At 48.1% G+C, this 1,010,338-nt stretch overlaps 372 protein-coding genes and 1 non-coding gene across 373 annotated transcripts; 197 read left to right on the top strand and 176 right to left on the bottom strand.

Moving 5' to 3' along the window:
- Positions 1-1,175: 1,175 nt before the first annotated feature.
- On the top strand, positions 1,176-5,637 carry POJ06DRAFT_6384 (P-loop containing nucleoside triphosphate hydrolase protein). The gene is made up of 2 exons (XM_056191308.1): positions 1,176-2,552; positions 2,599-5,637. The coding sequence occupies exons 1-2, from the start codon at positions 1,338-1,340 to the stop codon at positions 5,500-5,502; spliced, it is 4,119 nt and encodes a 1,372-aa protein (XP_056047196.1). The 5' UTR covers positions 1,176-1,337; the 3' UTR covers positions 5,503-5,637.
- A 552-nt stretch (positions 5,638-6,189) lies between these two features.
- POJ06DRAFT_6379 (P-loop containing nucleoside triphosphate hydrolase protein) lies at positions 6,190-10,742 on the bottom strand. Its single transcript, XM_056191307.1, has 3 exons — positions 9,886-10,742; positions 7,092-9,831; positions 6,190-7,036 (listed from the first exon to the last, which is right to left on the bottom strand). Exons 1-3 carry the CDS (start codon positions 10,645-10,647, stop codon positions 6,405-6,407), a joined length of 4,134 nt encoding a protein of 1,377 aa, XP_056047195.1. The 5' UTR covers positions 10,648-10,742; the 3' UTR covers positions 6,190-6,404.
- Positions 10,743-13,154: 2,412 nt separating this feature from the next.
- Positions 13,155-13,619, top strand: POJ06DRAFT_264574 (uncharacterized protein; the record flags this gene model as incomplete). The annotated part of the gene is made up of 1 exon (XM_056189015.1): positions 13,155-13,619. The coding sequence occupies one exon, from the start codon at positions 13,155-13,157 to the stop codon at positions 13,617-13,619; it is 465 nt and encodes a 154-aa protein (XP_056047194.1).
- Positions 13,620-14,381: 762 nt separating this feature from the next.
- On the bottom strand, positions 14,382-15,471 carry POJ06DRAFT_242698 (ribosomal protein L32e). The gene is made up of 2 exons (XM_056186252.1): positions 15,241-15,471; positions 14,382-15,101 (listed from the first exon to the last, which is right to left on the bottom strand). Exons 1-2 carry the CDS (start codon positions 15,375-15,377, stop codon positions 14,843-14,845), a joined length of 396 nt encoding a protein of 131 aa, XP_056047193.1. The 5' UTR covers positions 15,378-15,471; the 3' UTR covers positions 14,382-14,842.
- Positions 15,472-15,937: 466 nt separating this feature from the next.
- POJ06DRAFT_6330 (uncharacterized protein) lies at positions 15,938-18,216 on the top strand. The gene has a single exon (XM_056191304.1). It carries the CDS (start codon positions 16,046-16,048, stop codon positions 18,161-18,163), a length of 2,118 nt encoding a protein of 705 aa, XP_056047192.1. The 5' UTR covers positions 15,938-16,045; the 3' UTR covers positions 18,164-18,216.
- On the bottom strand, positions 18,022-19,317 carry POJ06DRAFT_6336 (uncharacterized protein). The gene has a single exon (XM_056191306.1). It carries the CDS (start codon positions 19,271-19,273, stop codon positions 18,269-18,271), a length of 1,005 nt encoding a protein of 334 aa, XP_056047191.1. The 5' UTR covers positions 19,274-19,317; the 3' UTR covers positions 18,022-18,268.
- Positions 19,318-20,198: 881 nt separating this feature from the next.
- On the top strand, positions 20,199-21,334 carry POJ06DRAFT_204521 (Alpha/Beta hydrolase protein). The gene is made up of 3 exons (XM_056185342.1): positions 20,199-20,350; positions 20,420-20,518; positions 20,597-21,334. Exons 1-3 carry the CDS (start codon positions 20,305-20,307, stop codon positions 21,166-21,168), a joined length of 717 nt encoding a protein of 238 aa, XP_056047190.1. The 5' UTR covers positions 20,199-20,304; the 3' UTR covers positions 21,169-21,334.
- Positions 21,335-22,518: 1,184 nt separating this feature from the next.
- POJ06DRAFT_293545 (class I glutamine amidotransferase-like protein) lies at positions 22,519-23,756 on the bottom strand. Its single transcript, XM_056190441.1, has 2 exons — positions 23,292-23,756; positions 22,519-23,237 (listed from the first exon to the last, which is right to left on the bottom strand). Exons 1-2 carry the CDS (start codon positions 23,560-23,562, stop codon positions 22,699-22,701), a joined length of 810 nt encoding a protein of 269 aa, XP_056047189.1. The 5' UTR covers positions 23,563-23,756; the 3' UTR covers positions 22,519-22,698.
- Positions 23,757-23,862: 106 nt separating this feature from the next.
- On the top strand, positions 23,863-25,210 carry POJ06DRAFT_6299 (uncharacterized protein). Its single transcript, XM_056191302.1, has one exon. It carries the CDS (start codon positions 23,971-23,973, stop codon positions 25,204-25,206), a length of 1,236 nt encoding a protein of 411 aa, XP_056047188.1. The 5' UTR covers positions 23,863-23,970; the 3' UTR covers positions 25,207-25,210.
- A 318-nt stretch (positions 25,211-25,528) lies between these two features.
- Positions 25,529-32,210, bottom strand: POJ06DRAFT_6297 (transcription factor/nuclear export subunit protein 2-domain-containing protein). Its single transcript, XM_056191299.1, has 3 exons — positions 30,136-32,210; positions 29,150-30,087; positions 25,529-29,099 (listed from the first exon to the last, which is right to left on the bottom strand). Exons 1-3 carry the CDS (start codon positions 32,045-32,047, stop codon positions 25,683-25,685), a joined length of 6,267 nt encoding a protein of 2,088 aa, XP_056047187.1. The 5' UTR covers positions 32,048-32,210; the 3' UTR covers positions 25,529-25,682.
- Positions 32,211-32,531: 321 nt separating this feature from the next.
- POJ06DRAFT_242688 (uncharacterized protein) lies at positions 32,532-34,897 on the top strand. Its single transcript, XM_056186251.1, has 3 exons — positions 32,532-32,867; positions 32,929-33,002; positions 33,056-34,897. Exons 1-3 carry the CDS (start codon positions 32,778-32,780, stop codon positions 34,878-34,880), a joined length of 1,989 nt encoding a protein of 662 aa, XP_056047186.1. The 5' UTR covers positions 32,532-32,777; the 3' UTR covers positions 34,881-34,897.
- Positions 34,898-35,445, bottom strand: POJ06DRAFT_242686 (uncharacterized protein). The gene has a single exon (XM_056186250.1). The coding sequence runs from the start codon at positions 35,291-35,293 to the stop codon at positions 35,012-35,014; it is 282 nt and encodes a 93-aa protein (XP_056047185.1). The 5' UTR covers positions 35,294-35,445; the 3' UTR covers positions 34,898-35,011.
- Positions 35,446-36,571, top strand: POJ06DRAFT_272410 (uncharacterized protein). The gene is made up of 2 exons (XM_056189562.1): positions 35,446-35,587; positions 35,633-36,571. Exons 1-2 carry the CDS (start codon positions 35,564-35,566, stop codon positions 36,527-36,529), a joined length of 921 nt encoding a protein of 306 aa, XP_056047184.1. The 5' UTR covers positions 35,446-35,563; the 3' UTR covers positions 36,530-36,571.
- POJ06DRAFT_242683 (S-adenosyl-L-methionine-dependent methyltransferase) lies at positions 36,572-37,729 on the bottom strand. Its single transcript, XM_056186249.1, has one exon. The coding sequence runs from the start codon at positions 37,527-37,529 to the stop codon at positions 36,666-36,668; it is 864 nt and encodes a 287-aa protein (XP_056047183.1). The 5' UTR covers positions 37,530-37,729; the 3' UTR covers positions 36,572-36,665.
- A 157-nt stretch (positions 37,730-37,886) lies between these two features.
- POJ06DRAFT_279438 (histidine phosphatase superfamily) lies at positions 37,887-39,706 on the bottom strand (the record flags this gene model as incomplete). Its single annotated transcript, XM_056189815.1, has 2 exons — positions 37,887-38,965; positions 39,019-39,706. The coding sequence occupies 2 exons, from the start codon at positions 39,704-39,706 to the stop codon at positions 37,887-37,889; spliced, it is 1,767 nt and encodes a 588-aa protein (XP_056047182.1).
- Positions 39,707-40,607: 901 nt separating this feature from the next.
- Positions 40,608-41,712, bottom strand: POJ06DRAFT_279437 (mitochondrial carrier domain-containing protein; the record flags this gene model as incomplete). The annotated part of the gene is made up of 3 exons (XM_056189814.1): positions 40,608-41,408; positions 41,460-41,516; positions 41,566-41,712. 3 exons carry the CDS (start codon positions 41,710-41,712, stop codon positions 40,608-40,610), a joined length of 1,005 nt encoding a protein of 334 aa, XP_056047181.1.
- Positions 41,713-42,060: 348 nt separating this feature from the next.
- On the top strand, positions 42,061-43,088 carry POJ06DRAFT_6247 (translation initiation factor SUI1). The gene is made up of 4 exons (XM_056191291.1): positions 42,061-42,192; positions 42,246-42,290; positions 42,345-42,432; positions 42,487-43,088. Exons 1-4 carry the CDS (start codon positions 42,172-42,174, stop codon positions 42,903-42,905), a joined length of 573 nt encoding a protein of 190 aa, XP_056047180.1. The 5' UTR covers positions 42,061-42,171; the 3' UTR covers positions 42,906-43,088.
- A 183-nt stretch (positions 43,089-43,271) lies between these two features.
- On the bottom strand, positions 43,272-47,419 carry POJ06DRAFT_191816 (P-loop containing nucleoside triphosphate hydrolase protein; the record flags this gene model as incomplete). The annotated part of the gene is made up of 3 exons (XM_056184862.1): positions 43,272-44,632; positions 44,684-47,060; positions 47,111-47,419. 3 exons carry the CDS (start codon positions 47,417-47,419, stop codon positions 43,272-43,274), a joined length of 4,047 nt encoding a protein of 1,348 aa, XP_056047179.1.
- Positions 47,420-48,440: 1,021 nt separating this feature from the next.
- POJ06DRAFT_272405 (uncharacterized protein) lies at positions 48,441-49,734 on the bottom strand (the record flags this gene model as incomplete). The annotated part of the gene is made up of 3 exons (XM_056189561.1): positions 48,441-48,662; positions 48,718-49,330; positions 49,385-49,734. The coding sequence occupies 3 exons, from the start codon at positions 49,732-49,734 to the stop codon at positions 48,441-48,443; spliced, it is 1,185 nt and encodes a 394-aa protein (XP_056047178.1).
- A 933-nt stretch (positions 49,735-50,667) lies between these two features.
- On the bottom strand, positions 50,668-51,613 carry POJ06DRAFT_264557 (uncharacterized protein; the record flags this gene model as incomplete). Its single annotated transcript, XM_056189013.1, has 3 exons — positions 50,668-50,886; positions 50,947-51,397; positions 51,468-51,613. 3 exons carry the CDS (start codon positions 51,611-51,613, stop codon positions 50,668-50,670), a joined length of 816 nt encoding a protein of 271 aa, XP_056047177.1.
- A 1,028-nt stretch (positions 51,614-52,641) lies between these two features.
- POJ06DRAFT_242672 (uncharacterized protein) lies at positions 52,642-54,255 on the top strand. Its single transcript, XM_056186248.1, has one exon. It carries the CDS (start codon positions 52,677-52,679, stop codon positions 54,090-54,092), a length of 1,416 nt encoding a protein of 471 aa, XP_056047176.1. The 5' UTR covers positions 52,642-52,676; the 3' UTR covers positions 54,093-54,255.
- Positions 54,256-55,001: 746 nt separating this feature from the next.
- Positions 55,002-57,276, bottom strand: POJ06DRAFT_6219 (major facilitator superfamily domain-containing protein). The gene is made up of 3 exons (XM_056191286.1): positions 56,539-57,276; positions 55,547-56,478; positions 55,002-55,492 (listed from the first exon to the last, which is right to left on the bottom strand). Exons 1-3 carry the CDS (start codon positions 56,787-56,789, stop codon positions 55,155-55,157), a joined length of 1,521 nt encoding a protein of 506 aa, XP_056047175.1. The 5' UTR covers positions 56,790-57,276; the 3' UTR covers positions 55,002-55,154.
- Positions 57,277-60,451: 3,175 nt separating this feature from the next.
- On the top strand, positions 60,452-63,904 carry POJ06DRAFT_6207 (OPT oligopeptide transporter protein-domain-containing protein). The gene is made up of 3 exons (XM_056191285.1): positions 60,452-60,717; positions 60,773-61,657; positions 61,722-63,904. The coding sequence occupies exons 2-3, from the start codon at positions 60,782-60,784 to the stop codon at positions 63,411-63,413; spliced, it is 2,568 nt and encodes an 855-aa protein (XP_056047174.1). The 5' UTR covers positions 60,452-60,717; positions 60,773-60,781; the 3' UTR covers positions 63,414-63,904.
- A 350-nt stretch (positions 63,905-64,254) lies between these two features.
- Positions 64,255-65,738, bottom strand: POJ06DRAFT_6200 (uncharacterized protein). Its single transcript, XM_056191284.1, has 3 exons — positions 64,860-65,738; positions 64,584-64,811; positions 64,255-64,531 (listed from the first exon to the last, which is right to left on the bottom strand). Exons 1-3 carry the CDS (start codon positions 65,650-65,652, stop codon positions 64,479-64,481), a joined length of 1,074 nt encoding a protein of 357 aa, XP_056047173.1. The 5' UTR covers positions 65,653-65,738; the 3' UTR covers positions 64,255-64,478.
- A 611-nt stretch (positions 65,739-66,349) lies between these two features.
- POJ06DRAFT_293535 (fad binding domain protein) lies at positions 66,350-68,798 on the bottom strand. The gene is made up of 3 exons (XM_056190440.1): positions 68,209-68,798; positions 66,999-68,151; positions 66,350-66,938 (listed from the first exon to the last, which is right to left on the bottom strand). Exons 1-3 carry the CDS (start codon positions 68,335-68,337, stop codon positions 66,805-66,807), a joined length of 1,416 nt encoding a protein of 471 aa, XP_056047172.1. The 5' UTR covers positions 68,338-68,798; the 3' UTR covers positions 66,350-66,804.
- A 459-nt stretch (positions 68,799-69,257) lies between these two features.
- On the bottom strand, positions 69,258-69,833 carry POJ06DRAFT_298168 (uncharacterized protein; the record flags this gene model as incomplete). The annotated part of the gene is made up of 2 exons (XM_056190646.1): positions 69,539-69,833; positions 69,258-69,476 (listed from the first exon to the last, which is right to left on the bottom strand). The coding sequence occupies exons 1-2, from the start codon at positions 69,683-69,685 to the stop codon at positions 69,258-69,260; spliced, it is 366 nt and encodes a 121-aa protein (XP_056047171.1). The 5' UTR covers positions 69,686-69,833.
- A 36-nt stretch (positions 69,834-69,869) lies between these two features.
- On the bottom strand, positions 69,870-70,266 carry POJ06DRAFT_242663 (uncharacterized protein). The gene is made up of 3 exons (XM_056186247.1): positions 70,242-70,266; positions 70,081-70,173; positions 69,870-70,021 (listed from the first exon to the last, which is right to left on the bottom strand). Exons 2-3 carry the CDS (start codon positions 70,160-70,162, stop codon positions 69,879-69,881), a joined length of 225 nt encoding a protein of 74 aa, XP_056047170.1. The 5' UTR covers positions 70,163-70,173; positions 70,242-70,266; the 3' UTR covers positions 69,870-69,878.
- On the top strand, positions 70,183-70,934 carry POJ06DRAFT_242662 (uncharacterized protein). The gene is made up of 2 exons (XM_056186246.1): positions 70,183-70,787; positions 70,849-70,934. The coding sequence occupies exon 1, from the start codon at positions 70,384-70,386 to the stop codon at positions 70,657-70,659; it is 276 nt and encodes a 91-aa protein (XP_056047169.1). The 5' UTR covers positions 70,183-70,383; the 3' UTR covers positions 70,660-70,787; positions 70,849-70,934.
- Positions 70,935-71,636: 702 nt separating this feature from the next.
- POJ06DRAFT_242660 (uncharacterized protein) lies at positions 71,637-72,759 on the bottom strand. Its single transcript, XM_056186245.1, has 3 exons — positions 72,571-72,759; positions 72,119-72,521; positions 71,637-72,092 (listed from the first exon to the last, which is right to left on the bottom strand). The coding sequence occupies exons 1-3, from the start codon at positions 72,706-72,708 to the stop codon at positions 71,809-71,811; spliced, it is 825 nt and encodes a 274-aa protein (XP_056047168.1). The 5' UTR covers positions 72,709-72,759; the 3' UTR covers positions 71,637-71,808.
- Positions 72,760-75,419: 2,660 nt separating this feature from the next.
- On the top strand, positions 75,420-76,352 carry POJ06DRAFT_298165 (uncharacterized protein; the record flags this gene model as incomplete). Its single annotated transcript, XM_056190645.1, has 2 exons — positions 75,420-75,593; positions 75,619-76,352. The coding sequence occupies 2 exons, from the start codon at positions 75,420-75,422 to the stop codon at positions 76,309-76,311; spliced, it is 867 nt and encodes a 288-aa protein (XP_056047167.1). The 3' UTR covers positions 76,312-76,352.
- Positions 76,353-81,934: 5,582 nt separating this feature from the next.
- Positions 81,935-83,761, top strand: POJ06DRAFT_234703 (glutaminase; the record flags this gene model as incomplete). The annotated part of the gene is made up of 7 exons (XM_056185800.1): positions 81,935-82,104; positions 82,173-82,329; positions 82,432-82,887; positions 82,937-83,034; positions 83,088-83,398; positions 83,485-83,623; positions 83,677-83,761. 7 exons carry the CDS (start codon positions 81,935-81,937, stop codon positions 83,759-83,761), a joined length of 1,416 nt encoding a protein of 471 aa, XP_056047166.1.
- A 3,297-nt stretch (positions 83,762-87,058) lies between these two features.
- On the bottom strand, positions 87,059-87,859 carry POJ06DRAFT_234702 (uncharacterized protein; the record flags this gene model as incomplete). The annotated part of the gene is made up of 1 exon (XM_056185799.1): positions 87,059-87,859. The coding sequence occupies one exon, from the start codon at positions 87,857-87,859 to the stop codon at positions 87,059-87,061; it is 801 nt and encodes a 266-aa protein (XP_056047165.1).
- A 1,544-nt stretch (positions 87,860-89,403) lies between these two features.
- On the bottom strand, positions 89,404-90,159 carry POJ06DRAFT_264545 (CoA-transferase family III domain-containing protein; the record flags this gene model as incomplete). Its single annotated transcript, XM_056189012.1, has 2 exons — positions 89,404-89,928; positions 90,010-90,159. 2 exons carry the CDS (start codon positions 90,157-90,159, stop codon positions 89,404-89,406), a joined length of 675 nt encoding a protein of 224 aa, XP_056047164.1.
- Positions 90,160-91,936: 1,777 nt separating this feature from the next.
- POJ06DRAFT_293534 (uncharacterized protein) lies at positions 91,937-92,768 on the bottom strand (the record flags this gene model as incomplete). The annotated part of the gene is made up of 3 exons (XM_056190439.1): positions 92,225-92,768; positions 92,017-92,204; positions 91,937-91,957 (listed from the first exon to the last, which is right to left on the bottom strand). The coding sequence occupies exons 1-3, from the start codon at positions 92,490-92,492 to the stop codon at positions 91,937-91,939; spliced, it is 477 nt and encodes a 158-aa protein (XP_056047163.1). The 5' UTR covers positions 92,493-92,768.
- A 591-nt stretch (positions 92,769-93,359) lies between these two features.
- POJ06DRAFT_293533 (major facilitator superfamily domain-containing protein) lies at positions 93,360-95,155 on the top strand (the record flags this gene model as incomplete). The annotated part of the gene is made up of 3 exons (XM_056190438.1): positions 93,360-93,380; positions 93,441-94,229; positions 94,282-95,155. The coding sequence occupies 3 exons, from the start codon at positions 93,360-93,362 to the stop codon at positions 94,810-94,812; spliced, it is 1,341 nt and encodes a 446-aa protein (XP_056047162.1). The 3' UTR covers positions 94,813-95,155.
- Positions 95,156-98,233: 3,078 nt separating this feature from the next.
- POJ06DRAFT_217241 (uncharacterized protein) lies at positions 98,234-100,343 on the bottom strand (the record flags this gene model as incomplete). The annotated part of the gene is made up of 6 exons (XM_056185554.1): positions 98,234-98,777; positions 98,886-99,302; positions 99,356-99,790; positions 99,847-100,077; positions 100,129-100,235; positions 100,284-100,343. 6 exons carry the CDS (start codon positions 100,341-100,343, stop codon positions 98,234-98,236), a joined length of 1,794 nt encoding a protein of 597 aa, XP_056047161.1.
- Positions 100,344-101,235: 892 nt separating this feature from the next.
- POJ06DRAFT_177605 (uncharacterized protein) lies at positions 101,236-101,430 on the bottom strand (the record flags this gene model as incomplete). The annotated part of the gene is made up of 1 exon (XM_056184732.1): positions 101,236-101,430. A coding segment is annotated over one exon (195 nt), but the record flags the coding sequence as incomplete, so codon positions are not given.
- A 942-nt stretch (positions 101,431-102,372) lies between these two features.
- On the bottom strand, positions 102,373-102,711 carry POJ06DRAFT_185320 (uncharacterized protein; the record flags this gene model as incomplete). The annotated part of the gene is made up of 1 exon (XM_056184768.1): positions 102,373-102,711. A coding segment is annotated over one exon (339 nt), but the record flags the coding sequence as incomplete, so codon positions are not given.
- POJ06DRAFT_217233 (uncharacterized protein) lies at positions 102,665-103,405 on the bottom strand. Its single transcript, XM_056185553.1, has 2 exons — positions 102,908-103,405; positions 102,665-102,860 (listed from the first exon to the last, which is right to left on the bottom strand). The coding sequence occupies exons 1-2, from the start codon at positions 103,154-103,156 to the stop codon at positions 102,819-102,821; spliced, it is 291 nt and encodes a 96-aa protein (XP_056047158.1). The 5' UTR covers positions 103,157-103,405; the 3' UTR covers positions 102,665-102,818.
- A 2,780-nt stretch (positions 103,406-106,185) lies between these two features.
- On the bottom strand, positions 106,186-107,621 carry POJ06DRAFT_242639 (uncharacterized protein; the record flags this gene model as incomplete). Its single annotated transcript, XM_056186244.1, has 1 exon — positions 106,186-107,621. A coding segment is annotated over exon 1 (1,349 nt), but the record flags the coding sequence as incomplete, so codon positions are not given.
- Positions 107,622-108,587: 966 nt separating this feature from the next.
- On the top strand, positions 108,588-110,040 carry POJ06DRAFT_6105 (uncharacterized protein). Its single transcript, XM_056191275.1, has 3 exons — positions 108,588-108,869; positions 108,936-109,168; positions 109,222-110,040. The coding sequence occupies exons 1-3, from the start codon at positions 108,697-108,699 to the stop codon at positions 109,776-109,778; spliced, it is 963 nt and encodes a 320-aa protein (XP_056047156.1). The 5' UTR covers positions 108,588-108,696; the 3' UTR covers positions 109,779-110,040.
- Positions 110,041-111,300: 1,260 nt separating this feature from the next.
- POJ06DRAFT_284718 (putative pantothenate transporter) lies at positions 111,301-113,233 on the top strand (the record flags this gene model as incomplete). The annotated part of the gene is made up of 6 exons (XM_056190179.1): positions 111,301-111,519; positions 111,575-111,777; positions 111,833-112,089; positions 112,158-112,355; positions 112,415-112,769; positions 112,843-113,233. The coding sequence occupies 6 exons, from the start codon at positions 111,301-111,303 to the stop codon at positions 113,117-113,119; spliced, it is 1,509 nt and encodes a 502-aa protein (XP_056047155.1). The 3' UTR covers positions 113,120-113,233.
- A 1,155-nt stretch (positions 113,234-114,388) lies between these two features.
- Positions 114,389-114,918, bottom strand: POJ06DRAFT_264536 (uncharacterized protein; the record flags this gene model as incomplete). The annotated part of the gene is made up of 3 exons (XM_056189011.1): positions 114,389-114,439; positions 114,501-114,683; positions 114,748-114,918. 3 exons carry the CDS (start codon positions 114,916-114,918, stop codon positions 114,389-114,391), a joined length of 405 nt encoding a protein of 134 aa, XP_056047154.1.
- Positions 114,919-115,175: 257 nt separating this feature from the next.
- Positions 115,176-116,269, top strand: POJ06DRAFT_272390 (Alpha/Beta hydrolase protein; the record flags this gene model as incomplete). Its single annotated transcript, XM_056189560.1, has 1 exon — positions 115,176-116,269. The coding sequence occupies exon 1, from the start codon at positions 115,367-115,369 to the stop codon at positions 116,267-116,269; it is 903 nt and encodes a 300-aa protein (XP_056047153.1). The 5' UTR covers positions 115,176-115,366.
- A 5,855-nt stretch (positions 116,270-122,124) lies between these two features.
- On the bottom strand, positions 122,125-123,303 carry POJ06DRAFT_217226 (uncharacterized protein; the record flags this gene model as incomplete). The annotated part of the gene is made up of 1 exon (XM_056185552.1): positions 122,125-123,303. One exon carries the CDS (start codon positions 123,301-123,303, stop codon positions 122,125-122,127), a length of 1,179 nt encoding a protein of 392 aa, XP_056047152.1.
- A 1,271-nt stretch (positions 123,304-124,574) lies between these two features.
- Positions 124,575-126,721, top strand: POJ06DRAFT_272387 (uncharacterized protein; the record flags this gene model as incomplete). The annotated part of the gene is made up of 2 exons (XM_056189559.1): positions 124,575-125,645; positions 125,693-126,721. Exons 1-2 carry the CDS (start codon positions 124,611-124,613, stop codon positions 126,719-126,721), a joined length of 2,064 nt encoding a protein of 687 aa, XP_056047151.1. The 5' UTR covers positions 124,575-124,610.
- An 807-nt stretch (positions 126,722-127,528) lies between these two features.
- On the bottom strand, positions 127,529-128,459 carry POJ06DRAFT_272386 (uncharacterized protein; the record flags this gene model as incomplete). The annotated part of the gene is made up of 3 exons (XM_056189558.1): positions 128,155-128,459; positions 127,790-128,102; positions 127,529-127,728 (listed from the first exon to the last, which is right to left on the bottom strand). The coding sequence occupies exons 1-3, from the start codon at positions 128,227-128,229 to the stop codon at positions 127,529-127,531; spliced, it is 588 nt and encodes a 195-aa protein (XP_056047150.1). The 5' UTR covers positions 128,230-128,459.
- Positions 128,460-128,492: 33 nt separating this feature from the next.
- On the top strand, positions 128,493-131,158 carry POJ06DRAFT_293524 (uncharacterized protein). The gene is made up of 5 exons (XM_056190437.1): positions 128,493-128,737; positions 128,798-128,904; positions 128,954-129,193; positions 129,255-129,680; positions 129,738-131,158. The coding sequence occupies exons 1-5, from the start codon at positions 128,627-128,629 to the stop codon at positions 130,708-130,710; spliced, it is 1,857 nt and encodes a 618-aa protein (XP_056047149.1). The 5' UTR covers positions 128,493-128,626; the 3' UTR covers positions 130,711-131,158.
- Positions 131,075-132,622, top strand: POJ06DRAFT_6033 (uncharacterized protein). The gene is made up of 2 exons (XM_056191260.1): positions 131,075-131,683; positions 131,773-132,622. The coding sequence occupies exons 1-2, from the start codon at positions 131,313-131,315 to the stop codon at positions 132,191-132,193; spliced, it is 792 nt and encodes a 263-aa protein (XP_056047148.1). The 5' UTR covers positions 131,075-131,312; the 3' UTR covers positions 132,194-132,622.
- A 7,139-nt stretch (positions 132,623-139,761) lies between these two features.
- Positions 139,762-140,164, top strand: POJ06DRAFT_298151 (uncharacterized protein; the record flags this gene model as incomplete). The annotated part of the gene is made up of 1 exon (XM_056190644.1): positions 139,762-140,164. Exon 1 carries the CDS (start codon positions 139,802-139,804, stop codon positions 140,162-140,164), a length of 363 nt encoding a protein of 120 aa, XP_056047147.1. The 5' UTR covers positions 139,762-139,801.
- A 1,450-nt stretch (positions 140,165-141,614) lies between these two features.
- Positions 141,615-143,031, bottom strand: POJ06DRAFT_242605 (uncharacterized protein). The gene has a single exon (XM_056186243.1). The coding sequence runs from the start codon at positions 142,804-142,806 to the stop codon at positions 141,799-141,801; it is 1,008 nt and encodes a 335-aa protein (XP_056047146.1). The 5' UTR covers positions 142,807-143,031; the 3' UTR covers positions 141,615-141,798.
- A 602-nt stretch (positions 143,032-143,633) lies between these two features.
- POJ06DRAFT_234683 (uncharacterized protein) lies at positions 143,634-144,256 on the bottom strand (the record flags this gene model as incomplete). Its single annotated transcript, XM_056185798.1, has 3 exons — positions 143,634-144,006; positions 144,055-144,188; positions 144,221-144,256. 3 exons carry the CDS (start codon positions 144,254-144,256, stop codon positions 143,634-143,636), a joined length of 543 nt encoding a protein of 180 aa, XP_056047145.1.
- Positions 144,257-145,288: 1,032 nt separating this feature from the next.
- POJ06DRAFT_284686 (uncharacterized protein) lies at positions 145,289-147,032 on the top strand (the record flags this gene model as incomplete). The annotated part of the gene is made up of 1 exon (XM_056190178.1): positions 145,289-147,032. Exon 1 carries the CDS (start codon positions 145,671-145,673, stop codon positions 147,030-147,032), a length of 1,362 nt encoding a protein of 453 aa, XP_056047144.1. The 5' UTR covers positions 145,289-145,670.
- A 1,951-nt stretch (positions 147,033-148,983) lies between these two features.
- POJ06DRAFT_204455 (uncharacterized protein) lies at positions 148,984-149,407 on the top strand. The gene has a single exon (XM_056185341.1). The coding sequence runs from the start codon at positions 149,048-149,050 to the stop codon at positions 149,201-149,203; it is 156 nt and encodes a 51-aa protein (XP_056047143.1). The 5' UTR covers positions 148,984-149,047; the 3' UTR covers positions 149,204-149,407.
- An 84-nt stretch (positions 149,408-149,491) lies between these two features.
- Positions 149,492-149,800, bottom strand: POJ06DRAFT_182847 (uncharacterized protein; the record flags this gene model as incomplete). The annotated part of the gene is made up of 1 exon (XM_056184756.1): positions 149,492-149,800. A coding segment is annotated over one exon (309 nt), but the record flags the coding sequence as incomplete, so codon positions are not given.
- A 2,596-nt stretch (positions 149,801-152,396) lies between these two features.
- On the bottom strand, positions 152,397-152,744 carry POJ06DRAFT_176068 (uncharacterized protein; the record flags this gene model as incomplete). Its single annotated transcript, XM_056184725.1, has 2 exons — positions 152,397-152,622; positions 152,686-152,744. Coding segments are annotated over 2 exons (285 nt in total), but the record flags the coding sequence as incomplete, so codon positions are not given.
- A 432-nt stretch (positions 152,745-153,176) lies between these two features.
- Positions 153,177-154,039, bottom strand: POJ06DRAFT_284672 (uncharacterized protein; the record flags this gene model as incomplete). Its single annotated transcript, XM_056190177.1, has 3 exons — positions 153,980-154,039; positions 153,687-153,913; positions 153,177-153,631 (listed from the first exon to the last, which is right to left on the bottom strand). Exons 1-3 carry the CDS (start codon positions 154,009-154,011, stop codon positions 153,177-153,179), a joined length of 714 nt encoding a protein of 237 aa, XP_056047140.1. The 5' UTR covers positions 154,012-154,039.
- An 8,396-nt stretch (positions 154,040-162,435) lies between these two features.
- Positions 162,436-163,015, top strand: POJ06DRAFT_190964 (uncharacterized protein; the record flags this gene model as incomplete). The annotated part of the gene is made up of 2 exons (XM_056184823.1): positions 162,436-162,531; positions 162,587-163,015. 2 exons carry the CDS (start codon positions 162,436-162,438, stop codon positions 163,013-163,015), a joined length of 525 nt encoding a protein of 174 aa, XP_056047139.1.
- Positions 163,016-163,878: 863 nt separating this feature from the next.
- On the top strand, positions 163,879-164,274 carry POJ06DRAFT_284662 (uncharacterized protein; the record flags this gene model as incomplete). The annotated part of the gene is made up of 1 exon (XM_056190176.1): positions 163,879-164,274. Exon 1 carries the CDS (start codon positions 163,894-163,896, stop codon positions 164,272-164,274), a length of 381 nt encoding a protein of 126 aa, XP_056047138.1. The 5' UTR covers positions 163,879-163,893.
- Positions 164,275-165,282: 1,008 nt separating this feature from the next.
- POJ06DRAFT_284661 (uncharacterized protein) lies at positions 165,283-166,964 on the top strand (the record flags this gene model as incomplete). Its single annotated transcript, XM_056190175.1, has 6 exons — positions 165,283-165,358; positions 165,450-165,582; positions 165,632-165,787; positions 165,840-165,888; positions 165,938-166,353; positions 166,391-166,964. The coding sequence occupies 6 exons, from the start codon at positions 165,283-165,285 to the stop codon at positions 166,962-166,964; spliced, it is 1,404 nt and encodes a 467-aa protein (XP_056047137.1).
- A 2,080-nt stretch (positions 166,965-169,044) lies between these two features.
- Positions 169,045-173,805, top strand: POJ06DRAFT_204452 (uncharacterized protein; the record flags this gene model as incomplete). Its single annotated transcript, XM_056185340.1, has 5 exons — positions 169,045-169,087; positions 169,146-169,297; positions 169,353-172,274; positions 172,328-172,391; positions 172,459-173,805. 5 exons carry the CDS (start codon positions 169,045-169,047, stop codon positions 173,769-173,771), a joined length of 4,494 nt encoding a protein of 1,497 aa, XP_056047136.1. The 3' UTR covers positions 173,772-173,805.
- Positions 173,806-174,625: 820 nt separating this feature from the next.
- On the bottom strand, positions 174,626-176,856 carry POJ06DRAFT_204448 (uncharacterized protein). The gene is made up of 2 exons (XM_056185339.1): positions 176,494-176,856; positions 174,626-176,434 (listed from the first exon to the last, which is right to left on the bottom strand). Exons 1-2 carry the CDS (start codon positions 176,670-176,672, stop codon positions 175,015-175,017), a joined length of 1,599 nt encoding a protein of 532 aa, XP_056047135.1. The 5' UTR covers positions 176,673-176,856; the 3' UTR covers positions 174,626-175,014.
- Positions 176,857-177,019: 163 nt separating this feature from the next.
- POJ06DRAFT_242594 (RTA1 like protein-domain-containing protein) lies at positions 177,020-178,247 on the top strand. The gene is made up of 3 exons (XM_056186242.1): positions 177,020-177,151; positions 177,217-177,839; positions 177,897-178,247. The coding sequence occupies exons 1-3, from the start codon at positions 177,133-177,135 to the stop codon at positions 178,173-178,175; spliced, it is 921 nt and encodes a 306-aa protein (XP_056047134.1). The 5' UTR covers positions 177,020-177,132; the 3' UTR covers positions 178,176-178,247.
- Positions 178,248-178,379: 132 nt separating this feature from the next.
- POJ06DRAFT_293519 (OPT oligopeptide transporter protein-domain-containing protein) lies at positions 178,380-180,362 on the bottom strand (the record flags this gene model as incomplete). The annotated part of the gene is made up of 2 exons (XM_056190436.1): positions 178,380-178,432; positions 179,663-180,362. The coding sequence occupies 2 exons, from the start codon at positions 180,360-180,362 to the stop codon at positions 178,380-178,382; spliced, it is 753 nt and encodes a 250-aa protein (XP_056047133.1).
- A 3,795-nt stretch (positions 180,363-184,157) lies between these two features.
- Positions 184,158-185,690, top strand: POJ06DRAFT_293518 (NADP-dependent alcohol dehydrogenase C 2; the record flags this gene model as incomplete). Its single annotated transcript, XM_056190435.1, has 4 exons — positions 184,158-184,289; positions 184,357-184,863; positions 184,920-185,349; positions 185,408-185,690. The coding sequence occupies exons 2-4, from the start codon at positions 184,527-184,529 to the stop codon at positions 185,688-185,690; spliced, it is 1,050 nt and encodes a 349-aa protein (XP_056047132.1). The 5' UTR covers positions 184,158-184,289; positions 184,357-184,526.
- Positions 185,691-186,572: 882 nt separating this feature from the next.
- Positions 186,573-186,773, top strand: POJ06DRAFT_180275 (uncharacterized protein; the record flags this gene model as incomplete). The annotated part of the gene is made up of 1 exon (XM_056184743.1): positions 186,573-186,773. A coding segment is annotated over one exon (201 nt), but the record flags the coding sequence as incomplete, so codon positions are not given.
- Positions 186,774-188,524: 1,751 nt separating this feature from the next.
- POJ06DRAFT_190731 (uncharacterized protein) lies at positions 188,525-188,940 on the top strand (the record flags this gene model as incomplete). The annotated part of the gene is made up of 2 exons (XM_056184814.1): positions 188,525-188,602; positions 188,659-188,940. The coding sequence occupies 2 exons, from the start codon at positions 188,525-188,527 to the stop codon at positions 188,938-188,940; spliced, it is 360 nt and encodes a 119-aa protein (XP_056047130.1).
- Positions 188,941-189,417: 477 nt separating this feature from the next.
- POJ06DRAFT_293517 (uncharacterized protein) lies at positions 189,418-189,970 on the bottom strand (the record flags this gene model as incomplete). The annotated part of the gene is made up of 2 exons (XM_056190434.1): positions 189,747-189,970; positions 189,418-189,715 (listed from the first exon to the last, which is right to left on the bottom strand). The coding sequence occupies exons 1-2, from the start codon at positions 189,854-189,856 to the stop codon at positions 189,418-189,420; spliced, it is 408 nt and encodes a 135-aa protein (XP_056047129.1). The 5' UTR covers positions 189,857-189,970.
- Positions 189,971-191,316: 1,346 nt separating this feature from the next.
- On the top strand, positions 191,317-192,740 carry POJ06DRAFT_242587 (uncharacterized protein). The gene is made up of 2 exons (XM_056186241.1): positions 191,317-192,475; positions 192,541-192,740. Exons 1-2 carry the CDS (start codon positions 191,573-191,575, stop codon positions 192,544-192,546), a joined length of 909 nt encoding a protein of 302 aa, XP_056047128.1. The 5' UTR covers positions 191,317-191,572; the 3' UTR covers positions 192,547-192,740.
- Positions 192,741-198,751: 6,011 nt separating this feature from the next.
- Positions 198,752-199,914, top strand: POJ06DRAFT_5876 (uncharacterized protein). The gene has a single exon (XM_056191238.1). It carries the CDS (start codon positions 198,995-198,997, stop codon positions 199,742-199,744), a length of 750 nt encoding a protein of 249 aa, XP_056047127.1. The 5' UTR covers positions 198,752-198,994; the 3' UTR covers positions 199,745-199,914.
- Positions 199,915-204,480: 4,566 nt separating this feature from the next.
- Positions 204,481-205,663, bottom strand: POJ06DRAFT_242575 (Alpha/Beta hydrolase protein). Its single transcript, XM_056186240.1, has one exon. The coding sequence runs from the start codon at positions 205,416-205,418 to the stop codon at positions 204,555-204,557; it is 864 nt and encodes a 287-aa protein (XP_056047126.1). The 5' UTR covers positions 205,419-205,663; the 3' UTR covers positions 204,481-204,554.
- A 272-nt stretch (positions 205,664-205,935) lies between these two features.
- On the top strand, positions 205,936-206,710 carry POJ06DRAFT_242573 (uncharacterized protein; the record flags this gene model as incomplete). The annotated part of the gene is given in 2 exon segments (XM_056186239.1): positions 205,936-206,170; positions 206,182-206,710. Coding segments are annotated over 2 exon segments (361 nt in total), but the record flags the coding sequence as incomplete, so codon positions are not given.
- Positions 206,711-207,529: 819 nt separating this feature from the next.
- POJ06DRAFT_284608 (major facilitator superfamily domain-containing protein) lies at positions 207,530-209,415 on the top strand (the record flags this gene model as incomplete). Its single annotated transcript, XM_056190174.1, has 2 exons — positions 207,530-208,136; positions 208,159-209,415. 2 exons carry the CDS (start codon positions 207,530-207,532, stop codon positions 209,343-209,345), a joined length of 1,794 nt encoding a protein of 597 aa, XP_056047124.1. The 3' UTR covers positions 209,346-209,415.
- A 1,859-nt stretch (positions 209,416-211,274) lies between these two features.
- POJ06DRAFT_284605 (uncharacterized protein) lies at positions 211,275-212,577 on the top strand (the record flags this gene model as incomplete). The annotated part of the gene is made up of 5 exons (XM_056190173.1): positions 211,275-211,308; positions 211,461-211,699; positions 211,801-211,877; positions 211,907-212,010; positions 212,054-212,577. 5 exons carry the CDS (start codon positions 211,275-211,277, stop codon positions 212,575-212,577), a joined length of 978 nt encoding a protein of 325 aa, XP_056047123.1.
- A 1,689-nt stretch (positions 212,578-214,266) lies between these two features.
- POJ06DRAFT_298136 (uncharacterized protein) lies at positions 214,267-216,485 on the bottom strand. The gene is made up of 3 exons (XM_056190643.1): positions 216,057-216,485; positions 215,811-216,000; positions 214,267-215,748 (listed from the first exon to the last, which is right to left on the bottom strand). The coding sequence occupies exons 1-3, from the start codon at positions 216,277-216,279 to the stop codon at positions 214,497-214,499; spliced, it is 1,665 nt and encodes a 554-aa protein (XP_056047122.1). The 5' UTR covers positions 216,280-216,485; the 3' UTR covers positions 214,267-214,496.
- A 1,016-nt stretch (positions 216,486-217,501) lies between these two features.
- On the top strand, positions 217,502-218,532 carry POJ06DRAFT_284594 (uncharacterized protein; the record flags this gene model as incomplete). The annotated part of the gene is given in 5 exon segments (XM_056190172.1): positions 217,502-217,619; positions 217,639-217,940; positions 217,972-218,262; positions 218,315-218,348; positions 218,381-218,532. 5 exon segments carry the CDS (start codon positions 217,502-217,504, stop codon positions 218,530-218,532), a joined length of 897 nt encoding a protein of 298 aa, XP_056047121.1.
- A 1,701-nt stretch (positions 218,533-220,233) lies between these two features.
- Positions 220,234-220,542, top strand: POJ06DRAFT_234660 (uncharacterized protein; the record flags this gene model as incomplete). Its single annotated transcript, XM_056185797.1, has 1 exon — positions 220,234-220,542. One exon carries the CDS (start codon positions 220,234-220,236, stop codon positions 220,540-220,542), a length of 309 nt encoding a protein of 102 aa, XP_056047120.1.
- Positions 220,543-220,829: 287 nt separating this feature from the next.
- Positions 220,830-221,905, bottom strand: POJ06DRAFT_279400 (uncharacterized protein; the record flags this gene model as incomplete). The annotated part of the gene is made up of 5 exons (XM_056189813.1): positions 220,830-221,063; positions 221,118-221,200; positions 221,222-221,249; positions 221,331-221,730; positions 221,781-221,905. 5 exons carry the CDS (start codon positions 221,903-221,905, stop codon positions 220,830-220,832), a joined length of 870 nt encoding a protein of 289 aa, XP_056047119.1.
- Positions 221,906-222,119: 214 nt separating this feature from the next.
- On the top strand, positions 222,120-222,798 carry POJ06DRAFT_284593 (Alpha/Beta hydrolase protein; the record flags this gene model as incomplete). The annotated part of the gene is made up of 3 exons (XM_056190171.1): positions 222,120-222,132; positions 222,197-222,654; positions 222,712-222,798. 3 exons carry the CDS (start codon positions 222,120-222,122, stop codon positions 222,796-222,798), a joined length of 558 nt encoding a protein of 185 aa, XP_056047118.1.
- A 2,460-nt stretch (positions 222,799-225,258) lies between these two features.
- POJ06DRAFT_181311 (uncharacterized protein) lies at positions 225,259-225,720 on the bottom strand (the record flags this gene model as incomplete). The annotated part of the gene is made up of 1 exon (XM_056184750.1): positions 225,259-225,720. A coding segment is annotated over one exon (462 nt), but the record flags the coding sequence as incomplete, so codon positions are not given.
- Positions 225,721-225,884: 164 nt separating this feature from the next.
- Positions 225,885-226,537, bottom strand: POJ06DRAFT_190892 (uncharacterized protein; the record flags this gene model as incomplete). The annotated part of the gene is made up of 2 exons (XM_056184820.1): positions 225,885-226,313; positions 226,367-226,537. 2 exons carry the CDS (start codon positions 226,535-226,537, stop codon positions 225,885-225,887), a joined length of 600 nt encoding a protein of 199 aa, XP_056047116.1.
- Positions 226,538-227,307: 770 nt separating this feature from the next.
- Positions 227,308-228,079, bottom strand: POJ06DRAFT_234656 (uncharacterized protein; the record flags this gene model as incomplete). The annotated part of the gene is made up of 3 exons (XM_056185796.1): positions 227,308-227,397; positions 227,443-227,952; positions 228,005-228,079. The coding sequence occupies 3 exons, from the start codon at positions 228,077-228,079 to the stop codon at positions 227,308-227,310; spliced, it is 675 nt and encodes a 224-aa protein (XP_056047115.1).
- A 2,494-nt stretch (positions 228,080-230,573) lies between these two features.
- Positions 230,574-232,368, top strand: POJ06DRAFT_284591 (uncharacterized protein; the record flags this gene model as incomplete). The annotated part of the gene is made up of 3 exons (XM_056190170.1): positions 230,574-231,137; positions 231,180-231,556; positions 231,651-232,368. The coding sequence occupies 3 exons, from the start codon at positions 230,574-230,576 to the stop codon at positions 232,366-232,368; spliced, it is 1,659 nt and encodes a 552-aa protein (XP_056047114.1).
- Positions 232,369-234,543: 2,175 nt separating this feature from the next.
- Positions 234,544-235,399, bottom strand: POJ06DRAFT_264490 (uncharacterized protein; the record flags this gene model as incomplete). The annotated part of the gene is made up of 2 exons (XM_056189010.1): positions 234,544-234,857; positions 234,955-235,399. 2 exons carry the CDS (start codon positions 235,397-235,399, stop codon positions 234,544-234,546), a joined length of 759 nt encoding a protein of 252 aa, XP_056047113.1.
- A 203-nt stretch (positions 235,400-235,602) lies between these two features.
- POJ06DRAFT_242548 (uncharacterized protein) lies at positions 235,603-236,025 on the top strand (the record flags this gene model as incomplete). The annotated part of the gene is made up of 1 exon (XM_056186238.1): positions 235,603-236,025. A coding segment is annotated over exon 1 (383 nt), but the record flags the coding sequence as incomplete, so codon positions are not given.
- Positions 236,026-240,913: 4,888 nt separating this feature from the next.
- POJ06DRAFT_298132 (uncharacterized protein) lies at positions 240,914-242,674 on the bottom strand (the record flags this gene model as incomplete). Its single annotated transcript, XM_056190642.1, has 3 exons — positions 241,957-242,674; positions 241,735-241,856; positions 240,914-241,682 (listed from the first exon to the last, which is right to left on the bottom strand). The coding sequence occupies exons 1-3, from the start codon at positions 242,647-242,649 to the stop codon at positions 240,914-240,916; spliced, it is 1,584 nt and encodes a 527-aa protein (XP_056047111.1). The 5' UTR covers positions 242,650-242,674.
- A 656-nt stretch (positions 242,675-243,330) lies between these two features.
- POJ06DRAFT_284580 (uncharacterized protein) lies at positions 243,331-244,786 on the top strand (the record flags this gene model as incomplete). The annotated part of the gene is made up of 5 exons (XM_056190169.1): positions 243,331-243,994; positions 244,042-244,113; positions 244,142-244,181; positions 244,246-244,427; positions 244,463-244,786. The coding sequence occupies exons 1-5, from the start codon at positions 243,821-243,823 to the stop codon at positions 244,784-244,786; spliced, it is 792 nt and encodes a 263-aa protein (XP_056047110.1). The 5' UTR covers positions 243,331-243,820.
- A 3,850-nt stretch (positions 244,787-248,636) lies between these two features.
- POJ06DRAFT_176502 (HNH endonuclease-domain-containing protein) lies at positions 248,637-249,248 on the bottom strand (the record flags this gene model as incomplete). Its single annotated transcript, XM_056184730.1, has 1 exon — positions 248,637-249,248. A coding segment is annotated over one exon (612 nt), but the record flags the coding sequence as incomplete, so codon positions are not given.
- A 1,594-nt stretch (positions 249,249-250,842) lies between these two features.
- POJ06DRAFT_191059 (uncharacterized protein) lies at positions 250,843-251,308 on the bottom strand (the record flags this gene model as incomplete). Its single annotated transcript, XM_056184827.1, has 2 exons — positions 250,843-251,111; positions 251,173-251,308. The coding sequence occupies 2 exons, from the start codon at positions 251,306-251,308 to the stop codon at positions 250,843-250,845; spliced, it is 405 nt and encodes a 134-aa protein (XP_056047108.1).
- A 3,370-nt stretch (positions 251,309-254,678) lies between these two features.
- On the bottom strand, positions 254,679-256,297 carry POJ06DRAFT_217176 (major facilitator superfamily domain-containing protein; the record flags this gene model as incomplete). Its single annotated transcript, XM_056185551.1, has 4 exons — positions 254,679-254,988; positions 255,043-255,653; positions 255,718-256,032; positions 256,109-256,297. 4 exons carry the CDS (start codon positions 256,295-256,297, stop codon positions 254,679-254,681), a joined length of 1,425 nt encoding a protein of 474 aa, XP_056047107.1.
- Positions 256,298-257,655: 1,358 nt separating this feature from the next.
- POJ06DRAFT_293511 (uncharacterized protein) lies at positions 257,656-258,857 on the top strand (the record flags this gene model as incomplete). Its single annotated transcript, XM_056190433.1, has 4 exons — positions 257,656-257,904; positions 258,014-258,488; positions 258,514-258,715; positions 258,818-258,857. The coding sequence occupies exons 1-4, from the start codon at positions 257,737-257,739 to the stop codon at positions 258,855-258,857; spliced, it is 885 nt and encodes a 294-aa protein (XP_056047106.1). The 5' UTR covers positions 257,656-257,736.
- Positions 258,858-261,803: 2,946 nt separating this feature from the next.
- Positions 261,804-263,478, bottom strand: POJ06DRAFT_293510 (Quino protein alcohol dehydrogenase-like protein; the record flags this gene model as incomplete). Its single annotated transcript, XM_056190432.1, has 1 exon — positions 261,804-263,478. One exon carries the CDS (start codon positions 263,476-263,478, stop codon positions 261,838-261,840), a length of 1,641 nt encoding a protein of 546 aa, XP_056047105.1. The 3' UTR covers positions 261,804-261,837.
- A 2,253-nt stretch (positions 263,479-265,731) lies between these two features.
- On the bottom strand, positions 265,732-267,520 carry POJ06DRAFT_284564 (multicopper oxidase-domain-containing protein; the record flags this gene model as incomplete). Its single annotated transcript, XM_056190168.1, has 2 exons — positions 265,732-267,029; positions 267,130-267,520. 2 exons carry the CDS (start codon positions 267,518-267,520, stop codon positions 265,732-265,734), a joined length of 1,689 nt encoding a protein of 562 aa, XP_056047104.1.
- A 1,401-nt stretch (positions 267,521-268,921) lies between these two features.
- POJ06DRAFT_242533 (Mss4-like protein) lies at positions 268,922-269,886 on the top strand. Its single transcript, XM_056186237.1, has 2 exons — positions 268,922-269,277; positions 269,340-269,886. Exons 1-2 carry the CDS (start codon positions 268,957-268,959, stop codon positions 269,733-269,735), a joined length of 717 nt encoding a protein of 238 aa, XP_056047103.1. The 5' UTR covers positions 268,922-268,956; the 3' UTR covers positions 269,736-269,886.
- A 2,135-nt stretch (positions 269,887-272,021) lies between these two features.
- Positions 272,022-273,871, bottom strand: POJ06DRAFT_5659 (uncharacterized protein). The gene is made up of 3 exons (XM_056191221.1): positions 273,500-273,871; positions 273,115-273,429; positions 272,022-273,032 (listed from the first exon to the last, which is right to left on the bottom strand). Exons 1-3 carry the CDS (start codon positions 273,590-273,592, stop codon positions 272,247-272,249), a joined length of 1,194 nt encoding a protein of 397 aa, XP_056047102.1. The 5' UTR covers positions 273,593-273,871; the 3' UTR covers positions 272,022-272,246.
- A 280-nt stretch (positions 273,872-274,151) lies between these two features.
- Positions 274,152-275,069, top strand: POJ06DRAFT_190404 (uncharacterized protein; the record flags this gene model as incomplete). Its single annotated transcript, XM_056184796.1, has 1 exon — positions 274,152-275,069. One exon carries the CDS (start codon positions 274,152-274,154, stop codon positions 275,067-275,069), a length of 918 nt encoding a protein of 305 aa, XP_056047101.1.
- A 1,647-nt stretch (positions 275,070-276,716) lies between these two features.
- Positions 276,717-277,460, bottom strand: POJ06DRAFT_298125 (uncharacterized protein; the record flags this gene model as incomplete). The annotated part of the gene is made up of 3 exons (XM_056190641.1): positions 277,115-277,460; positions 276,839-277,066; positions 276,717-276,770 (listed from the first exon to the last, which is right to left on the bottom strand). Exons 1-3 carry the CDS (start codon positions 277,244-277,246, stop codon positions 276,717-276,719), a joined length of 414 nt encoding a protein of 137 aa, XP_056047100.1. The 5' UTR covers positions 277,247-277,460.
- Positions 277,461-280,139: 2,679 nt separating this feature from the next.
- Positions 280,140-288,026, bottom strand: POJ06DRAFT_242527 (uncharacterized protein). The gene is made up of 8 exons (XM_056186236.1): positions 287,916-288,026; positions 287,666-287,866; positions 287,484-287,616; positions 286,915-287,440; positions 286,275-286,869; positions 283,228-286,188; positions 281,110-283,184; positions 280,140-281,058 (listed from the first exon to the last, which is right to left on the bottom strand). Exons 1-8 carry the CDS (start codon positions 287,992-287,994, stop codon positions 280,216-280,218), a joined length of 7,413 nt encoding a protein of 2,470 aa, XP_056047099.1. The 5' UTR covers positions 287,995-288,026; the 3' UTR covers positions 280,140-280,215.
- Positions 288,027-288,032: 6 nt separating this feature from the next.
- On the bottom strand, positions 288,033-288,466 carry POJ06DRAFT_242525 (uncharacterized protein). The gene has a single exon (XM_056186235.1). It carries the CDS (start codon positions 288,337-288,339, stop codon positions 288,070-288,072), a length of 270 nt encoding a protein of 89 aa, XP_056047098.1. The 5' UTR covers positions 288,340-288,466; the 3' UTR covers positions 288,033-288,069.
- A 47-nt stretch (positions 288,467-288,513) lies between these two features.
- Positions 288,514-289,860, top strand: POJ06DRAFT_204405 (serine hydrolase FSH). Its single transcript, XM_056185338.1, has 4 exons — positions 288,514-288,773; positions 288,825-288,843; positions 288,936-289,090; positions 289,136-289,860. Exons 1-4 carry the CDS (start codon positions 288,723-288,725, stop codon positions 289,571-289,573), a joined length of 663 nt encoding a protein of 220 aa, XP_056047097.1. The 5' UTR covers positions 288,514-288,722; the 3' UTR covers positions 289,574-289,860.
- On the bottom strand, positions 289,861-290,630 carry POJ06DRAFT_242521 (uncharacterized protein). The gene is made up of 2 exons (XM_056186234.1): positions 290,566-290,630; positions 289,861-290,504 (listed from the first exon to the last, which is right to left on the bottom strand). Exon 2 carries the CDS (start codon positions 290,479-290,481, stop codon positions 290,059-290,061), a length of 423 nt encoding a protein of 140 aa, XP_056047096.1. The 5' UTR covers positions 290,482-290,504; positions 290,566-290,630; the 3' UTR covers positions 289,861-290,058.
- A 2,435-nt stretch (positions 290,631-293,065) lies between these two features.
- POJ06DRAFT_279388 (uncharacterized protein) lies at positions 293,066-293,714 on the top strand (the record flags this gene model as incomplete). The annotated part of the gene is made up of 3 exons (XM_056189812.1): positions 293,066-293,206; positions 293,269-293,534; positions 293,600-293,714. The coding sequence occupies 3 exons, from the start codon at positions 293,066-293,068 to the stop codon at positions 293,712-293,714; spliced, it is 522 nt and encodes a 173-aa protein (XP_056047095.1).
- Positions 293,715-296,382: 2,668 nt separating this feature from the next.
- POJ06DRAFT_217157 (pyridoxal phosphate-dependent transferase) lies at positions 296,383-298,990 on the top strand (the record flags this gene model as incomplete). The annotated part of the gene is made up of 2 exons (XM_056185550.1): positions 296,383-296,446; positions 296,503-298,990. The coding sequence occupies 2 exons, from the start codon at positions 296,383-296,385 to the stop codon at positions 298,896-298,898; spliced, it is 2,460 nt and encodes an 819-aa protein (XP_056047094.1). The 3' UTR covers positions 298,899-298,990.
- Positions 298,991-299,087: 97 nt separating this feature from the next.
- POJ06DRAFT_284551 (uncharacterized protein) lies at positions 299,088-300,481 on the bottom strand. The gene is made up of 7 exons (XM_056190167.1): positions 300,066-300,481; positions 299,830-299,981; positions 299,717-299,782; positions 299,623-299,685; positions 299,486-299,549; positions 299,312-299,463; positions 299,088-299,266 (listed from the first exon to the last, which is right to left on the bottom strand). Exons 1-7 carry the CDS (start codon positions 300,242-300,244, stop codon positions 299,163-299,165), a joined length of 780 nt encoding a protein of 259 aa, XP_056047093.1. The 5' UTR covers positions 300,245-300,481; the 3' UTR covers positions 299,088-299,162.
- POJ06DRAFT_242516 (uncharacterized protein) lies at positions 300,237-301,230 on the bottom strand. The gene has a single exon (XM_056186233.1). It carries the CDS (start codon positions 300,901-300,903, stop codon positions 300,577-300,579), a length of 327 nt encoding a protein of 108 aa, XP_056047092.1. The 5' UTR covers positions 300,904-301,230; the 3' UTR covers positions 300,237-300,576.
- A 951-nt stretch (positions 301,231-302,181) lies between these two features.
- On the bottom strand, positions 302,182-303,433 carry POJ06DRAFT_284539 (uncharacterized protein; the record flags this gene model as incomplete). The annotated part of the gene is made up of 3 exons (XM_056190166.1): positions 302,844-303,433; positions 302,414-302,787; positions 302,182-302,393 (listed from the first exon to the last, which is right to left on the bottom strand). The coding sequence occupies exons 1-3, from the start codon at positions 303,218-303,220 to the stop codon at positions 302,182-302,184; spliced, it is 963 nt and encodes a 320-aa protein (XP_056047091.1). The 5' UTR covers positions 303,221-303,433.
- A 10-nt stretch (positions 303,434-303,443) lies between these two features.
- POJ06DRAFT_242512 (kinase-like domain-containing protein) lies at positions 303,444-304,984 on the bottom strand. Its single transcript, XM_056186232.1, has one exon. The coding sequence runs from the start codon at positions 304,845-304,847 to the stop codon at positions 303,714-303,716; it is 1,134 nt and encodes a 377-aa protein (XP_056047090.1). The 5' UTR covers positions 304,848-304,984; the 3' UTR covers positions 303,444-303,713.
- Positions 304,985-306,298: 1,314 nt separating this feature from the next.
- On the top strand, positions 306,299-308,699 carry POJ06DRAFT_5538 (major facilitator superfamily domain, general substrate transporter). Its single transcript, XM_056191203.1, has 9 exons — positions 306,299-306,685; positions 306,740-306,816; positions 306,871-306,922; positions 306,981-307,155; positions 307,211-307,234; positions 307,287-307,358; positions 307,433-307,936; positions 307,993-308,153; positions 308,210-308,699. The coding sequence occupies exons 1-9, from the start codon at positions 306,428-306,430 to the stop codon at positions 308,579-308,581; spliced, it is 1,695 nt and encodes a 564-aa protein (XP_056047089.1). The 5' UTR covers positions 306,299-306,427; the 3' UTR covers positions 308,582-308,699.
- A 390-nt stretch (positions 308,700-309,089) lies between these two features.
- POJ06DRAFT_284529 (uncharacterized protein) lies at positions 309,090-309,669 on the top strand (the record flags this gene model as incomplete). Its single annotated transcript, XM_056190164.1, has 2 exons — positions 309,090-309,122; positions 309,205-309,669. 2 exons carry the CDS (start codon positions 309,090-309,092, stop codon positions 309,532-309,534), a joined length of 363 nt encoding a protein of 120 aa, XP_056047088.1. The 3' UTR covers positions 309,535-309,669.
- Positions 309,670-310,949: 1,280 nt separating this feature from the next.
- POJ06DRAFT_264466 (uncharacterized protein) lies at positions 310,950-312,672 on the top strand (the record flags this gene model as incomplete). Its single annotated transcript, XM_056189009.1, has 4 exons — positions 310,950-311,452; positions 311,510-311,719; positions 311,777-312,036; positions 312,098-312,672. 4 exons carry the CDS (start codon positions 310,950-310,952, stop codon positions 312,670-312,672), a joined length of 1,548 nt encoding a protein of 515 aa, XP_056047087.1.
- Positions 312,673-314,120: 1,448 nt separating this feature from the next.
- On the top strand, positions 314,121-315,397 carry POJ06DRAFT_242505 (SDR family oxidoreductase). Its single transcript, XM_056186231.1, has one exon. The coding sequence runs from the start codon at positions 314,225-314,227 to the stop codon at positions 315,122-315,124; it is 900 nt and encodes a 299-aa protein (XP_056047086.1). The 5' UTR covers positions 314,121-314,224; the 3' UTR covers positions 315,125-315,397.
- A 217-nt stretch (positions 315,398-315,614) lies between these two features.
- POJ06DRAFT_217144 (uncharacterized protein) lies at positions 315,615-317,500 on the top strand (the record flags this gene model as incomplete). Its single annotated transcript, XM_056185549.1, has 1 exon — positions 315,615-317,500. One exon carries the CDS (start codon positions 315,615-315,617, stop codon positions 317,358-317,360), a length of 1,746 nt encoding a protein of 581 aa, XP_056047085.1. The 3' UTR covers positions 317,361-317,500.
- A 2,390-nt stretch (positions 317,501-319,890) lies between these two features.
- Positions 319,891-321,031, top strand: POJ06DRAFT_293495 (NADP-dependent oxidoreductase domain-containing protein; the record flags this gene model as incomplete). Its single annotated transcript, XM_056190431.1, has 3 exons — positions 319,891-320,284; positions 320,308-320,565; positions 320,631-321,031. The coding sequence occupies 3 exons, from the start codon at positions 319,891-319,893 to the stop codon at positions 321,029-321,031; spliced, it is 1,053 nt and encodes a 350-aa protein (XP_056047084.1).
- A 1,411-nt stretch (positions 321,032-322,442) lies between these two features.
- On the bottom strand, positions 322,443-325,398 carry POJ06DRAFT_204384 (glycosyl hydrolase family 3 N terminal domain-containing protein). Its single transcript, XM_056185337.1, has 5 exons — positions 325,218-325,398; positions 324,944-325,063; positions 324,549-324,893; positions 323,712-324,501; positions 322,443-323,655 (listed from the first exon to the last, which is right to left on the bottom strand). Exons 1-5 carry the CDS (start codon positions 325,339-325,341, stop codon positions 322,620-322,622), a joined length of 2,415 nt encoding a protein of 804 aa, XP_056047083.1. The 5' UTR covers positions 325,342-325,398; the 3' UTR covers positions 322,443-322,619.
- Positions 325,399-329,025: 3,627 nt separating this feature from the next.
- On the top strand, positions 329,026-329,391 carry POJ06DRAFT_264461 (uncharacterized protein; the record flags this gene model as incomplete). Its single annotated transcript, XM_056189008.1, has 3 exons — positions 329,026-329,050; positions 329,098-329,200; positions 329,250-329,391. The coding sequence occupies 3 exons, from the start codon at positions 329,026-329,028 to the stop codon at positions 329,389-329,391; spliced, it is 270 nt and encodes an 89-aa protein (XP_056047082.1).
- A 1,841-nt stretch (positions 329,392-331,232) lies between these two features.
- POJ06DRAFT_279373 (uncharacterized protein) lies at positions 331,233-332,038 on the bottom strand (the record flags this gene model as incomplete). The annotated part of the gene is made up of 3 exons (XM_056189809.1): positions 331,233-331,338; positions 331,361-331,896; positions 331,946-332,038. 3 exons carry the CDS (start codon positions 332,036-332,038, stop codon positions 331,233-331,235), a joined length of 735 nt encoding a protein of 244 aa, XP_056047081.1.
- Positions 332,039-333,368: 1,330 nt separating this feature from the next.
- Positions 333,369-334,513, top strand: POJ06DRAFT_293493 (uncharacterized protein; the record flags this gene model as incomplete). The annotated part of the gene is made up of 5 exons (XM_056190430.1): positions 333,369-333,470; positions 333,497-333,631; positions 333,810-333,942; positions 334,001-334,209; positions 334,286-334,513. Exons 1-5 carry the CDS (start codon positions 333,438-333,440, stop codon positions 334,511-334,513), a joined length of 738 nt encoding a protein of 245 aa, XP_056047080.1. The 5' UTR covers positions 333,369-333,437.
- Positions 334,514-335,400: 887 nt separating this feature from the next.
- On the bottom strand, positions 335,401-336,446 carry POJ06DRAFT_279381 (uncharacterized protein; the record flags this gene model as incomplete). Its single annotated transcript, XM_056189811.1, is given in 7 exon segments — positions 335,401-335,536; positions 335,575-335,576; positions 335,596-335,631; positions 335,683-335,733; positions 335,763-336,119; positions 336,165-336,293; positions 336,345-336,446. 7 exon segments carry the CDS (start codon positions 336,444-336,446, stop codon positions 335,401-335,403), a joined length of 813 nt encoding a protein of 270 aa, XP_056047079.1.
- Positions 336,447-337,587: 1,141 nt separating this feature from the next.
- Positions 337,588-338,707, bottom strand: POJ06DRAFT_242496 (uncharacterized protein). The gene has a single exon (XM_056186230.1). The coding sequence runs from the start codon at positions 338,503-338,505 to the stop codon at positions 337,756-337,758; it is 750 nt and encodes a 249-aa protein (XP_056047078.1). The 5' UTR covers positions 338,506-338,707; the 3' UTR covers positions 337,588-337,755.
- A 2,134-nt stretch (positions 338,708-340,841) lies between these two features.
- Positions 340,842-342,649, bottom strand: POJ06DRAFT_298109 (MFS general substrate transporter; the record flags this gene model as incomplete). The annotated part of the gene is made up of 1 exon (XM_056190640.1): positions 340,842-342,649. The coding sequence occupies one exon, from the start codon at positions 342,647-342,649 to the stop codon at positions 341,030-341,032; it is 1,620 nt and encodes a 539-aa protein (XP_056047077.1). The 3' UTR covers positions 340,842-341,029.
- A 3,722-nt stretch (positions 342,650-346,371) lies between these two features.
- On the top strand, positions 346,372-348,190 carry POJ06DRAFT_293488 (putative oxidoreductase; the record flags this gene model as incomplete). The annotated part of the gene is made up of 7 exons (XM_056190429.1): positions 346,372-346,384; positions 347,030-347,073; positions 347,162-347,234; positions 347,260-347,444; positions 347,535-347,774; positions 347,832-347,994; positions 348,057-348,190. The coding sequence occupies 7 exons, from the start codon at positions 346,372-346,374 to the stop codon at positions 348,188-348,190; spliced, it is 852 nt and encodes a 283-aa protein (XP_056047076.1).
- Positions 348,191-349,237: 1,047 nt separating this feature from the next.
- Positions 349,238-350,646, top strand: POJ06DRAFT_217134 (Isochorismatase-like protein; the record flags this gene model as incomplete). The annotated part of the gene is made up of 5 exons (XM_056185548.1): positions 349,238-349,717; positions 349,770-349,804; positions 349,856-350,003; positions 350,103-350,267; positions 350,336-350,646. Exons 1-5 carry the CDS (start codon positions 349,654-349,656, stop codon positions 350,644-350,646), a joined length of 723 nt encoding a protein of 240 aa, XP_056047075.1. The 5' UTR covers positions 349,238-349,653.
- Positions 350,647-351,240: 594 nt separating this feature from the next.
- On the bottom strand, positions 351,241-352,163 carry POJ06DRAFT_5424 (major facilitator superfamily domain-containing protein). The gene is made up of 3 exons (XM_056191186.1): positions 351,910-352,163; positions 351,761-351,863; positions 351,241-351,699 (listed from the first exon to the last, which is right to left on the bottom strand). Exons 1-3 carry the CDS (start codon positions 352,075-352,077, stop codon positions 351,380-351,382), a joined length of 591 nt encoding a protein of 196 aa, XP_056047074.1. The 5' UTR covers positions 352,078-352,163; the 3' UTR covers positions 351,241-351,379.
- Positions 352,164-354,213: 2,050 nt separating this feature from the next.
- On the bottom strand, positions 354,214-355,827 carry POJ06DRAFT_242484 (uncharacterized protein). Its single transcript, XM_056186229.1, has one exon. It carries the CDS (start codon positions 355,707-355,709, stop codon positions 354,633-354,635), a length of 1,077 nt encoding a protein of 358 aa, XP_056047073.1. The 5' UTR covers positions 355,710-355,827; the 3' UTR covers positions 354,214-354,632.
- Positions 355,828-356,727: 900 nt separating this feature from the next.
- Positions 356,728-358,194, bottom strand: POJ06DRAFT_264450 (major facilitator superfamily domain-containing protein; the record flags this gene model as incomplete). The annotated part of the gene is made up of 1 exon (XM_056189007.1): positions 356,728-358,194. One exon carries the CDS (start codon positions 358,192-358,194, stop codon positions 356,728-356,730), a length of 1,467 nt encoding a protein of 488 aa, XP_056047072.1.
- Positions 358,195-361,042: 2,848 nt separating this feature from the next.
- POJ06DRAFT_5324 (phosphatidylethanolamine-binding protein) lies at positions 361,043-362,131 on the top strand. Its single transcript, XM_056191175.1, has 2 exons — positions 361,043-361,517; positions 361,598-362,131. Exons 1-2 carry the CDS (start codon positions 361,397-361,399, stop codon positions 362,011-362,013), a joined length of 537 nt encoding a protein of 178 aa, XP_056047071.1. The 5' UTR covers positions 361,043-361,396; the 3' UTR covers positions 362,014-362,131.
- A 9-nt stretch (positions 362,132-362,140) lies between these two features.
- POJ06DRAFT_264448 (uncharacterized protein) lies at positions 362,141-362,377 on the bottom strand (the record flags this gene model as incomplete). Its single annotated transcript, XM_056189006.1, has 1 exon — positions 362,141-362,377. One exon carries the CDS (start codon positions 362,375-362,377, stop codon positions 362,141-362,143), a length of 237 nt encoding a protein of 78 aa, XP_056047070.1.
- Positions 362,378-363,290: 913 nt separating this feature from the next.
- POJ06DRAFT_5395 (6-phosphogluconate dehydrogenase) lies at positions 363,291-364,974 on the top strand. Its single transcript, XM_056191180.1, has 4 exons — positions 363,291-363,591; positions 363,644-363,814; positions 363,903-364,069; positions 364,136-364,974. Exons 2-4 carry the CDS (start codon positions 363,697-363,699, stop codon positions 364,865-364,867), a joined length of 1,017 nt encoding a protein of 338 aa, XP_056047069.1. The 5' UTR covers positions 363,291-363,591; positions 363,644-363,696; the 3' UTR covers positions 364,868-364,974.
- A 2,577-nt stretch (positions 364,975-367,551) lies between these two features.
- POJ06DRAFT_242461 (uncharacterized protein) lies at positions 367,552-368,374 on the top strand. The gene has a single exon (XM_056186228.1). The coding sequence runs from the start codon at positions 367,695-367,697 to the stop codon at positions 368,226-368,228; it is 534 nt and encodes a 177-aa protein (XP_056047068.1). The 5' UTR covers positions 367,552-367,694; the 3' UTR covers positions 368,229-368,374.
- Positions 368,375-369,150: 776 nt separating this feature from the next.
- POJ06DRAFT_284469 (uncharacterized protein) lies at positions 369,151-370,180 on the top strand (the record flags this gene model as incomplete). The annotated part of the gene is made up of 3 exons (XM_056190163.1): positions 369,151-369,272; positions 369,381-369,446; positions 369,502-370,180. The coding sequence occupies 3 exons, from the start codon at positions 369,151-369,153 to the stop codon at positions 369,806-369,808; spliced, it is 495 nt and encodes a 164-aa protein (XP_056047067.1). The 3' UTR covers positions 369,809-370,180.
- A 6,974-nt stretch (positions 370,181-377,154) lies between these two features.
- POJ06DRAFT_242454 (uncharacterized protein) lies at positions 377,155-377,447 on the bottom strand. Its single transcript, XM_056186227.1, has one exon. It carries the CDS (start codon positions 377,430-377,432, stop codon positions 377,238-377,240), a length of 195 nt encoding a protein of 64 aa, XP_056047066.1. The 5' UTR covers positions 377,433-377,447; the 3' UTR covers positions 377,155-377,237.
- A 6,288-nt stretch (positions 377,448-383,735) lies between these two features.
- POJ06DRAFT_242450 (uncharacterized protein) lies at positions 383,736-384,453 on the bottom strand. The gene is given in 2 exon segments (XM_056186226.1): positions 383,736-383,780; positions 383,799-384,453. The coding sequence occupies 1 exon segment, from the start codon at positions 384,280-384,282 to the stop codon at positions 383,926-383,928; it is 357 nt and encodes a 118-aa protein (XP_056047065.1). The 5' UTR covers positions 384,283-384,453; the 3' UTR covers positions 383,736-383,780; positions 383,799-383,925.
- A 778-nt stretch (positions 384,454-385,231) lies between these two features.
- POJ06DRAFT_242448 (uncharacterized protein) lies at positions 385,232-387,176 on the bottom strand. The gene is made up of 2 exons (XM_056186225.1): positions 386,915-387,176; positions 385,232-386,801 (listed from the first exon to the last, which is right to left on the bottom strand). Exons 1-2 carry the CDS (start codon positions 386,981-386,983, stop codon positions 385,605-385,607), a joined length of 1,266 nt encoding a protein of 421 aa, XP_056047064.1. The 5' UTR covers positions 386,984-387,176; the 3' UTR covers positions 385,232-385,604.
- A 1,419-nt stretch (positions 387,177-388,595) lies between these two features.
- POJ06DRAFT_242443 (RTA1 like protein-domain-containing protein) lies at positions 388,596-390,257 on the top strand. Its single transcript, XM_056186224.1, has 3 exons — positions 388,596-389,018; positions 389,081-389,329; positions 389,386-390,257. The coding sequence occupies exons 1-3, from the start codon at positions 388,847-388,849 to the stop codon at positions 389,838-389,840; spliced, it is 876 nt and encodes a 291-aa protein (XP_056047063.1). The 5' UTR covers positions 388,596-388,846; the 3' UTR covers positions 389,841-390,257.
- Positions 390,258-392,778: 2,521 nt separating this feature from the next.
- On the top strand, positions 392,779-396,414 carry POJ06DRAFT_279357 (uncharacterized protein; the record flags this gene model as incomplete). The annotated part of the gene is made up of 3 exons (XM_056189808.1): positions 392,779-393,064; positions 393,118-393,625; positions 394,467-396,414. 3 exons carry the CDS (start codon positions 392,779-392,781, stop codon positions 396,412-396,414), a joined length of 2,742 nt encoding a protein of 913 aa, XP_056047062.1.
- Positions 396,415-398,690: 2,276 nt separating this feature from the next.
- On the top strand, positions 398,691-400,803 carry POJ06DRAFT_242438 (histidine phosphatase superfamily). The gene is made up of 5 exons (XM_056186223.1): positions 398,691-399,245; positions 399,316-399,526; positions 399,588-399,604; positions 399,658-400,159; positions 400,216-400,803. Exons 1-5 carry the CDS (start codon positions 399,096-399,098, stop codon positions 400,416-400,418), a joined length of 1,083 nt encoding a protein of 360 aa, XP_056047061.1. The 5' UTR covers positions 398,691-399,095; the 3' UTR covers positions 400,419-400,803.
- Positions 400,804-400,812: 9 nt separating this feature from the next.
- Positions 400,813-401,308, top strand: POJ06DRAFT_5130 (uncharacterized protein). The gene has a single exon (XM_056191142.1). It carries the CDS (start codon positions 400,893-400,895, stop codon positions 401,184-401,186), a length of 294 nt encoding a protein of 97 aa, XP_056047060.1. The 5' UTR covers positions 400,813-400,892; the 3' UTR covers positions 401,187-401,308.
- A 2,244-nt stretch (positions 401,309-403,552) lies between these two features.
- Positions 403,553-403,941, top strand: POJ06DRAFT_191801 (uncharacterized protein; the record flags this gene model as incomplete). The annotated part of the gene is made up of 2 exons (XM_056184861.1): positions 403,553-403,641; positions 403,701-403,941. Coding segments are annotated over 2 exons (330 nt in total), but the record flags the coding sequence as incomplete, so codon positions are not given.
- A 1,197-nt stretch (positions 403,942-405,138) lies between these two features.
- Positions 405,139-406,269, top strand: POJ06DRAFT_5103 (uncharacterized protein). Its single transcript, XM_056191136.1, has 4 exons — positions 405,139-405,326; positions 405,378-405,589; positions 405,636-405,914; positions 405,965-406,269. The coding sequence occupies exons 1-4, from the start codon at positions 405,287-405,289 to the stop codon at positions 406,160-406,162; spliced, it is 729 nt and encodes a 242-aa protein (XP_056047058.1). The 5' UTR covers positions 405,139-405,286; the 3' UTR covers positions 406,163-406,269.
- Positions 406,270-407,714: 1,445 nt separating this feature from the next.
- Positions 407,715-408,850, bottom strand: POJ06DRAFT_298094 (uncharacterized protein). Its single transcript, XM_056190639.1, has 4 exons — positions 408,558-408,850; positions 408,367-408,412; positions 408,190-408,260; positions 407,715-408,125 (listed from the first exon to the last, which is right to left on the bottom strand). Exons 1-4 carry the CDS (start codon positions 408,718-408,720, stop codon positions 407,758-407,760), a joined length of 648 nt encoding a protein of 215 aa, XP_056047057.1. The 5' UTR covers positions 408,721-408,850; the 3' UTR covers positions 407,715-407,757.
- Positions 408,851-409,343: 493 nt separating this feature from the next.
- On the bottom strand, positions 409,344-410,621 carry POJ06DRAFT_5068 (S-adenosyl-L-methionine-dependent methyltransferase). The gene is made up of 3 exons (XM_056191134.1): positions 410,606-410,621; positions 410,385-410,445; positions 409,344-410,310 (listed from the first exon to the last, which is right to left on the bottom strand). Exon 3 carries the CDS (start codon positions 410,283-410,285, stop codon positions 409,404-409,406), a length of 882 nt encoding a protein of 293 aa, XP_056047056.1. The 5' UTR covers positions 410,286-410,310; positions 410,385-410,445; positions 410,606-410,621; the 3' UTR covers positions 409,344-409,403.
- Positions 410,622-411,359: 738 nt separating this feature from the next.
- On the top strand, positions 411,360-413,600 carry POJ06DRAFT_5062 (major facilitator superfamily domain-containing protein). The gene is made up of 3 exons (XM_056191132.1): positions 411,360-412,832; positions 412,885-413,247; positions 413,317-413,600. The coding sequence occupies exons 1-3, from the start codon at positions 411,704-411,706 to the stop codon at positions 413,466-413,468; spliced, it is 1,644 nt and encodes a 547-aa protein (XP_056047055.1). The 5' UTR covers positions 411,360-411,703; the 3' UTR covers positions 413,469-413,600.
- A 696-nt stretch (positions 413,601-414,296) lies between these two features.
- On the bottom strand, positions 414,297-416,010 carry POJ06DRAFT_5057 (uncharacterized protein). The gene has a single exon (XM_056191131.1). It carries the CDS (start codon positions 415,919-415,921, stop codon positions 414,677-414,679), a length of 1,245 nt encoding a protein of 414 aa, XP_056047054.1. The 5' UTR covers positions 415,922-416,010; the 3' UTR covers positions 414,297-414,676.
- Positions 416,011-416,405: 395 nt separating this feature from the next.
- POJ06DRAFT_242416 (uncharacterized protein) lies at positions 416,406-417,649 on the top strand. The gene has a single exon (XM_056186222.1). It carries the CDS (start codon positions 416,742-416,744, stop codon positions 417,567-417,569), a length of 828 nt encoding a protein of 275 aa, XP_056047053.1. The 5' UTR covers positions 416,406-416,741; the 3' UTR covers positions 417,570-417,649.
- Positions 417,650-425,059: 7,410 nt separating this feature from the next.
- Positions 425,060-426,700, top strand: POJ06DRAFT_217096 (uncharacterized protein; the record flags this gene model as incomplete). Its single annotated transcript, XM_056185547.1, has 1 exon — positions 425,060-426,700. Exon 1 carries the CDS (start codon positions 425,504-425,506, stop codon positions 426,698-426,700), a length of 1,197 nt encoding a protein of 398 aa, XP_056047052.1. The 5' UTR covers positions 425,060-425,503.
- A 6,901-nt stretch (positions 426,701-433,601) lies between these two features.
- POJ06DRAFT_293472 (uncharacterized protein) lies at positions 433,602-434,429 on the bottom strand (the record flags this gene model as incomplete). The annotated part of the gene is made up of 3 exons (XM_056190428.1): positions 433,977-434,429; positions 433,719-433,954; positions 433,602-433,643 (listed from the first exon to the last, which is right to left on the bottom strand). The coding sequence occupies exons 1-3, from the start codon at positions 434,212-434,214 to the stop codon at positions 433,602-433,604; spliced, it is 516 nt and encodes a 171-aa protein (XP_056047051.1). The 5' UTR covers positions 434,215-434,429.
- A 1,107-nt stretch (positions 434,430-435,536) lies between these two features.
- Positions 435,537-436,676, top strand: POJ06DRAFT_242397 (uncharacterized protein; the record flags this gene model as incomplete). Its single annotated transcript, XM_056186221.1, is given in 4 exon segments — positions 435,537-435,725; positions 435,775-436,456; positions 436,467-436,540; positions 436,553-436,676. Coding segments are annotated over 2 exon segments (829 nt in total), but the record flags the coding sequence as incomplete, so codon positions are not given.
- Positions 436,677-439,484: 2,808 nt separating this feature from the next.
- Positions 439,485-440,955, bottom strand: POJ06DRAFT_279349 (uncharacterized protein; the record flags this gene model as incomplete). The annotated part of the gene is made up of 7 exons (XM_056189807.1): positions 439,485-439,907; positions 439,951-440,003; positions 440,084-440,380; positions 440,405-440,605; positions 440,646-440,664; positions 440,686-440,817; positions 440,878-440,955. The coding sequence occupies 7 exons, from the start codon at positions 440,953-440,955 to the stop codon at positions 439,485-439,487; spliced, it is 1,203 nt and encodes a 400-aa protein (XP_056047049.1).
- Positions 440,956-441,506: 551 nt separating this feature from the next.
- Positions 441,507-442,605, top strand: POJ06DRAFT_298087 (uncharacterized protein; the record flags this gene model as incomplete). Its single annotated transcript, XM_056190638.1, has 2 exons — positions 441,507-441,679; positions 441,734-442,605. Exons 1-2 carry the CDS (start codon positions 441,592-441,594, stop codon positions 442,603-442,605), a joined length of 960 nt encoding a protein of 319 aa, XP_056047048.1. The 5' UTR covers positions 441,507-441,591.
- A 536-nt stretch (positions 442,606-443,141) lies between these two features.
- POJ06DRAFT_279348 (uncharacterized protein) lies at positions 443,142-444,329 on the bottom strand (the record flags this gene model as incomplete). The annotated part of the gene is made up of 5 exons (XM_056189806.1): positions 443,142-443,248; positions 443,317-443,410; positions 443,481-443,549; positions 443,604-444,197; positions 444,252-444,329. 5 exons carry the CDS (start codon positions 444,327-444,329, stop codon positions 443,142-443,144), a joined length of 942 nt encoding a protein of 313 aa, XP_056047047.1.
- Positions 444,330-446,331: 2,002 nt separating this feature from the next.
- POJ06DRAFT_284436 (uncharacterized protein) lies at positions 446,332-447,330 on the top strand (the record flags this gene model as incomplete). The annotated part of the gene is made up of 3 exons (XM_056190162.1): positions 446,332-446,573; positions 446,629-446,867; positions 446,918-447,330. The coding sequence occupies 3 exons, from the start codon at positions 446,332-446,334 to the stop codon at positions 447,175-447,177; spliced, it is 741 nt and encodes a 246-aa protein (XP_056047046.1). The 3' UTR covers positions 447,178-447,330.
- Positions 447,331-449,208: 1,878 nt separating this feature from the next.
- On the bottom strand, positions 449,209-451,028 carry POJ06DRAFT_284430 (uncharacterized protein; the record flags this gene model as incomplete). The annotated part of the gene is made up of 5 exons (XM_056190161.1): positions 450,861-451,028; positions 450,702-450,812; positions 450,403-450,536; positions 450,307-450,352; positions 449,209-450,285 (listed from the first exon to the last, which is right to left on the bottom strand). Exons 1-5 carry the CDS (start codon positions 450,912-450,914, stop codon positions 449,209-449,211), a joined length of 1,422 nt encoding a protein of 473 aa, XP_056047045.1. The 5' UTR covers positions 450,915-451,028.
- A 427-nt stretch (positions 451,029-451,455) lies between these two features.
- Positions 451,456-452,641, top strand: POJ06DRAFT_293468 (fad binding protein; the record flags this gene model as incomplete). The annotated part of the gene is made up of 2 exons (XM_056190427.1): positions 451,456-452,089; positions 452,115-452,641. The coding sequence occupies 2 exons, from the start codon at positions 451,456-451,458 to the stop codon at positions 452,639-452,641; spliced, it is 1,161 nt and encodes a 386-aa protein (XP_056047044.1).
- A 998-nt stretch (positions 452,642-453,639) lies between these two features.
- Positions 453,640-454,488, top strand: POJ06DRAFT_4742 (uncharacterized protein). Its single transcript, XM_056191095.1, has one exon. It carries the CDS (start codon positions 453,902-453,904, stop codon positions 454,361-454,363), a length of 462 nt encoding a protein of 153 aa, XP_056047043.1. The 5' UTR covers positions 453,640-453,901; the 3' UTR covers positions 454,364-454,488.
- A 735-nt stretch (positions 454,489-455,223) lies between these two features.
- Positions 455,224-456,406, top strand: POJ06DRAFT_284428 (uncharacterized protein; the record flags this gene model as incomplete). Its single annotated transcript, XM_056190160.1, has 4 exons — positions 455,224-455,342; positions 455,396-455,478; positions 455,513-456,012; positions 456,070-456,406. The coding sequence occupies 4 exons, from the start codon at positions 455,224-455,226 to the stop codon at positions 456,322-456,324; spliced, it is 957 nt and encodes a 318-aa protein (XP_056047042.1). The 3' UTR covers positions 456,325-456,406.
- POJ06DRAFT_284426 (uncharacterized protein) lies at positions 456,407-456,927 on the bottom strand (the record flags this gene model as incomplete). Its single annotated transcript, XM_056190159.1, has 3 exons — positions 456,407-456,701; positions 456,756-456,774; positions 456,822-456,927. The coding sequence occupies 3 exons, from the start codon at positions 456,925-456,927 to the stop codon at positions 456,488-456,490; spliced, it is 339 nt and encodes a 112-aa protein (XP_056047041.1). The 3' UTR covers positions 456,407-456,487.
- Positions 456,928-458,434: 1,507 nt separating this feature from the next.
- POJ06DRAFT_242350 (HNH endonuclease-domain-containing protein) lies at positions 458,435-459,980 on the top strand. Its single transcript, XM_056186220.1, has 3 exons — positions 458,435-458,536; positions 458,644-458,972; positions 459,026-459,980. The coding sequence occupies exons 2-3, from the start codon at positions 458,726-458,728 to the stop codon at positions 459,667-459,669; spliced, it is 891 nt and encodes a 296-aa protein (XP_056047040.1). The 5' UTR covers positions 458,435-458,536; positions 458,644-458,725; the 3' UTR covers positions 459,670-459,980.
- POJ06DRAFT_242348 (permease for cytosine/purines, uracil, thiamine, allantoin-domain-containing protein) lies at positions 459,838-462,269 on the bottom strand. The gene is made up of 2 exons (XM_056186219.1): positions 461,927-462,269; positions 459,838-461,861 (listed from the first exon to the last, which is right to left on the bottom strand). The coding sequence occupies exons 1-2, from the start codon at positions 462,045-462,047 to the stop codon at positions 460,315-460,317; spliced, it is 1,668 nt and encodes a 555-aa protein (XP_056047039.1). The 5' UTR covers positions 462,048-462,269; the 3' UTR covers positions 459,838-460,314.
- A 278-nt stretch (positions 462,270-462,547) lies between these two features.
- On the bottom strand, positions 462,548-464,888 carry POJ06DRAFT_242346 (permease for cytosine/purines, uracil, thiamine, allantoin-domain-containing protein). Its single transcript, XM_056186218.1, has 2 exons — positions 464,495-464,888; positions 462,548-464,438 (listed from the first exon to the last, which is right to left on the bottom strand). Exons 1-2 carry the CDS (start codon positions 464,622-464,624, stop codon positions 462,898-462,900), a joined length of 1,671 nt encoding a protein of 556 aa, XP_056047038.1. The 5' UTR covers positions 464,625-464,888; the 3' UTR covers positions 462,548-462,897.
- Positions 464,889-465,207: 319 nt separating this feature from the next.
- POJ06DRAFT_242343 (uncharacterized protein) lies at positions 465,208-465,617 on the top strand. Its single transcript, XM_056186217.1, has one exon. It carries the CDS (start codon positions 465,394-465,396, stop codon positions 465,604-465,606), a length of 213 nt encoding a protein of 70 aa, XP_056047037.1. The 5' UTR covers positions 465,208-465,393; the 3' UTR covers positions 465,607-465,617.
- Positions 465,618-466,656: 1,039 nt separating this feature from the next.
- Positions 466,657-467,040, top strand: POJ06DRAFT_234589 (uncharacterized protein; the record flags this gene model as incomplete). Its single annotated transcript, XM_056185795.1, has 1 exon — positions 466,657-467,040. The coding sequence occupies one exon, from the start codon at positions 466,657-466,659 to the stop codon at positions 467,038-467,040; it is 384 nt and encodes a 127-aa protein (XP_056047036.1).
- Positions 467,041-468,386: 1,346 nt separating this feature from the next.
- Positions 468,387-469,101, bottom strand: POJ06DRAFT_279342 (uncharacterized protein; the record flags this gene model as incomplete). The annotated part of the gene is made up of 2 exons (XM_056189805.1): positions 468,387-468,608; positions 468,664-469,101. 2 exons carry the CDS (start codon positions 469,099-469,101, stop codon positions 468,387-468,389), a joined length of 660 nt encoding a protein of 219 aa, XP_056047035.1.
- A 712-nt stretch (positions 469,102-469,813) lies between these two features.
- On the bottom strand, positions 469,814-471,544 carry POJ06DRAFT_242339 (permease for cytosine/purines, uracil, thiamine, allantoin-domain-containing protein; the record flags this gene model as incomplete). The annotated part of the gene is made up of 2 exons (XM_056186216.1): positions 469,814-471,467; positions 471,522-471,544. The coding sequence occupies 2 exons, from the start codon at positions 471,542-471,544 to the stop codon at positions 469,814-469,816; spliced, it is 1,677 nt and encodes a 558-aa protein (XP_056047034.1).
- A 2,808-nt stretch (positions 471,545-474,352) lies between these two features.
- Positions 474,353-475,092, bottom strand: POJ06DRAFT_242331 (uncharacterized protein). Its single transcript, XM_056186215.1, has one exon. It carries the CDS (start codon positions 475,007-475,009, stop codon positions 474,458-474,460), a length of 552 nt encoding a protein of 183 aa, XP_056047033.1. The 5' UTR covers positions 475,010-475,092; the 3' UTR covers positions 474,353-474,457.
- Positions 475,093-477,542: 2,450 nt separating this feature from the next.
- On the top strand, positions 477,543-479,313 carry POJ06DRAFT_279339 (major facilitator superfamily domain-containing protein; the record flags this gene model as incomplete). Its single annotated transcript, XM_056189804.1, has 4 exons — positions 477,543-477,730; positions 477,783-477,867; positions 477,920-478,102; positions 478,153-479,313. 4 exons carry the CDS (start codon positions 477,543-477,545, stop codon positions 479,311-479,313), a joined length of 1,617 nt encoding a protein of 538 aa, XP_056047032.1.
- Positions 479,314-479,481: 168 nt separating this feature from the next.
- Positions 479,482-480,648, bottom strand: POJ06DRAFT_4534 (uncharacterized protein). The gene has a single exon (XM_056191061.1). It carries the CDS (start codon positions 480,279-480,281, stop codon positions 479,649-479,651), a length of 633 nt encoding a protein of 210 aa, XP_056047031.1. The 5' UTR covers positions 480,282-480,648; the 3' UTR covers positions 479,482-479,648.
- A 1,191-nt stretch (positions 480,649-481,839) lies between these two features.
- POJ06DRAFT_4529 (major facilitator superfamily domain-containing protein) lies at positions 481,840-483,961 on the top strand. The gene is made up of 4 exons (XM_056191059.1): positions 481,840-482,232; positions 482,282-482,549; positions 482,608-483,053; positions 483,110-483,961. The coding sequence occupies exons 1-4, from the start codon at positions 481,991-481,993 to the stop codon at positions 483,816-483,818; spliced, it is 1,665 nt and encodes a 554-aa protein (XP_056047030.1). The 5' UTR covers positions 481,840-481,990; the 3' UTR covers positions 483,819-483,961.
- Positions 483,962-486,787: 2,826 nt separating this feature from the next.
- Positions 486,788-489,062, top strand: POJ06DRAFT_272293 (permease for cytosine/purines, uracil, thiamine, allantoin-domain-containing protein). The gene is made up of 3 exons (XM_056189557.1): positions 486,788-487,189; positions 487,247-487,591; positions 487,646-489,062. The coding sequence occupies exons 1-3, from the start codon at positions 487,030-487,032 to the stop codon at positions 488,836-488,838; spliced, it is 1,698 nt and encodes a 565-aa protein (XP_056047029.1). The 5' UTR covers positions 486,788-487,029; the 3' UTR covers positions 488,839-489,062.
- Positions 489,063-492,909: 3,847 nt separating this feature from the next.
- POJ06DRAFT_242316 (Glucanosyltransferase-domain-containing protein) lies at positions 492,910-494,923 on the top strand. The gene is made up of 4 exons (XM_056186214.1): positions 492,910-493,092; positions 493,170-493,211; positions 493,329-493,420; positions 493,488-494,923. The coding sequence occupies exons 1-4, from the start codon at positions 493,005-493,007 to the stop codon at positions 494,688-494,690; spliced, it is 1,425 nt and encodes a 474-aa protein (XP_056047028.1). The 5' UTR covers positions 492,910-493,004; the 3' UTR covers positions 494,691-494,923.
- Positions 494,924-494,961: 38 nt separating this feature from the next.
- On the top strand, positions 494,962-496,734 carry POJ06DRAFT_242314 (P-loop containing nucleoside triphosphate hydrolase protein). The gene is made up of 8 exons (XM_056186213.1): positions 494,962-495,137; positions 495,195-495,202; positions 495,258-495,326; positions 495,376-495,625; positions 495,677-495,757; positions 495,807-495,838; positions 495,894-496,305; positions 496,361-496,734. The coding sequence occupies exons 1-8, from the start codon at positions 495,079-495,081 to the stop codon at positions 496,689-496,691; spliced, it is 1,242 nt and encodes a 413-aa protein (XP_056047027.1). The 5' UTR covers positions 494,962-495,078; the 3' UTR covers positions 496,692-496,734.
- A 29-nt stretch (positions 496,735-496,763) lies between these two features.
- POJ06DRAFT_4428 (P-loop containing nucleoside triphosphate hydrolase protein) lies at positions 496,764-499,112 on the bottom strand. The gene is made up of 3 exons (XM_056191039.1): positions 498,165-499,112; positions 498,024-498,116; positions 496,764-497,973 (listed from the first exon to the last, which is right to left on the bottom strand). Exons 1-3 carry the CDS (start codon positions 498,911-498,913, stop codon positions 496,902-496,904), a joined length of 1,914 nt encoding a protein of 637 aa, XP_056047026.1. The 5' UTR covers positions 498,914-499,112; the 3' UTR covers positions 496,764-496,901.
- A 147-nt stretch (positions 499,113-499,259) lies between these two features.
- POJ06DRAFT_242303 (uncharacterized protein) lies at positions 499,260-502,275 on the top strand. Its single transcript, XM_056186212.1, has 10 exons — positions 499,260-499,404; positions 499,506-499,532; positions 499,588-499,772; positions 499,842-499,986; positions 500,037-500,180; positions 500,232-500,285; positions 500,330-500,410; positions 500,460-501,683; positions 501,732-501,837; positions 501,892-502,275. The coding sequence occupies exons 1-10, from the start codon at positions 499,351-499,353 to the stop codon at positions 501,948-501,950; spliced, it is 2,079 nt and encodes a 692-aa protein (XP_056047025.1). The 5' UTR covers positions 499,260-499,350; the 3' UTR covers positions 501,951-502,275.
- Positions 502,276-502,382: 107 nt separating this feature from the next.
- POJ06DRAFT_4259 (kinase-like domain-containing protein) lies at positions 502,383-504,127 on the top strand. The gene is made up of 6 exons (XM_056191013.1): positions 502,383-502,636; positions 502,717-502,743; positions 502,801-503,005; positions 503,068-503,524; positions 503,579-503,804; positions 503,856-504,127. Exons 1-6 carry the CDS (start codon positions 502,515-502,517, stop codon positions 504,001-504,003), a joined length of 1,185 nt encoding a protein of 394 aa, XP_056047024.1. The 5' UTR covers positions 502,383-502,514; the 3' UTR covers positions 504,004-504,127.
- On the top strand, positions 503,807-505,330 carry POJ06DRAFT_4294 (S-adenosyl-L-methionine-dependent methyltransferase). Its single transcript, XM_056191017.1, has one exon. It carries the CDS (start codon positions 504,252-504,254, stop codon positions 505,302-505,304), a length of 1,053 nt encoding a protein of 350 aa, XP_056047023.1. The 5' UTR covers positions 503,807-504,251; the 3' UTR covers positions 505,305-505,330.
- POJ06DRAFT_242295 (Alpha/Beta hydrolase protein) lies at positions 505,292-506,378 on the bottom strand. The gene is made up of 2 exons (XM_056186211.1): positions 506,013-506,378; positions 505,292-505,959 (listed from the first exon to the last, which is right to left on the bottom strand). Exons 1-2 carry the CDS (start codon positions 506,290-506,292, stop codon positions 505,358-505,360), a joined length of 882 nt encoding a protein of 293 aa, XP_056047022.1. The 5' UTR covers positions 506,293-506,378; the 3' UTR covers positions 505,292-505,357.
- A 696-nt stretch (positions 506,379-507,074) lies between these two features.
- POJ06DRAFT_4183 (mitochondrial ribosomal protein L37-domain-containing protein) lies at positions 507,075-508,128 on the top strand. The gene is made up of 2 exons (XM_056190999.1): positions 507,075-507,538; positions 507,600-508,128. Exons 1-2 carry the CDS (start codon positions 507,532-507,534, stop codon positions 507,848-507,850), a joined length of 258 nt encoding a protein of 85 aa, XP_056047021.1. The 5' UTR covers positions 507,075-507,531; the 3' UTR covers positions 507,851-508,128.
- A 2,381-nt stretch (positions 508,129-510,509) lies between these two features.
- Positions 510,510-512,980, bottom strand: POJ06DRAFT_279328 (uncharacterized protein; the record flags this gene model as incomplete). The annotated part of the gene is given in 14 exon segments (XM_056189803.1): positions 510,510-510,559; positions 510,580-510,731; positions 510,811-511,124; positions 511,231-511,368; positions 511,408-511,454; positions 511,482-511,525; positions 511,663-511,857; positions 511,881-512,184; positions 512,214-512,273; positions 512,345-512,371; positions 512,398-512,608; positions 512,628-512,744; positions 512,822-512,845; positions 512,873-512,980. The coding sequence occupies 14 exon segments, from the start codon at positions 512,978-512,980 to the stop codon at positions 510,510-510,512; spliced, it is 1,791 nt and encodes a 596-aa protein (XP_056047020.1).
- A 5,197-nt stretch (positions 512,981-518,177) lies between these two features.
- POJ06DRAFT_242279 (uncharacterized protein) lies at positions 518,178-518,415 on the top strand (the record flags this gene model as incomplete). Its single annotated transcript, XM_056186210.1, has 1 exon — positions 518,178-518,415. Exon 1 carries the CDS (start codon positions 518,250-518,252, stop codon positions 518,412-518,414), a length of 165 nt encoding a protein of 54 aa, XP_056047019.1. The 5' UTR covers positions 518,178-518,249.
- Positions 518,416-520,150: 1,735 nt separating this feature from the next.
- On the bottom strand, positions 520,151-520,738 carry POJ06DRAFT_279327 (uncharacterized protein; the record flags this gene model as incomplete). Its single annotated transcript, XM_056189802.1, has 4 exons — positions 520,151-520,211; positions 520,232-520,363; positions 520,460-520,596; positions 520,640-520,738. 4 exons carry the CDS (start codon positions 520,736-520,738, stop codon positions 520,151-520,153), a joined length of 429 nt encoding a protein of 142 aa, XP_056047018.1.
- A 6,554-nt stretch (positions 520,739-527,292) lies between these two features.
- On the bottom strand, positions 527,293-527,857 carry POJ06DRAFT_242274 (uncharacterized protein). Its single transcript, XM_056186209.1, has one exon. The coding sequence runs from the start codon at positions 527,782-527,784 to the stop codon at positions 527,509-527,511; it is 276 nt and encodes a 91-aa protein (XP_056047017.1). The 5' UTR covers positions 527,785-527,857; the 3' UTR covers positions 527,293-527,508.
- A 177-nt stretch (positions 527,858-528,034) lies between these two features.
- On the bottom strand, positions 528,035-530,116 carry POJ06DRAFT_242271 (aldehyde dehydrogenase domain-containing protein). Its single transcript, XM_056186208.1, has 5 exons — positions 529,861-530,116; positions 529,604-529,808; positions 529,376-529,551; positions 529,107-529,305; positions 528,035-529,057 (listed from the first exon to the last, which is right to left on the bottom strand). Exons 1-5 carry the CDS (start codon positions 530,109-530,111, stop codon positions 528,293-528,295), a joined length of 1,596 nt encoding a protein of 531 aa, XP_056047016.1. The 5' UTR covers positions 530,112-530,116; the 3' UTR covers positions 528,035-528,292.
- Positions 530,117-530,283: 167 nt separating this feature from the next.
- POJ06DRAFT_190651 (Ribulose-phosphate 3-epimerase-like protein) lies at positions 530,284-531,224 on the top strand (the record flags this gene model as incomplete). The annotated part of the gene is made up of 6 exons (XM_056184810.1): positions 530,284-530,320; positions 530,374-530,561; positions 530,629-530,825; positions 530,874-530,928; positions 530,980-531,097; positions 531,148-531,224. The coding sequence occupies 6 exons, from the start codon at positions 530,284-530,286 to the stop codon at positions 531,222-531,224; spliced, it is 672 nt and encodes a 223-aa protein (XP_056047015.1).
- A 947-nt stretch (positions 531,225-532,171) lies between these two features.
- Positions 532,172-533,864, bottom strand: POJ06DRAFT_242265 (ADP-ribosylation factor family-domain-containing protein). Its single transcript, XM_056186207.1, has 7 exons — positions 533,504-533,864; positions 533,398-533,447; positions 533,310-533,338; positions 533,222-533,259; positions 533,140-533,170; positions 533,014-533,086; positions 532,172-532,960 (listed from the first exon to the last, which is right to left on the bottom strand). Exons 2-7 carry the CDS (start codon positions 533,422-533,424, stop codon positions 532,610-532,612), a joined length of 549 nt encoding a protein of 182 aa, XP_056047014.1. The 5' UTR covers positions 533,425-533,447; positions 533,504-533,864; the 3' UTR covers positions 532,172-532,609.
- Positions 533,845-533,943, bottom strand: POJ06DRAFT_t1. The gene has a single exon. It is a non-coding gene; the product is annotated as a tRNA-Ser (tRNA).
- Positions 533,944-534,845: 902 nt separating this feature from the next.
- POJ06DRAFT_204280 (uncharacterized protein) lies at positions 534,846-539,550 on the bottom strand. The gene is made up of 6 exons (XM_056185336.1): positions 539,287-539,550; positions 539,113-539,221; positions 537,437-539,066; positions 536,096-537,087; positions 535,866-536,050; positions 534,846-535,814 (listed from the first exon to the last, which is right to left on the bottom strand). Exons 1-6 carry the CDS (start codon positions 539,410-539,412, stop codon positions 534,903-534,905), a joined length of 3,954 nt encoding a protein of 1,317 aa, XP_056047013.1. The 5' UTR covers positions 539,413-539,550; the 3' UTR covers positions 534,846-534,902.
- A 161-nt stretch (positions 539,551-539,711) lies between these two features.
- POJ06DRAFT_242251 (uncharacterized protein) lies at positions 539,712-543,717 on the bottom strand. Its single transcript, XM_056186206.1, has 3 exons — positions 543,627-543,717; positions 543,210-543,561; positions 539,712-543,152 (listed from the first exon to the last, which is right to left on the bottom strand). Coding segments are annotated over exons 1-3 (3,657 nt in total). The 5' UTR covers positions 543,629-543,717; the 3' UTR covers positions 539,712-539,849.
- A 654-nt stretch (positions 543,718-544,371) lies between these two features.
- On the top strand, positions 544,372-545,674 carry POJ06DRAFT_279322 (uncharacterized protein; the record flags this gene model as incomplete). The annotated part of the gene is made up of 7 exons (XM_056189801.1): positions 544,372-544,464; positions 544,512-544,747; positions 544,798-544,844; positions 544,873-544,961; positions 545,018-545,086; positions 545,134-545,409; positions 545,468-545,674. 7 exons carry the CDS (start codon positions 544,372-544,374, stop codon positions 545,672-545,674), a joined length of 1,017 nt encoding a protein of 338 aa, XP_056047011.1.
- Positions 545,675-547,340: 1,666 nt separating this feature from the next.
- POJ06DRAFT_242244 (aspartic peptidase domain-containing protein) lies at positions 547,341-549,150 on the bottom strand. The gene is made up of 3 exons (XM_056186205.1): positions 548,759-549,150; positions 547,856-548,696; positions 547,341-547,735 (listed from the first exon to the last, which is right to left on the bottom strand). Exons 1-3 carry the CDS (start codon positions 549,058-549,060, stop codon positions 547,700-547,702), a joined length of 1,179 nt encoding a protein of 392 aa, XP_056047010.1. The 5' UTR covers positions 549,061-549,150; the 3' UTR covers positions 547,341-547,699.
- Positions 549,151-552,820: 3,670 nt separating this feature from the next.
- On the bottom strand, positions 552,821-554,938 carry POJ06DRAFT_272273 (cytidylyltransferase family-domain-containing protein). The gene is made up of 4 exons (XM_056189556.1): positions 554,426-554,938; positions 554,008-554,359; positions 553,607-553,953; positions 552,821-553,557 (listed from the first exon to the last, which is right to left on the bottom strand). The coding sequence occupies exons 1-4, from the start codon at positions 554,570-554,572 to the stop codon at positions 553,069-553,071; spliced, it is 1,335 nt and encodes a 444-aa protein (XP_056047009.1). The 5' UTR covers positions 554,573-554,938; the 3' UTR covers positions 552,821-553,068.
- Positions 554,939-556,198: 1,260 nt separating this feature from the next.
- POJ06DRAFT_234562 (armadillo-type protein) lies at positions 556,199-559,882 on the bottom strand (the record flags this gene model as incomplete). The annotated part of the gene is made up of 4 exons (XM_056185794.1): positions 556,199-558,787; positions 558,846-559,690; positions 559,738-559,819; positions 559,874-559,882. The coding sequence occupies 4 exons, from the start codon at positions 559,880-559,882 to the stop codon at positions 556,199-556,201; spliced, it is 3,525 nt and encodes a 1,174-aa protein (XP_056047008.1).
- A 1,363-nt stretch (positions 559,883-561,245) lies between these two features.
- On the bottom strand, positions 561,246-562,505 carry POJ06DRAFT_264383 (uncharacterized protein; the record flags this gene model as incomplete). Its single annotated transcript, XM_056189005.1, has 1 exon — positions 561,246-562,505. The coding sequence occupies one exon, from the start codon at positions 562,503-562,505 to the stop codon at positions 561,246-561,248; it is 1,260 nt and encodes a 419-aa protein (XP_056047007.1).
- A 1,067-nt stretch (positions 562,506-563,572) lies between these two features.
- On the top strand, positions 563,573-564,625 carry POJ06DRAFT_242234 (uncharacterized protein). Its single transcript, XM_056186204.1, has 2 exons — positions 563,573-564,235; positions 564,287-564,625. Exons 1-2 carry the CDS (start codon positions 563,682-563,684, stop codon positions 564,420-564,422), a joined length of 690 nt encoding a protein of 229 aa, XP_056047006.1. The 5' UTR covers positions 563,573-563,681; the 3' UTR covers positions 564,423-564,625.
- Positions 564,626-565,377: 752 nt separating this feature from the next.
- POJ06DRAFT_264381 (uncharacterized protein) lies at positions 565,378-566,627 on the bottom strand (the record flags this gene model as incomplete). The annotated part of the gene is made up of 2 exons (XM_056189004.1): positions 565,378-566,542; positions 566,620-566,627. 2 exons carry the CDS (start codon positions 566,625-566,627, stop codon positions 565,378-565,380), a joined length of 1,173 nt encoding a protein of 390 aa, XP_056047005.1.
- Positions 566,628-567,862: 1,235 nt separating this feature from the next.
- On the top strand, positions 567,863-568,422 carry POJ06DRAFT_264380 (uncharacterized protein; the record flags this gene model as incomplete). The annotated part of the gene is made up of 2 exons (XM_056189003.1): positions 567,863-567,921; positions 568,041-568,422. The coding sequence occupies 2 exons, from the start codon at positions 567,863-567,865 to the stop codon at positions 568,420-568,422; spliced, it is 441 nt and encodes a 146-aa protein (XP_056047004.1).
- Positions 568,423-569,733: 1,311 nt separating this feature from the next.
- POJ06DRAFT_190968 (uncharacterized protein) lies at positions 569,734-570,839 on the top strand (the record flags this gene model as incomplete). Its single annotated transcript, XM_056184824.1, has 3 exons — positions 569,734-569,858; positions 569,930-570,542; positions 570,597-570,839. The coding sequence occupies 3 exons, from the start codon at positions 569,734-569,736 to the stop codon at positions 570,837-570,839; spliced, it is 981 nt and encodes a 326-aa protein (XP_056047003.1).
- A 1,331-nt stretch (positions 570,840-572,170) lies between these two features.
- On the top strand, positions 572,171-572,431 carry POJ06DRAFT_264378 (uncharacterized protein; the record flags this gene model as incomplete). Its single annotated transcript, XM_056189002.1, has 1 exon — positions 572,171-572,431. The coding sequence occupies one exon, from the start codon at positions 572,171-572,173 to the stop codon at positions 572,429-572,431; it is 261 nt and encodes an 86-aa protein (XP_056047002.1).
- A 434-nt stretch (positions 572,432-572,865) lies between these two features.
- POJ06DRAFT_242220 (ribosomal protein L37e-domain-containing protein) lies at positions 572,866-573,865 on the bottom strand. The gene is made up of 5 exons (XM_056186203.1): positions 573,785-573,865; positions 573,604-573,658; positions 573,491-573,536; positions 573,406-573,436; positions 572,866-573,341 (listed from the first exon to the last, which is right to left on the bottom strand). The coding sequence occupies exons 1-5, from the start codon at positions 573,789-573,791 to the stop codon at positions 573,208-573,210; spliced, it is 273 nt and encodes a 90-aa protein (XP_056047001.1). The 5' UTR covers positions 573,792-573,865; the 3' UTR covers positions 572,866-573,207.
- A 657-nt stretch (positions 573,866-574,522) lies between these two features.
- POJ06DRAFT_3330 (uncharacterized protein) lies at positions 574,523-576,166 on the top strand. Its single transcript, XM_056190886.1, has one exon. It carries the CDS (start codon positions 574,671-574,673, stop codon positions 576,093-576,095), a length of 1,425 nt encoding a protein of 474 aa, XP_056047000.1. The 5' UTR covers positions 574,523-574,670; the 3' UTR covers positions 576,096-576,166.
- A 726-nt stretch (positions 576,167-576,892) lies between these two features.
- POJ06DRAFT_298043 (uncharacterized protein) lies at positions 576,893-578,140 on the top strand (the record flags this gene model as incomplete). The annotated part of the gene is made up of 5 exons (XM_056190637.1): positions 576,893-577,014; positions 577,042-577,191; positions 577,245-577,335; positions 577,389-577,871; positions 577,892-578,140. 5 exons carry the CDS (start codon positions 576,893-576,895, stop codon positions 578,138-578,140), a joined length of 1,095 nt encoding a protein of 364 aa, XP_056046999.1.
- POJ06DRAFT_3326 (uncharacterized protein) lies at positions 578,115-580,187 on the bottom strand. Its single transcript, XM_056190884.1, has 2 exons — positions 579,706-580,187; positions 578,115-579,655 (listed from the first exon to the last, which is right to left on the bottom strand). The coding sequence occupies exons 1-2, from the start codon at positions 579,983-579,985 to the stop codon at positions 578,472-578,474; spliced, it is 1,464 nt and encodes a 487-aa protein (XP_056046998.1). The 5' UTR covers positions 579,986-580,187; the 3' UTR covers positions 578,115-578,471.
- Positions 580,188-580,734: 547 nt separating this feature from the next.
- Positions 580,735-582,496, top strand: POJ06DRAFT_3297 (uncharacterized protein). The gene is made up of 5 exons (XM_056190878.1): position 580,735; positions 580,804-580,930; positions 581,018-581,081; positions 581,131-581,181; positions 581,238-582,496. Exons 2-5 carry the CDS (start codon positions 580,886-580,888, stop codon positions 582,257-582,259), a joined length of 1,182 nt encoding a protein of 393 aa, XP_056046997.1. The 5' UTR covers position 580,735; positions 580,804-580,885; the 3' UTR covers positions 582,260-582,496.
- A 465-nt stretch (positions 582,497-582,961) lies between these two features.
- Positions 582,962-583,664, top strand: POJ06DRAFT_3284 (uncharacterized protein). The gene is made up of 2 exons (XM_056190874.1): positions 582,962-583,065; positions 583,121-583,664. Exon 2 carries the CDS (start codon positions 583,172-583,174, stop codon positions 583,529-583,531), a length of 360 nt encoding a protein of 119 aa, XP_056046996.1. The 5' UTR covers positions 582,962-583,065; positions 583,121-583,171; the 3' UTR covers positions 583,532-583,664.
- Positions 583,665-584,893, bottom strand: POJ06DRAFT_3281 (uncharacterized protein). The gene is made up of 3 exons (XM_056190871.1): positions 584,613-584,893; positions 584,455-584,554; positions 583,665-584,399 (listed from the first exon to the last, which is right to left on the bottom strand). The coding sequence occupies exons 1-3, from the start codon at positions 584,613-584,615 to the stop codon at positions 583,798-583,800; spliced, it is 705 nt and encodes a 234-aa protein (XP_056046995.1). The 5' UTR covers positions 584,616-584,893; the 3' UTR covers positions 583,665-583,797.
- Positions 584,894-584,972: 79 nt separating this feature from the next.
- Positions 584,973-586,297, top strand: POJ06DRAFT_242206 (uncharacterized protein). Its single transcript, XM_056186202.1, has 3 exons — positions 584,973-585,200; positions 585,255-585,569; positions 585,623-586,297. Exons 1-3 carry the CDS (start codon positions 585,126-585,128, stop codon positions 586,244-586,246), a joined length of 1,014 nt encoding a protein of 337 aa, XP_056046994.1. The 5' UTR covers positions 584,973-585,125; the 3' UTR covers positions 586,247-586,297.
- Positions 586,298-586,377: 80 nt separating this feature from the next.
- POJ06DRAFT_3119 (thiamine pyrophosphokinase) lies at positions 586,378-587,614 on the top strand. The gene is made up of 3 exons (XM_056190854.1): positions 586,378-586,667; positions 586,727-586,803; positions 586,856-587,614. The coding sequence occupies exons 1-3, from the start codon at positions 586,508-586,510 to the stop codon at positions 587,411-587,413; spliced, it is 795 nt and encodes a 264-aa protein (XP_056046993.1). The 5' UTR covers positions 586,378-586,507; the 3' UTR covers positions 587,414-587,614.
- A 1-nt stretch (position 587,615) lies between these two features.
- POJ06DRAFT_3120 (uncharacterized protein) lies at positions 587,616-588,385 on the top strand. Its single transcript, XM_056190855.1, has 2 exons — positions 587,616-588,047; positions 588,100-588,385. The coding sequence occupies exons 1-2, from the start codon at positions 587,739-587,741 to the stop codon at positions 588,262-588,264; spliced, it is 474 nt and encodes a 157-aa protein (XP_056046992.1). The 5' UTR covers positions 587,616-587,738; the 3' UTR covers positions 588,265-588,385.
- Positions 588,386-589,710: 1,325 nt separating this feature from the next.
- On the top strand, positions 589,711-590,563 carry POJ06DRAFT_279306 (uncharacterized protein; the record flags this gene model as incomplete). Its single annotated transcript, XM_056189800.1, has 3 exons — positions 589,711-589,882; positions 589,936-590,370; positions 590,412-590,563. 3 exons carry the CDS (start codon positions 589,711-589,713, stop codon positions 590,561-590,563), a joined length of 759 nt encoding a protein of 252 aa, XP_056046991.1.
- Positions 590,564-595,436: 4,873 nt separating this feature from the next.
- Positions 595,437-596,425, top strand: POJ06DRAFT_242186 (uncharacterized protein). Its single transcript, XM_056186201.1, has one exon. It carries the CDS (start codon positions 595,508-595,510, stop codon positions 596,300-596,302), a length of 795 nt encoding a protein of 264 aa, XP_056046990.1. The 5' UTR covers positions 595,437-595,507; the 3' UTR covers positions 596,303-596,425.
- An 86-nt stretch (positions 596,426-596,511) lies between these two features.
- On the top strand, positions 596,512-597,595 carry POJ06DRAFT_264366 (uncharacterized protein; the record flags this gene model as incomplete). The annotated part of the gene is made up of 2 exons (XM_056189001.1): positions 596,512-596,637; positions 596,687-597,595. 2 exons carry the CDS (start codon positions 596,512-596,514, stop codon positions 597,593-597,595), a joined length of 1,035 nt encoding a protein of 344 aa, XP_056046989.1.
- A 1,368-nt stretch (positions 597,596-598,963) lies between these two features.
- POJ06DRAFT_242182 (Alpha/beta knot methyltransferase) lies at positions 598,964-600,154 on the bottom strand. Its single transcript, XM_056186200.1, has 2 exons — positions 599,687-600,154; positions 598,964-599,625 (listed from the first exon to the last, which is right to left on the bottom strand). Exons 1-2 carry the CDS (start codon positions 599,957-599,959, stop codon positions 599,149-599,151), a joined length of 750 nt encoding a protein of 249 aa, XP_056046988.1. The 5' UTR covers positions 599,960-600,154; the 3' UTR covers positions 598,964-599,148.
- Positions 600,155-600,307: 153 nt separating this feature from the next.
- POJ06DRAFT_3055 (uncharacterized protein) lies at positions 600,308-603,174 on the top strand. The gene is made up of 5 exons (XM_056190843.1): positions 600,308-600,833; positions 600,888-601,520; positions 601,570-601,809; positions 601,860-602,593; positions 602,643-603,174. The coding sequence occupies exons 1-5, from the start codon at positions 600,441-600,443 to the stop codon at positions 602,935-602,937; spliced, it is 2,295 nt and encodes a 764-aa protein (XP_056046987.1). The 5' UTR covers positions 600,308-600,440; the 3' UTR covers positions 602,938-603,174.
- A 1,444-nt stretch (positions 603,175-604,618) lies between these two features.
- On the bottom strand, positions 604,619-606,195 carry POJ06DRAFT_3033 (uncharacterized protein). Its single transcript, XM_056190799.1, has 2 exons — positions 605,864-606,195; positions 604,619-605,773 (listed from the first exon to the last, which is right to left on the bottom strand). The coding sequence occupies exons 1-2, from the start codon at positions 606,032-606,034 to the stop codon at positions 604,742-604,744; spliced, it is 1,203 nt and encodes a 400-aa protein (XP_056046986.1). The 5' UTR covers positions 606,035-606,195; the 3' UTR covers positions 604,619-604,741.
- Positions 606,183-607,737, top strand: POJ06DRAFT_216991 (NADP-dependent oxidoreductase domain-containing protein). The gene is made up of 3 exons (XM_056185545.1): positions 606,183-606,355; positions 606,409-607,298; positions 607,345-607,737. Exons 1-3 carry the CDS (start codon positions 606,287-606,289, stop codon positions 607,379-607,381), a joined length of 996 nt encoding a protein of 331 aa, XP_056046985.1. The 5' UTR covers positions 606,183-606,286; the 3' UTR covers positions 607,382-607,737.
- Positions 607,738-607,872: 135 nt separating this feature from the next.
- On the top strand, positions 607,873-609,888 carry POJ06DRAFT_279299 (uncharacterized protein; the record flags this gene model as incomplete). The annotated part of the gene is made up of 9 exons (XM_056189799.1): positions 607,873-607,994; positions 608,097-608,263; positions 608,285-608,570; positions 608,612-608,789; positions 608,818-608,950; positions 609,090-609,227; positions 609,251-609,543; positions 609,648-609,714; positions 609,740-609,888. 9 exons carry the CDS (start codon positions 607,873-607,875, stop codon positions 609,886-609,888), a joined length of 1,533 nt encoding a protein of 510 aa, XP_056046984.1.
- Positions 609,889-610,396: 508 nt separating this feature from the next.
- On the bottom strand, positions 610,397-612,146 carry POJ06DRAFT_2912 (nucleotide-diphospho-sugar transferase). Its single transcript, XM_056190361.1, has 2 exons — positions 611,557-612,146; positions 610,397-611,502 (listed from the first exon to the last, which is right to left on the bottom strand). Exons 1-2 carry the CDS (start codon positions 612,060-612,062, stop codon positions 610,836-610,838), a joined length of 1,173 nt encoding a protein of 390 aa, XP_056046983.1. The 5' UTR covers positions 612,063-612,146; the 3' UTR covers positions 610,397-610,835.
- Positions 612,147-614,465: 2,319 nt separating this feature from the next.
- On the bottom strand, positions 614,466-615,741 carry POJ06DRAFT_242169 (uncharacterized protein). The gene has a single exon (XM_056186199.1). The coding sequence runs from the start codon at positions 615,521-615,523 to the stop codon at positions 614,540-614,542; it is 984 nt and encodes a 327-aa protein (XP_056046982.1). The 5' UTR covers positions 615,524-615,741; the 3' UTR covers positions 614,466-614,539.
- Positions 615,742-616,738: 997 nt separating this feature from the next.
- POJ06DRAFT_2941 (fungal-specific transcription factor domain-containing protein) lies at positions 616,739-619,417 on the bottom strand. The gene is made up of 2 exons (XM_056190456.1): positions 618,913-619,417; positions 616,739-618,854 (listed from the first exon to the last, which is right to left on the bottom strand). Exons 1-2 carry the CDS (start codon positions 619,202-619,204, stop codon positions 617,080-617,082), a joined length of 2,067 nt encoding a protein of 688 aa, XP_056046981.1. The 5' UTR covers positions 619,205-619,417; the 3' UTR covers positions 616,739-617,079.
- Positions 619,418-620,233: 816 nt separating this feature from the next.
- On the top strand, positions 620,234-621,850 carry POJ06DRAFT_2833 (Alpha/Beta hydrolase protein). Its single transcript, XM_056190097.1, has 7 exons — positions 620,234-620,404; positions 620,463-620,511; positions 620,560-620,801; positions 620,855-620,947; positions 621,001-621,276; positions 621,338-621,428; positions 621,479-621,850. Exons 1-7 carry the CDS (start codon positions 620,342-620,344, stop codon positions 621,577-621,579), a joined length of 915 nt encoding a protein of 304 aa, XP_056046980.1. The 5' UTR covers positions 620,234-620,341; the 3' UTR covers positions 621,580-621,850.
- On the bottom strand, positions 621,471-624,144 carry POJ06DRAFT_2851 (docking domain of Afi1 for Arf3 in vesicle trafficking-domain-containing protein). The gene is made up of 9 exons (XM_056190190.1): positions 624,075-624,144; positions 623,892-624,017; positions 623,629-623,838; positions 623,512-623,572; positions 623,095-623,466; positions 622,752-623,044; positions 622,199-622,697; positions 621,864-622,142; positions 621,471-621,794 (listed from the first exon to the last, which is right to left on the bottom strand). Exons 1-9 carry the CDS (start codon positions 624,113-624,115, stop codon positions 621,660-621,662), a joined length of 2,016 nt encoding a protein of 671 aa, XP_056046979.1. The 5' UTR covers positions 624,116-624,144; the 3' UTR covers positions 621,471-621,659.
- A 37-nt stretch (positions 624,145-624,181) lies between these two features.
- On the bottom strand, positions 624,182-626,221 carry POJ06DRAFT_2788 (Alpha/Beta hydrolase protein). Its single transcript, XM_056189768.1, has 8 exons — positions 626,167-626,221; positions 625,717-625,853; positions 625,614-625,662; positions 625,325-625,566; positions 625,179-625,271; positions 624,849-625,124; positions 624,712-624,802; positions 624,182-624,659 (listed from the first exon to the last, which is right to left on the bottom strand). Exons 2-8 carry the CDS (start codon positions 625,777-625,779, stop codon positions 624,562-624,564), a joined length of 912 nt encoding a protein of 303 aa, XP_056046978.1. The 5' UTR covers positions 625,780-625,853; positions 626,167-626,221; the 3' UTR covers positions 624,182-624,561.
- Positions 626,222-629,155: 2,934 nt separating this feature from the next.
- Positions 629,156-631,394, top strand: POJ06DRAFT_234532 (Hsp90 protein-domain-containing protein; the record flags this gene model as incomplete). Its single annotated transcript, XM_056185793.1, has 3 exons — positions 629,156-629,177; positions 629,203-629,315; positions 629,370-631,394. The coding sequence occupies 3 exons, from the start codon at positions 629,156-629,158 to the stop codon at positions 631,392-631,394; spliced, it is 2,160 nt and encodes a 719-aa protein (XP_056046977.1).
- A 2,139-nt stretch (positions 631,395-633,533) lies between these two features.
- Positions 633,534-633,812, bottom strand: POJ06DRAFT_284349 (uncharacterized protein; the record flags this gene model as incomplete). Its single annotated transcript, XM_056190158.1, has 2 exons — positions 633,598-633,812; positions 633,534-633,544 (listed from the first exon to the last, which is right to left on the bottom strand). Exons 1-2 carry the CDS (start codon positions 633,803-633,805, stop codon positions 633,534-633,536), a joined length of 219 nt encoding a protein of 72 aa, XP_056046976.1. The 5' UTR covers positions 633,806-633,812.
- Positions 633,813-634,102: 290 nt separating this feature from the next.
- POJ06DRAFT_264350 (uncharacterized protein) lies at positions 634,103-634,315 on the top strand (the record flags this gene model as incomplete). The annotated part of the gene is made up of 1 exon (XM_056189000.1): positions 634,103-634,315. One exon carries the CDS (start codon positions 634,103-634,105, stop codon positions 634,313-634,315), a length of 213 nt encoding a protein of 70 aa, XP_056046975.1.
- A 1,006-nt stretch (positions 634,316-635,321) lies between these two features.
- POJ06DRAFT_242135 (uncharacterized protein) lies at positions 635,322-636,261 on the top strand (the record flags this gene model as incomplete). Its single annotated transcript, XM_056186198.1, has 1 exon — positions 635,322-636,261. A coding segment is annotated over exon 1 (386 nt), but the record flags the coding sequence as incomplete, so codon positions are not given.
- A 92-nt stretch (positions 636,262-636,353) lies between these two features.
- Positions 636,354-638,448, bottom strand: POJ06DRAFT_242133 (GDP dissociation inhibitor). The gene is made up of 7 exons (XM_056186197.1): positions 638,325-638,448; positions 638,250-638,255; positions 638,085-638,169; positions 638,001-638,028; positions 637,827-637,949; positions 637,315-637,757; positions 636,354-637,256 (listed from the first exon to the last, which is right to left on the bottom strand). The coding sequence occupies exons 1-7, from the start codon at positions 638,353-638,355 to the stop codon at positions 636,635-636,637; spliced, it is 1,338 nt and encodes a 445-aa protein (XP_056046973.1). The 5' UTR covers positions 638,356-638,448; the 3' UTR covers positions 636,354-636,634.
- Positions 638,449-639,201: 753 nt separating this feature from the next.
- On the top strand, positions 639,202-640,523 carry POJ06DRAFT_2505 (P-loop containing nucleoside triphosphate hydrolase protein). Its single transcript, XM_056187303.1, has 5 exons — positions 639,202-639,464; positions 639,523-639,553; positions 639,618-639,659; positions 639,741-640,117; positions 640,181-640,523. The coding sequence occupies exons 1-5, from the start codon at positions 639,412-639,414 to the stop codon at positions 640,377-640,379; spliced, it is 702 nt and encodes a 233-aa protein (XP_056046972.1). The 5' UTR covers positions 639,202-639,411; the 3' UTR covers positions 640,380-640,523.
- A 143-nt stretch (positions 640,524-640,666) lies between these two features.
- POJ06DRAFT_191678 (uncharacterized protein) lies at positions 640,667-641,936 on the bottom strand (the record flags this gene model as incomplete). The annotated part of the gene is made up of 3 exons (XM_056184854.1): positions 640,667-641,054; positions 641,109-641,841; positions 641,897-641,936. 3 exons carry the CDS (start codon positions 641,934-641,936, stop codon positions 640,667-640,669), a joined length of 1,161 nt encoding a protein of 386 aa, XP_056046971.1.
- Positions 641,937-642,395: 459 nt separating this feature from the next.
- POJ06DRAFT_242120 (uncharacterized protein) lies at positions 642,396-644,216 on the top strand. Its single transcript, XM_056186196.1, has 4 exons — positions 642,396-642,691; positions 642,754-643,524; positions 643,583-643,971; positions 644,028-644,216. Exons 1-4 carry the CDS (start codon positions 642,535-642,537, stop codon positions 644,088-644,090), a joined length of 1,380 nt encoding a protein of 459 aa, XP_056046970.1. The 5' UTR covers positions 642,396-642,534; the 3' UTR covers positions 644,091-644,216.
- Positions 644,217-647,333, bottom strand: POJ06DRAFT_242114 (uncharacterized protein). Its single transcript, XM_056186195.1, has 6 exons — positions 647,080-647,333; positions 646,834-646,931; positions 646,219-646,764; positions 644,663-646,168; positions 644,398-644,614; positions 644,217-644,336 (listed from the first exon to the last, which is right to left on the bottom strand). Exons 1-5 carry the CDS (start codon positions 647,132-647,134, stop codon positions 644,480-644,482), a joined length of 2,340 nt encoding a protein of 779 aa, XP_056046969.1. The 5' UTR covers positions 647,135-647,333; the 3' UTR covers positions 644,217-644,336; positions 644,398-644,479.
- Positions 647,334-647,734: 401 nt separating this feature from the next.
- POJ06DRAFT_2449 (armadillo-type protein) lies at positions 647,735-651,215 on the bottom strand. Its single transcript, XM_056186564.1, has 9 exons — positions 650,931-651,215; positions 650,800-650,882; positions 650,693-650,749; positions 650,513-650,631; positions 650,094-650,459; positions 649,767-650,041; positions 648,503-649,714; positions 648,102-648,447; positions 647,735-648,043 (listed from the first exon to the last, which is right to left on the bottom strand). Exons 1-9 carry the CDS (start codon positions 651,000-651,002, stop codon positions 647,913-647,915), a joined length of 2,661 nt encoding a protein of 886 aa, XP_056046968.1. The 5' UTR covers positions 651,003-651,215; the 3' UTR covers positions 647,735-647,912.
- Positions 651,216-651,319: 104 nt separating this feature from the next.
- Positions 651,320-655,790, bottom strand: POJ06DRAFT_216952 (uncharacterized protein). Its single transcript, XM_056185544.1, has 6 exons — positions 655,561-655,790; positions 655,436-655,497; positions 654,846-655,368; positions 654,415-654,796; positions 651,916-654,366; positions 651,320-651,857 (listed from the first exon to the last, which is right to left on the bottom strand). Exons 1-6 carry the CDS (start codon positions 655,656-655,658, stop codon positions 651,486-651,488), a joined length of 3,888 nt encoding a protein of 1,295 aa, XP_056046967.1. The 5' UTR covers positions 655,659-655,790; the 3' UTR covers positions 651,320-651,485.
- A 228-nt stretch (positions 655,791-656,018) lies between these two features.
- On the top strand, positions 656,019-659,049 carry POJ06DRAFT_298015 (kinase-like domain-containing protein). The gene is made up of 6 exons (XM_056190636.1): positions 656,019-656,417; positions 656,465-656,569; positions 656,625-657,061; positions 657,122-657,181; positions 657,235-657,329; positions 657,384-659,049. The coding sequence occupies exons 1-6, from the start codon at positions 656,142-656,144 to the stop codon at positions 658,799-658,801; spliced, it is 2,391 nt and encodes a 796-aa protein (XP_056046966.1). The 5' UTR covers positions 656,019-656,141; the 3' UTR covers positions 658,802-659,049.
- Positions 659,050-661,454, bottom strand: POJ06DRAFT_272236 (uncharacterized protein). The gene is made up of 4 exons (XM_056189555.1): positions 661,234-661,454; positions 661,122-661,181; positions 660,980-661,063; positions 659,050-660,798 (listed from the first exon to the last, which is right to left on the bottom strand). Exons 1-4 carry the CDS (start codon positions 661,270-661,272, stop codon positions 659,119-659,121), a joined length of 1,863 nt encoding a protein of 620 aa, XP_056046965.1. The 5' UTR covers positions 661,273-661,454; the 3' UTR covers positions 659,050-659,118.
- A 408-nt stretch (positions 661,455-661,862) lies between these two features.
- Positions 661,863-663,359, bottom strand: POJ06DRAFT_242103 (uncharacterized protein). The gene is made up of 3 exons (XM_056186194.1): positions 663,160-663,359; positions 662,893-663,105; positions 661,863-662,837 (listed from the first exon to the last, which is right to left on the bottom strand). Exons 1-3 carry the CDS (start codon positions 663,199-663,201, stop codon positions 661,992-661,994), a joined length of 1,101 nt encoding a protein of 366 aa, XP_056046964.1. The 5' UTR covers positions 663,202-663,359; the 3' UTR covers positions 661,863-661,991.
- Positions 663,360-664,334: 975 nt separating this feature from the next.
- POJ06DRAFT_279281 (glycoside hydrolase superfamily) lies at positions 664,335-666,606 on the bottom strand (the record flags this gene model as incomplete). The annotated part of the gene is made up of 5 exons (XM_056189798.1): positions 664,335-664,942; positions 664,993-665,039; positions 665,093-666,242; positions 666,294-666,393; positions 666,448-666,606. The coding sequence occupies 5 exons, from the start codon at positions 666,604-666,606 to the stop codon at positions 664,335-664,337; spliced, it is 2,064 nt and encodes a 687-aa protein (XP_056046963.1).
- Positions 666,607-668,312: 1,706 nt separating this feature from the next.
- On the top strand, positions 668,313-670,653 carry POJ06DRAFT_264337 (uncharacterized protein; the record flags this gene model as incomplete). Its single annotated transcript, XM_056188999.1, has 2 exons — positions 668,313-668,317; positions 668,373-670,653. The coding sequence occupies 2 exons, from the start codon at positions 668,313-668,315 to the stop codon at positions 670,651-670,653; spliced, it is 2,286 nt and encodes a 761-aa protein (XP_056046962.1).
- A 302-nt stretch (positions 670,654-670,955) lies between these two features.
- Positions 670,956-671,784, bottom strand: POJ06DRAFT_264336 (uncharacterized protein; the record flags this gene model as incomplete). Its single annotated transcript, XM_056188998.1, has 2 exons — positions 670,956-671,546; positions 671,602-671,784. The coding sequence occupies 2 exons, from the start codon at positions 671,782-671,784 to the stop codon at positions 670,956-670,958; spliced, it is 774 nt and encodes a 257-aa protein (XP_056046961.1).
- A 1,908-nt stretch (positions 671,785-673,692) lies between these two features.
- On the bottom strand, positions 673,693-674,671 carry POJ06DRAFT_190921 (uncharacterized protein; the record flags this gene model as incomplete). The annotated part of the gene is made up of 2 exons (XM_056184822.1): positions 673,693-674,335; positions 674,388-674,671. The coding sequence occupies 2 exons, from the start codon at positions 674,669-674,671 to the stop codon at positions 673,693-673,695; spliced, it is 927 nt and encodes a 308-aa protein (XP_056046960.1).
- Positions 674,672-675,860: 1,189 nt separating this feature from the next.
- Positions 675,861-676,926, bottom strand: POJ06DRAFT_234516 (uncharacterized protein; the record flags this gene model as incomplete). Its single annotated transcript, XM_056185792.1, has 3 exons — positions 675,861-676,091; positions 676,149-676,749; positions 676,802-676,926. The coding sequence occupies 3 exons, from the start codon at positions 676,924-676,926 to the stop codon at positions 675,861-675,863; spliced, it is 957 nt and encodes a 318-aa protein (XP_056046959.1).
- Positions 676,927-677,938: 1,012 nt separating this feature from the next.
- Positions 677,939-678,993, top strand: POJ06DRAFT_2242 (uncharacterized protein). The gene is made up of 3 exons (XM_056185687.1): positions 677,939-678,440; positions 678,495-678,588; positions 678,653-678,993. Exons 1-3 carry the CDS (start codon positions 678,181-678,183, stop codon positions 678,827-678,829), a joined length of 531 nt encoding a protein of 176 aa, XP_056046958.1. The 5' UTR covers positions 677,939-678,180; the 3' UTR covers positions 678,830-678,993.
- A 27-nt stretch (positions 678,994-679,020) lies between these two features.
- POJ06DRAFT_2240 (aspartyl protease-domain-containing protein) lies at positions 679,021-680,054 on the top strand. The gene is made up of 3 exons (XM_056185686.1): positions 679,021-679,075; positions 679,126-679,375; positions 679,431-680,054. Exons 2-3 carry the CDS (start codon positions 679,210-679,212, stop codon positions 679,859-679,861), a joined length of 597 nt encoding a protein of 198 aa, XP_056046957.1. The 5' UTR covers positions 679,021-679,075; positions 679,126-679,209; the 3' UTR covers positions 679,862-680,054.
- A 136-nt stretch (positions 680,055-680,190) lies between these two features.
- Positions 680,191-681,368, top strand: POJ06DRAFT_242076 (uncharacterized protein). Its single transcript, XM_056186193.1, has 2 exons — positions 680,191-680,421; positions 680,481-681,368. The coding sequence occupies exons 1-2, from the start codon at positions 680,263-680,265 to the stop codon at positions 681,342-681,344; spliced, it is 1,023 nt and encodes a 340-aa protein (XP_056046956.1). The 5' UTR covers positions 680,191-680,262; the 3' UTR covers positions 681,345-681,368.
- A 74-nt stretch (positions 681,369-681,442) lies between these two features.
- Positions 681,443-683,396, bottom strand: POJ06DRAFT_2174 (kinase-like domain-containing protein). The gene is made up of 6 exons (XM_056185556.1): positions 683,330-683,396; positions 682,945-683,283; positions 682,754-682,888; positions 682,666-682,695; positions 682,552-682,616; positions 681,443-682,498 (listed from the first exon to the last, which is right to left on the bottom strand). The coding sequence occupies exons 2-6, from the start codon at positions 683,179-683,181 to the stop codon at positions 681,541-681,543; spliced, it is 1,425 nt and encodes a 474-aa protein (XP_056046955.1). The 5' UTR covers positions 683,182-683,283; positions 683,330-683,396; the 3' UTR covers positions 681,443-681,540.
- A 360-nt stretch (positions 683,397-683,756) lies between these two features.
- Positions 683,757-685,201, top strand: POJ06DRAFT_242073 (Per1-like protein). The gene has a single exon (XM_056186192.1). It carries the CDS (start codon positions 683,983-683,985, stop codon positions 684,976-684,978), a length of 996 nt encoding a protein of 331 aa, XP_056046954.1. The 5' UTR covers positions 683,757-683,982; the 3' UTR covers positions 684,979-685,201.
- A 70-nt stretch (positions 685,202-685,271) lies between these two features.
- On the top strand, positions 685,272-686,312 carry POJ06DRAFT_242071 (uncharacterized protein). The gene is made up of 3 exons (XM_056186191.1): positions 685,272-685,564; positions 685,620-685,895; positions 685,954-686,312. Exons 1-3 carry the CDS (start codon positions 685,488-685,490, stop codon positions 686,051-686,053), a joined length of 453 nt encoding a protein of 150 aa, XP_056046953.1. The 5' UTR covers positions 685,272-685,487; the 3' UTR covers positions 686,054-686,312.
- A 192-nt stretch (positions 686,313-686,504) lies between these two features.
- On the top strand, positions 686,505-688,979 carry POJ06DRAFT_242066 (P-loop containing nucleoside triphosphate hydrolase protein). The gene is made up of 4 exons (XM_056186190.1): positions 686,505-686,808; positions 687,170-687,224; positions 687,285-687,485; positions 687,534-688,979. The coding sequence occupies exons 1-4, from the start codon at positions 686,660-686,662 to the stop codon at positions 688,677-688,679; spliced, it is 1,551 nt and encodes a 516-aa protein (XP_056046952.1). The 5' UTR covers positions 686,505-686,659; the 3' UTR covers positions 688,680-688,979.
- Positions 688,980-689,047: 68 nt separating this feature from the next.
- On the top strand, positions 689,048-691,135 carry POJ06DRAFT_242063 (P-loop containing nucleoside triphosphate hydrolase protein). The gene is made up of 4 exons (XM_056186189.1): positions 689,048-689,587; positions 689,639-689,961; positions 690,021-690,203; positions 690,265-691,135. The coding sequence occupies exons 1-4, from the start codon at positions 689,101-689,103 to the stop codon at positions 690,895-690,897; spliced, it is 1,626 nt and encodes a 541-aa protein (XP_056046951.1). The 5' UTR covers positions 689,048-689,100; the 3' UTR covers positions 690,898-691,135.
- POJ06DRAFT_242062 (uncharacterized protein) lies at positions 691,136-692,198 on the bottom strand. Its single transcript, XM_056186188.1, has one exon. It carries the CDS (start codon positions 692,074-692,076, stop codon positions 691,474-691,476), a length of 603 nt encoding a protein of 200 aa, XP_056046950.1. The 5' UTR covers positions 692,077-692,198; the 3' UTR covers positions 691,136-691,473.
- Positions 692,199-693,391: 1,193 nt separating this feature from the next.
- On the bottom strand, positions 693,392-695,473 carry POJ06DRAFT_190430 (uncharacterized protein; the record flags this gene model as incomplete). The annotated part of the gene is made up of 1 exon (XM_056184797.1): positions 693,392-695,473. The coding sequence occupies one exon, from the start codon at positions 695,471-695,473 to the stop codon at positions 693,392-693,394; it is 2,082 nt and encodes a 693-aa protein (XP_056046949.1).
- A 2,942-nt stretch (positions 695,474-698,415) lies between these two features.
- Positions 698,416-700,162, top strand: POJ06DRAFT_279271 (major facilitator superfamily domain-containing protein; the record flags this gene model as incomplete). Its single annotated transcript, XM_056189797.1, has 4 exons — positions 698,416-698,471; positions 698,522-698,991; positions 699,051-699,363; positions 699,415-700,162. 4 exons carry the CDS (start codon positions 698,416-698,418, stop codon positions 700,160-700,162), a joined length of 1,587 nt encoding a protein of 528 aa, XP_056046948.1.
- A 608-nt stretch (positions 700,163-700,770) lies between these two features.
- On the top strand, positions 700,771-702,228 carry POJ06DRAFT_293399 (uncharacterized protein; the record flags this gene model as incomplete). The annotated part of the gene is made up of 5 exons (XM_056190426.1): positions 700,771-701,365; positions 701,406-701,455; positions 701,504-701,609; positions 701,639-702,066; positions 702,131-702,228. The coding sequence occupies exons 1-5, from the start codon at positions 701,217-701,219 to the stop codon at positions 702,226-702,228; spliced, it is 831 nt and encodes a 276-aa protein (XP_056046947.1). The 5' UTR covers positions 700,771-701,216.
- A 6,626-nt stretch (positions 702,229-708,854) lies between these two features.
- On the bottom strand, positions 708,855-709,575 carry POJ06DRAFT_242048 (uncharacterized protein). The gene has a single exon (XM_056186187.1). It carries the CDS (start codon positions 709,333-709,335, stop codon positions 709,063-709,065), a length of 273 nt encoding a protein of 90 aa, XP_056046946.1. The 5' UTR covers positions 709,336-709,575; the 3' UTR covers positions 708,855-709,062.
- Positions 709,576-712,498: 2,923 nt separating this feature from the next.
- On the top strand, positions 712,499-713,473 carry POJ06DRAFT_190611 (kinase-like domain-containing protein; the record flags this gene model as incomplete). The annotated part of the gene is made up of 3 exons (XM_056184809.1): positions 712,499-712,594; positions 712,643-713,250; positions 713,338-713,473. The coding sequence occupies 3 exons, from the start codon at positions 712,499-712,501 to the stop codon at positions 713,471-713,473; spliced, it is 840 nt and encodes a 279-aa protein (XP_056046945.1).
- A 132-nt stretch (positions 713,474-713,605) lies between these two features.
- Positions 713,606-715,127, bottom strand: POJ06DRAFT_242042 (uncharacterized protein). Its single transcript, XM_056186186.1, has 2 exons — positions 714,030-715,127; positions 713,606-713,982 (listed from the first exon to the last, which is right to left on the bottom strand). The coding sequence occupies exon 1, from the start codon at positions 714,780-714,782 to the stop codon at positions 714,078-714,080; it is 705 nt and encodes a 234-aa protein (XP_056046944.1). The 5' UTR covers positions 714,783-715,127; the 3' UTR covers positions 713,606-713,982; positions 714,030-714,077.
- Positions 715,128-716,988: 1,861 nt separating this feature from the next.
- On the top strand, positions 716,989-720,076 carry POJ06DRAFT_191111 (SNF2 family N-terminal domain-containing protein; the record flags this gene model as incomplete). The annotated part of the gene is made up of 2 exons (XM_056184830.1): positions 716,989-718,921; positions 718,968-720,076. The coding sequence occupies 2 exons, from the start codon at positions 716,989-716,991 to the stop codon at positions 720,074-720,076; spliced, it is 3,042 nt and encodes a 1,013-aa protein (XP_056046943.1).
- Positions 720,077-720,208: 132 nt separating this feature from the next.
- On the bottom strand, positions 720,209-721,272 carry POJ06DRAFT_191251 (NADP-dependent oxidoreductase domain-containing protein; the record flags this gene model as incomplete). The annotated part of the gene is made up of 2 exons (XM_056184837.1): positions 720,209-721,156; positions 721,204-721,272. The coding sequence occupies 2 exons, from the start codon at positions 721,270-721,272 to the stop codon at positions 720,209-720,211; spliced, it is 1,017 nt and encodes a 338-aa protein (XP_056046942.1).
- Positions 721,273-726,992: 5,720 nt separating this feature from the next.
- Positions 726,993-728,827, bottom strand: POJ06DRAFT_216896 (mitochondrial carrier domain-containing protein). Its single transcript, XM_056185543.1, has 2 exons — positions 728,393-728,827; positions 726,993-728,338 (listed from the first exon to the last, which is right to left on the bottom strand). The coding sequence occupies exons 1-2, from the start codon at positions 728,739-728,741 to the stop codon at positions 727,356-727,358; spliced, it is 1,332 nt and encodes a 443-aa protein (XP_056046941.1). The 5' UTR covers positions 728,742-728,827; the 3' UTR covers positions 726,993-727,355.
- A 173-nt stretch (positions 728,828-729,000) lies between these two features.
- POJ06DRAFT_293393 (SBF-like CPA transporter family-domain-containing protein) lies at positions 729,001-731,043 on the bottom strand. Its single transcript, XM_056190425.1, has 2 exons — positions 730,284-731,043; positions 729,001-730,227 (listed from the first exon to the last, which is right to left on the bottom strand). Exons 1-2 carry the CDS (start codon positions 730,771-730,773, stop codon positions 729,371-729,373), a joined length of 1,347 nt encoding a protein of 448 aa, XP_056046940.1. The 5' UTR covers positions 730,774-731,043; the 3' UTR covers positions 729,001-729,370.
- A 1,689-nt stretch (positions 731,044-732,732) lies between these two features.
- POJ06DRAFT_293392 (kinase-like domain-containing protein) lies at positions 732,733-733,813 on the bottom strand (the record flags this gene model as incomplete). The annotated part of the gene is made up of 5 exons (XM_056190424.1): positions 732,733-732,824; positions 732,872-733,109; positions 733,166-733,263; positions 733,315-733,476; positions 733,621-733,813. 5 exons carry the CDS (start codon positions 733,811-733,813, stop codon positions 732,733-732,735), a joined length of 783 nt encoding a protein of 260 aa, XP_056046939.1.
- An 839-nt stretch (positions 733,814-734,652) lies between these two features.
- Positions 734,653-737,879, top strand: POJ06DRAFT_242026 (fungal-specific transcription factor domain-containing protein). The gene is made up of 3 exons (XM_056186185.1): positions 734,653-735,612; positions 735,662-735,993; positions 736,042-737,879. The coding sequence occupies exons 1-3, from the start codon at positions 734,775-734,777 to the stop codon at positions 737,689-737,691; spliced, it is 2,820 nt and encodes a 939-aa protein (XP_056046938.1). The 5' UTR covers positions 734,653-734,774; the 3' UTR covers positions 737,692-737,879.
- Positions 737,880-741,246: 3,367 nt separating this feature from the next.
- POJ06DRAFT_242021 (uncharacterized protein) lies at positions 741,247-743,029 on the top strand. The gene has a single exon (XM_056186184.1). It carries the CDS (start codon positions 741,338-741,340, stop codon positions 742,832-742,834), a length of 1,497 nt encoding a protein of 498 aa, XP_056046937.1. The 5' UTR covers positions 741,247-741,337; the 3' UTR covers positions 742,835-743,029.
- A 112-nt stretch (positions 743,030-743,141) lies between these two features.
- Positions 743,142-744,735, top strand: POJ06DRAFT_242020 (WD40-repeat-containing domain protein). Its single transcript, XM_056186183.1, has 4 exons — positions 743,142-743,286; positions 743,345-743,495; positions 743,551-744,457; positions 744,512-744,735. The coding sequence occupies exons 1-4, from the start codon at positions 743,217-743,219 to the stop codon at positions 744,677-744,679; spliced, it is 1,296 nt and encodes a 431-aa protein (XP_056046936.1). The 5' UTR covers positions 743,142-743,216; the 3' UTR covers positions 744,680-744,735.
- On the bottom strand, positions 744,736-745,824 carry POJ06DRAFT_242015 (Maf-like protein-domain-containing protein). Its single transcript, XM_056186182.1, has 3 exons — positions 745,406-745,824; positions 745,307-745,357; positions 744,736-745,237 (listed from the first exon to the last, which is right to left on the bottom strand). The coding sequence occupies exons 1-3, from the start codon at positions 745,712-745,714 to the stop codon at positions 744,779-744,781; spliced, it is 819 nt and encodes a 272-aa protein (XP_056046935.1). The 5' UTR covers positions 745,715-745,824; the 3' UTR covers positions 744,736-744,778.
- POJ06DRAFT_242014 (uncharacterized protein) lies at positions 745,824-746,712 on the bottom strand. The gene has a single exon (XM_056186181.1). It carries the CDS (start codon positions 746,552-746,554, stop codon positions 745,955-745,957), a length of 600 nt encoding a protein of 199 aa, XP_056046934.1. The 5' UTR covers positions 746,555-746,712; the 3' UTR covers positions 745,824-745,954.
- Positions 746,713-748,303: 1,591 nt separating this feature from the next.
- On the top strand, positions 748,304-749,788 carry POJ06DRAFT_242012 (uncharacterized protein). The gene is made up of 3 exons (XM_056186180.1): positions 748,304-748,816; positions 748,877-749,357; positions 749,414-749,788. The coding sequence occupies exons 1-3, from the start codon at positions 748,467-748,469 to the stop codon at positions 749,627-749,629; spliced, it is 1,047 nt and encodes a 348-aa protein (XP_056046933.1). The 5' UTR covers positions 748,304-748,466; the 3' UTR covers positions 749,630-749,788.
- Positions 749,789-749,933: 145 nt separating this feature from the next.
- On the top strand, positions 749,934-753,028 carry POJ06DRAFT_242009 (Lon protease C-terminal proteolytic domain-containing protein). The gene is made up of 5 exons (XM_056186179.1): positions 749,934-750,497; positions 750,553-750,884; positions 750,936-751,027; positions 751,074-752,784; positions 752,842-753,028. The coding sequence occupies exons 1-5, from the start codon at positions 750,026-750,028 to the stop codon at positions 752,890-752,892; spliced, it is 2,658 nt and encodes an 885-aa protein (XP_056046932.1). The 5' UTR covers positions 749,934-750,025; the 3' UTR covers positions 752,893-753,028.
- Positions 753,029-753,164: 136 nt separating this feature from the next.
- On the top strand, positions 753,165-753,782 carry POJ06DRAFT_191317 (uncharacterized protein; the record flags this gene model as incomplete). Its single annotated transcript, XM_056184839.1, has 1 exon — positions 753,165-753,782. The coding sequence occupies one exon, from the start codon at positions 753,165-753,167 to the stop codon at positions 753,780-753,782; it is 618 nt and encodes a 205-aa protein (XP_056046931.1).
- Positions 753,783-753,953: 171 nt separating this feature from the next.
- POJ06DRAFT_264308 (uncharacterized protein) lies at positions 753,954-754,673 on the bottom strand (the record flags this gene model as incomplete). The annotated part of the gene is made up of 2 exons (XM_056188997.1): positions 753,954-754,610; positions 754,638-754,673. The coding sequence occupies 2 exons, from the start codon at positions 754,671-754,673 to the stop codon at positions 753,954-753,956; spliced, it is 693 nt and encodes a 230-aa protein (XP_056046930.1).
- A 902-nt stretch (positions 754,674-755,575) lies between these two features.
- On the bottom strand, positions 755,576-756,617 carry POJ06DRAFT_1733 (uncharacterized protein). The gene has a single exon (XM_056184717.1). The coding sequence runs from the start codon at positions 756,516-756,518 to the stop codon at positions 755,814-755,816; it is 705 nt and encodes a 234-aa protein (XP_056046929.1). The 5' UTR covers positions 756,519-756,617; the 3' UTR covers positions 755,576-755,813.
- A 682-nt stretch (positions 756,618-757,299) lies between these two features.
- POJ06DRAFT_241999 (uncharacterized protein) lies at positions 757,300-763,467 on the bottom strand. Its single transcript, XM_056186178.1, has 7 exons — positions 763,230-763,467; positions 763,105-763,137; positions 762,905-763,030; positions 762,747-762,819; positions 762,601-762,671; positions 758,094-762,531; positions 757,300-758,040 (listed from the first exon to the last, which is right to left on the bottom strand). The coding sequence occupies exons 1-7, from the start codon at positions 763,281-763,283 to the stop codon at positions 757,595-757,597; spliced, it is 5,241 nt and encodes a 1,746-aa protein (XP_056046928.1). The 5' UTR covers positions 763,284-763,467; the 3' UTR covers positions 757,300-757,594.
- Positions 763,468-763,935: 468 nt separating this feature from the next.
- Positions 763,936-764,826, bottom strand: POJ06DRAFT_1673 (histone-fold-containing protein). Its single transcript, XM_056184711.1, has 2 exons — positions 764,535-764,826; positions 763,936-764,455 (listed from the first exon to the last, which is right to left on the bottom strand). Exons 1-2 carry the CDS (start codon positions 764,616-764,618, stop codon positions 764,144-764,146), a joined length of 396 nt encoding a protein of 131 aa, XP_056046927.1. The 5' UTR covers positions 764,619-764,826; the 3' UTR covers positions 763,936-764,143.
- Positions 764,827-765,043: 217 nt separating this feature from the next.
- On the top strand, positions 765,044-767,223 carry POJ06DRAFT_241990 (Catenin-beta-like protein). Its single transcript, XM_056186177.1, has 3 exons — positions 765,044-765,075; positions 765,134-765,194; positions 765,254-767,223. Exons 1-3 carry the CDS (start codon positions 765,049-765,051, stop codon positions 767,170-767,172), a joined length of 2,007 nt encoding a protein of 668 aa, XP_056046926.1. The 5' UTR covers positions 765,044-765,048; the 3' UTR covers positions 767,173-767,223.
- Positions 767,224-768,421, bottom strand: POJ06DRAFT_241989 (uncharacterized protein). Its single transcript, XM_056186176.1, has one exon. It carries the CDS (start codon positions 768,336-768,338, stop codon positions 767,247-767,249), a length of 1,092 nt encoding a protein of 363 aa, XP_056046925.1. The 5' UTR covers positions 768,339-768,421; the 3' UTR covers positions 767,224-767,246.
- Positions 768,422-768,449: 28 nt separating this feature from the next.
- POJ06DRAFT_241988 (PP-loop family-domain-containing protein) lies at positions 768,450-770,551 on the top strand. The gene is made up of 3 exons (XM_056186175.1): positions 768,450-768,864; positions 768,916-769,406; positions 769,466-770,551. Exons 1-3 carry the CDS (start codon positions 768,738-768,740, stop codon positions 770,534-770,536), a joined length of 1,689 nt encoding a protein of 562 aa, XP_056046924.1. The 5' UTR covers positions 768,450-768,737; the 3' UTR covers positions 770,537-770,551.
- On the bottom strand, positions 770,552-772,377 carry POJ06DRAFT_241986 (nitrogen permease regulator 2). The gene is made up of 3 exons (XM_056186174.1): positions 771,987-772,377; positions 771,289-771,899; positions 770,552-771,238 (listed from the first exon to the last, which is right to left on the bottom strand). The coding sequence occupies exons 1-3, from the start codon at positions 772,000-772,002 to the stop codon at positions 770,663-770,665; spliced, it is 1,203 nt and encodes a 400-aa protein (XP_056046923.1). The 5' UTR covers positions 772,003-772,377; the 3' UTR covers positions 770,552-770,662.
- Positions 772,378-772,457: 80 nt separating this feature from the next.
- Positions 772,458-776,184, bottom strand: POJ06DRAFT_241983 (armadillo-type protein). The gene is made up of 4 exons (XM_056186173.1): positions 775,862-776,184; positions 775,576-775,789; positions 773,171-775,519; positions 772,458-773,120 (listed from the first exon to the last, which is right to left on the bottom strand). The coding sequence occupies exons 1-4, from the start codon at positions 776,042-776,044 to the stop codon at positions 772,684-772,686; spliced, it is 3,183 nt and encodes a 1,060-aa protein (XP_056046922.1). The 5' UTR covers positions 776,045-776,184; the 3' UTR covers positions 772,458-772,683.
- Positions 776,185-778,957, bottom strand: POJ06DRAFT_272196 (uncharacterized protein). Its single transcript, XM_056189554.1, has 4 exons — positions 778,546-778,957; positions 777,603-778,476; positions 777,459-777,553; positions 776,185-777,402 (listed from the first exon to the last, which is right to left on the bottom strand). Exons 1-4 carry the CDS (start codon positions 778,723-778,725, stop codon positions 776,500-776,502), a joined length of 2,052 nt encoding a protein of 683 aa, XP_056046921.1. The 5' UTR covers positions 778,726-778,957; the 3' UTR covers positions 776,185-776,499.
- Positions 778,958-779,298: 341 nt separating this feature from the next.
- On the top strand, positions 779,299-779,867 carry POJ06DRAFT_264298 (ribosomal protein S26e; the record flags this gene model as incomplete). The annotated part of the gene is made up of 4 exons (XM_056188995.1): positions 779,299-779,394; positions 779,456-779,504; positions 779,574-779,743; positions 779,817-779,867. The coding sequence occupies 4 exons, from the start codon at positions 779,299-779,301 to the stop codon at positions 779,865-779,867; spliced, it is 366 nt and encodes a 121-aa protein (XP_056046920.1).
- Positions 779,868-780,212: 345 nt separating this feature from the next.
- POJ06DRAFT_234482 (uncharacterized protein) lies at positions 780,213-781,134 on the bottom strand (the record flags this gene model as incomplete). Its single annotated transcript, XM_056185791.1, has 3 exons — positions 780,213-780,462; positions 780,527-780,876; positions 780,922-781,134. 3 exons carry the CDS (start codon positions 781,132-781,134, stop codon positions 780,213-780,215), a joined length of 813 nt encoding a protein of 270 aa, XP_056046919.1.
- A 111-nt stretch (positions 781,135-781,245) lies between these two features.
- POJ06DRAFT_1515 (uncharacterized protein) lies at positions 781,246-782,832 on the top strand. The gene is made up of 2 exons (XM_056184673.1): positions 781,246-781,820; positions 781,867-782,832. Exons 1-2 carry the CDS (start codon positions 781,306-781,308, stop codon positions 782,729-782,731), a joined length of 1,380 nt encoding a protein of 459 aa, XP_056046918.1. The 5' UTR covers positions 781,246-781,305; the 3' UTR covers positions 782,732-782,832.
- Positions 782,833-783,186: 354 nt separating this feature from the next.
- POJ06DRAFT_1461 (uncharacterized protein) lies at positions 783,187-783,985 on the top strand. Its single transcript, XM_056184594.1, has one exon. It carries the CDS (start codon positions 783,408-783,410, stop codon positions 783,879-783,881), a length of 474 nt encoding a protein of 157 aa, XP_056046917.1. The 5' UTR covers positions 783,187-783,407; the 3' UTR covers positions 783,882-783,985.
- A 1,848-nt stretch (positions 783,986-785,833) lies between these two features.
- Positions 785,834-787,267, bottom strand: POJ06DRAFT_1458 (HNH endonuclease-domain-containing protein). Its single transcript, XM_056184591.1, has 2 exons — positions 786,855-787,267; positions 785,834-786,804 (listed from the first exon to the last, which is right to left on the bottom strand). Exons 1-2 carry the CDS (start codon positions 787,099-787,101, stop codon positions 786,143-786,145), a joined length of 909 nt encoding a protein of 302 aa, XP_056046916.1. The 5' UTR covers positions 787,102-787,267; the 3' UTR covers positions 785,834-786,142.
- A 1,339-nt stretch (positions 787,268-788,606) lies between these two features.
- On the top strand, positions 788,607-788,978 carry POJ06DRAFT_234478 (uncharacterized protein; the record flags this gene model as incomplete). Its single annotated transcript, XM_056185790.1, has 1 exon — positions 788,607-788,978. One exon carries the CDS (start codon positions 788,607-788,609, stop codon positions 788,976-788,978), a length of 372 nt encoding a protein of 123 aa, XP_056046915.1.
- An 808-nt stretch (positions 788,979-789,786) lies between these two features.
- Positions 789,787-791,192, bottom strand: POJ06DRAFT_241964 (uncharacterized protein). Its single transcript, XM_056186172.1, has 3 exons — positions 790,748-791,192; positions 790,100-790,688; positions 789,787-790,037 (listed from the first exon to the last, which is right to left on the bottom strand). Exons 1-3 carry the CDS (start codon positions 790,942-790,944, stop codon positions 789,828-789,830), a joined length of 996 nt encoding a protein of 331 aa, XP_056046914.1. The 5' UTR covers positions 790,945-791,192; the 3' UTR covers positions 789,787-789,827.
- Positions 791,193-791,455: 263 nt separating this feature from the next.
- Positions 791,456-792,422, top strand: POJ06DRAFT_241962 (uncharacterized protein). Its single transcript, XM_056186171.1, has 2 exons — positions 791,456-791,753; positions 791,794-792,422. The coding sequence occupies exons 1-2, from the start codon at positions 791,516-791,518 to the stop codon at positions 792,168-792,170; spliced, it is 615 nt and encodes a 204-aa protein (XP_056046913.1). The 5' UTR covers positions 791,456-791,515; the 3' UTR covers positions 792,171-792,422.
- Positions 792,231-793,068, top strand: POJ06DRAFT_264291 (uncharacterized protein; the record flags this gene model as incomplete). The annotated part of the gene is made up of 2 exons (XM_056188994.1): positions 792,231-792,386; positions 792,991-793,068. The coding sequence occupies 2 exons, from the start codon at positions 792,231-792,233 to the stop codon at positions 793,066-793,068; spliced, it is 234 nt and encodes a 77-aa protein (XP_056046912.1).
- Positions 793,069-795,673: 2,605 nt separating this feature from the next.
- On the top strand, positions 795,674-797,648 carry POJ06DRAFT_1422 (fatty acid desaturase-domain-containing protein). The gene is made up of 2 exons (XM_056184531.1): positions 795,674-795,988; positions 796,047-797,648. The coding sequence occupies exons 1-2, from the start codon at positions 795,810-795,812 to the stop codon at positions 797,545-797,547; spliced, it is 1,680 nt and encodes a 559-aa protein (XP_056046911.1). The 5' UTR covers positions 795,674-795,809; the 3' UTR covers positions 797,548-797,648.
- Positions 797,649-798,948: 1,300 nt separating this feature from the next.
- Positions 798,949-800,355, top strand: POJ06DRAFT_186075 (beta-lactamase-like protein; the record flags this gene model as incomplete). The annotated part of the gene is made up of 5 exons (XM_056184772.1): positions 798,949-799,083; positions 799,138-799,254; positions 799,303-799,377; positions 799,428-799,646; positions 799,699-800,355. Coding segments are annotated over 5 exons (1,203 nt in total), but the record flags the coding sequence as incomplete, so codon positions are not given.
- Positions 800,356-800,922: 567 nt separating this feature from the next.
- Positions 800,923-802,541, bottom strand: POJ06DRAFT_1413 (uncharacterized protein). Its single transcript, XM_056184516.1, has 4 exons — positions 802,025-802,541; positions 801,625-801,962; positions 801,194-801,566; positions 800,923-801,138 (listed from the first exon to the last, which is right to left on the bottom strand). The coding sequence occupies exons 1-4, from the start codon at positions 802,140-802,142 to the stop codon at positions 800,951-800,953; spliced, it is 1,017 nt and encodes a 338-aa protein (XP_056046909.1). The 5' UTR covers positions 802,143-802,541; the 3' UTR covers positions 800,923-800,950.
- Positions 802,542-803,316: 775 nt separating this feature from the next.
- POJ06DRAFT_279242 (uncharacterized protein) lies at positions 803,317-805,296 on the top strand (the record flags this gene model as incomplete). Its single annotated transcript, XM_056189796.1, has 2 exons — positions 803,317-803,493; positions 803,548-805,296. 2 exons carry the CDS (start codon positions 803,317-803,319, stop codon positions 805,294-805,296), a joined length of 1,926 nt encoding a protein of 641 aa, XP_056046908.1.
- Positions 805,297-805,584: 288 nt separating this feature from the next.
- Positions 805,585-807,428, bottom strand: POJ06DRAFT_191495 (Dak1 domain-containing protein; the record flags this gene model as incomplete). The annotated part of the gene is made up of 3 exons (XM_056184849.1): positions 805,585-806,189; positions 806,244-807,269; positions 807,323-807,428. 3 exons carry the CDS (start codon positions 807,426-807,428, stop codon positions 805,585-805,587), a joined length of 1,737 nt encoding a protein of 578 aa, XP_056046907.1.
- An 868-nt stretch (positions 807,429-808,296) lies between these two features.
- POJ06DRAFT_191470 (uncharacterized protein) lies at positions 808,297-809,256 on the bottom strand (the record flags this gene model as incomplete). The annotated part of the gene is made up of 4 exons (XM_056184846.1): positions 808,297-808,676; positions 808,734-809,055; positions 809,110-809,139; positions 809,197-809,256. 4 exons carry the CDS (start codon positions 809,254-809,256, stop codon positions 808,297-808,299), a joined length of 792 nt encoding a protein of 263 aa, XP_056046906.1.
- A 1,067-nt stretch (positions 809,257-810,323) lies between these two features.
- Positions 810,324-812,526, bottom strand: POJ06DRAFT_241933 (uncharacterized protein). The gene is made up of 2 exons (XM_056186170.1): positions 812,312-812,526; positions 810,324-812,262 (listed from the first exon to the last, which is right to left on the bottom strand). Exons 1-2 carry the CDS (start codon positions 812,329-812,331, stop codon positions 810,612-810,614), a joined length of 1,671 nt encoding a protein of 556 aa, XP_056046905.1. The 5' UTR covers positions 812,332-812,526; the 3' UTR covers positions 810,324-810,611.
- A 568-nt stretch (positions 812,527-813,094) lies between these two features.
- On the top strand, positions 813,095-815,117 carry POJ06DRAFT_272183 (uncharacterized protein). Its single transcript, XM_056189553.1, has 2 exons — positions 813,095-813,979; positions 814,034-815,117. The coding sequence occupies exons 1-2, from the start codon at positions 813,225-813,227 to the stop codon at positions 814,665-814,667; spliced, it is 1,389 nt and encodes a 462-aa protein (XP_056046904.1). The 5' UTR covers positions 813,095-813,224; the 3' UTR covers positions 814,668-815,117.
- A 188-nt stretch (positions 815,118-815,305) lies between these two features.
- Positions 815,306-818,529, top strand: POJ06DRAFT_241929 (uncharacterized protein). Its single transcript, XM_056186169.1, has 3 exons — positions 815,306-815,673; positions 815,731-817,589; positions 817,637-818,529. The coding sequence occupies exons 1-3, from the start codon at positions 815,493-815,495 to the stop codon at positions 818,282-818,284; spliced, it is 2,688 nt and encodes an 895-aa protein (XP_056046903.1). The 5' UTR covers positions 815,306-815,492; the 3' UTR covers positions 818,285-818,529.
- An 84-nt stretch (positions 818,530-818,613) lies between these two features.
- Positions 818,614-820,792, top strand: POJ06DRAFT_241926 (P-loop containing nucleoside triphosphate hydrolase protein). Its single transcript, XM_056186168.1, has 6 exons — positions 818,614-819,097; positions 819,215-819,377; positions 819,431-819,495; positions 819,549-820,053; positions 820,108-820,239; positions 820,295-820,792. Exons 1-6 carry the CDS (start codon positions 818,962-818,964, stop codon positions 820,602-820,604), a joined length of 1,311 nt encoding a protein of 436 aa, XP_056046902.1. The 5' UTR covers positions 818,614-818,961; the 3' UTR covers positions 820,605-820,792.
- A 261-nt stretch (positions 820,793-821,053) lies between these two features.
- Positions 821,054-821,367, top strand: POJ06DRAFT_264279 (cytochrome b-c1 complex subunit 10; the record flags this gene model as incomplete). Its single annotated transcript, XM_056188993.1, has 2 exons — positions 821,054-821,118; positions 821,211-821,367. The coding sequence occupies 2 exons, from the start codon at positions 821,054-821,056 to the stop codon at positions 821,365-821,367; spliced, it is 222 nt and encodes a 73-aa protein (XP_056046901.1).
- Positions 821,368-822,843: 1,476 nt separating this feature from the next.
- POJ06DRAFT_241920 (uncharacterized protein) lies at positions 822,844-826,334 on the top strand. Its single transcript, XM_056186167.1, has 2 exons — positions 822,844-825,718; positions 825,766-826,334. Exons 1-2 carry the CDS (start codon positions 823,268-823,270, stop codon positions 825,865-825,867), a joined length of 2,553 nt encoding a protein of 850 aa, XP_056046900.1. The 5' UTR covers positions 822,844-823,267; the 3' UTR covers positions 825,868-826,334.
- Positions 826,335-826,376: 42 nt separating this feature from the next.
- Positions 826,377-828,392, top strand: POJ06DRAFT_241918 (uncharacterized protein). Its single transcript, XM_056186166.1, has 3 exons — positions 826,377-828,010; positions 828,062-828,114; positions 828,166-828,392. The coding sequence occupies exons 1-3, from the start codon at positions 826,453-826,455 to the stop codon at positions 828,235-828,237; spliced, it is 1,683 nt and encodes a 560-aa protein (XP_056046899.1). The 5' UTR covers positions 826,377-826,452; the 3' UTR covers positions 828,238-828,392.
- A 236-nt stretch (positions 828,393-828,628) lies between these two features.
- Positions 828,629-829,754, top strand: POJ06DRAFT_241911 (uncharacterized protein; the record flags this gene model as incomplete). The annotated part of the gene is made up of 5 exons (XM_056186165.1): positions 828,629-828,783; positions 828,840-829,040; positions 829,100-829,512; positions 829,545-829,688; positions 829,723-829,754. 5 exons carry the CDS (start codon positions 828,629-828,631, stop codon positions 829,752-829,754), a joined length of 945 nt encoding a protein of 314 aa, XP_056046898.1.
- A 1,064-nt stretch (positions 829,755-830,818) lies between these two features.
- POJ06DRAFT_241900 (uncharacterized protein) lies at positions 830,819-832,655 on the bottom strand. Its single transcript, XM_056186164.1, has 3 exons — positions 832,205-832,655; positions 831,557-832,145; positions 830,819-831,497 (listed from the first exon to the last, which is right to left on the bottom strand). Exons 1-3 carry the CDS (start codon positions 832,615-832,617, stop codon positions 831,288-831,290), a joined length of 1,212 nt encoding a protein of 403 aa, XP_056046897.1. The 5' UTR covers positions 832,618-832,655; the 3' UTR covers positions 830,819-831,287.
- A 759-nt stretch (positions 832,656-833,414) lies between these two features.
- Positions 833,415-834,466, top strand: POJ06DRAFT_191410 (uncharacterized protein; the record flags this gene model as incomplete). The annotated part of the gene is made up of 2 exons (XM_056184844.1): positions 833,415-833,540; positions 833,591-834,466. The coding sequence occupies 2 exons, from the start codon at positions 833,415-833,417 to the stop codon at positions 834,464-834,466; spliced, it is 1,002 nt and encodes a 333-aa protein (XP_056046896.1).
- Positions 834,467-836,007: 1,541 nt separating this feature from the next.
- On the top strand, positions 836,008-836,777 carry POJ06DRAFT_1113 (uncharacterized protein). Its single transcript, XM_056184074.1, has 2 exons — positions 836,008-836,424; positions 836,481-836,777. The coding sequence occupies exons 1-2, from the start codon at positions 836,219-836,221 to the stop codon at positions 836,662-836,664; spliced, it is 390 nt and encodes a 129-aa protein (XP_056046895.1). The 5' UTR covers positions 836,008-836,218; the 3' UTR covers positions 836,665-836,777.
- A 1,798-nt stretch (positions 836,778-838,575) lies between these two features.
- Positions 838,576-840,280, top strand: POJ06DRAFT_264272 (fungal-specific transcription factor domain-containing protein; the record flags this gene model as incomplete). The annotated part of the gene is made up of 5 exons (XM_056188992.1): positions 838,576-838,662; positions 838,731-838,986; positions 839,042-839,316; positions 839,366-839,487; positions 839,545-840,280. The coding sequence occupies 5 exons, from the start codon at positions 838,576-838,578 to the stop codon at positions 840,278-840,280; spliced, it is 1,476 nt and encodes a 491-aa protein (XP_056046894.1).
- Positions 840,281-841,340: 1,060 nt separating this feature from the next.
- On the bottom strand, positions 841,341-842,269 carry POJ06DRAFT_241889 (uncharacterized protein). The gene has a single exon (XM_056186163.1). It carries the CDS (start codon positions 842,074-842,076, stop codon positions 841,534-841,536), a length of 543 nt encoding a protein of 180 aa, XP_056046893.1. The 5' UTR covers positions 842,077-842,269; the 3' UTR covers positions 841,341-841,533.
- A 126-nt stretch (positions 842,270-842,395) lies between these two features.
- Positions 842,396-843,421, top strand: POJ06DRAFT_293363 (putative FMN-binding domain-containing protein; the record flags this gene model as incomplete). Its single annotated transcript, XM_056190423.1, has 6 exons — positions 842,396-842,601; positions 842,648-842,763; positions 842,868-843,028; positions 843,049-843,223; positions 843,245-843,306; positions 843,368-843,421. The coding sequence occupies exons 1-6, from the start codon at positions 842,588-842,590 to the stop codon at positions 843,419-843,421; spliced, it is 582 nt and encodes a 193-aa protein (XP_056046892.1). The 5' UTR covers positions 842,396-842,587.
- Positions 843,422-846,400: 2,979 nt separating this feature from the next.
- On the top strand, positions 846,401-846,761 carry POJ06DRAFT_241885 (uncharacterized protein; the record flags this gene model as incomplete). The annotated part of the gene is made up of 1 exon (XM_056186162.1): positions 846,401-846,761. A coding segment is annotated over exon 1 (229 nt), but the record flags the coding sequence as incomplete, so codon positions are not given.
- Positions 846,762-848,101: 1,340 nt separating this feature from the next.
- On the top strand, positions 848,102-849,278 carry POJ06DRAFT_284239 (uncharacterized protein; the record flags this gene model as incomplete). Its single annotated transcript, XM_056190157.1, has 3 exons — positions 848,102-848,355; positions 848,433-848,623; positions 848,772-849,278. 3 exons carry the CDS (start codon positions 848,102-848,104, stop codon positions 849,011-849,013), a joined length of 687 nt encoding a protein of 228 aa, XP_056046890.1. The 3' UTR covers positions 849,014-849,278.
- On the bottom strand, positions 848,948-849,601 carry POJ06DRAFT_241880 (uncharacterized protein). Its single transcript, XM_056186161.1, has one exon. The coding sequence runs from the start codon at positions 849,521-849,523 to the stop codon at positions 849,287-849,289; it is 237 nt and encodes a 78-aa protein (XP_056046889.1). The 5' UTR covers positions 849,524-849,601; the 3' UTR covers positions 848,948-849,286.
- A 1,312-nt stretch (positions 849,602-850,913) lies between these two features.
- On the top strand, positions 850,914-852,293 carry POJ06DRAFT_190445 (sterol regulatory element-binding protein ECM22; the record flags this gene model as incomplete). Its single annotated transcript, XM_056184798.1, has 1 exon — positions 850,914-852,293. The coding sequence occupies one exon, from the start codon at positions 850,914-850,916 to the stop codon at positions 852,291-852,293; it is 1,380 nt and encodes a 459-aa protein (XP_056046888.1).
- A 1,000-nt stretch (positions 852,294-853,293) lies between these two features.
- Positions 853,294-854,216, top strand: POJ06DRAFT_279230 (uncharacterized protein; the record flags this gene model as incomplete). Its single annotated transcript, XM_056189795.1, has 2 exons — positions 853,294-853,426; positions 853,450-854,216. 2 exons carry the CDS (start codon positions 853,294-853,296, stop codon positions 854,214-854,216), a joined length of 900 nt encoding a protein of 299 aa, XP_056046887.1.
- Positions 854,217-854,343: 127 nt separating this feature from the next.
- POJ06DRAFT_975 (uncharacterized protein) lies at positions 854,344-855,056 on the bottom strand. The gene has a single exon (XM_056191838.1). It carries the CDS (start codon positions 854,885-854,887, stop codon positions 854,471-854,473), a length of 417 nt encoding a protein of 138 aa, XP_056046886.1. The 5' UTR covers positions 854,888-855,056; the 3' UTR covers positions 854,344-854,470.
- A 1,697-nt stretch (positions 855,057-856,753) lies between these two features.
- POJ06DRAFT_264265 (S-adenosyl-L-methionine-dependent methyltransferase) lies at positions 856,754-857,629 on the top strand (the record flags this gene model as incomplete). Its single annotated transcript, XM_056188991.1, has 1 exon — positions 856,754-857,629. The coding sequence occupies one exon, from the start codon at positions 856,754-856,756 to the stop codon at positions 857,627-857,629; it is 876 nt and encodes a 291-aa protein (XP_056046885.1).
- A 1,314-nt stretch (positions 857,630-858,943) lies between these two features.
- Positions 858,944-860,318, top strand: POJ06DRAFT_284235 (uncharacterized protein; the record flags this gene model as incomplete). Its single annotated transcript, XM_056190156.1, has 3 exons — positions 858,944-859,143; positions 859,203-859,791; positions 859,854-860,318. The coding sequence occupies 3 exons, from the start codon at positions 858,944-858,946 to the stop codon at positions 860,061-860,063; spliced, it is 999 nt and encodes a 332-aa protein (XP_056046884.1). The 3' UTR covers positions 860,064-860,318.
- Positions 860,319-861,049: 731 nt separating this feature from the next.
- POJ06DRAFT_241866 (uncharacterized protein) lies at positions 861,050-862,017 on the bottom strand. The gene has a single exon (XM_056186160.1). It carries the CDS (start codon positions 861,711-861,713, stop codon positions 861,303-861,305), a length of 411 nt encoding a protein of 136 aa, XP_056046883.1. The 5' UTR covers positions 861,714-862,017; the 3' UTR covers positions 861,050-861,302.
- Positions 862,018-862,529: 512 nt separating this feature from the next.
- Positions 862,530-863,637, top strand: POJ06DRAFT_272164 (uncharacterized protein; the record flags this gene model as incomplete). The annotated part of the gene is made up of 3 exons (XM_056189552.1): positions 862,530-862,717; positions 862,777-863,365; positions 863,428-863,637. 3 exons carry the CDS (start codon positions 862,530-862,532, stop codon positions 863,635-863,637), a joined length of 987 nt encoding a protein of 328 aa, XP_056046882.1.
- A 1,345-nt stretch (positions 863,638-864,982) lies between these two features.
- Positions 864,983-866,434, bottom strand: POJ06DRAFT_931 (uncharacterized protein). The gene has a single exon (XM_056191768.1). The coding sequence runs from the start codon at positions 866,174-866,176 to the stop codon at positions 865,109-865,111; it is 1,068 nt and encodes a 355-aa protein (XP_056046881.1). The 5' UTR covers positions 866,177-866,434; the 3' UTR covers positions 864,983-865,108.
- A 5-nt stretch (positions 866,435-866,439) lies between these two features.
- POJ06DRAFT_927 (galactose-1-phosphate uridyl transferase) lies at positions 866,440-867,916 on the top strand. The gene is made up of 3 exons (XM_056191760.1): positions 866,440-866,627; positions 866,687-867,144; positions 867,202-867,916. Exons 1-3 carry the CDS (start codon positions 866,562-866,564, stop codon positions 867,749-867,751), a joined length of 1,074 nt encoding a protein of 357 aa, XP_056046880.1. The 5' UTR covers positions 866,440-866,561; the 3' UTR covers positions 867,752-867,916.
- POJ06DRAFT_923 (ribosomal protein S5 domain 2-type protein) lies at positions 867,909-869,917 on the bottom strand. The gene is made up of 2 exons (XM_056191756.1): positions 868,602-869,917; positions 867,909-868,548 (listed from the first exon to the last, which is right to left on the bottom strand). Exons 1-2 carry the CDS (start codon positions 869,818-869,820, stop codon positions 868,082-868,084), a joined length of 1,686 nt encoding a protein of 561 aa, XP_056046879.1. The 5' UTR covers positions 869,821-869,917; the 3' UTR covers positions 867,909-868,081.
- A 219-nt stretch (positions 869,918-870,136) lies between these two features.
- Positions 870,137-872,095, top strand: POJ06DRAFT_241853 (fungal-specific transcription factor domain-containing protein). Its single transcript, XM_056186159.1, has 2 exons — positions 870,137-870,400; positions 870,454-872,095. The coding sequence occupies exons 1-2, from the start codon at positions 870,201-870,203 to the stop codon at positions 872,015-872,017; spliced, it is 1,764 nt and encodes a 587-aa protein (XP_056046878.1). The 5' UTR covers positions 870,137-870,200; the 3' UTR covers positions 872,018-872,095.
- POJ06DRAFT_241851 (ribosomal protein S5 domain 2-type protein) lies at positions 872,093-874,092 on the top strand. The gene has a single exon (XM_056186158.1). It carries the CDS (start codon positions 872,446-872,448, stop codon positions 874,060-874,062), a length of 1,617 nt encoding a protein of 538 aa, XP_056046877.1. The 5' UTR covers positions 872,093-872,445; the 3' UTR covers positions 874,063-874,092.
- Positions 874,093-874,286: 194 nt separating this feature from the next.
- Positions 874,287-875,192, bottom strand: POJ06DRAFT_264256 (aromatic alcohol reductase; the record flags this gene model as incomplete). Its single annotated transcript, XM_056188990.1, has 1 exon — positions 874,287-875,192. One exon carries the CDS (start codon positions 875,190-875,192, stop codon positions 874,287-874,289), a length of 906 nt encoding a protein of 301 aa, XP_056046876.1.
- Positions 875,193-878,576: 3,384 nt separating this feature from the next.
- Positions 878,577-880,136, bottom strand: POJ06DRAFT_293353 (uncharacterized protein). Its single transcript, XM_056190422.1, has 3 exons — positions 879,781-880,136; positions 879,116-879,728; positions 878,577-879,060 (listed from the first exon to the last, which is right to left on the bottom strand). Exons 1-3 carry the CDS (start codon positions 879,924-879,926, stop codon positions 878,848-878,850), a joined length of 972 nt encoding a protein of 323 aa, XP_056046875.1. The 5' UTR covers positions 879,927-880,136; the 3' UTR covers positions 878,577-878,847.
- A 3,387-nt stretch (positions 880,137-883,523) lies between these two features.
- POJ06DRAFT_284223 (OPT oligopeptide transporter protein-domain-containing protein) lies at positions 883,524-886,369 on the top strand. Its single transcript, XM_056190155.1, has 2 exons — positions 883,524-883,589; positions 883,644-886,369. The coding sequence occupies exon 2, from the start codon at positions 883,644-883,646 to the stop codon at positions 886,233-886,235; it is 2,592 nt and encodes an 863-aa protein (XP_056046874.1). The 5' UTR covers positions 883,524-883,589; the 3' UTR covers positions 886,236-886,369.
- Positions 886,370-886,854: 485 nt separating this feature from the next.
- POJ06DRAFT_241840 (catalytic protein) lies at positions 886,855-888,778 on the top strand. The gene is made up of 3 exons (XM_056186157.1): positions 886,855-886,915; positions 886,996-888,249; positions 888,310-888,778. Exons 2-3 carry the CDS (start codon positions 887,343-887,345, stop codon positions 888,624-888,626), a joined length of 1,224 nt encoding a protein of 407 aa, XP_056046873.1. The 5' UTR covers positions 886,855-886,915; positions 886,996-887,342; the 3' UTR covers positions 888,627-888,778.
- Positions 888,779-894,587: 5,809 nt separating this feature from the next.
- Positions 894,588-895,075, top strand: POJ06DRAFT_234442 (uncharacterized protein; the record flags this gene model as incomplete). The annotated part of the gene is made up of 2 exons (XM_056185789.1): positions 894,588-894,705; positions 894,792-895,075. The coding sequence occupies 2 exons, from the start codon at positions 894,588-894,590 to the stop codon at positions 895,073-895,075; spliced, it is 402 nt and encodes a 133-aa protein (XP_056046872.1).
- A 1,650-nt stretch (positions 895,076-896,725) lies between these two features.
- POJ06DRAFT_241829 (uncharacterized protein) lies at positions 896,726-897,234 on the top strand. The gene has a single exon (XM_056186156.1). It carries the CDS (start codon positions 896,797-896,799, stop codon positions 897,064-897,066), a length of 270 nt encoding a protein of 89 aa, XP_056046871.1. The 5' UTR covers positions 896,726-896,796; the 3' UTR covers positions 897,067-897,234.
- POJ06DRAFT_293350 (uncharacterized protein) lies at positions 897,235-898,754 on the bottom strand. The gene is made up of 4 exons (XM_056190421.1): positions 898,428-898,754; positions 897,689-898,393; positions 897,598-897,653; positions 897,235-897,540 (listed from the first exon to the last, which is right to left on the bottom strand). Exons 1-4 carry the CDS (start codon positions 898,506-898,508, stop codon positions 897,417-897,419), a joined length of 966 nt encoding a protein of 321 aa, XP_056046870.1. The 5' UTR covers positions 898,509-898,754; the 3' UTR covers positions 897,235-897,416.
- Positions 898,755-899,043: 289 nt separating this feature from the next.
- Positions 899,044-900,580, top strand: POJ06DRAFT_279217 (uncharacterized protein; the record flags this gene model as incomplete). The annotated part of the gene is made up of 5 exons (XM_056189794.1): positions 899,044-899,330; positions 899,353-899,381; positions 899,427-899,913; positions 899,966-900,173; positions 900,239-900,580. The coding sequence occupies 5 exons, from the start codon at positions 899,044-899,046 to the stop codon at positions 900,578-900,580; spliced, it is 1,353 nt and encodes a 450-aa protein (XP_056046869.1).
- Positions 900,581-902,142: 1,562 nt separating this feature from the next.
- On the bottom strand, positions 902,143-902,580 carry POJ06DRAFT_272152 (uncharacterized protein; the record flags this gene model as incomplete). Its single annotated transcript, XM_056189551.1, has 2 exons — positions 902,143-902,265; positions 902,320-902,580. The coding sequence occupies 2 exons, from the start codon at positions 902,578-902,580 to the stop codon at positions 902,143-902,145; spliced, it is 384 nt and encodes a 127-aa protein (XP_056046868.1).
- Positions 902,581-906,590: 4,010 nt separating this feature from the next.
- POJ06DRAFT_646 (uncharacterized protein) lies at positions 906,591-907,389 on the top strand. The gene is made up of 2 exons (XM_056191323.1): positions 906,591-906,941; positions 906,997-907,389. The coding sequence occupies exons 1-2, from the start codon at positions 906,690-906,692 to the stop codon at positions 907,213-907,215; spliced, it is 471 nt and encodes a 156-aa protein (XP_056046867.1). The 5' UTR covers positions 906,591-906,689; the 3' UTR covers positions 907,216-907,389.
- A 485-nt stretch (positions 907,390-907,874) lies between these two features.
- Positions 907,875-909,256, bottom strand: POJ06DRAFT_175531 (cation efflux family-domain-containing protein; the record flags this gene model as incomplete). Its single annotated transcript, XM_056184723.1, has 3 exons — positions 907,875-907,901; positions 907,960-908,174; positions 908,266-909,256. Coding segments are annotated over 3 exons (1,233 nt in total), but the record flags the coding sequence as incomplete, so codon positions are not given.
- Positions 909,257-911,513: 2,257 nt separating this feature from the next.
- Positions 911,514-912,560, bottom strand: POJ06DRAFT_190692 (uncharacterized protein; the record flags this gene model as incomplete). The annotated part of the gene is made up of 2 exons (XM_056184812.1): positions 911,514-912,283; positions 912,374-912,560. The coding sequence occupies 2 exons, from the start codon at positions 912,558-912,560 to the stop codon at positions 911,514-911,516; spliced, it is 957 nt and encodes a 318-aa protein (XP_056046865.1).
- A 3,113-nt stretch (positions 912,561-915,673) lies between these two features.
- POJ06DRAFT_525 (major facilitator superfamily domain-containing protein) lies at positions 915,674-917,791 on the top strand. The gene is made up of 2 exons (XM_056191168.1): positions 915,674-916,424; positions 916,484-917,791. Exons 1-2 carry the CDS (start codon positions 915,955-915,957, stop codon positions 917,664-917,666), a joined length of 1,653 nt encoding a protein of 550 aa, XP_056046864.1. The 5' UTR covers positions 915,674-915,954; the 3' UTR covers positions 917,667-917,791.
- A 538-nt stretch (positions 917,792-918,329) lies between these two features.
- Positions 918,330-922,117, bottom strand: POJ06DRAFT_520 (uncharacterized protein). The gene is made up of 2 exons (XM_056191159.1): positions 918,626-922,117; positions 918,330-918,573 (listed from the first exon to the last, which is right to left on the bottom strand). The coding sequence occupies exons 1-2, from the start codon at positions 921,917-921,919 to the stop codon at positions 918,469-918,471; spliced, it is 3,399 nt and encodes a 1,132-aa protein (XP_056046863.1). The 5' UTR covers positions 921,920-922,117; the 3' UTR covers positions 918,330-918,468.
- Positions 922,118-922,316: 199 nt separating this feature from the next.
- POJ06DRAFT_279212 (glycoside hydrolase superfamily) lies at positions 922,317-924,916 on the bottom strand (the record flags this gene model as incomplete). The annotated part of the gene is made up of 4 exons (XM_056189793.1): positions 922,317-923,420; positions 923,465-923,711; positions 923,759-924,427; positions 924,477-924,916. 4 exons carry the CDS (start codon positions 924,914-924,916, stop codon positions 922,317-922,319), a joined length of 2,460 nt encoding a protein of 819 aa, XP_056046862.1.
- A 215-nt stretch (positions 924,917-925,131) lies between these two features.
- POJ06DRAFT_272144 (uncharacterized protein) lies at positions 925,132-925,763 on the bottom strand (the record flags this gene model as incomplete). Its single annotated transcript, XM_056189550.1, has 1 exon — positions 925,132-925,763. One exon carries the CDS (start codon positions 925,761-925,763, stop codon positions 925,320-925,322), a length of 444 nt encoding a protein of 147 aa, XP_056046861.1. The 3' UTR covers positions 925,132-925,319.
- Positions 925,764-927,531: 1,768 nt separating this feature from the next.
- Positions 927,532-928,065, top strand: POJ06DRAFT_234434 (uncharacterized protein; the record flags this gene model as incomplete). The annotated part of the gene is made up of 1 exon (XM_056185788.1): positions 927,532-928,065. One exon carries the CDS (start codon positions 927,532-927,534, stop codon positions 928,063-928,065), a length of 534 nt encoding a protein of 177 aa, XP_056046860.1.
- Positions 928,066-928,238: 173 nt separating this feature from the next.
- POJ06DRAFT_495 (uncharacterized protein) lies at positions 928,239-929,933 on the top strand. The gene has a single exon (XM_056191124.1). The coding sequence runs from the start codon at positions 928,411-928,413 to the stop codon at positions 929,860-929,862; it is 1,452 nt and encodes a 483-aa protein (XP_056046859.1). The 5' UTR covers positions 928,239-928,410; the 3' UTR covers positions 929,863-929,933.
- Positions 929,934-930,118: 185 nt separating this feature from the next.
- On the top strand, positions 930,119-931,683 carry POJ06DRAFT_241791 (general substrate transporter). Its single transcript, XM_056186155.1, has one exon. The coding sequence runs from the start codon at positions 930,228-930,230 to the stop codon at positions 931,308-931,310; it is 1,083 nt and encodes a 360-aa protein (XP_056046858.1). The 5' UTR covers positions 930,119-930,227; the 3' UTR covers positions 931,311-931,683.
- Positions 931,684-932,477: 794 nt separating this feature from the next.
- POJ06DRAFT_264236 (uncharacterized protein) lies at positions 932,478-933,620 on the top strand (the record flags this gene model as incomplete). The annotated part of the gene is made up of 3 exons (XM_056188988.1): positions 932,478-932,753; positions 932,800-932,918; positions 932,975-933,620. 3 exons carry the CDS (start codon positions 932,478-932,480, stop codon positions 933,618-933,620), a joined length of 1,041 nt encoding a protein of 346 aa, XP_056046857.1.
- A 1,222-nt stretch (positions 933,621-934,842) lies between these two features.
- Positions 934,843-936,331, top strand: POJ06DRAFT_264235 (uncharacterized protein; the record flags this gene model as incomplete). Its single annotated transcript, XM_056188987.1, has 3 exons — positions 934,843-934,903; positions 934,957-935,227; positions 935,287-936,331. The coding sequence occupies 3 exons, from the start codon at positions 934,843-934,845 to the stop codon at positions 936,329-936,331; spliced, it is 1,377 nt and encodes a 458-aa protein (XP_056046856.1).
- Positions 936,332-936,473: 142 nt separating this feature from the next.
- On the top strand, positions 936,474-936,674 carry POJ06DRAFT_191155 (uncharacterized protein; the record flags this gene model as incomplete). The annotated part of the gene is made up of 1 exon (XM_056184831.1): positions 936,474-936,674. The coding sequence occupies one exon, from the start codon at positions 936,474-936,476 to the stop codon at positions 936,672-936,674; it is 201 nt and encodes a 66-aa protein (XP_056046855.1).
- Positions 936,675-938,390: 1,716 nt separating this feature from the next.
- On the top strand, positions 938,391-938,723 carry POJ06DRAFT_188279 (uncharacterized protein; the record flags this gene model as incomplete). The annotated part of the gene is made up of 1 exon (XM_056184786.1): positions 938,391-938,723. A coding segment is annotated over one exon (333 nt), but the record flags the coding sequence as incomplete, so codon positions are not given.
- A 15-nt stretch (positions 938,724-938,738) lies between these two features.
- Positions 938,739-939,293, top strand: POJ06DRAFT_234429 (uncharacterized protein; the record flags this gene model as incomplete). Its single annotated transcript, XM_056185787.1, has 1 exon — positions 938,739-939,293. The coding sequence occupies one exon, from the start codon at positions 938,739-938,741 to the stop codon at positions 939,291-939,293; it is 555 nt and encodes a 184-aa protein (XP_056046853.1).
- A 1,124-nt stretch (positions 939,294-940,417) lies between these two features.
- On the top strand, positions 940,418-941,790 carry POJ06DRAFT_438 (S-adenosyl-L-methionine-dependent methyltransferase). The gene is made up of 3 exons (XM_056191027.1): positions 940,418-940,493; positions 940,565-940,592; positions 940,642-941,790. Exons 2-3 carry the CDS (start codon positions 940,577-940,579, stop codon positions 941,487-941,489), a joined length of 864 nt encoding a protein of 287 aa, XP_056046852.1. The 5' UTR covers positions 940,418-940,493; positions 940,565-940,576; the 3' UTR covers positions 941,490-941,790.
- Positions 941,791-942,456: 666 nt separating this feature from the next.
- Positions 942,457-943,674, top strand: POJ06DRAFT_454 (uncharacterized protein). The gene has a single exon (XM_056191063.1). It carries the CDS (start codon positions 942,819-942,821, stop codon positions 943,584-943,586), a length of 768 nt encoding a protein of 255 aa, XP_056046851.1. The 5' UTR covers positions 942,457-942,818; the 3' UTR covers positions 943,587-943,674.
- Positions 943,675-944,109: 435 nt separating this feature from the next.
- POJ06DRAFT_241773 (uncharacterized protein) lies at positions 944,110-944,800 on the bottom strand. The gene has a single exon (XM_056186154.1). It carries the CDS (start codon positions 944,359-944,361, stop codon positions 944,137-944,139), a length of 225 nt encoding a protein of 74 aa, XP_056046850.1. The 5' UTR covers positions 944,362-944,800; the 3' UTR covers positions 944,110-944,136.
- Positions 944,110-945,592, bottom strand: POJ06DRAFT_272136 (uncharacterized protein; the record flags this gene model as incomplete). The annotated part of the gene is made up of 3 exons (XM_056189549.1): positions 944,110-944,720; positions 944,818-945,401; positions 945,456-945,592. 3 exons carry the CDS (start codon positions 945,590-945,592, stop codon positions 944,497-944,499), a joined length of 945 nt encoding a protein of 314 aa, XP_056046849.1. The 3' UTR covers positions 944,110-944,496.
- A 1,129-nt stretch (positions 945,593-946,721) lies between these two features.
- POJ06DRAFT_385 (OPT oligopeptide transporter protein-domain-containing protein) lies at positions 946,722-949,975 on the bottom strand. Its single transcript, XM_056190959.1, has 2 exons — positions 949,797-949,975; positions 946,722-949,737 (listed from the first exon to the last, which is right to left on the bottom strand). Exon 2 carries the CDS (start codon positions 949,726-949,728, stop codon positions 947,158-947,160), a length of 2,571 nt encoding a protein of 856 aa, XP_056046848.1. The 5' UTR covers positions 949,729-949,737; positions 949,797-949,975; the 3' UTR covers positions 946,722-947,157.
- Positions 949,976-953,703: 3,728 nt separating this feature from the next.
- On the top strand, positions 953,704-955,275 carry POJ06DRAFT_292 (RTA1 like protein-domain-containing protein). Its single transcript, XM_056190376.1, has 7 exons — positions 953,704-953,773; positions 953,836-954,055; positions 954,108-954,177; positions 954,226-954,294; positions 954,350-954,444; positions 954,499-954,841; positions 954,898-955,275. The coding sequence occupies exons 2-7, from the start codon at positions 953,851-953,853 to the stop codon at positions 955,073-955,075; spliced, it is 960 nt and encodes a 319-aa protein (XP_056046847.1). The 5' UTR covers positions 953,704-953,773; positions 953,836-953,850; the 3' UTR covers positions 955,076-955,275.
- An 86-nt stretch (positions 955,276-955,361) lies between these two features.
- Positions 955,362-956,963, bottom strand: POJ06DRAFT_347 (uncharacterized protein). The gene has a single exon (XM_056190909.1). It carries the CDS (start codon positions 956,475-956,477, stop codon positions 955,476-955,478), a length of 1,002 nt encoding a protein of 333 aa, XP_056046846.1. The 5' UTR covers positions 956,478-956,963; the 3' UTR covers positions 955,362-955,475.
- POJ06DRAFT_284183 (uncharacterized protein) lies at positions 956,525-957,865 on the bottom strand (the record flags this gene model as incomplete). Its single annotated transcript, XM_056190154.1, has 4 exons — positions 957,509-957,865; positions 957,343-957,449; positions 957,027-957,284; positions 956,525-956,972 (listed from the first exon to the last, which is right to left on the bottom strand). The coding sequence occupies exons 1-4, from the start codon at positions 957,587-957,589 to the stop codon at positions 956,525-956,527; spliced, it is 894 nt and encodes a 297-aa protein (XP_056046845.1). The 5' UTR covers positions 957,590-957,865.
- Positions 957,866-958,400: 535 nt separating this feature from the next.
- POJ06DRAFT_272132 (fungal-specific transcription factor domain-containing protein) lies at positions 958,401-961,502 on the bottom strand. The gene is made up of 3 exons (XM_056189548.1): positions 960,784-961,502; positions 960,340-960,720; positions 958,401-960,269 (listed from the first exon to the last, which is right to left on the bottom strand). Exons 1-3 carry the CDS (start codon positions 961,414-961,416, stop codon positions 958,581-958,583), a joined length of 2,703 nt encoding a protein of 900 aa, XP_056046844.1. The 5' UTR covers positions 961,417-961,502; the 3' UTR covers positions 958,401-958,580.
- A 1,189-nt stretch (positions 961,503-962,691) lies between these two features.
- POJ06DRAFT_191334 (alpha/beta-hydrolase) lies at positions 962,692-963,594 on the bottom strand (the record flags this gene model as incomplete). The annotated part of the gene is made up of 2 exons (XM_056184841.1): positions 962,692-963,510; positions 963,565-963,594. 2 exons carry the CDS (start codon positions 963,592-963,594, stop codon positions 962,692-962,694), a joined length of 849 nt encoding a protein of 282 aa, XP_056046843.1.
- Positions 963,595-964,467: 873 nt separating this feature from the next.
- POJ06DRAFT_264225 (uncharacterized protein) lies at positions 964,468-965,058 on the top strand (the record flags this gene model as incomplete). Its single annotated transcript, XM_056188986.1, has 3 exons — positions 964,468-964,611; positions 964,677-964,925; positions 964,981-965,058. The coding sequence occupies 3 exons, from the start codon at positions 964,468-964,470 to the stop codon at positions 965,056-965,058; spliced, it is 471 nt and encodes a 156-aa protein (XP_056046842.1).
- Positions 965,059-965,315: 257 nt separating this feature from the next.
- Positions 965,316-966,993, top strand: POJ06DRAFT_173 (uncharacterized protein). Its single transcript, XM_056184716.1, has 4 exons — positions 965,316-966,028; positions 966,082-966,134; positions 966,192-966,656; positions 966,714-966,993. Exons 1-4 carry the CDS (start codon positions 965,519-965,521, stop codon positions 966,808-966,810), a joined length of 1,125 nt encoding a protein of 374 aa, XP_056046841.1. The 5' UTR covers positions 965,316-965,518; the 3' UTR covers positions 966,811-966,993.
- A 2,180-nt stretch (positions 966,994-969,173) lies between these two features.
- Positions 969,174-970,764, bottom strand: POJ06DRAFT_279201 (major facilitator superfamily domain-containing protein; the record flags this gene model as incomplete). Its single annotated transcript, XM_056189792.1, has 3 exons — positions 969,174-970,331; positions 970,538-970,597; positions 970,624-970,764. The coding sequence occupies 3 exons, from the start codon at positions 970,762-970,764 to the stop codon at positions 969,174-969,176; spliced, it is 1,359 nt and encodes a 452-aa protein (XP_056046840.1).
- Positions 970,765-973,911: 3,147 nt separating this feature from the next.
- Positions 973,912-975,316, bottom strand: POJ06DRAFT_241740 (uncharacterized protein). Its single transcript, XM_056186153.1, has 5 exons — positions 975,155-975,316; positions 974,743-975,106; positions 974,646-974,722; positions 974,499-974,593; positions 973,912-974,453 (listed from the first exon to the last, which is right to left on the bottom strand). Exons 1-5 carry the CDS (start codon positions 975,171-975,173, stop codon positions 974,292-974,294), a joined length of 717 nt encoding a protein of 238 aa, XP_056046839.1. The 5' UTR covers positions 975,174-975,316; the 3' UTR covers positions 973,912-974,291.
- A 557-nt stretch (positions 975,317-975,873) lies between these two features.
- Positions 975,874-977,269, top strand: POJ06DRAFT_216770 (D-isomer specific 2-hydroxyacid dehydrogenase). The gene is made up of 2 exons (XM_056185542.1): positions 975,874-976,962; positions 977,017-977,269. Exons 1-2 carry the CDS (start codon positions 976,149-976,151, stop codon positions 977,199-977,201), a joined length of 999 nt encoding a protein of 332 aa, XP_056046838.1. The 5' UTR covers positions 975,874-976,148; the 3' UTR covers positions 977,202-977,269.
- Positions 977,270-979,182: 1,913 nt separating this feature from the next.
- Positions 979,183-979,885, top strand: POJ06DRAFT_241737 (transketolase). The gene has a single exon (XM_056186152.1). The coding sequence runs from the start codon at positions 979,432-979,434 to the stop codon at positions 979,759-979,761; it is 330 nt and encodes a 109-aa protein (XP_056046837.1). The 5' UTR covers positions 979,183-979,431; the 3' UTR covers positions 979,762-979,885.
- Positions 979,886-979,935: 50 nt separating this feature from the next.
- POJ06DRAFT_241736 (uncharacterized protein) lies at positions 979,936-980,333 on the top strand. The gene has a single exon (XM_056186151.1). It carries the CDS (start codon positions 980,040-980,042, stop codon positions 980,259-980,261), a length of 222 nt encoding a protein of 73 aa, XP_056046836.1. The 5' UTR covers positions 979,936-980,039; the 3' UTR covers positions 980,262-980,333.
- Positions 980,334-982,574: 2,241 nt separating this feature from the next.
- POJ06DRAFT_88 (uncharacterized protein) lies at positions 982,575-983,782 on the top strand. The gene is made up of 3 exons (XM_056191695.1): positions 982,575-983,391; positions 983,550-983,725; positions 983,778-983,782. Exons 1-2 carry the CDS (start codon positions 982,710-982,712, stop codon positions 983,594-983,596), a joined length of 729 nt encoding a protein of 242 aa, XP_056046835.1. The 5' UTR covers positions 982,575-982,709; the 3' UTR covers positions 983,597-983,725; positions 983,778-983,782.
- On the top strand, positions 983,565-985,663 carry POJ06DRAFT_97 (UbiD decarboxylyase family). Its single transcript, XM_056191831.1, has 3 exons — positions 983,565-983,725; positions 983,778-984,581; positions 984,664-985,663. Exons 2-3 carry the CDS (start codon positions 983,916-983,918, stop codon positions 985,528-985,530), a joined length of 1,533 nt encoding a protein of 510 aa, XP_056046834.1. The 5' UTR covers positions 983,565-983,725; positions 983,778-983,915; the 3' UTR covers positions 985,531-985,663.
- A 3,302-nt stretch (positions 985,664-988,965) lies between these two features.
- POJ06DRAFT_76 (Rhodanese-like domain-containing protein) lies at positions 988,966-990,122 on the top strand. Its single transcript, XM_056191516.1, has 3 exons — positions 988,966-989,389; positions 989,439-989,553; positions 989,622-990,122. The coding sequence occupies exons 1-3, from the start codon at positions 989,210-989,212 to the stop codon at positions 989,798-989,800; spliced, it is 474 nt and encodes a 157-aa protein (XP_056046833.1). The 5' UTR covers positions 988,966-989,209; the 3' UTR covers positions 989,801-990,122.
- Positions 990,123-990,487: 365 nt separating this feature from the next.
- Positions 990,488-991,548, bottom strand: POJ06DRAFT_279196 (flavoprotein-like protein; the record flags this gene model as incomplete). The annotated part of the gene is made up of 4 exons (XM_056189791.1): positions 990,488-990,623; positions 990,647-990,932; positions 990,992-991,194; positions 991,250-991,548. The coding sequence occupies 4 exons, from the start codon at positions 991,546-991,548 to the stop codon at positions 990,488-990,490; spliced, it is 924 nt and encodes a 307-aa protein (XP_056046832.1).
- Positions 991,549-992,294: 746 nt separating this feature from the next.
- Positions 992,295-993,514, bottom strand: POJ06DRAFT_241729 (uncharacterized protein). Its single transcript, XM_056186150.1, has one exon. The coding sequence runs from the start codon at positions 993,238-993,240 to the stop codon at positions 992,587-992,589; it is 654 nt and encodes a 217-aa protein (XP_056046831.1). The 5' UTR covers positions 993,241-993,514; the 3' UTR covers positions 992,295-992,586.
- Positions 993,515-994,392: 878 nt separating this feature from the next.
- Positions 994,393-995,622, bottom strand: POJ06DRAFT_241728 (uncharacterized protein). The gene has a single exon (XM_056186149.1). The coding sequence runs from the start codon at positions 995,555-995,557 to the stop codon at positions 994,763-994,765; it is 795 nt and encodes a 264-aa protein (XP_056046830.1). The 5' UTR covers positions 995,558-995,622; the 3' UTR covers positions 994,393-994,762.
- A 207-nt stretch (positions 995,623-995,829) lies between these two features.
- POJ06DRAFT_241726 (amino acid transporter-like protein) lies at positions 995,830-997,950 on the top strand. The gene is made up of 4 exons (XM_056186148.1): positions 995,830-996,083; positions 996,138-996,396; positions 996,452-997,388; positions 997,445-997,950. Exons 1-4 carry the CDS (start codon positions 995,935-995,937, stop codon positions 997,759-997,761), a joined length of 1,662 nt encoding a protein of 553 aa, XP_056046829.1. The 5' UTR covers positions 995,830-995,934; the 3' UTR covers positions 997,762-997,950.
- Positions 997,951-998,829: 879 nt separating this feature from the next.
- POJ06DRAFT_297910 (uncharacterized protein) lies at positions 998,830-999,741 on the top strand. Its single transcript, XM_056190635.1, has one exon. It carries the CDS (start codon positions 998,836-998,838, stop codon positions 999,283-999,285), a length of 450 nt encoding a protein of 149 aa, XP_056046828.1. The 5' UTR covers positions 998,830-998,835; the 3' UTR covers positions 999,286-999,741.
- Positions 999,742-1,000,745: 1,004 nt separating this feature from the next.
- POJ06DRAFT_279192 (uncharacterized protein) lies at positions 1,000,746-1,001,300 on the top strand (the record flags this gene model as incomplete). The annotated part of the gene is made up of 3 exons (XM_056189790.1): positions 1,000,746-1,000,922; positions 1,000,976-1,001,088; positions 1,001,111-1,001,300. 3 exons carry the CDS (start codon positions 1,000,746-1,000,748, stop codon positions 1,001,298-1,001,300), a joined length of 480 nt encoding a protein of 159 aa, XP_056046827.1.
- Positions 1,001,251-1,002,236, top strand: POJ06DRAFT_241718 (uncharacterized protein). The gene has a single exon (XM_056186147.1). It carries the CDS (start codon positions 1,001,401-1,001,403, stop codon positions 1,002,091-1,002,093), a length of 693 nt encoding a protein of 230 aa, XP_056046826.1. The 5' UTR covers positions 1,001,251-1,001,400; the 3' UTR covers positions 1,002,094-1,002,236.
- A 5,167-nt stretch (positions 1,002,237-1,007,403) lies between these two features.
- Positions 1,007,404-1,009,866, top strand: POJ06DRAFT_9 (uncharacterized protein). Its single transcript, XM_056191731.1, has 4 exons — positions 1,007,404-1,007,875; positions 1,007,937-1,008,753; positions 1,008,821-1,009,237; positions 1,009,561-1,009,866. Exons 1-4 carry the CDS (start codon positions 1,007,527-1,007,529, stop codon positions 1,009,622-1,009,624), a joined length of 1,647 nt encoding a protein of 548 aa, XP_056046825.1. The 5' UTR covers positions 1,007,404-1,007,526; the 3' UTR covers positions 1,009,625-1,009,866.
- The last annotated feature ends 472 nt before the right edge of the window (positions 1,009,867-1,010,338 follow it).

The following is a 1,010,338-nucleotide window of genomic DNA, read 5'->3' as shown; positions in this document are numbered from 1 at the left end:
TCTGCGGAATATGAAAGTTACAAACACCGATGCCTATGGCAAAGCGCTCGCTGCTTTGATTGCACAATAATATCTGTAACTTGCCAGCTGCTGATTAATTTTTAAGGTTGGAGACACCTGTGATAAACGAGACTAGTGGCCTAGAGTCAATATAAGACTGTCTAAGCACTTGCCGACTTGATGCAGAGTTTCAACAATTGAGCTTAATCCAAAGCTGATCTCGAATAGCTTCGTATTTCCGGTTAGAGCAGAATCAATGCTAACTCTACGCGAGATGAACTCTGTTCGCGACCCGCACCAATCACTTTGAAGGGCGCATCATGCTCCGTACATGACAACACTCCAAGACCAGAGCAAAAATTGCGCAGGATCGCACCTGCATCCAAATTGCTCAAATCATTAGCGCCGCACGCGTCTTCATTCATAGGAACCAGAATTAGCGACTAGGTAGTAATAGGGTACGACTTGTTAAGTCAATATTGTGGGAGATATCGCTGTACCTTCGACAACTGTACTCAGCCCCGGATTCAGAGCCATGTTTAGCACTAAACCGTACCCATATCGTGCTGTAAGCCCGAACTGTGGTCGAAACGATTGGGCGGGACCGAAGTGGACAAGCTTAACTTGCTTGAAGATTTGTAATTCGTCGCATGAAGAGCGCAATTCTGAGAGGTAGACTGAGACAGTTTATGTTACTGTAGTGCATCATACACCTAGAGGACTGGATAGGCTTACCCAGATGATTATTCGACATATACAGCACGCTGATGTGGAGAAGCGTTTACCTGATTGAGCTCCCGATACATATGGCCCGTGCAGCTATGAGGAATTTGTGCCTTGGTTAGGACTAGCGCAGTAGCAGAGAACGGGCTGCACTGTCAAGACTCAAGTGTCGTTTCGACCCCCAATATCTCCAGATTTGTGCCATCTATACGTGGCCGCAGTCGACGAGAAGCGAGGGAGCGAATACGACTGGTTGTATTCGGACCTTAATCGCACAGCTTTACTTTGGCGTGCGTTGGGCGAGCCCAGGGGTTGAAATTTCGAGACTCGGTTTGTGCCAGTTCACGCGTGCGGCGCAATTCCGCGCGCGATAAGGTCGGAAGAAGTAACATCGAACCGACTGGTAATTTAATTGTCACCCTCTGGATAACATTGCCGGGGCATATTATGCTGTCGGCTCCATTTCGACATCTCATTATCTGCCAGCGCATGCTCAGGTCCAAGGACTCTTTCCGACTGGCATTTTTCGCTACGTAGCTGCCAGACTGCTCCATACTGTGAGGGCCCCTCGTAATGCGAGTTATGAGTCTCTAACGGCTGTCAGGACGCATGAAATGCCCAGCTCGCCCATGAACGACGAAAAGACTCCTTTGCAGAGCGACATTGTCTCCGATGGAGCCGTGGGCGCAATTTCGTCCAACTCAAGCAGCAGGAGGTCCTTCTTCTCTTTCCGCCGTCGCACACAGTCTTACAGCGGATCCGCGAAGTCCTACGCTGCCGTCGACCGACCTGCGTATAGCGATGAGTTCACTAGCTTGCCCGAGAATGAAGCAAAGGTTCTTCGCGACCAGGTCGCGGTTCCAGCTGCTGCAACATCCTATTTCACACTCTATCGATATGCGAATAAGAGAGATCGTTTTATATTGCTCATCGGTGTTGTCAGCGCCCTATTAGAGGGTGTTTTAAAGCCACTCATGTCTCTATTGTTCGGCAGCGTTAGTGAGGCGTTCACGAATTACGATCCACGAGGCGCTACGTACAGCTCCACACCGTCATACGCGAAGGATACCCTGTATAATATCACATATTCAGGCAATTACAACGGCACTGATGAACACACGCTGTATGACGGCTTGTCGCAGCAGGATTACTATGACACGATCAGTAGGCTTTCGTTGTACTTGGTTTTTCTCGGTATTGCGGATATTGTACTCTCTCACATCAAGACATTCATCTTCATTGATCGGGGTGAAGTCTTGTCGGCTCGGATCCGCGAGCATTATCTCGCAGCGACATTGAAGCAAAACATTGGATATTTCGATAAGGTAGGATCAGGAGAGATTACGTCTCGTATCACAAGCGACACAGTTCTCGTCCAAGAAGCTATTTCCGAGAAAATTTCGTTCATTATCGCAAACTCCTCCACTTTTTTTGTCGCCCTGGTCATCGCGTTCACACAGTCTTATATACTCACATTCATTATGTTGTCAATTCTGGTCTCGATTATCGTCTCTACCGGTATCGCGTCTGCCTATATGGTCAAGTGTCTCAAAAAGTCGCAGGACGGTTACGCTGTCGGTGGTACACTGGCGGAAGAGGTTATTGGCAGCGTTCGTAATGTCCAGGCGTTTGGCATTCAAGAGATTATGGTTCACGCGTACGACAACTTTTTGAAAGTCAGCGAATACTGGGGTATCTGGGCTGGCATTGCCACAGGTCTAATGAATGGCTCGATGTACTTGTGTTCGTTTTCTACAGATGCGCTGGCATATTGGCAGGGGGTGAGATTGTACTCTGAGTACCAGGCCACCCTGGGAAATATCATCACGGTATGTTGTTCGTGACATTCCTGAAGATCTTGGCTGACTTCAGTAGATTATCTTTGCCGTCTTCCAAGGCGCATATGCGTTTGCTCAGATCTCGCCCTACCTCTCTAGCATTACAACCGGTATGGCCGCCGCGTCTAAGATCTTCGCAACCATTGATCGCGTATCTGCCATCGACTCGAGCAACGAGACGGGCATCAAACTCAACGAAGTCGAAGGCAACATTGAGTTTGCGAAAGTCAAGTTCATCTATCCCTCCCGTCCCAATGTGACCGTGCTGAACGATTTTAGCCTCAGCATTCCGGCGGGCAAGACAGTTGCGCTCGTCGGGTCGTCCGGATCAGGAAAGTCCACAATTGTCAGTCTGATCGAACGGTTCTACAATCCAGTATGCGGCGATGTGCTACTGGACGGACATAACATCAGGGACTTGAACATTCGATGGCTCCGGCAGAAGATCGCTGTTGTCCAACAGGAACCGACTTTATTTGCTTGCTCGATTTACGAGAATATCGCACACGGTCTTGTCGGTTCTGAATACGAATGCAGTTCGCCGATCGAGAAGCGTGCATTGATTATTGAAGCATGCAAGCAGGCAAATGCGTGGACGTTCATCGAGAAGTTACCGGAAGGTCTTGACACCAGCGTCGGTGAACGCGGATTCTTGATGTCTGGCGGACAGAAGCAGCGTATTGCAATTGCAAGAGCTATCGTTTCAAACCCCAAAATTTTGCTACTCGATGAGGCTACCTCGGCTCTTGATACCAAGTCCGAGGGCATTGTCCAGGAAGCTCTTGACCGCGCGTCTAAGAACCGTACCACCATCGTTATTGCGCATAGACTCTCAACTGTCAAGGATGCAGATTGTATTGTTGTCATGAGACGTGGCCATATTCTCGAAATGGGCACTCATAATGACTTGCTGGCCAAGAATGGTGAATATTGCGAACTCGTCAAGGCGCAGCAGATCGAGACTTTGAAAGAGAACGAGAAGAAGCAGCTCGAGACGGCCAACAAAAGTCGGCCTGACGATAGTGACACCGAGGAAGGGTTTAACGAGAAAATGATTGAGTTGTCCGATTATCAGCACGAGCGTGCATTGGATCTTGCCCGTACAATGACCAGAAAGTCCATGGGGACTCTCTCACGTGCGTCGGACATTGAGGTGCAGGATGATAACGTGCCGTCGTTTTCCGAGGCTCTCAAGTTTATTTACGACTTGTCTCGTCCGGAAATGTCCTACAATGTCATTGGCTTGATCGCTTGTTTTTTCAACGGTATGGGTTATCCGGCACTCGGTCTCCTCTGGGGTACAAACTTACAGGCGTTTGGTGATATAATGGATAGGTATGAGCTGCGCGTCTACATTTCTCGCATGGCTGGTTTCCTGTTCCTTCTCGCATGTAGCCTTGGTATTTCAAATACTGTCACTGGTGCAGCATTCGGGCACTCCTCGTCGCTTCTTGTTCGTCGCATTCGAAGATTGTCATTCAGCCAGATGCTTCGTCAGGAGGTTGCATTCTTTGATCGTGACGAGAATACCGTTGGATCGCTCACCGGTACTCTCTCGCGTGACGCTCAGGCGGTTGAGGGTCTCGGCGGCATTACTCTTGGCAAGTTTATCGACGCTTTTGTCACTGTTATTGGCAGCAGTATTGTTTCAATTGCACTTGCGTGGAAACTCGGGCTCGTTGTCACATGCGGTGTTCCTGTCTTGATGGGAAGTGGGTTCTACCGATTTTACCTGCTCACTGAGTTTGAATCCCGAGTGAAGAAGGAAAACGAGCGTACTTCGACTTACGCGTGCGAAGCAACTTCAGCTATTCGCACCGTTGTGGCCCTCACGCGTGAGTCCGACGTATGGGAGACATATCACAGTAACTTGAACGAAATCATTCGACGCAACAGGCCAGCTAGTATGCGTTCAGCCTTTTTCTACGGCTTGACCCAGGCTCAAGTCTTCTTCATCATGGCGCTCGCTACCTGGTACGGCGGCCAGCTTCTCGGAACTGGGGAGTACAACTTATTCCAATTTTACCTCGTCTTCCTCTCCATAATCTTCGGTGCCGAAACTGCCGGCGTTGTGTTCTCATTCGCGCCGGATGTAGGCAAGGCTGTACAAGCTGCCAAGAACATCAAGATGCTCCTGGAACGCGTTCCCGACATTGATCCTTGGTCTGAGGAAGGCAAGGTCCCGCAGAATGTCAGGGGAGATATCGAGTTCCGCGATGTCCATTTCAGGTACCCGACACGTCCCGAGGTACCAGTTCTTCGTGGCTTGAACTTGAAGATTCAAAACGGACAGTATGTTGCGCTCGTCGGCGCCTCTGGATGCGGAAAATCGACGACAATTAGCCTGATTGAGGAGTTTTATCGACCAAATGCGGGTGCAGTCTTGCTCGATGGACAAGATATCTCGGAACTCAACATAAACGCGTACCGCGAACAGATCGCGCTCGTGTCGCAGGAGCCGACATTATATGCCGGGTCGATCAAGTACAACGTCCAGTTAGGAAGTCCTACAGCCGTCACGGACGACCAAGTCATCGATGTGTGCAAACAGGCTAACATCCACGACTTTGTCATGTCACTTCCGGATGGCTACGATACTCTCTGTGGATCGAAAGGAGCCTTGTTGTCCGGTGGTCAGAAACAGCGTATCGCGATCGCTCGTGCACTCATTAGAAAGCCAAAAATCTTACTCCTTGACGAAGCGACGTCGGCCCTAGATTCTGAATCCGAAAAGGTCGTCCAGACTGCCCTCGACGCCGCCGCACAAGGTCGGACAACAATTGCTGTCGCACACAGATTATCAACCATTCAGAACGCAGATGTTATTTACGTATTCGAAGCGGGTCGTGTTTGCGAGGCAGGCAAGCATCAAGACCTATTGGCTAAGAATGGAAGATATTACGAGTTGGTTCATTTGCAAGCCTTGGAGGAGAGCAGTTAGAATGTTTCCAATTGTTTATATTTTGTGGGTATTGTATTTAAATGGCATCTTAACCAAATGACCATCTATGGATGTGGAGGATGTATTTTCACACAATAGGGTATATAACAAGATAGAGGTTCTCCTTTAGTAAGTTGGTGGTAATTTAGATCTTCATGGTAGATCACGTTATTTTTTGTATTTTTTGGTCGATACTGCTCAATCTGCTAGACCGGCCTTATGTTATATTGAATGTTTGGGATTTAAAATGTATAGTAGAATATATATGAATTAGTAGTGAGATGTGTCTTTGCTTATTTTGTGGCTCAGGTGTTGAAGGAGAAACGACAAGCCAATAAATAATGGAGAATCATGGGCAAGCAAGATTTCACGAGAACTGTCAACTTGACCAATTTGACTTGGACAGACAGCGGAGTGTGATTCAAATACCATGAAGAAGGAAAGGCTAGAGAAGTAAAGTGAAGATGACCCATGGGTATCGTCGAGGCAAGTGAAGTTGAAACATATAAGAACAGATTTTTGTCGTGATTACGTAAACGTCCTTCTTATCTCCCTTCCAGAAGCACAATTGACACCAATAATACCTGTATCTAATGTAATCTATGATATATCAAAAAAGAAATAGCCAATTGAATCCCAATTAAGAAAAAGAAGTTCGTGTATCTACATAAAGAAATATCTATCATAGAAGACAACACAAAATGCAATCAAGAAAGATTGTCAAGACCGCAGGAAAGAAAGCATTGTACATAATAAAAATTTAAGGATAGTCAAATAGGCCGCGTTGCAAATATACCCCCCGTATTCAAATATCCCCCCCGTATTTTCAAATCTCTATAACCTATGAACCTCATACACCTATGTACCAAGATATTGATAAGAAAATTTAAAGTGTAGCCGACCTACGAGGTCGCTTCCAAAGCTTGCATTTGGACCAGCTCATAATATTTCGACTTGTTCGCCAATAACTCCTGGTGTGTGCCTGACTCGAGAACTTTTCCGTTCTCAAACACAAAAATGACGTCCGCCTTCTGAATTGTTGACAGTCGGTGAGCGACAGCGATGGTGGTTCGGCCCTTAGCGGCAGCATCGAGAGCGGCCTGAACGACCTTCTCAGACTCAGAGTCGAGCGCCGACGTGGCCTCATCGAGAAGCAAGATCTTCGGCTCTCTGATAAGCGCACGAGCTATCGCAATACGCTGCTTCTGACCACCAGACAACAAAGCGCCCTTGGATCCGCATAGGGTATCGTAGCCATCCGGAAGCGACACAATAAAGTCGTGGATATTGGCCTGCTTGCAAACAATATAGATCTGCTCGTCGGTGACAGGCTCTGAGCTGCCAAGCTGAATGTTCTCTTTGATTGTCCCGGCGTACAGAGTAGGCTCCTGTGATACAAGAGCGATCTGCTTGCGATACTCATTAATGTTAAATAGTGAGATGTCCTTGCCGTCGAGCATGATCTTGCCCGCCAGAGGGCTGTAGAACGACTCTAAAAGACCAATAGTGGTCGACTTGCCGCAACCAGAGGAGCCTAAAGTGTATCAGTGAGTCGGAACGGCGTTAACATATATCCAGATGATGCATACCGACAAGTGCGACGTACTGGCCAGGCTTGATGCTCAAGTTCAAACCCCGGAGAACAGGGACCTGCGGGCGGGTAGGATACCTGAAATGGACGTTCTTGAACTCAACCTCGCCTCTTACACTCTGTGGAATATCACCATCATCACTCCAGGTGTCAATCTGAGGTTTGAGATCTAACAACTGCTTGATGTTCTGACTTGCTTGAAACGCCTTACCCATATCCGAAGCGAATGAGAACATGATACCAGCGGATTGGGAACCGAAAACGACAGCCATGAAAGTGACATAGAACTGGAACAAGTCGTATTCGCGAACCTTGAGGAAGCGAGCACCGTACCAGAAGGTAAGTGCCATGATGAGATATACCATCCCCTGAGCGATGCCGTACAAGAGAGCTGAGTAGTGTACAGTAACACGGCCCTTCTCAATTTCACGCTGGAGATCCGCATGGTAATGCTGCATGACGTCCTCCTCGCGGGTGAGCGCGGCAACGGTTCGAATAGCCGCTGTTGCCTCGCACGCGTATGAGGCTGTGCCTTCGCTGGACTGCTGAGCCTTACGCTGGAACTGAGCAAGAATATAAAACCTGTAGAAGCCAGCCGACAACAAGAGTGGCACGCAGGCCGTAGTAACAAGGCCAAGATTCCAAGCAATGATGAGAGCGAGTGTTACAGACGAGACGACAATCATCGTCGACGACAGGAGCTGTCCAAGAGTGGTTCCTGACAGACCATCGACAGCCTGAGCGTCGCGAGACAGCGTACTGGTAAGGGAGCCCGTGGTGTTCTCGTCGCGGTCGAAAAAGCTAATGTCCTGCCGAAGCATCTGGCGGAAAGTCATAAGACGAATACGGCGCACCAGCTTCTGCCCCGCAAAAGCAAACAAGCTAAGCGAGATGACAGACGACAAGAATGCGACCACGGAAAGCATGAAAAATAACCCCGCGAAGTAATCAATCTCACGGAGCATAAACTCGGTGTCCTGTGGGTACGACCGGAGAGCCTCGATGCATCGTGCGTAAAAGAGACCAAGTGCCGGATAACTGAGTCCAAGAATTCCAGAAAAGAACGCACCCACGATATTGAAATGGTTCTCCGGACCAGACAATTTGATAAGGAAACCAATTGTCTCAAAAAAGCCGTACTTAGACGATGCACTCTCCTCAAGACCGGAATCAGCAGACAGCGCAACAGTTGAGTCAGACTTCCCAGTCTTGGTCTTCGAGAGACCGAGAAGCGCATCTGTGTCCTTGCCATACAATGTGTCGTCCGACTTTTCGAGAGAAGCCTTCTCGTCAAGAATTGAAGACGCTCCATCACTATCGCTGGATGAACCAGCAGAGTAAGAGTTTTTCTGCAAGGCCCCAATCATCTCCTCTTTCTGCTTGTGAATGTGCTGAGCCTCAACAAGTCCGTAGTATTCACCCTGCTTCGCAAGTAACTCATTGTGCGTACCCACCTCCAGAATAGCACCCTTCCGCATGACAACAATGCAATCAGCGTCCTTGATAGTGGACAGTCTGTGCGCAATAACAATAGTGGTACGGTTCTTAGAAGCGCGATCAAGAGCTTCTTGGACGACGCCCTCAGACTTGGTGTCAAGTGCTGAAGTGGCCTCATCGAGCAACAAAATCTTCGGATTTCCGACAATAGCGCGAGCTATTGCGATTCTCTGCTTCTGACCGCCAGACATCAAAAAACCACGCTCGCCAACGTTCGTATCAAGTCCTTCCGGAAGAGTATCAATGAAAGTCATGGCATTAGCTTGCTTGCACGCCTCAATAACCATGCCAAGTTTCTCCGCTGGTGAGACATTCTCATATGGAGTTCCGATAAGGCCATGAGCAACGTTCTCAAAAATTGAACAGCTAAATAAGGTAGGTTCCTGTGAGACGAGAGCAACCTTAGATCGAAGCCATTTGATGTTAATACCATTAAGGTCGACGCCATCGAGAAAAATTTGACCAGCGAGAGGCAAGTAGAATCGCTCAAGCAGACCAACGATGGTGGACTTTCCGGATCCAGAGGCACCGACAAGTGCAACCGTTTTTCCAGCGGGAATCTTAAGGCTAAAGTGGTCGAGAACTGTGACGTTGGGTCGGGATGGGTAGATAAACTTGACGTCCCGTAGCTCAATATCACCGCGGACAGTCTCTGGTCGCATGCCAGTCTCTAGAGACGAGTCTATCACGGAAACGCGATCAATTGTCTGGAAAATTTTGGAAGCGGCAGCCATACCGTTGGTAATGCTGCGCACATGAGGAGAAATGTTGCTTATTGCGTATGTTCCCTGAACCATAGCCATGAGAATAGTGATCACCGACGAGATCGTCAGCTCATCACGAGCAAGGAACCTGGATCCTTGCCAGAACGCAAGCGAGTCGTTGGCAAATACACCAAGCCACATGGTACCAGACATGGCACCGGCGGCGATACCAGCTCGCAACGCCCACTTCTGCGAGATGGTAAGAAACTTGTCGTACTTCAAAGCGAGGCGGTCCTGGATGCCAAATGCCTGCACGTTTCGCACGCTGGACAAGACCTCTTCCGCAAGAGTACCACCAGTGGAGACACCGCCGAGTGCAAGTTTATAATACTTGGTCATCTTTCCGGACGAAATGAAGAATGTGGTGAGAATGAAGACTGCGACGGACATCATGATGAACGTAAGCTTATATGACAAAGCGAAACCAAGAGCAAAGGCTGCAAAAAATGTCGTGACATTCGATACAATGAAGCCAACCTACAGAAGCTGTTAGATCGGTCTCTTACTCTAGGACATTTCATGAGAACCAGCCTTTTCGGATATCGCATCCTGAATCAACAATGTGTCTGAAGAGATACGAGTAGTGATCTCTCCAGAACCAAGCTTATCAAAGTATCCAATATTCTGCTTGAGGGTCGCTCTCAGATAATTCTCTCGAATTCTAGACGACAAAACCTCTCCACGACCAATAAAAATGGACATCTGAATGTACGACAAAATCATATCTGCGATACCTATCGCAAGGAAGAAGAGTGCAAAGGTGTTAACACGTCGCTGGAACTCATCCGGAGAGATGTACATTTGCATAAACTCAGAGTTGTTCTCATAATATCCCTCCGTTCGGTTGAGTCCATAGTCTGTCTCAGTGCCATTGTAGATGGTGTCGTTGAACATAGGATATGTACCATTGAAGTACATATCGGTGTAAGTGCCATTGTAATACATTCCATAGTTGAACGGATCAAACCGGTAGTAATCAGTGAAAGTCTGGGTAATATAACCAAACACAAGCGTCATAAGTGGCTTAGCGGTACCTTCCAAAATACCAGCAATGATGGCGATTAAATACAGGAATTTGTCTGAAGCTGTCGCAAATCTGAACATTTGGAAAAATCCGCTGGTAACATCGGGCACAAGTACTTGCTCTCGCAGAATCCTTGCCTCGCTTGGTGGTAATGACGAGAATTCATCAGCATACTTCGGAACATCTATCGCTGTCGAAGACTTTTCGGAACCCAATAAAGGGGTTGTCTGCGTGTTGACAACACCCACATCTTTCTCTTCGTTGCCCATTATTGGCCGTCACTATGAAGACTGGCGAAGAATGACAATAGGAATGGGGAAGGAAGGGAGCGAGTCGAAAAAAAGAAAGACAAGGAATGCCCGCCGGGGCATACTGTTTAGTCACAGGCGCTTGGCCGCAGTTGGCCGCAGTTGGGTGAGTCGGAGAAGTGCATGAGTCGCCATGCAAGGTAATAGATAGCTCATCTGTAAACCTTGATAACGCAATAGGAGTACCTGCCCATCACCATCTTCCGCTCCAGATCAACGCAGGTCCAAAAGCCCACCGGTCCCCAAAAGACAGTTAGCCTTGATCCATTCGGTCCAACATAACTCACTGCTCTGGAAGTCGCGAGATTTTTCACTGTGGGCATACGGTTAATAAGCTCGCAATACAGTCGATTTTGTTATCGTTATCAGTGTAGAGAAACGCGTTACCCCAACCGGAAACCCTTAACCATGAACGTAACCAGTAGGAACTTTATCCAAATAGGAGACCGAGTAAACTTGACAATGAACGCTATCCTTTGAAGAAATCCTCACAATCGAAGATTGCATTCGGTAAAGTTATTTACAGAAGATCGCTAAACTTATTCCCTTTCTGATATCGATAGATCACTTCATTGATCATCTCCGACAGTATATACAATGTCACACGGACCTAACACCATTGCCAGCAGTACAAGGGGCTGAAGGTGCAAACCGAACCAATGCCGCCGTTGAGGATGTACATACATGCCGCAACTTCAAGAAAATACGACAATGCGCGACTGATCGAAATGCCGATGTCAAGGCACTCATGAGAGACCGACAGAAAGACCCATCTCCATCAATGAAGGGACAAGAATAGCTTTATTTGTAATAATACCAGATCATGGTGAAGATATCCCATAAACGGTGCAGCTGTGAGGGCTATGGCTATACTGTATTAGGCAATTACCACGTAACTAGTGTAAACAAGGAATGAAAGTATCCAAGGGAACGTTTTACACAAATAGAAGCGCATAGCTATATAGCTCTAAGCAATATACTGCTATTATTAGTCAATAAAATACTCTTCCCGGGACTGGTGGGCATGCTGGAGTTGCGGATACCTGATTAGATCCGTAGTCCCTGAGAATCGGAGCTAGAGAAGATGTTGCAGTTTCAAGGTGTTGTCGCCAATCGTTTACATCCCCGCCAAACATCTGACGGAGTACCTGTCACTATCAATATAATGGCCACGACAAGTACACTAACATTCAGTGATAGCATCTGGGTTGCGGCGCCCAGCACTTGTACCATTTGTTCAGATCTCCCGAGCCAATGTGTGCACTGGGTATTCATGACTTTCTCACTTCGTTACAGACCCGATATTGTCGCACATCTGATAGCAGTTGACTGCAGCGGATACTTCCGGCTTCATTGAGAAACCGTAGCCAGTAGATGGCAAGCGCTTAAACTCAGAGCGAAAAGAGAGAGGCTTCTGGCGTGCTCGTAAGCCTTAGGAGCCATTGTCGATGGTTATGGTTCTCTGCGGTGACAGATACATAGTTGTAAAACTGAACCGGCAAAGCATGCTTCATGTAGTGCATCAGCAGATCTCTCTGCTGTTCCGGTGGTTTCATCGAGGCGCTGTGTTGAGCTTGATTTAATGTTATCGAAGTCTCTTCGTTAGGTGCACTATTCCAACGAAAAGGCACACCCTGAAGGTCACCCCTGATAGTCTCCGACATGACTGTAGGGAAGACCCCTGCTGGTCCATTGGGTAGATCCGGGAAGGTCAGAAAAGTAGAATCACGAAGCCGAAGTGTCCGCGTCGAAGGCAGGACTGGTGCGGTAGACCGGATAGAGCCGAGCGGTCAGGTCGGACAGTTGCCTGACGCACAGCTCTGTGTCATCGACGCGGGGAGGAGACAACTTGGGCAGGCTATCGACTCCGTGTGGAGGCTCTATGGTGGACGGTGCGGAGACGCTAGCCGGCGGTGTGCTGAGTTGAGCGTATGGCGGCATCGTATCGCCCGCAGAGCCAGGCTCATCGGCGGGTTCGGTACTATCTTATAGCTGAGCGATCGGTTACGGTCGGCCGCACAGTAAGATTTGGAGAAGGATTCGGAGACGATGAACAAGCCCTGCTGGAGCTCCGGCTTGCGTAGGGGCTCAGGGGCTCTGACAGTTACTGGATTCGCGCGAGACGGGTCCCTAATCGGGCAGTCGCTATGTTGCTCGGTTTATCTCCGCCAAACGGGCCGAGAGGCCGCAGTCAATGGGTCCGCGGAATAGCTTAGGAATCTAAGAAATATACTCGGAGATAAATTAGACCCGGCTAAACCCGAAAGAGGGTGCGACTACTGGGGCAATGAAAGTGGGCTGAGAGTTTCGCTACGATGGTGATATTGGATAGATGGGATATACTTGACGTCAACACATTGCTATCCTCAATGTGATATATATCAGTACTATGGGCAGCATGTTGACCGACTGCGCTCAGCAATCAATCAACCAAAACTTCAAATTTCCAGCCGACTGACGTCTCCACTATGGCACTTCCAAGCGCTCTTCCTTCCCTCAGCGTCCGCGAGGCCATTACCGATGCACTCTACCGCTGCGTCATTGGACTGGACACCGCCGACGTCGCTCTCTTTGATTCAGCCTTCACTCAGGACGCTAGCTTCGATCTTAACGGTGATGTCATGGATGGCTTGAACGCTATTCACACTGGATGTTACGACTTTATTGCAACGCTAGACACCACCCACTTTATTACCAACGTTCGCGTGGACGTCAACGACGAGGAATCCAAGGCATCCATGACCGCCTCTGCACTAGCTCAGCATTACCGTCATAAACAAGGAAGAGAGCCTGGCGCTACACGTCTTATGACAGGCAGTTTGTACTTCCTTGACTGCGTTAAGGATGGTAAAGACGGACTGTGGAAGATCAAGCATTTCAAACTCGAGTCTATCTGGACTGAGGGTGACTGGGGGGTTATGACCGAGAAATGAGCTCCTTTTGATGCATGGTGGTGCATTTTTTCGTAGGTTGACGATACTATGAAAGGAGACTTGCACTGTCGCCAATTGAAGCATGTATTCTCAAGACACAATCGAGAGACCACTCGAGAGCATGTGAGGTAAAGCTAAGCTATACGCAGCGAAGTGCGGTACGAGGTCAATGGAAGCAAAATAGGAACTTGCGATTTGAGCATTAGCTGAGATAATCTCGCTGAACCATTACTAAGCCTATGTAGTAAGTCTCGCAAGCGTAGCTCTTCCGAGTCGGCTGACCGTTCCGCAATTAGGCTACAACGTGGATCATCATCTAAATTGCGTTGAACATATAATACTAGTCGATCTAGGGCCAATGAAGCGATTTCTAAGATTCAAGGTAGCTCACCCATGGCAAAGACAGATTGGTTATATATCTGTGCCCTGACTTCATGAAATCATACGATTCACGTCAAGGACCTTAGAGCAAATGACTCAGCGTTTAGAGTCCTGAACACCCGAATAATTGTGCCGGAAAACTCCTTCAATCTATAGGTTGTCTGTGGAGGTATGATTCAAATGAATAGCTGTGACAACTCGCCCATATAAATACATATTTTTTAAGGATATCAGGATGAATGTATCGGGGAAAAATTTAAAATGTTAAAGCAACAGTTTAGTAGGCCGTCAATTTTTCGTGACAGCAAATGGCGTTTACGACGGTTCTGCTGGTACTTCATGTAACCATCAGCCTTGGCCGTCTCTGACAGCTGCCTACCACACTGATCTATCGCCAGAGCACAGCTATTATGTAAGTCCTGCAAAATATGCACCAATGTACTATAAAGCACTTGCACCTTCCGGTGATGGCATACAGCAGAAGATAGCAGATGGGCAGGCAGAAATCTTACGCCAAACTTATACTCATCGCTAAATGACACTTCACCTGCTATCATAATGACCATTGTACATCATCATCAACCGCACAGACATGTGCTATCCGACCAACATCGCAGTTATACACCAAACGCGACAAATGTGACTGCCAGATGCTGAATCCAACGCTGTAGATGCGACCTCATAAGTGTTTATTTTGTGCCAATATAAGTACATGTAGACGTCTCCCATCGCTTGTGCTTTTATAATTAAACAATCCCATATTCGCAAACCGTAACACAAATGCCGACAAGTCTCTCTACCCTTTGTTTTTTTACACACATCCGTACTATCACCATGACTGTTTAACCCTCGAGTCTCAGCTTAGCCGTGGGGTTAGTGACCTTGACACCGAGCTGCTTAGCTTTCTCCAGAATGGTGATTCTCTTGCGGGAGGACACATTGTGGGCGATCTCAGCCGCGTAGGTCTTTGAGTGCATGAGCAAAAGCTCAACATCAGCAATGTTACGGACAACGAAAGCCTTATGACCAGAGGGCATCAAATGGCGAGTCTTCTTGTTGGATCCGTATCCAATCTTAGGCATGGCAGAGGTACCCTTAAACCTATTCAAATATTAGTATATTCTGTAAACCATATCAACAAGATTCAGCATATAATCACTCTCGCTGAATCCAATTTGCCTCCTCTCATTTGTTTAATTCGGAGGATCGCAAATCTCTTTTAGTATAACAAAATACTTACCGACGTCGGATACGGGAGTCAATACCCTTGGGTTTCCGCCACGACTCCTTGACGCCGATAACACGATCGGACTGCCATCTCTTAAACTTGGTGGTCTTCTTCTTGACGATCTTCGGGTGAGGAGCAGCTGGAGCCATTGTTGTTGATAATTGCCGTCGAAGGGTGCTGCTGAGATGATAGACGACACTGAAGATCTGTTGAGACAGCCTACAAGCTGTGGGTGATGTGTTAGACCTTGCCCAAGATCTGTGCGGCGTGACTGTGATTTTGATTGTGGGAGATGCTTAAATGCAGGTGTAGGGTTGAGCCCTAATTGTTTAGCCCTAACCCTGACTATTAGTGCTACAGTACTCTCCCGGAAGTTCCTCAAAAAACTCCAGTGGGGCAATCAGCAAAACCGAAGCAAAATCTTATTAAACAATTGATCTACCGATCCGGTGGTTTCATGCTCAGCATATCTAGTTTTCTAGCAAGGTGTATTCGACTTATACTGGAGTTACTATTGCGAAGTCTAAATCTCGTCACGATGACAGAAGAAACAAACTCAGCCGCCAAATCTTAATGGTGTAACCGCAGAAGCCGCGCAAGTCGTGCATTGACAGTCGCTGACGTCATCTTCGTGCTCCCCAGTTCTGGGGCATTCCCAGTGATTCCAGAAGTCCCCTGACCCAGCATCGCGCCCAGTTAAGGCTCCACGCTCTCAGCTCTCCCACAGCTCGATTCCTATAAGTACACCCTGATTGACTGCTTCCCTCACAATCAAGAACCGTCAATTATACCTTGATAATCATTCGCCTTCAGCGTCATGGAACGCGTATACTACGTCCAGAGTCCGGCTCAACGACAGTCACCGACAGCGGCGATTGCTGTTCATCGTGCCCACCTATCTCATTACATATCGCAGCTGTCTGCTCTTGAGCGAGAGCAGCAACGATTGGCACTTGAGCAGCAGCTTTTGGCTCGTCAACAGGCGCAGCTAGCCGCGAAGCGGGACCAGTTGACGTATCTGATTGCAGAGGAGCAGGATCTAGTCCTGCGTGCGATTCAACAGCAGCAACAGAAGCAGCGCGAAGAAGAGGAAGCTGCACTGGCCGCGGCTCTGGCGGAACGTGAGGCATTGGTCGCTAGACGACAGAGGTTGCGCTATGCAGTTTATCGAAAGCAACAAGAGGAAAAGGCTCTAGAGGATGCGGAGATCGAACGCGTGCTACAGCTTGTCCAGCAACAGGCTCAACGGTCGGAGACGACTTCCCCTAGGCAATCCGGTGCATTTGCACAAATAAAGCAACAACAGCAAGATCATGCTACGCCGTATTGGTCAGACTTGGAGCAAGAGGAGACAGGCGTGAGACCCGGATCGATCTCGGCATTTTTGAGACAACAGGGAATAAAACCGCACGGTCTTTACTCCCCTTATGCAACTCTGCACTCTAGCCGGAAGCGCGGATCAAGACGGGGTGGACAGCAATCGACAGCAGCACCAATTCCCAGGCTGCTGGCCCAAGAGCAAGCCAAGGCTACCAGTTCTAAGCTTGTTCCAGATGTTAACTACGCGTCCGCTCAAGGTTTCCTGTCTGCGCTCTTCGGTGGTCTTGAGCACACCCAGTCTGAGGCTCAAGAACGAGGACCGAAACCAACACAATCGGAGCTGGACAAATCACCTATGAACCAGTTTTCCGAAGATGAATTGGCAAGGATTTTGTTTGGCAGCGAAGAGTCGGCCGATATCCCCGCTTCAGTCCCTGAAGTTTACGAGCCACCTGCACGTCAGGAGTCGACGTCGCGTCCACCGTTTCACTACACACTTTCACGATCGTCTATTCCTCGCACTACTTCCCAGCAATCATTTGTGATATCGTCCGCTTTAGAAATTGTTGGCAATCAGATCGGGGCTCTTCGTGAGAGAGTTACGAAAGCAGCATCCCGCATTGATACTATTCCAACTGATCTCCCGGAGTCCAAGCGTCGTCAAGCGTTTCTTGATGTTCAGGTTGAACTCGAACGGTGTTACTCAGATCTCGATGACATCATTATTTCACCAGCAGAGGGCGAAGAAGACAACGATGAGACGAAAGAACAACGTCAGCAGCTACGCCTACAGAAGCATGCTGTTACCACACTTGCTGTTGATGCCGCAGATCGAATTGATAAGATTTTATCCCCTGCGAGCCCATCGGATTCAGAGACAGAAGAGGAGGAGTATGAAATTGTGCACACACTACCGGCCGGGATGGCTGGGGGGGATATTCCCATTGTTAAAGGAGCGAATATTCTAAAAGGGTCCGAGATTTCATCACCATTTAATCAAGCAGACCTTGGCACAAGCAGTTCATCATCGAGTGAGTCCACGTCAGTGTTTGGGTCTGAGATGCCAACTCCCGAGTCTCAAACAAAGAAGTCAGCGCCTGCTCCTGCAAAGATCAATGATGATGGTGAATTTTATATGTTGGAGAAGCCATCCGCAGAGGAATCGTCAGTCATACTCGAGGATGTGGTTGAGGAGAGAGACGAGACGTTGTATCAGGAAGAGATGAACCAAATCAAGGTGTATCTAACACCCGTTCCTAATGTGCCTGCAAACTCATTTGTTTCATCTACAGGGATGAGCACTCCGTCCACCCGCGACGAGGATGATTCTTCGGTGATTGTTACTGCGTCTACTCCGGTGATTCATGATGATGCTGCGGATGAGATTTTTGTACCAGAGAGCGGAGACAAGTCGGGCCAAGTCGTATTAGAGAAAAATACAGGTCAAGAGAAGGAGGAGTTTTTGGATTCCGAAGAGAAGGGTGAAGAAAAGATTAGCCTTAGTGCGAAGGATGGTCGAAAGTCCGTGGTGGATAAGGTGAAAAGCGAGGCACGGTCTAGGTCACCGAGTCCGTTACGACATGTTGTATTGGAAGATGTGCCAGACGATGAGTAACAGAAGTAAATGACGACCTCTTCTGTTGGGAATTGGCCAGTGCATTGTTGTTTACGTCAGTGCATTGTTTTTTACGTATATGGATTCCATTTAATTGTAACAATTCTACCATCGATTCTTCACCTTCTGAGCCTTCACATCCTGGACCCAGTTGGCCAAGAACCAACCACCTATCAGGCCCCCTAAATGACCGGCGTGATCAATGCCACCACGCTTCCCCATATACCCTCGCACTATTCCAAATACACTCCATGCAGCTGTACCAAAGGTTGCGGTTTCCATAGTCATTCTAATGAATGGCAGTCCCAGCATGCTGACCTCGAGGTCCGGTCGCATCGTACTGAGGAATGACAGCATACCCATACAAACCGCTGAGGCACCGAGTGTTGGCAGATGCGTCCGCTGAAGCAGTAAACTGCTTATCGGTCCGGTAGATCCGCAGACTGCGTAGAGTAAAAAGATGGCGTGGGGACCGTATACCATCTCAATGAATGATCCAAGGTTGTACATGGCGTACGCGTTCATGAAAATATGCATTCCGTCTCTATGTGAGAACGCAGACAGGAAAATACTGCTTGCCGGTGACGCTGGTGATGAAATCTGACGCGTTCTTGTCATGAGATCGAGCCGAAGGTACCCGTGTTGTACAAGGAACGGCGCAAGACCTGGAACAGTTCGCTTGAGGACGAAGAGAGCTACATTTGTAGCGGCCAGTGTTACAGTCACAGGAGATGGCGATGAGGCCATCAGATTTCGTAAGTATTCGTTCTTCCCCGCATAACTATGTCCCCATTCCGAGACGAAGAGGAAACCGGTGGACAATACTGCCGAGGCTGCCACAAATCGTACTATAAAGCCCGGATAGGAATAGAATGGGTTGCGGGTCTGAGAAACAAACGAATCTCTACGCGCGAGGTAATCCTTCGTGTAGTCGTACAGGTAGCTATCATCTGGGTTTGGCCCGTTGCTGGTGAAGAAATTGCGCCTGGGTGTATGCGAGAATGGCAAAGTACGGATATTCTGGCGCGTTATGGATCCCGGCAAACGGCGAAATAAGATCGAAGATGGTGACAGGCATGTTCCCTGACTAAGTCGCCATGACAGGACCATAATGCTCTGTTGCCTGCGAGCTCTCCGCGATGCCAGGAACGTCTTTAGTGTTTACACGGCACGTACGATTTCAGAATATAATGGGGAGGTTACTACTTTTTCATTCAATACGGATCAATGTAACTGGCCCGCACATTCGTAACCAAGATACTCACAGTTGTCCCACTAATTTAGTTATTTAGTTCTTACATCTTGAATAACTTAAGTCAATGAGAGAATTATCATTGAAGTTCGATCCGCGTAGGCAAGATTAAGTGTGACACAAGTATGCTACAATAACACAGGTCTGATGACCGCATGTTGTCGGGGTTATCATAACTGTCGTATACTGCAAAAATGACATGATATACAGTTGATGATTACCATTTCTCAAAATGGAACAAAATTGCTCTATCGTGGTCATTGCCCGCTCAAAGCCATATATAAAGCAGGAATCAAGTCCGTACTCCTACTGGTGCTACGCTACAAAATATACCGACCATCGTACCTCTTAGATACATTCAGATGTCGGATATTTCTTCAGTTAGTTGGGGGGCTGAGGACTTCTATCATTCGACCAAATAGCTAAAATTAGACTAGAGCTATCCTGAAATGCCGAGCTGTCCGAGATCAACAGCCTCTCTTTGAATATCAGCAGTACTTAAGAATACATCTAGCAGAAATAGTCCCTGACACACCCGCTTTGCTTCCGCTGTCCCGTTACATTTTCACAGAAGTAGTCCGTATCGCTTTCGTAGTGGCCCGTGCTACACAATAAATTGGGAATAGTGGAGAGTTTCGAATTGAATGGAAGCCATTACATATCGCAATAAATTTCCTCGAGCATTCGTCATTGTTGAGGATTTAGTGCCGCCGTGTGGGTGCTTTGATGCGGTTGCCAAGACTGTGGCAGGCTAGTGTAGAGCAGGAGCCAATTTTTTGACGTCAGGCAGACGATGATTTAAGGCAGCGATACGGATTCTCAGACAGATCCATCACACATATTCCATCTACCATTGAACCATTGCAAATTATCAAATCCAGGGCTAATAATGTCCTCCGAAGCTTGCGATACTATTCCTATTCCTCAATTTACTCGTAAGTTTACAAATTTATGTTTCCGTGATGTTGAAATTCGACCGCAGAACTAATTACCATGTCTACCAGCGGATTACACCGCTCAAGGTGAATACGAATTTGTGGACAATCGAAAAGTCTATGTTGTGGGAAACCCGAACGCTTCTTATGCTCTAGTCTGCATTTACGGTACAACTGCTTTGTTTATTTAATTTTGTGAAATTGAGGAGAATGGAGGAGAAGGGAGATAAGCTAACGCTTGACTAGATGTATTCGGTTTTCACAAAAACACATTCCAAGGTTGCGACTATCTTGCCACTGGCACCGAAGATGCTCCACTGGTTGTAATGCCTGACTTCTTCAACGGTGACGTTGTCCCTTTCGGCGACCCTGAAGCCAGAAAGGTATGGTCGGAGAAGAACGCGTACCAGAACCACGTTCCGTACCTGCAGACTGTTCTCAATTGGATCAAGGAAAGGTACCCATCAATTAAAGTTACGGGCCTTTATGGCTTCTGCTGGGGTGGAAAGTTCTCCATTGCATGTGCAAGGATGGATATGGTCAAGGCGGTCGCGTTGATCCATCCCTCCCGACTTGTCGAGTCCGATGCCGACGGCATTGAGGACGTTCCAGTTTTGATTATCGCATCTAAGAATGAGACAGTGGAGAGTCTCTCTGGATTGGTCTCAAAGTTGAAAAAAGTCGAGTATGTGCGTATGGATGATGTGTCCCACGGATGGTGCGCCGCTCGCGGCGATTGGGGCGATGCTTTGCAGAAGCAGAGAGCGGAGGAAGCGATGAGAAAGACCAATGAGTTCTTTCACAAAACGTTGCTTTGATTCCCCTTTTGCTCTGACATTCTTTTCTATCACTAATGTTACATGGTATTGGGTTGATCGTGACGTCATGACGAGGTTTGGTATTGATAACCAAAGATTTATAACCGGAATTGAAGTGTTTGTTCCATATTGAATCATTGAATTCTTGATTAGCATGATATTGCCCTTATTGTAATGTCCTCAGTTCCCCGTTATCTTGGGGATTAACACCACATAATGCGCGAGTTGAAGGCACAGGGGTCAAAACTGTCTACGAAATCCCTCAAATTCGCTTCGATCTCCTCATACAGATTATAAGTCTACGGTAGTTCTGTTGCTCGAATCAACTCGCGATTGGCACTGCGTTCGTCACCTAACATCCGTCCTGTGGGACGCTGGCAACGAGATCCCAGCAGGACCACACATCGCGACAGCTTAGCATCCTCCGTTCAAACGAAACCGTCGGCTGCGGAACCGTAGTCAGGTCGAGACAGCCAATTTGAATACGGCCACTCCAGAGCAATCATCAGGAGGGGGGATGGCTCGAAGCACAAATGCAGCGGCGCAGCTTAGACTCGCTCCGTTTGATAGTCCTTGCTCGGATCCAACTCGGCTAGCATCTTGGCGTTCCGTAAGGGAGCTGAGCGTGGGGTTTTCTGTGACGCTAACTGGATTAATGGGGACTAAGTAGACATTTCCAGCAGAGAATATATTCACGCTGTCTGTCTGAAATATTCGGGCGGCTGTCTTCTGATGATGACGCTCAATTCCGGTGGTATTTAGGCATTCATTTTCTCGAGTGCGCTGGCGGCCGATAAGGACCGCCGGTCTCTGCTACCACCGGGTTCATTGGCGTAGATCGGCTGTGCGGCAGTATTATGTTTTGCGACTCGGGTTCGTTGGTCGCTGGCGGCAAGACGAGAGATTTGAAGGTTTAGGGCGACTGGGCTGTATACATAGGCTCGAGTTGAGCCTGCTTAACCAAACTATTTCTTCGGTTATTTCTCGCTTACAGATTGAAATACATGTGAGGGGATAGTGAACTAAATTTATTCTATATAAGCCAGCATGTACATGTGAATAAAAAGAGAAGAAATTTTGTAACAGTGAAGATTTTTATAATTTCCGACGATTGCTTTCGACTATTTACCCATTAGACGATCACTCAAACGTGTTTAAATACTTGTCAAAATGGAGTATATGCAACTGCCGGGTTTCGCTAGTCGAGAAACTTTAACTCTAAGGTTTATGATACCAGATATGGCGGCTGGTTGCGGGTTGGGGTTTGACACAGGAGGGCGCCACACGGGGATTGATCAGGAGCCAATAAACCACTTTGTTGCTTGTTATATAATATGAGGCATACACATTGTCGTAAATCGTTTTTCTTCTTATCCCTGCTTCTCTACGTAAAACTTTCGTCATTGCCCAAGTTAGACTGAGGTGATTTGCTGTCTATTACACCATTCCAATGCTAATTCTAAACCGCACAACTCCATATATCAGATATGTACATGGTTAGTCCCAAATCAGCGAAGCAAATTTTGTACATTATACCATGCCATTCAAAAAACGCACAATGGCTTTACCAACGTCACCACCATGGTTCTTAACTGAGACTCTATTCAGTGCATCCTTGCCCTCAGCTTCGCTTATCTTTCCGCCTAGGATTTGTCTCTCGACTAAACTTCTCGCGACATCCTCATTAAATTCGGGATGTCCCTGAAGTGTCAATACTTTGCCTTTCTCGTAAAGGCCCTGGACAGGCGATCGCTCTGACGAGGCAAAGACATGCATTCCTGGAGGCGGCACAACCACATGATCTCGGTGCATCTGCTGTAGCCGCAGTTCTCCTTCCGCGCCAGCTTCGGGAAATAACTCCGCACCTTGCCCGGCCGCGTCTAGTGGCAACTTTGTAACACTGACCTCCCATCCTTCAGAATTCTCCTCCACAATGCCACCGAGAGCGCGAGCAATTACTTGATGACCAAAACAGATACCGACAAGGCGAGCACTTGAAGAGGCGTGAACGCGAATAATGTACTGCATGAGCTGTAGAATCCATGGATCGTTGTCGAACGCGTTTGCTCCTAAAATCGTTAGCCTAGGTCACACGTAGCGACAGTTACCAACTAATATCATACGTGATCCAGTCAGGAGGATACCGTCAAAGTCGTCCGGCTCTGGGTAGAATCCTTTAACAACATCAAATGTCACAATGTCGAGAGTAACTTTCTCAGCTCGTTCTTCAGCCTCAGTCGTACCGTTTGTGAATAGTCGTTTGAATAAGTCAGCAAACGTGCCACAAACAGTCACTAATTCGGGATCTGTCTCAAGTATTGCCAGCCGCAGCTTTTTGAATGAGGGTGGGACCGCACTGTAGAGCGGTGCTTGTGGCGAGATTGATGGAGGCATTTGGATTGAAGCTGCAATCGTATTAACTGATAAGCTGACCCTCTTGTCAGGCTTTGCCTGTTTCCAAGTACCACGTCACTAATTACCCGCGTTGGTAACTCAGTATTCCAGAATATGATACAGCTCAGGGGATTTGTACTGTGATAACCCTGTGTGCTATGCTTTGGCCTGGTTTCCTACCTATCAGCTTCGGGATAAGGCCAATGAACTTGACCAGATTAGAACGGCTTATTGACTCTGTGGGTTAGGGCTGGCTAGGCGTCACAACCATCGTCATAGTCGTTCCAACCACGAGATTGTAGGGAGTGGAAGCTATATGTGTGCTCACGCCCACTCTGATAATTCGAAATCAGAGTACATCGACTACGCTTTTGTACATTAATAAGAGCGAGAACATTGGGAATATCAATGATCCCTTTGGGTTGCCGCCAGATTCTCCGGCCGCGGTGTGGAGCGTCGGTACCAGGTGCTCATTCTCTGCTCTCGGCATCGCGATATCTAAGCAGCGGCCCGATCGTGAACCACGTCAAAATATACAGTAATAACATCTTACATAACGAGAATGCTGCTGCTACTGGCTCTTCGTCATCAAAGTTGGAGTCGCGGTATCCAAGTTTTTTGGGCGTACCGCCATCATATCCATCTCCCGACGACTCCATTTTGAAACGCCAACAACGCGTGTTGAGGAGTACGAAACGAGCAAGAGCGATTACGGTAGAGCTCTTAGGTACGAATTCTTCAGTCGATGACGGGAGCTATGCGAATGGATCTAAAAAGCCGCTAGCTCTCAGCGCAAAATTGGCCTCGGTTGCATTACTGTATGCTGGATTGGTCGGCGGAGCCGGCATCTTACTCTTGCATTTATTTCAAAAACAGGACGTTGCGGTAGATGGTGGAGGGGCAAGAAAACAGCATCACATATATCCCGTTTCAATTACCGTCATTTCGATATCAGCTGTACTATTTGCGGCTAAAGTGCTGATCCCTTCTCTCCGTCCTGCATTAGTCAAGTATGGCTACATCAACCTCCCAATCTTTGCCTTAGTTGGAGGTAAATCAACGCGTATATCACCGCATATGTCACTTATTGTGTCGCACTTTTCGCAGAGGAGTTTTGCTACCTTGCTGACTTCGACGTTGATGTTTGCATTGTTTGCCGGCGAAGCAGAATATCTCGTGAATCCGACGGCACTGACGTTGGCACTGATCAGCGGAGTTAGTGTATCCTGTTTCTCAGCGTGCTTTTTGCCACTGATGTTAGGCGGGAAAACCATGACGATTTTGTCGCCCGTATCAGGCTCGTACGCGTTGGCTTGTGCAGCTCTAGGATTTATTTCGACGTTTGAAGACGCCGGTGATATCCCGCGTGTCTTCTTTTACCTTTTGCTAGCCGGTTCGGCTTTTCGTGTGATTGCCAAATCCAAAGCTACAACCAGCAAGCGGCAGTGTTGTAGTGCGGCCTTTTTCCTTGGTGGCTTACTTGGTGGGCGCCTTGTAGGCATGACTCCAAATGCAATTCTATTTGTTACGGACCTTTGGAACGAAAGAAGCGGGACCGTTGAAATGGAGAGTTTGGGAGGGGAAAGATGGAAGATTAATAGACGTCAGTTTTGGGGAATGCATACCACTGACGGCGACTCCTGAGCTCGTCCATTACGCTAATCGTTCTCTTTCTGTTGGTGTTAGGATTATGGATACTTCCACTGGGGTTGCATTGGGATCACTTTGGTACGGTAGGTTGGCGCTTATGGCTTGTGCCGGTACTTCCCTTAATTTGTTAGACTTAGTAGTTGGTTGAGTGATTGACTGCATGTCGTCAGAACACTGACACTCGTAAAGTTTTGCAACTTATCGTGTTTTTCGTAAATTCTTCGCATTTTACACACAAACTAATAAGCGTCGCAGACTACTAGTATGCTTAGTCTTTAAAATACACATAAGTTACTGTACAATCACGAATACATTAATATTATCTAAACGTACACGAAAACAGAATTTGACTTTATAAACGAAGTAATTTGAGGAGCAATGACCGCTATGATACAGATGCAATATTTACTAATCTGCCGTACGTTAATAAACTTCCAGGAAATATCAAGAATTTCAAGATAGCTAACCATTTACTCGTCAGTCCGTCTACGTTTCTCATCAGACCATTTTTCGGAAGAATCATCCACCCTGTCGTGCTTGCGAGTTATGTCACGGTCGTGTCGGCTTTCTCGGTCACGCTGTCGCTCAGATGATTCTTTTGACTTATCACCTTCGGAAACTTCCTTCCCTCGCTTTTCGTCACGTTCCCTACGTCTTCGTTCACGGTCTTTGTCTCTCTCTTTGTCACGCTCTCGGTCTCTATCACGATGCCTGTCTCGGTCATGTGATTTCTCTTTGTCTCGTTCCTTGCGGTTTTTGTCCCGATATTTCTCCTTCTCTCTATCTTTGCTCTCTCCCTCACGTGAGCTATGGTACCTACTGCTTCTATGTTCGTGTCGATGCTCTCGCTCCGATCTCTCAGTTCGATGCTTATGGCGATGCGAAGCATCGTCGCTGCGCACAGATCGCTTGTCTTTGTCATCACCATCACGACCATTGTCTTTGTCTTTATCACGTCGTCGTTCATGTTCACTTTCACGATCCTTGTCACGATCCCGACCCTTTTCTCTATCTCTATCTCTGTCGCGATGCCGTTCTCGTTCGGTATACTTGTCAGCCGATTCTGAGGACGGGGCAGCTTGAGAAGATAATTCCATAGATGACGCAGATGGAGTTTCGTGGGGTCGAGAATGTTGTTCGCTAGACGGTGTGGGCGCATTAGACCCACGCGGAGTCGGCTCATGCAGAGGATTTAAAGACATAGGAGAAGCTGTTGCCTTTGATACCAGTTCAACTCCAGCCTGGCTACGAGGGGGCGAGGAGTGAGGAGTCAATGGCGTGCTGTCGGAGGCTGGAAGGGACTGTAGCCGTGAGGCAAAACCTGGCTCTCGTCGCTCAGATGTGACTGGTCGTTGAAGCCCCAATCCATCCTGTCCAAATTTTTGTGTAGATGACTGCGCAACATTCGGAGAACCTAGAGGTTGCCGATACTGCCGGGTTGACTGTGGTCGCTCACTTCGCTGTGGGAATCGATCCTGCTGGCCTGGAGTGACGTCGGATGTACTTGATGATGTTTGATTCATGGTTCCAGGAGGGACTCCGAGTCGCCCTTCACGGGAATTGCCGCGAGCCAAGCGCCCATCGCGTGAACCAGCATTGAGAATAGTATATTGGACCTGCTGTAGCCCCGGATTTGGCACATCAATCGGCCGTGATCCATTGAAAAATCGACCTTGGTCGCGAGACATTCTCATTTCCTGCGGTGGCGTATAATTCAGAGGCATCTGCTGCGGTGGCAGAGGTACGCGTGATTGCGTCGTCGGAATTGCGTTCGGTCCATGAGCTGGTGGGGAAATACCACGAGCGAGTCCTCTAATCTGATTTGGACCGGTTAGGACCGGCTGTTGGACCCCAGCCTGTGTCCGCACACCCCAGTCCTGCATACCACGTGAAGGCAATTCACGAGAAGAAGCATCTCCCCCGCTTAAAACGATATTATTGTTCTGATCGCGGTCGTGCATTGCTCGAGGTCCACGAGGAATACCAGATTCACGACCTTGAATGCTGAACTGACTCTGAGGTTGGATCATAGAGGGTGCATCTTGAGGCAGCGCTATTGGCCGTGATGGCTGTTCAACTGATTGTGCCACGTCTTCTGGAGGCGGTTGCGACGATGAAAGTGTACCAAGACGCGAGGCAAACGATGGCACGTTTTCTTGCGCTGGTACTTGACGCTCGCGCTGACGCTGATCATGATAGTCCTTGCTGGGCTCGCGAACCCGATTTCTATCTCTTTCCCTCTCACGATTACGATCTCGGTCGCGGTCGCGGTCACCACCACGTTCATTATCTCTGTCTTTATCCCTAGTACGATCCCGCCTCCAATCTTCACGTCTCGATCTATCGTCACGGTCTTGCTTATCGTCTTTAACTGACGCATACGACTCACCACCAACACTGTCACTCGGCTTAACATCCGATCCCAGTGCAATGCTACCTGACTCCTCCAGAGGAAAAGTTGGGACAAATGGCGTCGCCTCGGCTCTCAATGACCTCGACGATTCTTCTAGTGCTTCAGACCGATGATTTACAGCTGACGTGGCAAGATCCAGGGTGCTTTTATCTGCTGTGAACTCCTCGGAAGGAGGCGGCTTCCTCAAATTTGCAGCCACTGCGGGAGCTTCAGGAGCTTGGGCCTCCTTCGCATTCTTTTCAACTTCCTCCCGCGCCTTCCTTTCAGCTTCTTCCTTCGCCTTCGCTTCAGCTTCCTCCTTCGCCTTCTTCTCAGCTTCCTCTTTGGCCTTCTTCTCAGCCTGATCCTTGCGCTCCTCCTCGGTGAACCTAAACAGGCTAGAATCAACCCAATTTGTCGACTGCCTCTTCATAATACCGAACAACGTCGTTGCAGCTAGCTTCAAATCATCCCGTTCTTCTTGTTTCGACATCGTTTCAACTCTCTCCAAAATACTCCTTCCAAATTGAAGAACCTTTGGAAACACCCGCGACATATTTTTGAGAATAATGATCGCATTACGGCGGTGCATGTAATCCTGACTTTCCAGACACGCGATAAGAATTGCACGAAGCTTGTGATGCCATTTGTAAATAATCTTCCGAGTTTCCGAATAGGTGAGAAGGTGGTACTCTGTAGTTTCTTTGTCGAGATCCCCAGAAGCGTCCACATCATGGTGTTCATAGGACCGACTGAAACCGAGCAGGAACTTCACTTTTCCATCAACTTCGCGGCGACCAACGCAGTCGCGTTCGTATATTTTCTTATCTGCGTGCCAGCTAGCCAATTCGGCGAATATATCGTTCATAAATCGCCCCAAATTCTCTGCTTCTCCTGGCGTACATGACACAATAGTTGCGAAAATGCTTTCACTAAAGAGTCGATCTAGCAATGTAGAAGTCGAGAAATTATACGCGCTCATGGAGTGCATAATTTTGATGAACTTTGCACAAAATGTAGCATCAACAGGTGAGAACAATGCACGAGGAAGGATGCAAGTCGAGAGGAATACGTCACTAGCGGGCGGCAGATAGTCACGTATTAATATAGAACCATTATCTTCCATTGCATGTATTGATCTGAACCAGTGATCTTTTTCGATTCGAAGACGATGTCGGGTGTGTTCATAATGCACTAGTTGTTCGCTATATTCTTCATTCAGCTTGGTGACAATCTTGAGTAGCTCCTCCCGTTCCTGTTGGCGTTTGCGGAACCCTTGAGATGACTTGTCGGATTTGTCGGCATCTATCTGCCGGATCGCCTCTCGAAGACGTCCTTGTTCGCTCTTGTAGCGCTCACCAGGAATTTGGATATCGTACAGAGAAAGCTGCCAAAAGGTGACGAAGAGCCCCTTAGTGATATATTTCCACGGTCGCGAAATTGTCTGAGGATTAAGATTTTCCATAATGTCCTCCAATAAGGGATTCCAAATTTCCTACGACAGTTGGTACTAACTAACGTCAATTTTACGAAAAGTCAACTCACCTCATTTTGTTGGTCTTCTGCCTCCAAGACCTGTTCAGCCCCAATGTCCGTAATCACCTTAATATTTGATTCGTTCTGAGAGTCATCGGCATCCGGCTTTCCATCACTATCCTCAATCTCGCCACTGGATCCTTCGTTGACTTCCATATCGTTACCATCCAAAATCGTACAAACAACCTTACCATCGTCCGCGTCGACCATGTCAACATCCGGAATTGCGTTGACAGCTTCTTCTACGTTCGTAGCTATACCCACGGTCTCTTCCTTTATTCTCAGTTCTTCCTTCTGCCGCTCACGTCGGGCAATTCGCTCCTTCCACTTCATGTCATCATACTCCCTAATCTCCATTCCTAGTTTCTCACGCCACATCGAAAACGCAACAACTGGATCAATACCAAAATTATTACAAAGAGTTGGAATATCAAGCATAAGATCTTCAAAATTTGCCTTGGATGTCACACCATCTTCTGTACCATCAAAAAGCAAAAATGTATTCAATAGCTCAATATACTGACTCAGAATAATAGCCAAGTCATCATACCGCGCACCCAAAATTTTTGTATGAGCGTGGTATTCCGGTATCGTGAAAATGGCTGTTTTGTACTGTTGCGCCAGCAGGATGAATAACTCTGACACAAGATTCAAATTCATCAGACTTGAGAGAAGGCGCGTACCGGTCTTTCGCGAAATATGCCGTTTGTCTCCGAGAGAGACCAATACTTCAGATCGTATCCTGCGGCCGCCACTGAGTCCGTCCAGCTGAGTGTCAGTGAGATTGGTCATGGGCACTATCCCGGCCATCTGTTGGACCAGTTCCTGTAACAGTAAGATGTCTGATGAATTGGATTTATGTAGTTGGCGTTGTAGGTACTGTAGAAGTGGCGTGGGATTCATCATGGCGTATTCTTTGCATAACTTGGCTGTGAATGAAGCGAGTGCTAGATTTGTGAGCAAAGTTGATTTCAGCATATATAGAATAAACTTACATTGTAACCACTGGCGTTCCGTCACACCATCCACCTGGACTGTGCCTCTACCAGACGTAAGATGCATCATAATGACAAACGGCAGTGCGTCCCATCCAATAGCTGTGAAATATCGTGCAGCCTCAACAACGAGCCCACTCAAATTGTCATAGCTTTCAACCTGGCTAACCAGCACCATCAACGACGTAATCGGATTTGCTATTGACACTCGTGCAAGCTGTCGCATCATCTCGCGCGTATTGGTCTTCGATAATCGTTTCAAAATGTTCTTGGTCTCCTTCTCGGCCTTGGAAGCCGCTACGCGCAGTTCGGGCAGATTTTTGAGGAGGACTGTATACCATTCGCCGTAGACCGAATATCGTACTGGATACTCATAATGTAACAGCAATCCAGCTACTTCGTGCATAACACCGGGATTCGGATCGAACAGAGAAATTGCCGGGAGTAAGTATGTGCGAAAATATTGCAGCCAAAAGTCAGCGTCGAATTTTGGTTCCACATCCGGTAAATCCTTCGTCTTCTCATACTCGTTCAAAAAATGATTAACGATGCGGCATAATTTTGTGAAAAGAATGGAGTCTCGGCTGATGTAGGATCCTGAGTACTTAACAAGCAAATCCGAATAATAGACGAGATCGTCGACAGTCTCGATCTGCTTGATTCCGACGGACCATGAATCGTAGAAAAATCGATACGTTGTGTCAGCTCTTTCAGATCGCTTTAACGGACTCAATACGCGTCTAGTTGAAGCTGGCTTGGGCGAGACAAGCGAAAGCTGGCGGGCATGCTCAGCCGGCAATTTCTTCACATTATCTGTAGAACTAATCACAGGCTTAAATGTTCGAATAGATTCATAAAAAGGAGTGATTATGTGGGAAATGATGATATTCATCACGTCTGCAACGTCGGGGAATGCTGCCGCGAGGAATGGGAACTTTGACAAGATGAACAAAGCCGGCCATATAGCACCAACAGCCAACAGTGATGATACCAGCTGAGCTTTCTGAACAGGAAGATCGTTCGTTTTCTCCTGTCTCTCTTCTTTTTCGGGTACCGGCTTGTCGCGATTGCGATCGTTCGCAGGAGTTGTATCGTCTGCTAATGGCGCCGCAAGTGCCAACGCAGATGCTGTCGCCATGTATGCTGTCTCCTCCAGATTCTTTTTCCATCTCTCTTTTTCGGCCAACATATCCTCGTCTGGCGGTGCAACATGGGGGTAGATATCTGCCAAGCAAATAAATCCTTCTTTGACCAACACTGCAATCAGCATGATTAGATTATCTGGGACAGGCTCGCTAGCTGTCACGTAAGACTGCAATTTAAATCCAAGTAGGGATGCTGCCAGTGCGTTTCCACCGACGTTGATCTCCTCTATACTGTTCGCGATTGCGGGTGTGCGTGGCCACCATGGCGAACTTTTCAACAATGCGAGGAAAAAAGGACAATTGGCAACCATATTCACTGCGAAGACGTCGAGAAATATGTCTAGGGCTCGATTTGGATCGAGATCAAAGTACCCGATTATCGAGACAATATTGCGAGAAGTGCTGTTGACCAAAGACATGCTGTGTGGAACGTATGACGCGCTGTGTACTTCCACCACTAGCTTTGCGTATCCTTCCGATGCTTCTCGGAGAAGGTTAAAACGCTTCTGCTTGTATAGTACAGAAGTATTTGCACGAATAACAAGGCGACCGAACATCTGATTCTCGAGGCCGGCTGCTACAAGGACTTGCGGTTCCAGCCGCAATTTAAACAATGACTTATCGACCCTTATACCTCTTAGAATTGTGCCGAGTGCAGACGAGAACTCAAATCCCGATAGAACGTCGACGAGATGCGAATCAAGCTCGGCGGAGGTTGCACCCTCGATACTTAAGATCTTGTTGAGAATTGTGAGCGTACTGTCCATTTTTGTTCTCTCCACGATCGCAGAGAGCACGGTTTCGTACAGAAATATCGACAACGTTGATGAGTCAGGCGCTGCTATCAGTGTTCTTACCAGATCGAGACTGTGCCCATGTGTTAGCAGACAACAGTCAACATAGCACCCGTAGCACTCACATTTGATCTACGTCGCCATCCAACCTGCCAGCAAGTTCGTCACTGAAAACAGTCCAGTTCTCGCTCATCAATCTTACACTCTCCATCGAATCATTGATTTCTTTTGTCTCTGCGGGCACCGGCGTATCAAGTCGGGTAGCTGGCGGCGAGACGCTACTGGATACTGGCGTCTCCATGCTCGCACGTGTGCGAGCAATTGCAGACACGTCGTCCAATCCGCGCTTGCGCTTCAGCGACACTATATCAGCCATTGAACACGCAAGGAGGAATCGCAAATGCGATTATTGTCGGTGGTCGACTGACTCCCAAATTGGCGGTTAAGTTGCAGACCTGGACAAGCATCGTGGACTGATCAAAATTTAGTGGCACGTGATCTAACTTTGTACAATATGTAAGGTGTTGGTGCCCTGAGCCGCACTGAGCAACAGCCAGTCCCCGCTGTGTGGGTAACCAATAAATTGAGCAGCGACTTCTAGGGAACAAAAATTGAAAGAGCAATATATGAATGCTGGGGCCTATATATTGCGTATGCTTGGTCTTGACATCTCTACCTCGGATTCTACGAAACGAGCGCGAACATGGAGATGTTTGTGTTCCCTGCGAATGACGATGGATATCGAAAGCGAAAGAAATCATTCAAGGCATGCGAGCAATGTAAAAAGGGTCGCGTACGTCGTGTTCTGTTTATCAATTCGATTTTAGGGCTGTAGTGTTTACGATTGAATGTAGCGGCGGTGTCAGGCGTCGTCCAAAGTTTCCAATGGCCAATGTGCAAAATGTCATCGCGACAACCTTCCGTGCAGGTAACTAACTACCAATCGCACTTGAATAATAGTTCCATAGTTAACAGAAATAGTCTCATGACAGAGCCAGCGGCAACGAGTCCCGATGCTGCATCCACAGCAAGTAACAGCACCTCGATGCCCTCACTAACCCCTCCAAATATACCTGCATCAGCACCGTCGCCCGGGATAATTCCGCATTCGATTTCCAGTGCCATGTCGGATTTGCCAATAACGACAGTAATTACAGCCAGTTCTTCGCTATCCACACCACCAATCTTGTCACTACAATCTCAACCGCAGCAGTCTCCGTCAGGTCTCCCCCAACTTCCTCCAGTGTCTATGGCGACCAGCACAAGAACAAGTATAAGCGCGGTGATGAATCCGTCGGACGCAGAGATTAAGCCACCAGCAGAAGCGGTTCCTGCAGACCCAGAAACCACGTCTGCACTCCAACGCCGGTTCATTTCTAATCTCGATCCAACTTCTGATCTCGTCATGTCTGGTGATCCTGACAACGACCGTGTAGGGATTTTTGTATCCGAGCGGGGTCTGCAAAATAGTACTAGGAGACATATTGTTGTGCCACCGGCGTTGAATTCACAGTTGTTGACGTACTTGAATACATTACGTGCGTTCGAGTTTCCAGGTGAGACAGAGCGTGCAGGGTTGCTGGATATTTACTTTAAATATATCAACAGTGCGTTGCCCATTGTGGACCGTCAGTTGTTTATGAATCAGTATGCTAAGGGTGAGCATTCGACTACGCTGCTACATGCAATAATCCTTGCTGCGTGCCGTCATTTTGAGGCAGGTGCGTTTCTTCAGGGCCTTAAACCGCGGACATTTGCAGCAACAACACACCGCAAAGTTCAGGCGCTTCTATACGCTGAGTTGGAGCAGGATCCGTTGACTTTGGTCCGCATATATGCATTATTGTCTATGCACTCAGAAGGGCCTGAAGGGCTCGATCAAGGAGCAAAGGATCTGGCAATCGCATTCCACTACGCGCACACACTTGGACTCCATCTTCGACGTGAAGTGGCAGGCTCCTCGTCCGCAGACGTCACGCTGGTGCCAAAGTTGTGGCAGAGTCTGTGGTGTCTGGACCGCATGTCGACGTGTGTGAATGGTCGGCCGATGAACTCGCATCCTCGTGATGTGGGACTGGAGGCGGCCGACAAGTCTGTCGAAGTCTGCGCCGTTCTTGCACGGCTGACAGATGCGTGCCGAGAAATCGATTGGATGATTGATTTGTATCGACCAAATGGACCTCAAATCTTTCCTGATATCGTGCTGTCGAGTTTTAGGCAGGATGATCCCCTGCCGCGATTAGTTCATTGCGTGTCAGTCATCCTATCTTACAAGCGTGTGTACAGCCTAACAGGCGCGTCACCGGAGACAGTGATTCAGGCACTTCTATCGGCCGCACTGGAAATTTTATCGATCCTAGAGACCTCTAGGGACATCACCCCCCTCCCGGTCATCCCCTACTCGGCTTCGCTGACATTGACAGTGTTTTTGCGACTGTACCCTGCACATGAAGCGCGGACTGGTTGGCGACGAAGTTGTCAGCTCCTAGATACGTTAGGGAGGTATTGGTGGATTGCTGATGCCATGTCGAGTATGGGCCGCACCGTTTTCCGCAAGCTCGAAGACGATTACAAGGCGATATCTGACCAGCTGGATCTGGAGAACCGGATTTCGGATATCTTCTCGGGCGATGGAATGACATCGAGTAGTGTACTGGACCAAGCATCACTGTTTGGTGAATTGGATAAAGATGTCGTGGATTATTGGTTTCCCAACATGGGATTGTTTGAGCAATTTTATGGATCGGCGATAAACGAGGTCACGGAGCCTGTGCAGGGTTATCAGGTGCAGGGAATGCGGATGTAAGATATCGGTTTTGGATGTGTATTATCTTTGATTAAATGGAGTTGAACGGTATTTCGAGTCTGATGTGTGCACAATTTGTTTAGAAACATTTCCAAAAGCTCCAAGAAAAATGGCCTCTTCCTGACGAATGCTTAGTTTCGAGCCAATTCATTGACACGATGATCAATTCTGACAATGACGCTTTCAACAAATCGCTCAGCCTCGTCGACCGACATTTCGAGGTAGACCCCGAGTCCGACGTCCACGTAGATGTTCGCACCTGGCGCGACTTTCGCCTGTGCCCAATATTCCTTGATACCGTCTTGAATCGGAGCTAGGATTTTCGTTGGCTTGTCGGCGCTAGTTGACCGATGCAGTTTTGTGGTTGAGATATAGCGTGCCAGAGCGTCGCTATGGACGTTAGAGCTGGTCATGAACTGCCCGTCAAATAGAACATATGAGAGGCATACTATTCTGAACCCATCCGGCGTATCTCGTCTACGTATCGAGGGCGAGCAGCAGCAATTGCCAGCGAGGAGGAAAATGGTGGCCAAGACTGTGATGTGGTCATGATGTGCATACAGCTTTACTACAAAAAGTAGGATGAAAACGTCTGCGGCTATCAAGCAAGACCTGAAACTCCCAACCGCTGTCGTCATCGCCTTCGCAAGCTCGTGCTCGAGTCTACTGTCTCCGAATTGACAATGGAAGAATCTGATCTACAAAAAGTATGTTGGTTATTATTATTGAGAATTTTTATCTAACAATGGAAGGCGCATCGTGAAGCCTCAGAAGCCGATAAGGCGATCCTGTCCGGTCGTCCGAAAGATGCCGTTACATTATACACGTCCGCAGCATCCCACTTTTCATCCGCAAGCTCTTCGACGCAGGACCCCGAGGCTCTCAAAATGCTCGAGATACTACACACAAAGTACGCGACGCTGGCGAGTCAGCTGCAGACAAATCTGACGAATAACCCGGCAATGTTCAAGACTCAGCGGTCACCACAGGCGTCGGTGCAGGCGTCTTCAAGTTCGCTTGCAAACACGCTGGCATCTGCGCGCGGAATCCCCGTCAATGAGATCGACGGGCATTACGTGAATATCAAAAGGCGCGGATCAGCGCCGGTGGAGGAGGACCCGTTCATGAAGTACAATGCGCTGTTGGAGACAGGGCTGAACAAGTTGCAGCAGTCGTTGACCAAAACGGTCGCAGCATTTCACAAAATCAGGCGGCAGAGCCAGGGGTTCAAGCAAGGTGAAGAATCTTACAACAATTCGTTTGATTCGTATTATGTCGTACCGGACGAGAGCCGGCGGTTTGATAGCGAAGAAGGGGCCGGAACATTGGTGGCAGAGGTTGCGAGCAGTCTGGCAGCGTGTGAGAGCACGATGAAACGGCAAAAGGACGTCATAAGGACGAGTCTGGGGAAGCTCAGGCAGGAGGTCAAGACGAGGGAGAGCAGGCGAGTGCGGGAGCTCGAGAGCGAGATCGAGCGGCTCGTAGCCGAGAACGAGAAACTCAAGATATCGAATGGCAGACTGCGCAGTCGGTGGGAGGGACTTAAAGAGAGCGCTCGAAAACGGCGGGACACGAGTACCGTCGGGCAGACAGGAACAATTGCAGAGGAAGAGGAGCCCGATGAAGAGGATACGAAGCGATCTACATGAATAATGTACAATTCAGGGCAATGGAAAATGGCGTTCCGGTTTAGGTCTGTTGTAACGATATATTAAGTTGTACCCGATACTCTACAAAAGAACAAACAAACCCAAAACGCCTTGATCAATATACTATTTACACGACTCAGTCCATTTTCTTCGCCACTACATACCAGATCTCGCCGGCCGGCTTGCGTTTTTGGTCCAGATATGCGCCTAGTTGAGCCATATATGGTTTTGAATCATAGCCCTTTGTCTCGCAAAATCGCCTGGTTATCTTCTCGACACCCTCCATCGTGCATGACAACATGAGACCACCGATCCTGCTCTGTTCGGGGTCCTCAGGCCAGTCGCCGTACGCAAACGGATACATTTTCTCATGAGTGACAGTCAGACCGGCCGCGCGACAGTAGTCGCCCAGCTTGGAGGCCACAACAATGGAGATGTTTGCCTGGCCGAGAGATGTGTCGACGAGCTCACGGAGAAGACTAGTGTCGTCATCACCAACCAGCAGCGGCGGTGCGGTAGTCTCGATCATGTGGATTTCGCCAGTATTGGGTTTGACGAGCCGCTTGAGCTCCAAGATGTATCGTAGCCAGTTTGTGATGCCGAGGAAAAGGAATCGCGAGTGGATGATGTCGTACGTACTGTCCGCAAATGGCATCGGATGGTCATTTGCGTCGGCGACCACAAAGTCGACGTTGGCAGGCTTGAACTTAGCCGGAACGTCGAAAATGTCGAATCCGGTTACGGTCGACTCCGGCAGCGCGAAGCCAATCTCGCTCGCCCAAGTGCCGGAACCGGAGCCGCAATCAAGAATTTTGAGTCTGGTATGTATGTCGAAGTGGCCGATGGCGGGCAGAAAGCGGCCACCGAGGATCTGGCTGACAACAGAGTGCTGGAACTCGAGACGCTCGATCTCGTCAGGAGTGGGAAGTATCGGATACGGCGACCGCAAGGCGAGCTCAGTGACGAGCGACGCGTCGTCGGCGGCATCTTCCAGCGTCATTGACAGTGTTTCTTTGCACGGGCTTCCTGCGCAAGCAAGGAAGTCAGGCTCCTCTGTCAGTCGCGACAAGTCGCGCACATGAGGGCGGACTCTTCCTTGCTGATATACGCAGTACGCGATGCGGCCATGTAGGTGTGGCGCATGCCGCCACAGAGGAAGTTCCGTTAAGCGAAGTGCGTGTGGCGCACCTCGGCTAGCGAACGTCTAGGTATCGTTGTTTCACGAGTACAGTTTGCGCTGAGATCCTCAAAAATACTCTATATTCTTCCAATGTCACTGTATACATAACAAGTATTTAATATCAACACCAACCGCAACAAAAGAACGAAAATTCACTCAAGCTCTAATCTATTCACTTTAATTCTCCTCCGCATCCTCCCAGCCCACGGGAATGCCGAAGCACACGTTATCGTAGTCAACCTTCGATGTCGCCGTCCGCAGGGCTTCAATGAATACGCTCTCCGGGCAGAAACCAGTCTCAGTAGTCGGACAGTCGCCGACACCGGAGAGCGGCAGCACTCGGCCATTTAGCTTCAGACGAACCTGCGTCTCAGAGAATTCAGGACAGTCAATGAGCTCAACATAAAGCCGAGCACCGAACGGGGTCAGTCGCGACGCAACAAACAGACGTGGCTGGAGCAATGTGTCGGGTGGCAACGTACCAAACGGGAGTCCGAGTGCCGTCAGAATGGAGATGATGACCGAGTCGTGCGTCATATCCAAGTAGAACGGCTGATCGAGGGGGAACGTCTCCTCATTGCCAGTAATTGTCACATTTATCGAGGCGTATGGCTCTGTCAGAAGCCGCTTCTCTAATCGGCCAAGTACCTCCATCAGCCAGCCGACACCCTCGGCAGGGCCGACGGCTGCTCCGAGAGAGGCATCCCCCCAGAACTCGAGCCCCCCTGCGTATTCGTATCCATACCACTCCTTCTCAGTGAAAAGCTCGCAGAAGCGCGAATAGCCGTACGCCGCCGTTTCATACGCACACATGGCTTGCACGCTGTAGCAATCCAGCGTGGTCAGATTCGCAGTCGGCAGCAGCTTGTTAAGTCTAGCGGTAGCGTCTGCGAGATAGACATCGACCCACTGATGATAGAGGCGCGAGCCAGTTGTGTACTTCTTCGAGTTCGAGTTCGGGCAGGAATAGTACGATGCAAGAGTGTTGTTGATTCCTTGAGCCTCCTGCATCACGACCAACTTGTAGAGCTCATCATCGTCCACTGGCGAGTTATCCTCACCAGAATAGATACCGAAGAATCCGGCAGCCCATGCGCGAGCAGAGGTATGAATTCGCGACTGGTCGGTAGTACGCAAGACGGGAATGTGACGGGCACTGCCGTTCGGGTACACATTCAGACTTGGGTGCCAGAACATTTCGCCCTTTTCCGTGGCATTGTACAACAATCGGCCGTGAGTCTCCCAGAACATCGAACCTGCTCGCCTTGTCAGTGAGAATTCCCATACCACCAAACTCAGGTGGACTAACCAGACGTAAACTCGGTGGCCACGCCTGAAGCAAGCAGCAGCTCGGAACCGAGGGTCAAGTTCCATGTCGAAATCCATGAAAGCTCCGGCGCTGGCTTCTCCGTCATTGCAGAAATCTTGTCGGCCAGTACAGACAACTTGCCCAGAGCACCGCCAGTCGGGTATCGCTCAGCGTGTCGGTGCAAAACATGGACCTGCTTAAATCTGCACTGGTCGTCAGGTAGGCCGTAGGAACCTTTGCCCGCATTCTCGGCGATACCTGCCCACTGCTTTCCGCTGTCGTAGTACGGCGAGAGCGAGGCCCACGATTGCTTCATGTTGAATCCGGACGCATAGGATATGCCGGTTGGCGCCACAATGGGAGAAGAGTCTCGCGATGGGTTCGACGAAATCGACGAGATGAAAAAGAACAGGATCAGTAACACGACAGCGGGGACGACCAACAAGATAATCAGCTTCTTGAGCGCTGGCTCAGTGCCTGCCCGAACACGGCGGAATCGTGTAGGTGCCGTCTCTGCTGGCGCAAGCGTTTCTGCGGCAGCCGCCTCGAGGTCAATGCCGGAGTCGGTGGTGGTGGAAGTTGTTCGTGTCGACGGAGCGGTGGACTGTGTGTCCAGCGACGCCCGCCCTTGAGCAGGTCGGTCGTCATGCAAAAGCGGGTCGTAGACGGCGCTCGTGTTCGAAGCCATTGCGACTAAGCTGCTGCTTCTCGCTGGTTGGTGCCGAGGTGAGTCTTTAAAACTCGACGGAGTCGGTATCGACGATTGTGCGTTCAAAACGCTACCCTTACCCCGCGCTGTAACTGGGCACACGTTGAGGAATCTATGCCTTAACGATGCCCGATAATTGCAACTGTGGCCTAAGTGTAATTGCATTTGGAGCCAAAATGTGGCAACCTCCTCTGCACATACACATGCCCCTGATGCGCCTTGGTTTGTCGCTGGCATATGCGGCTCGACAGCAGCTCGTTTGAAGCTGTAAATGAGATGCAGATGACGATTCCAGCCGTATATGCCGCGAAACCAAAGTGACCTTAAGTCCGCGCGTATCTTAACGGGCCTCGTTCCACAGCCGCATCCGGAACTCAAGATTCCGGACTAGTGCCTTCTAAATGGGTACTGACTTCAAACTGAGAGATATCTAAAGTATAGACTCTACCGCGCGCCCGAGCTCTTGTGTCTTACGCACTTTCCAGCGTAGCGGAGAGGGTGGCCTTATGCTGTTTAGCTATCTCCAGGCAGTTTTGCTCTAGACCTTCACATTCATTTACTATCACTAGCGATCTCGTCCGACATGCCTCAGCAATCAAGCATGACCGTCAATTATGGTATACCGTTGGCGTCTGCTATCTGTTACTGTCCGGACAACGACAGACGATTAAATCAATTGAACGACGCAGATGCGCGTTTATCTATGAAAATATGTTCGTAATGTATCCATGAATCACTCTAAGTCCTTCCCAAACCCCGTTTTGTTGGCATATGATACAAAAACCCACAATTTTATCCCGGCAATGCATTTTGGTAATCCTCTATTACCCTACAAGCTCCCAAGAACCCGAAACCCCACGAACGCCGACAAAGTCAATATCTATAGATCGAGTGACTTCAAATACTCATACGTCAAAAATATAATCGCACTCGACGGAGCGGCGCGCATGACCGTCATACCGCATCCTCGATATAGAGCTCTGATCCCACCAGAACGATACATGTCTCTAGCGACAGTCCAAAAGCCTCGACCTGAGTCCACCCCGTCAGCGGCGAGAATCGACTCTGTTTGCATGCGACTTTTTACACTGTCGGCAGGAAAGAGTGAAAGATTATATGAGATGCCGGCCACTGCACCGGCGGCCATGGACTCCACAAGCGTGTTGCTAGATGCCGGTGATCCATCTGATGACATTCGCCGTCGACGAATTAGGCTGCTGACATATTCGTATGCACCAAACCACGCCGCGGAGCCACCCGTCTCGCGAAAAAGCGTGCCGAGTTGTCCACGCCAGAATCCAAGAATTCCACCCTCTCTATAGACCTGAGATATAAGAGCAAACGCGCCAGCTGGTCTAGTCGGTGAAACTGACATCGCAATGTATCTCTGCGTGTGCGGCATAGGCGATGACGACCTAGATGTGGTCACATTTGTCATGATGCCGCTTCTAGAGGAAGCTGTGGCCAATGTTGGCAACGTGTGGCTGCGCTCGCTGCCGTCATAAAGTACGAGATTCTGTACTTGCATTTTGCACTTGATAAGCTCAATTGGAGTGAGTATGAAGGAAGTAAATGTGCCACTCAGTGCACCGCAGACCAGCAGTGCCGGCATTGGTAGAGCATCCGTCTTGCCAAGGTAAGGAAAGAAAAGCGATCTCATGGTGTTCTGCGTTGTGCGATACTGAATCGCGTTAGATCTTCGCTAATATATTTGTAAATCAACCTCACTTACGCTTAGAAAGAGAAACGCATTTTCAGCGGCAGCACCGACCATCGGTGATGAGAGTCCCTAGGTGATTATTAGAATGTAGACCATCTCTCGTAAGGAATATGCATACCCTGTAGAAGCCTCGGACGCCTTCCTTATGCCACGTCTGACGAAAGCAGTCAAGCGGTCCACTGAATTTAAGCGGCGCTCCGTCGGGTTGCGACTGCAACCGAACCTTGACCGTGTCGAACGGATACTCAAACAGCTTGCCTGCCATGCCGGCAGCCTGCAAGGGTGGTGAGTTCTGCACCACCATTCGAACAATACATACACTTACCGAGCCAAAGGAAAATTCCTTAGCCGAATCCAGTAACGACGTCGAGGCTGTGTCGGTCATCAAAGGATACACTGCTATTGTCGAACCGTGTCCGTGGTGAAGATATTTTACCTTGGGAGTTAAGATGACGAGTCGAAGACTCGAGTTGTACAGCGTCATTCGCGCCCCAGCATACATGCTACGGCAATATTAAACACGCAAATGTTATCGTGGGTTTGACAGCTCTAGATTACTAGATCAACTCGGCGATCAATTTACGTGAGAGAGAACTCAAGCACAGTTCGACGATCAGCTTGAAATAAGGTCAAGCTTTCTTCCAACTACATCACAACGTGCAGTTTTATTGCTCCCACTCTCTATTGGATTGCACTTTGTGTATTATTAATATCGCCGAACGGAATGGCTGAGGAAGGATCAAAAGTGAGCGATTAGTCTCATACTGTTGCGTAATTCTGCGGCTAACTTCACTAAAGTCACTCTCGGTCATATATTGCGGTGTCTGCACGTTTCCCCCTGAGGTAAGCTCTGTAGCTGGTCATCGAGATCTCATATACACATTTTGACGTCGCTAGTATTGCGAGTTCGGCGGCACTCTGCAGAAGTGCAAAGATTGGCTCAAAGACGAGCACCCGAGCGTATTTGAACAACTATATTCGGAAGGTACAGTGATGGTCTCACTTCAATGATACAACTGAAATCTGACTTTCCGGACAGATGCGTTAGCAAAGGCTGCAGAAGGTCTCTCACTTGAGAAACAAGAGAAAATCGAACGCGAGATCCAGAAGTTACAAGCGAAGGAAGCGAACAGAGCAGAAAAGGAGCTTCAAAAGAAGTTAGCGTCCAAGGTCGTTGTTAAGCGGGTCGAACGCTCAAAGCGGAAGCATGTTATTGTGGTTTCTGGCTTGGAAGTGTTTGGAATCGATCCGAAGAAGCTAGCGAAAACGTTTGCAAGTAAGTTTGCGACAGGAGCCTCAGTGACTAAGAATGTCGAGGGTAAAGACGAGATTGTGATCCAGGGCGATGTCGGTGACGAGGTGGAGGAATATGTTAGTACTCTATTAGAGGAGAAAGGCTTGGACAGCGTTAAGGTAGAGCGGACGGAAGACAAGCCTAAGAAAAAGTCACAATCATGAGCGCATGAGTGAATGATAGATATAAACCGTCTTTCCGGACCAGACCACTATAATTCAATTTGCAATCAATTGATTTCAGTCGAATAGATAAAATTGAATAATGACCTCAATCGCGACTATCGAACTTCCGGTGGATTCTCGCTCTATCTAACGAAATTTATTATCTATGTCTTTAAGGCGGACCAACAAACGCCAAATACTAAGTATATGTCTGAAAGAATGCAGGAAAAGAATGACAAGCAAGAGAACGACAAAAGCGGAAATAAGTCTGCCAAATTAGTTAATTTTACAGTCTTACTTTCAATACATCTATCCAAACCAAGACAAAAACGCCAACACAATTTCTTTATAATGCAATTTAATCCGTTACGCATTCTTTTCTAACGCTTGGAGCTTGACGAGCTCGTAGTATCTGCCCTTTATCGCCATCAATTCATTGTGGTTGCCAGCTTCGACGACCACGCCACCCTCAAACACGTAGATAGTGTCCGCTTTTTGGATGCTACTTAAACGATGTGCGACGGCAATAGTAGTGCGTCCTTTCGCGGCAGCGTCAAGAGCAGCCTGCACAACCTTTTCGGATTCGTTGTCAAGCGCAGAAGTCGCCTCGTCGAGAAGAAGGATCTTCGGGTCACGGATGAGAGCACGAGCGATGGCAACTCGCTGCTTTTGCCCTCCAGAAAGCAAGGTGCCTTTTGATCCACACAGAGTATCATATCCGTCCGGAAGAGACATGATAAAATCGTGGATGTTGGCCTGCTTGCACACGGCAACGATCTGCTCGTCAGTAACAGGCTCCAATGCACCCAATTGAATATTTTCTCGGATTGAACCGGAGTAGAGGATTGGCTCTTGCTGCACGAGCGCGATGTGGCTTCTGTAAGCGTTGACGTTGAACTTTGAGATATCTTGACCGTCGAGAAGAACCTGGCCTGCTAGCGGTCGGTAGAATGATTCGATGAGGCCGATAGTTGTCGACTTTCCACAGCCAGATGCACCAACCAGAGCGACATACTGACCCTTCTTGATTGTCAGGTTGAGACCACGAAGGACTGGAACTTGCATGCGAGTCGGGTAACGGAAGTGGACATCACGAAATTCAACGTTGCCCTCCACATCCTGGGGAATTTCGCCCTCCTTGGACCATACGTCGATTTGCGGCTGAAGGTCGTAAAGAGCCTTGACATTGGCGGTCGCCTGGTAAGCCTTGCCCATGTCGGGTGCAAAAGAGAATATAATTCCGGCTGCCTGCCCGCCATAAACAACGGACATAAATGTCACATAGAACTGGAAGAGAGAGTATTCCCGCGTCTTCAAGAATTGTGAACCAAACCAGAACGCGAGTGCCATGATCAAGTAGATCATGCCCTGCGCGAGACCGTATAAGAAGGCAGACGCATTGCTCTGCTTGCGCGATTTTCGAATCTGTCCATCGAGTGTAGAGTGGTAATGATCAATAACGTCGTTTTCCCGTGTGAGTGAGACGACGGTTCTAATTGCAGAGGTCGCTTCGCAGGCGTATGTAGCGGACACTTGGTGAGACTGCTTTGCTTGCTCCTGAAACAAAGTGAGCACGTAGAACCGGTAAAACCCGGCACCAATTAGAATTGGAACGCAGGCACCGCACACTAGAGCTAACTGCCAAGCGACAATGAGTGAGAGAATTATGCTGGAAATGACGATCATGACCGAGTTCATAATCTGTCCGAATGTAGCCCCAGATAATCCTACGGCTATTAGTTTTGTTTCGGATCCATGTCAACAACACAGCAGCATACCTTCAACAGCTTGAGCATCGCGTGAGAGAGTAGATGTGAGGGCACCGATCGAATTCTCGTCCCTGTCAAAGAAGGCGATATCTTGGCGCATGATCTGCATGAACGTGCCAATGCGGATTCGTCGTACCAGTTTCTGACCAGCATAAGCGAAAATACCGAGCGCACAAATAGATGCGATCAGCTCCACGGAGGCCAACATGAAGAACAAACCAGCAAACACATTAATCTCGCGCAACATGTAGTCGTAATCTGGAATGGCCTGGAAAGCTTGAACGCATCGTCCGTAGAACAAACCAAGCGAGGGATAACCGAGACCCTGGATAGTCGAAAAAAAGGTACCAATGAGATTTAATCTATTCTCCTCCTGCGAGAGAGTGAGAATGAACTTGACGAGCTCCCACGCAGTATACTTTCGAGCTTGTTCCTCGATTTCTCCGGCAAACACACTAGCGCTAGTGTTGATTGGCGCGAGAGTGTTTGCTGTCTTAACTTGAGAAAGGTCGTTCATGGCAATGACTTTTTCTTCAAGGGCCATCTCAACATTGTCTTCGACGTAGGCTCTCTCACGGTCAGCTCTGGCCTCTTCTTCCGCAGCTTCGATGGTTTGTGCCTTAACAAGCCCATAATAGTCCCCCTGCTTGGCAATTAACTCGTCGTGAGTACCCTGCTCCATGATCTCTCCACGACGCATAACTACAATATTGTCTGCATCTTTGATTGTAGATAGACGATGGGCAATGACCACGGTAGTCCGATTCTTGGATGCCCGATCGAGAGCATCTTGGACAACACCTTCGGACTTCGTATCGAGTGCAGAGGTTGCCTCATCGAGAAGGAGAATGCGAGGATTGCCCACAATGGCTCGGGCAATGGCAATACGCTGCTTTTGACCGCCAGAGAGCAAAAAGCCCCGTTCGCCCACGTTGGTGAAAAGACCTTCAGGGAGTGTGTCGATGAAAACCATAGCGTTGGCCTGCTTGCATGCTTCAGTGACAAGCTCACGCTTTTCAGTCAGAGATGCAGTCTCATACTTTGTGCCGATTAAGCCGTGCGCGACATTCTCAAAGATCGAGCACCCAAATAGCGTAGGTTCCTGAGAGACAAGCGCGATCTGCTGACGCAACCACTTGACGTTTAAGTCTGTAATGTCCACCCCGTCGATCAGAACCTGGCCCGCAAGTGGAGAATAGAATCGCTCCAGTAAACCGACGATCGTGGACTTTCCCGAGCCGGATGCACCGACCAGCGCAATAGTCTTACCAGCGGGAATCTTCAAACTATAATCGTGAAGGACGGTGACGGCTGGCCGAGAAGGATAGATGAATCGGACGTGACGTAACTCAATATCGCCCTTAAGGTCTTCGATCTTGCGACCCGCAGTGGAGTAGGTGTCGATAGCGGACACACGGTCGATCGTTGTGAAAATCTTGTTCGCAGCCGCCATGCCTGTAGTAACACTGCGGATATGCGGCGTTATATTCGTAATCGCAAAGGTCCCTTCGACCATAGCGGCCAAGACCGTAATAATCTGACCCACAGTGATTTCGTTGCGCGCGAGAAGATGAGCACCTTGCCAGAAGCCAAGAGCATCGTCAGAGTATACACCAAGCCACATGATACCGGTAACCGCACCGACGGCGATACCTGCGCGTAGAGCCCAGTGCTCGCTGATGTCGAGGTAAACAGAATACTTCTCAGCAAGTCGGTCCTGCATCTGGAAGGCATGAACGTTGCGAATGGACGATAGAACCTCTTCGGCAACAGAACCACCGGCCGACGAGCCCTCCAATGACAGTCTGAAATACCTGGTCATGCGGCCCGAAGTGTAAATGAACGCGACCCCGATAAAGATGGCAATTGACATCATCATGAGAGTAAGCTTGTAGTTAAAGCTGAAACCGACTATGAATGCCGTCACGAGCGTCGAGATGTTTTCGGTAATGTAGCCAAGCTTTTCAGACATGCCTTCTTGGATCAAGATGGTGTCGGAAGAAATGCGGGTGGTGATCTCACCGGAGCCAAGTTTGTCGAAGTAACCGATGTTCTGGCGCAAGATCGCGGCAAGATAGTTTTCTTTGATCCGGGATGACAACACCTCTCCGCGATCAATGAACAGGAAGGTCGCACTGTAGGAGAGCACAAAATCGGCGATGCCCAAGTACACGAAAAAGAGTGCAAGGTAGTTGACACGGCGCTGGAAGTCGTCAGGTGAAATGTATTCAAATCCGTCGAAGTAGTCAGTTGAACTGTATGCGGTGGAATTGTAAATAGACGAATTATAGGCGGAGAAGTGACTGTGCTCGTCATAAGTCGAATTGTTCATATCAAACCCTCGGAAATAATTCGTAAACGTCTCCGTAATAGCACCAAACACCAGCTGCCACAATTAGCTCTTGAACGGTATTCAAATTCGTGAGAAGAGCATACCGGCATGAGGGCTTTGACGGCACCCTCCATGATAGCTAGCACAAAAGCAAGGCCAATGAGTACACGATCAGATGCGGTGGCGTACCGAAACACCGAAAAGAGGTTTGTCTTAACGGGCGGAATAACGACTTGTTCGCGCAGGATCTTTGCATCTTCTGATGCCAAATTTGAGAATTCATCTTTATGGGTTGGAACGTCGACAATAGCGCTGCTGGCGCTGGACAAGAGTGGAGTAGTCGCCGATGGCTTACCGGACGAGTCGCTGAGTGAAGACTTCTCGTCCCAGCTCGTCTCTGCTGCGTCACCCATTGTGCCTGATCTCAGAAGTACCGATAAAATGGAGACCAGAGAGGGGCGGCAGCGTAGGGGGTAAAATGGCGAAGAGGCGTACAGGAAGCGTGGAGTTGGAATAGCGACTAGGCGCAAAGCGCTTGCAGAGACGAGCCCAAGCCAATTAGGGCAGCAAGGAAATGGGATGGTTCAGGTCGTGGCCCACACTCACGACGGTACAAGTATACAGTAACAAATTTACAAGTTACTTGTAGTATACCAAATAGTGGAGATGACGTGTTTGTATTAAATTGTTGTATGGGACCGGCGCAACTGCTACAGGATCGGTCGGCTCAGCATGCCCAGCCCGACTCCCATGCATGTTCTGGCGATTGGCGCGTGTCTAGCTGATAAGGGTCTCTTAAAATGCCACATTACTTGGCCGAATAGCGGGATAATATAGGTGCATGTTGTATCTAGACATCTAACTGCTGCCTATCTTCAGTGAAGACCGGTGGCCAGACACGACTGCCGCCGGCCCTCGGTGCTTTTCTTCAATTTAGAGTTTAAAGATAGGTTGTTACCCGGCGCGACCGTCAAGTCTTATCGGACAGTTTCACTAGCGATTATTGAGGATTATTGAGACTGACATTTGTTGGCAGAAATCGATAGTCCATACATATTCTCTGGATCGTAAAGCATATGAAGCGAATGACAGATTCACCAGGATCCAGGCGGGAGTCAACTCGAGAGGATTGACTGTGGTCCGATTGGACAAATTGCAGCCGGACGAACGCTAAAAGCAAATTTTCAGCTCGGTCACCTCGACGATGCGCTTCGAGATGTCGCAGTAGTAGTAGACGTTAGTAATTATGAACTAATAGCATGAATTTGCAACAAAGGATTTGTCTAAGTCTCCATGAGGCCGCAGTCACAGCTTACATCTCACTGTGGACACTCTTGTAGATCGTCTATTATCTCGACATTGGTTCAGATCCTAATGTATTGAGGGGAAAAATATGTGGAAGTAGAGAGCAGAACACGGAATATAAAAATACTTTTAGGCAATAATCTCGGTGGCATTCTCGAACCGATCAACAGCGGTGTCGATCATTGCACACCGGACAATATCCATAAAATCGTCAGAACTAAAAAAGTCGACGACAACATTAACTGCAGCATAAAAGCCTATTGACTCCCGGGGTATCAATTCTCCCAGTCGTATGTCACCAACTGACTGCGGGATGCTTGAGCTATTGTCTCTACCATCTTCTATGAGAACCTATCACTTGTATTAGCAATTCTCATTTCACCGATTAGAACAACGCGAGCCTTACGTATTTCATTCTCAACACAGCGTCCGCCTCATCAGAGTCCGGGTTCTTTCTCACGACCTCAATGAACCCCTCACATAGTTTGTCCAACCAGGTGTGCCCTTGAAACACCAATGGGCCGAACTGAGAGTGATCCTGCGACTCACAATACAAGCGCATTTGTTCAACGCGCTCTTCCAGCTGGTGCGACTTTAGACGAATGCACTTTTGTGGCGCAGAGTAACGTGTCTCCTCATTGAAGGCAAGCAAAAGAACCACCTTGCATTTTTTTCCGAAGATCCACTTCCGCGCCTTCTCCAGCAAAGAATCGTGTGTCTGAGAGACGCCAACTTCGACCACGACCTTAAAGTCAAGCGATCGTTTTGTGCGGAAGAAGATGATCCCATCGGGCTCCATGTAGTACCTTGACCGGCTGTTGTTGACCAACGTCCGCGGGCTATTGCTAGAGCCCAGCTTTTGGCCCTGGGGCAAACGGATCCCTTCAGTTTGCATGAGGGATTCCACGCGGTCGTAAAGTCTCTTGAGAATAGCGCAGGACGTGTCCTCATGTAGCCTAGTCGGAACCGTCACGACGGTGACAACCTGACGTGTCCAATCATAAAAGAGTCGGGGATACCTATATTAAGCATGAGTTACTCCGGTCTCCCTCTCACATTTGTGCATTGCATACGAGTCATCCTCAACGTCCTTGCCAAATTCAGCCTTGAGTCGATCATACGAAGACGAGCTAATCTCGAATTCGTGCTCGTTGTCAGGCTCGTTCTCCAAGATAAGTTTGCGGATGTGTAGATATCGGATCTCCTCATCACTAGTCATTGATACGACACTGGAAGAAGCCTGTCCGCCTGAAGATTCCGTCTTAGATGGCCTAGATACGGCAGTAGGAGTAAGCTGCTCAACCTGTCCTCCATGGCTGCGTCCATGAGACGCTGTATTTGAAGTGACAGCAGATGAGTTGCGACGGTGCACGCGATACGTTCCTGTGTAAGATCGGCGCGTCTCGCCGACGTAGGTCGCCATTTGATCAGAGGTGATAGGGGTATGCTCAGTACAGTCTTCACAGGTTGCACAGTGTTCAGTTTCAGTGTTCAGATGTTGGACATTAGAGAAGATATCTTCAGCAAAGCAGGCAAAGAGCAGGTTCGAGGTCGACCGATGGTTAGTGAACATTATTGATCCGGCCGGCCCAGCAAGATGTAAACAGCGCATCGGAGCACCGCACCAAAGTTAGCACGCCTAAACCACAGAGTACATATTAAGAGGAAAATTGTGAATCCTTGATTTACCTCAACCATCGCTATTCTGCCTTGCATTAGTTGTCATTGAGGCATCGACAGTAGAGCAAGCCGAAATTGCCACGCGCACCAATCCGCCGACGTCGTCACAGGCCACGAAGATCCTTCACCGCTGAAACGACTGCGCATTTGTCAACTTAGACGAACATTATATGACCACTACTAATTTACGGCGGTGAGATACTTCGTTGTTAGTCATTATCGCGCCGGATATACAATGGACGGTCTTGCGGGTACGCGATCTAGACTCCGATTTACCCACTGATCGCACTGGAAAGGGTTCTTACTGTTCCGGAGGGTCTTCATCAACCTTGCAAGGTGACTATTTAGAGCATTTGGTGGCATTAGAACACAGGTACATTTTAAATTCTGCGACAAACAACGCATGGGGGACTGGATCGTCAAGTAGGTGCACATATTGATGTCGACATATATGTAGATTAGTGAACAGACACAGAGGATAAATACCCGCTAAACGAGTAATCTCGGGGCTTCTCTCGAACCGATCCACAGCGATATCGATCATTGCGCACCAGACAACAATATCAATAAAATCGTCGGACTAAAAACATCGACAAGAAAAGCTGCGGCATCAGTGCCTGGTGATAGGATAAATATATGAAAGAAACAAGTGTAGAACAACAGAATCCAGCATGCACTAAGTAATTTTTACCGCATTTTTGAACCGTTCCACGGCGGTTTTGACTACTGCACGGCGGACAATATCCATAAAATACTCGGAATTAAAAAAATCTATGACAATACCAGCTGCAGCATCACTGCCCAGTGACTCGTCGGTCATCAATTCGGCCAGTCGAATATCACCAACTGAGCGCGGGACGCTAGAGCTTATATCTCTACCATTATCTATGAGAACCTATTGTACTCCTGTTAGTATTCTGGTTAGGTTAACCGATTGGAACAAAGCGTGCCTTACATATTTCATAGTCCGCAGAGCCTCCGTGCCATCGGAGTCGGGGTCCTTACGTACGACCTCAATGAACCCCTCAGAAACTTCGTCCAACCAGGTGCGCTCTCCGAATTCTAGGGGGCCAAATCTGGAGAACAATGGCGACAGCCACTGCCGTCGCATACTTACAACCTGATCATCTCTCTGGCGCGAGGTTAACGAAATGCGCTTGTGCGGGGCAGAATAACTTTCTTTCTCGAAAAATGCAAGCAAGACAACGATCCCGCATTCCTTATCATATAACCATTTCCTGGCCTTATCCAGCAGACTGTCATATGTTTGGGAGACGCCAACTTCCACAACGACTTTGTATTTCTCCCCGTCCACCGTTTCAAAATATATGACTCCATCTGGCTCCATGATATACTTTGAGCGGCCGTTGTTTATCAACGTCGTCGGGCTCATGCAATGGCCCAGACTTTGGCCCGGGGCGAAACGAAACTTAGCATGAGTTACTCCGGTCTCCCTCTCACATTTGCATTGCATACGAGTCATCCTCAACGTCCTTGCCAAATTCATCCTTGAGTCGATCATACGAAGACGAGCTAATATCAAATTCGTACTCGTTGTCAGGATCGTTTGCCAAGATAAGTTTGCGGATGTGTAGATATCGGATCTCCTCATCACTAGTCATTGATACGACACTGGAAGAAGCCTGTCCGCCTGGAGATCCCGTCTTAGATGGCCTAGAGACGGCAGTAGGAGTAAGCTGCTCAACCTGTACTCCATGGTTGCGTCCATGAGACGCTGTATTGAAGTGACAGCAGATGAGTTGCGACGGTGCACGCGATACGTTCCTGCGTAAGATCGGCGCGTCTCGCCGTCGTAGGTCGCCATTTGATCAGACGTGATAGGGGTATGCTCAGTATAGTCTTCACAGTTTGCACAGTGTTCAGTTTCAGTGTTCAGAGGTTGGACATTAGAGAAGATATCTTCAGCAAAGCAGGCAAGAGCAGGTTCGATGTCGACGGTGGTTGACTGGACATTATGATCCCGGCCGGCCCAGTAAGATGTAAACAGCGCATCAGAGCATCGCATCAAAGTTAGCACGCCTAAACCACAGAGCACATATTAAGAGGAAATTGTGAATCCTTGATTTACCTCCTATTCTTGCCTACATTAATTGTCAGTTGGGGCATCGACCGCACGGCATGCCAAAATCTCACGTGCAAGTCGCCATCCGGTGGACATCACGCCTGACGAAGATCCTTCAGCGATGCGTCGACTGAGCCTTTGTGACCTTGAATATTATTCAAGACCATTAGATCACTACTTATTTATTACGCTCAGCAATTGTGTATATCAAATATACAGATAATGATGTCTGATTGTACCCATTCATATGCTACAGGTCCCTCCAACCGAGCTTATTGAATAAACTCTACGCTAACGCATCTTGATCTGGATCTGGATCGTGGCAACAAGACGCAGGTCGCAGAGGTTGTCACCATCCAGCTCCCTGAAGTAGGCATGGTAACAATCGGGAAGGTACTTGGCCCAAGTCCAGCCCTGCCTTCATCCGATGATTTCCACAGCCTTGCGGTTGGGAGCAGAAATCCGGTGGCCGGGTCGTCAAGTAAAGGTTAGGGTAAATCTAAGGTGCAGCCATCGCGGCAACAAACAAACCTGGGGGATCTTCGGTGCCTGAATTAGCTGCATGACCTTCCATTTCCCCCGACTTTTCACCTCTCGATCCAATGTTGCCCCGGTCATCACCGGCACGCATACTTGTCGCATTCGTGCTGTCGTTTGTGTTTCTCTGCTTTTTAGTCGGGTATTTGTATATCTCCTCCGACAGCACTCCTGGCACCGATCCGACTTGCGGCAACACCACCACATCTTCAACAACTACCTCCGCAGCTGGCCCAATTGACCAAAATAAGATAGACGGCACTCGTCCACCCCGCGAATGCATTGATCCCTTCCGCATACCAGGCTACCTTTACCTCCCTTCGGAACCCAGCGCCGTGGATGACACACGCTGGGTACCGTTTTACCCTTCATTCCGAGACGCACTCGACCCGACCGAAGCGGTCTATCCTCGCCCTACCGATGCGGGTGATCTTCTCCTCAAAGACAGTAGCGTTGAACCCGAATTCTTTGCCCTCGCCCCAACTCAGTGGACCAAGAAGCTTGCATTCTACTACAATGTTCTTACCGAGCTCGAAGCCCGCGAGGGGCGCGACACGAAAGTCCTAAACGCTGACGAGGAATCTATCCTGGAGGAAATGAAATGGATCCAGCACCGCCGTGTTCTCACTATCGGGGACTCTGTCGACCGCTTCATGGTGATAGATTTCTGCGAAGAATTCCCAAACGCAACCTTCGTGGAGGAAGGCGGACGGCCGAAGGAACAGAGAACTACAGCGTCATGTCACATCCCCCTTGTCAACCTGACAATCGTGCAGTGGCATTTGCCGTCGACGTTTACCTACCGACCCAGTTGGTGGTGGATACAAGACATGCCTCTTGTAGCTTTTGAGGAACGGCTCGAGGCAATTTACCGCACGTCCTTGCCACGGGTACTAGGGTGGGGAGGAGAACGGCCAGACCTAATCCTTTTTCAGACTGGATTCTGGGACGAACGGGCTTTTAGGGAAGCAGAGCATGCTGAGGTAGAGAAGTCATTGCCCGAGGACAAGAAGACTAAAATATGGTGGAATTCGAATTCACAGCTGAAGTGGAGCGAACTGAGGTTTGTTGCTGCGAGGGTGAAGAAGTTGGTCGGCATGCTGAGGCAGGAGTTTGGTGAACATACGCCTTTTATGTATCGCGCGCTGTCGACGAAAAGGGATGGTAAGGAGCAAGACCTGGGTTTGATCTCGGTGGACAGGATGATGCGGGCGCTCATGGCGCAATTAGACGTCGAGGTCTTTGAGTGGGGAAAGCTTGTGTATGGATACGTTAGTGAGTATCAAGACGAACTACATATCAAGCGGGGACGGTTGTCTTGGCTTTGGGCGGATATGGTCACCAGCTATCTATTCCGCGGTGCAGGCGGTGTCGAAGTCGAAGGGATGGTGACAGTAAAGCCAACAAACGATACATGGTTCAATGTCGATAAGAACTGGGCCGTATGCCATCGATGGCTGATATCATGGGAGGGACGGTAATCTGTTGCGATTGGTATTGTTTCGCAATTCTTACCTAGGGCATCGTCGTTGGATTTACGCTTGGGGGTTTGTATAGAACTTTTGGTCATAGAGTTATATAGAATATCTTTTATTAGATTGATTGCAACCCGTAATGTTGCAAAGTATACTGTGAAAATAGTGTAATTGATTTCTACTTGAAATTACTACCTACTTAGTCAATGATTGGTGTTATGGGGCGCATTGTCAGGACTCCATGCCTTTGTCACACTTTGGCCCGCCAGTGTAGTTAGTACCTGTGAACGGCCTACAAAATCGGTTCCGTCAGCGATTTTCACTTAGTAGTGGTCCGCAATGGTCCAGTCAACACTACAAATCTGTTTTGACGGTGCCGAGATCCGAGTCGACCCATTAGTGCAGTATATTGAAGCCGCGTGTGAAAACGGTTGTTCATGAAACCACTGAGCAACGCTTCCATGCAAACCGACCACGCTACCGCATCACATGTTTATCGATAACGGATCTATTATTTGCCGCGCTGGTGATTTAATTATATCGATGCCAGAAGTTTCGGGTCCAACAATAGTAGGTAGTCAGTCACAAACCATCCGGAACGAAGTTCAGGGGTAAAGAGTTTCAGTCAAAGGAGCGAATAGCAACAAAAAAAGCTTCAAGCTCTAACGTTCCAGCAGATCGTCGTCCAGTACAAAGTGGAAAATCAGTTTGGCAGACTCCAAACGAGAGAGCGAAAATACGGGCCAAAATAGGCATGTAAAAACTGCTGTGGACTCTCGGGGACCCATTAGATCCTGCGACAATGTCAACTTCAGTCTTTTTGTGCTGTGGCTCTTTACTCTGCCCATACGATATTCGTAGCTCATTGACAGTAGCTGTGGCGCGCACGCAGCTGGTTATGTTTTGTCGACGAGACGAAGACGGCTCACAATATCCATGATATATTATCAAATTAAAATTTGACGATTTCTATTGGGAAACTAGGCGCAATACAGTGACATTGCTGCGTTTAAACAGCACGCACGTCTTGGTTTTCAGGATTTGAACTTCTTATTCTCAACCCCTTCTCTATTCAGATGAATTGCGCTTCTCTTCCTGCCGGATTTTGCCGTCCATAATCATCTCGCTGCCCAGCATAATTTCTGTCGCTTTCTGCTTTTTCTTCTCGTCCCAGATGGTCATCATTTTGATCCAGACCAAGAAAACGAGTTGAAGGCTGCCAGTAATTGCTGTCCAGATGTAACCCCGCTTAAATCGTGGCGCTTGTTCGGCGGGAAAAACAACAATGTTTGTACCCGTTTTGATTGCATTTCCCAGACAGTTCATACTTCCTGTCAGGAACGCTCGTTCTTCCAGGTCCGAGATGGTAAGAATACTAGCCCAAGTCATCAATAGTGATTGGAGAACTAGACGAAAGGTTAGCGGCTAGCAGCTTTAATTGGCACATTAAGCAGCATTACCTAGAATGGAACCACCCATAAACCACGCAAAGAATTTGGCGCCGAGCGGAACATACCAACCAACAAGAATATATGCCGTGATGCAATACATAGACGTTGCAAGGAAAGCTGGCAAGAAAGGGTTACGTGTTTTATCGGTATACCATGACGCTGCCAGTGTGGTGACAACACTGATCGCATTAGTGACTGTCGGCAGATTGTTGATCTGAGGGACCGAGAATTCGTTCTTGTAGTACTTCAGATACAAAGACATCGATGTGGACAACCTTTGTTCACTCTGGTCCAAAAATGCCCACGACGCGACAAACAGATACCATTTCCAGCCGGATAGGCCCTGTTTGACAACCGCGAACGAAAGTGTCTTCCTAGGCGCCGCGCCTATACCTACTCGCTCTCTACTCAACGCTATTTCGTCCTTCGTTAGTAACAAGCTTCGGCTCGTAGCAGGAGTATCCGGAATAGCAATGAATCCATATAAAGCAATCGGGAATGTTATGATTGAGCAAATGATGAAGAGCCACCTCCACCCTTCTAGTCCGTTCACGCCGTTGAGTCCGTTATATGCTGCAGTCTGCAAATATCCGGAAAACATCTGACCCAAAGGACTTGATACCGCATAAAATCCCAGTCGACGAGACATTTCAGGCTTTTTGTACCAAGAACCAATAATGAAGATTGATCCAGTGTATGAAATAGCACCAAAAAAACCCACCAAAAATCGGTAAGCGTACATAGTATCGATATTTTTCGCAAATGCACTCAACAGAGTGAAGATACCCCAAAGGGTTTCGCAAGTGGGCATCAAAAGACTGGGCCTGACTCGGGTCATTAACATTGTTCCAGGAATCATAAAAACACAGTAAGGGATCTGATTGACAATAGTCAACATGTTCAAATCATTCCCACCCAAATTTAAATCTTCCTTCATTCCACTGCGGCCAGGATCTTAGTACTGAATTCTGAAGCATTACCATTCCGACTTTCTAACATACCTGACATAAGCATTGGTGAGGTTCTGCAAGTCTAGACTTAAACTGAAGGACGACAAGCACGTAAAGGTGAGAATCATTGTGTCCAGTTTAAATAAGAGCAACTTCTCAGATTTTGGCATTCCCTTCTCATACCATCTAAAACCCTCCTTGAAATTCTCCACAAACGACTGCTTCTTGGCACCTTCGAAATACACGTCGGTCATAGCCTCAGCAGAGACTTCGGCTGGCGCTTTGTCTTGCACCTCTGGCATGGCGATATGTTACAGCTGAATGAAACAGGCTTGGAAACGGTAGACACAGATGAAGACGAAATAGCAAATGTCCAATGACAGGACATCACCCATTTATATGTAAGCTCCATTACTCTCGGACAGTGGCGACAACTATAGCACTCGAAAGCCATTGTGGAATTGATGTCGCTTGACAGGCCGGACATCCCTTCAGAATTACTAGATGACCGGCTTGCCGGAGAATCTAAGCTCAACGCGGCTAGATCGAGCCGCAGCCACTCAAGTTAGTTGTCCATTTTTGAATGTCCATTCTTTTGGTTGCTATTGCATGGTCTCAAATTATATCAAATTTTGAAACACTTGTGGAACCGAACGACGGGTGGTATCGCTTGAACTTTATCGGGAAGAGCAAAGTTTGACTCAGTACGTCCGACGCCGCAAAAGCAGCTTATCTTCGCGGATTGTCGCGTTGGTTAAACCTAATAGGCAGATAACTCAAAAAGGCTGATCTGAACAATCAAGGTCGTTCAAATTATGTATAGTGCATCGGATTCGAGATACTGACAGCATGACAGTGCAGCTCCGCGCAGGCTCATCATACGACATTACGGGACGGGGTTGTCGGTCCGACGCACGCCCAGAAAAGCTTGGTATTGCAAACCCAAGCCACGCTTGTCGACGGTCATTTCCCAACCGTCGTCTTTACTTAAGTGATACCAGGGCCAACAGGCTGAGAGCCAATGACCATAGACCAGTCATGCCCACGGAAGAATCCCGTCCGGCAACTTAATTCAGCAGTCAGATAATATCAACCGTGCCCGTACGTTACGAATTTAGTGTAGATTATGTGAGCCATTGCGCATGGTTTTTCATGAGTTCGGCTAATACGCAGGGTCGCCGTCAGTCAGTGAGCGCTGCGGTACTTGCGCCGTAGGGATGAAAACAGTTCAATCTGCCGCCGAAGGCTTCCGGTTTGCCACTCAAAGACCGAATGATTAGCCATCGGGCATCTGAATAACAATGACTCGGTCCGCAGCACTGTATGCAGTAGCCGTTGCAGGTCTTGCCCCATTGGGATGCGGCGAACGTTACACGCATATAAGTTCTATTCTTGCGTCAGTTAATAATTTCTTTTTAGACGCTTAAACCGTTGCACATAATAACCATTCTCGGAAAAGTCATGTACTATATAATTTGGCCAATGTGAACTTTTTCGTACAATGGGCAGATCACATCTTCTGTGAAAGCGATTCAACTTCACACCAAAGTCTCCATTACCACAGGGCCGTCGGGAGCACCATCTGATAACAGCCTGTTCCTTGGCCAATGTCTCTGTCCGTTGTAGAATCGCAGTCATCATAAAAGTAAATGGGTTCGAGCTGGGACATCTTAAATTGATTAAACTCGGCGGGCAGAACAGGTCTAGTAGCAGTCCTCTTCTAGCCAAATGGCAGACATCGCGAGTGTATTCCATGTTCTGCCCCCGTCTAGATTGACCAGAAATTGTGCCCGGTGGCTTGTCGTAGCAAAACTGCTGCCTTACTGCCGAGTCTGGTAGCCCGCTCCATCGTAACTCAAGTTCATCTTGACAGATATGCAGATATTTCATGTGCCCCTTGTGGTAAAAGACCAATTTTCGGTGCCCTGTCTCATACAACTAACCATCTATATCACTAGAATTTATATCCGTCCAGTTTGAGTCAATGTCGTGAGAGACAATGAGTAACAATCAGGTGGCCGGCACCGACGACGTCACATGCCGGTAAGTTAATACCGAGTGACTGAGCCGGCGCCTTATCAGTGCATTAACATGTTCCTGGTGGACGTTATAGAAAGCGCGAAGCAAGACCGATAAGCAGAATTCAATTTAAGCCGGGTAACGTAACCCTAACTCTGTATTCGTATAGTAACGGCAATATCCGAATACCAATTTTGGAGCTAAAAAAATTCGCGTTTTGTGGGACCGAATACTTTCAACAAAGCGAGGATAATGGCTATCGGTGCGCGATTGATACCCTGACGGACCTGTCCGTGTAGTTAACGTGACAGCACCTGAGAGGGACGACGCTGTAATTGCGGCGTACGTATACTTGCTAGCGCACTTTCGGCGACGGTCTTTCTGTAGAATTGTGTTGCTGTATTCTTGCTTCTGCAGAAACCTAAATTCCACTGCTCCTAAGATGATCTACACGGTTTGTTGCCCATCCAACGAAGACGAAGTCATCAATTTAGTGCGCGGCGTTGTTTGGCGCTGGAGGTTGGCACCCTATGCGCGCCTTGTCTGAGCGGGCACATACCCAATTCAACTCCTATTATAGACTTGGTCTCTAGTCGAACTTGAGAACCGACAACCCTACGCCGTTGAACACAAGTCTCGTTAGGGCTTATCCTCTTTGTCACTCAAGGAATGGAAAGAATCCGTGATCTTTAGCGGATGTTTGTAAGCCGTGAGAAGAACCGAAACGCTGCGGCGGAGGTCTCGTGTATCTTGGAAGTCCCGACTGACCGGTCATCTCTGCGGCTTGGATGAGAAAAACCTACAGAGAAGTTCATATCGGACTGAACACCCGAACAATTGAATAAAAAAGACAGGTACCATGCTATTGCTCGTGAAATCTTTCGTAATTTCACCAATTGTATTGTTACTGAGGGTCGTAATGCAAATAAGGGTAGATTGTCCTTCCAAGAGCAAATGCCATGTGAGATAATGACAAGTCAGCATCGGCGTGATAAGAGACTGCACCAGATTCCACAGTGGCGCCACCGAGGCCAGCCACTTGGTCGTTAAGCCCTATGAGAGATTCTGACCCCAGCCAATTTGGGAGACTTGGGAGACAGCGTAGATTTAAACTTGCTACCACTAAACTCGAAACTGCGTTCGACAATAGTGCTAGCCTTAAGCAACTCTCCTGAAGACGCCGCGGAGCGAAGAGGGATGCGCAGATAGTTGCAAGAACCGCAAGATAAAGTCCTGATAACGACACCGTTCTATAGTGTGGCCCTAGCAGATACACGGGCCATACCCGAGGCCATATATGACCACTGAACGTCGGGTATTAACCGCTTCGCATTTAAAGTTTTCCGTATCTTTAGGCCGGAGCCGCGCAAATTGCGTCACGTCGGAAAGACTCATGGGACAAAAGACCATTCCCATTTGGAAGTAGCGCTGCAAAAATGGATATGCATAAGTTATTTGCTGACTAGTGGACTGGCATTAAGTGTCCTCCTCAGGACTGAATGGTAGGCGTCACATGGAAGACAAACGTTCTTGGGCTCGGGTTGGAACTGGAGCATTTCGCGCCACTGCTGTTTATCACGGTTGGCCCCGCAATGTTGACCTATAGTGCCCAAGCTACTGCAGACGGAAGATATCGCTCGGCCTGCGCACTGTGTTCAGTCTTGCGTTGATTCGAGTTTGTTATCTGGCTTAAGTTTCTCATTCCCTTTGTACAATGCATCGACCTTGTCGTCCACTTTTGGCATCGTGATTGTTTAGTACAACTCTGCTTGTTCCTTTCTTGTCAATGACCGCAATATCGAAATCGTTATGGCCGGACATAATGCTAGCTTGCATATGACTCCAGTGTGGCCACGGTCTAGTTCGTTCTTACTACAACCCGCTCCGCTGGTCTTGGCGTCAAAGTCGAGATACTGAACCTAATTCAGGGGTTTGTCGGCTGTGATGTCTTGGCCGGTTTACCTCAAGAAATATATCTTATATCTTACTCTTCTTATCGGCCATGCCAAGTGTTCTGGCGTCTTCACCCGGCTCGCTGTGCTGTGGGTCTCGATAACATGGCAATGAACTTCTCGCTATGACTATGTATAGCCTCTCAAGCCCGCTGGTTGGCGTACCATCGCTCCCCACGGTCCGCTCTCGATCACGGGAGTTCTCTTGGATTGGTTTTCAGAGGCTCATTTCTTACCGTTTTCCGGGGCATCAATTTAGGTATGCCACGCCTTGGCCACTTGGTATAGTTGCTTATGTTAACATGTTTTTCGAGGCCCTCACAATGGACTACAGCGAAAAGGTTGACGAGAAGAAGGCTGCCGCTATAGTCGACGTGCAGGCAAGCGAATCTCTCAGCGATGGCATCAGCGAGACAGGACGTGCAAAGATCATTGAGCGGATCAAAGTGATGAACAAAGTCAATCACTCGACCGATATCGACCCGCTTGCTGACTCCGGTTCTGCGTTTATTTACGAGAAAGTTATGGATATTACTATGGAAGAGGCTCTCGGGATTCTACGTAAGGCACATAGTGAGCACTACGACGACGTCAATTTCCCCAACGAGACACTTTTCAAGATCGAATCGATCCTTGATGGTCCAGAGTCGTATGGTCAGGATATAGACACCTACGAACTAGATGCCAAACTGGAAGCCGCAGTTATACAATTCCACTCGCCCTATCCTGAGGTCCGTGCAGTTACAGACCCTTTTGATGATCCTTCGATCCCTGTTGAGACTATCCGAGCTTACATCCTTGGCGCTATCTGGGTAGCAATTGGTAGTTTCGTCAATGAGTTTTTTTACGAGCGCCAGCCACGACTTACCCTTCAGTCGACCGTTCTTCAACTGTTTTTGTTTCCTTGTGGAAAATTGACACAGTTGTTACCGGACTGGGGATTCACTTTGTTTGGAACCCGTTACAGCACGAATCCGGGTCCATGGACTCACAAGGAACAGATGCTGGCAACCATCATGGTGAATGTTGGCTCTCAGATGTCTAACTTCATGTCATTTACCGTCGCCATGCGACACGAGATGTTCTTTCATCTCGAATGGGTTGATTTTGGATTTGTGTTCCTTATGAATTTTGCGAGTTTATTCTTCGGCTATGGCCTTGCCGGTCTGGCTCGTAAGCTCGCTATATTCCCCGTCAAGGTATGTTCGGAAGTGACAAAGCAGTTTTTCCAAACGTTGTTCCCAACTCTTACCCTGACTCAAGGCTATGTTCCCAACCGTCTTGCCCACTCTTGCACTTAACCGAGCATTGCTGCTCAAGGAGACGAAGACTTCGATTAATGGTTGGACAATTACTCGGCAAAAGCTGTTCTTTTTGACATTTGTGGCGTCGTTTTTGTACTTCTTCATTCCGAACTACCTTTTCAAGGCTCTTAGTACGTTCAACTGGATGACTTGGATCGCACCTAAGAACGTTACGTTGGCCCTTGTCACTGGGTCCTTTTTAGGAATGGGTGTCAATCCCATTCCCACGTTCGATTGGGCGGTCATTAACTATGCCACTGTGCTTGTCATCCCATATTTTGCGTTTATTAACAAGTTCATTGGAGTTATTCTTAGCGGCATCGTGGTTATGATCTTGTACTGGACAAATCATAAATTCACCGCATATCTTCCAATCAACGCCAACACAATTTATGACAGTACCGGCAAGACCTACAATCTGTCCAAGATTGTTATTGATGGCAAGTTTAACGAACAAGCGTATCTTTCATACTCGGCGCCTTACATGTCAGCTGGTCACATTATCGGTACTGGTGGTCTATGGGCACTCTACACATGCGCATTTATGTATGTTGTGATCACTGAGTATAAGCTTCTCGGCACCACGATGAAGTTGTTCTGGAAGGCCATTCGACATCCTCGACGGAGCGCTCTGGCAGAGTTCGATGATCCGCACTCACGCATGATGTCAAAATATCCTGAAGTCCCAGATTGGTGGTTCCTTGCAATTTTCATTATCGGAATGGCTACTGCCTTGATTGCTTTGCTTGCATGGCCAACGACGGTTCCAGTTTGGACCGTTATTATGATTTTCCTTTTCAATATCGCGATGTATATCCCCACGGTAATCATATACTCTATGACGGGCTATGCGATGGGATTTGGCGCATTCTCAGTTATTCTTGCTGGCTATATGGATCCCGGCAACGCGGTGACGAACATGATGGTGCGCATGTGGGGCTACAATATTGACGAACAAGCGGAGAGTTTCATCGCCGATCAGAAGATTGCGCATTACGCCAAACTTCCGCAACGAGCAGTATTTCGAGCCCAGATAATTGCGACATTAATTCAATGTTTCGGGACAATTGGTGCTGTCGAGGCGTTGTTCAGTACAGTGAAGAACTTTTGTAGCACGACGCAGGTAGACAAGTTCGTCTGCCAATTTCCGCGGACAGTCTATTCGGATGCTATTATGTTTGGTATCATTAACCCAGATAGAGTGCTCACAACACTGTACCCAGCGCTGAAGCACTGCTTCTACATTGGCCCTCTGATTGCCATTCCATTTGGTATCCTGAAGCTCAAATATCCTCTCAAGATGAAAACGATCCATCCGGCGCTTCTTGTGTCCGGTGCGGCATTCTGGGGATCGACCTACAACTACACCTACTATGTAGGCGGCTTCTACATGGCGACCGCCTTTATGTTCTACATCAGAAGAAGGTACACGGCATGGTGGACTAAGTATAACTACATTCTGGCTTCGGGACTGTCGGCCGGCGTTGCATTTTCTGGCATTGTCATTTTCTTGGGATTGCAGTACACGCAGACGAGTCTCTCCTGGTGGGGAAATAACGTATACGCGGCCGGTGTCGACTATGCAAGGACCGCGTCACTGAAGGAGATTCCGCCGGAAGGATTTGGCCTAAAACCCGGCGAGTTCCATTGATTGAAGTCTCATATGCAGTGCGCATGCATGTTTTAGTCTCGCATGTATTGTTTGTATTTATCGATGTTGTCAACCTGAAACATTTTCTTCCCGCTTCATCTGAAATGCCGCGCTTTGTCTCCTTATATGTTGACCGCAAAAGCACTTTCACTATAGTATTATTGTATCCCTTGATTGCAGGTACTTTCTCAAGATGCCGCCGAAGAAACTGCTTAGCTGCACCGCAAACTTCCTTCGTTGACTGTGGTTCCATCCCTAATGATGTCTACTCTATCAACGATTCTTGATCCTTTCTCCTAAGATAAAGCTCCAATTATTGCAAGACAAGATACCACAACGCTTTAGCCGACTCTGCAAATGTTGAAAGAGACTGAGAGGCTGGAAATTAGGCAGAGGACTGCCGAATGATACTTGGTATTCCGACATTTAGCGGTTACAGCTGCCGATATGTGGCGTTCGAGTCAATTCTTATTTGCACGCTTCCACTTTGGCGGGAACCAACTCTATTGTTTAGCGCAGTGCGCAGGACCTAACCTACTCACATGCTCCCATATCAAGGAGAGTTGCTGGATCAAGGATTGTGTGACAGATGCCCATTATAGTTCCGCTGACCATTGATGGTCTGGTCGCCAGTATGAAGGGAAGGGCAGTAACACCACAAAAAACACGCGCCTAACACCACGCACCTAACAAACGCGATATATGATATTGAAAGGACTGTGAATTATGTAGACGGGCCACGACTGGAATAAACTGTCCTGATCACTAAGCTCAAAAGCTTATGTTCTCCACCGCGAGAACCCACAAACCACCGGACAGGATTCGGTTACTTTGTAGTGCCAGCAATGCCCTCACAGGAAGAACCTCGTGAGAATTTTATTTCACACTCACTTACATGTCTACTTAGTTGTCGACTCTTAACTTGCTGCTTGAAGGTGGAGTCCCGAGGTCATGTACAGTCTCGCAAAGCTTGAAAACTAAATGAGATCTCCTGTGACGGTGAGGAAAAAAAATCCTGCGATGGGCTGCACGATAGAGGGTCCTTTAACTAGAAATGGCAATCGCTCAGAGAGCATTGACCTGCTCAGATTCCTGGTGCAGGGCACTCTTTCGAAAAGCTTAGAGAACAAAATTAGCCCTTGTTTGCAATATATGTGGAGCTGCTCTTACCAGTGGGAAGCAATGCCGAAGCATACATCACCATTGTTATCGGCATAAGATCTTCTGGCGTTAGCGCTCCGATATTCTTCTCCCACATGGCCATGATCTGTGGCACACGAGCGAGAAGATACTCGTTATGTCCATAACATTGTATTCCCATCAAGGCACCAAATTCTCGAAATGCCAGACGATGCCCCAACGCTCTCTCGGTATACCTCACCTCGCTAAAGATTCGACCTAACAACAATTAGATTATTACTCCTTATGTAAAATGAGAAATCGCACTTAGTGATCTGAGGCAACTCTGAGCCATATCCTGCGCCCAGGCCTCTGTCCTTGCACACCAAGGAACCATCCAGAGAGCCATACCAAGGTCTAACGTATCACTGGATTCGAACTGTGCTCTCCTCAAGTTCATCAATCTTTTGTAGTCGGATATCTCTTCATCAAGGGTAGGACCTTCGTTCGCTGTTGCTTGAAGCAAACGAAAGATGATATAGCCAGTGTCTGCGTCCAAATGTCCTTGACTAGCAACTAAAGGCCTCGACATATCGGTGGAAATCTTCCAAACCATGTGAGGATTTGAAGTCGCCCGATGGAGGAAAAAGTGAGGGTGGATTGCCTTAGCTAGCGCTATTGCTTGGTCGTTGTAAGCTCGATCTTCTGCAGCTACAGATAAACGATTGAGAGCAAACATCCAGAGAGTAAGGTAATGATGATATTGACCGTCTCCATCTGGTCCTTCGGCATCAGTCTTCCCAATCCGCAGTCCTCCACCGAGAGGATTCTGATCTGTCGCTCCTGGGAGTCGAGATGTGCCATCGCGAGTCCATCCTAGGACGTCATGCACGGTCTGCGTAAGACGTTTGGCGAGAACCAAAAATCTGCCCTGGTCGGTCTCTTTGTATAGAGTAAGAAAGTTGAGAACACCAAAAGCGTCAGTCCATAGGTAACGGCCACGGTGTCCACCAGAATTTGGCGGCGGGGTCCAGTCGGTGGCATTTTCCATTCCGATGCGGTCGAAAGATCCGTAGACTTTCTGCAACGCCATGCGAAATTTATCTAGTCGAGTGGCCATTGAAGTGTTACGTTCCAATTTGAACAGGATTTTCTGATATACCCCTGAGTGTCATCAATGAAGTAAATTGGGCAGATTCGGACGACACTATATCGACATGTGTAGGTTGAACGTTTTGTATATGTCACTGATCATGTGATATTTTACGTATATCCACTTCTGCCACAACACGCGAAAGTCAATGGCGATAACTGTTAAAACGTCCCCCTCATGCGCCCCGACGCTGCAGTAAGATCGGTTGATCAAACTTCACCGTTCGACTCACAATATCGCAGTAATGGCGTGATACTCGGGTAAGAGGTAGGGCTGGACACGATATGGCCAGAGGAAAATTCCTGGCGATAAGTTAGGCGAAAAGATATGCGATATTGAAGTTGAATATCGTATCGTATCGCCGAGATTCCGCTTGATTCTCATCACGGTAAATAAAGGGCGTTGGGATGGAAAGACTAAGTAATTACTCAATTAAGTGCACGCCAAAAGTCCCCAGCAAAGATATTCTGTGAGTTACAGAGATTATATTCAATAATTTCTGCCGAACCCTCCTTGCCAAACCCTAACCCCAACTTTAATGGCGTTACACTAGTCTCGGTACTTATTCCTGCGTATTATCGCCAAGTGGACGATAAATAGGCGATAATATCGCCAGACTTTTCTGGCCGGCGATACGATATGCGATATGGGCAAAACCCGGCGATATCGTATCGTGTCCAGCCCTAGTAAGAGGTTCAATGAGAGTGAGAGTGCGATTAACATGTTTTGGTTGGTGTAGATATTCAGATACCCAGTTATTGATCCAATACTCAGTTGCCAAATTGTGGGACATACGGTTGCTGCAGGAGCGGAGCGTAGTATTTACATGAGTCCAGGGTTAGCTAATCGGGATGAATAAGACGCCACGGATTCAACTCTAATGCCGCGAATAAATATTAGATTAGAGTGTCATAGTAGGAAGTTTAAGACACTCCCAGCATTCATCTCCGGGCCAAGTAAGGGTTCTTCGAAGTCTGCAATCTTGTGATATTTCTCATACAGAGATCTACAACTAATTCGAGAACATCCGGCGAAGAAGTGCCACAAAAGAGTGAGATGTCATCACGCCTGAAACAACGACTGACGTCCGAGTTGCCTGCCTAGTCTCTTAGCCCAGACCTAAGTTGATACCGCTGTTGGCTGAAGCAAATTGTGCCACTTGCTGAACACATTGCCCGGGTCATATTTCGTCTTGAGCATCCGAAGCTTTTCGGAGTTCTGTCCAAACATATCCTGGATCGGTACATGGACGTCTATAACGACGAAATAGTTAATTAATACCGCACCTGAAGAAGAAGGCTGAGCATGCTTACTTGAAAAATCGGCGTAATTGGCATATTTTCCCACATCTTTTGGATTACCCTTACCAGCTTCACTTTGGATCCGATTTGCCATCTTCTTTATCGATGCCCGTAACTCACCGTCGCAGGCCGAGTCGGACCATTTCGGTGCCAGTACCGCATTATAGTACTCTCCTCTGTTTGCATAGGCCATCGCGGACGGACTAACTTGGCGAACCTTGTCACGGCCAATGTATTCAAACAAGATCACCGATTCTCCAGATCCGGGTATCTTCTGAGTTAGCTCCACAAAGTCATTAAATAGGCTCCGCACAAATGTTGCATCTAACGGCGCAAAAAAAGTTGCGGCATGTAAAGCTCTGCGGTCTCCGGGCGCCACGAGAGGATTTAGCATGCCGTTAACCATAGAGTAAGGCATTTCAGTGGTTGTATTCATGATCGGCTCCAGTGATAACAGCGGGGCAAAAACTCTCAAGGCGTCAGTCGCTACGCCGTCATAAAACACGGCGGTTACAATGGCAGGTTCTGTCGCAGACGGTGGTGTCGAGAATCCAAACTCTATAGCACTCTCTCCCTTCGTAGTCGCCTCAATGTGGTTAGCAAACTGAACAACAGCCTCAATCTTATCAGGAGAAAATGCGAGCACACCAGCCCAGACGGGGTTTGGCTGTTCATAAAGCTGGTACACGAATTCTACCACAACACCGAAATTCTGACCAGCGCCTCTCACCGCCCAGAATAGTTCTGAGTTCTCTGCCTCCGAAGCTGTAGCAATACTCCCATCTGCAAGTACGAGCTTGACACTGAGCAAATTGTCAACAACTTGCCCGTACTTGCCAGTAAGCCATCCGTGGCCGCCGCCAAGAGTAAGACCACCAATACCAGTGTTGTTCACTGTTCCACCAACGGTAGCAAGACCGTGAGTTTCCGCGGCAACATCAACGTCCAGCCAGAGTGCTCCTCCTTGAGCTGTAGCCGTTTTGTTGTTCGAATCCACAGTCACACATCGCATTGGTGAGAGATCGATGACTATTCCACCATCGATGGACGAGGAACCTGCAGCCGAGTGACCTCCTCCGCAGACTGCAATCTTAATCGAGTTTGCCTGAGCAAATAGAACCGTCCTGGAGATATCCTCGGCCGACCCAGCGAGGACCACCGCACCCTGTAAAGATTTCCGTCAACCCAACGTGCTATATGACCGTGAATCAAGAGAACATACGGCTTGCTTTATGGCACAGTCACTCCAGCGCTTGAGACGTTCAGCATATCCTTCTGAGTGAGGCGTTAGGACTTTTGAATCAGTCAACTGATTGCTCAAGTCGCTAATCAAGTTTGGATCGATGACCATTCCGATAAATTCTTTTTTTCTGTTAGGGGAATATTGAGACAAGAAGGTCGATGCAGTAGCGAATGGGGTGTGACAGACAGCGTCGTATTTACATCTTATTCGGTTCCTCCTAATACGCACCACGTGAGACTCCTGTAGCTATTCGGGCGACGAATGACTGAATGACCCCGCCGCGAAATTGTCCTGTTCACATGTACTGCAGCCCATCGTGATACAATATGATAGTAGCAAGTCTAATGCGAATTGGCTTCGGCACCTCGCTTCGCTGCCAGAATTCAAGGGCTAACTTCTGAGCGCTAGTACGAGCCAGAAATATGTGACATTTAAATCCGTCGCGTGATTATGGTCGCCGAGCATCGACACTCATTTTTTTTGCATAGCGTTCACATGATTAGTTGATCTACCCGCTGAGTCCTTGTCCGACACCGCAAAATTCTTTTGGCCAAGAAATCTTGTGTGCTATCTGCCCCGGAGTGACGATCGACACGTGCAAATGGTGGGCGCAGCACGCCCAAGGTGCACCCTGACTCCAAATATAAGCTTTAGGCGCAGGCTAATTGGCATAAGTCTTCTTGACGTTGCGGTTTGCCATTTGTGACTTGTCGCTGTTATATTCACATATTAACTTAGTTAACTAAAAATAATAATCGTTCATTCTCGATCCAGCCATGCGGCTCTCTTCCTGACTCGACAATTGTTCGCACATCGCCCTCAGCTGTTCCACTCTGCGCTGGTTTCAGCGCCCTGGTCTCAAGCACTGGAAGAGATTTTAGAAGCATTCGGTCATCATTCCAATAGTAATCTATTAGCTATTCTTGATTATTACAAATTATCACTAGCCTTGATCAATCTCACATGAAGTACTACTAACGTGAAACCAATCAATCGGCGGCGCGTGAACTCTGAACCCGGCCCTTTTATCATAATCCCAATTTGCCGAAGAGGAATCTTTCAAACCGGCATTGTGCGGCCAGCTCGATGTCACGCCTCAGTCCCTCTAGAAATCTGGCGCCGTCAAAATGCACAGTTCTATCCTCGATGTTGGCGGCTTCCCATGCATCATGCGGATAAAATTCACTTATCCTAAGTCCAAGAGTGACAGGGAGATCATTAAGGCAGAATCCTCTTTGGATCAGGTACTAAACATAGCTTAATGTGAGCAGATTGGTGTCAATAAAATCAATGTGATTAAACTACTCACAAATCTATCGCATGAATCACGTCGCCAGACTTCAATGAATGCTTCATTCAGCTTACCGGCCCACGTGTGACCTCTGCACCGAAGCGGTCCATAGAAGCCTTGTTGGATGTTCAGTTGGGTAACTTCGTCGTGATGTCTTTCATTCATATTTGGTCATTACTAGGTTGATATCTGGATATGACGGATACGGATAAGCGCATTTTTTCTGGATATGGATACGGATACGGATAACTATACGTTGCCTGGATACGGATACGGATATAGATAATGAAAATTCTTATCCGTGCCGATCCCTATGCCCAATTCTTCCCCGGCACTCGGTTCATCCGCACCTTTGCCTTCACGGCCATGTTCCGAGCCAGCAACGTACTTTGGTTTTGTGAATGCATTGCTCTGGGTGCTGTTCACCAACCTCACGTTCTCTATTCAATGATACCCGGTGGGGAAGTGCTACAAAGTCTCTCCCACCCGGCTGCAAAAGAAGTAATGAACGAGTTAGCAGTGACCATGATTGGTGGGCGACTGACTCGTACTTCAATCAGGATTAAATAGGCATCGAACAAATGAGAGAAGCGGTGAGCTTAAAATCGACGCGAACACAATTTTGATCGCAATCATCAACATCGCCGTCTTCGGTAAGTGGAACCCACATGATGGTCTTTTCCCAGAGGTCGGTGACAGATGTTTATATAGGTGGTGAAAGCTCAACTCTTGCACGCTCTCCCGTTAAATAATTGTGTAGATCATTGGGGCGCCATCATTCTTCCCTACGGTGTGGGACTGGATCGAGAGATGTTTGATCCAATCACTGCGTCCAAAATCTTCATTCTCTCTCGCAACATGATATGAATGCAACACTCGAGTCGTTTATTGATCCTGCGAACCTGCCAAATAAATATGGTGGGGAACTGGACTTTGAATTTGGTCAAATGCCGGTCCTGGATCCGGCGGTGAAGAATGCACTCACATGGGAAGGGTCATACGAAGATTCATGGGCCTATATACTAGACAGACAAGGGCGATTACATCGAGGCAACGGCCGTCGGCGCCATGGACGATCAGGAGAGGCGGGAAAAATTCTGCACCGCCCGAAAGAGAGTGACGGGAAGTTTGAGGAATGAGAAGGTGGATGACGACACGCTCAAAGCCGTCGCTACCACTTCCTCGGAAATCTCAGCAAAACCAGTAGAACCGAATGGTGTCAAATCTAGCGAATGTCCCATCGTCCCACATGGAGCCGGTCTCATTGGTCAGTGTACCCACATGATTATCTAAAGATTTCACTGGAAGTCGACTGACGCAGATAAAAGTCACAGAATTGAATTCGGAAAGTCACGTTGCAAGGCTTACGAGGCTAACTACCTATTTGATTGTCTTAGAATACAATTTGAAGCGCTCATATCCACCTCTCAATTTTCAAAATGGTCAAGCGGATATGACCGCGCACAAAACTACCCTAAACCAACACAATAATGGTATTATACAATAATTTCAACGTAGCCCCCAAAACCATCAAGACGACAGAATGAATACGAATGACTGGGCCACGCGAGCGAACACGCAGTTCTGGCAAACAGCCAGTTTTCGGCGGAAAATTCCGATTTCGCTCAAGTAAATAGGCAAATAGTGACGTTGACGTACCGGGTCAATTGTCCAACAGGCAGCCAGGGACGGCACACCTGTCGCTCGAACGAGGGCTCTGTCTGCTTGATGTACAAGACGCTTATGGAATCTGCCGCTTCAAAATTGAGATTGACTGCTTACCTGATATTCGTACGAATAAAACTTGGGATATTCGTGAATTATTCATTCTTCGTAGGGTTCCTCCGTAAGCTTAATAAATCCCTTTACTATTAAAAAGTCTGTCTACTGGCGCCCCCGATACCGGTATAGGTAAGTAATTCTTGCAGCCTTCCTGATTCCACTTCTCAAAATCGTTACAAGCTATGTCTAGGCGTAGAACCCCTAGGAGGGTCCATGGTTTCGCCCTAGCCTGCGCATATCTAATATCGTCTCGGCAAATTTACGAATAATTACGAACGGAATACAAATAAGACCTCGGAAACCCATAGTCGGACACGAATATGAGTTGCGCAAAAGTTGAAGACAAATAGCAAGCACCTATTTATTATTGCCATTTTGAAAAGAGGATCATGATGTTCTAGTGTCGATAGTAATAATCGGAAACTGGATGGGCGGTTCAGGTATACGATTACAGGGTTATTGCAATAACACCCTCATTGCGTGTGAATTAAAATTGTTACAGACCACTAGGAATCTATCTGAGAGTTACTACGAACTCTCAGAACACCTTTACGAGCTTCCTGCAGTTTGTTGCTGCAACCATCATCACCAGGAGAAGATTCATTTGGGTCAACAGCCTGCACCCTCTTCAACGCCATTCTAAGAGCAAATGCTGAGATTCGTGCAGCGGATGCCACATCTTCCACGATGCCATCATCATAATCTTCCTCATCTTGCAATACTTTGTTGATAACTTCACCAGCCCCGCTGGCATGAAGCACGTTACCGATGCTAAATGAATGTTGCACAGCTCTCCATCAGGTAAATCAATTGCACGACCCTGGGGTCCCAGTCCGAATATGACCTCTTCGCCGTCTTGGCAATGGCTGATAAAGGGGCCGCGAGCTTTCCTTGGGTTCACTTTGCGTAACCAGTACTGCCCATTCAAGTATTCAATCCCAATAAAGAATTGATCGAATTTTAGGCGGGTGTCATGATCTGTGCAGAATATATTACTGGGGCCGTTTATGCCATTCCTTCCGAGAATAGCTTCCATGTTAGTACCAGCAAACATCGACAATAATGTTTGCATGGTCGAATACTTGGACAGCATGAATGGCATTATATGAGCAGCTTCAAGTTTCGTAGCTCTGTCGGGATAAGAGTCTCGTATATCTTCCGGTGCAGATTCGTCAATTGCCCTGCCAACTGGTGATACGGAACCATCCCTAGCAAGTATCTAGTATTCTTATAGTCAGCTGAATCTCGAGAAGGAGTTACATACTCACCCGAAACCGGACATTTGAGTCCCTGGATGAATTTGACTTGCGCGTTGACGATGAAGATTTCATTTTTGCCGAAATCGGCCCGTAGCGTCTTATTGAAAAGAGCAAGTCCTCAAAGACCTTGGTTGCCCATTCCAACATTATTCTCATTAGTTCCTTTGACTGCGAGAATTGGACGGCTGCATCCCGCCATGTGACACCATCAGTCGGGGCAATTCGACCCGACGAGCTGGTGATGTCAAACAGCGACGGTTCACCCTCAGCGACTAAGAACTTTGACAGCTTGCTGACTCGACTGCGAAGGAAGACAGTTTCATGCCATAAATTGTCTGCTATTGAATTGGGGCTGCGACCATGATTCAAGAGTGCCAAAGTAAGGCGTCGGGCGTCATACTGTTGATTACCTGCATGAATCAGAACGTCCTCGTTTTCCGGCAACAAGTCGCAAATAAGCCGGAGAGCATCCAACAAGGACTTGAAGTCCATGATAACTTCATGATTCTTGCAAGAGAAGAACGAAGCTAAACTAAATTATAAGGAAAGTTACGTAGCGGTTGACGAAATTAAGACAACTTGGTTCGTTCTGGATTACATTTCGATGGACGGGAAACAATTAGCGGTAAACAACAGTAACATAACTTGTGGACAGGTCGAGCTCGACCTGAGAGGGCTAGGGTAATGCGCCGTGAGAAGGGTGAGCTGTGAGTCAAGGGCAAGGGCTGAAAGCAAGCGTACTTGCGTCATTCTCGCGCTCATATATTTCTGCCGATAGCCACTCACTGATCGGCACCTGTAATTCTTACACACCAAATTCTTTCAGAACTCATCTGTTGAATTCAATATGCACACATTGTTACGACAGCGTACTTCGTCGCCAGTTTCAAGTATAAATTACTATTACTATCGCTCTTTGTGTTGAATTTCGCAACGACAGTGCTTAGATAGTCGGCCAAGGAGAGGTCAATATGACGCGGACCAACCGCGTGTGCCATTCTATATCCTAGACCTGTTCTTTGATCATGGCAGTGCCTGGACGAAGCTATCGGCTGGACAACCACCAATAACCAGAGGAAACAAAACGAATACCATAATACCAAGTGAACTGGAGAGAAAAACCTGCTGGAAAGCGGCTCCGGTGCGGCTGTAAAGGACGCGTTGAACGCAAACTTTTGGCCTATTATTGTGGGTTCCTTTTGCGGACTGATCCAGAAATGTAAAGTATTCACCAATTGTCTGTAACTACAGATAATACATCATAGCATAATGCCAAATAATCCAGGGTTTAATCTCTGAGCGCCCCTTAAGATGGTAGTTCGGTTATAAAATTTGTGCAGCTTCATGCGAACAAATGTATATTTTGCAATGAGATTGGACTAATTTTATATTCTTATCTTGAGTCCGGCATTGTTAGTGAGGCCTGGTACCTAAATAGGGTAGGGACTCGCGCGAAGCTCGCATAGCGAACATATGTGTGGTAGAAGTACGACTTTCGAGGCCTCGCACCCATTAAACATTGTGGGAGTGCCGCACTTTTGCAGGGCTAGGGTGGAAGCCTGAACAAAAGCTCACGCTCTTGAGGGGTGTGCAAAAGTGGCTCGGTCAGCGCGAATAAGCAAAATCCTTTAGTTCTGTTGACGATATTCGACCGATTATCGGTGTCGGATACGATATCGGCCGATCTCCCGACGGCGAATACGAATATCGAATATTATTCAAAGCATTCTTCGACCGTCAAATCGATATGTTTGACATATCGTCAGTTAGATCCAAATAAAAATTCTAGTCCAACTGACCACAGACGCACCCTCAACCCTCAAACCCTCAAATCATCAGAGATACGTGATGGCCTAGAAACCCTCAACAAGTTTGTGACCAAGATGCTGCAAATCTTGCAGGATTTCTTCGAGACTGTAGCCCTTTACAACTGATGATAGCCCTTTGTTGGTTGGCCACGATGTATTCCTCTAAGTTAATTAGTGCAGGGCAGAGACCGGAAAGTGCGCCTTTACCCTTAACTTCAAGGATGTGGGCAAGGGTTCTTCATAACTCGACACACTGGTCAACTTCTAATTGGGCCTGTACCGCGCATGCCTGCAACTTTAACTTGCTGTCTTTTATGTATGTACTAAGTAGCCTACGTCGGCTTGTTTCGCCATCAACGGATGCGCAAACAAATGCACCCACAGGTAATAAGGTTAGCGTGACGAAACAACCCTAGCCTTAGCTGCACGTAAAGTGGAACCGAGGTGGGAGAACAATCACGCCGGAACCTTAATACGCAGTGGCTACTGTAATTTCAATTTCAGGGGTGATAACAGTTCAATGACGTCAATGACAAAGGCCAGTGCCAGCGTACCCTAAATTTTACTCGCCCATTCGGTATTATATACTCGTCGTTGTTTACTACACCTCTTATACCCGCCGTGTCACGTAATCCACATCCTTTTCCAAGTTCCTCTTAATAATAATTTCATCGACTACCATCGGCCACTGACCTTCGGTTATTATTATTACAGTGTCATGGATTTCAGACCGTTGTTGGATGCTCTTAGGATACTTTGCAATTTTCTACCAGAGGATGGTGAGTTCGAGGTTCCGGCCGCCAACCACCAATATAATTGTCGGCGGCTTACTTTTGCACTATGGGTCGCAACCCCAGTTCAATTGCAGACGACTTATGGAATAATATTGTCCACCTTCGCGGTCGAGTCCACAGATTGTCAACGTTCATAGTCGCTGAGGGTCCGGGGGCATCGCTGCTTGACGTCACGAGCTCGCTAGGTAGAATTTCCCCGGCGAGTGGATTAAAGTGGCGGAGGGCTGCATTCGAGTTGTCGCAATCAGAGGAACTAATGAGGATAATGCGGGAGTGGGCAACCAATAGTTTCGAGAGACTGCTGCTCCCGATGAGACTCTACTCGCAAATTCCTGAATCTGTGAAATCTTCGTCGTCATCACGTAAGTCAAAGTTGTCCAGGGATTCAGATGTCAAGGATATAGCGAGTACTCTATTTTCCGTTATGGAGGTCCACTGACAATCGTAATGCATAGATACTTGCCAGGGATGGCGAGATATCGCCCGTTGGCAGAGCAGTTGACAAATCTGCACCGCGTCATATTCGCCAGACTGCTCCTGAAAGACTTGTGCGACTTCAAGCTGCCCATATTATGCCATTCAAGCTGGCCAAATATTCGGCCATGCAATCGTTATTGTCTATGTTTGCCGGTACCAGCGTGGAGGCGATTCTAAGGGACAGAAGCATGAACAGCCCCAGTAACATATTCTGCACAGATCTCATTACTCACCAGTCATTCGATTTATTCGTTATTAGGGTCGAGTACTTGAATGGACGGTACAGGTTACGCAAAATAGTCCCAGAAGACGCAGACGAGGGTCCCTTTATGAGTCATTGCCGAGATGGCGACCAATTTATTTTTGGAACCGGGCCTCAGGGCAATGCAGTCGATTTACCTGATGGAGAGTTGTTCAACATTCATTTAGCAATCGCCAGGGTGCTTCATGCGAGCGGGGCAGGCGAAGTTATCAGCAATATCTTGCAAGATGAAGAGAAGTACAACAACGGGATTGTGGAGGATGAGGCTTCGGCTGCAAGAATATCAGCATTTGCTATCAGAGTGGCTCTACTGAGAATGCAGTCTGGTGACTCTATAGATTCGGCGTCTCAAGACGAGTGGGGGTTGACAGCGCTACTAAACAACAGGAACGTGGCAAGGGCATACTGAGGGTTTCCACAAACTCACAGGTAGACGGTCAGTAATATGGTCGAGCAATATTTTAGTCTGCTCAATGAAGGTATAATCTTTTGAACCGGTCATAGGTTTTGTTGGCAATCTCATCTTGCCGAGTCGTATTTTGGCAAGTTCCAAATAACCCTGTCTACGCCGCTGGATAATATTTTGTGCCAGTGAAAACCTGCTGGTGACCACTCTCTGTGCAACTATGATACTGTCAAGATTTCAACTGTTGGATCTTATGGACGCAGATGGCGATAAAGCGTTGTCAACTGGTATATGCAATGTTTAGAAATTAAGATAGACGTAAGTGGACAAAATTAGGATTAGACGGTTCATAGTAACTACAGTTTCACCCAAAAACCGACCGTTAAGAACTTTAATACAAACCCTAACACGGGACATCAAAGTGTAAGCCACGCAAAAATTCCACGGTCACCTGTCTGGTCGACGAAGGCAATCGAAGAGTAAAGGCTGATAGCGAAAATATGAGAGCTTTCTGTGCACCGGATGTGACAGCGGATCTGTTATCCAATGCTAAGCATCGTACGCAACGTCAGCGGAAGTGGATTAACAGTACAGACTCCTGTGAGGCCATCGCTGAAGGCAGTTGAACGTAGTCAAGAATGTCGGAGGTAATTTGACTGTAACATGTCATATAGTCTCGCCGTGCGTCACATCGATAGCGTGCAAAGATAGATTGCGGCAGCTTCGAGCTGTTCCACAAATGAACAGACGGCCAGCGGAGTGAACCCAAACGAATTTCACGAGCTTCCCTTTAACATTCTTCAACGCTCCCGGAACGCACTAGCTGCATGTAATTCCCTGAATCAGTAAAACTCAATAAAATTAGGCCTCGAGTAAGGAATAGCATATTCTAGTACGGACAAATCACCAAGAGAAGAGCTCACCAAAGGAGGACTCTAATGTACATCGATAAATATATCCATGGCGTCCAAAAGGTTATGAGTAATGTGGCTGTAACGAGTCGTTGTTGGGCCCGATAGGTTTTATGCAAAGCGAAACAGGATCCACCAGGGGCCGCCGGAGGCAAGCGTTTTCATTGCATCCCAGCCATCACTCCGGCGTCTCCACTGATTTCCCAGCTACTCACTCACCCACATAACATCTTCGATGATCGGCTCCAGACATGCTCCCTACCATATCTCGGAACCTACCATATCTCGGAACGTATTCCCTTCGACCACAGATTTGTCAACCACGATTATAGTTTCATCCGACATGTCTGCAAAACTGACCGTCGGCATGCAGTTCAGAACAACAGAGGAAGCTCAGCGTACCGTGGAACAATACGCTCGCACTCGGGGATTTGCCGTCGTCAAACATAGTCGGCGCAGTTCGCCATACAGAATGAAAGTTTGTGCAAATGTAATGGACACTATAGGAGCACCAGAGGGTTGCCAGGAAGTGTGGGCCAGGTCATGGAAGGAATGACACGGCAGAGAGAAGGCAGATCTGGGAAACTGGGTTGCAAGTGGATGGTCGCGTTCAGACTTGCAAGGAAGCAAGGATACTGGGAGATATGCGCAACTAGTCTGGTCCATACTCATAGCATGAACACGCACAATGGACTCAGCTTTCACGACAATCGTCTAAACGTCTCTGCACCGACTCAAGCCAACGTCGATAATGTGCTGCAGGAGATTCTCAGGAGCCCATTCAGACCACTCCAGAAGTCGGAAATGATTCATCGGTCCCTGAGAATCACCTTGCTGCCTAGCGACGTCGTCAACCCTAGTCACTCAGCTAATATTTCCAAGTCGTCTTCAGTTATGAAGCTGTTGCAGGAACTTCCTGAAAGAGGGTATAGTTATTCTCTTCTAATAGACGCAAACACAGTACTTGGCATATTCATTGTTGGTCGAACCGTGATTCCAGAATCAAGACGGATGGAACAACTGCTATTTGTCGACGCACATACAAGACCAATGATCGCAAACTGCCATTGGTCAACATTATCGGGGTAAACAGTAATGGTTCAACATTTCGCATTGCTCTCTGTCACCTTGTAAGAGAGTCAGAATTGTATTATGGCTGGATGTGGGATATGCTGAGTATGTTATATGACTTCATCCACAATAACTGTTGCTAACTGTGTTGGCTAGACGAATTCGTTTTTGATGAAAACGACAAGCCCGCTACGATCCTTATGGACTGTGATCTGGCTGTCGTGAATACAGCAAAGCAGAAGATGCCGTCGGCGCAGATTCAGATTTGCAGGTGGCATATCTGGCGAAATATCGAAAAGAAAGCGGCAAATTCGTCTCTAGCTGAAGATCAACTAGCTCAATATATGAACGACGTCAGGAAGCTGACGTTCTCGAAAACGGAAGCCGAGTTACAGGAAATTATCGACAAGATGTCTTCCACCAGGCGACTGCATGTCTTACCTCGAAGAACAATGGCTACATTCGTTGGAAGGTGAGATGAAAATGTGCTGGCATGAGCAGTATATTGAGCACAACGTGAACTTCGGATATAGTACAACGTCTGCGGTCGAAGCATCACACCATGCTCTGAAGTCAGGTATGCTATCAGCGCCGGCTACATTGCATTCATCGGCTCTCCGGTTGCTAGAACACGATTCCTGGAGCCAGAAGTTAAAGGACATATCAAAGTCAAGGGAGAGCTTCAGGATACCCCTTTCCATTCATCGAACAATTGAGCTTCGCCACTTACTCACACGCGTCAGTGTTGCAGCTTTGCGAATTATCGAGAAAGAAATATGCAAACTTGCTGAAGGATCTGGCCTAGACACAACATGTAATTGCGCAGCAAAGCAACGATTTCTTCTACCGTGCCGCCACGAAATAGCGTTGGGGTGTCCCATTCTCCTGGGTACCATTCACGTTCGCTGGCGAATAGATCTACCAAGCACGACCGACGATCTTTGCAGGTAATGGGAACCTTGCAGTAGCGAAGAACTCGAAGCATTATTCGATCCGCCAAGAGATGCACCGCGCAAAGGACGGCCAAGAAAGAGTTAGACCCTATCTTATTGCCATTATTAGTGAAGTTAGTATTCGTTTTGTTGTTCTATTCTCTTTTGTTGCTGTTCTATTTCTCCGTCAAGTTGCTGGCATCTTATTATGATCGGCCGTACACCACTCCAAAAATTCTTTTCTTTCCCCTTTTGTATGTAATGGTATTGTTGATCAAAATACCGTCGAACTTTCATATTGCCTGATTATCAGCCCAGGAAACGTTATTCGAGCGTTACCCTTATTATTATCCCTCGCGTTGCGCTCCAGAATCCATTTCGTACTGTCGCTGTCTGCAGACCCTGGATAAGGTTTTGCAGTATAGTAAAAATGTTGGCGAGCACAACAGAGCATTTGCGTACAGGTAAATCGATTGGGCTCGTTTCTGCGGGGGAGTCGTTGGCCCGCTATGCAACTTAGCAAGCAAACAGCCAGTGAAGGGAATGCAATGAATAAAGGTGGTGTCAATTCAAACCAAGGGCTCCTTGTGAAAATAAGGCGTAAATGATTACGACAGATTCTAGAAATGTACATGGGTGTGGCGATTCTGGAAATGTACGTGGGGTGCCGTGATGCTACATAGCAAGCAGCATTCATTCTTGGGAACGAACAATAACAAGTCATCGGTCGCTGATCTCCCACTGTCATAACTACTGCAGATTATCCAATGCTACTTGCTTTGCGATAACAACCATGAATCTTAATTAGAAGATTCCATTACACTATCGGACCAGGCGTTGAATTAGTCATTCCTACATCTTCACTCCTCAGAGCCTTTGCAGCCACAACCGGAGTTCCTTCGACAAACTCTTCAATCTGTGAAACGGACATCGTACACCCTACTTCAGTTAAAAGTCATGCCTCTGATTTTGAAGAGGAATGTGGATAGTGAATGCCTATTTCAGATCAGGCTATGCTACTTGTAGTCGCCTGGAGTAACGAACTCGGTTGACAGTTTATGTTGCTCTTGGTGCAGACGAGAGGAGTGACAACTTGTCCTCATACTTGAGCCTGCACAGCGTCGATATTCTTTCATTTCATGCTTTTTGTCTTAAGCTAATAGGTCTGGTTAGATAACATTTAGTGGAACCTCCCGCCCAATTCGGGAATGCTCCCGGCCTGGCTATCGGAACTACTAGCACTTTAAAGCCACTTTTCTCGGAAATCTGGGGGCTGACATCAACATGCCGACCACAATAGCGCAAAGGGGTTTCACAGATCCAGCAACTGATTTGGGGGAACATTGATGAGTGCGATCTTGGACTTCTCTCCCTCGATGAACTCACTATCTTTTGGTGCGGCAGTGCAGTGTCATCGAATCACAAGACAGTGTTGGAGCCGATGTTTAATCCGGTCGTCCACAGTCGGCTAATATTCATTTGGCCGTGTACCAGTACATGGTGTTGGAGCGGGGTATAATTGTCCTCCGATGAATACAATAGTACCCTTGCCTGATGAAAGCCATGACTTCGTTGCGGTAAAAAAATTCAAAGGCGCAATTAGAATACCCCAACGAGCGTTAAAGATCATGGTATCACAATATATGAGTCATTTTGTGTACAAACGAGTTCTGGAGTGGTCCAGATGCAGCAACTAGAAATTGGAATAGAAAAAAATGTGAACAGCTCCAATTTTCGCGCACAAAACAGTCTTGTTGGAGTATATTTACATAGTTTATTTGACTACCATACACCGGTCTCAATACAAACTGACAAATAGCTGGTGTAAACTAGTGGATAATTATTGTTTAAAGGATGTCGATCTCTCAATTTGCATGACCACTGTGCGAGTTAGCAATGAGGTTATGCCAACCTATAAGACTCTGACATGAATAGTCGAACGTAGAACGGCTAAAATAATTCAAGATGCTGCTCGTGTAAAATATTATCTCCATCTCATAGAATTGATATAATTGGATTGTTCATCCTTATCTGTGATCCTTCACTCATCCGCAGCTATCATCATTGGTTATATGACCATAGTAGATAGTGCAATCAGTTTCCATTAGAATCTGACGAATCCGAGTGATCTTTAGGAAGCCATTTACAGAGATTCATCGAAAGTGATTGCGAGGAAGAGATATCTCGCAGAAGTCGACTTTGATGTGGGTGTGGGCGATACTGACCCGTTGCGAAGGACGAGCAGAGCAATCTCAGACTTAAGACTAATGTTCTAACCTTATGTTTTTCGAATTAGTGTGAACGTAATTTTCTCCGCGGCGAATGGGGCCGATCAGAAAAAAATCGCAGAACACAAGTTTGGGATCCAGGATCAGGTTTTGTGTAATTCAGAGACTGCACGGTATGTCTGAGCACTAACAACTTTTGCCCCTGAAGAGTCGAGTGCGACATGAGCTCACCCATACAAACTCTAGAGTCGACTTTCATACTGCGCTAATATATTGTCTCATGCAGTGCACACATACCATCCACCCCTCTTAGAGGCTGCAGTTGTATCAGCTGCTCATCAGTTGATCCAGCTACAAGGATACGAAGTTAGCGCCCTGGCAGTTATAAACTGAGGTGTTTGTGTGAGGAACGGGAACACCTCTCGCGTCGTCGCAATTAGAAAAGAAATTTTTTATTCTGCATGTCATTCCTTACGGGGTCAACATGATACCATTTTTCATTGTTTCTCTGCTCTTGTCGTTGTTGCCCGCTATTCAGGGCTCGACCTTCTCGCCAGCCCGTCCACTGGCGCAGCCGTTGGCCGTTACGTCGCCTTATCTGAGCGCCAGGCAACAGGCCGGCGGCGATGGCGATAACGGCGGTTTTGCTCGCTGGTCAATGCCCAACCTTCTGGGCGCATGTTTTATCCTGACCTTCAAAAGATCTCGAGACGAAGTTATAGTGGCCAAATCCTTGGATCGACTGGTCTTATTAACGTGGATGGCACCACTTACGCCTGGATGGGAGCTCCGCTTTATGTCCTCACTGTAGACCAGATTTCCTACACCTACACAAGTACCTCCAGTGCCTACGTTCTGTCTGTGAACGGCGCTGTGGAGGTGACTGCCACTTTCTTGTCGCCAATCACCCCTGATGACTTCAGCCGTCCCTAACCCTACCCTGTTAACGGTGTTGTTTCCCTGCCTCCTGTGTGGACTCAGTACTTCGTTGACGAGGTCTCCGCCCTTTATTTCTTCCACAACGACTACGACACCGCCAGCGCATTGTCTGCTTCTCTCGATTCCCAAGTTCAGTCGGATGCCACTGGTATGAGTGATGATTATGCTACCCTCGCCTTGTTGTCCCTCAGACAAGCCTTCGGCGGTACTCAGCTTGTTGGTACAAACAGCACGTACGTGTTCTTGAAGGAGATATCCTCCGACGGCAATGTCAACACCGTCGCCGTTATTTTTCCTGCTCACCCCGCATTCTTGTACACAAACCCGACCTATGTGAAGCTGCTGTTGGCTCCTCTATTTGAGAACCAGGAGGCCGGCCTGTACCCGAACAAGTGGTCGATGCATGATCTCGGCAGCCACTACCCCAACGGCACCGGTCACCCTGATGGAAACGACGAGCAGATGCCTCTTGAGGAGTGCGGTAACAATGGTAATCATGTCTTTGGCTTACTACGCGGCCTCCAATGACACCGACTTCCTGACCCAGCACTACAAGCTTGTCGATCAATGGACCCAATTTTTGGTCGCTGAGGCCCTTTACTCTGCCAATCAGATATCTACCGATGACTTTGCCGGTTCTTTAGCGTACGTCTTCTCTTTTTGTTCCCCTTTTGGAAAAATAGACTAACATTGTCTAGTAACCAAACCAACCTCGCCCTCAAGGGAGTGATTGGTATCAAGGCCATGTCTGTTATTGCTAATGTGACTGCTAATTCTGCCGATGCCGCCAACTACAGCTCCATTGCCAACAGCTACATCAGCCAGTGGCAGAACCTTGGTTTCAGCACTGTGGCAAACCCACCCCACGCCACTCTGTCCTATGGCTCTAACAACACCTGGGGCCTTTTGTACAACCTCCTCGGCGATAAGATGCTGAACTTAGGTCTTGTCCCAGACTCAGTGTACGAAATAGAGACTGCCTTCTACGCTACCGTCAACGCCCGGTACGGTGTTCCATAGGATACTCGCCACTCCTAGACCAAGAGTATGTTTTTCACCTTCACAACTATGACATTCTGTGCTTACTTTGTACAGGCGACTGGGAAAGCTGGATTGCATCTGTCTCTACCAATACCACCTTTCGGGACATGGTCTACAGCGATCTGGCGAACTGGATCAACACCACTCCAACTAACATGGCCGAGACGGACTTGTACGACATTGTCACTGGAAAGTACGTATTTCTTTCTCATACTTTGGAGAGTTACCCGATAACCATTGCAATAGCTACCCCGGTATTACCTTCATCAACCGTCCCGTGATGGGTGGTGTTTTTGCTCAGCTTGTTGTTGGAATGGGTCTTTCCGCTTAAGTAGGACAAATAGTCTAAATGTATTTAAGTGTATATATGGAGGTGGACTTCTATTCTGTCGTTCTCGCGTGCTGTGGAGCCGTCCGTTCGGGGTGGTAGGCTTTGAGAGTAGCCGGGTGAGGCATAGCAAGGAGAGAGGCGTGTCAAAATCTCCGACAAATTGCTCACCGCGATCTGATACAACTACAGCTGGAAAACCATGATAGGCGTAGAAAATCTTGATGAATTTTCATGCGATACATTCGAGCCTCAATATTTTCACAGGGTTCGATGATCGCATCCTTCCCGGACCGGTCGATAATTACCATCAGAGTCAAACCCTGAACTCCATGCTAATCTCCCGCCACTTTCGGTCCAGGATGCGGAGCGGTTTCAGTGAGCCTTGGCGCCGGTCGTGCCAGATCTGGTTCGCGCCACACTTATCACAGTTACGAGAGAACCGACGTACATGAGACGACATTTTTGGGGCCAGAACCATTGGCGGGTCATGGCCGGGGTGACCTGTGATAAGAGAGTCGTGGGGCTTCTGGATGAGCCGTGTACGTGGGGTTTTGAATAGGGGATCCACCGTCGCGAAATGGAGTTGTCCCTGATCATCATTCTCGCACTCAGAGATAGAAATTTTTACCTGTAACCGCGAGGGTAATCTCAGTGCGTCTTTCTGGACTGCTTCGCGGAGCTCCTTCAGGATTTCGTAGTGGAATTCGGCATGGGCCCAAACCTCGGGAAAGGGAGTGAACATGCATCAAGAATGGACAGAAAGTGTGGGGCACATCAGCAAATACACGACACCCACGAACAGCATTAACAATCCATTGCTCGGGTTCTCAAAAGCCTCCGTTTTAGAGAGCTCATCTGCCTGTGGCTAAGGCGAGAATCGGCCGCGTCTTTTGGTAGCCGAAGAGATGATGCATCGGAACAAACATTTTGCGCGCCGGGCCGTTAGGAGATGGCAAAGGTGAACCGCTTGAGCAGATGAGATCATCGCAATTGTCGTTCGGTCAGGCGACGTTGCGCGGTGAAGTACTCAAGATTTCGGTGGTCGGCGACGATTCTAAACTGAAGTAAGCTGATGAGTTCCTTTTCCCATACTTCCAAAACTAGTCTCTGTAACTAATGAAAAACGTTTCACAACGAACAAATAAAAGCATGGAGATTACAAAGCAAGCAAAACCAAGGACTCAAGGGGCAAGTCTGACGTCCTTGACGTTTCGGCGGTTTGCCCACCCCCGATGACCCAGCGGTTGCTGAGCGAATACAAGATCCTCAGGAGCCGTTGCCGATACCGGTACGATACTTTTATCGGTGTGCTCCTGACATTTCCCCCTTCTCAGTGACTCGCCTGTAAGTAAGAGTCCAGGTTGGCCGGCTTAGATCGCGGGTAGCTCTGATGAAAATCTTGGACCAACTCCGTACAATGTTTTAGATGCGCCAGAGGTTCCCAGGTCTTGGCGTTCCATCCTAACCACGTCGCGAAATATTCGCCGCCGTGTTTGGTCCGACGACTATTAACCATTTCATCGACTTCGTATTCCAGTGCCGAATCAATCTCGATGGGGGGGGGGGGTGGCGGTGGCTGGCGGTGGCTCAGGTCCGAGGGGGGGAAGTCGAACTCCACGTATTTCGTTAATAGGGAAATGTGGATACATGGTGGATTTGCATGCAAGGTAGGCAGCAGATCCAACGATACGCCGCATTACTTATACGCTCGGTGACAGGAAAAGGGTAAGGTACCAAATAAGTTGCATGACCCTGATCGATAGTCGGGTAATACCGCCCTGCGTTAGGCTATAAGATTCCTAGGTGACTATGACACTCATGAGATCTTGGCATAGACTAAGGTTGCCAAGGGAGGCGGCAATGTTAGGGCACGTGCCAAACTTCAACACAATCTCTGCTGGGTAACGTCGAAGGGTGACCCCGATCGGATAGCTGGTCTGATAACGGGACGAGCCATGTGCACATGTGCTCAGTGTGCTACCAACGCCCTGGACCGAAATCCGCGTGTTTGAACACGAAGATGATCTACGCGACGCGCAATGGGGCCGTCGAGTGGATGATCGGGGACCATGCAGTTTGATATCGTGGATATGGGCGGTTTCTCGCCGATTTTTTGTTCGTATGGGACAGCTTTGTGTTGAAAGATTCGGGAACACTAGGAGGAGGCGAGGGACTGCCGGGTAAAACGGGGAGGGGCAAACTCTATTTGTATGCTGTTATCCAAGGTTAACTCTATCTGGCAGACCGCTGCACGCCGAGCTGCCCTGCACCTGTACGCCTCTTAAACGGCCGATAAATGCGTTTTGTGGCCCACGCTTGCATAATCAGGCTGCAGGGCACGGGCGCCGCATGTGCACAGCCTAGGGGCAACCCCGGCTCTGATATCGTCGTGTTTCAATTAAGTGTATAGGAAGCGCGAATTTTGTGAACGCTTGCGCTTATCAGAAATAAGTCGCTTAGAATCAGGCTGCTCAAGCGGGCATTATTTGCTGAAACCCTGAATTCCATCACCGGTAGTACTGGGTTTGGACATTTCACTATGTCAGCCATCAGTGGCCACGCAATTGAATAATTTAACTGATCGATTGCGAAGTACTGCTCAGACAAAGTACGCATGAGATCATGAGACACAGATAATATTCCGCTAAGTCGGTGCAGGTTAGCAAAGCTACGGGTTACAGCGACAAAGGATACATAACTCCACTCTAGTTTCTTTGACGCGTCTCCAGACGCGCGACTTCGATCAGGGATTTTTTTATCAAAATCAGCACGACCTTACTTCAGTCTTTGAATTTTAATATTTATTAGGATTTTACAGCATTGCTCCTCGATCAAAGCGTTGCCAATGCAGGGAACGGTACGAAGCGGATGCGGAGGAGCGTACAGTAGTTGGGAATGAAATAGATGTGGAAGATATAACACGATTGACGAGAATGCGATAATCAACAAATCGAAGATAATTCTCTTCGGTACCCTGTGAGTGCAATCCATTGAGCGCGTCTGGGCAATGCATAAGGCGATTTGCAAGGCGTGCCTGGCGTTTCATTGAGGCATACCCTAGGGAGCTCGATGCAAAGATGGCGCAGTTCGCAGTCGAAATTGTAAGTCACAGCGAAGGCTGCCAGAAGAGCTAAATTTGGAGAACTAAATGACATTGTATTGTATGTACTGTAGGCATCTTAAACTCTACTCGACCAAGAGCGCAGACAGTGCCATAGGGTTAGGGTCACGAAATTGTCGCGACTAAACTTTCCGCACCAAGTAGGCTTCCGTTATGTACATCTATATGCAACCCCATCAGTCGGTATACATGTTGGCTTCAATAGGGATGCTACAGTCGGGAGGTTCACGTTGGTTCACATAGTCGTCAATCCAGGGACCTTCACCCCGACCAGTCCACCATTCAGGGCCTCCGGGAGGTCCACAGTAGTAGTTGACTGTTCTGTCAGAGTCACCAACACATTGCTCAACACCATGTTGGACAACATTGATGCCTCTTCCTGCGATGCTGCCAATTTGATTTGCGTTAGGCGCATAGACAATAGCAGTTCCTGCGTCACTAGTGCTAGTACCCGCACAAGCGCATTCCAACACCTCCGTCACATCCACAGTAAACGCTGTGATAGCCTGGTAGAATAGGACACAGATGTCTCCAGTCTCAGCAGCAACGCCATTGCACGGGAAAGAATTCGAAACTGAGTAGGTTTCGCTCTCCGAGATTCCGAACCCAACGGATGAGAACGGAGAGTTTACGCCTAGAGACAGGCTCCAACCAAGAGTGGTTGCGAACCCGGTCCCTGTGGACGCGCCTGAGGTGTCACAGGCCACAAGCGTTCCACCCTTCTGGGTAATAACAAAGTTCTGATGTGGGTTTCCGTCTCCCACCAATGAATAGGAGTAGGATGGTGTGCATCCACCACAGACGATGTCTATAGTGTCCGTGTTATTAATGATGGTACCATCAGATCTCACTTTGATGGATTTCATGTCCATGAAATCCTCTGCGGTGATATCAATCGCTATAGGAAATGGTGATCCCACTGAAGCTAGTGCCAACAGCGAGCACAGTACCACAGGGAGATTGCCCAGTAACTTCATGGTGCCCAAGGTACCAGATAGTATGCGTAGAGGAAAATCTGTGGGATGCAAAGGCAGCTGTATGTGAGAAGCGAGCGTGAGCGTGGATGGAGACGACGAATAGGAAGTGAAAACCGGAAGGCAGACTGACTATGATCTCAATCACGACTAGTCTGACGACCATTCAAGTCTATATATATACGAACAACTCCTCCACCCGAGGTGACAACGACTCAGAATTCCTGCACTCGCCCACCAATCAGAACAAAGCAAAGACAAGATCAGGCTCATGACCTCGTGAAGTGGGGAAACAAGGAAAAGCCGCTAGCCAGATCATAACAGGAAAAAGGACATTGGCCAGACTTCCACCCACCTAACTCAAGGATTGACCAATCTCTAGTGACCAGTGACATAAACGGAGAAACTGTCTCGGATAGGCACAGAGAAAGAAAACCCACCGCACTGGTAGTGAAGACAGATCTACCGATGACAAAATCAATCTTTCACCCCCCCCCCCCCCCCCCCCCCCCCCTCTTAGGCTGCACTGCCAGTGAAACCGTCACTGACTCATCTGCAAGGGACGTCTGAGATCTTCAAAACGGACCCTAGTGTGACTGTGGCTAGGCGAGACTAACTAAATATGGCTAGGCAAGACGAGGCAAGACTAGACAAGGCACGGGGATATAAGGCTTGGAACTGGAGACTAGGAACTAGGAACTGGGAATTTGGAGCTTGGACTTGAACTTGAACTTCAACACAAGACTTTCTACTTGGTCCGAGGAGGAGCACAAACCCCTCCTTATATGCCGCGGGCCTTGTCTGCCACTTATATCTACAGGGCAGGACGCCGGAAGACGAAGCATGCGCGAAGAATACGGAGACAAATATTAACGAGAGCGACGACAAGTACGAAGGAGCGACGACAACAAGACAAAGCAAAGAGAGACGAAGACAATACTAGAGGAGCGACGACCACAACGAAAGACTGACAGTGACGTACAGACCATCCAACGAGCGTAGCTAGGCCTATCATGTAAGGAATAATATAACGAGTGATCAAAAAGCCGTACGCAACCGGGTAGCCTTCTGGGTACAAGCTACTTCTGCTGTGCGCATTGGTTGTGCACCCTACCTCGGTGACCAGCAATTGCACAGGTTTCAGCCGACGCTAGCCCGCTTCAAGTATGCGGAAATTAATCTTCAGATATATTACTCCGAGCGCCACATCCAGCCGCACATGAAGCGGCTGAAGCGGCTGATTTTGGAGACTTCGCTCCGGGCTAGACCCCTGCACCCCTGAGCTTAGCGCTCAGCAAACCTACCACATCGGAACTGCAGTGCGAGTAACCACGGTTCTGGCTCACCTGCATACGTTTCACCATGGCCGAGTTCACACGAGACCCGTGTTGCTGTAGTATACACAGTCCTGCTGGGCGAATATAATTTACTCTATAAATAAGTTAACCATTCGCATGTGAGAGCTTTAGAGCAGCGTTCCCCTAGTATTGTAAGCTGCCGGTCAGGGGGCTGAACAGGGATCGACAGGATCGACAGGATCGACAGTTTCACTTGGTGCCGGAAGACCGGATTTTTATCCCTACCCTTTGGAAATGGTCAGGGTTATCAGCGGCGACAAGAGCTCTCTGCACGCGGTAGGAGCCGCCGTGCCACGCACGATCCCGAAGAGCCATCAGCGCCCCCAAGGATCCGACAAGGCCAGTCGTCATGTCCGAGAGGGGAAGAGGAGGAAGGACGCTTGTGCCGTCTGTGTGACCGAGAGAGCGTCCAGTCACATATGATCTTCCCGAGGCGGCGTCTCCGATTTGCTGCCAGCCTGGCCGCTCGTAGAATGGGCCGTCCGGGCCGTAGGCGTTCTCTAACTTCTCTTCGACGATGCCTTTGCCGCGCTTGCCGGCCATTTCGAGGAGATCGGTTAGCCCGAGGCCTTTTCTGGCGACGGCGCCTGGGCGGAAACCCTGAACGAAGACGTCAGCGTCCTGGATGAGCGAGTGCAGCAGTGCTAGGTCCTCGTCTTTTCTGATGTCTAGGTCGATGGTTCGGACTTCTGCGTTTAGGGTAAGTTGGAGGATCTGGTTAGGGTAGTCTTTAGCTTGTTAGCCGAAAAAAAGGGAGGAGAACGAGGGGGTGAGAGGTGAAACGAAATGACATACATTGATGTCAGGAAGAGAACTGCAATTAACACGGATAACATCAGCTCCAAACGCGGCCAGCATAGTCCCAATAACCGGACCAGCAATGACTCGCACCATTTCCACCACCTTGATGCCCGCCAAGGGACGTTTATCCGAAAGAGCAGGCATGGGTACCGGAGCTGTAGGGGACAGCATATGACTCCCGCGAGTAATTGACAAGCGGGTGGCATTCCAATCTCTTGCCTATGATGGTCTGGCTCCATCCATCCGGAGTATAACAAATCGCTACTCATCAGCTGTTCCGGACATATCGAGCCGCTTCGGTCATAGATAAGGTTTAAAGTTTCAGGGTTATATATGGTCATATATGGTCATATCATCAGAGGCCATATCAAATCATATCATACGGGTTCGTCCAAACTCGTATCATACCATATGAACGAACCCGTATGATATGATATCATATATGGTAATATGTATTACCATATGGCTCATACTACTTCACACACTTACTTCAAGGCGACGACGCGAACGGGATCGCGGGCCTTCGTCAGAGTCGCCTTCACTATCTGTGCCGGTATTCAGCGCATGATTAAGACGCTTCGCTCGAGGGGGACGCTGTTGTGTATTCTGAGATTCAGAACTTGAGTCCATATTACTTTGGAACGACAATGATCTTGATCCATATGAATTTCGGCCTTTTCGCCGTCTTATATATTACAGACTTCTCATTCACTATACTGTAGAAGGAAGTAATTTTACATCGCTCAAAATCCTGAACCGTTACTACTTATTCTAGCTTATTTCCAAGCAGTTCAACCAATCACAGGATTGGGATCCAACCTATGACGAATCAAAGCCGAGAAAGGATCACTGGGGTGCATATGCAAGGTCCACTTTTGGACCAAGTGCGATAGGTAAGGGGCAGGCAATAGAAATCCACAACCGAGACCAAATCTCCGGATATCGTCATTTGAAAATGGCAAAAACCGAGCAAAACAGAACGGAAGGGAATACATATACAGGATCCAGGTTTGTGACCGCAGCGATAGGTAAGGGGGTGCGAATATTAAGTTTATATCTACCACCGATACCCCTTCCGCGGATCCGGTTACTCGATACAGCGGCTCAGAAGCTGAGCTGCGAATGCCACTACATTCTTCGAAAAAACGATTGCGTAGACTTAGTTGCTCATTATGACGATCTATTTAGGGCACAGCAGAAAGATTAAACACCTTCTCTTATAATAATGAGCTCAGTATCTTCATTTATGTGTTTTATGAGTAATTGTAATTTATAGTAAACGGATATCCACGGATATCCACGGATATTATCCACGGATATTATCCACGGATATTATCCACGGATATGACTAATCAAGATTGCTTAATCCGTATCCGTATCCGTATCCGCATAACGTCTATCCGTATCCGAAATTTTTTACGGATATCCGCGGCTATATCCGTTATCCGTGTATCCGTGCCGATCCCTATTTCAAAGAATGGTAGTTATGAATGCAAGGGCTCGCACGGTATCGAACAATCTGTACTCGACCGACAAGAGGTTATTCTAGCACTGGCGTACATGCTCACTTGTAGTGGGATACCTTAAAAGTGCCCCAAGGTTTTTCGCGCTAAGAAATTTTAAAATCAGGCGAAGCCCTTTTTGGGTTAGAGGCAGTTTTTCATGATGTTCTGCTCAATATGCCAGCGACAGAGCTAGTTGAACGACGTTGGGAACACCCCGGCCACGGATGTCATGAGTGCCTTATGTGCGGCTGCAATTACAACGGCCGGGCATGTTTCCGTGAAAACGATTTCCTCTGTCACAATTGTTAGCTTCACCTCGCGCTCCTACACTCTCTGCTTACTCAATTGTCGCAAAACCCAGATATACGAATCGGGTTTCTCGTTCGTGACGAAGCATAATGCTATCCTTATTGTCTTCATGCTACTGTCAATAGTGACTAACGTTGACAAGAGGTAAGCGGAATCTGTTCGTTTTATACGTCGCATCGATAACTACCATTTGTCCGAATAGGCGGGCAGCTTGGACGTCTTCAGGAGAGCAGAAGAATAGAGCATCAAGTGCATTCTCAGAAGTCAATTTCAGGCGGTATATATAGGCATTTGCCTCGAGTCTCAGTATGAACTTTGCAGTTGACGACTCATCAGTCTTCGTATAATCGTACGTGCGATTAGACACGTCCTTGCCTACCAAGTGCAAATCGAACGTTTATTGAGAAACCCAGCAATTGTTGTACGTGACGCGGAAGTGTTCCTCGCCAAATCAACCATCACTTCTTTGGCCGCAGGCGTCAACGGCCGATTTTCAGGATAGGCGAATGGATTAATACCTTCCAGCTGATGCCCCTTATGCTCACCTCTCAGCTCTGTGACGATCCACGCATCGTTAAGCTGCTTTTTAAAACGAAACCTCCATGGACATTCACTGAACTTCGTTCTTGCGTCTTTTAGACGGATCAAGCCATTGTCGCCCATAACACCCTTCTCCAAGGGAAGCTTTCCTGGGTCGTATTTATTGGCACATTTACAAACGAGCAATAGTGTCTTCTGTTTGTTGCTGACGTGACCATTTTAACCGCAAAATTGTGCTGGACTGCGTACTGTTGGATGTAATCTCTAGCATGATTATCAGTGTCCAGTACCATGCCTACATATAAATTATATGTGTCATTGGCAATTGCTGTAGTATGATCCATTATAGGTGCAGTGTAGACTAGGATTTCAGAATGGAAATATGTCGTCAGTTTCGAACGCGAACGCGTCTCGTTTAACGCGTGTGTTTAAGTTGGAACAAATTGGGACGCGGGTTAGGGCAAATCGGTACGGTGGGATACAAACGCCATCGACAAAACAGGCTTAGCGGGTGTTCCGTCCAGAAACTCCCATTTTTAAACATCTATATCTTAGCCACGCTAGCAGTTCTTACCTAAAATTTTAATTTTTATAAATAATGGACTATAAATCATTGTCAAGCCTCTTTTTTTAGAGATAATCTTATTAATTACCCAGGTATCTTAAATTACGGCACCCATGTTTAAAAATCGCTACTTTGTATGGAATTTCGACCGATCGGCACGCTTGGGCGATCGGTTGGCTTGCCGATCACGTTAAAGCATTGGAAATTAGTAACTTTTGAAGAATACATTTTGGCGTTGACGCCATAATAGTAGCAAGCTAAGCAAAGGAAGATGGTCTAGATAACGGGAAGCTGAGATATAATGCCGTTTTTCTTCTCTGCAACATAGAGAGTTGAGTTTCCAGGAGCAGTTGCAAAATAAAGGAAGTTACGCATTGTTCTTCCAGAGAGCCGACATTGCGGGACTCCCGGCTGTGCAGCGACAAATGCAGTTTCTTCAAACCAAGGTGAAACTGCTGTTCCATCTGCCTTCGTTATCTGCATTTCCAGATACAAACATTTGACAGCTTCTGATTGTCTGCCAGAGCATTGCTCAACCCCAAGTCGAACTTCAGTACCCGCGTCCGAGCATAATTCGTGGCATTTCAGTCGCATCATCAGTGGGCTTATTCGTTGGAGCTGTGTTCTGGGGAATGGGTGCCGATATCATTGGCCGTCGTCTTGCATTCAACTCGTCTTTGTTTATCTGCGCAATCTTTGTTATTATCGCCGGCGCCATGCCCAGCTATATCTCCTTTGCTGCAATGGTCGCTATCTACAGTGCCGGCTCCGGGGGTAATTACATTCTCGACGCAACAACTTTCCTCGAGTTCTTGCCAAGGCAGAAGGCGTTCCTTACGACAATCATGGCAGTATGGTGGGGCGTTGGATACACCATAACTGGGCTTCTCGCCTGGGGCTTCATGAGTAACTTCTCGTGTGATAGTGTGGCCACATGCACGTATGCCAACAACAAAGGCTGGCGTTATCTACACTACACCGCCGGCTCTCTCGTCGTCGTCTGTGCGATTCTTCGCATCACAGTTGTCAAGATGGAGCATACGCCAAAATGGCTTCTGACTCAGGGACGTGACAGAGAACTGGTGGAGGTTTTGAACAAAATTGCCGATCGCTATGGCCGCACACATCAGCTTACGCTCGAGCAGCTTGAAGGCGCCGGCCAGGTGCGGGCCGTGGAGAAAGGCGCTAAGCACTCTTCGAGAAGAATTTTCAAGCACATTCTTGGACTATTCGAAACCAAAAAACTTGCTTACTCGACAATCCTGCTGTTCTTTTTATGGATCCTGATAGGCATTGTACGACTTCACTTCATCAGCGTCTGCGGCGTGATTGGCTAATTGATCACAGGCGAACCCTCTATATGGAGTTTTCCGTCCATACTATTTGAAGACACGCGGCTACAAACCGGGACAGATCGCGTCTAATTACATCACATGGCGCAACTATGCCATCGGCAACATATGTGGATTGGTCGGTCCCTTTCTTGCCTGGCCGCTGCTAGACGCCAAATACATCGGCCGTCGGGGCACGCTTGCCATTGGCGCTCTTTTGACGATGATATTCCTCTTCGCCTATACGCAAGTTAAGACACCAAACCAGAATTTCGCCGTGTCGTGTGTTATCAGTGCAGTAGAGAACATCTTCTTCGGTGGTCTGTACGGCATCACCCCAGAATTGTTGCCGACTGCTTCGCGAGGAACTGGATACGGGCTAGCGGTAGCAATTAACAGAATCTGCAATATCATGGCGTCTCTCATCGGAAGCTACGCAAATGTCCAGACGACAGCGCCGTTGTTTATCTGCGCATCGTTCTTTGGTGGCATGGCTATCGTGTCCATGCTACTTCCCTTTGAACCAAGCGGGCGCGGCTCGGCTTGATGAATGTTCCGGAACCTCCATTAGTAGTTAGTATAGAGTTATAAGATTCGCACGTTCAGCTTTGATGACATTCTTGTGGAAAGGTATATTATCCATATCCGCATCCGACATATTCTCTACCTGTATCCTATGGGAAGGGAAGTGTAGTCCTAGGTACACCCCACGTGTCAACTGATAATTAGCAGTGTTTCATCTTCTTCGCTTAGCCCTATCATCGGTCACGCCCGTGCCACGTGTCGATAAGGACTTTCTTTGTTTCAGTGTTCTTTTCTTTATCTATATATAGCTAGCAGAGCACTTTGTACTTCAATTAGTTTTGATCTAGCATCTCTTTCCATCCACCGGAATCACGTGATCTTTCCGGTCAAGACCACGAGAGTCAGTGAAGCTAAGGGTTAGCCGATCCGCTCCGTGTCCGTGTGCTTGTTGTAAATAGATGGAATCGATGGAAATGGATGCACTGGCCTGCTATTACTTAATACCTAGATTATAGGGGGTTCGCGTTTTAATAGCTGGACCCCAGGGTTTCGGCTACGAGTGCAGCACGGGTAATTATTGCTTCTGTGCAAGCAAACACTCGTACTATAGAACCCCAAAACATATGACCGTTATTTCCTGTCAAAATGGAAGTAGCCACTCGCATACAATGCAAAGACACATTAAAATTTGTCACAAAATGCTAACTACATGATAAACAAGCGTTTCTTATATATCCATCGGCATCGCATCCCCTGGTTCATCCCCGTCGTTGCCCTGCTTCACTCCCGTCCGTAGCTCTTGAGTGGCTGGTCCTTGTGACAATCCCCCTCCTTTGTAGACTGACGTCCTCGACAGTAATGACTCGGTTCCATCCGTAGGATAGGTAAGTTAGATAGCATCCCTACGTTGCAGTTATGGGTTAATCATGTCCTCGGGTGCAAGTGAGTGTTCGCAAAAACAATCTTTCGCGTCGAATCAAAGAAGACGGATTCAAAATGATTGGCCCTTTTTCGCGTTGTGCTCGTCTTAAAAATCATGCATTAAATGCGAAGATCCCGATTGTCGTGGTGAATGTGTTCGAAATAATTCGAAGTGCGTCGAGTCGAATCCATCATTCCGATAGTGAATGGCGTCGTCTAGTGGCAGCTCAAAGTAAACTTGACGAACAGGAAGAGCTTGTTATGTCAAAACTTCTTTGTTTGCGAAAAGAGCAAAAGTTGCTTAAAAGGCGCACGGGTGATTTCATAGCGAGAGATATAAAGAAATGGAAGAGTTAGAGGGTCTAGAACAGGAGAATAAGGAAGAGCAGAAACGGCTCGCGAAAGAAGAGGAGAAGACGCAGAATCTGGAGACCGAACAGCTGGTGGCTGCTGCCCTTGAATTTCCTTCTGAGTCCTCTGATCGCGATACTTCGAACTTCTCTTGGGTCGATGAACTAGTCGATGATAATCTCGAATCTTTTCTGGGCAATGCAAATGATTAACTGGTTCCGAGGTGTCGTCTTCAGGTCCGTATCCTTTCCATCTGACAAGATAAAGAGTCTTCCTTGTTCCAACTTTCTTTTCAGAAGTCGTTCCACTTCGTACTCGTCATCGTTAGCTTCTTCATTTTTGTTCTCTGGGTTTTCCGTTGTTTCAGGTAATGAGACATGGAACACTGGGAACACCCGCATTCCCTTCGGTAGTTTGAGCTCATAATTGTCGTTGGCGAGTTTCTTCTTGACTGTAAATGGTCCATATTTCACTGCGTCAAACTTGTTGCTTGGTCTCATGCTTTTTATATTGAAATGTTTCTGTCCTGGTTTTCGTCGCAATAAGTAAACTCTCTCCCCCACTTTGCATCCTCGCACCTTTGATCATAACAGCGCTTCATGCGCAGTTCTGCCCACATAATATACTTAGACATATTTGTTTGCATCAGCTGAAGGCTGGTTACCTGTAGCATGGCTTCATCTGATCGTCCTTCGATGGTAACTTCGTCCCAACTCATCCTTGGATGTCTTCCTACATTTGCAACGTGCGGGACTTGTTTCGGGCGTTGTTCAACGCAAATTGGGTCATGGGTAACAATTCAACCCAATTGTCTTGGTTCCAATCAAGATAAGGTCGAAGATATTGTTCAACGAGCTAGAATAAATCTTTCAGTCTGTCTATCGGTCTGCTGATGATTTGCAGTCGATAACTGGTGAGTCATTCCACATGCTGTCGCAATCGTTTGGCAATATTTGAATTTAAATAATTTGTCTCGATCTGAAATTATTTCTGTGGGTAAACCTGTCCATGCAAATACTTCTCGGAACATGATTATCGCGCATTGTTGTGCTGTAAGATCTTTTTGCGTTGGTCGTAGAATAACATACTTCGTGACCCGGTCAACAATTGTTTCAGTATAGTTGATCCGAATAATTGTATCTTTGGATACTGGTAATCCTTGTATAAAGTCAACTGTGATCTTGTCCCATGCTTGTCTCGGTAGGTCTGGAATCTGCATTTTTCCATACGGTTGGTGGTTTATTGACTTGTTTCGATTACAATCTTCGCATCGTCGGATGTACTCTTCCACATGTTTTCGCATTCGTGGAAAATAGTACGGGTGTTGTATTCTTTTCATGGTTCGCTCGACGCCTTGGTATCCTTGCTTTTGTGGATTATGGTGTATGCGTATGATTTCGGTACATCATTGTTGATGGTACTAGGATTGACCCTTGCCACATAGCAATCCAATTTTGCTGAGTAGCATTGCCGTCTTTTTATCATCGTAATATTATGATTTCAGAGTAAATAACACTCCTTTAAACTAATAATGTCTGTCAGTCATGAATGTATTCATTAATTCTTACAAGGGCCTGTCCTTTCCAAGGTTCTATCTGTGCCAACAGTCGCGCCAAAAACTCCAAAATTGGCATTTATGACACACTCTAGCAGGTAAAACTGAAATACTGATTTACTGATGTGAACAACCCTCCCAAAAAAAGGGTTCAGTTAATAATATTACGATTTAACGTACATCACAAGCGAGCTGCGAACCTCAAAACACCATAGTAAATGCGTAAGTTACTGAATTACATCTTTCTATGTCAACAACTATGTCGATTTTGAGGTGAAAACTTGAACTCCTACCGTAGAAATGGCATTCCTGATGTATTACTGCGCTGTATAATCACTGGTATGACTCATATATATATTTATCGTTCAACGTCTAAACTAGAGTGTATTTTAGGGTAACATAACGAAATATTGTTTTAAAAGAGCTTAAATTTTTTGTGTACTATTATTTACACTCAGAAAAGCCCATATATTAAATATTTAATCAATAAGCTGCCATGGTCGTTAAAATATTGGGGATAAAGTTTAGCATTTACTATGGTATTTTGAGATGCGCAGGTCACTTGTGATGTACGTTAAATCGTAATATTATTAACGCCCCTCGCCTAGCAAACTACCTAAGATAAATGATTTGGTCCCGAATTTGAATCCCACATGGGCCATAAAATGTGGTCAAAGGCAGCACAGCGCTCACTGAGCATTTCCGGGGAGCCTATCATGGCATCCACACTTATATTACTGTTTAACGAAACTCCTGACTGCTGCATTTCGGGCAGTTGCTTGCTATAACTTGCGTACCCGCTATCAAATCTCCGACGCGCGCTATGTATTAGATCCCATTCAATGCTCGTACCCATTCGAGATCTAATAAGTAAGGTTGGTTGTTGTTGGTGTTGTTCCGATGCTGATGAAGAAGGCCACTTTAACTTGCCAATATATTCGACAATGTCGCAAATTCTGTTGTAGTGATCCCCCTCGGCAATCGAAAGAGACGAAAGTAGATTCCAAGCTCGACTTATCGCATTGTCCGCTTCTGTGTCATCAACGTTAAAATTCCATCTTCTCGTGAGCTGTAATAATACAAAAGTGGCCAAAATAATATTGGAAACGTCTGAAGAAGTCAAAAAGTGCATTGAATTCGATGCTGCTGCTGCTGATGTGCTGGATAGTCCTAATAAATGTAGGTCATCATCATGAGTCGTCAAATTGGTCGCCTCGGTTGGGCATGAAATTTCTATCAGCCGCAGAGCTGCCCCATGACACTTGGACATATACGACAAGAAAGATATCCGCGAAGAGCAAGTCGTCAAGCTCCTCGTCCTGTTTATGGCTCTGTCTTCCGTTCGACAGTCCACCATGCTATCAGATCGGAGAAATGCATATGAATAAAGTCTAAGCTTGGTACCAAGAAAGCTCCGTTCCACCCCACTCGTCCAGGTTGACTTGTGTTTCATTTCGAATTGCTCAATATCCAAGTCAGCGGCTTGGATTACAGGTAGTGGGTCAGATGTGAGTCCGTCTGCAGTAGCGACATTTTGGCCTAGCAATTCCGAAAACGTGGCTTCCTTGTGTGCTAATTCCAATAGATGGCGGAATGTAGGATTGCAAAAGTCGTCATTGTTTAAAGCTTGCATAACTGCGTGGTCTGACCTGATCGTGGCGGGGACACCGAGTCTGGCGCTGATGCTACATTCGGGTATTAGCAATTGACCATATGATAAACGATGGGGTAAGTAGACTTTTGGTTTACGATGAAGCAAGCCAGCCATGTATTTCTCATCGACACGAGCAATTCGTCGTCAAAAGCTGCCCCCTGCACAAATTCATTGAGATGATCTGGTCGATGAAGGCCCAGATGCTGTGCTTTGTGTGTAGCTATGCCGCAGTATGTCCAGGAAGGGTCATCAGCGACCGCCCCGAAGGGCATTGGCCAGACGCACAGCAGTAAATACGCTTGCACGAGAGACAGCGAAGGGGTTTCTCGGACAGCACTCTCCATAGCCAGACGTCTAATCGGCCAGATGAGACTTTGCCGGAATTCCGTACATCCTTGGACGGACTTTGACGCGACGGCGACCACTGCCCAAAATAGTAGGCGAGAGAAACCACATCCTTGCAGCACTCTTTCCTTGGGAGGTAAAAATTGAAATCTGGGATGGTAATATCGGTAATATCTACCACAAGTAAGCACGGTGGTCCGACACAGTAGAAGCGTTTGAACAGAGCGTACTCGTCTAAGATGTTAATAAATAGGTCCCTAGAGACCACGGTCTGCTCTAAGATTTCAACGTCCGAGATTGGCGATGGGCTCGTATCAGTAGAAGACGGACGGCGTGCATTCTGCTCCTCGATCGCCACTGACGGTGTATCCACAGGGTCTTTTACACGATTCACGCTCGTCGATGAGTCCCGTAAATTATTTCGGAGCATATGTATTTCTCGCTCCAGCTCATCTAGACGGCTACAACTGTCAACAAACGTCCCTGGTCGATGATGTGCTGTTGCGGCCTACTCTCTTCTTACAGTCCTTCTGTAAGACGGATTGATGGAACAGTCACGGCCAGACTTGTGGCATCGCGAACACGGGGCTGGGAATCTGTCTCCCGAATCACATCGAAGCTAAGAGCATGAGTTTCAGTTTGCCGAGTCCTTCTTGATTATGCCTACCTTCATTTGTCGGCAGTGCACGCACGCCACTCCTTTGTGTCTCTTGGCTGGCGGGTTCATTGTGCAGATGGTGGTCGAGTAAGAAATGAATCCTATAAAATACAAATCAATGAACAACCACTGGGATTTATTTTATTGAAGAGGGAGGCGATGACGCGAACAAGCGGGGTAAGTAAGCCCTTTTCCTTGGGCTGCGCGCTTCGATGATGTAACAAGCACATCCCCTTATTTAGGTATGGTGCATCGACCCAACAACGAGAAAAGTACCGCTCATTTTCAACAATTTCTATCCACAACACAACACCATCATCTATCAACTCGAAATATATATCAAACTGTTTGTAAGAGTATCATCTCAAATTTGTCACTTATTTTATTCCGCTAAATAAAAGTTCGAACGTGATCGCTGGTACTATTTGGTAGGTAATGACTCACTCAACTATGGTAAACACCAGCGGATGAGTACGCCGCTAAACCTCCTAAAAGAGTATAGCGCTGTTAACGCGTCGACGTCGTGTTAATGTTTAAATCCATTCAACCGAACATCAAAGTACAACCCGTAAGGATTAGTAGTAAATATGGCCCCTCGCTCAAAACGCTCTAGAATTAATTAAATATCTTCCTCGGCTCTCACATTTACGCAGTCAGTTTTAAAATTACGCACATGGTTAGGGTACCCGAAATTATCTCCGGAAGGGTTGGTGTTTCAGTTTTTTGGTGGATTCACCATATGGTGCATCCACCTAAGAACTAAAAACCCTAACCCATTTGGCCATAATTTCTGTCTAACCCTAACCCTAATTACAGGCTAGTAATTTTGAGAATAGATTGCGTAAATGTCAGGCCAAGCATAAAATTAAACAATATAGCGCATTGAAGCTCCATGTTTCTCTATAATAAATTAAATAACTAACACAGCAAAATACCACGGTCCAAAAACAATTTTGTAAATCTACTCTGAATCCAGTGACGCTGGCAATCTTCGGTGGGATTTATATTTCTTTGCCGCGAAGATTGCAGTCTTCCCATCTACATCGCGGGCATAAGCCTCTATGTGCCTCCACGCAGATCTTGCAAACTTCCTCACCCGTCCAATCGGCATCTCATCTAGAATCCTGGGGACGCGCACTTTTAGCTGACCATATGAGTAGTCGCACTCTGCTCTGGCCTGGCGTTTGGCATTTCCCCAAACACGCTCAATATAATTGCATTCGCAATGAAATTTGGGGTACATTTCAGACAAATGACCCGAGGCGCGGACACAAAGTTCAAGTCGCGAAGGCTGCGAGCGGAAGTCAGGCTGCTGTGCGAGAAAATGAGTTGCACAACAAACTTCCGGCTGCATCTGTTTAATATCGCTGGCTTTCTTTTTGCATCTGAAGATCATGCCATCTCTCCAAAGCCCTCTCTCCTTCAGTATTGTCTTCATACCTTTTTGTTGTCCAGCTTTCGCATGATCACTGGGATAAATAATTGGCTGACAGATAGTGTTACCATCTTGCTCATAGTATCCATTGACTATTGGTGAGCTATTAACCTTAGCATTCAATGTCAGTTTCGACGTGACGAGAGCATCATTTGGGAGTGCCTGATGGTTAGACGACTGATCGAAGCAAAATAGTCCAACGCATCCAGGGTGTAATTTCTCGAATATGTCAATTGCGGATTCAAGCTGTTCCACCATATGTTCCGATTTGCAGTACCCATCTCGATTTTTTCCAGGTTCGAGAATCACTCGAGAGGTCTCCTGTTCGAAACGCAGCGGGCCATGACACGCGCAATAGAAGTCAGAGACCATCAAGCCAAGTCCTTGACCTTTCTTCTTAATAACTGATTCACCCCTTTGGGTCTAGGTAACGGCATTGTCATCATTGCTGTTAAAATAACACTCATCATGGGTGATGAGTACAATCTCTCTAGCACCGGCTGCACGAACAGGCTCGATCACAATGTTACCGTCTGTCCCATCATATTCCTTCATCTGCGATCGATATGCCATCATTCTCTTTGCCCACTGTTGCCGATATTGGACGACATCATGCCTCTCATGACCGTCAAAGTAGATGTCTTTAGTGTGACGACCTAGTGAGAACACCCACTTGCGGAGATAGCCCGTAACCGTGGTCAAAGATATATTAATTCTTTCAAATCTACCACTGTATTCTGGATAGACTGTGTTTTCATAGAAGGCCTTCAGCGCTGTTGCAGTTCTCTGGTTTGTCGGTGTGTTTCGGAAGTATTCAATACATTTGCGCTTAATGTCTTCATCATCGAGAGCAGTTCGAAGCTTCTTGTGCTGGCCACGTCCGTCTGGTGACCCTAATGATCCAGTCTCTTCAAAGAGTTTTCCCCATGCACGAACGACGCTTGCCATGTATGGACCTCTGTTTCCTAAAGCTAATCTGGCGATGTTTAGAGACGCTTCCATTTTCTTTTTGCCTTTCAATAGATCTTGGTAGTAGAATAATAGTATCCTGAGTTGGTTCATCTCCGTTTTTGACGCATTTCCTTTCATGCGCGACTCAACTTTAGCCACTAACTCATGGAGGGAATGTTTGATTGGTTCATCGATCGGGCCTGTGGGTGTTAGCACATTGAAGAGTATTCACTCTGGGATAAAGTACCTTGATATTCTGCTGGCTGGGATTAACATCACTATCAACTGTAAAGTTGTAATTTGATAACGAGGCCATGCGAACCTTCGTCTTAAATTTCGCCTTCCATCTTCGTAAACTTCTTTCGGATCCTCCAGGACGGGTCGAATACTTGAGCTTCTTGTCGGCTTCCGAAAAATAGGACAAGCGTTCCAGTGCATCCATTTTCTCAGATATCACGCTATCGTTCCAATGAACTTCTTCCGCTTCAACACGCATGTCTTCCTCAACAACATAATCTTTGTCAAAGAACGTGTCGTCACTGTCATCATCGACGCCTAAGTCCGTTGGGCCAATAATGCATCGCGAGTCTCAACTTGGGTCGTTTCGTTATCGGATTGTTGCTGATCAATTGCTCCAATGCGGAATCTCTTTCTCGCATTCTCTTGATTAATTCTAGAACGTTTTGACCGAGGCGCCATATTTACTGCTAATTTCTACGAGCTATTCTTGATGTTCGGTTCTCTCAACAGACAGGCGATGATCGCGTAATGTGTTTAACGCGACCGCGACAGTTAACGCGACCTCGTAAAACCGGCGCTATACTGGTTTAGGAATGTGAAGTTCCTAAGCTAGAATAGCTGTTTAGGGTTTTAGGGTTTTGGCAAGCGTACCCATCGGCCAAAAGTTGGTAGTTACAATAGTTAAGGGACCCGGTACCCACCAAAATAGTACTAGCGATCACGTTCGAAAAATTTTATTTAAGGAAATAAAATAAGCGACAATCTTGGGATGGCAGCCTTACCAACAGTTTAATATACATTCCCAGTTGATAAATGACGATTTGTTGTTGTGGATAGAAATTGTGCGAAAAGGGCTGTACTTTTTTTGGTTCTTGGGTGGATGCACCATACGAGCTAACGTGATCGGCAAGCAAGTGGATCGTCCCAGCAAGCGGATCGCTTCCTATCCGCCATCTGCCATATTTTTACGTATAGCAGCTAAGAACGCAACATTATATAGCATTATCAAATTATAAATTTAATATAAATTATTTTTAGCAACATAACATATATCAGAGCTATTTTTAGTTGTATTTCAGAGCTTGCGTGGCTTGTTCTTAGCTGACGTATTCAACACAATAGTGTCTCGGTCCCCTCCCTCGACCCTGTCTTGCTGGCTAGGTGTGCGCCGCCGACCCTTTACCCCGGTTAATATTGTGCTGGGATTTCCTTTTTCTTCTTTTTCTGTTGCACAGTCTCCTGCAGTCGTGCAATTTCATCATTTAAAATGGCTGTCTGGTATAGTGCCACTTCGGCGCACTTCTAGACTTGGTTTATCGCCATCTCTGTTGAACTTCCGGGACTTACGCTGCGACGTCCCAAATATTTTTTAATTTGTCCGCCTGACGCTGCAATTGGATTATTGTCTTCGGAGTTTCAGGCACCCATGTCTCTTGGGATTGTGGTTGACTGCTCTGCGGAGTGGGTGTGTGAAGAATCAGAGACAAGCTACATAATACCTTACCTGGATCATAAGGAACTAACCCTGTCGCTCTAAATCCGCTTTTAATGTTTGGAGGAGATAGTGCCTCTTCTCGCGCGGTTTTATAAAGCCGCAAAAAATCAACCTTATCAACGTGATTGGTACCAGCCCTTGTCATATCCTCTACCTGACGACCGTAAGCTCGCTTGAGTGGCGCAAAACACCCGACGTCAAGGGGCTGCAGCAGGTGTGAGGAATGAGGAGGCATGTATAAAGGAACAATAGAGTGTTCCATACAATATCGATCGAACTCTGGTGTACTATGGCTGCAATGACCGTCTAAAACTAACAGCCGGTATCTTCCTTTCGTGCGATCGCGAGTATTTTTGTCAAAAACGTCTTTCAGCCATTGAAGACCAAGCTCGTTTGTAGTCCACCCATTAGAGCTCACTGCAATTGACCAATCATCTGGGATGTCAGTAAACCATGGCGACTGGAAGACCTTCCCTGGAAAGATAACCATTGGTGGAAGTCGCCAGCCAGAAGCGTTCACCGCTTCGACAACGGTGACCCATTCACGATTCCCCTGGCTGTGTCAGAAATGGTCTCCCTTCTCTTGCCGCAGATGTAACAATCTTTGCGGTTCCGATCACACCCATCTGGAATCCAGTTTCGTCAAAATTGTACACGTCTTCGTCAGCGATCCCGAACTCCTGAACTGTCTCTCGAACAAGATTGAACCATTTCGTAATGATTTCAGGATCTTCGCTTTTCGCTCGTTGATGGTCATATCGTCGAGAGTACTTTGATTTCAATTCCGGATGTCTATTTATAAAGTTGCGCACCCATTTCTCTCCGACTTTAACGGGTTCCTCTGAAGTAGACTCCGCCCGTTTGGCTAGAAGCAAGTCAGCCATCTTTCGAACGTCGGCCACCCTTGGAGGAAGCCCACGCCTGTCCATTGAGAGGACCCATTCTAGAAGCACGGCTTCTTCCGTCTGAGTGAGCTTTCGCGTTCCTGCGATAGAATCGGCCTTACACGGGCGCCCCTGGAGTCGACGGTGAAGAGTAGAGTAAGGCACGCCATACAGGCGCGAAGCGGCTTTAATACTGGAAATTTTCCCTTTTTTATAGGCATCCGCTGCGAGCGAAATTCTTCCTTCTTTATTTTCATCAGGTTGAGACATTGTTGTGATGTTTTATCAATTTGAATTACAATAGGGGTAAATTGATGAATAGCCGATCCGCTTGCTGGGACGATCCACTTGCTTGCCGATCACGTTATATGAAAAGGTACCAAAGGATTAACATCAAACGGCCGCACCAAACGATGTTTAAACAAAAAGGCAATCAACACACAAATAAGCCGACAAAACATATAACATCAAATCAACTATAAACTATAAGCACAAGAGGCCAATGCCGCCAAAGATATTAACGTTGGTCGGTTGTATTTCTCACATGGAGCAGATAGCCGGATCAAAGTAGATATATGACGAGAGTGGTTTTGCTGACCATGTGCTGATATTTCGGCGGTCATTTGGAAACACGTATGGAATACTATCTGTTATGCTGCCAACGATGGGGGCGTCAGCCGGACTGTTCTTGTCATATGACCAGATTATGTGGCATGCGACAACTTGGGTTTTATTACAAGACACCGATACCGCTAGGCTAATGAAATGCTCAATCAGTTGGCCCATCAATTCAACGACATTTCCGATTACCCCCACACGGTTCATTCCCACCGCAATATTAAGTCTAGTTCATAATTAACCATGTATGTCTGTCAGATATGTATTCATGTTTGGGGCTGCAGCAGGTCTGAATTGGGTTTCGGAATTTGCAGATACATCAATGGCGCATGCTGTGCATTCCCGTGCGTATCCGTTTCGCCAAAACTTGCACTGACAGTCGGTCGTTTGATTGTCGCCTTGTATGCTAGGGCAGGTTCCCACCACATACTGACGAGCACCTCCTCTAACGGGATGCGGTATAAGTGCGATATAGTCTCGGCTGTCAAGACGTTTGATTTTTTGACTTGGTTGTAGATTTGTTGGTTAGGGAACATGATGTCGAATGTGAGCTCATACGGTCCTGCATTTTTGCTTCGAAGCACACTGGCTAGCGACGCAAGGTAGATGAATCCAGGCGATGGAGATTGCCCTAGCAAATTTGAGCTCGGAAATTCTGGAAACGTTCCATTGTGTACTCCATTGGTAGTCTTTGTCTCAGTCTTCAAACGGATCGTAGGAGATTTACGACCAGGAGCGGTGTTTCTACCAATGACACTATCAACCGTTATTGTGAAAAGAGAGGTTGGGTCTGAAACTGGCATAATATGGTAGATGCAAAATTCCGAGTACGGTCCTAGCGGGATATCGAAAGGCGAGAAGGGCATAGCAAAGTTACCTGCCGTTGCGATTTGATGAGGATACGGACCGTGTAGACACCAGATTCTTGCCATATTTGCGACATGGGTCGCCTGTTCTTGTGTCTCTGCCCATGCTTCTCCGACGACGCAAAGTTCCTTGGATGTGGGATTTGGATCAGGTTCCAAAGACTTCATAATACCGTTTTTGCCGTAAACGTGTGTCTCAAATTTGAAAGGAAACGTTATGGAATCCTTGAGACGTCTTTTGCCGCGTTCAAGAAAGTCGTCTAGTTGAGAGGCCAGAATCGGGTCACGGAACCCGCCAATGAATGCACTTCGATAGCCTCTGGCCCTCGCAGCTTCAAGCTTGATTGTATATTGGGTCTCTGGAGTAAATACGGATCCTCGAACGCGAACAGTCCGCTGGTCGGGGAGCTCCTGGTAGGTAGCTTTGGTCAAGTTCAAAGCTCCACCGGGGCCTAGCAAGAGGTCCGGACGACTCTTCTCGTAGAGTGTGTGGGCAGCGACTGAATTCTTTGTGCACCTGGCCGCTTCGTCCAAAGGTCTTATGTCAAAGCTATCTCTCCTGACAATGGCCAATGCTTCCTTGCTCTTTGGCTTTGCGCATAATGCACCACACTCCATGATCTTCCCCATGTGATAGGCAATCCCCAGATCACTGAAGCCTTTCCACATGCAGAACGCCGCGTAAGGTGATGGGTCGTATGATCTGCCGCCAATAATAATATCGAAGTTAGGGTGCTCATTCATGGCTTTTAAGTATGGCTCTAGGCCCATCTGTGCGACGATTCGAGAGGCGTCGTCGATGTCTTCGCGCTGCAGTTCTGGAACAGCAGGTGTACAAGGAGTCACTAAGCCACGCTCAAAGTTTTCTCTGACTATATCCTTGTCTACTTCAGCATATATACGGACAATTTCCATAGACCGGTATCCTTCACGCTCGATGCATGCCTCAATGATGTTGAATAATAAATCAACATGGGAATTAGCACCATCTCCACCTGCTGATCCTGTTTAAGAGTCAACACAAGTCCACTGCCAACGTATATATCAATACTGATGGAAATTGGCTCTCCCTACCAATAAGCAACGGCACCTTGTGAGAATGGCATGCTGCAACCAGGATACTCAGGTCACGCTCATACGACTGGCGAGAGACAGTTGTGGTACCTAGAGCGAGCTTTGATGGCCCACTGTCTGTTGAGCCACTGTCCAGAATGACTGCGTCGACGCCATCCTCGACTGCAGCCCAGAATAACGATTCGCTGAAGCCGTATCCCAGCATGCCAATTGGTGTCAGGATTTTCAGATCGTCTGTCATCTTTGCAATCAATTGAAAGTGCGTGCGATTTATGTCTGACTGAAGGAAAGATATTTATTGTCCAAAATCAATGAATGACGACGTATCAATTCAATTACTAGGTGGGATGTATTTGAGTACATAACATACGGCAATCATGAACATCCATGGTTAATTATATATCTTCTATAAAAGCAAACGCCGAGGCTTCCGAGGTCGGCTAACCGAATGCGGCCCGATCGCCAACTTAGGCTTCTTCATTCTATGCTGACAGTGTTGGATCAAATGTTGTGAAGCATCACAAGCAAGGGAGGGGCTCCCGACATCGGCTCGAAACCGAATGCGGCCCGATCGCCGACATAGGTTCAGGGTTCTCTGACCTCCGACTTCGAGAATGGATTGGTTACTGTGTGTAAATTAAATTGTTATTGAATCGTCAGTTCCACACCTCATTTGGCCTCCCCACGTTCGATTCGATTGGAAACTCTATTGGAAGGACGTTAGGAGCAGCTATCCATTATTGTCTGACTGCGACACTCTTGTACGGAAGTATTTGCTGTATCCTCTTTTGTATTGATACCTCTCGGCTGCATCTCCTGACAATTTCCAGTTTCAACCGCCTGATTAAAGAATTGTATCATGTCCACTCGTCCCGCATTCGAAGCTCTTCCTTTGAAGGAAGACCACCCCCCTTATTCCGCCTGGGGTTTGTACGGTGAACATGATGAGCTAGGGTCTCTGAACTTGTTAACACAGGAGACTGTGCTTGCCGCCACTTCAGAGATTGAAACAGGAACTAGCATCAGCCTGAAGTATGCATCAATATCCCCGTTCGTCGTGACGTGCACTGCATTTTAACCTCTCTCTCTCCCTCTTAGCCTTCCGCTGAACGTTCCAATTGCACCAATGAACCCAGACAGAGGGGCTTTTAAGCATCGCTTTATTGTGAAACCATTTTCAAACGACGACGAAGTGGTTGTCAATACGCAGAGCTCCAGTCAATGGGATGGCCTGAGACATTTGCCATATCAAGCAAGTAAGACGTTCTACGGCGGTTTCACTCAAGACGACATCAGCGGTCCGGCACCAACGACTCGCGGAGGAGTACATAGTTCGTGTGAAATGACCCACCAAGAATGGATGGCGGTAGCTGACTGATTATAGACCTCGCGCGAAAAGCAATAGCTGGCAGAGGGGTGCTTCTAGATTTTCGGTCTTGGGCAAACAATCACGGGATTCACTATGACGCCTTCAGCACGTATCGTATAACTCTGGACCAGCTGTTGAAGTGCGCAGAGGAGCAGGGCACTGAGTTTAGGGTTGGCGACATCCTTCTCATTCGGTCCGGTTGGGTCGAAGATTACTATCGTCGATCCGATGAGGAAAGGCTTGCCTTGCGGGGTAGAGCCGAACGAACCTTTGCGGGTGTTGAAAACTCGCTTGAGATCGCCAAATGGCACTGGGAGACTGGATTTGCCGCTGTCGCTGGCGATACCAACGCTTATGAGGCCTGGCCCCCTGAGCGATCAAGCTCCTTGAAGCATGCTTTGCATGAAGTATTCTTGTCCGGATGGGGTATGCCGATCGGGGAATTATGGAATATGGAAGAATTGGCCGCCGAGTGCAAGCGTAGACAGAAATGGTCATTCTTTTTGACCAGTCAACCTTTGGATATCCCTGGTGGAGTTGCCAGCCCGTGCAATGCCATGGCAGTGTTTTAGAAGATGCATTAATGCAATGTGCTGGCAGTGATTTAGAAGATTACCTAGGTAGCTAGAAAATTTAAAAGATCTTGGTGCTCTCCAATGTTTTTCGTCCTACATACGTACTTACTTTGTCGCAGAATTCAGGGCACTGGCGAAGTGGAAACCTAGTATGTCATGACATATTTCTGGCGTTCGTGACCACAGGGATGAAGACCAAGATCGTGTGACGTGTTCTGTACTGTATACCACTAACGCGGATCGAAAGTAGCTTCCGGCTCCGGCCGGCCTTAATTGGCCGTGACGCATCAAGAGAGCCGGCAAGTTTGGAACTCGATGCGTCGATATTTTGATATTTTGATCAGATCTTATTGAGGTATTGTTGGAAACACTACTTGTTGACTTGTATTTTTCCACCTAGGTCTTTGCCCGTCTATATATACACTTTTCATATAACTCGAGAGATGCATCGTGCTAAACTCTAATTTGCACCTTAAAGGCGTTTTCGCCTGCATCCTCATTTAACTCTAATCTTATCCGGCGTTTTAGCCTGCACCCTAATTTAACTCTAATGGGTGTTCCGCATATCTCGCCACCACCAACCCAAGGCCGTCGTTTACTCAACCCTTACGGCGTTTGTTCTAACAGGTATGGTGCATGCACGTTAGACCCGACAATGTACCTGGCAACAATCAAAACATAATACCGCCACCACATGTAGGAATATCGAACTACAATTAAAATATATTGTAGATAGCCTTTGTATATAAAGTGTTCAGTATTTATTTCATGTGATATTGCAAATTGGGAAAATGGTGGTATAATGAAATTTGCAGGTACATTGGACCTTAACTATGAGACCATGAACTTATGGCCGCTACATGCTTAAAACGGAATCCTGTGCAATTGTATGACAGGGTTTCTCACGCCAAATGCAACACGTCGAAAACATAAATGCATACGCGTAATTATTAAACAAACAATAACATCATATCTTTGTGGCCCATCCCAACTAAAGTCCACAAAGCACTCTCTAAATTGCTTTGTTATATCTTGTTCTCGTTGAGTTCTAGACGACGGTTTACACATGTATGTATAACTCAAAAAATATATAAATATATATACATGAGCTTTCACCCCATAAATTAGATTCCGTAAATTATTTTTCGAAAATTATGTCGGATAGGGGTAGGGATAACCCTACTTGTCGGGACGGACTAACGTGCATGCACCATATCTAGGACGGACCGACTTCGCAAGGTGCCGACTCGCTGCCGACTCGCTGCCGACTCGCTGCCGACTCGCTGCCGACTCGCTGCCGACTCGCTGCCGACTCGCTACCCCTGACTCAGATCCCCGCATGGCAGAGCCAGGGCCGCAGGATGTCTACCAGGGATGCAGATCCCAGTATCAATCAATGCGGGGCCCCACAATGTCAAAATGCTATTAATACGAATAAGTAAATAGTTTTCGGCCCCTCTCAAAGATAGTTGAAATTGAGTTGCTCACAGAAAGAAGGTAGTCTCTCTTGACCGCAAACATGGATACTCCTAAAGAAAAGCCGGACGATGCAAGGATTGAGGATACCGAACGTGCAATTAAGACAAGATGCGTGTCAGTGTCCGAAAATAATGGCCTTGGTATGCATGAAATGGCAGTACTCACTCCTGAAGAAATCAAAGCCGAGAAACGATATGTCCTTAAGCTTGACCTTATCGTCTTACCGCTCATAGCGGTCATGTACTTTCTAGCTACACTAGTAAGTCGTTGCACATTCCCATACGACTTGACTGTATTTTCTGACTGTGTCCAAGGACCGTGGAGATATTAGTAACGCAGCCATTGCAGGAATGGATGCTGAATTACACATAAACCCCAAGAAGCTGAGCCAATGCGTTGCCTTCTTTTTCATTGGATACATTGTCTGCCAAATTCCTGGCAATATTTTGATGCGAGCTATTGGCCCGAACGTCCAGCTAGGCGGTGCAATGATCGGATGGGGACTGGCAACTACTGTGTAAGACTGTTGTTGCACATTGTTGGCGTGTCTAAAGCTAACCGGCTGTAATTAGGATGTGCGAAGCTAAGAACTGGCAGGCGATCGCTGGCCTTCGGGTGCTGATTGGTGCCATTGAGGCGTTCTTACAAGCCGGTCCATTATACCTAACGTTGTGGTATCGAAGAGAAGAACTTGCAACTCGGGGAGCCATCTTTTTTTCGATGATGGCGGTCGCAGGTAGCATGAATGGCTTGATCGCGTACGGTGTTGAGCATAATCTGAATGGCGTTCACGGTTGGGGAGCTTGGAGATGGATCTTTCTCATCGAAGGTGAGCGCGGGCATATATATATCGAAACTTACTACTATTGGACTTGAATTCTTATATCGGACTCATAGGAATTATGTCGGTGGGCATGGGCTTCGTTGTCTTGGCACTGCTTCCTGCCACACCCGAGACCGCCGGATGGGTATTTACAAAGAAAGAAAAGGAGATCGGCATGCGCAGGTCTAGAGAAGCCTTCAACATACCTCATACGAAGATCCAACCGAAACAGTTGATTGCTGTGATTAAAGATCCCAAAGTGTGGTTTTATGGTATGAATCTGCAAGAGACCTTATAACCCTAGGTAAATTTGGCTAACGTGATGATTAAGCCTTTGTATATTCATGCACGAATATCAGCGGGGCGTGCTTCTCCAGCTTCTTGCCCATAATCATCAGGCTGCTCGGATACTCGACACTGAAGACACAACTACTGACAATCCCTGTCTATGTTGTGACTGGAGTATTCACTATTATTGTGTGCACATGTTCAGACAGATTCCGAAAACGAGGCATCTTCCTGATCGGGTCATTTTTGCTGGCGGCGGTAGGTTGGTTGTTACTCATCGTCAGTTCCTCCAGGAATCTATCTTTCGGCGGTACATTCTTGGTTGGAATGGGATCGTACCCGTCTGTAGTGCTGATCCAGAGTTGGATGAATTCCAATGTCATTGGATTTACGAAAAGGTATGAAACGTGATTCTCTCCCAGTGGCATATATATTATTTCCTTGTGAAAAATATGCTGACCCCAAGAACAGAGCAGGATCGCTGGCCTTTATTATGATCTTCGGACAAAGTTTTGCGCTCCTCGGTGCGGAAATTTTTAATGATGCCCCGAAATATTACAGGGGTAAAGGGCTCTCGCTTGGTAGTTTGGTTGTTGGCGCTCTTGCTACGATTCTGTTAATGTTCTACTTAAGATATGCGAATGATCGGAAGAGGCGGAATCAAGACAGCGAGGAGGCATCTAAGAAGAGAGCTTTAGGTATGGAGGAGATATGTGACGACCACCCGGACTTCATGTTCTGGTACTAACCTCGCTGTCTCGTACTTATGATATCGACGCGTCGTTGGCCTGATAGTAATTAAGGTGTTTGAGATTGAGATTGATTATATAGTTTCGGTATAGGGCAGGATGGAAGCCAAAAAAAATCAACTATGCTATGAAAATGGACATTAGTTCGTATGGCCAGTTGTTAGGGATTGGCAGTCGGTCAACCTTAGGCTTATGTCAATATATTTTAGAATATCAACTATGTCGGAGAAGTGGGTATAAACCCTTATATACACTTCTCCGGTGTCTAAATTCACAACAAAAGACTTTTAGCCACGGACTAAACCGGGCGTACGAAAAATGCAAACGAGTAACTATCCATGAAATCGTATCGGAAAAAAACGAAAAGGAACACGAAAAGAGAATCGGAAGTTCACGTAGGCTAGCGGGAAGCATCGGAGCAAGTCGGCAGCGCGGTGGCAAACAGCGAGAAAAGATTTCGGGAGGCGCTGACTCTATGTTGACTGCGGCTCACCGTTGTGCGGCTCAGTAATGCTGTATGGTGCCTAAAGGTTAGTCCCGACAATTAGGATTACCCTAACCCTAACACATATTTTTCGCATCAGGGTTAGGGATTTATTAATATGGACGAGAATGAATGCAGAACCAAAAAATGCTACACAAAGTCGATTAGACAAGCAAAACAACGCGAACATGGCCGAACATTACAAAAACAATGCAACGTCCACAACCCAACCAGACAAAACTACAGCCTTGACTCTTGAGTCTTCCTCAGACAAGCTCGAAGCTCGAAGCTCTCTGGAAGTCTGCGATGAGACTTATAATACTTCTTAACTGTCAGAAATCTTATGGTAAAGATGAAATATTGTTTCGATTGCTAGAAAACTACCAAATAAAAAGTAGTATCGACAAAGAAAGAGAAGGGACGAAGGCAGGGAGACGAGAACATAAAAGGTGGCGGCGGCCGGGTGGCTGCTGCACGGTAAGATAAGACACAAGATAAGGGAGTCGTCACCCCCCTGACATTAACTGCGAACATCGCCGCCCTCCCATCAAGATCCTCTGTATATGATACGCATGTTTAAGACTCCTCTTCCGACTTCCGTTGTTATCTACTGAACCTGAAACCCTGAAACCGAACCCAGAACATCTATAGACTACGACCACAGTTACCACCCCACTAAACGCGTGCATGGTTTACCGCGTTTAACGATTCCATTAGGCTAATGAATTTCCTTAGGGTCCAGGATAAAGCTACCCCCCCTACCCCCTTCCCCCCCCCTTTCGGGTTACGCTCGCCTTTGTTGTGTGGCGACGGTGGACGCAGTGACTGCACCCCACTAGTTTCAAACATAATTAGACAATAATCTTAATTGTGCGAGAGAATACTTAGGTTCTCACAGCAATCATGGCTCCTGCAAACTGTCTCGCCGGCCCAATCTGCTTGAGCAAGAGCGTGCCCGGTAGCTGAAAAACGACATAGGCTACCAATAGCACAGTTGCCGCATTCGAATAGTCTCGAGGGGAGAGTTCCAGCTCATCTGAGAGTCCCGCGACTTGGGCGTTGGCGAGGTCTGATCTTCCCTGCAATTTGCAACCCCGGATCAGCATGTAGTAGTCTAGGATCATGGCATGATCATAGGCGTACCATTGAGGCAAAGAAGTAGACAATCGATATGATTGGTAGAATAAAAAGGTCCAGCTTCCATTTTAGTCGAGAATGTATTGTCAAGGATACGTCATCGGAGTGTAGCTCTACGTGGGTAAATTCAGCTTGGGTCTCGTCGGCCACTTTGGCGTCGGTACTATTCGGCGGCATCATGAGCTAGCTACTGTCGTTTCTTCGTAACGATTTTGGTGTCTAAATGGTATGGTTGGGATTGTGTGTCGGCATTTCCATCTTTATAAGAAGCGATAGAGGATTCGATGTGCACCTTGGTGGATGCCTACTATCTAGTAGCTAGGTGCAAGTCGGGGTTAGAGACCCGCAATGAGCAAGCGAACTTCGGCATAGGAAGCGGAGGAAAGCAATTCGTCAAGCCTCACTTCGCCTCCGCAGATCGACGCTGGTGGAGCAGAAGAAAAACGCATGAGGCATTGAACATTCGCGTCGGGGTAATCGCTGGGGGGCCGAATTGAATTTCGGCAAGCGAAGCGAACTTCGCTTCCACCGCCAATCTCATACCTGCAAAGTATATATTCCGCCAGACTTCTGGCGACGGTCATGGCAGTGGCCCCGAAACCTTCACTGCGGCCTAAGCGCTAAGATGGATACGCCTTTGTCGACGAGTGATGTCCCGAAACAATTCCTCAAGGCCTGTTCGATGGTCGGCCATGTTCCCCTGAAGGCCTTGACCTGCGATCCACGCGTTTCCTACGCGCTCTACATACCTCCGACCCGATACGATGCCGATCCCAACCCGACGAAGCTCCCCCTGCTCGTCTGGGTTCATGGCACAGGCAGGAAATGGAATACGCTCTACGAAGATGACATGTTGTCTTTTGCCGATCGGATGCCATGTGCGATTCTCGCCCCGCTGTTTCCTGCCGGTCTGAGTGGTCCAAATGATTTGGATTCGTACAAAATGCTGCACTCATCCTCGCTTCGATCTGATCAGGCAATGCTGGGAATCCTTGATGAGGTTGCAGCTCGCTGGCCCGGGATTCGGACAGACAAATTTTTCGTTATGGGTTTCTCTGGCGGTGGCCAATTCGCTCAAAGGTTTCTCTACCTCTATCCTGAACGGCTAGCTGCTATCAGCGTGGGAGCGCCGGGAAGGGTAACCGCGTTGGATTTTTCGAAAGATTGGCCGGCAGGTGTTGCCAACACGAAGACATTGTTCGATCGAGAAGTGGTTCCTGACAACATCCGCAAAGTCGCGATTCAGTTGGTGGTTGGCTCGGAGGACAATAAGGTGCACGGGGGCGAAGCATTCTGGAGTTGGCTAGAGAATTTCCAAAAGGAGAGAGTAGAGAAGCAATCAGAGACTAGCGGGCTATCTCGCATGGAGAATGGACGATTGCAAACCCTGGAAGAGCTTCATAGATCATGGAGAACCGATGAAATCGACAGCCAACTGAACATAGTCTCAGGCATCGCACACGAAGCAGGGAAGGCGCGCCCTTATATGTTACGTTTTCTTGAGCCGTTGATTCAAGCTGACATCTAAAATAAATAATGAAATTTGAGAATAACCCGGAGAACATACCATATAAGAACTAGTCTATGTAAAAAGTGTAGAAAATTGTCTAGTTGAGATCACCATTAGTGCCAAGACTGGCCCACTGACCATAACATCATATCAAGCGCGTCGGACCTTGGCGTCGATTAATAATCGTCAACTTGACGACTTATTGGATGCATTTCAGAAAGTAATGAATTGATAGTAATTAATGAGCGTGTGTTCTAATTTACATAGGAAATTGATCAGAATTTATAGGCAAATCCTCAGTAATCTGATCCAGTAGAATAATTCCAAACAATCAGGGGTAATCACCGATTTACTGAGACATTCAGTACAACTTCCACGTACCTCAATTCCTCAAATGGATAGCGATAGCGATAGCGAGATCATCCGTCACGCAGCAGTACTCTCTGCCATATGCGCAGTACCAGAGCGCCTTGAAAAGACACCCGTCTCTACTCCAATCCGCTTGCTGAGTCAAGAATATATCGACGACCTCCTTCACTGTGAGCCCGAACAACGTATATACCGGGTCCTTCAAACCCTGGCTACTGACATTCTATGCTTTGCGGGACTGGTGCTTGGTGCATACACAACTCCGGAGCTCTAAAACACAGAAAGTTATCTATTGAAGAGAAGCTCGTCATGTTCCTTTGGACCATGAATGAAGGCGCTTCCAATAGAGTTGTACAGGAGATGTTCTCGCATTCTGGGGAGACTGTTAGCCGGTGCTTCCATGAAGTACTGGACGCTCTCCTTCAATTATATAAGGAGACTGTCCGACTACCTAAGGAATCGACTCCACTAGCATCTCGAATTCCCTATAGGAAAATTTGTGAGCTCACTCTAACAATCTACGACAGAGAGGCACTTGCTGAGAGTTTGCTCTGGCAATTTATCAGAGGCACTCGCATTTTGACGCAGCATCCTGACAGAGCGATGCACTTGCTGCGCACCGAGTCTCTATAATGTAGTGACTATTACGCTCTAGGTGAGAGAGTAACTGTGAGCACAGGTACTCCTACAATATCACACAGCCCCTGTCAGGAATCTTATGGTAAAGATGAAATATTGTTTCGATTGCTAGAAAAACACCAAATAAAAAGTAGTATCGACAAAGAAAGAGAAGAAAGGACGAAGGCAGGGAGACGAGAACATAAAAGGTTGCGGCGGCCGGGTGGCTGCTGCACGGTAAGATAAGACACAAGATAAGGGAGTCGTCACCCCCCCGACAGCCCCTCTTGCAAGTGCCTCTCATATACCGTACAACCTTCACTGACAGGTTATAGTAAAATAAGTCGCACAATATCATATACATCCCTATGCTGCAGACCAGGTATTTAGATGCCTACAGGTACGTGGTATTGTGTACTCCACAAAGCCATTCATTATTACTAAGATTGGCAATTTATTGTTCGTATTGTTCGTATTGTTCATCAAGAAGCAACGCATTATGATGGCCAAGTTTCGTCGGTGAATGAAAGCGAGATTTGAACACGATAACACAGAGAAGAACACAAAGAGTATAAGTACAATCACGAGGTCCAGGAGACAGTCAGGCAATAAAATGCAAATCTTCAGCAACCATATCGCGGTTGGGGTCACAGTCAATGTAACACCGTAGAAGTGTTGAAAGATGTCAGGAGAGGTGTCAATAGAAGAAAATATAGAGAGTAATTTTGGTTCTGACACTGAAGCCTGCCCTTCTACTAGACAGCCCAGCGGGGCTTTATTATACCTTCACAATTCACAAGTATATCCCATCACACGCAAGGTGTTCGAAACACTACTTCTTGACTTCTCTTTTCCATCTGGGTCTTTGTCCGTCTATATATACACTTTTCATATAACTCGAGAGATGCATCGTGCTAACTCTAATGTGCACCTTAACGGCGTTTTCGCCTGCATCATCATTTAACTCTAATCTTATCCGGCGTTTTAGCCTGCACCCTAATTTAACTCTAATGGGTGTTCCGCATATCTCGCCACCAACCAACCCAAGGCGGTCGTTTACTCGACCCTTACGGCGTTTGTTCTGACACACCCCCCCAGCTGCAGCCGATTCCATGCAAGGCCAAGCTGCGAACTCCCTATTCCAAGTCACTCTCTTCGTCCGGCTGAATCTTAGGCCGGTGAGCGCTCTCAGGGTCGTTCCGCAATTCTTGTAGCCTTTTCTCGTCTAGCCGTGCTGCGATATCCACCGATCCGAGTTGGCCTGCGAACTTTTGAAACGCAGTTTGAACCAACACTTTCGTTAGCCCGTCGGCTATCAGGTCTTCAGATGGTGTGTATACGACCTCAATTCCTTTGTTGAACACCTCCTGCCTTAGCCAGTGATTGTGAATATCCACATGGCGCAGTCTGGTCTGCAGTCGGGTTATCTCTTCAGTGACCAGCCGAATCGTCTGGGCGTTGTCACATTGGATTTTGACCTTATTGTTGTCGAGAATAACACCGAGTGCTTTTATCAGGCGGGAAACAAAAATCCCTTCTTTGGCTGCCTGTGCCAGGGCGAGAAGTTCTGCTTCTGTGGTTGAAGTAGTGACCGTTGCCTGCTTGTTGGCGCGCCAGCCGATGACTCCGCCAAAGAGTTTCATCACATAAGCTTGAGAACTCTTCCGGTCGAGGGTATTGTCGGCAAAAGAGGCGTCGCTCGCGACAAGAAAGTCATCTTCTCCACCAAGTTGCAGCGCCAATGACTTTGTGTTCAGCAGGTAGTCCAAAACCTGATCAGCTGCTTCATGATGTTCGGGTGAAGGATTCATGTTGAAACGCGAGAGTCTTGATGTCGCGAAAGAAATGTCGGGTCGGGTGATGACGGCAGCATAGAGAATAGAACCGTTCTTCCGTTGATACCTCTGTATCGACATTTTTGAGGCTGTGCCTTTGAAAGGAAGAAGTTCTTCTCTTTTCATCGGGGATGTGTGGTGCCTTTTCCCGGTTGAATTGGAGAGATTGGCGATCTTTTCGATATATGCGGATTGGGAAAGCCAGATTAATCTTCTTGGCCTGTCACGTATGACCTGTATTCCCAGAAACCACTCCACAGGTCCTCCACCGGAAAGCTGATACTTCTTTTGGATTTGATTGACCAATGACTGTGCTGTCTCTTCTTTTTCCTTTCGGTATGCGAGTACTATGTCATCAACATAAAAGAACAGAAGTATCCCGTCGTGAGCAAAGCAACACGGTTCTTGGGGAATTGGTTCAAAACCCAGCTTTCTAAGTGTACCGGTGAGCTCTTTCTGCCATAGCAGTGGTGACTTCCGCAGTCCATATAGCGCCTTCTGGAGCTTCAGAATTTTTCCTGGTTTGCGATACCCCATGGGCATTCTCATGAACACATCCTCCTCAAGCTCAGCATTCACAAATGCGTTCACCGCATCGTATTGGATAAGCTCTAGGTCGAAACGTGCCGCAATTGCCATCAGGATTCGGAATGATCTTGCTGCGAGAGTAGCTGCGTAAGTGCTCTCGTTAATGGACCTTATCTGTTGGTCTCCTCTGACAACGAGGCGTGCTTTGCACTTCAGAAATTTGCCATGTTTGTTGAACTTGTATACATAGACCCACATGCAGTCAAGTATCTGCTTACCCTTGGCTAGAGGGTCCTTCTTATCGATCTCTATCCATGAGCACATGTGATCGTGGCTCTTGAGATGGTCGACCTCCGCCTGCTTGAACAATTCTCCCATCACGTGAGATTTCAGCTCTTCATGCCGGCTTGGAGGCGGTCCGAGATCTCGCCTATAGACTCCTTCTTGGGTCATCAATCGGCGTTGCATTATGGCCCTTCTCTCAGTCAGAGTCTTCCGCTGAGTTTGGGCCCTGTTCACTAAGCGGCCTGCGTTGAACGCTGCCTGCCATATATTTTCGGTCCTGACGCTACACGGTGAAATCCTCGGCTGTTCATCTTTTCCATCTGTGATGGTCGCTACCAACAGGGCTGCAGGCGGTGAGGTCGGAGGTGTTGGATATGGTTCAAAACTTTCGGTCGTATAGGGAAGATCTCTTTCTACCTCCGGTTCGGTCGTATAGAGAGGATCTCTCTCTACCTCCGGTTCGGTCGTATAGATAAGAGCTTTCTCTACCTCCGTTCTTTCGTCCATTCCAGTTCCCTCTTCCTCAAGCGCAACTGCGGGATATGGTTCAAACCTTCCGGTCGTATAGAGAGGATCTCTCTCTACCTCCGTATGTTCGTCCATCCCATTTTCCTCTCTGATCAAGGATAACTCCTCCTCCTCGGGGTGTGCGCTCGTCTGAGTGATCACCCCTTCTTGGAGGTCAGAGTCCCGATCTGGGATTGCCGCTTGTCGTAGCAGTTCTGCGAGTTCTTCGAGGTTCACGTGGCGAAGTGCGTCTGTCAATTCCTGGGTTTGTCCCGGAAAAACTTCTTCTTCATTGAAAATCACATCTCTAGTTGAAATGACTCTATTCTCCACCGGGTTCCAGATTCGGTAGATATTTGTTGAGTCGTAACCAACAAGATATCCGATCCAGGCCTTGGGAGAGAGTCTGTCAAGTCGGTTGCTCTTTTTCTGAGCTTCGGTGGTCATCGCAAATGCTTTGCATCCATACACTTTTAGATGTGCTTGATCAGGGTTCTTCTCACCTGTCAATATGCCATCTCTTTGACTGAAGAAGGTATGAAATTTCGCGTATGGTGACTTCCAGTGATGACTGTATCTTGGAGTCCTGTTATAAAGGTAGACGGCTGCACGAGTGATTTCTGGCCAGAGCGACGTCGGGAGTCGGGAACTTGTTCGCATTGCGCGACTTTTCTCCTTGATTACACCCCCCGAGCGCTCGGCGCCTCCGTTTTGTGCTTGTGTGTAAGGGGCCGAGGGCTCTACCTTTATTGACTGTTCTTCGAGATAGGCGCGTACCTTAGGCTTGACTGTGGTTATCTCATTGTCGCATTCAATCGCTACAGGCTTGACTTGATGTCGACGCTCGAGAATCCCGAAGAGAACCTTAATTGCTGCGATGATAGTCTCGGTCCTCCTGTCAGACAAATAGAAGTCCCAAATTAAGCCTGACCATCTATCGGTCACGAGCATCATGCTCTTAAAGCTATTATAGCTTTCTTCGAAGTCATGGAAGTCAATTGCGAGCCGGCGACCTGGACCCTCATCAATGTGTCTTTCGGTCCTGCGGATTTGTCGTTTGAGTTTTGAAAGTCCACAAGCATTACATTCCACAGTAGTCACGCCTTTGATTCTGGCGCCCTGCGAGCAATTAACTAGATGCTCCAAGGCCTGTGGTCCAGGATGTCCAAGACGAAGGTGCCATCTCATTGAGTCTGCCTTGCTTGGTTTGCGTGCTGTCCAGGTATTGAACTTGTTCCGTCTGGTGTGGAATGCTGCCGATGACATAGATTCAGGAATATCTTCCAAGACAAATTGGTCGTGCCGGTCGACAAGTTGGCATATGATCGAATTGTCTGCCCGTCTGAGGTAGTTGTGCCCGGGTCGGTTGTCCCACCACCATCCTTTCTTTCTAAGTAAACGGAGCGATACCAGATTGCATGCGAAGTTTGCACAAAATGCCACGTCACGGAGTCTGAGAATACATTTTCCGTGCGGTCCTTGTGTCTGGATATCAACATCTCCATAGCCATGGATTGGTACTTGGCGTTCTCCAGCCCAAACACAATCTCCTGACGATGCAGGTCGGAAATTGAGGAAACGACGAATTTCGTTGAATATGTGTATCGTGGTCCCAGAATCGAGGATTGCGGAGTTCTTGAGAGGATACTGAGCGATGGAGAAAGACCCTTTGTCATTGACTATCAGGAAACTTGAACCAGTTGGGCTGCATTTCCCAATAGCCCGAGTGAGTCAGTCATCCTTATTCTTCGACTCGTTCTTTTTGATCTTAGCCACTTCTTTGATTAAGTCTTGGTCTGTCTTCAGAGCCTGTTCGACCTTCTGTTGAATTTCATCATTCTTCCTCCACCAGCTCTGAGCATGCTCAGGAAAGACATAGAAGCACCGAGAGAGTGGATGCGGCTGCCCACAAGCTTGGCATTTTGCCCCGCGTGACGGTCCTTCAGCGGCCGTCCGCTTCCGCTTACCGGGGCTCACCTTGCCCAATCTTCCTCTACCTTGTGGCTCATCGTCAGGCCGGGCTGAGGTGTCCCCCAGTCCTCGGTCGTCCAGGCTCTCCTCTGAGAGTCCCGAAAAGGTAGGTCCGAAGGCTCCTCTAGCAATTCTCCCATTCGAGCCTTTGCTTGATTTGCTTCTTCGCCTCATCTCCTCACGAAGGTCATTAGCAATGGTGCGGAATGAAAGGGTTTCCTCTCTTATCTCGACTTTCGCCGAGACCCCGTAGGCGGTAACCCACGAGTCCATTCCTGGGATGTCTTTCAGAGCCACGGAGAGGTCTTCAAACCAGACGTGAACGTCTGTCGCATCAGCCACTCCCTTTTTCTTGGCATGACTCATTGCCTTCTCCCACTGGTTAACCCAGGCCTCAAAATCTTTGGGAGGTTTGATTAATGGCCTAATGGCCGCCCGGTATTCTTCCCTGGCTCTTGATTTGGTAACCTGGTCGGACTGACCACACTGCTCCTTGAGGTTGGAGTACCAGGTTGTGATCGTTTCGACCGGCTCACAGGCACTTTCAAGGTAGTGTTGGGAGACGGTCTCCATCACCCACACTCTCAGCTTCTCAACGCCGCTTTCTTGATCTTTGTAGCGTTTGTGCTGGTGAGTGTACACCGCCCATGCCGTGTTAAAGGCAAGCCCATTTCTATCGACTGCCTGGGGCTCGGAGGTGTCTCCGACCGTGATGGTAGAGGCCGAAGATCCTGCTCGAGTTTGATGAGGTCTCCTGAAGTCCGAGGGGCTTGGCGCTTCCGGCTCGGTCAGAAATGCTTTCGCCTGATCCGGGTCAATGTTTTGCCAGAGGTGGCTTGCCATCGCTCGAATTTGGAAAGCTCGGTTCCAGGCTTCCCAGTCGTTGGGGCCAGTCAGACGAATCTTCTCGGTGGACGTTTCGTTGGTCGTAATAGACATTGTTGGTTCTGTTTGAGATCCTTGAATAGGGGTAATAGGGGTCGGCGTAGTGTTTAAATTTCTGTTTAGCACTAAGAGCGAATGAGACTCTTAATTGTTCGAAACACTACTTCTTGACTTCTCTTTTCCATCTGGGTCTTTGCCCGTCTATATATACACTTTTCATATAACTCGAGAGATGCATCGTGCTAACTCTAATGTGCACCTTAACGGCGTTTTCGCCTGCATCATCATTTAACTCTAATCTTATCCGGCGTTTTAGCCTGCACCCTAATTTAACTCTAATGGGTGTTCCGCATATCTCGCCACCAACCAACCCAAGGCGGTCGTTTACTCGACCCTTACGGCGTTTGTTCTGACACAAGGCTATCACATACAAGATTATTGTTGGAGAATAGAGTTTCACGCCAGTCGCTCGACCGGTGTGCGGCTCATAAGGTTAGGGTCTTGACGCCTCGAGACACTTCTCGAGGCATCTGGTCGACTCTTTGAGGTTCTGCTCTGAGTCATCAGTGTAGACGTTTTGTTCTTTTGCATTCTTTTGTGTTCGCTTGTATTCTTTGTTGTTCTATAGACGAACCGGCTCCGTAGTATATAAGGAGCTCATGTCGCCGGTTCTGTAGCTAGTTCTTCAAGAGTGATAGATACAATATAGTATACTCCAGTGTACTTGCACACTTAGTGACTTTTGCTCCGCTCGAGATCAGTCCACATGGATATGGTGCCTAAAGGTTAGTCCCGACAATCGTACCATGCCCATCACCACTTTGGAATGACACCACCACTCTTTGAAATATAGTACTCAAATTAAAATAATCTGCTGACTAGGTACACAAACGTAGATAGCGGTACTCTCTTGTTTCCAAATTGAAAACTGACGGAATGTTACTTCAATGAAAAACGTGGGTACATTGGTCCTTAACTATGGGAGATGGAAAATTATGGCGGCGGTATATTACCCTGCCTTTAAGGTTTAGTTACCCTAATTTTCTTAATTGGGCTAGCTAATGTCTTTATAGGGAAGTTCACTAGCCTAATTGAGGAATCGTTAAACGCGTCAACGAAAACGCCTGCTGTCGGATGGTAGCTGTGATCGTAGTCTGTAGATTGTTCTGCAAGAACAAACTGATTGGATGTGATTTCTCTAGAACCCTGGTTTGAGGGCTTCGATTATCGGATTCCAAGTATAAATAGATGTAATCGTAGCAGTGAAGGACGCCATTCTGGCGGTAATGAAATAGACCTTGCAATTGTTCGCGACCAAACCGGATCAATAATCAGCACGAATATCAATATATGCACTCGCCATGGCTCGCCCGAGTAAGAAATCTGTACAGCGGTCTGTCAATGGAAGGAAGAATGTTCTGAAGAGATTTGATAAAGTCAGCCAGGCCGCGCAGAGTATCCGTGGTGATCAAGATATCGAAGAGCTCGAAGTCGTCGAAGTCTGCCTACCTCAGTCCGAAATCGATAATTCTTTGAAGCGCTTGTCTTTTTGTCCAGAAGCTGATAAGGGCTTGAAATATACAACCCGGCCTGGGGGATCTGAACGGTCGATGCAAAGGTTCAAAGCGAAATTTCGGAACGAAGACCCGTCCATAAAACCATTGACGGCTTTCAATTTTACAAGGAGTGAGGCCGCAGCTGCATCTTCGTCGTATGAAAACTTGAAGCAGAAAAATCAGGATCATGACCGACGTCATGCTGCAGAAGAGGAGATCCTGAATGATCGGAACGGTAATGTGAATGGAGAAAGCGATGGAGAGACCGCAATGACATCTGAGGAATGCGACGAGTCAGATCACGCCATGGAGTCTTCTGTCAACATTCGCGCGCTCTTAGAGAGGATCGAGATTCGCCTTCAGCGACGCAAGCAAATGCCAGCAGACGAGGCTTTACAGCTTGCGGTCCTCAAGCATTACTTCATGGACCGGCTCGCAGGAAAAGCAAAGATGAAAGCTTCCATGGACGCAGCGTTCTACAATTTCGACAAAGGCCCATACATGTCTCGTGTTATCAGAGGATGGGCCAGTTTGTATGAACACACTGAGTCTTTGCCGCCTCTTAGCAAGCGTGGCAAGCACACGAAATGGCGATCAGCGTTGGATGATGAGGACGTTCGCGAGCAGTGTCTAGCTTACTTTCGAAGTCTCCCTCCAAATGCTCGCTCTGCGGCGAAGCTTAAGGCGTATTACGAGCAAGTGGTCTATCCCGAGGTGACTGGCTCGATTAATAAAGCTTCCGTATCGCTTCCGACCATCACGCGCTACCTGAAGTTGTGGGGATTCACACTAAAGACGCACACTAAGGACATCTATTATGATGGCCATGAGCGCCCTGATGTTGTTGAATACCGGAAACGTTGGGCTTGATGAATTACAGGGAAAAGATGAGGGAATACGACGGCGAAGACTGCTCTGAAGTTGTGCTGCCCGACCTCGGTGACGGCGAGCAAGAAATTGTGTTGGTGACGCACGATGAATGCTACTTCAACAGTAACGACGACGTCAGCGTAACTTGGACCGAAAGGGGGGAGTCCATTATTAAGAAGAAGGGCCAAGGTAGAGGTCTTATGGTATCTGACTTCTACTGCGCCTGCCATGGATCCCTTCAATTTGAAGGACAATCCGCTCGTGAGGTAATCGAGCCGGGCAAGAATCGGGACGGCTTCTGGGTTTCGGATGACATGGTCCAACAGCTTGGCAAGGCCATGGAAATTTTTGAGCAGTCGCACCCAGGATGTGTAGGTCTGTTTTGCTTCGACCAAAGCAGCAACCACCAGGCGCTTCCCTCAGATGCGCTCACTGTCGCAAAACTTACCTTGAACGACAAGAAGATGAAGGAGTATATAAAGCCCGAATACTTCGAGCTCGAGGGTCAGCATTATAGTCAGGATATATGCTACCCTGATGGCCACGCACGACATGGATGGCAGAAGGGAATGCGGACGATCCTTCAAGAGCGAGGACTCTGGACTGACGGTCTCCTTCGTCTTTGTTCGCGGAAGTCAGCCGAGATTGACCTCTCTCAGCCGACACAATGTTGCGCCACGCACCTGTTGTCACGGCGGCCCGACTTTCTGTCGCAGCCGTCACGGCTCGAGATCGCTGTCACGTCGCGTGGCCACTTGTTCTCGATGTATCCGAAATTTCACTGCGAATGCAACTTCATCGAGCGGGTCTGGGGCTACGCGAAGAGGCAAACGCGAGCGGAGTGCGACTATTCCTTCGCGGCGTTAAGAGAAAGGGTTCCGCGCAATTTGTCAGAGGTCCCAGTGAATCGTGTCCGCCACTTCGCTCGTTTAGCCTGGCGCTACATCCATGCGTACACAAAGGATTTGGATGGCAGGGCAGCAACGTTTGCAGTTAAGCAGTATAAGTCTCATCGCAGACTTCCAGACAGCTTCGAGCTTGTCTGAGAGATACCTGTAGCATTTGTCCGGCCCCGTGGAGATGGGTGATCGCTTTGTAATATGTTCGGTTATTGTGCGCTTTGTTTTTGTTTGTCTATTTTGGCTTTGCAAATAATTTGTCCGGTAACTTACCCGTTCTCACATAATAATTAAATCCCTAACCCTAAGCCAAAATATGGCGGCAGGTTTAGGGTTAACCCTAATTGTCGGGACTAACCTCTTAGGCACCATACCGCCAAAGTGTTCGTTGACAACGTCCAGACACTGTTGTCGGCCATACCAGACAGTGTTCGCCAACAATTATTACATATTCAGCTTGCATAACATCACGCTGTCACTATCACACGCCCCAACCCAAGCTTTGTCTGACAGTGTGATATCGACCACGTGGAACCTGCTACACGCGTTGGGACATTATTACTTTACACATGGAGGGTTACTGCATCTCTGGTGCGTTGTTACAGTCAACCCAATTGCGATCTAGAATATACTCACTTTGGATAAATGTGTTGCTTATAATGCCAACAGCACAGTCAATGTCTGTGACATCAATGCAAACTAGGCAGCTGTCCCGACTTCTCAGCTTTTGAACGCGGCCGTAGAAGTCATCAGAGTGTTGCACATCCTGGAAAACATCTAGCAAAGCAAGGTTATGCTCACGTATTTGATCATGGAACGAAAATATGCGAGCAACCTCTCCGAAGAAACGCTCATTGTTAATGTTTGACAATACACGTACTGGCGACATCTTGACTTGGGCCCAGTAGTCGCGCATTTGCCGGAGACGATATCCTCGCTGTTGGCTTTGTATTTTCAGAAATGTGCTGCCTTCTGCTGTAATCGATTGACCATATCTAGCGATACCTTCTCCTCCTGGTGCTGCGGAAGTAGCTCTGTACCAATAGCTACCTCCAGCCACCGATCTCTCTTCTCATCAGATTTAAGCCTAGTAAATATACGGGCTTTGCTTTCAGATTCGAGGACATTAATTGCGTCAACAAACGCCTCGGTGTCTAGCCTAGTCTCATAGTCCCTATATAGGAGATCAATTGCAATCTCCTGTATCGGCCTCACGAGAGCGGCGAAGTTCGCTGACCATACTCGCAACAGCTTGGCCAATATCAACCTTCTGCTTTTTTCGTGGCCTCTTTTCATCCTCATCGTCAGACTCGTTGCGATCAGACTGATATCGAGAGGACGTTGCACGTTGGATGGTAGGACTAACTTGTGAATTGGCTTGAGCGGGGTCAATATTCGGCACGGCGGGGCTATTGGAATATACTGATAATGCCCCTTGTCCTGTTGCTTGGGCACCATCAAGGACCTCTCCAAGAATGTCCCGGAAGTGGAGAACATTATTCTTATGGCATCGAATATTTTTATAGGTCTATATCTTTAGCAAACTATCTGTATAGTTTTCCGGTTGGGTAGATACCAACCTTGGCTAGACCATTCCAAACATTCTTATCGGCCTGGAACAACTCTTCTTGTTCGTCCCATCCAAAGCCTGACATTCCTGCCAAAATCTTCCAGTTCTTCCGTAGACTCTTCTCACGGCTTCAAGAGCCAGAGCCCATACATCTGCCTTGAACCCACCCCCATCGGTTTGTTTGCCGAGTTGGAAGTGCTCATATAGTGTTTCCAGAAGTGCCTCGTGCATCTCATCGGACCCCAAACTATTTTTGTGCGGCTGAGGGAACCTAACCCAGAAAATTTCACGTGACAAAGAAGTGAAAAATTATGGTGTCCCTCATCGAATAATAAGTGGGAGATAAGTGGGAATTAAATGGGAAATAGGTGAGTAATCCAAACACACCCTAACTTAGTGACTCGACACGTCATTCACTGATCAGCATTCCTCTTTCACCAACAGCCACCCACAAGCTGCATAACGACCCTGACCGATGATCCATGGCTCCAAGTGCCGCTCACACAATGGAGAGAAGCACGCGAGCACAAGGTCAAGGAAAAGCGCCCTTTAAGCGTACATCAATGGCGTGTACGGCGTGTCGACAAGTCAAGGTGCGGCTGCCCATGGCCCATAATGGTTGGATACGAGAAGCTTACATTCCCTGCGCCTAGCTGAGATGCGATGCCATGAATTGCTTTCCGGCGCCCTGCACTCGATGTACGAAGCAGAAAACCAAATGCAAGTTCGACCCTAAGTTCAAACGGCGGCCTGTTCGCGGGTAGGGATTACGAATCTTGCTTCTGTCTGCATTTCGCTGATCCTGCCAGGTCACTAGAGAAAGTTACGAAGGAAAACGAAAGGCTGCGAAGTCAAGTTCATGAAGCGGAAATGACACCTTCCCATTCACCTAGAGATGCGTCCTTGACAGCAGGTTCTGCAGATAATGCGGCTTCAAATACCCAACAGAAAGCCTCGGTCATCGAGAAAATGACCTCGCAATTACCCACTCCCAGGGAAATCGAAGGTGTTTGCCTTGGCGAAGCTACAATTCTTGCCCTTTTTGAGCAGTAAGTTCCGGTTCTTGCATCATTATCTGTCCAGGATACGGAAGACTGACGCTTTCATAAGCTTCGCCGCTCACTATCTGCATCATCTGCCGATCCTCGACCTCACAAAGTCAATCGACATGATATGGAGCGACAGTCAACTTTTATTTTGGACAATTGTCGTAACAGCAGCCAGCAAGCACCCCCTGCATTCGAGCTACTTTGGACCTCTTCAGATACCATTCAAACATCTTCTCTCGGGATATCTAGTCAGCTCTATTCGCTGCATATATACAGTCCAGGCTCTGTTGGTTTTATGTCTTTGGCCGTTCCCGGTCGCCAACCAGCTGGACGACCCGAGCTGGGAGTACATCGGAATGGCTATTGCAGCCAATTTGAAACTGACATCCGATGACTGCCAAACGAACTGGCCCGGGTCGAATCCCCTGTTCATCGACGAGAGTGTGCGACAAAAGACTTGGCTGGGCTGTTTTGCAGTGAGCACCGAGTAAGCTTCCCATACTCGATTCATATATCTGCTGAGTAGATTGCTGATAATCTTCAGAATTTCTGCAGCCCTTGCGCTACCGCCTCCTATGGGCATGGTTGCGCAGATTATGCCCAAAATTAGACATGCAGTTCAATCTAGCTTGCCCAGGGAGTTCTCAGCCCTTCTCGATATCCAGGAATATACAACTCGGGCAGCCACACTGCTCAACAATCCGTCGGCGATCCCGGCCCAGGGATCTTTAATTGAGCTGCTGGAAAGGGATCTAGCATCAATAGAAGCTCGCATGCCAGATCAAGGCCACCCAAAAATTCAGCTCGGATGTCTTGCAGCTCGCCTTCGTTTGTATGCTCTGCCAGTGCTATCTCAATTATCATTGAACGGGCAAAAGCGAAAATCAAGCAGCATGTTAAAGGCCCTCTATATGGGATTCCATACGGCAATCGAAATCACGAACATTTTTGGCGACTCATCGATTGTGAGTGAAGACATGTCCCCAATTTCTACCGAACAGACAATGGACGTCTACTTTCCAAAGCATTACTTCAAAATCTTTATCATGGCCGGCATGTATTTCATCAATATTCTGGCTATTGATAGCGAAATATCTGCGGAAGACAAAAGTCTTGCGCGGAATTACATCAAGAAGGTCTACGAGACACTTGTGAGCTGGTCGCGGGAACCCAGAGACGAAGCGGCACGCGGTGCGAGAGTGATTGACCTGCTCTCTCGCCACGTCCAAGCATCCGATTTGTCGTCGGAGCTACAGGAATCGGCCCATCCAACTCCTCCAATAAGCATAATTACTAGTGGAATGCGGATGGCCCGTCGATTACGTAACAAGCTATGCTCTTCCCCCTCGCAACCTACTGAACCGAGTGCCGCTTGCGTACCCGAGCAGTCAGAGTTTCCGACCGGCCTTGAATCAAACATGTTTGAGGATGATATACTAGAATGGAATACCTGGCTGGCAAACCTGGATAGTATTCTCGCAAACCCCGCAGCAATGACAGGTTTCGGAGCTGATTAGACGGCTGTGACGGTGGCTAGGCTAGGCTAACTAAATCTGGCTAGTCAGGATGGGGCAAGACATGAGATATATATTGCTAAAGAACTTGGAGCTTGGAACACTGAACTAAGAACACAAGGAACACAAGACTGAAACTTTCTACTTGGCCTGGGAAAGAGGACAAACCTCCCCTTATTTGTCCTAGGCCTCGCCTGCCCTAACATGTACTGGGCAAGCTGGGGAATGGCGAAGCAAGAGCGAACAATACGAATACAAACATGGGAGAGAGCGACAAGAGAAAGCAACGTAGGACAAGACAATCCCAAGGGAACGATGACAATCCTAGCCTGTAGGCGGAAATGACAAAAACAAGTGAAAGCATATATCACATATCAGTCATCTGCAAGTACCCTATCCCCTAGTGCCTGATCATGCGCCGTAGCAACGGCGAAGTCTCGTGTCGGAGCGAACTTCGCTTACCAGGCCGAAACTTGGCTACGCCTTTGCCAGCAGCGTTTTTAATAGTATGAATCATGTACGAGGAAATAAACGCAATAAATATCGAGGCAGCAACTGTACATTCGTTGTGAAGTCTACCAGCGCATTCGACGTTCGCGACCGCTATGTCCTTAAATCTCGACCAGATGACAACACGTGGGCCACTATGCCACATTGTCACCCCGATCGGCATGCTGGGTTACGGCTTCAGCGCCCCAGATCTGGAGAAAGGTCTTGAAATAGCTTTGCAATCGGGCTCACCGACCGCGATTATTCTCGATTCTGGGTCGACTGATTCAGGTCCTGCAAAGTTGGCCTTGGGGTCAATGACCTGTCCTCGGTCGGCCTACAAACGAGATTTACGACAGTTGATTAGCGCCGTTAAGCAATACCGCGTTCTGCTGCTTATCAGCTCTGCTGGTGGAGATGGGAGTGATGCGCATGTCAGGGAGTTTCTTGATATTGTCCGGGAGATTCTGGAGGCGCCCGATCAAAGGTGAGCACTTTTATATTTCTTCTCCAATAGGGAAGAGCTTCTCTGCTTCGTGCTTTTGCTTCATCAAGCTAACTTGTCGATTTCTAAAGTGATTGCAGATCCCTGAAAATGATCGCAATCTACAGCGGAGCTCGCCATGAACTACTCCTCGAAAAGCTGGCAGCCGGAAAGATCGCTGGGTGCGGTCCATGTGTCCCCGAATTCACCGAACAAGACATCAAGCAGTCCCCCTGCATCGTCGGACAGATTGGTCCCGAGCCCTTCGTGCAAGCCATGAACGCCCATCCTGACTTCGACATCCTCATCGCCGGAAGAGCATACGACCCGAGCCCCTATGTCGCATTCTGCGCCTTCAATGCACTCCGCGAGTCGACCGGCGATTTCTCTAGTGTAAGGCCGGGTTACATCCCACGTGACACGGAGGATCATTTATCCGGTCGAGACGGGGGACATTGGACCGGAGAGGCTCAGATGGCATATGTATATAGAGGAGAGCCTCTACAGGCCTAGAAAGGACAGTGATTAGCTGTCCTATTCCCTGTAGTAGAGAATAGCCCCAATCAGACCCATCCTCCCCTTGCCAATCACGCCTACACAACCTACCCCTTACAGTCTAATCACTCTCAACCAGTGAGGCCCGATTCCGAAAACGATGCCTCCCCGAACACGCAACGCACGTAAGACACACAGTGCACCAGCCTCCCAGCCAATGGACACCATAGCGGTGGCCGCGAATCCGGAGCCCAGCTCCGAAGAAGTCGAATCGACGCTGGGTTCGTGTAATGAACGATCATGAGATAATAAACCAAGTTAGGGATTGGCTAATCAAAATATGACACGACAAGTCGTTTTCTGACGACGTGACTCATTTTTTTTGCATAATTTAAAGTTGTGTGGGTTTTGTTGTGAGTTGGTTGTGAGTTGCGATCTTGCGCTCGTTTAAGTTCTTTCTGCACCGCAACCAAGTACACGTTAGGTTAGCTTTGTCATTTTTTTATTGTGATATGTGATATGTCTTTTGTCTTGTATTTGCAACTGTACACGATCTGTTTTCGTCTTTGCTTGCGTTTCTTTTCTTACTTGCGTTCTTGGATGACATGTACATAAAAGGCGGTGGTCATCGTTGTTTTAATGTAACACGTATAACGTGTTGGAAAAATAGAACGGGAGTGGCTACACGTATAACGTGTTGGAAAAATAGAACGGCAATGGCTACAATAGCAGAATAGGAGAATGGAAATACTAAGATTGGCGGGATACTGAAGCCTGAGGTTTCTTACCTCCTGCTCCTCTATTCACTATATATCACATTTAACCATTAACCCATATTCTCATGACTGTGTGATTCCGTGATGGTGCGTGTGGAAAATGGGAATGAGTGGAAGATATGACGCTGGACTAGGAGTGAACTATGGGAGGGGAGCCGAGACTCTGATCTCAATGACGACCAGTCTCACGACTATTCAGGTCTATATATACACGAACAACACCTCCACCCGAGGTGGTGACTACAGGACAACTAACTCAGAACTCCCCCGCTCGCCCACCAAAGCCGCTGAATGAACTAGCTTCATTCAGCCATCTCAGACCACAGCAGACTCAAGATCAGAGCTCATGACCTCGAAAAGCGGGGAAACGCGGCAAAGCCGGCAACTAGATCAGAAACGGCAAGCAGAGATTGGCCAGACCTCCACCCACCTGACTCAAGGATCAACCAATCTCCAGTGACCAGATGACGCGGAAGAGAGCGGGTGTCAGGATTAAGGAGGCTTGTGTCGCTCGTTTCCCGGTACGAGGACAAAGGCGTCACCCTCAGCCCAAGCGCGGCGTGTGCAACAATAAGCTTTGTAAACAACGTAGGGTAACAACCCCGAAGTCTTCGTTATGCGATCAGTATGCAGTCATTTCGACATATGCATCTACGCGTTTCCGATAACAGTAATTACATGTGCTCATCCATTCGTTTACGTCTTTGTTATGTGTTCATTATGTGATCATTATTCTGTTTATGTCTGTTGGTTCATGCATTGATGACATTGACATTCTTTATGCATGAACCATGTACATGATGTGATGAACAGGATGGGGATAAAAGTAACCCATCTGTCTTCCTTGGTCGCCAGATAATAATATTCTAAAACACTATCTATTTGTTTTCCCACAGTCGCCTAGTAGTGGTCTATCCTTGTTGTGACATTATATTATTATCTCTGTGTTTACCGCGTCTTTGTAGACACATAAAACCTTTGCCAAGGGTCACGTGTCACTTGATTTTGGGAAAATGACAGAACCGAACGATATATCGTCTGAGACGATTACGACCATGCTTGGACAGTTCAAGGCAGTGATGAATCAACAGAACGAAGCGATTAACACGCAGAGGCTCGAACAGAAAGACCAATTAGACCGTCAGCAGCAAGAGATTCAACAACTACAGCAAATGATAGTAAACACTTCGGCAAGTAGCCAAACTGCGAAAAATACGGATACACTGGTGAAAGCTAAGGTTCGAGAGCCAGAGCCTTTCTCTTCCGGTCCAGATCAGGTGGAAACATTTCTTTCTCAATTTCGTACCTATCTTGAACTGACGGGGATCCTGTAACGTGCGGTTGCACTAAAAGGGTTCAGGGAGGGATCACTATAGCGTAGCTAGAAGAAGTATGCAAGTTGGGGGGGGGGAATGTCTATTCGACTGAAGTCTGCCTCTGTAATGGACCCGATGAGCATCAGCCGCTTCGCGTGAGCCGCAGTGTCGTAACCGCTGCGCCTCACCAGGCGCGTTTGCTGCTATGTTTAGTTTTGGTCTTGTTTCTATGTTTAGTTTTGGTCTTGTTTCTATGTTTAGTTTTGGTCTTGCTCCTATGTTTAGTTTTGTTCTATAGTTAGTTTGTCTATTTTTAGTTCTGGTCGAGTATATAAGGAGGGGTTTGTCCTCTAAGACCAAGTCAAGGAACAAGTCTTGTATTCTTGTATCAATAAGAATAGTTCCAGTCCAGTCTAGTCTAGTCCAGTCCAGTCCAGTCCAGTGTGTTATACTTTAGTCCAGCTCCAGTCCAGCCCAGCGTCGTTACACTACTTGTTCCTTCGTACATATCATGTCCGAGTCAATGCCCGAAGCTCAGTCTTATTTCTTCGCGAGAAAGGCCAAAGCAGCCGACCCTCAGTTCTTCCACGGCGATCGCAAGAAGTTGAGAGAGTTTTTCGCCCAAGTGGCGATAAAGTTTGCCACCAATCCCGAGCTCTTCCCTAATGAGGAATCAAAAGTGGGATACGCAACGTCCTACTTACGTGGACATGCGTTCTCGCTATACGCATCAATGATGCCCGATGGCGTCATGCCATTTTCAACTTTCAGTGACTTAAGACAGTTTCTGGAAAGCGCGTTCGGTGACCCCGATGCCCGCACGACTGCGGAGCACGAGCTGCGCAGGTTACGCCAAGGCGACCGACCGTGTACACATTACTTCGCCGACTTCACCAGAATCATGGCAACCTTGCAGTTCGATGAGGCCTCGAAGATATACGAATTCAGAAATGGTCTCCGTGATGAGGTTCGCGATCTCTTGATCGGCCGAGATATCCCCAGTGACTATAATGCTTTCGTTCGTCTATGCATATCGTTAGATAGCGCCTGGCTGGCACGCCAACAGGAGAAGAAGCTGCGCCAACCCCAGGGACCTAAAGTCAACCAGCAACTGCCCAGATCTAAGGACTCCTCTAGCCATCAGACACACCAAAGCTCTCCGTTGTCGCAATCAACGACTCAGCCTCCAGCCTCATCGTCTTCGACTGTCGGATATTCTCCTATGGACCTGGATTCTATCCAAATTCAAAACGGGCATCTCACGCAAGCCGAGAAGAACCGCCGACGCCAAGAAGGCTTGTGTCTCTATTGTGGTCAACCGGGTCACTTCGCAAACGGATGTCCAACTAAGAACAAGCCAAAGTCCCATCGTCAGCCTCTTCAGATTCAGTCTGCCGCGTTGACAATCGATGAACCCGCGAACACCTCTGTTCTCTACTCTCTGTCCCCGTCGGGAAACGATCAAGCTCGTGCCTAAGCGGCTCCCGCTCGAGCTATATATCATCAGCCGCCATCTCTACCATTGCCTCTGTTGCCGACGAAGCCGAGGACCCTCGACCAGTCCTGAGCGCTCAAGTGAACTTCGGCAATGAGTCTGTTCCAGCCCAGGTATTGTTGGATTCTGGCTCAGCTACGGAATTTATATCCGAGGCATTTGTTCAGGAACACAATATTCCAACCCGACCTAAGAATCGCCCGATATTGGCCAGAGTCGCGGATGGTCGCGAAATCTTGAACGGTATGATTGATCGTGAAGTCGAAATCGGTCTTGCCATCGGTGACCATCAGGAACGTCTGATTCTCAATGTCACATCGCTTGGACAGCACCAGATAATCCTCGGGGCTCCGTGGCTCACTCGACATCATCCCCCAACCATTGATTGGAAGGGGCGCAGGATCGTCGAATGGTCGCAATATTGCTATGAACATTGTCTAGACATGTCCTCCAATTCGGATTCGGACTCGGATTCCAGTGAAAGCTCTCTGTCTGAACTTGAGGACGAATTCCCCAGTCCCGACTCCTCTGATATCCTCGATACTCCAGCAATGGACGCCGCTATCGCAGCCATCACCGCCGTACCCTCCTCTGAGCACTTGCCCTCAACATCTGAGCAAACTACCGCACTACCTCCTGAGTTTGCAGATTTCATCGACGTTTTTAGCAAAGCAGCTGCGAATCAGTTACCTCCTTCTCGTGTCCATGATCATGCCATAGAATTACTTCCTGGAACTTCACCACCATTTTCCAAGACTTACAGCATGTCCCAGCCCGAGTTGCTGGCCCTCAAGGAGTACATCGACGAAAACCTTGCAAAAGGCTTCATCCGCCGATCCACTTCCCCCGCTGGCGCTCCCGTCCTCTTTGTGAAGAAAAAGGATGGCTCTCTCCGTCTCTGTGTGGATTACAGAGGACTGAATGCCATTACCATTCCCAATCGTTGTCCCTTGCCGCTCATCTCCGAAACGCTGGATCGTTTCATTGGTGCTACTTATTTCTCTAAGCTCGATCTCCGCGGTGCTTACCACCTGGTCCGAATTCGCGCAGGGGACGAATGGAAAACTGCGTTCCGAACTCGATATGGCCATTATGAGTACCTCGTCATGCCGTTTGGTTTGACCAATGCTCCGGCTACGTTTCAGCAATTAATCAATGATGTACTTGGACCATTTCTCGATGTCTACGTCGTCGTTTACCTCGATGATATCCTTATTTTCAGCGCGTCTCGTGAGGAACATGTCGAACATGTCCGTTCTGTCTTGTCTGCTCTTCGGTCAGCTCAGCTCTATGCAAAGTTAGAGAAATGCACCTTCTTTACAGACTCCACCGTTTTCCTTGGTTATATTGTCTCGACCTCCGGTATTCAAATGGACCCCGCCAAAATTCAGACTATCCTCGACTGGCCACAGCCACAGTGCACTCGCGACGTGCAGTCCTTTTTGGGCTTCGCTAACTTCTACCGTCGTTTTATCCGCAATTATTCCAAGCTCGCCGCTCCTCTATTTCGACTCGTTAACGGTGATTTCCTGTGGAATAATGAATGTCAACAAGTTTTTGACTCCCTGCGTTCAGCCTTCACATCGGCCCCTATCCTTGTTCATTTTGACCCTTCTCGTCCCTGCATCGTGGAAACCGACGCTTCCGATTTTGTCGTCGCTGCTATACTGTCCCAGCGTGATGATAATAACGTTCTGCATCCCGTTGCGTTTTATTCCTCCAAGATGTCCTCCGCCGAGCGCAACTACGACATCCACGATAAAGAGTTGCTCGCTGTCGTCAAAGCCTTTACCGAATGGCGTCATTATCTTGAAGGATCTCTTCATCGAGTTCTGGTACTTACTGATCATCGAAATCTGGAATACTTCATGACGAAACGTACATTGAACCGTCGCCAAGCGCGTTGGGCTGAGTTTCTCTCTCGCTTCCAGTTCCAAATTTCTTTCCGTCCTGGTCAACAGGGTGTCAAACCCGACGCCTTGACAAGGCGCTCTGGAGATCGCCCTCCGGGAGGGACCGACCGTCAAGCACAAACTGTGCTGCACCCACATGTCTTCCTAGCTCCGGTGACAATAGTTCCCCAGGATCCTGATTTCCTCAAGCGCATCAAGGACGCGTTACACAAAGATCCAGAAGCAACCGAGATAATGCAGCTATTACGTTCGGATCGTCAGTCGTCGGATAGGTTTTCCTTAGCCGATTATGAAATTAACTCCGACGGACTGTTAATGTTCCAAGGCCTGATTTATGTCCCGAACGAGACCGAGTTGCAGTTGTCAATCCTGAAGGCGTACCACGACCACCCAACGGCAGGTCACCCCGGCCGAGCGAAAACTTTCGAATTGATTTCCAGATACTATTATTGGCCGGCTATGCGACGTTTCGTTATCAGATATGTGGCCAATTGCGCAATGTGCTCACGAATCAAACCAGTCAGACACGCTCCTTTTGGACACTTGCAGTCCCTCGAAGTACCGTACAGACCATGGAGTGATCTCTCTCTTGATTTCATTGTGGGCCTTCCCGAATCCGAGAATTATAATTCTATCCTCGTCGTGGTAGATCGAATGTCAAAGATGGCTCATTTTATCGGGACACGCGACACCGTTAATGCCGAAGGATTAGCTCGCCTATTTCGTGATAATATTTGGCGATTACACGGCCTTCCCAGTTCGCTCGTTTCCGATCGAGGAACAGTTTTTACATCGCAATGGTGGCGTGCCTTGTGCAGAATGCTTCACATCAGTCAGGGTCTCAGCACGGCATTTCATCCACAGTCGGATGGACAAACCGAACGCACCAACTCGACATTGGAGACTTACCTCAGAGCATATGTCAATTATCAGCAAGATGATTGGGCATTTTGGTTGGCAGTCGCCGAATTCTGTTACAATAACCATCAGTCCGCGTCCACAACCGTATCACCTTTTTATTTCAACTATGCTTACCACCCTCGTCTGGATTTTCAGACTCCTATACCCGCTAATGCGGAAGTTACGCCACATCGGACCTCTAGATTTGTCAAACGTTTACAACAGCTTCATGATTATCTCCGCGCGGAAATTCTCTTTGCCCAGGACAGTCAAGCGGAACAGTACAATAAGCGACACCGTCCGGCTCCCAATTTTCAAGTCGGCCAAGAAGTCTGGCTTCTGCGTCGCCATATTCGAACGAACCGACCTTCGGCTAAGCTCGACTACAAGAAGCTAGGAAAGTTCCACATACTCGACAAGATTGGCCGCAATGCTTATCGCCTTGATTTACCACCTTCCATGAAGGTCCATCCTGTGTTCCACGTCTCTCTTCTTGAACCGGTCTCCTCAGAGAATGCAATTCCAGGACACATTCAGGAACCACCTCCACCCGTCGTTGTCGACGATGATTTAGAATATGAGGTTGAAGCTATCCTTGATTCTCGTGTCAGAAAACGAGGCGGATTACAATACTTGGTGAAATGGGTGGGTTATCACGACCCGACTTGGCAGCCCGAGATCGATCTTGTCCATTCCCGGAATTAGTCGCCGAATTCAGGGCCAGGCAAAAGCATGATAGCATTAGTCGCGGAATCCGGCAAAAGCGAAATACCAACAACCACTGACGGCCAACCCGGAGTGTTGGCCCTTGCGGGGGGGCTCCTGTAATGGACCCGATGAGCATCAGCCGCTTCGCGTGAGCCGCAGTGTCGTAACCGCTGCGCCTCACCAGGCGCGTTTGCTGCTATGTTTAGTTTTGGTCTTGTTTCTATGTTTAGTTTTGGTCTTGTTTCTATGTTTAGTTTTGGTCTTGCTCCTATGTTTAGTTTTGTTCTATAGTTAGTTTGTCTATTTTTAGTTCTGGTCGAGTATATAAGGAGGGGTTTGTCCTCTAAGACCAAGTCAAGGAACAAGTCTTGTATTCTTGTATCAATAAGAATAGTTCCAGTCCAGTCTAGTCTAGTCCAGTCCAGTCCAGTCCAGTGTGTTATACTTTAGTCCAGCTCCAGTCCAGCCCAGCGTCGTTACAACAGACCTGAAACCGATTGTGTAAGTAACTGTGAAAAATGACTATGAGTGGAGGTATGGACGGTGAACGAGGAGTGGACTATGGAAGGGGAGCCGAGACTCTGATCTCTATGATGACCAGTCTCACGACTATTCACGTCTATATATACACGAACGACACCTCCAACCGAGGTGACAAAACTACTCAGAACTCCCCCGCTCGCCCACCAATGCCGCCGAATGAAGCTAATCATTCGGCTATCTCAGAACACAGCAACCACAAGATCAGAGCTCATGATCTTGTGAAGTGGAGTCACGGCAGAGCCGCTAACCAGATCGGGCAGGAAAGTGGAGAGTGGCCAGCTCCTCACCAACCTAACTCTAGGATCAACCAATCTCCAGTGACCAGAAAAGCGGGGTAGCTCTACCTCGGAAGAAACCGAGAAAGAGTCCCACCACACTGGAAGTGGAGACTGATCTACCCCCGAAAACACCGATCTCTCACAATGAATTTCCCTTGCCCAGCTGCTTTTCTCAGTTCATGTCTCTTACCGCCCACCATGATTGCTGCTGCTTTTGGGTGATAGTTTTCATTGTGTTTGTCCAAACGAGACTTGTTGCCGAAATCTTGCGCACATGTAATACAGGTATAAACCTGCAACGCTGAAGACATATTCTTTGTGTGTTATACGTGTTGATGTTCACAGGGGAGCTTGCCACGCGCTTTCGCAGAGACGCGACGCGTTCCCGTACCATTTTCGTGAGGGCAAGGGTTACTCTCCCTCTACTCTCCAGGCACTTTTGCTGAGACGCGCTCGTCTCGCCGCAACGCAACTTTTCTTGAGGGTAAGGGTGTTCTGCACGTCCCCTACACACGTGATGACCCTGCAACGCACTTTTCTCGAGGGCAAGGGTTCGCCGTCGCCCACCTCGTCGTGCCTCCGTCGCCTCTTAGTCCCAAACATATCCCCCGCCCTGACCTCATTGGCCACCCACACAGTAGTTGTAGTCGCTCACTGTGTTGCTTCCACGTCATAACCAATAGAAATAAATATACCATCCGAACCGGCTGATTTTACTGATTCCGATGCTACCATTTTTATTTAATTTCAGGAACCCATATTTTTGGTGATGTTTTCGGCGTGGGCTGGACTCGGTCTTTTGGCACCAGGATACCATACGACCCGGGCTTTTGGCACCAGGACACCGTCAGGGAGTCCCCTACACGTCTTTACTATGGTGCAACGCTGTCCCCCTACACACGTGCTGACCCTAACGCACTTTCCCCGTGGGTTAGGGCGTATTCTTAGCGTCCCCTACACTTCCCCCACACTTTTAGTACTGTGCAACGGCAAACTACAACGCTTTACCGGGTAACGACAGGGTAAGGAGCCTTTTTTGTATGGCGGTCCCCCTACTCCCCTACCGTACTTACCCCCCCTGATACGCCACTAATATATATAGGCCCGGTGGCCGCACAAGCAAGGGGTCCAGCCCCTGAGAATACAACGAACTAAAACATCTTTTCTGTCAGGAGTTTCTCTCCTGAGGGTTTCGTGCTTTCGGTGTTTTCGTTGACGTCAGCTAGCAGGAGCCGCAGACGGCGGTCCTGACGTCACGACGCAAGATCTTTCTTCCGTGCTTCCGAAGTGATGTAAATTTGCATATTCGCTCTTTTGTTCTTTGGACTTGAGGTATTTTCCATCCGGCTGATGCCGTAGGAAAATATCTTCTATGCATGATTACCTGTTGTTAGTTTCGTGCGCCCGGCTTAGTCCGCGGCTAATTGTCTTGTAAATCATACGCCGGAGAAGTGTATATAAGGAAGGGTTCATACCCACTCTCCGGCATAGTTAAGATTCTAAAATATATCGACATAAGCCACAAGCTTTCTCAGTCTATATAGTCTTTCAGGGTTGACCGACTGCCAATCCCTCACATTTTCCGTTGTGTACACGTACGTACCGGCCGACAACAGTCTTTTCGCTGTTCAGTCACGAAAGTATAGTACACAATTAACTAGTCGAAACATCACATCGAATAACCATAATGAAAGTTATTGACAGTCAGTATTGAATGCAATGATCTTCCCTCCCACTGCGGAACCATTCACTGGATTCACAAGACCACCGTTAGTTGTTATATAGAGGATATGGCAATCGAAAGGGGTTCGCCCGAATTGTGCCGCGGTATCGCCCTCAATCAATGGGCTATCGGGACCGCCGAGAACAGTCGAAACGTTTCCCTCAGGTGTAACCTGATAGAGATCATTTCCAGGATCCTGAGTAACATATGCATTTCCTCTCCTGTCGAATGTGAAGTCGTCCCCAAGATGGTTGGTTACAAGAACATCTGCATCTCCAGCTCTGGTACCGTTCGGATTTATGGGCATGCGCGCAAACAATTGCAATCCGGAGTTGGTGTAGTACAAATATTGGTCGCGAATGTGAATACCATTTATTCCAAGGTTATAGGGAGGTGTTGGCTCCATCGTCGCGTCTTGGAGTATCACTTCATAATTCCGAGTGGCGATGTTTACCCTCCATACCACTCCCAATCCAGAATCAGCGACAAGGATAGTTTGATCGTCCCGGTTCAGCGTGGTGAGGCCATTCAGAAAGACTGCCTCCGGAATATCCACAACTTTCTCGACTACGGCAGGAAGAATCACTTCGCTGCCAACTGCTCGGAAAGGTCGCATGTCAACTTGCCAGATCGAGTAGGAATGCGGAGTGGTTGTAAACGTGACATCAGACCAATTTCCGACTACTACCGCGAATTGATCAGGTTGAAATTCCGCAATCCCTAATAAGCCAAGAGCATCTGGAAACGCGGAAACCATGGTCCCGTCCCCTGGACAGAAGGGATTGATCATATGTAATTCAGGATGGTCAATCAATGTAACGAGGAGATTCCCGTTCGCTCGGACTGCAATATTCTCGACCCAGGTTTTGAAAGGAAATTCGAACACCGTTCTCACTTTGGGACCACCACAGAATGCGACGCATCTTAAAATCAGAAAACTAAACACACCAGCCCGGGTGAAATACGTGCCTTGCGCCATACTTTTGGCAATATAATGTCCTACAATGTTTAAGTTGGGAGAGGTATTCAACGAGCGTGAGAACTGCCAATCTTAATGTGTAAATGTAGCTTATGGATCAGGTCATATGTCTGTGACGGGCTTTATATGCACGTCGTTGAGGGTTCAGGGTTTAGGAGCAACATTGGGGGAAATAAAAAGTCTCTGTCACAAAGTGTCTGACCACTCGCATATGGTGCTAGATAGAGATTGAAATTACTACATTAGGCAAATGAAATTAAGTTCACTGAAACGCGTAGTACAGCCGGAAGCCCCTGCTTAAGTGGCGAATACTGTTTTGTAATCAAAGTGACACAATTCTCTCTTTTAAGGTTTTTCTTAGCTCCCAACAGTTCAGTTCCCTCGGGACTCAGCCAAATTTTTTTGCCGCACAATTGTCCCAACGTGCTTGCAGGGGCACAAATGCGCAGTATGATAGTGCGTCACCACTACTAGACGACTTTGTACGCGTGACGATATTAAAAAAGAGTAAACCACCAGATTTATTTTCGACAACGGCACGGAATCATTTCTAAATTTATTATTATTTTTTATTATTATATATATATTAGAGTGAGTTTCCTCAATTTTGCGTTTGGGTGAGCGTCCACGGGGCCCTTTTGTGACCTGCTCCTTCACACTATCCTCTGCAATTTTTAAAACTTCCTCAGTGCTAAACAAGAATTTGCCATTTAATTGGACTCTTTTACCCCTCTTGCGAACCTTCCGAGCCTGGAGAACCTCAGCGGCATCCTCCATTTGTTTGCGCATAAGCGATATGTCCGTATTTTGTGTGTCAACGACCCGAGTCAGGCGATCGATGAATCGTTTAACTGGCGATGTAACCCTGAACCCTGAACCCAGCGGTCTCTTCTGGCCACATCTTTAATGCCAGTGAACACACTTGATTTGGCCTCGCTTTCAAGGCAATCTAAAGCCATGTCCATATGCTCACCGGACAATTTTCCTCCGTACTCCTCCTCTAAAAGATTGATTGCTTGTTGGAGTACGTTGCGAAGAGAACGAGCTAGTTGAGTCATAACTTGCTCCATTAACTGAAATGACCCACCCTTTGAAGGCTCCTTCTCTACCATATCGTTATGAACTCGCCGGCGTTTTCGAAGAGGGCCAGAGGCCGAATAAGGAGAGGGAGTAGAGCTACTTCCAGAGGGGGAGGGACCGCTAAGAAGAGGGTCGAGAAGGGGGGAATCTGAAGGATAGGCCACTTACTTCCTCGCATTCCACAGAGCGTTCCACAAGACGACGCGCGCGAGCGAGCAATTGTAAAATCGTAAGATAAAGCAAAGGCTCCTCCCCGGTTCGTGTCTGTTTAATGAATCCTTTTCAATATCTTTAATTGCTTGCTATACGCATCTCTACAACCATATTCGCGTACCGAACCTTGAGGGGAGGCTAGAACACGGAAGGTCATGGAGTGGTGGGTACGATTTGCGAGCAACTCGCAACTCGTAATCGTATAGTCTAATACGATTACTATACGATTGGTTGTAAAAGCCTACGATTAACTATACGAGCAATCACCTGAGTCACTCGCATTTTTGTATAGTCAGGCACGTAACTCACGGCTTAACTAGAAGAATCAAGCACAAATGCCTAATTACATGTCCGATTCCTTCGAGTATTATTGATCTTCCAGTAATGTGAGAGTCCCTACCTTCCTGATCAGGAATACGATTGTGTACGATTACTATACGATTACTTTACGATTGAAACTTAATTTTTGCGATTAACTTTACGAATAATCTCAAAAGTTGACGGTACCGTAATCGGACACACCCCTATCAATCATGCTACATGATCAGAGACCATTCCGCAAATGAAGCACAACCAAATATTGCTGATATAATTAAACCTGGTAATACGTATAGTCAGTTCTTTAGCGCACTGGCCGAGGGCCCCTGAATGAGGATTATACCTTAACAAGCAATTGATTTGCAGAGAAGCATAATAGAGTTCGCGAGACTCGGATACAGCAGCATCAACGCATTGAATGATGACGAATGATTTTCAAAATGGCATCACCATTTCAGACAGGAGGGGTTAAGGTTACATTATTTTAGTGTCACGTGATTATACTTACCCTAACGGGGGGGTGTAACATTATCTTGGGCCTTGTCATAATGGCTTCGCATGGACTCATATGGAACCTGATTGTTCTCTTGCTACTTAGCGAGAGCGTGAGACGCTGTTTGCTTCAAAATTGCCCTTTTGGCTGACTCATCACTTTGGTAGTTATGAGCCACAGATCCACAGCAAAATATAGAGCGGTCCGGTTGGGGCGGATGGTTGCTGAAACCACCCGCGCCAGCCGGGCGAGTGTTATCCGCAGAATCATCGCGAGCACAAAGTTCGGTGGTGAAGAATATAGTTTAGGTCTCCGGCTGATGAATATTCAGCGGCTGATTTTTGATAATAATCATGAATTATCCGCTCCCAGAACTGAAATTCCCGTGCGATGATTATTGGCTATCTGCCAATTAATATCGTGGCCATCGCTTCAAATTGAGGTCAGTCAGCGATAGTCAGGCACAATTTCATTACTGCCGAATTTGGTTAATAATCGCTGTATGTAGAGCTTTCCCTAATAGTCCCTATTGCCGATCGCTTGCAGTCTTGTTGTAAAATAATAAAAGCATCCAGATCTGTGACATATACAGTATCTGGGCTGCTCCAAAACCAAGCTCATGTTAATTGATGAAATAATCTAAAATATTGTGTACTAGTATATTCGAAGCGCCAAATGAGAACCCTGTGAGAACTTTATAAATATTGCCAGTACCGCCCGTTTCCATCCGCACACCCGATTACTCTCTACTCAAGAAGTCATGAGGACTAGGGATTTGACAGCAATCGATGAGTTCGAATTCACACGCGATTACATTATCCGTGCTGCCTTTGTTTTTGAGGGCCAACTTGACCAGGGCCGCCTGCGACAGAGCTTAACTACATTTATCACGAGGCATGCCCCGGCTTTCGGTAGTCGTGTCCGGAAGAAAGCCGATGGCAACCTTGAGTTCTACACACCAAATGCCTTTGATGATACGACCCTGCCATTTTTTTGGCATTCAACTGACAATCTCTCGAGACCGCTTGCTGCAGATATGAAATTGGCAACGACAGACACAGCGTCTGTGGACGTGCAAGATATACAAGATTTTTCGCGTGTGTTCATTCCGACAACCGAGAGAAATAGCAAAGACTTTATCGGTAACGATAGACCGATGCTCTCTATCTATATATCGCTGTATAAAGACTACACAGCGATGCTCTTTGCGGCATCACATATGTTGTGTGATGGTTCTGGGCTGAAGCTACTCTTCGATGGCTGGCAGCAGATGCTTAACGGTGATCCAGTGACCCCAGTGACAGACGAGTTCGTGCTGCCAAATATTATTGAAAAGGGCTCAACATTGTTGCCGGTGGTTTCATTGGGTATCTCGAAGAAGCTAGCCATATTGTCGAACTTGCTCTGGTCTGGAATAAAGTATGGCAAGCCAACCCAACGCCGTATCGTCATCTCCCAGGATTTGCTGGAAAAGCTTCGTGCTAAGGTTCAGAGTGTGGCCGAATTCTATATCAGCCGCTACGATGTCGTTTTGGCGATTTCTGCTCGGTTGTGCGCGATTGGCCGTGGTTCTCGATCGTGTGATATCCTTGTCGGATCAGCCGCTGATATGCGTCGGCGCTTGGGTAATAACGACAATTATATCCATAATTTCTTTTTGACTTTGTCGGAACGCATGTCAACACACCAGATCTTGAAGATGAGCTTCGTTGAGCTGGTGCTTCACTTGAAGTCATTCCTTAGACAATTTTCTGAACATCCTAATGAGTTGGCTAAGATATTTAATCTATTGGAGTCAGTTAAACCCAGCCCGGGCTGGCTATTCCCATTTGACATCAATATGGTCGTGACCCATTGGGGTAGCTTCAAGTTTACACAGGTAAATTTCAATGCGGCAGCCTATGGAGGCGACAAAAATCCGAAATTGGGTAAAGTAGTGACATTTGAGCCCCTAATGGAATGGACTACTGTCACAGATGCCGGTGTTGTTACATATGACGATGGGCCCAACGGACACGGTGGCATAATCTTGAATCATATAATGCAAAAACGCAACTGGGACCGGGTCGAAGCGGCTTTAAGTGGTCTAGAAATGTATATCGAATCTCTCGTAGACGAGTGAGTGTTAGGGTTGAGTGTGGGCTTGAATGATAGGGGCAGTGATCACATCCTACTTACGGTTTAAGTTTTCGTTACCTTGACTTGGGTTTGGGCAGGTCGCGCAGTTTTATAGAGTCTCTTTCGTGTGCGCTGTCCATTCTTTTCTTCTTCTTTAACGACAATAAAGCGTAAGTCCCCAAACAGCCAAACTAGTTACTTATTACTCTTTCCAGCGTCTAACTTCACTCTGGAGATATAACCTGCAAACCAGGTCATGGTACTGGGGGTTGAATGTGTGAACAGCACATAGTAATGAGCCGCCCAGTCAGTGGCTGAGGGCCAAAGTTGGGCATACCGGAAACGATTGGGTGACCGGGGTGAAATTTAGAGTTTGAGAGCCTGAGGGGTTCGGTCTTATGTAAAGAAAAGTTCAAGGGGGCCGAACAAAGGTATGACAGTTTGTATCCCATACTAAGCCGCAGTATCAATGGTAATGTGTCATACCGGTTCAAGGGGGGTGGCTCTGTATACAAGGAAAGTATGACATTTTGAAATCGCGGAATTACACAGAAATAAGTCTAAGTTCGGATCGATGATTTTGCAAACGTTTTACAATTTAATGCAGATTTTAGGACCGAAATTGAGCGAGTTAGCGTTTGGTGATTTCTCACTTATAAGGTTATAAGGTCCGCGGCATCGATCAGTAATCAGTGGGTGCCTTCCCCTAGACTTTTTGCACCAGCCCCGCAATTTCACAGATGTGGTCGTTAAGTAAGCAACCGAATTTGACTAGAATTTTGCTGGCGTTCCAGATGCACGGATCTGCCACATCCCAGATTCACAGACAAAACTCCCAAACCTAAATTTGACAAACACCGCCTTGTTCTGGTACAAATTCGTGGTACAAGAACCACAAATGCTAACACACTTCCGAGTATAGATACCTCTTCTACAGCCGTTCATTTGACGTCCACGCCATACCAAAAACAAACTGGTATTAGCACTTTATTTTTTTCGCCACTTCTGCTTATTCGCTGCCAACTTATGCAAACACAGTGAATTTCCTATTATTATTGCTCTATCGTTATATATAACAAAAGACAATATAAAGTATAAAATACGTAAACAACCATCTCCAGGGAACTTCATATAAGCTTTTCGAAATTTCCTCCTGCAAATAAATGAGCGCGATCTCTGATCTCAATATCACTACGTAGACAGGCTAGATTGGTTTAGGGAAGGATGTAGAAGTACGGCTTCGGGGCCTTTCTCATTGTCTGGTCGGCTCCTGATCGGGAACCTCCCAGAGCTTCGTCATACGGTCACTTGAATTGGGCCAATAATGTTTCTTATTCAAGATGACGGAACATATATCCCGTTGCATTCACGGATTGAACTTGCGTTGTTCTCCCGATGCCCAATGCACTACCCTGAGAAGTTCCATTTCATCATCTTCTTCAGCGCAATCCGGATTTTCGGCCGGTAGAAGCTCAAGTGACGCCAACTCCTCTGCATACGTCAATGAGTGGGTCTCATCAACAGCGCAGTCGCTCAATTTAACGCCCGTACTGATCGCTGTGAATGGTCTGCAGAGCTCGCGTGGACGGCTCGCTGGCGGTCCCAAATGGCTCCGTGGCCTGTTTTCCGGCCAGGCACGCTTCACATGCCACTCTGGACCCTTGAGCCGTCTTCCGATTGACTTGCACAAGATTGTTTGCAAACAACTTTCGGACCGAGTCCTTATTCAAATGACCCAGGCGTTGATGCCAGAGATCTAATTCGCTATCAGACAGAGTGGTCTTTTGCTCTGTTGCCTTGAATGCAGACTCTTGTCTGTCGACGGCTCCACTGATCGTGTAGAGTTGATTGTCGGGGCTAAGTTGTCCGATGTTGATCCGTTCGGTTCTCCCGATTTGGAGATAAGCTGTGTCATGGGTGAATATGACTTCAGCGGTAGGTCTCATGTAAGGCTTGACGGACTGACAAAAGGTTCGACGCAAAACGGTTCGAGTAGCGAACATTGCTCAACTTAAGGACATGAGTGTCCCCGTTCTGATCTGTGACTTCCAGATCCACACGTCCGAGATACTGGATATTAACAGAGGAACCATCACCAACCTGGACGTCGATATTGGTGGGCTGCAGGTCGTACATAATACGTTTGTCGTTGCAGTAATGATGCGATGCTGCTGAGTCAAGATACCATTTCGACGAGTCGACCGGTTCAAAAACGCGTGCTTGATCGTGCATAATATACGCGTGCTGTCTTTTCGCATGCGCGAGGAACGCATGTTCTGTCTTGGGTTTGGAGTCCTTTTTGTACCCATGCTGATTATTCTGCCCGTTCGGGGGAGTCGAGGACTGTTTTTTGCTGAGAACCCTTCTTCGGGGACCGACAGTTCGCCGCAAGGTGGCCGACTTTGCCACAGTTATAACAAGAACGGCGCTCTGTCTGTTTTGCTACCATAGCAGCTTCAGTTTCGTAGACTGTTCTGTTTTAAGGGGCTGTCCCTTCAAACCCCACAGTCTCGCCGAGAGCTTGAGACCAATCTCACGGATTGGTACATCACTTATATCTCCCAACGAAGATATCCCCACACCATATTCGGAAGGCATTTTATTTATCATAACCACCTTAGAGAAGTCTTCTTGTCGTACTTGAAGACTAAGGAATTCCTTTAGCAGGTCACACCACTCCTGGACCCACTTGTCTGGTTTGGCCTCATTAGAGCACTTCCAAGAGAAGAGTCTGTTCACGACGGCCAACTGTCTCACCAGCGGGGATTGCTGCTGAACCCTTCAGGTTGCTCCATGTAGATTTGCTCTTTCAGGTGGCCGTAAAGGAACGCAGTTACCACGTCCATTTGATGACAGGACCAGCCAAGAGGAAGTAACAAAGCCAACAGTAGTCGCCATGTGGTTGCTTTGACGACTGACGCATAGGTTTCGTTATAATCAACTCCTTTTTCTTGCTCATACCCGCGCACAACTAGCCTTGCCTTTCTTCTCTCAACGTTTCCGGCACCATTAGTTTTGGATCGATAGACCCATTTACTTGTCAGAATTTTTCGGTTTCCTGCTTCTGCTCTAGGGACTAGCTTCCACGTCTTGTTCGATATGAGAGATTGCATCTCATCCTTTGAGGCTGCAAGCCATTCTTGTCCATGTTCGCCATTCACCGCATCTTGGAAAGTTTGCGGATCCGAAGATTCAACGTCCTGAGCGGCCAAGACAAATAATTGGGTTATTTCTCTATTGTCAAGAGCCAGATTAGTATACTTCATCGGTGGACGGCCACGGGTTACTCTGGTTGATCGTCTTGTAGGACCCGGTACCGCCCTAATTTCATCTTCTGGTTGACTCGTTCTCGGGTGCTGGCCGAGTAGGTCAGACCTGTGGGGCAGTGTAGGCGGGGCAACTATGATAGTAGAGTCATTTACCGGCTCTTCTAGAGTCGCTGGCCGACGTTGGCCGATTGTACTGGACCGTTGTGGTGGTGCCACAATAATAGAGGAATCATTTGACGGGCCGTCCGTGATAGACGTGGGATCCGTTTGAATACTGCTACTGCCTCCGTTCGTTGCCATTGGTCGTTCAAGCTCTTGATCATTGGAAAAGTCGATCACATAGTCGTTATCTTCGGTCTGGTCAGGTTCCCGTTGCGTGTTGATGCCAGTTTCAATGAAAGTCACATCTCGAGCGCGTATGACATTATTCGCGTCAGGCATCCATATTCTAAATATATTATGGGCTTCTGTTCCCACATAGTAACCGAGTTTGCTTCTAGGCTTAAATTTTTCACTTCTCTTTCGTCGCTCGGCCGGTATGAGTACCCAGGCCTTACACCCCCATACCCGAAGGCGTGAAACATCAGGATTCGAAGGTGGCTTTTTGGGAAAAAGAAGCATTTCCATGGTTCTCGCCGGAGATTCTCCGCTCAACGCGCGAGTCGGCAACATGTTGCTCAGTTTGGTGGCATGCTTGATAGCTTCTGGCCACAGGCTTTGTGGTAAGCCGGACATTGCAATCATGGTTCGAGCCATACCGTTTAAGTCCTTATGTGGACGTTCGGCCTTTCCGTTTTGTTCCGGCGTGTATGGGACGGTGGGCTCATGGCGCATTCCTTTTGCCTTGATGAGTGCGTCTAGCTTACTGCCCCCGAATGCAGATCCATTGTCCATACGAATACGTTGGACACGTTTGCCGATATTGTTTTCGGCCCAATTAAAAAATTCGTTCAGTCTGTCATATGCTTCGCCTTTCGTCTTCATGGGATAGACCCATTTACCGCATGTTGCATCATCGACAACGTTAAGGTACCAAGGTTTACCCGTCGTAACCTTGCGGATTAATTGGTCCTACAGCATCAACGTGGATGAACTCCATTGGGTCCTTTGCTCGGTGAGGAGGGTCCCTCGATATTTTCCTTCTTGCTTAGCCGCTATGCACGGTTCACAGATAAGTTTATCCGACAAAGTCTTCACGTTTAAACCATCAACGACGTTCCCGGCCTGTCTAATACGCTCCACGGAAATGTGCCCTAATCGTGCGTGCCATAACTCAATTGGTTCATGCTGACGTTGACGAACTTCTTCTGCACATAGGAATCAAGAGCATACATTCCCTGGTAGTTAGTGCTTCGTCCGGCCTTCGATCCTGAAGGCATATGCACCAGTTCCCACGCTGACCCATCGTAGGTCAAACGCGCGTCTTTCGACGACTGGAAGCGCCGCACACTGATTAAGTTCGTGAAAAAGCTTGGAACGAAGTGCACATCGCTCAAAGTAAGGGTCGCACCGTTGGTGACAGTGAGTCTCACCGTGCCGACTCCCTCAGCGTGAACGCCGCCACCAAGCCCGTCCAGTTGTGGTCTTCTTGTGGTGTCGAGGTCGTCAAACGACTCGGCCTGACAGCAGATGTGTGAGGAGGCCCCACTGTCTATCAACCAGGTGTTTTTAAGGTCACCGTCGCGATCAAAAACAGATGCCGTCATGTTTAGTTTCGAACCTGTTTTGCTTTCTTCCGCTTTGGGCTGTTTCTTGGACCAGCAATCCTTTGCAATGTGACCTTTCTTTCCGCATTTGAAACAAGTCCTTGTTTCTTTCTTCTTGCCGTTCCCTGAGCCTTCCTTTGCTCGGATCGCAAAAGCGGACTCCGTCGCCTCATTTCTAGATTCCTCTAGGAAATCGGTCGTGAGGTCTTCGATGGTGAGACCCCGTCTAACTTCTGCACGTTTCAGTCGTTTCCATATTTCGAAACCGGAACCGACTGCCTCAAGGAAGAGCCTAACTTGTTCTTCCTCATCGACGGGCTTCCCCGTTGACGCGTGACGACTCACCAAGCCGGTGAATTTCTGGACGAACTCATTAGCGTCCTTGAAGTCGGAGTACTTCAGGCTCGCTAACTCTCCTTTGAGCTGCATCCTTAAACCCGCTGTACTCTGGTCGTACAGCTTAAGCAAACGATCCCATATTTCTTTCGGCGTGGGACTCTCGCCAGGGATCTGAGCTTGAACCTTGATGCTCAGACTCCCCATTATGGTTGCGGAGGCCTTCATCTCCTCCCGTTCCTCTTTCTGCTGTTCTTCTGGGCTCTTCCCTCCCTTGGCGGGACTGCCCTCGAGGAATCTGAAAAAACCTTTACCCTTCAAGATTAGGGTCATCTGCCGCTTCCACGGCACCCAGTCTTCGGCTCCGTCGAGCTTCCAGACTCGAATGTCTCTATCTTCTGACATTCCTCAGGTTTCTTTTGTTTCGTTATTCTTTCCTCGGTTGCGCTCAAACAGGGCTCATAACCTGTTGTAAGGATCCACTATTTAAACAAAACTAAGTACAGGGTGCGTCCCACTCCATTTATCAGTGGCTGCACATTGGCTGCACATTGGCCCATGCACCGTACGTGCTAGCAGACAACCGATCATTGGCTACACTTTACAACAACTTCTAGCTGCTGTGGACGATAAGACGGGAAACATGCGGAAAGCAGTCACGCAGCTAACACATCCTGTTTCGTCTCCCTCGCCACTCCATAAAAGACCGTCAAAATCGCGAAGTTGCATAATGCAACTTATAACGGTACGACTTCATCCGGGCACACGCTTTGTTAGTGATTTACTCTGTCTGCACGATCGTTGACGAAATTTGGTTCTCCAATAAGGAGAAAATATTTATTCATGCTCTGGTTTATCCTCAAGCGCCACAATCGACACCAATTCCGTAAATTGCTGTTTCCACCTGATTCTCGTGTCCATTTCTGGCCAACAGCTCTCTTTCAACGCGATCTGGACAGCTTCTTCTATACCTTTAGTAAACTTGCCACACCATGCGGAAAGCCGCGCGACGAACCACGACTGCTCTGGACGCCCAAGGGCAGCAATACCACCGACAACAAGTACCCAGAGCAGCTTGTGCGCCCATTGAGGTAGCACACCGGCGAAGTCGTCAAACTCGAGTGCAGTTTTCAGCTTAGTGACAACCTTTCCAATGATAAAACAGCTGAGAGGGATCTCGCGTAGAACGATATAAAGGTAGATGGTCGACGCCAAGCCGATCGACCGAGCTAAAGATCCGTACATATCATCTTGGTCAGCAGTTGTGCTGTCAATTAATAGCTGGGCGATAGCTTGTTTCAGTGAGATCCATGCGCTCTGCAAACTCTGGAGTTTCCCCTGACGCACTTTGGGATTCACGCTTGATGGAAGATAGCTGACATAAGTACGAAAAGACGGTATCGATGTCCCTATCGATACTTGATACTTCGTGAAATCCATTCTCAAGGGGGTTCAACGCATCGTCTGGCTGCGACAACCATCGCCGCGTTCCAGTCCTTAGCTGACTGAAAGCCGCTTGCACAAGGTTTGCCTGCCGATCCGACTGCAGTGTGATAGAGCTACAGAGCATAGACCTTCAAAACCGTAAGTTGACAAAAATAAGTTGACAAACATAATACTGAACTGTGAATGACACTTACCATGAGACCAGCTTTTGCAACATACCACCCATTGCAAGGCAGTTGATGCCGCCTTTTATTCTCAAAAGCTGAATCAATCCGTTGAAGTGGATTTCAGCAGTAGATAAATCTCCATTTAATATCTTTGCGTGGTCAGTTTGTCGTGGCGCGAGCAAGAAATGCTCGACTTACCTCGTACGTCAAGATGCACGCCACTGCTGCCACAGTCGTATCTTTGAGCTGTTCTTCCTCACTTCTCAATCGACCGTTGAGAACCTTTATGGTTTCGCCGCGATACTGCAAAATTGTTTGTTTAATCATTTCCTCCTCCGGTATACCTGACGCAGAGTAAAAGAAGGAGGCATGCAGCAAGGTTGCATAAAGCAGCGCTGCATCCGCCATTGCATACGATAGCCACATAGCACTAGGAACCATACTTTTCACCGCGCCACCTCTGTCTGCCAGGACCATAGATCAGTCCGTATCCGAGATCGCCTACAAAAGTCAGATACTCACAATACTCAAGCAATATCGCGGCGCAGTCTCGCAGTTCAAATCCCAAGGTGCGGAACGGATCAACGCGGCCAGGCGCAATGGTCCTGCTGGGAGAAGTCTGTACAAACGCCTTACTCTCCATTCGTTTTGCGTCGTCTATAGTTGATTTCGACTGCTTCCGACGGAAGTCGCGCATTACGTGTTTGCGAACAAGAATTCGCTCTGCAGCCGTTGACGAAGTCGATGTCACAGTCTTGTTTATGAATTGCAACCCGCCCTATGAAACAGACGGTCAGTAATTAACAAACTCCCGGTCGTTTTAACGTAAGTCGTGGCGTAAGTGGCCGAATGGCGTAAATGCTCTAATTGCCGAGAACTCCCCCTCAAAAACTTACATTATTCAACAATGGTCCGTCGAAAAAGTTTAAACGCGCTTGAACTTGATACTAAAGTTGCTGAAGCAGTTTTAGGAGTCCAACAAGGCTTATATAAGTCTTCGTACGCAGCTGCAAAAGCGCTAGGGCTAAATAAGAACACTGTGCTTAAACGCGCTCTGGAGGTCCGACACGTTCTCAAGCGCGCCAACAACAACAGAAACTTTCATACGCACAGGAGAATGTACTTCTTAAGTGGATCAAAGAATTAACAATCAGTGGCTATTCTCCAGGGCATCGATTGTTGAAGGAAATAGCTGAGGATATTCGTGCGACTCGATCTCGTGATTTAGACAACGCGTCACCTCCTCTTTTGGAACTCCACGCACGTCTCCCCCTTGGCCAAGATTGGGTTCCACGATTTATTAAACGACATCCACACCTCGCAGTTGTCATTGGACGTCGAATTGAGTCTGTACGAATGGACGGAGCAACAAAACCAGTGCTTGACGCGTGGTTTAACGCGTATCGCACGGTCATTCAAGAGTATAAAATCATGCAAGAGAACACATACAATATGGATGAATCTGGATTCTCGATTGGAACAATGGAATCAACTCGAATTATTCTCGATTCCACTTTCGTACGAAACATCAAGCTCATCCAGGCCGTCAAGAATGGGTTTCTATGATTGAGTGTATTTGCGCAGACGGAACTATTCTTCCACCACTTGGGATATTCAAAGGGAAGAACGTTCTTCAGAATTGGATCCCGAACGAAGTCCTTGATAAATGGTTCTTTTCGGCGAATACAAAGGGTTGGACGAGTAATCTTCATGGGTTAGAGTGGTTAAAACGCGTCTTCGAGCCTGCGACACGAGCAAAAGCGAATGGTCAACAACGCCTCCTCATCTGCGATGGTCACGATAGCCATATTAGTGGAAGCTTTATAGCTCACTGCCTTCAAAATCGAATTACGCTTCTTAATCTTCCACCTCATACATCGCATCTACTCCAGCCGCTTGATATTGCAATATTCGGTCCATTGAAGAAGCGATTGACCGCTGCGCTCTCGCACCTCACCCAAGCACAGCTCGTACGAATACAAAAGATTGAATGGATGGAGGCATATATTCAAGCTCGATCGGAGGCTTGTACGCAACAAAATATTGAATCAGCATGGCGTGGGGCTGGTCTTTTTCCATTTAATCCACAGCGAGCACTTCGTACGATGGTTTTGGACACAACCCCGGAGCTAGAAAGACCCAGAACACCAACAGAATTTGATATATTTGATCAAGTTTTTGTAAATAGCTCACCTCCGGATGCTACAAGCTTACGGTCAGCAAATGAGCTCCTCAATTCAACAATTAATAGTGATGCAATTCCAACAACTCCGGTCCGCCGATATATCCGAAAGTTGACAGCCGGGGCTGAGCAACTTCAAGCACAGAGTATTGTCCACCAACACGATGCTAACAACTTGCGCTCTATCATAAAGAAGCGTACGAACCGTACAAAGGGAAAGAGAGTGGTTTTAAAAGGTCAATTCCATGTTTCTACACAAGAGTTGTGCGATGCAGTGGCAGCTGCCGAAAAAGATACCAAAACACGTGCAAGGAAAAGGAGAAAAAAGAAGGGCAAGGGTATTTCGTACGAGACTGAGAGTGAGGGGGATATTGAAGAAGGAACCCAGGATGAATTTGAGAGCGATACAGAGGATTGTATTATAGTTGATGTGGAGTAATATGAGTTTTTGAGAGAGAGTTCTCGGCAAATAGAGCATTTACGCCATTCGGCCACTTACGCCACTACTTACGTTATAGTTAATCGTAAACTTTCACAGCTAATCGTATAGTAATCGTATTGACTATACGATTACGAGTTACGAGTTACGAGTTACGAGTTAATCGTACCCACCCCTACTGAAGGGTGTATCATCCAGTGGAGTATGGTATATTTATACTCACTCGACGATTGCTGCATTCGACCGAGCTCGCTTGAAAGTCGAGAATTGTAGAGCTGGCTTACAAAGCATGTGCAAGGGAAGCTTAACTAGAAAGATTGTACGAGGTACTAACGTTATTGCCAATTCATATTTGCAGCTTGTGTGGTAACAGGCCCGCAAAGCCTCCCAACGGTCTCGATTAGGCCAACGGTCCCGATTTGGCGAACAATGCAAACGGCATACGGTGGTCGATTGGGAAGAAGATTTGGTCCGAGAGCCTCTACTCGGATTATTAACCAACTGACTGCAGCAGTCACTCACCGGCGACCATGCCAGCTCACCCGGAGCATGATGATGGACAAAAATGGGCCATCTAACCACCGACCATTTTACCACATACGTCTACGATTCATGATTGCATTTAATGCACGTGCTGGTAGGGGTGGATACGATTTGCCATTAATCGTTATTCGTATTCGTAAAGTCCAATACGATTACTATACGAGTCCTTGTAAAACTTTACGATTAACTCGAGCGCTGAAGTTGGTTACTCGCAAAAATCGCATCCGATTACAGCCCAGACCCTTGGAGAGTGTTGGTTCCAACATCCTCCTCTCCCCGGGTGGCGCGTACAACGATGCTAAGCGCGTGAAGCGCCTCTGGGAATTGGAGGCGAACTACGATCATTGTCATCCGTATCTGCATTATCCGAAGTCTGTCCCGCATGGCTAGCTATAATTTGCTGCACAAGTTCTTCATCTGAAGCTTTCATTGCAGGGTATTCCTCTCTGGACTCTTCAGTTGAATTTAAGAATTTGCGAGACTCATGGCGTCCTGAATTCGTCCAGCCTGCTGAGCAGTGTTAGCAAGAGCAGTTAGACCTCGGGTCACATTGGGTAGCTGGAGAGGCTGTGCGACAAGCAACTCTTTCGAAATCAATTATTGACTTTAGTAGGTGAGACATCATGGTTCCATGCTCGAAGAAGCCAGCGAACAGTGTGGCGATCCACTCCACTGATTTGTTCGAATGGATGGAATGGCATTCATTTCCATCCAGCGAGACGACTGAAAATACGCATTCGGCTACTTTAGAAGATATTCAGGATGTCTGGGACAGTTTCAGGGTTCAGGGTTATGGGACCCAACTGGCAAACGCAAGGTGCCATTGAAGGTTAAGGAGAAGACCCCGTCTAAGGGTATCAGCTCGTATTTCAATTTAAACCCAAACAATCCTCGAGAACAGCAGATTGCGACTACTTTGATTGGTGGCTTTAGCAGAGAGAAATTCCAGCAGTTGCTTGTCGCCTGGGTTATCGACTCTCAGGGCTCTTTCCGCCAAATCGAAAACCAGCGCTTTCGCGACCTCCTCGAATTCCTTAACCCGCTCGTCAGTATCACTGACGCCCATATTTGCCACGATACGGTGCGCAGTCGAATTCTCGAAGTTTATAATACCAATAAGGCGCGTGTGGTCGAGGTCCTTGGAGGAGTTGAAGGCAAGGTCCATATAGCGTTTGACGGCTGGCGGTCACGAAATCGACACGCAATGTACGGGATCATCTGCTTCTTCCTTGACAGCGACACCCGAGCACAAAAGCTGGTTTTAGGAATCCCAGAAGTTGTGGAACGGCATACTGGCAAGAATATTGCTGTCCACGTACTTGATATTATTGCCGGCTATGAGATTTCCTCAAAACTTGGGTACTTCGCACTGGACAACGCAGCGAACAACGATACGGCGATGGATACGATTGGTACAGCGCTTGAATTCAAGGGCAGAAGTCGCCGAGTCCGATGCTTTGGTCATATTCTCAACCTTGTTTGTAAGCAACTGCTTTTTGGCCACGACAGATGCGTTTGAAGATGAGATTTCCGCCGATTCGACTATTGATGCCTCTCGCCATGAAGCTTGGAGACGGAAAGGGCCCATCGGGAAGCTTCATAACCTCGTTGTCGTTATTCACAAATCGGATGTCTTGACGCAGTTATTACGGGATTTACAGCAGAAGGCGTTCGATATATCGAAGGACCCTAAGATTAAAGCTAGCCGTCCGAAGGACACCGTGATGGATAACCTGACCTGATGGCTGTCTCAGTTGTACATGCTACGCCGTTGTCTTGAGTTGAGGCCGTTCCTGGAGGATCGTTGGGCTAACCAACGGGCAGAATTTGACGCTTCGATTCGGAGGGAGGATATGCCCCTTTCCGTTCGGGACGAAAGCGAAATAACGGAGAAGGACTGGATCGTGGCTCAACTATATCATGACGTCCTGACCGAAATCGAAGATGTACTCCTTGTCCTTGCAGGCGATGGACAATTCAGGGACCGTAAGAATGGCTACTCAGAAGCATATGGCACTATTTGGGACGTGGTCTTCGCATATGAACACCTCCTCACCCGCTTCGAGCATTGGAAGGCAATGGCTATGCGATACGCTGATCCTGATATAACTGGAATGTTCCAGAGACTTCATGAAACCATTACGTCATCTAAACTTATCACTAGAGCATTCCATAAACTACGATCGTAGGCTAGAGTGTTCTACACATTTCCACAATTGCGAAAAGCCACTCCTTAATAATGATCGTATCCATCCATGCGTACTTGTTTGATTCCATTGACGCCGATCGTCGATATTTTGGCATCCGCAGAGCAGGTTGCATGTTGGATTTACCAATGAACCAAATGGCATTCTGTCCACTTCAGAAGCATTGACAGAGAGTATGCTAGTAATACGAGTCTTGTCCCTCTTGAGACCAGGCCTAGACTGGATATAAAGGCGTTTATTTGGAGTCATCTCCAGAACAACCCGGATTCAATGTATGACACACGCATATTTTGGCTTGGAAGAGGCCGACGGTATCTATTTAGCAGCGAAAGCCGAGCCGTACGAAATGGATGATGTATGGTCTGCTAGACGGGAATTTAGACTCTGCTTGTAAACAATGACAATCCGCGGGAGCTAGTTAAATTTTTGGTATTAGGTCGGCTCCACTAGTAGAAGGAAATTCTCCAAGGCAGTGTCGCCACAATAGAGGTATTGTGCAATGTGCAAGTAGGGCTATTCACGAGGCGATATCGGCAAGGTTTGGGCAATCGAGCAATCGGCATCGTCGTCGAGTGTAGGATTCTGCAAAAGCTGCAGCCACGGGATCAGACTAGTAGCACTCTCTCTGATATTGACATGTACTTCGATAGTCCTATAGTCAGTGTAAATGACACAAAGGATCCGAACTGGCTTTGCAATTGGTGGCGTACTCATCAAAATGAGTACCCGCAGATGGTCCCTGCGGCTAGGAATTACCTAGCAATCCCAGCTTCCGAGGTTGCAGTGGAAAGGTTGTTCAGTGCGGGTAGAGACTTGCTCGGTGTTCGGAGACACTCCATGAAGGCCGATACAATGAGAATGTTGATGCTCTTGGGAGACGCGTACGAGTATTTGATGTACGAGAATTGAGTGTTTGATTACGTAGCAAAATACAATTGTCTGTACATATCGTGGTTAACGATCAATCCTGCAAAAAATAATTATGTAATTATTTGCCGATTTGCCGATATCGTATCGGCGAACCAGGGGTTCGACTATAAATATCGTCAAACGCAATCGTCAGATCATAGTAATGCCGATATCGTATCGTCAATATCGGCATTATCGGCAAAACGTGAACAGTCTTATGTACAAGGCGCAGCGCGACCAAAACAGATACAATTCCCGGACTTAATTCGCACGACGTCCGATCGAAAACAGCACAAAAAGGATGGTAATTCACGATCAGCACCCGTAATTTTGCTCTAGACATGCATGTGGCAGCAAATGTGATCCGTGTCTGTACAGTGTAACAATGAGAGTATTTAAATGTATATATCAAACTGAATGCTAAAATATATAATATATGTTTGTTAGCATTGCAGGTTGCGAAAACCCTGGCGAGGTACGGGGCAGATGCGGGGAAAGCTCAGGGAACGTGGTAGAACACTATGGTTGTTGCCATCGCTGAGCTTAACGCCAAGGGTTTACTAATCGTGTAACCCGTAAATTGATGAAGGGTGTGATTATGTGTCACACTGGCTTAGGAAAAGAAATGTGCAACGCGTCACAAAATATGATATAGGCTCCGCCGTCAAACAGGACGTCCCCTGAATCTCTGGACGAAAATTCATACAATATCACTGTGGCTTTCCTGCGACCTTCTGTTGCAGTTAACCCGCATTTGTATGAAATATATTCCAAATCTTGGTAATAGTGAATGGTTTTGTGGATTACACAATGCCATATAGTCATCTAATTATTTGTTGTGGGTAGTACTGGGAAGTATATTGCGCATATAATATTCTTCTATAGTGATTCAGAGAAGCTCATCAGCTATGCGCGAGAGACAGACAAGACAGAGAGCGTGATATTGTAGGAATGGCAGGGCTCAAGTGACTCTCTAACCCCGGGCCATAATGGTCACTATATTATGGAGACTCTCTTTCCATTGCATACACAATCACTGTCCCTGAGCGACTTTGCTGTCAAATTGCTGAGTGTCGCCGACAGTTCGCCGGAGTTCCCACGCAACAAGTGCCTCTCTGTCATAGTTTGTGAGACAGGTCATTTTTTTTTCCTATGGGCCGCATGCCGCAGCTGAAATTACCCATATAAACCCCTACAGAATTACCAAACCAAGTCGCGTAATGGGTATGGTATTACCTGTTTTGTATTCGAGATAGTTAGTAACAATGTCGCGAGGACATAAAAACTCTGATAAAAGTAATCTCTAACTATGGGCTCGATTACGATGGCGAACTGAATGCCTGAATGCAAGCATTGTTGACCTGTTTGTAGAGGTTCACCGGTACCATTAATGTCAGGCGTTTCTGACTAATGTATAAACTCAATCGAGGTGGCGTTGATGTCAAGCTTACCAGTCAGAGGAGGCAAGTCTCAGTCCAACACGTAATCACTAGGCTGTCAGTTCCTAACTCGTTGATCTGATTACTCAACATCATTCTGCTGGACGCGCCAATAGAATGCGAATTCAGTTGAATCTCATCTATCTGTTGATCACTCTGAAACAGGACACTCCCTTGTCGCTCGACAGAGTACTTTTCGGATTCGTCAAGCTTACCAGTCAGAGGAGGCAAGTATCAGTCCAAATATAAATCACTAGAAACAAGACACTCCCTCGTCCGCTCGACAGAGTACTTTTCGCAAACCACTCCCATTTTCTGCTCTTTCTTTGGTCCTCCATCGAGACTAGCTGAAATTTCCAGTCGAGCCTAATAGTTGCTCGTGCTATTTAGCCTTCCAGATAGAACAGACAACCCATGAATTGGAAAATCTTCACTGGAGCGAATGAGGAACATCTAATATACAATTAGTCGTCCAGATGCAACAAGACAACCTTGCAACTCAGACTGGGGCGATACAAAAAGTTTTTGACTCACGAGGTCTTCCAGAGGCATACGCACAGGTTCATCTAGATACTGACAAAGAAGGGCTAATGACTCTTTCTGATGTTGAGCATATTGATTTGGAGACTGATAAACACGCTGATAAGGAAGTTCAGTTGCTGCCGATTATGAGTGGTGAATCCACTGTAGCATTGTCACATTTGTTATCTTCAAATTCAACTATCGTGAAGAGGCGGGAAGTTAGACTAGCAGAGCACGACGCAATGATAGAGAACGCAAAGCAACGCCTTTGTGATGCGGCAATGCACAAACGACAGAGGGGCAGGCCTAGATTGTATGCACAACATTTGCAGACTGATGTACGATGTCCCTAATTCAGTAGCTTTCAGTGGGACTCGGCTAACGAATTTTTAGCGCCGGCGAGCTCAGATCCGCCACGCGCAACGGACCTACCGCGAGAAGAAAGAGAGAAGACTCGAAGATCTAAACACGCGGATAAATATACTTGAATCTTCGGTTGCGATTATGAAATATGCATTTTTCGAAATCTACGATGAAGGCAGGCGAGTCGCTATCCGCTATAACGATTCTAACTTCGCTGAAGTTCTCGCTAATTTAACTACGAAAGTGTTAGCTATCGCTAAAGATGTCGCAGTGCCGTCAGAGGATGCAGTAGTTGAAGGGATAAATATTAGCAAGGAATTACATTCATCGCACACTGCTCCGTTGCTCGCTTCGAATTATCTAGAACTTCGCCTAAACAATTGGAGCACAAAAAATCGACTAGGACAAAATGTACTTCAAGATGCTCCATCGGCCTCGGCTCTTCCACAGCTGCACTAAGGGTCGAAGTAGATAGTATTCTTTCGCAAAACGAGCCCCACTCTTGAGTTGAATGAACGTGTTTGCTGGAAAGCCGATGCCGACGAAGTCATGTAATAAGGTTATTCAACATTTACCAGTCGCCGAAGGGAAGTGGAAGTAACGGAACCGAGCGACAAAGTAGCCAATGGGAATTTGGTTCCGTGAAGTGAGAAGTCCTGCGGCATAACAACGAAATGTAATCTATATGCTGGATTTCGGTAGCAACGGGTGGATAGTAGTTATTGCTCTTGGACGACCATATATTGCCACTCTTTGTATGATATTATCATTTTATATAATAACGCATCATTATTTGCTGCACTTCTAACCCTACACTTTGGCTGTAAAAGTTATTACTCTTCTCTTTACACCTAGATCACTACAACCATACTTCTCGGCTTTAAGATTGATATGGTTTTCAGAATACCAACTCAATCGGTCACATTTCACTTCGATGATTCCAGATGCTGCAAGTAGCCAACTGTAGGAATGAACAAAGTGGCCCCAAATTCGACCGGCAAAACCTTAATAAATATAAGGAAACTTAAAAAAACCGTGAGATATACACATTACTTGGCTTCAGGCGACTTATCAAACGTCCTATCTAAGATTGTCGAACTCGAACTCAAGTTTGTGAGTGATTGAGCCGTTTCTGTTATGGCTTTCGTTCACTTTGAGACGCTCAATTCTTAGCTGGTGCAGAATGCCTAGCAACGAGGAATTACAGTCAAAACTAGACAGTAATCTAACCAACCTTAAAAAATGTTCGTGTTTTTACCTTGACCATCAGTAGAATGTCTGCGTCCCGCTCTGAGGGAGGTAATTCAGAGATGCACGCAGGCTATGCGTGATCGCCGATGAGGGTGCTTAACGTAGTAACTGGTGGTGTCAAGACCAATATCGCGGATACTAGGGACTTGCCACAGGATTCGCCGTACAATTGCCCGGAGATGACTGATTCTATTACGCGGAGGAGGAGGATGGCAGAGAGGGAAACACCGATGTCCGCCGAGATGTACGCCAAGAAAGTTGTCGATGACGTGTTACATGGTGATAGTTTTATCAATCATTTCACGAGACGAGTCAATGTGTACCATGGGTCGTGGAGTACTAGGCTTTCCTTGCTCATGAATATTACTCCTAGGTGGCTTGTTTTGTATGCATTTAGGATCAAGTTCAAGCTAAATGGTGTGTTTGAAGCAATTAGGGCCAGACAAGAGAAATCTAAGCAGACCTAAACATCATATTAGTGAGTACTAAATTATTATTATTAGTCATTTATATTCTTTTCTTTAAGTGAAATATATACTTGCTGTATTGAATGGTAAACGCATGTGTTGGAAGCAAGTTGCAGAAATATACGCAATCCAGACATCAGAGTATAGCTTTGTTGGGACTCATGTTGGCTCAAACTTTGGAGTAAACCTGGCTCACTTGCCTCGAGACGTAGTTCATCCGGCTTAATCTACGCCCAAAGGCGCGAAGTGATACATATAGCTTGGGATGGGCTGTATTTCACTCGTCCAGTGAAATTCGCCAGCAGAGACACACTTGCCAGAACTCCGAAAGCCAACGAGACTGCATTCAATGCAGCAGTCCTCGCACGGTCCGGAAGAAATTCGCCCTCCGTTAATTCTATTACCCACGGCTCTGCCAGCGCGGTGATCGAAAACAAATTGGACACAGGCGCAAACGCTGCCGCCATCAGAGGAAAGGCTGAGGTCATGGTGTGCCATTCTGAGTAGAAGAAAGAGAAAACGTCGCTCTCTGCCGGCTCTTGATGACATGCTTCGGCAACACTCGACTTTTCTCTGCTGCCTCCACGTCTTCTATGGCCATTCATGCTTTGTTACGCAGTAGCTGCTTAAAGCTTGTGCAGTGTCCATATAACTCAGGCCTGCTGATCTGTTCTGTTGTCGTGCCCCGATATTTGACACTGCATGACGGGGTTAACGTTGGCCTAGCCCTTTGCGGACCGTACAAAGGGCTACCCTAGTCCTAGATGTCTTCCATGTCGCATAGTGACGAGCCGCGCAGTTTGCGGCATCGCGTCAGATTTGGTTTTGTGGGGAGGTACGACGGTTTGACACACAATCTTGTCGTACCCTCATACCTTAACATATCACCCACCCAGCAAGAGTATGGGAGAAAACCGAAGGAAATATAAAGGGCGCCGCGCCCGTCAGAGTCGCATTGTCGCAGAAACCGGCAATCCCTACTTCACTTAGAATCGCAAGTCAAGTTAAATGACTTCAATCCACAAAACAAACTTCATGCACAGAATCCAAAGTGCAAGTCGGGTGAAGTTACAACGTGGACGGGGTCTGTCGAGAGAATACAAGGCGAGAGCACTCAACCCTCAATTATAAACGATTGCTCGCAATAATATTCCTCCATATCGTGTAAAGTCCAGCTGTAAATTTCATTGCCGGGTTTTACATTGCTAGTATACTGTTGTTGGCAGCGATCGGCCAGGAGCACCGACTGTATTCTTCTCTAGTAAGGGACGGACTTGATGTTCAATATTCGCAAGGATACTGGAGCGCGTAAGTTTTCTAAGAGTTTGTATCGATTTTTCAGCTAACAATCGTCTAGAGTCATCACAGCCGTGCTTTACTTTCTGTGCGGCTTGGTGTTGACTTGGAACCTCGTGGGCCACCTTAGGGGACTCTACCCCGCGAGTTTTATATTGACATTGCCGCAAAGAAGTCTAATGCTTCAAATTTTGTGCATAATGATATGGCTTGCCGGGTAAATTATATTTGTGAGATTGAGCGTCGTACAATAACTGACATCTAGTCAGAGGAGGGGGGCTATTTGTTGGCCTTGACGACTACTCCTATGGGGATGCCGTGTATTTCTGCGATAACAATCCTCACCATAGGTTTCGGCGATTTGCAGCCTACGAATACCCTCAGCCGCGCGCTCGTCATGCCATATGCTCTAATTGGCATCAGTATCCTCGGTTTTGTTATAGCCGACGTCCACTCGCTCATCGTTGTTTCCTCACGTGAACAGAGAGCACTCCACCACATCGAACATTTGAGAGTCGGCAAGCTACGACGCATGCAGCTTGAGCGGACGGACGAGGAGTCATTTAACCTAATGCGGGAAATCCATAAATCTGCAAAGAAGCGTGATGTGTGGTCCTTTCTAGTTTGGAGCACAATAATGTTCTTAACTTTCTTCCTCTTCAGCGCACTTGTCTTTTCAAAAATAGAGGGCTGGTCATACTTTATCGGCTTCTATTTCTGCGCGACGTCTCTTCTGACCATCGGATATGGCCAATATGTGCCATCCCTACCCGGATCAAAAGCGTTTTTCATACTCGCTTATGACTATGCTTATTACTAGTATGAGCAACACGGTCATTGCGGCGTTCGGGTATATGTGGCATAAGCTGGGAGATGTGCTGCTGAAACACATACCATCGAACTTGACACCAGAACCGTCGCAGCAGGTGACGACCGATTTGGAATCTCAAAAGCCAGACGAGGAACTCTCACAGACGGGAAAGAACGAAATGCAGGATTCTAATGCAAATGACAATAGTGGCAGCTCCAGCGACAACCATGAAATTGCCAAGGAAGGATTTTTGGTTAATGCTATGCAAGGCGCAGTTAGCGATTTGCACGTCAATCCGAAGAAAAAATACTCATACACGGAGTGGCATATTTTGGGGGAGACAGTAGGAATGCAATTTAACTGGCTAGGCACGGACTCGCCCATCAGGTTTCCTATCGATGAACCCGCTTTTTTTTTACGACTGTACTGGAATTCTTTGAAGGATCACCTGACAAGCAAACACTCACAAACGAGAAGAGAGCCTCACATGCCGCACGTCGACATGCTTACTAGCAGTGCGGAAAGATCAAAGATCAGGACAATTGATGCCATCATGCAAGCTTCTGGCCAGCAAAAGCTGTGACTTGGCTTTACAACTCGCATTGATGCATCTGAGGAGCGTCGCGCACACTCAGCTGGAACGCGCTGACGTGCAAGGTAACGTGCGGAGTCTCCCGAGATTTACACTTGAATCTGCCACGGAAATCACGTAGCCCAGTTTCTTGTCGTTAGCGGAGGGGCTCAGATTACTAATGCTATCGTAAAAAACGCCCCTGCTGGACGCTGACCAAGATGCTACCGGGGACCGGAATATGCAACATAGATTCGGACTCTTTGGTGAGTGATCTGAATGTCTGAAATATCGATGTATTGGTCCGAAGGGTTGGTGGTGGACGGACGTTCACATCTTAGTCGGGACTGCGTTTTGCGGTCGCTTAGCAGAAAAAGCGTTTTAGAGGATGAGGAACGAGTTTATGAGCATCTACAAGGACTGATTTGACCTGTTGAAGTTCGGTGGCCGATATTGGGTCTGACCAGTTACAAGGAATTTTCGTAGAACCTGTCAGGCTTCATTCAAGTGAGTATGACGGTCTCGAAGGCTCGTGTGAGGTAAGCATGCATCTGGTTATGGATGATAATATGTCATATTAACGTTATGCGGTATCCCCGCACGCGAGATTCAGCGTCTCAGCTCCGAGAACGATAGGCGACCTTCGCATCGGAGCTTTTGTCCCGAGAATTGACTTTTACCGATTCGAATCATTCGTGTATAGCTTTTGACGGGAAGTGCTCATGGAAGGAATATGGGTGCCAGGACTGGCAAGTGTCCCGACAGTTTTGGGCATCCGTAGTTACTGTGTGGGTCGGCATTGATGAGCACCCTTTCGGCAGTGTCGGTGGGATTGTGCGTCATGCTGTGTACATTACTGATGTTATGGTGTCATTTATGCATACTTTACGCTTATGAAGTAATATATTGAAATACACTGACGAAAATCTTGCAGTGTTCGAGGCTGGTAACGGTCGACCATTTCATTGTCGACCATGGACGCAATGCTTGATAGCATGGCTGACTGACAGTTAGATCAAGAATTCTGACTTGACGTGTCTTCAGAGTCCTGAATTAAAGCGTTATCATAATGACTCGGGATCTTTCTGACGAACCACAAGAGGCTTGTCGAGTACGTTTGAGACCTTGTACTCAAAGTGTTCTGCCAGCAACTTATCGTAGGGCATTGTGCGACAAGCACCTCTAGATTCTATCACTATGGTATGTTAGCTGAAGCCGATAACAAAACAAAAATACTAATATTTACCGGCGTAATGCCTTCTAAAGAAAGAAGGAAGGATTTCTGGCCGACTTCCTCCTGCATCAAGTAAACAAAGCGCATTTCAGGTCTCAGCGTCGCTGCGTTGGCATGGCTAAAACATGAGATGAGTCGATCCGTTTCAAGCTGTTTCGATTAACAAATTTTAATTGGCGATAAACTCGACTGGTTGTCCTCAACCTGTTGGAGAATTTTCTTGTTTGAGACTCCAACATTGGATTTGTATATTCCAAAAGATGCGCAGTGGTCGCTTGGTCATTAGATAAACGTCCTTGCGCAAGACATGGTATCTGCAATACACCAATCGTAACCGACGGGGAGTGGAGTGATCCACTTGCTTTGTTGATCCATTAGCCGTTACCAAGTTTACCGCTGACGTGATTTATACCCGGCCACAACATGGTGCTCGACCCTCACATGCCATTGCGATTCTCGTTCTCCGACTTCATCGTTCTTGACTGCTGTGCCGCAACATTACGCAAGTTGGGTTCTAATAGCACTAAGAACAATTTTGTGCCTATATTTGTGTATGTGTGAAACCAGAGAGCCCCCCTGACTGCTGCTGCGGCTGCGAAATTTTACTCGCTTATCAGTGGGCCCGCCTTCGCTTCAGGGGTCCGACGGTGCAATTCGGGGCTTGAGACGAAGGTCGGGTTCACGATAACTATAGATATTCATCTCCCAGTGACTCCGCGATTCGACAGCTTGCTTTGTTATCACAGTTAGTCTCGCCCTTGCAGTTTGTCAGTGGCGACCTTTGTCTGGATGCGTCGTAGGAGGCTCATTGGTTGCGCGTCTCCATTCTGTTGGAATAGGGTTGACGTATAGTCTAAAATGGCTCCTCCAAATGGTGTCGTTTCGACTCGCGAAAACGCCGGTACGTACCATTCGTGTCGTATTTACTAGTTTTTGGGCCAATTGTTAACGTAAGCCAGCGGCACGTATTGCCTATCTCTTCAGTGAAACAGTACTGTCTGTTCAGCCGAATCTCAAAGCTGCACCAGATGTGAGTTTCCGGCACGCTCTAGACCGAATGGTCTACCATAAGGACCGCGGTATCGTGGCTAAGCATGGAACGCTTCCTTCTGTATGTGTGATCAAAATGAGGTCTTCTTGGCTATGTATGGTTAACAGCATTGCAGGTTTATTCTGTCGGGTATAACGATGACCCATTCCTCGCCGCAGTCGACGAGCTCAGAAGCACGACCTTCATCTCCATCACGACTGCATCTTCGACGCTGCCGGCGGCCATTACACATCTCGCCAAGCTCGCCAAGTTTCCAGTTGTCATCCATGTCTCCATGAGCCGAGATTTGCCTGACTTCTCTGAGATTACATCTCTCCGTCAACTTGGATTCACCCTCATTCAGTCTTTCAGCTTGCGTGAGGCGCAAGACCTCGCCATCGCGTCACACGTACTTGCCATCCGCACTGGTAAGGGTGTCATTCACTTCTTCCACCAACCTGAGGTTGAAGAGACTCCTATTCCTTTTGAAGACGTCAATCAAATTGAAACTATTTTTGACAGAAACGCCTTGGTATTTGGTGGAACTGAGGGGAACACTGTTGCAAACAACCTCTATTGGAACGATATCGCTGGCCTTATTGCCGAGAAGACCACAATGAAGGAAGATGCCGATGAGGAGACCAACGGCGGTGCCGTTAGTTTAGCAAAGGTTGACTATACGACAGCAAGTCAGTTTCAGGCTACTGAGGCAGTATTTGAGCTCATGCGTGTTGCCACCGGTCGCACGTACAAAGCGTTCGATTACCATGGTGCCGCTAACGCGGACTCTGCCCTAGTTATCTGCGGATCGTCCGCTCAGACTTTCATTACCACTATTCGTGAGGCCGGCCGGCGCGACATATACTCCAAGGTTGGAGTTATCACTCCCCGAGTTTATCGTCCGTGGTCGGCAGAGAAGTTCTTAGACATCATTCCACGATCAGTCAAGCGTCTTGGTGTGCTTGAGCAGGCACACCGCCAGACTACCAAGTGGGGCCGTATTTTACTCGACGTTATATCCTCGCTCAATAACGACTTATCCAAGGCTACAGCTATTCCCGTAGTTGTTGGCTACCAGCTCGGATATCTTGACAGCAAGACACTTCGCCAAGCTCTTCGAGGCATCGTTCAGAACATCCAGTCCGAAGCTCCAATTCAGAATTTGGTGGTTGGTGGTCGTGTCTCTCACGATGTCGACTCTGAGTACCATTTAGAAGAGCCTGAATTGGAGACTGCCTACTCCAAAATGCTTTATAACGTTCTCGGCGACAGGTTGAGTATTCTTAATGCCCTCGAAAGGGATGATGCTGGCATTCCGCGAACAATTACTAGCAACCCCGAGTATGGGTTTGGAGCATACCTCGCCAAGGAAGAGGAAAAGAAGCTCTTGGTGTCCAAGCTTCAGAAAGTCGTTAACGAAAAGCTCTTCACGAACCAGGAGATAAACGACCTTGTTCTGCACTGGCTCCTTCTGAACAGCGAGGGCTCGAGCAAGCTTTCCGAAGCAGGCGCTGAGTTGGTCTCGAACTTGGAAATTGAAGGCTCTGAAATTGCTAAGGAATTGCTTAATGACAAGGCCTTCCTTCTTGGGCCTAGTTCCTGGATCATTGGCTCTGACGCTTGGTCTTATGATCTCGGTACCTCTGGTGTCCACAATATCATTGCGTCTGGCAAGAATGTTAACGTTCTTATCATTGACTCACAGCCTTACACTGCTCGTGCTGTTAAGAATGCTTCACGCCGAAAGAAGGACATCGGACTCTACGCTATGAATTACTCCAATTCATATGTCGCCTCCATTGCTGTCTACAGCTCCTACACTCAAGCTCTTCAGGCTTTCATTGAGGCGGACAAGTTCACAGGCCCTTCCATCGTTGTTGCTTATTTACCCTACAGCGAGGAGACGGATTCAGCTCTTACAGTCCTCCGGGAGACGAAGAACGCGGTTGATTCCGGCTACTGGCCTCTATATAGGTGGGATCCTCGGCCCGATGAGAATGGTCTGCCTAACTTCCAGCTTGATTCGCAGGCACTGAAAATGGAGCTCAAGGACTTCTTGGAACGCGAGAACCATTTGTCTCAGGTTGCTCGACGCGTTCCCGTCTTCGGTGGGAACATGGACGGGTCGTATAGTTCTGAGCTCCGAAGCCGGCAGCGTGAAAAGGCCAAAGAAGCCTATTCAAGACTTCTAGAGGGTCTGAATGGTCCGCCGTTGACCGTTGTATTCGCGTCCGATGATGGTACTGCTGAGAATGTTGCCAAGCGACTTCAAAGACGTGCAAAGGGCCGCGGCTTAGGTGCAATTGTCATGGCCATGGATGACTTTCCAGTTGAAGATTTAGGTGCCGAGGAGAACCTTGTTATTATCGCTTCCACTGCTGGTCAGGGTGAGTTCCCACAGAATGGTCGTAATTTCTGGGAGGCGGTCAAATCGTCTACAGATCTCAATCTTGTGTCCGTCAATTACGCGGTGTTTGGTCTCGGTGACAGCCACAACTGGCCGCGAAAGCAAGATAAAGTCTACTACAATAAGCTCTCTAAAGATTTGAATCATAGATTGGAGATCCTTGGTGGTAAGCGAATGGTTGAGCTCGGCCTTGGTGATGCCCAAGATCCCGATGGATACCAGACAGCATATCCTCTATGGGAGGCTGAGTTGTGGAAAGCGCTTGGTGTTGACGGTATTGGTGCTGCGCTTGAAGAACCTCCGCCACTGACGAATGAAGATATGAAGGTTCAGTCCAACTATCTACGAGGGACCATTGCCGAAGGTCTGAGCGACGAGTCAACTGGTGCTATTGCGCCGTCCGATTTTCAAGTGGCTAAGTTCCACGGCGTATATTTGCAGGACGATCGTGATATCCGCGACGAACGAAAGGCAAATGGGTTGCAACCGGCGTATTATTTCATGATTCGAGTTCGCATGTCCGGCGGCGTTGCAACGCCTGCTCAATGGTTAGCGATCGACCAGATTGCTGACGACATGGGTAATCACACTTTCAAAGTGACCACTAGAGCAACTTTTCAGTTGCACGGCGTGATTAAGAAGAAATTGAAGGTATGATTTCGAGGTTCGGCAATCAAAAGACATTGCACTAACGGAGAGAATAGCCAGCCGTCAAGGCAATAAATGCTGTACTTCTGGATACTGTTGCGGCCTGTGGTGATGCCAACCGTAGGTTTTTTTCTTCTTTATTTTACTTTTATTTAAATATGTCCGTACGTGCTTACTCATTTTGTAGGAAACGTCCTGTGCACTGGACTTCCATATAACAACGCGCTTCAAAAAGAGCTTAATTCCTTAGCCCGAGTACTTAGTGAACATCTTCTGCCGACTTTTACTGCCTATCACGAGATCTGGCTTACTGATGACAATGACCAGAAAAAGTTTGTTGCGGGAAACGCTGTCGTTGATTTCGAGCCTCTATATGGACCAGCCTACCTGCCTCGAAAGTTCAAGATCGCCATTGCCGTGCCACCGTACAATGAAGTCGATGTCTTCGCCCACGATGTTGGTTTGATTGCGATTGTGCATGAGCAAGGGGAGCTCACCGGCTTCAACGTCGTTGTCGGTGGTGGTATGGGTATCACTCACAATAACAAAAATACATACCCGCGAACCTGCGGGATGCTCGGTTACATCAAGAAAGAGGACGTTGTCGTGGTGTGCGAGAAGATTATGTTAATCCAGCGTGACAATGGCAATCGAAAGGACAGGAAACGGGGTCGTCTGCAATACACCATTGATGATATGGGCTTTGACATATTCCGTCAGAAAGTGGAGGAGTTGGTCGAATTTACATTTGAAGACGCACGACCATTCAGTTTCGAATCTAACATTGACCAATTTGGATGGGTCAAGGATGAGCGGGGACTCAGCCATTTTACCATGTTTGTCGAAAATGGTCGTATTGCGGATACTCCGGGGTTCCGCTTGAAGACTGGTCTTAGAGAAATCGCTCTTGCAATGAAAGGCGAGGCTGAATTCAGGTTGACGGGTAACCAGCACGTCATCCTCAGCAACATTGCAAAAGAAGACATGCCTGATATCAAGCGACTTCTTGTCGAATATAAGCTGGATAACCGGCAATTCTCTGGTCTCCGATTGTCCTCCTCATCCTGTGTTGCGTTTCCCACGTGTGCTGTCGCTATGGCTGAGAGTGAACGATACCTCCCCATCTTTATCTCAAAGCTTGAATCTTATCTTGAAGAACTTGGCCTTCGTCACGATTCTGTCGTGATGCGTATGACTGGTTGCCCGAACGGCTGCGTGCGCCCATTTCTGGCAGAAGTCGCTATGGTTGGCAAGGCGTATGGTGTATACAACATCATGTTAGGCGGTGGCTACACCGGCCAGCGACTGAACAAGCTCTATAGATCCTCCGTTAACGAGGAACAGGCTCTCGCCCTCTTGAAGCCGTTATTCAAGCGATGGGCACTTGAGCGGCAAGAGGGCGAGCATTTTGGTGACTTCTTAATCCGATCTGGTGTTATTAAGCCTACATTGGATGGCAGCAAATTTCATGACGATGTAGCCGAGGAAGACGAAGAGTAGTCGTTAACTATACTTTTATTATAGCAGTAAATTAGATTGGAAATGGAGTTAGTTCTACGACACTTCCAGATATTGCTGGAGGAAGGCGCGTATCGGTTATGATATGCGACGGCCGGCCGGATCGGTCTTCTTGATTCACTGACTGTCCTAGTCGAAGTTTGCCCGTAAATATGCGCGGTATTAAAGAAGAAGAATCCTTCCTGAGTGTCTAGCATAATGCGTTCAGTTCGTACGGATGGTTTTGTACAGCAATAGTGAGCCGCACAACAGTGAGCCGCAGGCGGCGTCATGACTTCAAAATGTTTGTTCCTTGCCTCCGATATCCCTGAACCCTTTCTCTTTCGTTTTCTTCCGTGCTTCCGCGAATGTCAACATTACATATTTCGCTAGTTGGTTTCCCTTGATTCTTCTAACACCTAATTTTAGGGTCTCAGTCCCTAAAATCTTGGCACAAACAAAGCCTCACAGCTTCACAGCATGACAGCATGACAGCATGACAGCATGGCAGCCTCACAGCCTCACAGCCTGTGGGCCCGTGAGGAATGGGCGCCGATTCCTCCGCAAGAAATTTAATACCGCATTGTACTCTCGATATTCCGCAAGAAGAGGACAAACTTCCAGCTGCAAGGCGACAGGGGGTGCCGTAAGAAAGGCGCCCAGTCTGCAGCAAGCGGGACAAACTACCAGAGTCATTGCCAAATCATGGCTTTTGTACGCCGATCTACAGATTTAGCAAATGAGTTTCAGGGGCTGGGTCAGGGAGCGAAGGAACGAGGTCCGATGTTACGACCCGCACGAGGCGAAACACCTTGTGACTCACTGCACACCAACATAAATAGTCCCCGTGAATACCTCTTGGAGATATAACGATTAATTTATTGATCAATATTGCGGCTCTTCAACAAACTCTTCTAGTGTGCACCTCTCTAGTTCTTTCTCTACTCATCAAGTGTCGAGAAGAGTCGAGTCATGCACCTTAGCAAGCTCAAAATGGCTGACGTTTACTAAACTCTAACAGCTCCCATCTTATCATCACTCTCGATTACATCGCACTGGTGCAGAGAATAGCAACTTGCCAGATCCATCCAAATCCTGGTCCAGTCGAGCTTGATGTGAAGGATCTGCTAGATTTGGGAAGATCATAATCCTGCATGCCAGCTCAAAGCCAAAATATTTATCATTCTTAATCCGACACTGGATGCTCATCGCGGGCCATCGGTCTCATACATCTACTCTCCACGTATCACCACGTGATGACTTCCTCCCTCATCATACCCCCGTCACATTTCCTCCCAATCTTCATCCTGATTGCCCGCTCGTACGCCCTCGGCGCACCCACCGCCATTGTCAGCCCCCCTTGGCTGACCCATCCGCCCGAACTCACATCCCCTAGGAGTTCTCCCCCCAGCTCCTCCATCTCGACCTTGACGAAGCGCGTTGCTATCCCCGCCGCCATGCTCGCGCTCCAGATGCCTTCCTGCCGAGGAGCCAGGCCCAGCACGAGCAGGGCATGCAGCCGGACCCGCAGCGCACGGCACTTCATGGCCGTGTAGTACAGAGGGCCGATCAGGCCCGCTTCAAACGACAGGTTGACCTCCTGGCTCGGGCGCTGCGTCCGGTCCTCCGATTCCAGCAGCTCCGCCGCGCCTGCAACGATCGCCTCGAACGTCGGCGTGGCAGCCTCGAACGCCGCGTCACCGTTCAGGAAGGCGTCGTTCATTGTGCTGAGGGCCATCGCCTGCAGCTGCAGGATCGTCGCCGCGCGCTTGGCCTCGGCCGATGGCAGGCCGGCAATCAACCGCGCGGTGCTAGCCTGCCACTGGCGGAGCAGCGCGCAGTGGACGTCGTGCGAACCGGCGCCACCGCCGATGCGCCGCGAGCGCTGGATCAGGAGACCGATGCGCTGGAGTGCCTCGTGGGCTTGGTCGAGCGTCATGAAGTCGGTGGGCGGGGTGTCGACGAGCGGCGTAAGCAAGTCACGCCGCCCGCGCCCGAACAGTTCGTAGATGAAGAAGGCCTGGTTGAGGATGTTGCGGAACATTTGGACGAGGAGCTTTCGCGCGTCGGAAGCGGGACTGGAGGAGGAGAAGGGCTGTCGGGCTTGGAGCTGTTCGAGAATGCGCAACCCGTGCTTTGCATGCATGTACGCACCGTTGTAGTTGTTTTGCATGAGCTCGATACAGACGAAGAGCACGCAGGCGATGAGCGTGGCGTCGGGGTTGGCCACAGATTGGAGCTCGCGTGCCATACTCAGGGCTTTGCTGTAGTTCCTGACGGCGGCCTGTTGAAGCCCTTCGAACTGTCCAATGCCATCCACTCCACCGATCTCAAGACGTTCATGGAATTGGGCCACTGTGATCAATGCTTGAAGAACGGCTGGCTCGTTGTGAGCAGCTTGCAAGACAAGAGAGTTCCAGAAAGGCGAGAGAAACCGCCCACTTAGTGCTGTTGCAGTCCTGGTTTGGAAGTATGCGAATCCTCGACATTCCTCGACAGACCACAGGAGGGCGAGTGGAGAGCTCGGACTGGAGGATCCTGGGCTCTTTGACGATCTCTTCTTGGAAACCCTGACTTGTGGTGGGGGATAGCCATCACACTTGCGACCGGTCGAGGTACACCGGACACAGTCGGGTTTAGTTTCATCACATCGTACCTTACGGATCCTTCAGTCGCGTCAGAAAAACCAACATACTACAGCTTCAGTGTCCATCTTCATTAATACCTGCAAGTCAAACATCCTGTCGTGTTCCTCGTATAGCGCATTTTCTGCTCCGGAACAACAGCGACGGTGCCGTTGGGCGCTGATGTGCGGCTGGACCGCGCATTCGACGAAACACCGAACTCGGCCGATGATTTTTCGGACGGGCCATCACTCGGGCCGGTCTCGTTCGATGATGCCATCAATATCCCCCTCGTATATTAGCCAGAGACTGGACCATCCAACTTTTAAGACCGCATTAGCGAGCGGACGAATAAGCAGACAGCCTCTGGTAAAAATCAATTAATTAATTGAGCCTTGTGACAAACCGACCAGACGCGTAATCAGATCATGAAAAGTATCGTGAGAGATGTTCTAAAAATGTTGTGGCCAGGAAGAGATAAAGGGGCCAAAGCACAAGCCGCGCGTCCCAAAGTCTTGGTGTGTCATTCTGGCGAGATGTGATTGGCCGGCTCGCTTGTATGCACGGTTGGAAAACCCTGAAACCCTGAATCCCTCGCGTACTTCTTTATCTGATCTCCTTGGATGTTGACATATAAAATTCGAAAGTCGCGTGTCGAGGGCCGTCTTCCTTTATGCTGCATCTCACTCCTGTAACTTCCCATTGGCTGTATTTCTGCCCGAGTTAGGTATATTTGCAAAATGACACCAGTCTGTCTCCGTAAGATCCGCGTCCAGTCGTTCTCCCGATTCATTCATGTACCAGGCTGACCGGTTGGCTTCTAGCTCTCGACGATCCGAACAGCCATTGGAACAGATTCTGCCCTTCCTGGTCGGCCGCCATCGCCTTTGCCGTGCTCTTCGCCGTCACCACAGTCCTCCATATCATCCAAGCATGCTACTACCGAAAGTCGTTCCTCTGGGTACTGATAATGGGCGCGATTTGGGAGCTGATTGCGGCGGCGTCGCGTGTGGCATCGATCCAGAGCCCCACCAACAAGAATAGCTATGAAGTCTCGTTCGTCTTCCTCGTCCTGGCTCCACTGTGGATCAACGCCTTTGACTATGTCGTGCTCGGCCGTATGGTCTGGTACTACCTCCCTGAGAAGAGCTTGGCCGGCATCAAGGCCACGCGTATGTCGACTATCTTTGTCGCACTCGACATCACGTCCTTTATCGTCCAGCTGGCTGGCGCGCTCCTGACAGTGAACAACAATAGCAGCAGCGCGACGACTAACGGGCTGCATGTGTATACAGCCGGTGTGTGTCTGCAGCAGACACTCATTCTGGCATTCTTTGGCCTGGGCATCCTCTTCCTGATCCGACTTCGGCAGGTCGACACGGTCAAGAACAAGGCGAGGGGTATGAAGCTGGTATCTGTGCTCTATGCCAGTCTTCTGTTGATCACGGTGCGTAATCCATGAATCAGGTCCCCCGGAGGATGCATGCTGACTCGAGCTGTCTAGTGGCGTATCATATACCGCATTATCGAATTCTCAGCTGGCGTCCACAGCACGCTCAACAATACCCTCGACGACAACGAGTGGTTCGTCTATGTGTTCGACATTGGCCCCATGTTCTTTGCGCTCGTCCTCTACCACTTCTATCACCCCGCCCGTGTCCTCCAAGGACCCGATGCAGACTATCCGACCCGGGCACAAAGGAAGGCGATGAAGGAGGAGGCCAAGCGAGAGAAGCAACAAGAGAGCATCAGCGTAAAGGATTCAGAGGAACTTGCAGTATAGAATTATATAGTTAGGGTTGATTGAGTAGGGTTAGGGTGTCAATAGCTTTTGTTTTTATAAAGTTACCGTAAGTTACACATATTGAGGACATATTAAGGGGCTCAATACAAAAATCTCTAACTTGCTCCTCCGAGAGCTCCTGGTGGTTCACGCCCTGCTCCACAATCCCACTTACCAAAGGAAGTACCTGAAACAACGGCCTTACTAGTCAGAGGCATGCTCTGTGATTGTCCGTAGAGCGTGCGATTGAAGGTAGCCTGTTGATCAACATAAGGGGCATCAACTCGAAGGCATTGACCTGACCCAGCTGCTTATCCGGAAAACCGACCATTGACCCCTGCCGCCAGGGAATCCATGCTCAGTATTGTTCGGCACTCTAATGTATCGCACACCACGATTGCGTCAGTGCTAAGCACTACGCACGCGCTCTCGTTACTGGGTAGGGATGTCTACAATCGTTCGTACGATTACTCTCAGAATAAAAGGACGTCAACTGCAAAGCTCGTTGAGAGATTGGCAGAAGACGGCTTCATATATCGCGTCAAAGTTGCCATGGACAACACTCTCGTGTCATTGTTCTTTTGTAAGCCTCGAGATATTCAGATGGCACGCCTGAACGGACAGATAGTGATTATGGATGCGACTTACAAAACGAACCTTTCGCTTGCCATTGGTCAACGTGGTTACAGTCGACCACAACTTGTGCACTGTTAGGATTCCGTTGTGCTTTATCAGCAGTGAGCAGACAGGCGCATACATCTGAGTCCTAGAACAGCCTAAACTGCGCTATAGCTTATAGTTCAACAACCTCTTGACGACTTTATGAAACAGGTTCAGAAGGTTGCTAGCTCAATAGATCGCACAAGCTTGGACGAATATTTAAAACAGTTGAGCGATACTTTTCCTGTACTGGCTGTGGAGTATTTCTTCAACCAGTGGTGGGCAAATGGGCTCTGTGAATGTTGGGCAGAAATCCACATTCGCAACCATCCTAACTTTGGGATTGCGACAACTTCCAGAGTTGAAGGAAGTCACGGGGCAATGAAGAGTGCCCTGACTTCATCTTCGGGAAAACGGCTACGAATAAAATAAACAGTAGGAGCACAGAAAGCTCACGTGAGCATAGTATCGTGGGCTCGAATAAAGATCTGTTTGTGCGGCTGGAGATTCGACAGCAGACTGAGACTGCAGCGCCATGCATGACAATGTCCCGAGTCGCGTTGGAGATGGTGTAAGCAGAAGTAACGAAAAAACTGCATCGTCAGGAAGAGGAGGGGACGGCAGAAGGATGCAATTGTACAATTAGGAGCCAATATCTTCTGCCGTGTTGGCGTTAGATAGAGCTCGGCGAACCTATTGATTTGACATCGATTCATTCTCGCTCGAGAGTCCACATCACGCTCCCACCTACCAATGTCGCCTCACAGCACATTGGTTCCCAAAGATTTCGCCTTCGGCAAGCGTGAATATTGCAGACGAGCCCGTACCACCATCAATACCAGCGCCCGACACCGTCCGTCCCCACCAATTAATGTCGACGTTGGTGACCTGCAGCGAGACGAATATCAATATAGCGCACAGTGCAACACCAGCACTAAGTGCGGCGGATAGCACGAAGTTGTACTTGGTCCACCACGTCAGGTAATGACGTCGGATGTAGTACATGAAGATAAATGAGACTTCAAAACCGGGCGTGAAGTACGACAGGTTGTATCCAGAATTCCACCAGCTCATGCCAGCGATAAACATAATCGGGTTGAAATTCTTGACAAAGGGGAAGTAGCGCATAGCATAAAGACGAATATAGTAAACTGGTGCACCGATGCAGACGCCGATGAAGAACGCCCACTTCAGCATCGGATAGAGCTCGGCAAAGATGCGCTGCGGACCGACGACACCCCAAACAATAGTAGCGGTATACCGAGCGTTTGGGAAGGGGCAGGTAAATCTATTCGACTGGTCTGGTGCACAGAGGGACGGGAACGAGGTAATCAGGACGTTGTTAGCCGCGATGGTGATAAGCGTCTGGATGACGGTCGCAAGCAACTGGCATCGAAGAAAAGCGCGAGGAGGGATCTTTGCATAGTGACCCAATTTTTGAGAACCTATCAAGCTATCGGCTTGGGCATCAACGTTCCATCCAAAAATACGGCACATCATGTTTGCAATAGCGTGCTGAGGCACCATGTTCTAATTTTATTTCGTATTTCATTTTAAGTATAAATCTGACAGATAAAATTTTATTCTTGTGGTCCAGATATGGCAGCCGATCAGAGCAACAAAGAATCGGGCATGAAAGGCGGAAACCGTAGCTATAACAACAGTTATATATCCTGAATATAAACCGATCTATTATGCTAGACCAGCTCATTTGCTGAGAAGGGTGAGATAGGTATATATGTATGGATCGCCCGAACGTTGTTAACGATATTCGGCTGTTATTGCTCATAAGCTCAAGAAGACGTTTTTAACCATCTTGTGTCTACATCATATTCGATGAATTTGGTCGGAAGATTCATTAGCGTGCATATATGAGAAATGGCTATAAGTGGAGATATGGACGGTGAACCAGGAGTGGACTATGGAAGGGGAGCTGAGACTCTGACCTCAATAACGACCAGTCTCACGACTATTCTAGTCTATATATACACGAATAACACCTCCCACAGAGGTGACAGCTAACTCAGAACCCCCCACTCGCCCACCAACTACCGCCTAATGAACTAGCTTCATTAGGCCGCCTCAGAACACAGCAGACACAAGAACAGAGCTCATGGTCTTGTGAAGTGAGGGAACACGGCAACGTCGTGTTCACTCAGATCAGAACAGGAAAGTGGAGATTGGCCAGACCCCCACTAACCCAACTCGAGGATGAACCAATCTCCAACGACCAGTGGCATGAAAGGTGGTGTATTCCCTCCGTGGGGGAAATATCTCCCCCCCACGAACGAGACGGCGCACCACACTGGTAGTGAAGACTGATCTACCTCTCAGATGTCGATCTCTCACATGCATATTCTCTTCCACTGCTTCCTTCGTTGAGAGCTTCGGGAGATCCAGACAGTTAATATCCGAAGCCTGGCAAGCGGTCCTTGGACTTCAAACCTCTCGTGATCTCCGGTCTCAAGGCTATCGCATACGGTGTGTGCTTCGTTTGCAGTTCCCGATTTCAAAGCACGAAGGATGTCCTTCACAACGAGGTTCAATATAACGTAAGTCGTGGCGTAAGTGGCCGAATGGCGTAAATGCTCTAATTGCCGAGAACTCCCTCTCAAAAACTTACATTATTCAACAATGGTCCGTCGAAAAAGTTTAAACGCGCTTGAACTTGATACTAAAGTTGCTGGAGCAGTTTTAGGAGTCCAACAAGGCTTATATAAGTCTTCGTACGCAGCTGCAAAAGCGCTAGGGCTAAATAAGAACACTGTGCTTAAACGCGTCTCTGGAGGTCCGACACGTTCTCAAGCGCGCCAACAACAACAGAAACTTTCATACGCACAGGAGAATGTACTTCTTAAGTGGATCAAAGAATTAACAATCAGTGGCTATTCTCCAGGGCATCGATTGTTGAAGGAAATAGCTGAGGATATTCGTACGACTCGATCTCGTGATTTAGACGACGCGTCACCTCCTCTTTTGGAACTCCACGCACGTCTCCCCCTTGGCCAAGATTGGGTTCCACGATTTATTAAACGACATCCACACCTCGCAGTTGTCATTGGACGTCGAATTGAGTCTGTACGAATGGACGGAGCAACAAAACCAGTGCTTGACGCGTGGTTTAACGCGTATCGCACGGTCATTCAAGAGTATAAAATCATGCAAGAGAACACATACAATATGGATGAATCTGGATTCTCGATTGGAACAATGGAATCAACTCGAATTATTCTCGATTCCACATTTCGTACGAAACATCAAGCTCATCCAGGCCGTCAAGAATGGGTTTCTATGATTGAGTGTATTTGCGCAGACGGAACTATGCTTCCACCACTTGGGATATTCAAAGGGAAGAACGTTCTTCAGAATTGGATCCCGAACGAAGTCCTTGATAAATGGTTCTTTTCGGCGAATACAAAGGGTTGGACGAGTAATCTTCATGGGTTAGAGTGGTTAAAACGCGTCTTCGAGCCTGCGACACGAGCAAAAGCGAATGGTCAACAACGCCTCCTCATCTGCGATGGTCACGATAGCCATATTAGTGGAAGCTTTATAGCTCACTGCCTTCAAAATCGAATTACGCTTCTTATCCTTCCACCTCATACATCGCATTTACTCCAGCCGCTTGATGTTGCAATATTCGGTCCATTGAAGAAGCGATTGACCGGTGCGCTCTCGCACCTCAACCAAGCACAGCTCGTACGAATACAAAAGATTGATTGGATGGAGGCATATATTCAAGCTCGATCGGAGGCTTGTACGCAACAAAATATTGAATCAGCATGGCGTGGGGCTGGTCTTTTTCCATTAATCCACAGCGAGCACTTCGTACGATGGTTTTGGACACAACCCCGGAGCTAGAAAGACCCAGAACACCAACAGAATTTGATATATTTGATCAAGTTTTTGTAAATAGCTCACCTCCGGATGCTACAAGCTTACGGTCAGCAAATGAGCTCCTCAATTCAACAATTAATAGTGATGCAATTCCAACAACTCCGGTCCGCCGATATATCCGAAAGTTGACAGCCGGGGCTGAGCAACTTCAAGCACAGAGTATTGTCCACCAACACGATGCTAACAACTTGCGCTCTATCATAAAGAAGCGTACGAACCGTACAAAGAGAAAGAGAGTGGTTTTAAAAGGTCAATTCCATGTTTCTACACAAGAGTTGTGCGATGCAGTGGCAGCTGCCGAAAAAGATACCAAAACACGTGCAAGGAAAAGGAGAAAAAAGAAGGGCAAGGGTATTTCGTACGAGACTGAGAGTGAGGGGGATATTGAAGAAGGAACCCAGGATGAATTTGAGAGCGATACAGAGGATTGCATTATAGTTGATGTGGAGTAATATGAGTTTTTGAGAGAGAGTTCTCGGCAAATAGAGCATTTACGCCATTCGGCCACTTACGCCACGACTTACGTTATGGTCAAGGCAACTGACGTAGCTGTCTATGCCACGGAAGAGCGGTTCAGGAAAGTTCTCTTGCAGTCTCGCAAATAGCTCGGAAGCCATACATTCATTATTTGTTGTGTTTTCTCCGGTAATTGGGATCAGCTTGTGTTCCAAGTCTAACTCGATAAGCAGCTCGTGCACCGTATCGGCGAGATTCTCTCCGCTATGTGGTCCTTCAAGTTCCCTAAACTCTAGGACCTTTTCTCGGTATTCGAAATCGTCAGTAAGCCAATGGCCGATCACTCCTAATATAGGCAAGTTATATTTACTGGTCCAGACGTCGAGAGACAACGCGATTGTTTTGCTTGTTGTTGCAAGCTCCTCCTTCAACTGTGCTCTGTATAGCTCAAAATCATCCATAATTCGCCGCCGCATTGTATGCCACGAGGTGAAAGGCAGTGAGATTGCCTGATATCCCCATACTGGGTAGTAGGATTTTTAAACCGGGGCCTCTTAGTGAGACAGACCAATATAAAGACATTAACACCGTGACCATTGATCCATATGTCCTTGCTTCTACAGAGACTCCTGTAGTTCTCGCTGAACCCGGGTTACTAACCCTTACCCTGACCCTTACCCTGACCCTGACCCATAGGCTACTATGTCAGTAGTGGTGGTGGTGAAACCCTGAACTGCTATCATACGATTGTCGGGACTAACCTTGGATGCACCTAGGGTGCTGCACTGTGACGGTGCTTCTGACGGTGCTTACCATGCTCTAGCGCACACGTGGCGCCCTTCTGCCGAGCTAGTGGTAGCCCTAAGCGAGATCTTCGCTTACCCACTTGTCAGGGTAACGGGGTGTTACAAAGAGTTTTGTGGAAATGCTGACGAGACTGAAAATTTACTCTCTTACTCTCGCGAGTCAGTTGAAGACATACCGTATTATGATCTAGATCACTCACCACTAGAGCTTACGATGATAGCGTAATCAAAATAACGATGAGTCTTCAGCCCAAGCCAGTCGATTGGTCACTAAATGGTCAGCAAGTAGAATCAGGTTCATAAGCTCTTTATGATTTTATCCTTGCTGACGAGTTTGACTTTGACTGATATTGATTTTTAAGCATTCAATCGTTATTAATCGAAGCACAGCGCTGCAAGGGATCAGCTTTAAGGCGCACATTCGTGAAATGTGATCAGTAATCACAATTGTACGGCTAATCCATCCTCCTCAATGAAAGGATGGGCTTCCTTGTCGGATTTCATTTGTACATAAATTCATGGCCCCTTTCCAATGTGTAACCACAACCATCTCCGTTTTTCACAACTTAATTTGCTTGTAAGAGACATGGCTAAAACATTTACTGTGTTCAGAGGTTCTTCGAGTGGAGCTATTGTGCGAGACAAGACAACTCGTGACCTTGGACCCAATGATGTATTTATTCAACTCACCCATTCGGGATTGTGTGGTACCGATGAACATTATCTTCGCAGCGGAATCGTGCTGGGCCACGAAGGTATTGGCGTCGTGAAAGAATTGGGATCTGCTGTCAAAGACTTTCAAGTAGGTGATAGAGTCGGATTCGGTTGGGTTCATTCAACATGTGGTTATTGTGAGAATTGTCTTACAGGTAGGTATATTGGACCTATATCCCTACGTTGCGCAGTCGTCTAAATCTATTAAAAGGAAAGGATGTGTTTTGTGTCAACAAAACAGAGTTCGGAACCCATGATCAGGATTTAGGCTCGTTTGGTTCGCACGTTGTCTGGGATGCCGGGACTTTGTATAAGATACCTGAAGGACTCGAGTCAGCGCATGCGGCACCTTTGATGTGCGCTGGTGCCACAGTTTGGGGTGCATTAAGCCAATACGGACTAAAACCTACAGATCGGGTTGGTGTTGTTGGTATTGGTGGTCTTGGACATCTTGCGATTCAAATGGCTGCAAAAATGGGTTGTGAAGTGGTTGTGTTTTCTAGTTCGGAATCGAAGAAGGAAGAAGCGCTACGTCTCGGTGCTAGCGGATTTCACATTCTCATTCCTGGAGCACACTTAACTGGAATAAAGAAGATCAATCAGATGCTAATATGTGGTAGTGGTCAGCCAGATTACGAACAGTAAGTTTACACGGTTTTTGTGGTTTAAAGATTCTGATGTGTGGCTGACAATGCTTAGGCTTTTAGGATTGATGGCAACAGGAGGGACTATTTACGGTATTACTGTGAGCTTCGGTTTAACTGGAGTGCCAATGCTAGCACTGTTGACAAAGGGAGTTCGTATTCAAGGAACCGCAGAAGCTCCTCGGGCAGCAATTAAAAAAATGCTTGATTTTTGTGTGCGTCACAATATCAGGCCGGTCATTATGACTTGGCCCATGAATCAGAACGGTATTGAGGATGCCATGCGTACCTTGCGTGCAGGCGACATGAGATATAGAGGAGTTCTCCAAGTCGAATAGTTGAATTCAAATATTTAGTCATCATATGCAGTGCGTGACAGTCGGTAGATAGGTCTAAATGATAATATCCATCTACTTTCTAGTAAAGCTGGGTAGCTATTAATTGCTTACAATACCACTGGTCCCTGCAGATCCCATAGACCTAAGTAACTGGATTGCCAATAATACCTCGCCGTGTTTAAGGTTCTGAAACCCTAAAACCCTGATGTGAGAGATCAGTGTTCTCAGAGGTAGATTTGTACCAGTATGGTGGGTTTGGTATTCCATGGTGGAGATCTCTCAGAGCTCTCTCGCTGCTCAACGTCCCCTTCATAAATGACTTCTTGAATTACAGTCATATAGACCTTATCCAGCAGGGTGAAATTGCGAATGATCTTTCGTGCGTGACTGGAGCAGTGGCGGTGCGAAGTACTGTAAAAAACCGTACATTTCGTCGGCTTTGAAGACTCAAAATCCTTTTGCGATATTAGGAGGTCTCCGCCGAAGATATCACACCTCGCTCCATCCAGATCTCAACAGCCTTCTTGGCGATTCCCTCCAATATCAGATGCATGACATCGATGGGGAATGACTTGGGCCATTGTATGCTGTCGATCCGAATGAAAGCCGGGAAGACGTTTAAACTGATGCCGAGGTTCAGATTCGCATCAGTCTCGTATTTCGGATCCCTTGGATAGCGCATTATATCGTCTTTCAAAGTGGCACGCATTTCCAGCATTTTATTCCGATATGGTGTGAGAGATAGACAGATAGTCAGTCTCCACTTACATACGATATTGAATACCACATATGGACTCTCTTTTGGGCAAGGACGTGTATAATCTCACCTACAAGTACACTCAAGGAACAGGCAATTCAACGGCAATATTTGCGGCAATATTTGTGGAGACTTTACGAGATGAAGGTTCCATCTACAGGATAAAAGTCGCCTCAGACTGCTCGCTCGAAGCTTTGTTCTTCTGCAAGCCGGAGGATGTTCAAAAGGCGCGCCTGTATGGACAACTAGTTATTATTGATGTTACTTATAATAATTTCCGATTCCCTCTGGTAAAATTCGTCACCGTGGACCATAACATGCGAACGCTGAGGAGAGCATTGTGTTTCGTGACCAATATACCTGGGTACTGCAGCAGTTGATGAGTGAAATTGTGTTTTAGCAGCAATATCAATCTAACAGTGGAGCAGAGGAAGTTGTATTCCCAGATGCTTTTCCATACGTATCGATAACCGATTCAGAGAAGGTGATAAAGGCGTTGTCAGACGTATTTCCGGCCACCTTCAACCAAGCTCTGCCGCTGGCACATTGAGCAGAATATAATGAAGAACTGCAGAAAGCATTTCAAGAAACTTGACGACTTTGATGTTCATCAAACGAATCGCAATCGATGCTGATGAACAGGCGAAGGAGCTAGAAGACCTCTAGAATAACTACCCCCAGAAGCTGTCAGTTATTTTCTTCAGCATGGTGTAAACGGAAAAATGATCTCACAGCTCACGTGGCAAGACATAACCTAACGCAAAATGCGGAATAAAGTTTTGCGCAAAATGCCGTGTTTTGGCAAGAGTATATTTTGATCTAGAGACGCGCTTCTACACTAGCACGACCTATAACTAACTAATTAATTAAGAAACTAAGTATAATACTCCCTGTCAAGGTCAACCACCGAAGTAGCAGACTTCTACAAAAAAAATTTATAGCTCATTCACATTGACGGAATAATCATTACGCCCCTGTCGCTGCGGCTCACTGCCAAACCACATGTCCTTACATCCCTGACCTTTTTGCATTTTCCGTTTGCAAAACTTTAATGTTTGCAGCAAAATTCGCAGCCCCAAAAACTGCGATTTTAAGTTTGCTGCACAATGCTCATCCCTAGGCACAGCTCTCTATGTTGCCTAGATTCCATCAGATCTTGAATTTAGAGTTACTATGCCTTGCATAGTTAGTTTATTAACTCCGACAAAAATTTCCCTGCTAGGAAAGTGATGATGAGCCGCGCCGTATCAAACGGTAAAGCCGCAGCCACAGCCGCATCACTGTCCGCTCGCGATTTGCCAAAGGTACAATACACGCAACGCAACAGAATAATGAATGATCATCTTTCTATTTCGTTGTCTCGTGCTAACTAGGTTTGTAACTTTACCATTGTTACATGGCGCCGCTCAAGTTCTTCCTAAAATCCGATTTAAGCAAAGTTGACGTACTCTTGAGCTGCGGGTATCGAACTTCGCTTACGGTGGCTCTTTCTGCCCTTTCCGAGCCCCAAACTTGGCCAGGATCTACGTTTTACGAGACCATTTAAGCGAAGTTGCATATAAAATGGGTCTACCTACAGGAGGGGGACATTCTTCCTTCTGTTCACCGATCAATGGAGAGTCTTATCGAGATGTCTCATTATATATTGCAATCTCGATTCGCTTTCGATTCTTCCTTACCAATTGTGCCTGGCGTTGAGTATGAACCAATACTATGGGAAGCGTCCCTTGACTCTGGAGCGTTTATGACATCGCCGGACTGGCCTGGTCATCCTAATATGGCGGCACTACATATTCAACAAAGACACCGGCGAGTTTCCCTACCATCCGGTCCAGAGACACAGATCATTGAAGATCAAAACTATGTTTTGGGCGAGGGGAGCAGATTTGGCATGACCCTTAATATCAACAGAGCCGCCTATCTTAGCCCTGAAGGAAACGGTGACAATGGACGTCATCACAAGGAACCTAAGTTGCCACAGTCAGATATGTCTCTGTTTGAGTCCCCCGCGTCACCTACTGTTGAACAATCGCACGTTGAAGATACTGGGACGGAAGTTCATCCAGAGCTTGATTCAATGAAACCAGTTATAGAGCAGTCTAAAAAGCGAAAGCGTGGACGACCTCGATTGATTTCACAGCATCCAAGAGCTGAAGTACCGAACCTAATATTTCACACTGTTACGTTTAATTGTGCTAACCAGTTATTCAGCATCGAAGAGCTCAAATTCGCGACGCACAACGGACTTACCGCAGAAAGAAAGAGCAAACGATAGCGGACTTGAGGGCTCAGATTAGTAAACTCCAATCGGCGATAGATAGTATGAGACAAGCCTTCTTCGAATTATATAATGAGGGCAGACGAGTTGGTATCCGCCATCACGATTTGACCTTTGTTGAAACGTTGACAAGCGTTATGGTTAAGATTATGGAGATCTCTAAAGAAGTCGACATCGGTGTGGAACTTGCACATTTGAATCTACTAAAGGATTAATACAAGGGATCGCATGCTGAAATGGGATGGTCTTTCACCAGAGGGATCCGATAAAGAATGACAGTGAGTTTTCAAATGTCGCGATGCGATTACCAGCTTGCCAAGCTTGAGTGAATACATACTTCAAGCTGCTATCGTCTCTTCAGCACGAGAGCCATTTCATTGGAAATCTAGCATCGCCAAATAGTACTTTCCCTTCTTTGATGAAAAAAATACGTTCACTCACAGAATGAACAGCTTATCTGTTCAACTCGCTTTTGATTCTAATAGATTCAGCTTTCACTCTATTTTAATAGCCTATAATATTTGAATAGAAATATGGCGTGAGGTATGGACACGAATGCAATCATCGCAATAAATTCACTAGCTCCATTAAAGAACCTTGATTGAGAATAGCCAACTTGCTTAGGACGATTTACGGCACGCTGTTGGTTACCAAGATGATATTAATGTGCCAGGGTAAAGCATTTCACGGAATTATTTTCGAACGAAATGAATGAACTCGATATTGCTTCCGTCGTTATCGAGAACAAATGCGGCATAGTAGTCCTTGTTAATCTTTTCCCTGGATCCCGGTTGTCCATAGTCAGTCCCACCACATTCAATTGCGATGTTGTAGACGGAGACGAAACCATCGATTGAAGGCAGTGCAAAAGCGATATGCGATTTCGCCGCAGGTTTGTCTGGATTAGCTAACATGAGACCGAATTCGAAAGCTTTGGGGTTGCTGATTGGCGCGTAGTACACGATCGAGTCTAATAATTTGCGGTTAGTTCTGGTTTAATTTATTGTTATATAGCAGCTACATTCCGTTTGCATGATATACCCCATATCCAGCTGCCACCATTACGGGATCGTAGAGTTCCCGTGACTTTTTGACGTCCGATACTCTAATAGCAATATGATGGAATGGCATTTTCGATTTAACTTTTCAACCACGATGCTTGTGGTAGCGAAAATGTCGATATTTATGTATTAACGTCAGCTACGAACTGAGGATTAGAAATCATAATAAAAAGCTTGACCCAATTCTGACAACATAAGCTCTGGTCTGCTCTATTGATTATTAATCTTCCTATCTCCGATTTCTGAATTGCTTGCGTTCACTACTGCCGGTAGAGGATCCACACTGACGGTGGTAAGCCAGATGTCCGAAATTTATTGCCGGTTTTAGTTCCAGATCTAAATAGGGCAAATATCAAAAATTTCATAATATCAAAAATGGCCACCCTTGGCTGTACTAGGCGTATCAACGACATTCTTTTGGGCTAAACCTTATAAACAAGTTCTTCCCCATAATAAGTTTGCAGTTATGCTCTATTGATTAATACTGAAACTTTAAACGCCACGCGTGGACTAATGAACTATTTATGTATAGTGCATCCAGTCTAGTCGAGAAACTGTACCTACCCCCAACAACAAATTACCCTATCCTGGTACCGGAAGCTCGGACCACCGCTTCTTCTCGGCGATCGTATGCCGTTTGCGGTAATTTTGAACTAGAGTTGGTGCACCATTATGAGGCGTAGTCACATGCAATAATCGCCAAAATTTGTCCGTCGGGCTTCGGAGAGCCACAGCGTAAGGTCGCCTCCGGCCTTCCCTTACAAGTAGGGCTGCACACGAATAAAGATTTTGCTTATTCGTATTCGACTTTCCTTGGGCAACCCATATTCGTATTCGACTAATGGTTAAAGAGGTTTTATTCGTATTCGATTCGTAATTATTCGTAGGTTTGCCAAAAAGCTGCTTACAAAGGAGGTTAGGGTAAAGCCATGGACACCGAGCTTTGTGGGTCTTGTTTACTCCCAGGTACACGCGTCAGGCACGCGTTTGAAACGGTTCTATCCAAAGCTAGAGGATATCTTTCGTCGTTGGGGCCAACAAGATCTGTCACCGCAATTTGTTCTTAACGGTATGGATAATTTCTCTGTATCGCCCCGCAAGCACCCGCAACGTTCTCAAAGGGTCGATTACCACCTTCTTAATGATGGCAGCGACGAGGAAGCACCGCCAGAAGACCGCGTTATCAAAAGATTTCGTTCAAATATAGGGTCCGGTGGCGTCGAGCTTATTACTCCGGACGAGTCAGCAAGCCAACTGAACCAACTTCAAAGTTCTCCAGCAGACCCTTCTCAGCAGTCTGAGTTAAACGATGATGGGCAGGTTGTGTCACATTGTGACCGCAGACTAGTGTCCGACATCGGACTATACTCCGGACCGCGGGCAGGCTCCGACATCGGACTATGCTCCGGTCCACGGACAGGTGCCTACGCGTGCGGGGTTGGCTAGGCAAAGGAGAAGAGCGTAGAATATAAAAGGGGAGACACACTCCCTAGTAGATAGAGGAAATCAAGATTAGTGACACATTTTTCATTCTCACTATCTCCGATGACGGAGACTCATTATCTATCCGAGGAGGAGCTCCTGGACTTCTCCGACAGCGAGGTCGGAGGTCCGGCCCCCTCTTGTTACATGGTAGCGATACAAGGTTCGGACCAGGCATCTGGTTCCCCCGCCGATTATTCGCCAGGACAGCCGTCTGCCCTGACCATGGCTGAACCCACCGTTGGAAGTTCAGAACAGCAAGCCGACGAATCCTCGCTCATAGGACGTCGAGGCCGTTACCTCCATGGCGGCGGTGTTAAAGGCTCCTGTGGAGACGATAGCTCCTGTGAGCTATCGCAAGCCTCCAACTCTTCGCTTTTCCTGGGACGGAACAGACGGCAACCCCGAGAAGAATTTCATAGCATGGAAGTTCAATCTGGAGTCCCTCTTTCTGACCATGGACAACCTAACTGACCGTTTCAAGGTTGCGACTGTCCGCGCGAACGTGCACGGTGCGGTCCGCAACTGGTTCCTTGCCCACCCAGAATGGGCAAATGGAACTGCGGGGTCTTTCGAGGATTTGCTCGGCCAACTGGAGCAAGAATTCACGACGAAAAAGAGTGCCCACGATACTGCAACCGAGTTGCATACAACGTTCCAGGCGGCTGGAGAATCACCGGTTGACTTCGCGAATCGTGTTCGCGCACTTGTGGTAGCACTCCAACCGGAACCCCTCGCTGATAGTCAAGGTCTCCTGACTTTAAAATATTGCTGCACTTCGGACGCGTTACGAATGAAGTTGCAGGCGGAAAGCTCCTATTCGGCGGCACACCGAACTTGCTCTCTGCTCCTTGGACAGGAGTTCGTCGGAAAAGGCGGTTCCTATTTACAGGCACGTCACCAAGCATTCTATGCTACCAACCATTACCTGCAGCCCCGTATAGAGCCTTCCGTTTCCGATCAGGCGACGCCGGCGTCGTCTGGTCCCAAACGAGCATTTAACAAGCGGACCGCGGAGCCGACTCCTCAGGAAAGAAACAAGCGGGTCCACAAGACGTTCTTACCACAAACTGCCGGAGTTGAAGCCTGTCCCCGTTGTCGTCAACAGCACGCGCTGGCACAGTGTACAGCAGTACGCTGCAACATTTGTGGTCGCCTGGGTCACCAGGCGGAAAAATGTTACTCTGCAAGCGGTCGTCCCAAGCAGGTAAGCATTCTTCCTACTTCGTTCGGCCCCTGTGACGAGTTCGAGCTCACTAACGCCTCTTTCAGCAATAAGCCCAACCGCGGGGTTGTGGTGGAGAAGGAAGAGGAGGTATCGCAGGAGGAGGGTCGAGAGTTAGTTGAAGTGTCTAATGTCGCTAGTCAGACATATAATACATTACCTGATAATGATGGCATTTGCACAATTCTTGGTCACTTTGGCCATAAAGAAGTACGTGTAGTGGTGGACTCCGGTTGCTCCACTTACGTGGTATCCCGACGATTCTGTGAACAGAATGGGATCCCCACCAAAACCAGTGGCGCCCGCGCTCCCACAACTGCCGACAGCAACGGCGACAAACAGGCCAAAGTGGCCAACCTCACAATTCGCTTGGGTACCCTTACCCTTCGCAAACAATTCTATGTCTTGAATGGAGAAAGCTACGATATTCTTTTAGGCGTTCCTTTCTTAAAGGAGTTCGATGCGGAACTAAGACCAATGTCGCGTACGCTGATCCTCCATGGATTCCAGAATCTCGTGCTTCCGCTCGTGGATCCGCCGACGGCATCTCACCATCGCACGCCCGTGCTTATGGTATCACGAAAAGGACTTCAGCGCACCTTTCGGGATAGGGAACAGGTGGAAAACGTCTTCGTGGTTCTGGTTCGGCCCACCAACGACGAAGTTCCTGACGGCGTTACTATTCCTCCTGATCTCCCGCCCGACCATCGCGAGTCCCTACGCCAGCTGATGTCGCAATATTCCTCTGTTTTTACCAAGTCTGTCCCAGTTCCGAAGGTTATGGCTCGAGCCGTAACTCATTCGATACCACTTGTCCCCGGGGCCGACAAGCACCCGCCGTACAAAGGCATTTATCGCCTGTCCCAGCTCGAGCTCGAAGAACTGAAACGACAGATCGACGAGCTCCTGGCAACTGGTATGATTTCACCATCGACGAGTCCATACGGCTCGCCGGTCATTTTCGTGAAAAAGAAAGACGGATCACTCCGTATGTGCATTGACTATAGAGCCCTCAACTCTCAGACGATTCGCAATCGTTATGCCTTACCGCGCATCGATGAATTACTTGATCGTATCGTCGGCGCGTGCTACTTTAGCAAGCTGGACTTGACCAGTGGCTATTACCAGGTGCCTGTGGCGGTGGCTGACCGTCACAAAACTGCGTTTCGCACGCGGTACGGGCACTATGAGTTTAATGTCATGCCTTTCGGTCTGACGAATGCTCCCGCGACTTTTCAGAGTCTCATGAACGACACCTTTCGCGGAGAGTTGGACGACTTCGTCCTCGTCTACCTTGATGACATTCTCATTTTTTCAAAGACGGCCGAGGCCCATGTCCGCCACTTGGCGACGGTCTTAGAACGACTACGCGCCCACAATCTCGTGGCGAAACCTAACAAGTGTGAGTTCTTTACAGCCTCTTGTGAATATCTAGGGCACGTCATTTCCGCCGACGGAATACGTCCACAAGACAGGCTCGTCGAAACGGTCCGTAACTTCCCTGTTCCCACCACAGTTCGGGAATTACAATCGTTTTTAGGGCTCTGTAATTACTACAGACGGTTCATCGCTAACTATGCCCATATTACCGCCCACCTTACTGGTGCCACCGCTGGCGCCAAGATGAAATCTCTCGCATGGACCGAGATCATGCAGCGTGAGTTCGACCAAGTCAAGCAGTTGCTTACCACTGCTCCTGTGCTTAGGGTGCCTGACCCGCACAAATCGTTCACATTGACGACGGACGTTTCTGATCTTGCTATAGGGGCCGTCCTCTCGCAAGATGACCATCCTGTCGCCTACGAGTCTAAGAAACTAGACCAACATCAGCGACTGTATCCGATCCATGATCGTGAGCTTTTAGCTATTATACACGGCGTCACGCGGTGGCGACCATTTCTTTGGGGTCAAGAGTTTGACTGCTATACTGATCATCGTGCTTTAGTGCATTTTTTCACAAAGCCCAATCTCAATCAGCGACAACAACGCTGGCAACAAATCCTCGCGGATTATCATATCAATGTCTACTACAAAAAAGGGAAACACAACGCTGTGGCCGACGCCCTTTCTCGTGTTGAGGTGCATGTCGTTACTACCGACCTTGACCTCACTGCAATCCGCCAAGGATACAGTCAGGAACCGTGGTGTTCAATTTTGGAAGAGTTACGCCACCCAACAGACGCTGCACTGTCCAACAGGTACGCTCTCATCGACGACCTTCTCTACTTCTCGGCTTCTGGGACTGAAAGTAGGCGGCTCTGTGTCTCAGACAGGGGTGTGCAAAGCCAACTAATGGCTCGCAATCATGCCCATATTACAGCCGGACACTGTGGTATTGCGGCAACGCACAAGAAAATCGCGCGTGGGTACTATTGGCCAAAAATGTACCTTGATATTACTAAATTTATTAATGCATGCGACTCGTGTCAACGGCATAGGCTTCCCAGATTACTGACTGAAGGCTTGCTTAAGCCGCTTCCAATTCCAAATCGCCCATGGGAATCTGTCGGCATCGATTTCTGCACAGACTTCCCCGTCACCACACGCGGACATAACCGCATCATGGTCGTCGTCGACCGACTTACCAAAATGGCACACTTTGTGCCTATCGCCACAACATTTGATGCTCATGACATCGCTCGAGTCTATCTGGAAAAGATCTTCCCTTATCACGGCCTCCCTGAGTCCATTGTCTCTGATCGCGATCCCTTACTCACGAGTCGTTTCTGGACAGCACTTGAGAAGAACTGGACCATAACACCCATGATGTCCACGGCTGAACACCCTCAGACGGATGGCCAGAGTGAGCGCATGGTCCAGATCGTCAAACAGCTGATCCGGCAGAACCTCAACGATGATCAACGATCGCGTTGGGATGAGTATTTACCTCTCCTTGAATTTGCCTATAATGACTCTCCGCAGAGTACGATCGGGATGACTCCTTTCGAAGCTAATTATGGGTATCACCCTAAAGGCCTAAACCGGACGTCGTTTGGTTACGTTCCCGCCGCGGCGTCGTTCTCCGAAGAACTTGAGAGTCTCTGGATCCGTGCCAAAGACTCGATGCACGAAGGCCAAGTCCGCCAAAAGAAGTACGCGGATCGCCGCCGTCGGCAAGCTGCTGAGTTCAAACCCGGTGACCTTGTTCTCGTTCGTACCAGCCTGTCCAAGAAGACTACACTTTCGGATGCGTACCATGGTCCGTATCGTGTACTTGGAATGGATGGGTCGCACAACGTCGAGATCGTCCGTCCTGCCGGTCGGCGTTTTCATCCTATTATAAATATCTCTCGGGTTAAACGATATAAGGGGGAACCGCCAGTCAGCACTCCTCAGGTACCTTCAGGGGAACTCGAGGAAGATATCTACGAAATCGACGGCATCATTGCCGATCGAAAGCGCGGACGCACGAATGAGTATTTAGTCAAGTGGAAAAATTATGACGACTCCCATAATTCGTGGGTTTCTACGAAAGATATATCTCCACAGGCCGTTCGCCTATACCGTTCTACAAAAGCTCGTGCTAACTCTTCTCATGACACTCCTACTGGTGCATTTTACATTACCTTACCCATCATTCGGGTTTCTGTGTCGTCACAGCCTTCTTAGACGTCGCCGTCCTCAGGAACAGCGATAGGTTTTTCCCTCCTGGATTCTTTGTTTTTTCCCATTGGGTTTTTTTTGGTTGTCTCCTCGAGGGTTTCCCTACGCCTCGTCCAAATGGATGTTCCTGCTAGCAGTTTACCTTTTCCCGTTTCGGCCCGACTACGATGTTTCACACCCTACTCGTGCTTTAGAGGGGGGGATGTCACATTGTGACCGCAGACTAGTGGGCTCCGACATCGGACTATGCTCCGGTCCACGGACAGGTGCCTACGCGTGCGGGGTTGGCTAGGCAAAGGAGAAGAGCGTAGAATATAAAAGGGGAGACACACTCCCTAGTAGATAGAGGAAATCAAGATTAGTGACACATTTTTCATTCTCACTATCTCCGATGACGGAGACTCATTATCTATCCGAGGAGGAGCTCCTGGACTTCTCCGACAGCGAGGTCGGAGGTCCGGCCCCCTCTTGTTACAGGTTGACACATCCAGCGTCTCAAGCGAATCGGAATCTTCGCGAAAGAAGCCGCAGAACCAATCTTTATGGGTGCAGTTTGATGTTTCAGCGCTGCCAGGAAAGCTGTGGTGGCCGAAGAGGGGTAGAGGGCCGATAGAAGATCGTGAGATACGATGTAGACGATGTAATTGGAAGACAACTGATTCCGCAAGAGCAACATCAACATCAAATATGAGATTTCACCTCACCAAACATGGAATCTCAATAACTGGCTCTGAATGTAACAATGAGGATGAAAGGTCCGGCACCAAACAGCCGTCAATTGCCAGTTTCTTCCAGAAACGTGCGCAGGACAACGCGGCAAAGTCTTTGGAACGAAACTTAGTACGGTGGATAGTCCTGAATAATATGGCATTTGACGCTATCGAATCGCCGGCATTCCAGCAGATCTTCCAAGATCTAGGTATTTCGCTACCGTTCAGCTCCCGCATGACAATGGCTCGTAGAATAGACACAGAATTCCAGTCGTGTCGGACACAACTAATCGACGAGCTGGACCGCACATGTCAAACGATCGCGCTCTCTTTGGATGCTTGGACCAGCAAAAATTCTAAAGCCATACTCGGAGTTATTGGTCACTGGTTGACTGCTGATTTCCAGTACCAAGAGAGAGTCCTTGAGTTTTCGGAAATCAACGGCATCCACAGCGGAGAGAATATAGCAGAGCTACTTCAGAAAACCTTGGAGGAACTTCAGATTGAGCATAAGCTCGTGGCAATCACCGCAGACAATGCTGCCAATAATGAAACCTTGATCTCAGAGTTGTATTTCAATCTGGCAGAGAAATTTCGTGATGTTAATTCTCCCGCAGGCGATGCAGAGCCCTTCCGGTTTCAAGGGCTGGACAGCTATATACGCTGCATGGCGCATGTCCTTAATCTGATTGTTAGTGATATTCTTGCAGAATTGAGAGCCGGTGATCACAGTACGGCAGTTGCTGCTTGTGATCTTATGCAGAATAACAACACGGTTGGACCACACTCCGCATTGGCTCGACTTCGAATTATGGCCCTCTGGATAGCTAGAACTCCGCAGAGGAAGCAACAATGGAAGCTGATATGTCAGACCAATCGGCTGAAGGATAAGTTTATCGAGTACGACGTTGATACGCGTTGGAATTCTACGCATCGGATGCTTAGAGATGCGCTGAACGCGAAGCAGCAGATAAAGAAATGGATTGAGCATCAAACGCATCTCCCGCCCTTCACTGCGGAAGATTGGGATCGCTTGCAGCAAATTGAGGGTGTCCTTGCAAAATTTGAAGAGTTTACTCTTACAGTTTCGAAGCGCCAGCCACAGATTAGCTTGGTCATCCCCATCTACTACGAGCTGCACGACATATTGCTTGATGCGTCTTCTAGAGAGGGTGAATTTTCAGGTCTTAATTCAGAGATTGCCGCAGCTGTATCTGCAGGTTTGAAGAAATTTCGAAAATATTATGATCTCATGGATGTGCAGGATATGTATTATTTCGCTGTAGTCCTGGACCCACGCTTCAAGACGCTGCTGCTGGAGAAAGAATTGGGAGCAGTGACAGCACAGACAGTTATCAGGCATATAAAGGACTTACTTCGTGAGCGGTATCCTTTAGTGTCAGAGCAATCGTTCGCACCCAGTGAAGTTCACATAAGCCGGAATCAGTATAGAGGCTCGAGTACTACAAAAGTTGCAACCTCGAAAGCAGCATCTATCTGACGTCGACCGGTACTTTGAAGATGGAGTTGTCATGATAGATGAGTCGGTGACAAATGAGAAAAACTGGCTACTCTCTTGGTGGAGAACACATGGAGAAGAGTATCCGCGAATGGCAGCGGCCGCGCGAGATTATTTGGCTATACCAGCCTCTGGGATGTCCGTGGAAAGATTGTTTAATAGTGGACGCGATTTATTAGGCTTACGGAGGAGCTCCTTGAGCGCGGAGACTATGAGGCGTCTCGTGTTGCTGCGAGATGTATATAAAGCTGAGGATGTTAGTACTATTAGGATTTACGAATAATACGAATAATTACGAATAATGAAAATTTTATTCGTACGAATATTATATAAGCACCTGACATCAATTTATTCGTATTCGACTTACGAATATTCGTACGAATATTCTTAAGGTCGTTATTCGTGTGCAGCCCTACTTACAAGTGACCTTTTGCCATTTTTTACTGGTTTATAATCTGGGTACACATCGGATGTTGTAGTAGCCACGAGGTTGCTCCAATCGACGATCGTTGGCAGTTTAGTAAGCCTCGCGCAATTGTTCGCAAACCAGATCTACTATTCTTGATTCCCCGTCGCGTATAAGTATCGTGTCTTGCGCCCTCTTAGTGGCGCACCATCTCATCAAACAATCGTGCTCCATCCGAACCAGCAACTATCACAGAAGTCAACATGAGCGGTAAAGTTATTCTGATCACCGGCGCCATAACTGGCATTGGGCGTGCCACGGCGCTGGCCTTTGCCCGGGGTAAAGGCGCGCGCATCGTTGTGTCCGGCCGTAGCGAAGAGTCCGGCAAGAAACTGGCGAGTGAGATCCGTGGTCTTGGCGCGGAATGTGAGTTCATTCGCGCCGATGTTCGCCACGACGATGAAATTCGCGCTCTAGTCGACAAGACAGTCGCACGCTTCGGTCGCTTGGACATTGCTGTGAACAGCGCCGGCACGGAGGGCGTTCCCGGTCCGGTCGTGGATCAAACCGAGGATTCCTACCACGCGGCATTCGACACCAACGTCCTTGGCGTCGTTCTAAGTTTGAAGCATGAGTTGCGCGTGATGTTTGCTCAGGGTTACGGAAGCGTCGTCAACATCTCGTCCACATACGGCCATAGACCCGTACCGGGTGCCTCAATTTACGTCGCCAGCAAGTACGCGGTCGAAGGACTCACGTTGTCTGCAGCGCTTGAAGCCGCACCATATGGAGTGCGTGTCAACGCGGTTGCCCCTGGCCCGGTCCAGACCGGTATGCTTGATCGATTCACTGGAAACGAGGAAAATAAGGCCGGTATGGCCTCTGGTGTGCCTCTCAAACGAATCGGGAACGTGGAGGAGATCGCGCAGTCCATCATGTTCGTCGCGTCAGATCAGGCAACTTACATTACGGGTAGTATCCTGTCTGTCGACGGCGGCAACTCAGCAAAATAAATCATCGCAGATCTGACAGGGTTTGCAGGGGTCTTACCGGGCGGTCATGAGTGGGGGAAATGTCAAGTGTTGGATCAGGATCATCATGCTCAAAGAAGTTTGGTCATTACTGTGGAAGTCATTGTATGAGTTACATGAAATAAGTCACATTGGAGCTTAAATACAAAAGGGTGAAAGTCCGAAATACCACTAAAACGTCCAAAATATAACTAGGCGGTGTGGGCGGAATACCTGGCGTACCCACTCAGCCGGCATGTGGTTGCGCACCCATTGTGATATTTGGAACAACTCAAAGAACGTTAGACATTTAGTTCTGCAGTGAACTGTGAGATCGTCGTTTTCAGGGGTAGATGTCTCCACTTCCAGTGTGGTGGGTTCCTTTTTCGGAGGTCTCTTCGGAGTTCTCCGTGGTGGAGATACCCCGCTTTGCAGTTAGTTTGGGGTTGTAGTTTGGTAAGCGCGGGAATGGACGACAGGTCGTTGAGGCGGAGTCCAAAAACTCCATGTTTAGGTGTATTTAGTGTCCATGGCGGCACAGTATAAAATGTTCGTAGGGTGAGGTCTAGGAAGGCTACCTAACAAATTAGCTGTACTGCTGGAATCAATAACTAGACTGACTCGACAGCGCATACCCCTAACCCAGGTGTCCTGAGCACCCTTCCTCTTTTACTTCTTGCTAGGTGTCTCTAGAACCTCAATTTAGTGATAGTATCACTAGCCCTTTTGTGACGTGTCACTAAAATGTCCTCTCAGTGAGGCCCCGAAAAGACCAAGCTCTTTATCCCGGTTATCAGAGTACGTTAAGGAGCACACTAAGTGCACTCTACTTTCTGTACGAAAAATTCCTAGCTGAGGAAATTAGGTGATGTCCAGTTGGGAGTTTAGACCTGGTCACTAAGAAATAATAGATGATCACTAATAAATAATAGTTGGTCACTAATCGATAATCACTTGTGTATGGAAGGTTGAATCTTGTTTTCAATGGTCTCCCATAAGGGGGACAACTGGTAAGGTGTAGACACCCTCCCAATCGCCACTACACAAAAGAATTATCCGGTCGCTAGGACGATGCACTCGCTTGCCGATCACGTTTATCCATAAGCGAGCGTGGCTATCAGGATCAAAATCTGGACGATTTCCTGAGGGTATTTATTTAAACCCAGTTGTTACGCTGGACGAAAGTCTACGGAGCTTAGCTCGCCGGATTAAAAACAGGTCCTGTGGTCGAGCTCATCGTTGCGTTCTTTTGGAGATGGTATAGCTGTATTATTTTTAATCGTAGTCCTAGCAGCGCCTCAGATTAACCATTTACTAGGTGATCTGGGTAAGCTTCCGCCCAAACAGTCACGGACGAGAGCTTCGAAGAAACAACTCGTAGACTGTCGAGACTGTAGCATGCGAAATACAATATTTTTGATATCACCGCCGCAGTCAGCTATCCTGCACTTATAGCTGCTGTGGACGATAAGACGGGAAACATGCGGAAAGCAGTCACGCAGCTAACACATCCTGTTTCGTACAAAGTATCTATTATAAATTTAGCAGATTCACTTGCTGCAGCTGTGATACATTATGGAGGTATTCTAATTTAAGAAGCATACCCTATAGAAAAAAATTCTGATCACACTCATAACTATTATACGGGTAACTCACCGAAAGTTAGTCACCGGACCATTTTGACAAAGGCTCTCAGACGTAAACCATGCCACACTCAGTCAGCAGATCTCTCCCAGCGAGTCAACTTACAATACTTTGCGGGGTGAGTTTCTAGGATCTTGTGTCTCCTGAAACGTAGAGCGAGTTGCTTCTGTACAGTCACTGGGATGATTTATGCGAGGCATGCTGCGAGCATCTCGTTGGAGGCTGAAGAGTTGCTCTGTAAGTATCAACTTCGTCCGCGCCAGTCACCTGTATTATTGGCTGTCTGATAAGATGACATTTACATTTACTATCAAAATGCAAATCCCTTGTGAGACATTACAAAATCATTCTTGAGATATTTAAATAAAACATAAATTGAAGAGGAATGACCAGGATAATGCCCTTCTCAACCTTTCCAAATTCCAATCAACGTTCGCTCCTCGAAGTCCTGATTCGATCATCTGAACCCTGGCAGATGCCAACTAGGTACGACTTTCGACTTTTCAATGTTTGCACTCTTCCATAGATCTTGTCTTGATTGTTAGCATAGCGAACCTCATCGAAGACTTTTACCAGAGCAAGATGGTGGTCCTTTCCGTGCCAGGTACAAGAAACAAGCGATCGACCTCCCCAAAGTATCTTTCGTTCTCATGGTTTTGACAGCTTGCGTATCGACTGCACCTGGACTCTGGCTGTCTTGTCACGAGTGCGGACGTAATTATATGCATTTCATGGATCATAGCTGCTGATGGCGGCTGAGTTGTCGAAATATGCTGCTAGCGAGTCCCATTGTTCGTCCGTAAACTCTGGTGGCCGTTTAACTTTATCTATCAATCCAGTTAGGGTAGAGATGGCTCTGTCTTGCATAAAAACCTCTTCCCACGAAAGGCAGGTTTTGTCAGAATAATTCGACTTTTAGAAGGTTAAGTGATGCTTTATAGGTAAGCTACTAACTCTAGAAGTTCATCTGAAATAGCCTAATGCTTCAAAGTCAAGGTACCAGCTTGAGAAGTTCATCCACTATGAGACAGACTGTGTTTCGTTCTCAAAAGTGACTGGCAACGGCTTTCCCAAATTCACCATGTTCTTTTCAAAGTTCGATGTACTCATCTTGTTCGTATCACAGAAAAAGCCGCAGATTAGACTTTCAGTGCCAGTATAGTACGAGCTGCATGACTTGCATGATGTTGCTGAGAGAAAGTATGCAGATCTCGAAGCGGATATTGTGAGTGCTGTCCAAGCTACTACACTTTTATGGTTGCGTCGGATACATATTACATGGCACTGATCCTGGATCTCCGTGTGAAGGGAGACCTTCTCCAATATGAATTGGAGGACGAGTACACTAGTGGGAAGATTCTACAAGCTCTGTGTGACAATCTTCACCATGATTGCCCTGAAACTGCAGAACCACTTATTGCACAGTCTCCAGAAGAGCAAAGTCATAAGAGGCAAAAACTTGGCAACAGGATGTTACAGAGACTACAGCCTCAAGGTAAGCCTCAACTATCTGACATTGATCAGTATTTTGACAGCGCCCGCGTTGACGCCAATGGCATGGAAGATCAGAATTGGCTATGCGACTGGTGGAGGGTCCATAGAAAGGATTACCCTCGCATGGCTACGGCTGCCAGGGATTACTTAGCAATACCAGCCTTCTCAGTCTCAGTTGAGAGATTATTCAATGACTTGGAGTGCGGAGATACTCCATGAAGAGATTCTAATGCTACTAGATGATGCATATAGGCAGTAGTTGGCTACGCGACTATCATATACAGAGCTGGCGTACATAAGTGCTACTAAAATCATTGTATACAGTTAGCATCTCATTTTATAGCAGACCACTCTTCCAGGTTTTCTGTGGTACAATTTAGTTTTTCCTGTAACGCGCAACTGAACGGAATATCGATATATAAAAATTAACTAGTGAATAAATAATCTTTGCCAATTTAGATTGCGAATAATTCGATTGCTTCTGTCATTAGAATGGACAAGTATATAGCAGCTCCTTCGAAATCGATAATTGAGTTGAGTGCGACTTGGACAAGTATGTCACCGGAATATATATATTTTATTTATGCATAGATTTCTGACTCTGGTGTTATAGGTGGGCGTTTAGTCAAGGTGAATGATGACAATATGTAAGTCTTAGATGATTTTAATAATCGCGCTGCTATTTCACCAGCTACAACGACGGCATTGCTGTAGGACCACTCTGAAATGATCAAGCCTATTAGTTTACCGCGTTGTAACTGCATACTTAGGGTTGACTGTGTTGCATGTAGTTTCCTCCGACAAATATTAGTATTCTACGCGTAATCAATGATCCATCTCGAATTCGATAGAATTGTCTTCGGTCGTACACATTATCAGTACTGCGCCCTTTTATTGTAAATAGGAATTGCTATATTATCTCTATCTCAATACACAAGTCCTGACAGGTCAATTTATACCTGAGACCTTGTCAGCCAGGAACCTTCTAGAAACATATAACTGGAATGTTCCAGAGACTTCATGAAACCATTACGTCATCTAAACTTATCACTAGAGCATTCCATAAACTACCATCGTAGGCTAGAGTGTTCTACACATTTCCACACCTTTGTAATGCCCAGCGAGTGCGAGTCGTAGGTCGAGCACGTCGTCGACTGCCACGAATTCTAAACACGCTTAAATTGTGTGTTTAGCTCCGAGTCTTGTCACTAATATCAGTAGAGTCGGCTTGTTCGAATAAACTTGAGTAGTCCGCAGAGACACCAAGGGTTATTGGGTCAAGCAGGTCGAGCAAGGTCACGCGATAATGGCCTGATGATTACCACTGGCCACTAAACACCGAGCTGTATTGCTAGCTAGAAGTAGGTTGAATTCAGAATAATTGTGTTGCTTACTAAAATTCTTTTATCGGAGTAGTGCACAGCAGCAAACTCAGGGTTAGAACCACTCAGTACTTGATACTAACCCACATACTAAATCTCATATTAAGCCTCATTTTGCAACAGGAAGCAAACCAAACTGAAAGTTCAAACATTCGGCAATATCGTCAGGTACAGCCGTACAGAATTACGCAGCAGCTCCACGACCTCATGAGACTTGCTCCCGATAGATAAAATATGTATTTTGTATAGAATACCAACTAAAAAATCACAATACAGCAAGGCGATAGATAAATCTAGGCATCCAAAAACGTGATAATCTCCTTTGAGAAAATATCTGCATACTCATTCAAGAACCCATGACCCGAATCGGGAAAAAGGTGCAAATGAGCTTCTGCATTCACCAATCTCTTCCATAAAATCCAACTGTTCTCTGTCGGAACCAACACATCGTTACTGCCATTAGCAATGAGAACAGGTATCTTTATTTGGTCCAGTCGGTCGTAGCTGCCCTCCTCTCTAAATTCGCCTCCTGCCCACTTCATAACAGCAGCAATCTGTCTCTGCGTCCCTTCAGGTCCGACATAATCAACGCGATTCGGTCGAGCGGAAGTCATTCTTTTCCACCAGAGTTCTCCGAGAGATTGCTTCTTATCACTAAGACTATAGAAAGTCTTCAAAAAGCCGTTGTGATATTCCTCTTCCGTTGCGGCAGCAGCAAGAAGTCCAAAATACTCAGGCTTGCCACCTTGGACGCCAGGACCAGCGCTCGGCCCCGTACCAGCAAGTATCAACTTTCTAACAAGGTGAGGACAATTGAGTGCGATGAGCTGTGCAACAAAGCCGCCCATCGAGAAGCCGAGCACGTCCACCTCTTTGATATTGAGTGCCTCGATGACATCGACAATGTTCTGAGCCCATCCCGTAAAAGAATCGGGGATTTCTCCGCCACTGCGTCCTACTCCTGAATTGTCGATGAGGAGAACTGGACGTGTAGATGCGATTGGGTTGATTAAGTCGGGGTCCCAATGATCCGACGTACCGCGGAAATGCACGTTGAACACCAATGTGGTCCCGGTTGACGCTCCAAAGTAGCGGTAGGCATATTTAACACCCTTCACGTCGATGAATTGATCCTTGGCAGTCTCGTAAGTTGACATGGTTCTAGAAGATATAGTATTCGAGCGCAGGACTACAGCAATAATGAGGAAACAATGGGAGCGAACAGTCCCGTGTTATACCTTCGATTGGTCGATGTGTCTATAAATATCCACGCGGCTTAGGTTTGCCGGTGATTACGCATCTAATAGTGAAATCCTAGAAATAATCACAAAATATAGATCCGAGCATCATCTCGCGTGTGATACAACGTGATTTACGATTGGACAGTACTCTCAGAGAGTGATAACGATGCACGACAGAAGATGCTAGTTTCGCGTCCCGTGATATTAATCATCAATAGGGTTAGGTCCTGAAGAAGTCGCAGCTGCGGCTGATCGGCGACCCTTCTATCATATAACTTATTGAACAATGCTGACAATAATGTGAAAAGGAATTGCCATTGGGACACAGTTAGGGGTGGGTACGATTACGGTACCGTCAACTTTGGAGATTATTCGTAAAGTTAATCGTAAAAATTAAGGTTTAGTCGTAAAGTAATCGTATAGTATAGTTTGAAATCGTATAGTAATCGTCTTCCTAATTAGGAAGGTAGGGTTATAACCCCTGCCGGGAACCCCTTTTTGCCTCTTGTCCTCTGAAATATTATCAACAATTAGAGGAAGTTACTATTCATTACTGCATTGGCGCCTTCGACATGGAGCCTTCTACACGTTCTCGTCGCCAGCTGGCTATAGATTACGTGCTATTGAATGATGGGTACGAAGGAGAGGAGTCGATGGAGAACGTCTCGCTCACCAGCGGCTCGCCAGCGGCCTACAGTCACCAATTGAGAGCTCATTTGAGCTAGGGCCGGAGGATTGTATTAGCCAGATTGTCGATCGACCATTGTCGAGGAGCTTGACTGAGGAAGCGCAAGGGATCTCACCAGTCATCACGGACGATGTGATTTCTTCTCAACCTACACGTGGGACTTGGAATCACTGGCTCTGGGAGCAGTTTGAAGTTACAACTCTAAGCCAACAGTGGAAGGCTAAGCGATCCAAAAAGCTTAGGAACGATCAGCTGATAACTTGCAAGCACTGTCGGAATTGGTCTATCAAGGACTCTGCTAGATCGAAATCTACAACTAACATGTCCTATCACGAACTCGTTGGAATCGGGGACTATGAGGACACTCACATTACTGGCAGATCAATACGCGAAGGAATCGGACATGTAATTAGGCATTTGTACTTCATTCTTCTTTTAAACCTTATTAAGCCTTAGGTCACGTGCCTGACTATACGTTTTTTTGCGAGCGACTCAGGTGATTGCTCGTATAGTTAATCGTAAACTTTTACAGCCAATCGTATAGTAATCGTATAGACTATACGATTACGAGTTAAGAGTTGCTCGCAAATCGTACCCACCCCTAATGTAGTGACCTATTTCTCCTGCCTTCCAACGCCAACAGTTTGTGTTCAAAAATGTCATTCTGTACGCTACCTGAAGTCAACCTATTCAAAGTAGTAATAAATTACTTGATACCGATAACTGGCTTGCCAGATCCGCAGGCTGAAAATGCTGCCATCGTAGTGGGGGAAATCATGGATTTCCTGATTATCTGATTATTGATCCCAGGGCTGATGTAGGAACCTATTGTCTGATTAGTAATTCTTCCTATGCTCGCTTGCGTATGATCTCCCGCCGAAAGTTAAGTTTGATCACCGTACTACCCTGCTTAATTCTACCTTTTTGAGTCATGTTAGCCCTGTATCCCACACAACCTTGAGACCAGCTGCAAGCGTCCATCAGCAACTACTGAGATATCTACCATGCGCCCGTAGCTTAACTCCTTACTCCGTGATTCGGAACTAGGGTGTTAAGATACTTGCCGTCAACGTGACAAGGATGAACTTACGGCTTACGCTATGCACGGATGCACGGATGAACGTAGGTCTTACACCTTGCAATATTGGGCCGGTCTTACATAATACTCATTCTACTTAATGTCATCATTGTGATCGGTCCTTCAATTCCATGTGCTTCCGACGGGCTCTGTCTTTGCACATGGGTCATTATAAATATTAAGTGTTGTTCCTTTGTCGGCTTTCGACCCTCCACTACACCTTAGACTGGGAGGAGAATAGCTTTGCGGCTTAAGATCATCATGGTCGACCTCTTCAGAGAAGCTCCGCTGGGGCAGATAATTCGATATCTGTCCGGGAACAAGTATTTGCTCTATCAGGATGAAAAGTCCGACTTTAAGTGTCCGAGCAGTTATGCACATCCTGAAACCGTGAAAGAATCCACGGCCTCATTCAATGCATTGGAAGTTGGAGAGAATAGTGAAGAGACTAGTGACGAGAAGGTGGAAAGGGATGGCGAACACCTGGGACCGAGACTGACACGGACGTCAACTGCTGCTCACCGCATCACTTCTTTCACTGCTGAGCAACTCGAAGCTCAACAGGAATTGAGTCTGGAGCAGACGAAATCCATGGTCATTGTCCCGACGAAGACCATAGACGGGATTGTCCTTGTCGACTGGTACACCACTGATGACCCGGACAATCCGCAGAACTGGTCGCCGTGGAAGAAGCATTTCGTGTCATTGCTAATTTGCCTCTATACGTTTGTTGTCTATTGTGGCTCGGCAATTTACACTCCAAGCACACAATTTGTGGCGGAGCATTTTGGAGTCTCCATTATTGCCGCGTCACTCGGTTTGTCGTTGTACGTGCTAGCTTGCAAGTTGCCCACCCAAAGAGGAACCAGTTCGATGCTGACATTGATTAGATGGAATTGGCCCTCTTATTTTCGCTCCGTTAAGTGAGATTCCTGCATTGGGCCGTAATGTGCCGTACATCGTCACGTTCGCGCTGTTCGTGATCCTGACTGTGCCGACGGCGCTGGTGGATAATTTCGCTGGTCTCCTGGTACTTCGATTCCTTCTAGGGTTTTTTGGGAGTCCTTGCTTGGCAAATGGAGGTGCCTCTATGCAAGACATCTATTCGCTGCTCAAGCTTCCGTACGCGTTAATATTTTGGGTCTCAGCTGCCTATTGTGGTCCAGCTCTCGGTCCGTTGTTATCAGGCTTCGCAGTACCGGCTAAGAATTGGAGGTGGTCGCTTTGGGAGATCTTGTGGATGTCCGGACCAGTCTTTATACTCTTCTTTATTTGCCTTCCGGAAACATCTGCTTCCAACATTCTCCTTCGAAGGGCTCAAAGGTTACGGAAGTTGACGGGCAACCAGAATCTCAAGTCTCAAAGCGAGATTGATCAGGCAAACATGAAGGTGTCTAAGGTCGCCTTTGAAGCCCTAATCAAGCCATGGCAGATCAGTATCCTGGATCCAGCGGTCGCATTTACCCACATCTACACCTCTATTGTGTACGGTATCTATTATTCATTCTTTGAAGTGTTTCCGCTTGTCTACCTCGGTATCTATGGGATGAACCTTGGAGAAATGGGTCTCGTCTTTCTTGTTGTCTTAATTGCATGCATCATTGCTGCAGTGACTTTTGCGGCGTACTTATGGTTCTACCTCGAGCCCGATATCATGAAGCGCGGGCTTCGGGCACAGGAACACCGTCTCGTCCCAGCCCTATTTGCGGTTTTTGGCCCAACGATCGGTTTGTTTCTGTTTGGATGGACTGCTCGCCAGTCAATCCACTGGGTTGTCCCAACGATAGGGATTTTTATTTACGCTGGTAGCGCGTTCATAATTTTGCAATGCATATTTGTTTACCTCCCGCTCACGTACCCTACTTACGCCGCTTCACTATTCGCTGCAAATGACTTTTGCCGTTCTGCATTCGCATCGGGGAGCATCATATTTGCGAGACCGATGTATCTCAATCTCGGAATTGGCAGGGGTATCAGTCTTCTTGGAGGTCTTTCTGTCCTAGGTATCTTTGGCATGTACATTTTATACTTTTACGGCGCCAATTTACGCGCGAGATCGAAGTTCGCTTTAAGTTGAGTGATATATGGGGATATATACTTTAGTAGTTGTGCAGAGTTATTGTTGGATTGTGTGAATGTTGTGTAGCAAAGAAATGTTAGGTCTAATTGACAACAGCGGCACGTTTCACGGTTGTGAGCTCTTCAGTATTACAGAACAACTGAGACCTGCTGTTGTTGCACCCTATACGAAAATATTCTGACTCTACTCACATGAGTTATAAGAGTCGCTCTTGCATAAATTTGTGTAGTCACTCTTGCGGAACGTAAGAGTCACTCATATAGGGTGGTGGCGAGGGGAGTCTCTACACAAAGCAAGTGGCATAAGCACAATAACGGTTCCGTTTTGCCCGCGTCACTCACATCCAAGTGGCTCTGTCACTTCATTTGAGCTTCCATAGGACCTGTACATATTATTGTATCAATACTGGGATTTTGTGCATGAGCGGTAGGGTTACCCGACCGCTGGATGTTTAGGCAGAGATTTTGCAAGGCTTAGGGCGAGACATTCGACCGTATTCATTCGTGCACATATTGTGTGTGGCATCAATGGACACAATGGAGCCTTGCCCGTTTAGCATTGAAGCTTGGACTGAGACGTTGCACAGAATATAAAAACTTCATTTGACGGCAATGAGATTTTCTCTGTATGAGTGTACCAACCTCTCTCAGAATTTGCCAAAGTGTCACACTATCGGACATCCCTACTGCCAGCTCAATATAGCGGTGCCATCCCAAGCAACAGATCACGCAGCATGGACAGTATGGACGAAATAAGGTCACCCGCAAGCTGCAGGTCCTCAGCGCGTTCCCGCTGGCACGTGCGTCGGTCTGGTAAGGAGGAGCCGTTTTCGTCTCTACGTCCAACTTGTTAGACAAACGGTCTTGCGGCTCCGTCGGAAATAACGGGTCTCTCTCCACTTTGCCTGCACAGGTCAGATCATCGTTAGCTGTGCGGTGACTCCACTCTACGAAGACCTAATGTGATTGCCGAAAATGTTCGTCTGACTGACCGCAATGATATAACGGAATTCTCGTTAATGTCACGCGCTGCTTCATATTGTGGCCGCTAATCTAAACTGAGCTAACGAGAATGTTCAAGATGTGCGCTAGCTAATTACGCGCTGTTCATGAAGTCCCGAACCTTGAGACATCCAAAATCTCCCAAGTGGACTTAAATAACCTCAATGTCGTCGTAGACTTGTAGTAGGCATACTCCGGATATAAGGATAACGGACATAAAAGGATGCAAGTGCATAACCGGATTATCTTAATATTATTGTGCGGAATTTGTAAACGGTGTCGGAAATTCCCCTAAAAGCCACATCTTCCAAAGTGATAGTTATAGAAAAGACCCAGTCAGAGCCGAGCAGATAGGTCGAAAATAATCAAGTTACTTTTTTTGGGTTTGCCACGTTAACTTCCCGTTGAAGGATAGCGGATGATACGCATGTGGAATACCTTGGCGGACATCGTATATCCGGCGCAGTGATGTAAATCCCTCATTTTGGCTTCCATCTAATGTCATTATTAAAGAATACTGACCGAAGAAGTCGTAGGTCATACGTAGTCAGCCATAGGGTTCCTTACTCGGTTTACCGAAAGCTTGGCTACCGAGCTAGCGAAGCTTATTTTATGCGCCCTGCATGCTTGCTTGGCGCACGTGGAGCAACCACTACGTAATAAATGGCCACTCAGCATCCACCACACACTTTGTCAAGTACGCCGTCCAGTTCAATTTTCTGTCCGTAATAGGTAAAGATGGCATACAGTACACGGAGGAACCGGCATCGTGATGTGACCTAAGGGTCCAATGCACAGCCTATACCTGTTTGATAGACGATCTATTTGTTTCTACCATAGTCCCGGATGTGTACTCAGCGGTTTGCCGCATTGATTCTCGGACCGTGACGGTCCATAGAGACTCACCATCTCTCCACGGGCCAAAATGAGTGCGCTATTGTGGAATCTGCTGTCGTCAGGTCCGCATACGACCGCTCGAAAATCGAGGATATGGCCGTGACGTCGAATTTTCGGTCTAGTTCCGATGGCCGAGGTGTATAAATGCAATTTCTGAACACCACCAACATCGTCATCATCATCAGACGATACTCAGTCATCGCTAAACATGAAGACTCAGTTGCTGTCGTTCTCACTGCGCTCCTCTCTGCCCTCAGCGGCACCAGTGCTTTACCGGCGGCCGGCTCTACGTCTAAGGCTATCCAGACCCAGTCGTCGACCGGCCCCAATGGAGAACTTTACGTTCCTGGACAGTTTTTCGACCGCTTCTTCATGATCATTGGAGAAAACATGGACTTTTGGGATGTCGAGGCTCAGGCCACGTTTGCGAACCTCTGGAAGCAGGCCCGAACGGTCGTTTGCTTGGCAACTACTATGCTATTACGCATCCATCGCAGGTTGGTCGGCGAATGTCCAGTCATTTTAAACACAAGATAACTAACACTGTTTGTTAGCCAAACTACTTTGCCCACATTGCTGCCACTTCGTACGGTTGGAACTCTGACAGCCCAGTCAACATCACTGGTTCCGAGTCTTTCACCATTATTGATCTTCTCGAAGAGAAGGCATCTCCTGGGCTGGCTACGCTGAGGACTATCCTATTACTCAGGGTTATAACATCCCATACGCCCCGGAGTACGCGAACGGTACTGAGGTTCCCCACTGTAAGTTCCCGGCTTTGACAATTTGGAATGATTCTTTACTAAGTTTCTACAAAGCGTACGTCCGCAAGCACTTCCCGTTCGTCTCGTTCGAGACCATCTACACCAAAAACTCGCTGCAACAATCCCTACAATGCCGAGGTGTTCTGGAAGCACTTGAAGGAGAACAAGCTTCCCCAATTCGTTTACTTCACTCCCAACTTGTTGAACGATGGACATGATACCGATGCTAGCTATTTCGCCAGTTACATTCAGGAGACCTGGATTAATACCTTCTACTACAACGATTACTTCAACGCCGGTGCGTTGAACTATATCTCTCTTGACGAGTCCGGCAACACCACCGGTTTCAACACCGTTCCTGGTGACAACAACAACCACATCTACGCTGCTCTCTGGGGTGGTGCTCTCAGCAACCGTAACATCTACGACAAGTATGACTTCAACCGTTACAACCACTCCTCAATTGCTGCTACCTTGGAGATGAACTGGTGGGGTGAGACCAGTCTTCTGGGCCGTAACGACACCTATGCTCCTTTCTTCGCCGTTCCAAACGATGGCACGAACTAGAGAATCTTATTTAGAAATATAATACCATGTATTGTGTAATGGGCAACAAAAATTAGTCTTCGATTAAATCTAATTAAAAGGGATTGTGGATGTTCGTAATGTGATTTCTTTAATGAAGTATGGTATTCAAGCTTATTACGACATCTGTATATACAGTTTGAAGGGATAATATATTCGGCTGTGGACTTTGGTTATTGCGCTGAGTCGCTTTTTCTTACTCCTCGTAGACCGTAGTCTCAAAACTAACATTGTGCCGCACAAGTGTGCCTGTCCAACCTAGGAAGTGCGCATAATCCTCGTCTTTGTCAGGATTAATTCGGACATATTTTCGACAATCCGAAGTTGACCTGGATGGATCTGGCGAAGCCATGTGGTAGGGAAAACTTCTAGTTAGAGTTTAGTACAGCGAACTGGTCTTGGTGAGCGGCGTAACTGTTGATTAGTTTAAGGTTGTCTCGCTGATACTTCCACGGCGCTCCTGCCCACACCCGCTCCAGGTCCGTCTTCCAGTCCATCCAGGCTCGGAAGAACGACTTCAATGTCAGCGAGTCGACTGCGTCGTATTTAGCATCGATTCTTTTACCTGGTGCATATTCAATAACATCGTCATCTCCTCAATCTTGTCGTCATATGCCTTTCGTGGTGGCAGCTTACCAGTTCAAGGACGCTTTCTTAAGCTCATGGTATTCTGGCGGTACGTTCGCCATTTCAGGTTTTGTCTGCAACACGCTTATCAAAGCTCTGCGCAAGTCTCTGGCCGCCCTGAACTTCAGTTTGAACCCGACGCCAACAGGCTATTCTCGCCTGGATATTCTCCAGATCACTTGTTGGTCAGAGCGCTCCGTCGCCATCCTTTGCCCCGTCAACTATCTTCAATAGTTCATCTAATGAAAATATGTCAAATCGATTAGACGTAGAGGACATAACTTCACTGTTCGTCGGAGAATCTTCGGACGTATATCATGAAAAGCTTTCAATCGAAAGACAGCTACTGGGTACGCTGCAACGGCCCCACACGGGCATATAGAGCTGTCATGTTAACAAGTTGCCGTTAACAAGTTGATACAAAAATTGAAGTTGCATAGTTAACCTTAACACTAACACACTGAATGGGGCCTCTAGAGAGGCAGCTACTTCATAATTTGTTAGGCATTACGAAAGACGCGCCGTTGGCCCAAAAGTTTACGCGACTGTTAGACTCACGTGATAGACCGTGGAACTACCCCGGGTAACACGTTTTCGAGGAGACGACCTGAGCGCATCAGTCCAAGCATACATAGACTTTGCCTCGTTCTATTCTACACACCGTGCAATGTTTTCGGGAAGTATTCCCTCAAGATATTCATTTCCTGAGGAATCTGTCTACTGATCTGCGGTTCTGGCACCACTCACGGTTTTCAGATCCCGTGTTTGTCGAACGGCAAAGGCATTTCTGGGACCTACGGAGCCTGGTACTTTCGACAAGATTACAAATTTTTGATCCCGGACGTTGCAAAGACGATCACGACCATAATGGGCTGGCAACCAAATTCGATGCTGTCCACGAATCAGTCACGCAGGGAACTGCAGTCCCCGGATCTCAGTTATGGAAACTTGGTTTCGGCTATATTTTTCATAGTGCGTCGCTCGGACGTATAATAATCGTTCGAGAGACTTTAGGAAACCAAACATGTGAACAGCCACGTACGCGCTCAATTGAAGAAGTAAGTACATGAAGAGAAAGACGAAGAGAGCAGTGAGTTGGTCGACAGCATGGCGCGCAAGACAAGTTCAAAGTTACGAATTTGAATTTAGCGTTACTCATAATTCTTACCTTTACCGACTTAGTTTATTTAATCTTATCCGTTGACCGTTGTGCCCCGCTGGATATCAATTCATGGCGTATATTTTCTCATAGATGGCGGGTTTATCTCCTGAGATCACTTGTTCTTCGACCACCCCACGGCCAGCACGTCCACGCCGTCCTCGATTTCCTTCTTACTCGGCATGTCGCCCCTCTGCATGAGAACCGCGCTCTTGGCCATGATGGGGTCCATGGAAACGGTCACGACCGCCACGACCGTCTGTCCCTTGCAATAGTACGCCGTGAACTTGACATTCTCAGGCTCGCCCTTCAGTAGAAGTGAATCCCAGCCGCCGGCGGTGTTGCCGCAATAGCGCAGCTGCACGCCCAGAGCGGACCAGAAGATCGGGATGAACGACTTTGGCTTCGGTGACTGTGACGGCGCAAGGGAACGCACGATTGTGTGCGCAACGCGCCGGCCTGCGTTCTGCGCGACGTCCCAGTGTTCGATGCGCACGTAGGTGCCCTCCTGGTGGTCTGAGCCCGGACCGTGGTACGGGTACGTGGCGATGTCGCCGATAGCAAAGACGTCGCCGCCGAGCCCGGACACGGCGAACGACTCATCGGTCTTGAGAGAACCATCCCTTTCAAGACTGATAGCTGGGTTATCCTTCAAAAAGTCGGTCGCGGGTCTCACGCCCACGCCGAGAACGACAAGGTCGGCAGGCAAGACAGTGCCATCTTTGAGATGCACGGCGCCGACGTTGCTTGGATCTGACGGTGATGGGGTCGCCTTGTCCACAGTTGCCGACATCTTGAACTTAACCCCCGATTTTTCCAGATTCTTCTGGAAGATTTTACCGACTTCCTCGCCCAGGACACGTTCCAATGGAGCCTTCGACGGGTCGATGATGGTGACATCATTGCCCCTGGACAGGGCGGTACCGACCTCCATACCGATAAATGAGCTTCCGACGATGACGACTTTCTTGTTTTTCTCTCCCACTGCTGCCATGATGGCTCGCGAGTCAGTGACGAAGCGTAGAAGGAAGATGTCGCCTAGATCCTGGAAGCCAGGCAACGGAAGATGATGTGGAATACCGCCCGTCGCTAGGACAAGCTTCGTGTAGGGATATGACTTTTTCGACTTTGTGGTGACGGTCTTCGTGCCGATATCGACAGACGACACTTCGTCCGAGACCATGTCGATGGAGGCCGCCTTGTACCATTCTTCTGGCCGCAACTCGATCTTCTTCGGGTCTTGGATGAGCGCCTTAGACAGCTTGGTCCGATCGAGAGGCAGGTTTGGTTCCAAGGAAATGACTGTGATGGAACCCTTGAACTTCAGTTCGCGCAAGGCCTGGACGACACCAAACGTACCGCTTCCGCTGATGGCAGAATAATTATGTCAGTAACCGATCCAGGCTGGTCTCCAAAGTGAGTGACTTACCCTCCGATGACTACCACCTTCTCCGGTCCCGCGATGGCGCACTTGACATCTGGATCTCTGTGTCCGACTTTAATTGCTGCCGGCTCGGCCCTGATGTACACGGCTCCGTCTTTCTCATAGACGTCGAACCTGTTCAGTGGGCTCGGCGCCGGGGCATCTTCAACATCTCCAGTACTGACATTGAAACACGCTAACGCACGTCAGTATTCCGCTCTGCAGATGCAAATTGCAAAAGGAAGTCCCTACCTCCATGCCAGGCGCACGTTATCCGCGCGTCGGGCGAGACGACTCCCAACTTCAGCGGGGCACCATAATGGGTACACCTAGAATTGAGGGCATGCACTTCGTCGTTCACTCTAACGACAATCACCTTGCCGCCCTCTACGCCCACCACTTCGGACTCGACCTTGTCGAAGTTCCGAACATCTGCCAGCGACGAGATGTCCTTAAGCCTGAACTCCGGCGTCATCTTGGCCGACAATATTGTTGACAATATTTCCTTGGATGTAGAACAGAAGGAACGGGTTGAGATCCGCCAGGGAAAGGATGACGGATAGATATATAGAAGGCTAAAGGGCGTAGTGGCACCGGGAGACGCAGTGGACCGCAATTCACTCCGATTATGATTGACGGCTGCAGCTCGGTTTACAAGTGCAAGGAAATGGCCGTGTCGTGGTAATGCAACACCTGAACCCTTCAGCAGCATTGTATTACTGTCACAGTCGGATCGACGGATGGATTTCACGTCATCGTCACGTGCGACGAATGTGAAGGCGGAATGCCGCGGATTCTTGGTCTTGCCGGTCACCGACCGAAAATCATCAAGCATCCAAGTGTGGAGGTGGGTTAGGTCCTAACAGACCACCGCCATAAGTTTAATACATAGTTGCCTTACATGACGTGCGGATAGTTGTAACAAAGCGGAATAGTGGATACGGTTCGAATGTTTCGCCTAAGTTTAATCTTTATGCCTGCTGAGCCGCATAAACTATATGACGTCGCTCTGCCAGAACCTAACCACCTAAACCAGTTAAACCCTGAAACCCTGAGACTGCGACGTACTCTTGCCGTACCGGAATCGTGACGTGTGTGTGGAAGATTTAAGGTCATCCCTTCTTGATTGACTGGGGATCGTACCTCCGTAAACGGCGTCCAAACCCTACCAATGATGTTAAAATAAAATAACAGTACCTCACTTCCTAGTCTATTAAATATGAATATATAATAAATTATTTATGCATGGACGTAAATGCAGCAAAGACAAAATGTTGTCAACGAGTTCCTTCGCCCACACTGTCTTGACGTCGAGACGACCAATCCCCTAACCCTGGCCAGGTCTTGCCAACAACAGCCCGCCGTACTTGAATCAACTCCGGTATCGTACTCATCGGATCACTGTCCTGCTCTAGTTCATCCTATTTCCCAATTTTACATTGATTGCGCGCTGTCTCTAATGAGCATTTATTGCGGCGAACATACGTCGTTGACGCGTTGGAAACGTCCTGTTGCAGCAGCGATCACCTGACAGCGTGCCAGCGAACAGCGGGACCCGCCGGACCATGATCTGTCAATCTCTAACTAATCAATACGCAAAAAGGAGCACAAGGAAACAGTCGTCAAATGCACTTTCGTCGAATGATAGCCTGCAACACTTCGCAGCGTCAACGATGGATCTTGGCTTCGTCGAGAACATGGCTTACCGGAATGCTCTTGAGTTCCTGATTAGGAATGACCCGGAGCAGAGACTTGACGTGCGTCTTCCTTTCAGATGCTTTCGAGCCTTGGAAGATGAGGCGCATAAGCTCTATGGTGAAGAGGCAAGGTACAGAACTGCTAAGCGCAATGGTTGAAGCATCACTGACTGCTGACAGTTATCCTCGTATCGAGTACTCGTCCAAAGACTCAACTGTAACGATAATCACCGCTCAATCGGGTTTGCATGCAAAGGCTGCAGAGATCCTCCAACGAGGAATTGAGGACGGGGTACGCAGAGAACTCACTAACTGTGGCAGAGGCGACCTCGTCGTACGTTTTGGAGGAGTTCTTGACATCCGACTCAATGCGCTTGATGATCATTTAAGGCTATATGTTAAAAAGCCTGACGGTGGGCTCACTTATTATAAAGATGGAGTTGAAACAATAATCGCCGTAATCGAGATAGGCGTCTGTGCGATTGAAGACTGATCTCGAACTCTGGATGGGCCGGTTCCAATGCCGCAGTGGAATTTTATTTTCGCTTAAGGAAAAGCCAGGGTCGGCTATCCAGCCCAAACAAAACATGTCTACGTACACTGCCAATGACATTCTCCCATTTGGTGATGCGATGACACAGGCGAGACTCAATCAGCCATTTGGACCATATCGCTACAATGGGCATGACTGGTTTGGGAGGCTGGATACGGCATTTATCGAGGTATTTAGGCGAGATCAGGCTGACCCACCGCAAAGAACTGTATGTGATATAAATGAGCATATAACATGACGCACTAATAAGATCCCAATAGAATGTGCTGGAAAATGGGCAAATGCTGTTGCTTGGTACCACGCTAACATCGGCCTTACTGTTGCAGATCTTTTTCCTTCTGGTGACGAGAGTATTCGGGGAATCGAAGCGGTGCTTATACACTTTGATGCAGCTCGTGTGCAGCATTTGCTAGTGAATGGCGCGCTTCTAACAGCGCATGTGAGATTCAATGATATAGTGGGGCATAGACAGATGTGACCCCAATGGCAACAATTGATCTGGCTTCTGACTGATTTGTTGATACATGTTAAGCGCTATGCATGGGTTTCTGATTAATCGTGACGGTGTAGCTATGGACCCTGATCGGGTCAAAACAATCATAGAATGGAAGAATCGCCCACCGCAAACTTATCGAGATATTCAAGTTCTACTGGGGTTTGCAATTTTTACCGCAGATTCATTCGCCATTATTCGCATCACGCTCACCCTCTCACGGCTCTGCTTAAAGGCAGCCGCAACGGAAAGAAATCAGGCGATTTCAAGAATGGGGAGAGGAGCAGCGTGAAGCCTTTGTGGCGTTATTATCTGCCATTGAGGTAGCCCCGATGCTGATGCACTTCGACTGAAACGACCATCTCGAGTGGAAGCAGATGCATCGGACTATGCTCTGGGCGGAATATACTCTCAATATTTCGAGGACGGCTGGCATCCAGTGTGCGTTTGACACAAAGTTAGCTAGAGTAAACAACGTGAACGTATTATGTCTCCGCCAACTGTTGGGGAGTACACATTTCGGTGCCATGAACGGGCTTAGCCCTGCACCTTCTACAGATGCAAAGACGCATCCTGTAATGACAGTCAATGAATGTAGCCCTCAGAGTGAGGACTGTGCCTCTTATATCTTGTCCGAGTCCAGGTTGTGGCTCGAAGGACGGCTCGCGAAGCTGTTGAGTTTGAGTTGCCCTTGACAAGTGAGCCAACGGCTGATCTGAAGAAGCTAATTGCGGCAGTGCAAGAAATTGACCCTTTCACTCAAAGAGTGAAGAAGAAAGTTGAAACCGACCCTACTAGAACAATCCGAGGTGCGTATGAGTTGTCTGGAGAGGGACTACTTCTATGGCAGAACCGGATCTATATTCCGCAATAGCGAAGTTTGATTAATGAACTTATGGCTGTGTACCACGATTGTCCTCAAGCTGGGCATTAGGGAGTCGTCAAGTCTCTGGAGCTCTTACAGCGGAAATTTAAATGGACTGGCATGAGAGCAGATGTGGACATATATGTCCGAACATGCCCTACCTGTCAAGGTCTTACGGCCAAACGGCACAAGCCTTATGGGAGTTTAGAGCCTTTGCCGCAGCCTTTACGGCCGTGGGCTGAGATATCCATGGATTGGATCACATGTTCGCCTCCCTCAATGAAGAGTGAGAAAGAATACAATGCTATTCTAACTATCGTCGATCGATATACCAAAATGGCAATATTTTTATGTGTTACTGACACCATGGACGCAGCCGACATGACTCCTTTGTAGTGAATTAGAGTGTCTGTCACAAGTCAGCGGCTGGTCCTATGCCATTAACCGGAGTGGGAAGTCCGCGGAAGCAGTGCTTCAATATAGTGAAGCAGCGCTCCACTGGGATGAAGCAACGCTTCATTATTAATGTATATAGTTATAAGGACAGTCAATTATCATGTATATGGGAGAATCGTGTGTTAGTAACTGAACAATCTTGAGTACACGTTCATATTGAACTAGGATCGCTCTAGACAACCGGTACCCCATACTTCTTCTTTACAAGTCTCGCGCACAGTCGTCTTTTGTTTGCAGAATACCATTGAACCTATTAGGCCAGTGAAGGGTTTACTCTGATCTGAACTACTCATCAACATAGGTTTTCAACAATAACACACCCTCATAACAATTGATATGAGGCTTTCCGTTCACGTTACGACGTCATGGCAGAAGCTCAGCTTATACAGTCTGTTCAGGAAAGAATCGGTGTACTGGAAGATGCTATCGCGAATCAAAAGACCCGAGCTACACCTCTGAAGATTGGCAACGTAAACCCTTTTAGTGGGAAACGTGGGACGCTGAACGCTTACCTGGCCAAAATGCAAATTTACTTGTCAAACAACGTGGGAAAGCTACCACGTGAAGCCGACAAGGTGTTGGCAGCAGCTAGCTTCCTTGAAGGAGACGCCATGAATTGGTTTGATGGGTACTTGACGTATATTACTAATATGGTCGCCAGTCACGTCACCTGAATTCCGTACTCTAGCCTCCCTCAACAAGTAGCTTCTGGCTTATTCTGGCGAAGTAATTTTGTGAGGAAGGTTTCACAAGTACTGAGTGTGTCTTCCATGGCGCCTTCAGCTTCCAGACAACTTTGAGCATCTCCCGTCGTCATTCTTAGAGACATTCCGCCTAAAACCGATTAACAGAGCAGCTCACGATATTCTCTAGGTATCAGAATACTAACGTATATTAAGCTGAGCACGCAGCATAGCAAGAAAACCAGATTCAAAAGCAGCAGGAACGAAGCAAACAGAAATCAAATAGGAGTATGCTCTAAATAACTTCCCAGCCGTCCGATCGCGGTAAGAACCATCGACGCCCGAAATTCGTTCTCAAACCATTCGTGGTGGAAGAAATCCAAAAAAAAAAAAAAAGTGGCTCTAATCTCGTGTCCTTGGAGGAGGCGGCTAGGAATGCAATCTTCGAGTACAAGCTCACGTAGGTTCGGCGAGATATTATCGCCAATGTATTCGCCCTTTTCCACAATTGTCTATAAGCATGTTAGTGGCACTGTTAAATCGTGCGTATACGTTCAATCATTTACAAAAGATTGTGAAGGTTCTAGTATTGTCTCAGGCCCGCAATTCTCATCTTGTCCACGGTATGCTTCAAGGATGACTGGGCGAACTGTTCCGAATCAGGTAATACCATCTCGTTGCAACGGCCCGTAGGGATGCTGCACTAATTAGGAACGAAAGTCGTTCTCAGCCTCTTATATTATTGCATATGCCTCCTCGTCGGATGCATAATAGCGTACGTTTGGCTTCGTCCTACGACTCGACTCAGAAATAGACATCGACACACCGAGACGGCAACGCAACGCACAAACGAACCAAGAGATGGCCGCCCGCAGACTATCATAGGACTGTGAGACACCGACTTCAACTGCAATCATTAGTATGAGGCGATCTCCCTCGCGGTATAGCAAGGCGCCGTCCCAGGCTCTCGTGGTAAGGCCACGGCTGGTATTGCTGTGCCTGGTAGAGTCTGAGTCGGACCGCAGATTACGCCTAATTGCTGGACTGATTCCCGAATTCATTTTAACTTCATCGGAAATACTTGACACCAATGCTCCTACCATTCCCGAATGTAGTGGAGTTCGTGGCACCACCACGATGGCGACTCCCTTGGCGCTGTCATACCATAGCTGAGGATAACTGTGAAGTATTGTCAGCAGCGCTTAGTCACAAATCTACAAAACACATACCTGGCTTCTTCTCGTTCAAGTACCTCACCGACCTGCTCGTACTCTTCCCGACTAGCCGATACCTCTAGTCTAGTATCCCGGGAAAGTCGTCCCCGAACTACTTCGAGGAGATTTGAATGCGCCATTTCGTGATGAAATTTGTACGAATTCACCTTTCTCCGCTTGACTGGAAATATATTCAAGTCGGATTTTCTCTTCGCCCTTGTCTCCACGTCGTTGTGACTGATATTTTGTGCGGAAATTAGCTGAGAATTGTCAGTTACAGATCCGTGACTACTGCGGTTGTCGATCGCATCCAAGTTTGATTAACGAAGGCACAGTGACATCAGAATGGCAAAAATGGTACACAGCGGTATTAAAGCCCTGGGTATCATCAGTTCGACCAGTGACTCGGATGCTAACAGTCCGCAGAACAGTCTCTACAACTTCAGCAACATTCGCTACGCTGCGCCTCCCGTTAGGTGATCTCCGTTTCCGCGCTTCTATTCCTCCACAGACAGACCGTTCCCTTGTCCAAACGGGCTCCATTGGTCGTATCTGCCCAGCAGCATATCCTGTGTGGGAAGAGGACATTGCCCTGCAATGGGTCTCGAGTGTGCTGCTTGGAACGACTTTCACTGGATCGACGAATATCTCGTCTTATCCGTCGGATTCCACTCCTGGGGACCCTCGAACGATAGAGGACTGTCTGTTTCTTGACGTTGTGGTTCCAAAGGATGTCTTTGAGAAACAGGGAAAGGCATCAGTTCTTGTCTGGATTTATGGCGGTGGCTACGTTTCTGGCGATAAGGCCAATGAGAATGCGAAGGGGCTGGTTGAACGGAGTTTACAGAATGGTCAGGATGGGATTGTATATGTTGCTATCAACTATCGGGTATGTGACCCCTCTTGCACACATTTGCTGATAGTTAGTAATAACGGAGTGTCACAGCTCGGAGCATTGGCTGGCTCGCCGGTCCAAGTCTTGGGAGAGAAGGAACTGCCAATGCTGGACTTCTCGACCAGCGCCTTGCTCTAGAATGGGTACAGAAGTATATCCATCTCTTTGGCGGCGACCCTGACAAAGTGTTGTGGAGTCCAAATCGACATTTTCCGATACTGTTGACCATCATGATTAAGGGTTTCTGGCTTCACGCACACTCAGGGAAATAGCCTGATGAAGCTCATATCCGAGATCGACAATAGGCAACATTGCCTCAACGGTACTCGTATAACAGCTGCAAAACGAAGATATAATTGTCCCTATGGAAACGAATCTAGCACCAAGTAAATAAAATTGACGTACCCAGTTCAATTTCCTGTACTGGGTATGTCATTTCAACGAACTGAGAATTTTGGCCAGCGGTTCTCAGTACATCCAAGTGATGTGCTGAGTCAGGGCTAAGCCTGAGTTTATAATTCTGATGCATTGAGTTCACCGGCGCGACCGAGTACGTCATTTACCCATCTTTCTTGAGTGATGTGAGTTCGTCATCTTGAAATACTTGCTTCACATTGAGTGGAATATCCGGAAATAATATGCACTAAAACAATTCCAGATTGTGACTAATACTAAGCTTAATTACTAACATAATTTATATATTTATAGTTACTAAAAACAAGCAAAATAAGCACTGGAACATCACCGTTAATATCAAGACTGTGTGGAGATTTCTACGTCATCATTCACTGCAAGATCGAACTCATCTGCGTGCATATCAAACATATCCCAGTTACGGTCCACAATATAGTCCATGGCTGTAAAACTGTTATGGACTATACCGACCGTGCACTGGATATCATGTACGTGAATGCATATAGATTCTGCCAGTGACCTTGACCGCAACGGAATAACTCTCCCGCAATAGTCATCTGTGTCTGTCTGCCCACTTGGATAGTCAAGGTCGACAAACTCCCGAATCAGGGCCAAACTATAGGTCTCGTCTGTCAAAGACATTCTCATAGTGAACAAGCAGACGACTTGGGCATAGAAGTAGTTCGTCTCCAAGTAACCACATCTCACATAGGATCGACACCTTGCTCCTCTTCTATTGTGGTCTTGGTTTCCTGCCACGAGCTCTTCACTGTTTGCCTGGTATGTCCTAAACTCCAAGGCTTCAAAACCTTGCAGCTCTAAGGCGTCCGAACTACTGTATCCAATTAGCTTGGCAATTGCGTCTAACTCACGTTCTGTAAAGTCAAGTGCCGCAGACAGTTGAGTCTTCAACATGCCAACAGTAATCTCAGGCCTATGCTTGAAGAACTCCTCCTCCCAAGTCAATGCCAAATATGGATTAGCCCATCGCAGCATATTCATCTTCTCATTCAGTAGGATAAGATTGGCCAGGTTCTCATCCTTATGCCTTTTTCCACTTAACCAGCTCACAATATATCCGCAAGTCTTCTCCATTGTGAACTGCCAGTATACCCATGCAGGACCGCAGTTCCTGATACAGTCACTGACATGTAGAATTCCATGTAGATTTGACGTTCGACTTGTAGGATCAAATGAATAGATATGCTCATACGATTGCACAAAATGAAAACTTGTGTCTTCCAGCAGTCGAAGATCATCAGTGGTAATTTTCTCCTGAGTTGCAATGGAATATATTTTTGCCAATTCCACAAAGTTTTTCCGAACTTCTGGTGTTGTTCTTGAGTCTAGCAAAGGGTGTGAAAATAATTGCAGAAAATCAAACCAATTCTCCGCACGATAGCTTCGGAAATTCTTGAAAATATCCAAGGGAGACCGTGCGAGAGAAGCTGGTACGTCCCTTGCGCAACTGATGATATCATGACCAAGGCCCGCCAGGTCCTTGAACATACTCTCCGGTGAATGACATTGTGAAGGCCGGACTCCTTTCCAGATCTCAAAAGTCCGTGGAACAACACCTTGTAGTATCAGGTGCATAATATCGGTTGGAAAGGATTCTGGCCAGTATAAAGTTGGTACGTCCAGTAACGGCGATCTACCAGAAATTCCAAACTTCTTAAAAACTGATTTCTGATTAATTTTGCAGACATCTTCTATGTCTTGCCGTAAACTTGACCTTGCTTTCAGTCGCGGTCGACCTGTTGAATCCAAATGCTTAACTTGGGATAAGGGAAAGTAGTTTGATCCTCCTTCTATCGCTGATTGACCCTTTATTAGACAAAAACGGCAAGGTCTCCTTCCGGTATGGCCCTTCATGCACATTAGTTTTGCTATAGCTGGCTGGTCACCAGTAACCAGGCACAAATGAACTTTCACATTCACGTAAAGGCTTTCAGCAGCATTCCATACGGTCATACCAGTCTCCGACAGTTCCTTGACTTCCTCTAAAAGTGGACCAAGAAATGAGAAGATATCGCGTGGCATGTTAGGCCCCGGAATAGCACCAAATAGAAGAAGGTTTTGCTTGTTGTACCTCATCTCAGGAGGAAGGTTCATGATAACACCCATGATGGGCCACACCTGATGAGTACCCTTTTTCACTAGCTGGACGCCATCAAGAGACAGAGCCAATGCAATCTCTGTCCTTGTCTCAAAAAATCCATCAAGCCTAAGTCTTTTCACAAGGTCCCCATTCCAAAAGTCCATGACTGACCCTGGTTCATCAGAACATTTCCTCATTACTTCGCTTGGGTACTCCTGTAGTCGTCTTGCAAGTTCAACCTGTCCAAAAATTGCATGCAGTCTCGGACGCAGGGGAATATAGGTAAACGTCTTGCGGGGAGATCCCGAAGGCTGATAACGCTCTTCATGGCATTTTGGACAGCTTTGCTCCTCGGCATATGTTCCGAAAAAATTTATGCAGGGCACCTTGGGACAACAATTATAAATAACAGGAAACAACACAATGCAACGATTGATAATCTCCTTGCACAAATACCATGATTTTGCAGTGATCCCAGGAATCTTGCCAAGTAGAGAGAAGCCGACATTGTCAATCTTATGCATAAGCTTGAAATTAAGCCATCGTATATGACCAGCATCTTCTGCTGAGATCACCGGATCTACACAGTAAATTGTTAGCGGCTTGCAATCGAAGAATAATGCTGATAACTGACCTGCAGGATGGCGATGATTGTTCCCGACTGGCACGGCATTACCTATAACGTAAGGCTCCGCGTCCGGTTGAGGAGCTAGCAAGAATTGTTAGCGAGATAATTGCAAGGTTCTGCTAAGCCCGCCATACAATTATCACTCATTGCATAATGATCATTATCATTATAATTGTTACTGTAATCGCCACCACCATTACTCTCACCATCATACGTATCAAAAACTCCCCCACAATCCAATTCGTCCAGTGCTGCACGTGAATCATTGCCGCCATATGCCAATGCAGTGGTCGACAACTCATCTCCGTCTTCAGTTACTTCACCAGAGACAAAGTTATCATCATTGATACTACCATCCCTGTCATCATTGCTAGTAACAAATGAAGTCGAAGCCCCGCTCTCCAAATATTTATCGTCTTCAGCAGTTGAGTCGTTTAGACTATGTTGACTGTCCTGATGCTGACAGGCGGAGATTTTCGCGTCATGAGGCTGAGAACTCGGCGCCGTGATCTAGTACCAATCATTGTCAGTGTATGGCGAAGTACAAACAAATACGTTAATACCTGAGATGTAAACGGCGTATTACTGTCCCCGGAAAGAACACGGTTCGTCAGTCGGTGGGCCCTATAAGCGCTTACAGACACAGGGTATCCCCTGCCAGGCACATAAGCCCTTCGATGCTCACGAGCGGCGCATGTCGACCGGCAGTAGTATTGAGATCCAACTTTAGGCATATTGCATAGATGTCAGCAATATCATTTGGAAAATGGGAGTAACAGGATATCTTACGCAAGCATCAACAGGATCCTAAGGAGGTAACAAGCTTGTTGAAGACGACAGGGAACTTTTGGCACTGGAGTTGGAAACAGGGGTTCAGGGCTAGGGATTAAGGGACCCCTGACAAACCCCTGACTTGTGTCATCGCCTTGTCGATGATGTTGTCCTTCTGAGCTCGGTCTGAATTTTAATGGTGTTTTCTTGTCGGCACGAGTAATGGTTCTTGGGTTGTTTATGTGTGGCCATATGGCCTTGTTTAATTATATGCGGGAGAGGATTTGCCCCGTTAAAAAGGTCCCTTTTCACCTTTGCGCGCGGCCTGTCGACTCCGTTTTTGGCACGAGAAAATCGAGCGGTCTGCAGCAAGCTCTCAATAATTGACAATATATTCTAAAACAACAAGCTAGTTATATGCCACGGTAATATTTTTTCACCCACTCGGGTTATTTTAATTATTTAAGCAAATAAGTACAATTTTATTATGATATTCAGAGAGGCGACAAGTAATAAATCATAGCAAATTAAGCGACAGTTCAGCAAAGACCTTAGTCTGACTCACTAAGATTATATCTCAGAACCATTGTGTCTATTACTTCTTGAGACTCACGTCTCTTTCTTTTGTTCTCTATTCGACGCTGACCTTCCGTATCTTTGGCCATTCGAATCTCTAGGTTATGACGAGCCTAATACACCGAGCTGTTAGCTCGCTTTCAGACAAACAGCATACTTAAAGAACATGTGCCTTAGCCGATTGTGTCCTTCGTCGGGGGGGACACTTATTTTTCTGTAATTTGCTTGAATTTGGTACATTGTCGTCCTACTGCAACTTAGCTAGCATTTATATATGAATTGAGTAACTTACTCCCTCGCTCTCATAGCAAGCTGAATTACGTTTGGACAATACCACCTCATCAGGTACTTCAAGATACAAAGATGTGTCTCCTTCTTCGCCATAGAGAGCTGATATTTCTTCACTATCGATATTGGAGGAAATGTCCTCACAGATGCTTGCATCATCGTCATGACATGCCTGAATGAAATCACCATCATTTGACTTTGACTGCCACTTCTTTATGCTCAAATTTCGCGATGGATTTCTCACTTTTCGTCCAAATGCCTTAGAAAAAAATATCTTTGAGGCCCAATTATCATATGCCACCTGCAGCAATGGAAACGCTGTTTCCAAATATTCGCACATTCTGACTTTGATAGCATCGGGTACGTCATTCCAGGTAGTGAACCCTCCAAAAAAGGAGTTAGGGCAAAACTTGTTATACTCAAGATCTATCTTAGGTTGGCCGGCAATCAGGGGATCTACTTGTGCCGCAATAACTTTCGCGTATATTAATTCGGAGTAACGTTCAAGATAATCCTAGTGCCAGTTAGACGTTTTCATTGTTACAGCCAACAAGCCATGCACAAACATTGATGGTCTTTATACACGAATAAATCACTGAACTGTCTCCGCTGCCAATCTCTCTAGGTAGTGTAGAGATCATGGTTGCGATTGCTAGTTCAAAGGAAACATTGCCCTGTTTTGGTCGGGTCCTGGAATTTCTCTTACTGTCTGTAATTCAGATAAGATGGTAAGTGCAGGTTTGCAAATGACAAAATCAAATACTAACGAGAAGGGCAGTATTAGAGAATAAGTGAGCGAAGGCGCGTGTTTTCAAGTTTGACGTGACGCGACCACCAGAGAGAACCCTAACCCACAGGACTTTCAGCTCAGCGCGTGATTGGAGACGGCCGTGCGGGGAAACCGGCTAGAAGTCTCCTGCTCCCGCACCTTGCTGACTTGCTGCTCCCCACACGCGCTTTTTAAATCAGCAGTATTGTGGATACGGATTGTGGTTAAATCGTTTACAGAACCGTTGGCAAATGAACGAAGCTAACGATTGACATTCGAAATCATTCTTCTGTACTAGTCGGATGAGGGGTTTATTTAATTGTGTCAGGTCTATTCGTCTCGTGTTAGACGCTTATTGCTGAGTTCAGAGTTGCTCGATGCGTCGGAGAATGTAACAGAGGAGCACTCAGAAAATTATATGCACATGCGGATCATAATGTTTCAGATAGGTTGCCGTTGTTATTACTGTACTTGTGATGAATGCTGATCCTCTACTAACAGAGTATACTTTCCTTGCCGTTCTTTACCATGGTGGTACCTTGGTCATCTGCGTTGCATTTTATCAGTCTAAGTATCAATGTGTGTTGTCGTATTTGCTAACACGCTAGGGTCTTGGTTCCATTTGAATGAGCATGGCTGTTTTACTTCGCCTTCAGCAAAGTAGACCCGGTTTGTGCTATATGTGCGCATCTGTAATCGGACTTGCATCGGTAACTTCCTTGGTAGGTGATAGTTGCTTATAGGGGTTAACCGTTTACTGTTATGGCTGACGTGATTGTGTCTCTTTTAGGATACGAAACCGCCGGCAGTGATTAATAATTACTGTCGTAGGCAATCTTATATCCTGTTCTAGTGATATCTCTTATACCGCTACAACCTATACATACCTTAGCTGCAGATGTGCTGTCTACTTCGAGGACCTCTACTTTTTGGTTTACTTGTTTAACCTAGCAGCGAGCTATTGAGGTTTTGTATTTTGGCATGTATTGCATCTCTGAAGGGATCTGAACCCGCTGACAGTGATTAATGACTACTGTTCTCAACGTCCTTTCTATGGTATCTGTCATACTGCTACAACCGATACACTATAGTTACGTACTGCAGATGTGGTGTAGTCTAATGGCCTGTACCCTGTTTCTTCTTCAACCTAGCTGCGAGCTGTTGTGCTTTTGTTTTTCAGGTTGTGTTACGACATTTGCAGAATTGTACCACTCTGTTGCCGGTTCACTGAGGTGGTGGATCCGGGGAAAGGTCAGCGTAATGGTAGCCGGCAAGAGTACAGAGGGCACAGGGATTGGGAATGATTGGGTGGTCTGGTATATATACCTGCTGGATAGTACATGTCGAATTTGTCATCTATATGAGCAGGCATGTATATATAGTAGATGGGTTGTATATATCTGTATCTAGTTAGATCTTCAATATATGTAGTTATTTATTTAGCAGATATTACAGCACAATGTAAACCAAAACACCTGAATCAAGGAATGCGGTCTGGTACATCACCTTGATGAACTTGGCACGTCAGCCTGTTGCACTAAGTACTAGTGAACTCAGTGTGTCATTGTGTTTTCGCTACTATGGCCAAATTTTTCAAGTGACACACTGGGGCCAACTACAAAATGACGGACCTGGTCCTTCCTGCTGATATGCTCTGTACATCAGAGTAGCGTACCTAGTCATTGTCTGAATAGCGCACCTAGTGCCTCAGAATGACCAATCCGGTGCAAAATCTCTTTCCATAGGGTGTCTTTACATCTTCACTTTGCTGTGTGTAATCATCCTCACCTCCGCAACTCCTGGCAGGGCCATTACTCTTATAGGAAGGATGAACGACCTGAATGAGATATTTTACCCTCAATATTAAGAATGTTAATGATGGGACGATCCGAAAGCGTCAATTAAAATGTTTCCGCAAACCGACAAACGCGCGGCTCGAAAACAAGCTCAGCAAGTGCGCCAGTTCAGGGGCTGATAGGTGCCCCTGCCGCTGCTGAATTTAGCATAACGGCAGCGCCTTATCTTACTCCTAATTCCATATCGCCCGAGGGCCTCAATTCGCTCGAGTGGCCACGATTCAGTCAATAGAAGCAGCGTAATACTCTCAGGGGCAAGCAAATCTGCTCGCACAGTCAAGGCCTCCCTGTCAGGATCCTAGTGGCGGCGGCCTCTATACTATGCGCAGTGGGCCATAATCAACTCTAGATTGATTATCGTGGTCTTTTGGCCAAGCTGGTACCGCCCAGCGCGAGGTCTTAAGATTCATAGGAGCTCACCCACTAGATCCTTACATATGAATCGACCTGCCTTTAACCGGCTACAGCTGCTACTACGAACATTTTTTCCGGATATTTTACTTGAATACAATGGTGCGACCCACCCGTGCATATTTCGCTAACGCTGCCAGCGTGCATCATGAAGACTACGACGAAGATGTTTCCCAATGGCACGACGCTGCCGGGGCCAGTGGTGCTACCGCCAGCCCGGAGCAAATCAACAGAGCCATTCGGGAACTCCTGGATGGAGGTTTGGACCGTGACATTATGGAACCAGTCCTCCGCGCTTTGGCCTCCGATAGCATTTACCTCCAGTCCCTAATCGAAGAGTCCACCGTAGCCGAGCGACCTCCAGGCTGCCAGGGAGACCTCCGCGAAGCCTTGGCCCAGGCGGATGCCGACACAGATATTGCCCGCCGGGAGGCCGACCAAGTCCGTGCGACCTACCGCGGGAAGGCCGCCCCCGAGGAACCGAACGCGCCGACCGCCGCACACCTCACTAAGCCACGCGAATTCAAGGGTACCGAATTTGGTGGCCAATCTTTCCTCAACCGGTTGGAGCTCGCCTTCCGTCTCTATAGTGACGGTTTCCCTGATGATGAGTTTAAAGTCGCGTATGCTATTACTGGGCTCGGGGAACGGCCATCGGACTGGGTTCAGCAATTTTACCGAAAAGACACCCAGCGTGTCCTGTAGGACTGGGCCGCCTTCCGCAAGGCGTTAACGACACACTACGAGGACCCTGATCGTCTGGCCAATCAACGCGAACGGCTCCTCAGTTTGCGGTACAAGGGAGGCGACTTTTTGGATCATATTACCGACTTTGAGACCCTTTGTGCCCAAGTCGATTGGCCGGCGGCCGGACGCGACCACGGCGTCTACCTTCTTCGGCTCTTTATGCCCGGCCCTCCGCAGTCAGATCCGACGGTCGGATGTGGATTTAGAAAATTACGCCGCTGTCAAACGCAAGGCGATCCGACTCGAACGCGAATACCAGGCGAACCGGAGTCGCACTCAACGCCCCATTACCTCTTCGGACAACCGTCAGTCCGCTCGACTCTCGGCGGCCGACCGTACGGTATCGCGACGAGGGCCGTTGTTTCAAGTGTGGGGAAAGACGCCATACGGCTCAGTATTGTGCAACCCCAGCTAATCGACACAGCGCAGCGGTTACTTTTCCAACCAGCCCCGAGGATCCGGATGCGGAAAACATTACCGCCCACTGAACGTCGTCACTTCAGCGGGCGTGGTTTCTACGAGGGCAACTCCGTTTCACGCCGCACAGGGCCGCGGCCAGTTGATTGGTCGGGCATGGTTGCAAGAACGGGAGATACGAATACTATACGATACTGGGTCCGACGGAAACTTCATTTCTCCGAAAATCGTGCAGGCCATGAAGCTTGAACCCGTTCAACGTGGCCCGCTGACCGTCCAGGGTGCCAATGGTACCATTATTCTTGTCGGACAGGACATACCCATACGCCTACAGGCCCTTGACGCCGCGGTGCCAAGAGATGACGGTACCGCTATTTCACTTAGATACCGGGTTTTTACAAACCACATTTTATTCGTACAAAAAGTGGAAGCATGTTCCTGTGGGTATCCAGATACGAATGTGCGAATATTTAGAGCTAGAATTTCCTCTGCTGTCTCTGGCCGAGGGCCAGTGGGCAGCAGTTGTGTTTTTTCGGGATACTTCCGAGGTGCGCACGGTAGTATCAATGGCTCCCGTTTAAGCGCGGAATATCAAGTACGCATTGTTGATGAGGACAGTGACGAACATGTCGCAGAAGAAACACTGCAGGACACGCAGAGTGAAGCGGATGGAGAGATCACCGATGTTGCGCAAGGAGGGGATGGCAGGGTTGAAAATGGTACCGTTTAAAAGTTATCAATTAGCGATTTAGCGAGGCAATTAACAAGGAATAGAGCCACAATCAATCCGAATTTCGGCCACCAGCTGCCGGCAATCTTATAGGGCTCTCACTACCACGCTGAAGGTAAAACTACTATTGAGTCTATATCAGGAATTGCTAACGGGAGTGTCATTTATCATAGGTATCGGAGTCCGGCAAACTTGAGGCTGCCAAGATATAAAAGCAGCTCGCCAATCTGGAGAGAGCTAAGAGTATCAAGTTGCGTCAGTCTTATCTGGCGAAGCGTAATTTATAGTGGATCGTGTGCGGCGGGAGACTCACATCGATCGAGTGACTCTGTCCAAACAGTTTTCAGATGTATGGGTAGTGCCATTTATTTTGTTCACTGACTCGCTGTGACGAGTCGTCAGAGTGACAACAACATTTTCTTGGAGCGGCTCTGCAAATTGCCATCAGAGCGGCTCTGACTAAACGTCAGAGTGTGCCCAGAATATTTTGTTATAGGGCGCCATGACGTACCTGTGCTACACCGCCATATCTATTGCCGTATCTATAACAAACAAGCATAAAGACGAGCCCTCTGGACGTCATCTGGCTTTCAAAAGAACAAAGCCTCGAGAGTGCGGTCCGTGGTGAGTTTCACACTGTATGATGTAACCTTCAGTACGCAAGGTCTCTATGAATCGTGCGGATGAGGACTTGTTTCGCGAGATTGGTCATATTCGTAAACGTCCCTGCCCGACAACGAGTCAACGACAACCCATAAGTCGAGTAGCACTGACGCAATGGTACTACACGGCGCTGAGGAGTGTGGACAAGGTCTTCCATAGTTGCTCGGGCCTGATCAGTCACCGGTCGGTTTTCAGGATAAACGTATGCGTTGATACCGCCAAGCTAATGTCCATCATGTTGATCGACTAGCTCTGTAACGATCCACGAATCGTGGAGTTGTCTTTGAAACGAAAACTCTAAAGGGCAGTCACAGAGCATGCTTTCGAGCTGGTTTCCGACGGATAATCCCATTTGTCTCCTTCAGCCCTGACTTCCAGTGGAAGCTTACCAGCGTTGAGAGGCTTTCTGCTGCACTTATATACAAGCAATAAGTATTGTCTCTGAGACCCTGATTATATTAAGATACAAGGACTATGTTAGCATAGAAATACTATACGACGCGTATTTCGTGAGGTTCATAAGCGAAAATGGAAGCAACGAAAACGACCTGAAATACAGACTGGAAAAAGAATCAAATCACAATGAATGGGCTGAAAAGTATACCCATTTATATCACAGTATGACCGTTCCTTATCGAACAATCGGAACCAGGACGATGTGGACGTTGTGCTCTGCATCCAGTGCAGAATTGCTCAGCGTGCGGTGTGAAATCCAGACTGCCAGCCAGAGCCAATTGCATTACTATACAGTTCCCCTGAGAATTCACCGATGTCATCATGAGTCACGATATATGGAAAGACCATGGCGGTACCTCGTCGCACGGTCAGTCCGTCGCCTTTCCTACTTCCTGGTCACATTATGCATTCTAATTCCCTTACTTGTCGTTACTGAGTTTGCCTCCTGTGCGGGAACTAGCGCAAGTAGGTCGGCATATTCACCCGATGTACAAATGTAATAGGCCAAACAGAGTTGGGGCCGATCGTCCTGATCAGAAAATTGGCCAGGAGCACTGGAGCAGCAGTGCCAGGTCTTATCTAGCATTTCTTTGATATTCAGCTCTCACAATGACCATCCCAATCTCTGACGGACAAGACACTTACAATAGACCATTAGAGCATTGTAAATTGTTTGTTTGGATAGGCGAAGATGTTCCTTAAGACGCAGAAGCCGAGCATTGCCAACATTGTTTTAATCCTAATCCAGGCTAGTGGTCAAACATCAGATATTAGCAAGCCTCGCAACAACTACGGCAGCATGTATGCCACCAAGAATACCAGTGTAACAAAACCACATGACCAAAATGCAATTCTTAGTCATCCTTTTCTTCGCAGGTCCGTCGAGTTGGCTAGAGCGACCCTCCTCCATATTCACTCTAACGAGGCGGATTCCTGCCCTGCAGGCGTAAGACATATGCCTTTGTCAAAAGACGTCTTTCTAAAGTATCCAAGCTGAGATGGACATCCGAAACGAAAATTTCAGCAAGCGATCTGGTGGCGCCACAAATAATTAAACTAGCCATGGTTCCGAATTTTGCGCTGTAGGGCATCGAATTCAAGAGCTTTCCTCGGTATCGATTTCCAGGCATCTTCAACGGTCATCAGACCGTGCCGAATCTGCTGTTGATTAAAACAGACTTTCTGCCGAGTCGACGGTGGAAGGAGTCTGCCATACAAGTCTACAAAGAACCGATCCTCCGGGGGCAGACCTATAAGAGTATCTGGAGAAAGGCATGCGAGTAAATAGTGATACTTCATTTCAAAATACCCAGATACAAGGATATTCCAACCCGGTTTCAGCGCTCCGTCGACGATAGCATTGACCAGAGCTATAAGTAAGGAAAGAATCAGCCCAAGGCTAAGACGAAGATTGAACGCAAAGGAAAAAGACAAAAGGAGAAGACGTGCATATCACGACATACATACCATCCAAATAAAATAATCGTTTTGGAAACCGACATTGTGTAGTAGGATGCAAGAAAGTGTTTTCTGATAAACTTGACACTGAAAGATCCATATGCCAGAAACTTGCGGGAACAAGCATAACTGTAGCAGGTAGCAGTTCAGAAGACGTTAGTCTATACCCTGGCCAGCCTAGAGGGGCAATCGTCGCCTTCTTATCCACATAGCAATCACGGCCTCCAGTTTGCTGGCATCCTTGCTGAAGAATGACGGTGAGTGCATCTTCGAGTTGCTCGTCCGCGACCGCGAGGTACAAGTCACAAACGACCAATGGATAGCCTAGAATTGAGATGATGGCATCGCCAGCGATACAGTGTCTGATGCTGTGATCCTCGAGATGTTCAGATAGATGATAGAGGCCCCACTCGGGCGATTCATGAACGGGCCCGTCTGCAACGTAATCGGCCATTTTGGTGGACATTGAGTGAACATTCGAAGCAGAACTGGAAAAGAGGTCAGGGGAACAAGACTTGGTGGCGCGGCTTAACATAAGCCGCTTTGTGACCAGGCGTTGCCCCATCCGGTTTAGTGCTGCAGAGCTTTTCCCGATCAAGGTGTATCAACAAACAAGGCGTTCGGGTTCAACCTGTCCGCTTTATGTATATGGATCACCTTGTTACTCGCTCACCTCTGCCAATCAATTTGAATAAGCATGTCAAACTACTCGGAGAGAGTCGTGGCGTGTATCCACGCCCTGCGGGATTCAATCCCTATGATGTTTATTCTTGTTGGCGGTGCTGCTGCATACTTTCGCGGCCACCAGAGGGTGACAAAGGATGTTGACATCCTCATTCGTGATCTGACCATTCTGGACCATCTCAAAACAGTTGACGGCTTCGAGGTTGTCGGCGAGAAGCTATCTTACAGATCAATTCAAATAGACTTACTCTTCAGCATCGACAATAAAATATCTTATGAGCAAGTTGACGAGCACGTCGAAGCCATCCAAGGGCTCCGTGTTTTAAAGATGGACTTTGCCCTGGCAGTGAAAGTGAGGTGCTCTTATCTACGCGCAGAAGATGTCACAGGAATTGATATCGCCTCATATTCTCTCATCAAAAAATTGAACTATTAGACAGGACCGACGCCAGAAGATCTTCTTCACTAAAAGTAGGTGCCAGAAAAGCTTCTTTCCCTCTAAAATGGAGGGACGGGCTCCTTCTGCCGACCATCATCTGATCTCTCACGAGGCGAGTGACCTCCTGGTCTTCCCTCCAAGCATCTGCTGCCTGGGAATTCTGTGGCCTGCCGGTGCGCACCTTAGCATTCAAGGAGACCAATCCCTCTACAGAATTACGGCTTCTGCAAAAGCTCCAGGGCCAGTCAAAGCATATTTCTGACATTGACCGGTATTTTGATGACGGTGTCATTAGCGTCGCAAATACTCATGCTAATGAGAATTGGCTCTTTGAGTGGTGGAACGCCCATAAAGGCGAGTACCCCCAAATGGCAAGAGCTGCCCGAGATGTTTGCTTGTGAGCGACTCTTCAGCAGTGGCAGGGATTTGTTAGGACTGCGGAGGCACCGAATGAACGGGGAAACTATGAGGCTCCTAACGTTGCTAAAGAATTCATATGATAGTTCGGATAAGTAGGGCGAGTTACAGGGATCTATTGTTTAACATTGGCTGTTGTAATTGTTTTTTTTGCTTTCGTGCTTCGGCGTGTGCCGCTAGTTTTTTCTGAACTGCCGCTCTGTTCGGTTTTAGTTCGTTATATCTTGCTATAATGTTCATCTGAAGTATAGTCATATAGAAACAGACGCACGTTTGCTTTGTTTTTATAATATGAAAATATACTCTAAAAACGAAGACCTATAATCGGCTCGCGACTCGGAAAAGGCTTATAATCACGCACTCTATCCGTGGATACGACGGATACGGATATGGATAAAGTCAAAATATCTTGGATATGGATACGGATACGGATACGGATATTTTACCTGGATATGGATACGGATATGGATAAGGAAAATTTGGCCTGGATATTATCCGTGCCGATCCCTATCAGAAGATCCGCTTCTTCAGACATCTTTGCTTATATATGTAGGTAACCAAGGACGTATGTGCACATGGTTCGGGCTTCAGTCTCTATTAAGAATCCAATCCACATGTAAGGTGTCGGCGGTCTTGTTGCGCGACAACCGGATCTATCGGTCCCACTAGCCTCAGGGGTTTAGACCTTAATAAGTTCATAACGCCGCACGAAATTAAGGCCCAGGATAAAGCTACACCCCCTCATTACTAAGGGCCTGATCCTTTTTTTTAATGGCTCTCCCATTTAAAAAAAAAAAAAAAGAATCACCCCTTCTAATGGTACTCCCATTAAACCTAAAAAGAATCGCCCTTCTAATGGTACTCCTATTATACACAAAAAGAATCACACCTTCTAATGGTACTGCCATTATACACAAAAAGAATCACACCTTCTAAAGAATCAGGTAAGGTTAAATGGAGCTCCCATTTTACTAGCGTAAATGGAGTTGAAATGGTGGCCGCCTTTTCCCATACAAAAAGCTAATGGAGGTCTGACCTCCATTTCAACTCTATTTACGCTAACGAAACCTACCGAAACACCACCTTTCTGACCAATCTACAGAGTATCACGTCTCTACAATTTTGTAATAAGTCTTGTTAGGGATCGGCACGGATAATATCCAGGCCGATTTTGCTTTATCCATATCCGTATCCGTATCCGTGTAAAATGCTTGTATCCGTATCCGTATCCGTATCCAGATAAATTGGCTTTATCCGGATCCGTATCCGCACTATCCGTGGATAGTGCGGATATGACTAATCAAAATAGGGCTTAATTGGAATGAAAACTTCTACGATCCAGCAGTCAATAACGGGGGACTGTAATTCGCCGTACTGCTCTATCTATCCATTTGAATCAACTCACGTTACTCAGTACTCCGCTAGCCGAGAGTCTGTCGCTGCATTGAGCACATCGTTTTGTCACGGATACTAGGCGGATGTTGTGACTGTGGTACACAATGTACCTGAGTCAATGATTATTAGTGTTTAGAATATATTTGCGTATGATAGAACAAAGCAAACGAGGATTTATATGCCCGATGAATATTAAAGTACAACAACTACTAACGCAACAAGCAAAACGCAACCAAACGGCGAAGCGGAACGCAATACAACGAAGCACAAAAGAAACAGCGGCAAATGCCAAAGCACGAATGCGAAAACAACGCAACAAACAACAAGAACCGAACAACGTGACGTCGGCAGCAGTTCCTGACGCAGACTTAAAGTTTAGCTACTCGGAACTATCATAGGAATTCTTTAACAATGTTAAGAGCCTCATAGTTTCTCCATTCATTCTATGCCTCCGCAATCCCAACAAATCCCTGCCGCTACTGAAGAGCCGCTCACAAGCGACTTCAGATGCTGGCAATGGCAAGAAATCCCGAGCCGCTCGCGCCATTTGCGGATACTCTCCTTTATGGGCGTTCCACCACTCAAACAGCCAGTTCTCATTAGCGTTGTTATTTGCGACACTGATGATTCTTGCTGGTCCATACATCAAGCGATAAGCCTATTGTCGCACAGGTTGTATCAAGTTCCTGCTTGAGATTCTCCCGGCTCTCTTTAAATTTTGAAACGAGGCGGCGCTTAACCGTGCTTGCGGAATTGAAAGGCAGTGCAATACCGGGTAGATCTCTAAATATTCGTTGAAATGATTGAGACTCAATTGCCATAAATGGTTCCGATTCCTGGACAATCCAACGCAAGATATTCTCTTCTAGTCGCTCTTCAACTGAGCGAACAGGTTTGCTCAGAAACGATGTGATGTCGCTTGAAGCTCTAGGAGTAGACAATGGCATTGAAGTACCAGGCTTGAGTATCTTGTGCTGCGATGAGAGATGTACATTCAAATTTCCTGAGGACCCTTGAAGGACTGCCTCTGTTGTAGTCCAGGAACAGCGAGTACACACAATCAGCCTATCTGGACGGCTCTTTTTACTCGACTTGTGGATATATGTCGTTTCGAGCTCTGTTGTTTGGAAATGTTCCCATACCCACGACTTTGGCGGCATGGGCCGACTTCGAATGATTGGAGAGAGAGAGAGATTGCTCTCCGCATCGACTGCAAGAACTTGCGATGCAGATTCATCAGGAGATACGATATCATCTGAAACTGTACTCGACTGGCTCACCTCAAGGCGACGACGAGAATGGGAACGCAAACCTTCGTCAGAGTCGCCTTCACTATCAGTACCCAAATTCATGGCATAATAATCAGGACGCTTCGTTCTAGAAGGGCGCCCTTGAGTATTTTGCAAATCAGAGTTGGAATCCATCGTATTCAAACCTAGGTACGAGAGTAGGATATAGAGAAAATAGTACTATGGACTGAACTTCGGTCTAAGATTCTAGTCGAAATTAAAGGACATCGTAGGTCTATATATACATATGAAAACACCTCAAATAAGGAGGGACAGTACCGTCTAGACTTCTATCACTTCCGCCTCTCCTCACTGAATACGAATGTGCCTGAGTGTTGGAAGTGAAGTTCCAATGCGCTAAAGCATAAATTCCCCCCTGACATGACACTATCCCCCTGGAGCCGCAGGATCACAAGCCCAACAAGGGATAGGCGAAAGCAGAGCAGCTCAACAACGGAACAAGCGACGGGAAACGATAGGAGTTAAGATATGGAAAGTGTTACAGAAAAATTATGGATAGGAGTTAAGATAGTAGAAATGCAACAGACAGTACATTGCAGTTGCTACTAGTCAAATCATGTTCAGTCCAACTTCCCTGCGACCCTGACCCGGTGCACCGAACCACTCGCTATCAGCTGAATATTTCGCATCTCAGTTAAACTCTCCCAATTTTATTAGTTTGCGCATTATTTGTTAACCTTTATCCGCGGATATCCGCGGATATCCGTGGATATATCCACGGATATGACTAATCAATATTACTTTATCCGTATCCGTATCCGTATCCGCGTATTCTCTATCCGTATCCGTATCCGCGACGGATATCCACGGATATATCCGTTATCCGTGTATCCGTGCCGATCCCTAAGTCTTGTAATTTGACTTCTTGTTCTTTAACTTCTCGATCGATAAGACGTGTTTAAGATTTGAAGGAGCTATTGATCGGACGACCTCCAAAGCGTCTACCCAGGCCTCTTGTTTGAACCCTGAATCGGTAATTTCAAAAATATCAAATATTGATACGAAACAGAAATTAGAGGGAGATAATTATTAGCGAGTAAAGCTTGTATTATAAATTACTAGAGTCGCGTTTACGCGGTGGTAGGGTAGGCCTTACTCAAAATTATTTCCTAACGCGTAAATTTCGTGTCTGATCCAGGTCAAGTGCAGATTCAAATGGGAGCTTCGTTTACACCTGGAGCGCCATTTAAAATTGTAAACGGAGCTCCCATCAGTGCCTGAAAAACCCTGAGCCCTAAACAACCCAAGCGGCCATATTTTTTGCCCGTGAGGGCTAGGGATTTATTGTTTATGAACGAGAACGAGCACAGAACAAATAAAAGGGCAAATAATATCAAAAATGGCTACCAGAATTTTCATAATGAAGGTTTGAACGGATCAAGGCAAACCAGTATGCCTCATGGATGGGTCTGGTCAGCAGATTACATTTAAATGCCTGTAGTACTGAAAACATGCCGACCGTATAATTTCATACCACAGCCAATAATGTGAGCATATACGGGTAGTCACTATGTACCATATTGTGTACATCATGCTAGTCGTAATGCAAAAGTAATATATCCGCCGTTGATGCTGCATACTTATTGTTCAGCATCCCCATCCCGGCTGATGACTCTGCCCTTCGCCATCATTTAATACTCCCATTACCATAAATCCATTTCTTCATCTATCCCACTTTGCAGACATTACATGCTTCATTAATCAGTCGAGAAATGCTCATTGTCTATAGATCCCTCCAAATCCATTCTAGAAAATGCTCATTGTCTATAGATCCCTCCAAATCCATCCTAGACTCTAACCCAATCTCACCCCAAACGGCAACGGACCACGGCTCACTGAAGCGATCTAACCACAAAACATTTTTCAAAGCCCTGGCAAAATCTGTATAGTGTTTGAACTGCAGGACGTTCCTGAGCTCAGCCATTCTCTTCACGAGAATCGTATGTCGTGCGGGATTAGTAACTGATACCATTCCCACAAAGAAAGCCCACAAGAGAAGAATCAGAGTCGTCTCCGAAGCTATCAGCTTCGTTAAATCTTGCGTTTGGAGCAATGAATGAAATAATCTCTCAACTAGGCCACGGTGTCTATGCGCATTTAAAGGTAATTCTCGGATCGCAAGATGAAGATACAAAAGCTCTGCCAGACGTACGCATTCGGAGATATCGATCACATCCGTGATCCGACCAGGGCGAGGCAATTGTAGAGAGAGCAATTCATACTCCGCCACGTAAATAGAATTGCCGATAGCGACTCGATCACCACCGACATCGGGAAATGCCGAGATAGCCTCCGAGATGGAGCGCAACATCGCCAATAGCTTCAGGACTGATATGTGAGGATCGACAATATCTAAATGTTGCAAGCTCATTTTCTCGTGCGCGTTTGGCTGGAAGGCTGTAGAGTTTGAATTTAGGACTGGACTAGACAGCGACTTGAGTAGTGGGAATGAAAGCGGTAAACACCAAGTCGACGCATAACAAAAGTCCGCCCTAGTTCATATTATTTTGAGAACTCTACTTGCATTGACAAGTGACCACACACCAAGTTATTACTCTCTGTAAGGACTTCGAACGCTGAAAGTTCTCCAAACCACCATGAAGCTGGACCATTGCCACTAGTCCGCGCATGTGAACTGACGCTCGTTCAAAATTGCTTTCAACAGCCTGTACTTGTCATCAGAACACATTTATCCCAATAGTAAAAAATAGCGTAGCATTCGTAGACTGATGTTTCAGTAGTCAAGCACTTGAATACAGCCCATACCTCTGCGTTCACCAAAACTGCAGCTGCTGCGATTAATACATCTGACAGCTGCCCGGTCGCGTTGAGCTCCCGGTTGATAAATCGAACGGCCTCGCTTCTGTGATGAGACACTGCCGTGGAATCGCCGATCCCCAAATGCAGATTGCGCAAGACCGCAATTGTAGATAAAAATGCATGAAGGGCTGCAGGATTGCTCCTGGCAATAGTAAACCAATCGCCTTCCGGATTCAGGGCAAAACTGTTGGTGCGCATGTCAAATTGATCGGCATTCAAAGTTAGATATAATGCCAAAACGGTAATACACGAGAATGACATACAAAAATGAAGAAGTTCCTGTGTCATTGTATTCATAGGAATCGGTAGATCATTTATTGGTGCAATTTCGGCGGTGAGTCTTAGCAGGGGAGGCTCATCACTGAAATTCAGTGAATCCGATAGCACCTCCTGCAATTTCTTTTTGGAGCTCCGCCGTTGCCATGATGAAAGCTTGAATTTGGATGTGAGTGGCCCTTCTGGTTTGACGGAAACAGATGTCAATGCATGTGTAGCTGATCGGTATGCGGATTTTCTCGCCTGTGCACGTACAAGCCGGCGAGAAGCAAGATCTGGCTTCTTTGCATCAGCTAGGCCTGTGATGGTGATGAATTGGAGAGGTAGCTCGTCAGACTCCTGATCTATCAGATCAGTCCTCATTGGATAAGTATACAGCGCGGACAAGATCGGCTATGCCAAGGCCTTAGCCTTTGTCGAAGATAACGACGTGACGCGGGAAATGCTGAACATGGTTAGGGTTTCTCGAGTCCAACCTTGACAATGGGATTATTCTAAGCTTTCCTTACATCTTTCGAGTTAAAGTTAAGTTAAGTTAGGTTAACTTAGTTATAGCTTACGTAAGTCGTATTTGTTTCCAGCCGATCCAGCAGACATCATTTGGATTATTTTCTAGTTTCAAAGAACATAGAGAATATGCAAGAATAATTGAGATCAATGCAATGATAATTTGACTGTGTAGTGACTGATGACGTCTATTTCCTTCAGAGCCGCTCTTCGCTAATGCTTGTCTTTATACGCTTCACAAATTTTTCGATGACTCTACGCCCGCGACGTTGGAAACCGAAAATCATTTTTCATTATGCGAGGTTGGCGCTTGTACCTGAGTCTAATCAGCGGACACAATAGTCTTAGCTCAGCCAGGGACCATATCTGCAATATCTGCAGGACTAACTACACCCAGGCCGACGCCCCCCTGTTGAAGCAGTGAACTTAGAAGAAATACCAGAGCCGGATTCCCTAGAGCCTACAAGTGTCATAACTACCAGAAATAAAGCAGGAACATGGACCATATTGAATCAGGTCGTACGACGCCAGCCTCTCAATCCATTCACCCGAATGAGTCCGATGACTTCAGGACGAAGTGAACCACGCCGCTCAGGAAGAACAAGAAGACATACTGACAAAGCTATGATCTCAACACGGCAGTCTTCATACAGCTGTCGCAAAAGAGCGCATTTTGCCCAACTCGAGGACCCTGGAGCACTTATTCCTGCACGGTGCTTTTTCTACCGCCACCATCGCGCCTACGGACACTCCAAATCTTAGGTCCTCCCATTTATTGCGACCAATTAACCGCGCTCTGTGATCAACTGATGCAAGCTTACGAAATCCGATAGATGGCCGACTTTACGAGTTTTTTGAATGTTCGGATTATCCATGACCGTGAAAAACGCACTTTGCGGCTTTGTCTTGACCAGTTTATCGACAAAATCGTCTCGAAATACCACCTCGAGCATTGTAAATTGCAGGAAGTTCCAGTTTCCTTCCACTTTCAGTTATTTTGTATTCTTATTTTATTTATGTCGTTCCAATGTCCGAATTGCAAGCACCTGTTCAAGATCCAGGAGCTACCTCTGGAGCTACCGGAGAAGACACCCAACCCGGTTCCCAGGAGTCTCCGAAGGTCAGCAAGTTCGGCATGCTCCCTCAGAGTGGAGTCTTCTTTCGAGCGCTCAATCCCAAGCGGAAACCGAAGAACCGCCCGGTGCGAAGTCCTACAAATATGTAGTCTTTGACATTGATGGTAAATAGTACCGAATCGTAACTAATAAGGAGTACTCGGAAGAGGAGGCGCTCATGAAGGCACTCTATCCCCCATCGACGGTTCGTGAGTCTTTGACACAGGATGAAGCGCTTGGAAAGTACTTTGGTGAAGTGGTTGCTAACTTCAGGTAAGGCCTTCTCCCAAAGATTTGCGTTTATTTGATGTCTTCTCCCGGACACTCAACAATGTAGATCAGATTAGCAGATTTGCTCGCGAACACCCTGACCCTGGAGTTGCAGCAGTTACTTTTGATAGGCTTGGTTTACCGTCCTTTGTAAACGAGTGGAAAGTCAGAGTTCTGCAGGAAGTCTCTATGAGAGAAGGTAGAATTAAGTTGCATACCAATGACATCAGTGCATCCGTTCAAGCCCTTGTTAATCAAATAAATAAAGATTGCCAGCAGGATAGCGAGGACGCGGCTCGGCTAAAGTCTACAAGGAGGCTTTGAGGGCTTATGAAGAGACCAAACAGAATAAGTTGGCTGCGTTAGGAGGCCCTCGTGTCTCGCGAAGATTGATGATGAGTAGTTTTAAAGATCAACCAAACTCGATAAAGGATGAGGCAGCAAATGAGTACAAGTTAAAAGGGGTTGACGCCATGCTTATTCCTTATGACACTTGGGCAGCGGATTGTTGGGCAACGGTGCGTTACGAGATAAGGGACATTCATCGTGGGGAAGCCGAAGTACATCGCCGCGAAACCTTGTCACCATTGAGTAATTTAACTCTATAGTGTCACACCGAAGCCTTCTCCAAAAAAACTTATTGTTTTCATTATCCATTTGATATTCTTCTATCAAAAAGCACAAACACTTTAGATATTGTAGCCGTTCCATTGCGCTCGGAGCCCGGGGACACCTAGAGTGAGTTATTAGCGCCTATATCAAATAGCAATTGACGATACTGTACGTACCCTTATCAGGCCCAGAAACAAAGATTCGTAGGCCTCCCGATGCCCAGCCCTTTGACCGGCTGACCGTGACTCTTTCCGGCTCAGGATTGAGCTGCGAACAACGGCACAGACTTGGCGGCTAGAGAGTCCACCATCACCCCCGTCAATATGGCCTGAGCAACCAGCGCTGAAGACAAGGCCAACCGGCGCAACTAATTTCGCATACTAGATCCCAAGTATTGCTTATGCTCAATGTGACTACAAGTATGGCATAGATACTGCTGATATTGTGGTCCAGGTAGAACTGGCGCGACGCTGACGGACACGCGTGGTCTACCCTTTACTCAGGCTTGCACAACGACAGCTTGAGGATCAATGACGATTTGTCAGTTTAAGGTTATGCTTTCAGTATTTTACTGTGTTCGCAGAGATTTCCACGTAATTGTGACTTGTAGGCTTGTCCACCAAGCTTCATTTGCTCAATCCGGTAATTTACTGAACCGCTAGTGATGTCACATGCCAAGACCTTCTCTTTCTCAGAAGCCTGACCCCGACGCAGCCTGAACAGCAGTAAGCAGCCAATAATCATCGGTATTTCGAAGCATTGGTACATTTATCTCTGGTCAGTTGGAAATCGGCGCTTGTACAAAAGGCTCTAGAGACACTTTGTCAACTGGGGAGATTCCAGTTGATGGAAAGAGATGCGGATGATTACTGTCCTTTTTTGTTTTCTGGCTAAGCCCCTATATACATAATAAATCCTTATCTACCCTCCACTGGTAACGAAGAAGCTGAAACGTTGCCTCACTTAGGGCAAAAATAGAAATATACATGTTACTTGATAATACACCGACCCTAACCCTAACCCTAACATGATTATTTGCGCACCTAAATTCCACATTATTTCTTTAATTTTCTCCTGAGTGTCATGCCTGGCTTTTTTATTATCTTTTATGTCTATAGCCGTCGTTGGGATCTTGCCCTTCGCCAGTCTTAGATCGGACTCACTGACGGAGGCAAAACGAGAGGCGGTTTGATGTTACAGAGTACACGCTTACGCCCAGTACGAAGGAGGTCGGTCGGTCGGTCGTCGTCGTCGTCGTGGCGTCGTGACGTCGTGACGTAGCGGTCAGGGCCAGGGTGCCCGGGCCGCTACGTCCAGGCGACCCTAACCTTGGTCGGTCCGTGGTCGCCTGTCGGTCCCTTGTCGGTCCTTGTCGGTCCTTGGTTAGTATGGAGAACCACGACCGTGAACCACATGAGCGCCCTAACCCCGGGCGGTGCGGCGCGTTTGTTAGGGACTGTCGGTCTGTCGGCCATGGTTCAGGGCCCTGAACTGCGTGTACCCACCAATATTCGGGTCCATTTGAAGGAGAAGCACGGGATTCTACCGCCTGGTGTTCCGGAGCCAGTTGTTGCTGCCCCAAAGTCTACTATTGTTAGCCTCTGGGGTAACAAGGAAAACTCACATTTCAAGAGCTTCTCGAAAAGAATCTCCATCGCTGGGTTATTAGTAGCAAGCAATACCTTTACGGTCGTTGAATCACCGACCTTCCGGCAAATATTCAAGGATATGCCGGGAATGTCACTTCCATTTACCTCTCGTCAAACCCTCCGGCAGCGTCTTATGGAAGATTCTTCCAACGTGTTAGATTGAAAGAGAAACTTTCTGCTACATGCAAAACAATTGCTTTGTCCCTTAATGTGTGGACCAGCAAGCATACCCTCCCAGTCCTCGGTATCATTGGCCACTGGCTCACAGAGGAATTCGACTATCGAGAGAAAGTCTTAGAGTTTAAGGAACTCCATGGACCACATAGTGGAGAGAACTTGGCTACAGCAGTCGAAGAAGTGCTTATAGAACTGGATCTTGAACACAAACTGCTATCGATAGCTGGCGACAATGCTAGTAACAATGAGCGGATGGCGTTAATGCTGTCCGAAAATCTGCAGACGAAGTGCGAGACAAACCCTTTATGCCGTGGTTTAGGAAGTTGTGTGCGCTGTTTGGCCCACATCATCCACCTCATTGTTAAGGATATCCTTGTTGCCCTCAAGTCTGGTAATACAGAAGAAGCTGATGCTATCTGTGATAACCTTGATGAAGGAGAACACCAGTCTCTTCGGGCCCTTGAACCACTTGCAAGGCTTCGTATCATAGCTCTCTGGATCCACCGAAGTCCTCAACGCAGGCAGGCATGGAACGACAATTGCAAGCGCATGAATCTTCCTGATAAGTTCATAGAGTATGACGTTGATACGAGATGGAATTCGACCTTTAGGATGTTAAGTGATGCTTTGCAGGTAAGCTACTAGCTCTAGAAGTTCATCTGACGTAAGGTTAATCTCAAAGTCAAGGTACCAGCTTGAGAAGTTCATGCACTATGAGACAGACTTTATTCCGTTCTCAATAAGTGATTGGCAACGGCTTTCGCAAATTCACCGTGTTCTTGCAAAGTTCGATGAACTCACCTTGTTCGTATCAGAGAAAAAGCCGCAGATTAGTCTTTCAGTACCAGTATACTACCAAATTCCCCTCTTTATGGTGCGGTTATACTCGCTGCGTGTTTCCGTACAGGTGAAGTATGGCCCAAACTATGATTCTTCTGGGACTTTCTGACTAACCGATGACCCTGCAATAAATGAATTAAGACTTTGCGATTGTAATATCGATTCGGAACGAGCTAGCTGAATAATTGAATCAATTTCTGTATATGACTGTGGCTGACCGATGCAACAGTGCGACGAGGATGAACCAGCGTCTGCGGGCCTCTAGAATTGGGCTAGAACAGCGAGCTGTTTGAGACTCAGCGTCGTAGCCGTCATTCAGTGCCAGGTAATCTAGACAGTTTCCTCTGGTCTCCATTCCAATTTATAGAATCCCGAAAATTAGAAGTAAATGGTTCGGAAGATACTGATTGTAAGGATTGTTGAACGGACTAAGAGGCTGAATCTGGGCGTGTGCCAGTCTTTATATATGTCCCTGGAAAGGCCAACCTCTCGCTCGGTGACAGAGGAAAAAATGTGCATACCTCGCCATCAATTTACTACTTACGTCAATTGAGCTGGAAGGCTGTAAGCGGCTCTCTTGGCTCTTGAAATTGAGGACAATGGTAAACTACTGCTGGACACGCGACTAGATGCGAATATTCGAACGAATATTATTCGCACTGCTCAGGATTTGCGAATAAAATTTGCGAACAACGAATACGATTACTGCGAATTTTTGTATTCGGAACAGCCCTAATGCTTGCCCGTACCCACGCAATACAATTGTTAAATATCGGAAGAAATAAATCCTACGAGGAGTTGGTGATATCTTTAAGACTACATTTTTACACTAAAGCATATCAAGAAAAAACTTTTATATCTTCCGATCTCTCGAAATTTGCGCACCAAGACCAGACAAGAACGCAAAGGAACAAGTGATCCATTGGAGGTATGTGAAATGTACATGTAAACGACCCATAAATGACAAGGAAAGCCATGGGCAAGATATGGAAGGCCAACGCTGGGCACGAGGGGTAGGCCACGCTCTGTGGCTAAGGGTTACGAGTCGCCGTCAGGAGAGTAAGAAAGTGTGATGGTGACATGCGGATGGTATCACCGATGCTCATCTTCTTCTCCCACTACTTCGACCGAGACAAGATTCACAAACATTCTATCTCGCAATAGCACAAGGTTTCTAGGTCAGCGATAACCCACCTAATCGCGAGAATAGTTCTGCCTCCATCCGTTTTACTGCATCCGGCCCGTTGCGGATCTCCCCGACCATATCGCTTCCTGGTGGGAAGTCTGTCTCAAAAACTGGTTCCCCAGCCCCTCTCATGTTGGCCAATACCGCTTGACGGAAGTGCCACCGAAGGAGCTCGTCCCTTACACTATTCTCATCGCTAGGATCTAGACAAACAGGGTCAAGTAGACGCCCACCAACGTTGAAAACATCGTCCCTGAAGGTAATTATCCTGTAGTTGTCATCTGGATTGATGGAAATACTAAAGTTGTCAAACTTTTCATGTATATGGGATAGCATCAGTAGGCCGTTCTGACATGAACTGATACCAGTGTCACGCTCTCCCGCTCTATTTGTAATCCACCGAGAAAAACTATTCCTGATGAACCAGTCTTCGCCAGAGAGTGGGAAGATGTGAGCAGCATGGTAACTTGACCAATCATTTAAAGCAATAAGTCTATCAGGGTTGGCGACACCAGTTATCACGCATTTCCTATCTCGCTCACGAACCCGCTGTCGAAAGGCTTCATCTCTGCCAGAGACCGTTTGCGAGAGTATTCGGGACACGCAGGCGTTCTTGAAGCTGCAGAAGGAATACAACGAAAGTAACCCGTCGAAGCGCATCAAGGTCCTCCATCTTGTTTCTGACAACGCCACCCGGTGGCTGTCGCAATTCTACATGATTGAGAGGGCGTTGAAGCTACGTAACTTTATCGAGGACAGGACTTGTGGGACAATCAAGCGAAGGCATACAGCCGTTCGAATCGATCGAAAAAGGATATACCGCTGTGCCTTCAGGCTGATTCGAAGTTGACCGATTCTGACTGGTCCATGTTGCATGAGCTTCAAAAGCTCCTCTACAACTTCAACGTCGTCCTCCTTATCCTTCAAGGCGATTCAGTACTCCGAGACCGAGTTGACGGGTGCCTCAAGGCGTACGGCCTCATCTGGCATGTGGTACCTGCCTTTGAATTCCTTCTTGACAAGCTTGAAAAGGCCAAGAAAGAAGAGGTCGAAAATAGCTACAGAATTCAGTGGCAGGCTGCAGTCAACTGTGCCTGGGACCTACTTGATAAGTACTACCAACGACTAGAAGATTGTCCGGCTTATTACGCTGCCGTTGCCCTCCACCCGAGGTACAGGTGGCGATACTTTGAGACGAAGTGGTCAACCCGGAAATCGTGGATTATCGACGCGAGGGCAGCGGTCCAACGACTATGGGATTCTGACTACAAGAAGCGACTGATCAGTAATCAACTGACTACCTTCCGGCCGTTGCAGTTCAAAGCTTCGTTCGTGAGTCCATTCGATCAATATTCCGATACTGTGGGCCCACCGTTGATGCCGGACCTCGACGAGCCCAAGGACCTCCCCGATGACGAGTACGAGCGTTGGCAGCTTAGCACGGCTACTACGGATATTGATGTGGAGGACCCGTTGGAATACTGGTACAACAAGAGGTCAGAATACCCTCGTCTTTGTCAAATGGCCGTTGATATTTTATCTATCCCTCCCATGTCGGCTGAATGCGAGAGGCTCTTCTCGTCAAGTGGCCTCATGGTGACGCCTCTACGGTCACGGCTTGAAGCAACAACAATCGGGTTAGCACAGACAGTACGGTCGTGGTTGAAGGCTGGGGTCATTCGCGATAGCGTTATGGACGTTCCGGACCTCGACAACAAGAATCATCGTGAAGAAGGTTCAGACCCGGTCAAGGACGACTTCAACGAGGAATCGGGCGACGATACAGGGGTAGTGAGTCGGCCGGAGGACGGCGACGGCGACGGCGAGGTGGAGGTCGAGGTTGTTACACTGTATGACTAATTGCTGTATCAATTGTCAATTCAATTCAATCAATTCAATCGGGGCCCTCGGTTGGTCAATCCAACTGGCCCTCACGGTAGATAACGTTGATTGAATTGAATTGTTTGCCAGCCTGTTTCTTACATAGTAACGAGAAACCCCCAACATAGGTCATGCCCTCTCGCTCGAAACCATTTACTATTAGCTGTGAACTTCCTCTGGGAATTTGGAAGTCATAGGACCCGCTGAAATATAATCCACTATGGGCAGTTGCAATCCCATATATGATTGATACAAAGACATCTGTACTTTCCAAGTTTGTAACTCGCTATTGGAGACGTCAACGACTTCTGGAGATTAATCATTTTGAACTCACCATAGACGATAGGTTCAGGTATCGATAGTTTGAATTATAGTTTTCACCGTCAGGGGTACCGAAGCCTATTGATTTTTCGCTGCCGTCAGAAAGTAGTGCAATATTACCAGAGTAGCAGGCCCCTGCGTATGTTGAATTTGGTGGGAATGCTGACCATTTGAGAAGCTGAAAATCGTTTATATAGAGGTATTCCGCATAATGGAATTCGGTGTGAAGTGGTTCGATAGGTACCGTCATAGTTGTGATATGTTCAACTGACGACTTCATCAGCCTGAACGGGTGGTCGAGACCCACTACCAAAAGCCATCTCTATACTCACATCAAGCACAGACGTTGTAGGAGTCGGTACTCCACCACAAGTATGACAGTGGTCGACTGCTACTGCACCGGTTCGAAGAGCTAGAATACAGAAGCATGAAAAGAAAGCGACAAGACACAGGGAAAAATTCATTGTAGCTATGCTGACCAGTAGCACTCAGAAGTATTGTTTCTAGCTAGCAAAGCCTGCCATTTATCTATTCCCGCAATTCAAACATAGGAAGCAAGAGGTGGAAGGAACATGGCTGCCAGCAAAAATCCCATGCACCGGAATGTCGGTCGGTACCGGGTTATTGAACAGCGTTAATGTCATGGTCGGGATTGACGTCAGCGGTTGCGGCTGATGCAGCAATGCTGCTGCTTGTGTGTCTCTTGTGTGCTTGTTTGTGCTTTGGTTTTACTTGCATGTTGTTTGATTATTTGCTTACCTGTCTTTTTGGACTTGCTTGCGCAATAGACTATAGGTCGGCAGAAGATATAAGGAGGAATTTGTCTTCGCTGCCAGACCAAGCAAGAAGTCTTGTATTCTTGGATATAGGTACACACATCCCCGTCCAGTTCAGCCCCGCTACACAGTGTGTGGTAGTCTACAAGCCGCCGCCCCAATGGATCCGCCAACGCGGGCTAGAGCCAGCCGCAAGAACATGAATCCGCCTGACTGCACTCAGAATACCATTTTTGCTGTCTAAGAACATTTTTGAATTATAAAGTAGAATAGGACTTCAGGGTAACTGAGTATGACGCATGCCTCAGACTGTTAATAAATTAAAGGGTAAGCTCTCAGTTACTGACGGAGTATGATAAATTTGAGTTTCCCCGCATGCGTAGCCGAGACAGTATCATAGTCGCCGACATCGTACGCGTCTCATGGCGGTAATATCCCCCGTAGGGGTTAGGGATAGCCTAATTGTGACTGGGGTCACCGTACCAAAGCCTCGCTGATAGCTTGCTGCCGCACAGGCTATAAAATAAAGTCCAACGGAGTTACACTTTCCCCGTTCTGGTCTATAAATACACATACATTGCTTCAGAAAGTGAGACTGAGACCTCGTTATTTTCGATATTTATGGCGGCACATTTTGGTCCTGAGACGCGGTGGTATGCTCCAAAAGCAAGTCGATATCATTGATTGATGATGCACATACTTGGGCGGAACATGCCCAGAACAAGTTTCCGAGACGCAGTGTTCAGGGTTTATTCGCAGGATTTAGACGGACCAAGCATTTTTGCTGCTAACCCGATTGGGATACCATCAATAGCCATCGAGATACAGCGCAAAATGCTCTTCCGAAGTTCCCTGGTTTGTCCCAAACTCTAATGTTTAGGTTTAGGGCAAATGTCGCCGCTTTCTGAGCCGCATGACATTATTTTGACTGTGCGGCTTAGTACTCTGGTCACATGGGGCATGTGATTAGATATATTCGTCATTCGTGTCCACCCCTACTTGGATCGAAACCAAGTATCGCGAAGTGATTATTTTTTATTAATTTTGTTTCCTACAATAGTAAGCTGTGTTCAGGGGTCTGAACCTGATTCAAATTTACCCCTGAATCTCGCTTAAAACCCGTTAAATAATTACCCGCTAATTGCCTTAATCTCACTAGATCTCTTGGCATCGCATGCAAAGTGAACATGAGCTTCGCGTTAACTGTCCTCGACATCGCTTCTGGAAGCACTACATCGAGCTGCATCTGACATTTGACCGTGTCGTGTTCGCCCGGCAACTCGCTGCCTGGTCCGACTGCCCGGTCCGACTGGCAGGAAGCAGGGTAAGTCCAGTCGGCTTGTGCGTGCGCGCCAAAACAACCAAGGCTGCTGGGCCAAGGTGGCCGAGAATCGAACATTTGTAAATCAATTAGCAGTGCAAAAAAAGGTAAATGAAAAAGACTGGGTTCTGTATCATGGCGGAAATTTATTTTTTTCTCTAAAGGCGAAGATGAGGCGATTGTCGACGTACGGGAAGAATCATCAAGCGCCGCAATTCGAACAAGTTCCATAGGCGACAGGGGGGACTTATGGCCTTCGCTCTTATTAATAGAACAACAGTAAAAAATTAATGTTAATATATACGACTGAATTAGTCCGCGATCTATCAGTAAACGATGGACGCTGTTACGAGCGCGGGGTCTGGGGATCGACTTGAAACCCTAAAGGCGCTCGAGATGCTGGCAGTCTAGATGAAGTTATAAAAACCGGCCCTTGTCCAATTAGGCTTCGAATATCTCCATACCATTTTCAGTTATAATGTCCTCCCTTTGCTCGCCGTCATCGCTAGGGTCCAGACGTTCACTCTGCTCAGAAATAATCTCCGGGTCATTGGCCACAGCAAATTCATCACTTTGATGGCATCTCCTTCCTACATGACGGCGAAGGATGTTCATTCCAGGCGACTGGCAGTTGCATTTTGGGCGTCTGAATGTTCCTGGCTTTTTACCTGCAATGACTCGGTACTCTTTATTGTCACACTTGAATGTTGTTGCATGAGGGTATTAATATTCCCTGTGCTTGATCAACGCAGCCTTGCGCTCAAAGAATTCTCCACAGGTAACACAAAGCGTCATTGTCTCCTTTTTTTAGTTATAGTAGAGAATAAAGCCCCGGCTCTAGAATGAGTTACGTTGAGGTCGGAGAGTGCACACTAAATAAGCTGTGGATACATATATTTCTACACAGGGTGGTCAGCATGAGCCACCGGCCAACGAGCCATATAGCCACAGGGTTTATGGTTGGGAGCTTGAGTTATGCCTTGTATTGTCGAATATACGTTCTTGTCTGCATACGTTAGTCCAGTCCAGTCTAGTCCTAGTCCCGTCCTAGTCCAGCCCGTATTCAGAAGAGGAAAGTCTAATTACGACTCTCTGCAAAACACTTCTAATAATATTAATGCTAGCGGTAGCCTAGTGTACAGTCTGTGCATGGCCACCCTGTAAATTATTCCCTGAATTTCAGAAATTGATATAGATTATCCAAGGCAGATTCAGTCCGGAAGAGTGTATGACAAAAGATTGGTGCTTGTCTTAGTTGGGCAGACGAATCTTTATATCCGAGTGCCTGGTACATCTGTTCGTTACAGTGATACCGACAGGTGAATTTTGTTCGGTGATAAACGATCTATGCATACGTCTTGGCTATAGTTCTACAAAGTATGAGCAAGTAGCTGGAAAGACGTCATACCAATCAGGCCCTGTACAACACTACAAATTTCAGTAAACAGGTCTGGAAATAGGTCCCAATGATGAATCTGCGCTAGAATATTATGTATTGGAAACATTTACTCCAGCCAGTTCATATGTATCCTTTGCCTCATCATACTTTGTCAAAAGGTAAAACGTGCACCGATAATTACAGTATGAATCGCGATTATAAAATCTAGGACAAACATCCCTGACACGCGTGTTCACAATCAGACCAAGCCCGGGGTATATTGTCACTCGAGGCTGAGCAGCCAATGTCGAGCCTGGGAGAGCAATTAGTGGTATTCTAGAGGCAGCACCGTTGACAAATTAGATCGCCTCCTCGCCGAAGGCACGCTTCTCGGCATCACCGGCAGGCAGAACATCCTCGATAGTCTCGTCGACGTCCATCAGATCCTCCAAGATGTCGACATGGTCCTTGATCTTCAGCCAAACAACGGGCGCGGCGACGACAAGGGAGCCACATAGGAGACCCCAGTTGCTGGCAAATTCCGTCATGAACTCGGGCGAAGTCGAGTCCCAGGCCCACATCACGACGGCACCAGCAGACTGGATACCCTTGTAGAAACCGACGAAGTTGGCGGTCCGGCGACCCGAGTTGCTGAGCGCTCCCAAGAACCTACAGGGATTGTCAGCACGATTTTATCCCGTGGTGTGAAAGAAAGATGCATACCAGTAGACGGTTCCTTGCCAGCAAGCGTCGAAGAGACCGTAGAAGAAATACAGGAACATCGGTCCCGCGTAGCCGGAGGTGGTCCAGTCCTCGTTGTTATCTGGGGACCCGCGGGTGTACTGCTTCTGGAACGCATAACCACCACCATAGATGACCATGGTGAGGCTGAAAAGACCGATCAAAGCCGCCTTGCCACGGACACTGCGACGGAAATACTTCAAGTCGAGAATGGGTCCAAGGATGCTCGCAGCCACAATCTGGGCAAACCAGTAGAGGAAGTCGTTGAGCGCCTTGGTCCGGGTGTCAAAGTGGGCACCGTTGATCGAGTTCTCCTGGTAGGTGTAGAACCAGTTGGAAGACCAGAACATCGGGAAAAGCAGAATGACGAATGGCTCGCTGCGGATGGCGGCCCAGAGGCCGACGAACTCGGACTTCCAGCTGGGGTTCTTCATCAGGATGACCTTGGATCCATCCGAGCGAATGATCTTGTGAGCATCGACCAGGAAGACGGCCAACACGGCACCGCAGAACATCAGCACTATCAGGCCAATGTAAGCACCGTCGGAGGCCGTTACATTCTCAGTCACGTTGATATTCTGGCCAAGGAAGACCTTGAAGGGGTCAGCATCGGCTGCGATGTTATGAAACATGGTTCGATTCCGAGATGATACATACCATACTTCCCACGCAAGCACCGACATTGAAGATAGCCCAGAACCAGGCGAAGTAACGACCCTTCTCATGTTCCAAGGGATACGACAACATGATCGTTCCCTGAGCAGTCCAGAGCAGACCCGCACACACACCTAGCAGGACGCCAGCGAAAATGTTGAAGCCGGCCACGTTCTTGTGAACGGACACCAGCAGACTGATGGCATAGATACAATATCCAATACCTCCAAAGGCGATGGTGAGTCTGACGCCGAGACGGTTGACAAAGGTTCCTGCGAAGAAACCAACGACGGCGAAGGTGCTGTACAGAGCTGTGTTCTACTCGCACGTTGGGTCAGCCCACCTGTCGGTCGCACCTTTCTCATCTTGCACTCGCAGTCGCAGTCGCACTTACCATTTGATCGGCCAGGGTTGCGTCGGTCTTTCCTCCACCTCCCATTCCACCGAGCGCGTTGAACATACCCGGGCAGAGGAAACAGACAAAGGCCACCATGCCCAGCTGCACCTTGGGCGAGGCATACCAAGGGAGAGTGACCTGACCGATCTTTGGGGCTTTGTACATCCATCCATTGGGACGGGTCATGCTGACGGGTTCCTCGACCGCATGCGCGCCGGTGGTCGCCTCTTTTGTGACAGCAGCCTCAGACATGGCGGATGGTCTTTCTACTGACTTGTTGAGTCTAGGGGGCACGAAGTGGAAGAAGTCTGAAAAGATAAATTCTCAGGACGGCAAGCGCGATCTTTTATCGCTTGAAAGGAGTTGGGCTCGGCTGGCCACTTTCGTCTAGGGGAAGACTTCACGTGTAATTGTAAACCCTGTATCTGTGCCGCGGCGTTAGACTCCACTTATTACACCTCACATCGGAGATAGTTGCCAATTCAAACGAGCTATCCGTTAAGCACTGGCGCAGTTACGTTCTTCGCAGATAGTAGTAATATGCGGTATTTTCCGCTGAACACTGAGCCATGAGTACGGGACTGTGGCTGAGATAACACATATCGCGTGCGCTGCGTGGGCCATGCAGGGGTAGGTCCGGAACGTGCCGGCCCATAGTTAAGCGCCGCTTTACCCTGCCCAGTGCTGCAGGGCCGCGTGCTGCACCATCCGATGGTAGAACGTGCCATGTCTGTCTAAGGTGTGGACAGCCCGGCAATGAGTTTCTTTATGGTCATAAAAATAGCAGAATTAAAAATGTAATTAAAAATCAGGGATAAAATAAGAAATTAGCAATAGGGAAGTTGAAGAAAACGTAGAGAGGCCCACGAATTAAGGCGCAAAAACGAAAACCATTTAGGTGCACAGAAAATCTCTGCGACGCCCTACAATCCACATCCAGTTGTGGGCAGGTCTTTGAGATGAAGCTGATTTCCTTGACAAGCATAGCCATCACCCACACTGATAATTCATACGCTCAGCCAACCATAAGCTCATGAACAGACAATGAAAATTACTTCAAAAAAAGAGCACTTGAAAAGGACTTTTTATATCCTCGTTTTGATTATCTTGCCCCAAAATTGTTGCTGATGCTTAGAAGGGTGACCACTGTGAGGAACGGGTGATGTGTGCTATCAGCTGACAGTAATGCCGCCAAACGTGATGCACCCTTGCCCACGTCCTACCCTATGGCAGGGCTTGAGCTCGGCCAGTTTGTGCCAAGCAGGGTCGGTTTGCCGTTGAGAATCGCCTTGACCAAGCCCAGAAGACTAAAACGTGGAAAGTCCTATTGAATGTTTCTCTAGCCGAGTATTTAGGACTGAAACCCAGGGCCATTTATAATTTTGAGAAAAATAACACTATAACACCGGCAGCGAGTACCGCGGGGTGTGAGAAGTTAGAAGTAGGGCTCGATGACGCTAAACTTCTTGGCGTTAGTCTCGGGGAATAAACCCACTCTTACAGCCCACATAACACATGTTGATCCCTCAGCGTCCGGGTGCATATCTGTATATGCATCGAATCTTCCCTGCTCACCCTGTCCCTTCTTTATCTACTCCCCCGCTGACTTGCTATCTATCATCATCATGAGTGGCGACCCGAGAAAGCTTCCCAAAGACCACCCGGTGCGCTCCAGGAAACTCCCCTGGTACACGGAGTTCGCTGAAGATAAACTCACCCCGCACACCCGTCAGCTGTTTAAGGAATACAGTGGCATCCCACCGGACGATATAGATTCGCATTTCCTTCAAATAGTGAGAGTCTTCTTGCCCTGGTCTATTTGCGTTAACCATAACTGACAGACTGAGCTGCGTCCATCGTGATCTGGCATGGGATATCTGTCCATGGCCATGCATCGGTGAGTTCTGGTTCTTCAGCTTTGGCCTTCGCAGACATGCCCATTACGCGAGGCTTGTCTCATTCCTCAAATCGTCACCCGAATCCACCGACGACAGCAAACCGCCTCCGACATTTCTTGACTTGGGCACTTGTCTTGGTCAGGATGTGTGCGCTTTACACTACGACGGAGTCTCCATCTCCAGGCTGTATGGATCCGATATATTGCCAGCGTTTGAAAGTGCGGGCCATGCGCTCGTCAAGGATGCCGACCGCTTCACGCTGGAGCACTTTATTGTAGGCGATATCTTTGACACGGACCCAGAGACTTCGCCGCTTGCCAAGACAGCCGGCACCTGGTCCGTGGTCAACATCGTCATGTTCTTGCATCTATTTAATCTGGCCAAGTCAGAGGTTTTCTGCGCGCAAATCCTGAAGCTACCACGTCCGGAGCCTGGTTCGTTCGTCATCGGCGCGCAGACGGGCACGCTGAATGCTGGGGGTTCGTGGTCCCTCGCCGCTGGTAGATCCCTCCGTCCACAAGGTTATCTACCGCCATAATCGCGAAACCATGATTTACATGTGGAAGCGTGTCGGAGAGAAGCTCGTGTGGGCCGATTATGATCTGGACGAAATGAGGGAGAGGCAATCTCGCGCGTCACAAGACCAGGATTGGGAGAAGCGGAACCGATTTTTTGCCGGGAAGGAGGAGAGCGGATCTTCTTCCTTGTGGAGCGAGTCTGAGCTACACGCGCCTTTTAGGGAAATACTAGAGAGAGAGAGAGAGACGCATTCAATTGTTTGCTCGCTAAGATGCTAAACTTCGTCTAGCTGGGTTCGACTATTTTATAGTATCATGACAACTACCTAGTAAACAAATGGACAAACTCATGAACCGGCATGTCATCATTTTCAATGCTTGAATGATCTTTTCTACCTCCTCAACCTGGAATAAGAGGCCCATGTTGGCATGGAACTTCTTCAACACCTGGTAGGCCGTGTCGTCTCTTGGATGGCCTACAGGGAATTTCACGATAACCTCATCCAACACTTCTCCGTTCATAAGCTCCACGCTAATCGCATTGGCGCCGCTTCGTCACTTTGGGCCGTAGTAGTCCCGTGTGAAACCGGCATCCTCAATCACAGTCATCTTTTCCCGCAGCGAATCAACTCTCGGTTCCGTTGCCCATGGCGACGTATCCATTTGCACGTCCATACTGGCCTCACTGTCCTTTGCCGTATGGTGCGGGTGTATCAAACTCAATATCTTTCGATTCGAGGTATGCGCCGACAGTTATGTATTCTCCTTAGTTATCGGTCCAAGTAGACTCCACGTTTAGTGTGATAGTGCTGATTCGTATAGCATTCTGCTGTCTTTGGCATGAGTTCGATGTCTCAAGTTGCTGACAACCCTGGGACTCGACAACGGATCCATCGTGACGAACTTCACGCTGTCTTCATAAAGATATTGGATCTCGGGCAAGTAACCCTCAATCTAGGCCTCCAAGAAGCTTCTCTCCTTGGAGGGTTTTGGACGTGCATCTGATTGTGTGTACCCCTGGACCGTGTGAATACTTGTCGGTTAACGTGGTCACGTACCTAGAACCATACTGCCCCTCTGAATTTGAAGCGCATTCACAGTATTTCAATGCCGAGACGTCTTTAAAGTAGGGAGTAAATATATGCCACTAGAACTTCTCTTCAGTGTTCTGCTTTGCCGTCATGTTGAAGCTGGAACCGCGGCGTTGCCTGCAAGCCCATACTTAACAGTGACCGGAGCGGAGTGTCTGGTTTTCTTGAGGTTGATTTCTTGATCTCCTCGAACTAAATATCCCCAGATGAGCGTACCATAACTCATCTAGTATTTGACAAACTCCCAGCAGCACCTTAATCGTTTGTCATAGCTTCACCCCTTGGAGTTCAGACGTGGTCGCCGCCCGTTGCGCACCACTTAACTCCGGAGAATCACCCACGTCCTCACATCGACCCAGCGGTTCCTGTGATCGAGTATGAGCGATGGACGCTCTCTACCAGATCATATATGAAGGTCTCTTGCTCAATTTATAACAGAGAGCCATCTGATCGTTCCTGGCAGCTTGACTACTTCCAGAAAGGTGTCTACTCTATGGAGACAACACATGCGGATGCGTCCCCGCCAAGTAACAGTCCCTCAGTCGTGTGTCACTGTCTATCACATTCATGACAATGCAACAGGCAAGATACACATCTCTGAGCTCAAGGCTTCCCCTGAAACTGAGCGTCATATGTCCGATACCTCTGGAGTCAACTGGTCCCACTGCCGTTCCCAGATACACTGGGAGCCTGCCGAATCCAGTATCTGCCATAGAATCGGCGCGTGGGTCTGAAGAGTCATCACTCTCGCCCTCACGCACGAAAACCTTCATCTTTTTGAATCCGAGGGCCCTGCCGGTATTCTTTCTGGTCAAACATAATTTGGATTATATAATCCTCTGGTGATGCTGAAATGCTCCGGTCTGGCGAAATCTCCTTTTAAGTAAACTAGTATTCGGTTCTGCAGGCGACGTCTCAGATTGTTGTGGCCTTTGTTTCTTGCAGTAATATGCTCCTTTCTCGGGGACGTTAAGTATTGATCTGGCTAGCTGAAGGGGCCGCGGATCTCAAGATGGACCCCCTGTCCCAGACTGTCCCGTCGGCATTTGCAAGTCTGGCTCCACGCAAAATGGGTCAATGGTTCCTCTTGCCATATCGCTCTCGGACTGGCATCAAGAATAAAAAAAAAATATCCAATCTCAGCAAGCACATAAACATTGTGCGCCTTGTCTCTCGAAAGATCCTGGCGCATATCGTATCATGCCTTTTGCGGATCCTAGAGTCTTTCGTGCAACAACCAAGTTGTTGAAAGGGTAAATGCTTTGCTTGTGATCTTCAAATAAGAGATCAGGCGCTCCTTCTCTTCGAGTGGTTCTCTTGCTCGTCGCTGCTTCGGGATGCCTCGGGATGCCTCGGAGGTTCCGATTACGTCAGCTAAATTTGTACAGGCGCGTTTGATCTTGGAAATGATTTCTCCATCGACATGTCCTTCAATGGTGACCAGTTCATGGATGTCGGGTCATAAATGATAATCCTGGCCTTAGAACCTGGCATCCGAAATTGCGGCTGAACGATCGACGCAGTTTCAACTCTTCTTGATCGGAAGGAAATGTTCCCTCACACGTTCGAGAATTTCTCCAGTGATTGGAGACGGCGCCGGAGATGATTTGCTCTCCGGGCTCATAACCTGTTGTAAATTACTCAGGTAATTCATAATGAACGTATATATCTGTTAAGCGTGATATTATTGCATTGTATCTCATAAGTTATTGACTCGTTATATCCGAGGCAGTTAGCGATTCTGGAATTCCCCGACATTTACTTTGTGCTTCCTCCGCCGGCAACGATCACAGGCCCTGTTCGAGGAAAGGACGGCGAGGCGTGCTTCCCGATGGCATTGGACTCAGTCAACGTGTTTCGGAGAAATCCATTGCTGTCAGTCAGTTTCAAGTGTCGGGGATTTAGAATGGTCAAATACGCCGACAGGGCGTCAGCAATCGGGCATTCGGGCCGACGAGTTTTGCCACTATATTTCGCCGTCGGTCGACGATCACTTCCCGATTCTGCCACCCATCGGCGCGGTTGGAAACTTTGTAGAGCGCAGAATGCGGAGATTGTCCTGCCGGGTTTAACTGTGGGGTTGCACCCGAAGAAATATACGGTATCGTCAAAGAATAGAGGGGTTTAGGAACTAAATTGCTCACTAATGTTTCAACTTCATCCTTAATTATTCCCATTATATATGCTTCTTGTCATGCTAATTTATGTATTAGTATTCTCTAATTTTTTTTCCTCACACTCATTACATAAAATGATCCGGTTCCATTGTGCCCATTATATCCTGTGCCAAACAAGATATACTGATTCTGGATCGCAACGCCACCATAGAAATCATTATCCAGATCGAATTCAGCAATCACCTTACCCGTCGTCTTTGCAAGCACAACAAGTCCGCCATATATGCCTGTAGGAGCGCCAAATTGGCCAACGGGTGCATTCCTACCAACAACAATAATGTCATTTACTACGCTCGGCGGCGAGAGAGCCAATGAATCCTGCGGTGTTTGGGTCTCCCAAAGTAGGCTTCCGTCGGCTAACTTCGCAGCTCCATATGCGCTATTGTGGACCGTGACATTCGAAGGCTGCAACTGCCACGTAGCTTGCAATGAGTTGATAGCAGTGAAGTATACTTGGCTATCGTCAACTGCAATGCCCCAGCTCAATCCTCCGCCGGCGCTACCAGGTCCCGTAACCACCGACCATAGTAGTGTTCCCGAATCTGCAGCCAGAGAGTAGAGGTTGCCGTTCTTCTGGCCGACGACTACGACATCCTGGCCCGACGCCGTTTTCGCTGCGCTTCGTGGAACGAAAGCTGGCGCCATGCCGAAATCCGCATCTGGTCCAGGCTTTCCTGGGCACAGAGCTTGATCTTGAGGAATAACGCCGGGAATACCGCAAGCTAGCGTCCAGGCATCAAGGGGCGTTAGTTGATGCACCCAATTTGGGTTTCCGCTATCAATGTCGATCGCCAGCACAGATTCCTGCCACGCATTTGCTGGAAGACAGGCACTCTCGTTTTTTGTCGAATTTTGGCATACCTGGACTGCTGCCGGTGCAGCGTAGACATTGCCAGTTGCGATGAAGACCTGGCCGCGTTCTGGATCAATTGAGGGCTGGCTTCCCCAAATGGCTCCACCAGACCAACCTCCAACGCCGCGCGGTTCGGGCAGTGTACTAATGTTCCATTGAACGTCGAAATGCCCCCCAAGACGGTTAAATTTCATCGCGACCAAGTTCCCAACGAAGGAGCAGCATTGGTATCCGGGTATAACACTCGCTGCCGACTCTTCCATGCTTGACGATCCTGCGAACACCTTGCCTTCGTAGACTGTCGGACTCATCGTCACAATTGCTAGAGGATGGGTGTTGATCTGGACTACGCCTAGCATTGTTCCGGAATGTCGATTCACCGCAACAAGCAGGGCATGAGCATGTGTCCCAAAGAAGAGCACATCACCGTCTAGCTGCGGACTGGTACGTGAGACAGCAGAAGTCACATTTGCCTGGACCTCGCTGAGAGGAGCGAATCCCCAGACGATGTCTGTGACATTGATCTGCCACTGCACCGCACACGTTACGTAGTTGAGTGCGACGAATAAGCCGCTCCAGGTGGGGTAGTAGACGAAGGGTCGGGAAATCACAGGAGTTGCGCTGACTCCGTGTTCGTAGGTGTACCGGCAATGTTCGACCAGAGAGTGGATATTCGAAGAGGATACTTCTGCGTCTTCACTTGCCCAGCGATTATTGAAGATGTTTCCACCCCAGCCGGACCATTCTTCGCTTCCTTGAAAATGATGCGGATTAAGTGCGGTTGAGGTCGATAGCAGGAGTAAGAAAGCCAAAGATTTGAAGAATATCATAGTACTACTTCGGATATATCAAACGACCAGCACTACTGGGAATCTATCACTAAGGGACTGGCGACGATGGAGCGCAGGCTTAACATATTCAGAGACTATTCTCTAAGGAGCTCTTATACAAAGTGTGGGAATCGCCCACACCTAATACCCAGCTGTTTGGGAATGCCTTGTAAGCGCGCGAGTTGCGCCAGCCGCAGTAACAAGGAGACGAAGCGAAGCCTTACAGATCGGTAGCAGTGCGAGTCTGCGACTGGAAAACCTGTCCCGCTGTGCGTGCCTTATACTAATGCATACTAATGCTTGACGATTAATATTACGCAGCGGTTGCAGTCGTATACCACGCATCCCATCTGTTCCCGGCGATATCCAATAATTCTGAAACGAAGTTATATTGCAGCCACGGTCAGGATGTTCGGCTTGAAAAGATTCAGCAGAATAGGACTCCAGTCTAGCTAGTGTGGATTCGAATGAAAATTTGTCGGCGTGGAGTATTTGGGAGGTTACCGATGAGGATTTGTCGGTGTGGCGAAGTTGTGAAGGAATTTGTGAGCGGGTGAGTTATCGGAGAATGCATGGCGATGTACGCAGGCGTTGATGATGAAGTCGATGCCATTGACAGCTTGCTACGCCTTGTAATCTATTGGAGGAACAGCGAGGAGAATCTGTGTTAATGCGGTCGATAGATAGTCGACGTAGTTGCTTGGATCAGCGTTCGGTTTGTCCCTCACTAATAGGTAAGGCAACAAGGCAAACACGGTTTTGCAGCTGGAGGCATCGGAGGAGGGATTCTTGCACGCATGGAAGTTTCCTGTCGCCGTCATACTCGAAAGAACCGGCTTATAGGCGCCTAAGCCGAGAAGGCATAACACGCAATGAGCAGAACGCAGTTTCTCAGAGCATGTTGACCCTAACCCATTGCAGTTGCGGCTGACCATCATCAGGGTTCAGGGGTGTTCTTTAAGCGAGGCGTGCTACCGATTTAGGTTCAGTCGTATTGGGACTAGTCCAGATAGGAGGTGCTCGGTCAGGGGCGATTGCTGATGGAATGTCAGCCTCCGATCGACATAAAGGACCTCATATCGGACTTCTCAACCTTCATTAACCGTCCCATGACGAAGCGCATTACTGCTTTGTTAAGTTCACTGACAGAATAATACATAAATTGCAGTGATTTCCCACAGTGCGCACACACGAGTAAACTAAATTCAGAGAACGGGTTGGTAGGATTTGCCCGGTACCAGAGAATTGAATGCATGCATTAGCTGACGATGGGTACCGCTTAAGAGGCGTTAGGGCCAATTTCGGGTTTATCATGAACAAATCATAAATCAGCACGTGTCAAGGCAGGACGTCCACCCATACCGTGCGGCTCATTACTATGCTAGCCCCTCGTTCTAGGTCTAGGCATATTTAACAAACTGGTCTTAATGTAGCATGTCCTGTAACTCAGTCAACAGTGACAGAGAGAATAAACAGGCTTATTTAACAAACTCACCTTATATGTAGCATACTCCGACATTAAGAGGTACAGAACGTTTACAGGTATGCCTTAGGACTCGACAGCAAGCGCGAAATATTCATAGAATCGATGAAACCAAAACGGATCAAACGCGAAAGATTCATATAATGCAATAGAACAGCCAACAACTGGGCAATAATCTCGAAAGTAGTTCCAAATCCAAATTCCTTCAAACGCTACTGAGTCCGCGCGACGGCGTGGCGACGAGCTTGATTGTTCATCATGTTTTGCTTTTGTTTATCTTGTCTCGGTTTTATTGGAGCTACTAGTATACGAGAAGTAGCGGCTTGACGGTTTTAAAATGAGAGGCCTGTCCTCGCCGTCAGGTTAAAGAGAATATCTTGTCTTCCAGTGTAGTTATTTATAAATACCAACTTCCTTTGTCTTGACGCGGCCACCGAGCCTTCCTTGTCCCTGCCTTACCTTGTGACATTAGCTCACCCTCGCTAACGTCGACTATGACGTAGACAGACCAATACAGCGTTCAAGCTAGCATAACGATCACTATTTGCATCTAAATGATGAGGCTAGAGTGATTATATTAACATATACGCAGTCCGAAGGTAGTCTATAACGAGACGCTGTGCCTCCGGCGTTAAACGTAGTCCTTAGAAATCGGATTTTGTTCTGTTAACTTAGTCATATATAGTCTACATAAACTTGTCCTGTTTTCAACATCCAAGCCTTCGTAACAATGTGGTATTGCATTTGAATAAGACATGAATAAGACCAGCTCAAAAATTAATGACACTTGACGGTATACTTGGTCTGATGGCCTCGCGATCTTCAAGGATCACGGCGCCCATGCCAACCATGAGATGCATATTAATATGACAATGGAGCATCCAAGCGCCCGGGTTATCCGCAACATACCTGAACACGGCATGTCCTGATGGTGCGACCGTGTACCCGTCACGATAAGGTGGATTGTTGAGATTCAATGTGGATGAGCCATTTGCAATAGCTACCTCAACACTGGAATATCCAAAAAACCCAAGATTGCTCTCGCTAACCACCCAGAAACTATGCCCGTGAAGATGAATAGGATGAGGTGCTTGAGGCATATTGTAAATGATCAGGTCGACCACGTCACCCAATTTAATACCAACGTCCACGGTAGTTGGCTGGTTCAAGTCATCTGCCCATAGCAATGGAGTCATAAGCTCCATATCAGATGGCATCTCAGCACCGCTGTCCATCACGCTAAACCCAACTATGGAAGTGCGATTGAGAGTGAAGTGAATAGTATGCTGGGCTGGCCCTTGGGGTGGCTTGATGTCATCGTCGTATGGTGCAGCTGCCGACTCATTGAAACTTTTCATGTTCTCGGGATCATAGAGATTCCCTCCTATATCCTGGTAAATGTCAGACGGGACCGGATAATCCAGTGGCTGTGTTGCTGTAGGTTGGTTGTATGACAACCAAGCAATTTGCTCGGTAACCTGAGGGAGCTCCGAGGATGCAAAGCGAATAGAGAAATCGCCATTGTTCTTCACCGTCTGTACTGCAATTATGTAACGACTACCGAGCCCTACATGTAACTGCTTTACTTTCTGGGGTTGTATAAATATGCCTTCGACTTGCAATACCCACATGTCATGTCCATCGATAGATAAATATGTTCCGAACCCGCCTCCCATGTTGATAACGTTAAGCATCATCCATTCGGATCCATTTACGTAAAATATTTCTCTGTCGGTGGTTGAAGACTGACAAGGTGTAGAAAATCCCGGTGATTCGAGTGCCACATTATTGATACCCGAGAAGCCGTTTATAGCACTAAGATCTAAGCATCCAAGTGAATCAAACGAAGACTGCGCGCCAAAGAGGGCCTCGAAAGTCGCGAGTCTACCAGCACCTGCTGTAGTAATCAACTCGTTCGAAGGGCACGTCACGCGGCCATTGCCATTGACCAGGAATCCGAGGACGCACGCCGGATCGAGCCCATAGGTGACATCCCTGTAGTAGAGTGCATCGGACGTGAGCTTTGTCCAATCCATGACATAAAGGGGTGTAGGATTGCGTTCCAGCGCTTGAATGATTGCAGTGGCAGTTCCGGTTGCCACCAGTCACCACATCATAGGGTCGTGGTCTATCGGCTGCAGGCCTAATGTACACCGGTCCTCTCATACCGTCTTGGTAGTATGATCTCACGTGAGCATGATACCAGTAAGAGCCATACTGACCCACTGTCGTGAAATTGTAGAGGAACGACTCGCCAGGAAAAATGGGCCTTTGCGTAACTCCTGGGAAACCATCCATCCACGGAGTGCCAACCTGATGGATACCGTGGAAGTGAATAGTGATAGGTACCTGCAAATTGTTGTGTACATTTGTAATGATCGTGTCACCCTCATCGGCTTCAATTAGAGGTCCCGGCTGTTGGCCATTGACAAGGAACACCTCGCGGTAGAAGCCGTTTGGGGCCTGGTATGAAGCCGTAAGATTCAAATCGTACTCGCGCACGACAGCAGCGTACGCTGGCGCCGCCAGTAAACTTAACAAAGTAGCAATGTACTTCATCTTGGAAATGGGTCGTGAAGGTTAATTAGCTTCCTGGTTCAAGGTGTGGGGTCCTTATATGCTCTCTTGATCGGCAAACTATTGTTGTTTTCGTTTGGTTCAACAGAATGTGGATTCCGGAAATGCCAGCCACAGCATTCTCAATTTGGCGTTCGTCCCGTCTTTGGCCCCTCGCGGCTGAAATACTGCGGCTAAGTCGTGCATGCCCTGTTTCAGCACTATGCATGTACGCTACACAATCGACGGCTGACTAGGAACCGACTGACCTTAGTAAGTGCCAGGAATGTAGAATGATGTAGTTTCGGCGCGCTCAACAGCCAATGTGGCCTCCTGCGAGTCGTTTTCAAAGTGCTCACATAATGCAATACACCAGTCCGCACTTATGGTTGATATCTTAATTGAATTCATCTTTAAGAGGAGATAACTCGCTTTATTGGGGGTGTCGATATCTGCGTCCTGCACGGCGCTCAATATGCAATCTGTAGGCAGGGTAACGATCTTTGCGCTACACACATTCCCCGTGCGGCTGAGTCAAAGCTGCTCAAACAAACTTCCAGCCGCAAAGTTACTTAGCCTCGGCGGTTCAGGGGGCTTTCTGCGACTCTTCTTTAAGCACGATAGTCCCTCTAAGAAGCCACCTAACAGCAAAAGCTAGTGTAGCTATTTAGCAGGTCGTCATCGCAATTAAGCAAACAAATCACTTCGTCAACTAAGAATGGGACGATTTAATATACCGTGTGTCCAGTCTCAAGGAATCGGAAGAAACAACTAGCATGGCGGCTGATATAGTGGCAAATTATGAAGTTCTTGGAGGCTGCATAAATCCGTTAGTCTATCTTTTCACTCGTACAGATATAAGTTTATAATGCACGAAATGGAGAACTGGGACCAAACCGGGAAAGGCACCCAGATTCGGCAAGGACCACATGTATGTTATAGCGGGTTTGACTGTAGCCTTTTCCGGCGGAGGCCTCTGACGGTTCGGTGGTTGCCGACGCCGGTCGGTCTGATTACCAACTTGCTGTTCTACCGGTGTAATACTATACCGGAAGGAGTTCCCGGAGCATTTTAAATGTTGGAAGCGTTGACTCCGAGACTCTTGCAACCATCTGACTAATACTGCAAGCTGAGTATCATTGGGGTACAGTAGAGTTTGTGCACCCGCGGCTTCGCACGTCACACTTCTCCCACACACAAGTTGGCGGTGCGAGCCTCGCGCCGGGCTGCCCTAACCAGGGTCCAAGTACGACAACACAAAGCCGAAATCACATCTTCAGCAAAGGTCCCTTGTTCAAGGTTTACTCACAATGAGTCGGATCGCTTCCAGCGAGCAGCATCGTAGAACTGTACAATTAATGATACAAGCAAGAGCATGAACTTGTTAAATTATTTACTAAACGAGCTGTCTTATGTATACGACCCGGACCAGGTCCTAGATGGCAGGGCTTGCGTCGGAGTTCCGGAGTAGAGGTTGGGTGGCTGCGCACGGGCCACCGGAGGTCACGGAACTCCCATCCGGCTCGGATATAAAGCGTACGTCCAACAGCAACACCAACCCCAGCTCCAGAGGTCTTCACTCCATGATGAACCCAAGTACTACATCACGCTTGACGGCCATACAGAAGCACACAACCATGGCCGCCGCAGACAAATCCAAACCACCCTACATCCCTCTGGCCGGCTGCGCCGATGACGGCTGGTCCAAAGAAGATGAAGCGACGGCCACATGCTTCTGTGGCGCCGTGCAACTGGCATTCGTAAGTCTGGCACCTGAGTCTTATCTCCTCCCTCTGCTCTAATGCCGCCTCCAAACCCCCAGCCAACCCAAGGTCCGGGCCTGGTCGACATCTTCATCTGCAACTGCACGGACTGCCGCAAAATCACCGCGTCCATGTTCGCATCCAACTTCACCGTCGCCGACACGCACCTGAAGCACCTGCGCGGCCGCGACAACCTGAAGACCTTCAGCCAATCGCGCACCATCGCCTCGGGCAACACCATGACCAACTACTTCTGTTCCACGTGCGGCACGCTCATGTACCGCGTCGGCTCGGCTTTCCCGGGGCAGAGTATCCTGCGCATCGGCACCGTGGACGATTTCCATCTGCACGAGACCAAGTTGAGACCCAGAGTGGAGCAGTTTACCAAGGACCGTGTGGACTGGTTGTGTGGCGTGGAGGGGGTCAAGCAGGTTGAGGGGAGCGCTTACACTTAGAGGGGCGGAAGGTACGATTGGGTAAATGGGTTCCTTGGCATCCAAGCTAATTATTAGCCTTAGCGCTAAGCAGGCTACGGTCTAATAATTAGGCCGACTCTAAACCCTTGAGACTATTGATAATTTTGCAATTTATTAAGGAGATTCATGGAGAGTAAACCAACCATCCCTCTTTGGGACTAGCCTAAGTAGACATCGGTACTCCTAACTCACTTCCTGTACGCCATCAAAAAAACCCTAGTCCGGGTTTTCTATTGTATGGGTCTTTGGGCCGGCTCACACCACTCTGCCAATTTCAACACATTATATTACAACTACTAATCTTCTAGAGAAGAATTACAGGATACCGATAATTCCTCAGTGTATTCCCTTACAAGTGCTTTCTCAGTTTCCTGAAGTTTGCGCTGGCGCGGGCGCCGCCCACGAGGCCGTTTCGTCACCTGCTTGTACATCTGGACCCACTCATAGTGCTTAGTCCGGCCAATACCTACCCTGGTAATGGCATCGGTCTCCCGGCCAAGAGCTGTCTTCAATGGGCCAAACACCGAGATATCCAGCGGTTGCAGCACATGTGAGCAGTGAGGTGGAAGGATCATAAGGTCGATATTGTTTTCCATGTAGTAGGCGATGAAAGGGGCAGTAATATGGCTGGTATGACCATCTGCAGTCAGCAAACGGGGGGTTGGATCCGGCTTATTCACGGGTTTCTGGCTCAAATATCTGGGTCCACCAGGCCATTCCATGGCTATCAGAAATCCAGCCTCTTTTACTAGCAGAGAATCTCCAGTTTGGCGGAATATCAGGCACTACCCAAGTGGTATTAGTGTGTAAGCCCTTCAAGATGATCAAAGGTGAAAGAGCTTTGTCACCTGCTGGAATGCATTCAATGGCTGTCATCCATTCCTGACGCCCTGGAATAACTTTTAACTGGCTTTTCTGGAAAGTATCGATGATAACCTTGTTTGACCGACTTGTTCCGAGGCCGTAACCTGTTTGGTCCATGTTGAATACATTACAGGGTTCATAGTTCTTTTCCGAAAACTCCACTTCAATTGCACCAAACCACTGGCCAACCCTCTCACGCGTAGCCTCTCGATGTCTTGCCGACTTTTCGGCCACGATTCTCACGGTCCTGCCAGCCAGTGACTCAGACGAACCCTTCAACTACTTTCAGAGGGGGGGGGGGGGGGGTCAATATTTTTCTCGGAGTATCACAACGCATATTTGCTCATCTTCGTCCTCGTAAGCGACTCTCGCTACTTCCGTGTCCGCTATGCCCCGACGCCTCTCGGTCCGTGGTCAGGCAACGAGACTATTATCTTGGATGCAGCGGGCTATGATATAGGTTTTGATATGGTCTCGCGACCCCTATAGTTTTCCAAACCGACGGAAGTGTTGGAGGAAAGAGTTTACTGTTGACTGCCAGTCTATCCGACGGCTACAGTGATACCCAGACATTCAAGGTCAATTTCGCTTAAACTCCAATTGCTGTTTCGCTAATGGAGCCACAAGCGCTTATGATAATTATTGTTGTTATTATGAAGCATAAGTATATAGATTCTCGCTCAGAATGGACCGTCTGTGACTTTACGCTGAACATATAACTGGCAGTTCAGGGTCCTGGACTATGGTATTGACTATTGACTCTACATACAGTGAACCCTCGTTATAACGAACCTTGTTATAACGAAACTTACACGTTGTCTGAATTAAAATCTCACACAAATATCGTTAATTCGCGATACATCCACATTCGTTAATTTCCCATATCAGTGCCATACCAAATTCGTTATATCAAGGCGTGGAGTCTGCAGTGCCCGGCCGGAAAGCTATCCCTAGCAGCCACAAGGCTGCTGTCAGGACCACGACGTCGCAGACGTCTCTGAACGTCCTGGACGTTTGGGAGTGTGGCTGCACCACCGCCGCGGAACCTCGTCTAAGCCGCACGGCACGCTTATGCACCGTAAGCCCACAACTTTGCTTCCCCTCTTCGCTTTCTTTCCAATATTGGTCATCGCGGACAGTTTGTTGTTCTTTTTTCCCGTTTGTATTTGTCATCATGGATAGTTTGTTGTACCGGTTGGCCGCTGGCAAGGACTGGAGGAGACGGGTATAAAGCAGCTCCGTTGCCAGTCGGATAATATATTCTAAAATATCTTATCTTTAGCTTCCAGCCTCCCACGCTTGATAGTGGCGGATTCGCACGACCACCGAATCCTTACAGCTGCTTCACGCGCTCAACGCCAGTTGCGACCTAATGCAAGCAACCATGATCGCCAACAATGGCTCAACGACACCTATAATCATAACATCTCGCCTTCTTCAGTGTCCGAAATCCTTCCTTCTCGGTATAGTCGCCTTGACCAGTCATCGAGTGTAGTGATCGCGCACCTGCATCTGATGCTAAACTTTTTCGACGTTTATATTGCCCTAAGCTAGAAGCTGCCCTATATGAATGCATACAGCTGAGTCTCGAGGCTTGTGTTCTGCTGTCGTTTAGAGCAACATATGTTACATGGGGACCATTATTTTGTCCCAAGGTATAAGTGCCTGGATGGCGCTGTTGTCTCTATGATATCGCTGCAAGTAGGTACAAATCGCCGGAAGTTCATATCTAGTGCGAAGGTCAATCCACCATTTACTTTCACGGGCTCTGGTGTACCACAAGCCTAATAACAGAAGCGCTACCGGGTCTTTCTTCTCCAAGCAGGTTCCAAACTCGTTATGCATGTGGCTCGAGACCATCATGACTCTGCCTTGCGAAGCCTCGCCCTTCGGTACCTCCAAAAGCCGAGAGAGGCCATGTACAACCGTGAAGTAAGGGTTGTTCTCTCGCGTTGATGACTCGTCTAGCCCGCAAAGTTGCACTAATTCGACCGATACGCCATCGGTGCCTTTCGCAGGCAAGGGTCGACGCATATATTCGAAGGTCTCAGACATGATACGGAACACACTTTCTGGCCGCAAAGGATCCACCAGATGCCACAGTGCCATCTTGCCAGTCCCTAGTCGTAGCCACTCTAGATCGGAGGAGTCGGGTGCCCCAAGAGGCCATGCTTCTTCTGGAAAACAAACATTGATGGAGGAGAAGGTCAAGATAGCAAGAGTGCCAGCTGTGGCCCAGAGAGGATCCTTGTGTTCTTCCTTAATAGGTTGGCTCAACCACTTCTTGAACAAAATTGTGCATTGAGACCAGTGATAAGCTTCCCGTAAAGAGCGACGATGGGTTGGCGTTACGCCAAGATAGCGATCATGGACAGCTGCCACCGCCAGTGTACCGTGCATCAGGAATGGACACTATAGAACATGTGTCAGTAAAGTTCAAAAGTTGTCTTGAGTGTATTTTCAAAGCAGACAGCATCGCTGGGCATAGACTCACGGTAAAAGAGACCTCGAACATATGATTTTCATAGATATCTACCATTGCAGAGCCACCGAGAGAGTATACTGTCCGGTATCGAAACCGGTTGAAAAGCTCTTGGTCTTGCACATCTAGCATGAAAAATGTTGATCCATCATCAGCCCATATGGCGTTGCTGATAGTTGACCGCGGCGATGAAAACCCAGATCGCCTTACTATTTCTTGCTTCGCTCGTTCCTCAGAAAGCGGCTGGAGATCGGGTACATTAAACTCGAAGTTGCATAGGACTCCATAAGTACGACATCTCACGCAATGTGGCCTCGTCTCGTCACACTATAAAGTAAAGGTTTCTTCATTTAGTCCGACAGCTGATCCGTGAGGGGGGGAGAATAGTTTAACTTACCTTCAATTTCCTCAATTTGCAGTTTCGACAGCCAAATCGCGATTTGCGCTTACGATCGCGCTTCTTTTCGACAGGTGGGGCACTCGAATCCATGATTGATTTGCATGGAAGAAGACGGACGGACCGACAGGTCTTGCCGGCGTAGGAAGCTTGACCGGTCAGGGCCCAATTCGCTGTCAACGTAAAGAGGTCTGCAATTTGGGGTGCCTGGATCCCTAATCTCCGTTCGTTCGCGCTCGATATCGCCGGCCAAGTCCGATCTGGACCCTAACCCTCACCAATCGATTTCAGTCGAGCCACACTTACCTCTACTCGGATTTAGACTCCGATGATTGGTCGACATTGGCTCCATTGATGATGTTTGAAGTCCGCCTGCCGAGTTATATTCCAACTGAGCAGACATGTTGATCCGGACAGGTTTCCCATCTGACCAATTGTCGAGAGTCGATCATATGGCCGCACATGGAGTTTCCCGTAAAGTCCGTGACTACTGCAGACTGCGTGCAAGCGACAGAATATATAAATCGCTAGCAGGTCTACTGCTGAGGGAGCAAGACTACAACTTCTCATTCCAACTCAACCAAGATCCTGACACCGAACGGAAACCCATTTCTCTCTCGTATTTGTTCCTTGACCATTTTCAGCTTCCACTATGCGCGTCTTCGTCACAGGCTCGACAGGTTTCATCGGTTCAGCCGTCGTCAAAGAACTGCTTTCCGCAGGACACAAAGTCCTCGGCCTAACTCGCAGCGACAAGGGAGTCGAGCAGCTGAAGAGCCAAGGCGCCGAGGCCCTGCATGGCACCATCGAGGACCTGGAAGTCCTCAAGAAGGGCGCCTCTGAATGTGACGCCGTCATCCACCTAGCCTTCGTCCACAACTTCGACGACTTCGCGGGCTCCTGCGCCACGGACCGGACCGCCATCACTGCGATGGGCTCCGTCCTGGCTGCCGCCGGCGGCGACCGCGCCCTGGTCATCACCTCGGGCACCATGGGGCTGGCGCGCGGCAAGCTGGGCAACGAGGACAATGGGGTCGACATGACCAACCCGATGTCCGCGGCCCGCGGGGCCTCGGAGCCGGTGTGTCTCGACTTCGCCAAGCAGGGCGTGCGCGCCAGTGTCGTACGCCTGCCGCCCACGACCCATGGCCCTGGATTTTCGGGCTTCATGGGCCCGTTCGTCACCGTCGCACTGCAGAAGGGTGTCTCGGCGTACGTCGGCGAGGGCCAGAACCGCTGGTGCGCCGGCCACCGCGACGACGCGGCTAAGCTGTACCGGCTGGCGGTGGAGAAGGCCAAGCCCGGGTCCATCTTCCATGCGGTGGCCGAGGAGGGTGTGCCGATGAAGGACATCGCGACCGAGGTTGGGAAGCAGTTGAATATTCCCGTTGTCAGCATCCCGCCGGAGAAAGTAGGGGATCATTTCGGCTGGTTTCAGTTTGGCGCCATGGCCGACAACGTGGCCTCGAGCGTGAAGACGAGGGAACGGTTGGGGTGGACTCCTACGGGCGTGACAGTGATCGAAGATGTCCCGCTTATTATCGACATTATGAAATCTCAGGCAGCCTAATACGCAGGGCTGGGAATGTAGACATAGTCCCTTTTGCATAAACAAAGGCTATGGGAGCAGCTCTAAATTTAACTAGACCTCATTTTGTACAGACGACTGCATTTCCGCAAGTGAAGATCGAGCCAATAGATGACTAATGTGGAGGGCGTAACGCTGTATTTCTAATAAATAGATATTTTACAAAAGGAATCACTAAAGAATGAAAAGAAAGAGGGAGAAGAGGGAGAGGAGAAGAGGCCAGTATTACCCTCTCCTAGGAGCACGCGGAGTTGGAGCGGGGCGAGTCCCCCCCGCGTTGTGCCGCGCTTTCCAACCGTTGCAGTGTCGGGTCAGGGTCAGGGTAAGGGTTCATAAACATATGACGCGTTGTCAGCCAAGAGTTTTGAAGTGTTGTTTGATGATGGCTGGGATGGAGGACAGGATCGTGGAGGCGGAGTCTAAAAACTCCATATTCAAATTATACTTAGTGTCCATTAAGTAGATATTTGCAGGGGGAGGGCTTAGGAAGGCTCACTAACAAGATAGCTGTACTGCCGGATCACTCTCAAGGAATAACTCGGCTGCTCATGCATCGACGTCAGGCGCCCGAAGCACACTTCCTCTTTTACTTCTTACTTTAAAGGTCTTGCCCTACCTGATCCTCCTAACATTGTATATAATATCCTTGCCCAGGCCGGGGCTCTAGGCTTCTGTTACCCGGATTTACCCGGCTTTCAGCGCCAGTTACGAAACTTTTAGTTCGGCCTAACTAAAGTAATGTACAGAGACCCATAGAAACCGGCCGGCAAGCAGTAAGAAAAATAGCGACATCACTAAATTCCGTTACCCGGCTTTGCCGGGGAAAAGAACAAGCCTCTGGTCCGAGACCAAAATTTCGATATCACGGCGACATCACTCCACACTCTACAGCAGCCGGCATCAGCCAACACCTATTGAGTGTGTGCAATTGCACATGCAAATCAGACAACAGAAGCTTAATCTCAGCAGATCGTAACAACACGGCTACTCTATTGCTTACAATTCTTCGTTGTACAATTAAGTCGTTTGCAAAAGATTTATCCCCAAACATAGTCAAATTGCAATCCGACGGCAAGTACCAAAAACCTTTCCGTTAAAGATACCAGTGCCAACCTGCTATGATTCAGCGGCAAAAGTCTTTAGTATACGATTACTCACACCAGTGATGAGAATCGTGTCGCTTAAATCGTCAGGGTCACATATAAGGATTTGTGCTCACAACGACTGTGTTGGACCTATTGGTCTGGGCCGGGGCCATGAGAGGACCGAAATATATGTGCTCAGTTCTTACAGCAAATATCACTTTAGGATTCATTCCACTCTGCGATCAGATAATGGGGCGAGTATACGTCAGGAGGAATGCAACAGTATTGCATGAAAATGGGTTGCTAACAAGCTAACATTTACTTAAACTATATAACATTATGCCTCGGAAGGCGTCAGAAACATGCGAAAAGGAGAAAGAAATTCAAAGGGCACCCATCGCAGTTTATTCATTTTCGTCAGTGGCGTGGTGCGTTTAAAGCAGCGCGAATCGTGCTCATTTAAGGTAACGACATATGATGCACCCTCATAGCGGATCGTCTCTCATGCATTAAGCGGTGGTTGAAGAGAGTGCGTCGACATGAATCATACGATAGCAACCGTCTGATTGAGGAACTCAATTAATGGATAAGTGCTTGCCTGACCGAAACCAAGACCGAGTCAGTATTTCGTCGGTTACACGCCAAAGATGATTGATTGAGGCTTACCCCGACCAGTGACAAGTGTGCTACGCCAATCAAAGCCGGCCCGGACAGACCGTCAGGAATTTTGACAGTGAAGTTTTGATACGGGGCCTGTGGCCCGTGGAACTCCGGGTCAAAGCCCCCTTGGTAAAGAACAGTGCCCATGCTGGCATCGGGGGAAGTGCACGTCCCGTTCGGACACTGCTGGATGCCGATTACAACGGCTATTTCGTCGGAGCCGGTCAATGTATCCTGTAAGAATTAGCTCGGCAATTGTTTGAGGTGACGATCAACACCTACAGGACGCTGAATCTGGATGGTCTGGTTGGACCCGGCCGCTAGCTGGTCGCCTTTGGTCGGTAACCCGATTTGAACGGCCTGCGAATATGCGGCGGTGGCGAAGAGGCTTAGGCAAAACAGAGACTTCAACATAATGGGCGAGATTTGCGGGAGGATATAACTAGAAACAGTGTATCTGGATTGTCAACGGGAATTGGTTGATGAATGTACGACTGGATGTGAAGGGGAAACTGAAGCTTTTATAGCGTAAAAAGAAGCTTTACTTGGCTCGTAAGCGTAGCTGATTGAAATTTTCAAGACAGCGATGTTAAGAGAACTGGCCAATAACACCAAAGATGACGTTGGCGTTGCCAACTGCGTCTGCGCCTTGCGAATATTTTTTTAATTAGAAAACGGCTCCGCCATTAATGCCGCGAGGGCCATAATAACTCAAAGACAATGTATGACGTGAGTGCAAATCGCAGACCAGTGTTCAATGTTGGCTGCCCAAGGATCGGGGGACTAGTAGCCATCCTCTATGACATGACGTGGAGAGCCCGAGACAGCCAAGGTCGACCCACGTCGTGCGCCTAAGCTGACATCACGAACCAGAACGTAGCTAAATTTGCTATTTGTTTCAGATATTCTTAATCTTCCGCTTTTTAAACCAAACGTCAGGTCCATATAAGTGACATCACGACGACCGGCTGATGCGGTTGCTCGGGATGAGTACTTTGGAGAGTCAGTCACGTGTTACACAATACTCTATTTTTAAATCCGGAATCATATCAATCGAATATTATGCACCAGCAGGTGCGGATACTACTACGAACGTTAATCGCAAAAACAAACGCGTAATCGTAATAATCGTATAGTAATATCTGTTGACTGGAAGCCTTTTTTCCAGGGTTTTAGCATCAGCTATTATGTGCATTTGGTCACGAGTATATTATTTTACAAGCAACTAACGTCGTTGTTGCTACCTTTACAACCAGTCCTATAGTGATTGTATTAGACTGTACGATTGCAAGTCACTACTGCTTGCGTATACACCCATGCGGCACCAGTCTACGTGCGCCTCGGCGCACACGAGGGCCAAATTACTATGCGATATATATTTGCCCAGCCTTGGCTAGCTTGCACTCCCCTTAGTGTATGGTGTCCCCGGACCGCGGCTGGGCCGACGGCGGAATTTAGTGAGTTCCTTGAAGCTTAAAGGGGCCTTATTTTTACTAAACTATCCATTTAAAGTTGGCGATTTTGGTCGGCCAAATGTCGCCAGCTATGCCAGCCGCTGAACTAAAAACACTGAATACAACGAACATAAAATGCCAACAGACTGACTCGCCGTGACGGGTCTGACGTAATTTCATGTTGTTAGTGCTACTGATAATCAGGGTTAGGGCAGCAGCCGCACTCCCCAGGAAAAAAGTTAGAGTTTCGAGCCGAAGCTTCGATGTGAGAAGCTCGTTTTTGTCTTGGTGGAGTTCACGTTTGGAGCTTACGCTTAATCGACCGTTTTGTTGGAATATTAGTAATATTATAATCGAGTGGCAGTGTCAACATCTTACTCAATCTTGACAACAGATGAGTTGTATTATTGAGAACTTCTATTGAGTCCTTGGTCTGACTGTAGCAACCTCCCCGGACTTGTGTGAGATTGGCATCGTGTGGGCGAGACGGCTGCAATAACCACCCCGGATTTGCGAGAGATTGACATTGAGTGGGTGAGGCGGTTGTATGTGTGCCAAGAGGTGCCCTTACCCTTGTCTGTAGTGTGGAGAGATATCCTTGTGAGATGTGGGAGATACCTTGTTAGTGATACGGAGGGATTCTAAGAACAACGAATCATCGTTGTATGTGTGATGTGGGAGATTCCGGGAAGAAGGAAAGAAGAGAACACCCAGACTCCAACCTTCCAATTGTTGGCTATAAGAAGGCAGCCCTCATGCTGAAAGATGAGGAGGCGGGCTTCAGTTGAGTCAATATACTGCACCTAACTTGCATACCTTGAACTGCTACTTTGATTTCTCCTGATACTCTGAACTGCTATCGTGATTCCTCCTGATATCCTTGTTGTGCAGACCGCACATTACGCTGACACTCGTTCTAATTTATTTTGTCCTGAAGTGCCGTGGTGTACATTACAAGCGATTGCGAAAATAACTTCACGTCGTCAATTTCCGGAGATTCAACCTCACTAAATTGAAGTTTTTTTTGTAGAACTAGAAGTTTCAACTTCACTAAATAGAATTTTCTGCAACCGCTGATCAGTGTCCTTGACTACAATGGATTCAAACGAAGGCCTCCAATTTCTGGAGACCGACTCAACGGTTCTGTCGTCCATCCTCGCTGACATAAAACATCAGGAACATCGTGTGCCCCAGCTTATGCTAACTTATAGTTAGCGTGCTTAGAGGAAGGTTTAATTGATCATCTCTTAGAAGGATATGTTCGCTACTTTGGCGGCACCATTTTCTTCTGTTGTAGTGATAAACTGATAATCAACTAAGAAAGTCTTCAGAGGTGTTAAAAAAATTGGACAAAAACCTAGAGATAGAGTTTACTTCGTCGCAAACAGAGATAGATTACCTTGACACCATCTTCTATTTGTTCGTCTTCTCCGTTCTCTCCTTTCTTCCCTTCCTCTTTGTCGATACTATATCTTTTTAGATAGCAATCTAGGACTCGACCTATACATCCTTAGCGTAGGAATCTGACAGCAGTCCATTAACTAACTAGCTAGATAATAGTTCTATATTACATAACTGAGCTCGCTTCCCAAGTGTATCAGGCCCGGTATTGGATCGGGGACACCCCCGCAGTCCCAAATGCGAGCCGTACTATCACCGCTACCAGTGACTATTCTAGATGATGATCTGGGTGAGAATTGTGTGGCTAATATAGCTTCGCCATGACCAGGTCGTGGCCCCCGCCTGATTATATACTCTTCCACAGTTTATCAAGCAAGTCATTCGAAACCTCTTGAATGCCCAAGGGGTACTTTACTACTCGCTTTTTATGCACATGAAACTCACAAAAAGTGAAAGAATCCATTCTATTACCGCAGTCTAAGTTCCCGTTGCTTCAATTCAATCCCCCTCCAACTTAACCGTCTACTCTTACATCTCCTTGCCCGCCAAAATGGCAGGATTCACAACCTTCGATCTCTGCACGATCTTCATGGACAGCTCCTGCAGGGAGACATTGGCCAGGAGCTCCAGAATCGGCACCGTCGCATCCATCTCGCGCACCAGCCAGTTCCGCATCTCCACCGCCACCAGCGAGTCCATGCCGTAGTCCGCCATGGACCGCGACGCGCTGATGTCGCCCGCCGGCACCATCAGCAGCGCCGCCATCTTCTCCATCACTGTGTCGCACACGTACCGCGCCGCCTCGTCCAGCGACGTCGCCTCGCGCAGCACCGTCCGCACGCGCGCCGCTAGCCCGCCCACCGCGCCCGCGGCCTCCTTCCTCATCGCGGCGCGCCGGAAGTGCGAGAACATTGGCGGGTCCATGGCTGTGCCGGCGGTGGGCGCCCACGGCTTCAGCCCGGTGATGCTCGCGCCCGGGCGGCCGTCGGGGCGGCGCGGCGCCACCATGGCGGACGCGATCAGGGCCATCAGCTCCGCCTCGTCGATGTCTCGGCTCCAGAGCTGGCTCACGCCGCGCGAGGCCGCCTCGTTCTCCGCCACGAATCCCACGCCCACAACACGCCCCAGGTCTAGCGACACCGCCGGCAGGCCCAGCTGGTTGCGGAAGTCCGCGAAGGCGTCGAGGAACAGCGACGCCGCGACGTACGCGGCCTGGCTGGGGTTGCCCACCAGGCCTACGACCGAGGAGAGCATGATGAAGAAGTCGACCTCGGTGCGGGACAGCCGGTTGTGCAGGTTCCAGACCCCGTCTACCTTGGGCCGCATGGCGACGTTGTAGTCATCCAGCGTCATGTTCCCGAAAAGGTCGGCCTGTGCCTTAGTTAGCATGGTCCGAGAATAAACAGAGATGGGCAGGCTCACCGTTGGTACCATCGCGGCGTGAATCAGCCCGCGGATCGGCGGCATCGTCCTTGCACACTCCTCCAACACCTTGTCCACGTCAGCCGACTCGCTCACGTCGCACGCAAACACGGCGACGTTGGCGCCTCGGGCCTTCAGCTGGGCGACGCAGTCCCGGGCCTTCTCGCTTGCAGCCCCAGAGCGCGATGCAAATATCAAGTTGCGCGCGCCGTGCTCGATCATATACAGCGCGATCGCGCGCCCGATCCCGCCCAAGCCGCCGATGAGCAGGTACGAGGCGTCTTCTCCGCGCAGGAACTCGCCGCCCGCATCGTCGCGACGCACGACCCGGACCGTCTCGCCCGGCCGCGGCACCAGCACGAGCTTACCCATGTGCCGGCCGGCCTGCATCGTGCGCAGGGCCGTCTCCGTCTCGGCGATGCCGAATGTCGTGATGGGCCGCGGGGCGTGGATCCGGCCATCCATGTACCACGCCATCAGCTCCGTCCAGATGCGCCGTTTCTCCTCGAAGTGCGTGTGCAGGGGCACGTCGAGGCCGGTGAAGGCGACGTTCTTCTCGAAGTGACGCATCTCCAGCCGCGCGTTGACGGTCATGTCCCGCTTTCCCAGCTCCACGAACCGGCCGAACGGGGCGATGCAGTCCCACGTCAGGCGCAGGGCGTCGCCGCTGAGAGAGTTCATGACGACGTCGACGCCCTTGCCGCACGTCCGCCGCATGATGCCCGTCGCGAAGGTGCGGTCCCGGCTGGAGAAGATGTGGTCCTCGGGGATGTGGAATTCCGTCATGAGGAGGTCCTTCTTCGCGAGCGTCCCGACGGTGGCATATATATCTGCTCCAACAAGCAATGCAAGGTTGATAATTGCCTGGCCCAGTCCGCCAGAAGCCGCATGAACGAGGATCGTCTCGCCCTTTATCAGGCGGGCTACTTTGAACACGGCGTAGTACGCGGTGAAATAGATGATGGGCAGAGACGCCGCGATGTCGAACGGCAAGTCCTCGGGAATGTGCTCGATCTCGTTGGTCGATGCGCGGATGGTGGTGCAGATGGTCCCTCCCCGCGCGTTTGCAATGACCTGATCACCGGGTCGGAATCCTTGGACAGATATCCCCACGGCTGTGATCACGCCCGCGCACTCGCATCCGAGGGGATACGGATCGATCTGACCCGAGGCAGACATGACGTCCCGGAAATTCACACCAGACGCCTTGACCTCGATCTGGACGAAATCGTGCGGGAGGTCTCCTGACATTCGAACATCGTCCACAAATTGCAGGCTGTCAAGGTACCCAGGCGTCTTGATCTCGGCTCGTAGGTACCGGCCCTCCTGATGATACGCTTCTTCTTTCGCCGTTGGATGGCCGGTGCTAGACATCACGAAAGACGTCAATGTATGATCTTCGATCACTCGGGGAATCATTACGACGCCGTCTCGCTCCGCGTACTCCGAGTCGATTTCCGATATGCCCATGTTGGTGCCGAAATTAGTCTTGAAGACTGTGAAGATTATCTCTGCTTCGGGAGGATCTGAGGGAGAGCTGCCTGCGTCGAGATCAAGAGTCACGATCATCGTGTCGCCTTTCTCTGCCTTTATAGTCCGTGCAAGCCCCGTGACCAGGTTGAGATCCGGGGCGCTGGACTCGATCTGAGCGCCGTGATTCACCCATAGGACGCCTGCGCTCTTGAGGAAGATGCGCTTGATGGCATCATATTGGCTTGGTGATGGGTTGCGCAGGATGCAGCGCGTGCGTGAGCTTAGGACAATGCATAATTTGTTGCTCAGGTCATGCTCGGTGATGTCGGCAAGCTTCGAGGTCACACCTATGCTGCTTAGGAGCCTCGTCAATTGATCTGCGCATGGGTCCGGCAGCGAAGACTCTGTGAGGATAATAACTTCTGGGAGAGGCGAGACAGATTCTAGCGCTGCAGTCGAGATGATCGTGGAGCTATGATGGTTTTCAAGATCTGGCGTGTCCCATAGGACAGCCTTTGTGCCGGTGAAGTTAGTCTTCCGAAGTAGAGCATCCCATTCATTCTCCGTCATCAAGGGGCCATCTCGCCGCGTCCCTTCTTCGCCTGTGATGGTCAGCGGAGTCTCGCGCGGGGAACAAATACATACCTATCCACCAACCTGGGAGGGTCCCAAAGATGACGGAGGCGGCGAGGTTCTTGATCGTGATCTCGATCAAGATAAGCGTCCCGCCGGGCTTAAGAAGCCCCCGGACCCTATTCATGGTATTCCCCAGATTACTGGTGGCGTGCAGGACATTTGCTGCTACGATAAGGTCATAGGAGGCGGGGCTAAATCCCTGTTGAATAGGATCTTGCTCGATATCCAGGATCTTGAACGATACCAACTCGCCGAACGCCTGTGTCTTCTCCATCACCTTCTCAAAGAAGCCAGGGGAGATGTCCGTGAAGTCGTAATTAGCAAATCGAGGCGTCTCCCCATCACGACCGCTTAGTCCTCGAAGCAGAGGGAACGTGGCTCCTCCCGTGCCCGCGCCAATCTCGAGGACATTCAAGAAGGGATTCTTATTGGCGAGGAGGTCGGCATAGATCGCGGCCTGTTCGTATGACTGGGAGAGAGCCTGGTTCATCCTGTAGTGCCTCTCTAGCCGATCGTCTTCCATCATCAGCGTCAAGGGGTCGATCTCCTGGCGGAGAATCCTTGGCAGGTTTTCACCGATGTGGCAGAGGATCTCGTAATGGGTTGACTGGATCTTATTGCAGAACTCTCTTCGCCCTTCCTTGTCGACGTTGGTCCAAGTGGATGTGTCGAAAACGCCTAGATGGCCTTCATGAACGGACCTGCACATGTTTGTCATGGTGGCGTAGAGCCTCTGGTGGTGAGGCGCCATATTGGGAACGTCCGCGACAGGAACCTCGTTCAGAGCCTGCTCTGCATAGTAGAAAGCAGCCTGCTGCACCATTTCTGCTTGATTCTTGACTTTGCCGGGCAGCCTGAAGGCTTCGGTAAGTTTGACAATTTGGTTCTGGGACAGGAAATCCGGATCCGGCCTCCAGTTAATCTGGTGTGCCAGTTTCTGGGCATTTCCATCTGATCCTTCAGACTCCCTATGAAGTGAGCCGAATCGCAATCCCCTGATTTTCACTGCAGGTTTTAAACCTTTCTTCTCTTTATCAAAAACAACCAGAGAGTTTTGAGAATGCTGCAAACCCTGATTCGAACTGTTTCCCAGATCTATCTTGTCCATCTTGGCATAGACGTCGAATTGGCACGCTGGGCCGTTCGCGATATTTTGCGATACAACCATCTCCCTGATAAATGTAGGCACTGGCGTTCCCTGGTCGAGATTCTGATTAATGGAAATTGGGAAGACAGGGTGGATGAAACCGTCCAGGGTTGCTGGGTGCAGAATAAAGGGATATTGATATCTTGCTGGCATCACTTCGGCCGTGTCAGGGACAGACACAGTCGCCACGCACCTATCGAGACTTGAACGAGCGTTCTTCATGTTAGTAAAGGTAGGTCCAAAGTTGAGACCAAGCTCCTTAAGCGCCTTATACACATTTTCTATGTCATGGTCTGTTGTACACTCGCTGTCAAACATTTTGATCATTTGCATATATTCCTCTCTCTCTTCAAGCTCATCTCGTCCCCCATCTACTTCAGTTGGCTCGGCGTGTTTTTGCACAGATATCAAGCCACGGCAGTGCGTGGTCCAGGACGTCCCGTTGGATGAGGAGGACACACAAAACTCGTCCCAGAGGTCTGAAACCACCTGGATGCTTTCATTGTAGGCTTTCAGGGAGATCATAATCTCTACCTCACCTGATGTCTGTGGAATTACAAGCGCATGGCCGATCGAGATCTCACGGAAATTATACCCCTGGATGTTGATCCCCCTCGTCGAGGCTCGCTGATACGCGGCTTCTATGGCCATGACCAGATAGAACGCTGCTGGGCATACTGTGTTTGACTGGACATTGTGGTCCTGAATCCAGGGAATTTCAGATGTGCGGAGAATATTTCTCCAGCGCGCGTCTGAAGAGCTCGAATCGCCAATGGGGATACCCAGGAAGTCACTCCTCGGGAAGGTCGTGTGCGGTTTCTGGGAACTTGAGATGCCCCTGGCCCAGTACATAGTTGAGTGATTCCAGCTATACGGCGGTAGGTCAACCAGCAATTTATTGCTCTCGTGGCCGGAAGGGCAATTAACTGCATGCAGGTCGACCGGAATTCCGCTTTGCAGTAGGCGGGTTGCAAGCTGAAGACAAGTGCCTACTGCATTCGTGTTGCGAATGAGAGCCGAGACGTATTGTACAGATGAGAGCTTGGTGTCGGTCTTTAGGATTTGCTTGATGGGACCAGAAAGTGCTGAATGAGGGCCAATTTCGACGAGAACATCCACTGCTGCGCCTCCTCTTCGTTTCTGCTTTGTGCTACCTTTCCCTAGGACGAGGTGGAGGAGAGAGCCACAGAACTCCACGGGCGATACCATGTTTGTAGCCCAGTAATCCGGCTTGAGCTCTTTGAGCTCGATGATGGTCCCACAGACAGAGGAGTAGAAGTCAACTGACCCAGAGTCCACAATTTGAAGGCTTTGGAGGGCAGCGAGGTATTGCCCAAACACGGCATTCATATGATGAGAGTGGTACGCAATATCAACAGCAAGCTTCCGGGCAAACACGCCTTTCTCGTGAAGGACGGCTTGAAGCTCGTCAATCGCAGCCTCGTCGCCGGAGACAGTCACGCTGCTCGGACTATTGATGCAAGCAATATTCACTCTCACGTTGTTCAGGTGGTTTATGAAGTCCTGAGTTTCATCTCTCGACAATCCTACCGCCATCATGGCACCAACACACGGATTAGGCACATCTTTGAGTCCCGCCGCAGCAACGCCGCGGTGATACGCGACAACCAGGGCAGCTTCCTGGGTCAGAACGCCGGCTGCATACGCCGCCGCGATTTCTCCGCTAGAGTGTCCTGTAACGCTCGACGGGGTGATGTTCCAGGACCTGAGGAGATCCACCAAGGCAATCTGGACAGCTGTACAAAGGGGTTGGCTGAACAAGGCAGTTCCAAGCCGAGACGGATCATCTTGCGCAAGCTCATCTATGGTTGTCAGCCGTCGCAACAAATGAGCTGGAGTTGTGTCTGGGATAGAAGTTGCTTTAAGGGTAACAAATAAACGAACTTACCCAGCAATGACCAAGGAGCCCCAAGAGCCTTCAGCATCGACTCAGACCGAAGCAGCGAGTCGCGGTAGACGGGGTATGCGTCGGTCAGCTCCCGGCCCATGCCACACCACTGCGCTCCTTGACCCGTGAAGACGAATCCAATCTTGACATTTTTTTGAGCTTTGACAAACTTCACACTCTGGCTATTTAAGCCGTTCTTCAACTGTTCAATTGATCGCGAGGGTATGGCAGCCCTCCACGGGAGGACAGTCCTGCGCTCGCCTAGAGTGAAAGCAAGGTCATCCAAGAAGTCAAGAGGAGAATTTTCCCTTGTAGCAACGAACTCGGATAGAGCCTTGACTTGCCGCGCGCCGGAAGCCTCGTCTATGGCAGAGAGGACAAAGAGTCGAGGGCGCTGATCTCCATTTTCTAGGTGGATGCCATTTAATGTGGGTGGTATCTCTAGGTGCCTAACATTTCCTTCCAGGTCGTGAGCGGCGAGATAGCTGCACGCATCTTCTATAATCACATGGGCATTGCTGCCACCAAAGCCAAAGTTGTTAATCGAAGCTCTACGAACTTTCGGGGGATTCCACGGCTGCACGGCCGTAGGGACCTGTGCATGTTAGCCTGCTGAGCTTTCTCTTGGCATGAATCATACCTCAATCTTCCATTCATGCATGGGTATGCGAGGATTGGCCTTTCTAAAGTCAAGATTCGGGAGGATACATCCCTTCTCGAGCATCAGAACCGTCTTCACCACTGCCGCGATCCCGCTGCCTCCTTCCAAATGCCCGATATTTGACTTGACCGAGCCGACCTTCAGCGGCTCCTCAGGGCTCCGTCCTGGTGAGAACACGGTCGACAGAGAACCTGCTTCAATCGGGTCTCCCGCTGCGGTCCCCGTGCCATGCGCCTCCACATACGTCGTCTCGGACGGGTCGATTCCCGCAGCCCGGTACAGGCTATTGATCAGCTCGACCTGGGCCTTGCCACTGGGAAGCGTGATGCCCGCCGTCTTACCATCCTGGTTTGTTCCAGAGTTGCGGATCACGGCACGTATGGTGTCGCCCGCCTGAAGCGCCTCGTCGAGACGCTTGAGAATGAGACAGGAGGCGCCCTCTCCTCGGCCAAATCCATTGCCGCGCTCATCATAGGCATAGCAGCGCCCATCTGGAGAAAGAAATCTGTGATCTGTTAGACCCGTGTGGCAAGTGAGAATCTTCCTACCTGAGCATGCTTAACGCAATCTGCGGCGCCGGCCCGAGAATAAGATTTGACCCGCCCACAATTGCCTGCGTAGATTCTCCGGTGCGGATGGCATTGCATGCCAGATGCAAGGCGACCAGGCTCGAGCTACACGCTATCTTATGTTAATTTAAAAGTGACAATATGATAATATCTGTTCATACCTGTATCGACGGAGGCACTGGGGCCTTTGAGGTCGAAGGAGTAGGATATACGGTTGGACAGCATCGTCTGGCCCGTCCCCGTGGCTTGGTACAGCTCGGTCCGATCCAGGTCACTGGCCATGATATCTGCATAGTCGCGGCAGGACGAGCCCACGAAGACGGCCGTGTTGCTCCCAATCAGTTTTTCGAGGGGGATGCCGGCTGCGGCGGTGAGTCTCAATATCTTCTAAATAACAAGGCCTAGACAAACCGTTCTCAACAGCCTCGTAAGCACATTCGAGGATTATCCGCTGTTGCGGATCAAGTGCCGTGGCCTCAGCGTGAGTCATGTTGAAGAATGGGGCGTCGAAGAAGCCCGGATGGTCATGGAGGAAGTGGCCGCCCGGGACGTTAGACTGTGGATATTAACAATTAAATACATGAACCAGTTGAGAGAAACACACCGTCCCATTGCGCGACGGGTCTGGATGATAATAGAGCCCGTGGTTGAACCGGTCACTCGGCGTCGTCGTCCACACATCGCGCTGGTCGGCCAAGATCTTCCACAGCCTCTCCGGGTCGGTAGCCTCGCCGGGCAGCCGGCACGCCATGCCGACGACGGCAATGGGCATTGTGTTGTCGCCATAATTTGGAGCTGATTGGGGGGTTCCTACGTCCGTCACGCCCCTCGCCATATTGTGACTGCGATTTACCTGGTTTCTTTCAACTGCAGGATCACGTGACTGCAATTGATGGCAATAGATGTCGGATTAAAGCTGGTTCTCTTCTTTCTAATTCTAAAGTCTTTATATGATCGAAAATCCTTATCTGACTGCCACTGATAAGGAGATAAAGATGGGCGAAGAAGCTGGAATGTTTCTACACTTAAAGCAAAAGTTCCCCGTTGCGTTGACACCTGGAAACGAGCAACGCTTATACTATCGTGTAGACGATCGCCTAGGCCTATTATTGTAAATGTCTCTCCTCGATTTAGAAAAACTTCGTCCCACCCAACCATCGGTATCACCGATCTTTTCACCTCTTCTATGCGAGGCGCGAGAACTCAAGACACCTCCTCATGGCCCCGCTGCGCTTCCTCTGCCTTCACGGCCTTGGGAGTAACGCTGACGTGTGTGCTGCTACCTCATTACGTGAATTCCAATGCTGACGCACCGTCCAGATTTTTAAATCCCAGCTCGGTATGCGGAACTTTTCATTTTGACATAATTTACACATCATTGAGATCCCCTCTGTATCTGTCCTCTCCAGTTCCCCTAATTGGCCCCACTAGGTCCCCTTATCACCGAGCTCGAGCGCGACAATAGCGCCGAATTTATCTTCGTCGACGGCCCCGTTGCCCAGCCTGCCGGACCAGGCATCGCTGGCGTCTACGACGGACCTTATCTGGGGTATTTCCGCTGCGACCAGCTGCCCCCGGCTCACGACGTCACCGCGTTGGGCCAGGCGCTACGGTCCAATGTTTTCCGGGAGTCCATCGCGGCGGCCTTTCACCTGATCGACGGCATTGTAGAAGACGAGGGGCCATTTGACGGTGTACTGGGTTTCTCGCACGGTGCCACGCTAGCAACTGCATTCCTCCTGCACCACACGGCAACGAGGCCGCACGATCCGCCGTGGGGGCCGTTCCGCTGCGCTGTATTCATCGCGGGCCTCGCACCGTTTGAAGAGAGCGGGAGGAGAATTAGGGCGGTTGAAAGAGGAGCGGTGTTCAAGTTGCCCTCGGTGCATGTTGCGGGACAGGAGGACGAGGTCTTTGAGGAGTCGTTGAATCTTTATAGACTGTGCGAGCGAGATGGGGCAGCCTTGGTGGTGCACGAGAAGGGCCATCTAGTCCCTCGCGAGAGAGTGGACCTCATGGCAGTCGCAAGGGCTATTAGAGGTCTGGAGAGTAAGATAGTCATGATATAAACATGCCTTAGAGCTGGGGGTCGCTGAGGAGAGATTGGTAGAAAGGGCCTCATCAGCAATTAAGTACACGAAATAGAACTGCAGCAAAATGGACTAAGATAGTTTCATAAGAAGGCCAAATATGAAATAAGACTTAGCCTATAATTGGATAGGGAAGTAGAATGTGGCAAAGAAATACGGTGGATTGGTCTCCGTCTGCATGAGTTGACCAGGAAATAATTAGAAGTCCAATCATGACACTCTGTAGCCTTATGATATTAAAGAAAGCATCTATCTGCATTGTAACTGCATTACTCTCACATTTTCCATATTTAAAGACAACTCTGGATTAGTCTTCTCAACATCCTCGGCATTTAATTGAAGGCCGTGAAGGTTGGATAGGTAGGTACAACAACCTTCACGGCCGTTTTTGGTTTCGCAGACAACTTCACTTCTGACGACCCCATTTGTTTCAAATGCCGACAAACAACAGGGTGACATGTAAATTAGAATCCTGGGCACGGGAATGCTGCCCTGAAGCCATTGCACCCAACGTTGTCCGCGGTGCAGTCCCACGTAAAACTGCCAGTGAGGTCTTGCCCATATCCCCCGCCTGCATAATTAAACTGTGCGCCATAGCCCCAAATTGGATCATTAATAGAGGTGATGTCGACAGTATAGGGCAATTGCGAATCGATTGCTGTCCCGACAGAGACCTGTGGCATATACCCAATCACATTGCACTCATGGTCGTACAATGCAGCTTCATATTGCCATAGGCCTGTCGGGTTTGGGTTCTGAAACCCGACCAGCGTAAACTGACAGGAACCTGGTCCCTCTCCGATGCAATTATTGGGGGTGTCGTAAATACCAAACTGAGCAGCTGCAAGCCCCAAGAGTGACATAATCAAAATGGTTGGCTTCAGCATCGTGCAATCAACCAGCAAAGCAGCTATAGTTATATATGAGCCCTGTTCGCTGGAATAAGTACAGCAGAAGACAGCGATACTTACTAGGATGTTAATATAGTAGTTTGAAAGCAGAGGGACCAAGCTTGTCTTGGATTATTAGGGATTATTCCTACCTTCTAAAGATGGAGACATGGCGGATAATCGAGCCACGTTTTATACCATGTCGGAACCGGCCATTATAAAATGCTGACGTACGAGGCATTTGCAGATCCAACCCCGACTCGATCAGCCATCGAGTGAGTCTGTACGACGCGGACCTTCATGGGCAGATGAAACCAGCACACAGATGTGTTCAGACCGAGAGATAGGGAGCAGAATCGCTATTGATGTCACGAATCGGCGTTGAGTGCCGCTTTCGTGAAACCCTGAAACATCCGAAGGGAAAGCCGTACGCAACCGTCCAGCCTTCTGGGTACAAGCTACTTGTGCCGCGCGGTAGTGCACCCGACCTCGGTGACGAGCAATTGCACAGGTCTCTCAGCCCGAGCTAGCCCGCTTCAAGTAGGCGGGATATTAATCTTCGGATATAATACTGCGGGTGCCCCACGCAGCCGCACGCGAAGCGGCTGAAGCGCAAAATTTGCAGACTTCTTGCTAGACCACTGAGAGTAATGCCACATCGGGAGTTCGGGACAGAAGTGCGAGTAGCGGTCCTGGCTCATCTACTTCCGTTTCACCATGTCGAGTTCAGACTAGACCCGTGTTCTTGCAACCCTCCTGGGTGAATAAAATTTAGTTTATAAATAACTATTCGCATTCGTAAAACCGTCCAACCCGTTACGCCAACTTCTGCCCGTTATCGGTCACGTAATCCTAATAATTTTATTTGAGACTGAGTAGACTGAGTCTGATTACTAGGGCTTCTGAATTAAATTGACTCTACGTAATCAGGATGACGCGGTTGACTACGTCACCCAACCCCCGCATTTAGAATTTAGAATATTCTAGTGCAATAAGCGGTCTAAAATACTGTCGACAAATCATTTGTCATGATTTGTCAGAATGAACATCTGACTCTTATTGAACCCTCGCGCCGTTGCAAAGACTTTGCTGACCTCTGAGGCGGGGAGGGAAGCAAGTTGGCGGGCCAGTTTCTAGTCTAAGGTCTCTGGAGGCGCCAGTGATGAGATATGAAGCCATTACGATGCTCTGAAGGATCAATGGTGTTGTAAAGAATTTGCGTTGGTCTGAGGGGTGGGATACTGTCCAGAATGCAGGAAACAAGTTGGAAAGACACTGGGTATTTGAAATGACTTTAAATCAGGGTTTGATGATTAATCATCTTGGATTAACCCCGAAGATTGTATCATGACCTGACGTCTGACGTTAAGAGTTGCCACTTGTGTGAGCCTCTAAGTGCGCCCCGCTATATTTGTCATCTCGAATAGTTTATTGTCCCGCTTTTATTTTTTGTATTTGTCACCTCGGATGGTTTATTGTACTGGTCGGCTGCTGGCAAGGCTGGAGGAGACTTGTATAAAGTAAGACCGTTCCGACTCCTCTACCAGTCGGATTAATTATTATAAAATACTATTCTTTGCCTTCCAGCAGTCTAGTTTAGTAGTGCACGATCTACACATCGTTAGATCCTTACAATTGATTTGTCATTCCTTATGTAGGTAATCGGAGGTTCGAATATTTATAAAGCTTGGTTTATAATTTATAATATAGTAGTAAGGAGCAAAGATATAGAATCTTAACCTCTAGATATATTTAAAGAAGGAAAACATAATATACATTAACATTTTAAAAAAGGAGATAATATATAACTTAATATTAAAAAAATTAATATATAAACTGTCACTAAGTTATAAAAAGTAATATACCTTTAAGTTAAGAGTTATACGTTTTTACAATTAAATGATATTCTATAGTGGTTGGCGGCTGAACATTTAGTCAATAATATTTTTATCGTGACATCAACCAGAATCCGAACGCGAAGCCATCCCGATTGGCTAATATTATCTACTGCAGGAGCGTCAGCAACTGTCGGGAATTCGGGGATCAAAGCCTAGGCCTATTAGATCGAGGAGTCCAGGGTAAAATGTTTCCGCCAACAAGGGGCAATGACGAAATAGTGCGTTTTTGGTTTCGGCCCTAAACAAGCCGCATGGGGGCAGTTGGCTGCTCAACTCGCTGCAAAGCTTATCATTCCGAAAACAGAATGTCCAGTTTCGCATTATACGATTAAACGAATATCTGACTCGTGGATGGCGTGAAATAACATGGATCTAAATTAATATAGTGGGCGGACGTACCATGGCGCCAATCGCAATTGCAGAGGCTGGTAATCAGCCGCTTACCGTTCGGCTGGAGTTCGGCGGGCCGGATATACTCCAATCTTCCGGAAAATCGCTCATGGATACTGATACCGACAACACAGTCATCGGGGCATTTGACCTCGGCACGCGTGCGATTGGTTCTGCTTCCAGGCGCTTCCTGTGACTTGCAGCAAGGATGCTTTGAAGAATCCATCAAGCAATATAAGAAGACCAAGAGGCCCTAGGCATGATCCGACGCGACACACATATTATCTCTTCCGATGGCGTTAGCACCCTTTCGTATGATTCTCGTCGTGTTTTTCTCAGGCCTCTGCATTCTTGGCATACGAGTCAGCGCTACAGCGGTCAATCATTGTCCCGACCGAAGAGTAGCTCCGACTCCCTCAACCTCCGTGCTTAATGTGAGTATATGGCTACTATTTTTGCTCTGTAGATAATCGCGTCCGACTGATAACACTATTAGTTTGATCATATCACAACCGTAACATCTATCGCGCCCCTACCCACAAATTTTTATTATTCAGATTACCTTTACCTGAGTGAATTTCAGCTTCTCAATTGCTCATCGTTCGCGCCAAACTCCTCAGATGCAAAGGCTTGCTCATCGGGCAATATTGCCTTGCTCTCCACTGGCAGCGGTTCCATGGTCTTTGGTACTCCGGATAGTGATACATTTTCAAATTATCGATATATGAACCTATCGTCTATGGTGAGTGCCATATGGAAACAGTCAGAACTTCCCTCGGCAAAATTCCTTCAACTGATACTTTTTAAAGCGAGTTACCAACCTCGAGCAAGCTGATGTATCTGTGTTGCTGCAATTTATACCTCCATACGCCCATGGCGGGTTCTCATATGCATATTCAACCTATCAATTCCAGGTTCCTCGAGGAAGCTCTATGCTATTAATAGATGATCTTGAGAAATCAGGGTTGACCTACGCCCAAACACTCCTCTTTACTTCTAATTTATACATCAACGGGACGACAAGTGGCTCAGCAAGGTAACTTTTCGGCGCACCCCACCTTTGATAATTTGTAGGCTGACACCTTGACTAGTGTTGCTTTTGATGACATTGAAATGGTCGTGCCCCAGACACCACCAAGCCGCCATCACTCGTATACACCAACTCCCTTGTCGACAGGCTGTCCGACAACAGCTGTGACTAGCTGCGTTGCCTGCGCGCCTCCGACTCCAACTCCCACTACGCAAGTTCTTACGGTATGTTTTAGCAGTTAAGAAGGGCCATATCGGCAATTATGCATATGTTTGACATGCATCTAGTTTGATAACATCAAAACGGGCCCATCTGGTAGCGTCCCTATGAAGGCGCATTATGAAGGATTTAACTTTTCTCCAAATTTAACCGTCGTACGCTCTCCTGGAAACAATGAATACGGTTCAAAGCGGTCTTCTGGTCCCAACGCGATTTACGGGAGCGGGTCCAGTCAAGGCGATGGATTCGGGGTGATGTCTTTTTCGACTGAGCAGACGGCCTCGTTCAACATATCCGAGTTCTATGTGACCATATTCAATCTTTCCGACCCCACATCTGCGCCTACGCAATCGGCCTCGTTACAACTCTGGCTCAATCAGGAACCTTCCGTTACATTGTCCATTCCTGCAGCTGTAGAAATGTATAAAATAACTGCAACCGCGGCTGGAGGCAACAACTTTGCCGATATTCATGCAGTTAGCTTTCAAGCTTTCTTTAACGACTCTAGTAGTCCTGCAGGCATCATAATTGATGGCATAGAGTTTGTAAGACCTCATTATCCGGGGCTTTCGGAAAGTTGCATTGACGGCCTACGGACCTTGACGGTAAGTCCCGATTGTCCTATGACAGAAACAAACCTTCTAACTTGGACGTGTTACTAGTTTGACGACTTAAACACGTCTTGCAATAAAGGTAACATCTCTGCTCCAGCAACGTGAGTGTCTCCTTTTAGTCACGAAAGTATGATGCCGGGATCATTATGATTTTACTTTTTAGATTTAAACTCGGAATAGGTAACAAAAAAAATTAAATACTCAGACATTCTGCGATAAGGTGGTTTGTGAGTACCAAGAACGACTCCTTGAGTTTAAGGAGATTGAAGGGGGACATACCGGAGAAAATTTTGGCCGAAATGATAGAAAACATTCTCAGAGCTTGACCTGGAGTACAAGCTCTCGACAATTACTGCCGATAATGCGAGCTATAATGAGACATTAGTCTCAGAACTCTATTTCAATTGGAGTATCTCCGTACTCCAAGTACGTCTCTCCCCGCATTAAATAACCTCTCCACTGAGACTGCGGAGACTGGAATTGCCAAGTAATCCCTAGAGCAGCCGCTATCCGAGGGTAATCCTTTCTATGCGCCCTCAACCAAACGCTATTACCTAATTAGTCGAATTTCTAGCTTATTTAGTCATGTCACGGGATAACTTGCGAATAATTATCCGCATACTTTAAGCTTGCGAATAAATTTAGCGAATATTATTCGCGAAGTGTGTGAATCGCGAAATACGAATAACGAATATTGCAGATCATGGAAATCTCGTAAATTTGCGAAACTAAATTTACAAAAATTTTAAGTTTTATCCTGGGTAAGGGTTTGAAATGGTAAAATCGAACCGTAAAAATGGTTGCAAAACCTCCCTATTTCTGCGAATATTCGTATTCGCAACAGCCTACTCTACGTCATGATACTTGACACTAGTGATGGTGAGCCGACGGGCTGGATATCACTATGTGAGTGCCGGCACAAGATATAGTCGTGTTAGAGCCGAATCGACTATCCTTATTAGAGTTTAGTGTACCCCTGACTCAGGTACAGATTTACCGCACCATCGTTCCGCAGGCAACTGCATGTACACCATGATCAAGATGATTCGCTAGAGACCACCAGCATAATAGTGATGCCGTGCGGGGCCATGAGGATGGAATGCGATATATGATGCATATCATATTCTGCAATAGAGCCGTAGGCTAGTAGATCCCTATTGGGCAGCAAATATTGTCCATCTGCGCCATCTGCGTCCCATCAGCCGCAACCTGCTTAGTTAGAATTCTCATGTGCTCGGTCGTAGCTCTGCGTTTCGCAAACTGTCTCCTTTTCTTCCAGCCGCATGTATCCACCCACGTATGCCAGGCAGGGACTGACCCTAACCCTGACGGAAATAGGCGTTTAGATATTCAGATAACGGACAAATTCCTCGGATCATGGAAAAACTCATAGGCAGTTCTGCACGATATGAGCATTTCGCGATCACTATCGGCCAGCTATGTGCAACGGTTCTTCAAGCTAGAAACTATGTGCAGCAATAGGCAACAACTTCGCCATAAAACAAGGTCGAGTACAGAACAAAGACAACAGATAAATATCAGAAGTGCGGGAGGAATCAATTTGTCATCAACCAGTTATGGATAATTTTCAGATACTTTATTAGTATCTATTGTGGTCCGATCTTTATTGACCAGTTCCACCAAAGGCTACGGAAATAGCATTAATCTTGAAGAGATCAGCGGAACCGAAATTCGGGGAGTAAAATTTTCCTAATTTATCGAGCAGTACAGGATTTGTCGCTCGTCAATGGCACAAATGTATAAAAGGAACATCACCGACATTCGCATTTTGGAATATCCTGCTCTCAGTGGTGGTAAGTGTACGTTTACGTTTACGAGTTTACATCTCTTATCAGTTATCCCTTAGATTTGACTTATCTCGACCATGCCGGCACGACTTTGTACGCAAAATCCCTCATGCAGAGGTTCTCCACCGACATGACAAAACATGTCTTTGGAAATCCACATTCGGCGTCTCCTTCGTCAATGCGGTCGACTCAGCGGGTGGAGAATGCAAGGTTGAAGGTACTGAGATTTTTTAAGGCAGATCCAGAACACTTTGATGTCGTCTTCGTCGCCAACGCAACTGCAGCCGTCAAGTTAGTGCTAGATGCCTTCCGTGACGTCGAGGCACCCGGGTTCTGGTACGGATACCACAGAGACGCTCATACCAGTCTTGTGGGATTACGCCAACATGCTGCTGAATCGAGGTGTTTCGAATCGGATCAGGCTGTTGAGTACTGGCTAAAGGAACCCAGACAGGATAAGGAACCCAGACAGGATTCCCTCGCGATTGGCTTGTTCGCATATCCGGCACAGTCCAACATGAACGGTCACCGACTACCTCTGGATTGGGCCCGCAGGCTTCGGAAATCATCACATGCAGAATACCAGAAGATGTACATACTCCTAGATGCGGCCGCGTATGTTACGACAAGTCAACTTGACCTGAGCGACGTCGAATTCGCGCCTGATTTCATTGCGCTCAGTTTTTACAAGATATTTGGTTTCCCGGATCTTGGAGCGCTGATTGTCCGCAAGTCCGCAAGTGACAAATTTCGATGTCGACGGTACTTTGGCGGAGGAACTGTTGACATGGTCACCACGATTAAGACTGCTTGGCATGCGAAAAAAGAGCAAACCATACACGACCAGTTGGAAGACGGCACGTTGCCCTTCCACTCAATCATTGCATTGGACCATGCTTTCAACATTCATGACGAGTTATATGGATCTATGGATAACATATCTCGACATACGTGCGCGTTAGCTTTGGACCTCTACAACAGACTTGCATCATTGCAGCATGGGAATGGTCAGCCGGTCTGTGAGATATACAAGGATCCAAACTCTCAATATGGAAGTTCGAAGACGCAGGGCCCAACGATCGCTTTCAACGTTCGAAACGCACAAGGAGGCTGGATTGGAAAATCTTATGTGGAAAATTTGGCCATTGTCCACAATATTCATCTGAGAACCGGCGGCGTTTGCAACCCTGGCGGAATTGCAACTTTTTGTGACCTGGACTACTGGGAACTGAGACGAAATTTTTTTGAAGGCGTCCGATGCGGAAACGACATTGATTTGCTTGGCGGCAAGGCGACTGGCATAATCCGCGTCAGTCTTGGTGCAATGAGCAGTCAAGAAGACGTGGACAGATTCATCAATTTTTTGGACGAATTATTCGTTGAAAAACAGCAGTCGATAATGCCGGCTCATATGCCGCGGCCAATTTCCTCGGCTGAGGCCGAAGCAACTGTTGAACGAATCCAGATCTTCCCAATTATGGGATGCTCAGGCTGGCAGGTTCCACACAGTTTGGGGTGGGAGATTACGGACAAATTCCTCGAGTACGATCGGGAATGGTGCGTCGTTAGGAATGGCGATACAACTCCGCTGGATTACCAAAACATGCAAAATATTAGACCTCACCTTGACGTTGAGAAAGGTATACTGACACTCACTGCTTCGATCAAAAAACCTACCGATTCCGCGAGGGATCCTTCCTCAGGTGAATGCAATAAGACTATTACGATTTCGCTGTGGGATGGTCCATCAAATTCCACTCAGCCAAATCTGAATCCGAATCGTCCTCCCTTAGAACCATATGATTCTGAGGCCATCGCGAGTTTCTTCACGGCCGTTCTGGGTATTCCTTGTACTTTAGCTAGGTTTACCAACACCTCGAGATCCCATTGGAACGATGCCGTGTCGACCGTTTTATCTCTCCCTCGTGAGCGGGTACTAACTTTGTCAGCAGTGGGTCAAGGTGAGCCACCAGCGAACATTATCCTGTCGGGCTCTTCTCAGTGGAAGCACCAGAGATACATCCGCATAGGGCAGCACTACTTCGAGATAATACAATCCGCCGCAAGCCAAACTTCAGACGGGTCCAGGCGACTCGTCCGCCTCCCCAATATATATGACCGCTCGTTAGGTGCTCAATACGCCATTATCCGCTCCGGCGACTACGTGCAAACATTCTCCGCAATTACTGCCTCACGTGACACCGCTCTTCGTGCATGCATCGCTTCCGAATCTGCTGGGCAACAAGTCTGTCCGGTGTCCAACTGTCGAAGGGACTTTATTCTCGCGGAAGACCTGGTGGCACACTTTCGCGTGCATGAGCGCGGCGAGGATGTGATTAAGATCTGTAATGGTTCAGTCGACAAGGTCGTTGACAAGGTCGATACCGACGTCATGCTTAAGCCAACGCCGAAGCGCTGGCGGCGATGGAAATCGCTCTTTGCACGGAGAATCTGATAATCCAAACTAGATGTCATGAAAATGGATGTCCTTCGACGTTTCGTCTGCCGTTCAACTTTTTCCGGTTAGCGTTGGAGCCATAACCTGATGGAAAATGAAGTAAACGTAGCATAAATTGTTGAATATTTGTGCTGCCATTCTGTCGGTCAATTGCAGTGGAGTCTTGAATAAAAAGCATGAAAATGATTGAGCAGAGTGTATCCATTTCCTTCATATAAAATAGAGTTAAAGTTTAAAGCTTGACCTAGCATAGAAAGTATTTCAACGGCCCCCGCTCCATCCATCCATCAGTGCAAGTTTCAGGATCGGCTTCAAATTTTCTGATTGGATTCTTTCCCATAATCCTCCAAGACCGGAGTTACGCCCTCTCTCATCCAGTCATCCTCCTTTTCTAAACCATTCTTCCGCACTCTTGATCCTCTTTGGATGAATCTCATTTAACAATGCATAATCTCTTTTAATAACCCCTTTATTTTCGGCCGAATAAATCCACATATTGAAAAATCCCGTAAGAGTTTCCTTCACTGTTGTAAATGAAGGGTCATTAGGGTTAGACACTGCCCTGGTTGGCAATATCCTTGAACGGGCCCGATTTCCAGAATTCGTCAAAGCTCACATCAATAAACTGTGCACGATAACTCGTGAACACTTCAAAATGCCCGAGCATGCTCATGGTAGGTCTGATGGGCAATCGCAATCTCGAGATCTATTCCATTTGCACGGTCTTGATGGTCGAAGAGCCATCTTACATAATACCCGCAGTCTTCCAACATTATGTGAACTACTGCGCAGCCGCGCAACTGAAACCTACACACCGTTTTCAATTGTGGGCCACATGACGGTTGTGTTCGCTATACTCATTTCGATATAAGGGCCGCTTACTCGCCGTTGTCCTTATTCTGCGCAAGTATTCAGTCGCCAATGCGACCCTTGCCATCGTAATGCCCAGTACGTAATTTCCGACCGTACCCAGACTTCTTATAGACGAAGTCGAGGTTCCCATAGACATACAGATTGAGCCGTCCCTCTATGGCGAGCTCGTGGGCCCGTATCGCCCAGTACATCTCTGTCTTCTCGCCGCTGTTGAAGCCGCGCAATCGATGTAAACAAAGGCAGCATCGCATCCAGAGAAGCCGTCACGAAGAGATTTTCTAGCTGGCAAACGTGCCGCTGACCAGTTCCGCGTTGCCGAGAGCTTCTAGCTTGAGTGCACATGGCGAGTTGTCGCGAGTGAGAATGCGGCAGAAATATTTCTTATCTTTCACAAGGCTTTCCACTATTGGGAGACCCTGGGCGCCCGTTCCACCTATGACAAATATCTTGAACGCAGAAGAGGTCGACATGCTGCTCTTGGTGGGCTACTTTGATAAAGGGTCTGAGGAAGATGAAAAAGCGCCCCAGACTGAATATTATATTATATCTTCATCAAGATCATTTTCTTAACCAGAACGGTGATTACAAAATGACAAATCGCTTCAAGGATTAGAGTGTCTTATCACAAACCAAGAGTCTTAAAGTTTGAAATTGCTTTTAATATCTTGAGCATTTGACGTACCTCAACACGGCATCAGGAACGTGAGTGTCAACCTCAAATCTGCCGTTGTATTATTATTAATTTGATCTGCCTGAACGAGTTCTATCGAATCGAATACTCAGCGCGACTGGTATAATATCCTCATTTGCGCATCTTCTGCTCCACAATGTCCAGTCCCATCATCTTCTTCATTGTTCCATCCATCATTCCGTGCGGAAATACTGTTCCAAGCCGTGCCAAGATGTCGAGGCTGGTCAATTTCCCGACACATTCAGCGATGGAGGACTCGGAGAGCACGTCTAATGTAAGCGTCTTGATGCCGAGAGACGTGAGATGAGACATTTTCGCTGGGTTTCGAGCCGTAGCATAAACTTGCAGACCGGCGTCGTGGAAGGCGACGGCGAGAGCGGCACCCATACCGCCGTCGGAGCACCCGGTGATGAGGACGGTTCGTTTAGAGCTGGTCATTTTCTTCTTCGGCAAGAGCTTTGCATAGGTTGGAAGCAGCGGGATTGAAATTCTGAGGTATAGTAATAAGGTTGGCACCACAGTGGCCCTCGCTTGGCTTCCCACAGGTCGTCATTACAAACGATAATATTAGTCTCGAGTATATTCCTCCGAAGCCCATTCTCGGACCAAATGGTCTTTCGGACTTGTGCTTGGTCAGGAGATGACACGCGCGGAGGGTACTTGACGGAGGTGCATGGTCATGCACGGCTCATGTCAGCAGGGGGAGTAATGCTGGACAGGGAACTCCGGAACTCCGCAGTGCCGGCTTATTAGTACTGTCCGTTCAGCAACCAGAGGACAGGCCCAGATCTGGTGCTGACCGGTATTTGAGGCCTTGACCCAGGTAATTAGCCCCATGAGCGGAAGCCCTAACAGGTGCATGCTAAACTCCTAATTCCGATCGCTGTCGCAGTAAGTACTATAGTAAGTAATCCGTTTGATTCACTGCTTTACTACGAGGTAGGGCCTCTGTCCAGGCCGTTAGACAATCTTAGTTACATGTATATAGTAACTATAGTATTTGCTATAGTAGTCGTATGTGCGTGTACCTTATTTGGCTGACCTTTGATGACAACTTTCTTCTCGCTTGTCGCTTACCCTCTCTACACGTTACATAACCACCTCGAGGGAAGAGCCGTATATGAAAGGAATTTACCCTGAACCCTAAGTGGGCCAATCCACCTGACGTCGATGTATGCGCTGTCGAGTCAGTCTAGTTATTGATTCCAGCAGTACAGCTATTTTGTTAGTTCCTCTCCCTACGAACATTTATTAGTGTGCCGCCATGGACACTAAATACAACCTAAACATGGAGTTTTTGGACTCCGCCTCAACGATCCTGCCATCCATTCCAGCCATCATCAAACAACAACTTGCGCCTAACGAATACGAATAATGCCGATTACTGCGAAATTCGTATTCGGAACAGCCCTATCGTTTGGTTTGTAGGTTTACCTGAGATTCTAGCGAACAGTCTCCCAATCTAAGACGAGCGTGCCTGCTGGACCTAAGGGACTTTGGTGTCCTGAGAATGTCAATGATTTTGGGCTGTGTGTCATACTTCGGCTGCCTTAGTGCTGGGCTCGCTGGAGGCTCGCACTGCCGATTTGTGTGTGGGAGAAATGCGACGTGTGAAGCCTCGCATGGACAGACTGTACTGTGTGGGACTGCCGCAAAAGTACATGGCTGGAGTGGGCAACCTCTGCAGATAGTACCTATAATATATTAAGTTGCTAATCAATCACTGCCACCCTCGCTCTCGTGCCTCTTTCGACCAGTGAGCGCGCCAAGGATCCTCTCGCGCAAGCCAGTCTCTTCGAATGTGGGAACCGTCACCCACATAACGACCATCGTGCTAATCAATGCCACGATCAGTGGCTGTAGGACCCAGACGCCTTTGGATTCGGCCATGGCACCGGTGATAAATGGAAACACTGCCGATCCCGCGCCTCCGAACGCAGCGGCAAACCCAAATGCCGGTGACGTGCAATCGCTTCGGTAGCAATCTCGTGAGCGCGATCATGACCGGCGACGCCCTGCCTGAGGATATCCGAGACGTGGCGGTCGATCTTGACTGTCGTGTCCTGTTCCGACTCGAGCGCGCCCGTCTGAACGGAGACGGCGCCCACGACGAGGTGCATGATGGACGAGGTTAGGGCAAAATCAGGCGCAAAGGCACCTGGTGTACGCTGGAGCGTGTAGAGCCGCGTGTAGGACGTCAGAAGACCCTGAATGGCGTCCGCGGTCTGGGAGCAGACGTCTCGCGGTGACACCTTGGACCCGACGATGCGCAACTTGATCAAGGGCCGGAAGAGCAACAGGATCGCAAAGTGGTAGTACATGCTGCCGTAGAGTCAGTGATGGTTCCCGCACGAAGAGTAGATGTCCGCTTGACTAACTGGGCAAACAGCACGGCGGGGGTTATCGTTGTGGCCGAGCCGCAGCACCTCTGGTATTCGATCGTACCAGCTGAGTATTGCGTGTAGATGCTCAACAAATCCCGTTCACCCGGCGAGTGCAGGGAGTACAGAGACTGGTGGACTAACTCGCTCAGCTGGCAGAAGCACTTGTACACCGACCGCACATTCGACAACTGCTCGCACGATCGTTGTAATGGCACACCTTGAGACAGCGACGGGAGCTGCCTGTCAAATGATATTGAAGAGCTGTCCGTCGTGCGGTCGTGTCCAGGCGGCGTTCTTTCGCCAAGACCTGCTGGGCTGGTATCACCTGGTAAATGCTCTGCTACACCGGAGCCTGTGGTTAGCGGAGACATCTGTCACAGGCTAGCTCGAGCAGTACAGGAACCTTAATAGCGCTGGCTTGAAGCGCGTTCTGGTCAAGCCTCGTCAGCCTTGGATTGGTAGCCCACTTGTTAGACGATGGATTCAGCAGTAGAATCTCTGCCTGCCTAATGGATCCCAGGATGTCCAAGGTTTGGCTGCTATTCAAAGGCGGCGGTAGTTCTGCCAGACCTCCTTCTCCGATTTCTTGTGGATGGCCGCAAATAGCTTTCTGTATTATACATTTCAAATACTAACGAGTCGTACCTTCTCTTCAGAGCTAGAGCAACCGGCTCGCCGTACTCTTAGTCATTGTGTCACTCACGTTCCAAGAGACAGACATAACGAGTGGAACTGATCACTGGCCCACATGTAAGAGGAGGCATCAAAAAAAAGAATGGAGGAGAGCACATGAGATGTAAGACTTTGGGGCTTCTTGATACAGTACCGTAGCTTGACGTGTAGACTGAGACTATCTTGTGTGTATCATGGATCTTCCAACTCAAGTTTGGCATACTGATCCACAAACTCATCGAACAGTTTGTTGAGTCCGAGGAGGTTCAAGGGATCCTTGTCATCTTCTCCACTCATGAAGCACAGCATGTTGTGGATATCAAAAGTGATGGCCAACATGTATCCGTATTCGGCTTCCAGGAACACCTGGTCGCCGGTATCCGAATCACCGGTCAGTTTGTTCCACTGTCTGGCGTACTCCTCACAAAAGTGTCTCTTCTCCTCCTCCGTGTACTTCTTGCAATTTGCTATCTTGCTCTCCTCGTCGAACCATTTGAACATCTTCTGCATGAAGTGTCCACCGATGTCAAAGGCTCGGTAGTTCTGCATCACGAACTCAAAGTCAATCAGGACAACTTTGCTCTCTCCTTCCTTCGATTCATTCTTCACCAAGACGTTCATGAACTGGATGTCATGAATACACCATCCTGCCTTCCCTCCTATGGATTCCAGCTTGTCCACCACTTTCCTCAACCTCGCCCCAAAGTGGTAGTCAAGCAGATTGTCCACACTGACTCCTCCCTCCTTACCAAGTGCCTTCAACTTGTCCATTTTGTGGTACTTCTTGAGTCCATTGATGACGGCTTCATAGTATTGCTCCACTGCCTTTTTCTGCAGTGACGTCTTCATGGCATGGAACATCGCCAGTCCTTTAGCAACATCCGCTCGGATGACCGCATCCTCAACATCCTCAGGTTCCATGTTACGTGCATCCAGGAACTCATCGATCCTCCCGAGTGTGCCATCCTGTGTCTTGAAGAATCCGTACACTTTGGCTCCCAGTCCGGATCGACCGTACTCATAGGAGAGTAGTGCTTCCTCCTGCTTACTTGGTACCAGATGCTTGAAGATTTCAATGTCCGTCCCGGTCTCATTATGGAATTTGATGAACACCTTCAATGTCTCAACAGGAGTGCCAGTAGCCGGCTTCGGTCGCTCCACGCGACAGTGGGCGTTGGTGAATGTATGGTATGACATGGTCAGAGTCTCTGGATCCACGGATGGCCATTCTTTCGTCAGGAATGTGCCGATAATGTCTCTGACCATCTTCTTAGTCGGTACTTTGTCTTCGGGCAAAGTCACCGAAACGGGTGTCAACATGGCCATCTTCTTTCTTTGATGTGTCAAGGGATACTTGTGGATCAGTGGGAGGATGAGGAAAGAAGCAAAGCGGTGACTGTGCGACAAACTATGTGCTAACAGTGCGATGATTTATCAGGAAAAACCGCACGGCTCAATCAGGGGATGTGGAGCAGAGAGGGGGAAATGTGCTGGTACGCATAGTGAGTCAGCTCTCCGACTTTTGGCCCCAAAAAAACAGGGTCACCTTACATAATGTCTGCTGCTCATCGCCTTAATGCCCGCATCATCAGCCCTCTAACCACCGCAAACTACCCAAGCGGCATTTACATTTACTTGAGCACACCAGCTTCGGCGTAAGGACCCCGGCGCTGTGGTGCCCTTCTTTTATTAGATTTAAATTATTGTTACTATTTGCCACCTAAACCCACATTTATACATTATTTATTTATTTACTCCTGAGTGCTCTTTGCTTTTCATTTTCATGCCTGGCTTTTTATTATATTTATTTCTAACCGTCGTTGTGATCTTGCCCTTCCCAGTCGGACTGACTGACTGAGCAAAAGAGAGGCGGTTTGATGTTACAGAGTACACGCTTACACCAGTAGGAGGTCGCTGTCGTCGTCGTCGTCGTCGTCGTCGTCGTGGTGGTGGTCGGTGATGGCCTGTCGGTCGTTGGTCGTTGCCTTGTCGGTCCTTGGTTACTATGGTGAACCGCGACCGTGAATCACGGCGGGGCCCTAACCCTGGGACGTGCGGCGCGTTTGTTAGCAAATGTCAGTCTGCAGCGAGGCCTGATCTCTAGAACTATTCTAACAACCCCGGAGTTGTTTCAAGAGTGGCTGCTTGATCTTCGGGAGATCAGTTCCGGGATCAAACAATTGCGCCAGGCGCTCCACGACGAATTGGTTTCCCTAGGAACGCCTGGAAACTGGGAGCATATTTGTTCACAGGTAAGTTGGCGTCCGGCGCAATTCCGGGGCCGTCGAGAGCCGTCTCTAACATGAATTAGATTGGGATGTTTTCCTATACGGGCCTGACTCCGGAGCAAGTTTCCCTCATCCAGGCTGACAGCCACCTCTATATTCTGAAATCTGGACGCATCTCAGTTGGCTGATGGACTGGATCCTGAAACCGGGGCAACCGGGGTCGCGGTTTTTCAAACCCGAGGGACATGATAACAACACAAATTGCGCCTGCATTCTTACAAGGGCAATCGCGAATTACAAATGTGTTTGCTTTGCGTCGTCGTGATTCGAAATCAATCCGTTCATCAAAGTGCGGGTTTCAGGCTGCGGATTTCGGATTTCGGACTTGCGGGATTCGCTCAAATCCGCACATCTTATAAGTCTGCCCTATCATTGTTGCAGGGATTACGAGCTCTTGGGACTACAGCTATCTTCTGCGGTACTTATAATATGAGCTTCCTGGCCCCATATCTCCTTTTTTTTACCATGTGTTTTACGAGTCCTTGGGTCACTTGTCAGCAGGAAGGACTGGTGCGATTGACATCCCACCATTACGCGCTGGATCTACTCTCTATCTATACTACCTCCGGCGCATAGACAGCCTTTTTATCTTCTAGTCGTATTTAAGATCGTGACAAAATGGCAGCAGAAGCACCCCCGTCGCCAACACGGCCAGAACCCGCCGAGCTGGAAGCGAACCATGATGAAAAGGAACTCTCGGCGCCTTCATCGAACGACCTGAAGCCAGAACCCAACGACGACCCCGAGCCCGCTCCTCCTGCTCCGCTCCCAGCTCAGGAGTATGAATGGGTTACTGGCTGGAAGTTGTTTATGATCATGACCGCCGTCACTCTCGTGGCTCTTCTTATGTTGCTTGATACATCAATTGTGGTCACGGTAGGGGTTAAGAGGGCGCATGGGCGACGGTTCACTATTAACCGTTGATTTCAGGCCATTCCTCGTATTACGAGTCAATTCCATTCTCTGGCAGACGTCGGCTGGTACGGTAGTGCCTATCAGCTTGCATGGTATGTTCTCTGGTTGTCCCAATCCTCGATTCCGAGTGGCTAAACTTGCTGTAGCGCGGCACTTCAGCCCTTAACCGGAAGGATATACATGAATCTGGATGCCAAGGTCAGTCATCCTGCATTTCTTAGCGACTTTCCGAGAATACTATTGACTTTTCATACAGCGGACATTCATGGGCTTCTTCTTTGTCTTCGAAGTTGGCTCCTTAATCTGCGCCGTCTCCACCTCCTCCAAAATGTTGATTGTTGGACGAGCAATTGCGGGAATGGGAACATCGGGAATCCTGAATGGTGCTTTTACCATCATCTCTGGATGCGTCCCGATGTCACGAAGACCGAGTATGCTCCATTGCCCTTATTTTTGTCGTTGATGAGGTCGCTGACACATTCTAAGCTATTCTTGGACTTGTTATGGGTGGTAAGTTCCCGTATGTCTGATTTCAGTGACTTAATATTCACGTTCGATCTAGTATCACAAGTTGGTCTAGCTGCTGGACCCTTGATCGGTGGTGCATTAACAGAGTACACCACGTGGCGATGGTGTAAGTTCCGTCTCTCTTTCTTCTTCTCTCAACCATATTTTTGACTAGTTCTAACCCCCCCGTTCTGATTCCAGGTTTCTACATCAATATCCCTATTGGTGGCCTCGTTGCAATATTGCTAGCCTTCGTCCGCATCCCCGAGCAAATCCCCATGGCCAAGTTCACATCGGCCATTCGAACGCTTCCCCCAAAACTTGATCTCATCGGCTTTGCCCTCTTTGCGCCCGCCGCGATCGAACTACTGCTCGCTCTCCAATACGGTGGGAACCAATTCACCTGGCACAGTTCTCAAGTCATCGGACTCTTTTGTGGTGCCGGTGTCACCTTTATTGCTTTCCTAGCTTGGGACTACTACAAGGGCGATGCAGCCATGATCCCTTTCTCCATGATTCGCAGGAAAATTGTGTGGTCGAGCAGTCTTGCATACGGACTTTTGATGGGTCAAATCTTCTGTGCTTCTTACTACTTGCCGATTTATTTCCAGGGTGTCAAAGGGGCGAGTCCGACGATGAGCGGTGTCTATGTTCTTCCCAGTATTCTGGCTCACCTCTTCGTGGCCCTTGTTTCTGGCAAGATTGGTGCGTTGAACTAAATTACCTCCACTGGGGAACGGCCGTCACTGACATCTCTCTAGTTGAAAGAGTGGGCTACTATCTACCGATCATCGTCGTGAGTGCAGCTGGAATGGCGATCGCTAACGGCCTCTTGTCTACATTGGCCCCCCATACATCGACCGGAAAATGGATCGGATACCAGATTATCCTCGGAGCTGCTCGCGGCCTGGGTTTACAAGTAGTGAGTTTCATCGCCATTCCATAGATCCGGTGACCACCACTAACCCTCAACCCCAGCCGATCATCGCTGTCCAAAATGTGCTTCCTCCTCCCCAGATTCCTGTCGCTACGGCACTAGTCATGTTCAGCCAAACCTTTGCCGGAGCCCTCTTCCTCAGTTTCTCGGACACCATCTTCACGAACAGTCTCAGTACTCTCGTGCCGCAATATGCCCCGAATGTGGATCCCCAGACCATCATCAATGCTGGCGCTACGGGATTCCGATCGGATCTTTCTGGATCAGACCTGGCCAATGTGGTGATCGCGTATGCCAAGAGCGTCGATCGTGTCTTTTACTTGACGACAGGCATGGCATGCGGCTGTTTCTTCTTCTCGTGGGCGATGGGCTGGAAGGATATTAGGAAGAAGAACACGGTGTCAAAGGCTTAAATGGTGGACATCACGAAGACAAAGAACTGGACACTTCAATTTTCTTCTGGGGGTCCTCGGCGGCGGAGACGAGGTATAGATGAGCTCGGGGGGAACTAATATTTTACAAATATTATGAAAGGACCGGTTAATTGGACTGATATTCCCAGTCGCTACCAGGGAATAGTTGCTACACGTTAAAATGGCTGGGTGTTGAAGGAGGGGCAATTTTATGATTCGATCCAATTCACAAATTTATGTGCTATCAGGAACACTTTTTCTCTTTTTTTTTTCATCTAGTTTGGGTAATGCAGAGCCGGGCTTTGCCGCCTACTCGGGCTTTCGGGCAATTACTAAACTGCATTTTACTTATCCAGTCATTGGATCGACGCCATTCGGCGGTATTCGGTCACGGGCTCTTTCAGCGACAAAATGGTTGGTTGAATGATACTTCTTCGGTGATTTGGAGGGTATCTGATTGCAAAGGCCGTGATGCAGCCCACGCCGCGTTCGTGCCTCTCAATTCACCATGCTGGTGTTTCCCAAAATTCGCCATCAGGATGTAAGTGCACAGTGGGAGTGTGACAGATAAGCGGAGCCTGCCTCATAAGAAGGAGTCAGAAAGAAACAAAATTCCCACTTAGAAAGCATACCCAGCTGTCCTTCGAGTACCTCGAAAGCCTTCTGTGGCTGTCTCGTTGCCACGCCACCAGACTGCCGTCGTGGCCCAAGGACCAGGCAAGGTCGCCATCCAGCATGATCCCGCGGTTCCCGCTCTCGGGCCCGATATGGTCATTGTCAAGACAGCAGCCGTCGCAATCAACCCAGTCGGTGCGACGATGCTAGACTATAGTGCTGCAGCTGGGGCCGTTCACGGCTACGATTTCTCGGGAACCATCGTTGCGCACGGAGGATCTGTGATTCCTATTTCGAAAGTAAAGCGAAGGCATCTGATTCACAATCGCTTTATATAGCTAAATTGTATCAGAATTCTATTCGAACTCCTATCATGTCACTTCTATCATGGAATTATTGGACTAGCCTCGGGATCTCTTGTTGAAATTAGGTTCAGCGGAGTTATCTAGAATGAAGAATATATATTATTGATGATTGAATAATCTATCTATATAGTGGTAAGCCTCCCAAGAAGACTTTATCGTAGGCACTTGATTTAGAGCCCTATTCCATAATCATAGGGTCTTTGGTTGGCCACCTTCAGCACCCCTTCGCAGTGCACAGCATCTCCGGAAGAAGTCGTCTCTAGTCACGTATAGAAATGTTTTCACGGGTTTCCAAGTTTATAGTGGCCCCCAGATTCAGTAACAATGTCGAGCAGGAGTTGATGTTATCGAGACTGTGCAAATATTAGGCCCTGATGTTGCATCGGCGATTTCGGCGATTAGCGAAAATAGATCACTGCTTGTCTTATGAATGCATGATCGGCGAAAGGGTCGATTGCTGACTTATTAATTTGGTGACAAACTGAATGCTAGCACATTCATTGGTAGACAGGCGAGGTTTCTCGACAATTGATTCATCATCTACTTCTTGACATCGCAAGAGGTTTTAGTAAAGACGCAAGCGGGAGGGCTTGAAGATACAGAATTTGAATCACGAAGGTAGATTTCTTTGGTCGTTTTTCTTCGGACACTGTTATTGGTCTCTCTTTCTTTAAACGGTGATCCAAATTTGTCAAATCATTTGGTAATAATGTTGTTTGACCGAGGACGAGGAGTTATCGGTTTAATTTTGTACATTCAATAATTTTGAACAATTCAGGTAGATATGATGATGAACATGATCCTTTGTTTACAGATTTTGGGATAATCTATAACATTCGGGGTTTCACACATTCGCTATGTTTAAACAATAATAATAACCACGGCAGTAATCATGGCTTACTATGCGAGAGCATCCACGTGATCCAAAGAGCAACAAGTCGGTCATGTGATATTATCGGAAAATCGTCAATCCGAGGGTCTATGGAAGCAACAAGCCGATTAGTGATTCTGCTCATCAGTGCTGTTCACATACAGAGTCGTGTCTGATCACTACCGATGACAATTCTTATTATATAGACTCTCTCAACCGCCCGTACCTCAGTCATGGACCGGAGTGCACCATCATCTGCTGGCACTCCAGCACCATATGGCCACTCCTGCGCCACCTGTGCCCAGTCCAAACGCAAGTGCATCGTTCGTCGATCCGGTGAGCCTTGTGAGCGGTAGGCTGTCCATCCTAATTCTAATTGGATACGACGGTTGATATGATGATTAGATGTTATAAGACAAATAAAGAATGCAGACCAGCAAAGACAGAGCGACGCCGTCATGCCAACAGGCCCGTTGTATCCAAGGCAACAAGACTCGAGGAAAAGATAGATAGCCTCATGTCACTGATGAAGGCTGGAGCACAATCAGATGGAGCCAAAGCGAGTTCTTCGGCCAGAGCAGGTGTAATTAATCCTGTCTTTTCCGGCTCCGCGGAGATGAATTCTCCCATTCGCAATCCTCATGAAAACGGGTCAGGCTGGAACTGTTTAAGCGATGATCATAACGATACACCAACATTTACATCACCCACAACCAGCTCCCCAGGCTCTGATCATGCAGGCGAGCCCTCTCCAATGGAGGCAGAGGAATGTCTTACACATTTCCAGACCTTCAAACTGCAATACTTTCCCTTTGTGTACATCCCATCCACAACCAGCGCTCAGAATCTCCAAAAGGAGCGACCTTTCCTATGGCTGTGCATCATGGCAGTCAGCACCAAGTCAACATCACAGCAACAAGTACTGGGTAGCAGGATACGGCAAACGATAGCTCAGGAAATGGTAGTTCGGTCTGAAAAGAATATCGACCTTCTTCTAGGGCTTCTGACATTCATTGGCTGGTATGGTGGCTGTCACCACCGGATCGGAAGTGTCTGATACTGACCACTCTTTCATAGGGCTAACTACCAAGTCCACACCAAGCCTTTTCTGGCTGTCTTCACACAGCTCGCAGTATCGCTGGTCTTTGACCTTCGTCTCAATAAGCCAGTTCCCGAAGATACCTCAGTGATGTCCTCCAGTCTACACCAAAAATTCGTGAGATCCTCTGCACCCCGGACAATGGAAGAGCGAAGAGCCGTGCTTGGTTGCTTCCTGGTAACGTCAATGTACGTCTCGTTCTATGTTCATTTCCAGACCGCAGCCTGATGTTGTTTCTCCTCTAGAATATCTTCGTTCTTACAGAAAATCGATGCACTCCATTGGACACCATATCTTGATGAATGTCTACAAATGTTAGACGAAACAAAGGAATGTCTCAACGATGAGAGTCTGGTTCAACAAGTGCGATTGCAACTCATTGCAGAGAAAGCGGCTCGGAGCACATCGTATGATGCCGGGCCTGAGAAGACAGAAAACATCCCAGACTTCCACTCGCAGTTGGAAAATGCCAAGGCTTGCCTTCTTACTGCTTCTCCAAAGAATGGTGAGCTGCCCCTTCACCCATTTGATCTAAAGTACCCGGTGGACCACTCACACAACAGCAGTGGTGTTATTGCATCTTTATAGCATCGAACTGGAGGTCGCGCTTTCAGCAACATTCCTCTCCTCGAATCAAATAACAGCGCAACAACGAAAATCTCTTCGTAAGGGGTTCGAGTCGATCATGTCCTGGTTTGATGTCGTTTTTGCCATACCGCCCAATGGCTACGTTGGATTCCCATTTTCAATTTTCTCGCAGCTAGTCCGCTGCCTAATAACGCTCTACCGGCTTGTAACTCTCGACGATCCAACGTGGGACAAGAACCAGGCTAGGGAGACGGCGAAACCACTCTCCATTCTAAATTTCCTGATCAGCAATCTAGAACAAGTGCCGGTTGTTGCTGGATTGGATAACCGAGACAGCGCTGAAGGCGACGTGTTTTCTAGATCCGCACAGATGTTTCGGTCTCTTCGATCTGAATGGGAGGCGAAGCTAGGCCTCGATGACATGATGTCCTCGATCATTCCGCCGTCGCAGAATGCCAGTGACATTGCTTTTCCTGACGCTCTCGGTGAGGAAATTCTCGACAACGACTGGTTCATGGATCTTCTTTCTTCAACCTTTCTGAACGCTCAATAACCCACTGGCCCAATGATGATCCAAGACTGATCCGTTTCAAAATTAATCTGTATTGTATAGATAGTAGAGGGAAAGGCTTATTGAGGGGGTAGTGTCACCAAGTTCTTCTTCGTGACCATTATCTACCCCTTGCTATTGCTCGCATGATGTTGTAGGCTTGCATTCTTTGCAGTCTGTATCCCACCGTCTTTTTGGCGCCACACAATTTGACCGCGGCTCCTCAATTGAATGGGCATCAAAGAAATGACGTTTGACGTCGGACGTGGGAAACGCCAACATACTCTTTGCCTTTGCAGCAAGGATGTGGACATGGGACGGCAATGAAAGAGTGTAATGAGTTCAAATGCTTGTCAACGTGATTCAGAAGGGTTGCTTTAGTCAACATCCATTGCTGAATTATTTCGTCTGCCTTTTTTGTTTTTGTCGCTCAAGCAGAAGGGACAAAAGCCCGGTGCAACGAGTGTAAAAGGTAGCAGAACTGGACGAACTCGCGCTGCACTCGACGATGGGACACGTTTATTGTTTTTGTAGCATTGCTAGTAAGGTGCGCCGTTTAACGATTTCCTTCGACATTGCAGAATATGTTTTTCTCGTCCTTGAAACGCGATGCTTTATCAATGTCAGCATTTCCGAGTGTCCCAGAGTCTCTAAGTAAGCGATGTCGGTAACTTGGAACACTTTCTAAGCCTTCTACCTCTATTCGCAATCCTATAGACCCCTAATATAATCTCGAATCTATCCGTACAGATTAGCAGCGACTTATTAAATCTTGTGGGAGAAGTAATGAGCGGTAGTCTACTAAGATCTCGAAATCTGTACTATAATGTGACCTTCTAGAACCTGTAACCAATAAGTCAAAGAAGATATAGTCTTAATCTGTACACTATCTACAGTGGGGTGAAGAAAGTGTTTGACCATTTTCTCTGTGTGAGTAAACATTTCTTTGCCAGGGGGATCCCTGGAACGATTTCCACTGAAATTAAAATCTCAGTTATTAAGTACAATTAACTATTCTAGGAGGGCACCCAAGAATTATTCTTATTGTCATGGTAAGAGTGATATAAAGAGTCTAGGGTGTAGATCTCAGCATGTAGAAGGTGGCCAAATACTGATGTCACCCCACTGTAAGTTAGATATAATATGGAGAGAGGGATACTATAATATAATCATCTCTTATCACAAGGGCCAAGGCTTTTGCCTCCAGTATTTTTAAAACAGCGCCGAGCTTGCTCTGACAATAAACTAGATTTAGCTTGCGCACCATTACGTTTTTTAGTATATCCGGATGCCTGATTTGCAAAATATATCTTCTTCCACTCTGCCGTTGAGGAGTGCTGTCAATTCAAGCGCATTGTGCATTGTGCATTTTGCTTGCTGACATCGCCATAATTATTCCGTGAAGCGTGGCACGGTTCTCCCGGAGCGGAGATCTGTGGTAAGTCCGAAACCAAACCCCGAATAAGTTATAAATGTCAGTTCACGCCTTCAAGGACCTACGTCTAATAAATGCAAGATCCTGTTAGTCAATTACTCGAGGAGAAGTTTTTAAAAAATGCGTATCTTCCTTACTGGTGCATCTGGATTTATTGGCTCTGCTATTGTTCCTGAGCTTCTTGCAGCAGGTCATGAGGTTCTTGGTCTTGCACGATCGGATGAATCTGCCGCTTTGGTTGAAAGTCTTGGAGCCAAGGTTATTCGCGGTGATATCAATGATCTCGACAGTCTTCGAAAGGGAGCCGCTCAATCCGATGGCGTCATCCATTGTGCATTCATCCATGACATGAACAATTATGAAGAATCCTGTAAGACTGATCGTCTAGCGACCGAAACTATGTGCAAAGAACTTGAAGGTTCCAATCGTGCTTTTGTAATGACATCTGGCACCCTGATGCTTCGCAAAGGTGAACTCGTCACTGAAGAGAGTCCTGTTGAAACGGAAGGAGCTTCCAGCTGGCGTGCTGCTTCTGAAAAGGTTGCCATATCCTACGTTTCACGTGGGGTTCGTTCAGCGGTAATAAGATTGCCTCAATCAGTGCATGGAGAGGGAGAACATGGATTTGTTCCGGCACTTATAGGCATTGCCCGCAATACAGGAGTGTCTGCATACATTGGCGACGGTAACAACCGTTGGCCAGCTGTCCACCGCCTCGACGCTGCCGTGTTGTATCGACTGGCAGTTGAAAAGGCCCCTCCAGGATCCTATTTGCACGCTACTGCCGATGAGGGCGTTCCTACTCGCGAAATTGCTTCGCTCATTAGTCGACGACTCAACGTAGCTTTGGTTTCCAAAACCATAGAAGAGGCACCCGCTCATTTTACCTGGATGAGTTTGTTTTATGCCTGGGACAACCCAACTTCTAGTGCCGCGACCCGCAAGCTTTTGGACTGGGAACCGAAACAGCTTTCGCTCCTCGAGGATATTGACAACGACTATTATTTCAATTCCTACTAGGATTGGATTTTTCAGTGGTTCTTTTTCGTGATGGCCAGAGCATGATATATACTAGGGCTCTGACAGACAAGTATAATAAATATATTAATTGCAGATGACATCCTATCGCTAAACTGTGGTTATCCTACCTGACGAGCACGGAATATCTGATAGTGTGCAATTAAAAAAAGTTGAATTATGAATCCTTTGTATGCTCTTACTTGGTTCCAATTAATGAAGATCACAGCTTAGAAGCACTCAAACGATAAGCCGCTCCAAATTCTTTGGACTTCCACGTAAAGCTCAGTTATATATCGCTGAAGAATTGGATCGTTAACCATATCCATTAGTGTCGGTTGACTGATGAAGAATGTAGCCGCTTGGCGTGAGGCTCACTCAATACCCTAGCCCATGCAGGATGGCCTGGGTGAGTCCGGAGGGTAACCGTTGGGCCATTGGAGCTGTATCACATACCATCATCAACTTATTTCAGGACACCGATTTTGTCAAAATGAGCATCCCAACTACGGATTTTCGTGACATCTCATTGGACGATTATTACGACCTCGGATCCTTTCACCGTTCATTGAGTACCTGCAGCGACATTGCCCAGTCTTGGTTCGATCGCGGTCTCATATGGACGTATGCCTTCAACCATGAAGAGGCAGCTGAGTGCTTTGAGAAGGCAGTTGCAAGTGATCCTAGTTGCGCAATGGCGTACTGGGGGCTGGCATATTGTCTTGGTCCGAATTACAACAAGCCATGGAGTTGTTTTGACAACAATGACCTGAATATAACTTTGAATCGTGCCTACCACGCAGCTAGATTGGCTCAAGCAAATGCCAGAAATGTAACACCAGTCGAACAGGCACTCATTAAAGCTGTTCAATTTCGCTACCCACAGGAACGCCCTGCTGATAACTGCTCCATGTGGAATAAGCTATACGCTGATGCAATGGAAATCGTCTACCAGGAGTTCCCAGCCGATCTTGATGTTGCGACACTCTATGCAGATGCACTGATGAATCTGACACCATGGCAACTATGGGATCTACGCAGTGGACAGCCTGCACAAGGAGCACGCACCCTGGAAGTTAAGAAGGTTCTTGAACGTGCCTTGACCCAGGAGAACGCGCTTCAGCATCCGGGCTTGTTACATATGTATATTCACCTTATGGAGATGTCTGGCTCCCCCGAGACTGCACTGCCCATGGCTGACCATCTTCGTGGCCTTGTCCCAGACGGTGGACATCTACAACACATGCCTACACACCTCGACGTGCTGTGTGGTGAATACCGACGTGCCATTGCCTCAAATTCAGATGCTATCCGTGCTGATGAGAAATTCCTCGCCAAAGTGGGCCCGCTGAATTTTTATACACTTTATCGATCACATGACTATCACTTTCGTATTTATGCGGCAATGTTTGCTGGACAGTCAAAGGTTGCCCTAGATACTGTCGAGAAGCTAGAGGCATCGATTCCAGAAAGCTTACTTCGCATCGAGTCCCCACCAATGGCTGACTGGCTGGAGGGCTTTCTGAGTATGCGTGCACATGTTTTGATCCGTTTTGGACGCTGGGAGGATATTCTCAACCTCAGCCTGCCGCATGATCAGGACCTCTACTGTATGACCACAGCAATAATACATTATGCAAAGGGGGTTGCATTTGCTGCAACCGGAAGGGTTCAGGAGGCAGACGAAGAATGTGGTCACTTTTATAATGCTGTGCAACGTGTCAGGCCAACGCGCGCATTGTTCAATAATAAGTGCCTGGATATTCTAGCCATTGCCGAGGTCACGCTGCACGGTGAGCTTGAGTACCGGCGTGGCAATATTGATTCCGCATTTAAGTACCTGCGGAAGTCTATTCTTCTTGAGGATGTCCTTCCTTATGACGAGCCATGGGGCTGGATGCAGCCAGCACGACATGCCTATGGTGCATTGCTGGTAGAGCAGGGTCATTTTGAACAAGCAGCGGAAGTTTACAGTGCTGATCTTGGAATAGATGATACCTTGCCACGCGCTCTGCAGCACCCAAATAACTTGTGGGCGCTGCATGGCTACCATGAGTGTTTAGTAAGGCTCGGGTGTACGGCTGAGGCTCGCATCGTGAAAAAGCAGTTAACGATCGCTGTCGCAACGGCCGATGTCTCTGTAAATTCTTCCTGTTTCTGCCGACTGGTTGCCAATGAGTCGTCGGCAGTGCCTGACCGGGGTGATTTGGATTGCTGTGTGACGAGCAGGTGCCTGTAGTTTGCTTTTTCCCAATGTAAATATTTAATCATTCGGATACCATCCTATTATTACAGAAAATAGGAATTTATTTGGCAACCATGTAGACAACTAATTAATTAGTGCTTAGTTAGTTATATTCATTTGCTGACTAAACCTACGAAATCTTTTTCCAAACTAAGTATTACTGATGGTTGAGCATGACAAACTTAGACAGCCTGAAAATCGATGCCACCGCCTCGCAGGCTAAGTGTTTAGTCGTGGCCAAGCATGCCAAGGCCAAGTTGTAAAGTAATAGTGGAACATATTTGGAACAGATCAGAGATCAGCTACTTAACCGAGACACCGCGAAAGGTGCGAGTCCCATCGTCAGGGAGTATAAACGAGGTTGGGTGAGTCGTTCACCCCGGAGGCCAAGAAGCGCGGGTCCGACATGCCGGGTAGTTGAACACAACCCTGGAAGATGGTGTAGCCGCCCAACAAAAAGAGACCACTAGCGATGATTGGTACGATCAAGTGGAAACGACACGAAACCAGTTATTGAGTGAGGGTTAGCGTTAATGCGGTCGCGATTTTCTGGGTCGTCTGGACCGTACCAATCGAGGACATAGCTTGGGGCTAATGTTGATGCTGACGGTGACGACGGAAAGTTACTCTCAGAGTCGAGTTCCCATCATCTAGTTTCAGCGCAGCTTCTGGGTCATTGCTGCTTAAGGTCGACAAGGGAACAATATCGTCTGTGACTGGAATTCCAAAGTGGACGGGACGATAAACCCAGGTAGCTAGTCAGGATTCTTCAGCAGGCAACCCGCCAGAAAGAAGGTGGATTACCTCTCCGCCGAAACTTGCTCGAATGATGTCCAACATTATCTTTGGGTGTGAAGTGTGCGAGGGCAATGTATGCGGTGATTGTCCTGGAGGGCAACAAGACAGTACAGCAAGATGATAGCAGCCTTATTTAAACCAATTTCAGCAACAGCATGGAGGCGCATACGTAGAGATGTCGAGTGAGCAGCCCAAAGCGTAGCCACGAGCCGATGGGTTAGCCATCTCGGTGTTGTAAGAATATGATGGATTGTGCACGAAGCAGGGGCCGACGGACGAGTTCGGAAACTCCAAGTAAGACTCGCGAACAAATCGATAACCACAACTTCCTCGTGCAGCAAATCTTACACCGACCCAACTTTGTGCGACGCTGACTCCGGGCTAGTGCGGCGCATTCGAGGTGTCAGGTGTTCCCCCTGCCTAACTCTCCTGAGCTTGTGGATATTAGAGCAGTATCCAGCATAGACTTTGACGGTTGAGCGCTGTGTTAGCGGGCGATCAGGGGATCCTTGACGTCATTCTGGCAAATGTGTCGCACCGTCTTCGCAGAGCCATAAACGACCTGCTAACCCTGAGAGATTATTTAATGCGGCGCGGGATTTGCTAGGGATCAAGAGATATTCAATGATGGCGGATACAATGATGATTTTGATGTGATGAATGATATCTATTGGATATAGAGATAATGTACACATTACTAAAAGGATATGAGCTCTCAAATAGCCTATCAACCAGTTCTAGAGGCTAGAATCCCCTATCTAGCTGCATATACGGTTTGGTAAACGATTCAAGGGTAATGTAGTGGCAAGAAGATTGAAGACGTCCGGGGATCCCTAGGTGCCGGATAGCGGAGAACATTGTTTCGACAGAAGCTACCCCTGGTTAAGAAATTTGCCGGTTTACCGATATAGTCAACGATTTGCCGATATAGTATAGGCAAAGCCCAGAGACCGCCGATCTTGATAGGCGATAGTATCGGTAGACTGAAGAGGCTGACTATATAGTATAGTCGCCATATAGTACAAGCCAAACCGTCAAATCGGGAACAGCCCTACCTAACATTGGGTCACTGCGAAGTGTATTCCTATCTTGTTCACTCAGCTCAATGTCCGAGATTTATTACGATAAATTCGCACGAAGGAAAAAAATTAAGTCTTAATTAACGGTACGGGCTTAAGGTCTAGAATAATTATCCATTGATCGGAGATACTTATGTTTCGGCGCTTGCTACGACAACTTTCAGAAAGTTACATCGTCACCCGTCGCGCAGGACCACCAAAAGAATTCGTACTTGACCTACTACTAGTGACCGCATTTCAATCGTCATGCCGTGGGAGATGGGATCAGGCTCACTGGCTCAGCTGTTTATTCTAAGATCGCGAAAAGCTTCAGTTGCATTTGCTTTATATGTAAATATGTATAGAGAATCTGCTTCTTCGACTGCCATGAAATACCTACAGTTCGAACGAACTACTAGGAAAGAAGCATTGAAGATCAAACATTTAGAAATATGCTCTGCGTTACATGACATCAAGACGCCACTCCGGAAATCATAATGCGTGCTGCAAACTCTATTATAATTTCCTCGCGGTATCATACGTATAATTACGCGCCGTCGACTTGGCCCACGTGTATGACGTAGGTATAGTGAAAATGTTATAAATCCTACAATCTGCCACTCTGAATCCCCAGCTGATCAAAACCTGTTAACGCTGCATTTCTCCAAATGGCAGAACTATTCAAACCTGCTCCAGAGCCACCCACAGAGCTGGGCCGCTACCGCATCCTCTCTTCGACAGCGGGCATACGCGTCTCACCACTTCAGCTCGGCGCGATGTCCATCGGTGACGCCTGGTCCGACTTCATGGGCAGCATGGACAAAGCCACATCCTTCAAGCTCCTTGACGCTTACTATGAAGCCGGCGGCAACTTCATCGACACCGCTAATAACTATCAAAACGAACAATCGGAGATTTGGCTCGGGGAGTGGATGTCTGAGCGCAAGAACCGCGACCGGATTGTCATTGTTACCAAATTCACAACTGAATACAAGGGCTACAGTTTGGGAAAAGGGAAAACGCCGAATCATTGTGGCAACCACAAGCGAAGTCTTCATATGAGTGTTCGTGATTCATTGAAAAAGTTGCAACCGATTGGATCGATATTCTCTACCTTCACTGGTGGGACCACACGACATCAATCGAAGAGATAATGGATAGTCTACACATACTCGTTGAACAGGGAAAAGTCCTCTACCTCGGTATCTCGGATACGCCTGCATGGGTTGTTAGCGCAGCAAACATTTATGCTCGAGCTCATCGGAAGATGCCATTCTCTATCTACCAGGGTCGATGGAATCTCATGCTGCGCGACTTTGAACGTGACATTATCCCCATAGCACGTCATTCATTGCGTCGTGGGACGTACTTGGGGGTGGTAAATTCCAGACCAAGAAGGCGCTCGAAGAGCCGAAGAAGAAAGGTGAAGGCCTTCGGAGTCTCATAGGTGTAGGTCAGACTGAAGATGAAGTGAAGATGAGCGAAGCACTTTCTAAAGTCGCGTCCGAACATGGCATTGAATCTGTTACAGCCATAGCACTCGCTTACGTCCTTTCCAAAACTCCAAACGTGTTTCCTATTGTTGGCGGAAGGAAAGTCGAGCACCTTCAGGATAACATTCAAGCGTTGGAGATCAAACTGACGACCGAGCAAATCGAGTATCTGGACAGTATCAAGCCATTTGATGTGGGATTTCCGAATTACTTTATTGGCGAGGATCCGAAGTTGACGGGCAAGGCTGCCGGTCTCCTTGCTGCAGCTGCACCTTTAATATTCGTAAAAGCTCCGGAACCGATTGGGCATGAGTAGTACCGTTAGGACCAGGTGGAAACCACAGGAAACCATGGTGATATTGCAAAGCTTGTTCTTGATAGCAAGAGATAGGGCCAGACTGCCAGTGTATTCCTCGTAAACGGGTAAGCAGGATATACTACCCTTCCTTTGGGTCACGGGTTCAATAATCGAAAACAGATCTAATTCATCAATATAGGTAATCCAATCTTTTGTATTGTTCAAATGTCACTTTGTGTAAAGAACCAATTGACGCTACCTAACTCAATTGCTCATGAAGATTACATAAGAGTCTAACAGTGGGAATTACGTGACTTGAAATAAGCTTTGGGCACATGTTGTAACATACACCGAATGCGATAATGTACTCTTTTTGGACTTTATTGATCGACTGCTTGAGGCATATTGTCAAGTGTTTCTGAAAGCAAAGATGCGCATTAGAACCTTGCCCGTCGCGCAGACGTTTCTGTTGCCCGCATTGTAAGTTAACAATTCCTACCCAAAATTCGTCGGCAAGATGAACCTTAAATGAGTGGATGTCCGTCTCGTTAAGCTACAGTACATAATAGAAGCAGGTCAATCAGAGGGATATAGTAGCGAGGTTCCATCGCATTTCAATTATGGTACCTATCATTAATCTTTATTTAACACGAGTATAGACTCGAATTTTAGGGCAACGCGTCAACCATATGCAGTAGAACCCCGTTAAGTCGATGTAAAGTTTACAGGCATTTCATATCGGTTTAGCGAGGTTATCGGTATCGGTTTATTGAAATGGATTAATAGCCGTGAGGAGAAATTTTACAGAAAATAGTATCGGTTTAACGGGGTGCCATTTCATGAAATTGAAAGGAGCGATATTGGCAGTCGGCAACTAGAGTTCAATGCCGATCACTTTCTAGACAAGGTGAGTGACCAAACAACGGTTCTGGAGCCGTTGGAGGGATATATGATAGCAAAATAATTAGGTAATGCTTGATTTGAGTCGGTTATCAACCTGCAGCTATAGAGAAGTAAGAGTGAACTTGTCTGACCCCGAAGCACTGCAGCTTCGTTCTACCTTACATGGGCATATAATATTTCGTCTTCGTCTAGCAGCGGCTTATAGTTTGACCGGAGGACGCTTAAAATATGACTTTCGCTCCGTTCCAAGTCCCTGCCCCATGTTTCCTTAAGCTGTCTTTAGTGATACGACCAAGTGTCTGTGGAAAACTCTACCAACGTGACGCAAATCTGTGGGATCGAGGCACCAACATACACATAATTTTAAACAGCACGACCTCCACCTTTCAACCAATTGATTGTCAAACAACGATAGATGATATTTATCACAGCTCAGAAAACCTTAATTTAGCTAGCATAAGGTAATCAACTGTTATAGAGCTGAGAATATAGCGTCCGTGCCTAAATGTGAGTTGATAGATATATTCTGGATTTCTGTGACATTCAAAAGTAAATAACAGCAGGACCCTTCAATTTGGACCCACATCTCGCAGTTTGAAAACAGATAAGACAATCTACCTGCTAGGCTACCTTCCTTTGGTTCCCATTTCAAACACAATTCTTAGGAAGGTCCCTTCTATCAAGCAAACGCTGACTTGTTCTTTTACAAAGGCGAGAATGAAGCTACTAATCTAATGTCCCTGCTACTAAAGCCTGCCTGTGCCTCAATGGTACCAGGCGCAATAATCCACTCTTGTTGTTTAGTGTCCCAATAACTGATATCTCTCCGCATCAAGTCGAACGACACCGTCGTGCTCTGTGCTGGCTGTACGCTGACCTTCTCAAAACCTCGAAGCACTTTAACCGGCGTAGGTGTCTCTCCCGCAATCTGTGGCAATGAGAGGTACAGCTGCGGAACCGCGGCTCCGGCTACCAAACCGGTATTGGTAATCTCAGCTCTAACTCGGAACAGGACGTCGTAGAGTGTAGGGTTGCCACCTGGTGCAATTGCGGCGGGAAGTGGACGGGCAGTAATGATGTTATTGCCGTAGACATTGCGAATACTGAGGTTGGACATCGAGAAATTAGTATAGGAGAGACCAAAGCCGAATTCATAAAGTACTGAACGGTTGTAGTAGTCAAAGTGGCGATAGTCAATTAACAGGCCCTCCTTAAAGTCAGATTGCCAGGCGTTGGGATCTTCTGTCTCTTGCAGGTCGGTAGAATTCGTAATGTCGGCAAAGGCGTAGTCCACCTCTTTATGGGCGATAGTGTAAGGCAGTTTGCCGCTGGGATTAACGTCGCCGTATAAAATGTCAACCAGGGAGTTGCCGCTTTCTTGGCCGGGAAAGTGCGCAGCAACAATGGCCGTCACGTTCGGATGATTTGCCCAAGGCATAATATTGGGACCGCCAGTATGCGTAATGACTACTGTGTTGTTACAGTAACTGGCAACAGATTCAACAACGGCAGTACTATTCCAATCTGCCAGGAGAGTTGTGCGATCGTCACCTTCGGCCGCCCATGTCTTCAAAAATACGAGGCATACCTCTGGAGGGGAGGGTGCAATGCTCTGGAAAGCTATCGATGGATCGCTAATCAGCGTGTTGTTCAGGAGATATTGAACGAGTGACCCGTCACGAGCAGCGCGATTCTTCAGCGCGTCCAGTGGGGTAACGATATACGTTAGTCGTCCGGTTCTACAGGTTTCATTAGCGTGAATGGTCGTCGTACAAAACCTACTATAGGATTCTACCCTGAGCCGCCGCCAACTGCTAAAGTACCATATTCGTAGTTACCGCCCAAATTTGTACTCATACTGAGCGTGTAGAGACCGTTAGTCGGATCGCCAATATCATTGCCGAATACTCCAATGGTTTTCGGCGCCTTGAGCGGGAGAGCATTGTCAATATTCTTCAGAAGTACCGTGCCAGCAGCGGCCAGCTCGCGAATGAGTTGTGCGTGTGTTTGACGGACATCTACATTGGCAGTTTCAAATTTGAAGGTGTCCAAATACGGATAAACGCCAAGGATATTGAGATTTCCAGACTCCATATCGATTGGCGGATAATCCTTGTCCTGGCGAAGATGAAAATAAGGTGTCATGATCCGGCGAGCCATATCATCAACGCGCACCTCTGACAATGTACCATTGCCAACGGCCATTGTTAGATTCGAGCCCCAGAAGGATGGTTCCGTTGTGAAGAATCCGATAGGCCCTGGCATGTTCATGTCCAGACCTGCTTCAACAGAAGCTACGCCAGCGTGGACAGCACCCCAGTCACTCATCACATAACCTTGGAAACCCAGCTCCTCCTTAAGTAAGCCACTCAATGCTTTGGAGTTCTGGCAAGAATACGAACTGTTGAGACGATTGTACGAACACATTACAGAAGCAACGCCAGCACGTACGGCGTTTGCAAATGGCCACATGTAAAGCTCATGCATAGTCCTGTCGTCAATGTTCGACGAAACGGCCTCAATTGTAACATTGTTCTGTGAAATTGTTGGGTTTCTCTGAGTCTCCTGTTCATTGCCGATGAAGTCTATCGGCTGGTTAGCATTTCAACGTGCTGACGTAGTGCGGCCTTACGCTTTGCATTTGCCTGAACGCCACTCCTCTGCATCGCGGAAATAGTTTGCTCCATGGCAACACCTGTCAAATATGGATCTGGTGAGAATCCTTCCCATCCACGACCAGCATATCCTGACCGCCCGAGAGGGCCGGCGACTGGCCCGAGCGCAACGTGTGCGCCCTTTGCTTTGAATTCGGCACCGAGATAAAGGCCCCTATTGTAGATAAGTCCCTTATCCCACGAAGCGGCTGCAGTCAGCCCCGCGGGAAATACGGATGCATAAGTTGCTTGTCTGATAGAAAGTGGACCATCCTGGAGACAAAGGCCATCAAAGCCGACTCTAGGGATTGGTGCAATGTTGCCTAAGTCACGTAAGACTGTCTGCTATATAGTTCGCGGTTTCAACACTGACCAATGCAAGGACCTTGAGCCACTCCAGTAAGAAGAGTTACCTTCTCCTCCAGGGTAAGATTAGCAACGAAGGCACCTGCTTGAGCAAATGCGATCTCCCATCCGATACCTGCAGTGGCCGCTATATGAACTATTAGTTCAACGACAGAAATTGCTTTTTTCAAATGTAATACGAGAGCCACACGTTGGCAAAAAGTAGCCGAAGCGCTCTCTTCTAGGGACCACAATATAGAGGGAGACAACTACAACAATGCAGAACCAAATAGTTAACTCACGGCTTGGATACACTGGCGGACTAGTTGTGAAGAGAGAATGGTCCCAACTGAAGGTCTGTGCAGTGACCACTTTGAGCATCACCAGGAGACCGGTGTAGATACAGTTCTTTCGGTGAGATGACATTTCGTAAAGCTAAGGAAGAAGGACAGAACGCTTTACCAATGCTTCATCGGTACGACCATTGGGTCGCTTTTTATATTGCACCCTGGAGGTTCAGATCAGCTAGCGGTGTCCGATCTCGGGGCTTGTATACAACCCAACATTACAGCGACAACGCCACTGTGGCTTGGCGAGTTGTGCAGAATCAGACACCCGGACGACTCAGTTGGCCAGTAGCTTTGCTCAAACCCAGTAACGACGGATAAAATGTGGAAAGCGCTACCCCGCGGGTAATCTATCCGCCACAAAGAGTAAACTCTAGAACGTGGGGCACAGTGGATGCCACTTTAGCCAATTAGAGTAATCTTGGTAATTCCTCTATTGAGAACACTCTCTGCAATAGGGATATCCGGACAACTACGAACCTACAGTACAGTCTCTACGTTGGCGTGTGTGCAAGCATGGTCTCTCCACAACAGCATTTCTTCCCAACTTTCAGTAACGATGCCTCACGAACTGCCAGTTCTGCAAGGAAAGATGCTGTTTCGCAATTATGGTACCTCATCATAATTTGTTTAACCGCCGCATGACCGAAGAGGGACAACACTTATCCTGTATGCGAGCGCGATCTAGTGCCAGCGGCTAGCTGGTGTGGGCTATTCATTGCTTGGCATCGGCCGAAACGACGACATCATTTTGCGGGGAATGGAAAAAAGTCCGATACCCTAACATGCAGGCAATTTTAAGTTCAGGGGTCAGTGGCATCAGAGGTACTAATCGCCACAGAAATGAGCCGCAGAATGGGCCGTAAATTTTGCCTTGGGTCAGCGGCGGCACTCGGCACTCACCATTCAAACATACGCGCCTGAAATTTTTCCAATTGCAGCACTCTTTAGTGGCAAGGTAAGGGCTAAGACGGCTAAAATTTATAGTTTTCAGAATCCCTGCGGGGTTGCACAGCTGCGGGGTTTATAGATGTCATGGAAGTATCGGTGATTGATGGGTCGACGAGTACATATGACCAGGTACCACGATTTTATCCTGAAAATGATTTTAGTATAACGTAGGTCACAAGCGAGGGGCTCACACAAGTGAACGATTCAGTTCCACATCACGATTCGCGCACATGCCAAATTGTAATAGAAACGTCTCAACAAGACGATCCGAGTAGTTTTAAATGATTTGTAGCGTTGTGGTTCTGTAATTGAAGTTTTTGTTCGAAAGTCCTGGAAAGTGAACCGTTCACTTGTGTGAACATCTCGCTTGTGACCTACGTTATCCTAAGCATGTTAACAGAAATTATGGCTGCTTACATTCTTATTAGATTTGTTGTACAGTAATGAAGAATTGTATCATCACCGAGCCACTTCTATTCTACAATAAAAGAGCATTTTTCTTAAACTATATGCCAGATGAGGTAGCAACAGAATGTTCGCCGTTCTCTAGAGTATTTGGGTCGAACACTGAATATCCGTTTCTCGATGAAGTATACAGAGGTGAGTTCCCGCTGTCCAACGACGCCGGGTTCGGCTCCGATCGACAAGCCGAGGGGTAGGCTGCAGTGTACCCAATGAGGGCACGAGATTTGCGTCGATAGTCATATGCATAGTGCTTACAGGTCAAATCTTGGCGAAATGCATTAGTCGTCTGATTTTTCTTACACGGGAATCCGTCTTGGCTCTTCTCCAATGCATAAACTCGCCCTGTAATCACTCGTCACGTATGGCACAGGGTTATCGAAATAGCTAAACTCGCGTCCTCTTAGCTTTCGTTCACCCCCTGATGCAAAGGATTACTCTAGATTCGAGAGAAAAATCGAGTCCAAATACAGTTTACCAGAACGGAGAAGCTTCTGGAATCCAAAATCGAGGTATAGTATCTCCAATTTATTAAAGTTCTCGTAAACTTAATTTATCGGAGTAAATGACGGCTCACAAAATTATTAAGCAGCCAAGATATTTTAATCGGCGCCCAGCTTCCAAGCTGTGAATTTATCCGAAATTAATATATCTGTTTGCCAATCTCTTGATGTATGCAAATAGTCCAGATTCGATCAAAGTGATGGCTTACGGAAGCTGTGTCCGGGACAATGCCGGAGAATGTCACGTGGAACAGGCTTAAGGCAAACTTTGCAGTAGAATTATCCGAGATGAAACGAAATAATCCACGTGGAAGAGCTACTCAATTGGCTAAACCAATCCTCCCTCTCCCGTGATTCAACAAACGTTGTCGGAAGGTCAGCATTATGTCGTGCGTATTTTTGATTAACACGCTATTAGAGATTCAGCGTCTCAATCGAGGTTTTCCAATTTGATTCACCACGGAGTGCTACGATAAATGTTGGCCATATATTGTAAGCTGCCACATTCTTCTGGCGGCGTAACGATACTTCGTGAGAATTAATTAATACTAACAATACGAACACACTAGGCCCAAAAATAATAGACGGCGATTTATCTACGTTTTTAGTCTCTTACAATTAATTCGTTTTCGGAGATATTCCTGAAATGATAAGTCTGGGCTAGCCCTAACGGCTGTAGTATAAGCTGTGTCAGATATTAAGTGCCCACTGCTATTGTATTCAGTCAAAGCTCCAGGACTGTTCTGAATCTCGTCAATGTATACCCGGGAATTGAGAGTCTCAATTTATAATCATAAGCCGCACTCGATCAATGGTATTAGCTCCCGACAGGACTCAGGACTCACTTCCTCAAATCTCATCGCAGACCTGTTCTTTTGTCCGTCAGCATTATTATCTTTTCGTTGACATGCGCATTGTTCCGTAGGTTCTCTCTTTGCTCTGCTTCTCCTTGGCTTGCAAGTCCCGGCACTGCAAGAGCTCCAGTGAGTGTCGATTCGTGCTTGCCGGATGGCCTCACTTTTGCCAGGCCTTCTGAGGCATGTGGGTTCAGAACCTGTGAATTGCTCAGGGTTATTGTGACTAACGAGAGTTTCCTATCTTTGGCAAGACTGAGGTTATCAATGACGTACAAGTAATTACGGAGTGGGTTAGGGTTGATATGGCGTCATGCCCCGTGTAGTTTCCTTGTCGGAAATGCAGTTGCTCTATCGAATACGTCGACAAATGCCGGTAATCTGTCATCGTCGCATAACCACAGGAGGGGAAATAATCTGTCAGCGGAGTGTTCGATCGTATGGCCGGCCATGGCGTGCCAATACCCCGCTTTCTTTCTGTGCGGGGAATATCTCGGGTGTTCGGACCGGAACCTCCGTACTAGTGGGTCAAGAGCTTAAACCGAGTTTCATATTTTTAAACTTTTTCTTCTCTCGAACATATCGAAAAATCAAGTTCAGTGGAACTTTGCAGTATTGAGCACCAAGAACTACGGCCCTTTGGAAAACTCTAATTGACGCCTTCGCAAGTCACGCAATACAACTGGGAGCACCTTAAGGGTTGAGGGCCGAACACTACTTGGTTGGGTTTGGCTCTTGCTAGCGTAAGGTTTCGCCCGACGAAATAATGCCTAGGCCAAAGAAGATAATGCAGACCAAGCGAAATGCGGCCGAAAAGTGGCCCCTCCTATATCTTCTTTCAACCGAAACTACTATTTCAAGTTGAATGTAGTTGAAGTGAAGGGTCGGACGGAAGCCAACCATACTTGCCAGCCGGATTGGGGCCAAAAGCGTCCTCAAGAATTCAAGTGAACTCTGGCCGTCAGTCATACAAATAAATGGTGGCGCTACAACATGGGTGAACGATATCCAGACAACTGTATTGGTGAAGAAGTCGGTTAAATTTGTTGACATTGTGCTTTGCAGCTGTGACAAGTGCAGAGTCCGGCAAAGCACTCGCGTGTTCTGCAGCGACCTTTGACGACGCACATACAGCCGGTCACGAGGCTGCTGTAATGCTACAAGATCGGTACTTTGTCAAGAAGGATCGACTAGACAGGGCCTGAGGTACTCGCCAGACTCCGCGGCCAGCCACCCGATTCTGAATACATTCAGCAGGAATGGGCTGAAATTGTCGCCAACAATGAGTACGAGCTTCAGCTCATCCCTCAGGGCAACTACTTTGAGAGTTGGATTGCCTCCCAGGAGGCTGAAGCGTAATAATATCCAAGTGCTAGTATTATTTGGCTTATTCTGCGCCTACTTTAACGCCCGAGCAGAGAATGCGCTGCGCTGTTCGGAGTTTAGTCCGTATTCGCATGTAACGTAATATGATTTAATGCTTTCTCCGTTGTCGATCGATGTGGATACACTACCTTTGCATCCACCTTTTCTGTTCCCTTTGTGCAATTCGCGAAAATGCTGTCAGGGGTAATAACTATTTTCCATGGCCGCCCGGTGCATAGCCGGTAGAAGTGGCCGGCTTGAATTTATCCGTTGCATTAGCGTGCATGTGGCGCAGTGTTTTTTTATCTCCCATGCTTCCGGTCATTCCTTAGACCCATCCGCAAGCCTGGTTTACTAGCTTTAAGCTGATGCAGATGAGCGTCGATGTCTGTGACAATGCTACTGAATTAGGTAGCGAAAATTCCTAGAGAATCCAGGATTAGAGCATTGTTAAAGCATTGGGAAGCAATCAAGCAGGTCTTCAGATATCTTAAAGATACATTACAGCTTCGACTTTTTTATGAAAGAACAGAACTTCCTAATGATATGCTATTACAAAGATTCCGTGATATAGACTGGGCTGATAATATTGACACGAGAAGATCGACCACAGGAAGTCGGCGAGCAGAATATATTGCCGTAAGTGCTGCTGCGCAGAAGCCGTGTACCTTCGCCGTTTACTCGAAGAACTTGACTATAAGCAAGCGAATGCAACAAGAATATTATAAATCCTGCTTCGATAGTTCTGTGGATAGCATTGTATACACCTTGGTACACAGAAGGACGGATCTAACCAATCTGAACACACATATCGTTGATGTATGCAACTAGTTGCTATTGCCGTAGCGGTTGAAGTACCCTTCTTTACATAGAGGTACCACATATTTACTTTGCTGGTTTGAAGGGCATTCAGAGATTCGAATAAATATTTGCGAAGGTCGGCCGGTGAGTGCGACGTCTACGGTCCAGTGAAGCCGCGGGCGGCTGTTGCAAAATGCTTTGTGTCCATTAAAACCTTCCGGTCCTGCCAGTTAATTTCACCCAGGTATCGTTCGGACGATCCTTGGCCGTAAACGCAGGGGGTATCGACTTCGTTGTATCCATATCTCTGGAAACTATCGAGGAGGACTGCAGAATCTCTAATTTTGTGGACAGGTTCTTATTCGACTCCTATGTAAATTGAGCACTACTCGTAAGAAAGGCGAGTAATAACAAGTGACTTGGCTTGCCAATTGTCATGGCGCCAAAGACGATACTCAACTTGGTTTTTGCTGCTGAAGTCAGTATGACTGATAATAGATATCGATGATGTTTAGAACCTAATTGCACAGCTAATCCTGAGGCGGTGATTTTATGTCAAAGCAATAGTATATCCAGGCCTGCTTCCTGGGCATCGTAGTTATAGGCCGCCTTGCGTAAATAAATCATTGAGTCAGTACTGTAATAACCTGCTGACCAGCATATAACAGCAGCAAGAATGCTCCATGATATTTAAGTGATACTGCTGAGGGATTGAATACAGACCGACCGAGAATATTAATATAATCGGGTATTGCAATGGAGACTGGGCCGAAGATCATAGCGATGGACAAGTCGAGACTTGTTTCTTCTGCGCGATGGTGTAGTAGCATGGAGACAAAGCAGTTGAACTATCCCTAGATACTGCGCGGTAGCAGATAGTCTATCAGTGTACGCAATAAAGTCGTCGTCGTTTCATTCAACAGTCTCTGCAGTCAGGGTTTACCGAACCCGACTGCATGCCTACATGCCTATATAATAAACGATCCTGGACACTTATTCTAGGTAACGATAGTCGATAGCATGACAACTAGCAGCTAATTACCTTCTTCAGTATATAAGTCCTCTGTATCATCCTGTCCATCGATGGCTAACTCATCGAGCCCTGGCAAGGCTCTCAACTCTCTCTGAAAATATGAGGCACTCACTCGATGCCAATAATCACCTTCCATATGCATCTCTAAGCTCATCTTCATCCGCAAAAGCCTTAGCAATATTTTCGGCTGCCCCACTCGCCCATAGAACACGGGCAATAGCATGGTGGAGATTGCAAAGTAGAGGTAAAGGACGTCCGACCGATCGAGATGCCTGGCCAAAAATAATCTCTTCATCATCGCGATGGCGAGGAACTTCCGAAGGCAGTTTCTGATATGGAGCAAATTTTCTGAACAAGTACCGGTCGTCTTGACATTCCAGACTAAATTTAAATAATCCAAAAGCGGTATGAGTCAATTCATCTAATAACAATGCATTAGACGGATCATTGATGTTTTCGCAAATTAATAACCCTTCCATATCTTGGCCCACAAACCTAGCAAGCATTTTACGTAGGACTGAATGTCCATTAGCACTAAAGGGGATGATATGCCCAGCTTGAAGCATTACACCTCTATAACCACGGCGAACTGGTGAAACCTCCGGCGGCGCACTCTCGTCCATCATCTTTCCCACGCGAGAAATCCAGCCATAGCGCTGTATTAACTAAATGAACATTAGCCGGTTGTACGGCAAGAGAGGACTCATTACAAACCAATTTCTTCAAGCTCATTTGCTTCCTCCTAGCAGTCGAGCCTCCTTCAGATGGTGTGGGAGTTCTTCCCTTGGCCATCATAGGAACCAGCATATCGTAGAATGAGCTCGTCCAATTCTCCAGCACCTTCATGAGAAGGTTTGATTCTAGAAATCGTCCGGCAACGCCTTCCCAATTTCGAGCAGACGACATTGATAAGTGTGTCGACTCGCCGAAAGTCGAGAGATCAGACCGTAGTAACTATCAATTCAATTTGCCAGCCTAGATAGTTTAGCAGATCGGTATTTCGGTGTTGCAACGATCTGAGGAAACGGCAGAAACGGCGATGCGGATACGGCGTATCTAACACAGCGGCGCGGCTGCATGACACCTACAACTGCTTCCACGGTTTCAAACTCACCCTTTACAAATGGTTAGGGTAACTAACGGCGATTCCAATGCGGCCCTGCTATTGTGTGGAATGTGATACTTTTCGTTGTATACAGAACCACGCCGCTTGAACCAGGTGTGACGGTTTACCACTGACAGTGCGGCTCATTAGTATGGGATGTTAGCGCCATACCTAGTTCAGCCCCCTTAACCACAGCTTACATCTGAGGGAGGAAAGACTAGTAGGCGATCGGATAATGCCGGTTATAGTCTGCGCGCTGACTGAGAATCACGAATATGGTTGTGCCCGATGCGTCGGTTTCAAGAATCGTCTGTCAGGTTCGGCAATGCTCATCGACGCGCCTTGCGCCGCAGCTCAACCCCTACCCCAAGCCGCATACACAAGACCAGAGCCGCACAGCCATCGACGCAGCTGTCCAAAGCACCAATTAGTTGCAGTTTTGGCTAACTTTAATCGCAACCCCAACCCTGGAAATAATTGCGAAGAATTTAATTCGTCGCTAAAAAAATCTCGCCTGTAAAATAAACCCTTTGACAAGTTGCCGTGCCAACGGAAGGTACGCGCCCTGGTTTTCTGTAACGCGTGTATCTCTACTGTTCAAACACGTCCTTATCTCGCCGCATCTTACTGTAAGGGCGAAGAAAGGGAAAAGAGCCCAAAAAAAGCGGAGTGGATGGAAAATGGGGGTTTTAATGAAAAATTGCCAATACTGAGGGTTTTGTGTAAGTGGTTAGGGTATTTCTGCTAAAACTTTAAAACACGCCAACTTCGCGCTTTGGATGAAAGCCCCTATTGTGGCAACTTTGCGGCATCACCAACCGGCTCCTAGGCTGGGCAGCAGAGTCGGTTGTCGACGTGAGTCGTGAAGCGCAAACACCGACAATCAGAAGGTCGGTACGGTCGGTACGAGGGCAGGGGTATTTTGGACTTTGACCCACCTCCCTCCTCTTATAATATTATTATATTGTAGATTTGTACTCTCGTCTCAGTCGGTGATTCTTTTCGGCGTCGTACAACGCCGCCGCTAGTGCACCTCACCTTCCTCTTTCTCATAGCTCGGGAGCTTTTATTCACCTCAACCTGTGTATCCTCTCTAAAGCTATGGAGGACTTCAACGTTCCCAGCGCAGAGCGAGTAGCCCAACTTAAGTCCTCCAAGAGGCGATAGGCGATGTGCCCCCGTACTTTTGGGCTGCCTGCCAAGTGTGTCATGTCGAGGCACTTAAGAAATTGGTCAAGGTTGCTTCCATCTCTCCTGCGATCGTTCGGGTCTTTGCTGCACGAAGCCGCACAATGGTATGATACTGTAAGTGATATAATCTTGTATTCCTTCGTAAAACTTTTCCTTGCTCTAACGAAATAACTTTATAGGGAGACGCCAGCCTCGTAAACAGTCGTCACAGGCCTCGACACCAAAAAATCGATGCCCTTGAATCTGGACTCGTCATCTCCTATAACTACCCCACCCGCTAAGAAACAGAAGACGTTACATTCACCCGGAAGCGATGCTAGTTCACCTCCGCTATCTCGAAACAGGCTAGCCAGGGACTTAGCCGATGAAAGGGACAATTTTCGCTGTGTCCTTTCTGGAGATTCATCGAGAGAATGTGCTCACATATATCCATTTCACTCGATAAATGCAAGGAAGAAGATGCCTTTGGGGAGCGGCTTGGGACCATTTGAAGAACCTTTGGCCCGAGCAAAAGATTGCTGATTGGGAATTAGAACTTTTCCAAAAGGGCCGACACGAAATGGGCGAAGAGAAAACATATTTAAACCTCATTACATTATCACGTACCGCACACGACATGTGGGCCCGAGGAGCGTTTGCCCTTAAACCAATTTCTGTGTCGAATGATAATATGACTTTAAAAGTCCAGTTCTTTTGGCAGAAATAACAAACGGACATTCAAGCAACAATGAGTCTCTTGACCACGATTTTCTACCGAGCACCTTGATCAGAATGATGGAGCTTTCGATTCAGCTAGGGCCTTATTATACTACGCAGACAAACGTATCACATCTGGCCAGTTTTTTGAGCTGCGTACCAATGATACAACAGCAAAAACATTACCGAGTTTTCAACTACTTAAGATGCAGTGGTTCCTTCAACGTGTAGCAGGCATGGCTGGTGCTGCTGGTGATATAGATTGGGAAGATTTGGACGAAGACTCGTAGAAAAATTTCTTGATCTTAGACCTGATGATGTTGGCAAGTGCAAGAATCCACCGACTGCCTTTGTAGATGCGGTCCCTATCGATCACGGGTTACCCTGGTCGAATTCTTTGGCAAGTATCTTCAGTAAAGTTAGGGATGGCTGAGCGGGATGTACGAATGCTTTGATTGTCGCAGGAGACTAGGCTGGCATAGATGGACGATACTTTAAGGCAAGGCAAGATAACCAGAATGTATTCATGAAGTAAACACGACAAGGAACTCGAATACAAGATCTTTTTTTTGGTCTGGCGGTGAGGACAGGACCCCCCCTTGGTCATGTACTAGTAGTGGGGACAAACAGGCAGGCAAGGAAGAACAAAAACAATGACTAATCATCGATCATGGACAGATAGTGAGAAACGAGGCGAGCAAGGACAAGAACAATAACAATAACAATGACGGTAGTAGGACCGTAGTGGGCCTCGGACAATCTGAAAACAATACTGCCCAGGGGAATGTGATCTCACGATCGCCACGAGTCCAAGACAACGGTTGAACGAACTCATTGACTGGCATGGAGCAGATATTTCGATAATCTTGGTCTTTGCCTTCTCATTCTGCTTGCGCAGGCAGTCCACGAAGGTTCTCAAGGCTGCCTTGGAGGCCCAGTACGCTGGTAATGTTGCGGCGGGAATGATCGACAAGTGTGACCCAGTGACGATCAGGCCGGTAGGGAAGTCTTTTTTCAGAAGGTGGGCTACGAATTTGATAGAAAGATTGACTCGTGAAGTGAAACATAACACAAATACTGCACATGACAAATATGACAGAGATGACACGTCAACACCTGAACACATTGAAGGTCACTATTATCAATATGTAATTCTATGGATAAAAGTGACAGCAACCTAAATCCCACACAGGTTAAATTCACTCATTTCATGGACGCGATTCATAGCAGTCTCCAACATGGAACAACTAAACCTGCCTTCGAACCAGTCGCGATTGAAGAAATTCAAAGGAATGTCCGCTATACCGTGTTCACTTAGTATATGAGGGGGGATTCAATCCCTAAGTGAGACTTCTGCCAGGTTTGAGGGAACATTCTCGCCAATAAATTTTCCATCTTCCACAATCTTCTATAAGTGCATTAGTTGCTTTTGTACGTATAGGACCTGGTTGATGCTTACGAAAGACTGGGTAGGGCTCAGAAGTGTTTCTGGCCGGCAGTCCCTACCTTCCTGGCGGAAAGTCTCAAGAACTACTTTACTTTGCCAAACCATGTGACTCCGTTTGCAATCAAGGGTCCGTATGGACAGGCTTGCAGTTGAGACCGGAGGTCTTGTTCCAGTTCTTTTATTGCGGTATTCATCTCCTCGAATGTCGCAAAGCATTGGATGGGTGGCTTAGTGTAGCTTTTGTCTTCATCGATACCCATTGCAATACCCAGACTGCTGTGCAGCGCACAAACTGAAAAAGAGATCGCAGCTCTCAGGCTGTCATAGGACCGTGATATGCCGACTTCGAATGCAATCATCAACTCGGCCCGTGCCACTCCAGTGAAGTACTCTAATGCACCATCCCAGATTCTTACAATGAGGTCGCCACCATTAAACCGGGTATTTGTCTGAGGGAATACAACAGAAAGGCGCTCCGAAATGTCATGATCGACTCCCTGCGCCAGATTCACTCCATAATAGACCTTGGTCATCAGCGCTCCCACCATTGTGCCATGAAGTGGACTAGGGGGCCCGCAAACGATTGCCACTTTTCGAACACCGTCATACTGAAGTCTAGGGAACTATGCGCTTGGGTCAGCAAACACTCTGCCCTGGCTGATAGTAATATGCACATGCTTCTGTCCAGTAGCCTTGTATTCCTCATCGAGAATATCATTCACACGCCGATATTCGGATATGCTTGCTGATACTTCTATTTCCCTCACAACGGCCATTAATTCAGAGTCTGGAATATTTTTCATAAGCAGTCTGTGGTTCGTTGTTCTCGTTGTACTCGTTTGCTGGTGACGGCTATATATGTATACCCCACGCGGCCAAATGAGCACACCCTGAGGAAGTTAACGGTCCAGGCCGATCGCCTATCGTTGATACTTGAAGGTTAGACAAGGATGACGTCAGATCATGGATTATTGGGCGGGTGGATATTTGAGTGTTCTCAGTTCTTATAATTACTAGAGAATTACGAGGAAGAAAAGTTCGACATTTGGAGGATGCTGACCGGCTTTAGAACATGTTCGGCAAAATAGCCTCGGCACCAAACACAGCACATCTTGACGAAAATTGACTGCGTCGTGGTGCTGTCAACAAACCAAGGGTGTTGTGACCACAATCAGCTCAATGGTGTACGACGATCCCTAATCATGTCGGTATGGTCCTAACCGAAATGAACGTGATCGGCCGGGGCATCCCGAGTAAGGAAACCGCTACGACGATGATGGCTGTTGTTGGTTGCCACTTCTGCCCGGGGTGAATTTGTGTTTAGAAATTATTATGGATCTACCTGGCCTGCCGATCAGTCGCGATCGAGGATGCGTACAAAATGTTACCGTGACACTCGACAGGTTGCGCGCGAGAAATTCCTTTCACTTGTCGAGTGTTGAACGAATCCTGCGACTTTCTCACCAAAACTTCCAGAGCCCTGCCAACGATTAGCGATAGAGGCTCTCTCCATACCCTCATTAGCTTGATACACGACTTCGCATTGCGTATTCCAAGAACCCACCGTCCGTTTCGTGTACCTTGACTTTGTTCTGGCTCGATGTCCAGAAAAAGACTCCTGAATATTTGATGACATGCGTGAGACAGCCAGAAGAGAGGACTCTACGGTCTATTCCAGGTAATAGCGCTACGCCATCTCCCAATCCCACACGATCCCAAGGCAGATCCGCCACAAACAACGCTTGCGATTGCAAGTCAGATTTGGCAGTAGCAAAGAATTGGCGAATCCGCTCTTCTTTAGACGGCGCAGACACTGTACGAAGAGTACTTTCCTGAAACAATATGCCAATCTCACCGCACTTCTACTATTGATTAATGTTATTTGTAGCGTGATGCAAATAAATAGTACGAAATCATGACGTATTATATTTCAGTCGAGACTTTACATATGCAGCACACATTATCAAATATCCCGTATAACAAGCAATATTCACATCTTTAGATTATTTATAACCGTGATATCTCGACCTATTCATGTTTACTCCCCGTAGAGCAGAACTCGCGTCCACCATTCTCAGGGTTTGCTTAAGCTGAAGACACGCCACCATCGACAGACAGCACGCTGCCTGTAATGAAAGATGCGTTATCCGACGCGACGAATACGATAGTCTGCGCGACCTCCTCCGCGGTACCAACCCGTTTGAGCGGCACAGATGACGTTATGGCGGCCTTGTTTTCCTCGTTTCCAGTGAAGCGGTCTAGCATAGCGGTCTGGATGGGTCCAGGTGCGACGACATTGATACGCACGCCAGACGCTGCCGCTTCCAACGCCACCGAAAGCGTCAGCCCTTCAACGGCGTGTTTGCTGGCCGCGTAAATTGATGCACCTGCTGCAGGTTTATGGCCGAAGGTGGACGAGACGTTGATAATGGAACCGCATCCTTGGGTAGTCATCACACGTAGCTCATGCTTTACAGAAAATACGACACCAAGGACATTAGTATCGAACGTACTGCGATAGGAATTCTCCGTTTGACCCACGATCGGCCCTGGGGTGCCCTCAGTGCCGGCGTTGTTCACCGCGACATCCAAGTGACCGAAGCGTTCGACTGTCTTGTCGATCAGGTTGCGCACATCATCTTCATTGCGAACGTCGGCGTAAATGAACTCTGCTTCCGCACCCAGGGCGCGGAGCTTGTTCGCCAGTTGCTTGCCGTCTTGTTCCCGTCGGCCAGAGACGACGATTTGCGCATTCTCTTCACGAGAAAATGCAAGTGCAGTCGCTCGTCCAATGCCGGCGAGTGCGCCGGTGATCAGAATAACTTTTTTAGCCATTCCTAGTGTCGCTGAGATTAGTGTTATTGTGTATGACAGGAGCGGTTGTTCGGTAATATAGAATGCTAGTTAATGGACAAACGCGAGCTTTATATAGACGACGGCAGTCAGAAAATAGTTAGTGCTGACTTGCAAACCATCGTACAACTCAGAATCATTGACAAGTAGATTAGTCATTGGAATATCGTGCGTTGCACATGTCTGACAGACAAGACCGATTAGGCAAACGGTTGCGAATTGGGTAAAGTCTGACTGCTTACCCGCGCACCACCGCCACCCTAACCCTTCTATCAGCAGAATCCGCGAGCAATCCAGATTATGTTGCAAATGTACTACTCTCCTCGATTGGGGTGAAGTCTGGGTTCGAGTATATGTGCCCAGATTTATTAATCAAATCTTCACCTTGAATAATTAGAATGAAGCACCGGCTTACAGTTCTAAGCCTATTTCTACGTTCTGATTGATCAGGGTGAAAGCCGACCTCGGTTAATAAGGCGTCTAACGCCAGAGCAGACTTTTTTTCACTGTTGCAAACTCTATGTGAACTTACAGGATCCGTGGCCAACATTAGTAAGGAAACTCGGATGTCAAACCAAGCACGCCATGCTGCCAAAGCAATCAATTGCTGTGACGAGTCAAATTTTTGAGGGGGGTGAAGCTACGACCGTCGGAACTAATTGAATCCGGGGAGATTACTAAAGTTAAATATGTTTGCACTTTAATCACAGTAATTCCAAACATCCGTGTGAACCGGCACCAATTTACAATACTAACCACAATTTAGAAAGGCGAAAAGATGATATACTTAGGTTTAGGAATACCACGCTGCTCATTTCACTTTATTGTCGACATTCCTCGACGGTTATGGACCCTGAACGCATTTGTCCTTTCACTAGACGCCGCTAGATTAGAAATTTGATTTCATCCGCAAAACAATCGTCTACACCTTTCATAGCCTCCAGGATAAAATATATTCTCATGCAATGGGGGATATTATTTGGGACTCAGCTTTCGGTCAGCTGGCGCAAATGGTGAACAAGAATTGGCTTTTATGCCTCGAAGAGCCGGACGATTTGCAAGTACCCGGCTATGAAATCGCTGAGGAGTACAAGAGCTTTAGGCGGCCAAGCAAAAGTGACATCGTGCCTGATAGTGACGAAGTAGACCCGAATGCGACCGGGGCCGGATCGTTATGAACAGGACATCATCGGCTATGGAGTTTGCATGTACCGACCACCCTGAGGTAGCGACGTCCAGCAAGTTAGCCCCGTCATTGAGTCGGAGAGGACCCTAAATGGAATAATTTTGGTTGATTGGTACACGACGAGTACGAAATTTGGATATTTTGGTACCTTCCTAAGCCTCTCCCGTTGATCCTGACTTGTAGCTTAGATGATCCCGAAATCCTCAGAATGGGTCGTCCGGCAGCTAAACTGTTCGCATATCCATGCAACAAATTGATATTCTGGGAAAAGATCTCCGTCGATCGTCGCCTTGCCGTCTAGCTTCGTCTGGTAAGCTGACCAGCCTCGCATAACCGTCTGTGTGACTTATCACAATCCGATTGATATGGCTGCTTGCTTAGGCTGACTTGCCGGACTGTCGTAGGCGGCATAGGCTTCTATATAGACTGAGCTAGCCCCGCTCAAAAGCAGGCTCCGTTTTCATATCCTGTGACTGTGTGCGGAGACGCAGTTATTTAGATCCTGAGTTTGCAAGCTGCAACAGGCTGCACAGGGTTATCCAAAGTCAAAGACTAAAAATAGCGCAGTAGTGGACATCGCCGCCGGCGAGATGAGCCCAAAGATGTCGCGAGCCGGATCCATCGCTGTTTCACTCTCAGACGGTGGAGACGAGTACTATGGGCCAGGAGTGGAAATTTTGGACTGCATGCGCTTCTTGGATTAGAACACCAAAACACGGATAATTTCTCTGAGTGGGGGCACAAAGAAGCAAATGTGAATATTGAGTGACGAGCAATCGTGTAATGAGATACAGAAACTCAAGGGTGAGCTTTGGGACACGTCGCTTGCTTAAGAGTCTCACTTTCAAAAGGTTTGGGTCTCGTTTTCCTGGTAGGCTTAGGGTTTTGCAGTCTTGGCAGCACCATAATTATGCTGGCTGATTGCCCGGCCGGCGACTGAAGCCGCACAGTCTGAGGCAGAACGGTGGTCACTGGTTAGCTACGGCACATACCAGGGGCAATACGTCGGGTGAACTGCTTCAAACCCCTTGTTTTGTTAGCCTGTCTGCCGTTGGGCTTACTACAGAAGTGATAAGTTATAGACTGTGAAAATGATCGCAAACCAAGTCAGATATGAACATTCTCAAATAATACTGATACATAACGCAACAAGCCCAAACAAAAATCGACAAAATATAATGTAATCAAGTGTATATACGAAACTGATGATACATATAAAGATGACCGTTGACAAATGCACGATGAACCCTTTATTTTTACTCACCAGAACCAATGCCGGCACCTTCGAGCTATTCCAAGTTAACCAAGACATCGGCGCATTTACTTCTCAGTACCGGCTGCCTCGACATCCCGCTCCTGGCCATCGGATTCGGTCTTGACCTCCTGTTGCATGTCAAGACCGGATTCCTCAGACAGGCCGATATCCACGTCAGTGTCGAGCTTCTCGTCGGATAGCATCTTCGGATTCAGCGAGAACGCGCCACGAGGAATGAACGTGGACGTCATGATAAGAACAGAGACTACCGTGAACTGGACACCGGCGACATTCAGGATCGCTCCGTGGATGTTTCCTCCGTCTGAACCGCCCGTTGCGTTGTAGACACTGTCGATGTAGCGTCCCAGGACCGGAGATAAGATCGCGTATATGACAATGTACGTCGAGTACAGGAACGCCATCACTGCACCGAGAGCTGAGACGTTGGTTGTTTGAGATTCAACCCGGGCCAAGGAGGCTTGGATGTAGGCGGCAAGAGAAACGTCGCCGGCAGCCCAGCCGAACGAGATAGGCATAAAGGTCGCGGCGGCAATCCACGCGTACTTGACCTGCCCCATTGGGGGATACCAGAACGGCAGGTACCAGACGATTAACAACATGAGGGAGTCAAGGCGTAGCCAAGGCATGGGAGTCGTGATAAAGTTCGTGAACAAGAAGACGAACCCAGCACCGAGAAGTTCACCAAAGTTCGACCCACCAACCATGATTTGGGACCAAGCAGCGTTGCCGAAATAACGTCGTGCGACGGCGGGGGCGATGCCGTTTTCCAGGTAGCGATGGGCATAGAGAGCGATCGAGTAACCAGGGAGAAGCCAGACGAACTTGCGGCAACGGAAAATAAGCTTCATTCCGGTCCATATCGACTCGAAAAAGAGCCAGAAACCGCCAAGGACTGCCTTGACATACGTTGGCTGGTGACCGAGCACTTCAGGCTTGGCGGCCTTGAATCCCAGCTTGGATATGAAGAACCAGACCACGGAGGCGAGTGTAAAGAAAATCGGCGTAATGATGAAGGAGAAATTGTTGCCCAGACTCGGAATCAGGGCCAATGCCGTGCAGAACGCGCCAGCGGTGCCAGAGATCTCGTAAAAGATGTGGACCAGCGAGTCCATACGTCTAAGTTTCTGAACGTTCCCACCCACGATGTCTCTCGGGATGACACGGCGAATTAACTCCACCATGCCATACGCGATGCCTGTGACGCAGTAGATCGGAATCATGCCGTCGGTGTTATAGTCACCGTAGTATGAGAAATCGTCCTCGGGGTGATCCTCGCGAAAGGCGGCGGGGACAAAAGTTCCGCCCATGGCGGCGTCGACAATAAGCAGGATGGCCGTGAAGACGCCGAAGACTAGGATAGCGCAAGACAAGACATTTTTTGTTGGGAACCTCTTGATCAACGGCGCAATGAGGATGGACCCCACGCACTGGAAGGCCTGGTTCAGGCCAGTGAGGAGGCCGACGCGTTCAAACGTCTTTGCCGTCGTATTGGACGTGATCGCGTCGTAATCGTATCGATTTGTGGCGAGCGCGACGATGGATCCATTGAATGCCTCGAGCCCAAACTTATAGAGCATGATTCCCACGATGTATATAATCATGTTGCGCTTCTCCTTCGGCGTGAACTCGCGGAAGCCCTCTGCGACTGATTTGAATACCTTCATTGCAGTATAACCAGAAAGAAAGAGAATTTCTGTTTGCTTGCTGTGCTTGTTGTGCTTGTTGACCACGGAAGCGAAGACGTGCCCGCTTTATAGTTGACAAGCAAGTACATCCTTGGTGTAGGCTACGGACTGACGATGGTGAGGATGTCTGCCAGAACAAGCATATTGATCTGCTGTAAACGATTTGCACAAAACTTTTGCACAAGAAGCTTGGCGGAGCTGTTTCCAAGGACACAGCCGATGTCGCTTCTCGGCGAAGACCTGACCTCGAGTCTGGGTATGCATGTGAAGTAGCGAAAGTGTTGAATTCTCGACTGACTTCACTGCGTGAGGGTTTTGTACCTTTCAAAATTTCCTTCATGTGTTCGAGCAGCCGACAAAAACGGCACACGTGGGGGAATTCCGAGCCACGATTGGACGGCTTCGGTGGCCTTGTAGAGAAGCATCGCTCGCTGCCTAGCGTTAGGGCCAGCCAAGCCGCACGGGTGCCGATCTCGGCAGACCTGCAGCCACGATGCGCTGCGCCTCTCCCCCACGTGGGGCAATAGCGGGTTAGGGCTAATCTCGTCTTTGCCGCTTTGCCTGGTTTACGCCACTGCTTGATGCGCCTGACTTCGAGAATGGGCTGAATTCCATGAAATTACGCGCAGTGGCTTGCTAATGGTGATCAGTGGCCGCACTATTGCTATGACTTCCGATCATTCGCGAACCACAATTATGTGGGGGCTAGGAGAGTTGTGACAAAGACTCTTACCTTGGCTGCGATCTTCTTTATCCAGCCGGTCGAGGCTGAGGATCATCTTTTCCCTTTCGCGTGAGCCCCGCACGCCGTGTGAGCTGGCGCGGGGAAGAGGCTGTGCTAGTCTGATCGATGCTGGTATTGATGTTTGTGGGGTTGTCCAGGCAATTTGTCTTCTAGTTAAACCAGAGCAGGGAGGTTTCTGTTAGTTCGCCGACTTTGCCCTCCATCGAACCACGTGTTAGGTGCCCAAGCTTGCCGGAAATCACCGTGATCCTCGTCTGGCTTGCCGGCTGGTCTGCACCCAGGTCTCGCGAGGCTCACTACATTACAGGTAGCACCGTTTTCATCATTGCCCCTGAGACTGTAATCTTGCTAAATCTCAGTATCACTTCTGGTTATTGCCATGTACCGGGTGCGAGGTTTGGTATTTCACGATGGCATTTGCTAACGCCAAAGAGAGCCGCCGTTGACTCAGCGGATCGTTTCTGCATCGGGGAGATGGGCAAACTGGCTGCCATCAGCAATTCCAAGACGGGAGCATCGCTACAACGTTCATTCTCTCACATCCAGGTGCGGCTCGCGGCCTTGCCAACAGCCTATCAGACACCATCAGAGTGTCAGTCAGTTGCATCGCTGGCGTGGGATCGACGAGCCCCTGTGACCTCACTCTATGAGCTTAAGGATGCCAGTTCGAGGACTAGAGAAAATTTTGACAGCAATCGTGGAGACCAATAATTGCAGATGCAGAATAGACCCAACGTTATTACAAATTTGGAAACACCAGATACATTTGTAAACTCGCGTCGCCATGATCACGGCATTTCGTTGAAATCGCTGACCCTGGATCTCGCGTACCGATTGCGACGATATCATGGTGTGCAATTTTGGAGAAAACGACTGATGCATTCCCAGTGATCATCAAAATGACTTAGCCTTACAGGAGAAAGTGGAAGGTAACGTCCCATCAGTGTCCTTGCCCTGACCGAATGAGGTACGGGTGTTTTTCTACAGTCCATTTTGCGGGTGTGGCGCATACTACGGACTCGCCTTCGTTCATGAGACTGAGTTCCGGAGACGAGCGGACAAGGTCTCCGCGGTGCTTGATGAAAACCGCTCGTACCTGATACGGAAATCCAATCCTGCTAGTGAATGCAACTAGCGGTGTACTTTGTTACTCAATCTAATGCGACCAATAAAGTCACCGCTGTCTGTTTATGCGGAACTATGTAGCACACCCCACATTGCAAACATTGCCCTTTACAGTTCGAGCCACAGCACCTCTCTAAATACACAGGAGGCACACCTACCCTCACTTCATGGCGAACTTCGACCTTGCTCGTAAGTTGGCACCAAAAAAGTACTTGCAAGATGTACATGCCGATTATACCGAGGCTGAGGCAAGGAGGTACTATGACGATGCGGCAATTGTTGATATCCCAAAACTTTCGCTGATAAATGGTGCGCTTGGAGTATAGATTGCAGAGCCACAGTAGACAACAAATGTGTACAGGCAAATAAGCATGGCCACGAAGTGCTTTTGCCAAGGTGACCAATTCTGGGGATTATCTGGATCATCCGTCGTATACCAGTCCACAAGCAAAATTCCGTCGCTGGTCTTCACCGGGACAATGACCATAGGTTTCTCTCGCTCCAGGCGGAGTTCTTGCTGAGCTTACGAGCTGCTCTGCCGTAAACGAAGTCGCACGTTGACGGGCAGTTGATGTTCGAGTCAGTCGTGCGTGGAGCTCTTGGCCATCGTCAACTATCTCTTGAAACTCAGGCTGAGTAAAGGAAGCTGAATCCGCCACCTTTCCAGGATGGCTATAACCATTCGGAAAGTGAAAGTCTGGTTTCTCATCCTGGTATTGGAGAAGGCTGTTGCTTGTGAGATATCGGATTATCTGCCCCAGTGGAGCGTCCCTGATGAGGTCAGCCAGTCTAAGCTTCGATTATCTGAGACACTATGCAGAGCAAGGACTTGAGATAGAAAGGAATATGCCAATAAGAGAGGACAACCTTTTATATTTCAATTAGAGCGAGCGCCTATTATAAGCACGGCGAAGCGTCGGATATATGTAAGCGGTCCCTGTGTACTAACAATTCCCGGAGTAATTCATTGACCGAATGACCGGGCGGATTTTGGGATTGAGTTCGACGTGACAAGTGCTCGTACACGATCGCGGACCATCTGACCCTAAGCCCGGTCACGTCATGGGGTTAGGGTATGAGCTCGTTAGTTGTTGTCCGCGTTTGCCATTGGTCTTGGGGTCATTAATAATCGTAGGAAGCCTCGCGTAACGGACTTGTGCCCTGCAGTGAATAATAATCAAAATTACCCAGCTGCTTTGTTGCTCGCGATAAGAGCAGTAGACCTGTCCCCTGCGAGCATGGAATATTCTGCCAGCTTCTGAGTCTACTGACGTCATCGAGAGATCATTCATCGGTAAAACAATCACCATCATCAGTCGCACAATGGAGGACAGACGGCTGGCGCGAAATTCAACAAGTAGGGATCGGCATGAATAATATCAAGGCTTATGTTTCCTTATTATGTTCCCTGTAACCAGCTATATCCCGTATCCATATTCAGATAAATTAGCTTTAGTGTAACTTAAGTTACCTATGATTCAATGAGTATGTACAGAATTCAACAGTCGTGCTTCATCTACCGTTTGCGTCAGCTCACTTTACTCCGTAGATCACTTAACCGAACTGTCAGAGTACATTCAATATCCCGACTAATACTTCGGCTTATGTACAGGATAATGTACACGATAATGTACAGGATAATGTACATATATGTTGTCGCTACATATTACCTGAGTCAGTGGCTCAATCCACTCTACTGTTAGAGTTAGGATTTATCTTCAGTTCCTCACGGTCAGATGCGGCTAGTAAAGATGCGGCTGATGCTGACAGACATGCGGCCATCAAACTTTGGATCGATATCGAGCTCAACAAAGGTAATTTTGCTACAGAAATGTCTACAGCAGGTAAGCTGATCAAAATTTGGCGTAAAGACAGCTCATATTATAAGTTTTTGGCTATATAATGACCTCGTAAATCCCAGGAGACACAAGAATACCCAAACCTCCGGCACCCTTTCCCTTAACGTGATCGGCAAGCTAGTGGATCGTCCCAGCGAGCGGATCGGTCGAAATTCCATACAAAGTAGCGATTTTTAAACCTCTAAAACTCGACGAAATCTTTCTTAATTACGCTCAATTTCGAGAATAGAGTAGCTAGATATCGACGACTTACATCATCGCTTTGAAAAACGATTGATGTTTATATTGATGATTATATTTACTGAAATCCTGTAAACCCCTGAATGAAACCCTTTAGCCGTAATTTAAGATACCTGGGTAATTAATAAGATTATCTCTAAAAAAGAGGCTCTATAATGATTTATAGTCCATTATTTATAAAATTTAAAATTTTAGGTAAGAACTGCTAACGTGGCTAAGATATAGCGACCGATCCGCTCGCTGGGACGATCCACTAGCTTGCCGATCACGTTATCACCACTTCCAAGTCCTGCGCTCATTGAGCATCACATCTCCACCTCCATCTATCGAGGGAGACATTTCCAAAGAGCTATTGCAAAAATGTCCCGTTGGAGTCAATTATCCCTCCAGGAGCCAAATTCACAGAGAAGACTCTTCTTGACCAAGCAGGCAAGGTGAGTAATGGCAATCGTATTTTCAATTGCTGCTGCACAACATCCTCACAACTAGTTTCCACGAATGATCAGCTGATCGGCCTGCCAGGTCTTTATAGTTACCGGATCTTCAAGCGGTGTAGGCAAAGAACTTGCACAAATCCTCTACTCCCACAATGCCAGTGTTACATCGCAGCCCGGTCACAGACAAAGCAGGCAAAGCAATTGAGTCTATCAAAGCTGCATTCCCCAACTCGAACGGCATTCCGCAAGTCGAGCGGCCAATAGTATTTCTTCATCTTGATCTCGACGACTTGACTACAATCAAGAAATCTGCCGAAGAATTCTTGAGCAAGGAACAGAGGTTGGATGTTTTTTGGAATAATGCTGGAGTTATGATACCGCCCCAAGGCAGCAAGACCAAACAGGGATACGAGTTATAACTGGGAACGAACAATGTTGCCCCGTTCTTGTCCACAAAGCTGTTAACTCCTATCTTGGTCAAGACCGCGAAAACTGCACCGCTGGGGACAGTACGGGTTGTTTGGGTTTCGTCTTCTACTGCTGATTCATTCTCACCAAATGGCAGAGTCGACATGGACAATTTGGACTACAAGGAGGATAAGTCTGCCTGGCATAAATACGGAGTTAGCAAGGCCGGAAATGTCTTGCACAGCTCGGAATATGCCAAGCGTTACGGAAATGATGGGATCGTTAGCGTGGTTCGTTTAATCTGCAGCGCTTTTAATTCATGTCTAGATATGCTAATCGACGTCTAGTCACTCAATCCTGGGAACCTCAAGACCGAACTACAGCGTTCTTTCCCGCGCTTCCAGAGGATAATTATCTCATTTCTCCTATACTCCCCTATTCATGGGGCGTATACAGAGCTTTTCGCTGGTCTGTCCGCAAATGGCTCTATGGAGAAGACTGGAGCATGGAGCATCGAGCATGGAGTAAGCCCCCAGTTCACGCTTCTTCAGTCTCGCTACCGGTTTTAGTAGTCATACCTTGGGGTCGATTCGGACACCTCCGAAAGGATATTATCGCAGCCACCAAGGAAGTGGCGGAAGGAGGGATGGGTATCGCAGGAAACTTCTGGGACTGGAGCGAGGAGCAAGTCAAGCCATATCTGTAAACAAAAATAAAGTAAACACTAGAAGGTACAACAAATTCGCTAAAAAAAATTGCAGTATTTCATAAAATGAATTCAAGAAGTTATTGGGGGGTCACTCACCAGTGTAGAAATAAATGTACAAGACTGCGCTGGTTGACTACGTAATTATCCAGATCTGTTCATCTGGCTGTCAAAACGGGAAGGCACCCAATACTTGAAGGTAAGTGTAAATAACTCTGAGTTATCCACGAGTCAGCTGTTTATGAACCTATGCCGTCCATCCGCACACCCTCGCACTTCCGCACCTGGGGTGTCAACTACGTACGATTTCCTAACTCAGTAGGTTGGATAGGTCACGGGCCATGTGGTGCTGGGGACTGACTCATGATTTAGTCTAATCACAGAGCCATCACACCCCTAATTTTACATAATCGGCCGGCGCCCTAGTTTACCCCGTGGCGGCCATATATACTGAGAAGGGACGTGTTCGGCTATCTGCGGCAAGCACATCGGTAAAGCGACAACGCATATTCCCAAGGTTTGCGCTAAATTATGCCGCAGCAGCTGTTGATGACGGCGTTACTTAGGTTGACTGGATTGACAGCAAGATGCTAATACATATTTAGATACGTACATTTACTGAATAGAGAGAATTGGGAAGCTAGTTCTGTTAGCGATGCTCCTCTTTCCAAGGGAAGGATAAGCTAATATTGCGTGATTCATGCACACTTCTCATAGGTCCTGCTCTGATTGATGAAATCCACTGACACCCTTGCTATTACGGAGTATTACAGAAGCTTGACTTCGCAACGTCAGAGCTGTGGATAGCAAGGATCGCCATGGTTTTCCTAACTAGCGTTCGCATGATAAGATATAATGACGAGGTGATAGCACAATGCATAAACTGACGGACGCCGGCGAGATGAAGCTGCTGGCCCGTCGGTTATGCTCGGATGACCTTTAGATGGAATCCTTGTAAGGCTACGACATCCGGGAGGAGAAATAACGAATTTCCTACAGCCCTAAAGTCTATGTACATACTTGAACATCCCCAAAGACTAAATGCCTCCCAGACAGACAATCCAAATGAACCGTTCCACAGCTGAAACCGCTCGATTCGAGGTTAATATGCGACACGCTAAGTTAACTTAGCTGTGCCCGCAGATATGGTGTAAGCCAGGACATTGTTTTCGCTGAATAAAAGACACCAAAATGGGATGTGATCTCAACACCATGTGCATGCCTATAGTTGCCTGCCTCGTCCCTGTGCTGGAGTCCCCTTTGTGCATCCATTCTGAACCTTGTCCACGTCATTACCTATATAACCAGTCTGGCATTTGGGTCCCTGTCGGCCCTCCTTGTTACAGAGGTTGACGATATAAAGGGGAATTTCTGCCCAGATTTTTCAATCTTCATCACTCCTTCTGAGAAGTTCACGGCAACGGTAACAATAACTCATATCGAACATTAAACCTGAAGTGATCATGAAGTCTTTTATTGCTTGGCTAACTGCCGTCTTCGCCATGGTCAGTGGTGTATGTGCTCAGGGTAAGCAGATTCAACAGTGACTGTCGCAAGCAGAGACTCTGATATGCGACAGCCGTTCCTTTTGAGCGCCTGAACACGAATGATACAGTATGTTGCGCGCGCACTTTCAGTAGAAATTGTGTACTAATAACACTGTAGCTCCTCCTTATAGTTGATCTCCAAGTCGGTTTGTACGGTCTTGCTCGAGACTTCGACCCGACTCTCTACTACAACAACATGATTGCACACGCAGCTCTTGGGCAGTTGTTTAACTTATCTGTCGTCATGACAACATCAGCCCAAACAGGTGAGAAAAAATATCCAATCTTTCAATATTGCTTCGCATTTGTCCGGAACCTTCACAAATATGGAAATAGGCTAGAACGCTTACACAGTTGGTCATCAGGTCCTAACGGTCCTCTTCCGAAGCAAATCCTCGAAATGTACCCTAACGTAACCCTCATCCAGCGACAGGGCGAGGTAGATGCATGGGACAACGCTGATTTCCGCGCTGCAGTTAACGCCACTGGTAAAAGGCAAATTGTCCTCGCCGGAATCGTGACTGATGTCTGTGAGTGAATCCTGAATATTACTAATGAAACCTGAGCTCCAGTCCGCTAACCATAAATTTCGTTTAAGGCACAACATTCCTGGCCCTCTCTCTCCGAGCTGAAGGGTACAGTGTTTGGGCCAACGTCGAAGCGTCCGGCACCACGACAGCGTTAATTCGTGACGTTTCAAACTTGCGCATGGAGGCGGCGGGCGTGCACCTCGTCAGTATGTTCAGCATCGTCTGCGACCTTATGCGCGACTGGCGCAGCGATCCAGGTGCGGCACAAGTACTTCCATGGCTTAGTCAGTATTATCCTGCCTATGGCATGGTTGCTCGGGCACACGCGGCTGCTACAAACAATGGCACTTTGATTCCTGGCGAGATGGATCTTGTGTAGAGCGATGCTAAGATCAACTGAAGTGAAGAAAGCGAGTTGTGGTGAAGACTGCCAGGATGCAGTTCGCGGATGGGAAAAAACAAGACTTGTGGATAAGGGAAAATATATCTGATGGGTTGATTTTTTGAATGCTGTCAGTGGTGCTCAGACTCAACGCCACTATATCAGATGATCAGCCTCGCTGGTTCTTCGCAATTCTGCGGTGGGGAACTTTAACTCCGCGCAGTACTAATCCGGATTTTTGCAGCGCTGACGTCACTCTAATAAAGCCCTTTCCAAATAGTTATCAAATTTCAAATATTCTCTTTGGCGCTCTCGAGATGTACTTAGGGCTGGACACGAATAACTTTCTCTATTCGTATCATATTCGCAATAAAGCTGCGAAGTTTCGAACCTGGACGAATTGCGAATATATACGCAATATTAATATTACCCTACCCCTAGCTAACTGCTAGGGCAGGGTTTTGTACCCACAATGTCGAGTCTTGAACCTGTTTTGCAGCAAAGAGCATATGCTGCATGAATGCAAAACCCATACTCGATAGTCTTTGACCGCGTCTTTAAGCCCTTCGAACGTGGAGGTCATGGATTGCTGTCCAACAGTGTCTCGAACAATCCGGACATGAGCAAGCTGTCGCTCCTCTTCCGTAAGCCATCGAGTATTCGTGGGACCATCTGGGAGGGCGAATGCTGCAGCAATTGCAATGGCGAAGGGTAACAGCACCCTGCAAAATCAAAAGCCACTGCCATCCTGAGTTCCTGCAGTACCACTCATCCCTGAGAAGACTCCCGTGGCGATTAGACCGGCAAACGCAGTGGCAAGAATGTTGCCAGTGTAGAGTATTGAGATCCGCGTCGCAATCTCCTTGCGAGTGTAGAATATTGAAAGGCCAGTGAAGTTCCGAGATACCGCAGTAAGGATGGAAACGATCGCCCACAGTGCCATGCATACTGACATATAATACGAAGGTTTCGTCCGCGTGATGAACATATTCGAAGGTACCTGGCCAATCAGATAGCCAACAAAAAGGATCGAAACACATGTTTGATACTCTACCGGCATCAGAAGTTAGTCGTCTTGCAAATGGAGTCACTTTCTGGTTACTTGACTTACGGGTCCCCGTGAGGCCAAGATCCTCCTCGATGTGATCCAGACGTGCAAGTGCGATTGCGTTACGGTCAAGACAGTTAAGCCAGTACATAAGCCATAACGTTGGCTGCAGGTCACTTAGCATTGGCATATATGAATGGTGGCATCCTTACCATGATCCACAAGTCTAACTTCTTGACCAGTCTCTTTTCCTCGGCAGTTTGCTCCGTTCTTGCCCCGGAGTAGCCAACTTTCGCTTTGGATTTCTCATCTCCGAGGCCAAGGACTGATTCTTCACAATGGGCCGACTCAGGCTTTTCCGTAGCGTTCAATGTAGTCATTTTCTCAGTGGAGTGGTAAGCTGTAATGCAATGTGCCAAAAGTGTAGCCTGGATCTCTGCGATACTAGGCTGACGTTATAAGAGATGTCAGGAGAGTCTGTGCTCAAAGGTTTCGGCAGACATATGTATAATATTCTCCTCTCATGGTAAGGACACGTATCATGCGACTGCATTAATACCGCCACATACGAGCCAAGGCCGGAGAGTGTCGGTGCGAATTGCACCTGCCGAAGCAACAAAGGTTAGAGGGACAGTTCTTGCGTCTTAGTGAACCATCGTTTCGTGAGATAGATAATGTGATGTCAAGTACTCCGGAAAATATAGGCAGAACAAATCCCCATGACTGGGAACTTCTCTCTGAGTAACCATTCGCCACGAGAGACCTGCCGAGAGCTACTTTGTAACGCAGACATACAGACATCCCATAAAATGCGGGGTATATCAAGCCAAGGATTTGATCATCCAACAAATCATCTCGGCATACATATTAGTTGACGCCGGATGATGGTTGGCGGTGCTCCCCAATGCCAAGATGCTCTGACAGGGGATGGAGGAGACTGACTTGAACGAGATCGAAAATCTAATCTGCTTGTTGAAAAAAAAAAAAAAAAACCAAGGGGGTAGAAGGAAACGTAGCAAGAATTAGATATGCGCAACAAAGTGATGGCTCTCTATATGACGTATTGAAACGCCCGCCAACATTAGCAATGATATGCTAGAACTCCACTAATGAAACTAATGTTAACCAAGAAACAATGACGTTCTAGAGTTGTCAATCCACACACATCCGGCGCCACCCTAGAAGTATCCTCTCAGTGGACAACGACTATAACAAAACAGATGATGACCCACCCCGCATCGCCTCGTGATTGCCAAGCACTTTTGTTTCACCTTGCGTCTAGCTGTCAGAATGCCTATCTAATTCAGATAGTTAAGAGCACATCCATTCTAGGACTCAACATAGACAACTAACCTATTAATGGTAAATATCACTTTCGTTAGCTCGTACTAGGTAATAATTCATAAGTCAGGACTGGCGATCCTGAGTATCGAAGGCGCAACTTGCTCGATTGACTATATACAATTGCGCGACCGGCAGTCGTAACCGACGGCTATTAGGGTTGAGATCCTGTGGTCAAAAATGTGAAAATACGCCGGTGAAGGTTCGAGTGGCAAGCAATCGCCACATAATCTGGTGAGCCGCAGAGTTTGTCGACTCGCGCGTCTACCCCACATCATTCATCGTCGTCTAGTCACTCCGTTGGCTACTTATCGTGCCCTAGGATGCTGCTACTTGATTTTGGAATAACGGATATTTGTTCCAGCCGTGCTTAATTCCTTGAAGAGTAGAGTCTAAATGATTCGACCTTTTTGTGTCAGGCTACTTGATACTGGATAAGCTCAGGAGGTCAAGCAGGGCAGTACCTCAACGCACTATTGTCGCGGCTCGATCTGTCCCATCTGAGCCTGTGGAACAAATAACCTTCCCAATCACAATGGTGAAACAAACGAATATGCCAGATGCAGTCTAGAGTAGGGCCCTCGGCGGTGGCAGATCGCTGATCGGGTGTTCCCGGCCGTCGGAATTAGACTCGTCGGAAGCTTGTTGCTGATTATAATATGGCCGCTTCGGAGTAGGACAGCACTCGAACAGCTGGACCATGCGCGTTTTGCGGCAAGACATGCGAATACTCCGACGTGCATTGTCGCTTTAGTCTCTTCGCCACTGGACCCACCCTCTCATATTTCGAATCCCTACGCCAAGCCTATGGGCGCAGACCGGGGGCTTTAAAGGTTAAATCATACTTTCATGCAACGAGAAAATTCTCTTGCTTGGCTGACATTCATTGCGGGGTAACTGGCTGTGCCGGAAATTGTCGGGTGTTAACTGGGGCAAGTCGACATTGACAGGATTAGCTCTTCCGTGGACCTTTAAGGACTCCACGACGTGTTGGGCGCATATTGAAAATTCGCTCCAACTGTTACCTAGCGTTACAATGTGGCGGATATGCAGATTGTCACATAATAGTAGTTGAAATGCCTTCAAATCCTTCCGGTAAAGGCATGTAATAACTGGCTCGGTAAAATTCCAGTAACTTTGCCTAATAAATATCTGTGAGATATTTCGATATAGTGTCGCATTCGGATACTGCTACAGGCACCTATTGATGTGCCCTTGGACTGGAGTGTCCACATGCGCATTTGGCTAACCAACGCGGAGATTGACTCTTCAGGATTTCAAAAAAATGTCTAAAGTGTTTTCCACGGTTAATTCGCAAACATCGTCTTTACTATGTGTGCATTCTGGACGTTTCGAAATCTACAGTAACAAGCTACTTTTTTCTTCCAGAATGTAAAGTGATGCGCAACATGCCAGCTGGCCGAATCAGCTTTATACGAGACAATGAACTGGACGTGGGTGGCATTCGCCGGCCTTAATAAGTCGAAACAGATTTGTCCTCAAAATACACTTTGAGCCCGCACAGAACATGAATATATTCACTATTCTATTCCGCCTTTTCCGGAACGAAATTAAAGAATGGCTCACTATGCTGTCATACAACAGTCAGAACAATCTTCCCACGACGTGCTGCTCTTTCATTTGCAAGCTCGTACGCTTTCCCTGCTTCCTCAAACGGTAGTGTTTGCGCTACAAAAACTTGGAGAAGATTCAGATCCAACGCCATTGCCAGTTGTTCGAGTTGCGGTCTGGAAGGCTCCACAATGAAGAAAATGGCTGTCACCCGGTCCTTCCCTGTGGTAAATGAACACTGGCGATGCGTCTCCACAAAATCGTAGCTCGAAGAGTCAATAGTTATAAGTACACCATCATCTTTTACCAATGACCAGCATTGCTCCAATATCGTACCACCTACAGTGTCGATGATGATGTCGTAGTCTCCACGCATCCCTTCCAGCTCGTTATACTCGAATACTTCAATTGCACCAAGGGATCTCAGAAATTCTCCATTGCGAGCATTGGAAGTGGAGCAGCCGACAACGTGAAGTCCAGCAAGCGCTGCCAATTGCACAAGAAATGTGCCTACCGCGCCAGATGCGCCGGTGATAAGGATCTTCCTTCCGTTTGGTTGCCCTTCCTGCGCGACTTTACTGCTGCTTTGCTTGAGATCCGGAGACGGTATTCCAGCCTTCACAAACAAAGCTTGCCACGCAGTCAAGGCGCTCATGGGCACCGTAGCTGATTGTGCCCAGTCAAGCCGCTTGGGCTTCAACGCAATCTCGTGTGACCGAACAAGTGCGTATTCCGCCCACGTAGAACCTGGTCCGGCTGTCTCAGTCATGCCATACACTTCGTCCTCGGGATTGAACCTTCGTGTCACATCCGTATCTGGAGTGTCGTCCAGAGAATAAACTTCGACAACGGTACCGGAAAAATCGTGGCCAGGAATCGGGCATTCCGATTTATATGTCTCGGGCCAGGTCAGCTCATCCCTAGTGACGGTGGCGGCGTGAACGCGGACGAGCACTTCATGATTTCGTGCAATTTGAGGTACCGGGATATTGCTGTCTAAAACAAGCGCTGATGGGGGCGCAGGGTTGTCCGACTGGAAACGGGCAGCGTCATTCTGATGAATTCGAACGGCACGCATTGTCAATCCCGTTCTTTGCATTTCTAAATAATCCACTGTGAGAGATCGACTATTTAGTAGTCATGGACGCCGAGTAATGTAGCATGCGTAGTCGCGATGGGACATATATGTAGTGTCGACACCTGTTGGGGCTGTGGAGGCTAGGGCTGTGGCGATAAGCAGCCACCACCGCCCCAACACTCGCCACACCAGTCACAGCGTGCCGTCTAAGCCACATGGCCTGACTGTGACACTAGATTGATGGGACCCGTCATTTTCGGTCATCCAAGCATTAACGGATGGAATAATGGAAATCTCGCTTCTCCAGTTCTGCACCTATAGAGAAGCGGTGACCAGGAGTGATACGGAATGGTGAATAAAAAGAAAGTACACCTTAGTAAATCGGCAGCGTGCGGCTCAATTCATCTACGGGAAACACTAAGCCGGCACGGAAACTTGTGCTCTTGAGGGTGTGTGCTTTGCAAAAGTGGCTTAGTCGGCGCAATCACTTGGAGATTGGCGATCAGGCGCATTGCCAGCGACGATCCGGCTGTGTTCGTACGAGGAAATGGGTTAGTATTGGTTTGGCACAGTCACTTTGTTTATACCTGTTATAGCTTAAAATATTTAGGTATTGAGCTCCAAAGGGAACGATAATGGCTGTGATAAATACTCATATTGGCAAAATGAATATACCATATGAATATCCACAACTGGTGGAGATTGGCAATCGGCAGAGCATAGATCATACAATCTGTAGTGCCCTTGCGTCTGACTTCGATCACAATACCGACACTTCATACCAACCTTAACGGCAATTTTGGCTTAGGGATCGGCAAAGCGGTACGGGTTGCCATTTGACGAGCTTAAATTTTAGTGTTGGCAGGAGCAAAATAAAGTACTCGAGGTAGTGCATGCCAGTAACTGACAGACCACCGTATGACTAGTAACACTCTGTTATAGGTGCAGACATTACATATTAAACATGGGTATTAGTCTATCAAGCAATCATAGTCGATTGAACAAAGGATTAATTACATGTTATCTCGCACTCAACAAACTACATACGATTTTCTTGATGCTGTACGTCTCCACCCTTCTCAAGGTCAACATCCTTCTCATCCACGTCTTTCTCAAACGCGCTTCCAACGGACATATCCACAGACCGATTCTCAGGTCCCAAGAAGGTGACGACGAGCACATATCCAAACACGCAGCCCATGAAAATTGCCATGACTTTAGCGTAGTCGTACCGTTTGACGGTGGAACTGGCCTGTGAGTCGAGGGGAAAGCGCGCTCCGATTGTAGCTTCGATTGTGGATGAGGCTGACGACGCGAGATTGCCGAGCTGGTAAGCGAGGCCCACGACGAACGCACGTAGGGCAGGAGGAGAAAGTTCAGACAGGAAGATCGGAATGACACCCCATGCGCCCTGGACCATGAATTGCAGAAAGAAGACGGCGGCCATGATCCCGTCGTTGCGGACAAATGCCCAGGGATAAATCAAGGCACCACCGAGGACGCATGCAATCATGATGGAGAGACGACGGCCGATAAAGTCAGACATGTGTCCGAAAAGAATACCGCCGGTAATAGCTCCCAGATTTGCGACACACATAGTGACCGTGCTTCTGTCTGCGCGAAATTCAAGCTGAACTGAAAGCATAGTCGGGTACAAATCCTGAGAACCATGGGACATAAAATTGAAGCCAGCCATGATGATTACTAAGTAGATCATTATGTGCCAGTACTCCTTAAAGCTTGCTTTCGCCATCTGCATGAATGCGCCCGTGCGAGACTCCCGCTCTAATTGCTTCTGCGCCTTGTATGCATCGGTCTCAGGCAGACACATCCGGAATATGATAATCAGAACTGGTGGACCTGCGCCAAACCAGAATAGTGAGCGCCAGCCGTGGGCTGTCGTGGAAGTCAAAGCGCGGTTGAAGACGACAGCGAGGAGGTAGCCGAACGCGTACCCCTGCTGGAGCAAGCCCGAGATGATTCCACGGGCCTTCAGTGGACAGTCTTCGAGCGCTGTAGCAGCGCAGTTGCCGTAGATACCGCCCATTGCGATGCCAAAAAGGGCACGTACACCGAGAAACTGTGCGTAAGTTTGGACGAACCCCGTGCCTAACTCGAGAACAAGGAAGAGCACACAGTTTGCGATAAACGGCCACTTGCGACCGTATTTGTCCGCCAAAAGACCGAATGCGATCGCGCCAACGGACCGTAGCATGAGGACGAGCGTGATACCCCATGTGATGTCTGCCACGGTCCTATTGAGGTCGGCTGCGATCTCAGACGCTGTGAGCGAGACAGTAAAGAAATCGAAAGCGTCCCATGTCCAGCCGGCAAAGGCGACAGAGAAAAAGAGCCATTGACTTCTGTTGAGAAGGGCAAGAGTGCGAAAAGGATTCTCGAACACAGCATTCGAAGGCGGCTTGAGGGACGAGACTCTCGTAGCGAGGTGACGTCGCAGGCGGACGTGCCAGGACTGCGTTGTCTGCTGGGCGATAGCAGAAGCCATGGTAAAAAAGAAGCTGGAGTATAACCCTGACAGAGCAATTGGCAGGAACGGTCCAATTTGTAGTAGCATGGCAGTATTGAGCCGTCAGACGGAACGCTTCCCTACATCCGTTACTGAATTTCGCACGAAGTCGGCAATGCCCCCACTAACCCAAACTCAAAACCATCTGCGCTAGCGCTGCCGGATTGACCGGTCGGGGGGTTCTGAAGGCGCTTAATTTTGCGTATTGGCCACAATGAAACTATGAGGCGCAACATGCCACTCTGCGGGAGATCACATACGCTCTGCCTCGTGTTATCACCCCTTCAGCAGATCATACATCTTATGCCGAAATAATAGCCGAACCGCGGTAACCGGACAATTGATATGCGAATCTGCGCTTCCTCTAGCACATCCGAGGCATAGTGACTTACTCAAAACCTACAATGTCGTCGACTAATGCACGCGCCGTAGCAAGCCACCGCAATTTTGCGCGGCAATTTGTGCGGGGACACGCGTGCGGGGTGGGGTTGGCTTCAATCATCGGCGATGGCACATTTTGGCAGGGCATATACTTCTCGGAAAACTCTGGCAATAACAGCCGTCGAAGACAAGCCTTTCGCACCGATGATGGCATTATAGTCCAAGCGGCAACCGCCAATTTTTATGGTCACCCTCAAGAAATCACTGTGCTCTCCGGCCATTCTAGCCCACGTATTGACCCACGTATTGGAGTCCCCCGGTATCACCAGTTCACTTGTTGGTGCGCGACGCAACAAGAAACCCAGTCAAAATTTCCGAATGCACGGTCGACGCTGGTCAGCAGCTTGTTTCCTTGAAGCTTTTCTTGAACCTTGTAGAAGGAATCCTCTTTGGTCTAGTGCGTGTTCAGTGAGTGTTCAGTGCATGTACAGAGCTTCGTGCGGGCGAGGCATTGTCGTCAGCAAGATGGCTTCCGATAGACGAATTCCCGACAACCGGAGACACACTGAGTAAACTGTAACCCTAACCCAGTCCATCTCCACGCCAAGCCATGATTATTTGTTTCAAAATTTATCCGAGGATACGAGGGCTGGAACAATTTCTTCCGATAGTCGTCCCCAGCGCTTTCTCCATATATGATAGTATTAAATGTGATATTTATCGACAATTTTCAAAATGACTCAAAACACCGACCAAACAAATGCAAGTAAGTCCTGTGCAGTTGTGACTCTGGTCTTTCGTATCAGCAGTCGTATAGAAGTCTAGTATCATGTATCCGAAACAAAAATCACTTGAACGAAAATGTTGACCACCGCACTGGAACGCGATAGGGTTTAGCATGCGGGGTAGGGAACAAGAAGACTATCACTTTTGATGGCGTAGAGTTCTCGATCGGAGACAAATTTGCGCTCAATAAAGTTTGGCGACGGGCATGTTAGCGCTCTCACGTCACATCGCAGCAAGACCCGATCCTGATGTACTTGGAATGAAGGAAGGTCGAAGTATCTGTTTCAGTGGGCTGTTCCCGATAGGGCTGCTCCGAATACGAATATTCGCAGTAATCGGCATTATTCGTCGATATTCGGAGCAGTCCTACCTGCAACTGTGCATATTATAACAAGTGCAGGGGTCGGGGCCGCGGCCATAGTAAAGTGGGAAGATGCTGAGGTGCTGGCCCGCGTTCTGCACATAGTTAAGGTGGGTCAGGCGTGGCCCGCGTGCCAGTAGGGACCGTTGCACCGTACTTCGCTTGGGGATTGCGGCGGTTCTACAAAACCCTTGTAAATCCCTCCCAACGGACCCAGGCCAAGACGCCACCGAGCGTTGTAGCCCTAGCCCAGCCGCAGGCAAGTCCAAGTCGCTCTGTCGCTCAGGGCTTAGTATGGGTTAGGGCGAATTGCAGCAAAGCGCGACCTGGCGGCTCTCGTCAGGGTTCAGGTCAAGACATGTTTCTGCCCACCACAAGATCCACTGCTACAGCTTATATTTATAACTATAATCGAATATGCTATAGAAACTAATATCATAGAAATTTTTAAATTATTAAAAGAACAAGGCAAGGCAAGGACAATGCAAGCTTCGTGGGAGCATCGGCGCCAGGCAAGGCAAATAAGGTTGTAACATACACAATGGAAGTCTAGATCTTTTTCCTTGCCGAGAGGCGCGCACAAACTCCTCCTTTTATATTCTGCCAGGCCACTCCTCTTCGTATACTAGGAGCCAAACACAAAACCAAGACAAAGTAAACCAACAAACCAACACATATAACAATCATTAATTAAATCATAAATGTGAACTAGCGGGGATTCCCGGAATCGTCCTCACTGGGACAGAGAGCAACAAACCAACTCACACATGGACAAACTAATTTCCGGAGACCTGAAAAAGGAGTCGTTTCATTACAGTCAGTCCCTATAAGAACAATTAACAGTTGACGACAGTGATGTCTAGCACAAATTAATACCTGGAGCACGACCGAACGTAGACAAGTCCTGTATCAGCAGGATCTCAATTCCCGTGCCACAACGTCGATGATGATCCTTTCGCGGCTCGTAATCAACGTCGTCTCGTTGGGTGCACTCATCGAGCGTGGCAATCAATACTCCGGGTCATATGAACGGAATTTCCAGTGCGCAGCAGCCATGCTCAAGTTTCCGTCATTTGGGCCGGCGAGCCACAGCGACGTTGCATCGATACAAATAATATTTCGAACACAGATGCAGCTTTATTCGTGTAATTTTTTGCTTCTGTTTGATAAATGAATCGCTCCGAATATGCACAGCTCTCAGCTGCGGAGATTCCCGTACAGCTCTGTCAGGATCCCGTGCAATCTTCAGGGGCTGCGGCTTGGTGCGGCTCTTGTGACTGACGCCGCATACGCCGTGTAAGTGGCCTTTTGCGTGACCTCATGTGACTTGCTTGCGTGTCCGTCCTTTGGTTTGGCTAAGAATAGAACACGGCTCGCAGATTTCTCAGCAGGATCTAAGGGGTCGTTTCAAGACACTGGGTTACCTCAAAAGCACGCTAATCGCCGTGAGCCCTGAACCCGCTGAAACCCTAATCTCCGTTTAAGACCGACGCATCACAGAGGATGATGGCGAATATAATATAATACTTTCTGTGCACACCTAACATATGTAATATGCTTAGTTAGAAAAAATCATTTCCCTCGATTTCAGTGAACGCCAGTCTTGCAGCTCCATCTAATTCTACCAACGACATTTTGCCTTTGAGTTTCAACATGCCTGCTAATAAAAGTGTCAAAACAGCGTTGTCGTTAATCGAGAATGACAAGTCCAAGACATTGCGGTTGACAGTCGGCAAATACAGTGTTGAACCTGGGCAATTTATTCCCAAAGCTGGTAAGCACGACCTGATTCAGGACATTGAGCATTTTGTTAAATTGTCTACACAAGCCATTGCAGTGGCTGACAAAGGCTAGACGCTCAATCACCGCCGGAACTAGCATTCAACGTGCCAAGACCATCAGGAACCTACATGGTGATCGGCCTGGACATTGATGCCCCTTTCCCATCCTTCGGCGTCCTCGGTCCCGTCTTGCATTGGATCCAGCCTGATTTAAATACACAACCGACAGAAAATGGTCCCACGAAACTGAAAGTCACTGCCCCATTTGTCGCCAACTATATCGGCCCGGCGCCTCCACCGGGCAGCGCACCACATCGATATGTCTTTTTCCTCTATGAGCAGCCCGCGGACTTTGATGGCAAGAAGTATGCGCCACCGGGTGGAAAGAACCTGAGTAACTGGCACCGGATGAGGTATGATTTGGGCGCGTGGGAGAAGGAAATCAAACTCGGTCCGGTGCTGGCAGCCAACTACTTTCTGAGCAACTAATGGTGGTCATGTTTAAGAAATCTTGAAGATGTCGTTGGTTCAAGCAGGACTGTCTCTTTGCCATCTTTCTCGCAGCGAATAAACCGCGAACGCCATGGTCATGTAACTTAAGTAGAAATAATACAACTTACTTGGTTCTGCCGAAATAAAGATTTGAACCGGAATCAACCCATGCTACATGCTTAAACATTTGCAGAAATCCCTCTGGGTTGCCATTATTCGCGAAGTCCTTCGCAATGTCATTGGCAAACCTTCTGACAACCTTTCCGATATCGAATTCCAACATGTCGACGTTGTCGGCTTCGTCTTTACTTAATACTTGTGCAAGCTGCACCTCGACGGTCGAGACAGTTCGTCTCATCATCCTGACGGCTAACACCAGAAACACAACCCCGCAACAACTTGCTATTGCCAACAGAATGGTTGATATAATAGTTAATATATGGAACAGAGTGTTCTGGTGGCCTTCCCCTTCATTGAAAATCACTTGCGAAAAGCCTGACAGGATAAGGGCACAAATGCATGGTCCATAAAGCAACCTTCGTTAGTCCACTTGATCGCTATCTGGATCCTGTCCGCTGGATTAAATAACGCGAGTTCCGACGAGGCCACCCAGTTCTCCTCCGTAGTATTGAGATCGACAGTTGCACAAGCAACATCCTCCTCTTCGATAGAGCTATTCAGAGTCACGATGCCTATGAACAAGGATATCGTAATGAGTATCAACATGCTAACGGGCAAGACAGCCGAGATTAAGAAGCTGATGTCACCTTCGGTAGCTACCGATTGCTACCAATCCGAGCCCAAGATATACTGCAATAGAACATGCTGCGTCAAAGAGTACCTTTTATTTCTGTCCAGGAGTTCGCGTGCCGATAAGGAGAGGTGCCAAGTATGGTGAATTCTGATAGGAGAACGAAGAGAGAAGACTGTCACCATTTATCGAAATCTGATATTTCGAACTCAGTGCATCTGAAAGAAATTGAGCAGTGTAAGGTCCCTTGACGGAAACTTCAGAGGATTTGAGATTCCGGCGACAAGACCAACGCGGGATGAACGAAATGTCGAATACAGCCAACGGCAAGGAAGATCGTTGCCGGCACAATGATAGCCGGCATGGCTGCAGATAAAGCTCACACTAGGACTTATTTAAAACGATTCGCGGACAGGTGATCGCGAGGCCCCGCGAGTTAATTTCTGTAATCGACTTCGCCGAGTAATTAGCGCATTGGCAATTTAATGTCTAAAATAATAGGAACGCCAGTCCCAAGGGCGTCCTACAACTCCGGCGCATCACCGAAAGTACTTGCACCGCATGGTACAAAACCCGTGACTGACCAAGCTCCGGCCTGAAACCGATTCCAGGCAAACACCGGAAGTCACGGGACTGGGCCTGGATCTAGCCTAACCCTTGCCCTTGCCCGGTGCCTTGGAGACGCCAACACCGTCGCACTTCGGCCATCATCTTTCGTGCTTTTGTCTCAACAGCCTCATTTTTCAACGCTCGAGTATTTATTACAAGTGTCAAAGGCAACCATGGGTCACCACAGTTGGCATCCCATGATTGTAAATATTCTGGTCGATACAAATAAAGAGCTCTACTCGTCGGTGTCATATTAACAATTCGAAGTCCAGAGTTTCACGCATTTTATTAGGCCCACAAATCCACTGTTGACCCACACGATGAGAAGGGCATTTGTCATGATTACCCACGGCCAACTTTCACATCTATGTAGAAGGAATTTTTCTTCGACGTTGCCGTGGAGAGCATCCTGGGGTTTCATTGGACTGGGTCAAATGGGTATGTGTCTATGGTCTACATGGCGGGAGTTTTGTCATCCTAACCGACCCATTATTGAATGTAAACTGACCACGCGCGGGCCAAACAGGCTATAACATGGCCAAGAATCTCCGCTCCAGAATATCGCCATCGGACACCTTAATCGTCTGCGACATCGATGCCAATATAACCGCCAGATTCGTGCAAGAGCTGTCGGCGACAGATAAGCTTGATATTCAAGTAGCCAAGTGCGCGCGGGAACTTGCGGAGAACTCGGTAAATGATTCTTTGTTCTTGTCTTTGCAGTTAGACGGCAGTTGCTGACGTTCCGCACAAACAAAGGAGACAATAATCACCAGTTTACCGGGGCCGGAGTCTGTCAAACTGGTCTTTGAATCTATTGTTGGAGAAGCAGTCCCTCCTCCAGCAGGCCAGGAGAGACTATTTATTGACTGTTCTACAATTGATCTTACGACGTCACACGACGTTGCCCGAGCGGTAATATCTAGCGGCTGGGGCCAGTTCGTGGATGCTCCTATGTCTGGAGGTGTCGTCGGCGCGCAGACTGGTAGTCTCACCTTCATGTTCGGGGCTTCAGGATCTCCGCAATTAGTTAATCGGGTGACATCGGCTCTGTTGCTTATGGGAAAGAAGGCTTGGCACTTGGGAGATCAAGGCGCGGGGCTTTGTGGTAAATTAGCCAACAACTACCTTTTGGCGATTAGTAACATCGCCACGGCTGAGGCAATGAACATGGGGATCAAGTGCGGCCTCGATCCTAAGGTTCTTTCGGAGATGATAAATTCTTCAACGGGTCGCTGTTGGTCCAGTGCCGTGAATAATCCTGTCCCAGGAGTCGTCGAGACGGCTCCTGCTTGTCGAAATTATGACGGTGGTTTTGGAATCCACCTGATGAAGAAAGATCTTAAGTTAGCCACAGCGGTGGCTCAAGAGTTTCAAACACCGCTGATGCTTGCAGAGAAGGCTTTGGAGATCTACAACCAGACAGAAAAATTCCACAAAGGGAAAGACTTTTCTGTAGTCTATCAATATATCGCAAACCAGTCACATTAGCAAGTTATCCAAATTGATGGCGAAAATGAAGCCGGCTGTCTCCGGCTCTTTACGCTAGGAATTTTGCACATATTGTTGTCTGACTGTCGCAGGGATGGAGGGCCGGATCGTTGACGCACTGTTCAAGAAATTCATGTCGAGGTTATAGTTGGAGTCCATTCTGTCCATCCAAGTCAGCAGTGTAGATGAGAATTAAACTAGCGTTTCGAGAAAAATGATTAGCTGTACTGCTGGAATAACTCGAAAAATTACTCTGCAGCTCGTACATCGACGCCAGGTACCTTTCGCACCCTTCCTTGTTGGCTACAAATGTGGCATCGACAAAGTCAAGACTACTTGGCTTGCTCTAGCTGGAATAGTTATTGTCGCACTAGCTGCTGATCTCGGTGGGGGATTGGGAGGAACTAAAGATCGTCGTAATAGTAATGGCGGCAGAAGCGCGTCAAATCATGATGGCGGGGTCCTGTCTCTGCTATCAGGTTCTATTCGGCATTAGCATCGGAGTGGTCTTTTGCAATCAAAGGCTATTACAGCTACTACTATCGCTTCTGCTGCTAAAACTGCCGCAGCTGTTACTTGACTGCTGCCTCCGGCACAGTTCCTACCCACGTTGAGCATGCCTGTGTCATGAGCGGTATCCCCGTCCTCCGTGTGGCCTCCCGACGTGGGTTTGATTTGTCTTTCGTTTCCCGTTGAAATCTGTCGTTGCGTCAAATGTCAATCGTTCTTGTGCATCTATTGTGTATAGTTGGTCGTCCGCTCTTTTGATTCATTCTTCACGCGGGTCATTTTGTTGCGTTGTTTATAGCTTTCTATGAGTTCTGATAGCGTGACACTTAAAAGAGTCGGGTTGCTCAGATGACAGATGTGTAGGGGTTGTTTGATTACCCGGTCTACCACTTGCTGCTGCCGTGCCTGACCTGTTCAGAATTTGAAAAAGCGTTCTAACTTTATGAGAGGTTTCCCTCTAACTTTATGAGAGGTTTCCCTATAAAGAAATGCGAGCGAAGCGCGAAGCAAATGGCCTGGCCAGGCCAAGCCGATCGTTCGTCGTAGGGAATAGTCAGCTGCCGGCGAACTTCCACGTGCGTCGCCAGTTACCCTAATCCACATATACCACCACGAGACCCTCAAATGCTTACTCCGAGCGTGGCATTTTTCGAGTCGCCGAACGTCCGTAAGCACGGGTGACCTAGTCTGCGGCTCATTACTATGGCGTCGCAAGCGAGTCAGCGAAGTTATACTTTCAGGGGCCCTCATCTAAATTAGCACACAATTACTCTCGCCGCCGTTTGATGATCCACTCCGTCGGCGCATCTGCCTCGTGATGCAAAATGTTGCAGAATGTCGCAGTGTGAAGTAGCGCGTGCTCTAATTCTGTCGTCACTTCGACCCCATGATGCAGGATCCTTACGAGACAAGGTACGATTCAACCCACGTACCTTCACCCCGACCCTGAACCGTTGCTGCTTCGTCACTCAAGAACATCAGGGCCATGGACCAAATGGTAGCTTCCCAGATTCACGGTAAGATCTGGCAATCTTACCAATATCGATTAGATGCAATATCTTCACTTCCCATTGTCCGATTTCGAACTTACACTTATTATTACACGGAACTAGACTACCCAAAGCCAACGAAACTACGGCAACTGCGCGACTCATAACTGAGCTGCCGCTTTGAATACAACCATATCCTTGGTGACCCTCCCGACTGGAAGGTTTATCCTCGGCCAACAATCCGGATGGTATCACAGTAATGTCTGCCAGGACTTGGTAGGATTGGTTCTTGGATTTGAAGCTGAAGCAGACGAGCGCACATGTCGTCCGAAACTAAGTCCCAGTGCAATCACAAAGCAATGAAAATAACCGGCCTGACTAAAATCTGACTGCAAATCAGCAAAGGATGTCATATGGCGTTCGTGACGTACAACATCTTACCTCAACTTATGACTGGACATCGCAGTGTGAACTAACCGTGAGAGCCAGAGACACACACATTAGGAAAGCACAGAGTCCATGAATACCAGTCCGTAAGATAGCATTGCTGACTTACATGTTAGGTTTGAGTCCACAATCGACCATGATGCCATGATCAATGAACGGATTGACTGCGACCACGACCTAAGTGAGAGTCCGGGTCCGAAAACAAGATCAAAACAAGATGCAGTTGTACGAGAAGTCGGGGACTACTGTCTCGGCTATCTAATGTGGTCCCTGACGGACTGGCAAGAGTAACTCCCAGTCGCAGATGGATATAAATAAGTTATTAATATTCTGAGCCATCCCAGTCACCTGAAATAGTCAGCAATTTGGTCTTATACAATATAATTCAAATAATGTACGGTAGACAGAATAAACGGTATCCGGCGCAGTCACGCGGATTCATTTTCTTGCGGGGTTTGCCCATCGTGTGTGATTGATATCCTTGACTGCCAACAGAACAGTGCTGGGACAAGCGCATTGAGGGCGCCGTTATGGAGCCTGACATAAACTAGTAAGCCGTACGTAAGTAAGCGGCAGAGCAATGCGCAGGGCGTTGGTCCTTAAGCATTCTCGCTAATGCCTTGGCAGCCAGCGCAGCAGCATCGCGGAAAAGTACAGTACCATAAGCACAACGCTGGTCCCCTCGGCCACGAGGGCGCCTATTTTTGTTTGCACCCGCGTCTGTATTTAGACACAACGCACCAATGTAGACCAGCTGAAGTGTGTGGCAATACTCTGCGTTGAAAATTATATGAACCCTTAGTTATCATCAGTTGAGATTTGGAAGGCTGTCGTCCCCTTGACAATTCTGTCCTTACTGCTGAAACCTAACCTTCTCCAACATGAAGCTGGTACTTGTGTCCCTCTTGCTTTCATTTGCTGTGGCCCATAATCGCCCAACCACTCGTCCTCCACCGACATTTACCGTCCCTTGCATTTTAGGAGGAGACCCGTGCCCCACGGGCTCAACATGTACGCAAACTGAGACCTGCGGCGGTCTTTGCCTCGCCTCGCAGACTTTGCCCCCTGTTATCCCTTGCACCATTGGGAACGACACACCCTGTGGATCGGCTTCTACTTGTACTCCTACAATGGTTTGCCCACCTACTCCCACAGACTGTCTTGGTCAATGTATCGCCACCGCTCCCCCAACCGGTCAGCCTCCGTTACCTTCAATTCCTTGCATCGTGGGTGGGAATCCCTGCCCAGAGGGCTCATTTTGCACACAGACAATGGTCTGTGGAGGCCTGTGCATCCCAACGCCAGCGCCTTCTCCATCGGCTAGTGGGCATTGCCATCGCGAGGATGACGACGACGACAGGGAAGATGATGAGAGAGAGCACAAGAACAGGAAATGGAAGGGCTGGACAGACTAACATTAGCCGAACTTACACACAAAATTGATGAACGAACACACGTCGAATTTGAAGCGTTCACGTACTGATTGGGGGCATCACATGTGGAAGAGTAGCGCAAGGCCCTCCTTTACCCAAGCAACATCTTTTAGGATAACAATTGTATTGAATAGTATAATAACATTGTCCAATTTTGCTGTGCGCCACCAGTGCGGCTGGTTCAACATGCGGAGTACACGCTTGATAGTAATGAAGATGTTGTAGGAACGGGAATCCAGCCGCGGGAAAGAAGATAATATAGTATCTTGACGCCGCATTTTCGCGGGGAACGGATGCGGACCAGACTCCGAAGCGATCCTCTTACAACAAACCCGTTCATAGCCTGTTCCGGGTCAAGGCCATAAAACCCACTCGGGTTAAGGAAGTCTAGGGCTGCTCCGAATACGAATATTCGCAGTAATCGGCATTATTCGTATTCGTTATTCGCAAGTCCCAACCGCTGCGAATAATATTCGCAATTTCATTCGCAAATCCTGAGCAGTGCGAATAATATTCGTAATTTATTCGGCGAATAATATTCTTCGCCGAATATTCGCATCTAATCACGTGCTCAGGGGATGCCCCCTAATAAATTTAATTCACAGTTTCAAGAGCCAATATGGCCTCTTACAGCCTTCCAGCTTAGGGCTGTTGACGATACGATATCGGCGATTTTTGACGCTACGGATACGATATCGGCGAAATAAAAAGTCTGCCGATATTTATTCGTAATTTTATGGGCAGATTTTAGAGCCTGCCGATATCGGATCCGTACCGATAAAAATCATGTGATTATATCACGTGACCTGCATGCTCCATTTGTCCTATCAAAAGCTGCTGATTTCTAGCCAGGGGTACAAAGTCCACGCTGATATTTGCTTCTGTAATTGTTTAGGCAACGAATATGGATCGTAGTCCTCGACCCAGCCGCCAGAGGCGCCTGGATTACTGTCTTCTGAATGACGGAAGTGATGAAGAAGCTTCATTCGAAGATCGTATACACGAATTACCAATGGCCCCGATTCTGTCCCCCCGGATGAATTGATTTTTGGCGTCGCTAATAGTCCAGATTGCGAAATCCTTCCTTCTCAATCAATTTCTCAGAATCCTACAAGTCCAGTAACTGTGGACCAGTTCTTCCATTATCTCGGAAGACAGTTGCACGATTCAACCTCGCAATAGAGCGGCCCGGGCTACTGAGTGGATGTGGGCTTATTTCGAGACCGCAGAGTACAATCGGCCGTGGATAATGAAGAGGACCAAAAGCAAGAGGCTCACAAACCGTGATATTCGTTGCATCTATATCGATGAGCAGACTGGTATCCGATGTAATTGGAAGACTACAGATTCGGCAAGGCAAACTTCAACTTCAAACATGGCAAGACATTTGGAATAGCATTCAATCTACGCTCCCGAATCTAGCCCTGGAGCTTCAGGCACAAAGAAACAGCCTTCTATCGCTACCTTTTTCAAAGGGAAACAGATTCTTACAGTCCAGCAACTTCTCGAAAGGAACCTTTACGCTGGATAGTTACGGAGAAACAAGCATTTACGACTATTGAATCTCCAGCGTTTCAGCAAATTTTTTGTGATATCCCAGGGATAACCCTCCCTCTGTCCTCACGCCATACAGTTCGGCAGCGACTTGTTGAAGATTTTACAGCACAACGTCTCCAATTAAGAGAAGAACTTGATTCTACTTGCAAGACCATCGCATTATCCCTCGATATTTGGACTAGCAAAAACCATCTCCCAATCTTAGGAATTATTGGCCATTGGCTTACCGAGCAATTTGAATGCCGAGAGAGGGTACTGGAATTCACTGAGCTCCGTGGTTTACGCAGTGGGGAGAACCTGGCAGCCGCAGTCAAAGAAATGCTCGTAGAGCTAGGACTGGAATCCAAGCTGATTACCATTACCGGAGACAATGCAAGAAACAACGAAGTAATGGCCTCGGAGTTGTATAACAGCCTCAAGGCTGAAAACCCTGACAAGGAGCCATTATTCCAAGGAGAGGAAAGTTTTGTTCGTTGCCTCGCACACATTTTGAACCTTATCGTTAAGGATATCCTCCGAACTCTAAGATCTGGCAATATTGACGAGGCATTTTCTGCTTGTAATGACCTCAGGGACGGAATATTTTCTCAATTTTCCTCGACAGGGCCATATGGCTTGTGTCTAGGAGCGGCATTTCCCTGGCAGACAGGACACGTTTGAACGTACTCCTCCACGTCTTGCCTCATGGCCTCCCATTTGAACTTGCGCTGCAGCAATTCCAAGGTCTTTTGAACACCCCAGTGTCCAGCGATCTCTGCGTCATGGTGTGATCGCAGAAGCTCGTGCACAAGACTTCGTTGATTAGGGACCACCAGTCTCTTCCCTTTGTAGAGCAACACTCCGTCGCTCTCACATTGGAATGACTGTCTAGTTAAAGGATCTCTCCTGAGATCTTTAACCACTCGCTGGCAGAAAGGATCCTCTTTCTGCGCAGCGGCCACCAACTCTCGCAGTCCTATACTAGGCATCTGCGTTGGTGTCTCGGCTTGGACCGCAGGCCTTGCCCGTCTCCTGGTCAGGTATTGCAACTTGACCAGTCTCAAGAGGTGATCAGCCTCTACCCCATTTTCTAGGGGTGCCTCCTCTAGAGGACTTCTTTGTTCTTCATCTCGGGGCCGTAGCACCCTATTATCCAATTCTTCATCTTGGGACCGCAGCACCCTCAAGCGATGTGGAATGATAATCTGTTGTACGCGGGCAATCTTCGCCTCCAGCGTAGCTAACAATTCTGAAGATGGATCCTGGAGAACTTCGTTCCGCCTGGACATCAACCCTGATCGCCATTTAATCACAAAGTCATATGGCGTCAGGTAATAGCACCATCGTGCTTGCCTGCCATTAAGTCTTGGTTGTTTCATGAAACCCTGTAGGTTATGATGATCAGTTAACACCTCAATAGGGTACGCACTGCCTTCCAAATAATGTCGCCAATGCTTGAAAGCTTCGACAATAGCCATCATTTCTTGATCGGGGGTCCCGTAATTCAGTTCAGGGCCCTTGAATTGTTTGGAATAGAAAGCGATAGGGTGCCAGCGCCATTCAAACAACTGTGACAAGATCGCTCCCAAGCCGAATTTTGACGCATCTGTCTCCATTCGAATTGGCCGATCTGGGTCAAAGTGTCGTAGCAAAGGTGCTTCCTCGAACGCACCAAGCAATTGAATGAATGCCTTTTTCTGTGCCTGGCCCCATTCCTTCTTAAAATCTCCTGTCTTCTTGCCATTCTTACTGCCCTTCACCAGGCTCGTAAGAGGTCGAGCAAGGCTGGAATATCCCTTGATGAATCGCCTATAAAAATTGCAAAACCCTAATAGCACTTGTACATCCCTAAATGACTCAGGAGGGTTCTTCTTCCATTCTGAAATGGTTTTTACCCGGCTAGGGTCCATCTTGACTCCTTCTGGATTAATGATGAAGCCGAGAAATCCCATTTCCTTAGAACTGGCACTTTGAGGGTTTGGCATATAGCTCAGCCTGCCGCAGTCTTTCACAGACCTGGCGGAGGTGCTCTGTATGCTCTTGGTCGGATCGGGAGAAAAAACTAGAATATCGTCGAGATACACTATACAGAAATCATCCACCAGTCCCCGCAAGGTATGGTTGATGTAGGCCTGAAATGCCGCGGGTGCATTTGTCAGCCCAAACGGCATCACCAAATATTCGAAATGACCGTATCGCGTGCGGAACGCAGTCTTCCATTCGTCTCCGGGCTTGATTCTGATGCGATAGTACGCATCCTTCAAATCGATCTTGCTGAATATGGTAGCACCGTTTACTCTGTCCAAGATCTCTCCAATCAAAGGTAAAGGATATCTGTTCTTGGCCGTGACACTATTCAATCCTCTGTAGTCCACACAGAGTCTCAGGGTTCCATCCTTTTTTGGCACAAACAGAATTGGAGACCCCGCAGGGCTCTTTGAGGGCCGAATAAATCCCTTCTCAAGATTCTCTTCCAGATATTGACGTAGAGCCTCTAGCTCTGTCCGTGACAGCGGATAGAGCGGTCCAAACGGAGGCTCCTTGCCGTCCTGTAACTCGATGGCTAAGTCGACTCCTTCGCGATTCGGTGCCAATGTGGCAGCATTGTGCGCTGAGAAGACGTCTCCATAACTAGTCAGTTGCTCCGGAAGGTTGCCCTGGCTCTTGTTGTCACTCTCATTCTCGTCAGGAACATTTTGAGCAACAAGGGCGTACACCTTCGGGCTACTTCTCAGCCTCTTCTGAAATCGCTTCGAAGACTCAGCCTTAATGAAGGACTTGCCGCCAATGTTCAGGTCATATTGCCACTTAGTTCCGCCCTTCTCTTCAGTTCTCAACGAGACTGTAATCCCAATCTCCGCTAAGGTGCGTTCTCCAAGCAATAGTGGAGCATCACTCGACGCTTTCTCAACTGCTAAGAACGGTCTTGTGTAGGAGCGAACAATTCCCTGATAACTAATCGGTCATCTCCCAGGAAACCCAGAACGCCCCACAGGCCCTTGGCCTTAAAGTTCCCGCTCCCTCTAGAAGTTGAGGGTATCTCTTGATATAGTAGGGCCTCAAGCCATGTCGTTTGGCAAAATCAATTCCAACAACATCCACTTCAGCACAGGTGTCGAGGGCAATGTCAATGTCTTCTGCCCCTGCGCTGCTGATAAATCTGCCCCTTGTACGCAAGTATCGTCCAATGCGCATTTCGGGCTCTTCTCTAGGGCAAGGAGAGAACCCTACTCGTTTTCCGAATCGGTCAATTCCCATGCCCGCTCAGCCATTCTATCGTGGCCTTTCTTGCGTCTACTTGCTCTGATTGTCTTGATGGTAGGCGTCTCTTTCTTTGGCGTAACTGCCTTTTTGTCATGGAGGTCCTTTTCTTCTTTTCCATGATCGTAGGAAAGATGCTTGCTGCTACCACAACGATAGCATATCTTCTCACCTTTGTTATTCTGCCCTGATGCAAACTCTTTCGGGTATGACTTAGCATCAAGTCTTCGTGGCTTGTTCTTTTCTTTTTTCTGATCAGAGGGTTGGTCCTTCTCCTGGACCCTCTTGCCACGGTTGAACGACAACGAATTGCTCTGATGCAAAGTTGTCTTCTCGTCCAATAAATCTCGACCTCTTGTCTTCCCTTGCCTTTTCAAGCCTTCCCACATCCGAGTGGCAAGGGCAACCATCTCTTGTCGTGTCTGCGACAGAGGATTTACCCCACTCAACTCAATAACTCTCTGTAGATGTGGCTGCAGCTTGCTTAGAAAGTCCATGGCCCTTGTTCTTTCAGTCGTGGGCTCCAACTCGACTTCCAAACTGGCCAAATAGGCGTCAAACGACCAGGGAGTCTGATCAAAACGCTGTCGCGCCTTGGTCCACTCTCCATAAGTGTTCAGCTCAAAGTTACCATTGTCCCGAACTGTTTTCTCAATCCAAGCGATGAATGTCTTCCAGGCATATTCATCATCAGGATGCCGGCGTATGTGGTTATTCCACAAAGTCTTGCAATCTTCACCAAGGTGCATCAACGCCTTGATCACGTTCGTGTGGTCGTTATCATACTTGTACGGCGCTCCATCGAATGCCCGATTGATCTCCAACTTCCAATTTGTCCACTGCTTCGGTGTCACTCCCAATTTGAGTTCTTTGATATTGGTGTATTTCAGATCATGGTCAGCCCGTCGCTTCCGGGGCCTGTCGTCATCGTCATCACTGTCTGACTCATGTCGGCTTCGGCGTAAGGTTCCTTCGCGAGCCTTCGTTGCCTCTCTGATTCTATCACTAAGAGTCTGAAGTTGTTCGACCGAAAGCGCTTCTTCTTCGATGCGCTGCTGCATCTTGTTGAGACTCATGGGCGCTAGAACATCAATGCTATCACCGTTGATGTTTTCTGAGATAGGACTTGCGTCCCGAACAATGACATTCCTGCCAACCGACCTGGTACTCCGTCTGGCCATAGTGATCAGTCCTGATATAAAAGAGACTTCAGAAGTTGTAACGCGCGTTTGCACTAAAACCCTGTTGTTGGGGGGGGGGGGGGGGGGGGGGGGGGGGGATGTCTATTCGACTGAAGTCTGCCTCCTCCTTGAAGATCAGAGGCACCTTCTTATAGATCGACACTTGAGAGAACGGGTGATTCCGGAATCTCCTATGTGATGTCGATAATACAGACTATAATTTACATCAACAATATCACACTGTGATATGTTCATTCTTCTGTGATATATCAATCACACTTGACACCTCAATCACCCAGTGATATATCCATCACCAGTGACATGTCAATCTACTACGGGGAAGAGGGGGGTTGTTACACATCCCACCGTTTTCATCTGATGATTGGGTATGACTTGAACAAGTCCAGATGATTCTTGCGAAATTTGATGAATTCACTCTGCTCATATCAGCAAAAAAGCCACAAATCAGCCTCTCACTTGCGATTTATTACGAACTTCATGATTTGCTTTATGATGCGTCCGAGCGCAAGGGAGAGTTTTCCAACCTTGGATATGACATTGTATCTGCAGTTAACCAAGGAATGGCAAAATACAGAAAATATTATTCGTTCATGGATGAAACGGATACGCATGACATCGCTCTAATCTTAGATCCCCGAGTGAAGCAAAATCTCATCTTGAAGGAGCTTGAGGCAGATGAGAACTCCGGCGCCCTCATAATTAATGCCATCCGCCAGAAACTGCATTTGATGTACGAATCAATTGATGAGGACTCCCCTGCCAGTCTGCCACTCTCGGCGGATTGCAGTAGAAACAATCTGGAGTCTCGGATGCTTCAGAAAGTGCAGCCCCGAAGCCAGACTACACTTTCCGACATAGACCGCTACTTTGATAGCCCGCTAGTCACTGTCATCGATACAGTCGATCCGAATTGGTTGTGCAAGTGGTGGCATGCACATAGAGAGGAATATCCTAGGATGGCGTCTGCGGCTAGAACTTTTCTAGCCATCCCAGCGTCAGAAGTTCAAGTTGAAAGGCTGTTTAATGCAGGACGAGACGTGCTAAGGAGTGAGAAGGCATTCGATGAAGGCCAACACAATGCGCATGTTAATGCTCATGAACGACTACTATAAGCATTAAAGAGCAAATATATCTATAGTTAACAATTTCGCATGATATGTCAATAGACGCTGACAACGCTATCACGTGATAGTGGAGAATCTACCAACTATCCGCCCGAGTTGACCGACGGTAGGGAGCCTCACGTCATGAATAAAAGCCCACAAACTTAACATGGCTTCCTGCTCCTTCCACAGGCGAGCGGTCCCACGAGCCATACGAACACTGTACGATTATGAATATATGTACTCCCGGAAAGGCCCAGTATATATTAGTGTTCTATTGCTTATAAAAATCATTCATCAACATCAACATCCTCAACGTATCCGCCTTCATCGAATACCTCCTGACTCCAAGTAAGTCTCGCCCTGCGTTGAACGATCTCTCCACTTGGACTTCAGAGGCCGGAATGGCTAGATAATCTCTAGCCGCCGATGCCATTCTTGGATATTCCTTTTTATGAGTGTACCACCAATGGCAGAGCCAATTGGGATCCGCCGTATCGATTGTAGTGACTAAAGGGCCATCAAAATATCGTTGGATGTCAGAAAGTAAAGTCTGGCTGGGAGGCTGCACTTTGGAAAGCATTCTAGGCTCCAATCTGTTGCTACTGTAATCCGCCGAAAGACGCAGATTCGCAGGCGAATCGTTATCAGTGGATGCATAGATCGAATGAACGTTTTCGCGGATAGCATTAACTATAAGGGCACCTTAGTTCTCGTCCGCGTCTAGCTCTTTCAAGATCAAATTTTGTTTCATTCGAGGATCTAGCATTAGCGCGATATAATAAAATATATAGTATTTCTTGTATTTCTTCATTCCTTCGTTAATGGCGGATACAATATCTTCATCAAGGTCTGAAAACTCCCCCTTGCGTTCGGAAGCATCGTGTAACAAATCGTGAAGCTCATTGTTGCCAATGTAAATGCGCAAGTGGAAGTGTGAACTAGAGAAGGGATTGGTGAGTCTCTGGATGATTGAATGTACAATCTATGTCCAGTCTCAAGGGATTGACTATCTACTTATATAGTTGAGACTGTGCCTGATTACTAAGGCATGAACAGTAGAATACTGTAGAATCATACTACGTAATCAGGATGGCGTGATTGAACACATCATCTCAACCCCCGCATCTGGAATATTCTAGTGTGCACTATGGACCTATTGAATATTCTATCATCGTAGATGCTTCTGACAAATCAGTATTTGTTAGCTGTAGACGTGTAACTCTTCGAGCTGTCTACTGTAGCTGGAAAGGTTGATTGTCAACAGCTCATAATAAATCGCAACTGAGAGGCTGATTTGCGGCTTTTTCGCTGATATGAGCAGAGTATATTCGTTAAACTTCGACAGAACTTTTTGGACTTGTTCAAGCCACAGCCAGTCGTTGGATGAGAAAGGTGACAAGCAGGGCTGTAGGCGGATAGGCGGATTTGGCGGATACAGATGGCGGATAATCCGTATATTCTTAATTAAATTGAAAAAAAGGTCAAAATCGAACATGGTTAGGGTCATGATTAGCCCTAACCCTTACCTTGCATAGTCCGACAAGAGGTTATGCTAGCACTGTCGTACACGCTTACATGTAGCCGGGATCACCGACCAAATAAGTTGCGTCCGCTACAGCGAGTCCATTTAGAAAATTCAAATATCATGTTAGTGAACTTTGCGAAATTTTTGAAGAAATTAGATATATAATAACTATTAATGAATTTTGCAATTTTTAAAGGCGGATGGCGGATTTGGCGGATATCCGCCATGCTGTTGAAAGGCGGATAAAAAGGGAGATACATATCCGCCAATTTCAAAAAGGCGGATACATATGCGGATATGGGAAAATTTGGCGGATATCCGCATCCGCCACAGCCCTGGACTGACAAGTCCGTCTGCAACTCTAACTGGACCGTAAGATTCTGCTTCCCTTTGAGGAAGGTAGCGATAGAAGGCTGTTTATTTGTGCCCGAATCTTCGGCAATAGAGTCGGGCGGGTAGATTGAATGATTCTGCAGATGTCTCGCCATGTTTGACGTTGACGTTTACTTTGCCGAATCTGTAGTCTTCCAATGACATTGGATCCCACTCTGTTCATCGATATAAATGCAACGGATGTCACGGTCGATAAGTCTCCTGCTTTTGGTCCTCTTCATTATCCATGGCCGATTGTACTCTGGGGTCTCGAAATACGCCCACATCCACTCAGTACCCGGCGCAGCTCTTTTGTGAGATTGAAGGGTGCGGCTACCTTCTGAAATAATAGAGGAACTGGATTCCATAGTTACCGGGCTTGTAGGACCCTGAGATTGGGAAGGAAGGATTTCTATTGAAATATTGACTATACTAAAGCACACACAAAACAGACACACATTAACTACAGGTTCCTATGACCTCTATATATACTTGGGACGTTGTCTTCTGGAACCTTCTAGACATACAATTGGAATCTTCCAGACATTCCATGAATATCCAACTGCGTCATCGTTACACATTGCTAGAATATTCCACAATCTACGATCGTAGGCTAGAGTGTTCTACACATTTCCACAATTTCGATTTCGGAATCTGAGGCATCAACAGTCAAGTAATCAAAGGGAAAGGATCGGGGGCCGCTGACAATTCTTGTATGCGATCGTCGAATGGAGCTTCCTCATCGCTTCCGTCATTCAGAAGGCGGTAGTCTAGGCGGAAAAGGGGGCCACGGGCTCTAGGTGTATCCTGAACTTTTATCTAAAGCAGACTTGTTGCATGTAAGCGGCTATGTTACATGATGAATCACATGATTTTTATCGGTACCGATACTATATCGGCGGCCACTAAAATCCGCCGATAAATTACGAACAAATATCGGCAGACTTTTTATTTCGCCGATATCGTATCGTCAACAGTCCTACCTGCGAGTAAAATATTCGAATATTTTTCGCTGTAGTTGGAACTTGCGAATAACGAATATAGTCGATTACTGCGAAGATTCGTATTCGAAACGGTCCTGTATCGAGAATATAACGAATTAATTATATGCCAGATTTTAATTCAGAAGTTTAGTTGCGTTATAAAGAGAATTTCAAATGACAAGGTTCATTATAGTAACGGTTTACTTATGCGCACATTGCGTCTACGGTGTAGCATAGAAATGGGGAGAAGGGCTTAAGCATGACACCCACCAACCATTTCTCCAACTAGGAGCTTCAGACATCAAAGTCGCACCAGCTACCTCGTGTCACAGAAGTGCGCCGAAGTTTGCAGAATGTCATTGTCAGCAGGATCGTCGGCGAAACCCATCGTATCGTAAGCGGAATATTTGAAGTTTTCGACCTCTGATGCGCTGGTGACTCTTTGGCTTAATTAAATTTGCGAATAAATAAGCGAGACTCCACTGACCGTTTGATGATGTCTTCCAATAACCCGACCAACTCGGACGGCCCTTGGTTTCTGAATCTAACTAATCCTAAAGCTATGTTTGAGTGCTTATTTGTCCTTTCGACGTGTAATACTGAGAGAAATGGCTCTTCAGATGCTTCAGAAGCGGGCCAGATAGATCCTGTCGACTGTATGGAGCAGTGAGCACGCTTCTGTCAGGAGTCGTCTCCTGAGGGTCTCGTACGAGCCGCACAGTGACGGTCTCCGGCTAAGCCGCACTACCGAGACCGGACCGGAAGGTCGGCTCGAAGGGAGCGGAACGGGATGGCGTCAGATGACCCTTGGTCTCTCGGGTATGGGCGGAAGGAACGTGTTTGCCTTGGTCTTCTCGTATTGGATTTGTAATTGCGTTTTGAATTGTAAATGCGGAAGTGAGTTGTCCGCCGGAGAATTGTATAAAAGGCAGGGTTTAACCCTGTTCTCCGGCATAGTTGATATTCTAAAATATATCGGCCTAAGCCAAAGCTATCTTGTCCATATAGTTACTCGAGTCCAGTCCAGTGAACTCTCACAGCTTCAGTAATCGTCTAAACCCTTAAATGTTACAATAAAACCCTGAAACCCTTTCTTCGTTCAATTCATCGAGTTACATGATACGTATATACTTTTGTAAAAACTTAATATCGATCATTACTTTTTAGTCAAAATGTCACATAGATACACGTTTCTTCAATTCGCCTAAATCTTAACGAAAGTGAAGTTTCTTTTCCGGCAACTCTTTAACTCGCCTATCTCCTTATCTCCGGTGAGGAAAGGATCAAAAGGAATGACTACTGTCATAGTTTCATTCTGCTGTTAGAGATGATGCTAATAGTCGTATCCGTCATCTTTCGGGGGATACGGGTACCAGTCGGGGTACCAGCGGCCGTTGTACCAGTATTTCTTTTGCTCCTTTCCATCACTTTTGTCGTTCTTTCGATCTTTCACTCGTCCGTAGTCATCGTGATCATTATTTCGATCTCTGCGGCCGTCGTCATTATCGTGACCGCTATGTCCATCTCTGCGGCCGTCGTCATTATCGTGGCCGTTATGTCCATCTCTGCGGCCGTCGTTATCGTGACCGTCATTTCGTTTCACTCGTCCGTAGTCATCGTGACCGTTATGTCCATCTCTGCGGCCGTCGTTATCGTGACCGTCATTTCGTTTCACTCGTCCGTAGTCATCGTGACCGTTATGTCCATCTCTGTGGCCGTCGTTATCGTGACCGTCATTTCGTTTCACTCGTCCATAGTCATCGTGACCGTTATGTCCATCTCTGCGGCCGTCGTCATCGTGACCGTCATTTCGTTTCACTCGTCCGTAGTCATCGTGACCGTTATGTCCATCTCTGCGGCCGTCGTCATTATCGTGGCCGTTATGTCCATCTCTGCGGCCGTCGTCATCGTGACCGTTATTTCGTTTCACTCGTCCGTAGTCATCGTGGCCGTTATGTCCATCTCTGCGGCCGTCGTCATTATCGTGGCCGTTATGTCCATCTCTGCGGCCGTCGTCATCGTGACCGTTATTTCGTTTCACTCGTCCGTAGTCATCGTGGCCGTTATGTCCATCTCTGCGGCCGTCGTCATTATCGTGACCGTTATGTCCATCTCTGTGGCCGTCGTTATCGTGACCGTCATTTCGTTTCACTCGTCCGTAGTCATCGTGACCGTTATGTCCATCTCTGCGGCCGTCGTTATCGTGACCGTCATTTCGTTTCACTCGTCCGTAGTCATCGTGACCGTTATGTCCATCTCTGTGGCCGTCGTTATCGTGACCGTCATTTCGTTTCACTCGTCCGTAGTCATCGTGACCGTTATGTCCATCTCTGTGGCCGTCGTTATCGTGACCGTCATTTCGTTTCACTCGTCCGTAGTCATCGTGACCGTTATGTCCATCTCTGCGGCCGTCGTTATCGTGACCGTCATTTCGTTTCACTCGTCCGTAGTCATCGTGACCGTTATGTCCATCTCTGCGGCCGTCGTTATCGTGACCGTCATTTCGTTTCACTCGTCCGTAATCATCGTGACCGTTATGTCCATCTCTGTGGCCGTCGTTATCGTGACCGTCATTTCGTTTCACTCGTCCGTAGTCATCGTGACCGTTATGTCCATCTCTGCGGCCGTCGTTATCGTGACCGTCATTTCGTTTCACTCGTCCGTAGTCATCGTGACCGTTATGTCCATCTCTGTGGCCGTCGTTATCGTGACCGTCATTTCGTTTCACTCGTCCGTAGTCATCGTGACCGTTATGTCCATCTCTGTGGCCGTCGTTATCGTGACCGTCATTTCGTTTCACTCGTCCGTAGTCATCGTGACCGTTATGTCCATCTCTGCGGCCGTCGTTATCGTGACCGTCATTTCGTTTCACTCGTCCGTAGTCATCGTGACCGTTATGTCCATCTCTGTGGCCGTCGTTATCGTGACCGTCATTTCGTTTCACTCGTCCGTAGTCATCGTGATCGTTATGTCCATCTCTGTGGCCGTCATTATCGTGACCGTTATTTCGATCTTTGCGGCCGTCGTTATCGTAATGGTAGTCGCTGACCCGGTAGTCACCGTCATCGTAACCTCTGGCGTGCGCTATAAGCCAGTGGCGATTAGCCTCCTCAGAGTTGGATACTTTAATTCCTCTCTTGTTGAGGTAATCATTTTTTTTCTCGCTCCGCTTGCCCAATGGATTCCAAGCTGTAACCCCTAGGACAGCGGAGAAGAGAGCAACCAAGTATATAAGTTTCATTGTTGAATTGCTGGACAATATCAAGAAACAGGATGTTTTACTCCCTACAAAATTGTAGCGGCAGCTAGTCCTTAAATGTTTCGGTGGTTGCATGAATCCCGACGGCACGATCACGAAAGTTGCAGGATTTTTCCAATAGCTTGACGTATTGGGACCAACGGCTTGGCGATCCAAGGGAGCATTGTGTGATTGATGTCGTTAGAGATGATCATCATAGTCCAAGGATATCCACGCCAGCAAGCCGTGAAATCACGTCAGATGCCGTGCTATCCAATTGACAGTGGATCCCTGACGTATAGAATACATTCCCGGTCAGTCCAATGTCGATCATAAGTAGCCTGAGCATCCTAAGAAGACTAGCGGTGACGCCAAGAATAAATGTCAGCGACGCCCAGATTCAATGTCCGCAACGCCAAGAATTAATGTCCGCAACGCCAAGAATTAATATGTCAGCCAGCACCTGGTGAAGACTTTAAATTAAAGTTTAACACGTCGAAACCCTTGGCAGAATAGACTTCGTACGGAATTTCCCGCTCATTCAATTGAGGTCATTATTTGTTAGTCCCAATGTCACATGTATTGCATAGCTCCTCTTCGCCTAAATCTTAACGAGAGTAACATTTCTTTTTCGCGCAATTCGCTATACCTCGCCTAACTCTCGGCCTCCAGTAAGGAAGCGATCAAAGGGAATGATTGTCATAGGTCCACTTGTGCTGTTAGTATCGCTTACACATAATTTACATGTTCCTCAGCATCAAGATGTCACGTCGTCTTTTGCCGAGATTGAGATCCCTCCTCCGAGACGCTGTCGTGCAGCCGTACTTAAAGTTAGAGTCTTCCAATTAGGCAACAAATCCACCAGTTTTGCGAGACTTTAATTGAGGACGACTACAGTGTGAGGGTTCGGAAGGATGGTCACTATATGATACGTGGATCTGGATAGCAGGTAACCCTATAATTTACAATATAATCCCTTGGCCTAGTCCGAGCCTCTACAAACCAATAAAACACAAATAGTCAGTCACAATTAACCTACGGAAACAAATCGAACACTAAGTCATTACTTTGACGGACTTTTACTCGGGATTTTTGTTAAGTACTGAGTACGTCAATTCAACAGTAACAGGGAACAATATTTTGATTTCTTAACTATGGAGAAATTTTTAAAGTGACTTGGCACGTTACAAATTGGCGTAAAACTGACCTACTAAGTACGTCAGATTCATGTACTCTAAGTCAGAATGATGGACCAAGTCCACTTTTCACGGTGTACTGACTACGTCACAATGACCAACATAGTCCTAAGGGCCTGATTCTTTTTTTATATGATCCCTCCATTTACTTCTTTAAATGGGAGCTCCATTTAGGGTGGCGCCATTATTTCCTTCTAATGGAGGTCCCATTTAGATCCGGGCCAGAGAGCGCTTTAAATGGGATCCATTTTAGCTCCATTTTTAAAATGGAGCTCCATTTAATGTAGCTCCCACTGAATCACGTGACCCGGATCATCCTCGACATTTACGCGTTAATAATTTGGGGGGAGCCAACGCGACTCAAACGCGACTCTAGTAATTTATAATAAAGACTTTACACGCTACTTTTCGCCCTCTGATTTCTCTTTCGCATCAATATTTGATATTTTTGAAATAGCCAGTACTAATAAGAGAAGTCGCCCTGAGGCTATACAGCCTTCACAGTTTATAGAGCCTCTTGAAGAAGATACAATTACTGTCTCTTCGCTTCCCCAGCCACTGCCGCCATAAGAGGTTTCGAATACCCCCCGCCTCCCGATTCAGAAGACCCTTTCGATACTCCTCTACCCCCCTTTGCCTTCGAATCCGGACCAGAGTCTACGGAGGTTGGACCTATCAAAACAGCCCAGAAAACAGAGGTCCAGGGCCCTTTAAGGCTAACATGGACCTATACAATGAAGGAGGGGCTGTTTACAACTCTCTTGGATAAGGTCAGAAGTGGGAAAAGAGCCGATTCAGGGTTCAAACAAATGGTCTGGGTAGGCACTTTGGAGGTCGTCCGATCAAGAGCTCCTTCAAATATTCAACACGTCTTATCGATCGAGAAGTTAAAGAGCAAGGAGTAGGGCTGGATACGATTTGCGATTAATCGTTATTCGTATTCGTAAAGTCCAACACGATTACTATACGAGGCCATGTAAAACTTTACGATTAACTATACGAGCGCTGAGGTGGGTTACTCGCAAAAAATCGTAGTCATGCACGTGACTTTCATTATCTGCTCTGAAATGCACACGTAGAGGACAAACAAATAAATAGAAATAAATAGCACAAAAATACCATTCAGCTGCTCTTTAAGTGATCTACAAGTAAAGTAAGCTTTCTCATAGTTCCTGACTCCATGGAATGCCGTCTCTCTGGCGGTTGCCATTCTCGGCATCTTTGTGGGCCCTCCACGACCTTAGCAGCCAGGTTTCAGGATCAGGACGACATATAGGTTGTAGATGTTGATCTCGCAGAGTCCTTGATCGACCACTTCTGACAGTGTTTGCAAGTTATTAGCTGATCATTCCGAAGCTTCTTCGACCTCTTTGGCATCCACAGTTGGCTGAGGGTTGTAATTTCAAACTGTTCCCAAAGCCAGTTATTCGAGGTCCCACGAGTGCGTAGAGAGAAATTGGAGTCTGTCCGAATCGGTGAGGATTCGAGATCGTGGATTTCTTCGGTTAACCCTGTAGAGGATGACTTAGAGGCAATCTGGCTGATAGAATCCTCGGGTCCCAGATCAACAGAGCTCTCAATGCTCGACTGGGCCGTGTCTGGCAAGATATTCTCCATCGGCTCATCTCAATCGTAACCATCATTCAATAATAAATAATCAACCGCTTGCTTTCGGCGGGGTCGCATCGGAGGATCCATATTTTCTGAGTTGTCAAGCGAGCGGCAAATGATCGAGATAGTTCGTTCGTATTATGTTTGTAAGACAGTCAGGGTAAATTTCCTCACGCCATAGCTAAATAGAAATACGATTACTATACGATTACTATACGATTACTATACGATTACTATACGATTACTATACGATTTTGCGGTAGACTATACGATTACTTTACGATTAGGTTCTCGGTTTTGCGATTAACTTTACGAGTAGTATAAAATTTTGACGGTACCGTAATCGTATCCACCCCTAGCAAAGAGTCCAATTACAAGGCTTATTACAAAGATTGGAAGTGGTTGATTGGTCAGTCTGGCTTTGGGATTCACCCAGAAACTCGTTGTGTTACGGCATCTCCAGAGGCATGGGATGAGGTGTTTAGGGTATGTTTTGTAGTGACTCTTTTGGTTATATTTGCTAACAAATCAGCACCGAAAATCATGCAAATGGCACCGTTATAATGCCCTTGAATTGATCGAACTTCTAGATGAGCTATACGCCCCATTGCTACTGGTGGCTACGCTACTACGCTAATAAATCTATCTTCAGCTTCCCCCGTTCTTGACCCTCTTCTTAGAGCTCCCTCCTTCTCAGGAAGTAGCTCTACTCCCTCTCCTTATTCGGCCTCAGGCTCTCTTCGAAAACGCCGGCGTATTATTACCGATAAGTTAGAGAAGGAGGACGAGAAGGAGATTTTACAAGTGGATTCATATCAGTTAATTGAGAAGGTTATGACACAGCTAGCTCGCACTTCAACATGCTATTGATCTTTTAGAGGAGGAGTACTCTATAGAAAACTGTCAAGTGAGCATATGGATATGGCTTTAGATTGCCTTGAAAACGAGGCCAAATCAAGCATGTTTACTAGTATTAAAGATGTGGCTAGGAGAGACCGGTGGCTAGAAAGACATGCAGGTGTTGCAATCCTTTATGAATAAGGTGCTTGGGCCTTTGGGTATGATTCTGGTAGGTTGCAAATTAGCACCTAGAGATTCGACGGATCCAGTGCGGCGATCCATTCCATCCATTCCACGGAACCCATGCACGGACCTCCATTTCCATCCATCCATTCCATTTGAATAAATCAGTGGAGTGGATCGCCACACTGGACGGATCGATCTGTCATGGTGATCCATCCGCATAAATCAATAGTTACAATGGGATCAAGCCAATCTATAATAATTATTACTAGGACAATGGGACAATAGACTCATTAACACATTTCCTACCCAGCCAGTCCAATGACCTTCACGGGCCAGCGTATCGATGGCTGCCAAGATGCATCAAGAGATCGGTATATCTCCTCAACTAGCCTGGCGCTCCAGCCGGTCAACCACCAGCACCCATCCAGCCGTCGAAGAATGACGCAATAGTGAGCAAGGATAACTAGGGCAATCGGCTGCCGACTTTTCAGGAGTGCGATAAACGCAGGCGAAACCGCGGAGGACCACGCTAGCGCTGTTCGCACCTGTTCGCACTTGGAACAGAGCTTTTCAAAAGACACTCGAAGTTCGTGAATTGCGGAGTAGTAGACTGATTTTGCTTCACTGTCGAGATTATCGTTGTTAATTTCGTCGAGGTGGTCAAGGGCAGCGCGAACATCTGGTGGTACAGAATCGGCGATCCTTGTGCCCATGTTTTGGACGAGAGGGGCGAGTTGACCCTTTCCTATCCAATCCCATGACGTGCGCAGAATCTCAGATACACCACGAATAAGGCCAAACGCCTGCAGGACTTCTTCGACCGGCGTCATTCCCTGCTCGATTTCGGTACACTGCGAGGAAGCAAATGCAATAACAGAAAGGATGCCAGAGAACGCGAAAACGGCGTCACAGTTCAAAGTTGTGATGTTATCAGTCTCCGGTCTAAATGAACAGAGAGATAAAACTTGATGTCTCCTCGCGATTTCCATGTACACGATTCGAACGTTGTCAGCACTGTTGAGGCGGACCAAATGGAATGCAGACAAAGCCAGCAGGCCATGCATGAGAAAGCGATGATTAAGTGCCACTTTCGGGACAATCGTCTGCCATATTTCCTGGAGTTCTCGCGCGTCTGACAACGTCCGGTATGTCTGGGTCGAATAATGATGCATCAATTCTAGATCGTGCATGTAAAGATCGGACGTGAACTGACAGTTTCTAGCAATCAAATTACTCGATATATGCAAGGGGTTTAAACTCGAGGGAGAAGTCGTCGATAACGGATCACCCTTAGTGCTTGCAGTAATCGAGAAAAAAAAGGGCGAAGAGACAGAGGAACCAATGCTGTCGCTTGAGGACCATCCGTCTGCGTCGAGAGAATTCTGATCATTCGTATACGTGCTTCGACAGAGGAGGAGATGACTTGCTGAAGCACCGGCGTAGTTGCAGGTTATTTTTTGCTTTGCGCAATTGCCACAGCAAGGCACTTTCTCGTCACACTTCGTACATAAGTCAGCCTTGCACGCAATAGCTTTCATCCGACCGGTATATGGTTTCAAAACGTACATCCCTCTCAGTTTCTTGAGAAAAACACACAAAAATATGACCATACCTTCACTCTTCTCTTCTTGCATTGAAAGCACCCAAGTCTGGACTTCGAGTGACTTCTGCGCGACGGCATCACAGTGAGCAGATCATCCGCCTAGACTAGATCGATCCCTACTATTGTTTCGGTCCACTGTCCATTTACGGTTATTCTTGTAACATTGGACGTCAAATTTTGACACATTTCTGCCTCCAATTTGCCACAGTGATAGAATTTACTTCTCCGAGTAACCCTAAACCACCGACGCGTCCCACCTCCAAGGGTACACGACACCGGTGGCGCTATTTATACCAGGCCTTATAGTTTAAGTTAAGGCTGGTGCCACATCTTCCGAATCTAGAATAAGTATACGAGCAGTACGGCGACAACAATGCTAACGCCCTGCAAGATCTCTGGTAGAGTTGGAACTGGAGAAATTCCGGGAGAATAGCTCGTTCTATCTTTAGGGGTGTCCACGAATAACTAACGATTTCTTGCTTACTAATACTTTTGTAATATTCGTAAATTTTCATGACAACTACAATATGAAATCACGCCTCCCTAGCCTGCCCCCACTTATAAACTGCCCTCAACAACATCAACTTTCTTATCGTCTCGGCATACATTAACGAGTGCCTCTGCAAACCTAAGCGATCTCTCCCTGTGTTGAATGCTGTCAGACACCTTGTTGTAAGATAGGATATTGGATTAATCTCCAAGGGATTGCAAAATTGGTAGACGCGTCGTTACGCTATTCAATGACGCGTTACTCATTGACACGTCACGATTGGCTGAATTAAAGTGTGACTACTGCGCTAGCGTCTTGGCAAAATTACGAATAATATTCGTTTAAGTTATTCGTATTCGACGCTTCCATACTTATTCGTTGCGAATAACGGAAATTCTACGAATACGAATAACGAAAAATTTTGTTCGTTTACACCCCTACTCATATCGATTCATTATCGACATCTTCTTCCGCATGTTGCCCGGCTACTCCGTCTCGTCGTTGGCTTGTTGACTAACGAGCGAGGGATGTAGTTCTGGATTTGTGTAATGGCCTGACCTAGCCCTTAATCGACGGTGTCAGTGCAGCCGCCGCACGATCGCGGTCTATCCGACCGTCGTCGGCCATCGCGGGCACGTGTGATTGGGTTGTTTTGGGTGTCTTTAGCATACTTCCTCTTTTACTTCTTGTCGTTGTCTCTATTGCGAATGAAACGCTAAGGGCTTGAATTTAGTGAGTGTCCTGGAACGGGATTCTTATTATCGCGGTTATGAAAGCATGCCAAGAGAAAACTGGGACGCGTAAGCAACACTCCCAACGCGCACAACAGGAACTGGAAAATGCAAAGTGCACATTATATAGAATACAACCACAGGTATTCCAATTATTAGGTGACAAAGAGCCCGAGCCCCATAAAAAGTAACACAACCCGAAAATTGGAGCTCCACTGGCAATATTGTATTGGGCAGCAGTAGTCAGCACCAAACACCACTGACCATTCGACAATGAACGAATTATGCTATAACGAGGGTTGCTGTTCTAGTTAGAGATTTTCTTGGCGGTCCATTCATAAGGGAGAAGCGAGGAACCTTAATTCGAGCACTATTACGTTTTGGGTCTAGTGTACGAGAAATACGACGTTCCAACGTAACGCAGTAATAAAGGTCGCCACAATCTCTTTCATTGCGTAAACTTTTGTCGCCAAACTCGAAAAGGAATCTTGAAGTTGGCGTACGAGAGATAGGATGGCTAAGCCTTACACGCAGTTTGCCCCGTGTTCAGCAGGCATGTGTGGCTATTTAAAGCGAGACGCGCGAGCTCTCAACCGGTTTTCGTTGTACACAACGGACACGCATTTTCATTTATTGCCCGATACCGGTCCCGTAAAGAACGAGACCGAAATTCAGAACCGATTACTTCTATTACTCAGCAATCCATCATAGTTAGCTCAAATGACTGAAAACAATGCGCAAGAATCCACGTTCGAATACTATCGTTATAATCCCAGTCTTGCAGCCGCGATTATATTTGTTGCCCTCTTTGGGTTAGTAACAGTTATTCATATTTATCGAGTCGTTCGAACGAAGACATGGTACTTTGTTCCTTTCCTGATTGGCGGTGTTTGTAAGATATACATCCTAACTGCTCTTGTCGTGTCGTTGCTAACTCAAGACGACTTCTTACAGTCGAAGTTATTGGCTATATTGGGAGAATACTCAGTAGTCGCGAATCGCCAAATTGGACTATGGGACCGTATATCATACAAACGTTGTTTCTCCTTCTCGCTCCGGCCCTGTTCGCGGCAAGCATTTACATGGAACTTGGTCGGATCATTTTGTTGGTCAATGGCGAATCTCGTTCTCTAATAAAGCGAAAATGGCTGACGAAAACGTTTGTGACTGGAGATGTCCTGTCGTTCCTCATGCAAGGAGGGGGTATGTGTATTGTGGGGTCTGATGGTATTTTCTCTGAAATTGACCTCACCGGGTAGGTGGTGGCATTATGACAACATCTCTACATACTGGCCAGTATGTCGTTATCGGCGGTCTCGTCGTCCAACTCCTATTTTTCGGTTTCTTTATGGTCACTGCTCTTATCTTCCACACACGAATCCACCGGCGCCCTACTAATACTTCCCTCTCGGTACCATGGTCCAGACATCAGTATGCATTATATTCGGCCAGCATACTTATTCTCGTCCGTTCCGTGTTCCGCGTGATAGAGTACGCCGAGGGCAATGACGGGTTCTTGCTACGACATGAGTACTTCCTGTATATTTTCGACTCAGTACTGATGTGGGGTACGATGGCTCTGTTCCTGGTGGTCCCTCCCGGCCAGCTGACTCAGATGTTGGCAGAAGCGAAATGGAACGGAACATCTCAGTCAGGTGGTCTTGATTATGAAATGGTCGTAACGAGAGAAAGGCAACCCGACAAACATGTTTAAGCTGATACGGAATTGTGTACGGCATAAGTCACTAAATTGTGAGGGTGAGTCGGCGAGAATAAGTGATGAAAGATACGCAACTATCGAGCGGGGCATTAGCACGAAACAAGATGTATGAGAGCCATAAAAACAATAGAACTTGGCATTGATGAAGTTGATCGAACTCAAGAAATTGCGGACAAAATTGCTCGGATGTCGCGATCTAGAAATATGGAGCAGCCTGACACCGTATGGACAAGAGTAGACCTCTAATTGTAGAATGGAGGACACTTAAAATTAATATCTTACTTTGAAATATAAAGATGCAAGGAAATAAGGATGGGCGACGGTCCGGAGTATAGGTTCAATCGGTGAGAATTTGTTAAACACTTGTGGGAACGGTTTTGCCTAGGACATGCTGTATGACATTACCTGAGAATTTGATGATCTCCATCTGCGGCTGACGCTGTGCCCTGCCTGACATTGGGAAGTAGCAAACGGTCGAGCCCACTCCTGCTCACCTTGTTCGGCCGCGCAACGACCACTTTGGGTCAACCAACCCACACTTCATCGTGCCATGGTACCAAAGAAATACGCTGGGTCATGCAGATGGCCTCCATGCCGCCAAAAGCGTCTCCTGGTTGTCCAGGATCCGAGTTGGGGATCTGATGATTCTGTGAAAAGACCCCACCATAAATCTGTACTGATGACTAGTATGCAGTATTCTAAGTACTATAGTGCTCACGAAAACCCGGGTAACTATTTCTGGAGCGACTCTGGGTAGTGCACGGCAAAGCACGGTAGCCCACTCAGCTGCTAGTGCCACCGAAGCCTACAGCAGCGAAAAGCAGTTGATCGGCGGCTAGGCCAACGTGTTTAGCCCGATCAATAGTGGCTGAGATTGTAAGGTCCGAATGTGGCCTAGCGTGTAGGGTTCGGCAAAATACAGGTCATGCAGTACCAGCGCAACTGAACATATCACACGCAGTTCAGGGGCCTGTCCCCTGTCCCAGGGCAACAAGGGCCGACATTTAAAGTTTTCTCGAGATGCCCAGCAAACTCAGGGCAACTCCCAAAGGGTTTTACCTTTGCCACAAAGCAACCCGAAAGCAAAACAAACAATCATTTTTAGGGTGTCGTGTCATGACCAACCTGCTACAGCGTGGTGTCGGGTCTTTCAGCAAGTTGAGCTGTCCCTCGCCCGCCTTAACCTTAACTCCCCCTTTGCTCGATTCTGGGTTGTCTACAACCGCGACGCGTTCTCGTGGACCTATTTCGCTTGCTAGCATGCTCCGTACGCAATATGGTTTCAGAAGTTCAGCTAAACGAGTGCTCGAAATGTGGTCGTGCATAGCGGTGCACGCGAATAACGACTTTACGATTATTCGTACGAATATTCCTAAGTCGAATACGAATAAATTGATGTCGGGTGCTTATATAATATTCGTACGAATAAAGTTTGCATTATTCGTATTATTCGTACATGCTAAATATTCCCAACCATCCTCAGACTTGTAGGGCTAGGGTTACCCCATCCACTGTTAAACAATCTTTCTACTGACACCCCAGTGGCTGGTACAGCTAAATAATCTCTAGCGGCTGGGAGACAATGACATCGATATTGATGACGGTAACAGGACTTTATAATGCTGAGGAGTTCGTTCCTGAGACAAACGTGTTCGTACAGCCAGCTACTCTAGGAGTCCAAATCACAGTCGAGGTAACGGGCCCCTTAATCTTTATTCAACGCCGCGTCTTCTTTGCAGCTCATACACGCGCCATTGACAGGAAATTTTCGACAACATCCACCCCGTCGTCAACCATTCGTGGATATTCATCGCTATGTTTTCTCCACCAAGAGAGTAGCCAGTTTTTCTCCTTTGTCTCCGAGTCATCTACAATCTGCAGCAAATCGAAGGTGTCCTGCAAAAAATTTGAGTTCACTCTTACTGTTTCGAAGCGCCAACCACACATTAGCTTGGCCATAGGAGACGCGTCAAGCAATATGTCGTGCAGCTCGTAGTAGATGGGTGTGAATTTTCTGGTCTTGATTCAGAGATTGCTGCAGCTGGGTACGCATGTATGAAGAAATTCCGGACGTATTATCATCTCATGGATGGGCACGATGTGTATTATTTCGCTGTAGTCCTGGACCCACGCTTCAAGACACTGCTTCTGGAGAAAAAATTGGGAGAAGTGACGGCCCAGACGGCAAAGTTTTTGACAATGCGGTCTTCTGGCGCTGCTTCCTCGTCGCTGCCATCAATCATAAGGTGATCATCGACCCTTTGAGAACGCTACCGGTGCTTGTGCGGAGATACAGAGAAATCATCCATATCTGCGACGACTTTTTTGTGCCTCAACGACAAAAGATATCATCTGGTTTTGGATAAAACCGTTACAAACGTGTTCGCGTGTCCAGGAGTAAACAAGACGACGCGATAACGCTCGGTGTCCATTGCTTTACCCTAACCTCGTTTTGTAAGTATTCGAATAATTACAAATTGAATACGAATACGACCTCCCCAACCAGTAGTCGAATACGAATATGAGTTGTGAAAAAAAAATCGGAATACGATACAAAATATTTATGTGCCGGTGCAGCCCAATGGTCAGGGTCAATCAGATTGCTGATTCCTCCCCTTACCCCCGACCAATATGGAAATTACACTCGGCCGACGCTATTTCCTGAAAAGGCAATTTTGAAGGGCCCCGTCCGAAATCCGTCATACTGAACATATTTTGCATTTTTATGAAGGTTATCACTACCTTCTACAGTAAGAATATCGGACTGACATCATTGCGTCCGAGACTAATCTATATACCTCCAAGAAAAAGGCTGATATATAAGGGCAGTGCTTGCGTTTGCGCAAGTGCTGTGTTGCTCTTCACTCAATTAACGTGCTGTGTTGCTCTTCATCAAATTAACCTACAAATAAGACGTTCGGAAAAACCAAGGATGGCCTCTAACCCAATCATCTTGATCACCGGTGCCAATACTGGTCTTGGACTTGAAACGGTCAAAGCCTTGTTGCGGTCGCCCAAAGCATATACGATCCTGCTCGGGGGCCGGAGCCTCAACAACGCCAACGCTGCAGCCAAAGAGGTGCAAGCAGAATTCCCTCGGAGTCCCAGTGTCGTCAAGACAATTCAAGTCGACATTGAAGATGATGACTCGATCTCTAAAGCATTCGATCATGTTGACAACGAATATGGTCGCGTGGATGTCTTGATCAACAACGCAGGTAACGGTCACCCGATACGTTTAAAGCGAATCGGAAGGCTAATACGTATATAGGGGGACAGTTCGACCAGCAGTTTCACTTCGGGAATATGACGATGCGAGAGATGTGGAACAAATCATGGAACGTCAACACCACCGGAACATGCATCCTTACTCATACCTTCGTGTCCCTTCTCTTGAAATCGTCGGATCCGAGACTCATCTTCATCACGAGCGGTATGTCAACACTTGCTGAAAGTGACAATGCATCGATCAAATTGAATCAGTCTCCGGCAAAGGGCTGGCCCAAGAAAGAGCCTGCGGTAGCGGCATACCGATCCAGCAAGACTGGCATGAACATGATGATGCGCGAGTGGACCCGGATCCTGCGAGAAGACGGTGTCAAAGTTTGGTGCATTTCACCGGGATTCCTAGCAACTGGTCTGGGCGGCAACCAGGATATGAACAAGCAGATGGGCGGACTAGATCCAAGTATAGGGGCGAATTTTGTGCGAGACGTGGTTGAAGGTGCTCGGGATCAAGACACCGGAAAAGTCGTCCGTCGGGACGGTGTTCAACCCTGGTAGTTTTCAGAAGCTCATTTCTACCTCGCAAGATGAATGAGACTCTTGTTCTATTATTCAATTAATGAATTTACAGAGAAGAAAATATTATTGCTGTCGAGAGTGACACTAGATAGCTGTGTTTAATGCGTTGAGTGATTGATATGGTCTGCCGGGTTTCCTGATTCCAAAGTGACGCGTCGTGTTTCTTGGTTTTCGACGGGGCTGACGAGTTTCAAGCAGCCTATCTGCCTGTTTACGCCCCTATCTCGGCGTCCCCAGGAAGTTTTAGAGAAAAGCACAGGCTGCTCATAACATATTTTTCGTATCATGTGATCTCATGACGGTCTTGTTAGAAAGGCTCTCTATTCGGGCCTAGTAAGAAGCACACAGCACCGCGAGTAGATTGGGACATACTTTATCATTCCAACACATCTGGCAACAGTCACGTGACCGACGTCCTAGTCACGTGACTTGTAAGATGTTGCCTGTCATAATGGCGTGTGTTGACGTGTACATTTGGGAACAAAATATTCAAGATGTTGCTGTGCGGTGATCCTGGATTCATGTACTGTAGGACATCAAGCTGAGCACCACAACGCATAATCTGGCTGGTACTGGTAGGCAATGATGTTGTGAACGATATGCCTCAAGCACAACACGTTCTCAATCTCTTATTTTATATCAGCTTACGGGCTTCAAACTTTCAAGGCACACCAGCTACTAGCCACTGTCACAGAAGATGTCGGACTTTTCAAGCTTCACTGGCAAGTTCCGAGCCCGTAAGGATACTCTACAAGGGTCTTCGGCCGCAAAGGTGACGAAGCGGCACAGGGAGTCGCTTGTGTGCAATCAATGCAGGAAATCTAAACTTCGATGCGATCGAAGTCAGCCATGCAGCAGCTGTGTCAAAAGAGATGACCCAGACGCTTGCTCTTATCGGGGTAGTACGGGATCAAGAGTTGACAACAGTCGCCAAGCCACGGTCGACGGCAGACTGACACACCTGGAGTCATTGGTCAAGAATTTGATGTGGAACCAGGAATCGGCGCCGGCGCCATCCGAAAACGATGTGATATCCCCAGAATTGTCCCGCTACCCAGCAGAGATTGTTGTTCAGACTCAAAGTGAAAATGTCGATGCCACAAGATATGTCGGTTCCACACACTGGTCGGCTATTCTGGACGACATTCACGAGCTGAAGATAGCCTTGGGTGGCTATGCCGACGTCCAGGAAGCCGAAAAACGTGCTACACCGGAAGCTCCTGCTTTAGGTAGCGAGCTGATATTCGGATCGTCAAATTCTTACTCTTTGCAACAGGTCGTCTCCCGATTTCTGCCTTCGAAAGTTGAGGTCGACCGGTATCTGTCGCTGTACTTCCAGGGTGAGACTTTCATTGTTCCATTCATCCATACGTATCATTTCCAGCGTCAATATCGAGAATTTTGGGCTGACACTACGAGTGTCAAGCCGCTCTGGCTTTCCATTTTGTTTTCCATTTGCTGTTTGGCATCTCTGATAAGGGGAGCAACCGATTCATATCATTCGCTACAAAATGACGTGGTCACCGAAAGCTCTCAATTCCATACAGCTGCCGGGCAATGCCTTGTCATAGGGGAGTATCATCGATCGCAGCAATTTGCGGTGGAGGCACTTGCTATCTATGGCCAGTGTAAAAATCTCAGAACTCTGGATCCCTCCCGAGAAGCTGGAGCGATCCTAGGTATGGTCGTCCGCATGGCGTACGAGATGGGCTACCACCGGGATCCAGACTCCTTTGGATCTTTCACCGTCTTCGAAGGTGAAATGCGCAGACGAGTTTGGGCAGCATGCAAGCAGATGGACGTGATGATATCCTTCCTGCTTGGCCTTCCGAGCAACATTTGTCTTGAGAATTGTGACACCAAGTCGCCGAGAAACCTCTTGGACTCAGACTTTGATATAGACACACAAGTCTTACCCGTGTCTCGATCCGAGAATGAGGCTACAAGGCTACTGTGGTTCATTGTCAAAGACAGGCAAATGGACAGCTTCAGCAAGGTCTGCAAAGATGCCCTCTCGTTTAAAGAGAAGTCCGAAGCCGAGATCCTTGAGCTGGATGAAGAAATTCGGCAAATGTACACGACGACTCCAGATGTTCTGCGGACACGTCCTCTTGCGGAGTCGATTGCGGACGCGCCTTTTCTCATAATGACCAGACTATACGTCGAATTTATTTACCTAAAAGGTCTGTGTGTTCTACATCGCAGATACATGGCCCGAGGCAATGTTTTCAGTACTAAATCTTGTGTCAAAGCTGGAAAACGACTCGTCAGTCAGTTTATTGATATGTATAAGGAACTCTCACCTGGTGGTCAACTACATGCGGAGCGTTGGATGCTCACCAATTTCACCATGAATGATTTTTTGTTAGGCATCATGGTGCTCTGCCTGGTGGTGCACACCCATCGCAAACGAGGCTCACGGCATCCAGCCATTGACTCAGCCACGGAGAGCGAAGTGCTTCTGCTGCTCGAGCAGTCGTATGATATCTGCGTGGAAAAGTCCCAGGCCAGCAGAGATGCGCGGCGAGTTTCCCATGCGGTCGGTCTCATTTTGAATGGCGCTGAATCGTCCAATGCACCCGAATCGCAACCAGGAGGTGACAACGCACCGCGCATTGACCTAGCATCGCTGTCCTTACAGCTCGAGCGTGGCGATGGTCAGGGAAATGAGACTCCTTTTGACCTGCTTGATCCTTTCAATTTTATGGGCAACGACTTTGAGAACATTGACTGGACCGTGTTCGACCCACAAATATCAGGCTAAGATGCATCCAGCAATCTGTTCGTCAGTATCTGCGAGTATCATTATTCCAGGTGCCAGAACCACGGTGCCACCCAGCTTGACTGTAATGCTGCAGCCACGTCTATACCCTACGCAGGATCGTCTGGCCAAATGTACGTTGTATGCACCAGCGCAACATGTTCAGCAGTGAGATACAGGACCTATTCGGAGCAAGAATGGAACTATCATGGATGCAAATCGGATGTTGTTCTAATAACTGAACCGTGTTCGAGTAATTCGTATAGTTCTAAGCAGAGCGGAGTTGTTTGGGCCACAGCTACAAAGGCAAAGTTTTTGTGTATGTACATACCAAACGTCAACGCATGCTATAACTAGAGCGCGTGTGCGGTGTCGTGTGTGCGGCTACTTTTACCTCTATGAGAGTAGCTGTGGCGATCACATAGTGTAAGAATATATAATATTACTGTGGACTTCTCATGTTCGTGGTCGTGGTCAGTATATAAATTGGAAGATTACGGCTCAGGATTATAAGGGCCCTTCTTAGTATCTTGTTACTTTGATTTTGTAGAAAGATAGTTAGAGAGATCGTTGATAGAGCGTCGGTACATTGTTAATAAATGTTCTAAAAATTTCATCCGTTTTGAATAACTATGGTGAATTGGCAATTTGGCATGGTGACTGATTAGATTTCTATGTTCGTCGTGGAGGACACCGTCGGATATAGCAAAGCGATCCCGGTTTTCGGCCGCTCTAGTAAATGACCATAACATTTTACGACGACGGTGTACCAAGAGTGTGCAAATGTCACTATTTTCTGGTGCGGCGAATGCTTCCAACATTCTAAAAAACCTCAAACGTTCCAGCTCGAGAGGCTGTCATTGAAATGTTGATTTTTGCTAGCGTTTTTCGACTTCACGTTCTCGAGATGTTGGAAACGAGGTTTTATGTCAAGATCATGCCCACGCTCCCTCACATATGTCCCATGAAGGATGGTGGACAAGAATGGATAGTATCACGTCTCGACTCGTACTGTGAACGAATCCCTTTTGGCTGCGGCCAACAAATATGATAAGACGGTAGAGAATGGCGAATTCGATTTAATTGATTAACAAACACCTTTGGTGACAGTCTCAAGCAAGAATAGGGAAGCATATTCCCTGCCGAGGAGAGCCATATCCATGATAATGACAACGACATTCATTAACACCAACTGGTGCATAAGCCTGCGGGTGTTCGTCTGAAGCGATATGCAAAGGATCTTGATGGTCTCCACGATATAAATAGACGAGCGAATGACTTCCTGAAGATAACGCCTTTGTTGAATTAGCAAGTCGCTTGGAGATATTGAACTCACAAAAACCCTGTCATCTGAAATTTCTCCTCGACATTATAAGCTTTCGCAAACTACTTCCGTTGGGTCCAAAGGTCACAACGAGATGTTCATCCATTTGGCTACACAAGGACTTTCCGGCTATTTTCGCCACTGACAATTAAATGAACTCGTGACCATAATACAGGACTCTGCCCAGCGTACCAGCCTATCGCCAAGAGGACAAGAGAAACCCATCTTGGATTGCCAGGCAGAACGTAGATTTCTTGAACGAGAAACTGAGTGCATCAGGGATGAGACCAAGACTGGATATAAACAAGTTTCAGAAGTACCGACTGCGATAGTGAGAGACCGTCAGAAAGATCAGTATTAAGAGCTCAAGAGCATTGTACATTGACAGGCCGGCGCAGAAGGCAATAAAGGTCTTAATTGTGAGGCTGGAGCCGTCATTATCACCAATGACGCCGGTTGCAGCAAAAGGAACTGAGCTGGAAGCAGTCGAAATATCAGACATACTTGGTGTGGGCATACAAGGGAGCTAGGGAGCGAAGCCAAATGCCATATGCGGTGAAAGATGATGATGGACGATGATGGTATCTCAGAGCTCTACGGAAAGACCTCTGTGCTATGCGAGGGATCACGTGAGCGGTGGCCGACAGTCAACACAACTAGTTCTGCGCCTCCGAGCATGGTAATCTGGTCAAACGAAGATGTTCTGACGATGTACAGAAAGCAGCTTGTCGGCGAAGGTCCCAGAACTATGGCTAGTAATTACAGAGTGGTAGACGCCCTAACCAGTAGGTCGAGCCGTGGTTGTGGTCGCGCGGTCTGTCGGTCGTAGCCTGTTGGTCGTTGTCAGCGTGTGGGCAAGGTGGCTTGTCGGTCCTGTCGGTCCTAGGTTTAGGTGTAGATCAGGTCTCTTTGACCGTTGATCGGTGAACTTAGCCTTCGCCCCACCCAATCCATGAACTACTTAACGTCGCTCACTGTCGCTACTGCGTCATAACCAACATAAGAGAATATATCATTCGAACCGCCTGATTTTTCTGATTCCGAGCTACCATTTGTATTTAGTTTTAGGAACCCAAATTGTTAGTGATGTTTTTCACGTCAGGGTCAGGGCTCTGACTGGCGTTTTTGGCACCAAGGTAAATTTGTGCGGGTTTATGGTACCAACACGTTTTCGGTTCGCTGGGCCTGTCGGTCCTTGATTTACTAGTATGGAGGACCTGAACTGAACCCTGGAGAGGAAGCGGCTCGTTTGTATGGCCCTGTCGGTCCCAGTTCAGACCCCTGAACGGCTGGCTAATAACCTCCCTGATACGCACTCTGCTGCGCCGATGGAGCGGACGATAACAATTGCCAGTTCAACATGTTTTCCTCTACGATTTCCCACGGGTTCTTATTCTTCGTTCTATTTATGTCGACTATAGTAGCGACGCCATCGTACATCAAATACGAATCTGTGCCGGGGTATTTCTTGCAGGATTTGGATAGTACTAATGCTGCGACTTTCAATTTCGTACGTAGAGCACATAATGTGTAGCTTGAAAATGATGCAGATTACTGATGCGATACTATTCAATTGACAGATGACGACGAATTTCGGATTGATTAATAGGACTTATTCATCCTCCAGTAATTCGAAGGAAGTTGGCACGACGGAGGATCAGACGCAGTGGGAGAGGTTCGCGAGAGAGGTTTGGCAGCTGAACGAGCAGAGCGATTATGGGGTGGAGTATAAGGTGCTGTTTATCGGGCGGCATGGGCAGGGATATCATAATATTGCCGAGTCTTATTATGGTAAGCCAACTCTCTCCTGATAATAGTTGTGCTTGTTGATGCTGATTCTTGATTTGCATAGGTACACCTGCTTGGAATGTTCGTATGATCTGTTTTGTGTTGGCTATGGCATTGCTGACGATCCATGTTAGTGCTACTATTCGCAAATGGACGGAGATGGAACTATTACGTGGGCAGATGCACAATTGACACCTAACGGCATCGCAGAAGCCCTAGCCGTAAACGCGTTCTGGGCAAAAGAAATAACAGAGCAAAACATTCCCACGCCACAGAAATTCTACACTAGCCCGCTCAGTCGTTGTTGTGCGACAGCGGCTTTGACTTTCACAGGTCTCACTCTGCCAGCAAGCCAGCCTTTTATTCCGGAAGTGAAGGAGCTGTTGAGAGAGTGGATTAGTGGCCATACTTGTGATCGGAGAGGTAATATGTCCTATATTGCCGCGAATTATCCGACTTTTACTTTTGAGGAGGGATTTCAAGAGGCGGATCCGTTGTGGAATGCGACCTTGGTGGAGACGCGTTCCGCGCAAGATGAAAGGTCGAGGAGTGTTTTAGATGATATTTTTATGAATGATCGGAGTACCTATATCTCGATTACGACGCATTCCGGGGAGGCTGCTTCTATGTTGTCTGGTATGTTCAGGGTGGAACCTTGTTTTGTGAAGATGAATTCGCTGACTTTGTCGCAGTTCTGGGTCACAGACCCTTTAGTTTGAGCACTGGAGCTGTCATTCCTATTCTTGTAAGGGCGGAGACTGTGACGGGTAGACCCTCTTTCCCAACGGGGCAGCCATGGACGTCGATTTTGACTTGTACGACGCCGCCTCCTAATCCTACACCGACGACCGCTGAGGTAAAGTTAAGTGATGCCATGATGATGCGTATCCAATGAGCTTTGGCATGGAGTGTAAATCTGTTGTCAGATAGAGTAGATAAACTTTAGAGAACATGATGCGCTACTGTACCGTACAGTTTAATATTCGTCCGCGCCAGTCAATAATGGGAAATGGTGGTGTACAGAAGGCGGAAATTTGATATCCAGCAATAAAAGCGTCACGCTGAGATGTTTAAGTCCGAATGCATTTGTTACCTACACAATCTCGACACCGAGAAATGTGAGCGCGATTTACCGGATTCGCACTTATGGACCGCATAAAGATTTATCATTCCTGCCACGCGGGCGCGCTATTTGTGGAATCTGCTGCTGTCCGATAAGGATACGGCTGTAAAGTCAAATTTTTTTTTATTCGGATGGTCGAGGTGCATTACAAATTGCTCGTATATATTAAAGCCAGGTCCTTTCCTGACAAGAATAGTGGGTTCTCATCATCATTTGCATCAAGCCTGATTCTTATAATCGCTAAACATGAAGACCACCGTTGCTGTCGTTTTTACCACTGTGTTCATCGCTACCCTTGGCGCCAGTGCTTTCCCTACTGTCCATCGGAATCACAGCAAGAGGCAGGCACTGACTAGTCCCAATAGCGAACCATACATTCCTGGAAAGTTGTTTGACCTTTTCTTCATGATCATTGGCGAAAACATGGACCTTTGGCCTGTCGAATCCCAGTCCATGCTAACCTCTGGAAGGACGCCCCCAACGGCCGTCTGCTTGCCAACTACTATGGTGTCACACACCCATCGCAGGTCAGTCTACTAACGTCCATGCATTTACGTCCAACGGTTAGATTTTATTAGCCAAACTATTTTGACCACATTGCTGCCACTACTTTCGGTTGGAACTCCGATAGTCCAGTAAACATCACCGGTTCCGAGTCTTTCAACATTGTTGACCTTCTGGCAGGGGCAGCGGTTTCATGGCGATCTTTAAAGCAAAAGTCCGTTGCTCTCTCTACTACCGAAGCCGAGTATATGGCTCTCAGTGAAGCGGTCAAGGAAGCACTATGGCTTCAGATGCTCTTCACAAAACTCGGTCACCCTCCCTTCTCTCCGCCGTGTGGGCTGAGCGAAAGATCCCACACAACACCGCCGGGCCAAGCATATTGACATCCGTTATAACTTTGTGCGCGACACCATTCTGGAAAAGAGAGTCATCGTGCGATATACTCCTACCGAGAGGATGGTTGCTGATATCCTCATCAAATCGCTACCGTCTGACAAACACCACCGTTTCGTTCAACAGATGGATATTCAGTCGCTTCCTGTTTGAGCTTGCAAACACGGGGAAGAATGTTGGGAATACAAGTATATAAATTGAGGTCGTAATTTTCCTTGGATATGATAACCAATTTGACTCAAGTCAGCTGAAGTCGGACATCATCCAGCTCATTGTTATACGAAGTTCTAGTCGAACTTTGACATCTTTCACTGCTATCTAAAGCTATATCATCTATAGATCTAAACTGGGAAGGATATAAGCTAGAGAAAGGTATTCAGAGACTAGGAGACAGGATCTTTTTCGACCTGACGAAGTAGATAAACTCTCTATATTCGCAGGGGCCATGTACCACAACGATAACCACATACCTCACGTGTCACATTATGACCGAAAGGTTAGGGTCCGGTAGTTGGTCTGACGGTTCTTCGGACTACACTCCGATTCCAGCATGTCCCAAGGATATGCTCCGGTCCACCGGCTATGTTCCGAATGCTGGCGGGTGAAGAGGGGCAGAACGAGTCTATAGGAAGCGTAGTTCCCTCAGTAGTAGATAAAGGGATAGCTTTTGGAATAACTACATAATTTTTCCATATCTAGATATGACAGACACTCATTATCTCTCCGAAGAGGAGCTCCTGGACTTCTCCAACTCCGAAGTCGGGAAACCAGCGCCCTCTTGTCACATGGTAGCGATACCACGTACATGCAAAGGGAATAATAGAGGTGGACACGAATACAGTTTTCTCTATTCGCATTCGCATTCGCAATTCGCAGCACGAACATTTATTCGCAGCGAATAAAATGTCAGCTGCGAATGCGAATGCGAATAATATTCGTATATTCGCAGTGTTTCACCAACCCAGACTATCTAGCGATTCCTGCATCAGAAGTAGCAGTCGAGAGACTGTTCGGAAGTGATTTGCTGGGCCCACGTAGACACTCCCTAAGTGGGACACCATGAGGAAGCTTGTTTTGTTAAGGGATATGTACGCCAACGACGAAAAATTTTAATATATTTAATATGTATGTGCGAATATTGCGAATAATTACGAATAATTTTTTTTATTCCCATTCGCATTCTAAGGATGAAATTTCCAAATATTCGCATTCGAATTGCGGCGAATATATTCGTCATTCGTGTCCACCCCTAATTTATTGTAATGTGACATATCGTCGCTGTGGATTTGCTATTTAGAAAAATAAAGCTGATGGTGGGTTTTTGCTATCCGCTCAGTCGGGCGATCCCTTGCTTCCCGATCACGTGAAAAGATTCTGACTAAGCAATTCCGTAATTTTGGTCGTACAATTAACGTTTGGCACAAATATTGCTTGCGCACTGCCTCCTGTGGCCCATAATGCTGGCATTCTGGAAAATATCTGCTTATTACTCGCAGATATTATTGGATGCCAATAGTCCCACTGAATCACTGACCGAGGGACTGGCTTGTGACAAATAGCCCTAAACCATGATTGACGGTTTAATCAACAGCACAACCAGTTTACTCGGCTGCGAGACAAACATTACGTCCCCTTTTTACTTAAGAAGGGTGGACATTTCGCTCTCACATTGTTAACTGATTCGGAAATGGACGCAGTAATGTCAGGAACGTCCGCGATCTCCTACGGTTATACTTCGCGTGCAAGATCGACAACCGCGTGGAACAGCACCACACCCGATCGACATACTGTGAACAAAAGTCCTTCGCCTGTGAGTGATCGATCAGATGAGCACCAGGGAAATATTTTAAGCTTGCGTGTTCGCCGGAATCTACTTCATCGACAACGGATATGTCGAGCGCGATGTCAGTTGCGCTCTCAAAGGACAAGTCGTCAGGGCCAGACGAGAACTGGATCTCGGAGTTTGACAAGGCGCTCAACCTTTTGAAGAGCAATGCGCCGTCCGGTGGTTGGATATTCAGATGACGTATTCCCAGTATTTGAAATTAGAGGAATGCTGGTCAATGATAAAATCTGACACCTATTCAGAGGATAAGAGGTATTAGCTTACAAGACGCGTTTGTTTCCAGATACTTGCTGAAGATTTCGACATTGTAGCTACCCACGCTTGTCATACAATAGTGTCACCGAGACCGTGACTGTGGTGACGGTACCAAGAAACCTGCATGAAGTTGCGGCTTCTGAGCTTAGACGGCAAATCATGAACGGTATTGTGGAACACCTCTCTCATCACAGCCCCGAAAGCTTGGGCAGAATTGTGGATGCTGGATCTAGCGATGTACGAGGATCTGGCGGTGGCTATGAGCATAGCGTGAAACAGGCAGACGGACGAGGATAGAGTCTGAACCTTCCGAGGCCAGTAAGTCCGTGATGAAGTCCATTGAGAGCGTGCAGGGGCCGGTAAAGGTTGTAAGGTTCCGAAAGGTAGCCATCAAGGAGTTTTCGTGCGCTGGCATTGTTCATAAGAGCGTACGTATTTTAAATCTCCGCATCTCTGAGAATATCCGTTCTTAAACTTTTGTCGTCCGGCACGCATAGGCGGTCGTTATAATAAATCAGTCCATCCACCAAGCTGTACCCGTGCTCGTCCCTTGTCTCGGTCGATCCGATGTCCCTCCCTTCCTTCAACTGCGTGACCAAGTCTCCTAACCAATTGTCACCGTACAATGGTATGGAAGGCTGAATGAATTTATACTCTCCCATAAGGGGAACAACTGGTAGGTGTAGACACCCTCCCAATCGCCACTACACAAAAGGATTATTTTGTGCCCAAATGGAATGCGTTTATTGGATACATTACAACGCCACATATAGGCACTTGTTAGGCACCTGAGAACCGAAAAATGAGTAAAGCAACCTGTCAGTGTGAAAACTCGGCCGTCGTCGAATGCAACTGCCATGACGTAAGGTCACAAGACCCTCAACACTTTCCACGACACCCTCAATTTTCAACGCTCCCTCTGTTTCACTGGACAGTTGCTGCGCGTTAATAAGTTCCCAGGCTACCTGTCACACTCTGAGAAACTAAATGTAACATATACATCATAAAATAAATCAGTATAATAAGTTAACTCAATATAGACATATATTGTGTCCTTGTATGTCCCACCCTGTTGTTTTTGTAACTAATCCATGGTCCCTTTGTTTAAAACTTGATATCATACTATGTCACCTGAATTCTCTGATTCCTATGTTCGAACTCCCACCTCCCACACGAAAGCCAATAAAGACTATAACCATGGCAGATCGCCGACTCTCCAAATTATCCATGACGTAATTCTGACCAAGCATCTGGTCAATGCGGCAAGCCACCGCATGATGGCTTTTCATCTAATTCTCACCACGCGGAAACTTACACTCGGTCCAAATTATAGCTTAGTAAGATGACGCTGCAGTGGGAACAGCACTAGAAATACTATTGACGATCGCCTCGCGACGCGCGCTACACGAATTTGACTAATGGTTCGGAGGATTTCAGTCCCGCACACATGATGATTACTCAGAAATTGACTTCTAATCAATCGAAACGGTTACTTGACAGAAATTGCTGTCAGCTTCAAATCCTGCCAGATGGATATAAATAATCGCGTTCGTTCCCTCCAATATGTCACACCGTCAATCGATTACAAGTTGATTTCAAGCATCTTCTATCAATCTTATCAATAACAGAATCACTCAGAATAATGTCTTCTAAAGTCATCGTCGTCACCGGAACCAACAGAGGTACCTGACTTCTCACATCATAAGAATTCTTATTTAACTAACAAGCCAAAGGTATCGGTCTTGCACTCGCGACTCAGTTAAATCAGCGGGGTCACACTGTCATTGCGACGGTGCGTTCCAAGGCGAAAGCAGCTGACACACCGCTTGCGTCTCTTCCGAACGTGAAGCTTGTCGAGTTGGATGCTGATAACCTTGCGACTATTGATTCTGCTGTTGACGACATCGAGAAGATCGCTCCAGAGGGCATTGATGAGCTTTGGAATGTACGCTCCTAAGATCTAATACACGCGTATGGGCTAATGGAAATAGAATTTCGGAGTGTACAATCTCGGTCAAAACTCCACCTCAGTTCGCACGGTTGTGCCCGCGGATTTACAGCAAGTGTTCCAGATTAATGCGACTGCGCCAATATATCTCACGTCAAGGCTTCTTCCTCTGCTCGAGAAGCGCGCAACAAAAAAAGTCGTGTTTGTCTCGACTTTGGCTGCTTCGTTCGACTTTACTAAGAAATTCGCTGAGATGCTAGCTCAATGGAACGCCCCTTTTATTTACGGCGCATCTAAGTCTGCTCTCAACATGGCTGCTTTGGTAAGTTCTTATTTTCGTAATTATAAGGTGGGTATATGCTTACGAAATAGTACTTCCACCTTCAGCTCAACCACTCAGGCTTTACGATCGTTCCAATCCACCCGGGTGTCGTGCTAACAGATATGAATCCGATGGGCCAGATCGAGACTGAGGAGAGTGCGACGAAAATGCTTGAAGTTGTCGATCCGGTGACTGCGAAGGATGACTTCGTTCTGCGAAGCTATGATGGTTCTATTGTTGCTTGGTAGTTTTGGGGAAAGCGTAACCGTCATTAACGGAATGGCTGCTTTTGTGTAGTTGTCTGATGGCGTGCGTGTGTGCTGTTGGCATTTTGTATAATATACCAGGGTATGACTGTCTAGTTCTCCAGCTCGTGTCCATAGTCCAGTCCCAGCGATCTCAAAGATTAGAATTGCCAAAACGCGTTTGGTCTGTGGCTCACCGCTTCGGTCGACATTAATTATGTTGATTGTCCCCCTGTCTTGCTCTGCTTGTCAACGTCCAGTCTTCCATCATCTCATCGGCCGTGGTCCACGAGTTCTCCCCGGTCCACGAGTTCTCCCCGATATATCTCCTCTACAGAGCAAATTACGGCTTTTTGGTTTTCGTCTCAAAGATCCCAGGCTGATCGCTTTGCACGATGCACTACAGTTTTCGGACGGCCACTGCTCTATCGAACGACGACCGATTCTCCGTGACATACCTGAGCAACTGTGGCAGGACGGAGCATTGCATCCACCGGTTTTTTCCATCACTGTGGCTCGATAGTTTACGCAAGATGACAGGTATGAGCGCAGTATAGCAGAATGCGAATGTCAGAGATTGGACGAAATCATGTACCGCCTTTTTAATAAGCTCGGGTTTTTGATTCGCCATACTACAAGTCTCAAAACTAAAGGAGCTTGAATTTCCGATGAAGGTTTGGTTGTTGCTTTTTGCATCCAGAACGCTCAGTTTCTGGACATATATGGTGTTAAATTGTAAACAATATTCGTACCCCGTAAGTGTATAATCTTGTGTTGAGCAGAAGTCGAACACCCAAAATCACTGCCTTACCTTCTGCTTTGTGCTCTGGAGGTGAAGTCCTACTGATCGCGGGCTGTCAACTTGATAGCCCACCTTATAGAAATGCTGTGCAATCACATCGGCGCCAGATTCAATGTTCTCATCAAACTCGATACGAAGCATCTTTCCAACATGTCGCCATATTACGTTAGCGCCACATGTGTGTACGGATGCCTTTGCAAGCTATTGGTCGCAGGAGACATGCCACAGAATGCAAAACGATGCAGGGTGCTTCAACCGCTCTAGCAAATGAGTATGAAATAATCCGACAAGATAAAGTTCCTAGTGCAGAAGCACCTTTTGACTTTCGGCTAGCAGACCACAGCAAATATTGTCCATTGGTTTGGCACTAATCTGACTGCGATCAATCAGGTAGTACCGTACGTACAGAATCTGTCTGACAAAAATCAATTAGACAAAGTCGTGGCATCTTGAAAATGGCAATGCGAACAACGTCTAGGGCCGACGTGTTCTCGAATGCCAATCAGGCTTCTGAATGATCTCCCAAGTCTGGGAGGACCTTTGCTGCACACCCAACCATCTAGTGTCTGCCCACCTTGCCACAACCCACGTAGTTTCACAATTAATTGGCGATAATACACTTTAAAGTTTACACTACGCAATTGGGCAAGCATGGTCCTGCTGTGACAACCGTCGGTTTCTGTGCTATGCTACGAAAAGCCGACAAGCCCCGATGCACACTGCCAGTCGGCAACCATGCATACTTCGAAGCCAAACTGGACGACGAAGCCGCGTTCGCTCTTCTCGATAGGGCAGTCTAGATCGCTACACAATTTGTGACACTGCCCGGATTGATAGCACCCAGGAAGCCGTTGGGAGATGGTGCGCAACTGAGAAATGTACATCGTTTGTCTTGGGAAGATCCTGTGTCCCGATAGCGTAGTGTACCCGCAGCCGATTTGCTGGAGTGACCACTTTGTATGTCGTGAGCCATATTCTCGTTCTGAATTCTGTCAGCCATAGCTTCTCCAAAATTGTGATCCATAAACGCCACTAGCATGTTTTCGAGCTGTGCGTTTTTTGTGTATAGCGCCCCCGTCGCAGTCGTTCGGCACCGAATCGCCTCTGTGACCGGCAAAGACCGGTAGCCCTGCCAGATGTCATTCGATCCCTTGTAAACGGCTGCTGTAAATAGCCTAGCAAAACAATTGGCAGAGAAGATGATTGAACTGCGTGAAGCTGATCTTACCTCTCCAGCGAGTCGTATATAGATCATGTATTTGAGGAAGAGCATTTCCAGTCTTGCGGGAACAAGATGCACTGTGAACCGCTTAGTCCCAGTCAGCGAGGTTGTTTCCACGGTTTGCTGCTCTTGAACCTCCAAATAGCGGCCAGCTTAGCGTCAGTTGGCAACGTCGAAACTAACCTCTTATCGTCATCCTCCACGAGCTCAGTAAGTATCGCTTGGAATCCTGGCGACGGGCCGACACGCGAATTCTCGAGTATGTGCTTGCATATTCATTTCAGAACTCCAAACGAGTTCTCCGACGATTGTGAAGGTACGGTCCAAGTTCGGCCAAATTCAAACGACGCCAAATATATGCAAAAGGTACTTACCAAACAGGTTGAGATCCCGCCGATCAGCAGACACGGTATGCGATGTCGGCGGCGCACGAACCTTCAAGCGGTCTGAGATCTTGCTATGCTCGACGTTCGCATCAAGCCTGATTACTCGACAGATGGTTCGCGTCAGTAAGTGAAGAGGTCGGCGAGGAGTCATTGCAACGGTTAGGTGTCGAGGCGATTGACCTGCTTTATCAGCACCGCATGCTCAGTCGCGTCCAATTGAAGTGACAATGGGCGCGAGGTGGTCAAGGAGGGAAATCCCATCGGGGCCGTCCACATCGAGGATTCGCCGTTCGCGATCGGGGCCGAGCACAATGGACATTCTAGAACCCTGCCCGGAACTTTGGGGTCGCCGGTTACTGTCCCCTAAGCAGAGGATTAATTCGTTACCGGGCGCTTGCGCCAAGCCAGAAGAGTATAACGACTACGGTCGTGCATGGTCGGCGACTAGAACTTCGACGCCAGCTTGGAGTTTCTTTGACGAGTTCGGGCGATAGGGTTCGTAAAATGGGTCGTCATGTTACCAGTCCGGAATCTGCTCCGTACTACAAATAGTCACCCATGCGAACGGGCGGAGATGAATCATTCTCCTGGCTGCAGAAACGTGTGTTTGGATGTGCTGATCAGTGGAGTATATAATGCAGTCTCGACGGCAAGAGAAGACGCATGTGGGAGGCTTACGTCGGTTGCTAGAAACTATATTTATATTCTAAGCTAGCGGTAATATGTAAATGTAGCTACATTATGTGCCTTGTGAGTATTGGCGAACACCGTTGGATGACGTTTCCACCTTGGCTCGCCGATCAACGGATGACGTTTCTGCCTTGGCTCACTGATTCACGGACGACGCTGTGGTGCGGCCGGCTTGCGTCCTGAGACGGCGACATATCGGCAGGTTTTTCTCGCGCGATAGCCCTGAACGCCGGCAACCGTGTTCACAAACCAAGGTTGAAGTCCCAAGAGCCGTATCAGCAAATACGGAAGGTATGCCATGACGCAAAACAGCCGCAACATGGGCGTGACGTTGACGGTGAGGTCGGTGACGACGACGTCTTGAAACCCGGCCGCCTCTAGGATGCGCTGGAGTATTCCGGGACCAAATCGATCGTACCCGGGCATGGCTGCGTACTTGTTGATTGTCGCCAACGAGAGCTTGAGCTTGTGGGACGCAGTGTCGGCATGGTCATACTCGAAGAGCGCGATCGATCCTCCCGGCTTTAGCACGCGGAAGAATTCGGTTGCTGCGGCTTCGGGATCGGTGGCATGGACAAACGTCTCCATTGTGTATACGCCGTCGAAAGATTCGTCGGCCAAGCCGTCCAGGTGGTGGTAATCCATCTTGCGGACCGCGACGGCGTCCTGGAGGCCGCGGGCCGAGATATTGCGCTGTGCCTTGCGAACGTGGCGGTCGACAACGTCGATTCCTTGAACGCGCAGGCCCCGGCCGGCCAAATGCATGGCAACATGACCGTCTCCACACCCGGCGTCAAGCACATTGGCGCCGGTTTCTAGTCCGAGCGAGTCGAACAGGTGGTCTTCCATGGCTCGTAGCGCTCGATCGATAGGGAACGGCCAGTATGTGTCGGTGTTGTAATAGCCAAAGTGCCGTGTGCCTCCTAACACAAGCCGGTAGCCTAGTCTGGATTCGAGCGAGGCATAGTAATCCTGTAGCGATGGATTAGCATTTATGACGGGTTCTTGATCGGGCGAAGGCGTCATAGTCAAGAATGGGTTCTGTCAGGCCCTAGCCAGTGGCGGTAGCAGTTAGTTATAGTCGGCATGCTGTCTATGTAGCTGGATGGCGACACGCGCACTTACGTTTAGTTGTGGGCTGGTCTGGTGCGACGGTCGGTCGCAGGCAAACATTTCCCATCTGAGCCTGTGCTTGTTAGCCGTTGACTTCACAGCAGACGGCCATGCAATGTGCGTTATCGTGAATTGAGGCAAAGGATTGGCGTCCTAGTTGACTTCCCGGCCCAGCCTCATACCAAGTGCAGTCAGAAGTTAAGCAGCCGCATGTCCGCATGTCGCGCTCTAACCTTGTTGTGTCAATTTTTCAGTAGTAATATAGCCGGCGTAGTTTTCGATTCCTAGAAACCAAATTCCGGTTTGCATTTTTTGTGCGTGGTCGTGATATCGGCGACGCAGAGTGGATCGATGGCTTGCCAACACAACGCAACCCTAACCCGACAACGACTGCAAAACCGCAAACTGAGTCGGCGCGGGGTCAAAACTCAAACTAGAGCGGACCTTATCCCGGGTAGCCCTAACCCTGTCAGGCTGGTTCCCCGACGAACCCGCAGAAGCCACTCCGTTCCTTGAAGCCGTAGGGCTGTGTCGAATCTTGTCGAATAAACCGCCTTGATCGAATAAATCCACTAATCATTACGCTACGCCTAGTTCGGTTGGACCATTTCCTTTCGCAGTTTCGTGTCATGCTCAGGGTCAGGGCCTACAGAACCAGCAGTTAGATACTCCACGCTCAACTCCCTTCTCGATCTTCCTAATTAGGAAATTATCCGCCTACTTGGACGAACGGGACCTCATGGCGTGGCTGGCCAGGTGGTTAGCCATGTACATAACATGTTATATAAAGGTCTTTTCCTTTTCTCTGTCAGTCTGTGGTCATTGCGGCGAAGCCTAATGGCGTGTGGGTGTGTCGGAGTATACCGTCGGGGTAAAAGTGTTCAACCCATTTGGTGCCCACGCCTACTCGTAATCAGGGTAACCCTGGCGCCGCCCAAATAAACCGTATTCGCTTATCTGAGCTGGGTTGTGGCGCCGGTTTACTCATTGCTGTTTAGATATGACAAGAGGAACAATCATGTAGCAAATCCTTAGTGGCTAGCTTACAGAAGTTTGATACGTCATTGGAGATGAGCATTCGATCGTATGCAATGCTTCGAGAGTTTGTTGTCTTGCCAAAGGTTGATCCATGCCGCCGCCGCATTAGTTCTCTGTATAGCAATCGTCGGCCAGATCCCGATCGCTGGTTTAGCGTCCTACGCCATTCTTAGATCCGTCCATTTCTCGTCTCCTTCTCTCTTCACCAACATGAGTACGGCCGTAACACGTAATCCATTCATCCACTTTCGTCCATCGCTCGTCGCCTCTCCGATCCGCCCTCGTTCCCAACTATGCCTGTCGCTGTCCATGATGTCACCGATGAAATATCAAACATAGACGTTGAACTGGTCGCAGTGTCAGCAGCGGATCCCCAGCTTGTCCTCCATCGAAACATCTCCCGAGAAAAGAGCGTTCTCGTCAAAGTGCCGACACCGACCCGGGTCCACAGAGGCACAAGCACTGCAACCTGTCCTGTCGTGGAGAAATCCTCATATGAGTGCCTAGCCTATGCTGAAATCAATTCACCAATACTTATCGACTTTGAGCCTGGCGACCCCACAGACCCGCGAAATTTTACCACCACACGCAAGTACGTCATGACGGCCGTTCTAATCGCGCTCTTGCTTAATTCCACTTTTGCATCATCCGTCACGTCCGGCGCCAGCAATGCCATTCGCGCTCATTTCGGCAGCTCCACCATTGTGACCACGCTCCTAATCTCCCTTTTCATGGTCGGCTTCGTCATTGGCCCGCTCTTTTGGGCTCCAATGTCGGAGCACGTGGGTAGACGGTATATCGTACTCTCGTCGTTTACGCTCTACTTTTTGTTCACCGTTGCCTGTGCGCTTGCTCCTTCAATGGCTACCCTGATTGGATTCAGATTCTTGCAGGGTCTCTGCGCGACTTGTCCAATCGCTGTGTCTGGAGGTGTTTTCGCCGACATCTACTCAGATCCAATTAAGCGCGGTCGAGCCGTTGCGCTCTTTTGTGGTTCTACAATCATGGGCTCGTTATCTGGCCCCTTTATCGCGGGATATATCTCCACTTCATATCTCGGCTGGCGCTGGGTGTTCTGGATCACGGCGATTTGGGCCGGATTCACACTTGCCTGCACGTATTTGGTGCTGCCAGAGACTTTCAGACCTCTAATTATAATGCGACGTGCGCAGAATCTCAGACGAGGAGGACAGAACGTTGTAGCTGCCTATGAGCTGCAAGACAAGGATCTGAAGAGCGTCGTCCTCCATGTCTTATTGAGACCGATTAACATGTTGTTTAAGGAGATGATTGTTGCCGCTATCTGCGTCTATGTTGGATTCACGTATGGCCTGCTGTACATGTTCTTCCAAGCGTATCCTGTTATCTTCCAACAAGAACGAGGCATGTCTCCTGGAAAGGGTGGTTTGATGCTTCTTCCTAGTGCGTATTTCCCTTTGACAATGCCAGTTTGATATTATGCTGACATGTCAAGTCGGTCTCGGGGCCGCACTGACAACCGTTGCCCACTATGCGTACGACATTCGCATTCAGCGGCTCAAAAAAATCCCAGGCAAGGTCGTCTCGATGGAGCTGGAGCGATTACCAGTAACTATGGTCGCATCGTGGTTTTTGCCGGTCAGCCTGTTCTGGCTGGCCTGGACGTCGTATAATAAAATCCCGTTCGCAGTAACCATGCTGGGAGGAATCTTCTTCGGACTCGGTTTCACGTCCCTGTTCATCGGATTTTTGAACTACGCCACGGACTGCTACAAAATTTATGCTGCCAGTGCCCACGGCATCATGAGCGTGACGAGAAGCATGATCGGCGCCAGTTTGCCATTGGTTGCCCCAGCTAGTAAGTTGGCGGTCCCGCCGTCATTTTCTGACGGTCCGCGCGATTACTCAATTAACCGTCGACATATAGTGTATGAAAAGTTAGGCGTCCGTTGGGCCACGACAATCTGGGCACTTATTTCGCTGGCAATGGCGCCGATTCCAATTTTGTTCTTCAAGTACGGCCACATATTGCGCCAAAAGAGCACGTTTGCCTCCGCACTTGCCTCACAGGATCTATAGCCATAGCGTACTAGATATCCCAGCGCTTTCTGAGCATGTCTTTATAGAATTTTTTCGATCTGTGCCGTCGTCGTCTTATGGCGCTGTTGTCGAAAAACAAAACATTGACTGCATGGCCATTCCTCTTTGGGACCAGCGTAGATCGCCCCCAAAGCTATTGAAATGCTGAACGCCACAACAACCGGGAACTAGTGGCTGACTAACGACTGATAGCTCTACAGATGATGTCGCAGCCAGAGACGTCAGCATCTGCTTCTCAGTTATTAGAAGGCAGATAACACCTCCAGCACATCCACAAAGTCGCGACTGAGACCTGCTACTAAGTGGCCCTGGGCATACATGAGTGTTACCGTACTACCGGATAAGCAATGGAAAAGAGATCGAAGAAATTGGAAAGTGATAAAGACGTTCGCTGTCAACCGACGGGCTGAATTCCAAGAGCGGAACATCAACTAGTAAGTTTGCATGGTATTAACATTGCCCCGATGAGTAGGGTCGACGGAATTGCCGCACTCTAGCTAGGCCCGCTCTTCCACATTTAGGCCTTCATTAAGCATTCTCAAACGGCGAGATTGCCCTAGTTCGAGTCCGCACGCCATAAAGCAAATATTTTTAGAAAGCCCAATCAGCTGCTGCTGGCCGGATTCTCATCAATAATTCCCACGGCTGCACTTATTGCCAGACTATATAAATGGCGCCGATTTCCCAAATCATCACACGTAATCGGGAGGGTCAGGGACCATTTTTTGTAACGTGAATAATTATGCCTCAGCCATTTTCAACAACAACGTCTCACATGCCTGACTATATTGACAGTACAATGCAGCAAAAATAAAGATTTGTGGTTTAATCGTCGTGAAGTGCGATCGGGATCGGTTGTTCGGCGTTCGGAGATGACGTTTCGGAGTTTTGTGCTTGTCCGCGCCAAGTCCGAAGAGACAGTGGTAACGCGAATTAACGAAATTTGTGTGAGATTTTGCAACGCGTAGGTTTCGTTATATCGAGGAATTCATTATAACAAGGTTCGTTATAACGAGGGTTTACAGAGTCAATAGTCATTACCATAGTTCTTGCCCTGAACGGCCGGTTATATGTTCAGGGTAAAAGTCATCAGACCGTCCATTCTGAGCGAGAAGTTATGCTTCATAATAACAACAATAATTATCATCAGCGTTTGTGGCTCCATTAGCGAAAACAGCAATTGGAGTTTAAGCAAAATTGACCTTGAATGTCTGGGTCTCACTGTAGCCGTCGGATAGACTGGCAGTCAACAGTAAGCTCTTTCCTCCAACACTTCCGTCGGTTTGAAAAAAGATAGGAGTCGCGAGACCATATACAAAACCTATACCATAGCCCGCTGCATCCAAGATAATAGTCTCGTTGCCTGACCACGGACCGAGAGGCGTCGGGGCATAGCGGACACGGAAGTAGCGAGAGTCGCTTGCGAGGACGAAGATGAGCAAATATGCGTTGTGATACTCGGAGAAAAATATTGAGCCCCCCTGAAAGTAGTTGAAGGGTTCGTCGGACGAACTGGCTGGCAGGACCGTGAGAATCGCGGCCGACGCACGGCGGTTCGTAGGCAGAGGCTCCGTACTTGACCACGTGCTCGTGGCGTTGTCGTAGTATTTCCAAGTGGATTTGTCGGCTATCGAAGAAGCGGGTGCAGCAGCAACATGAACGTCTCTCTGGTAGCCATTATTCGAGTCATCGCCTGTGTCATAAGAGTCCAACGCATAGAGGTAAGTCATCCCTTGGACTGTCAGGGTTGCAAAAGAACCGTACGGGTATTGCCTGTATCTTTGGTATGAAGGCGCTGGACGGGTGACGGTCAGCGTGTTGGTCGTCGAGTCAAGTGTGTACAAGATCAACGTGGTCGCGGGATAGCCTTGACAATAATTACTCTCGTCATTATTGCTGGCCGAAATGTCCCAGAGCTGAAGGGCCGTCGTGGCATTAATGAGCGAGCCGTGTGTGAGCGGATGGAAGATGAACTTGTAGTTATAGGCTACTGACATTGCTTGCTCGGCTGGAGTAACTGGAATGACCGGCCAAGAGGCGGATGGCCTTGTCGAGATTTCCTTTATCCAGGAAGGGTGGGAAAAGTCCAGAGCCATCGCAACAGAGCTGCTAGATCCCACAAAAGTGCGCGACTGTAAAATTTGGATGTCAGTCTGTCCTGCGAACCAAAATGTGCGGTTCTGGATAGAGCACAAAGTCGAGGGGGCCACTTTGAGCGTTTCATACGACGACGAGTTGATGGAAAAATCCTTCAGTGGACCCCAATTTGACGCACTGGCGACAGTAAATCCGAGATTGCGGGGTGTCGCCCTGTATGGCGGGGAGACTTCACGATGAGGCGTGAGGATGGATGGAACAGGAAAGCTTGTCGACACAGGCGTCGCGGTCGTGAAAGCGACACCCAGCAGAATGAGGACAAGCAAGTAAATCATTGTCGACGCGCCGTTCGTAATTAGGCTGCTAGATGTCGGCTTGAGGTTCTCGTCTTATACATGGCTGATTGCCTGAGCATACGGGCAGCACCATGACAAGGTCAATGACGGTTGACAGAACATGCGGTGAGCGTCACGATGGCACACACAGTCCAAGTTGGCGGAAGACTTTGCGGAGGCAACCCAGAGGACCGGGAACATGCTGACAAGCTGACTGTGACTAGGTCGCGATCCATCATCACACCCAGCAGATACAAGGGTTGCGCGATCTTACGCTCGACTGACTGTCACATTACTCCGCACTTTTGATGGCGACTTTGATACTCCGTCCGATTCGCGCTGGACCGTGGCTTTCGTCCCGGAGCATGGCTCTGGGCTCTTATAAAGGCCCCATCTGGCGCGCATGGTCGGCCATATGGTCAGGACTATCATACATTCCGGTACTCGTGCTTGCCAATATTTAGACATGCTGCAGCCGGGCCTACTGGTGGTTGTCGTCTTCGTGTGCGCTGCGACTGTGTCCGGCACAACCGCAGCAGCAGCGTATACGGCATTCGCCGTCCCTCTGATCAAAACGCCCCACTACGATACTGATCCTACCTATGAAGTATCTCCTGGCATTAACCTCGACTTCGCCGTTGACTACGTGAATGACTGGGGGAACCTGACAGACTGGTCTCAATCATCAACGATCTTGACTCAGCATTACGGTCCACCCACGTTCTGCTCGATCCAAAACCGGGGTTTCTGGCTCTTTGGCTCTACCTTTGTTCAAGAATTGGACTCCGGCAATCTTAACAGCTTCTCGAGCTCTATCGCTATGGCAAAAACCTTTGCCCATCCCGGATGGCTTGTGGATCTCCAACGACCCCCCATCCCTGCCACTCCCTATGAAAGCGAGGTCGATTATACCTACTTCATGAACTTAAGTACCCTTCCGCATACCCACTGCGCCGTCATTGGGTCCAACAAAGCCGTTCAGCTTTGGGACATGCGGCTTGACGATTGTGGTCCTCCTACCCCTTTCACGAGAACATCGCTGGTTGTCTACGAATTTAACGCGGAAGCCAATACCCTCACGGTCACGCGGCCAGTGACGATAAGCTTTACACCCCAGGAATACCATTACGGCTCCTTTGCGACCATCGTTGTGAAAGGCCGTGTGTACTTATACGCACTGGATCCAGTCTCGGACCAGGACGTGCACGTCGCCTCTGCTCCTTCTGCAACCATCGAAGACAAGTCTACATGGAGTTATTGGGATCAAAGTCTGGGTGGCTGGTCGCCGACAGAGCCGCTGCCTACGGCGCGCAGAGAATCAGCAGCGATTATGTCGCTCCCCAATTTGGCCTATTACAACGGCGGAATATCAGTGTTCTATTCGGCATACCACAATTCATATCTGATGTTCTTCCTCGCAAAAGATCACATCAGCCTCCTAGTAAAATACTCCCCAACTCCGCTTGGTCCTTGGAGCAACAACGACACTCTGGTGTTTACGTTTCCCACATATCTTGAGAGCGCGCTTGTCACGCCTGTACCTTTCCAGACTGGCTCACGGATTGCGGGCCAGGCCATCCTTATCACCTCCGCCTCTTTCGAGTCGTTTATCTATGTGACAAGAGCGTGGAAGTTGAAGTTCGAGTAGCCTTGTGATGAGGAATGGCGTATCTGTGTAATTTCTACATGTCTCGCATATTCTAATTCTAGTACTATGTTGTGTTTCTGAATATAACAAGATCTTAAAACATTTCATGGCAAGGGTGTCTTTAGCTCCAATGTCACATGGATTCCGTTCCACATTGTACGTTGCCTGACACTGCAATAGCAGTCGCAGTCGGCTCAACTCCGATTTTTTGTGCCATATAGAGTTCACGCTTGAGGACAAACCCCTCCTTTTTAACTACCAGATCGCCAATAAATGCATAACACGTGCTCTAAGGCACGGCTTAGACAAGGCCAAATCCAAGCATAGCCTACGCCCCATGCGCCGCACGCGTATTCTGCATGACTACTGACAGACAGCGAGGACTCTGTATCCCTCTGCATGAGCTGTGCAAATCGTCTTCAATCCGATGCATCGAGAAACACTGATGTTGTTTGAGGCAGAACGGATATTAAGAAGGCAACTGAGTGAGAGCGAGATATTCGACGTACAGGAACGAGGTCCCAGCCATTGTGAGCATTGTGAAAGCTTTTCAAGAACCAGGTGTACATCCAATGACCTGACGTTTAGTCCTTCGTATTCGCAAATTGAGCCTGAAGATGTGATGCTGACTTTGCGACTAGAATATCATCTGAGGCGTGCTAGAATTTAATGAGGCGCCTTTCTTTGTCCAAGCCCGTACCATTCTCTCAGTCGGATCGCGTTTAAAAAGGAACCCTTGAATTTGGCGACCACTAATGTGAGGGAATTATTTCTAGACTCGGGATACCGAGCATGAATCCGAAATTCCTGGTACTTCGGGGATGGGCCGAGATACGATCGATCGTAAGCCCCATTGTAACTGACCATGTACGTCTACAGGTCGCTCGTATTAGCCCGCCTTTCGGCTAACGCTCGGCGTTTACTCCCAAACTAAGTTCGACCAGGCTATCCTGACCGAGCTGCTACTTTTACCCTAGCCCCTGCGGCTCATTCGGACTTCACCTTTTGGTTCAACCCCCCCGAGCTTAACACTAAATTTGTACGAACTGAAACTGGAGGCAAAAAAAGGCTTAACCCTAGCCTAACATTATAAGGATATACTTAGCAATTGGACGAATTTAGACCAAGTATTGAATAAACAGGATGTTAACTTCGTGTGGGATGACATGTGCGATCATTCTCTCGTGCCAAGTCAACGTCTCATCGATGTGGACTTGTTTACATTCCAAGGAATACAGTCCTCGCGGATGGCAATAACTACTTCTGGTCCTGTGAACCAGGGCTGTGGCGGATGCGGATATCCGCCAAATTTTCCCATATCCGCATCCGCCATCCGCCTTTTTATCCGCCTTTAAAAATTTGCAAAATTCATTAATAGTTATTACAAATTTAATTTCTTCAAAAATTTCGCAAAGTTCACTAACATGATATTTGAATTTTCTAAATGGACTCGCTGTTAGCGGACGCAACTTATATGGTCGGTGATCCCCGCCACATGTGAGCGTGTACGACAGTGCTAGAATGACCTCTTGTCGGACTATGCAAGGTAAGGGTTAGGGCTAACTATGACCCTAACCCTGTTCGATTTTGACCGTTTTTTCAATTTAATTAAGAATATACGGATTATTCGCCATATTCGCCATATCCGCCTCTCTGAGGGTTGGCGGATTTGTATCCGCCATTTGTATCCGCCAATCGAAAGTATGGCGGATACGTATCCGCCTATCCGCCTACAGCCCTGCTGTGGACACCATTGGGAGGTAACCAAACCATGTTGATATCTCTGTCATTCTCGCCGTGAGCCATAGGTAACATCAACATGTCGACCGTGAACAACAGTCGTCTTTATGGTCTTTATCAAAAGCCAACTGTCAATTGTCAAATGAATTTCGTTTTTCGCTCACAAAGCTTCAGCTTGGGTTGCAGTCAGCGTAATAGTCAATCGGATCTTTTGCAAAGTTCCTTGGGAGTGCGATGAGATGACTCCTTTTCCGGGAATCCGGAAACTGTTTGTCTGTGCGCAGATTGTCTTGTCGTTGTTGTCAGTGACGAGTTTGGGCATTCCCTAGTCGTTCACTACGTCATGTAAAGTCAGTGATTGTTAATGTGTTGCTTTTTTTGTTGTTTGATCTTGGCTCCTCAACAAGTCCAAAGTGCTTTGCGGACCTGAAGCTGAAGAGTTTAATCCTGACCGGTGGAGTACCGGGACCCCCACCGGACGCCAACGAAGGTTTTCGGCTTCTCCACGATCTTGCACGGCGCACGTGCGTGTCTGGGTCGTCTGGGCAGAACGTTCGCCAAATTGGAGTTGAAATGCATTGTGGCAGCATTCGTTGCTAAGTACAAGTTCGAAAAAGCTGACCCCGATCAGGCCGTGGTTATCGCCTTTATTTTAACAGCTAAACCATTGGGTGGCCTACCACTAACAGTTACCAAGCTTGAGGGATGGCAGTCTTTCACTCGATCGTCTGCTATTTGAGAGTCACTTAAAATTTCTAAATGATGTTCATGCCAGTGGTTACTGAGTTTCCGACTGCAACTTAGGGCCTGATTCTTTTCCCATTTAAATTCAAAAAAAAAAGAATCACCGCTTCTAATGGTACTCCCATTAAACCCAAAACGAATCACCCTTCTAATGGTACTCCCATTATTCCCAAAAAGAATCAGCCCTTCTAATGGTACTCCCATTATACACAAAAAGAATCAGGTAACGTTAAATGGAGCTCCCATTTTACTAGCGTAAATGGAGTTCAAATGGAGGTCAGCCTTTTCCTATACAAAAAGCTAAAATGGAGGTCTGACCTCCATTTGAACTCCATTTACGCTAGTGAAACCTACCGAAACACCACCCTCCTGACCACTCCTCACAGTAGCACGCCTCTACAATGCGCTCCCAACAGGAAATCAGAGGGAGAAAATTATTAGCCTGTAAATCCTTTATTATAGATTACTGGAGTCGGTTACGCGGTTGTAGGGTCGCCCCAAATTATTTTCTTTTAACGCGTAAATTTTGTGTCTGATCCGAGTCACGTGCGGATTCAAATGGGAGCTGGTGTAAATGGAGCTCCCATTTAAAGCGCCCTCTGACGCGAATCTAAATGGGACCTCCATTAGAAGGAAATAATGGCCCCACCCTAAATGGAGCTAGGGATCGACACGGATAAGAATTTTCGTTATCTATATCCGTATCCGTATCCAGGCAACATATAGTTATCCGTATCCGTATCCATATCCAGAAAAAATGCGCTTATTCGTATCCGTATCCGTCATATCCATGGATATCCACGGATATCAACGTAGGAATGACCAAAATATGAATGAAAGACATCACGACCATCACTAATATGAATGGGCTAGACACGTCTGTGAGTTTATGAGTCAATAAGACAGTCGTGTAATCGTTAAGATCGATCCGGCGATCCATACAAATAAACCGGCTCACCTTGCTCTGCAAATGAGCGGGCCTAATATACATAACGAATCGGTGTATATTCAGGATATATAAGCTGCTGTTATTGTTACGGTATCCAGATTTCGTGCCCGATTCACCTATTGCTTAGATTTTAACTGCCGTATCTGGATCACAAGGCCGTATCTGGATCACAAGAACTACATCTAGTCCAGCGACAACCCGATGGTGCTACAGGTTGAATCCAATTCACGCTTAAGATTTTCTCGATCCTCTTCGAACCTTGCAACGAGGCGGCGCTTCACCGTGCTTGCGGATCTGATCGGTAATTCGACACCTGGAAGATCATGGAATATTCGTTGAAATGATCGAGCCTCTACGGTCGTAAAAGGTTCTGACTCTTCAATCATCCAATGCAATATGTTGTCCTCTAGTCGCTCTTGAACTGGCTTGCTAGGTCTGCTGAAAAATGACGTGATATCGCAAGAAGCTCTTGGAGCATGCGCGCCAGGCTTTTGCATCCCGTGCCTTGATGAGAGGTGTGTACTCAGATTTCCTGATGACCCTTGAAGAACTGCCTCCGTAGTAGACCACGAACAGCGAGTGCACACAATCAGCTTGTCCGGGCGACTCTTGTTAGTTGACTTGTGGATGTATGTGGTTTCGAGCTCGATAGTATGGAAGTGCTCCCAGACCCGTGACTTTGGCGGCATGGGCTTTTTTGGAATGACTGGCAAAAAGGAAAGATGGCTGTCAGCATCGCTTGCGAGAACTTGGGACGCAGATTCATGAGGGGATATAAGGTCATCTGAAAGTGTGGTACCTGTCTGACTCACTTCAAGGCGAGGACGAGAACGGAATCGTGGACCTTCGTCAGAGTCGCCGTCACTATCAGTGTCGGTATTCAGCGGATGATAATCAAGGCGCTTCGCTCTAGACTGGCGCTGTTGGGTGTTCTGAGATTGAGAACTCGAATCCATCTTATTTTGGGAAACAACAATAATCCAATTGCTTTGCTTATCACTGTAAAGATGCAAGATTTGGAAAAAGTTGATGCACTTGATACCAGAGAGACCAGAGGTAATAAGTGACACAATAACTGGAGAAGGTGATCTTGAAGTTTGTCGGCCTTCTCGCCGTCTTATATATTACAAAATTCTCATACACTATACTGTAGAAGGAAGTAATTTTACATCGCTTAAAAGTCCTTAACGTTGTAGGAATTATTACTTATTCTGGCTTACTTTCCGACAATTTCCGACCAGTTCAACCAATTGCAGGATTGGGATCCAACCCATGGCGAATTCAAAGGAGAAAGACACAGAAGACAAGGGAAGTTCATATGCAAGATCCACTTTTGGGATAAGATAAGAGACCCACGACCGTGACTACATCTCCGGATATTGTCAGTCGATAATGGCAAAAACAGCGGAAAGAACAGAACGTAAACGAATACATATGCAAGATCCACCTTGGGACAGCAGCGATAGGTAAGGCGATGTGAATATTAATCATCCACCGACAAATCACATCGCCGGATCCGGTAGTCGATGGTGCGGCTCTGCGCTTGCAAATACTGGAAGACATTACTATGTTCCTCGGAAAACCACTGCGTAGACTTGGTTGCTCATATGGCTATCTATTCCTGGCACAGCCGAAAACTTCAATAACACTCTCGATAATAATTTGCTTAATAACTTTATTTACGTGCTTTATCCGTGGATATCCGTGGATAATATCCACGGATATGACTAATCAAGATTGCTTTATCCGTATCCGTACCTGCCTAAGATCTATCCGTATCCGTAATTTTGACGGATATCCGCGGATATATCCGTTATCCGTGTATCCGTGCCGATCCCTAAATGGAGCTCCCATTTAAAAAAGTAAATGGAACTATGGAAGGACCATTTAAAAAAAGAATCAGGCCCTAGGTCAGGTCTGTTGTCCTGACGATCGGTGGCTAACTTGTTAAACGACCGCAATGTCTCAAGTCTCTCTCAAGAAACGAGGTTTCACGAAAGGCATGGGTCAATTATGGTGGCGAACCCGTTGAACGTGGACATCGGGTAGCATTGGAAAAAACGTCGGGTTGCAGCCCTCCCTTGCTGTGCCTAATAAGGAAGCGTTTTTACCGAGTCTAGAGTGCAACCGTCGGCACCATTCGAGCGCGGCAGAGTAGGCTTTCCCTCCGGCATTTGACTTCCTGACCAGTGTACATGTTATGTTTTATATCCCGTTCACGCCATGTGGCTATAACAGGTAGTCTGCTAACTAAGAGCTTTAAGCTGTTACACTTGATATGCGCAGCTTCTCAACAATGTGTAGTTAACGAGTATATGAAATTTGGCATCCCCATCAGTGTAAAGAAAAGAGCCCAGAAAAAGCACAGACAGAGCGGTGGCGTTACGTTGACTAGTTCAATCCACGCAGTTAAGCGAGGCGATCAGCGAACGCCACATCCCGCATTCGAAACGTTTGGAGACCTTCGTAATGCAGAATCGGCGCTATATCCTGCAGTTGTAGACTACTTTGGTCGCGGATTTCAAGGACGCAGTCCAATTTCCACTGTCCTAACAAGACGCGTAATTGTTCTGACTGTGGTTCGATAAGCAGCGGCCGACATGCAGCACGTCACGAGATTCAGCGGATCTACAAATACAAGCATCATATCAACAAGAAGAGTAACATACATTATTATTACAAATATACAATATTGTACAAGCATATTGCCCACACACATAACAAATTTATATACAACTAACTTCAAGTCCAAATAGTTGGGCAGTGGTCGACTTTCGGGAGTGTGACCCTTGTTACGATACGTCCATGGTTTCCGCGCGTAATTTCGAACTCTTTGAATCTTAATGTCACTCAAGGTCTTTGATTCGTTTTAGCAACTAATTTATAATCATAATTACTAGGGATGGGTAAACTCTCACTTCACTTGGAACCCTAAGTCAAGTCGAGTTGAAGTCGACCCCTGAGCAAAAACCCAAGTCGAATGCGGCGAATCCGAAGTGAAGTCGATGAAGCTAAGCCAACTCCGGTCGATTGCGAGCGCGTCAAGTCAAGTGAACTCAAGTTAAAGCTACAGTAACAAAACCTGATGTAGAATTATATTACGACGCCACATAACAACTGTAAAATCTAGTCGTCTAGGGCTGGACACGATACGATATCGCCAACTGGGCGATAATGCGTAGGAATAAGTACCGAGACTAGTTTAACGCTATTAAAATTAGGGTTAGGGTTGGCAAGTAGGGTTCAGCAGAATTTATTGAATATAGTCTCTGTAACTCACAAACTATCTTTGCTGGGGACTTTTGGCGTGTACTTAATTGAGTAATTACTTAGTCTTTCCATCTCAACGCCCTTTATTTACCGTGATGAGAATTAAGCGGAATCTCGGCGATACGATACGATATTCAACTTCAATATCGCATATCGTATCGCCTAAACTATCGCCAGGAATTTTCCTCTGGCGATATCGTGTCCAGCCATAAAAAGAGAGCTGGCTCTCGACGACTTCTTCTGAATAATTGTCTCCGTCGTCATATATGAGAGAGAAAAAGAGTGTCAGACGACGAGGACCAAATGGAAGAAAGACTTGCCAGGAGCAAAGGGGTAATTTAGAGTGCACTATGCACTGGTCTTTTACATACGACGAACCGTGTCATGGGATACGCGACCTTAGAGCGTCCTCGACAGGTAATTTAAAAATTCCATAACGTTTGCGGACCTGAGATAGTGAATTGTGCCATATTCTATGACATTGCTTTCGTATGCGCCATAAGTGCATCAACGATTGCCCAAATAACACGGTTCATTACTAAACTTGCCCTTGCTCGACGTCCAAAGTCAAGTTATCCAATGACAGATCAAGTGAAGTGAAGTAAGACTCGAGTTGACGTCGAGTTGACTTCGCGGAATCCCAAGTGGAGCCAAGTTTGCCCGAGCAGAGTCCAAGTGAAGTCGAGTTCAAGTCGACTTGAGTTGAACTCGAAATGACCCAACCCTAGGGGGCCCTGCCAAGGAAAGGCTGCACTGGTCGTACACTAAACTATTCTTGCAAATCAGGGTCTGGTCGATGTCTAAGAGCACCGGTGCCTTCGCTCATAATAATTGGTTGCATAGAGATAGTTAATTGCGAGCTCTTGACTAATTACGGCGGTCAGGGGCTTATGCACGTGCCTTATTTGTACAGTATTCCGACGCCATTAGTGCGAGAAGCTGAAACATGGAACAGTGAATTATGCAGGCATCAAGGAATGCCAACAGCTAGGGGTAAGCCTATCTGATTCTGCTTCGCACTATTACTCCGTACCATTACCATCTAGGCTGCTTGTATCAGCAGTCGTCACTGTTTTGAGTTTCTGAGAGCTCTTGCACTGCCATTTCTCATGTGTAGTCGCTCAAAGGAGTATATTGCTGCTGAAACAATGGCGAGGGCATTTTTATATACGGACTTTTCCTCTCTGTTTTCCTCTCTTCTCCTTTTCTCTTTTTTTTTTAACACGCGACGATGATTTGCTGGGCTATTACTGTTGTATTCTCACTCGCGCTGGCTGCAGCGCAGTTTCCTGCAGCATCCCAGTCGTTCGCCATCCCTTCAATGCTCACTCCTTATGTACCGACGAATCCGCCTCAGTACATGGCACCAGAAGCAAAGCCAATAACTATCTCGCGAGTCTGGGACTGGCTGCGCATGAGCGACTGGGCATCTGAATATGATATTTACCGTGATGGAGGTGGCGCCTGCTCTCTGTACAACCGCACCTTCTGGGTGTTTTGTGACACTTCAGCGTATTCGAAGACGACTGGCGAGCTTGTTGGCTTTTCGTCGAACAGTATGACTTTAGCTATGAACTTCAGCCACCCTAAAGACCTTAAAGACTTTACTATGACTCCGTCTACGGGATGGAAGCCTGCAATTCCCTTCACCGACGAGGAGGCATCCTGCTCGACGGACCCCAGCCAACGATATGCACTCTGGACTTATACAAATTGTGTTCAGTTGACGCAAACCCGCGCAATGCATTTCTTTAAGGTCGAGAAATTCTCCAGCTCCGACGGTCAAAGCGCCACAGAATACGGTAACACAATGGCTATCTACACCATGGATCCGGACACGAATGTGATCACTATTGAGCGACCGGAGCAGTATTGGTTCAAGAACACGACATATGGTTACGGCACGTTTGCTAACGTAGTTGTAAACAATGTCGCATATTTATATGGCCTTGACACCACTTACAGTGACAACTTTGACGTGCACCTTGCCACAGTCCCGGTAGGTAACGAAACAAACAGAGACTACTACCGCTACTACGACGCCGCGACCGGTGAGTTTTCGAGCGTGATGCCGGTCCCTACTACCCGTCGACAAGCCAACGCAGTGATTCAAGGCGACGAACCGTTCAGCAGCGGCACGGTGTTCTGGTCGGAATATCATAACGCATTTTTGCTTGTTTTTTTCAATAACTATGTTGATTCCACTTTCAGGGTTTTGTCTGCGCCATCACCAGTTGGACCTTGGAACAGCAGCAGTACTGTACTGTACAGGAGTACGCCGGGACCTGGTGGCTATAACTACGGTGGCATGGCTGTCCCGATATATTACCAGGAGCCAAGGATGGTCGCGGGCCAAAACTTGCTGTTGCAATATTCATATCAAAACGGATCACACACTTATTCAAAGATTTTGCAGGTAACATTTTAGTCCCGCGGCTTTTGTTTTGTAACGTTGCGTCTCTTCTCTGAATGTGTGTGTATTCACTACGGACGGTCGAACATGTATAAATTGCACATATTGGGTTCATTTTGATTAAGTGGGTAGTCTCGAATGACAATTGGCTTTTCATTTAACTTTCAGTACGACAGCTTTTTTGTCGCAAAATGTTCAGGGTCTTTCCGATTTGACAGGTTGCAGATCTGAGTACTGCCCGAGAGGTCAATGATTCAGGCCACTTCGCTGGCTGTGTTGCGCCTCAATTCTTTCTCTCTTCGTAGTCTGCATTTCAATGCCGCGCAAATATGGTTTTCTAGAGGTAAAAGAACGATTAAAACGGACAATGATCGATCCCGCAATTCCTTGACAAACTCAGCAGGAAGACTCTACAATAGACGATGGGCTCCATGGCTAACATTGGTTCAGATTCCCTATCATTACCGGCTTGGCATAGAAAGTATATTACGGCCTGCCTTTTAGAGCATGTGGGTGGTCAACGTGAAACAACATAATATATTGGAGGATCAGCGGGATGCGGGTATTATCATATGCACACGCATCTCAATTTACCCTGCACCGGTGTTATTCGGTTCGATCTGAACACGGTTCCTAGGAGCGTCAACTGTGTCATTCTTCGTATCGACAGTCAATTGGACGCTGTTGATCTAACCCGATAGGCGACACGCTAAGGAAAACGCACTACACTATATTTGTATTAGTCTGGCTTTCTTACACGTGAAGTCTTAAGTCGGGCGTAAACTGGCTGCAGGCTGCAGTTTCGGACTGAATTTGGGCTGGGGTTTCTCCACGTAAACTTCCAGTGAAAATGGGTGCACCATCGACTCCGTATGCTACGCATCACTTCCCGCCACTTCTGCAACAATTTCGCCCGGCTTCAACCCCCCCCCCCCCCCCCCCCCCCCCCCCTTTTCTTTATGACTTTGCAATGCCTTAAGGTTTCATCCCTTCTAATAATATCTTACGAAGACTGAATGACTGATTATGCAGGGCTGTAGGCGGATAGGCAGAACGTATCCGCCATACTTTTGATTGGCGGATGCAGATGGCGGATAATTCGTATATTCTCTAATTAAATTTAAAAAACGGTCAAAATCTAACATCCTCAGCAAACAATCGCGTATACAAAGAAGCGCAATATCAAATAAGTCAAACTATGGTCTGAAAGTAGATGATGAACATGTTAATGAAATAGGGCGACTTAGCGGTCATTCTAGCACTGGCTTACATGCTCACATGTAGCGGGGATGACCGACCAAATAAGTTGGGTCTGCTACAAGCGAGTCCATTTAGGAAATTCAAATATCATGTTAGTGAACTTTGCGAATTTTAAAGAAATTAGAAATATTAATGAATTTTGCAAATTTTTAAAGCCGGATACAAAGGCGTATACATATCTCCCAATTTCAAAAAGGCGGATGGCGGATGCGGATATGGGAAAATTTGGCGGATATCCGCATCCGCCACAGCCCTGATTATGTCGAAAAGAGTAATCACTTCTTTCACTGAATCACGATTCATAGAATGTCGCGGCTTCAGTAACAGACGTCATGGCGGCGCGTGCGCGGCAGAGGAGCTCATAGCGGAGTTTTTTGTTTGAAAGCCAGTGTATTATGTACATGCGGTGTGCTGGCGAAAAGAAAGGAACGAAAGGAAAACGGACAAATAACTCAAAGCCGGCATCAGCACATCAGCCGTCACTGTCCCGCCATCTTCTAGGTACAGATTCGTCCCTGGTCTCGGTGCTCTGACCACGTTCGTTCGTTCGTTCCAACGAATCTGTCGTACGCCGCAGCGCTGGTCTGAGACTCGATATCTATGGCCCCAACTTCAAACTTCCACGAGTATCTTCCCGTCCCTAACGCGCTCGCGGCCATCTCCATCCACGTTGATAATGACATGGCACTTGTGAGCCAGGGATTCAAGCTCATCTTTGCGGAATTGGATGATCTCAATTTCTTCAACAGTGAGCTGTAATGAGCACGCGATTTACAAGCAAGAATAGCATACCTGGCTGCAGACGGCCCGACTTCAGTGTCCTGAGGTGTTCTGCTATGGCCCTGAGCGTGGCCACAGATCTTCCTGCAATCGCCCACCTCAAGTTGGCAGGGAAGTTGCTCGTGATGTATTCAGAGCAAAGGCTCCCAGTATACCCTGTTGCACCCTAGAAGGCAATATCAAATACTTTCTGAGACGACATAGCCTTAAAATGGTGAAGGTGGCACGAAATACAGTGAACATAGGCGAGTAGTACAGGTTCAGAAGTCAACGGAACGTCAAGCACATTGCGGTCAAGGGCTGTATATAATGGCTCCGGTAACTGTCCAAGGATGACTAACTATTTGAACACAGAGTTCCGAGTGTGGCGCCCAGATAACATCATCACATTCTAAATTTCTACACTCTGTAAAAAGTGTCTGAAGGCCCAAGTATTTCGTATGGCTGGAGAGTCTCTGGTACCCAAATAGTACCAGGACTCCTATTCCGGATCGATATTAAGCCCTAATGGTACAGGCCGCCTAAAGCTTCGGGTCCTCTGTCGGTTGTGTTGACTAGGACTGTGAGTACAAAATATCGGATTCTACAGCTGCGCAGAAGGGGGTTTACCTATTGACGTCATGGTAATTCCGAACTCATCTGTTTCCTCGAGCAGAGACCCAAGCAACTACACGACTTACACGAGTTGATACACTTAGTGTATTACACTAAACTAAATAATCTACACCAGAGCGTTTCTGACTAATCCACTACATACATTCGAAGGTCCAGTGTACGTGGATTTAGTGTATTCAGTGTATTTGTTCGCGATAAGATAAGGCTCTGATGAAGTTGGTAAAATTGGGAATTTTCAAGGTTGATGGGTGTGCCCACAGTAGGATAGATGGTTAGTAAATGTTCGTAAATAACCCTATCCCACTCAATTTGTTCTGTAAACAAAGTACCTTGGATCTTCTGCAATCGCGTCACGGTCCATTAATCGGTAATTGTCATTTCGCTCTTACTGGCACCATTATTCCATATCCATCTTCTAACTTCATTTTCAGGCCAACTATAATAACATTCGACCCACCTTCTTCTCTGTGCTGTGACTTGGTAGCTTTCCGTCATTATGAGTGCTGCGAGCTCCCAAGAACCAGTTCCAATCTCTGTCGACGATCTCTCAGATGACTCCGAACTCTCCGAACTTTCGTCATCCGATTCTTCTCTATCCTCATCGACTGCATCCACTGCATCCTCAACACCGCCCCCGGATCCCGATCATTTCGAGACGCGTCTTTGGCGCCATTTTCCAGGCTGGGTGTGGTCAGAAAGAAGCAAAGATAATTACTCGTGGGCTTGGGAATATGGGTACGACATACAACGTCACGACGAGCGCAGATGGGTTTGCAAGCGGTGTATTCAGAAGAAAGACCCCAAACCTAAGAGCTTTGTTGCTGTCGGCCTTCAGAATGCCTTGAATCATCTATATAGAGATCATGGAATATCTGCGCCGGATAGCAAGACGAAGTCAGGGTTACAGCAGAAGGCTGAGAAGAAGCCAGGGAGCAAGAGACTGAGATCAATTGTGGATGCTTTTAAGCTCGATCCTTCGAAGCCTCGGGAACAGGCAATTGCGAACTCAATCATACGTGGATTCGATCGAAACCACTTCCAACGGCTTCTGATCGAATGGATAGTCGATACGAATCAACCCTTTAGTTTGCTGAACACCAGAGACTGCGAGATATCTTTGAATACTTGAACCCAGCAGTTCGGATTACAGACGCCCATATCTCTGATACTACAGTTCGCACGCTGATCATCGGAGTTCGAGAAACATAAGGCACGCGTTATCGAAACCCTTCAAGAAAGTCCCGGGTTAATACACGTTGCCTTTGATGGATGGAGGGCACGGAATCGACACTCTGTATATGGCATCGCTTGCTTCTTCAGGGATGAAAACAATAAGCCACACAAAGTCATTCTGGGATTACCTGAAACTGGCAGACATTTGGGGACTTGCATTGCAAAAGATGTCCTCCAGGTCTTCGAAGTCTTTGGCATTAAGGACAAATTTGGGTATTTCACACTTGACAATGCTAGCAACAACGATGCTGCAATCCAGGTTATTGGCACAGAGCTCGGCTTCGATGGCGCTCAAAGACGGGGGCGCTGCTTCGGCCATACCGTCAATCTATCTGCGAAGGCGCTGCTCTTCGGTAACAATACGGACCCGTTCGAAGACCAACTCTCTGGTGCAGAAGCGCTTTCTGAAGCCGAATACGAACTTTGGAGACAGAAGGGACCAGTTGGGAAGCGTCATAATTTGTCCTTGATATTCATCGAGCAGACAGGCTGACATCCTTGTTGAAGGAACTCCAGCAGTATGATATATCCAGGTCCGATGATCCGAAAATGCGCTTGAAAAAACCGCTCTCGGTAGTCCTTGATAATGACACTCGTTGGCTTTCCCAGCTCTATATGATCCGCCGTGCTTTGAAGCTTCGAACTTACTTCCAAATGCTCGTCACCAAGCACCGAAGTCAATGGGAGGAGGAGAATACATCGAAAAGAACTGGCCAGTTGAAGAAGTCGGCAGTTTGTCCCCGAATCCTCAGAAGCGAGAACCAACTTATTGCCAACGATTGGTCTGTTCTCCAACATTTTGCAACGATTCTCGGGTACTACGTAGATGCAGTCAAGACTCTGGAAGGCGATGGCTTGATCAGAAAGCGCAGGACGGGATCTACCGGCTCTTATGGAAACATTTGGGATGTGGTCAACGGGTTTGAATTCTTGCTCGGCAAGCTGGAGAAATATAAGGAGATGGCAAAGGACTTTCCTGACCCTGAACAGTTCAGGATTGGTATCAATTTGGCCTGGGAGAAGCTAGAGAAGTACTACACCATTCTCGACGAAACACCGATATATTATGCTGCCGTTGCGCTTCATCCAGCGTATAGATGGGGGTGGTTCGAACAGTCATGGTCGCGTCATCCTGATTGGATCAGAACTGCAAAAAGGATGGTTCAGCAAGTATGGGACGAGAGATATCGAGATCTCGACGTGATCTAGGACGATGAGCCTGATGCAAAACGACGAAAGTATTATTACAACGCCTTCGAAGAGCATTGCGAACAGATCAGAATCGATTCGAATTATGCAGAGGGTCTAGACGATGATCCCTTTGCCGACGACGAGTTCGAAAAATGGCAAGCAACTCACCACAACGACGACAAGTTTGTTCGTGATCCAATAGCTTATTGGCATGAGAAGCGCTTTCAATACCCTCGGCTCTCTCGAATGGCTCTCGACTTTCTCACAACACAATCCATGTCTGCCGAGTGTGAAAGACTGTTCTCAGCCTCAGGGCAGATGGTTGTCCCTCAACAGGGATGTGTCAAGTGTTGAGGTCATGGTTTCGTGCTGGTATTACCAATGACCTAAATCCTTTGTTCCTTTCAATCATGGAGGAGAAAAGACAGCTTGAGAGCATGCACCTCAATGATGACGAGTTCAGAAGACGGGAGCTATTATGGCTTATTGGTAAGGCGCAAGAACTGGCTGCTGAAGAAATGATTTAAATTGTCAAGGGAAAACGGCAGAGAGGCAGCCTACATGGTAGTAAGGTATTTTTACTCAAGACGACTTCAAAATTGGCAGAAAATCTTAGGTGGGCTTCTACTGAGGGGACGGTGACAGTCATAGTGGGGTCACCCCATACACTGAAGTCAACTACACTTACACCATCTACATTTGAGGTGTCCGTTGATACACTACATTCAAGTCTCGCTTATTAATATACACTTACTCTACACAGACAAAAACTATGTAGTTGATGTGGTTGATTGGATCTCTGCGAGCAATTATCGCATCGTCAATGGATCCGCCGCTTATCGATGAGGCTGATTTGTGCTTGGACCTTTGTAATAATGGAATTCATTGTTGGGGCATGAGAGGGGCCTCTCTTCATGGCCGCGGGGAAGGAACTCCATGGGATTCTCGCAGTTGGGAAGCAAAGCCATGGTTTTTGCAAAAATGGTCTCTCCTTACAGACGGCCTTGATGTCCGGCAAACGAGTGCATGGTGGCGATCGCGAGTTTAACTCAGTCTAGGCTTAGTAAGAGGTCAAGCTCTTGAAATCGGTCCGCTACACCCGCAATTGACCTTTACATCATATTCGATGTATTTGGTCGAAAGATTCATTAGCGTGCATATTCTCTTCCAGTGCTTTCTTCGTTGAGAGCTTCGGGATATCCAGACGGCCAATATCCGAAGCTTGGCAAGCGGTTCTTGCATTCCGAAGCTCTCATGATCTCCGCTCTCAATGCTATCGCATACAGTATATGCTTCGTTCGCAGTGCCGGACTTCAAAGCACGAAGGATATCTTTCACGACGAGGTTCAATATATGTGCAAGACAACGAACATAGCTGTCTATACCGCGGAAGAGCGGTTCGGCAAGCCTCTCTTGTAGGCGTTCAAATAGCTCAGAAGCCATCCGCTCATTATTTGTAGCGTTATCTCCTGTGATTGAGATCAGTTTGAGTTCAAGGTCTAACTCAATAAGCAGCTCTTCCACGGTATCGGCGAGATTCGCTCCGCTAGTGATCCTTCAAGCTCCTTAAATTCTAGGACTTTTTTCTTTGTATTCGAAATCTTCTGTAAGCCAATGACCGATCACGCCTAATATTGGTTTTACTGGTCCAGACATCAAGCGACAAGGCGATTGTTTTGCATTCTGTTGAAAACTCCTCCTTCAATTGTGCTCTATATAGTTCGAAGTCATCCATGATTCTCCGCCGCATTGTATGCCGCGAGGTGAAACGGAGTGAAATTCCCGGTATATCGTTGAATATTTTCTGAAACTTCGCTGCCTCGATGACAGTAAAAGGCTAAGATGCAACCACCCAGCGAATAATGTTCTTCTCCAGAATCTGTTGGTGGGTCAGATTTACATTCTCCTTGCCTTTTTTGAGAAAGCGTATGATAGTAGCCTTTGATGGAGCGACGACTTGTTTGGCGCCCGTAGGCAGTATCGAATGAGCTTCTCTTAGATGGCGTACAATGTTGGTGGAAGAGGATTGCCTCTTGGAATCGGTCGTACTCCAATTACATTTCTTTCCAGTACCGTCGTCAACAACTGCACATTGGATGATCCTATCCACAAATTTCCTCTTTTTGGTGCGGTTGTCAAACCACTCGCTGCGTGTTTCCGTACAGGTGAAATATTGCCAAAACCATGATTCTTTTGGGCCCTTCTGACTAACTGACGACCACGCAATAATCGAATTGTGATACCGATTCGGAAGGGAGAATTTCAGAGTCGGAAAGCTGAAGAATTGGATCAACTTCTGTATATAAATCTGACTGACCGATGAAATAGTGCGACGATGATGAACCAGGGTCTGTGGCCCCTAGAATTGGGCTAGAACAGCGAGTATCTGGTTGACTTTCGTAGCCGTCATTCAGTGCTAGGTAATCCAGGCGGTTTCCTCTGGTCTCCATTTCAATTTAAAGAATCCGAAATTTAAAAATAAATAGTTCGGAAGATACTGTTAGGCAGGATAACTGCACAGACGAAGAAGCTGTCAATCTGGGCAATTGAAGTTGTTCCAGCTTCAGTCTCTCGATATATGTACCTGGTAAAAGCAACCTCTCACTAGGTCACAGAGCAAGAAAAGTGCGCAGCTCGCTAATCAATTTACTCCTTACATCACATTTTTGAGCTGGAAGCCTGTAAGGGGCCATCTTGGCTCTTGAAACTGTGAATTAAATTTATTAGGAGGCATACCCCTGAGCACGTGATTTAGATGCGAATATTGTTATTCGCCGACTAAATTACGAATATTATTCGCACTGCTCAGGATTTGCGAATAAAATAGCGAATATTATTCGCGGCGGTTGGGACTTGCGAATAACGAATACGAATAATGCCGATTACTGCGAATATTCGTATTCGGAGCAGCCCTAGTCCAGGCACTGCCATGATCAAAGGACAGGTCTAGGATATAGAATCGCGCACGCGGTTGGTCCGCGTCATGATTGCCCTCTCCACACGATCATTGGCCGACTATCTAAGCACTGTCGTTGCGAAATTCAACACAAAGAGCGATAGTAATAGTAATTCATACTTGAAATCGGCGACGAAGTACGCTGTTGTAACAATGTGTGCATATTGAATTCAACAGATGAGTTCTGAAAGAAAATTTGGTGTGTACGCATTACTGGTGCCGATCAGTGAGTGGCTATCGGCAGAAATATATGAGCGCGAGAATGACGCAAGTACGCTTGCTTTCAGCCCTTGCCCTTTGACTCACAGCTCACCCCGGCTCACGGCGCATTACCCTAGCCCTCTCAGGTCGAGCTTCGACCTGTCTACAAGTTATGTCACTGTTGTTTACCGCTAATTGTTTCCCGTCCATCGAAATGTAATCCAGAACGAACCAAGTTTTCTTAATTTCGTCAACGGCTATGTGACTTTCCTTGTAATTTAGTTTAGCTTCGTCTTCCCTTGCAAGAATCGTGAGGTTATCATGGACTTCAAGCCCTTGTTGGATGCTCTCCGGCTTATTTGCGACTTGTTGCCGGAAAACGATGACGTTCTGATTCATGCAGGTAATCAACAGTATGACGCCCGACGCCTTACTTTGGCACTCTTGAATCATGGTCGCAGCCCCAATTCAATAGCAGACAATTTATGGCATGAAACTGTCTTCCTTCGCAGTAGAGTCAGCAAGCTGTCAAAGTTCTTAGTCGCTGAGGGTGAACCGTCGCTGTTTGACATCAGCAGCTCGTCGGGTCGAATTGCCCCGACCGATGGTGTCACATGGCGGGATGCAGCTGTCCAATTCTCGCAGTCAAAGGAACTAATGAGAATAATGTTGGAATGGGCAACCAAGGTCTTCGAGGACTTGCTCTTTCCTATAAGACGCTACGGGCCGATTTCGGCAAAAGTGACATCTTCATCGTCAACGCGCAAGTCCAATTCATCCAGGGACTCAAATGTCCGGTTTCGGGTGAGTACGTAACTCCTTCTCGAGATTCAGCTGACTATAAGAATACTAGATACTTGCTAGGGATGGTTCCGTATCACCAGTTGGCAGGGCAATTGACGAATCTGCACCGGAAGATATACAAGACTCTTATCCCGACAGAGCTACGAAACTTGAAGCTGCTCATATAATGCCATTCATGCTGTCCAAGTATTCGACCATGCAAACATTGTTGTCGATGTTTGCTGGTACTAGCATGGAAGCTATTCTCGGAAGGAATAGCATAAACGGCCCCAGTAATATATTCTGCACAGATCATGACACCCACCTAAAATTCGATCAATTCTTTATTGGGATTGAATACTTGAATGGGCAGTACTGGTTACGCAAAGTGAACCCAAGGAAAGCTCGCGGCCCCTTTATCAGCCATTGCCAAGACGGCGAAGAGGTCATATTCGGACTGGGACCCCAGGGTCGTGCAATTGATTTACCTGATGGAGAGCTGTTCAACATTCATTTAGCAATCGGTAATGTGCTTCATGCCAGCGGGGCTGGTGAAGTTATCAACAAAGTATTGCAAGATGAGGAAGATTATGATAATGGCATCGTGGAGGATGTGGCATCCGCTGCACGAATCTCAGCATTTGCTCTTAGAATGGCGTTGAAGAGGGTGCAGGCTGTTGACCCAAATGAATCTTCTCCTGGTGATGATGGTTGCAGCAACAAACTGCAGGAAGCTCGTAAAGGTGTTCTGAGAGTTCGTGGTAACTCTCAGATAGATTCCTAGTGTTCTGTAACAATTTTAATTCACACGCAATGAGGGCGTTATTGCAAACTGGTCGTACGTTCAATTTTGTAATCGTATACCTGAACCGCCCATCCAGTTTCCGATTTTATTACTATCGACACTAGAACATCATGATCCTCTTTTCAAAATGGCAATAATAAATAGGTGCTTGCTATTCGTCTTCAACTTTTGCGCAACTCATATTCGTGTCCGACTATGGGCTTCCGAGGCCTTATTGGTATTTCGTTCGTAATTATTCGTAAATTTGCCGAGACGATACTAGATATGCGCAGGCTAGGGCGAAACTATGGACCCTCCTAGGGGTGTGTCTACCCCTATACATAGCTTGTAACGATTTTGATAAGTGGAATCAGGAAGGCTGCAAGAATTACTTACCTATACCGGTATCGGGGGCGTCAGTAGACAGACCTTTTAATAGTAAGGGGATTTATTAGAACCCTACGAAGAATACGAATAATTCAAGAATATCCCAAGTTTTATTCGTACGAATATCAGGTAAGCAGTCAATCTCAATTTTGAAGCGGCAGCTTCCATAAGCGTCTTGTACATCAAGCAGACAGAGCCCTCGTTCGAGCGACAGGTGTGCCGTCCCTGAGCAGACGAGCTGCGTGTTGGACAATTGACCCGGTACGTCAACGTCACTATTTGCCTATTTACTTGAGCGAAATCGGAATTTTCCGCCGAAAACTGGCTGTTTGCCAGGACTGCGTGTTCGCTCGCGTGGCCCAGTCATTCATATTCATTCTGTCGTCTTGATGTTTTTGGGGGCTAGGTTGAAATTATAGTATTATTGTGTTGGTTTAGGGTAGTTTTGTGCGCGGGGTTTGGGCTCATTCCTTCATTAAGGCTAGGCACACAAACCAGGGTTAGCCACCCGAAAGCTACTTAAGGAGCCGCATGCCCCCTTCTCGAAGACGACAAATACTGTTTATTGTCTGCCTGCGATTCGTTTCGAAGTATTACCTTGGACACACTTCGCGACCAGACATGCGGTTTTCATTTTGGAGGCAGTGATTGGTGTCATCATTGTATCGACTGCTACATGCGTTTCGGCGGTGCCATTACGTCATAATGTACATACACTGACCAACGGGCGTATAATATACGTACCGACTCGTGATTCAATGCGCTTATTGAGCTCAAACAACACTCTCCTACATGAGGCCTTGTTGAACATGACGTTGGTTGGAAACGACAGAATTGCAAGAGGCCTGGATAGAACGCATTCACAGGTTTTATTGCCAATACAACATTGCCAATCTAGCGATAGAGGAGGGGTCACCAATATCTGTTGATCACAATTACATTGATTATCACAATGAAGACACTGCTGTTGAATCCGACAACGATTCTATAGATGTTGCCAGCGGCGAGCATCACAAGGCGTAGAAGCAAGTCATGCCTTACCATGCAGAGAGATTGCGCTCGTTTGTCGTGATCTTTTCGTATCTTGTACGTTGTCGCAATTTCTTCGGGTTTGCTTAGAAGGATTGACACTACCATTGGCCCCTGATTGACATTGACATATGTATATTGGTGGTCAAAATAGGTATCGCCGTGTCACTGCATCACTGGTGCGTGTGGTAATTTGCCCATCCGTTATGATAAATGACTGATAATAAATTGAATGGCATCCCCATGTGTCATCGTCGCTCCGGTTACCCGTCCTGCTGACGGAGAGTGAATAGCTCTGGCCCAGGAGAAGCTAAAGGCAGCCAGCCTGTATGACTTGATCAAAGCCTGCCGAGAGGCCAACTGTGAAGCTGGTCTGAATCTGTTCAGTGCAGTCGTCGCAGTAGAAACATTGCAAACCTGCTTCCATGATTGATACCAGCATCCCCAGTTGTTGATTTCAAACCAAGTTTGCGTATATCATGATCGCAAATCGGGGGCCGAGATTCCCTGTTTACCAGGGTATCAGTCATCGGGTCAGCCACCCCGTCGCCAGCTCTGCGCATAATACTTGTGACGTTCTTTCTGTTCTGCCATAGCTTTGAGTGCCTCACAGGTCCAATTGGACTTTGTGAACCTTCATCCAGAAGCAATTCGTGCTCCATCACCGCGGTGTCAGGCTGTTATCACCAATGCACGAATAGGGTCGGTGCTACTGGCAAAACATCGGATGAACGGTTGCATTTTTATCTGCATGGAAACCTTCTTTTGGTAGGTGCACCGGGCTGGCAAGAATTATGGTGAAGGTTGCGAGCAGAGCGACCAGATTAACATAACTTCGATATGTCGCAATTTCCCAGTACTCTGGAGTGAAAGTTAGATAACCGCCATTGAGTCCCACGATTTCATGCCCGGGTGATCCACCCACCGTTGATTATACTTCGATGAGGTCCGGAGCTTGCACGGTGGGAAGCTGAGACTATGCAGGACGTGATAGAAGTATTCGACCGCGAAGGAGAATATATATCTTTAGCGGGTTGTTTCTATCAACCCCACTCACTGCAATAATACCCGGCGAGCCCATGAGATTATATCTTGATTTATAACCTGAGGATGCCTAGCGTCAAAGTGAAATGATTACTTTACCTCGACCATTTGCATGTTAAGGTGACTGGCATAGCCATCCGATGCGAGTTGTGTGCATTTTGAAGTTATTGATGACAGTCCACAGCGATCCCCTACAAGCGAATAGGGTCAGCGCCCGACGTTGCTATTAAAAGAAATTTCGCCTTTCGCCTCCCGGAAAACACAGAGAACTTGGTCGCGATCGCTATTCCGCCCCGATTGGTTTTTGATTAAATCCCTCGCCTGAGCTGTTTCTCGGTCTGCTCATGTTAATATTTTAGTGCTATATTAACCAGTTACCCCTACGAGTGGAAATAGTCAAGTATTTAAAATCCGTCTCCGCCTATATTCACCCCAAAGGCACTAATACATAAACATAACCGACCTGCTTAAGAAAGTCTTCTCGATAATAGCGATCGGTTGTGTTGACTAGGACTGTGAGTACAAAATAACGGATTCTACAGCTGCGCAGAAGGGGGTTTACCTATTGACATCATGGTAATTCCGAACTCATCTGTTTCCTCGAGCCACATTTCTGATCTACGGTCCATCATTACTCCAGGGTCGATTCCAGCTAATTCCCCCTGTAGGTATCCAGAATCATCCCACCTTGCGAGCCATCGGTTGTACAAGGTCTCCCATTGCTCCCGAGTGCTAGCTTGCCAAAGCCATTTTGCGGCGGAAGCTGGCATAAATCCTAACTCTTTACAGTCAAACGACGGAATGCAGTTCCAAACGGAGTAAGACCAGCGCAGTAGACATAGGGACAACACGGCGCGACGCTTGGAGGTGACATTTATCCAGGCTTGCCAGGATGGTCGGACGTGATCTCTCTCCTCCTGGAGGACCAGGCCAGCCCTGGCAACATGGTAAACGACACGCTGTAGGTAGCCCCATGAAAAGCGACTGGTCGACAGGCAGTACCGAAGTTGTGCTCCTGGAGGGGAAGAGTAACATGATAGTGTATATTACCAATGCTTAAGAGCTGCAATAAGGTCTCTTTCGTCATAGGCTCCATACTGAATGCACGTTAGCTAATGTTACGACTCCACGGGACTGGGTTCCGTGTACTCTGTCGAAAAGACATTCCGCCTCTTTAGCAACTGCGGCTTGAACGACTTCCTTCGCTCCGTGTCGTTGCCCATCCACATTTTTGCCAGAGTGAAGCAATTGGCAAGCGGCAACGGTAAGGCTTTGTTGGAGAAGTGAGTCGTGTGGATCAGAGGCGGCAGCTGAATCTCATCTGCCATCATACGCGGCCAAGTCCGAAGGACGCGAAAGAGGAATTCCATGCTATGTTTGGCTAAAGCGGAATTGGGTGTCTCGCTCGGCCACAGCGACAGCATCCATTGCTCTTGGATCATGCTTACGTCAGGACTTGTTGCGTGCGTGCCATCACTATCATCCAATGTGGTCACCGCTGAACTTCTCGTCACAGCTGTGGTGGTGTCTGGATATGCCTGGTGAGGGTTGGTTAATTGATCGGTGCCGGCTAAGAGAAGATCTATCAGGGAACTAGTCTGATACTCTTCGGCGGATGTAGATACGCCAGCTATAATTTCGTGGCTTGCTTCATGCTCTGACGATCCCTCGCGGTCGAATTTGGCCATTCGTTCCACTAGAAAAAGACGTGGCGTACTTGCAAGGCGTTCAGCGCACGAGACATCGGCAGCAACCGGGCCGCTGCAGGTCGCATCTAGTCTTAGCGACCGAACATTGACTGCAAGATATCTGCCGAAGACTGGGACCCTGTGGCTGCGTACATTTCTTCAAGTGCCGGATAAGAGAAGACTCTGAATTGTTCGTTAGCAAAGTGATAACGGACGGGAAGTGAACACAAAAGGCGGCTACTTTGTCCGAAGTTCTTCCTGCAGATTCGGCATTCGAGCCTCCTGTGGGAACGCGACTGTTCATAGCTGCTCCTGGCATGCGTCGGCCGGCGGAATCCACAGTATAGTGCAGGCATGCGACCACAAACGGAGTATGTAGTACGTTGAGAAAGATCTCTTATTGCGGCCACTGGGGTTTACAGTACTTCCGGCACAAGCTCCTAATTGTCAGGCGCGGCTCGAATGACCCAGAACTCCGAGTTCGGAACCCTGGCCCGCTGTTCAGTTCCAGAACAGCGACCAGGCACATAAGCCCTCCGATGCTCATCGCTCATGGCCTTGTAAATCAGGCGATGATTTCGTGCGTTGCAACTGTAGAGCGTAGACGGAAATGCACAAATTGCACAGTCGGAATCCTTGAATTTTCCTAAGAGTTTTAGTATTTTTTTGTCAGAATTGTATCATCAAGTTTGGCGGCGGTGTTGAGTTTGTGAGATATCCTATCCTACACTCTGACTGAGGGTGCCAGGAAATGGGGCGGACGGCCCAAGGTTAGGTACCGCCCCCTGACGTTGTGCGCTTAACTTCTGCTTGCCAGAGATGTACTATAAGCCCGATCGAACCTTGCGATCGCGCGGTGGCAATCTAGCACATTCACACGACTACATCAAACTCCGGCCAAGACAAATTTAAATCCACCAGCATTCTTGTAAAGTCTGCTCAGTTGTGACTCAAGATGGGCAAAATAGACACGGCGACAACGTTATATGCTTGGCAAGTGGAGAGAAGAAAATGTCAAAATGCTGCTGCACAACGACGGCGACGTGAGTGAGCTCATCGTTCCTGATGTCCAAGTCATATCGAAACTTACATTTAAGGTCATAGGCGCAAGAAGGATCATATTCTCCACTCAGCTATCGAACATGGTCTCTTATCAACAAGTGGCTCTCACCACTGGCACATCTCTGCAGCTGGGGTTTCTATCACCTCACTCGAATTCACATCTGCCATGTTCGACAGCCTTGGTTCCGACTCCGAGCGGGCCAACATTGCACTTATAATGGCTGTTGAGAATTTAAGCATGCGCGATGTTGTCAAGTATGGATTAATTGCACTCGGTTATGCGATGTATCCGGAGCATTATAGCAACGCGGAAGTTCTGCCCTCTGAGACATGGATTGAAAGGATCCTGTTTACTATCAATAGACAGGTAAATGTCATGGAACTCGTCACGGCAGGTGTCAAAACACTAGTGCAACTCGACGGCCCCAAAGAATGGTCTGGATATCTGTCTCTGATGACATCAACAGCGGAAGGTGAAAGGTACTTCACTACTCCGCCTGATCTCGTCAGGAATGCAATTTTACCTTCAAATATAAGTTTTTTCGCCGCCTGCCTGGCAAATTGTCATCTCTTAGGTCTCGCTCCGGATGATTTCATGAAAGACGATACAATATCACCCTTTGTGCTACGACGACAGAAGGTACCAGATGATGGGGCCGACAGCGATCAGCTGCCCGGATCTGAAACCACTGCAAGCCCATCAATACCATACCAATCACACGGTTCAAGAAATGACATGGACCCTACGGTGGAGCAACTCACTATCTCTCACCATCCATATCTGGACGTCATCCCGTGGCCCTCTTTCCGGGCTCGAGCAATTATCGCATCGTCAATGGATCCGCCGCTTATCGATGAGGCTGATTTGTGCTTGGACTTAATAATGGAATTCATTGTTGGGGCATGAGAGGGGCCTCTCTTCATAGCCGCGGGGAAGGAACTCCATGGGATTCTCGCAGTTGGGAAGCAAAGCCATGGTTTTTGCAAAAATGGTCTCTCCTTACAGACGGCCTTGATGTCCGGCAAACGAGTGCATGGTGGCGATCGCGAGTTTAACTCAGTCTAGGCTTAGTAAGAGGTCAAGCTCTTGAAATCGGTCCGCTACACCCGCAATTGACCTTTGCCACAGACCGAGCTGTCCGATTCATCCATTTTGTGTTTATGCAAATTCTCTTCGAAGCATTTCGCAATACCGAATTACTTCGCACTGGGACGCCTCCCAAATTTAAAATGTAACGTTTCAAATTAGCTATGCACGACTTATCATATTGTTTCGATGTGAATATTACTATGAGGGTCATAACCCTGACAGTTCCTAACTAGGTAGGGGATTACATTAGGCGATGACTCAACTCTTTTGCGATCACGATTCACATAGCTCTCCAAATTGGGAAAAAAAAATAAGATGGAATATTGTGATTACCATAGCGCTCCTAAGAAACTTTATTCGTACGGCTTGATCTGTTCCTCCGACCATTCCCAGTATTTACGCCCAAGTTCGGGGTCAAAGAGTTCTGTTGGCCCTCGTGTCAGCCTCCCGAACGGAGCGACTGTTGTACGAAAATGTTAGCCTTGAAATCTTATTCATGAAAGACGGTATGACGTGGCAGTTACTTACCCCAACCACCACTATTTTTTTCGGTGATATCCTCGGATAGGCCGGCATATAGCTCAGTGTAAGCTCCGTTTACAGGATTCTTCGCGACCAATTTCTATATATGGAGGTGAGTCCAACCCTGCAAAATCGATAATATTGCACACGGCAGGGGAAGTTAGACTCACGAAGAGCGCAAACTGCCATCTTGGCATTGTTTTCTGTAGGTCCGTAACAAAATTTCCGGGGTTCAGGCTCTACTTTCCATCAGTCGCAGCATTCATGTCGCCCTCTCTTGTTATCTCACTCACCAGACTGATAATGCCGTCGTCCCTCGTTCGTCGAGCAAGTTCAGCAGAGTGCAGCACGTTACCCGCTTTGCTCCTCATATATTTGGGCCAAATGCTCTCTTCTCTTGTGTAGTTTATGTTGGAGAAGTCAATGGCAGGCTTCGGTGCAAACTGGGCCGCACTAGAGGACACCCAGACCACACGGACGGTGTTCCTGGGTGATACCTTGGCCGTCTTCTTTAACACTGGAAGGAGTAATTTTGTAAGCAGAAACGGCGCGACATTATTTGTTCCCAACTGAAGTTCATATCCCTGGGCAGTCTTGGATCCCTGTGGAGGCACCATCACGGCTGCGTTGTTCCAGAGAACGTCTAGACGCGATTCCTTGCTGAGAAACTCTTGCGCCGTCCTCTTGATGGTCGTGAGATCGTTCAGCTCAAGATGCAGGAACACCAATTCCCCGGTAGAGTTGGGGTGCTTGGCTCTGATTTCCTTGATTGTAGTGGATGCTTTATCTTCGGACCGAGCAGCGACGTAGATTTTGCCATTGTGCTGATAAAGTATGTCCACCAGATGACGCCCCACGCCACCCGTCGCGCCAGTTACGATGAAGACCTGTCCGGGGACTCAGCAATCTCAATGCGGGATAACTGTTCAATGTGCACAAACCTTGCCTGACTGATTTCCCAATTCCTTTTCGGTAAATCTTGCGGGCGGGGGAAAGATGAGGCTCCATGTTTCGCCCATATTGGCGGCTTCTGACCTTGAATTCAATGGCAAAGATTAATTCAAATGATATTGCATGAAAGCGGCTTCTGGTGTTCTAATAAATACCTCGTCGCCAAAGTAAACGACTACGTGAAGACGTAATGATTGTCATCTTTAAAGTTTTACAAACAGCTCTGGCTGACAATCGGAAACTTAAATGATGACACCGCTGGGATGATAAGCTTCATTTACAGAGCAGCACCATTCCGATTTAGCTTGCTGGCGGGGAATTTGGATCGGTGGCTGACATGGCGGTTACAAGGCGGGGGTACGTTTTCTATCGCCGCGTATTCGTCCCGACTAGGCATAGCGTCCGCCCACAGCTTAGGCTTCCCTCCGTGTCACTAGTAGCTATCATAATCATTTCAGCACTCACCTCAAACATCAAACATTGCCTCCATTCATTCCTCACACTTACACGTCCGACAAAGCCGACATTGCGACTAACTACTAGCCTCGTTATCACAGCCTGGCCTAATTTGCTGACACAAACGGCAGGATATTGTCAGCGATTGGACCACCCCGTATCAACTGGCTGTATGGATGGCCCAAACCAAGGGTCAGACCATGGGCAAGATCACTAGTGAAGACAATCAGGGTAATTCCGACAGGAAGCAGCCCCGAGGATTCTGGACACGGAGTAAAGTTGAAAGTCGAACACGAATGACGAATACTGATCGTACTTAAACTCAAACATTAGACCCTTGCATTTAGATCGCGAGCCTGACGCGTCTCGACTTTCTAACGTCGCCAACAAACGTTGAGCCTATTGTTGAAAATTGAGGGTGTCGTGGTGCAATTACAAATACAAGTGTGTCGTGGCGCTACTTGAGAAATTGCATCATGTTGGCAGCGACAGTCGCGGGCATTGATTTTAGGCTCTCGGGCGCCTAACAAACGCCTATATCTAGGAGGATACGATTTACGAGTAGTCGTAACTCGTAATCGTATAATCTAATACGATTACTATACGATTGGTCGCAAAAGTTTACGATTAACTATACGAGCAATTAGAGACATTTAGCAAGTTGGGCTTTTCTAATACACTGTTAGTTATATTCGGACAACAGTGACGAGCAACATACCTCTGATCTTCTGAAATGTCTGCCTCCGATTTTAGTTCAGAAAAGGCATTGTCTAATCGCCGAAACTTTTCATAAGCCAGCTGAATATCTAATCTGCTCTGGTGAATTCTCCTTCAGAAGCGTGAATGCCTCGTTGTAGTTAGAAACTGCCTCCGACTCCGTAACTGACATCTCTTTCTGTATCTCAGTCAACAAAGTGGATTCCGTCTCAGCAGCGTCCAATTTAACGCGTGTATCATTTGCTTGGTCGGTGATGGGAGTAGTGACGGGCACGGTGTTGAGCTTGCCATGACACGTGCGTCGTCATTCGCTTTTCCTCTGACTGTAGACCTCGTGGCATATCTTACGGGCTTAGTAAAGACCTTTTGCATAATATTGTCAACTATTCGCTTTTAAACCCTCTATAAAAGTAAATCAAAAACAATAATTGGAGAATAAAGGCAAAAAATTTACACAATTTTACGTTTCAGTGACAATGGCGGCACATATCTCACGCTTGGAACTATTGTTCGTTCTTTGACATCGACGTGAGACGCTCTGTCGGTCAAAGGTCCAGCAGATAAACAGAGCTAGTCTGCGTCCCAACTATTCTCGCACTTTTTACCTCTCCGTGTGGTATTTCGGCCTTCAATCATCGCAGATTTCCCTATGAGCATAAATACGTCATTGAGCTGTTTACGGACGGTACGATCCCCAGTCAGCTAGCGGCAGTCGAGCCTCACGAATCGCGACTCTGTCTGTCAAGGAGCAAGCCGAAACCAGCCAACGCCATGAGACAAAGGCGCCGTAGGAGATGAAACGGGGACTGCAGTCAAGAGAAAGGCGAGTGCATGAGGCCACACGCGGCATCCGCGATAACACCGCTACCGACAGTAATCCCGTCAGCGACCAGGCAGATGAGCACGGCAAACAAGTTACATTGGACAGTGCCGCTGTCCCCTCTGTCTGCTGAGATCTCAGAAACGACGCCAATTACGGACTTGCAAGTGCGTTCTAATTACAACGAAGCATTCACGCTTCCGAAAGAAAACACCCCAGAGCAGCGATTAGATGTTCAACTGCCATATGACAAGTTTTTGCAATGGGACCAGGCCTTTTCTGAACTTAAATCAGCAGAAGGTATTTCTGAGGATCAGAGGTACGTTCGGCTATCACTGTTATCAGAAAATAACTAATAGTATTCGATATAATAGGTACCCCTCTTTGGAGTACAATAACTTCCCTGAAACAGTGACTGTGGTGACTTGCCCCAGTAGCATCCATGAAGGATCAGCGCGTTGGATCGACTCCGAGATCAAGGAGTTCATTAAGGGATATCTCTCTACGCGCAGTCCGCATACACTTCGAAATATTCTCCACTCTGGATCTACCACTCAGTCTTTCGGTCATGGTGAGTACACCAGGAGCAGGAAAGAGCCAGTGGAGGATTCTTGTATTTGACTAAGTATGGCACTGGTGAAATGATGATTGCCATTGAAGTAGCGACAAGTGAGACATATGGCAAGGTTCTTGATGACAAGGATATATGGATCAATGGCAAGGGCGTTAATGTGGTCATATTGTTGTGCTTTACTGAATCGCCAAGGTTCAGAAATCCTGATACGCGGTATTCGAATATCGCAGGAGTGAGAGCAGAGAAGCTAGCAGTGGGACAAAGCCTTGTTGAAACTGTCGAAACGAACATCGCACTAGAATATTATGGTCCACTTGAGTACATGGATCACAATGGGTTGGTGAGCTGAGTGAAGCTTTCATTGAAGTCTGGAGACCAGATTCACAAGATAGGTTTGCGAGTATACCGTCCGATTGATTCTGTAGGGATTAATCTGCTCACATACAGGCTATTTCAGGACCTGATTCAAGATGGATTCGAACTCGCCCATGAGTACCTCCCTGTCACACTTAATCTTAAAATAACAAGTAATTGCTGTCCGCATGACGAATGGCACGGCCAACATCGAGGACAATATTATGCCTTTTGACAGTGGTACCTTTCTCAACTCGGCAATGGATCGCATGAAAGTAGTTGCGCAAAATGGGCCCGAGCTATACCTACACGAGAAATGGAGGTTACGTTAAGTGGGCTATACAATTGCAGAGAGATAGCTACCCCAGCCAGAGAATCCTGGAACTTATTTGAGCCGTTAGAAGTACACAAAACAGCTAAACTACTTACCCAGCGCAATACGAACTGCTTTATCATCAAGGTAGATTCCCAAGCTCCAAGGCCAAGTCTCGTAGATTGACGAGTCCATTTCAAGAAATCCATTTTGGGAGGGAGTCGGGTTTAGCTCTATGCCGCAAGCTATTAGATCTGTAATCAAAAGGTGAGCTCAAGTAGTATTACTTTTCAATTGGCCCAGATATCTTATGTACTACTGGGATTTAATGCTGCACAATCATTACCCTGCCTGACCTTGTGCCATAATGACGTATCAGTTCTAAATCCGGGTAAGGTAAGCACGAGACGGACTTGTCCGCACCTAGTATGATAGAAGCGACGATACAGCGGAATATGCAATAAAATTATGTCATCGGAGACTCCATAATTGTCTAAATATAATGCAATACTGACCTCATGAAGTCTTGGAACCCTGAGGGCGATTCTTTTACAGTCTTGAAATACAAAGCTACGTACGACATTTGCATTTTTGGATCTAACATATCATCGCGAGTCCAACCCTGATTGTTAGTCATTTTGCAAGCTTGATCATAGATTGATTAACTGGTGCGGCTTGAAGTCCGATGACTTATGGACACCACCATGGAACACACGTAATGAAGATGATGACGAGACGATGATAATGATGAAAATTTTGAGCCCGAGCGTCAGCCTGCACGAAGTACGCGTTCCGCAAGACTTGGCGTCAGGCATCTAGGTTTGGCTCCTCCACCGCGAGAGCGGAGGAAGATATGCCGGTTCACCGAATACGGTCGTCCTCGCTCGCCGCACAGCGACAAAGAAAGACGATTTGCTGAGCTCGCAGACAAATCAGTTGGAGAAGGGCTCACGGAGGACGAGCAGGACGAATGGTGGGAGCTGCGTGACGTTGGCTATGAAGACGTCGAGGAGAAGAGAGCACAGATGAGGGAGGTTGATTGGGAGGTTGATAGCTGTGGAGAATCCGATGAGATTTTTCCGGACTGGATCGCGGAGACGGATTGGGCATGGGGAGACGGCACTTCGACACGTGGGCGTGGAACAGGTCGAGGAGCCAGAGGAAGCAGAGGAAGCAGAGATCCGGGAGGCAGAGGAGGCAGAGGTCGAGGAGGTCGAGGTGCGAGGGGCGGTCGCGGCGGTCATGGGCGCATCAGGTATGTCCAGGACGAGTATGCAGATTGCTAAAGGCATGTGGTGAACTTGAAAGTTGTTGACGACCTACCGTATATCCTCTTGAATTGAACATGTATGCAAATTAGTTCCCATCAAAATGATTGCGTCGGCGGCGCGGTCGAGGAGGTCAGCCTGCGAATGGAGGGAGCACAGGAAGGTACATAAGCAATTGGTGCAAAAGTTGCAGGAAGTGAGAGCAAGGAGAATGGATGATGGAAAGTAGCAGTCTAATCTTGTGGGGTCCGATGTCGGTTCAATTAGTTATAAGCATCGCATTGTGAGGAAGAGTCTTGGAAGTATTTTGATCTCAATTTATTGTTTTGTGATACAAGCCAACAATGCGCGCTATGGTTCACCTAAGCCCCATAGTTGTCCTCGATCGCTTTGGATCTCCGTGTCTGAAATTAGATCTATCAGGTTCTTATCTAGTCGTGATTGATCAAAGAACACTCCAATAATCGCTCATGGCATAGGCAAGTAAACATTCGCTCGACGTGCTGCTGATCCGGAACACTCCCGAACGAAACCACTGTTGCTGCGCTGGCTGCAACTTCTGCAGACTCGAGGCAAGGGACATGGGCCAGACGACCAGATTAGCTAGATAGGGTTTGAAAGGCTCCTTCGAGATTTCCACGCTTGCTGTTGATGTCGGATGGGAACGCATGCGAATGCGGTCGAGACAGGAAGGAATAAATGAGGCGAGAGAGTCGGCTGACGAGTTGAGTTGAGCTAGACATTCGAGCGTTTCCGATTGATATGCGAAGTTGGGCTGTGGGACCACAAGGTCGAGGATTCGCAGGCGGGTGTAAGAGATCAACATTCGGGTGGCGTGATATTCGTTCCATAGGGCAGTGTAGCCAGGCTTTGCACAGGTGAATATGGTTGGAGAATAGAAATCGTCTTGGGAATAGTTGCAGGTCTCTGGTAGGATGTGCTTGTCATACGACCACTTGTTCGGAAGCCGGGTGGACCAGTCTTGGATATCCTGGTCGAGCCTGCGCGATTCGCTGATTACGTCGTCAACTTCTAGGGCAATTGATTGTCCATCTTCGGATACTTGTTTGAGTTTCAAGTATTTGTGATGGATGTCAATGAGCTGAATGATAAAACGATCGAATTCCAGCGCGATATCCTCCTCGCCAAACAGACCACCATCCGCTAGCCAGCGGGGTAGTGGTTGCTCGCGCAGCAGAGAGGACTTTAGCAACTTCCTCCTAGTTTGTTTTATGGCAGCTGTTGGGTTGTAGCGGTGCCGGTTGTCGTACCAGGATTTAAGAATTGCCGCTGCACCATCGAAATGGAACCACACCTTCATCGACTTGAGAGGCTCCGAGTCTGCCACATCGCTGTGGTTTTGCACAAACGACTCGTATCGAGCCATAAAGTGAGCCGCCAGTAAGTATGCATCGATCTCGTCTGCGTCCGGATTACCGCTGTTGACGTGCAGGATGCGGCTCTGCATATGTTGAAGCAGGCGAAGGTAGGACTTGCACGCCTCAGTCGCAGCGGGCCGACACTTCTGGAATCGAGCAAATACCGAAAGTGCAAGAGATGAGAAGACTAGGTCAACAACCGGCGAGCTTCTGCCCTCCGCTTTCCATTCGTGAAGACATTCAGTCCATGTCGCAGCAACGCGGGCATATCCTGGAATACCTGGAAATGATTTTGGACATAGTATGCATGTGCACGAGTCTTGAGATCGAAATTAGGTTGCATAGGAACGAGGCTCGAGCGCGGACCCCTTGGTCGTCTTTTCTCTCCGGTCGTCTAAATGTGGGGTAACAAAGTCAGTGAAGTTCGTCAGAGGGATGGATTCAAAGCCACTATCTCATACAACCTAATATACGAAATCCTTCTCAACAGGGATCGCGCGTAAGATTCGATAAGACAGTCACGTTGGGGACAGGCACTTTGTACCCCGGGAGTACGTACATACTGATTCTCGATGTGGATGGCGAACAATTGTTGCTTAGCCGCATCGGCTTCTACGCAAGTTCGGTGAGATTTGACACATTTTTGACATATTGGCTTCGCTCCGTCGCACTATTGCTCATCAGTTCGAGTCATTGATTGGAGTTTCTTGCAACTTACCTTGATGCGCCGCGCCCTGCAAGTTTGGCATGCTCGGTTTGATTGCATATGCATGGCGGAGCCTGTTTCAATCACTCCGTGATACCGATGGATGAGGCTCGTTGCTTAATGGAGGCGTATAGCTATCCAGAGCAGGACATGTGGAGATTCGCCTCGATAGGTTTGACCGTATGGAGAAGAGACACCGTGTGCGATGGATGTCAGCCTGCTCAGGTTAAACAAAGGGTCAGGGTTAGGGTAGGCCCGGCCAAGTCTAGGCTAGTCCCCATTTGGCGAAACTCTGCGAGCGCAAGAGACAAAGAGACTTCACTAGTCCGCATTTGAAGAAACGTGACGATGCGCATCATCTCCGTACACCTAAACGGCATACAACCAGCCCTCGCAAATGGATTAGTAAAACGAAGGGCCACTGAGCGATGGCTTTCCGAATGTTTTGTCGTCCGACCGAGACTGCCCGACGGCACGGTTCATTGTCAGCCCGGACGAACAAGCACGTCCGCAGGTATTAATGCATCTCACCTCGCTCTTCTTTCCCGCCTCCACGTCGCTCCTATCCCTTGCTTTATTATATCCCTAACGCTACCTCTATCACAGAATGCCCAAGACTTTCGTAGTCCTAGGTGCCGGCTTGACGGGCCTTCCTCTCGCTCATTACGTTCTCAAACACTATGCCGACAAACACGACCTGAAGGTCATCCTTGTCTCACGATCCGACGAGTTCTATTGGAATATAGGAGCTCCCCGAGCTGCTATACCGGGCCAGTTTACCAACGACAAGGTCTTCTTCTCGATTCCCAAAGCGTTTGCGAAGTACCCGGCTAAAAGATTCGAGTTTTTCCTCGGCACAGTTGAGACCTGGGACCCTGATAGGAACTCCGTCGCTGTGACCCAGAGCGATGGACAAACCCGGACGCTCGACTACCGGACTCTCCTCGTGGCCACGGGCAGTGATTACAAGGACGGAGCGCCTTGGAAGCTAGTCGGGACATCTCAGGAAACCCATGATTCATTCGCCAAACTGCGGAATGAGGTGAAGAAGGCGAAATCAATTGTCGTGGGCGGCGGCGGAGGCCCCACCGGCGTCGAGTTTGCCGGTGAGCTTGGCCACGAGTATGCGAAGGCAGGGGTCAAGAAGGTGACACTGGTCATCACCGAGTCGCAGCCCCTGGAAGCCAAAAATTTGGCGGCGACGCGACAAGCAGCCAGGAAGGAGCTCGAAAAAGCTGAAGGTCAACATCATTGCGAACGCCAGAGTTACGGATACCAGCACCAACAGCGCAGGAGGAAAGGTTCTAGAGCTCACCAAGGCCGATGGTACCAAGGAGACACTCGAAGCAGATTTGTTTGTGTCGACTTGGGGTGTGAAGTTCAACACCTCGTTTGCACCCGCCTCCCTGCTGGAGCCAAATGGACGGATTAAAGTTACGAAATCTCTTCGTGCGCCGGGCTATGACAATGTTTTCCTCGCCGGCGACGCAGCGAATGCCGACTCTTATGCAGCTACTATAAGAGAGCCGCAGGTTCGCTATCTCGCGACTGCGCTAGGCCAGTATTTCGCTGGAGGCACGGTGACGGACTATGCCCCAAAGAATCAGGTTGGGTTGGCTGCTTCGGTTGGCCCTGCTCGTGGAATCGGGCAAATGGGCAGTTTCAACATGTTCAGCTTCCTCGTTTGGTACTTCAAATCTTGGCATTTGTGCACAAATGTTGCTCCCGAGTACGTAGCGGGTAATAGTCTCATCTTGTTGGGGGCTTTTAATTACTTTCAAATCCCTCTGTAATTGAAAATCATTACTAGTTAAAGATCAGCAGCCACGACATACATTGTCAAATGATCAATCATCAACGAAGGCTCAGGTTTGGGTCACACAAAGTCTATATTCTAGAGGCTTAATAATAACTTTTGTAAAAAAAAATAATAAAAAATTTAAACAAAAATATCAAATTATACTTTGTATATATACAGACCACTTAGTTGGAGAAAGTCGGAAATGCACGGCATTGCTGTGTCGCTGGCGAAGTGGCCACGCGAGAAGGCTTCGTTAAAATATGGGTTCCAGGATGTCCACGAGGGAACCGACGTGAGGTATAAAACCGATTAAGTTTAATAGTACGGCAGCTGCGTCCATGAGCCCATAAGCGAGAATTAGTGTTTCAGGTGTCCGCAACTATCCGAACTGACTGACACATTTCACGTGGCACACCCAAATATATATCACGTCCGGCAATTCAGTGGGGCGCACGTATTATAATGAAGTGCAAGAAATTGAATCTTACTCAAATTTATCGCGTCAGTGACGTTGCACTGTCGATCACAGCAATGCTATGAGCCGCTTCTGATTCGTCGTCTAACATCCTATCCATGAGCGCAGCTTCGAGCCATGATGACCGAATCACGGTCTATCTAAGCGAGAGACTTCTTTTGTCTCGTGACCCGTTAATACGGGCGTCCACTTTGTGCCAGAATAGCCGCACGATGTTGCATGGCGACCGAAGATCAATCTTGCGGCGACGTTGACATACGAGATTTCGTGAGATTGTACAAAAGGGGGTACATGATTTAGGTAGTCGACGGGACGGATGTTAACCGCCTGCAGTAACGGCATTGAGGGTACTAGCCTATTTCTGGCACTCACCTGATCAACTCGCATAGGCCCGAGAGCTCGTGGATCTGCGCTCTGTCACGGCTGTACGGTTAAGCATGAAGTACTTTTTCTGGTCGTCGCGCAACAGCGGCGTTCAATTCGGCGACCAGAGAAGATCTCGATCGGGATAAATCACTCATTTGGCCAAGCTTCCGTATTGCGGGGGATCGACAAGAACTGATTCGCTTCCGTTCTATCCCACGCTCGTCTCGTAAATCTGCATAAAGCCAGCGGTGAAGTCGAAAAACCTTTCGTTCTGTGGATCGAACTTCTTCACAACCAAATATCTACATATTTCAGTTCCGACAAACACTCTCAGGCTTTGTCAAACCTCATTCTGCTCTTGTGCATTCAACCGCGCTCACCTTCCACGCCTGCTGAGCTGATTCAGGAAATATGAAGCTTTACCAATTATTTTTGCACCTTGTCCTTTTCACTGCCACGGCACTGGCTGCCCCGCATTTTCAATCGACCCCAGTCGCTTCCATCACATCGGCTGGTGCCCTCAGCGTCTCCTTCGACGAGGCCGGCCTCGGAAACACAAATATCGATTATGAACTTGATGCCACGGGTACTGCCGATTTCGCATGCTTCAACAAGGCCGGCAAGCAACCTCCGGCAGCAAACAAGGAGACTGTTGCAATCACCGTGGTTTCACAAGCTAGCTTTCAACCCAAGAATGGTCGTGTTCGAGCAACTATCACCGGACCTGTTCCCACAGCGGGCAGCTTCAGCTGTCCCCCTGGGTTCCAGGTACTCAGGCTTGTGGAGGTCACGTACAGCGGTATCCACCTTTGCGATACCACAAACGACGTTTGCGCCTCTCCGACCCCTGACCCAATCCAAACCACTTTTTAGTCTCGAACACGAGTGGAGTAATATTTTGAGACGGCTATGGAGGACGAAATTGATGGAGTTCTAATAATTTTTCATCATTCTTTATGATCAATATCGTGGACAAGTTCGACTTAACAATGGTGATATTAATACTGCGGTAAAAGAGTTACTTTCGCTTTCGACAGGTAGTAATTGACTTGGAACTAGCAGTCTCGACCTATTCAATTCTCACACATACCAGTGCTGCAGTGGCCAATAGTTCGACCGATGATATAACTCAGAGCCTGTTCTTGAAGAGATCCGGGTTCTAATCCGGTCCAAGAATTGTGACCCTCCGTATCTTGTATCGTCGATATATTCAAAGTGAGAAACGGGGCATAAAGCTCCTGAATCGGACATGGTAGACGCTTACGTAGTAACGAGCCGCAGCCTGGCCAAAGTTGTCACTCAATATAGTCACGCTGAATGTGCAGTGGCAAGCCGCACCGTGCGGCTCTGCAGTTATGACGTTAGAGAAGGCGCTGCGGTAAGGCAGCTCCAACTTGAACGACTTGTGTTTCATTGCAGCAGTAGTGCAGTCCGAATCCAAATCGCCAAACGTCTGCCCATGATCGTAGATTAAACATTTTCGTCCTTGCAAATCCGTGGCAGGTCTGGAGCACTGAGTCCACTTAGACATCTAGCAACCCAGAGCGCTGAGTTGCCTGATATCATCCATCTCCGTCCAACTTTAATTATGAGCGCGATCGACGATAGACATGGGAGTTTTACCAGTCACAGGGTGTGATCAAGTCCCCCAATGACATGTATATAGCCAGGACCTTGCAACGAGAGCCGTTGAGGTCGTCTTGTCTGTGGGAGCATTTCGCCAATGAACTCTTATGGAACATTTGGAATTACTGGATACTGTGAGGCGCCCTCTTTCTCCAGACTCTCAAATCGAGATACCGGCAAGTAGATCCGAATCTGTACAGGAGATCCTCGAAGAAGAAGGCGCGAAGTATGACCATATTGTTATTGACCACCTGTACAGTTGTTGATACCGAATTTTAGATTCCCTAGACTTCAGTATGATGGCGTTCGAAAAGTCGCAATCGTTTCTGCTGCTCCTAGTCCGCTTCATGGCGTAATGATTGGTCAGCTCCTCAGAAAGAAATATCTCTCGTGCAGTCGACAAGACTCCAAGGCTCGATGAAAACATTAAAGATCGCCTTTCTAGTGCGCATGATTATAGAAATACCAAGGACACTGGCGACATACCCACAACAAGGAATTGGGATGGTGCCTTACAGTATCGCACTGCGGAGGGCCTCACGTTGATGGTTGCGGTGGAAGTGGGTCTGACACAGTCTCATGCCAGCCTGAGAGCCGCAATTTCATTTTCAGTTTGTGCGCTCCGCTGTCGAGTTGGAATTGCGATGTGTATCAGCCAAGGCGTCTGTGGTAAACGGCCACCAACGAAATACTATGCGACACTTGAGGAGAAGATGGCCGCAATACAAGAAGTCGAGCGCGTCCTACGGCCTCAACTGCGGGCCAATTCATTTGGACCGCTGAAAATAGGCGCAGACACCGGGTTTGGCAAAGTTACGACTGTAGTACTTGAGACTTATCGCCTGGAAGATGAGACTAGCCAGCCAGATACCCTGCTCAACCCTACGCAGTCTTTTGTAAGTAGTTAGCAGGCAACTTATGCAAAAATTTCCGTCTAATATATAATTTTATAGACGATTGTCGACGATGGGCGCTTTGTCGGGGGCGAAGTTCCGGCAAACCTGGAGGAGCTCATCCTTGGGGATTGCATCCCCACACATATATTAGGCGGCAACAATATAGCAGCTACTCCTGTGAATTTCTTCCATCAGGACTGGTTCGAGGAGAGTTTTCGCTCTGCCATGTCAAAAGGGATGATGCAATCCTCGATGTCTTCGGCTTGCCATACATCGTGCGGATATCGTGCGGATACAAATTGCTTTTTCTAAGTCCAAGAGTGACCGGGAGATTATCAAGGGCAATGCCCTCTTGGAACAGGCCCTACAAAAACTGTCTGCGAGCACATTAATCTATACAGAATCAATCGGATGTATACTCTCAAACCTATCGTGTGAATCTGGTCTCCAGACTTCAATGAAAGCTTCACGCAGCTTACCACCCACTGTGACCCCTGTACTCAAGTGGACCATAGTAGCTTTGTTGGGCAGTTTCCCTAACGGCACTTTCCATCGCAATGGATAGATATGCCTTGACTAACTCCCTGATCTCGGAGTCGATCCAGCGTGCTGCCCCTTCGTGGATGCTACCGGGGGAAGTCACTACAGTCACTGTCTGAGTCAGACTATTGTAGGTCAACGATGGGTACCTATAATATTAAATACTGTTAGTTATATTCTGACAACAGTGACGAGCAACATACCTCTGATCTTCTGAAATGTCTGCCTCCGATTTTAGTTCAGAAAAGTCATAGTCTAATTGCAGAAACTTTCATAAGGGAGCTGAATATCTAATCGCTGCTCTGGTGAGTTCTCCTTCAGAAGCGTGAATGCCTCGTTGTAGTTAGAAACTGCCTGCGACTCCGTAACTGACATCTCTTCCTGTATCTCAGCCAAAAAAAAATCCCGTAAATGTAGCATCCAATTTAACGCGTTTGTCATTTGCCTGGTCGGTGATGGGAGTCTGTCGGGCACGGTGTTGAGCTTGCCCGAGTACTGTCGAGTACAGTGTTGATCTCGCCCATAACACGTTCGTCGTCTCTCGCTTTTCTCTTAACCGTAGACGTTGTGGCATATCTCCCGGGCATTCTCCAGGTCAGCCATTGAAGGATTCGCGATCGGCGCCACGCTACGTGAGGCTCGGCTTCCGCTATCTGGTTGTGGATCGTACCCCTTCGTAAACGTTATCCATGGCGTTAATACGTTAGATACAACACGGAGAACGTAAAAGATTGCAACAACGGTTCGGATGCAGACCGGCTCAGTTTATGTGCTGGACATTTGGATTTTGACCGACAAGTGCAACTCACGTACGATGTCAAAGCACCACCAACTATTGTCGCATCAAGCACATGCAAGGAGAATTTGGGATTCACTTCACGAATATCGACCAATTTTACATCATCAATCGTAAAGTTCATGAGGAGGATCCATGGCTAATGGCTCGGATGCTCATCGCTCTTATTGGTGGAAGAAAAGGATATGTTATTCCTTGCATATCTTTGCCACTATGGTGTCATGCATCGAAGGAATACTAATCAGATATCCAGTCAGCCGGCAAGGTACAAGAGAACTGTGCTCAATCGATATTAATTTCGAAGACAAGCGTTTCTCCATGGAACAGTCCGATTTGGTCAGTGTCGTGAGACATCCACTTTCGCCGGACGCGAAAACAGATTCCCAGGTCGAAATGAATTTTTAACATACGCACGAGCAACTTGACAGTGAGGGAATCAAGTTTGTACATTAACAAGGTCTTCTACACAGTTGCCGGTGACTCGCGATCTTAGGTTCCTCGACTATATAATGACAGCACACGGCAAATTGAATCGTCGTCGCCGCTCGCAACCCACTGCATGGAGATATGGTGCCACATGTATGCTACGAAATCTTTATGAATAAGAGACTTGCAGCTTGCATCACAGATATTGATCGAGGACGTCTGTTTTTAGAATTACAGGAAATGTTGCAGATCGCACGCGATGAAAAGACTTAAGCGAGCTTAATAGTTAAGGGCCATTAGCTGGCAAGATCTAGTAGTCGGCGTGCGGGTGTTCAGCTCGATTAAGTGCGACTCGTCTAGGAAATTTTCTGATATTTGATATAGAGTATATGACAGCCTGCTGTTCACTTCTCCCTCTTTTCGTATTCGCATTACTTAACAGGAAATTTTCAATCGTTCCTATTCGATTTACGAATATTAGTCTGATAGAGCAATCAAAGGAGCGCGTTTGGAAGTAAGGGCTACCGTATGCTGGCCCATAGTGACGGCTATTACGTCATTCAAACAACAATTAGTCCAATTAAAGCATGAATTAGCCCTAACCCTGCCGACAAGTCTAACTTTCGGGCTACAAGCCGTATGTATACAACCCAAATTCACTGGTGAAGTACACATCTAGTTCACGAGACTGACCGGGCTTTGCTCAATTGGCGAGGATCGAACATCGTTTCGTTACGCTGTTTGGATTAGATGGTTGTCAGGGTAAGTCACAGTAGCGACAACAAATCCAATTCTACGGGCCAGATGAAAATCGGTTAACAGGGGAACAGTGGGGACAGTGAGGAAAGACATCTAACAGTCGCGACCAGGCTGTCTTAATATTAGTGGCGCTTGGGTGCTTCAAATATTCATTTCGTTTGGCAATTTATTCAACAGAGTTGCGGGAGTAATATGCCAACGAGCAGGTCTCTCATTCGGAATGTTCATCTCTACGATCCATCGCGGCCAAATGAGCCTCTTGGGGGATTATACTTGAATCCATCGGTGACTAGAAAGAAATTCCTTCGTATGCTGGAGATTTTCATACGCGCGAATAGTCCATATAGCGTCTTGCTTCGAGGAACTGAAATTCCGCTCACACCTACTGACGACCCTCTCCAGCCTGGTCATTATGATATAGTATGCGATGTCCCGGGAGGTAATCTAATTCCTTTATATCGACTTGCGATTAATTGACTAATATGAGATTAGGTATAATAACGGTGACTGACGAGCGATGCATTGCGAGAGCTCTTTCACGCTCAGTCAGTACTCGAAGAAATCGAAAGTTCAGGGAACAAGTACGAAATAGGGACGGAAAATGCGTGATAACAGGATTGCCTAATCCGGTTGCTTTCATGAATGATTGGACAAGCTTCGAGGCTGCTCACATTTTTCCGTTGTCTCATGAAGAACTCTTCACAAGTCTAAATTATCCTCAGTTCGTAGCAAATAGGACTGACGAAACCGATATAGGAATAAACTCTTGTCAGAATGGACTTCTCATGCAATCTACTATCCATCAACAATTCGACACTTTCAAATTTGGTATAGACCCTGACGATAATTACACAATAACGTGCTTCAGCATAGACCTATATAGGGTTGATGGAAGGACGCTTGACCCAGTTTGCAGGGACCCAGCAGACGAGCGAGCAGTTGTAGATGAGTTTTTGCGTTGGCATTTTCGTCAAGCTGTTCTGGCTAATATGAAGGGAGAGGGCGAGTCAGTATTTGAGTTCGATTTTCCTGATGGGTCCGACATGGTAGCAGAGATACTTAGCGGACCGCGGGCAGGAGAGAGAATGGAGGCTGAATTGTCTTTGCGACTGAACAGTGTATCTTCTATACCTTAATATTGTGATTTGCCATTGTTGATTGTTTTGGCTCTAATCTTGCCAATTTTTGTCTCAGTTTGATTTTATTGAGAGAGCAGATTAACATGGCGAGGCAAGCTGAGAAATATATTTTGTTAGGAATATATGGGACGATGGACTTTCATGTAATTAGAACACAAAGAAAAAGTTCGCAGAGAGACGCAATGGCGATATCGTATCGTATTTTATGCGGTATGGGCGATATTCGGCGATACGATATTCAACTTCAATATCGTATAAGTTATCGTATCGAGTAATTTGAGATATCGCCAGGAATTTCCTCTGGCGATATCATGTCCAGTCCTAGTTTTTAACAGCTAAGATTGCTGCTATTTCTTAGTCCTCTGGACGTAGGCAGGAGGTGAAAACCGCTGTCGCCCTGTCATGCCCTACCGCCAACGCACATCAGACTGAAAATATTCTCAACAACAATGCCTATTTAACTAAAACTCGTAATGGCAGGATCTCCGCATAATTATTGAACCTAAGTGCAAGCTGGTCGCTTCCAGATCTGATGACCTCTTCTACGCAATTATGCAACTTTTCCGGACAGGCGCGCGTCCCCAATATGTTACATAAAATGGTCGTGACTATTCATAAACAAAAACGTTATTACAAAAACCGCTAATAATTATCGCGCTTGATCTCAACAACCTGATCACCGAGCGCAGCCTCGATGCCCTCTTCCATCATCAGGCCGCTGTGCGTCTGCAGCAGGTCCTCATCCGGCAACACGGCCCTGTCCAGCATCGTCTCCTCCGCCGGCCAAAACCGGCATAGCAGGTGATACGACAGCATGGCGGAGCCGCACCCGTAAAAATAGCCCAAATCGTACAGATGCTGAATGCCGGCCGACACCTTGATGGACGAATTGACGGTCGGGATGAATCCGGGCAGGAGCGGGACCCAGCCGATGAAGAACGCGACGAACGCGCGCCAGTTCGTGCCCCACTTGTTGTAGCGGTAGATGCCGTGCTCGTTGTACAATTCCCATACGTCGTACTTTTGTTTGTGCACAAGGTAGAAATCGGACAGAAGGATGCCGGCGATCGGACCAAGCCAGACAGCGTAGCCTGCCATGAAGCTGATGAAAGCTGGCGCGCTAGTGAGAATGTTCCACGGTGTGAGGGCCCAGGAGCCGAGGAATGCGACGATGATCTGGCCCCGCCGGATGTTGATGTACCGCGGGAACAAGCAGTTGAGATCGTTGGCGGCCGAGACCGAGTTTGCCGCGATGTTGACCCCGATCTGGGAAATCAGGAAGAAGAAGGCGCAGAAGAAGGCGGCCGCGCGACCGCCGCGCGAAGTCCATTCGTCGATGAGCAAGAGCGGGTCCCAAAAGATCTTGCCGTACAGGATGTCGGATCCAGCGGCGACGACGACACCAAAAAATGTTACGAGCGCGCCCGTGGCCGGCAGCACGAACGCGGTGATGTATGCGGCCCTGTCGTCGACAGCGTACCGGGTAAAATCCGGCACGTTGATAGCAAGGGTCGACCAGGATCCAATATTGGCGTACAGGCCGTTCAGGAAAGTCCACGCGAGGGTCGACCCGTGTAGAGTTGTTTTCTGAGTCCAGAGTGAGGTCTGCGAGACGCCGACGGTGTGGATGACCCAGCCTATGATCGCGAACCCAACGATGGGCGTCGTGATAGCCTTGACCAGGAACAGCCACTTGAGTCTGTGCATGGGAATCAAATGCATTGGCAGCACGATGACGAAGTAGACCACGTACGCTGTCATAAACTGCGTGTCGATGTGGGCTGACAGAGGCAGTCCATTCTTGAGATGGTGGAATGATGGCCAGATGGCGTAGATCATGGACCGCACGCACTCGGCGCCGGTGTACGCATTGATGCCGTACCAGAAAATACCGACGATCATGCGCATGACGATCATGAGGTAACCGAAATAGTAGCCAAACGACGCGCGAGCCTGGACGGAGAAGCTAATATGGTAGCGCGAGCCGACGACACCGTTGAACACGATGACAAGGCCAGTGATAAACTGGGCAATGACGACACAAACGAGCGAGTCACGCCAAGACATGCCAATTTCCATCAACGACGCAGCATTGCGGAAGCCGTTGGGAGAAAAGTTGTCGGATATCCAGTACATGACGAAGTTGTATGTGCGCCATGTCCGGCGCTGGGGCGGTACGGGGTCGAGGTCTGACTAGTCAATCAGTCCTCGACGTCGACAAAATTGGCAAAAAAAAAAATCGACAAAAACGTACCAGCGTTCGACCGACGGATGGCGTCCGCGGAATTGAGCTGGACCCGCTTATGGACCTTGGACCAGAAGCCAGCCCGATCCGGCAGGTCCCCGTTCGACTCTGAGGGCGAATCCTTGACCATTTTCTTGCGCAGCCAGCGACCGTGTTATCCGACGAGAAAGGACAGTTGCGGGCCCTCGTACAATATATAGACGCCACCAATGTACCGCGGCCGGGGAACTCACGGACCTGGCCGCCTTGACCAGCCGAGTCATGGTGTCATGTAGACACTCCGTGGCGTGGGTTAGGTCGAAACTCAAGCTTGATTTGGTGATAAGAGAGAGTTTTTCTTTACAGACCCGACTGTCACGATTTAGTGACTACAGCCTGCTGATGCTGTGGGGGAGGTATCCAGAGAGCAGACAAAATAATCCTCGCACTGATTATCTAGCGTGAAGTGCCTTGCATGTACCGCAACGATACGGCTTAGCATGGTGCTTTTTACACGGCAGAGAAACTACTGAAAGTGATTGCCAATGAACCGTACCGGTTAACCCAGATTACCAGCCGCTGGATATGCGGTATTAACAAAAAGGGCCGCTAATCTTTAGCGTCCACCAGAGGTGCTTGTTTTCAGAACGTGCCAACGCTCCCGTCACGTGTTGGCCCGGGTTGTCCTCATTCAGCTCATGCAAATCAACATGAAATTATGAAAGCGACAAACAAACGATATTAAGAAACGCATAAGATTTGGAGATCCGAATGTAAATATGTACGAGCGAGCATTCGGACATAGCTAGGTCGCAGAAGCAAAATTGTGTTGCCCGGCCAGAGAGCTGCAGAGGATAAGGTTTATAGTGCAGTGTGTTCGGTTGCTTCATTACTGAACTATTTCCCGAACTAGGAAACATGTTCAAGATCATCTAAGCATTATACATTTCCTGACAAATATACACGCCAACAGAACAAAACCCCAGCAAATCCAAAATAAATCAATCCTTGCTCTGCTTGACATACTCGTCGCCAAGCGCAACCTCGATGCCTTCCTCCATGTCCTCTCCACTATGGCCATGAATAACGTCGGCGTCCGGTAACACCGCCCGTTCAAGCATCGTTTCAGTCGCCGGCCAGAACCGGCACAGAACGTAGTACGACAATGCGGCCGCGCCGACGCCGTAAAAGTAGCCGAGGTAGTAAAGGTGGGTTGCGCCGGTCGAGACCGTGATGGACGAGTTGACGGTAGGAATGAACCCGGGCAGGAGCGGGACCCAGCCGACGAAGAACGCGATGAACGCGCGCCAGTTCGTGCCCCACTTGTTGTAGCGGTAGATGCCGTGCTTGTTGTACAATTCCCACACGTCGTACTTTTGTTTGTGTACGAGATAGAAATCCGACAGCAGGACACCGGCCATGGGGCCGAGCCAGACCGAGTAGCCAGACATGAAGCTGATGAAAGCAGGCGCGCCAGTGAGAATATTCCAAGGTGTGAGGGCCCAGGAGCCGATGAACGCGACAATGATCTGGCCGCGGCGAATGTTAATGTACCGTGGGAACAGACAGTTGAGATCGTTGGCCGCCGAGATCGAGTTTGCCGCAATGTTGACGCCGATCTGGGCGATGAGGAAGAAGAAGGCGCAGAAGAAGGCGGCCGCGCGACCGCCTGACGACGTCCAGTTGTCGATGAGCAGGAGCGGGTCCCACAGGATTTGGCCGTACAGGATGTTGGAGCCGGCAGCAGACACTACGCCAAAGAAAGTGATGAGGCAGCCGGTGGCGGGAAGCACCAGCGCCGTGATGTACGCGGACCTGTCGTTAGCCGCGTATCGGGTGAAGTCAGGCACGTTGACGGCCAAGGTCGACCAGGTGCCGATGTTGGCGTACAACCCCGAGAGGAAAGTCCAAGCGAGCGTGGAGCCGTGGAGCGTGGTCTCCTGAGTCCAAAGCGAAGTGTTGGACACGCCGACCTGGTTAATGACCCATCCCATGATGGCGAAGCCGACAATGGGTGTCGTGATCGACTTAATCGTGAACAGCCACTTGAGGTGGTGCATGGGGATGTAGTGCATCGGCAGGACGATAACGAAGTATACCACGTACGCGGTCATCATCTGCGTGTCAATATTGGCCGACGCCGGCAGTGTGTTCTCGACGTTGTGGAACGACGGCCAGATGGCGTAGATCATGGACCGCACGCACTCGGCGCCGGTGTAGGCCTGGATGCCGTACCAGAAAATGCCGACAATCATGCGCATGATGATCATGAGGTAACTGAAGTAGAAGCCAAACGACGCGCGGGATTGGATCGAGAAGTTGATGTGGTATCGTGAGCCGACGACACCGTTGAGGACGATGACGACGCCGATGATGAATTGCGCGACAGTGATGCACACGAGCGAGTCGCGCCACGACAGGCCAATTGCCATGAGCGAGGCGGCATTGCGGAAGCCCGAGGGCGAGAAGTTATCGGAGATCCAGTACATGACGAAATTGTGGGTTCGCCATGTCCGGCGGTGAGGCGGCACGGGATCCAGATCTGGTTGTTCATCGTCAGCAGAGATCAGGCACACATAGCACAGATACTGGACTCACCAGCGTTGGACCGGCGCTGGTCGTCGACGGAAGACAATTCAAGTCTCTTGGTGATGCGCGACCAGGCGCTAGGGCGAGTAATGTCCATGGCGGCGGACTCGGCCGGCGAAGACGTCTTCTCAGAGGACATGCTTGCAAATGTCGATGTCAAACTCGAGAGAGGCAAGTCTGGCGGCAATATGCCGGCCTCTTTATACAAACAGGGCGTATCCAGTCATCCGGAAGAAATTTTTGCAGGTGCAAACGAGTCATCATCTGTCAAGTCCTACTGCGCCTCTGCCCTTGGCACTCCTCCGGTAGATAAAAGCGGCACATCGAGAAACATTATTAACACAATTTTCAATATTAAACGGTCGAAAGGCAGGGCCGGGCCACTTTAAGGGGCGGCGCGTCGGGCGGCGTCGGGGCGTTGCGCCTTATCGCGAGACATTTGTAGCTCGCAGTACCTTGGCGCCCAGGCACAAGGTTAGGTCTATTATGCTATCTTGGAGTCTTCTGTACAGATGTCGGCACGGTTTTAACTATGGCATTTGTCCGTGCCGCTATGAATTGTGGCGGCAGGCGAAATGCGCCATGGCTTCGATACGATAACACTACTGCAACTCAGGCCAGGCCGGCCACGTCCGATGCTCGACGCCACAATGGATGGAAGAAACAGTCATTTGCACATAACTGACCTGGCACAAGTGTTCGATGTGGCTCCTGTGGCAGAGATTTTACGATAAAAGGAGGAAATTCATGAAGAATAAATCGACCATTCTTCTTTGGGACTAGCGTAAGTAACCCAATTCGCCGGGAGTCAGATCACCCGGAGTTATCTAAACCCGGGTAAGTCTGCGCGTACACAAACTGAACGCGTCTATCATCGCATCATTGTCCCCGCACGTATTACTACCATCATGGATCCGGCTGCAATTGACTTTCCCACGACGAGTAATCCCTATGATTTATGCATTGGTATGGTCTTCGAGTCAGATGATAAAGCCAGAGCCTTTGTGAACACGCATGCGATCAACAACAATGTCGCAGTAAAGAATGGCGTCGTGAAACACAAAAATCAGACACCTATCACTTGTCTGCAAATGCAGCGGAAAGCCTCTCAATACCGGTAACCTCCCACTGGAAGTCGGGACTAAAGGAGACAATGGCCTCACTCGTCAGAAATTTGCCCGAAGCATGCTCTGTGACTGTCGATGGAGAGTTCGTTTCAAAAACCAACTCAACGATTCTTGGATCCTTGCAGAGCTTGTTGACCAACATGATGGACATCAGCTTGAAGGTATGAATGCCTATACTTATCCCGAAAACCCGACCCCAGAAAGCTGAAGCACCCAGGGCAACTATGTGATGCCTTGTCCAGCACTCCTCAGCATCCCTTATACGATTGCATCAGTGCTAAACTCGACATACGGGTCGTCTTTGTTTGGCAGGGATGTATATAATCGAACCTACGATTACTACCGGGAAAATAAGTCCTCGACGGCACGATTCATAGAGACCTTGCGGGATGAAGGTTACATATACAGCGTCAAAGTGTCTACGGGCAACACACTCGAGGCATTGTTCTTTTGCAAGCCTGCTGATGTTCAGAGGGCACGTCTAGGGTGAACTTAAAAAAATAAAACGAAAGCAACATTCTGTTTACGGTCGGACGGGACTAAACACAAGCATATCCAGCCGTAGGGTTAGCCCCTGAGCGGCTGAGGAAGCGGGTTTCAAACGAGCCCCTGTCCGGGATGTCGAAAGCACGGTCTCATTACCTGCCGATGCGAGGCAATCGAGCTTCAGTGAAATTGATCAGCCGCTTCGGTCTCCCGTCGATCAGAATACCAAATCCGGAGATTAAATTGCCGCCTACGTGGAGCCGGCTTGTTAGATATACAACACATATGTTTGACGGAGCCGCGACAGGACAGCCGCTTGGGCTACGGTTCGTAATCGAGAGATCAGATTCAATGTTGCAAGCACACGCGTTGTATAGAAGCAGTGAGTAATAGCCTGTGCTGAACATATAAAAGTGGACCGATTATCCGGCAAGTCGGCTCTTCGTCAGTTAAGAATAATCCTTACCGAGCTTGGTGGTTCTCCCTTCCAACCATTAACACGACTTATTTGGCTACTTCCTCACCATTCATCTCTCCCTGAACACTCTATCCGCCGACATGAAGCTCAAGCTCATCAACATTCTTCTCCTGATTCTGGGCCTAACACAAGCCTTTCCCCACAGTCTTGGGAAGCCCAAAGGCAACGCCAACCTAGAGAGTTCCAGGTTGGCCCGCTCTCTATCTGCACGGAACACCACTCTTGTTGGCACGGACACCAATCCTAGTGACTCAGACACCGGCGATACTGACGACGACGACGACGACACCGACCCTATGACGATGGTCCCGTCTATCCTTACGAGGAAACCGACTTCATTGAGGGAAACTTTACCATCACCGACGCAAACGCCACTCTCACTGAAGAAGAAAGAGCCGCCAGGCATCATAGATACCTCCACGTTTCCTTCGATGGTTACTTCGGTGTCGGCGTCGACCAAATGACGATGTGCGCCCGTGTTACTGGCCTTCATGGTCACGGGATTTGCGCGGAGCAGGCCAAATCCAAGTTCTTTGCTTCAGAGTCAAGCCATTGGAAGTTCAAATGCAATGGTGACCCGATGCGTCTTGGGATCCGCGGTCATTCCGCTGCGATCCACGTCCACAGGATCGTAAGAATGGGTATTATCAAACATATGAATGTGGCAATGGATTCGTGTGCACTACATTAGGATGCCAACTCAACGTCTGCAGAAAAAATGGAAAATGGGTCAAGTGCGGAAAGGTTTAGGAATCAAATATGTGCTAGCCGACCTTAGGAGTGTCAAGATGGTATTAACTGTCAGGAATCCTTCCTGAGTGTCTGGTACTTCGAAGGGTGACGTCATGAGCCGCAGACGGCGTCTGACGTCACAATCGCAAAATCTTTGCTCCGTGATCTTTCCGAGGACACGGCAGGATTTCGGCGTTCTTTTGTTTCTTCTTGCAGGATGATGTCAGTGTACATATGAGTTAGTTGTTCGTTAAGTTTTCGTGCGCCCGGCTTAGTCCGCGGCTAAAAGATTTTTGCTGTAAATTTAGATGCCGAGAAATGTATATAAGGAAGGGTTTATACCCACTTCCCGGCATAGTTGATATTCTAAAATATATTGTTGCAAGCTATCCCGCTAGCGTAACGTATAGTACGAACACACCTTGATCCTCACATTAACATTCTGGAGTACTGTACAGTACTGTAATATTTTCCCGAATATATTTTATGAGACCTCATGTTAAAGGTCGAGTTTGGTCATCCGACTTCTTGTTCGATGAGGTATCTCGCGCGCCAGTCTCCTCTATTTTCTGACTAGCGTCTGCGGTTCTACGTTGCCGTCCGCTCAAACCGACGCGTGCCGAGTCTGAGAAAGCCGTTTCCGCCTTTTCTTCGGGGCCGATGCGTCTTCACCAAGTTCAAATACTCACCACGCGTAGCATTTCGCTTATAATTCGAGAATGGTACGCGCGTACAAGATGATATTCAAGCCAGACCAGCCATTTGAGGACACTGTCATTGGCAAAGTCCAAGGCCAAGGGAATTAATGGCTACACTGCTTAAGATTATGCACGCAATGGATATAGAATAATTGAAGTGATCCTAGCTTATTGATATACAAGTATTGTAACAAGCAAACGCTGTTCCAGACCCCAGTGATAAATGTAATGACGGTGAACCTCTCAATTCCCATTGCCCTTCAGGATTTCTTTTCCATCGTGCTGCAATCCTATCCCATTTCCGACGGTGTGATGAAGATGGGGTTGATAAATTATTGTACACGGCGATTGGTTATAGTTTGATGAAACGACAGGAAAAATCAAGACCTCACTTTGACAGCACGCTTCAATCGATTGATAGCATTTGCAATCATTGCACGCCAGATAATATCCCAAAAGGTAACGGAGTCAAAGAAATCTATAATGATATTTCCAGTTTCTCCATTATTATGCGATACTGAGGATATCAATTCAGCCAGCCTCACATTGCCAACTGATCGAGGGACACTAGAGCTTTTGTTTATGCCGTTCTCTACTAGGACCTTTGGGTTCATTCATGTTAGCTGATTCTATCTATTAGAACAAAGTCAAACGTACGTATTCGCTTCGCATAAGATCATCTCTTCCATCGGAACTGGGTGCCTTTCGCACTACCTCGATGACCGCATCAGAGAGTTCGTGGAACCAGATATGCCCTAGAAACTCTAATTCCCGGAACTTTGGATAACTCGGCGACCGTAAGTGACGTCGCATCTGCACAATTTGAGCTTTACTTTCGTGAGGTGATAAGAAAATGCGCTGGCGAGGTGCAGAATACCGGTGCTTCTCGTTGAAGGCAAGAAAAATAACATTATCGCATGTATTATCGATAATCCACTTCCCTTTGTCGAACAAACTGTTGTATGCCTGAGAGACCCCAACTTCTATAATAACCTTGTAGTCCCTGGCATCCACGATTTCAAAGTAAATGGCTCCGTCTGGCTCCATTTCGTACCTTGAGTGACCGGTGGCTAAGCACAGTGCAGCTAGCGACATATCGTCCCCCGCAAGAGGAGAATTCTACCCACGACACTCTCCTCCGCCTTACTCCATCATTTGTGTGTAATAAACTAGTAGGCTGAGTGGAATACGGCAGCTAACTGGCAAATGATAGACAGTGATCATCGAGGGTCGGCTCGTTGGCGGTGATGTTCCACCTAATCTGCACGAGCTTGTCCTAGGAGATTGTATTCCTAGTCTACTTTAGCAATGGCTGTGGCAGCCAGACTTTTTTCGATTGGTTCGAGCTGAAATTCTGCGGCGCGTTGTTACGAACAGCACTTGGACGCTTGCAACGACAGGCTCAAGTTGAAGCCGCAACGAGCTCAGCTTCACTTGTAAAATTTTTCTGCGCTCTTAGTCGTCCTCGAAAAAACTCTTGTGGATCTGAATTATTACTGTCAATTAGACGTGGGTTCTGTTATGTAAATTAGTCCATGACCATAAATTCTAATTCATCCATTTCCTCAGCTAAGTTAGCCTCGTCGCCTTGGTTTAGTCCCGCTCGTCTAGCCGCCCATGGCAATCTGGACAGATGAGTGTCCCGATATGGTACTATTAATATTATCGTTCAGATGCAGACCAGACGTTTAGACGTCTCAACCGGCGGAGTTATGTCTAGGCAAAAAAAATTGCAACAGAGTATTTGACCAAAGATATATATATTCTATAAAGCCTATGCCCAATCTAAATTCTACTATATACAAACTTAGTACTTGTGGTCCTTGTCAGCAACAATTTCGTCGCCGAGGGCGGCCTCGATGCCTTCCTCCATGTCTTCTCCGCTATGGCCATGAATAACGTCGGCGTCCGGTAACACCGCCCGTTCAAGCATGGTTTCAGTTGCCGGCCAGAACCGGCACAGAACGTAGTACGACAATCCGGCCGCACCGACGCCGTAAAAGTAGCCGAGATGGTAGAGGTGGGTTGCGCCGGCCGAGACCGTGATGGACGAGTTGACGGTGGGGATGAATCCGGGCAGGAGCGGGACCCAGCCGATGAAGAACGCGATGAACGCGCGCCAGTTGGTCCCGACTTTGTTGTAGCGGTACATGCCGTGCTTGTTGTACAATTCCCACACGTCGTACTTCTTTTTGTGCACAAGGTAGAAATCTGACAGCAGGATGCCAGCGATGGGGCCGAGCCAGACCGAGTAGCCAGACATGAAGCTGAGGAAAGCCGGCGCGCCAGTGAGAATATTCCAAGGTGTGAGGGCCCAGGAGCCGATGAACGCGACAATGATCTGGCCGCGGCGAATGTTAATGTACCGTGGGAACAGACAGTTGAGGTCGTTGGCGGCCGAGATCGAGTTTGCCGCAATGTTGACGCCGATCTGGGCGATGAGGAAGAAGAAGGCGCAGAAGAAGGCGGCCGCGCGACCGCCTGACGATGTCCATTCGTCGATGAGCAGGAGCGGGTCCCACAGGATTTTGCCGTACAGGATGTTGGAGCCGGCAGCAGAAACCACGCCAAAGAAAGTGATGAGGCAGCCGGTGGCGGGAAGCACAAATGCAGTGACGAAAGCCGACTTGTCGTTGACCGCGTACCGGGTGAAGTCAGGAACGTTGACTGCCAGGGTCGACCAGGTGCCGATGTTGGCGTACAGTCCAGACAGGAACGTCCAGGCGAGCGTGGAGCCGTGGAGAGTAGTCTCCTGAGTCCAGAGCGAAGTGTTGGACACGCCGACCTTGTGGATAATCCATCCCATGATGGCGAAGCCGACAATGGGTGTCGTGATCGACTTGATCGTGAACAGCCACTTGAGGTGATGCATGGGGATGTAGTGCATCGGCAGGATAAGAATGAAGTATACCACATACGCGGTCATCATCTGGGTGTCAATATTGGCCGACACCGGCAGCGTGTTCTTAACATTGTGGAACGACGGCCAGATGGCGTAGATAATGGATCGCACGCACTCGGCGCCAGTGTAGGCCTGGATGCCGTACCAGAAAATGCCGACAATCATGCGCATGATGACCATGAGGTAACTGAAGTAGTAGCCAAACGACGCGCGGGATTGGATCGAGAAGTTGATGTGGTATCGCGAGCCGACAACACCGTTGAGGACGATGACGACGCCGACGATGAATTGCGCGATGGTGATGCACACTAGCGAGTCGCGCCACGACAGGCCAATTTGCATAAGCGACGCGGCATTGCGGAAGCCCGAGGGCGAGAAGTTATCGGAGATCCAGTACATGACGAAATTGTGGGTTCGCCATGTCCGGCGGTGAGGCGGCACGGGATCCAGATCTGGTTGTTCATCGTCAGCAGCGTTCAAACAGGACAGGCAGAGTACAAAAACTTGCTCACCAGCATTGGACCGGCGAATAGCGTCGACAGAGGACAGCTCTAGCCGGCTGTTGATTTTGGACCAGATGGTGGGCCGAGCAAGCTCGGTCGACGTATCAGACGGAGAGTTTTTCTCGGAGGACATGTCGGCGGATGGAGGACTGAATGCCCAGAGATGGGCGCCGCCATGGCCCGGTTAAGTACTCGGCAGGAGCAGCGGCGCACGAGCCCGGTAGTGCAGATGGTTGACAGACGAGTCATTGAGCGGTTCTGATAAGAAGAATCGTGCGTGAATTAGTGCGCAGTTGACTATCTTGCTAGAAAGTGCTCGGTTTGATCCGCAGTAACTCGAGTGTACCGCTCGTTTGTCCTCCCGAGTTCGAACTAAACTGGTGAGCGCCGTACAGAACGTGGCGGCAAACCGCGCAGATTCGCTCCGTACACGTGCCCCACAAGTTGTTCCGTTCGCAAGGAGTTCGGAGATACTCTTTGGCTACGACACAACCTTGCGCGACTGATATTACCGGGTATCGGACGCAGTGCGTCCCCACGACCAGGTTATCCGGCAAGTGCGCTATATGGTCTGCTCACGAGCCCGGATCCAAATAAGGCGGCCTCAGACTTCGTTCGACTGTGCGAACGACACCCAAGGCTGGATGATGCTGCAAATTGGGCCCGTGGCGTTTGCAGCGGCGTTTGGCGCTGTTGACGGCGAGCGCCACCGCAGTATTGTGCTGGTTGCCAAGGGGAGGCGGTGGTCGTGCCACTGGCAAGACGTACGATGCACTTGCATAATACTATACAGCATGTATGATATGTTACTTTACTGGGCTGGCGTGTTTGAGAGCGAGCGACAAATAATCGCGACCAAGCCCAGACTAGTCTTGGCCGTATCTCAATCAATCGTTTGGCCTTATCTGTGGGACGGCGCTTATCTGTGGCTGCAGTCTAATTATAGTCCGCAGCACGATTCTGCCTCAACTCACTAAGACGCGTGCGTTTCTGTTCGGCCTTGTCCGACCACGCCATCAGCCATCCAATAAAGTGGCGCACGCGTCCGAGTCAGCTAAGCAAGGGACAACAGATTATTATTGACCAGCATCCTGTCCTCGAGTCATTATTATTAGCGTACGCACTCGGATTATTCTGTCTTTCGTCATCAGTACTTCCCTGTAAGGTGCTTCATAAGCGAGTGAGCCACCCAGGCGAGCCAGCCTAGCTATCCACACCACGCTAAATCATCGATATCACCACACCGATAGATAAATTTATTAAGATATTAAAAAATCGAATCTATAATAGTTTCTTAATTACTGTTACACGTACGAGCATTATGACCAGTTTCGCCGCAAGTGCTACATTGCCTTTGCTTCGTTTTGCTCCCTGCCGATTGATCGCTCTTTCTCTTCGTCTCATGCTGTATCTCTCAGCGACCTCTATTTTCTGTATTAAGTCCTGTCCATCCTGGACTGTAAGAGCGCCTCCTTGCTGTAAACGGTTTCGACGTCGCTGACGACGTGCATCATCATCTCGGCACCCTTGATAAGCTGATCAAGTGCCTGATTGATTGGGGCTGGTGAGCTATTCTGGTGCCTTGCAATTCGATTCTTTAGTAGGTCTGTTTGTGCCTGTAGATCTGCTGTCGTGTGCGGTGTTTTCGGAGACCAAGTGGTGGTCTCCGGTGCCTTCAGGTGTCGGATGCCTTACCACCAGATCTAGATGTAATAGCACGTTATCAGGGTTGAAAGGAATAAGCCCTGCACCTCGAAAACCACCCTGAATGATTTTCTTTGTCATGGTAGCCTGATAGGCCGCCTGAAATGCAGGGAGAAATTCCAGTTTGGTAACGTGATTGATATGAACCCTCGTAAGATCCTCGATTTCTCGCCCGTAAGCCTTCTTAAGTGGCCCAAAACACCCGACATCAAGTGGCTGTAGGAGATGAGATGAATGGGGAGGCATACAGAGCGTGACGATTTTATTTTCTGGGCAGAACTGATCAAATTTGAGCCGAAACATGGCTTTCATGACCATCGAGAATGAGGAGGCGATGGGTGCCAACCGACGGCGTTTGGTATGGCGATCAAAGTGCTGAATCCATTCAAATCCTAAATTCCTAATTGATTTGTTGTCCAGCCATTGTCGTTTACTGCAAGGACCCAGTCATGTGGTAAGGTACTCTCCTGATACCATGAGATAAGGTGACGTTGTCCCACAAAGATCACGAACGGCGTGATCGCCCAGCCCTGAGAATTAATGCCCTGAATTACCGTGACCAATTCTCGATTTCCCGGTTGAGCCGACTTTGGACGAGAGCGTCGCTCTGAGCTTGTAACGACCATTGCGGCTGAGATAATTCCCATCATGAAAGCCGGTTTCATCAAAGTTGTAGATATCCGCGTCGACAATGCCGTACTTTTGTCATCGTATTTCGTACTAGCTCAAACCATCGCCTAATTAGGTCTGGATCTTCGCAGAGGGCCCTCTTGTAATCGTCTTTACGATTGAACCTCGTTTTAAGCTCTGGGCGACGTTGAGTGAAGTTTGAAGCCCAGTTCTTGCCCACCGTGCCTCCCTTCCGAGAAGCAAGGAGTTGATTGGTTATATCTTCAAGAATATTTAGTCTAGGCGAAAATCCTCGCGAATCCAGGTCGAGGATGTGCTGAACAATGACTGACTCCTCGTTAGGCATGAGTTTTTGACTATTGGGCGTGCGTAGAGGTGCCGTCGCGTCGTCGCTTTAGAGTCGTACGATCAACGTTGTGCGTCTTTGCAGCTAATCGGACACTCCGAACTTGGCCCCTATCCATAGCTTGCATCGCTAAGGAAATCGTGCCTTCTGGATCCGTTGATTGAATATCAATTGGTTGTTGCATCGATGATTAAAACTGGGTGGGGGGAAAAATGGGCGCGTTTCTTGTTGGGTGGCTCACTCGCTTATGAAGTACGTTATTACTATTACCACTAATATTTATTACTGTATTATGATCGATTCTATGTACCGCTCTGCGCTCTTAGCAAGCACAAACATTTTGTCCCACACCATACAGAAGCACGTCTACTTTTTCGACTCCAAATACTTCTTAATGCCTTTTGTCACCAACTCGTGATCCATCTGATGCGGCAACCCGCTGACCGCAACAACCCCAACCGGGTACGCAACCCCTTTGACTCGCAACGGGAACCCACCGCCGACTCCGACATACTCGGTCTCGGGCAACAAAAACTTCACGTTAAAGTCTTTACCGCCGGCCATGCACGAGGACCCCATGAAGATGCTGGCCCGGCCGAACCGGGTGACGGTGTTGACCTTGCGCTGGATCCACCCGTAGTTGTCCGCGTTCGTGCCGTCCTGGGCACTGTAGAACTGCAGGTTGCCGTTGATCGACACGTGCACGACGACAGCGCGCACGCCCGGCGCGTCCGGCGTCTTAGCCTTGGGCGACTCGGCCAGAATCGCGAGCCCGAGGGCAAGCGCGTCCGACGCGTTGAACGAACTGAACTCGAGCTCGGCTTCCTGCTCGGCCAGTTTGGCCAGAAATGGCTGTGACACGGCCGGGTCGGTCGGCGCTTTGTCGAACGGGTAAAATACTTCGAGGAATTCTGGCATGTCGATTGTCTGAATTGGCTGTCGTTGACTTGCAATTATCGATTCGAAATAGAGACGCCTGGCAGTCGAGCTGGAGTGTGAGTATCATAGACGCAGCCGTGCGGCGCTGACGCTGTGTCCTACTTTTGGCTGGACGCTTCCGCTCTAACTCACTTTGGCAATCGTCCCGCAATTACTGTCGCGGTTTATTTTATTTATTTTATGACTGCCATATTGAAGTGAACTGTACTCGAGTCGACTCGAGTCCATAAATACCAATTCAGACGCTACATACAGTTTATGTTGTCCAGTGCTGATAGGGCTGTGACGGATGGGCGGATATGGCGGATTCTATCCGCCAAATTATCCGCCTCGAATAAATATCCGCCGCATTTTAAGTTGGCGGATATGGATGTCGAATAAATATGGATAATTTCCTAATTAGGAAAGATCGATGTGGAGTATTTAAGGTCAGGTCCAAGTTCACTGTAATGCAGCTGAGAAGTGTATATTCTCGAAACGCTTAGAGTTCCGCGAGGATATATTTTATCGCAATGTCCGAACGAGTTAGCTATGGATTTCGAGGTTTGTATTCGAGATTTGAAAAGACTGGATTAATTCTCAGGCAGAACATTGCACATTCTCGTCGACGCGCTTACAGAATGCAGATCGTCGATGCCGCACGCGTTTGCTGACAAGTACATTGTCTTGTAATCCTGACTATTTTATTATTTACTTAAGGTGAGAGAGTCGTATTAACGAATCGGGTGAAATTTTGATTTCCAAATAACGTTTATTATCAAAGGAAATCCTCTAACCTAATTAGGCTAGTGTAATTATTTTAGATTTATCCGATCAAGGCGGATAGGAAGGCGGATCTATTCGACAAGACGGCGGATGAGGATCCGACAAACTTGTAATGGCGGATGACGGATGACGGATGTAAATCCGCCAAACTCGCGATGGCGGATGGCGGATGGCGGATACGGTCAAATTAGGCGGATATCCGCATCCGACACAGCCCTAAGTGCTGATTATCAGATCGACATTTAATATAGTTAACCCAAATATATATTAATCGTCCTCTGACCTCGACAGCTCATTAAGCGTAGCATTTGATATGTCCTATAATGCATGCACAGTAAAATCATCCATTCCAGCCTTCCGAGTTCGCTTTCAACACTCCAGACCTCTCCTGCCACTGCGGCAACATGGTGCACACGAGCAAAAGCCGACACCGTCCTCGCTGTCGTTCCACTACTCCGACGTTGCACAGTCTTATCGAGGAATGACAGCTGTTCTAAGGGCATGTTATTCATCTCCAGCCACTTGTTTCTCAGAGTCACGTTGTGAAAGAACAGAAACGTCGTAATAAACGCGACATAATTAATGATAGATGAAACGCTATACAACGTTGCTACCGCGAGACGCAGGCTGTGCTGCGCTGATGTGGTCACAGTAGCGCGGATGTACAAATACGATAGGGAACAAGATAGTGTTGGAGGCGAAGTAGAATCCTGCCGTCAGAATCGGCTAATACTCACCTGGCTAGTCTCCCAGTATGTGGTGGTGGAACGATATATCCTAGTGCAGTTAAGAATGCTTGCCTAGAAGGAACCGCGATGGCGACATCGTGTGCGCCTGCTTATGCTATCAATTTATCCTTAGCGTTCTTGGATCAGTTGATTCTCCACCTGCAGGATATGTTCGTTATATTGACGACATATTTTTCTACGTTTCCAACGAGCATGAGCCGACAAAATCTACCGTGCTGTTAAACAATTTGAAGATTAACTTTAATTCGTCTCGAACTGAAGTAGACTACCTTTGATGACACAGTTACCTTACACTCAGATTCAAGTGGGTCAGGTGACATGGACGCTTGATACGCTCGAACGAATCAAAGCTACTCAGACATATGCATACCTTTATCACCCAGACACCCAGTTTCCCCGAAACGGGCCTGGATTAAAGCAGAGCTACTTAGATATGGGAAATCAGTACGACCAGAGTACAGTTCATGCCGATAATTTCCCGCGTCTGTGTGCGACACTTGCACCGCACCGACCCGTAGCTTGATCGAACCTCAAACCACAGATAAGCCGGGCAGGCTTGGGTCTTGGCTCGTCGGCGCTTAGATCAAGTCCCAAACTCCCAATGCTGGAATTGAACTCGTTTGTCGAAGGAAAATAAGATTTCAATGCCGCTTGTGATAGATAACTTATCAGAAACTGTCCAAGCCCGTACTAGGCAATATCTCGTCAGCTCTGGCCGCAGAATTATAGTTTCGAAGGGTCTAACAACAGTCATGCCCCACGGGCACTTAGACTAGAGTTGCGGCCTGCGCGCCCTCCTGTGTCGACACTATGTACTAGACTGATCGCCGAGTTCTGAGTCTCCTCTTCTAGTGGAAGGCACACCCAGGAAGACAACGGACGCAAACCGTCCCTATTGTTACACTGATACATTGGGCACTTTTGCTCCGTATACTTTGCGGTATTGCCGCACTCATCAGTCTGCACCCATTCTCAGAAGCCATAAGTCTGATACCATTATGTCTGAGATCACTGAGAAGGAGACCGGCATCGCCGACACAGCGGTCACCAAGCCGGCCGCGGGTTACAAGGAAGCGGACAAGTCAGGCAAGTCAATTTGGATCAGGATGCTCAGCTTGTTATGGGATACGGCAGCTAAGCCCCCTGAGGAGAAGAAATTTTTGAATAAGATTGATGCTACTATTTTGTATGAAGATCCGGTCGTTGACTGCCAGGGGGTGGTGCTAACTGAGACTTAGGGTGTATATCATGCTGTCGTACTTGATTAAGACACTCGACGCGGGAAACGTTCAGACGGCGTTTGTTAGTGGCATGAGGGAAGACGTACGTTTGCGAGTTACTTGTTCGGAGCGGGAGCTAACTAATGATGATGTAGTTGAGACTGTACGGCCAAGAACTCAATCTCTTTACCACCTACTACAATATCGGTTTCCTCGTAGCTTCGTATCCTGCAATGCTGATGATGACTTGGTTCCGGCCGTCAATTGTCGTTCCGTCCATGGAAATTTTGTGGACCGTGTTCGTAATGCTTATCGCTGTGGCAAAGAATGCAGAGACTGTGAGCTGGTCTTCTCGACATTTCTGTTCTCAACGCTAATATCAATGTAGATTTACGCACTTCGGTTCTTTGTTGGCGTAGGTGAGTCTATCTGCTTCCCTGGGTTTGGCAGAATCATCGGTTCGTGGTACAAGCCCGAAGAGCTCGCAAAGCGTACTGCACTGTTCGACATCTCTGGCGCGCTGGCAAACATGATCTCCGGCTACATTCAGGCCGGCGTCTATCACTCACTAAACGGACGGGGAGGTTTAGCAGGTTGGCGATGGCTTTTCATCATTGATGGTGTTATTTCTCTTCCCGTTGCATTCTTTGGTTTCTGGGCTCTACCGGACTATCCTACTACTACGCGGGCACGTTGGCTCAACGAGCGGGAGCGCGCTCTGGGGGTTGCTCGTATGGAAGCAGTTGGCCGACGGGCGCCAAGGAAATTGACGGTCAAGCGAATGATCACGATGTGGTGGCAGTTCAAGCCATGGGCGTACATGGTGCCGTTTATTTTGTCAGGCTTGATCGCATCAGCAAACTACATGAACTTGTGGCTCAAATCTCTGGGAACGTTCAGCGTGGAGGAGATCAACACACTGCCAACAATTGGCTATGCAATGGGCATGGTATCAGCATTTCTCCTTGCCATTGTCAACGACGCTTTGCATTGGCGAGTTCAATGCCTTCTTATTGTCCTCTTTTGCTATTTTCTTGGAAACCTACTACTCGGTATCTGGAACATCAACTTCCACGCCAAATTCTTCGCATATCTTGTCCCTCGGATGGGTCAGCCCATTGGCAGCTTCTTGCTTGTCTGGCAAACAGAACTTTTTCAAGAAGATGCCGAAATGCGCGGCCTCCTACCAGGTCTCGGTAATGCAATCTTATTCGCTATGGGTGCATGGGTGCCGCTCCTTATTTATCCCACGCCAAAAGCTCCACATTTCCCTATCGGATATTGGGTCACTATGGCGTTTGCAATCGGCGCCGCTTTGGGCATCGTTTTCGTACATTATTACCATAGATGGGATATTAAGCGGCGTGGAATGACCGTCAATAGATATGGTTTGATTATCGATAAGATATATCTTACGGCTGAAGAGGCGAGTACGAGAGGGGATATTGAGGGTTATGGTACCGTGGAGGAGATTGATATGCCCACTGCTCAGAAAAGTTCTGGCATCGAGAGAACCAATGAGGTTGAGTCGTTGGATGAGAATACATAGCTTTATAATGTATTAGTCTCTGACGATTTTTGGTGCACCGTTATGTAATTAATCAGTTTGACCTTGCGAATACCGCATCTAACGCGATAGATTTTGTAACCGCAGGGCAATTCTATGAAATTCTGAAGTGCAGACACTTGTTAGTAACAAGTAAGTGCAGAGGTTACTATACGTTGTCCGAACTTTTTGGTTGGCCGGGAAACTGATTCCCGGCCTAAGCAGCCGCAGCAGCGCTGTCGGCGTCTGATTCATCTCGGGCAAACAAAGCAATCACAATTATACTGTAATGTGATCAAAAGCATTTAGAAAGTACAATCTGTTATGCCGCCTACCAATTATACCAGAGTCTTCTGTAAATAGTCATCTATGCTCCCGTCGTCATCGACTGCCTCTCCTACCTTTTCAAATCCCATCCATTTATATAATCGTAATGCCCTCGCGTTCTTCGGATTAGCCACAAGACCAAATATGCCGGTATAGTGGCCGTCAATCTTACTCAGTTGCTCGCCGGCATATATCTCCGCCGCACGTAGCAATTCGACGCCGACCTTTCTCCCGCGGTAGTTTTCGTGCACGAAAAATGAAACTAATATGAAAACCCGAAAACCGTCGGGCTTTGCGCCACCGGTAATCGCTGCTTCCTCGACGTCGATAAATTTTCCAGCTTCTGCTGGCACAAACGGACCCAACACAGTCTGCGTCCCGATCCAGTCTTCTTTATCAATACTCTCGGCCCCATAAGCACTTGTGCTTTTCGTAAAGGCAATAAAAGTCGCGCCCTTTGGGTTCTGAAGTCGTTCATACCATCTTTGGTCCAGAAACTCAACTTCGTCTTCATAGCGTGATCCGAAGTTGTCTGCCTCGGTTTTGAGAGCGTGCAGTCGTAGTGCCCGATATTTTTCCTTCACGGCGCGAAGATGATCAAATTCGGCGAAAGCACGAGGAAGAACTTTAATCAATACCGACATTGTAAACTAACCGCTAGGTAGCCTATGATTAACTAGGGGTAGACTGGCTCCATAAATGTGTGAACTAAGTGACTCACAGTGCTGACGGACATTATGACTGACTATATTGGTCACCACCAGAATGTGGTCCGCCAGGCCACTACATAATAGAGCCAACGCTTCTCACTATCGCCTTCACAATCGTCCGCCATTTGTCTTGCTGTCCATTAATTCTGTATACTGTGTTTTATGATTGCCGACCAAAATCATTGGTTTATCGGAATACAACATACCATATCTTCTCTGCTCTTCCTATTCAGGGGTACTAGGGTTTTATATGATAATTGATTATCATTGTCTTAGGGCTTTCTGTGAGCACTGATTGAACTGAACCGAAGTCAACGCGTGCGGCTCGATAATGTGACTTAGCAACCAATTCCGACAAGTAGATGATCACTCACTAGGAGAAGAATGGCAAAAGTAACTGTTTCGGTCACTTATCGACTAAGCGACTCTTCTGCAAGCTGATGTAGTTATCGTTTCTCTCACCAAGACTTGTGAAATGGTGGTAACCGTGACTGTTCTGGCCAAGCCTACAGGGATTGCCAAGCAGGTCGTTCTGGATTGCAAATGAAGGCTGGCCAAGAATGCTTGTTGCCATCCGGAGTGCTTATCAGGTTATGCTCAGCGAAGTTACAACGGGGGTATCGGTTCGGCAGTTTTTTGAGAGTATAGTGGTTCAAGATATAAATTGTCGGGTACAGGTCAGAGCCGGTAGCGGGACATGAAATATTCGGAACATTTGTCTTATCAGGCGGACTAACTTTTTCGAACCGCAAGGATGGCGGTTGCCGACAACGCATTGAGCTGGCAAACCTGTCACACAAGCACACGCCCATATTTATTTCTCTGTTTCTCTCTCGGCTTGCTCAACAAGTAGTTGAGTGTAACGGAATTATAAATTGCTAATTGATCAGAGGAAGTTTTGCAGACAATAGTGGGGTATATATACAATGGATCGTGCAGGGCTCAGACCCAAATTGCCCCTGGACGACGTGCTCGGACGCTACTGATAGCGATTATGCTTGTTTAGAGTGTTCGCACTGAATTGAGCCGTGCACTCGGCAAGCCATGTCTCTTGGTTCTCCATGTCCGCGATAAGGTCGCCGACATCGCTCTGAGCCGACCTCTAGTACACGACAATGAGACTACTTTTAAATAATAATTTCGAATTTTAGTCTGATGGACTTGAAGTTATTCATGACGATATATATATCTGACGACATATATCTGCACCAGCATCGCATCCAAAGTCGCCCTATATCTAAATCCTCTGGCGGGCATAGTTTGGCGATTCTGAATGTGCCAAGACATTGGACTGCGCCTATTAACATACAGATTGCTGTTGTGCGCTGCACTGTGCCATAGGCTTCTCGTGTCGATCGATTGACGGTGCAGAAGCACTATCTCCTATCATACTGTCAATAACACCTACGTACAAGACGCGATTGGCATACAGGCGCTTGCTAGTGCCTTCTGCCTAACTTGCATACTCATTTTGGCTGATAAGTGTCTTGGCAGATTGTAATGACGGACAGCATCTCTCTCAGCCTCGGGACAGTCAGCTGTTGACATAAATACTTCGCGATGGCCACATTGTGCATCTTTGCACCCAGTGAAGTCGGCTTTGTCGTCTACTCCCTTGTCGAACAACTGGCTTACTCCTTAGAATGACTTGGTCGAAGAAGCTCAATAAGTGGGTGGGCTATAATCGCGAGTACGAGGCTCAGCGATTAACCGAACTAACCGCCATCCCGCCTGAGGAACGGCTGGTCCGCTTCGCAGATTTTATCGATACTGAAGCGAACTTCCAGCCTAGCAAGATTGATCTTTTCTTTGGACAGTTTTGGGATACCTTCAAGAAGCCGCCAAAAGAGAGGAACTATGTACAGAAGCTCGACTTGTGTATCTTGTGAGTATCCATACCTATTTTGATTTCTCATGGCTAATCAAAAGATCAGGATATACTCCCTGTTGTCATTCTTCGTGAAGACTCTGGACAACTCGAACGTGAGCAACGCATACGTTTCTGGTATGAAAGAAGAGTTGCATCTGTACGGCCAGGAGCGTAACTTGTTCACGACATTCTTTAATGTCGGATCTATCGTCGGCGCTGTTCCATCTCAGATGATTCTGAATCGGATTCGTCCGTCGATTTGGATTCCTTCTTGTGAACTATCGTGGTCTATTATGGTGATGATTATCTCATCTACCAAAGGTGCCAAATTGGTATTTTTAGTTGTTGTTTGTATAACCTCCTCACTTGGCTAATTCCAAATGCAAACAGATATATGCGATGCGATTTTTGATGGGCATTACAGAGTCTGTGGCGTATCCAGGATTTGCGTTAGTTCTTGGGTCATGGTATCGACCGGACGAGTTGGCCAAGCGCATGACGATCTACGACGGCGCATGGGCTATTGCGAACATGTTCTCGGGATATATTCAGGCTGGAGTTTACACTTCCATGAACGGCCTTGGTGGCCTTGCTGGATGGCGATGGTTGTTTATTATTGACGGGCTGATTGGCCTCCCGATCGCTATTTTGGGATACTTTGCGATCCCGGACTTTCCAATTAATAGCCGCGTCATGTGGATGAGCCAGGTGCAGAGAGACTACAGTGTTATTCGAATGCAGGAAGTTGGGCGCAGACCACCTCGCAAGCTTACTCTTAGCCGTATGGGCCAGATTATGAAGTCATGGAGACCATACGGTTTCGTATGGCCATATATGTGTGTACAATACTGATGTATACTACGTAAAAGTAACAGCACTAACCGATAACTAGTTTCTTCAATCTCTGCGATACGTCTTCATACTGGAATTTGTGGCTCAAATCGCTTAACATTTACACTGTCCAACAAATCAACTTGATTCCAACAGCCGGTTACGCGTGCGGGCTTGTTTCTGGGTACTTGATCGCAAACATGTCCGATCGCGCCGGCAAACGATTCCCTTTCCTCATGCTCGCAGTATTTTTCAATTTCCTTGGTAATCTCCTGCTTGCGATCTGGGATGTGCCGTTCGGCGTGAAGATGTTTGCATTTTTCCTTCCAGAAATCGGATACCCGCTCTGGGGTCTGATGCTCACCTGGGGGGCCGAAACGTTCCAGGACGACGCCGAAATGCGCGGGCTAGCAGTCGCAATGGGCAATACCATGTCTAGCGCCATGGGTGCGTGGTTCCCTCTCGTCGCGTTTCCTACACCACAAGCACCGGAGTACAAGCTTGGTTATAAGCTCGTAACGGGATTACACGGGCTGGAAGCTCTGGGCCTTGTGTTTTTCTTGGTCATGAGCAAGCGTGAGCTGAAGACCCGTGGAAAAGTATTGAATAAGTTCGGCTTGGCTGTCGATATTGAGGATTATATGGATAATGGCACGGACGAGATGAGTCTTGAGATGGCTGATGAGGAAGCCGGGAAAGGGGTTTACCGATCGAAAGGGGAAGACGTTGCAGTTACAGTGAAGGATGTGACTGTTACTGAGAAAATCTAACGCGTGCTATCGGTTGGAATAGGATATAATCCGAAGTAGAATTAAATCACAGTTAATTACTATATATATGCAACTTCTAATTTACCGCGCATTAGAACCTGTTATTGGGGTTAACAATGACATACAGCTTCAGCTTATTATGATAATGCGGCGCGCAGGCTAAAGTGTACTATATAGCCACATAGCTGCTGTGCCGCAGACTAGAAATTTCCAAATTGCCTTAGCAGAAAGAACTCGAAACGGCCGCAAGCCTCTAAAGTATTGCTTTGAATATATTTGCATGTCGCTAATACCTCTGTATCTGTGCCAACCCCAGTCTTTCGGATGTTTGGAGGTGCGGGTGCGTGCGTCGGCTTATCGGGCAGCTGAAGGCGTACAGTATTCGCCGGCGACGACCGATAGGCGGATGTCGCCGCAAATCGCCTTCGGCGGCCGAGAAAACTGAAGAGCGAAGGAGGGATACTGAAGATTGCTTATTTCTCATATAACTGATTCGGACATCAGTAAATAAAGTTCTTCCGCGCGACGGCGAATCCTATCGATCGATATTATACTGTGAGCAGCGCTAACCGCGAAGCTACCCGTTCACCGCGCAAACGCAAAATAACTGGCGCCGCGTGCTTTGCGTTCGTGCCGGCGTAGCTCGATTGTGGCACACATTTAAATGTGTGCCACGAAGATGTGAATCGCATGGTATTAAAGTTTGCAAGTATAGATAACTGATGAGTACCGCTGTGGGAGGGTTATGCCCGCTAAACTTGCGCCGTCAGCTATTTTTGGCCTCGGAACCCAGGATTCATCTTCACTACAGTCTATCCTGATACTCCAAGACTATACGGTCGGCGTTATTTAACGTCTGGATGAACTAGCCCGGAACTGCTCAGTGCTCACCAAATTAGGAGAGAGTGACAGATAGAGCTTCAAATAATCCATTTCACGGTAGTTGGCGCGTGCAAGTCACCCAAGGTTTCTCTCTATTGGGTCTAGCTTTTGGGAGACTGAGTCGCGATATCTAGTTGACTGCGGCTGCGCCTATCACGACACATGGACATCCGACACCGCCAATATGCGGGGCTGCTTCTTTCACATAAAAAGAAGGTGTTCTAAATCTCCCATGATAATTAATTCATGAACTTGGTCACGAGATTTCAGATCTGCGGGTACGACCAAGTCCGGTCCGTAGACTTGCCCAGCTAATCATGCATGCAGTCACCGATTGCCGCCGGTCCTACTTTTTCTCGCGGACCTCTAGGCCATTGACGACCCATGCTAGTTATCACGAATACGAGCTATCACCTAACGACCGTTCAAGCCCGGCCCGTGCGAACTTCGCCGGGGCCTGACCATAGCCATGCTCTTGATACTCACAGAATAGAAAGCCACTCTCAGCCTCGGAAAACTAATCCGGACCGTGGCAGGTTGGCTGACAAGCCTGCAAAGCATTCAGAATGCGGTATCATGAATGGGCTAAGCCGTTATCTTAGCATAGCTGACGGGCGTTGTGCGTAGCTAGTCTTGGCCGCGACCTTAAAGTTTCATTTGACAAGCTTGCATTTTCAATCCACGCGTCTAAAACAGACACTCGCGCAAATGGCCGAAGTTCTGGTTGGTGCATTTAGGATGATAACCGCTTCCAGCTACTAATTGTCCTCTTCTAACATTAAGAATTAACTTACCCGAGCGGGAACTGGCCAGATGAGGTTATCCTCGTGTTGATATTGTAGCGGCCAGCGCTACTAATAGAGTACTTTGGACAAACGCGGAAGGTTTCTGCACAGATATCTCTCTTCTCCTGGTCATTGCGGTCCTATCCCGTCCTTCCCTGAGTCAGCCGGCTCAGACAGTGTAGCAAGAATGAGATGTCCAGTTACTATTCAACTGGATAAAAGAACTCAGCTTTCATCCATAAATTACGGAAGACCGGATGAAATGCCGATTCGGCCGGTCACTAGGAGCCGAGACGTTGAAGCCAGATTTGCGGTCCGGGTTTAACGGAAAAGCCTGAAACCGTGGCAGCTAAGGATTTAACTTGCGCCTATTCTGTTCGCAAGCAACAATTTTCGATATCGGCAGACTTGGTCAATGCTTCGGACCTGGCGCTCTTGGGACGAGATAGGCGATAAGGGTATGTTCAAGTACCGAAGCAGGTACAAGAACGTATACGTCTTCGGACATGTCCGTACAGATACACTGTCTCCTACTTCTTTTCCCCCTGGATTCATTTGCGCCCTTAATTCTGTTCAGATAGTTCTTGGGGTTTATTTGGCAGGCTACACATAAGCAAATTTACATTACGGACTAAGATTGGAACTTCTTCATGCAAAATGGCACAATAATTATTTAAGCTGATGACCGGAGTTCTACGTATTATAGATGTCATGTCCTAGTGACCAGTAAGAATAATAAATTTCGATTTCGAGCTACAGTGTACGCACTAAGATAAGGGCGCCATCCATGTTATGGCTGCAAAAATCTATGTAGGGCATCAAGGCGACTCAATTTTCGGTAAAACAGATAAGTTAGTCTTTAATTTCCTTGATTTGTCCCTTTGCCAAGTCTCCAGCTTCCGCGTTATCGAGCCAGTATTCGTACTCGAGCTTGATAATTTTCGATGCCATTGAATCGCAACAGTCAATGTAAAGTATTAGACTACTGGTCTTCGATGAAATAGACTAGTGAATCGCAATAAGGATGGATATTCAGTTGCTGGGCTCGACTCGGGGAATTGCTAGCAACCGAACGGCGGCGATAAAAGATTTGCGGCGTTTTAACTAGCGATTCTTCGAATCCATTACTACCCTTAGTACCGGAATCTCAAGCCCGCGGATTCAGAGTGTTGATAGTGTCTAGGTCTTGCAGGACTGTGTGGATTGCCACCGCGGCTATTCCTGTCTCCGATTGGTACATCATGGGTACAGTTCGTGCTTCGTACCTTTATGTCCCGCGCATGTGGGGCCGCAGACTCTGATAACAATATCTTAATCGCTCCTCTCTGATTGCAGCCATCGTGAGATCCGGCCCTGACGGCGCTCAGTGCCGGTCTGTTTGGGTTTAGACTCACATGTCTACAGTCCATCTGTGTTGGTGGTGTTTAATTGCCCACGGGCTATAAATACCGCGATGTCAGCCCCTCTTCGACTGTTTGCGACTGTTGTGTTCCCGGATCTGAACACGCTCAGCTTGTCCCGGAAGATATATTCAATTTGTCACCATGGCTCTTGCTGACATTGACAAGACCGTCCAGGTCAGCGCTACTGAGGAGCTCACCGATGCTCCTGCTTCACCTAGGTCGGCCCCGACAACGACCTGGGGAAAGTTTCTGAAGAAAATTGAGCTTAAGTCTAGTAACTCTGAGAGATTGAGTAACGAAGGTATGTGCTGAATCGATGCGCTGTGTAGGGATTGCTGTATTTACTGGATCCCTGCAGATTTGGACCCTGTCCCTTGGGAACGACGAACGTGGCGATGGTACAATCTGGCGCTCTACTGGATTTCAGATGCGTTTGCGCCCGGTGGTTGGCGTGCCGCTGCTTCATTGATGCAGATTGGTCTCTCGTGGCGTTGGTCTCTCTTTAACATTGCCCTTGCCAATATCTTAATCGCTATCGTGATTACGTTAAATGCCCATCCTGGTGCGCGATACCATGTGTGCTTTCCCGTATTCTCGCGAGTGCCGTTTGGATTCTACTTTTCCTACGTCATGGTCTTTATGCGTATGATTACGGGTATTTTCTGGTACGGCATTCAGACGTATACTGGTGCCGAGTGTGTTCGTACGTATTGTTGTATATTTGTCGTGGGTAGTTAAAAGTATCTAATGAGTCTAGGATCCCTACTCTTCGCCATTTGGCCATCTTTTCGTACTCTTCCTAACCACCTACCCAAGTCCGCCAATATTGAGACAAATTTCATGATCAGCTGGTTCATCTATTTCCTTTTGTGTGTTCCTGTCCATCTTATTCGTGTCGAAAATACTCGATGGTACTTCATGTTCAAATGTTGTCTCGTTCCCATTTGCGGTTTCGCTATCATGGGCTGGGTTGTGCAGGCTGCTGACTCGCTCCCGGGCGAATCTCTTTTTGCTCAGGGAAATACTGTTCACGGCTCGGCGTTCACGTGGGCCTTCATGTCGGCCCTATACTCGAATATGGGTGGTGGCTCTACCTATGCTACTAACGCTTCCGATTATTCTCGCTACACTCGCAAGGAGTACTCTATTCTCTTTCAGCTCATTGCTCTTCCGTTCTCTAATGTTCTCATGGCTGTTATGGGTGTTGTTGGTGCTGCCGGTACGCTCAAGGTTTACGGCACAATTTTGTGGGATCCTCTGTTGTTGATCGACCACTGGACATCTCGAGGTGGCCGTGCTGCAGCGGCATTCTGCGCTATTGCATTCATTGTTGCGCAGATCGGTCAGAACATCTCCGCAAACTCCATCGCCGCCGCCAATGATCTTAACGCTATCTTCCCAAAGTATATCAACATTCGACGTGGCCAGATTATTGCTGCCTTGCTTGGTGCCTGGGCTCTCACGCCGTGGAACATTCTCACTTCAGCGACTGCTTTCTTGTCGTTCATGTCTGGATACTCTATCTGGCTGTCTTCGATTGCCGGTATCCTGTTTTCAGATTATTGGCTCGTGCACAAATTGAAATATGACGTCCGCGAGCTGTACAACACAAACGGTATTTATCGATACAACAAGTGGGGCTTCAACTGGCGGGCTGTGGTGGCTTTCACTTGCGGCTGGGTTCCTCTACTCCCCGGATTCATTCATTCAATTAACCCGAACATCTATGTGATTGAAGGGATGGTCCGACTCTATTACTTAGGTTTCTTCTACGGCTTCTTCTGTGCATCTTTGGTCTACTGGGCTTTGTGCTATTTTTTCCCTCAGGAGGAGACGTATGTTGTGGAGGCAGTGTTGCCGCCGGGAAAGCCTTCGGATGAGGAGGAGATTATTGATGGCTTTGGATCTGATGTCGTTGGCAGCGATTACGGAGTTGAAAAAAAGGCGTAGTTTTGTAACATTTTGGGTGATAGAGAAGCGAATGGCGTTTTTGAGTTTTTGCCTGTTGGCTATTTGTATTTGAGTCATGTTTATTCCGGTAGTCTAAATACTTTACATTAGACCTGAAATGATAACACACCTGCATGTAGTCCCACTAGCACGATCTCCAAGAGTGGCGGCAAAGACGTCAACCATATGGCCATCCTGGACTCCAGATAGACAACCAAATGCCTGTCGCGTCGCATGTCGTGTCGCATGTCGTGTCGCATCATGAAGAAAAGCGGTTGGAAAAACGAACTGACGCGTTGGATTGCATGCACAGAAGGTTCTCTACTGTGTAGTTCTTGGAATAAACTAGTGTTTGAGTGTCACTTTTTAAATGGCCAACCTCTCGCGCAGCCACACACCACGGTGCATTACTTAAATAGTCACACTGCATCTGGTAGCATCAGGGCGGATGTTCAATCTACTTATCTGCATGCCTTCATAAGTAGTTTTGGACTACTCTCTTGTGCGGTCCGGCGCCTTGACCTTGTCCATTTTGATACGCTTATCGCGGTTTCTCGGCAGTGCTCTTGTCTGTCCACTTATAAACTCGTGCAGGCCGCGTGTATTACATTCCGCACATGCGGAGCAGAATGTGATCGCAAAACGAACTCGCCTGGCCGAAATACCTGCGTAATGCAGGCAGGTCATACATTACACTAATAGTATCGAAGTCGGAACTCCTGAACAGCTTTGTCTCCGCGTTCAACAACTGTAGCGATTTCTCATGGCTCTGTGCCGATGATACATCAGCAAATAGTGCCAGGGCTGTTCACGATACGATATCGCCGGTTTTTTTTCATATCGCCTAACTTATCGCCGACTTGGCGATATCGTATCGTATTTTAGGCGATACGGTGATACGATATCGCCAACTTGGCGATGAAGCGGAAGTATAAAATCCCGAAATTAACTTAAAGCTGTAGAGAATTTTGCCACTTTCCTGCCAGTCCTAGATCATTATCCATATCTTCATTCTCTCCCATGGCTGACGAACGCTTTAGCAGTTCACAGACGAACGAAGAGCTTAGTAGCCTTCCCCGCAGCTCCCGTCGTGAACTTGACTATTACTGGCTTAATGATGGTAGTGACGAGGAAGCGGAGTCTCAAGATCGACTTCCTAGAAGTCTTCGATTGACCGCGCAATCAACAGTTGATAGCTCTATCGATGATGTCGCAAGCAATGTCTTTCCTGAAGAATCAGCTTCTCAATTATTAGCAAACACGTCAGGCGCTGATACCGTCTCCAGTATCTGCAGAAAGTCGCGACCGAGACCTGCTACAGATTGGATTTGGGGATACTTTAGTGTCACAGCGGTACCCCATAAGCAATTTGTCAATAGGAGATCTAAGAACGTGGAACAGGAGAAAGAGATTCGCTGTCAGCAGGCTGGATGCGCCTGGAAGACTTTCAATTCTGTGGGGGGAACATCAACTAGTAATATAAAGCTTCATCTACAAAAGCACGGCATTACAAATGGTATTACGGTTTCACCTCCCGGACAGAGAACAATTGTTGCCGCTTGGAAGCACAGCGATGAGCTCTCGCATCAAGCGCGACTGGAAAGGAATCTACTCCGATGGACGGTGACAGAGTTGCAGCCTTTTACCGCTATAGAAAGACCGGCATTTCGCTCAATCTTTGAAGATCTCCCTGGAGTTACACTACCATTTGGATCGCGACACACTCTTCGACGTCGGATCGAGTCTGATTTTGCGGAGCATCGCTTAAAACTGAAAGAGGAGTTAGCTGCTACCTGCAGTACAATTGCACTTTCCCTAGATGCATGGACCAGCAAGAACTCTATTGCAATTCTCGCGGTCATAGGGCACTGGCTAAATCAAGACTTTGAATACCAAGAACGCCTTCTTGAGTTCAAGGAGATTGAAGGTGCGCACAGTGGAGAGAATATGGCAGAGATGATAGAGAATCTTCTGATAGAGCTTAATCTTGAGCACAAGCTCTTAACGATTACTGCCGACAATGCGAGTAATAATGAGACCTTAGTTTCAGAACTCTATTCTAATCTTTCAACTAAAGCGAGTAGAGCAGATGGCGTCGTTTTAGGCAACAGCACCATACGATTTCAAGGTCTTGATAGTTATATCCGCTGTCTGGCACATATTCTAAACCTTATTGTTAAGGAAATACTCTCTGCTCTGAAATCAGGCGACAGCAAGAGTGCAAATGAGGCATGTGATCAACTTCGAGATGGTAAAGGGATTGGAGCACACACTGCGATGGCTCGACTTCGAATCCTTGCTCTTTGGATTGCAAGAACGCCTCAACGAAAGCAGAGCTGGAAGAATGTGTGTAGAATTAATGACTTGCCTGATAAGTTTATAGCATATGATGTTGATAACAGGTGGAACTCAACTTATCAAATGCTGGATGATGGTCTTGCGTCAAAGAGGCAGATCGAGGAGTATGAGCTCTCAGATCTTCTGGTGGATGCCGCTGAATGTAAGGAAGAATTTTCGGGCCTGAAGCCAGATATAGCGGCTGCCGTTGCAGCAGGGTCGGTCAAGTACCAGAAGTACTATACTTTTATGGACGAGTCAAACACGTACTACGCAGCAGCAATGCTAGATCCACGAGTCAAAGGTGGGTTATTACGGAAAGAGCTTGGCGACGATGGGGAGTCAATTGTGAATCCTATAAAGGAAAGACTTCACAATGACTGTCAGGACCCTAGTGGTGGCGGTCACTATACAATGCGCAGTGGGCCATAATCAATTCTAAGATTGATTATCGTGGTCTTTTGGCCAAGTTGGTACCGCCCTAGCGCGAGGCCCTAAGATTCGTAGGAACTCACCCACTAGATCCTTACAATGACTATCCCTCTCAACTAGAGCCGGAGCCACTTTGCTCATCGTTAGAGAGGCAGACTACGTTAGAGGACAGGATGTTGCAAAGAGTACAGCCCCGAAGGGAGCAGCGTTCTGATATAGATCATTACTTTAACAGTGAACCTATTGCTGTCACTGGACTAGCCACGAAAGAAAAGGGTTGGCTGTGCTCCTGGTGGAAAGCACATCAAGGAGAGTTTCCTCAGATGGCGTTAGCTGCGCGCGATTACCTTGCAATTCCTGCATCAGAAGTTGCAGTTGAAAGAGTGTTTAACATAGGACGAGATATGTTGGGTCTCAGGAGGCACTCAATGAGCGCAGAAACGATGAGAATATAAAATGTTGATGAGAGATGGATATGCCTCTGGAGATAAGTGGTAGACGAGGGCAGGGTTCTGGAGTTCGTCATGTTGTATTGTTAACAAAGAAACACAGAGATCAAAGAAGGATCTATCGAATATGATCAATATAACTCATAAATATCTATGCTTGGGGCTTTAGCGTGCACGTAATTGAGTAATTACAGAGTCAGTCTTTCTATCTCTGGTCGTTTCTTTCCCATGACGCGGATCACGTGCAAATTAGGCGATACGATACGATATTCATCATTAATATCGTATATCGTATCGCCTAATTTGATATCTTCGCGATATTATCGCCTAATTTATCGCCAAGAATTTTTCTCTGGCGATATCGCCCAGTAGGCGATATCGTGACCAGCCCTAAATAGTGGACGGTGGCCAATGTCCAAGATCTCGTTGGGTTCTACGGAAGTGCACGCGCGCGATATCGAGCACTCAGGCGAGACAAACAGAGTGAATTCATGAGTGAAGAAGAGTATGTGACGGTGATGATACGTGCGTGAGGCTTGGAGCTAAGTTTACCGTTTTGCCGTGGGGATTCCCAAAACGGCCGTTGGTCAGTCTCGAAACGGCTTGGTCCCGTGAGCCAAAAGAGGACAAGAATGTAAGTCAACCTTGTGAAGTGTGCAGCACACGTACTAGTTAAGGTTTCATGAACATGGGGCTAATGCAATGTTGGCGCTGTTCGTCCGCGTTAGATTGTGCCTGTGCCTGCCGCGCTATGCCAGATAGGGGTTAGTGCCATGCTAGTCGCCCCACCACGCTTACAGAGTTCGCGTGTCCGTCGGCCCCGGAACAGACGTTTGGTGCGCCGCGTTGCCGACTTTACATCAGGTTTTCGTCGCTCTCACTCGTCTTCGTCCTCGTCCGCCAACTTCAATATCGACGCCTCTTCGTACTCTCCGTCCACTCTCCAACATGAAGTTCGGGTCAGCTGTTATGGCTGCGCTCGTCGCCGCGTCGGTCGTGTTTGCAGACCTCAACCCCATCGTCGTCAAAGGAAATGGTCGGTTTGTAGTGCGCGGTGCTTCGATAGCAGTTCTCGCTCCGAGACTGTCTAGTTCATGCTAACCCTTACCATAGCCTTTTTCGACTCTGTCACCGGCGAGCGTTTCTATATCAAAGGTATGTAGAATTTGCTTTGTAGCTTGTTCATGCAACTCCGCTCCCAATCTTCGCAAAGTTGTCGGTTGGCTTCGATTGTGCTGTCTGCAGTCATTCCAGCATACTAACCATTGCCAGGTGTTGACTATCAACCTCCGGACGCGAACGGGGAGACGACAGATCCTCTGATGGACATTGATGTTTGCAGCCGCGACATTCCTTATATCAAGGTGTGTTGACTGCCTAACGATTGTCATTCGGCCTAGCTTTGTTTACATTCCGACTGACCTCGGCCAGGCTCTTGGTATGAACACGATCCGCGTCTACCACGTCGACAACGCGGCTGACCACTCTGAGTGCATGCAATTGCTTCAGGATAATGGCATCTACTTACTGCTCGACGTTGCCACCGCTGACGTGTCTATTGCCCGTGACTACCCAATATATTCGTACAACTATGTTCTGCTGCAGCACAACTTCGCTACGGTCGACGCGTTCGCCAGCTACAGCAACGTGCTTGGATTTGTTGCTGCTAATGAGGTCGTCAATGCCGTCAACACGACCGACACCGCCACTGTCCTGAAGGCAGTTATCCGTGACATGAAGCAGTATATTTCTATGCAGTCGCCTCGAACTATTCCTGTGGGATATTGTGCCGCCGACGTCTCTGAGAACAGATACCAGCTTGCTCACTACCTTAACTGCGGTGACGAGGCCGAGCGTGCCGAGTTCTTTGGACTTAATGACTACTCGTGGTGTGGTCAGTCGTCCTACACCGTTTCTGGCTACAAGGAGAAGGTTGCCAATTTCAATAATTACTCTATTCCAATTTTCTTCTCCGAGTACGGCTGTAATATCGTTGAACCGCGTGAGTTCACAGAGGTCCAAGCAATCTACTCCTCCCAAATGATTCCCGTCTTCTCAGGTGGGCTGGTTTATGAATATGTCCAGGAGGCGAACAACTATGGCCTCGTTGAGGTCACCGCAGGCCAGAAGAACGTCACGTTGCTTCCCGACTACTATAACCTGCAGCATCAATTCAACATCACCACTCTTCCGTCCGGCAATGGTGGCTACCACGCGAAAAACAAGCCCAGTGAATGCCCGCCCTACGTCAAGGATCTCTGGGAGGCCAACAACACGCTACCCGCAATGCCAGAAGAGGCGTCTCAGTACCTTACTGATGGCGCTGGCCAACCTCTTGGTACTGATGGTCCGTCCAACCAGTGGGTTCCCGATTCTGTTCTGAGCTCAGTTGGCGGGACCACTACCCGCTCATCCACAGCTGCGTCTGCGTCTGCGACTAAGAGGGTCGCATCCACCGGCACTGCCTCGTCCTCGATCGGGATCTCCGCGACCGGCTCTACCGCGTCTTCCGCCGCCACGTCCACCGGTGCTGCAGTTGCCAACATTGTTCGACAAGGCGCCGGTTTGCACTCGTTCGTTGCTCCAGCGGTTGTCGTCGCTATCTCGTTTGCGCTCGGCCTGGTGGCTTTCTAGGCAGTGTATTAATAATAACTGTACTTTTCGACCGACCTTTGTATTTGTATTTATTACGACCTTTTTTTTGTCCTGCTTGGCAATGTTAACTTGGAAAATTGAGCATGTATTGGAAGTACCGTTTGTCTTGCGTGCGCAATGTTCTATGGAATAGAGATTAAAGCGGAGGGCCCGTTTCATTGATTGTGCATAGTTAATACAGGTGGTAATATAGCACTGCTACTAAAGTTTACGACATGGGGTTAAAGTGGAGTCCGAAGCGCGGCAGAAAAATTGTCAGCCGCACGTAGTCCCGCTAGTATACTTATAATTACGATAAATTGGATATATTCAGCAGAGCTGAAACGGGCACTCCGAACGCTTGCCGACGGATTTTTGAGCAACAGAGATGGCTCGTGATCCATTAATTGGGCTAGTGGGCAAGCCGTCGAGCGGGAAATCCACCATGTATGTATCAGTGAATTAATAGAGTCGAATCTGTGGTGCTAACCAGCATTGACCTAGGTTAAATAGTATGCCATCGAACGCGCCACTCAGAACAGATGTTTAGTTAACAATAATTTACAGGCCTGACAGATGCAACGGCCAAAACGGGCGCGTTCCCTTTCACCACAATCGACCCGAACAAGGCAACTGGTGTGACGCAATGAATGCGATTCAAAATTTTCTAAACTAACGGGATAAGGATACCTGCAAATTGCTTGTGCCTGTGCGCGATTCGGAAAATCTGGCCTATGTCGCCCGAACTACGGATCGTGTAAGAACGGCAAGCGATTTGTTCCCGTGATGCTTCTCGACGTGGCCGGGTTAGTGCCTGGGGCGCATGAAGGACGTGGTCTGGGGAATAAGTTTTTGGACGACCTGCGGCATGCTGATGCGCTGATTCATGTCGTTGACGTATCGGGGTCGACGGATGCAGAGGGCAAGGCTACGAGGTTTGTTCGATGGAGGTATTGAGGGAGTGAAATATGCTGATGAGTTGGAAGCGGGTATGACGCTCTGCAGGACGTGGAATGGCTGCGTGGCGAAATCCTGCGGTGGATTGAAGGGAATCTGAAAGAGAAATGGTACGTAGTATATTCTAGCGATTTCTTCCCATGCTCATGAGTAGCGTAGGGGATCTATCAAGCGGCGACATACCGCAACAAGTATGTAACGATAGTCTGATACCAGGATTTGCTGTTAACGTTTCCTTTCCCACAGAGTCAACCGCGGTCGATACCCTGCAAAACCAATTCTCAGGCTATGGCAGTACAGCTGCGGTCGTGCAACGCTGCCTTGATCGAATCAAGCTGACTGAACCGTTGGAGCAATGGTCCGATGGCACGATCGAGCTAGTCGTATCCGCGTTCGTAGACGAGAAGTTTCCGACCGTTTTGGCGTTAAATAAGATCGACCATCCAGATGCAGACAGATGTATTTATCGGATAACCAAGAAGTATCCCGACAGGGATAAGATTGTGCTTACGTCCGCAATATCGGAAGTGTTTCTTCGCAGGTTGGCCAAGCAGAGATACGTGAACTACGAAGAAGGTGGGCAGGAATTCGTCACAAAGGTCGAGGACCACGAAAATCGGTTTCACCTGAAAGAAATCACAGATGAGCGGCTGCAAATGTATTTTTTTGCCAAACTACCAGATGGTCGGCTCAATTACTGACTGGTTCCATAGACGGATAGATACACTACGCGACATGTTATTCTATAGATGGGGTTCCACTGGCGTAATCTACGCATTACAAGCCGCTGCACGCCAGTTACATCTCGTCCCGGTGTTCTCGGTCCGAAACATCCACAACTTTACAAACTCGTCCACAGACGACGCCGTGTTTAAGGATTGTACTTTAGTCAAATGTGGCACGCAGGTGGGCAGTGTAGTGCGGAAGATCATGGGCGACGTGCCCGTCGCATTCGTCGAAGGTGTTGGAGGGGTGCGTGTCTCTAAGACTGATACGGTCGATGAGGGGAAGAATGATATTTTGTGTTTTAAGATTGGTCACTAATCGATTCTGGATTTTTTTTTTTTTTTTTTTTTTTTTTTTTTTTGCAATGGGTTGTCAAAGCGGATTGACGATTCTGGCTCCGGAGGTATGGTTTTTATAGATCAACAATGTAAATATAAGGCATTTCGAAACGAAAGTAATTATAGCACAAGTACAATATGAATTTTAAATCATAACAATGTAGATACTCCTTACGCACTATACGTTCATCTAAGTCAATTTCACGCCCTTCAATGTTTGCTTCAAGATATCCTCTACGGCATCCCAGTCATCGGTAGGCACTCGTGTCATCTCAATTTGGAAGTACCGCTGAATCTCATCCAACTGCCGCCACGTTCGCTCATTGTGAATAAACGAGATCGAAACTCCGACACGACCGAACCGACCCGTTCGCCCAATACGGTGGAGGTATGTCTGAGGATCTGGCTCACCAACCTCATTCGTGGGAATATCGTAGTTGATAACCATAGAAATGCTCGCGACATCAATTCCACGAGCTAGAACGTTAGTCGTAATCAAAACTTTACTCCTGCCAGCCCGGAAGTCATCAATAATGCGGTCTCGCTCAAATCCCTCAAATGCACCATGCAGAACCGATACCTTGTGCCCGTCTTCGGTCATCCTTCGCTGGATCTCATCCGCAGTCGCACGGGTACGAACGAATATGATAGACGAGCCGACAGTAAGCAAGTGGTACAAGCCAACCAGAACTTCATATTTATGCTCCTCGCTGTCGCAGTCCATATACAGCTGCTTGATCGCTTCCACGTTCAGCTCCTCAGTTCTCAGTCGAATCTCGTTGGCATCTGGGATAATGCTCCTTGCGTATTCAGAAACCTCGTCTGGGAAAGTTGCTGAAAATAGGACGAGCTGGGTCGACTCAGGCAGGGTGTTGCGAATACGGATACACTGCTCGCCATGGCCTTGCCCCTCAATCATATTGTCAGCCTCATCGAGAACAAATACCTTCAACTTGTCGGTTTTGAGTTGGCGCCGGAAGATCAAGTCGAGAACGGTACCTGGGGTACCAACAACAATGTTCGCCGCGACAGTTCGGCCACGTTCACCACGTTCACCGGGAATAGCAAAGGCAGTGGACACTCCAGTAAACTGGCCCATCTGCCGAACGACAGACATGATCTGTCGTGCAAGCTCACGAGATGGCGAAAGACACAGTGCCTGCGTTTCTGGTACAGACTCGTCGACACGAGAAAGCATAGTAAGAACAAAGGCAGCAGTCTTGCCTGTACCAGACTGGGACTGGCCAATCATATTTTTCGGACTATTCTTGTCAGACGTAAAACGATACAAAGAAAGAAAAGAATTACATACGGATCGTTAAGTAGTAGCGGGAGAGCTCTCTCCTGGATCTTTGACGGCTTTTGGAATTTCATCGCATACAGCCCCTTGAGCAATTCTTCTTTCCTAGACTCTATTAACTCAGCCCCAAATCTATTGCGATATGATACTTACAGACCAAGCTCCTCAAACGTCTTGATCGAATAGAGTGGTGAGTTGGGATCAGCCTGCAGATCAGCTAACTTGACTGCTACCTCATATTCGTTCACTACAAGTGGAGAAATGCTGTCCTGGTCCGTTGGTTCAGATGTCTTGCGCGGCGGAGGTTTGCTGACGCCATTGTTGCGCGGGGTCGGTTCTGGAGCAGGTGCCCAGTCGTCATTGGACTTTGCTGAGGCGGCGGTGCCCCAGCCATCGGTCGCCTTGGCCGGCTCAGGAGCATCCCGCCCTCCAGACGACTTCGGTGGCGGCTTGTCTTCTTCCCAGTTAGATGCCTGCGGGGGGGCCGTCTCGTTTTCCCACCCTGCGGATGCTGGCTTGGATGGTGGAGCACCTCGTGAATCTTGTTGCTTGGCTGGAGCAGCACCCCATGAGTCGCCGCTTGAAGAAGCAGGTGCACCCCACGAATCACCAACAGAAGGCGAGGGACCTGCCCACGAGTCAGCAGTCGGCAGCGCGCGTGCTGGCGGCGGACCATTCTGAGCTTGTCGAGGCACAGGAGCAGTAGCTGGAGTAGCAGCCGGCCTAGGTGGTGGCGCCGATTCCCAAGAACTATTCGACGCCGGGGTGTCCCAAGACGATGCATTGGGCCCAGGGGCATCCCAGGACGACGTAGCGGGAGCGGGAGCACCCCAGGACGATGCAGCGGGCCCGGGAGTGTCCCATGAAGATGAGGCAGGTGCTGCTGTATTCCGATCAGACATTATCTCAGTTTGCGTGTTGAGCGCACGATGGCCTGAAAATCACGCAAAAGATTTGCGAGCGCAGAATGATTATCGCAAGGTGATATCCTCAATCGCAGACTATTTACCTCACCTATTCAGTACAATGACTATGCGATGCCAGATCAGATGGTCTAACGGGCGTGTGTCTGCGAGATTGGACGGAGAGCACGAGACGGGTCCAGGAGTAGAATGTGAACATTTTTCGTGATGTATTTGTCCACGTTGGCGGTGAGTTACCCGGTGCATGTTGTATATCTAGTGGTAGCGCGGCTTATATGACGCAAGTGCTACGACCTTACTGCATACCTACTCGATTTGGAAGTTGTGTCACACGTGTGTATGGTTGGAATGCAATAACGGTCAGTGCTGCCTAGCAACGAGCTCATTTTAATTGAGGAACTGCGAATCAAATCCCAATGGACGGTCCAGATGACCAGGGAGACGAACTCTCCTTTGGTACTGAGCTAAAGGTATGCTGCGTTTCGCATCGGCCCAATATGCTTGCGATCATTCATCTGCTCTCTCCGATCTACTTAGTCTGCGGTCTGCGGATCTAACTTCGATTCTCTAGGACGGCTTTAAAGTCACCGAATCATGGGTATATATTTTGTATTTAAGATTTACGATTATTCATGTACTGACGTGGTCACTAGATAGGAAACGGTGTGCGATGGCTCGAGGACGTCCAGATGTTCTATCGCGAGCGAGCGGCTCTCGAGAAAGAGTATTCCGCGAAGTTGCTCATGCTGACCAAGAAGTATTTCGACAAGAAGGCGAAGAAAAGTATCAGTTTGAGCGTTGGTGATAATCCTCAAGTTACTCCAGGATCTCTAGAATCGTATGGTTTTAGCTTCTTTGGATAGTCTGGACCTATGGTGTGATCCAGATCGCGTCTAATTGCTTGCAGGGCGAGTCTAGTTACGTGGACAGACATTCTCACTCAGACCGAGAACATGGCAAACGAAAAGGATAGGCTATCAAATGAGCTTACACTGCAAGTTGCAGACCAACTGAGGGGATTACAGAATCGCTATGAGGAGTTTAGAAAGAAGGTGTGTTGAATTAATATATAGCGTTGCATAAGATCTAACAGGGCATATAGCATGTCGCCTTTGATGAGAAGTTGATTGAGGAACGAGACGAGGCATACTCTGATTTGAAGAAGTCTAAGCAGGTGTATGATGCTGCATGCCAAGTTGTCGAAAATTCGAGAATAAAAGTCGAGAAGTCATTTGACAATAGTAAGGTATGTTGTGGGAGGTGGTATCTCGAATGACAACTGCGCTGACTCTCGAAGACGAAGGCTGCAAGACACTATGAACAACATCAGTTGGATATGAATAATTCTAAGGTACATCTTCCTGACATTGCTGTGAACTCTCGCTAAGGATTCAGAATTCATATCTTATCTCCATCAACGTTACGAATCGTCTTAAGGACAAGTATTACTTCCAAGATATTCCAGCTCTTCTTGATGTACGTGCAGATACAATAATCGCTTTTGAACCTCGCTAACTTCTCGCAGAGCATGCAAGATCTCAACGAGGCGCGAGTCAGGAAGTTGAACTACATTTGGTCCCAGGCAACATCTCTTGAGACGGCGTGCTTAGAACGCTGTAAAGACCACCTAGCTGCTTCAACTCATTCAATCTCACTTAACGATCCTGGTCTTGATTCCGCCATGTTCATGCGTCATAATGCAGTTCCTGATTGGGCTCCTCCCCCAGATTTTTTGTATGAGCCTTCCCCTATTTGGCATGATGACGATGAAATGATTACCGACGAACCTGCAAAGGTGTATCTGCGAAATAAGATTGCGCAGTCGAGACGTGGGATTCAGGAATTGCGTGCTACAGTTGAGCAGAAGCGGAAAGATATCGAGTACTTGTATAAGCAACGTGAACAGGCGATAGAGGATCCCACCAAAGGAAACTTTGACGAGGTCTTTACAAAATTAATTGTGACCCAGCGTGAGGCGGCAGTGGCTGACAGTAAGCGAATTGCGCTGGAAGTCGAAGTAGAAACAGTTGAATTAGTTGTCGGTGACATTGTTAAGGGTACAAAGCCGCATAATTTTAAGAACGTGTCATTCAAGATCCCAACTACGTGCATGTTTTGCAATGACACTATGTGGGGTCTGACGCGCCATGGATTCAAATGTCGAGACTGTGGTTACACGTGTCATGCGAAGTGCCAAATGAAAGTTCCTGCTGACTGTAGCGGAATGGTCTCCAAGAAAAAAAAGAAGAAGAACAAAGAAAATGCGGAGAGTAGTAGCTTGGCTAATGGGGATGAGAGCGACGATGGTGTAAGTTTTACGCGAACGAGTACTGTGACGTCGTACACCTCGTCCATGCTGGATACTGTCTCTCGGTTCGGTCGACATAGGTCTGGGTCGAAGACGGCAGCCAAGGCAGCTACGACGACTGACCCATACGCATTCCCAGTTATGGGACCAAAGGCAGAAGAAGCGCGTGCCAAGTACGCATATACTCCGAATGGAGATGGGGAAATCCCGCTTTCAGAAGGCGATCAACTGGAAGTTCTAGAGTCACATGATGGTACGGGGTGGGTTCTAGTGCGGAATGGTGTTAGTGAAGGCTTGGTCCCGTTCAGCTATATTGAGATCATTCCTGATCGTACCCGCGCCTCGTCGGTGTCGTCGTCGACCACCTCGGTTGCTACTGGCGGTAAAAAGAAGGGACCAGCAGTTGCGCCAAAGAAGGGTGCCAAGAAGATCAATTATGTGGTATGTCTTGTCTCAGCTGCGTATGGAGATATTCTGACTGTTGTGCAGATTGCAATGTATGACTATGTTGGGCGATCAGATGCGGAACTCACTATTCACGAGGGTGACAAAATTATGCTAACCGGCGGAAATACCGGTGAAGGATGGACTGAAGGTATTTGTATCCTTTACATGTCCTAGGAGAACTTGTAACTAAAAAAAACCTTAGGCGAACTGAACGGCACAATTGGCAGCTTCCCATCTAATTACGTCCGTGCTGTGGACTAATGTCGACGAGTAAGGCTTAAAACGTGGGATTTGGTGAGGAGCCCGGTCTGGGTCGGTATTTATTTCTTCTTGGCATGTATGTACTTTCAAACGTCATTGTTAACTTTATTGCTTGGGATGCCACACACGCCTCAACGATCTGTTTTTACAAATGCTAGTTTGTGTTGTCATGGTAAATCAGAGTTCTCGTGTGCGGTGAGTCAAGTAGCGGTGATACGAATTAGATCTCGAAGTTGAAGAAGGGAAAGTTATATTCGCTCCGACAATCCGTAGGACAAAGCACGTGCACGTAATTGGCACACTGGGGTGGTCTCTTCATACTCCGATTTGTTAGTAATTCATTACTTCGCCCTGTGCGTGGGAATCCATCGAAATATCCCCGCGGTTTTGCTGGGTTTGCGGCTCACAATGTGCCCACGCATTGTACGATGCGCCGTTGATATCCAGCACAAGACCGAAGCGGTACAGATGCCTCTGAAATACCCTCAACTTCGATCCAGTTTAGTAGTATTAATTTCATTTTGTGCTTTCACGCCTTCATAATCTGGAAACGCGAATGTCATAATGCCACCGCTGTCAACGCGTTCGCCACTAGGCGGGTATAAAATCCGGCGCGATAACGCTCGGCAGAAAGTACTTGACAAGTACGAAATTCTGGGCTACATTGCTGCTGGTACATATGGACGGTACGTCAGTCTCTGTCACAGAGATTGTGATGTTCATCGATTATTATGTTAGAGATAATGAGTGCTAATGGTTCGTCCAGAGTGTACAAGGCTCGTTCTCGAGTGGGGTAAGAGCGACTGGTCGTAATATCATATTCCCGGATATTGATTGCTAAACGCAACAGCAAACCACTTGAGTTTGCCATCAAGAAATTCAAAGCGGATAAAGAAGGCGAAGTAACGCATTATACTGGTATCTCACAGTCGGCATGCAGAGAAATTGCATTGTGTCGAGAACTGCAGCATGTGAACGTGACTACGCTGGTTGAGATTATCCTGGAGGATAAGTGTATTTACATGGTTTTCGAATACGCCGAACACGATTTGCTGGTATGTCAGACCATACCTGACAAATTTTTTTGTGGAGGGACTGGGCTGACTTGCATTTTTAGCAACTAGTGCACTTCCATTCACATCCGGAGCGGCGTCATTTCCCAGAGTCGACGGTTAAATCAATCCTTTGGCAGCTATTGAACGGGGTTTCTTACCTACATCAACACTGGGTCTTGCACCGTGACTTGAAGCCCGCCAATATTATGGTGACAGCAGATGGCGTGGTTAAGATTGGAGATTTGGGACTTGCCAGACTCTTCTACAAGCCATTGCAGCCACTCTTTACTGGTGACAAGGTGGTCGTCACTATATGGTACCGTGCGCCGGAGTTACTACTTGGGGCTCGGCATTACACGCCAGCAGTTGACATGTGGGCTGTTGGGTGTATTTTCGCGGAATTGCTAGCATTACGCCCGATTTTTAAGGGCGAGGAAGCCAAGATGGATAACAAAAAGACAGTTCCGTTTCAGCGGAACCAAACGCAGAAGATCATTGAGATCTTGGGGTCTCCTAGTAGTGAGTAGTAGTCTGGATAGGGGCATCGACGAACTAAATGGCTAACTGCAGTAGAGGAAACCTGGCCTGCGTTGCCGCAGCATCCTGAGTATCAGGCTTTGTCGACTTTTCGGTATTATCCCAACATGCTGGAGAACTGGTATCACTCGATCGGGGCGTCAAATCCGAGGGGATTTCAGCTTCTGCAAGGACTATTGGAGTATAATCCTCTTAAGCGATTAACGGCTGATCAAGCATTACAACATTCATATTTCAATGAAATGCCAAAGGCCAGTGCCAAGTATGTCGGTGAGAGTTCAGTATCTAGTCCATTCTACTAACTGGGTGATAGCATATTTGAAGGTCAGAACATAGAGTATCCGAATCGTCGCATATCCAACGAAGATAACGATATTAAGACGGCGTCATTACCGGGAACGAAACGAAGTGGGTTGCCAGATGACTCGCTACCAGTGCGAAAGAAATTGAGAAATGACTAGTTATTGTATATAGTGCATTGTTTGGAGTTCTGTTTGGTTGTTTTACTCGTGTATATATGTATAAGGTAGATGTAAATAGGATTCTAATTGATCCGAAAGCGCGGCGAATGACTAGTGTACTTAAGCCGTGGGTTAAGTCTTCACACTGTAAGCGAACTTTGACCCAGACACATCTTCCCCTGAAACTGTACAGACTGAACAGCTCTTCCGCGATGTATCTTACGTGATCAAACTAATACAGCAGCGACATGGGTGGCAGAAGCGCGGCAGCGAACGTATTCAGGCCTGGAGATGTTGTATTGTTAAGGGACGTCATTCGGCCGTCGCTTGCTGTTCTGAGCAAGCCACTGCGACTTCCATCGGATACAGAAGACAGGCCGCCCAGCATCAACACCCACCGGGGCGAGGTCCGGCATGCGGCCATTCTCGACGCGCACCCGCGAACTCTTGTGAAGTCGCACACCGGCGGCGCGACGTTCGTGGCTACATTCCCGACTCTCGAGGAGTACATCAACTTCCGGCGCCGCAAGGCCACGCCTATCTACTCTTTCGACGCTGCAGCAATCGTCGCTCTTGCAGACATCCAAGTCGACGAGCGAGAACACACGGTCTTCGAGTTCCTAGAAGCAGGCACCGGTCACGGGTCTCTTACTCTGGCCATTGCACGAGTCATCCACGCCGCCAACGCGAACCTCGCCGAGAACGCACCCCGCAAAGCCGTCCTCCATTCTGTGGATAGCAATAAAGAACACGCAAATTACGGCGTTAAGAACCTACGCGAGTTCAGACGAGGACTCTATGCCGCCGATGTCGACTTCCATTCCCCCACGACGCCGTCGGCTTATCTCCAGGACAGACTCGAATCTTTGCGAGAGCAGGACGAGTTGGAGACATCGTTCCTCAGCGGCGCGTTTCTCGATCTGCCGTCGCCCGAGCTCGAGATGGAAGTCGTTGCGCGCTTTCTGAAGACGGACTGTCCGCTCGTCGTATTCGCCCCGTCAATCACCCAAATTGTCGATGTTATCGAAGCCGCCCGGGCAAAAGCCATCCCGCTGTCTATTTGCAAAGTCGTCGAGCTCCTGCCCGGTATGGGCGGCAGCATGCGCCAGTGGGATCTGCGCCGTGCGGTCATTCGCAACCGTCTGGATCAACAAGCGGAAGAAGGCAGTAGCGACAGTCAGTACAAGTGGGTCTGCCGGCCGTTAGTAGGAGAGAGGATCGTCGGTGGTGGGTTTGTGGCAGTGTTTCGCAAGAAGTTGCAAAAGACGCGAAGAGACAATGCGGACGAGTTGGAGCGATGATGTCATTGTATTATATCTAACACTGCACTGTAATATACTACACTAATCCAATATTACAAGACACCAAGGTGCTTTGCTGCATGTTCAACATGCTCCTGCGCGAACGAACTAATGAAGTAGTACGAGTGGTCACAGTTCGGTGCGTACTTCACCGTCACTTGAGACTCACGGCCCACTTCTTTGGCCGCGGCGACGAAATTGTCGATCAGAAGCTGGCCGCCTTTCAAAAATTCATCCGCAATACCGCATGAGATGAGGATATCAAAGTCTGGACCTTTATAAGTCTTGATCAATTCTGTCGCGTCATGCTTGGTCCACTCTTCCTTGGACTCCAGGTAGCCGGAGAATGCCTTTTCGCCCCACGGACACTTAGATGGATTGGCGATCGGTGCGAACGCGGACGTGGACTTGAACTTGCCTGGGTGCTTGAAGAAGAGAGTGAGCGCGCCGTGGCCGCCCATGGAGTGACCCATCAGCGATACGCGGCTGCTGTCGAGCACAACGAAGTACGAATAGAGAGCTGCCGGCAGCTCGTCGGTGATGTAGGTCTCCATTTGGTAGTTCTGTGCCCACGGCTCCTTGGTCGCGTCGAGGTAGAACCCGGCAGCTGAGCCAAAGTCATACGCGTCGTGTTCTCCAGGATGGCTGGAACCGCCTACATATGATGTTAACGTCTGGATGACAGACTACATGATACAGTGGACTTACGAGAAGAGGTGTCGGGGTAAACGACTGCGATACCATACTTGGCGGCCCAGTAGTTGAAGAATCCTTTCTCTGAGCCGTTGTCGCCAGAGCAGGTCAGACCCGCAAGATACCAGAGAACGGGGACTTTAGGCGTCGACCGACCGAGTGCTCCAGGCGGGAAGAACACGTTGAGGGCCATTGTGCTCTCGAGCACGGCGGACTCATGCGTGAGCTTGAGTAGAGTTCCGCCAAATGTCGAGATATTCGCTTTTGTAGTAAATTGGAATGCCGGCGTGGCCATTTTCTTAATTGTTCGCGATGGGAGTCGTAGGTAGGTGATGGAGAATTGAGACTCTTCGTCGAGCGTGTTTAGATATTGGAGCAATTATATGGCTCGAGCAGGCCAATCACCGGCATTTGGTTTTGATCGTCCGTGATGCAACCGATTTCGCCGTCGACGTCATCGGCAGGACAACATCATCATCCACTCCAGAATTTACTATTACATACTATTAACAACCAAAATTCATACACTGCAGATATCGCACCTGCGCAGATGTACATCGCAAGTCCCGCAAGCTTGTCTGTCATCTTTGCTCGGGCACGATCGACGGAAGACAGTTAACTTCCCCAAATGATCGCTACATTAATATGAGCGCAATTCCCACAATGGCCTTGTCCCGTGCATGCATAACAATTCCACCGCTACGAACTATTGCATTGTCTAAGTATGCGCACAGCGTCCATACTTCTGACCTGCCGAATCAAGCGGAACGTGTTCGCCAGAAGGAATGGGTATCGAACGCGCCGATACAGTATAATTTCTAGGCAACATTCGATACGCAAATTTACGATGTTCGATTATGTTCGCAAATAGGGGCATACATCTTCTGAATCATCTATTTTCTTCATACTTGCACCCTCTCAGAAGTAAGGAATACTTCAGTCAACGTTCCCTGCAATCCGACCTAGCAAATTCATTAGTATCTATCCCATGGCAAATTTGTTAATTTAAAAAATGGACAAGCAGCAAGCCTCAGAGATCTTGGTGATATAAAACAATGTCATAACCTGGGTTCCATAGTAGCAGATAAAAAATTATTCATCACAAGCACGCCGTTCGTCCATCCATGAAAGAACTTACATACGTATTCTCATTCAGCCTGCCGATCTAGTAAACCATGTCTAGCGGCAAGTAGATTATGCGTCGTAGGAACGAGATGTCCAGGTAAGAGAAAAAAAAACTTCGCTGGTCGAAGATAGTGGAATGTCCCAGGTAACAGGCCCCTTAGACTTCTTGCTTGGAGTCTTACCTCTTACATCACGTGCTCACGTACGCCAACGCGACAAGCAGAATTTTACCAAGGCTACCGATTTCCGGAGATCATTCGACTTCTCGTTCACCGTCCTTGTGCCTTGTCCATAAAGAATACCGACATGATAAGACAATTAATAAGGCCAGCATATGCGCGGGATATAATCCAGTCAGCTCGCTCGTTCTCGACAACTCCATGCCTTGCATTCCTAGCATTTGCTCCACATGGTAGGTCTGGCATTTCCACACCTGTTCCAAATTGGTCAGGGACTGAAGCTAAACAATTTTCATAGCCCGAGAGACGACAGAGCTCTCGTCTACGCCAGCAGGAACTCGTCTGCGCGGTTGCAATATCTTGAAGAATGGTCAGGATCCAGAGGCGCGCCCCGACAATGAATATCCGGACTGGCTATGGGAGTTGTTGGATGACGATGCGCAGAGGAAGAAATTGGAGGCTGATCCGGAAAAGAAAGCAAGGAAAGAATGGAGAAAAAAGAACCGCGAAAGGATTAAGCAGGCTAATTTTTTGAAGAGCATGAGGTAAATCAGGCGGTGGTTAGACCTTAGTCACAGTCAGCTTGGCCAATGATACTGAACGATACAGGAGGGTACTATTTCGGCAATAATGCGGAATTGAAAAAGGAAGTGATTTTTTTGTTTTGGTTTGGCTTGACTTTGCATAATTCGGTTGCGAATTGGACGATGAGCGATTTCAGTCGGCCAGTTGTAATATAGCCCTGTGCTTCTCTCGCATGATGCACAATTGTAAATATGATGGTATAATTGATATTAATTTATCTTGATCTAGGACATTGAGTTTCCCAGGCTCGCGTGCGCATTCATTATGATATAACTATACGTCGTTAACGAGAGCCATGCTAAATGAACAAAGATACCATTGTGTTTCAACTGCTGTATTGTATCATGATACGACTGTCTGTGAACTGTTGAACTACTACAACTTCGTAATCCGGAAGAAATGTACGGCGAGAGGAGCTCTAACCATGTCCACAGCAACAATCGTTATTTTTCACATGTGTTTGGCGTTGTCGTATATGAAGCATCTCTACTATTGACAACAAGTAGCAGGCGTGCTTGCGTCAAACTGCTGTCTCTTCTATGCTCTGACTTGCAATTGCCGTAAATTGCATGTCGCCGGATGCAAACGCAAACTTTTTGCAGCCGTATCGCTGAAAATGGAAGGTCTCTTGGCCACCAGAGACCGACTTGATTGGAACACACGAATACAACATACGATAAGTCGCTTCTTCGTGTGTCATTTCTTTGCCTCTCTCTTAAATGACCTGCACAAGTTCATGTGTTCCCGTGCTTGCCCATCCATTCCAAATAATATATCCATTCCTTTTTAGAAACCACGTCAACGCTCCACTGGATTTCACCCCCGCCCTGCTTGCATGCAAACTGATTAGCAAGTCATTCATGATATTTCAAGGTTGAGGCTTTTTTCTTTTGTCGTGCATCGACCATTAATCGTTGAGAAAAGATTAGAAATCTGTCCGACGATGTGCTATAGCTGTGGTACGCATATGAATCTAGGAGTATTATATTTCGTGGTCCCGAACGACTAAAAGGGCATTGCTTGTGGGCATAGCCGTATCTGCTGAATTATGGTCACTGCACCATCCTAGGTAAATACGGCATGGAGTATCAGATAAATGACCCCAAATCGTGCACCAATCAGTTCATACGCCGCCAAGGTGTTGGCATTTCACCTAATTGGAGTTTGAGGAATTATTAGGACTTCGAGTGTCATACGTTCTGGAAGTCATCGGCGTTCCCCATCTGACCATATCGTAGCGTGCGCCGTGCGGCAATAACCAGATATGTATGACGTGTGCAACCGTAATAATTGTAATACTGTAGTGTCTGAAAATAATGACGGCTGTCGGCGGCGAGCTTTGTTCATAAACTCCTCTGCTCAAGTTGCTCGCTTGTCCTTGGGCTAAGCATTACGCCGCATGAACCTTGTCCTTCGGAAAGTCTCGAATCTGCATCCTTAACTAAGCGGTTCTTCGCAGTATGCAATTAGTAATGCATTCACTTACCAATGCCTAAACTGTGCAAGTAAGGTATTAATGTCAGGGATCGGCATGGATAAACGGATAACGGATATATCCGGATATCCGTCGTGGATACGGATACGGGTACGGGGATAGAGAATATGCGGATATGGATACGGATAGTTACGGATAAGGCATTGATTAGTCATATCCATAGATATCTCCTCGGATATCCACGGATACGAGTAACAAATACAAAGGCCCTAAACCAATGATATTGGGAGAGTTTAATGAGTCGGATGTCCAATGAATCCCGAGTTTGGTGCATTTGCAACGCCCACATCGTCTGTAATTACTCGTTGCATCTAGAACTGGGGTGCCCTGGTGACATGGTGTATGCCATTGACCTTCTGCTCCGGGCAAAATAGTATTAGAAGTAATAAATGATCTAGGAGCTTCGCGGTTGCATTTTTGGCATTGTACAGTGTCCTGCAGTTGTGTAAGTTGGTCATTTAAAATCACGGCCTGATAGATTGCTAATTCCGCGCACTTTTTCATCTGATCAACTGCGACATTCGTTGGACTTGGCGGGCTCACTGTGCGACGTCTTACATTTTTTTTTAATTGTCTCTGCCTGACGTTGTAACTGGACTATATTCTTCGGCGTCTCAGGCAACCATAGCACTTGAGATCCTTGTTGCTGGCTACTCTGCGGACTAGGTGTATGAAGATAAGTGACATGCATGTGACTTAATACCTGGCTTGGGGAATACGGAACTAGCCCTGTGGCTCTAAATCCACCCTGAATATTTGAAGATAATGCTTCTTGTCTCGCGATTTGATATAGACCCAGGAAATCTAACTTATTGTGAGAATCACGGTATGTTCGTACTATACGTTACGCTAGCGGGATGGCTTGCAACAATATATTTTAGAATATCAACTATGCCGGGAAGTGGGTATAAACCCGTCCTTATATACACTTCTCGGCATCTAAACTTACAGCAAAAACTTTTAGCCGCGGACTAAGCCGGGCGCACGAAAACTAACGAACAACTAACTCATATGTACACTTACATCATCCTGCAAGAAGAAACAAAAGAACGCCGAAATCCTGCCGTGTCCTCGGAAAGATCACGGAGCAAAGATTTTGCGGTTGTGACGTCAGACGCCGTCTGCGGCTCATGACGTCACCCTTCGAAGTACCAGACACTCAGGAAGGATTCCTGACACTTATCCACGTGATTTGTACCTGCCTGAAACAATTCCGGCCGAAATGGGGTTGGTGGCCGCACAACAAACCTACCATTTCCATCAGGATGCGGTGAGGAATAAAAAGACACCAGGTGTTTGCAGAGATAGCGCGAATTCACAATAAACGAAAGACAACTGCAACCCAGCTTCCTTGTTCGCGTGGTCTATAGACTTCGTAGCGTTTGAGGATAGTTGTACAATCAATGGCAAGTGCACACCTTCGCCATACTGAACGAAGCCTTTGTAGGCGCTTGGCTCCTCGCGCTCCGCTTCGACCCTTAACCGCAAGTGAATACGCGAAGGAACAAGATCAGTAAACAGTACGTAACAAAGGACGTCAAGTCGCGGCTTAATAAAACGGGAAACATAATCCTTTTTAAGGATTCGCCAGTGACTTTCCAATCGCATCGTGGTACGCGAAATTGGGATTATGGCATCCGACCCACGACGCCCACACATTGAAGCAATCCCACCGCGACCCAACTTGGGCGTATTCAGGTCGGTACCAACTAATCCAGAAATATCGGAAGATCTTCGGCTGGCCTATAGAACGATAGTAGTCAAGCATTTCACGGATAGAAGACGCATGAATTTCTTCATACGTTTCGTACACAAGAGCTCGTGGATGCTCTGCACCGTCGTTAACGACCTTTGGCAGTAGCGGGTGCCTCAAAAGATGGCACTTAATCATAGCGCGAAGTTTTGCCGCTTGCTCTCTAGTGCATAATTTTTTGCCTGACTCATTCGACAAGATCCATTCTGACTCATCGGATAAGATATGCAAGTACTCTGGCAAAGCACCTTCCCGGAATTCTTAGCATTTCACCTGAGCGTGAGCCCCAGTATTTTTCGTTTTACCAGTGATATGCTGATCTATAGCTCGCAGGCTATGCCACAGACACAGATGATGCTTGTACGCGGGGTTGTTTCTCTTGAAAGCAAGACTAGCGGCGGTCACCTCTATTTCGCGTAATTAGAATCATAGCATTTTCAGCGAAAGATTAATATCTAAGCACCTGCAAAGTCTTTATCTGTGCGTACAACATTGGGCTATAATCCGGCATCTCGCAGAGCAGTAAACCATGCTGTCAATCTCGATCCTCTCTTGCCCTCCTCCCGAATACCACGGGTATCCAGCAGAAGGTAGGAAAGAGGCAAAGAAACAAGGTCGTACTCAGTGAGAACACAATAAAGCTCATATCCATGCTTGTTTCTGTTGAATGTAGAGTCGACAAATTTTTCACTCATTTTCACCCGATCATAATTGGCTGTATCACTGAAGCAGGGGGTGTCACGAACGCTAGTGAAACGCCCGGTTCTTGGAGCCCTTCAACTAGCTGATAGCCGTCTTGTTCTCCAATGAGAAGCTGGGCGGATAAGAAGTCATTTATCGGATCTCTTTCCCATTGTATTCTAGTAAATGGGAGCCACACGTTGTAGACTTGTTGCCTAGTTATCGTGTGCAGGTCAGTCTTCTCAAACTGAGAGTCACTTGCCATTCGGATTAAGTTCTGATATATCTGCCGCGGAGAAAGGAACTTATGCGCATCGATATAGCTTCGTACTTCATCGGTCACATGAAACTTTGGTGTTTCAGTATGACCTCTATGGTTGTAAACTATGACTGCTGACCCGTATCCTTCGACAAAATGATATGAAGCTGTCCGTGGCAATCAAAGAACTCCTTCGGGACTAAATTTGGCATTGTATTAGCCAGCTCCAAATTAAGTTGTACCTACCTTGTGCAATACCGGATTACGTACTTGTGTATCGCTGAATTCCTAGGGGATCTCGCTCGTTTGGCGTTCAGTGGAACGTGAACAGGTGAAGCTGAATTTGATTTCGTCATTTCTCTCGGTGCACCGTCGTGACTGAAAGTAGTAACCTGTGCAGTCGAAAATGTCATTTCTGAGCATCATTGCAACTCGTGTCTGCAAAGCCCTGTCACCAGTTTGTGCACAAGTCGCCATGGAGACATCCGTCTCGATAAACATATTGGCTGAGAGAGCGGCCCTTATCCTCAGAGACTGTGCTGCAAGGTTAAACATGATCGTCAAGTTGCTCTAGAAATGACGATACGCCTTCAATGAACTCCTCATGAGTAGCATAATGGTCGTCAAGATCATAACTTGTTCGTGTCGTGGGTCTGCCACCAGCCCACCACTTTTCAACGGTCTCTGGTTGGTGTTGATATAAATTGATGCGGCTTCGAGACATCACCGAAATCATCGAGTGCTTACATTGTCACGGCAAGTTTTACACCTCTTCAGCGGTCAGGCGTCATGACTTACAACCATTTGCTGAATCTCTTGCAACGTATCGCGACGCACCAAAGTTCTGCAAGAAGCACACTTTTGGCTGTAGTTCGAGAAATTTAAAGGACTATTGGCGTTGTTCATAATGGCAACTGAAGACTTTAGTATTAAACACAGGAGCGAAAGCAAGGAGTAGGTAAAAGCCGGAAGCTGGGGATTAACTTGTAGTTGAGGAACCATCAAGACGCGTGGAAATATCAGGCAGGCACCGAGTAAACAACGAGGGCGAGGGTTTAGGCGCGTTTAAACAGACTTTCAACGCTAGTACAAACATGGAATAACTCAAAATCAAACTTTAGTAACTCCGTCGCATTACCATCCTGTACCAACCCAACTGCCGCACCAAAGAAGCCAGTATCTGCCGCCCTTGTTCTCTCCTCGACTTGGCGGTCGTACAATCGCTTAAGCGGCGCAAAACAACCCACATCGAGCGGTTGAAGTAGATTTTGTGATGAATGAGCTGGTATAAGAGAATAATCAAGTTTTTATACAATATTGATCGAATTCGGCGGCAATATGGCTTCCGCGCCCGTCCAAAATAAGTAATCCGTACATTCCCTTTGTACGATTCCGAGTATGCTTATCGAACGAAGACTTCTTGAAGCCATTGTAGGCCAATCTCATTCGTAGTCCAAACGTTCTGGCTCACACCAAATGTCCAATCGTGTGGAACGTCGCTAAACCTAGGTGTTTGGAAGACAGTGCCATGAAAGATAACCATAGGTGATGGAGTCCATCCAGAAGAATTCACAGCTTCAATAACAGTGACCCATTCACGATTCCCCGGCTGTTTAAGAAATGGTTTCCCTTCTCGTTCGGCGGATGCCGATAACACACACCCATTTGGAAGCTTGTTTCGTCAAAGTTATGGATATCGTCGTCAGCAATCCCATACGTCTGAATGGTATTCTGTACGAGACCGAACCATTTCGTAATAATCTCGGGATCCTCGCTTTTTTTTCGCGTTGATGGTCATATCTTCGGGAGTATTTTGACTTCAACTCAGTCAGTCTACTGATAAAATTACGCACCCATTTCTCACCGACTTTAATGGGCTCTTGGGAAGCTGATTTTGGTAAGAAGTAAATCGGCCATTTTTCGCACGTCCGCAACTCTAGGAGGAAGTCCCCGCTATCCGTCGTAAGTACCCATTCTAGAAGCACTTCCTCTTTAATTGAGTGCGCCGGTGTGATAGAATCGCGTCGTGATATGCGTCCGTTTAAACGGGAGTGAAGCATAGCGTAGGGGACATCGTACAAACGCGAAGCGCTTCTAATACTTGAAATTTCGCCTCTTTTATAGGCTTGAATTGCTAAGAGAATGCTTCCTTCCTTACTTTGATCGTTTTGGGACATGGCCACTACGTTACAAAAAGTTGAAGTAGAAGGCGTGTGAAAAAAAGAGGTGATCCGCTCGCTTGCCGATCACGTTGGTTTTTATTTAAGTCTTATGTCAGGAACCGCTGCCGACGCCAGGTTCAGGACTTCGTGGTTTGGTTCTTGGTTGTGACGCGTCTGCTGCTCTTTCATTTGTTGCCTTTGCGTTTTCGTTGCCATTTTGTGTTGTTTTAGTTATTGTCTTGCTTTGTTGTTAATCTGACATATACGGCCCTCGTTTGTTTGTTTTCATCATATGAAAATATATTCTAAAACAAATGAGCTAACTATAGAGTTTGCTACGTGGGCTTTTGGTTCTCTCATTTCCTAAGGCTCTACCGGTCAATACATATTCGTTTACAAGAAGGATTTCGTATGGATCAATCAGTAGATCGGACTAATAATCACGTACATTTGTGGTACCACAGCAACAATATCTGCGTATTATCAACTAGCCGGTCGGTCACAATCTGTCCATCTCATTATTAGCTCTAGCGCCTGTAGCAACAAGACTGTCCGCGGCAAACGTGATTGTCGAAATGAACAACTGGCTCACCATAGTGATGGCGATAAAGTACCAACAAAGAGTAGCAGCCATTGTCCAAGGATCATTGGGCATATGGTGTATGGCTCCATCACTGGGATTACCGGAATACCGTCCAGCAAGAAGGCACTAAGTTAGACTTATCGGACCGAATCGACGGCTGGACAGTTCCCCTGCGTGGTTGCCGTATGATATGAATGTAGACAAGGAGAACACCCCACGCCTGGCATGATTCTAGATGCAGCAACGGCTTCATGAGGACACCAGTGCTCCGAGATATATCGTTCGAGTCTTATTTACCAGTTGCCTCTCTTGATCTCATGGACATATATTGCTTACTTTTACGGCCTACTATTAAGGTAGTGTTTGCCATTTTGCCACAGTTAATCCAGTAGTCCCTGAGGTTCTGCAGGCGTACTGGACGAACTGGAGAGCTTATGTGGACCCTAATCGGACGGGACCCACATGGACGACGTCTTGGGCATCAGTCTTATGAGGCTCGCACGAGTTACTGTCGTAAGAGTAACTACTTAGGTTTGACACATAGACCAAATTCCTTGTGTATATAGTCCAGCATCTCTCTTGAGACTTTATCGGCGAAAAGCTCTTTATCCTTCTGTGTGCAGAAGTCTAACAACCCCCTCTCGGTCTCATTCAAGCTGTCTAAACACAGCCTCTCACTTCCGCTTCCACTTTTCCATTTTTACACATGATTGGCTATTAGATACCAGAAGGTGGTGGACATGAGACGACGCTCGGCATTGGTACAGGGCATGACATGCAGTGCGTAAAGAATGTCGATTGGACAGGCAACGAAGATGCGAGAGTGGCATTGTACGTCAGAGAATGGCATAAGATGCATTGGTTGGCTGAAGGCGAATTTAATAATGGCACGAGGAGCAAGGTCTGGTCGATGGTGAATTTGGAGGTCAAGCACAGTGAGAGTTTGGGACATGATGGATATCCATGCACAGTAAGCAAGGATGAATACCGGAAGACAGAAGACTTGATATGTATATAATGGGAGATTTGTCCCGCGTCTATGAAGACTTGTACAACGTGGGATTATTAAATATTGGTGTTAATCACTCACACATTGCTACTCGCATCTATTGACTTTTGAAACCGTGGAAGCCAAAGGCAACTAATATGATAATAGACTCTTACTTTGCGAATAGAATCGAAGAAGGGGGTCAGATGAGGTTTTTTCCCGCAATGTAGCAATTATTTGACGTTGTACAAGTTTTCCGTAATGCTGGAGAAGCCACCCATTATTATATACCTGTCCAGATTGGTTTGTTTCAGCATACTCACTCATCCTTGTCCGCTGTACATTTGCCCATGTCCAGCCAACCAATTCCGCTCGTGTCATTCCACTCGGGCCACATTCCTTGCTTGTCCAGTCGACATTCGCAGGGCCCCACGGACCCGCCTGATGAATTTTACTCATGCGCTCGTGTCTTGGTTATTCACGTCTAACCTCTGGCTATCTAATTGCTAGCTACCTTTTTCACGGACAATCTTGTCGCTACACGTGCCTGAGCTAATGATGAGATGGCTAGTGCGTTAGAAGTCGGCTGTTTACTATTGGACTCTTTAATCATTGAGCAGTCTCCTCCGAAGGCGAATAACGTGATGCATGCATTTCCACCGGGTTTGCTAGATGGCAATTGATTTTGCGGTGAAGTCGTACAATGCCATGTCGCACGTCATCCGAACTTCATTCTCCCGAATCACATGTCGAGCAACGGGATGTGGATTCAGACCGTATATTTTCAATATGTTGATGTAACTATTTTGTAAGCTTGTGTTGTCGCTTTTGGTCTTAGTCGTTTAGACCGTGTTTAAGCAACTGACATAACTAATTGTTTTCCTTTAAGAAACAATATAAGAACTATATTTTGATAAACGATAGACCATTATAAAGCAACTGGCCTATACGGTCAGACCTCACTCTACGGTCAAATAGCAATTCCCAAACTTGAAAAATGCTTCTTGAGATGATTCTCCTGATTGGCTCATATTTGGCCCAATCCAAAATACTGACAGTAGCTGATTGAGCCAACGGCCGGCAACGCCTCAATGAATAATCACATGCTGTAAATATTATCAGCGGACAGCGGAACTTTGAGCCTGCCAAACGACCCCTGGAGAGCACTCTGCTGTGCTGCAGATCTTGCTACACCAAGCGACCTTGCTCGTCCGACCATCCTCGCCCTTTCCACCGGATCTTTAAGCCAAGCCCTGAAATTAGACTTCATCGGAGGTTTTATCCGATTCCGCAGGCATTGTTAGAGGGGAAGGCCGAGTCTGCAATGTGTCAGTAGTAGTGGTCCGTCTCATGCAAGAGCGTCTAGAACAGTTCGCGAGAGACACTGGCATCGTGCATGCTGACTGGTGGGTTAAGGACCGTATATAAGAATTGTGCCCACTGGCGAGACACGAACAAGTTGATATACAACAAGAACTATGAACTGTCCGTATGTATTCAAAATGGATGAAACGGGTTACGGCATCGGAATAGGCGATCAAACAAGGTTATCATCGCTAGATTCCAGAAAGCGAGTCAAAAGTTATTCCAGGGCGCCAGGAATGGATGACAGCCAATGAATGCATTTCAGCAGATAACAAAGCTCTACCACCTTTGATCATCTTCAAGGGGTTACAAACCAATACCAACTGGGTAGTGCCTGATATTCCTTCCGCCAAACTGGAGATTCTCTGTTAGCAAAAGTAGTTGGACATCTGATGGCCATGGAATGGCCGCCAGTTTGACCCAGACTTTTGAGCCAGAACCCCTTGAACAGGCTGGATCCAACCCCCGCCTCCTCATTGCAGACGGCCATAGCAGCCATATTCTGCCCCATTCATCGCCTACTGCATGGAAAACAATATCTACCTTATTATCATGCCAGCTCACTGCTCACATGTGCTGCAACTCACGGGATATCTCAGTGTTTGGTCCATTGAAGACAGCGCTTGGCAGGGGGACACCGAACCAGGGTAGGTATTGGCCGGATCAAGCACTATGAGTGGGTCCAGATGTACAAAAAGGGAAGGGATAAGGCAATTAAGCACTACGAGTGGGTTCAGATGTACAAAAGAACAAGGGATAAGGCAATTACAGAACATAATATCCAGGGTGCTGTGAGACGTGCTGGTCTGTTTCCATATAACCCTCAAAAGGTGGTCCGCCATATTCCAGAATCTCCTCCAGCCATACAACAAATCCCACGAACATTTGGGAATCAAGGCGATCTCAATTCCTTGCTGAAGAGCTCTCCAGACGGCACTGAGCTCCGAGAATCAATTCCAGTCTTGCGATCGATCTTGAACAGCCAGAAGCGGCTTCTATCACCCGTCAAGCGATATATCAATCGCCTGGCCCACGTTGCTGAAAGCAACATACGGAACTATCGACTATGACAAGCAGATGGAAGACGGCGCAGAGATTCTTCAGGCCCGGAAGGTTCGTAGGAGGGGTAAAAGAGTGCAATTAGTAGGGAAATCCTTGTTTAGCACCGAGGAGACTTTAAAAATTGCGGATGATGCTACAAAGAAGCAGGTGGCAATGAGGAAACTGAGGAACCAGTTGTAAGGGAAGACACTGAAAAATTATCTGGATCTTGTAATTCTTTTCTAGAGGATTAGTTGTTTTAGTATAATATATTGATATTTGGAAGAGGGGATGTAGCCGTCAGAAACACCCATACCCTACGTTATATACAATTAATTTCCAATAGTAGCTGGCTTATCTGACCATATGTATAAGGATTACGCAGCTTTATGCATGTAGTATTTGATCATGATACGGCATTACTGTCTTCTTGATCACCGCCTAACTATGGTGCGGTTTATTGGTACTTGAGTCCGGCGTCCGGTAAATTTTATTCGGGATCATGCGATGGCTCTAGCCATGCAACTCTCACTTCTCCCGTACTAGCTCAGTAAGGACCAGCAGACTAAGCGCCACGTTGGAGATCATCTATAGTAGTCACCGTGACCTTGAAAGCGAACTATAGAGAGTACAGTAAAGTAACATCACATTTACTATCTAAATGTTGAGGGTACAGTTGTAATGAATGATTCTTCTGGGATCCATCGTCAACTCCTGTGAGAATATTGCGTCGCGCATTGAGTAACCATACTGATGCGCCGTGTCGGTTTGGAAAAGTAGGGACTTCATTGAGCAAACCCAGCAAACCCGATGGAACTGCATGCCGGCAACAAACGTTTCGCTATAGAATTTATCAAAGAGGAGGAGCCCAATAGTAAGTTGCCCATATCTCATTCACCACAACCCAGCCATTCTCGCGTCTGCGGGCGACAAGACTGGTTATGAGGACTTCATTTCTAGTTAGAGAACAGGCAGTTATTATTGTCACAAGCTGCACCAGCGGGTTTAGGTTGATCTTTTGCTACGTCTTCGGAATTTCCTGTTTGGGAACGCCTTTTCGGCTTCTTGTTTTCGCTTCGGTTCGCTCTTCTGTTTCCTTCTCCGCTTTTCTCTCCGCTCTTCTCTCCGCTTTTCCTCTTATCTTTGTTTGCCCGATTCTCCGCTCCTCCTTTTCGTGGGGCTTGCATGTAGAGCGCGCGGTTCCATACCTTAGCTCCCTTGTTGCTTGTTCCCTAGTCAATTGGGCCTTGTTTTCTGGGCAATATCTTACTTAATACATTTCAAGTCTTCGCAACAGTTATGGGTGCAACTTCGCAACAGTTATGGGTGCAACGCCATACGTGGCAATACGGTTGGTTGGCAATCAGATATCCAGCAGCTCAACTCGACAATCTTAAAGTGGGCGCCAGATACATGTGGACGGATCATGCCTTGTAAACCTGTAAGGTGTAGGAGGACGAACTTACTTCCGCAGAAGAGGCTGGAAGCAGAAATGTTTTCGAAGTGGACTAACGATTCTGAGTGAAAATGTTTTTAAGGCTTGATCATCAACTATACACTTCTTTTACCCGGAATATCCACTTTCTTACAGGAGATTCATGGGGCAACTGCCAACCATACCTCTTTGGGACTAGCGTGGGTGTACCTTGGTATTCAGGAAAAACGGAGGCAGTCTTCAGGAAACGGAGGAGTACCGCATAGCCACTACTCTCCACTCAAAATTACTACAAGTTCTAGAAATCAACGCTGATCAATTCGCCACACACTCAACGATATTTTCACTCGCTTTACCATCTTATATGTGGCATCGACGACGACCACTTGACCATAAAGACGTGCCTTTTGAACGTCATCGGGCTTGCCAAAGAACAGAGCCTCGAGAGTGTTGACCACGGTCAGTTTTACATGGTATATGCAATCTTCATCCCTTACCGTCTCTATGAACTTTGTGATGTGCCTTTTCGCTGAGTATAATTATCGGTGCGATTATAGACGTCTCTACCAGGCAAGGAAAGGACAACCCGAATGTGGTGTTTATCACTGATGCAATAGTGCTAAGAGATGCGGACGAGTACCGGACAAGGTCGAGCATAGTTTCCCTGGCCTCGGCAGTCATCTGTCGGTTCTGCGGATAAGCATAGGGATAATACCTTCAAGCTGGTGTCCTTCATGATGGTTAATGAGCTGTGTAATAATCCACGAATCATCGAGCTGTTTCCTGAAGCGCAGCATCCAAGAACAGTCACAAAGTATGCTTCGTGCATCCCATTCCATTTTCACCTGTAGATCCCTTTGTCATAGGGTGATTTCTGCTGTCGAATGGCTTTTTGGCGCATTTGCACAAAAGCAATAGTCTCTGGTCTCTGTTTTTAATAAAACCATTCTTCACTGCGAAACTATGATTGGATCGCATCGCATAAGCATACAAATTGTCTGGCTTGATCGACCGACTCGAAAACCAGGCCGACATATGAAACATGTGGGTTGTTGGCTGCTGCAGGAGTCCCATGCAAGCCTAGCCACATGCAAGCGCGAGACCAGCGCGCTCTAAGCTGTTGCTCCCGATGTCGGACTAGGAGAAATTGGTGAGCATGGCGAACGTGAATGGGGTTTGTGAATCTTTTCATGAATAATAAACATAAGACAGAAGACAATTTTCCGCCCCTGACGTACTGTTTGCGGACGCGTCGCGTAGCATTAGAGTTTGACCAAAACACTCAAATTTGAAGAGAAATTTACAGCGTGCTAAATTACGTCAAACTGAAAATCTCGTAACCTCTGTTCTAGGGTTTGGGGTCCCAATTAGCAAGGGGGCGGCACATAAGTAGAACTGGGTCATTTCGAGTCGAAGTCCACTTTGAGTGCACTCAAGTCGGCGTTAACTTCACCTCACTTCGAGTTTACTAAGACAGATTTGGCTCCACTTGCGATTCTGTGAAGTTGACTCGTAGTCAACTCGAGTCACACTTCACTTCACTTGAGCTTGTCACGAGAAACTTGGATGTCAAGGAAGCTCAAGTTTAGCTAATTTAACGTTTTATGTCCGCATCTGTTTCACTGTAAATAGTAACAACATTTAACCTTTCTACAATTTATTAGAATGTTCTGGGATTGCTAGCTGGGAAGGTATAGCATTTTGGAGCAAGACTTACATCGAGACCTTTGAGTTTGGAGCCAGACTTCGAGATTTTCGTTCCCAACGCAAAGGCAACAACGCAAGCAAACAAACTACTCACTTCTACTTCGCGTAACAATTTTCAATTGAATAGTATACAAAATATGCTGCTGTTATTAAAACTAAACAAAAGCTTAGTATAAGTAGTGGCCTCGTCTAGTATATCTGGGCTATTCATCAGGGAAGGGAAAATCGCAGATAAAGTCTAACAGCGCCGCAGCAGCTGGGGCTCGCGATGCGATCGAAACCTGAGTGCAGTAGGCGGGTTGACATGTTTAGACTGCTTGGGCCTGGATGAAAAGCTTCCGAAACTCTATCTCATCCGGAACTCCACGCGCGAAAGAGGCAGGGACAGATAGACCAAACGCTTTTCAGGATGTTGTTGCCTATTAATTTCCTCTCAACTTGAGCTAATGGTGGATCCAGCCTTGGATGGTTTGGCTGGGAACAGAATCGAACGACATCCGGACAGGAAGCCAGATTGTGGGTTCGAACTACATTTCACGTGATTGTCAAGGGGTTCAACACGACGTCGTGCGGGCCGTGTGGTAATATAAACTACGAAGGTTTGGTTTAGGGAAAGGCATCGGTTGTGGAAAACAGGAAGTGTCGATCCGCTTTTCAAGTCGGCTTCGACAGCAACTAGTCGCATAAATCGGAATCGAGATCTGAATTGGCGACTACTACCGTTTCAGTTTCTATAGGCATCGACGTTTGGACAAGTCCAATAAAGTGTGCAATGTTTGCGATTATTGCGCACTGGATTACGGACGAATGGGAACCCCGCGAAGCTGTATTACATATTGCGGAAGTACGGCGAAGTCCCACCGGAGTGGCATTGGCGCAAGAAGTCCTTATATGCTTGCGCTTTTATGACATCACCAAAAAGATGGTTGCAATTACATGAGATAATGCAAGCAACAATGCCGCCCTAATGCAAGAACTTGAAAGGTTGCTCGTGCCCAGTCGTGTGTAACGACGCTGGACTTGACTGGGCTTTGACTAAGACAAAAATATATCCTTATGAGTACAAGAATACAATACAAGACTTGTTTTTTCACTTGGTCTTAGAGGACAAACCCTCCTGATATACTCGACCATAAACAAATAAGAGAACTAAAAATAAACAAACTAAATATAGAACAATGAAACAACACTAAACATAGAACAATAAACAAAACTAAACATAGAAACAAATGTAAAGCGGCTGGAGGCGCAACGGAAGCATCATGATGATGTGGTTCACGCGAAGCGGTCGAAGTGCAGCAGGTCCATTACATCGTGTCCGCTTCTTCGAGGACTGTGGGGATGAGGTTTCCGATGCCGAAATCACGTTCAATAGCGAAGTTGACGGGCGTGAACTCGAGCCTAATAGGTCTATATCTTCGAGATCTGATGACGATTCGCTTAGAGCGATTGTTTTTGCAGTCGAGGATCATCATATGGATAGAGAAAGGAGCGTCTCAAGCCCAGCCATGGTACCAAACCCAATATTATTTCGAGGTCCAGCGTCATGGGTCAGATGTTTGGCGCATTCGTTGAACCTTGTCATTAAAGAAGGTTTGAAAGAACAGGGCTTTCGTGTTGCTCAGAGCATTGACATCGATAACGTCGAAATTTTATAACGTCGAAATTTTAGAACTGAGCACGATTGTGAGCAAAATCAGACGCGTTGCGAAGGCTATCGCAAAACAGCCCATGTCTAGAGATGCGTGATTCCAAATTCTGACATTTGGCTCGGACCGCAAGGCCGTTCCGTACGAAGTGTCCGCCAGGTGGAACTCGACGTACTATATGACTAAAGCGGCCCACGAGATGAAGAGAGGTTACGAGCGATTCGCCGCAGAAAGTAGTCGCCGCTCGTGCTGTGCATTCAGGCATCGTCGGTTTCAGTAGAGAGACTCTTTTCGACGGGAAAAGACATTGTCTCGGTGAGACGTAGTTCATTGAGTCCTAGCACACTCTCCATTCTGATATTTGAAGCATCGGTTGAAATATGGAGTGAGTCGCTGAGTCGCTGAGTATTTATTTTCGTTTTGCACATTGATGCCGTTGTAGTATTCACTTCTTGTTGCCAAAATATAGATATATTGCATGTTACTATCGTCAATCCGCGAAAAGGTAAACGGTTCTTTCGAAACGGTCCGGTTTTGCCGACAAGTACTAAAAATTCGGTCCGGTCGAGGATGCCTTCCCTGTATTATAGTAAACTTTAGTCCGGTCCCGGTCAGAGGAAGCACTTGGTTCGGTTTGACGTCCGCGACCGAATTTGCAACCAGTCTCTTGCCCTTATATAGATAGGGTTACATGACGACAGGCGACATCCGGACATCGCCTTTCGTCTCGGCCTTGACAGTTGGACTTAAAAGAGTTCGTGGTCTAGCAACGTGCCGAGATGAAGAATAAGGTTTAAAGCTTTTGACACATGATCACTAAACCATCTCATGGTGCGTATGTGCACTGCATTGCCGCCTAGGCATCTCGATGTGTCTTAATGAAGGGCCACGTGGCGCAAGGCCAGCTATTCAATACTATGCAAGCGACTTACAATTAGAGGAGGCGGTGCAGCGAGCATAAGATGAGCTCTCGATTCAACTACTACTCAGGTGTGTGAGTTATCGTATTGCCTGCTGCCAACTTCGAAATAATGACATACGCAGCTTGAGTGTAGGGAATATTTTGTCTTCGTCATCAGAGCTTCATAATAAATAATTTTACCATGTGTGAAGCATGTAGCAGAGCGATGCAGGGCGCGCGTACTGAACCTGAGGCGGCCCAGGGGCACATTGTAGAAACTGTACCCTCACCTATCACGCCTGGCAAGAGTTAATAGAACTAACTGCAAGACTGTGCACGGTCCTTTTGATCGATGACCCATTCTTGCATGTTTTATAAAATTGCTGTTTCGCATTCTCGGGTCCTTTCTTTAGCTATCCGTTCGGATGAGATTATATGCAACGATCTGAGTAAGACCTTGGAAAAAGACGATGATTCTGAACCGGACTCTGATAATTACGATGACGATTCCGAGTCTACCATACGCATAATATTTGCGTGTGGCGATTCACTTTGTCGCTATGTTTTACAAATTAGCTGTCCATTTGTCTGCACAATAAATGTACGAGTAATAGCTTCTGGGGGCGCAACAGCTACATGGTACGGTGATGGAGACGCGTTGACGAAGGAGACGAAGTCTTTCAATCACTGGTCAGTAGGCACGTCAACATCATCATCACATATCTTACCAGATGCATATGCCATAGCTCTAGACATATTAGAGAACTTGGGCTATGAGAATAAGCTAGCAAGGGCACGAGAATCTGACAGGCCTCCGACACTAGTCAGTGACCCAGGAGATCTGTTTCCTGGGATGTAAAATGAAACTGTATGAATGCTCCACCCTTCGCTGTGGGTACCACAAAATTTTGGAACTGGTAAGGTAATCAATAATCTAAAGGCGTTCGGAAATACTCTCCATGTTATAAGACATTGACTGTAAATGTACAAACCAAACGCTTGTAGAGAGCGATTACAGTGCAGAAAGGGAGAGAGGCTATGCAAGTCATTTACGATTTCTGGGAGACGGTACTGAGAGAGTTGCTAGAGATACATTTCCTATTATTCAATCTTGACTAATTGAGCAGTCCCAAAATTTCGCCAGATAATTGTGGGATGCTAGCACTTACTAGTTACTATGGGGTCTGATTTCTTGATATCCCGCTCCTTAGATGGTCTCGATTTTATCTAATCCCCAATAAGAAAAGATCTACGTTTCCACAGAAGATATACTACTCAATGCTATTATTCTGCAGACTAACTGTCATGGCCTAGGCCGAGCCATGCGAGCGTGGTGCCAAGTCACAAGAAATGCATGATACGGGTGCGACGCATGAGGCGTGCGCACAATACGCGTAAATACGCCTAATTATGCAAATACGTCCTTCTTATGCTTTGTACGTTTGTTTTTGTCCTTGCCGTTAGGATATAATCGTTATTCGTATTCGTAAAGTCCAATACGATTACTATACGAGTCCATGTAAAACTTTACGATTAACTATACGAGCGCTGAGGTGGCCAGGTGGGTTACTCGCAAAAAAAAAATCTTATAGTCATGCACGTGACTTTCATTATCTGCTCTGAAATGCACACGTAGAGGACAAACAAATAAGTAGAAATAAATAGCACAAAATTACCATTCAGCTGCTCTTGAAAAGTAATCTGCAAGTAAAATAAGCTTTTTCATGGATCCTGACTCCATGGAATGATGTCTTAACCCAACTTTCGGCGGGGTCGCGTCGGAGATCCATATTTGCTAAGTTTGTCAAGCGAGCGGCAAATGATCGAGATAGCTTCGTTCGTATTATGTTTGTAAGAGATTCAGGGTAAATTCCCTCACGCCATACCTAAATAGGAATACGATTACTATACGATTTTGCGGTAGACTATACGATTACTTTACGATTAGGTCTCGGTTTTGCGATTAACTTTACGAATAGTATAAAATTTTGACGGTACCGTAATCGTATCCACCCCTACAGTGAGTTGCCGTGCCTAGATCATGTATTATTGCGCGTATCATAGTGATCTGGGAGTTATAAAGGAGGGGTTGGTTCTCGCTCCCAGATCAGTCAAGGAGTCTTGTATTCTCAGAATATATTCTTGTAACATCATCATAGGCTTAGATTAGTCTAGTCTAGTGATTCCTAGGGCTGGACACGATATCGCCAGAGGAAAATTCCTGGCGATAATTTAGGCGATACGATATGCGATAAGTTATTTGAAGTTGAATATCGTATCGTATCGCTGAGATTCCGCTTGATTCTCATCACGGTAAATAAAGGGCGTTGAGATGGAAAGACTAAGTAATTACTCAATTAAGTGCACGCCAAAAGTCCCCAGCAAGATATTTTGTGAGTTACAGAGATTATATTCAATAAATTCTGCTGAACCCTCCTTACTAACCCTAACCCTAATTTTAATGGCGTTAAACTAGTCTCGGTACTTATTCCTGCGTATTATCGCCCATATCGCATAAAATACGATACGATATCGCCAGACTTTTCTGGCCGGCGATACGACATGCGATATGGGCAAAACCCGGCGATATCGTATCGTGCCCAGCCCTATCCTAGTCCGGTCCAGTCCCGTTACATGTAGATTAATTGTACCAAAGGTAGATACTTTAGGGGCGGTCTTAGGTCTACCTAGCCCGGTGTTGATGAAAGTCAACTACTTCATCGACGTTAGGCCTTTGTCGTGGCTGCTGTTGCGGCTAAGGAAGAAGTGTGGCGTTGTAACGAGGCTGGAGTGCCGGCAGGACTGGGAAATGACGTGAACAACCAAATTTATTATGTCGAGGATACAAGACTTTTGTTCTTGACCAGATAGCGAGGACAAAGTCATTCTTTAATTATATTCTGTTTGGCCCCTACTGAATTATGTGTACACGTAGATGACACGTAGCCAAGGATGAGAACACGCCAGCAACAACGAAGGACATAAACGAACACGCAAGCAAAAACAAAGGACACGAAGGCCAAAACACAAGCCGGAACAAAATCCCGAACTCGGAATTGCTAGTTGATGCCATGTCAGTGCGAGCCGCACGCTGCACGCCGCACTCCGCACATTGTCTCTACATGACAGGTGCCATACGTAACTTTTATGTTATGAGATAGCTACGTAGCAGTAGGGATGGGCATCCAAAGCGCCACCGCAAACTGCAAAATTTCGCGCAAAATTGGAAATGCCGCGAAATTTCGCGCAAAACGCCATTTGACTGCTATTACAATGAGAGGAAAGAAACAAAGGATGTATTAGTTAAAAAAAAAATAAAAAAAGAAAACTACACAAGCAGCTCGTCCACGGGCTCTACATCTTGTTCACCCTCGTCAAGCTCCATTTCCTCCTCTTCGTTGAACCACCCTGAGTCCGGTTCCTCCAGAAAATCGACCTCGTTTCGCCCGAGCCATTCCACAGCCACATTGGCACAGAGGAACACCAGCTCTTCGACTCTGGAGTTCTTGAGCCTATTGCGCGACTTTGAATGGATTATCCAAAAGTCGAACAATTCCTTTCTGCCGATCCGGATGTAAGGTATCACGGACAGGACTTTTTGAGCTAGTTGTGACAGCGCACAATCAAACTGACTCTTCCACCATATTCTCGCGCTGACGTTCTTTGCAGCCGTCCAGCAACGAGATCTGTTGAAGATCCCTTCCTTCTGCAGAAAACAGAGAAGCTCAGAATATATAGTTCAGCGTCAGTTGAAGAATAATTGGCATCAAGCCACGAACTGGAATCTAACATCCCTGCCCTTGGTTGCAGCCCTAATAATGTAAACTCTCGAGGGATTTTGCATTTTGCATATGCAAAATTCTTAAATTTGCGCAACATTTTGCAGCAAAAAAAAAAGCGATTTTGATTTTGCAGCAAAATGCCCATCCCTACGTAGCAGTGTGAAGGGAGTGGGGGCCTGGGGAGGGGGGGGGGGGGGGGGGGGGGGGGGGGGGGTGGGAGGGTGGTGGAAGTCTTGCAAGGACTGCTTAATTGATGCAGTTCCACGGACCTAGGTCTATATCTCTTAAGTGGACTGCTTATCTGTACCTAATGAGAAAAGATCCGCACGCGTACGTTGTAAGGTACGTAATATGAAACATCGAGGAGTGGCCAAGGGACACCCAAATCAATTAAGCGTGCATGCAGACTACCTGACATAAATAAAGTAATGCAGTTGACTGGAGAGACATGAGTTGCATAATGCTTCACCACAAGCAATAGAGGCACAACCAAATACATTTGGCAATCTTCATGCCAAGTAACAGTCCATAAACAGTACTTGATAACGTACTAGAAACCTCTAATGAAGCAACAATCAATGAGATCATATGGACAATCGTCTGAGTTACAAAGAGATGCCCAAATTCAAATGGACAGCTTTCGGTCTCCAGTAATTCTTCATAGCGTACTCCCCGAGTTCTTGTCCAAACCCACTCATCTTGAACCCACCAAAAGGAACCCTAAAGTCACTGTCCTGGGAAGAATTAACCCACACCATACCCACATCCAGCTTTTGCGCAGTATTCACAGCTTCAGTAATCGACTTCGTAAAAACTGCGCTTGCCAAACCATACTCAGAGCTGTTTGCCCTCCGTATCGCATCTGATGAGGTTGCAAATGAATCCATGACGACTACTGGTCCAAATACCTCCTCTTGAACAATTTTCATATGGTCTCTCGCATCAGAAAAAATAGTAGGCAGCATAAAATATCCCGGAACATCCATTTCTTCGCCGCCATAAACCAAGTTGGCACCTTCCTCAATACCTAATCGAACATATTGCAGGACTTTTTTAAGCTGTGCGTCAGAAATTTGGGGCCCATGATCTAGCGGACCCATACTCATCCTATGTATTGTGTAGCTCTTAAACATTTCCACGAACTTCTTGTATATAGTCTCCTGTATCAAAATCCTCGATGTAGCGGAACACATCTGGCCGGAATTGCTCATTATTCCTGAGTAGCACCATTTCACAGCTTGTTCCAAGTCTGCGTCTTCAAAGATTATCGCTGCAGACTTGCCACCTAGTTCAAGCGTAACAGGGACGAGATTACTAGCGGCTGCTTGCATGATTTTCCTACCCGTTGCTGCTGACCCAGTGAAGGATATCTATCGAGCTTTAGTTATAGGTTTTGCCTTCATAAGCCGATTAAGATACCTTGCTAATTCCACAATGAAGAGCTAAGGCAGCACCAGTGTCACCATCCCCAGACAAAATGTTGACGACTCCTTGAGGGAAGCCCGCTTCTGTGATTAGATTTCCCAGATATAAACTTGACAAAGGTGTAAGCTCCGAAGTTTTGAGGACAACAGTATTACCCGCGGCAACTGCAGGTGCTAGTTTCCAAATAGCAAGCCTAAAACTGTCAGAAAAAACTGATAAACAGATACAGTTGTTATTCTATTTTTATGTATGTTTTAACTGACATCAGAGGGTAGTTCCACGGGACGATTAATGCGCAGACACCGAAGGGCTCATGCAGCGTATAAGCAAATTTCTCTGTAAATGGTTGAATGCTGTACCCGTGAATCTTATCTGCCCACCCTGCATAATAGCGCGTCACGTTTATACACTCTTGAATGTCTTCAGACATCGCAGTATCCTACCTTGAATCAGGCGACGCCCAGTAGAGATCGCTGAACTGATGGACTTACCGCTGACTTCCCCGTATCAAATGCTTCGATAGATCCTAGGATGTCTTTATGGTCTTCAATAAGTCGGGATAAATTGTGTAGAAGTATCCCGCGCTCCGTGCCAGGTGTGGTGCGCCACGGACCAAGTGCCAATCTGGCAGACTGAACTGCGTTATTAACATCAGCCGATCCAGCAGAGAAAACGCTGGCTATCGGCCTTCCAGACCTGCGTTGGTTCAGCACAGAAACGTCGATTGCTCTTAGATAGGAGTACTTACCGAGGATCGTATGTTGTTAATTTCTTCCCATCAGTGGACACGTCAAAACCATTTGCAATGAATAGGCCGATTGGCTGTCGATATTTTAAGCCGCTCGGCAGCGTCACAACAGTTTCGACGGAACTGTAGTAACGACGTGATTGGAGTGTTAATTGACGTTCTAATAGGCTTCGCCGAATAATCATTGTATACAAACGAAGAAAACGCTGGCAGTTGACGACATCCAAGGACGAATTGAAACCCTTCGACATATGTAAGCTAAGGGGAGTGTCAGGGCTCAAACGTTCGCACGGCTGTTCGTCCTCACGTCGGCTCTCCGACGTCCGAAATATAAGTACAACACGAGCAACTCGACGTTGTTTCTTAGTGGTTGCTCATTCTCTTCACACCAGTATCCTCAGTTCATTAGTCTGATCAAATACGATGCCGGAAGCCAAAATAGCGCCATCAATTCTGGCCGGTAGGTTCACAACATGCCCGCTATCAGCTGGCCACCGACTGACCAATCGCCAGGAGATTTTGCCAACCTCGAGTCCGAATGCAAGCGCATGATGAGGTGCGGCTCGGACTGGCTTCACATCGACATCATGGACGGCCATTTCGTCCCTAACCTGACCATCGGCGCGCCGGTAGTGACCTGCATCCGCGGAGCCTTGCCAAAGGGCGAGAGTTTCTTTGACTGCCATATGATGGTTTCTGAAGTGAGTAGTCATATTGTGTCTGTCTGGTGTTCAGTCACTAGGAAGCCAGTTTTGACCCCAATGATAGCCAGAACGTTGGGTGGACGATTTTGCGAAGGCAGGCGGTGATCTCTACTGCTTTCACTACGAGGCCACCGAAGACCACGAAAGTCTCATTGACAAAATTCACGCCGCGGGTATGCGTGCTGGCTGTGCTATCAAGCCAAAAACGCCAGCTTCTGCAGTTTTCGATCTTGTTCCGAAGTTGGATATGGTCCTCGTTATGTGAGTGCCTAAGGATAGAACTGAGAATATTGCTAACGTCGAGCACAGGACTGTCGAGCCCGGATTTGGTGGACAGAAATTCATGAAAGATTGCATGCCCAAGGTATACATATAATGTAAGCGTGGACATTACATTTGCTAACTCAGGCTGCAGGTTGAGGAGCTACGGTCGAAGTTTCCGGATCTTGACATCGAGGTTGACGGTGGCCTGAGTAACGATACGATTGACTTTGCCGCTGATGCCGGTGCCAATGTCATTGTTGCTGGAACAGGTAATTTTGCCAAAGCTTATTGTCTGGTTGCTGTGCGCTAACATCAGCAGGTGTCTTCAAGGCCAAAGACCCTCAGGAGGCCATTGCCGCCTTGCGCGCGGCTGTCAACAAGAGGCAATTGAAGTAAATAAGTCAGTTTGCTATACTGGGTATGATGGTGTTAAATTGTGTAATTGGGGTATCCTGCTGTGAATCGCAACTCGATCAAACATGTGGGGTGTCTGCGTCCACTGGTGGGACCGCAAGCTATGCTGACATTATTATGGCAGTAATGTACAATGACATAAATGCATTTCTAAGAATACGTATCAGGTCTTCAAATTCGATTGTTCTGAATATTTGGCTGCTGTTCCCGTTACGCGGAGTTGTCCGCATTGCAGAGAGTATTGGCAACAAGACTGGAAATGATAATCGTGCAATACAGAGCTATTGCCTTTCTATTTCTCTGCACTGAACCTTGATTGTGACTATTCTTAGACTCGACGATGCTTGATAACCGTAAATATCTGTCTAATTTCAGTCGACCTACGGTTGCCGTTGTGTATGCTGGGCATTGAACCAAAACTCGTCGATCACGCCTCTCTACCAGTCGTCTGCGAGCTGTTGGATGCTCTAACACCCTGAATCTTGTTTCACGGATCACAGTATTTAGGGCAACAAGATGAATGTTTGCTTCGAGGAAACTTGATCTGTGAGGGAATCTATTACAGGAAAAGTATGCAATAACATTTAAGTTCATGCGCAACTGCATACAAAATGGGGCGGGGAATGGGCACGTTCGCATGGACCTGTCTGCCTCATTGCCAATCTCAGAATCGTTGTGACTGTAAAAGCTTCCTATTTGAGACTCTCTACATGGAGATATGGGTGTGACCTTGCTTACTCCACCTCGAGGCTTATGTCTAAAAGTACCATAGTGAATCGAACATAGTACAGCCTCTGTAGCATTATGGAAAGCTACATTTCTGTATCATTGCAAGCTATTGGCATCCGCTTTCAATCTTCTTCTACGGATTCAGTATAAAGAGGTGTCAGCCACCATAGATCGCGTCGAGACTCGAATAATGGCAAGCAGGGGAATTTCAAAATCCTTAGATCATAGTCATTCTAACTAAATTCTAAATGGCAACAGTTGGAAGCGCAATAATGAACTCCGACCGCAAATAATGCACTTGATTCATTTTAAGATACCGCAGATACTATCGAGGTAAGCCAAGCGGAATACAAATACTATTACATGGTGTTGTTACCATTAAACAATCTAATAATACAAGCGAACCTCCATCACATGCGCAACATCACGAAACCGTACCCATCATGTGCGCTGTACCCTCCCTACAGCTAGCTACACAACTAGCATGCAACAAAGTGTCCCCGGAGAAGAATGAATCGATATCATAATTATCAGGACATCCGACATCGCGAAGCAATGGTAATAGAATTCAGGTCTGCAGAAGAGCGACTAGCCATTCTCGTCGTGAGATTTCAATTATAGGCTAGTTTAAACCATAATTACCGCGTCTCCTTTGGTATATTTGCGCTTAGCCAACTGAGACCCTCAGCCAATCCGTCACCTGTTTTCGCTGTACTCGGCTGCACAAACCATATCCGATCTTTCAAACTGGCAAGATCCAGCGCCATGGTTATATCGTTAGGCTTCATCGCATCAGGCAAATCCTGTTTGTTTGCAAAGATGAGTAGTAGACAGTCTCGCATTTCGCGATCGGAGATAATCCTGTGTAGTTCTTGCTTAGCTTCACCTATTCGTTTGCGATCTGCCGCATCAACGACGAAAATGAGGCCCTGAGTTCCGGTATAATAATGTCGCCATAATGGACGGATCTTATCTTGTCCGCCTACATCCTGAGCCAATTAGCGCGTCACACACACCTGGTACATCTCATGCGCATACTTACCCAGACATTGAACTTAATGTTTTTGTAAGTCACAGACTCGACGTTAAATCCAACTGTGGGTATAGTTGTGACACTGTAGATGTCAGCAGACATTCGAGAGAGCAGTCGTACAAAAGAACAACTCACCCCTGTCCGAGTTTGAGCCGGAATAAGATAGCTGGAAATTGTCAATAATGCAACACGGCCTCATCCTACTCAAATCACGTACTTGTCTTGCCAGCAGCATCGAGACCGAGCATGAGTAGTCTTGTCGGTTGGTCAGCAGAGAGCTAAAAACAGAGGATGGAGGCAATTACCTTATCTCACGATTACCAAACAAGCGCGCCTGGAAACATTAGCGAAAAACATTCGCACTCAGCAGATGAAGCGTAAGAGTACACGTACCATGAGGCGCGCCATAGAGTTGCCCATGTTTTAGAACACGGCGATGAGAACTGAAGAGAGATTAGCTGGAGGCAGAGTAAATGTAACACACAACACGAAGCCATACCCGAAATTGATAATTGGTGGAGAGGCAACAGCGCGGAGCCAGCCGTTCAAAAACGACTCCACAGCAGGATGTTAAGTCGAAGAGTATGAGGGGACAATCGCTCTGTGCAGAAATGAGTGCTGTGGCCATTTTGATTCTCAAGCATATATTCCAGGGGCAGACACGAACAAAATAACCAGCGCTCTCCACATTCTGCTCCGTATTGCTCCTTCTCATACTGGGCCTTGTATCAAGGACAATAAAATTAAAAATAACCAATTATTGAACCACTACTCTGTAGCCCACTTACCACATTACCTGAGAGTCCATATAACTAGCAAAAAATAAAAATAAAAACTAATCGTCACGGACAAGATTCGAACTTGCGCGGGCAGAACCCAACGCCTAAACCACTATCAGCAAATAGCAGGGCGTCGCCTTAACCACTCGGCCACCGGGACTAGTACTACTTGCCTGTTAATGGCTAGTCGAGCCAGTGTAGTAGAAAACCCGAAACCCTAACCCTGAAGCTCGTGTCAGTACTAGATTGCATAGATCAAATGTGAAAAGATAGGTTAAAATACCTTGTCCTCGCCTTGAATTGTACGACTTGAAATAGCCTATCGTGTTATATATATAGTATGCAAATTGAAGATTGTGGAAAACCTCAGACTGCTTTCTCCAAACTTGATTCTCCCCGTTAAAATTATGGGTTTGTGCAGAGGATTGGACTGATTGGCTGTTTCATTGCATGCTCTTTAATTTTTTTTTTTATTTTTTAAGTATAGAATGGGTCGCAAAATAATATGCGGCATGATACAATCAATGAGCCTCGATGTAGGTTGGATGCCGTCTGAGCTTACATTATGACTTTGGAGAGCAGCTTCTCCTTCCAAATGAACCACCACAAAAACTGGAAATCAGAGGAGGCCAAATGCTCCGCGGTAAGTGTTCGAATAACGCATTCTAGCACTTGACCTCGAAGATAATCTCTGACCGCAACAATTGATAGCGCATCTCCTAGCGCTTGTGTCATGTTCAGGCATTGTTTGGACTACAAGTCTACAACTTCATATGTAGATTAAGTCGGAACGCATCTAAATAATGACAATAATGATGTGTAGCTGTAGATAGTGAGTAGCATGTATTGAATGTGGATAATATGATTTCATTATGCCATCGAAGTACTGAAGCACTACCTAACACAGTCAGATACGGTTTCGTTTTCAATAGTGTATATGGAACCGGGTTGTCTCAACCCTCTGCGTATGCCATTTAACTACAGTCTTGCAGAAGATTTTTGATATTACTATCTGCATTGCAGACTCGGGAACTCCCCCCCCCCCCCCCCCCCCATATTAGACTTCACATCGCATAAAAGTTTCATTAAAATATGGAATATGAATATGATACAATGATGTTACGCGTTCACCTTACCACTCTCAACCAGCACTTGGTAATCGAGCCTCGCATTCAGCTCCTCGTCAGTGCCGTACTCAACGCGCTTCCACGTCGATATTGTGTGCTTGTCCGCGTCAATCTCGAAGAAGCGAAGCCGCCGGATAAACCCGCCGTACCCGCCATAGCCTCCTAATCCGGCAGCTCCGGCATGGCACAGCCAGATCGCGTGCTCGACATCGCTGCCATCGTTTCGCCGTCCTAGCCGCCGTCCCTCCAGCTCCGCGGTTTGTAATGGCTTATCTTTGTCCGACAGTCCCGACTTGATGTAAGTCCTATCTATCATGCAAAAGTCGTTCACATGATCATGCCCGACAGACACCACGCTCACTCCAATCTCTTCCAGCACAGACCGCGCACCTGTGTTGTACTTTGGTGCTGTCGACGGCTCCCTATATTCGCCCACCAGGGAATTGCTCGTATTCCGGTACTCTGTTAGTGGGATGTGAAAAAACGCCATCGAGAGATGTTTCTTGCCGTTTCCCTCCGACGTGTCGTCCGAGCCTGTGTAGTGAGATGTGTACTGCTGCCGCAGAGGCGTGAGCTGCTCGTAGCTCGCCACCAGAAACTCCAGCTGGCTTTCGTCCAGCCAGTTATAGCCCGGCAACTGTTTCGGGTTCGGTGAGTACTTATGCGTGTCCAAGAAATACAAAGACATTGCCGCGTGGTCTCTATCTTTCGCGAGCACGTTCAGATGATAATTGCCCACCCCTTTTGCAAACTCTGGACCTGACTGTGAGAGCGAATACGGAAGATGTGACGCAATCATCATCAGCTGGGCTCGCGACAGATCGCTTTCGTCGTCGTGGTTGCCGAACGTTATGGCAAACGGGATTGCCCGTTGGATAAAAGGTGCAACAGACTTCAAAAACGCCTAAATCGTACGTTACCACTAATCTCCCTAATTATCGAAGGCCTGACATACCGTCTGAGCGTCAGGTGCAGCGTCGCCAAATATTTGGTCTCCTGTCAACACCGCGAAATCGGGCCTTTCCTCATCCAATAGTCTCTGGACAAAAGCTAGCGTCCGGGGATCGGCCTCACATCCCTCTGCTGTCTCTGGTGGCCACGGGTCCATACATTTTCCGACACCAGTAGATAAATGTAAATCTGCTGAGTTAGGAATTATCAGTGACGCATAACAAATCGACTCACCAGCTACCTGAACAATCTTAAACTTGTTCTCATTATTCAGTCTCAGCTTGACGGCCGGCAGATGCTGCTTGCCACCTAATCGAATTGTGATCCGTGGATGCGCGTTACCACCGACGGCAAGCGATGTATTCCGGTCGCCCTTAAGCGACCATCCGAATCGTGGATCGACAGCGTCGATGCCGTACAACACCTCGAGGTCTGACACGGCAAAATCAGTAGGTTTGCCCAGTTTAAGCCACAGGTTGTGCGATCGACGGACCCATTTGCCTTTGTTGTCTACTTGTAGCTCCTCTGTGCCTTCGTCTCCTCCGTCGGAATCTCGTTTGCGGTCACGGTGGACCGCCTTCTCGACCTCGCCGTCCACTTGATCTGCCGTATCCTCGATCTTGACATGTTTGTTGTTTCGTTCCTTTGTAACGTCAACGACGGCCGGCTCAGGGGACTCCTGGCCGATGTGGACGTCGAGCACGACCACAGAGTCGTCGCTCTCGATATCTTGCTTCGCCACATCCTTAACAAAAACATACGCGCGCGATAACCACGACCGGCGCAGGCCCAAGTCCTTGTCGACCCGTCTATAACTGCGGATCTCACACCACCGCGCACTGAAGGGCTTCGTGACCAACGGACAAACCTTGACTCTAATGTCGCTGATTAACGAGTCGGGCAGGTCGGCGTGGAACTTGTCCTCATGCGGAGTAGTCCACGCAGTTGCAGCAGAAGAGAGGAATTCGGCAGTGTTGGAGAGTGTCGCGCCGGACCGGTTTCCGAGGAGTAGGATGAGGCAGATTGCAAAGCCGAAGACAATGAAGATGCGAGACCGCAGCAGGCGCCTTATAAGCACGAACACACGGCCAACCATGCCGCGCACGACCACGGACGGCGACAGCTGCTGGTACTGGTGCTGATGTAGTTGTCGAGGTTGGACCGGGGCTTGGTGGATACGACGACGGGATGCCACGGTGGTCAATTTTGCAGTAGTATTCAACAGTCTTAATAGTGGCTATAATTGTAGTCGAGCCTGTGAGTGTATGACAATATTATCTACTGCATATACATGCACAGAGGAAATAGAAAACAGGTCGACTCGTTGGCGGTGGGCTGTTTCTACTTAGGCAGCTTCATGCGTGCGGCAGTCGCATCCAGCCATCCGGGGCGCCGGCTACTACAGGCTGATATCTGCGTTCGGGCGATCTGCAGTTCGTGGCGAGCCGCACACGTCTCCAGACCCTATTCACCCAAGTACAAACGTCATGTCTATACATACAACCATCAATTTATATTGATATGTACAGAAGCAAGCATACACTCCGCTATTTGCGACGAACCTCTCCAATCAACATGGGCGCCACGCGCTTCTTCTTCTTTTCTCCATCTATCTCCGTCCATGCCTCACGCTTCACTGCAGTTGTTGACCCCTGCGAAGGCACCGTCTCGTTAGAGCTCGCTATAGCAGGCACCGGACTGATAATTGGCCTTAGCTTCTGTTCGTCCTCTACACTCTGCTCCTCTCTTCCATCTTCCGCCGCTGGAGTCGGCAAGTACGACCCCACATCCAACCTAGATTCATCCTCGTACGGCGCCCCCAGCTCGCCCTTCTCAAACACAACCACCGAGCAAAACCCATCCGTAGACGTCATAAATAGCACCCGTCCATCCACACTCCACGTCAAGTCCGTGAATGTGGCATAGTGTAGATTCGATACCACGCAGAGCGGCGAGGTCTGCTGCGTGTCATATATGAACACAGAGTCCTGCGTGGCTATTGCATAAATCACGCGATACGGCAACGCAAAAGCCTGTCGTCTTCCGGTACTTCCTGCTGGCGTCGTGCTCGGAATCGACGTCGGCGGAGTCTGCAGTGAAGCCGGCGGGTCTTGCGACTCCGACAGCGCCGGAATAGACAGTCCGTCTGCTGCCGACGTGTCAATCGTAATATGTCGCGTCGCCACCTGCACTTCTCTAAGCTTGTGCTTTACTGGCGAGCATTTCACAACAATCGCCGGCTTCTTCAGCGATGGCAAATGCGCCACCGGGGGTCTGTTCAGTCCCGCGCGGGTATAGATGTACACCGTGTTCGTCATCTCCTCCGTCCCCGACGGCGTAGAGTATTTAAACTGCCCCGCTGGAGTGAGCAGTAGGCTTCCATCTGGAGTGAATGTAAGACGCCGAAAAAAAGATGTGAGCCCCTCGTTGTGATATAGCTGTGCCATTCTGTAGCTTAACTTCGGTGAATCCAATTGCCGCACAGCAGGTAATGGCAGTGCTGGTGACGGCGACGGTGATCTGCGCACCTGCGGCGAATTGCCGAACGACGACCGTCGCGAGTGCGTTGACAACGGGGGTGGATTCATTGGTAGTGATATTGAGGATGGAGTACCAGGAGTTGACGCCGTAGGCGACTCTAACGTCTGTGATGATGACGTCGCGGCAGTCGTGATTGCTGGCGGTGGAGGAGGAGGAGCTAAACTGCTCGCCGTTGAAGACGCAGGTGAGTGTGCTGCAGCAGGTTCAACGTCAATTGCGTGCTTCATATTTGGCACTTCTGCTCGCGAAATTTTGTGGTGAGTGTTGAGCACAAATTGACCGTCTTTTGTTTTCAAAGTATAAATGTGTACACTTCTATCCGAACTCTGAGTCGCTACGTACTCATTCAGCGGATCCCACGCCACCCCTTGCACGTAGTGACTATGTTCCGCAATCTGCCGCACACATAATCCAGTGCTTGCCAAATATATCCGCGCGACGTTGTCCATCGAGCCGGCAATTAGATATTGCGAATCCGGTGACCACGCCAAATCGTAGATTTCGGCCATGGACGACCGACACAAATGCTTAATCCGCCATGTCTCCCGGTCATTCGCGCTCTCCTCGGGATCCTCTCCAAACGATCGCCGGCGGTCCTCGCTATCTGATGCTAGCGCCCATAAAATTACATTTCCGTCGTCTCCCGCCGAGGCCAGTATCTCGCCTGTCTGAGTCAGTACTCATTCACCCGGACAAAAAATGAAATGTACCGTTATAATCAAACCGCACGACATTAACCGCCTGTGTATGTTTCGTCAACGTTGACAGGTATGTGACTGTTGGGAACGGACCGGTATCCGTTAGTTCCACCCTCCACATCTGTGATAACCCGTCAATATGCCAAGAACATGTTGTTGACTACTTGAACAAAATCCACAACATACTCTCACATTGTTATCACCGCCTGCAGTGGCAAGCCGACCGTTTCCAGAGCGCGTTGGTTGAAAGTGCGCGCTGTATATTGGCTGGTTGTCGGTGTGCCAATGCAGCGTTAGCGCGTGTGCCTTCATCTTTTCTCGCAATTCGCGTCCAGTAGATTGATCTCGAAATGATCTCAATGAATAGAACAGAATATCAATGCCTATATACGAGTCATAACTGGAAATTCCTGTGTTTAACTGCAGACTCGGTATTCCACTGATTAAGTGACGGTCGAGTAACCCAACGCGAGAACACGAAGACGGGTATTGTACTATGAGGGCGGGGAAGTCGCGCACTTCTCAGACCACCCGTGCACATCCTGGCACGGACGTGACGCGAGTGAGTGGATGCCGAATCTTCGCCACAGCCAGCAAAGCAATATTGTACACGTATACATTAAATGCAGTACATTCATACACTATAACTATACACAATTTACATAAATTTTACCAAATACTATGCCCGCGAAATACATTGATCATCCTGTTAATTGCGTCTATGTTTTATATCTAACCTATCCATCCAACTACTGCTTCTTCTTTACAACCAAATTCTCGGCGTTCCGCTCATCATGAATTGCAATATCCTTTGGCTTGTAATCCGAAAACAGCGACTTTAATCCGAGCTCAATGCCCCAACTGCAGCCATAGTCCAAAACCATTGCTACGCAAAGCTTGACCCGGAAATCGTAAGTCATTGGCACCAATCTCATCTTCTCGTTCAACTCTGGCATGATTTCACACGCACCCGCCAGAGCCAAAAGACCCGCGCCAGCAAGCCCATAGTACATCGCCTTGTTCTCCGAAATGTTCTCTCGGAATGGACGCCCCTGATAGTTGACTGCAAATGTCGAGACCTGCTGTGCCAGTTGGAGAAGGTAGATCGCTGTATTGAGAAGTGATGGCTTGAATTCAGCCTCAAGGTCAACGTCCTCCTCGCGCGGCTCGAGAAGGTAAACGTGATACGTAATATAAACAAGCGTAACAATGTGGATCGCGAATTGTCCGAGAATCGAGCCCATGATGTAAAAATTGAAGATACCTGGCTGTGGTCGTTCCTTTGACAACTTCTCGACTGCCTTGGCGCGTGAAATCGAAAAGAAGCAGACAGACATGAGCATACCGGAAATAGTAGCCTGACCATCACCAAACTTAATACCAGCGAGATACAATACCGAAAGCGAATACGCGGAGATCAAACAATTCAGAGCCAGAATCTTGTACATCTGAATTGTGGCCACGAGCGTGCATCGCCCCTGTCGAATAATGTGCGCAATAGTATTAACGTTTCCAAGCTTAGACGTGAACGGCGCGGCAACGGATGCATCACCGAGCTTCAAGGTCGGGGCCTCGCTGTCATCCTCCTCATCGACCATGCTCATCATCTTATCTGCAAACGAAGCAGCCGTCTGCGCCTGTGGGGCAACGTTCGGATTCGCAGCACCTGTAGAGTACGCAGCCTTGATGAGTTCTTCGTCCACTTTACCGCCTCGCTGCTCGATCGCCTTCCGGTAGTGGGGATTATTGGGACCTGGAGGGTACAAATGCGCAATCACAGGAGGCACCGGCGGGATCTTTCCACCCCATCGCATCATCACGTCGCGCTGCTTCTCGTATATCTGCTTCATCTTCTCATTTCTCGTGTTCTCAGCGATCTTTTTCAAGCTGTCCTCAGTACCGTTCAGCAAGGCGACACCAATATGAGCCTGCTTGAGCGCACCGACGTCGTTAGTTCCATCACCGCACATAAGAGTGGTGTAGCCGCCGTCCTTCAACTTCGTGAGAATGTATTCCTTCTGTGAAGGAGAAACTCGAGCCCAAATCCAAGTGTGTTTGATCAACTCCCAAACATGGTCGTACTCCGTGAACTTCGCTAGGGCGTAGCCAGTCATGCAGATATCGTACTTGTCGAAAATATCAGAACTGATAGGTTTGGTGGGGTTGACAGGAATAACAGTCGTCTCGTCCACGTTTCTCCAGACAAGATCGTGTTCACCGCCATCACTGCCTTCCTCAGGCGCGTCCAGAATCAAGACGTCCCGAGCGACAATCTCGACTTCGTATGCGACATGAACAGCGGTCAACGGATTATCTCCGGTAATCATAACAACACGGTGACTGGATTCATTCAACATCTTGACGGTAGCAATCGCATCGGGCTTAAGAGGACAGTTGAAAACCAAAAATCCGGCGAAGTGAAGTTCTGACTCAACATCTTCACGCACTAGATTGTTTATCTTGTGGATACTCATCTCGTCCTGCAAAAATTTATATCCTAAGGCCAAAACACGGCTACCACGCCGCGTAAAGTACTTGTACGTTTCCTCATATTTTGCGGGAACAGTTTTGAGCATTTTTCGAATGGTTTCGGGAGCACCCTTGGCGCTGACAAATGTCTTGTTGCTGCTAGTTGCGACACTAGATGATCGCTTCAGCGCCGAGGAGAACTGGAACCGTCGTAGGATACGGACCTTGGTTTGTGGACCGCTCTTGTTGTTAGACTGCAGAGCGTCGTTCTTTCCAATAGACCATCCTAGCGCTTTCAATGTAGCCTTTTCCATAGGGTCACCGACGATCTCGCCCTCATCAAGCCGAACCAGAGCGTGGGCAGTGGCGAGGACAAGAGTGGTGTTGTGCCCGACCTGGTTGACATCAAGAAGATCGGTAGGCGACGAAAGTAGCCCGGCGATACCCTCGAGGACGAGGTCTTCGCCTGTTAAAGTGCCCGTCTTGTCGAAGCAGCACACATCGACCCGTCCCGCAAACGGGATCCGGAACGGCTCAGTACAGTAAATCGCGAACTTTCCCAGTGCGCCAAGAGAACTGTTCACAGCGAGAGATAGCTCCATAGGCAGTTCTGGAGGAACAACGGACGTGATGATAAGGATACAATCCAAAAGCAATTTTGAGCGTTTGCGGTCGACCTTCACACCCTCCGTCCAGACATACCAACTGGCAGCAATCGCAAATATGAGCAAGAAAAGGATGAAGAACAAAGCTTCGACATTGCCGGCACCTACACGTTCTGTGGAGAAGATCATCGTGCGAACAAGACTACCCTGACTAGTTTCAAAACCAGTTTTCGTAGCCACAGCGAGAGCACCTCCATCAGGAGCAGGCGGAACATGCGATTCCGCAGCAGGTGTTATCTGCAACACCTTGGTGCCGCCGTACAAAATCGCGTTCTTGTCTAATCCCTGAAGGTCAAGACCCTCATCACCAGGACGAAGGAAGATAGATTCCTTCAACAACGGCGTAGATTCACCGGAAAGCATGGCCTCGTTGACGATAGCAGAGCCATTGACCAATACCAAATCACAGGGAAGGCCCGAGTCGTCCTTGGTTCTGACAATCGAAACCAAGTCGCCGGGAAGAAGATCTGTGGTCTTAATCTCCGTCCACGCGCCCTGTCTGTACACATATATATCGTACGGCTGGATACCCATTCCCCGGAACTCGATCATAGTTCGTCGGCGCTGATAAACGACTGTCGACTCGAAAGCTACAAGCATGAAGAGAGTGAAGAGCGAATAGTACCATAATTCGTCCATAAGCCAGAGCCCGACGCAAAAGACCTGAAAGACGAAGAAGGGCGCGACGGCGTGCTCATAGAAGAGTTCAGTAAATGTAGGGACTGGAATATCGAATCTGTTCTCCCCATATTTCTGAGTCAATAGATCGATTTCGTCGACGCCAGTTGACCGCTGGAAATCTTTGATCAAGCAACTGTTATCTATTGGGTACAGGGGCGGACTAAACGTCTTCGTTTCGGGATCGTAAATAAACCTCCGCTTCTGAAACAGGAAAGAAAGTTCCTCGTGGTCATGAGACTGTCATTCTGGTCACATTGTGCGATCATGAGTATCAGATTGTGGCACACGACTCACCTTGACGTGTACGAGAGGACAAATCGCCGGCTGTCCAGCATTCGCCACCGGAATGACACGAATAAGCTTCGCCTTCTCAGGATCTGTAGCCTTAGTGGAAGTAAACAGCGTGTTAACCCTGACGCTCCAATGGGTCATGAGCCAGAGTAGCATCTGGAACGACACGATTGAGCCGAGGAATACGAATGTCCATTCTGAGCCGTTGAGATAATCCTCATACCGGAAAAAATAGAAATAGCCAAAGAGTGGGTACAAAAAGAAGAACGGCCAAATGAATGTCTTCAAATATGTTGGCAGTGGATCGTGCAGCGAGGCATCGGACACGCCCTGATTAGGGACAAGTGAGGACGGCCTGTACTGTGTCAGTTCTCACCCAATCGCACATGAAGTTCAAATATCAACAAAAAATTTTCATACATTGCAGCACTTATTCCTTCCAGGAAACAGAATTACTCAGACGAACCTGTCACGGTGCTGCTGGATGCCAATAGATTGCTGACTGGGAAGACGACTCGTGAGGACACCGAACAAGTTTCGAGAGCGATTGTGATCCGGAGTAGAAACGAGATCACATCCCGCCACTTTTTTCACCAGCGCGTTCTATAGTCTGTGATCAGTTCGTGATCCATACAAGTGCCAGATATCCAGTTTGCTGAACCTAAGGGTCTAGTATATTCGATTCAAGCATACGTACAAAGGGTTTGGTACCGTCAGCTGATCCAGAGTATATATGGGACGTAGCGAGGTCTGATAGAAGTTTTATAACCCGTGAGCCTTCTTAAACGTAATAACTAGAAGAGCCCAAAATTGGCAGCGAAGACTTATTGTCGAATTGACATGCACAACGCATAACTCGGTACATCCCGTGGCATAGCCACGTTGAAACCATTACGCAGGTTTTAGGTTTCGACTTCGACCATTCTGAGATATTGCAATCCTGAAACCAGCTGATCTGCATTCTTCAGACTGATCGTAGATGTTCCTCATATTAATGCGGGTGTTAAACAATCTTGGTCGTGTTGCCGCCTCACACTTGCTCGACTCCGCAGCCATGATCTACCCTAAACCGCGACAGCCTCATTCCACATTGATCTCCCACACTATATAAATGCTTAGCGTTTCCGCAACTTACATGTTAGGTGCTACATTTATTCTCTGAAAGATGGACACAATAGTTGCTGGATCGTCTACGAACTCTCGCCGATCATTGTCGCGTTCGAGAGTATCGACAACCACGCGAAACCGTCCCACTCCCGTCAGCAACCTGGCAGACATGCACCGCGGGAACGTATTAAATCCGAGAGTTTGGCGGAATTCACTAGATCGCCAACTGATGACACGTCAGTCACGCTGACGACGGATATGTCTCTGCAGAAAGTCGAGAACGCGCTTTCGGATTACGGGAAGGGGCTTAGCCTTTTGAAGCATAATCCACCGGAACAGCGACTAGACGTCCATCTGCCTTACTCTGAGTATTTGAAATTGGAGGAATGCTGGTCTAAGATAAGATCGGCGAGAAACATTTCAGAGGATCAGAGGTATTAGCTTTTATGTTTGGTTTCATGATGGTAGCTAACCCATATTGCAGGTATCCGTATTTGGCATACAACACTGTTGCTCGAGATAGTGACTGTGGTTACTGTACCACGTGATCTCCACGAAGTTCCAGCTGTTGAGCTCGGATCCACGATCTTGACTGGTGCTCGGGGATATCTCTCTAGTCATGGAGCTGAGAGCTTAATTAGCACTATTGTCAATGCTGGATCCACTACGACCATGGGAAGATATGGTGGGTACGCGAAGACAAGAAACAGGCAGACGGCACAATCAAGTATAAGCGTCCTGGTGCCCAGGCTAAAGTCATGATCGCTATTGAGGTCGGATACCGTGAAGACTATACCGCCCCGCCCTTTGTCGGGACAAGGACCTGTGGATCGAAGGGCAACATGTTAAGGTCTGTATACTGGTATGCCTTGATGAATCACCACGGTTTCGAAATCCCGATACCCGGTACGAGCATGTCACAAACGTCGATGTAGAAATGGATGCAATGGCTCGGTGTGTGGCTAAAAGTGAGGAAAGGGATAGCTCGCAAAGCTACTATGGTCAAATCAAATACCGCGGTCACAGGTGGGTTGGAGACTTGACCAAAGCATTCATTGAAGTGTGGCGAGCCAACAAGAGACAGCCCGCCAGATACGTGAGTAGCGTTATTAGTGAATTTCTGGTGGTCATACGTGCTCACATTTTTGATTTAGCAGCTGATTCAAAACGCGTGGTCCTCTAACCGTCTCCCAAAGTCTATTGGCCTTAAAATGAGTGATTTTGTTCCAGGTGAGGACTTGGAAGTCGCCAATATTCCGGACGGCAGTCTTTCCTTTAATGGAAATTTGTATCTGCATATACTCAGAACATCCATGGGGAACACGGCGGAACAAAGATATCACGGGTTTATTTCGGGCTAATTTTCCCTATTCCAATGGAATCATGAATCCTGGAAAGACGGACCGATAATCAACATTTATAATGTGTCTAGTAGTAAGGAATCCTAGTTGGCCAAGAAGGCGCAATAAGTTCGATCTTTGACAGGTTCACTGATTGTCGGGAGTTGAACTAGATGGCAGTGCGACTTGCTTTCTCGGTCTCGACGATCCTGCACTCGCAAAGCAATATCAGCCTCGTCGCGAATAAAATTTGCATCGGTCTGATCCAGGACCAGGTTGGAGATGTACTGCTTCTGGTGACATACAGTTCTCAAATATATAATGAGCGTTGCTTCTTAGACTGCTACGGGTACGGCAGGACTTGAATTCGTCTGGACGTCGTGTCATCAGCACTGTCTACAATATGGCTCGTCAGCTTGGTGTATTGTATCGAGTTATATCAACGAGCTGCTATATAAGCGCGGCGATTAATTGCCATCGGTGGTATGAATATTTGTGTGTACATTGGCGTGAGGTTATACGATATGCTTCATAATCTGTTCGTGATCGCAAGTGGAATTCCTTGTCGGATAAGAGGGGAAAGTTATATTGCTACAACAGCTGACCGAGGATAATAAGACAGCTTGATTTCAGGTTCGCGCATTAGAGAAATATAGTTTTAGATGTAAGGGACCTAGATATTGACACGCATCATGATCTGCCGTTGCACTTTGTGATCGTTGAAATCGGCGAAGAATATCATTACCGATAACGCGGCGACTGACAAACGGCGGATTTTGAACTTAAATACATATGGGCTTGCGGGATTTGGATATGTGAAGTTGGTTGGTCGCAAAAAAATCGTATAGTTACATAGGCATTTGAGTGATCTAAACCCTGCCTGATACACCTAATCTTGATGATATTCCAAGGACAGAGGTTTCCTGTAGCGGGAATTCCCCGCTCGTGCACAGGTTGCGCCTTGCTCCGCCAGCATGCACTAAGCGCTAAGTTCATTTTTTACCCGAACCCGGAATCTTCCCTGTTTGTGCGCGAGTAAAGCATGCGCAAAATTTGGCAGTCCACGATCCACTAGCCTTCGTATAATCGTAGGTGCGATTAGACACGTTCCTGCCTAGCAAGTGCAAATCAAACGTTGTATTTAGAAACGACGCAATTGTTGTACGGGGCGCGGATGAGTTCTTGACCAGATCCGTCATTACTTCTGTAGCTGCAGGCGTCAACTGTCTATTTTCAGTAAGCAAAGGAATTAATGCCTTCAAGCTGATGTCCGTTATGTTCATCGGTCAGCTGCGTAATGATCCAACGTACCGTTAAGCTTCTTTTCATTCACATTGTCTAAATAACGGTTGGCATCTGCCACTTGTTGCTGAGATGGACGTTCATCGTCGCTCAATCCGCTCTCTTCAAAAACGTTAGACTAAAAAAAAAATCCCGCCATGATCTGATCGTTAAGTCTTACCATCCCTCAGTACGCGCACACAATTATAATATGATCTCGCGGCCGCCAAATCCTGATGCCCTTAATTTGGTATTATTAACCGCCAGAAGACAGGGGACAGCTCGCTCTGACCCGACTATGCCGGCGCAACGACGTTTGATCATTTTAGAACGAATAATAGGACATGTATAGCTCCGGGATAACAGCCATAGCCATCTCGAAACAAATAAGGCGTGGACAATAATTCACCTCACCCATTCTATTCATTCCGCCCTTTTCGCGCAATAATCATTACGGAACATAACATGACATAAAACGTAAAAAAAAAACCCAACCAGTCCGATGTAAAATATCAAAATTCGTTCGTATAAGTAGAAACAAAGTACCCAATATTAAAAAACTAGATTAACAAAATGCCATAGATATCCTGAACGACCATAAATAAATACAAAAATCCCAAAAATTAAAATGCAATGCTAAAATATGCCGATTTTGGTGAACCAGTGTAGGAGAACTCTATTCGTGATGATGACAATTTGAAGGGGAAACTCTATGAGAGGGAGATTAGGCGACAACAACTATAGGGACCAGCTTCATCGCAGGGCTTAAGCGCTTCTGAGGCCGACACGCTTCTGGTCGAACTAGAGAGTAAAACGTTAGGGATTTATACTCGGGTAAACTTCATAACCACGTGGATCCTCCACGTGCAGCCACGCATGGGCTCAAAACCCGGTAACGAAATTGACAAAAAAAACACTTACATCGAAGATAGCGATGACACCTTTCAAGAATGGCTCGCCAATAACCCAAAGGCCGGCAAGATCGGCCTCGACGAGAGGACCAACGCAGTAACCAGAGGACTCCTTGACCTTGCCAAGTGACGAGTCTCTGAATGGGAATAGCCAGCCAGCGTGCTCGACGTGGATTTTGGGATCCTCGAAGCAAGGGTATGACCAGAATCCGTTCGAGAGCGGCTGAGCTCCAGATATAGCATTATAAAACATTCGGACGTCCTCAGGCGGAGCGAGAACAAATGGAGAGGTGATGTCAATGACACCCTGGATATTATCGAGGACAGTGTTGCCATCTATCATCATGCTTTTAAACAAAATCTGCCAAAAACCAAATGTCTTGACAGGAGCGTAGAGAGGATCATCGTGATAGCGCGAGACACCGCCGAACGAAAGGACGGCAGAAAGATCGGCATCTTCATTGTTGAATTCGATGGCGAATATTCCCTCGGCAAGCTTGCCTTGCTCCTTGGCGTCTTCGAAGAAATGAGGAAGTGAAGTCTGGGAGAGCGAGGAGTGAGCTAGACCCATAATACCGCCCGATGGATTGAGCGTTCTGACCGACGCGCGGGGAGGAGTGCAGTGGGCGAACTCGACTTTGAATTTCTTGTCACCAAGGACGAGCGCATCAAGCGAACCGATGCAGTCTCTGAACACAAACTTATACTCGCTGAAATATGTCTGGGAATTACCAGCTTCGAACCGCGTGCCACGGACAGAAGTGGTGCTCTCGACCCAGAAGTCGGAGGAGGTCATGTCAATATCGAACTGGACATTCTGGCCAGGATCTCCAAGCTGTACATCGGCGTACCTGAAGCAGTTAGGACGCGATCCGTGAACTATCTAACCAACATCGCGACAATAGAGACTTACCAGCTTCCATCCTCACCGATCGGCGCGAGCTTGTCAGGCAGCGGAAGGGCCTTGCGGACAACTCTGTTGCCTTGTAGTTCGCGCTTGGTCCGCGAGTAGCGCTCAAGAGAGCTCTGGAGAATTGCGTTGAATCTGGCCATGTCTGCGACCGTGTCGGGATCATAGACTCTACCGCCATGACGGTGAATTGGGACCTTGGCGACGACGCCAGAGTCAGGGGCCAGGTTGCCATAAAAAGGGACGAAGGCAACAGCGACAGCGATATGCGCGAGCAGGGCAAGAGTCGAGAGAGTCAGTCGCATGGTGTAGAAGTTGAGAAGTGAGTGGTGAAGTGAATTGTCGAAGTGTTGGGATTTCAGTGCCAGCGGGCAAGCAGGGGATATTATTTCTTCTGTGTCGTGAACTTCAGGGAGCAGCACCGCGACGGGCGGCAGCAGCTGCTGCTGCTGCACCGTGTGGCCGAACGCACAAGCCAGCCGCTAACTGTGCGACGCTGCCTACGACCTCCGTACCTACAAGTTGTACCCAACAGGTCGGGTCAGGCACATTTTGCTATCCACCTGGGTCATATACTAGGGATCGTTACATGTGCCGGTCCGACTGTGCTGACCCAGCCTGTGTCTGGCGTTTCAGCCGACTCGTTCCTGGTCGTTCCTGGTTGTGTCGACGTAAAACTTTGTGGTACAGTCGACACGACACGCGACTTGTCGCAATTTGCCTACCGTGAACTAATTTTATCGAGGGTATTGTGTCGCATATCGCATCCTCGGATTCCGTTTCCCATAATGTAATAAAAATATGTTCGAGATGATTTGTCTCTTGTGATTGCCTTTTCTCCGCTTCACGCATCTCGACCGGTGTCGTTTTGAGTTTCTATTAACAACCTAGCCTCTTCGTGGACTCTCATATATCACTAGCCGTATCTCTTATGTTGATCACGATGGACTCTGCTGTCAACAGACAACAGTTGTTTTGTTATGCCGCACAATACCGGTATCGAAGCACATCGAAACCAGTGCGCCGTAAACGAATAACCGTTTATCGTTCTGCGCAGAGTAACTTACGCAGGCGATAGAACGTCCTAGAAGGTCCGAGACGCATTCACTCTACCAACAGCTAAATTAAACGTTAGATCGTCGCTCATAAACCTGTCACGGTTTCGATTGGCAGAGACGTCTCCGAGAAACTGACTGCGGTGTCTTGGCTGCGGCCGCTCGTTCGATTCAGCCTTTGGCTGCAGGTGGTGCGCGTCCCGGTAGCGGTGATTAGGACAGTTCCGAGACGATGATGTCTAGTCCTAGTTATTACACGGTGTCCCGCTATCATTTACGATAATCTTGGCTTTTGCGACTAGGAAAATAGCTGAATAATATCATCGTCACCCTCTGCAACGTTGCTCCTTTCGCGACGCAGTGTCTGCTTGGCTGTTGCCTCGGCACCTCGCTTATATTTTTCCGGCCGTTCGTCAACACGTGCGAGCACTTCCTTCGACCGTCCCCATATTATCAACGATACTTTCTCACATTTGGTTTTGGTATAGGTAGAATCGATAGCAAATATAATAACCACCAGTAATGTGTTTAGATATTGGGTAGCCCGATATTGTGCGACTCTAGTCCGACTTCTCGAATTCTTCAGTACAAGGCGCGTACCAGGTTAAACTGCATTGTCAACTCGTCAACCAACACGTTACAACACCCACCCACGCTTACGCCCCATCACTTGTTCGGACAGTTCTACAGGTGCAGTTTAACGATATTGGCGCTCAACTCTGAACCATCCGACTGACTATTCAACAATGTAATGTAATTGGGTCCCATCAATTGTTCTAGTCCAAGACCCTTGTTCTCGGCGGCATCAAGTGACAAATTCTTCTGTCCACAAAACGCATCACTGTGTAGCAACACGTAAACATTTCACTCGCCGTCACGAAATTGATGTGGCTGATACAACAACACACGCAACGCACGACCTCCTGAAGCCTGACCAAATCCTAAGTCCGGGGGCCGTTCGCCGGTGGGAAGGGCGATTATATGTTATTGACATGAGAGTCAACCAGAAGGGTACGCCGATCTTGGGGACCCGTATCGAAACACCAAATTCGTGAACTTGTGAACAGTCGTGAGTAAGCTTATGTTCCTGGAGACCTTACTCAGGGCCCATGGGTTTACGTCGCATCGACTTATGTCGAATTACACTTACGCTTAATATTCCGCTATATGTGCCCTCCACAACCGGAAGAAACTCTACCATTCGTACATATCACTGATCGTCTGATCCTTCTAAGAATTCAAAAGTTGCATTTCTTGCTCAGAATTCATACGGCCTCATATTCCGATGCATATGATAGTGTCAAGTATTGACCGAGCCGCTTGAACACGCCACGATAGGCTGCGCAAAATAATCTGCGCGCAGTGGCTTGACCAGGCGAGAACAAACCGTCGAGACCCGTGCCCAGCTGTTCAAGGCTAAGCCTATTATGGTATAGCACAAACTCTATATTAGAAGATGGCTGGCTCTGGTGGGCGATTTTTGTGAGTGGCTGGTTGCACAAACTTTGTTTTCAATTAAGGCTCGTCAAGACGACCGCCATTCGTGTTGTAGGAATCTTACGGACAAGGCGCACCACGTTTCCTGATTCAATAGTCCGGTCCGAATAGGCAGTATGCGGGCGGTGTGGATCCGCAGATGTGTCCTTTAACTACAACTGGATTACTTCAAGCCAATGGACACTGCCGATGTTCTGAGTTTCTCCAACTGACTACTTTTGCCACCCTTGAACTTGAAACCCTGACGGCAGATGCTCAATCGGGGGCAGCGCAATTCACATCGGCAAGTGGAAATTACGAGAGCCGACTTAATCCGGGTTCTTTGCGGTGTTGTTCCGCTATCAGGGCTAATACTCACTCCGATGTAGACCCGCTGTTGTCGTAGGCCCACAACTCTGAAACTGTGGCACCTTTCATCAGGAAAGCCGATGCCTGCGTGCTGATTAAGTATGTTTCATGCAACAGCAAACGCCAGGCAACAGTAATGGTCTGTAGGCTCCGTTGCCGCAGCTGGGTCTGTTTGAAAGTGCCACTGCGGCGAAAATAATGAAATCAACCCATCGATTACAAAAAATCATTTCGTTCTGTCTTTGCAAAGGTTAGCCAAAGCATCGTTCGATGTATTCTAAATCGAATTATGATAAAAATTATGAGCCATTTATGCAAATCACTGCACAGTCGTGCTATTATGCCAATGCTGTAATGACGCACCCTACCATTCTCGCATGCGCAATGATAGCTACTGTAGATTTTTCCATGAAGGGCTTTGCTTTTATTGTTTGGCGCCCCTTATCTGAGAGTGTGCCGACTGTGGTCCGGCGAGGCGATCACACGTGGACAAGCCTCGCAGCGAGTCCGCATCAGGCTTAGCCTCTGACAGCTAAACATTGTGTTTTAAGTTTCGTGCACGTGTTCGGACATCTTACCCGATAAACCCTGCCGACCAACTGCAAAATTATGACTACGCCTACACACTATTATTCCATACCCATCTTATCTCGCTTCTGTCACCCTTCTTGTCAATGCGCTAAGAAAATTTTTCATCGTAGACATCACGTTTCAGGGTTGCAGTCCAGCAGTTGCCGCTTGGGAACGTTGCGACCGGCTGGAACGCCGCTCGAACATGCGTATCCTAATTGGCCATATCGCGTTCAACCTGGCATCATACCGGCAAAACTTCAACCAAGAAAACTCACAAGTACACCTCCAGGCAAACACAATCACTCGGCTGGCGTACACGATCGTACATTGCTGATGCGGGTCAGTGAACTATCGAGTGATATGACCGTCAACATCTCAGCGGCCGGCATCGCGCTTGTGTGAAAGCTAACAAGTCATGATTATCTTGACCAGTGTACAGTTTCTCGCCTACGCTAGTCTAAACTGACATATTGGTCATCGGCTGTGCAATTTTGGGAGAGTTTTGCCTGTCCAATCGATACCTTGGCCACATCCGCATCTCCACAAGGACAGCAGAAACAAGAATTTTTCGCACTATGACTTCAACAGAGCTAAATAAGAATTTATATTAGTTACAATATTTGTCATTCATAAATACATCTTCCAATATTCCATTCAAAAAATTAGTCAATCAGAGATAGACAAGTTTCGCCCGTCTAACTTAGGCATATCATACACATCTAGCTCCAGCATCTGCTTATCATATCGATTAACTTTTTGCTGTACCGATACTGTCCCGCCCGCACCGTTCACGGTGGCCTCGATCGCGCCTTTGTTAAATCCTCCCCCCCCCCTTGTCGCCTACGACGAGATCTTCTCCAAACATTCAAGCGCCTCTTCTGTGATATATCCCTGATTGTACAAGTACTTGTGCAGCGACGACACAAGCTGCATCTGCTCTGCTAGCGTCAAACTCTGAATTGCCGTCTCAAGAACACTTCCCACCCGTAGATGATGAGTCGCAATAAAACTGTCATAGTACATGTACGAAAAGAACCCCATCAAGAACTGACAGTCCATACGATCCGTGATACCACCGTGCCCCGGAATCGTGTCGCCGAAATCCTTGATCTGGAACGTCCGCTTCAAGCCCGACGCGAAGAACCCGCCGAACGGGGCGATCAGCGAGGCGAACGACGCCATCACCATCACATGGAAATGAATCGGTGCGATCTCGTATGTGGTGCGGTGCACCAATTTAGCCAGAAACGATGGAACTGCAAACGTCTGCTTCACGAATACCGGATTAGGTTCACAAGAGAGACCGGACCACGCGTTGGCCGAGAAATCCTACACTATTAGTACCCGCCATGTCTACGCTGCTTTATCATCAACATACCGTAATAGGACAGACCATGTACTTCCACTTGATCAAGAAATGACTAAGGATCATTCCAAACACAATAGTCGAAATCCATGCGCCCACGAATCCCTCGACCGTCTTCTTTGGCGAGATCTTGATCAGCGGCGTCCGGCCGAAGGTGATGCCGCATAGGTAGGCAAAGATGTCATTAATAATTACAAGCGACGCAGGCAAACAGAACCAGAACAGGCCGGCAAAAATATTGTTCATGATGAAATGCGCCTGAACGACGACAAGTAACAAGGTCACATGCGTAAATGCAAACTGAGCAAATTGGAACTTGTAATGCCCCTTTTCTAACGAGGACACAAAAATCATGAAGCCTAGTAATGTTGTTAACAAGCATTCTATCAGGGGCACTTCAATGCATATCGTACCAATAATATAAAGCATGTACGAGATGAATCGATGATGTGTCGCAAATGGCAGCAGGTAATAATCAACCAATACCACCTGCTTAAAATAATAGACTACACTTTCGCCATACAAAAAATATATCGTCGTGGCCAAAAAGTACCAATTAATGATCTTTCCATACGGCAGCTTCTTTTCCCGGGCTGGCTCGTTAGCCAGTGCAATAACTTCCTTGAAGGTCAAGATCTGGACCGCCGTCACCAATGCCATGATCCAAATATGTCCAGCCGCTAAAAATACGAAAAATCCAATCATCATCACGACGGTCCATACTGTCCGCACAATAAAATTTTGCTTCTTTTTCTCTTTCTCCATCTGTAAAATTCCAATTATTAGCACCAAATGCCACTACTAGTTCTCACCATATCTAACTCAACTCACCATCGCACTAGTCGGCTTAGTCTCCACAATTTCCGGTGGATTAATCGTCGCCAATCCATTTTCAGCATTATTGTGATATTTCTTCTTTCCAGCTTGGCTTTTCGCTGGTGATGCCGCTGGCCCAGAGGAGGCTCGTTTCGGGGCCATATCGCAACCAGTCCTTACCACACTACCGTTTCGGTGCCGTGAATTCCCCTAGTAAATTTGTAATCGTACCTGAAATCACAACAGCCTCAGCTCTTGCCGTAAAGTAATGATGTAAGCTCGAGCGCTATAAGTTCGAAACAACGCTGGCGATTCGTTTCAAGATGACTGGTTGTTAACGAATTTGCAAGCTGTATATGTCACTCTGACAGGACCCCTAGCGATAATGTAGTGCACACTACTGCAATCTGAAAATCCTAAAATCGAGTTTACAGTTAACGTCCGGTACATTAGCTTTGATTTAATGCAGTCTATTGCAGTAGGGCAGCCTAACCCAGCGAGTAATTATCAGCAGTCTCTGGTTTCTGGACTCCCCCGCTGACCGCTCACGCGGGCAACGTGAACGTGAAAGTCAGCAGCTCAGCCGCGAGCGTCATCCAGAACTTTTTCGATCATCTTGCGATTGATAACGAGGTGTTACTGCCGCTAAATTACAACCTTTACCTGCATTTTGGCATGTAAATTATAATCGTCGTGTGCAATTATTTAATCATGTTTTACAGATGGTTATCAGTGCGGGCTCGTCCTGCTAAGTGTTGAAACAGATCGCAATAAGCTTCAAGGGAAAATGGATGAATTAACTACAAAGAGATCTAGTTAGCTTTCCGATAGCTTGCAGCCTGCAATCCTGATTCCTCAAAGTTTTAAACCATGATGCACCTATAGTCTTGCACTTGCATAACCACAATTGGCTGCTCCCTGTAGACTTGTTCCCTGTTTCATTCATTAGAGTCGCACGATGCATATTGTCAACTATGGACAACAAAACCATACGAGCGCCCGACAAATACATATATCGCCTGAAATATCCGATTAGAAGTGCTCAGGAATGCATTTTCATGAATTTATTGATCCAATAATTGCAGGTACTGTAGAGTCTGTGTTGCATGCGCTGAATCTGGCCCGCGATCACATAAATTTATCGTCGATCAGGGCAAGCTATGCGCCTCTCCGCAGTACAATAATCTCAGACTTCTATCCCAGTGTCGGTTAGTACTCAAGTGCCATTACAGATCACCAGTTTCATAGCAACTCGCGCGGGTCAGGCTGCGCGGGTTGTGTTGAGTGCCGCTGCTCGGTGAAAATGAGGGGGTATCGCTGACGAATCGACGGCGCGGCTAAAGTGGAGATCCGCTATTCACCGGCCCATTGGATTCTGCGAGCGTGTTCAAAGTCCACTATTGGATTCGAGTCATGCTCGACTAGCGTTTGTATTTATCTGGTTTTGTTTCGATACATTTTTCCGGACCCGTTTCTCGTGTCGATAGTGGTGCTTGTCTTCGGCTGTCAGCCACTGTATTGTACATGATAGTGTATTGAGACTATTTCCCCTAAGATTTCACGCGCAGGCAATACATATACAAACTTAATTAGCAATGCCAATTGATACTGTGCCGATACTATAACACCGCGCCCCACACTGGGCTGGTGCTCAAATCATGGATGTTCTCGATCACCGCAGCTTGAAGTGCGTCCGCAGCTGGAACAACTCTGCCAAGAGCCCATTGGCGTAGATCTGCAGTCGAATATCGGCAGAAGCTAATTATACAGATGGACCGCCAATGCCAGTTATCCACTTCTTTCATAGTTCAACACAAGGTTTTTTATCCGCTGACGCTCCTCCTGTTCCGCCTTCTGCTTCATGCGTGTAGAAACAGCAATGGCTGAGTCCGCCGGTACTTCGACTGTATGAATCTGTATCGCATTAGTAAGAACTTCAAACGAGGATCTTAATCGCAGACGACCCACCTGCTGCCGATTACCCCTCTTGGTAAGCAAGCGAAATTGCACGTTGTTCGTCAAATTAGGTTCCCTCCTATTCTCCGGCTCCTCGGAGTTCTTCCCAGTCATATCGACAACCGAATACTGCTGCTGCTGTTGAGCGGACCTCATCACAGGTAACGGCACGTCGAAAGCTGACCGTCTTTCGGACTTGCGTGATTCCAAGCTCTCTGCCAACATCTTGGAGAACTCCCGGTCAAACTCCTCATCCTCAACAGGATGTGAACGGCCACGACCTCTATCTTCTTCTTCCTCATCTTCATCATCTTCTTCTTCTTCATCATCGTCATCGTTAGAGGACTCGCCAGATGAGTCCTCAGATGAACCACCAGATTCTCCTTCAGCAGCAGCAGCTTCGTCATCCTCATCATCTTCAGCATCATCGTCGTCGTCCTCATCGACTCCCTCTCGTCGCTCGTCATCGTCGTCTTCTCGTTCTTGCTCGAAATAATTCAATCCCAACTCCCCAAACGCAGCTGTCATAGCTTCGGTCAAACCAGTCGCAGCCTCTTCGAGGTTCGAGCACACCTTCAAATTCGGACGAAGCATCTGCAGCGTGTCATGCACATTAAATTCAATTTCCATTGGCAACGGCGTCAACTTCGAAAACACGTAGTACTGAAAGAACCCCAAAAAGAGATCCAGCTTCTTTTTTGCCGAACCACGATCAAAATATGCGGCACAGGTTTCTAGCAGCGTGCACACCAATCTAATCCGGAAGTAACCGTCAGCCGGATCAAGCGGTGTGAATCTCCCCGGCTGGGGTCTACCACCCTCATGACCAAACCCGACTATCGTGTACAAAGTGTCAAAAATAGTCGGCGAGTCCACGATTCTGTAGTTGTACATCTCTCCCAAATACTTGACCTGTGCGATCCGCTGTTGGTTGTACTTAAACATGTTAAGCTCCAACCCAACTCTAATATGTTCCAATGTAGAATCGACAAGTCGCACTATGAAATCTTGATGATATTTCATAAGACAGCTGGCAATGAGAGTCATCAAATGAATATTGCCGTACTTGACCTTCCATATTTTTGTAAATGTCTTGTCGATAACCCTTATAGTCTCCGGATCTTCCCAATTCAATTTGCGAAATTGCTTTAGTATATGATGATAAGTGCGCTTATTGAGATCGACGAGCACCAGTTTGCGCACGTACTGTTCAATGACGGAGCGTTCTTTCTGAACAATACCAGGTCGCTCAGGCGGATTAACGTAATAAAACGCGTTTTCCAGTAATATCCGCTCTCTAGCGTCAAGATTCTGTGCGCTTTTCTTTTTCCACATTATTTGCAGCATCTGAGCCATGGTCTCATGAGTCTCTTCTGTTCGTAGCAGAAATCGACCGCAAGACTCTAATAGATTGCTCAGCGTCTCGATTTCATGCCGTCCAAATCCATCGAGAAGAATCTTGATGCAGTTAAATGTGACATGATTTGCGACCACTTTGAATTTCACTAGCTCCGCGATGTACCTAATATTTCGCGCCCGAGCCTCGCTGATAGAACGATCAGGACCTCCAGGCGACGGAACGGTGCGTTTCCGAACTAGAACCTTGAACTCGCGCTGGAGATACTTGACAACTGCTGTTCCAATGTCAGGGATGTACTTGTTCAGCGTGGCTATGAAACGAGAGTACATGGGAACTAGGTCTTGCCGTGTTTTGGGGATAGCCTGCACCGCACGAATAAGACGAATTCGCGATGCCTTCGAATTGAGATAACAGAAGTCAATCGCAAGCTGATCTATTGTCTCGCGACTGTTCATTTCTGGCAGGCGATGGATAATGAGATCAACTTGAGCGCCAATGGATGGATTCGAAATGGCAGCAGTGCCTTCATTATCGTCAACCAATGCCATGTCCTCATCAAACAAGTCATTGCCATCGTCGTCGATCTTGATATCTTCTTCACGCTCCCGTTCAGGTGATTGGTCTTCCCGGCGATCGGAAGCCTCCTCTTTTATGGCAGCTTTCTTTGCCGCGCTGAAAAACTCTTGTGGAACCCGTAGGCGCAAGTCCAGTAACTCCTCGTAAAACTTCTTTTGCTCCTCATCCTCCCAGATACCCGAATCGCTCACCTCGCCACTGGAATTTACACCAGCTTTGGTGAACGAAAATGACGCACTTGGAGTTGAAACTTCTTTTGCAACTTCCTGGGTAAGATCCGGCATATCCATATCAAGCGCATCCGCGAGACTAAGACCGTCAGAAAACATTAACTTCTTACTCAATATATAGACATACACTTGAGCGCTGGCAATCATTTTCTCTTCCGCTTTCACCATCTTCTCAAAAGTCGAGTGCCGGTCCTCAAATATCTCGCCTGATCTCATATAGGCAGCATTGTTTCGCCTTTCCTGTTCCTTAATAGACTTGAAAACCGTTAGTTTCCGAAATTCGCTATTCGATTCAACGAGGCCAGTAACTTACTCTGCGCTGCTTGACCAAGAAAGCCTGTAAGCTTTTGTTGTAAGATTCTAAAATAGCTCTGAATTTCTTTCTCAGTGCCTCATTCATGACCCCTTCATATGTGTCTTCTGTCTTTTGCTTGTCCTCCGTCTGCACCACATGACCATTTAGTTCCTGACGTTCACCGCGAACTTTAGACACTCCTAGAAGTTCGGATCCGAAGTTCTTTACAAATGCGGATGCAACTGGTAAGTAAGTAAACTCCTTTGTGTCATTGCTAAGGAGCTCCCTTAGAACCTCGAGTGGAACCGGATCAGTAGTAACGGTTTGCTGCGCAAGGGACTGGTGACTCGCAGCCGTACTGCTTTTGCTCCGGGTTGACGACTTTGTTGCTTCTGCGCTTGCACCACTGTCGGCAGCTATTCTTGCGTCCTCACTTGTTCGAGCAATTCCGCAAAGCCAATACTCTGTTAATAGTCGCAGCAAGCCGCGCTGTCGCATTAACCGTGAGTTATCTTCCTTCTCGCGTTGCTCAGGCGTCAGAGTTGACAGTTGTGCCTTGGTCGGACTTGCAAACCCACGAAGTAGATATAGCATCAATGTTGGCGTAAAAGCTTTCGCAAATCGTTGGTGCAGCGCCGACGTGACTTCAACTGCTGCCCAAATATCATTTGTTAGACGGCATTTTGCAAAACCTTCTGCCGCTGCACCAATTATTTCCGATAAGTATTTCTCAAGCGTTAAAGTACTGATCTCCTTTAGAAGCGCTGCCTGGTTATCCGCGTTCACTGACGTTCGGAGCCGCTTGATGAATGCAGTATTCTTCTTCAAGCTGGAATCAAGGGAGCCAGCAGTCTTTAACAGATCTTACGGCTGGTTAGCCGGAAACGTCTAGAAAATAGCATACACTTACCCTTTTCGCCAGCCCATGCTGCAGTATTGAGCTTTAACAGAGCAGCTCTCCGCTGCTGACGGGAGTCCTCGTCATTTGATGGCTATCGAGATTTGGTCACCACTGTGTGACGGACGCCAGAAATCAAACTGCTTACCTCCACCATGGAAATACACTATTACAAATATCATGCGCTGAGGCAGCGACGTTGTTCTTATATACACGAAAATTCATGTATTGCGGGCGTGAGAGGTTCACTATTTGATCGTTCGCGAGGGCAAGCGTGATCTAAGTCGATGACGCACTATAGAAAGAGATCTCCAACTCAGGAATCGCAACGCGAACGATTCTATGTATATATACAAATCAAACACAGCGCAATCCACTCACACTGAATACTCAACAGGCGACTCAACATTGAACAAATGTTGCGCTCCAGAATGTAGCAAACCTAGGGTGACACCCTTGGCAATTTGCATCTGGGAGCACGTATATATCGGCACCCATTCCCTCGCACTTGCACATGCCAACCAAGACAAGCGCGGGAATGATGATATCACGGAAATTAAGAGGATACAACATTCCGCAGTATGATCGGCAATAACTAGGAACTGGATCATTAATACCATTCTACTAAGTTTTAATACTATGCAGGGGTTCAGCTGTTCCATACAGTCGTGAACATGACTTAGATGCAATCAACAATTCCAAATTTGGGCAAACTTTTGTTTAAATATAATGACATATTGTGAGCGGTCTTTAGCGATCTCGTGTGATCGACGACCATAGTACTGGTGGTCTACACACGAGTAGTTCAAGAGGTATGGGGACATTGCTCTGCAGTGCTGGCAACAGTAGTAGAAAGCAGTAAGTGCTAGGCTTAGAAATTGCTCGTTACAGTACATCAGGTGATGGAGCTGTCAATATGAACTTAAAATCGATGCGAATGTGAAATTATACTCTAGTCCATAGCGAGCGAATAGCGATGTGGCGAATCGAAACAGCTGTTAGGCTTCCAAATTTGCTTGAGGATTTTGAAGATTCAATAGTTTATTAGACGGAAATGATGATTCATGAGACAACAGAGGAGCATTCGCGTTTGTAGGTAACGCTGATTAATTGTCCTAGGTAGTATAAGTGTTGAACAGCCCCCAGACCTTTCGATAGAGTACTCGATCTCGACCCTGAACATTCACCATTGAATATGTATAGCGTGTCAAGTCCATTAAGGCACACAGAAATAAGTCGACAGCAAGAAAGTGACCTACTCCATATCTGATCCGATTGCTAGAGCGCCAGCAAGGCCTTTTGTGAAATGTTGAGCAACACCAACGGCCAATCGCATGCGGCTGCTTATCACAATAAGCTGCACCGAGAGATCTTAATTGTCTTCATATTGATTGAACACACAATTCGCATAATTTAACCAAGCGAATGACAAGAAGACGACAGTGACCATCCATGGCATGAGTTACCCAAGGGCGAGCAATTGATGTAGACTGCATGCTGTGGATGTGATATAGCAGATCCTACCATGCATCCATAATGACCATGTCCTCGTCGTAGAGCATACTGTGCGCCTCGGAATCGTTTGCGAGACTGTGCCTCTGCGGCACGACGGTATCGATGTCCATTATGTCAATTTCCTCTCCCACGACGTCGCAGAAGTCGGAATCGATCATTTCCACGTCACTGTCGCCCGCGCTACCGAGCCTCCCGAAAACGGGCGCTGGCATAACTGCGACTGGTGCTGCGAAGGTAATGGATGGCACATATAACTGAGTCTGACGAGGCCGCGACGAGAACTTCGGAGTGTGACGTTGTCTGTTGCTGCATCGGACTTCGTCGGACCCATCGACGCCATTCAGCGTCTTGGCGTTCATCGAGACTCTAAGGTCAACTGAGCCGTTGCCAAACGGAACCAAGGAGGAATGATTAACCGGCCGTGCCAAGTTTCTGTTGGTCCTCATGGCCATGTTCACCGTGGCTTTGGCTTGCGGGCGAAACTTTCCGTAGGCAAGATGATTCTGGATTGACGACGTGACGACGTCATATGGAACAGTCGAAATTCTGCGGGCACGTAGAAACGATCGCGCCAACTTGTGTGCACTACGACCACCGCCGACGCGTCTGGTATCTCGCTCTGATGACTGACTGTGGGATATACCAACGCGAGACGCGACAGACCTCGACCGAACAGAGCTGTACTCAATGCATGACGACCAGGGGTCCAACTTAGGCTGCGATTCATGCCAGACTGTCGGGTCTTCACTAGGCGCTGTCGACGCCATCCACGCTTTCTTAACTGTCTCCATAACAACCGCGACGGTGGATTTGGATGTCCCCTCAATCAGATCAACAATATTTCTGGACTCGTTCTCCAAGTCCAGCTCTCCCTCCGCTTCGAGCTGTCGTTGGAGATATTCCGGGGGTGGTGGCGCCGTGGGCTCGTCGCCGCTGTCGCCCAAGTTGAAGTCCACGCTATCGTCGTCGCACTCAAATTGCGACTCACTGTCTTCCGCGACTACAGCCGGATAGTTCTGTTCTGCAATATGCTTGCCGATAGGCGTTGTTTCCAGCGGATTAGGGAGCTGGGCCAGGAGATGCTGAACGAGAGCCCAATTATCGTGACTGACAGGTGTCGATGACTCCGACGACGGCGAAGTGTCGACAGTCAAGGTCGGTGAGTGCGACGTGAATATCGATTTACCGGGCGTAGATAGCTCCGAGGACGTTGAAGGCGGACAAATGTCGTCTTCTGGTGTAGAGTAGATTCGTGGTGACGCCATGAGGTTGCGAGGCTATCCAAAATAAAAGATGACGGCATACATTGAATCAGCCGGAGCCATACAGCCAAAGGCAGAACTGACGCAGATGGTAGTGGAAGGACAGTTAGACGTGGTGAAGTGGAAGTTGGGGGAAGGAGCGAATTCTGATGTCAACGGACGCAAAACGTCACCCAGTGAGACAAGTCGAATTGACATGGCGACCAATGTAAACAAACAAAGACGTTTCATAATGTCCAGAATCATATTGAATTCCCATTGTAAGTAATTTAAATGACGTCTAAATATAGTGAGAGGGAACCATCTACAACTGTGCTAGTGATTATAGTGACATGTTTATGCGAAGCCGATTGTCAACCAGAGCAGCAGCGGATCAATTTGATGTCGGACAATCTAGTGCTATAAAATCCTGCGCGATATAAATGTGTTTATTCTGTAATATTCCACAACTGTGAATGGTTTTACCCCCTTGCGATTTCGCCGGCAAAGCGAAGAGCGTCAGCAAGCGATACGACGAAGCATGTGCTGAACTGTTGAATCTCGAAAGACACAAAACCTGAAAATCCACATAATTCTTTATCACGCATGAAAGCTTGCGATCGGCCCCTCAAGTTGAGGCATCCATTAATATAGATCATCAGGAATGTAAGCAGCGATCTCACTCGCAAAATATTGGTCACGTTAATGAAGAGAATGCTATTGTAGAGGCTGCTAATATCTTATACGCTGCAAACAACCGAGTTTGTCTAATTTTTGAGAAAGAACGAAATAAACAACTGCTTCTGTCGGCACCGGATTGAATACACCGGTGAGCGATCTCATTCCGGCTTCATGGTGGTCTAGGAGTTGCCAAATTCAGTTGTTGTAAGTCCATGGCAATCAAACTAGGATCAAGGACGATCTGAATATTACTGTACTTAGTATCGCGCCTGTAACTAACGAAATTTTGGAATGCTGCTTTTGCTACTAATTGATGTTGATGAAAGGCGACTCATCCCAGACTCAAAGCCATGCGCCTCCTCGGATGACGGCGGTGTCCTGCGGCTCCAACGAATAGGTTGCTGACCGATCCAAATATTTCTCAGCAAGCATCTTCGAAATTCTTCTCCCGCACAAATCGCCGTCACCACATTTCTCGTTTCAATTTTGCGTACACATAAACTCCCGATAATCTTGGCAATGATTCGCCCGACGCTCATCAGACCTATTGTCCGATCTGCAGCCGCAGCTGCTTCGGCCCGCAGATTCGCCTCCTCGAAACCGCTTGCGTCGCTCAACAAGCCAGCCACCAAGCAGCACATCGTTCTCCCCGCTCTCCTAGCTGCCGCTGGATTTGGAGTCTCCTCGTTTTTGTTTGATCGTCCTATTGCTGCCGAAACTGCTGAGGCTCCAGCTGAGAGCGCAGCCGAGACAATCATCGACACGAACCCGCCTGCGGACCCGCTAGCAACTCCTGTCCCGCACCTCGCCGAGGACGAGATCCAGCAGGGTCTCGACACAGCTGTCGCTCAAGCCTCGGTTGAACTCGGCAGCGATAGCATTGAGACTGGCGCAACTGAAGAGGACGACGAGTACGGGGCATATAACCCGCGAACGGGCGAGATTAACTGGGATTGTCCATGCCTTGGTGGCATGGCGCATGGTCCTTGTGGAGAAGAATTCAAGGCTGCGTTCTCGTGCTTTGTGTTCTCGGAGGCGGAGCCTAAAGGGGTGAATTGCGTTCCTTTGTTCGAGTAAGTTCACACTTTTTGCCAGGGTTTGCCGATTGGGTTAACATTATACAGGGTCATGCAGAACTGCTTTAGAAAGTACCCTGAGACATATGCCGATGATCTACGGTATATTGATGAACGACAGCAGGAGGAAGCAACTGCTGCACCAGAGGCAGACGCCGCTCCTGCTCCGGCTCCCAGCGCTTAATCGATTCGACCATGTGATAGATAGAAGTCATATATGTACACTATTTTCAATTATAGAAGAAAGGCTGAAATGGTGTTACCAGGCCGGGACGTAGAATTTATGTGCGAAAGGCTGTAAGCGATGGAGGCTTGGATGTAAATATATTCATGTTTTATTAATTTTGTGTGTTTTGTTATAGCGTGAAATGTAACGCGGATCCCTCATCATGCATCTTTGCAGCGCAACTTCCTAGGATGATTCAATTGCAATGGTCCCCCAATGTAGTGGCATAAATAGTTCAGTAACCAGGATGTTGCATGCCATAATATACAGAGTTCGACGTCCCATGTTAGAGACGGCCGGGACGGGTTACTCTGAATGCCTGGAAGGACGTCATTGCCACGGAATACCATGCTTTAGCGAATACAGTAGAACCCGGTTAACCGATTGGCTGTAAGGCGATAACGCTGTTAAACCGATACAATTTCTGCAATAATCCGGCCCACGGCTATTAATCCATTTCAATAGACCGATATGAAATGGCTGTAAACATTATTACATCGGCTTAACGGGGTTCTACTGCATTATCTGCTGGTTAATTACCGCGACATCATCCAACTTTATTTGCAGCCGACGTGTGGCGGTGCGATTTGGCGGGTGCGGATATCAGGCAAAACAGGCATCCGATCGGTTCCGACCACGGAGGGAGCCGGCTCTTTTTCGGTAAGGAACCACGCACAACGCAACTGAAACCACAAAGAACAGTTAGTCAATTGTAATCATACTATACATTTCTTTTCGGAAAAGGGGTAGTAAATATGGATGGTAGCAAGCACTATTTTCCCGCTTATTACAAAAACGTACGTTACAAATTCAAGTTGCATCCGTAGAAACGCCCTTGGTATAGTCAATATCGGAAGCTTTTCGTTCCGTAAACCATACACAAACTAACCCTATCTATCAAATAGTAATTGTTTTATTTCTTACTGTACTTGGGATATTTCTTAGTCGAGACGATAATGTCGGTGGCAGTGAGAGCTAGAGCACCGGCGATGGCAGCGGCAGACACGTATTTTCCATTCGATCCAGTGAACGCAGATGGAAGCGCACCCTTTTTTATATTGACGTAATAAGCGGCAGCAGCAATGACGGTAGCCCAAGTTCCGAGGTTACACGTGACAACTGGGTTCTTGAGCTCGACCTTGACTCTCCCGGCAGCAGCGGCAATGAACTTCTTCAGCGAATCAGCTGCCGACACAAGGAAGGGCCATTCTCTACCCTTAGCCTTCTTTCCCTTATCCGAGCCACCGGCGGGCACCTCAGGACCTGGCGAGAGAACCTTCTCTGGCTCAGGAAACGCCTCGTCGGATGAAATATCTGCTGGCTTTTCGGGCGGGAAAGAAGCCTCTGCTGCGGCTGCTGCGGTTGGGGACCCAACTGGTTCCATGGATGTTGGTGCAATTGTGGACGTGGTCGTGGTTTCTAGCTCAGGGATTGGCTTTGCAGCTTTCTGAGACAAACTAAATGTCAGCGATCTTCCATCTTTGTGCTGGATTAACGCCAAGTTGTCGGCAGCAAGCGGACTAGGGGACGGCGGTGTGGGCGAAGTCTGAGTCGAATCGATGACAGAAGCGGATGTGACACTTGCCTCGGATATGCTACGCGCCTCCCGATTAGTGCTTCTTGCGTGGTGCTTGTAAGAGCTTGGTCGCGTGCTCACAATACTACCAGTGCTGAGCGCAGTAGACGAGGCACTTGTCGAATCGCGCCGCCTAATCGAGAACACGGATAGCTTCTTTCGATGCGATCTGGCAGATTGTCGCGGGAAAGAGTCATCCGGTGAGCTATATGCCATGGGAGAGGTTGAGACCGTAGTAATTGATCTTGGTGACGAGGACAACTGCGAGTGTCCCGTCGACGTGGTGGACGATTTCGAAGAAAGGGATCGTGATTGCGAAAGTGCGCGTGAGAGAACTCTAAAGAGACCTTGTCGTTCGCCCAATAGTCTCCTGCTTGTCTTGTTGCCGACACTGCTGCGCCGACGCTTGCGCTTGAACTTGGACAACAAGGACATTAGAGAAGAAGTGCTACGTACCTCCTTGGGGGTTTGGCTCGCGTTTTTGGCAGTGACGTCGGCATATCTGGATAGGGGCAGCGTCAGCATTAGAAGCGTAGATCAGGCCACACGACCACACATCTATCGGGAAGTGCAACTTACGAGGACATTGCGGATATCGGAGGCGGCAGTGGAGAAGGAATCGAGAATGGAAGACGAGATGGACGAAAGAGAAAAGCAGATGGAGATGGGAGGCGGTGAAAGGGATGTGACGTAGGCGCAGAGAGATTTTATAGAGCGCGCTGGACGAGCCAAACCGCCATGGAGGTTCATTGAGACCGCGTGCCAGGTCTTCGACCGGCCACGGCAGCTCCACACATTATTTGTATGGTGGAGTCTGCCCCAGCCACATCTCTCCACGCGCTCACACCATGTCAAGGCAAGCCACAGCCACTTGCGTCATCGGCCCTGCACCGCCTCTGTTGATCCACCTCACGCCACAGACTGTGGCCGCGCTAGGCTTGACTATTATTTGCACGCCAATTGCCCGAGATAACATACATAATAATAGAGGTTAGTCGCCTAACCTCTCTTTTGCGTACGTGTCAGATATGCTTGTGATACTCTGATTAGTCTACTGTAACATCCGCCTAGTGAATGAACTTGGATTGATCATAGTTGCGTTGATCCTACCATGCCAGGCTACTCGCAATCCGGACATTGCTGTGCTTTGGAGCTCAATACCATCGAAAGAGGCAAAGGGCCAATATTTTTTGTATTTCAGAAAGAGAAGCAATACAGCAAGAACAAAATCAACACTTCACTTTAACAGCACGCTGGAATCGATATACAGCAGTTTCAATCATTGCGCACCAGATAATATCCATAAATTCAATGGCATCAAAGAAATCTATAATGAGATTGCCAGTGTTATGTGACAGACTGGGTATCAGTTCAGCCAGTCTCACATCTCCAATTGATCGAGGGACATGAGAGCTTCTGTTTATATCCTCCTGTAGATACCTATGGTTCGTTCATGTTAGTCTGATTCTAACGATCAGAACAAAGTCAGACTCACGTATTTGCATCTCATGAGATCGTCGTCTCTTCCATCGGAACTGGCCGCCTTTCGCACTATCGATAAACGACTCACGGAGTTCGTCAAATCAGATATGCCCTAGAAACTCCAACGCGCGGCACTTTGGCAGTTGCATACTATTTTCGTGAGATGTTAAAAGAAATGCGCTTGCGTGGTGCAGAATAGCGGTGCTTCTCATTGAACGCAACCAGAAAAAACAAGCTCGCATTTCTTAGCGATAACCCACTTCCGAGCCTTCTCCAACAGACTGTTATATGCGTGGGAGACGCCAACTTCTATGACAACTTTGTAGTCCTTGCTATCAATATGGCTCACACTCTGGGATTACCGGAGAGTGTTGCAAAAAAGGACCACTCTGGAGCTGTGTATGCTCACCGATTTCACTCACGGCCATCAGATGAGTGGCGACATTGTGCATCGATTCAACTTGGCGTGACGGAAGGTTTACTCTCCGCTCCTAGGGCATTATTTGAGTGTCTAGAAGAACATCTACGTGGTCCACCTCTACACTTCCGTCCCCGGCGTCAGGGACCTCTGGCAGCGATCAAAATGATTCGCCGCCGTTAGTATCAGAGATTCAGTCGCACCATAATCCCGTAGATTCGGCCAACGTTATATCGGTCAAGGGATTTCTTTCATTCGAGAGAGTGGTACATAGAAGGCGATTCTTTTCGTCTTTGGAGTCTCTCAGATTGGTATCTCACACAGCTGAGTTTGTGCTTGCTTTCCTGTGTATGTTTCCGGGTGGGCGCAAGGGATTAGAGCATGATGACATTCGGAACGAAGAAGACGAAGAGAAGGCCAGTACGACGTTGCCGCATCTTGATATCAGTTTATTATTGGCTCAGAGCTGGAACGATTTTTGATGCGAGCGTGCAACTTATCCTGGAAGATGAAGTCGTCAGGCAATGGGAACGCATGCATGTGCTGCGCGGTTTAGAATGCCTTAAGCTTAACGTGATTGGCGCATGTGCTCTGAGATCACAAGACTCCCGTAGAGTATTTGTGGCACGAGAGACGATTGGCATGTTCGAGATGGAATTTCCGAATCTTAATTTACTACTGACGTCAAGAGTAAAATTTATTGAAGAGGTTTTTCTTGGCAGGGATTGATTTCAAAGACATTTACGTGAAGGCTTTGCAGAGGTAATTTGCATCGCTAAAATGATAAATCAGCGAAAAGGAAAGTCACTATATCATGGAGTCAGCATACGTTGGTATAATGTTATCATCTGAAGTTTGGGAACGTGTATGTCAAACTAAGCCTATATAAGCTTCGTCTTCATGAAGAGCAGCAGAATGATGGAAATCAGGCTCTTATTAAAGTCTGGTGGCGTCAAAATGTCTACGGGAAGTCACCCAATTATCAGCTCAAATTTTCTCACACGAATTCTACAGTTCACACATATTTACATCTGTCAATCGCAAACAGCCATCGCATCTCTAAAGAAGATTAGACTCCTGGGGCTTGAAGGAGTGTTCCGTGTGCGAAGTCAGCTCACTTCGAAGTGTTGAGATACGATGTTTACATCAGTGCATGGCCACCGTCTGAGCGCACAAATGAGCCAATTCATTTACCATCTGTACAGGAGGTTCTATTTAACCAACATTTGCCTGATACGTACGGAGCTTTCAAAAAGTGTTTGGTCATGCTTGGCAAGTTTAGAGTACGTAACTAAATCCGAGGTACGGGTCAGACAGATTGTGATACTTTGTGACCGCTTGGTTTACAGTAACATCTGCCGAGGCCGACGCCGTGCTCGTGCGTCGTCGGCCCTAACCCGCAGCTGTTTAGATCTCGGCCCTGTGCGGCTCGAGCCTCAATTATGACGTCAGAGCGGTGCTCTGCGTAGGCGAACCCGGAACTTGTACGACTGTTCTCCAGCAGAAGCAATCCAGTCCGAATCCAAATCGTCAAACGTCTGCCCAATACCGTAGATTTTCTTGTCCTTATAATTTCGTAGCATGCCTGCTGCTCTGAGAACACGTCGACCTCTTGCCACCCCAGAGAGCAGCGCAGTTTTGCTACTCTAATTATGAGCGCGATCAGCGATGACGCGCTGTTACCAGCCACAGGGTGTGATCCAGTCCTCCACCAGCATGTATATAGCCAGCGCCTGGCAACCAGAGCTGCTGAGGTCGTCTTGTCTGTCGGAGCATTACGCCAAAATACTCTTATGGCTCATTCTGAATTATTAGCCACTGTGAGACGCCCACTTTCTCCAGACACCCAAATAGAGGTACCCGCAACTAGATCGGAATATGAACGTGTGCAAGAGATCCTCGAAGAAGAGGATGCGAAGTATGTACATATTACTATATGCCATGGATGTTCGGTCAGGTACCGCAAATTTGCTGACGCAAATTTCTAAGGTTCCCTACACTTCAGTACGATGGTTTTCGAAAAGTGGCAATCGTTCGGGCTGCACCTAGTCCGCTTCATGGCGATATGGTGGGTCAGCTGCTCGGGAGGATCTCTCGTTCAGTCGAGAGGATGCCAAAGATCGAGCAAAATATTAAAGATGGCGTTTCTATTTCAAGCGATAGCAGAAACACCAGAGATACTGGCGACACATCCACAACAAGGAATTGGGATGGTGCCTTGAAATATCTCACTGAGGAGGGCGAGGTGTTGATGGTCGCAGTCGAAGTAGGCGTGTCACAAATCTATGCGAGCCTGAGAGCCGCCGTTTCATTTTCGGTTTGTGCGCTTCGCTGCCGAGTAGGAATTGCAATGTGCATCAGCGAACGGGACCGCGGCACTGCGCCAACCATCCGATACTATGCGACGCGCGAGGAGAAAAGGGCGGCAATACAGGAAGTGGAGCGCATCTTACGGGCTCAACTGCAGGCTCATCCATTTGGACCACTGGAAACAGGGGAAGACACCTGGTTTGGCGAAGTCGCGAATGTGGTTCTTGAGACCTACCGCCTGGAAGACGAGACCTCCCCGCCAGAGACCCTCCTCAACCCAACGCAGTCTTTTGTAAGTACTAAGAATGCAGCATATGTAACATGCAGCTAATGTACAACTGTATAGACTCTTGTAGAAGATGGACGATTTGTTGGGGGCGAGGTTCCGCCAAACCTGGCGGAAATCACTCTTGGGGATTGCATCCCCACACATATACTAACTGGCAACAATATAGAAGCCACTCCTGTCAATTTCTTCCATCAGGACTGGTTTGAAAACACATTTCGCTTTGCCATGTTGAGAACTGCCATGGAGCGTGTCGAGGATAAGAGTAAAGAGCAACGGGACGTCTGTTGCCACTACCATTAAAACATGCAGCTGAGCTGCCATTGCATCATTGCGCCAGGGGTTAGTTAAATAATATTCGCATTACCTACGAGTGAACAAGACTTAGCAGGAACGGCAATCATTAGTACAACTTTTCGAAGATATTGTCAAATGCCAACTCACCACGTCACCATATCTTCGAAGCGAGTTCTTATCGTCGATGGCGGACTTTGGATGGATTTGCGGTGTAAAACCGACGGCTAACATTGGGTGGATTCCCGGCAATGATAGCAAGCTTCAACGCGTCTGTATGAGCTACGGGACAGCCAGGCTTCAAAAGAACGTGATGTGTTCCAGGTTATCTGAACGTCCGGCGCGAAAAGACCCAACCCCGGCCTGCACGAACAACCATGATGGATCAAGACAGCAGGCTCATAATAATTGAAGATTATTGGCGCTAATTTTCATAAGTCGCAGTATTGAATGCCCATCGCAATTTTGGATGTCCAGAGATGAGTATGTTCCGGGCGGTCATCATGCCATGGGCACCGTCGCTACACACGCCGTTTTTTATCTCAAGTTTTCCACACACGCGAAAGTTCAGAGTAGGTCTAGAAGAAGGTGCTGCCGCAATATTATCCTGACGTGCATGGATAGCTGACAATCTTGTAGCGGAATAAACGCTGCATCTGCAGCTCTTTGCCAAAGCACAGTCTTTCTGAGCAGAACGTGACAAGTTGTCGAACTCACTCACTGATGATAGCTATGATTCCGCGAAAGTTCCCAGCAGGCCCGTTTAGATGGGCTCGCCAGTAGCTTAGCCAGGTATGAGCACTTCATACTGACGCTCGACGACCTCCACAAACTCGCTGCCTCAGAGGATCCGGAACCGCTAGAGCTCAGACAAGACGTTTTGGAGGAAATACAAGAAATCAAGCAACGATTGCATGACCTCACAGCTAAAATCAAAATGGCCTTGGTCCCAGCACATCCCGTTTGCACCTTATCCCCTGCATTTTGGAGTTTAGGCTTGGCGTAGGTAGCGCGGAGGCTGCTATCTTTGCCAAGGACTTAATGGATATGTACATGTCATACTGCACTGTCAAGAAATGGCCCTGCTCGACATTGCACGTGAATCAAATAGCAGGTGGGGACCGGAAGGTATGCTGTCAATCGAACAGCCGGGTGCGTACGAAAGGTTCTGATTCGAAGGCGGCGTCCACCGGATCCAGCGGATTCCTGCTACCCCGAGGCCAAAGGTCGTGTGCATACTTCTGCGGCTGCAGTCGTCGTGCTTCCCCAAAGAATAGTGGAGGTGAAGAGTCAGCTGAAGCCGAAAGATCGTTCGCACCGGACGAGGCAGAATCGATATTATGTGGGCACGAGGTGCCGGCCGCCAGCACGTCAACACGACAGAGTCTGCCGTCCGCCTGACGCATGTCCTTACCGGTATCACTGTGTCTCTGCAAGCTAACAGATCACGGCACAAGAACAAAGCAAGGCATACCCACGACTCATTCGATTGTCTTCTTTGCGCGTGTCCAGCACGACGCCACGACGACGAGGAGGAGGAGGAGGAGGAGGAGGACGATGCTGATGATGATGAATGGTCGTTGTTGTCCTTGTCTACATGACAACGACGATGACGCTTGTATACTTGTTGTGTTGCCGCCGTCGTCCATTGTGGCGACGCCGACACGGCCGTGCCGTCATGCAGCGCCGACAGCAAGATTGTGAGTGCGATCAGTGTAGTCAGGTTGTCGCAGGACGGCAGGACGGCCCCGTCGGATGCATAACCTGGGTACCGGCCTAGCCACCACCCACAACGAGGTTAGTCGCCTCCACCAAGTATATCTGAGTTATCTGGCCTCCCATTCTGATTTCCGACATTTGACTCGGAGCCTGAGATACAAATATCTCCATTTTATGCGGCGGTGTAGCCGAGTAGCTCTGCGGAAATACACCTGTCATGGCATATTATCAGCAGCAGATAGAAGATTGCGTAAATGGATAATGTAATCTCCAATTGCGGAAAGCGAACCGACAATAGAAGTGCCAAGCCTGTCGACTATGGCGCTCAGTCCACATATGTATGCAGCAGTTAATATTCGCGTGTATGAAAGCCCTCTTCTATTCCAAACCCATGTCTCCAATAATTGAGCCCTCTAAAATGCAATGGTATCCGCAGCCAATATGTTAACAACCTACCCGCACTCGAACAAAGGTATTGACAGATGGCAAGTGAGAGGAACACATAGCGGGAGATAAACTTATATGTCTGTATTGATACAAGTCCTTCCAATGAGTCCCTCCTATAGTATACTTTTGACTTTATACACAACATAAAATACTAACTCGAACCACATTAAACCGAACCCATTCCTTTTATTTCATTCTGTCTCAGTCGTATCTACTCAGACTTTGAGCTTGGAGGAGCAACGCCGGTGCGGAAGCCGTTCTTGAATCGTCGGTCGACATGCTTGAGGTAGCGCTCACGGCCAGTGCCGGTGGTTTTTCTTCTCTTAGCCTTGACACTCCAGTTGACTACTATCGTTAGTAATACTGCTTTTCTGTCGCGAATTTCCCTAGATATCAAACGGGTACAAACACTTGCGAATCTTGGCAGCAGGATATCCGCACTATTTAATATTAGCCACCTACACAGCGAATAGTACAACCGAAATAAAGCTCACCGAAGCGCAGGTCGACTTCTGGATGTGGTACGCACGACGACCGCATCTGTAATATCCCGTATTAGAACCAATTTCCACCTCTTTCAAGTACAGTAATTCCAATCGATGCATACCGTCGGCACAAGGTGTGCGATTTGTTGTGGCGCTTGCCGAAGCTGGAAGTTCCCTCTGTTAGAATTCGTTAGTATCAAGCATTCTTTCTCCGTCACCTCACTAATGACAATCCAGCCATTTCGACAAAATTACAATATCCAGCATCTAGAATTATCTTGATATACCAAAGGGTGGACTTACTAGTCATTGTGTGTTACTATAGCTGTAGGGAGTTAGTCAAGAAGTGCTGATCTGAATCCTGGCAGCACGACAGAATTCGAGTACTTGGTTCGCCAACGTTGTGTTGTGGTCCCGTTTGCGCGAATCATCAAATAACCCTACTGCTAAAGCCCTAAAATTGAGGAAAACAAGTCACGCACCAAACGTTTTCCTGGATTAGCCCTTACCCTGTGAGGTTTTGGCGGAATGAAGTTTATGGCACAACCGCGACAGCGGTGCGACGGTGCATAACTGTAGCGGTGGAAAGGCACAGTACACGCGACGCGTCACGCGACGGGCGGCTCGAACGCGGCTCGCGACTGTTTACATTTACAGCGGTGACGCCAACGCGTCGTCGTCGCGGTGGCCACCTGCCGCTTTGGAATGCTCAGGGACTGCCCCGCCCAAAAACACTTAGTTCCGAACAACCCCCATCCCAATCTGTACCGCTGTTGGTCCGCCAATGAAGTCTATTTTGGTCAAACTGCAACGCGAATTGCCGAGAACGCGATTCATTGAATTATTGTTTCCTGTCGGTAGCTCTGGCTCGCGCCACGCGCTTTTCAACTAAAACCGCTGGTTGGCTACACATATTCACGCGTTTTGAGCTGTTTCAAGACATTGACTGAACAATTGTAACTACGGCTTACAAGTTTTATGTTGGGGGTTGGCAAGCAGCCGTGGACGCGTATACTGTGAGGGTTGACAACAGCCTCTCGTGGACCACATTTTGACTTTCATCGTGCCTTCCTACATCTCCCACCGCTGCCAGCTTTTCTCGCCCGCCTCATCACTTGTCCATTCTTTTTTGTGCACATTCGGTGAACATATTCGCATTACTCGACTTATTCTACGCGTAATAATCACAATGACCTCGACCGGGCAGTACCCGCCGTCCTCTCCTCCGGTTCATAGTCCCGCCCATCGGTCGTTGCTCCCCAGTTTCGAGCCATCCGCGGCCAGCCGTAAGGACCCATCGCCAGTCAAGCGCCACTCTCCCTCTCGCAAACGCGCTCGAGCAGATACACCAAGAGATGACCGAGGGCGAACACCCAGCCGACAGCGTATCGTCCCAAGTGACAGCGACGATATCTCGTCGCGTCTGCCGCAGCTCCAAACGTTCTACCCGACGCCCGCACCAACTTCCAGCGCAGCATTAAGCGTGTCCTCGCCGTCGAACGCTACGCGTGCATTTATTCAGGACGACGAGCTGGACGATCCGTTTGTTGACGACGACGACGACGACGACGACCCACATCAGCCTATCGTCCGAGCGCCATTATCGACCGTCGTTCTCGCGCGCGTGCCAAGGAATGGCGATGCACTAACGTTGGGGCGGTCGTCGAACTCGTCATCGGTCGTGTTAAGCCGAACAAATAAACTTATCTCACGTGTGCATGTCACGGCGAGGTACATTGCCGTGCGCAACACGATCGAACTGCGGTGTCTGGGTTGGAACGGCGCGCGAGTGGGCACGCCTACAGGAGAACACGCGTTAGCCAAGGGTGAAAGCGTCGAGATTCCTGCCTATGTTAATGTTATCATCGATGTTTGTGGCGAGCGGGCGCGTGTCGAGGTCGTTATTATGGAGCCTGACGACGACGAGACGGACGAGGAGTTATTCGTTTCGGAGAAAGAGGCCAGAGAGGTTACCATCTCGGAGAGCGACGCGTCTCCGTGCAAGCAGAGCGAATCTAATATTGAACTTAAGATCTGGGAAGACAAAGAAGATTATGTTCACAAGGCAGTCGATAAGAAGGAAAATACTCCAACGCCTAGACCGTCAACTACAACTTCAACGACTATTAATGAGGAAGCTGCAATTATTAACACCTCAGACACCATCACCTCAGACGCCAGAGAACAATCACCTGCGCCAATTACACCAGTCGAAGAGCGCGAATCAACACCTACTCCAGTTCCGAATGTTGAACCGCGCGAACCGGAGACCGATCTCAATAAGCTCAAAACTCATATTATCGCTCATTTAGCATATTCTCGGCTGGCGTCAACTCCTCTGTCCGTGCTGCATTCGTCATTGCCGATTACCAGCTCTCTGCCGGATGAAATCTTACGCAGTATCATCAACGGTATTCCGTGTGTCGGTGTAATCAAGCGTCAGGGCAAGGACGCATCAGGAAAGCGTCTCGAGGAACAGTACTATTACATTCCGGAGCAAGACGAGGACTTGCATCGTCGGGCGGCTGTAGAAGAACTGAGGGGCCACCCCGGGCTTAGAAGTTGTAGAAAAGTTCACAAGCAGTACTTCTGGAGAAAGCCAGCACTTAAGTAAGTTGCTCTTCATTTTGTTGGCGGGCTCGATTATAGCGTGTGCCAGTTGTGTACGATTTTGTAGGTGTACTCTATTATAAGATTTGGTTGTATTTTTAGAATTGCACAAGCTATAGTTAGGCACGTATAGGACGTGCAGTAGTCATGAGAGACGATAAGACGTCCACCAATTGTTTATCAAAATCAATTTGCAGCTCACATTTAATATTCTGCGTCTCGTGTTTAATTGTACCTGATTTAGATTTCTGCGTAGGATGAATGTGAAGTGCGCATGTGTCTCAATATGAGTACAGACAACCCGCAAACGGCAAGCTCGACAGACGGCGAAATTAGCTCTAGACATTTGAATCGACTTTTAGTAGATCCTTGGCTCAACGAACCTTGCAAATAATCCTAACCCTGACTCTTCCTCCCAATCTACACATTCTCGACATGGCCAGTTGAAAACATCGATCACCTAGGTAATATCAGTACGACAGATCTTCTGTGTCGCCGAATTAACAAACCGAACATCTAATGGACGCTTGAAGCTCCGGGATCATGACGTCACAACTGACCTGTCCGTGCGGCTCAGCTGCGGTCACACACTGTTCCATCAGTAGAGCACTTTACATCACGCAAAAAGTATCAGTACTCCCCAGTCTGGATTCAAATCGCCCATGACAACGGATTGCTGTTCGTCACTGATTCTCGCAACTAGTATCATTCAGACTGTCAGTGTTCTCAACATTCGCATTCTGTACCAGTCTGTCATTCTTCTGATCATCTGTCGGCGCCATCTGTCTGAAAACTTTAACAATGAGTGTGATTGGCGATCTTGACAATACTGAATCCGCTGCGCGTGGCCTGGCCCTGCGCAATCTGCAAAAAAGACAAGTTCGATATCCAGTCAGCCTGCAAGCAAGAGAAGTCAGAGAACTGTGCGCAAATCGGTATTAACTACGAAGAGTAGTCGTTCACCAGCGTGGCCCCATGGAGCAGTTCAATTTGATGGATGTTGTCAGACGTCCGCTTTCGCCGGACGCGAAAATAGAAGTCCCGGCAAGTTGGGATGAATATGAATATGCGCAAGAGCTCCTTGACACTGACGGAAACAAGTATGTATTTTAACAAGATCGCCTACACAGCTTCTGCTGATGCATGCTCTTAGGTTCCCTCGACTATGCTATGACAGCACACGGCAAATTGCCATCGTCGTCGCCGCTCCCACCCCACTTCATGGAGATATGGTAGGCGAGTTAGTAGGTAGTCTTGCAAATTCTTGTAATGAGATTTTGCTTCGCGGAGGGATCAGTGCAGATATCCGCGTCGTGTATCTCAAACGACCGATATTACAAAGCATCGTCGAGCTGGACGCGGGCTCACAATCAGGGAATGGGATGGCGGCCTTCGTTACATGGTCAATGATGACGAAGAAAAGAAACTTATGGTTGCATTTGAAGTTGGCGTGTCGCAGTCCTATAGAAGTCTACAAGAAGCTATCTCATGGTGTGTATGCGCATTGCATTGCCGTCTGGCCATTGCTATGTGTCTTGATGAAGGGCCCCGTGGTGCAAAGTCAGATGGTCAGTATTATGCGAATGAAGAAGAAGCAGCGGCGGCCATCCTGCAAGCCACAAATGAGCTCCGTCTTCAGCTGCGTCAGAACCCGTTTGGACCGTTAGTGCGAAACGGGGTTACCTGGTTTGGTACACTGGAGAAGGTTGTCATTGAGACTTTTCGCTGCGAAAATGCGAACTGTCCTCCAGGAACATTACTTTGTCCTACGCGGTCCTTTGTAAGTGACAAACTCTGCAGACCGAGGGTTCCACTTCTAATGTCATGCAGGTAGTCATAAGAGACGGACAATCCGGTGCAGAAGATATTCCGCCAAATCTCGGGGAGGTCGTCCTCGGAGACTGCGTACCAAGTCATGTTCTGAGTGGCGATGAAATTCTAGCCACGCCCATAGACTTCTTTCAAAAAAGTTGGATTGAGGCAAAGATCCGCTCCGCGATCTTGGAGACCGCCGTCGAGCGTATCGAGAACAAATGTTTTATCTTATAGTCCACTGGATGCCAACCCTGATTTTTTTCCGTTTTAATACCCTTATCTGTCCAAAGTGTGCTTTATCAAACCGATAGTATAGATTCATTCTCTTGTTGTGCAAGGCTGTTATAGAGCTTTCCGAATGATGAGCCATTTGCAATGTATTATAGCTGTGATATATTTTCGATGCTTTGAAGGCTAAATCTAATCATCCGATCTGTTCACTAGCAGCAAGACTGGATCACATTAAGCCTCATTGGCTGACGGGGCGACATGCCGCAGTAGCCTGGCGTGCTGTCTCTTCTTACAATAGCACTATTCGATAACATGTACGACTTCAGCGGACTGGTTACAACCAAGAAAACTCCTCGCCTTCTCTGCATCGACTATAGGTTCCATGTCCATCTCGCGTATAAGACCACTTCTGTCCATGCCGACTTCTATCTCGTTGTCGCTCCTTCAGATATTGCTTATATCGCGTAGCAACCTCCGCACTATCTAAGTTACGAATGTCTCGTATACCAAGCGACAGCGTCGACTCCCTCCCAGGCTGCGGATGATAATGCGGTGTTGGTAGGCGTGGACGGAGGAAAGACTCGAACTTGCTGTACTCTCTCGTGGACATCTCCCGGTGAGCCATTGGAGACGTGCCATATCTAGACTTAGGAAGCTCGGTAGTACATGCAGTATTGGCCCATTTTCGGCTCTTCTTGACACTGGAAGACGACGAGGTTGACGGTGCCATCTCGCCGTTTTTCACCAACTCTCTGGATGACTTACGCTTGATTATCATTGCAGACACGGCCTCGTGGAAGGAAAACTTCTTGCGTATCATTGGACTCTTGTTTTCTTGCACATCGATTCGAACCGACTTGGTACCAGACCCAGCTGACTCTTGGGACTTCGCTGAGACGCGGCGCTTGAAGTAGTGGAATGAATCCTTGGATTGGTTTGGAGTCATAGACGCAGGCTCGATGTCATAAGCCTGCATCCACACTTCCTTAAATCGCGACTGATCCGGAGGAATTCCGTTGAATTCCTTATCATGAATGCTGTCAGCATAGATAGATGACGTTTCGGAGCATTGCCGAATCGTGTATGACTTCTGGGTTCCATCCGAGGTGATTTCTTTAAGAATCTCATCAGGATCTGCTATGCCGTTCAGGTTCCGCTCAACCTCTACTGAGCCCGAAGTCGGCGATAGGAGCATGATGTTCAGACCATTAAGATGTCCCGGAACTATCGGAATTGCCTTCGGTATTGCCCGCGGCAATATGTCCGTGCAGTAGGAAGTCCCAGCGCTACGACTGCTGATAGTGTAATCGCGATTCGACATCCTTTGATTGGCATTACCGGGTCGCTGTGGACCACGGATAGACTTTGACAGAGCTAGATCATGTTGGACTGATGGCAGTCTCGCAGGAACGTGTCTTACTGTCGGTCTTTTCGGTCGGTTCAGAATTTCTCGCGAGGAATCACGCAGACCGCGTGGTAGTATAGCATGTGAAATTTCCCGCGCCCGATGGCCTAGTCCTGTTCCTAAGTCAGCAATGCCGTCCAGTTACGTAATTAGCAACCCTTACTCGTTATATCATGTGTATCCACACGTTCAAATGCGTCCTTCCCGGTCGTTGAAGTCTGGTCCCAATCTCCCGCGGCAGTCTGTCGTTCCGGACTGCACGGAGGTGTAGGCAGAGAAAGGATATACTTCATAATGCGATCCCTTTTCCGTCGTTCCATCTCGAGCTCTTCGCCATCCTGCACATAATCGACATCATTCTCGTCCTCGTTCTCCACGACTTCCATGGGCTCCGCGTCCTGGTTCTGAAAGACAGCCCAAGATCCAGTCGCTCGCATAGCCATTGCCGTATCGTATGTACAGCTCAATTAAGCATACAATGATTAAAAATCAACGAAGAAAAAAAATCCGAGATGTTCAAGCAAAGGAGTGCGAGGAAGATTTCGTGGCGAGCGGAAATAATATGAAATTGCGCAGCAGCGTCTGCCAGTGTCGACCTGTCATGCAAAATTATCGACCAGATAAGCACCCCGCCACGTCTAACCTGTCATAACCAAGATTCTTCTCCGGTGGATAGAAATTGACGCAAACCCTGCGCTGTGGATTGGCTTGCCCAGCCGCCTTGCCAGTTCCAGGTCTGCAAGACCACACCGGCCAGCTGTCATCGCTGTCATCCGGCCTCCAAGTCCGTCACGAAACGAAATATCTCCTTAACGCATTTTCCATAGAAATGTGTAAATTAGTTATATTTACAAATCCAGTAGTACTTTAATTACAAAGTAGGAAGTAATGCTGCTCTTGAACTGAGAGGCGGGTTCAGGACCCTGGGGAATCATGAGATCTAGGGGGGGCTGGGCGCCTCAGTCATTCCGGGTGGCCCCTGCTGCGGCTCATATCACTGCTTGATGCCCAACTCCGTATTAGGCAATAAGGCTGGGCTCATCGGCTTTATTCAGTTTCTGCTCTTCAGTCTCGATGAGTCTTTACGAATCTCCGGTAAGATCACCTGACAAACCAATTATGGTACTGGCAAGTGACAACCTTTCCATCGAACCGTGTTCAAGCGCTAGGCGAACCGTTAGGATCTTGACTGGGTTAGGGCAATGCGGAGGCAAAAAACTTGAAGATGAATCTAGAGAAAGTAACTTACAGGAAGATCTAGACTAAGATTTGGCAGAGTAAATTCGAATACGATGGCACACACAATTCGGACTTAGTGCTTAACGGAGAGTTTGCAAATCATCATGCCGCCATTAAATTATTCCGGGAAGTTGGTTCTCGCGCCTATGGTACGTATTGTTAATAAATGGTTAATCCGGGGAGACTGTCGATTTCACAGCAAAGGATACGTGTGCATTTCTAACGGTGTTGTGCAGGTGCGGACTGGTGAACTGCCGCTGCGACTGAGCGCCTTACGATATGGAGCGGATTTAGTGTGGTGTAAGTAAATTTGGCTCTGTTTGCTGTCCAGCTATTAAAGCTTGTCCAGCTCCGGAGATTGTCGACAAGAAGATCATAGGTTGCAAGCGAATTGCGAATGGTAGATATCTTGTTTAATATCGGTAGCGTGTGAAATCCTGTCTAAAATATGTTTAGAGAAGATCAACTGCATCGACTTCGTCCTTCCAGACAAAGACAACAATGTCGTCTTCCGCACTCACAGAGACCTTGAGCGCAACAAAATTGTATTTCAACTAGGGACCGCATCTCCAGAACTAGCAGTTCAAGCTGCTACCGTCGTTGCCGCAGACGTGGCCGGCATCGACGTGAACTCCGGCTGTCCGAAGCATTTTTCGATTCACTCTGGCATGGGCGCAGCGTTGCTACGGACACCAGATAAGCTCGTCGCAATTCTGGAAGCACTGGTCAAGGAGGTCGGCAAGAAATTTGACATTGGCATCAGCGTCAAAATACGAATTTTGGATACTCCGGAGGAGACGCTTGTGCTCGTGAAGCGACTTGTCAAAACAGGTATTTCTGCGCTGACGGTGCATTGTCGGAAAATCCCAATGAGACCACGGGAACGTGCCGTGCGGGATGGGTATCTTGCTGGTATTGCCAGCATATGTCGAGAATCGGGCGTTACTTGCATTGCCAACGGCGATGTGTACTGCAGAGGCGATTTGGATATGCTGAAGATTGCGTATGGCGTCGACAGCGCGATGATCGCGACCTCGGCTGAGGCAAATGTATCGTGCTTCAGTGCCGATGCCAAGAACGCCGTTCGGCCATGGCGAGAGGTCGCGGAGGAGATTTTCAACACCGCGATTGAGGTCGATAACCACACCACGAACACGAAGTATGTTCTGGGGAGAATTATTCCTGGAAAGGACGCCATGTACCGAGGTATCATGCAATCGCATTCACACGACGAGATGAAACGAGTGTTTCACGGTTTACCGCCACGGGAGACAGAACTAGTGAAGGCTCAAAAACCTGCGAAGGCGAGCAGTAGCCATGGTCAGAGCCTGACGTTAGAACTTTTAAGCAACCCGAAGAGAAAATTAGGGATCAGCGAGATGGAGGAGCTGAAGTTGGAAACTGATCACCAGCGCCAGAAGTTTGACGTTAATGCCCCACTATGCGATGGTCCATCTGCCCTACGAACAGTTGGCTAAGGCCGGATACAAACTTCATATCACGGGACGATGGTGGATAGCAGAGTGGAATAGATATATCTGATGCTCGAATTTTTTCATGGCAATTATTGTGTTTGATTGCTTTGTTTGTTTTGGGGTTGTACATTTAGCTTCTCATCCGCACAATGGAAATGATTGCATTGGTATGGCACTATATAGTTTTCCGACGCGTCCTAGCAATGGTAGGATAACTGAGTGGAATAGAAGTTTCTCCTACCGACGCATTGCTCATACAACCAGGGATTCGAGTGTTGTCTAGATACTTGCAATCTGAAAGGACAGAATTGCTCATGCTAAAATATAATGTAAAGTCAAATATAATTACATCATACGAATCAGTGAGACCTTGTCAACAAGAGTCTCCCTTGTCTCGTTGACCATGAAACCCTGAAACGCATCGTGACGTTTGATAGGTGTGTCGACGCCATACTTTATGTATTATTCGAAAGCGGGATGAGCCGGAGCCTGAAGAGAGTGCGTGAAAGACTAAGAGGTATTGACGCAATGGGCCCAAGGTTTGTGGTTGGTGAGAATGTAAGATGGTTGTCCCTTACAGTAATCAAGCCCAATAAACCGACAGATACGCTACTATCCGATGTCAATGGCTAGCGCGGATGTCGCGTGAGAACTCAGTCGGTGATTCGGACAAGGGGCCTCAGATCGACAATGCAATGCAGCCACATTGTGGGGTGAGTTCGGATGCGGCGCACCACTGCAGCTAAATGTCAAGTATCCCCAGGATCGATGCTTTCACCGCATGAGTGTCAACTCTCCCTAATTGCACGGTATGTCAGTCTCTTTGATGAATACGTCACGTCTTCTATGCTAATTGACGAACAGATCTTTGGCCTGCAATCCCCGCATTAGAAGGCAATTAACACTCCAGACTCCATGTCCGACAAGTCAGCCTCAAAATTGGACGACAGCACATTGTCGCTTCACGAGCACGACGACGCAAAGATTCTAGACGACTCCTTCAGCACCATGTTTTCATCGTCATCGTCGTCGTCGACGACATCTACGGTTGTTCCGGCTGACAAAGCGACCATACTGTCGTCTATTGCTGACGTCTTGAATCGCATGGAGTCGAAGCCGCTCATGGACCAGCGGTACCAGCCGTCGGCCGAGAAAATCGACACGTTCAACAACCTTGCGCTGATTGCAAAGATCGAGAGAGCACTCGGTCGACGACTTTCGTCTCAGGACTTTGTGCCTAACGGATCGTCGTCAGCGATCGGAGCTGGTAAATAACTGTAATCATTATTGCGCATTCTCCATGTCGATTTAAATGAACTTTAGAATCTTATATGAGCACATAGGAATTGGTTTGGTTATTCGCTTGGTAGTGTGTTACGGTGTAGAGTTGGGCAGTTGCATTGCTGTGATCTAATGGATATAAGTTTGCTTCCGTGGTCTGTTTTATTAGATGCGATAGTTTGCATAGCCGTCAACAACACGGCTCGGTTGTTGCCGCACAAGTACTCATGACACAGTGTTATTAGGCCGTGCATTACAATCTACCTTAACCACCGTAATATAAAATAGAACGACAACAAGCAAATAGCGACTCCAGCCCAAAACACTACTTTATCTTGCCGTGCTCTCCGTTCAATATACTTGATCGTGTCACTCGATATGCCCAATGTATTTGCCGCACTGTACAATTTCCGCTGGGTCGATTTCAAGACATTTCGCTGCTCAACCAAGTCGCCCAACACGGCGCGCCCTCGCTCAAGGAACTCGTCCAATTGATCTCCTGTCCGCTGGAAGAATTCACGGGGTATTGCTGCGGCCGGTATACTGTCGCTAATCTGGACACCACCGCTGCCGCCGACGGAGGAGCCGTTGCTTGTCAACCCGGTCGCGTAAGGATTATCCGGCGTGGCAGAATGATGCGGTCTCCTGCCCAACAGCTCGGCGCGGTTCAAGTTATTCTGCGCCTCCTCGCGCTCTTTCTTGAGCTTCTCGAACAACGTCCGGGCCTCGCCCGCTTCTGTGCGAAAATTGCGGATCCTCGCGAACGCCTTGTCTTGCTTTGCGGGCACGAGCTCGCGGCGAGCCATAGCGTCGTATTCATCGATTGTGCGTTGCAGGGTTGCCAAGGTCGCTGATATCTGGCCTGCAAAATAAAAATTAGCAACAATATCGACCGGTTTGTCTCATAATAGATGCACCTTGCAATGCCAAACTGGCGGTTGACGGTGACGCGGAAAAGGCGTCGAGGTCCTTTTTCAGGGATTGCGACTGCTTCAGGGCGTGATTGAATAACGAGTTCTGCGGATCCGTTAGCGGCGTTCACATGTGGCCGCAAGACAAACATGTCTGAACACACCATTGTAGCAGTAAATTCAATTCTATGCGGTTCCAATCGAGTGCAAACAGTGACAAGAAAAGTGGATTAACAAATAGTGCGCAGCTTCTGTAGGATAATGGAGACTATGGTAATCGACGTGCCGGTTGGTGTTCGCTTTCAATGACGTAAACCAGGTCGGGTTTATACTATGCCATATATCGTCCACCTAACACCAGCACTATGCCTGTTGTAATTCAATTAATCAATGTCGTCGCTGCAACGCTGTCTTGTTCGCAATATGACTGCTGAGGATTTACCCTTCTCGCTTTATGACATCTGGCCATTTCAAGACGTCTCCCTCAGTATCGTCAGTCAGCCGCCTGGCGTCGACACCAATCCCTCATGGCTTACGATGTCAAAAATTGCGAACCCTTACCCACTGACCTGCGATAAGGTTTCGAGTGGGGAATGGGTATGCATTGATTCTTCCTTTGTTCTTCCTCGGACGAATTTGCCTGTCAATTCATTCTGTGAACGCACTCACGAATAGTCATGTCACTATTGTCGCAATCGTTCCCCCCTAGTCCTACTTACACCGAGAAGGACATTCCAGACTTGTCTGGCAAGGTGCGTGTATGCATGAACTCTTGACTGGACCGATGCTAACCATCTCGACCACAGGTCTACCTAGTTACGGGCGGTTACTCCGGCGTCGGTCTCGAGGTGAGCCGTGTCCTGTACCACAAGGGCGGGCGTGTAATCATTGTCGGGCGATCTCAGGAGTCGTACGACACAGCCGTTTATGACATCAAAGCGAATCCGGGCGAGACGCCGGAGTCGAAGCCAGGGTCGCTTGAGTTTGTCAAGATCGATCTTGTCGACTTGACGACTATAAAGCCGGCGATTGATGACCTGTTGACGAGGATTGATAGGCTGGACGTTGTGTGGTACAATGCTGGTGTGATGGTGCCGCCTGTCGGCAGCACGACAAAGCAGGTATGTGGGAACAGGACGAGATTGGGGAACAATAAGTGACAAACTGTATATAGGGGTACGAGCTGCAATGGGGCACAAATGTTGTCGCCCACTTTGCCATTCACGCGCTGCTGACTCCGATACTGACGTCGACAGCGGCATCGTCGTCGTCGGCCGCCGGCAGCGTTCGGGCAATCTGGGTATCGTCGATCCTGCACACGCGCAGTCCAAAGCCGTACGGCATCAACTTTGACGACATCAACTACACCAAAACAAAGGCGTCGCCGTGGTTAACATACGCCCAGTCCAAGGCCGGCGCGGTCGTCCTGGCTGACGAATACGCCAAACGGTCTGTCGCTGACGCGGGGGTCGGTGACGACGGGACCAAGAAAAACCACGTTATGAGTATATCGCTAAACCCTGGCAACCTGAAAACAAACTTGCAGAGGCACAATACTTCATGGATGCGGACTTTTATGTACGATTTGATTTTGTATCCGCAGCGGATGGGCGGTCTGACCGAGTTATATGCCGGGTTGGCGCCAGACACGGGTGTGGAGGAGTTTAATGGCGGGTATGTGATTCCTTTTGGACGCAAGGACGAGATTGTGGCGCATGTTAAGAAGGGATTGGTTGAAGCTGGCACGGGCAAGAAATTGTGGGAGATGTTGGAGGACGAGGTTAAGCCTTATATTTAGCGGCAAGTTGGCCGAAAGTTTTGAGTCAGCAATAAATGGTTATTCTATCGTGAGCCTGTCTATGGAAGGCGAATAGCAGCTACTATTGGAAATATCCAGTACTGAAGCAAAAAAAAAAAAAATATGTAGAGCGTAGAATCAAGGGCAACTCTCGCCCGATAACGTATCAGTGCGGCTGAGTGGGCATGCGCAATTCAAAACCACATCTACCTTGCTATCAACGACAACATTATTTTCGCTCAGACGCCAAACAGGATCACAATGCCACTTACAGAAGAAGATATTGCGTCAGCGACGTATATTGATCGCGCATCGATTCTGCTACCGCCGGGAGAGAACGGCGACGTCAAGCCGTTCGCAGTGATCGTGCTGAACCAGCCGATCACGGATTTAGACATGCTCGACCGCATATGGAGCAACGGTCAGTTTTTGCATACTATTTAAGAGATGCGAGTCCCTGTACTTAACGTCTGATATTAGCTGCCGTGAAGATATGTGCGGATGGCGGTACGAATAGACTGTATGCAGCCCTGGACGAGTCCACGCGTCCGAAATACGTACGTCAATTCCCTAAACCACCCCGGACGAAGGTCGCTAATTTCGTTCTAGAAACCGGACTTTATCACCGGCGATCTCGACTCACTCAAGCCGGATATTCGAGCCTATTACGAGGGAGAATTGGGAGTGCCCGTGTATCACTCTCCGGACCAGGATTCGACGGATTTCGGCAAATGCTTGCTCAAGCTCGGCGACCTCTATCCTGGCGAGCGGTTCCCAGTCGTGGCACTCGGGGGCACGGGCGGCCGTGTTGACCAGGAGTTCCATTCGATCCACACGCTCTTTGTTCACGAGCGAGTGGCCAAGGCAGACGACACGGCCGACAAGAAGCAGCGGGAAATCACGCTCCTGTCGGACGACTCGCTGACATTTCTGGTCGGACCGGGCACGCAGAAGATAGCCACGCCGCGGAGCGTGCTTGGGCCTACGTGTGGGATTATTCCTGTGTCCGGGCCGACAGTGATATCGACGGCCGGGTTTACATGGGATATTGAAGACTGGCCGACGAGTTTCGGGACGCAGGTGAGCACGAGCAATGCTATGGAGGCAGACGAAGTTGTGATTAAGAGCGACCAGACGGTGTTGTTTACATTAGAGATTAGACGATGATTGTGATTATTTATCATAGTAGTGGGTGCTTAGACAAGTTGCGTACGTAGAAATAGAGAAATGCGGGAGGCGCAGTGCAGTCAATAATTTTGCCTTGGGTTTGGTGCCGTGTGGCCGCGTCACGAATGTTTAGAACGCGTGGCCTGTCATTTTTATGTTGCTAGTTAGTTAGTTACCGAGCGCGGCACAAAAAGTGGGCCGACTGCGCCTACGCAACTTGCATCCGAACTAATCATCAGCCGCGGCTCGCAAATATGATCTGGCCACCCATAAAATACAAACACAACGCGGCGCTCATTATTCAATACTATTAAATACCACCATCATGGCCTCTTCTCTGTCGCTTGCACTCGACACGTCTGATCACTCTACCACTCCGCAACAAGAACAAATGGCCGCCGCAACTGTAACTTTGTCCCCATCGCCCGTCCTGTCCGCGTCTCCGTCATCACCTTACTCCTTCGCGCCCGCGCTCTCGCTTGCTGACGACGTCGCTGCTCTGGCCTCAGAATACTCTCCCATGCTGCTCGACGTCGCCCCGGTGCCGTCCACGTGCAAAGTCTCGACTGAGGTCGACATCCGGACCAAGGAGCACACTCAAGTCCGACTCTCTGTCTCTGCTCGCGGCTGGACTGTATGTTCCATTATTATTCCACAGACCTTATGCTTTACTGACATCGACACAGGTCGAGCGGATAGAATCAGACGATCCAGCAGTCAGACTGCAATACCACGACCTCATCGGCGCAACCTTTGAAGATCCAGAAGCAGTTCTGCTTCGAGTATCGCCCGCGTTCGCGCGTGAGTGGCAGTCACGATTAGTCGAGCAGCTCGAAATGCTTGCCTCATAGTCTGCCGTTCCGTCTACGATTCGTGTATTCTTGTACATATTGGTTTGGTCATGGCGTTAACCGGGGGTATTTTGTATTTTTCAGGAAACATTTTGCTTTTGTACCATCGACTACGTTCGAATCGAGTGGCATGTATCATCATCCGCTACAATCATGATAATAAATCTAACCGACTATTCATTCACCACAAATGCTGTAGATCCTTCTCGGCCATTCCATTCCACACTGGCCACACTGGCTGATGAGGCGCTGGTTACGCAGGGGACCTCAAACTCAGTCCCTGGATCTGCAGATCATGCCACGTTTAACCAACTGCCTAGCAATTGCTAAACTTGGTCCTACCAAACTTTTATCCCTCCCACTGAGAAATATTAATTGTCACGAGGAAAGTTTCCAAATGACTAGTGGAAAACAATATTTTTTGTGGCATCAACCCAACAAAATGAACATATCAAACACCAAAGTCGGCTCAGCAACCACGTTTTACTGTAGTCAGAATATGCTTTTGCGCTAGTCCAGTAGCCCAAACCTTAGCAAAGACTCGCGATCCGGCTCGCGCTGGGCTGATCTGAAGATCGGGCCGGGCGCGGACCGGCGCTGGCAAAAACCGTTTCCAACGTCGGGTGGTTACCGATTTCAACTACCACCCGGCTCCGCCGTTTGGTTGATTGCTTTCGCAGAAAACAAAATGGCCCCGCTCGGTTAAGGGCCATCGATACATCATACATGTTAAAAATTTGATTCGGTTTGCGACAATGTTATGTTTCCTCTGTGTAAGTTCTTATTTCAGTCGAGATTTACGTTGTATAATTGTATTATTTTCTCGCAATATAAAACGAGGCGCTGGCAAGCCATTCCAACTGCCAGGACGTTCATAACTATACCGACATTATCCAGGACATTCTAGTCTGATGGGGAAGCGCTGCAATTAAAATCAACTGACGGGCAACTCAAAATGTCTTCTTCTTTAAGATCCTCCGGCGAAAACTCATTCTGTCTGCAAAAAATCTCCGATTCTTGGTGGAGAGGGCGGCAATTCGGTATTCCAGGGGAACGAAACTTTCCGTGGTGCTCTTCATAGCCTTGTCGTAGCAGCAGTGATAAAAGATGACCGTACGCCACGAAATAATAAACATACGTCTCGTGGTTCTGACAAATTGTCCCTAGTTGAGATGAGAGTCAACACTGCCACATTCACCAAACGTGATGACCCCGATTGATGCGGCTGTACCCTTGCAAATGACATGTCCGCAAGCTCAACACCATACTAACTGATGGCAACATTATTATTGTTATTATTCGCATTATCTTCTCGTCGTTCACTACCGGGTATATAAATTAATGTCATTATCGTCACTGAAATTGAAATCATGACCGGCACCAGAGCTATAGGTCGAAATGTCCATATTTAATCTCTTTTCAGAGCCTGATAAGCCGCTCGGTGGAATGAGATTGAATCCGTCTGTAACTGAGAAAACTTTTCTCTATATGCTCGACATCCTCATTGTTGCGTCTGGGCGGTATAGAGTGAAATTGCGCAGCACTGGAGTGGACCTGATGCCAACCGATGATGCTCTCAAGCCAGGCCATTATGACATAAGACCTTATTCTCGCAGAGGTAGTATATGTTTTTATAAATCCTTGTACGTGCAGCTACTGAGGTTTACACAGACACGATATCCATCACAGACGAACCGTGCATTACCCGAATACTTTCAAGAACTATCACTTGCAGAGATGATCGTTTCCGAACCCGGGTCCGTGAAAGAGATGGCAAGTGCGTGATAACTGGCGTTCTCAACCGTGAGGTCGATGCGAACGATTGGGGGGGGGGTTTTGAAGCATCCCACATCTTCCCACTCTCCGGTGAAGAATATTGGGTGCAGAACGGATTTTCTCGGTGGATTACGGGAAAACATGATACGGGAATAAATTCATGTCAGAATGGACTGCTTATGACGTCCAGTATCCATCAGAGATTTGACGGTTTTGATTGCTCCATCAACCCAGATGAGGGCTATAAGATAACTTGTTTCGATAAAGATTCTTCCAGGATAGACGGGAGGATACTTGACCCTATTTGTCGAAATCCCAACGGCGGCGATGGTGTAAGAGATGAACTCGATTGCGGTGGCACTTTCGTCAAGCAGTACTGGTCAATATGAGGGGAGCAGGCGAACCGAGCTTTGAGATGGACTTCCCACCTGGATCTGATATGATGGGGGAGATCCTCAGTGGACCAGAAGCAGACAAAAGGATGGAAGCAGAGCTTTTCTCATGGTTGAATGGGGTCGCGTAGGGAAGCAAACGCTTAATTAGACATGCGCAAATGAGTTACGGAGCCATGCTGGGCCTTATATTAAGCACTATTGTTTACGTCTGTACCCACGCGTTAGGAATGACTTCCGTCACATCCTCGAGGAAATCGGGCTTTGACAAAATTATCGATGAGTGTTGGGACGAGCGTCACACCAGGCCATATATTAAGATATATGGGAATGTGCGACGCAGCAACTGAATGTAAATACAAGTAATTAAGAATACATTTATTATAATTCCCTACACAATTATTTACTCTGCCACAAGGCCCTTGAATCCCTTGAAATTCCTAGACGGTCAACCGGGGGCCCTTCAATCCTCTCCATCTGCAAATCGAACAAGATCCTTCAGTCTTTGAACTTCATGGAAGTGTTTAGAATACTTTATTGTATTATGATTATAACTCAGGCATCTATCTAGGCGCACTTTGTATACCCTGGCCCAGCTCCCAGCCTACGTTGATCCAAAGTTCGTCAACCTCCCATACTCGCTGGAGGTAGTCGGCATTTTTGGACGGGATTGCTTCTTCGCGGAGCACAAGCCAACGACACAAATACAACATTGCGAAACCAAGACACAAAAAGCAAGAAACCATGCAACCCAACACGCAGAGAACCACGGCAAATCACGCCGCCCCAGCTTTTCCGGCACTTCATCTATCAACTGATTAGCCAAATGATGTTCATAGTGGACAGAAATCTATAGCATCTTACTATTCACAAGGACCGATGCGACAAAGACACAGTCAAGCGTCGACTTGAGGCGGGCGAAGGTCTCCCGCGATGCGCGACAGAGAAACACTTTGTCACAAGGCAAGGCTGGGTGGACGCGTCAAAGCAAGGCAAGACATGATCCTATTTCGTTGCCTGGCAGCGAGGGCAAGCCCCTCCTTATATATTCTGCCGGGTCACTCTCCATATTCCGGTGGAATTGTCTTCGTAAGTTGGACGAACTCACTCAGAATCATATCTGTGGGCCCTCCGGCCGACGAGATGGAATGAATGGCGACGTGGATGGAAGAAGAATGAACTACTGTGAAAGGGCTGGAGCATCACAGACTAATTCCTGTGTCTCCGAGGGAATTAGAAGATCTTATAGACTTTTCTAGTACGGCCAGCAAGTGCGCATACCCCAGAGTGGAGAAAATGCTGAAGAGGTAACCCCTGCATTTAGTGCTAAACGTACGCTGAGCAGCTTTCAGTCTGTCAGGACCCTAGTGGTGGCGGTCACTATACTATGCGCAGTGGGCCATAATCAATTCTAAGATTGATTATCGTGGTCTTTTGGCCAAGTTGGTACCGCCCCAGCGCGAGGCCCTAAGATTCGTAGGAACTCACCCACTAGATCCTTACACAGTCAGACTAAGCCGGATCGATTCCCCGCTGCTGCTGCCGATACACGGTTGATCATTTTTCAACAAACGAGATCTTGAACAATACGTTTGTCTCCTTGCTAGAAGGTGTTAAATTTTGTAGAGTTCTCGACGATCGATGCTTCAGAGACAAAACCAGAGGGCGCGCACTGCCAGTGATTATGTAGACGGCATCCGGAGCTGTAGTGGCTTCAACCGTTGCAATCCACCGAAGAGCCTCTCAACATTGACGGATAAGTTTTCAGCATTCTTTAGTGCGAGCGCTGCCTGACGAAACCGTTGTATGAAACTCACGCAATCCGTCCGCGAGCGAACTGTACTACGGTTGGCCGCATGCGGCGCGCAGCTGGACTCACCCGTGCCTGGACGAACTACAGCGCCGCCATAGCCACAATCAAGCACGGCTAAGGCATAGAGATTTTGGGTAGAATCATCCGTAGACGGTAGGATAGGGTCGTGGACCATGCTCCAAACCATCTTCTGACTTCCGTTCTCCGAAATAAGCTGTAATCTGTTTGATTCGATGTCAATGATGCCATGACCAATATAGACGATGATCAGTAGGGATCTGGCGCGCCCAAGCCGCCTAACCTTAACCATGATCCGTTCGTGGACATTAAATCCAGCAAATCTGGAAGTCGATAGCAAAGTCCTCAACAACATCGATCCCAAACACGTCCTTCATACAATTGGAAAACGTGTTAACATCTTAATCAGCACCAGTGGCATCATCCTCAAATCTAAAACTAAGGACTTTAGCTTGCACCGCGCGCTTCGACTACTCTTGGAGCTTTGCACGAAACTCCTGAATGGGAATGGTGGCTGAGGTTGGGCAATTGACATTAGTTTGGTCAGTGCTGCGATTTGGCAGTATTGTTTCAAGGACGAGTGGTATGAAAGACACAGGAAGTAACGACAGAATCGCAAGTTTTAAAGGTGCGGCCGCGCGTGGGATCGGCGAATATAATTGTGGCTTACTTATTAGCCGGGGGTTGGGTGGTTTCTTTGAGAGAAGGTTAGGAGGAAGATGCGGTTAGGGTAGACAATGTGCCTTTGTTCGGTGAATGAACAGCGCCGGCGAGGAAAAAAGATCTCATCTGACCCGCGCGCTCTTTGTCTCCGTTTGCTTTTTATCCCTAACTCTGACCTTGCACAATCAACATAGCAATGCCAGTCGCATGCGCTGTTCTGCCCAATCCATGCGCATTCTGCTGGAGTGGGAGGTGGCTCTTGTCCCGAATCACTTCTCCAGAGCTCCGTATTACCTCCAAGCTTCAGAAGCACCAAAGAAATCCAGTCAAATACCCCAGTGTACGGCGTGTGAGTATAATATCCATATTTCTTTAATTGTTTCGCAATATTTATACCGCTCCATCGAACAACTCCATCGCCAGTCATTGCCTCCTTCTAGTCTGAGTACCTGATTGAATACGGACGCTTGAACTCAAGAACTGCAAATACTACGCCGTCGCACTGCTAGTTCATATTCAGACGGCTGTACGCTGCTCCTGAGACCCAGCTTACTTCTGACTTACGACGTATATTTGACAGCGGGTATATGCTCTGGAGATTCATGTTGACAGGATGTACAAGGTACACAAGAGCCGCCCGTATTACATCGGCTTCTAGATTCAGATCATAGGTCCAATAAATTTCTATAGGAAGAAAAGTCACAGAAGGGGATATCTGAGCGAGATAGGTATACGTCCCATGCGGTTAGGTTTCCTAAGGAACCGAACAACCTGTTTGTGATGACAGAATAACTAGCGCCTGCCGTCGTAGCAGCGGGAATTCGAATGGAGTACCACGACATTGGAAATTGAGTACTTGCCGAGCAGCATCCATAATGCAGCGTGCCATACACAGAGGAAGTCAATGAGTCAGGATTCACGTTGGCTTCGTTGAAGATTCACTTTGACACACAAACAATCGGGGTGGTTTGAACGCGGCTTCTTCAAAATGAGAGGACTGGGCATGACTAAAATTGACCTCTATTTTGGCTCTAACGTCTAATGTTAAGGGGTCTTGCATTGCTCCAATAACCCTAACCCAATATATATTCTTGCAGGGTGGGAAGGATCAGCGCATGACGGCTACGTTCTTCGAGATGCTCAATACAGACATGGCTTTCAGACTCCGAAGGCAAGTGGTGGCTTGGAGATGCTGGATACTCGACTTCAGAGACAGTATTAACGCCATATCGGTCCGCAGATATCATCTAAAAGAACAATATAAAGCCCAGCAGAAACCACAGAATGCGTCGGCGGGATGGTGAGCGTGCCGACGAATTGCTCGAATCCGAGCCTGAGAGAGATGGGAAGGAAGATATAAACCCCGTAACGCCTACTTCTTCCAATACCGAAGGCTCTTCAAAAGCAATGGACAGGTTCAGGGACGAGTTAGCAGACAGGATGTGGAGTGATTACCAGAGGTATTTACGCAATTACGGAGTTTGAAACAATATATTATAAGAATTGGAGTTCATCAATTCAAGTCAACCTATTCGTTAGCTATCTAGTTGCATCTCCTCGCGCTGATGCGGCGGAAATATCTCTGTACCGACAGCTACCTCGAGCCACCGATCTCTCTTCTCATCGGCTCTAAGCCTCGTAAATATACGCGCTTTGCTCTCAGATTGGAGGACATTAACTGCATCAACAAAAGCACCCGTATCTAGCCTATTCTCATAGTCTCTATATAGGATCTCAATTGCTGTTTCCTGTATTGTTTTTTGATCCCGCTTTGCCTCGCGAGAGCGTAATTCGTCGGCCACGCTCGTAATAGCCTGTCCGATATCAAACTTCGGCTTTTTACGAGTCCTCTTCGTATCATCCTCATTGTCAGACTCGTTGCGATCGCTGAATTCTTACGTAATCGTTTCAAAATCTTTGATAACTTAACGTGAGTTAACATTTCTTTACAGCATAAATCGCTGTTTTCCAGTCGAGGACCCGAGTATACGCTTCTATAAATCGCCATGCGTATCGAGCAACTTTCTAATCTTGTCCATCATTACTTTCATCATCCGCTAATCTCTTTCCATTATTTGTGATACTGCGTGTCGACGAAAAATATGTGGTGAGAGGCTTTACACCTGGAATCGGCTCTTGTTTTTTAGGACTATGCCTCCTCCAGTTGCTCGTTCTTGAACCGCCAGAACGCTTTGCGGGGCCCTTCAACTTCTTCCCCCTTCTTTATCATGCTAAGGTGTTCGTAGTTTGCACCATCTCGGAATCGAATGCATATTCTTCTACTTGGACATCACTATCAATATCTTCGAAGAAGTTTTATTAATTCTAACATTTTAAAGACCGTGATGTATTTTATTTGGTGATTTATTATGATTTGCTGTAGTTGATGTCTTTTTTGTGAAGTGGTCGGTACGAGGGCTCAAAAATTCAGCGACTAAACGAAAGGCAGAAGGCCGCCATGGGCAAAACCCTAACCTTATGTGTGGGATCAATGTTTACATGCTGCGCTATAGTTTATCATTCAAGGGAACGCGGACTGTTGTCGAACAAATCCACATGCCTTCTCGATTTGGCGACAGCAATGGCAGAGATTGAATTGCCAGTTTCGCCGCTTCTTAACACCACTCTCACAATCCACAAAAGCACGCCAGTTGTCGGAGCGCTTCCGTTGTCCGACAGTTCCTCATGCAGCAAGTACCTCGTGTCTCTACGCCGACGAATCGCACCATTTCTAGAACTTTTGCCCAATGCGTCAATAACTGGAACCGCAGGATCATGGACTACACGAGTAAGCCATGGCTTACAGGACGAGAACTCCGTGGCGATTCACTCAATCACACTGCCCTCGTGCAAGTTTATAATTCTTGTCCGGCTTCACGCGAGAACCGAACGCGAACGTCAATTGGTTGTATTCACACGTGCACAGCGACAGCTGCATGACGTGTTCATCAAATGGCTGGAGATGTATTTTGATATCATGGTACGACCCCTGAGGTTATCTACGCAGTTCCTACTGAGGTTCCTTGAGGATTACGTGCTCTCGTGTCATCGAAATGAGGAAAAAACTGGCGTTGAACTTGACTTTACTACAGGGATAGTCCAGGTTAGAAGGATCACGATGGCGTCAGAACCCGATGACGTGGCAAAATTCGCCAGGAGTGGAGAAGGCGTCATGGCAAGGATGATGGATCATTTCGAGAATAGTACCGGTCTGAAGTTCAAAGAGATTGATATCGGTAGGGCGGCGTGCAGTGGAGGCGTTATCGGGGCTGATGGCCGGATAAAGTACATAGTCAGGGCGGATATAAGCGATTGGCGGAGGGAGTTTGTTGAAGCACGGGTAGGCGAAATCGCCGGCTTGGTATGGAGGGACTGAAATATGAATGTAATATAGATCTTATTGTACTTTTAGAATACGGAGTTTGGTTCGAATTGGCGATGAGAATTTGTAACAATATCTATGGCATTGAGAGCATAATTTAGGTGGAATGGAGCCGCCTGTATAGTTGCTGCCCTACTCCCTGGAGCCGCACGTAAAGAGCACGAATTCTCTTCTGATTATGCGCATTTTCGACCACCTCCGCTATGGCTGATACAATTACCCTATCAAGGCCAGTGGCAGACTTTCATGTTCATGTCCGCGATGGCGACATGATGAGACTGGTCATTCCGACCATTAAGCAGGGTGGTGTCTCTGTCGCCTACATTATGGTATTCCTCTGCCGTGTTGCCGTCTTTGAATCAATGCTAATGGAAGCAGCCCAACCTGGTTCCACCATTGACCTGTGTCGCTGACGTCCTCGCCTACAAGTCCAGATTAGAAGCGGTTGACTCGAGCATTTCGTATATCATGACACTCTACCTCTCTCCCGAAATCACGCCAGAAGTTATCCACGAGGCCGCGAATGCGGGCATTACCGGTGTGAAATGCTACCCTGCGGGCGTGACCACAAATTCCGACTACGGCGTCGCTTCTTACATACCATACTACCCCACATTCGCGGCAATGGAGGAAGAAGGTATGGTTCTTAATTTACACGGCGAATGCCCGTCGTCAGGACACATCCACGTTCTCAACGCCGAAGAAGAATTTCTGCCAACACTCAAGGATATTCACTCCCGTTTCCCCAGACTACGAATTGTGCTCGAACACTGCACTTCCGCAGCCGCAGTGCAGGCCGTCAAAGAATGCGGACCTACTGTCGCCGCAACTATCACGGCGCACCATTTATTCCTGACCATAGATAATTGGGCCGGAAATTCACTGAATTACTGCAAACCGGTCGCCAAATTCCCATCAGATAAACAGGCATTGCTGGATGCCGCTACGTCTGGTGATCCAAAGTTTTTCTTCGGCTCAGATTCGGCTCCGCATCCTATCGGCAATAAAGAAAAGGGAAAAAACGCTGCCGCCGGCGTTTTTACACAGACTCATGCGGCCGCGTATGTGGCCGAGGCGTTTTATCAGTTGGGAAAGCTTGATAAATTAGCGGCCTTTTTGTGTGACTTTGGCCGGCAGTTTTATAAAATTCAAGAGAAGGAGCCGGAGTGGACCGTCGTGTTGAGAAAAGAGGAGAATGTCGTGCCGGCATTGCTGGGCGAGGGTGCAGGTGCCGTTGTCCCATTCAAAGCAGGCGAGCAGTTACACTGGAAGGTCGAGATCGTCTAACTATAGGTTAGATTGCAGGATGTATTGTAAATGAACTTCGTTGAAGATTTACTACAGTAGAACCCCGTTAAGCCGATTCGCTGTAAGCCGATAACCCTGTTAAACCGATACTATTTTCTGCGAAAATTCGCCTCACGGCTATTAATCCAATTTCAATAAATCGATAACCTCGCTAAGCCGATATGAAATGGCTGTAAACATTACATCGGCTTAACGGCGTTACACTGTAAATATTTGTGGTGGTTGTGCGGCTTTGCATTTTGATGTCTGCAGTTAAAGTTTCAGTCGAGGAACGCCGCACAACCCCCGCACCTAAGCCACCTTCGAGAATCCTACACCATCTCCGATATGTACTAGTGTACTAGACAAACGACGACTAAAACAGAGAATAGTGCCACGGACAGTTGCGGTCATAGGCTCCACTGGCTTTACCGGACGCCATGTCACGATAGAACTGCTTAACCGTGGCCACACGATCCTTGGGATTTCGAGGACCGCTTCTGCAATCGATTGGCACGATACCCCCAGAGATCGATATATTGTCTGGCCAAACAGCGGAAATGGGGTCTACTTTGGCTCGGGCAGATGTAGTTGTTAAATGAGTTATCGATGCTGATGCTTCTGAGCACGCTAACGCTGAGCCAGTGCATTTGGAACCGACTTCGGCCTCGTAGCTCTGTATGGGAGCCGTCCGCCAAGTCCTCTTGGCATTCAAATATGCGACAAAGGCAACGGCCATTCCCTCGTCCTTTTTAATCGTGATCGGCGGCACCGGATCGTTAATAATGTCGAGAATGGGTCACTGTCGATTGTGATGCGTTCTTGCTGTTGACGTGCGCAGTATTGCCCGCAGTGCGGCACATGTTCCTTATTGCAAGGAAATTATCCGGCATATTGAGAGATGATGAAGGAATACCGCGAGATTCTGATGAAAGGAGAGAGGGAGAATGAGCAGCAATGCGAGCAGATGAAGCATGAGTAGCATATAGGTGACTGGTATGGCCGGTGAGTTTATCGAGATACGATATGCAGAGAGGATGACCAATATGGACGGCGTTGTTCGGCCTGCTGTACGAAAATTTTATTCTATGGCGGCAACGAATCGTTTTACTGGACGTCATTTCATTGCCGGCAACGTACTGCCCAGGAAAGCGGACAGGAGAATACGATGTACACATGCAATATTCACTTCCTTTGCGTTACAGATTGGCCGAATAGCAGCCTCCGATATAGCGATCGTAATCGCAGACGAACCCTAGAGGAAACGCATGAAGTGGAAGCACTGGACTGCTACTGCAGACCAGTCCGATGACCGACCTGTACCGTCTTATCCTACTATATGACGCGTGTAACAGTAAACTCTGCACATTTGTATTTACCTTATGTATTAGTAGAATCGCAATTTCCGCGCTTCATAAAGCCACGCTACTCATGAAAAGTAACCAACCGAAACGATTTTGACAACTGCAACATGCATAAAATCCGAAACTCCATAATAGAAAAAACTACAATTTTGACGACCAATACATGAAACGAGCAACGCACGCAAGACCTCACATGATTCCCCACGCATCCTCACATCCGTGGCAAAACTTGCTGCAAGCAACAGATGCGGACAACGAAAACTGCGAAACGCCAATCTTTTCATCAACCCACTCATCCGCGAAATCGTCCGCGCCATGAGCCATCGCGCCGACAAACACGCAAACACTTTCATCGGGATCCAAAGTCCGCACATAATCCTGAACTCTCTGGACAGGTGCGTCGGCTGATAATGTGATTTTTCGACATTTGGTTGGGAGATGATCTGAAATTGGGTTCTTGATCACTTTGAGGAGTTTCTCTTGCGAGTTGACGGACCGGATAGAGAGCTTGTGAAGGAGCTGGACCATTAACCCCGAGAATCGCTTGAATGTGCGCGGAATTCGGACCGACGGGTTGACTTCGATCAATACACCTTTAGCTGTGAGAATATACACTTGAAGCTTTCCAGCTTTATTAATGGGCGAATCGAGCAGTGTCAACAGGCACTGTAAATACTAATCAGTACACGAATCAGGCAAAAAAGCAAACCCATCGACAAGAACGAACCTGGTGCGTGATATCCGGTCTTGCATCCGCAATATCCCGCTGCATACGCTTCAGCAAGCCCTGATGATCATCGCAGTTCAGAAGAGCATAGCGATCACCCTGGGCGCCGTTCCGAGAAGGCACCTTGTGAGTTTCCAAACACGCCTGGGCAAGCACGACAATCAGCCGCTGCGTGTCTTTGTCGCGAGTATGGATCGGAACTGCAGCTTCCGGCATGAATGAGGGCGGGCCGGAATTCGATCGCACCCGGTGAGGAGTTCGTTGTGGAGGCATACCAAACAGGCTGAGACCAAACACGAGATCTAGTTCAAATGATCAGAGACTTCCACAGAGTATGAAGGCTTCTTCTAAATGGTAAATAATAAATGGCCCGTAGCTGGGCACGATTCTAGAGTCCTCAAACGCACCCTTGGAATTTTAAAGAGTACCAGATGAGATGGCGCAGCTATTTACTTTGGGACTTAAACACGAAAATTTTCGTAAGCTCAAATGTTAGAGATCATCACGATAACTATAGGTTTCAATCTAGCTTAATAAAGGAATACACTAACCTCATATAGATTAGATAGGCTGTTAGAGTTTAGTTTGACTCTACCACAACAAACCCCACGCGCACACTCTTGAGTATCACCTCAGACAAGCAGCTTGTCGATTCAATTCTAAGCCTTCGAATACGAACTATGGGTGTATTTCCGTTAAATTGTCCTACACCGGAAGCAGTGGTGGCGCACTAAGGCAGGAATCGACAGGATCAATGGTCCAGCCAAAAATGGCTTTCAGCGTCTACTCTGACAACGATAACACGAAGGCGAACTGTACGTCCAAGACAGGGACGGCCGATGACGAGGACTACGAATTTTACGATGATATCGACGAGCAGGAGTTACAACTGCTGGAAGAAAATGCGTACAAGCTCAGTCAAGCGGTGAGCACTCGGTCGAAACCGGAGTCAGTTCGCGTGCCGGTTAACGCGGCGTCGTCGCAGGTGGAGGACTTTTTTGCAGAGGAAGACGATGGAGATGAGCTGGCAATGGATGACATTATGCGCCAGCATGCAGAATTGAATGCGTGGAGTCATCAGCCTGGTCTGCAGCGCAGAGGAGAGTCAACGAACGAGGTAGTGGCCCTAGTGACACAGCTAGAAGAAGTACGTCATTTGCGAGGTCTATCGCTAGCAGGTATAGCTAACTTGAAGCTGTAGCTCCGTAAACACAATACCGAACTTCAGAGAGCGCGGGATGAAGCTCTAACATCCTTACAAACTGCTCGGGGGGAAATTTCCATCATTCGGAGCCATATGATAAATATTAATACGGTTCATGATCAGACTATCGCACATCTCAGAAGCGTTCAAGAGACCGAAAAGGAACGCCACGATACAGAGGTTGCAGAGCTTCGGCGCGAGATCGACCGCTTACAGGCTGAACGGGCATTCATGGAGCGCGATCTTAAAGATGTGATGGACAAGCTACGTGAACGCGCTGTACAACGGGAGCCTCAGTCAGCTGCGAGCGAATTTAAAACGTCTCCTAGTCCTCGAAAACCGAAACGCGCGGATAGATCGTCTGGATTGCGAGACGGCTTCGATGTTCCGATCTCGCCAACAAAAATTGGCAGGAAGAGGCGAAGACCGGATTCGGCTGATATTGAAGATAATAGGAATGTCCTGAGGGAGACGACTAATAGAGAGTCTATGAGCAGTCGTGATTCTTCAACGGGATCTGCCCTATTCGGTCATGGTTCTGAGAGCATGTCAACTACTCCGAAGGAGATTATACAGGAAAAGGAAATAGTGACGGACGAGGTCCGGATACCAGTTGAAGATAAGTACGAGGTATGCTGACTCATTATGACTTGGAATTGCATGTTCTTACAAGGCGTAGTTTGTGACAAAGTTGTACAGTTGCCAGCTAGAGTCAAATGGCGGCAATCTGTTTGATGTTCTCTCACAACGTTCAGTCGAACTCAAGGATAACGATGGATGTACAAAATACTCTGGGTCAATCTCTGCAGCAATTACCAGCATCATCAATACGGAGAATAGGACTTTAGAATCTCTGGTGGAGTCATTGATACTACGAACTATGGAACTCTGGCAGAGCCAAGTAATACATAGTACGACTGTGAGTACTTCCTGCCACAATTGTGTTATCGATAATTTAATGTATTATAGATGACGACCATTGATCCTCTCCTTAGCGTTCTGAAATTTATTGTCACCTATAACCCAAATATAATTTCGCTCACAATGTTGCAAGGTGTCGTCGTGGCTTGTCAGGAAACTTTTGTACGACTAGAATCCCGAGCTATCCTCCACTCTACAGACTGGCAAGCGAAGACACAGCTTGCCGTACTCTCACTATTTGAATCAGTAGTATGTGTGCTTGACGACAGGCAAGGAAGCTACAGCAAGCATAGCAACCGAATTATGGGCGTTTGGCAGTCCGTGTCGATTGAATTCGTATTGCGCATGCTTGCAAATAGGCACGTTACTCCGCGACTATCGATACGATTTCACCAGTCTACGTCTCGAATTCTCGCCGCATCTGTATTGCCAGGTTCTTTCGGTCCAGTGTTGCAAGCTCAAGATGATCAGTCTAGTGCAGAATCGCACATAGTAGATAACCTGACTCGGTTACTAATCGACGATCCTGTCGGATTTTCTGTCATCCGTGTGGAGATGGCTGAAAACACGCAGCATCCGGATTATGACGAATATGAGTACGAACTTGAGATTGTGTCTTCGCGACTGCAGATTGTGAATACGCTTCGAGCGATAGCCTGTACGAGGCATGGACAGAGCCTGATGGCCGACCATGCGAAGGTAACCGCGCGATTGATTTGTTGTGTTTCGCAACAGTTGGATAGGGTATACGAAAATGGCTTTGTACATAATAATACTGAACGGTGAGTTGCACGATGCAAGTCGTAGGCAACAGCCAACTAATATGACTAGGACTGACTTAATTTCCTTGGTCGTGCAATTACTTCATCGAATGCACTTCGGCAGCGACACCCCAGCCGACGATTGCCGACCAGTCTCGTCAATCGCAGATAACCCAAACATCTTGAATCCGTACGGTGCTAAGTATGAGTTGGTAGCGGGATTGACACGAGTAGCATTTGGAGAGGGGATGGTATATCACGACGCCTTTGACGACACGACGGTGGATTGTGCGAGAAATTTGCTGCAGATTGGAAGAACGATTCATGAGACTAACTTGTTATATGCGTCCGTGAATGCGGAGTAGTTTAGGATATGTCCTTGTACATATTGGGTATATTTTGCATAGCTTGACTAGTGTACATAAGTTGTCAAGGACGGTTTTGATTAATGCATATCCTTCTCCCTGTCTAGTATCAACCAACTGGGATACATTGACGCTGCTTCAGAGTGTAAGACGGATAACCTGACGGTTCGTTGGCGACCGTCAATCAAATGTGCATACTTAATATTATTCCGGTATCTACCTCAAAATTCTAGAGAAGCCGATGCAACCAACGTCATCTATTCCTTCATACGCAACAATTTTTCAATTAGTAGCACATAATTCAGAATGTGCGGTGCGGTGCGGTGCGTTGTTTATTTATTTGTGAAGAGGAAAATCTGACCTGCTGGCTTCCCGAATTCACTCCGAGGTCAAATAGAAATCGATGTGACGACTACGCCGTCTGATATCTAGCCGTAGTCCAATTCCATTTCACAGCGCAGCGTCAGTAATCGGTCAGAAATTCATGGGCTTCGCGGACAGAGGTCTGAAAGTAATTGTCGACGTTTCAGGTTCTGTATATTTCAGTAGCATCACGCTACGTAAGCACTCAGGAGCGTGTTATCTCATCGCTGACAAGATTCCGCTTGCAACTACTGAATTCAGGGTTAGGGATCGTCGGATGGCCAACAAGCATCGCAGCGGCTCCTACACCCCTGAACTGGCTGTGAGATCTGCTAGCCTAAAGTTGAGGCTTTCAGTGACTTTTGCTACCCATTCTTGAAGGCGATGCATGCTCCTTGTCAGGAGCTAAGCTTGGGGAATACGGCTTGTAGGACTGTGGAAGAGCGATAATTTCATCGGCAGACAGACATTTACATCCGTATGTTTATTCAGAGGTAGTGCGATCGCAGTCTGTCCCATAAAGGCTTCAAATGCAAGTTGTAGTAGCTGTGCATTTGTTTGGACGTAATATGAATCTAACGACATAAGATAATATATGATTCACAATATACGGAACTGCTACATCTGAGACATTTGATACACAAGTATTTTGCCATTAAGGTGTCTATTTCTTTCGCTGAAGTTGAATGCATTAGTCTAAGCAATGTGTTAGCATGTTCATGAAGTTTGTTATCTGCATAGCTACAAAGTTCGAAGGACTGAAAGGCGCTCCTGTCTTCTTCGAGGCTGTCTTGCGGCGTTAGTTAGCTTTGACGCTAACGGCCGAAAACATTGATTCCTGTGTATCGTGAGTTTGGGGGGACGCTTGAGCTTCAACGGAGCTATGTTAACCTTCGCTCCCCTGTTGACATTTTTGCCACGAGCGCTTCAATAACTTGATCGGTTGTGGCTGTCGGGGCTTCCAACGTGATTGTATCGGCAGTTTGCTGTGTCTGGTTGGGTGTCCTGAGAGAATCGCTGATAAGTTTCCCTACTTCATTGAAACTAGCAACAGGTCCGGGGTCCTTGCAGAGATCGCAGAAGTCCCGCTTCACATCGACCATAGAGTGAATTGCATGCCCCTTGAACATACCCAGCACGATGAATTCGGCCAGGAGTTTTCTATAATAGTGAATTCTGCGTTCGAGCTGGGCCATATGGACTTCATTCGATGGCAGTGACTTGTCGACCTAGTGGTCTTCAAATCCAGAAAGTGAGAACTTATAGAAACCCTGAAACTTTAAACCATTCTGACCAATTATTTTGTCAGCTTGTCTATTCCCTGTCAGGCCTGGCGAATCTATTCTGTTACAAATCGTGCTTAGGGTGACTGGGCCATTCTCGTAGCCTCTGCTTTGTTATGCAGTACCATGGGCCGTAGAAATATCTTGCTCTCTACCACTTAAGCCTCGTCTTTGTTCAAAGTGACCTCCAACACTAAGAACATCATATAAAGTCCGACCATACCCGCCCCTATGGTTCTACTCCACTTGCCTCCAAACCACACAGTCCCCACAAGAGCTAGAGTGGAAGCCCACATGATTCCTAGCTCCATGACACTCACTGAACCTGCATCAAATGTTCCCCCTGTATCAATGAGTACGATTCCGAGACACAGAGTCAATAGAAACATGTTACTCCCCACGGTATTCGCAACGAGGATACCCCCATGACCACGAAACCCGCTGAGCATGGCGACGAATTTCTCCGGGAGAGTGGTCGCAAGCGAGAGGATTACGACTCCAAAGAAGAAGCCGGAAATTTGGAGCTCAGCTGCTATCGTGGAAGCGCTGTGTGACAGAATATAACCAGAGAGACACACGGCGAGGAAGCCGAGAAGAAGCTGGAAAACATGGTACGTTAGTCCGCGCGTTGGGCGAGATGGACGCGACGGGCGGGACGGACGGGACGGGCGCTGTGACGGAGATGACAAGGACGATCTCGGAGTTATTATGCGGAGCGGAATGCTATCTGATCCGCCATTTTCTATTCTAGCTCCGTCCTCGTCTTGACGGCTGACCCCCTTCCTCGCGTTTTCCATTATCTCATTGTCCTCGTCAGTGTCTGCCTCACTCTCACCCTCGTCACTGCTGTCGTCACTATCCGAGAGTTCAGGTGCAGACATTCTTCCCCGGCTAATCGCCCACACAACTGATCCTATATACAAGACAAATGATCCAATCAGAAACCCGCCGAAAGCTCTCCCAGCAATTCTCAGATTCACAAGAGCAACTGTGACCACGGTAGTCATGACGAGCAAAATTGCAGAGTAGATCTTTGAGCTTCCATCGAACACGAGGCCATTACCATTGGAGTTATGGAAGAGAAGTCCAAGTGAAAATGCACCGAGGATATTAGAGATAGTGGAACCGACGACATTGCCTAGTGCGAGGGAGGAGTGGTGCTGAGAAAGTGAAGCAATTACTACGGCAAGCTGACAAGATGTCAGTGAAGCGCAGGAGTAGTAGACAATGTATGAAGGCGCGTATGAATCGAGAACGCACTAAACTGAGAGAATACGGACCTCTTCCCACTCAGCGCCTGCCGTCAGAAGGGCCACTAGGGACTGCGAAACACCGAGGCGACTCGAGACAATTTCCGTGTGGTCGACGAACTTGTCGGCACCGAGCTCCAAAACCACAAGAGCACAGGCAAAGGCCGCAGTGTTGAAAATAAGTGAGTCCCAATTGATCATCCTGACTCCGATTGAGATATTTCCAGCTTTACAACCAACACTAATAAATCATCAGTACAGAATTTATCTGAAATAGACCATCACGATGGTCACCACGTGCAAACGCTAAACCGCTAATCTTTGGCCATTTAACCCTAACCTCCTTGTAGATCATCTCAGTCCGGACCAGCGATATCTGCGCTGGGGGCCCCTGCGGAAAGCGCGACTTCCTAAACGCTATCGCGAGTTGATTCTGGTAACTACATCGCAAAGATGGTACTTCCTAGGACGCAATTGGGCAAGGATGGTCCCGAGGTGACCGTCATCGGCTACGGTGCCATGGTATGTTCTGCGGACCGAGACACTGTCTAGACGCACTGACAGGTGACAACCAGGGCATTTCTGCGTTCTACGAGCCCAAACTCGACGATGAAGCCGCTTTCGCAGTTCTCGATAAGGCTGTCGAGCTAGGCTGCACGTTCTGGGACACTGCCAGGATCTATAACAACAACGAGGAAGTCATCGGGCGATGGTTTGCAAAGACGGGCAAGCGATCCGAGATCTTCCTGTGCACGAAGTTCGGCATCAAGCCTGATTTCTCGACCGATGGCTCGCCCGATTATGTGAAGAAGTCATGTGAGGAGTCGTTGCAGCGGTTGGGTGTCAAGACGATTGATCTATTTTACCAACATCGTATGGATCAGTCGCTTCCGATTGAAGTGACTGTCGGTGCAATGGCTGAGCTAGTCAAGCAGGGCAAAGTAAAGTATCTTGGCTTGTCAGAGTGTTCTGCTGCGACCCTTCGACGTGCGTACGCAGTGCATCCCATCACAGCGGTGCAGATTGAGTACTCGCCCTTCGCGGTCGAGGCGGAACAGAACGGCCTTATCGAAGCGTGCAACGAACTTGGTGTCGCCGTGGTCGCTTACTCGCCACTAAGCAGAGGTTTCCTTACCGGGGCATACACCAAGCCTGAGGACTTCCCCGAAGGTGACTACCGTCGCAATGCGCCGCGGTTCCAAAAGGAGAATTTTGACGCGAATTTGAAATTGCTTGACGAGTTCAAGCACCTTGCGACCAAGAAGAATGCTACTCCTGGCCAGATGGCTCTAGCTTGGTTGATTGCCAAGGGCGCGATCCCGATTCCAGGCACCACAAAGATCGCCCGATTGGAGGAGAACATCAACGCCGCATATGTTCAGTTGACAAAAGAGGAGTTTGATGATATCAATGAGTTTGTTCAGAAATCTGGAAAAGTTGTTGCCGGTGCTCGTTATTCTAGCTCGTGAGTATCATTATGACTACTTGTGATATAGTGCTAATTGATGTAGGTATGGTCTTTATGCTGACACACCCGAGTTGAAGTAAACGATAAACGATTGCCTTGTATACGATCAAGACTTATTCTGTGGGTCAATTGGCGATGAAAATGTATCTACAACTTTTAAATTATGGTGTTTCTAATTAGTTCCAATGGCATTGAATGGGGTAACCCGGGATTGTGGGACTATTAGTCTCACGGCTTGGGCATGTTCAATGACTTCATAGAAGACTTCGTCCCCACCGTAATGACCCTATCTGATTCATGTGACGCCATCTTCCGACACACAGGACAAGGTGGAGCAAAAGATCATGCCGCCCATGAGAGACCCAACGTTCCAGTCGGACTCGTGTCCAGCCAGTCACCGGCTAAACCGGTTTCTCTAACCGAACCCTAGCCCTACGACACAGATTTCATCACACTTTAGGTCGGCACACACAACTCACTTATAGTTCTTTGAATCCGCCTTGGAGCTTAAGTCTTCCGATATGCGTACTACTGATTGGGTTGTCGACGTCGAAGTGATTGCCAATCCGGTATGGGCTATAAGAAACTGTATCTGGAGGCGGAGAAGCAGCTGAAAATAGTGGAGGACGAGATTAAACAAGCGGAGTACTTGCGTAAACTAGCGGAGGACGAGCGTAACCAAGCGGAGGAGCGGTTACTGCAGGATGAAGATCAGAACCAGAAAACGACTTCTGAATAATTCATCGACTGTTGTCACACCTTTTTGTCGGAACCGTTGAAGATTCAGACGGACAGAAATCTTACAACGAAAGGGTCGTTGACCAACCCCTCCGGACGGTATTGTCCTACATATCTTCGTCCGTGGTCTGACTTCCATAGTCTCCAGCAACAGGTATTCGACTCTGCCTACAGATTTCTACAGCCTCCCGACGAGGCTCCATCACGACTTCTGTCGTCCAGTGGTTGCCTGCAATATCTTGGAGAGAGTGTTTGCCGCCAGCAACTTGCGAGCGAAGCTGATCTTGCAACCTACGAAAGGTCTGCTGTGCAAAACCAAGTATATGACGCCATAATAGCCACATTGTGTTTCATTCCAGCCGCACAAGAAACGTTTCACCTAGGAGCTGAGATCCGTTTCGACAATAGCTCAAACGCAATTTACATTGCCGAGAACGGCGACAGAATACTTCTCTACACCGTCGAATACAAGCCTGCGCACAAGCTGTCTGCTGAGTATCTTCGCTCTGGACTGCGCGAGATGAACTTCGGGTGATCCAGCGGGTCAAGATCTCTAACGACGGCGAAGAAAGGCTCAAGTTCAACGCGGATCAGTTAACTCGAGCAGCGGTGGCCCAAGTATACGACGGTATGATACGTGATGTTCTTGCATATGCTTGCTTGACGAATGGCTATTGCACGGTCTTTTTCCATGTGCACGAGGATAACCCTGAAACTCTTTATTATTTCTTATCGGAGCCCAAGATGGATGTCGAATGACGAAACATATTTTCGACAGTCGATAACGGCTGTTGGCAGGATGTTGAGTTTCTGTCTTATGAGCGTTGGTTCTACGCCACGAAGCCAAGAATGGCGACATAGGGCGTCGGATCAATTAAAGAAATGGACGATGGATTTTGACCATGCGTTGCGTCAGATTCAGAGAATGCAACTCCTCCAGGCTCCGAATGCATCCCTTCATCTTCCTCTGTGACACGTCCACCTATCAAGACTCGACGGTATGACTTTCGAAACGGCCTGGTTCCGACGGTGCCGCGATTCGCACATCAGCCGATTCGTCGGATTCGGACTCTAATGCTTCGGGAAGGAAAAGGAATTTGAGCCAACGCTCTTCGTCACCGGAGCAGGAACGCGCCAGACGTTCGAAATCACGGGAGACTCGTACGGGGCGAGAACATCGTCCCCATAGTTCCTGGCATACTGCACGCAAGGGTGTTTAATAGGCTTGCCTACTAAAGGGTATTTGGACGTTCACTGTCCCAATGTAAGACTACATCGATGTGGCGAGAAAACTGATCGACATCTTATCGACATCGCGGACCTGGCCCGGCTCATTAAGCAACAACTTGCCACGGATCTTGATAACTACTGCACTCAGTGGGGGTGGGGGACAACAGGCATATGTGGTGCACCTTTCAAACTAACTTTAAGCTCTCATGGCTATACCTTTGTCTGCAAAGGCACCACTGATCTGGGTTGGAAGGAGGTTGGCCGCGAGCCTGACGTTTACAGAGCACTCCGGAGGGCCTAAGGATCTGCCGTTCCAGTTTTTCTTGAGACTGTTGACTTGGAAATGGCCTACTTCCTCCAAGGGGTGCTGATATTGAGCACATGCTGTTAATGTCGTGGGGAGGTAAACGGGCTAATCTAGTCAAGGATGAAGTGGAGTTGCCGGGTGGCCTTTAGATGGTCGGTAAAAGAAATCAATGAGCTGGGAGTGCAACATGGAGATCTACATTCGGCCAATAATTTGTGGAATTCCGAGCTCGGCCGCGTTCAGATTATTGATTTCCACCGATCAACGCTTGCCTGGCGCCAGATCCGAAGGCTTAAAAGGCGGCTTGGCTGAAGAGATGAAACTTATCTCGTCCGCGTCCGAAATGTTATTGAAACGGCTTGAACGCCATCTGGTTTCCTAGCATGACACATTCCGTTCCCGTTGAAGTTGATGGCGAGCAGGAATTTGGTCTCCTAGGTTGTTGGCAGCGGTGTTCAGTATTTCGTGCCGAGTCATGGTTGTATTTGTGCTAACTGGCATTGTCTAAACCGGTAACTTTCTATACCGTCTGTCACAAATAGTCTCAATACATTATTATTGTTACCAGTTGGTCTCTTCTAGTCGTCGACTTCTTTAGGCGCCCTGAAACGGCTTACTTGCGACTGTCACGTTCTTCTGTTCACCTGGAAGGCGGCTATATTTTTTGTGCAACATTTTATCAAATTTCCGGCCACCCTCCTTCCTTACACCTCTTCAGTTACCCTCAAATTTGTTCAGATGCAACGTTAGAGTTGCTTTCTATATCTTTGCCAGGCAAAAGTTCTCCAGTGGTTCAAAGGATTGCTTTCTACGTGTCAAGCAAAGAATTCTCGTGTTTCAGAATTTCAAGGACTGTGTTCATGGCAGCAGATCTGACCGAGCGCAGGCGTAAGAAACTGGTGAATGTCCATGTCCAGACGCAGCGTCACGCAATGTGTGGTATAATGACGACGTCGTGGTTGACTTGATTGGTAGCTTTTTAGTGCGGACAATACACGACTCGCGACTTTTTCGCCTTGCAGTAGACGTAGGCGTCGTCGGAATCAGATGACAATCCCAATCCTTTAGCTCGTCGGACGTCCATTATACGTCCTCGCCCCTCTTAAGGTCGCAAGCGCAACGGGTCTATTAAAAACGCCGTACTTAATTCGTTGTCGTTGCAAATTTATTAGTACAAGCTCCATCGCCATAGGTCTATTAATACATCTCCCTCATTATGGTTTAGTGGTACTCCGTCATGCAAACTCAATTCAGTCCGCTCATTTCTCGTCGCTTTCCTCTATGTTTTTCAAATTTCCCTCGTCGTGTCCGTTTGGCGACCACGAATGGCTCCAGTACGTAATGAAATAGCTGCCCCAGTGGTCAGCGGCAATAAGAAGTTTGCATCTCTCGCTGTCGTGCTCATTGCTGTTGACACTGCAGACGCCTCTAAACGGGATGCCGTCGCGCGCCCACGAGTAAGGGAACACGGCCCAGAACGGCAGCACCGTCACGGCATGCTGCTGTTTGTACTGCGGGCCAAACACGTGCACGACGGGGCTCTTGTAGAGACGCTGATCGAGCGCGTCCGAGTCGGCGTACTTGGTGTTGTATAGTTCGATATTGCTTTTTAGCGCGAGAGGTCCGGTGAGGTCTTCGGCGCTGCTGTAACTGCTGCCGCCTTTGAGCGTCTCTGCGACAGACTCGAGCGTGAGCAGAAAGAACGGGTGTCCGGGTGTGGACGCCATCCACGCATTCGGGATGGAGTGCTCAAAGTCATCTTCAGTGCCCATTCGGCCGAAGAATGCGCGTTTCTGTTGATGCGTGTTGGAGATGCTAGGGTAGGTCTCGTCGTAGCTGGTCGCGTAAGGCACGGTCGTGACGTTGTACGATTCGAAAAGCTCGTCTGCCGGCCGCAAGCATTCGACGTCAAGGTCCGCGTATATGCTAGTCGAATTAGCCCGAGTCGGCAGACACCAACAATCTGGATAGTCCACTTACCCGCCGTACACGTACATGTACATATTTCGTACTAAATCCACGCGAAAGATCTCACCCGGCATTTTTTCATAGTACTCGAGGAACCAGGGGAAGTGCTTTTTGACCAGGTCCAGGTTGTCCTGGTCGGTCCACAGGACCCACTCCCAGTCTGGGTTTTGCTCGCGGCACGACCGACTCCAGGCGTCGAATTTGGCCGGCAGATTTTGGTCAGACCAGCTCTGGTGGATTAGTTTGGGCATGACGCCAAAGTTCGTCGCCAGCGGCCGAGACAGGACATCTTTGGCGGACAGTACTTTCGCCTCGGTGCGACTGGGACGATCGAAGCCCGGTAAAGGAGGAGGAGGTTGGCTGTCGGAAGAAAACTCGGTCCGCAGCAGGATTTCCCGGGATGTCAGGACTGCGACACCAGCAAAGACAAGAACCGCGATGAGGCCAAGAAAACGTCGCACACCATGAGATTTTGGAGAAAGAATCATTTGCTGTGAAAATTGACGAGGGATGCGCATGGCGCTGAAGCCGGCTCAGAACAAGCCTCAGCTGTGGAAAACTGGTGTGAGGGCTGGATACAGGGTGGATAATATAATGTATGGATATTGGGCAAAAGGGGCGGGAGGAGAACAGTTGCGAGGCGAGCAGATAGGCGGGCGTAGCGCGGTTTAGAGTACGGCCAAATGTCAGATAGAGGGTATCGAATCCCCGTACCTGAACTCCGGCATAACGCACGGCCTACATTTCGAACAATTCAATAATGATATGACCCCTGTAGTAGTAGGCCGGCACCGTAACTTATCAGCTGAAGTATATTTATTGACTGGGGAAAAGAAATTGCATACGGCCGCATCGAGTGAGATTACTGGCAATTTTGTTAGCGTCACGTGTGACCTAACACCACACATGCTAAAGTTTCGCCGCTGCAAATTAAGTTCCGGCCCCTCGCTCGTTATCGGCGTGGCCCCATACTAACCCTAACCCTATCTGATTGGCCGGGAGATAACTTTTTACCGACAGACGAGACAGTTCGCGGGTAACTTTGCCGCTGTCAACGCTCGAGCCCACTGCGAGTTGATGACTTTCATAACTAACTAAGTATTTAATGTCGCTTGAGAGAGCGATCTCGTTCGAACGGGATGGGCGGATCCAGCTGATCCCAGGCCAGTCCTCTGTCACCGTTATCGGATGTAAATGGAACTATGCCTCTATCGACCGACATGCTCGTGCTAGTGTTAGCGTTCGCTCATCACGTTCACGTCACCTCTGTCGGCGGGACACGAAAAAATCTCCTCAGTACTAAACAGGAATTTCTCCCTTCTAATTGCACTCTTTTACCCCTCCTACGAACCTTCCGGGCCTGAACAATCTCTGCGCTATCTTCCAGTTGCTTGCGCGCAATTGATAGTGTATTTTGAGTTTCAGCAACGTGGGTCAGGCGATTGATATATCGCTTGACAGGTGATAAAAGCCTCTCCTGACTGGTCAAGATCGATCGCAAGACTTTAATTCATTCTCGGAGCTCAGTGCCGTCTGGGGGGAGAGCTTTTCAGCAAGGAATGATGAGATCGCCTTGATTCGCAGGTGTTCGTGGGATTTCTTGGATGACTGGAGAAGGTTCTGGAATATGGCGGACCACCTTTTGTGGGTTATATGGAAATAGACCAGCACCTCTCCATGCACCACGGATATTACGTTCTGTAATTGCCTTATCCCTTGTTCTTTTGTACATCTGGACCCACTCATAGTGCTTAATCCGGCCAATACCTACCCTGGTAATGGCATCGGTTTCCCTGCCAAGAGCTGTCTTCAATGGACCAAACACTGAGATATCCAGTGGTTGCAGCACATGTGAGCAGTGAGGTGGAATGATCATAAGGTCGATATTGTTTTCCATGCAGTAGGCGATGAACGGGGCTGTAATGTGGCTGCTATGGCCATCTGCAATCAGGAGACGGGGGTTGGATCCAGCCTGTTCACGGGTTTCTGGCTCAAAAATCTGGGTCAACCACGCCATTCCATGGCTCTCAGATGTCCAACCACTTTTGCTAGCAGAGAATCTCCAGTTTGGCGGAATATCTGGCACTACCCAATTGGCATTGGTGTGTAAACCCTTGAAGATGATCAAAGGTGGTAGGGCTTTGTTATCGGCTGAAATGCATTCAATGGTTGTCATCCATTCCTGACGCCCTGGAATAACTTTTGACTGGCTTTTCTGGAATATGTCAATGATGACCTTGTTTGATTGACTCGTTCCGATCCCGTAACCCGTTTCATCCATGTTGAACACATTACAAGCTTCATAGTTCTTTTCTGAAAACTGCGCGTCAATTGCACCAAACCACTGGTCAACCCTCTCACGCGTAGCCTCTCGATGCCTTGCCGACTCCAATTGACGCATTGTAACTGTCTTCAAATGCGGGAACCGATTCAGGAAGCGATAGATCCATTCGTGGCCGATTGGTTTGTATTTAAGGTGGGGGTTCATATCCGCTGACGCGTGCCGAACACGTCGAACACGAATCTCGTCAGCCATCTCCACAACCAACGCATGGGTTACCGGGTGCCCTGTAATGGCATACCGAGAGATCCAGCGCGCAAGAGTCTTCTCCTCTGCGATTGTGAGATTCTGGCGAGTTGCAGCGGCTTGAGATTGTGATTTGCCTCCAGAGACGCGTCGTTGAAGGGTAGACCGACTAACATAAAATTGAGCAGCAGCAGCGTTAATACTGCTACAATCATTATTTTGCTAGGCCAACAGAGCCTTCTGGATCTGTTCTTCACGATCCATGGCTACTTTGCTTCTTCGATATCCCATTGCTGGAAAAAAGACGTGTTGAAATTGGAAGGGTTGTTGTTGCCGGCCCAGATGACCATAGGGCCCAAATACCCATACCCTACGTTACTACCAAAGGATCAGAATAAAATCGCATTTGCCAATTCGCAAATATATGTCGCCTATCTACTCTAGCATTATTACTGCAAACTCTGAACCTTAGATTGATAAGTGGCCTTCCATAACCTTCACCGCTGATCCACCTAGGACTACCTTCTGCACTTCTTTGGTAGTCCTATTTAGCCACACCTCAGTCTCAATCCTGCTTAGTCGTCCCATGTCTAAACCTTGTTCGATTTCAAATCTTGAAGTCCAATGCTCTTCTGCGCTCGTCAGGTCGCTCCTTGGATGATCCTGCAGCATCTGGATGGCCAGGTACGCTGACAAACCCAAGGCCGCACTTCCAGTGGCAGGATCCTCTAGAGACCCTACGACCATTCTCGTACTCAATGACACTGTACCATTCGCCCGCATTCCATTGTTGACAAAAAAGTAGAGACACAATAATGAACTTTCCGAGTGCCAAGGTCTGTCTAAATCATCGCCTAAATCTGGTTGGCCGGGCGTAACTGCGGACAATATTTCGTTGGACGACAATTGGACGAGCGCAGATGTCATGCCTTTGACGATCGAGACGAATGGCGATGGGCAGACAATGTTTTCTGAGAGCAGCTTGGCAAAACCACGTTGAGCTGTTTCAGCCAAGCTAAGGTGTCGTTTGTGGATGTGAAAATTGTGGGGGACTTCGGCATAAGCGGCCTGAGTTATAGAATCATAACGAAAGGGGATTGGCCCCGTTTTTGTAACAATAGTCCCTTGAATTTGCGACTCATCATGCTCATTTCCGATTCCGGCTGCACCTAACAGGCACGCCGTTCCAATGGTCGGATGGCCGGCGAAAGGTAGCTCGGCATCGGTCATAAAAATATCTATTGTGCGGGATGCTCCAGCGCGATACTCTGTCTCTTCGTCGTGCAGAATGACTGTTTCCGAATAATTGAACTCTCGGGCGATTATTTGCTTCTGCTCTTGACTGATGGTCTGGGACTGAGGAACTCTGACAACTGCCAAAGGATTGCCGGCATACCGTTCGTTGGTGAAGACATCGAGGGTAACGAATGGAAGTCGAATCGTCTGAGCCATTGACGTTGCGAGATGTTGCACTTTGACTCTGCTTGTAATAGAATTATTCGTGAGATGAACTTAGATACGAGAATATATACAGAAAGGCGTTGGTTTTGGTACGGCTGTGAGTCACAGATTTCCACGTCACATACCATGACTCAGGAAGTTAAGTTTTGTAATTACGACTGTAGTTCCACATAAACTTTAAGTATTAAACCATGCTGCTCTTCAGGCCTTCGCGAACTCGAATGAAATTCTCTTGTCTTCTTTCTCGCAGTACTAAATAATCGCTAGCGCTCCTATCAATTAACTATATACTCATCTTGCGTTACCCTAATGACGTCATGCCATCCGAGCACTAACCTTGGCATTTCTTGTGGCAATCGTTCCAAGAAGGCATACCAAACGAGACTCTATCTTCCTACCAACTTCTAGAGTAGACCTATTATTAGCTCTTCCAGTGGCATTTTCAATATTGTTGTTTGTTCCAAGATATGACCAAGTTCAGTATTTGTGGTCTTTCCTGCGATGGTGTTCTCTCAGATAACGCAACCATCGGTTTTATGAATCAGTCAGCATTCCATTTAGCTCGGTATTCACACCGGACTGGCAACGACACGTGCAATCTTATGACAGCACGGAACTGGACCTCGGTATCGTAAATGATACGGTTTGATGTGGGCATTTTGATCTCGACTACCAGGTCATTGGCATGGCGAAGCCGCTTTTAACGAGTCCCGACTCCAAATGCTCAACCTCAGCAGCAACTGCTGATTCTGATACAACTGCGTCAAATATCCAGTTTCGGCGATGTCGACAGAAGGCGAGTTCAATTTTGCCCGGCAACTACGGAGTAGGAGCTCCTCAGTATCAGCCGCTACGATTAACATGAAGTCCGACCGGCGAGACCAAATATTTAATGCATCATTTGTAGGGCTGGTGATTGCGACCGTCGCATATTACCGTTTCCACGATTAATACGCCTGCAATGTGGACAATCAAGTAGTACTTTTCGTAAAGGAGATATTATATTCGAAGAATTTGTGACCTAGAACCTCAATATCTATGAAATTTCTACATATCATGTGTCAATTCTATTGCCGACTGATGACCACCTTAGTTCGTCAGCGTCAGAAGTAAACTTCCGAGGCTCTATTGATGGTATGATGGTTCAGTAGCGCAGAGCGAAAGGAGGACCAGGCTAAGGCTAGATAGGTTGACTTCGGCTATCCGAGCTTCAAGAGAATGAGATTGCTGGACACGAGTCGAATTAAGATGTTCAGTGACGGGCGGAGAATCAGTACCAGTCTTGCACTTGAGGACCTTATCAATCGTCTGTCGGCAATAGACACCCGATATAGGCGGCAGCGAGTGGATGGCGTCTGGAGTCGCAGCTGGAACTGGGTAAGCTTGACAACTGGCTACTATTTAGGCAAACTTACCATAATCATACTAAGGATTTGATTCAATGTAACAGCGACGTCACCGACCCTATTCCAACTGTCTCTGCATGATTTGGAAGAGTCTGTGGTAGCGATTGTGCTGCAGAGAACATTAGTCAACGCGTGGGAAGCTCATGCTTCTCTATGGAACTTACCATCGTCACTCTCTACCATGTTATTCCCCAGGTCATTACCACTGGTTGTCCGCCGCCCAGGAGACATGACCTGTGCAAGTTTTGACTGCAAGCCTGAGTCCGCCGGCGTGGCCTGGTTCGCGGCAGGCGATCGGCCAGAGACACTTTGTTGCATGCTAGAGCTTTCATCGAGGAAGTTCGCCAAATCCACTTCGAGCTGCAAAAGGAAAGATTGGGCAATCGGAATATCGACCTTCATATTATCCAAGGCTATAAGCAGAAAGTCGAGTCGCGCTCTTTTATCCGGATCAATTTCATTAGTCGATGTCCGCAGTGCCTGAACAAAGCACCGCGCGGCAATATAGACGCAGAAACTTGTACACGCGTCAAACGCAGTCACATCAAAATGGGAACAGTCCTGAATTATTTCCGTAATTTCGGACGCCGCTTGTAAGCAACGTTGCTGGCTGGCCTCAAACTCCGATTGATAAGCAGGAGATGTACGGGTCCGGAATACCGTGGCTTGGTGGAGACAAATACTGCTCGCATGTATGGACATAATCAGCCTTGCGCGTTGTGGTGACAATGGCCCGATGGGCCGCGTGATGTCGAGTGAGAGCGAGTGCATGATATTATCAAGCGCGTTGTCAAGATATCTGAAACGCTCAAAGAAGTCTGGCAGAACAGTACCAAACACGCCCGTGGTTGAAACACCAAAGTGTAGGTGCGTATGACATCGACCAAACATCACGACTGCGAGAATAAAACCGGAAAACTCGGCCAACTTGACGTCCGAGTTGGCCGAAGTCGGATTAAGAGCAGCTGCTAGCGAGAAAGTAGGTTCTTCCACACCGCTTTCAAAAGCGGCCTCACTCGCCGGTAAATCTGTTGCGATATTGTTCTCGTCTATAATCAGAGGCCATCCAGTTCCAACACTAGAATACCGATCCATGGCGAAAGCGCACCAAAATGTTCGTCGCCGTTCCTCAGTTTCTATCCATTCAGAAGGCCGCGGAAGCAATTGACTAATTCCGGATACTTTGATATCAACGATGTTGAGCTGTAACATTATCGCTGATCGGCATGCAATGCCGGCCGAGATCCAGGCGCGCGGCAGAAGCAACATTTTGAATTCGTATTGGCTGACGAAAATCCAAGCTTGCGTATATGTAATACTCATGATGTGTTCACCATGACTGCGCATCTGGATTTGTTCAAGGTACTTGCGTGCACGAGTATAGAACACATTCGCATACTGCCGATACTTGATCGACGCTGAAGCTGTAATTGCCCACACTGCGTAACGAAGGTAAATTGGAGGCTGGAACTCAGCCGGATAGTTGAGTGATGCCATATATTGCCGTTTGTGAATCATAGGATTGAAGTCATACTGAGTTTCAAAGAATTGAGCGTTAAGATCGTTCATCATCGCTTGCGGTGGCAGACGCTCGTCCATGCCAAGGGGCGTCAACTCAAAACTATTTTCTGAGGCTCCCAGTGTGGCCATCGGGGAGAGACCAAGATCGACGTCAGTCGCGAGGTCAATCGCTCCAAACTGGCTTGGAAGCATGGCTTGCTGAGCGGATAAAGGTCCCTGAGGCGCACCGACGAGTGGATTCTCTGCGGTAAACGCGAACATTGACTGGGCATCTTGCGATGAGGCCGGCCAGGAAGGGCTCACCTGTTCCCTTGACGTGGCAGCTGTCGACACGGGTGGGGAAGGTATTTGCCCTGATGAATTGGCTTTCTCGTTCAACTGGCCCTCCACATAAGCTATTCACTCGGTCAGATGCCTACCGGATCATTTCATAATATTTCTCAAATCGCGTACCTAACCTTTGCTCCAACATCTTAACGTATCCTCGCCTAGGCCCCGACTTGCGACGCGTTTCTTCGTAGAAACAGCGCTGATCCAACATCCTCGCGCAATTCCCGCAAGCAGGCCGCGCTCCATCACATCGTAGCTTCTTTCTCCTGCACGTTACACACGCTATTCTTTTGGACAGGGGCATATTTTGTTGAGACTTCGGCTGTTCATTCTGCGCTTTGTAAGCCGGCGCATCAGTGTTCATAGCCCTGGGCTCGGAAGACCCATCAGAGTCTGGGGGGGTCTGCTCGGACATAGTGTGGGTGTAAACCGCCAATACTAGCGATATGCCGAAGAAGGTGTTAGCTGTCGACTACAGTGCTAGCGATACAATGACGAAAATGGTGTTCCCAGAACTCCTCCTAGACTACTTGGTCGTGACGGCCAATGCAGCCATGTGGTGATAGTAAGCTTGGCGTTGATGTCGGTGATAGTTCGCGCCGCTGTCATGATGACCTCCAATTTTTGGGTTTAGGGCTCAAACATTCAAACTGGACCGGATCGATTGTCGACGCGGCTCTCCTACATGTACATCGGAATGCCAGAACAAAGCGATGCTAATCAGCACATCTGAACCATTAGACAATGCACTAGATCTAGTAGAATTTTGGTACACCAGCCTGCTCGACGTTCATTCTCTGCCAGTCGTGAACTATTTTCAGTCGCGAGTTCGATGGCAAGCTCTCAATGCCGGAGAGCGCCACTATAATTTAGATTCCTAAACATTTAAAATTTGTACGCCAGTCTAGATAATTCAGACTACTTGGTCTGCATCCTTGACAGACTACCTGTGGTTGAAAGAGGATGATGAGCGGCCGACGTCGTGGAACTGTGTGGGGTCCCTAATGCGTGGAGATAGGTGAGGGTGAAGTTTTGACTAGCATATCGAAATATCTCTTTATCTTGGCCCATATGAATCAGAGCAGCTCTATTCAATACGTGTGCTCAATATTTAAATTCCATTCGTAAGCTCACGCAAAATGGCGTGGATGACAGGGGTGATACTGATATATCCTGCTCGAGTGGGATACTTCCGCCGGGAAGCATAAAGTCAACCTGGGATCTCTGATGTGAACACGTTTAAATAGCCTTTTAAGTCACTATTTTGGAGACTGGTAAAGGTTTATGAACGCGGCCGACAATGTGAACATGGACCGGGATTACGCCACGCAATCTCAGACCAAGAACTCCCCTGAGTCCCGCTTCTTTGGGTTAGGGTGTCCCTTGAACACATTTTAACTTAAAAGACTAAAGTGGAACTTAGTAAGACCCGGGCACCCGGTGGCCGATAAGCGTAACTCTATCATGACAATAAATCAGCCCGTTCAGCTGTGGTCAATCCTTGCACTTCCAATAATCCAGGGATTATATTATTAGACGCAAGGTCATTATCATGACGATCTCAACAGCTGAAGCGTGGCATGTCAATGGCATTGATTTTTATGTGAAGGCCACTGTCAGTTGAGATTGTTTCTCCTCTCCCATTTTTCGGTCTGCTAATTAGTTGTGGCTAGGTGCCTCCAGCAGGAATCCCCACTGTGGCAAAGTTATTATATCTTCATGGCGCGTGACATTCTTGTGAATCTAGAGTATGGTGCTGACTATGCTCAGGTTTCGCGGAGCATGTCGATCGGTACAGCGAGCAGTTCGAAGTTTTATCTAGCAGAGGCATCGAAGTCTTTGCTTTCGACCAACGTGGGGCCGGCCAGACGTCTCGCGAGAAGAAAAAGTGGGGCATGACTGACGAAAATATGGTTTTCCTTGATCTGGAGGAAATAATCAGACGGAAGGTCGGTCCAGAAGTAGTCGATGACAAGACCGCTATTCCGTGGTTCATGATGGGATTCAGCATGGTGAGTAACACCGATCCAACTACCTTGGCAGGAGTCTTACAGTAGTTGAATAGGGTGGTGGAATATGCCTCAACTACGCAATAAAGGGCCAGCACAGAGAATGGTTCGCCGGTTATATTGCCACATCTCCTTGGGTGTTGCTCCACGTACGTCAGGTTTTTATAACCTTTTACACATTCTACTAATACAGTCTATCAAGCCTCGGACACGTCCAAATCCGATTGTCTATCAAATTCTTCTCGGCATTTCCAAAGCGTTTCCAAGATTTCAATATTTCACCGGTCTCGACTTCGAGTTCCTGTCCCGCGATCCAGCATTAGCGCAAAGGGTGAGAGATGACCCAATGTGCCATGCCACTGGCACTTTGAAACAAATGGCAGATACTTTCGATCGCGGGCGGAAGCTTCTGGATAATACCTATAGTTCAAACTTCGTGAACCGTGCTGTTTTGATTATTCATGGTGACGCAGACAAGGTATAAATCATCATTCAATATCGCAGATGAATCTGGATGCTGACGGATAATCGTTCACAAGATCGTTTCGTACGATGCTGCAAAGGATTTTTTTGACAGTCTTCAAATCACTGATAAGACGATGATCACCATTGAGGGTGGCTACCACGAATGTAGGTGCCAAATACCGTTTTCACTGTAGTGGCAATGTTGACCAAGTTAGTGCACAACGAGATTGAAGACGATCGCAAGAAATTCCAAGCTGAGTTGACAAACTGGATCTTGGAAAAGAGTGGGGCAAAAGCCGACGAGTCGTTGTCATGATTAACTCTGAGGTCAAGGTGTACGAATCCGAGATGACACGCCGACGGTTTGCTTTCGCAGAGACGAATCCATAATTTATCTTACATCATAGCTGTTGCCACGTCACCGAGCAAAGACTGCTCATCTCCTGAACCAGCCGTCACCATCTTGCGGCACAATCTTTCAAACGCTATTTTATGGAATTGTCCCAAATTATCGTAAAAGTGGCGACCAGTCTAGTAAAAATTAGTTTCCCGGCGATGTAAAACCTAACCTTGCCATATTTTCCCGTGAAGAAAACGTACCACATGATTGCGAATTCGATCCAAAATTTCTACCACGGCATAGCGCACTCCTTTGGTGGTGTGAAATAATCCTGCCACTAATGGCTGTAGCCCACTCTGGCTTTGTGGGAGACACGCCAGCAGCTGAGTGATCTGATCGGGATTGACTACGACATCCCTGAGGGCGTCAAATATTTCGGCAGATGCCCTCGGCGACAGGTGCAGCTTCCGTAATCGATCGATTTGATGTTGAAGATCAATGTTCGTAATAGGAATTTTTGGCCCGTACTGCTTTAGGTCCTGGGAATATTAGAATGCTCCGACCGCGCAAAGCGTTAAGTTAGATCGAGACTTACAAAGATATAGTTATCATAGTTGGAAGTAGTTTTCCATCCCGCAACCACGTGCCTGTAGAGATTCAGGTCTCGCATCTTTTGTTGATCATCTAACCAGACATAGCCGCGCCCGCTAATCACATAGGCCTGATCTATGGCCGGCCACAGCCCCTGACTGCCGATCAAGTCTGACTTCACACCTCGCGCTTCGTCATATGCAGCACAAAGTTGTATAAATCGGCCAATAAATTCTCGGAATCGCGCTCGAATAACACGTTCACCGTATCTGTTCAATACCATCCTCTTGATATCCTGGATAAATGACGCATCGGCCGAAATGTCGTCTCCAGGAACGGAAGCTCGTGTAGACGCCGGCAACGCGGCACCCAGAGACACCCGTTCTGGTTGCCTGATGTGCTTCGATATGCGGACTTCCCCGGTTTCGATGTTGCACAGAATATCCCACCACGACGGATGACTCTCAAATGCTGGGTTTGTCACGCCTGCAATATATCCAGGACTGCAACCATATTACTAAGGCCGAACTCAACTTTATATGAAGTTATCAACTCACACGTGAATAAGCTTATCGATTTTACTGAGATCGGTATATGGATAGGCTCTGTGCGAGAAACCCCGCAGTATTCCGCTACTAACAAGCGCGCACGCTGAGAGGACAGCATCCACCACGTCTTTCGCTGCTCGACCAGGACCCATAAAAATAACGCGCTTCTCCGTTAGCAGGCCATTCATAAGAACTATGAGCGGATGCGTCTTTGATCCAGACGTCGTTAAATGAGGATGCAGAACTGAATACGACTTTGGAAGCGTATTAAGTATTGCTGTCAGAAGGAGAATAGGTGATGGCTAAATTTCATTAGCGGCAACAGCTGACATTCGCGTAACGGACAACTCACATCACCGACGCAATCAGGAAAAGAGTCGACAGGTATTCGCATCGGAATGTCCAAGTTATTGAATTTGATTTTGGACTCAAAAAAATGAGTGTCATGTTTATTGGAACCCGCTGAAATGCTGTCATGGGAGGAGACACTGTTGTGCGCGTGTACTACATTATTGGCGCTCTGCATAAATGTCTGCATCTGCTGGAATTGGAATCTCTCAGTAAATAAATTCTGCATTGAATTTGACAACAGAATTTGTTTTTCATATGGCCCAAAAGACGGCATGCGACTAATATCCATCGCGTTTAAGGACTGGTAGAGATTCCTCAATACATCAATACTTGGATTGTGGAAGTACTCTGCCATTGCCAGCAGCAATATCGGCTAAACCATGTCAGCCAGTGGACAAGTTACCCAAATCTAACCAACCTTATAAATCTGTATAAAGGAATGTCTGGTGCAAATAGCCATAGCTCTGACAATTGCTCCCCTATTTCACAAATTAGCACAATAGCAATATGTACGCCTGGAGTGGGTAGTCATCACCTCTTGGCGTCGCTACAGGCTTTGGTGTTAGCCAGATTCAAGACGTAGAGCATAGGATTATGTTCGTCGCCAGTCCAACGTCCGCCTCCACTAGTCGATCTCGGTCGTCCACCAGTCGATTTCGGCCGTTTTCGCTTGTGCAGAAAGAACACGGTCCAGTCCTCTTCCCGGGCATGAGCCTGATCAGGAAGCATCAATTCGGCAAGCAATCTGGGATCCATTAGCCCAGAAACCATGTAGTATAATGACATGTTACGTCATACTCTTCATCGCCATCTATTGGCCTTGGATATTGAAATTTCACCGTTGGTCCCTTGTCGACGTCAAATTCGGCGGCTAGTATGTACTCCACATGCTCAGCTGCGTCGTTCGCGCTAACAGTTAGATACCTGCATAATTTCCGTCAGCAAAATATCTCTTCATATGTACAGGTTTAGCGCACGGACATATTTTCTTGAGTCCACCTGTAGGTTTGTAATTCACGCATTATTGCATGTTATAGATACTTCATCTGGGATGGCGAACTGAAGTTGATAAATTCAGCTCGAACATCCGTCAATTGTGCGGCTCACAATCGGTGCACGATTGCAGTGACATAAACTTAGATACGGGACACCATGAGTGAGCACAGCATCGGTGGCCGCGGCACATATCTGGATGACCCCGCTACCTGTGGATTCGATCGGCTCGTTTTGCCGCTCCGATGTTGTCACCCTTTAGCTGCATTATGCGATTGAGTTTTCGTTGGATGCAGGTAATTTTCAGTTTACAGACAACGGTACAGTGGGCCAGGTCCTTAAAGTAGGTAGCTTGACCACAAAATGCGGCAGATCGTTAAGCGAATGGCAACAAGAATAGCAAAGGTTGTACGTACAAAAGCCAGTTGACACTCTAGCTTATTAGACATTACGAAGACTACACACACAGACAACGTCACAACTTCGCCTCGAATTTTGCGCTGCTCTTGTCCAAGATCCAGTTCGTTAGCTCAGCATGGAACTTCTTCCGGTCGCTTTCTATCTCGTTTTGTACTATATCTAGTTAGCATTGCTCGTCTGGCCAGAGTAGATCCAAGGTACACACATTCGTGGTAGCCACCTACTATGGTGACCAGTTTCTTATCGTTGATTGGGATTTTGTCAATAAATTCTTTGGAAGCACCGTAGAAATTAACCTAAGAAAGTCAGTGGCCATATTCTGCACGGATGTTGCGATTTTACCTTGTCTGCATCGCCATGAAGTACCAAAACCGGGCGGTTAACGATTTTTGAGCAATACTTCTCGTCCAAGAGCTTTTGACCCCGATCGAGCATATCTGACATTTGTTTCAATGTGCACGTTGCATGGCACATTGGATCGTCCTTGATTTTTTGGACTGATATTGGATCGCGGGAGAGGAAATCGAAGTCCAGGCCGGTGAAGTGCTGGAGCCTTGGAAAAAGCTTGGATATTCCAAGAAGAACGTAATAGGTAATTGGATTTGGACGTGTTCGTGGCTTATTTGATTATATCAGTGCAATGTGTCAGGACGAGGTTGGAACTGTACATACATGCAGTAAGATCAACGGAGTGACCGCAATATAGCCCGCGAACCATTGCCGATGCTGTCCCTTGATCGCGTAGTTGAGACATATCGCACCACCCTATTCGATTATTGTCAGCCTGCATCCAGCCTTGTCAGATCGGTTTTATTCACCATGCTGAATCCGACCATGAACCAGGGAATAGGGGTCCTGGCCTCGACAACGTCTGGGCCGATTTTCCGGTTAATTATGTCTTCCAAATCAAGGTAAACCATCTTTTCATCGGTCATGCCCCAGTCTTTCTTTTCGCGAGAAGTTTTGCCTGCTCCCCGTTGGTCGAAGGCAAAGACTTCGATGCCATTGCTGGCCAGGACGTCGAACAGCTCGCTGTACCGATCGATATGCTCCGCGAATCCTGGACATGGTTAACATTACTTCTAAATTCACAAGGATGGGCCGCACCATGAAGAAGCAATACCTTGGCCGCAGTGCGTGTTCCTGCTGCAGGAAGCTATTCATACTTGATCAGTAAATCGCAGCCGGTGATCAATCAATCTCACCGTACAGTTGACTTCACGTAGAAGTCGATACCATTCACCCGCCACTTGTCTTCCACTGTTGTCGTCATGTTAGTAATGACGGCAAAATTGCAATGCAAAAAATTCGAGTAATTTAATCCTTGGTCCTTGGATTATGGCAGCACTAGTGATCATTAAGAATGGTGCAGCAGGCACGATTCCATTAAATACTCATCATCACGTGGGTGCAAGGATGCCGAGCGACCCCGCGATCCGTGACAGCTGGCAGCATAACTGGCAAAACGCTACTCGGCCGATAAGTAAACTCTATCGTACCAAATAGCGGGCTCGCCTTTGTAGAAAGACGACCTCACTGCGTCACAACTCGACTCTGATTTGGTTAGTGGCAGTAGATGAAGGGTTCGTGCGCTAGGAATCTGATTTGGATAGTATGTCATTGGATTGATAACTCCCCTCTTGCCAAAGGCACTCCTTACCTTGTTGAGAAGGCGTGGCAGGAACGGACCAAGAGGCTTGGTTATCTTGGAGGCATAGAAACTGACGGAACGGGATCCCGGTTCGCATGCGTAACATTAAATAAATGGCACATGTTCAGATTGAGTCAGTCCTACGGATGACACACGTGTGATTTGTTCACGGTCAGCGAGTTGATGATAGCCACATGCACTTTTCGTTCACTGTCCGGAGTGATGTTCGTCCGCGAGCGAGTGAGAAATTACTCATTGGCAATCGAGTGCACGACTGCGGCATCCAGACGGCGTTGTTAGCTTGTGGAGATAAAAATAGTCAACTGCTGCAGATCTCGCTATCGGGTCAGGGTTAGGCTCGATGGTGCGGCTCATGAGTACGCTACTAATGTGGACTAACACTTATTGAGTGTTCGCACACGCATAATGATATGGCACAGGAATAGGCGCCTGTCAGGACGAATCCTCTTCACTACCGACAATTGGTTTCTTAGGTGGCAGTGCAATCCCGTTATCCCGAATCCGTCGGCTCTCACTGACTCCGTGACTCGACTATTCACGATTCCCAGAACACCGATTATTTCAGAATAATTCACTATCAAACAAGACTGCTCTGCCAAATTTCGCAATATTATACAATGAAGACTTCATTTTTTTTAAATATATTTTACTGTCCGTTCAAGAATAAATCGACCTAGGCGTACAATGTGTTTTAATAAGTGGGCTGTATCAATAGTTCACTACATACACACAAGACACCGGGTAAATTCAAGCAAGGGAAATAGTATAATCCGCTTGGCCCAACCTCGTAATATAGTTAACTGATATTGCCGTATTCTCCAACATGTTAACCTTGTCGCATGTATGCTTAAGACAAAATTGCCAATTTGCCATAGGCTCATATGGAGTAGTACACGCCCGTTGATTGAGCAATATTATTATTTGAAGGATGGCAAGACCGTTAGTGGGGAATGCAAGACTATGAAATTGCTGCTGCTTCGACTACGACGTTTTAGCTAACTTCAATCAAACGCGCTGGCCCCTGTAGTAGTGGCTGTGACCTAACTCTTGAAAGTCGGATCCTCCGTAGGGCCCACACAGGTGACCAAACTTAGCTTCGGATTTGATTGAAAGACTAGCTCAATTGAGGGCGATAGTTAACAGCTGCCCTTCACTAAATTAGGCTTAGTCGTTTCTGAGTTTCTGACGGCTCATTCCGACACATCACCTAAATACGAGTCCATCATGCGTCCTGCGTTACTCCTTCTCTGTCCGCTCCGCATTTCAATTCGAGTTAAGCTCGTGGCATCTGATATTTAAACAATCGACCGTCATCGCAGCATCTTCCGTGAGAGCATATTGCCTTTCATTTCTATTGAAATAGCGAACATACGCTGGTGGTAAGTTGTCAGAATTCTCTAAGATTCTTCGCTGTTAGGGGCAGAATTTAATTTAACGCTGCGATATGTCGTCACTCCCTATCTCATTGATGATTCTTTAGCTAATTTTGTTGGAGCAATCGTCAATAGGAACCTGTGGAGAATTAATTGTTCTCCATAGGAAATTAGTTTCCGTTTCTATGGTGATCGACCATACTACTTGGCTAATATTCATTGGCCTCACTCTGTATGTAGTTACTAACATTGCTCGCGACTACATAACTGTTGTAGGAGTTGTGTTGGCGAGCAATGTGACTGCGATTGAATTTCATTCATTTAATATCTCAGCGGCGTCGGATTTGACATCTCGCCCACAACTAGTCGCTATAGATCACACGCTTCGGGAAAGAGAATTTTTATCCACTGAAGCGTGGACGACTTTTGTAGTAAGTGAGATTGGAGCTGCCGGCTGGACGGCCGCTTATGTAGCAAGGGATTGTCAGCTTTGGTCGCGATGGAATAATGCTGGCATAGATGAATGGTCATGTACGATTAAGGCCGCATCGGCGTTAGTGGTTCTATCCACTATAGCATATGTGTCGGGTGCAGTCAAAGGATCACGGTTAGTAAAGCTTACCGGTGGTCGTGAGTTATACAATTTGACACATAATGAACTGTAAGATATAAGTGCGGTTTGGTGTGTTCGTCGATGCAAATTGCAAGAGTATTAGAAAAGATATCTGTTTCTATCGTTAAGCACGCGTCAGTTAAATCTCGCTGCAACACCCTACTCCCTCGCCATGCTTGAGACAAAGCCATGGCGACTCTCATTTGAATTTGCATTTACATTGCAAAATGTTAGATCTCAACGCGGAGCAATAATTGGTGCTAAATACTTCCTTTCTACAGTTCCAATTTGAATAATCCAAGTACATAATATATGCGATTATGCGAAGTTCATTCATTCATCTCTTTCCATCAGTCTTCAATATGGAATTGACGGCATCCAAATGAAAAAAGGGCAAAAGGGCATCAGTACCACTCAGGGGGCCCGGCATCTGACAATGAATTCGCAGATGTTGTGTATATGAAACCATCGTCACTGCGACAGCTCGGGCTTTCATAAACCGAGTTTGCACGATGACTTGCCACGCACGACTCGGAGAATAATAATGTCCGGCCACAGGATGTCGTGAGAGCCGCCCTGATGTGGAGTCGGCATCAAAAGAGGAGAATGCTCTGGAAGCGGGGGATGCCCAGCGTCCAAGGGTTTCGTGGTGTCCAGTGTCCTTTTACAATCGACAGTTACGCCATATATAGGGCAACGGCTCACCGTTACGAGTTTTTAGGCCACGACTTTAGGACATTGAGCCGCAAGCACATGTTCTAAGAAATTCTAGGTCAGCGAGGGGAGCTTAGGAGCGCCAAATGAGCCGCACGATGGAAGCCGACAGAAGAAAGCTGTCGCAGCGTATAATTTTACGCGGCACCTCACCCCTACCCCGTAGCTCCTTTGACCTTTTTTTTCTTCATATTTTCTCAACCTGTATCTTTCCTATTGTGCACCTCCACGCGTCAATTTGCTCCTTGCATCATAGTCGCTACAAACTTCAGTTACAATGGCTGACGCAGAATCATTTGGTAAGTGCCTCTCTATTTTGCTTAGGCTTGAACTGGACGACGGATCGTGTGAGTGCAGGTGCTAACAGTAATGCAGAATTTCAGGCGGAGATCTCGCAGTTGATGAGCTTGATCATCAATACCGTCTACTCCAACAAGGTATGTTTTGGTTAATATTGCTATGAAGCCGGATCAATACTAACTGGCGTCAAGGAAATCTTCTTGCGAGAATTGATCTCCAACTGCTCTGATGCCCTCGACAAGATCCGCTATGAGGCGCTCTCAGACCCTTCGAAGATGGAGTCCGAACCTGATCTCTACATCCGAATCACCCCCAAGAAGGAAGAGGGTGTCCTTGAGCTCCGGGATACTGGTATCGGTATGACCAAGGCTGACCTCGTCAACAATCTCGGTACCATCGCGAAGTCTGGCACTAAGGCTTTCATGGAAGCCCTTTCTGCTGGCGCTGATGTTTCTATGATTGGTCAGTTCGGTGTTGGTTTCTACTCGCTCTTCTTGGTCGCCGACCGAGTGCAAGTTATCTCCAAGCACAACGACGACGAGCAGTACATCTGGGAGTCTTCAGCTGGCGGACGCTTCACCATCACTCTGGACACTGTCAACCCCCCTCTTTCAAGAGGTACCATCATCCGACTGTTCTTGAAGGAGGACCAGAAGGAGTACCTTGAGGAGAAGCGAATCAAGGACATTGTCAAGCGACACTCCGAATTCGTGGCATACCCTATCCAACTTGTTGTCACGAAGGAAGTCGAGAAGGATGCCCCAGAGGAAGAAGGTGAGGAGGAGAAGGTTGATGACGAGGACAAGAAGCCTAAGATTGAGGAGGTTGACGAGGATGAGGAGGAAGACAAGAAGGAAAAGAAGACGAAGAAGGTCAAGGAGACTGTGACTGAAAACGAGGAGCTCAACAAGACTAAGCCTCTCTGGACCCGCAACCCTTCCGACATTACCGAGGAGGAGTATGCTGCATTCTACAAGTCCATTTCCAACGACTGGGAGGACCACCTTGCTGTCAAGCACTTCTCTGTTGAGGGCCAGCTCGAGTTCCGCGCTATCTTATTTGTGCCTCGCCGCGCGCCTTTCGACTTGTTCGAGTCCAAGAAGAAGAAAAACAACATCAAGCTCTACGTCCGCCGTGTCTTCATCACTGACGACTGCGAGGAGTTGATCCCCGAGTGGCTCAGCTTCGTCAAAGGCGTCGTCGACTCTGAGGACTTGCCTCTCAACTTGTCGCGTGAGATGCTCCAGCAAAACAAGATCTTGAAGGTCATTCGCAAGAACATCGTGAAGAAGACTCTCGAGATGTTCAATGAGATCGCCGAGGACCGGGAACAGTTCGACAAGTTCTACACTGCCTTCTCCAAGAATATCAAGCTCGGTATCCACGAAGATGCCCAGAACCGTGGCACTCTTGCCAAGCTGCTTCGCTTCAACTCGACCAAGTCCATCGAAGAGCAGACGTCGCTTACCGACTATGTGACCCGCATGCCTGAGCACCAGAAGAATATCTACTACATCACTGGTGAGAGCTTGAAGGCTGTTGAGAAGTCTCCTTTCCTGGATGCCCTTAAGGCCAAGGACTTTGAGGTCCTCTTCATGGTTGATCCCATTGACGAGTACGCGATGACCCAGCTCAAGGAGTTCGAAGGTAAGACTCTCGTTGACATCACCAAGGACTACGAGCTTGAGGAGACCGAGGAGGAGAAGGCGCAGCGTGAGAACGAGGAGAAGGAGTACGAGTCTCTTGCCACCAGCCTCAAGGAGATCCTCGGCGAGAAGGTTGAGAAGGTCGTTGTGTCCCACAAGCTTGTCGATGCTCCTGCTGCAATCCGCACTGGTCAGTTCGGTTGGTCCGCAAACATGGAGCGTATCATGAAGGCTCAGGCCCTCCGTGACACTAGCATGTCGTCGTACATGTCTTCCAAGAAGACCTTTGAGATCTCTCCCAAGTCTCCCATCATTGCCGAGCTCAAGAAGAAAGTCGAGGCCGATGGTGTCAATGACCGTACCGTCCGGGACTTGACTGTTCTTTTGTACGAGACTGCTCTCCTGACTTCCGGCTTCTCCCTCGAGGAGCCTAACTCCTTCGCCAGTCGCATCAACCGACTGATCTCCCTTGGCCTCAACATCGACGAGACCGAGCCGGAGGCTCCGGCCGCTGAAGAGGCCCCAGCTGCCGAGGCTGTCGCTGAGTCTGCTATGGAGGAAGTTGATTAGACAATGTTAGCAGCGAGATAGAAAGTTCATTGTTTTGATTTGTAAACGTTGGTATGGTATAAGGATAGGTTGTTAAATAACATTCTTCTTTGTTTATAATTTATGTCGCTCTCTTTCTAGTTGACGACCTTTATTGTTGCTATTAGTTGTTTATTCGATGTACGCAAAACTATGAGCAGTTGAATTGTCTATCCAGTGTGTTCCAAAATTGGGACTGGTAAATAAAAATTGTTAATCTATGTATAAATGTTGTCCAAATGAGCTCTGCTGTAGCTTCACGTAGGGTAAGATCATTTGTTATCCTGTGCGGATGGTGCAATGGAATATAACTATGGTGCATGCAGTTTAGTCTCGCAACTGTACTCGGCATGCAAGGCATAATAACTCCACCATATTTGCCATTATCAATTGATATGAAAATCGGGTGATGAGGAGGTGGTCAACTAATAGTTGTACTATTTGTTTGCTATTTGACAAAATTGTACTATAATAAAATTTTGGGTATAGGACCGCCAGATGGAGCGAAAAGTCCTGCCTGTCGAATACGCCAGGCAAAATAATTAATAAACTCTTCTAGACAAATCCCTTACGCTAAATTACATGTGCATAGTTACACATCGTCACTTCGTGAGAAGCGTAGAACTGATTGCACACACAGTTGCACAAGGACAACCTCAACTAGACAAAATCACTCATGTAATGTAAATTGGGGGTACGTATAGTCCATGACTAATTGGACATGAGAATTATAGCCATATTAGACTAGCTGAAGTCCGTATCGGGCGACTTGTATGCCTTAATATTTGAGGAAATCGATCGTCTACCCATCGGAATAGGAGCTCCTTCGACAGACTCGCAACAAACCAGATCAGTAATCAGCGCAAATATCGATATCGATATTGCATTCACCGTGGAGAGCGGGAAGTACAATACGCAAACCGGCTCACCATAGCCCAACTCTTCCGGAGTTTGATTGAGGTGTCGCCGGATCAATCAACTCTACATAAGAAAGATTTGAATGCCGCTTTCGGCGTAGGCATTGTTTGTTGTCTAGCAAGCGTACAACGGATGTCTTATGTTGAAACTGTTGAATCCTTTGTAGTGCTCGGCCATGGGTACCAGGTTTCGGTACCTCGTCAACCGAGGTCGCAACAGTTACAACATCTTAGTTTGACCCCTGCAATTTTTTAGTGCAAACTGTATCATAGAAGTGGGCACGGCGGAGTTGGGGCAGTGATTCGTGTGTGTAAGGCAGTGTAGATCAGAATAGGCGTAGTTGGCCATCACCAAAGGAAGGGAAAGAAAACGCAAGGTTACAGGACGCAGGGAGAGTGCGGCTCAGGGGGAGAGGTTTTTGTGTCAGGGGTGAGATGGCACCTAAATCCAGTAGAGGCCGCATTCGACAGGCAAAATAATTAATAATCTCTGCTAAACAAATTACACGCGCCTAGTTAGTAGATACACGGATCGCACACACACGGTTGCACAAGAACCTCAACTAGACAGATCACTTACTAGGCAATTACTCATTTCTGGATGCAAAGTGCAGTCACTGGATTCAGACTTCGGCGTTGAGACCAATAAATTTAATCAAGTCAGACATAGGCACATTTTCATATAGTTCGTAAACGACAACTTCAGTGACTGGGTATTGTTCGTAATGCCTGACCAGTTCTTGCATGCCCCGTGTCATGAGACTCTAGACTCATGTCGTGATTGTCCGGGGTTGATACTGGCTGAAACCTCAACTTTACTTACGCTCGTCATATCAGCACTCATATTTCTAGTTTCCAAGACCTCTCGTCTAAATATAAATATTCCCCTTCTGTCCCGCTGCCACTGCTGCCGTTCCCAGCTCAACGACAGCAAGGACTTTGATCTAAATCGGTCAACAAAGATACACCTCCCCTCCCCACCAACACTGTCTTCCTTCCTTCGCAGTCTTAGCATGGAATCCGTTCGTGGAGAGCGTAAGTCCAAATACCCGGACCTGTGATATTGACTCTTCAAATGACTTACTTGCTGTCTAGATAAGCCTCAGGCTCCTTGCCCCTGCTGCGCCGTCGACGAGAAAAGTAAAGTCATTAAACATCAGCGGCCGTGTGCCTTCGAAATCCCAAACGAATGCGCACAGGCGACTCAATCGAAGACTGTTCAATTGTCAGAAAGCTCACTTAGAAGGGATGATCACAATGATAGTTACCATGGAGGGTTATAAGCTTGGATGCCAGGAAAGTAATGTGGTTGTATCGGTCACTGGCCTCCAGCATGCAGTCCTTGAAACGCTGACCAAAGTCAGTGTCGCAATTGAACATGCTGTCGATGTTCACTTTGATTGTGAACCGTTCTGTTGGATCCTCATCAGGAGCAAAATCACGTCTTGCCGTTAAGCGATCGTGAATTCCAGACATGCTGCAATGTAGTCTCACGCTCTCGTGGTGAAGATCAAGGTCCCACGCCATGCAGAGATGGACCTCTAAGGATAACGCTTGATCCCGCGTTCACAGCTGCCTGCCGACTACGTCTTGCCACATCGGGAAGGGCTGACTCAAGCGTTAACCTGGGCGTCCATAAACTGGATTGCAAATGTCCAGGTTGATGTCTGCTACCATCTGTCGCAACGCCTTGAGAGATGGATCGTGTTGCGCTTGGCTGCAGACCTTGCTCAACAGATACCTGAGAAAGGCTTATGGTCCATAGCTTCCCGCATGGTCGAGACCCTTGTGTGGAGGGAGAAAGCCGCATTTGGGAGGGCAAGGTCACTGGGTCTGCCGGATCCTATTCCTCCGAATTACGTCGCGCCAGCAACTCTCGATGACCTTCTGGGCGAGAACGTTGTCCACAGTCTGCAGCCGCCTCTGAACGAAGTATCGCGCGAGATTTTATGGCGTTTGTTCACAGAGGAAATTGTGTCCAAGTAGATTTCGGGGTAGATTTCGGGAAACCTCAGCGTAGGTCGCAGCTTGTTTCATGCTTTCCTATATCGAGACCAACAGTTTGATCAAAGGTGGCAGACATATTACCCATTACACCTTAAAATGCTTGCCGACATTGAGCCTTTGAGCCATGCTGAACCAACCAATCGCCCCAGTCGAGGTTGGTTACGCCGCAAAGTGGAGAAGATAGCTTTGTCGGAGAGAACGACTCTGTCATCGTTACACAGCAGAGGGGACCCCCCAGGAAATCGCTGCACAAGCTGTCCCCGACAATGGTAAGTCTGTTAAATAACCCTTTTATGTATTCATTGTTCTAATTCCCCCCGCAGAAGGAAAAGCTCGAGCAGAGGGCCCAAATGACTATCGACAAGATACGCAGCGGGCTCTTTTGCCCGAAGCAATTTGTCGGGACTTCTGGGGCAAATCGCGCTTTCTCCGCTCTGCCGCAATTTTCGTTCGGGATGCGGTATATGGGAGTTGACAACCGCGTCCTTAGGGAATTGCTGGCGATTCTTTGGCGTCGCGGCTACCATCCATTCGCGGACCAGCTTCCGGAGTCTGCAAAGCCCGGTATACCGAGGATGGCGGCCCGGCAGGAGTTCGACGAGCACCAACCAGAATGATGGTGTCGCCTTTTTCGTCTCCATCGAATACAAGGGATCCAGGTTCCTGGAATTCCTTTGTCGTTGAGTCGCCAGACCCAGCCGCAATTCGATATTTATGTAACGCCCCGTCACATAGTGTAATGTCACAAGTGACAGTCGTACATGGTTTGCGTACGCGGCACGAGGCACGTGCGGATGCGGCGGACGTACGGAAGCTGCACGCCCCACGCTCCAGAATCACATATGTGATAATGTGTAATGTGTTAAATGTTTAATGTATAAATAGTCGACATGAGACGGGAAGTGGAAGGGGCAGGCTTCAATAAATATTGAAGGACAGTAAAAGCTACAATACAACTTTCCCCACCCTAGTGTTAGGCAGTGGGGCTATTGTCACGGTAGCTAGTTTAGCTGTCGCTCATATTCTATTCGAGTCTTGCCGAATATACCGCATCCCCCAGCAGTTAACCCGACGACGGTGCAGTTTACAGTCGGATCCAGCACATTTGTGTCCATCGATCCTGGACTCACCGATCTGGCTGTAGGCGTGCGTGCCGAGTTGACGTGGCCGCGCCTCGCGGATGGCGGAGTTGATGTGGAGGGCCGAGGGTGAGCTTCTGTCACACTTCATCAGTATGTTTCTCTACTTACGTCGTATGTTAGGTCCATGCCCTCTTTCGGCGACGATCACGGTCGTGAGTTTTCAATCTCCTCCGCGACCTGGCACGACGCCGCCTACCACAATTCCGCCCGGCATGTGAGTCTCCGTTTAAAACGGGAGGCTCTAGACCGTGACGTCAATGTCGACTCAATGGCCACCGCGCTCCCAACGTCGAAAACAGCACAGGTCGCCCTGTACCTGGATCATGCCCGGGTATGTCTTGCAGCTTTTCCAGTCCTTTTTGAACACTACAAGGACGAAAGGCCGCTGCGCTGGAAGAACTACTGCCGAGAGCAGAAGGCTCTTCACAGTATTTGCATGCGTGTCAAGGGAAACAAGCGCGCCAAGAAAGAGGATGTCGTGGTGGCCTATGGGGACGGTCGGTTTGGGTCGACAATAGGCGGAAAAAGAGCTGCGCCGGTTAAGAAGTTGCGCAAGCACCTTCGCCGGTATGTCACTGTCGTGCCGGTCGACGAGTTTCGGACGAGCTGAATCTGCTCCGCGCACAACGAGGAGCAGAGAGAGGTGATGGGTCTCGGCGAGGAGGAAGACGAAGGGGGGGAACAGAAGGGGGGCGAACACCACCGGTCCTCAATCATATCCACGCCCAAAGAGATGGAAATGGAGCCAAGGGACCATCCGTCCATCCTGTAGTATACTGCCACAATACAGATTGGAACAGGGATGTGAACGCGGCTCGGAACATTGGCTGGATATTTTGGTGGATGCGGGTGCATGGTGGAGCGCGACCGCCAGGGTTCGGAAGAGGTTGACTTCCTTTTGTAGGCAGCGGTTCAATGAAGCTGTCCGCATATGTTACTCGGTGGACTAGGGTTAGCCCCTGCGACTAACCTGCAGCCACCATAAATGGTATTTATGTATTATTAAGTCCAACGGACAACAAAATTTTAACTAAACGAGCACTGTATCACGAACACAACAAACAACAACAAAAACAAAACAATGTCTCCGTAGATGTATAAAAATGTATTATCTTAGGACTTTAATATCTTGGCGCGACCCCATATTATGCCGAAGTTACTCATACGCAGTAAAGTTCTCGTCCTCATTCTCGGGTCTCTTTTGCAGGACGAGCGGCTTGCCCTCGATGCGCTGGTAGATATCCTGGACGTCGTCTGTCGTCGTCTCGAAATGGCTCGTGGCGTCGTAACTTCTCGAAATGTACACGTGGTCGTTGGTTCCATCTTCGATTGGCTCGTACAAGTCCGTGACGCCAATGAATTTCTCGAGTACGGGTCCCAGGAGGTGCAATCCGGGCGTGATCTCGTTGATCGGATTCGCGGTCTCGACGATGGTAGAGACCATAGCTAGATAGTGTCCCTTGAGCGACACGTTGTGGGCGGACGAAACCATGGCGATGTATATGTCGTGCTTGCGGCCGACCTGGTTCTGCGGGATAATGATCTGCACCGAATCGGAGTTGTCCGTGTTCGGAATCGGGTGCATGAGGACGCAGATCGCGCGGATGACGCTGCCGGTCTTGCGCACTTTGCCTGGGAAGTAGGTCGGATCGCCGATAATGATTTTCGCGCGGGCAATTTCGTCGCCGGACCGCACGCCGACGGCAACTCCATCTTCGTAGACTATGTCGTCGATTGGTTTGTCCAGCATGTATGTACCGCCGTAGATGGCCGACAGCCTGTGCAGACCCTATTAGCTGCTTAATTCAAAATACAATAAGTACACAGACTACCCACCGAGCAAAGCCCTGAGGAAGTTCACCAAGACCGTAGAGCGGGTAGAGGTATGGAGACTTTCCAAATCGTGCCATGGAGCCTACATACAACAAGATCCGGTCAAACGCTTCTCTCGCGGGCTTGTTGATGTACGAATCGTCTAGATAGAGGGCCATTGCGTGGCCGATGAAATCACGCGTGCCGGGCTCCAACCCGAACTTGGCGTATACCTCAGCCATGGTATTACGGTCGAGGTTGAGGCCCTGATAGGTGGATGAGTCGCCTTCTCTGTAGTTGCTGACAAACTCGAAGAAACGCTTCATGCGACGCTTTTCAAAGAGACCCATCAGCGGCGAACGGATAGCTTCGACTTCGTTGGAAGGGACTTTCGCAATCCGGCCGTCGCGGAAGACGTAGCTGCCAGCGATTTGCTTGAATTCAAGGTAGCGAGTGACATTGGTATGCTGAGAACTGTTAGTATCCCTAGGCGGTCCGTACACACACAATAGCGCCCACAGAGAGAGAGCACTTACGAGAAGAATGTTTGTCAATTCGCCATTCGCCATCAAAAATTTTGGAATAAGGTCGACATTCCAATCGCGATCACGCCCCAAGCTCTGCCGGGGGTTCTCCCCAGGACGGAACTTCTGGTAGAGCTACGTTGGGTTAATATCTGCAGTTCAAGAGAACCGGATCGGTCTACATACCTGACTGAGTGACAGACTGGCACTCTCACTAACCACATTTTAGCCTAGTCCCTTGTAACTTCGGCAACAATATCATTGACTTACCCGCCGTAGTGGTCCTGGCGATCGATGTGGAGCACTTTCTTTCCCTCGACACTGAAGACACCAGACAAGATACATTCCGTCAAGCCTGAAGATCAAGTTATCAGCCTTCTTCTTCTTCTTCTTATCTACCATAGCTGTCACTACACAATTATCCATGGGACATACCGGTACCTGTATGTGCGCGTTAGCAATCACCACTCGATTGTGCCCCAGCATGCACTATTCTGCTAGCACACTTACCAAGCACAATCACATCGTAGTTTTCATCCATTGTGTATATCTAATTAACTCAGACGAGCCTGCAATTCTCTCACTTCGGGTGTACTAAGGTTGCCGCTGGTGTCTGGTTACCAACGATGACTAGTCGTCCGAATGCGGATAGCCCTTGCCTCCAAACCGTAGTTTCAGAGCCAGGTTCTGTGGTCACGTTACTTGAATCACGTGATCTGGGCAAGGGCTTAGCCTCGAGTAAAGTTATGACTAGAGTACGGTGTTTGCCTAGCATTTTGTATGGAAACAACGGTATCTGGTACATACTCGCTTTCTGCGAAGTTTTCAGGGGCATTGATGCGATAAGACCTATAGCATATAAAAGATGACCCAGATCGCGATTCAATATCAGGTCGGCAATCAAGCCAGGAGAAGGTCGAATCACAATTGCTGACCCGCAACGTAGAATAAAGACTTTGAACTCACTCTAAGTGAACTTGTCATTGAACCTGGACACAATTCATTGCCTAATCTACTGCCAGGATTCGAAGCACAGAGAATTGGCAAGATCAACACGAGTCACTTTACGCAGTGCTAGAGACGCGGGGGATGAACTAGTTATTGCGCAAGAAATGGATAAACAGTGCGGCGTTGCGGGACCCGATATCCGGGGCATCAGAAATGCAAGCCATATATGTTTGTAGAAGCAGACAACTAACTTACAAGTAATTTTATGATAATTGCAGAATATGAATCCGAATAATAAATGCACAACACTGAATTTCCGCTGTAGACTGTCTAGACAGAGGATCACATAGGTTCTGTTGAGATCCGGACGTGTCGACACCTTCGGGCAGATGTGGACCGCGGCGAAGTCGGATCACCGTCCGGGTCATCCATGCTGCCAAATTACGAAGCCCACTTAACAGTCCCGATCTCCTTCGCCGGTCAGGTTAGCACCAAGGCAGCGATCGACTCATGCCGGCATCCCAGCCTTTGTGATTATTGTACTTGATTACTGTGCAAGTATACAGCGGACGACAGACGAAGCTGAGGTGGAAAATACATCGCAGTGGCTCATATCCGGACGGACGAGGAACGCAGCGGCGGGGCGACCATGGAGGCCACGTTCAACGACCTGGCGAGCCACTGCATAGAATTGCTCGAAAGGTTAGCTTTGATTAAATTATTAGATTTCATGGAGCTAGAAAGCTAATATCTTTGTCAGTGCCCCGGCTGATCAGCGAGTATTAATAGCGGTGTGTCACTTATTGGACTGCTACCAAGATTGAGTTACTAATGGTCGCGTGGTCGAGCGTACAGGTCAGCGGAATTCCAGGAAGCGGCAAAACGACGTTAGGAAATGTGAGAGCCTATCACTCGGTGGCAACATGCGATCCACCTGTGTCGAGATTGTGAAATCGGAGTCGAGACTGACTGATTTAGGCTGTCTATCAGCGGGTTAACAACTTATGGAATGACAGATCAGGTACGCGGATAGCGGCATTTGTGCCAATGGACGGTTTTCATCTCACTCGCGAGACTTTGGCTTCAATGCCAAATGCCGAAGAGGCCATTGCGCGGCGAGGTGCACCGTTTACATTTGATCCGAACGGCCTGTTACTGTTGGTGGAGGGCCTACGACGACCACTCGACAGCGAGTCAAAGAGCCTGTTCGCGCCTTCATTTGATCATGCTGTGAAAGATCCAGTTGAGGACGATATTGAGATCTTGCCCACCGACAGAATAGTTATTATCGAAGGCAATTATCTACATTTACAGGATGAGCCATGGCATCAAATAGCGGGACTGATGGACGAGCTGTACGTATTAATTTCCAACCGCATTGTTTGTCTGTAAATGTTGAATTTTGTTGACAATCGTAGGTGGTTCGTGAGAGTAGAACGAGAAATCGCCCGCCAGCGTATCATTCATCGACACATTGAAGCGGGCATCGCAAAAGATGAAGGCGAGGCCGCGAAACGCGCCGACGAGAACGATCTCGTGAACGGCGATTACATCATACAGCATTCACTAACACCGCATCGCATTATCATCAGCATTCAGGATAAACTTTTAATCTAGTCGAACAACTTTTTATAGACTGGACTGGGACTAGTTGTGTAAGATTAGAGAGATCAACATGTCTTTGTAAGATAGTCAATTTTCGGTTCTTCTTCAGGGTAAATATCGGACGGTTTGAGTGAGCGGGGGGGTGAGGATCACCATGACTTGTCGCTTGCTTCTGGGGGGTAACAACTGGGTCCTCGCCGTCGTGAAATTATTTCATTCAAACACAGAATATGTCTCAGCTACTCACAGAAGAAAGAACAAAATTATGATACAAAATTACATTTCCTGCACTCAATGATCTACGCAATGGCTTGATAATACAGTACGTACTCCTTCTTCACACGTTCCCACGTCGAAGGATCAAAGAACGTGTATATTCCCCGCTCGTAATGTGGACTCGGTTGCAGCGGCTCGCTGCCGGGCTCCTTAGTCAACCAGACTTTGAGTTCCTTGTGATACCGCCAATTCCGTGACGTGAGTTCTGCGGCAACGGCTTCTTGCATGAAATCTCGGGGCATGGAGTAGAAGATATAAAACAATGTTTCGTCCGAAAAGTTGGCGACTTTTGTCTGCTGTGGGGGTGCTGACTGAACGTGGTAGCAAGGTGGCAGATGAAACTCTGGCTCGACTTTTGTGGTCGAAGTCTCCGCCCATGGAGACGCGAAAGTTAAACTTAGCGGTTCGTTACTGCGCCTGTTAGCATATTCTCCTTGTCATACACGAGGAATATTGTGCACATACTCTGGCTGATTCAGATTCAGTCCTAGCGAGGCGAGATCGTTTATGTCGATATTGTTGTCCGTCTTCATAAAATTTAGTAGACCATTCAATCCCTGCGATTCTTCGCCTCCTTTCACAATTTTCTCGTGTGCCTCCTTGACAGTTGCAGCATCCTCGCCGTTACTAGTCTGTGCGGTATTGTTGAATTGCCATATGTCGCCTTGTCCATGTCGCAAGCTGTTGTACTCCAGTTCCAGCCTACTCTGCTGCTCATCGACTGAGTGGTTATCGTCGGTCTGATGCTGATCAAGTCCGTTCCTAGACACGTGAAAATCCTCGGGCCAGTTCTTGTCGTCGTGGTCGCCGTGCAATTGGGGTAACAGTCCCATTGCATGTTGTTGCTGTTGCTGCTGCTGCTGCTGCTGCTGCTGCAAGAACAGGTGCTGCTGCCCCAGTCCGGGAGGCATTATCCTCGGACCCATCGATAGTGGCGACTGCGTGCTCGCCCGACTGTATCCACCGTGTTGACTCCCTGGAAACAACTGCTGCTGGCTTCCGCCTGTGGCACTCGAGTACGACTTGGTCGCCTGGCCCAGCGTAGGAAATTCAGTCATATCCAGACTTGCGGCGAACTGAGGTGAATTTGTCGAATTGGGCGGCGGATAGCTGCTCAGCGACGGCGTTGATCTCGCCGCGGTATTTCCGCTTTGTTGCGATGCCATAGAGCTGTTGAATCCCCATATCGGTACAGGGGCTGCTCGTCATCGTCAGCTATATGAAGTGTACTACACGCGATCATCATCACATACTCTTTCCACGCCCATTAGCGGCCACTGCCGCAGTTGCCATAGGGGAAATCGTGTTCCTGTTGTTCATCGACGCTATCACGTTCGAAAACCCGTGCGATCGACTCTGCGAAGGCTGTCCTGTTCCTGCAAACACACATTTGGTCAGCCATTCATCGGCTGGCAATCTCAGGGACCGAACCGGACGAGCAGTGTGTCGCACAAGCACACGCAAATCCGGTCACACAAGAATCGCTTCTTACCTGGTCGATTCATGGCGCATCACAATATTTTACACAATATCCCGGAAAATTCAACCCGCTAGCTGCAATGCAAATACCTTGTACTCCAAAAATCCCTGCCCTGTCTATAACACACTGCGCTCAATTGTATCTGTTGATATTCGCTCTTGTGTCGAGTTAATTAATGTTTTTTAACGAAAGAACAATTCGACAATACCGTGGAGCAGGGTTGGGTAAGGGCTGAGATTTTGGAGCGAGTAGACGCGATGGTCGGCATTCAGTGTGGACATGCAATTCACCCACATCTCATCGACAAGCACAAGTACTCAGTGAGATCCCCGGTCCACAGAGAACTAGCGAGCCGCTATACCTTAGTATACGTGCTATTTTACGAATTGGGTTTTTTCTTTTGGAGACGACATGGGTGGTTCCAAAGAAGAATCGTCTACTGGCCCTGGTCCTGATCCGTCGACCGTTGATAACGCTGTCCCGAGTGATTCCGCGCCCTCGGCGCCTGCCATTGCTGAAAAGACAAAAGATATTGAACAAAATGATGAACGTCCTGAGGATAAATCAGGTGAGAATGTTTTAATGAAAAGTTTTTCCATGGTGCTGAATAGTGGTTAACGCGGGAAATAGACCTAAAAGATTCGAACCCGAAGGATGCAGAGGCGCCCACGTCAAGGAAGCGGTCACTAGACTCATCGCCTGTTCCTGGAGATGTGGACGATGCAGTTATTCCTGCAGGTAGTAACTCTCTAAAGCGACAACGAACTCGTGAATCACCCATGAACCCCGTTTCGGATTCTGGCAAGAAGGAATCCGTAGATAACAAAGAAGCCGCTGAGGGTTCCACAAATGATAGTAGCGTAGCTGCTAAAGTAGTGGAGGCTACGGAGGTTTGTGATACCGAAAGTGCGGAGCCTACAGATACCTCCGGCTCAGCAACTGAGAATACTGCGACCACAAGTACAACTGGAGCTCCTATCACAACCGAGCCTCAGAAAGCAAGTGCAGAAGATATAAAGAAGGAGAATGCAAAGGCCGAATCTACAGCTCGAAATGGCACGACCGACGACAACAAGCAGGCAGGTCCAAGCTTATTCGGATCCAGTGTGTCAAAAAGTGCCAGCCTTTTTGGCAATACTCCCCCATCCGGCACAAGTCCGTTTGCATTTACCGGGAAAAGCATATTTGGTAGTAATTCGGCATTTTCAAGCGGCAGCTCAGACCAGCCAAAGCCATTCTCAGCATTCTCATCTAACAACCCGTTCTTGAACGCGTTCTCTAAAGACAAGTCGAATGACAATGAAGTCGAAGAGAACGGGCCCGCGGAGGATGAGAAAGAAAACGATGCGGCGGATAATTTTGACCAGCCATATATGCAGCTGAATTTGGAAAAGAAGATAGGTATTTGGATCTCGAATCTCGACTAGGTAGAGGTTAACAGATCACTGACTTGCTATAGTCGAGACTGGTGAAGAAATGGAAACGTCGGTTTTCAATTGCAGAGCAAAGTTATATTCCCTTGACCCGACCGAAGCTGACGAGGGGTGGAAAGAGCGCGGGATCGGTGTCCTACACCTCAACGTGCTAAAAGATGACACGGAGACCCCTGCTGAAACGCCAGAGCCGACCTCCGCGGATGCGAGTAAAGAATCCACGCCAACTATTCGCGCACGAAAGTCAAAAGCGAGAATCGTCATGCGGGCCGACGGCGTGTTGAAAGTTATCCTTAATTTGCCTCTAGTCAAAGGAATTGAAGTTATGAAGGGTATGAAGAGCTCGCTTGTGAGTGAGAAGTTTGTGCGGATTGCGGCTTGGGAGAATCACAAGCCTATTCAGTATGCTCTAAGAGTAAGCCGCTTTACTATGCTTTGAACCGACGAGTGATATACTAACTAGTGGATTAGATGGGAAACGGAACTGTTGCAACGGAATTCTACGATACTGCTGTGAGCTTGATAAATTCATAGTCTGCAGCTCAATAGGAACGTTTTTGGTTGGTTAATTATGTATTATAAATAATCTGTGGACTTAAAATATTCGGGGTGCGTGCGTTTTTGTATATACATCATATCATTGAAGTTCAATCTAGGCATGCTATAAAACTCATCTTAACTCTAACTCTAAGTGCTCACCATCAATCCTCAGAACTATCTACACACGTGACAACTACAACAGTAGCTTCGTCGCAACCGCGATCGTAGCTTTTGACATCTCTAATAATACAAAATATGTAAGTAAAACAGTACGCCGACGAAATCGTTACCCTTATCCTACCTCGCCATTTATCATCGCATCCTCATTCATCTGGGCGATTATTTTCATAATAAGCGTACGGTCGACTTTTTTTATTGCGCCTCTAGAACTTCCAGTTCTCGTCCGCGGATTCAATGGCCCATTTGAACTTTTCGCGCAAAGTTTTAGAAAAGAGCTTCTCGATCGGGACTTCATACTTCTTGGAGAACATAACCGTCAATCTCGGATCAATATAGTTCTATCACACTCAGTATCAGATCGGCCAGCCGCCAACAGATAAACTTACAATCTTCGAGGTCGTAAGAGCGACAGTGGAGTTGTCCTCCTTGTCCTTCAATTGCAAAGTCGTGTTCACGATCCGCTCATTCAGCTTCTCAATCTGCGCCTTCAACTTCTCTACCGGCATTCCGTTCTTCAGCTCAACCTTCCCGGTCTTACGTTCCTTCTTGTACTCTGCCTCTAGCTCATCAACGACCTTCATCCGCGCGTTCAGTTCGGACTCCGGCAGTGCTTCTTCCTTCTCCGTCGCACGCTTCTCGTTCTCTCTCTGAAACTTTTTTGTAACTTTATCTCTTTCGCGTTGAATGATTTGATCAGTGAGGCGGACCATGGTGGCATCGTCCAGTTCGATATCCGGCTGAAAGTACTCCGGATCAGACTTCTTCATATTGGGTTCCAACTGAGCTATCATTTGCTTCAATCGATACCGCTGAAACTTGATCTCCAAAATTTTATCCTCAATTTTTCCAACCGACTGTTCATGCGCCTTCGACACTGTACGTTGATGATTGCACAGAATCGCCACAGTACGATTTGCTGCATTGTAGGCGACGTATTTCTCATTCACGGTGCCCTTGTTCTCAATCTTGCCCAGCTGCTCTTGCATCGTTATAGATGCATTGTACGTACGGAATACCTTTGCTGTCAACCCCGGCATGTAGTTCTGCAGATGTTTGTTCAGCGTAGGTGGGTCTAATCTGTCAAACAACTGATCGCCAACTTTCTTTGGAGATTTTTTGAAGAGTTTGAGGTTCTTGTATACCTGTGGATCGACCTTCACTTCTTGGTAAAATCGAATGGAATCCTTACCCAAGAAGTCAAGCACAATTGTATTTGGAGGCTTGAACGACACATGCTCGTATCGCAGAGAACAGCAGCCAACAGTATCTGCCTCATCTTCGCCTTTCTCACCACCAGCCCGAAGAGCAAGAACGTCGATAAGATACATAGCCGTCGCACGCTGTCTATTCGCCATAAGTTCGTCCTTGAGCTCCTTATTGTAGTCCTTGCGGATACCGGTGATGTGGCCCTTCAATTCTCGCGCCTTTTCGAACTTCTTGTAGTCGCTCATGCCCTTCAACGAACTATTCGCAGCCAAGAATACATACTTCTGAGCGCCATTAATGTTTTCTTTCCATGTTGCAAGCCACGAGACGGTGTTGTCGTGTTTGACTTCGGCCCACTCGTGACCGTCTGGAGGTTGCGGAACTGGTGTGTCAGGACCAATGTTGATCGTCACTTGCTCAGGCATCACTCTGGCCTTTAGCTTGCCAGTCTTAGGGTGCGATCCTCGACCTCTAAACAACCCGGGTGGCTCAATGCGGAAATTTCCCACCAATTCCTTGCGTCCGTCAAGGTAGCAGACTTTGTACGTTTCTTCAAGCTTGTCTTTCTCCTCCTTGATCTTCTTCTTTTCGGCTGCAGTCAGAGCCTTCTTTTCAAGCCGTTTTTCTTCATAGTAATTAAATATGTCCGTGAAATCGCAATGTTCAAACTTCTCAACCTTAAGTTTCTATTAAGCCGTCAGACCCATCCACATTAATCGAAACTGCCAGTACTTACGGATCCACAGGACTTGGTCAAAACCTCTTTGAAGTCATTGAAGAAATTGGCTTGGAAAACTTTGTTCTTCGCATGGTCAGTCTCTAACATGGCTCCAAAGAAGCCAGCAACTTCCTCTGCTTCCGGTGGCAAGTCAACCGGGACGCCTTTATACTTCAGCTTGACATGCATTGGCAATGGCTCATATGGTGGCGGGAACAAGACACCGCTGTGAACGAGGGAGCTCCATTTCACACTGCCATCATTCGATTCGGCCTCCCACCATTTGTAAAGCTCTTCTTCCTCCTTCTCCTGCGTTGAAGTCTCCTCACCCTCCGTCTTGCTGTCTGCTTTCTTCGCTTTTCGCTTGGCAATCAATTTCTCGTCAATTCCGCTATCTGATACAGTCTTCGGCTTAGGAGTACCGTTTGAATTTCGGTTGGACGTTCCCTTTGCTTTGGCGGCAGACACCTTTGTCGACTTTGCAGGCTTCTCTTCCCTCTTGACTTTCTTGGCGCTACCTTGGCCATTTGTTCCTACAGTCGCCGTTGCAGTGCCTCGTTTTTTCTTTTGTCGTCAGCTTATGATCGATAGTCGGATCAAAATCCAGGCGGCACAGAACGCACGGAGACATACCAAGGGAAGCATATCATCTGGGATCAAATCAGACGGCTCATTCTTCACTGAGACACTCTTGCGTTTCTTGGAAGAGGTCTCTGAGGTCTTCGTAGTGACTATACACATTAGCATCATGGCTACCGGGTGAAAAGCGGTCTCAATTGCGACGAAATGGCGCCACAATACTTATAACGAGAACTTTCCAGAAAAATAAAGATAAATACATGTCTGTCTTGGTACTGGAATCTAATTAAAAGGACATACCAGGAACCCTTCTTTTCGACAATGGAACGTCTTCGTCTGAAAGTACATCGGTCATTGTGACTGGATCACTTCGCGAACTTGTCACAACAAAGTCCGTGCTAGTTATCTTATTTGCCGGGATTATATTAGCAGCAAATTCCTATACCGTGAATAACTCTGCAGACACCATATGTCCCGAAGTCGGGCAAATAGTATGCGAATAGAAGGTATAAGCGTAATTTTTAAGCTAGTGGAGACGTGTTTGTAGGTTGCCATTGCACGAAACGTCCGTACCACCAAACCGTAGAGGCGACACCGTGCGGTATTTCTGGTTATAACTGCGATGCTCAATGGCTTTGGACCCCGACGCGCCACTTTCCACGTCGCGTGCTCAATCATTGTAGCTTTGCTGCCGAGCGATGGCAAAAAGAGGAGAAAACTATCCAAGTACGTCGCTTTCAAATTGCTGAACGGAATCGAATTTTGACTATTGCGTAACGACACCGATAGGCAAAGGGTTAACTAGGAGAGAGCCCTGCTGGTTTATCATTAAAGATTACATTAAGACTCCGTAAGAAGAAAATTCGTCTGCCTAATATACAAAATGACGCAGGTACTCCGCTTTGGCAATTCGCAATTCAGAGCACTGCCTTAACAACATGCCACAATATTCCCTGGCATACTCAGACCATATGTACAATACACTCCGATAGACACACACATACTTTGTCGTTCCACTCTACGTAATGTCCGATGCGTGCTACATAATAACACAGAATTCATACCAATGACGGCCAAACTAATACCTTGTCCACTCAAATGCCTGTTAACAAAACTTTTGTCATAAACGAAATTTACATTGTCTTCATGATCGCTTCTAGACGCGTGTAGATCGACGACCCCATCTTCTTAATCGACGCGTCAGAACTAATGGAGGCATAGTGTGCGATACTTTGAATAACGGACTCAAATATCTGACGGTTCCCTAAGTCAACGTTAGAGTTGAGGACTTTTACATAAACCATAAACTCTGCCAAACTTACGCTCACTGGTCAAGACTGCTTCCATGCCGTTATTCAGCAATCCCATCATGAAGTTGAGATAAGCTTTCTTAATGTCAGTCTGCTGAATTTCCTCGTCCGTAGACCCATTCGCCGCAATGCTTAGTGAATAAAATACTCGACTGAGTAGAGGCGTCAACAGCTGATCAAGCATGTCTAAAATTCCAGATTGTCCTTTGAAATTGTGGATAAGCTGCCCTAGGAAACTCATGAAATCAATGAGTTCGGCAGTGCTACTTTCGGATAATAAGCGAGACACAAGAACTGCAATCTCCGGCAAAATTTGGTGGCCGACAATAGGAACCATTCTCGCGAAGGCAAACCGGCTCTGTGCAAATGTTAGGACGTTGTTGCTCTACAAACAGAAAATATACAGTACATACGGCTTCACGAATAATTTCCAAACCAGAAAGTGTCTCTAGCGAAACTAGAATGGCCCGACCTGCAAGCAAGAACTGCTCACGCACCGGATCCGTGATAGGTTTGCCGCCGTCGTTAATTCCACGCGCAAAAGTGCCGATCGCCATGATATCATGATGAATCTGCTGAGCTTGCTGAGGATCTTCGGGCGCTCTTGGCAAGCTAGCCTCCATATCGCTGAATATGGGTGTGAGAACGCTTTTGAGCAAGTGGTATTGTTTCTCATTTGACACAGGCTCTACGGAAATCAAGATACCGCAAGCCTCGAACAGATATAGTCGTCCATCGAAGGTACCGGAATCAGTTCCATCAGCTGACATATCGGATTCGCCATCATTCTTCTGAGGAACTTCCGCCTTGATTACCAAAATATCGCTGATGGCATTCAACGCGGTTTCAGCAATGTCACCTGTCAAATGCTTGCACAACTTTATAAACCTGTAAAACAAGTACCATGCTCGAACTTGGACTTGCAGGTTGGAACTGTGTACGCCGACATTAGATACAAATATCTCAAGTACCTGTGGTACTATCTGTGGATGAGTCTCGAAAAATTTGGAGTTCTTCACCACAAGTTCCATATAGTGGAGATTGATCGATGGATGCCCTATCGACAGGACATTGGAGCTTGTCAATCTGAGTAGCATGTCATTGAGCACTTCCATTGCCTTGGAAGAACCCTGTCCTTTGGTGGGCAACGCAGCGGCATTGCGTAAACCATCACTGTAGGCTCCGAGTTCAAACAACCCAAGCTCGATATCTCTCCAGTCACGTTTCTCACCATTCAGGCTGTTGATTACGACGCTGGAGACAGTATCCATGAAGAGATTTTCGTCAATGGCAGCAACCGCATCCTGAAATAATCGTAGTCGGCCCCGAACTTCGAGAAACTCGTTTTCTGAGTCATCCGTACCATTGCTCCAATCCATCGACTCGTCATACCTGACTTTCAGAATAACTGTATTCAAAATAGATGTGAGAGTGGAGTGCCGGGCTGGGGTAAGAGGCATGTTTCGTTTCTTCTCCTTACGAAGAAATGAGAGATACTCGGAAGTCGCAGGGAACACTTCCGATGATGTATCGTCATATTCATTGCCCAGGAACCCGATTGCAAATGGAAAAAGATGTTGTAGAAGGTTTTCGGTGTTTTCCTTCAGCCGCGATGCGAATTGGTCCTTTGATGACGTTAGACAAGTTCTATACCATGAGACGCATGAAATGACAGACCTCGTCCAAGATTCTGACAAGATCTAGGCAGACTACATTTACCAGCCTAGCAACCTTTTCTGTGAATTCAACGTCTGACCCTATTCGCAGCTGCCCTATAGTCTGCGGCAAATTGAGCAGGGATACCAGCTCAAACTTGTCACTTGACTTCATCTTCTTGCTGATAATCTCAGAGAGAGTGTCACAAGCAGCTCCGCGAAGTGCCTCATTCCCTAGTATTCCGAAAATAATAGACATATATTGCGGCGTGACTATCAACGAAATATCGATCCAAGCTGTACCGTGTTAGACTACCTGTCCTTACTATATCACAAGAGATGCACGTACAAACCCATGACCCTATTACTCGCAAGCAATTTTCCACAATGAGGTATCCGTCGTCTCGAGGAGTCCATTGAACCAAGATCTCCATCCATGCCGAAGCTAGTTTAGCCATGTCTCGTACGCGGATCGCATCCTTGATGACTGTACTTCGTCTGGCTACTTCAGGTGACCGTATGATAAGCGTGTCTGCAATTTCTTCATACTGTGCCAATAAAATTCGTAGGAACAGCTGTAAGCCGCGTCCATTCGAGAGCTGTGATTCGCCCATAGATGATAATGTGAGCAGGTCATCGAAAAAAGATGGCCATGTATTTGGATAGGCCAGCAAGAAGACAAACGTAATTGTCTGCGCTAACTTGTTTTGCATGACTATATCTGATTAGAGGACTGTCGGCACTCATGCACTAGCGAGGTTAACTTACAGACTGCGTCTGCATCTGTGGCACCCTGAGGATTATATTCTCTCTGAATATACGATAGCAATGCTTCCTTGATGTATAACAATGATGTGTCGTCCAGTTGCTTTTCGCGTTCGTAAAGTCTTCAAAACACGCTTAGTATATGGCGGCGATGTAGCCAAATATATGCACGCGCCAACTTACCGTTTAACTAATGCATCGTCAACGACCTGAAGAGCAAAAAATCGAACCGCCGGCGATCTATTCCGACGTCAATAAAAAGGCCTATATATGATAGTTTCGGGAAGTACCTTTTCCGGTCATTCATAAAGAGCGAAAGACACATTTGCCAGCCATCTTCTGAATCCTTGACCTGGTTGCAAAAGGACATTGCCTAGCCAGGTTAGCCTTCATTATGGATAAAAGAATACGACTGCCTGACCTGCTGCTTAATCATAGGATCCGAATTGCTACTCAAAGCGATCTCCACCGCCTGCTCGATTTGATCTTCCATGGCTGCAACGAACAGGCGGTCGGACTTCGGTGATGACTCGTGAGCACAAATAAAGAGCTCGCGGTGAGTGCCTGACTCGTTAGAGTACCGCCAACAATCTTTTTAGAGAAGGCAGATGCGATAACATTAGTGTGGCTTACTATATTAACTTTGAATCGGATATCACGAGTCGATTCAGTTGCGTGTCGAATCGCTGTGGGTGTTCAATTTTTCGGTAACAAATTTTGAATTGAAGTCGTGCACGGCTGATTCACACGCGAGTGAAATTTAGGCAGGTTTAACTCCAAACTCCACCGCACTACCATCAACAAAACCTCATCAAATTTCATTACGCTCGACAAAAGATAAAGATCGTAATATTTAAAAAATTCAGATCCCTCGATAACATAACCTTAAATTATATTGAACATAAACGGCATCTAAAAGTACAATACAAGGAAAACTATTCAAACACGTACTCCGTACTCACAGATTATATACCATTTATATATTATCGATCTTCCAAGGCAACTTTTTGTACGACTTTAGTCCCAGACGTACAAACACGTCTTCAGAATTCTCTTCAAAGAACATTTTATAGGTGTTCATACATATGCGCACGCGCAAGCCACTCTTCGAATAGGTATTCGGCTTTGATCCGGCTTCAGAGTTGTCATCGCCTTCCACGTCTTCTTGCGGAATATGTCGACGCAAAAATGGCATGCGAACTTTGCTGACTGGGACGCCCTCCGTGGGTGCCGACATCACGTACGACGTAAGATAATACTTCCACTTCTCATCTGCAGATGCAGCATCATTAAGGGTAAGATCATCTTGGTCTATAAGCTGAATGGAGAGTGCTGAGGTAGCCTCATTCTACACAAAATATCAGTATCGATAGAACCCAACAATGAGTATTAACGCGTAGACATACCAGCTCTAATCGGAAGATATTCTCGTCAGCACCTAAAATCGTTTGCACCTGAAGTCTGTACACAATTTGCTCCCGCGGAACGGTCTTGGGCAAATGACGATCCTTATCATACAACATTATTATCTCGGAACACCTGGCGTCAGAAATGATAGTGTGGACATGCTTAGCAATGGCCTGCACAACCTTGTCCACGGTATATATTCGGAAAGCCCGATTACGATATGCCTGTCGCAATGACTCCTCAAACCACTGATGCTCAAGATCTCCTTCAATAAGTTTCTCACACAGATCCAAAAGCTGGCCATAGCAGTTCCCGCCGCTGAAGCCTAGGCCCATATCCTGGATCTTGGTAGAAACAATTCCGAGCTCCTGGGCAAATTCCACAGACTTCCGCGATGAAATATCCATAGACACTTCAGACTCGAGGTTCTTGACTTCTTCTAGCCTTTGATAGAGAATATGGAATAGCCTAAAAAAGCAGTATATGGTCGTGTTTGCAAAAAGATTGAACTTTGCCCGTTTGCCGTCGGGGTTAGGAGCATCCAAGCCATCCCCATTTTGCTCTTTAGTCACATGCTGTATCCAAATCTGTGCCTTTTCAGCAGCTTCCGGAATTTGCAACTCATCAGGAACCTCTGGATAAGGAGTAGCATCAGCGGAAACTTCTGGAGTCGGTTCTCGGCTATTATCCTCGTCCTTGTTGGGTTTAGACCTCCCGTGCCGACTCTTCTTAAGAACGTCACGTAAGAGGTCGCCGTCTCTTATAGGTCGTGAACGCTTAAATGATAAGGTTGATCCATCGGTGTCCTCATCCGCCGAATTCGTTTGACTCTCATCCGGAGTCTCCTCAACAGACTCAGGAATGTGAATGCCGAAGAAGAGGGGGATAAATGCCTTAACAAAACCATCCATCTTCTCCCGATCATTGCTAGAAAATGTAGTGGAGTGCTCCAGATGACAATTAACTAGCCGGATAACGTCGTTAATGGTTTCGGAGTTCTCAAAGACGCATTGCATCTGATACTTCGGGCCTGGTGTTAATGGATTTAGTCTCTTGTTCAACTGCTCCTTCTTAATCATATCAATTTCGTTAACCAAGAACTTTGTCGTAAGTGTCTTCTTGTCCGCTTGCTTAAACGTCAAACCCTGATGGTCCAGCGACTTGTAGAACACTCTCGCCTCAGTTTCTCGCCAGACTTTGTTCCACTCACGTTGAGCCCTCTTCCACTCTTCATCCTTCTGTTTCAAACGCTTCAAAACTATCGGAACAGCGACTGCAGGATTCTCATGAAGAGCATCAATCACTTCTTGTCCGCGCTCCCTATCATACACCTTCTTGACAATTCGCTGATAAATAGACTTAGAGGAGTGCCCCAATCCAGGCGTAAGTTTAAACTCAGCTTTCTCCTCAGGAGTCATATTGGCAACTCTATTTGCAATTGGCTCGAGAATCTGGACCGTTCGAAGATTACCCTCGACGTTGTGATCGTATTCGTGGCGTTCCTCTTCGATCCGATGCAGGACTTCCTCAAACTGATTCTTTCTGTGCGCAACGAAACCAGAGTCCTCGGAAGCCCAGGTAGGATGACTTACCCATTCGTCATTCAAAACTTCCCAACACATCTCATCCCGACCCGAGCATGGCTGGTGCGTCTCTGATTTAGGGAGTAATCTGTAACTAGGACCGTATGACTTGCAAAGCGACAGTTCAAGCTGATGTTTCTTGTAAGGGATATTTTCAATACTAAGAGTTCCACCGTCATAGTTAACGCATCGCTTGAACCACTCGATCAAATCCTTATTTCCTCCGATGAAGGCCTCCGCCTTCTCAACCAACAAGTTTTTGTCAATGATGTCCTGCGAGAACAAGTTCAATAGCTTTAGGAACTCGTTGTAAGTCTGCTTATTTCCGATAAATTTCTTGACTCGATCAAAGAATGCGAGCTCTTCAGCTGTTGGATTCTGTCGATCTGGAGGGGGTAAGGGTTCAGGGATCATCGGGGTAAGTGTCGGACTGATAGCATGGGCGTCAGGCTTAGGGGTAAGTTTAACCTTCTTGCCACCAGTGCTTCGCAAGTTAGAGGCTTGCGCCGGAATATCAATATTAAGAACACTCTGCGCTGATGCACTCATCGGAACTTGGCCAGCATCAGTTATGGCTGATTGCGCGCTTCGCTTTTTCTTTTCCTTTGGAACACTAGGCGGCGCAAAGTTGCCCACTGGCGGAAGACGAGTAACAGGCTGGTACACACCACTGTCTGGAGACGAGACCGATCGCTGGTGTGCAGCCTCCGGCAAGAATTGCTTGAAATCGTCAAGCAAATCAGGTGCATCTCTGAAAAGCATGGTGACTTGTGCATAAACATCGGCGATGGGCTTTTGTTCGCGCTGGTACGTCTGCAGGATCTCTAAGAAATTCTTGTAGATGTCGGGCTGAGAAGCAAAGCGATTCTAGACTGTATTAACAATTGTCTTCTTAACTAAAGCCAAGAAAAATACCTTGATCTTGTTGACATAGCTAATAGCATGATTAAACTCAACCGGGCCTCCCAGGCGCTTCTGCTCAGACTGTGATGCCTGGCGGGAGCCGTTGGCAACAGCCTGCAACTGAGACATCGAATTGTTGGTCGCATGTGATTCCGCACCGTACAGATACGATTCGCTCTGCCAGGACCTACTCTGATCGTACGACGGGAGTTGACCGTCTGGCCGGGTGGTTGTGCCCATAGGAGTCGTCACCCTGATAGGATTAGGATCGCTAGGGTCAGAAGAACACTCAATTCGGTATCCGGGTGGTAAAAACGTATTGAATCCTTGGATTAAGTTTGGGTGTCCGCTAAACAAGGTAGAAACTCGGTCAATCACACCAGGCGTGTCAATGCTACATCGTATGTTAACCGAGTCCACGATCAGCAATAGCTTCAACCTACCTCTGACTCTTGAAATCTTTCATAATATCCAAAAACCGGTTGTAAACATCTGGTTGGTTCTGGAACTGCACCTTGACTTGGTCAAGGTAGGAGAGCGCGTCCTTAACATTCAATGGGCGGTAGGCGGCTATCTGTTGAGCAGTAGAGCTAGCGGATACGGTCGACAAAGGATTCTGGGCAGCAGGAGGTCCCTGAGGTATTGGCAATGCTGCTGCAGCTTGATGCTGCGAGATTGGCGACGGCCCCGACAGCTGCTGAGGTTGAACTGGAGGCTGCTGTTGCTGAGCCGTCGGAACCGGAGCATTCGTAGACGGCGGAGAAGCCATCATAGGTTGTTGTTGGGCCACTACAGAGGAAGAAAGTGACGGCAGCGGTGTCTGCGTCATTGAGGGCGACTGACTGGGATGATTTATCTGCGGCGACGGCGTAGTAGACATTGACGGCAAATTATACCCGGAATGCTGTGGACCAGAACTTGCCAAACCGGAGATGGACGGAAGAGAAGGATAGTATCCTTGATTCCCTGATGGAAACATTTTCCGTTAACTTCAGGTCCCCAGTAACATCACATGTACGACAAGGACACTTACTGTTTCCGCCAGAGCCCAATGCAGACGGCGGAGGCAGTACGGGGTGTCCCGCTTGCTGCGATCTGGAAAACAAAGGGTTAGTTATGTCGCACCCCAAAGACTAGACTCATGGTATCTAAACATACTGGAAAGGCTGTCGCGCGTGGGATGGCGGAGGGAGAGACTGAGGCAGTCCTTGCGCGTTTTCCTGTCCGGATGGATGCCACGGTTCTTGACCAGCCATCACGGCTACAAAATGTATTCCTTAAATTACGGCCAAAAAGCCACAATACGCTAGAAACGATTTCACAAGAGCGGGCTACTTTTAGCTGCTTTGTTGGTTGATAATGCAGAGAGTCGAATTGTAGGGAGGAGGATCATTCGAATTGAGTGCTCGAAGGCCGGCTCAAGATTGAAGTTAGCAAGATCCCGTTTGGTGCACGGCTTTTTGCACACCTCTCTCACCGCTAGTGACGAATACGCCGCATTGACTTTGGGACAAGTGCGGCGCTGTTGCCATAGCAACGGACCCTATTTCTATCGTAAACATATGAGCCGAATCCGGTGCCGAGTGACTTTGGATTCCAACTAGCCGCACGACATACGAACGACCACGATTCTTACACCTGTCTCTCGTGACGCAGCCTAATATTTTGTTTCAGGTCTGTATCTGCGTGCGACAGCGTATTCGGCAATTAATTTGTGAGCCGTGGATAAAGGCTTATGAATGGCTCTCTCGCAGCAGCCCACTGCACAGGCATTGCTCCTCACGGAATTCTATGAGAATAACGCTTATAAATCTGGCCGAGCCATGTCAGTAGTGCCCCACGTCCCACAGGAATGCGAATTGGCGTCAAAGCCCAAAGAACAACATCAAGAGGAGCCCAAGCAGAAGGCTGCAAAGCCAAAGGAAAAGCCATCTTCTCTTTGCAAGACACCACCAACAACTATTCGAAGCAAGAACACTGGCGCCCAATTCCACCGCGGTATATTTCTAGGAGAGGTGTGCTTCCCTATTAGTAATTAGTGAACGAAGCTAATTAAATATAGGGTGGATTTGCTCGGTGCTTTCAAATTCAGGATGAGAATGGAAATGTGTACGCCGCAAAGACAATCGCGAAGGCCTCTCTGACTTCCGCCAAGACCAGAGCAAAGGTTAGTATTTGAGCGACGAATTCAGGGAAGTGACATTTCTAATGCGTTAAATCAGCTTCTGGGAGAGATCAAGGTTCACCAAAGCATGGATCATCCCAACATTGTGAAGTTTGTGGAGTGCTTCGAGGACGACGTCAATGTCTACATCCTTCTAGAAGTATGTTCAAACAAAACTCTTATGGATATGCATCGACGAAGGAAGCGATTCACGGAGCAGGAAGTGCGATATTTTCTTATCCAGATCCTGGGGGCCGTCAAATACATGCATGGGCGACGAGTTATTCATCGAGATCTAAAACTCGGGAATATCTTTCTTGATCATGGCATGAATATTAAGATTGGTGACTTTGGACTGGCTGCACTTTTGCTGTCAGATACGGATCGGAAGAAAACTATTTGCGGGACTCCCAATTACATTGCTCCCGAAGTTTTGTTTGGAAAGGAAGATGGGCACAGCTTTGAGGTCGACCTTTGGTCCGTCGGCATTATATTGTAAGCGGTTGCGACGTCTGGAATACTTCTCCCACCTTAAACGCTGACGAAGGGAACTAGATATGCCATGCTGATTGGAAAGCCACCATTTCAATCCAAGGAGGTCAACCTGATCTACAAGTGCGTGTAGAAAATAGACAAGCGTATTAGGTAGATGCTGACATGGTTTCAAGGAAAATCAAGGCTATTGAATATGAATTTCCGGCTGAGATCAAGATTTCACCGGAGGCCAAGGACCTCATACAATCTTTACTCAACAAGGATCCAAGTATGCGTTCTATACAAAGCTGTTCAACGACTGGTTTTTGCTAATTTGTTTTAGATGCTCGGCCCTCGCTCGACCAAATTGCAGATCACCCTTTCTTTCATGGAGAGATGCCGTCTCATCTACCATCTACTTGCCTTGAAGGAGTTCCACATTGGAAAAATCTCACTCCTTCGCTGTCAAGACGTAACTACCTCAAACTTGCCGCTGCTGCCGGTATTGGTCCTGGCTCGGGCGATGGTGGTCTTGTTTCGAAGGGTGCGGGTAGCCCTATCTCTCTTCTTAACGTCGATGCCGCTGATCCCGCAATTCCTGCACCCACTTCAGACACGGATGTACGACCGAGGAAAACGGCAAAGATCTTGCCAGAGTGCTTATCACCAAAGGTATCTGCGACGAACATCAGACAACTTGTGTCTAATGTGGCCAACGAATATGAACAAAAAACTGGCAAGATGACTCTTCGCTCGTCGCGGTCTAAACCGCTGGCCGATCTTCCAATTAATAAGCCTGTTGCTCCGCCACTGCCATCCTCCAGTAATAACTATCCTGTTCTCGGAAGAGCGCGACGAATAGGTGAGAAAGACCAGACAGAACCCCCCAAGCAAGCTGTCACCCGCAAGCTCACGGCCATGGTGTCGAAAATCAAGGAGAGTCCGAGCAAGCATCCTCTACGACCACTGGACAGGAATGTTGTGGCGTTTGGACTGTCCCATCGGTCTTGCACCGAAGTGTCTCCGAAGGAGGAAGTTTATCTGCTTCGAGAAACAATTGAGAACATCGGGCGTGGACTTGCCGGTAGTGGCGTAATCGAGGCCAGTACCCACAAAACTATTCGCGGCTTCGTTAGTCAATGGGTGGACTACTCAAATAAATACGGCATGGGATATCAACTTGCAGACGGGTGTTCCGGTGTATATTTCAACGATACAACATCGGTCGTCTTGTCTGCCAACGTTAGAAATTTTGATTACATTACTGACTCGAATAAACCATGGGCGGGGCAGGCTACCTATACGCTAGACGAAGCACCTCAGTTTTTGACAAAGAAATTGTACTTGGTGAAGCATTTTCGAGAGTATATGATGGAACACTTGTATATTCCCGAAAGAGCATTAGACCATCAAGACACAAGCAACGACGGGAAGCTGGTGTACATGACGGATTATCTTCGAACCAAACAAGCGATCATGTTTAGACTGAGCACGGGCGAGATCCAGTTTAACTTTAACGATCATCACAAAATCGTCATTGGCGATGCCGGTCGACGGGCCAAATACGTTGATGGTGCCAGGAATTCGACTGAATTGCCGCTCACGCAGATGGTGCATCGCGCGAAGAAACTAAGCAAGCTCGAGCAAATGTCCGGAGGCACATCACACGATGATGATAACCTACTGCAACGCCTGGAGTTCATTCGGATTACATTAGTAGGATGGTATACACGTGTCTCGGGAGCTCAATCCAAGGTCTAAATCCACCATGGTGATGATTAGGACATTGCATTATTTTGTATTTTTACCCCTGGAGTTAAATTCGTATTGATCCGTCGAGGAGCTTATGACTACAAGTTTCATGTTATTTTATGTTGCATAGGTTTATGGTTGGCGTCATGCATGTTGTCTGGATGTGGTTTTTGTTCAGTTAAGTTACAAGATTGTCAATATCCCAGAACGGGTCTCGGTACATATTCTTGCCGTAATAAAAGTGTTTATCCATGCAGTTTCATGTTGTTAATGGTCAATTGATGACGAAACAAAGTAGGTACAGGCATACTACACTATCTAGGACCCTAAGAATTAGCAGCAAACTTTTCGGCCGCATCGAACGCCGCCAGAGCCGCGCCATATTTCTCCCACACGCCCTTTCTATAGCCCTCATCAACACTATTAATCATAGTTTTCTCATCCCACCGCTGACTCAGAAAATCCTCAAAGCTTTCATATACGCCTTCCTTTATAACCTTCCTCTGAACCGCCCACAGCGCCTTGTAGGCCGATCCCAACGCACAAGCATTGCTCAGCTCGAGGCGATACACGCCCTCGCTAGGACCGAGAACTTCGCCCGTGACCTGGCATATCGCAGGATTTCGCGATCCGCCACCGACAACGTACACACGTCTAGGTTGACCGTTTGATGACAGCAATGGACCGGCACGTAATCGCATACTCAAATTCTGACTTTCCAGGATGGCGCGCGCATCTGCAAGTGGAACATCCCAGTCATCGCGTGCTTCGCGCAAGCCAGTCTCGTCGGACATGAAGCGCCAGGTGCCGGCCTTACAGTCTGGAACGATCTCCGGAAGGGGGAAGTAGATGCCGAGCTTGTTCTTTCCCTCCGCCGTTGATCCAAGAGGAGGCACCGACTGAGCAGCTTCGTTGAAAGAAGACCAGACGTCACTTACATCAGAGGGTGGTTTGATGCTGTTAATTTCGTCTCGAACCTTCTCGCGTGCAAGAGAGCCATTGCAGTAGCACAGCATACCCATGTAAAGCCCCTTGCTGGTGGGATGAGAGAACATGTGATAGGACGGCGAAGTCTTGTAGACAGGTGTGGACACAAGTAGAGTCGTAGATGTGCCCAGAGAGACAATGACATCAAGCGGTCTGAGAGGGAGGGCGAGAATGGTTGCTGGATTGTCCCCGGTTATGGGGGTAATAGCGCAGTCTTTAGAAAACCCGTATCGCCTAACATAATAGTCACTAATATAACCCAACGTTTTCCCTCCGTCGGGCTCGACGGGACCAAGTTTTTGCAGAAGCTTGTTCTTCTCGGCCTGACCGCCTCCAGCAACAAACTCAATGATCTTGTCGTCAAACCGCTCATTGGGAATATCCCAGAGATTCATTCCACATACGTCACTGACATCGAGAGGAGCAATAGCACCAAGCAGTAGTGACGCAAAGAAACTCGAAACCAGCGATATCCGAGCGGTTCTCTGATATCTTTCGGGATGTCGATGTCGAACCCGCATTATTTGTGGTCCGGTGAACCTATGATGGGTCTTCGATCCCGTGATTTGAGCAACAACATCAGCACCACCGATCTCCTGCTCGATATCGTCGCATTCGGCGGCAGTACTGTGGTCTTGCCAATTCGGACTCATGTCGTGGGAAAATGCTTTTGGACTCAACTGGGGCTCCAGAGGCAGATCGGGATTCAATGACGCTAACAATCGTTCCGCGTCCGCAGACCAGAACACGGAGCCGTGTTGCTGTCCGGCACCAGAAATACTTTTGACTTTGGCAAAATCCAAGCCGGCATCCTGCATCTTGCCTAGTAGGATATCGAATGCCTTGATCCACATCGCAACCGGAGCATAAACCTCGTTCAAGTCGGGGTTTGTGTAGACGCCTTTGCGGGTCTGGTATTCGGGTGTATCGACATCGAACTCGACATTTGCCTGCAGAACTGGCTCGAGTTTGGAGTTGATTGCAATGACCTTGATCTGCTGGGTCGAGAGATCGAAGCCCTAACGGCGGCGTGTCAACAAGAGAGACACAAATAAATCACGTATATACCGTACCAAAAACAAATCATCCCTCATATTACAGCTCTGACAACTATAGCAATTTGGACTAATTCTGTGTCGTAGGAGGCAACCACTTCAGGGGATGTCGATTATAAAATGGCCACGGAAAGACAACAACTACGAATCCAGCAGAGAACAGCAGAGCACCAGTATAGGCGGTCAGCGAAATGTCACCGGCAATGATTCCGACGAGAAAAGCAATAGCCTGTGAAAGACATCAGTCGATTTGAGTTCCGTCTAAGCCGGCGCGCGCCCCCACTTACACCAGCAATCGACACGAGGTAGAATGTAATCGAATCGGCTAATTGCTGTCCAACGAAATCCTGTCTATTGTCAGTCCGTGTGCCTAGACCACAAACCTAGAGGAGTACTTACAATTGGACCTTCAAGCAGAACGGTCTGGATACTAGACATGAGAAAAAATCGGGCGCTCTCGAGGCTGTGTGTGCTCTATAAATCCGGATCGGCTGTGGTAATGTTTAGACTAACAGGACTTGAGAGATGGGTGAGAGACAGAAATACACCCTATCCCTAGTGTACCCGTCACTCATAAATATAAGCTTCACGAGGCTCGCTAAGCAGCGTTTAGTATGGTTTGACAATTCACGCATAAATCGTATTTCAAATACATATCAGATAACTGTCAATATCGTAGAAGCTGTCGTTGACGATGATAACAGGTATTAAAAATAGCAGCAGTTCATGCCCGGCACCCGGCAATATCGCCCCACCAACCTCGACTGTACGCCTCGCGAAGCCTTATGCAGCGAATTTAGCAGCTGAACCAGCTTTGCCAAATGTGCTGACCAATCTACAAAGGCTCCATGACAGAATCTTGCTAACCGACCAATCACGACACTCTCATTGTGCGGAAATATTGCCTGTTCAGGACCAGCGCTGGTTCTCCGGCTGTATCCAGACAGGAGCCCCCTGAGTTATCCGGCTTTTCGCGGCAAAATAGGGTAAATTGATGTGGGGAATTTTAGATGGGGGTCTGCACAAGACAAAGTATGAACATGGGAAGAAGGCGGTCCCGAATATTTTGTTAAACCTACTGTCGATAAGATTTCGTCCATTTATGTTTCCGTTCTTCAAAATTCGTCCGATACACCAAAAAATCGAGTGCAGACAGACTACTCTTTTTCGACAAACTCAATCGCAGCGGGATAGACAAAGTCATTCTGCCTACGCACCTCATCAAACACCTCCATGACAAAGACCGACTCCTCAACTGGATAAATATCATCCACGATCTTGCCGTCGCGGATATCCCGGGCAACCGCATCTGCTTCCCAGAATAAACCTGTCGGACCTGGAATCGGAAACTTGTGAGTCTGGACGTCGTCCAGCTCTCCTTCCGCAGTAGCATTAATCTTCACGATAAACTCGGTCGGTCTTGCCGTCGAAATTGGCACGACAATTTCTCCTAGATCGCCTTGTACTCGAACCAAACATTCTTCTGGCGAGTTCACGGCGATCGAGCAAGTCGCCGTGCTAATGATGTGCGGCTTGTCCCACACCATCGTGATGACGGTACTCTCATCGACCCCTGTCAACGGTGTCTTCAAAACCGTTGAATTAATAATAGACGGGCGAGACTTCTTGTTGTCGGGGTGTTGGTAGCAGATCATTTGAATCCACGTCATTGCATACACACCAACATCCAACAGGGCGCCGCCGCCCAGCAGCGGATTATATAACCGACTATCGACATCGGGCACGAACTTATGGGCCAGGTCAGTCGTCACGCGACGGATTGCGCCAATAACTTTGTCCTCGTGCAGAAGCTTTTGGAACTCAAGCGCCAAGGGGAAAAAGCGGGTCCAGACGGCTTCCATGAGGAAGAGATTGTGGGATTTAGCGTAGTCGGCGAGATGACGGGCTTGTGCTGCGTTGATCGTGAACGCCTTTTCGCAGAGGACGTGTTTGCCGGCTTTCAGCGCCTGCAACGAAACTTCATAGTGCGAGCTATGTGGTGTCTAGTAGAGGTAAGCCCAGGTCCGATGTTCAACCTACACGACGAGAAATACATACCCCGATGTACACGACGTCGACATCAGGATCAGCGAATAAGTCCGCGTACGAGCCATATGCTTTAACTCCCTGCACGCCGTTGCCGAAATCAGAGATGAATTTCTCGGCCTTGGCGACGGACCGGGAGGCCACGGCGACCGGTTTGTGTACCACGTCGATCACTCCACGAGTGGTGGGATCGACTAGAAGATCGATGAAGAAGTGTTCGGAAATCTGGACGAGTTGGCGTTAGCGATTGCGTTTGATGGTGGCGGTGAGAGTAGTTACCGATCCGGTTGCCACTATACCCCAGCGCGCTGTGTACACCATTTTTGTTCGGTCTAGTCTAAACAATCTAATATATCGATAATATGGTCTATGTAACCCTTGCGTGAAGGGCTGAATAGCTGAACGAGTGGATTCGGACGTCTATAGCGTTTCGTAGCGCAACTCGGTGCAGATGAGTGCGAGATGCAAATATACAGCCCCCTTGACTCTGGCAGACCGGCACTGTCTGCCCCGCTCCGGCGATAAGGTTGTAGATAAACGCCGAACCGCTGTAACCGCTGTACCTACTTCCCCGGTTTTCATCTGGCAGGCAGATTGATGTTAACTCCAGAACACTAAACTTGGCCAGCTTTAGTAATCCGGACATCGATTTCAATTCGCCCCGATCTTTTGCACATGTTGCTGATCACTAATGTTCGCCGGAACCGTCTCCGTACCCTGAGTACACGAAACCTTCCCTTGATTCAAATTTACCCCTGAATCTCGCTTAAAACCCGTTAACAAAATAATTACCCGCTAATTGCCTTAATCTCTCTACTCTTGACATCGCATGCAAAGTGACCATGAACTTCGAGTCAACTGTCCTCGACATCGCTTCTGGAAGCACTGCATCGAGCTGCATCTGACATTTGACCCCGGCAACTCGTTTTGCGGGGCTGCCTGGATCCCGAATGTTTACCCGATCAGCCGCCGCCGCCGCCACCACCACCACCGGCACGTCGTCGTTGACGGCAGCATTGGAATATATCCAACAAGCGCCAGCATGACGGGTAGCGCAATCGGCTGCAAGTTGTTATTACACAATTCATTCCTAGATGCAGGTCGTGCCAAGTGTACTTGAGCGTGCTGACGTGGGGTACGAATGCATGCCGGCTGTCCTCAGCGAGATTTACAAACCGTAACAATGCTGTCGATGCTGGTGCCGTCGTCGTGGGTTGCGGTGCCGGGCTTGGGTACCCGGCCCGGGAGAATTGGACGGGGAGGGATGCGTGGGCCAAGTTGATGGTGCTCTTTGCGTATGGTCTTGGATCTTATTATTGCCAATCGCGATGGATGATTTTTAAATAAACGTCTTATTTCAAGCCAATGTGTTTCTGCCAAAAAAAAAAAAATATAGCACCGCCAAACAAAAATGAAAACTTTAGCATACATGCTCAACCTCTACAGCACTGGGTTTAATCAACCTTGGCCAATACCAACGCCACACGACTCGGAATGTACACCTGAATGAAATTATCTCGTCCATTCCACGCAAACGGTGTCGTAAAGAACTTGCTCTTGTCGTGGTCGATCCGCGCGTGTCCGCCGAACTTGTCTTCGTCCGAATCCAACACAATTTGGTATTGGCCCGGAACTTGCACACCAACACGGTAATCGGCGTACGACTGTGTCGGGTGAAGGTTGAATATGAACAGCAGCCCGCCGCGTTCAAACACAATCATCTTGTCGCCCTCGTGTTTAAGCGACACATAGGCCGGATCTGATCGCAACCACCCGTACGTCTCTTCCGTGTGCTGCATGGCGGAATCGAATTCATTCAGAAACTTGTATCGCAATAAATGATCGTCAAGAACATTCCACTGCCTTCTCGCATACCAAAAGCTATTCCCGTTGCCTTCTCGAGGGAAATCGAGCCACTCGGGGTGTCCGAACTCGTTGCCTTCGAAATTGAGGTACGCTTCGCCGCCAAGTGTGTGGGATATAAGACGGATCAGTTTGTGGAGGGCCATGCCACGGTCGATAATTGGCGTGAGTTCGGACAGGACGGACATGTTCGTATACACTTTTTTTTGTTAGTTTTATCCTGCGACAGGACAATAGCGAACTACATACTTTCTTTGTCCATCAACCAGAACGCGAGTGTCTTGTCTCCGACGAGTCTGTATCCAACATTAGCTAATTTTTGTTCACCAACAACCCGGACGATACTCACGCTTGGTCATGAGACTCGGCATATGCGACCGTCTTCTCTTTATAGCGTCTATTTGTAAGCTCATACACAATCTTGCCCATATCCCAGTCATCGTCTTTAACTTCCTTGAGCAACTTAATCCACATGTCCGGAATCGCCATCGCGAGACGATAATCAAACCCGACGCCGCCGAGTTCCATCGCCACGCACAGACCGGGCATGCCCGATACATCTTCTGCTATCGTGATGATATTCGGGTCTAGTTTGTGAAGCATGTAGTTTGCGAGGATAAGATAGTTGATAGCTTCAGGATCGACTTTTTCGTCCCCAAAGTACTCGTGATAACCACCTGAAAATCCAGTCCCGATGCCGTGGTGGGTGTACAGCATCGATGTCACGCCGTCGAACCGGAAGCCGTCGAAGTGGTATTCGTCAATGTAGAAGCGGAGGTTCGACAGCAGGAAGCGCAGGACTTCGTATTTGCCGTAGTTGAACAGGCGCGAATCCCACAACGAGTGATACCCTTTGGGACCGCCGTGGAAGTACTGGTAGTCTGTGCCGTCGAACATGTTAATGCCGTCGAGGACGTTTTTGCATGCGTGCGAGTGCACGACGTCGAGAAGGACAGTCATGCCGAGTTTGTGGGCTTCGTCGACAAGGTGCTTGAGATCCTCCGGAGTGCCGTATCGGGATGAGACCGCAAAGAAGGACGTCACCTGGTATCCGAATGATGCGTAGTAGGCGTGCTCCATGATGGCCATCAGCTGGATAACGTTATACCCGAGCTTATGAATCCGCGGCAGCGTGTCCCGAGTGAACTCGTTATAGGTCCCGACCCGCAACTCGGACGTCGAGATTCCGACGTGAGCTTCATAGATCTTTGCCGACAACGGGTGTCGTTGCGCGCGCGTGACGTTGTCGTGCTTCCACTGGTACGGCTGCGGCGGATTCCAGAATCGAGCGTCGTACACCGGTGAGACGGACAAGTCCTGGGTGACGCGTTTGATCCAGGCGGGCAAACGGTCGATGGTAGCGCCGTTCGGAAGCGTCAGCGCGATCTTGATCTTTGTATCGTGCGGGATCAATGGCACGCCGTTGTTCGACGGCAGCGTTATCGACCATATACCGTAGTCATCCTTTGTCATTCTGTGCTGGCCCCTATTCCAGTTGTCTAGTTCGGTCAGCAACCTGTCAGGCTCGGGACCAAATGGCACAAACTCACTAAAGTCGCCGATAATAGACGCATCAACCGCATTCGGTGCCCACTCGCGATACACAATGTCCCCATTGTCCAACACATGCAATCCAAATTTACTGTAACCCTATCACAAATCATGCATTAGCATGACACCCAACAAGTGCAATGGCCAACCTACTTCAGAGAACTGGACAATGCCTCCTTCATCACGTTCTAATCGGTCGATCCAGTCGACAGCAGTCTTGTGCCGCTTGACAAGGTCGTATTTGAAAGGAGACAACCACGGATCAAGTCTCAAGATGCCAGTGCCGTCGTCTTCTGGGTTTGATGTGGTCATGACGGGATCTATTTTTACCGAACTATTAGCATTCAAAACCCATTTCCATAGCGGAACTATCGATGACTCACATTTATTGATCGTCGCAGTGTAATATCCGGAGACAAGATGTGGGAAGAATCGAGGGTGGTTAAGAGATTCTATTCCATGCAGCAAGCTGCTCAACAATTGCCCCGGAGACCGCGTGATGTCATGGCAGGAAGCTTAATCCAGTTTCGTCCTGATTCTATTTATTCCACCACAAGCCCTAGGAGGAGGTTGCTCACCAGCCGGCGGTCTAAATGATTAGGAGTGGTGGCAACATTTGGAGTGGGTCGACCCCGCGCGATGGCAGATTTGTCTGGAAAAGAGTTGTTGCACGTGCCAGGCGGCGTGTAAGGCACGAGGTTTGTTATCTGCTTCCGTCTTCCGGATCTGCAAACCTAGCCAGAGACGCTTCTTATTTAAAGACGATAGACCGCGTGCTCGGTATAATGATATACATTATTTACATTCCACCCAGACAGTCCATCTACCAAGCATTCGACTGTCGCGGATGTGTCACCAGTTTGAATTGACGGAAAACTACGAAATAGCTGGGTGATTACACTGAGAGCGAACTTCGGTCGCTAGAATAATAAATCATAGGATAACTAATTATCAATTTTGTGTTGCATAATTTGCGTTAGCCGGGCACAATTGTGATATGATCGGCTGGTGATATTCTGCGAAGGCCGAACTGTAGCCGTTAAGTCCGAGCCATAGCTCGCCCACCACAAGTCTCTTTTCTTACGCCGGGAGTTCCGCAGAAACTCGCATAGTTTCGACCTCAGAAACTCGCTCGCAACTCTACAGTATTATGATGAGTGCGATTTTAGCAGGATTATTACGGTGAGTGCGCCAAGTCGCGGCCGGCCTTCGGGCTTCGGAATCACCGCAGCGCTCTAATCACCGGTGACTCCGGCGCCAATTTGGCCCTAGCCCGCATCAGACCATATGCCGCCTTTATTTTGGTGGCAATTGAGGCGCACCCTCTAATGCGTAGTGCCGTGCCGTGAGTGATATGTCGCAAGTAAACCCCAGAATAAAATAGGCAGACATATGATCAACTGCAGATTACAATGCTGACTGCACTGGCAGTGCCGAATCGGTGCCCTCTTGGAGTGTGGTGTAATTGCGCATCGTCAGTAATCTGGGCATCAATTTTGATCGTAATACCGAGCAATTTTCACCAACGTTTAGAATTACGGCACCAGGTTTATCGCTAGAGCGAGGTTTGACAGGTAATACACCACCAGAGCCAGACACAGACCGGGCTAGGTCGGCGAACGGAGTTAGCTGAGTCAGGTTGTTTGCATGTCGCTCGTTGGCCGAGCCTGAGTCGCCGATTGCCCGCGGGCGATGCGGTTTTCGTAATATGCACACCACCCTAAATCAGAGATAGATACCACACAAAATATTTTTATACCATGCCCATTAAAGAAGCCTTGCTCGCTTCGGACCTCCGCCATTGCTGCTCTACACCGCGCTGCAAATGCATGTGCTGACGCACTGACCGGGTTCTAGCCACCGTCCTGGCCGGTGTCGGTGTTTCCCCGGCTCATATCCCGTGCAACCCGTTATCAATATCACCTATATCTACATTGTATGTAACTCTTCCCAAATCTATTCGCAGCCTTTATTCTCCTGCAAGTCCACAGCAGTACTATCATCGACTGCCGTACCTAATGAGGTGAGTCGAACATGCCGTCCCCGACTGTGTCAACCACACTAATCTGCCCCTCTAGCACTCTCGCCATCACTCCCCGCGACCACAAAGTACGCATAGTGTCCCGCAGAGCGTGTCTGTCCTGCCGTGAGCGTAAGATCAAGTGCGAGGGCGTGCAAGACTGTCGCAATTGCCGGACCCTCGGCGTCGCCTGCATCTTCGTTCCATCACACCGCGGCGGCAAACGTCGTCGTCGTGCGCCTTCGACTGATGACCGCGGTGATCGTGACGGCTCACTAGAGCACCTCATGTCGGACCAGAAGGACACGAGTCCGCTGTCGAGACCGAGCGTACCGCCGGTGCAGACCACGCCGGCAATCGCGCCAATGACGTCGCTGTCATCCGTCCCGCAGGTCCCTCCACAGTCGCCCCCTTCTCCGGCGGTGTCGAGACTCCCAGCAGACAAGTCTCTGCCCGGTGTATTGCAGTCGATCCAGCAGACGCTTGCGTCGCTGCAGCAGCAGATTAACGACATTCGTGGTCAGCAGCAGTTGCGCCAGGACGAATGGGACTACGAAACGACTGCCAGTTCGACCTCGCCGCGGTTGTCCGTTCCTACCGCCATGCAGGCTGTCATCTCGTCCGACTCGTCGGGATCTGCGAATACAAATGTGTCAAGCACAGCCGACACGACGCTGGCTGAACAACAACAACAACAACACACGCCTGCACTGCCGTGCCGCTCGCTCGCGCAGTTCCGTGTCGACGGCGCAGATCTGCAGCCCTTCGACCTTCCTACCGTGCCGCTCATCATGTTTTTGATCGACGTTTACTACGACTGCTTCCATCCGCAATTTGCGTTCATGCTCCCAAAGTCCAAGTTCCTGTACGCCATAAACTTCGAAACCGACGCCGCGATGCTGCAGGCCATGTTTGCCATTTCTTGTCGACTCGCGTCGGTCGACGCCGCATCAGGCGCCGGCGGCGTGGGCACTATCCATCCCTATCTGATGGATCCGATGTACTGGGTGTCCCGGTCGGAGAAGTGGACCGCGCAGATTACGAATCCGATCATGAAGCTCAAGACGTCGTTACTGCTTGCATTTTCGGCCGCCTACGACGGGCAGAAAGCGCGGGCCAGAGATCTACTAGCTTACGCCAGCTCTATTATAGAAATCCATAGCTTGGAGTTGATCGACACCGAGACCGATGCTCACGGACGATACATCCATGCCCGGCCGTCGCCCGGCGCGTCCGGCCCAGTTCCGACCGCCCATGCGCACGCAGCGCTGTTGCCTAGCGAGCTCGAGCGAGAGTCGTTTAGGCGGACGTACTACATGGTCTGGGAACAGCGGGTGATCACGGCGGCAGTGTGGTCAATACCGCAGGACGTCCCGCCGTTCCGCGGCATCCCCCACGTGCCTTCCTGTGATGCGACGTACTCGGACGGTCTGCGCGACTGGAACGGGCGGTATTTCATGTACGACGAGTTCGAGGAGACAATTTTCTCGGGCAGCACTGCCCAGGTCTGCGACAAGCAGCGGACTGCGCTCGGGGTCGAGAAAAAGAGATGGAGATTCAATTCGGCGTGTTTTCGGCTCGCGGCCGTCAAGCTGCTGGCCGACACCGTGGCCAGAATGCATGATTTGCAGGACGCGTTTGTCGAGGAAACCGATCGGAGAGTGCGAATGTTGTTGAGAAAACTCGACGGGTACAGGACCGGGCCCGTGCGGATCCACATGACGATCTTTCTCACCCATCAGATCTTGTACACGACCCTGTTACTGGTCCATCGCGGCCGCGCCCGAGACAGGTTAATCTTCGTCGTGCAGCCGACGCCGTACGACGGTCTCACGACGTACTGCGAAAACCCGATATCCCGCGTGCGGGCGGCGGCAAGAACGCCAACCGTGCTGGCATCATTCAACGCGCTAACCCACGCGACGTTTGAAATCGTGGACATGGTCAAGGCATTAGTCGAGTGCCGCGGCGGGCGCGAGGAGTCCGCGTCGCTGAAAATGGGGCCGTTGATGGGGTTCTCGCTGTCGCTGTGCGTGCCCATCATCGCGTCCAATATTGTCCTGGATGGCGTCCAGTTGCCGAGCATCAAACTGATCCTCGGCGACCTGGCCCAGAACGACTCGGCCGTCGCCATCGGCACCAAAACCATGACAAATGTCGTCAAGGACGAAGACGAGGTCAATGGCGACGACGACAGCGCCGCCGGCGAAGAGTTGAACAGGGCCGACTTGGATTTTTCTATACGATGCATGAAGTTGCTTGGCCGAGTATGGCGGGGTACGCGGCACGAGTATGAGGAGAGCGTTGCATTGGTTGGACGGATGGAAAAGGTTATGTAATTTTAGTATTCTGTATCTGTATAATCTAGACAAAGAAGAATAGTTTCTCAGCGATCGAGATGGCGACACGGGGCTGAGCACAGGAATGTGCATGTCTGCGTGGCCCGTACCTTTGGTTGGCGACTTGTCATCAATCGTATGGATTGGAAATTATCTCTTTCATGACTGAATGTTTGTAATTTGTGGGATACCGTTATCGAGAAACACCATGCAAACCTTTCGAATCGTCATTGTATTCTCATGGCCACCGATTCTTTGGGTATTAAGTGTATCGGACAGATCCGCTCTATACGCATATCCATCTACTCATCAATGCCACTCCCGAAGGCTGTGTCGGAATATTCTTCGCTTCTCAGGCTCGTGGGACTAACGCCATTGGTTCGGAGATCGATGGTCTCGGGGGCCATTTTAAGGTTTACAGACAGGATCACGGCGCACCGTATTCGGACGAACACGACTCTGGATAAGCAGCTGCGAAGAAGCCGCCAAAGATTCGTCATGTCCTCACCTGGAATCGACGCAGATTCCTCGATGATAAACGCTTCATTGACGTATATCATTCCCGAGGCATCCGGCTGATTGCGAACGTGAAATTTTGCGTGCTGCAAAAGTCCCCTGAGTATAAAAAACTGGCGGATACCTGTGCGCCCTTCACAGATCCACGCTCGAAAAACCCGGCGGTAGAGCGGCTTTAGAGCGCTAGAGTAGGCGAGAGTACCATAGGCAGCCATATGGAGTTCACGTCCACCGCAGGATTCCAATGGTGGTATGAAGGCGTTAAAAGTTTGAAAGCACTCGGCATCGACTCGATATGGAAGGGCAATAATGAGTACCGATACCAAACGACAATTGGCTGCGATTTGGATAATGAGCATGTAAGTACTCCAGAGGACCTTCAGTTCTTCAGTCCAGAAACAATATTGGTCTGTGGGGCCGTGCTCAACATACTGAGTTGATGGCACAATCCTCCCACGACACGCTTGGAAGGATGGATTTGCGCGATTCTGACTCATTCGTTTTGACTAGGAGTGCGGAGACAATGAGATATGCGGCAAGCTCCTGGAGCGGGGACAACGCCACCAGTTGGGAAGGAATGAAAGGCTCAAACGCGCTGTCCCTCACAGCGGGCATGTGCTTATTGCAGGTAAGATATGGGTAACTGATTTTCACCAATTGCTGGCCCAGACTAATTGAGATGATATTGGTGGATTCGAAGGCTCACAGCCAACGCCAGAGTAGCTTCTCCGCTGGGTACAACTGAGCATTTGCTACTCCCGTTTCGCAATCAATTGCAACAAGACGCCACAAGAGAACAACAACATTGGAGGCGTTATCGAACTGTGGTTGTACCCTGATATTATCCCGATTTATATGTGACGCGATCAAGTGACGATATGAGTTGATACCGTGTATTTACTCGCTTGCTCTTGAAAGCCATATGACGGCCTCTCCGCCTCAAGAACGATTGGATGGGTATATGAAGCGGACCTTGTGGTCTGGACAGCGTTTTTCATGAAGGGAGAGAGGCAATACTGGATGGGAGGTTCGCTACTGATCGGAGGAGTTTATAAGCCGGCCGCTACTGCGGCGACGCTCTATCTGCCGAAGAAGGATGAAGTAACGGATATCTCAACCTTAATTCTCGGTACGAATGGTCCTCCCGCTGGCCAGTGGGTGGAGATCGAATCAAGGTGGGATTCAAGCATTCCCGTCATTGCGAAAGCTGACGCTGTTCGGGTGGGAAGAAATGTCCAAACTCGCTTGCTGTACTCGGTGACAAAAACAACCCCGCTAGTTTACCCAGTGACTTGCACGGTTGGGATATTCCCGCCAAAATGTAGCCCCCATGGCATTGCGCGAATAGCCGGTATGAAGATGACGGAGTCTCGTTCAACACGAAGATTCGTGCACTCAGCTATAGCTGCACGGTAATGACGGTGAAGCTCGAAAAGAACGAGGAGAGTGGCTGGCTTTACACCACAATGGAAAGCAGTGGCGATCATTCTACCTGTGGGTTATATCAGCTCTGTTATTCGGGAGGATGGGAAGCTGCAGACGAAGTTGGAAGATTTCTACAGACTATGTCAGAGGATCATAATCTTTGCCGCAGTTAACCAACATCAATTCTCTGCTACCGAATCTGACTTACCCTAACCCCAGTACATTTTGAATCTGCTATATGTCTAGTGACTGCTGCCCTCCTAAATGTAGGTTGGCGTTCGGGGGACTGAACCAAGAAGGTACGAACGTATGAATTCCCCTTGTTTGGCGTGTATAGGAGATATATCAAAATAATTATCCGTGAACTACCTACAACGACAGTCGCTTAATTCCTTGTTCAGCGACCATTCGAGTTATCATCTATCGATCCTTAGTGACTCACACCTTAATCGAAAGTTTGAATATGATTTGTCTCTAGCTGAAGGTGTTGGGTCAAGGACTCGCAGTATGGGGATCTCCGCGTTGATGCTTGGGCTAGCCCTCGCTATACTGGATCTTGGTTATTATGCGGGATCACTCTCAGACGATCTCTGGTTTTATCTAACGGACAAACGCAGTAAGGTCGAGGGGCTCTTGAAGATTTATTACGTCTTCGTGGGCATCAGACAGGGTCGTGAGTTTGGAAAGCCTGACAGCGCTCCGCGGCCAACGATTCCTAACTAAAGATTATGACTACTTGAAGTTGCACATGTTGTGAGAAGCGCGTAAGTCGCAGAGAGAAATGCAAATACAACGTAAGTCGCAGAAAGAAATGCAAATACAAGCGACGTATGAAGCACGAATGAACAGTTATCAAGGAACAGGCTGCCCATAGGAGGTTTTTTGCCATACGCGCAGGATTGCGGTGCGCACCATTGAGCTCTGGAATTGTTCCTCGAACCATTCACGCTGGAAGAAATTCACCGGTGTCGCTTCCATGTGTTGATTGTTGAGGAGATGTGTGGGAATGCAATCGCCTAGAACAACTTCCTGAAGGTTTGGCGAGATGTTCTGCGCTACATATTCACCATTTTCGACAAGGGTCTAAAGTCATATTAGCTAAACAGGTACAATGCAGTCCTCTATACGCTTATCACGAACAAACGACTGAGATGGCCCCAGTAATGTTTCCGGTGTGCAGTGCTCACCCTGTCGGCGGAAGGTTTCCAGCACAACAAGCCTGACTCTCCCAAACCAAGTCACACCGTCCCTTTCCAACGGTCCATATGGACGGTGAATTAGTTGATGATAAAAGTCATCCCTAGCTTCATTTACCGCAAGATTTGCCTCCTCCAAGGATGGATAAAAGTGGCTGGGTGGCCTTCTTCCACGACTCTCTTCACGAATACACATTGCCAGACCGAGACTGCAGCGCAATGCGCATACAGACCAAGAAATGGCTGCCCGCATACTATCATATGACTGGGAGACGGCAACTTCGACTGCAATCATCAGTGTGGCACGATTTCCTTCTAAGTATTGCAGTGCGCCGTCCGAAGCTCTCGCTGTGTTGTTCATGGTTGTCTCTGAGTCTGATTCAATCCGGAGACCCCTTGCGATTTCTGAACTAATTCCTGAATTCATTTTTACTTCATCGGAGATCACTGATAACAATCCACTCGCCATTCCAGCGTGAAGCGGAGTTGGTGGAGCCACGACTATGGCAACACTCCTCATTCCGTCATACCATAATTGAGGATATCTGCCCGCTAATGTCAGCAGGTCCATTAGACTCGAACCTGTAAAGCACGTACTTGGCTTCCTCTCTTTCAAGGATTTCTTCCACTCGTTCGTACTCTTCCCGACTCGCTGGCACTTCTAGCCTGGAGTCCGGAGACAGCGGTCGCCTAACAATGTCTAAGAGTTCAAAGTGCTCCATCTGGTTGTGACAGTCCGAAGTGGGCTTTCTCTTCTCTGTTGGAGAAAATTCAAAGATGACTTCCTTCTTCGTCCATGTCTCAAGGCTCTGGCTGGTTATATCTTGTACCTGGACAAGGACTGCAGATCCGGTACGTCTGCGGTTGTCGATCGTGTCCATAATTCGATTAATGAACGAACAGTGACATGAGAATGACAGAAACTATGAAACGTGGTATAAAGGTTCAGAAGCTTGACAGATCAATTAATTTCATCGAGATCAGAGTTAGACCAGTTAGTGTCCTCATGTTTGATTTCGGCCCGTATTCAGTTGACCTGACGAAGATGTCCAGCGACGGTTCGGAGCGCCGCGCAAACAGCGGCGAGCTCTGACATACGCCAATTCCTTTTGTAATTTGTGCAGCAGATCGCTTTCACCATTAATATGTTACATTTCTACAAGTGGTACCAAGTCAATTTATATTTGCGGTATCATTGTCTGGATCCTTCCAGATCTTTCTTTCGACCAAGTCATATCCCAACTACAGAAGGTTCCACAATCTTTGGTCGTAGGCCAGCGCATTCTACACCTTTACACATTTATTTTATGAATACACTCTAATCGCCTTAATATCATGGCTTAAACTGGATTTGTCGCTACGTGGACATGGGCATTCTACGTAGCCACGGATAATATATCCGAGCCATTTTCCACATCAATCATCAACTATCTATATATTACGGGCAATAAGTAATCTTTTGCTAATTCATTGGATAAGGTGACTCTTGTAAGCCGCTGAATCATATGCTGTTCTGATTCACAGCTTATAGACAATCTTGTACGCAGATATCTTTCCATGTCTGGTACTTCACAACGACTGAGCCACACTGACTATCCACACCGTTGAAGTTGCACATAACCCCTTTCAGCGCTAGTAGCCGTTAGAGTTTTATGACAAACCTCTCCACATTTGTTGGATATGAAGTTTTGAGATGAATATCAGTTACTGGCGGAAATGTGGAAGGCGATTATTGTTGGTTTCGAGTTGGTGTCAAACAAAAATTGAGTTCATTGCGAGGGTTTGATGGGTTTAATTTGCTCCTGGCCGGTATTACAATTACATGGACTGGGCACGGCGTCTGGAAAGTGTATCGGATCAATCTCAGATTCAAGTCATTAGTACAAGCATCAAAGTTTGTCTTATTTGTCAAGCCGAGAAGCATCTTTTACAAGGACAAACACAGAGAATATTGAAGTAACAGCGAAACAGTCTCGGATATCCATCTGGCAATAATAATAATACGTGTCGCGCGTAAGTCGCAGAAAGAAATACAAATACAACGAAATATGAAGCACGAATGAACAGTTATCAAGCAACAGACTGTACGTAGGAAGTGTTTTCCCATACGCGCAGGATCGCGGTGCGCACTATTGAGCCCCTGAATAGTGTCTCGAACCATTCGCGCTGGAAGAAATTCACCGGTGTCGCTTCCATGTGTTGATTGTTGAGGAGATGTGTGGGAATGCAATCGCCTAGAACAACTTCCTGAAGGTTTGGTGAGATGTTCTGCGCTATATATTCACCATTTTCGACAAGGGTCTAAAGGCATATTAGTTAAACTGGTATAATACAGTACTTTATGTGCTTATCATGTACAAATGACTTGGATGGCTGCAGCAATGTTTCCGGTGTGCAGTGCTCATCCTGTCGTCGGAAGGTTTCCAGAACAACAAGCCTGACTCTCCCAAACCAGGTTACGCCGTCCCTTTCCAACGGTCCATACGGATTCTGAACTAGTTGATGATAAAAATCATCTCTAGCTTCATCCACCGCAGCATTTGCCTCATCCAAGGACGCATAATGGCGCCTGGGTGGCCTCCTTCCTCGACTCTCCTCACGAATACACATCGCCAGACCGAGACTGCAGTGCAACGCGCATACGGACCAAGAAATGGCTGCCCGCATACTATCATTTGACTGGGAGACGGCAACTTCGACTGCAATCATCAGTGTGGCACGATCTCCCTCCCAATATAGCAGTGCACCGTCCGAAGCTCTCGTCGTGTTGTTCATGGTTGTCCTTGAGTCTGATTCAATCCGGAGACCCCTTGCGATTTCTGAACTAATTCCTGAATTCATTTTTACTTCATCGGAGATCACTGATAACAATCCACTCGCCATTCCAGCGTGAAGCGGAGTTGGTGGAGCCACGACTATGGCAACACTCCTCATTCCGTCATACCATAATTGAGGATATCTGCCCGCTAATGTCAGCAGGTCCATTAGACTCGAACCTGTAAAGCACGTACTTGGCTTCCTCTCTTTCAAGGATTTCTTCCACTCGTTCGTACTCTTCCCGACTCGCTGGCACTTCTAGCCTGGAGTCCGGAGACAGCGGTCGCCTAACAATGTCTAAGAGTTCAAAGTGCTCCATCTGGTTGTGGCAGTCCGAAGTGGGATTTCTCCTCTCTGTTGGAGAAAATTCAAAGATGACTTCCTTCTTCGTCCATGGCTCAAGGCTCTGGCTGGTTATATCTTGTACCTGGACAAACTGCAGATCCGGTACGTCTGCGGTTGTCGATCGTGTCCATAATTCGATTAATGAACGAACAGTGACATGAGAATGACAGAAACTATGAAACGTGGTATAAAGGTTCAGAAGCTTGACAGATCAATTAATTTCATCGAGATCAGAGTTAGACCAGTTAGTGTCCTCATGTTTGATTTCGGCCCGTATTCAGTTGACCTGACGAAGATGTCCAGCGACGGTTCGGCGCGCCGCGCAAACAGCGGCGAGCTCTGACATACGCCAATTCCTTTTGTAATTTGTGCAGCAGATCGCTTTCACCATTAATATGTTACATATCTACAGGTGGTACAATATTCAATAATCTTCGATATGAACTACATATAACGTGGCATGGTCAACGGAATGAATAAATTGCCGTAAACAACAAGCCCTGATAACATCTCGATCTAACGATGCACAATGACCGGTTGATCAATGCCTAGCGGCTAAGAACACTTGTAAATGTAGCAATAATTCCGTATCAGCTATATCGTATACACGCAATGCATTGGCCTGATTCCGCTGTCAGGATTAGATGGAAGACCATTGTCGGGCTGGTCCAGCACAGCCGCCGTTTTGAGCGGTTCAACGATTAGGCGACTTCATGTGGCTTGGAACTTACTGGTAACTGGTTTAGGATTTGGGCCGATCGTCGTCTTCGTCTGCGTAGTTGTGCTGCGCCGTACTTGACTGATTCTACCTCTATTTTGAAGAAGACTAACTACGTGGATGTTATTAACTCCATTCGTGGCAGATCGGGGGGTTCGCGGCCAAGAATGCCGCTGCTGGGTTAACGTTTAAGCCCGTCACCGTGCGGCGGGTTCAACCAACCGGGTTGCAACCGAAGCTGACTCCACCGACTTCTACGCATTCCACACTGATATATTCACAACCAAACTCCGCTCAAGCCCATTCTCCGTCATTGTGATCGCCAACTCATTGGGTTCCTAGTTAATCGCTTTATTGGGATTGACATTATCCTGCTTTGTTATTTGTTTGTTGTTAGAGTTGGTTGGTCCGTTACCTGACAGGGACGCGAAAAGTGCGCGAGATCCGCATCACCTGCCACATTCTCATCGGTGCCATCGTCCGTCTCATCCCCCATCCATTACACCCAGAATGCATTTGCTCGTGACGTTAGAAACATCCGAGGAGATCTACACGCTTGACGTCACGCCGAGCATGACACTCGCCGACCTGCGCGCCGTGATCGAAGCCGACACGACCGTGCAAACCGACCACCAAGTCTTATTCTACAAGGCCGCGATATTAGAGGGCGACGAGCGCGAGCTGGGAACGTTTGGCATGGAGGAGTACGATATGATTTTATTGCGAGTGCAGGCGCCTGCGCCAATCCAGACCTCGCCGGTGCAGAATGAGTATGTATCCCACCCTTCCCGGATCGGAGGAGGAGACGGGCTGACGTGAGATAGGGTTTCGGCGGAACAAAATGCGATTATGAACGATGTCGAGAAAGTTCGACTACAGATGCTAGGCGACCAAGCGCTATGCGATCTCGTCCGTCAGGTACGTCTCCATTGCTCGAGGGGCAAAGTAGGGTCGAGACGTGAGTGCACTGACCTGGATTCAGACATATCCCGACTTGGCAGCTGCAGTGAATGACCCCCCGCGATTCCGACAACTATTGACGCAGATTGAAGAATCACGATTACATTCAGAGGAGATAAAGCGACAAGAATTGGTACGTCGGCCCCCATTCGCACGCTCGCGCTCTCTCGTACTCACAATCGTAGAAACGACTAAATGACGATCCGTATAACGAGGAATCACAGCGGAAAATCCTGGAACTTATACAACAGGAGGGTATACAACTTTTAGGCTTGTTTGTTGATAACTAGTGCTCACGTGCGAGTAGCTGTTATGGAGAATCTAAACGCCGCATTGGAGCATAATCCTGAATCGTTTGGTCGGGTGACGATGTTGTATGTTCCTGTTGAAGTGAACGGTCATAAAATTAAGGCGTTTGTGGATTCCGGTGCCCAGGCTACTATCAGTACGTCCCTGTTACGTGGGGTTTATGAAAATGGCTGACTTTGTCGTTAGTGAGCCCGTCGTGTGCCGAAGCATGCCAGTATGTTACTTCCCGTTATATTTAGGTTGGCTGTAGTTATCTGACGCAATAGTGTCATGTTCTTGCTAGATCGGAATTTCCAAGGTGTCGCGCGGGGTGTCGGCACGGCAAAGATATTGGGTCGCATTCACAGCGCGCCCCTGAAGATCGGCAACGCGTTCTTGCCGTGCAGTTTCACAGTCATGGAAGGCAAAGACGTTGATTTATTACTAGGTCTAGATAGTAGGTGTCTTCCTTATTTACCATGACATTGGAACAATAACTAACTCCGATGTAGTGCTGAAACGACATCAGGCGACGATCGACTTAAAGCGCGGTGTACTCGTCATGGGGGACGAAGAGGTGCCGTTTTTGGGGGAAGCAGACTTGCCATCACAAGCACAGCAAATTGACCTGTCGCCAGAAGAAATCGCCGAACTAGCACGACAAAACGAGGAAACCCGTGCGTCGGGACAGACCCAGGCTCCACCACCGGGACAGACCGCCAGTCCGCAACCGCAGCCGATGATCCAGGAACCGAGGCACAGTGGCGACCAACAGCGCCCGCCGAATAGAGTACCCCGGCGACCGGTGCAATCGCGGACAGACTTCTCCGAGGCGGATATTTCGAAGCTAGAAAGTCTGGGCGTGTCACGTGAGGAAGCCATCAGTGCGTTGCGGAGCGCGGAGGGGAATGTTGAGATTGCGGCGAGTTTGTTGTTTCAGTGAATGTATGCTGTGTTCGAAGATGTATGCGTACGAATGGAAGCGGGCAAGAGCTCAGAGGGGTCTGGGATTAGATATGCGCATTTGTATTTCAGCGGTCGTGACGTTGGTTGGTTTGGCATTTGACTGTATCTATTGTTTGTCATGTTTATGGTTTCATGTATTATTATTAGAATCCTGACTCTTTAGTTTTCCATGATATCTGCAAGAGAGCTCGTCTGAACTTTGTGCTGTAAATAACACGGTTCTTCTTGCCATACGAAGCGCTTGGGAATTGGGCCGTGAGCCGCACACACATCCTGACGTCCGCCGGCTCAACGTCATCAAAATACGGGACACTCACAGTCATCGTCCCCACGAATTCGGAATTGACTGTTCAAAGTCTGCTAACGACATATCGCGTTATGACGGACCAGACGTCTATATTTTACGAATTATGTCGTGGCATGGCAGAAAAGACGGGCGTGCAATGCAGCCTTGACACCACATCATTGCCGGACGAGACGAGTGCGCCAAACGCAGACCGTAACGAGGACGCGTACTCCACAGAAGCCAAGCAAATTGTCGGTCGCAGATAGCTTATATTTGCATGTCTTGGGGAATGCTAACCTGACAAGTGCAGTACTCCCATATAACCTCACTACACTCTTTCCTCATCGCGATCCGGCCATCGTACCTCTCAACCTCAACCCGCACACCAGTCTCCCCACCACCGTCAACAACCGCCGGCTCTTTCTCATCAAAGAGCAAAACACTGACCAATGCCCAACGCGATGAAATCGATTACGAATCCCGAGTGATCCTGCAACAGTGTCTAACCCGGGTCCGGAGACTCGAATCCGTGGAATCAAAACGACAACACGAGCTCGACAACACTACGCCGCTCGCGCGCTTTTTCAGGGACCCGAAGGAGGATGCGCGGAACGCAATGCAAGGACTACACCGACACGGCGTCACGCAGTTTTTGAACTATCTGCTTACGAAGACGAGTGAGCTGCAGACTGAGTTGCAAGAAGTCCGGATCTCGAGAGAAGCCGAGCGCGCCAAGAGTATGCTGAACACGCGGACGGCCGGGGTGCAGAGCAAGACAAGTGACATTATTACGGTAGAGCAGATGCTTGCCCAGGCAGAGCAGCAAGACGCGACGAGGCTGGAGGACAATCCGGCGCTGCTGCAGCAGCTCGAGCAGGAGAACGCCGCGCTGCTGGCTGAGTTTCAAGAAACTCTCGAACAGGCCCAGCATGCGGAGAAGTCGCTTTATGAGATTGCAGCCCTGCAGGGCGAATTGGAGATGCATCTTGCCCATCAGAGTGAGATGACACAGCAGCTGTACGACGAGGCAGTCCACACTATGGGCGACGTGAGCAACGCGAATACACAGTTGCAAAGTGCGCGGAAACGAAATCGGATCGCCTCCAAGATTATTATTTTCATGTCGCTGTTCTTGGCATTCTTCTTGCTCTTTGTTGACTACGCTACGAGTTGAGAATGGTGTACACTAGAGGCTCGAAAGTTGTAAATTTATCGCTATGTCATACGTTCCGTAATGCTAAAATACAAATGTCTCCAAATGACAAATAATGCATACCAAGATAATGCTATAGACACCAAAGCACGTGCAAAAACCAATCATACTCATACATAACTCTCACATAATGTGATACACCCGGTCGTACACTGTATCATCGCAAAACCTCTATCTTCAAATCACCCTCGAAATCCATATCCCAATTATTAACAGCCTCCGAATGAGATTCGACAAACCTGGGGACTAAGGCTGTCGGCAGTAGTCGGAACTTTGTTGTTATGTTCCTGGTGAAATCGCGAGCAATATCTTTGACTTCAAAATCGTCGTCCCAGTTCTCGCCGACTTGAGCATTAGGACGCGTTTCCTCAGAGTACAGACTCAGTTTTGTTTCCGCCGCAGACAGTTTGTCGTCCCGCGCGGTATGACTATGCGCTGCCGCGGCATTAAAATGCAGATGCTGTCCCGACTGGCCAAGAACTTGCACGCCGCTGCCTTGATTCTGTCTCTGCCATCTGGCTGCCGGTCGACTCGACGACGGCGTCGGAGGTACGCTGTGTCGCGCAGCTGGACCTGATTCATCAGGAACCCGTGCGTACCTAATCCACGCATGCCTTAGTAAATCACGAGCAGTTGCCCGATGAGCCGGTTCTTTTTGAAAGCACTGCATCAGGAAATCGTGCAACTGGGGACTGATTCCTGTAGGAAATGGTGGGTGCTCATCATGCACTATTCGATACAGCGCCTGCATCTGTTCCAAATCATTATACGGCGGCTTTGCGTTTATCAATTCAATAATCGTGCAACCGACGCTCCAAATATCGGACGCGGACGTAGCTCCGTTTAGCAAAATGATCTCCGGGGCCATCCAATTTGGCGTGCCGACGACTTGCGGATCATCTGACGCGCGAGTAGCGACGCCAAAATCAGCCAGCTTTACTATGCCTTCTTTAGTTGTGAGAATATTTGCGCCTTTTATGTCACGGTGAATTACGCCCTGATCGTGGAGATAGACAAGGCCTTGCAAGACTTGTGCAATGTAAATGGCGACCAGATGCTCGGGGATTGTGCCGAAGTCTCTGCTGATTAGTGTGAGTGAGCCATTCTCGCAGTACCTATGTCAAAATTAGAAGGACAGCCCAATGCAATAAACGTGTGGGTAAGCTACTCTAGAATGATATACAAGATATCTTCTGTTTTAACGAAACCATGATAGCGTACAATGTTCGGGTGCTAGCGTTTCATTAGAGAATATTGGCCCAGTTGCAAATGATTAGCTTACATCAAGAGCTCTCAGTAAGTCTATCTCCAGCTGTATATGATCGCGTTAGCAAGATCGTAATCGTCGCTATATGTCCTTAAACACCAACCATTATGTTCTGTATTTCTGCCTTGGGCAGATTAGACAAACTAATCTGCTTTGCAGCGACAGTCTCTCCAGTCCACACATTCAGTGCAGTATAAACAGCTCCAAAAGCCCCTTTGCCGATACAATTACCAAGGATCTGACATTCAAATTAGCCAGATGCTACAGCGCACCGTGAAAGTGTTTCAAACTCACGTAGTTCTGAATCTTGATTCCAGAGGCAGATCCCCTTCGCTTTGACGACGACGGCGTTGAAGGGACAGGAGTCTTTGCCGGCGTAGGCAGCGGCGTTTGGATATTATCAAGTTCGTCAGATGATGGCGGAGTGTCGTATTTTGATAGCATGTGCCGGTGATGATGCGCGGACGACTCTGCCTTCCGACTAGCGGCACCGGCACGAGAGGCTATGTAGGACCATGGCTTTCCTGCCATTCTTGTGCGTCACACAATCACCGGTGAACCGCTGTTCATGTGATGCGAAAGCTCTTTGTTTGCTGATGCCGGATGAGGTTTGACAACGCGCCAAAACTTGATCTAAAGTCTGTTAGCCATTTGCTTGGGATAGCAGGATTTCACTCACAAGATCAGCACGATTAAATATATCAGACGTGATGGTGGTATTGATTGCCTCAATTCGTTTGCCAAACAAGGTTATGATGTCAAAAATCTTGTCAGACAAGTGCGTTCAAATCACATCAATTATTTCCAAACTGCCTAGCCTTGAGTGGAGAACAAGTGTAAATAAACGATCCAGTTATCCCGTCTGTTCATGGACCTAAAGATAAACGCGTAGCATTCTCAAAGACAATGGCTCCAGTCATGCAAACGAAAATGTATCCGACAAGCACAAAACAAAATCTAGAAATATTATATGCCCCGGTAAATCGTATTTCGGATTCGTCTTGCGGTTGTCGCTAGGTAGGTGGGGCTTTATTCGGTTGCTTCGGGAATGTTTACCGAGGTGTTGACTAGGGAACGCCGGAGGTTCCGCAGCGAGCCACACAGCGAGCCACATAGTTGCGGCAGCAGAAAGTGTATCAGTACCATTTGCCTGCGCAGTAGAAAGCTCGCGAATAATCGTACTTGGTACTTAATCTGGATTAGCTCAGGGGTTCTGAATTACCGAAATTGTCACCGACAAAACAACGTGATTACGGATTGTGTGTCGACAAAAACGGTGTTTTATACTCTGAGTATAGAGACTTTGATCCACATCTTGACACCACTTACAGAATGCGACTACCACTGTCAGTAGTCTTATCAGTTGGCTTGCTAGGATTCATATCGTCGACAAATGCCTCCGCCGGCGACCAGCTTCCCGAATTTCGACAATGCGTTGCCGATTGTAACGAAATCGTCTGCAATTCAGAGTCACCTCCCGAACTACCGCTATACCTGACAGCTTTCTTTTGGGATTGTCCACAAGATTGTGATTACCATTGCCAGCGGTCAATTACGTTTGAGCGGATTGACGACAATAAGCCCGTGCTTCAATTCCACGGGAAGTGGCCTTTTCAGCGTCTGCTAGGTATTCAAGAGCCGGCGTCAGTGCTGTTCTCGATACTCAATTTTGTGCCTCATTATATTGCGTTTCGTGAACTTCGGAAGACATTGCCGCCCGACGACGCGCGATCAAATTTCTTTCTGCGGAAGTACTATCTTGTGGTCACAATAACCGGCATGAACGCGTGGATTTGGTCGGCTGTGTTCCACTGCCGCGACTTCGTGTTAACGGAGCGACTGGACTATTTCTCTGCAGGAGCAACAATTCTTAGCGGTTTTTATTTCGCCGTGGTGCGAAACTTCAGATTAGATAGGCAAGAAATGGCAGCGGCGCGGGTCGTATTCACTATCGCATGTTGCCTTGCATTGCTTTGTCACGTCTTTTATTTATCTTTCGTCCGATTCTCCTATTCGTACAACATGATGGCCAACGTCGCAATTGGAATTTTCCAGAACTTGCTGTGGATTTATTACTCCATCTCCAACTATTACTTTCCGGCTGACATCTACCCCCCACCGCGAGAGTCCTGGATATTGTGGCCGCTGTGGAACGTTATTTTGCTTACCTTCGCCATGTGCCTGGAATTATTTGACTTTCCGCCATGGATGGATGCGATCGACGCGCATTCTCTCTGGCATGCGGCGACCATTGTGCCGTCGTTTTGGTGGTATAAGTGGATGACGAAGGACGCAGCACGGGAGGCGTTAATTAAGCACAAGGATTGAAATTGAGTTTTAGAGGCGTTCCGAGTTTTTTTGACAGGCTAGAGAGATAGACTTGTTTCATATGAATTATGATTGGAACGGTCAAACAATTCATTTAGACTCCATGATTTGTTGCTCGATGGATATGTGGAATATCAGGTTCTGGCTATAACGAAAAAGCCAAGCATTTAATCTGTAGAAACAATGTCGTCCTTCGCTATGCACCCGTCGACTAAGCTCGGTCCGAACCTGCGTTGCTACAAGTCAATGGCATGGAACGAAACCCAGATGTGGCGGATGCATCTTCATACAAGCCCTGATGACGCCCACCGGCATACGCCGCATGCCCCCGACTCAAAAGTCATCGCACATCTACGCCATTTCTACGCCAACTGAATTAATATTTATTGCTGTAAATTTAATTTCTGGTTGTATCACCCATCCACAACTTTTAGTGCAGGTAGCTTTTTGCTGTCACGTACTCCAAGGCATCAGCAGTTTTCTTGAACGCAACTAATCGCGCAAGTACTATGGCCTTGGTTCCTCCATTTACGCGCGAGATCGCGGAAAGGAAAGTCAAGATAGCTCAGGATCTATGGAATACAAGGTGCGTTGATGACCAAACAGCTTACATTTTATCAGCACCTTAATAGTATCGTTAGGGATCCGGCACGAGTTGCCATGGCCTATACAGAATCCTCTATCTGGCGGAATCGCACGACATTCGTGACAGGCCACGCCGAGATCGAACAGTTCTTGAGAGAGAAATGGGCCAAAGAGACCCAGTACCGCCTTCGGAAAGAGCTATTTGCGTTTACGGATAATAAGATTGCCGTGCAGTTTTGGTACGAGTGGTGGAATGCAGAGGACAAGAGTTGGTATCGGACGTATGGACTGGAAGATTGGACGTTTGCTCCAGATGGGCGGATGCAAAAGCGGTCAGTAGTTGATGTGAAGGGGATGACTGCAGTGGGCACGACGCTAATTTGGATTTAGACAAATGAGCGGTAATGACTTGCAGATAAACCAGGAGGAGAGATGGTTCAAAGATGGCGTGGACGTGAACAGCGTTGAAATTGGGCCGCAGCACTGGTAGATGACAGCAATTGTAGAGGTTGTAATACATTCCCGCACATGACGGCGGCAGACCAATGTATGATGATGATGATGATGTAAGAAATGACTTGATGAACTCAAGTAATTCGTGGACCGTGACCTGTAGTGGAACGCAATAATACGCTGACCACGGATTACTTTGGCTGTTCCACCGGCAACCGCGACTTGTGGTGGCCGGAACAATGAAGGAAGCCGTGTCGCTGGCGCAATTGAGTCTTCAACTGCTCCGGTGTTTCTGCGTATGCGGAGAAATTGTGATGCCGACTCGGTGGCCGCCTTTGGCGACGTGACCAGCTGATTGGCCAGGGCCCAGGGGCAACTGCTGAACTCTGCACATAAATGCATCAACGCCGTGTATTTGGGGCGCAAGTGTCATGGTGCGACTGGGCCAAAGAAAATTTGTCTGCGCTGCCATAACTGGTTAGGGTTTTTGGGACGAAGACTACGCCCGAGCGAGGGACGCCTACGGTTGGCTGGCCGGGTCCGGGCCGTCGAAACATTCACGCACAACTTCTGTCCTCTTCCGCTTCTCCTCCTCCTCTCCGCTCTCTCGCCCAGTCCCTCTCCACAGTACACCGGCTCAACAATGCCTGTTCCTCGTCTCATTCCCCGTCTGTCGAACGCGGCCTTCCGTGCTGCCCGCGCGAACAACCGTTTCTTCAATGCCGTGCCTATGTCCGGCAGGACCTCATTCCGGGGTCTTGCGACTGAGGCCACCACAGTCGGCTCCATTCGGTATGTCACTCTGGTTCTCCCTGCCCGCTACCGTTCTACGCGACAAGCAGTATCAGCATATCATTATACAAAAAAGCGATGGATTGCTATTGTTGTTTTTGGTGATGAATTGAGTTGTACGGGATCGTCAATGTTGTGTTAATTGGGTCGGGATTTTTTTCGTGGTGGTTACGGTTGTCGCGATTTGATCCGATCCACACCACGACGACCAAACTTCGTCAACATCAACATCATGAATTATTATTGATTTATTACGCTAAAGGATGTTGCGTGCTACAAAACTTGCTTGCTAAATCGCCTAGGAGAGGGCAGCTGGGAAATTTCAAAACCGAAGAAATGGCAGTGCTAACGAATTGAGTAGATCCGTTATCGGTGCCGTCGTCGACGTTCAGTTTGAGCAGGACAACCTGCCTGCTGTATGATTACCTTCTTTTTACCTGGATTGTATTAGAGCGATTAGCTGATAGCGAGTGTAGATTTTGAATGCTCTTGAGGTCCAGGGTCACCACACTGGCGAACGATTGGTTCTCGAGGTCGCACAGCACCTTGGTGAGAACACTGTCCGCACCATTGCTATGGATGGTACTGAGGGTCTCGTGCGTGGCCAGAAGGTTGTGGACACTGGTGCCCCAATCACCATCCCTGTTGGCCGAGGAACTCTTGGCCGAATTATCAATGTATGACGATTTGGTCGTTGTGGAAGAAACATGTGTTAATTGATGTAGGTCATTGGTGAGCCCATTGACGAACGTGGACCCATCAAGGCCACCAAGTACCTCCCCATTCACGCCGAGCCCCCAGAGTTCGTTGACCAATCTACCGAGGCCGAAGTTCTCGAGACTGGTATCAAGGTCGTCGACTTGCTTGCCCCCTATGCCCGTGGTGGTAAGATTGGTCTCTTCGGTGGTGCCGGTGTCGGCAAGACTGTCTTCATTCAGGAGCTCATTAACAACATTGCCAAGGCTCACGGTGGTTTCTCAGTGTTCACTGGTGTCGGTGAGCGAACCCGTGAAGGTAACGATTTGTACCGTGAGATGATCGAGACTGGTGTCATCAACCTCGAAGGCGACTCTAAGGTGACTCTCGTCTTCGGCCAAATGAATGAGCCCCCTGGTGCTCGTGCTCGTGTTGCTCTTACCGGTTTGACCGTGGCTGAGTATTTCCGTGATGAGGAGGGACAGGATGTGTTGCTCTTCATTGACAATATTTTCCGCTTCACCCAGGCCGGTTCCGAAGTGTCTGCCCTTTTGGGTCGTATCCCCTCTGCCGTCGGTTATCAGCCCACTCTTGCCACTGATATGGGTCTGTTACAGGAGCGCATCACCACCACTCGAAAGGGATCCGTCACTTCCGTCCAGGCCGTCTACGTCCCTGCTGACGATTTGACTGATCCTGCCCCCGCTACTACCTTCGCTCACTTGGACGCCACCACTGTCTTGTCCCGAGGTATTTCTGAGTTGGGTATCTACCCCGCTGTCGATCCGCTCGATTCCAAGTCTCGTTTACTCGATGCTTCCGTTGTCGGTGAGGAGCACTACAACGTTGCTACCCAGGTTCAGCAGACACTTCAGGCCTACAAGTCGCTCCAGGATATTATTGCTATCTTGGGTATGGATGAGTTATCTGAGGCTGATAAGCTCATTGTCGAGCGTGCCCGTAAGATCCAGCGATTCCTTTCCCAGCCATTCACTGTCGCCCATGTCTTCACTGGTATCGAGGGCCGTCTCGTTCCTTTGAAGGACACCGTCAAATCTTTCAAGGAGATTCTCGAGGGCAAGCATGACCAGCTTCCTGAGGCAGCCTTCTATATGGTTGGAGGAATTGAGGATGCCATTGCGAAGGGAGAGAAATTGGCTGCTGAGGCCGCTTAAGCGATTGAAGGGACAATATGGCAAAGCATAATTATACATTGGTTTTATAAATTGTGGAGTGATATGTCAACTAGTAGGATCAACTTTGTAATTTTGACAAAAGAATTTATTCAATGTTGTTTATGCGCTTGCTCCAATTAAGATTATCTAGAGAATGCCTCACAAAGTCGCTCTAGATTTCAACCGCAGATTTTCGAAACGGTTCATGTATTCAAGTAAGGCAAGGCAAAGTGCCCATCAAAATCGTTTGTTGGTTGCTAGTCTGTTTGTGTGGGGCGTATTACGTACAAACTAGTACCCAAACCCAACTTGCGCGCTGCTCATCTAATCAACCAGCGCGATCTCCCAATTGCCCACTCCTACGACCACAATACCTTCGCACTATTCACGATTCAGAAATAAGTCAAGTAGCACGAGCACAATGACACTCTCGCGGCTGCGTCGAGCTGGCGTATTTGCTAGCCCGAGCCGGTTCCGCTCGCCGGTAGGATCGCAATATTACACTTCGCCTGATACGTCGAGGACGACCTCGATCTGCACGTTTCGCAGGCACTACACTTCGCGGGATTCCCACGGAGAAGGGTTCTCGACCTCGTACATGACTGGCGCGCGTCCTTCTGGCCCGCTATTCCGGCGAGCCTCCACCGTGCCGACGTTCACGTATAGCAACCAGCAGCATTTCAGTCCACGTGCGATCAAGGCGTACCTTGACAACTACGTCATTGGACAGGAGCACGCAAAGATGGTGATTTCTGTTGCCGTGTATAACCACTACTTGCGCGCGCAGAACCTAGAGGATCGCAAAAGAAGGATGCGTAAGGAGTTCGATAACAGGTTACGCAGCGATGTTATCACCGAAGAAATTCCAGTGGAGTCGGTGCAGCCGCCACAGTCCAAGGCTTTCTTTGGTAAGCATCGGCAGTAGATAGAATACAACGTGGTGCGCTAATGCGTGGTAGTCGCGGAAACGGAGGAGGATGATACGCCAGTGTTGGAGAAAACCAATGTGTTACTGCTTGGACCGACTGGTAGCGGTAAGACTTTGCTCATGCAGACCGTCGCCAAGGTGTTAGGTGTGCCGTTTGCGATGGTAGACTGCACTTCGCTGACGCAGGCTGGATATATTGGTGACGACGTGGATACCTGTGTTCAACGCTTGCTGGCGAGCGCGGACTACGATGTTGAGAAGGCAGAATTTGGTATAGTTGTGCTGGACGAGTGCGATAAGCTCGCCAAGCCAGTTCGGGTGGGGTTCTCATCGACCAAGGACATCTCCGGAGAGGTATTTATTCGATGCTATTTTGATCGAGAGAGCCAGGTATTGACATATTCTCTATATAGGGTGTTCAACAGGCGCTATTGCAGATGCTTGAAGGATCGACCGTGACGGTTACTCGTAAGACCGGTCCAGCTGGCCAGACGAAGGAGTCGTATACCGTCAATACGAACAACATCCTTTTTGTCTTATCTGGTGCATTTGTCGGACTTGAGAATATTATTGAAGAGCGGGTTTCGGATAAGCATGTAGGTATTCTATGAGTATATAGGTCGATTGAGATCGCTGCTAATACATAATTGGCTGTAGGCAATTGGGTTCAAGGCCGCTCCCGGGACCACGGGTATGGGCAAATTTTTCATGCCCTCGAATGCTCATATCCTTAATTACGTCGAAGTTCAGGACCTCACCAAGTACGGCATGATCCCAGAGCTCGTCGGTCGAATACCACATATCTCGCCGCTATTGCCCCTCTCAGAGTCAGACATGTTGCGGATCATTACGGAGCCCAAGAACTCCATTATGAAGCAGTACGAGCATTCTTTCAGGATGTTTGGTGTAGAATTGAAGTTCACTGCACTCGCACTGCAGGCGCTGGCTAAAAGTGCGCTGCAGCAAGGTACCGGGGCTCGAGGATTGAAAGGCATCATGGCAAGGCTACTCCTAAACGTGAACTACGAATTGCCAGAGTCTAGTACGAAGTACGTGTTAGTGACCGAATCGGTAGTCAAGACCTTTATGAATTTGAATGAGACCGAACGCGTGAGACCATTTTATTTCTCTCGCGGTGAGCAGTACAGGTTCCTTAGCGAGCTCGCAAATGAGAACCAGGTTGCACAGTCATTACTCGTCGAGCCTCCGGCGCACGATACGAACGCAGAGGCTGTATCTGGACAAGCTGAAGACGGGCCGACGCCTCAGCGAGTAGGCTTTATCGAGTAGTCTCTTTTGGTCGGATGAATATATGATAACGGTCACAAACGGTAAAGCATAGCGTGTTATTTTCTGTCACGGGTTAATATTATCGGGATATACTAGGACGCGGACACGGATGGACTTGGGGGCGTGTTTTTTTGGCGTGATTTCCTGATGGTTTGGGTACGAGTTTGCTCCTTTACTTGCATAGTTTAAATCATATCGGTTTACAGTATATAGTAAATGCATAGCATGTAATGCGTAATATCTAATATGCGTTTGTGCTCCAGCTGTCTCCTGTTTCAAACTTTCGGCGGGCCCCTTGGTTCAGCAAATGAAGCTAGCTCTTTTTTGTAAAACACCTACAACATAGTTCCAATACCGCTACTTAGTTCAATTATCGTAATCCAATGTGACATGGATCCTGAAGAAGAGTGTAAAACTCGGGTCGTTTAAAAGGTTCGATTCTTCGTAGCAGAAGGTGCAAGAAAATACCGTTGATTTCCTCGAACTGTCCGTCATGGCTTCCACTTCCAAATTTTCCAAGTATAAGACTATTTCTTGCATCAATGACAAGTGCTTATGAGACACAGCCCTTTGTCATCACCAAGTCCCGCCCTCATGGGGATAATCATATCGGTCCTCCTCCTTACCGTCCCTGACGTCTAAATATTGAATCCACTTCTTCTGCGCCAGCTCTCTCAAATCTAATCCCTCTTGCCCTGGCTCAATCGTGAGCGCGTTCACGCTCAGGTACCCAGTCTTATCTTCTTTCCAACCCTCTTCTTCTACTCCCCATACCTGTGTCGTCTTCCCGTCGCTCTCGTTTCCCAGAGCCGCTTCCAAGTCAATATCAACCACCTTTCCTTTACCCATAACCGCAAAACATCGCACACCACAGGTGGGGCAGAAGAGCCAATGGATTTTCTTATTAAAGCAAGTGTAATCAGAAAGCTCGGCTAGGTCCAATGGGGATAATAGATAAAAGTCATGAGGAGAATCTGCCACCCTGACGTGGAAGATACCCATCTTATGGCATGTCGAGCAGTTGCATTTGTAAAAGCGAACGGTATTCTGAGGGTCCTGATCAGAGCCAATGGTGGCTGGCGGCAAGGATATGAAAACAATATAGCGCGTGCGGCCGCAGTGACAGGAACCATGATAGGGACGGCGGGTTTGTGTGGAAGAAGATGCGGGGGAGGACATTGCGACAGACAAAAGTGAAGTAAGTGTCTATGGAATTTCAAGCGTATAGCTGATTAGGGGGTAGCCGAGAGCTTTCCGTCCATGCATGGAAATTCGACTTGGGTGGAGTGTGCGAAGGTGCTGCTCACTATTGTTGAAAAGTGAGGGTCTTGTGACTTTACGTCATGGCAGTTGCATCGCTGGTGAGTACGGCTAGACAACGAAGTTTAGGCAGTAGTTTTCCGCGGAACTCAATAGCTAATGTCGTCCATTCGCAGCACAGCTTCTGAGCCGCAGCATCGCGAGTCGCGGGAGCATGCAGTATTTTGCCACTGGGTCGACAACGTGGAGTCAGGGGTCGGATGGGGAGTTGGTCGATGTTTGATTTGCTTCCGATGCCTTCCTTTGGCTTGATTTCAACGTTGGATAGGCGGGACTGGGATCAGTGTCGTTGAAGATGTGTTCTTGGTCGGTGTCCCACGAGTGACCAGAGATGTTTTGCTTCACGCTACACCGCGATGTCCCAAATGTTGCTGATGTATTACATGATTCATTCCATATACCGTGCTTTTAACCACGGACGCCACATATCATTCCCGTGACACTGCGTTTGATGATGTAGCAAGTATTACCTAATGTGTGGGTGAAGCCTCATCACGAATTCTGCAGAACAGCCAATCACAAGCCATACTTTGCCCGCAATTCCCAGGCACGTGATACATAAGGCTCATCCATATTGTGCGAGACACAGGTTTCAGAGACAAAAAGACCTCGTGCTGCTTAACAATAGGCGCTCGGTCGCGTCTGACGATCTGGAATGGCAACCTGGAGGTGGCGGTGCAAATCCGGAAGACGGTCTGGGACTTTCAACGGAGCGTCTGCAGTGCGACTGGCCAGTTTCTCAAAGTTCCAGATTATCTCGGGTTCGTTGTCTCTTGATACCCTGGGATATCTTAGGATTTGCAGTGCTATGTGTCAGAAAAGCGGGGAAGACATACCAACATCCCCCGGCTTTCTCCTGCCTGTCGAATACTTAATCACGTCGAATGCTTTCTTCTGAGCGAATTGCGCCTGCTAGCCCTGCGCCAATGATGGCGACGCTCTTAATCGGTGCCATTGTGAAAGGAACTTCGGGTTACGGTGGGCAGAAACAGAAAAGCATTGGCCCAAAAGAGACCTTCCAATCCTAACCCTGGAACGAATATTCGATGGTCCGAGAAGCTCAATTTGTTATCAGTTAGCTGCTGCAAGTCGTCATGATTAGACAGTGCGGATCACACCATCAGACCTACATTCAGCGCCATTGTGGGAGAACGACACCCCTCCATGTTTTCAATCAGTTCCACTTTTCCATCAGTGGCCTTTTTGCCTCCGAAACCTGTGTCTCGCACAATGACCGCTTCAAGGAGTTCCGCTTTTCCATCAGTCGAGGAGCCAACTTGGAACGATGGAAGTCGATAATTAGAGCTCGTCCTAGCTCTTCATTCCATAAAACGTTCGCAAACCGCATGTCTCCATGCTCCACCCCCAAGGCGCGGATTTCATTCCTGGACCTCCCGATCTCATGCAAGAGTGCCTGGGAGTGCTCAAGCTCAGTTGTATCCTTACCCCCATAAGCCATGAGCAGCATGTGCCGGATCTGCCCACCCCCATGAAGAAAGTAGATCTTTTCGAGGTCGATTGTTCCAAGGAACACTGGGACTGCAGATCCCTGAGCTTTTTGAAGGACTCTATACGCATCTGCTTCACGCGAGACTTCATTCCATAGGCGGGATGTTGTTCCCTTGCCGACCACCGTGTAGCCATATGGAACGCAAGTGACCTTAAATGGAGCTCCATATGCACCGCAAACGCCAAACGGCGTGCAATCGTGATCTATGTTTTCATCCAGCTGCTGCTTGAGCAGCTGTACCAGGCGCTCGGTGCTAATAAGGTGTCGGTCGTTATCTCTGCCTTGTCGATGTAGCTCCACATTAGGGCAGTGGCTATCCAATATACCCCCGTGCTGTAGACCAAGCAGGCATCGCTGCGTGCAAAACTTTGCTTTGTGGTGTTGACCACTTCCTCTTCGGTCGCTTTGACTGCCGATTCGTGTCCATCGTTGAGTCGGCGGCGGAGATGGTGTGATCTGATGGTCGTCAGTCGTTGGAGACTCCGAAGGGGAAGATGACAGACACTCTGAAACCTGAGACTCCGAGACTTGTGGGATTTTGCGTAGTTCGTCTGCAGGGATCTGCGCCCGCATGTAGTCCAAATCCGTCTCCCAGATATGTAGCTGTCGGATCGCATCGCTCCGCCACTCGTGATCCCGGACAGGTGACAGAAAACTCATCAAGCAAATGCACAATACCCGGGCAATGGATGTTCTTGGTAGTTCCAAGCTTTGGTCATCTGCAAGATCGACTTCCATATTGGGTTCGCAAAGGTAATAGTAAAGTGTGCTAGGATCATCATAGCGCACACGGAGCAGGACCAACGCTAAACCATTGGAAATATAGGAATACTCAAGGCCTTCATGGATCATGACATGGTATTGTTCAACCAGAAGCGACCCGGTCTGCTGTCCTGCCTCGCACCTCAATTTCTCATTCTCATCTGTTGGAGTGCTCTCTCGTTGGACTACTTCCTCCCAGAAATGCATCGGCCGAAGGCCCGCGCGAAGATGCTCCACCGTGAGCTTGTGGGGTGGTTTATACTCGGCGGTAGTGAGCAGGGTGTTGTTGTTGCTGTTCACCCGGTGGATGCAGAATTGATCAGGTTTAGGCCGTCGGCAACTCGATGAATCTTCTCCATCTGGCACGGCAGAATCAATATCATACAGGGCATTGGCATGATTGAGGAACTGGACTCCATCTCCCATTGCAAATTCCTCCCGAGCCTCTGGGATCTTGCATAGCTCTGCAATCACATCATGCACATGATTCTCCACAGCGTGTTGCTCGTAACTCTCCAAATCTTTTTCACTGCTTAGGAGCCGACCAGAAAGTTGTCGCCCGATTTCTTCCAGCCCAATGACAGGTGAAAACAGCCGGGGTGCACCTTCCTCGGATGCATGTAGGAAATTGCGAACGGAGTTGTAAAGCTGCTGCTGGCTGTCCCCGCAATCTTCCCACAGGCGAAGGCGTGTGGGACACAATTTTCCGGCGGGTTTTGGCACCGACCCTTTCGTGCAGCGAGTTGGATCTTCGACCCCTACCGGCAAGGATAACAAATTATGACAGGCTCGAATAAATTCCTCAAAAGTCGTGCGTCTGTTGCATTCCTCAGCCTGTCTCCGCAACTCTCTTTCCTGGTTGAGCCGTTCCTCAGCTTGTTTCTGTCGGTCTTCGGCCTGTCTCAGCAACTCTCTTTCCTGGTTCCGTTCCTCCTCCGCTCGTAGAAAAAGGGCTTTATAGTCTGGTGAACTATCGCCAGCCATTAATAACATGTAACAGTGAGAGGGCGGTCTCGTGAATGATTTGATCGTTAGAATGTAGGAAGCCGAGACATGGGGTCGGAGTGCCGACTTCATCACAAGAAGTATACCCTAGCCCGAAGCCAGAACAAGGGTCCCCCACACAGTCGAGTTGGGACCAAGGCGAAGCAAAAAAGGCATATCTGTCAAGCAGTAATATGCATTTCGTCACAAGATCAGCAAGGCAGCGTAGGCCGCATTCTGACCTTTAAGGAACATGGCCAAACCCTTACCCATATAGAAGCCAGGGAACTCCATAGTAGTTTAAAAATATTGAAGGAAGCCAGCGCCTACGTAGTTGCACAGCCATCCCTCGCTTCAGCAAATTTATAATCGTGTCTCATTCACGTTTGCCTCTTCTAATATTAATTCAATAACGATGATCTCAAATTTCATGACTGTATTCATTATTGATATTATTATTGCACTTCTATTATTTGCGGTGCGTTTTGCCCTTGCTAGCGACATATGCTTAGTATATAGGTCAGAATTATTTGTGTGTTTGATCTATATAGTAACGAATCTTTTCAACTTGTCCCGGAAGGATTCTGGTATTATGGTGCGCACGATGGTAGCGGCCAACAGCGCCTTAGAGTCTGATAAGTATCTGATCAATGGTTCTACACAACTACGGTGGGCAATTTTACGACTTCCACGTCTATATTTAAGAGAGGTTGGAAGGACTGCAACGATATAGATGGTTGGGCATATGCTGGGTGTAGTACTCTGTATGCTGTCGGCGGTTCGATTAAGAGTGTGGCGGAGTCGACTCTGGGGGGGGCTTGCATAAATGCAGAAATAACCAACGCTTTCAGCGGAGGCAGAGGAGGGAAGAACCCACGATCTATATGCCATACTTTAGATGGTGGGAACGTATGTACGTCATGGGCTACGTATTGCTCCAGTAGTTTGAAGAATGGCGAAGCAGCAGATATGGCAGGATTATTGAAGGAAGTACTCTAAATACACTCGAAGTCTTGCAGAGAAATGCGAGAGTACATAGAATGACTGATGAGCAAGCGCAAAACCTCCTAAAGAGTAAAATGCGTAAAGGAAAGAAAAGCCTGGCTAGTCATGCCCAGAATTACGGCGTTGTAACTTGTAATGTAAAATATACCCATTCCATTTGGCCACAAAATAATCCTTTTGTGTAGTGGCGATTGGGAGGGTGTTTACACCTACCCGTAGTCCCCGTTATGGGAGAGCATTGAAAACAATCAACCTTCGCGATAGTAACAATCAACCTCCCTAATTAGTGACGATTTCTAAATTCCCAACCGGACATCACCTAATTTGTTGATCAGGAAGTTTGCGGACAGCCGGAGCCTCACTATTTGTCAGAACCTCTACGCACTCAGTCGTTCCAGGACCTCTCTTAATTTATTTAAATTTATTGCTGATCACGTTACTGTTACAACGCCTGTTTGTCTACGCGCGCTGAGCAGGCATACATACAATCAATTGTCTGGTGGTGCGTGGTCACCAGTCTCAGCGACTAGACATTTATTCAACCTCAATAAGAAGTCATTATTCAGTGACCGCGTCACTAAAGTTATCTCGCTGTTTTGTAGGGTGGGCACAGCTGCGGGACTAACTTGGAAGCCACTATAGGCGATTGAATGGCCGATCTGGTGGTCGCATCGTTGGCGATTGCCATGGCGACTGCTTATCGACAGGATCGGTCCGCTCCCTGACTCGACTAGTTAGTAGTTACAACAGAGTAAACTGGCTCCGCATCACCAGTCCAAGGGAATCATGTAAAATGAATGAGTAGTGACGGAGCCCTGATCACTTCTACGCATGGCACTGTCAACAGGATTTGGCTCGCATTGGCTGAGTGCCAATGCGCATTCTTGGCGAACGCCGCAGCCGAAAATTCCGTGAACTAGGGCCTGGATGGGGTTGAGGAGCAATCAAAGCTGTGACCAACTAACGATAACAAGATAGCCAAGCGTTAAACGTCGAATTCTCGAACCCCGCTTGGTCAGGGGTATCTATACGCTACCTGTCGAGTTATTGGGACTTCTGCAGGATTATGCTAATGTGCGTAACCGTGGACGACAGAGCCCTCCGTCAGGATGGACCTGCCTAATTAATCCATCTCCCGCAGATAGGCTGGTGGCGCTGACTCGCCAGTGTCGGGGTTTGGCAGTTCGAATTGGTTAGGCAGGACCGTTGCCCATGCAATAGCATGCACTAGTGCAACCAGTGGCGCTTTTGGTAATTGAACTGTTCGGCAAGCCGGCTTTTGCTGCGGCGGCAGCGGCGGCGGTGGCGGCGTCAAGTACTTCTGGGCGAGCTCTTGGCCGCGGATCGACCGTTACATCCGCGCGGTCTATGGCTAAATCCTCGTCGGTCGTCCGTGCAGGCTCACGTTTAACACGATATCGGGTCGCGGTACCGTGAAGTACAGAGATGTGTCCGGGGATGGAGTAGGGCAGTAGCGCAGTGCTAGGGCCGAGCACCGGCCGGATGTGCTAAGACTTCCGAAGTGCCTCCCCTTCGCCGCGCCGACCAATAAGCCTCAGTCGCGCTCCAATCTCGTTAGCTCCTGTCTACGCTGTGTCAATTGAGGTTTCAGCCGCCAGTGTGAGCGAACAGATGCCGTTTGCCAGCTATCTCAAGCCATCTTGGTCCCCGGCTATCGCCATGCATATGCGCAACACTCGTTGCCTCGCTGGGTAAGCGCGACAACTGTGGCGTGCTTACTCCGACACCATGGCTGCACCGACAGTCCGTTCAATCGGCCGATGGGCGATGGCCATTGCTGGCTGCCGCTATCAAATCTCAGACACTCAGTCGTCGCTATCAGGCTTCCCCTGGATATATGCTGTCGCACCGCAGCTCAACGATGCCCTTCTTTCTCTTCAAGAACTGTGAACACCATCCTGTCATACAGCACCATCATGGGTTTCTCCACACCATTCAAACGATTCTTCGCGTGGCTGGACGTTGTCACAGGGTGAGTGTCTTGTTCAATCCTTTCTACCTGCGCTCCACTAATGCCAGCAGATGGTATCCTGCTGACATGTCCATGGAGGAGCGAAACCTTGTTCGCAAGATCGATGTTTTTGTCCTTGGGTACTGCTGTTTCGCGTTTTTCACGAAATACCTCGACGTTTCTGCCCTGAGTAATGCTTACTTTGCCGGCATGCAAGAGGACTTGGATCTCACTGGTAACCGGTTTAACTACGTCAACGCCGTCTACCAGGTCGGATATTGCTTATTCCAGATCCCCTCCAACATTATTATCACCCGCCTGCCGTCCCAATACTATCTTCCGACCGCGGAGGTCATGTGGGGCCTCTTCACACTCGGCACTGCATTCGTGAAGACCTATCATCAGCTTCTCGCTCTCCGTTTTTTCGTTGGCTTTAGCGCCACTGCATGCTACGTCGGGTGTCTCCATATCGTCAACTGCTGGTACAAGAAGGCTGAGCTTGGTCGTCGCAACGCTATCTACTTTTCCGCTATGCCCCTAGGTACAAGGTCATCTTACATAATGTCTGCTGCTGGTCCTAACCATCGATCGCCTTAATAGGTACTATGATTGCCGGCTATATCCAGGCCGGACTAGCCAATATAAACACCGGTGGCCTTAGGCCATGGCAGTGGCTTTTCATTGTCTGCGCTATCATCACGATTCCGGTTGCGGTCTTTGGCTACTTTTTCTTCCCTGATGTTCCAGAGAAGACTACCTCGCGTTGGTTTACCGAAAAAGAGAAGATGCTGGCTTTCGATCGCCTTCGGGGAGATGGCTTCGAGCGGTCAAGGGGTCTCAGTTGGACGCTTGTCTCCCGTGTTATGAAGGCATGGCAGTTCTGGACTTTTGTCTGGATGGGCAACTTATTCTGGTAAGTCCTTACGAGTATTATTTAATATTGTGCGATGCTAACACCGTTTAGGCTTGCTCCTTATGGTGCTAGTGCTACTACTCCTTTCCAGCTCTGGCTCCAAAGCCTCGGCAAATACTCTCCCCAGGGAATCAACAACATCGGGACCGCCACTTCTGTCGTCTCCATCCCTGCGGCATTACTTGCCGCAATCTATTCCGACTGGCGTGGAAGTGGAAAACGATGGGAGATGATGCTTTTCGCCGGAGTTCTCATGCTTATTGGTAATATCATGCTCCTTGTCTGGAATTTGTCTTTCAGCGCGACCTTCGCTGCTTTCATGCTGCTCGGCATATCCAATGGGCCCGGGAACCTTGTTGTCGTTTGGGCCGCCGAAACGTTCGCTCACGACCTCGAAGCGCGTGCGATAACACTCGCGACAATCAACGCGACAAATTGCGCACTATATCTCGTCATACCACTTGGTGCCTGGCAAATGAAGGATGGGCCCCGCTTTTTCGCCGGTTACACAACCTCCGTGTGCATGTCGGCAGTCCAGGTCCTGCTAATTCCCATCGCCGTCTATTTCCAGCGCCGCGACGAGAAGAAATTCCGTGAACTCGCAGTACTGGCGGGCGTCGACCCGCTAGCAGACTCCTCTGAAGCCTCCGCTGAAATCGACTGCAACATCGAGAAGAACGGTGGCGAACTCGTCGTCATGGATTCAGTCGAGATTCCAACGTCGATCGCAGAGGCCTATCCTATCGAACACGAGTCGGACTATCGACTTCAGCATGCAAAGATTCAGGTGAAGGTCTAAAAATTTTGTATATGGTTTTGGGTACATGAATCTACTATAGATGTCCAGATTTTAGGTTCTTGGGGGGATTGCATATCGATTAGATAGTGTCTTGTTTCTGCAAGCCAGATCTCTGACGATGAATTGTCAACTCTATTTAACTGGGCTAGTAAAAAATATATTTTAACTCCAATAGATGAGCGCTCTATAAACTCAAAGATGTGCAAACAGTGTTCAGGGTTCAGTTTGGATCGCAAAATATAGTGCCCTGTAAGAATTTCAAGGTATATTAATGAGCACACGTCTCGCTCTTCACCTTAACCTTGACTTTCCATCCTCGATATGAAGCCGTTGTGATGACAGGAAATACTTCTGCGGCATTATAGCAAGCGGCGGAGTAGGCAGCCGTTACTATGGACGTATGAACATGAAGGGCCAGATAACAGGAGCGACAGTGCGTCGGCCCACATTGCCTCCAAAGGTGCATCGATCATCTCATCATGTTGTGGAAAGCTTCGTCCTCATACGCTAGTGCCAAAAAGGAATGGTTGGTTTAAGCCACCATTAATCTCCTCCAAATATTATTATTGCAGCGAGCGCTGCGGACTCAGTTTACTCTATCTGCGCATGTGAAACTGTCGTTCATTACAGAGTTGTCGCACTCAGTTCTATTGCTAGGCCCGTTGCCAAGTTGTCTCGGTGCCACGCCGGATCGGCCGGATATCGGCTACGTCAGCGCTTATGATTTGGGAGCAGGGTTAATGCATCCATTTCGCCGTCAGCCATGCTGATAAGTGATAACTAGGGCAATTTGTGCGGGCTCATTTCTCCGAAGCCCCTACGATTTTTTGCGCACGATTAAAGCTCGTCCTTCGAATTAAGAATTGTGACAACGGATATGATAATATAGAGAAAACCTGTCCAGCCTTACATAAATCTGTGAGCATCGACGACTCTACTTTTGGGCGGTGCAACTTGCGGGTTAGGGTGTTGTGTCGCAGATCGTCGAACCTCAACGAGAACCAATTTTCCTTCCAGTTCCCATAATAGTTTTGTATCTTCGGAGCGGCCCTTCATGGCTGACAACAGGTCTGGAGGTCGCACTGTCCATTTTTACGACGCCTTATATACAGAAGATGCTCTTAGTGGGTTAGTATTGAATCCGTCTGTTACACAGAAAGTATTCCATTTTATGCTTGACATCCTCATTGTGGCGTCTGGTCCGTATGGCGTATCACTGCGCGAAAATCCTGACACCATGCAGCGACCCTCTTAAGCCAGGCCACTACGATGTACGATCCAACTCTCCTCGAGGTGGTATCCCCTCCCGATGAAAGATGCAAGATGCTGACGGTGAGCCAGGAACAATATCCATAACGGATGAGCCGTGCATAACCCGTGTATACTCAAGCAAAGGCACTTTTGGAACTGACGAGTTTCAAAGTCAAGTACGCGATAGGGATCGTAAGTGCGTAATTACGGCACCGTCAACACAAGAGCGTACAAAGGTGTGTGGGCCGGTTTCGAGGCTGCGCATATCTTTCCTCTCTCCGATTTACAACTATTCGAGGATTCAGGGTTTTCTCAGTGGATTACGAATAGAGAGGGAGAGCATGACTCGGGGATTAATTCTTGCCAAAATGGATTACTTATGTTGTCCAGCATGCATCAGGACTTTTACAGCTTTTGGTTTTCTATAAATCCCGATGATAATTATAAGATAGTTAGTTTCGATGATGATCCTTTCGAGGTGGATGGGAGAATACTGGACCCTGTTTGTGTAGTGCCAAACGATGAACGAAGCGTACGAGATGAGCTCCTTCGATGGCATTTTCGTCAAACCGTTTTAAACATGAGAGGAGCTGGCGAACCAGGTTTCGAGTTGGACTTTCCACATGGAACTGATATGATGGGGGAGATCTTCAGTGGGCAGCCAAAAGGATGGAGGCCGAACTTTTTTTAAGGTTGAATGTGTTCTCAAGGAAGCAGGGCCTGTCTCACTGAATATTTGTGCACTTTGTGAAGGAGTGGCAGTTGAACTAGATGATGTTGAACACTGGATCATGCAGTTAGCTATCTCGAAATGACACTTGTGTCTTACCCCTGAGATCGCGCACTCAAAGTTCAATTGATGAGCTTCCGTATAAGCTCAGTTAAGGTCCCTGAGTATCGATTCGTCCATGTCAGCCAACCTCAGTTACTTAAGCCAGCTGACTCTTATAGCGGTGGTTTCTGATTGGAGCTCTTGCACTCGCTCATATTCGAACGGACCTGCCGTTTTTCATATCATAGATGTGAAGGAATATGAGACAGCTAAAGGCTAGCAGCGTCCAAGTATCGTGTGACGACATGTGCAAGATAGAAAACCCGCCCGGGGCAAGCAAATGGCGACCAGAGATGAAGCCAGCTGAGTAATTGATTGTGTCTTGCTTGTTATGGAGCGCTGTACCAGTCCGGGGTGAATTGGTTCAGAGTTGAATACGGGCCACGCAGTTTATGTCTGTAAGAGAGCACTTAGATATCTTCAGCGCCAATGATGTGAACCACACCCATTGTGTCTCAGACTGGGATACCGTAGGCGATAAATTAACTTGTTAGTAATATTTAGTATTCTTATAATCTAGCCTTACTTAAGCGAGTAGTGGGTATGCAAATGCTTACGTGTGTGCTATTGATGTGAGCAACGATGTGGTAGCGTACGCAAACTGCGCGATATGGCGGGGACCGTACGCAACCTTGCGTACGCCGATCAAATCAGATGAACCCTAAACCGTGCTAGCTTGAAATCGAATGACTACAGCATTCATTACCTGAGTATAATCTCTTGACATGTAGATGGCTATCGCCCATTCTCATTGCATTGCGATAAATCCGGCACCATGCCGACTATTGTGTCAACGGATATGCCGCCAGGGAATGGTGAGAGACAAATTCGGACTATGGCATGGCACTTTACCTTTTGATGGATAATGCCCCAGAACAACGATTAGATATCCACATGCCTCTTTCTTGGTATTTGAAATTGAATGAGACCTGGTCTAAATTTAAAGCAGAGGCATTAGCTTACGGTAGCGATTCTCTGTGAAAACTAGGTGATGTTTTCGAAACTGTAATTACCCTAATTACCCACAATTGTCATAAAGTCACAAGCAGATAGCGACTGTGGTGACTATCCAAAGAGCTCTCGACGACATTGCAACTGCTGAGATCGTACCCAGGCATTCCGTTATGAAACACCTCTCTACTCGCACGTGCGCGGCTGCTCGCATAAAAATATAGGATCGAGATCTACCACGAGGAACTGCTATGATGGTAGCTTTGCTAATAGCTCGAAAGAGCCAGGTGGATCATTCATATTTTTTACAATGAAGATTCCGGAGATAAATCGGATATTCTGAGGACCATATCGTAGCAAGGATGTTTGGATCTAACAGCCATCATGTGAAAGTCGTCAGATTGTAAGCGTAGGTACTTTTGCGGTGCACCGAATAAATATTGGTAATTGCCATGTGTGTATTTATGTCTTACGGAAGAACCAAGGTTTAGAAATCCTGTTAGTACAGAATATCGACGGAGTAGACGTGGAGTCGGCAAGAATGAAACAAACAGCTGCTAGAACCTTGCGATCGAACAGCGAGCACGGCACCACTGGTCCAATCGAATACCGCAGTCACAAGTGGGTTGGGAAGCTGAGCCAGGATCATTGAAGCCTGGCCGCGGGCCGACAGGAAAGATCCGATCAAATCCGAGTAGAAACGAAGGTGTGACTTTGTTAACTTGTCTACTCACATTTATGTTCATTTAGCAACTGATAGACAATCGACAATCGTCACGTGGGCGACCATCTACCTGCAGTAATTGGGCTTAAAATTAGTGTCTCTTTTTTTCTGGAAAGTGTATGGGTCGTGGCCAACGTCCACGATAGTGACGTCCATGTAGGGCTGCTCCGAATATTCGCACCATTTTGCGTTGCGAATAACGAATAACGAATATTATTCGCAGGATGTCCGCGCAACGAATAAAACTGCGAATATTATTCGCCGAATATTCGTTATTCGCATATTTATTCGCAACCCCTGAAACCTTAAAGTGCTCATAGTTTATTACGGTTCCAACACAAGAAGAAGCAAAGGCATTAAGGCACAAAACGACAAGCAAATGAAAGGTAGAGGCATAAACCGCAAAACAAAAGACGCAAACCACAAAACGCAAGACTGACGCACTGTAATATGTACCTGGTAAAAGCAACCTCTCACTAGGTCACAGAGCAAGAAAAGTGCGCAGGTCGCTATCAATTTACTCCTTACATCACATTGAGCGGGAAGGCTGTAAGAGGCCATATTGGCTCTTGAAACTGTGAATTAAATTTATTATTAGGGGGCATCCCCTGAGCACGTGATTAGATGCGAATATTCGGCGAATAATATTCGTAATTTATATAACTTATTCGTTATTCGCCGAATAAATTACGAATATTATTCGCACTGCTCAGGATTTGCGAATAAAATTGCGAATATTATTCGCAGCGGTTGGGACTTGCGAATAACGAATACGAATAATGCCGATTACTGCGAATATTCGTATTCGGAGCAGCCCTACGTCCATGTTGACGGAGATAGCTATGTTGTGTGTCACTGCAACGTCAAGAATTTAGGGATGGGCGTTTTGCAGCAAAATCAAGATCGCTTTTTTTTTTGCTGCAAAATTTGCCGCAAAATCCCTTGAGAGTTTACAACGCCAATTTTATGAGGGGAGCAACCAAGGGCAGGGTTAATATTAGAATTCTTTGTTGTTTCTTTACTTTGTAACAATAAGTCATCTACACAATCTCTCGCGCGCCGCTAACACATTTCACATCAATCATGTAGGATGAAGTGTTTCGTTGTTTTCAACAAAGAAAGACAACGAGAACACATTCGAATGCAAATTCTGCAAGCAGACCTGGTCAACGGATTACCGCAGATGATTCATTAAGCATCTCGCCAAGTGCCCGAAAGCACCTGCAGAACTCAAGACGGCAATGGAATACAGGGTTGCTGAGATTAGTACCGCGACATTGAAGCGGAAGTATATTATTACTGCCAGCGAACAGACCTCATCTGCTATTCTTCGTTCTCTACGCACCGCCGCAAGTATGGGGCGCTGGGTCGACACCATCTCGGAGGGGAAAATGCTGGTACTTTAGCAAGAACTTGCAAACTTTCTCTTTGTTGAAACCCTGCCTTCAGAACATGGGTCAACCACGTTCGCCCGGCCTTTGAGATTCCTCATCGCAAGGAAGTAGCAACGACCATGCTCAACCATAGAATGAAAGGACAGATGATTTTGAAAAACCAGGCAGAATCCCATATGACATTGGTCACTGACTCTTGGACCAACATTCGTGGTGAAGCAATTGTGAACTATGTGCTTGTTACACCAAATGAGGAAGCTGCGTTTCACAGTGCTGACCCAACTGGAGCAGAATCACACAGAGGAAGCTATTTGTCCAAGAGAATCATTGAAGTTATCGAAGATGTCGGTTCCAGACAAGATTGTTGCGATGACACTGCATCCAATGTCCAGAATGCCATCAAGGTCGTCACCGCTAAATATGTTACGAGTGCTGCGGGTCTGGAATGAGAGATTGCCAAGAGAACAAGAATACGATTCTGAGGAACAAAAATATGTACAACCAGGGTGAAGCAGGGCCCTTTATGGGCAGCTGCTCTCTACAACCTGTCGTGAAGACACTCATGGAAGCTGGGAGCGGGGAGCGAGAAAGGGTGCCGGAGCTGGGAAGAGCAGGGAAAAGCGGAGAGAGTCCCGAACAGAGAAGTGCCGGAGCGGGGAAGAGCGGAAAGAGTCCCGAATAGGGAAGAGCGGGGAAGAGCTGTGACAAAATATCCTCGCATGCTCGGAATCGGATGTGCATCACATCAGTTCAATCTTACAGTCAAGGATATCCTTAGCATTGACACTCTCAAGTGCATTCTTGATGCCGTTGAAATGTCCAAATGGTTCCGCAATCACCAGGCACTAATGCACATAAGAACACGCTGGTTCCCCGCTGAGTCCTCATAGTTAATATTCTAAAATATATTGTTATAAGCTATCCAGCTAGCGTAACATATAGTGCAACTCCGACTCTGACCTTGAGACCCTCGACGACCCTGACATTATATTAACTATCCGTGGCCGTGCTATTCACAACACGTTAACCGACTGAACTTAACGAAATGGACTCCGCCGATTTGACCACATATATTCAGCTCCTTCAGCAGACGATTGAGCAACAGAAAGAGATGATTGTGCAGCAAAATGCGGCGCTTGTTAGACAACAAGAACAGACAGATGGGAAAAAATTCGAATTGTTCCAATGCTACTAGCAGAGGTCCTTGATACACCTTTGAATGGCAAAAAGCGAGTACCACCCAGTCCAGATTGTTACCATTTTGAGACGTTTGTTATAGGTTTGTGTTTTGTACTGGCTAGCCGGTGTTGCAAATGTGAATGCGCAAGTGGAAGTGTGAACTAGAGAAGGGGTTGGTGAGTCTCTGGATGATTGAATGTACAATCTATATCCAGTCTCAAGGGATTGACTATCTACTTATATAGTTGAGACTGTGCCTGATTACTAAGGCATGAACAGTAGAATACTGTAGAATCATATTACGTAATCAGGATGGCGTGATTTAACACGTCATCTCAACCCCCGCATCTGGAATATTCTAGTGTGCACTATGCACCTATAGTATATTCTATCGTAGATGCTTCTGACAAATCATTTGTCAGTATCTGTCAGGATTTGTCAGCTGTAGACGTGTGACCCTTCGAGCTGTCTACTGTAGCTGGAAGGTTGATTCTCAACAAGCCGGGGGGTTAATATACAAACAATCCCCGGCATCCGCATTTTTCCCACCCATGCGGATTATTACGCACAATTTCGACACAGTTTTCTCCCACTTCCTCACACAGATCAGCTGGAGGAGATTGGTGCATGGCTTGATGGCAATTATTCTTCAACAGAAGCTGAAAATATTTATTCTGGGCTTCTCTGTTTCTGCAAAGGGAGCATAAATGTCAGACCGGGAGCTCAAAACTCTCAAACTCGATCAAAGACGCTATATCGGCAAATTGCTAGAGACATTTGTTATGACGGCGGCGAAGCCGAAGGCTATCCCAATGGATACATACGCACAATTGCAACGACTACATTGTCAGGAACCGGGTTCCCGTCGAGTCTCGGTCGGGCTCGGGCTGGCCGCTATCGTTTGCTCTTATCTTCGGTCTCGGTCGTCTCAGCCGCCCTGCGGTTTTGTCTGTACCATGAAAAGTTTTGTTTGCGCGGCTTTCGCCGCTGTTTGAAATATTGAAAAGTTTTTGTTTTAGTTTGTCTGAGCGACGAGAAGGTGTATAAGAAAGGGTTCATACCCACCTCTAGCCGCATGAAATATATTCTCAAACAATTAGCTACTTGGTTCACCTTCGTAGGCTCTTTGGTTCTCTCAATCGCTCGACACACGACCCCACTCTCACATACATGACGACAGGCCGGGCAGCGAGCCTGAGTACAGGAGTCTTATAGGAAGCCTAATGTATGCCATGGTTGCTACACGACAGGATATCGCCGCCGCAGTCTCAAGGCTCAGTCAGTATTGTAAGGGATCTTCAACAGATCTCGTTACTGGAAGGCTGCGAAGAACGTAAGCGTTAGAATATGCTGGAAGTCTCAGTCTAATTGTGCGCTATCACATTTAGCACAAAACAAAAAGTCCTGTCAGTGATGCCTACATCCGGATCAGCTGAATAGAATTGGTCGAGTTTTGCATATATTCATTCGAAGTCGCGCAACAGACTCAAGAACTAGTGTTTACTATTGCCATACAACAATACTTATCAAGCCACAATTGACGCGACACCATTCTTTGCAAACTTCGGGTATCACCTGTATTCAGGTTCCCGCGGGCACGGCATCCATCCACAATACTACGTCGCACATCCTTACACTAAAGCAACATCAGGATGAGCTCCGCTCAGGTGTGTCGAAAGGCTCGTATTTCTCTACGCCAATGCGGCTGTTGAAGTTTTCAGGAGGCGTGTTTTGAAACGAAGCCAGGGTGGTTTAATGTGAGGGCGTCATCGTGACGTCCTCCAGCCCCCTGGGTTTGAGGCACAGAAAGGATACGTTCGCAAGCTGAATCGAAGTCGCTATGGGCTTAAACAGGCGCCGCGCTGTTGGAATCACACCTTGACTACTGTCTTGCGCGAAGAAGGCTTTAACCGTTCTCCAGTCGGACTGGTGTGTCTTTATCAGACAGCCTTGGTCATCTTAATTGTTTACGTTGACGATCTAATTATTGCTGCCGACCGGGGACCAACGCCCGATCAAGTTAAATCCAGCCTGCGACGTCGTTTCCAAATGACGGATATGGATGAATTGAACTATTATTTAGGTATCGAAGTCGGTACGTCATTGGGTTTGGCTCGTCGTCGCGCTTGCCTCTTTGTCACATGAAGTTTATTGCAACTATATGCACTGGATCGCATATACAGTAGTCCCTCGTTTGTCGTTTGCTTTGTGTTTCTTGTTCTTCTTTCCTTTACGTGTATAAATTTGTTGATGACTATATCATTTGTACAATAAATATATCGCCCAAGTCAGAGGAACCGCAAATTGATGAGGGTGAACAGATAGATGTATGAGAAAATGTGGATGCTATTGTGAAAGATGAAGGGGCACATACATTGAACCAGTCAAAGAATAACACATACCCAATCCCACTCAGTGTTCCCGCAGAAATCCTATATTGCGGCGGCGGAAATTGAAAAACACGCTGCCGAATTCACTAATAGCAAATCGTATCGCTATTTGTATCCCCATTAAAACCACCACTATCCGTACTGATATGCCCACTCTACACCCGATGCGGCCCGCTCGGTCAATACGCCGGCTGTGGTCTCGTAACGTAATGGACCCTTTCGATATAGCGCATTTGTTCAGGTGGTTGTCCGTTTTCTTTCAACCACTTGTTCCTAGTAGTCACATTGTAAGTATACTGCCTTCTCCACTCGGGATCGTGTATTCTCAGAGACACTTCGGTACGGTTAAGTAACACGATGTCGTACGGTTTATGTCTGACCAGCGCACAATCACTACAGCAGATGCAGAAGAGCGTGACGACGAGTATACATAAATAGTAGTTATATGCCATTCCGGTGAACTACCTGTAAAATTCACGATTCAGTATAACGCATAATCAGAGAGAACAGAAGCTGATTGCATGATAGGCTGGTTACCGTATCTTCTCGAATAGTTCCAATGCCTCGTATGGTTTAGAGGATATCAGTGATCTGAGGACCATATGGCGCTCTCTGTCGTGGCAAGGATGTTTGGATCCAACGGTCATCATGTGAAAGTCGTCATATTGTAAGCGTAGGTACTTTTGCGGTGCGAATTGCCATCTGTGTATTTATGTCTTACGGAAGAACCAAGGTTTAGAAATCCTGTTAGTACAGAATATCGACGGCCTAGACGTGGAGTAGGCAAGAATGAAACAAACAGCTGCTAGAACCTTGCGATCTAGCAGCGAGCACGGCACCTGTGGTCCAATCGAATACCGCAGTCACTAGTGGGTGGGAAAGCGGAGCTAAGATCACTGAAGTCTGGCGGGCCGACAGGAAAGGTCCGATCAAATCCGAGTAGGAACGGAGGTGTGACTTTGTTGGCTTGTCTACTCACGTTTATGTTCATTTAGCAACTGATAAACAATCACTAAACAATCGTCACGTCTGCGACCATCTCCGTACAAAATTAGTGTCTTTTTAAACGTACCCAAGTAATCGGGTCAGGTCAATGTGCACTCAACGTTGTGAGATTAATAGCGTCTGGCCGCGGTTGTAGAGCCTACTTGGAGACGCAACGAAGGTTGAACAACCATCTTGCGGAGCTCCTCCAACCCCTTCATCTTGCAATGGCATTCCCATTTTCTCACAGAGGGCTCTCGACGTCGGGCTGATCGACTTGTCCGGGTACCGATCAGCCCAGCAATTGCGACTTGTCGGGCAGCCGCCGTAAGCTCTCTAGTCCGGTTCAGTCCCGTTACAACGGCATTCATCCAAATAATACGACGCACATCAGGGTAAGCTCCGCTCAGGTGTCTCAAAAAGCTCGTGTTTCTCTACGCCAATGCTGCTTTCGAAGGGATCGGGCGAAATGAGTTCAATTTTTCAAGCGGACGGTTTTTGAAACGGGAGCCAGGGTGGTTTAATGTGAGGGCGTTGTCGTGACGTCCTCTACGTGATTGGGTTTGGCTCGTCGAGCGTGCCGCTTTGATCTATTGTCACATTAAGTTTATTGCAACTTTGTGCAATGGATCGCATGTACAATAGTCCGTTGTTTGTCGCTTTGCTTGTGTTTTCTCGTTCTTCTTTCCTTTACGTGTAATTTTTTTGGTTGTCTACTATATTGTTTGTACAATAAATATATCGCCCAAGTCAATCTGACATTTAATGAAGAGGAGGAACGCATATCGATGAGGGTGAATAGATAGATGTAGAGCCTATTAGAACAGACGGTTCTGTGGTTTCTTCACGATATAAATAGCATATTTTGTGCAAAATACTGTTTCACAATTTGCAGTGGGACCCTTGTTACCCATCCCTAGTCAAGATTTGAGGGAACCGTAAATAAGGTTTAGTTTCTATCCAGCAAGAATGAGCTCCCACCGAATTGCGGAATTAAACGCGAAACGATCATAATTTAGTATTTCTGGTGAATACCGAATGGGCGGTAGAAGAGATATCGCAATCCGCTCTCAGTCATTATCATACTTCTCATAGACGAAATGCAACAGAAGACATGGTTACCAGAAGGCGGGAAATTGCAGGCTAGCTAGCGTCGCGAGAAACTACAGACGATACTCCCGCGTGCAGGAAACACGAGACCCTTGCGATTTCTCAGCAACTCAACCATCGCTCTTCGATGCTGCGGACTGAGTCTACGGTACGTAAGCTTAAACGATTGTGGGGGCAAAATAGTTGCCGCATTGTATCATTGTTCGAGCCCGCACCAACGCTGACTCACCACGGTTGTGTTGTCCACTACTACAAACTATCACGATCTGTTCCGGCCGAACTGGCTTGAACGTCCGGTCTCCGCTTCACCCGTCTAAATTTGCGTTTAGATCTGCCAGCGATAGTCAGAGATAGTCAGAACATTTCAGTACGCTACTACACATCCCTAGCCGACGGTGCAGTTCTGGGATCAGGACTGCCAGTCCGCAATCTATAGCAATAATAACAATGGGCACACCTCCGCCGCCTATTTATACCCAACAGCCGTCGCGCGAGCAGCGCCGCCAGAATCATCCGGCCCTCAGAGTCCAGACAACACCGTCAGTACTCACCCAGAGCATTCAGCGCGGCGACCCGCCCCTGCCACCCCAACCACCACCGCCGCCGCCGCCGCCGCCGTCCGCAGACAGCTCGTCGTCCGACTACGCCGCCCTGGTCTCGCAGGGCCAACAGCCACAACAGCTATGGCGGTCAGCGTCCGCGATCTCGACCGCGTCGTCGGTGCGATCGCGCAGTCTCTCGTTGGACTCGCCAACAGCTCCGACGTTTTACCGCGACCTCACGCCCCTGCCGTCGCCTATCGTCACCTCCAGCTCACCGTCGCTTAGAGGCTCATTTTACACCGGCCGGTCACCGCCTGGGTCGACTGTATCCTCGCGCACGTCGAGCAGAGTGCATTCGGGACGCCACTTGACCGATATCTCGAGAGTAGATGCATCGCTCGTGCAACAGCAACCACAGTCGCAGCCGGTGGTGCAGCGAGTGAAGAAGGCATATGGAGAGCTACTTCCTGCGGTGTCGCTTCCGACCGCAACGACGTCGACAGGTGCGGCCGCATCCGGCAGGGAAGCAACTAGCGATACGCACAAGGACGAAAGTTTAGGTCTCGGGATCTCGACACTGCGGACTTCGATAACGCCGCCGTCGCCTACAGAAGAACAGATCGAGGCCGAGAGACGGCAGCAATTACAGGACAATGTCGCCCGGATCGAGAGGCTCACGTTACCTGGACAAGATCTCCCTGGGCGGGAGGACGTTAGTCCGACGACAACAAGCGCACCTGTTGGTAAAGATGATCCGCTTAAACGGGAAAAGAATCTTGGAGAATACACTGTTGCTGAGCATGGCGAGGAGTTTGAAGCCTACGAAGAGTCGTCGTTGCGGAAATTAGTCTGGCATGAGGTCAGACCGCTGGGCAAGGGCACGTTTTCGCGTGTAGTGCTAGCAGGATTAGTGGTTGGGTCTGCCTATTCGGACGACTATGACGACGACGAGGACGACTACGACGATGTCAACAAGGCAATGGTTGCTGTTAAAATTGTCGAGTTGGCTGGCGCGGGCGGAGCTAGCAGTGAGCGAATAGAGAGTGGGCTAAAGCGGGAAGTCGATATTTTAAAGGTCGGTATTATCTGTGCTGGGCGTCCAGATGCCATGCTAACCGGACAGAATCTGCATCATCCGTGTCTGATACACCTTATTGCATTCAAGAAAGAACAAACGCGGGCTCTAATCGTCCTACCGTACTGCGCCGGCGGCGATCTTTTCGATCTCGCGACATCGCCATGTCGCTCTGAGCTGGTCCAACCCGGGGTCGTGCGCCGGTTATTCGCCGAATTAGTCTCGGCCGTGTTATATCTTCACAACAACTGCATTGTGCACCGCGACATCAAGCTCGAGAACGTGCTGTTGAACGTGGAACAGAATTCGTTGTTGTCAGCAGTCGAGTCAAACAAAGCCGTGACCACGCTCACGGATTTCGGGTTGTCACGGCGGATCGATCCTGAGAATCCAATGTTGACGACCCGGTGTGGGTCTGAAGACTACGCGCCGCCAGAGTTAATCATGGGACAGCAATACGATGGTCGGCAGACGGATGCGTGGGCGCTGGGAGTGTTGTTGTACGCATTAATGGAGGGACGGTTTCCGTTTGATTTGCCACCACCGTTAGAGACGACGGATGGGAGTGTGGCTGCGGGTCCCGGCACTCGGAAAAGTGGCAGTGCGCGAAGTCGTGTCAAGCATCGGATCGCGCGGGTCGAGTGGTGTTGGGTGCGGTTTCGACGACATCGAGAAGGTGAGGATGATGTCTACGATTACGACCATTCACTGTCGTCTGACGACGACGACGAATACAAAGATAGTCTGGACGGGTGGAAAGGCGCAAGGAAAGTTGTCGAGATGTGTCTGCGGAGGAAAGATTCTCGGTGGAGTGTGCGCGAGATTGCCGAGTCAGAGTTTGTCAAAGGCGCACTTAATTTCCCCCTTGAGCGGCCGTGATATAACTGAATGTTAGTGTGCATGATACGGATCGTCTTCGTTGTTATTAGGTAGTTTTGATTTGCATCGTAAGGGGCGTACGTGCGTTATCGTTTTCAATGGCAATAAATGGTACTGGAGATTACTATTGAGTGTCCAGTCTTGTATCATATTGTCGTTTAACATTTCATGCATTGCATTGCTATGATGAGGTAACGCCTCCACTTACTATCGGGACGTGCCTATATAGATATTAGCACTAAACCCGTTGTGAGACTGGAGAAGAATCAGATTAGATCAAGTTATTGGGCCTCATGGATTTGTCTTGTGCTGCACCATTGTAGATCCACAGCGTCATAACCGCTTGTCCACGAACGACAGGGTAGTGACGTTGTGACGACAACGGGACACATCGGGACAACTTGCTCGGCAACTCTAGTCATCATATTCTTCAGGAACAGATTGGCATGTGTACGATCGTACCTTAATGCAGATGCTACTATGACAGCGAAATTTATTGAAAAGAACGCCTCGAATTATTATTAACGCGATCTAACTACCGTACAAATGCACATACCTAAAACGCCAAACTAGCACAATCCATATATTTTGTCATCCAAAAAAATCATTTATGTTTCTTCTTAATCCGATGCGTCCCCGCCGCCGTCTTCAATACCGCGGATGTGGCCTTGTCGATCGGTTTGGATCCCTTTACAACCTTCGCCTTGATTTCTGTCTGCGCCTTTCGCAGCAAGATAGGATGACTGCCGATATACTTGCCATTCATTTCCTTAAAAGCCCGGAAATAATCCTCGGGGTCTTTGAACGCGACAAATCCGTATCCCCGTGACTTGCCGGCCTGGGACTTGTCTCTGATTACGCGGGCTTTTGACACGGACGGATAGTTCGAGAACGATTTGTGGAGCACGTCGTCGGACACGTCGCCGCCTAGGTTCCCGACGAATAGTCTGAAATGGGACGGGTCCCATTCAAGAAGGCTCGGGTCTTCCCATTGTTTGCCGCCGCCATGTCTGACGACCGTCATGCGCTTGCCGTCGGCCAGGACCTTGTTTGTCGACGGCGTGGTGGCGGGAGGAGGAGTCGCGGCCGGTGTGCCCGGGTGCAGCATGTGGTGGGGGATATACGCCATTTGCTGCTGGGCTATTTGTGCTGGCAGCGGCATGTTGGTGGACGAGAATGGTTGCGGAGGCCGGGACATGGTCGGTGGCGCCGAGATAGTTGACGGCGAGTAGTAGTTTGTGTTGCTGCTGCTGCTTCCGTTTGGAGCTGTGGAGTTCGGCGGACCGGAGTATCTGTTGTAGTTCGCCATGCTTTGTTTGCGACTATGATATAATGCAAACGGTGGCGGGTTGTATATGATCGATCCACTGATAGCTGGCGTTAAAAGCGATTCTCGAACATTGCGAGGCAGAGGAACAATTTGGAATTTGCACGTGAGAGCCTGGGTGACATCGATGGCTTGCCGCCCAGACACGCATCACGATTTCGATATCGTCATAGACAGTGCCCGACAATGATCGCAAAAGTAATCTGCTGCGAAGTAGGGTCAATTATGGTAGTAATTAGTAGATTATACGAGGGCAGTAAATTGCCGCGCGATTCCGGTCCTCTCGCGCGTGCAAGTTGCCGTGTTGTGAGCAAAAGTGGGTCGGGGCCATCGCCGGGTGGTTTTGGTTCGCAGTCAGTTGAGTGGTCGATGGGATTTTCGCGTCGAGCCGTCGCCGGCTGAGCCCGCCGCCGCAAACCGCTGAAGCGCATCGCGGCCACTCACCCGCGAACAACACGCAGTCGCCTCGCCACAACCACCACACATCTCATCCTGTCCTTCTCTCGTCAATCATCCACACAACCGCCATCTCGAGCCCACGACTGGACTTCAGTTAGTGGACGGTGCGCATGCCGCAAATGTCCGCAAATCCCACCTACAACCCCAGCATCAACCACACGCCGCCGCCGGCCCAGGATCAATACCCCCGGCAAGGAATCTACGACATCCTCGACGGCCCGCCTATGCATGCACCCCATCCATCACATCCAACGGCTTCGCATTCCGCCTTTGCCGAGCTCTTGAATAACCATGATGACGATCCTGCAATCCAAACGGTACGTGATTGATCCACTTGGGCCACACACAGATCGTCTGCTGACACGCTGTATCATAGCCCCCGACGCCATCTAATCGAGGCGCAATGTCGATCTCATCGCTCCTGAACAACGAGGACTCGTCGCCATCGTCGTCGGCGCTCCCCTCTGACTCGAAACAAAAGCCAATCTCAAACTTGCCCGCCAACGGCGGCGGCGGCACTATCCGGCCACCGTCGTCGACTGGTCTATCGCAACTACAGCCGCCGCAGACCACGTCTGGATCCAAAAAACGCAGAAAATCAGCCCGGCCAACAGCAAACGCGTCAGACAGAGATGAAGACTACTATCCGTCGAAGGCCGCCAAACGGCGTCGCGGCTCAAACCGGCAGACGTCCCCGCAAAGATCTCGCACGCAGCAGCAGCAGCAGCACCAGCAGCACCAGCAGCACCAGCAGCACCAGCAGCAGCAGCACCACGCCGCCGCGGCCACCCCGGCTACGGTCGACCCGGACGAGACGGAGTCTAGTTCGGCCGGCTCGGCAATCGAACCCACCCGCCGTGCGCGACACAAGCGGGACTCGCCGCGGCCGCCGTCGCCGCTGTCCGACATCTCGTCGGTCGGCGAGGACGACGACGACCAGGCTCAGATCGCGGTCGAGAAGGCTGCGTACCTGGAGGCAATGAGGCGTCGCCTGGCCGACATCTCGCAGCTCGCGACCGAGGCGCGCAACCATTACCGAGCCGAGTTCCAGACCGGCCAGCTGAAGCGGTACGACGAGACGACTACGCGCGGACGGGACCAGGCGAGGAATTTTTTCAGGGATGAGGCTATGGCTGTTGTTTTATGCGAAGAGGAGGAGAAGCGGCGCGAAAGGACTCGGAATTTGAAGAAAGCGCAGAAGAAGAAAAAAGGCGGTGCAGACAAGGACGAGCAAGTTGATGGCGAACTCGCCGCATTTGATGATGAGGAGGGTGCTGCCGAGAGTCTAGCGGGCGATGGCGAGACTTATGTCAAGGCTGAACCTGCAGATGAGGCAGATTCTATTGAGACAGTGTCGAAGAAGGGCAAAGCCAAGAAAGACAGCTTGGGCGCCAAGCAAAAGAAGGCAAAAGGCAAGGGCAAGAGAATCAAGGACGAGGAAGCTGGCGATGAAGAAGGCGCACCTACAAAGAAGAAAGGCAAGAAGAAATCAAAAGCCATTGCGCCTGCCGCTGCGGCCGACGACGACGATGAGGATGGCGCGGCGGCTGGACCGACTGTCAAAATCATGCTCACGTCCAAGTCAAAGAAGTCGCACAAGTCGAAGCAGCAGCAACTCGCCCAAGCACATTCTGCAGCAGAAAAGGCTGCGACAGCGGAAAAAGTCGCGGCGGAGAAAGCAGCCGCTGAAGCAGCGAAGAACGCCATGCCGACAAACAGGGAAGTCAAGATGTATGCAAAGGGCTACAATAACATGTACGACGCCATCTGGCGCGACATCGCTCGAAAAGATATTCCAAAGGTTGCTCGCATAGTGTCAAGTTCGGTTACGGTCAAGCAGACGAATGCACGCAAGACCGCACAGTTGGCCGTCAAAGAGGCGCGCCGGTGGCAGTTTCGGACAAACAAGAATGTTAAAGATCTTCAGGCCAAAGCCCGCCGCGCGATGCGAGAGATGCTCGTGTACTGGAAACGAAACGAGCGGGAAGAACGTGATTCGCGCAGAAAGGCGGAGAAAGAGGCGCTTGATCGAGCAAAGAAGGAAGAAGAGCAGCGCGAGGCAAGACGGCAGGCGCGCAAGCTTAACTTTCTCATCACGCAAACGGAATTGTATTCGCACTTCATTGGCCGCAAGATCAAGACCGATGAGATTGAGGCCGGATCATTCGGCGATGGTGTTGCGACCGACGAGAAGGAGGCTCAGATTCAAAGATCGGCTACAGAGGAAGAACAAGCGAATAGGTCCGAGGAAGAGCACGAACTGATTCAAAACGCGCAGACACGAAATATCTCTGAACTCGACTTTGACCAGGACGACGATGCGGATCTGCATCACGCTGCGCTGCAGAACGCTCATTCGGCCGTTGTGTCCGCTCAGAACCGTGCAAGGACGTTTGACAACAAGCAGTCTGATGTTGACGCCGAGACTGGCGAAATGAACTTCCAGAACCCAACCACGCTGGGTGAGATTGAGATCTCGCAGCCAAAGTTGTTGTCCTGCGCGCTCAAGGGGTATCAGCTGAAGGGGCTCAACTGGCTTGTGAACTTGTACGAGCAAGGCATCAACGGCATCCTCGCCGACGAAATGGGTCTCGGCAAGACCGTGCAGTCCATCTCGGTCATGGCGTACTTGGCGCAGACCCACAATATATGGGGCCCCTTTCTGGTTATCGCACCCGCTTCGACGCTGCACAATTGGCAACAGGAAATCACAAAGTTTGTTCCCGATTTCAAGGCATTGCCGTACTGGGGGAATGCGAAGGACCGCAAGGTTTTGCGAAAATTCTGGGACAGGAAGCAGCTTACCTATACTAAGGACGCGCCGTTTCATGTACTGATTACGTCGTACCAGTTGATTGTTGCTGACGCGCAGTATTTTCAGCGAATTAAATGGCAGTACATGATTCTCGACGAAGCGCAGGCGATCAAATCGAGCTCGTCCACCAGATGGAAATCGCTTCTTGGATTCCAGTGTCGAAACAGATTGCTGTTGACCGGCACACCTATTCAAAACTCGATGCAGGAATTATGGGCACTATTACATTTCATCATGCCAACACTTTTTGACTCGCACGATGAGTTCTCGGAGTGGTTCTCCAAGGATATCGAGTCCCACGCGACAAGCAACACTCAACTGAACGAAGAGCAATTGAAGCGTCTTCATATGATTCTGAAGCCATTCATGCTTAGACGAGTCAAGAAGCATGTGCAGTCGGAGTTGGGCGATAAGATTGAGATCGACGTGTACTGCGACCTGACGTATCGCCAGCGTGCGATGTACCGTGCTCTGAAAGCACAGATTAACTTGATCGATATTATGGAACAAGCCGATTCAGATGACGCCAACCAGAACCTGATGAACCTCGTGATGCAGTTTCGCAAGGTTTGCAATCATCCTGACCTGTTCGAGAGGTCGGACACTAAATCCCCCTTATCGCTGGCCCGATTTGCAAAAACTGGATCCTTTTTGAGAGAGGGCAATACGCTTGATGTCCTATATAATACGCACAATTTCATAGAGTACGCAGTGCCGAAGTTGCTGTATCGCGAGGGAACGGTGAAGGTTCCGGGACAACAGAGCAATGCTGGATTTCGAGGCAGATATCTTGATCATTTGCTTAATATATGGGAGGCAGATTACATTCATGAGCATGAGGATAAAAGTAAGTGCGGTTGTCTTGTTATTTGGAAGAGCGCTAACAGAAATAGGCAATGCGTTTACCTGGCTTAAGTTTGTTGACGAATCTGCAAATGACATCAGCAGAGCATTTCATGGCGATCTGGTGTCGCGAACAATTTCGGAGCAGTACCGCGCGAATACGGCTAATCACCTTCCGCCATATTTCGGCGACGACGAGAACAACCGTTACACGCTGGCGTCTCAATTGTTTTTGGTCACGTCCAACAACGACTCCCTGCGACTACACGACATGACGAATGAGGGCATCTTCGAGAGCCTCAAGTCAGTTTCAACGTCGAACTTCCGTGCGCGGAACTTGCACAAGCTTGATCCTATGGCTGATCCGCTCGCGGTTGCGCCACCAATCGAGGCATTATGTCTAGATCCCAGCTTTGTGAACATGCAAAACGACATACTGTTCTCCCAGCGCTTCCGCGGCATTATGTACGGTCCAAGTCCACAAGCCGAACAACGATTGATCGAGAACAAAGTGCCGGCGTACCAGTATCCGTTACCGGGCCTCCTACCGGAACCGTCTTCTGACCGGGCTGGATACTCACCGATTCGTGTGCCACCAATGTCGAAATTCGTGACAGATTCAGGAAAGCTGCTTAAATTAGATTCACTTCTGGCTGAACTGAAGGCGAATGACCATCGAGTTCTTATTTATTTCCAGATGACCCGCATGATGGATCTGATGGAGGAGTACCTAGGGTATCGGCAATACAAGTATGTGCGATTAGATGGCTCGTCAAGGCTTGGTGATCGCCGAGATCTCGTGAATGATTGGCAGACGAAGCCGGAATTGTTTGTGTTCTTGCTGTCGACGCGTGCGGGCGGCCTAGGTATTAATTTGACGGCTGCGGATACAGTAATATTTTACGACAGTGACTGGAATCCAACGATTGACTCGCAAGCCATGGACCGTGCGCATCGACTCGGGCAGACGAAGCAGGTGACTGTGTACCGCTTGCTGGTGCGCGGAACGATTGAAGAACGTATGCGCGATCGTGCGAAACAGAAGATGCATGTACAACAAGTTGTCATGGAAGGCGGCGCGCAAGGCGAACCGACGACGTCGGGTGGCGTGGATTTCCAGAAACCAAGCCGGGAGGTCGCGTTTTGGCTACTGGAATAGGCCGATATTTTGGAGTATTATACTGGCGTTTGTTAAGTTATTAATGGCATTTGACGTGGGCTATCTGTACATAGTAGTTTGAGTTGGGTTGTTAGTTTATATTGAGGGGATCAAATGTATCTGATTAATGCATCACGTGTAAATGAGAGCAGGAGTATCGGCGTACAAGTTAGTAACAACCGGCGGATACCGACCACCGACAATATTCGCGGCATCGACATATTGTCTAATCGTCTCCATCTCTTCTTCTGTAAGCTTCACATTCACGCTCGCGACATTTTCTTCGATTCTGGCCATCTTGGTGCTGCCTGGGATCGGAATCGCGCCGAGGGCCATCAGCCACGCAAGCGAGACTTGTCCTGTCGTGGCGCCCTTGCTGTCCGCGATCGTCTTGAGTTTTTTGACGAGCTCGAGGTTCGGGGCGAAATTCTCGGCTTGGAATCGCGGAAGTCGTTTGCGCACGTCATTTGGTTCAAAATCGTCCGGGGATGAGTATGCGCCGGTGAGGAAGCCTCTGGAAAGCGGCGAGTACGCGACGACAGCGACCCCGAGTTCCTTGCATGCGTCAAGCAGGCCGTTGGTTTCTGGGTCGAGAGAAAAGGGTGAGTACTCTATTTGCACTGCCGCGATTGGGTGGACTTTGTACGCTCGTCGGAGCGTCTCGGCGGAGCACTCGGATAAGCCAATATACCTGACCTTGCCTTCCTTGACTAGCTCCGCGAAGCCCTCGATGGTCTTTTCGATCGGGATGGTCGTGTCAATACGGTGCTGGTAATACAAATCGATAGTCTCAACACCAAGTCTCTTTAACGACTGTTCGCAGGAACTGCGAATGAACTCGGGCTCGCCGCTAGGAGTCGCGATGCCGCCACCGACGACGGGGGCTTTGTAGCCAACCTTGGTGCACAGGAAGACTTTGGAGCGATTGCCTGTTTGTGTAAAGTACCGGCCAATGATTTCTTCGTTATCGCCGTAGATTCTGGCCGTGTCCCAGAACGTGCAGCCAAGTTCAAGAAGCTTGTCAAAGAGCGGGAATGCTTGTTCGTCGGTGAGGTGTGGCTCGTAGAATGCCGAGATGCCCTGATGGAGTTAATAACCAGTGACTGAGAGGTAAAGAAATCACATACCATAGCGCCATAGCCGATGGCGGTAATTTCGGGGCCGTCTTTGCCGAGCGTGGTCGTAGGGAGCACCATTGTTGCTGCAGAGTTGCTGAAGGTCCGATACCAAATAGCGGCCGGACGAGCCCATAAATAAGGAAACCGCGTCGGGGCCACCTTAGTGTATCTGTTTGCGATAACTGAGCAGCCCTTCGCAACTATACTAGGTACAGCCGGCTTTATCACCATTTACAGGCAGTCTATATTCCAGAGTGTTTCAGAGATGACAATTTACCGGAATTGAGTAGATTGAGAGCGTTTGTGCGAGCATTCTATGACATTTAGTGTTGTCGGGTTGAGTTGCTCGGGGATCGCGTGGCGCGGGTAGCTTGCTTTAGCTTATCAGCAGCGACGTATGACATATAGAAAGCAGTCAGTTCCGAATGCTATCACGGTCAACACTGCAGAGCTATTGTAGACATGATTCGTTCAGAACTGCACAATTTGACGGAAATGATTTGAATTAGTTATGGCTTTGGTTTTTATTTCTGATTCGTGGCACTAATTGGTTGGTCTGTCCGATCATACCAGTCCATGCAATATCTCATGATACGTTAATGTGTTTTTAATCAGTCGACTTATGTACCTCTGGTCGATCCCTTGAACTTTAATACTCAAATCAATAGCTTTCTTGAGAGGCACAGATGGCTTCATAGATGCCACAGAATGCTGTCGCATCACAAAACGTGCAAACGAAGGCTGAGGAAGATACAATTGCTGTAGATCAGAAGTTGTATGGTCATGAACTAACTTAGAATAATATCTCCAAGAAGGAGACCCGCGTTCAATTGAAGGTAATGATTAGGATACAGAGGATAACATTTGAGAGTTTTCAGAGACAGGACTGAAACAATGCCTCTGGCTTCTGACTAGGTTTTAAAGTATGAACAGGCAAGCAATACACAAATAACAATACATGACGACTCCAGAGTGCAGAAAACTCTAGTAATCCATAGACATATCAGAATTGACTCAATGCCTGGAGAGCCGTTCAAGCGCGGTATCCAGCTGAAGAAAGCTGAAGAAACAACTAGAGCCTGAAGTCTGTTTTAGAGTATTTTATTTTGCTTTACAACTCGAGGATCTACCACTCTTTATATACCATGGCCGGCTTCCAGCTCATGTACAGATGCCGGAACACAACAAGGACAAAAAGACAATAAAGCCAAGAATAGGCCAAGGCGCCACAAATAAGCTACATAAAACCAAGCCAAAGACACGGGCGGCGGCAGACAGACAGGAACAGTCCATGGAGGCCCATGTCAGGCTTCAAGTCCTGACACCAGCATCGCATTGCGAAGTTTCAGCTCGAACCAGTCGCTGCTGAAAAAGGTTCAACGGCCTGGCTTCCATCACACCATCACTAAGAAGTATACGAGGTAGAACATCACCGCCCACACACCGACCCTCTATCGGAAAAAAATCTGATTCGTTGTAATGAGTATTCAGCGCAGTGGACGTGGAAAGTTTTATGAGGAACTGTTACGAGCACTAAGATCTGGGAACAAGAATGGAACAAGAAACAAGATCCCGTTTCTGAAGAACAAAATGTGTACGAGGGAGGAGCAGGGGCCGGCTCTTTATAGGCAGCTGCCCTCTACAAGATGTCGTATAGATAGAAAAGGACTACTAACCAGGATACTCACTGCAGCTGGGACGGGGGAGCGGGAAACGATGTCGGAGGCCGGAAAAGAGTGGGGAGCGCTAAACAAAGAGAAATGCCGAAGTTGGGAAGAGCGGAGAGACCCAAACAGAGAAACTCAGGGCCGAGAATGAGCGGAGAGCGCGGAAAAGAAAGTGCCAGTCAGTATCCCCTAACCCGCAGGAGAGGTATTGTTTTCATTGTTGTTTGGTCTTGGCTCCCAGTATATGAAGAGGAACGGGTGGCAGAATATAACAGAAGAGTTTGTCTTCGCTGCCAGGTAAGAAATAGGAGCTTGTCTTCTTGCGTATTATCTATAATACAATCTTGTTGCCTTGCCTTGCCTTGCCTTGACGCGTCCACCCAGCTTTGACACAAGGACGATCTGGACAATCACCGATCTGCAACTGAAGATCGCGTGGTGTCGCATAACGTCACGCAGCAACATATATTGGGCAAGCCCGGACTAAGACGACCAAAGAGAACCGCAGATATCGCAAACTGGCCTCGCGACACAAGATTACTGTTCTTCGCCAGCGCGCTCTAATGGAAGGTCCCAAACTGATAGACATTGTAAGGCAGCCGCTGTCGCCGGACACAGAGGTGGAGGTGCCAGAGATTCTTGAAGATGAGGGAGCTAGGTAAGTATTTTTCACGTCTGCATCCGTGGCTCTTCTGACCAAAGCTTGAAGGTATCCTCAACTGTTGTACGACAGTGCGAGAAAACTTGCCATTGTCGTGGCTGCACCAAGTCCGCTTCACTGTACAATGACATACGAGCTAATCACCAACATAAGGGACGAAGTGATGCGATCTCAAGGGAGAGATGTGACACGCGGAATCTCACTATGACAGACACGACAATCCAACGCCCACAAACTGTGGACTTACAACGCGGGCGTGGGCAAATGTGCATACTTACACAGAAAATGGACACGACGCTCTTATGATTGCAGTTGAAATTGCGGGGTCTCAGTCTTAATGAGAGTCCTCGGGCGGCGATCTCATGGTCACTGTGTGCATTGAAGTGCCTTATTGGACGCAGTCTTTTGTAAGTACCTAGCAGGCAACTTATGCAAAAGTTTCCATCGTATGTAGCATGATTATAGACGATTGTCGACGATGGGCGTTTTGTTTGGGGGGGGGGGCGAAGTTCCGCCTGACCTGGCGGAAATCGCGCTTGGGGATTGCATCCCTACACATATACTAAGCGGCAACATATAGAAGCGACTCCCATTAACTTTTTCCATCAAGACTGGTTTGAAGACAGTTTTGGCTCTGCGATGGTGCAAACTGCCAGTGAACGTGTGAAGGATAAGTGGAAAGTTCAAACTGTCTAGGCGTTGCATTCTCAGAAAATTAATGCGAGCAGATCGCAACAAGCTTGTGGCATTGCGATGTCCATTAATTCACGAGTGAGGAGAGTGCGGGGAGGGTGAGGAGTCTATGTCATGTATTTCTCCTCAATGTGAGGTGTTTTTTCATGTATGTATAGAGCTGAAATGTCCTCGAGACCAGACTCTCAGCCCCCATTATCATTCCTAGCTTATTTCACTGTATATATCCATCTCTCAGAGTTTGGGAGAGGGAAAGCGTAGTGCTGGAGACAGTCCGGCCCGGATGAGGACTGCGTCAGGAGACACTACTCCATCCCACGCAATCGTTTGTACGTGGTCGACAAATTGCTCGTGTGAAATATTCCAGCTAACTAACATGCTTTCGACAGACACTTGTCAGACGGGGCGAGTTTGTCGGGTTGGACATTCCGCCTGACCTTGGTGAGCTTGTGTTTGGAGATTGTATTCCAAATTTCGTACCCATTTCTCACCGACTTTGCTTGACTTATTGGGAAGAAGCTTCCGTGCTCGTAGTAAGAAGTAAGTCGGCCATTCTTCGAGCGTCCGCTACTCTAGGAGAAGTCCTCTTTTGTCCATTGAAAGGATCCACTCTAGAAGCACTTCTTCTTCTCTTTGAGTGAGTTTTCGTGTCGGTCGGATGGAATGCGTGGTGAGATTTGACTTCTCAGACGAGCGTGAACGGTAGAGTAGGGCACATCGTACGACCGCGCCGCTTCTTTAATACTTGAAATTTTGCCGTTTTTGTATGCTTTTGATCGTGTTCGGCCATGTTTGCTACGTTATAAACAACTGAAGCGTGTGTCGCGGAAAAAATGAAGCAGCGATCCGCTCGCTTGGGCGTTAGCTTCCCGAGCACGTTAGTCCACATATATTCGTCAGCAGCGGCTTCAAAGATCACGCGCGCCATTAACAGTGCCGCAAAAAGTACTCTCCGGGATACAATTTCTCGTTTCCTGCATCTACGAAGCTGACCGCCGGAGCTGTCATACACAGTAGAATTATCAACTGCGTGCTACTAATGAACAATATGTTGAACAGTAGGAACTGAAATTGCGATATCTTGTTCCCATCGTTAATCTTCTAAGCCGCACGGGTCATGAACGTCGTACAAGAGACGCGTAAATCGAAATTATTTCCTTGCTTCGAACAGCTTATCTACCACAATTGCAGCACTCTTCCTCAGCCTACACTAAGTTATGGACAACTGTGATACTGTTACTGTGGGTGGCGACTCAGAATCTGAAGAAAGGTTTGCCTGCGAGTTTTCCTGGTTGTGGGAAGTCCTATAAATATAAGTAGTACCTGACAAGGCATCATCAACGGAATCGTGGGTCTCGATCTCTGCAGGGCACAACGACAGCTCTAACGCTACTTTAGACAATCCGGAGAAACTATATACTTGTACGGTGCCAGGCTGCACGAAGTCGTTTAAACCGAAACGACATTCGTTTACGACACATTGAACGACACCTGCATTGGGATTCACTAAATTCACTAAATGACGAGGGGCATGGGGATTCGTCAGCTGATCATCCTCTAAAGAAAATTGCGAAACGAAGATGGATTACCGCCATTGAGCGCCTTATGCAAGGATATAAGGGCAGAATCGGCACATTCTTGCCACCAGCTGTGATTGCACCGAATGGATTCTAATCCAACCAGTTGCTGTTTTTAACGGTAGGGCCAATAAGAACGAGCCGAAGTAAATCAAAGACGGTTATCGGTATGCCCATCGCGTGGTCTGCTATCTAACAAAGAGGTATCTATTTTTGTCTTCTCCCAATGATTCGTTCTCCAACTGTTCTAACTGCCGCAGTGAGGATGACATACATAACAGAGGCTACCATGCGTCGCACTTGTGTCATCAACCGGGCTGCATCAATCCAGATCACCTGGTTGTTGAAACCAAGGACGCTAACGAGAGTCGGAAGATGTGCTCGACCAAAGTCAATGTAAAGATCTCAGTCAACTGTCGAGACTACCTTCTAAAATCCGAAGAATGCTCACATTCACCGCGGTGCGTTATTGGACTCGAAAGTCGCGCCGCGATCGAATTGTGACCAGACGGTTTAGTTAATACATGCTCTTGCTAATTTTCTCTTGCTACTTTGCTCTTGCACAATACTTGCTCTGTAATAGGTACAAATGTGATATTCTGATATTCCGAGAGGCAAGGATCAACGTTGTGTAACTGGAATTGTTGTAATATAAGATCGACATCGCGTGAGATTGGCGTCACACGAGTCGTAGCGCAGTATGCAAGATCGACATTGAGGGGAGATTCCGTGTGATTATCCTCAAAATGTCGATCTATAAGAAGGCAACCCCGATGCCCCTATGGGGATCGGTAAGCTTCAGTTTTATTTTCAATAGAAGCCTAGTTACTTGCCCGTCCTACTGATTAATCCCTCCTGTGCCTCAACACTTCTAATACATGCTCTTTCCTTTTCTCTTGCTACTTTGCTCTGAACCCTGATATCTTCATTCAATAGACAGTATCTTTTCTTGCCTGTCATCAGGAATTTTTAATGGAGATAAAAATGCATAAAGTTAACTTGTACCTATCGGCAAAAGCAGGGTTTCAGGGCCAAGCCACATTCTTAGCGATGGGCAGGTGGAGGCGGTTGTGGTGAACTTTTTTACCGCGACTGATTCGAGTCCACGTTTAGCGCGGCTATGTTGCAGACCGCAGTGGAACGCGTGAAGAACTCGATATTGCGACGGCCTCAGTGAAGTCTGAGGTAGATTCATTACTTGTCCTTTGTTGCTGTATTGTTTGTATAGATGTATTTTTTAGTACCTTTCTGCCATTTGCCATTTTATCGCTAGCTATATGTCACCGCCATCCCAGAAGGTAAGTGTTTGGTCTTGTCTGGCTGTCACGGTTTTGCCACTAACGCCCACCGCTATTGGCAACACCGGCCTTGATTTCTAACCATTGGTGATTTGTATTCCAACTAGTGCGACTAAACTTTCTCTGCCGTCCAGCACCTTCTATCATCTGATCGCGGACGTACCAATGCTTGACATACTCTATACTATATCCGATATAACTGTCTGCACATGCCCAAGGTCAGTGCAATGGAAGTTCTTTACAGGAAATGCAACTCGTCCGCTACTCATGGTTCGAACTCCATCTCAACGTCAGCTCCCTCTACCTCCTCCATGTACCTGATCCGCATAATCTCAAACACAAATAATCCAACACTGCTGCTTGGCACAGCAGACAAGGTATTCCTTGCGAAACCTTTATATAGCCAGCGCAACCATGACTTTTGTTTGCCCACGTTTTTCAGCGCGCGGGCTTGCCGAAACATTTGCTGATACGTGTCCACGTAGGTGCGCAACAGCTCCCGGCGAGAACTCTGGGTGTACTTTGCTGGAAATGCTGCGCTCTTCGACTTTGCCTGCTCCTGCTCCTGTTCATGTCGATAAATAGTGTTGAAGTCAATTGACTCTAATATCGTGAGGTGGAGGTTCTGCAGACGCGAAAGCGGGTACTGCACCATCTGCAACGCTATCGTCGCCGTTGCGCCAGCCCCTAAAATTGTGGCGGGGTAAAGTGCCGCCGAAGGCTTTTCTCTTATTGTCGAATGCTGGTTTTGTTTCGATCCGGCAGGCAATTTCGCTGCCACGTCTACGTATTTCGGGATCGGTGCGCCGTAATCCCGTACGATGCGCGCGTAGGACCATTGTTTGACCGATTCGAACGTCGAGAAGAAGCACGCAAATCCCAGAGCTTCTTTGATGAGTGAGAGGGTGTACCCCGCGAACACGCCGCGGAGACCAATTGCTCTAAGTTTCTCGATTGAGTACTGCCACAATGATTTATGTCGCATTTCGCCGGACTCGGCCTGCATTAGTAGCTCGTTGACTGAGAATCTCGTGAATATAGCATCGACAGGTGCGGCTGCGAGGGATTGTGCTCCGCCTGCCATGAAACCTGCGAGGAATGTTTGGAGGGGTGTGAGAACATCAGGAGTTGGGGAGGACAAGACATTGTTGATTTGGACTTTGTGTTCGGAGAAGAGGGGGAGTGCTGTTAGGTATGTCGTATACAGGAATATGCCGACGGCTGAGTTGGCAATTAAGGGAGGTAGAACTATATCGTCAGTCGAACTCAGTAGAAACCAGACAAACAATGATTCAGTAGTACCTTGATTCGGAATGAAGCTCCAGCCATGCTCTTTCACCGCGTGTATCAACAGCGCGATACTCGAATGTGTGTGAAATTTCCACGGCAAGCTGGCGGCGACTGCCGGGTTGATTGCTCGTGGAACCAGTAAATAGTCCACGCGGGTAGGCCGAAATAGCTTTATCGGGACCCTCACATAAAACGCCATCAACTGGGCAAGTAGTGCCCGTGTGCCAGCAGTGGCGGCGCCAACATACTGATTTGAATTGACCTGTTTGGAGCGATTAGGTGTCGACGAGGGCGAAGATGATGGTTGGCTGGGGAGCAACGTTGGTGCCAGGCCCATCGACTGGGAAATATTTCTAGACATCGCAGGATCATCACTGGATCTGGTGGTAGTTCTGGACAATTTGGCAAAATGTCGAGGACGTCGGCAACCGAGCGGCTTGTTTGAGCGGTACGGGTATAATATGGCGATCTAAGGTTGGGATGTTTAAACTTTGATTACTCGTGGCCCACATGGTTGGACGTTAGTTTACTTCTTCCAATTAAAATTTGGCAAGCTATTGCAGGTTGAACACTATGCATTTCCATGTACCTGATCAATAGAATTGATCATAGATCTATCTCTAGAATGAAATACGTATATTTTGAAATCTGCGATCAAGTTGTTTCCCCCAGCAATCCCATTGACATTTACAATCCAACGACGTGTCCCATGCCCAATGCAATCAAATGCAATCAACACAGCACAAAACAAAACAAATGAGGATCAATGCAATGACCCGGTTGACCCATCCAAAAATGAATTCTAGTAAAATGTTACCTAACCCAGTAATGAAATCATGAAATATCAAAGAAATTGATAAGAATAATGTAATAACTATGGTAAAAATGATCATGTTCCTCCATGACGTTTTTAGGTACCGTGTACAACACCAAATGCAAGTCCGACTAACCAAGCGCCACAATGACAAATGCAATAAAATAAAAGACACTTCACTGTTTCTCGACGTCTCCTACTCTTACATCTTTGGGATGAGATTCTTCGGGACCAACGAGCTCATCGGTAATTTGATCATCGGCCTCCGACCGAGCGACTTCGGTAATTGAGGACGAATTTGAAGATTCGCGAAGTTGTTCAGTCCGAGCTTTTTCCTCGGCTTCTAATTTGGCCGCCTCTTCTTCATCCCTGACCCACCGTCTAAAGACAGGTACTGAGCTGGATGAGAAACAAAGCTGCTCGATCTGGTACAGGATAATAGGGATCTGTAACATCTGCTTCATCTGGTCACTGATACCTGAATGATTCGCATACAGCGCGTTGATCAGCGGGACACCCAACGCTGGAGTTTTGGCTGGAACGACATAGCAGATGGCGATGGTGTCACGCTTGTCGAAACGGAAGAAGTTCAATACACTGTCCAGATACTTGTTCTTGAAATGCAATTTCCTCGATCCACGAGTCACGACTAGTGTACTGAACAGGAAGAACCAGTATAGGCCAAAGTCCATCATCAGCACTAATCCCGTCGATTGCGGCGACAGGGCTGCAAATGCACCAGTAGCAAAGCAAGACGAAAAAGTAGACCACATGATCAAAATCAAGAATACGGAGCTGAATTTATTGATCTTGAATTTGTCGGCGATCCACTTGACTTGTTTTGTTGCGATGTTGCGGAGGACTTGGCCGACGAACAACGGCACGAAGACTGTTAGACCTAATTGCTTGAAGACTGACCGGTAAAGAACTTGGTAGCCGCCGCCGCTGCTTGGTCTAAATTCGCCCCATTTATCGGAAGAGGACATATACATGCCGATGAGGGCGGGTGAGAGAACGGGCGAGAGCAAATTAGCTGCAAGCCGTTAGTTCCGCACTCGCTCGCGACGGCGTCTTTAGAAGTGAACATACCGATTGTGACTTCGATCAAGGTCGCAGCGTGATTTCCATGCGCACTACGAGTGAACACGACATTAGAACCAATGGTAGTAGGTGTGCAGCCTAACAGGATGAAACCGCTCAGCACAGCTACATTGATATGCTTGTCGTTCGCCATCAACGCAGCGTATGAGAAAACAAAGAAGAACATGCTGGTATAGAGATAGGACATGATCTGTGCGACCAAGTGAATACGGTACAGAGCAGCAGTTCGTATCAGGACCTTGGTGTCCATTGTCAAGCCCGAAATGAAGAAAATGAGAGCGGGGCAAACATAGATAATACTATACTGAGCTGCTATCCAACCTCCGCTCTTGCCCAAGTGAGGAACAAGGTACGCGATCAGAATGGCAATACCTAGGCATTCCAAAAACCATTGGTCTATGACGAAGTTCCGAACATCGCGCCAGGTTAGACGCTTGATATATGTCTTAACTTTAGCCGGAACCTCCTTGATAGCCATCTGTCTAAATTATTATGTCAGGATTCAATATATGAAGTTCGCTTGTATACGGTATAGCACGGGGATGATCGCAATTGTCGGTGGCGTCTTCGGAGAAAATGCCGAGACAATTGAATATTGCAGTCAACCTGACGAAATGGACGACATATACCAGTGGCAGATGTAGTAGTCTATATGTTGCCAGCTGCAAGAAATCCGGAGAATACCAGAATAGAGAATTTGTGGAATTTTTTCTCATGAGCCGGGGCAGCGGGTGCGCAGAGGTCAACCGCTATCTGTTGCCGGTCATCGGCGAATTGTGCGCCGAGATTTACTTCGCGCCCGGATACCCGTTGTACAGCCACCAGCCCACACTGGGCGGTGCGAGTACTGTCCGACGAGCACTTCTACAGGAGAATTCACCAGTGGATTGGGGATATTATTGTATCATCGAAACACGACAGCAATAGTATATACGGACACTTAGCATTACGATTGTCTGAGTGAGCTCGTTTGAAGAAGCGCTGAATAAGACATACATGCAAGGTTAGGGCATGCCAGGGAGTGAACTCAGGGGTTTAGGGTTAGATTAATACGGTCTTCGAAAGTGGGTTGAACGTTTGAGCGCGTACCTGCCGCAATGTTAGACAAACGCGGGATATATTGCATTTCGAGATGGCCGACTCCATGATCCAGTGTTTACAGCGTCCAGTCCACCAACAAACCTTGCTGCCAGGAGGACGCATTCAACCTTAAGGAAAGCTCGGTCTCCATTTCTTTCGCTCCGTCCCAACTACTGAGGATCTCTCCCACCATGTGAGTTCCGAGTGGAAAGTCAACTCAAAAACCAACTCCGCTCATGTTCATGAACAGCTTGACGAAAATGCCAACGAAGGAACCCTTCGTTCATCATTTGGTGCTCGTCAAACATAGTCCAATATCCTCCCATCCAACCCGAACGGATCATCAACTAAGACTGTCAAATAGCTGATAAACAGTGGATCGCATAAGTAATCCATTATGACGAGAATTAATCCGTGAATCATTCTCTCCCTGTCTGTTTGAGAGAATCCTTGAATCCACGAACACATGTGCGTCCAAGAGAGCAAAGACGTGGGCAGCCTCGATCCCGACCCAAACGGTCTTGTACGCTCTGGTGTTGACGATTCCAGTACACACTTACCGTCCATATCGCGCACTTGATTCCGAAAGTCTTCTGTCCCAGCAGATACTTGGCTGTGCGAACACTCAATGAATTATCCTAGTTTCCGATCCACTACACGGAACCGAGGAATGCACTAGAGCCGGCCGAAAGCATTATCTGGCCTAAAGGCAGCATAAAATGGACGGTGCGACCTAGAGATTGGTCAGCAGGCCCGATATTCGTCTTAGGCACATGTATTGTTCCTCGCAGATATTGATCTACCACAGACGTCCTGCATAGAGGAGCCGCCATTTGCTAGACACGGGTTACCAAATAAACCCTTGACGGAAAAGGACCAAGAGATACCGAAATTGTCAACGAGAACTATCACGAATAGAATGAAGGTCAAGAAGGGATATTGTGGCGACCATGTCACAAAATTCGAACGTTATTGTGATCCCTGTTGAAACACAGCAGTTATCATGAGCACTCTGATGGATTACAGGTCAATGGACTAGCCTAGACCCTCAGCCACCTTCAAAAGATGTGGTAAACCATGGATGTTTTAGGATATCTTTGACCTGTAGACGCTGCTCTGGGTTGCACCTTATCAATCTTTGCAAGAGATCTCCGAAACTTTTCACTTCTGTCTCCGCGAGTCTCATCCCGATCGGCTCAAAGATAGACTCCGTCTCGGACTGGCCAGAACATTGTTCGTCAAGAGGTTCATCTCAACAGCAACTCCATCGGCGACAGCCTCATTGTCTGCTGCCCCTATATCCCTGATCTGTTGAATTAGCGGATGCTCTGTAGACAAGCCAATATTATTCAGCCGATTATTTTTTGGGTTTCCCATCCTCGTCGAAGTAGACATGGCGCTTGTCCCAGGAACTCCACCATGGCTCTGGCAGTTTGCCGAGAATGTGTACTATTTGAAGCATTACTTCATGTGGGCCACCAAGAAATGATTGCCACCAAGAAATGATTCAAACAGTTGACGTCCCGCACGTATCTCAAAGATCGCGCAGCCTAAAGCCCAGATATCCGACCAGACACTCATTTTTCGTTCGAAATAGACCTCTGGAGAATAGGACATCGTGAAGCCTACTTCATTACGTGGTGGCGGCGTCTGTAGCATGAAAGATTGGCCGAAATCGACCAGCAGAACCTTTTCCGTACTCCACTTATATTCAATATTTGAGAGATTTGCAGGCTCAACCAGATATTCAGGTGCAGACACCCTGTTGATTCTCCTGACCAAAGTAGAACTTTGTCTGTGACTGGGAAGCCGAGTTGTTCATAAACATCTTCATCCGACCACGAGTCAACATGTGCAAGTTGGATCAGGACATTGGAGGTATTAAGATCTAAAAGCTCTATCAGCACCAGACCAATGTAATGGTGAGTATATGAAATACCTCCGGGGGAGACTCCTCGATCGTGCAGATATCCTATTGCTTGTGTCACCTGCCTCGCGAATTTTCGTGCTAGGGCCCCACGCAACCTGTGGGTGTAAGAGATCTGGGCAAGGTCAGGACCAGCGAATGGAGATACAAGACACGCATGGAAGCCGTTGGGACCTTCAATTGTAAATTGGTCGAGAAGGGACAAAATGTGATCACATGCCGGGGTGGTTTATTGCACTCTCATTGAGATGCTGGAGAATCCTCAGTTCATTGTCGATGCCTCCGCGGTGACAACTCTGAGAGAGACAAGTCGAAGACTGTGCTGATCTCGAGCTAACCAGACAGTCGAGAATCCTCCGAACCCGAGTTTGTGAAGTACTCGATATCTTCCTCTAGACAACCTATCTCCAATGGAAACAGGATGAAAACCACCGCTTCGATAATTCTCTATTTGCTCAATATTGTCCAAGGATGACGGTTGAAATAAATACGAGGATGGTCTCGTCGTCATGACTGTACTGCAGCTTCGTAAACTGATGAACGCGGAAACCAACCGTCTGAGGGAAGTCCCACTCATAGAAGTATATAATCTAGTATCTGAAACTGAGGTCACATAATTTGATTATCCTTGCGCGCACCACACAGTACAATTCACCTCGAACCCCTGAAGTTGGAACTTGCGACGGTCCTATACTTACCCGGCCTTACTATTGGGATTCAAAACTGAGGCTAGGTTTAGGGGACCACAACGAGCCTGTCTAATTGCATGCCGATTAACAAAGCAAAACCCTCATTGAAATTACGCTAAAAGATTGTCAGCACTGATAGTGAACGGATGTAAACTTGGAATGAAACCTGGTAAATTAGACCAGCAGCTTTGTTGAGAATGTATAACGAATGCACTACCTTTTTGCACTCAATAAACCTGGACGGTAAGGGTTAAGCAGACAATACTAAATCTCCCCTAACCTTCCTCGCCATTTGAGAGAAACAACAGGAGATTCTGCATGACTCAGTTATTTCGGCAGGAGTCTTTATCATTATTAGATTTATTACATTGGTACGAAAATTTAGGAATGTCAATTTTTCATTGTCTCCCAGCTGCCACCCACGTTATCTAACTACTGGTGGCCATGGAGTATAGATAGTATACTATCAAGTGTTCTTGATCCCACCAAATTTATACACATCTGATTCGAACATCAGGCACATGTCTCGCGTGGCCGTCGCATGGCCTATCTAGGCGAACTTTTGTGCGATATACGGCATTAACGCACTGACATATGTGCGGATATGCGCCATGAGTCTGTCATTAGACATCCAAAAATCAAGCCACGCAAAAGCCCCGCTTGTTCTTCAGCTCAGCTCATCTCGAAACTAAACAGCGATTTTTAACGGGGAACTGCTCTTCCTCGCACTTTTCTTCCCTTGTTGTCGTGTACAGGTCACGGAAAGAGCACATACTCGGACACATGCAGGCTCCCGAAACGGCACCGTTGTATTTGGCTCAGGAGCCTCCGTCGGGTCCGACTGAAGACATCATTCAGCAACATGACGGTTCGTCTAATTCCATGGGCCCCTCTTCCTCGCCAACGCCTCTAAACGCGGGATCTGGGCCGGATTTGCCAAAGTCGCCGTCTGCCGGATCCCATCAGGCTCTTCCTGCAACTTCACCGCCTGCTGGTTCAAGCTCGTCGTCGTCTGCGAAGGCGACGTCCAACGCAAACTCCACGAAAGTGGCCCAACCGAATAGCGGCTCCGGTTCTATGTCCGGCCAAAATCCAGCGTCGTCGACAACTAGCACTGGTTCCGCTGCGAGCGCTAGTCGACCGTTTTATACACGAAATCGACGGGAACGACCTTGCGATGGTTGCCGGAGACGGAAAACTCGGTGTTTGAGACCGGAAGGTGCCGTCATCTGTACTATGTGTGTTTCTCACGATGAAGTCTGCACTTTTGTACTTGAACCTCCGACAAGACGACGACATGTTGCACAGATGGCGAATGAGAACATTGCTCCGCCCGGGACGGTCACTTTATTACCTCCTAACGCCGCCGTCAATGGAGGTCCGGGTCCACAATTAGCCCCGCCTCGACCTCCAGTTCCACACGCCTTGCCACAGACAGGATATCGTCCAGAAATTCTGCCTATGATGGACGCCAACATCTCTCGGATGATTCAAGGCGGTGCTAATGGGGTGAATGATGCGAGAACTGTGGAGGATCACAGCGGCATTTTGCTACCGGCCGCCAAACGAACGAGAAGAAACCCTTCCACTGACAGTGATAACGAGGTTAACGACGAACAGCGTATGTTTGCTTTGGTAGAAACAATTGAATTCATGCTCAAAATTTCCAGGTTCGGACATTATGGATCCAGATTCAAATGTTCATTCGCTCGGAATGAACGACATGGCGTACTCCGAACTTATCGGACCAAATCTTGTCGATCACGAATACCAGTTTGTGCAGAGATTATCAATAGCAGCAGGCGAGCGATTACCGATTTCAAAGACGAATTATTTGAGGCCAGTATCCAATGAAGCTATCTTCCTGATGACGCATGACGGCGAAATTGAAGAGGATCACAAGCTTGTTAATGAGATTGAGAAGATCGTGACTCCGTATGGACCGCAGCTTGTTGCTTTATACTTCCGGATAGTGCATCCGTCCTACCCAATTATCCATAAGGTAAGTAACCTCGCTTTAGCAAGTGGGCATCATCGTAACGCTATGTAGAGTTACTTCGTGTCCCAGTACAAGATATCGCCGAAGCAAATCTCGCCTCCTCTATTGGCAGCGGTTTATTGTCTTGCGCTCAACTGGTGGACATATGACCGTGAGCTATCGCATTCAGAAGCTCGTCCCGATTCGTTCAAGCTCGAAACTATCGCTTTCACTGCGATTCAACGACATCTTCATCGCGCACGATTATCGACAGTCCAGGCCGGCTTATTATTGCTTCAGCGCAAACCGGAGTCAATTACAGGAGGGCTTAAGTTAGGTAAGACACAGATCTCGGCATTCACTGCGCAGTTGGTCGGAGTTGCACAAGCGCTTGGTTTACACCTTGACTGCAGTCGGTGGCATATTCCGTCGTGGGAAATTCCACTCCGGAGACGTGTCGCGTGGGCGCTCTATGTGCAGGACCGATGGGTTGCGCTTTGTCACGGTCGGCCCTGTTACATTGACGAGAAGAATTGGGTTGTGCCGATGCTTGATTTAGATGACTTCTGTATCGAACTATCGTCTGCGTCTGGCGTCGATCACGGAGCGGAGCTGCTTATTGAGATGTCTCGATTGACGTCGATATTGTCAGAAATACTGCAAACGTTTTTCTATGCGGAGTATACAAAGTACAAGCACGAGATCCGAGAACCCTCAGTTGTGTTCGAACTCGCGAAGCCATTACAGTTGAAATTACGACAATGGCATACTGGACTGTCGGACTGTTTGTACCTGAAGCCTGCGTCTGTTGTAAGCAATCGGTTGTGCACAACAGGATATTTGCATCTCGCGTACTATATCGTCGAGATCACACTGCATAGAGCTATTTTGCGAGCTCTCGAGGGGTGCACAGATAACGTCGTCGTGGTGCAATTTAGAACTGCAGCCAATGATCGGGCAAATGCGGCTGTAAATTTTGTTCGCTCTTTGTCGGCAGAATATCTTGAGGCATTCTGGATCCATTCGTCGCGGGATTGTTTAGTTGAAATTGGGCAGTTTATTGCGCTGTTGGAGGTCACGGCAACGTCAAATGATGAGGCGAAAATGTATAGGGATTATAGGGAAGGCTTCCAGTGGCATCTTAGAGTGCATTCGAGGGCGGCTTGGATGTTTGAGTATGCACTACTAAGGCTAGAATGGATTGTATGGACTACATTCGCAGCCGTGCCTAGTGTTGCAGCCTTACAGCTTATGCAGCAACAGCAACAACCACTACAGCTGCAAGCACAGACTCAGCCGCCGCAACATCATCAGCAGCCACCACTACAGCACATGTATCACGCTAATCCGTCCCCAACGTCAGAGCAGCAGCAGCAGCTGTCCCAGCACGATATGTCATATGTCGGCCTTCAGCAGCACCAGCCTGCGCCGCCGCCGCAACATATTGGGTCCATGAATCATCCGCATCAGAATGTGGCAACGATGCACTTGAAGCAAGATCCCACAATCGACATGGGCGTGCGATCTATGAGTGCTGTAAGTGATTTCTGGACCAGTCCAGCGAGCAGTGCAGATGACGGCAGCGCTCTTAATGGCAACGGCCAAGCAAATTCGAGTGGTGACGGGATCCAACAGCATCATGACGATCACACAGCTTTGCGATATGATGAGGTCGGAGGAATGTTGTTCGAAGGCGGATTTACTCCTATAAGCAACGTGTAGAGGTGTATATATGCAATGTATTTTGATGCATCCTTGATCGGTTTAAATTTTTTTGGTGATTTGCCTTGTTAAAGTTATTTCTGTCATTGGTCGGTGTAATTTCATGTCTCTGGATGAATCTGGTTTTGTTTGGGTATAATGACGCTACGAAACACAAAATGTTGTACTTTAAATACAGATCCTCCATAACCTTAAATCATAAAGTTTACCTCGGTGAACAAAATCTTTGTTCGGAGATCACAATGCAACAACCGGCAGACAATGATTCGAACTCAATTAAATGAGGCCAGCTCTAGCGGACATTGGAAGAATCTTCTTCTTGGCCGATTCCAGTCAGGTGCTTCCAAGTGTCAGGGTATTGTCTCATGCAGACCCCGGCCAATAGCCAAATGGATATTTGCAAAAGAGAACGGAAGGAAGTGCATGATGTTGGGGACCATCACCAAAGAAAACCTCTTCGCCATCACTACGGCTGAAATCGGATCAGGCAGCAAATTATCCGCAACTAAACTTCTGATGCGGTAGTGCTAGTCGTAGCATTCCAGGCCAAATAGATATAAATCAAAAGCCTAATGGCTAAGAGCATCTAATAATTCCATTAATCCATTTGATGTATAATTGATACTTTCGCCAGTCAATAAAGCGTCCATATCTTCCCGCCTCTGGCCCGCAAACATAGAAAGAGACGCCTTAGCCGCGGACGACCGCTTGCACTGAAAGGGGCCTGCGGCGTATTTGGTAAACATCGCTTCTCTCCATCACGCGGCCTACAACAGAACTGCCTTCGCGTTCGAGCAGCTATAAGGATGAGTATTAGCACATCACCCAACGCTAGTGCCATATTTCATTGGACCCATGGGTAAAATTTTGTTCGCAGACAGTCAAGAAGGGGTGATGATGATACAAATGCAACTCCTCACTGTTCGCAAGCAGCTGGAAATCCCAGAGCACTGGAACTGGACCTCGTCGTTGACTCATAGCAACTGAAAAGGTGCCCTAACAAACCACGCACGTGAGAAGAGGTTAGATACCTCCACTTTATTCGTCCCGATTGCTTTCCCGTTGCACACGGCATCCGAGGTTGTAGCAAACCAATTGCCCGTGGAATGAGCGAAGCCACAAGATGGGTATCGCCGCAGCGACAGTGGCGCAGACGCAATTGTGGTAGATTGCGCGCCGAAGCAGCTTTGTTTGACGCGGCCACTCGTTTCCAGTTGAATGCACATTCACTGAGCTGGAGAGGGACAGGACAGGCGTAAGCCAGGTGGATCGAATTATTCTCAATTTAATTTTTATCGTCTTGAGAGCGTCAGTGCAACGTAATAAGTGGTTTTGCGTTCGCGTTTTGGCAATGCACAACCGAATAAGGACAACTTTGCGGGGATACCGTACGCCTGGAAACCGTCCGCCTGGCTTTGAGACCCAAATGTGTTGGCCGTGTACGTTCACCACATCTTTCAGCCGTACAAGAAGGTCATCACAGACAAAATCAAAACGTTTTCCTGCTTCAGTTAACTTTGTCGCATCATGGTCGCGCCTACAAGAGATATAGGCTCCACCGCAGCTGAGGGTTGTCCTACACCCCTTATTTGTATCCCCGCACGCTAAACCTCTAAAGGCTTTACAAGGATCATCTAGTCAAGTACAAAAGGCCTCTTCTTTCCCTTCACCTTGCCCGCTCGACTGATCGGTCACAAGCTTGTGTCCAATAGTCTAGCTCTCTCATCGAACCCCCGACCTTGCTATCTTCTCGCAAGTTTTCCCTCTATCACGCAGGTACGTCACCACATAATGTTATGTAGAATGGTACTGATAAAAATAAACAGGATGAAATTTGGAATCGCAGCAACAGTCTTGGCTTTGCTGGTTGCAGAGACGCAGGCGTTGGTCTGGTACTGGTGCACTGGTGATGAAGTGTGTAACTGGGATGAACCAGGAGTTGGTCCCACTTACGACTGCGGAAAGCAATTCTGGGATTATTATGACTCGAGCTGGAAGATGTGGGTCACGAATCGTGACACCTTGAGCGATAACTTCTGGGCAACCGGTGGTTTTTATGATTGTTGTCACGCTTCCGGCAAAGGCGCCTGCTACGATATCGAGACCGGGTAGGAGGGCATTGAAATAGTCACCAGTTGACGTAGTATTGATGGGGTACATTTTCTGAAGATGTAGAATGCTTTATAATTTATTATTGTGCTTGCACAGCAACTCTGGCCGCGACTTCTGCTAAGCAGGATATAAACATCTTAAGTGACGTCAGGGTTGTCAGAATGACAACTGTATTCTCATGCTGACAGTAGATGTGTAGCTCTAGTTTGCATAGAGGCAACGGCAGCCACTCTAGGTGATCTCTAGGTCATGATTCTTGATGGTGAGCCGACGGGCTGGAACTCACTGAGTGTGTGCCCGGATAGTCGCATTGAGTGTGATTAGAGCCACATCGACTATCCTTATTAGAGTTTAGAGTACCCCTGATTCAGGTACACATTTACCGCACCGTTTCTCATGACAACGGTCTGTTCACGACAATCAAGATGACTTGCTAGAGATGTGAGAATTGTACTGACAATTCTGTAAATACTATATGATTCCTTAAAACTGTTGACCTTTGAATCGATATATTTTAGAATAATAACTATGCCGAAGAACTGGTTTCAACTGCTTCCTTTTATACACTTCTCCGGCGGACAACTCTGCTAAAATCTTTTCGTCACGGAACAAAGCCGTGTGCGACAAACTAACAAAACAAGCAGACTTCTATATAATAACATATTTTCACACGGTGTGGCCGAGGTGAAACGATTTTTATTCGTTCCAAAAAGTAGGCTCACATACGGTGGGTGGACCGAAAATTCGAATGAGAGGAGAAGGATTCCTGTAGGCAGTAGGCTCCACACACGCCTAAGAAGATTAATATTATATTTGAAATATGCCTAATAAATTAACGAACCTAACATCATGAAAACAATGTTCGTGAGCCGCTGGACGCAGTGACGTCAGTGGGAGCGCAGTAAATGTGCGGCTCACGGCCAACGCCGAAGGCCCTCAGGAGCTGACTCCTGAGTCCTGACATTAGCCTCCCTTTAAAGACGCGTCGCATTGCGCAGGGGCAGTTGGTTGGGGCCTGACAAATGCCTATATACGGCGTTGTAATGTATACAATATACGCGTTCCATTTGGGCACAAAATAATCCTTTTGTGTAGGTCTTGTCTACACGTACCAGTTGTCCCCCCTTATGGGAGAGCATTGAAAAATCGTTCAGCCTTCCACACCAAGTCATAGTTACGTTTTCAAAGCTTTAGCTAGTTACGCAGAATTATCGATTAGTGACCGCTAAACCAACTCCCAGTCGGACATCACCAAAAATCCTTAGGAATTTTTGCGTACAGAGAGTAGATTACAATAGTGTTCCTTGACGAATTTGGTACCCGGGAAAAGTAGCTTAGTTTACGGCTTTCCTCAGGGTTCATCTCGCGCGCCGGCGGGCCGAGAACGCCACGGCTTATCTGTGGCTCAAGAGTCATCCACAATGCATCTCAATGCCGTCCTCGAGGCTGTCGGCCGCGACCGCAATTCCGACCTGTCAATCGTTAATGTATAATTTCCGCATATCCAGGTCTTGATTGACGATTTTGCGATACAATGAATTTCGACTTGGTTATCACGAACGGCATTGTCGTGACTTCATCCGGTACTTTACAACCGCCAAACAGTGATATCGCTGTCACCGACGGCGTCATCACTCATGTCGGTCGAGGATTAACCGCACTGGCGGGGCCGGATACGCGGATTATTGATGCAGAGGGAGCACACGTCACTCCGGGCGGTGTCGACACACACGTGCATTTGTCGCAGGGCGCGGGTGGTGTTACTATGGATGGTTTCGATTCGGGCACGCGCAGCGCCGTCTGCGGCGGAACCACGACGGTCGTGTGTTTCGCAGCGCAGGAGAAGTGGGATGAGGACGTCCTCAAGGTCGTCAATGATTACCATGCGAAGTGTGCGTCACAGGGCGGTACGTACAGCGATTACGGATTTCATCTTATCTTGACGAACCCCACGCCCGCGGTTCTCGACGAGCAGCTTCCAATTCTGCGGAACGAGGGCGGGATCTCGAGTGTCAAGCTGTACATGACATACGATAACCGTCAATTATCCGATGCGCAGATTATGGCGGTGTTGGCGCGTACTCGACAGCTGGGTATGACGACTATGATTCACGCCGAGAATTGGGACATGATCAAGTTCATCATCAAGCAGCTCGAACAACGTGGCCAGACCGATCCCTACTTCCACGCTGTGTCGCGGCCGCCACTAGTCGAGACCGAAGCTGCGTATCGCGCGATTTGCATTGCCGAGTTGATGGACACGCCGATCCTGCTTGTGCACGTCTCGACGAAAGCATCGCGAGACCATGTGCGGGCTGCGCAGACTAGGATGCTGCCTATTCACGCCGAAACTTGTCCGCAGTACCTGTACCTAATGTCGGACGTTCTCAAGATGCCTGACTTCGAAGGGGCGAAATACGTCTGCTCGCCGCCGGTTCGAGACTCTCCAGACGACATAGCCGCGCTTTGGGAAGGTATCGCGAACGGCACGTTCACAACGCTCTCGTCGGACCACTGCCCATCGTGCTGGGACCACCCGCAAGGCAAGAAACTCGGCCTGGACGTCAAGACTAATATCGCAAAGTTCAGTGCCATACCGAACGGTTTGCCGGGTGTCGAGACCCGCCTTCCGCTCGGCTACCAGGGCGTTACGGACGGCAAGATATCGATTGAGAAACTCGTTGAGGTAGCTTGCACGAATCCGTCCAAACTGTATGGATTAGAGAAGAAAGGCGTTATCGCGCCAGGTTATGACGCTGACATTGTGATTTGGTACCCATCTGGCAAAGCGCTCGTGACAGTTGAAAATGGAAAGCTTCATCATAAGGTTGACTATACTCCGTACGAAGGATTTCAGCTTAATAATTGGCCAAGGTATACAATTTTGAGAGGAAAAGTCGTTTGGGCGAGAGATGACGGCGGGCTGTTAGGCCAGCAGGGATACGGCAAGTTTGTTAAGCGGATTGGAAACCAATTGCGACAGTCGAGAAACATTTGGGTAAACGAGTGGAGACCTTTTGTCCAACAGTGAGCAAGGGAGTTTGTAGATATTTATGCGAGGGGCGGCGATTTGTCCAGCGGCGAGGAACCGAGTGTGTTTGTAGATAATGTCATAGAGATACCGTGGTGGCGTTTGTGTATTGGCCAGACCCAAACTAATGACTTACTAATATGAATGATATTCAAATTATCAATCAATGCTAGCAAGACTTATTGCCACCATATATTAAGATTCTCCTCTGGCACCGGCTCCTGATGGAGAGCAAATGGAATAGGGTTTATGATGGCTTCGGGTCAGGGTTACAGGCAAAAAACTGGCTCCGGCAGTAGATGTCGTCAAAGAATATAACATTAACGGCAAGGCAGTTCAACCGAAGCTGCAATTATTCGAACACTGAAATTCAGTGATCAGAATGAACCTTTTGCTTTTAGATCCATTTGCTCTTTCGCAAGAGTATCCCGAAAACCTGACCCACACTCTCAGTGAGTAATATTCTCTTGTCTCCCACAACCCCGAAGTGGTACTGACAGACTAGTAAAGATTACGGCCACTCGACGTGTATCAAATTCAACAGAAAAGGAGACTACCTCGCATCTGGACTTATTGATGGAACTGTTATTGTATTCGACTTCGAGACTTACGGCATTGCGCGCGTTCTACGTGGCCACACGAGACCAGTGCAATCACTGAGGTACGGCCCTCCTTTGGTTCTACCGTGACTGGAGAAATCTAACGATCGGCAATAGCTGGTCAAGAGATGGTAGATATCTGCTTTCCAGTTCGCGGGATTGGAAATGCATTCTCTGGGATCTAAAAGACGGGTCCCGCGAGAAGACCGTCCGGTTCGAATCCGCCATCTGGGGTGCAGAACTACATCCTTTCAATCACCAGGTTTTTATCGCGGCATTACTTGACGATGCGCCCACGCTTGTTGATTTTAGCGATGGCACGACCAGAAAGCACTTGCTTTCCAGTACGCCACTGCAAAAGGATGACGAGGAAGAGGACGAGGACGAGGACGATGATGGGCGAGAACGAAAGCAGGATAAACAGTCTACTCTGGTGGCGACATTTACGCGATCGGGACAGTATATTTTTGCAGGAACAAGTAAAGGTTGGTTAAATGTGATTGACAGCGAGACATTACAGACTGTGCGGTCGGAAAAGTTGACGACGGCGAACATAAAACATATATGCTTCAGCATATCCGGCAAGCAATTCCTCGTGAATTCGTCGGATCGGACGATTAGGTTATACAACACACCTGACCTGACATATGTTGATCCTGTAGACTGGGATATTGATATTGTCCACCGATTCCAGGACGTTGTTAACCGGTTACAGTGGAACTCGGTCGCGTTCAGCTCAAACGGCGACTACGTCATGGCGTCCACATATCAGGATGCGCACGATATTTATATTTGGGAAACGACAGTTGGCTCGTTAGTGAAGATTATTGAGGCGCCGCGGGAGGAAATTGTTGATGTGCAATGGGACCCGAATCGTACTTTGGTGGCGGCCACTGGTTTGGACAATGGCACAATTTACGTGTGGGCGACGACGACTCCGCAGCGGTGGAGCGCGCTCGCGCCAGATTTTGTTGAGGTCGAGGAGAATGTTGAGTATGAGGAGCGGGAAGATGAATTTGATATCGTAAGTTGAATGTGACGTGATTACTGTCGCGCGGTTGCTAAAATCAAAATCCAGATCCCGGACGAAATTGTCAATAAGCGGAAACTGGATCAAGAGGACGACGGCGAGGTCGACGTCGTTACGATTGAGCGCGTGCGTGGCGAGTTTAGCGAGGAGTCGTTTGTGATTCCTGTCATTCTAGATGAAGAAGAAGAGACTTTCGACTCGTCGGACAGCGACTAGGAGCTTGTATAAAACGTGATATTTGGCGTTTGGAAGTTTTGGATAACATGGATAAAAGTCATTTATTTCGTATGGTACAATTTGATCACAAGGTGTCTATCAGAGATCCTCAGATTCGCTCTCGTCAGCATGGATCAACGTTTTCTCCATCAGCTGCAAGGTCGCCTTCAGCGGCAGGCCCACCACATTCGAGTAGTCGCCCACAATCTTATCAATTAACAGCGCGCCTTTCCCCTGAATTTGATACCCACCGGCCGCATCCTTAGCTTCGCCCGACGCGACGTACGCGCTCAAGAACTCATCCGAAACATCTTTGGCGAAAAACACTTGGGTCTCCTCAATATGTGTCTGGAGGTTGTAGCCGGGATACACGGGTTCCGCCAACGGCGCGACACATGCGACCGCCGTGAACACGCGGTGCGGGAAGTCGTCGTCGCGGAGGGATTGCAGCATTCTGAAATGGTCGATTGCGGATTTTGGTTTTTCAACGATTTGGTTCTTGGACAGGACGATAGTGTCGGCTGCTATTATTAGCGCCGGCTCGTCCTCTGATTCGATCTATCGCAATCGTCAGCATTTCCTATACGACAGGAGTATGATGTAAGACATTATGAATCCAGTACAGACCTCTTGCTTGTAGACAGACAGAGCTTTTTGGCTTGCTGTTTCCTGAACGTACTATAATTTGTCAGCCAGATAAAAAAGCCGAATTAAGACGGCGCGAACCTCATATACACTTAATTCAGACTTATTCAAATCCTCTGCAAATCCAGATTTTACGACGTCGAAGTTCGTGATTCCGATCTGATTCAATAGTTCTTTGCGCCTGGGCGAGCCGGACGCGAGTATGATCCGCTTGTCACGGAGGAACTGGAAGACGGGCAAGTTCAGAGGCTGAACCGAGACGGCGTCAGTGTAGGATGGTGGTTCAGACATAATTCGGATTGTAGGCGAAGCAGAGGATGGAGAGTGTGTAGAAGATGCCGTGATTTGGGTGCCTGAAGCTGACGATGTCGAAAGATGACGGCGAGGCATTTGGGAGTTCGTGTTGCCATGTCAGATTTACGGATTACAATTACACAAACTTGTAAGTCACGGTGCCAACAGTTTCGACCACTGTAACTTGTGACTCATAATTTAATTAGTCTGCAGTTCTATACGGTAATAAATTTGTAGCTGTACACAAATCATGTTCTCCAAACTCCTGACGCCATAAAACCCAATGCAGCCGAAAACCAACCAATGCGAGCCCAATATTCAATGCGCATATGTACCTCACTGCTTAATTTGCTTATTCTTCTTCTTTTTCTTCATGTCCTTAAGTATCGCCCGAACCCATTCATCGTGACTTTTCGACTTTGCAGGCGTCTCTTCTTTGATCTTGTCCTTCCGCTTGCTGCTATGCCTGCCCTTTTTGTTTGAGCTTGAGCGAGTCACTGCAACAACTTTGTCAACTTCGGTGATTGTTTTCTCGACGGATGTCTCGACCGAGCTCTGGCCACTTTGACCTTCAATCTTCACGACCAGTTGAGTCTCAACTTTCATCTCAGACCCACTGGCCGTACCACTCCCAATCGAACCCAGCAGTCCCTCCCCCTTAACAAACATTTTGTAAAGCGGACTATCCCTCGCCCCTCGCACAGTCACAGCTTGACCTTCCTCCTCACTCCCACTTTTGCTACTTGAGTACACATCCAAGTCCTGCAGCCGTCCGTCGAAAACTCGTTCCCACCACGTCTCGTGATCGTGCGCTTTGTTCCCTAGACCTTTTGTGTCCTTTTTATGGTGCACGAGGATCGGTTTCGCTAGGCTGCCCTTCTTGAAGCCGGTGCCGGGTGTCCAGCCGTATGAGGTTAGGTAGGCTGATGAGTTCATGGCACGCAGGTTCGTTGCTGGTTGATTATATTTTGGTGGATCAACTAGACATCTGCATACAATACTATGCAATAGACGCTCGTGGGATATCGTACGGCTAGCGCGGTGCGATAGGTCTGTAGAGCTGGCTATTGAATTGTAATTGTCTTCAACACGAAAAATTTGACAGGCAATCGCCAATAACTAGCGTCGGGATGATATGACTAAGCCTCACCATCAGTGCTGACGCATCCTATGGTTAGGAACCAGCCGCGGTTCGACATCCGTATATCACGTTTGTTTCAATATTCTTATATGGGGTGGATACGATTTGCGAGCAATCGTAATTCGTAATAGTGTATGATCTAATACGATTACTATACGATTAACTATACGAACAAGACGTTCGTTGCTCGTAAAATTGTATAGTTGGTAGGCTCTTGGGTACGGCTGCAGTCGTCAAGTTGCGTTTGGAGGGTAGAGCGAGTTGGAAAATTGAGCGTTTAAATAGGCACAAAGATACAATTAGGCATAACTACATATCCGCTTCCTTTGAGTATTGATCTGCAAGCAAATGAGTGATCTCATAGTTCCTGGCTTCATTGAGTACTGGCTTCATAAGCCTAGCATGTCTCTGCTTTCACTAATAACCTCTCAGCCGCAAACTCTCCCACGGGATTGCAAATAGCCCTGGCTGCTGCTGCTCTTCGTGAGCTCTCCACCACGGTTACAGCCATCCCTTCTCAGTAGTAGCCACAGCCTGTGTCTCTTCCCCAAAGTAGCTGCCGATGTCTGATCGCAAAGCTCTTCGAGGTCACCGATAAATCAGAGGTCTACAAGATACAACGAACAGACGCATGCTTCAACCGTGCTCTTATATACGATTAACCTTTCGAATGTCGTGGATTGAGGATATCTAGCTGAGGCCATAGGGTTCGCGAATATCGGGGTGATGATCCGCCGCTTAGTGAGGGGCATGTCATTGCGGCATTAGCGTGTCATGCTGGAAATATTCGACTCGGGGTGCCCTTCTGCCGAGAGTTGGGTTTCGTAGCTTTAACAGCATACGAGACTCCAAAGTAGGCCTCTCAACTCTTCGAACTTGTTCATCAAGATTATAATCCTACCTTCGTAATGAGGAACGATTACTAAACCATTGAAGCCCTATATTTACGATTAACTTTACGGTAATCTCAAAAGTTGACAGTACCATAATCGTATCCACCCCTCAATGTTATAGACTTGTGGACGCGATAAGAAGACGCAATGTAGTGTTCGGACAGATTGACTTGATGGCAGTTTCGGTGGGCATTTGGCTGCGGCTGACAGTTAGGGTGAGTATGGATGTCATGACGCCATGGGCAACTATTTGAGAAGTAAATTATTTGGGTTGCACCCACCCGAAGATGAGATGGACTATAGATTCGAGGTCCGAGCAACAGACAGCAGTAAAATACAAATCTGTACAAGCTGGGAATGTTCGGCACTCGTCGGACCTGTTAATTTCGCTGGAGATCCTACCCCGGCGACTTCGGGCTTGGTGAACCCGCAGCGGCTCACGTCATAGGCTATCGGCATTCATTACCGATCTTCTCCGATCTCCTCGCTATATGTACATAGTACATAGCGAATGGGGATGGTTGTAGCTATGGAATTAAGTAGATTAATAAGCAGTCAACTGGCAGTCCTTTATACATCCAAAAAAGCGGAAAGTGGAGAAAGGGGGAAGCAAGGTACGACCAGCCGCAAAGGTGCGTGATGGTGACAGGTTGAAGAGGCGCGTGAGTTAAGACACCTCAGGCACGCGTTGCCTCGGCCACGCATCTATGTACACATATATAGAAAAGCAAAGCCTCCATGAGTAACTCTGCTGCCTGTCTGGTCGTGTCTTCTGTCTCGACCGCGACAGGGGTTACTTCAACCTGCTACAACAATGTCGGTGCTTGATCTGCCTTCCGAACTCGTCCAGGACATAGCACGCCATCTCCCGACACAGGACTTGCCCTCATTCGCGCTCACATGTGCTAATTTCAACAGATCACTAGACTGTGAGCCACTATGGGCCTTGCGAGTCCGCGACGACTACCATGCCGAAGGCGTCTTCCACGCTCGTACGGTCATCGAGCACTACAGTCATGCGCATTGGCGGAATATCACCTGGCGCCAAATGTACGTTGCTTTGCACGCAGCCTGGAACACGGCATGCACGGATAATACCTGGAAAATTGAGTTTAAACTGCATTCACGAAACCCAGGTCAGCCGCGGGGGATTCCTGTGTATTGGTGAGTTTCACATCGTGGTCAGTATGAAAATAAGGCCGGGCTGATGATACCAAAACCTAGGGTGCGAGTGTTTACAACGATGAGAGTGCCGCCGGGGACGTATGCTGTTCGATGGAACTTTGGCAGCAGTGAAGAATACCTTGGACGCGTCAATTTCCAGGTCGCCCTGGATGATGACGGCGATATTAAGACGCCAAATCACCATCAAGGTATCAATCCAAACGCAAATCACGCAGACGACACGACGGCGATCCGCACTGACAGCGACGGTGGAAAAGACAAAATACGGCATGACGACCACACGCAGCAGACTCGCGAAAGCACAGCAAACGGGCCTATCGGGCATGACACACAAGTCCTGCACGAGACTGCATTGTCACCGGCACTCATCGCTGAAGTATGCAAACGCACAACCGCCGACAGGCACGGAACCGAGGTCAAGATGGGAGTTATTGATATTCCAAATATGAAAGTCGAAGGACATGAATGGCGAGACATTACGATTTCAATTGAAATGCAGCGAGGCTTGACTCCGAACATGGTATAGCCGTTTTCTCGTCGAATTCTCGGTTCTGCATCACGCTAACGGAATTGCAGAAACTGAACGCCATCACGCTCTATCCTATCCGACAAGAGGCTCCTATTGATTCAGCGTTCGTGCCAACAATAGAAGAGTCGGCACATCCTTTTGTGAGGAGCACCGAGGAAAGATGCCGGAGAGCGTTTGATAGTTTCGGGAATAGTGGGGTATCGTTTCCCGCTGTTGCTAACATGTTGAAGACTATAACTGGAAGCGGGATGCCACTGCAATAAATCACTAGTGAATAGAATAAGTACAAGCCAATTGCGCTGCTCATGTGAATAATACTCCGAGTACGGCCGTAAGCTGCACGCTTACATGTCGTCTGTAGACGGCGCCCCAAAATAATACCGTAGCCTTTGATCCTAATCAGCAATGTGAGGACAGAGCACGCTAAACCCAATTAAGCCACTGTGCCCTCTTAAATGCCTGACAGAAGACTAGCGGGCACCGCACAGAGCGCATGTCACGGTCCGTTTCTCCGCGCTTTTAGCGAGCCGAAGCGCGTGCCGAAACCCCCCCCCCCCCCCCCCCCCACACAACTGCCGAGTCCACTTGCCCCAGTTCACCACCTCGCTTCATTTGATTTTACTGCTGTTAATCTCGCGAACTGCTACCGCTCGTCAGCAATGGTGCCGAAGCCGCATTCGCTGCCCCTTTTCTTCCTCCCGCACAACACAGTCCTGCTCCCGGGCGTCGTGCTCGCCCTGAGCATTTCGCGGCCCGACAATGCCGCGCTCGTGGCAAAGCTCTACAAGGCCGCGAACGCGGGCGGTGGAGACCGGATCAACGGTCTTGTTGGATGCGTGACCTGGAGATCTGCAACCGATTTACCGGACGATAGCGTCAAGGTGGCGACGATAGAGGACGGCCGGGTCGAGACTGACAAGCCGTCGTCGTCGTCTGCTCTCGTCAAGGTCAGAAGCCGCGACGACCGGCTCTTTTACGAGTACGGCTGCATGGCCAGGATATTGCGATTAGACCGGACCGTGACCGGTGGGTTCCAGGTCGTCTTGGAAGGAGTGTCCCGGTTCCAAGTCGCGAAAGTTACGCAGCGGACGCCGTATTATGTCGCTGACGTGGAATATTTCAAGGAGTCTAGTACGTGTGGGTTTGTAATTGGAATGTATCAAGCCTGTCAGACTAACGAAGATAGCGCTCGATTCATCCGACATACCAACCTACACTGTCGTCGCACAACTGAAGCGCCTCTCACGCGAACTCATCGCCGCACTCAAGTCGTCGTCGTCATCATCCGCGATCACGCCTGTCCCATCAGGTGGCCCGCAACTGACAAGCAATGCCGGCGCGCTGCGTCGGCTTGAAGCACTCGTTAATAATAGCTCGTTTCAAGACTCGGGCAAAGTCGCTGATCTCATGGTATTCGCGCTCGACGTGCCAGTTACAGAGAAACTGCAGTTTTTGCAGATTGAGGATATTAATATTCGGTTGGAGAAGGCAGTCGAGTTGTTGTCTCGGCAGCTAAACGTAAGCTCGTACACATCTAACTGCAACTTGCAAGTACTGATGATTTGGTAGATGATTAAGCTGTCACAGAAAATAAATACTTCTGTCGACTCTTCTTTGAGCAAGAAGCAGCGCGATTTTCTACTTCGGCAGCAGTTGAAGGCGTAAGTTCTCCTAGCATCTCTATTACCCCGCCAACTGACGAATTAGGATCCGGCAAGAGCTTGGCGAGAAAGACGGTGACGGCAATGACGAGGACGACTACACCGAGCTCGCCAAGAAACTCGAAGCAGCAAAGCTCACGCCCGAGGCCACCAAAGTCGTCCAGCGCGAATTGAAACGGCTCAAACGCATGCACCCCACCCAAGCCGAGTACCAAGTCTGTCGGACGTATCTCGAGACTCTGGCAGAAATCCCCTGGGCGAACGCGACTGACGACAAGATCGACGGCGCCACGATCCGGGCCGCCAAAGACCAGCTCGACCACGATCATTACGGGCTCGAGTCGGTCAAGCGGCGGCTGCTCGAGTACCTGGCGGTCGTGCGGCTCAAGTCGCGCGGGCAGGACCACAGCGTGATCGAGAAGGCGCCGATTCTTTTGCTCGTCGGCCCGCCCGGCGTCGGCAAGACGAGTTTGGCCCGCAGCATCGCGACCGCGCTCGGCCGCAAGTTCCAGAGGATCAGTCTCGGCGGCGTGCGCGACGAGGCCGAAATCCGCGGCCACAGGCGCACGTACGTGGGCGCGATGCCGGGCCTCATCGTGCAAGGCCTGCGCAAGGCCGGCGTCGTGAACCCGGTCTTCTTGCTCGACGAGATCGACAAGGTTGGTGAGAACAATTTCCACGGCGACCCGTCTGCCGCCATGCTCGAGGTGCTCGACCCGGAGCAAAACCACGCGTTCAACGACCACTACGTCAACATCCCGATCGATCTGTCGAAAACGCTGTTCATCGCGACGGCCAACTCGACAGACACGATCTCGCCGCCGCTGCTGGACCGCATGGAGATGATCAGCCTGTCCGGGTACACGTACCTCGAGAAGAAGCACATCGCGCAGCAGTATCTGTTGCCCAAGCAGATCGCCGCGAATGGGCTCGCAAGCGGGCAGGTCCAGGTCTCCGACGACGTCCTGCTCAAGATCGCCACGTCGTACACGCGGGAAGCAGGCGTGCGGAACCTCGAGCGCGAGATTGCGACCGTGTGCCGGGGTAAAGCGGTCGAGTTTGCCGAATCACTCGAGCCGCCGACCGCGGCCGGCGCGGATAAGCAGCAGACGTACAACGCTGTCGTGACGGTCGACGACATCGAAAAGTTTCTCGGCATGGAGAAATTCGAGTCCGAGATTGCTGCCCGCGACAACCGGCCGGGCGTCGTGACCGGGCTGGCGTACATGGGCAGCGGCAACGGCGGCTTGCTGTTCATTGAAGCCAGCAAGTACCCGTCGTCCGGCGGAGGCCGCGGCGGCGGCTTGCAGTTGACCGGCAACCTGGGCGACGTGATTAAGGAGTCGGCGATGATTGCCCTGACGTGGGTGCGCGCACACGGGTTCGAGCTGCAGCTGGTCGACACGCGGACGGAGAGCCCGCTGGCGAACAACGACATCCACATCCACGCGCCGGCCGGCGCGATCCCAAAGGACGGGCCGAGCGCGGGCGTGGCGATGACGGTCGCGCTGGTGTCGCTGCTGAGCGCGAAGTCCGTGCCGGCGGACGTGGCCATGACCGGCGAAATGACGCTCAGGGGCCAGGTCCTGCCGGTCGGCGGCATTAAGGAGAAAGTGCTTGCCGCCCACCGGGCGGGCATTCACAAGATCATCCTGCCGGCGCGCAACCGGAAAGACGTCGAGCACGACATGCCGACAAACGTGAAAGCCGAGGTCGCGTTTGTGTTTGTCGGCAACATGTGGGACGTTTTGAACGAGGTAGGTTTGCATATTTCGGAGCGATTTGTTGCCACGCAGGTGCTGACTTGAGTTTAGATTTGGCCAGAGACCGTACGGCCGGTTGCGATTGTTGAAAGTCGGTTGTAGCTGTCGTAGCTGGGCATTGGATATTGTTGTGGTAGTGGTGGTGGTGGTGGTCGGATTTGGAGTATTAGGCGACATGGGGTGTATGTATGCGGATATTGCCATTGTAGTTAATGTAGTCGTATTATTGTTAGACTGTGCTACCAGTTCACCGCCGCTCAACATGACCCTAACCCAACTCGATTTTTTTTCTTGATGGTTCAGTTCGACACCGCCGCACCTATTTCCAAGTCGCTATTCGCGCGAGTCACCACGCAACCTACGATTGAACGAACATGACGGACGACATTGACGCGCTGCTGTCCCGGGAATCGGCCCAGCTGACCCGGGACGTCGAGATCGCGCGAATCCAGGCGACGCACCCGCTCGACGCGTACGCGGTGCTGGAGCTGCTGCCCGGGTGCGGTGGGTCGGACGTGCGGGCCCAGTACCGGCGCAAGTCGCTGCTGATCCACCCGGACAAGACGGCGAACCCGGACGCGCCGGTCGCATTCGACAGGCTCAAGAAGGCCCAGGACGAGTTGCTTGACGACAAGAAGCGGGGCGTGCTGGACACCGTGTTTGCTGATGCCCGGCGGGTCGTGATGCGGGATAAGGGGTGGACGGTCGACCATCCCGAGGTCGACGGCGACGCGTTTGTCAAGGAGTGGCGCGTGATGGTCGGTACGATGCTCGAGGAGGACAAGGGCCGGCGCGAGCGGCTGCTCAAGGCGCAGATGCAGGCGGAAGGCCGCGAGCGCGAGCGGGCCGAGCGGGAGGTCGAGGACCGCAAGCGCAAGCGGGAGATGGACAAGAAGTGGGAGGACACGCGGGACGAGCGGATCAGCAACTGGCGGGATTTTAAAAAGGGCGGGGGCAAGAAGAAGAAGGCAAAGGCAAATGTGTTGGGATAGATGGGCGTTTTTGGGAGTTTTGTTTTGTGTTTTTGGTGGGATTTTGCAATTTTATGTACAACAACAACAACAACAACAACAACAACAACAACAATTACAAGCAAACGTTGCAAACAGCCATAGTCCAGCGGAAGAATACAAATGAAAATGCAAAACGCCCATATCCTAAATCTATCCCAATATGTCATCTAGCCCGAACCCGCGCCGCAGCGGCGCCGGAGCCACGCTGTCGATGATGCGCACGACAACGTACTCAACCGTCGTTCCCCGAATGGTGTCTCGCACATAAAACACGACGCACGCGCGGTCAGAACTGATTTGGCGGGCAGTGGCCGGACTCAGACCGGACGCGCCGAGCACGACAGGCGCCACCAAGTCTGCCAGCGGCGTGCTGGTTAGAATCGCAGTTGCGACTGGATTCTCGTCGGCAGAGCGTGTGAGGGTGTGTAATGCTCGTGAAATGCGCTCTTCGCGTGCCGGATCGGGTCCGAGGATGTCACCGAGTGTGGCCGGCACGGGCGTTCGCCGCCGTAGCGCGGGGGACATTTGCAAAACGTGCAAGTCCCGGTTCGGGCGCGTGACGACGTATAGATCGCCGTTGGGCAGCGTCGATAGCGGCAGCGGTATAGTATGCGAATAGAGCTGCGGGGGGGCTCTGTATCCGGGACCTCGTGTCGGTGTTGGAGCCGCCGTCGCGACAGAGTATGTACTGACCGGCGACGTGGAGGTGGTAGTGGAGACAGAGGACGACCGGTTGCCGGCGGAGGACAGGTCGTCGCGCAGCCTTGGTCGGCCCCGTTTCTTATGCCGGACGTCGACGCACGTGTCCTATTGTCGTTAGAAAAACCTGCTCACCCTTTGAGCCGAAAGCTGGAGTAGACGGAGAGACATACTTGTTTTCCGAGATTAATGCATCGCTGACATGGCCTGCCGACTTTAATTTATATTTCGTTAGCACAGCTCGCATCGGTAAGCGACGGAATGACATGAACAAATCAATATACGCCAAACTCCCAACGCCAATCGAGGTCAGAATGAGTCGAAAGATCGATAACAAGTAGGTATCATCAGCCAGTAACAGAAATATTAACATAGCTATGCTCGAAGCCATGTATCACCGATCTGATAAATCAAATGACAACGGCACGCGCGTGATCGGTTTCATACAAGACGCCGACCTGGCCCGGGACGAGACTGACAGACAATCAATGGCCAGACATGCGGCAAGCGGGGAATCAGAACGGCGACAACACGGGAAGCATATATGCTGTGCCTGACTAGAACTTAGCGTGACGAACGATAGCCGAGCACCGGCCAAGATCCAGAAATAGTCTGTTAGTTGTTTGGCGTGTTTTTGGCCAAGGATTCGGCACTAATGACTGCCGGAACAGGAAAAAGGCGGGACATTTGGGATAAAAATAGAGATTTATCTTTAAAGTTAGCCTGGGCCGGGGACCATCAATCGACTTATCCGATCTACTTGGCTCGGTGTCGACACGATACGACACGACACGACACGACACGACGTGTTATGCCGCCGCTGCCGGGCTTTGCCGGCAGCTTATTGTGCACAGATCCCACGGCGCCACGGCGGTTATGCCGTGATGTCGAGGGGGGCATTTTGGGCCTTTCAAGCTGCCCGCGAGTTAGTCGCCAAACGGGCCGTTTTCGTCTCTTGTTCTGGCCACAGTCGGACAATATAACACACTTAACTGTTGCGGTCGATCCGGGGTGAAAAGTACATGCATACTTCCGGCAGGGTAACGAAAGCTGGTAGATTGATTTCAAAGTTTAATCTCGACAGTTCTGTCCGCTTCGCGAAACTTGCCTAAACATGAAACTTATCGCAAGCCCTAAACAAATCTACAAACCATGCGCCCCTCCGGCACGTCTTCGGAGAATGGGTAAGAAAAGTAAAGAAGACGGTATAGGTAACACGATAGTGATATTGATATTCAAGCAGCAGCCTTTGAGCAAACAGACCCAATGTAATAATAGAACGCGAAGCGCCGAAACACAAACAAAAAAAATTCAAGAGAAAACAAAAGCCGACATACCATCACAGGCCAGATGAGCCTTCTTGCAATTCGAACATGCGGCAATGACATGAGACTTCGGCCGCGTTGCTCCACCCACACTCGTAGACCGCGCCAGCTGCTGTCCTGGCTCTCTCGATGTCGACGAAGCGGACGACGACGGCGCTGGCCGCGGCAGCGGCGGCGGCGGAGGGTCGCTTGGAACTCGACGTTGCATGGGCAGGCGGTACGGATGTGAGGTCGGAAACTGGTGAAGATTCTGGCTGTCGACAAACTGGGACAGCGGAGGCAGTGACGGTCGTCTCGTGAATCCAGGCTCGTTAACACTCCTCGCCGCGGACTCGTACCTATACTCGGCATACTCGCTTGTCAGCGACGGCAACTGCTGCTGCTGCTGCTGCTGCTGCTGCTGGACACGCACACTGGCAAAGTACTGTGGCGGCGTGGAGGGCGGCGCGTAAGACACTGGAGCACTCATGATGGCATGCAATGCCATTGGACTCTGGACGTTCTCCACCAATTGTGCCGGAGCCGGCAATGGTACCGGTACGGACTGGGACCTCACGAGCGACGGCAAAGACAGTGCAGACACCGACGACGGCGACGATGCAGCCGAGGACGAGGTCGAGACGGGCTGGCTGAGTTCTTGTCCCGTCACTTCCTGCTGCTGGTGCTGCTTCGACGGCGACTCACCGGACATTCTGATGTGCGGGGCAACTCGAGGTCAGTAACCGCGCCAGACCGAACAAGAGACTATATAGCTGGAAGGTGGAGTGGTCGGCAGGCAAGCTTAATTGGCTTAGCGGCCTTGTATACGGCTGTCCGGCGGTCTAAGGTTAGCCGAGCCTTCTTTTATCGCATACAAACTGCCGATGACGTCTTTCGACTACAACAGAGCTAAGTTAAACTCTCTTCGCCACTGTCTGCGGGATAGAGTGCAATGGTGGCTGCGGTTCGCGATAGCCTATTTTCTCGCCGCCCATCTACAGTCGGGTCGAATATATATCCGCGGGCCCATCGCTTCTAAGACCGCCGCCGTCTTCCTCACCGTGCCGTTATCGCGACCAGCTACTAGTTATTTCATGTCCCTCGCGTTCGTGGTCGTTCTGGCTACATTTCCTGCCAAGTTGTCGCCGATAAACTTCAATCTGGCTCGTTGACAGTTGTGTCGGTCCTTGATTATTATGGCGTCCCCATAACTGAGTCCAGCCACCGGCCAGCACCACCACCTCGACCTCCATCAACACCATTACCGGCATCTTAGTGGCCTGTTATTGTTATGCAGCCTGCAGCGACACGAAGTCTTAAAAATAGACCTGCCGAACCAATGCAGGCTGCAAGGGGCACCGGTCGCAAAACTATTGCGAGTGTTTCAGCCGCGCGATGGCCTTCTTCTGCCCTTGTGTTTTTAGATTTCGTGCTAGCGCCTTCTAAGTAATGCCAGCCGCCCCGAAATGAGTCGACAGCAGTCGACGTATAAGTCGCTTACAGACAGCCTACAATCATGTATTAGTCCCGCACCCGTCTCATTACGCATCTGATTACTGTTCACCTAGACTGAACCCAACTTGCATGTTCCATGTTATTGCTTTCATTACAACAACTGCATTTTACACACCACACTTTCGACCCAAATCTAATAATAAACTATACAAAAACGAATCGCGCACACTTTGAAAACGAGTGGTTCCTGCTCTGAACTACTACTAAATGCAAAAAAAATATCGTATACATAACAACATTTTTTTTAAAAGAAAAACCACCCCCACCACCTCCTCATTTCTGCTTCGGCGACGTAGGCGAGTACCGCGGAGATGACGGCGAGAATGATGGCGACGTCGGGCTATATGCCGGAGACGTCGGCGAGAATGAGGGCGATGTCGGACTGTACGTCGGAGACGTTGGCGAGAACTGAGGCGACGTAGGGCTATAAGTCGGAGACGTTGGTGAGAAGCTTGGTGACGTCGGACTATACGTTGGCGAAGTCGGCGAGAACGAAGGAGACGTAGGGCTATATGTGGGCGACGTGGGGCTATACGTGGGAGACGTGGGCGAGTACGTCGGTGATGTTGGCGAATAACTCGGTGACGTGGGGCTGTACGTGGGCGACGTGGGCGAGTAGCTCGGCGACGTCGGACTGTACGTTGGAGACGTTGGTGAATATCCTGGCGACGTCGGACTGTACCGCGGCGACGTTGGACTATATGCCGGGCTCGATGGCGCTATTATTGCGGTCAGAAACACCGTCTCAACTAACCTCGCATTTAAAACTTACAGAATCTCGGCGACGCCGCAAAGCTTGGACTGACCGCCATGCCCGGCGACGACGGACTGTACGCAGGCGACGCCGGCGAGTAACCGGGCGACGTCGGGCTCGTGCCGAACGACATCGGAGACGCGCCACCAAACGACGAGAACGGCGAGCTTGGACTGTATCCTGGCGACTGGGCGCCTGCGCCGTACGGGCTAGCGCCAAATCCGCCGCCGTACTCAGTCAGCCCGCCACGGTCGTCAATACCACCAGAGCTCACGACAGGCGAGAACGAAGCCATCGGATCTGGCGATCCCAAGTACCCGCCGTCTGCGTATGCCGGCGACCGCCCTTCGTACGGCGTAGCCGCACCTTCTGCTACACCGTTTGCCCCACCAATGTTTACCGTGCCTGCCCGACTGTAGTCAACCGGCAAGCTAGCAAACATCTTCTCGTCAAGCACAAGATCGAAATCGCCTGTCCCCAGCGGTGCAAGCTGCCCCAACATAATATTCTCCGACACGCCCCGACAATCATCCAACTCTGCCGCAGCTGCCGCCTCCAGCAGAATCTCGACCGTCTCCTCAAACGAGCAACGCATCAGAGCGCCCGTGTCCGCACGATTGATACCATGGCGCGTGATTGCCATCAAGTGGCCCCGCGACGTCATAACATCAACCAGCAATGCCAAGTGTCGGTAGTTGACGTACGAACCGTCAAACGCAATAACGTTCAAGATCTCTCGGTACAACGCCGCACGCGTGGCCTCGATACCCAGCACCGACAGCACCTCGACGAACGAGTTCGTGTACGTCCGCGTGTAGTCGACGCCATCAACCGCCATGACCTCCGCCAGGTTGACACCATCGGTCTCGAGCACCCATTCCTTTTGCTTCTGGTACTCGCCGTTGGCATTTGGCAGATTAGGCTCGTACTGTAACATAAACACTCGCGAAATACTCTCGACACCACGAAGCGAGATAGACGACAGCATATGCGCCTCGATTCGCTTGAGAATCGCATCCTCCTCCGCGTCAACTTCCTCCTCCAACCCTTTCGGGTCTCGCATGACTCGGCACCGAATAATCAGCTTCTCAGAATTGTCTTCAGACCAGATCACAAACAGGTCGTCCTTGAAATCCTCCGTAATCTTCTCCGCGACTTGGCTCATGGTGAGCTGACGATCAAGCATCTTTGCCCTGTCAAGCTCGAAACGCAAGAGCCATGGAGACTGCCTGTGAATGCTAGCCTCAACCTGCTCGTCGGGAATAGAGAAGTACGCCTCGACAGTGTCCAAGTCGTCCTCGATCACGGTCGTGTGTGGATCAGGATCGTAGTAAATCTCCGTCGCAGCAGTAACCGTTCTCAGAGTCGTATGCTCGATTGCGCTCTGAACCGTCTTGGCCTTGTCCATCGACGCCGCATACTCCGGCAGCAGGTAGATGCTCAAACTAGGCGTCTTGATATTCTTAGCCACATTGAGAATTTCCTTCAGACGTGGCACACCAAGAGTTACGTTCTTGGACGAGACACCAGCGTAGTGGAACGTGTTCAACGTCATCTGCGTGGCCGGCTCACCAATCGACTGCGCTGCAATCACACCAACCATCTCACCGGCAGCAACAACCGCCCTGGCAAACTGCGCTTCAATCTGACCCACAACCCAATCAAATGCAACCCGGTTCAAGCGATACTCCTCAAACACCCGCTTGCTAGCCAAACGTGACCGGACAAGACACTGGATCAAAGCCGTCGCGTTATCTTGGATTTCCTGCACAACAGTGTCCTTGCCACGGACAACAATGAGCTTGTTGCACAGCTCCCGGACCTTCTCCACGACTTCACCCGGTGTCAAATCGCTTGCCTTTTGTCTGTCAAGATGGAAAATCTGCTGCGAATTGCGAATAATCCTCTGGATATTGACCGGCAATGGCCAGGCGTCTTCGCCGTTCTTAAACACAAATTCCCGAAGGAAATTGCGGTCTTTCCATAATTGCTCATACTCCTCATCCAATACCTGCTGGATTTCGACATCACCAATGATATCATTACCGCACTCCAACAATGACGGCTTGAGCGACCACATGGTGTCCATAAGGTCAATCTTGTAACGCTGCTCGAACCTGTCGTTCGATCCCGACATTGAGTCAATGCTCTGCTTCTCTACATATGTGGCATCGAGACCGTCTTCGCCATATACAAACTGGAGGACATCACCGAGCGAGTTCCGGACCGTTCCATCGTACTTGACGCTGACATCCTCGAGCGCCTTGACCAGACGCCGCTGAATGTAACCAGTCTCGGCTGTCTTGACTGCAGTATCAATAATACCTTCACGACCAGCCATAGCGTGGAAGAAGAACTCCTGGGGAGTTAAACCACGCAGGTACGAGTTCTCAATGAAACCGCGAGACTCAGGGCTATAATCGTCCTTGGTGAAATGGGGCAACGTACGGTATGAGAAACCGAATGGAACGCGTTTCCCTTCGACCATCTGTTGCCCAACACAAGCTGACATCTGCGAAATGTTGATGAACGAGCCCTTCGATCCAGCGACGACCATCTGTTTGACGTTGTTCGCCTCTGTCAAACTGGTCTCCGCAGATCGACCAGCTGTGTCACGAGCAGTATTGAGGACCTTACTGACTTTCTGCTCAAACGATTCACGGAGAGTCATACCAGGCTCTGGGGGTAGCCTGTTGGCCTGAGCGTCCAAAATAATCTGTTGCACCTCGCGTTTGGCCTGCGCGATCGTGTTCGTGATATTGCGCATAGTCTTTGCATCTGCAATCGTGTCGCCAATACCAATTGAGAAACCATTGTGTAGCAACCAGTAGTTGACAACCGTTTGCGTGCCACCAATAAAGTCGCGCGCAGGGATGGGTCCCTTCTCCCGCATGATAGTGTGAATCAAACCACCACTTGTGGCGCCAACCGTCTTCTTGTCGACGATACCGTACATGATCTCACCATTCTCGATCATCATACCGTTGTCACGGACACTGAGCAACGTATTCTTGTCATCAAAACGCTGCAAGTTGATACCCTTCGGAATAACCATACTGAGCATCTGTTTTCCGCTCCAGAGCGGCTTCGGTTTCTGGATCGCCGGCTGAGGAATAACGCCATCCCAATTTGGCACCCAATAGAGTACGTTCATGACTTGGTCGAAACTCAAGAAATTATCACGCTTGGTAAGCTTGCGAATACCGCAAAGCGTGTCCTGCACGATACCCATAACAGGCTTGTTCGACTGAGGTGACACAATCTGGAGAGGGACAGCGCAAATCTGAGTCAGCTCAGCTCGAGTTTCTTCAGACTGCGGTACGTGAAGATTCATCTCATCACCATCGAAGTCGGCATTGTAAGGCGAAGTAACGGACAAGTTCAGACGAAACGTCGAGTATGGCATAACTTTCACTCTGTGAGCCATCATAGACATCTTGTGCAACGAAGGTTGCCGGTTAAACAGTACTGGGTCATCGTCGACTATGTGCCGCTCAACACGCCAGCCGTACTGAAGGGTAATTTCACCAGCACGTTTGTGATAACGTAAATCAATACGCTCGCCAGTATCTCGGATAACGTACTTGGCGCCGGGATGTTCATTGGGGCCATTCCTTACAAGCTGCGTCAACTTGTGGATGTTATATGGCGTAACGATCTCCGGATAAGTCAATGTCTTCGCGATGCTGCGTGGGACACCAACCTGATCCAGAGCCAAGTTGGGATCTCCACTGATAACCGTTCGAGCGGAGAAGTCGACACGTTTTCCCATTAAGTTGCCACGAAGACGCCCTTCTTTACCTTTTAGACGAGCACGAATCGACTTAACAGGACGGCCCGACTTCTGAAGAGCCTGCGGCTGGCCAGCGATATCGTTGTCCATATAAGTAGCCACATGGAACTGCAAGAGAGACTCAAACTCATTGAGAACATGAGCTGGCGCCCCCTCTTGATCACATCGCCTGACATTCGCATTTGCCTTCAAGATATCGGCAAGCTTGTACGTCAAGTCATCCTCTCCTCGGGCTGCTTCAGTGATTGCAATGCTGGGACGTACAGGAGGCGGAGGGACGGGCAGCACAGTGATTATAAGCCACTCAGGTCGTGCATAGTCGGTATTCAAACCTAATCTCTCCAAATCTTGGTCCGATATATGCTTGAAGACGTTGAGAATCTCCTGAGGCTTAAGATGGCGACGTTCGGGTTGGTCCAACTCCTCGTTCTTGTCCTTCTTCCAAACACCCCACAATTTCAATCCATCGCGTCGAATTGTAGGTTGAGCGTTACCACAGCCGCCGTGCGCGAACTTCTTAGGTTTCTTCTCGCCGAAGTCCTCGTCTTCGTCATTCGGAGCATCGGTTTCGCACATCATCTTGCCCTTGCAAAGTGCCCAGACGGCCTGGAATCGGCGCTTCGAATCTCGAATCTTGATGGCTTGGGCGAATGCTGGGTTGCTCTAAAATTTGCAACATGGTAAATTCCATAGTCTTCAAAATTAGGCAACAAGTAAATTGTGAATACTCACTTCGTCAAGCTTTAGCTTCCCGCAATGAAAGCAAACAGCCTCACATATCTTCTTGATCTTCCCGATAAATCCTGCATGGCAATATTAACGTTAGCCACAACATTTCGCTTCCTTGTTTCCACAATCATGCTCCGGGTTAAGCTAACCAATGTGAAAAACCGGCTTCGCAAGTTCTATGTGGCCGAAGTGACCGCAGCACTCAGACATGCCCTCGCCGCACTATAAATCATAATCTTGTAAGCTTCAAATGTTCCCTTCTGCTTAGTCAAAATTGCTGATGTGATTGCTGCCCGAAATAACGTACAGTCTCGCACTTGAAGTTCCTATCAATAGACCCTAGGCGAGAGTCATTAAGACCACCAACACGAGGACGCTGACGAGTTTCATCCATTGTTTCCGGATATTCGATTTTTGCAACGCTCATCGCTTTCTGTATCACAATATTAGCATGCCCAGTCAAACGTTGTTGTCCAAAACGTCGTGATGATATCGGGTGGCGCTTACGATCTCCTCAGGCGAGAGAATTCCAAACTGGATCTGCAGTAATCATTGTTAGCACTTATTCACATCCAACCAATCAAAATATCGCTTATTTTAGCATCATAATTCAATCTCCATCAAATACACACCTCCTTGACCGTCTTCAGCGGAGCCGAAGAGTACGGAAACAATACGCCACTCATGTTGATAGCAGCAATAGGAATAAACCTTCGAGTGTAGTTTTACCCAGCTCTTTGGAGCCGCCTATCTCTTTCTCGCCGAAACCTCTGTCTATAATACCAAAAACAACAAAATTCAGTAATGAGCGAAAGGTTTGTGTCGAGGCGGGATCAAAATCGAGATCGGAGATGAGGTGGTGAGAGAGGGAGAGCTGCGGAGGAAATTCAGATCGCTGTGGAACCTAAAATGCGTGACCGGTACTAACTATACGCATATTCCTACAATTACACATGGCACCCGCCACACAATGAGGGTCCCCGGTTAGGGTTCCTTGTTCTCCAAAGTGTCCCGGCTCACGGAATGCCGCATCTGCATCGTTATCAAGAGCTATGTGTTTACACAATATTACTTGTCTGGACTCGTCGGTACCTACTACTAGTTGGTGACGGGCTTTCAGCTTTTATGTAGCAATTCACTACTGATTGCTTGCATACCACGTTCTAGGAAATCGAACTAAGACAGATCCCGAACTAGTCTAATGGCACCAGGCTACTTACCAGCAATGCCATTCTTTGGGTGAGTCTGTTCCTTGTCCAATATTGGCGGTTACTCATCTAGTAAGTTGGGTCGCATTTAGATGGTTTTCCAATTACAACGAGAGCCTGCCTATTGAGTGCAAGATTCCATTGTCTCTTTTACATACATATCTTACAGTAACGAGAGTATCATACCCAGCATATAGGAAGTCATCCACATTTACATTTGACATATTCCCAGTTTCTAGTCATACATTGTCCACCGAAAACCATTAATTCCAATAGCGCCACCACTATAATACAGGCCGCCCCCGACATCCCCAGTCCTCCATCCAGCACCAGCAGTTCTACTCGACAACCTTTCTCCTTCGTCCTCGCCCTGGTCCAGTTCCCGGTTCCGGCTTGTCACCTGACAGAGCAACTGGGTCTGGATACTTTCCAACCGTCTCAGCTAGAAAATCAAATTGCTCAGTGCTTAACACTGCTTGCTTCAAATGTGCTGGAGATACACGCTTTGCATTACGCATGCGGGCCTGATTACAAGATTCTTGTACAAGAGAAATCATAAATAGTTCAAGTGCTTTGGCTACCACTAATGGTGTTGCTTGGGCGACCTTTCCGATATCATCATCTGCTTGCATGATCTTCTTTATTCGTGCCTTAATACGCTTCGTTAGCAAAGACCATAAATTACCGCCACGTAATCCTCTTTTTCCCTCATCAACAAAAGTCACGTACCACCGGGAACCGCGTCTTTATAATAGGCAACGGCTGCTGTGGCTGCTTGGCCGTCTGAGGGCTATATTCATCACCCGCATTCATACCGTCTCAATTCTAAATTCACAAAGCAAAAACTTAATCTAGTAAATCAATACTTGAGTGCTATTATAGTCCTGAAAACAGGACACCAAGTAGTCGACGTCTAGTAATGATGGTCGTATAGGATGGCTGATCCTCGCCGCAGCAATTTATTGTTGCTGAGGTTGTCCCTGGCCGGGCATATTTATAACTTTGTGCTCTTGTATTGGACGGTACCAGACCCAATGTTTTGACATCGCCGAGATCCGATGCCTAACTTTGTGCGGCGCCAACCCATGAAATTCTTCCAGACGTCAACAAAACCCTCTGACCTTACGCATTCGATTCAGCAATCTGCCGGGTCGAAGACCTGGGTCAGACTACGAGGGGTAAGGGTATTATCAATTGCGGTCGAGCATCCACGAGAGAAGCCTACCAGCAAGCAGCATTGGCAATGACGGATATAAATTCAATCTTCAACGTATGTGTCATACGAATGATGGTTATTCGTTTTGCAGTAGCGTACCTAACTGTCATAGTCGCAGAAATCTGAGGGTTCGGCCACAAAGAAGCGACGCCTCGATGACCTCTCGAATCTGGGTAAGATACTACTTGGCACGCCTTTAACAGAGACTAGGCTTGCTAATACGGTACCAAAGTCAAAAGATATAAGGGTGGTTTAGACGACGAACCAAGTGGTACAGGTTCGCCCCATGGTCGCAATGATCTTGACGGCGGCGATGCTTCGCCAGATTTACTACTAGATGAACCTCTACAAGACGACGAAGGAGGGCGGTTTTTCGGCGGTGGTCTAACTGACGAGCAACGGGAGGTTTTGGACTATGTTGATAATTACGAGGATCAAGTGGAAGACGAAAAGTACGATGACGGATGGGTTCGTCGGCAGATCGCTAAGCTCAATCGATTAATGCATCGTAACGCCCAGCTCCGCGCGAAGTTCTATGACAAGCCGCAGAAGTTTTTAGAGTCGGAAGAGGAATTAGATAGAGCAATCAAGTCCTTGTCAGTTCTAACCGAACATTCGAAGCTGTATCCGTCGTTCGTGGAGCATGATGGAATGAAGATCTTTGGAGACTTGTTTGCGCATGAGAATTCAGATATAGTGATCGATGCTGTGCAGGTGCTCGAGGAACTCACGGATGAAGATACACAAGCAGAAGATGTTGATTTGAAAGCTTTGCTAAGCGGCGCGATTGATGCTGGTCTTCTGGATACATTGATCACGAACATTACTCGGCTCGACGACAGCAGGCGTGTGCGTGCAAGTGAGGAGAAGGAGCCGGAAGAAGACCAGGACGAAGAACCTGAAAGGGCGGGTGTGTTCCAGATACTTAATGTGATTGAGAACTTTACAGTTTACCAGGAGACGGCGGACGTTCTATTCATCGACAACAGCAGTAAGCGACAAAGTGGGGATACCGGCCTATTGCCGTGGCTTCTGCAACGCCTTCTCGTGAAGGAAAAGCCAGTCTCTCAGAATAAGCAATACGCTGCAGAGGTGCTATCAATTATTCTGCAAAAGTCCAGGCTATCTCGTATTCATTTTTGTCAACAAGAATATAATAACAAAGACGTTGGTGAGCTCTCGGGCGTCGACGTATTGCTCCGGATCTTGGCTGGTTATCGTCATTTCGATCCGCCAGTAGAAGAGCCCGAAGAAATGGAAATGTTTGAAAATGTCTTCGATTCTTTGGCTATAGTAGTTCAAGATCCCGCTGGAAAGGACAAACTTCTCGAATACGAAGGTATTGATTTGCTTCTTCTATTCGTCAAGAGTGGAGGTAAGCGCGGCAAAGTGCGCGCCGTTAAAGTCCTAGATTATGCACTTTCATCTGGATCGTCGTCGCAACTAGCCACAGACTTTGTGAATAATGATGGTCTTCCGCTCGTTTTCAAACTGTTCGTGTCGTCACGGTTTGCAGATGCAAAGAATTACCGATCGGCTACTCGCGACAAGAACAGTACTTCACATGTCTCGCTGGATGCTATTCTCGGAATCGTAGCATCCCTGTTCCGAAATTTGCCTGATTCATCGCCCCAGAAAGTTAAGCTACTCGCTCGATTCGTCGAGAAGAACTTTGAGAAGCTAGATCGATTATTGTTGTTCCGCGATTTTACAATCGAACGAATAGACCGTTTAGACATCGTTAATGGTGCGGAGCGTGCGGCGTTTATGAAGACAAGACCACAACGAAATGAGGATCTCGAAGATTGGGAAGCTGAATTGGAAGCACGAGACGCAGAATGGTATATCCAGCGACTAGAAAACGGTTTGTTTAGATTGCAGCTTATTGATACTATCGTCACGTGGCTTGTCGCAGAGGATGATGAAGGTGATTTGGGTATTAAGAGCAATATTGTGAAGAAGCTTGCAGAGACGAAATCTAGCTTAGATGATATTAAGAAGACGCTGGAAGGCTATCGGCGAGACATTTTGCCGAAAACGCCGACTACCGCGGAGGGTGATATCGGCAGTGAGTCGGAGGAAGAACGAGAGCAACGGCAGGAAGCAACCGATCTGGCAGACATGTTGGCTGTGCTTATCGAATTTTTGTAATATTTATCATGTAATATTAGTGTAAAATATCTATCACATTTGGACGAGTCTCTAAGATCTCTATACACAAAAAATTACACCTTGACTTTAATTTTACTAACTCCAATTATTGCTTCTGAATACCTTCCGGCTTCGTCTTTCAATCTATCATATCCATCAACTTGCCGGGCCTCATTCAAAGCTGCCTTAACAGCTTCATTCTCGAGCAGCTTCTTCTCCTCATTGGCTCTGTCCTCCCAGAACCTTGACTGGTGACTACGCAAGTGGTCGTCATTAATAATGGTTCCTCTCACCAAACCCGCACTTCGTTCCTTCTGTAGGACTTCGTCCAATCTCCGTTCCAGCTGAAGGAAATTACGAGTAATAGTCTCATGCTCTGACACGAATGTGGCAGCGCCATCGTCCAGCACCCATCGATTTGTCCCTACAAGCCATGTAATTCCCGCGAGCACAATATCAAAAGTGGCCAATATCTCATCCCTTTGTTTTAGCAAGTCGTCCAAAAGCCACTGCGTCATAACTCGGCCCCTCGTGTTGATATTCGCTGACGGATCAAACTTCAACAGCCGCCACACCACATACACCATTCCGATAACAAGAACGACAGTTGTAGGGACTCTGACACCATTCAATTTCTTGCCGACAGAAGTGCTACCTCCAATTATACCAATCTGTGCGAAGAATGGCCATAATAGAGTCGGCAGGACGTACAACCGGTACGAATTATCGTTCGCAATTGAACACCAAGAGCACTCCGCAATGGCATCGCCAAATGCTGCATATATTGCTCTTGCTTTGGGTGACGCCAATTTCGTGAGTAAAAACTCCGTATACTCTGTATCTCTCCCAAGTCGTGCTAAAATGGCGGCCACTGTTTCTGTGGGAGTAAGGATTGGTAATCCAGTGATTTGAAATATGTTGTTGTTAAACGAGCTCTGCGGATCTCTTGCCATAAATACGGCGACGTGGGCAAGATGACAGATTGCAGCCAAGAAAAATACAAAAATTATGGTCATATATGTTCCAGAAAGAGACACGGGTCGGGTCTGGTTGTCATCGCCAGCTTGACGTCCTTGTCGAAAACGTTGAATAAAGCCGATAATCTGTGGTAATAGAAAAGGAGCTAGGACTGTTACTAGCGTCTGCAGGGCTGCTATGTTAACCATTTTGCTGCATATTCCTTCTTCTATTAGAAGTGAATTGAGATCCTATCGTACATTGAGCGCTGACAGGGAATGGCGATTTCAACCTTTCTCCAACGGTTTCGTTAAGGTTGCAAGTCATCTGTGAGGCTCAATTGCGAGAGCCGCAGCACTTCGTGTCGAAGCAATATAGCACCCTTGCGGATCAAACACCAGTCAGGCATTAATATCGCGAAACGCAGAATAGACTGCATTATCTAATTTCGTTACAGTGCCATACGGGACTACCTTGCTATGAATACCCAAGAGATCGCTAGTCGCTGCTAAGTGCAACTACATTTTGGATCAATGCTCGACAATTCTATGTTAGTGCCGGATATATGCTCATTGTAATAGACTAGACAAGCGAATTCGAGCATAATCATGTCGGTCTACGACGTAACCATGCGGCCGTTAATGGCGGCCGCAAAACACGTAAAGTCGATTAGGAAAGCCGACTTTGCATCATCACTACTTCGCCTTTTTGATTTCAAGATTCCGCGGGTGTTTGGTGGGTTATCGTTATATCGCATAATAATGAGACTATTCTAAGATTGTGCAGGGATTGCCTTGTCCGGAGGCGTGGATTCAATGTGCCTGGCATATCTATCTGCCGCATTTGCCCGGAAACATGGCACCAAGATCTTCGCCTTCACGGTGGACCATAAACTCCGTGACGACAGTTCTGCCGAGGCCAAGTCTATCTCCAATGTCTTAACGACTCAATTAGGGGATCCGGATGCACACATTCGCCATGAAGTCCTCGAGCTGGACTGGAAATACGCTGACAAGTCACCGCATGTGATAGAGCGCACGGCACGCACACTACGATATCGTGCGCTGGCAAAGGCTTGCGTAAAGCATCGCATTGAGCATTTACTGTTGGCACATAATCTTGACGATCAAATTGAGACGGTCATTATGCGGTTACTGAGGGGTAGTACGAGCCGGGGAATGGCAGGAATGCGACGAGTGTCTTGGATCCCTGAAGGACATTCGACCTACGGTGGCCATCATGTCAAAATATTGAGACCTCTTTTACTGCAGCCGAAGGTGAATAAATTCGAATTTATTGAATGAGAGTTTCGAACTATGAAGGTTGACGAGAATAGGTCCGATTAATAGCTACTTGCCTTGGAGCACAGCTTCCGTGGTTTGAAGACATGACTAACCACGATCCAACTTACACCAAGCGCAATGCAGTCCGGTACCTTCTTAGTCAGCCCGAAAAGTTACCACTAGCATTACGTCCTCAGAACCTTGCCCCATTATGTGAGAGATTGTCCGATAAAAGACGGCAAGCCGATAGTGCCGGTTTGCGACTATTCATGCAAGAAATGGATAAGGGTAATATCAGGTTTTCAAAGCCTGCAATGACTGTTGTGTGGAAAATGCGCTCAGAGACATATGAAGGGATGAACATCAACTCTCTTGCATCATTTATACAGAGGCTGGTGAATATGGTCACTCCACTTGACCTCAGCGATATCTCTAGTCGCCGCTACAGGGAAGTCGTAACTAAGCTATTGAATCGCACAGAAACCACATTCACTTTTATGAATATACAATGGACGCACAGTACCAAAGCAGTCACTCGAAGTCGACGCGTGCGACCGGCGTATTTGAATGCACAGCATAACGGTGAAAATTTAACGGCCTCGCCATTTGGCGCCCACAAATTGCAGTCAGATAAATTGGCGAAGAAGAGCCGGTTTAGCTTGATAGTCAACCGACCAAATGCCAAGGAAGAAAAGCAAGAAGTAGTAGTTGAGCATTACTGGACACTTGCTCGACAGCGTATTCCTGCATTTAATCAGCCGGCAGTGGTTATGATGGTGCCGCCTTCGGGTTGGTCAGACTGGAAGCTGTGGGATGGCCGGATGTGGATTCGATTACGGTGGGAGGATAAGAAGGATGGGGCGGCCCCGAAACCAGTAGTGATTAGACCGTTCAGCGACATGGACCGCAACACCATCAGCAAATTCGGGCCCGCTGTCGAGCGTACCTTCCTGGCTAAGACTAGGGTAATACATGGTCTAGAAGTATCCACACTACCAGTACTGCATGATCCTGAATTGGCCAGAATGATTGCCATGCCCAACCTCAAGTTCTACATTGGTCCCCGCGAACTGTTATGTGAAACTATTCCAAAGAATCAGGACATTCTTACGGATAGGCGCTAGTTTGGAATCAGAGCTTCATTGTATATACTTATAATATTGACAGAAGTGACCTATGTACAATACAATACAGAGCATGCCCAAAATCAAAACACCACATAAATCCGAGTAATAAAACGCCTGAACAAGTCATGCCAGAACCAACACCACATCCCCATATTTCTCCAGCGATCGCAAGGCCTGCTCCCGAGAAATCTGCAAATCTGTACAAATATCATCAAAATGCTTTGTCTTGTTGGTTAATCGCACTAGTCGTTTATCCGTTGGATCAACGGCTGATGCGTTAATATCTTCCAGTACCGGAAATACATTTACACGATATATAATGCCTTTTATGATGCCGAAAGATATGAATCGTCTAATATCAATGCCTCGCAGTTGTTCCCGATTGGCAAGATACCAGTCCCTGACTGTCTGACCGCTGTGCAGTGAACAATACAATTCCAAAAGATCGCACCCATTTCGCTTTTTAGCTCCAGGCGAAGCCACGTAGGCTTGGCATTCCTCGTCGATATGCTCATCTTCCGCAAGCGCAGAAATATCCGGAGTGCACGCATAAGAATTGCTGAACTGGAATATATCGACGACTATTACACAACCATAGTACATGAGATGTTGAATGCACTTCCTTGTCAAACCATAGTCTGTATCAGCGAGTTCGGCAATCTTGCGGACCGAGTTAATGCCATCTATGAATTCTACAATCTGTTTCACAGGTGAGACTACCTATAGCCGAAAATAACTGCACCACGTACCTTCTCCATGGTAGGATCCCAGTTCACGTCCATTACTGCTTTCAGTTGGACTGTACTAATTGGCACGTGAAATGCCTTAATATGAGGCGGCGGGCGATGTAGCGGAAAAAGTTTGATGTTTATCCTATTTGCCTCGTCAATCGGGATATAACATTCACAATAGTTGTTCAGATCTTCAAATATCTGATCGACTATGCTCTTCAATCCCTCATTCACTAGTGACGACGATAGAAACTTGTTCTGTTCTTCCAAAGCCTGAAACATCTTTGATAGTTTCCTCACTACCGGGTTGTAAGCTGACACATCCGCGTTCTTGTGGAAGACAAAGCAAAAATTGAAAAGGAACGAATTGCGAGCGTAAATAGAGCTCCAGATATGAACCGGATGAGAAACTATCCTGTAGTTATTCACCCTTAGCGTCAACAACTTATTACATAGCTGGGGTTTCGGAATGATATAGCTGTTGATCGATTCGAAGTCGAATAAAGGGACATTGAATGCTGATGAATCGGTCGATTTGACTACACTTCCCGGCGGCACCTGGTAGAGCACTTTAGTTCCCTCTGTCGGATGGAACGTAGCATAGAATAATGACAAGATTTGGGGAAATCCTAGATCAGACCGCGAATCAGCGCCAATGTCCGCTGTCGGTATATCATACGCCCGGCAAGTTGAATCATGCGATCAATGCCACGTACCTCCAAAATCAGTCATCGTCGAGCCAGTCGGAGCTCTGAGTTCTCATATATTATATAGACTCTGGAAGAGGCTTGGATGCAGGCCAAGCCAGCTATCTCGAATTGCTTCGTTCAGTCTTTCACCGTCAAGGATCTCGTGAGCCAATCTGACCACGGCGATAGAAGATTAGCTCTGCGTGCGCGTAACTTTGGACAGTGGTCAATACCGCGACGACTCGTAAACGTTTAACCTAAAACATGCACAGCTGGAATATTTGGCTTCCTGGCTGTAGCAGGGACCGGAGAGTACGAATAGCCGTTACTTGGTGAGATATTTGTCAATAAATGATTCCAATTAAGTAGTTACCGATACTCTCGGAATGTGGATTTGCGAAGCTCGGCCAGATGTGTCTGAAGAAGGCGGCACACGATAACAACGACGACTGAACACGAGTCTCCGTTATCCCTAACCTTGATCCAGCGAAACTGACGTCGTATGATAAGCATAGTGATCGTCCATTAATCATGCACACATTACAAGCTACATACACTACACATCCAATTTTAGTGACCCGTGCAAAACAATACCAACGAAATCATACAAAGAGGCTCGAAAGCAACGACGCAGAAAGACAAAGAACTGGTAAAGGAATGAAATCAATCTACAACTACAAGTAATCCTAGTTTTTAGTCTCTATATGTATAGGTAACTAATAAGCTAACCTTGCACCGCACGAATGACACGCTCCGCAGTTGCGCCCTGCAATGCCTTAGCATCTAACGCTTTCTTGACACTATCAATTATATGTGGAATATGCTTCTGTACAGCTGGATGGTGCTGCTCAATCAAATCCACTAAGAAGGAGTAAGCATACGGTGCGGCTTCTTCGTCGTTCACAATCGGCAGAGTCTGTATCCAGGCGTCAATCACAGTATCGATATTTGCGACTTGGGAACCATTGAATCGCAGGATTTTGGCGATCGCCGCGCTAGCGTTCTCAGTCGCGTGCACATTCTCGTCGCTGCGAGCGTCAGGAACTCCGATTGTGGCAAAAAGATGTGGGACAACAGACGCGACGGTTGAAGAGAATACTTCACCGCCAAACTGTGCAGCCACACCAAATCCATATGCCGAGGCTTGTCGTAGTGCAGCGCCTAGTCCAGATTAGTACCGCCGAATTCAGACAACCTGAAGAGTAACTCACTCTCATCATTAAGGACTGCAGCAAGAGGCTGTAAATACACTTCGTTATACCTCCATGCATCGGGACCACAGAACTCAATCAAGTCATCAAACACGCAAATCGAAAATTCTCGGCATTCGACCTCTGGTCGCGCCACAAGCTCAGTTAGTACCGGTAACAGCTTCTCAAAGTTTGGAAGGAATGATGTCCTCTGCGCCTTAAACACTGAATGAATAGCCTTATTAACCTCTCCAACAAGCTCATCGTCGATAAGCATGTCCTCATCCTTGTCCTCCTCAGCGTAGTCCTCATATTCATCCTCCTGGCCAGATCGTGATTTGACACGCTCGAGATAGTCACCCATGTTACTGATGATTGATTGCACGAATTTATCCATATCTTCTTGTGTTAGAGAATGAATACCGATGGTCTCAACGGATTGGTACAGAGTAGTGTAGAAGCATGTCAAGAGCTCGACAAATGGTTCACTGGTCAATGCCTCGAGCAATTTAGTGACAATCTGTCGCCAGTATTCAGCCAGCTTTGCTGTATTTTCTGGGCCTGAATCTTTGACCGAAGAGAGCAAATGAGGGATCGCTTGCGCTGCCGCGATTCGAACTCCGTCGTGGAAGAAGAAGCTTAGAGACGGCAAGACAATATCATTCAAAATCTGTGCCACATAAGGCTCAAATCCACCTCCCAGCTCAGACGCGTATATACTGAGAAGCTCGATCGCGGTACATTTGTCTTCCAGCAAGCTAGTTCGGATGCCGATATGCTTACCTTGCACCGGAACAAGATCCCATCCCTCTTGATCAAAGTTTTCGGCATCAGCCGCATCGTCAATCAATTGCAGCTCGGGCTTAGTCTTTCCGACATCTAACAGAGGCGGCATTACACCTCCAAGATAGGGTAAGAAATCCTTTCCGAGAACGCGGCAGATGCGGCCCCATGCCTGGATGAGGTAGGACGCTGCGGGGTCATCCGGCTCTGTTATACTCGACTGAATTGCAGCATACGTATGGATTAGTTGTTGCGAGAGCCCACTGAACTTCTCCCTGCCGACTGCGAGAGCAATCAACGACGAACACTCAATGCACTTGGCCTTCAAAACACGGTACTCTTTGCCAGTATCTGCTTGTAGGACATTGAAGAGAATAGGCATCATAGTGTCATAATACTTGGCAAACTTCGTCTCAGCAGCGTCGGCGACAATAGCAATGGTCGTGAGCACTTGTTCCTGAACGTACTTCTTCGGGCTTTGGAGGAGAACCATCAAATGCGATAACAAGTTGTCCAGGAATGGCTCAAGTGTTTCCTTCTCCGCCTCCTCACAGAAATTGACCAGTGCAGCCGCGCCATGCGCCTGTACTCGTGGCTCCGGGGACTCAAGGACCTGAATTAAAGCTGGTAGAACACGATCACCAAATTGTTGTTGAAGGTCATCGGCAAAATCAGTGCTCATCTGACCGACAGCGTTACAAGCTGCCCACTGGACACGGGGATGCGGATCTTGGAGGAGAGGCAGAACCATATCCAACACCTTGGACAATTCGCTGATCATGACGTCTCTACAACCTTCTGCAAATGCGGAGATAGCCATAAGTGCGGCATGCCTTTCCTGCCAATTACTTGACGCGACCATTTGAGGTAGCCACTGGAACAATGGAGGAAGTAAAATGGCACCCCCAAGCTTAACTGCCAATCGGTCCAAACTTTGACGAGCTGCGACGTGAGTAGAGTCCGCATCGTCGGAATCGAGATCGTCGTCCTCTCTCCAGGCCGTAGCGACATCATCGTCATCCTCGCCCACTTCAGTCATCATAGCCAAAGACTGAACAACCATCGATGTTGCATACGTCGGCTCCTTTTTGCACATACCCGGTGCTTCATCTGCAAACGTAGTGAGCAACTCCAATGCCGTCTGTCTTGTAGTCGACTCCATCTCCTTGTTCTTAATGACAGAAATACCGAAATCGACAACTGTCTTGAACATAGGGCGGAAAAGCTTGGGCGCCAATCCTGCAAGGTCTAAAAGTGGTGATAGTGCTGACGTAAGCTGATCCGATCTTTCAGGCATATTTAGAGGAGGAAGAACATTAAGCAGGTCAGGTAGTAAAGGCTGAAGCGTTGGCCATGACGACTTGTTTAACGTCTCAAACAGGGCCGTGTACGCTACTATCGCACCGATTCGCACGTCATCGGACGGATCTTCAAAGGCCGCACGAAACACATTCGCAACGGCCTGCAAATGCTGCTTGCTAATAATCGTCGGCGAGGCAGCAATTATCCGGAATGCAGCCTCACGTAGACCTGGAGAAGGCGATTTGGTTGCCTGGAACAAAACTTCAAGTAGTTCTGGCCAGCCATCTGCAACAATACAATATTAAAACACGCAATATATGCGACTTGGTTATGTGTCATACCAGAATTTGCAAATGTTAACTCAGAGATCGTGTCGCAGATCTTATGTCGAGTGTCATTCACTTGCTCACTACCGAGTGCTTTCAACAAAATCTCCTTAATCTTCGTCCGGACTTCCGGGCTAAGCTTGTCAATCAGCCTGTTCGTCAAAACGTCACTATCGTCCGGTTGTTTCGATGCGATTCGTCTAAAAAGGACTGCAGAGAAGGAACGCAGCTTGACGAATTTAGGTATCAGAATACTGTTGGTGAAGAATGCAATGGCCTACAAGCCGTTTGATCCACTTACCGTCTGGTCCTCAGACAGCAATATCTGCTCTGCCAAACCCAACATCAAGTAATCTAATCTCTGCGAAATCCATTCCGTATTCAAACTGTTTTCCGCAGTCGACCGCGTATTGTTGTCCGAGGACGTGAGTGACTGCAACAAAGCAAGCAATGCTGCTGTAGCCTCTGCCGGCAGGCTCGACATCGTGGACACCAGCTCAAATCAAATATAAATATATAACAGGAGCGATATGCAATATTATATTAAATCCGCGAGTAAGTAGCCAATCTCAACCCTCTGCGGAGTCTCTACACGGTAAATTGCCGCAGCGATTGTTTACGAGGATCACACCAATTGTCCCGTTCGAAGATTTTTCTTCCCAATGTTGAGCCTCAGTTCCAGACTCGAGTATGATACTTCACACAACCGCCACACCCAATACCCAACCTCGCGATAATTATGATAAAGTGATTGTCTCACAAAGACTGTGAAAATTTTGTAACTCATTCTTCATATTATTCTGATTTCAAGTTCTTAGTATATTATGTCCAATACAAAACATGCCATAGGAAATTCCTAATCAATATAAAACTCATTGTTATACTTTGCGTATATAACCAAGACCTCGCCCAACACAACAAAACTGTCGCAGCAGCACATTACTTAGTAACACGGCTTAACACAAATACGGTCAAAATGGAAGCCGCTAAGGTGACCAGAGCTCCTGGAAGCAATAACTCGTTAGGAATTCCAGGGATGGCATCTTCCCTCAGAGGAGGCGCAGGTGGAGCAGGGTTATAGAACTGGGGCTGGGCACTGATTGGCTTGGCTGCAGGCGATACATCACTAACAGGCTCAGTCTCAGTGTCTTCGACGACTTTCTCAGTCTCCTTGGACGCACGATTAGCTGGCGTCGCAGGCTGAGAAACTGTCGACGCGAGAGTCGATGGAGGAGGTGGGACAACAACCGCCTGATCTGGGTGGTGAACAAAAATATCGACCTTGTCAAGGTTAGCGCGCCGAGCTAGTTGGATTGCTTCAAACAGGTCTAAGTCAGATGTGACAAGTACAGCATCGCCTTCGTCGTCGAGATAACTCACGGCGAATCCCGGCTTGACCATCTTGCCTTCGTCGTCGTACTCGCCTGGGCCACCGAGGCTCTTATTCTCCGACCCCAACTTTGCCGCAATAACTTCTGTAAGAGATAGAAATCCTTCAGACGCTGGCAAATGAACCCTATGAACTCGTCCCGATGGCGTCTTAAACTTGAATGTGAACGGTGACTCTTCGACTGACCTTCCCGATAGCGATGGGTTTGTTACAGCCGTTTCGTCGGCGAAGTGAGATGCAGAATCACCAGGTTCAAGTTCTGTACCATACTGAAACTCCGACTGCATGACAATTGGCGGAGACGAAGGTGGAGGCTGAATTGAATCGGAGTATGGCGTCGTGGCACGGTGACTCAGGTGGTCTGAATGGACGGAATCCGTATCATTGTCTAACGATAGCCAAAACTTGTTCCACGCCGGTCCTTCGTTATCCGCTGTCTGCATGGAATTGATCTACAAATGAAACAATGAGCTAAAGCGTCGCAATAAATAAGGGACTATGCTTGTACCTGCTCCAGTGTGGCATACGTCAACTTGAGCACATCCACCATGCCAACGATTTCCGAGTCATCTCCCATAACAGGCAGATTCAAATAGTGGCCATCTGATCCGATTACCATCTGCACAATTTACTGCTCACGTGATAAACATACCATGCATCTTTCGTAGGGCAGCCTGGATACTCATCTCCTTTGGCGCAAAATCAGGATGGGGCGTCATAACCCGGACAACGCTGCACCTAGACGGATCCAGTCCTGCTGCAATGACGCGTAAGACGACGTCCTTACTGGTGAAGATACCAGAAATTGCATTTTTATCGGTAACGAGCACTGCAGTGGTATGGTTCTCTTTCATCAGTTGAGCGGCCTCTTTAACTGACGTTCGAATATTGACGAATGTGGGCGGATTTCCGTCTAGAACCGATTCCAAGCTTGGACCGGACATCTTCGTTTTCAGAGCTTCGACGTACTGAATGATCTGGAGCGGCTGCGACGCACCAAGTTCGGATTGTACGCCTTCAAGAGCGTCATACAACTTTCTCGATGATTGATAAGCACGTTCGAGCTTCTCCATAGCTTCATGGAAGCACTTGGTAATATCCAGCACACCGGATATGTCCTGGTTTTCGTCCATAACAGGTAGATGTCTGAATCCTTTTCTAACCATCAGATCCAACGCGTCCGTAGCTGACGTATCTGTTCGTGCGCAAAGAGGGTTCTTTGTCATGATCTGTTCGATTGTAACATCTCGAGCATCAATTCCCGCACCAACTACCCGGAAAGCCAGATCTTTTGCCGTGAAGATACCTGCGATACGATCGTCGTCGTCCGTAACTAACACACAATTCTCGCGCTTAGCGGACATGAGCTGAGCGGCCTCAGCTACCGTCGTGTTCGGCTTAATCTGCAAAGCGGGGCTAGGTCGTAGAGAAAGGACTGTTCCGGGGGGTGGCCGTCTGACTTGACGACTCTTGCCAGAAATTACTACTTTCTTGTTGAGATCACTCTCATTCTTCCGGCGAATCGCCTAGACTTCTGTTAACAAGTCCTGCACAATTCAATCACCAAATTACGAAGCGTTATGAATCAATCCTACCTCATCACGACGGCTCTGTCTCTTCCTGCTGTCGCTCATGGGTGGAACAGAATTCTCAACAGCTGGGCCCGATGGAGAAGCCAGGCTCGCAGGCGGAGGAAATGGACTGCTGGCGGAAGAAGGGCTCGGATTCGCTTGCCGTCTAAGTGAAGCAGTAGTTGGCTGACGTATTGTTGACATATAATTGTAGAGCAATAGCGTTGAGTACGGATAGTTTGAGCCGCTGCCGGATAGATTGGCGTTACGCTCCTAGAACACGCGATGCAGCAAGTTGCGATGTCTTCACAAACCAAGCCAGATATGTCCTATAGTAGGCAAAAGCAGTTTAAATAATAGTAAACGATATTATATACTTAATGAAATCGACTTCTCAATAGCGGGCTTCGAAAAGCTACCCGTATTTTGAACGGCAGCACCATGTCAATTCGTAAGTTACCCGTACCAGCGACCAGTAAACAAAAACAAATGTTGCTAATGTAATCTTCCGCTAAAGTTGACTCAGCTGCCGTTCAGCGTCCAACGTGTGTCAGATTAAGAAAAAGTACCCTAACCGTGAACCCTATATATTGAGATAGGGTAACGATTTACTTGTGCTGGTCAGTGACTGCTTTTATTCCAGTCGGTCATGTTCGACACTATCAACGGATGGCTCTGAACGTTCGGGACTCTCATTGCGGTCTTCATTCAATTGGAGTTACTCGACACTGTCTAACAACACTTTTCGCAACCGCTCTTGTATTATATTCAGTCATCATGCCCAAGAAGCGCCAGTCCAACGGACGTAACAAGAAGGGACGTGGCCACGTCAACTTTGTTCGATGCTCCAACTGCTCACGATGCACCCCTAAGGTATGTGCTTACGTTCGTATCTTTGGAGCGAGACGCCGTTGCTAATTGATGCGTCATATAGGACAAGAGCATAAAGAGATTCACCATCCGAAACATTGTGGAGAGTGCAGGTATGTCAGCAATTTTATTTATGCGCTAGTCAGTGAATGACCTTCTGACTGATTCGCAATATTGAACAGCCATCCGTGATATTTCTGATGCCTCCGTGTACTCTGAGTACGCTCTTCCCAAGCTCTACTTGAAGCTTCACTACTGTGTTTCGTGCGCTATCCACAGCAAGATCGTCCGTGTTCGTTCGAGAGAGGGTCGCCGCATCCGAACTCCTCCCGTCCGTGTCCGCTACAACAGGGTATTTATACCTTATTCCTTGGTAGTCAGCTACTGGCTTGGAAGTATTTTGGTATTAATTCATTTATATTTAGGACGGAAAGAAGATCACTCCCCAGACTGCTGCCCGGACCGCCTTTGCGTAGTTTCCCTGGTTTATGAAAAAGTTTAGGAAAGTCAGCTTGCGAGTCACTTATGATTAGTTGGGTGTGGTAGATATGCATCATTAGTATATCGTCATTGTAACATATCGACATATTGAGTGACAATAATTGAATCACAAGTTATATGATCAGAATGGCCCGTGTGACTTTCCGCAAGTCGCTTTTGGGTTCGTATGTTACGGTATATCAGCATTTACTACGGGTCTTCAGATGACACGTTCTTCCTGGATTCACATTCAACCACCGGTGGCTTTTTTCCATGCATATCATACACTTCGCGCTTTTTACTATGTCGTATATATCGAGCACACCGGCTAACACCGGTGATCAGTCTTCCTCTTTTCCTTCACGTCCAATATCGCCTCGTTTAATCGCCCATCTATTTACAGCCGTTAGTGGCGATTTTGCAACTTGCAATTTATCGTATATACCTTTGAAGGCCATTTTTAGCATTTTGACAGTGTCGTAGTCCAAGGGAGCCCCTACTTTCTCTTCGAGCTCCCTCGTATGTATCTTCCGTTGACTCTCGTCTATGATTTTCTTTGGACGTTTCCTGAACTTGGCTTGTACGCGGATCCTACATATCTTCGCGTCAGTTTATCATCTCCATATCATACTTGGCGCCGGTCAATCAAACGTACAACAATGTCTCCCTGAAGCCCACTGATTCCGAGTCACAGCGCACGTCATTCGGACTAAGGCACATATATGTATCCCATGCGCTCCTGATAACCCATCCGTCACCGGTGCCCTTTCTCTCGATTTCTAATTCCTGTTCACGACCGATAGCCTCCGATGTTGCCTCACAAACTCCGTACTTTGATACTGTGAAATATTTGCCCAAGTATGATTTTAGTGTATACTTGTCAGATTGGACTATATTTCCAAGAATAAAAACTTGCTGAACATTGCTGGGATCAAATGACTTCACGACGGTCGGAAAGATCTTACCAGACCCATCACTGGACATGCACACGGGCGGAGAGTCATTCTACCACTATGAATCACTATACTACAAAATTCGGCTGGTACTTACTAGTATAAACATGCAAGGACCATTAAGATCATCCTTTGATTTCGCAGTAACCCATCCTTCCTCGTCATTTTCGTGATCGTCCTGAGATTTTTGAGTCTCGGAGGATGTCACTTGCTTGCTCTTGTATCCGACGTCTAGATCGTCCTCTTCTACGGCTTTCTCGCGTTTTCGCTTCTTCGGCATATCATTTTTAAATGTTAGCTTCGAAACCATAGTTGCGGCAGTTGGCAATCCTTAAATTTGATGCATGTATGGTGATGCAATGCCCGGAGACCACATCGCCGCTCCGACTCCCAATGGTAAAGTTTACAGAGGGCGCGACTTCGTGAGACTAAGATATCAGCCCTTGGGCTTTTCGGCAGCCCAGCTCAAGCTCGATATCTAATGCGGCCATTACTTCTGCGGAGCGCCAAATTCGCGTGCCTAGGCTTCCAGTCCCGGCAATGGCGCCTGTCAACGCGATTGTGCTCGTCCCTCTCTAATCCGTCGGCGGCAGATGGTGAGGACACTGGCGATGTCTTTTTGGACCACCGCCAGATCGGCGCTCAGCAAGAACTATATATGATAAGCCCGCTGACTCCCGGCTCAGTGTTCCTCCTGCCGCATGGTACCCGAATTTACAACCGACTACTCACCTTCATGCGCGCGCAATTGAAAGTTTTTGGGTTCGAGGAAGTTGTTTCGCCTATTATTTACCGGAGATCGTTATGGGAGACGAGTGGGCACTGGGAAAAATACAAGGAAGACATGTTCGAAGTTGGCGGGCGCAATGAGGAGACTAAGGAGGAATATGGCCTGAAACCAATGAATTGTCCGGGCCATTGTTTAATTTATGGAGTCGCAGAGCGGTCATATCGAGATTTGCCGATTCGATATGCGGATTTCTCGCCGTTGCATAGGTACGTCTCCCGGGAAGTCTAGTTGCGTTTTGCTAATTTCGGACAGGAACGAAGCGTCAGGCGCGTTGACTGGTCTCACTCGTGTCCGACGGTTTCATCAAGACGATGGGCATATCTTTTGTCGTCCGGACCAAGTCCAAGCCGAAATCAAAGCATCATTAAAGCTCGTCGACAACGTCTACAAGGTCTTCAAGATCCCTTCGTACCGACTACTGCTGTCGACACGACCAGAACAGTATATTGGCAAAGTCGAAGAATGGGACAAGGCGGAATCAGACCTGCGCGATGCGCTTGAGGAGTCAGGTCAGGACTGGCAGATCAACGACGGCGACGGCGCGTTCTATGGTCCCAAAATCGATATTTTGATCAAAGACAGCAACGGAAAGGAACACCAGGCGGCCACTATCCAGCTTGACTTTCAGCTGCCGCAAAGATTTGAGTTGGCGTATCGAGGCGAAGATGACACGCTTGACCATCGACCAGTTATGGTTCATAGAGCGGTGTTTGGTTCCGTGGAGCGATTTATGGCGGTCATTATTGAACAGCTTCAGGGAAGGTGGCCTCTGTGGATAAGTCCCCGTCAGGCCGTTATTGTGCCTATTGCGGACAGACATGTTGAATATGCGCGCAAAGTCCAGGAGGAATTATCCGGAGTGCCAGGCGGTGACAAAGGAGACCTGCTTGATTTCAATGCTAGTACTTTTTACGTTGACGTTGACGAGCGATCAAGCACGCTTGGGCATCGCCTTCGAGAGGCCATTAAGAAGGGATACAATTACATTGGAGTAGTCGGCGACAAGGAGATGTCGGATGGAACTGTTGCATTGCGACAACGGACAGGCAAACCTACAGTTATGAAGATAGAGGATGTTAGACAGAAGTTTATTGATTCAGCGGCCCGGTATGAGTAGTTGTGCATCAGAATCCAGATTTTGTAGATAGTAATGAATTGTAAATACAGTAGAACTCCGTTAAGCCGATGTAATGTTTACAGCCATTTCATATCGGTTTAGCGATGTTATCGGCTTATTGAAATGGATTAATACCCATGAGTCGAATTTTTACAGAAAATAGCATCGGTTTGACGGGACTATCGGATTACAGCGAATCGGCTTAACAGGATTCTACTGTAGATATGTTTTGCCAAAATAATTCAAATCTCCAAACAAATGCAACAGATTCGGAAATAATTGTCATTTTTCTCCGTCTGCAGTTCTCCATCGGCACCAGACCCAACGTTTTAATGTAGTTCTCGGTTCCTGGAGAGGAACCTAAGTCCCCCAAAAAAATTCGGGTCACGTGATTTAAATCCCGCGTGGCGTGTTTGTTGTTTGTTTACCATGTTTTGTTTACGCACCCAAATCTCGCGTCATCTAACCTCGTTGCACTTCTCGGAATCCAATTTTCATTTTTTTTCTGATCATGTCTGACACTAGAATTTGGTGTTCTAAATGTGGCGTTTTTCGTGATTCTGAAAGCTTTGAGACGAACAAATCCGCAAGAACGAAGAAGCTATGTAATCGACATTGGGAAGAAAAGAGACCTATTGTACGATGACTGGGATACTTTCGAGGAAGAGGTTCACTCATGGAACCACCCGGTAGAGTTCTAATTCCAATTAATTTTCTTCTGCTAATATTCACGTTACTACAGGACCAAATTCATTGTCTTGATCTCAAGCGCATCTTCAATATCGACAGTCTACCTGTTGGTTTCGCTTCCCAGCTACCCGTACAACCACAGGATGGCTCCACTGACCATTCTCCTTTAAACCAGGCAATAAATATGCTTGTCGAAGTGATTTGGAGGAAAGGTGGCTTTCGGTTTTGGCATCGAAGGATGAAGCAGGAGAAATTTATGTGTATTTTAGTTCTCAGGATGGCGATCGCGTTAACCCTTCGGTGGCGACAGGACAGCGCGACGCATGACGAATGGAGCGGTTTTCGTGTCACAGCTACGTTGCATTCCAACCGTCACTCGAAGATCGTACATTGGCAATCACCTTGCGACACACTTACCATGCGCCGTACATGGACCGGACACTTTCCAGAGAGGTATTAGAATTTGTTCGAGCCCGAAACGCCTTATCTACGCCAGCAGAGTTATACAGGGACTTACAAGTAGCACAACCGTCTGAGTGGGAGTTTGCAACTTCTCAGCAAGTCTATTACCAGTGGCAGCAAGCGAATTCAAGAATATGGCGACGTGACCCAGACCTTTAGTTTCAGCTCAAAGTCTGCTTTTGGAACACATAAACTATAAATCATCCATGTATATCGTAGCCAATGTCCGTGGAATGGCGTTTTACATTTCTGATTCCATCAGCGCTCTTGCCCCACGCACGAAAGAATTGGCCATGGATGCGACCTTTGGGACAAATAACATGGCGATGACATTATTTGCAATCCCAGCTGAAGTCGATGGCACGGGAGTCCCATTAGCTTACTGCTTTATGGACACTTTTAAGGATAACGGCCATGGCGTGTGTCGAGCAGAGCCAGGAGCAACCACGGCCATTCTGGATCAATTTTTACGGCCGCTTCAAGATTCTGGATTCGACCCGACATTTTTTGGGACCGACAAAGACTTGTCTGAGATTGTGGCAATACGCCAGGTATGGCCAAATGCGAGAATTCAGTTATGTTACTGGCATGCTCGAAGAGCGATTCGCGCAAAGCTTATGTCTTCACGTCAAATTAACACTCAGGGAGAATACAAACCGCTAGAAGCTCAAAAGCTAATCCCAGACCTGGAAATTTGCTGGGGTTCGATACCAACAAATCGCCCTAACGGGGAACATCGATATGGTCGTTGCACTTGCCACTCGCGGTCAGAGAATATCGCTCCCCAAGGTCGAATGGAAACGACAAAAGCCAATGAGCAGGAGACTGTACTTGATATATTTTCTCGGCACTACAATTCCCACCCATTAATCCCTGACCGAAATGGCTCGTACCTGTCTGCAGAGCATATTCATCGCCGCTGTGCTGATGAAATGTATTACTGGTGCAGATCGCGAAATTACTTTCGATTGTGGGCCTACCTCTGGGTCAACTGGTATCAGCCCAGTCAGTGGGCTCTATGGGCACGATCGGTCAATGAAACGGAAATTCCAGTCCTGAAAACAACGATGATTGTTGAATCGCACTGGCGGAAGATCAAGCACGATTGCCTCCATTGCTTTAACCGACCTCGAATCGATCTTGTCGTTTGGGTGCTTCTTTCTCGGGCAATTCCTGATGCACTTACTCGCATGCGGGCTCTTCTTCAGGATCATGATCGGCGCCACGCTGCGTGAGGCTGAACCTGCTAGTGGATCGTAGTCTCCGCAAACGGCAGCCATGACGTAATGGATGAATATCCTGATAGTGCGTTTTTTGAGATAACGAATGGAAGTAGGGAACGCGACACAGGTAGGGAAGCTCGCGAGAACCGTTTGAAAGCAGATAGCTTGTTTGTTTATGTGCCGCACATTTCAAATTGGACCGGCCGCAGCGTCAGCGTCATTCGTGCGATGTTTCTATTATCTACTAAAAGCAAGAGTTTCTGTCTCAATCCGAACCAAGTCAGTTTGCAGTGATATTTTATTGTCCCATATATTAGCCTTGCATACGAGTATTCCAAGTCAATTTCGTAGTCTGTAGACCTTTTCATAGCATGTCCAATCGACTTCCTCCGCGCCTTGAAATTGTTTGTGACTTTCATCAGGCCAGAGTACTATTGACAACAAATATACCTCGTTTCAACACCATATACTGGTACAATGCTAAACGATTATTAATCGATTTTGGGACGAACCGGATTCACATCGGTACCAGCATTGTCTTGTGATTCGATGGAACTGCACTGCCGCACCAAAAGATGAGTTCATCAAGGGTGCGCACTACAAGATTGCACTCATCATTATTCCCCCAAATCAGTTGCTGGATTCGTGAACCCACTTTGGGCTTACTGTGGTCGACATTCTGATGTCAGTCCAGAGATTTCCGACAAAACGTGGCTTTCCATTGCTGGTAGTTTCTGTAATAAGTCGCGCAAACGAGGAGCATTTCGAATTGCGGCAGAAGATGAATATTGCACTAAATGTTGTCTAACTAAAGCTATTAGCTAAAACAAAATGAGAATAGCTTAGTAAATCTTCTTATCGAGCTATCGTCATATAGGTTTTGTCACTTGGTCATACGTGACGGTAAAATATGTGATATTGACATTGATAACATGATATCGACAAATGCTTCGACTTACCCTTATCCCTTAACCACAATTTGGCCCCTGAGTTTCGATGGTCATAATGCAATAGCTTAATATCAGCAGAAAATAAACTATGTTACAATATGAGATTTTGCTCCACTATCTAATACCCCATTCAATCTTGAGAAAAGCTCTGCCTCCATTCTATTACCTGGCTCTGGACCAGAGAGTATCTCCCCCATCATATCGGATCCAGGTGGAAAATCCATTTCAAAGCTTGGTTCTCCAGACCCTCTCATATTGGCCAACACGGCCTGACGAAAGTGCCATCGTAATAGTTCGTCCCTTGCACCCTCTTCACCTCTCGATTCACGACAAATAGTGTCAAGCATTCTGCCGTCTATCCCGGAAGGGTTGTTATCGAAACAGGTTATTTTATAGCCATCATCTGGATTTATCGAAAAATCAAAACCATCGAAGCCCTGGTGGACATCGGAACGCATGAGCAGTCCATTCTGGCAAGAGTTAATCCCAGTATCGCGATCTCCCTTCCGATTTGAAATCCACTGCAAATATCCCTTCTGTAACCAGTGCTCCTCACTAGAAAGCGGGAAGATATGGGCGGCCTCGAAACCTCTCCATATATTAAGAGGAGCATTACCGTTGACAGTACCAGTTATCACGCACTTTCCATCCCTTTCACGAACCCGAGCACGAAAAAAATCGTCTCTACCCGTGAGACTTCTTGAAAGTATTCGAGTAATACAAGGCTCCTCTGTGATCGCGATTGTGGCTGCTTAATCGTAAGTGGGTACACACAGAATTGCGGTCATATTTTATTACTTCTGCGAGAGTAAGGTCTTATGTCATAATCTCCTGGTGTGAGAGCATCATCTGTTGGCCTCAAGTCGACCCCAGCGCTGCGTAAAATCACTCTATACGGGCCCGACGCGACTATGAGGATGTCCAGCATATAGAGAAAGTTTTTTGCCGTTACTGATGGATTCAATCTCAACCCACCGAGCGGCTCATCAGGTTCAGAAAAAACGTAAAAGTGAACATTTCGACCAATAGCTCTGCTTGTGGCCATATTGAAGGATAATGTTACAAGCAGAATTATAACCTGCGGGGAAATGGCGCCGGGCCCACCCTAAACCTACCTGCATGCCGTTTAGATCGCAAGTTGTTAGCGCTCAGATATACCCGTGCAGTCTCTGAATTACGCAAGACAGCATACTGAATCCCAAGCTTGTCCGCGATTTTTCTCTGGCCTGGTTATACAATTCGAAGTTTCCCCATGATGCTTCGAGTTCTTCGGTGCTGCGAGGTTCCCATTCACGGCAAAGGTCATCGATCTTGCTTGGCAAGTCTATACGCCAGCGAACGTGAAGTTGCACAGGAGATCGTTACCTTTCAGCGCAATTACAGGTTGCGTCTAGGCCGGATCCTGAGCAAGTTTTCATATTTCTTTCTCGATAATTGGCAACGCTGCAACACTGACACTGAGTAAATGCATATCCCGATTGGTCGAATATGAGATTCCTGTCAATGGTCAGAAAGTGCCGCTCTAAAGGTTCCTCATGAAGACTGTCCTCGCACTGACTAACACAATCGCTCCTCTTTCTGTCCAGCAGAGAATTTGCATAAGTGACCTTTGAAACTTTACAGGATGTTTAAGGTCCGCTTCGCATGCTGTTCTAGATGACATGCTTGACTTTGCGGGGAATCACGCGACCAAGCCAACTATCGAGTAGTCCAGAATGAATGAGAAAGTTTCTCTGAGGCTCTGGAATTGAAGTCGGGAGCTGCTAGGCGCCGGGCGGTTCTTGTTTCTGAAGAGAGATATCCGCCGTAGCCTAAGAGTATGACCTATTTCCCGTCTTGTTATTAAATCAGATATTGGGTCTATATAAGATACTTGCCCACTTAACCCGATAGGTTGCGGTTTTGAGGCTTTGATTTAATGCCGAACGGTTTGAATAAGGAGCCGGCTGGCAACTAAAAACCTTGCACATTTAATCGTCCACGGTATCTCTATTTTTAAGTCTGTTCCTGCCTCCTAACGCTTCAGTTCCCCTTTTTTTGCTACAGAATTGTCAAAGTACTCGTAAAGTGACGCGATAAAAATAAACTCAGCGGGGCTGCGGATTTTCAATGCCGATCGTATTCAACCGGATTGTAGAGCTATTTAACTAAAATTTCTCGTCTTGCAAGGAATCCCTTAACATTTACGTCTGACATCGACTCCAGCTTATCCCATAGACCGACACGATTCCATCTCAGTTACGCGTTGCTGCACTCAACGTTAGTAAGCCGTCTTGCCGCTCTCTATGATCTTAGCCTCTATATATGATTCACTTATCTGAATCAAGCCTTATTAGCCTTATAGCTTCTTTATGGCCCTAGAAGATGAGGAGCGCAAACTCTATGGAGGTGAAGGGTATATGACCACAAAATGAGACCACTGACTGCTGCCTAATTTTACTAGCAGCTATCCACGTGTCGAGTATTGTTCCAAAGATTCCATAGTGACAATATATACTTGTCAGTCATTGTTGCATGCGAGGGCAGTACAATTCGTCCAACAGTGAATCTATGACCCGCGGGGTATGCAGAGAACTCGGAAACAATGGCAGAGGCGAGCTCAGTAAACGGTTCAGGCCTCTTTTTGACGAGACTCGTAATACTCTGGATGACAATGCAAACGAGTCAGCTAAAATGTCTGATGGTGGGCTCGCCTATTTTAATCCCGATATTGGAAGCGTAAATATGGTTGCCGAAGTTGGTGTATCAGAGACTTATGAGAATTTATTCGCTGATATCCCTCTGGATGCAAGAGTTCCACTGTCGCACTGCTTAGGGCTGCTCCGAATACGAATATTCCTAGTAATCGGCATTATTCGTATTCGTTATTCGCAAGTCCCAACCGCTGCGAATAATATTCGCAATTTTATTCGCAAATCCTGAGCAGTGCGAATAATATTCGTAATTTATTCGGCGAATAACGAAATATTCGCATCTAATCACGTGCTCAGGGGATGCCCCCTAATAATAAATTTAATTCACAGTTTCAAGAGCCAATATGGCCTCTTACAGCCTTCCAGCTCAATGTGATGTAAGGAGTAAATTGATAGCGAGCTGCGCACTTTTCTTGCTCTGTGACCTAGTGAGAGGTTGCTTTACCAGGTACATATTACAGTGCGTCAGTCTTGGGCTTTGTGGTTTGCGTCTTTCGTTTTGGTTTATGCCTCCACCTTTCACTTGCTTGTCGTTTTATGCCTTAATGCCTTTGCTTCTTCTTGTGTTGGAACCGTAATAAACTATGAGCACTTTGAGGTTTCAGGGGTTGCGAATAAATATGCGAATAACGAATATTCGGCGAATAATATTCGCAATTTTATTCGTTGCGCGGACATCCTACGAATAATATTCGTTATTCGTTATTCGCAAATGCGAAATTCGGAGCGGCCCTAATATAAAATATTGCAACTATAACATGACATTAATATGTCTAGCCAACTTGGGAACTAGATGACATGCTTCTAACCCACGAAATAGGATCCTACCTCTCCGTCTGGTAAGATCACTTGCGCAGTTCGTTTGGTATATGTAATAGTGATTAGTCACGGCTCCTGATATTTCACGCTGTCAATCTCAAGGATGATCCTACGTAGCACCCCCAGTTTTGATTGTACGTATGTTATAAAGTAAAAAAAAAGAGAACAAAGCCCAAAGCAACGATAAGATCAGAGCAACAAAGCGACAAGGAGAACAGAGCAACAAAGCAATGAGAAGGACAACGCTAAAATTACAGAATTATTGCGTTGTGATGAAATCTGCAAACCTGCCTTCAGCCATTTTAACCATTGCGCCCACAAGCAGAGTTAAGTAGAGAGTGCCATCAAAAGGGATGTCTAAATCCTCGATTCCCAGGGCTTGCCACGCATCATCCTCGAAAAAGTCACTGACATGAAGGCCAAGTGTTGTCGTAAGATTGTAATGGGGCCTCCTGTCTTCAATCAGCGGCTACAATAACATTTCTGTGAGCAGCTAGCCTCCACAATATGATGCAATATTCTATCACTCACGAATTTCTCATGGCCATCGGCTCGCCAGACTTCAATGAATGCTTCTGTCACACCTCCGGCCCAAACGTGATCGCGATAGCGGATCTGTGGGAAGTATGAGCCGTCCAAGGGTACAGTTGCAAGTGCATGCAAATTCATAGCTGCTTTTTCTGCTGCGACGTCTCCGATATTCTCAACGGGCTCAGTAGGATTTCGAAATCGTGGAGACTCATCAAGGCATATCAGTACACAGGCTTTAGCATGACAGCCTTGGATCCACATGTCCTTGTTACCGAGAAGGGAGTCATAGTTCTGACTGAACCCAACCTCAAATGCGACCGTCGCAGGGCCGGCACCAGGACCTATATATTGGAATAGTCCGTCTGCTTGTTTCACGCTATGCTCATAGCCACCGCCAGATCCTCGTACATCGCTAGATCCAGCATCCACAATTCTGCCCAAGCTTTCGGGGCTGTGATGAGAGAGGTATTTCCGAATACCGTTCATGATTTGTAATCTAAGCTCAGAAGCCGCAACTTCATGCAGGTTTCTTGGTGCCGTCACCACGGTCACGGTCTCAGTGACACTGTTGTATGACAAGCGCGGGTAGCTACAATGTCGAAATCATCAGCAAGTATCTGGAAACAAACTCGTCTTGTAGGATAATACCTCTTATCCTCTGAACAGGTGTCGGACTTTATCTTAGACCAGCTTTCCTCTAATTTCAAATACTGGGAATACGGCATCTGAATATCCAACCACTGCTCCGGCGCATTGCTCTTCAAAAGGTTGAGCGCCTTGTCAAACTCCGAGATCCAGTTCTCGTCTGGCCCTGGCGACTTGTCCTTTGAGAGCGCAACTGACATCGCGCTCGACATATCCGTTGTCGATGAAGTAGATTCCGGCGAACACGCAAGCTTAAAATACTTTCCCTGGTGCTCATCTGATCGATCACTCACAGGCGAAGGACTTTTGTTCACAGTTGTCGATCTGGGTGTGGTGCTGTTCCACGCGGTTGTCGATCTTGCACGCGAAGTATAACCGTAGGAGATCGCGGACGTTCCTGACATTACTGCGTCCATTTCCGAATCAGTTAACAACGTGAGAGCGAAATTTCCGCCCTTCTTAAGTAAAAAGGGGAAGTAGCAAAATGTTTGTCTCGCAGCCGAGTAAACTGGTTGTGCTGTTGATTAATTAAGGAGAATCATGGGGCTTAAACCAACCATTCCTCTTTGGGACTAGCGCAATGTACAATACCCACTTCCGACTGTCGTATCACCATCACCGCCACGTCGGAGATACCTAAAGCTGCATTAAATCCGAGGAGCGCGTAAATAGCTTCTAAGTAAACAACGCGTTCAATGTGAAGACGCGTTTGGCCATATCTTGAACATCAATTATCATCGCATCATTCTGCTGCCCACAGCGACACTAGACATGGATCCAGCAGTAGATTTCTTGCCTACGCCCGCAGTCAATAACCACACCATTTTGTGTGTTGGCATGGTATTGGAATCGGTAGACCATGCTAGACAATTTGTCAACGCGTATGCGATCCATCACAATTTCGCAGTGAAAAATGGTGTCGTCAAAGACAAAGAAAAGACACTGTTGCTTTTGTGCAAATGTGCCAAGAAGCCCTTGAACACCAGAAATCTTCCATTGACAAAGGGAAGTACGAATGACTACGCAGTACGGCGTCACTCGTCTAAAAGATGCACGAAACATGCTTTGTGACTGTCCCTGGATGGTGCGCTTCAAGAAGCAGCTCAATGATACATGGCTTATTACACAGCTGGTGGACCAGCATGATGGACACCAGCTTGAAGGTATTAATCCAAGAGCTTATCCGGAAGAACCGACCCTTGACCGCCGCGCCCAGAGAAACCATGCTCACCTTGTCCAGCACTCTACTGCATCAATTAACGCAATTGCGTCAGTGCTAAACACTACACACGGATTGTCCTTGCTGAGCAGAGATGTCTACAATCGATCGTATGATTATACTCAGAAAGGCACATCAACAGCGAAATTCATCGAGACATTGATCACAAAGAATGTCCAGCTTCATGCCAAACATATTTCGAGCTGAAGCTCTTATTGTCCGACCTCCCTTATCAAGAAATCAGGTTACAGAGCACGTCGGTGAACAATGGGACGAGTTCTTGAAATTTTGGCATCCATTGTCAACGCCCAGACAGAGGAGTCATTCAACGAAGCCATGGCTGAGCTCCGAAATCGTTATGAATCTAAGCCGCCGCTTATGGGTTACCTGTCAGATGAGCTGTTACCAAAGAAGGAGAAATTTGTACGATATTGGACCAACAATGTACTTCACTTTGGACGATTGTTACTTTCCGCGGCGAAGCAGTTCATAGTTCCTTAAAATTTCAGCTGCACCACTCTGTTGGCGATCTAAAAAACGTTGTGGATACATTCAGATTGATCTTCAAAGACCAATATCATGAATATAGCGTGGAGGTGGAACGCGCAAAGAATACCCGTCAGCATCGTCATAGTCGGCAACTCTTTGCTGCTTGTAACGGAATTATATCTCCATACGCACTAGACAAGCTGCTGGCTCATATGAAGCAATACAACCTAACTGCACCGCTCTCCGTCCTTGTACAGGTGTCTTCACTAGAACAATGGGAATGCCGTGTGCTCATACAATTCAGCTAACTATCCTTGCCGATGGTGATTCTCTGGAGCCCGAACACTTCATGTCGCAGTGGTACCTTGAGCACGGAGATCTAGAGCCGGTGGATTATCGAATTTGGGTTCAGAATCCCGAAAGGATACGACCTCGAGGTCGTCCAGGGACCCGTCAACAGATAACGACCGGTCAACTCGCCGAGTGCCGTCTGGGTTTGAGGTTGTCGAGGGCCGACTTCATACGAATGTAGACATAGGACGTGGAAGGGGTAGAGGCAGAGGTCGCCGGCGAGGCAGAGGCCGGCCGCGAGGTCGAGGAATGTCTCATCCGGTAGAGGGTCAAGCCGTGGAAGGGTGAAGCTTTATGCTGTTTGATGTCAATTTGTAATTTATGGTTTAGTTAAGATGATGTTTTATGAAGCTGCAAAGATAAGATATGGTATCACCATATCAGAGACGAGAAGTTGCATTATTTTAGTTGCCTAAAGAGGAAAGAGTGTAGCTTTAGTAACGGGGGGTGTAGCTCTATCTTGGGCCTAAGGGAATACCGTGCAAAGTCGTCACTTAGAGTAGATTGCACTCTACTGTAAGGATTTACCTACAAATCTAGGGGTGGACACGAATGACGAATATGTTCGCATTCGTACGAATATTCGCAATTCGCATGCGAATAATTGGATCTTGCATGCTTACGAATGCGAATAGAAAACAATTATTCGCAATATTCGCACATATTACTGGCACACCGGCACACACCCGCCACAAAAGGCCCAGCGCATAGCGCTACAAATAACCAAACCCGCACTTTCTCATTCGTCGCCGGAGTACATTTCCCTTAACAAAACAGGCTTCCTCATAGTGTCCCACTTCGTGAGTATCTACGAAGGCCCAGCTTATCCCTGCCGCTATTGAACGGTCTCTCGACTGCCACTTCCGACACGGGAATCGCGATATAGTCTCCTGCTCTCACTTCGCTATACAGGTGGTGAGGTTTTGATTAAAATACATCTTAGTTTGATGCTATAGAACCAGGGGCCCTGTTCGTCAGGGTTTGGGGTTTTGAAGCCCTGCGAATATGCGAATATTATTCGCATTCGCATTCGCAGCTGACATTTTATTCGCTGCGATAAAAATTTATTCTGCGACCCTATGGAAAGAGATTTTGCACCGGATTGGTCATTCTGAGTAGGGATCGGCACGGATAATATCCAGGCTAATTTTTCCTTATCCGTATCCGTATCCGTATCCGCGTAAAATATCTATATCCGTATCCGTATCCATATCCAGATATATTGGCTTTATCCGTATCCGTATCCGCAGTATCCACGGATATCCGTAATATCCACGGATACGACTCACGTGACCTTGAAGGGGCTCTTGCTCAGTCGTTTTTGGTTTGGAGCCCAGGACTATGGAAAGAGGATGATCCTACGATACGACTGACTATATTGATCACTCAATTGGGCTGCAAATCGCTATATATCCAGCATTCAATAATGGACAACAAACCCTAACCCAATATATAAGCAGTTGCGACTAATCAGATCCGTGTTCTGATTCAAGCTTCCCTCCGCTCACAGCCAAGCGCGCACCAAATTCTGGATTCATTGACTTCCGTTCCCTATACAACTGAATATTTGGCAAATCGCAACTCACTTAAACTCTCCCAGTATTATTATTTTACATTTGTATTTGTTACTCGTATCCGTGGATATGACTAATCAATATTACCTTACCCGTATCCGTATCCATATCCGCATATTCTCTATCCGTATCCGTATCCGCGACGGATATCCACGGATATATCCGTTATCCGTGTATCCGTGCCGATCCCTAATTCTGACTTTCTGAGGCACTAGGTGCGCTATTCAGACAATGACTAGGTACGCTACTCTGATGTACAGAGCATATCAGCAGGAAGGACCAGGTCCGTCATTTCGTACTTGGCCCCAGTGTGTCACTTGAAAAGTTTGGCCGTAGTAGCGAAAACACAATGACACACTGAGTCCACTATTAGTGCAACAAACTGACGTGCCAAGTTCATCAAAGTGATGTACCAGATCGCATTCCTTGATTCAGGTGGATTGGTTTACATTGTGCTGCAATATCTGCTAAATAATTAACTACATATATTGAATATCTAACTAGATACAGATATATATAACCCATCTACTATAAGTACATGCCTGCTCATATAGATGCACAAATTCGACATGTACTATCCCGCAGGTATATATACCAGATCACCCAATCATTCCCAATCCCTGTGCCCTCTATACTGTTGCCGGCGACCATTACGCTGACCTTTCCCCGGATCCACCACCTCAGTGAACCGGCAACAGAGTGGTAAGATTCTGCAAATGTCGTAACACAACCTGAAAAACAAAAGCACAACAGCTCGCTGCTAGGTTGAAGAAGAAACAGGGTACGGGCCATTAGAGTACACCACACATCTGCAGTACGTAACGATAGTGTATCGGTTGTAGCAGTATGAGAGATAGGATAGAAAGGACGTTGAGAACAGCAGTCATATGAGAGATAGGATAGAAAGGACGTTGAGAACAGCAGTCATATGAGAGATAGGATAGAAAGGACGTTGAGAACAGCAGTCATTAATCACTGTCAGCGGTTCAGATCCCTTCAGAGATGCAATACAGGTCAAAATACAAAACCTCAATAGCTCGCTGCTAGGTTAAACAAGTAAACCGGAAAGTAGAGGTCCTCGAGGTAGACAGCACATCTGCAGCTAAGATATGTATTGGTTGTAGCGGTATAAGAGATATCACTAGAAAAGGATATAAGATTGCCTACGACAGTAATTATTAATCACTGCCGGCGGTTTCGTATCCTAAAAGAGACACAATCCCTGGAAGGCAGATCACGTGTCGCAATAACTGTGAGGAGTTGTGCGGCGGTGTCGGCCACTCGGGCAGCCGTAAGGCCCAATCCAGGGTTCTGCGTCGGTTCACTCTCCCGCCTATCTTTGCACAGTTCCGAACAGTATCTGATCTCAGTTTCGTTGTTCGCTGTCTTGCATCTATCGTACAACAACCTGTGAAGGTTGAGCGTGGTAGCGATGGCACGAGACGAGATTCTGTCGCGAGCAGTGATCGAGGGAATGATCGCTGACGGCAACACGATAGTTATCTACGAGAACCGGGTGTTGCACGTTAACACGTGGTTACCACGGCATCCTGGCGGTGATAAGGTCGTGTTTCATATGGTCGGACGGGATGCGACTGATGAGATCAATGCGTGAGTCTCGAATTCTTGTCTAATTGAGGTCACCGAGGGGGTTTGGCTAATTCTACAGATATCATTCTTACGAGACGAGAGTGCTCGCGAGGAAATATCAGATCGGACGTGTGGAAGGCGTATGGGAGAATTTTATTCCTCCGATTCAGGGGGGCAAGTTTAGGAAATTGGACCAGATCGACGAGGCAGTCTCGTTAACGGAACCGTCGGCGTGTGGATCGTCTGATGACGAACTGTGCAGCACAACAGCAACCACGCGCGGCAAGTCAACAATGTCTCAGATAAAATCGGCGCCTGAGGACCCCAAGAATGGAAAGAAGGAGATTGCGGGCATTATTTACGCGCCAACAGTGCCCGAGGCTTCAGTGAGTGAAGATATATTTGCTGCATACGAGCGCAAGCAAGTGGAACGTGATCTGGAGAAGTACCCGTCGCTAGACTACGATACTCAGCTTATGATAACACGCAAGTACCGTGAACTCGAGCAAAAATTGTTACGAGAAGGATACTTTCAATGCACGTATTGGGGATATGGGCGGGAATGCATTCGCTATGTCACGCTGGCTAGTCTGGCGTACTACTTTCTTAGAAACGAGTGGTACTTCACGTCGGCGTTTTGCCTTGGCTTATTCTGGCATCAGCTCACATTCACAGCTCATGATGCTGGCCATCTCGCTATTACGCATTCTTTCTTCTGGGATAATGTCATAGGGACAATAGTAGCAAATTTCATTGGGGGGCTCAGTCTGGGATGGTGGAAACGGAACCACAACGTGCATCATATTGTCACGAACGACCCAGTCCATGATCCAGATATACAGCATCTCCCTTTTTTCGCCGTGTCGACCAAATTCTTCGGCGACATTGTCTCCACGTATTACGACCGCCTTTTGAAGTACGACGCAGTCGCGAGGACCATGATTCGCGTGCAAAACTGGATGTACTATCCGATTCTGTGCTTCGGTCGGTTCAATCTCTACCGACTTTCGTGGGAATATCTGTTGCTCGGGCAAGGCCCCCGGCAGGGACAGGCGGCCTGGTTGCGATACTTTGAACTGGTCGGGATGGCCGTGTTTTGGTACTGGTTCGGGTATAAGCTAGTGTATCAAACGCTCCCGTCTGCGGGGATCCGAATTGGATACGTCCTTATAAGCCACGCTGTCACGATGCCGCTCCACGTCCAGATCACGCTTTCGCACTTTGCAATGTCGACAGCCGACCTGGGCGCGTCAGAGTCGTTTGCGCAGAAGATGCTGAGGACGACAATGGACGTCGACTGCCCGACCTGGTTTGACTTTTTCCACGGCGGCCTGCAGTTCCAGGCCGTGCATCATCTTTTTCCACGCATGCCGCGGCACAATTTGCGGGCGGCACAGAAGCCAGTGATCGAGTTTTGTAAAGAAGTCGGCGTGCAGTACTGTATTTATGGGTTCGTGGACGGGAACAAGGAGGTCATTTCGCGGTTGGGAGACATTGCCAAACAGGCGGCGATATTTGCCGATTGCTCAAATCACATGGTGCAGGAGGCTAGAGCGACGGGGAAAATAGAAGGGATGTAGATCGGTGTAGGTGGTAGACGGTCGATTGATTATTTTGGTGGTTCTGGAGAAAGAGACTATAGAGCGCAACATATGGCATGGGTTGCATTTATGTAATCTCTATTATTATACGGGCAGGTATTAGAGTAAATAACAAGTAGTCTGACACAATCTATTACAGGCATCCAAACTAGAGGATATGCCGAAACAAGCAACAAAATATTCAGTTTTTCCATCCATGAGTATGGTAGACCTCGAGCCGTTTCGCGTCCCTCAGAAACTTCAAATAGCTGGCGTACAAATACACTGTCCTGCCCTTCAAATTCCCATACTGCGGCTCATTTCGTCTGTCCCACGACAACAGCTCGGGCGACGGGACGGCGTCGTTGTCGTAGCACGTCGGGCACAGGTCGGTCGCGACCTCGAACGTCTGCCTGAGAAGCGCGCCGGTGCAGGGGATGCTGCCGCGTGCGAGTGCTCGGCCGCATTGCACGACGGTAACGAGGTTTGTCGCGGGATCGATCTTGTGGGCGACGTGGTCGCATAATCGATAGTGGATGCTGACGTATTGGCACATGTAGAGAGTAAACTTTCATCTGGAGCGTGCGTCGAGATGTATACAGTTCCGACCGGTCCAACTCACGGCTCAGTGCAGGGTCAGAGGGGGGGGGGGGGGGGGGGGGGGGGGGGGATGTATTGCAGCAAGAGCAGCCAGCTGGCGCCGAGCAGACTTACAGCGAGAACGTGGGGTAGTTATAATTCAAGCAGTGTGCAGTCACAGTCAAGTCAAAAATTAAAAAAACTGTCGAGGCAGAATAGCGAGCTCACTTCCAACAGACACATGACCAGTGAATGAACGTTTGCCAACGTTCCCGGTTAGCAAGCGCGAAGCATTTGTATTGCGCGGATATGGCAATCATCCAAACAGCATCGGTCCAGGACGGAATCAGTTTCCGGGCGAGTGTGCAGGGGTCAGTCATGTTACAAACGCTGGAGCAGCAGCAACTGCATGTTGTTGTAAAACGTCTCTCCCACGTACCTGCGAGGTGATTGCAGCCACCCGCAAAATTAGTGCGCCAGTCGCAAGTTTGATACTTGGACTGCATTAGATAGTTATAAGAACCAAGAAGCGGCGCAAATTGGTTATCCACAGACGATTATCCCTAACCCTGATAACGTGACGGCGCGTCAGTCGCGTTAGTAAACACAGCGCGCGCTGACTTGCCTCCTTCAACGAGCTCCTCACCTAGAATTTCTGCGGCAGCACAAAAATATGGTACCGTCGTCGTTATTCTGATTGCCGATATTCTGTTAACGATGTTCGCAGAGCACGTTCTTAGGAATTCCAAAGGAATTCCCCGAAATCAGAAGTATACGCATTTGCGTCATGAGTCAACCTCAACGTTCGCTGACACAAACTTAGTCGACTACTTTAAAGAACAGCCGAAAACATTACCACCGAAGGCATGCTTCTTGTCACATGTCCACTCGGACCATTTACAAGGGCTGGAAAATTACATTGGGCCAGTGGTATACTGCTCTCCGGCCACAAAGAGGGTGCGTGCAGCTTGCCCTGTGTGCGATCGATCCTACAGACATTAATTATGACAGTTGCTTTTGCGATTAGAAAAGAAGTCTGCGAGATTGGCTAGATTGTGCAATGAAGTTGAAATCGAACCGCAGAGGATGTATCGCAATCTTGGACCCGAGAACGGGCGCGATGTGCTAGTAAGTCCTCTTTTACGTCGTGGTCAAGTTTGAATGGTAACGAGTCAGCGCGCAATCCCATACAATACACCAACAGTAATAGACTTAGATCCATGTCAGAAAATCACAGTTACGTTGTTTGATGTATGCATAATGCCTCATGATTCTCGTGAACTCTCGTTGATCACGAACAGGCCAATCATTGTCCCGGATCCACTATGTTCCTTATTGAAAGTGACAGAAAAGCGATACTATACACTGGCGATGTCCGAGCAGAGAACCGGTGGCTCGAAGGATTAAGACAGAATCCCATTTTGATAGCATATACGCGCGGGTGGAAGAAGCTGGATTGTATCTATCTTGACACGACGTTTTGTGGACCGTGTTCAAGTTATGCAATTTTTCCGTCCAAGGTGTGTCGTATTGCGATTACCTGGTTGATGCATTGCGCTTACAAACGTGGAGGCCGAAGGAACGGATTTGCTGATAGACGCAGTCAGTAAGTATCCGGCAGACACAGTCTTTCACTTCAATGCCTGGACCTACGGCTACGAAGACCTGTGGATTGCTCTCGCATCCGCTTTTAATACCAAAATCCACGTGGACAAGTACAGATACGACATATTTCAATCGATTGGCAATGCGGCCGTGTACGACTACGGACCGTGCTTAACCGGATATGGTATTGCATCGATAGACAACCGGGACAAGATAGTGCTTTCGGAAGGATGCTTGGCGCTTGATCCAACGTGCACCAGGTTTCATTCCTGTGAACGGGGCTACGTCTGTGACGGACGACGGAGCCGGCAGGTCGTGTACATCCATCCGTCTGTCAGTTCCCAAATCCGTGAACCCGGAGCCGGATACCCTCGCGATGGCCTTGACGACAAATCCAGTGAGCAGTCAGCCAAGCAAGAAGTAAATACCGAGGACGACAACGCGATAGGTCCAGACACTCCAGGCTTGTCCGACTCGCTCGAAATCATCACCGAACATCCCATTCTCTCAACCACAGGCGAGAAATTGCCGTCCTTTATAGAAGTCCCATACTCGCGGCACTCGTCCTACACGGAATGTTGTAATCTGGTGGCGTTATTTCAACCTATGGAGGTGTTCCCTTGCGTTGTGAGTGACTGGATGGTCACGCATCCACATGCGCTCGGGGAGCTGTTCGGGAAATACTGTTTTCAGAAAATATATTTCTTCTTCGATGACATTGAGAGGTTTAGGTATCGTCGTAATGAGGTTCGGCTCGATGAAGTGAGCATTACAAACGAGGTTGCGGATATCAAACCTTCGAGGCAGAGACCAAGGAAAGGCGACGATGTGCGGATTATTGAATCGGTGCGACCACCCGGCTTGCTGCAAATGCCGGTGTCAGCGCCTGGGTCAGTATATCGCAAAAGGAAGATGTCGGGCCGGACGGATGAGAACGATCAGAAAATACCGACACAACTGGCGCAGGACGTCGTCACGTCGTCCCAACAGCAACAGTTCTCAAGGACCGAAGACATGCCAGAATGGAGTGAGGATTACTTTTTTGGTCTCACAAGCGAAATATCTCGGCGGGCGGCTTTGGCGGTGTTGGAAAAAGGCGACGAAACATGGTTTGATATTAGATTGTTTTCGACGACAGAGATCGGAGGTGATGTATTCCTATAGTATTTCATGTACATTCTGCATCTGTCGACTAGATTCCCATCTCGTCAGACTGTGGCTATGATTCAATGACATGCGAGGCCACAATGTTCTTTGCAAACGTAGCGAAATCGACGTCACCCACCATTTCGTGCAAAGACGGCTGGCAGAAGATGGCGAGCGTGTTGCGACATACGCCTGGCACGTTCGAGCCTTTAACGAAATGCGGCACAGCGCGGAATTGGTTCTCTGTTACAACTTGCAGGGCTGTTCGCGGTTAGCTCGCCCCGCTGGTCAGGCACGCAGATTGCAAGAGACATACCTTCACCAGTTTGGAACGCGAGGCAGTCGCGCGGGATCGCGACTTTTACTATTTCGCCAGCGCGGTTACGAATATGCAGGCCTGCGTCGGGATCAGGCGACATATCCAGTTCTTTGGTCGGGTTATTCAACTCGTCGATGTACATCGCAGACGTAAGACCGGTCAAACATGAATGATCTAAGTGTTCGCCGCACCAATTATCTTGGCCATTGTGGGAAGTAGGCGGAAAGTAGTGGAGCAAGCGTGCTTTGGTCGTCGTCGACGTCGAGACTATGTGTTCAAGGTAGCCTGGTGTGTAGTTCTTGATTGTCGCGAGACAATACCTGTCGCAAGCTTTCGCTACTAACGAAGCTGTATCTATCACGACTGTGCACTTGCATCGTCCGTTAGCCCAAAACAAATCCACACACGCAACCACGGTTTCGACTCACCAATTCCTTGACGCATGTCTGGAACCCACCCAAGACGTCTTCCGGCGGCCACATATTCCCGGCAACATACCCCCTGATATCATCAACCGCATATTTGCCCTGGTCAACGACTGCCCCTTCAAGCTCGGGATCGACATAGAACGAGCAGTTGACGTAGTACGAGCCCTTCAGAGTATCCGGTTTGCCGTCGAGCAATTTTTCCTTGCCGCAGGACCAGCCAACAAGGTAATTCGACTCGGCACATTCGAGTCTTGCCAGTTCGGACGCGGGCAGCGCGGCTAGTTTCGACGAGTAGGACAGGACCTGAGACCGAAGTTCCGCGTACTTGGCGGGCAGACCTGGGTCGTGCAGCAGTTAGCATGCAGCACGACTCATTGTTAAATAACGTTGGTGATTTTACCTTTCACGACCAAGATGCCGAGAGAATTAGGGCCAAACGCGTCAGCAAGGTACTTGTCCGCTGCGCCAGACTTCAAGTCGTCTAGCGAGACCGTAATGGGGTCAGATGAGGCCGTCATAAAATGGTGGATGATATTTCGTGTAGCTGAATGCGAGGGATGAGCATGTATGAATATGAGATGTAATTAAAAAACGTCTCAAACACGTCATGGATTTGGGCGATAACGTGCGGCTTAGACCAACCCGAACCCTTTTGGGCATTCATTCAACGACTCGGCCATGAGGTTGGTTTCGGCTGCGGTATTCCAAAGCTTGATTTGATCTGATCGCGCCGAAAAGCAAGAACTGAGAAACTCACTTGAGCTTCCGCCGAATTGCACCAACTCCCAACCGTACTCTTAATATTCCATACGTTCCCGCTGCTTTATCTTCGACGTACTGCGAGGGGAGATAATGCAATCAATAGCTTAAGATATATAGAATACCAACAGCCAGGCGCGCGGGTTTTGGGCCCCACGTGTCATTGAATTGGTCGCGTCGATCATATTCACGTGTTTGCGGACATGGCCGATAGCATAACTTGTTAAGGTGTTATCAATGCTATTTGGATCTGACGATATCATGGAAGAAAGTTACGACATGGTTGGATTGGAGACTACTGTGTCCGGTGGTTGCTTTGGTGAGAAAACTACTGGGTGCATGAACTCGAGCATGTGCTACGGCCTCAACTTCATATTTCTTACTTGTATAGCTGTTGCATGACTCGGTCTTGCCGGCAACGACACATACCATTCCCATTTCACATGCGCTAAATTCGGCAATACTCTAACAGTAGAAGACAAATATATATCGCCGACAGTACAATAGTGGCCAAATGCGGTAAATAGAGAGCGCGCTGCCGGGCTTAGCCTTACACAAATGCTAGCCGCGCCTCCGGCTCTGTTCAGCCATCAGCACTAGTCCTAATTCAGGTAGACCCAACGCAAAATAACCTTATAATGCAGGGCGTCCGTACAACTCCACAGCCAGCGCGGTGCCCACGTAAACTCTTTGCACCTTCCTGCGTCTGCCGTCCCGAGAGCAGAGGACCGTTTTGTTTCGTCCCGGTGGCTTGTACCGCTATATATATCGTCGGTGTTTGCGTGCAACTAGTCAAACAGCGCAATTGCACATGTCGAGTTCATGCCTGCAGAGCTAAGCCTGCAACCTCCACTAGCTGTCGCGCAACGCTTTGACCAGTACTATTACTCACAGTTCTCCAAGTTGCTTGCCGTCAGGCACCATACAGTGGAGATGGCCGAGAAGGATGGGACCTTCCCGTCTCGGTCATCTTCACCCCGCGAATCAGACTCCATCATCGCGCCGGAAAAACCGAGCGCTAACGAGGACCAGCTTGACGGCGACAAATCGCACCCACCGCACAAACGAACGCGGTCGGGATGCTATACGTGTCGGAAACGGAGAGTCAAGGTTCGCATTGGTTTAATTTTTGTTTAGACGGTTTCATGAACTGACCTGGCCCAGTGCGACGAGACAAGACCAATATGTATGCGGTGCCAGAAAGGTGATCGGGAGTGCTTGTTTCCGCCCGAACGGTTAACAATGTCAAAGAAACAGCGAGCTCATCAGGCGCGCAAGCTGAAGCGGGCGGCGGCGGCAGCCGCGGCAACGGCAACGACAACGACAACGGCTGCTCAAGATGGGAATGTGGATGAGGAGCTCAGTATGCCTTACGCCCGGCCGGAGATCAATCAAGAAATGGAACGAAAATTGTCATTCTCATCGGAGGAGGGCATCGAATTATCAACGTTACCCCAGGAGCAGGAACAGAGCATGCACATGCCAGTGGCACCGTACAGCAACACGTCTACGTCGACACCAAACACAGTCAGCACGATCTCTGGTTCATGCCCGACGCCAGCGCCTTCGGGCATGTACGACGACTTCCCCAACGTGCCTCCCGAGATTGCCCATCTGTTTCGATACCATCGCAAGAACATCACTCAGTGCCACTATTTCCTCTCAGCTGATCCAATCCAGTTTTTCGACCAGCTGTTGACAATCGCGCACACCTCGCCAGCGCTAATGTATGCCATCGCAGCATTCACGTCGTATCACTATGCCCTGCGATATGGCGAGCGGTATCTAGAAGACATGTTTGGCTACTACGAAGAATGCGTGAAAAATCTTCATTCCGCAATTGAACGTCCCGACCTGAACATCATGATCGCGATTTTGATCCTATCCTGCATCGAAATGTACCTTGGCGATGTGTCCAATGAAATTCAGCACCAAGACGCGGTCTTCAATATCTTCCAGAGCTTGTACACTCCTGAGACTGCATTTGAGACAGACCTGCATATTTACTTTTTCATCTGGCTGCGGTTCATCGATATTCGGCGGTCACTGTTTTCTGGGCGAAACATGGTTCTGCAAGGAAAATGGTACGCGCTGCACAGGCAGACGGTACACGGCAGATGGGCAACTGTTTTGACGGACATTGACTGGCGCATCCTTGCCGCAATGTCTGCCGTAGGGAATTTATTTTCCGAGCTATGCGAATTCGCTGCAAATGTGCGCCAAAAATTAGTTACCGGCACACGCGCGACTCGTCAAATCGAATTGCTTCGAGTGAACAGTATGACCTGGTTCGAATCGCTCGATCCAGCGCTCTTCGAGACCGTCGACCCGCCGGAGGATAACCCGCTCACGCTCGAAGATAGACAGTTGGTGCCGCCGATATGCTACAAGTACTGGCAAGTGGGATTTTTAACCCTCATTTTCAACGGGTGGAAATTGTACTTTTCGTCGTACGCTGCATTGTCAACAACCGGCACGATCCAAGACCCAAGCGGCACGTCAGAAATTGCGGTTCTAATGGCGCGAATATTCTCCGGACTCGAAGCGATCCAAAAAATCCACCCGGGCACGCCCTTCGCCGGTCACAACTACCTCTGTCTGGCGGCGTCATTCATGCCCGACAGACTCCACGCCTGGATGCGTCGCAAGATGGCTCAGATCCAGGCCCAGGGGTACAACTTCCCTGAGCAAGTCCGCATTCAAATCGCATCGACGTGGAACAATGATGATTTGTATAGAGGATGGTTAGAGGGTATCGAGCCGGAGCAGCCCCAAGGCGTCGCGATCCCTTGGAAACGGTTATTGCAGGTCAAGATCCCAGAGTTGAACATCGAGCGCGAGAGTTTTACTGCCGCGGTTTCGGAAATGAGAGGCGTATTTGATACCGGCGTTACGATACGGCAAAACCGATAACCAAATTGGAAAATCAAAGACCCAATAATCACATGACGTATCACTATCAAAGGACGGTGTTTGGATATCTGCAACAAAAGCGATCGGATGGAGAATTTGTCATATCTACGGCTGGTAAATTGGAGTTATCGTTTGTAATATTTTCGATTCTTACTTCACTTTAATGTAAATATAGGCGGGGGTTAAATTTTTTGTTGTGTACGCCGAGCGTTCCACTCTGTGGAACGCTCCAAATGGACCGAGTTCAAAGATTATTCTATGTTTTCGCCATATCTATCCGGACATCCCTTAAAGCCCTGCTAACCCTTCAACCAACTCCGCGACGCCGACAGCACCGGGATCAGGGACTCGGTCATATCCCTTTGCGTCGACGTAGACCGCGCGTCCCAAACTCGCGTTCATGCCCTTGGTTCCGTCTGCGCCTTTGCGTCCCGCGACCGCGGCATTCTTCACACCTTTGCCAGCCGCCAGTGTCGCGACAAATGGCGCCAACGCGTCAATCAGCGTCCGATCGCCTGGTCGCGCGGGCGTGGCGGCGTACAGTGTCTTCAACGCCTCAGTTGAAGCGGCACCCCACCCGTCTTCATCTAGCACTGACTCGCAAGTGGACACCGCTGTCGCGAGCGCGTGCAGGAAAATGCTGAATATCGCGCCGGACGTGCCGTCCATGTTATTCTCGACGGTCTCGGCGAGATCAACAAGGGTGGAGACGGTGGGCGAGATGGCTCCAGACGAAGACGTGACGAACGACAGCACCGCCTCGGCCGCGCGTTTGAGGGTGTACCCGCAGTCGCCGTCGCCGACTACGGTGTCGTACTGTGTGATTAGGGGCTCTGCCGCGATAACCTTTTCGCACGCGAGCTTGACAGAGGAAACGAATTTGGCGGGAACGACTATGAGTTTGTCAGTACGCATAGTGCAACACAGATACCCGGAACACAACTCACTTATGCTTGGTTTGGCATGGCCGTTCGTGTGCGCGCTTTCTGCTTTTTGGCCGACAGACTCGACAATCACGCGCGCGGGACTATCTGCAGTCACGACTGATCCGGGCGTAAACCCGACAGCCTTGGTCTCGGCGTCAAGGTAATTCAGCACGCCGTCGGTAGCCTTCAAAAGCGTGATGCTGAACCCCGGACCGTCAAGGCTGGTCATATATGTGCCTGAAAACAATCGGTTGGGGCGCAATCCGCGCGAAGTGAGCTGTCCAACGACCTCGGTCGTGATCGCACCGAGCTCGAGAGGCGACAGGCCGCCCAAATTATTAACCATCAAGACCACGTTCTGCGCCGTGGCGAAATCGACGTACGCGCGATCGGCATCGTCTTTGTCGGTCAATTGGTCCAGCATGGTCTTGACGAGATCAGGAAGGCTTGGGATCGGCTGTAACCGGACACATCCCTTCTCGTTATGAATGCCAAGTCCCAACTCTGCCTCGTCTTCAGCCATGATGTTCTCCTGCTCAATCTTGCGGCCAGGAATGTGCACATGATTCAACGAGACTCCGACGGTCACCAAATTATCCGCAACCTCTTTTGCGGCTGCAACGATTTCTTTAAGTGTGCTGTCGGCGCGCGCAGCAGCTGCTCCAGCAACTTTATGCACAAGTACAGTACCCGCCAGCCCTCTCCGACCGACTTTGCCAGACTTCGTTTTACCGACGGCGACGTCATCGCCGACAACCACAACTTCGGCGGGAATACCTCTACTCCTGGCCTTCTCGGCCGCGAGCGAGAAATGGAAGATATCGCCGGTGTAATTCTTTATAATCAGCAGGACGCCCTTCTGACCAGCGACAGCGTCGATGGCACACCCTATTTGCGCTACAGAAGGCGACGCGAAGATCCAGCCAGACGCGGCGGCGGTGAGCATGCCTTCGCCGACGAACGCTGCGTGTGCGGGTTCGTGGCCTGCACCGCCGCCTGAGATGATTGCGACGTGGGTTTGCGGATTGTGCGACTTCTTCGCGATGACTGCCTTGGTTAGTAAAAAAAAAATTTACTGCGGCCTGAAATGAAAGACGAACCTTTGTCGTTTTTGTAGTAGATGACATCGGGGTTGGTGAAAGTTAGCGCCTCTAGGGCGTCCACGACGAGCTTGTCGATATTTGTAACGAAATGCTTAGTCGACATGTTATGGTCTCAATTCTGCGTAGGTTAGGTTCTATCAACTAAAGTTGGGCTCCAAACAGCAAGATCACTGTCGACTATGATCTCTAACTGTTGGTGTTCGTTCATGATGCAGGGGATGGTTGAGGTCATATAGTCGACGTCGGTCGGAGGACTGCCGACGCGCGCGGGGTAGCGTTTCCGTGGTGGGGTTAGCAATGAAGTTCCGGCTATCGAAGGCAACACCGCTAGTAATTAGCCCACGCGGGATGCGCCCGTATTGGCTGGTCCATGACTACCCCATCCACAATAATAAGTTCTATTAATTATACGGCAATATCTATCTGATCAAACAAATCATTCATTCTTTTAATTTAGTAGATTTGCCGTATGTTCCATTTTGTTTTGCGTGCCTGTTACGAAATTTTGAAGACCAGTCTGAATTACGTGCGGACGAAATAGTTGGATCCCGCGTGCAAGTCCCCATCCCGCATCCCACATCAGTTAAACCTTGGCCATGAAGTAACAAGGCAGATATAATAAACTTCGATTCAAATACGCTCCAGGATATAGCGAAACTCTATGAGTTGAGTGGTTACGATGGTACCTGCCAAGCTGAATGACAGCACCTCGTTGAAGGAGATGAGTTAGGCAGGATTGTTCAGATCATCAGGACCTTGACTTAGAATACATATCCACCAAGCCGACGCCAGCATTTCTACATGGTTAATCAATCACCAGTCGTAACTCCTTAAATGAGAACGGCGTATATCTATGATTCATAGTAATAACAACAAATTGTACTAGAATTTCTAATCGCGAGTCTATGTGTTCCTACAAGGCCGAGGCAAACTCATCTACAAACCCTCTCTAGATGTAGCAATGCACGCGATTAAAATTTGAAAACCTGTTCCTTCTCGACGCCGTAAGATTTTAACAAACCAGTGAGTTCACCTTGATCAGCTGGCGATATCTTGGGACCCGAGATGGCATTATAGAGCCCGGGAGGTCCGCAGACAAAGAACTTGAGCGTCTTTAAGTCCGCGTCACCGATAGCCTTCTTAACGACCGCGTCGCTGATGAAGCCGGGGATCGTGCCTTCCGGCGCGTCCTTCTCGATCGTGAAGTACACATTGAACTTGTCGTCCTTGGCAGCGATGGACTTGAGTTCGTCGTATAGGAGGATGTCGTCCACGGTCTTGTTACCGTACAGGAGCGTGATGGCGGTTTTGTCCTCGCCACGGTTACTGGTGATTTCGTGAACCAACTGGTCTATTGAATATGTCAGCAGTGACATTTGCAATATTATTTGGCATGGGTTAGACTTACAGAGAGGAGTAATTCCGGTACCACCGCCGATAAGGACGACATGAGAATCCTTGTTGGGAGTCCAGGGGTACTTGATAATCGGGCCCTTGAACGCAAGCTTGTCGCCTGGCTTGAGCGAGTGAATGTGCTTGGACGCCTTGCCCTCAGGATATACCTTAACGAGCAAGTCCAGGTATCCCTTAGTTCTGGGGTCCGAGATGGGGGTATATGGGCGGATGATGTTCTTCTCGTTCTCGTCCTTGTACTTGATAAGGATTGCCGACGCCGTGATCAAGCCGCTGTCATCGTCGGCCTCAGGGAAAGCGAAGCGGAAGATGCTGGTCTATGCTTGGTTAGATCGTAATTGACTGCAAGATAGTCGAAACTTGGCACATACGTCGTGGCTGACCTTCGTGACATGAGCGAGCTAGATGAATGGTTAGCTGCAACCATGTCTCTTCTGCCATTCAACTTTTGAACGTACGGTCAGGTCAACAAAGTCGCCCTTGAAAACAGGGGACGTGGCGGAAATGGGAGTAGACATTGAAGAATAGAAGTAGTAAGAAGCAGTGCCGGCGACAGCGAGGGAGCTGGCAAGGAAGTAGCGGTTCGTAAAGATGGGAGAAGAAGCCCGAGTAGCACCTGTGGCAGAGGAGTACAAGCGCGAGGCGTTCTGTACGGATATTAAGTCAATCACAGTCGTCAACAAAAGCGCCAATCGACTGAAATAAGTCAAGGCGACGGAGCCACGGAGATCGGTAATGATCGTTTGTAATCGCTGGGCGGTTTGCGAACACGACAATCAATCAAGCAAGCAACCTTGTGCTACACCGTAACCGGCGAGGTCACACCCGAGCCGCTGAACCGTTGTAGACAGATAGCATCAACGTACCTTGAAAGCAGCAACTCCAGTAGCGCGGAAGAACGATGCCATATTTAAAATAAATAATTACTATACGAGTCGCAGCAAATAATAGGTTTCGCAACTTGTAGTCGAGAAGCGACAAGAGAGAATTGGAAAATCCCAGCCGCGGACGGAAATGAGAGGTTCGGGTTTATGGGGTGGTCCGTCCAGGGAGACTTTACGCTTTAAAATCAATCTTCGGGGAGCCGGTTCAGTTCAGTTCAGGGTTGGCTTGTCAGTGCTGGTGCTTAGACAATATTTAGTCAGGTCAGGAACGCTATAACTCAGTTCAAACCCGGATAAGCTCGGAGTGATTCGTCATCCTCCAATCCATGTTCGTGCCCGTTCAGTCTAGATATACTTCCAAGTAGTACTGGATTGATCCCGTAATTCCTGAATACTGCCATTGCCTTTCTCAGTGTAGCCTCCTCGCCCGGACAATTTAGATAGTGTGTCAAGATAAGCCCAAATGAAACTGGACTTGCAACCAGACCGACATCATTACACGGTCATCGAACCGATCTGCCAACCAACCAATCAGATTGAACTATGTATGACGTAAACGATCTACAGTTTGGAATCATAATCATTCATCAGCGCTTCTTTACAAATTCGTGAAGTGAATCACACTAGGTGCATACGACTTGTGATATGATAAATATGATGAAACATAACTATCATGCAATTATAATATCAACAAAGCACATACGTGCATTTAACGATTATAAGCAAGATATACACCAACTATAACGAAACTATAACGAAAGTTTAGCACAAAGACATATTCACATAACACTGTACGCCAGACACTACCAAATGACTCCGTTCCATCCTCGTCTCCGCCCCAAACCTTTCCTGCCAATAACTACCCACCATGCACACGTTGTCATTTAATTCAAGAGCAAATACCAAATAACCATTCCATAAATAAACCAAAAGTAAAAATATAGTCAGTGTACTCCACAGACCATCCTTCCAAATGTGATCCTATCAGCCTACCGCATTTTGTAAGACGGAAAAACACGACGGCCCCACCTGTCAACTGTCCATTTTCCAATTCCGCTATCCCATCCCACAATAATGGAGCCTCGCTCTTCGTCGCTCCAGGCAATACCAGATATCTCCTTTTCTCGAATTAACCGTGCTGCAGGATCCATAGAGTTTGTGATTCGGCCCGTGATATTGCTTGACGAAGAGGATGCCGAACGCGACACAGCCACGTCGCCAAACACACAGTATCGCTCGTCCTCATCCAACTCCTCATCATCATCAAGTTCGACGTCATCATTGTCATCGTTATAGCCTTCTTGGCTTCTTTCCGAGCCACGTCTGCTATCGTGAGTCTGATAGTAATATCCCGCCAAGGCGGAATCGCTCGAGAAGTCATTACCTCGACGACGTATCTCACCCGTCTCGTCGTGCGTGACATAGTCAGTAGGATACGGCGGAATATACGACGATCCTCCTGTTCTCTGATGTTGAACCTCGGCTGTGATCCGCGAGCTAGCCATTCCTATCAATCTCCGTCTTCGAGAATATGCGCTGCTTTCACTATGTCCTGAACTGGGCCCAGCCGCACCGCCGGGTGAGCTGCTGCTGTCGTTGCCAGGATTATCTCGTCTTCTTCGTATAGTCCTGGTGCGATAGTTAACCGTACTGGGGATATCCAAAATCTGCCTGTCTTCGAATCGTCGCGTGTCGACAACATGAACACGACCGGTCTGCTCTGATATTAACAGCAAATCCTCTGCACCAGTTGAAAATTTCAAGCATCGAAACGCGCCGGCATTTTCATGAGGTCGTGTAGATTCAATATACTTCATCGGCTTAGGCGCGTTTCGGGTACTTAACGAAGTATGTGATGTTGAAGTCGAAACGTATCTCGAATCGTATACGCTCGCCAGTCCATCCTGCGATGCCACTGCAAAGAGCACACCAGATGGAGCAAATGCTGTTGAGAATCCAGCATCAGCCGAGGTAGCCAGAGTTGCGGTCTGGGTCCATTTAAGGGAGGTTAGCGAGTCGACGCGCGCCGATTCGTTCGATGCTTCATTGCTGCGCTGTCGCTCCTCGGGATGGAAGAGGAAAAGGTGTGCTGAATCGCCGCATGCTATTATCGACTTGCGGTCCGGCGAAATGCTTGCGTGATTCAGCGGCACAGGTAGCTGCAGTGTGTCAACAACTGTATATGACGAACCGTTGATATCCAACATTCGCAGTGTGTGATCGTTATTGCAGACCAACGCCGATACGCTGGCTGCGCCTGGCTTAAATAGTGTGATCGAGTTGTTGATGTAACCACCGAGCTCGATCATCGTGACAGGTAAGCAGACTCCATCGTCCGCATCCTCTTCTGGTCTTCGATACGTGATCCCGAGCTGCCCCCGCTGCACACCACCAGCAGCTATGATTCCATATGCCGAAGATAGACAGCGCGGTTCAAATGCGAACTCCGCACACTGCGCAGTCTTGCCGGTGTCGGTGTCAATACTCTTGACGACGCGTTCGCTCACGAAAAGGACTTCATGCGGATTTGCGGTCTTGCAGATGAGATCACGGAGTTGCCAATGCTTGATTGTCACGCGGGCAGGATGAGAGACAAAGCTGTTGGCGTCGACGAACGTCGACGTCCGACGCGATGTACTGCTGTGAACTTGTCAGCAATCTATACCGAGCATTGCGAGTGATGGCATACTCTCCCGTCTCGATTGTCATGTTGAGCAATCGACGAGTAGGCGGCCGGTAAAGTACGACCTCCACAACGGCGACAGATCGCGCGATCGATGTATAATGCCGGCGGAAGTGGTGCCGGCAAAGTCAGGACCAGTAATATTTGTGTTGGATAATATTGGACAATGCGGGGCAAAAGAATCTGTCTAACTCGTGTCTGATAAATCGAGTGGAGAGCACGCCACGGCCGTCGAACGTCCCATAGAAGCGCTCCCAAGGTATCGTGACAGACTAGGGTTAACAGTGCTTCATGGCTTAGGGCTCCAGTATTTGGTCGACTGTTACAACGTCATTCTGCAGTCGCCCCGCCCTTTGTTCCGCAAATGATAAAGACCACGCTAGTACTTGTATCGTCTTGGGTTGTCCAATACAATCTATTCATGGTCGATGCCATCAGCTTGCATTTAATTTACGGTCATAGGGCCCCTTCTTTATGACTGAGCTTACACTGCTTACAAGTAGTAAGATTATTTGGCTCCTTCGTTTCATCAGATGCTTTACTGTGCTCAAGGAGAGTCGCCTTCTGTCTCCTGCCAGCGTGCACTTGTCAAACTGGCCTTCACTTGCCTTAAAAACCCATTGTAGGCTTGTAGCTAAAACTATAAAGATTTAAGCAGGAAGAAATGACAATCGTCATCCTCCAATAAAAGCGTATAGTCATATTGCTGCCACATGACTGGCGCGTACGTAAATTTTACGGTATAATAAGAAAATGAATGGCCGCTTCGTGCTCACCGAGTGCGGCTTTCGTCCAGATAAAAGTGGCCCCCACACGGCCACACCTTCATTATCATCCGTCCGATACACAATTACAATCCAACGTAGTGCATCAGAAAGTGAATTGGAAGACAGTCGCTATCGTTGTTTCTCGCCAGCTAATGGCCGCCGCCACACATCGCTCTAACACCGTCGACAACAGCGAGCGCACAAGGGCCCTCACCGCACCACATAGGCAAGATCATAACTATAGCTACAGAAGACGCAATGACGGGCGGAATGCGAGTCCATATCAAGCTCAAACGGGACCATATACTACGCGGGATCCCGTTCACTCATTCGCTGCAATTGGGAACGGAAGTGGTGCGCGATACCCGGCATGGTGCATGTCTTTTTTCTTGTTTGCCTTTTTTCAGGCCGTCTTTGCGATCATACCACTCGGCGTTGTCGCATATTTCATATCGCTTATCCGAGTACACGATACGACTGCACGGGTGCCACAGCCATACGTTATACTGATTTCTGCGGCAACAATTACTAGCCTAGTGATTCTGGTTTCGACCGTCGCAATATTGTATCATTTCCGCAACGCAGGGATTGAATCACACTCACGCAACGACGGGTCTGAATTTGAAGACGAGGAATACGCGGTCGTCGGAGGCGGTACAATAGATATTGATACACAGGCGCCAGGGTATCTATGGCCGTTTGTGTTCGTGATGTCTCAAATCTTGATGTCTGTGTTCTGGATAGGGATTTTTGTATACATCATGCTTCTTTCCGGTGGAATCTCGACTGCATGTGCGATTCCGAACGCAGACCAACTCTGTACGGGGCTTTACAAAGAGCTGTGCGAGTCCTACGTAACAGCTTGCCATCTGGTGAATCTAATTGTCGTCTCCTGTGCACTGGACGCGTACGTACTTTTCATTCTGTGATTCTGCGGCAATATGGCTAACATCATAAAAAGATGTTTTTGGGTCTCGGGAACAATATCGATGTTTATAAATTCGGCGATTACTTACCGGAAACGAAGGTTATCAGGATTCCACGGCATTGCGGAAATATTTTCATCCCGACAGTCAACAACTTTGCCTGAAGGCGTAGCTACCCCGGCGGTGAGGTCGACTAGCCATCCAAACTTTCTTAACCGAAGTCTAAGACGCTCGCGTTCAACCCAGTCGGCGTTTTGGCGGCTCAAGAGGAAGTCATCAAGTGACAGTACGGTCGATGGAAATATGATAAATTTGCAATGCATGAGCAATTCGACCACCGTGACTCCGAATCAAACACATACGACGATGGACAATTCAGCCGCAGGGGGTGCTATGGGGCATTCCAATAATCCATTTGAGGACCTACAGTCTTCTCCTTCGCACCGCGATGGCGCGATAGCGCTACCCAATCATGTGCGGCCACGAAATAATAGTGTTTCATCTATTAAAGCAGATTCGGTTCTTTCTTATTCGCATCGTCCCCATGTCGTGCATTCGCCACCGCGGCGTCCATCCTCGTCTTCATATGTTCAGCTGCATGAGCCTGTGGATGGCGAAAACCCAGGTATTGCGGCCTATCCTCCGCTCCCTGCGCAGAGCCTGAGATGACTTTTGCATGCATATGTGCTTATTTTGTTTGGCCAAGATTTGCTATTGGTAGGGCTAGGCGATTATGCAAGTTGCTACGTAAATGTGAAGAGTCTGACATTTAAGCGTTCACATGGCGCTGTGGTTTGCAGGTTCCATGTTTCTATAACTTTGGGTGCATTCATGTATTTGCGTATTCGGGTATGTAAATTTTAGAGACTACTTTTTCAACAATACAGGCGTTGGCTTAGTTAATCGTACGGCACGGGCAGTCTGAATTGAGCCGCACGAGCCGCACGAGGTTATGCTAGGACGTATGGACCGCAACTGCATAGTGGTATCTGCGATTAAAGCTGATGTCATATTGACATTATTGCCACCATGGAACAACTGGACGGCGCGCGTTCATGCTGCCGACTGAGAACGCGGTCTTAGAGATTCTACAGCTAGACTGCAGTCCAATAATGCGTTTAATCGCACGCGCCCGCCGTCGTCGTGGAGAAGTGATCCGATTGTTTTCACGGTCACTTGATCTTGCGTCGCGAGGGCATCGCAGTGATCCCTAACCCGAATAATTATCTTGGGCCTGATTCGGCGGAAATGATGACGTAAATTGCCCGTAGTTGCATCTCCATAATAGACAACTCTTCGTTCCTCGGCTCATGATCAACTTTCACACCCCGCACCCCACAAACGCGATAATAATCTCGCTGAAATACCGAAGCTTATAAAGCTTCCCTCATCTTCGTTCGCGACTACATTGGCAAATCTCTCTACAATATTGGCGACTTCTTTTCAGCATAGTTAGCTGTCCATCACTTAAAAGTCCTTATAGATCAAACACCAATGGAGCAAGAGCTGCGATTTGACGGACAAACCGTCGTAATCACTGGTGCCGGCGGCGGTCTCGGAAAGGCTTACGCTTTGTTCTTCGGATCTCGGGGTGCTAATGTTGTCGTTAACGATTTGGGCTCTACTTCCAAGGGTGAGGGCCACTCTACAAAGGCTGCCGATGTCGTAGTAGACGGTGGGTTGGAATCCTGTGGATGTGGATGTTCGTTGAACGATTCTAACGTACGAATAGATATTAAGAAGGCAGGCGGAAATGCTGTCGCAAACTACGATTCTGTTGAGTTCGGGGACAAGATCATTGAAACCGCAATCAAAGCCTTCGGCAGCGTGCATGTTCTCATCAACAATGCCGGTATTCTGCGTGATATCTCGTTCAAAAATATGAAAGACACCGATTGGGACTTGGTCCAGCTTGTCCATCTCAAGGGTGCGTACAAGACGACCAAGGCAGCCTGGCCTGTATTCCGCAAGCAGAAGTTCGGCCGGATAATCAACACTGCTTCCGCAGCTGGCTTGTATGGAAGTTTTGGGCAGGCAAACTATTCGGCTGCAAAGCTCGGATTGGTCGGATTCACAGAGACGTTGTCCAAAGAAGGTGCTAAATACGGTATTTTTGCAAACGTGATAGCTCCTATGGCGGCTAGCAGAATGACACAGACGGTCTTGCCTGAGGATCTTTTGGGCATGCTAAAGCCCGAATGGGTGGTTCCTCTAGTCGCGTATCTCACACACAAGAACACTGTGGAGACTGGTGGGATCTACGAGGCTGGCGCTGGATTTGTTTCCAAGCTTCACTGGGAGCGGTCACATGGAGCTCTGTTCAAGACCGACGAGAGTTTCACACCGGCATCAATCCTTGCACGATGGAACGAGATCGTGGATTTCGAGTCCAATCCTCCACAGTACCCCACAGGCCCGAACGATTTCATGGGACTTCTCGAGTCGGCCCGTGAGCTACCATCCAACAAACAAGGCGATGTCCCCGTTGATGTGAAGGGTAAAGTCGTCATAGTCACTGGCTCCGGCGCGGGTCTCGGTCGCGCATACGCACTTCTGTTCGCGAAGTTCGGTGCTAAGCTTGTTATCAACGATGTTGGCGACCCCAATGGTACAGTTAACGAAATTAACAAGCTCTACGGCGAAGGCACAGCAGTACCTGATCGTCACTCGGTTGAGGATGGAGACGCTGTCGTCAAGACAGCAGTTGATGCTTTTGGAACCGTACACGTTGTCATCAATAATGCTGGTATCCTTCGCGACAAGTCGTTCGCCGGTATGACTGACGCCCAATGGGATCAAGTTATTGCTGTCCATTTACGTGGTACATATAAGATTACCAAGGCTGCTTGGCCATACTTCTTAAAGCAAACGTTCGGACGAGTCGTGAATACTACTTCTACGTCTGGTATCTACGGCAACTTTGGTCAGGCAAACTACGCTACAGCCAAGTGCGCAATTATTGGTTTCACCAAGACGATTGCATTGGAGGGGAAGAAATACAACATTCTCGCGAATGCAATAGCTCCCAATGCGGGAACTAATATGACCCGCAGTATCTTACCGGAGGAGATTGTGCAAGCCTTCAAGCCGGACTACGTCGCGCCTCTTACCGTCCTCTTGTCTTCTGATATGGCCCCTGTTACAGGCGAGATCTTCGAAACAGGCTCTGGTTGGATCGGAAATACTAGATGGCAGCGTACGGGCGGCGTTGGATTCCCTGTCGACAGGCCGTTGACCGCCGAGGCCTTACAGGAGAATTGGGCGAAGGCAACTGACTTTAACGACGGCCGCGCGACTCACCCGAAGACTACACAAGAGAGCATGGGTGCGATTCTCGAGAATATGTCAAACAAGTCGTCATCCACGTCATCATCCTCGACTGCGGACAAGACAGGGCCCGATTTTCCTTTCAGTTATGACACTAGAGATCTTATCTTATACAACATCGGAATAGGTGCGAAGTCGTCCGAATTGAAGTACGTGTTCGAGGGTGCAGACGATTTCACTGTCTTGCCCACTTACGGTGTTATTCCGTACTTAGGTGCATCTGGTTCATTCGACTTCAGCGAGCTTGTTCCTAACTTTAACCCGGTATGTTTTATTAGCTTTCTTCACCGTATGAGACTAACTGTGTTTAGATGATGCTTCTCCATGGCGAACAGTATCTGGAGATCAAATCCTGGCCCCTTCCCACATCTGGCGGCAAGCTCGTTTCCAAGGCTCGTCTAATCGAAGTTCTTGACAAGGGCAAAGCCGCCTGCGTTGTCACTGGTACTGAGACGAAGGACTCCGAGACCGGAAAGCAAGTTTTCTACAACGAGTCGACAGTCTTCCTTCGCGGTTCGGGTGGTTTTGGCGGACCGAGCAAGGGCAAGGATAGGGGTGCTGCTACAGCTACTAACTCTCCGCCGAAGCGTGCGCCGGACTTTGTAGCTGAAGTGAAGACGTCTGAAGATCAAGCAGCCGTATACAGATTGTCTGGCGATTATAACCCGCTTCACATCGACCCGGAGTTCGCGGCAGTAGGCAAATTCCCGAAACCTATCCTACATGGTCTTTGCACGTTTGGAATCTCAGGCAAACAGATCTATGACAAGTTCGGAATGTTTAAAAACATTAAAGTTCGTTTCGCTGGTCACGTATTCCCGGGCGAGACTTTGAAGGTTGAGATGTGGAAGGTTGACGGGGGCAAGAAGATTATCTTCCAAACGAAGGTGATTGAGCGGAATTCCATTGCTATTTCGTCGGCGGCTGTGGAGCTGTTATCTGACACGTCGAAGTTGTAGATGGCTTAATTCAATGGGAAACGCGCGGAAACAGGAGATGGAAATATTTGGGGTTGTGTTTGATTCAAAGTATATATTTTCCTGCATCGTTAATACGTATGTGAATTAGTTGGGACACGCAACTGTCGCTCGGTGACGCAACTCGTAGAACTGACATAAATCATATGCTATTAAACATTGACTGTGATTGTCCACCTGATATTAAATTGCAGGAGTTATTGGTCTTGTGGACAGAAGAATAGAGTAGAACACCTAACTGACTAAGCCCAATCCTAAGCCTTAATAACAATGATGGGCGATGTTCGTGCTGAGTTCTGCGCCCAAGTCATGCTGAAAATTACCTAAGATCCGCTCGCAATTACGCTTTCTCCATGTCGAGATGTGGGTATTTAGAGCCTTATCACTCATAGGCAAAGAGCACAGACGTCGCATAGATACCATCCCCGGTCAGTTTCTACACTTGGTACCTGGAGAATTTCTCGATTTGCGGAGTATTGTTCTAGTTTCCTGGGATATTTGGCTTTATATTTTAGAGACGGGAGCTCTGCGCAACGGTGCTGTTCCAGGTTTTGCGAAAGTCAAGTCGTCGAATATTGCGTCGGATATTATCCCAACCTCAGATAGACATCATACCGGATAAATTCATCTTACTAGATTTCAGCTAGAGGGGTTACAGCATGTCAAACGTGGACTTTCTGGGCAAGGCGATCGACATCGTGCAGAAGGCAATTCAGGCTGATCAGGCTGAGAATTTCCCGGAGGCTTATAAACTATACTCCAATGGGCTGGAATATTTTATGACGGCTCTTAAATGTACGTAGGAGACTTCTTTGTTCAAGTGTGCGGATGCGAATTGAATTTTATGTGTGATTCGTGGAATTAGGGTGCACAGAACGAGAGAATTATTGCTGACCAAATTTGACGCTGCAGATGAGAAGAATGCGAGAAATAGAGAGATGATTCGTGCGAAGACAGCGGAGTATATGGATCGAGCTGAAAAATTGAAGAATCATCTTGAGAATGCGGAAAGTAAATCCAAGCGAGCGATCGGTGCCAATGGCAAGGAACAAGGCAAGTCTGGTGGCAAGGCGAAGTATGTATAGGACCACATGCTTTCTAGTTGTTTGCATGCTGATTGGAGGGAAGGAAGAAAGGTGAAGATAGCGATGAGGATGATGCCGATAGCAAGAAACTGCGAAGCGCTCTCTCAGGTTAGGACGTCTGGCTTCAGTATCTTTGCACAAATCTCTAACAACAATCTTAGGCGCAATTCTATCCGAGAAACCGAACGTACGATGGGAAGATGTTGCTGGACTAGAACTGGCAAAAGAAGCTCTTAAAGAAGCTGTCATTTTGCCAATTAAGTTCCCTCACTTGTTCACTGGTAATCGGCGACCAGTGTCCGGCATATTGCTCTACGGACCACCCGGTACCGGTAAATCATACCTTGCGAAAGCCGTCGCTACTGAGGCTAATTCAACTTTCTTTTCCGTCAGCTCATCGGATCTTGTGAGTAAGTGGATGGGTGAATCAGAGAGGTTGGTCAAGCAGCTGTTCAACATGGCTCGTGAGAACAAGCCGTCAGTCATCTTCATCGATGAGGTCGATGCTCTGTGTGGTCCTCGAGGAGAGGGTGAAAGTGAAGCGTCACGAAGAATTAAAACTGAATTGCTGGTGCAAATGAATGGGGTCGGTAACGATGCGACTGGGGTGTTGGTCTTGGGAGCTACAAACATTCCATGGCAGTTGGACGCTGCTATACGGCGGCGGTATGCTTTCTATTATGGATTAAGTTTAGAATATTGCTAACTGCATTACTGCAGATTTGAGCGACGTATATACATTGCATTGCCTGAAGTCGAGGCTCGGACGACAATGTTCAAGTTAAATGTTGGGTCTACTCCTTGCGAAGTGACACAAGGTGACTACCGTGCGCTTGCGGAAATGACTGAAGGGTAAGTTTAGTTAATTGAATTTTAATGTTGAAACTGGTCTGACGATATGTCGTAGGTACTCCGGTCATGATATAGCAGTTGCTGTACGCGACGCGCTCATGCAGCCAGTTCGAAAAGTGCAGATGGCAACACATTTTAAATGGGTCGAAGTTGACGGTAAACGTAAGCTAACACCCTGTTCGCCAGGTGATCCAGGTGCGATTGAAATGTCATGGATGGATATTGCCGGCGATGAACTACAGGAGCCACCATTGTTATTCAAGGACTTCGTCAAGGCGGTCAAGAGCTCACGACCGACCGTTAATGCGGAGGATGTAAAGAAACACGATGACTTCACAACGGACTTTGGTTCAGAGGGAAATTAGCACTTGTAGCTGTAGCTATCCTTTTTTTTGTATGTTAGTTGATCAGATGGGTTTCGGGCATTCGCACGAGAGGAGATATAGCCGCGGTTGTAATTATCATCATGCTACAGGAGGTGTTTATTCTCGCATTTTATCATGTATCTAGTGTTTTAGTAACATCAATCTATTGATTTAAGATAGACTTGGTCAGTAAGGAGCGTGACGTTCGATGTCCCAACGGCAATAGCCAATCACAGCGCGGGTAACGAAACGCACTGCACCGACCGCGGGCATTCCCGTTCGTTGACCGAGGACCCAGCAACATTGAAGACCACTTCATAAATTTCACACACTCCACACGTTTTCTTAGTATCGGAAGGTATGAAAATTTTGTGTGAACTGAAGGGATTGCATTGACTTGCTCCCGGGATTGGATCTGGAACTGACATTGCCCGTTTTAGTCTCTGAAAATGCGTGTCCAGTACCGATACAATCCCGCCATTCTCGGCGTCACTCCGCAGGTCATCACTCGATGGTAAGTGAACCGGCTTCTGTCGTCAATAAGCGATAGCTTTACCTTCGACATCCGAAATTTGCTATATTCGCGGCTCTAACTCAAATTCCAAGGGTCCCGATCTTCGGACTCTGGGGTGGTGCGGTAGGTGTTGCCGCTCTTTTCTTCCTCGAGCCCATCCCCCGTGTTCGCAATGTCATTCTTCAAAAGATTCCGGCTGTGGGCTCATACTGGGATCGTCCTGTTGACCCCAACGATTCTCCTTTCTAAGTGCATGCTCTCCAGAGACAAAATATACAAAAGAGAACTACAAGGAAAAGCGACAGCGTTAGAGATTATTACCATGTTTCCTGCGACAGCGTGAAAGGAATTCGGAGTTATTATTTCGTTGGATATCAGCTTTCGCGAGGATGCAGTGCTTATAGGAGATTGCTAGAGGACGATTTCAATTGTAACATATTTTCGATAGCCACAATTGCACGAGTACACTCTGAATATCAACAGATACTTGAAGAGGACCAGTGTCTCGGCGACAAGTCGTGGCACTCGGTTCACTATCAGTTGGCATCGCGTAATATTGTGGCGATATAAGACCGTGAAAATTATGACCGTTGGTTGATATCCATTACTGGCGATTGGGATGGGAGATTCTTCAAGAAGTGCTTTTAAATTCTCGCATTCACTACGATAGACGCCAAGTCCTGTAGAAATACTGAGCTGCTCTCCGAACACAATTTGCCTGCAGGAGTTGCTTTATGGTCAGGACATTTCTGTCACTCTTATAACTTCCCTTGATTCATTTGTTTCCTGAACTCTGAATTGCTTCATATCCGTTCAATGGGACGCCTCGATGGATTGGAGTTATTCTTAATCTTGGGCTGGCTATGCAAATATTGATATCGTGGTGGAAGTTCTCTTCCCAGACGATGAATGTCCGCCAAATCGTATGTCACCTGTGAGGATACATAGTGCGTGCGACGATTTCGGGACTTTGAATCCGCAGTATCAGTGTTATTATATGACTCTTGAGAGGTGAAATGTAGCCTACAGCCTTCTGCAACGGGATTTCTATAGCCTGGGTTATTGATCTTCAGTCCCAGCTTATACTACGAATTCATACGGCGGTCTTCGGTTGAGCTGAATTCCTTTGCTCGAACCAGATTCCGCCTCACGCCCTATTGGCTTTTAAGTCACAACCGAGCACCACGAATTCATAGTGATTGGATGTCATAATACTAGGTCCTAAATTTATTATAGTTGACCCAAGACAGGTTCTAGGCTGCGTAGATCTGGAGCAGGTCAAGGTATGTGCATATCATTATTGAATAATGTAATAAGACATGTCAATAAGATGCATTGAGCATTGAACTACGCGAACAAATCGTCACAACGGTTACAGTGCCGAAGGCTCGCGTCACTGACTGGGCAGCCACCGGCCGGAGCAACCATAAGCTGGAGACTAAAATTTAGTCGATATCGTTACCAAAACCTGTAAGAATTCTCTTGCTACATTTATTTCCGCATTTCAAGCGTAGCAAGCCAGCGTAGGAGATTATCATTGGATAAGTCACTCCGCGTCGGTCGTTAAACGAACATAAAACGTAACATGCTTATTTAACAGTTCAGAGTAACTTAGTCTTTAAACGTTCCGTCATGGCTTCCTCCCAGACTCGAATCCAGGGTTAGGGCTTTGTGGCGTGGCCTTGACTGCGCGCCTCGCGAGCGCCAGCTCATTCAATCTTGTAACGTCAGCGTCCGCATCCTCGAGAAGACAGAATATTCTCAAGTATTCTTTGCTACAGAAAACAAGGCGTATCAGTATTCCTGGGCGATTCTACTGCTGAGGACTTGTTTTGCAATATTCAGGTGTGTGCGATTTTATTTGCGTATCTGTGGTCGAACGGCATTGCGCAAGCACTGGTTCCGTTTCGTCGCATAGATTCCTAGTTATGATTGTTATTCAAATCTCGTGATTGTTCTCGGCAATCTGTGAATGTGATATTTATTGTCAATATTAGACCTGGACAGTAACAAAATTGATTTCCTGCATTAAGAATGTGGCACGTGTACTGACTCTTATTAATCAGCTCGCCTACCAGATCGGGGCTCAACCCCACCATTTGTCAAATCAACGACAATTTCGAAAGTCACACTAATAGTTGGATAACTAATGGGACAAGCTTCTTCAGCGCAGCCATCCGAGGGCGTCGTAGTTGACGACTTGCTCACATCAAACATCTCGGCGGAAACCCCGGTGGCACCAGCATCGCCGTCTCAGTCACGACTATCTGACAGTATATTCGATATAGACAGGGAGTGGCCGGTAACAAATGACGATTTACGTGACAGTATAAACGCCTCATCGTCTGCTGGTAATGGGCTGTCGCGTAGGATATCGTCAAATCAGGACATGGACAAGGAGGATGAAAATGTAGAGTCGTCCGGGTCATCATCGGCTCTACATACATCCACGAATTTGCCAACGCGTTCTCGTCGGATATCACGACACTTGTCGAGTCTAGGGCTGTTACAGGCACAGACCCGATCCTCCCACGGTACTAGTGATGCTTCAGCGGTGGCGACGTCCGCAACTACTGCTGAGAGAGTGTATTCGTCATTCGAACCATTTAGACGGAGAACACCAAGCTCAAGTAGTTTGCCATCTGTTCAGGATACTGGAAGTACTCGGAATTCTTCGTCGTCAAGTCGACGGTCAATTCCGGCATCGACGTCTCGAATTCTGGGTGGTGGAATCAGCTCGGGCAATGCTTATTCAACATCCGCGTCCGTTTTGCGGAGACGGAGAGAGTCACCAACTCACGAAGAGCAGCAGGAAAGGCGAAATGTAGCGCGAGACTTTTTCAGAACTCGTTTCTCGCGAGTTCGAAGTTCACTTACACCGCATTCCTTGACCTCGGCAAATTCGACTCCTCGAGCATCCACGGACCAGTCGCGACAGGATGCGCCTGACGCGGCGCCCGCCCATAGTAGCGATGTTTCACTGGTACCGGAACCGACATATGTCCGGCGCAGGCCTCGGCCAACCGCTGCTACCACGACGACTGCGCTAAGTGGAGACGGCAGTACATCCCCAGCAGGGACTAGACCTAGCACTCCGGCTGCTGTTCCTCGTCGTAGCTCTCGCGTCCGTTCTCGCACTTTTGGACCCACAGCATCTGACACCACGTTTTCTGACTTTTTGGAGTCAGCCGGAGACGAGATTATGGCTTCAGCAGACAGTGCTGGTAGACAACGAGGAACGGAGGATCAGGCGCAGGTCCTTTCACGCCTTTTGTCTGTGGCGGCGGCGGCTACCGCCGCTAGTTTAGTAGGTGGATCCACATCGCAGTTACTCTCGCGCGCGTCACCGGCATCACGTCGACGAGGCGCAACTGCCAATAGAGATTTCCTCAGTCATGACGGTGATGGCATTAGTGATGAAGACTATCGATCTGAAGGCTCCGATGCCAACTTGCCGCCGGGAGATCAGTTAGGAGAGGCTGAGAGCAGCGGTGTTGTCGATGGCACATTCAGTGAATTCTTGCGTTCGCTTCAGACCGGGCGATTAGCCCAAGAATTACGGCAAGAATCTGCAGCGGGTAATCGAGATGGCTCCAATTCTGGAGAATCAGTCGCGCCGCTCAACTTTTTCCGCATGTTTAGGTTCCCTTCCGAGGCCGTCACCAACAGTACCAGTAGTAACAGCACGGGCGAAAACGGTGGTGGTTCGGGACGAATGATTCCAGTGATTATTGTCGGTATCCGGTCTGTGCATAGTCGTGGTCAAGCGCATGCAAACAATCTGGCGGCAGATATTATGCCCACAATGGAGGATGCGCAGGCGGCCACTGATGACAGTAGTGCTGTGGCCGGTAGACGGCGGCGTCGTTCGGCCGGTAGCACCGACAATACTGACCGGGGAACTACTGCAGCTAGGCAAAGACGCGGCAGCCTATTCGAAGACGATGTCGAGCTTGATGAAGACGACGACCATGATGAGAATAGTGTAGAGGATATGGACAATCAGGGTAGTGACGAAGACTATCATACTGAGGGTGATGAAGATAATGACGAGGACGACTCTATGAGCGTTACGGAAGCTGATGAATCAAGGGCGTCGCGCGGCCGACAAACTCATTCGCATGCCACAGTGGACGATGCTGACCACGGCGACGACCAAGAAGACGATTACATGTCACTATACTCTCGTCGTCGGGGAAGAACCACTAGCTCGGCCTCGCGGGACAGAGACGCGAATGGTCCTCAATCTCCCAACACTGACAGAACTAGCGCTAGCGCCGGAGCCAATAATGTTCGGTCGTGGATCATCTATGTCCTCGGTGGACAATATCCCGAGAATCATCCTATCCTCACGACGCCGTCCCTATTCACTGATAATCCAACATATGAAGACATGCTCCTCCTGTCAAGCTTTATTGGTCCAGCTAAGCCCCCTGTAGCTGCACAGGAAGATATTGATAGGTCAGGCGGCATTATCAAGGCTAATGAAGAACATCTTGGCGATCGATGCCTTGTGTGTCTCTCGGATTTCGAGGAAGGAGAAGAATGTAGGAAGTTACGACAATGTGGCCATTTGTTTCACAGGATGTGTATTGATGAGGTACATACATCGTTCGGATAATTGCGAATATTTACTAACTCTGTTAGTGGCTTACGACCGGACGGAATTCGTGCCCACTTTGTAGAGCGCCTGGCGTCGGGGAAGGCAAAAATACTGCGCCCAATGTTGCTGCTGCCGTTGCGAGTTAGTGCTGGTAATGCATAATGCTTGATCTTCGCTTCCTGTAATTGCATATATTGCTTTTATTACATGACATATCTGTGCTTTGGGTATTAAGGATTTAATTTGGATTTTGTTTTGTTTGATATATCGCAGAGAATAGTTCGTACTAGTATCATGGTTCACTTACGGATGGGATGGTCTTAGGAAGTTGCATACATTGTAATACGACAGATGGTTTGCATAGTTATGATTCCCTATCTTGCACGCGTCTATATATCTGTGACCTTTGAATTGTATTTATATTATCTTACATGAATTGGTTCGCAAGTGTTGTAAGTGCAAGGGGATGAGGAACAACTAAGTAAATATGTGCTATATTTACTTTTGTAAATGTATGTATATAGTTTGCAGTTGTTGGTGTGCTCATTTTGCAACAAACACGTACATTGAATGATATTGTGTGAAATCCATGGCTTGTAGTAATAAATTTTAGGGCGTTGTAGATCTTCAGTTCCCCCTGAATCACTCGCCGCGCTGAACGTGAAGAAAGCCAAACCATTCCCGTTGTCCACGCAGATTGATCTCGATCCAAGATCAGGTCAGAATAAAACATGTCGGCTCCACGACCTCAGCCTAATCGATCGCCTTCGATTTTAGTCACAGACGCGCGAACAACCCCAATCACACCGTCTACACAAGCACAACCTCCGTCTGCCGGACCTGCCCCGCAACGATTGCTTCCGCCACGACGATTCTCCCTTTCACCGCGCGCGCCGGGGAGCGGCAACGGGCATCGATACACGGATATTTCTGTCGGCAATCTATTATTCGACCATGGCGCTAGCGACATTCCGTCTTCGCGACACCGCACATCGCCGCCTCCGCCTGCTCCGGGCAACTTCGCTCCCTACTCGACGTTTGAGAGACGACGTACGCCGCGAGGTTCCGGGGGATATGAGGATATGCTGATGCAGATGAATCCACGGCAGCGAGATCCGAGGCTGGTTGTGTCGACGCGTGGGACGGATGGCAATATTTCGAACCAGCGAAGACAAAGACGGCGAAGGCAAGAGTACCAGCCCGGTGACGAACCGCCAACGGTGTATCGTGATCTCCCGTCGGAAGAGGAGGATTCGGATGAAGAGGATGATCCCTATAAATATGACAAGGTTATTTACTTGCCGTTGCCGCCGTCACCACCTTCCTCGCCTGGGCTGACTGCATCGGGGAATACGAGCGAGCCAAGGAGGGTCACAGCGTTCCTCACGGCTGAAGGGTATCATCTCGGCAAGATTACGAGTTTCCTGACAAAGAATCATGGCGTGAAGGGTGCGAGAGTATTTGCCGCTGGTAGTCCTGACGCGGCCTTATATGTGCCGTACGGATTACCGCTTTTTCCAGGACGATCCGCCTGCCGGATTCGAAGCGGCGGTGAGGTGCAAGAGGTGATACCGTCCTTGATTGATAAATCTGATGATCCGGATGCGTCGGAAAGTAATAATGACTATACCGACTTGCTGCAGCGCAAGGCTGAGCTATTCGTTTTTGCCTACGGTGTAATGGTCTTTTGGAACTTTACCGAGACACAAGAGAGGGACATCCTCGCTGATATTACATTCGCGGATAATGACAATAACTTGGGCATAATCACGAAGACTATACCGGAGAGTGATCGTGAGACTGAAGAATTTAGATTTGAGTATTCGCTCACGAGCAAGAGCCCTCGGATATCGAATGATATGATGACATTAAGGGCAACAGTTGGAAACGCGGATATCAAGCACAAATTGACAATGTCGCATGGTATCGCCCAGTCTACCAAATTGTCATATTTCGAGACAAAGATGGAGAATATTACCATGATGGAACTGGAATCTGTGCCGAAACATCTCGCTCTGCAGGGTTCACTGGGAAAACTGACGCGTGAAGATATCATGAAGATCGAAGGTAGTCTGTTCAAATTGCGAGTAGACGTGAATTTGAGCAGTAGTGTGCTGGATGTGCCTGAATTCTTTTGGGATGAGGAGCCAGAAATGCACGCGTTTTATACTGCGATTCGAGAGTATCTGGAAATCAAGCAGAGGATTAAAGTGTTGAATCAGCGGTGTAAAGTCTTTCTGGACCTGGCGGATATTCTTGCTGATTCGATCGCCGAAACAAATATGTCGAGTATGTGAAGATTAGTGTTGCGAAAACGGGGATAGGACTGACAGGTGCTAGGAATAACGTGGATCATTATTGGCTTGATTGTGTTGTCGCTGATGGTCACAACAGTAAGTTCCTCTGCCTTTGAGATCTATGACGAAATGTACTAATTGGTACAGCTTGAAATCATCATGAGATTTGAAACCCTTTCAAAGTTGAGGTCGCCAGCGGTGCGGGAGTCGAACCAATAACGATAAAGACGCAGAATTTGTATTATGGTAGGTTAGGAATTTACCGTTGTATCCAACATGGCGCATAGGAACCGTGGGTTATGCTTTAACTATACAGTTGCGTTGATCGTAGACTATTTAGTAATCGCATTGCAGTTGCTGGACTTAAATTTTCCTTTGATCCGGGTTAATTTGGGAGTTCTACATGCCAGTGTCTGCTCCTGACCGGAAAATTCGCACGCCACCCAAAATCGTATGGTGAAGTTCTGCCTCCATCCGCAGCCCTAAACCATGATTGAGTCGGTTGAATCAACAGCACAACCAGTCTACTAGGCTGCCAGATAACTTGCTACTTCCCCTTTTACTTAAGAAGCGTGTATATTTCGCTCTTATATTCTTAACTGATTCGGAAATGGACGCAGTAATGTCTGGAACGTCCGCGATCTCTTACGGCTATATGTCGCGTGCAGGATCGACAACTGGGTGGAAGAGCACCACGCCCAGACCGACAACTGTGAACAAGAGTCCTTGGCCTGTGAGTGATCGATCAGAGGATCACCAGGGAAAGTATTTTAACCTTCGTGTTTGCCGGAATCTACTTCATCGACCACGGATATGTCGAGCGCGATGTCAGTTGCGCTCTCAAAGGATAAGCCTCCAGGGCCAGACGAGAACTGGATCTCCGACTTTGACAAGGCGCTCAACCTTTTGAAGAGCAATGCGCCAGAGCAGAGGCTGGATATTCAGATGTCTTATTCCCAGTATTTGAAATTAGAGGAAAGCTGGTCTAAGATAAAGTCCGACACCTGTTCAGAGGATAAGAGGTATTATCCTACAAGATGCCTTTGTTTCCAGATACTTGCTGATGATTTCGACATTGTAGCCACCCACGCTTGTCATACAATAGTGTCACTGAGACAGTGACTGTGGTGACGGTACCAAGAAACCTGCATGAAGTTGCGGCTTCTGAGCTTAGACGCCAAATCATGAACGGTATTGAGGAACACCTCTCTCATCACAGCCCCGAAAGCTTGGACAGAATTGTGGATGCTGGATCTAGCGATGTACGGGGATCTGGTGGTGGCTATGAGCATAGCGTGAAACAGGCAGACGGACTATTCCAATATGTAGGTCCTGGTGCCGGCCCTGCGACGGTCGCATTTGAGGTTGGGTTCAGTCAGAACTATGATTCCCTTCTCAATAACAAGGACATGTGGATCCGAGGCTGTCGTGCTAAGGCCTGTGTACTGATATGCCTTAATGAGTCTCCACGATTTCGGAATCCTACTGAGCCCTGTGAGAATAGCGGAGACGTCGCAGCAGAAAAGCTATGACTTTGCAAGCGCTTGCAACTGTACCCTTGGACGGCTCATACTTCGCACAGATTCGCTATCGCGATCACGTGTGGGCCGGAGGGGTGACAGAAGCATTCATTGAAGTCTGGCGAGCCGACGGGCATGAGAAATTCGTGAGTGATAGAATATTGCGTCATATTGTGGAGGCTAGCTCACAGACGTGTTATTGTAGCCGCTGATTGAAGACAGGAGGCCCCATCACAATCTTACCACAACACTTGGCCTTCATGTCAGTGACTTTTTCGTGGATGATGCGTGGCAAGCCCTGGGAATCGAGGATTTAGACATCCCTTTTGATGGCACTCTCTATTTAGCTCTGCTTTTGAGCGGAATGGTTAAATTGACAGAAGGCAGGTTTGCAGATTTCATCACAGCGCAATAATTCTGTAATTTTAGCGTTGTCTTTGTCATTGCTTTGTTGCTCTGTTCTCTTTGTCGCTTTGTCGCTCTGATCTTATTGGCTTTGTTCTCTTTTTTTACATTATAACATACGTACAATCAAAACTGGCGGTACTACATAGGATCATCCTTGAGCTTGACAGCGTGAAAATAAAAGAGCCGTGCCAAATCACTATTACAAATACCGAACGAACTGCGCAAAGTGATATCAGACGGAGAGGAAGAATTCTAATTGGTATGTTCGAAGCATGTCATCTAGAGCACAAGTTGGTTAAACAAATTAAAGTCATGTTATAGTTAGTTACAATATTTCGAAATTGCATTATCTGTCTACTCTGGACTTTGATCCGTTACAGATTCGCACTAGTTATAGTCTAGCCTGAATTTAAGTAGCCTAAATTGACGACGTGATAAATTGATTTGGCATCGGGTCGTACATATCGGCAGCTTCCTTGAATCAGTCGCTGTCGTATGAGGAGTCGTGAAGAACATACTTCGTGCCGCCTTCTCGCAGGACTTATTTTACATGTTTATAAAAGTTCAGTGGTATTATCCCTTAGGTTTAAACCGTAGCCAATGATAGATCGTCGGATTCAGGCATGGTTTCCAATATCGTATTTATTGCGGATCGCGTATTGCGGATTGCGTATTGCATATTGCAACCATTTGCAATATTGCACAAGTTTATGCATATGTAAATGTGTAACAATGGCATACCCCGAGTATCCTACAACCTGTCGGCCGATTTTCTTTGTTCATGTTCCTGCACCTGCACATAGCGTTACCCGGCAGGCGCGTGTATTTACTTGTTTCCTTTCCGTCCTCTTCCATCTTTTTCTCTGTCGCCGTTACAGTTCAGTTCGACAAGTAACTGTATAACTACACTATCTATCGACATGACATCGAAACACTTACAATATAACATTGACGAGATTGTAGAAGGATACGCCTAGACTCGGTCTTTCGGCAATGCAATCCAACCGAGTCGACGCACGTAGACATGAACATACAAGCACAATTCCGCCTGTACCAATTAATATATTTAATTTTTGCTCCACTTCCTTCTACAGAAATTATCACTAGAAATCGATTATTGCAACGTTATTGCAAAATGCAACATACGATTATGCAATACAATATTATTGCAACATGAAAAATGAATGCAATATTGCATATTGCATATTGGAAACCATACCTGACGTTGAGTGTATATGTCAATGCCACAAAGTAACGACAAGAACAGAGCAATGAAGCAACAAGGAGAACACAGCGACAAAGCAACAAAGCAATGAGAAGGACTACGCAAAAATTAAGGAATTATGGCGTCACAATGAAATCTGCAAACCTGCCTTCTGCCAGTTTAACCATTCCGCCCTTAAGCCGATGTAAGTAGCGATGGCCATTAAATGGGATGTTTAAATCCTCGATTCCCAGGGCTTGCCACGCATCATCCACGAAAAAGTCACTGACATGAAGGCCAAGTGTTGTGGTAAGATTGTGATGGGGCCTCCTGTCTTCAATCAGCGGCTACAATAACACGTCTGTGAGCTAGCCTCCACAAAATGACGCAATATTCTATCACTCACGAATTTCTCATGCCCGTCGGCTCGCCAGACTTCGATGAATGCTTCTGTCACACCTCCGGCCCACACGTGATCGCGGTAAATAATCTGTGCGAAGTATGAGCCGTCCAAGGGTACAGTTGCAAGCGCTTGCAAAGTCATAGCTGCTTTTTCTGCCTCAACGTCTCCGATATCCTCAAAGGGCTCAGTAGGATTCCGAAATCGTGGAGACTCATTAAGGCATATCAATACACAGGCTTTAGCATGACAGCCTTGGATCCACACGTCCTTGTTACCGAGAAGGGAATCATAGTTCTGACTGAACCCAACCTCAAATGCGACCGTCGCAGGGCCGGCACCAGGACCTACATATTGAAATAGTCCGTCTGCCTGTTTCACGCTATGCTCATAGCCACCACCAGATCCCCGTACATCGCTAGATCCAGCATCCACAATTCTGTCTATGCTTTCGGGGCTGTGATAAGAGAGGTGTTCCTCAATACCGTTCATGATTTGGCGTCTAAGCTCAGAAGCCGCAACTTCATGCAGGTTTCTTGGTACCGTCACCACAGTCACTGTCTCAGTGACACTATTGTATGACAAGCGTGGGTAGCTACAATGTCGAAATCATCAGCAAGTATCTGGAAACAAAGGCATCTTGTAGGACAATACCTCTTATCCTCTGAACAGGTGTCGGACTTTATCTTAGACCAGCTTTCCTCTAATTTCAAATACTGGGAATACGGCATCTGAATATCCAACCTCTGCTCTGGCGCATTGCTCTTCAAAAGGTTGAGCGCCTTGTCAAAGTCGGAGATCCAGTTCTCGTCTGGCCCTGGAGGCTTATCCTTTGAGAGCGCAACTGACATCGCGCTCGACATATCCGTTGTCGATGAAGTAGATTCCGGCGAACACACAAGGTTAAAATACTTTCCCTGGTGCTCCTCTGATCGATCACTCACAGGCGAAGGACTTTTGTTCACAGTTGTCGGTCTGGGCGTGGTGCTGTTCCACGCGGTTGTCGATCTTGCACGCGAAGTATAACCGTAGGAGATCGCGGACGTTCCTGACATTACTGCGTACATTTCCGAATCAGTTAACAATGTGAGAGCGAAATGTACAATGTGATTTGAGCGGTCTTTTTGTGAAATTGAGTGAGTGACCGCCTGTAAGCATTGCAAACAAAGCGGCAAGAGATGTTTGTTATTTGGATAGTGATTGTCAAGATGTGCTCGACCGAGAGATCTGATCTCCTCTTAGCAAGATTCCTGCAACTCTTCTAAATCTAGACCTGGGATCGATTATCATAGACAACTCTGGAAGCATGTGAATGACTTCAGTTCTTTGATCTTACATCCTTCAAGTCACATGCTTATGTAGTGCATTGGCTACGTGTAATTAATCATGCTTGCAGGCATATAAATGAAATAAGCTGGTTAATTAGTAAACTGCTCTTCGACACTGTAAACGATCGATCAGTGGAAGCGATGAGAGGAAATTGGTCGTGTTGACTGGAAATGAGGACGGTACAGAGTTGAAATGCTGCAAAGTGGACGCCGGCATTTCGTGAGCAGAAAGCGACGTTAGATCCTAACTGCCACAGAGCATGAGTGTGGCACGTGATCTTGACCATCGCACACCGGACCTGCTTCATTCTCATTTTCGCTGGAGTGCTCGATAGAGTGCTTGAAGAGTAGCTATCATACTCACTATCGCGACAATTGCGCAATGCACGAGGCTTCGAATTCAGCACGGGCCAGCTCGCCACTAAGGCAGGAACTTTCTGTGCGGCCATATCCTCCATCGGACAGATGGAGGATTTCGTTTTAAGAGGACCGGGACAGCTTTGTTTGACAATCCTTCACCGGCTCGATTGTTCAAGATGCCTACTCAATTTCCGCATCCTAGCAAAGAAGGCGAGTTTTTGCCTACGTTACAGGAGCTGATTGACTCTAATCCCAAGAGTGTTCCAAAAGAAGCGGCTTGGATCTGGGGCGACGATGACGAGGTATACATATTCAAGTCTCCCTTGCCAATGCATTCTAACACACATACCAGGTTGGGCGTCTAAACCTTTTGTCTCCCGAGCTAGTCAAGAACGTCGTTCAATCTGAGCCCAATTTCGGCCTCGTTAGTTCTCTGAACTGGGACATCACGCTCCCGCTTCACCCGCCATTCGGCCGTCCCGCACTCAAGTACGACATCCAAGCCAACCCGAACGCATTGATCCATGATGACACGGTGATCATGAACACACAATCCGGTAGCCAGTTCGATGGATTCCGTCACTTCGGGCACATTTCCTTCCAAGTCATGTACAACGGACTCACTCGCGACGAAATCATCGGTCCCAATAAGTCTTTACGATGCGGGATGCAGGCATGTAGCAAGCACGGCGTCGTTGGTCGGGGTGTCCTGCTGGACTTTGCACGGTATGCGGAGGAAAAGGGAATCAAGTATGATCCGTTTAAGAGATATGGCATTTCATTGGAACAATTGAAGGATATCGCCGCATTCGAGGGTGTCGAATTCCGGTTTGGTGATATATTGCTCATCAGGACAGGGTGGATGAAGAAATACAACGAGTTACTCGCGGAAGACAACATCGCCGAGCTCGAGCAAACCGGCGCTGCCACACCAATTGCTATCGGCATTGACCAGGGAGACGACATGAAGTACTGGCTTCACGATCAGTATTTTTCTGTAGTCGGCGGCGACCAGCCTGCATTTGAAGCTTGGCCGGCTCGAACGGAGGAGTGTCTCCATGAGTATTTGTTGGCATGCTGGGGTGTTCTGATTGGCGAGACACTCGATCTGGAGGACTTGGCGAAGAAGTGCGAGGCCACTGGGAAGTACTCGTTCGTGTTCATGAGCGCGCCGTTTAACTCGCCTGGAGGTGTTGCTACCTTTGCTAACGCATTGTGCGTGCTGTAAGCAGCTCTATAAGACGTTACTGGAGGCATAATTAGGAATAGAGGGTGGTTTTATTTTGAATCGGGAAGAGCTGATATGGCGTAAACATATTGTTTCGATGGTCGTCCTGCGCCAAAATCAAAATTACTCTGCCATATATACTTTCCCAATCAATCTTTTGGATACAATTGTGACGATCGCATAGGCCAACGAAGCAAGAAAATTGTACGTAGTAGTACCGCTGATGGCGTGGGAATGTCTTAACCGCCAATCGCGTTTGATGGACAAGGCTCGGTATTGCCCGCGGTACTCGATGAAAGCTCTGTTTTTGATGTCGATTGAGGAGAGAACTGAAAATGCTGGCCCGACTCTCCCGAAGGAGTTTGGAGGTCGCAATTTAAGGGAAGCTTTTGTAGAACTCGTCGGGTGTGATTCCAGTGAGCCTGTCACTAACAGTAGTTCTCGTGAGATATGTTTTTATTTGCTGGTGGCAGTCAATGACTGTACGTCATATTAAAAGCATATCGCTCGTACGCGATGGAACCCGGAGAGGGATCGTGCGCTGCAAGAGAACATGATACTCGAATTCGTCAATGGTCGGTAGCCCGGTAATATCTTACTCTTGTTTTCGGTTTACGCTCTTCTCTTCTCTTCAAATTCCTTGTTTTGGTGTACTCAATTTCAAATCAAGAATTAAAATCACACCTACGGTAACTCCGACGTATGCGATCAGATCGCACGATATCGTCAAACGCAATATTGCCAAAGTTCGAGTAAACCCCTTCACTTAGGGTTTCCAGATTGATTCATACTTGGATGGAATCTCGCCGCTGCTACAAACACCCAAAGTCCAGGAATTCGAGTTATTGAAGAGAATTAGTCTACAAATAGTGCTCTATTCACCTATGGATACTACAGCAGGGTACCAAGTCAAGCTCACCAAGATCATGGTGGAAGACAAGAAACGGTTTTGCTTGCCAGTTAATTGGTCCGATCTGTTTGTAACTAATACTATCTTAGAGACTCTTTCCACCAAGTGCAAGAACAACCTCCCATGTCGGCTGAATGCGAGAGGCTCTTCTCGTCAAGTGGCCTCATGGTGACGCCTCTACGGCCACGGCTTGAAGCAACAACAATCGGGTTAGCACAGACGGTACGGTCGTGGTTGAAGGCCGGGGTAATTCACGATAGCGTTATGGACGTTCCGGACCTCGACACCAAGAATCATCGTGAAGAAGGGTCAGACCCGGTCAAGGACGACTTCAACGAGGGATCGGGCGACGATACCGGGGCAGTGAGTTCGCCGGAGGACGGCGACGGCGAGGTCGAGGTTGTTACACTGTTTGACTAAGTGCTGTATCAATTGTCAATTCAATTCAATCAATTCAATCAGGGCCCTCGATTGGTCAATCCAACTGGCCATCACGGTAGATAACCATCTCCCGGTCCGATTGAACTGAATTGTTTGCCAGTGCAGAAGATCTGCTTCCTGAATTGTGCTTACACCTTGACGTTCCAACCCATTTTGCCAGGAATTTGCAGGATGTCTATAGCAACTCGGAACCCGGGTATAGTTTCTTATCTGACAGTGGCAACCATCTTCCAGCGCAGCACTTGTGGGACACTCTGCTGAGCGAGCCTAGCCTGCGAGGCAAGTATGTCAACGACAATTCTATAATTGTTGGTAGAGCTCAAAGCTATCTGAAAACAGCGACCAAATTTCTCGAAATCCTTTTCTTACTCGTGCACGTGACATATGGATCACCTGCTCGAATGACAGAGGTTAACAGCTGGAAACATGTCAATTCAGTTAATGGCATGCGGAACATCTACTGCCATCCAAGGTGGCTGGTCATTTTGGGCTTGTACAATAAAACAACGTCGCTGATTGGGAAGGAACGGTTCATAGTGCATCTCATTCCAGCACGTTTGGAAAAACTATTTCTGACATATCTGATTTATGTAAGACCGTTGGAAAGGTGGTACTAATTTTCTTTCATTACGATTATACATTTGTGTTAATGGGTGATATCAGAATATTTACCGGCGCTATATACAGGAGCAGCAGTAATGAGATTTTGTTTGGCTACCAACAATATCTGTTCAGTGGATATAGGGGAAGGTTGGGTGCCGAGAGACTTCGCATGCACCCTAGTCACAGGACCTTTGCCCATATTTCGCCGTACTTGGCGACAGTTTGGTGCTGCTGTACCGCGTGAAAGAATTGCCTAATATTTTGTTAGCGTTGAAGCTCAACCAATCGAATATCACGATCACTCACTTGTCATCGTCAAATTTCATAATTTTGGCTTGCAAAGGCTGGAATCCAGCTTTGAAGTAAGCCCAGCAGTCACGAATATATGCGATTGTAAGCTTCTTCAGCAAGTCGAAACCCGTCACGGTGGGTCTGAGAAACCAGGTCCTCAAAATCAATCAGGTCGTAAGATGGTATGCTCCAAATTTATCGCCAAACTGGTTTCGATCCCTGGCTTCTACCGCCAGGTCGCGGCCGCGAACTTCGTCAAGGTCGGCTGGAATCCCAAGCAACGTAGAGCCTGCCTACCCTCTCCGGCTTCTGTAACCTCGACGTACGTTAACTGTGGTCGCAGAACAGTTCGGAGTAGAAAGCCTGAACCGAGACTGAGACCGGCGTGTGGTCAGCGTCTTCCTTGGGGTGATATCTTGCGATGTGTGCCCTCATGGACGATGCCTTCAAAGTGCAGACATCAAGACAGATTAGGCATTTAAAACCAGCGTAAACTGGTAGACCCTTGACTGCTGCAGACCCGGGCAGAAATCCAGCATCGTCTTCGTCATTGTCGTCATCATCATCGTGGTCGGTCGTTCCTCAGAACAGCAAGATGAGGTCGCCAGTTTGCAGCAGGCGTTAAGCACTAAGGTTATTCAGGAGAAATCACAGTGGTAGTACAGAGTATGAGCTAATAGTAAAGCGTTGATTCAACTGAAGCCTACTCTTCAACAGGCAGCTCCAAACGGGTCTTATTATACCCGCCTTGATTTCCCCAATCCAGTGCAGTCGTATTGCATGTAGCAATGGAGTTATGCGCAAAGGTAAATGCAGGCAAGGTCCACAGTGCCCACAATTCCCTGCGTCGGGCCGTCGACATTAATGAACTCCTGGTTATGACACGTATAATTGTGATTGTGTTAAATATAAAAAACCAATGGTAATAAAACGTGGAGCACAGGCAGAGTGGAGAAACTCTAAAATGCACTATTAGCTGTTCAAGATCACTTGCCGACTTGTTCTACGCGTTTGGACGCGTTCCTTTACTAACTCGGACCAAATGCGATTTGTAGGTAAATCCTTAGTAGAGTGCAATCTACCCAAAGTGACCAGGCTTTGCACGGCAAGTAGTTCCACCTTCTCGTGGCCGTGAAGATGTCGAGGTACAGTCTGAGGCTCTTGAGTACGAACGTCTTAAACGCTAGTCCCAAAGAGGAATGGTTGTTAGGTGCATTCCCAAATAATAGAGCTAACAACTATGAGTCTTAAGCCACCCGTCGTGGCCGCAGTCATAGCTCGTATCTCCCTGTGGACACTGGCGAAGGTCACCATCACTTGGACAAGTTTGCATCCCACTTAGCAATGTGAACAAGGAAGAGCAAGGATCTCTCCCACATTCTGCCCTTGGTCGCACTGGCCAGCATCGTTGCGATGATCCACCGTACGAGACAATCCTTGGATTACTCTCATCAGAGCAGGACAAGGAAGACTCATAGTCTGATCCATCAACACGACCATAGCTGTATTTGAGAACGACCTCGCTTGAGGATTACAGCTCATTGCGCGAGCCAATTTTGCTCGATAGATTGCAGGAGGTATTGTTGCAGGGTCAGATTTGTAATTCGAGTCTTCGGGGAGGATTACGATAATGGACCGCAACTGGGAAGTTGCAGTCATTCTCTTCCTCCGACCCAATCCGGGGTTGCCAGAAACGGCATAAGGTCCTCAATTAGGCATTGGTCCGAGCAAACAATTAAGTTCCTGGTGAGCCGCATCCCGAGCTTACCCGGACGTACGCAGGCTTACGGATAAAGATCAGCGATCATGACCGCTGACGACCATTGACCGCATCGGCTACTCGTTCTTGAATAAGTCTTACACGATGGAGAATGGCAAATCACAGAAGGCGGATCTGGTGTGGGTCGACGAGAGCAAGACATTGTTGCAGAATAAGCCCCAAACTAGCACAGTGAGTGTGACATCATGGTGTGTTTGAACGGCGGCCATAAGATAGATGACTGACAATCTGCTTCATAGGGCGGCTTGCATTTCATCAATAAAACTGTAAGCTCGCGTACGTCGACGACTGAAGAGCGAACGATTGTTCGCAAGCATGTAATGCGCGATTTCCGTCAAAAGCAGCTAAAATCCGCTGCAGGAAAAGCAAAAGGGTTGGAGAGTTCGGTTTCCCTGCGGACGTCTCCCAGCAGAACCATTGCAGCTGGCCGCATTGATCCATTTCGTACCATGGGATTCGAAGTGCGAGACTGTGCCGCAATATTACTAGAGTATTGTGAGTACTATGGCTGTTGCAGCTAGGACTGGCATCTAATTCGGTGTGCTGGTAGACAGGACTGGCGCGGTGAGAAGTATGATTCCCGTGTGGCCAAGCGCGACGTGGCTATCGTATGCCATGGAGGACGCAGCACTACTTTATGCAACGTTACTGCACGCCTCATTCTTCTTCTCTGCGTCAGGTATAGCGGAGGAGGAAATGATCATGCAAACGATCTTGCTTTACCGCGGCCAAACCATAAAGGCTCTCAACGGTCGATTAAGACTTGAAAAAGAACAGGTCAAAGATACGACTGTGGCAGCTGTTGCGTGCATGCTGACATACGAGGTGAGTCAAGTCTCGTTTTCTGGCGCCACGTCACACTGACGTCAGCAAGGTTTTGAATGGAGATTTATCCACGGCTGAAATCCACGTAAATGGATTGATGGAGCTGTTAAGAAGAAAAGGGGGCGTCAGCAGCGATGAAATGGGCGGCGTCCTGCACAAGCTGGTCTCATGGCAAGTTTCGTTCATAATTCATTATCTTGATTTATAGGCAGCTTACCATTCTTGAAGGTCGATACTCTGCAGCTCGATCGCACTGCAATCAAATCCGCAAGGACATCTTGTCCAAACAGATGAGCGACATATGTGGATCGGAGCGCAACCTAGACTATCTGGTGTGTGGAACACAACTGAGAACGAATTTTACGAAATCCCGGCACTCCAGAAGGATGTGGATACTGTCTTTTCGTACTTACCTCAGCTGTCTTCAATGAAACTTGAGTTTCAAAAAGCATCGGCTGGCACTCCAGAGGAAAGTCTGGTTTTTGCCGAGCGCATGAGTTTTGCTGAACAAGCAATTGCCCGGTTGCTATATGCTAGCTCTCAAATTGACCAGGACGATGCATATGGATCCCTAGCGCGGTCGTTCGGCCTGGCATCCACCATCTACCTTTACACCGTTCTCCGCGAGATCCCTGTCGGCCTATTCATCATCGGGAACCTCGTCGGCAGACTCAAAACGGCACTCGACGTCGATTTTGTCTATGGGCTTCCTCAATGGGCGAACAAATTGCTCTGGATACTCGTTGTCGGTAGTCTGGCTGCAATCGGGCGTCCAGAACAGTCGTGGTTTATTGGGCGGCTGTCCGCCTGGTGTGGCATATGCAGCACCGGTATAGAGGATGCGGTCGATATCGTTGTGAAAGAGAGCTGTTGGCCAGTAGCAAAATCGGCGATGCACTGGAACCAGCGACTGGCGGAATTGGTGTGTTTCGTGTCTGCCGAAATTAATTCAGCCGATAAGTAGCGGAGAACTACGACCCTGGCCTCTAGAGTATAACGACGGAGACTCGAGAGCACGGGATCGAGAAGAAGTGGACTAGACTAGAAGGCAAACTTGAATAAACCAATTATTATAAGAATACAACAAGGTTAGACGAGGGGCACAGAAGCAGTAAGTCGACAAGAACAGCCACGCAAGGCTCGGCAATGACGCGTGTTACCTGCGATTTGTTTACTCAGAGATTGCCTATCAACCGTCGCCAGATTGCGTCCTAACCCCATTCTGCGTTATCGGACCACGCTCATATATATTTTCAAGATCCACCGGAGAATTAATTTATCTGCGTACTTTAGCGGAGAACAGATCGAGATCCTCGAATGACGGATATTAGACATCGGACAACGACGGATGTTAGTTTAAGGTTTCTCTACTTTTAGCCGTCATCTATTAATAATATTAAGTCGTTCGATATCGTGGATACCTAGTATTCATCGTCCATATATGGCGCGACAGGATTCATCAGCTCCGCCCTCGACCCTCGTACCCGAGCAAACTGGTGCGACACCAGGTTCTCGGTCTCGCGCGATCGGATGCGGCGGCCGCGGCGCTCGTAGCCGCAAGAGCTGTGGCGCATAGCGGCTCACTCGCTGACCTTGCAGCCTGCGCCGTAGAGGAGCATTATCAGACTGCAGACAGGGTAATTCATGCTGCGTTTTTTCATGACTTTCAAAACTATTATGACGCCATCGAGACTGACTGGCGCGCTATCGATACGCTAGGCGAAGCAATTGCAGGATCCGACCGCCCTGACCTCCCCTTGGTTATCACTTCCGGGACGCTGTCGGCGCCATTCGATGAGGAACGCTGGTCGGCCCCGTCTCGCTCGTTACTACGGCTTGTCAATTCTTATCAAATCCTATTCAGCCCCCCTGAACACAGGTAATGTCTTCAGGAATTTTTAATGTTTGACGACTACAAATAAGATACTCGGGCAATGCAAGCATTTTTGTGGCACTTAGGGATATCTTTAATACTTAAACATTCTTGCATATGAAGCTATTTTAACTGAATATAAGGATAAGACTCTTGATGATTGTATATATTTTGGACAAATATAGTTAGATGTCTTAAGCTTATCTTCAGATCAGATTGAAGAAAGTACTAAAAAATAATTGGTTTAAATTAGATAAAACGAAGATTCTTGGCTTTTAAAAAACGAGAAGTCTATCAAGTTAAACATGCTTTTCTGGACTGCTCTCTCCGCTGCCTGACTCAGCTCAAGCATCCAGCCCTGCCGTCCTGTTACTCATGAAGACGACCTGACTCCTCTCTTGATCATGCACTTTCGCATCCAGCAACTCCTCATAGAATTTCACCGCATGTGGCGCATTCTTCGCCATAAACATAATACGTCTCAATCCCGACATTGCATCCGTAAGCTCCTTGACGCACTGAATCATCCATTTGCCCAGCCCTTTCCCCTGGTGCTCTGGAACCACGAACACATCCGTTAAAAAGGCGATCGTCGTATAGTCTGTCACTAGGCGGGCCATGCCGATTTGAGTAAAGTTGAAGGGAGATTGCAATGGCGCTACGGGGCTCTCCGATGATGGCAAGGGTTCCGGAGATTTGAGATACAGTCCCACGAGGCAAGAATTGTCCAACATGATTTTGAGGTTCTCCGAGGATACTGGTTTTGCCCAGTACATGATCGGATCGGCAAAAGAGTCTTGAATGAAGTCGTGGGAAAGGAGCTCTGGCTTCGTGGAGACCATGAAGGTTTGCTCGCCTAGCCTATAGTACCATTCTTTGGGCTCCATTGGACACGCTTTCCAGGGACACTAGGAATGTATCAAGAGGCAAATATGTCCAAACTCGAGTATTGGGGAGATTTAATGAGTGCGAGACTGGGGGGCTCATTGTCTACTTATAAGTTATATGAGCTACATTAGTCATTTTGATTGAAAAGGGCTATTTAGTTAAGGGTAGGGTTGTAACTGAACCAAATCGACGCTTGCTTCCCTCAACGTAGCGCCATCCCCTTAAAGACAATTAGCCACATTAGCCAATCGGCCCGTGTCAGTCAAACAATATATAGGGCAGTGTGACGCAAGTGCCGGTCAGAGACTGAGAGATTATCCTCAATTGCTGGATCTGATAACGCAAAATGGGCCTGCCAGGAGGGCGTGGCCATTATGACTCATCGCGACTCCAACAGCCCTACAGCTACATGTAGATAACACTGCCACGTCCGTTTGAAGACCGAGCATAGATCTAGCTTCAATCCTACAAGGCGACATCACCTCGTTGTCGGCTGCCAAAAACCTCGCCATGTACCTACATACGTACCACGCCTAGCTCAACCTTCCCGTTCTATGCCAATTCGTACAGGAACCCTTTGGGAATTCTCACTACTGCCATCAGATCCTCCTCTCATCCTTTACTTCAATCAAGTCATATACCGTGGATCTTGGACGTCAAGAGCAATGATAGTGAGACGGAATTAAGTAGACTCTGGGGATATATCGCAAGGCAACATCCACGGGCCAATGCCATCATCGAATCCCTCACACTGGAATCAACTAATGCTCCCAAAACTATCTCGAGGAAGAGGTGTTAGTAACTCTTCAACTGGTTCATCACTATGTAACTCCGAAGTTCTATACCGAAACAAAGCCCACAAGTGGAAAGGTCGTTCCAACTTGTGACTACTATTCGGCTGTGCAAGTCTACGGGGCTGCTAGGATCTACTTTGATACTCGCTCAAAGCAGGTCTCTGATTTCTCTCGTAGCAGCTGTCAGATCTCTCACTGCACGCAGAGAAGTCCATCATGGGCTATGGAGCAGTGGCTGGGCCTCGGCGCTGGGAGGTATCCGACGCTCCGATTTCTTATATCGATCTCCAGGAAAAGAATATAATCGGTGTAGAAGAACAAATCAAGTCTATGACTGGCAAATTCAAGATGAGTCAGTAAAAGATCAAGGGAGACCGCGATGGTGTCATTAAAAGCTTTGAGGGTTTGAATTCTGCAGCAGGAGCACAGGACCTTGTCAATTCGTCGACCAACAACGACCCACGCCTTGTTCTTGCATCTACAGTTCAGACTTTAGCAAGGTCGCCGCGGACCGCTTGCCTCCACATCGGGCTCACGATCACGCGATTGACCTGGCTCCGGGCCAGTCTCCGCCATTCTGCAAGGTCTACTCCATGTCCCAACGGGAACTTGAAGCTCTGAAGAACTATATCGACGAAAATTTGGCAAATAGGTTCATTCGACGATCCACGTCTCCTGCCGGCGCGCCTGTTCTTTTCGTCAGGAAAAAAGATGGGTCTCTTCGATTGTGTGTTGATTATCGTGGCCTCAATAGTATCACCACCAGGAATCGCTGCCCATTGCCGCTTATTTCGGAAACACTCGATTGATTGAACGGGTCTCTATTTTTCACCAAGCTAGACCTTCGTGGCGCTTACAATCTCGTCCGTATTCGAGCTGGTCACGAATGGATGACCGCATTTCGAACTCGATATGGGTTGTTTGAGTACTTAGTTATGCCTTTTGGTTTAACTAACGCGCCCGCAACATTTCAACAATTTATTAACGACGTCTTGAGACAGTATTTGGATGTATTTTGTTGTTGTGTATTTGGATGATATTTTGATTTTCCGTCGTTCGAGAGAAGAACATATCGAACATGTGCGTTGCGTTCTATCTTGTTTAAGAGAAGAAGGGTTGGTTGCGAAATTGGAGAAATGTGAATTCTTTGCCCAGGGAGACCGAGTTTTTGGGGTACATTGTTTCTTCGGAGGGAATTTGTATGGATTCGAAAAAGGTGGATACAATCACCAATTGGCCGACTCCACGCTCCGTCCGCGATGTTCAATCATTTTTGGGATTCGCCAATTTTTACCGTCGCTTCATCAAGGGCTACTCGCAGCTTGCAGCTCCCTTATTCAACATTTCGAAACCACGTTCTCCTGGACTTCAGCCTGCCAATCTGCGTTCGACTCCCTTCGTTTAGCCTTTACTTTCGCGCCGATTCTCGTCCACTTCGATCCCACTCGTCGCTGTATCGTCGAGACTGACGCGTCCGATTTCGCCGTTGGTGCGGTCCTGTCCCAGCCTGACGCTTCCAATGTACTTCACCCGGTCGCCTTTTATTCCAATTGCTTGCCATCGTCAAAGCTTTCTCGGAGTGGCGCCAGTACCTTGAAGGCTCCGCTCATCAGGTTCATGTCCTCACTGATCATAAGAATTTAGAGTATTTTAAGTCCAAGCAGCTTCTTAATCGTCGTCAAGCCCGCTGGTCGGAATTCTTATCCCGTTTCGACTTCATGATGTCGTTTCGTCCCGGTCGTCAGTGTGCTAAGCCCGACGCGCTGACTCGGCGTCCCGGAGACCGCTCTTCCGAGGGGGGTGACCATGAGAACCATCAGACTCAAGTCCTGCTCAGGCCAGAAATTTTCCTGTCCACAGTGGTCGTTCAGCCGCAAGACACTGCTTTTATAACGCATCTTCGGAAATCATTGTCGACCGATGCAGATGCTCGAGATATCATGCATGGATTATGCACCGGACAACAGATGTCGCGTCGTTTTGCCTTAGGCGATTACGAAATTGACGATCAAGGCCTTCTGTCATAGCAAGGACTACTCTACATTCCGGAAAATAACGAAATCCGCCTGGCTATCCTGCGCTCCTGCCACGATGACCCTATCGCTGGCCACCCAGGTCGTGGGAAGACATTCGAGCTAGTGTCAGGCAATTACCACTGGCCAGGAATGCGTCAATACATCAGTCGTTATGTCGCTAACTGTGAGATGTGCTCACGCATCAAGCCAGTTCGTCATACACCGTTTGGCCACTTGTGTCAGGACCCTAGTGGTGGCGGTCACTATACTATGCGCAGTGGGCCATAATCAATTCTAAGATTGATTATCGTGGTCTTTTGGCCAAGTTGGTACCGCCCCAGCGCGAGGCCCTAAGATTCGTAGGAACTCACCCACTAGATCCTTACAACTTGCAACCGCTTTCAGTTCCGTATCGACCTTGGTCGGATCTTTCAATGGACTTCATTGTCTGTCTTCCAGAATCCGGAAATTCCAACGCCATCCTTGTTGTGGTGGACCGGATGTCTAAAATGGCACATTTTATCAGCGTTTCCGACTCAGTTAACTCCGAGGATCTAGCCCGTTTGTTCCGCGACAATATCTGGCGTCTCCATGGCTTCCCGAATACGATTGTGTCCGATCGCGGCCCTGTTTTCACTTCTCAGTGGTGGCGTGCTCTATGTCGCCTACTCAAGGTCAAGCCGAACTTGAGTACCGCTTTCCATCCGCAATCAGATGGCCAGACAGAACGTGTCAATTCGATAATCGAGAGCTATCTAAGAGCCTACATTAATTATCAGCAGGGTAATTGGGTGGATTGGCTACCAGTGGCTGAATTCTGCTACAACAATCATCAGTCGGCAACCACTGGGGTGTCTCCATTTTTCTTCAATTATGGGTATCATCCTCGTCTGGATTTCCGTGTGCGCTTAGCCAAGAACGGGCCCGTCTCCTCGGACGTCACTTCAAGTTTCGTCGAACGGCTACAGCGCTTACATGAAGAGCTCAGGGCAGAAATTCTATATGCGCAGGCTGGGCAAGAAGAAGCGTATAATCGTCGGCGACTTCCAGCACCCAAGTTCAAGACCGGAGACGAAGTATGGCTCCTTCGACGTCACATTCGCACTAATAGGCCATCCGACAAACTAGATTACAAGCGATTGGGAAAGTTTCGTATTCTTGACAAGGTTGGACGTCACGCTTTTCGGTTAGAACTTCCGAAATCAATGAGAGTACACACGGTGTTTCACCTATCTCTACTAGAGCCTACCACGTCAGAAGACCCTATCCCTGGTCAGATTGCGGACCCGCCGCCCCCAGTCATTGTTGATGAGGACTTAGAATACGAAGTCGAGCGCATCTTGGATTCCCGAATCCGTCGAGGTCGAAAGTTACAATATTTAGTTAAATGGGTCGGTTATCATGATCCCACGTGGCAGCCCGCAGACGACCTTGCACATGCTCCAGACCTTGTTGCTGAATTTCATGCAGAACGCCCCGATCGTCCGAAGGCTCGCTAGAAGCCAACCCGGAGTGTTGGCCGTGAAGGGGGGAGGTTCCTGTAATGGACAGTGCCGCGCTTGCGGTGTGCGGCGTGCGGCGTGCGGGGGAGCGGCGAGGGAGATCGTGTTGGGGGGGCTGGGTTGTTGGTTGGTGCCCCTCGTCGGGTGGTGTGTTCTTTGTTGCTCTCTTGCTCGTACGTTGTTGTCTTGGTTTTGTTGGTCTCTTGCTTGCGTTGCGCGTTTGTTGTCTTTGGGTTTGCGTGCTTTTGCGTGTGTTCTACGTGTACATAGGTTAGTAGACGCCTGACAGAGCATAAAAGGAGGGGTTTGTCCTCGCTGTCAGGTCAAGCACGAAGTCTTGTATTCTTGCAATAAATTTGTTTATTCAAGTTTGCATTCTAGTCCAGTCAGTCACTCCTCGATTATGTGCTCTCGAGTCTTCCCGTTACAATTCTTCTTTTAGGAGGATCAGCTCATATGTCATACGTAATTGTGAGACAATCTCATAAGAAAATTGCTCATGTGTCATACGACAACCCTTGATGAAGTAACGTGAGCAGGACTATAACGTCAAGTTTCTCGTTGGGTACGGGCTATTATCCTTAGTAACGATAATACCTTTGATCGTACCTGAGTGACGTGTGCATAAGCAATATTTAGCTTTGGTGGCTGAGCTCATAAGACCACTTCCGCACTTCGCACTCTTAGTATCAACTCTCATGACGTGTCCTTCTCCTTTTAGTATTACTCCATATAATTTAGCATGAACTTTATAGCTTACACATTTTATTTAGCTTATTCTGAAGTTATAGTTGCTTTTTCAACACTTGGCCTATAATGGGAGTGATCATGAATTTTCTACCGTCAATGAGATACAACAAAGAAAATCTTCTGCTGTTTGGTACAATCCAGGGTCCAAAGATGCCAAGAGATATCTTCTCTTTCCTCGGTCCCCTGTTACAGGAAATGAAGACGTTCTCGGCGCAGGGCGTCCAGATATGGAACGACAACAGGGGTTGCGTATCTACGGTGAAAGTCCATCCATGTCTTGTCACTGGAGATCAGGCCGCAATAGCAAAGTTGATGTGTCTCAAGGGCCACAACGCCAAAAGACCGTGTCGGTTGTGTTTTATCGAAGGCGTTGTAGCTCCAAATAAGCAGAACTATTTTCCCTTCCTGTCCGTGCCTCTTGATGCTCAGGGAACACGGTGCCTCAACATGCGCACTGATATGAAGGAGGATATTGAATGATGCCACAGACTGCACGACGCAGGCATGTACAAGAGTTTAGGTATCTCTGGCCGCTCGACGTTGGTTGATGTGCCAACATTATACTGGCCAGATTCCTTTCCTGTGGACGTTATGCATCTTATTTTGGAAGGAATCGTGCCGCGGACATTTGACATATGGGTCGAGGCAGGTAAGAAGACGAAGAATGGTTTGGAACACCCTGGAAAGCCACCTGTGGAGGACTTGGCCGGCATAGGCACAGATATTAGAAGGTGCGCTCCTGCAGTTCCAACAGCGTTAGCGCGTTGCCGAGAAGACGTCTACGTGCATTGCCGATCTTACCGGGCACAGAATTGGTTTGACTTTTACAATTGTTTGTTCACCCACTCCTCGACGGAAGGGGAAGAATTACAGGACGAGAACTTGGCAAATGCCATTCTGCTCAACGAACAAGCGAATCTGTTGCGGTGGATTAACCCAGATCAGTGCCTGACCTGGGAAGCAATGCTCATGCAAAAGAAATTAGGTCCTTCAGTCGCCACATTTTCTGATCAAGTAAAACGTGGGCCAGTGTTTGCGAGTGAGCAGGTGGCTGCCGTGATAGACTACATTTCTAGTCAGTCTGGGTCAACAGTGGATCGTGAGCTAGTCAGACAGGCTCTGAGGGAGTCAGTTGAATTTAGAAAGTACTGTTCTAATAGCGAGGATATCGTCAGCTCATCTCTCGAATCCTTTGCGTCACAAGGTAGAAGCCGCCGGTATGTGCGCTGTCTAAATGACAAACTGCAGCGGTTCTTCGGTGAGATCGATCGCTTTTTGTCCGTACAATGGCAAGGGAGGACTCAACATCTTGCTCTGAGAATATCTGCTATTTTGAGGAATCTGGCCTCTTAGGGCGCGTTCAAGAGTTGAGAGATAGGACCGCATGCCTGATGTGCATCCCTGTCTCCGAAATCGAGTGCAGTATTGGTATAATTGCGAACATGTTTACTAATAAGGAATATATTTTAGACGGTAATTTGATCCGTACGGAGACGAATCGTGTAATTTGCTTTGATGGTCTGGCACCTGTTAATTGTTTGGTTTTCGGGCTTGCTTTCTGTTGAAGTAGTCCTCTGATTAATATATAGCTAGTGACCATATGATAGTAATAGCAACGCTACGTGTAATGTAGTCAGAAGATCGAGGCAATGCACAGATAGATTGCTTTCCGCTCGCTTGAGATTCGACAGCTCTGTTTCTGTTGATGTTAGGGGTGGATACGATTTGCGATTAATCGTTATTCGTATTCGTAAAGTCCAATACGATTACTATACGAGTCTATGTAAAACTTTACGATTAACTATACGAGCGCTGAGGTTTGTTACTCGCAAAAAATCGTATAGTCATGCACGTGACTTTCATTATCTGCTCTGAAATGCACACGTAGAGGACAAACAAATAAATAGAAATAAATAGCACAAAATTACCATTCAGCTGCTCTTGAAAAGTGATCTGCAAGTAAAATAAGCTTTCTCATGGTTCCTGACTCCATGGAATGCCGTCTCTCTGGCGGCTGCCATTCTCGGCATCTTTGTGGGCCCTCCACGACCTTAGCAGCCAGGTTTCAGGATCAGGACGACATATTGGTTGTAGATGTTGATCTCGCAGAGTCCTTGATTGACCACTTCTGACAGTGTTTGCAAGCTATTAGCTGATCATTCCGAAGCTTCTTCGACCTCTTTGGCCTCCACAGTTGGCTAACCCACGAGTGCGTAGAGAGATATTGGAGTCTGTCCGAATCGGTGAGGATTCGAGATCGTGGATTTCCTCAGTTAACCCTGTAGAGGATGACTTAGAGGCAATCTGGCTGATAGAATCCTCGGGTTCCAGATCAACAGAGCTCTCAATGCTCGACTGGGCCGTGTCTGGCAAGATATTCTCCATCGGCTCATCTCAACCGTGACCATCATTCAATAATAAATAATCAACCGCTTGCTTTCGGCGGGGTCGCGTCGGAGGATCCATATTTCTAAGTTGTCAAGCGCGCGGCAAATGATCGAGATAGTACGTTCGTATTATATTTGTAAGACAGTCAGGGTAAATTTCCTCACGCCATACTTAAATAGAAATACGATTACTATAGTTACGATTACTATACGATTTTGTGGTAGACTATACGATTACTTTACGATCAGGTTCTCGGTTTTGCGATTAACTTTACGAATAATATAAAATTTTGACGGTACCGTAATCGTATCCACCCCTAGTTGATGTAGAGAAACTACCACAAGTGCCTCCTATATATTGTCTTCCTTAGAGCGAGTCACTCTACAGCGCTCTCATAGCCGCCAACTCTTAGAGACTCGCTATGACGGACCGAACAAATGACTCACAATTAGAGATTCGCTGAGTGACTATGTTAGCGTGCTTATTAGAGAGAGCCTCGACATTTGCCAGAGCGCCTCACGGCCAGCGAGTGGCTTACCCGGTTTTGCGTAGTGAGGTTGGGAATATTTCTTATAGGGTGGTTATTCCAGCCGCCACAGTTATGGTCGATATACTCGACAGTCCCCTATTTACAGATTAGTCTGCTGTGTGATAACTAAGCAATTGAAAACTTGGCGTATGAAAAAAGTAGGTTGAAAATTTCTATGCGTTTTCAAAATACTGAAAAATGGTTGGCCAATACGTAATTGCACCATCATCACTACGTTTGACCTGGCTTAAACCTCCCTATTTATCCACCTTTCGAGGAGGTGGCCAAATTAGGTCGTGGACAAAAGCCACCCCGAATAAAGATGACTGACAGTGACAGTCCAGGATCGCAATCTCAACAAATTCATATATAAAGTAAACCTAAGAAGTAATTATATTAAATAATATTGATATACCAGTATATATACAGCTTCATAGATCTGAAATATTATAGGAACCCTTTCGTATTGAAAATTACAATAATTACTAGCGTATTTCTTAATATCTTAATATATTTATACATAAAATTATACTATATTCTATATATAAGCTTTTATATATATATTATTTAATATATATATATTTTTAGGCCCACTTTATATACAAATTTGTTGAGATACCGGGGGGTAAAAATGGCTATTTTGTATGGGAATTACAAGTGTTCAGTTTACCCGGGTGTTCAGTTTACTCGGGAAATACGTTAGTGGTCTATCTTGTAGATGATTAGTTACCTACACGTGATGTGGCGGGAGGTTGGCCCACCGTCTCCAACAGCCAGTTACTTTCAAATCCGACCCCATTTCTGGTCTCCAATGCCACTATTGAATGCAAAGAACTATACAGAAAGGCAACAGTCCATATGTCCTTCCCCGGTTTACGATTCAAGCAAGTGATAGTTAGCTCGTCTGGACACGCGAGCACGCAGCAGGAGCAAGAATCCTCACGGCGGAGTAAGAGCAAATTCGGCTGTCGAGACTGCAAGGCAAAGCGGGTTAAATGCGATGGGGCCTATCCGACCTGCATGCGGTGCCAGCGTCAAGGCCTTGTCTGTTTGTCATACCCACGATTGACACAGTGGCAAGTTGAGACGCCGTGGCTCTCACTGCAACCTAACAAACTTGTTAATCGAAGACTACTACGGTATTGGCTGGAGAAAGTCAGCCAAACGCTGGTCATAGATCCTGAAAATAACCCATTTTCATTTCCTGCTCTGGAATATATTGCCCAATCATCCGCACTCCTCCATGCTATCCAGTCGCTCAGTGCCAGCCACGAGCAGTATTTCCCGGCCAACACCCCCGTTATCGCCCTTGAGGAACGCGGCAAAGCCATATCCTGCCTTCGGAAAGAGATGGACCAAAGCCATCACACCCCTCACGCATTCTTTCTGACTGTTATGTTGCTGGCTCTGGCGCAAGGTGCGGATTCTGACACGAAAGACTATGGCAAGCAGCATTTATTTGCGGCCCGGGCCTTGATCAACAGTATGCTCCAGGGCACGTCTGCGTTGACGAATAATGAGCCTGTATTCCGGCTCTGCCTGGGAATGTATCTTTACTGGGACATGTGCAGTTCATTCCTAGTAGACTCCTGGGAGCCACAGGGGCTCAACTTATTTAACATATCCATTGCAGTCCACAGGATGGGAGACTGGCATCATCCAATGTACGGAACATGTACCGGACTAGTCTTTATCATAGCAAATGTCGGACGGTACTGCCGACAGATCCTCGACTCGCCACAGAACCGCAACCTCATGCAAGAAGCCGTGTTGGAAGACCAACTTACTACCTGGAAGACAAGCCCCCAAAATCCCGGCCTAGGCCACTTATACGAAGCGTTCCGCAACCACGGTCTTATTTTCCTTTACCGAGCCCGTGCGCATGCGCAAAGTAGTCATCTCACGGATCCAGATTCGTCTGAAGCGCAAGAGTCCTTGATCCAACAATACGCCGAAGAAACAGTCGGCCATCTGATGCAAATCCCTGCAACCTCATATTACCTTAATTTCCAATCTCTCCCTCTTCTCGCAGCCGGGTCCGAATTGACGGAATCGAATAACTTTCTGCGCGATCAAGTCCGCGACAGACTTCGAGCCATCTACTCTTTGAATCGTCTTCCTGCAAATCTGCTGGCCCTTCAACTTCTCGAAGAGCTCTGGGATGCCCGAGACAGCGGTAACCCGTCATTCTGGCTACCGCACATGCTACAGCAGGATTGGCGGTTACTTCTAGGATGAGGTTTTATTTTGTCAAATATATGCTGCTAGTGTCAGCGGACAGTTTAGAAAGCAACATTGGAAAGCTTCCAGGAAGGCGAGTCCCCATGAAGTGGTCCATAATCAAGAAAGTTTGCCGATACTGTGGTGCTTCTTCTGAATGCGTGTGTGGTGAATATATGGTTTGGTCTAACACGAAAACAGTCGGCTAAAGAGTTAAGTCATTGTCTCAGCCTCCTTTGCCTTGTCGGGGTCTATGTACCTCATGCCTTATTCTCAGGCTTCCACACTCATATCAGGCACCAATCCAAGCGTGGCGGCCGACACAATATATCAAAGCAATACGGAATCATCACAGCCTCATTTGATCTATATGCAGTAATAATGCCTGCCCGCTGTCCTCACAGTTCAATAGTATACACCTCCTCGCCACATGCCAGTCAAGCCAACTACAAACAGCCCAGGACGCAATGCCTCCATCCCTCTGACAAAAGTTAGTTTCACTATCTTCAACCCAATTGGCTGCTAATCCAGAACAGACCCATTCCATGGTAGGCTTATTCGGGCGTTAGTGTAGTTGTCGACATAATAAGCCCCCGGTTGAGTCCGCTCAAAAAACTAGCTTTTTTAGGCCTAGTTTCTAGTCGTTAGTTGTACTGCCCCGCTCCAAGTCTCCAACTGTTGGAGTGGGTCAGTTCAAACTAGATGACTAATTGAGTTGAAGCGAAGTTGTAGTAGGGGGCTGCTCTCAGAGGTGGTCAAGGCCTTCTAGCCAATCAGAGCGCCGGAAAGGGCTCCACTTGTTGTGTTGTGGCCCACCTGGCCTTCCTCTTTCGGCTGCATCGCGAGTCCTGGAGCCTGGAGAGGACATGCATGACCTGACCAAGATATAGCAACAATAAATGTATTAATAATGATGACAACTCATATATATTCGAATAGTATTTCTCCTTCCACGTTTCTGGGACTAACAGCACAACTTACGCTCTCCTAGTCTTGACTTGCATAAATCTCGGAAGCCATGAAAATTGCTCTCGTAGGTGCTGGTGAAGTTGGCCTTTGCCTCGCCACAGAATTTTGCAAGTCCGGGGATGAAGTTGTTGTTTTGACCAGTACGGTAAAATCGAGCTTCGAGCACCTGAAAGCTGAGATCCGTCTCACCGATTACGCCGTCGAGATTTAAAGAGGAAGCTCGATGACTGCGACGCGGTTGTCTCGACCCTCAGCGGCCCCGACGAGTTTTACATTTCCGCGCACTCCAATATCCTCGAGGCATGCAGTCAATCGCGCAGGTGCAAACACTTCATCCCGTCCGAATGGAACATCAATCTTGACGATTTCCCGGATCAGCCAATGTTTAGTGCCGCCACGCACGAGGTTGTTCGCAACAAGCTACGATCACAGCATGGCGTCAAGTGGACGATGATCTGTCACGGCTGGTTTATGGAATACATCTTGCCCGAGGAGAAGAACCCACTTCGCGAGATCGGACTCGCATGGGCGATGAACCATAGCACTAAGGTTTTCGACATGTATGCTGATGGCTTGCAGAAGGTCACTTTGACATCTACTGCAGACACAGCACGAGCGGTGCTAGCTGTGTTACGGAACAGCATCAACACCGGCGCTGATTTATCGCCAATTACTCACCTGGCTGGGCAGACTTTGACCTACAGACAGCTTTTCCAGTTGATCAAAGCACGCGACCCGGCCTGGAAGTCTAACCTGGTGACCTTTTCGGAGGTCCTTGGTGACATTTACGAAGGTCTCAAGGCGAATGACCCCGGTGTAGCCGTCCACCAGATGAGGATCCTTGGATTTACGAATGCGAATCACAACCCCAAGGGGAAGGCTTTGGAATGGGGAACTGGAGTCCTCCAAGGGTTGCGCGCCACTACTGTTGAGGAGTTCCTGGACCAGGCCGAAGCTGGCAAAGGCAAGTGAAGTAATTTTGATACACAAATTGGATGTCGTATGTAGTCGTGAAGAGAACTTCTTCCTAATTACTCATACTTGAGTAAATCATTGTTATGGCACGTCCTTGGTCTCGTATCTGTAAAATTGAGCTTGTGCGCCATGTGGTTGACAAAGCCCAAGACATCCCGCAGTTTTGATGGCTGGGTGGAATCCATGGACATCTCCCTTGGTTCCAGGTTATTCTGCAGAACCAGGAAACCCTTACAGTTGTACTATTTGCGCTACCAGTGACTACATTGCCTTGTAGTTGGCATATTGCTCGATAGATGTTCATAAGCAGTTGTGTCCAATAGTTGGCTATCTTGTAAGTCTTCTTCATATTCTAAATTTGAGGATGTTATCACCCAAAACCGTGAGCCTACTACGTCTGTACAGTAACTCAACTGTACATCGGTAGATCCCCTGCTATAGTTCAACTCTCTTATCTCATAAGGCTGAACTATCAACTCGTAGTTGCTCGACAACGTGTAGTTATATCTACCATCGCACGATTCTATGCATTCTAACATAGCATATAACGCTTGGGAATTAGTAAGGTTATTGTAGTTACCCACCACCGCGTACGCATGATGTATACTAATAACAACTAATACTAGCAATGCTGGTATAGTTAATTGATAGTTCCTAACACCATACATATTGTCTCTCAGTTTGATTCACTCTTAAGCTGATAGAACAGGGTTATATAAAGAGCTTAGCTAGGAGAAGAGTGTTCTGTAAAAAAAAAAGCGGCCCTATAGCTTTTCGTGAATCGGTATAGAGCTCTAACGTGAGATGGTGAACGTTAGAAGTTCAAAACCATTTCGGCCGCAAGGCCGCATCAGTCACTTATAAGAGCGAGTCGGAAAACTGTTATCCTGATGGCGCCGGCAAAAGCTTTTCGATTTCAGAAGTAGACGGACTGAGCAAATTCCTATTGGTCCGAGGTAGCTACCACCAATAGCCATCAAGATATGAGGTAAAATGCTCTTCCGGAGTTCCCAAGTTTGCCCGGAACTCGCCCATTAACTTATTTCTGAGTTGTGCACGTCTTATTTGCGCATCATATTTGGCGGATATGCTGCGAAAGTGCGTATTGCGCTTGGTGGATACCAACCGGGAAGGGTATACGGATTATCCGCCATCTGTAACCGAAAGGTGTAAGGCAATTTTTGTACATGGGCGCAGCAGCGACTTCTATCGATTGTTCGAATTCTACTCAGTCTTACCAGAAAACAGAAGGGGTATGAAACATACATATTACAGTTATCTCGTTCACAAGTTGGCTAAATATATTAATGTCATGTTATAGTTAACAATATTTTTGACATTGCATATACAGAAAGCGGGTAAATTCGGATGATTGCTCCACTAGAAATTTTTTTTGTTCCAGATGTGTGCCATCCAACCTGGACAGTAGGGCGGACCCTGATCTTCTGATGTTAATTTAGGATAATTCAGACGTCGCATCTGAGGCTCGGAATTGCAAGAGTTGGTTCAATGGTCTAGCCAAAAATGACATGAACGTTGATTTGTGGCATGCTTTCGTACATGATACCGGTACGTAGCTCCGCGATTGAATCAGTTGCTGTCGTATGACGAGCCGTGAAGCACATGGTGCCTTCTCTCGCAAGACTTATTTTTCGTGTTCATAAAAGTTCAGTGATTTTATCGTTTAATACCGTAACCAATGATAGTTGGAATCGTCGGATTTGGACTCAGGCTTTGTATACGGAAAGTCCCTCAAATTATTAACTGTGGCGCGTATCCTGTCTACAAACTCTGCTGCACATGTACAACGCCACAATTTCGAGGCATTATTTAGAGACAAGCGCGTTTTGAACTACAACGCAGCTTTTAATACTGTTTCTAATGTATCCAGTATTTGTCTCGAGCTATCTTGTCTTCTCTAAAAATCCAACGTCCCTCAAAGTCGAGCGTTCTATCACAGTCGGCTACGCATTAGAGGCTCTGCAAAGCGTGTTTTTCATTACCGGCGCGAAGGAATTCATCGGCTCCGCCCTTACCCACGCTAATTGGTGCGGGACACGAGGTTCTTGGTCTCGTGCGGTCGGTACGAGTCCGTCCACAGGCACAAGTTCGCGTCCAACTCGTTCACGTTCACAAGAAGCTCCCCGCTGTCAGAGGTAACGTCCTTCGTCTCTCTCCACTTTAACGATGTTCCAATAAGCCACTGGGATTTTGGAAGCAGAGAGTTCATTGTGTTGGTATATATATATCACAAAGAAAGACTGCAGTGTTCGTCTCCAGCAGCACTCAAACTTAAGTCATTGTGAAGTTCACGGACGAAGAATCACGGGCTCAGATGCGGGGAAAGTGTTTGTCCGGCCCGACGTGCGCATAGTCGCACCAGACAAGCATCAAGTCTGCTAAGAAACTCAGGCAAGCGAGCGTGTCGCCAGTCCCCCCCCAAATTGTAACCGCCGATGGGGTTTATATACCACCATCGCTGCTGGGTTTTGCGATGTGAACCTGAATACGCATTCTTTACCTTATATAGCTCGATGCCTTCGTCCGATCAAGAAGCACTCATCAATCCAAATCGATCACTACAGGATTACTATGCCTCTCTCGAATCTAGGATAGGCTATAGGCTCGTACTAGGCGGTACACGTCACTTTGGTTATTACGACGTGGATACCTATTGGCCGTTCCCTATCGATGAAGCGCTAAGAGCAATGGAAGATCGCCTCTTCGACTCACTCGGACTAGGAAGCGGTGCCAAAGTGCTTGACGCTGGATGTGGAGTCGGTCATGTTGCCATTCATATGGCCCGGAGAGGTCTACGCGTTCAAGGCATTGATGTGGTCAACCGCCACCTTCACAGGGCACAACGCAATATCAAGGCGCAAGGGCTCGAAGGCACGGTCACAGTACGCAAAATGGATTATCACCACCTGGACGGCTTCGACGATGAATCTTTCGACGGCGTATACACAATGGAAACTTTTGTCCATGCCACAGATCCTGAAGCAGCAGCAAGGGAATTCTTCCGCGTGCTAAAGCCCGGAGGATCGATTGCTCTGTACGAGTATGACCATGTGGACCTCAATGTCGTACCCATCAAGGTTATGACATATATGAAGGAACTCAACAAGTATGCAGCTATGCCGGCGCTGGAGCAGTTTGGCCCAGGGGAGATACAACGCATACTAGAGCATGTCGGGTTTCAAGAAGTCGTGGTGAAGGATTTTACGATCAATGTCACGCCTATGTTGCGGCTCTTTTTCGTTATGGCATATGTTCCTTATCTGTTTGTAAGGCTGCTAGGGCTTGAAGCTTGGTTTGTGAACACTGTGTCTGGAGTTCTAGGTTATCGACAAAGACATCTCGGCAGATACGTCGCGGTCTCAGGTCGAAAGCCTTCCGACGGTCGCTAAGGGAAGAATACTCAGTGAGCTAGCGTTGCAATTATGATATACCGCATGTTGTTGAGAAGACGTCAATATAATCACAAGCAGAAATTGAATGAAATCTGAAATCGGATTACGTCGAGAGCTAGTTTAATTTTCGTAGCCTTTGGCTGGATCATTGTCGGATAAGTCTACGTGACTGATTGGAAATGAAGTTGCATATAGGTATCAAAACACGTAAAAGTAACAGCCCACAATCATGTGCCATAGCGTAGGTTTTATTCAAGACACATGGGTACCTGACACGCCGAAGACTATACGCCAACTACAACGTCAATCAGAGAAAATTAAAAAAAAATTTAAGCAGAGTAAGCCCGCCAAGTCAAACGGATCAGATAAAGAAGTGCGCGGAACCAGCACTATATCAGGCCGCGATTTTAACTGATCAACTTACACAAATGCAGGGCAATGTAGAACGCCAAAAGAGAAAGCGCCAAACTACTAGATCATTTATTACTTCTAATAATATTTTGAACCGGAACAGAAGGGCAACGTCGTACACCACATCATGAACAAGTTGTCCAAGGTGAAGATAGCGGGAGGGCAGCCGTAGAATTAGAAACTCGTGCTATCAGACGATGTAGCCGTTGTAACCAAAGCGGACTGCGGACATGCCCATGTATATGCAAAGAGCTTTTATACAAAATAAATTTTTATTATTATAAAATGTTATATATCGTCGCTGTGGATTTGCAATTTAGAAAAGTAAAGCTGATGGTGAGTTTTTGCTATCCACTCGCTTGCCGATCACGTGAAAGTTTAATGACTAAACAATTCCGTATTTTAGTTTCGTAACTTACAATTAACGTTTGGCACAGATATTGTTTGCCCACTGCCTCCTGTGGTCTATAATACTGGCATTCTGGACAATATCTGCTTATTACTCGCAGATATTGGATGCCAAAAGTCCCGCTGAATCACTGACTAAGGGACTGGCTGTGACAAATTAAACCATGATTGACGGTTTAATCAACAGCACAACCAGTTTACTCGGCTGCGAGACAAACATTTTGCTACTTCCCCTTTTTACTTAAGAAGGGTGGACGTTTCGCTCTCACATTGTTAACTGATTCGGAAATGGACGCGGCAATGTCAGGAACGTCGCGATCTCCTACGGTTATACTTCGCGTGCAAGATCGACAACCGCGTTGAACAGCACCACACCCAGATCGACAACTGTGAACAAAAGTCCTTCGCCTGTGAGTTGATCGATCAGATGAGCACCAGGGAAAGTATTTTAAGCTTGCGTGTTCGCCGGAATCTACTTCATCGACAACGGATATGTCGAGCGCGATGTCAGTTGCGCTCTCAAAGGACAAGTCGCCAGGGCCAGACGAGAACTGGATCTCGGAGTTTGACAAGGCGCTCAACCTTTTGAAGAGCAATGCGCCGGAGCAGTGGTTGGATATTCAGATGCCTTATTCCCAGTATTTGAAATTAGAGGAAAGCTGGTCAAATATAAAGTCTGACACCTATAAGGGGTATTATCCTACAAGACGCGTTTGTTTCCAGATACTTGCTGATGATTTCGACATTGTAGCTACCCCCGCTTGTCATACAATAGTGTCACTGAGACAGTGACTGTGGTGACGGCACCAAGAAACCTGCATGAAGTTGCGGCTTCTGAGCTTAGATTCCAAATCATGAGAAGTATTCGGGAGTACCTCTCTCATCACAGCCCCGAAAGCTTGGGCAGAATTGTGGATGCTGGATCTAGCGATGTACGAGGATCTGGCGGTGGCTATGAGCATAGCGTGAAACAGGCAGACGGACTATTCCAATATATAGGTCCTGGTGCCGGCCCTGCGACGGTCGCATTTGAGGTTGGGTTCAGTCAGAACTATGATTCCCTTCTCGGTAACAAGGACATGTGGATCCAAGGCTGTCATGCTAAAGCCTGTGTATTGATATGCCTTAATGAGTCTCCACGATTTCGAAATCCTAGTGGCCCCTTTGAGGATATCGGAGACGTTGGAGCAGAAAAGCAAGCTATGAATCGGCATGCCAATGCAACTGTACCCTTGAACGGCTCATACTTCCCACAGATCCGCTACCGCGATCACGTTTGGGCCGGAGGTGTGACAGAAGCATTCATTGAAGTCTGGCGAGCCGATGGCCATGAGAAATTCGTGAGTGATAGAATATTGCATCATATTGTGGAGGCTAGCTGCTCACAGAAATGTTATTGTAGCCGCTGATAGAAGACAGGAGGCCCCATCACAATCTTACGACAACACTTGGCCTTCATGTCAGTGACTTTTTCGAGGATGATGCGTGGCAAGCCCTCGGAATCGAGGATTTAAACATCCCTTTTGATGGCACTCTCTACTTAACTCTGCTTGAGAGCGGAATGGTTAAACTGGCAGAAGGGAGGTTTGCAGATTTCATTACAACGCCATAATTCCTGAATTTTTGCGTTGTGCTTCTCATTGCGTTGTTGCTTTGTCGCTCTTGTTCTCCTCGTTGCTTTGTTGATCTGTTCTTGTCGTTGCTTTGTGGCATTGATCTCGTTTTTAATATATCTACGTACAATCAACGTCCCTTTGTCTCTAGCATATTCCTTATTAGAGTCTAGTGTACCCCTGACTCTGGTACCTACTTAGCGCACCATCGTTCCTCAGGCGTTGGCGGTTATGAGGCTGAAAATAAAGCAAAATGTCGGTCTGATTGTCTAATGGCTAGCAGTCTCAGATCCAGAATTGTTAGGCGTTGGCGTCACGATTTGCGCCCTATTCCAATTGGATTGATTTACTCCGTAGTCACTGTGAAAGTCAGTGTTCCTGACATAGCCAGTGTAGCAGACTGATAAACTAAGTATTGTCGTCACTCAGGACATCACTTTGACACACTTGGTACCGCACAAAAAATCCCGAGTACGTCAACATGACGCACCGGGTAAAAAATAAAGTGACTGAGTGCGTCAAAGCATATAACTTGGTGCTAAATTTGTTTCTGTAGGGTTGTGGAATATGCAAACATTGGGCTATGACGATGGTGAACTATAGAGCAAAGAGGACAGAGTGTGATGGGGAGGATTGCTCTGAAGTTATACTGCCCAACCTTGAAGACGGTGAACAAGAAATGTCCACGCATCGAAGACGGTCCAAGTTTCGAACAGCAAGGAGGTTTGAGATTATGGACGTCACGTCTGAAGTGATACGGGATTATCACCATTTTCTCCGTCTGGTGAAGTTCAGCATGCATTCATCTACCGGGAAACCGCAACTCTTCCAAATCAACCGGACAGAAGAGAAAAGCGAGATGAAGAGGCTGTGAGCCAGCAAGTCGCGGTCAGCGCGGATAGGACGCAACATTTGGGTTTGCAGAACCCAAAGGACTTGTCAACAAGCGGGGAGTTGTTTCTCGGAGTCACAAGGAATTCCTCTCATCCAAAGTGAAGTACATTGTTGGTCCAATATCGTACAAATTTCTCCTTCTTTGGTAACAGCTCATCTGACAGGTAACCCATAAGCGGCGGCTTAGATTCATAACGATTTCGGAGCTCAGCCATGGCTTCGTTGAATGACTCCTCTGTCTGGGCGTTGACAATGGATGCCAAAATTTCAAGAACTCGTCCCATTGTTCACCGACGTGCTCTGTAACCTGATTTCTTGATAAGGTAGGTCGGACAATAAGAGCTTCAGCTCGAAATATGTTTGGCATGAAGCTGGACATTCTTTGTGATCAATGTCTCGATGAATTTCGCTGTTGATGTGCCTTTCTGAGTATAATCATACGATCGATTGTAGACATCTCTGCTCAGCAAGGACAATCCGTGTGTAGTGTTTAGCACTGACGCAATTGCGTTAATTGATGCAGTAGAGTGCTGGACAAGGTGAGCATGGTTTCTCTGGGCGCGGCGGTCAAGGGTCGGTTCTTCCGGATAAGCTCTTGGATTAATACCTTCAAGCTGGTGTCCATCATGCTGGTCCACCAGCTGTGTAATAAGCCATGTATCATTGAGCTGCTTCTTGAAGCGCACCATCCAGGGACAGTCACAAAGCATGTTTCGTGCATCTTTTAGACGAGTGACGCCGTACTGCGTAGTCATTCGTACTTCCCTTTGTCAATGGAAGATTTCTGGTGTTCAAGGGCTTCTTGGCACATTTGCACAAAAGCAACAGTGTCTTTTCTTTGTCTTTGACGACACCATTTTTCACTGCGAAATTGTGATGGATCGCATACGCGTTGACAAATTGTCTAGCATGGTCTACCGATTCCAATACCATGCCAACACACAAAATGGTGTGGTTATTGACTGCGGGCGTAGGCAAGAAATCTACTGCTGGATCCATGTCTAGTGTCGCTGTGGGCAGCAGAATGATGCGATGATAATTGATGTTCAAGATATGGCCAAACGCGTCTTCACATTGAACGCGTTGTTTACTTAGAAGCTATTTACGCGCTCCTCGGATTTAATGCAGCTTTAGGTATCTCCGACGTGGCGGTGATGGTGATACGACAGTCGGAAGTGGGTATTGTACATTGCGCTAGTCCCAAAGAGGAATGGTTGGTTTAAGCCCCATGATTCTCCTTAATTAATCAACAGCACAACCAGTTTACTCGGCTGCGAGACAAACATTTTGCTACTTCCCCTTTTTACTTAAGAAGGGCGGAAATTTCGCTCTCACGTTGTTAACTGATTCGGAAATGGACGCAGTAATGTCAGGAACGTCCGCGATCTCCTACGGTTATACTTCGCGTGCAAGATCGACAACCGCGTGGAACAGCACCACACCCAGATCGACAACTGTGAACAAAAGTCCTTCGCCTGTGAGTTGATCGATCAGATGAGCACCAGGGAAAGTATTTTAAGCTTGCGTGTTCGCCGGAATCTACTTCATCGACAACGGATATGTCGAGCGCGATGTCAGTTGCGCTCTCAAAGGACAAGTCGCCAGGGCCAGACGAGAACTGGATCTCGGAGTTTGACAAGGCGCTCAACCTTTTGAAGAGCAATGCGCCGGAGCAGTGGTTGGATATTCAGATGCCTTATTCCCAGTATTTGAAATTAGAGGAAAGCTGGTCAAATATAAAGTCTGACAGCTATAAGAGGTATTATCCTACAAGACGCGTTTGTTTCCAGATACTTGCTGATGATTTCGACATTGTAGCTACCCGCGCTTGTCATACAACAGTGTCACTGAGACCGTGACCGTGGTGACTGTACCAAAAGACCTGCATGAAGTTGCGGCTTCTGAGCTTAGATTCCAAATCATGAACGGTATTCGGGAATACCTCTCTCATCACAGCCCCGAAAGCTTGGGCAGAATTGTGGATGCTGGATCTAGCGATGTACGAGGATCTAGCGGCGGCTATGAGCATAGCGTGAAACAGGCAGACGGACTATTCAAATATATAGGCCCTGGTGCTGGCCCTGCGACGGTCGCATTTGAGGTTGGGTTCAGTCAGAACTATGACTCCCTTCTCGGTAACAAGGACATGTGGATCCAAGGCTGTCATGCTAAAGCCTGCGTACTGATATGCCTTGATGAGTCTCCACGATTTCGAAATCCTACTGAGCCCGTTGAGAATATCGGAGACGTCGCAGCAGAAAAAGCAGCTATGAATTTGCATGCACTTGCAACTGTACCCTTGGACGGCTCATACTTCCCACAGATTCGCTATCGCGATCACGTTTGGGCCGGAGGTGTGACAGAAGCATTCATTGAAGTCTGGCGAGCCGACGGCCATGAGAAATTCGTGAGTGATACAATATTGCATCATATTGTGGAGGCTAGCTGCTCACAGAAATGTTATTGTAGCCGCTGATAGAAGACAGGAGGCCCCATTACAATCTTACGACAACACTTGGCCTTCATGTCAGTGACTTTTTCGAGGATGATGCGTGGCAAGCCCTGGGAATCGAGGATTTAGACATCCCTTTTGATGGCACTCTCTACTTAACTCTGCTTGTGGGCGCAATGGTTAAAATGGCTGAAGGCAGGTTTGCAGATTTCATCACAACGCAATAATTCTGTAATTTTAGCGTTGTCCTTCTCATTGCTTTGTTGCTCTGTTCTCCTTGTCGCTTTGTTGCTCTGATCTTATCGTTGCTTTGGGCTTTGTTCTCTTTTTTTTTACTTTATAACATACGTACAATCAAAACTGGGGGTGCTACGTAGGATCATCCTTGAGATTGACAGCGTGAAATATCAGGAGCCGTGACTAATCACTATTACATATACCAAACGAACTGCGCAAGTGATCTTACCAGACGGAGAGGTAGGATCCTATTTCGTGGGTTAGAAGCATGTCATCTAGTTCCCAAGTTGGCTAGACATATTAATGTCATGTTATAGTTGCAATGTTTTCGAATTGAATTATCTGTCTACTCCGGACTTTGATCCGATACAGATTCGCACTAATTGCATCACTCTTCGAATAATGCGAACGTAGGAACAGAAAGCGGGTAACATTGGATGATGGCTCCTAGAAAATGTTTTTCGTTCCGGATCTGTGCTATCCAACCTGGATTGTGTTAATGTAGGATCATTAAGACGTCGCATTTGAGGCTCTAGTGTTGGTTCGATGGTCTATTGACGTTAAATTGATTTGTGGCATCCGGTTGTACATATCGGCAGCTTCCTTGAATCAGCCGCTGTCGTATGAGGAGCCATGAAGAACATGCTTCGTGTCATCTCTCGCAGGACCTATTTTACAATGTTTATAAAACTTCAGTGACATTATCGTTTAAAACCGTAGCCAATGATAGATCGTCGGATTTGGACTCGGGCTACAAAGAAGTCTCCCCACTAATCATCCTGCGCCACATTAACTGCGGCGTGCATGCAGCCTAAAGCTCTGCTGTACGGCACGTGTACCAACGCCACAATTTCAGGAGGCCATCTTTCACCTCGAAGCGCGTGTTGTGCTACAACGCAGTGATTGATACTGTTTTCTGGCACGATACTGGAAGCGGGACCATGTACCATCCGATAATGATTATAATTATACGAAGCTACTATACTAGCAACGGCTTATCATGGTGCATTGAGAATGTTCATCAATTTAATTGATGGTAAACCCTGACATAGAAGGCGACAATCCTCTTCTGGGTGTCCTGCTTATCTCATCAATCCGGCAACGTCCCTTTACACAGAACAACTTATTTCCCGCAAAGTCAATTTGTGCTGGCAGCGTTCTGACTACACAAAAATCGACTGGGTAGTTTGAGGCTACCGGACAAGTCATCGATGACACTCGTCTGCGGGCACATCAGAATACAAAGCCGGCGTATAGAAAGTCGCGCTGACTTGGACTAGTGCAGTGTCGAATGTACCATGTCACCGGAGTATTGCGCGTTTCGTTGAAGTTGGACTGAGGAGCAAACAAGGGAGACAAGTGACTTTCGATAAACTCTATTACTATTTCCTAATATAAAATATTATTCCAGTTATACCATATCCCTATGACAACATAGCTCTTCTACGATATACCAAGACATTACTTCTCAGGCTGTCCGTATCCCCACGGATTACTCGTAGTCCATTTCCACAAATCCCTGCAAGAATCCTCGATTGTAAGCTCGGCCTTCCACTGAAGCTCCGTGTTCGCCCGGTTAGGCTTCGCCGTCAAATTTACGACGTCACCCTTTCGGCGACCAACCACTTCAAGCGGAATCGTCTTGCCTGTTGCTTTCTCGAAGGCGTGCACGACTTCGAAGACCGTGCTGCCGTTGCCGGTGCCGAGATTCCACGGGCGGACAAAACCTTCGCCGTTTTCGCCCTGGACGGAGTCGAGCTTCGCGAGAGCGGCGAGATGGCCCTTGGCGAGGTCGACGACATGAATGTAGTCTCTGATTGGCGTGCCGTCGGGAGAGTCCTTGTAGTCGTTGCCAAACACTTGTAGTTTCTCTCTCCGGCCGACGGCAACTTGGGCCACGAACGGGAGAAGGTTGTTGGGGATGCCGCGCGGGTCCTCGCCAATGCGCCCGGACGGGTGGGCGCCGATGGGGTTGAAGTAGCGCAGAATGCCGACTTTGAGATTCGCGTCCGCGGCCGCGGCGTCGGTGAGGATTTCCTCAATTATCATCTTCGTGTGGCCATATGGCGAAGTTGGCCCGGTTGGACACTCTTCGGGGATGGGAATCATGTTTTCGAAACGGGTCGCGTCTCCGTAGACAGTTGCCGAGGACGAGAAAACGAAGATGGGAGTCTTGTGCTTTGCCATTGTTTTGAGCAGGACAATGGTGCCGGACACGTTCGAGTCGTAGTACTCGAGCGGGATCTTGGTCGACTCGCCGACCGCCTTGAGCCCGGCGAAGTGAATAACAGATTCGATGGGGTAGGCGCTGAATACCTTCTCCAATCCAGCCTGGTCTCGCAAGTCAATGGGAAAGAAGGGGATAGTGGAATTTGTGAGCTCGCCGACGCGACGAATGGCTTCCTCGGAAGAGTTGCACAGGTTATCGACAACCACGACTTTGTAGCCTGCGTTGATGAGCTCTAGCACGGTGTGAGAGCCAATGTAGCCTGCGCCACCAGTAACAAGGACGTATTTGTCTGCTGTCATTGTGAATCCGTGTGTATGTTGGAGCAGTGGCGACAATGAATTGAGGTCGAGAATGTAGTAATATACTATGGAGTTGGTTGTCGAGGGGTGCGTTTAGGTAGCGAAGGCGACTGCGGTGCGCTTGCTGCGGCCATTCTATTGGCATTCCGCATGCTAAATTCGGCCGTACGCGCTCGACGCCCCCGTGCGGCTCAGGTTTCGTGGTGGTTAGGGCTTGCTCCGCGCTGCGCTTGCGCTTAGCCATGATCGCAAACCTCGAGACAGGCAATTCTCAGCCTTCGAAGCCAGCCATGTGCAGACTGGTCGGAGCCGCCCAGGCAGACCCAATAAAGGTCTGTTCATTCCTCGACGACAGTCGCCAACCATACTTCGTCATTCTCTCATCATGACAGGCACGTTTGATTTCAACAACGACTCCCACCGACGATACAACCCGCTGACCGATTCCTGGGTATGGCAAACGAATTGTTATCAAAATATACAATCTGTACGCTAACCATTACTCTCCAGGTGCTGGTATCTCCTCACAGAACCCAGCGCCCATGGCAGGGCCAGCAGGAAAAGACTAGCGCCGGCGGCTTGCCAGCGTACGACGCGACATGCTACCTCTGTCCAGGCAACACCCGGGCGACGGGCCCCATCAACCCAAAGTACGAGTCCACATTCGTGTTCGTGAATGATTACGCGGCGGTCAAAGTTGACCAGCCGCCGTATGAGCAGGCTGATGGTGAAGACGGTTTGAGGGCCCGGCTGTTGCAGGTGCAAGGAACCCGAGGGACGTGCTTTGTGATTTGCTTTAGCCCGAAACATAACGTTACGCTACCGCTTATGAGCGTACCGGAGATTGAGAATGTGTTGGATACGTGGACGGTATTGTATAACAAAATGAAGACCGAGACAGCATTCCGCTACCTCCAGATCTTTGAAAACAAGGGCGCGGTCATGGGCTGCTCGAATCCCCATCCACAGTATGCCTCCCTTTCTCATTTATATTTCTTCAGTGGATATAGCTGACAAGCCACTAGCTGTCAGGCCTGGTGCACCGAAAGCCTGCCTTCCGAACCAGCCAAAGAATTCACGAGTCTGCGGTTTTACAAGGCCAAACATGGTACTTGTCTCCTCTGCGACTATGTTATGCTAGAACAACAGGACCCTGTCCGCATTGTCGTCCAAAACGAGTCGTTCATCGCCCTCGTCCCGTTCTGGGCCGTCTGGCCCTTCGAGACTTTAGTCCTGGCAAAATCGCACACTGCTTCTCTCGTCGATTTTTCTCCGAAGCAGAAATCCGATCTGGCAGACGTGATCCAGAAATTGACAATCAGGTACGACAACCTATTCGAGACATCGTTCCCTTACTCGATGGGATTGCATCAAGCACCTATTAATCCCGTCGAGGACGAGTCCCAGCTCTCGCATTTCCACATGCATTTTTACCCGCCCCTGTTGCGGGGCGCGACAGTGCGCAAGTTTCTGGTCGGGTTCGAGATGTTGGGCGAGCCGCAGCGCGATTTGACGGCCGAGCAGGCCGCACAGAGGATTCGCGCTGTTGAAGAAGTGCATTATTTGCTGAAATAGACAGTGGTTAGAAGCAGATGGTCGATTGGATTACTATGTTTTGCTATGCGTATTGCAGTCGTCTGTTATTATATGTCAATCAAAGAGATATAGTCGATACCGTGTCTATTTCTGCAGCGAGCTCGACAACAGGCTATTAACTCCAGACATTATCTACGCAAAATATTACACAGCAAAACGTAGACCGACTAACACAACTGTACAAACATGACCAGTACCATTCACCATAATGCATCACTTTACTATACTTATTCGCAAAAATTTAATAGGACGCCAAGCATGTATCAGAGACAAAAAAAGTCCGTAGAAATAACATAATATTAAAGAAAACTACAGATCAGCGGCTTCTATTTTGGCGAGGACAGTCCCATTGCCTGGCCGGATCGCAAACACTGCCTCTTCGAGTTGGCTTGCTGAAAGCCCCGGATACCTGACTGCGTAGTACTCCTTTTTCAAACCCTCAATCACATCAGCAACCTTATCCGCACGCACGAGCGACACAGTGCATCCGCCCCATCCAGTACCTGTCATTCTGCTTCCGGCAGCGCCATGCCGTCGCGCGATCTGAGTGAGTTCGTCGACCTCGGGACACGAGCAGTCAAACAGACTTGAGCAAGAAGCCTGCGACGCGTTCATAAGCGCGCCGAGAGCGTCGAAATAGGGCCTTGACTCTGATGCGGAGAGGGTGCGGAGATGGTGTGTGGACGACGCGAGCAGAGAAGAGAAGCACTTGACTCGGAATGACTCCTCAATGACGTGAATCGATCGGTCTCGCAAGTTTAAATACTTCGCCCGGACTGGAGGTATATTAGTATCAACATATAAACTTGGAACGTGCAATACTACGTACTAGGAAATCGTGTCATGTACTTGCGCACCATGTCTTCAGTCTTTTGCCCCAACATCTGCGCAACCTCGTCCAACGAATACTGGTCTCTTTCAAACGTCTCTTGAACTCGTCTGACAACTTCTCTAACCGCACGTTCTTCAGATTCTCGATCGCCCATGGTCCATCCCTCCCTATCGCAAACACGATCGTAAAATCCACGCAATGTCCCACCAAACCCGTCCCGAATCTCGAGTCGCCCGACCTTGTATTTGCGGGCGAGGATTTCCGCCGCCAGCACAGCCTCGACCACACGAACATTATACTTGTCTGGTCCGGTTTCAGCTCGATTTGCCGCCACGATAAGCGAATTTGCGAGGACGAAGCAGAGAGGCGGAATGGTGTCAAGCACACGGACAGGCTTAGCGGACACGAGTGGCCGAAAGTCGACGAGCAAAGCGTGGTCGCGCACGCCGAAGACGGAAGCGGCTTGGTCCATGCCTCCTGAATTCACACCAAGCACTCGCTCGGAAATGACGGATGAGTTGACTAGAAACGATTTTTCTATCGTCGACGTCGTTGTGGCGGCTAGGACTGCTAAAAGAGAGGAGCAAACCAGAGCGGAAGATGCCGAAAGCCCTGCGCAAGTCGGGATTTCACCGTCGACGAGGATGCGCATTGTTGGTAGTGGCGAGCTCTCTGCCGCGCACAATTTCGAGAACATGAGTGCGCCCTTGAGGCCGGCGAGGAAGTATGCCGACCAGTCAACATCTGATCCGGTCGTCTTAATCTCAAAAAAGGGGTCCTGAAAGTCGACTGTGTTGAATACCCGGGTCGCATATTTAGACGACGACACATTTGACAATATGATCCTGTCGTCGGCGGCAGGATCATCTGGCGGCAAGACAGAGACGGCGACGAGGACATCATGGACTGTTGCCATGGGCAAGACTGGAAACCACGAGTAGTCGATATGTTCCCCGATCAAGTTCACTCTTCCTGGCGATCGAGCGACAAAATTCATCGGCCGGTCATACAGCGCTTTGAATCGGGAGCTTAATGCGTTCCAGCGCGTAGTTTGATGAGCAAGATCGACAGACGAGTAGATAGCATGCAGACGGGTGACTGTCGGCACAAGGTCCTCTGGCGGGGGAAAAGACAGTTGAGGAGAATACGTGGGCGGTGGAGACGGATGTGGAGTCGTCCACGGCGAAGGCGGAGCCGGGATGGACGCGGAGGTCATTCTTTGCTGTAGTGATCAATTTGTGTTCTTCGTTAGACAGCCGTGATAGAGGAGTGTGCGACGGACGAGTGCTGCTGGTTGTGGGCCATCGGTCGTGTGGTTTTGGAGTGAGCGGAGCGACTTATCCGCCTTCACCGCCAAAGCCCGCCGCAGCATCGCACCGCCACAGCGCGCTTGCGCTTACTGCCCGCACTGATGCTCCAGCAAAAAAAGAGGCGAAAGTGGCGCAGTTGCTATGGGTTAGGGCAACCGTTCTCGCCAGTCGGTTGCGCTTCTCCGCACGATGGCTTTTCCACCTTCCTGCCCATCTACGTCTCGCCACTATTCAAGGCTTGATAACCATTGACGGTTCACAAGCGCAGTGTTGTTAGGTCGCCAGCATGAACACACTATCGATGGTAAACACCGCAGACCTCATGACTAAATTACAGCCAGAGCCGGTGAGTCCTGTGCACTCGAGTTCGGGACAGTCGACTGGATCGCCTGTGACAGTGAACGAGAATGCGCACGACGAGAACACGAAGCGGCATAAACGAAGACAAGTGGGGTTGAAGCGGAGTCGATCGGGATGTCTACAGTGGTATGCCAGGTTAATGGGATATGCAAGAGGTCAGTCCTAGCTAACGATCGAAGTCGGCAACGAAGGAAAAAATGCCATCTCGAGAAGCCGACGTGTAAGAGCTGTCAGGACCGCAACTGGGTTTGCGTCTACCCATCGCAAGCGTCGCCAAACGGCGACGAACGACGGTCGCCTACCGCTAGGCGCCTGTCAAGCATATCGACGACTACAGTTGCACAATCCGAGAACAATACTGTGTTCAGTGCCGCGTTCAGCGACGACGGATCTGTCGACACCTCGCTATTTGACGATGCGCTCCTGCAAGATCCATTGACGCCGTCGACTGCACTCGTGCCGTCTCCACCAATGGCTACGATGAAGTCAATGGGCACGAGAATAGAGAACTTAGATGGGCTTGATCCTCTGTCGATCCTAAACTATACTCGCACTCAGAAAGAGCTTGTGTATCACTTCACTGTGACCATATCATCTGTTATCTCTTATTATCGACAAGAGGGACCGTTTCGGCGCCTAATTCTGTCTCTGCTGATTCCGGTTGCTAGACCGGGTGCGATTGCTCCGCCTTCGACCGGACCGTTGTTGTCCTCGCTGTGTGCACTGGCGTCGGCGCATAAGTCGTACGCGCTCGGTATTGCGCAGGACGATCAGCAGCTTTCATATCATACGGCGGCTTTAGAGAAGCTGATTACACTGCTAGAAGACCTTCCAGCGCGGCTTGAGGACGAGAATACTCAGAACGTGTTACTTTCCTCCATTTTGATTCTTGTGTACTATGAAATCGCAAAAGGCGGATACGTAGACTCGATCAGCATGCACCTGAGCGGGGCTTACCGTATCATCACAAGCTTTCTGAACCACATCATATTCCGGCTCCAGGCATCAAACACGACAGGAACGGCAAGTTCAAGAGTATCCAAAGAAACTATCTTCCTGTTCCGAATCTTTCAGTATTTTGACGTCATTTGTTCATTGTCGAAGCGCGACAAATTGCTGGATCAGTCTCTGCAATTGCATCATTTCCTATCGACGTATTCGCGACTGCGGTCGACTCCGCCGTCGACAAACGACATGCCGGAGGACGGCATCGATCCTGTGATCGGACTAGCAGAAGACCTATGGCCGTTGATCGTGCGGCTATGTATTCTGTGCAATGACTCAGAATTTGGCAAGTCGATGACGCCGGATATCATGTGCCGCGCGAGCTTACTTGAACTGGAGCTCAGTTCGTGGGAAATCCCGGCAGCGTCGTCACCGTCGAACCCACGGGACTTGGCAATGCAAGCCGCGGCCAAAGTATACCAGCTTGCGGCGCAGATCTACCTTCTGCGGACGTTTTTTCCGTCCGAGAACGTGGCAGACGCTATTCAGGGCCACGTACGGTGCGCATTAGATCATCTGGCAAGAGTTTGTACTCTGGAAGGAAACATGGCTGCGTTACTCTGGCCTGTCAGCGTGGTCGCGAGTGAATGCGTGGATTCAATTGATCGAGGGTTTGTGAAGGTTGTGTTCCAGAAGTTGGGCAAACGACAGGGCATGGCAAACGTCATGCGGGGATTGCAGTCAGTTGAGTCCGGGTGGCGGGGGCTCAGGGATTCTCATGTCGTTATGTTTGGTTAGGCAGCAGTGGCAGGGTTGTATCAACAGGAGATCTGTACTATTATGAGTAATTGGAGTTTTGCGGATTCATTATATGGGAAATATTGTTCTTAACGCGAGGCGCGCGTCAGTGTAGTATAAAGAGGAGCCGAGGTCACTCACTCCACGGGGGACGCCACACACCATGCGGCTGGTTCACGTGAGCAGAGTTACCCTGCTTGTTGGGCGGGTTGTAAGCGCAAGCGCGGCGGCTGTGGACATGCGAACTTCTTGTAATCGTCCACCGACGACCGCGGCGCTTCTGAGGCGGCAGGCGGCAAGGCGACAGAGGCAAGTGACCTGCCGCTGGTTGTCCACACTAATTGACTATGAATATAGTCACACTCCCTCCCTAGTCGCTCCCTTCTTCCTCCCATAGTTTGTACTTACCGTACTGTACTCCGCATAAAATGTCTCCATCATACGTATCTACTACTACTACATCAACAATTACAACTGCATCTCCGCAAACACTGGAAATCGACGCGATCGATGATGCCGCGTCGTACGTGCCCGTGATCTCGTCCCTATCGTCTGTCTACTCCGCCTCGGCCCTGCCGGCCCAAGAAGGGCGATGGGCGTCCCTGGTAGCGTGTTTCAAGCAGTTCTACCCCGCAGAGGACCTTACGTTCATCGCGCGCTCGCCCGGCCGGGTCAACCTGATCGGCGAGCATATTGACTACTCACTCTTCGACGTGCTTCCCATGGCCATCACCCAGGACGTCCTCATCGCTGTTCACGTCGGCGACACGGACGGCAAGCTCGTACTCAACAACACAGACCCACATTTCCCCTCCCGGACATTCAACGTCGCGGACCTGAAAGACATCGAGATCGACGCGACCGTGCACGAGTGGAGCAACTATTTCCTGGCCGGCGTCAAGGGCGCGTTCTCGCTTCTGCCGTCGGCGGAAATACCGAGCATGCACTGCGTGATTGACGGCCGCATTCCAACTGGCGCCGGCCTCTCATCCTCTTCGGCGTTTGTCTGCGCATCCCTTCTCGCTATCGCTACCGCCGTCAAAGCTGCTGCGTCGCCAAGCTCGACGACATTTGCCAACGCCGTCACCAAGTCCGACCTGGTCCAATCCGCTATCGTGTCCGAGCGCCACGTCGGCGTCAATTCTGGTGGCATGGACCAGTCAGCATCGGTATTTGGCGTACCCGGACATGCACTTCGAGTGCAGTTTTATCCACAATTGAAGGCGTCTCCTGTGGCCTTCCAAAGTGACGACTTTGCGTTTGTCATCGCGAACACGTTGGTTGTTGCCGATAAACACGTCACGGGTCCGATCCACTACAACCTACGTGTTGTTGAAACCACCGTGGCAGCTGAGATTCTGGCAAAGCAGTGCGGTCTCGGTCCGCTCCCCATCCGCGACGGCTTTGGCGGCACCCTTCGCGGCGTCGTCGAAGCGTTCAAAGCTCGCGGTGTCGACATGACAGGCGTGATGGACAAAGTCAAGCAAGTTTTCTCGAAGCAGGAAGGCTACACATTGGCCGAAACTGCCGAACTTCTCGGACAATCCGAACTCGAAATCACAAAGAAATACATGACCCGGTTCCCCGTACGATTCGAGCGCTTCCAATTCCGCGCCCGAGCCCTGCACGTGTTGGACGAAGCAAGGCGCGTAGAGAAGTTTTGCGAGTTGTTGGCCCATGCGCCTGCTGATCGAAGTGGCGATGACGCCGAAGAAAAGTATTTGCAGGATTTGGCGTCGATCATGACTGCGTCCCACAAGTCCTGCCGGGCGTTGTTCGATTGTTCGTGCGAGGAGTTGGACGAGCTAGTCGGTCTTGCCGTCGCGAACGGTGCCTACGGAAGCCGCTTGACCGGTGCCGGATGGGGCGGCGCGACCGTCAGCTTGGTGCGGAAAGACAAGGCAAACGACTTTGTCCAGTGTTTGAAGGAGGAGTATTATTCGAAGCGGTATCCAGGCATTTCAGAAGACAAGATGAACGATGCGATTTGCATTACGGAGCCCGGGTTGGGATCGGCTGTCGTTGTGGGGAATTATAGCGCGTGAGCCAGTACGTAGATTTCATTGGTAACAACATCATTGTTAAGTGAATAGATTTGCGGTTTGCAATAACTACAACCGGTCAATTAGGTTTGTGTTGAACCAGGTACTTGACAGTCCAAGATTGTCCACAGCAAGCCAACACCGTCGCCGCAAATAGTTCCAATTGTTGTCTACCCGTTTGCTGTGTGGCTCCTGACGACACTTGCAGCAGAAAGTAATGTCGGGTGTTATAGGTTCTCGCGTATCCAACTCTCCACGTCCACCACATTGATACCCCGCTCCACATTAAAACTTTTCCTAACATCCCAAGAGACGCCGTTTCCTTGCGCAAATACTACCCTGTATTTTTTAATTGCATCATGTGGATCTGCAGCCAATTCGTCCTGAAGCATCTGGACACTCCAGTTCTGTCGCTGCAACTTGCGATTTAGCACGAACTCCAAAACGTCCGCCAATCGACTGTAAGTGATGGTATCGCCGGCGGTATACACAACTTGGTTGGCGTATTTCTCATTGAGAACAATCTCTGCCGTCAGCTCGCCAATATCCTCCGGCGTGGTGACTGTGACACTGTTGTCCCAACCACCGAGCGCACGCACAACACTGTTCTCCAGATCTACCACGCCAAAAAAAGGCTCAAAAAGAAAGCTCGTAAACATGCCCGTAGATATTATCACCCATTTCGTGCGTGTTTGCGACCGCAGAACGTCCCGCACGTCTAGTTGCTCGTCAAAAAGATCCTGGGCCGAACCGCGCCCAATGATATCGTAGTCGACGCCGAACTGCCACGGAAAGTAGCGCTCTACTTCAGCATCAAGCACGGCTCGTGCGAGTTTGCGTTGAACACCATGGCCAGCGACAAAGCCAGTACAGCCGATTACCGTATCAAAAGGCTTGAAGATGCGGGATAAATCGTCGACCGAGCCGGCAACAAGGTCTCCTGGAATTAGCGTCACACCAAGAACTCGCAGCTCACTGATCTCGCTTGCTTTGGCGGGATTAGTTGAATTGATTGTAGTTGGCCGGAGAAGGACAGCGATCTGAGTGCTTAAACCAACGGCGCGCTTGACCAGGCCGCGGATAACTGCCAACCCAAGCTCGCCAGCGCCGAGGACAAGTATAGAACCTGACATGACTTCGCCGCTAGAACAGACAATTAATCGAATACTCTGAAACACTACATACCATACTTTGTTGTACTCTGCCTTTATATTCTGTTCCTTTATAGAAGAAAAAAGAGAGTGAGCGATCTCTGATGACTGATGACTGATAAGCATCGTCGGCGAGTACGCTTGATCGCCGAAACCAATAATGGGGACGCATGGACCAGTCGGTTACCGTCGCTTACCAATCTGGAGCTGAATGTCGAAAATATGTGGGAATTTTTTGATGACATCTTCTGAACTGCAAGTGATATTGCGATGGCCAATAGATTTTGGGGCCCCAACTGGACAGAGGTAACAGATGGCGTGTTGCGTAGTTTGCGTGTGAGAGTGAATTAATCCATTCCTCTTTGGGACTAGCGTATCAGGCCAACCAGTGAGATTCTTTTCCTATCACCATAAATCTGCCTCAGTCAACTGCGTAAATCAAAATGTGCAGAACACGTCCTGTTGGCGCATGATTTTCTGACTAAAAGGACAAGCTCTAGATCGTGGCATTGATGGAACATTATCATAGTATCTGCCTGCATGGAATACCTCCTGACTCCTAACAAGTCTCTCCCTATATTGAACAATCTCTCAACTTGGACTTCTGGGCCTGGAATGGCCAGATAATCTCTAGGCGCTGACGCCATGCGCGGATACTCATCTTTATTGTGTATGCCACCAATTGCAAAGCCAATTCGGATCGAATAAAGGGCTATCAAAATATCGTTCGATGTCGGAAAGTAAAGTCTGGCTGCGAGGCTGTACTTTCTGAAGAATCCGAGACTCCACATTGCTGTTATTGTACTACTGCGAAAGTCGTATAGTAGTAGAGGAATCGGTATCAGTTGTGGATACATCAAATGAAGCTTTTCGCGGATAGAGTTAATGATAAGGGCGCCAGAGTTTTCGTCCGCTTCTAGCTCTTTCAAGATGAGGCTTTGTTTGACCCAAGGATCCAAAATAAGGGCGATATAATATGTATCCGTCTCATCCATAAAGGTATAAAATTAGTTGCGGATTGCGGCTCAACTTAACAGGCGATTGGTCCACTGGCTGTTAGTTATCTCGTGTCGCTAGAATGTCACATTTGGCGACCATTAGTCCGAAAAAGAGAGTGGGGACGGTCATAATTCGGCTCATGAGACGTCACCATGCCGGGTAGCGACGGCTGCTGTCGGATTTTGCCTTTGCCAATAACTGTGGGCTTCAGTCACTCAGTCAAGCGCAACGGATGTGACAGTTTCAGCAGCGTCAGTGAGGCACTCGCTAAGAGGCTTGAGATCCACATCACGCCCGGAAAATCCTACCGAAATGATGATGTCGCCATAGTACCTGGTTAAGTTAGGATCACATACAGTTGCGCGAAGAATCTGTCTTGTGTTCGTTCCTCCAACGCGTCCTAGGTGAACAACGACTTTCAACAAGACCTCTTAGAAGTCATCATGCGGACCACATGCTAGCAATTGCCCGCCTGCGGAACCTGTCTACGGCTCAGTGTGTGATTGTGATATGATCTGAATTGAACATCCAGCGCATAATTTCGTTACTCATTTCGCTGCGATCAGAACGGTAATACAACAAACCAGAGAATCAATATTGTACATCACTAGCGAGGATATTCAGGACCTATATGCCAGCTGCCTTTATGGGCACACCGGTACCGACAGCATTCCACTCATATTCAAGACCTTTGCATGAACCTGCTGTTATCCACAGCTCTCGACCATTGCGGTCAACGTACTTGTAACCAGGAAAGTGATTTACTGCAGTAAAATGGTACGCGTATCCACGAAATCCCACGGCGGCAACATTTACGCCATTTTCTCCGTTATTGTTATAAAAATAATCACGCGCGGAACCCGGTTGCTGGTAAGTATAAAATGCAATCTTGTACCAAGTCCCTGGCTCGGCGTTCTCACGATCAAAATAAGAGTTCACAAGAACGTAACCCGGTCACTTTGATGTGACCATCAAGTAACTGCCGGGTGCATTGTAAGGTGCTCCTTCAGTTGGGTTTAGTTAGAGAAGACATATAATCAGGTCCCGCCCCAATGAGTTTAGACCCTGGTGGAAGCTGCTCGGTCGATGCTGTTATAATGGCTAATAATGCTCCGAGTCCAAACAGTCGCATGATGACACTGCCGAAGGCGGTAGCTCTATACGCAATTGCTTAAAAAAACTTGGGGCCAATCGCTTTTGCAATTTCTGCTAGGAAAATCCCCGAACGGGCAATAGGAATATAAATGGCTGGACGCGGTGCGGGGTAAATTGTCGTGACACAGCTTCGACATATCGTCGACACAACCTTCGTTCTCTTGGGCTTGGCCGTATTGTCTAGACATGACTCCTGGGTAAGTACGATCATATACAATTGCGCCATGCGCCATGAATCAGTCTCGCATTCGTTCGACCAATGCAGGCGAATGAATGACATATTTTCAATAATATTTCTTAGAAGCCATCAGTCTGCAGTTTCTACTTGGGGAGCCAGTCGACGACTTGGTACCTGATCATGACATATCGCTTAAAACCAAATGTTTGGTTGCTCCCCTTCGATTGGAACGTTCGGCTTGGCATGTACATGCTCGTTTCGAATGCTAATTGGATGCCGTGATTAAGCGGCGATCACTTCGGTAAGGGCTACATCACGGTGAATTACTGTCAGCCGACCTGTCATCAGCTGCTTAACCTTGCACATGATTTCGAAATTGCTACAGTCGCGATGATCAAGACGGCAGAAAGTAGTACCGTAAAGGCTACGAAATCTTCTACTTATATCACTTCCAATTTCACGATCCACATGCCTGTCTCTTTGCTCTGTTGCAAACCAGCTAATAAGCGGTCGCTGATTTCGTGGTTTGGGCCATGCCTCCATCCATTTACGTCGGTCGGATCGGCTTCCTATCTCGCGGAAGCTTCTAGGTTCCCTCAGTTCATTCACTGCAAGTTCTCTTTCACTTATCGCATGAGTATACTCAATGGCTGGTAATCCTCGGCTCCTGATATTCCGTGGCATATCGACTCCCCATTGGTTTCCAGTACATTAGGCGAGGGTACAAGGTGGGATTCAGCCAGATCAGCCATTGGAAGACGCTGTCCGGGACTATCAAAAGCTATTGGCAAAGTCCAAGGCCAACGGTATTAATGACTACGCTGCTTAACTTTATGCATGCAATGGATATAGCATATACGATAGAATATACGATTGAAGTGAAAGATAGCTTATTAATATACAATTGTTGTGATATGAAAACGTGGTTTAAGCCCATTTGTGACTGTGCGATGGAAATGGGCATTGAAATTTATTTTACACGTCGAGAGTACAATTTCTTAGATTTTATAATAGAAACAATGAAGTGATGGCTAACTTACTAATATACAGTATTGTAAAAAAGAAAACGTGGTTCCAGACCTAAGGATAAATGTAATGATGATTGAACCTCTCAATTCTCATTACCCTTTAGGACCTGTTTCCGTGGCGCCGTAATCTTATCCGATTTGTGTGGTGTGATAGCAATGGTGTATTGACAAATGATAGAGCACCTCGAGTAGGTAATTTCTGTTCAGTAATACCGACGGAGAAAAACGGCCAATAACTTTGCACGTTGATAAAACCAAATATAGAGCAAGCAAGGCTTCAGTTTACAGCATCCTCAAATCGATTCACAGCGGTTCCAATCATTGCACACCAGATAATATCCATAAACTCAACGGCGTCGAAGAAATCAATAATGAGGTCGCCAATTCCTTCATTATTATGCGACACTGTGGGTATCAGTTCAGCCAGTTTCAAATCCCCAATTGATCGACGGATACTAGAGCTTTTATTTATGCCGTCCTCCACTAAGGCCTATGGCCCATTCATGTTAGTCTGATTCCATAGATTAAAACAGAGTCAGACTTACGTATTTACTTCTCAAGAGATCATCGTTTCCATCGGAACTGGGTGATTTTCGCACTACCTCGATGAACGCCTCAGAGAGTTCGTCAAACCAGATATGCCCTAGAAACTCTAATGCGCGGAACTTTGGATAACTCGGCGACAGCAACTGCCGTCGCATTTGCACAATTTGAGCACTCTTTTCGAGCAACGTTAACGAAATGCGCTTGCATGGTGCAGAATAGCGGTGCTTCTCGTTGAATGCAAGTAAAACAATAAGCTCACATTTCTTGTCGATAATCCACTTCCGGGCCTTGTCCAACAGACTGTCATATGCCTGCGAGACACCAGCTTCTATGATAACTTTGTAGCCCATGGTATCCACGGTTTCAAAGTATATGGCTCCATCTGGCTCCATTTTGTACTTCGAGTGACCGGTGTCTACCAATATCGTGGGACTATGGGTGATCCGCAGTCTCTCATTGGGGCCCAATTGAATCTGTTCACGTTGCATGATTGATGTCACGTGGTTGTTGATACTGGAAAGAATGGCAGTCGAGGTGTCTTCGTGTAAGCGAGTTGGCACTGTGACAATAGTGATTACTTGGCGGGTCCAATCATATAACAGTCTGGGATAGCTATACAAAATGTCAGTCATTCTGATCGCGACCTGCACAACCCCACCATTACGCATTATCATGTTCATCCATCACGAATTCAGTCTGCAGTCGATTATACGACTCCTCACTGAGTCTGAACTCGTACTCATTGTCAGGCTCGTTCGTCAAAATAATACTGCGTATTTGACGAACACGTATTTCCTCGTCAGTATCCATTGCAACGTCAGTTGCGCGAGTGGGCTTAGATGCAATCTGAGCAATATGCACTCCATAGCTGTCGTTGCGAGACGCTTTATTTGACACGGAAGCAGAGGCTACAGGACGCTGCACGCGATACAGTCCTGTGTAAGATCGGCGAGTCTCGCCGACATAGTTGCGCTCACGTGATCGTGAGAGAATGATCTGCACAGTTTTCACAGTTTCCCGGTGTTCAGTATTCAGTATTCAGTATTCAGAAGCTGGACTTCAGATGTTTTCAGCAAAGCCGGTAAAGAGCAGGGTAGTTATTGACTAACGTTTATTGTCGAGAGTTTGCATTACATTCCGGCCTGACCAGCAAGATAACAACCTCGTCAGAGCACACCACTAAAGTTACTGCCCTTGACCACACAGTCGAATGTATTGACCACACCAAATGTATTAGAGCAAAATTTCTGTTCATAAACAGTCCAATTTAACAATAAGCATATGAACAGCTTGCGCGAATTAGTTTCCGGTTTAAGCATCGATCCCACATATAAATAAAGAGTGGAATTTGCACGCGGTAGCCTAAATCTGATAATTGGATTATACTTGTGCTGGTCGCCGTTTGCAAATAGATGATTATATATAGGTGCAGTTGACTGCGATCGAATGGCCGATAAGCTATTGAATAGCCTCCGCCCGGCGTGTACGATATTATGCTGACGTCGACACTACATCGCAAACGTCAAGAGTGGGTGGGTCAGGGGTTAGGGTTTACATTGCCCAAATGCCTATGTAACTGTACGATTTTTTGCGAGTAACCAACTTCATTGCTCGTATAGTTATCGTAAACTTTTGCGACCAATCGTATAGTAATCGTATTAGACAATACTTATGTCTAATATCTCGTAGCTTTCCTGGGTGACTATCGTAGTGTACTTCGGTTCAATACCTACTCCGCTCTTACTGCGACCACAGCTCAGCATAGCATCGATAAAATGAGGCTAGGAATGGTGGAGTAATAATATCGCGGGCGGACTATGATTGACTGGGTCGGCCCCGGAGTGCGGCTCCTGATGGTCACGTTGCATTTGATTTTTAAACCGACGCAAACAGCATTCATATCGGCTTAGCGATGTTATCAATCATTGACTTGACGCGAATTTTACAAGGAAAAATTGGCTTAAACGTAGGTTCAACTTGCATGGTAAAAGTTCTGGCATGGTCGAGAAATTCGAGCCGCTGTACCGCCTTCACAATTTTGTCATGAGCTTCCCTATAGGTGAGCGTCATCGCAAGAAAGTCATATGGTTCGCATAAAATCAGTGGTGCAATTACTAATATACATTAATCGACTCTAATGCTCGGGCCACTAATCGGTTCATTAGAAAAATGTTCGGTTCCCTCATGACATAAGTTCGCAAATCCAGCCGTATTCATACATCACCGTGTTGTCACTACTCACTAATCGTATAAATCCTTTGCTCGGTATTTGTGGTTACAGAAACGCAAAATATCTTTGGAACTTCAGTGTCGACCACTACGGAACAGAAGTCGCCATCGATTGCAAAACTTAATCTCTTGCCATCAGATAACTGAGACAGACGACATGTCCGGTAAAATTAATCAAAGAGCCATTTTCCAACCAAAGTGGGAATCTACAGCACCGAAACAACCGCACATATAGTTATCTGATGCGTGGTTGGACGGCGCGATAAGGTTGCACAGACTGCAACCTTAAAGGGGGCGAGTCCTGTCTAATCGCGCAACTCCCCAACACTTGCAACTATTGCATGCTAAATCAGACCATCCTGTCGTTATCAGCCTGGAGTCATGATCGCTTTTAAGATGGCAGCTGATTGAGTCAAAAACTCTGATAAGCAGAAACATAAGGCATGGCGTGGCGAAATTCCGGAAATCTGAACCAGAGGGTGACCACAGTTGATCGTGATTTTGGCCGTCAAAAGTGGAGCAGGCTTGGCGATGCATGGCACATAGCCAGATGACTGCCATCTGCCGAGCCCAATAGTGTAGTCTATAGAAGAATAATTGTTCCTTCGGGAGACGTGTAGGTATAAAAACGATTGATTCGATCTAAGACGTGTGTATCTGGAAATCGAAGGAGCCAAATGTCACATGTAACTAGTTATCACTTAAAGCAAACCCTACTGGTAATTATTGCTGGGATTTTGGGTTATCTATTGGTCTGACATGGTGTCAGTCTTGAGTCTTGACCAGAAGGTTATTCAATCCGAGTCAAGGTTCCGGGAAATGCTAACTCCTCTTTGGGTTTTCTTATCTGTTGCACGATGCGGCCACAATAAGGTTTGATTGCCAGCTCCTCAGGCTCACAGGTTTACAGATCGAAAGACGTCACAGCAGATCCCACGTAGTATCACACCGTAGAGAACGAGCCCTCAGCGGTATGATACTTGGTCATTATTAGAACCGGTAGATTGTTCTGCAAATTGGTGGCTAGAGTAAGAAGGAATCGTAGAGTGATCAAGTGTCCAGACGCGTTCACGGTAGATATAATCCATTCCATGCTGAAATAGCGGGTTTTTACGGAGAAGGACCGGATCGCCTGCAACCCAAAGCCATCTGGCGCTGCAGCCACGCAATGTAAAGTAGCATCCGAGTCTATATATCCATGCACCATACGCGAGCCTTTATGTTGGTGGTCAACGGATGGACGGTAATAATTTTCTCCCCTCCCCCCCCCTTGGGGCCGCATGTCCCTTGACTATCCAGTCGATTTGTTGGTCCTTGTCAATATTTATCTCAGAGATAAATTAACTGATTGCACAGTATTGGTCGTAGTTCAGATACGGTAAGGTTCATGCGCAAATACGAGCAGCAAAATAGTAATGAAGTTCGTATCAGTGAGAGCTGTCGCTCCTTATCTGGCTTTTGTGCGGGCACAGCTTGGCGAAAACGCGATGTCAGCAACGCTCACCATGATCCAGCCCGTGATAAAGATGTGGATCTTGTAACTGGATTATTGTCGGTCGAGAACGATATTTACATAAAACTTGAAGAGAGGTTCTCATCTCTGGAGCTATGCTATGGGCGGCGTTGCGCGAATAGGATCTAAATTGGTGCAATGCCTGGTGGTAATGTGATTGCAGTTAACTATTCTGGAGCAGCCCAAAGTTGGGCGGGAAAGCGAGTCACCAACGTGCGTGCAGTCAATGGCGCGCCCAGGCCAGCAGCTTATCGTACGGATCCCTAACCACCGAGGGCGACAATGTATCGCGAGCGTGTCAGATATTTGCTGCGCCCACGACAAAGCTCTTAACATCGTTTTTGCCCGGATGCCCAGGTGCCAAGCACCTCGTAAGGGCAAAGACTTGCCATAAAGCAGTTTCCTACGCATTAGGTACCATGATTGCGTGTGTCGCTGTTAGGTCGCCTGTCGGCGCGCGACGGCCGTCTATTGGATTACTGCATTCTTCCTAGGCACTTGGCGCTGTCTGCTGGCGACAGGAGCCACATCTAAATAGTTCTGACCTTCCAAGCAACTTCATGCACTTACCGCCTCTCCTGTGCCGCTCTGCTGGAGAGATAAAGTTGCGTGTCTCAAGACATATATTCTTGCACAATCGCTCCCTGCTCCAATAGCTACCAACCCAATAGTACTCTTCACGCGGCTGTCATCGCCAACGTCATATTTTGATTACCATATCATAATTGGAGGTGTGCAAGTTGTCGCTTTAGAATAGCGAAAAAAAATTGTGCTAACGTGTGCAGATGACCGAGTACGACGAAAAAAAGGTTGGAGCAATTGAGGTGCGCACCTCGTCGTCTGAGGGCGAGACCGAAAGCACAAGCTTGGAGAAGACTGATGGCACATACATCCATTATACCGATGAGGATAAGGATCGCGTGTATGATTTCATGTGCACGGTTGGCGGTTTGGCGGACAACCATCCAGATGACATCGAGTTTCTGATGGAGAAAATGAAGACTATCAGTGCCGAGGATGCGTTCAAGGTTCTTACAGAAGCAATGGAATACCATCAAGAGGATGTAAACTTCCCAGAAGACGCCATGGCAGAGATTAGACTCCTTCTCAAGGGGCCTGAACATTCCAAGATGGACCAGGCTAGCTATGACTTGCGACTTCGATTCCAGGCAACGCTCATCCGCTTCCATTCACCCTATCCTGAAGTGCGTGCCGTCGTGAGACCGACTGACGACACGTCTATGCCTTGCGAGACCTTCCGTGCGTATCTTATTGGCGGATTCTGGGTCTGCTGCGCGTCGTTTATCAACCAGATGTTCCACCAGAGACAGCCTAGTATTATATTGAACGCTACGGTCCTGCAAATTCTTATATTTCCGTCTGGCAAGTTTATTGCAAGGGTGCTTCCTCACAAGAAGTTCACAATCTGGAAATGGTCACTGAATCTCAACCCCGGTCCGTGGAGCTTTAAGGAGCAGATGTTTGCAACTATCATGACCAACATCGGCGCGGGTTCATCCAACTTTTTCCACTACGGTCTTGCACTACGTCTTCCGATTTTTTTTGGCTTTGAGTACGTCGATTTTGGATTCCTGCTGCTTATGTGCATTGTCACCCTTTTCTTCGGCTATGGTCTCGCTGGCATGCTCCGACGATATGCCGTGTATCCAGTGAAAGCGCTGTGGCCGCAAGTCTTACCAATCTTGCAGCTGAACAAGACACTTCTCATTCCCGAAACTAAGCAAAGCATTAACGGATGGACGATTTCTAAGTACCGATTTTTCTGCTACTCCTTTATCGCCATGTTTCTCTTTTTCTGGCTCCCGAACTACCTCTTTACGGCTCTCAGTACCTTCAATTGGCTTACGTGGATTGCCCCAAAGAATGTCAAGCTCGCGTACGTGACAGGATCCAGGTCTGGGCTTGGATTCAATCCGTGGACCTCGTTCGACTGGTCTGTTGTCAATTACACGACACCTCTTGTTCTTCCGTTCTTCTCCGTCGCCAATAAGTTTATTGGTGTTTTGATTGGTGGACTGGTTGTCATCGCAATGTACTGGTCCAATTATAAGTATACTGGTTATTTTCCACCAAACAATGCCAATGTCTACGACAACCACGCCAAGAGATACAATGTCTCGCGCATCTACCACGATGGCCATTTCGATGTCGATGCTTACCGCAACTATTCGCAAACCTATATCGGTGCTGGACAGATTATGATGTTGGGTGCCTATTACACGATGTATACCTGCGCATTTGCATATATCTTGCTCAACGAGTGGAAGGTCATTAGCAAAGCCATGCTCGGCTTTGCCAAAAGTCTGAAGTTCTGGAAGCGCGACAAGAGATCCACGTACGACCAGTTTCATGATCCAATGTCGTCCATGATGCTTCACTACCAGGAAGTTCCAGATTTGTGGTATTTGGCAATTATGGTTGGCTCGCTCGCGATTGGTATCATTGGCATCACCGTCTATCCAACCGGTACTCCCGTGTGGGCGTTGATTATCATTATCTTGCTGTCTATCGCGCTGGTTATCCCAACGATCATCATTTCGTCTATGACCGGGTACCTTATTCCAGGAGACACCCTTGCTGTCATTGTCGCTGGCTTCATGGTTCCTGGTAATGCCGCAGCGTCTATCATTCTTCGCGTTTTCGGCTACAATACTGACGATCAGGCGGAAAACTTCATTTCGGATCTGAAGCTTGCTCACTATGCGAAACTCCCTCCACGTGGTGTCTTCCGTGCACAAATTACTGCCACCCTCATGCAGAGTTTTATCACGACCGGTGCCATTACGTGGCTAATTAATTCGACACCCGATCTGTGCACACCGAATCAGCCAGCTCGTCTTGTATGCCCATTCCCTAACCAACTCTACTCGACCACCATCTTGCTCGGCGTTGTTGGACCACGAAGAACCTACGACGACATGTATCCGCTCTTGAAGTATGCTTTTCTCTTCGGTGCTCTCTTCGGCATCGGATTCTGGTACGTTCGCAAGCGTTACACTAAGTATCTCCGTCATGTCCATCCCGTCATCATCCTCTCTGGTATCAACAGGTACGGCGCGACGTACAACTTGTCGTACTTCACTCCCGGTTTCTACGTCGGCTTCATCTTCAACTACTTCATTCGCCGACGCTACCTTGCGTGGTGGTCGAAGTACAATTATATCTTGACGTCCGGATTGACAGGTGGAATGGCGTTCAGCGGAATCTTGATTTTCTTTTCAGTTCAGTACAAGCCCAAGCGGTTGCTGTGGTGGGGTAATACGGTTTCCAATGCCGGTGTGGATGGTGTCGGTACCGCGTCATTGTACCAGGCGCCGCTCGAGGGATTCGGTCCCCCAGTTGGCGCATGGGATTAAGTAAGGGTCGGTTTTACAGTGACGTGTTGAATTTGTACGATTAGATGTGCTTTGTTGCGTTTTCAGAAGGGAGCGATTAATTATTGTTCTAATTTATTTGGGTGGGGTCCGACACTTAAAACGCAGCTTGTGGAAGTGTTCAATTATTTTGTTTGTGTGTTGTGTCCTGCATTTTTGACGTAGGTCTAAACTTTTACTCGCATGGCATGCAATGAACCGCCTTACAATCGAGCATACCATAGAACATCGAAAATCCGGTAACTGAATGTCACCGTAGTGCAAGTATATTGATTTGTTTTACATGGTGTGGCCTCCGTCTAGCTACGTCGATCGTCGACCGAAACGTGTTTGGACGACTATTGCGCAGGATGACCAGGTCACTGCATGCCGGATTTACGGCACGCACGCTTCCTCGGGGAACCATGCATTCCGTCGGAGAAGGAATATGAAGGCCGAAAAATCCGAGCCGACGCATCGGTCAACCGAAGGAATCGCTCGGAACTCCGCGTTCAGTAGCGCCACACCGAGGTCCAGATTCTGTTGGGAATGACGCAATGTTGTCGTGACAGGATACAAATTTCTCTACAACGCAAATAAGAGACTGAATAGTCGGCGTTCAGGGGCTGGTCGGCGAGTGACGTTCAGCCGCTAACCCAAGGTTCACCCCCTGATTCAATAGGGTTAGGCAGCTAGGTTGGGAGGTGCTGTTTCTCGCACCGCGTCCAGCAATGGAGGACAAGTTAACGCTGAACTATTCTAGGCAGCCATGAACTTCGCGACGCGGGATGCGCACTTGCATTTTCAAGATAACCGGGGGATTATGGCAGTCTATTGGATTGGTTCGACTGGACGTAGGCCCGATTCATGCTACGTGTGGTTAGTGCAATCTGCACGTCGGTGACAGCCTCGGCAATTCTCGGTCATGATCCCCGACATGTCGGGGACTCGGGCAGGGTAGATAATCAATATTTATCTAGTCAGAGTCAATACATTATTCAACATGTAAGACGAAATGGATCAGGATCGGCAACTGATATATGAGGCCGTATCTCGTCATTCAGTACTGGCATTCCATCAATTGAATCTCTGGTTGAACTGCAATTCGTCATGTTTCTCTCCACTTATCTCTCTAAGCTCCTCGTCGTCTCCACTTGGGCTGTTCTACTTGCGCATTCATCGACTGCTCTTCCTCTTCTAGACCGTCATGAGTTTAGACATAGCAGTCTTAGGGATGCTGCTCCATCGCTGTCTGCTGGCGGAAAGGCTATCTGTATTACAGGCACAATTCCCGTGAACGTCTCGACAAGTGCAAATTCCAGACTTCTCTACAGCGACTCAGGTAGTCAGTTCGCGGTGACACAGACGTTTGCTGATTATTTGTCCGCAAATTCGTCTCTGCCATTGCAAGTATATGGAGGTGAAGCAAACGTCTCTGGCATATTCAACATTAATGCCAAGCTTTGCTATCCAGTCGACTGGGCTCCGAAGAAATCGTCGAAAGCTATTCAATTTTTGATCCATGGTATTGGGTTTGACAAATCCTATTGGGACTTTGCTGAAGGGTTCAGTTATGTCGACAACGCAGCTGCAGCCGGTTACCCCACGTTCTCCTACGATCGTCTTGGTGTCGGGGCATCTGATCACCCGGACCCTATTCAGATTGTTCAAGCACCTCTCCAAGTCGAGGTGGCGCACTCGTTGATTCAGTCTCTCCGAGATGGAACCCTTGCTGGCCACAAGTTCCACCACGTTGTGGGTGTTGGACACTCGTTCGGGTCCATTCAGTCAGTTGGAATCACTGCTTCGTATCCTAAAGATTTTGATGCCGTTGTTTTGACCGGGTTCTCAATTAGTACAAACGGTCTGGGCGTCACAATTGCTGACTTCAACCTTGCCATTGCCTCTCAGAACCAGCCTCTAAGGTTTGGGGCACTCCCCAGCGGTTATCTTGTTACCGGTTCTGCCATCTCGAATCAGTTTGCGTTTTTGCACTATCCTAACTTTGATCCTAGCAGTAAGTGAATTGCCGGTCCCCATATAATATAGTGGCCACTTGCACTGACACTGTTCGCAGTTTTTGCGAAGGACGACGCAGCCAAGCAGACGGTGACGATCGGCGAGTTATTTACAATAACTAAGCCCGTTGAGCCAGCCATTGGCTTTACTGGCCCAGTCGATGTTGTTCTTGGAGAGTACGACATGATTTTTTGTCAAGCCAACTGCGCCTATCCGTCCGACCAGTCAGTCATGGTCCAAGCATTATACCCTGCTGCCAGCAACAGCTCGCAGGCGCACATTGTGCCTGGAGTAGGTCATGCCATTAACCTTCATTTCCAGGCTCAGATCGCTTTTGACGAGATCCAGGAATTCGTCAAGAGTAACGGATTCTAAGGGTGTTTATAGGTGGACATCTGGGAGAGCTATGCTTTTCCTCCCAGTCAATTTATTTGAAGTTTAGACAGGTGTGAAGATAAGAACACATTCTATAACCTTTAATATGTAAATCTTAATCTCTAGCAGCTGGAGTCGCTGTGTACCCTGGGCCACCAGTTGGCCGCTCTGGCTATCGTGGGCACGTCTGGGCCGCGTAGTTAGTTTTACCCTAGCCCTACCGGCGACCCGTACGTTGCCTCCGGCAGAATCCCTTAAACGGAAAAAAATCCTGAATTTTTGATAATTTTTAGACCGATTTTTATTGTGGGTTCTTTATTAGGTCGTGGTTGCAGCCGCTGATGGCTCTGCTGTGAATCAATGCAGAGGACATCGCCTACAGCGGTAAGTTACTGTGCACTTATTTTTGATTTTGGAGTTCGAGCCAATTCAGTCATCTCAAGTGTCCAACGATGGTAGTATAATCTCAAACATTGAGACCCAAACTGCGAACATTTAACTTTCGGAGGAATTCGTTGGATCCTGAAGGTTAAAACAACTTCACATGTACCCTCCTCGACAGAACGTTTTGATTGGACAATTGGCTTTCCGAGACGCATAGAACTACTATCTCAATGAATTAGCACAGAATCTGTCGGATTTGAGCACGATGGCGGTGTCCTTTACTTAGCTCACAGAGAATTCGACCAGTGGATACGTGAGATGGCCGAAGCTGATCTGCCGTTCCTTAAATATACGTACTAGCAGATAAATGAAAGTCAAACACAGTTGAGTGGACCCAATTAGTCTCCGTTTGTTCATCAGCCACTTACTTTTCACCGCAGGAGTTCCAGTGATCGATACAGTTGTCACCCTCACATTATTCTGAGGTGATGGTGCTGAGGGACATAGTGTCGTCATGCATGGTCGATGGTGGAACCCACAGAGCAGGATTTGCTGGAAGAAATTGGAGACTCGTAGCATAATGCTCTCAGGCACTGCGGGAATGATAGGAAAATCTTCTGTCCGCGGGAATTCGGTAAGACCGAACTGCGAATGTCGGTATTTTCGATAGGTTCGTTTCTCGCAGCGCAGTCAACGACCGTCTGATTGTCTGGGTGGTGTTTCTGGCCCGTAGACAGACAGACGTGATCTCCAGCACAACTCATAGTCGCAGTACGGGACAAACCCAGGGACGCTAGTGAGCAAATCCGGTCGTTCCTGCAATCTGTACCTGATCTCGGCATTTTACACATTCCAGCAGGAACCAATGGAAAAAGGGCCCCACACGAATTTAGGCCATCCACGAAGTGCTCGCGTGGCTATGAAAGCGTTGACTGGCTAGGTGGTAGTGAGCTTGTGCCATTCAATTCTCGAACCAGTTCGAACCCTCAAAGACTGAAGCAGATATTCGCCTAATCGATTGTACACATCTTGGGACCAATTGACACTGTGCCATTCCGGCGAAAGTTCAGCAGTGGCCTTGGGATAAATGAGATCAAATTCTGAGGGAATTGTCGTACCTTGATCGTCTGTCCAGGTTTTTAACCAACTGGTGGAAGGCCGCTATGCCATAACCCCTGACAGCGCTGCGATTAAGCTTTCCCAGCTATATTCATTATAATTTATGGTGCTAGCGAATTGTCTTAGTATTTCTATTCAGTCCTTTTTGCGTACTTCGTAAAATAATCTCGTTATTCTCAGAGTGTCGTCTGATTTATCTGTTGGAGTAATTAGCCTACTCTTGCCTCACGTGATTGCACGGATCTGCAGCTGGGAGTTCGAATCAAGATCTATGACGTCGTGGCGGAGTAACAGTCTCACATCCGCGATATACTCATAGAACACCCTGACACAGCACAGCGCAGCCAACGTAGAATCCAAAGACACATATCCAGGAATATTCTACTACACTAATTGTTTTGAAATACTGTCATTAAATTCAATAAGCCGTGTCAGGCGCGGCCAGACCAGGTTTGACCGGGTTTCTGACCGGGTTAAAGCCTTCACATTAGTCCATTTCAAAACGGAAATGATACAGCCTTTCAAAATGCGTCCGTTCTTGGACAGCTTAGTCCTCATGAAACGGGTAGGATCGGTCCTAACTCCTTCAAACCCTGAATATGCGGAAAAAAAGCTCCTATATCTTCCGTATATGCTGTGCCTTGATTTCGACATACCTAAGCGACGAGCGCCGGATGATCGAGATTGCGGCAATTTTTCAACCAGTCAGTAAACTTCGCGGGGAGGACAAACTGTCTAATGAACTGCAAGGATCTGCGTGAGTCCAAGTCTAATTGAAGAAATCCTGATGGATCGGCCCCCCCCCCCCCCCCGACCAAACCCTGACCCTAAACCCTGATCCAGTTCCTCGCACACTGAATGTCGCAGGCGCCTTCTTCAGCGTAAACCCCCCGGATAGGCATTAATGACAGAGATATAGCGTATACGTATTCGACAAGGCCGACGACGAGAGCAAGCATCGCAGGGCTGGTGACAGGATCCAGTGGAGACTGGCTGGCGACTCGAGGACGAACAAGCCGGTTGGGAGGTAGGCTTCAGCCATTTTAGATGTCATCTCTGACGCTGACTTCCCTTTCTCAATTCAGGTGGCAAGGTGCGTGTTTACTAACCACGAGGCAGGCTTGAGGTCTAAAAAAATACTAAAGTTTGCATCATAGTTTCACATTGTGAAAGTGGGATAAGTTATTATGTAGAGTTACCAAAACTGAGTTAAAATGAATAAGAATGACTCATTTGTACTCATCGCATGTAATCGCCGGCAGGGCTTTTGGCGTGCAGTAAGGGTTCAGGTCTTCAGCTCCACCTTGGACAGATCAAACTTAGCCAGAATAACTAACCGCCTGGCAGAAGAAAGTATGTGATGCCCAAGACTGATAGCGGTAATAAGGCATACTCACGATCCAGTAATCTCTAGGACTTATCATGCCGTAAAATTACACTTATCTTGCCGAAAGTTCTAAAAAATAGAGTACTACGGCTCGGCATGAAAGCCTAGCTTCAATAATTGTGACAAATTAAGTTTATTTAGTATCGTTTGTGGAATTCTGGTTGTACGGATCTTACGAAACAACATTGCCCACTGTCTTATACCACTGAGTCATTGTGGATGCACTGTTGCTGTATATAATCGTAGACTGTAAGCCGTAGTCCAAAGATTCTGCGCGGCACTGAATGTGAGAAAACGGCATACGCTCCTTTCGTTACTCGAAGTGAGTAGCCATTAAAGCGAAGTTCCCCGAGGTAAGAGACTCGGCAAGTCGACAACTGTTCAACGTTTCTAATATAGTGCTCTTGGAGTCATCCTTATATGAGAAGACTTGTAAGTCAAAATATCCTTGCGCTATTGCTTTGTTCCATCAATTGGCGGAGGGGGGAAAATGACGAAGACAACCCAACGTTGCCGACATGCTTCAAATCCCACGAACATAGGGAAAGCATGGCTGAGGCTCTTGGAGGTGGAAGAATGAACAATAGGAAGACCCATCTTTGAGAATATATTATTGGACCGACATCATCTGATATCAATCACTTCCCCTTCATTTTGATAATTGTTCGATACGCTTTGGAAGAAAAGGGCTAACCAATAGTACCCAGAGGTTTATTTCCGGCTTTACTACGAATTTAATACCAGTATCTCAAAGAAGGAAAGCCTCCTTATCAAACGAAATCAAATTGCGGTCGCTCTCCTTAAATGATCAATATTGTGATATAGATCAACAATCGCTCTGACAGCTTGCCATTCCCAACCACAGTCACTTTCCTCAGTAATGCCGCACCCCTTTCCAACCTTGCTACCTGCATCCTGCAACCTTCTCGCTCCTTGGTGACCATTTGCAAATTTGGCTTGACAACACAATTTGCTTTTCCGGCGACATTTGCGCGCTGAAAGGGTGTTTTGGTCGTCTTTTCTCTGCGATTTGCTCCTCTTCTGACTTCCCTGTACTACTAATTCTGGCAAACCTTAGTATTCCCTTTCGAAACTCTCGTCGTGATTGAAGAATCACTTCGGAGGTCTGGCAATAGCTGAGATCTTGAGTGGTTTGAGGCAGCAAGCAGTCGAGTGATCCGGGTTGCGAACATCTTGTGATATCTGTGTCTTAGATGTGTCATAGATGGATGACAGCTCAAATGCATCTAACGGTTGATTGTCGGAAAGAATCGCCGTTTATGATTTCCTGGATTATGATGCATCATCCGAGTAGTATAATTGTGTGATGTAAGTTCTAGCTGTTGTTGGTAATTGTAGCAAAAATAGGCACTTTCCGGGGCAGTGAGCCCTCAAAGATGAGGCCGAAGACTTCTCCAGTCGATGCTGGAAGACCGGTGACAGTGCAGACGACATGAACAGATGACTTCAGAAGACCCGCTTATTCAGGTCAAAAGACTCGCCTTGACCTGAAAATTCCAAGGTAGGCTGTGCTGCCCCAAATGAATTAAAAGTAGCAGAACGAAGAGACAAAACTTCTCTCTATTCTTTTTCCGGGTACCTTAACTGGTAATAACAGGGCACTAAATGCAAAATTAATTATTGCATAAGATAAGTATGAGTCCTTCGTACTCATTGTACGTTGGCAGCTTGCAGGGTCCGACTTGCGGGCTGAGACGTTGCAAGTAGCTGAGCGACGTCCAAGACGAGAAATGAGGGGTAGGGTTACTAACCCTGATAATGGAGTAAACCACACATAAATGAAATCGACAAGATCCTTAACTTAGATTGCAGATCCTTGATCATCATTTGTAATACCTCAGATTCGTAAGAGACAATTTTCGTTATGGATATCAGGGAGCACTTAATAACGCTGGTAATAAGCACTTGAATATCTGCGTCAACAAAGCATTAAAAGAGTCTCGTCTTAGATTAACCCCAGTTCCCGACAAATTATCACACAACACAAGCCGTATTTCGTCATGTTAGGTAACCCGAATGCGATTACACTAGTATATTTGGCGACTAGCTTGGGACCAGTCGGAGCAGACCATGGCTGTGTGCCGGCAGACAAGCCGGTTTAAACTTTATGACTGAGTTCGCCTAACCCGTCCTCTAAGTGCTTTGTAGTGGAACAAGACTCAAAATGAGTCATTTCAACTCACAGCGCTGCGCAGCCACAAAATCTGTTGAGCCGCCTGTAGGATGCTTGTTCATTCTTTCGGTTAACGAGTTAGACCTAGTATATATTTTATGGCTAGTACAAACGCTGAAGAATCCAAAAACCTTATCGTGGCCCCGTAACAGTACAGAGATATCAGGACGAACACGGTCCGTCGCGGATCAATTACCGGCCAACTTAAGAACTAATAAAAATCCAGCATATATAATAAGAAGTAAGGAATGGATCATACATCTATGCGCGCTCGTCGTCTGCCACGTTCAATTGGCGAATTTATGCAAAAAGTCGATCGATTACTGTACTGTGCATGAGTAATTTGCCTCCTCTTCCAGAGCTGCGTCGCAGGCTCGCAGCAGTAAGGGCATCGGATATCCTTGAGTGCCGGTGCTAGTGCTTATTTATTAGTCCCAGCCCAGCCCATTCTCTTTTCCTCAACAACGTACTGTGTGCCCTGTACAAGGTCTTCAGTACACAACGCGTCTTTATCACTTCGGGTCTGAAGGGCCCGGTCTAAGCAATACAGTCATGCCTGCCTTCAACTCACCCTGCGGGCCGACTCCCTCCCAATCGAGCAGCATCTTCTTCCAACCATCACGATGCCCACGACCGAAGAAACCGCCATGGAGTTGTGGAGCAGCATGTTCCATGGCATGCTGCATTTCACAATGACCATAATTATCTCTGTTCTCCAACATTTCCGGCTTTGAATAGCGCCTCTACATCAATTGCGCAGTTCGAACCGTCCTGTGATGAGTTTACAGGACACCCAACCTTGGCTGGGTCAGATGATGGTGAGGGTTTTTGTCAGCCGTTGGTAGATCACTCCACTCTACTTTACCCTACAACCTATATGCCCGTCGTTGGGCCAGATCCTGGTACTTTTGATGGCTTTCCTGGTTTAGTCGAAGAATTGAGTGAGCGACCGAATGTCTTCGAATCACCCAGCACTCATTCAATAAGTATTAAAGGTTTGTGGACTATTCCGAATATCGAAATTAATGTTAACTCGACACAGACCGCCAATTTCAGTTTCCAACTCCTACACATTTTTCAGTACCGAGTCCGACGTCTTCGCCTAACTCTTCGACTCCGCCCCATAATGAGACCCCGAATGACACACCCGCCCGTGTTGTGAAACGCCAGCTCAATACCCTCGCCGCGCGCCGATATCGCCAAAGGCGTCTCGATCAGGTGAAGGATCTTGAAGCTGAACTCCGAAACGTGCAGCGCGAGCGCGACGAGTTAAGAATGCGAGTGTCGAAGTTGGAAGGCGAGACCGAGGTCCTTAAAAGTCTTCTTGGAGATCAAAAAAACAAACGAATCGCCCGGGCACGATGAAGATCTAGCATATGTGGGGCTAAAGGCGACGAACTGATGTACTCCCGGAGTTGTCGCTGGCCTGTAGAGACCCGACAAGGTCCAGCATTTGTGTTGCATGGGGGATCGAGGGTTTCTGCATGGAAAGTTATCATGATGCTTTTCGTTGTTTCCATGCTTGCATGTTTGTTTGGGACCCTCCTCCCTCCCAGTCGTTTATTTTATTATGGGCAACCCAAGCAGTAGACAGACTACGGGCCGAGATTGATTACGACGTCACGCTGCCGCCGCTTCACGCGGAAGGACATATTTACATTAATGCTTCCGTCTGTTTACGATCGGTAGTCAGGATCTCAGTCCGGAACAGAAAGGGGCCAAAGCTGGAGGATTGGTGTACCTGAACGATGGAATCGTGAATACCGAGTTGATGGGCGGTCCAGATGACAGTCAATTGTGAGAAATATCATGTGGCTTTCCTACCGCGCCTACCAGCACGGAAAGTGTTCGGAGAATATACTGGCACTGTATGGCTCACGTGGACGATCTCCGTTTTTATGGAAGAAAATATACTATGAGCTTCCAGTTTGGTCAAAGGATTTGAGATTGGGTTTACTGCGTACTGATTGGAGTAAGGCCCAATGCACGAGTGAGATATACTTCAACCTCGCAACCATTGTCTCCCGTTTACCTTCCTGAGCATAATGTCAGGTCCGAATTTAAAATGGGTAACGACCCTACATCCAATTTCTCGTTCTCACCTTCTATCCAATGCGATTCGCAAAAGGTTCTTGTTGCTCTTCGCCGGAGCCCACTTGTTCTACATTGTTGCGTGGATTCATAATGGACGGCCGCTATGGCCCCTTATCCCGTAATTGACTATCCACACAACGCTTTTCAACTATCTTAACGACGCTCGCCAAGGTTGAGCTACCATTAAGAATTTAAGGTTCTGGTTGCATATATTTTATATCTCATTGCCTCACTTAATTCCGAACGATTAAAGATTTTATATTTCTTTTCTACAATTACAATGTGTCAAGCCTCGAAACCCTAAACATTCGCTGCAGGTTGGAAATCTTTCTTTGCAATTGTAGCAAACCCTCATAATATAACCCCAATTTCTCGTGAAGGTAGAGCTCGAGCCTGTCTTGCGCAACTATTCTCATGCGATCCATTACCGAGTCGAGAAAGATACGATTGTCAAAGGGGATAATATTATCCTTGACGTTGACCGTTTGCCATTCATCGTGCGGAAAGCTCTGAACAACCTCAAAGGAGCTTTGTACGGCACCAACACATGAAACAGGCTTATAGAATCTTCTAGGGATCTCTTTCCTTTATTCTAACATACGTAGCAAATCTCCAGGTGTTCCTTGTTTTGATTTGTCTATTTATATGAGGCCGATAGATCTGGGTAGTTGTTTTTTTTCTCTTTTCCTTTCCAAGCGTTCTTCTTGTTGATTTCTGTTACCTCTAGTTTTGCAACAGAATATTGTCTACAGAATCCAGACTCTAACAATAAACTAACTATATTATCTCTACCTTTAGCTAAATACCTTGAAAATATAATCCTTATATCTATATAAATATACTTTATTCATACTGAGATCAGCATCCAATCAGCAACACTTTGTATATTTTTATATCTACTATTTATAAGCTTAGACATCTGGTTTTCCCTTAACTTTATTAATGACCTGTATTTATTACAACTCTTTCATATTATAGCAAAGTTTGCGTCTATGACTATTAACCATTTTTCCCAACTAAATAACTATAACAGGATTATCAGCCTTTGGATCGCCGCCGAGCGAGTCCTGGAGTGTGGCTCGCTGTGGGCTTTTTCCTTAACATCTCTCCTACGAATGATAACTCGCGTTGCAATGAGTCCGATATTAAAGGTCTCGAACTTGCTGGCTTCATTTGCGGCGCGGTGGAATGGGTGTGTCGCATATGTCGATTCTTGGGAGACATTGCTTGGGAGACATTGGTGGAAATGCTTTGGGGGATGATCTGACCTTGACTTGTGTATGAAGCTTATTTTTCAGTAACATGAATTTTACTTTTGGAATTGACCTATAGTACATTCAATCACATTGTACCGTGTATCTACATTTTTAATCTGTTCAGGCGAGTAAAGGGTGGCTTCTATCTATTTTCCATAAGGACGAACTAAACCTCTTCAAAAACATACATTTTACTTGGACCTTGAAAGATATATCATCAATTTCTTCAATTAGATGTAGAGGATCTATCAAAACCTAAACTCGTGCAATTATATAATAAATATCAACAACGGTGATATTAGTACCTCGTCCTATTCGCTTAACATGATCAATTATGATCGACCACAACCGTGATCTCAGTTTTTCTTCATTGACTCCAGTACACTCTGAACACCAGCGAAATCAAACTCATCCAATGTCTCTTGCCACAATCTTTCAATGGTGGTCTTTCCCTTTGGTGTGTATAGGAGAGGAGGAAACCTAGAAGAATATGTCAGAATCGAACAATCAGAGGGAAAGCGATAGGTTTCAACTCACGGTCGGATCTCCCAATCCATTATAAAACATCCATGAGACTCTTTTCTTTTATTACACTGGCATCCAAATGTGCAGAAGCACCATCCGTTACACTGCGAGATATCGCGAACAGCATCGGAACAACTAATGTCCTAATAACTTTGGGCATGTCGCGGTTTAATCCCGTCCCCCTGGTCATCCCCGGATCCACGAGACTTACAACCACGTCGTCTGCGGATACATAATCTACGAGTTTGTAGATAAACATATGACAAAGCAGTTTGGTCGCACCATAAGTCTGGAGGCCCGGGGTGGGGCTAGCCTTGATGTCATCGAAGGATTTCAAGAGGGGTGACTGCTGGCTGTTGGAGAATTTTGTCGCGAGAGCGGTTCCCGAGGAAACAATAGACAATCTGCCTGGTGTTCCCTGCGGAGACTTGCTTTTCAGAATCGGGAGTAGTAGAGTAGCAAGAAGGATTGTTGAGAGGTAGCTGAGCTGCAATGTCTCCTCGTGGCCGGTGCTAGGGACCAGTTCGAAATCGGCCTTGGACCGCCCGGCGTTAAGGATAGCGATATCTAGGTGTGGTAGCTCGCTCTCCACGCGCTTGACGAATGTTTGAATCGAATCATATGAGCACATATCTAGCAGCCACACACTTATAGTTGCATTCGGGTACTCTGCTTGAAGCTTCAAAGCCGCGGCTTTCCCTTTCTCCTCGGAACGTACAGTAATGATAAGGTGGGACAGATGTAATGAGAGAAATTGACGTGCGGATTCGAAGCCGAGCCCCTGGTTCCCTCCTGTGATAATGACAACCTTTCCGGAGAGATCGGTATTCTTTGTCGGGAACTTGAGCCTTGTAATGTAACTGAGACTTCAAGAATATTCGCCAGAATGAAGTGGCCAGGGGCGGCATATCCTTCGAACCCATTGTGAGCTGAGGTAGTATAGTTTTGTGAAGACAGCGCAGACCTCTGGCTTGAGAGGAGGGCAGATATATTTATATTCCGTTAGAGGCCATGGTTTTAGTGATTGTCTCAGAAAAGTTCGATGCATTCGCTCTCTTCGGAGCTGCAGGGATGACCCGCAGTCGTAATGCATACTGTGAAAGTGGTATAGTGGCACACTAGGAATTCAACAAGGAGCAAGGCGTGGTGCACTTAGGTCCGGAGTTAGGGACAATTCATGCTGTGTGGCCCTCTGTAGCCTTGTAGTCTGACTACATATCGAGTTCACAATCAACACGATGCGCGAATGCACTATCCCGTTCGGGTTTAGCGCACCGAGAATGCACTTTCCTGATTTGGAATGGAGGATGAGCCACTAAAGCACAGAATAGCCCTGCTTATTCTTCTGCACCTCATATTTTGTTCGGGATATTTTACACAGAAATACACTTCCTGAAAGGAGTATTGATAATAAAAACGACTTTGAATTGAAATCCCTATTCTCCATTCCCCTCCCGAATGGAATCAAGTCGAAGCGCCTCCCGACAGCAACGATGTGCAAGGTCATGTCCCGCTACCAAGATTGACCTTCAGTTCGTCAACGTCAGACCGGATGATCAGGATCAGAGGACAAAAACAAGGGCAATTGTTCGAGCAAATGCTGCCCACTTTCATTGGCGTCACAATCGGCCTCCCCAGGAGAAAGCCATAGTTGAGCAGTCGGGGCGTGGTACCGTCTTTCTTCATGACAAGAGGAGACCGATGAACAGCACCCAAGGTGGACCCAATGTCAACCCTCTCCCGTCGTATAACTGTGACTTTTCCCAGCGCCTTAGTCAATCATTGCATCGCATTTAGTAGGCAATCCGCCCCATCAATATACCACAGCTAATGGTGTCAAGATGCCGAGGTTGTTCTTCCCGCTCTATTCCCTGACGGCGCCAACAGTTCCAACGTTAGAGCAAGCCTGATACAAATGTCAATCTCGAACCCCTGTGTGTTGCATATTTTCATTACGGGAGCTTTGACCAATTCTCCGCAAGGAACTCTTGGGGATACACCTTCTGATCGTATTGCCCTCGACATGTTTCGATCCCGCGCCGAGATGGTACGGAGTTTGAGTATTGCTATTAAAGATCCTGTAGAAGCTTGCAAGGACATCAATATTTTTGCTATTGTTGCATTAGCCAAGGCCGGGAAATTTCAAAAAGTGGAAGAAATGCCACTAAAGACGCCAAAGCAAGGTCCTCTGAAAAGTCTGCAGTTATTGAACTGGTTGGCATTATCGGAGATTGACCCAATTCATTTCGATGGGTTGTCAAAATTAATCGAGCTCAAAGGTGGGTTGGAAAAAATTGAGATCCCAGGGCTCGCCGCTCTCATCTCAATGTAAGTCAGCTGTGTGGTATGCTAAGTTAAGGGAGAACTAATCTTCCAGTAGAGCAGGACTTCTAGTCGGAACCCGAGAATGCACTGCACCACGTTTCCCAGTGGTGCCGCTGTCGTGCCTGTCGAGAGAGTTTATATTCCATGGTCAAGGGATGGGCTTCGGCACAGATCAGGATCTTTACATGGTGTTATCAATGCTGGATAGCTACACCATCATGATTGACGATTTCTGCGAGGGTCGAAAAATAGTAACGGCTTCTGTGTTAATTGATCACAGGAATACGACGCAGCATGCTTTGCTTTCACTCCCGCCGAGGGTGGGTAGAGTGACAGACTTGCAACTTTAATTTACAGTCTACTTGTGACATTTCCCCTGCCGTATAGTGTCGCACCGTTTAAATACTTAGTAACGCAATTGAGGATAGCACTCACTGAGTGGGATGGCGATGATCATATGCTGGTTTGGGTTCTTACAATGGGAGGTATTGGAGCAACTGGACTGGGCAAGAGGGTGTGGTTTATGAAAAAGCTTCAGGATGCTGCAATGAGGATAGGAGTCAGATCATGGATTGAACTAAGGGATATCATAAAGAGGGGACTATGGCATGAAGCAACAAATGATAGAGATGGTCAAGATCTTTGGCTTGAGAGCAGAATAGCTAATTGAAAGTTTCTCTCTCTCACTATCAGTTATCGAGGTATGAACGCAATTGAATCAATGCCAACGAACCTCGTCTGTAATTATAATCGGTGTTTAGTTCGATTGGCTGGCCCTACCCTTTCATACTTGTAAGCGCCAATATCTATTGCATGGTCATACATACAGCATCGCCCAATCCCACCGTGCTACAATTTGCTAAGCTTGTCACCTGGTAAGATATGGATGCCTGCATAATACTGCTTATCTACCCCGCAAGAACTCCCGCCGGAAAATAGCGAAGTCGCTTGGCTCGCGCTAGGATATCGTACAAAGGCGCAGTGGATCGGACAACAGCGAACTTTTCCTGTGGAGTCTAGGAAAATACTCATATTTGTTTACCATACATTCCTGTGCGATTGCTACGATGTGCATAGGGATGTGGAGAGATACCCGCTGGAGGAGATGCGGAGGATTTTGCTTATCGATTAGCTAGGTATCGGTAGGGTCATGGTATCACCGCGAATTAATCATAAAATGACCAAATTTCCACCTGAAACTGTCCAAGTTATTTGTTGGATCTAACTGCTCTACTTTCATTATTGATTTCCGTGGCCTTCGGTCTGGTTCTGCCTATGGTGACTAACGGTTAGTCCCGACAATCAGGTTTAACCCTAACCCTGGCGGCCATATTTTTCAAATTTTTTCCTAACCCTGAAACCTTAAATTATTAGGTGTGGGAATGTTGTCATAAGTTATACAATTACATTAAATTTTGAATATAGAGCAGAGACAAACGAAGCGCAAACACGAAATCAATCAAAATATACTACATATCGGGCAGGCAATCCCAGACAGACGATACAGCCATCACTCAGGAGCCGTCGCTGCTTACGTCAAGTTCGAAGCTCTCTGGAAGTCTGCGATGAGACTTATATTTCTTAGCCATCAAGATCCTTTGTGTACGCATGGATGTAGCGCCAGGCTAAACGAGCGAAGTGACGGGCGCGATTAACTGGGACCTCCGACAAAATACGGGGAACCCATTCTTTGCCTAAAACGGAAATGCGCTTAGCCTAATTAGAAAAGTAGGGTAATTTGATAGTAAGGTAGGGTAAAATTCTGCGGCCATAAATTTCATTTTCCCATAGTTAAGGACCAATGTACCCTATTAGTTTGCTGAGGCACTACATTATCAAATTTCTAGTGAGGAACAAAAGAATGCCATGATCTGGACTAGTAAATGTAATTGACATTTTATTTTATTTTCTGCCTTATAACCTCAAGGGTGGTGATGCTATTACACGGTTGCCATGGGCGGGTACGATTGTCGGGACTAACCTTTAGTCACCATACCAGATCAGCAGCAATTAGTGCGGCTGTGGCCGTCCGTGACTGCTCCTTATCATGGCCATTCGTGATTTTTTAATAGGGATCTAGACACAATAAACGGCATATAATATAGTTAATGATGAGCTGATCTTTTGAGTTCTGAACTAGTTCAGTCCTTTAATATAGAGTTGACTTAGAGTTAGCGTGCTGCTTATCTTAGTGGGTCGCTAATTAAGGGCATTAGACTGCGTTTCCTAGCTCTAAATATCACCGAACGCTGCGGCAATTTCAGTTTTTTTTTTTTTTAAGAATTCGCTTATTTTAAGATTAAGTGTGACAGGGAGATACTCATGGGCGAGTTCGAATCCATCTTGAATCAAGTCCTGAAATCTGTGAGGAGATTAATCCCTATAGAACCAATCCAATGGTTTACTCACAAATCTATCGTGTGAATCTGGTCTCCAGACTTCAATGAAAGCTTCACTCAGCTCACCAACCCACTTGTGACCCCTGTACTCAAGTGGACCATAGTATCCTAGTGCGATGTTCGTTTCGACTGTTTCAGCAAGGGTCTGTGCCATTGCTTGCAGCTCTGCTGCCACTCCGGTGTCATTCGTATATCGCGAATCAGCAGGAATCCTCCGTCTGGCCCTTTCAATGTACTCACCACCGAAAGACTCAGTGGTAGACCTATTCATGAGAATATTTCGTAGCGTATGCGGACTGTGCTTAGAGAGATAGTTCTTAACTTATCTAAAGGTCTCGTATTCGATCCAGCCCACAGTTCCTTCATGGATGCTGCTCGGGCAAGTCATCACCAGTGTGGCGATCCACTCCACTGATTTATTCAAATGGAATGGATGGATGGAAATGGAGGTCCGTGCATCCATTTCCATCCATTCCATCTGCCTGCTGTTACGTAATCCATCCATCCATTTAAAATAGGCGTGGAATGGATGAATGGACGAATGGACAGGATTTTAGGGGTTCGGGTTTTGAAGGCAGGGGCTACCCCTGGGACGCGCTCCAGCACGCGTCTACGTAGTACTTCTTGTATCTTTACGAGTAAACAATCTTACTGTAAGGCATCAATATGGCAGAAACATACAAATCTGACAGCGAGACGACTGAAAATGCGCCTTCAGTTACCTTAAAGTTAGATGAGACGTCTGTTTATTATGCTGCTGTTGCCCTTCATCCTGCGTATCGATGGCCATACTTCGAGAATTGGTGGGCCAGTGAAACTTCGTGGATTGATAAAGCAAAGAAACTCGTTCAGGAATTATGGGACTCAGAATACAGGCATCTTAGCATCTCTTCTGTACACAGCTTGCCGTTAGATGTCAAACGGCGGAAGGTCTTCCATATGAAATTTAACAAAAATCGTGAAGAAAGTCGCCAGACACCACTGCTTTCTCAACAGGTGTACCCTACAATAGACGAGTACGAGGAGTGGCAACGTTTGCACCTGAACTCGGACCAGGATGTTGTTGATCCGTTATCATATTGGCACGAGAAACGAAGCCTTTATCCCCGGTTAGCTCGAATGGCCCTTGACGTTCTCTCCGTTCCACCCATGAGCGCAGATGTCGAGAGATTGTTCTCCTCTTGCGGTGGAATGTTAAACCCTTTGCGCAATCGTCTGGAGGCCAATACAATAGGTATTGTGCAGATTCTGCGCTCATGGCAAAAGGCTAGTCTTATTCAAAGTAACGACCACCTTCTACGGATGCCAGAGTCGCATGAGAGGTCGCTGAAGGAATAGAAGGAGTTGACGGGTGGTCAGGAGGGAGGAGAGTGGGTTTCAACGGGCTAACGAGGTTATCGAGGTGTAGATACTAGATAGTGAGCTTGAATGTATCCATTCCTCCATTCCACTGTCCATCCACTCCACTGATACCCTCCGTGGATCCATTCCATTGCGAAATTGCCCCTTAGCGTCCACTTCCATTCCACGGAACCCCTCCGTGGAATGGATGGAATGGATCGCCACACTGGTCATCACAGTCACTGTTTCCGTGAAGCTATTGTACGCCAAAGAGGGGGACCTATAATATCGGATACTGTTAGTTATTTCTGATAGCAGTGGTAGCCGAAGGTACCTCTGATCCTCAGAAATACCTTCTGCTGATTTCAGTTCAGAAACGGCTTGGTCCAACAATTGTAAAAACTTGTCATAGCACAGTTGAACATCTAATCGCTGCTCTGGTGTATTTTCTAGAGGTGGATACGATTACGGTACCGTCAATATTTTATAATACTCGTAAAGTTAATCGCGAAAATGAGAACCTAATCGTAAAGTAATTGTATAGTCTACCGCAAAATCGTATAGTAATCGTATAGTAATCGTATTCCTATTTAGGTATGGCGAGTAAAAATTTACCCTGACAACGCGTGGAACGCGGTTGCAAACATACGACGACCGAACTATCTGGATCTGTTGGTTATCATTTGCCGCTCGCTTGACAACTTAGAAAATATGGATCCTCCGATGCGACCCCGCCGAAAGCAAGCAGTTGATTATTTATTGCTGAATGATGGTTACGAAGGAGATGTGCTGATGGAGAATATCGTGCCAGACACAGCCCAATCGAGCATTGAGAGCTCCGTGGATCTGGGACCGAGGATTCTATCAGCCAGATTACCTCTCAGTCATCCCCTACAGCATTATCTGAGGAAGTTTACGATCTTGAATCCGCACCGGTACGGACAGACTCCAATAGCTCTCGACGCACTCGTGGGACCTCGAACTACTGGCTTTGGGAACAATTTGAAATTAGAACCGTCAGCCAACAGTGGCGGCCAAAGAGGTCGAAGAAGCTTCGGTATGATCAGTTAATAACTTGCAAACACTGTCAGAAGTGGTCAATCAAGGACTCTGCGAGATCAACGTCTACAACCAATCTGTCGTATCATTTACAGAAGTGTCATGGCTTGCCTTTAGGCAACGATAGAGAGAGCTCTACTCAGCCAACGATCATGACGATTTGGAAGCGAAAGGAGACCGCAAACACTGCAGAATCGTTCGAAAGAATCTCATTCGTTGGGTCGTGCTGACCGTTTACAGTCATTAGTCTCCAGCTTTTGTCAAACTCTTCAAAGATATTCCTTGCGTGGATTTACCATTTACATCACGCAAGACATTGAAACGAAGAATCGACTCTGAGTTTGAGATATACCGGGCGAACTTGAAGAGAGAACTAGATAGAAGGTGTAGCACGATAGCACTGTCCTTGGATGTTTGGACGAGCCAGAACCAGAAAGCAATCCTAGGAGTAATTGGGCATTGGTTAACGGAAGACTTTGAATATAAAGAGTGTGTGCTAGAGTTTGAGGAATTGATTGGCGTTCATAGTGGTGACAACATGGAGCAGATCGTATTCGACCTTTTCGAAGAGTTGGATTTAACGAAGAAGGCTATCACTGTTACAACCGACAATGCTAGTAACAATGACACCTTCGTCGACAATCTAGGCTTGATGTTGAAAGAAGAAAGCGAGGATGTGCGATTTGGAGGTCGCGAGAGCTTTATCAGTTGCTTGGCCATGTGCTTAACTTGATTGTGAAAGATATCCTTAAGGCGCTGAATTCTAGAGATACGAGCAGTGCTAATGAGGCGTGCGATGAAATGGCTAGAGGTAGGCACATCGACTCTCATTCAGCTTTATCTAGGCTACGAATCCTAAGCCTCTGGATTCTTAGAACGCCACAGCGTCGAGAAGGTTGGAAGAATCTGTGCTCCATTCACGGGTTAAACAGATAAATACATACGGTACGACGTCGACAACAGATGGAAATTGTAAGGATCTAGTGGGTGAGTTCCTACGAATCTTAGGGCCTCGCGCTGGGGCGGTACCAACTTGGCCAAAAGACCACGATAATCAATCTTAGAATTGATTATGGCCCACTGCGCATAGTATAGTGACCGCCACCACTAGGGTCCTGACAGAATTCGACATATCGTATGCTTCGAGATGGATTATCGACAAAAGAACAGATCCGACATTACCTCAATACAACCGGTCTTTTACCTCCGTTTACGTCATTAGATTGGCAGCATCTTGAGCAAATTGAAAGAGTTTTGGAAAATTTCGAAGAGTTTACGAACTTGGTCTCTACCAAAGGGCATTCAATTAGCTTGAGCATTGGTATATACTACGAGCTGCATGATTTGCTAGAGAATGCAACCACAAAGCAAGGAGAATTTGCAGACTTAGAAGAAGGGATTGCGTCTGCAGTGGCAAGTGGGTTGCAAAAGTACCATAAGTACTACGATTTTCTAGATGAATAAGATGCTTATTACATTTCCTTGATCTTGGATCCTCGGTTGAAAGCAGAATTGCTTAAAGCGGAATTGGAAGACGAGGAGGATGCGCACTTGATTCTAAAGGCCATGAAAGCCAAGTTGCATAAAGAATATCCACCAAAGGTTCCCGATAGTAACGAGTCAATAATTATCGCCGAGAAGTCCAATCTAGAGTCTCGCATGCTCTCAAAATTGGCTCCCCGAAAAGCTCAGCGAACCGATATAGACAGATATTTTGAGGAAGATATAGTAGCTGTCGCCGCTACTGAGGTGGTGTAATAGGCATAAATGTGATATCTCCATGGGCAAGGATTAACGTTGTGTGACTGGGATTCTTATAATATAAGATCGAAATCGCATAAGATTGACGTCACACGAGTCGTAGCGCTTTATGCAATTTTACAATGATTGCGCGCTCTCAAATGAGCATTGATTACGGTGTTGATTACGGTGAACACACGTCGTTGACGCGTTGGAAACGTCCTGTTTTTACGGCAGCGAATGACGCGTGCCAGCGAACAGCGGGACTCGCCGGACAATGATCTGTCAATCTCAACTAATCAATACGCAAAAACAAGGAAGCGGTCGGCAAATGCACTTTCGTCGAATGATAGCCTGCAACACTCCGCAGCGTCAAAGATGGATCAGCCATTTGGACCTTATAGCTACAATGGGCATGACTGGTTTGGGAGACTGGATACGGCATTTATCGAGGTATTTAGGCGAGATCAGGCTGGCCCACCCCAAAGAACTGTATGTGATATCAATGGCGAGCATATAATATGACGCACTAATAAGATCGCGATAGAACGTGTCGGAGAATGGGCAAATGCTGTTGCATGGTACCGACGCTAATATGGGCCTTACTGTTACAGATCTTTTTCGTTCTGGTGACGAGAGTATCCAGGGAAACGAAGCGATGCTTATACACTTTGATGCAGCTCGTGTGCAGCATTTGCTAGCGAATGGAGCCCTTCTAACAGCGCATGTGAGATTCAATGATACAGTGGGGCATAGACAGACTTGACCCCAATGTGTTGCCATCTGGCTTCTGACTGATTTTGTGTTAAGCGTTATCCATGCGTAGTACCGATCATTCATACTCCTTTGCTCCGTCGAATTATTATTTGCTAGTCCTGTGGTCAATCCTATGATACGAAGTAGTTTGCAAATGCCTACTTTGCCTAAAATAATATTTTGGGGTTTTCTGAGATGAATGTTAACACTACAATACAGTTTGTGTTTGATATCGCTATTCGAATATTATGCTTGTGCGGCTATATATGAGTGAACAGGCTGGGACGTGAGAGTATTAGAATCATGAGGGTCGACGCAAAAGTTATACAAGCACACGGCCAAGAGCCCGATCCGTGGACTAATATAAAATTTTCAGTTGACTGTACAGACACGTTACTGGCATACAGTTTACAGCAACCAATACTTTGCATGGATTGGAAGACATGGAGAAAGTTGATATCGGTATACTCCAGTACGACCAATGAATGCATGCTAATAATTTAAGAAATAATGGGCAAGCCCACGGTAACGAAGTGAACTTCATAACGCATGCTGACGGAACAGGCTGTACAACAATGGTTGCTATTTGGCATACCAAGACAGCGACACAAATATGTAAAAGCGAGGACTGCATAATCCCAAAATGTCGAATGGCTCCCAACCTAGACCTCACAGCTCCTTCTTCACGAAATGCTCCTACAATATGCGGTTAGTACGCAGGAAACTAGCTAACAAGGTTGCAAACCAGGCTTACCGGCTTGTGACTTGATTCATAATCCACATGCACATAGGCCCGCTCGACGTCGGGCAAGCTTTCGAGTTTTGTCTGCAACGAGTCCGACACGTCATGTGTCGTTTGCAGTGTCTCGTTCGGGTCCATAACAATGTCCACCTCGACCACAAGCCGCGGGCCGCTATAGTAGGCACGTACGGTATCAATTTGGGAGATCAAGGGGGAATGAGTCATCGCTGTGAGAGAACATTGTTAACGACAGTTGTGACAACTTGAAGGGACCGACAGATCAACCACACGGGGAAGGAACATGGGTAAGACACTTACACACATAAGTAATTAGTTGTAGCGTTGGAACGTCAGCAGTCACGCCGATAAGAAGTTGAAACTCTCCATATGCCGTATGCATCCAAAGACCTGAAATTAAACACGATAAAATGATGGCGCCCATTGGATCAATCCACCATGCGAGCTTGGCGCCACCAACAGACGTAAGGATACCAAATCCGTTGATGAAAAGATCGTTCCGATGGTCCTCCCACAAGATTCTGACTTGGGAGTATACGTTCCTGAGTGCCCAGCAATACAAGAACAAGCAGAGCTTTGTCGCAAACGCGACGGAGACCGCGATTATGGACGGCAAGTGCAACTCGTTATCGCCCTCTCCCGGTCCGGCTGCCAGGTCCCGGATCGACATGACAATGAGAATGAACGATACTGAACACATCAGGAAACTGAACAGAATGTTGCCAACTGTCTCGACCCTGGCCTTTCCGGAGGGAAACTTGCGAGCATCAACCTTATTTACCGCGCGATTGGACAGTATCAGCGTGACGTTTGACAACGGGTCGAACACAGAGTCTGCCATGGTTGTGAACAGGGAGAGCGAACCGGATGAAATGGCACCATACAATTGCAGGCCGGACAAAATAATATTAGCCGCGAAACTGCCATGGACAGCGATCTTTTGTCGTAGCTGGGTCTCGTCCTTCTTGTCCACGGCCTCACGCAGGTGCTCATCTACTGGCTTGAGCAAGTGCTCGATCCTTTCATTCTGCTCCTTATAAAACTCCCTGAGCTTCGACTTTTTCTGCGAGTCGCTCAATGCTGGTCCTTTTCGGTGTCGTGCTTGCCTCCAACTCTTGTTACCGGCCTTTATAACATTGATCTCGCTTAACGATTTCAGCCTTGACGAAAGCTGGAAGGGATCGTTGTCTCGACCATAACAAGCGGAAAACCGCGGATTTTCGACATCGCCTCTTGCTGCGTGCGACACGCTCGCATTAGTCGATACAGAACTTTGCTCCACCCTGGTCGGATAAGCTGACTTGTCCAGCTCGAGGCCCGTTGAAGACGCCTCGCCGTCGTGTTTATTTTGATCTGTCGACAACCTCGTCCCGCTTGTCATTGTCACTGCGTTGTGAGTAAATTGTGAAATATTTCTATCTGTTGTAGAGGGAGAAGTGTTCGTCAAATAGGAACGAATGTATTATATATCAAATTAACGACGGCTTGGCAAATGTGGACGGTGCAAATATGTGACTGTGGTATCTCGACCTGTGACCATTTTCCCTAACCCATATCAAACCAATTATTGTCGACGTCTAACAAAGCATGGGACTATACCGTATTAGATGCACAGCCTCACAAATTAGTTAGTGCCATATCTCGTGGCAAAATGGGTTAGGCAAGCACAAACACAGCCTCAACGCCAGCTCTACGCGTTTAAAATTTCGTTATCAGCATTCCCGAAAACGTCATATTTGCCCGACAATTGGGAAACGGCACTCTCCCGCGGTTGAACCGAACTCGCTGATCTGCTTCAAGGTATGACTTAGTCACTTAACGACAACGCTGTCGTGATGGCCCGTGTTTGGGATAGGATTAGAATCGCCAGAACCACCCCAATCCTGACAACGCTCTTAGTCACGCAGCAACGATACAATGACAGCAACCTGAATTCCAGATCTTCAGATATGCCAGACTTTATGTGATACTGCTTCTGTAGAAGGAGATCAGCTATTAACTTCCAGTTAATGTCTGAACCTCCACACACTACCTGAGGGAATTATGGAATCATGGCCGACAAATGTTTGCAGTAGATATGGCCGAGGATATAACAAAAGGGCATAATACATATCACATATATATACTTATGAGGCGTCTAACCAGTGCATTGAGTTGTCTTTTCAACACAAACCGTCTTATTTTGCGGTCTACTTTGGACTACGGGCATGTTGTGGCCATTAGGTCTCTTATCATGTTGTCTGCTACGATTCACACAAGCGCTCATCCTTGGACGCCTTCTGATCTAACGCCTATGACAGGTAATATAATCGCATTCGAGATAGTAGCGTAGTGGAGCATGGTCTTGGAACAAGACGCCCATCCATATGTATATGAAATGCCACTCATTAACCGAATTTAGAAGCAAGTAAATTGTGTAACCTATAGCTCATTGACCAGCCACTTACGAGCAAATAAAATTTAACAAATCACCCTCGACAAGACCAACGCAACAGCAAATCAGCAAGAATAAGTTACATGGACAGACTTGGCCCGTGTACTGTACGATAAACGCAGCTAAAAATTTCTGTCAATTTCTTGTTTTCTTCAGCGCATGCTGAAAAATCTAAACTTCACCATCTAGCTGTTCCATCTTCCAGGAATTCCTGCAAATGATTGGCATCTAGACTTATTGACACTAGTCGGATGTCCCCAATATCCTCTTGGCCAGCTGAAAGTAGATCCTCCATAGTCAGACCTTCATCAACTTTGTCACATTCTCAACCACTGGCTAATAAAATTATGTAGCACCACAACTCCAAAACCCATGTCGTGTTGCGACTTACGATTCTTGGGGACGGATTTACGATGCCCGTACGATGCCCGTACGATGCCCGAAATCGGATCTTGTCTATATAGAATCCTGCGTTTCAAAACAGAGTTCTCCTGAAATGCTCCATAGCAGAAAACATCTTCCCCGGGTCGACTAATCCAGGCAGCCCAGTACCTAGAGCTTCTGTATCTTTACCATATTAAGAATGTGTAAGAATCTAGCGGTTCTGAAATCTTGACGATCCTTTCCGGAAATGCCATTCTACTTGAAACTACCCATGGATACGGAATATTACGAATCTGAATACGGAGAAGGCTAAGCTAATTTATTAATTATAGATACAGATACGAGATAGAGATATTTTGTCTCGTTGCGGATACGAATACGAATAAGGGAAAATAAGCCCGGATATTATTCAAGTCGATCCCTAACTAAATTGTCAATAAAGGATTTGTTTTCCATACTGTCACCCAAAGGAAACAGTTGAACAGCTGCAGTTAATGACTCGACGAGCTAGAACGTATGTGCGGTCACTTAGTATGTATTGAAGTCACTCGCCGATGCGGAGAACTAATCGCTAAGTGAATGACACTGCGGCTATTATTGCCTTCACTAGGATCTTCTTTGCGGGAAAGCAACTTGTGTAATATGCATATCAGGCATCGGAAGTTTACAAGAGCCGTTTGTATCTGTAAAATACAGTATTGGCGGTCTTCGTCGTGATATGACTAGTTCACTACCAGAACAATTTTTTTTCCCCACGCTTTTCGCGCCAATAATTCGTCGACATAAATAATTCCCAACAGCCTCTTATAACCCAGCCCCATTTCTTCACAAACCCTTCGCTGACCTCCCAGCTATACGGGTCAGACGGTTCGCCCCAGACGACAAGACCAGTTCTTTCACCGTGGCTTGCCACATTGCAGAACTCCACAAGATCAATACAAAGCTCTGTATCATCAAAATCTTCTCCTGCAAGCAGAATATTGTCCCGCATTACCGGATAAGGGAAAAGGTCAAGCCAAGGATGATGGGGAACTGTGCGCTGGAGCGCACTTGGACGGAGCGCTGATGGTGGGCGGGAGATATCAAGATATTCCTGATTCATTGCATTGAAAGGAGACGTAGCATCGCATTTCAACCATTCCATGTTGAAACCAAGTGCACAGTTGTTTCTGACCAGCGCCCGGAAGACGTTGAACTGGACAAGCGTAAGGAGATTATCGGCATCTGGCGAGCCGTGCATTGAGCATTGTCGAGCCCATATCTCGTAATGATTTATGATTATTTCTGCGACGGCGGGATTCAAATTGCACAGCGTGCCCTGTCGTTGCCTGGGTCTCACCTCTGGAAACTGGACCAGAGAGTTGGAACCTTCAGAATTCCGGAGTGCAGGATCTGGACAGGGTCCTGGATTGTGCAAATCAGGAGCAACACCAGTACCGTACACGTGCTCAGAGAGTCGAGCAGTTGAATCAACGCGGTCCGTCTTTCGCTGGCGCCTCCCTGAAAGTCAGAGGACTATTAGTTAACCACGTCTGAGATCTCAATGACAATAGATACGGGACTATGCGGTCACCTGACTGTAAAACATACTGTAAGCTCGTTGATGCAACCGATTCTGTATCCTCCGCCGCTCAGCTGTGCTTGTAATGCCTGTCCAATCGTCTTCTGGACCCCGCACCTCCAGCTGATTCATCATCGGTTCCACCGAAATGGAAATAAGGCATTGATTATTCTCATTTGCGAGCGGAAGGGAGTCACCACCTGCGTCACTACTCATGCTGATATGATCGAAGTAGGTTGCACACCGTGGGAAACGAAAGTGGACCCAAACTGGGATTGCTGCATGTGGCTGAGACGTGCGAGCATTGAGCCTTTGTGCAGCCTGCTTATCCAGCGCCACTGAGCTTGCCGTGATTTGATCCCTGACGAAGGTTTCTCGGAAAATATCAATCAGCGATAGCAATGCATTAGTGTACGACAGACCGATTTCGCCGAGGGAGAATCCCGGTATTAGCAAGGGTGTTATAGTGTTATAGGGAATTGGGTCTACCATCCGTCTCTGGACCTAAGCTAGATAAAGCTCAACATTTAAATATAACAGCGCGACCTGTTTATAGCATTCCAAACAGGCTTTAATGTTATAACAAGGATAATTCTTGGAGGTTGCAATATTGGCGTACCATCGCTTGCACAAAAGATATTGCTGATTATATATAGAGCTATCCGTCCAGAGCGCCGTTCCCAAATCCAAAAAGGAGACTAGGTATAGAAATTTCTCACAAGTCAGGAATGACGAAGTTCGGACTTGGCGTCAGACACCAGAAACTCAGGCAATGAACCCGATAACTTTGAAGCGTTCCCAGAGCACTACCATGTGGGATATAATATCGTGCATGCCAGCCCGCAATCCATCTCATCGAATCTCCTATTAACCAATCATGCTCTCTTTCTTCTGCTATCGTGGACTATATTGTATGTCAAACGCGAAGAGCAGCTTTCAACGTTCGGTCTGGATCCACAAGATGGCTTCGAATCTTCTGGGTACAGGAAGCGCCTCCGCAATGGGTCTAGCGTTTACTTTCTCGAGGAGCATCGCTTGGTCTCTGCGACATAAACGAGAGGTCTGCGAGCTCGACACAGAGCAGAAGAGCAGGGTTATTGCTCATTATTGCTCGGCCACGACATTGCCGACCGGTCAGCTACAAGATCGTTCTTACAAACGATGAAGGAACGGTTCGCCAAGGTTGATGGAATTGCCAATATCGCAGGCGTGGGCCCCACAACCTAGGGATCGAAGAGATCTGGAGACTGATGACAACGAATTCGATTACTTTATGGATATTAATGTGACGGGAATCTAGAACATCCTCGCCGCGTCGCTGTATTCAGCGCCAGCAAGCATGCAGCGATTGGGATGATCAAGAGTGCCGCAATTGAAATGAGGAAGCAAAGCATCGGGGTAAATGCAGTCCTAGATAGATAGTGCGGTGAAGCAACCTTCTGCTGCAATAATAAACATAGCCTTTTAACACGAGGTACTCTGCAAAGGAGCCATTACTGGCATGATCTTTATTTGCACTGGACCTTATCCGTTAGTAGCACGAAAAATGGACAAACGGAGGCTGTGTGCACACTTAGGTGGCTAACGCATCATTCGCAGTTAAATAATGATCTTGTTACGATGTAATCATGCGTCGCATGAACATTTCGAAAATCCAGGATATCGAATATCATTTTTATTAAGAAAATCATCCTCTATTTACAGAGCTTCACATCTTTTGAATTATTTTACTTAAATTTGTTTTCAGCCTGGTTTGTTCTCCTGCAAAGTCGCGACGGGCCCAAATTTACTATGGCGCATGATGGTCCGCGATATGGCCGGGGAGTTGAGGTTGAGAAGACTTGCAGGTACAGCTCATCTGTATTCGGTGTATATGGCCGATGGAAGCTTCCTGTGCCATTCGGCGATTTAAGCCACCTAACTCTCAGGTTCATGGATGTTAATTAAAGTCATAGGCTTGTTGCTGGAGACCATAGAATTCAATCTCTATTTCGACACGTCTATTAAATAGGCAGGAAGTACGGAGGCGTTCAAGGGAGCAGGAATTGGCGAGGTAAGGTATGTATTTTTATATTTCGAAAACTCTCCATGCTAGCACTACTGTGTGCTCAATTTAGCAGGGTTACGGTGAGAATGTCGGAGAATAATCAGAACTCGGCGCCAGCGCGTGGCGGGTGATATGGATTGCAGATCAATACCGCATCGCCCGTTGTCTTATGCTAGATTTATCCACGAGTACGAATTCAGGTCTGTGGCAAGATGAACAGTCATGTGCTAGATGGAAACCGTGAGTGGTTGGGATGTGAGTGAAAGAAATATCTCTAATTTTACTCATAGTTATTCTAAAATCATCACTATATCTCAATTCTCAACCAATGCACTTACGGTGGCGGGACAAATAAGTGCTAACATCTTGACACGCACAACCGTCACTATAGTATTGAACCATAAATTCGTATGTGCGCAGTTTTACGTTTATGGCGTGGCTCACTCGCCTGGGTGGCTCGCTCGCTTATGAAGTACGTCAGTTATACTAACTAAATGTGCTTTTGTAATTATGACATTGTCTGAAGACGAAGGTTTACACGTGGAAGAACAAAAGATTAGACTAGAGTTTATTGTTGGCGGGCAGTCGGCTTGATTAGATTCCGAGCCGTAGATTGCAGCAGAAAAGTGTCATGACTCGATGAACCACAGCTTGGCGTGCCATAGTGCCCTGGTCATGGGCAAGATAACGTTACAGTAATTGGCTAGTGTTGAACAAAATCGCGGCTATTATATATGTTCGTTACAATGAATCATTGATCAGGCAGATAATAGTAATTACACTTGGGTTAACTATTACTAATTAGGATTAAGGAAAGATTGAGTTAAGCAAATTGATACAAATTCCGTAAATCTATGAGATATACAATATCCTGCAAGAAATCTATTGGCCTGTCTTGTGTAAGCCGTCGGGGCTGCTATGCGAAAACACTGATGGTTTGGTCAGAATGACGTCAACCGGACTGTGTCTGACAGTTCTTCCTGCACCTAACAAAGAGTGACGGCTTGTCACTATTTGTTCCGTGTTATCGTGGCCAACATAGTCATTTAGCCGCCAGATTATGCTACTCTAAACCGCCCAATTGACGAGTTTAGGTCCGCAATTCTCTGATTTTCTGCAACGCACTCCATATTCCATTGCTGATATTCGCACATTGAAACTGATAGAATTGCAGTAGAAGGGCATCTGGTCTCGGTGTGCTAAGTAAGCAAGCGCATGCGCCGCACGGGCCCTGAGTCAGCGTCGCACAAAGTTGGTCCGGTGTTCTTTGCAAACGGGCGCCACGATGACGTCGTTTAGCTTATCCATTGTTCCCACCGCCGCACTCCTCCTCCAGCCGGAGCAACTTTTTCCATTCTATTCTGCTTGCGACTCCGAATCCTCACAAAACCAACATGGCTTACTCATCGGCTAGTGACTGCGCTTACAGCTACTCACTCGACATGTCTACACCTTCTGCTGCAATTAGTTTAAATATGGCTCTTATCGACTTGCTGAGCAGTCCAGGCGTCTCCATCACGCACATCGCATACTTTGCGCGCGCACCTCTCAAATCTAAAGACAATGTTGGACATCATTCGTGCAAGTTTCGGCGGCGAGATCATCCACCTTCTCTCAGGTGGTCGTCTGTTGAAGTATCCTGACCAGCAACCTGGGTTCATTGTCCCGTCTACGTTTGGAGTCCGTGCCGCAGACGGCGTTGTTCCCATGTCCAATGATCTCGAATCCACGCTAAAGCTAGCCGAAGAGAAAGTCGACTCTGATAGCGACTATTCGTCGTCATCAGGAGGATCAACGTTGTCCGCTAGTTTCGTTGTCGACTGGTACAGTCCGGATGATCCCGAGAATCCTCGCAACTGGTCCGATATGAAGAAGCTCCTCATCCTAGCTGAAATCTGTTTTCTCACGTTTTCGGTTTATATCGGATCGGCTATGTACACCCCTGGCATTGAGCAGATCATGGAAGAATTTCACGTCGGCAGTGTCGTCGCGCTCATTCCTCTTGCGGTTTACGTGGCGGCATATGGCATTGGGTATGTCGAATAGTCTGGTAGTCTGGGTGGAGTGCTCAACGTCCGCTAACAGAAAATAGCCCAATGATATTTGCTCCACTGTCCGAGGCACCTTTGATTGGCCGAAATTGGGTTTATATTCCGTCTTTGCTTCTGTTTGTTGTCCTGCAGGTCCCAACCGCACTAGTCAAGAACATTGGCGGATTCATTGCCGTACGCGCTATCACTGGCTTTGTGTCGTCTCCCCCTCTCGCCAACGGTGGCGCGTCAATTGGTGACGTCGTCAGTATGAATAATTTGTCATACGGCTTGGCATTGTGGTCGGTCTCTGCGGTCTTGGGTCCGGTTTTTGGCCCGCTCCTGGGCAGCATTTTTGCACAGGTCTTAGGCTGGCGTTGGACTTTCTGGGCCTTGTCGTGGATTTCGGGACTGGCGTTTATCGTCCTTCTTTTCCTCCTTCCCGAGACCTCGGAAGCAACGATCCTGCAACGTCGGGCTCGCCGACTTCGACTATTGACGGGCGACAACAGATACACGACCAAGGCTGAGCAAGAGTACGCCAACTTTACATTGCGCGAGTTTGCATACGAGTCTTTTGTTCGTCCGTTTGTGATCACGTTCACGGAGCCGGGCGTGTTCTTTCTCAACAGCTATACGGCGCTCATTTACGCAGTCATGTATTCCTGGTTCGAGGCTTTCCCTCTTGTCTTTGTGGGCATTCATCACTTCAACCTCATCCAGACGGGATTATCTTATTTCGGAATCATGATCGGTGCTACCGTCGCTGCGATCGCGTTCTGCTCTGCCATGTACTTCTACCTGGCCCCGCGCCTCCAGAGGGGCGCACCTCCAGAGGCTATCTTCCGAATCGCGCTTTTCGCCGCCCCGATTCTGCCCATATCGTTGTTGCTGTTTGGCTGGTCGTCGACCGCGTCCGTGCATTGGATCGTTCCCATCATCGCGAGCGGTCTCTTTCTGCTGGGCGGCTACACGGTCTTCCAAGTCGTATTCAACTATCTTGGCATGTCGTACCCGCGCTTCCTGGCCTCCGTGTTCGCCGGCAACGATTTATTCCGATCGTGCTTTGCCGCTGCCTTCCCGCTGTTTGCAAAGGCCATGTTTGTTAACCTCGGAGGGGAGCGGTTCCCGGTTGCCTGGGGCTCGACCTTGTTGGCTGGAATTGCCTTGTTGATGGTGCTGATTCCGGTTGTCTTGTTGGTCTTGGGCCATCGGTTGAGATCCGGGTCAAAGTACGCTAATTAATTTCGGCGCGACTTTTGCATTAATATGGGAAGCACGAGGGACAATAGAAGCCTATAGATTCGGCACTGGCATTGGGTTTTGGCGTAGTGTTTTTTTGGTGCATTTCTAGACCGTGTTGCATTTAGTTTTTAGACTCTATTTTAGGTATAATTAGTTATAATAATAAGACACTGACGCTACAATTACTTGTCCATCCTTGTTGGGGTTGGTTTAGAAAGCAATGGCTATATCTTGATTATAAATCCCTGAGGAGCCCTTGCTGAAATAGCTGCCCTCAAAACATAACTGTCACTATGGAAGCGCAAATAAAGCAGAATATATATAGCAGCACAAAAGCGGCAAGAAGACAGGTAACCAAAAACAAAATGGAGGCTGAGCTCTGCCGGGTCCCCAACCGCAGCGGCATGGAATTCGGCATGTGCTATTACTTTTCGCCGTTGGTACTGGATGGTACTGGAACGGCCAAGTATCCGATTTTATTCCTGTCTGCCCAGAACTCGATGTCTTCAAGGACCCAAGGGTAGATGTCCTGGTCAAAAGTCAGTAGGCCTAGATGGCGAACGGGCAGCAGGGGTACCCACTTTGTAAGCTTCGGCACCAAACCACGCGTCGAGATGGCCGTAGTTCAGAAACACTTTGCGGCGATACATATCCGGGCCGTTCGCGTCGCGCACAAAGTTGTAGTCGGCGTTGGTCGACTCGGGTGCGTACACCTGGTTCTTGTCGCCTTGCATAAAAGTAATCGGGAAGCTAGATATTTTAGTAACTTCCCAGAACATGGGATGAATCTCGCCGAATGGACTCACTTCAAATTTCTGCGCGCGTTGTCGGCCGTGACGTACACTTTCTCGCGCTTGACGTTGAGGAGCTCCTTCTGGATTGTCATGTCAATGAGCTGCAAGAGGGTCTGTGCAACCAGTCAGCTTTGGTCAAGGCAAATACAAAGGCAGAGCCCATACCGTCATGTTCACGCCGCCCATGATCTTGTCGAGATTGGAATGCAGCGCATCATTCAAGTTATCATGGTGCCACAAAACACCAAAGCAGAGGCTGCTGCGATGGCACACGGTCGAGCCGCAAATCTCACTGAATTGGCCGACCGGATACAGACGCAGGACCTGGTCGATGGCAACTTGCATAAGACCACGCGGCGTGCTATGGACATCGAGGTACTTAACACCAAGCAGGCGGTTGACAATAGGTGCCAAGTACAGGTGGGCCTTGACCCAGTTGACAGTGGCTGCGACAGGGTGCATAGCCACCTGGGATGCAACAACATGGCCAAGGCCCGTGATGGTCCCGTCGAGCAGCCCCATAAACGTTGCAACACTGCCGGCACAGTGAACGACGGCCGAGATGTTTGGGCAGCCGGTGCGGCGCTTGACTTCGGAAACGGCCGCTTCGACATCAAACCGAACGCTCTCGACCGCAATCTGACCTTTGGACGCGCGAATTGTAGGCGAAAGGCGGTGGTCGACAGAGAAAACATCGTAACCCCGATCAGTGAGAAACGTGACAAAGTTTCTCGGGATCAGGTTCGTGGCAAAGATCTCGTACGTGACACTGGCTCCAGGCACAAGCAATATGGGACCTTTCCTGCCGGCGTTCCACCGGTGCATGCGTATTTGGCCGCCGTCTCTGGTCGACGCATACCATTCGACATGCTCTGTACTAGTCGTGGGATACGTCGTGCTCTTGCTAGCCCCAGTGTACTGGAGCATTGGAGGCAGGAAATGCTCGGCAATGTTCGCGGCAAAGTACGTCACAAACTGGGCGCCGATTTTGAACGCGGCCAGCTGCTGGCGGAGCCGGGCGAGCCGAGGCGGTATGTTGACATTCTCGGGCAGGTTAGCCCAGGCTGCGAAACCGGTCAGCTCCTTGACTAAATCGCTCACGCCGAGACGGAGAATACCCCGTCCGGTGACAGTTCCGGCTGTGAGGTTGCCTCTGTCCTCGGCCACCGTGACCGTCACGTAGAGCGTCGTTGTTGCCCTCCACATAAGGCCCGCATTGAACATGGCGGTCGAGTTGACGACTTTGTGGCCCTCAAACCTGTACTTTGTTCCGTCGGTGGCCAGGAGATTCAGGTCATAAGCAAGATTTTCTGTGCTGACATGACTGAGGTCACGGGTGAAAAGGCGAAACCGGCTGCCTGCGCAGACAAGCAAAGGATCGTCAGAAAGGGCTCGGCAACTGACGGTTCCGGCAATGTCGGCCGAGTGGTCATCGAGCGACACCAGTGCGTGCAAGTCATAAGCGATGATTGTCAGGAAGACGTCCATGGCCGTCGAACTTGAGCGACCTTGCCGGTCAGCGAACTCGTAATCCTCGCTGGTCACGCCGGTGCCGAAGTGACCTTTCATGACTTCGCTGAATGCGATGCCGCCTTCGGCAGGCGCCGGTGTCAAGAACCCATTGCGAATGGCATAGAGATCGGTTTGCGATCGCGGCGGCGCGTAAGCCGGCGCTTTAAAATCAACCGGGTGGGTGATGATGCGCGGGTTGATGACCCAGCCGCGGTCTCTGGCCGCGAGCTCGACCGTACGTTCTGCGATTGCACTTATGGTCAAGAACGGATTCACGCCGATGGCAGTCGGAATGACGGCGCCGTCGACGACGTAAAGGCCCGTGTGAACGTCGGTCTTCCGTCTGCCGTCACTATACTTGAATACCTGGCCCTTGTGGTTCGTGACGCCGGTCGTGCCGTCGGCGCCCATGGCACAGCCTCCGATTGAATGCACCGTGATGAGTGCGTCGCCTGCGATCGGAGTGTAGAAAGGTCCGGGGACAAACGTGCCGCCACTCCGGACTGTCATGCTGGCGAGCGTTTCGTGCAACTGTTTGACCCTGGTTGTGTCTCCGACGCCTTCAAACGAAATACGCAGCTTGTTGTTTTGGAGACTGAGGATGCCCTGGTTGTCATCGTGGCTCATGATCAGGTACATCATGGTGCGGTTAAGGGCTCCGACAAACGGACCGCCGAGGCGGCTCTGAAGCACACGCGCTAGGGATACAATGGCCTGAATAGGATTCTGGGACGGTGAGACCTTGTTCGGAGTCAGATTGAACAAGGTCTGAAGGAAAGGAGACAATGCAAAGGGTGCGACGCCCTCCTCGATGACGTATCGCTTGAGCACGTCCGGGTTGTTGCGCATGTCGATAACGCCGGTGATGCAGGGCCCGACTTGGTCAGTGACAGGACGCTTGGCAGGATCATTGGGACCGACTCCGATCGCGTTGCACTCGGCAGCACTCAAGTCGTAGCCAAAGGCTAGAATGTCGCCGTTGCCCGAGTACGACCGGCCGACGTTGTCGCTCACAGGCAAGCCCATTGCCTTGCTGCGAAGAATAATTTCTGTCGACCCTAACGCGCCGGCACCAAGGAACACAGCGTTGGCCAATACAAAGAACGGCTTGGTATCAAAGTCGTCGGTAAATTCTTGGCGACCGGGCTGCAGCCATTTGAAGAAGACGACCCATTTTTGGGTTGACTCGATATACTTGACATGAGTGACCTCGCAGCTGCAGAATATTTCCGCGCCATGGTTCCACGCGTCCGCGATGTACGTGACAAGGGTTGTGGTCTTGCTGCCGTCGTTGACCCCGGTGCAGTCATTGCCGGTCAGTGTGGACGCGTGCTGGTAGACGCCGGCCGCGTTGAGCCCGTCATTGAAGCTGACCGTGATTGGCGTGCGGCTGAAGCGGTCACTGTAGCCGGACCCCAATTGGTTGGCCTGTCTCTCGAGGGTCGTGAGCTTTTTGAGCGTGGGCCAGTCCTCAGGATACGGGGTCGGCCGAAGCATCTTCTCTGCCCGGTCGTAGTACCTCGACAGACCCTCGGCCTTGAGCTCGGGAGGCCACACGTCCATGCGCTCGGTGAGATCGTCCATCCGCAAGGCGACATTGGCATTCAGAAGGCTCGTGCCGCCGAGACCCTCGCCGACGAACGCGTTTTGGTCGTCGCCGACATAAAGATGGTACAAACCATTACGCTTGCCGGTCTCGAAAGTCTCATCCGGAGCCGAAACATGGACCTCAGGAAGAGAGTCGGAGACAGATTCGGGGAACTCGCCCGGCCAGCGCTCGAGGCCCTTTTCGAGCACAGCGACTGAGTGACCGGTGCGAGCCATGCGACAGGCGGCGACGCCGGCGCCGTAGCCGCTGCCAATGACGACGACGTCGTAAGCAGGCCTCATTTTGGGGACCGGAAGGCCGATGCGAGGAAAGTCGGCTTGCTGTGGACCGAACGACATGTTGAGAATTGTTGAGAGTGAGAGGAGTCTGACGATCAGCCGAGACTGTGTGTATTTAAATCATGATCAAGAAGGCAAACTCTCGGATCAATTGGAAAGAAACGATCGAATAACAGTGACGATAATTGCCATACGCTGGGATTGAGTACATGTGATAGTTCAAGAAACCACCGAACTGGAAAGCGGCACTGATGACAAGGAATCGGGGATAAATGTGCCTGGTGCCTTGTGCCTTAAGCCAGCCGCCCAGTTCAAGTTAGCCGAGCTGGAGCCGAGGGGACAGAGCCGCTTGTTAACAACAGGGTAACTGGCAGAATCATCGAGCCTAGTTTTGAACATCTAATTATTGCTTAACTTATCTATTAGATAATATATAACACTACTACCAAAAGAAATCTCAAGCGACGACAACATCCACTGTCCAACACACTGCCTTCTCCGACGTTGGTGCATTCTCGGTTGTCAGGTCGACCTTAATCAAAACCCCAGACTGGTCCAAGTCTGTCATTGAGAACGCTACTGGGCCACTGTTAACATAGACTTTTACAGCCCCGGCTCCGACAGAACCAGGCCTGACAATGAATCCCAGCTTGCCTGCGAATAAGACAGACGTCCTCAGGCCGGTTTCGAGCGTCTCGATACCAGCCACAGCAGCCAATCCTGCGTATTTATCGACCAACCCCAGGCAAGCAAATTCGGTCCCGCCAAGGTTGTGAAATGGCGCGACAGTGATAATTTCGTGCGTGCCCGGCGCCAGGTTGACTGCAGCAAGCGGCACTACTGATCCGGACCCGATCCCGCCATCAAACCGCACAACCTGTTCCATCTCAGCAAACCACAGAGCATACTTGGTGTCCGGCAGAATGTGCAGTCCGAGTACATCAACAACATCAGAAGAAAGAATGACATCGGTCGACGGCTGGACCGCGCCATCGCGAGAACTCCACATGATAAGCGCCGAAGATTTCGCCCCCGGAAAGTATGATGAAGCCTTGATAGATGGCCCGATCCCTGAATCGAGTGATGGTTCCCAAACCCGGGACCGAACCGGCTCTGCTGGATTCTGCGACTTGACAATCTCGAATTGGCCTGTCGTGGTCGTGCTAATAAGCTTGCGGATAACGCTCAGATCATGCTCTTCCGCTCTGTCTGACAACAGGACCGGTCCAGGAAAGAATGCCCGAAGCACGGCGTGGTATTCTGCCCACTGTGCACCAGACATGAACATATCGGCGTCTGGAATGAGGCACATGCGTGACGTGATGATGCAATTCATCAGGTTGTAGTGAATGTGATCTCGGTGAACGTTCGGCCGCGGCAGGCCAAAATCGTCTGTATTCCTGAACACGACTTTCATTCCATTCGTCGCAACACCCATGCCGATATCGCCATTGACCGTGCGTTCGTAGTGGGCCATGCAATGAATCACACGACCTTGGCCAAACACTTCATCGGCAGCTTTGTTCATGCCATCCCATAAGGCAGCTGCCTCCTCTGCGCCCTCGACTCCCCGGCCAAAAATGAAGAAAACGACTGATCGTCCACCTTGGCAAATGTGACCCCGGCATCGGCACAGACCGAGAAATAGTCTTTCCAAAATTGATAGGTCAATTCCTTGGGAGGAAGCCACCATACGCGATCCCGTTCGTCTGGCAGCCAAAGGGTCTGAATGTCGTCGAAGCCGTCGCTAGCAATGCCCGGAAGGAACTCTGCGTTGAGCTTGAACGGCCGCATTTTATACTTGGCAACTAGGGGCGATTGAGACGCAATCGAATTCCAATATCCATGAAGCCTATACAAATTTAGAACACGGTGTCTAGACCGTCGGCAACTACTTACGTCATCCAGACTCCAACATTCTCGACCGTAGGCAAGCCCTCCTTGATTATGGAAACCGTCTCCTTAAACGAAGCGTCCATGCCGTCCCACACATCAAAGCTCCACAAGCCGCGCGTTGCGGCTATTCCGTTCATGCCGGACCGAATATCCTGCCAGCCATCGTCAATAATAAACGAGCTGACTGGAATTTGCGCCGACTTGAGCGACTGAACCAGCTTCTCCAGCTTGGCCCGCGTGGGACGAACGTTCTCGCCGATGCTCGACCACGTACAGAATCCCAACTGGTTAAAAGGCGACAGAGTGCCCCTGTCCTGAGCAGGCGGATCCACAAACGGGACGGCGGCCATTCCCAAGTGCGTCTTGGCCAAGCCGACGGCAGCGTCCACCGATGCATACACGTCTTCGTTTGCGGTAATCTTGCCCACAACATAGACCTTTGCGGCGGCTTGGCCGGCGTTGATTCTTCTCACTCGAGCGTACACGCCCGGCTCTTCTCCATCGCGCGCTCCTGACACATGCACTATGGCGTGCGAGGAGGAGCACGGAAATATGCAGAACGACGCGGACGGGTCGATTGCAGGATTGACCGGCTGCAGGAGCAACATGTGAGCACTGAAAAGATCGGGAAGGTCACGCAAGTGCATCCAGCGGGGCTCAATCCAGGTCGCACTAGTCGACAGTTAGCGTGTATTGCCAACCCGCTCTCCGCCCCACATACCGAGGTCGTATCCACACCCAGCCCTGCCAATCGTCAGGGTTGATCCAGGGGATTTTGACGGAAACCAAGTCGTCCTGTTGCTCGAGTTCAATGACGGTAGTGAATTCCTTTTCAGCACCCTCCGCTGCTCTTGGAAGTACCGTGGCATGTCCATCGAGCGCGATCTCGTCGCCATCAAAGTCATAAGAGTACTTCAAGCTCAGTGGCCTATGTTGTACATCCACAGAAGCCGTATACGTATAGTACCCATCACCTATGGTAGGGATTTGAACCAGAGTGAAACAACTCGACGATCCATCAGAGACCGCGACTTGGATCTGTTGATCCGGCCGACTAGCTATTGCGAACACGGCAAACGACTTTGTCGACGTTACGACAGTCTGTCCTGGCGCAGGGACAAAACAGATGCTTGTTGATGTTGAAGTAACGTCGCTAACCATTGCAAACTGCGACTGGACATGTAAATGGAAGACAGTGGCCAGTTTGTATGGGAAGATTGCATGGGAAGTTATCCAGGACGATTTGCGCCCGAGAAACTACAATATAAGCGCAGCCGACTTTGATTTGACAGCTGGTGCGTGCGCGTGCGCGTGCGTCTGCGCGTCTTTTGAGTCTTGAGTCTTTAGTGGGGATGCGGGGGGAACTTCTTGACTCTTGAGTGGGGACGCGGGGGAAACTTGCTGGGGCGCTGTGGGGAAATATTTCGAGGACGGCCGGCCGGCAGCAAGAAGATGCGCCTCGAAATTGAGTTTGTGCTTGGGGCGTTTGCGGCGAATTCAAGTTACTGTGGTGGAATAAGACTGCACGTGATCACATGCATTCTAGAAGCGCGATTGCTCGGGTTTACTTCGGGTGTTCGCGAAGTAACGTGATCACGCGTCCGGGGCCAGAAACTGACTGGCGTCGCTTATCTTTATCTCGAACAATCCTGTCGACCAGACCACAGAACTGACCCCGTAGCGCTGGCGCCGCCAGACGACTGTCAAGCTTTGTCCTCCCGTTAAACTCCATTTTTTGGGCAGTTTCGCTGAACTTGTATGTATTACCGTCGACAATGTCGCCGTCAAATTCTGTTTTTCGCAAAATATCCGCTTGCCCAACACACTCTCTCTCACCATGGAACAAGCTGAGCAGAAAAACCTGGAGCCAATCACGACTTATGGTTTCAATCAGGACTTGTACAGCGCGCAGTTGAACCTGAACGCCAAACCTGGTGCAGCGCCTCGCGCCTTCGCAGGCAATCAGGGCCAACCCGTGGGCAGTATTCTGATCCCTGGTCGTGTCCATGTCTGTTATTCATGGAAGGCTATGTTATGACACCAGTCTGATTGGCAACTTTTTGGCCTATCCGAGCGTTGCGGAGAAAGTTACCGGTGTGGGCAGCTTCTTTGGTGTCATTGCGAACGGCTTAGTCGAATCATTGTTCTTTCGCTCTAAGGTCATAAAAACGTAATCAACTTGCGATTACCTTTGCTAGCAGAGTAAGTATAGACTGAATAGAGCTCCTTGTTCCAGGATTGAGAGAATGGGCAGTAGGTCAATCAAGCCGATCACAGCTGTTGTCCTCCAAGGTCGCTTCTTAAGTCTTATTTGCCTTGTCGAATATTGTCTGCTTGTACGAGTATTGTCTGCTTATGCTGATGTCTTGAATTGCGTTCAATCTGGAATAACTTAATAGTACAGGTGTAATTTATCTGTCAGGCTATGGTGGTAAGCTGGCGAGTAGTCCTCGACATAATTTCTTGCCCGGCATGGCGCATTCTCTCAGGCAAAATACACTCGAGGGACATTGGGTCTGGAATGAGCTCCGGCGAATCCACTATCCGACCCAGTCTCCCCCCCGTCCAGCATGCACGAGGATCAGTATGGCAACTTTGTACATAATGTGCAAATGATATGCAAGAAAAAAGTCATGACGCCCTCGATTTACAACATCTTGTTTTGCACGAAATTACAGAGTCAGGAGTACAACTTTGGGTGATGAAGCAGTCTGGAAAAGCTAAACGGCTGGTTGCGGCGTCGAGAAGGCGCTTGCGTCTTGACAAGCAAGGTCGTGTGTCTCATTTGGCGCGTACGCCATTATCGCAGTGGCCCAGGCAGCAGTATTCCTGGGAGTTAGAGTCGATTTCTTTCCTAGTATTTACAAAATTCTAGACGAATTTTGTTCTTAGAGTGGTGAGTAGAGCGGCCGGCGCGTGGCAAACACTATGATGAGCGAATCTTGTGTCCGGCTATCGCCTCGTCTGCTCCTGCCACTAAGTTCAGTGAGAAGTTTGCCCCGCAATCAGGCGCACGACTATCCATTACTTGTCACTTTGATTATGCGTACCTGTCAGAATAAACATTCGATGAAAGACTCCGTTGCCAAACGGATAACTTCTGCAGTCTGGTCGCTTGAATGGCGAGGATGGGCACCAAATGTTCCTATCTCTGCAGCCCCCGCACTTTGCTGATTAGAGTTCGGCACCAAAGTGGAGCAAGAAATAAAGATCCCCGGAAATCCAGCAGTTAGGGTTTTGTTGTGCTGCGCCACGGGCCCTGTCACTCGGGCGATCATTTTTTCTCGGTTGCTCCAATGAATATTCGCAGTTCTGGGGCTGTTGTGTGCTGATGAACGTCCTGCCGTCCACAGGATGCACACAGTCTATTGCGGTAGAAATGCTAAAGGTTGTTTCTGTCTTTACTACCCAATCGGTGTTTTGTGATGGCAACAATAGAGTGGAACTGGGCAAGGTGAGCATCAGGGTAATGTTTTCCTCGGGAATATTTCGGGCGAATTGAGCCCATCGACAGCTGTGGCTTGTTCCCCACGGGGTTGCGGTGCGAGCGCTTGACTGTGCAGTCACGAATTGGCAAATGGGCTCGGTGCTGCCACCCCGCTAGCGCGGCTGCGCTAATGCGATCATCAGCCATTAATGGCCTTCTGATTTTCGCTCCTCCATGAAGCATGGCAGCGTCAAGAACATCTAATGTATATATCGGGCGTACCTCTCCCCTAATTCGATCTTCTCCTCCATCATCAAATCATTGGTGCGCGAAGCCTTCCTCAATTACAATGGAAAAGAATACTTTAACTGCCTCTTCCGTCGCTGATGCTGTGCCTACACCATTGGAGCCGAAGTCCACGTATGGGTTCAATGAGGACTTGTATAGCAATCAGTTGACAGAGATTGCTAAAAGCGGAGCCGAGGTAGAACAGCATTTGCCCCCCCTTAGAGCTATCAAGGCTTATCCTATGGCTATCGTCTGGTCCTTGGTCGTGTCCATGTGTGTCATTATGGAAGGCTATGATACCTCGCTTATCGGTAATTTCTTTGCCTATCCGAGTTTCGCCCAAAAATTTGGTACTTACACTCCTGGGGTTGGCTATCAGTTGAGTGCCGCTTGGCAGGCAGGATTTGGAAATGCTACTGGCGTCGGTAGCTTCTTTGGCGTTATTGCAAATGGTTACTTGGTTGGATGGTTCGGACACAAGCGCGTTTTAATTGGTGCGCTATTTGCCATGACTGCTTTCATTTTCATCATGTTTTTTGCGCAGAATATCCAAATGTTGACCGCCGGCGGTTTCTTGTGTGGACTCCCACCCTAACCCTAACTGCGCCCTCGCGTGGTTGTTCACGGCCGGCGGTAGCACAACAAACGCTCTCCTCGCTCGGACCCCCAATCTGTGTACCGCCAAATCCACAGCAGTCAGCCCGCTGTCTGCACTTTACTTTGGCCAGCCTCAACTGTCGGGCGTTGCGTCTTATGTACGAATACTTGGAATGAGGTTCAGCGCTAACTGCAACGCGCGCGTAGAACGCAGACATATAGACTAAATACTTGCCCCAGTTTGCCCAACCTCCTTCATCCTTCCCCCTTCCTTCCCTACCGGGCTTTACGCTTCCGAACAAACGTAGTCATTACAACTCTTGGTGAAGACCACGTTCTCAACATGCCATCTCAAGGACTCGCCTCAGACACCATGGTACGTACGACTACTGGCGTCAAGCCCGTCTCTGATATCCAAATTGGCGACTACCTTTACGATGCAGCAAATCGGCCAGTCGCTTGCATCGGTGTTGCACAACCTGTCACTGGTGCCCTGAAGAAGATCACGTATACGGAATTTGACTCGAAAGCAAAATCGTCTTTCACATGCGCTCCGGGGTTTCGACTTTCTCTTACAGCGACCATGACAACACCCAGTCTGTGCACGACAATAAACGCTGTACAATGGTTTACTCGCTGCGAGCGAACGCTCACGCTGCAGGGCGACGGTAATCTCCATCTGGATGCTGACTCTTCGTCCGTGGAGTTGGATGACAAGTCTGCGGTTCGGTTTGCCGCCATTGGAAAGTCTTTTGACAGCTTTGCCTGCGGTTGTAAAGGATTTCGAAGGGTAGCGCCCCGTTTCGATACCGAGGGCCAGGCACAGGGGGCGCTCTTCTTTTTGCGTGGCGATCGTCATGATGTTATTGATCCTCTCATTGTCAGAGATGGGGACAAATTCAACCTGACACTGGAGGAGTATGGACGACTCTGTAATAATGAGGTCAAGCGCTCTCGGCTAAAGCTCCACCGCGCTCCACTGTCATTCGATACGTCCACTGTATCCGCTGAGGCCCAAAACTTACCGGTAGACCCATACTTTTTGGGACTCTGGCTCGGAGATGGCCATGCTGACAATACCCGGATTACCTCCTCGGACCCTGAGATTGCCGCCTGGCTGCAATCGTATGTTGACCGATTGAACGGTTCTGTCAAAAATGCGGGTCCTAAGCTCTGTTTGGCAAAAAGATTGAACCACAAGGCAGGCTCGAGGTTGGAAAACGGCTACGCTAGGAAGTGCGATTCCTTCGTCTACAGGATCACGTGCCCGCATGGTGGTGCGCAGCTCAGATATAATCCTGTTCTGGATGGTCTCCGGAAGCTCGACATATTGAACAACAAAAGCGGCGGTATTCCGTCGTCATATATGACTGCCGACGAAGATACTCGTCTGGCCGTCATTGCGGGCCTTATTGACAGTGACGGCACTTATCGGAAGGCACAAAACAATTACCGAATTCTGCAGCAAACGGAAGAGCATAAAAAAATTGTATATGACCTAAAGGAGTTAGCAATCAGCTGTGGCATCTCAGCCACGGGCGTGGATGTTGAGATGAGGAGGTCTAAGTTGGCACCCGAACGCAAGCCTTGTTATATCGTCTATCTGGGTAAGGGTTCGCATAAATTCCAGAAGCATCTGCTTCTGGATCGCAAGAAGATGAATCTGCAAAGGGCCCATATCAATCATGACACCCGCCCTTTCACGATATCAGACGCACCTAATGGCGAGTATAGAGAAATCGAAGTCAGCGGGGCCCAATTCCTACTCGCCAATGGCCTTATTGTCTGTAACTAACTGTGCTAATTGGTCCCCGCTGACTTCTCGTATGGGTTGACAAAGGTCCTTTAGTAGATTCATCGTCTTGCACAGCTGGACACCAACTTCTTTAGGTCGTATACAATGGCTATGATGTTGATGTTGATTGCTCTGTTTCGTTTCATGGTTTTTCGGGGATTCTATAATAATAACTTTCGTTATGGATTAATTTTCGTTCGCGCGTAACTATACCATATCGCTCAAAATATAAGTTCCGGCCGCGAACCAATGTATTCTGTAATCCTGTGAAAAACCCTAACCATGTGTTCGCGTCCGCTGCCCCAGCCTATGCATCCGAAGTTCTTCCTCTTTCGCTCCGCGTGTACTTCACCAGTTACACGAATATGTGCTTCATCATTGGTCAGCTAATTGCTGCTGGTGTGCTTGAGTCATTGGTTAAATTGGACTCAGAGTGGGGCTACCGAATCCCTTACGCTCTCCAATGGGTCTGGCCCTGTTTTTTGATTCCTCTCATGTTCTTTGCTCCTGAATCGCCCTGGCATTTGGTTCGCAAGGGTAAGCTCGAAGAGGCAGAAAAGGTTTTGAGAAGGTTGCAGAGCAAGAGTGCCAATATCGACCCCAAGTTGACGCTCGCGACTATTGTCCATACCAACAAACTTGAACAAGAGCTCGAAATTGGTACATCTTACTGGGACTGCTTCAGAGGATTCGAGCTTCGACGAACTGAAATCGCCTGCATTGTGTTTTCGGGGCAGATTACGTGCGGCATCTGCTTCGCGTACAATTCGACATATTTCTTCCAACAAGTTGGCCTGACTCCAGGCCAAACTTACAAACTTAACGTCGGTGGCACTGCTCTTGCTCTCGTCGGCACTTTTGTTAACTGGCTCGTTATCGCACCCAGGTTTGGTCGTCGGTCCACTTATATTTGCGGTCTGGCTGTCATGACTGGCGTGCTCTTCATCATTGGCATTCTTAACGTGTGGACTGAGAAGAAGTCTGTTGGTATGTCCCAGGCCATTCTCACTCTTCTCTGGACCTTCACCTTCCAGCTTTCTATCGGCCAGCTCGGCTGGGCTCTCCCCGCCGAAATCGGCTCGACGAGACTGCGTCAGAAGACCGTATGCCTAGCTCGCAACGCTTATTATCTTGTCGGGTTTCTCGGCGTTCTCCAGCCCTACTTCATGAACCCGAACGCGTGGAACCTTAAGGGCTACACCGGCTTCTTCTGGGGCGGCACTGCTTTGCTGACGCTTATCTGGGCCTTTTATCGTCTTCCCGAGACCAAGGATCGTCCATTCAACGAGATCGATATTCTCTTTGCCAAGGGTGTGCCAGCCAGAAAATTCAAAGACTACAAGATCGACCCGTACGACATGGCTCAAACCGCTGAACTCGCCGCCGAGGCACACGCTCATCACCATGGCGAAACCAAGGCCGAGAATGTGTTTGTTGAAAGGGCTTAATCAACCTTTTGAATTTGCGAAGGTCGGGTAGCATTTAGCGTTTGTTGGAAATATACATATAATACATGTAACAGCCAGTCTCTTCATGTCATGTTTCTTGCTAGCTCATGCTATATAGTAGATCAAGGGCCTTAGTCAACTGTAGCCTTTAGTCCACAGCTTGAAAATTATCCATGGCATGATATTGAATAACTGCTTTAGTAAATACTGGGATAACTTAAATTGCGCGGTTCAACCTAACGTTGTTAATATCAGGCAAGACTACGAATCATATTTTATGACAGAAGCAACTGAACATGTGAGGTGCAATCTCTAGTATGTAAGTAGATAGATACTGCTCGCTCTCGTTGGAACTTTTGTTAACTGGTTCGTGATCGCACGTTACACTTTACCTCCACATAACTAAAGCGAATATGAGACTTGCGAACGACTTCCCATTAACGTCATCCGTTGGCAGCGCTTGGGTTTGGGTGCGGTGCGACAGATGTGCTTCGGTAGGCTGACAGCAGTAATGATAGTGGCGTCCGTCAGTTCCGAGGCAAGCGGGGCTGCGTTTGCAATCCTGCAACGTAACTTTACTAGCTCCCGATGCTACCGACTGGGACCAGACTGCTCACGCCTCTTTGCGCTAAGAGCCGGGAGAAATCTGAATGTAAGGGCAGAATCGACTGACAGAATCTGGGATACCAATCAAGTCTACGGATGATTGCCGGCAACTCTATCTGGAAGTTTGTCCCACACTGGACATCGTTGACTGTCAAGCGCAGACCCTATGTTTCATTGCAATGAATGAGGCATATGGAGGAGCTATTGTAGTGAGCACATGCGAGGAATCTCGCTATCATTGGGTGTCCCGCCATTTCATCAATCCACCCGTCGGGGGGCACCAACAAGCCCCTAAGAATTAATTTCGCCCTATGCTCGGACGCTAAAATCGCGCCCGCGCCCGCGCTTGCGGTTGCTTTTTTCTTCCAATTATGGTTGTACCCCTCCCACCCTTCCACTTGCCGGCAAATGTGCCTGTCGAACCCTCCCCGCGTTCAGCTTGCACGGCGAATCTGATACACGAAAATAGAATACACGTTCGCCGGTATCTAAGCGCTCTGCGGTACCTTCAGCGTCGCCTGTTCACATCACGAACTACTTGCTACTGCTTTGCCGTCAACAATGGTCTCTGCACCTACTGCAGAAACTGGCGGAATCTGTTTTGTGCCGGTGCCGGGTCAGACAGTTTCCACACTATTGAAGGAGTTTGTCGTGTATGCTATCGCTGATCGACCGGATGCGCAGCTCAAGGTGACGGCGTCAAACGGCTCGACTATATCGTTCGCACTAATCAAGCTGCCGTTGGTCGGAAACGGCTTCTATTCCTTTGCCGCCACTGTCGCGGTGTCAGAGGAACCATTAACTCTGACATACTCATATGCAACTGAAGGTAGCAAAGTCAATCTAGATGGATATGCACACCGTCGTCCATGTGGCCGCCTAGGCTCCCGGTGAGGAGTTCAATACTGTCATTGAGCTCCCAGAGGACGAGGATTTGCTTTCCGTGAAGATTCCTTGGATGAAAATCGATGATTGGCAAGGATGGGTCTGGTTGCGACCTAGGTAAAATGAAAGACACTTACATCAATACTCTTGGCTACTTCTAACTATGTCACTAGAATCACCTGGATAGAGTCCCGTTGGTTCGCTTTGCGCGACCTGCAGGCAATTTTTAGTGCTCACTTTATACTACTGCAGCCGACGAATCAGGCCATAGATCCTGCTTCAATATTCGCCGTTTTCCCCTGTTCTTCAACCCAAACGATTGTGCACTTTTCAGGAGCGCGTGACAGCGAGGAACGAGGTGTCTATGCTCGGGTTCGGCGGACAAAACCTGGCGGAGTGGCCAAAGTTTACATCGTCGGCAAAATATCCACAAGCGGCAACATCTTCGACGCACTGGACGGTGCCATTACGTTGGCGAAAAAAGACATGGGATCCGCGGAAACGTCCTTTGTGCTTCCTCCTGCGCACGACAGAAGTACGCCTTCACCGTTCAACCAGCTCGGCTTCTGCACCTGGTCCAGCATCGGTGAAAGGATTCGACCGACTCGCGAAAAGATCGAGAAGCTTGTGCAGTCTCTACAGTCTGCCCAGATCTCAATAGGTTCGTTCACTATCGACGATGGTTGGCAGGATATTCGTTCAGGTATGAACGGAACGCAAAATACGCATGGCCTCTTTGGCTTCGATGTCTGGGACTACGTGGGATGCTTCTTTGAAGGAGACAATTTCCATCATCACGGATGGCCTGCCTGGAGTTGAGAACGTAGGAGTGTGGATGACGTGAGCGGCAAGACCTACACCGAATTGCGGATTTGCTGACATTTCGTTTAGACTTCATGGATATTGGAATTCAATAGCGTCCACGTCGCCGTTGGTCGAAAAGTATAAAATGCGCCGCTTGACGCTCAGCGACAATTTTCTTCCAGGCATTTTTCGTGATGTATTTGATTCCGACATCCAAACGCTTTGGCAGCCATTCAGCGTTACACATGGTGGCTTCCGCCAAAAGGAGTTGGCGTACGAGTTTGGGCAGATTATTTTAGGTTGTGTGCGGATGCTGGCGTCACATTTGCAAAGTCGACGATCAGTTGTTCACTTCCTTATTGTCCGGACTGGAAGGAGCTGAGGAGGCTGTTGCTCTATGTAACGGCATGAACATGGCGGCTGACGAAGTGTTTGGGCTGACGAAGTGTTTGGCAAAGGATGTGTCATTCAATGCATGGCCCACTGTGAACGGACTGTTAATGGCGATGTTGGAATGGGATCACATTCACTACAACTTTATGAACGCGTTCCTTTGTCTCGCTTGTGCCTCACTCCTGATGCGGATATGTTCATGTCAGTGGCCGGAATACCATGCTGTGCTGCGCGCTTTCTTTCCCCGACCGGTTCTCTTGTCTGACAAGACGGGAGAGCATGGTCTAAGTCTGGTTGCGGCAAGCGCGACTAGTAACCAAGATGCGGCGATTCAAGCTACTGTGGAGGAATAAGGGCACGTGATCACATGCATTCTAGAGGGGAACCTAAATCCTCCCCCCAAAAAAGTCGGGTCACCGGGGGAACCTAAATCAAGGGAGGTTGGACGAAGTTCGACCGGGGCCAGAAACTGACTGGCGTCGCTTATCTTTATCTCGAGCAATCCTGTCGACCAGACCCCAGAACTGACCCTGTAGCGCTGGCGCCACTGACGATTGTCAAGCTTTGTCCTCCCGTTAAACTCCATTTTTTTGGGCAGTTTCGCTGAACTTGTATGTATTACCGTCGACAATGTCGCCGTCAAATTCTGTATTTCGCAAAATATCCGCTAATTATCCAATGCTTGCTCTCTCACAATGGAAGACGTCAAGAAGACCACCACAGCTGAGCAGACAAAACTCGAGCCCTGACCCTGAAGTGGAACAGCACCTCCCGCCCTCTGCAGGCAATCAAGGCCTACCCGTGGGCAGTGTTCTGGTCCCTGGTCGTGTCCATGTGTGTTATCATGGAAGGCTATGACACCAGTCTGATTGGCAACTTTTCGCCTATCCGAGCTTCGCGGAAAAGTACGGCGTGTATTTCCCTGGTGTCGTCTACCAATTGACGGCCGCTTGGCAAGCCGGCTTCAGTAACGCTACCGGTGTCGGCAGCTTCTTTGGTGTCATTGCGAACGGCTTCTTGATCGACATATTTGGCCAAAGCGCGTTTTGGTCGGTGCGCTGTTTGCCTTGTCGGGCTTATCTTCATCATGTTCTTTGCATCAACCATCACTGTCCTGACCATTGGCGGCTTCTTGTGCGGTCTGCCTTGTTTGCGTCTTCCGCACCCGCCTATGCATCCGAAGTCCTGCCGCTTTCACTTCGCGCCTACTTCACGAGTTACACCCACATGTGCTTCATCATCGGTCAACTTATTGCTGCCGGCATTCTTGAGGGCTTGGTCGACCTAGGCTCAGAGTGGTCATATCGAATCCCGTAGGCGTTGCAGTGGGTCTTGCCGGTTCTCTTGATTCCTCTTCTCTTATTCGCGCCCGAATCGCCCTGGCACTTGGTCCGCAATGGTCGCCTGGAAGAGGCCGAGAAATCATTGCGAAGACTCCTGAGCAAGAAGGCCAACATCGACCAAAAGCAGACTCTCGCCACAATTGTCCACACAAACAAGCTAGAACAGGAACTTTCTGTCCGAAACTCCTGGAACTGCTTCAAGGGATTCGAACGGCGCCGGACCGAAATCGCCTGCGTCGTGTACTCGTGTTCGCAGGACAGATCATTTTCGGCATCTGTTTCGCCTACCACTCGACCTATTTCTTTCAACAGGTCGGCCTCACGACCGCTCAAACCTACAAGCTCAACGTCGGAGGCACGAGCCTTGCCCTCGTCGGCACGTTCTGTAACTGGTTCTTCCTGATGCCATACTTTGGCCGCCGTACCATCTACGTCTGGGGTATGTTCGCCATGACCCTGATTCTCTTTATCATTGGCATCCTCAACGCCTGGACCTCCAACAACCGTGTGGGCATAGCCCAAGCTGTGCCCACCCTTGTCTGGACGTTTGTCTTCCAACCCTCTGCCGGCCAGCTGGGATGGGCCCTTCCGGCCGAAATCGGATCGACGAGGCTGCGCCAAAAGACCGTCTGCCTTGCCCGCAACACTTACTACCTTGTCGGCCTCGTCGGCGGCACTTTGCAACCATATTTTATGAATCCGACCAAATGGAACGTCAAGGGATACACAGAATTTGTGTGGGGTGGAACCGCGCTTTTGACATTTATTTGGGCCTATTTCCGGCTCCCAAAGGCGAAAGGAAGATCTTTCGAGGAGATCGACATCCTCTTTGCCAAGGTGGTTCCAGCAAGGAAATTTAAGTCTTACGAGGTCGACGCCTACAATGAGCAAGAGAACGCCAAGTTGGCTCACGGAGAAAATGTCCAGCTTGGGCACAAGTCCAAGGAGAATTTTGTTGAGAATCTTGATCGCACAGCCACGAATGCCTGATGTAGCCAAGCTGTACTTTTGAGTCTCGATCGTCCCTCTTTTGTGCCTATCGTTGTGCGAGTATTTTGTGGCTGGGGGTGTTGGATATGTGTCTTTTGTATACGTGGCGGTCGAGCGCGAATATATCAATTTACCTTGCCAGATGGTTCAATTTGGTGTAAATATAGGCCTACTCCTACTACTCAACACGCCAACCCCTGAGCCCCTAGCCCTCCCACCTCTAGCTATTTACCCTACTAGAGAGGCTTTGTTTGAGGTTATTCAAAGCTGGTCAAAGCCCCGCGGGTATGCATTTACAGTTAGTAGAAGTAAGAAGCTACCGAGGGGCCGCCAGAAGGTCTAATACGCATGCGATCGTTGCCCTCCTATCCCACTACCTAAAGAGGATCATATACGTGATACTCAAACACGCGGAACTAGCTGCCCTTTTACAGTAGTTGCCCTTCAAACGCCCCTAGGTGAATGGGAGCTTAAATATCGACCAGAGGCTCAATATAATACACATAACCACCTACTGCCCTTCTGCACATCACTCCCACAGGCGCCTCTCGGCTCAGGCTAGAAATACAGCTCAATCCTTCATCTTAGCTGGTATTCAACCCCGGCAAACACTGACTTTTATACGCCAAGCCGACCCTTCAACTCTAGTTCTACCACAAGATATATATAATCAGAACTGAAATCCGGCAAGGCCAATCAACTACCGAGGCTCTAATTCAGCACCTCCAAGAGAGGAGGATTAAGCATACTATTCTTAAGGATCCAGAGACTCGGCGTTTAAAAGGGTTATTTATTGCATGCCCAGAGTCAATTGAGTATTTACGGAGCCACCATGATGTTCTACTAATCGACAACACATATAAAACCAATCGGTTTGCATTACCACTTATGGATATAATCGGTTAGTCTACTTTGGCTAATAGCTAGCTAATAGCCAGCTATATTTCAGCTAATTAGTATAGGGGTTGACCATAATAACAAGAGCTTTTTTATTGCATTTGCTTTCCTAACTGATGAATCAGAGACTTCATATCAATGGGCTCTTACTCAAATCAAGGGATTATATACACTAATTCAACCAACAATTGCCCTTATACCAGAGGCAATTAGTACTGACTGTGATCAAGCCCTTCGGAATGCTATTTCAAAAGTATTTCCATATTCTGCGACATTACTATGCCTCTGGCATGCCAACAAAAATATCCAGCAGCACTGCAAGCGCAAATTTACTAGTAATGAAGCTTATGCCGATTTTTTCGGAGCATGGCAAAGCATAGTTCGGTCTACTACAATTTCAGAGTATGAAGCTCAAACTTCAGTTTGTTACTAAATATTCAGCTACTCCAGAGCACCTAGCATGTGTTCAATATATCCAATCAGCCTGGCTTAAGCCAGGGAGAGTTGAATCACTAGTTCAAGCCTGGACTAATAAATATATTCATTTCGGTATTACAGTTACTTCACGGTTAGTATATATTATATTATATTTAACTATATACTAACTAGCTATAGTGTTGAAGGTGCACATGCATTACTTAAGTGTCACGTGCAGCCGTCAGGGGAAAAGGGGTTGCGCGAAACGTCAGCTGCGACGTCGCGGGGAAAAGGGGTTACGCGAGGGGCAAGCTGCGACATCGCGATAGCTAACTGTGACTGTTACAGATTCGTACATATTATACCTTCGCTGGTAACTCGCTGGTAGTTCCCTACCAGGTCTACAGTATATAGACTGGTAGAAAGGGAAAAGTAGGAGGGTAGCGTTTAGTTTCCTTGTCGAATTGTCATATCGTATCGGAAGTCTTATACCAGTATTAACCGGTGACCTACCTTCGACCCACCTGCTACAAGGACCTTCAGGGCTCGACTCTCTCACTCCGCGCGTGCCGCACTTGACATTAAGAGCAATATCGATAGCTCCCAAGGTGATCTCTTAACTACTTGGCTTGCAACTGAACGTTCTGTAGCCAATCAGATTCATTCAATCAAAGGCTATACAGCTCAAGCTCGAATTCGTACGTCAATTGATTTAGATCGAGCTCAATTTCATGAATGCTATAGCCAGATTACAACTGTTGCTCTCCGACTAGCCCAGGAACACTATATACTAGCTAAGAAGCCTCTCAAGCCATGTTCTGGTATATATACAGCTACTACTGGCCTACCTTGTGCACACCGGATTGAGGATATCCGAGGGCAGAGAGGATCTCTTTTACCAGAGGATTTTCATAAACACTGGTACTGGGATCGCTACTTAGAACCCTCTGAGTTAACCCTTGATCCCTTGCGTGTTATTACACTTACAACAAGCACTAAAAGGCTCCCTTCAGCATTTGAGGCTACTGAACCTCGAGAGAGGTTATGTGGCGTTTGCAGGCTCCCTGGGCATACTCGAGATAGTGTACTATGTATGCCAAATATTCAACGATTAAACCAGGAATTTGAGGCTAACCAGCTGGCTATGCAATCACGAGCTACTGCCCAGGTAGCACTCCAGGAACTTGAGACTCTTAGTCCAGAGCCGGAAAATCCAGCTACTGAAGTGGATACTCGCCCAATTTGGCCTGGCCGGATCGAGCTTATATACCAGGCTTACTTAGCTGAAAATACTACCTGGTTAGCTGCTAATCCTACTGTTCGGCCAACTCAATATCGAACCAAGAGAGGTCTCCTAAGGTGGACTAAGGCAGTATGCAATGGCGAGATGTGGCAGCTCCCTCGGCAACGTATTAACCTTGAAACCGAGACTCTGATTGAAGGCCCAGCTAGCTGGAAAACTGAGGAGGTTCAAGCCTGGCTTGATTGGGAGCAAAGGCAAGAACAGGATCTTGAGAGGCAACTTGATACTGAGTATGCAGCTGCAGGTGGCTTTGGGAGTGAGAGTAGGCGTGGGATTGGCCATATTCATAGGCAACTACAGGCTGAGAGTGATGCTGAGAGGAGTCAGTATCGGTTCTGTGATTAGTAATACACTAGACTGTTTGTTTCGGTATTAGAGTATGTTATAGTGTGTAAAATTACCTGCATTTTAAGCTATTGAAGGCTATTTGAAGTGTAATAATGAGTGAGAAAATGCGTTTGGCGCAAATGCATACAGGTGCGCGAAATAGGGGCTAAGAGGGTGGTGTGAATTTTACATAATCAGGGTGGTGTGAACGTAATTTTAGCCTCGGGCAGGGGGATGCCAATGTTTGGGGGGGGGGGGGGGGGGGGGGGGGGGGGGGGGGGGGGGGGGGGGGGTTGGGGTGCAAATCTATTATTAGTCAATGATATAGCTCTTCTTGCTAATTGTTCTAGTCACATACTTGTACCGTGCCGATGCGGTACTTTGTAGTGCCATGCAAGCTTGGCCCGAAGGAGAAGCGGAGTTTAGACCTAATGTAGACATACGGCAAGTGTAATTGCGGAGCTTATTATCCTATTATCCAATTACAAAATATACAGTCACTCGTGAGTAACGCCGACCTCTCCTGGAGCTACCTCCGGTAATACAACAAGTCTCGCCGCCATCTTGTAGCTCGGTCTAGTCCCGCGAACTCAGCGAAAAGGATTTGTAGGCTGTGCTACGTACAGGCGGTGGACTCTACACACACTCTCTCATACAGTAACGGAGTTAAGCGGATGATCGGTATAATCGGGATTTACAGCCTTCTAACCGCCTAGCTTGTGACTGGGAGGCTCTGATCCTATTTTTTTGACTTGACTGAAGGGGCACTTCGTGGATCACCTCGATTAGCTCTAGCTTGAAGAATGTGAGCCATACTTCCAAACTTCAAACCCAGATCGGTGTCCCACGGGCCACCAGAGTGCTTGGTTCAAGTGCACTATTCACCCTGACCATTAGTGTGCTCCTCACGAAGCCCCTCCTTCTAGCCCCGAGCAAGACTCGCAGCTTGTTTGACCGCGGAGCCTTCCGTTGTTTCTAGCCGGAGCCGTTCATGTACGTGGTATACTTGCTGTCTGCTTCGGGTTTAAACTCCGCGTGTCGCCGCTGGTGGAACCCTAATCCCGGAGGGCTGCATAACACTAGCCAATATATATTTAGAACAAATTTGTGAAAGCTTGATGTAACCTCTCTAATTGTATGTTCTACTGCCGAAGCATTTATAAATTCAAAATTATATCATAACTCTTAAATAGCTTATTTATCCACACCCGTGAGCATGTCCGCTCTATGCCCTATGAGAGCTATCGTCTTGTCTTCTACTTTATACTAACGGATCTCCTCGTTCAAAGGTCCTCTTCGCAATGTCCCAAACGATGAGTATGTCTACTCTCCACCCCAGTCTACCTCTGCTGACCTCTACCGAAAGATAGCAGCGCGGACGAATGGTCCAGGTTCGCACCGTCATTCATAAAGACGGCGGCTGACGGTCCTGGAATGCTTCCGGCTCATAACATGGTCGCCGCTGCCGACGCCTTATACCCCTTCTCATTGGCATCGCTGGTGCTAGATATCGGCACAGGCCCAGGACAGATCCCCTCCGCAATCTTTAAAGCACACGGCAATACCATCCCCGAGTCCGCACGCCTCGTCGCGTCCGACTTTTCGGCCGGCATCATTGAGCAGCTCGAGCAGCGAAAGAAGCGGGAGATCGAGGATGGCCAAAGCCTCTGGGCCAGGCTCGAGACCAGGATCTGCGATGCCGCCGACCTCTCCACCTTTGATGACGGCTCTGTCAGCCACGCATTTGCGGGTTTCGTGCTCTTCATGGTCCCACAAGCACGCGTTGCCTTGAGCGAGATCCGTCGTGTTCTAAACCATCAGAACGGCGGGGGCGTTTTCGCCCTGAGCTCATGGCAGGGCAGCGAGTGGATTGACCTCATGAGCTTTGTGAAGAAGGTACGCCCGGACAAGGTAGTGCCACAGCTAGGGCCTATGTGGCACACAGTCGAGGGGATTCGCGGCGAGCTTGAAGTCGCCGGGTTTCGAGAGGTTCAGGTGTATTCGGTCGAGACGTACATGCCATTTGAGGACCACGACGAGATCGCCCGTTATATCTTGACTGAGTTTCCCGGGATGAAGCGCCTTACCAGCGATATGACCCGCCAAGAGCTTGAGAGGACGCGGGATCTCATGGTGGAGGACATCAAATTTAGGCATCCGACGGCACCTAGCCGTCTGGTCGGCACGGCACTGGTCGGGATAGGGAGGAAGTAATAGAAGTAATACACTGTATTGCTGTTGCTCTGTACGTACGATGTAATAAATAACAACACAGAGTCTAATGCCTTCTAGGAGTGCAGTTCCATGATGTCTTAGGCAATCTTGAAGTACATCTAGCTAAGAGCCAATCACCAGATTCCTAATGGGCTCCTAATAATTATTCCCTATGCTGGTGTATTAACTAAAAAACCGTCAAACAAATATACACACGTAGTCAGAGAGCCTTAGGCCAGCTACTTCTGATTCCACAATAAAGTGCGCAAGAAATGACTAAAACTACCCCATCGCCTATTTCCTGATAGATTGTACCCTATACTATCCTATAAAGGAACTATAAGAGAAACTATATGATCAGCGTCATAATATAGTTAATTAACGTGGGCATGAATGCCATCGATCTATTATATACTGCTTTCTCTGAAACCAAGACTGATAGCGATGCTTGAGGACAAATCGAGGTGATAGGTTCAGACTACCTAATAATGCAGCATCGACGAGAGCCTCAGCCGTCAGGATATCCACATGGCGGAGACCTGATGCGAGGATCAAGCAGCGCCCGATACAACTTTTGAAGACGCCCAAACCCTGCCGTCGAATGCGGACTTGCCTTCGGATCTCTTTTGTTCAGGAGTGGAGATATGGCCAGGCCGAGCTCTGTCGGAGATCGCAGTATGATTGTATCATCACATCATCGACTAAGGTAAAAAGGGGTTGCTCATGCGAGACTAGGGGGCGAGCGCTATGGCGCTTGCATACCTTCCGTTTCCGCAAACGGTACCGTCATCGAATTGGAAGCCTTTGGGCCGGTCTATGCTGTCGCGAAGATCTTGAAATGCGTTGAATAAATTGTTAAAAACGCAACCCGGACTGTAGAAACGGCACTAGCTGGTAGAGGGAAGGGGTAAATGAGGCTAAATGCTCCAAAGCTACGACTGTCGACCAAAGTGTGGCTGAAACATCCGTGGTCATGACAACGCCGCTATAAGAAAAGCGCTAAGTCGTGGATTGCTTGCGGCTTGGACGCAACTAATTTTCTAGTTAGGTACATAACGACGGCTCGCTTTGTTTGTCTGGTGCCGGAGCTCGACCACCACATAACATGCATTCGAGTACTCGGACTGCCTGAGCTCGATGAGCTACGGGCGCGTGAGGTGACTACATAAGCTCATCGAACGTCGCGTCATCGTTTTCAATTTTCTCACATGTTCTAGCCGGTTCATTCCGTCGGAGCCATTGCATTCAGCCTGCAAGATTAGTGCCTCTCTCAGACACCTTTTAATCCGTACTTCGAAAGCCTCTGACTGATCAAGGCTATCTCCGGGAATGGTGAATCTACAATCCCCAGACGGGAACGAGACGCCACTTGACCAGCAACCGCCCGAAAATAGACAGCCGAGCTCGCCGGTCGTCGATCAGTACAGAGCAATCGACAATGATCCTGCAAGACCGTACGGCACGACAATGACGTTCAGTGAGCATGGTGCGAACGGCGATGAAGAAAGGCAATACAGGGTCCGCTCGTCTGCGCTGTCTGCTTTGCTTTGGTGGCGGAAAAAAGACCAAAAGAGACCGGTTGGTCCTTTACCGCAGGGCCAAAAAAATGCCCTTTTAAACGACATAGAGGATAACCTCAAAGCGAACCGTTACATGGTGTTGCAGTACTCGAGCTGGATTGCAGTCGTGCTACAAGCTTCTTTGAGTGCTGTGGCGACTGCTCTTGCCGGGACAAATGCTGATAACTCCGCGGTCGTCACATTAACTGCATCGGCAACAGTCGCCGGCGCCGTCGTTGCATTGTTCAAAAACACAGGCGAGCCTTACCTATCTCTGCAGCGAAAGCTAGAGCTCGATCACTTGAAGCTCAGGGTCGAGGCAGTGAATACGAGTATAGCACTCAACGATACCGCCGCTCTCGCCAGAGTCCTCAGTGCGCTCAGCTGCCTACGCGAAGAATATGAGAAAATTGACAAGCAAACTTCTTCCGCATATATCGGTGTAGCGAAACCTTCTCAATCGCTGACAGGTGCCAACAGAGACGCTTTTCCACATCTCGCCCAAAAAGGTGCGCCATCGCTGACAGGCAACACTTAGTGAAGCGTGTCTGCAACTGGTGAATATCAGAGGGAGCATCTGCAATAAAGTGAATTGATATTGAGAGTCGATGTTGTTTATAAATGAAGAGATGAAATATCATGTGCCTGAAGCTTAGACTTTTCTCCATAGGTATCGGTGCTAGAGCAACGTCTTTCTCCATCTCAATTCCTATCTCAAATTCTCTGTAGGCCTAGCCCGATTATCGGCATGACTGTCCTGCTGTAGCGGCTGATGTGGGTAAGTTGTAACGAGAGCCTGGTTTCGCGGGGAGAATGAAGAGACCCCATAATTCCTGGTCTCTAGCTCCTAGGTCATAATAACGCAATCGACTTGCGCACTGTAAAATTGTCATTGCTAGTAGGATTAGTTTAGTCAGGGTTAGCCAGACCGATCCGGGGCGACAAAGCCTGCGCCCCTCAGCGCTGACCTCAAAGCGGGGCAGGAAAAATTCTTAGGTGCTGCAAATAAATTACTTTTCTGTCCTGATTTGTCCTTGTTTACAATTCCGCCCCCGACACATGTAGATTCGAGTCCAATTCAAATATGATCAAGCCACGGTTACAGATGTCTGGCCGTTCGTTTGTGAAAGCAGTATGTATAGGGAACATGTGCAATGATATGTGAGTGTAGAATATCCATTGAGAGTCGATATCTGAGCGCGCTGCTTTGTTGGCGATTGTCGAATCTTCCGCTGACATAACAAGTGGTCTATATACATCATCTCCATTGCACAGACAGTTCCATAGAATGAAGATATCACAAGAAAACTCATAATAGTAGCTTTTGTGTATTATCCATTACAAATTTTAATGTGCCTAAGCGACACAAGAGGACATTCATAAGCAAATATATTACGCCCGCGATTTAAGTAGCTTCCGAAAGCTACCTCGCTTGCTGGGACACGATGTCACGCCGCCTGGCGCCCCGCAGTTGGACGACGACGCAAAATTCGCTTCGACGTACGCACAAAACAGTTGAATCGCGCTTCTGCAGTGCTTTGTGCAGCAGATGCAAGAAAGTGACCGACGAAATTAGTAGCAACCTCGATCGGTACTCCGCGAATGCTGTCAATCTCCGACACATCCGGGAAAAAGTCCCCCATGGTGGGACCTAACTTCAGATCGTCACCATCTACCACCAAGGTTCAATTCTCGACTACCATCTATTAAATCGATTACTAAAGATAATATTTCAACGCACAATTAATTGCTACTCACATGTTCCTTACTTTTGATGACTCTGGTGCTTGCATCCCTTTTGAATACTTCAATGAACGCCTTCGTAAGTGGCCCAAACCAAAAATGGTCTCTGTAGCTATATGGCCCAAAGCGATGGTTATTCCGAGCCAGCTGCATTGCCTCGTCAAACGCAGAGTGCTCAGTGACCGAATATTTATCGGCCTCCCTGGGATACCCAAACCTGGGATTCTCATTGAGCCAGAAGAGGATACATGTAGGACACTGGAATTCGTTCAACCACAGCTCAATATCGCGCTTCAGTGCTCGATATCCTTCAGAGACCCCTGCCTCGATGATGAGGGTCAATGCTCTGCGATGACCGTTGTCAAAAAGGAGGCCGGCGTCGGGCGTTTTTGTTGATCCCGTACCTTGGTCATTCGCGGACTCTACAGTTGTCTCTCCCACGCTGAGAATGTAACGCATTGACTCTTTTTTGTTATGTTGAATGAGTATATCTCGAACGCTATCCCTGATGGCTTCCTGTAGATTTACTGTCGATCGACTATGGAGAGCTGTAGGAACGGTGTAAATTGTGACTCTGGAGTCGCTCGCAGCGTATTCAACACGTGGATATCTGCGTGCAGGTTAGTGAGGTCCACAACAAAAGATTTCTTGGTCATTGATATACTTTGCGTCGCCATAAAGCACATGTGCCTTCTTTTCAAGGGCTCCAAAGTTCTCGTATGAGAGTTGTATATCGAGCCGCCTCTCAGGTTCGTTGTCTCTGAGGAATTTCAGTGCGCGCTGATAAGAAGGTCGCTCCATCCCCGCGGGTCATTTTGTGGACGGATTTTTGCTGCGCAAGACGAGATACCGCACTTGTCGTGTCCTTTATATTCCTTCTTGTCAGATTGTGCATTCAAGGCTCTTGTTGCTGATGCACTTCGGGCACGTGCCACTGCGATCGCTGCTACAACAGAAGATCTCGCCCGTGCTCCGGATGTGTCCTCCCCGTAAACGTTCATATTATATATTTTAGAGAACACGGTTGTCGAAATTTGAATGGGGTAGAGGATGTGGTTGCTGAGCGAATTGATGATATAATCAATGTATTCTTACAACGGGACGAAATGCGATCAGTATATACACAGCCATTGCGTTACTCGTGTAACCTGGCACGTCTTAAACGGGCGTCTACGTAACAAACGCGAAATCTTCGCACAACTTGAAAGTTTGGCGGCAGACTAATATCACATTATGTTGCGCTGGTGGGCTTTGAAACTATTCTTCAGATCTTCAGTTGGGCTCACAGTTTCGTTGATGAATAAATTAGCCCTTACCCGATGTTTCCTCAGCGACCGAACTTGCTTTGACGTCATTCCATTAAGTCCTTGCTCTCGCTTGGTCAGGTCATGGTTATTTAATATCGTCGCAGTGATGATAATCGGGGCACATACAATGAAACGACCGGCAGTGTTATGAGCAAGAGGATCTGGACAAGACTTGAACAAGAGAAAAAAAATCCGATTTCTAAAGAACAAAATATGCACAATTAGGGAGAAGCAGCGCCATTTATAGGCAGCTGCCCCGCACGTGCTGTTGTAATGAAATCTGAGAATACCCAGCCGGACGAACAACTGGGGCTTGGGAGCGGGGGCCCAACGGAGGAGAGCCGAACAGCATAGATTCCCTAACGCAGGAGAGTGCCAGGCTGATTCAATCGAGGGACTGCTCGAAACACAGAATATACACAGCCCTGTAAACTGTCAACACCAGGGGTATGGGAAGCTGGTACCGGAGCTATATTCTGATTTTTTTGTTTTACTTCTGAGAAACTTTGGGTTGCGAAATGGAGAAAATTAATGGGCTTTTGATCAGGGGCATTGTGACCACCATGACGTCATCGCAGCCAAAAATTTTTCGCCTGCTCTCCTTGTGATGTAGTCCATATCTAAGATGGAATGACCGCAAAGTAGTTACTTCGATTTAGCAGGAAACAATGATAATCAATTGCTTTGCTAACTTGCTCCACTCTACTTGGGATACGGAAGGAGTCGCATACTGAGGGTTGCAATACTTTTTTAGGCGATGTGGCGTGTAAGGCTTGGACGCTTGAAAGGAAGTGCTATGAATAGCTGGGTTCCGAGCAGAGAATCACGTAAGGATTCTGAGGGTTTTTACTAGTTAGCAAATTTGTAAAGTACTTAGCAGATTGTTTTAAGTATTTTCGAATCTACCGTCATAGCTTACGCGCGAATACGTTGTTCAAAGGTGCGATCGTTAGGCACACAATCTAACACGAGACAGGAAGAATCAAACACTTTTTCACTCCACTTGCAGGACCATCACAATACACCACCCTGTCCACTTCCACGTAAAGTCGAATCCAATTAACTGAACTCACCCGGTTTGAGGCCAAATCCTTCTGTCGGAACCTTGAGCAACGAAGCTGTACGCGCATAGTCAACACCAGCTGCATACACCTCATTACCCCACCACGGAATTGACGTCTGAGTGTACTGCAAACCAGCAAAGATCACGATACCAGCAAATGCGACGCCAGCGGACAATCCAGACGTCAAAATGTAGTTGTATTTCGTCCACCAGCCGGTATATCTTCGTCTGATGTAGTACATGAAGAAGAATGACATATAGACACCTGGGATGTAATAGGTCAAATTGTACGTTGCACCCCAGAAAATAGTGCCGTATCCCATAAGCGCGGGGTTAATGCCTTTCATCTTCTGGGGCCACCTCAGTTGCGCCAGAGCGAATGGGACCGCGATAACTGCCCCAATCCAGAACGCATCCTTAAGTGCTGGATAAACAGTATTAAGAACTCGATTTGGGTCAATGACACCAAACATGATAGCATCGGAATAAACCGTTCTCGGGAAGGCACAAACAAACTTATCAACCTGGGTCGGACTGCAAAAATTTGAAACCGATGAAAACAAAGCCTGTACCGCACCAGCAGTGCAGCAACACTCAATCAGAGTCGCTAGCAGCTGGGCCCGGAACGTCGCTCGCTGAGGGATTTTGGAATAATGTGCTAGCTTCTGGTCACCGATAAAAGTCTCCGATTGATCGTCGATATTGTAACCCCACATTCGAATAATAACGTTCGTGGCGGCATTTCCGGGGTCCATGAAACCGGCCAGAATGACAGAGAATGCGCCAAATCCCATTGAGTAACCAGTCCGCGACATAACCACCAAGGTGGGCATGAACATAGCAATATTGAATACAAAGATCACAATGACTGTCCAAATCGGTACTGTAGTTGGCCACGCTAAAATAGCTGCCAATCCTGTACCCATGCCGATGAAAAAGATGGTGATATACCACAAATCAGGGACCTCTGCATAACGAGACATCATGCGCGAGTGAGGGTCATCAAAGTCATCCAGAGAGTCTCTGAAAGGATGTCGTATTGATATCGCCAACCTTTTTAAAGTCTCCCACAGTAACTTGTACTCGCTAATCACAATATACACAAATGTACAAGTATAGACAGCCCAAAGACCACCTTTGCCCACTAAATTGCCGGCTGACATGTACGGCGGAGAGTAATTTTGATACAAATCCTCGACCACCTTGTTGTTGACCACAATCCTGGAGACGTTGTAAGTATTTCCATAACGGTCGTAGATTGCGTTCGTATTCAGAGGCAAGTATGCGGTAAACTTGTAATTCCTCCAATACAAAATGACCATGATAATTCCGGATATGAGAACGCCGATAAACTTATTGATAAATGCAAAAAAGGGGTAAACGAGAGGAGATCCGTAGTTGATTACCGCCCAATCAAATGTGGGGACAGGGTTAACTCCGAATCCAATAAAAGAGCCAGTAACCAACGCTAAAGTCACGTTCTTAGGCGCAATCCACGTCATCCAATTGAATGTACTGAGAGCTTTAAAGAGCAAGTCGGGCACCCAGAAGTAGCAAAAGGATAGGCCAAAAGCAAGAAAAAAGAACTTTTGCCGACTGAGCGTCCAGCCGCTAACCGACGTTTTTGTTTCGTTGACAACCAAAGCTCGGCTGAGCGCGAGTGTTGGCAAGACATTCGGAAACACCGCCTTAACTGGGAAGATAACAAGCTTTCGCATGATACCGGCAAGACCATAGCCGAAAAATAAACTCGCAAAATTCATAAGCCAGACAAATCCAAAATCTACCCATTCGTATCCAAAGAACAATTTATGTCGCAGAGCGACAGTCATCGACATCCAGTTTGAAGCCTGCGCGCCGGCATTAACCATGATGGTTGCCAACATCTGTTCCTTGATGGTCCATGGCCCGGGATTAACGCTATAACGAGTTCCCATGAAGGTAAATCCCCAATCAGGAAGTAACTGCGTGAACTTGCCACACGGGTAGAGAAAGAGTTGGATAACAGTTGAACCGAGCGAAAGCGATGGTTGCCGGAAGGCAAAGAACTCGTTGATGAAACTTCCAACCGCCACCCAAATAGCACCAAGGACGTATGCACGAATAGTTTCGACTGGCATGTCCGTATCAAACGGATCCGTAACGGCCCGAACTTCCGGGTACGGAGAGTGGTATTTGATGACGACGGCCTCCAGTCTGCAGTCAAGCTCATAAGTATCAATATCTTCACCGTAAGCCTCTGGTCCGTTGACCATGAGCTGAATTTTGTCGTATATCTCGTTATCGAAGTTTACATCTCCATAGTGATCCAATAGAGCTTTCGACAAAATTGCGATACTATCTTCCAAGCTCGTCTCCAGTAACATCTTGTATAGAAACTCCGAGGCTTGGTCTGCCAATGGGTCTTCATCGCCGGTGTTGCCAGTTTTGTTCATAGCCTTGAAGCGGTTGACGATCTTCATGCGGGAAAGTTCGTCGGCCGTGTTATTAGACTCTTGCTTCTCAAGAGCATGAGCAGTGATGTCCACCTCAATTTTTTTCTCGTTCACGTAATCGTCGTTCGCCATAATTCAGAACTAGACCATTGTTAATAGACGCAGCAGAAAAGGAGGTATAATCTATGAACAGAACATACCAGATTAAATATCCGAATGCAAGCTACAATGCGCACCGGAGAGGTAGAGTTTATTTGGTGGAGGAAGGGTCTCGACATCTTTCGAGTTACTAGCTAAACTTATTTATATATCGCCCTGTTCCAGCGGCCACGCAACAATATGCAAGATACCAGCCCGGCGACGCCAGAACACGAATTCGAGACGGACGTTCGGCAACATGCGGCATTTTGCCCCCCCCATTCCCTTCCCCCTAACCGCTCCCCCTGGGTCTCGCTATCGTTGTGATGGACTATTTACTTGAAGATACTAAGCCGTTATATAATTTCTTTTATTGTCCCTGGCCAGTCTCCCTTCGTGATAGCGATCAGTGTTGGAACATCAGCTTATCTGCCGTGGACTTGGTCAACTTTGATAAGCAGTGGCGTGGCCACAGCTCAAGCTTTGGATTTGCATTGACGCCACACGGAGCTTCGATCGCATGCGGCCTCGCCTTATCTTGGCCTAACCGAAAGGTTTCCTTGTAGGCACAGGCCCGGCCAAGCTGCACGCCGAGTACTACTATTAAGTGGCATGGGCGTAGTCTCGGTAGGGGCCATAGGTTCATCATATGCACGGCAAGCAAGTATCCTCCGGTCCTATAAGCAGTGCACCAAAGTATTCGTTAGATATGAGACTGAGTTTTTCCAAGACCACTTATGAAATGGTGACGGCATATCCGGCTATCACCAGACCAAGGAGCGGTCACTCCCCAAGATCTGGTTGTACGTGGGGCGACTAGATCTCAACTAGTTCCAACAGTAAAGTTGGGGGATTCTTGGCACAGACACAAGCGGCCAATTTGCCGGTTGCAGGCTTATTTTGAAGTGTCACAATAAATTTTTTTGGGATGACCCGGACACGTACGCTGACAACTCACCCTGACCTGGCGACCTGGCCCCCCCTCGTCTTTGTGTGGCTCAGATAAACAGACAACAATTAGTCAACGAATTGCAGAGGCTCTATGTCAACTTTAAAAGCCCTTACCGCACGAGCCTGACGGTAGTTCCATTACACTGTGAGTGTTTTGTTAGTTGTTGCTGTGAACAGTAGTGGGACGGAAATTTTGGGGACTAACGTATATAACATTGTCGTCAAGAAGAAAAAAACGGAATAAAACACGCCACATAGAGGTATAAAATATAAGGCACCCTGCCTGCAGAGAGAGATAAGGCACAGATAACAAAAAAACCCACTTACAAATATTAAACTTAAACCCCAACTTTAGTCCCAACATCCGCACATTACAACCATCTCCTTCCTCAAGGCTCCGATCTCGGAGCTGGGCGCCGGGCCACCCGGGATGTGGAAAGCGTCTACGAGTTAGCGGCGTTCGCCAGATGATCCGCAAGTTCCCAGGTGCGTGCAGGGGGGGCATACCTGATTAAAAATGATTTATATAGCAGTAACCCTAAGCCCAATGTATGGTAAAAGGACGCGCGTCAGGGGCATCACTATCAATGACATCTTATTATTCCTGACCAAATTTAAATGAGTCAAAGGCATGATGAACTTCAGACCTAACAAGAGTGCATGTTATGAGTCTTTTCCAGTCAATAAAAACTTTCATATTTAGACCTGCAAATTTAGTAAGCATAAGCCTTAAATGCTTACGATATACTGACACTGATTGGGTGATATATACTACTAGCATTGTCATGCCTTGAGGAGGTGGTGTATCTTACACCTATCCAGTGTCATACACTACCCCTCCCAAATCACAAATCCGGCCATCGGGGGTTAGCAGTTATATAAATGAGCATTAGACGGTTACAATCCATTAATACAGAACTTTGTTTCAACCTGCCCCTTCAAGACGCACTGGGTTCCGCATGGGCTCCGGCTGCAAATTACAACATGCCCTGATTCGCATTTCGGAGGGGGACCGAGAAAGGGCCAGTTGATCTCGGTCTGAAATCGCACCCCGAGACGAAATTCCCAAACTCCCGTTAAGCAGTGCTTATTGCCTAATGCCCGACAAACAAGTCCAGAGTCTACACAGATTACTTGTAAGCATATAAATAGCGTACTGACTTTCCTTTCCTTGAGAATACACCCACGCGCCGCCGTTCTCTGTATTCAGGGTGCTTGTGGGCGATGGAGATTCCATTCAAGAAAAAAAGTGGTAAAACACATTAATAATCCATCTGTACCCAACGTCTCCAAAGTACAGTCCTGGTGCAAACCATATATAAGCGTGAACCGGCAATCGCGTGTAATCAACATTTGACCTAGAAAAGCGGCATGTTTGGCGAAGAATATCTTCGAACACTACCGTTGCTGTCACGCTTGTCAATGTCGTCCAAACCCGACTTGATCCCGCGCATTTAGAACAAATGCACTTTACAGTTAGTACCAGTTCATTTCAGACTCAGCGATGAAGAAAGTTGAGGGGACACGCTAGACGGCGATCCCGCGAGAAACGAGATGACCGTGAGTCGCCTACAGACGAGGAGAGCGAGGAGAGCCAGTCGGGCGAGTGTATGCGCTAGCCGGTCACTGTTTGCCTTGAGAGGCCCTCTTCCCAGGTACAGGAAAGCCAGCAGGATCTGTCCGACCGAAAGTAATAATGAAGAATGTAGGAGAGTCGTTGCTGAATGAAAGGAGTACGATACGCGAGAGACAGGCCGAAATTAGTGCACGTAGTGTACAGCCCCGATGCTGGCGAGCAAGAGTGCGATGACCATCGTGCGCATTCTATTGTACGCAATTAGATGGTTAATGACCAATTTTTTCTTGTCCGTAGGCCAACTAGAGATGAATGCGAACCAAAGAGAGGCGCAAAGTTTGATTTTAATTCCGCAAATGTACTTATAGAGAATTAGAGATCGCCAGATCGGACATTTGCTATCGACTTCTGGTGAGGATCGGCATGGATACACGGATAACGATATATCTGCGGATATCCGTCAAATTACGGATACGGATAGACATTAGGCAGATACGGATACGGATACGGATAAAGCAATCTTAATTAGTTATATCCATGGATATTATCCACGGATATCCACGAGACGCATAAATAAAGTTATCAAGCAAATATTACCGAGGGAGGTATTGAATTATTCGGCTGTGTCGGGAATAGATAGTCATAAGGAACAAACAGGTTTACGCAGTTGCTTTGCGAGGAACGCAGTAATGTCGTCCAGCATTCGCAATGCCGCTTCTGAGCCACACTACCCTAACCTTGAATATGGAACCGTAACAATAACAACGCGATAACAACAGCTTGTAATTCTAAATATAAACCGATCCATTACGTATATTAGACCAGGTGAGCCGGGTTTATATGTATGGATCGCCGGATCGATCTTAACGATTATACGACGGTCTTATAGACTCATAAGCTCAAGAAGGCATTTTTAGCCCAGTTGAACGGTATAATTCATATTAGTGATGGTTGTAATATCTTTCATTCATATTTTGTCATTCCTAGGTGGATATCCGTGGATATGATGGATACGGATACGGATAAGCCCATTTCTTCTGGATATGGATACGGATACGGATAACTATACGCTGCTCTAGATACGGATACGGATACGGATAACGAAAATTCTTATCCGTGCCAATCCCTACTTTCTCGCATTGTTCTGGAATTGGACCCCCACTTGAATTACTTCTGGCACCCGGAACAAAAATAGCAGATGGGTTCAATGCAATCCGGACGTGGAACGGAGAAAGCGTCTGGAGAGAAATCGCTGCCAAGCCCTAGCCCTTTGCTCTCGGTCCGAAATCGGAGTCCGAGAAGCAACTTCACACGCACGCGCATCTCGTCCTCGTCCTCCGCAACGGATCAACAATAGATACACGGTAACACTGGCTATATCCTCCGCAACAGAGATGGAAGAAAGTCTACACATCTCTTTGGACTGCATCGCATGCACAGCCTAGTAGGCGGCTCTTGGCAGGGCTCCCGAGGCCGGAGTGTCCAGGGAGCTGCCTGTACATCTGTCAATAAGTACAACAACAGCACCACGAAACTTGCTAATTCGACACAACTAACACTTCCTACCTGTACAGTGATTACTGAGAACCATGGAGGGCAATTTCACAATTCCAGACGATGAGTGCACTCTCCAGACATGCACACTAGCGCAAGCGCATTACACCTATCTGCCTTCCCTCGGCGGGAACGCGTTCTATGCCGGCTGGTTCGGACTTCTGATCGTCCTTCAGATCGTGCTGGTTATCAGGTATAGGATCTGGGGATACTTTGTGGCTATGTTTGGTGGACTTGTTCGTGAGTTACTCGTCTATGCATGTCCATCTGATATAGTCTAACTTCCTTTTAGTTGAAATCCTGGGATATGTTGCTCGCATACAGATGCACTTTAACCCTTTCACCAAGTCTCCATATTCCATGTAGGTTCACCCACTTCTAATGCAACCAAGTCTTCTGATGATGTTCAGGTATTTGGTTTGCTTGACCATTGCACCCGCTTTTCTTGGGGCAGCCGTGTATCTTTGTCTCTCTAGAATGTCAGTATATCAATACTTTCCTTTGTCAACAATGATCGCAAGCTCACTTATCTAGTGTCGTTGTTTATGGACAGAAGCTATCTCGATTTAGGCCCCGAACTTACACTGTTGTCTTTATTGCATGCGATGTCATATCGCTCTTCCTTCAAGGTACAACTACATTGAAGCTTTTTATCACTCGAATATGGCTAACCCTACCTACAGCCGCTGGAGGCGGTGTTGCATCAGGGGGTGCCTCGCAAAGCTCGGCTAACGCGGGTAAGGATCTCTTGCTGGCTGGACTCGGCTTCCAAGTGGCAGCGACTTTACTATTCACGATGGCTTGCGCCGAGTTTGCGTGGAGAGTGCACAAAGCCGGACCTGATGCGTGTGAACCCACTCATATGATATTGCGAAGTAGCTGGAAATTTCGCATAATTCTCTGGAGTCTTGGCCTGGCTATTACGTGCATTTTTACGAGAAGCGTATACCGCGTCGCAGAACTTAGTCAGGGTTTACACGGAGCACTCGCGAACCAGGAAGTCACGTTCATGATCCTCGAAGGAGCGTGAGTAGTATCCCTGGAGCCTGTGTCGATTGAATCGCTTACTGATATTACTGTAGGATGATCTTCATCGCTTCTGGATCGCAGACATTCCTTCATCCGGGATTCTGCTTCCAAGGAAGCTGGGAAGCCGCCGACTTCAGTCTCGGTCGCAGTAATAGAGAGAATAATAAGGAAGACCTGGCGCTCTCGGACATGAACAATGTTGTCGAAAATGGAGGGGAAAGTCTCAAGTAAAGGGGGTCTATGACTTAGCTGTGACAGCGATATACACGTGGATGGTCGGGAAATTGTTGAGTCGTCCGTGATTTATTGGTTGTTATAATTGTTCTTCCTATTTCCACCTTTAAACACAGAGGTTCTAGAGAAATTATAACTAATTGAAATGGGACCGTCATTGTTAAGTCCATGAGGTGGAGTATGCGAAATGGTCATGTCGAGTAGCAGATGAGAATATTTTTTTTCCAATTCACTTTGTAGATAGTGGATCGAATGGGTCCTTGCAGTGACATGCATGGAGTATGGCATGTGTATAACATGCGTATACGATTGGTAGCGTATATAATGTAATAGGATGTACTAAACCCAAGGTCCTACAAAACACTATTGCCTCATCCGCGCTGTGAACTTCTATAACTTACAACGGTAAAAAATCAAATATCATATTATCCCAAATTCCCCACGGAATTTCTGCACTATCGATGTCTGAAATATTCATGAGACCCTGGCTAGTGTGATCGGTATCCAATGGTGACAGGTCTGCGGTAGCTTGAGACTGCATTGACTGCGGCTCCTGAGATACGCCAGCAGGGCCAGACTGATCTTCGGAAGCTTGAACTTGAGGAAAATGATGGTACCGTCGGTCACTCGCCAGTCCCTGACCCAGTCGTTGACATTCATGGATCAGTGACCTCGAGTACTCGCTGCGAAAATGCTCCAGATAAAATGACGGTTCGATTCGAGCGAGGACTTCGAATAACGCAGCCATACGCTCGTGTTCATCACCTGATTCCCGAACTGATCGACGATGGACATTTATTGCAGTTTGAACCTTGGACCGTGCAAGATTTATATCAGATCTCTCCAGTTGTGATGGCAATCCAATGACCCTAAATAGGAATAATGTTGCAAACACCATCAGCATAAAATGGGTCTTTGGATAACATATCTGCGACCTTAATGATCCCACAGCATGTATTGCCAAATCTTCGAGTGCTGACCTGTTGAAGATGTCAATCATGCGCGTGGCCGCGGTCAGGCCGTACGTCAGAATGACCAACTCCCCAGGCTTCAGATTTCTATCGCGTCCAGCACTGGAGGACAAGCGGCCAATATGGCATAACGATAGGTCATAGACGAATAATTTAGCCGCCAGGAGAGATATTTCTAACTCTGTACTCCACACTTGCCTGAAGGTGGTCTTAATCAAATCAAGTTCTCGTTCAAAGAGAGCGATGAAGGTGTTACATGCAAGTGGATCGAAACCTCCTTCCAAGCCTGACACCAATTTTGCCGTTTGACAATGAATTAACACGAGGGCATTAAACTCTGAAATGCCATCACGAGTCACAATAGCATTCATTGTATCCAAATATAAGCGAATCGGTAGTTGAAGGGGAAGTTCGTGCATTATGCTCATACTGTATATGTTAGCATGCTTACCTCATACTGATAACCATGCGGTACTCACTGCGTGCTCACATAAATGCACCCTTTCCAAGTCCTCATTCTTTCCTCGCTGTCACCGACAAATGAATGACCCCCATGATCGCGACCCAAATTCTCCTTCTCGAGCACCTGTCTATGAATTCCCAATTGCAACGCTGCATTCACAGCCGCAGCGCAGTACGTTACGCTTGGATCTCCATGTTGACTGCGGACTGGCATGGGCCAGAGGCAGATATAGAGAATGGCCTGAATAACGCGAACTGAACGGACAGAGTTGACGAGTGCAGTAGACAAGATCTCTTTGTAGGGGGCAAACAGATTGCGGTAGATGGAAGAGTGTTGCTTATGATAACGGGAAGAAATGAGAAGCACCGTCCAAAACAACAGCGGGCATGATTGAACAAGCTGTGTCGGTGAAAAGTCCTTGTCGAGGATCGGAAAATATACGTAATGATTCGTGCGGAAACTGCAATAATCATGTCAGCACTTGCCAGCGAATATTCCCACACAGTATGCACACTATTCAAAGAGATCTCTGATGGTGTCAGCCTCAATGGCGATGTCACCTAGCTTTTGGCTCCCGATGTATGACAGATCATCTTTCGAACCAGCCAACGGTCCAAGAACCGCAGGAGTAGGTTCGGTCTCGAGTCGTGGTTGCTCAGGAATATCACGCGGTGGATGATACTCTGGAAATGAAGGGCGAGGAATGGTAATATCATGATCTCTGAGCGCCCCCTGGATTAGTGACAATTGAGACGTGACGTCCTTCAAAAGACTGTGAGTACTGTTAGCTAAGAGTAGTAGAGGCGTTCAACTCATCTTCAATAGTCAACCTTCTCGTTCGAATGGGTTTGAAGGTAGAATCGACACTACAATCCCTGTCCTTTGCCTTGCACGCGGAGCATGGAGACGGAAACACCTCGGTCGAGTCACAGCGGATCTAGGGACTATGTGTTTAGCACACATGCGGTATAGTTCAGTCTCACGAAAGCTTCTCACCTTGAATTGGCGGCAGTGATTGCAGGATCTTACTCTCCTGCTGCCCGACCCAGCTGACTTCGATATATGTCCAGCCGGCATCACCGGTCGATAGCGTAGGCTGCCGTCATGCGAGGCTCGCACTTAAAGCAGCCGTGAAATAGACATCATTGGAAGCGAGACGGTGGTGGCCAATCTTCCCTCTATGGGCTATGAGGACAGAACCGGACGGCAGACCGGCAGATGCTGTGAATGTATTTAGGAGGTGGGTCTTAAGTTGCCACAAAAATATCTCACCAAGGTTTCGTGCCTGAGCGGACGCTGGGCAGATGTCGCACAGCCACAGTCGTCGTAAGCTTACATTGGCCAAAAGCCCGGATAACAAGGCGGGCCACCGGGTAACACGAGAGCCAGGACTACAATACATCCCCACATCCTGGGCGTACAATATATATAGCTTAAACTGTAGCCGGTAACTTTTTTAGTATCAACGGATGCGAAAGGTGCGGCTCAATAAGAAGCAACGATTAGGATATCTTCGCTGAAGTCATAGCGCAAACCTCAACGAAGGGCTAGACCCGCTTCCTGGTCCATCTGATCAATCAAGCTTTGCCCATCATCTCATTTGCAATGGTGCTGAGATCTACAGTTACTGGACAGTGAATACGAAAACTCGTTTACGGCATTGTAGGAATATAATAGATTATTATCGGGATGTTTAATCCGCCAAAGCTACCCGTATAGGCTACAGATATTGATTTTTCGTGGGTCTTTGAAACTCTTACCTTAAGTGATCCATTTCACTATGTCTCACAACCCTAGTAGAGAATTAAGGAACTATTGGGGAGCGCCAATATTTTGGTGTTTAGAGTGAAGAGGCTGTGGCAGGAGTGTGGCCGCAATATTAATCTTTGGATGGTGATGCTCCTCTCTTTAGTTACCATCTAATAATTCATTCCCGACGATATTAAAAGGTTAGTTTAATCTACTAATTAAGTAATAAAATAAATATGAATAAGTTATAATTAAAAAAGACAAAACGAGGGGGAAGCCAGAGTACCCTTTTATATCCCACTCCTGATGGCCAAGAGAGCTAGGCACGCCGGTTGCCATTTGGATCTGCTTCCCACTCCCCGCTCTTGGCAGACTCAACCCAATTATACCAGTTGACCTCGCCATCCAAGTCCATGTCCACATCGATCGCATCCACATCCACAGTCGCGAAGACGTCGACGGACGGATCGGCGTCTGCCCATAGCCAAGGCACGAAGCCAGCCCCCATGACCTGGTCGTACGAGCAGTCTGGGGGCACAGCGGAAAACGGGTCGTATGATGCCCCAGAAGTCTGTCCTAGTGCCAATTCGCTCGGATGGTTCGTTGTCAGGACCGACTCGACGTTTGCGGTATCGGTGCTGGACGGGTTTTGACCCGTCTGAGGTCCGCTAGCACCAAGATAGGCAGGTTCAATGCTCATGCCAGAGCTCACATCGCTTGCGCTATACACGGGCATAGAGCCTATATTCGGCTGGCTCGTGCTGACAGTGTGCACTGACGAGTTGGAGGGCCCAGCTCCGAGGGATGCAGATGTCCTTGGGCCATGCCGGCGTCCCTCCGGCATCGCCACGAGCTGCCGCCAACGCTCGCGAAAGAGATCGACAGCATTGGTTCCAGCGGGGAACGGCCCCGAACTTCTCGGTACGGGGATGCTGTTGTCGTCCATTTCCAGCCGTTCGGCGGCCCTAGTATCGCTCTTTAGCCGCTCGAGCTCGGCATCGCGATGCTTCCTGGCCTTGGACATCAGCTTGCGCAGGGGAACCCATATGCGCATGTTCTTGTCCATGTAGGACTGGGCTGGGATCAGCCAGCTGCTGTGAAGTGCGACCCAGGCCCTCTCAACGACGGGCGACCATGGACGCCGCGAAATCTCGATGAGAAGGTAGACGATGGCATGCCAATGGGTACAAGTCTGATAACCCCAGCGCCACTGACGGCATCTTTGCTCGGCGTTTAAGGCATGGTTGTACTCTGCTACCTCGATCGCCGAAGCAAACAGCTTGGCCCTGATCTCGTCCGAGAAGTGCTCGCTCGGGGAGAAGAAAAGAACCGGGAGATAGATGATGAGTGTCATCTTGGCCATGACGAGGCGCGCGAGAGTGACCGCAACCCAGTACGCCATGTTGCCCGACTCTGTCGAGTATTTGAAGTGGTTCCGTTCGACTTTCTGATACATCTCGTTCAGCAGACGGCTCTGTCTTTCCAGATCCGGTGCGCCATCCTTGATAATCAGGGCCATCATCTGCCTCGTGACGTCGAACCAGATAAGCGCGAACGACATATCAGTCAGGCCTTGGCGCTCCGTGGGCATCTGCTTTGAGTCGGGCTGGATGTCTGTATCGTTGATATTCAGGGGAAGCTTGGTGTCAAAACTACCGCTTGTGATAGTGAGGTCAGTCCCCTGATCTTCGGATGCTCTCACATCCAGTATACACACGGCCCACCACACCCTTCGTCGCATCTCGATCTCGTACGGTCTCAGGTGCTCGAAGTTGGCTCCATCGCGGTGCAAGCCAAGGGCTTGGGCCATCCTGATAAGAAGCCCCGTCATCATCCACACGAACCTCGGGCTGTCATGGCGTCGAAGGAGAAAGAGGAAGATGGTAAATGCCTGCACCAGGACCACATCGGGAACATTGAGGAAATCAGCCTTCGCAAGGGCATGCTCCAAGCCTAGCCGATACTTGAGATTAAGATCGGTTTTTGTAAAGCCAAAATTGGTCATGATCTGTGGCGCAGGGGATGCGTTAGCATCGCATCCAAGTCACGTCTGTCGGACTTGCTCGGGATGAACTTACATCGTCTTCCTCCATGGAGGTTATTGCTGCGTAGTAGATCGAGAGCATCAAGGCCTCGTTGGCCGGCGTGAGGCTGGTCATGTCGCCGCGCAGATCGCGTACCATCCTAGTAACGGTCGGCATGTGGACGATTTGCAATGCGAAGTTCACGTTTTCAGAGAACACATCTAGTAAAAACGGGATCTGTGACGGTAATGGGTGAAACTCTCGGGGACCGGGGGCCGAAGGACTCAAATTGTGTCGGAATAAGAGCGCGTGTCGTTCTGATGGCGTGCGCTCAAGTTCCTGGGTAGATGTGGTCTTCCCTGCACGCACCTCGTCCTCTGAGGTATCAAAGTCGTCACCCGCAAGCCCGCAAGTGTCCATCTTCAGCCCTTCAAGCTGGAACGTAAGTCAGCTAGCGATTCAGTCAAGATGACGGCTTGATACAGAAGGCCGACTCACCTCGTCGTTGACGCGGGACCAGAAGCCGGTGCCGACATAGCGGCTTCGGCTGGCGTCCTGCAAGACGAGCCTCCCGAACTGCTTCTGGACATTGCCCGCACTCGTGGTCGGCGACGCACTCCTCTGGTGTTCTGCCTCACGGTCTTGGGTCGAGCTGCTGGGAGGGCTAACCCCGGACGAGCCACCTGCGACCGAATTCGCCGCTGCGTGGGCCTGCTCCAGCTGACCGCTCAGCTCCTTGACGAGGCTCTCGAGAGTTCGCAGTCTCTCCATAACCTGGCCAACCCGAAGGTCGGTGCTGGCTTGCTCTGCCTGCGCGTTTGATGCTGCATTGTTGGAGATGTACCCGAGGCGACGAGCCCATCTTGGCGGGCGGTCAGTCGACGGAACGACGCAGGCAATATTAGCCCGGCGGCAATTAGAACAGGGCGACAACTTGTCACACCGGACTTTCCGGCTTCTGCAAGTCACGCAGCTGCGAAGTCTCGGCGTGGGTGCGTTTTCGGTTGCAGGTGCAGATGATGCGGTGGCGGGCGAGCTCGCGGTTTTCTCGGACACGGCGGCCGAGGTTGACGCACTCGCGCTCCCTTGAGAAGTCGCCGCCGAGATTGTCACTGACGGCATCTGCGACATGCATGGGTTCAGGCGAAATGTCGCCTGTCGACGGCTGCGCAGTGTGAACCAACCCGCGATGGGTTTTACTATCGGTCCCTCCTTGATGCTCGCTTGTGTGGTGAGAGCGTTGACGCGCTTATTCTTCGCCTGTGGGCCTGCCCCTGATTCGGGGAAACTCAAGCGCGGCCGCCCCGCGAGTGACGTCCATACGTATGTATACAAGGCATCAGATTTCCACTCACCAAACGGGACATTGATCATAGCACGGACACTCACATTATATAGATGACATCGCCCATCGCATCTACACGCGTCTGCTTTTTCCCTTTACGGATGTCTTCTTCTTTTCTGCTGATCTTGGTGGGTTCAGAAAGATTACACACCACATAGCTCTATGGTTAGAGAAAGGCCACTCATCGACCCTCCCCAAGAGCACGTACCCAAGAGTGATTCATCGTAACTGAGGAGGTCTCTCGTGGGGCAGAATCCGAGACTGGGACCAGAAAAGACTTTCTATGATTGTTGAGAGAGGAAACAACCGAAGACCCTTTCGAACAGATCTCAGCGATTGACATTGTTGCCCTGTGCCCGAACGCCGTCTCCCCTCACAGGCGTCTAAAGGAGAGTCTCATAGACGCGTCGGATCACGTACGGAAAAACAGAGAAGACACTCGGTCCTTGTTCTCTGCGACACGTTTCGCCGCCTTCTTCAGCTACGCCTGCGAGCACTTTTCGGAAGCCACTAAGGAGCCTTTCAATTTCATTCACGCATCAAGAACCCAGAATCCGGTTGGCTCGGACCTGGTAGAGCACAGGGTCAAGGTTACCCTGATGGTCTAATTCAGCTTTAGTGTTCGATCCAGTCAGTGTTTTCAAAGTATTGTATCGGAATGTGTTTTACAAGGTGAGTGGATATTGATCTCTTACCTTCAAAGGATCTGGAGATATTATACTACGGACTGGCTTCATCAATATGATTAAAGATCAACTACGGTCCTTTATGCCTCCAAGGACCAAGGAAGTCCTCCGCAGAGGTCCATCGCGGTAGTCATCTCAGATTCGAGGATCGATGGCCTGCTATTCAGAGAGCAATACTTGTCTTTCTTGTCTCCATCTCAGACCCCAGTACGGCTTACCCTGCGGACACTGTGTATGCGAAAACTGTGTTCTGGTATTTGTAGAGGAATATATCTGAACACCGGAGTGGAGTCATGAGTCGCCCAGATCCCATTAGTTCTTACACCACAACCGCCCAACTCCCTCCAAAACTCTCAAAAATATTTCGGACATCTCTCAAAGCCACCGCTCAAACCAGTGCAAAGCCTGCGTGACCGAGTCCTCCAGGCACGCCCTCTCCAGCGGATCGTCCGGATTGCCTCTCACAGCAAAACCATGCCGTCCGGGCTTATAGACCTTGTGCTCCATCTCCGGCAATTTTCTCCCCGCTTCCTTAGCTTTCACATGGATCTTCTCCACCTTGCCCTTCTGCTCAATCTTCACGCCCACATCCTCCAGCCCCCACCCATAGCTGACAGGCACGACCAAATTCTCGACATCACCCGGAAAGGCCAAATTACTCGGATGCAACGCCACCGCCGCGTCCACAAGCGGCACCATTTCGCCATCAATCTCAATCATGTTGCTTTCTAGCCCGGCTCGAATCGCATACCTTCCACCCCAGCAGAATCCAGTTATCCCAATCTTCTGGCTCCTGGGAGTCGCGCGTCTCAACGCCTGCAAGAAATCCATACAGACCTTGTTCGTAGGCGCCTCCTTGTGCCTCATCATCCACATGATAAGAGACGGCGCGCTAGCAAGAAGGCCCGTATACTTTGCAAGTGCCGACTGCTTAGTCGCATCGATTGGAATCGCAACGTCAGCAAACTTGAGGGTTACGGGATCGCCCTCGAAGAAGTCTGGGAGGTAGACCAGCCATTCGCCGCTTTTGGCGTAGGCGTCGGCGATTAGTTTGTTGTTGGGCAGCGGCAGGCCGAAGATATCCGAGTAGATTACTATGATGCCCCGCGGGTTGGTGCGGTTGCCGATCACGTAGGAATTTAGGCCGTGGATCATTTCTTCCTTGCCCAGGGGTTGGCCATTGTGGACGGTGCCCTAGAGAATGCGGTGAGTGGGGTTTGTGAATAAAGATTTGGATAGAGGCCGCACCTTGATGCACTCTTCGCATGAGGTATTCATTGCGGAGTTGGGGAGCTCGAAACAGCGGGTGAAGGTAGATCAGCTGCTCAACGTAGGTCGTTCCCTGCTGAGCGCAAACGGACTGCGTAGATTTAAAAGCAACGGGGACGTGCCGAAAGATGAACAACTGCTGTATTCAACCAACATGGCAGGCTTCAGCTTCATATATAAGCAGGTTGGCCCGTCTCTTGTCTCGGCTCGGTGTTTTCTCGCCCACAACTATCTAACCCTGACCAAGTCACAGTATCGATGGCAGCCTCGGCTTCGGGCTCCGAGAAAAACGCGACTTCCCCATCGAACGCTCCAGCGCCGCACGACGCCAACCCGGGCGTTGATAAGCCCATTTCGAGAACCCGACTCCTTTTGAGATTGAAATGATGGCCCCTGGTGTTAGAGATGGTGTAGCAGGCCTAGGAGACTAAACCCGTCTCTTTCGGCCTTTAGGGTGCGAATATAAGCATTCACTGTAAAATTAGTGATTGTAACTTACACAATAATATTACTGAGCAAGTGTTTGCCGCTTTTTAAGTTCAATTCTTCGCATGTGGGTTTGAACGTCGGACCGGCTCGGGGCGTCCCCGGCTTCTCCAGTTGTAACCTCAAAGGCATGACGCTCGAAGGCGGTTGCTCGTTCTCTGTTTTAGGAACTTTCTGACTAAGAATGGCTTGTTTTGTGGATGAATCCTCTCATAGAGGATGTGACTAGCGGCTGACATTCCAGTACAATGGTTGTGCTGCTCCAAGCCGGCGGTTACTTGCGGGATACCGCCAACCTATTTTTGGCTTGTAGTGCATCTATTGCGGGGGGAATATGAAGGACAGGGTTCCCCCGGCTACGAGATGTTCCAGGTCCTACGCAAACACAATTTCACTATGGCCTCAAGGATAGACTTTTGCGCGAGCCTTGTCGTGTTTTTTTTATGGGCCGGCATTCGGGGCCTCCGAGTAGGTGCTGCAGCCGTGGAACACTGTCGTGCCTGTAGTGGAGTGCCGACTCCCTCAACCACTACACTTGATGTAAGTATATTTTTTAGCGTCCATAGTGACACTCGGCGACCAGTTAAAATTGACGAAGTGGTCAGTTCGATCATATCACGACTGTGACACAATCTATTGCGTCTCTGCCCACGGAATTCCACTATTCGGATTACCTATACCTAAGCGATTTTCAGCTTCTCAAGTGCTCTTCGTTTGCAGCAAACAACACCGACGCAAATGCTTGCTCTTCGGATAAAATTGCATTACTTTCTACTGGTGGTGGATCAATGACATTCGGTACGCCCGATAGTACATCGCTTTCAAACTATCGATATATGAACCTATCCTCCATGGTGAGTTATAAATAATACAAATCCCCGTTATTCATCTTGCTGATCCGTCAAAAAGCGAGTTACGAACCTCGAAGACACAGACGTTTATGTTTTGCTTCAGTTTATTCCTCCGTTTGCCCATGGTGGGTTATAGTTTTATTATTCGACCTATGAATTCCAACTTCCTAAAGGTAGCTCCAATCAACTAATAGATGGCCTCGAGCAAGCCGGATTAATCTATGTCCAAACCCTGTTATTTACGTGTAGTAGAGGGCACAGCGACTCCGATGCAGCCGGCCCAGCAAGGTTGACCTGCGGCAATTTTCATCTCTGTATTCCTGTGGCTGACATTTTGCTAGTGTTGCCTTTGATGATGTTGCAATTGTAGTACCTCACAGTAGGCATTGCGGCCACTCCTACACCTCAACTCCAACGTCCACCGGTTGTCCCATGAATCCTGTGACTAGCTCGACAGCTTGTGCGCCCGCAGCTCCAACTACGACTACGCAGAAACTTACGTTATTCTTACTTATGGAAATATGGTCAACGCAGGAATTCATAACTGAGTATTTTAGTTTGATGACATCAGCACTGGCCCTTCCGGAAGCATCCCGATGCCAGCACATTATAAAGGACTCAATTTTTCTCCCAAGGCAGTCGTCATGCGCTCTTCAGGAAAGAATACTTATGGTTCAAAACGGTCATCTGGTCCTAATGCTCTGTTGGGCGTGCCCTATCAAGGCGAAGGATTTGGTAACTCAATTGCCATATCTTTTTCATCCGAGCAGACCGCCACATTCACGATTCAGGGCTTCCACGTCACCGTCTTCAATATTTCAAACCCTTCTGTTCCGTCCAGTCAATCTGCTACTTTGACATTGACACTGTTTAGTGATGGCTATTACCCTAATACTGTGTCAATAAGCGTACCTGTCGGTGAGGAAATGTATAAAGTGAACGCGACTGCGGCCTCGGATGGATTTGTAGACACTTATGCTGTCAGGCTTCAAGCGTCATTCGACGACTCTACAGATGCAGGACTCATTATTGATAGTCTGCAGATTGAGAGGCCCAGTTACCCAGATTTGTCAGAAATTTGTCGTAAGGGCCTGCGAACGTTGACAGTAAGTCATGAAATTGTGCATAGAGGAGAAATTCAACCTGACAATGCGAGCAGTTTGACGATATCAGCACATCCTGTGGTAGAGGCGACATTGCTGCACCTGCAACGTGAGCAGCGGATCTTTTACTATCATTGATGCAAAGAATCACTGATAAACTATGTAGCTACCAAGACTTTCGCCTTCACTATCCGACATCTGTGTACGAAGAACTATCTCCATGGAACGTAACTGCCGCTTCGATCTATGCCGCCAACTCATCCGAAGCTCTCGTCGCTGGTGGTTCTCGCAACATTCTCCATGGCACCACGGGAACTAACGGGCCAAGCTCGGAGTTCCAGCTTTTCGCCAATGGCGTATCTGTCGATCTGGATGAGACGCACAGCTTGAAGTCTGCAGGGAACTTTGACTTTGACCTTATAGCTCTAAATCTAGGACTTGACGAGATTACGACAGTACCTGACGCCATTGCGTTTTATTTTGTTATGACAGGCTTCGATAAGTGTGGAAATCAGATAGCACAAATGAGTAGGTATTATGTCCCCTTTCCCGGCACAGGAGGAAGCGTTACCCAGTTCAATGCCGGCATGTTTGCCGAGTTGAACTTTGTTGGACTAAGGAAAGTACAATTGTAAGACTTTTCCCACTGCCTATATTGGATGTCTCACATCAATGACAATATCTTTAGCTCTGCTACTGCGGCAACGTTTAATCCAGATGGATACCCCGCTTTATATCTTTTGCCATTCTGGATCGACTCAGTGGAATATCGTAGATCGGGTTAGAGAGGCTGTGGTACAAAGGAAGATTTAATGCGAGTGTCTACTTGTCCAAGAAGTTTGCGTTTCTCACAAAAAGGGAAGGATAGACTGTCGACTGGGCTGAACTAGGAGACTTGATTGACGTACAACGTTCTAACTCATTATTACAAGTACAATGCTTCGTACTTGCAGAACCGGCGGCTTGACTGCAGCCTTAAATATTACCGAACCTGCCTCGTTGTAGAATACCATAGCAAATTTAGACAAATAAAATTGTAGAGGCTAGAGCAAGTAATTTGGTGTGGAACGGTGCTTACTTGTTGTCCATAGGGGGAAAGGGGGCCCACGCCTCTCACAGCAAGACCGCTGCCGAAACTTACCGACAACGAATGGGCGAGAGGACTAGCCTCGCTGAGCGCGGTCCGCGGTTGAGACGGCTAAGTGCCCTACTGCCTAAGTCCCCTCCAGTCAAGACCGCTCGCATGCTGCGGCCGGGGACCATATGCATGGGCGAGAGAAAGCCATCGAAGAGCGACACAAGTCCTGTGCAGTTCTGTCGCAGTGCATTGAACTTAGGGTGCGTTTGGATTACCGTAATTATTTCCCACTTATTTCCTACTTATTAATCCCACATCTCGTTGGGGACGCACGATGCAGAGAATGTGTGGCTGATATGACGCTAGCAAGCATATTAAAAATGTACGTCGCCAGTTTAAAATAGGAGAATCATGGGGCTTAGACCAACCATTCCTCTTTGGGACTAGCGCAATGTACACATTTCGTACCCACTTCGGACACTATCGTATCACCATCAAAGTTTTTAGGCTTGCAATAATGATGTATTTTGACCCTACTACACTTAGTAACTATAACCATTGCATTTTACAGGTTGTATAGGGCTGCACACGAATAACGACCTTACGAATAAATTGATGTCAGGTGTTTATATAATATTCGTACGAATAAAATTTTCATTATTCGTAATTATTCGTATTATTCGTAAATCCTAATAGTACTAAAATCCTCAGCTTTATATACATCTCGCAGCAACACGAGACGCCTCATAGTCTCCGCGCTCAAGGAGCTCCTCCGTAAGTTTAATAAATCACGTCCACTATTAAACAATCTTTCCACTGACACCCCAGAGGCTGGTATAGCCAAATAATCCCGCGCGGCCGCTGCCCCATGTGTTCTCCACCAAGAGAGTAGCCAGTTTTCTCATTTGTCACCGACTCATCTATCATGACAACTCCATCTTCAAAGTACCGGTCGACGGCAGATAGATGCTGCTTTCGAGGTTGCAACTTCTGCAGTACTCGAGCCTCTATACTGATTCCCCGCTAACCTCGTTGCGTAAGTTGCGTCTCGGCAAAACTACGAATATTTACGAATCGAATACGAATAAGACCTCCCAAACCAATAGTCGAATGCGAATATGAGTTGCGCCAAGAAGTCGAATACGAATAAGCAAAATCTTTATTCGTGTGCAGCCCTAACTGGTTGTATTCTGATCAAGGCGGATAGGCGATAGCGGATAGCGAAGTCCACGCCGGCTTCGCTAAAACGCTCCAAGCCACACGGACGTGGAAAAATAGGAGAAGCTCCAGCTCCACAATATTAGAGTGGGCGGGGGACCGTTCTCCAAAGTGCGGGGGTTCAATGTGACGCAGTTGCGATCTTTGAATTAGTAGTTGTCGCCGCGCGAAGAGGCAACTCTTTTGTCCAGAACAGAATGACACTGCGTACGTTGCCTTGAAGTGTTTTCCAGTCCTTGCCCAGTCTAGCCCTGTGACATGTGACCGTTGAACACTGCGAGCGACTCAACGCAGAGTACATTGCCATGAAATCTATCAAGTCTTTTACGCACAGCACGGCCCTCCTGAAGCCATCGTATCGGTTCATGGGGAATAATTCGCTGGCGCATTCTGGGAGCGCTTGCGCCGTCTCCTGAAGATCACGCGCCGCCTTCACCGGCCCACTACCCGGAAACCGACGGCTCCACCTACCGCTTGAATGAAACGGCTTATTTATTTAAGGTTTTTCGTCAAATTACGCATAGGATAATTGGGCTTCTCTCTGCCCGATGCTAGCCCTTAACAAGCGCGACTCCTCGTTAAACGGAGTCAGTGCTTTCTTCTTGGACCACAGCTACCACTTCGAGCTGTTATATAGTGGTTATGGTCTGCACGACACGGACGCAATTGTACTAGCCGCGACACATGTGAGCTGGAAACAAGTACTACTCAGGGTTTCATTGTCGCCATTCGCAATTGCCATGTATAACATATGTAATCGATTCAAATCTCGATTGCGATCAATATATAAAGCACCAGTTCATCCAAGCTCCACATGCCACAGATAGTACCTATCATAGATTCAATTGGTAATCAACTCCTGCCACCCTCGCTCTCGTGCCTCTTTCGACCAGTGAGCGCGCCAAGCATCCTGTCCCGCAGGCCTGTTTCTTCGAATGTGGGAACCGTCACCCATATAGCGACCATCGTGCACATCAATGCCACGATCAGTGGCTGTAGGACCCAGACGCCTTTGGATTCCGCCATGGCACCGGTGATAATTGGAAACACGGCAGATCCTCCGCCTCCGAACGCAGCGGCAAATCCAATGCCGGCAACGTGCAATCGCTTTGGTAACAATCTCGTGAGCGCGATCATGACCGTTGGAAAAACCGGTCCGAAAAACAACCCAACAAAGGCAACGCCAACTGCCGACGCCACGATGGATGGGACCAGCCAAACCACCAGCTCAAATACGATCGACAATATCAGATAAACTGTCGTCATCGTGTTCTCGCCAATTCGACCAGTCACAAACCCAAGCGCCATCCGACCGGCAGTTAAGCCGACCCAGAATCCTGATGCAACCGCGCCCATCTTTGCCGGGTCTCCTTGGCGCTTCGTGACCATGAATGTAACAATCCAACCGCCTATTCCGGCTTCAGCCCCCATATAGAAAAATAACGTGAGAGCCAATAAGATCGTGTACCGGTTCTTCAATGCTTCTGACAATCGACCTTGAGATTCGCCGTCTTCATTGACACCTGGCGAGTGGTCATTGAGATATTTGGCTGCAGTCTCGCCCCAGAATGAATATGCATTGAGACAAGTTATACATATACCGAGGCCAAGCAGGATGAAATAATAGTAACTCCACAGCAGACCGGACGTAGCCATTGCGGTCGAGATGAGAGGACTGATTGTCGCGCCGACGCCGTACATTCCCTGCATCAATCCCATGATTTCATTCACATTTTGAAAATCAGCAACAAATGCGTTCCATGCCGCGTCCAAAGTGCCAATATTGATGCCGTTCAGACCGTACGAAATGACAAGTACCGGGAGGGGAGGAGCCCAGCAGATCAGTGAGTACGCAACGCACATAAGCAGGAGTCCCGCCACTATAGTAGCCCATCTACCCAAGCGGACGTGCAGCTCTGAGTCCAAAAGCGATGATATCATGTAGCCAGCTGCACGTGCTAGCAAGCACAACGATATAACGGTGTAAGTAACTCGATAATGTGACTCGATCTAGACTTTGTCAGTCAAAAAAGTGCTTCCCGCGGCGCAAAATTGGTGACGACCGCATACATGTAGCAAAAGAGCCTTTAATTAACGTTAATATTATTCAATGTCACAGAAGTGTCATATATTGTAGGACTTACACCAGGTGTCGCGTCGTTCATTCCCATCAACACGAATCATAAAAAGATAGCAAGCAATCGTCATTTATTCACAGGCGGGTTATTCCATGTTTGGATATGTTCGACTGTGTCGACGGTCTGGCCCTCGCCGCACTCGATGTCAATTACGGCCCGGGAACTGTACCAGGCAGAACGTCGATCACAGTAGGGGACTTCAAGGAGGCGAGCTCTGTCATGTCCGGATCCACCCCTTCGACATCTCTCTTTTTCTCGTAAAGGGTGAGAGGTTCATTTGCGACTGCAACTTGCTGACTCGCCATTGTTCGCCCACTGGCCTGGAGCAACAACCATGGTGCAATCAACTAGGATAGAAGGGTTCCTATGTGCTGAAATATATAGTAATCCTGACGGACACCACCCGGACGATGCCCAGGAACATCCTATTATTCTGCCCTTATCATCTGCTACATGACATGGTCAGTGCGGTCAAAAGAAATGCGCGGGGCATGGGCAGTCCTACAAAAACTTACCTAGTGTCCACCAAGTTCTTTGTCTGCGCTTTTCTGCACCACACCGAGGCATTGTCGAGATACGAAATTTCTAAGCCCATATTCGTAACCATTAATCACTTCCAAAATTCTGAGTAGAATATTCATTACCCAAACAGGAAATAGCGGCGCAAATTGCTGGCCACGTGCGGCAGTCACTTCCGTCGGGTACGATCAGAACCCCACTTGCGATTTTAAACTCCTGCACTTTTTCCCGACAGTGGCGCTTATCGACCTCGGCGCTTGTCTTTACCTTCTGGCATTGATCAAGTGAAGTATCTGTTCTTTTCAGTGTAACAACTGAGTCACTATTTGTGACTTTATTTGTGACTCTTATTTTGGCTCTTGCATTTGGTTCTGTGGGCATGCCTATGATCGAATGTGCTGTGTCGCTGGTTGTTGCTCTGCCCAGCTGGCAACTAATGCCAACATCCTCAATATCCAGGGGTTCAGCGTTTATTAGCGCTAAGCGCCGCTGTTATAACCAGTACCACTTTGACTTTATGTACCCTACCTAATATGACAGGGTTCCTAAAGCCAGGGACCAGTACGTTGGCCTTATCATGACTTCAACTAAAAATGTACTGCTCGGCCGCCGTTTGAAGAAACGCATTGGCACTCTTCTGCAGTATTCTGTCATGCGATCGGCTCGTGCGGGGAAGGTCATCGAAAAGCAGAAACATCCAGATTGTGTTTTTTTCCTGAACAGTTTTTACACCAGAATATTGGCGTGTGGCCCAATGCTGCGGAAGGCGGAGCCACCCGCTCGCAGGTGCCTGCGACACTATGGAACTCGAATATTAGCATGCTATTAATTTTCAGATTTACATTGGATGAATTTTATAGGTTTCATTAAAGTAATGGCCTGTAAGTTAATTAATCATATCATGGAAGTGTTTGGACTCATACATGATTGCTGTAGAATCCGGGGGTGCTGAACTAGAGACAGCCAACGAATCGGGCCCGCAAACCAAATAAGTACATGTCGCTTTAAGGAAGTCTAGGAAGATAAAGATTCCTGTCACTTTGAATTCCCGTATTCGTTAAACAGGGCTGTGGCCAAATCTCGCTTGCACTGTACCTGCTCCTACATTGTCGTCCGGTCTCATAGCGCTAGTCGGCGCGTGCAATTTAGTTGCAGCTGCTACATCATCTGTTTGAGTCTGTCCCTAACGTCATGACTGCTTCAAGGCCGCAAGGCTCATCAGTGGTAGCGACACTGCCAACTTGCGTAGCGATGCCTGGACTAATTAGCAGGGTCTATTCAGAGCAAACTACGAATTTGACGCAAATATCGGCTGTCGTCGCCGAAATTCAGTCTACTGCTTTGGAGTCAACGCATTGGAGAGGAGCGGCGTGTTTCAAGGGAATCAGACCCATCCGAAAGTGTGTATCTGCGGCAGAGGCAATGGAGCATCTTGCTACTAAGAGCAATCCTTTGCGTCTTAAGAGAACCGATGTTTAAATCGATTAAGTGGGATGAAGTAATGAGTCGGCTGTAGGATGTGGGACCAGCTTTACGACCTCACTCACGAGTGTTGAATCGCAATTTTGGGTCGATTATTTTGTCGCTATGATTACAAATTTCTGGGCTAAGAAGCTTCCTGGATTCTTAAAGTAAAATACTATACTTCTTCTTTACCAGCTTCGTCTTATTAGGTTCATTATCTTCAGGGCTAAACCAGATTGCAAGAATCAGAACATACTCCATCAAGCTTAAATAAGCATATAATTAAATTTAATCTCGAATGCTCGGCGTCATATCACACCGATACACATTCAAATACGGTCGCAGACGAACATTCAAACTCTAAATCGTGGGAGATCCGACAAACGCTGGATGTCAGATATAGCCAAGCTCTTGCTGTTTTTCGTCGTAAGCATGGATGGGTTGGCGTACATGCATACTGATAAGCACTCTTGTCCGGATTTATTGTGGTAAAATGCCAACATACTGACGGACAAACATCTAGCCAGTGGTGGCTAGACTTCGACTGCACAGAGATCAATCGGCTATATTACTAGAGAATTTGCACACTAATTACTTAAAATAAACTCTTGCGCCAAACGGCCAAGAGTGTGACATGTGGCTTATCGTGGTTCTGAATGAATGCACCTTGGTATGAGGCTGAGCCAGTAAGTGTGTGGGATGTTTTCGGGGAGACTGAACTGGGCCGAGAAGGTCGAGTGAAGAGTGCCAAACTTTTGCCTCAATTCAACTTGACGCCGGATGTGGAGATGGTGACGTTGCATCCACTTGGCGGGCACAGGCCCCCGCGGCACAAAGCAGAAGTGTCGGAGGTGCAAATGACATAAGGGGATCATAAATGTCTGCATGAGCATTTCACATTCTTGTCGTCGCGGCTGCAGAGTGCAGATACAATCGTCGATGCCGGCACGAGTGTGTTTGGCAAGTACATTGTCTCTGTAACCCTGACACTATTTATTGAAGTGAAACTTGAGAGAGTCGTATTTACGAAACTTGTGAAATTTTGGTTCCCGAATAAAGCATCTTTGGCGCTAAACTACGAAAGTAAATTGTCTAGCCTAATTAGGCTAGTGTATTCATTAGTGGATTTCATGATCAAGGCGGATACGAAGGCGGAACTGGACAAGTTCGGATCTACAATTTAGAAAGTCTCGAGCTGAGGGAGGGACTCAAAGGACATACGGAGAAGGTCGGCCGTTTTCCTGCTCTACATTGGTGGCAATAAATATAAGCTCCTTTCGGCGCCAAAGTCGAATTCGAGTCGAGATTTGGATGCTATGATTGTCGTTTGGACACTTGACAAACGTGGGAAGAACACGAACGATCCTCTTTATTCGACATGACGGCGGATGGCGGATACGGTCAAATTAGGCGGATATCCGCATCCACACACACCTAAGCAGAGCTCCAATCAACTACATTTTTTTGTCTGTGTAGAGTAGGTGTATATTAATAAGCGAGACTTGAATGTAGTGAATCAACGGACGCCTCAAATGTAGATGGTGTAAGTGTAGTTGACTTCAGTGTATGGAGTGACCCACTATGACTGCCACCGTCCCCTCAGAGGAAGCCCACCTAAGATGCTCCGCAAATTTGAAGTCGTCTCGCGTACTTTGGTACCGGCCAGTCAGAGAAATGGCGAAATTTAGCCACCTTGAATGTCTTCTCCGGATCCGATTCCTCTTCCGAATTGCCCAAATAATCACTGTGCTTGTCAGAACGGAACTCGCCGGTCAACAAATTGTAAGGGCGGTGTGGAAGAATCAAGCAACTGTCTTTGTAGAGGTTGTTCACTATTTCCATGTCATAATCATTTGGCTGCGTCCATGGCATTCATCACACGGTTGAACTCGGACACAGACGGCTCGATCAAGATGAGCTGGGCACTGAGAATACGATCATCAAAGTTTAACCAGTACGCGCGTGGCATGGCTACCGGAGCCGACGGAGCGATGAAAAGTTCGTCCATGGTCTAAACAGTTAGATAGATACAAATTTAGGGTGAGGATGAACGTACTTGCAGAACAGTCGAGTCCGAGTCGAGACTCAAAACACGATCATACTGCGTCTGGTTGAAGGCTAACAGCTTGGTGTAACCCTCCGCCCATGTTGCTGAACCATCATCTTAGTCAGATGCAGTCGTTGTCGCGAACAGATGGCTCACCCTCGCTGGTCGCCCTTCGCTGAATCTCGATAGGCATCAACTTCACTCCGTATTTATCCCGTGCTTGGCGCAGGAGCCTGCTCCCCTCGAAGGGTACATCATCAAACGATGGGCCTTGCTGCCTAGACGATGAAGTATCTCGAAAAGCATGACTGAGTTGCAGAGGTATGCCGTGTTGGTAACATACTGCACGTAGGCGAAGCGCGACCAGTCAATGCCATTTAGCTCATCTGGTTGAGGGTTACCGGAGGATCGAAGTTGCCGGAGTGGATGGTGACAATATATAAGACGGAGGCGATGAGTAAGAGCTGCTATTGTGCCGGAAACGGGAGAAACTGGCTGGGCATCTGGAAAAGACCCAGTATAACAAGCAGCATGAAAGCGATGATGGCGATGGCACGTCCCGCCTTCGACGTGAACAATTGCATGATCTTGGGCTTGACCGGGGTGAATCCCTGATCCTCACCCCCCAGTCCCCATATGTGAGTAGCAGAACTTGTCCACGAGACGGCGGTATATGAAGGACATGATGATTAGGTCCTCGAATCGCTTGGTGTTGAGCATTGGAGTGTTGGTGGGATAGATCGCGGTCGATATCGCGTGCTCGCCGATCTGGGTATTCGAGAGAGCGAATAAGCGGAATGAGGCTGATATGGTCAAGCGGCGGGATAAAGAAAACGGCAAATATCAAAAATGCCACTGAGCTGATACCTTACTGTACCCCAGCAGGTTTAGGGTCCATTTCCTGCACTAACAAACCTAATTTATTTTACGTGACGGGACGCAAACGCGTCGGGCTGTCTTCATCGTGATCAGGACGATCAGGAACGACAGTGAAAATTGACTATCTTGTCGCTGAAAGGGCAAAGGACAGAGCAACGGAGAAGGTCAATGCGTCTGAGATCGATAGTTTGGCAAAGCTTCCACGATATGTTAGGTCAATAAAGATCTCAATCCTGGTAGCCACGCGGTATTGCGTGTCGTTGAATGGTAAATAGATGTCTTGTTGATGGGCCGTTCTGTGGAATCACCAGGCAGTCAAATACTGATGGCAAGTCGTCTCCGAAATTATGAGACGGTCCAGATATTAGCCCCCGCAGTTTACCTCTTCGATTTTGCTCGCATTGCAACTGTCGCTGGAGAAGATGGGATGTAGATGGCGTCTCTGCATAACAATTTAATCAATATTGTTGCCTTCGACGCGTCGTCACGGCCGAGATGGCTATAAGCTAACTTAAACTTCGCGTGCACTATGGCATAACTGCGTAGTGCGTATTTATGCATCATTGCCCCCGCGGGAGCCCATTCTGTGCCGCCCCCACTCCGCGGGGTTAGACCCCACTTCCCTCCCATCTCCGCACTGTATTTTAACCACTGGCAGTCCTCTTTGTCCGCTAACTACAAGCAGATCCTTCTTTCTTTGCCTCATTAGGTCTATTTGATATTGTCCTGGAAGCGGTTAATTGAGAACTCAATAGCTTGCGTCATACATCATAGCTCACAATGACAAAACCTCACGTTCTGCTTCTCGGCGAGATCTTGCATGCAACGGCCGAATGGGAAGCCCTGTCCGACGTCGCGACTCTCTCTGTCTGCGACTCGTCTACGAAGGAAGAATTTATCAAAGACCTTGCGGGCAAATTCTCCGACGTCGTGGCCGTGTACCATTGCCACATGGACGACGCAAAACCCGGTGCCAATATAAACAAGGAGCTGCTCGAGGCACTGCCGACGTCGCTGAAATTCATCTGCCACCATGGTGCTGGCTATGACATGATCGATGTCAATGCGTGTACTCGGAAAGGTGTCTTAGTGTCGAATACTCCTGGAGCGGTGGATGGCGCAACTGCCGACGTCAACATGTTTCTCATCCTGGGCGCACTCCGCGAATTTAATCTTGCAATGACCAATCTGCGAAAGGGTAACTGGAACGTGGGTGTTCCTCTCTCGCATGATCCAGAGGGAAAGGTGTTGGGCATTCTAGGAATGGGTGGTATTGGAAGAGCACTCAAGAGACGCGCGAAGGGATTCGGGATGATCACTCAGTACCACAATCGTAAGCCGTTGTCAGAGGAAATGGCTGCTGGCGCAAAGTACGTTAGTTTCGACGAGTTGCTGGCAACAAGTGATGTCATTTCAATGAACTTGCCTCTAAACGCGCACACACGGCATATCATAAATAAGGAAGCTATTGCCAAAATGAAAGACGGGGTCATAATTGTGAATACAGCCCGAGGCCCTGTCATAGATGAGCAGGCGCTAGTAGATGCCCTGGAAAGCGGTAAAGTCAGATGCGCCGGTCTGGACGTCTTTGAAGGTCAGTGCCTTTGGTAATAGTTGTTTCGAAGATAAGGGCTAACAGCTTGTGTAGCCGAACCTAAGATCCACCCTGGTCTCATCGCCAATGAGAAAGTCATTTTGCTTCCACATGTTGGTACTGCTACATATGAAACACGGAAGAAGATGGAGATTACGGTTATAAATAATGTCCGTTCAGCTATTACCGGGGCTAAGTTGTTGAATGTTGTTCCAGAACAAATACATTTCGCGCCCTAGAGAAGACGCAGTAGTGATTGACAATATGATCTCTATGTTTAGAATTGAATAGAAACGGTGTTACGAAATCCCAGATGCGTTATTTTTATAACAACCCTCCCCGGAACGTGCCACACTGGAACAGCACAGCCACATGGAAGCCTCGTGTGGAGCAGCACAGTCGACCAGTTAGGAATAATCGTCGGGAAAAGGGGCTAATTAAAGGCACGAGCAGACCCCCCCACCCCCACCCCTGAGTTTATCTGTATCTGCTTGGTGCTATTATAACCCTTACATTCACTACTAATATCATACGCGCTCGAAGGAATGGTAACTGAAAGAGTAACAAATCAAAGACTGTTGTTGCACCACAAAACCGTATTGCAAAGCCTGCCGGAATGATCTAGAACTTGTGTTATTCAAAGTCACACTTGCTAAGCCCCGTGATCCATAGTCCCGGAAGACCTGAAATCTATGGACTGCGACTAATGCGACAGGTACGCATTAGTTTACGCTAATATTTCCTTGTTGGAGACTAGAAACGGAGCAAACAGTCTCAGGTGACAAATTTTCTACATATATAATGTGGAGTTCAGGGGGCTGAACCAAGGTGCGAGGTGCGCCTTAGATAGGCTAACGACTGCCTGTCGGGGAAACTGCATGCTTGACAGACACTCGGAGAAATCTTTAATGGACGGCCTCGCATTCGTTGTCGGTCAGTAAGTAGCACTTCAATATCGGTTCCAATAATTTTCGAACCCCGAAAACTACCACAACGATGCTATCCTACAAATTGTTTCCCGCCTCAGAAGTTCCCCACAGCATTTCGCCGAAGACTCCGCCTACTTCGGAGATCAGGGCCTTTGCTGAAGTCTGGGCATCTAAGTTCGAAGCTGCTGTCGCGCCACGAATACATCAACTCGTACATGTCAGTTTATCGTCTGATGCGTCACCCGAGACTGCACAAGGACTACCATCGCAAGTACAAACTCAATCATAACATGCTTTGTTGCAGTCGTGGCGCAGGAGACACCGTGTGATGCAAAGTCCCTTAAGTCCATAAGGTAGACGTCACATTGGACGTGTTCATCCTCAGGCCTTACCGAGCAGTGGCTGTGCAGACTGGGGACGCCGCACGAAAAGATACCAACGGTTTCAGTTTCCACCAGCTTTTGTATTGTCACTGAAAGAATATGCGTGCATAATCTCTCGTCTATGAATTTTGGCTGGCTCGCTAGCATGATAAAAGAATAGAGGAACTTGGAGAAGCGTGAATTTGTCGCGCCACGTTGCGGAATCCAAATAGCGTCTTTGCTCGTATGTAGAATACCGTCCTCTCTTAGTAAGCAATGTCACCATGCGCGCCTCTGGGAACATTGACTGCAGAGGCATCAATAGCTTCACAAATGCTCTACAATTGATCATAGCCTTCATAGGGATAATATATTTTTGTCAGCGAGGAGGACACTGTCGCAACAAGAAAATGAAGTAGATACTAGTTTAGTAGTTGGACGGTAGGTTGGTTTTGGTCGTCACTTCATGGTTTATAGCTGACTGCTCATCGATATCAGAAACGACTAGTTCTTTTTCGCCAAAAACAGGATTCTGTAGAAGATATGTGAAAAGGAATAGAAACGTTCTGGACTACGATCGCGGAGTGTAGAATAACCGTGGTAACGTTAGGATTTCGCACCACGTGGAACATATAGACGGTTCCTGGCGGTTCCTGGTGGCCAAACTCAACGATAAATCAACAGTGTGTGAATAGACAGATGGGAACTGTTCTGCAATTCTTCTGCAGTAATAATGCAAAATATATTCAACAAGATTGAAGTATTATATGACGTATTTGGATCACTGCTACAGTACTGGACCATATCGCTGTATGCGAAGTCCGCAAACTTGTTCTCGACTGCTGCAGACAGCATGGTGGCGGCCATGGCTGTTCCGCTGTGGGCATGGCACCCTTGGCAGTCGCGCTGTGGAAGTACATTATTGAGATAACCCATCCTCGCCAGATTGGTTCGACCGAGATCGCTTCGTGTTATCAAACGGCCATGCGGCCATTCTGTTGTACAGTAGGTTGCATGTTACTGGTCATTCCACCTTCACGATTGAGAATTTGAAAGGATACGGGTCGCCAAATTTGAAGGGGTGAGAGTCTAGTTGCTTTGCGCATCCAGATATTGAATTCGACGGCGTTGATATCACAGCCGGACCGCTTGGTCAAGGAATCGAAAATGGTATCGGTATGGCGATCGCCTCGAAACAACTAGCAGCGACATATAACAAGCCAGGCTTTCCGCTCATTCAGAGCAAGATATACTGCACGACAGGAGACGGGGGTTTGATGGAGGGTGTTGCAGTTGAGGCCATGGCTGTAGCTGGACATTTGGGACTCGATAATTTAATTGTTTTGTATGACAATAATGCTGTCACATGCGATGGCCCGCAGGAGTGGATTGTTTCGGAGAATAACAACGCGAAAGTGCAGTCGATGGGATGGCGAACGATCGATATTTTCGATGGCGACACTTCGGTGAGCAGTATTGTGAATGCGATTAATCTCGCAAAGACGTAGAATCTTAGGTTGCCGAATGTAGTAGAGTATATTCGGCGGTAGTGAGCAGTTGTTTCAGATTACGGCAGGTGGAGGCCGAGTGTTATCAAGGGTTAGATGATTATTAGATAAGGTATAAAATGGCTGCATGTATCTATAGTCAAATAGATGATAAAACGCCAACAATCCTTCTGTCCCAATTACAGCACATTCTTGCCATCTCTAAGTGTCGATATCTTCGATGTCCTCATATGCAGTACGAGGATTTTCAAACCGTCGTGATTCCTTAAGGCATGTCAATGCTACAACTTTGGCACTCAGAGCTTTTTATCCACATGCTCTTATTACGAAGGAGTGCACGATACTGTCTAGCATATCCGGCCTCTCCGGCAACAAGAAGGGAAAGTCCAACAAGTCATCATGATGCGAGAATGAACCATCGGGCTCTTTCGAACTATCAAGTACTTGCCTCTCGGTGGCAGATCCCAGATCCAGTCTCCATAATCGTGTTGCGTCCTTGAGGCGAGTGAATACAGAAGTGTTCACGATGGCTTGTACCGACCTCACGGTGGAACTCATAGCCTGCAACTTCGTGGATAGCTCTTTGGACAGTAACCACGGTCGCTACTTGCTCTAAGCAATTCTACATCGTCGAACTGTCTGCTGCACCCTGGAGAGGGAAAACCGAACAAGGGAGCGAACGGCCAGCCGGTCTCAGAGTGCTCAAACTCCTGAAATTCAATCAATTCACTCCCTCGGTTGAAGCGGCCGACAGCCTCGGCTCACCGCCTCAACGCATGCGGCGCTTGTATATGGCGGTTCACACTTTCGCTCCCTGGTGCAGAAGTGAAGGCCCCTGAACTGCCAGTTACATCTCCAGGAGGTTCAGGTGCGGAACCACCTGCAGGCTCTTCGACGATTTCAAGTTACCCCCTCACCGCGAGGGATTTGATCATGCGATTGAGATACTACCGGGGAAAACACCACCTAATCGACCGCAGTTTCACCAGTCTGAATTGGAGCTCGCTGTCACCAAGGAACAAACGGACACATATCTACAGAAAAAATTGCGTCCTGTCCTAATCTGGAGTGAGGAGTTCCGCGGCAGCGAACGACGATATGCTACGCCCGATCAAGAACTATTGGCGATCGTGTGGCGGATGGAACGTTTCAGGCCCTACATTCAAGGAGCTAGACATACCGTGATCGTGCGAACCGATCATGCAAACTTACGCAACTTCACTACCACTAAGAATTTGAAGCCCCTGCAAGCGAGGTGGGCCGAACGATTATCCGCTTTTGACCTACCTTACCATCGAGCAAACCGCTGGACGAACTAATCCAGCCGACGGCCCGTCTCGCCGTCCTGACTACCAGACAGAAGAGCTCGACCCAGCTGGTCATCATTCCGAAGAGTTTCTTCGGTTTGCAAATTTCCAACTTGCAGCTTTAACGTTGGGGACCGACATCATCCGGAGTTTCGCCAAGCACTGAGCACCGACGAACTAGCAATTTAAATGAGGACAAAGAAACCTACCGGTTGGGAAGAAACTGACGGTATATTGATGCACGAAGGACGGATCTATGTGCCAGCACGGTTGTGAACTAAAGTTATCCAACGAACCCACAACGGGCCCTTGGCAGGTCATATGGGACAGAAGCGGACGCTCGAACTGACGCAGCGTTACTTCTGGCCGAGAATGAGGACTGACATCAACGACCACTACTTGGGATGCCAGTCCTGTCGCAAAAATAAACCGGATATGCATCAGACGTATGGCACACTGAGACCTTTACCAATACCAGATCGAGTCTGGTCCAGAATTGGCCTTGATATAATCACCGACTTACCTACTTCCAAACAAGGGGTAGCCTTAGTAAAAGGGGATGTAGGGGTGGACACGAATACAATTTTCTCTAACTTTATTCGCATTTACAATCCCTTAAAAAAAACAAATAAATAGCTGCGAATGCTTCAAAAACCCAAACCCTGACGAACACGGTTCCTGGTTGTATAGCATCAAACTAACATGTATTTTAATCAAAACCTCACCACCTGTATAGCGAAGTGAGAGTTAGAGACTATCTGGCGATTCCCGCGTCGGAAGTGGCAGTCGAAAGACCGTTCAATAGCGGCAGGGATATGCTGGGCCTTCGTAGATACTCACTAAGTGGGACACTATGAGGAAGCTTGTTTTGTTAAGGGAAATGTACTCCGGCGACGAATGAGAAAGTGCGGGTTTGGTTATTGTAGCGTTATGCGCTGAGCCATTTGTGGCGGGTGTGTGCCTGTGTGCCAGTAATATGTGCGAATATTGCGAATAATTGCGAATAATTGTTTTCTATTCGCATTCGCATTCGTAAGCATCCAAGATCCAATTATTCGCATGCGAATTGCGAATAGTCGCACGAATGCGAAGATATTCGTCATTCGTGTCCACCCCTAACTGGGGATGTAGCTTTATCCTGGGCCTATTTGATATACAGTAAAACCCCATTATGGCGATCCTCGACCTCCCGATATAGCGATATAATCTGGTTCCTGCATTTAGTGTGCAAATCTACCTCGACATAACGATTACCTTCCTATTTAGGTTTAGTCCCCCACTATAGCGATCGAAAATTGCTAATGCTGTCAAAATAATTACATGGGTTTTACTGTATCCACTCCGGTTCTTTATTCCAAAATCATTCTTCCTGTTTCTTTAGGTCCAAAATTTGCGGAAACCCCTCGCCCTATATTCCGGGTAGGGTTTTCGCTTTCGTGCCCCTACCCTATGTCAGGGGCCCGGGATAATGAGGATGATTGAAGGTTCGCAGGATGCTGATAACAGGGCGAAGGTGAGTCATGCCGCATCACCAAACTGAATGACTCAACTCCTGGAATCCAAAGGATGAATTATATTTAAGCATCAATACATTTCACTTAAAATCGCCTCCTCCATTTGAGCTATTGCGCGACACTCACCATGACGTATACGCTCTACATCGGCAACAAACGCTACTCCTCCTGGTCCATGCGACCATGGGTCCTCCTTAGAGCCCTCAACGTCCCCTTCGAGGAGAAGCTCCAGATGTTCAAGCCCGGCCTACGCCAGCCTGACTTCCTGGCCTTCTCCCCAAGCGGCAAGGTCCCCTGCCTCCACGACTCTTCAACCTCCATTGTCGTCTGGGATTCTCTCGCCATCTTCGAGTACATCGCTGAAGCAAACCCCTCCGCCTGGCCAGCTGAAGCCGCCGCCCGCGCGTTCGCCCGCTGTGCCTCTGCAGAGATGCACTCGGGCTTCAGCGCCATCCGCGACGAGTGCTCTATGAACGTCGGACTGCGGATCGAACTCGGCACAGCGAGTGAGGCGCTGCAGAGGGACATTGACCGGTTCAACGCCCTGTTTAAAGAGGGGCTAGGGAAGTTTGGAGGACCATGGTTGGCGGGCAAGGAGTTTACGATTGTGGATGCTATGTTTGCGCCGATTGCTTCGCGGTGTAAAACGTATGGGATTGTGTTGGAAGGGGAAGCAATGGAGTACGTAGGGAGGTTGTTTGAGCATCCGGCGGTGCAGGAGTGGGTGAGGGATGGAATTAGGGAGACTTTGAGGGAGCCGTCTCATGAGGAGGATTGTTTGAGGGGGCGGAAGGTATTGGAGGATTTAAGTGAGTGATGGCATCCCTATCAACACCTATACTGATTGTGATTTGAAATGTATTCAAAGTATTTGCAGATGGCTGTCTCATCATTACTTGATATAGGCGGAGAGAGCATCTATTCATGAGCTTATTATCTCGTGTCCACATTCTAACATTGGCCACAGCGTCTGCAATAAGTTGGCTGCGAATGGCTACAAGATCGCAACAGTGAACCGTTCCGGAGTTGGACCCAGCCAGTATTTCAAAATTAAGGCGGACTTGAAGGACCCTCTGGCCGTTACCAGCGTGTTCAAGCAGGTTAGAGAGTCGTTGGGTGAGCCAAACGTAGTTATTTACAATGGTGAGCAAGTTCCGAGATCACTACAAGCATGCAATGCGCTGACGAGGTCCAGCTGCCGCTCTTCAAATCATCAACTATTGCAAAGCAGTAACTGAGAGCTATTCGAAGACACCGCGGCAACGAATAAGCAATTGCTGACATCGATCTCTCTGTTACTGTAACTATTTCCAGAACTCTCAAGTATCGAAACATGTCTACAGGAAATCTCTCTGCCGCGTTGTCCCTGCGTACCTTCCTTGAAGAATCTAAGGCGGAGGGAGATGTTGTGGAAATTGATCTGGAAGTGGATCCCCATCTCGAGTCTGGTGCCATATCTCGCCGTGCATACGAAACGGGTAGTCCAATGCCGCTCATCAACAATCCCAAGGGTAAAGATGGTCCAGAGGGTCTCTTCCGCATCCTTGGCGCTCCGGTGGGTGTCCGAAGTGATCGAGCAACTAGATACGCTCGTTTCGCGAAGTCTATTGGGCTGCCTTCCAACGCAACTGGACATGACATCATTCAGAAGCTTCTAGCCTCAAAGAAAGCTGAGCCCATTCCATCTGTTAAGGTTCACGATGCACCGCTCAAGGAGCATAAGATCTTTGGCGATGAAATCGACCTTCTCAAGTTGCCAGTTCCAAAGAATCACGCAAGTGACGGAGGCAGATATTTTCTCACATATGGCCTGCACAGTGTTCAAACTCCGGATGGTAAATGGGTGAACTGGGCTATTACCCGTTGTATGGTGATCGGTAAACGACAATTGACTGGCCTCGTGGACGTGAAGCAGGATATTGGGGCCATCTGGGCGATGTGGAAGGCTCAGGGAAAGGACACACCCTGGGCTTGCGCCCTTGGTGTTCCGCCAGCAGCCGTAAGCTCTTATCTAAGTTTTGATATTTTGTGTCAGCGCTATATGCCATTGTCCAGAACGCTAACATTTGAAAATTTTTAAGGCCGTGGCTAGTGGTATGCCACTTCCCAAATTCGTGAACGAGCCGGATTATGTTGGTGCTATCACAGGAGTTCCTGTGGAGGTCATTAAGTGTGAGACAAATGACCTTGTAGTGCCGGCACAGTCTGAGGTAGTCCTTGAAGGAACTATCTCCGCAAACGAGACGGCGGATGAAGGGCCCATGGGAGAATATCACGGTTTTCTCTTCCCAGTCAAGAAATCGCCACAGCCGGTAATGACGGTCAACGCGATTACTTATCGAAGCAACCCCATCGTTCCGATCGCTGTCGCAGGTCGTTCTCCAGATGAAACTCATACCGTTTGGGCCTTGTCGATCTGCGCTGAAATTCTCGACTTGTTGCAGCAGGCGGACCTACCAATCACCAAGGCTTGGTGCCCGTACGAGTCCCAGGCCATCTGGTACGTGGTCCAGGTCGATCGGAAGAGGCTTGTGGAGATGAAGACCACGCCTGAGACATTCTGTCGCCAAGTCGGGGAGATTGTTTTCTCTTCTAAGCCTGGTCGATTTGTGCCAAGGATCTTTGTTGTTGGCGACAATATCGATCCTAGTGACTTGCATGAGGTCGTCTGGGCTGAAGCGACCAAGTCTCAGCCACAAGACAGCGACTTCTTCTTCGTGGGCAATTATCCAACCTATGATCTAGTGCCATACGCCACCCACGGCTTTAATCCTCACGAGCCGCAAGCCAAGGTAGTCAGATTGTGTATGTTGCCTGCGGAATTCAAGACTTTGGACCGGCCATGGGTTGAAGCTTCTTTCCGTGCATCCTACCCGGAAGAACTCAAGAAGAAAGTCCTGGATAGCTGGTTGGCATACGGGTTTGGAGAAAATCCTGTAAATCTTTAAGCATCAAGAGAGTCAGAGCTGTCATCGCGTTTGTACTGGAAACAGAGTGGCTGAGTTTCGATGCATGATACACTTGGTTGCCAAACTGGTGCACGCTTTACTCACTTCGATTGTTTCTCAATCCCTGTAGCCAAGAGGTGCTAGGCCATATTTGTAAATTATTCCGGAGCCCCTGTCTCAGGTTTTGGTGGTATAGAATGTTTCATGACTCATTGCAATGGATTATGTGTATTTGTAATACAGATGTTACCCCATGTGAGCAGGTCTACCAGTGGGGGATCCTCGTGCAAAACCTAGACTGTCTTTCTTGATTGATAACTAGATAACTATTGTTAAATAAAAATGGCTCTAAATCTTGTATTATCAATCCTAGAGTTTATACAGAATATGATTATAAGTAATGAACTCACTATCTCTTAGATTGCTGAAGCTGCTGAATGCCATCCAAGTATAGTTAGAAGACATTGTGACAACTTGCAGTTATTTGGTAGTGTTACAGCTCTGCCAAATAAAAGGAGGCGCCCATGCAGTCTTACGCCAGTGATGATCAAGGCTCTTTGTAATCACCTTTTTGAAAAGGCCCAGTTATACCTGGATGAGATGATAGTTTTTTATAGGATGAATTTAGCATACAAGTGAAGAAATAGATTATTAGTGGTGCTTTTAGATGTGAGGGTTGGTCTAAAAGACTTCTAAGTAAAAAGCTAGTCAGTGAAATCCTGATTTATAGAATGCATATTTGCACTTCCTATCAGTCTTTTGATTATATCATTTAGTATATGTGGATGAATTGGGATATGATAGGAGAGCAGGCTTCAGAAGAATAGAGTGGTTATCTCTTGGTATAGCACAATCTTAGATGACTAAATGTTATTGTGATCAATGTTACTAAATCCTTCCAGCTTATGCTCAGGATGGAGTTATTATGTCTTGTATCTTTAAAGGGTTGACTGATGTCTTATTCTTTGAAGATTTTATTGAGGAGCTGCTTCATCATTGTGGAAAATGGCTAGAATCAAAGTCAGATATCATTATAGATAATGCTTCCTTTTATCATTTGGAAAATATCAAAGTGATATGTTTAGAATCTGGTGTTGAACTTGTATATTTACTCCTATACTTTCTGGATTTGAATCTAATTGAGGAGTTCTTTGCTGAGTTGAAAGCTTTTATATAATGTTATTGGTAATTGTATGAGGATAACCCTGGTCAAGGACTTGATAACTTCCTTGAGTGGTGTGTTTAAAAAGTGGGTATAAGGGAGCAAAGTGTAAAGCCGCATTTTTGAAATGTGGGCATTGAGATAGAAATATTGCTAATCTTATGCTAGATATGAAGTCTGGTAAGATTGGGTCCTCTGTGCTAAGGGATTGAGTAGGGGCACTGGCGGAAATTTCCTAATAAGGCTTAGTGCATCACTAATGCACCAATATGCACAACATTTATGAGCTAACTGCCGGAAATAGATTAGTAAATAAGTTTGGTATCATAGTAGCCAGGGAACTTAGCAGCCGGCACAAATCCCTCAAAACGTCACTTGACGCGTAGCGTTCGCGCGCAACAATTGTTGACAGTTTTCAGAGCGCGTTTCCTGTCTTGTCTCAAATCCCGGTATCCTGCATCGCGTCAGGTCCATCAGCAATTTCAGCTTTATTATTGCGGCAGACATACCAACCGTGGGTCTCACATTTCCTACGCTTGTTGCTTTCAAAGAATATTTTTCAACAGTTTAGCGAAAACAACGGTTTTGCCGTTGTTCACGTGCACAGCAAGCCCACAAAGAGAGAAGCCACGTATAAGATCGAATGTAAGATGCATGGAGAGCCAAGAAGATGGAGAACCCAGCCTGATGAGGTTGGAGCCGATGGGAATGGGAATACTCGTGAGAAGGAGTTCAAGTCTAGGCGTGTTGGGTGTCCTTGGTACGTTCTGGCTAAAGAAAACTTCTTCGGCAATTGGCGCATACAGAAAATCAATGGGAAACACTCCTCAACTCGAACGGGAAATCATTTCCAGAGAATCGTCGGTTTACAGCGGACCAGCAGCAGAAAATCTCGTGCTTGGGACTCACTACATTGACATCATTTCAGATTGCAGAGCTTGCTCAGAGAGAGGGTTATTTTATACTTCCTGAGGGAGTAAAGAACCTCAGGAAGGAAGTTGTGCAGTCTAAAGGCTCTATCACCGCCAACTTTGTCAAAGGACTTCCCGACTCTGGGCTCATCTATGAAGTCAAGATATCCGGAACCGACGTTGTTCAAGCACTGATGATCGTCGTTGCTTCCGTCATTCCCAAAGCCAGAGCTCTCTGTCAAGTTATTGAGATTGACGCTACATACAAAACCAATGCCTACAAAATGCCTTTGGTCGACATTGTGGCGATTGACGGCAACTTGAAAACCTTCAAGGTTGCCATGTGCTATCTTCTTCGAGAGACGGAAGAGTACTACAGTTGGATGCTGCAGGCCTGGGTATCGTGGCCGTTCCGTGATTGTTTGACATAACGCCATCTAACTTGGTATTTGCAGATAAACTGGTATTTACTGGGAACTCGCCGTTGACCGTCCTTATTGATGCCGAGAAGGCGCTAATTAAAGCTCTCAGAACGCACCTACCACAAGCCAAAGTGCAATTGTGTGCTTGGCATATCCACATGAATATTTTGAAGAATACACGCGGATACTTCAACGGGCTCGGAATGAAGGACTGGACTGACTTCTTGAGGGACAGTCAGGCCTTGATTCGCTCTGGAAATGAAGAGGACTACCAGAGGAGATTGGCCAATATGCAAGTAGCATACCCAAAGACAGCAATGGGCTACTTCCAGAAACAGTGGTTAAACGACGAAATGAAAGTCTTTTGGCTACATATGTACACTAAAGACAATGTCAACTTTGGAATCAGTACCACTTCGATTGTCGAATCTCTTCATGCTATGGTTAAGCGTGCACTGAGTTCTTCCACGGCGTCGTTGGGTGTTGCATCAAAGAAGATGATTCAATACGAGCGCATTGGACAGGCCTTCAAAGACGTCATGACCGAGCGCAATGCCCTTCACGTGAATGTCACTTTCACTTCGGCAATGGAGTTGCGACCACTTTACGGATATGTTACCAACAGTGTGCTGCGCAAGATTTTAGTGTGAATCTGGTCAACGGAGGAGAGGAGTGGTTACCCTGCCGAGGCTCACCATACTGATCCGCACGTTACCCTCCCGGCGGGACAGGTTCAGACCCTAAACCCTGACCCTGACCCCCAAATGTACTGACGTTTTCCTACGTATACCGAGCTTTTTCCTAGCTTTCCCTAACCCACATTCCAATAATTCTGGGACCCTTTTTTTGACCATTTTGACCCTGACCCTGAGCCTTTAGACCCTGTAACCCTTTAGATCCTGAAACCCTTTGGTATCTAGAGCAAAAAATTCGGCATCAATTATTCGATACATGTCGGTTTACAATTGCACTAGGTATTTCTTTTCGATGACCTTAAATTCAGTTGTGCCGTGAAAATGATTTCATATTTATCAAATCACGTGACCCGAATTTTTGGGGGGAGGAGTTAGGTTTCTTCGCTTCGGGACACAAAATGGCTACGTCAGACTTCAAAGTCGAATCCCACGGAGATCAACTCGATTCCTAATAATTGCTGCCGTCTCTATCTCTCGTTCTGTTCATCAATGGCATCAAGTCCGTCAAACAACAGGTCCGAGACAGAGAAACCTTGGTACGCTGCATACCCTGAGGCTGTCACTGTTCCCGATCCCATATCCCGACAGGAGCTTCTGCAATGGTTTCGAGAGGGCAAGACGGCCGGTAGAGATTTTGTCCTGGTCGACCTGCGCCGGACAGACCACGAAGTATGATGCCTTCTTGCCACTGATGACTAATTGGACTAAACAACCTCAGGGTGGCACAATTGCCGGCTCCATGAACCTTCCCGCCCAGAGTCTGTATCCATCAATCCCGACGCTATACAATCTCCTCGCCGCCACCAACGTGCCCAGTATTATATGGTACTGTGGTAGGTTGCGCACAGTGATGTCACTATCTAGTGATTGCAATCGTGATGTGCTAATATTTAAACAACAGGCTCGTCACGAGGGAGAGGTACGCGAGCGGCGGGTTGGTTTGCGGATTACATCAAGCAGCAGAACGACCCGACATTGAAGAGCCTTGTGTTGGAGGGTGGTATCAAGGGCTGGACCGCAGCTGGCGAAGAGTACACTGCGCTAATGGATGGCTACGAAGAATCATATTGGAAAGCATAGCGTAGAGTTCGTGGGGCCTTGGATTGGACAATCGGCAATCTCACACACACATCTGTGTTGACAAGACCAGCATCTTAGTGTTTGCGACTTTTTACGCTATGTCGAGATGACAGGTTTCAATGGGAGTCGATAGTGGAAATAAACGTCCAGCATTGATAGGAGACCGAGTACGACTGCGAAATGTACGATCTGAACATTACCTTGAGTTCCGGCCAGCCCAGTTCGAGTCTGTACTTTGTTTGCTATAGACGGGCTGGCATTGCTCCTTATTCGTCGCCTCAGCTGATCTGCATGGATGCATAATAATGATTTGTCAACTTCATACCTTTATGCCTACAAATCCTGGCTGACGGTTGTGAACTGCGAAGTTATGCAGCAATTAGTGCTACTTCAGTGGAAATTACCATGCGCTATCTCATAATAAAACCATGGAGCCCTACACGTACGGGAAGCTCTCCATATTAGGCTATCCCTGTTAATTATATCGACGATTTGTAGTGGCTACATAGAATAATATAAACGGCAATATTTCCACCATCCAAACAATGTCATTCGACTATTTACACTCTTCGGCAGGGGTAAGTAATAGACGTTGACTTTCGACGTTGTTGTCTTAGAACTACTTGGCTCGCGTCCTCGAATCACGATGACGTATGTTCTGAATGTCTCATCGCTGTGCAGATAATTTCAAATGCTGCTGACATCTATCCCGTTGACAATATTTCTGGCATCGCTAGTATTTGGCTGCTGTTGCTGACGCTCGGCCTGTTGTATTTTCTCAGACCTTTCACTAAACCTGTCGGCAAAAAGGTCAACGTACGGCCTCATAACGATTGTGAATTTAACAAATCTTCCATGCAGTCGACCAGTCGATCCCTATTTCCGCTGGGTATAAGCCTGCTGCCACCATCTGCTGCGTCCCCGTCGGTGAATTGCGTGTACGCCTTGGGGATGGAACTCTGATTTGGGATGGTGAACATGCGCATCCAGCGCCCTAGGATTCGAAGAGAGTTGACGGTGTTATATGATTGAGATCCACCACACACTTGAGCGATTACAAGAGTGCGACCCTGTGTGGGCCGAACGCTACCAGTGCTGAGCGGAATCCAATCAATTTGGTTTTTAAAGACCGCTGTCGGTTAAAGCGTGTGTCAGTAACTGATTGAATTGACGAGAATGCACAGCGATAACCCACTAGATTCCCATGTTGTTCTGGTGAGACCCAAACATGGCCATCGCTCCACTTGCTCAGAGATCGCAGCTCTTGAACTTTAGGGTGGTTGTGTTGCACGTCGTCCTTGATAGGCAGGCCCTCAGGATTGAAGATGCGTACGTCGCACCCGAGCCTGAACAGTATTCGTGCGGCTTCGTACGCGAGCAGACGAGAATATGAGCTGTTCCCTTTGTGCATTAGCAAGAGAGGTGATGACAGCGTAGAGAGATACTCACCGGCTTCTCATACTCCCATACAAGACTAATACCCTAATTCTATCGCGTCGGGTCTTCTGTAGGTCCTCTTCCACCATTTTCATTGCCGTGCTAAGCTCGAGTTGCGCAATCCAGTCATTCTTTGCGGTCTCGTCGTCCAGTAGAACCGGCCGGTAGGCGCCCCGAATTTCTGCATCATCCTCTGTAGGAGGAATTGCAAGCGTAGGCCCAAGATACTCCAGATCCGGTAAGATCTCGCGCGTCGCATTATCCGCGTCGTCGTTCAATGTGTCGATGTTGCTAGGTATACTGGATGCCATGGCGCTTTGGGAACGATAAGAGTTGAACCGTGCCTTTGGGAACCGGAAAATTTTCGCAGGCCAGACGATTCTGACCCCTATATATACCATTGTACATCCGGCGAAATCGAACCATCCTACAAAACGCAGAGTATTTGTAGACAGATCCGAGCCCAACGTAAAGTCGTGCTAAATGCTGTGCCTGTCATTGCTGGGGTTTGATTGGCCGCGTGCCCCAACTGCAACCTGACGTAGTTCATAAAAGCCCAACCGCTAACTCGAAATTCCTTCCAAAAGAGAATCACCTCCGTATCATTGGTATGATTGGCCACTGTATCACGGACAACTTCGAAATATCGGGAGAGAGTACTAGGCTGTAAAGAGATCTATAAAACTTATAGTGAAGTACCCACCTGCTGTAGAGACTTCTCATGTATCTTGAACCCAAGTCTGGAGGAGCCTCTGAACGAAGATCAAATTCTATGGCGTTTATCTATTCACTCAGGAGATCCTTGGAAGCATCAGGAGCACGCTGTCATTGTGTCCATTCGTGCAACTTAAACTTCCGCACGTTGACGACTATCGATCTATCCACGCTTCTTACACGCCGTTCCTAGCGTTGCACCAGAGTTTCAGGTTTAATGAACTTCAGGCCGAAGCAACAGCGCAGTGAAGGGCTTTTAGATATGTTGAGCTAATCGCGTTAGTTCGGCACCAGCGACAACAAACGCGACTGGGAAAGCCTCACAGCAAATACACCTCAGCTGATGATAAGTCCAAGCGCCACAGAGATTGGAATCGGGGCAGCTTAAGTATCATTGCCCGCTGATGTTGTAAAGCTGAAGTTGTGTATTTCATATAATCAAATACTTCTAGAATTATAAATTATATGGAAAATTCAATAACTCCTAAGTTTGCTACCTGGATCAAAGTATGCTGCGATTATTTGAAGCTAAGAAGCGAAGAACCAGTTTCAATGATGCGTTGTGACATTATAGTTGGACATCTAGATAGGTGCGCGACCTCATCAGCAGCACAATGATATAGCTAGCTTAGATATTAAACGACTGAGTACGGCGAATATTTCCAATAACCCCTATATCTAATCGCGAGGAAAGGTAACAAAATATTTCTAAACGGCCACGGAAGCGATGGGAAGAATTTATATTCTGGCGGCGTGTGGGACCTGAAGAACGCAATGAACACCATCTGAGAATGGCTTATGGCATACTTTTCGGCAGTGTCGATTATCTCCTTTATCTCTTTCTCCGAAAATACTTCAAGACGCGCTGGTGCTAGATCAATTATCTCCTGACGAAGATGTGAAATCAACGTGGACTCGACATCTTTTAGTGTTTGCATCATTTCTGCAGAGTCGAAGGAGTCCTGATCCTTTAGTGCACATCGTATCTGATCAAGAAATCTGACCAAGAAATCATGGATTTTCTTGTGGTCCTCTAATTCCTCCGCAAAATCGAGCTTCTTTTGAAGTTCTGGGAACATGACTATCTCTTCTACATCGTGATGATGCATCAATCCGACGCACCAAACTTCGCAATATCCCAGAAAGTTGCTGAGATCCTGTCGAGGAGGATCATCCAATAACTTAAGAATCCGGTAGAATGCCGTCTCAAACACATGGTGGACACGGGTCATGCTGAACTGAAACAGCTTGTAAGGATCGGAAGGTGCACTGCTAGTTTGGATATCCATGTTGGTTTATAATGATCGTTGATGCGTTCGAGAAATAAATTTCGAACCGATACCTATATATATGTAATATGTCAGCTCCTTAAGCGCTAGGCGCAGGCCCTTCGCAGACCTTATAATCGGCACATCGGATATGGATCTCCCTTTTTTTAGTAACGGCACATGGACAAGCACTGCAGCGTCCTCGCCCTCATCTACAGCGGCTGATGGACGGCTGAACCTGCGGCATTTAATTTAGTTCCCGAACGACTGCTATACGCTATTCTTACCGAGGAGGCATTCGCTTGCGAGTAGAGTTTCAGCCGTACGATTTCTGAACCCGGTTTCCGGTCCAGACCGGTCGCAAACCGGTCTTCGGTCCGGAGCCCTACCACCAACCTAAGGCGGTCGTTTACTCAACCTTTACGGCGTTTATTCTAACAAGAGGATTCGGAAATAAACAAAGTCCGAGATGTGCCTTGCTGATTAACGTGCCTCCATTCCTGAGATATCCAATCACCGATAGTTACTCAACTGGAGCGCCATTTTAAGGAGGTTCGGTCTCCCTTGTGACTCGGCCCCCTCCGGCCCTTACACTTCTCTCGTCGTATTTAATGGTCCCATGTCTTATACTGACGTCAGGAAGCTGACATTGTTGCATAGTATGTTCTGTATAGAGTCGCAGAAGACACATCTCGGAATAACAGCAGTTTTCAGAGGCGTTCCTGCTTGCTGCATTTGAGCGACACGAATCTTCAATTTTTCAAGTTCCTGCGCCTATAAAGCGTCATATCCGGTTGCCAATTTTTTGCCAACGCAGTCTGCTTGCCATAACTTCTTTGGTCTGTCTTCGCATCGCTTGCCTCCTTCATATACAGACGTACAGTTCCTTGATCATCCTCGTCCATCAAGTCCGCATGCTGTATCACCAGCCTCCTCAAGATTCTTCGACTCCTCCTTACTCATTCGCTTCGTCTTATCTCCGCGAAGCCACCGTGCACACAATATCATTAGGTAGTATCTTGACTCGGTTTCTTCGCATGATTACATGACGACAACAATTCTTCCTCCACTAGTGAGTTAGCAAAAATCGAAATATTCGTGAACGAACATGGGAAGTGGGAGCTTTCGTCGCGACTGCTGATCCTTGTAGAGGTTTTCACATTTTGAATATCAGCTAGGCTAGCCCCAATTAGTATATTTCTGCCTATAACCGACATCGGAATGCCGATCCTATATCGCCTAATATCTACGGTTGACGATATTCTGGTCGTGCGGGCAATCCTAGATCCGCCACCATTGGCAGTCCCAGTTGGGTTCTGAAGCATTTTCAAGTGACGCCATATTTTGCAAACCAGTGTAAGATCCTTTTCCAGACCTCAGTTAACTCCTTCCTCCAAACCAATGCTAGAAGTCCATTAAATAAGTCAACGCCAAACGACAGCAGCTCTTGTCGGCCAATCGACATCTCCGAACTAGGCACATGTGAGGGGACCACATCAAGGAGCTGATTAATTGGCAGAATTAGCGGATCGCCCGTGACCTGCTAAGTATTTTTGTCATAGATCACGACTTGTACCTTCTCTGCTACATATAGGCTCCGCGAGCGAGTGCTTCTGGGTGGGGGAGATGTAGCATGTTGCCATCGCTCAAATGTCAAAGTTCCTGCTGCGATATTGAGAAAAATGAGTAGAACAACTTTCGTGTCTCCATTGGTCCTCTGCAGCCAAAGCCGAGCATCCTGGCGGAGCTGAAGCAATGACTGAGATACTCCAACTTCCACAATAAAAGATGGATAGCGATCTGCGCCTTTTCTTGTCTGAGGTTTGTAGGAAGCATCGGGTTCCTTACTGAGCTCATTTGACAAATGATATCTTCCTGACCCTGTGGGAACAAATATATTTCTTGGTAATCCCAATCTTGCTCGTTCTCCAACAAACATTTCTACAAAGATCGAAGTCGCCACCTCATGAGGAATGCCAGGCATCAATTTAATAATAGCCGTCTTGTTCTCTTCATCAAGGAGCACCCTGAATCCCGGTAGCTCTCTTCGTAAACCAGAACTCTCTAAGTTCAGAAGATCACCTTCCTCAAAGTTTGAAATGGCGACATATTGTGGTCCACTTCTAGTAATAAGTGCAGAAGTTCTTTCTTCAAGGAAATCTTTAAGATTGTCGAAGTTTGTAAATTCATGTCGTGATGGATGTGATACATGATACGCACGTATCATACTGCAGGAGCCTCCATCTGATGGGGTCGGACTTCGCGTCGCGCGCATTTTGTCAAAACCAATTGATGAATACAAGTCTCGACAAGATGAAACGAGAGAGCGAACAACCATGCAGACGAGTGTGATTGACAGAGGAATATCTAGTGAGCTAGAAGACGATGTACTTCAGGTTGCGCGCACCGTAAGCCGTGTTATATGATCATTGCCTGACAGGCGTGAAGAGCCGCGACTGACAAAAAAGCCCTAGCCCTGAACGTTCTTCTCACCCGGTAAGTAGATAGGGTAAGGGTTTGTCGGCGTTAAAGAAACATTTCTCCGAGGTCTCCGCGGAGTTCATCAGATAGACCTTGTCGATAGCATGTGTGGCAGCCAACCCCTTATCGCAGCGATGCGACTGGGCAGATATCTCTCGGACCGCGCAGGATCAACATCATCTGCACACTTCATTTTTCGGTGATCCATCCAGCAACATTTTGCTTCCATACACGATGTCGGACTTAAAGCATACAGTTGATGAAGGTGGGCTTCATGTCACCTCCATCTTCCGGAACACCGGTGACCATGCCGTCCTCGATCACGATGCTGATGCGGACGAGCAGGTGTTGGTTGCCCTGGGTTATAAGCAGGAGATGAAAAGGTGCGCGTTTCAAAGCAGCTGATTACTCAATATCCTGCTAATCCTTGTGCGCAGGGACTTCTCCATCTGGTCATCTTTTTCCGTCTCTTTCTCGATCCTCGGCTTGCTACCTTCTATTGCGTCGACTCTGACCTACAATTTGGGCTATTCTGGTCCTGCCGGAGCGATATGGGGCTGGATCGTGGCGGGTTTCTTCATTCAGTTTGTCGTCTTGTCCATGGCCGAGCTGTGTTCGAGCATGCCGACTGCTGGAGGGCTGTACTACGCATCTGCAGTGTTGGCACCCGAAGGATGGGGCCCATTCTGTTCCTGGGTATGATTGCCAGTCTCCTTGTCCCGTCACTGCGACTGAGCAAAATTTATCGCAGATAACAGGATGGTCCAACTTCTTGGGTCAGGTCACTGGCCCGTGCTCGGTCAATTATGCGCTGGCCTCAATGATCCTGACCGCCGTTGAGATCGCCAATCCTGAGTTCAGCATGAAAACGTACCAAGTTTATTTACTGCTCCTTGCCCTGCTCATCTTCGAGGGCTTGCTGACCATGAATGCAACTAAATTTATCGGCCACTTGAACATAATTGGGACGGCTGCTAATATAATCGTTTTGGTCATCTTTGTGATCTGGCTTCCTGTAGGATCGATCAATACTCCAAAGACTAACGGCAGTCACTATGTATGGACCCAGCTGGTCAATGGCACCGAGTGGCCCACGGGTTTTGCCTTCCTGATGGGATTTCTGAGTGTCATCTGGACCATGTCAGGCTATGACGCACCATTCCATCTGAGCGAGGAATGCTCCAATGCCAACATCGCAAGTCCCCGCGCTATCGTGATGACGGGACAGTTGGGGCTGTACCTCGGATTTGCTTGCATCTTAGCGATAGCTTACACTGTAACGGATATCCTGGATGTGGTTGACGGCAAGTATGGTCAACCGATGGGCAGCCTCTGCCTCCAGGTTCTGGGCCAGAAACCCGGACTGGCCATGTTTTGTTTGAACATAATCGCCCAGTTCTTCGTCGGCCAAGGTTGCACAGTCGCGTCTTCCCGTGTTGTATTTGCATATTCACGCGATGGCGCTCTGCCTGGGAGCAGGTGGCTGAAGATTATTAACAAGAGAACAAAGACTCCCGTAAATAGCGTCTGGTTTGTCCTCATCATAGGTGCTCTCCTCGGTCTTCTCATGTTTGCTTCTCCCGTCGCTATTGGTGCCGTATTCAGTTTGGGTGCGATTGCCCAATACATAGCTTTCATCGTCCCAGTTGCATTGAAGTTGTTCGTCGTCGGTGACAAATTTCGACCTGGTATGCAGCGCACAATGCTCCATGGTATAATCCAAGAAGTTTCTAATTGCCTACAGGCCCGTGGAACCTTGGTCGCTGGTCGAAGCCTGTCGGTATTGTCGCTGTCGCGTGGGTTGCGCTGATCATTCCCGTCCTGTGCTTCCCGGCTGTCAAAGGCCAGGACTTGAATGACCTCACAATGAACTACACCTGCCTGATCTATGGTGGTGTCATGAGCCTCTCTCTGATCTGGTATGCGATCGATGCCAGAACGTGGTTCAAGGGACCGAGGATCAATGTGGACCATCTCATTCACGCCCAGGTCGTGGAAAGCGTGGCTATGATAAGTGACGAAGTCGTCGTGCCTGCAGAGATTGTGGAGAAAGCGGTATAGAAATATGTTGAACTCTTTTCATAGCAGCTATAGCTCTAGCTGTCCTTCTGGGCATGACATCATCACCGTCACCACACTACGGTCAGTTCTCAGAGAGACTGTAATAACTGTAATAAGTGTTGAGGTATAGGAGGGATTAGTAGGACGGGCAAGTAACTAAGTTTCATTTTAAAATAAACTGAAGCTTACCGATCCCCACAGGGGCATCGTTGTGAGAGTGTCAGTCCTGAGGATTTCGTACATTCAACGATATGAGAGTTGACGTCAGCTAGCATGAGCCGCAGACGGCGCTCCTGACGCCACGACTCAAAATCTTTCTTCCGTGCTCCCGCGAAATGATATAAATTTACATATTCGCTCTTTGGTTCTTTTGACTTGAGGTATTCCCTATCCGGCCGATGCCGTGTGAAAATATCTTCTTTATGCATAGTTACCTGTTTGTTAGTTTCGTGCGCCCGGCTTAGTCCGCGGCTAAAAGTCTTTGTTGTAAAATTAGACGCCGGAGAAATGTATATAACGAAGGGTTCATACCCACTCTCCGGCATAGTTGATATTCTAAAACATATCGACATAAGCCACTGGCTTTTTAGTCCATATAGTATTTCAGGGTTGACCGACTGCCAATCCGTCACATTATATCAGCTATCCGTGGCCGTGTGGTCACGCACAACACGTTAGCCGAAAAAGAGAAATGGAAATTCAACCAACAGAAATGAACAGCTATCTACAGCTGTTTCAACAGACGATTGAGCAGCAGAAGGAAATGATAGCCTAACAGAACGCAGCCCTTGCTGGACAGCAGGAGCAGACCGAGAAGTTGCAGACGATGTGAGGGCCGGGCCTCTTGTCTCTTATCTTGTTATCCTATCTTTGTCCTGCCGGTGTTACCCGGACCCGGCAGGGAGTATAGTTGTTTAATAGCGTTGCGTTGTCTCTTTCTTCTTCTCTTTCCTCTTTGTCGATACTATTTGAAATAAAGGTAGTACTAGCTGTCGATACACATCTTTCCTCATCGTAGGATTCTGACAAAGTATCGACCTTTATCGATTCCTAGAAAACTACCTATCCGATACCATGGCACGACTGAGCGGACCAAGACCATCGTTGGTTACCGATCCCAGATTCGAAGAACTGGACGATGAAGTGAAACAGTTTTTTGAAGGCGTCACCGAAGAAAATACGCCTGAAATCCCCGTTGAGAGACTGAACGAGGTCCTACAGCGTGTTCTGCGGGACGAGACGCCTGAAGGAGCAGGGATACGAGATGTATTGCGTGGATGTTTGTTGAATGCCAAGATTTCTCGAATAGAAGGTGAAAAGCTACAGCGCGAAGCTAAGGAGAATGAAGACGATGCCATTGAGGCGAAAGAATTCGCTGTTCGGACTCAGGAAGAGTTTAGAAATCAACAGACCGAGATTCAGAAGTTGCACGCACAAATTCAAACTCTGGAGAGAGAGAATAAGAGGACATTCCACAGGCTCAACTTCGAACACCGAGTCTATGCTCAAGCCAAAGGAATTTAAGGTACCAAGTTCGATGGCAAACCCGAGAACCTTGACCGATTCCTCAATAGGTTAACCATGGACTTCCGCCTCTACGAACACCAATTTCCGACAGACAGATACAAGGTGGCCTATGCCATTTCCGGTTTTGATGAACGACCAGACCGCTGGGCACAACAATTCCATCGTCACGACCCCGACAAGGTATTCGACGACTGGGAAAGGTTCAAGAAATCTATTAGACAACATTTTGAGGATCCCGATCTAATGGCCAACCGACGTGCGGCTTTACTGGCCATGAAACAGAAGCCAACTGACCAGTGTGGCGATCCACTCCACTGATTTATTCAAATGGAATGGATGGATGGAAATGGAGGTCCGTGCATCCATTTCCATCCATTCCATCTGCCTGCTGTTACGTAATCCATCCATCCATTTAAAATAGGCGTGGAATGGATGAATGGACGAATGGACAGGATTTTAGGGGTTCGGGTTTTGAAGGCAGGGGCTACCCCTGGGACGCGCTCCAGCACGCGTCTACGTAGTACTTCTTGTATCTTTACGAGTAAACAATCTTACTGTAAGGCATCAATATGGCAGAAACATACAAATCTGACAGCGAGACGACTGAAAATGCGCCTTCAGTTACCTTAAAGTTAGATGAGACGTCTGTTTATTATGCTGCTGTTGCCCTTCATCCTGCGTATCGATGGCCATACTTCGAGAATTGGTGGGCCAGTGAAACTTCGTGGATTGATAAAGCAAAGAAACTCGTTCAGGAATTATGGGACTCAGAATACAGGCATCTTAGCATCTCTTCTGTACACAGCTTGCCGTTAGATGTCAAACGGCGGAAGGTCTTCCATATGAAATTTAACAAAAATCGTGAAGAAAGTCGCCAGACACCACTGCTTTCTCAACAGGTGTACCCTACAATAGACGAGTACGAGGAGTGGCAACGTTTGCACCTGAACTCGGACCAGGATGTTGTTGATCCGTTATCATATTGGCACGAGAAACGAAGCCTTTATCCCCGGTTAGCTCGAATGGCCCTTGACGTTCTCTCCGTTCCACCCATGAGCGCAGATGTCGAGAGATTGTTCTCCTCTTGCGGTGGAATGTTAAACCCTTTGCGCAATCGTCTGGAGGCCAATACAATAGGTATTGTGCAGATTCTGCGCTCATGGCAAAAGGCTAGTCTTATTCAAAGTAACGACCACCTTCTACGGATGCCAGAGTCGCATGAGAGGTCGCTGAAGGAATAGAAGGAGTTGACGGGTGGTCAGGAGGGAGGAGAGTGGGTTTCAACGGGCTAACGAGGTTATCGAGGTGTAGATACTAGATAGTGAGCTTGAATGTATCCATTCCTCCATTCCACTGTCCATCCACTCCACTGATACCCTCCGTGGATCCATTCCATTGCGAAATTGCCCCTTAGCGTCCACTTTCATTCCACGGAACCCCTCCGTGGAATGGATGGAATGGATCGCCACACTGCAACTGACGATTTACTCGACCATATCACTGAATTTGAAATCCTTTGTTCACAAGATTCCTGGCCGGACGAGACGAAGGCATCTCTTTTCCTCGAAACCCTAACGCCCGGCTTAAAAAGCTCCATTCGCCGTTCGGACGTGGACCTCGAAGCGTACGAGAAAGTCAAACAAAAAGCTCAGCGACTAGAGAGGGAATTCCAGGACACAAGAAGCAGCGCGGGAAAAGGACGGATATTACGGCTGTCGCAACTCCTCACAGGATTGCCGCTGGTGAATTGCGTACGGTCGGCAGTTCCAATCCGAGAACCGACTACTTGCGAAAGGGGTTGTGCTTTAACTGCGGCGAACAGGGACACCTGGCCAAGGATTGCCCTAGGCCCAAGAGCACTACCATCACGACAACAAAGCGGATCGCTGCAGTCGAAATTCCTGCTGACCTCAGCAATAACAGCCAGGAAAACTCAGTCGCTCACTGACCACTTCCGCCGTGGCTGTGAGCGACCCTGCATTTTCGGCGGCAGCAAAGACACGAGGCGGTAGGCAACTGCGAGGCGTGGCCTACTTAGGCGAAAGGCGTATACGAATACTTTATGATACAGGCTCCGATGGGAGCTTTCACGATCCCCTAATTACGAAAGAGATGAATATCACACCTATTAGAAATGAGCTGGTGACGATCACAACTATTGATCAGCGGAGAATCGACTTAGGCACCGAAAACGTCAGGATCTACCGTGTTCAGGGCCGCATTCCCGCCTTCGGAAATTTTGAGGCAGAAACGATAGAGCTTCCCCTGGGGCCAGACACCGATCTAGTTCTCGGCGCAGATTGGATGGGAAAAGTAGGATTGTTAGATTCCATCGCGAAGAAGTTAGGAATAGTTACGGGCACTGTGGCAGGAGCTGGGAGTGATGACGAAGACGAAAGTGGCGATGATGGAGAAGATTACGAAAACCGACAAGACGCCATTAATGATATAACGACGTGTGCTAGCGTGAGAGTGGACCGCCGTTGGACACCGTTCCAACCACGACAACAACGATTCTCTCCGGTCAATTCCCCGTCAAGCCGTCAGACAGAACAGGAAGATTTGAAAGTCGAACTTGCGTCCGCAATAAATGAGGTGCAAGATGGGACACCTCGGATACCGAAGGAATACGCGGATTTTGGTGATGTCTTCGCAGGGACGATTTCAGCTGACGATTTCAAGCTACCCCCCCCCACCGCGGAGGATTTGATCATGCGATTGAGCTACTACCAGGAAAAACACCACCTAATCGACCGCAATTTCACCAGTCTGAATTGGAGCTCGCTGTTACCAAAAAACAAATAGAGACATTTCTCCAGAAGGGCTTAATCCGAGTCAGTCAGTCGCCAGCTGCTGCCCCAGTGTTATTCGCTGCGAAGAAAGGCTCTTCGGACCTACGAATGTGTTTCGATTATCGCGAACTTAACAATATCACGGCCAAAGATCGATATCCGTTACCACTGATCGATGTACTGTGTGAGAGATGGGTATATATGACTGAAAAGATATAGTGGACTAAAGAGATGGGTGCTGAGAGTCAGGTCTCGATAATGACCAGTCTCACGGACATTCACGTCTATATATACACAAGAATACTCCTCAAAAGAGGAGAAACAAACTTCTCAAGCAACCCCACTCGCCCATCACTACCGCCGAATGTACTCTACTACATTCGGCAACCTAAGAACTGACTGTACCCGGATCCGAGCTCAAGATCCACATGGAGTGGGTCACGGCACAGCCGATGACCAGATCGGGACAAGAAGTGGAGATTGGCCGATCTCCAGCAACCTGCACAAAAAGGATTAGCCAATCTCCAGTCACATGAAAAGTGGAGAACCGATCTCCAGCTCTAAATAGTGGAGAACAGAGTTCCAACAACCTGGAAGTGGAGACTGACCTACCTCTGACATAACCGATCTTCAACACTCCCCCTCAGGCTGCACTTCCAGTGAAGCTCGTCACTGGCTCATCTGCAAACCCTGTCTGAGGCGGTCAAACCTAATCTTAGGTAAAGCTTTAGTGAAGACATCCGCGAGCATACCCTCTGTTGGCTTGTACACCAACGAGATCTCCCTGCTCTCTATGCGCTCCCGAACAAAGTGATATCGAATATCAATATGCTTTGATCTAGCATGAAACGTCGGATTATTAGCCATAGAGATACAGCTCTGATTATCCTCATAGATAATCGTCGCGCCTAATTGTGCGCAATCCATGTCTTTTAGCAACTGCCGGAGGTAGATAGCCTCCTTGGCCGCTGCACTCAAGGCCATATACTCCGCCTCGGCGGTGGAGAGTGCAACAGACTTCTGTCTTTGCGACTGCCAGGTGATAGTACCTGAGTTGAGTTGAAATAGATAGCCACTGGTGGATCGCTTTGTATCCTGATCCCCAGCCCAGTTGGCATCACAGAACCCTTCTAACAAGATCCGAGTGGGATCGATGGAACGCCTATAGACTAGGCCTAGATGTGCAGTCCCTTTTAAATATCGGAAGATATGCTTGACGGCCGTCCAGTGTGCCTGTCCAGGATTTTCGAGGTATTGACTAACCTCCCCCACAGCGGTAGCGATATCCGGTCGCGTGTGCAATGCCGCATATAGAAGACCACCAACGGCACTTCGGTATGGGACTTTGGCCATTTCAGCCTTCTCTTCTGTGGTACTGGGACACATATCTTTCGTCAAGCAAACACCAGCATTTTGTGGCGTAGTCACTGGAGTGGCATGTGTCATGTTAAATTTGTCCAGTAGACCTTCGACATAGGACCGCTGACTTAAGGTGATTTTGCCACCGGCCTGATCACGAATCACTTGGATGCCCAAATAGTAATTCAACTCCCCCATGTCAGACATTTCGAATATTTCGCTGAGCCGTTGTTTAATATTTCGCAGAGACTTGAGTGTGTCTGTAGCAATTATAATGTCATCAACATATATGGCTAGAAATATTCTGTCATTGTCTGTACTGGTGTTTTGAATATGCACCAGTCTGCTGAGAGTTGCTCAAAACCTTCTTTCTTCAGTGAGTTGGTAATTTCCTTGTTCCAGCACCGTGGAGCTTGCTTTAAGCCATAAAGACTGCGATGCAACTTACAGACCATGCCTGGTCCTTTGACGTAGCCCGGTGGCTGAGTCATGTAAATGTCCTCTTCTAATTTGCCATTCAGAAAAGCTGTTTTTACATCCATTTGATGCAGATGCATATTTCGTTGTGCAGCTATGGCAATTAGAGCTCGGATAGACTCCGCTCGTGCAACAGGAGCAAAAGTTTCGTCGTAGTCAACTCCAAAACGCTGAGTGAAACCCTTAGCCACGAGTCGGGCCTTGTAGCGATCGAGAGTTCCGTCTGCTTTGAATTTTCTTTTGAACACCCAGCGGCAATCAATCGGTACTTTGCCTGCTGGAAGCTGCACCAGTGACCAAGTATTGTGTCGCATTAACGATGCGTGCTCCGCATCACACGCTGCTTTCCATTGGAGGCAATCGGGTCGGTTCATGGTTTGTTTGAGAGTATGCGGTTCATTAGGAATATCGACTTCGGCAATCTGAACACTTTCTTCGAAGGTAATAATTCGCGCATTAGGCGGTGGATCAACTATCGGAACGACAACGCGAAACTTAGACTGAACATTTGGTGCAGCATAAATTGTGTCCGCCGTTTCAGTTTCCTCAGTTGCCGGCTGCGACTCAACGAGACGTGGCTGTGAAAAATGGCCATCTGGTCCTGGGATAGACTGGCTAACGTCTAAGGCAACAGATTCCGAAGAGACATCATGGGAAGTATCCACAGTATGTTCATTGACTGGCAGGTTCCTTAGTTCACGAGTACTCGCGTCGCCTTGAGTCTCACTATCGCCTTGAGGCTCACTATCCGTGACTGTATCTAACGAGAAGCCATTGTCGGTAACCTGAAAACGATCTTTGTATAGCTTAGACTCGTCGAAGACAACATTCCTCGATAACACCACGATGTGCTTCTGGAAATCATACAGACGATACGCCTTCTTGTTTTGCGCATAGCCGATAACTATCGCGAGATTCGCACGCGTATCCAGCTTTTTCCTTTTGTCAGGTCCAATAAAATAATAGGCTAAGCAGCCAAAAACTTTCAAGTGCTTCAGAGTAGGTTTGCGCTTATGCCACAATTGGTATGGTGTCTGAGTGGCTGATTGACGTACTGGACTGATATTCCGTAAATAGTTAGCCGTGAGTACAGCTTCACCCCAGAAAACTTTGGGCAGTCCTGCGTGGCCCAACATGCATCGCGTTCGTTCCATAAGTGTGCGATTGAGGCGTTCAGCCACACCATTCTGTTGTGGTGTATCAGTAAGTGTAGAGTGGTGAATAATTCCCGTAGACTTTAGAGAACCGCCGAATGCGCCAGATATGTATTCTCCCCCATTATCTGAACGTAGAATTTTCAGCTTATTCCCCGTGTAACGCTCAGTCATGGCAAGAAATTCTTGAAAGTGATGAAAGGCTTCCGACTTGCGCTTTAACAAATAAACGAAGCTCATGCCGGAATAGTCATCGATGAACGTGAGAAAGTAGCGAAAACCTTGATGTGTTCTCTTATCCAGTGGTCCGCAAACATCCGAGTGTACTAATTCAAGCGGCTGTGTGGACCGCTCAGTGCGCCTGGTGAATGGGAGCTGGTGAGATTTGCCTTTCACACATGCTTCGCACAGCTCGTCGGGGGTAGTGTCTCTGTAGTTGAAATCATGAGCCATTTCGCGATTCTTCAAGAGTCGCACGTTGGATAGGCTCAAGTGTCCCAGCCGCTGATGCCAGAGAGAAATGTCCTTAGGTCCGGTGTGAGCTAACATAGCTTGATGACGTGCAGGAAATTTGTTGAGCACATTAAGTCGTAATAGATAGTCATGTAATTGTGCCGTACCAATAATGTGACGGTGGCGTCTCAGTATCGCTCCATGTGCAGTAATTTCTGTCCGAATATTGTCTGTGGCGAGCCGGAAAGTGGAAACTAAGTTCTTGCGAACCTCAGGGACATGCAGCACTCGACGCAGGTGCAATGTGGTGGCGCAACCACGTGGTGTCTTTAACTTTAACGCAATTTCGCCATGACCATACACAAGACCGAAGTGCTGCCCCGCAAATGCAATTGTCTGGGGTGTAGCTAAACGCACATAGGACTTGAAGAGCTTACTATCATTGCACACGTGGGATGTAGCTCCCGAATCCAAGTACCAGGCAACTTCAGTCTCTTGATTATCTATATACATTTCTGTATCTGCCTCCGTCACGTTTGCACTTGCTCTGTGATCAGAGAGAGGAGACACTGGATCCGAAATCTCAGTGATCATGTTTGCCTGTTCCTGGCGATCCGGACAATTAGACCTTTTATGGCCTTCTTTGCCACACTTGTAACATTTAACCGGAGGCTTCAGGCAGACCGAGCTGTCGTGGTAACGACCTCCACAATTCCCGCACCTGGGAAAATTTTTCTCACGACCCTTGCCCTTGGTACCGTATTTTGCCACTCTTCCCTTTCGGTAAGCTGCCGTCCCACTTTTGCCAGTTGTTGCTTCGGTCATGTACGCCGTATGCTCCTCTTTGTCTTTGGCCAGTTCATCATCGTAAGTAGTCAAGGCTGTGATGACCTCCTGAACTGTCAGGTCACGCGCACGAAGAGAATTTTTGTAGTCCAAAAATTTCGGTGCTAATGATTTGTACAACGCTTGAAGAAACATAGTATCCGTGAGATTGGCGTTGCCCAATTGAAGTTGCTTGCGAAGAAGCAACATTGTTTCAAGATGCGTTTGGAGAGACCCATTGTTCGACATCTTCGTAGAATAAAGTTTGGAAACTAGCTCCGCCTGTCGATCCGCGGCCTTGGCTGTGTATCGTTCCCGAAGGTATGCGTACATGTCGTACGCTCGTTCGAACATCGTCAAAGTGAGCATCATAAGGTTACTCACGTGGCCGATAATAATTCCTTTCGCAACGTTGTCGGCTTGCAATGCTTTGCCATCCATTTGTTCAACAGTAATATCCTCGTCGATGGCTGAGAGGGCGTTCATAGCCGCAAGATAGGAACGCACCCTTGCTTCCCAGATTAGAAAGTTCTTGCCGTCGTATACAGGGATTTGAACGGCCGTGGCAGTAGCCGCCAACGTCAATGGATTGCTAGTGGAAGACATGTCGCTAGCAGGGCTCATAACCTATAGATGTAAGCTGGCGTTCAGGGGGCTGAACCGTGTCCGAATGTCCGAATTCCCATACTAATGAGCCGCATTGCCGCAGGTACTTTTCGGACATGGTTCAGGGGGGGTGGTTCTGTATACTAATCTGTGTCCGAAATTTCAAATATGGGAATTTCACGTCGACAAGGGCACCATTCGAATCGGTAATTTTGCTAGAATTTTAACAAATTTACCCCCAATTTTTGTCACGCGAACTGAGCGAGTTAATTTTTTGGTGTTGTCGGCCAGTTTGTGCGAGGGTTAGGGCTCAGTGTCCGAAAGTCCAGCGATGGGTTATGTTCTGTGTCCGAAATTGGGGTGACAGAAGTGGTTGTGTCCGAAATTGGGGTGACATCCCAGCCACTCTTTGGGAGGCCCAGCAGGTGTGAGACCCCGCGTCAGAGTCAGAGTACTCACACTGCCTGCGGTCGGACGAGCCTGTTCAGCCCATTAACCACGGGCGATTACAATAATAATTTTGCCAATAGAATTGCTGTAAATAATTCCAACTGAAGGTTCTGTCATTGATCATGTCTCACCTAAGCACTGAATTTTTTTGTCCTGAGTGTAGTCGCGCGGCGTTCCACAGCAGAACTGCCCTCTCGAAGCACATTTCCGACAATCATCGGAGACTCACATCTATCGATTATAATGGCCAGAGTTATACGCTCGCTGTTACTGAGGATGGTACCAAGTACTTGTGTCCCAAGTGTGAGGCGCAGATGACTTCATTGCGTAGCTTGAAGCGCCATATGGCTCAATTCTGTAGAGCTTCCGATCATGAGCGAGTGCACTCCGAGGCTAACCCTGCCGTTGCTCAAGCCAACGATAACGCACCGCAGGACCGCGATACGGTGACACTTACTCTTAACCTTGCGGGTAATATTCCCTATGACTTGCGATACCCTTCTTAGGTCCACTGGAGAGCTAACAATTACAGAACCGCGCACGCTCGACGACATTGGGTTGGTGTACGAGAATACGTGGCATGTTGCGATTTGCAAGCTTTGTCACTTTGTCGTCGACAAAGCCATAGTCGTTAAGCATTTGAAGAGCGTGCACAGGCTCGTCGTGCCTAATGATAACGCTGTATTGCTAGTGCTACGGATGTACAAACTTCGGCCGCATCTAGCTGTCATTTGGAACGACACGGTGGAAAATCAGCTAGACGAGTCAGACGATGAGGGCCCTGGCCCTGCATTGTTCACTGAACCGGCGTTTCGACCGGGGTCCAAAGCCCTTGAGGATATTCCCATTCTTAATGGCTACAAATGCGCTCTCTGCGACCAGAAGCTCATCCACGTCTGCGTCGCAACGAAAGAGGGCATGAGGACCCACTACAAACGCAGGCACACAGGCCAGGCTGTTGAATACAATGAAGTCAAAGTCCAGGCCTTCTATGGCAGGTCAAAAGTTTTTTCACAGCTACGCTATGTTCAGGTCATGCAGGGACCGGAGGAGATGGTGCCCCCAATCACATCATTCGGAATCCCTGGTGATATTCATTCAGTCCCTGACGCTAATAGCACAATAAATGAGAAAAGGGATCTGAACCAGTTCGGGGTGAAGTTCCAAGTATATCCTTTACTGGAAAAACTGGACTTAAGCGAGCTTGGGCCCCTCCTGCATGCGCCGCAGGACAAGTCGTTTGAGTTGCTCAAAGATTTGTGCCTTAAGATGCTGCAGGCGTCAAGGGAGGATACAAGAGCAGGCTTCCAGCCCATGCTGGGTAAGGTCATGATTGGGGAGCGAGACAAGTACGGCCGAACGGCTTTTTGATGCTGAGCTACATGTTTTTGCGCCGTAACTAATCCAATATTGCAGGGATTTCTTCTATGAAGTACAAGAGCAGGCGACATTAGAAAACTACTCAACAATATGGGGGAAAGTGTTGTGGATCGCATGCCTAGCGATTACAAGCACCGGAACTCTGCATGACGGGCTCGAGCTCACACAAGAGCAGACAGGATCAGCTAATGATCTTGTTCATGACCTCGAGAGACTGAAGGCTACTCCTGACGTCGTTGACTTGGCTACTCAGACTGCAGCCCTGGGAAATGTCGTAGCCCTGAGCACACATATCCTGAGGCAGCAATTTGAGGTCGTCAACCGTGTACTGCCGACAGGAGAAAGTGTCGTCTCTCAGTACCTTGTTCCTCGGGCTATCAGCCTATTGTCCTTGCGACCCAATGGCTCATTCGTCAGCTATCTTCAGATAACCCACGTCACAGCGGCAATGAGGTATGCGCTTAGAAGCACAGTACTATATCGCGTGGCCAAAAGCACTGAGCCATTGTTACTTGATGAGTATGCGCCATTGGAACGCAGATGTGTCATTAGTGAAGGGCTACTGTTAATTATACTGCAGGGACGACGTTGACGAGGAATGCACCCTGTTCCTTACTCCTCAAAAGTCCACATCGTTCTCGTATTGTGTTCAGGTCCATGCTGCCTGCAAAAAATTTGGGCAGAAACACCAGGTGCCAACGATAACATGGGCAACAAATGACTTCTCTGCAGTTCGGCTTCAGAGTGGGTGCATTCTGACTATCAATTCACTAAAGTCATTCATCCAGGAACAATATAACGATGCGGAGGCGGGACTCCCTGATCTCTGTCTTGGGTTAGAGCTGCCTACGCATTTTGCGAGAGATATGAAGGACTATTTTAACATCCAGCAGCCCGGGTACAGTTTCTTCTCTGAGACGGCAAACAACTTGCCCAAGCAATATCTCTGGGATAGGATGATCGGGACAGCCAGTCTTCGGTCACGGTTCACTAGTGGGACAGAAGTCAGGAAAGAGCAGGCACAGAGCTATCTCAGAAAAGCTACCGAGTTCCTAGAGGTGCTTTTTATTCTGATGCACGTCACATATGGGTCACCTGCGAGGATGACTGAGATTAACACTTGGAAAATTGTTAACTCAGTGCATAATCAGAGGAACCTATACTGTCATGCTAGAGGGTTAATAGTCCTGGGATTGTACAATAAGACAACATCTCTGACAGGAATGGAGCGATTCATTATCCACTTACTTCCAGCGAGATTAGAGAAGCTCCTTTTGTGCTACCTTATTTACATAAGGCCATTCGAGAAGTATGGTGCGGTTTAGAGAAATTGCTGATTACTGACCAAGGCTAGGCTACTGGCTGGTGGCCTATACAAAGTGAACAATTCTATTATTGAAGGCTACCAGCAGTACCTCTTTACCGGACATAATGGCCGGTAAGGGTCAGGGTCAGGGTCAGGGTTAGGGTTAGGGTTAGGGTCAGGGTTAGGGTCAGGGTTAGGGTTAGGGTTAGGGTTAGGGTTAGGGTTAGGGTTAGGGTTAGGGTTAGGGT

Source organism: Lipomyces tetrasporus, assembly GCF_029532465.1.
Source record: "Lipomyces tetrasporus strain NRRL Y-64009 chromosome Unknown POJ06scaffold_1, whole genome shotgun sequence".
NCBI lineage: Eukaryota > Fungi > Ascomycota > Lipomycetes > Lipomycetales > Lipomycetaceae > Lipomyces > Lipomyces tetrasporus.
The sequence above is the reverse complement of the archived record's forward strand: the minus strand, read 5'-3'. Positions and strand labels throughout refer to the sequence as shown.

What these genes read in the sequence shown, in the direction of transcription:
- POJ06DRAFT_6384 (XM_056191308.1), top strand. Translation starts at nt 1,338, where the DNA reads ATGCCCAGCTCGCCCATGAACGACGAAAAGACTCCTTTGCAGAGCGAC. An exon ending in CCCTGGGAAATATCATCACG is followed by an intron (nt 2,553 to 2,598) that starts GTATGTTGTTCG and finishes TGACTTCAGTAG; the next exon opens with ATTATCTTTGCCGTCTTCCA.
- POJ06DRAFT_6379 (XM_056191307.1), bottom strand. Translation starts at nt 10,647, where the DNA reads ATGGGCAACGAAGAGAAAGATGTGGGTGTTGTCAACACGCAGACAACC. An exon ending in AGGATGCGATATCCGAAAAG is followed by an intron (nt 9,832 to 9,885) that starts GCTGGTTCTCAT and finishes CAGCTTCTGTAG; the next exon opens with GTTGGCTTCATTGTATCGAA. An exon ending in CCAGTACGTCGCACTTGTCG is followed by an intron (nt 7,037 to 7,091) that starts GTATGCATCATC and finishes GATACACTTTAG; the next exon opens with GCTCCTCTGGTTGCGGCAAG.
- POJ06DRAFT_242698 (XM_056186252.1), bottom strand. Translation starts at nt 15,377, where the DNA reads ATGGCTCCAGCTGCTCCTCACCCGAAGATCGTCAAGAAGAAGACCACC. An exon ending in GACTCCCGTATCCGACGTCG is followed by an intron (nt 15,102 to 15,240) that starts GTAAGTATTTTG and finishes ATATTTGAATAG; the next exon opens with GTTTAAGGGTACCTCTGCCA.
- POJ06DRAFT_6330 (XM_056191304.1), top strand. Translation starts at nt 16,046, where the DNA reads ATGGAACGCGTATACTACGTCCAGAGTCCGGCTCAACGACAGTCACCG.
- POJ06DRAFT_6336 (XM_056191306.1), bottom strand. Translation starts at nt 19,273, where the DNA reads ATGGTCCTGTCATGGCGACTTAGTCAGGGAACATGCCTGTCACCATCT.
- POJ06DRAFT_204521 (XM_056185342.1), top strand. Translation starts at nt 20,305, where the DNA reads ATGTCCTCCGAAGCTTGCGATACTATTCCTATTCCTCAATTTACTC. An exon ending in TCCTATTCCTCAATTTACTC is followed by an intron (nt 20,351 to 20,419) that starts GTAAGTTTACAA and finishes CATGTCTACCAG; the next exon opens with CGGATTACACCGCTCAAGGT. An exon ending in TGCTCTAGTCTGCATTTACG is followed by an intron (nt 20,519 to 20,596) that starts GTACAACTGCTT and finishes ACGCTTGACTAG; the next exon opens with ATGTATTCGGTTTTCACAAA.
- POJ06DRAFT_293545 (XM_056190441.1), bottom strand. Translation starts at nt 23,562, where the DNA reads ATGCCTCCATCAATCTCGCCACAAGCACCGCTCTACAGTGCGGTCCCA. An exon ending in TATCCTCCTGACTGGATCAC is followed by an intron (nt 23,238 to 23,291) that starts GTATGATATTAG and finishes TAACGATTTTAG; the next exon opens with GAGCAAACGCGTTCGACAAC.
- POJ06DRAFT_6299 (XM_056191302.1), top strand. Translation starts at nt 23,971, where the DNA reads ATGATCCCTTTGGGTTGCCGCCAGATTCTCCGGCCGCGGTGTGGAGCG.
- POJ06DRAFT_6297 (XM_056191299.1), bottom strand. Translation starts at nt 32,047, where the DNA reads ATGGACAGTACGCTCACAATTCTCAACAAGATCTTAAGTATCGAGGGT. An exon ending in GGAACGCCAGTGGTTACAAT is followed by an intron (nt 30,088 to 30,135) that starts GTAAGTTTATTC and finishes TCACAAATCTAG; the next exon opens with CACTCGCTTCATTCACAGCC. An exon ending in CAGAAGACCAACAAAATGAG is followed by an intron (nt 29,100 to 29,149) that starts GTGAGTTGACTT and finishes CAACTGTCGTAG; the next exon opens with GAAATTTGGAATCCCTTATT.
- POJ06DRAFT_242688 (XM_056186251.1), top strand. Translation starts at nt 32,778, where the DNA reads ATGGAGATGTTTGTGTTCCCTGCGAATGACGATGGATATCGAAAGCGA. An exon ending in AGCAATGTAAAAAGGGTCGC is followed by an intron (nt 32,868 to 32,928) that starts GTACGTCGTGTT and finishes GATTGAATGTAG; the next exon opens with CGGCGGTGTCAGGCGTCGTC. An exon ending in CGCGACAACCTTCCGTGCAG is followed by an intron (nt 33,003 to 33,055) that starts GTAACTAACTAC and finishes TAACAGAAATAG; the next exon opens with TCTCATGACAGAGCCAGCGG.
- POJ06DRAFT_242686 (XM_056186250.1), bottom strand. Translation starts at nt 35,293, where the DNA reads ATGACCAGCTCTAACGTCCATAGCGACGCTCTGGCACGCTATATCTCA.
- POJ06DRAFT_272410 (XM_056189562.1), top strand. Translation starts at nt 35,564, where the DNA reads ATGGAAGAATCTGATCTACAAAAA. An exon ending in AAGAATCTGATCTACAAAAA is followed by an intron (nt 35,588 to 35,632) that starts GTATGTTGGTTA and finishes TAACAATGGAAG; the next exon opens with GCGCATCGTGAAGCCTCAGA.
- POJ06DRAFT_242683 (XM_056186249.1), bottom strand. Translation starts at nt 37,529, where the DNA reads ATGACGCTGGAAGATGCCGCCGACGACGCGTCGCTCGTCACTGAGCTC.
- POJ06DRAFT_6247 (XM_056191291.1), top strand. Translation starts at nt 42,172, where the DNA reads ATGGCTGAGGAAGGATCAAAA. An exon ending in TCTGCACGTTTCCCCCTGAG is followed by an intron (nt 42,291 to 42,344) that starts GTAAGCTCTGTA and finishes TGACGTCGCTAG; the next exon opens with TATTGCGAGTTCGGCGGCAC. An exon ending in TGAACAACTATATTCGGAAG is followed by an intron (nt 42,433 to 42,486) that starts GTACAGTGATGG and finishes CTTTCCGGACAG; the next exon opens with ATGCGTTAGCAAAGGCTGCA.
- POJ06DRAFT_242672 (XM_056186248.1), top strand. Translation starts at nt 52,677, where the DNA reads ATGTTGCCCCGGTCATCACCGGCACGCATACTTGTCGCATTCGTGCTG.
- POJ06DRAFT_6219 (XM_056191286.1), bottom strand. Translation starts at nt 56,789, where the DNA reads ATGCCAGAGGTGCAAGACAAAGCGCCAGCCGAAGTCTCTGCTGAGGCT. An exon ending in CTCACCAATGCTTATGTCAG is followed by an intron (nt 56,479 to 56,538) that starts GTATGTTAGAAA and finishes TCCTGGCCGCAG; the next exon opens with TGGAATGAAGGAAGATTTAA. An exon ending in TATGGGTGGTTCCATTCTAG is followed by an intron (nt 55,493 to 55,546) that starts GTAATGCTGCTT and finishes CCTTTCGTCTAG; the next exon opens with TTCTCCAATCACTATTGATG.
- POJ06DRAFT_6207 (XM_056191285.1), top strand. Translation starts at nt 60,782, where the DNA reads ATGGACTACAGCGAAAAGGTTGACGAGAAGAAGGCTGCCGCTATAGTC. An exon ending in TCGCTATATTCCCCGTCAAG is followed by an intron (nt 61,658 to 61,721) that starts GTATGTTCGGAA and finishes CCCTGACTCAAG; the next exon opens with GCTATGTTCCCAACCGTCTT.
- POJ06DRAFT_6200 (XM_056191284.1), bottom strand. Translation starts at nt 65,652, where the DNA reads ATGGCCACTCGACTAGATAAATTTCGCATGGCGTTGCAGAAAGTCTAC. An exon ending in GAGTTGCCTCAGATCACTAA is followed by an intron (nt 64,812 to 64,859) that starts GTGCGATTTCTC and finishes AATTGTTGTTAG; the next exon opens with GTCGAATCTTTAGCGAGGTG. An exon ending in TTCGGCATTGCTTCCCACTG is followed by an intron (nt 64,532 to 64,583) that starts GTAAGAGCAGCT and finishes TTGTTCTCTAAG; the next exon opens with CTTTTCGAAAGAGTGCCCTG.
- POJ06DRAFT_293535 (XM_056190440.1), bottom strand. Translation starts at nt 68,337, where the DNA reads ATGGTCATCGATCCAAACTTGATTAGCGACTTGAGCAATCAGTTGACT. An exon ending in ACTGTGCCATAAAGCAAGCC is followed by an intron (nt 68,152 to 68,208) that starts GTATGTTCTCTT and finishes AAATCTTTACAG; the next exon opens with GGTGCGGTGGTCCTCGCTGG. An exon ending in CAATTACGCCGATTTTTCAA is followed by an intron (nt 66,939 to 66,998) that starts GTAAGCATGCTC and finishes TCGTCGTTATAG; the next exon opens with ACGTCCATGTACCGATCCAG.
- POJ06DRAFT_242663 (XM_056186247.1), bottom strand. Translation starts at nt 70,162, where the DNA reads ATGTTGATGATTGCGATCAAAATTGTGTTCGCGTCGATTTTAAGCTCA. An exon ending in TGTTCGATGCCTATTTAATC is followed by an intron (nt 70,022 to 70,080) that starts CTGATTGAAGTA and finishes CTCGTTCATTAC; the next exon opens with TTCTTTTGCAGCCGGGTGGG.
- POJ06DRAFT_242662 (XM_056186246.1), top strand. Translation starts at nt 70,384, where the DNA reads ATGAATGCAACACTCGAGTCGTTTATTGATCCTGCGAACCTGCCAAAT.
- POJ06DRAFT_242660 (XM_056186245.1), bottom strand. Translation starts at nt 72,708, where the DNA reads ATGTTGGAATGGGCAACCAAGGTCTTTGAGGACTTGCTCTTTTCAATA. An exon ending in ACTCAAATGTCCGGTTTCGG is followed by an intron (nt 72,522 to 72,570) that starts GTGAGTATGTAA and finishes TAAGAATACTAG; the next exon opens with ATACTTGCTAGGGATGGTTC. An exon ending in CGGACTGGGACCCCAGGGTC is followed by an intron (nt 72,093 to 72,118) that starts GTGCAATTGATT and finishes CCTGATGGAGAG; the next exon opens with CTGTGCAACATTCATTTAGC.
- POJ06DRAFT_217233 (XM_056185553.1), bottom strand. Translation starts at nt 103,156, where the DNA reads ATGCGTGTTGAAGCGGAAGAAGTTCATTGGAACGATAGCGTGATATCT. An exon ending in CCAGCCAGCAGAATATCAAG is followed by an intron (nt 102,861 to 102,907) that starts GTACTTTATCCC and finishes TAACACCCACAG; the next exon opens with GCCCGATCGATGAACCAATC.
- POJ06DRAFT_6105 (XM_056191275.1), top strand. Translation starts at nt 108,697, where the DNA reads ATGTCCACTCGTCCCGCATTCGAAGCTCTTCCTTTGAAGGAAGACCAC. An exon ending in GGAACTAGCATCAGCCTGAA is followed by an intron (nt 108,870 to 108,935) that starts GTATGCATCAAT and finishes TCTCCCTCTTAG; the next exon opens with CCTTCCGCTGAACGTTCCAA. An exon ending in GACTCGCGGAGGAGTACATA is followed by an intron (nt 109,169 to 109,221) that starts GTTCGTGTGAAA and finishes GACTGATTATAG; the next exon opens with ACCTCGCGCGAAAAGCAATA.
- POJ06DRAFT_293524 (XM_056190437.1), top strand. Translation starts at nt 128,627, where the DNA reads ATGGCTCCAAGTGCCGCTCACACAATGGAGAGAAGCACGCGAGCACAA. An exon ending in CGGCGTGTCGACAAGTCAAG is followed by an intron (nt 128,738 to 128,797) that starts GTGCGGCTGCCC and finishes CCCTGCGCCTAG; the next exon opens with CTGAGATGCGATGCCATGAA. An exon ending in ATTCTTGCCCTTTTTGAGCA is followed by an intron (nt 129,194 to 129,254) that starts GTAAGTTCCGGT and finishes CGCTTTCATAAG; the next exon opens with CTTCGCCGCTCACTATCTGC.
- POJ06DRAFT_6033 (XM_056191260.1), top strand. Translation starts at nt 131,313, where the DNA reads ATGTCCTTAAATCTCGACCAGATGACAACACGTGGGCCACTATGCCAC. An exon ending in CTGGAGGCGCCCGATCAAAG is followed by an intron (nt 131,684 to 131,772) that starts GTGAGCACTTTT and finishes CGATTTCTAAAG; the next exon opens with TGATTGCAGATCCCTGAAAA.
- POJ06DRAFT_242605 (XM_056186243.1), bottom strand. Translation starts at nt 142,806, where the DNA reads ATGGCGCAAGGCACGTATTTCACCCGGGCTGGTGTGTTTAGTTTTCTG.
- POJ06DRAFT_204455 (XM_056185341.1), top strand. Translation starts at nt 149,048, where the DNA reads ATGAGTGTCCCCGTTCTGATCTGTGACTTCCAGATCCACACGTCCGAG.
- POJ06DRAFT_204448 (XM_056185339.1), bottom strand. Translation starts at nt 176,672, where the DNA reads ATGGCATCATCGAACGAGACCGGCCCGAGTGATGGCCCGTCCGAAAAA. An exon ending in ACAGGATGTTTGACTTGCAG is followed by an intron (nt 176,435 to 176,493) that starts GTATTAATGAAG and finishes ACGCGACTGAAG; the next exon opens with GATCCGTAAGGTACGATGTG.
- POJ06DRAFT_242594 (XM_056186242.1), top strand. An exon ending in CCAGTCTTCTGTTGATCACG is followed by an intron (nt 177,840 to 177,896) that starts GTGCGTAATCCA and finishes CGAGCTGTCTAG; the next exon opens with TGGCGTATCATATACCGCAT.
- POJ06DRAFT_242587 (XM_056186241.1), top strand. Translation starts at nt 191,573, where the DNA reads ATGGCGGCGGTGTTAAAGGCTCCTGTGGAGACGATAGCTCCTGTGAGC.
- POJ06DRAFT_5876 (XM_056191238.1), top strand. Translation starts at nt 198,995, where the DNA reads ATGAGCGGTAAAGTTATTCTGATCACCGGCGCCATAACTGGCATTGGG.
- POJ06DRAFT_242575 (XM_056186240.1), bottom strand. Translation starts at nt 205,418, where the DNA reads ATGTCAACTTACGAGACTGCCAAGGATCAATTCATCGACGTGAAGGGT.
- POJ06DRAFT_298136 (XM_056190643.1), bottom strand. Translation starts at nt 216,279, where the DNA reads ATGACGCCGGAGTTCAGGCTTAAGGACATCTCGTCGCTGGCAGATGTT. An exon ending in AACGTGCGCCTGGCATGGAG is followed by an intron (nt 216,001 to 216,056) that starts GTAGGGACTTCC and finishes GACGTGCGTTAG; the next exon opens with CGTGTTTCAATGTCAGTACT. An exon ending in AAGGTGGTAGTCATCGGAGG is followed by an intron (nt 215,749 to 215,810) that starts GTAAGTCACTCA and finishes TTCTGCCATCAG; the next exon opens with CGGAAGCGGTACGTTTGGTG.
- POJ06DRAFT_242533 (XM_056186237.1), top strand. Translation starts at nt 268,957, where the DNA reads ATGGCAGGGCTTGCGTCGGAGTTCCGGAGTAGAGGTTGGGTGGCTGCG. An exon ending in GCGCCGTGCAACTGGCATTC is followed by an intron (nt 269,278 to 269,339) that starts GTAAGTCTGGCA and finishes CCAAACCCCCAG; the next exon opens with CCAACCCAAGGTCCGGGCCT.
- POJ06DRAFT_5659 (XM_056191221.1), bottom strand. Translation starts at nt 273,592, where the DNA reads ATGGATTCGAGTGCCCCACCTGTCGAAAAGAAGCGCGATCGTAAGCGC. An exon ending in GCAAATTGAGGAAATTGAAG is followed by an intron (nt 273,430 to 273,499) that starts GTAAGTTAAACT and finishes TTTACTTTATAG; the next exon opens with TGTGACGAGACGAGGCCACA. An exon ending in TGTTCGAGGTCTCTTTTACC is followed by an intron (nt 273,033 to 273,114) that starts GTGAGTCTATGC and finishes CATGTTCTATAG; the next exon opens with TGTCCATTCCTGATGCACGG.
- POJ06DRAFT_242527 (XM_056186236.1), bottom strand. Translation starts at nt 287,994, where the DNA reads ATGACTCACGCTGAGGCCACGGCACTTGATCCGCAACAGCGGATAATC. An exon ending in TTACGAGGCTGTTGAGAACG is followed by an intron (nt 287,867 to 287,915) that starts GTTTGTCTAGGC and finishes TCACCGCCGCAG; the next exon opens with CCGGCATCCCCCTCGAAAAA. An exon ending in TGCATGAATGGAAGATTGAG is followed by an intron (nt 286,870 to 286,914) that starts GTATGATTCATG and finishes TAACATGCACAG; the next exon opens with GTCCCTACGGCCGTGCAGCC.
- POJ06DRAFT_242525 (XM_056186235.1), bottom strand. Translation starts at nt 288,339, where the DNA reads ATGGCGAGGGGCGTGACGGACGTAGGAACCCCCCAATCAGCTCCAAAT.
- POJ06DRAFT_204405 (XM_056185338.1), top strand. Translation starts at nt 288,723, where the DNA reads ATGGCCCCGCTGCGCTTCCTCTGCCTTCACGGCCTTGGGAGTAACGCT. An exon ending in AGCTGCCCCCGGCTCACGAC is followed by an intron (nt 289,091 to 289,135) that starts GTCACCGCGTTG and finishes GTTTTCCGGGAG; the next exon opens with TCCATCGCGGCGGCCTTTCA.
- POJ06DRAFT_242521 (XM_056186234.1), bottom strand. Translation starts at nt 290,481, where the DNA reads ATGCTGAAGCCAACCATTTTGATTATGTCACTCTTGGGGCTTGCAGCT.
- POJ06DRAFT_284551 (XM_056190167.1), bottom strand. Translation starts at nt 300,244, where the DNA reads ATGTCGACCTCTTCTGCGTTCAAGATATTTGTCATAGGTGGAACGGGC. An exon ending in TGGGCATTACGATGGCAAGG is followed by an intron (nt 299,783 to 299,829) that starts GTCGCATTGGCG and finishes GACAACGGCGAG; the next exon opens with TAAGCGGCCCTTATATCGAA. An exon ending in TCATCCAAAGAGGATCAAGA is followed by an intron (nt 299,267 to 299,311) that starts GTGCGGAAGAAT and finishes TGGATGAGAGAG; the next exon opens with GGCGTAACTCCGGTCTTGGA.
- POJ06DRAFT_242516 (XM_056186233.1), bottom strand. Translation starts at nt 300,903, where the DNA reads ATGACCAGCTCTAAACGAACCGTCCTCATCACCGGGTGCTCCGACGGC.
- POJ06DRAFT_242512 (XM_056186232.1), bottom strand. Translation starts at nt 304,847, where the DNA reads ATGGCCATGTTGACACCCGTTTCGGTGACTTTGCCCGAAGACAAAGTA.
- POJ06DRAFT_5538 (XM_056191203.1), top strand. Translation starts at nt 306,428, where the DNA reads ATGGCAGCAGAAGCACCCCCGTCGCCAACACGGCCAGAACCCGCCGAG. An exon ending in AGTGCCTATCAGCTTGCATG is followed by an intron (nt 306,817 to 306,870) that starts GTATGTTCTCTG and finishes AACTTGCTGTAG; the next exon opens with CGCGGCACTTCAGCCCTTAA. An exon ending in TCTTGGACTTGTTATGGGTG is followed by an intron (nt 307,235 to 307,286) that starts GTAAGTTCCCGT and finishes CGTTCGATCTAG; the next exon opens with TATCACAAGTTGGTCTAGCT.
- POJ06DRAFT_242505 (XM_056186231.1), top strand. Translation starts at nt 314,225, where the DNA reads ATGCGTATCTTCCTTACTGGTGCATCTGGATTTATTGGCTCTGCTATT.
- POJ06DRAFT_204384 (XM_056185337.1), bottom strand. Translation starts at nt 325,341, where the DNA reads ATGTCATCTCACCGAAAGAACTGTATCTACACCGGTCTCCTGGTGATG. An exon ending in TCCGCCAGTGTATCCAAGCC is followed by an intron (nt 325,064 to 325,217) that starts GTGAGTTAACTA and finishes TAGTTCATATAG; the next exon opens with CGGCCACTGCAGGTATCGGA. An exon ending in CGTTCAGGCAAATGCAAAGC is followed by an intron (nt 324,502 to 324,548) that starts GTAAGGCCGCAC and finishes ACCAGCCGATAG; the next exon opens with ACTTCATCGGCAATGAACAG.
- POJ06DRAFT_242496 (XM_056186230.1), bottom strand. Translation starts at nt 338,505, where the DNA reads ATGGCTAAAAAAGTTATTCTGATCACCGGCGCACTCGCCGGCATTGGA.
- POJ06DRAFT_5424 (XM_056191186.1), bottom strand. Translation starts at nt 352,077, where the DNA reads ATGACTACATTGAACGCTACGGAAAAGCCTGAGTCGGCCCATTGTGAA. An exon ending in AGTTAGACTTGTGGATCATG is followed by an intron (nt 351,864 to 351,909) that starts GTAAGGATGCCA and finishes AGTGACCTGCAG; the next exon opens with CCAACGTTATGGCTTATGTA. An exon ending in TCTTGGCCTCACGGGGACCC is followed by an intron (nt 351,700 to 351,760) that starts GTAAGTCAAGTA and finishes TGATGCCGGTAG; the next exon opens with AGTATCAAACATGTGTTTCG.
- POJ06DRAFT_242484 (XM_056186229.1), bottom strand. Translation starts at nt 355,709, where the DNA reads ATGCAAAGAACGGGATTGACAATGCGTGCCGTTCGAATTCATCAGAAT.
- POJ06DRAFT_5324 (XM_056191175.1), top strand. Translation starts at nt 361,397, where the DNA reads ATGCCTGCTAATAAAAGTGTCAAAACAGCGTTGTCGTTAATCGAGAAT. An exon ending in GCAATTTATTCCCAAAGCTG is followed by an intron (nt 361,518 to 361,597) that starts GTAAGCACGACC and finishes GACAAAGGCTAG; the next exon opens with ACGCTCAATCACCGCCGGAA.
- POJ06DRAFT_5395 (XM_056191180.1), top strand. Translation starts at nt 363,697, where the DNA reads ATGAGAAGGGCATTTGTCATGATTACCCACGGCCAACTTTCACATCTA. An exon ending in CATTGGACTGGGTCAAATGG is followed by an intron (nt 363,815 to 363,902) that starts GTATGTGTCTAT and finishes CGGGCCAAACAG; the next exon opens with GCTATAACATGGCCAAGAAT. An exon ending in GGGAACTTGCGGAGAACTCG is followed by an intron (nt 364,070 to 364,135) that starts GTAAATGATTCT and finishes GCACAAACAAAG; the next exon opens with GAGACAATAATCACCAGTTT.
- POJ06DRAFT_242461 (XM_056186228.1), top strand. Translation starts at nt 367,695, where the DNA reads ATGAAGCTGGTACTTGTGTCCCTCTTGCTTTCATTTGCTGTGGCCCAT.
- POJ06DRAFT_242454 (XM_056186227.1), bottom strand. Translation starts at nt 377,432, where the DNA reads ATGAACAGAGTGGGATCCAATGTCATTGGAAGACTACAGATTCGGCAA.
- POJ06DRAFT_242450 (XM_056186226.1), bottom strand. Translation starts at nt 384,282, where the DNA reads ATGGAGAATATCTTGCCAGACACGGCCCAGTCGAGCATTGAGAGCTCT.
- POJ06DRAFT_242448 (XM_056186225.1), bottom strand. Translation starts at nt 386,983, where the DNA reads ATGCCGTCGCGCAGAAGTCACTCGAAGTCCAGACTTGGGTGCTTTCAA. An exon ending in GCAAGAAGAGAAGAGTGAAG is followed by an intron (nt 386,802 to 386,914) that starts GTATGGTCATAT and finishes TTATGTACGAAG; the next exon opens with TGTGACGAGAAAGTGCCTTG.
- POJ06DRAFT_242443 (XM_056186224.1), top strand. Translation starts at nt 388,847, where the DNA reads ATGACTGAAAACAATGCGCAAGAATCCACGTTCGAATACTATCGTTAT. An exon ending in TTTCCTGATTGGCGGTGTTT is followed by an intron (nt 389,019 to 389,080) that starts GTAAGATATACA and finishes GACTTCTTACAG; the next exon opens with TCGAAGTTATTGGCTATATT. An exon ending in GTTCCTCATGCAAGGAGGGG is followed by an intron (nt 389,330 to 389,385) that starts GTATGTGTATTG and finishes CTCACCGGGTAG; the next exon opens with GTGGTGGCATTATGACAACA.
- POJ06DRAFT_242438 (XM_056186223.1), top strand. Translation starts at nt 399,096, where the DNA reads ATGTTTTCCTCTACGATTTCCCACGGGTTCTTATTCTTCGTTCTATTT. An exon ending in ATGCTGCGACTTTCAATTTC is followed by an intron (nt 399,246 to 399,315) that starts GTACGTAGAGCA and finishes TTCAATTGACAG; the next exon opens with ATGACGACGAATTTCGGATT. An exon ending in GGCTGCTTCTATGTTGTCTG is followed by an intron (nt 400,160 to 400,215) that starts GTATGTTCAGGG and finishes ACTTTGTCGCAG; the next exon opens with TTCTGGGTCACAGACCCTTT.
- POJ06DRAFT_5130 (XM_056191142.1), top strand. Translation starts at nt 400,893, where the DNA reads ATGAAGACCACCGTTGCTGTCGTTTTTACCACTGTGTTCATCGCTACC.
- POJ06DRAFT_5103 (XM_056191136.1), top strand. Translation starts at nt 405,287, where the DNA reads ATGTCTTCTAAAGTCATCGTCGTCACCGGAACCAACAGAG. An exon ending in GCATTGATGAGCTTTGGAAT is followed by an intron (nt 405,590 to 405,635) that starts GTACGCTCCTAA and finishes TAATGGAAATAG; the next exon opens with AATTTCGGAGTGTACAATCT. An exon ending in CTCTCAACATGGCTGCTTTG is followed by an intron (nt 405,915 to 405,964) that starts GTAAGTTCTTAT and finishes CTTACGAAATAG; the next exon opens with TACTTCCACCTTCAGCTCAA.
- POJ06DRAFT_298094 (XM_056190639.1), bottom strand. Translation starts at nt 408,720, where the DNA reads ATGACTCCTCGCCGACCTCTTCACTTACTGACGCGAACCATCTGTCGA. An exon ending in GCGGGATCTCAACCTGTTTG is followed by an intron (nt 408,413 to 408,557) that starts GTAAGTACCTTT and finishes GCCCGTCGCCAG; the next exon opens with GATTCCAAGCGATACTTACT. An exon ending in ATATACGACTCGCTGGAGAG is followed by an intron (nt 408,126 to 408,189) that starts GTAAGATCAGCT and finishes GGCTATTTACAG; the next exon opens with CAGCCGTTTACAAGGGATCG.
- POJ06DRAFT_5068 (XM_056191134.1), bottom strand. Translation starts at nt 410,285, where the DNA reads ATGACGCCTTCGCCCGATCAAGAACCCGTCATAAATGCTAATCCATCG.
- POJ06DRAFT_5062 (XM_056191132.1), top strand. Translation starts at nt 411,704, where the DNA reads ATGCCTGTCGCTGTCCATGATGTCACCGATGAAATATCAAACATAGAC. An exon ending in TGGTTTGATGCTTCTTCCTA is followed by an intron (nt 412,833 to 412,884) that starts GTGCGTATTTCC and finishes TGACATGTCAAG; the next exon opens with TCGGTCTCGGGGCCGCACTG. An exon ending in GCCATTGGTTGCCCCAGCTA is followed by an intron (nt 413,248 to 413,316) that starts GTAAGTTGGCGG and finishes GTCGACATATAG; the next exon opens with TGTATGAAAAGTTAGGCGTC.
- POJ06DRAFT_5057 (XM_056191131.1), bottom strand. Translation starts at nt 415,921, where the DNA reads ATGATTTACTTGCTTGTCCTCATTCTGCTGGGTGTCGCTTTCACGACC.
- POJ06DRAFT_242416 (XM_056186222.1), top strand. Translation starts at nt 416,742, where the DNA reads ATGGCAAAAACCTTTGCCCATCCCGGATGGCTTGTGGATCTCCAACGA.
- POJ06DRAFT_4742 (XM_056191095.1), top strand. Translation starts at nt 453,902, where the DNA reads ATGAAGCTTTACCAATTATTTTTGCACCTTGTCCTTTTCACTGCCACG.
- POJ06DRAFT_242350 (XM_056186220.1), top strand. Translation starts at nt 458,726, where the DNA reads ATGCCAACGAGCAGGTCTCTCATTCGGAATGTTCATCTCTACGATCCA. An exon ending in AGTATGCGATGTCCCGGGAG is followed by an intron (nt 458,973 to 459,025) that starts GTAATCTAATTC and finishes ATATGAGATTAG; the next exon opens with GTATAATAACGGTGACTGAC.
- POJ06DRAFT_242348 (XM_056186219.1), bottom strand. Translation starts at nt 462,047, where the DNA reads ATGGTCAAGGATTCGCCCTCAGAGTCGAACGGGGACCTGCCGGATCGG. An exon ending in CATCCGTCGGTCGAACGCTG is followed by an intron (nt 461,862 to 461,926) that starts GTACGTTTTTGT and finishes TTGACTAGTCAG; the next exon opens with ACCTCGACCCCGTACCGCCC.
- POJ06DRAFT_242346 (XM_056186218.1), bottom strand. Translation starts at nt 464,624, where the DNA reads ATGTCCTCTGAGAAGACGTCTTCGCCGGCCGAGTCCGCCGCCATGGAC. An exon ending in CCAGCGCCGGTCCAACGCTG is followed by an intron (nt 464,439 to 464,494) that starts GTGAGTCCAGTA and finishes ATGAACAACCAG; the next exon opens with ATCTGGATCCCGTGCCGCCT.
- POJ06DRAFT_242343 (XM_056186217.1), top strand. Translation starts at nt 465,394, where the DNA reads ATGGATCCGGCTGCAATTGACTTTCCCACGACGAGTAATCCCTATGAT.
- POJ06DRAFT_242331 (XM_056186215.1), bottom strand. Translation starts at nt 475,009, where the DNA reads ATGCCAGAATTCCTCGAAGTATTTTACCCGTTCGACAAAGCGCCGACC.
- POJ06DRAFT_4534 (XM_056191061.1), bottom strand. Translation starts at nt 480,281, where the DNA reads ATGTCGGTATTGATTAAAGTTCTTCCTCGTGCTTTCGCCGAATTTGAT.
- POJ06DRAFT_4529 (XM_056191059.1), top strand. Translation starts at nt 481,991, where the DNA reads ATGACTTGGTCGAAGAAGCTCAATAAGTGGGTGGGCTATAATCGCGAG. An exon ending in CTACCAAAGGTGCCAAATTG is followed by an intron (nt 482,550 to 482,607) that starts GTATTTTTAGTT and finishes AAATGCAAACAG; the next exon opens with ATATATGCGATGCGATTTTT. An exon ending in GGTTTCGTATGGCCATATAT is followed by an intron (nt 483,054 to 483,109) that starts GTGTGTACAATA and finishes ACCGATAACTAG; the next exon opens with TTTCTTCAATCTCTGCGATA.
- POJ06DRAFT_272293 (XM_056189557.1), top strand. Translation starts at nt 487,030, where the DNA reads ATGGCTCTTGCTGACATTGACAAGACCGTCCAGGTCAGCGCTACTGAG. An exon ending in TGAGAGATTGAGTAACGAAG is followed by an intron (nt 487,190 to 487,246) that starts GTATGTGCTGAA and finishes GGATCCCTGCAG; the next exon opens with ATTTGGACCCTGTCCCTTGG. An exon ending in TACTGGTGCCGAGTGTGTTC is followed by an intron (nt 487,592 to 487,645) that starts GTACGTATTGTT and finishes TAATGAGTCTAG; the next exon opens with GATCCCTACTCTTCGCCATT.
- POJ06DRAFT_242316 (XM_056186214.1), top strand. Translation starts at nt 493,005, where the DNA reads ATGAAGTTCGGGTCAGCTGTTATGGCTGCGCTCGTCGCCGCGTCGGTC. An exon ending in CATCGTCGTCAAAGGAAATG is followed by an intron (nt 493,093 to 493,169) that starts GTCGGTTTGTAG and finishes CCCTTACCATAG; the next exon opens with CCTTTTTCGACTCTGTCACC. An exon ending in CGAGCGTTTCTATATCAAAG is followed by an intron (nt 493,212 to 493,328) that starts GTATGTAGAATT and finishes AACCATTGCCAG; the next exon opens with GTGTTGACTATCAACCTCCG.
- POJ06DRAFT_242314 (XM_056186213.1), top strand. Translation starts at nt 495,079, where the DNA reads ATGGCTCGTGATCCATTAATTGGGCTAGTGGGCAAGCCGTCGAGCGGG. An exon ending in CGACCCGAACAAGGCAACTG is followed by an intron (nt 495,327 to 495,375) that starts GTGTGACGCAAT and finishes TAACGGGATAAG; the next exon opens with GATACCTGCAAATTGCTTGT. An exon ending in GGGAATCTGAAAGAGAAATG is followed by an intron (nt 495,758 to 495,806) that starts GTACGTAGTATA and finishes TGAGTAGCGTAG; the next exon opens with GGGATCTATCAAGCGGCGAC.
- POJ06DRAFT_4428 (XM_056191039.1), bottom strand. Translation starts at nt 498,913, where the DNA reads ATGTCTGATCGGAATACAGCAGCACCTGCCTCATCTTCATGGGACACT. An exon ending in ACGTTTGAGGAGCTTGGTCT is followed by an intron (nt 498,117 to 498,164) that starts GTAAGTATCATA and finishes AATAGAGTCTAG; the next exon opens with GAAAGAAGAATTGCTCAAGG. An exon ending in CCGCTACTACTTAACGATCC is followed by an intron (nt 497,974 to 498,023) that starts GTATGTAATTCT and finishes TGACAAGAATAG; the next exon opens with TCCGAAAAATATGATTGGCC.
- POJ06DRAFT_242303 (XM_056186212.1), top strand. Translation starts at nt 499,351, where the DNA reads ATGGACGGTCCAGATGACCAGGGAGACGAACTCTCCTTTGGTACTGAG. An exon ending in AGTCATTTGACAATAGTAAG is followed by an intron (nt 500,181 to 500,231) that starts GTATGTTGTGGG and finishes TGACTCTCGAAG; the next exon opens with ACGAAGGCTGCAAGACACTA. An exon ending in CCAAGAAGATCAATTATGTG is followed by an intron (nt 501,684 to 501,731) that starts GTATGTCTTGTC and finishes ACTGTTGTGCAG; the next exon opens with ATTGCAATGTATGACTATGT.
- POJ06DRAFT_4259 (XM_056191013.1), top strand. Translation starts at nt 502,515, where the DNA reads ATGCCACCGCTGTCAACGCGTTCGCCACTAGGCGGGTATAAAATCCGG. An exon ending in ACGCCGAACACGATTTGCTG is followed by an intron (nt 503,006 to 503,067) that starts GTATGTCAGACC and finishes TTGCATTTTTAG; the next exon opens with CAACTAGTGCACTTCCATTC. An exon ending in ATGCCAAAGGCCAGTGCCAA is followed by an intron (nt 503,805 to 503,855) that starts GTATGTCGGTGA and finishes ACTGGGTGATAG; the next exon opens with CATATTTGAAGGTCAGAACA.
- POJ06DRAFT_4294 (XM_056191017.1), top strand. Translation starts at nt 504,252, where the DNA reads ATGGGTGGCAGAAGCGCGGCAGCGAACGTATTCAGGCCTGGAGATGTT.
- POJ06DRAFT_242295 (XM_056186211.1), bottom strand. Translation starts at nt 506,292, where the DNA reads ATGGCCACGCCGGCATTCCAATTTACTACAAAAGCGAATATCTCGACA. An exon ending in TTACCCCGACACCTCTTCTC is followed by an intron (nt 505,960 to 506,012) that starts GTAAGTCCACTG and finishes CATCATATGTAG; the next exon opens with GCGGTTCCAGCCATCCTGGA.
- POJ06DRAFT_242274 (XM_056186209.1), bottom strand. Translation starts at nt 527,784, where the DNA reads ATGTTGCGCAAATTTAAGAATTTTGCATATGCAAAATGCAAAATCCCT.
- POJ06DRAFT_242271 (XM_056186208.1), bottom strand. Translation starts at nt 530,111, where the DNA reads ATGTCGAAGGGTTTCAATTCGTCCTTGGATGTCGTCAACTGCCAGCGT. An exon ending in CCGTGGAACTACCCTCTGAT is followed by an intron (nt 529,306 to 529,375) that starts GTCAGTTAAAAC and finishes TGACAGTTTTAG; the next exon opens with GCTTGCTATTTGGAAACTAG. An exon ending in TTCATTGTGGAATTAGCAAG is followed by an intron (nt 529,058 to 529,106) that starts GTATCTTAATCG and finishes AAAGCTCGATAG; the next exon opens with ATATCCTTCACTGGGTCAGC.
- POJ06DRAFT_242265 (XM_056186207.1), bottom strand. Translation starts at nt 533,424, where the DNA reads ATGGGCAACTCTATGGCGCGCCTCATG. An exon ending in ACTCTATGGCGCGCCTCATG is followed by an intron (nt 533,339 to 533,397) that starts GTACGTGTACTC and finishes TAATGTTTCCAG; the next exon opens with GCGCGCTTGTTTGGTAATCG. An exon ending in CGGCTCAAACTCGGACAGGG is followed by an intron (nt 533,087 to 533,139) that starts GTGAGTTGTTCT and finishes TGACATCTACAG; the next exon opens with TGTCACAACTATACCCACAG.
- POJ06DRAFT_204280 (XM_056185336.1), bottom strand. Translation starts at nt 539,412, where the DNA reads ATGAAGGCACACGCGCTAACGCTGCATTGGCACACCGACAACCAGCCA. An exon ending in CGTGCGGTTTGATTATAACG is followed by an intron (nt 539,067 to 539,112) that starts GTACATTTCATT and finishes TGACTCAGACAG; the next exon opens with GCGAGATACTGGCCTCGGCG. An exon ending in CTGCACCTGACGCTCAGACG is followed by an intron (nt 535,815 to 535,865) that starts GTATGTCAGGCC and finishes CGTACGATTTAG; the next exon opens with GCGTTTTTGAAGTCTGTTGC.
- POJ06DRAFT_242251 (XM_056186206.1), bottom strand. An exon ending in GTCCTCTCGTACACGTCAAG is followed by an intron (nt 543,153 to 543,209) that starts GTGAGTCGTGTG and finishes CCAGAATGACAG; the next exon opens with TCTCATGACCACGAGGAACT.
- POJ06DRAFT_242244 (XM_056186205.1), bottom strand. Translation starts at nt 549,060, where the DNA reads ATGCGACTGACTCTCTCGACTCTTGCCCTGCTCGCGCATATCGCTGTC. An exon ending in ATCGGTGAGGATGGAAGCTG is followed by an intron (nt 548,697 to 548,758) that starts GTAAGTCTCTAT and finishes TAACTGCTTCAG; the next exon opens with GTACGCCGATGTACAGCTTG. An exon ending in GTGTCATCGCTATCTTCGAT is followed by an intron (nt 547,736 to 547,855) that starts GTAAGTGTTTTT and finishes TTTACTCTCTAG; the next exon opens with TTCGACCAGAAGCGTGTCGG.
- POJ06DRAFT_272273 (XM_056189556.1), bottom strand. Translation starts at nt 554,572, where the DNA reads ATGGCCCCGAAACGAGCCTCCTCTGGGCCAGCGGCATCACCAGCGAAA. An exon ending in CTAAGCCGACTAGTGCGATG is followed by an intron (nt 554,360 to 554,425) that starts GTGAGTTGAGTT and finishes GGAATTTTACAG; the next exon opens with ATGGAGAAAGAGAAAAAGAA. An exon ending in GTACATGCTTTATATTATTG is followed by an intron (nt 553,954 to 554,007) that starts GTACGATATGCA and finishes CAACATTACTAG; the next exon opens with GCTTCATGATTTTTGTGTCC.
- POJ06DRAFT_242234 (XM_056186204.1), top strand. Translation starts at nt 563,682, where the DNA reads ATGATTCGCCCGACGCTCATCAGACCTATTGTCCGATCTGCAGCCGCA. An exon ending in AATTGCGTTCCTTTGTTCGA is followed by an intron (nt 564,236 to 564,286) that starts GTAAGTTCACAC and finishes AACATTATACAG; the next exon opens with GGTCATGCAGAACTGCTTTA.
- POJ06DRAFT_242220 (XM_056186203.1), bottom strand. An exon ending in AGAAGTCGACCTGCGCTTCG is followed by an intron (nt 573,437 to 573,490) that starts GTGAGCTTTATT and finishes AATATTAAATAG; the next exon opens with TGCGGATATCCTGCTGCCAA. An exon ending in TGCTGCCAAGATTCGCAAGT is followed by an intron (nt 573,342 to 573,405) that starts GTTTGTACCCGT and finishes TAACGATAGTAG; the next exon opens with TCAACTGGAGTGTCAAGGCT.
- POJ06DRAFT_3330 (XM_056190886.1), top strand. Translation starts at nt 574,671, where the DNA reads ATGACCTCGACCGGGCAGTACCCGCCGTCCTCTCCTCCGGTTCATAGT.
- POJ06DRAFT_3326 (XM_056190884.1), bottom strand. Translation starts at nt 579,985, where the DNA reads ATGGCTATGCGAGCGACTGGATCTTGGGCTGTCTTTCAGAACCAGGAC. An exon ending in GGATACACATGATATAACGA is followed by an intron (nt 579,656 to 579,705) that starts GTAAGGGTTGCT and finishes ACTTAGGAACAG; the next exon opens with GACTAGGCCATCGGGCGCGG.
- POJ06DRAFT_3297 (XM_056190878.1), top strand. Translation starts at nt 580,886, where the DNA reads ATGCCGCCATTAAATTATTCCGGGAAGTTGGTTCTCGCGCCTATG. An exon ending in AGTTGGTTCTCGCGCCTATG is followed by an intron (nt 580,931 to 581,017) that starts GTACGTATTGTT and finishes GGTGTTGTGCAG; the next exon opens with GTGCGGACTGGTGAACTGCC. An exon ending in TTGCAAGCGAATTGCGAATG is followed by an intron (nt 581,182 to 581,237) that starts GTAGATATCTTG and finishes AAATATGTTTAG; the next exon opens with AGAAGATCAACTGCATCGAC.
- POJ06DRAFT_3284 (XM_056190874.1), top strand. Translation starts at nt 583,172, where the DNA reads ATGTCCGACAAGTCAGCCTCAAAATTGGACGACAGCACATTGTCGCTT.
- POJ06DRAFT_3281 (XM_056190871.1), bottom strand. An exon ending in CGCCAGTTTGGCATTGCAAG is followed by an intron (nt 584,400 to 584,454) that starts GTGCATCTATTA and finishes TTTATTTTGCAG; the next exon opens with GCCAGATATCAGCGACCTTG.
- POJ06DRAFT_242206 (XM_056186202.1), top strand. Translation starts at nt 585,126, where the DNA reads ATGTCACTATTGTCGCAATCGTTCCCCCCTAGTCCTACTTACACCGAG. An exon ending in TTCCAGACTTGTCTGGCAAG is followed by an intron (nt 585,201 to 585,254) that starts GTGCGTGTATGC and finishes TCTCGACCACAG; the next exon opens with GTCTACCTAGTTACGGGCGG. An exon ending in TCGGCAGCACGACAAAGCAG is followed by an intron (nt 585,570 to 585,622) that starts GTATGTGGGAAC and finishes AACTGTATATAG; the next exon opens with GGGTACGAGCTGCAATGGGG.
- POJ06DRAFT_3119 (XM_056190854.1), top strand. Translation starts at nt 586,508, where the DNA reads ATGCCACTTACAGAAGAAGATATTGCGTCAGCGACGTATATTGATCGC. An exon ending in CGACCGCATATGGAGCAACG is followed by an intron (nt 586,668 to 586,726) that starts GTCAGTTTTTGC and finishes GTCTGATATTAG; the next exon opens with CTGCCGTGAAGATATGTGCG. An exon ending in AGTCCACGCGTCCGAAATAC is followed by an intron (nt 586,804 to 586,855) that starts GTACGTCAATTC and finishes ATTTCGTTCTAG; the next exon opens with AAACCGGACTTTATCACCGG.
- POJ06DRAFT_3120 (XM_056190855.1), top strand. Translation starts at nt 587,739, where the DNA reads ATGGCCTCTTCTCTGTCGCTTGCACTCGACACGTCTGATCACTCTACC. An exon ending in TCTCTGCTCGCGGCTGGACT is followed by an intron (nt 588,048 to 588,099) that starts GTATGTTCCATT and finishes ACATCGACACAG; the next exon opens with GTCGAGCGGATAGAATCAGA.
- POJ06DRAFT_242186 (XM_056186201.1), top strand. Translation starts at nt 595,508, where the DNA reads ATGGCAGAGATTGAATTGCCAGTTTCGCCGCTTCTTAACACCACTCTC.
- POJ06DRAFT_242182 (XM_056186200.1), bottom strand. Translation starts at nt 599,959, where the DNA reads ATGCCTCCACAACGAACTCCTCACCGGGTGCGATCGAATTCCGGCCCG. An exon ending in GACCGGATATCACGCACCAG is followed by an intron (nt 599,626 to 599,686) that starts GTTCGTTCTTGT and finishes TAGTATTTACAG; the next exon opens with TGCCTGTTGACACTGCTCGA.
- POJ06DRAFT_3055 (XM_056190843.1), top strand. Translation starts at nt 600,441, where the DNA reads ATGGTCCAGCCAAAAATGGCTTTCAGCGTCTACTCTGACAACGATAAC. An exon ending in TAGTGACACAGCTAGAAGAA is followed by an intron (nt 600,834 to 600,887) that starts GTACGTCATTTG and finishes TTGAAGCTGTAG; the next exon opens with CTCCGTAAACACAATACCGA. An exon ending in AAGTAATACATAGTACGACT is followed by an intron (nt 601,810 to 601,859) that starts GTGAGTACTTCC and finishes AATGTATTATAG; the next exon opens with ATGACGACCATTGATCCTCT.
- POJ06DRAFT_3033 (XM_056190799.1), bottom strand. Translation starts at nt 606,034, where the DNA reads ATGATCAATTGGGACTCACTTATTTTCAACACTGCGGCCTTTGCCTGT. An exon ending in CAGGCGCTGAGTGGGAAGAG is followed by an intron (nt 605,774 to 605,863) that starts GTCCGTATTCTC and finishes ACATCTTGTCAG; the next exon opens with CTTGCCGTAGTAATTGCTTC.
- POJ06DRAFT_216991 (XM_056185545.1), top strand. Translation starts at nt 606,287, where the DNA reads ATGGTACTTCCTAGGACGCAATTGGGCAAGGATGGTCCCGAGGTGACC. An exon ending in TCATCGGCTACGGTGCCATG is followed by an intron (nt 606,356 to 606,408) that starts GTATGTTCTGCG and finishes GGTGACAACCAG; the next exon opens with GGCATTTCTGCGTTCTACGA. An exon ending in GGTGCTCGTTATTCTAGCTC is followed by an intron (nt 607,299 to 607,344) that starts GTGAGTATCATT and finishes TAATTGATGTAG; the next exon opens with GTATGGTCTTTATGCTGACA.
- POJ06DRAFT_2912 (XM_056190361.1), bottom strand. Translation starts at nt 612,062, where the DNA reads ATGCGCATCCCTCGTCAATTTTCACAGCAAATGATTCTTTCTCCAAAA. An exon ending in TACATGTACGTGTACGGCGG is followed by an intron (nt 611,503 to 611,556) that starts GTAAGTGGACTA and finishes TAATTCGACTAG; the next exon opens with CATATACGCGGACCTTGACG.
- POJ06DRAFT_242169 (XM_056186199.1), bottom strand. Translation starts at nt 615,523, where the DNA reads ATGGCTCAGACGATTCGACTTCCATTCGTTACCCTCGATGTCTTCACC.
- POJ06DRAFT_2941 (XM_056190456.1), bottom strand. Translation starts at nt 619,204, where the DNA reads ATGTCCGAGCAGACCCCCCCAGACTCTGATGGGTCTTCCGAGCCCAGG. An exon ending in GATGTTGGAGCAAAGGTTAG is followed by an intron (nt 618,855 to 618,912) that starts GTACGCGATTTG and finishes CCGAGTGAATAG; the next exon opens with CTTATGTGGAGGGCCAGTTG.
- POJ06DRAFT_2833 (XM_056190097.1), top strand. Translation starts at nt 620,342, where the DNA reads ATGACGATCTCAACAGCTGAAGCGTGGCATGTCAATGGCATTGATTTT. An exon ending in TCATGATGGGATTCAGCATG is followed by an intron (nt 620,802 to 620,854) that starts GTGAGTAACACC and finishes GTAGTTGAATAG; the next exon opens with GGTGGTGGAATATGCCTCAA. An exon ending in TTCATGGTGACGCAGACAAG is followed by an intron (nt 621,277 to 621,337) that starts GTATAAATCATC and finishes ATCGTTCACAAG; the next exon opens with ATCGTTTCGTACGATGCTGC.
- POJ06DRAFT_2851 (XM_056190190.1), bottom strand. Translation starts at nt 624,115, where the DNA reads ATGCGTGAATTACAAACCTACAGGTGGACTCAAGAAAATAT. An exon ending in CCTTTATACAGATTTATAAG is followed by an intron (nt 623,467 to 623,511) that starts GTTGGTTAGATT and finishes GACATGGTTTAG; the next exon opens with CCGATATTGCTGCTGGCAAT. An exon ending in ATCGAATTCGCAATCATGTG is followed by an intron (nt 621,795 to 621,863) that starts GTACGTTTTCTT and finishes AATTTTTACTAG; the next exon opens with ACTGGTCGCCACTTTTACGA.
- POJ06DRAFT_2788 (XM_056189768.1), bottom strand. Translation starts at nt 625,779, where the DNA reads ATGACGACAACAGTGGAAGACAAGTGGCGGGTGAATGGTATCGACTTC. An exon ending in CAAGGTATTGCTTCTTCATG is followed by an intron (nt 625,567 to 625,613) that starts GTGCGGCCCATC and finishes AACCATGTCCAG; the next exon opens with GATTCGCGGAGCATATCGAT. An exon ending in TTCATGGCGATGCAGACAAG is followed by an intron (nt 624,803 to 624,848) that starts GTAAAATCGCAA and finishes TGACTTTCTTAG; the next exon opens with GTTAATTTCTACGGTGCTTC.
- POJ06DRAFT_242133 (XM_056186197.1), bottom strand. Translation starts at nt 638,355, where the DNA reads ATGGATGAAAACTACGATGTGATTGTGCTTG. An exon ending in CCAGTCTGTCACTCAGTCAG is followed by an intron (nt 637,950 to 638,000) that starts GTATGTAGACCG and finishes AACCCAACGTAG; the next exon opens with CTCTACCAGAAGTTCCGTCC. An exon ending in AATTGACAAACATTCTTCTC is followed by an intron (nt 637,758 to 637,826) that starts GTAAGTGCTCTC and finishes AACAGTTCTCAG; the next exon opens with CATACCAATGTCACTCGCTA.
- POJ06DRAFT_2505 (XM_056187303.1), top strand. Translation starts at nt 639,412, where the DNA reads ATGGAGGCCACGTTCAACGACCTGGCGAGCCACTGCATAGAATTGCTC. An exon ending in ATCAGCGAGTATTAATAGCG is followed by an intron (nt 639,554 to 639,617) that starts GTGTGTCACTTA and finishes TCGAGCGTACAG; the next exon opens with GTCAGCGGAATTCCAGGAAG. An exon ending in GCAAAACGACGTTAGGAAAT is followed by an intron (nt 639,660 to 639,740) that starts GTGAGAGCCTAT and finishes TGACTGATTTAG; the next exon opens with GCTGTCTATCAGCGGGTTAA.
- POJ06DRAFT_242120 (XM_056186196.1), top strand. Translation starts at nt 642,535, where the DNA reads ATGGGTGGTTCCAAAGAAGAATCGTCTACTGGCCCTGGTCCTGATCCG. An exon ending in ACGTCCTGAGGATAAATCAG is followed by an intron (nt 642,692 to 642,753) that starts GTGAGAATGTTT and finishes CGCGGGAAATAG; the next exon opens with ACCTAAAAGATTCGAACCCG. An exon ending in CTATTCAGTATGCTCTAAGA is followed by an intron (nt 643,972 to 644,027) that starts GTAAGCCGCTTT and finishes CTAGTGGATTAG; the next exon opens with ATGGGAAACGGAACTGTTGC.
- POJ06DRAFT_242114 (XM_056186195.1), bottom strand. Translation starts at nt 647,134, where the DNA reads ATGACCGATGTACTTTCAGACGAAGACGTTCCATTGTCGAAAAGAAGG. An exon ending in GTCGAAAAGAAGGGTTCCTG is followed by an intron (nt 646,932 to 647,079) that starts GTATGTCCTTTT and finishes TAATGTGTATAG; the next exon opens with TCACTACGAAGACCTCAGAG. An exon ending in CAGATGATATGCTTCCCTTG is followed by an intron (nt 646,765 to 646,833) that starts GTATGTCTCCGT and finishes TGACGACAAAAG; the next exon opens with AAAAAACGAGGCACTGCAAC.
- POJ06DRAFT_2449 (XM_056186564.1), bottom strand. Translation starts at nt 651,002, where the DNA reads ATGGAAGATCAAATCGAGCAGGCGGTGGAGATCGCTTTGAGTAGCAAT. An exon ending in CACAGATGCAGACGCAGTCT is followed by an intron (nt 650,460 to 650,512) that starts GTAAGTTAACCT and finishes AATCAGATATAG; the next exon opens with TCATGCAAAACAAGTTAGCG. An exon ending in TTGTCAGAATCTTGGACGAG is followed by an intron (nt 649,715 to 649,766) that starts GTCTGTCATTTC and finishes ACGTCATCAAAG; the next exon opens with GACCAATTCGCATCGCGGCT.
- POJ06DRAFT_216952 (XM_056185544.1), bottom strand. Translation starts at nt 655,658, where the DNA reads ATGGCTGGTCAAGAACCGTGGCATCCATCCGGACAGGAAAACGCGCAA. An exon ending in ATTGGGCTCTGGCGGAAACA is followed by an intron (nt 655,369 to 655,435) that starts GTAAGTGTCCTT and finishes TGTTTCCATCAG; the next exon opens with GGAATCAAGGATACTATCCT. An exon ending in AAAGATTTCAAGAGTCAGAG is followed by an intron (nt 654,797 to 654,845) that starts GTAGGTTGAAGC and finishes CATACGATGTAG; the next exon opens with CATTGACACGCCTGGTGTGA.
- POJ06DRAFT_298015 (XM_056190636.1), top strand. Translation starts at nt 656,142, where the DNA reads ATGGCTCTCTCGCAGCAGCCCACTGCACAGGCATTGCTCCTCACGGAA. An exon ending in CCGCCAAGACCAGAGCAAAG is followed by an intron (nt 656,570 to 656,624) that starts GTTAGTATTTGA and finishes GCGTTAAATCAG; the next exon opens with CTTCTGGGAGAGATCAAGGT. An exon ending in GAGGTCAACCTGATCTACAA is followed by an intron (nt 657,182 to 657,234) that starts GTGCGTGTAGAA and finishes CATGGTTTCAAG; the next exon opens with GAAAATCAAGGCTATTGAAT.
- POJ06DRAFT_272236 (XM_056189555.1), bottom strand. Translation starts at nt 661,272, where the DNA reads ATGTCTAGTATCCAGACCGTTCTGCTTGAAGGTCCAATT. An exon ending in ACCTCGTGTCGATTGCTGGT is followed by an intron (nt 661,064 to 661,121) that starts GTAAGTGGGGGC and finishes TGTCTTTCACAG; the next exon opens with GCTATTGCTTTTCTCGTCGG. An exon ending in TGCTGTTCTCTGCTGGATTC is followed by an intron (nt 660,799 to 660,979) that starts GTAGTTGTTGTC and finishes CGCCGCCGTTAG; the next exon opens with GGCTTCGATCTCTCGACCCA.
- POJ06DRAFT_242103 (XM_056186194.1), bottom strand. Translation starts at nt 663,201, where the DNA reads ATGGTGTACACAGCGCGCTGGGGTATAGTGGCAACCGGATCG. An exon ending in GTATAGTGGCAACCGGATCG is followed by an intron (nt 663,106 to 663,159) that starts GTAACTACTCTC and finishes CAACTCGTCCAG; the next exon opens with ATTTCCGAACACTTCTTCAT. An exon ending in TCGACGTCGTGTACATCGGG is followed by an intron (nt 662,838 to 662,892) that starts GTATGTATTTCT and finishes TACCTCTACTAG; the next exon opens with ACACCACATAGCTCGCACTA.
- POJ06DRAFT_2242 (XM_056185687.1), top strand. Translation starts at nt 678,181, where the DNA reads ATGCATTTGCTCGTGACGTTAGAAACATCCGAGGAGATCTACACGCTT. An exon ending in ACCTCGCCGGTGCAGAATGA is followed by an intron (nt 678,441 to 678,494) that starts GTATGTATCCCA and finishes GACGTGAGATAG; the next exon opens with GGTTTCGGCGGAACAAAATG. An exon ending in TATGCGATCTCGTCCGTCAG is followed by an intron (nt 678,589 to 678,652) that starts GTACGTCTCCAT and finishes ACCTGGATTCAG; the next exon opens with ACATATCCCGACTTGGCAGC.
- POJ06DRAFT_2240 (XM_056185686.1), top strand. Translation starts at nt 679,210, where the DNA reads ATGTTCTTGCTAGATCGGAATTTCCAAGGTGTCGCGCGGGGTGTCGGC. An exon ending in TTTATTACTAGGTCTAGATA is followed by an intron (nt 679,376 to 679,430) that starts GTAGGTGTCTTC and finishes ACTCCGATGTAG; the next exon opens with TGCTGAAACGACATCAGGCG.
- POJ06DRAFT_242076 (XM_056186193.1), top strand. Translation starts at nt 680,263, where the DNA reads ATGACGGACCAGACGTCTATATTTTACGAATTATGTCGTGGCATGGCA. An exon ending in CCACAGAAGCCAAGCAAATT is followed by an intron (nt 680,422 to 680,480) that starts GTCGGTCGCAGA and finishes TGACAAGTGCAG; the next exon opens with TACTCCCATATAACCTCACT.
- POJ06DRAFT_2174 (XM_056185556.1), bottom strand. Translation starts at nt 683,181, where the DNA reads ATGGCAGGAAAGCCATGGTCCTACATAGCCTCTCGTGCCGGTGCCGCT. An exon ending in CAGAAATACAGAACATAATG is followed by an intron (nt 682,696 to 682,753) that starts GTTGGTGTTTAA and finishes GATCATATACAG; the next exon opens with CTGGAGATAGACTTACTGAG. An exon ending in ACTTACTGAGAGCTCTTGAT is followed by an intron (nt 682,617 to 682,665) that starts GTAAGCTAATCA and finishes ATGAAACGCTAG; the next exon opens with CACCCGAACATTGTACGCTA.
- POJ06DRAFT_242073 (XM_056186192.1), top strand. Translation starts at nt 683,983, where the DNA reads ATGCGACTACCACTGTCAGTAGTCTTATCAGTTGGCTTGCTAGGATTC.
- POJ06DRAFT_242071 (XM_056186191.1), top strand. Translation starts at nt 685,488, where the DNA reads ATGGCCTTGGTTCCTCCATTTACGCGCGAGATCGCGGAAAGGAAAGTC. An exon ending in CAGGATCTATGGAATACAAG is followed by an intron (nt 685,565 to 685,619) that starts GTGCGTTGATGA and finishes TAGTATCGTTAG; the next exon opens with GGATCCGGCACGAGTTGCCA. An exon ending in GATGGGCGGATGCAAAAGCG is followed by an intron (nt 685,896 to 685,953) that starts GTCAGTAGTTGA and finishes ATTTGGATTTAG; the next exon opens with ACAAATGAGCGGTAATGACT.
- POJ06DRAFT_242066 (XM_056186190.1), top strand. Translation starts at nt 686,660, where the DNA reads ATGCCTGTTCCTCGTCTCATTCCCCGTCTGTCGAACGCGGCCTTCCGT. An exon ending in AGCAGGACAACCTGCCTGCT is followed by an intron (nt 687,225 to 687,284) that starts GTATGATTACCT and finishes TAGCGAGTGTAG; the next exon opens with ATTTTGAATGCTCTTGAGGT. An exon ending in CTCTTGGCCGAATTATCAAT is followed by an intron (nt 687,486 to 687,533) that starts GTATGACGATTT and finishes TAATTGATGTAG; the next exon opens with GTCATTGGTGAGCCCATTGA.
- POJ06DRAFT_242063 (XM_056186189.1), top strand. Translation starts at nt 689,101, where the DNA reads ATGACACTCTCGCGGCTGCGTCGAGCTGGCGTATTTGCTAGCCCGAGC. An exon ending in CCAAGGACATCTCCGGAGAG is followed by an intron (nt 689,962 to 690,020) that starts GTATTTATTCGA and finishes TTCTCTATATAG; the next exon opens with GGTGTTCAACAGGCGCTATT. An exon ending in AGCGGGTTTCGGATAAGCAT is followed by an intron (nt 690,204 to 690,264) that starts GTAGGTATTCTA and finishes AATTGGCTGTAG; the next exon opens with GCAATTGGGTTCAAGGCCGC.
- POJ06DRAFT_242062 (XM_056186188.1), bottom strand. Translation starts at nt 692,076, where the DNA reads ATGTCCTCCCCCGCATCTTCTTCCACACAAACCCGCCGTCCCTATCAT.
- POJ06DRAFT_242048 (XM_056186187.1), bottom strand. Translation starts at nt 709,335, where the DNA reads ATGGCATATAACTACTATTTATGTATACTCGTCGTCACGCTCTTCTGC.
- POJ06DRAFT_242042 (XM_056186186.1), bottom strand. Translation starts at nt 714,782, where the DNA reads ATGGCGAACTACAACAGATACTCCGGTCCGCCGAACTCCACAGCTCCA.
- POJ06DRAFT_216896 (XM_056185543.1), bottom strand. Translation starts at nt 728,741, where the DNA reads ATGTCTAGAAATATTTCCCAGTCGATGGGCCTGGCACCAACGTTGCTC. An exon ending in GAGCTTCATTCCGAATCAAG is followed by an intron (nt 728,339 to 728,392) that starts GTACTACTGAAT and finishes CTGACGATATAG; the next exon opens with TTCTACCTCCCTTAATTGCC.
- POJ06DRAFT_293393 (XM_056190425.1), bottom strand. Translation starts at nt 730,773, where the DNA reads ATGGCTATCAAGGAGGTTCCGGCTAAAGTTAAGACATATATCAAGCGT. An exon ending in CTTGATCGAAGTCACAATCG is followed by an intron (nt 730,228 to 730,283) that starts GTATGTTCACTT and finishes AACGGCTTGCAG; the next exon opens with CTAATTTGCTCTCGCCCGTT.
- POJ06DRAFT_242026 (XM_056186185.1), top strand. Translation starts at nt 734,775, where the DNA reads ATGCAGGCTCCCGAAACGGCACCGTTGTATTTGGCTCAGGAGCCTCCG. An exon ending in CGAGGTTAACGACGAACAGC is followed by an intron (nt 735,613 to 735,661) that starts GTATGTTTGCTT and finishes CAAAATTTCCAG; the next exon opens with GTTCGGACATTATGGATCCA. An exon ending in CCTACCCAATTATCCATAAG is followed by an intron (nt 735,994 to 736,041) that starts GTAAGTAACCTC and finishes AACGCTATGTAG; the next exon opens with AGTTACTTCGTGTCCCAGTA.
- POJ06DRAFT_242021 (XM_056186184.1), top strand. Translation starts at nt 741,338, where the DNA reads ATGAATTTCGACTTGGTTATCACGAACGGCATTGTCGTGACTTCATCC.
- POJ06DRAFT_242020 (XM_056186183.1), top strand. Translation starts at nt 743,217, where the DNA reads ATGAACCTTTTGCTTTTAGATCCATTTGCTCTTTCGCAAGAGTATCCC. An exon ending in AAACCTGACCCACACTCTCA is followed by an intron (nt 743,287 to 743,344) that starts GTGAGTAATATT and finishes AGACTAGTAAAG; the next exon opens with ATTACGGCCACTCGACGTGT. An exon ending in AGACCAGTGCAATCACTGAG is followed by an intron (nt 743,496 to 743,550) that starts GTACGGCCCTCC and finishes GATCGGCAATAG; the next exon opens with CTGGTCAAGAGATGGTAGAT.
- POJ06DRAFT_242015 (XM_056186182.1), bottom strand. Translation starts at nt 745,714, where the DNA reads ATGCCTCGCCGTCATCTTTCGACATCGTCAGCTTCAGGCACCCAAATC. An exon ending in CTGAATTAAGTGTATATGAG is followed by an intron (nt 745,358 to 745,405) that starts GTTCGCGCCGTC and finishes GACAAATTATAG; the next exon opens with TACGTTCAGGAAACAGCAAG. An exon ending in TGTCTGTCTACAAGCAAGAG is followed by an intron (nt 745,238 to 745,306) that starts GTCTGTACTGGA and finishes CGATTGCGATAG; the next exon opens with ATCGAATCAGAGGACGAGCC.
- POJ06DRAFT_242014 (XM_056186181.1), bottom strand. Translation starts at nt 746,554, where the DNA reads ATGAACTCATCAGCCTACCTAACCTCATACGGCTGGACACCCGGCACC.
- POJ06DRAFT_242012 (XM_056186180.1), top strand. Translation starts at nt 748,467, where the DNA reads ATGTCGGTGCTTGATCTGCCTTCCGAACTCGTCCAGGACATAGCACGC. An exon ending in CGGGGGATTCCTGTGTATTG is followed by an intron (nt 748,817 to 748,876) that starts GTGAGTTTCACA and finishes ACCAAAACCTAG; the next exon opens with GGTGCGAGTGTTTACAACGA. An exon ending in GAGGCTTGACTCCGAACATG is followed by an intron (nt 749,358 to 749,413) that starts GTATAGCCGTTT and finishes ACGGAATTGCAG; the next exon opens with AAACTGAACGCCATCACGCT.
- POJ06DRAFT_242009 (XM_056186179.1), top strand. Translation starts at nt 750,026, where the DNA reads ATGGTGCCGAAGCCGCATTCGCTGCCCCTTTTCTTCCTCCCGCACAAC. An exon ending in GGAATATTTCAAGGAGTCTA is followed by an intron (nt 750,498 to 750,552) that starts GTACGTGTGGGT and finishes TAACGAAGATAG; the next exon opens with CGCTCGATTCATCCGACATA. An exon ending in CTTCGGCAGCAGTTGAAGGC is followed by an intron (nt 751,028 to 751,073) that starts GTAAGTTCTCCT and finishes CTGACGAATTAG; the next exon opens with GATCCGGCAAGAGCTTGGCG.
- POJ06DRAFT_1733 (XM_056184717.1), bottom strand. Translation starts at nt 756,518, where the DNA reads ATGTCCGGTGAGTCGCCGTCGAAGCAGCACCAGCAGCAGGAAGTGACG.
- POJ06DRAFT_241999 (XM_056186178.1), bottom strand. Translation starts at nt 763,283, where the DNA reads ATGAGTGGCGTATTGTTTCCGTACTCTTCGGCTCCGCTGAAGACGGTC. An exon ending in CGCTGAAGACGGTCAAGGAG is followed by an intron (nt 763,138 to 763,229) that starts GTGTGTATTTGA and finishes TGATTACTGCAG; the next exon opens with ATCCAGTTTGGAATTCTCTC. An exon ending in TTCTCTCGCCTGAGGAGATC is followed by an intron (nt 763,031 to 763,104) that starts GTAAGCGCCACC and finishes ATTGTGATACAG; the next exon opens with AAAGCGATGAGCGTTGCAAA.
- POJ06DRAFT_1673 (XM_056184711.1), bottom strand. Translation starts at nt 764,618, where the DNA reads ATGAATGCGGGTGATGAATATAGCCCTCAGACGGCCAAGCAGCCACAG. An exon ending in TAAAGACGCGGTTCCCGGTG is followed by an intron (nt 764,456 to 764,534) that starts GTACGTGACTTT and finishes AAGCGTATTAAG; the next exon opens with GCACGAATAAAGAAGATCAT.
- POJ06DRAFT_241990 (XM_056186177.1), top strand. Translation starts at nt 765,049, where the DNA reads ATGACGGATATAAATTCAATCTTCAAC. An exon ending in ATATAAATTCAATCTTCAAC is followed by an intron (nt 765,076 to 765,133) that starts GTATGTGTCATA and finishes TAACTGTCATAG; the next exon opens with TCGCAGAAATCTGAGGGTTC. An exon ending in CGATGACCTCTCGAATCTGG is followed by an intron (nt 765,195 to 765,253) that starts GTAAGATACTAC and finishes ACGGTACCAAAG; the next exon opens with TCAAAAGATATAAGGGTGGT.
- POJ06DRAFT_241989 (XM_056186176.1), bottom strand. Translation starts at nt 768,338, where the DNA reads ATGGTTAACATAGCAGCCCTGCAGACGCTAGTAACAGTCCTAGCTCCT.
- POJ06DRAFT_241988 (XM_056186175.1), top strand. Translation starts at nt 768,738, where the DNA reads ATGTCGGTCTACGACGTAACCATGCGGCCGTTAATGGCGGCCGCAAAA. An exon ending in CAAGATTCCGCGGGTGTTTG is followed by an intron (nt 768,865 to 768,915) that starts GTGGGTTATCGT and finishes AAGATTGTGCAG; the next exon opens with GGATTGCCTTGTCCGGAGGC. An exon ending in CTCTTTTACTGCAGCCGAAG is followed by an intron (nt 769,407 to 769,465) that starts GTGAATAAATTC and finishes TGACGAGAATAG; the next exon opens with GTCCGATTAATAGCTACTTG.
- POJ06DRAFT_241986 (XM_056186174.1), bottom strand. An exon ending in GGGATCCTACCATGGAGAAG is followed by an intron (nt 771,239 to 771,288) that starts GTACGTGGTGCA and finishes CCTGTGAAACAG; the next exon opens with ATTGTAGAATTCATAGATGG.
- POJ06DRAFT_241983 (XM_056186173.1), bottom strand. Translation starts at nt 776,044, where the DNA reads ATGTCGAGCCTGCCGGCAGAGGCTACAGCAGCATTGCTTGCTTTGTTG. An exon ending in TGCTGTCTGAGGACCAGACG is followed by an intron (nt 775,790 to 775,861) that starts GTAAGTGGATCA and finishes AAATTCGTCAAG; the next exon opens with CTGCGTTCCTTCTCTGCAGT. An exon ending in TGCAGTCCTTAATGATGAGA is followed by an intron (nt 773,121 to 773,170) that starts GTGAGTTACTCT and finishes AATCTGGACTAG; the next exon opens with GCGCTGCACTACGACAAGCC.
- POJ06DRAFT_272196 (XM_056189554.1), bottom strand. Translation starts at nt 778,725, where the DNA reads ATGTCAACAATACGTCAGCCAACTACTGCTTCACTTAGACGGCAAGCG. An exon ending in GACAGAGCCGTCGTGATGAG is followed by an intron (nt 778,477 to 778,545) that starts GTAGGATTGATT and finishes ACAGAAGTCTAG; the next exon opens with GCGATTCGCCGGAAGAATGA. An exon ending in TGCCCTACGAAAGATGCATG is followed by an intron (nt 777,554 to 777,602) that starts GTATGTTTATCA and finishes TAATCGGATCAG; the next exon opens with ATGGCCACTATTTGAATCTG.
- POJ06DRAFT_1515 (XM_056184673.1), top strand. Translation starts at nt 781,306, where the DNA reads ATGCGGCCATTACTTCTGCGGAGCGCCAAATTCGCGTGCCTAGGCTTC. An exon ending in GATTTCTCGCCGTTGCATAG is followed by an intron (nt 781,821 to 781,866) that starts GTACGTCTCCCG and finishes AATTTCGGACAG; the next exon opens with GAACGAAGCGTCAGGCGCGT.
- POJ06DRAFT_1461 (XM_056184594.1), top strand. Translation starts at nt 783,408, where the DNA reads ATGGAACCACCCGGTAGAGTTCTAATTCCAATTAATTTTCTTCTGCTA.
- POJ06DRAFT_1458 (XM_056184591.1), bottom strand. Translation starts at nt 787,101, where the DNA reads ATGGCCACAAGCAGAGCTATTGGTCGAAATGTTCACTTTTACGTTTTT. An exon ending in AAGACCTTACTCTCGCAGAA is followed by an intron (nt 786,805 to 786,854) that starts GTAATAAAATAT and finishes ACGATTAAGCAG; the next exon opens with CCACAATCGCGATCACAGAG.
- POJ06DRAFT_241964 (XM_056186172.1), bottom strand. Translation starts at nt 790,944, where the DNA reads ATGTCAGTTGCGCTCTCAAAGGACAAGTCGCCAGGGCCAGACGAGAAC. An exon ending in ACCTGTTCAGAGGATAAGAG is followed by an intron (nt 790,689 to 790,747) that starts GTATTATCCTAC and finishes TCGACATTGTAG; the next exon opens with CTACCCGCGCTTGTCATACA. An exon ending in CCGATGGCCATGAGAAATTC is followed by an intron (nt 790,038 to 790,099) that starts GTGAGTGATAGA and finishes ATGTTATTGTAG; the next exon opens with CCGCTGATTGAAGACAGGAG.
- POJ06DRAFT_241962 (XM_056186171.1), top strand. Translation starts at nt 791,516, where the DNA reads ATGGATCCAGCAGTAGATTTCTTGCCTACGCCCGCAGTCAATAACCAC. An exon ending in TCTTCCATTGACAAAGGGAA is followed by an intron (nt 791,754 to 791,793) that starts GTACGAATGACT and finishes CTCGTCTAAAAG; the next exon opens with ATGCACGAAACATGCTTTGT.
- POJ06DRAFT_1422 (XM_056184531.1), top strand. Translation starts at nt 795,810, where the DNA reads ATGGCACGAGACGAGATTCTGTCGCGAGCAGTGATCGAGGGAATGATC. An exon ending in GCGACTGATGAGATCAATGC is followed by an intron (nt 795,989 to 796,046) that starts GTGAGTCTCGAA and finishes CTAATTCTACAG; the next exon opens with ATATCATTCTTACGAGACGA.
- POJ06DRAFT_1413 (XM_056184516.1), bottom strand. Translation starts at nt 802,142, where the DNA reads ATGACGGCCTCATCTGACCCCATTACGGTCTCGCTAGACGACTTGAAG. An exon ending in CGGCATCTTGGTCGTGAAAG is followed by an intron (nt 801,963 to 802,024) that starts GTAAAATCACCA and finishes TGCACGACCCAG; the next exon opens with GTCTGCCCGCCAAGTACGCG. An exon ending in AGACATGCGTCAAGGAATTG is followed by an intron (nt 801,567 to 801,624) that starts GTGAGTCGAAAC and finishes GGACGATGCAAG; the next exon opens with TGCACAGTCGTGATAGATAC.
- POJ06DRAFT_241933 (XM_056186170.1), bottom strand. Translation starts at nt 812,331, where the DNA reads ATGACAATCGAGACGGGAGA. An exon ending in ATGACAATCGAGACGGGAGA is followed by an intron (nt 812,263 to 812,311) that starts GTATGCCATCAC and finishes ACAAGTTCACAG; the next exon opens with CAGTACATCGCGTCGGACGT.
- POJ06DRAFT_272183 (XM_056189553.1), top strand. Translation starts at nt 813,225, where the DNA reads ATGGCCGCCGCCACACATCGCTCTAACACCGTCGACAACAGCGAGCGC. An exon ending in GTCTCCTGTGCACTGGACGC is followed by an intron (nt 813,980 to 814,033) that starts GTACGTACTTTT and finishes CATCATAAAAAG; the next exon opens with ATGTTTTTGGGTCTCGGGAA.
- POJ06DRAFT_241929 (XM_056186169.1), top strand. Translation starts at nt 815,493, where the DNA reads ATGGAGCAAGAGCTGCGATTTGACGGACAAACCGTCGTAATCACTGGT. An exon ending in TGCCGATGTCGTAGTAGACG is followed by an intron (nt 815,674 to 815,730) that starts GTGGGTTGGAAT and finishes ACGTACGAATAG; the next exon opens with ATATTAAGAAGGCAGGCGGA. An exon ending in TTGTTCCTAACTTTAACCCG is followed by an intron (nt 817,590 to 817,636) that starts GTATGTTTTATT and finishes AACTGTGTTTAG; the next exon opens with ATGATGCTTCTCCATGGCGA.
- POJ06DRAFT_241926 (XM_056186168.1), top strand. Translation starts at nt 818,962, where the DNA reads ATGTCAAACGTGGACTTTCTGGGCAAGGCGATCGACATCGTGCAGAAG. An exon ending in AAGTCTGGTGGCAAGGCGAA is followed by an intron (nt 819,378 to 819,430) that starts GTATGTATAGGA and finishes ATTGGAGGGAAG; the next exon opens with GAAGAAAGGTGAAGATAGCG. An exon ending in ACTGCGAAGCGCTCTCTCAG is followed by an intron (nt 819,496 to 819,548) that starts GTTAGGACGTCT and finishes CAACAATCTTAG; the next exon opens with GCGCAATTCTATCCGAGAAA.
- POJ06DRAFT_241920 (XM_056186167.1), top strand. Translation starts at nt 823,268, where the DNA reads ATGGGACAAGCTTCTTCAGCGCAGCCATCCGAGGGCGTCGTAGTTGAC. An exon ending in ACAGGATGTGTATTGATGAG is followed by an intron (nt 825,719 to 825,765) that starts GTACATACATCG and finishes TAACTCTGTTAG; the next exon opens with TGGCTTACGACCGGACGGAA.
- POJ06DRAFT_241918 (XM_056186166.1), top strand. Translation starts at nt 826,453, where the DNA reads ATGTCGGCTCCACGACCTCAGCCTAATCGATCGCCTTCGATTTTAGTC. An exon ending in CGCCGAAACAAATATGTCGA is followed by an intron (nt 828,011 to 828,061) that starts GTATGTGAAGAT and finishes GACAGGTGCTAG; the next exon opens with GAATAACGTGGATCATTATT. An exon ending in TGTCGCTGATGGTCACAACA is followed by an intron (nt 828,115 to 828,165) that starts GTAAGTTCCTCT and finishes TAATTGGTACAG; the next exon opens with CTTGAAATCATCATGAGATT.
- POJ06DRAFT_241900 (XM_056186164.1), bottom strand. Translation starts at nt 832,617, where the DNA reads ATGTACGCAGTAATGTCAGGAACGTCCGCGATCTCCTACGGTTATACT. An exon ending in ACCTGTTCAGAGGATAAGAG is followed by an intron (nt 832,146 to 832,204) that starts GTATTGTCCTAC and finishes TCGACATTGTAG; the next exon opens with CTACCCACGCTTGTCATACA. An exon ending in CCGACGGGCATGAGAAATTC is followed by an intron (nt 831,498 to 831,556) that starts GTGAGTGATAGA and finishes GTGTTATTGTAG; the next exon opens with CCGCTGATTGAAGACAGGAG.
- POJ06DRAFT_1113 (XM_056184074.1), top strand. Translation starts at nt 836,219, where the DNA reads ATGACAGAGGTTAACAGCTGGAAACATGTCAATTCAGTTAATGGCATG. An exon ending in TATGTAAGACCGTTGGAAAG is followed by an intron (nt 836,425 to 836,480) that starts GTGGTACTAATT and finishes GGGTGATATCAG; the next exon opens with AATATTTACCGGCGCTATAT.
- POJ06DRAFT_241889 (XM_056186163.1), bottom strand. Translation starts at nt 842,076, where the DNA reads ATGGAGCCCAAAGAATGGTACTATAGGCTAGGCGAGCAAACCTTCATG.
- POJ06DRAFT_241880 (XM_056186161.1), bottom strand. Translation starts at nt 849,523, where the DNA reads ATGGAGAATATCTTGCCAGACACGGCCCAGTCGAGCATTGAGAGCTCT.
- POJ06DRAFT_975 (XM_056191838.1), bottom strand. Translation starts at nt 854,887, where the DNA reads ATGTATGGTGTTAGGAACTATCAATTAACTATACCAGCATTGCTAGTA.
- POJ06DRAFT_241866 (XM_056186160.1), bottom strand. Translation starts at nt 861,713, where the DNA reads ATGACTACGCAGTACGGCGTCACTCGTCTAAAAGATGCACGAAACATG.
- POJ06DRAFT_931 (XM_056191768.1), bottom strand. Translation starts at nt 866,176, where the DNA reads ATGACAGCAGACAAATACGTCCTTGTTACTGGTGGCGCAGGCTACATT.
- POJ06DRAFT_927 (XM_056191760.1), top strand. Translation starts at nt 866,562, where the DNA reads ATGACAGGCACGTTTGATTTCAACAACGACTCCCACCGACGATACAAC. An exon ending in ACCCGCTGACCGATTCCTGG is followed by an intron (nt 866,628 to 866,686) that starts GTATGGCAAACG and finishes ATTACTCTCCAG; the next exon opens with GTGCTGGTATCTCCTCACAG. An exon ending in TGCTCGAATCCCCATCCACA is followed by an intron (nt 867,145 to 867,201) that starts GTATGCCTCCCT and finishes ACAAGCCACTAG; the next exon opens with CTGTCAGGCCTGGTGCACCG.
- POJ06DRAFT_923 (XM_056191756.1), bottom strand. Translation starts at nt 869,820, where the DNA reads ATGACCTCCGCGTCCATCCCGGCTCCGCCTTCGCCGTGGACGACTCCA. An exon ending in GTACATGACACGATTTCCTA is followed by an intron (nt 868,549 to 868,601) that starts GTACGTAGTATT and finishes ATATACCTCCAG; the next exon opens with TCCGGGCGAAGTATTTAAAC.
- POJ06DRAFT_241853 (XM_056186159.1), top strand. Translation starts at nt 870,201, where the DNA reads ATGAACACACTATCGATGGTAAACACCGCAGACCTCATGACTAAATTA. An exon ending in CGATCGGGATGTCTACAGTG is followed by an intron (nt 870,401 to 870,453) that starts GTATGCCAGGTT and finishes TAACGATCGAAG; the next exon opens with TCGGCAACGAAGGAAAAAAT.
- POJ06DRAFT_241851 (XM_056186158.1), top strand. Translation starts at nt 872,446, where the DNA reads ATGTCTCCATCATACGTATCTACTACTACTACATCAACAATTACAACT.
- POJ06DRAFT_293353 (XM_056190422.1), bottom strand. Translation starts at nt 879,926, where the DNA reads ATGGATACTGACGAGGAAATACGTGTTCGTCAAATACGCAGTATTATT. An exon ending in ATGGATGAACATGATAATGC is followed by an intron (nt 879,729 to 879,780) that starts GTAATGGTGGGG and finishes CATTTTGTATAG; the next exon opens with CTATCCCAGACTGTTATATG. An exon ending in ATCTCTTGAGAAGTAAATAC is followed by an intron (nt 879,061 to 879,115) that starts GTAAGTCTGACT and finishes AATGGGCCATAG; the next exon opens with GCCTTAGTGGAGGACGGCAT.
- POJ06DRAFT_284223 (XM_056190155.1), top strand. Translation starts at nt 883,644, where the DNA reads ATGACCGAGTACGACGAAAAAAAGGTTGGAGCAATTGAGGTGCGCACC.
- POJ06DRAFT_241840 (XM_056186157.1), top strand. Translation starts at nt 887,343, where the DNA reads ATGTTTCTCTCCACTTATCTCTCTAAGCTCCTCGTCGTCTCCACTTGG. An exon ending in TCCTAACTTTGATCCTAGCA is followed by an intron (nt 888,250 to 888,309) that starts GTAAGTGAATTG and finishes CACTGTTCGCAG; the next exon opens with TTTTTGCGAAGGACGACGCA.
- POJ06DRAFT_241829 (XM_056186156.1), top strand. Translation starts at nt 896,797, where the DNA reads ATGACTATTAACCATTTTTCCCAACTAAATAACTATAACAGGATTATC.
- POJ06DRAFT_293350 (XM_056190421.1), bottom strand. Translation starts at nt 898,508, where the DNA reads ATGGGTTCGAAGGATATGCCGCCCCTGGCCACTTCATTCTGGCGAATA. An exon ending in AGTTACATTACAAGGCTCAA is followed by an intron (nt 898,394 to 898,427) that starts GTTCCCGACAAA and finishes CTCTCCGGAAAG; the next exon opens with GTTGTCATTATCACAGGAGG. An exon ending in TGTTCGCGATATCTCGCAGT is followed by an intron (nt 897,654 to 897,688) that starts GTAACGGATGGT and finishes TTTGGATGCCAG; the next exon opens with TGTAATAAAAGAAAAGAGTC.
- POJ06DRAFT_646 (XM_056191323.1), top strand. Translation starts at nt 906,690, where the DNA reads ATGACGCGTGCCAGCGAACAGCGGGACTCGCCGGACAATGATCTGTCA. An exon ending in CTGGCCCACCCCAAAGAACT is followed by an intron (nt 906,942 to 906,996) that starts GTATGTGATATC and finishes AGATCGCGATAG; the next exon opens with AACGTGTCGGAGAATGGGCA.
- POJ06DRAFT_525 (XM_056191168.1), top strand. Translation starts at nt 915,955, where the DNA reads ATGTTGGACATCATTCGTGCAAGTTTCGGCGGCGAGATCATCCACCTT. An exon ending in GTGGCGGCATATGGCATTGG is followed by an intron (nt 916,425 to 916,483) that starts GTATGTCGAATA and finishes AACAGAAAATAG; the next exon opens with CCCAATGATATTTGCTCCAC.
- POJ06DRAFT_520 (XM_056191159.1), bottom strand. Translation starts at nt 921,919, where the DNA reads ATGTCGTTCGGTCCACAGCAAGCCGACTTTCCTCGCATCGGCCTTCCG. An exon ending in TGGGCGGCGTGAACATGACG is followed by an intron (nt 918,574 to 918,625) that starts GTATGGGCTCTG and finishes CTGGTTGCACAG; the next exon opens with ACCCTCTTGCAGCTCATTGA.
- POJ06DRAFT_495 (XM_056191124.1), top strand. Translation starts at nt 928,411, where the DNA reads ATGCCATCTCAAGGACTCGCCTCAGACACCATGGTACGTACGACTACT.
- POJ06DRAFT_241791 (XM_056186155.1), top strand. Translation starts at nt 930,228, where the DNA reads ATGTGCTTCATCATTGGTCAGCTAATTGCTGCTGGTGTGCTTGAGTCA.
- POJ06DRAFT_454 (XM_056191063.1), top strand. Translation starts at nt 942,819, where the DNA reads ATGGTGAATCTACAATCCCCAGACGGGAACGAGACGCCACTTGACCAG.
- POJ06DRAFT_241773 (XM_056186154.1), bottom strand. Translation starts at nt 944,361, where the DNA reads ATGAGTTTTCTTGTGATATCTTCATTCTATGGAACTGTCTGTGCAATG.
- POJ06DRAFT_385 (XM_056190959.1), bottom strand. Translation starts at nt 949,728, where the DNA reads ATGGCGAACGACGATTACGTGAACGAGAAAAAAATTGAGGTGGACATC.
- POJ06DRAFT_292 (XM_056190376.1), top strand. Translation starts at nt 953,851, where the DNA reads ATGGAGGGCAATTTCACAATTCCAGACGATGAGTGCACTCTCCAGACA. An exon ending in TATGTTTGGTGGACTTGTTC is followed by an intron (nt 954,056 to 954,107) that starts GTGAGTTACTCG and finishes ACTTCCTTTTAG; the next exon opens with TTGAAATCCTGGGATATGTT. An exon ending in TTCATGATCCTCGAAGGAGC is followed by an intron (nt 954,842 to 954,897) that starts GTGAGTAGTATC and finishes ATATTACTGTAG; the next exon opens with GATGATCTTCATCGCTTCTG.
- POJ06DRAFT_347 (XM_056190909.1), bottom strand. Translation starts at nt 956,477, where the DNA reads ATGAGCATAATGCACGAACTTCCCCTTCAACTACCGATTCGCTTATAT.
- POJ06DRAFT_272132 (XM_056189548.1), bottom strand. Translation starts at nt 961,416, where the DNA reads ATGTCGCAGATGCCGTCAGTGACAATCTCGGCGGCGACTTCTCAAGGG. An exon ending in GGTCCCGCGTCAACGACGAG is followed by an intron (nt 960,721 to 960,783) that starts GTGAGTCGGCCT and finishes CTTACGTTCCAG; the next exon opens with CTTGAAGGGCTGAAGATGGA. An exon ending in CCTCCATGGAGGAAGACGAT is followed by an intron (nt 960,270 to 960,339) that starts GTAAGTTCATCC and finishes CCTGCGCCACAG; the next exon opens with ATCATGACCAATTTTGGCTT.
- POJ06DRAFT_173 (XM_056184716.1), top strand. Translation starts at nt 965,519, where the DNA reads ATGCCAGCACATTATAAAGGACTCAATTTTTCTCCCAAGGCAGTCGTC. An exon ending in AGGGCCTGCGAACGTTGACA is followed by an intron (nt 966,029 to 966,081) that starts GTAAGTCATGAA and finishes CAATGCGAGCAG; the next exon opens with TTTGACGATATCAGCACATC. An exon ending in GGACTAAGGAAAGTACAATT is followed by an intron (nt 966,657 to 966,713) that starts GTAAGACTTTTC and finishes CAATATCTTTAG; the next exon opens with CTCTGCTACTGCGGCAACGT.
- POJ06DRAFT_241740 (XM_056186153.1), bottom strand. An exon ending in GCGAAGGGCGACCAGCGAGG is followed by an intron (nt 974,594 to 974,645) that starts GTGAGCCATCTG and finishes ATGATGGTTCAG; the next exon opens with CAACATGGGCGGAGGGTTAC. An exon ending in CGGACTCGACTGTTCTGCAA is followed by an intron (nt 974,454 to 974,498) that starts GTACGTTCATCC and finishes CTAACTGTTTAG; the next exon opens with ACCATGGACGAACTTTTCAT.
- POJ06DRAFT_216770 (XM_056185542.1), top strand. Translation starts at nt 976,149, where the DNA reads ATGACAAAACCTCACGTTCTGCTTCTCGGCGAGATCTTGCATGCAACG. An exon ending in CGGTCTGGACGTCTTTGAAG is followed by an intron (nt 976,963 to 977,016) that starts GTCAGTGCCTTT and finishes CAGCTTGTGTAG; the next exon opens with CCGAACCTAAGATCCACCCT.
- POJ06DRAFT_241737 (XM_056186152.1), top strand. Translation starts at nt 979,432, where the DNA reads ATGGCGATCGCCTCGAAACAACTAGCAGCGACATATAACAAGCCAGGC.
- POJ06DRAFT_241736 (XM_056186151.1), top strand. Translation starts at nt 980,040, where the DNA reads ATGCTACAACTTTGGCACTCAGAGCTTTTTATCCACATGCTCTTATTA.
- POJ06DRAFT_88 (XM_056191695.1), top strand. Translation starts at nt 982,710, where the DNA reads ATGACGTATACGCTCTACATCGGCAACAAACGCTACTCCTCCTGGTCC. An exon ending in GAAGGTATTGGAGGATTTAA is followed by an intron (nt 983,392 to 983,549) that starts GTGAGTGATGGC and finishes CATTGGCCACAG; the next exon opens with CGTCTGCAATAAGTTGGCTG.
- POJ06DRAFT_97 (XM_056191831.1), top strand. Translation starts at nt 983,916, where the DNA reads ATGTCTACAGGAAATCTCTCTGCCGCGTTGTCCCTGCGTACCTTCCTT. An exon ending in TTGGTGTTCCGCCAGCAGCC is followed by an intron (nt 984,582 to 984,663) that starts GTAAGCTCTTAT and finishes AAAATTTTTAAG; the next exon opens with GCCGTGGCTAGTGGTATGCC.
- POJ06DRAFT_76 (XM_056191516.1), top strand. Translation starts at nt 989,210, where the DNA reads ATGGCATCAAGTCCGTCAAACAACAGGTCCGAGACAGAGAAACCTTGG. An exon ending in TGCGCCGGACAGACCACGAA is followed by an intron (nt 989,390 to 989,438) that starts GTATGATGCCTT and finishes AAACAACCTCAG; the next exon opens with GGTGGCACAATTGCCGGCTC. An exon ending in CAGTATTATATGGTACTGTG is followed by an intron (nt 989,554 to 989,621) that starts GTAGGTTGCGCA and finishes TTTAAACAACAG; the next exon opens with GCTCGTCACGAGGGAGAGGT.
- POJ06DRAFT_241729 (XM_056186150.1), bottom strand. Translation starts at nt 993,240, where the DNA reads ATGGATATCCAAACTAGCAGTGCACCTTCCGATCCTTACAAGCTGTTT.
- POJ06DRAFT_241728 (XM_056186149.1), bottom strand. Translation starts at nt 995,557, where the DNA reads ATGGTTGTTCGCTCTCTCGTTTCATCTTGTCGAGACTTGTATTCATCA.
- POJ06DRAFT_241726 (XM_056186148.1), top strand. Translation starts at nt 995,935, where the DNA reads ATGTCGGACTTAAAGCATACAGTTGATGAAGGTGGGCTTCATGTCACC. An exon ending in TATAAGCAGGAGATGAAAAG is followed by an intron (nt 996,084 to 996,137) that starts GTGCGCGTTTCA and finishes CCTTGTGCGCAG; the next exon opens with GGACTTCTCCATCTGGTCAT. An exon ending in CGGTGACAAATTTCGACCTG is followed by an intron (nt 997,389 to 997,444) that starts GTATGCAGCGCA and finishes AATTGCCTACAG; the next exon opens with GCCCGTGGAACCTTGGTCGC.
- POJ06DRAFT_297910 (XM_056190635.1), top strand. Translation starts at nt 998,836, where the DNA reads ATGGCACGACTGAGCGGACCAAGACCATCGTTGGTTACCGATCCCAGA.
- POJ06DRAFT_241718 (XM_056186147.1), top strand. Translation starts at nt 1,001,401, where the DNA reads ATGAATATCACACCTATTAGAAATGAGCTGGTGACGATCACAACTATT.
- POJ06DRAFT_9 (XM_056191731.1), top strand. Translation starts at nt 1,007,527, where the DNA reads ATGTCTCACCTAAGCACTGAATTTTTTTGTCCTGAGTGTAGTCGCGCG. An exon ending in ATGATTGGGGAGCGAGACAA is followed by an intron (nt 1,008,754 to 1,008,820) that starts GTACGGCCGAAC and finishes CCAATATTGCAG; the next exon opens with GGATTTCTTCTATGAAGTAC. An exon ending in CACGTCACAGCGGCAATGAG is followed by an intron (nt 1,009,238 to 1,009,560) that starts GTATGCGCTTAG and finishes AATTCACTAAAG; the next exon opens with TCATTCATCCAGGAACAATA.